General features: G+C 42.6%; 1 protein-coding gene across 1 annotated transcript; it reads right to left on the bottom strand.

Annotated features, from left to right (window-relative positions):
- Positions 1-214,634: 214,634 nt before the first annotated feature.
- Positions 214,635-752,122, bottom strand: LOC124620060 (KH domain-containing, RNA-binding, signal transduction-associated protein 3-like). The gene is made up of 9 exons (XM_047146728.1): positions 751,835-752,122; positions 350,958-351,094; positions 319,234-319,350; positions 282,297-282,689; positions 262,886-263,244; positions 233,072-233,139; positions 226,505-226,592; positions 216,177-219,574; positions 214,635-214,819 (listed from the first exon to the last, which is right to left on the bottom strand). Exons 1-8 carry the CDS (start codon positions 752,055-752,057, stop codon positions 219,211-219,213), a joined length of 1,749 nt encoding a protein of 582 aa, XP_047002684.1. The 5' UTR covers positions 752,058-752,122; the 3' UTR covers positions 214,635-214,819; positions 216,177-219,210.
- Positions 752,123-1,153,433: the final 401,311 nt, after the last annotated feature.

The raw sequence follows: 1,153,433 nt of genomic DNA, 5'->3' as shown, positions 1-1,153,433 counted from the left end.
CCACATGAGTTCCAAAAGAAATCCGTTGGAATTCGATTACTCGATAAATAGTACAATTCTCATGGCTGTCAATTCAACTAAATACCTGGGTGTTAAAATTACGAAAAACTTCAGTTGGAAAGACCACATAGATAATATTGTGGGGAAGGCGAGCCAAAGGTTGCGTTTCATTGGCAGGACACTTAGAAGATGCAACAAGTCCACTAAAGAGACAGCTTACACTACACTCGTTCGTCCTCTGTTAGAGTATTGCTGCGCGGTGTGGGATCCTTACCAGGTGGAATTGACGGAGGACATCGAAAGGGTGCAAAAAAGGGCAGCTCGTTTTGTATTGTCACGTAATAGGGGAGAGAGTGTGGCAGATATGATACGCGAGTTGGGACGGAAGTCATTAAATCAAAGATCTATTTACGAAATTTCGGTCACCAACTTTCTCTTCCGAATGGGAAAATATTTTCTTGAGCCCAACCTACATAGGTGGGAATGATTATCAAAATAAAATAAGAGAAATCAGAGCTCGAACAGAAAGGTTTAGGTGTTCGTTTTTCCCGTGCGCTGTTCGGGAGTGGAATGGTAGAGAGATAGTATGATTGTGGTTCGATGAAACCTTCTCCAAGCACTTAAATGTGAATTGCAGAGTAGTCATGTAGATGTAGATGTAGATGTAGATGTAGATGTAGATGCTGATGGAGCAGACTCCAGAAAACAAGAAGGAAACCGAGTCTCCACTTGCCAGCGAAACAAATGTACCAATGGAAAACGCTGAAACCTCCCGCCAGAGGCAGCCCTTCAAGAAAGGATAACAAGAGGAGACTGGCACACAAGGTCGCTGAACAACTGCACCGCCTTTGCGAGAAAAATCAAAGAAAATCAGCATCAAACTGCATGAGGAACCACCTAGAAATTCGGTTTTGAGTATGCATGCTTCTGGCCCAATGCAAGACAAATCAAATACACCATGCCCCATGTCATCGGACCATTTGTCACACGAAAGATCGGAGCTGAGAGCCAATTACGATACAGAGAAGGTTCTTCCTGAGACTAAACATGCAGAAAACGGCACTCGAAAGTTAATCAACACAAAAACTGGGCTGCCGAGTCGGACGAAATGAACCATGGTGAACAAATTGCTAAAATTGCAGAAACGAGGCAAGAAGATCAAGCGAACAAGATGGATACATCTTAGCTGAAACAAACGTGTGAAAAAGGATGTAAGCCCGACAGCATATCTTAAGGCGAATATTGACATCGATAATGAATAAGACAATATGAGCGCTGTGCAAGCCTACAAAATCGCCGCGTAGAACATTAATAAGATACTCTCCTCTTTGCATTTACAACATCTGCAAGACTTCTTACACGGAGCTGACGTTGATATATTACTGTTACAGGAAGCAACAGATATTAAATAAGAGAAGATAAGGGGGATGCCATAACCAACCCTTGTGTCGGTGCAGAGCTGGGAACGGCCATTCTCACAAAAAAAGCCATCGATGCCACACAAGTAGAAAAACTTGCGAACAGTAGAGGCACTGTAGCGATTGTCCAATAACGCCTGCATCATCAACGTTTACACGCTGTCAGGGTACAAAGGCAGGCGCACTGGAGTGGAATTTTTTAAAAATGAAATCGTTATTGTATTCGCTAACCATCAAGATTACATAATCCTAGCCGGCGACTTTAATTCTGTCCTCACCCCAAAACACCAGACACCGAATTTCAGTTAGTCTGTAGAACTGGAATGAACGGTCCACCAATTGCAGTGAAACGACACGTGGGAATGTACCCTTTGTGCACAGCCCAGCTTTACATATTTTACCAGTCACTCAGCAAACAGGCTTGACAAGATCTACGTATCATGCAACTTAAAGAACCATGTACTTCAGTTGGAGATCGGGCCCACTATCTTTTCTGATCAAGCTGCGTACATTAGCACAATACATTTGGAAAAAGAGGAGGCTTACCGAGCAAGGGGCATTTGGAAACTCAACATCTCATATCTACGAGGTGAGGAATGTCACGTGCCATTTATTAATACATGGAAAGAGTGCGAAGACAGATTCCCGTTACATAATACTTATATAGCTTGGTGGTTGCAGGGTGCGAAGCCTGAAATAGGAAGAATGTTGAGCGACTGCACACGACAGAAAAGCTTCTGGATTAAAAAGTCTACTGAGTTTTGTTTTAGCTGCCTTAGAGACCTATACACCCTGGATAGACAAATAACGGAGAACTGTACAGAGATTCAGAAAATCAAAGCAAAACTTTTAGCACTGAAACGGCGACAATCAGAAGGATTTAAAATCATAGCAAGGATACAAAACATCGTGGATGGGGAAGAAACAGCCATGTACCATGTGCTGAGGAAAAATAAGAGAGGAAACGGAAAAATGTTGACAGAAGTAAACTGATGGAACCAGTCACACTAAAGACTCAGATTAAAGACATGGCTCTCAAACATATCTCAGATATAATGTCCAACAAACCTACCGACGACAAGGCGCGGCAAGATCTTGTCAGGAACGTACCAGGCAGAATTTGTGCAGAGGAAGCGGAAAATCTCAGATCTGAGATATAGGAGGACGAAATGAAAGTTGCAATAGCAAAGAATCCTAAAAATAAATCTCTAGGACCTGATGGCATCTCAGTGGAATTACACCAAGTGTTCTGGCCACAAATAAAAAACAAGTTTCTATCCATGTTCAGCGAACTCATGAAGAGAAATGTCGACGTCCCTAAAGAATTTCCTGAAGGGATAATAGTTCTGCCTCCTACATATTCATTTAGCAAAGGAATTGAAAACCCACGCCCAATCACATTACCCAGTAGCGATTACAAGATCAAGGCCGACATGTTAGCAAGAAGAATGAAAGTGGTAATGAACTCTATAATCGGTCCGTACCACACATGTGTAGGCACTGACGGATGCTTCCATCAGAATATATGCGAATATAAGGATCTAACAGCAAACGCAGACGCATGCCGAATAAAATGTGCATTTGTGTCATTAGACTTCGAGAAGGCGATTGATAGAGTCATAAGTATGTTCTGGGAACCATGGAAGTTTATTTATGTTTGCAGGTGGGGATATTCAGCCGCGAAATAATTTTTAAAATTCATAATGAAACCTTCAGCTGTCGTTTAGTTTGCACAATTCGGTACTATTTTCGGTCAAAGACCATTATCAAGCTTAGATGGCATAAACGGCAGCAAAGCTATACCATAATTCGGACAAAAGTAATTTGCTCTTTTAAGCCCACAATAGTAAGTGAAAAATTTCTGACAGTAATACTTGTGTACGATAATTTTCTTCAAAGCAGCAAGTCCACATCAACAGCTACATGTAGCAAATTGTGCAAAATAAATGACAACTGAAGGTTTCACCATGAATTTTGCAATTGTGGAAGTAAAGGGATTCCCACCACGATTCACCAACAGATGTTAAAAAACAGCGCAGTACAAATAATGATAAACGGGCAAATAAGTTGAGAGACTGTGATGATTACATTCGTAAGACAAGGCTACCCCATGTCAGTAGCACTTTTCTCAATAAAAACAGAACTTCTACTCACGACGCACCGGTGACGTTGGCGTCCTCGTCACGAATGGAGATGAAGTGGTGCAAGATCTTCAGATTGTACACACCTACCGAACGTGTTTCTGGTACCAAGTAAAAAAAAAAAAAAAAAGGAAGTCAGACATCATGAACGTAGGTAGAGGAATGGAAAATCAGGAACAACTGACGGAGGTACCCAAATTGAAAGATTTGGGTGTTGAATTTAGGAGCAACATCCGGCACACCATTGCCTTTAATTATAAAAAGCTATTTACAAGCATATGAGCATCTGTACAAGGAAACAATATGAGGCAACTGGACGGATACAGAAAACCACTCTAGTTAATGTGTGAATAACATCCAAACTTAACTGTGTTGCACAAGATTTCAAGCTTTACCAATACTCTTACAAACAGCCAAAAGGGTTATGTCGACGAAAGGAAGCTTTTTGAGCCAAGGCAATAGTTTCAAAGTGATGTTCTACACACTAACACCCCCCACATGGAAAGAGGACAGAACCTCACTGATGTCAGCTACAGGTTATGAGCGTTATACGTCTGTCGGACGTACAACGGTGGAAACAGTTGCCAGACAGCTTAACGGTCCACTTGCTGAACGAAATTGCCCCTGCTATTCTGCAGCCGCCAATAGACGTGCAACTTGTACCAACTAACTGGTCTTGGTCATCTGCAAAATTTTCCTGTTGAATACAAAAAAAATGGTTCAAATGGCTCTTTTCAAATGGCTCTGAGCACTATGGGACTTAACTTCTAAGGTCATCAGTCCCCAAGAACTTAGAACTACTTAAACCTAACTAACCTAAGGACATCACACACATCCATGCCCGAGGCAGGATTCGAACGTGCGACCGTAGCGGTCGCGCGGTTCCAGACTGTAGCGCCTAGAACCGCTCGGCCATCCCGGCTGGCCCTGTTGAAAACAGTTACGTCTCATGTATGTTCTCAGAACAACAGGTGATGAAAGTAAAAGACATCTGTACATATTTGATGGAAACCAATTCAGGAAATAACATTGATAAAATATCCTAGCAACGACTGGCCTGCAATTTGGAAAAACATCCACGGAACTTACCCTCCAAGGTGAAAGCTACTTGTTATGATGCAGCCAACAGGAAAATTTCAGCTAATTCAAAACTGCATACTACATGTCTGACAAATTCGCCTACGTGCGCATCACACTGCCTTCTTGATACTGAAGAACACAGATTTGTGTGTGAAAGAGTAAGAGACATTTGGCATACAGTGAAGCAGAAGTCAGCGACCGTCAGCAGAACATCTCTCAACATCTTCACCGCCGCAGATTTTCTGACTCCAGACGCAGTTCCATCTCCTGATACGAAACTAAATGATGTTAACTGACTAAAGAGGCACACGTTGCGTTGTATATTCAAGGCAGAAAATAAAAGCAAAGAAGACTACTGGGCGTTCCTAACGACTCACCACCGTAACCTCATACGTACCAAAACCTACAAAAAAATTACGCATCCTTCTTAAATACAGTCATTATATGAAATGTTTCAGAACACTATAATAGAGAAAGATTGATACGGGTTTCATAGATGTTAGTCCTGCTCAATTACATATAACGGTCACAAGAATTTCTTAGATTCTTTCAGGACACATACACTCATGCTTATAAACTAAGGATAATGCCGATACGTGGTGAAACAACGCTCTGGTGGGCGGTTTACGGGTTTAAATCACCTCGTGGTATGACCACGCGGCGCATTTGACCTACGGTCGTCGCACGGTGACGCTGGCAGCAGTCCACATACGCAGAGGTGTGCTGGTTCGTGTTACAGTACGATGCAGCGAGTACGTGTGCAGACGTTTTCAGACGTGCTAATGGTGACTGTGTGTTAGAAATGGCTCAAAGAACACATACAGAGGGGTAGAATACTAGGGCGACTGGAGGCTGGTCAAACACAGCATGTCGTAGCACGGGCCCTCCGTGTGCCACAAAGTGTGATCCCAAGATTATGGCAACGATTCCAGCAGACAGGAAACTTGTCCAGGCGCTATAGTACTGGACGTGCACGGTGTACAACACCACAGGAAGACTGATATCTCACCATCAGCGCCCGCAGACGGCCACGGAGTACGGCACGTAGCCTTGTTGTCTCCAGACACACAGTCTACAGACGACTGAACAGTCATGGTTTATTTGCCCAGAGACCTGCAAGATGCATTTTTGCACTGACCGTTGGTGACAGGAGAGCCCGTAAAGCCTGGTGTCAAGAACACAGAACATGGTCACTGGAACAGTGGTCCAAGGCTATGTTCACGGACGAGTCCAGGTATAGTCTGAATAGTGATTCTTGCCGAGTTTTCATCTGGCGTGAACCAGGAACCAGATACAAACCTCTTAATGTCCTTGAAAGGGACCTGTATGGAGGTCGTGGTTTGATGGTGTGGTGTGGGATTATGATTGGTGCACATACACCCCTGCATGTCTTTGACAGAGGAACTGTAACAGGTCAGGTGTAACGGAACGTCATTTTGCACCAGTATGTGTGCCTTTTCAGGGGTGCACTGGGTCCCACCTTCCTCCTGATGGATGATAACGCACTGCCCCACCGAGCTGACATCGTGGAGGAGTACCTTCAAACATAAGATATCGGCGAATGGAGTGGTCTGCCTGTTCTCCAGACCTAAACCCCATCGAGCACGTCTGGGATGCTCTCGGTCGATGTATCGCTGCACGTCTTCAAACCTCTACCACGCTTCAGGAGCTCCGATAGGCACTGGTGCAAGAACGGGAGGCTATACCCCAGCAGCTGCTCGACCACCTGATCAACAGTATGCCAACCCGTTGTGCGGCCTGTGTACGTGTGCATGGTGATCATATCCCATATCGATGTCGGAATACATGCTCAGGAAACAGTGGCGTTTTGTAGCACATGTGTTTCGGGACCGTTTTTTCAACTTATCAATACCGTGGTCTTACAGATCTGTGTCGTGTGTGTTCAATATGTGCCTATGCTATTAGCGCCAGTTTTGTGTAGTGCCACGTTGTGTGGCACCACATTCTGCAGTTATCCTTAATTTATTGTCATGAGCGTAGAAGACAAGAAATCAGGTTCCTGGAAAAAAGTTCAAGACTGAATCCTCATGAAGAATTTAGACAAAAAATATAAAATATATTTTATTTTACTTTTTCATTAATTTTTTATAAAAAGATACGTTTTATGTTCTATTTAAGTTTCAATTTACAAGTGAAAGCAAGATTTTGCTCTCTCCTTATGAAGATGAAAGATTTACGCACAGTTTATTTGAACGTAATTGTTTTTCCATAATTAAGAGGCACATTAATTTTATTTGAATGTCATCAAGAAGGAGGATTTATTTTCTTTATCTTAACAAGAATTAATCAAATTTAATTAAAAAAAGCTTAAAAAACACAAAACCAAAAAGAACTTCTACGCAAAAATTTAAAAAAAGCACCCTGTACTAGTATTCGTGAGGACAGCTGGATCGCTTAAAGCAAATGCAAGGATAGTTCCTACGTAAGTGCAAGGCCTATTTCCTTCCCCATCCCTCATTAACCCGAGTTTGTCCCCCGACTTTAATGACTTCGATGTCGGAGGGACCGTTAAACACTAATCGTCCTTCCTTATGAGCTAGTATTGGGTTGGTGCATAAGTTCGTAGCATTTTTCCATAACAGGTACATATAACACACTTTCGTCATCAATAATACGTTCTCCTTCAGTATTTACAAACGCCTGCCAACGCTGGAGCAACTCGAGATTCCGCGACTGTAGAAATCACGTGGTTTTGAGGCGAAGAAATGGACGATTTGTATACGTAAAGGAAGTTCCTTGAAGGGTGTTCGATTGAGTACAGAAAAGGTGAAAATATGAGGGCGCAGGAATAAGGTGGGTGCGGAATGACTTCCTAACCCAACACTTGTATAGTGTTTTTTCTCAGTGTATCAGAATATGGTTAGGCGTTATTGTGGAGTAATGTCACTTCACTCAGTATTCCTGGTCGTTGTCCTTGGATTTCGTCTGCAAGATACCTCATTTATTGACAATAAATATCAACAGTGCTGTTATACCTCGGTGAAGCAATTCGTTGTACACCACGCCGTCGCTCTTCCATCAAACGCGTAACTTTTTTTTTTTTTGTGGATACACGCAGGCCTTTGTACTGGGAGCTGTTGCTTTGTTTGGGCTAAACCACTCCTTCCCGTAGATTAGCAAAAAGCATAAAGGGGCCGCCGCCGAGCCGAGAAGAAGTGCAGCTTCGCTGCCAACAGCAGCAGCGCTTGTCTGATAAACAGTAAATTAATGTAGTCTTTGCTTTTTCTTCACGTGCTTCTGCAAAGAAGTGGACTATACGCGTGTATTTTACTGTGTAGACTAGTGGTTACAAAATTGAGAAATCTACACAACAATTTTTAGTGTATTATATTCTCCGTTGGGCAACGGCCTTGCCGCAGTGGATACACCGGTTCCCGTCAGATCACCGAAGATTAGCGCTGTCCGGAGTGGCCGGCACATGGATGGGTGACCATCTGGGCCGCCATGCACTGTTGCCATTTTTCGGGGTGCACTCAGCCTCGTGATGACGATTGAGGAGCCACTCGACGGAACAGTAGCGGCGCCGGTCGAAGAAAACCGTCATAATGACCGGGAGAGCGGCATCCTGATCTGAGGATGACACGGCGGTCGGATGGTCCCGAGGGCCTGAAGACGGAGTGCTTATATTCTCCTTTGGTATATTTTACATACATTTCAAACTCAGTAGCGCCATTTGAGACCTTATACATATTTTATACACAATACGATGTGGCCGGGGACTGTGCTTGTTGGGAGCGGACACAAGGAGAGTTGGCTGCTGTCGTAAACAGCTGGAAGCTGCGTTGGCTGCCGTCGACAAGCTTCTAGCTAATTCTCAAAGCTTCGGTCACGTCGGGGCGCCAGTGACGAGTCCTGCAACACCTTTGGTACCACTGGAATCCCCTGGTGACCCGGACGTCTCTGCGTTTTCTGATGCGTGACATCTGACCAGTCCGTCCTCACTCCAGAGAGAGTGGCAGACAGTGGTGAGCTCGCGTGTCACTGGACGGAAGGTGAAAGAGGGAGCAGGCCGTGCGACTGGCTCCCTGTATCTTAGCAACAGGTATGAGTTGCTACCTAGCCTTGATGATAACTCTGAGCCGGCACGGGATGCCTCTCCTGTTGGGCCAGCTGTCGATTTTCCTGCCCAGTCCGGACAAGTACAGAGGGTGGGTACGCTTTTCATTGGGAGCTCAAATGTTATGCGGGTAATGGAGACTCTCAGGGAGATAGCAGACAAGGTGGGAAAGAATTCCAGGGTGCATTCGGTATGTTTGCCGGGAGGTCTCATCCGTGATGTGGAGGAGGCCCTGCCGGCGGCTATCGAGCGCACTGGGTGCAACCGGTTGCATATAGCGGCACATGTCGGCACGAATGACGCATGCTACTTAGGTTCTGAGGCCAACCTCGGCTCCATTCGGTGTCTGGCTGATTTGGTGAAGGCAACCAGTGACGCACACGGGTGCAGGCTAAGCTGTCTATTTGTAGCATCATACCTAGGGTTGATCGCCTTCCTCTGGTTTGGAACAGAGTGGAAGGTCTAAACCAGAGGCTCAGACGACTCTGTGATCCCTTGGGATCAAAGACGATTTGCCTCTTAAATTAGCCACAGCGACCTAAGAGAATCTTCGTCCTCGCAGATCAGAGACAGAAAAGATTAATATGATTTTAGTAAACTGCAGGAGCATCCAAGGTAATGTCCCAGAATTAATATTGCTTACAGAAGATTATAGTGCACAGATAGTATTGGGAACAGAAAGGTGGTTGTAACCAGACGTCAATGAGAACGAAATCCTATGTTCAGACTGGAATGTTTATCGTAAGCATACGTTAGCCACCAATGTTGCGGGCGTGTTTATTCCCGTAAAATGGCTTGGTTCAAATGACTCTGAGCACTATGGGACTTAACATCAGAACTACTTAAACCTAAGTAACCTAAGGACATCACACACATCCATGCCCGAGGCAGGATTCGAACCTGCGACGGTAGCGGTCGCGCAGTTCCAGACTGAAGCGCCTAGAACCGCTCGGTCACAAAGATCGGCTATTGCAGTAAAAATTTCAATAAAATCTAGCGAGGTTATCGCGTATTCCGAATGTGATTTAATCTGGGTGAAACTGTATCAAAGAACGATCAAAAATGGTGATCGGATGCTTTTATAGACCACCTGGGTCAGGATCTGTAGTTGTACAACGCTTGACAGAACATGCAGAATATCATTAGCAATTTTCATTATCATGTCGTTCTAATAGGGGGTAACTTCAACTTCCCAGGTATAGATTGCCAGTGTTATGCCATCAAAACTGGTTCCAGAGACAGGGATTCGTGCGGCATTGTTCTGGATGTCTTGTCCGAAAACTAACTGGACCAGATAGAGAACCAACTCGTAAGGGAAATGTCTTAGACCTCCTGGCAACAAACAGACCTGAACTTATCGAATCAGTTAACGTAGAGAAAGGTATTAGTGATCATAAGGCTGTTACAGCAGGTCATTCCCGCTTTTTGGGAAAGGCCGTAGGACAGATCCACACAATTGTAGACCTGTATCGTTGACGTCAATCTGTTGTAGAATTATGGAACATGTTTTACGCTCAAGAATTATGACGTTTTTTGGAGAATGAACATCTCCTCTACAAAAATCAACATGGATTTCGCAATCAGAGATCCCGCGAAACTAAGCTCGCTCTGTTCCTCCATGAGATGCACAGAGAAAGGGACAAAAGTGCTCAGGTTGATGCCGTGTTCCTTGATTTCAGTAAGGCGTTTGATACCGTCCCGCACTGACGTTTAACGAAAAAAATACGAGCTTACGGAGTCTCTGAGCAGACTTTCGATTGGATTCAAGACTTCCTTGCATGTAGAAGTCAACACGTCGCTCTTAAAGGAACTAAACCGACAGATGTAAAGGTAATATCCGGAGTGCCACAGGGAAGTTTGCTGTTTACATTATATATGAATGATCTAGTAGAAAGCCTCGGATGCTCTTTAGGCTATTCGCAGATGATGCAGTTGCCTATACCAAAGTAGCAACGCCAGAAGATAGTAAGAATTTGCAGAACGACCTGCAGAGAATTGATGAATGGTGAAGGCTCTCGGTCCCTGAACGTAAATAAATGTAACATATTGCGAATACATAGGAAAAGAAATCCACTATTGTACAGCTACACTATTGATGACAAACAGCTGGAGACAGCGTCTGCCGTAAAATATCTAGGCGGAACTATCCAGAGCGACCCTAAGTGGAATGGCCATATAAAACAGAAAGTGGGAAAGCAGACACAAGACTCAGATTCATCGGAAGAACCTTAAGGAAATGTAACTCATCCACGAAAGAAGTGGCTTATAAGGCGCTTGTTCGTCCGATTCTTGAGTACTGTTCATCTATTTAGGATCCCTGTCACGTAGGACTGATAGAGGAGATAGAGAATATCCAACGAAGAGCGGCGCGTTTCGTCACGCGATCGCTTAGCTGGCGAGAGAGCGTTACGGAGGTGCTAGACTGACTCCACTGGCAGACGTTACAAGAGGGGCGTTGTGCATCATGGAGAGATTTACTATTGAAATTTCGGGACTGCGCTTTTCAGGAGGAGTCGCACAACATATTTCTTCCCCCCCCCCCCCCCCCCACATACATCTCGCGTTTTGACCGCGAGGAGAAAATCCTAGAAATTAGAGACAATACAGAGGCTTCCCGACTTCCCGACAATCATTCTTCCCCGACAATCATTCTTCCCTCACACTATTCGCGGGTGTAACAGGATTTGAGGGGTCAGATAGTGGTACCGAAAGTGCCCTCGGCCACACACCATTAGATGGTATTAGTTGAAAAGAGTCTTGGTTGCAATTTTAGTTTCTTAGTTTTCAACGACGCGTTTCCCCGTATTTAGGCATCTTCAGGTTATCTTTTCTAGATGGGCGCGCGAGGCACCAGGATCTGCATAACGCGTTCCCCACCATAAGGTGGCTTGCAGAGTATGATGTAGATGTAGAAAGACACCATTTCTCGTCACCAGTAACGATACGGTATGGAAATGGTCGGTTCTGTGCAAATTATGACGAGCAAGCAGATACACACGTGGCCATCAGCTGATTTTTGTCATTTTGGCTTATAGAATACGGTACCCACCCATTCGATTTTTGAATCTCCCCCATTTCATGCAAATGTTGCACGATAGTGGAATGATCACAATTCATCACATTTGCCAGTTCTCGAGTACACAGACATGGATCATGCGTACAAACGATCTTTATCAAACCCCAAAGTTCTTCCTGAACTTGGAGAGTCACTAATGTAGAAACGTTCCGGAGTGGGAAGGAGCGCCTGGCCCCAAGCACGAATCCACCCCGCGGACTTGTGCTGAGGTCCGGTGAGCCGGCCAGTCTGTGGATGGTTTTTAGGCGGTTTTCCATCTGCCTTGGCGAATGCGGGCTGGTTCTCCTCATTCTGTCTCAGCTACACTATGTCGGCGATTGCTGCGCAAACAAGTTCTCCACGTACGCGTACACCACCGTTACCCTACCACTCAAACATAGGGGTTACACTCGCCTGCGTGAGACGTTCCCTGGGGGTCCACCGGGGGCCGAACCGCACAATAACCCTGAAAGAGTGGTTCGGTGCGGGGCGGCGGAGGGGTGAAGTGGACTGCGGTAGTCGTCGTGGGGTTGTGGACCACCGCGGCTGTGGCGGGGACGGAGCCTCTCCGTCGTTTCTGGGCCCTCGATTAACATACAATACAATTCAAAGTAGAAATGACCCTTTTTAAAACGAGAAACCCATTTTCTTGCCGTGTCCTGTCCAATGTCATTACCCCCATACATGACGCAAATGTTTCCGGCTGCCTCCGCTGCTGTAAACCCTCTAATGAACTCAAACAGAAGAATATGTCGGAAATGTTCCGACTTCTCCACTTGGCCACCTATTTTCTAGCGTCTACAGCTCCACTCACAGTCTCCAAATGATAATATGTAAACTCAAATACTAACAATGAACTACAAATAAAAAACAGCAATCGATAAATAAACTCGTAGCAACGGGAACATCAAATGCAGAATGAAATGCACCAGCCTAATTAATATTTTCACGTTATGACTGGGTTTGCTGCAATTATGGTTTCCAATTGTATTTTTATGTCTGCTACGTGGAACTAACCAGGTCGAATGCAACCGACGTGTATCCCAAATAATGCAATATATAACCGAAGTGTGCCTGGCACCGCTGGAATTAGCATAATGGGAAATTATTTGCCTCATGGACTGTTGTTCTTCGTTATTGTTGACAATCTGGGTCATGGCGTATATGCAGTTTTGCTGTTGAAGATATGTAAGCATGGAATTTCAGAGCATTTTCTGAATCGTTACAGCGCATGACCTCATAGAAATTGGACGACCTTGCCTAGCTGATTGCTTTATCGGTATTGAATCTGTCGGTTTTCCCTTAATTTTTAAACGAGAACGTGTTCATACCGTGCACTAGCAGCTTATTCATACCGTCAAAACCAATTTTCATCATCATATCGGCTAAAAATCACACCTAAAAGAAGGTGAAATCAATTTCATATTAGTAGATCCATCCCAGGTGTATGGTGTCCTTGCATTCGGTCAAAGTGTTCATTAGAGATCTTCCGGTGACGGCTCTGGCGTGTAAAGGTCTGTAACTTTAGAAGACAGGTTTAGTTCTGCTATTTATTAATCGAGTTATGATTTTGAAACTCAAATTCAGCATCGGGATCGGCCGGACGTTCTGTGTCTCGTTCTCCATCTACATGTTACGCTACTGGCCATTAAAATTGCTACACCACGATGATGACGTGCTACAGACGTGAAATTTAACTGACAGGAAGACGATGCTGTGATATGCAAATGATTAGCCTTTCAGAGCATTCACACAAGGTTGGCGCCGGTGGCGACACCCACAACGTGCTAACATGAGGACAGTTTCCAACCGATTTCTCACACGTTCCATTCTCAACAGCTTGCTGACGTTGGGAAAGAACCTATATATCCTACCTACCTGTTGCGCAGCTCTGCCTGTCCCTTTTCCATGAATTCACTCTCCACTATGTAACTCGTCGAAGTGCTGATGATGATGGTGTGTTTGGATTGTGGGGCGGTCAAATGCGCGGTTATCAGCGGCCGTACAAATTCCTAACCTTTTCTCAGTCCAATCTTGCCACGTGCATGAATGATGATGAAATGATGACAGCACAAACACCCAGTCATCTCGAGGCAGGTGAAAATCCCTCACCCCGCTGGCAATCGAACCGTCCCGTGCTCGGAAAGCGAGAACGCGACCGCGAGACCACGAGCTGCGGACTCGAAGCGTTGAGTAAGTTCTGTACCGATTACGGTGTGTACTAAGTCGAGTGAAAGTTTCCACAGGCAGCCCGTTGAAACGGGTTGCTTTATTTCGGTATACGTCTGAGACGATTATTGTAGTTACCATGTTGGTAACAATTCAGGTAAACACCTCGTCGCCGCGCGGAGTGGCCGCGCGGTTTGAGGCGTCATGTCACGGACTGCGCGGCCACTCCCGCCGGAGATTCGAGTTCTCCCTCGGGGATGGATGTGTGTGTTGTTCTTAACACAATTTCGTTTAAGTTAGTTTAAGCAGTGTGTAAGTCTATGGACCAATGACCTAAGAAGTTTGATCCCTTAGGAATTCACATACATTTGGACACTTGAAACACCTCGTCATCTCTCGTCTCTGTTCCCACAGAAATGTGAGCCAGGGAAGCCCCTGATGCACCACCATTAAAATTCATTTCTCGAATGATGCTGCCGCCATTTGACTGTCATAATTTTTATTTTAGTGTTATACGATCTACATTTCGGCCATAGGCCATTTTCAAGTAAAAGAACTTATTTATGTGCGAAAAGTTTTTGTGCTTGAAAATGGCCTAAGCCGAAATCTGGATCGTATAAGAATAAAACAAAAATTATTACAGTCAGATCGCGTAGCAACATTTAACAAATTTACCACGTCTGTGGCTCCAGCATAAATAAAAATTATCATAATCCCTTTTAGCGATAGTTCTATAACGTTCCAGCGTAGTTCTCAATTGTGCTCTGTGTGCTGTAGATGCTTCCGCGTTCATTGTCTAAATTTTTTGATCATTCTGTGTTTCGCACTCGTTTCCTTAGAATGTGGTATATGGAGTATTCCATCAACATATGTGAAACAATCCTCCTATGACGGATAGTATGGGAAAATAAATCATGAAACACAGAAACTGTATAGGGTCCAAACCGATTTTTTACGGAACTAGACGGGCCGAAACGTGCCAACTTATGCGTTATTCGATCGCGCGGTATAACGTCTTTGCCTGTATCTTCACCCACATGTGCATGATTACTCTGCGTTTACAAACTACACTGAGAGTGCGGACGGTCTTACATAGGACAAACAGTGCGCACTGTAGAACAATGCAGGAAGGAGAGTTTTTATCTCCTACGCTATCCCTAATAATACGTTTTAGCTGAGCTTACTCAGGAAAACGGCCACACCATCAAATACGAAGTCACCTTTGTGAGATAAAAGACAGTCTCTCGCAGCCCTTAGTGGCGTGTACCGTGCTGCTCCATGTAGCTATAGAATTATTGGCAATTATCAGCTTTGTGTCAGTTCCAATGCTTTAATGTATGTGGTTTCAATATTAATGTGTTAACGAAGTATTTTATGTCATGAGAGCATTATTGCTCTTAAATTCAGTTTGTTAGTTGCTACACTTTGTCTTGAATTTTTCCATGAAGACACTCACATTCGATGTTGAAACATGGTAAAAGTAAAGTTTTATTTGCAACAGGTTTTCTGTATTACACCTACCATATGGGAAATGGTTTAATACTTCTAAGTAAAGAGGGAGCTAGCAAGAATGTCGTAGATGAATTGCAAGGTTGTATGACATGGAGAGATGTTATTATAAGTGGTAGAATCAATCTGAATATGATACAGGGTACGATGTTAATCAGGCAGGGGAGCTAGAGATATAAGAGGTGGAAAACAGATGGTGGGGTAAACAGTGTGCTATATTAGAACACCTGCTAGTCGATATGATCAATAGTCGTAAGTTCTCCATAGATTCTATACTGGAGACGGTAAAGTGTATGGAATGTAAGAGCCAGGTTCATCCCATGGCACTGGTACACGAGTCTGACAACATTAAATGAAGAAAAATAGGTGCTTGTGTTGAGTGATGTGGAAATACTCCTAACATTCTACTCATATGCCAAGGAAAGTTTAGATCAAAGGTAGGTGGTGCTATTTTTGGCAACGAATCGGTTGGCAGCTCACTTGAGCCGTGGTGTAGTAGAGTGATTCCGTCTTGGGACTTGAATAGGTAGTTCGGTTCTGTTTGTGGGCGCAGCACAGGGTGTCTGTCCAGTCGCTTCCCTAGCAGACGATAACATGGTGCCAAACACAGGCTCAAACCTTGGGTGACAGCTCTCTAATCTTTAGTTTTAATTTTTGCCCCGGTGGCAGTGACCAGTTTTAGTTCCTGTCGTGTTTTGCGCTCCTCGAGATCCTTCACAATAGGCAGTCGCGGGCATTACTTTCCTGGGACGAACAAACAGAGCCGTGTCTCTGGCCACAGTCACCCTCACAACTCCAGCTCGCCTAGTTGGACACATTTGGACGGAATTCCTGAACAGACCTCCAGTAACAAGTCGGGTAAACCACGGCGTCAGACGCAAGCCGAGATGTGCATCACAAGACGATACGAGAACAAGCTCCCTCCGAAGTTAGCCCATCAACTGCGGCCACAACCGTGCGATGTACCGGTATCACTGTACAGTTTGGACGCACTGCCAGCAGCAGAATCGCAACTGATGTCGACAGGTGCAAAGTCATTGTTTGCGGGCGACGCCTGAGGCTCGTGTACCAGTGCTATGGGCTGAACCCGGCCCTTCCATTCCATTGGCCACCCACACCTAGCGTGACGACCGCCAAGGTCCAGGGCACCGCTGGCAACAATGGTGGCTCCAGTAAGACAGCACTGGAAGACATGAACACCTTAACTTTTGAGACCTTGCGATTAATCCGTTATTTTTCTTTGAATGCTCTTAAACCCAACGTAGATGCGGTAATCTGACATACACGGCACTAAACCTACTGAGCTATGCTACATTGCTTCTCCTCTAGAATCCGTGAAAGGATCAGGATCGCAAGCACATCATCGGTTTTACACCTTTTAAGGAGCTCTTGCGCACACGAAACCGGCGTAACGTAACTGCTTTCCGAGCGAAATATACAGTGCGGTCCATTGATAGTGACAGGGCCAAATATCTCACGAAATAAGCATCAAACGAAAGAACTACAAAGAACGAAACTCGTCTAGCTTGAAGTGGGAAACCAGATGGCACTATGGTTGGCCCGCTACATGGGGCTGCCACAGGTCAAACGGATATCAACTGCGTTTTTTTTTAAATACGAACCCCCATTTTTTATTACATATTCTTGTAGTACGTAAATAAATATGAATGTTTTAGTTGGACCACTTTTATCGCTTTGCGATAGATGGCCCTGTAATAGTCACAAACGTATAAGTGCGTGATATCACGTAACATTGCGCCAGTGAGGACGGTATTTGCTTCTCGATACATTACCCGTGTTAAAATGGACTGTTTACCAATTGCGGAAAAGGTCGATATCGTGTTGATGATTGGCTATTGTGCTCAAATTGCCCAACAGGCGTGTGCTATGTATGCTGCTCGGTATCCTTGACGACATCATACAAGTTTCTGGACCGTTCGCCGGATAGGTACGTTCTTTAAGGAAACAGCAAGTGTGCAGCCACATGCGAAACGTCAACCACGACCTGCAACAAATGATGATGCCCAAGTAGGTGTTTTAGATGCTGTCGCGCCTAATCCACACATCAGTAGCAGACAAATTGCGCGAGAATCGGGAATTTCAAAAACGTCGGTGTTGAGAATGCTACATCAACATCAATTGCACCCATACCATATTTCTGTGCACCAGGAATTGCATAGCGACGTCTTTGAACGTCGTGTACAGTTCTGCCACTGGGCACAAGAGAAATTACGGGACGATGACAGATTTTTTGCACGCGGTATATTTAGCGACGAAGAGGCTTTCTCCAACAGCGATAACGTAAACCGGCATAATGTGCACTATTGGGCAACGGAAAATCCACGATGGCTGCGACAAGTGGAACCTTAGCGGGTTAATGTATGGTGCGGCATTATGGAAGAAAGGATAATTGGCCCCCATTTTATCGATTTCAATCTAAATGGTGTAATGTATGCTGATTTCCTGTGTAATGTTCTACTGATGTTACTACAAGATGTTTCACTGCATGACAGAATGGCGATGCACTTCCAACATAATGATCGTCCGGCACATAGCTCGCGTGCGATTGAAGCGGTATTGAAAAAATATTTCATGACAGGTGGATTGGTTGTCGAAGCACCATACCATGGCCCGCACGTTCACCATATCTAACGTCCCTGGATTTCTTTCTGTGGGAAAAGTTTAAGGATATTGCCATCGTGATCCACCGACAACGCCTGACAACATGCGTCAGCGCATTGCCAATGCATGTGCGAACATTACGGAAGGCGAACTACTCGCTGTTGAAAGGAATGTCGTTACACGTATTGCCAAATGCATTGAAGTTGACGGACATCATTTTGAGTATTTATTGCATTATGTGGTATTTACAGGTAATCAGGCTGTAACAGCATGCGTTCTCAGAAATGATAAGTTCACAAAGGTACATGTATCACATTGGAACAACCGTAATAAAACGTTCAAACGTACCTACGTTCTGTATTTTAATTTATAAAACCTACCTCTTACCAACAGTTCTTCTAAAATTGTGAGCCATATGTTTGTGACTATTACAGCGCCACTTATCACAAAGCGAAGAAAGTGGTCCAACTAAAACATTCATATTTGTTTACGTACTACACCAATATGTAATAAAAAATGGGTGTTCCTATTTGAAAAAACGCAGTTGATATCCGTTTGACCTATGGCAGCGCCACCTAGCGGACCAACCATAGCGCCATATGGTTTCCCCCTTCAAGCTAGACAAGTTTCGCCCTTTGTAGTTTTTTCGTTTGACGCTTATTTCGTGAGATATTTGGCCCGGTCACGATCAATGGACCACCCTGTATACTGATTTGATAAACAATGTGTATGGTTCACGGCGTGTACGGCTTGCCCTTACCACTCACCTACTAGTTTTCGTCAATGCCCCCAGATTTTAGCACACTACAGCCGACTTTTATCCTTGTTCACTAGGCATAAACCCCGCTAGACAGTAGCATGCTCTTCAATTACACCATTGGCTCAGTGTATAGTAAAATTAAATCGAATGTCAGTTTATGTTATACGGATAGAAAAGCCTATTTTGTGGGTTGCTGTATGAGATGTTATATAGTAATCCATTTGAGGCGCTGAGAAACATGAAGCACGTCATGGTTGATTGTGGGATTCCAATATTTATTCATGTTTCTGACATCTGGTGTTCTTATGATGAGCGAGGTTTATCTTTGCTGTAGGTTCACGTTGTGTACATGAATATTCACGAAATACCATCTCACTCGTTGCTCTGATGTTGACTTAAATGTGGGCTCAACGAAGGTGTGCTTTTGGCCTTTACGGTTTTCAGCACCGCGTTTGTATTTTAGTTACATGAACATTTTGGTAGGCATTACTACTTGAATCTAATCGTTTCCACAAACGGCAGTTTGAGTTTCGAGTTGGTAATATACTATGCAAGAATCGGCTTTCGTGTGCATTATCAAAATGAACTCTGCTGAATCTATTTCATGTGCTAACAGAAAAGAAAATTACCATGAAAAGTCAGCCGAAAAGGAACTAGGGCCTCCCAGACCGTATCCGATCACTGAGAAAGTGACGAAAAGAAACGAGCATGACTACAAGCAAACATTTAACGTAGACGTGTATAATAACCATAAGTTGTTGAGTGGGCGCAACAAGAATGTCTGAGCCCCAAAGTTGATTCGTGGATTAATACATGTATTAGGCACCTTGTACATTCGTCCGAAAAAATAAAAAAGCATTGAAATTCCCACTTACACAAAAATGCAAAATGGAAAGTAGCGAAAGCTTAAACATTATTTCGTTCATATCCTAAACTGTACTTATTATACAAAACAACAATAGCCCACAAAAACAACGGTTTCTTTTTTAGGAAAGTTATGCATCTTATTATTATTATTACTATTATTATTATTATTACTCTTACTATTATTATTGTTATTATTATTACTGTTATTGTTGGCAGTGGCTATAGTTGTATAACTATGTTGATAAGCATAACTGTTACACAACAGTGCCATTCTACGAGGTTAAAATCAACGTTCTTGAAGCGTTGAAACCACTCACGACACGTTCTTTCACTAATACCGTCCTCACCATACGGACTTGAGAGCATTCCATGAGAGTCAGCTGCTGTTTCCTTCATATTGAAACAAGACAGTAACACCTCCCGCAAATGACGAGAATTAGGCTCGTAAACTGACACTTTCAATCAAGAACAACTTTATGATGCACACACAAATCGACTAATGTTTGAATGAGGTTATGTTGACCGAGGTTCAAGCTAAATGCCTGACGTCTCCGATCTGTTTCTTTCGACCGCTACTTACCGTTGTCGCCACCTATCGGCAAACGGTGGAAGCAAAGTTGTACCCCTTGCATTATTATTAGCTATGACTATAGTTGTATAAATATGTCGGTAAGCATTACTGTTATACAGAAGGTGCTATTGTACACTCTCAAATGTATCTGAATCTAATTTTCTTTTTTTAAGTATCGTAGTCCGTCACCTCACCTCTCTTTACAGATACACATTCACATCACGGAATTATCGATTACAGTAGCCACAGTATCACACTCACCTATCACTCTACTAACTAAAACATAGCAGCGATCATTTACTGTAACCATGAGAAGTTGCGCACTAAGGGAGTAACATCTGACGTAAATGAAAATATCCCTCGCAAAAAATTTGAAGAAATCGTCAATTACATACACGTGTTGTTGCTCTTTCCTTATACGTAAGTGAAGAAAAAAGGCTGGGGTGTTGGTTCAAATAGGTTGTTCAGTTCGGTATTTGTACATAGAGGTCTTAAGTACACTTAACAAACAGTTCCATCAATGTTTGTTTGGAAGAAGACGACCTACAGCTTGGTTAATTTGGCCTTCATACAATGAGGTGACAAAAGCCAAGAGATACTGATATACACATACGCAGACGGCGGTGGCATCGCTTACAAGCGGCGTAAAATGGCAGTACATTGGCGGAGCTGCCATTTGTACTCAAATGATCCATGCGAAAAGGTTTCCGACGTGGTTAGGCCGTACGTCGGGAACTAACACACACTGAATGCGGAATGATAGTTGTAACTGGACACATGGGACAATCCATTTCGAAAATCGTCAGGGAATTCAATATTCCGAGAACTACAACGTCAAGTATGTGCCGAGAATACCAAATTTCGCCGGCCTGTGTGGCCGTGGGGTTCTAAGCGCTTCAGTCTGGAACCGCGTGACCGCTACAGTCGCAAGTTCGAATCCTGCCTCGGGCATGGATGTGTGTGATGTCCTTAGGTTAGTTAGGTTTAAGTAGTTCTACCCCCCTTGAACCATGGACCTTGCCGTTGGTGGGGAGGCTTGCGTGCCTCAGCGATACAGATGGCCGTACCGTAGGTGCAACTACAACGGGGGGAGGGGGGGGGGTATCTGTTGAGAGACCAGACAAACGTGTGGTTCCTGAAGAGGGGCAGCAGCCTTTTCAGTAGTTGCAGGGGCAACAGTCTGGATGATTGACTGATCTGGCCTTGTAACATTAACCAAAACGGCCTTGTTGTGCTGGTACTGCGAACGGCTGAAAGCAAGAGGAAACTACAGCCGTAATGTTTCCCGAGGGCATGCAGGTTTACTGTATGATTAAATGATGATGGCGTCCTCTTGGCTAAAATATTCCGGAGGTAAAATAGTCCCCCATTCGGATCTCCGGGCGGGGACTACTCAAAAGGACGACGTTATCAGGAAAAAGAAAACTGGCGTTCTACGGACCGGAGCGTGGAATGTCAGATCCCTTAATCGGGCAAGTAGGTTAGAAAATTTAAAAAGGGAAATGGATAGGTTAAAGTTAGATATAGTGGGAATTAGTGAAGTTCGGTGGCCGGCAGCGGTGGTCTAGCGGTTCTAGGCGCTCAGTCCGGAACCGCGCGACTGCTACGGTCGCAGCTTCGAATCCTGCCTCGGGCATGGATGTTTGTGATGTCCTTAGGTTAGTTAGGTTTAAGTAGTTCTAAGTTCTAGGGGAGTGATGTACACAGATGTTAAGTCCCATAGTGCTCAGAGCCATTTTTTTTTTAAGTTCGGTGGCAGAAGGAACAAGACTTTTGGTCAGGTGAATACAGGGTTATAAATACAAAACCAAATAGGGGTAATGCAGGAGTAGGTTTAATAATGAATAAAAAAAATAGGAGTGCGGGTAAGCTACTACAAACAGCATAGTGAACGCATTATTGTGGCCAAGATAGACACAAAGCCCATGCCTACTACAGTAGTACAAGTTTATATGCCAACTAGCTCTGCAGATGATGAAGAAATTGATGAAATGTATGATGAGATAAAAGAAATTATTCAGGTAGTGAAGGAGAAGACGAAAATTTAATAGTCGTGGGTGACTGAAATTCGAGAGTAGGAAAAGGGAGAGAAGGAAACATAGTAGGTGAATATGGATTGGGGGGAAGAAATGAAAGAGGAAGCCGTCTGGTAGAATTTTGCACGAGCATAACTCAATCATAGCTAACACTTGGTTCAAGAATCATAAAAGAAGGTTGTATACATGGAAGAACCCCGGAGATACTGAAAGGTATCAGACAGATTATATAATGGTAAGACAGAGATGTAGGAACCAGGTTTTAAATTGTAAGACATTTCCAGGGGCAGATGTGGACTCTGACCACAATCTATTGGTTATGAGCTGCAGATTAAAACTGAAGAAACTACAAAAAGGTGCTAATTTAAGGAGATGGGACCTGGATAAACTGACTAAACCAGAGGTTGTACAGAGTTTCAGGGAGAGCATAAGGGAACAATTGACAGGAATGGGGGAAAGAAATACAGTAGAAGAAGAATGGGTAGCTCTGAGGGATGAAGCAGTGAAGGCAGCAGACGATCAAGTAGGTAAAAAGACGAGGGCTAGTAGAAATCCCTGCGTAACAGAAGAGATATTGAATTTAATTGATGAAAGGAGAAAATACAAAAATGCAGTAAATGAAGCAGGCAAAAATGAATACAAACGTCTCAAAAATGAGATCGACAGGAAGTGCAAAATGGCTAAGCAGGGATGGCAAGAGCATAAATGTAAGGATGTAGAGGCTTATCTCACTAGGGTTAAGATAGATACTGCCTACAGGAAAATTAAAGAGACCTTTCGAGATAAGAGAACGACTTGTATGAATATCAAAGGCTCAGATGGAAACCCAGTTCAAAGCAAAGAAGGGAAGGCAGAAAGGTGGAAGGAGTATATAGAGGGTTTATACAAGGGCGATGTACTTGAGGACAATATTATGGAAATGGAAGAGGATGTAGATGAAGACGAAATGGGATATAAGATACTGCGTGAAGAGTTTGACAGAGCACTGAAAGACCTGAGTCGAAACAAGGCCCCGGGAGTAGACAACATTCCATTACAACTAATGACGGCCTTGGGAGAGCTGCAAAATACTAACGCGAATTCCTTACAGTCGAATGGAAAAACTGGTAGAAGCCGACCTTGGGGAAGATCAGTTTGGATTCCGTAGAAATATGAGAACACGTGAGGCAATACTAACCTTACGACTTATCTTAAAAGAAAGATTAAGAAAAGGCAAACCTACGCTTCTAGCATATGTAGACTTAGAGAAAGCTTTTGACAACGTTAACTGGAATACTCTCTTTCAAATTCTGAAGGTGACAGTGGTAAAATACAGGGAGAAAAAGGCTATTTACAATTTGTACAGAAACCAGATGGCAGTTATAAGAGTCGAGGGGCATGAAAGGGAAACAGCGGTCGGGAAGGGAGTGAGACAGGTTTTTAGCCTCTCCCCGATGTTATTCAATCTGTATATTCAGCAAGCAGTAAAGAAAACAAAGGAAAAATTTGGAGCAGGTATTAAAATTTATGGAGAAGAAATAAAAACTTTGAGGTTCGCCGATGACATTGTAATTCTGTCAGAGGCAGCAAAGGACTTGGAAGAGCAGTTGAACGGGATGGACAATGTCTTGAAAGGAGGATATAAGATGAACATCAACAAAAGCAAAACGAGGATAATGGAATGTAGTCAAATTAAATCGAGTGATGCTGAGGGAATTAGATTAGGAAATGAGACACTTAAAGTAGTAAAGGAGTTTTGCTATTTAGGGAGAAAAATAACTGATGATGGTCGAAGTAGAGAGGATATAAAATGTAGACTGGAAATGGCATGGAAAGCGTTTCTAAAGAAGAGAAATTTGTTAACATCGAGTATAGATTTCAGTGTCAGGAAGTCGTTCCTGAAAGTATTTGTATGGAGTGTATGGAAGTGAAACATGGACGATACATAGTTTGGACAAGAAGAGAACAGAAGCTTTCGAAATGTGGTGCTACAGACGAATGCTGAAGATTAGATGGGTAGATCACATAACTAATGAGAAGGTATAGAATATAATTGGGGAGAAGAGGAGTTTGTGGCACAACTTGACAAAAAGAAGGGACCGGTTGGTAGGACATGTTTTGAGGCATCAAGGGATCACAAATTTAGCATTGGAGGGCAGCGTGGAGGGTAAAAATCGTAGAGGGAGACCAAGAGATGAATACACTAAGCAGATTCAGAAGGATGTAGGTTGCAGTAAGTACTGGGAGGTGAAGAAGCTTGCACAGGATAGAGTAGCATGGAGAGCTGCATCAAACAAGTCTCAGGACTAAAGACCACAACAACACAACAACAAGTAGTTCTACGTTCTAGGGGACTGATGACCACAGATGTTAAGTCCCATTGTGCTCAGAGCCATTTGAACCATTTGAACCAAATTTCGGGCAACACCTCTTACCACGGACGCAGTAGCCGACCGCCTTCACCTAACGAGCGAGAGCTGTGGCGTTCGCTTAGAGATCTCAGAGCTAACAGACATGCAACAGTGCGTGAAATAACCACAGAAGTCAATGTGGCAGGTACGACGAACGTATTCGTTAGGGTAGAATGGCAAGAATCTGGCGTTAAATAGCTATGGCAGCAGACGTCGGGCGCGACTGCCTTTGATAACAGCACGACATCGCCCGCAGCGCCTCTCCTGGGCTCGAGACCATATCGATTGGACCCTAGACGACTGGAAAACCGTATCCTGGTCAGACGAATCCCGATTTTAGTTGGTAAGAGCTGAAAGTGGTGTTCGGGTGTGGCGCAGGTTCCATCAAGCCGTGGAGCCAAGTTGTCAACAGGGCACTGTGCAAGCTGGTGGCAGCCCCATAATGGCGTCGGATGTGTTTATACGGAATGGACTGGATCCTCTGGTCCAATTGAACAGATAGTTTACTGGAAATGGATACTGCAGCCAAACAACGATGGAATTTTTATGTTTGACGATGCGCCATGTAATCGGGCCACAATTCTTCACGACTATATTGAAGAACATTCTGGCCAGTTCGAGCGAATAATTTGACCACCCAGATCGCCCGATGCGATCCCATCGAATATTTATGGGATATAATCGAGAGGTCTGTTCTTGCACAAAATCCTACATAGGCAATACTTTCCCGATTATGGATGGCTATAGAGGCAAGATTGCTCAATATTTCTACAGGGAACTTCAAACGACTTGTTGAGTCTATACGACGTTAAGTTGCGACATTACGCCGGGTAGAAGGAAATTCGACACGATATTGGGAGATATCCATGACAGTTGTCACCGCAGTGTATTTCATAGCGTTGTGTTCTTATTTATGAGTTCGTGTAATGGAAATTGTCGTGTGGCTAGGGCCGCCCGTCGGGTAGACCGTTCGCCAGGTGCAAGTCTTTTGATTTGACGCCACTTCGGCGACTTGCGCGTCGATGGGGATGAAATGATGATGATTAGGACAACACAACACCCAGTCCATGAGCGGAGAAAATCCCCGACCCAGCCGGGAATCGAACCCGGGCCCTTAGGATTGACATTCTGTCGCGCTGACCACTCAGCTACCGGAGCCGGATATGGATACTGTGATCTCTTGCAGTAAATGATTGCTTGGACGAACAGTTTAAACCGTCGCTATATTCGTTCCCATCCATGTCATGTACGTCTGAGTTACGCTACAAACCGTGTTTGTAGGTGAAGGGTCACAAATTTAAATTGTGCCCTGTCATTATCCTTAGGCTTAATAAGTTATCACTGGATGCAGTTTTACTTTCGGGAAACTTTAGATTGCTTCTCTATCGATAACGTCTGACTTTTGTTATCTTTGGTTACATGCCGGCGCTCATTGTTTACGGTGTGTGTTATCTTTCTGCATACATTGTCTTGTGTTTCCTGCCTGTCGTAGCCCCGCCCACCGAAGGTTAAAACTGCGACCTTCCGTTGCATTTGTGCCTTGACTATGACACACTGCTCACCAGTCGAAATATTGGCGGTTCTCGAGGACATTATAATACTGAATCTCCGTTCGATATTCGAACAGTTCTGTCTTTCGGAACCCTGAATACCACAGAACTTCCCAAAACGTTCCAAATCACTCTCTGAAAGACACATGTTTGCAGGCAATAGTTACAAAATTTAAAATGTTGGTGTAATTTGTTGTATTGCATTACATAAGTCCATATACTATCGTACTGTGGACTGTATTCTCGAAGCAAATTGACGTCTTCCTAAGTTAGAAACATGTAGAACAAATTGTTTGGGGCGTAAATTTAACTTCTTGTTGCGAAAGAATTACATATAGCAATAACTGCCTCGCAACAGAATTTTTTCCAGATAATGAAACTTGTAAAAAGCAATGAACCCCGTATTTAAATCATCACCACTAATTTTTAAACAGTACTAGATACTAGAAATATCCACGCAAAAAAGTGAAGACGCTTACTTTTATGGAAAAAGATGTCTAAGTTTCATGAATACACATGACTGTTTAGCTACTAAACAGTTACAAGATCTGACTTTGCGCATCTTAACTGGATTAACATGACCAGAATAACTGAAAAACTTAAACATTTTTCCTTTGAGATCGTTTAGCCACGTTAGTTAGGAATTACTTAATAGACCTTAGTGTGCATACAGGCGTATTTGCATCGTTATTGCACTAATTGTTTTAATTTGTAAACAAAAATGCATTCTAAATTATCAACTTGTTGAGCATTAAAGGAAGTCATTGTTCCTTTAAGCTGTTTATGACGAATGTGGATCCAACATGAAGAAAACCTATTGGGCATTTCTTATGACAACATTATTTTGGACCTGCGGAATAAACTTTAAGCCTTAACATACAAATTCCATTACAAAATAAGTATTATGTATTTTGTTTTCTCTCAGGAGTTAGACGTTAATTCCTGTGAAGTAATCATGTGTTTTCATCTGTCTTGCTATGTACTTAGGTTTAAAGCGTGGTATATAGCTTTGGAATACAAACAAAAAGACTTCTTGGTCCAACTTATTGAACCATCATTGCCAAGTTAGCTCAAGCACGACTGCTGATTCCTAATCTTCACTACCATCCGCGCTGCTTCGTGTCGCTGTGGTCAATATTATTGGACCCAGTGGCACCCAGTGGCAAAGAAGGCCGTGCAAGATTTTCTTACAAAGGTGGAGCAGAAACATCTACAGTCCTCGCAGTTATGCAAAGATTACATTCAGCAACGTGAGCTCGTAATTAAAAAGTTCGAAATTAAAAGAGTAATTACATAGTTAGTTTAAGCGAAATTCTGCCGAGAGATACACAAACAACCCGCTGTAATTACAGTGCGGTACTGAAAAAGCAATGCGTGGGTATTTTTTATTACTACAGTATAAACGTATGGTAATAGCGGTCAAAACCCATTGTTTCGCTTGGCAAGAGTGACATAATTTGCAATTGGGATACGTAACGTTCCTTTGTCAATGCGGAAAATGATTCCACAGCAAAGCAAAGATGTAAGCTCGATTTTGAAAGTGTGTAATTCATAACTGAACCTGACGTTAAACAAATAACCTCAGTATTCTTCTATGGAAATCCACTACTGTGAATCCACACAGTCTTCAAAAGAATTAATACATCTTTGGAAGTATACGATATTCTGCAGAACACTAATTGATTGGATATGCTAATAACTACACCTTTCATCTGTTCTTGTGAGGTACGAACCACTATTGCAACCGACGTGTGACGACAGGGTCGAAAATATAGTGAATATAATCGTTCACACAACCACCCACGTAAGGTTTGAGCAGAATTAAAGAACACCAGTATCGAGTATGAAGCAGTACCACACCTACGCTTGTTATCAAAAGTACGACCGTATAGAGAAACAAGCGACGTTTGTGACTAGACTGAAGATTTCTTGGTAGGGAGAACACAGCATGTTGTCGTCGGAGAATCATCGACAGATATAGAAGTAACTTCGGGTGTGCACCATGGAGGTGTGCCGAGACCCAGGCTGTTCATGCCGTATATTAACAACCTTGCAGATAATAGTAATAGTAACCTCAGATTTTTCACAGGCGATGCAGTTATCCATAATGAATTATTATCTGAAAAAACTGTACAGATTTTCAGTTGGACCTTGATAACAATTTAAAGTGGTGCAATGATTGCCAACTTGCTTTAAATGTGCACTTCTTCAAAAATCGAAAAAAACTTAGAATCCTATAAGTATTACATCAACAATTCACAACTGGAATTGGTCGACTCATGCATACATCTGAACGTAACAGTAGGGATATGAAATGGCACGATCACATAGGTACAGCAGGTGACAGACTCTGTTGAACACTAGGGAAATGTAGTTGGTTACAAAGGAGATTTCCTCAAAACGCTCTTGCATCCAGTCACATAATATTTCTCAAGTCTGTGCAACCATTGTCAAATAGGACTAACAGGGGATATTGAACCTGTTCAGAGAAGGGCAGCTTGAATGTTCACAGGTTTGTTTGACCCATGTTGGACCGGCACGCAAGTGCTGAAGAAACTGAATTGGCAGACACTCGAAGATAGACGCAAATTATCCCGAGGAAGCCTACTTACATAACTTCAAGAATCAGATATAATGTATGAGTCTAGAAGTATACTACTCCCCTGAGTATTACTCCTGTAAGGATCAAGAGGCAAGATTAAACTCTTTGCAATGCCCACAAAGCCATTTAAACAATCATTCTTCCCGTGCTCCATACGTGAGTGGAACGCCCGGATGAAGCCATAACAACAGTTCCAATGAGAAGTACTCTCTTCCATGCACTTCAGAGTTTGTAGAGTACGAATATAAATGTATATCTCAGTAAACGTTTGTCGCTGCCCAATATGTAACAGATATAGACTATATGTTCCATACACTTTTTTTTTAATACGCGTTAATACGCGTTTTTGTTAATATTATTTAGTTTACATTTAGGATGTTGTGTATATAGGTTACAGACAGACCCGTCAGGTTAGCCGAGAGCGCTAATGCGCTGCTTCCTGGACTTGGGTAGGCGCACTATCCCCGGATCGAATCCGCCCGGCGGATTACCGACGTCGGATGTGGTTTTTAGGTGGTTTCCCACATCCCACTAAGTGAATACCGGGCTGTTCCCCACGTTCTGCCTCAGTTACATGACTCGCAGACATTTGAACACGTTCGCACTATTCCATGGCTTACGCTAGACGCAATAGCAAGGGTACACTAATTCCGTCCCAGGTGGGCAGCTTGAATGTTCAGAGGTTTGTTTGACCTATGTTGGACTGTCACGGAAGTGCTGAAGAAACTGAATTGGCAGACATTTAAAGATAGACGCAAATTATCCCGAGGAAGCATACTTACATAATTTCAAGAACTAGATATAAAGTATGAGTCTAGAAATATACTACTCCCCCTGAGGATTACTCCTGTAAGAATCAAGAGACAAGATTAAATTCCTTGCAGTGCCACGAAGGCATTTAAACAACCATTCTTCCCGTGCTCCATACGTGAGTGGAACACTCGGATGAAGCCATAATAACAGTTCCAACAAGAAGTACGCTCTTCCATGCACTTCGCAGTGGTTTGTAGAGTACGAATATAAATGTATATCTCAGCAAACGTTTGTCGCTGCCTAATATGTAACAGACATAATCTATATATGTTCCATCCGCGTTTCGCTTTTATTTGTCGCAAGGCATCCTCAGTGGCCCGGAGTATGTACTCGTACATAGTTTTGTTAATATTATTTAGTTTACAGTTAGGATGTTGTGTATATAGGTTACAGACAGTTCTGAATTTTTGTATTTCTTTGATGCATTGATAATTTAAAGTTTTACTACCGATAAACGAGCAAACATAAACCAATACAGACTCTATACTAAACTTAATAAATGAAATGATAAAATAAAAATCGCTTCACTTGTACATGCAGCCATATTAAAACAAATACATATTTCCTCCGTCTCTCTCTCTCTATCTCTCTCTCTCTCTCTCTCTCTCTCTCTCTCTCGCTCTCTCTCTCTCTCTCTCTCTCTCTCTCCGATACTCACACACATACACACACACACACAGAGGTTATTATATACACGGAGAATCTCCTAAAACTTACACCGAAGGTATAGCGGAAAGGGGAAGTGCTATTGATTTGCGGTTTTCACAGAATATATTGGTAGTCAGGGGCTGGTATCGATAGTCAACAAACAGATTGTAATAATACGTAGAAAGTGTATTTTTTGTGCAAACATACACTTTTTTGAATGGAACTGTGCCTGTTGACATTCTGGTGTAATCAAATTTTCCTTCAGAGATTTGAGTCTCATCTTTATCCACGATAACGATAGAAGCTGAAGAAATCGTAGATAAAGATAAAACCCTATTGACATTAACAGACTAAAAGTAGGGTAAATTAGAATGCCGGTGGGGTTTGTTTCGGGATTCTATTGCGAGTCGCTTACGAGATATTGTCTTTTGAAAAGTTTCTACACCGACACTTGTACAATACCTGTGGTGGACACACTAAAGAACAAGACGCGTGCATACACTAATTATGCGGATTCTGACCAATAACGAGAAAACTGACCATCACAGGTTGTGTTCAAAATTATCACCGGCAACGGCAATATAAGCTTCCAGTCTGGTATGAAACGACTGCTGCACACATGTTAACATTTCAGCGGAGATGCACGGGCAGGCTGCAGTAATACGTCGTTGCAAAACATCGGGTGTAGTTGACATATCCTTGTACAGAGCGTCTTTCAGCTTTCCCTATTGAAAAAAAAAGTCTACGGGCGTCAAATACGGGAACAGGTACAGATCCTGTGCATCCAGTCCAACGATTTGGAAACAATTCATGAAGACATTCTGAGTACTTCGTGCTCTTCCCATTTCCGCAATATCTGCGGTGCAAGTTTTAGGTGATTCACCCTGTATTTAAAAATATTATCTCATAATCACACCAAAATAAATACCATACCGTGCACAAACACACACACACACACACACACACACACACACACACAAGCAAACATGCACACACAAACAGATCCCAGACATTACAAAAACACTTTCAGTAGTTGCAATAACATTCGATATTTGCCGGTAATATTCAACAGTTAGCAACACAAACCAAAATAAATTATCAAAACAACTGTTCAGTTCCTAGTGCTGTGAAGTCTAAAACAAAATTTCAAATGGAAGTTACAAGAAGAAGAACAACGGTAACAAAGAAACGAAACCACAATATGTAGACGAGCATCCATGGAAGCTGTCAGTAGAACTTTAAATTAATACTGCTTCAAAGAAAAGCAAAAAGTGCCAGAACTGTTTATAATCTATATATGCAACGTCTTAAATATAAATTAAATAATACAATCAAAAGTATATATTCCAGGCTACTAAAGATATCTTGCAAAGAATAAAACGAAACGCCTATGGCACAAAAATTGTGTTTCATACAGTTGTAATTAGACAGTACCAAAATGAAATTTGATTAAATTCTGTGATATAATACGCAACTGAGGACCACACAATTACAAAAGTTGAAAATAATCTGCCTAGTCCTAAGAAGACCACTCTGCAATATGATTCCCTATACCTCACAGTGAAGCAGCAGATCTGTGAACCTGTCTGTCATATTCATATGGTATTTTGCTGCGCAGTACTAAGCTCAGGCGCCATAGCTGGCTCTCTGGTCGCTTGAATGTCAGTGTTTCACAAGACATTTATGTTGGTAAACGCCACATATCCAGTTGAATTATCGTATACGGCTGAAGAAGTCATCCGGATTGTCCTGACAAGTACGCAAATTTTCCACTGTTGCTGTAAAAGAATTACCGTACTGTACTCCACTTACCAACTGGCTCCGCCATTTCGTTCTGGCCCCTTCTTTAATATCCTCACCAAAGGACGATATCGATCGCGGCTCAGCGGCGCTACAGTTCATGGTTGACAATCGTCTTCAGGGGCGTGAGCGGCATCATGTGGCCACTGTATGTCGAGAGCATGGAATGACCTACTTGGTACCGAGAGTGTTAGACTTATGGCAAACACCATAGTTTCCAAATCTCCCATCCAATGAAATCATCTGGGCATTGTTTGTCGAGAGACTGGAATGACTTACTCGGTACCTAGGGTGTTCGAATGATGGCCAAACACCATGGTTTCCAGATCTCCCATCCAATGAAATCATCTGGCCATTGTTTGTCGAGAGACTGGAATGACTTACTCGGTACCTAGGGTGTTCGAATGATGGCCAAACACCATGGTTTCCAGATCTCTCATCCAATGAAATCATCTGGTCATTGTATGTTGAGAGACTAGAATGACCTACTCGGTACACAGGGTGTTCGCTGATGGCCAAACACTATGGTTTCCAGATATCTCATCCAGTGAAATCATCTGGTCATTGTACGTCGCGAGACTAGAATGACCTACTCGGTACACAGGGTGTTCGACTGATGGCCAAACACTATGGTTTCCAGATCTCTCATCCAGTGAAATCATCTGGCCGTTGCATGTCGAGAGACTAAAATGACCTACTCGGTAGATACGGTGTTCGACTGATGGCCTAACACCATGTTTTCCAAATCTCTCACCCACCAAAATCGCCTGGTCATTGTGTGATGAGGGACTGGAGTGCCACCACTTGCCAGCCACTATGATTTATTAATTCTGGCGTAGAGCTGGAGAGGCATGGAGTGAAGTACCCAGCAGCGCGGTTTGGGACTGAAGCGCCTAGAACCGCTCGGTCACAGCGGCCGGCAAATGATATTCCCTGAGGGGTAAAAACTAAAGCATTCAAGTGTGTTTCGGTATTAAATTAACTTATTTTTGAAAGCTCATTACTATTAGCTCTACTTTGAAAAAGTATAATGCGGGTTAAGTGACCAACATTTTTTTAAAAAAAATACTGGCTTTAATACGTGACTCAGTGGAATGGAGGCTATAGCTTGTGAAACCAAATCTTTCTGACATAGTCCACCCGCTGCACACATACTTGGTACACTGTGCCACGCATCTATCACGGTAAATATGAGACATAGACATCACATGCGCTTAAATATCTCACGAAAACGCCTTGTCTGAATTGTTGGTGGTTCCCATAATAGACCAGAAATTGCTTCATTACTCATTTCACAACATTATACATCTAACTGACAGCACAACACAAAAGCAACTATGTAATAGCTACTACACTGCTGTCGAGCCAACACTGTATTATTATTATTATTATTATTATTATTATTATTAACAATACTAGGTGTTCCCGGCCCCACTTTGCTGCGACTCACTCTCGTCAAATAGAAAAGAAAGAAAACAGAAAGCATGCCTTTCTGACACGCATGAGAATTAGTCATAACTCCTTCACCTGCCCTTCGTATGTCCATTTCCTCCTCTCCCTCTCTTTGCCCACTGTCATCTTCCTGACTGTGGCCGCCAGTATTTTATTTTGCTAGAAGCTCGTCTTGATGCAGCTTGAAACACATGAAGTAGCATATGGTACAAACGTGGAGTGAGGTACAAGCGACAGATGGTACAGTATGTACCAGTCCCGCGGGAGGGTCTGCCAATTGTACTGAACTTCCTTCTGATTGGTCGGCGCGTTCGAGTGCTAGGCGCCAAATCGCCTAACTTCTCTTATCAATTATTTATATAATTTTCATTTTATTTAACCCAGTTTTTAGTATGACAATCTCCCATGGTTACGCTGCGAGTCTATCGTTTTTGTTTATTAATTGTCACTAGTTTTGAGGAACATGAGAGTAACGATATTGCAACTGAAGTGCTTCGGACACCTTCAGGTCGCTTTTGCGTGCCTGGGAGACGAAGTACTTCGGCTGCGCCAGTCACTCTATTCGGGCCTTCTGGAGGGTCAGACACGTATCTCAGTATCTCCTTCGCCTTCCCCCCTCTCTCTGCCCATCACCACCTCCCCCTTTCTATCTTTCCATGTCCTTCCTCTCCCCTCCCTCTCTCACTATCTCCACTTTCCCCCTCTCCCTGTCCATCTCTTCCTTCCCATTTTCTATCTCCAGTTCCTCCCACACCTGTGTCCATATCCTCCCCTCCCCTCTCTCTGAGCTTTGCCTTGTTTATTGTTACTGCATGTTCACATTGTGTAGTAGCCGATAAGCTATAAACACAACTTTTCTGTTTGCTAACAACATTTCACTTTTATATATTTTACATATTAAAAATAAATAACCGATATTCGTCCAACTGTTCATTAGAGAACTGCGTAAAAATTTGAAGAAAATTGGTCAGAACTTTCCGAGATTTTTGGTAATAGCGTTTCCAATTTATATACTACATATTTATTTATACAATATACAGATTTAAATAATAGCTAAATAAAAACACGGGCGTATTAGAATGCAACTTTGTGTCAAAATTTCAAAACAACAGTTGAGGAACTTTCAGATAACAACAGTTTTGTACAAATGAGGATTTACGTTTTTATTGATTTCCCCTATCATTATTACATATACAGGCTACTCAAAAAAATGTGTCGAATATTTTGATAAGTTGTAGTACTCATCGAAACAAGAAAAATAAGTCTAATAAAGATGGGTCCGGAAACGTATACTTTCTGTGATAAGCACGTGTCTATAGGAAGGGCTGCGCGACGCTTGGTTGCGGCTATTGGCACAGACGTTGCAGTAGTGCTCCGTCAAATGTGGCGGCAGGGTATTATGATGTCTTACTTACAGTACTCTACCTACCATTAGGTGGTCTGCTGTCAGTTGTGTGGTTCGAGTCGTGTTGTAGGCTACGTTAGTTTTCATAGTGTTTGTGTGCCTTATTGTAAAGTGCTATCAGTCTGGGCACGGATCATGGTGTTTTACCTTCTTCCAAATGCGGATTCACTTATGTGTTTGCTGTTACTGCACTGTTTGTGTGTACAAATCGTGTAGTACATTTACATGTTCTCTCTTCCACCACTTGTTAGCAATGGAAGCCTACTACTCGGAAGACTAACAGTGGAAGACCCCGCACAGTCCGCACGCCTGACATGGGGGAGTGTGTACTCCGCTCGCTGGAAGAAACGCCTGGGACCAGTGTGCGACGATTAGCAGCAGCAGAAGCCGTGTCTCATTCTCTTATCTGCGGGGTACTTCATGAACAACTGCTGTACCCGCAGCGCGTTCAGGCCCTAAGGCCACAGGACCATCATGGCAGACGGCGGTTCTGTCAAGACTGTTGCAGAAATGTGCCGCGGATCCATTGTTCTCATCCAAGATTTTATTTATCGATGAGGCAGGGTTCACAAGAGATGATGCCATTGCTCTCATCCAAGAAATGTGCCGCGGATCCATTGTTCTTATCCAAGATTTTATTTATCGATAAGGCAGGGTTCACAAGAGATGATGCCATGAAATTCCAGAACTAGCATGTATGGGCAGATGTAAACGCCCAAACAATTCAGAAAATAAGGCATCAACACTAATTCTCAATCAACGCACGGGCAGGCGTACTTGGCGATAGATGCTACCACAAAGGTTAACTGGTGTGCATTATCTGGACTTCCTCATTAATGTATTGTGTAACTTGCTGGACGGTGTGCCATTGCAGCAACGAATACAGGTGTGCTTCATGCACGATGATGCACCAGTACTCTTTCGTCATAATATGCGCGAACATCTGACACAGGCATTTCGGGACCGCTAGACTGGTCGGCGGTGTCCAACATCTTGGCTTTCTCGTTTCCCAGACGTCAATCCGCTAGACTTTTGGTTATGACGACACGTGAAGAAATTGGCCTACGCCACGCCAATCAACGATGTGCAGATACTACAGGGTTGCGTCTTCAGTGCGTGCCAGCAGGTACAACAGCAACCGGATATACTTCAAAGGGCGCGTCATTCCTTATACCAGAGGACAGAGGGTTTCATTATTGAACATCTCCAGTAAACACGTGTTTATAGCGGCATTTCCAGACCCATGTTCAATGGACTTCTCAGAAAGTATGCATCTCCAGACCCATCTTTATTCTTGTTCCGATGAGTACTAACAGCCTGTGTATATACATATTATATGTCGCGCTGTAGTAGGTGCAAAAAAACACGAATGCTTATTCGAATAAAACGTTGTGCCAAAATTTCAAAGCAGCCGGTGAAGAACTTTCGGTCCTCTACGATTTTGTACAAACAAAAATTTACATTTTTATTTATATAGATGTTCGTTTGTACAAAATCGTAAATCTCCAAAAGTTCTTCACCAATTCCTTTGTAATTTTGACACTACGCTGCATTTGAATGTGGGAGCGTTTTTATGTACCTCCTGGAGCGCCACATGATATTTAAACTTATCTATTGCATATATTAAATGAAGTGCCTGTTTATGTTCTTCTGACAAAGGTCCTCTCCGTCTTTTGGACGTTGATGCCATTTTAAAACCTTGGTAGTTGTTCACCAATCTTCTAAATTTTTTCCCGTCAGGAATTTCTCTATCTGAAATACCCAATCTGCCTAATATGTTTTTCACATTTTCGTTACCATCTCGGCCTTGATTTCTTAGATTGGATGAAACTCTACTATTCTTTTTGTTAGTCGGTCACCATCTATCCTCATGAGATGACCATAAAACAACAATCGTCTCTTCTTAATGGATGGTGTGGTAGATTCTGTCTTGCTGTACAAGTCCTCATTTGCTCTAATTCACCATTGTCCAACAACCCATCTATTACCCAGCATTTTCCTTAATGTCCTACACTCTCGCTTTTCCAGCCCCTCAACTTGACCTTGTCTATTCTTGTTGCAAAAGTACATATGGAGTACATGAAATGATCTACCTATAGCAAGAACGGCAAAATAACGGGTCTAACAACATTGTGCATGTACCGAACGCTGTTTAGCGTACCCTGCAGAAACATCAAAGGTGAACAAGAGTTTTGGCTTAGCGCACCCCATACCATAAGGCCTGGTATGGGGCCACTGTACCTTGTACGAAAGCACTCTACGAGACAGTGCTCACCAGGTCCACACCGTACACGAAAACGCGCTAAGCTAGCGTGTGGGCAGAATTTGATTTCATCACTAAAGACCACGGCGCGCCATTCTATCTCCCAAGTTATCCTCTGACGTCACCAGTCGAACCGTTGGAAGACGGGCTACAGGTGTGTGTACCCGTAGTACCACTGCTAACAACGAGTCCGCAACAGTTGGTGTTGACACTCCTGGTCTCACAAGCCTTCTTACCTGTGCTGCGGTAGCTGTACGATCTGCCACTGCTGCCCTTATTATACAACGGTCCTGGAGGGCGTCTGTGCAGAACCACGTCTGCGGGGAATGTTCGCGTCACTACTGATACCAGCTTCGTTGCGAAACTGACGCAGCACGTCCAAGCCCACACTTTGATCCCTTTCAGACTCGCTCAATTGGCTGTACGAAGCACCAGTGCGTCTCTGTGGCATGGTTGCTGCCTGCTTCACACCACACTGAGCCTTCTGTCTGTCAGCATTCCCTATCAAAGGATATACACAGATGGCGCTCTGGTAGCTATGTCACTACGCTGTCTGCTGGCGGACGAAGATTGAACCGTTACCATTACGTCTACTATCCCCCAGGTGGCATATGCCGTCGATGTTGTTGTTGTGGTCTTCAGTCCAGAGACTGGTTTGATGCAGCTCTCCGTGCTACTCTATCCTGCGCAGGCTTCTTCGTCTCCCAGTACCTACTGCAACCTACATCCTTCGGAATCTACACTCCTGGAAATGGAAAAAAGAACACATTGACACCGGTGTGTCAGACCCACCATACTTGCTCCGGACACTGCGAGAGGGCTGTACAAGCAATGATCACACGCACGGCACAGCGGACACACCAGCAACCGCGGTGTTGGCCGTCGAATGGCGCTAGCTGCGCAGCATTTGTGCACCGCCGCCGTCAGTGTCAGCCAGTTTGCCGTGGCATACGGAGCTCCATCGCAGTCTTTAACACTGGTAGCATGCCGCGACAGCGTGGACGTGAACCGTACGTGCAGTTGACGGACTTTGAGCGAGGGCGTATAGTGGGCATGCGGGAGGCCGGGTGGACGTACCGCCGAATTGCTCAACACGTGGGGCGTGAGGTCTCCACAGTACATCGATGTTGTCGCCAGTGGTCGGCGGAAGGTGCACGTGCCCGTCGACCTGGGACCGGACCGCAGCGACGCACGGATGCACGCCAAGACCGTAGGATCCTACGCAGTGCCGTAGGGGACCGCACCGCCACTTCCCAGCAAATTAGGGACACTGTTGCTCCTGGGGTATCGGCGAGGACCATTTGCAACCGTCTCCATGAAGCTGGGCTACGGTCCCGCACACCGTTAGGCCGTCTTCCGCTCACGCCCCAACATCGTGCAGCCCGCCTCCAGTGGTGTCGCGACAGGCGTGAATGGAGGGACGAATGGAGACGTGTCGTCTTCAGCGATGAGAGTCGCTTCTGCCTTGGTGCCAATGATGGTCGTATGCGTGTTTGGCGCAGTGCAGGTGAGCGCCACAATCAGGACTGCATACGACCGAGGCACACAGGGCCAACACCCAGCATCATGGTGTGGGGAGCGATCTCCTACACTGGCCGTACACCACTGGTGATCGTCGAGGGGACACTGAATAGTGCACGGTACATCCAAACCGTCATCGAACCCATCGTTCTACCATTCCTAGACCGGCAAGGGAACTTGCTGTTCCAACAGGACAATGCACGTCCGCATGTATCCCGTGCCACCCAACGTGCTCTAGAAGGTGTAAGCCAACTACCCTGGCCAGCAAGATCTCCGGATCTGTCCCCCATTGAGCATGTTTGGGACTGGATGAAGCGTCGTCTCACGCGGTCTGCACGTCCAGCACGAACGCTGGTCCAACTGAGGCGCCAGGTGGAAATGGCATGGCAAGCCGTTCCACAGGACTACATCCAGCATCTCTACGATCGTCTCCATGGGAGAATAGCAGCCTGCATTGCTGCGAAAGGTGGATATACACTGTACTAGTGCCGGCATTGTGCATGCTCTGTTGCCTGTGTCTATGTGCCTGTGGTTCTGTCAGTGTGATCATGTGATGTATCTGACCCCAGGAATGTGTCAATAAAGTTTCCCCTTCCTGGGACAATGAATTCACGGTGTTCTTATTTCAATTTCCAGGAGTGTACTTAGTGTATTCATCTCTTGGTCTCCCTATACGATTTTTACCCTCCACGCTGCCCTCCAGTACTAAATTGGTGATCCCTTGATGCCTCAGAATATGTCCTACCAACCGATCCCTTCTTCTGCTCAAGTTGTGCCACAAATTTCTCTTCTCCCCAATTCTATTCAACACCTCCTAATTAGTTATGTGATCTACCCATCTAATCTTAAGCATTCTTCTGTAGAACGACTTTTCGAAAGCTTCTATTTTCTTCTTGTCTAAACTATTTATCGTCCACGTTTCGCTTCCATACATGGCTACACTCCATACAAATGCTTTCAGAAACGACTTCCTGACACTTAAATCTATACTCGATGTTAACAAATTTCTCTTATTCAGAAACGCTTTCCTTGCCATTGCCAGTCTACATTTTCATATCCTCTCTACTTCGACCATCATCAGTTATTTTGCTCCCAAAATAGCAAAACTCATTACTACTTTAAGGGTCTCATTTTCTAATCTACTTCCCTCAGCGTCACCCGATTTAATTCGACTACTTTCCATCATCCTCGTTTTGTTTTTGTTGATGTTCATCTTATACCCTCCTTTCAAGACACTGTCCATTCCGTTCAGCTGCTCTTCCGAGTCCTTTGCTGTCTCTGACAGAATTGCAATATCATTGGCGAACCTCGGAAAGGTTCGGAACCGCTGCATTGTACAGTACGCGCACAACAAGTAATTTTCATTATTTGCTATTCTTGCTGATATTACAGCTTTTAGGGCTAGAAGAGTGAAGACATCGACGTAAATTACCTCATTGCTAAAGTTTTTGATTCTTCTCAATGGATTTTACTACCTACTCCAAATTTTTCTTTTGTTTCCTTTACTGCTTGCTCAATATACAGATTGAATAACATCGGGGAGAGGCTACAACCCTGTCTAACTCCCTTCCCAACCACTGCTTCCCTTTCATGCCCCTCGACCCTTATTACTGCCATCTGGTTTCTGTACAAATTGTAAATAGCCTTTCGCTCCCTGTATTTTACCTCCGCCACCTTCAGAATTTGAAAGAGAGTATTCCAGTCAACATTGTCAAAAGCTTTCTCTATGTCTACAAATGCTAGAAACGTAGCTTTGCCTTTCCTTAATCTATTTTATAAGATAAGATTCATCGGATGAAATCGACGTTGTCTTGCCAGGCGTACTAATTTTCTTCCGACATTGTTTCTACATATATTTTTAATTCAATTGGCGTTCCAATAGGTATATAAAATTAGACGCGCATTCGAATGCAACATTGTTTCAAAATTTCAAAGCAATCGATGAAAAACCTTCGGGGATTTACGTTTTTCTACAAGCGAACATTTAAATTTCTATTTCTGTGGACTGTTAGTGGCAGTGGTCGGGCACAAAGCAGTGGCAACCTGAAGTCTCCCTTTTTCTGCTGTTTCAGAACTGAGGAATCTGGCAGTCAAGTGATTTACAGACAGAAAATGCAGAGCATGCATTTTAACATGGTCGATTTGAAATGAGGCAGAGTGTGTTGGTGAAGCTAGTGTTGCTTGAGGAAGGTATGCTGCAATGGAAGGATGTTTTGTAAAAAGTGCCTATCCACGATATGGAGAACTATTTTTCTTTTCTGGGAATATGATGTAAGTACCACTCGCCAAGCGGTGAGAACTGATTCATCACTTTATAGAAATGATAGTTAGCAGTAGAAGTCGTCTCATCGACTCATTAGTTCGTGGTTTAATAAAATTCCTACAAATACTAAATATCACTTATATTTCGTCATTTAAAAAACAAAAACGTTCAAATAAAATTCACTTACAATCTAAATTTAGTTAGGTACAACGTTGCTGATTTTGGGGGGGGGGGGGTGGAGGGGGGAGAGGATCTTCTAGATAGCAGTCGATTGCATTCAGAAGTAATGGTCTCGGAAAGGTTCGGAACCGCTGCATTGTACAGTACACGCACAACAAGTAATTTTCATTATTTGCTGCTCTTGCTGATATTACAGCTTTTAGGGCTAGAAGAGTAAAGACATCGACGTAAATTATCTCTTTGCTAATTAAGCTGAAAAGACAACGATTTTTGCATGGAGGATACATTAAGTTTTCCTTGTATCATCGCTGAGAGAAACACGCGGAATATCTTTTAGTGCTGCGGGAGGGAAAACGTAAGATTCACCTATGGCATAGATACATTGTTTGCAAAGAAGAATACTTACAGCGCAGTAAAAGTGTAAGAAGTATTTTGTGTTGAGAAGACGTGTCGGAGTTTCTGTCGTCGCTGCAGTGAGACTGATCTGCTTGTTGGCAGATGGAGAAATGAATGAAGAATGGTACGCATACGTCTTCACTCTGCGGTATTTTCAGTATTTGCTGTAATACCTAACTGAAATATTCGTGCAAGCCTTCATTACTTTACTGAATATGCTACCAGGTTCCTTCCCATATCCGTTGTCATCCACCAAAACATTTTACAAATTATTACGTATTTGCATGCATTACTTATACTAATGTAAATTCATTCTCAATCTGTCTGCCAGTACATTTGTTATTCTGCTGAGCTATGTAGATGCCAATTCCATTGGCAGAAGCTGCTAAGAATGTATATTAGTTTCCAAACAATGGCACGACCAGCAAATTGTAAATTTTGGTTGTGGTATAACAAAATGCTTGTAAAGACTATACCGAAGAATATAGCTTCACAACGTAGAGCTTCAAAATTTGAACATCGAGAACAACTGCTCTTTCAGTTTGATCACCCTATGGCTGAGGGGTCATCTGGCCTTACTACCACATAGAGGATTCTCGCTAAGCCCAGTGAACGCAGAAGAGCGACGGGAGGGCAGTTTGCAACGTATGTACCTAATTTCCATAAGCAGTAATTACCGTACCCAACGCGTCATCAAACTCATCTGTTTCAGTTAGGAATTATCTAGTAGTACGAATATTTAGTTTAATGAAATGGTTAAGGGTCATTTAGCGATGTTACGTATAGGAGGATAGAGAGTAAACGGGACATTTTTAGATCGTGTGTCATTAAAACTGTTGTCAGTCCTTAGAGCACAAGCTGTTTTGAACAAATAAGTTATCTAGGTAAATTCTGTTCACTGAAACTGGTATAGGCATGCGTATTCAAAAACAAAGATATGTAAACAGGCACAATACGGCGCTGAGGTCGGCAACGCCTATACAAGACAAGTGTCGGTCGGTGCATTTGTTAGATCGGTTACAGCTCAAAATGGTTCAAATGGCTCTGAGCACTATGGGACTCAACTGCTGTGGTCATAAGTCCCCTAGAACTTAGAACTACTTAAACCTAACTAACCTAAGGACAGCACACAACACCCAGCCATCACGAGGCAGAGAAAATCCCTGACCCCGCCGGGAATCGAACCCGGGAACCCGGGCGTGGGAAGCGAGAACGCTACCGCACGACCACGAGATGAAGGCCCGGTTACAGCTGCAACAATGGGAGATCGTCAAGATTTAAGTGAGTTTGAACGTAGTGTTATAGTCGGCGCACGAGCTATGGGACACAGCATCTCCGAGGTAGCGATGAAATTGTAATTTTCCCGTATGACCATTTCACGAGTGTACCGTCAATATCAGGAATACGGTGAAACATCAAATCTTCGACATCGCTGCGGCCGGAAAAAGATCGTGCAAGAACGGGACCAACAACGACTGAAGAGAATCGTCCAACGTGACAGAAGTGCAACCCTTCTCCAAACTGCTGCAGATTTCAGTGGTGGACCAACAACAAGTGTCAGCGCTCAAACCATTCAACGAAACATCTTCGATATGGGCTTTCGGAACTGAAAGCCACTCGTGTACCCTTGTTGACTACACGACACAAAGCTTTAAGCCTCACCTGGGCCCGTCAACACCGACACCGTACTGTTGTGACTGGAAACATGTTGCCTGGTCGGACGAGTTTGGTTTCAAATTGTATCGAGCGCATGGACGTTTACGGTTATGGAGACAACCTCATGAATCGATGGACTCTGCATGTCAGCAGAGGACAGTTCAAGCTGATGGAGGCTCTCTAATGGTGTGGAGCGTGTACAGTTGGGGTGATATGGGACCCCTGATACATCTAGACAAGACCCTGACAAGTGACACGTACGTAAGCATCCTGTCTGATCATCTGCATCCATTCGTGCCCATTTGCATTCTGTGAGCGTATAAGCTGTGGCAGGAGATTAGAGCGGCAGTGTCCCGCCGCAGAGCACGTGGCTGGCGACTGCTACGAGGCCGTGGCGAGCGGCTAGCGTGTACGCGGAGTTGGGAAAACCCGAGTGGGCGCTTAGCAGGGGAGCGTATGGCCGTGTACGCGCTCTTGGAGGAATTGATAAAAACAGAATTAAGAGTGACACGGAGATGCGAGCTGGCACTCATGGACAGAAATGTATGTAAAGCTAAATTATCTAGATGCGCCACAAAAATATGTGATAGTTTAAAAGTTATTGTCGTCTTAAAAATGGTAAATTTATGGACGTTCAAAAGTTAATATCTCGGCAATGTTTTCGCCGACTAATATGAACAAAGTGTTTACGGATGCGGCTAGTAGAGCTGCATCGAGCAATCATAGCCGATTTAGCTCAATATGTACTAATTTTGAATGAGAGGTCGGAATATGGGATTCGACTGAGAGGAAATGTGTTTTTGGTAATAAATAAATTTAAAGAGACGAAAGTAGCGGCATAATTCTGAAGTTTAAGGAGTTACATGAATAATTAAGTATGTATTTTTATTTGTTTATTTATGTTCAGTATCAAAAATCCGGGAAAAGTAATATCACGCCACAAGAACATTATTTGTGGAAAAACGGTGGCAGATACAAAAAACTGGACTTTAAATTGTTTCCATATTTTTCACTATATCATACGAGGGTGAGTCAAATGAAAACCTTAAATATTTTTTTTAAATATTATTTATTGTGCGGAAGTGGTACAAAGCTGTATCACTTTTCAACATAATCTCCCCCACGCTCATTGCTAGTCCTCCAGTGCTTACAAAGTGCATAAATTCCTTTAGAAAAAATTCTTTTGGTAGTCCGTTCAACCACTCATGCACCGCGTGGCGTACCTCTTCATCAGAACGGAACTTCTTTCCTCCCATTGCGTCTCTGAGTGGTCCAAACATATGAAAATCACTTGGGGCAAGGTATGGTAAGTATGGTAGATGAGGAAGACACTCAAAATGCAGGTCTGTGATTGTTTTGCAACTTATTGATTGGCGACTCCATGTTGTCTTGTGCACTACGACCAGATAACAGGTATACTTGAAAAAATCGATTTTGCAATAGTAAGAAATATACGACCAATGCTGTCTCTTTTTTCAAGTATACCTGTTTTGCAACTGTTGTACAGGCAGTGTGGGGCCTTTCATTGTCATGTTGCAAAAGGGCACTTGCTGACAGCAATCCACGTCGCTTTGATTTTATTGCAGGCCGCAGATGATTTTTTAGATCTGAGTATGATGCACTGGTGACAGTGGTCCCTCAGGCATGTAATGCTCCAAAATGACGTCTTTTTCGTCCCAAAAGAGAGTCAGCATAACCTTCCCTACTGATGGTTCTGCTCGAAACTTCTTTGGTTTTTGTGATGAAGAATGGCACCATTCCTTGCTCGCTCTCTTCGTTTCCGGGGTTTCGCCCCAGTAACGATTCTTGCAAAGAAGTCATCACCTCTCGTTCAATGCGCCTAAGAAGTTCTTCACAAGCATCAACACGTCGTTCTCGCATTTCAGGAGTCAGCTGCCGTGGCCCCCATCTTGCAGACACTTTGTGAAACTGGAGCACATCATGCCCAATGTGGTGTGCTGACCTATGACTAATCTGTAAACATGCTGCAATGCCATTCAGTGTCACTCGGCGGTTTTCCTTCACTATGGCTTCAATTGCTGTAATGTTCTGTGGAGTCACAACTCGTTGTGCCTGACCTGGACGAGGAGCATCTTCCACTGAAGTCACACCATTTGCGAACTTCCTACTCCATTCGTAGACTTGCTGCTGTGACAAACATGCATCACCGTACTGAACCTTCATTCGTCGATGAATTTCAATCGGTTTCACACCTTCACTACGCAAAAACCGAATAACAGAACGCTGTTCTTCCCTGGTGCAAGTCGCAAGTGGGGCGGCCATCCTGTTTGTAGCACGCTTACCAACTTACAGGATAATGGCGCGAAGTTTCGATTTGTTGTTACAAATTTAAGGTTTTCATTTGACTCACCCTCGTATATGTTTTTGTGTTTAGTTTTAGAATATTCGTAATTTTTGTCAAACATTGTTCTGAGCGACCCTAGGAGCCGGATGTGCGGCGCAACTGGGGGTAGTCGGTTGGTAGCCACGTTCGGGGACAAATATGTATTAAGCGACGTTGGAAAGCGATGAAGTGGAGCGCTATATAGTCGTTTAGGACAGCAGACAAGAGCGTATTTTGTGAACTGTGAACAGACTGTCGAATAGCGTGATCGCGACATATGAATTTTATAGTGAAGTGTTGTAGCCTCAGTTATTAAAGACCGCCCTTACGTAAGAGCCCCTCAGACTGCATTTTAAGTGTTTAGTGAACATACTGAAGAAAAATAAACTACTTGTTCAAATTATAAGTCAACGTGAGTGACTCAGTATTTTAAATTTCACAGCAATACCTGCTTGCATTGTTCTGTTATATTTTATTTCAGCTTAAAAATTGAGTTTACGACAGGTGTGAGCTGACACCCTACGATGAAAAGTGTAGCCAAACATTGAGACTAGCCACATCTCTGGGCCACTCCATTAAGCTGAGTGTAACAAATATAATGAGCTGCTTGGGGGAACAAAATGGTAAGCGCCAAAATCACAGTTTCGAGATACAGCGCACCTAAAGTTTCAATTGATCTGCAAATCTGAATTTTTTTTTTGAACAGTTTTTTATTCTGTAGTGATTCTAACATCTATCTTCTACTATACAGACATAAATGAAACACAGAACTGACTAAAACAAATGAAATATACAAAAATTATTACATTACCATACACCATTATCAACACATAGTGATAGAACATTACATATTAAATTTTACAGTAAGTCCTCAACACTTAACTGAAACTGCAAAATCATTCATCACTCTCATTACTAATGTCTTTTTCATCCAAAACTGTTGGCTTTAGTGACAGGTTAAATCCATGGTGGACAGGAGGTATGTAATTTAGGAGCGACAGGACGTCAGCAACTTCCTTCTTTTCAATAAGCCTTGGCCCATTGTATTTATGTCGAAGCATAGGAACTGGTCCTTGCCTTCCAACTTTCCCGAAGCTTCTTTCATGCCAAATGTCATGACAAAATGTCTCGCTGATGAATAAAGATGATGGATATTCGGAGGTCACCTTCCACCTACATACTTTCCTTAGGCTGACATCTCGACCATCAACTGTCTTCTTTCTGAAGACAAACACTTCTTTAGAGTATCGTATTTGATAGAAATCCTCTCTTTTCATATTATATACAATCAATGGATTCTTCTTAGCCGACTTCTTGATGATCTCGCACCACTTATCTGGACTGTGCACATCCTGTACTTGTCGGCAAACTTAATTTTCAATTGTCGCGAAATCTCTATAGGACGGCAACATTGTGTGCCCGCTCACGGGGAAGTGGTGTTCAATCACACGAAATCTACCAGTTGAAATTAGATATTTCCAAAACAGTACCATGTTCCAGTACTTATTTTGGCCACAGCCGCACCTTTTCCGAGACGACCTCTTTGTCTGTTCCTGAATGATTTCTGCAGGAGCGATACACTGTTTGTTGTTTTGGGCAATATGATCTGATTCGCTATTAACCTGTATATCAACGAAAACTACTACTACCGTTACCATTATTATTATTACATGTAAGAATATAAATGAGAAATGCGCGTTCGCACACCACTTAGCCAAAAAAATATAGCCATTCTAAAATAATCTCAGAATTAACGTACTTCAGGAACATAATGGTATGTACATGCACTTACCATTATGTTCGTGAAACGTACTAAAGACAGTGTATTTACAAAATAACATACCTCTGAGTCATCTGAATCATTAGGAATGTATTCTGGATCCCCCTCGAAGATATTAGTATCATTGGAAGTATACTTCTCGTCTTCTGCCATGTTCACTGTTGCCATAATCTCGGAGATGTTTTTACTTGCCGCCATTCTCTCTGTCACTTACCATTATGTTTCCGCAACAGACGGACAGTGGCGCTTACCATTAAGCTCGGCTCTGACGTCTGTTGAGTGAATTTGGGACTACTAGTAAGTTTACTGCATTGTGCATCCCACAGGTGGTGTCATTAGCCATCTACCGCAAAATACACGGCGATGGCGCTTACCATTGTGTTCCCCCGAGCAGCTCATATATATATATTCGTGCCATAGCACGCGAGGGCTCGAACCAATCACTTCAATGTGTAGTGACCAGTACAGTCGTAATTCCGACGGACTTGGCAATTCCAGGAAAATGCGACACCCCGCACGTCCAGAATTGCTACAGAGTGGCTCCAGAACACTCTTCTGAGTTTAAACACTTTCGCTGGCCGCCAAACTCCCCAGACATGAATACTATTGAGCATACCTGGGATGCCATGCAGCATGCTGTTCACAAAAGATCTCCACACCCACGTACTCTTAGTGATTTATGGACAGCACAGCAGGATTCATCGTATCAATTCACTCTAGCACTATTTCAGACATTTTTATCTGAACTTAATTGTTTAAAGAGCTCTGTAATATACTTCTTCCAGTTCAAGTTTTCATCAGTATGTACACAGAAAAAGTTTGGAGCATTCTACCCCAGTTTTTGACTCCTCCCTGTGTGCTACATCAGTTGTTGATACGGCTCTATTCGTTGTACAGAACTGAATGTAATTTTTTTCTATCATAAATTTAGGGAGAGTCCATTTTCAGAGAACCACTTAATAATTCTTTGGAAAATATCATTTACCAAATATTCCGTTGCTTTCTCTCCAATGGAATTTATTATAGCACTAGTAACGTCAGCGAAATGTACCAATTTCACTTGCTGAATGTTATGTAGAAGGTCACTCACATTTATAAGGAATAAGAGCGGACCCAAAACTGAACCCTGTTGGGCTCAATTCGTGATATTTCTTCTTCTCCATTCACTAAAACTTTCTGCCTTTCCGGCATTGTCTGAATTATTCAGTATAACTTTTTGCAGTCTGTCAATCGTAATTCAAACCAGATGTGTGTAGAACCATCAATTCCATAATACTTGAGTTGTTCTAAGAGAGTAATGTATGACATCAGACGCCATGGAAAGGTCACAAAAAATACCGACTGGCGATACACGTACACACATACATACGCACAGTCCGCTATCTTACGCCTTATACCTATGTTTTTACACCTAAACCATCCATCATCCACCACTCTATTTCTATCTTATTCTCTCCCTGTCCCTTTCTTCACGGTATGTTTTAAGTGCAAAAGAGTGACTCCATCTAAGTGTTTCCTCGTAAGCAGAGTAGCTCGAAGAAAAATGCGGTCATTTAACTCACCGTCCAGCTTTCGATATATCCATTCGTTCTTAGCACCGCAGAACATAATTCGCCGTACCCAGTCTTGAGAAGCACGTTACACTGCGGCTGCCCACGCAATAAAAATGCAAATGGGTGGGGGAGGGATAGGGGGGGGGGAGGGAGGTTTGGAGCATTTTATCGCTTTGCGCGAGGAGCAGTGTGCAACGTGTATCGGACATAACTGGCTGGCAGGAATTTTTCAGCGCCGTCTGCATTCTAACCCGGTCATCCACGTTCCCCGTCTGACACGAGAGAAAATTTACTGAGGTTTTTATGACGCGAGCAGCAAGCAAACACCAATTAAAATGCGGTAAAAGAACCGTGACAGGCAGGAGAGTGGCGGTGACAAGGGTAGGGACGCGTGCTTGTGGGCTCGTGGGTCGCCACCCGTGTCCCAGTTACGCGCCCGTCGGCAGCCGTCGGCACGTGTACAGCTCCGCAGAACCCTAACTAGCTAAATAACATACGTCAAACCGTATTTATTTATTTATCGCTTTATTTAGGCCGACGAGATAGAGCTACAGACCCTGTCTTCCATCGGACCAGGGGCTACACACACGAAAAATATATTATAAAACATTCGAAGCGCACGCTTCCGGGACACGGTGAATTGTGCCGGCCGCGGATCGTTTCCGCCGGCGCATTGACGACTGCTGGTCAAGTTGGATGTCGTTTTTAGGCGGTTTCCCACAGTTGGCTGTTTGAATACAGGGCTGGTGCCCACGTCTTGCCTCAGTTATACGATTCGCGATTATTTACAACACGTTCTCACACTGAAACATCCCCGTAATAAAATTTATAAATGCCTGTGCTGGTAAACCTCTACGTTATCTGATTTTTAAACAACTAAGCAAAACTGAAGTACTCAGATATTTCTCTCTTCACTTATTCTGATCAACACTAAACTGACACACAATATTTTTTTAGCGCAACACAAGCTGACTTTCAATAATCCTGTGGTGTGCATACTGTAAGACCTTCGGTACACACACCATCAGATTATTTGCCTTGTCGCTCTAACGAAGTAGACGAGTGTCAGCAATATGTCTCGTGGTCTTAACGTGGCGTGTTTATCTTCTGCCGTTAGGTCAGACGATAGAAATGCCACTTTGCACGCTTAGAGTGGCAGATTGACGGTGACCAACTTTAAACAGAACTTGATTAATTTTCACACACATTTATTAAAATAATAAAAAGCATAGACATTACATAACTTGATTCTGGATGCTGTTTACAATTGACAATCTGAAGTTCCTTTGGTCTTGGTACGTTAATCTTATTCTCACATATCTCTGATACTTGACAAAGTGACTATATATTTATCTTCATGGCTATGTAAAGGAATATGGTAATATTATTAGGCGCAGACTGAAACTTGACTATAGACTGGTACAGACTAATGTAGACTGTTGCAGACAAATGCAGACTGACTAATCGGAGGTCCGTACACTCGTTATAATAACTCACGCGTTCAGGTATCACTGCGCGAGTGTGATCCGTGAGGAGAAAAGGTTCTAAGTTAGCAGCAATCTCATTGGCTGCGTGACATATTAATACACGGATCGGCAGAAGCAGAATTTGGTCCATCTCTAAGGCAGCGCCATCTCGTAGTGCGGAGACGGACGAGTGCTGCGCCTGCGCTGTTGTGCTTAGCGGGGCACACTCTAGTGGGAAAGTTGTGTACGCACTGACTACACGGAACTATATACACAACAAATCCCTACAAAAGAATGGCCCTCACTAACAATAACCTATACTTTAAATGAATCATTTACCTCACAAAAATCTTCATTGCTCAAACTACCGCAATACAGCGAGTGCCAATACCGGCAGCTAAATAAAAGATTCTAACTACTGAAGGCACTATCTACTGAGAGGCATAGTTAGCAAATGAAAGATTTTGATAGATAACAAACAATGTATTTACCTTAATAGTGTTCAAAAGTCATAATATATAATCAGTTCATGACATCCAGTCTTACAAATTTCCTTTTTCTGACGAACACACGTCCAGATCGTCCGCTCTCAAAATCTGCCATCTCTCTCCCTACATCCACCACGGCTGACGGCTCACCTCCAACTGCGCAATGCTACGCGCTGTTCACATCCAACTGCCCAACACTGCAACAGCGAATATTCCAACAATGCAAATCAGCCACAGACTGCACACAGCACAGTCAGTGATTTTCATACCGAGCGCTACGTGGCGTTACCAACATAAAAACCTAAACAGCCTACTTACAACACTTGCACTTGAGATAACTCTAGACACAGATATAGAGCGGCCATAATTACTGTAAAGGTATATGGTTATTTGTAGAAAAAACACGTTTATTTACATATACTGGTGTCCAAAATTGAAGCAACAAACCACTTTTTACCCATCCTATGCTTAATTCACGGTGTAATCATACAGGTTGTCAACAGATGTCCGTACCGTCGTGTCCTGCACGGAAGATGGCATTCTGATCGACGGACAACCACGCCAGCGATGACGTCAGGGCACCTACAAATGGGGCAGTGTTTGCCGGGTAGTCCCCACATCCACAGTCGCTGTGTAAACAGTCACATACGGTGCAGTATGGCACAGACAAGACTCCTACCAGGCCCTCTGCGGTGGAGAGACATAGGAAGAATGGAAGCAAGACAGTCGCAAATTGATGTGGCCCGATGGCTTGTAAGTAGGCTGTTTTGGTTTTTACGTTGGTAACGCCATGTAGCGCTCCATATGAAAATCACTGACTATGCTGTGTGTAGTCTGTGGCTGGTTGGACTCATTGTTGGAATATTCGCTTGTGTAGTGTTGGGCTGTCGGATGTGAACAGCGCGTAGCGTTGGTTAGTTGGAGGTGAGCCGCCAGCGGTGGTGGATGTGGAGAGAGATATGCCAGAGTTTTGAGAGGTTACTATAAGCGGACGATCTGAAAGTTTGTCCGCCAGAAAAAGGAAATTTGTAAAGATGGATGTCATGAATATATATATATATATATATATATATATATATATATATATATATATATATATATATATGATGACTTTTCAACATTATTAAGATAAATGCATTGCTTGTTCTCTATCAAAATCTTTCATTTGCTAACTATGCGTATCAGAGGTTAGTGCCTTCAGTAGTTAGAATCTTTTATTTAGCTGGCAGTATTGGCGCTCGTTGTATTGCAGTAGTTCGAGTAACGAAGATTTTTGTGAGGTAGGTGATTCATGAAAGGTATAGGTTATTGTTAGTCAGGGCCAATCTTTTGTAGGGATTTTTAAAAGTCAGACTGCGTTGCGCTAAAAATATTGGGTGTCAGTTTAGTGATGATCAGAATAAGTGAAGAGAGAACTGTCTGAGTACGTTCAGTTTTGCTCAGCTGTTTGAAAATCAAATAACGTAAGAGATTAACCGGCACAGGCATTCAAAATTTTTACAAAGGGGACGTTTCAGGCTTAACGTGGATCGTTTTGTTGGTTTTTGGATGTGCAGAGAGTTTGTAAAGATCAAAACTGTGTCTCGAAGACCAGGTGGGGCCGACCACGTGTAACATCAGAAAATAGAGGTCTGTTATGTGGTTGTAAGGGCACTGTGGTACCGCCTTAGTGGTGCACAGTAACCGGCATCTGACATCGCAGCATCCACTGGACGTGTTGCATCGAGGCAAACGGCGTCCAGAAGGCTCCGGAAGAGTGACCTTTATTGTCGGAGACCTGCTGCATGTGTAACTCCGACGCGTCTTCACAGGAGAGAACGTCTAAAGTGGAGTCGTCAACATGCCCACCTGGACGGTCGAACAGTGGGACAATGTTCTTTCCATAGGGAGTCCCGATTTGGTGTGGACGGATTCGCTTCTGAAGGGAACGTGGATCCCGATTTCTGGACCCAAATATTCTGGAAAGAGACTGATATCGAGGACGATCCGTAATTGCGTGGACATGGATTATGTTGACCACTCGAACACCTCATCATGAAACTGTACAGTTACGTTGGCAGGGTTTAACTGCTGTCAGGTACCGTGACGAGATCTTCGGACGTTATCTGCGGTTGTTGTGAGGTGGTTGATGTTTTCCTGGAAAAGGAAGATAATGCACACATGGCGAGGCCTAATCCCATAGAGCACGTCTGGGATGCACTAGGGAGACGGATTGCATCACGTCAGCATCCACCAACCACTCTCCGAGACTTGCGAGCAGCGTTGCAGTAAGCATGGGCACTATTGGCTCAACGTGAGATTGATGACATCATTCACAGCATCCCACGTCGTTTGTCACGCCTGTATTGCTACCAGAGGTGGTCACACTTCATACTGAGCCCATTAACCAGTTGTGGGAATGTGTAGCTAAGTCCATTAAGTTGGAGAAAACGAAGAACATTTTTGTCTACCGATATGCATGTTGCAGTTGTTTACGTTCTGTGTTCTTTATGCTGTTTGTGCTTTACTATCATCTGATTATACTATGTTGTGGTAAAATAAACGCAACCTTGCAAAATTTCGGTTTGTTGCTTTAACTTTGGACACCAGTGTATTTAGTATTGTACGCATGTTGCCCGTACAGTTTATAACAAAGAAAAACAAAATACATTGTCATTCTACCATTAGCATCAGACCCAGCGTCTAAAAATTGAAGAAAAGGCGATAGTTCGGGTAGGAAGAGGCGGAAGTTGGTATAATGGCAGGTCCGCTAGATGACACCCACAGGCGTAAATGTCAACAGTTCGATGCAGTTACAGATTGGAGGTGTATCTGCTAACTGCTAATGTCGTACGGCAGTTATTGTCATAATGCCACATGGAAAGCCGCTATCGGGTGACGAGCAAGTAAGGATTAAGGCGTACAACGAAATGGGCTTGGCTAGTTGACAGATTGTTAAGAAATCAGGGCGTTCCAGCTGCGTTATTGATAATTTCGTCAGACTGCGTGCACAGTATGGCAAAAATGAAAAATATGGCCAGGCTCGAAAACCATCAGCATCACATATGTCTTTGATTCTGTGTAAAGCAAAAGTCAGCGGTTTGTGTTCCTCATAAATCGTGGCTGATTTGCAGTTATCAATCGGCAGATGCGTTACACAAACCCTGACTCAAGACGCGAATCTGGCATTCAAGAAACGGCTCCATAAGCCACCTTTATACAATGCGCCTAAGGAGGCTCAGCTGAAGTTTGCAGAAAAACGTATGTCGTGGACTATAGAATGGTATAGGACAATTTTCAGTGATGAGGAGCAGTTTGATTTAGATGGGTTTTCACTATTATTGGCTTGATATCCGTGCTGAAGAACACATTCGGATTAGTAGGAACTTTGGCGGTGGCAGCGTTACGATTTGGCCAGCATTTGTGATTTAGGTAACTCCAAAAGAGCACGGCTGCGCCCCAAAATGAAGTCCGATTATTATACAGGAATACTGGAAATTGAATTCGTTCATATGTATGAGGAATTTTACGATGATAATTCACTATCCCTACAAGGTAACGCTGGGATTAACAAGTCTTCCAAGACAAAGTTGTGGTTTCAAGGTAAGGGAATTCCACTTCTGAGGTGGTCATTGAGAAGTTCGGATTTAAATCCCACGGGATATTAGCACGACGTGTTTATCGTAAGGGACGGCAGTTTGTGACTGTGGCGGAGTTGAAAACTGCAATTCGAATGGAGTGTACCTCAACCTTGGAAGAAGAGATCACTGCCCTTATACAGTCAATGACTAAGAAGATTTCCGTAGTTATTAAGAACAACAGACGTTCGACTAAATATTAGGTCACGCTTGTGATCTGTTTACTGTGTACGTTAGGTTATTCCGACAACATTTCATAAGTTCCTTTATACAGATTTTTACCCATAATGTTGTCTTGTTTCTTTAAATTCCTTAGACACCAATGTTAATGGTAAAATAAGAATGTATTTTGCTTTATTTTGTTGTTAACTGTACGGGAAAAATGCATGAATAACAAATACGTAAATATACAAGTTTTCTCCACAGATAACCACGTACCTATATAGCAGTTACCACCACTGTATGGAGGTTGTATCGTATCTGTTAAATTGGATATGACTTCACTAGCTGCAGTGGACGTAACAGTTTCCCTCGAAATTGTCCTGAATAAGGACGTCCCCTTTACAAGTGAAAAAGTCCAAAGGAAATAATATTATTATGTGATCTGACTGTCCTCGAGAATGATTCGTTACAGTCACCATACGTAACACAATGTAACTTCCCTTGGCATAATCTGTTTAATTTGACCTAGGAATGTAAAGCTGTCACGGAACATAAAAAATGGGACGACGTAACACCTGCTACCCAGAAATGCTCAAGGTGAACGTACCTGCTGCAGTCTGAAAATAATATAATAACGCTTAGAAATGTTTCATATTTTACTAAATTACTCGAGGCAGAAGTGGCTCCAAACTAAATCGTGAAAATATATCTGTAATTACCTCTGCATGGGGTTTAGTGGAAGGCTCGTGGTTAGGCCTACTCAGTACAACAGTCTTGAAAGATAATACCTCACTCAACTAAACTGATGAATGGAGCGAAACAGAAATAAAGACAAGAGATTTTCTTTCAGTTTAAGGATTATTGGCTCAAATGGCTCTGATCACTATGCGACTTAACTTCTGAGGTCATCAGTCGCCTAGAACTTAGAACTAATTAAACCTAACTAACCTAAGGACATCACACACATCCATTCCCCGAAGCAGGATTCGAACCTACGACCGTAGCGGTCGCTCGGCTCCAGACTGTAGCGCCTAGAACCGCACGGCCACTCCGACCGGGTAAGGATTATTATTTGATCCCAAAAGGCACAAGGACTCACACTGTGCTCCCTGCTTGATCATATATATAATGACCTGTTGCACTACGGTGATTTGAAAACCAAAAACATGTAAAATGCAAAACCTTTTGGAGAATGAAATATCGACTTTCCAAAACGAAACCAAACGTAAACAGAATTGGATCTGAACCATATTTATTGGAACCGCGACTTTCACTTTGGTATTCTTTCAACAACATTGCCAAAGCATCCTCACTGTTCCAATATATGTCGACAGGCCCTAAAATAAAGAAACACATTACTTCGCGTTGCAAAAGAGGTGTATAGAAAAGAGCCGTAAATACTTTTTATAAGCACTTCGTCAATACAAGCCCATTCCTCCCTTCACGCATGGCTCCCTCTCTATCAGTATATGTTAACGCAGCCAAGCTCGTTAGCACACCAAATAATACACGAGCGAAACAGCCCTTGACTTCAGAGCAGCCCAAACGGAATAGACATAATATATAGGAGTACATGGTTTAAGAGAAATACAAATCTCTGCCGCAATTGGGCAATGGATTAAGTTCAGTGACGACGAGTAAGAAATCGTGTCAGACGGAGATTCTCGAGTCCGCTTTACGCTAGTAGTCGCCTTAAGCGCTTCGGCTGTTCTGACATGCTTCCCCATCGACCCAAATTCTCAACTTGCCGCTCACTACACACGTAGTGCCACCATCCATTGTCCTCACTGCACACAGCTTTACTTTATTCTCGCAAAACTTCGGCGATAGTGTGCATCCGCACAGAAGTTATCACCAACGTCAGGCAGCGCACACACACACACACACACACACACACACACACACAAACACGCACGTATATATAAAAGGACAGATATAGGACAGACATCCCACATACACACAAATCACACAGACACACATATATATACAGGGTGGTCCATTGATCGTCACCGGGCCAAATATCTCACGAAATAAGCGTCAAACGAAAAAACTACAAAGAACGACAGTTGTTTAGCTTGAAGGGGGAAACCAGATGGCGCTATGGTTGGCCCGCTAGATGGCGCTGCCATAGGTCACACAGATATCAACTGCGTTTTTTTTAAAAATAGGAACCCCCATTTTTATTACATATTCGTGTAGTATGTGATAGATGGTGCTGTAATAGTCACAAACATATGTCTCACAATTTTAGACGAACAGTTGGTAACAGGTGGTTTTTTAAATTAAAATACAGAACGTAGGTACGTTTGAACATTTTATTTCGGTGGTTACAATGTGATACATGTACCTTTGTGAACTTATCATTTCTGAGAACGCATGCTGTTACAGCGTGATTACCTGCAAATACCACATTAACGCAATAAATGCTCAAAATCATGTCCGTCAACCTCATTGCATTTGGCAATACGTGTAACGACATTCCTCTCAACAGCGAGTAGTTCGCCTTCCGTAATGTTCGCACATGCATTGACAATGCGCTGACGCATGTTGTCAGGCGTTGTCGGTGTATCACGATAGCAAATATCCTTCAACTACCGGCCGAAGAGGCCGAGCGGTTCTAGGCACTACAGTCTGGAACCTCGCGACCGCTACGGTCGCAGGTTCGAATCTTGCCTCGGACATGGATGCTTGTGATGTCCTTAGGTTAGTTAGGTTTAAGTAGTTCTAAGTTCTAGGGGACTGATGACCACAGAAGTTAAGTCCCATAGTGCTCAGAGCCATTTGAACCATCCTTCAAATTTCCCCACAGAAAGAAATTCGGGTACGTCAGATCCGGTGAACGTGCGGGCCATGGTATGGTGCACCTGTCATGAAATATGCTATTCAATACCGCTTCAACTGCACGCGAGCTGTGTGTCGGACATCCATCATGTTGGAAATACATCTCCATTCTGTCATGCAGTGGAACATCTTGTAGTAACATCGGTAGTACATTACGTAGGAAATCAGCACACATTGCACCATTTAGATTGCCATCGATAAAATGGGGACCGATTATCCTTCCTCCCATAATGCCGCACCATACATTAACCCGCCAAGGTCGCTGATGTTTCACTTGTCGCAGCCATCGTGGATTTTCCGTTGCCCAATAGTGCATATTATGCTGGTTTACGTTACCGCTGTTGGTGAATGACGCTTCGTCGCTAAATAGCACGCGTGCTAAAAATCTGTCATCGTCCCGTAATTTCTCTTGTGTCCCTGTGGCAGAACTGTACACGACGTTCAAAGTCGTCGCCATGCAATTCCTGGTGCATAGAAATATGGAACGGGTGCAATCGATGTTGATGTAGCATTCTCAACACCGACATTTTTGAGATACCCGATTCTCGCGCATTTTGTCTGCTACTGACGTGCGGATTAGCCGCGACAGCAACTAAAACACCTGCTTGGGCATCATCATTTGTTGCAGGTCGTGGTTGACGTTTCACATGTGGCTGAACACTTCCTTTTTCCTTAAATCACGTAACTATCCGGCGAACGAGTTTTTTCGAGGAAACTTTTAGGAAGAATTTCACTGGTTGACAAAGTTAAATATAGCCTTGACAGACTCCATCACACAAAAACGTCACACGCAATTCATCTTACTCTTCTCTCCTCCTGTTCGCCTCGAAGACCTTCTCCGCAAGAGTTCTACTTAGATCTCCATAACAAATCTTCATACTATGGCGCCAATGTAGAAGGGAAGACATTGACACTGCCGCAGACCAAAGTCGCCGTATTTCTGCCGCCAAAAGCTACAGTACAGTGAGACTGAGCCCCTTCTGCGTAAGACGTAAGGAAAGTCAAATCAGTTTACAACTTTGACATCTAACACGTTATCTTGCAGGTCATGAAACGTTTGCTTTCAAATTCGACAAAAGGTGTGAAATATTATCTTCCATAATTCTACGAGTTCCCTTCAGCAGTTCTATCCTTTTACTAACTCATTTCATGGCATCACTCAGAACTGACGCGCTTTACTTTCGGTTTTTCCCCCAACCCCTATGTCAGATCAACGGATTTGCGTTCGCACCGGTTTTCTTAAGTAACTATTTATCGAGATGTTCCCACAGGATGCCTTTATCAAATACTACAGAGAATTAAGTTTTTTTGTCATAATTATGAGTGTCTAGGTGACAAGTGAACCAAATTATTAATACTCCCTCTATCAGAAAAGTTCCGGGAGAGTTTTTTTTCTGAGTTTGCAATACCAAAAAGTAACAGATGTTGTTTTTATATTACCTGGTATTTGTCCATCCTTGAAATGAACTTGGCCATGTTTCTGCGCAAACTCACTACGTTGCAGCGCTGTACTTAGCAATACACGGTTTGGGTTCTTGACGTATTACTTATAGTGACACAATGGATGCTGATTGTGAACAAAGAGTGAACATTAAGTTCTGCCTTCAGCTCGGCAAAACTCCTAGTGAAACATGGAAAATGATTAAGCAAGCATATTCAGGAGAAGCACTTCCAAGAAGTAGTGTTTTGGAGTGTCACAAAACGTTTCGTGAAGGCGGGTTGTCCGCCTACAGGACATACCGACGCAGACGTGGAGCGAGTAAGGTAGTTATTGCAAGAAGACCGTCTTGTAACTGTGCGTGCTATATCAGAAGAACTTAATTTGAATCGTGGCGTGTGTCATAAGGTTTTACGCGAAGATTTACGGAAAAGAAAACTTAATGCAAACTCGTCCCTCACGCACTAACGGACAAACAGAAGGAGGAAGGACGATGAATTTCAGCTGAACTACTGGACTGAGCCACTCTTGATCCCACATTCCTGTCAAAGATTATTGCTGGGAATGGAAGTTGGTGCTATCAGTTTGACCCTAACACGAAGCGTGAAAGTGCTGAATGGTGGAGTCCTGAATCACCAGCCTCTAAAATAGTCAGGCGACAACCTACGAGAACTAAGATAATATTGGTCGCATTCTTTGACAGTAAAGGGTTAGTTCTCCATGATTGTGTTCCTCCAGGCCGAACAGTGAACCAAACTCTTTGCATCTAAGTCTTGAAACGTTTGTGACAAGCAATTCGACGTCGTCTCAGGACTGCTTCTTACTGCATTACAATGCAAGACCGTATACTGGTTTATCTGGTGCCGAGTATCTGTCCAGACAATCATTTTTTGTCATCCCACATCCACAATATTCGCCCGACCTCTCACCTTGCGGTTTTTTCTTGTTTCTGCGAATGAAAAGCCAATTTAAGGGAAAGCTTCATGAATATATCGCAAACATCCAGCGTGCTGTTACACATGAGCTTACAGGCATCGCAGTTGAAAATTTTCCTGCTTGCTTCCAAGACCTGCAAAAACGTTGGCAGTTGTGTATAGGTAGCCAAGGGGACAATTTCTATAAGAGCTAGGATCGTTACTTGGTAAGCGGAATTTTCTATTTTTGGAAAACCTGTCCTGGAACTTTTCTGGCAAATGGGACATATCCAATTTCATTCAGTTCCACATTAACATAAAGAAAACCACCTACAAAAAGTAGACTGAAGTTTAAGCGAATAGACCAGAAGAATCATTGTTGAAGGAAGTGGGATACTGTAGTACTGAGAAATGACGACACGTGTTTGAAGTTCTTTAAGACTGTAGCCAGTTCAGCTGAAGAGGAATGGACAGCTCTAGAACCAGCAGTTCCCGAAGTTGGGCGGACCAACACGAATACAAGGAGGGCGTCTGTAGAGAAACCACGGATAATAGAAGAAATGATTCAATTGATTGACGAGAGAAGGGAGAAGAAACATGTTCAGGGAAATTCAAGAGTATAGCGATGTAAGTCAGGCAGAAATAAAATATGGAAACAGTGATGGGAAGCAAAGTCGAGATGTTTGCAAGGAAAATGTGAAGAAATCGTAAAAGAAGTAGTCGTCTGAGGGACTTATACAGCATATAGAAAGGTGAAAACTATTTTCGGTGAAATTAAAAGAACGGTCAGTAACATTAAGAGTGCAGTGGCAATTCCACTCTATCAAACGCAGAGGAGAGAGCGGGTAGGACGAAAGAGTGTACTGAAAGCCTCTAAAAGGGGAAGGAACTGTCTGATGACGTGATAGAGGAATAAACAGAGTCTATATGGAAAACTTAGGGGGTCTAGTACTAGAGTATGACAGAGCTTTGGCAGACTTTCGATTAAATAAGGCAGGAGGCATGGATAACACCCCTCTGGAATTTCTAAATTAACTGGGTTCAGTGACAACTAAATGGCTATTCAAGTTGATTTATAGAATCTGCCATCAGAATTTCTGAAAAATTACATCCACATTCTCGTGAAGAAGTCAAGGGCAGATAATTATGACAAAAAAATGAACTGCTAATCTGGCATTGTTGGCCAGGAGACCCCATCCGGGGAAGTTCGGTCATGGCTTGCAGGTCTTATATCAGGTGACGCCACACAGGGCGACTTGCAAGTGGATGATGATGATGAAAGTATGATGAGGACAACACAACACCAAGTCCCCGAGCAAAGAAAATCTCCAACCCGGCCAACAATTGAGCCCGGGACCGCTGCATGGTAGGCAAGCATGTTACCACTCAGCTGAGCAGGCGTACTATATCAAGTACGAGAGATATCACACGACACCTTAATAGCTCAGGAATTCAAGTTAGTAACAAGGACAACAAAATGGTTCAAATGGCTCTGAGCACTATGGGACTCAACTGCTGAGGTCATTAGTCCCCTAGAACTTAGAACTAGTTAAACCTAACTAACCTAAGGACATCACACACATCCATGCCCGAGGCAGGATTCGAACCTGCGACCGTAGCGGTCTTGCGGTTCCAGACTGCAGCGCCTTTAACCGCACGGCCACTTCGGCCGGCAACAAGGACAACACACAGAAGAACGGAAAAGAAGACTGAATATCTGTTGAACGATGATAAGTTCGAATTTCGGAAATGCAAAGGCATCATATAACCGTGGAGATAGTTCTGACGCTGCGCTTGAAAATATAAGCAAGATTTAAAAAAAATAGACAAACGTTCGATATATCTGTCAATCCAGAAAAATTGTTCGACAGTGTAAAATGGAGCATGATGTTCGAAATTATTAGGAAAATAGACGTAAGATATAGGGAAAGACGGGTAATATGCAACATATACAAGAAACAAGAGGGAACAACAAGAATGGAAGACCAAAAAAAAAGTGATCATATCAAACAGGTGGTAAGACAATAGTGCAGTCTTTCGCATCTATTGTTGAACCTCTACATCGAAAAGCAACGACGGAAATAAAATAAAGGTTCAAGAGCGGAATTAAAATTCAGGGTGAAAGGACTTCAGTGATTCGCTGATGACATTGCTACACAAGTGAAAAGTAAGAAGAATCATAAGACCTGTTATGCGGAATGAACTGCCTAACGAGTACAGGACATTAATGAGGAATAAACAGAAAAATGGCGAATGTAGTAGCACAAAGGAGATGAACGAAAAACTTCATATCAAAATTAGAGACCACAAAGTAGACGACGTAAAAAAATCTGATACCTTGGAAGAAAAATAACGCAGACGAAGACGTCAAAAGCAGACTAGCACAGGTAAAGGGAGTATTTCTGGCCGAGAGAAATCTGCAAGTATCAAACACAGGCCTTAATTTGAGGAATCAACTTCTGAGAACGTATGTTTTGGGGCCAGCATTGTACAGTAGTGAGTTGTGGATTGTGGGAAACCAGAGAAGAAGAGAATCGGAGCATTTGAGACGTGGTGCTACAGAAGAACGTTGAAAATTACGTAGAATGATAAGATAAGAAGAGAGGAGGATCTCCACAGAATCGACGAACGAAGGAGCATTTGGAAAATACTGAAAATGAGGGGGGAAACGATGATAGGACATCTGTTAAGACACCAAGGAATAACTTCCATGGTACTAGAGGCAGCTGTAGAGGTAAAACTGTAGAGGAAGACAGAGATTGGAATATATTCAACAAATATCTGAGGACGTGGGAGGCAAATGCTGCTCTGAGACGAAGGGGTTGGTGCAAGAGGATAATTTGTGGTGGGCAGCATCAAACTAATCAATAAATTGATTACTCAAAAAAAATTAACAAAAGATGCTAGGAAAATAATTTTCATCATCTTAATGAGCTGTTGAATCCTTCCATTATCATTATCAGTGTTTTGCCCAAGGGCAGCTCTCGATGCAGTCTTCTCATTTGCTACCCTCAACGCTTTCTGCTAATTGTTTCCTATTCTTGTAGTGTCCACCGTCTGGTTTCTCTCTGCGTCCCCTTCTTCTTCTTCTTCTTCCATTCACTGTCCTTCCGTAGTATCCATCAGTAAACAAACTCTTCCCACCCAATGTCCAAGCCAGTTGTGTTTCCTTATCCTGATTACCTTTAAAATTTCTCACTTTTCCCCCACTCTTTTCAAGATTCCTCATTTCTCACTTTATCAACCCATTTTACCCCTTCCATCCTCCTCCAAATCGACATATCAGATGCTTCTATTCCTCATTCTTCCTCTTTCCTCGTGTCCATGTCTCAGCTATGTACAATGCCATGCTCCATATGAAGCACTTGGCCAGTCTCTTCGTCAGGTCCCTATCCATGCGCCCACAGGGAAGCCTTCTCTTCGTACTAAAGGCCTCTTTGGAAATTGCTATAAGTGTTTTCACCTCCATATTACATCTCTTTGCGTCTGTAATAATGCTTCCCATATATTTGAAAGTACTTATTTTTTGCCGGCCGCGGTGGCCGAACGGTTCTAGGCGCTTCAGTCCGGAACCGCAAGGCTGCTACTGTCGCAGGTTCGAATCCTGCCTCGGGCATGGATATGTGTGGTGTCCTTAGGTTAGTTAGGTTTAAGTAGTTCTAAGTTCTAGGGGACTGATGACCTCAGATGTTAAGTCCCATAGTGCTCAGGGCCATTGGAAACATTTGAACTTATTTTTTTCTATATCTTCCTGTCCTAAATTTATAGTTGTTCTTACTTTTCTTACTCTTATCACCATATATTTTATCTTTTCCGTATTAATTCTCATTCCGAATTCCTCACAGTTCTTCTAACATACCAGTCATAGTTCTTTCACTCTCTGTTAATAACACCACATCTTCCACAAATCGAATACGTTCTATTCTCCTACCACCAAACCCCAACTCCTCTATTTTTTTTTAAACATTTCTGAATTATATGCTCGAAGTATGTGCTCAACAGTATTTGGGAGAGACATCAGCCTTGCCTCGCTCCCCTTCCGGTTGTGCTTCCCTCTGTCATCTCATTCCCAATGTGTGCTCGTATTTTCCGCTGCAGGTCTAGGTTTTTCTTAGATTGGAATCATTCCAAAAATATGTTTTATTAATGTACCAACGATCGAAGAAATGTTTACAGAATTGGTTCAAATACCTGAAGAGGCGTATTAATTATACAGGTAAATACTCTGGGAACAAATAAAACGATTTGTAGCAAAATATGGTTTCCTTTCATTGGTTTTTATGAAGACTTGAAAAGCAGACTCTTCTAGTAATATTGGAACGTCCTTACTTGTAGACGAAGGGAATTGTCGGTATCTGAGGCGGGGGAACGGTAAAGCGTTCCTGGGGGCCTTGCGCTACGGTGGATACGGCAGCAACGTAAAAGTTGGGAATCTGGGAGCCTAGTGGGAACTGGACTGTGGCACGTTTAAGCACCGGCCCAGGATACCAACGTGGCGAGAACACTGCAGCAAAACAGTAGTGCAGCTGAAAGGCGAAACTTCACTCTCACGGTCTGGTGAATACGATTCGATGCCGGCTTTGAAAGGCGACGCTACAAAGCAAACGCGAGCCCATCAAGGGCAAACTCCGTGATGAACGTCATTCTACAGGCTAACATTTACGGAGAACAAAGTCAGTCTAAACTGCAGAAACGCTACAGCGAACGATGGGGAATACGAGAACACGGGCCGCGAAGTGCCCGTTTCGATCTCGTAGTGCTCGTGTGCTTGGTTTAGGGTGGAATTGGATCCCCTTCTGCGACATTGCAGTGCTTAGTTGGGTAGATGGTCGGCTTGATGCTCCCATGTAGGCTTATATACTGTGAGTAACGTAATGGTCTCATCACAGGCCATACCAAATTCACAGGAAACGAGTAAATACGAGAGGCGTTTGAAAAGTCCGTGCAAAGTCAAAGAGATGGCACCACCGGCGCGTATCGAGGTCATGTTTAGTTAGTAGCATCTTTGGAAAGAAATTACACCACTTTCAGCCACATTAGTCTATTTCTTTGTGTTTGGCATTCGTGTGAATCAAGGAAGTCGAGTGACTGTCAAAAAATGGACGAAAAAGAATTTCGTGTGGTGATTAAACATTACTTTATGAAAGGCAAAACGCCTCAGGAGACTAAAGAGAAGCTTGGCAAACATTACGGTGACTCTACACCTTTGGTTAGAACAGTTTATAAGGGGTTGCAAAATTTTCGAAATGGCCATATGGGCACAAGTGATGCTGAACGTTGTGGACGCACTGTGGAGGTTACGACTCCAGAAATCATTGATAAAATCCATGATATGGTGACGGATGACAGAAGAGTGAAGAAGCGTGAGACTGCTAGTGCTGTGAGCATCTCGAATGAACGGGTACATAGTATTTTGCAGAAACATTTGGGCATGAGAAAGCTATCCGCAAGATGGGTTCCGAGATTGCTCACGCTTGAGCAAAAACGGAATATGTGTTGCAAGGATGGTTTGCAGCTGTTCAGGAATAATCCTCAGGATTTAAAGCGTCGTTTCGTCACTTTGGATGAAACATTGATACATTACTATACTCCTGAGACCAAACATCAATCTAAACAATGGGTTACCAAGGGAGAATCTGCACCAAAAAAGGCGAAGACCATTCCTTCAGCACTAAAGTTTATGGCGACTGTCTTTAGGGATTCGCAAAGGATACTCCTCATCGACTACCTGGAAAAGGGGGAAACTATTACAGGTGTAAATTATTCATCGTTATTTGACCGTTTGAAAACCGAGCTGCAAGAAAAGCGCCGGCGATTGGACCCCAAAAAAGTCCTTTTCCATAACGACAATGCACCAGCACACACATCAGCAATTGTGGTCGCAAAATTTTTGGAAATAGGATTCCAATTCGTTTCACATCCCCCCTATTCTCCACACTTGGCTCCCTCGGACTACTATTTGTTCCCCAATTTGAAGAAATGGCTGACGAGACAAAGATTTTATTCAAACGAGAACTTGACTGCAGCAACTGATAGCTATTTTGCAGACTTGGACAATTCCTATTATTCGGAAGAGATCAACAGATTAGAACAGCGTTGGACGAAGTGTATAAGTCTAAAAGGAGACTATGTTGAAAAATAGAAAAGGTTTACCCCAAACACGGAAGTAGTTCTTATCTTTGCACGGACTTTTCAGACGCCCCTCGTATGTCAAGACGACGATTTCATTCAGTAACAACGGAAAATGTTGCGAGCTTGCTGACATACACAAGTACAGCATTTATTAACTTTTGCAAACACTGCATAATGACAACCACGTTCTTTTTTCAATGTAACTATATCTTTTCCTGTGGCATTCATAGGAAACTTCTGCGACGTAGCATGTGTGGAACTTTATCAAACAGTAACAATACAATAGAGACACGACCCAACGTAAGTACGTCTGGAGAAGAGGTTCCCATCAGCCCATCTGTACTACTGTACTGAAAACACCCAAATCTGGTGTGTTTCATTTGTTCAACTTGTAAGAGGTATGCGCTATATGCGCTGCCTGCAACAGGCAAGACGTAGGAGAGTCTCTGACCAGAGAGCAGTATGTAGTTAGTTGTTGCTTGTCGCTAGTCGGCATCAGTCGGCAGTAGTCTTCAGTAGTCTGCGCGTGTCTGCGCGTGTCGGCAGTCTGCTCTGGTCGGGACTCTGGAGGATGAGTATTGTTGTAGAAGGTAAAGAAGCAGCCTTGCGCATATCTAGTAATGTATGTTAACTGTCATCAATTTCTTTTAAAAAAATGCTCCAATAATAATTTTTATAATATAAATGGCCTTGCTGTGCTGGTACTGTGAACGGCTGAAAGCAAGGGGAACTACAGCTACCATCTTTCCCGAGGGCATGCAGCTTTACTGTATGGTTAAATGATGATGGCGTCCTCTTGGGTAAAATAATCCAGAAGTAAAATGGTCCCCCATTCGGATCTCCGGGCGGGGACTACTCAAGAGGACGTCGTTAGCAGGAGAAACAAAACTGGCGTTTTACGGATCGGAGCGTGGAATGTCAGATCCCTTAATCAGGCAGGTGGGTTAGAAATTTAAAAAGGGAAATGGATAAGTTAAAGTTAGATAGAGTAGGAATTAGTTCAGAGGCAGGAGAAACAAGAATTTTGGTCAGGTGAATACAGGGTTATAAATACACTCCTGGAAATGGAAAAAAGAACACATTGACACCGGTGTGTCAGACCCACCATACTTGCTCCGGACACTGCGAGAGGGCTGTACAAGCAATGATCACACGCACGGCACAGCGGACACACCAGGAACCGCGGTGTTGGCCGTCGAATGGCGCTACCTGCGCAGCATTTGTGCACCGCCGCCGTCAGTGTCAGCCAGTTTGCCGTGGCATACGGAGCTCCATCGCAGTCTTTAACACTGGTAGCATGCCGCGACAGCGTGGACGTGAACCGTATGTGCAGTTGACGGACTTTGAGCGAGGGCGTATAATGGGCATGCGGGAGGCCGGGTGAACGTACCGCCGAATTGCTCAACACGTGGGGCGTGAGGTCTCCACAGTACATCGATGTTGTCGCCAGTGGTCGGCGGAAGTTGCACGTGCCCGTCGACCTGGGACCGGACCGCAGCGACGCACGGATGCACGCCAAGACCGTAGGATCCTACGCAGTGCCGTAGGGGACCGCATCGCCACTTCCCAGCAAATTAGGGACACTGTTGCTCCTGGGGTATCGGCGAGGACCATTCGCAACCGTCTCCATGAAGCTGGGCTACGGTCCCGCACACCGTTAGGCCGTCTTCCGCTCACGCCCCAACATCGTGCAGCCCGCCTCCAGTGGTGTCGCGACAGGCGTGAATCGAGGGACGAATGGAGACGTGTCGTCTTCAGCGATGAGAGTCGCTTCTGCCTTGGTGCCAATGATGGTCGTATGCGTGTTTGGCGCCGTGTAGGTGAGCGCCACAATCAGGACTGCATACGACCGAGGCACACAGGCCCAACACCCGGCATCATGGTGTGGGGAGCGATCTCCTACACTGGCCGTACACCACTGGTGATCGTCGAGGGGACACTGAATAGTGCACGGTACATCCAAACCGTCATCGAACCCATCGTTCTACCATTCCTAGACCGGCAAGGGAACTTGCTGTTCCAACAGGACAATGCACGTCCGCATGTATCCCGTGCCACCCAACGTGCTCTAGAAGGTGTAAGTCAACTACCCTGGCCAGCAAGATCTCCGGATCTGTCCCCCATTGAGCATGTTTGGGACTGGATAAAGCGTCGTCTCACGCGGTCTGCACGTCCAGCACGAACGCTGGTCCAACTGAGGCGCCAGGTGGAAATGGCATGGCAAGCCGTTCCACAGGACTACATCCAGCATCTCTACGATCGTCTCCATGGGAGAATAGCAGCCTGCATAGCTGCGAAAGGTGGATATACACTGTACTAGTGCCGACATTGTGCATGCTCTGTTGCCTGTGTCTATGTGCCTGTGGTTCTGTCAGTGTGAACATGTGATGTATCTGACCCCAGGAATGTGTCAATAAAGTTTCCCCTTCCTGGGACAATGAATTCACGGTGTTCTTATTTCAATTTCCAGGAGTGTACAAAATCAAATAGGGGTAATGCAGGAGTAGGTATAATAATGAATAAAAAAAATTGGGTTGCAGGTAAGCTACTACAAACAGCATAGTGAACGCCTTATTGTGGCCAAGACAGAAACGAAGCCCATGACTACTACATAAGTACATATGCCAACTAGCTCTGCAGATGACGAATAAAGTGAAGAAATGTTATGATAAGATGAAAGAAATTATTCAGATAGTGAAGGGAGACGAAAATTTAATAGTCATGGGTGAATGGAATTCGATAGTAGGAAGAGGAAGAGATGCAAACGTAGTAGGTGAATATGGATTGGGGCTAAGAAATGAAAGAGGAAGCCGCCTGATAGAATTTTGCACAGAGCACAACTTAATCAAAGCTGACACTTGGTTCAAGAATCATAAAAGAAAGTTGTATTTATGGAAGAAACCTGGAGATACTAGAAGGTATCAGATAGATTATATAATGGTAAGACAGAGATTTAGGAACCAGGTTTTAAATTGTAAGGCATTTTCAGGGGCAACTGTGGACTCTGACCACAATCTATTGGTTATGACCTGTAGATTAAAACTGAAGAAACTGCAAAAAGGTAGGAATTTAAGGAGATGGGACCTGGATAAACTGACTAAACCAGAAGCTGTATAGAGTTTCACGGAGAGCATAAGCGAACAATTGACAAGAATGGGGGAAAGAAATATAGTAGAAGAAGACTGTGTAGCTTTGAGGGATGAAGTAGTGAAGGCAGCAGAGAATCAAGTAGGTAAAAAGACGAGGGCTAGTAGAAATCCTTGGGTAACAGTAGAGATATTGAATTTAATTGATGAAAGGAGAAAATACAAAAATGCAGTAAATGAAGCAGGCAAAAAGGAATACAAACGTCGCAAAAATGAGATCGACAGGAAGTGCAAAATGGCTAAGCAGGGATGCCTAGAGGACAAATGTTAGGATTTAGATGCTTATCTCACTAGGGGTAAGACAGATACCGCCTACAGGGAGATTAAAGAGACCTTTGGAGAAAAGAGAACCACTTGTATGACTATCAAGAGCTCAGATGGAAACCCAGTTATAAGCCAAAAAGGGAAAGCAGAAAGGTGAGAGGAGTAGATAGAGGGTCTATACATGGCCGATGTACTTGAGGAGAATATTATGGAAGTGGAAGATGATGTAGATGAAGATGAAATGGGAGATATGATACTACGTGAAGTGTTTGACAGAGCACTGAGAGACCTAACTCGTAACAAGGCCCCGGGAGTAGACAACATTCCATTAGAACTACTGTCGGGCTTGGGAGAGCCAGTCCTGACAAAACTCTACCATCTGGTGAGCAAAATGCATGAGACAGGCGAAATACCCTCAGACCTCAAGAAGAATATAACAATTCCAATCCCAAAGAAAGCAGGCGTTGACAGATGTCAAAATTACCGAACTATGAGTTTAATAAGTCATGGCTGCAAAAAACTAACACGAATTCTTTACAGACGAATGGAAAAACTGGTAGAGGCCGACCTCGGGAAAGATCGGTTTGGATTCTATAGAAATATAGCAACACGTAGGCCGATACTGACCCTACGACTTTTCTTAGAAGATAGATTAAGAAAAGGCAAACCTACATTTCTAGCATTTATAGACTGAGAGAAAGCTTTTGGCAATGTTGACTGGAATGCTCTCTTTCAAATTCTGAAGGTGGCAGGGGTATAATACAGGGAGCGAAAGGACAGCAAAGGATTTGGAAGAGTAGTTGAACGGAATGGACAGTGTCTTGAAAGGAGGATATAAGATAAACATCAACAAAAGCAAAACGAGGATAATGGAATGTAGTCGAATAAAGTCGTGTGATGCTGAGGGAATTAGATTTGGAAATGAGACGCTCCTGCTACTGAGCTACACAAATTCCCACCATATCGAACTTGAACCTCTCCATTCCCCTCTTCAAATTTTATGATCTACCTGCCTGATCAAGGGAGCTAACATTCCACCCTCCAGCCCATGGCAGGGCAGTTTCGTATCTTCTGATAACGACTTTCTCCTGAGTAGACCCCACCCGGAGATCTGAATGGGGGACTATTTTTCTCCGTAATATTTTACCCAAGCGGACGCCATCATCATTGAAGCATACGGTACAGCTTGGGAAAAATTACAGCTGTAGTTTCTCCTTGCTTTCAGCCATTCGCAGTAGCAGCACAGCAAGACCATTTTGGTTAGTGTTACAAGGCCAGATCAGTGAATCATCCGGATTGTTGCCACTGCAACTACTGAAAAGGCTACTGCCTCTTTTCAGGAACTACATGTTTGTCTGGCCTCTCAACAGATACTCATCCGTTGTGGTTCCACATATGTTACGGCTATCTGTATCGCTGAGGCACGCAAGCCACCTCACTGATGCAAGATATATGGTTCATAGGAGGTGGGGGGGGGGGGGGGGGGGGAGGATACAGAATCTCAGAAAACACTAATGGCCTGAACAACAAAATCAAAGATATAAATGTACCCAACACAGCTACATTCATTCGACATTACAACAATGTATGCCCACACACACCAACTGAAGAGACAATCAAAATAATTGAAAAACAACTACGGCAGACAAACATTATCCCGCAAACACAGACACAAAAAGTCTCAACCATTTTGAAGGTGATCATAGGACAATAAGATTTGAAGATGAATTATACATCCCCCATGGTGTCAAACGTTAAGTGACCTGCTGGTCAACATCTTCCTTAACAACCTTGAAAACAAAAAACCAATAGCACAAATTAATATATTTGTAGCATTATCTTGATGACATAATACACTCCATAGATGAATACATAACCGCATACTGCGGGGGGGTCATTCAGTAATTAAAGAGACAAATTGGTCTGGAGGGAAAAGCATTTATTTTTACAAAACTATACTTTTTCTACTTTTAAGTATAATGCCTTTGAACATTCATGCACTTATTCTAATGGGCTACAAGCTTTTTTATATCAGCTGCAAAGAACTCTATATCTTGATGTTTGAACCAATTGCCCATAAACTTTTTCACGTTCTCATTGTCCTGGTACGTCTTCCCAAATAATGCCTCCTTCAGTGCACCAAACAAATGGAAAAAGCTAGGTGCTAAATCAAGACTGTGAGGGGTATGAGGTAGTACTCCCCAGCCCATTTTGTCGATAGTTTCACAGGTTAGATGAGCAATATGAGGACGTGAATTGTCTTGCTGGAGAATCACACCTCTCCTCTGAGATCCACAACGTCTCTCTCTCATGGCTGCCTTTACCTTCTTTAAAGGAAATCCGAGCAGTATTGGCTGTTCATTGTACGCTGCTCTTCGAGATAATCACAAAAACTGGACCTTCGGCATCTGTCAACAGGACTTCCTGCTGATGCTTAGTTTTTGAACTTTTTCTTGACAGGTGACTTGATGTGCTTGCACTCCATGCTTCGTCTTTTTGATTCTGGCTCATAATAGTGAACCCAAGTTTCATCACAGGTTAAAATTTAGTTGAGGAAGTGCTCACCTTGTCTTTCATAACGTTCCTTTAGCTCTGTGCACACTCTCAACCTTGTTTCATTGTGTAGTCGCGTCAACTTCTTTGGCCCCTTCTTTGGCAACTTCTTTGCACATGTTTTGCAGTACTTCAGCTTTTAAGGTGTCTGTATTTTACGGACCTTACATGAGCTTGATCCATAATGACAGTGCAATACAATATGAGATCCTCAGAAAATAATAGTTGTATTATATCAACAAAAGGCAACGGCAGTAATCTCATGTACCGAAAACTAACGAAACGATATCTACCATTATATGAACAGGAGCATGAATAAACAAGTTAAAGTGAAACACGTTTTGGAGACGAACCGAGCAAGTGGTTAATGGCATCAGAAAACCTCACTTAACAAGAGAACAGCGAGCTTCAATGCAGAAAGGGATAAGGCCAGAACAATACATTATTCCTTTTGATGTAAATACGAAGGTAAGTGGCTGGACAGCTTTAACAGAGCTAGGCTGCGACACAGCAAGGAAAATAAAATTCACCTCTAATGAGATGGTGATTGGCTGAAGCCATACTGGGTGATGCAGACGCAACACTGTGGGGAGATCCCCATTACATAAAAGCATTTTGACAACTAAAATTTCTAGTTTTCTATCTCGCCTTGCAGTAGACAGCACAAATGTGCGGAAAGTAGGTAGCGCATTGAGAGCTTTGCTTTCTGCGAACTGTGGATGATACACTTCATGTATCCTGGTGACAGATAGCAAAGAAGTAGTTAATTAGCCCTGCAGGAATTTTTGTGCACAAAAAGATTGTGCATGTCACTCAAACCCTTAGCAAGTGTGCAATAACCATTATTTCGACTAGGGAAAAATTAACATTCTACAGAACAGAGGAAAATTCAGACTGAGTGAATTCAGTCAAGGCCAGAGTAGGGAATTTGCGTTTCAGATACAGCACAGAGGCAGCTCCATTGCAGGTGCCACTTGGTAAAGTACCATCGCGCATTAGGCCACAGTAAATGTTGAGTCGAGATTTCGCTCACTCCAACTATCGTACGCTTTGACCATTTAATATCAAAAGCTAGGACACTAACCTATGCTCATATTGAGTACAAGAGAGTTTTTTCATTGGCTTATAAAGTAAATTTATCCTCCACCAACTCAGTGCATTGACTGGCTACGACATTGTAGATGTAAATGAGCTAATGAAGATTTTAATCATTCTTTCCTGTGATAAAAGAATTTCATATGTAGAGATAATAATTTTAATAATCGTCAGTTCGAATGTCCAAGAGTTAAATATTTCCTTATTGAGTGTCAAAAGTAATTGAACATGATTGTTGTGTATCACTGGACCCCTGAAAGCACAGTTGATAAATTATATGTAGAAAAAAAGGGAATAGCTGTTTTTTATTTCTGGAATAGATCCCAAACTTTCACTTTTATTAATTCATGCATTCTAGTTACGTGCCAGCAGCATTTCTAATGAATTTTGTTACGATCCGCACCTGATATTAGCTGCCTTACAGGGCCATATTTATATAGAAATTCTGCTTAACACCCTGGGCTTGAGAAAACAGTTCAGATGTTCTGTCCTTTGCGTGCTAAGTGGTACGCTAAGTAGTTACACGTTAGTCCACTCGCTGTGCAGATACAAAGTGCGGACAATCTCACAAAATGGCGACCCTGCCAGGATGCGAAATTATAGCATTCTGATAGATTGAGGGTTTGTTTTTGATAGGTACAAAACACGTAATCCTCCCAAACAATAAGCTGACGCAAACTGAAAAAAAAAATGTAAATGTGACTCAAATGTGTAGTAAGTGTACATAGAATTGTATTCATGTATTTCTTATTTGCTGGCAACACATCGTTGAATTGGGTTATGCTGAGTTCTGACTCAACTCCATTAACTAAAAGGCTAAATAAAAGACGAGGAAACAGGTTCATGTATTGAATACAGGACTGTGGATGTTATTTTGAAGTTGAATCAAGTCTTATGATCAGAATTTAATGCGTAGTCAGGTTCGGAAAATTCGCGAACAGCAACGCTTAGTGGAATGCTCAAAAATGACAGAAAATAATCGATTAAGACAACGAGAAGTCATGGAAGATCTCGATAGGACCGAGTTGGACACGCAACAGGTAAATCAGCGTGAATAAGACGAGATAGAACATGTAGAAATACCGAATGAGACCGAAAATGCAACACATGATGATCAATATGGTCCAAAGAATGGACATGAGTACAGCATCGCTAATGAATCGGACGCTGAGTCAGTGGACAGTGATTTACAGCATATTGAACCAAACGTAATCACATTGAATCAGTCAGGTTTGCAGTTGTATGAAAGAACGAGTGTTAGTGCTCCTACACTATGTTCGGAAGTGAAGGAAATAGTTCACGAAAAACGAGATAGGGAACGGTTGCATCTGATGGCAACTGGCGAAAATAGTGTAGATGAAAACGCCAACATATATGGAATGTTGCAGCGTTTATTACAACAATCTCAGGAATCAGAAAGGCGTATAGTTAGTCGCATAACACAAGGGCAAAAAGAATTAGATGGGTGCATAATACAAGGGTAAAAATAATTACAAGGGCGCATAACACAAGGGCAAAAACAACTAACACTGGAGCTGAACTAACAAGGAAATACAAAAAACGCGTGATAACATTCAAGGCCAATTAGATCAAATACGAACTGAAGCTAAGGAAGCGCAAATCACGCTTCAAACACTCGTTACAGGGCACAAACAAATGAGAACAGACATTGACACTGTTCAAACAGACATTATAACGTTACATGAAGTTACGCAACACAGTGTCAAAAAGGTTAAACAACAGGTCGAAGCTTTTGCCATCAAAGCAACGTCGAAAACGAAACATGTTACTCCTGAGACGACGTCTCACAAAAGCACGACAAAAGCAGCATCAAATAAATTCGATGCTCGTATTTTAAAAATACGAGAAAAAACCGAACACCAATTTCAACGGCTAAGATCGGAAGTTTTACGTTCGATCGAAAGTCGAGGTGACGTAGAGAGCGTTAGTGAGGAGTCGCAGACCACAACAGAATCCACTTTGGTGTAGGTAGATACTACTGTGAAGTTGCCGATCAGCAGTTACCGATAATACGACAAAGGGTACGCGAAATTACGTGTGACGCAAGACGGAAAGGCACATGTGGATGCCAGTCCGAAACTGAAAACCGCGAATGGGAAATTAGGCCAAACCAGCGTATGCCAGAACATCACGGTAACCATAGGGGACAGTGTCGATTGCGACCACTTGTTAAAGAAAGAATAACAGGCCAACTGGGAATACAAGAGCGTGGTTTGCAGCAAGGTTCAGTACGTTAAGCACAAAGAGTGACATACACTGATCAAACCATAGAGACGCGTTACGCAACGCCACAACCTGTAGGACGAATACCGACAGGTTACAGTATGGCGTCTAACGAGCCAGAATTGCTTACACATCAAGATACAGAGCCGGTAGCGGGCGTTATGCAGGCATATTGCGCAGTGAGACCGGCAAGTGATTCTACGTCACACACAGAATGAACCAAGATACGCACGTTTGCGTATATTTGATGCAAACAAAGGACAGAATTCCAGTCTTCAAAACCCAGAAGGTACATCACAGAGAGAAGCGAGAGGTTTTGATGATAGCCACTTTCTTACAGTGCGGAAATACCAGCACTATAAGGAAGATGCAAATACTCTCCGTCCCCGCACATTTATTGACTAATTTAAAGCAGGATCACCGACACATTGGCCACTGAAACATAAGTAGATTTCATTTGTGCACATTTGGAGGGAAGTGTTGGTGAAACTATGCAGCAGACAGCAGAAACTTGTGATTCGTATGATTCGTTTAGAGCTTCCTTTATAGCAAGATATTGGTCACCTGAGGCACAGATGACAATAAAATACGAATTATTACAAAATGTTTCATTCGAAAATTCTTGTGAGAAAACAGCAGCCAACTTCTTTGAGAAAATGGCTAAAAAGAATCAATACCTAGATAACCCATACAGCGATGGAGAACTGATTCAGTTATGCAAAACGAAACTGCCAACGAAGTATCAACAAGCCTTGATGGGATGGGGGCGATAATGTAGAAACTTTCAAAGGTATTTTGAGAGAAGTAAAATTCATGTATGAAAACAATGCTCAAAGATGTCGCGACTCAGGATGGAATAATTTTGAAAGAACACGTAATAGTAAAGAGAATAATAATGGTAGCGATGGTAGGCAAGTACTGGGATAGAATTATGGATGAAATGGGAATAATTACTTAAATGGGAGTAGTGGAAACACTAGACCACAGCGTAATTGATGTGGTTTTAATAGTGGTTGGAATAGGCGGAATATAGATGAAAATAGGAATGGAAACTGGAGAATTCAGAATAACCGACAGACTGATTTTAATTAGCGATCCCCAGGTCCATGGAGAAAAAGCAGATGGGTAGGTGGTGCAAGAACGCAGCCACAGGCAAATACTTTGGGTAATTACCGGAGAAACGAGCCACAGATGGAGGTTGAATTACGACCACCAAATCCTGAGAAGCGTGAGGATTGACTGACGTTAGGTATTGCAGAAGTTCAAGCAAATAATACACTTCCTGCAGAAACAGACGACAAGGCGACCGCAGCAATAAATAGGTTAAGGTGTGACGTACAAGAGCCGGAATTGGGAAGAGCAACAACAGAACGATCATCAAAAGTATCTGTACAGAGTACAGATACACAGGAAAGTTGAGACTGAGTGAATTCAGTCAAGGCCAGAGTAGGGAATTAGCGTTTCAGATCCAGCACGGAGACAGCGGCGTTGCAGATGCCGCTTGGTAAAGTACCATCACACATTAGGCCACAGTAAATGTTGAGTCGAAATTTTGCTCACTCCAACTTGCATACTCTTTGACCATTGAATATCAAAAGCCAGGATACTAACCTACCCCCACATTGAGTACATGAGAGATTTTCATTGGTTTAAAAAGTAAATTTATTCTCCACCAACTCAGTACACTGACCAGCTATGACGTTGTAGATGTCAGTGAGCTAATGGAGATTTTAATCATTCTTTCCTGTGCTAAAAGAATTTCATATATCGAGATAACGATATTAATAATCGTCAATTCGAATGTCCAAAAGTTAAATATTTTCTTGTTGAGTGTCGAAAGTAATTGAACATTATTGTTGAGTATCAGTTGACCCCTGACAGCACAGTTGATAAATTATATGTAGAAAAAAAAGGGAATAGCTGTTTTGTATTTCTAGAATAGATCCCAAACTTTCACTTTTATTAATTCATGCATTCTAGTTACGTGACAGCAGCATTTCTAATGAATTTTTTTACGATCCGCACCTGATAGTAGCTGCCTTACGGGACCATATTTATATAGAATGTCTGCTTAACACCCTGGGCTTGAGAAACCTGTTCACATGTTTTGTCTATTTGTGCGCTAAGTGGTAAGCTACGTTCGCACACATTAATCCACTCACTGTGCAGATTCAAAGTGCGGACAATCTCACAAGCTTGTTACAAATAATGTTATGAATCTTACCAGTACTAATTTGAACCTTATCATCTATCATTTCCACAGTCACACGGCAGTCGGCACGAATAATGTCAACAATTCGATTTTCAAGTGAGAGAGTTGAAAGTGCAACTGGTTGGCCAAAACGGTGTTCGTCAGTCACTGAGTCGTGACCGTTTTTAACTGCTCTACCCACTTGCAAAAATTTGCACGATTCATACAACCTTTACTATAAACTTTAGACCTTCTACATTATATATTCACTGGATTCTCGTCTTCAGCAAGTAAAAAATGCATAACAGAATGTTGTTCAACTAATATGGACGTTTCTAGTGGAATCGCCATATTGAAATGTATTTTTGAGGTTATAAATAAAACAATCTTGATACATCAGCTGGTCAAGGCTGATCCAGTGATGCCAACTTAAAGTCATAAAAGTACCAAACTCGCTCTACTAACAATTTTTTTCGCAAGACCAATTTGTCTCTTTAATTATTGAATGACCCTCGTACAATAACAAAGAGACATCAATATTGCTTATCCGAAAATACACTTCATCTTTGAAAATGAAAGAGACAAAAAATAGATTTCCTGGACACCACAACAGAAGAAACCACAAATACTGGTTCTCAATACACAGAAAACCAGTACCAACCACTACACTCGACAGCCCACAAACAGGCCAGCCTCAGACACCTCCTTACTCAGGCTTAACATAGTTCCAGTGGGAAAAGACAGCTACACACAAGAACTAAGCATAATCAGATTGCCACAAAAAATGGTTAGCGAATAAATCTTGTTGACAAACTAAACCACAGACTAAAAACACAACTCACAGAACACATGCAACTGTATCAAAGCACAACACACCACACAACAAAGAACACACAAGGCACAGAAAATGAAGAAAACAAAAAAACAAGAAAACACGGCACACTCTAACATTAGACAACAAAATAATACACAGAATAGGAATCATCATGAACAAACGAGATATACATGTGGCATATAAAACAAACAACACTCTTCAGAAAAGATTAAAAATACCTAACGCAACCATCGACAAGTTCAACAAAGCGAGTAGACAGGATGGTCCATTGATCGTGACCGGGCCAAATATCTTACGAAATAAGCGTCAAACGAAAATACTACAAAGAACGAAACTTGTCTAGCTTGAAAGAGGAAACCAGATGGCGCTATGGTTGGCCCGCTAGATGGCGCTGCCATAGGTCAACGGATATCAACTGCGTTTTTTAAAAATAGGAATCCCCATTTTTGTTACATATTCGTTTCGAACGTAAAGAAATATGAATGTTTTAGTTGGACCACTTTTTTCGCTTTCTGATAGATGGCGCTGTAATAGTCACAAACATATGGCTCACAATTTTAGACGAACAGTTCGTAAAAGGTAGGTTTTATAAATTAAGTAGAGAACGTAGGAACGTTTGAACATTTTATTTCGGTTGTTCCAATGTGATACATGTACCTTTCTGAACTTATCATTTCTGAGAACTCATGCTGTTACAGCGTGATTACCTGTAAATACCACGTTAATGCAATAAATGCTCAAAATGATGTCCGTCAACCTCAATGCATTTGGCAATACGTGTAACGACATTCCTCTCAACAGCGGGTAGTTCGCCTTTCATAATGTTCGCACATGCATTGACATTGCGCTGACGCATGTTGTCAGGCGTTGTCGGTGGATCAGGATAGCAAAGATTCTTCAACATTCCCCACAGAAAGAAATACGGAGGCGTCAGATCCGGTGAACGTGCGGGCTATGGTATGGTGCTTGGACGACCAATCCACCTGTCATGAAATATGCTATTCAATATCGCTTCAACTGCACGCGAGCTATGTGCTGGACATCCATCATGTTGGAAGAACATACCCATTCTGTCATGCAGTGAAACATCTTGTGGTAACATCGGTAGAACATTACGTAGAAAATCAGCATACATTGCACCATTTAGATTGCCATCGATAAAATGGGGGCAGTTATCCTTCCTTCCATAATGCCTCACCATACATTAACCCGCCAAGGTCGCTGATGTTCCACTTGTCGCAGCCATCGTGGATTTTCCGTGGCCCAATAGTGCATATTATGTCGGTGTACGTTACCGCTCTTGGTGAATGACGCTTCGTCGATAAATAGACGGCATGCAAAAAATCTGTCAACGTCTCGTAATTTCTCTTGTGCCCAGTGGCAGAACTGTACACGACGTTCGAAGTCGTCTCCATGCAATTCCTGGTGCACAGAAATATGGTATGGGTGCAGTCGATGTTGATGTGGCATTCTCAACACCGACGTTTTTGAGATTCCCGATTCTCGCGCAATTTGTCTGCTACTGATGTGCGGATTAGCCGCGACAACAGCTAAAACACCTACTTGGGAATCATCATTTGTTGCAGATCGTGCTTGACGTTTCACATGTGGGTGAACACTTCCTGTTTCCTTCAATCACGTAACTATCCGGCGAACGGTCAGGACACTTGGATGATGTCGTCCAGGATACCGAGCAGCATACTCAGCACACGGCCGTTGGGCATTTTGATCACAATAGCCGTACATCAACACGATACCGACCTTTTGCGCAATTGGTAAACGGTTCATTTTAACATGGGTAATGTATTACGAAGCAAATACCGTCCGCACTGGCGCAATGTTACGTGATACCGCGTACTTATACGTTTGTGACTATTACAGCGCCATCTATCACAAAGCGAAAAAAGTGGTCCAACTAAAACATTCATATTTCTTTACGTACTACAAGAATATGTAATAAAAAAGGGGGTTCCTGTTTTTTTTAAAATCGAAGTTGATAGCCGTTTGACCTATGGCAGCGCCATTTAGCGGGCCAACTATAGCGCCATCTGGTTTCCCCCTTCAAGCTAGACGAGTTTCGTTGTTTGTAGTTTTTCCGTTTGATGCTTATCCGTTAGATATTTGGCCCGCTCACTATCAATGGACCACCCTGTATACCAACTAACCTGTATGCAATTTAATTGCATAAAAAAATAAAAGATCCTCACCAATCCAGAAAGAAATTGCAAACAAAAAAATTTTACTTATTCGCGCTAGCACAATATATTCCATCAAAACAAATCTTAACAGCAAACCCTAACAGCAAAATTCTGGCAGGGTCGAAATTATGAGAGGCACCCACATGCCTTGCTCATACTGTGGCATCAAGCAGTCAGGCCTACAAGATAAGTGGTCTGCCAAGCGAGTGGATTCATTCTTATTTGTCGAGTAACATGAACTCTAGTACTCACAATTAAGTTACAAATTATTCTCCTGTATGAATATTAGGCAACGGAAACTCACATCTGACTATTAGTAATTTACACTACCCTGTTCACTACGCACTGGCAATACCACATTTTCTTTTTTTTTATTTAACGGCTTTTATCAACACGTGGCCATCACACTGAATATGAATGGCGCACACATTATAACTTCTGGATATCATGACAACATACAATTCGAAGGAAAAGGCCACCAATCTTTTTCTTTTCACTATCTTATTTATTCCGATAAATTCTATAACCTAAACACACAAATTCTATAACCTACAAAAATAACACATGAGAAATTCCGCCCAGTGGGCATGGCTTTACATTGGTGATTCTCTATCTTATGGTCTCGTAATTACTTAATGCTGCAGTGCACTTTCCGGACAGGATGGTGGATCTTTGGTTATATCTCACACTTCGACTCTCACAACCACCATCACGAAACTTTCCTCCAGACCGAGCGGTACGAAAGGAACATGCATAACCCACTACCTCTGAAACTACCTTGCTACTCTCCCATGCAAACCACCCATACTTAAATTACGTGACATACACCACACTGCAACATGGGATACAACATAAGGAATAGTCACAACATTATAATCACATCACTTTCAGCTTTCCCACGTCAATTAGTATTCATCCCAGTTTCACACGACACTGCCCCACTTCGTAACTTTTCTTTCCTACTACGAACTCTGGACGATATATGCACGTCTTCCTGTGCAATGCAAGCCAAGTGGCGTTGCTGGATAGACGGCTGACTCACCTTGCTTCTCTCTCAGAGTATTATAGTTTGAATCAAGCGTCACACGGAAACACAACACGCAAAGTAATATTAAGAACATATTCATCACGCACGCGAGTCCTCAACTGATACCATGGACACCGGCCACGGTGGTCTCGCGGCTCTAGGCGCTCAGTCCGGAGCCGCGCGACTGCTTCGGTCGCAGGTTCGAATCCTGCCTCGGGCATAGGTGTGTGTGCCCTTAGGTTAGCTAGGTTTAAGTAGTTCTAAGTTCTAGGGGACTGATGACCACAGATGTTAAGTCCCATAGTGCTCAGAGCCATTTGAACCAGCATTTTGATACCATGGACGAGTACTTCTCTTTATCCTTTGTCACATACACAGATTGAGACTCACACAGTACTCACCACGTGGAAGTACTCGTCTCTAATTTCAAGTCCTGCACACGCCATTTCTTAAATATTTCCAACTTATAGTACACACGCTAGTAATTCAGCTTAACTTTAGCACTCGGAAGTATTTCAACATATTGCTACACTTGGTTTCATTGTGACCATTGGTCACTTCCAAAGATTACTACGATCCCCTTAGTATTACCCGCCTGACATTTAATTCTCCCCACAAAAGTTCTTGAAATAGGGGAATTATTATTCTAAACTACTCTTAAATATTTCACATGCATACCATGTCTCCACTCTTTTGTCCTTATGAAGCACGCCTAAGACAGGTCTTACCAACACTAGATCCAGCGGCAGAGTGCTGAAACATGACCGTTCTTCAGGTTCTCTCGCACCTCTGCCGAAGTGGGGGAGCACCTTGCTACCATATTGGTCAGCCACATTTCAGGCGCCCAAAGCTCAGGTAAATTTCATCTCTTTGGTCCCACCAAAGGTGACCCAAGTACCGTCTCAAAGATGATCATATATTCACATTCACTATCTGCGGTTAGCAGACGACCATACATTCATTCATTTCACAGATCTCACCAAACTGGATGTAGGTATTTATTTTGTGGGAGTGCACATTTGATCAACTAAATAAATAAATTGTCATTCTTTCCGTCATTGGTATCTGGCTTCGCTGTATTAATTGAAATTGAGTTATTATTAGAAAAAATATGTTGTTCTGACAAGAATAACGAAGAATGTTGTTCCTGTTTTCAATGTCGAGCGGTACTGTACCTTTTCACCACCGGCTACCCATGCAGAAAAAAATGGCACGGTACTATCCTTGCAATGCGAGGGTAGTTCCGAACATTTTTTTTAAGAAAACTGTATTAGAACAAACGTAGCAAGTCATCAAAATAATCAGGAGGAGACCTTAGCCCCTGGTGACCTCAGATAGACGACCAAATCCTGTTAATTTACCAAATTACTGACCCAGTTATTGCATTATTGTACTCTCCACAATCTGGAGTATCGTACACATACAAATTTACAACAATCCACATGACAAATAAAACATTACATCATACAAATAAAAAATAATGTTGAGATAAAAATTTGCTTAGCTGCTGGGATCATCGTTATTTTTATGAATAATCCAAACTTCACTAATTCTATAACAAAAAAAAAATACTAATTTTACTCGTGAAATTTTAAATAGCTCGCTGTCCAAACACAGAGCAAGTAATCTGACATTCATAAATTACGCGGTAAAAACCTTTACACAGCAAAGTCTAAATACAAAACAAAATCAACAAAAGATAAACATTGCGTACACTAGTTACAAGTAGAATGTCAGGCTCCACACCATTACTCTAAAATATACATAAAACCTACAGAGAAATAAAACTGAGAAGAAAAACAATGAAATATACCACAAGTTACATACTGGTTACGTAATATAGTCTGTCTAAGACATCGTGTCATACCTCATTATCTATCATCACTTAAGCAATTGCCACCACTACCCGACAGTGAGTTTAACCTTATCCTTGTCCACCAGTACAAATACCTGCTGCTGAGCTAGTCAGTCCATCAACTTTGATCAATACACGCAGTAAATGCACTCCTGGAAATGGAAAAAAGAACACATTGACACCGGTGTGTCAGACCCACCATACTTGCTCCGGACACTGCGAGAGGGCTGTACAAGCAATGATCACACGCACGGCACAGCGGACACACCAGGAACCGCGGTGTTGGCCGTCGAATGGCGCTAGCTGCGCAGCATTTGTGCACCGCCGCCGTCAGTGTCAGCCAGTTTGCCGTGGCATACGGAGCTCCATCGCAGTCTTTAACACTGGTAGCATGCCGCGACAGCGTGGACGTGAACCGTATGTGCAGTTGACGGACTTTGAGCGAGGGCGTATAGTGGGCATGCGGGAGGCCGGGTGGACGTACCGCCGAATTGCTCAACACGTGGGGCGTGAGGTCTCCACAGTACATCGATGTTGTCGCCAGTGGTCGGCGGAAGGTGCACGTGCCCGTCGACCTGGGACCGGACCGCAGCGATGCACGGATGCACGCCAAGACCGTAGGATCCTACGCAGTGCCGTAGGGGACCGCACCGCCACTTCCCAGCAAATTAGGGACACTGTTGCTCCTGGGGTATCGGCGAGGACCATTCGCAACCGTCTCCATGAGGCTGGGCTACGGTCCCGCACACACCGTTAGGCCGTCTTCCGCTCACGCCCCAACATCGTGCAGCCCGCCTCCAGTGGTGTCGCGATAGGCGTGAATGGAGGGGCGAATGGAGACGTGTCGTCTTCAGCGATGAGAGTCGCTTCTGCCTTGGTGCCAATGATGGTCGTATGTGTGTTTGGCGCCGTGCAGGTGAGCGCCACAATCAGGACTGCATACGACCGAGGCACACAGGGCCAACACCCGGCATCATGGTGTGGGGAGCGATCTCCTACACTGGCCGTACACCACCGGTGATCGTCGAGGGGACACTGAATAGTGCACGATACATCCAAACCGTCATCGAACCCATCGTTCTACCATTCCTAGACCGGCAAGGGAACTTGCTGTTCCAACAGGACAATGCACGTCCGCATGTATCCCGTGCCACCCAACGTGCTCTAGAAGGTGTAAGTCAACTACCCTGGCCAGCAAGATCTCCGGATCTGTCCCCCATTGAGCATGTTTGGGACTGGATGAAGCGTCGTCTCACGCGGTCTGCACGTCCAGCACGAACGCTGGTCCAACTGAGGCGCCAGGTGGAAATGGCATGGCAAGCCGTTCCACAGGACTACATCCAGCATCTCTACGATCGTCTCCATGGGAGAATAGCAGCCTGCATTGCTGCGAAAGGTGGATATACACTGTACTAGTGCCGGCATTGTGCATGCTCTGTTGCCTGTGTCTATGTGCCTGTGGTTCTGTCAGTGTGATCATGTGATGTATCTGACCCCAGGAATGTGTCAATAAAGTTTCCCCTTCCTGGGACAATGAATTCACGGTGTTCTTATTTCAATTTCCAGGAGTGTAGTTAGCAACAAGTGCTTGAATCCACCAGTAGCTCTCGTATCTTACTCTACTGCTCATTTCTCTGTTGTTACACATTTAGACGACAAGAACTTGCATTTCGACTAGCCTTCGTTACACTTTAATGTAAAATATCACCACTGTGATAATGCAAATAAGTGGCTTCAGTCAACACACCAACAAGATCATTACTGTCCACGACATCAAAATGCATCAGTTAATTCCGATATTTGTTGTGCAATGCAAACTTTTGTCCCCTGTGACAACCTTAATGACCAATGCAACAAGAGCCGCTATGTTAGTATTGCGCCACTGGCTAATAATTAAAGCATCATTGTACCAAATATTCTAATAAACATGCTACGTGAACTTGATATCCCAGAACAAACAAAAAAACACTAACTATTCTAAACACAAATGTTAATGAAATACAATTACACTTGCTGTCCCTTCAGGAATGAAACATATAAAAAAAATTTACACAATTACAAGTACAAATACATTATTCCCTATCTTGCAAGTCACACGGAATCATTTCATTCTGTGATTTTCTTGGGGTCAAAAAAGTTGCCGACAGGTTCCCTAGAAACACTGTCTCGGTGTCACAGCTCTCCCATGGTTACCCAGACGAAAGTCTTTAAGTCACTCAAATCGGCATTTTGAACACATTAAACACAAATGTCATAGTCACTCTCAGAGTATCATCCACATGAATCTGGTGGTCCAGAAATGGCCCTACAACTACTATTACCCACGGTTCTGTCCTTTCAGTTCATGATGTAATTAAAAGTCGTAAGTTCCAACCACCAGCACTTGTTCCCGCACCAATTAAGGAAATGTCTCCTACTGCAAATGCAAATGTCAATGTCCCACTTTAGTTTCTTGCGTTCATACAATAATTAGTCACCAAACGACAACTGTCCTCTTTAAGAATAACAAGCGTCCCACATGCAATTCACGAAGCACACTTAACAAGTCACTGCCAAAAGTTTGTGGATCCCACCATTCAGCGGTCAAGACAAAACAAAACAATCGTCCTGTCTGCTAAAGACAAAATCTTTTCCACCACTCACAACGTGGAAACACCAGTCCTTCACTTTCCACCTTATGGAGACATAACGAGCAGTCATCTTGTTTCACAGCTCCACAGTCCAGTACTAGTTAATAGTTGCTGGTGAAAAATGCCCGCTGGACTCTGTCGCGCGTCGTTCATTCTGCCGTGGCGCCGCCGCCACGCGAGCTGTTCAGAGAAATAAACCACCCGCTGTTGCCTCCGCGGGATACTGTCCCCAGTCGTAAGGGTGGCGCAACTTATGAATGGCCAGTGGTACGTGCGTGTCGCCCCAGGCCGTTGACCTGCTGCAGTGGGCGCGTGGAGTGTACCACGACCGGCAGTGGAGTGGGGAGTGCCGTGGCTCTGTCGCCTCTCCCATGGCGACGTCAGCTTGGCCTCCCGCTAGCGGTATGGGCGCGTTCTGCGTAGCACCTCAGCGCTACGACACCCAATCAGTCAGACCCTTCCGTGCATCTCGCAACATTACAGACAAAAGGATATTCTTACAGTATTTAAATACTTATTGATTACATGTATGATCTACTAGATACATTGGTAATAAAAGAATCTTTGTTCTAAAAAAAATAAAATATTACACCCTAGTTTTCTACACATACAACATCAACATTTATCCCTTTTCTATATACAGCTCACACTTGTGCTATTGATTGTACCTGTCATCCCTCATACAAAACATGGAAGTGTCCCAAAAACAAAAAAGGAATAAGAAACAATCTATACAGCTCACAATTGCAATATCAAATAGTAGACTACTTTAACATTTTAACGCAATAAACATTTTAGAAACTGATGACTCTAAATCTACAACACACAATGCACCTTTGTGCTTGTGACAGACTGAAATTAGTATCTCTTTATATATTTTACCTTTTTATTATATATAACAACATTTCTAGGACATGTATGCACCATCCACATGATGTCAGATCCTGACCTGCCATCGAGGTTCATCCAAATCAAACAATAAAGCACTATAATGTTTTAGTTATGGATCGGTAGCATCCCCTTTACAGGAGTGTGCGCATTGATCACACTACTTCACGACTCTCACTCACCAGACATCACATTTTCCTTCTCATTCAATTCGTTAATACACTAACAGAATAGGTCTAGAAATCAGCTAACCTTAACACCACCACACTCACGACAACATACCATACCTTTGCTCCCTTATAGTCAACCACATTACACATGAAGCTGTTTCGGAGATAGCATTCCAGTCTCCGAATTCGTCCTTCCACTCTGGCACCTCTCTCCATCGGCTTACCTCCGCATTCACTTTACCGATTATTCATCCTGCTAAATATCACTTTAGAATTGCGACATTTCATCTGAGAACAAAAAATACACAAATTATTCATCCTGCAAAATAGCTGTACACATTCTTGATACCGTTTTGATTAGTTATACTGGTACCAGGCTTCAACAACAACAACAAAAATTATTATTTTTCATATTGCAAATGTTATGGTAAGAATTAGATTTACACTTATATTGCATCTTACGTCAGTATTCCATAACGTTCATCATCTGGATCTCATACTCCCTTTATGTCCTTTCACGTTGTGCAGTTTTCCTCATCTCTTCATTCGTATTTCGGCTCTCCATCCATCCATTACTCCATCATTTCCTGGTCTTCCTTCGCCATTCGCATCAATCTCGATTGCAGCATACACAGGCCTCTCTGTAACATACATCTAAGACATCTCCACATTATTAATTCTACTCACCTTCATTTACCACTGTTTCATCACATCGAATCTCTCTTTATTAATCACACTGCTTCACGTCGCTTCTCTCCTTAAATATCACCTTTATCCCCTATTATTTATCACGTCGCTTCTCTCTCTATCTACCATCTTTATCCACTCATTAATCATCACGTCGTTTCTGCTGGATCCTTATTCATATGACAAAAAATACGTACATACACCACTCTGTCGACTCCTGTTCATGACTCATTCGACCAGTCTATTCCGTCATACTTCCTGACATCCCGCCTGAAAATTCTTATGTTCGATTTGACCCTGCACAACGTTACACACCACAAATAAATACACTGACTATCTACCATAACTTGCCTACTTTCGATCTATCCTTAACTTTTCTATAATTTGATGTTAGAAATGTGATGAAGCCCACGCAATTGTTTTCCCTTGATCGTCTCAATCAGTACAGCATTTTCGTGGACAATCCGCCTCACTCTAAATGGTGCACTGTACACTGTAAATAATTTGCTAGTTAGGAATCTGTGCTTACATGAAAATTAAATGTGTGCACAGAATATACAAGCTGGGAGAAAGGTTCAGCACAAGTGTTAGAAACTTTGGTGCTAGTGGCCTCTTTCCCTAACACCAGATTCCGAACAACCATACACAGCACTTCATTATAACTGTCACCACGACAATGACATACTATAGATCAGATGGCATCTAATTTAAAAACTTCGATCACAATGTTGACTTTTTACATTACGTGTTAAGTACCTGCAATAGTCAAATCACACTAATTAAACTGGACTCATTGGCATTATTACATAATATTTTTAGCAACTGGTTTGTTTTGAGGAAACAGTCCTTTTACTTTAGTGTTCGAAATAAAAATTTGCAAATTTTGCTCTGAGAGACCAGCCTAACAGATGCCATTACTGGTGTTTTATTCTCTGATCAGAAGTATGGTGTTTGCATTCCTACATATCAGTAGAGTATGTCTGCTATATAGACTAGACAATTTTCAGTGCCAGCAGCATGTGTTTTAAAGCAAGATGTTAAGGGCTGATATGTTGGATTAGTTTCTCCTATCCTTCAATCCATTATGACAAGAATGAAATGCCAGGATTCCATGCTCTCCCGTCAGTCTGATAGTTTCTGCCGTTCCTAATGAGCTCCCCAGTTTCGCATGGCACATCCAAATGCCTATTTCGTCTCAGCATTTCCTGATAGCACGCCACCGGATCTCTTATACCACCTTCGTTACAATTTGGCATCATCAATATGCTTTGCTTAACCTGGTCCTGCCTACTTTTCGACCAGAATTCATTTAAAAACTTGTCACAAAATATCTTGTAGCTACTACAGTCTTTAATAACTTCCTGCATTTTCGCTCTAGCTTCGTCCCTCAAATGGTTACACACAAACTTCATTTTGAGGAGCGGTCCCCACGATGAAGGTAATGAATGTTGAAATTGAGACAGCCACAGGCATGGATGTTGGTAGTTATCTGGATCCGGAAAACAAGTGTATGTTTGTACCGACACGAAGTGCCTCCTACATTCTTCTTCCGCATTTATGTTTTCCGACCTTGGGCTATACCCAGTTGGGTTTGCCACCTGTTTTATCCGACACAACCGTTCTTCTAACTCTCTGAGTTCGTCTTCCTCTTTCTGCCTATTTTCGTTTTTTGAATTTATCTCACTCTCCCTCTGCAATCTACCTGGTGGTGTTTCACCTTCGCTACTGCACGCTAATTGCAACTGTGCTAGTTCTTCCCTATGTTTCCTATTTATTTCTAATTGTGCCTCTTTAAACTGTAATAGTGATTGTATCTCCTCCTGGTCGGCATAAACCTCTCTCTGCGTACTGTCTGAGCCTGTTTCACCTATTATACTGATCTTTTCTACATCTGTGCTAATCGTATTCATTCTGACCACTACCTCTGCAACTTCATCCCTGTGTTTATTTAGCGCCACTTCCTGCCGGGTGACTTGAGCTTCCACACTGTCTAATGCCCCTTGTTTATCTGCAGTAAGTCCTCCACTATCTCTTTGATTCGCTCATCCGGCAATACATTCTTACGTTCTGTAATATCACTCTCTATTGCACTTATTCGTACCTCCAAATTATTGGCTTCTTCTTTCACGGGACACCTACTTGCTTCAACGCATCCAGATTCTTCTGCCCCTCATCTAACCAATTATTAACTGCGGACAGACGCTCATCGATAACTGTGTGTAGCTTCCTCATTGCCTCTTTATTTCCCTTATCCATTGCCTCCAATCTTTCCTTATTTGCTTCCAATCTTTCCTTAGTCTCCCTGTCTCTCTCCTTATTATCTTTATCCATCGCATCCAATCTTTCCTTATTCTCTCTATCCATTGCTTCCAATCTTTCCTTATTATCTCTATCCATCCTCTGTAAAAACTGCAGTAGCACATTTTCATTTGCTACTTTCGGTGCGCTCACCTCGTTTGCCTGAGAAACCGTAGCTTCGCTAAGGGTAGCTACACTTTCACTGCATACCTGACCTAGTCCCGGCTCGCCTGTGTCGTCGGGAAAAGCCCCCGATTGTGGACAAAGCCCGCCGCTTAAAGGATCACCTAGCCGCGGTCAGCTGACCAATTCAGCCCCTTCCGAGTGTTTGCCGTTCTCGCTCATTAACCCAAGGTCGACACCTACTTCCTGCTGCATAGCTGCGTTCACCCCAGAATCACTATTCTCCATGGTGACTACACTTTTCCACTGCGACCTAGTTACTACGGACATTACGCAAAAAAAATTATACAATGATCTTCCAGCCTTGGATGATATAGCAATTTAATTGCATAAAAAATAAAAGATCCTCACCAATCCAGAAAGAAATTGCAAACAAAATAATTTTACTTATTAGCGCTAGCACAATATATTCCATCAAAACAAATCTTAACAGCAAACCCTAACAGCAAAATTCTGGCAGGGTCGAAATTATGAGAGGCACCCACATGCCTTGCTCATACTGTGGCACCAACCAGTCAGGCCTGCAAGATAAGTGGTCTGCCAAGCGAGTGGATTCATTCTTATTTGTCGAGTAACATGAACTCTAGTACTCACAATTAAGTTACAAATTATTCTCTTGTTTGAATATTACGCAATGGAAACGCAGACCTGACTATTAGTAATTTACACTACTCTGACTGTTCACTATGCACTGGCAGTAACACATTTTCTTTTTTTTACTTAACGGCTTTTATCAACACGTGGCCATCGCACTGAATATGAATGGTGCACACATTATAAATTCTGGATATCATGACAACATACAGTTCGAAGGAAAAGGTCACCAATCTTTTTCTTTTCACTATCTCATTTATTCCGATAAATTCTATAACCTAAACACACAAATTCTATAACCTACAAAAATAACACATGAGAAATTCCGCCCAGTGGGCATGGCTTTACATTGGTGATTCTCTATCTTATGGTCTCGTAATTACTTAATGCTGCAGTGCACTTTCCGGACAGGATGGTGGATCTTTGGCTATATCTCACACTTCGACTCTCACAACCATCATCACGAAACTTTCCTCCAGACCGAGCGGTACGAAAGGAACATGCATAACCCACTACCTCTGAAACTACCTTGCTACTCTCCCATGCAAACCACCCATACTTAAATTACGTGACGTACACCACACTGCAACATGGAATACAACATAAGGAATAGTCACAACATTATAATCACATCACTTTCAGCTTTCCCACTTCAATTAGTATTCATCCCAGTTTCACACGACACTGCCCCACTTCGTAACTTTTCTTTCCTACTACGAACTCTGGACGATATATGCACGTCTTCCTGTGCAATGCAAGCCAAGTGACGTTGCTGGATAGATGGCTGACTCACCTCACTTCTCTCTCAGAGTATTATAGTTTGAATCATGCGTCACATGGAAACATAACACACAAAGTAACATTAAGAACATATTCATCACACACGCGAGTCCTCAACTGATACCATGCACGAGTATTTCTCTTTATCCTTTGTCACATACACAGATTGAGACTCACACAGTACTCACCACGTGGAAGTATTCGTCTCTAATTTCAAATCCTGCACACGCCATTTCTTAAATATTTCCAACTTATAGTACACACGCTAGTAATTCAGCTTAACTTAAGCACTCGGAAGTATTTCAGCTCATTGCTACACGTGGTTTCATTGTGACTGTTAGTCACTTCCGAAGATTGCTACGATCCCCTTAATATTACCCGCCTGACATTTAATTCTCCCCACAAAAGTTCCTGAAATAGAGATATTATTATTCTAAGCTACTCTTAAGTATTTCACATGCATACCACGTCTCCACTCTTTTGTCCTTACAGAGCACGCCTAAGACAGGTCTTACCAACACTAGATCCAGTGGCAGAGTGCTCAAACATGGCCGTTCTTCAGGTTCTCTCGCACCTCTGCCGAAGTGGGGGAGCACCTTGCTACCGTATTGGTCAGCCACATTTCAGGCACTCAAAGCTCAGGTAAATTTCATCTCTTTGGTCCCACCAAAGGTGACCCAAGTACCGTCTCAAAGATGATCATATATTCACATTCACTATCTGCGGTTAGCAGACTACCATACATTCATTCATTTCACGGATCTCACCAAACTGGATGTAGGGATTTATTTTGTGGGAGTGCACATGTGATCAATTAAATAAATAAATTGTCATCCTTTCCCACACTGGTATCCGGCTTTGCTGTATTAATTGAAATTGAGTTATTATTAGAAAAAATATGTTGTTCTGACAATGTCGGGCGGTACTGTACCCTTTCACCATATACCTCGAACAGACATGTAGCAATTTCGGGATAAGATACTCAGAGCATTTATGAGCACACATGTCACATTTGCAGACCACCTCATCAAAAACGACCACCACTCCAGTGGCATAGTAACAGACCTCTAGATCCTAAAACACAGTTACGATATGTACCATATTTACATTCAGAAAACTATCGCACAGAGAAAAAAAAATCTATGACCAAACAGTACTATGTAACAAAACAGTATTCAACACTCTGAATGAAGTATCGGTCAGCACAAAATAAAAGGCACACACACACACACACACACACACACACACACACACACAGACACATTCAAAGTTCGTGGACGTCAAACCAAAACAAAACAGTAAGCAAGCAACAGTCGGAAGCCCGTCCCAAACGTAAATTTGTGCAGTGAAATGTGTGTCCAAACCACAGCGATAATATCAGGACGCAGTATTTGCGAACGAACAGGAGAAAACGTGAGTAAACTCTGTCAAAATACAATACACAATCCATGAGTACACAAACCACATGAAGTAGTTCCCCATATCTAAGCTTTACAAAACTTTTATCGATACTCTCAGGCCAAGTTCAACTACACAAAAACTCGTTTGATATAAAAACAAACTTTTCACAGCTAATGGCTAGGAAAATATTATAATGGTAAGGATAAAAACGGGCATATGCCAGGAATTTTACTAGAATATATTTTAAAGATCGTATAATAAACAAAAATTCAAAGAAGACGATTTTCTAACATCCATAAACTTTTTAGGTGACATGGTGTCCTAATTTAGACCTGTGGTTGATTTTAGTTGGCAGTCACTGGGCACACACACATTGTAAACTAAGAGGTAATGTGTACATGCGGTTTAAATGACAATAAAATCTGATGTGTCATATTCCTTAAGCTAAAAATAATCTGTATGTATTTATTTCAGGAAAATAATAAAAAAAAACGGTCCGCTGCTCGTGGTTTCGCGGTAGCGTTCTCGCTTCCCTAGCACGGGGTCCCGGGTTCGACTCCCGGCGGGGTCAGGGATTTTTCCTGCCTCGAGATGACTGGGTGTTGTGTCTTCATCGTCATCATTCATCCCCATTACGGTCGGAGGAAGGCAATGACAAACCACCTCCACTAGGACCTTGCCTAGTAGGGCGGTGCGGGTCTCCCGCATCGTTCCCCTACGCTCCGTCACGGAGTATGGGACTTCATCATCATCATCATCATCAATAAAAAAACGCTGTGGATGCCACAACTGTTGTGAAACATGTTTGGATGTTGGAACTATAACTTGCAAAAAAGGGGACCCATCCTTATTACATTAACGTATTATGTAGTCTATAAAACACTGTAAGATTTTTCCACCAGTTAATAATCTGATTGGCAATAAGTTTATCCTAAGAGTGCAAGCTACTGTTTTTCGGATGTCATCTAGAGCAAATGAAATGTTATAGGAATCGCGGGCGAGATCTATCGTAGAAAAATCTTGCTTACCATGCATAGTCATGACGAAGTCTTCGAATGCGTAACAAGGTAACCAGGGGATGCTGTTGGGGCCTTTCTGCTACATTCTCCAATAGTGGGGGTTCTTCATCGTGCGAAAATTGCTAATAATCAGCAACTGTTTATGAGTCTAGTTAAGTTTACCACCATGCGAATCTGACACCTACTTTTCCCTCCTAAGCGTAGTTGCTAAATCGAACTTGATTCATTGCTTCACTGGTTTCTCAAGGATTGTTATGTGTCCATGTGTTGTTATTGCTGCAATTTATTATTCAACTCCGTGTGAATCCCTACCAACCCATAAATAAAATGCAAACTGACAGTTTCGGACCTAAGCACATACTACTGCATTGAAGGAATGGGTGACTTAAGAATTACCTGTAGGTACTATGACTGTCATCTGCCTCACGAGTATAAACACACTTATACCTCCTATAGGACTTGAGCAACGAACTTCGACAGGAAAATATTCTACACCACTGAATTCTGAGAAATCTCGACACACTAAATTAGTTCATATCTTAAAAGATATCTGTTTCTGAGAATATTTTAAGGCCCTTGTTTTAGTTTTGAGCAATACTATTTCTTGTTAGAATATCGGTCTCTATATATGTGAGTTTTTCATTATTAATTCTTCAGTCATACAGAACAGTTTGTAAAATGTCATTGCCGCCTCTGACTGTTAAAACTATTTATTCATAAAATCCATTCTTGCAATTCTGGTCATTTCATCGTTTCGAACCTTAACATGTTTTTACTGTCTGACGTCAACTCAACTGCGGTTCAAAAGTGAGCAGCGTTGAGTTGCCATCAAACAGTGGACTCATGTTCAGGTTTAATGTCAGTCATGAAACAGGCGCCAAAAACGCTGACATTAAATACTCATCATTTGGATGTAAAGAGTAAAGTCATGTATACATTGTAAGTAGGCTGTTTAGGTTTTTATATTGGTAACGCCACGTAGCGCTCTGTATGAAAATCACTGGCTGTGCTGCGTGCAGTCTGTGGCTAGTTTGCATTGTTGTCTGCCATTGCAGTGTTGGGCAGCTGGATGTGAACAGCGTGTAGCGTTGCACAGTTGGAGGTGAGCCGCCAGCGGTGGTGGATGTGGGGAGAGAGATGGCGGAGTTTTGAAATTTGTAAGACTGGATGTCATGCACTGCTATATACATTATGACTTTTGAACACTATTGAGGTAAGTACATTGTTTGTTCTCTATCAAAATCTTTCATTTGCTAACTATGCCTATTAGTAGTTAGTGTCTTCAGTAGTTTGAATCTTTTATTTAGCTGGCAGTAGTGGCGCTCGCTGTATTGCAGTAGTTCGAGTAACGGAGATTTTTGGTGAGGTAAGTGATTTGTGAAAGGTATAGGTTAATGTTAGTCAGGGCCATTCTTTTGTAGGGATTTTTGAAAGTCAGATTGCGTTGCGCTAAAAGTATTGTGTGTCACTTTAGTGAATGTTTGAGTACGTTCAGTTTTGCTCAGCTGTTTGAAAAGCAAATAATGTAAGAGGTTTATCAGCGCAGTAATTCAGAAATTGTTCTAAGGGGACGTTTCAACATGTCAGATGTTTTTAAAATTCTGAAATCTGCTGAAGCACAAAATTTTTGTTTTACTCCACTTAGAAGTGGATAAATGGCCAAACCTGCAAAAGAGGTTAATTTTAAGAGTCATAAGCATCGGTGGTGTCTTTGTTTGTGCTTATGTCTCCAGTGTTAGAAACAAAACTATATTTGTTTGTGATTATGTCTCCAGTGTTAGAAACAAAATTATTTAAGTCAGTCAACAAAACTGTGCGCTCTTTGTAGTTTCCCTGTTTCATGACGTTATTTAGATTAACATTTAAAAAGTTATATAACCCGCAACAAATTGAAACTCATTTTAATGAGGACGACTGTAGTGGTATGCATTTCCACTCCTTCAAATTGGCACACTTTAGGCAATGAAGAGGAAGCAGCACGACAAACGAAGCTAATGAATAATACTTCGCAACTGCTGCTCTTGGAGAATTTTGTGTAGTAAGAAGACTTCAACGGATAACACAAAACCATAATTGTCAGGAAACACATTTATATCTCAATGAGGCCTAAACGGGCAAAATATCGTCACTGCGTGACGAATTTGAAATTAAAATTATTTGTCAGCAACGAAAATGAGGGTTGTTTTGCAGTGATGAAAATGCTTTTCAACAGAAGTTACATGATCGTGCAGGAATCAGCTGCAAAAATTGAGGGAAAAACAGAAGCAATTAAGGACAAACAGCTACGTCAGATGCTGACTCCTGAATACTTAGATCAATAACCATTTACGTTTAAAGACACGTCGCTTAATCTGTAATTAGTTTAACATAAATTAGGTTACCACGCAGCAAACGGCAATCCTTCCTTTATGACAACAACCTATGTGAATAGGTGTGTGTGTGTGTGTGTGTGTGTGTGTGTGATTAGGGGCGCTTAGAGGCGAGGTTCTCAGCGGCATTAATTGTTTGGATCTCGCGAAAGAAAAATATTGATATCTTGTGGCAAATCCATAACAATCGTACCTTTTGCAGTATATATTGTGTACCCATTGCCTTTTACGTCTACTTCCCTTCCGCGTGTCCCCTTTGGACATCGAGGAGCACGAATAATAATTTCGTACATATCAGTCACTTCTTCAGTGTCACGCAGTGGCGTAAAAGATCACCCAAACTGGTTCAGCTTCAAATCGTACAATGGAGAGAGCACAGCGCGCATACGAATGAACTGCAAAATCTGCTAACAACAGTCGGCGTTGACCACTGACGTGAACGTGCGTCAGACGACGTAAACAGCATGGCGACTATAATGTCACATCTATGGCGATATTTTGAGACACAAACGACCAGCCGAAAAATGCTCCTATCGGACCAAAAAAAGAATGCTAATATATTCGTGTTTTTTTTAAAGACTCCGTCTTAAAATCGTATAATGGGTTTGTTTATCAATAATTCTTCTGCTATCAGTCAAGATTTTATTTACTTACTTTTCACAAGACGCGTTTCGGGAAATGAATCTCATTTTCATGTGCCTTTTTTGTGTGTATTATGCCATTTCTATGTGATGTTGTCGCTGTGTGACAGCCTACTTCTTTTCGTTGACTTTACTGCAATACACAAGAAACACGTTTTTTTTTTTAGTTCGTTATCGGTCTTTTTGTGAAGTTAGTGGCGAAATTTAGAAGAATTTGTACTTACAGTTTTCTTATGGTCCATTTGTGCAGAGTCTCACGCACACTAAACATCACACACGACTCCGTCTTAATCGTGGGATACCACCTTTAAAAATTATCAAATTGGCTCTGAGCGCTATGGGACTTAACTTCTGAGGTCATCAGTCCCCTAGAACTTAGAACTACTTAAACCTAACTAACGTAAGGACATCACACACATCCATGCCCGAGGCAATATTCGAACCTGCGATCGTAGCGGTCGTGTGGTTCCAGACTGTAGCGCCTAGAACCGCTCGGCCACCACGGCCGGCTTTAAAAATTATCCCAAAAATTTTGGCATGCAGGCACGTTAGCGCTCTTTTTAACATGCAGCTCACCTCTGGCTCCCCGAAGTTCCCCTAACTGTAACTCATTCACATCCATTAGTCCCTCGCTGTAAGTCGCTCACGCCCATCCACTCACACTTGCCCATTCTCACTGACTCATTCAGCCCAACTCATTGTCATCATGTCTTTGTGTCTCCTGTCTCCATTGTCACAGCCACAGTCTCCTTCGTTCTATCCTACTTCCATAGTTTCCTCTAACTCTCACTGTCTCCCTCTTGCTCTCTCTTATTTCTACTGTCTCATTCATTCCTTCCCACTGCTGCTTTCTCTTCTCACTATCACTATCTTTCCCTCTTCCTCGTTGTCATTGCCACAGGCTTTGTCTCTCATTATCTACAGCTACATTATTTCTCTGCAGTTCGCCATTAAGTGCCTGGCAGAGGATTCAACGAACCATCTTCAGACTATTTCTCTACTGTTCGACTCTCGAACAGTGCTGTCAACCACATCCACTTTTTTCCTTATCTTAACTCCTCACCCATCGGCACTATCTCTTCACTCTTTTCCTAGGATTTCTTTTATCACTGTCAACTATGTTCCACAACTACTACGCCCCTCTCTTTCTCTCACGCTGTCATTGCATTCTTCGCTCTTTCTATACCATAACCACTGTCTACTATCTTCCAGTATTTATTACTTTTTCGTCTCTTTCATATTGCACTATCTCCTGCTCTCCCAGCACAAAAAAGCGCGAATATGTTCGGATGCTAAAATTTTTGGGAAATTTTTTAAGATCGAATGAGGCAACGCTTCTCAGTCAGATTCTTTTACACGAACGGAAACATATTCCCATTTTTTGTGCTCCAATAGAACATTTTTCCGCTGGTTGGACCTGCTACAGCAGGGCGTGTCACTCATATGAAAACAAATGTACTGGTCAGCAAAATTTTTATAGTTTACTTGAGTGAAACTGAAACATCGCAAAACTGATTTCACACCTCAGACCACATTTTACGTGCAGAACGTTTTTGCATTTGGTCAGTACTACAACATGGGCTTCCGAGAACCATTATGATGACAACGGAGACACTTTACAGCATTTTTAGCCGTGCTACGTCAGTTTACAAACTACGTTTTCGCGTCACATCGGAATTTACTTGCGTATTTTACGTCCACGAGTAGGATAAATTTGAACCTCTGTATCTCGAAAATGAATAAAGATACCAGAAAATTTTCAAGGTTGTTGTTCGAGATTGAGATGTTACGAATACATCATAAAAATCATACCATTTAAGCAAAGCTGCCTTGGAATCCGCTGCTCGTTCTTGGCACACAAAAAAAATGCTAAAACGCTTCTATCAGATTTTCTAGGGAACCGCTCATGAACCGCCATAAGCCCCTTAACGCCCCACGGTAGACCACATCAAATGCAGAAGGAACCAGCCTACTTACCTAAGCTGGAGGACGTGTATAATATTCATACTATGACGCTACACTGTAGGATAATAACATTAAGAAGATTGTTCTGTTGGACATACAAATCGTCTCCAACGAAGGCTATTCAAAACATCTGACCCTACTTTTCTATCACCAACAGAAACCAAGGTATGAGCCCCGGAAAAACCCCGTTTCTATGCGCAGCGTTTTGTAAGATTTTCATAATCATGCTCATGCATGCGTACCAATATAGGCTGAGAATTTTAGTACATCGGCAAAAAACCTTACGAGATATAATTACGATGCCAATCACAGATTACTGAGGCTAACGTTTATCGAAAAGAAAATGAATCGAGTATCGTAAATAAAGTTCCACAGCTGGAATGAGCACCGCGACACACAGTACGAATTAAAAAATAATTACAAAGAAATTGAACCTACAATCGGAAAATACACATTAGTTGTACAGCTCAAATAAAGGCTGCAAAACGGAGTAGTAAATCAAAACGGTTATTACAGGAAGAATCTTAACTGTTTATCGGACTGTAAAGAAAGTGTCATAAAAAAGGCTGAAAAGCTGTAATGGTGACGGCGATATAATACAAACTAAAAAAACTACCATAAAGAAATCAAAGATAGTACAGGAAAATACACTTTACGCACGCTCGCCTGATGCAAGAGGATAAAATGAAAGGGTACAGTACCACCCGACATTGAACATATGTACAACATTCTTCGATATTCTTGTCAGAACAACATATTTTCTCATAATAACTCAATTTCAATTAATACAGTGAAGCCGGATACCAGTGTGGGAAAGAATGACAATCTATTTATTTAATTGGTCACATGTGCACTCCCACAAAATAAATCCCTACATCCAGTTTGGTGAGATCTGTAAAATGAATATATGTATGGTCGTCTGCTAACCACAGATAGTGAATGTGAATATATGATCATCTTTGAGACGGTCTTTTGGTCACCTTTGGTGGAACCAAAGAGATGAAATTTACCACAGCTTTGAGCGCCTGAAATGTGGCGCTGACCAATGGGTAGCATGGTCTTCCCCCACTTCGGCAGAGGTGCGAGAAGACCTGAAGAACGGCCATGTTTTCAGCACTCTGCCGCTGGATCTAGTGTTGGTAAGACCTGTCGTAGGTGTGCTCCGTAAAGACAAAAGAGTGGAGACATGGTATGCGTGTGAAATACTTGAGAGTAGTTTGGAATAATAATTTCTCTATTTCAGGAACTTTTGTGGGGAGGATTAAATGTCAGGCAGGTAGTATTAAGGGGATCGTAGTAATGTTCGGAAGTGACCAACGGTCACAATGAAACCACGTGTAGCAATAAGTTGAAATACTTCCGAGTGCTTAAGTTAAGCTGAATTACTAGCGTGTGTACTATAAGTTGGAAATATTTAAGAAATGGCGTGTGCAGGACTTGAAATTAGAGACGAGTACTTCCACGTGGTGAGTACTGTGTGAGTCTCAATCTGTGTATGCGACAAAGGATAAAGAGAAATACTCGTGCATGGTATCAGTTGAGGACTCGCGTGTGTGATGAATATGTTCTTAATGTTACTTTGTGTGTTATGTTTCCGTGTGACGCATGATTCAAACTATAATACTCTGAGAGAGAAGTGAGGTGAGTCAGCCATCTATCCAGCAACGTCACTTGGCTTGCATTGCACAGGAAGACGTGCATATATCGTCCAGAGTTCGTAGTAGGAAAGAAAAGTTATGAAGTGGGGCAGTGTCGTGTGAAACTGGGATGAATACTAATTGATGTTGGAAAGCTGAAAGTGATGTGATTATAATGTTGTGACTATTCCTTATGTTGTATTCCATGTTGCAGTGTGGTGTATATCATGTAATTTAAGTATGGGTGGTTTGCATGGGAGAGAAGCAAGGTAGTTTCAGAGGTAGTGGGTTATGCATGTTACTTTTGTACCGCTCTGTCTGGAGGAAAGTTTCGTGATGATGGTTGTGAGAGTCGAAGTGCGAGATATAGCCAAAGATCCACCATCCTGTCCGGAAAGTGCACTGTAGCAATAAGTAATTACGAGACCATAAGATAGAGAATCACCAATGTAAAGCCATGCCCACTGGGCGGAATTTCTCATGTGTTATTGTTGTAGGTTATAGAATTTATGTGTTTAGGTTATAGAATTTATCGGAATAAATAAGATAGTGAAAAGAAAAAGATTGGTGGCCTTTTCCTTCGAATTGTATGTTGTCATGATATCCAGAATTTATAATGTGTGCACCATTCATATTCAGTGCGATGGCCACGTATTGATAAAAGCCGTTAAATAAAAAAAAGAAAATGTGTTATTGCCAGTGCGTAGTGAACAGTCAGAGTAGTTAAATTACTAATAATCAGAAGTGCGATTCCGTTGCGTAATATTCATACAGGAGAATAATTTGTAACTTAATTGTGAGTACTAGAGTTCATGTTACTCGACAAATAAGAATGAATCCACTCGCTTGGCAGACCACTTATCTTGCAGGCCTGACTGGTTGGTGCCACAGTATGAGCAAGGCATGTGGATGCCTCTCTAAACGTTCTCCACTTTAATGCGTAGGTTTTGCGGCGAGCGGATGCAAATGCTTACCTTTGCAGGTACTTGGAGGCGGTATAACCGCCTGATATCTCGTTACCTACTGACGCTCATTCCTTCACCTCCTTCAGTACGTACCAATGCGGCCAGTGTGTGTCCAGCCGCCGAGACTCGCCGTTTCCGTGGTTTCCCTCCCAGCCGTCACGCCATCACAATGCATCATTTGTCAATGTCGCTTAAATTACCAGCCTTCTCTATTCATTGCAGCGAGCTTGCCTTCAACCTTTTATTGCCCATTTCCTACTGTATTGCAGAGATTTATTGCTCGCTGGAAACATTTTACACATAAACATGTTTGGTACGCTTGTCCATGACTGTTTAAAATACAGATTAAAAAAAAAAGACACAATGTAACCAGGCACTACTAAATTCTAAAGTTTTATTTACGATGTGTTTCAGATGCTTTGCACCATCATCAGGTGGTACTTCCTGTGTTTATCCCAGATACAGTGCTCTGAGGTAACCATTGATGTCGAAATATCTCCAGTCTATAAAGGCACATTCGCATGCCGTGCGTGAGTTTCCTCGCAAACGCGAAATCTTAATTAAATAATTAATCTCTGACAAATAAATAAAGCCTATGGCACAAAACTGCAGCACTATGCCGCTGATAAAACAAAATACAATTACGACACTCTTACGTTTCATTAAGAAGAAGTAGGTTTTGTACAATAGCTGGTGCGGGAAGCACGTATATTTTATTAACTTGCAGACCGCCATATTTGATGTTATACAGGATGTTACAAAAAGGTACGGCCAAACTTTCAGGGAACATTCCTCACACACAAATAAAGAAAAGATGTTATGTGGACATGTATCCGGAAACGCTTAATTTCCATGTTAGAGCTCATTTTAGTGAGTGACGAATGTTTCCTGAAAGTTTGGTCGTACCTTTTTGTAACAACCTGTATAAGAACACTGCGAGTTGCAATCTCACTAGACACTTGACTCTGTAAACATTCTATATTATTTAGCTGTAGGCTTATTCGTTGAATCTATCTGATTTAACTAACTGTGTAAACTTTTTTATGTTTAGTAGACAGTGACCTCTGTTCGACGTATTGACATGACTGGCAAATTATTCTAATATTGAGATTATGAATCCGCAGCAGTCTTTGCAAACGATTTAAATACGAAGTCCGATTATTTGAGTTACACTTCACGGTCAAGTACGAATAACATTGCATTTACGAAAAAGCCATTGTCAAGCGTCTGATACCAAATAATTAAACGTCCACGTTCCAGATAACCAAATATTAATTACAACCAATCACTATCATACATATACAATAATTAATATTTTATTTTATTTTTTTATTTTATAAGTCCTCTGCGTCTTCGTAGTTTTGCAATTGAACTTTGCACACCTTTTGTTTAGAAACTTTACCTATCTGGAAAGAAAATGCGAAAAATAGAAGATTAATGCGAGTGTTCTAAATATCGTCTTCTTTTATTATTTTCCTCTCCTGTTACGATAAATGGAGATGGAAAATCAATAAAAATTTCAAATGGAAAGGGAGTTTGTAGAGGTGGGTTTGGGAGAGGGGAATTTTGACCACCAACCGGGAGTTTAGAACTTAAATTTTTCAGGATCACTGGGCGATGTATCGTTTACAGAACATTAACGTAATTAGTATTTAAATTGGCAGCGTATGTTTCTTCTTTTTCCTCGACTTTAGCACCTATCTTCAAGGAATCAGCATCTTAATCTGGATTTGGCAGTGTTATTAGTAGAAGATACCCGAATGTTCTTCCAGTTGCCACCCCCCCCCCCCCCTCCTCGCCCCTCTCCAGGACCAGAATATCTGTACCTCACCTGCTGTCTGAATCTAGTGTTATCCAATGTGAAAGTGTGTCAACGTTTTCTTTGGAACTGGTTGCAAGAAGTATAACTAAGGCAGAACGTGGGTACCTACCAGCCCAGTATTCCCCTAGTCGGATGGGGGAAAACACCTAAATCATATCCAGACTGGCTTGAACACCAGCTCTCGTCATTAATAAGGAACAGAAGGAAGCCCAGTACTTTGTAAGATTACTTTCAAATTTAGCCTTACTAAGCGTCAGGCATTTAATGCCATTGGGTATGTGACCAAATGTTTTGGCAGCAGTACCATTCATTCACTTCTTAGTTGAAGACAGTTTTATGAAAAGTTATGAGGGTCATTTTCTTGAATGTGAGCCACTATTGTACAGCATTTTCCCCTCACACCAACCTTCAAATAAACCAGAAAAATAAAATTACATTTTGTTCAGCTCTTGAAAGACTCTGTGGTGTTCTAACTGAGAGTGCTTAATTTCTTTTCAGACATAAAGACACTAGTTTTCGATCAACATTGTTGTTTTCTTTATAAAACGGAATGGGAAAGTTTTCCTTAAAGCTAGTTGAAAAGCATCTTCTTTTTTGTTATTCTCAATAATATTAAAAAAAGTCATTTCCATATTAATGTAGGAATCAACAAGCTTTGTTTTTAAATTCACTTTCAGCTTTGTTTTTCTCGAACTTCGTTCTTGCTAATGTAAAATTTATCTCAAAACGCCAAAATAAATGTACAACTGAGAAAGCAAAAAAGACGATAAATTTTTAAACATCAACACAGTTTCTGAATCTCTAGCGATGAATATTTCGGTAATGGGGTTCTGTCTTTCTACTGCACTTACTTTAGTTTTGGTCTCCTTGCTTTTCTCATAGTAGTCTCAGAGAGTTGATCTTCAAAGGTGGCCGTTTCGTAACATGCGACTTTCATAGATTTGACGTCGCAAAAACGAGCTCTGTGTAAGGTAATAGTTCAGTCACAGAAAAACAGGACAAAGCTTTGACAGGAGCCAGTCAAACAAAGCGTTAGGCGTGCGTTACTTGGTTAGTTCCTCCTTGCTTTTGAAATGCGTTCTCTAGTGAGACCGAGCAGGATACGGTGGACGATGCGCTGTGACCAGTTTTCGTCCAAAGCGCTGGCGAGTTCATTCACTTATTCGGAAATGGAGACAGACACCGTCTTCGCCAGTAGGTGACGACAGAATCGAGGCTCACATCTTGCAACCTTCCTCAAGCGATTTTACAGAAACTTTTCGGTACAAAAAACTAATTTTTGCTTTACTTGAAGCATTATGTGTCAACATCATTTCGTTAATTGTCATAGTTATTGTGATACTTACGTGGGAGTAAAACACTGCATGAAGTTCTAAAAAGTTTGTAATGAATGGAAGGAGTCACTATGATTTTGCGTTTGGTGCATTTTACATAATACACTAGTAGCCACTAAAATTGCTACACCACGAAGATGACGTACTACAGACGCTAAATTTAACCGAAAGGAAGAAGATGTTGTGAATTGCAAATGACAACAACTATCTGCACGAACAGTTCGACGACGTTTGTAGCAGCATGGACTATCAGCTCAGAGACCACGGCTGCGATTACCCTTGACGCTGTATCACAGACAGGAGCGCCTACGATGGTGTACTCAACGACGAACCTGGGTGCACGAATGGCAAAACGTCATTTTTCCGGATGAATCCAGGTTCTGTTTACAGCATCATGATGGTCGCATCCGTGTTTGGCAACTTCACGGTGAACGCACATTGGTAGCGCCTATTCGTCATCGCCTTACTGGCGATATAACCCGGCGTGATGGTATGGGTTGCCATTGGTTACACGTCTCGATCACCTCTTGTTCGCATTGACGGCAGTTTGAACAGTGGACGTCACAATTCAGATGCGTTACGACCCATGGCTCTACCCTTCATTCGATCCCTGGAAAACCCTACATTTGAGCAGGATAATGCACGACCGCATGTTGCAGATCCTGTACGGGCCTTTCTGGATACAGAAAATGTTCGACTGCTGCCCTGGCCAGCACATCTCCAGATCTCTCACCAATTGAAAACGTCTGGTCAATGGTGGCCGAGCAACTGGCTCGTCACAATACGCCAGTCACTACTCGTGATGAATTGTGGTATCGTGTTGAAGCTGCATGGGCAGCTGTACCTGTACATGCCATCATAGCTCCGTTTGACTCAATGCCCAGGCGTATAAAGGCCATTATTACGGCCAGAGGTGGTTGTTGTTGGTACTGATTTCTCAGGATCTATGCACCTAAATTTTGCGTGTAAATGTAGTCACATGTCAAATCTAGTATAATATATTTGTCCCATGAATACCCGTTTATCATCTGCATTTCTTCTTGGTGTAGCAATTTTAATGACCAGTAGTATATGTTGCTGCGTACGAAATTTAGCTGAGACATTAAATCTTTCTTTTCACGTCAGGTAAAATCGTCATTTTTTTCGTGTTGTCTGCAAATGTGCCATGCAGAATTTTGTGTCTTTCCTTATCATTCTCAGTTGCTTCAGAATATGTGGTGATCGAAATCCGCCTCTGTGCTAAACATCTGTAAATTCAAGTGGCTTACAAGCAGCTTCTCTCATTTGTGACTATATTTCTAAACTATTCATAAACTTTTTTTTGCTTTTATTCTGTGAGGGACGGTAAATATTCTGAACTGACGTGTTCACAGTCCCAATGGCCAACTTGTACGTCTAATCTGTTTATCAAACTGGGTTTGTAAGACGCGTTCATTTTGGAAATTCATTATTTTACACCTCTTCCTTTACCTACCAATTCCACCAGGTGTGTATCGCCCCCATGTCTGAATCTTAAAACTTGGTTACATGGGAAACGCGTTCTGTACACTTACCTTGCAGTTTGCTGGGGAGCGGGGGCTACACTGCACACATGTGCCACAACTGCATTTTTTTTTTTTTTTTAAGAAATTTCAGTGATCCAGGTAACGTTGTGAGTCCCTCTTTCAACCCTCGCAACTGGCAGTGTCGATTTGATACTATAAACTGGGGAAAAAATGCGGAGCGTCATGTGAATAATAGTACCAGTTATTATTTCGTGAGCAGCTTTATCCAAGTAGGTTGCTTTACCCAGTCACACGAAAAAAAAAAATGCTTCCTTGGAAATAATTCTTTCTGCGATTAAAATATTCCTTTTGCCACAAATATGCAATGTGGAAAAGACTTGATTTTATTCTTTTATTTGCTAACAATATCGATGAAGATAGAAGAAGCTGTGTACTCCAGCGATTATAGTTTCCAATATACCTTTTTGATCTGCTTTATTTTGATCCCCAGTCAACTTATGTCTACAAAAACATTGCAGCTATTGAACTACAGAAGCGTAATTTCTACTCAGCTTTCTCTCTACAACCAGCTCAGATAATAGGCAAACACTATGAAGTGTAATTAATTTTATTTTAAAAAAATAATACAGTTTTTTCAAATTATTGTCTATATTTCCTTTGAGGCAAACGGTAACATTGACTTTCCATTCCTTCTTCAATAACACGAAAGAAGAGAAACAAAGACAAAACCAAACATTATTTTACATTAAACATTAAATTATTCTTCCTACATTAATAAACAGCAATCTCCTTTTTTTATATAAAATCTTTTCTTTTTCACCGAATGTTGTCCATCAAAGATATAATATTCTTTCTATCAGACTACAATTTATTTCTTTTAACCATTTTAACATTGAGGTATAACAAGGGGAGATGGCGCTACAGACTTACGATGTACGTTGCTTTGAAGCCGGAGCCGCCATGTCAGTTGTCCCAAACAGCAGGCTACTGTCCACGACTGCTTCTTGTTCTTAATTTTTGTCATGTACAAGCAACAGCTGTGTTAAACAGAATATATTACCGAGCTTTCGTGGATAAAACAGCGTCAGAGTGGCATTTTCAGGCATTTTCTGGTCTTCTATGCATATTTGATCCAGTAATTCGACGCAGTATGTGACGTGAAAAGGCTGCTTTTGTAATCCATATTTTTCACAATGCGTGCTGACGAAACTGGTGTTCGATCTACGTCCTCTTTCCAAAAATGCTGATAAAATATTTCAACATGTTTAGTCGGATTCCAGCCTTTCCTTCCCACATCGTTCATCCAGGAAACTTTTCGAGTTGATGGGAAATCTAAAATTAAGTGACAGAAATTAATCCACTACAGTAAACACCGCAACTAACATTCATGTATATAACAGAAAATATGGCTTGAGCGAGTCCAGTTACGGATGAAGTATAATCAGAATGATTAGTGCACACATAAACAATGCAAGCTGGCATTTTTTTTTTTTTTTTTTTGTCAAAACACTTCCACCAGAAGTTAGCTTTTGGGGAAACTAACATCGCAGACGTCAGCTTCAAGATTGTGACAGCTTCCCTCAGTATGCCTTCCAATGTTACTTCAACTGCAGTTCCGGCTAACATAATTCTCATTATGACAGATTCATCGAAGTATGAGAGTGATGTAATTTTTGCAGTGGTTCAAGAATGGTTCAAATGGCTCTGAGCACTATGGGACTTAACATCCATGGTCATCGGTCCCCTAGAACTTAGAACTACTTAAACCTAACTAACCTAAGGACATTACACACATTCATGCCCGAGGCAGGATTCGAACCTGCGACCGTAGCAGTCGCGCGGTTCCGGACTGCGCGCCTAGAACCGCTAGACCACCGCGGCCGGCTTTTGCAGCGGAATACTTAGCTTTGAACCGTCAAATCTCCTCCATCAATATAGTCCATTGGGAGATGTGTATTGCAAATTTGCCTGGATTTCGGATGCGATGAAAACTTGGATGTTAAAATACTATTTTCTAACACATTGATGAATCCTTTTAACAGCAGATGTATTTTCCGTAAGCATTTACAAAGATATTCACACATAAATTGTGTTCTACCAATGTGACTGACAAAACAGCAACTGTTACAGACTTTGCGTCGTTACATTGGCCAAACTATGACAGACTTCACGCGCTTTGCACCGCTTAATGTATACCCTATCTTAACAATGTATGTTCTTTGGACTATTGTCAAATCAGTCACATTTACTGATTTATAAAGAAAAATTATTGATTTACAACAAACTGTGTGTACGGTTTTAAAGACAATAAATGATGATTCATTCTGACCACATTTCTAAACATTGTTCTTTTGACTTTCGTGCGGAAATTTGGTTATGAAGTTAAGGCAACAACACATATCGTAAAATCTTTAGTTACATCTTGATTTCAAGTTGAATTTTATTCCTGACATTAACTAAGGTAAGTACAAAATGCCAAAACGGAATTTCCAGTTAAAGTTCAGTATGATATATTCGTAATAACAAAACGTGTGAAAATTAACAGCATTTTGAGAATCGTTAGTGAAAAAGTTAATTACTACTGATATAGCTGGTTTTTCGTTATTAACGTGATACATAAAGCGCACAAGTCAGGTTAAATACATCAGATGTCAAATAAATGTTCCAAAAGTCTGTTTTAGGTAAGGTGAAACTTACGAATCTTGCTAATTACTTATTTGTTCGATTACAATATAATTATTTCTACTACTATTTCCATGGGAATGTAATAATGCGGTGACGAGAATGAAATTATAAATTTTGCTGAATTTTACGACAGTGTGTTAATTGACATCAAGTTTTATAGCTAATTATAACTTTTTGTTAATTACATTTGAATGACCTCAAATAATGATAATGATGTTGATTCGGTATATAAGTGAACAATACAGTTTAATTTGCTGATAGTAATTAAGAAAAACTAAGTTTTGTCCATTACGCATTCTAGATCGGGTAATATACAGTCTGCTAAACTTTTAGTGGTATCGAAGCATTCGTTAACTGCCACGTGGGATTAGCCGAGCGGTCTAAGGCGTTGCAGTCATGGACTGTGCGACTAGTCCCGGCGGAGGTTCGAGTCCTCCCTCGGGCATGGGTGTGTGTGTTTGTCCTTAGGATAACTTAGGTTAAGTAGTGTGTAAGCTTAAGGACTGATGACCTTAGCAGTTAAGTCTCATAGGATTTCACACACATTTGAACATTTTTGAACATTCGTTAACTACTCTGTAACTAGTCCTATTACAACTTATTTGCAAGTCACATACTGTCATCTGTCAGCCAATGGCTACACTCCATTAACTGAGTTTATTCTTGGAGTTACAATGTTTGCCAGCAGAAGTCTTTTTCCTTTCCCATCGATGGTCCAGAGCGAATCACGTATTTTCATCTTAAAAAGAAAATTCCTGCATATCAAAATCTGATCTTGTAGATGGGGAGGGAAAACCATAGCTTGTTGGCATGCAAAAAAAGGGGCAAAATCATTCATAAGGTGTAAAATATTCTACAGTGTACCGGCAGAACGGCCAGTCAATGCAAAAATCAAATAAGTTTGTGAGTGGGTAATACTGGTCCCTCACAAGGCGACGATGGAGCAGTTCTTCGAGACACGCTGCGGCGGAAAAGAAGTCATTCTAAATCGTAGCTTTCACCATACAAGCTCTGTGTTTTCAGATTGCTAGGCAGCGTAGGTAATAGACGACAATCTGCTACGCCGAAGGGACTCACACCAAGTGAATACGTGGTTAGCGACCACGGGTCTCGACCTGAGTCTAGTATTGGTTGGTTGGTTGGTTGATTGGTTGGGGGAAGGGGACCAAACAGCGAGGTCATCGGTCCGATCGGATTAGGGAAGGATGGGGAGGGAAGTCGGTCATGCCCTTTCAAAGGAACCATCTCGGCATTTGCCTGAAGCAATTCAGGGAAATAACGGAAAACCTAAATCAGGATGGCTGGACGCGGGTTTGAGCCGTCGTCCTTCCGAATGCGAGTCCAGTGTGCTAACCACTGCGCCACCTCGCTCGGTGGTCTGGTATTGCTTCCACTTACTTATGCCACGCTCCTCTCTTTTTATCCTTATCTCTCTGGCCAACTCCGGCCTCCTCTTGTTTTTTTTTACGACCCTGACGCTATTAGGTCTCGAGGTCTAGGGTGTCTTTCATTTTCCAACCTCTACTTCTCAGTCAGGATGGTCAACGGCTTTGAAGACGGCAGTCTGTAACGCCTGAGCCTTGGAAAACGCGCATTAGCCATGAGAGGTTCCATGCCCTCTTTTGCATGACTCCTCTCATTTTCATCAATTTTATCAGTGTTCTATGTCATTGTACAGCAATAGCAGACCGAATAAGGTTATTGTAATGAGAGTATTTGTAATGAGAGCTCAAAAAAATACTTTTCACTTTATTCCTATACATGTTGGGTTAGTCCCATGCGTGGCCTGTGCGAGGCAAGCATCGGAGAACGCAGCACACGGCATTTCCGGTTGGGGTCTGCACTTCCCTGAATTCTGTGGGGTTCGTACAATAGACTTAAGCGCCTGGCGGAACGACTGACGTCGGTCGAGTTTCGCCTGTTGTATACAGGGCGAAACGGCCTGCAAGATGTCTGAGTGTCGCTGCAGTTTATGTGTTTATGGTTCTGGGACGTCCGGAACGAAGATTCCTGGCACAGACTGATTGCATTGTCCTCATGGTTCGGAGAATACTTGTGAACTGTGCCCTGCTGGGTGCGACTGTCTGGCGCCGGATGGCCGGTCAAACGGCAAGTTCAGTGCCCTCAGCTGAATAGTAGAGGCATGATTGGTCAACTCAAACTGAGTCTAGTTGACGTCATATAACCTTACTATAAATTGGAGGGAACGGTCGCTGTTGGCGCGAATGATGTTCCGAGACAGTGTGGGGGAATTTTGGTATCAGCACTGAATGCTGATTCGCGGTTTTCGAGGAGAGTAGGGAGTTGAGCAATGCTGGCTTCGCTGCTTGCATCGCATCACGGAGTGGATTCGGGATCCGATCTCCCTCGGAGTCGGACGGTCTTGCGACTTGGTCGCTCGTTTTCGGAAGAATTTAGAATTCTCGGACAGCCTTCGCGGCCAGGGGTTGACACAGAATTGCTGCACGGCAGAAGTCGGAGCCTACATCATCAGGACGCTGCCTACCGATGATGTGCTGCAGAGTTCAGTACTGGTACAGTATTTTGCGATTCCGGCATTGTAGGACCTTGTCAATTTTATACTGAATCCTCAGCAGCACGCGCGTTTGCTTTGCTACAAGTCCACCTTGCTTGTTTCTCCATGTGATCCCGTTTGAGCTCTCAGTACTAATTGCGATACTGGTATATAGACGGGAGATTAATATTTAATTCATTAGGATCTCCAGTCATTATCGTCAATCTGTTGCATCACAGAGAGTAGGAGCCACCTTGTTCTCGAGCCAATTCTTATTCTCATAATAAAGGATAGGGCGTATGCCCTATCCTTTAACCTACTGTGTGTGTCGACAATCATGTACATTTATGTTCTGATGTATAATAAATCTCATTGTGATATTTAAACGGCATATCATTTCGCACATATAGGCAGAATCCGATTTCCTGTTGTTTATTATGTTCTATTTTTTGAGTAGATTACGATTTTTATTAAATTATTGTGAGTGTGTACTCCTTATTTTACCATCTAGCAGGGTCCACCATCATTTCCTTCCGTTACCGTTATGCACATAATTAATTAGCTGGTAGATAAGGGTCAAGCGCATGTCTCGTTCCCATGCAAGATTCGTCTGCAATTAAAGGGATACAGCACCTCGCAACCATCTTTACACCAAAAAAGAAGTTCTAAGTGGCAACTACAGCGGAGATACAGATCTTCGATACGGTGCAGCTGGCAGATAACTAAAATAAAAAAAGTTGTGTCTGTTCAGAGGAGCGGCTACAAAAGAGGTCTGTTCTCAATGGCAGGAGCGCCCTAACTTCATGCCGGCAGCAGCTTCTAAAGGTCATGAAACCAGTGCCACGTCGTTACGGCAATGCTGTCCCAGAGATTCGGTACTACGGTAAGGGCGTCGCCCGAAAGCGACGCGCATTGGCAGGGCTCAGTCAGCGTGGCAAGTATGCAAGGATTACCGTCGCAAGGGCGGCGACGGCTAAACATGTGAGCCCACACATTCTGCCTCGCGTCACTGAACGTCGGGACTACGACTGGACGCTGCAGACAACCAGCTACGGCACTCGAAAGAAGACGCATCGACATCTGTGCAGTGCAAGAAACAAGGTGGAGTGGGCAAAAGTCATATGACACTGGTTGTGCCTAAAAACTGATAGCCGGCCTCTGTGGCCGAGCGGTTCTAGGCGCCTCAGTCCGTAACCGCGCTGCTGCTACGGTCACAGGTTCGAATCCTGCCTCGGGCATGGATGTCTGTGGTGTCAGAAACTGACCATCAAGAATCAAATTCAAGGAGAAGGAGGCAGTCATTAAGACCGAAATTATAGTGCCACCAGTTACCACAGTGGACTAAACTGAGAATCTCTCTTCATGAAGCTCCACGCTTTATTCTCGGAACAACGAAACCAGGACCACGAAGGATCAGCAAAGACAAGTGGATTTGGAATGACGCTGTTAGGGATGCCGTACTCAAATTAGAAAAAATAGTGCCACAAGTTTCTTGCAGACAAAACACTATCCGAAATCCAGAAAAATTTTCAGTACACATCTCCCAGAGGACTATATTGGTGGAGGAGATTTGACAGTTCAAAGCTAAGTACTCCGCTGCAAAAATTACATCACTCTCATACTTCGATGAATCTCTCATAATGAGAATTATGTTAGCCAGAGCTGATAATGAGAATTATGTTAGCCAGAGCTGCAGTTGAAGTAACATTGGAAGGTATACTAAGGGCAGCTGTCACAAACTTGAAGCTGACGTCAGCCATGTTAGTTTCCCGTAATTGCTGGGATAAGGAAAGGCTGGAAACCGACTAAACATATTAAAATATTTTCTCAGCATTTTCGGAAAGAGGACGTAGACAGTCAGTACTCATTGAGGAAAATGCTGGATTACAAAAGCAGCTTTTTCACGTCACATACTTCCCTTCTCGGATATTCAAATGCATAACAAAAAGCAAGTTACAGAAACGAGGCGAAATTTTTATTTTCGTGCAGCTGGGTAAAGCAACCTGCTCAGATAAAGCTGCTCACTAAATAGTAAATTGCACTATTTTTCACATGACGCTCCGTATTTTTTCCCCAGTTTATAATACTAAATCGACACTGCCATTGAAAGATGGCAAGAACTATGCCCCTTACATGAAGTCATTAAAGATCACCAAACTCACGTTGAACGAACAGTAGGGGCTGAACATAAATGACTGACAAGGCACAATGCATCCTGTAGAGGGTATAGTATGGGTATATTGGAATAATTAGTGGTGGGTGATGTTTTTAAAGTAATTCACGCGACGTGAAAACTTTGTGGAAACGCATTGATTTACTAGAGGCTAGTTTATCCCAGGGAAGTATTCAGAGTTGATCGTGGCCAGCTGGGGAGCGGCGAAGGGAAGCAACAATAGGCAGCTTAGGGTGGCTCAAGCTCTGAGAAAGCGGTAACGGGGCACGGCCTCCAGCTGCCTTAAGATGAGTGACAGTGAATGGGTGGTTGACCCCATGCTGGTGTACCGGGAAGCAGACAGAGAACTTGTACACCTGTTGATAAATGTCCGTCATCCCATTTTCAGTGAACCATGCGAGAAAGCCGCGCAAAGCTATGGTGGAGTGGTCAACAGAGGCCAAAATATGCGTGTTCGTGACTATAGAAACTTTGCGCTGAATTCACGGTCCGCAGTCTGAAGTAAATCAGGTGAGGAGCAACAGAATGAAATACGCCGGCCTCCGATGGGAACGTAGGACCGAGGAATTTGAAGTACTATCCTGGGAGTCAGAATTCCGGAAAAAATGGTGTTTTGAGTAGATGCTAACCTTGATGGGTGGCCTGGGAGGAGCTAAATAGCAGAAGTTGAGCGGAAGGGAAATTTTGTGGGAATTTGTTCATGTCCCAGAGCAGGCATTGGTCGGCGCTGGGAAGCAACGCATAACTATCGCGACTTGTGCTGCAATTGCCATAAGTGAGTTTGCTGGATGGGAAACAGAGGCGAAGAGCGGACTGGGAGAAGTCTCCATGGTGGTCTTCCATTCCCAGCTTGCCTAGAGTGCGGACATGGTGTTCTTTACTCAGCTTGTCTGAGAGAGAGTGAGCATCTCTGCAGTTTAGGACTTAGCAAACGGATCGATTGAGCTTGGAGATAGAAAGTTTTGGTTCAGCTATGTACTGAGCAAGATAGTTAGGAGTGAATAGACGAGTGCAGCCTTGCAGCACCATGAGGCCGGCCGAGTTCTGCACAACGACGACGCCCTGCCACGCTGAATTTGGTGATATTACACCCGCTCCGGCTTGAGTTAGGCCACTGATTAACTTGTTGGATCACGTCGGCAAAGTTTCCATGAGGGTTTTATGGGTCGTGTATTGTAGAATTCTTCTTGCACTTCGCATTATGCCTGGGTCAGTCGATAGGAATTACTTTTGAGTTATTGCACTTTACTCCACGCAAACGCAATTTATTGCCACTGCCTGTTAGGAAAGTCATGTAATGTGATGATTGAAGGTCCTAAGTTACAATAAATTTGTGCTAATCGACTGCATCTGTTTTCAATCAAGTAGTTGAAATCCCAAGTCACTTTCTTAATTAATTTTATGTTCAACATTTACATCTGGTGTTCAATAGCTGAATATAACATCAATGTGCACACCTTTTAATTAAAAGGGATCAATTCTGAATCAATTACTGTCAACACTGCCACCGCAGTTCAATCAGGAGTAGCAGGGCCTTATTACTTAAATTGCGTTACCTGACATTGTGGCAGTTTTGTACTCTCTGTTGATCTGTTAGTCAATTACCTGGGGTGAACACACTCCAAAACCAGATAAGTGATGGGTGGGGTGTTACACCATTTGTGAGGGTTCAAAGAGGGACTCACAAACTTATCTGGATGACTGAAATTTCTTACCAAAAAAAATGCAATTGTGGCACATGTGTGCAGTGTAGGCCCTGCTCCCCAGCAAACTGCAAGGTAAGTGTACAGAACACGTTTCCCATGTAACTAAGTTTGAAGATTCAGACATGGGGGCAAAAGACACCTGGTGGAATTGGCAGGTAAAGAAAGAGGTGTAAAATAATGAATTTCCAAAATGAACATGTCTAACAAACCCAGTATGATAAACAGATTAGACATACAAATTAGCCATTGGGACAGTGAACACGATGGCCGAGCGGTTCTAGGTGCTTCAGTCCGGAACCGCACTGCTGCTACGGTCGCAGGTTCGAATCCTGCCTCAGGCATGGATGTGTGCGATGTCCTTAGGTTAGTTAGGTTTAAGTAGTTCTAAGTTCTAGGGGACTGATGACCTCAGATATTAAGTCCCATAGTGCTCAGAGCCATCTGAAGCATTTTACAAACTGATACACAACAGAACCCCCAGAACAATTAACGGCGCTGGCACTGTCATATCAGCGAAATTCGATGGTTCTGTCTCAGAGGTGCAGCGTTACTACGATCGGTTTAAAAAGTTGTCTATATTGCAGACAGATGAAAAATCTACTTCTCCAGTACCTATGCCCCACAAACCGGCCTTCGTGAAGAAACCAAACATGGCTTCTGGGCATTGCTTGTCGAGAAGACTGCTGAAGTCCCAGCAGATGATTACTTCATAGTCGCTGGTGACCTGAATGGACATGTCGGACAAAGGAAATGAGATCATGACGCCCATGGTGGACACGGATGTGGAGAGAAAAACGTTGACAGCCAGCAAATCTTAGATTACGCAGAAAGTCATGACCTGGTCATCACGAACACTTGGTTCAAAGAACTTGAAAGTCATCTAATCACGTACTGTAGTGGATCAAACGCAACTCAGATTGACTACGTCCTAGTAAGACTTTGGAATCTCAAAGATATGTCAGACATGAAAGTTGTTCTTTTCGAAACTGGCTCAATGCAACATCGATCAGTCATCTGTAAGCTCAGAATAAACCAACCAAGATCTGGGTACCTTGCCAGACTCTGACCATCAAGAATCCAAGGAAAAGGAGGGAGTCATTATGACCGAAATTATAGTGCCACCAGTTACCATAGTCGAAGACAGCTGGACTAAACTGAGAATCTCTCTTCATGAAGCTCCACGGTTTACTCTCGGAACAACGAAACCAGGACCACGAAGGATGAGCAAAGGCGGATGGCTTTGGAATGGCGCTGTTAAGGATGGCTTACGCAAGAAGAAAAAATTGTGCCACAAGTTTCTTGCAGAGAAAACACTATCCTATTGTAATGCTTAGAAACAAGCCCATAGATAGGCGATGGAGATCATTCAGTTACAAAAGTAGACAAGTATTCACATCTCTCACGAAATTACACACACGCTAAGGAGAGCGTGACATTTATCTACCACTCAAATCAAAGCATCGCAAAACGGAAGACATCCAACACTATCTCGGCATCAACGACGAAACGGTTGAGCTAGTGGTCAACAGGAAGAAAGGAAGGGAACGTTAGCGGAACTACTTCGAGAGAATTTCTACCGAGGAATTTCCCCATCCACAAATACCAACCATGTCAGCTGTTGAAGGACCAGTCAAGGAAATTAAGATTGCTGAAATCGAGGCTATTCTAAAGGAGATGAAGAGAGGGGAAGCTACTGGCCCCAATGACCTCCCAGCAGTGTTATGGCGTTCTCGACAGTGGAATGCTGCGAGCTGGCTAACGAATCTCTTCAAACACACCATCAAAGAAGGTAGAATACCAACAGACTGGCAGCGGAGCATCACTGTACCAATGTTCGAAAAGAAAGGAAGTCCTGCTGAGTATTCTAATTACCACCCGTTCACATTACTGAATTAGTAGACTGTTCTGCCTGGTGCCACTGCCTCAGGTGTAGTATTGACTATCCCTCTTGCGGCCCCGTTGCCAATATCTATGAGGAGGAGTTGGTATCTGTGGGTTTTGTCCTTAAAAAGTCTTTGTTTGCCGATGTATATGCGCGGTTCGCTGGCCCGAGAGGAGCCACAAAGTTTGGGGATTGGCGGAAGCGTCGCGACAAGAGGTGATCACGAGGTCCGAGAGGCCGAAGCCATGAGCTGCGAAAGGAGGGCATAAGCAGAGCGAAGATGCCGGAGTACTTCACCGGGGTCAGCGTCGACTACAAGCAGCAGGGTGACATCCCGTCGGCTGATTGGCAACATTCGTGTCGGACGACCGCTTCATGTCCTGGCTGCCCTCTTCTACCTGGCTTTCATCGGCACCACTCAGTAACCGCTACGACGCACCGTGGATCCATGGAACTGCTTGCTGATAAAAGGGAGTAACATTCTGTAATCCTCGCGGTGACTTGTATCATTACAAACACTGAAATTTTCAAATCTTTCCGTTGAACCTTACTGGTATTCGGTGTTATTTAGGTTACTGAAGCCTCCTAATCACCCAGTGCTGCTATAACATGTATTGTGTAATCAAATACTAATATGCTGTCAGTTTTCACTGAGATTATCTGATGAGGACATGTAGAATGCGATTAGTCATTACTTTTCGCCTCCTTGTCTGAAAGTTGATATTTATGAGCCGCAGTACGAGCTGTGTGATACTTACCAAATAATTGATTCTGCTGATTGGTTAATTCAGTGCTTGCTGCCTTAATTTAGTGCAACGTAAAAGGCTCACGGCTTCCCAAAAGACACAACGCTAAAAATTTATTGGTTTTTCCGAGTGTTGTAGCGGGAAACTTGTTTGTCTGTGTCACCCGGGGCTGCCTTAGGAGCTGCCGCCATCGAACGCAGTACGCTCTCTCAAGGGTACCGTAGTGCAACAACACAATGTTGGTCAGAAAGTGCTTTCTTTTAAAAGAAATGTTTTAGTTGTAAATCACGGTATTTTAAGTAACAGCAAGTAAGGGTACTGATTCTATTGGCCCATCACGCAGCAGAATAGACAAACTAAGTATTGCTGTTTGGAGGATTTTGTGTTTCTCTATTTTTCTCTAAAATAAGTTTATTTAAATGTTGCAAAACTATCTTGCTTGAAGTCTCCTTGATAAGGGACTGGCTGAACACTTGTGATGTTCAATTTTTTTTATGGAATTGCGATATTTGAATATGAAGTTTAAATTCAGTTGACATATAATTTCACTAGCCATACCTAGCATTGATTTTCTTTTACATTGAGGCAGTCATAGACAATCATTCTATTTTTTCTTAAGGGGAGACGGAAGGCAATTTTATCCCCATTCTGCCAACGCTATTTTACTCTTTGAATAGGTACACTTTTCAAAAGAACTAGAAGTGATACAACAATGAAATTTTAACTTTTTTGTACATTAATTATTGTTTGGTGGTTCTCAGTTTACTTGTAACTTACTACCATCTGCAGTACAAACTGACCAAATTTCATGTTTCTAACCGCACTGCCGGCCGCGGTGGCCTAGCGGTTCTAGGCGCTTCAGTCGAGAACCGTGCCACTGCTACGGTCGCAGGTTCGAATCCTGCCTCGGGCATGGATGTGTGTGATGTCTTTAGGTTAGTTAGGTTTAAGAAGTTCTAAGTTCTAGGGGACTGATGACCTCAGATGTTAAGTCCCATAGTTCTCAGAGCCATTTGAACCATTTTTTTAATATAACCGCATTAGTTTATCAAATATTGGTACCTGAAAGTGAAAAAAAATGTAGGTTTGAGAAAAATCCATTTAAAGTTTAATATTGCAATTCAAGTATAGTTATTGCTGAGAATTACTTACCACTAATATTTTCCTGCACCATACTGAGCATCATCTGAATCATACTGACCTTTTCTTCTCTTGGTCCCCCTTCATTTCTGTCTGGCTTCTCTTGCGCATTTTAAATTAGCGATATTTGCTTTGCGGATGCTCTCTTTATCTATTTGTACCAAGGATTTTGCAGTATTTCCACTAGATTTTATGCGCAATAATTCCAAAACATCCCATTTTCTAATTACACCATCACTGAAGCATAAAATAGCATCATAAACACCAAATTGAGGGTTGTAAGCTGAACAAATTCAGTTTTCGTTAACCGGTTCCAAATGACAGAATTTTCACAGTCAATTAAATTTTTGGTTTTCCCATGAAGACATATCTTCAAGAAGGTATCTTTACAAAGGTCTGTATATATGGGTTTAATTTCATTTCATTGAATTAAATGCTGTGCATTCTCTCTGCATGGCGAGAAAACGAAGGCGTGGCATTTAAATACCATATTGCACAGTGTGCCAGGAAGACCATCATATCTCACGAAAAAATTGTTGTAATTATATAAAACAAAAACTGATTCACGCAGGACAGACCAGGCATTTCAGATATGCTAAAATCTAAAAATCGAATTTTTGAAGCCCACGTGCCTTCCGTCTCCCCTTAAGAACTTACGTTTTTAATTACTCTGCGTGATATTTCACGGCCTAATCGCCGGTGGCTCCAATCTATAAATTCGATATATTGTCAAAAAAATTTTTTTTGTTATATACATTGTTAAATAAACAGGTTGTGTGAAAAGAAGGTTATAGTATCCATCTTTTTGATTTGAAGCTCCTTGTATTGGCCGTGTTTGCAGTTAAAATTTTTGGATGTGAGGTCCGCCAGTTATGCAAAACACCGTTTTTCTCAGTACCCAAACATGTTTCGGCACCACTGTGCTACCATCAGTGGGTTTTCGTTTTTATTTATTCTTTACATTTGGTGTGCATGAATTTTCTGGATCACTTTTGTGTTCATTACTAAAGGTAGCTTGTCATGTTTTCGTGTGGCAAGGACTTTTCCACAAATACTTGTTAAAGTTACGTATGCATCACAACATCTCAGCATGATGCGGAGAATGGAAGTGCTTGCCACACGAAAACATGACAAGCTACCTGTAGTAGTTAACACAAACGTGATCCAGAAAATTCATGCACACCAAATGTAAAGAATAAATAAAAACGAAAACCCACTGAAGATGGCACAGTGGTGCCGAAACATGTTTGGGTACAGAGAAAAACGATGTTTTGCATAAGTGGCGGACCTCACATCCAAAAAGAAGGTTATAAAGGTGGGTCCTCCCTTCCACGTTTTCCTTAATTCCAGTAAGTACCAATTATCAGAAAGGATACGCGAAATAGCTGAATCACAAGCAACCAAGTCGCATTTAAAAAAATTAGTGGCACAACTGACGCAATCCGTGCTGCGCGGCTGCTGATTGAAAAATACCGCGAAAAGAGCAAGTCACTGCGCCTTGTTTGTCTAGACCTCGAAAAGGCTTTCGATCGGGTACCACATGGCCTAATCTGATTAGCGCTTCGAGACCAAGGCATTCCGGAGTACCTTGTCAACTGGGTACGGTTTCTGTATGCAGGACCGAGATGCTATGTCCAAGCAGCTACAGGAGCGTCAGATGACTTCCGCATCACAGTAGGAGTCCACCAATACCCGACCTTATCACCACTGCTGTTTATTCTTGTAATCGACACTGTCACATCAGACCTGCAGATGCCGCGACCATGGACACTTCTTTATGCTAATGACGTCTTGTTGGCTGTGGAGAACAAGTTTGATCTCTAGCACCAAACACAAGAGTGGAATGAGCGACTCGTGCGATGTGGCCTGCGGCTCAACAAAAACAAAACAGTGTGCACGGCATCAGATCCATGAGCATTGACGGAGAACGCCTGCCAACAGTAACAAAATTTAAGTATCTCGTTTCTGGAATCTCTAGCGATGGCCAGCCTATAGACGAGGTCAACGCAAGGACACAGGCAACCTGGTTGGAGTGTCGAATGACAACAGGCGTCACCTGCGATCGTCGGCTTAAGGATCGTCTGAAGTCAAAGATCAATCAGACTGTCATCCATCCTCTTGCTCCCTAGGGCACTGAGTGTTGGGCAGCTACAAAAGAGGCTCAAAGAAGACTGGAGGTCACGGAGACTAAGTTGCGTAGGTGGACAGTGGCATCACTCTACTAGACCACGCCTCGAATGACACTATCATAAAGTTATAGGATACAGGTTCCGCCTTTATGCAAAAACATCTTTTATTTCTTTTTACCGAAACGTGTTTCGACACCTCTGTGCCATCATCAGTGGGTTTTGTTTATTGAAAACTTGCTCACTGCCATTTTCCAAATGAAAACGTGTTTATAAAAAACGATATCGCACAAAGTGTATGAATATGTGTGTGCAGCGCCCTCAGAACGCAAAAGAAGAAGGATCAGTCACAAAAAAACGTGGCAAGTCATCAGTGCAGGACACCACACAGATGGTCCTGCAAAACCATATAGTGTGAAATCACATTTTCAGTAAACAAAACCCACTGATGATGGCACAGAGGTGCCGAAACGCGTTTGAGTAAAAAGAAAAAACAGTGTTTTTGCATATAGGCGGGACTTATATCCTACAATTTAACCACAGAATCGGAAAGAAAGACAAGAGCTACAGATCCAAAAGATGACCATCAGGAAACATTCCAGAGTCGCACCGATCCAGAAGAAAATGTTGAGAAAGCCATCTGCGACGCTTTGGACATGTGCTACGCACATAAGAAAATGCGACTGCAAAGGCAGCCTACATAGTAGAAGTCATGGGAAGCAGACCCAAGGGGCAACCTAGACAACGACTGGCCGACACTCTGCACAGTGACCTGAAGGCAGCAAATCTTCATCCAGACAAGGCCCACTGTCTAACAAAGTGGAGACAGCGAATCCACTCAGCTGACCCCGCTGCCAGGTGGCACAAATGCTAAAGAAAAGGCACAAGAAGCTAATAGACGACAAAAACAAGTTTTTCTTGGACAAATCGAGCAACACCGAATAATTGCCTGACCACCGTCTTGTACGTTAAGAAAATGTTTTGTGAACAGGCAGAGTTGTCGCAAAATATACTATAGGATGTTATTTTAAGAAGTCATGGTTGGAAAATATTGGCACTCATTATCTGCAGAAGAATGGAAAAACTAACAGAAATTAACCCTGGGGAAGTTCAAACTGGATTCCGGATAAATGTAGGAATATCCCTGGCGATAATGAATCTATGACAGGCAAACCTACGCTTATAGCATTTTTAGATTTAGAGAAAGCTTTCGACGATGACTGGACCACATACGTTGAAATTTAGAAGCGATCAAAGGTAAAATACAGGGAGCGAAATGTCGCATAGAACATGTACAGAAACCTCAGTGCAGTTGTAAGAGGTGAAGGTCATGAAAGGGAAATAGTAGTTGAGAAAGGAGTGAGACAGCGTTGTGGCCTGTTCCCGATGTTATTCAATCTGTGCATTGAGCAAGCAGTGAAGGAAAGTAAGGAAAAATTTGGAGAGGGAATTAAAGTTCTGGGAGAAGAAAGAAAAATTTTGTGGTTTGCTGATGACACTATAAAATTGTTAGAGACTGCTAAGCATTTGGAAAAGCAGTCGAACGAAATGAATAGTGTGCTCAAGCGAGCCGGTTAACGGAAATTCTTACAAGGGAACCTCCCCATCGCACCCCCCTCAGATTTAGTTATAAGTTGGCACAGTGGATAGGCCTTGATAAACTGAACACAGATCAATTGAGAAAACAGGAAGAAGTTGTGTGGAACTGTGAAAAAATAAGCAAAATATACAAACTGAGTAGTCCATGCGCCACATAGGCAACATCATGACAAAGTGAGCTCAGGAGCGCCGTGGTCCCGTGGTAGCGTGAGCAGCTGCAGAACGAGAGGTCCTTGGTTCAAGTTTCCCCACGAGTGAAAACTTTACTTTGTCTATTTTTGCATAGTTATTATCTGTCCGTTCGTTCATTGACGTCTCTGTTCACTGTAATAAGTTTAGTAGACGAAAGGACGTGCCTCTCCAATGGGAACCGAAAACATTTGATCGCAAGGTCATAGGTCAACCGATTCCTCCACAGGAAAACACATCTGATATATTCTATACGACACTGGTGACGGCATGTGCGTCACATGACAGGAAAATGTTGTCGACCCACCTAACTTGTACACTTGGCGAATGGGTAAAAAGATTCTTCTACCTTGCCCGATTTAGGTTTTCTTGTGGATGTGATAATCACTCCCAAAAAAGTGATGAAAACATAAGAGTTTGTCACATAAACTGAAAATAAAATATTAAACTTTTCACTCGATGGAAGATTTGAACCAAGGACCTTTCGTTACGCAGCTGCTCACGTTACCACGAGACCACAGCACTCCTCCGTTCCTAGTGACCTTGATGTTGCATATCTTCCCATGAAGTACTCAGTTTGTATATTTTGCTTATTTTTTCACAGTTCCACACAACTTCTTCCTGTTTTCTCAATTGATCTGTGTTCAGTTTATCAAGGCCTATCCACTGTGCCAACTTATAACTAAATCTGAGGGGGGTGCGATGGGGAGGTTCCCTTGTTAGAAAGGCTGTGCCCTAGGTTATGACATTATTTGCGAAATGATTCACATTTATTAAACAATTTTCTTTTTTAAAGGCAATAAAGCGCAATGAAATAATCTTGTAGAAATAGGAATATGATACCAGGCTAACAAAATGGTTTTAAATTACAAACCCAAGATTTAAAGTGGTCTTGACAAATTTAAATCATATGTTTTGAAGGTCAAATGTAACAACGACTAGACCAAATTTAGTAACAGGTAACTTGTTTAAACAAGTTGAAATGTCCCAAGCTAACAGAATGGCTTTAGTTACAGACCAAAATTTTTGCTGTAAAACGTAACAACGACTAGCACAAAATTAATAACAGAGAGACTGTTGAAACAATTTACATGTCCCAAGCTAACAGAATGCTTTTAAATTACAGACCAACTTCTGAAGGTCAAATGTAACAACGACTAGCACCAATTTAGTAACAGTTAAAATGTTTAAACAATTTAAACGTCCAAGATGACAGAATGGTTTTAAATTATGAGTCAAAATTTAACACAGTCTTTTGAGAGAGCTGAAAAATTTAAGCGACACAAGGGCCAGCAAGTGGCCCGGCTGACTAGGGAAAAACTTGATACAGAAGAAAAAATTTAACTCGAACAGCAGTCACCGTGCTGCAGAGCTGATTCACATAGTGTAACGCTAACGGCAAATCCCAGATGCTGTGAAGTAATACCGTGCCGCCGATACGCTCAGCCTTGTCAGCCCGGGTCAATTGCACGCAAAGGCTGCGGAAACAGTAAGTAGCTGACCCATCAGGCAACAGCGACATGCGACAAGAAGGTGCCTAGAACCACCAACAGGTCAATATGTACGATAACACACTTTCAGCAAACAGACTTGCGGTGCACTTGTTTTATTTAAATTAGACTCCACAAGAAATCTTGCTACAAGACAAGCTATGAATGATCAACAATAATCGCAATACTGATTCAAGCGTGGTATCGTGAATCTGTACATGTAGGCCCCTACTGCAGCATCTTTGCGATGTCTGTTGCAAGTGGGCAAGCTGACTAGGGAGCGCTGTTCTGTCCTGTAAATTGTAGACTGTGAAATAGTTTGACAGTGATAATATGTCAATGCTGGGTATTTTCTATCTAATGCACTGTGGCCATTTTTCCTTTGAAGGATACTCCCTCCTTCCTACATTGATCAGTAAGCGTGCATATGTCAGCTTTCATAGCCAATTCCACTTGTGGGAAGAAAGGGCAATCAGCTGTTCTCATCACCCACACACTTCAAAAGCACAGTTACATTTTTTTCTTCATTTGCATATACTCCATCACAGACTTCCCTGCTACAACCATAACAAATATTTTTCATACAAATTATTTTAAATGGTTCTGTTGTTGGAATTATAAAAATTAAATAATTATTAATCTTTTCTTTTGGAAGACAGTCCTTGTAAAGAGAATCTGAAGCAAGCTCAGAGTGTTTGCAATTTGCATCTCACCCTAAGAAAAATGTTGGTCATCACTGTAGCTGAACTACAGTTGTGGTATTTTTTTACTAACAAAATTGGGGATTGCAATATGAGGCAATCCAGAATAAGGCACAACAACCTCGGCAAACGCCGATTAACAGATTAAACTAAGAATTTCAAGAACAGTACCATTTAAACACTGGTAAGAACGAAGAATAAGCGTATTAACATAACCAAACTACAAAACGTAGCTTAAGTAGATTTAAAGCATGCATCTGAACTTCCTCTCTGGGCTGAAATGCTGTTTCTATTAATAATCTAACGGTCAGACAACAGTAAAAGACGACCCGCAGGCCCAACCAGGTTCCAAGAACACCCGAGGGAGCCAACACAGAAAATTTTTCACCTCTTCGGCAGTGCACCCGGTGCACTAATAGATCCGTCCAGATCAGAATCTAAAGCGCAATTTAAAGAGCACATTAATCATAAATGTTCATCCCAGCACCAGTATCACCTGCGACCACCGTCACATTCCCACCACTTGCACAGTCGGTGACAGTAATAATGTTACAGATCATTTGGCAGTGAGTAACACTATTAAAACCAAACAATGAAAAGCTATCACCACAATCGTCAACCCTGCCGATTACAACTAAGTTACGTTTCAAGAAAGTAATGCAGGGAGCTCAGCGGACACAGAGGTGGGCAGGCTCAAGCAGTTTGTGTAAGCAATGCAGACCACATTACGGTGGATCCAAACCTCTCGGAAAGTACAAATTCACAACTCAGGGAAGAGTCACATAGGGCAGGGCAGTAACAACAGTCCGCTCACACCGAAAAGCTAGATCACACAACGTGGCCTGACAACAGGAATGAAATGCCCTTTCAGAGCACCGAAAACAGCTAATGATAATCAAAGTCGTTCCGACTGCAACGGTTCCTTCAGAGCGAATCGGTCTAAACACCGACCACCGGCGCGTACAAACACGTTTCCTCCAACCGACATTCTTCCTCCTCGTCCCCAGTGATGAAGATAATGTGCGGTTCGTGGGGCGCTCAACTGAGCGGTCATCACAGCCTATACAAAGTCCCAATTTTTACACAAACCATTTGTTTTACACAATCCAATCTAGCCACTGTCACGAACGATTATGATGATGAAATGATGAGGACAACACAAACACCCAGTCCCCGGGCAGAGAAAATCCCCAACCCAGGCCGGAAATCGAACCCGGGACCCGGTGATCTTGAGGCAGCAACGCTAGTCACTTTTTTTTTTAATTTTGTTGGGTATTGTTAGGATTGTTTGGTCTGGGCAGACGTCACATGACATCCGTTCAAGTTGATCGTCGATTCTTTTCTCAGTTTTTTTTATTACAGAGGACAATGGGCTTTCTGAAGAAACGCACTGAGCTATCGCGCGGGCATCACTAGACCACGAGCTGTGCGGTCTCTCGTGCCCGGTGACTGACTCAAGACTGACCGTTCCGCCACTCGCCCGCCTACCAAACGTTTCAAACCAGAAGACGCGGCGCAAGAGCGCCGCCCGGCTACCAGAAGGAAAACGAACCAGAAGTTTGATGTACAGACCGGAATCGATAAGAGCCGACACTGCTCTGATCGTGCCTTGAAATGAGATTGTAAGATGAAATACAACAAAATTAAAAGAAGGGAAATGGGATGTCAACGAAGTAAATCAGGCGACGCTGAAGGATCTGGACTAAGGGACTAAAATTAGTGGAGTTTTAATATTTAGGCAGTAAAATTACTGATGGTGGCCAAAGTAGGTATGATACAAAACGCAGACTGGCAACAGTAAGAAAACAATGTCTGGAAAAAGAGGAATTAGTTAACGTCTAACATGAATTTAAATGTTAGTGTGTCTAGTCTCTTCTGAACGTAATTGTCAGTAGCATTGCCTTGTATGGAAGTGATACGTGGACGATAGGCAATTCAGACAAGAAGTAGATGGAAACTTCTGACATGTGGTGCTGCACAGGAATGCTAAAGATTAGATGGGTAGTTCGAGTAACAGATGAGGAGGTACTGAATAGAACTGGGGAAAAAAGAAATTTGTGGTACAACTTGACAAAAAGAAGGTATCGGTTGAGAACACATATTTGGAGGTATCAACTAATCGTCAATTTCGCAATGGAAGGATGTGTACGGGGTAACACTAGCAAAGGGAGGCCAAGGGTTGAATGCAGTAAGCAGATTGAAATGGGTGTAGGAGTTATGCAGAGATGAAGAGGTTTTCACAGGGTGGAGAGCTGCATCAAGCCATTTTTCAGACTGGAGACAACATCAACAACAACAGAAACTAGCAATGTAAAACTGTGCAAAACAAATAAGTTTCTCGTTTCACTGTCCCGGACAATGGAAAGTATTCCTTGAAGCACTTAGTTTCATCAAAGAGTCTGAATACGATGCTTCAAAGAGAGTTTTTCATCCATCTTCAGACACAAGAAATTAAAATGTTAGTGTGTACCGATTTCGTTTTCATGTTGTGATAGTATAATTTTGTTTGTGCGAGAGTTCTGTGTAAGAGACTGTATTTTGTAGCATTTGTCGGGCATAGTACCACTGGCTCTACCCTCCAATAATATCGCTGGCCTACCGCAGCAGGAACAACTGTATCTTTGCCACATGATTTCTCTGTAGTACGCCCTCTATGCTACACGCATTGTGTATACACTGCGAGAATAAAAGTATTCATAGTAAGTGACGGTAGTGCGAGTGGTTATTTATCGTTGTAATTACCACGTCAGCTCCCCACGACCTACGCAATTAAGAGACTCTTAAGCCGTTAGCTAATGTTATCCACTATCCTACTCGCTAAATCACTTACGCTTTATTCCACATCTTTCACAATGAAACTTGTTTAATCTGTAAATTTTTTTAGTATCCTGCCACGTTAAATACACACCATTGACCCCATGACATCTCCCTTCCACCCCCCCCCCCCCCCCACTTCACTGCATTCCAATTAGCATCAATTTAGTACTAAATTCATCCTCATAGTGATGACGAAAAAGAAGATGGGGTTGGGAGGCGAATCGTAACATCAGGACTGTTATTTTCTTTGCTGAAAGTTAAGATAATTGTACACTTTCCTAAAGTGAAAGTGAAAACATTCAAAACAAATCGAACGTAATAGCGCAAAATATAAAATATCAGTAGTGATTGGTTACTGTACATCCTTCGTCAGTTGTACACCTGCCATAGTGCAGAAAAATCGCACCAGTTTTGAAAGATTTTGCAAGAAATTCACGACAGAATAATTCATGGTATTGGTATTACTTAATCATTCACGGATGTCTGTGAACTTGATTTATTAGCATAATTAAACACTGTTGAAATACTCCAGCATCAGTTAAGATCCAATGGGTTTTTTATAAGCCGTAGAGGTACGGTGTGTCGCTAAGAAAGTGCCTCAACAAAATTTCTTGCAGCCAAATTTCGTTACGTTGCCTCTCGAGTACAAAGAGCGCCTTCATCAAGCCATTTCTCTGGCGATGCGGCGCTACAAAAGGCAAAGGAACGCGCAACGCTACCACCGTAACTGACTTTTACTTGATGATAAAAAAGTGTGTGCCTTGCACAGAACATACCACAGGTAGCACAAAACGATATTGTTGAAATATGAAATTTCTGTACTTGCTAGGGTTGTTATATCATCGACATTGTCAATAACTGCAGTTAATGTTTACACGCATAAAAGTAACTGAATCGCCTTAGTTTTTTGATAACTATGGACTGTGGCAATTTTGGTGGACAACAAATACAGAAAAGTAAGGCAACACCTGATACGTTTGTTGAGCTGTAAAAAAATTTGAAAATGTTATCTGGTTAGAGATGTTCAGAGCGCAGAAGAAACCGGGTTTAAAATACACCAAAGAAATGCTTGTAATACTCATCTTCTGCGATAAGTAAGTGGCTGTCCGTGGACATTATCATAAATAAGAGAAAAAAGAGTAAAAGAAGAAAGGTGTGAGATCAGGGCCTGCTCCAGAACATTTTCCAACACAAGTGACGTATTATTTCACACCCCCGCCCCTCCTCCCTCAGACATTAATTGCTATTCCTTGGGCTCTTGGTAAAAGGTTTAAAAGTAGATCGAAATGTAGTGATCGTGGAAATGGACTGTTTCTTCTTTTAAAAGAAATCCCACACATTCTGTAACGAAAATAAATTTGTCAACAATTCGACTGTTAAATATTTAAAGAAGAAACCCTTCCTATCCATTTAAGATACTCCTGAGGTTTTTAAAAGATTTTAGTGAAAACTGAAAGAACCAGTCCTGTAATATTGTTCTAGCGTCCGTAAACATGTGTCATCTATTAAACTAAATGGGAAAATGAAAACATAAACTTTTTGATATTTTTTAGTTTTATAATTAAACTTCTTAATTCTGTTATTTACAAATTATTTCACTTTTCATCACGAAAAAGTAAGACAGCAGCATGTCAACAACACTCACCAGTACATAGTTAAAATCAGAAAATTCACAAGAACGGAGGTGTAAATCGATAAACATGTTCCATATTCATATGTATTTAACTGAAAATGAAGAAAAGAAGCAAATTTGTGTATGATACAAAAGAGGAATGTTCTGTTAAGAAGTCGTGTGTAAAGGAAAAGAAACAAATTTGTGCATGATAAAAAAGAGGAATATTCTGTTAAGATAGTCGTGTGTAATTCCAACAGTTGTTCAGTTGACAGTTGTTTACCTTGAATAAAACCATTCTATTTAAATTTTTCTAGCCTTTAAGTTTAGCAAGATCTTTCGAAACAGACTCTGACTTGACTTGAAGGTACCGCTTTTAACAGCAGAAGTTGATGGTAAACGCAATTGTTTTTGAGAAAGTGTTCATCTACTTCAGTTTTGAAAAGCTGCTTTCACAACTAGTTACAGATATAGGTAAGGTCAGAGGGATTTCTAAGCTTACATAAGCATTAGTGTGAATGTCAATAAATTTCTTTATGTTATAATGGGCAATGTGTAAAACGTCCAGCGGGAAGAATGAGCGCTAAGATCGAAACTTCGTCGTTTACTTCCTTCATACTGATGTCACGCTCACACATTCTCAATAGCCATGCAGGCCGATTTCGGGTTTCAGATATCCTACACGTCTGTAGATCATGAATATGGCATAGAAAGCTGCAGCTCTTACTATTTCTGAGTTAGTGAGCAGAATGAGATTTTCACTCTGCAGCGGAGTGTGCGCTGATATGAAACTTTCTGGCATATTAAAACTGTGTGTCGCACCGAGACTCGAACTCGGGATCTTTACCTGTCGCGGGCAAGTGCTCTACCAACTGAACTACCCAAGCACGACTTAACGACCTTTCCTCACAGCTTCAATTCTGCCAGTACCTCGTCTCCTACCTTCCAAACTTCACAGAAGCTCTTCTGTGAACCTCCGGCCGGAGTGGCCAAGCGGTTCTACGCGCTTCAGTCCAGAACCGCGCGACTACTACGGTCGCAGGGTCGAATCCTGCCTAGGGCATGGATGTGTGTGATGTCCTTAGGTTAGTTAGGTTTAAGTAGTTCTAAGTTCTAGGGGACTGATGACCACGGCAGTTAAGTCCCATAGTGCTCAGAGCCATTTGAACCATCTTCTGCGAACCTTGCAGAACTAGCACTCCTTCAAGAAAGGATATTGCGAAGATATGGCTTAGCTACAGCCTGGGGGCTCTTTCCAGATGATATTTTGCACTCTGCAGCGGAGTGTGCGCTGAAATGAAATTTCCTGGCAGATTAAAACTGTGTGCCGGACCGAGACTCGAACTCGGGACCTTTTTCCTTTCGCGGGCAAGTGCTCGTGCTTTGGAAGGTAGGAGACGAGGTACTGGCAGAACTGAAGCTGTGAGGAGGTATCGTGAGTCGTGCTTGGGTAGCTCATATGGTAGAGCACTTGCCCACAAAAGGCAAAGGTCCCGAGTTAGAGTCTCGGTCCAGCATACAGTTTTAAACTGCCAGGAAGTTTCAGACAGCTATATTGTCAATAAGGTAGAAAAAATGTTCCTCAAAGAAGTGTTATGCTACAACTTCATCAGCAGCTTCATCGTCAGACTCATAGGTAAACTGCTTCTTCACTCTCCTGAGACGAATTTTCTTTTTCAAAGTCTGAAACATATCCACATTTATAAACAAGTACTTTTCCATCCGGCATCACGCTACTGAAGCCCTATTCTGATCTTATCTTATTCCAAAAACTGCTGACATTTTCAAATAGATCAACAGCGCTCTGTAGACTTACAACATAGGCGGCCGCAATGGGAAATGTTCCCTCCCTACAATCTGGAGTACAGGGTTTTTTATTCATTTCGGAATTCTCGTTCACTTCTAGAAGTAATTTCCTGTGAGTCTGCTAAACATCTCGTTTAGCGAACTGCATAATTACATGGATGAACGCAGTGAGACAATACTTTGGCTTTGACAGTTGCTTTATAGAAAAACTTACGTCATAACGTTTATGGTAAATCATGAAGCACTTTTTGGTGCAGCTGTATTTTTGCGCTAACGTAAACTCAAAGCAGATGTAGACATTTCGAGGGCAGTGCTAGAATAGAGTCATCAATCTTTGCCCTTCGAGCTCTCATTCCCGCTCTTCTCGGAGTACAGAAAAGGACCGATCCAACACATCGACAGGCCGCCATCAATTTCCAGAGAGCCCTGCGTCCCCTTTGCACTACTGCAAAACCTAAAACTGGTAGGTAGTAAATTTGGCCAGTGTCCGTCGACAGAATTTTCTCATTTCTAATTTTTTTCTACTCCAAAATTTTCATATTCAGTATCAGTCCAACATTATTGGTATATGAATAAAAATAAGTTTTCTAAATGTTTTGCTGATTTATTTCTCGACTTATTGATCATTTTGTTGGATACCTGTCAGAAATAATCACATAAGGAAGTAATATTAAATGACTAACTTCAAAAATGTGTCATTTTAATAACATGAATTTTCAAGATAATAATGAAATAATTCTTACATTTCACGTATCAAATTAATCGGCCAATGATAAACATCGAGTGGATAACAGTCCGTTCCATGAAATATAGTAAGTTTTTTGTGATCAGAATAAAATTTAGTTATGGTGGCAAGATTGGATTGGATTGATTTGGGGGAAGAGACCAAAGAGCGAGGTTATCGGTCTCATTGGATTATGGAAGGATGGAGAGGGAAGTCGGCCGTGCCCAATCAAAGGAACCATTCCGGAATTTGCCTGGAGAGATTTATGGAAATCAGGAAAACCAAAATCAGGATGGTCGGACGCGTGATTGAACCGTCGCCCTCCCGAATGCAAGTCCAGTGTGCTAACCACTGCGCCACCTCTATCAGTTGTTAGTAGGCTGTTTAGGCTTTTATGTTGGTAACGCCACGTAGCGCTCTGTATGAAAATCACTGATTGTGCTGTGTGCAGTCTGTGGCTGGTTGGACTCATTGTTGGAATATTCGCTTGTGTAGTGTTGGGCAGTTGGATGTGAACATTGCATAGCTTTGCGCAGTTGGAGGTGAGCCGCCGGCAGTGGTGATGTGGGGAGAGAGATGCCAGAGTTTTGTGAGGTTACTATAAGCCGACGATCTGGACGCGTGTCCGCCAGAAAAAGGAAATTTGTAGAGATGGATGTCATAGATTGATAGATATATATATGATGACTTTTGAACTTTATTAAGGTAAATACATTGTTTGTTCTCTATCAAAATCTTTCATTTGCTAACTATGCCTATCAGTAGTTAGTGTCTTCAGTAGTTAGGATCTTTTATTTAGCTGGCAGTATTGGCGCTCGCTGTACTGCAGTAGTTCGAGTAACAAAGATTTTTGTGAGGTAAGTGATTCATGAAAGGTATAGGTTACTGTTATTCAGGGCCATTATTTTGTAGGGATTATTGAAAATCAGATTGCGTTGCCCTAAAAATATTGTGTGTCGGTTTAGTGATGATCAGAATAAGTAAAGAGAGAAATGTCTAGTACGTTCAGTTTTGCTCAGCTGTTTGAAAATCAAATAACGTAAGAGTTTTACCAGCACAGTCAACTTAATTTTTCTAAGGGGATGTTTCACGGTGTGACAAGACATGTCTCGACAGTGACCAACTCATTTATACCAAAAATGGCAAGTTTACAGTCTTTCCCTTCCGCCACCTACTGAATAAATTTTTGCGGAAATCCATGGTTTGCAGTAGCTCTTTTGGGAACTTTACTGATCTGTTTGACCCTAAACATAATTTATCACCAGACCACTGTATAACAAACAAACCTAAGTTCTTGTAGTTTTCTCGCAACAGGAATGGTATTGCTTCTTTGGAAAGCATGTACTTTAGAAGCTTGACTAATTTCGTATTCATAAACAGTCTCAAACGTTTGTTAAATGTAGTAGTTATCTGGCTCCAAGGTATTTCCCGGCTTTCGCAACGAGTACCACAGAGACATTACACCGTCAGGTTAGACACATACTTTTTCAAAATACCCCATCGATAAGTAGGTACTGAAATGAATTACAAAAGTTCTGGAAAAACTGACAACAACACGATACGATGTCACTGCATCGTCCACGACAGTAGTTTAACGATGAGCACTTTAACCTTTTTCGAACTCATCTCCTTGGTCCCACAAACGTTTCAAAAGAATCTATCGTCTTGTCAACTCGTTTAAAGACCTGCACACACGAGGACGCATCTTGCGCCACTAATGGTGCAATAAGATGGTGCAACTTCCTGCTCCAAGAGCTAGCATGCCATCTGGTAGCTGCGTTTGTACACACAATGACTGCAGATGGTGCAACATTATTTTAGATAATGGCCAATAATGAACTGAGAGTGGCAGCTGCCGCTTATGCAGTCATTACTGCAATAATATCTCGGCTACTTCGGTGAAGAAATTTACGTTGGTATGATAGAAGGTGGCGGAGTAGACCTTGGATTTTAAGACAAGACGACGGCGGTCGGGAATTGCGCAGTCTATTGCACTATGAACTGCGATTGGAGGGCAGGGAATCACACACAAATTTTCTGAGAATGGGCGAGACGGAACTCTTCATATTGCTTCGTTTAGTAGGTCCACAGTAATGCGAGAACGTATCTCAGGTTCAAAAAGGTGAGTAGATACCTTTATATAAGCTTAGTATTACTAGGTTGCTGTACTTACAGTGCATACTTGCAAGCTGTAACTAATTCCATAATTTTCTTTAGGTTAGTTCTAACACTGAGATTTTTAGCTGCTGGAGACAGCTACAGGAGCCTAATGTTTTCATACAGAATACCTGTAAACACGATGTCTCAATTATTACTGAAACTTGCGAGGCAATTTAGCAGTGCTTGAAGGATTCATGCATAAAGGCACGCTGATCTTGTTAAATTTAATGATAACATGACCAAAACAACTTAATGTAATAACATATTTCAATAAGCTGAGAAGTACAATAAAGGAACCATTTTGTTCGTATGTGTTACTCTCAACAAGAAATATAATTCGGGGTGCGGTTATATTTTGGGTGCCTCTGCCACAACTTTTTGATGCAGTTTTATTTGTTACGTTCAGTTAGTTGGCAAACCCCTAGCACACCCTTTATTTCGCTAAATTCATTAGAAGTAGCAACAAATTCTTTAGAGTGCCATTCTTAAGAATTTCCGCAACATATTTTGGGGGAAGGATGTATCTCTGATCCAACCTTCAGTTGTGCCTGTGTCCAGGTATTATCATACATTTTTATAGTTCGGCCATTATATTCAAAACGTATCCCTACATTTTAAAAGTTTATGTTAAGAACTGAACCTAACAATTTATAGGTCAAAACTCTTTCCCCCCTACATGTGGAATTTTCAGACAAAACCAGTGTACTTCATAATTCATCATTTTCAGATGTTAGGGGAAGATGTGTCTGATACATAGTGGTTTCAGACTGTAAGAGCATACTTATTTTTCAGTTCTCGTGTATGTAAGTCACACTGACATATTCACATCACATTTTGTGTCTTTCAAATGCCATTGACAGAAAATGAATGGAATCGTACATCAAAACAGTTCCAAGACATTTGAAACTTTCCAAATTGTCTTCGTGCTTTAGACGGGAAGCATATGGTATTCCTACCACCAAGCTGTATGGGGTCATACTACCACAATTACAACGGAGGTAACAGCATTGTGTTCCTGGCATTTGTTGATGCAGAGTATAAATGTACATGTGTAGATGTAGGTTACGATGGGAGGATCAGTAATGGAGGAGTGTCCTAGAACAGTCCACTCTGTGAAATTCTTAGTGGTACTGAAAATTTAATGAAGATTTCTATACCAGTGCCTTTTATAGTTGTAGCTGATGACGCTTTTCCCTTATCAGAGCATATAATGAAGCTATATAAGGGAAATTCACACAGGAATAGAAAATATTTAATTACCGTTTGAGTAGAGCAAGAAGAACTTCTGCAAATGCTTTCGGAATACTGAGCAATAGGTTCAGATTTCTTCTTAAGAAATTGGAGCTACCTGTTGAAACTGTAGGGAAAATCACACTGTCTACTTGTGTGCTACACAACTTTTTACTGTACACACGTTGGAAGACTTATGTTGGACAACTGGGGAAGAAAGAGGACACAAATCAATGTGTTATCATTCCGGGGCAATGGCAGCAAAATAATCTGAGAGGAATAGGAAGATTAGGTCAACACAAGTCACTTAAAGACGCTAGGAAAGTGAGGGACACTCAACAGGAATATTTCAAAAGTGCTTGGTATGTACAGGGGCAGTGGGAATATGTAAAAAAATTTCGGTGCTGATACAGTGCCAAATCTTGAAAGTAAGTAATGTAAATTATGACTGAAAACTTAATATGGTATGCAGGAGATGATATACATAAAGTAACTTAGTTGGTATTAGCAATAAATTTTATAATTTGAGTTTGCTATAATTACAATCCACACCAAATTTGTATTCCATGGATACTAAGCGATTACAGTTTAATGAAAATGAACAAATAAATAACCTTGTTACTCAAAATAAAGAAATAAACAGTCTTCTTACTAAAAAATAAACAAATAAACAGTCTTGTTACTCATTACTGCCCAGCCCTTCCTCTTGTACAGTACAAAGAACGTGTTAAATATCTCTCTCTTAGCTGTCATCACCAGAGCTTTGCTTTTTATTTGCTGCAGATAAGCAATTACTGAAACAAAGACTTCAACATCAGTTGGAGCAGTTTTTAGTTTATTTACGCTGGACAGTATATTGTCAGCTCTTTTCAAAAGAGCATTTTCTTCTTCGTTATAAGCACTCTTCCTTTTTGTTCCCTTGATCATACCTCGTCTACGTGGACTGCTGTATGATGATGATGGTATTGATAATGATGGTGCTGTTTGAAATGGCTGGCCATCTTGTGCAACTTCACATTCATCTATAATTAAGAATTCCTCACTAACATTAGTGGGAGACTCTGGGATCTCACTGACAAGACAGTCATCCTGAAAAATAATGATTACAACTGTATACAACTTGCAGTGTGCGCCTTATACTTTTTGTGATTGGATATTTATGGCCAGTGTGAGGCACTGTGCAAGATCATGGACCACGAACTCAGCTTCATAACGTATTTAATTTTAAGTTACAAAGGAAAAAAAATATGGACACTAGTGGGGTTCAATCCCACAGTTTTCGAACTGTAAACTAAACGTATCAGACAACTGAACTATTGACATACATCGTATATTTGTGAGTATAATGTGTCTTGTGAAGTTCGCCAAGGCAAACCAGTTATCAGGTTAGTTTTTTTCACTTACGGTACTAACTACAGAGAAAACTGAATAGGTAAAAAAATTGCTTGCTGTGGCATTACTCTTTTTAGTGTAGTCCACGCTTTCTTGTGCCAATTCTGCGCTGCAAGTTCCTTTCCTCGCCTGAAACGTGGTCTCGCAAAAACAGGTTTCTTAAAATACCACAGCGTGGGTTCATGCACGTCAGCAGATCCCATTCCGTGCTTAAAATTTTCATCTTCGCTATGATTTCACCATGAGGCGAAAACCTAACCTCCTTCAATGAATCAACTATTTTGTAGAGTGAGCATTTCCTAGTGTAAATGAAAATATTCCATAGTGGATGCTGTTGAACTCCGTGACTGTTCCTTTATAGGGTGTAGAAAAATTTCCGCTACCAGTCGCAATAGAAGGTTATTTATTTGTCACACGACCCGTTTCGGGTTTGAACCCATCCTCAGGTGTTCATACATTCAAGTACGTGTTTATATTACTGGAGGTCACTGTATAAATGCAAAAAAATTATTTGCTGATGACTGAACAGATGCAAATGGGACAATTGTAAGTAGCAAGGCAGCATTAGTCGAAAATATATCTGTACTTACATAAAACTGTCACCACAGCGTAATTACAATAATGATGCAAGCCCGAAACCGGTGGTGTGGCAAATAAATAACTTCTTATTGTGACTGGTAGCGGAAATTTTTCTGCACCCTATTTCCTAGCGTGTATGTTGCGGTACGTGGGTGATTTTGTGTCATAAAGACGTATTTCGTGTCTGTATGCCGCAAAAAAATTTCTATATCTTCCTTAGACCATTATCACACAGTGCACCACTGATAGCAAAAGCAAACAACGTATACACTCAAATGGTAGCCATATGGCGCGGAATATAGCTTCGTTTGCTTGCGTTCCATTTACTAGCAATGCGGTGGCAAGCCACTAGATGGCACGCAAGATAACCGTTCACAGGAAGCAATTTACTCGCTACGCCAGTCATGGCGCAATAAATGTCTCCGTCTATACAGGGCTTAATAGGACATCGTTTAGAATTCACCAGTAGTGTTGCAAGGCTACTCCCCATGTCTGCGCACCGAATACACTCATTTTTGTCAGTGGGTGGCCTGTATTTAATTGATTTAGGTTGAAAATCCTGCTTTCCCGATGTTAACTCTACTCATTATTGTAAGTGATGCTGGGCGATATACTATTGAAATTAGCAATTCGCGGATTTTCCTATGCAGTATTTATTGCGTTGAACACACGAGCATTGATATTCACTGACGCAATTAAAGAACACTTCAAAGAAACTGTGTGCCATTACACAATAACCGTAGGTCTATACATGATCGACCATCTGCTCTGCCTGTACGGTAGTGCTTCCAATGACCGACTCTCAGCTCCCACTGAACGCTAGCTACTTCCTCCAAGCTCGGTCGCTCCACAACAGTTACAATTGTACCCTCTGTTGCCTGCGCATAATCGATCCAAAGGTCATATGCAAAGGGTACCCTTACAGTGTCCGTAAGTAGAATGAAACGTAGGAAATGATCTTTGACAACTGATTCTTCAGCAGGCTCTCTTTTAACAAAATGAAAGATCAGTGACGTTTGTTCTGTGTGCCTCACGTCATGAGTATAGTCTAAAATAAATGAATGACACGTTGCTTTTTAAAGTTCAACTAAAATTTAATTTTGAATACGTAATGATAACAGAGTAATTAGTTCATTTTGTGTTACTTTAGTTAGACAGTGAGCATTAGTTTTACGAGATCTTGTTGTTGTTGTGGTCTTCAGTCCAGACACTGGTTTGATGCAGCTCTCCACGCTATTCTATCCTGCGCAAGCTTCTGCATCTCCCAGTACCTACTGCAACCTACATCCTTCTGAATCTTAGTGTATTCATCTCTTGGTCTCCCTCTACGATTTTTACCCTCCACACTGCCCTCCAATACTAAATTGGTGATACCTTGATGCCTCAGAATATGCCCTACCAACCGATCCCTTCTTCTAGTCAAGTTGTGCCACAAATTTCTCTTCTCTCCAATTCTATTCAATACCTCCTCATTAGTTATGCGATCTACCCATCTAATCTTCAGCATTCTTCTGTAGCAACACATTTCGAAAGCTTATATTCTCTTCTTGTCTAAACTAGTTATCATCTATGTTTCACTCCATACTAAGACTTTCAGAAAAAAAATTTCTGACACTTAAATCTATACTCGATGTTAACAAATTTCTCTTCTTCAGAAACGCTTTCCTTGCCATTTGTCTACATTTTATATCCTCTCTACTTCGACCATTATTAGTTATTTTTCTCCCCAAATAGCAAAACTCATTTCCTACTTTAAGCTTCTCATTTCCTAATCTAATTCCCGCAGCATCACCCGATTTAATTCGACTACATTCCATTATCCCCGGTTTGCATTTGTTGATGTTCATCTTATATCCTCCTTTCAAGACACTGTCCATTCCGTTCAGCTGCTCTTCCAGGTCCTTTGCTGTCTCTGACAGAATTGCAATGTGATCGGGAACCTCGAAGTTTTTATTTCTTCTCGATGGATTTTAATTCCGACTCCGAATTTTTCTGTTGTTTCCTTTACTGATTGCTCAATATACAGACTGAATAACATCAGGGATAGGCTACAACCTTTCTCACTCCCTTCCCAACCACTGCTTTCGTTTCATGCCATCTGGTTTCTGTACAAATTGTAAATAGCCTTTCGCTCCCTGTATTTTACTTCTGCCACCTTCAGAATTTTAAAGAGAGTATTCCAGTCAACATTGTCAAAAGCTTTCTCTAAGTCTACAAATGCTAGAAACGTAGGTTTGCCTTTCTTTAATCTATTTTTTTAGACAAGTCGTAGGGTTAGCATTGCCCCACGTGTTCCAACATTTCTATGTAATCCAACCTGATCTTCCCCGAGGTCGGCTTCTACCAGTTTTTCCATTCGTCTGTAAAGAATTCGTTTTAGTATTTTGCAGCCGTGACTTATTAAACTGATAGTTCGGTAATTTTCACATCTGTCAACACCTGCTTTCTTTGGGATTGAAATTATTATATTCTTCTTGAAGTCTGCGGGTATTTCGCCTGTCTCATACATCTTGCTCACTAGATGATAGAGTTTTGTTAGACCTGGCTCTCCCAAGACTGTCAGTAGTTCTAATGAAATGTTGTCTACTCCCGGGGCCTCGTTTAGACTTAGGTCTTTCAGTGCTCTGTCAAACTCTTCAGGCAGTATCATATCTCCTATTTCATCTTTATCCACATTCTCTTCCGTTTCTATAATATTGTCCTCAAAAACATCGCCCTTGTATGGACCCTCTACATACTCCTTCCACCTTTCTTCTTTCCCTTCTTTGCTTGGAACTGGGTTTCCACCTGAGCTCTTAATATTCATGCAAGTGGTTCTCTTTTCTCTAAATGTCTCTTTAATGTTTCTGTAGGCAGTATCTATCTTACCCCTAGTGATATGCGCCTCTACATCCCTACATTTGACCTCTAGTACGATAACTTACTCTTCGCAAATGCTCTTTCACCACAGCATCAAACGTAGTAATGTGTTCTATTAGTTTCAATAAATTCCCCTTACCTTCTTTAAAGATAACATCTGTTGTTCCACATTACTGTGTTACGGAAAGCAACCTTTTTAACACATGAAACCAATGTTCAGTCTTAGTATAAGTGAATCGCCCATCTAGTGTTTTGGCTAGACGCAAACGCAAGTGCAATTCTCAGCGAGACAGGTGTGCATTTATATGATTTATTTTCCCACCTGACGTAACTACACTCGTAAAAAAGAAATAGCAATGTTTTGAAACCGAATAAATAAGATACACTCTGCGGATTTTTTCATTGCCAGTCAATTTTCTTTTGCAGTTTGCAGGAGTAAATCATCTGCCTCTCTGATCATCAGAAAAGTTAACATCGGCTCTGCATCCACATCTACATACATACCACGCAAGAACTGTATGGTGCATGGCGGACGGTACATTGTTCTACTGCTAGCCATATTGCTTCCCGTTCCACTCATGAGCAGAGCGAGGGAAAAGCGACTACCTATATGCCTCCATCTGAGCCCTAATTTCTCGTATGTTATGTTCGCGACCCTTAAGCTAAATGTACGTTAGCGGCAGCAGGATCGTTCTGCAGTCACCTTCAACTGCTGGTCCTTTCAATTTTCTCGGTAGTGTTCCTCAAGAAGAACGTCACCTTCCCTCCAGGGATTCCTATACGAGTTCCCGAAGCATTCCCATAATACTTGCGTTTTTATCAAATCTACTGGTAACAGATCTAGCAGACCGCCTCTGAATTGCTTCGATGGTTGCCCTGGTGGTCATCCCAAACACTCGAGCAGCACTCAAGAGTGGGCCGCACTAGTGTCCTGTATACAGTCTCTTTTACAGATGAACCACACTTTCCTAAAATTCTCCCAATAAATCGAACAATCGAAGTCGGCCATTCGCGTTCCCCTCTACAATCCTTACATGCTCGTTCCATTTTATATTGCTTTGCAACATTACGCCTAGAAATTTAATCGACACGACTGTGTCAATTAACACTAACAGTACTGTTTTCGAATATTTCGAGTTTGTATTTCGTACTCATCTACGTTAACTTAAATTTTTCTTCATTTAAATCCAGCGACCATTCATCACACAAATTACAATCTTGTCTAAATCATCTCGTATTCTCCTACAGCCGCTCAACGACGACACTTTCGCATCCACCACAGCATCATCAGCAAACACCGCAGACTGCTGCTCACGTTGACCTTCAGATCATTTATATATACAGGGTGGTCCATTGATAGTGACCGGGCCACATATCTCACGAAATAAGCATCAAACGAAAAAATTACAAAGAACGAAACTCGTCTAGCTTGAAGGGAGAAACCAGATGGCACTATGGTTGGCCCGCTAGATGGCGCTGCCATAGGTCAAACGGATATCAACTGCGTTGTTTAAAATGGGAACCCCCATTTTTATTACATATTCTTGTAGTACGTAAAGAAATATGAATGTTTTAGTTAGACCACATTTTTCGCTTTGTGATAGATGGCGCTGTAATAGTCACAAACGTATAAGGACGTGGTATCACGTAACATTCCGACCGCACGGACGGTATTTGCTTCGTGATACATTACCCATGTTGAAATGGACCGTTTACCAATTGCGGAAAAGGTCGGTATCGTGTTGATGAATGGCTATTGTGATCAAAATGCCCAACGGGCGTGAGCTATGTATGCTGCTCGGTATCCTGGACGACATCATCCAAGTGTCCGGACCGTTCGCCGGATAGTTACGTTATTTAAAGAAACAGGAAGTGTTCAGCCACATGTGAGACGTCAACCAAACAACAAACAACTGCAACAAATGATGATTCCCAAGTAGGTGTTTTAGCTGCTGTCGCGGCTAATCCGCACATCAGCAACAGACAAACTGCCCGAGAATCGGGAGTGTCAAAAACGACCGTGTTGAGAATGCTACGTCAACATCGATTGTACCTGTACCACATTTCTATGCACCAGGAATTGCATGGCGACGACTTTGAAGGTCGTGTACAGTTCTGCCACTGGGCACAAGAGAAACTACGGGACGATGACAGATTTTTTACACCCGTTCTATTTAGCGACGAAGCGTCATTCATCAACAGCGGTAACGTAAACCGGCATAGTATGCACTATTGGACAACGGAAAATCCAGGATGACTTCGACAAGTGGAGCATCAGTGACCTTGGCGGGTTAATGTATGGTGCGCCATTATGGGAGGAAGGATAATTGGTCCCAATTTTATCGATGGCAATCTAAATGGTGCAATGTATGCTGATTTCCTACGTAATGTTCTACTGATGTTACTACAAGATGTTTCACTGCATGACAGAATGACGATGTACTTCCAACATGATGGATGTCCGACACATAGCTCGCGTGCGGTTGAAGCGGTATTGAATAGCATATATCATGACAGGTGGATTGGTCGTCGAAGCACCATACCATGGCCCGTACGTTCACCGGATGTGACGTCCCCGGATTTCTTTCTGTGGGGAAAGTTGAAGGATCTTTGCTATCGTGATCCACCGACAACGCCTGACAACATGCGTCAGAGCATTGTCAATGCATGTGCGAACATTGCGGAAGGCGAACTACTCGATGTTGAGAGAAATGTCGTTACACGTATTGCCAAATGCATTGAGGTTGACGGACATCATTTTGAGCATTTATTGCATTAATGTGGTATTTACAGGTAATCACGCTGTAACAGCATGCGTTCTCAGGAATGACAAGTTCACAAAGGTACATGTATCACATTGGAACAACCGAAATAAAATGTTCAAAGGTACCTACGTTCTCTATTTAATTTAAAAAACCTACCTGTTACGAACTGTTCGTCTAAAATTGTGAGCCATCTATCACAAAGCGAAAAAAGTGGTCCAACCAAAACATTCATATTTCTTTACGTACTACACGAATATGTAATACAAAATGGGGGTTCCCATTTAAAAAAATGCAGTTGATAACCGTTTGACCTATGGCAGCGCCATCTAGCGGGCCAACCATAGCGGCATCTGGTTTCCCCCTTCTATCTAGACAAGTTTCGTTCTTTGTAGTTTTTTCGTTTGATGCTTATTTCGTGAGATATTTGGCCCGGTCACGATCAATGGACCATCCTGTATACAGGATAACAGCAGTCCTATCACACTTCCCTAGGGCCTTCCTAGCAATACTCTTGTCTCCGGCGAATACTCGCCCCCGAGGACAACGTACTGGGTCCTATTACTGAAGAAGTTTTCAAGGGATGGGAACCATTTATTTGAAAAGAGGGCCCCTTTCTAGAAGAATTCGTTTCATGTCATTTTCTGTGGCCATTGCCCGGTGTCAGGCGACAAGTTAACAATATGTGAGGCTCTTGGTCCTTCCTGCAAAATAAAATCCATACCCCTATTGAGCAGGTGGAAAATTAATATTCTACGCACAATCGTAAAGTGAAAGAAAAAGAAAATCAAGAACTCAGTACATTCTGACGCTCCTATTGTTGTCTAAACTGTGATATGTAACGGAAAAGGAATATATTTTCCCTACAACCGCGTCTTTTTACTCAGTAGAAGGTCCAAATAGTACCAACAACTCGTTAAAATTTCTTTTTTGCACTTGCAGGACGTTAATATACTAGATTATAAGCGCAATATTGCCTTCAGCAGATTTTCAGTTTTTAAACATTCCTTTTTCCTGGATCAAATTATTCTTAGCTTCTTCTTAATGCAGAATGGAAAGTAAATGCGAGAAATGTGTTGTCTGCGTTAACAGATATTTTCACTTGCCGAAAAACAAAATAGAGAATTGTTCATCAATTAAAGTCAGGTTTGACAAACTGAGATTGTGAAACTGTGCGTTATTTGTCAAGCCATTGAACAGGCTAACTTCAAGACTGACAAACAAGAATGATGGTTGACAGGGATCTTGTGGCAAGCTGCTCCAATAGTTCTCCGTAGGGCTTGAGAGCTTGTGAGTATCTAGCGCTCGTGCCAGCAAACACATCCTGTATCGCTGAGTGAAGGCAACAGAAACGACAACTCGCAGGAGTTCGTTGCCATTTTCATTGGAGAACATTTTCCTTTTTCTGATAAGCACAGGCGTCTACATGACCTTGATCATCTCTAAACTCCCCACAGAACCAGCTCGTAGACCTAAGTATCAGTTTTGAAAATTAAAAAGGGCTAAGAAACAGAATATCAATAATGCTACATTCATTTAATATGTGATATACATTGAGGTGAGAAAAATCATGGGATAGCGATATGGCGGTAGTATCGCTTACAAAAGGTGTAAAAGGACAATGCATTGGCGGTGCTGTCATTTGTAATTCAAGTGATTCATGGGAAAAGGTTTCCGAAGTGATTATGGGCGCACTACGGAAATTAACAGACTTTGAACGCGGAATGGTAGTTGAATTTAGATGCATGGGACATTCCATTTCGGAAATCGTTAGGGAATTTAATATTCCGAGATGCAGAGTGTGCAGAGAATACCAAATTTCTCACCATGGACCACGCAGTGGCCGACGGTCTTCGCTTAGCGACCGAAAGCAGCGGCGTTTGCGTAGAACCATACTCGGCCGAGCTGTCTCCGAGCTTGCTGATGTGGAAGAAACCAATGACGTAACATGCTGAGATACGCAACGTGATTCACAGCACCGTCAAATAAATATGGACCTGCCAAGACGGTCGCAGACACTGCAGTCCATATCATGACGTGTGGTGGCTTGTCTTCGAGTTCTTCATAAAAATGTGGGCTTTCTTTATTCCTTAAACAAATGTTTCTTGTTTTTTCACTGTAGTGTATTGCACACTCGTCCGACAAAAACACAGGGTGTCCACAATGAGACTCCACCAACATTTGAACTCATAAAATCTGAGAGGAAACACATTTTATTGACGAACAAATGCAGGTAAATCATACAGCAGCTCATCAAGTTTTCATACACAGGTGGACGGTTCAGTACACTTGAACATGGGCGCCACGGGTAGCGCGGAGAATATCACGTCTATAATCGATTTCGTGCCATGTGTTGCGGAGCATCTGTTCTGTGACAGAGTTGATGACAATTCTTACGCGCTGTTTCAAGTCTTGCAGGTCCTTTACTGGCGTAGCGTATACCCGGTCTTTCACATAACCCCACAAGAAAAAAACGAGGGGGTTTATGTCGGGTGAACGTGGAGGCCAAGGAATTGGACCTCCACGGCCAATCCACCGTTGAGGGAATGTGTCATTTAAAAATTTTCGGACATCAAGCCTCCAATGGGGTGGTGCACCGTCCTGTTGAAACATCACATTTGGCTGCAGGTCTGTTATCTGTGGCACGGCAAATTTTTCCAACATGTCCAGATAGATGGCTCCGTCCACAGTCGGCTCCTGAAAGAAAAACGGCCCAACAATGCGATTTATCATCAAACCACACCACACATTAACTTTCGGACTGTCGCGCATGTGTTCCCTAGGTTCATGTGGATTTTCGGACCCCGAGATGCGCACATTATGACGATTGACAGCCCCTGATTCGTGAAACGTTGCCTCGTCAGTAAACATCACGCGTGATAAAAATGTCTCGTCATTGGCAATGCGATCTAACATGACACATACAAATTCTTCTCGCTTTGGTCGATCATCAGGCTTGATTTCTTGCACAACCTGCACTTTATATGAGTACAAACGTAATCGCTGATGAAGCACTTTGTGCACTGTTGAACGTTTCATACGAAGTTCTCGTGCTGCCTGTCGCACTGACTTCTGTGGACTTTGTTCGAATGACCGCCGCACTTGTTCCACATGATGTTCGCTGATCCCAGGGTTACCACCACCATGCCCTTTCACAACACTCCTAGTAACCAAAAACTGAGCACATCACTTCTTTACGACGGGGGAGCTTTGTTGTAAACTCGACGACAGTTTCTTTGCACTTGGGTCACCGATTTTGTCTCTGCATACCACCAGACCACTTGTGCACGCTCCTTCATATCCTCCATTTTGCTAAAACAATTGATTGCAGCTCCGCTACGACCACTTGGCGTATCAAATTTGCACACCACAAACTTGTTGAGTTGCTCTCTCTGCCCCTTCAGATTCACAGGTCCACCATCTGAAATGAGAAAGATATAGGATATTAAAATGTCGGGGTCTCATTGTGGACACCCTGTACTTTCCTCCTTGAAGAAAGAGTTGTACAGACATCTAGCATTCGCCCACAAGCCTGATGATGTTTTCGCGTGCCATTATCACTTAATTCGTTGAAAACTAAGGTTTAAATGCTTTTAACTTCAAATGCTTTCTTATATGTATCTGTAAAGCTGAGTGCGGAACTGCCAATTCCTATGACCGCTTACGAATGGACGTTTTGGGCGAACGTTCGACAGTCGCTGCAGCCTCCACACACGTTTCCAGTCGTGTTGGTGGTCGTTCTGAGCGGGGATTATCTTTTATACAGCCGGCTTCAAAGAGCTCTCTGTCCCACCGTAAAACTGTTCTTTATAGTGGGGAAGGTTTCTGAAACGTTACAGCGAAATCAAGCTTTTTGAATTTCCTTTATGGGGTCGTTCGTGAATTCACGTGCTCATTGTGTAAGAGGACTCTTGGAGCTCGATTTAGATGTATAACAGCACCTGCAACAATAAGAGACAACTGTTTATGAATATCGTTTACTACATAGAGAGGTAATGTACAATAGCCGCATGTTGACCATTGCACCACTTAGGCGAAATATCAAGCAGGGCCACACCCACTTCTTTGGAGCGATCTGAACTCTGTAGAGCACTCGATGCTAAGCAATGAGAGCAGATCCTCTCACATCATGGTTGCAATGGTGAACGATAATTGGTTGAATGCTGATCCGCTTTCTATCGATTCCACTGCCCATTGTGTGTTAGGCTTAGAGCACCTTGTGGTATGTTTGTACCAGAGTCATCTGCCTTTCCCTTACGTCACTGTCAAAAACCATGGGTGCGGCATTTTTTTCGTGTTATTTTTGGACAACCGTTGACTTTGGATCTATATTTAAATTCAAAGCTGTCACTAACTTAGCTTTTTTTTTACATACTTTTCTTGCCAGATAAACTCATCTGTAACTGTTTTACTTCTATTTTTCTAATTTATAAGACCATTAAGTCTCTGCTTTGAAAAAAAATTGGTATTGGATTATTCGAAATATTTCTTGTTTCCACACTTTCATCACAAATGTTCAGAATATTTTGTCAGTCATTATGTCCAACAATAGTATGTTTAATTCTCCTGACTTGAGATTTTTGTGTTATCCATCCAAAGTAGGAATCAGAATGACTTCAACTTCATCGCTGGCATCCAGTTTTTGGCGTATATCGGCGTCTTCTTCCTCCTCCATCTCTGCTCTTCAAGACTTTATCCTGTCCACAACAGACAATACACTTAGGACTACTTCTCACCCAACCATACGTCACACCTATTTTTTTCTAAGTTTTAAGACAAATTAAATAAAATTCGAATCTAATTTCCTAAAGCAATGTTAATGTCAATCAATTGACTTATTTGTCTAAAACGCAAAAATAATTAATTATTTTCGTTACTTACATTCATGCCATGATGTCTGCAGTATGCAGGTCTTACTAGAATTAGTTGCATCTGACTTAGGAAACTTGCACCAAAGAAATTCGTTTTTCTCATCTCATTCATGAAAGATTCAAGTACACACAGAAAAGGTAACTTTGGAAATCTACAAATCTATTTTCATGATATACACATTTCAACTTAGATTTTTCACCGTATGATAAGCTTACAGAGGGCACTGACAGGATAAAATGCAAAAGGTAGGGAGAAATTTGCAGTCAGTAGCCTAACAGTATGATACAAACACGTTTGTTCTGTCATAGTATCGCTTACTCTGACCTTTACGTAAATTTCCCTCTTTCTCTTACATAACACTTTAATTCCCTCAGCTACCCACAGCTTATTTGTTTGTTTGTTTTTTTCAATTGATCTTGTGGACAATTTTTTACTTTCAAACATTGAAGTAAATTTACTCTCAAATAAACTGAATTTGACATTATCGTATGTTTCTACATATACCTCTTCCCATACCACGATTTTCAGCTTACTCTTAAAACATTGCATCTTATTCTCATTAATAAACCTTACCGTTTTGTATGAAACTGCCTCTGGGTTGTAAGGTGCCATACTGTTTATTTCTATTAACTGTGCATCATGATCCGATAGTCCATTAGCAACTGTGTACACATTAATTGTTTCAGTCTCAGTACCGTCTATAAAAATGCTTTCAATCAGTGTCCTACTATTTTGCTGCATACGATTTCGTAAACCGACTACTGAAATTAGATTGAAACAACCAAAAAATACTCGAACAGTCCACGGGTATACTGCCGGTTCATAGTGTCCAACGGGCACAGTATTTCGGCGATCAGACATGTCGCCATCGTCAGGTGCGCTGACGAACTGAGCTCCTGAGGGCGGGGAGCCGATTTAAATCCCCTCCCCCCGCGGGCCGCTCTCTTCGCCGTCCGCGCCCGCGTGGGCGTCGGAATCTGTCGTAGCGTCGATGTGCTTGCTACGTCTGCCCTAGTCTCCAGTTCGTACTTCTTGCTGAGAGTCTTCCTAATTACATTCAATGCCGGGTCCCAAGCCTTGCTGAGATTGTAGCCGCAATCTCGGTTGATATGATCTTCCCTGGTGCAAATTTCGATAGCCTACCTTATAACGCTGTCCCAATATATAGAGGTCTGAGCCAGGATCTTGGTACGCTCATAATCCATCTCGTGTTTCTCGGACAAACAGTGCTCTGCTACCGCCGACTTATTTGGATATTTCAATCGAGTGTGCCTTTGATGTTCTCGGCAACGATCTACGATGGTGCGTACTGTTTGTCCGATATAAGTCTTCCCACACTCACAGGGAATTTGGTATATGCCGGCCTTCCTCAAATCGAGGTCATCTTTCACACTTTCCAGTAATGCCCGTGTTTTATTGGGCGGGAAAAAGACGGTTTTAACTCGGTGTTTCTTTAATATACGGCCGATTTTCCCCTATAGTGCGCCATTGTACAGAATAAAGGCAATGGCTACCTCTTCTTCCGTGACTTCATCCGTCTCCACTGGTTGTGCTGTGGTGGTGGGACGGAGAGCGCGTCTAATCTGCCATTCCGAGTACCCGTTTTTTCGGAACACGGTTTTGAGGTGTTCTTACGGGGCCTCGGATTTAAATTGGCCGCCCGCCCTCATCAGCTCAGTTCGTCAGCACACCTGACGATGACGACATGTCTGATCGCCGAAATATTGTGCCCGTTGGACACTACGAACTGGCAGTATACCCGTGGACTGTTCGAGCAACAAATACGCCGGGAGAAACTGAAGAATCAAACTAAAAATTGCTCTAGTTCGTTATTCCTGTCCGTATCTTCTAATAAAACTACATTGAAACCTCCACAAACTTTTTCTTGTCTGACAGATAGCTCATTGATGAATCTAGATTTCTCATAAACAGCTGAAAGCTTCCTAGAGGGTATCTGTAGACTGTTAAAATTACCAGAGAAGTATTCTACAGTAACAACGTCCTTTAGGGTTTTAACCAACACAAAAAAATTGTTTCAATGTTTTTGACTTTATGTTTAACTTTTACAAATGTTGCAACCATTTCCCTGTTAACTTTACACGAAAATGAAGTAAGTCTATAATCCCTAGAATTTAACGTCTCCATCCTGTGATAACATCGCGTTCAGAGAGGCACAGAACATGATTGTATATCCCCAAATCCCAGTCGCAGTAACAGGCACGGCATAGATATTAAATTTTATTTCAGTCAAAAGCAATTCGCCCAGCTCTTTGTTCACACGGCTAACAGCTGTGTTAACTCAAGGCGGGTCACGACGCTGCAAAACTCCGGCAAACTCACACGAACGTGTGCCGTTGGAGCTCCTATTTCCTCCAAGTCACCTGTAATGCTGTAAGTTTCTAGACAGGCTGTTTACTGCTCCTCTTCTGTAACTACCGTATCCTTATCATAAAAATCTCTACGCAAGAGGCCTGCGTTCTCTGTCGCCTGGGTACTGCTCCCTAGCAGCGAGACTCTCTTCTTTCCAAGTGACTTTTCTACCGACCTAGCCTTAAAGTCGATCCCAAGAGTCTGCTGCACCATATTATCCTCAAAACGAGTCACGAAGGTATTCGTCTGTGGTGTGGTTCTATTGCCGCGGTTGTGGTCTTCTGTCTGAAGACTGGTTCGGAACAACTATCCACGACGTTACTCTATCTTGTGCAGCCTACTTCTCCTCGGCATAGCTATTACAGCTTGCATCCACATGTAACAGCTTACTGCATTCGAGCCTTGATCTCCCTCACAAATTTTATCTCCATCACAAATTTTATCTCCCTCACTCCCCTCCATTGTTAAATTGACTACTGCTTGATGTCTCAGAATGTCTCCTGATGCCTTCTTCTACTCACTTAGTGCCGCTACGCTCTTTTCTCCGCAGTTCCATTCAATATCTTTTTATTCGATATCCGATCTACCCATTTAATATTCAGTATTCTTCCTTGGAATCACGTTTGTAAAGCTGGTATTATCTTTTTGGCCGAACTGTTTACCGTCCACGTACACTCCAGACAAATACCTTCCGAAAAGACTTCCTAAAAGTTAAATTTATGTCCGATGTTAACTTCTCTTTTTTCTTGCTATTGACAGGTCGCGTTTTATATCCTCTCTACTACAGCCAAGGTTTTGCAGCTCAGATCCCGAAAGTAAACTACTTCTTTTAGTGTCGTACTTTCCACTGTAATTCCCTCAGACTGCTATATTTTTCTTAAGTTGATATTGAACTTAAGCCTGTTTTTCAAGACGCTGTCCATTCCGCTTAACTGCTCTACCCAGTCGTTTGCCCTCCCTGACAGAATTTCAAGCTCATTGGCGAATCTAAAAGTTTTTGTTTTTCTTCTCGTTGAACTTTAATTCCTTTGCCAATTTTCCTTAGTAAATTACTCATAACACTTCCCTAAACAACTTACGAAATTTTGTCTATGGAGTCCAGATTCACCGCGAGGACTATCGATTAATCGTGTCATTTATCTACAGCACCTCAAATCTTTTGAGTAAATATTGACAGCTCAACCATGTTAGAACTTGTTCAGCCATGTTAGCAGACAGATGTATCGAACTACGGTCGGTAACAGCTGTACTTGCTACACAAATCAGCAAATTAAACAGCATTCGTAATACCATCATGTTGTCTCCTCGTCTTCAGCAAACAGAAGCAATGTCAGGCATGAATTAATGCTAATGCGATGAACTGTGATTTGTCATACTAGCCCTTGATCCTGTTAAGCTATAGTAAAGGTAACGATGCAATGTCCCCCTGCACAACTGCGATTTTCTCAGGTCCACTAGGACACGATAACTATCTTAGTCGGTCAAAGTAAAATGCGCATGTATACCATTCTTAAAGCCCAAACGGATTCAAACCACAAGGTCTCATATTTATTTTCAAAGAGACTACAAAAGATACAGAAGACAGAATAACACAGTTAACTGGAGCAAAATTTCGACGAATACTCTCATTTTTCCACATGGTTTATTCCTTACATATTTTCCCAACAATGTGTAGGAGTCTATATGGTGCGCTCGTAAAAACCTGAAAAAAGTTGCACATTCTTAAAACTTCGACAACAGTGAGCCTGGTAACTTCATCACATAGTCCATTTTTCATGGGCATAAAGAGATGAAGTCTGAAGGTGCTGCGGATGTTTTAGGACAGTCCAGGAAAAATTAGCAATCAGTTTCATGGTCGTAAAGCCGTTGTAGGACCCGGCTTTATCTTGTTGCAAGCGGATGTTTCTCTTCTTCTATGGCTGGTATCTGGGAAATCAGGCTTCCAGCATAGTCAGTGTAGTATTGTACCGTCCCGAACCGACAATTGCTTTAGGCTCCAAGAAGTCTGAAAAATTACATCATGCCTACCCTAGAAGCCTGTCCATATCAGTTTGCCTGCAGATGGCTACGTCATGGTTTCATGATTCAAACTTCGCCATTCCAGGGGTTGACTTTTGCGTTCCGACTCCTAGTGGAGGCACTAAGTCTCATCTCTGGTAATGGCGGTGTCAGAAAATTGTCGCTTTCAACTTTGTGTTTGTTCAGCAGGCCCTACCAAATTTCCAGTTGATAATTTTTTTTTAGTTTTGTTAAATCGTCTGGGAAACGCATCACGCCCGAACTTTCCGAATATCGAAGACGCGTAACATCTTTATTGCTGATTGACTATCAAGGAACTCAAAACCAGTTGTAGGATGCCTATCTAACGGCTGCCAGAGGCAACAAAAATTTGGTTTCCAGTATTTCGTGTAATTAATCGCCGTATTTAAAAATTGAAAATATTGTCGCAGTCTACTCCTTAGGAGGTTATACACTTATTTTAAAAGATTAACACAAGAAGCTAAGTATTACAGTTAGAAATTGTGTGTTTTTTCTTGAGGCAGCGTAATAGTGTGCAAATACGGGAATTTCATTCATCCAGAATTTGAGAATAGCAGCACTTAGCGTCTTCTAACAAACTTTACACATGCGTGATCTGAGGTTTTCCCGGCGAAATATCGCGCCTTTTGGACGACGCTACCCAGCTGAATACCCGAGAAATTTTCAAACTCTACACATAATTTCAAACATTTACGAAACTTTTTCTCGCTCATACCCATCCACATAACGATGAAAGGAAAAAGTTTATCTATTACTACACCTTCGCTGTTCATACAATAAGACTTCAGCGTAAGACATGACGTTTTAATTTATTACTTCTTCAATAATTAAGCTTTTCACGGCAGAATTTGCAGGCACTATCTACATACATCATTGAATGCACTTGCAAAATTGTGCCAGTGTGTGGTACATAGTTCAGGAGATATGGAGTGATAGACATTTAGCTGCATGAAAACTAGCTCCTACTTAAAATGTCGCAAGCATGTCGTTTTAATTTATTACTTCTTCATTACTAAAGCTTTTCGCAACACACTTTTCATGCAGTATCCGCTTATATCACAGAATGTACCTGCAAAATTGTACACTCTAAGAACAAAAATAGACTCACCACGAAGGAATTATCCGAAAGCGACGGAAGTCGGTAGATGTGATATACATGTGCAGACAAACAAATTATTATAATTTCAGAAAAATTGGATGATTCATTCAAGAGAAAGAGCTTCACAAATTGAGGAAGTAAATAACGTGTTGGTCCACCTCCGGCCCTTAGGCAAGCAGTTGTTCGGCTTGGTACCGATTGATAGGGGTGTTGGATAGCCCGCTGAGGGCCATCGTGTCAAATTCTGTCAAATTGGCGCGCCAGATCGTCAAAAGCCAAGGGTGTTTGGAGGGCCCTCCCCATAATACTGCAAACGTTCTCAGCTGGGGAGAGATCCTGCGACCTTTCTGGCCAACGTAGAAGCACAAAGGCAAGTTGTAGAAACCCTCTCCATATGCGGGTAGTAATTATTTTGCTGAAATGTAAGCCCAGGACCGCTTGCCTCGAAGGGCAACAAAAGGCGGTGTAGAATGTAGGCGACGTACCACCGTGCTTTAAGTGTGACGCGGATGACAACCAATGGGGTCCTACTATGAAATAAAATGGCACCCCAGATCATCATTCCTGGATGTCGAGCCGTATGGCAGGCGACAGTCAGGTTGGTAGTCCACCGCCATCCAGTGCGTCTCCAGACACGTCTTCGACTGGAATCTGATTGACCGGAGAAGCCCGGATGACCAGTGAAGACGTACCTAGAGACGATCTGGACTGTGGTGGGATACCAATCTGACAGCCAGGAGTGATGGTCTCGATAACATTTCTTTTCGTAGCAGGATTCCTTTGGCTGCCATCCGTGGTACCCTTACAGCTCAGCGGCACCTCGACACTATTCTACGCCTCGTTTTGTTGCCCTTTATGGCAAGCCATCCTGGGCTTACATTTCAGCAAAATAACGCTCGCCCGCATACGGCGAGAGTTTCTACTGCTTATATTCGTGCTTGCTAAACCTCACCTTGGCCAGGAAAGTCGCCAGATGTCTCCTCAGTTTAGAACGTTTGCAGCATTATAGTCAGGGCCCTCCAACCAGCTAGGGATTCTGACAATCTAACGCGCCAGTTGGACAGAATTTAGCACGATATCCCCCACAGGAGGACATGCAATGACTATCAATTAATGCCAAGCCGATTACCTGCTTGCAAAAGGACAAGAGGTGAAACAAGGCATTACTGACTTGCTGAATTTGTGAAACTCTTTCTTTTGAATATATCATCCAATTTTTCTGAATTTATAATCGTTCGTTTGTCTGTATATGTACAGCACATCCATACAGCTATCGATTTCCCCCCCACTCGGATTCTTTGACGGTGTGTCGTTGTTTCTTGTCTCTCTCTCTCTCTCTCTCTCTCTCTCTCTCTCTCTCTCTCTCTATTCTTTTTTATTTTATTTTATTTTAATTTTTTTTTTTTTTGAGATTGTATCATTGAACGACTCATAGTTCGGGAGATATGTCGTCATAAACATTGAGATGCATCAGAAACTAGTATTTGCTTCAAATGGAGCGCAAATTATCCAGACTATGTTCATCCTGTGTTTCATTATGAGAACACTTGGCAACTTCTAGCAAACTTAGAGCATAATTTTTAAAAAAAATTCCAAACTTTTTCTCGTTTCTCGCTCACATGCTTAACGTTAAATATGATATACAGGACATAAAATCCCGTATGAGGCCTGTGATCATCTTTATGTTAATAATTGGCAACCAATGCTGTACAATCGCAATAAAGTCATGACATGTTCAATTAACTCTTTTATTAGAACATGTTACGCGTTTCGGGATTACACCCATCTTCAGACATCGGTTACAAAAAAGTACCAAACATAAGTGAACAGCACACTCAACACGTCTCAACGTGACAGAAAATGAGATCTGTTCATATGAGTTACATACCACAAACTTCAACTCCTTCCTAACCAACCAGGCGTATAGCCTTGACAACTCAAAGAAAGTTTCGAATAACATATGACTGCGACGCAAGCAGTCTTGAAGCAGAGCGTATACTGACTCTAAACAAGTCAACTAGCAGCGAAGCGCCCTCGGTAGGGGGCGCTGCATGGTCATGTGCTCCATGCGTTCACATGTAATTTAATAATAATATACTCAGCACATAACATCTAACAGGGTGTAATTACGACTAGCAATCGGAATATTACTTCCGTACACGTTAACACTAGAGGACTTTTTTTTTTAATTTAAAAATAAACTTTAGTGTTAACATGTACGGAAGTGCTATACCGATTTCTAGTCGTAATTACACCCTGCTACATGTTATATGCTGAGTATATTATTTTTAAATTACATGTGAACGCATGGAACACATGACCATGCAGCGCCCCCTACCGAGGGCGCTTCGCTGCCAGTTGACTTGTTTAGAGTCAGTATACGTTCTGCTTCAAGACTGCTTGCGTCGCAGTCATATGTTATTCGACGCTTTCTTTGAGTTGTCAAGGCTGTACGCCTGGTTGGTTAGGTTGTTGGTTGTTTGGGGGAAGAGACCAAACTGCTAGGTTATCGGTCTCATAGGATTAGGGAAGGATGGGGAAGGAAGCCGGCCGTGCCCTTTCAAAGGAACCATCCTGGCATTTGCCTGGAGCGATTTAGGGAAATCATTGAAAACCTAAATCAGGATGGCCGGACACTGGATTGAACCGTCGTCCTTCCGAATGCGAATCCAGTGTGCTAACCACTGCGCCACCTCGCTCGGTGTTTGGTTAGGAAGGAGTTGAAGTTTGTGGTATGTAACTCATATGACCAGATCTCATTTCCTGTAACGTTGAGACGTGTTGAGTGTGCTGTTCACTTATGTTTTGTACTTTTTTGTAACAGATGTCTGAAGATGGGTGTAATCCCGAAACGCGTAACATGTTCTAATAAAAGAGTCAATTGAACATCTCATGACTTTGTTGCGATTGTGCAACATTGGTTGCCAATTATTAACGTTAAATATTTAGCACATCAACTCATCTGTAAAGTAATCACATGTTTGAAGCTGTTTTACATAGGAGAGTTCGAGCCTTTGACGAATCAGGGATTTACTGGTCTTATCTAAGGCGTCACAGGCTACATTAAGCTGTGCTCATTATTCCGTGGCTGTCATCCACCGCTCATTACAGACGAATCAATCGATACGCACGTTATGAGGATGGCAGATGAACAGGGTCGATTGGAGCGTGGTTCGTCATGCACAGCTTTTTCGTCACTACTGAACGCAGTACCCACCGCCTCACGTTACTCGCGTATACTGTATCTGTCTCCAACACTTCATACATCACTATCAAGCTTCGAAGGATTGCAATTGCCGCAATTTCTCCAGTGTCGGGGAATTCAATAATACATGTCTGTTTTATAAGCACCTCAAGGTCAGACGCCATTTTGGAACGCTCACTTACTGTTACTATCTGTCGTTGAGCAACGTAACCAGTCGGGCATTAGTGGGAAGATAAATACATCAGCTCTAAGTTACACCAACATAATCTGACTCGGACGGTCGAAGTCAACACAAAAAATAAATGGCATTAATTTCGGAATGGCCTTTCTCCAAATGCAAATATTGTGCCCGCTGCATGTATTGTATGTTTATCCAGCGAAGTTTTACAGAAACACAATGCATGAGTGCACACTAAAATTTAGAATCGTATGGTTTTTTATCATTTATTTATTTGTATTAATTACTTTTATGTAATGTCACGAGTGGCATGAGTATTTATATAAACTGTAAGACCGAGTGTGAGCTGAATGCTTTTCGGGTAGCCAAAAAAGGACAGCGACATAGAATGAACATCATTGTTTCTGCACAGTCACGATACTCTCTGGTGAAGAAGATGGTATCGTTTGACAGCTGGAGCAACACTAGCGCTCCGGGCGGTGAGAAAGCTGACAGTCACATGCGTCGTAAGGATAATGTTGGTTTTCAATTATTTTCTGCTTAATTAACGGAACAGTTGTTACATTTTTGCGTTAGTAAGTTGACAAGCGACATGAATTATGGTTAAAAACACGTAAAAATAGCCGAATCACGCTGATTCAGTGACGCAAGCTGCAACTCACTTATGAAGAAATTCTTTGGACTATGTCTATATTTGCACCATTTTCCCCTGAAAGCAAGAGAATATAAACATATTTCATGCATGAAAAGCATATATTTCTGTTGTCTCTGTTGTTATTGTCATAGGCGTTTCCTTGGCACCAAAAATTTGTTATGGAGTCCTATGATTCGCCCTTTTTTACACTTCGCTAGGCTTTCAAATACGCGAATATTTTTGTAATTTTGCTTCAAAAGCGAATGTGTTATACATTCTTGCCATTTATGGCTCAGATTTAGCAACAGTCGTGGAATTGCTTTCTCCTGTGTTGGGAAACAATTTTATTGGTTTTGGCGAAGTATACGTGATTTTTCCTTAAGCCACAGTTGGGGAGGCTTATTTGATACGTTAAATAATACAGGTATTACATTCCATATAGGTTTCCTACGTTCCGTATTTGCTAATTAGGCTGAAAGTGTAGAGAGCAAAACTACTTTGTTGGATAGGTATACGACGTCCTTAATCTGAAAGGTCAGGTCTTCTGGTGTTTAGCAGCAATTTTTTGCTGTTTAAAGGAAAAGACGTCATTTAGTAAATATCTGTACGTCACATGAGATTCGTAAAAAAATTGTCCTTTAATGCACGATTTCGTGTCTTCCAAGGTCTTTAGCAAACTAAGTAATTACAAATGTGGTGTAATTTTTTAGTTATTGCCCATTTATATGGCACTACATACTCTCCTTAATGTAAAAGCTGTGTTACAAAATAGTATAAACGATAGTACTCGCAGCCATCTGATATCGTATTGAAAAGTTTCGTTTGCTGCCCGCTTGTGGCGCTGCTGTTGCTGGAGTAGCAAAAACGAGACGGAGGATAGCGACTGATACGGTAGACTGTGGTTTCCGTAAAACGAATCGAGTTTTCTAGAAAACTGGAGCTCGAATTGTTGTCCAGTCATCCTGATTCAGATTTTGCCCAGTTTTCCAAATTGAAAGGACGCTACGTAATTCCACTACCGCAGGTGAAGTCTGTTAATCGGAGTACCTGGGAAAAATTCTTTGCACTACTGCATTAGTGAAATAGCGGACGTTTTAACCACGACATTATTGAGACTTGGTGTTTATCGGAAACAAGCGGTGATATCCAATAAGCAAGTGAAGGTTCAAATGGCTCTGAGCACTATAGGACTTAACATCTGAGGTCATCAGTCCCCTAGAACTTAGAACTACTTAAACCTAACTAACCTAAGGACGTCACACACATCCATGCCCGAGGCAGGATTCTAACCTGCGACCGTAGCGGTCACGCGGTTCCAGACTGAAGCGCCTATAACCGCACAGCCACACCGGCCGGCAGCAAGTGAAGGGATGAATAAGGAAAAGTCGTCGTACCGTCTATGCTTTCGGGTCAGTTGTGCATATACAGAGCTATTCAAAAAGAGCGAACAGATTTCTAACATTTATTGCTTCAAAATTACCAAAGATAAAACACAGTTGCAACATTTCTGGAAAGATAAAAGTTCAAATTTTTATGCATTCAATGTGAGCACCATGTGCTACAGGACAAATATCAGAACGATAGTTCATTTCCCGCCACACACGAAACAGCTGGTCTCTTGTTATCGAATTATCAGCTTCAGCAATGCGATGTCGCGACTTTTAACAGTGTCAGACATAGGGGGATAAAACGCGGTCTTTTACGTAACCTCACAGATAAAAGTCCCAAGATGCGAGGTCTGGAGATCTGGGAGGGAGAATATGCTCGTCCAACGTTACCTGAATGACACCATTCCAGGGCATTCGATTGGAAGAGGAGGAACAGAAGATGAACTTCATCGCCGATAGCCTCCCAGGTCTCCATACCCCACACCCTGCAACATTTATCTGTGGGGTTACGTAAAAGACCTCGCTTTTATCCACCAAATGCCTGACACTCTTGTGACATCGCATTGTTGAAGCTGTGAATTCGAGCCGGCCGGGGTGGAAGAACGGTTCTAGGCGCTACAGTCTGGAAACGCGCGACCGGTACGGTCGCAGGTTCGAATCCTGCCTCGGGCATGGATGTGTGTGATGTCCTTAGGTTAGTTAGGTTTAAGTAGTTCTAAGTTCTCGGGGACTGATGGCCTCAGAAGTTAAGTTCCATAGTGCTCAGAGACTTTTTTTTGTGAATTCGATAACTAGAGACCAGTTGCTTTGTGTGTGGCTCGAAATGAGCCACCGTTTTGATATTGGTCGAGTAACACACGGTGCTCACATTGAATGCATAAGAATTTGAACTTTTCTATTACCAGGAACGCTGGAATTTGGTTTCTGTCTTTTGTAGTTTGGAAGCAGTAAACGTTTAAAATCTGCTCCTTCTTTTTTAATATCTCTGTACAATCAACCCCCATTACATCATGACTCGCGGTAAAACTACTGAACAGCTCTCAAACCAAGGTGCAATAATATTGCGGCCGCCTAATGTGACTGATACAAAGTCTGTCGGCAGAGAGGCGAGAGGAAGAGGGAAGCGCCCCGTGCACGAGGGCAACACGAGTAGCGAAATGCTTGCTGCAGGCAAACTTCAGTCGTCTCATCGCAACGCCCATTTCACACTCGTCCGGCCGCCGCCTAAACGACACCGCTCATGCGGCATGTCGCAGCGGCGTTTCCACATTTACCCGGTTGCAGCTACGCCAGTGCGCGGCACGGCACAGTAACTGCCTTCATTTTCTTCCTTCCCAGTCTCTGCACAGTCCCAGCAAAATAAAACGTGAACAAATGCTGGCGTAGGTTTCAGTTTATCGTTGCTTAAAAAGAAGGTGGAACGCGATACAGTGGATTAATCCAATTACTTTAAAAAAGGAACAAATTTTGGCGTGGCGCGCTCTATTTCGAGAGCTCCGTGGCGGTCCTGAGAAGTTCTTTCCGTATGTTCGAATGTTTGTATCAACACTCGGTTAAGTTCTTGAGCGACTGAAGGATGCGTTATAGTGCAAGAACACATTCTTCAGGGAATCTGTTCAAACTACACAAACGCTGGCTGTCGTCATCAGTTAAATGAAATAAAAATACTATTTCAGCATACGGTAAGGTCTTTAATAATTTGTACTCGGCACATCGTAATTCAGTGGGTAATAAACTGCTGCAGCAACTGCGGAATAAGGTAATTATCATTCAAAAGTCTCACGAGCAATTTCTTCGTTCATTTACATTGAATATTGAGCAACAATGTACAGCCGGCCGCGGTGGCCGAGCGGTTCTAGGCGCTACAGTCTGGAACCGCGCGACCGCGACGGTCGCAGGTTCGAATCCTGCCTCGGGCATGGATGAGTGTGATACCCTTAGGTTAGTTAGGTTTAAGTAGTTCTAAGTTCTAGGGGACTGATGACCTCAGAAGTTAAGTCCCATAGTGTTCAGAGCCATTTGAACCATTTTGAACAATCTACATTAAATGTAGATGGCACCTCTACAGACTGTGTAACAAATGCAAAATTTCTAGGAATGAATACTGATTCTCAGTTGAAGTGGTGTAAACACAGATAGGTACTTGCAAACAGAATGTCATCAGCATGTTATGCCCTTAGAATCCTATCATCAGTGTAACATGCATTGTCTTTTAGTTATATATTATTCATATGTACACTCAGTCCTTAGCTATGGCATTCATTTTTGGTGAACAAACGCACAAAATATGAACACAATTTTCAAACTCCAGAAAAGAGCCATAAGAATAATAATCAAAAATACTAGTCGAGCTCATTGTAAAGATCTGTTCAAAACAGTGGGGATTTTAACTGCTCCATGTGAATACATTTATCTGTCAGTTACACACATCAAAAATAAAATTTGGTAATTACTGCACAAACGGCTCTGTCCATGACCACGGAACAAGAGATAGACTCAACTTACATTTACCAAAAAAAAAAACAACATAAAATTCAAAACAGCATTTTCTACCAAGGAATAAAACCGCACAATAAATTACTCAAAGAGATTAAAGAAATTGCAAAAATACACCTATTTAGAAAGGCAGCTTTTATTACCTGTTATGCAATACGTTTTATACATTGAAGGATTACTTAGATAAAACAAAGTAGGGGTTTGATAAAAATGTTGTACAAATAAATAATAATAATAATGATTATAAAACATCCAACACCTTCACTTTATTTGTTTCCTTCTTTTTACCTTTCTAGAAATACTTACCCCCAAGCTATGCATAGCACAGTACTAACACCTCTTCCTCTTTTTGAGCTCAACATCTCACTCATTATGGAGGGATGCTGAATCAGTTTTTCAGGATAGCAACTGGGAAGGATGGGAAGGTGCGGTACAGAAAATGGCCTAGAGATCACCAGTGTCTGTGTGTGTGTGTGTGTGTGTGTGTATGTGTGTGTGTGTGTGTGTGTGTGTGTGTGTGTGTGTGTGTGTGTGTATTTCATAAGTTATTTGTAAAAAAAAAAGTATTGTGTACCAGGAGCAAATATAATGATTAGGTCTAACTTAGCTTATATTATATTGGTCTAAACTTCTAAATACTTTGACATGTCCTATATCTTTGTAAAAAGAGATCTACGGATGAATAAAGCTACTACTACTACTACTACTACTACTAGAATATTTCAAATATCTTTCGACATAGGCCCTGATTTTTCTGTAGATAATGTGTGAGTCTATGTCGTTTCGCATGATCAATAATTGGGGTTTAGCAAGTGGAACAGCTAGACAGGTGTTCGGTGAAATTTCAGCAAATAATTTTGACAAGAAAATGATGGAGAACTTTTGATTTCAGCTGATACTGTGAACTGGCACTTCTCTACAACATTATTTTTGGAAAGATTGTTATCACGCCATTCAGTGTAATCACATTTCCGAAAATAGTAGAATAAAACCTCTTTACGTGACTGAATAACCTATTTATCGTATTTATTTTTTTCTCGTCGTTCATGTTTTGGAAAACATCAAACCACGCATTTTTTATGAACTTTCCTTATCTTTCCTCGACGGAGTATGTGCGTTTGGGTGTTTGTGTTGTTGTATGTGTGAATATATGTACTCTTGCTGAAAAATGATCTAGTGTTCGAAAGCTAGATTAAGTGCAGTTTTCTGTTATTTGTTACTGTGGTCCACGCGTCGATCCGCTATAGATCAGTGGCTGCCTCTCTCGTACTTTACGTAGAAAAAGATGCGTGTAAGGAAATGGTGAAGCACTTCATTGATCTACTAAACACTGGAACACCTACAGAAACACTAACTCTCCAGCACAACAGGTGAAACAACAGAGGTCATAACCTACGATAATGGAAGTGATAAAAGCAATTAAGTTTGTCGAGAACAATAAGGCTGCAAGTAACGATGGCATTTGCGCTGAGTACATCAAATGGGGTGGTCTGGCGGTAAAATACAGTGCGTGCGAAATAATAATGGATGTGTGGATGAACAGAGAGATACCGAAAGACCGAAAAGAAGCCGTTGTTGTCGTGGTCTTCAGCCAACGGACTAGTCTGACGCAGCTCTCCATACTACTCCATCCTGCACAAGCCTCTTTCTCTCCGAATAACTACTGCAACCTACATCCTTCTGAATCTGCTTACTGTGTTCAACTCTTGGTCTCCCGCTACGATTTTTACCCCACACATTTCTCTCCAAGACTAAATTGGTGATCCCTTGATGTCACAGAATCTGTTCTATCAACCGATCCCTTCTTTTAGTCAAGTTGTGCCTACAAATGTTTGTCTCCCCAATTCTGTTCAGGATCTGTTCATTATTTACGTGATCTACCCATCTAATTTCCAGCATTCTTCTGTAGCACCACGTTTAAAAGCTTCTATTCTCTTCTTGTCTACATTGTGTATCCCCATGCTTTACTTCCATACTTGACCACACTCCAAACAAATACCTTGACGAAAGATTTCGTAACACTAAAGACTTTATTCAGTGTTAATAGATTTCTGTTCATCAGAAACGGTTCTCTTGTCATTGCCAGTCTACATTTTATGTCCTCTCTATTTCGGCCATCATCAGTTATTTTGCTGCCCAAATAGCAAAACCTGTCTACTGCTTTAAGTGTTTCATTGCCTAATCGAATTCCCTCAGCATCACCTGATTTAATTCGACGACATTCCATTATCCTTGTCTTGCTTTTGTTGATGTTCATTTCATATCCCTCTTTTAAGACGTTATCCATTCCGTTAGTTGCTCTTCCAAGTCTTTTGCTGTCTCTGACAGAACTGCAATCACACAGCTACAACTATAACTGTACAAATACATAAGAAGGGCGAACAAAAAAAAAATACTGGGTAACAACAAGGAGATGTCCCTACTGAACATAGGGTACAAGTTACTCACTAGATTGTTGTCGAGTAGTGTGAGAGACCAGCTACAGTCAAGCATTGGAGACTATCAGGCTGGTTTCCGAAAAGGGAGGAACTACACCGAACAGATTTTTGGACTTAAAAGTATATTAGAAAACCGTAACAGAGAAGGGAAAGATACTGTAGTGACCTCCGAGGACTATACCAACGCTTACGATTCAGTACACAGGAATGTGTTGTTGAATGTCCTTCGTGCCAGAGGACGGGGCACAGTACACACGAATTAGTAAGGAACACACAACTGCTGGGTCGGGTTCCAAAGTTTGATGGCGAAAAGCTTTGAACTAAAGTCAGGAGATCGCCATTCAGTTGGGTTGTCACTGGATGAGTGGTACGAAGTGGAGACAGGTGAACAAAACTATGGCTGTTGACGTGTAAAAATTGGGTACAGGAAAGAATGTAACACCACAGATGACTGCCTAACATATGCCGGTTATATGACACTGCTCCGTGAGAACAAAGAAGATGTGAAAATGGTACCGAAAAATCTTGCTGTAGATGTAGCAAAAGTTGGCCTGAAGAAAGTATAAAGACCAAGGATCTGAATGCAGAGACCAACTGAAAGTTGAATGGTCAACTGCTGGAGCGTGTGAACCGCTTCTACTACCTGGAGGAAAACATAACAGGCAAGTGGTAGACCAAGAAAAGCGCAATAAATATGTCCTAAACGCTGCGGAAATTATGATACGTAGCAAAGACAATCTATGGAAGTAAAACACAGTCGAGGAACACCTAAATAAAACACAGTGAGCCAATAATCAGAAATACCGCTTTTTACGCAATGGAGACGATCACCCTGGACCAAAATGCCTGCATCCGGCTGGAGACGGCGGAAACTAAGATCTCGAGAGACGTCTGGGACACGAAAAAACTAGGTGAAATCTGGATGCATGATCAAGGCAAGTATGTATAAGGGTGTTGTACCAATTTCAAGCACACGGAAGAGAAGACCGACATTTGCGGGGAACACCATGACGACGGAGGACAACACGTTGGTCTGGAGTATATGGAAAGCGTAATGCTTAACACGGAACAACAGTGTGAAAGAAGTCACGGAGGTTGGAAAACAACTGGACTAAGTGATTAAGATTCATACGCAGCCGCGCAAGATAGGTCCAGTTATAGGAATACAATGAAAAGTCGCAAGTGAACTGATACTAGAATCAAGATTAAGCTCGCGGGAGCAGAGAGAACCAGGAGAAGCGAGAGAGTGAAGAGGTATTGGGAAAAGAAAGAACTACTCTGCAGGCTTGACATCGTTCAAGAATGGGGGCGATCTGGAATACAGTAGTAGATCGCTAGCTATAATTTTACTTTTGGTGACTGGTTTCGGCAAATCTAAGTTGCCATCATCGGATCTGTAAAGCATATAGATCGCAAATTATAGTCATAATCAGGTCAGATATTATAAGGTGGGGTACATATTTCAACAAAATGGATATATAAAATACGCCTTATGCAAATAGACTTCAAAACATCTGCATCGTATGTACAGTATACCGTGCCAAGTAATGACACGTCATTCCAAGACAACGTAGATAATACACTTCAGAACATCTGCACCATATGTACAATATTTCGTGTCAAGTCATGAGACGTCATTCCAGGAACATGAAGAAAATGACAAGTGTTAGTAATAAAACAAGATCTACGTAAAATATCATGCATATTGCATCGACTGCACAAGGTCATATTCACAGAAGAGACAAAAGGAGACTGGGCCAAAAGTCAAAGCAAAGATTTACGAACTAGCAGCAGGTGGCACAGTAGCAGTAACTTTAGAGAAATACAATCTTAACACTAAAGCATAAGGAAGAAGTTATATTTAAAAATCGACAGTATAGTGTAACATATACACTTTAGTATGTAATTATATAGCATAAGTAATCCAAAGTAGAGTATATTGGAATAAACAATCGTTATGATCGCATTTCTGTATGTTTACTCCTATTACGCCACTATTGCTCTGACTTGTGATCCTTAGTCTCCTTTCATCCGTTCTATGAACATGAGCTTGTGTAGTCGTAGCAGTATCCATGATATTTTTTGTAAACATTGTCTTCTTATTGATACGCCGAAGTATCACCGTCTTCACATTGCTGGAATGACGTGTGAAGACTTGACACGATGCCTTGTACGTATGATGGAGATTTACTAAGGTGTATTTGCAGAAGGTATGTGCATATACCCAATATGTGAAAATATGTACCCCACCTTACCTAATTATGATTGGACGAGGGCCATTCCGTAAGTCATGGCAACTATGGTATATCGTGCGAACATATGGCATCACCGTAATCGCAGTAAATACATTCTAAAGCCTGCGGCAAACATTACCGAACTAAACCGACAGATTGCGGTCGCATGCGGTGATGGCTCGGTACCAGCGCCTGATAGATACTGCGCGAGGGGTTGGCCGTGCTACAAGATGGATCCTCCCCCCCCCCCCCCCTCCATCCCCGCCCCCACCCCCCACCCTAGTCACCAGAACTCAGTCTATGTGACTTCGATCTCAATCCACAACTGAAGAAAACGTTGCGTGGGAGGAGCTTTGCAAACAGGGCTTATGTCCTCACGGCATTTGGCCAAGAGGTGGCACAAAATCACAGCTATTCCAGTGGCATTCAACGGGTTCCCCATCGTTGGCAAACCTATGTGTATGCACTGTGAGTCCATTTTGAAGCACAGTACTTGATTCTCATTCATTTTTGTTCCACTTCTACTCGTCCACAATAAATTTACACAGAGTTCCAATGCGTGCGTTTCATTTCTAACTTTAACGTGACCTCCTGTACTGGAACCCTATTTTACGTTGGCATTCGGATGCACACTGCCGTACTGGTTCAACATTCCACATCGTGGAATTCTCTAACTACCGGCAATGTATACCATTGTTGCCACGACTTACGGAATGACCCTCGTAATTTGAGATTTATAGTGTGTTTCCATAAGAGCGTGTAAAAATGTAACAGGTCGTAGAGAATGCTCCACAGAACAATTCGAGGTTGGGAACCTGAGCTCGGAGAAACCAGCTGAAGGACATATGGAAATAAACTTTCTACCGCTTTGTCTAGCATTACTCTTTTCCAGCTTACTTACATCTAACACGCGTACAAGTTCACACGTACTGTGCTGTTTATTTACATGTACATTTCTTATTTCCTACAAGGCAACAAGGGGGACGAACCTGATTGCGAAGAAATCATGATGCAGGCTTTGTTTTCTTTCTTGTCCGTAAGGTGGCTCTTTTGTATCGTCTTTACATTGTCCCATGATAGAACGTGCTGAGTCAACAACAGATCCATTCATTACTCAGTGCTATTCAGACACGTACAGTGCAATACAATGGAACAGTCCGGTACAGTATTTCCCGGTCGCTGGATCGGAATGGGAGGCCCTATTCCATGGTCTGCGCGGTCATCTGACCTGAATCCCCCCGATTATTTCCTATGGGGGTATCTAAAGTCATTTGTGTATGAGACCCCAGTGGATACGGAACTGGAATTAGTTGCCAGAATTGTAGCTGCCTGTAATATGATTCGCAACACGCCAGGGATACTTGTCAGGGTGCATCAGAATCTTGTTCGCCGATGTCATGTTTGCATTGAGTTTGATGGGCGTCAGTTTCGCCACATTTTGTAAGATACAGTACAAATGGTACGTTCATTATGTCAATGATGGTATTTGTAGTTAACTGTAACTAATGTAAGTAGATAATATGATTTTATTCGTATTATCTCCTTAAGCTGGCTTCTCCGACCGCAGGTTCCCTACCTCAAATTGTACAGTGGAGCATTCTCTGTGTCCTGTTAAATTTTTGCACGCTCTTACGGAAACACCCTGTGTGTGCATTAGAGGTCCGTTGCCGAAACCGGTCATCAGAAATGGAATTTAATCAGCGATCTTGACTGTTCAAGGTTTCACTTCTAAATTTCAGAAAAAGTACATCAAACTCATCATTTTACATTCTTGGAGAGAATTCGTTTTATTTCCACTTAGACCAGAACCACTAGATGAGAAATCATCAGTTCGTATAGCAGCTACATTCTACACCTAGATATCATAGAAACACTGGAAGTGTTGTTGTTGTTGTTGTTGTTGGTGGTGGTGGTGGTGGTGGTGGTTGTTGTGGTTGTGGTTGACAGTTTTCATGTGTGTGTGTCTGAGGGTTTGGGGGAGACAGGGTTGAGCACTAAATAGGGTGTTTAAAAATGTGTAACATATTACTGAAGGAGGTAGTATGGATTACAACTAGGAGTAAAGTTCCTATAATGATGGGTACAGATGCCAATGCGAATTGAAATATGGGCCAGTCTGTGCTCTCTTCCCGACCTGTCTGTTCTGTAGAAGTAGAAAGTAGCGGCAGAGTTTCGTATCGGTACCACACATCCTGACACATTCTTCAGCCATTCGTCGCAATTAATCACGCACTCTTTCAGATACACCTGGCTCCATTCGGATTGCGTCACTTGCATTAATCAGAATCTCTTGTAACGTCTGCGCTTTTCGATGGATTGGGCATAAATCAGTGCCTTCGAGTGCCCCCGCAACCAGAAACCCAACGGATTCTGGTCCTGTGAACAGTACGTCCGTACTACCCGATCTCCCTGACCAATCCATCGCCAATGAATCGTTACGGTGAGGTACAGTCTGTCGCACGATCCGTAGAAAATCGGATGGTGCCCCGTCGCGCATAAACTAAAGCCGCTGTCTTTCTGCAGCAGTAACGTCCTCAGATAGCGCTGGCAATTAATCGCGCAGAAACTGGTGACACACATCACCTGCTAATCTGTTTGATTGCTCTAGGATTTGCATCCGTCCACACGTGCGCATTGTGCTAATTTACCGGGCCATCTCTTGCGAACCCAACACCACCGAACATAACACATCAATCGTAACAAGTAAAATGGCCTTCATTTCGACAACTATTGGTTTCCGGACAAATAATTAAAATATTTTTCTTCTATGTTGACCAATACTACTCACTTTATGAATATGTAACCCTTTTAAAAAAAAAAAACAGCTTGAATAACATTCGTCTTTTGAATTTGCATCTCTTGTATTTCTTCCGTGTTTGCAGTTAAAATTATTGGATATAGGCTCCGCCTTTTAAGTACAACACCGTTTTTTCCTTGTTACCCAAATATGTTTCCGTACCTCCGTGATATCATCAGCGAGTGCTCTTTATCGAACAACTTCAAAAGTGAACAAATTTTAGGTTGTAATTGATGTAACAAAATGGCCTAAAGACAGTTTTTGATCGTTTTCGTTCTCAACTAGAGTTTACATTATACGGTTTTGCAGGACAATCTGCATGGTGCCCTACACTAATAGCTTCTCATGTGCAAACCAAACGATGTACATGTGAATTTTGCCATCGAGTTAACATATCCCTCGATTTTTAAAAAAGTGATATTGGTGTAGCAAAATATTTTGTGTGTATATTTGTTATTACTCACGTCCTGTTATGACTGATTCTTCTTCTTTCTCGTTCCGAGGGCACTGCACACACGTATTAAATGTACTTCGCGTATTTACGATTTTGCAGTCCCATTTTCACTTCGCAAGACGCGGTGTACACAATGTTGTTGCGTGTCCAGATCCTGTCGGCGTTCATTTGTTCCCGAGTGAGTTTGGCGAGGAATTTGAATTTTGTTTACTTTTATCTCTCTTCCTCTTGTGTGTGTGTGTGTGTGTGTGTGTGTGTGTGTGTGTGTGTGTGTGTGTGTAAGTGCCTTTAGCTGCTTGTGTTGCCTTTTCTGTAAAGTTCCTCTAATGTTTTAAATAATGCGTTTTAGAGTGTAGTGTATTCATTTAAAACTTGTTTGCCTTCCGCTATTGCCTTCTGTATGTGGAAGTTCTCTTCTGTTGTCAGTTTGTGATATAGGCTGCGGATTAATTTCAGTATTTTTAAGTCTCTTGCTAATGTAGTTGGATGTTGGTTACGGGCTATCAGGTGGTCAGCAAACGTGCTATGGATGCTCTTACTTTTTAGTGCTCTGAGGTGTTCTCAGTATCTTGGTTCAAATTTCCTGCATGTTTGACCCACATACACGGATTGGCAGGTATTGCATGTGTGTTCATGTATTCCTGATTTGCTGAATTTATCGGTGGGCGTCTCCTGTGTTCTGAGTTTTTTCCGTGTTGTGTTGTGTTGTCTGACCTGTATCCTATTTGAAGTCCCTGTTTCTTCAATATGTTGCCTATTCTGTGAACAATTTTGGTATTGTAGGTATGTGCCATTTTGTTTTTTGTGTGTGTTGTTACATTGCCGTGTCTTGTATGTGGTCATTGTTTGTGCGTCGTGTTGTTATGCGGTGTGTAAGGTTTTGTGTGTCTGTAGTACGTCAGTCCTTTTTCCTTTTACAAATTTGTTGGTTTAATTTCTCTATCATACGAGGCTTGTAACCATTTAATATGTGTGTGAAGCGACCTCGGAACAAGAAAGAAGAAGTATCAGCCGTAACAAAACATGAGTAATAACAAATGTATACACAAAATATTTTGCCACACCAAATTCACGTTTTTAAAAATCAAGGGATATGTTAACTAGCTGATAAAATCCACATTTACGTCGTTTGGTTTGCAGATGACAAGCAATCAGTGCAGTGCAACATACAGATTGTCCTGAAAAACTATATATAAAGTAAAACCATATAATATAAAATCGAGGTAAGAACAAAAATGAACAAAAACTATCTTTAGGTCTCATTTTATTACAAGATTTTAAACATGGCTGCAGCAGCAACTGTTAAAATTCTTCACAATAAAGGATGGCAGCCAAAAACTCACAAGATCACCTTTTTTCATTCTGCAGTTCATCGCGCTGTGAGCACACCTTTAGCACAGAATTGTTTTGAAAATGAAATATTTTTATTAAAATCAATAGCTACTAACAATGGATACGACCCTAAATTAATTGACCAAATTGCAAAGAAAAAAACAGCTGTAAAATTTTCTACTTTAGGAGATAACAGGGCAAAAAACTATGAGAGTAATAACTTTATTTCTATTCCATTTTTAGGGAACGTTTCATATAAGATTAAAAGACTTTTACAGAAACAATACGGTTATAGAGTTGCTTTTTCCGTAAATAATAGCCTCAAACGTAGAATAATTCATAATATTGGATCACGAGAAGAACTCAGCACTAAGTCCGGTGTATACAAAATTACTTGTAACGACTGCCCAAACTATTACATAGGGCAGACAGGTAGACCCATTAAAGTTAGGTATAAAGAACACAAGTTAGGTAAAAATGGGGAAAACGTATATAATTCCACCTTTGCTGAACATCTATGGCTCTTACAGCACACGCCAAGAGAACTGGACGACGTAGAGCTGCTTCATGAAGCTGATAAAGGTGACAAACTAGACTTGCTCGAAGAATTAGAGATTTTTAAGCATCTGTCTCGAAAAGATGGTTTTGTTCTTAATGAACAGGTGCAGCTTCGAAACAAAAATTTTTTAGACAGTTTCAAACCCCTCATTGCCTTAATGTAATATAGTCTGGCTGACTAGGAGTTATTTTCTTGCTTGTTGATGCCGGTGAAATGCGCTTTTCCTATCTTGTTGGGATCTACATATTGTGATGTTTGTTAATTATGAATTTCAATGTGTATGTGTGGTTAAATGACTACTATGTTTTATTCATACAGACAGATGGTTTCGTTTTATTATAACATTTTGGTTGTTTCGCTAGTATGTATTTCACTGCCTACGTTACGCGAGACTCTCGCGCATTACAGTAGTGCCCTCTCTCGTTAGATGTTCCAAGCGCAAGCTTTATCCGTTTGACACTAAGACACAGGTAAATTTGGTTCTATATTTCTAGTTTACATAAATGTATTTAATTGGCATGATACGCTTTATTTATTAAGACAAAGTTTGAATTAACACAACCTTTAATAATTTTTGATGCGCTTATGTATGTATTTATGGATTGTAATATGCGCGAGTCTGGCACATGCAAGTGCCCTCTCTCGGCGAAACAATCTACCTTAGTGCCTTCACACTCGTGTCTCAACAGTTCATAGGCGAAGTAACATTGTTAAACTGTTCGCTTTGATCCTGTGCCCATTACACATGTTGTACAAATGGAGATGATGTTTTAATTACTGACGACGCCTTTTGGCATAATTGTTTCATTATTCTCCAGTGCATGATGTAATTTTAGTAAGTACTAAAGATTGTGTGCCTGTATTACTTTAGCAATTTCACCGTTATTTAAGCTTCTGTTTCTCACTTTCGTTGATATGGCTTTTCTAATGAATGTGTCTTTCTATTTAGGAAGTTTACTTCTGATGAAGGTATTTTTATATGTACCGAAACCTTGGTCAAGAATTTTAATAAAAAAATTCTATCCTGCAACTGTTTTTGGCTGCCATCCTTTATTGTGAACTCATTTTATTAGATCAGTTACAACCTAAAATATGTTCACTTTTACAGTTGTTCAATAACAAAACTCACTGATAATTGCACAGAGGTGCTGAAGTATGTTTAGTTAACAAGGAGAAACAGTGTTTTGCATAAATGGCGGAACCTGCATCCAATAAAGCATGAATAACCCTTTCCTATTTGTGCTCTGCTCATTATTGCTTAGCATTGCGTGTCGCTATGATAATTCGATACTTTTATGTTGTGTTTGTAAAATGTAATCTATTTGTGTGTAAGGAACGATAAAAAAGTTTTCGTTTGAAGGCTGTACAGTCCAGAATTGGTATGCCAATCAGGCAAAGTCGCCGCGAGCAGTGAGGCACCAGGCTGAAGATACTCCATCCGGTAAAATAACGTGTCCTGCTGCGTGGAGAGTTCCGTAACTGCCTAATGCACATCCTCGTCAGACAGGAGTCTTCGACCCTTCCAGGGCTTTTTTAAGCTACCGAAGGCGTGATCGCCGCATTCGGAAAGATGAGGATTACAGGGCAAGTGCTCGGGTGTCTCCGACTTGAACTGGCGTAACTTCTGGGTTACAACACTTGCGATATTGGGATGTGCGTCCAGTACGGAACATGGAGCATCCCACAAAGGTAGTTTTCCACAGGCAAGCTGCCTAATACAAATTCTTCATTCTTAGAGGGATGTCTACTGGTAATTGTCTTTCGGCAGCCAAGAAAAGAATAACAAAATGTTGGTCTTGTTTGGACGCATTTGGTGATAACGTCCCATAGTTCACGTTTCCACCTTTACCGCAGGCAATTTGGAAAGACACGAATGCCACATTAATTCCTTGCCTACAGGTCAGTGCTTATATACCCGCATCGGAGTCGTGCTACGTCGTATACACGCTGCAGTAACGCCCTCAAACGGAAACTTTTTGATCGCCCCTTATACTCATACTAGGGTTGGAGGTTAAATAGTGGATACTATTTATTCACAGCCGATAGAAGAGAGATATATGTTTGCACCTGTTATTGTCCTTCAAAGTAGTCATCAGCGTTGTGTAGAACCAGTTGCCAGCGTTGTGGAAGACATAGTATACCGTTAGCAGAGCGAATGGAGCGGTCTAAAGTTATGGTGATTCTCTGTGTACGACTGTGATGGTGTTATCCTAACGCATTACATTCCTCCACGGCCAACCGTCAGTGCACAGTATTACTGTTCGTTTTAGGAGCATCACCTGGCACCAGCTTTGCGAAAGAAGCGGCGATACTTTCTGCGCAACCCACCCCTTATTTTGTACGACAATGCGCGGGCGCATACAGCGCAAGCTGCGGCTGTTCTGTTCGTTCGATGGGACTGGGAAGTACTGTACCATCCACCATTCTCCCCGGACTTAAGTCCTTGTGACTGATTTGATTCCGAAGATGAAAGAACCACTTGGTGGCATTCGCTTCAGAAACTGTTCCAGAGATTCGACGGGCAGTAGACTGCTCCATTCGCACAATCAACAGAACAGGCTCTGATAACGGTATACTACGCCTTCCACATCGCTGGCAACGGGTTCTACACAACGCTAGTGACTGTTTTGAAGGTCAATAACAGTTGCAAACATGTAACTCTTTTGTATCGGTTGTGAATAAATAATTGCCACTATTTAAGTTCCAACCCTCGTAGATTCCTCTATTCGTAGAACTGAAAAACGTTGTACACTTTCCCTTTCTTTCTTTCAACTTCTCATTTACTTCTGACAATGACTATTGGGGGAGGGGGGGGGGGGGGGCAACTACCAGTTAAATTTTGTTGAAGCCTTTCGTGATCGTATAAAACGAAAATAAACTGCTACTATCACTTTTTACACGTTCGCAGTTTTATTTCTGCATCCGTCTATTATCTGATTTTTTCTTAGCATGCAGAAGGGGACCGTTGTGGCAGATTACAACCTTTGGCTGTTTGGCTCACTTTAAAAGTGAAATTTATTTTATGGAATACTTCTCTAGAAACTTCCTTCACGCTGAAGTTCATAGACTAGCAAGTTCGTAAGTGTAGAGCAGACTGTTATGCACAAAAATATCTAAAACGGCCGCATGATTTGATGCTTCGGAAGCCTGGGTGAGCCGTGGCGCTAGTTACTGGCGCGCGAGTCACTTGGATGTCCATCACCGATCCTTCGATGTTTCTTATCTTTGCTTGCCTTGTTGTTTTCCGCATTCGCGGGGCGAGTGGCAGTTGACGTTTGCTCGGGCTACCTGCTGAGACGCCGCGAGGTACGAGGTGGGAAGCAACCACGTACATGTGGAGTTCGTTGTAAGCGGTCTGCCGGTTCAGGATGGAGGATATGTGTTGGCTGCCTGCCTGTCTGCTCTCCTTATTTTGCTCTCAGTGCCTTGCGACCGCCTAGCTTGGGTTGCTGCCTGGTGTAACCTACACGAGCCATACCGGACATCCAGCAGAAGTTAAGCAGTCCTGTGTTTCTTTTAAAGAAAAGGAGCAAATGTATAAGACTTTTGTAACCAATTTTGGTGGCCTCTTAAGTGTGGCCTTAGCGTTTGCATTGCCTTTGGGGAGAGCTAATTCTTTTAAATTTAAATAGATGGGGTTCCTTGTCCTTTATAATCTTTTGGGGGTTTTATTTGAATTTTCTCTGTGGGGTTCCTTCCTTGTGCTTGGTTAAATGTTTACTTGTATAGCGGGAAGTGACTCCTGGTTAAAACTCGGAGAAGGTGTTTGATGTTACTGCCGCCTACGGCATTCGTTTTTTCAATTAAGCCTAGTCATCCCTTCGAGCGACCTGGTGTCACTCCTCGTTAATTAATGCTGGTTTATGTGTACTTAATTTTGAATTGGCCATTTGAATTAATATTTTGGAGCGCAGTATAGCACTAAGGCAACCTCATTGTATACCACCTTGTGCCCCAGTCTAGTACCTTAATTTTCAGTGGCACGAGTTAGCTCCACTACCGGTTTTACTGATGTGCTCCCTTCAAAATCTTGTCTTGTATTAGTTTGCCCCATGTGTGTCTGGGAACACAGAGATGAGCTTTAGTGTGACTTCAGTGCTAGTCAGTTAATGGAATCTTCATTTTGGTTTGGCTTCCACTGAAGAGTTTGAGTGGAGCGTAGTGTGTTTGATTTGTTATTCATTTAATCACTGTAAGGGTGTTTATTTAGGCAACGGCCTTGCCGCAGTGGCTACATCGGTTCCCGTGAGATCACCGAAGTTAAGCGCTGTCGGGCGTGGTCGGAACTTGGATGGGTGACCATCGAGTCCGCCATGCGCTGTTGCCATTTTTCGGGGTGCACTCAGCCTCGTGATGCCAATTGAGGAGCTACTCGACCGAATAGTAGCGGCTTCGGTCAAGAATACCATCATAGCGACCGGGAGAGAGGTGTGCTGACCCCACGCCCCTCCTATCCACATCCTCCCTGAGGAAGACACGGCGGTCGGATGGTCCCGGTAGGCCACTCGTGGCCTGAAGACAGAGTGCTTCTAAGTTTGTTTATTTAACGGGGAGCAAGACATTTAAAGACTGTCGGTATTAACGCCCCTAGTTGCTGGGTGTTGCTAACTCGTTCCAAATGGCCTACTACTTATTCAATGGCAAGGCTGTTTATTAGTTGGTTACTGTGAGTACAAATTCACGCTATTTATTTGTTGCCGAAATTGTTAAAGTGTCTGTGTCGTGATTCAATCACTAGTTACGTGTTTGTGCTAAACTGATATAAACCTTACATTGCCTCCTTAAAATTTGTTGCCAGCAGAAACCCTTAAGAGAACTAATTTTTGTCACTGCTTATGTTAACCTTTACTGGGAGCAAAATTTCATGTAGTTAAATTTTGTCTTAAAATGTGTATTTCCCTGATGTAATAAATGAGTGATAAAAGAAAAAAGCAAAGGGGCCTGGTCCTTCCGATTGTGTCCGGTATCATTGGGGTTTATAAGATCCCCTTTGACTGCGGCCGTTCATACATCGGACAGACGACACGCACAGTCCAGGAGAGATGCACAGAGCACCGCAGGTACACCCGTCTCTTACAGCATAATAAATCTGCGGAAGCGGAGCACTGTATTGACACTGGACACTCTATGGTGTACTTCATCTTTCTGGGACTCAGTAGTGAAAGAAGCAATTGAAATTCGGTTGGCGACGAATTTAATTAATAGAGATAGCGGCTTCAGCTTGGACTAATCACGGAATCCGTCAATTTCTGTAATTAAAGCACAAAGTCGTCGCGACGGTGCAGCTCCCCGTGTGGAGATCGACTGCGCAGCCATAGATTTAATTTCCATGCATATGTTACACCTCTTTCCCGCCTATCAACGTCTCTGGCGCCTTGTGTATCGTGGCCGCATACGCAGCAGTTCGGTCCTCGGGTGTAAAAGGACGGAGCAAGTGCTGGAGCGTTAGTCACCTCGGCTCCCTCTGAAGATGGGTGGACGGTATTCAGCTGAAATATTAGAAGAAGAAGCTGAATTCGTGCGGCTGCACGATCTCGGCATGTTTCTGTCATTAATTGTGGACCATTCTGCTGCTTGCAGCACGCTGCGTCAATCACAGAGCCCGCAGCACACGAGGAAAACACGGCACGTGGTCAGAGGAACTTTCATTCGGCAGCCGCATTTACCGTGGCAACGATGCATTTTCGGACATAAGTTCATAGGACCTTTTTTTCTCCATTGCCAGTCACGAGTCCGTTACTGCAGTTCGTCGGTTTTATTAATTTTCACTCTATATACATTTCACGGGCGATGCTACCCCATATTCTGAATTATAGCTTTACGTCTGAATAAATGTTTGAATTCTCAATATAAATACATTTCGGATTCTTTATTTGTATTAATCAAATCCCGAATATTTTATTGTTGTAGAAAAATCTCCAGGTGTACCTCCAGCACACTTACTTAGAGAAATATTTCAATCTGAAAGATGTGGATACACATAAATAAAGCTAGAAAAAAGCGAGATTATAAAGAGAAATTTCAGTCTAAAGCAACATAGACTCATGTTGTCTTCTTGTTTGGCTTTGACAGATCTGTGTTGCTTTTCCTACACTAAAACAAAGTAGTTTACTGCGCATACGGTATCCGAGTTAAAACAAACGGTGCAGCTGTATTTTTAATAGTCATTCTACATTTTCACCAGCTCACTAATACTATTTTTTTTCTGGAAACGTAGCGCATTGCTAAGGCTATTAACTGAACAGCTCCCAATTTATGTGAATTTTGTAACGATCTTTGTAGACAGTTGTGGTATTTTAGAGCAACAAATGGTTTTACTCATTTTCATCAAGTCATGATTAAGTGTTTTATATGATTGTATTGTGAACAGTTTTTACTTACCGTGTCGATGAACACCAGTGCTACATAAAAGAGACATGCCTCATAACCATTATCTCACTGCTGTAGTCGTGTGCTGCCTTCATTTTCGGCTATAAGCTATTGTATGTTCGTGAAGGACGTTTTGCTGCAGTGGCTCACCAATATATACACTGACTCGCAAGAAGAGCACAGGCGCCAAGGATTGAGACTATAACGTCATCGTAGACGAATCATAGAGCACGACGACATCCAGTGGCTCCTGCCGTACAAATGGGCCATAGGCTTTTTTCTACCGTATGTTGGTGGCGTGTCCTTTAAGACTGTCAGGCTTTTCAAAAAAACATCGAATAAAATGTGTCTTCCGCCGTCCAGCGCGAGTGCAAACTATGCCGGATTCTGTTAAAGACGACCTATGTCTAAGGAGACCAGGGATATATAAAACCCCGTGCCAGTGCAGGAAATCACACGTTGACCAGACGTGTGATACCGTTAAGGATAGATGTGCTGAACATACACGTCACACGAGACTGGGTCAGCCAGAAAAGTCTGCTGTGGCTGAACACTGTCTTGACACGGGACACAGCATAAACTACGGAGAGACGAAGATCCTTCCGTCCGCTTCCACGTACTGAGACTCCATCATTAAAGAAGCAGTCGAAAGTCGTGAACTACCTGATCAACAAAGACACGGGATTTCAACTCGGCAAGGCATGGGAACCAGCACTGGCGGTACTAAGGCATCGTCGGCCGCAACCGAACGAATCTGAGTCAACACAGACAAAGAATCAACATCTGCACACTTAATCTGGGCGCCAACACTCTGCCCGCACACGCGCTGGGCCGCTATTTGAGGCCACGCTTTCCCCGCGTCCCGAACTCGTAGGCCGTTTGCACAGCAGGGGGCACTGGACGTCGCCGCGCTCTACGATTCGTCTGCGATGACGTTAGAGCCTCAAACCGTGGCGCCTGCGCTTTTCTTGCGAGTCAGTGTGTATATTGGCGAGCCAGTGCAGTAACATGTCCCAAACCTCCCTCCGCCTGTTCATATCCTTCAATTTGCTGATGACACCGCCTTCTTAGCCCTTTATCCTACCCTTCAACGGTCCCAAATCCACCTTGACCAGTTCACCATTTGGTTCCATCGTATCAACCCGTCCCAGGCGATCATCATAGGCCGCATCACCCACTCCTTCTGTCTCCATGATTTCTACCTAACCATTTATGGCCATCCTATCCACCTCATTTCTACCTAACCATTTATGGCTGTCCTATCCACCTCACTCCTACCCTCAAATACCTAGGCCTCACCCTCGACCGCCAGCTCACCTGGACTCCCCATCTCCTTACAATCCAACACAAAGCCCACAACAGATTCCGCCTCCTGAAACTCCTGTCCTCCTGGACATGGGGACTGAATCCTTCCACTATCCTTCACACCTAAAAATCCTGGAGCCACCTCATCCTTTTTTATGCCAGAGTTCTATAGCACCCTCCAAATCCTCGAGTGCCATCCACTCTGCCCTGTCTTCCATATCTGCCTTCCGTCCCCCACGGGCAAAGTCTATGATCTCATCCCCATTCCCCACCTTCTCCTTTCCCTTGAACACATCTGCACCCTGTATATTGCCTGCCAACTCGAGCCGCCGCCTCTCCCCCCTCCACGGCCTCTGGTGTTCCCCTTCCTCTCCACCCCCAGCTTGTTGCCACGCTTTTCCGTTGTGTCCTTCCCTCTCTCCATCTCCACATCTCCATCTCCTTTCCCAAGGCAACTTCCAGCACCTACCCCTCCCGGATGATGAACTTCACCCTGACGTTTACCGCCGCTACCAACTCTAACCCCACCTTCCTCCTGTCTCCTCCTCAGGGTTCCCTCTCCTCCCCCTCCCTTCTCCAGAGTGGCTTTCCCCCTCCAACATCCCCTCCCTCCCCGGTGCTCCCCTTCAGTGTCTCCTGCCTTGTGTTCCCTCTTCATCTCCCACCCTGCCCGTCTCCTGCCCTTGATGCGCCTCCTGCCCCCCTTTTTCCTCTCCCTCCCACACCATACCCCGCCCCCCCCCCCACCCACCCCGCCCCCCACTGCAGCTTCGTCCCCTATTTTTCCCTCCACTCCAGCCTCCAGCCCCTAGGCAGGCCCCTACCAACGGTTTTTTTATTTTTCATGACTGCTCCGTCGTTTCCAGTGGTTTATAGGTGTCATGCTCTGTGTTACTTTTATCCTGTGGCCGACTTTTAACTTGTGTTTGCCTTCAGTGTTTTTTTTTAAGTGCACTTTGATTTGCCAGCTGTGTTCTTTTAATTTTATGTCGACTTTTTAACTGTCCCCCAGTGCATGTCCCCATCTTAGTGTATATTTTAACTCCCAACATCTCCATTTACTCTGTTTTTTATGTCCCCCTTTTTATGTAATCATCCTTCTGTATTTTTGTAAGCCAATTGGCTGAAGAGCGATGGACTGTGTCGTTGCCAGCCCTCCCCTGCCCATATGGGGCAGGGGAATGAAATTACAATAAAGAGAGAAAAAAAATAGTAACACGTCAGTAAGCACCAAGGGATGACGAGCAGCTGTCTAGTCGAAATATTGTGCAGCTTCCACAACTTGCTTCCGACGCGACGGCCATGATCCAATGAGGCAGTTAATATGTTGGGAAAGTCTTAAATCGCACAAGAAATTTTATGTTTCAAATATGTATCAATGTGTCACTTTTAGTCCCTTCTACTTGGGAAGAGGAAAAAAACTGTTAATGAGTTTTTGATTTGCCCTTGACAGTGTCCAGTACATCACAAATCAAAGCATTTATACCGAAGAGCAACCCAGCGATTTGTTTGGCAAAACTTAAGAGGTTATCATGCCGTTTGGCCCAAATCTAAATGATGTCAGTTGTTGGTAACGTAAACTGGTGAATAATGATGTGTGTACAAATTTTCAGCTCTATCTGTTTACTCGCAATAAAGGACAAGGGGAGTCCACTACAAGAAATGTATTCGCAGTTACGAATGTGAATCACCACACTGGAAATACGACAGTGAAAATTTGTGCAGGATTGGGACTCGAACCCGAACCTTCCGCTTTGCGCGAGCGCTCGCCTTAGCCGCTCGGGCTGTCTGTGCACGAATCACGTCCAGACACAAACCTCCATAAGCCGTCGTCCGTGTGTCACAGCCTGATTCGAACGTTACATACATCCCCATCCACGAAGACCATAATTATTATCGAGGGTTGAGAGCCTGGCATTAGCGAATAAATACGAAATAGCACACCGAGCGAGGTGGCGCAGTGGTTAGACACTGGACTCGCATTCGGGAGGACGACGGTTCAATCCCGCGTCCGGCCATCCTGATTTAGGTTTTCCGTGATTTCCCTAAATCACTCCAGGCAAATGCCGGGATGGTTCCTCTGAAAGGGCACGGCCGACTTCCTTCCCCATCCTTCCCTAATCCAATGAGACCGATGACCACGCTGTCTGGTCTCCTTCCCCAAAACAACCAACCAACCAACGAAATAGCACTGGCTGCGTCATTAAGAATTACGATGCAATGTTCCTTCGGAAATGCACTGTTGTGCCAGTACAACTGTATAATTTGTATTCACTGCGACTGGTCTTCCCAACTCGCCTTATAATTCCTAACAATTCTCTTAGTACAGTCCACTGTAATTGTTTTATACAATATTTTCAAAAATTTCAGTAGGGAGAGCGCTCTATAATTCCAAGTTTCGGATCAGCCTTTACACGTCTTCAAGCGGCGAACACATGATGCAGTCTTCCAACCTCCATGCGTGCGGGTGTGTTGATGTCGTCACTTACCTTCTGTGGATCAAAGTTGTTACTGCTCAACAGGGAAAGGCAAAAAAACCCTTATAGGTTTTTTACTACTTAAAATTAGGACAGGCTGACCTAAGACAAACAACTCATCCTCACATCTGACAAGTTCCTTTTAACAGTGTTGTATGTTGTGGTGTTTTCCGCCAAAGCAATGCACGCGCACTTACATGTTTCTGCACAAATAGAAACTTTCTCGATTCTCAATCTGGTCCTGAGATTTAATTTCCCTGTCATTAAGACAGTTTCAGAATAATTTTATCGTCGAAATAGATGTGTTACGAAAACTGCATTGAGTAAAAGCACTTACAAAAGCAGTCCATTTCCCTTGCATTTGTACTGTAATATCCGTACTTTCTATGTAATGTGGCATATTAATCAAAAGTGATGCTACAAGTGTTACTGTAAGTATGTCGTGGATAAATAATTTTGACCTCGCAGAGTCAATCTCCCTTTTTACTTCAGTCAGGACCACTGTAATGGAGTGTGCCCAAGAAGGAGTTTGTGCGTGACAAAGCTTTTACGTGTATTATGAAAGAGTATCGTTGGCAAAACAAACTGAACAAATTCTTTAAAAAATGTAACACTCATCATCCAGCGAGACTGTAAACTCCCCACAGTTCCTTCTGTTTTATTCTCTCATTCACTGCATCCATTTTCCTGGTTATTGTAAGTTCCCTTATTGTAACAGTAATTTAATCTTCTCCCAGTAGTGCTTTTATTTGCTGTTGTCTCAATGTGGCCTGCAATTGTTTTGCTGTAATGCGTTCTGCCGGTGCTTTTACTTTAATTATGTCAATTACATACATGCAGAGAGGTCGCTATGACCTTTGTAAAGTTCAGTTCACGACTACCCATTCTTTCTGTGTCGCTGTAGTATCAGCTCTCATGTTGGCTGTAATCCCGAAACAAATTACCTCGGCAAATAAAACGTGATCAAAACTTAATTCTACGATTTATTTGTCAGTTATCTTGTTTACTTAGTCAATTCACTTTCTTCGTAAAATGCTCCTTACTTTTACTTAGTTTTCCTTTTTATCTGCGTTTCACACAAAACTTATCCACGGAATTTGATGTTTGGTCTCTTCCACCTGTTGTCCATGGCTACACCTGAAAAGTGGTACTTACCTGTTCTTAGATTCTCAAACTCTCGTCTAATCCTTTCGAACTTCTCAAGCAGGCAGGATGTTCTATTCTTTGCTACGTTTTCATCAGTTTTCCCCCTCATATAAACCATATGATGTGCGAAGCTCTGTACTGTATAGGAAGCGTGTCGTCGTTATACGTTTTAGCAGTTCATAACACATTTAGTAGCGTTTTGTATTGTTTCTCATATGAAGTACTTATAAATGTCCTCCAGGCGTCCCAGGTAAACTTTACTGCGACAATACAGATGAATTTTTATGTAACACATTCGCAGCGTACTATATTTCAAACATACATAGATAAAATTGTATCTCGTTATATTACTTGTATGTCTTCGTGGTACTTGCGAGTGTTCTGTGTCAGACTGTAAAAGTCGCATACCTTTTCGACGGATCGATCTGATCTTAATACGGAATTTTACACATTGAACACGGACAGAAAACATATGTTGTGCCAGAACGGGAAAGAAAAGGATTAAATCCAACTGATACTGAATAAAACACAGTAGGCTGATTTGTCTCTGTTAAATGCAGTTTCACTTGCACTTTTGCAACATATTCTAGTAGTAGTGTGTCACTTATGTTCTTATTTCATTTTTTAAGAAATTTTGGTAAACAGGAAATGTTTAAACAGCAATCCAAAACAGTAACAGTCTTCAAAGACCTGGAATTTCACTTTTGGCATTGCTTAAGTTACCAAATCCACGGAATTTAGCATTACGCAGTTTATGTGTGAATTTTATGGATATTGCACTGTAACCGGTCGTTGTACGAAATATATAGCGTATGTTGTACAGTCCTTTCAAAGTTTTAATTTAACCACTCAATGCTTACAGCGTCAACTCTGCAAACTGTAAATGGCAGACAAAGGTGTAGTCTCTCGACACAATCTCCATTGAGTTCTGATCGTTGCTCTAGTGATATTCTACTCTTTGCCTCCAAGGAAAATAAATTGCAAATAGTTTTCGTGTCTGCGTAATACGTCTGTCGGCGTAGATAATCTCATCATTAGACAAAAATCCCCCCCCTCTCCCCCCCCCCCCCCACCAAGCTATTTATGAGATGTTAGGGAACGGAATAAAAGATCAGATGGAATCAAATCTGGGGAGTGACGTGCACAGCTTTTTCCCAGCCCGTAAACTTCTACCACTTCAGTGTACTGTCTCCAAACACGCGCGTTATCCTGGCGCCCACTTCAAGACGTTCATCTGGGTCGTTGCTACTTCATAACAGTCTGTGAATGGCCCAGTAACGTTCCGTAATGTGCAACAACCACTGCATTTCTCCATCATGATACTACCCATGAATCCCAGAAACAATCTAGCTCCCTTTTTCCACCAATTAAATGGTTTCCGCATCTTCCTGCAAATTTTTCCCTTCACCAATCCAACACTTCTATTGAAGTTTGCGTTCAGAGTGTAACGGCCCATCCCCGTTATGTATATGACCGCGCATTCCTTCAGGTTATGCTTCAACATTTTCAGTCCGAACTTTCGCATTTCGTCTGCCCAACGTTTATGCCCTGGAGTCAATGGTGGAGCACATAGTGCACTTAGCTGAATAAAATGTAGAATTCGGTCAGAATATTATGTACACACCCTCTGAGATATCCACCATGTAATCGGTCATGTGACTATTAGTGCGACGATCGATACCGTGAATCTTATAGATCACTGCTTCAAAATGAACATCGAAAGGGCTATATCAGCAGCGCTGTCTACATTTGTATTCATTTACTCAACAATGAACAGCTCTTCTGAGTGTTATGGGAGGACCTCCAAGAACTTGCCTCGAATCAATTTGCACTAGCATAGAATTTCACGTTTTTAAATAAAACATATTTTATGACCGCACACTATTCCCCTTGAATAATTTCTCCGAAACGTACAAGCACTAACGAATTATATAGGATTTTTTTCCCTCTGTTTTTCTTCTTCTCTGTTAACATTGCCTGTCTTGGATTATAATGACTTAACAAATGAAATGTAATATATAAAACCAATAACGTTATTTATTGCACGTCATTTCCCAGGAATGTATGTAATTTCGTTGTAATTTAATGAATTTCGGCCAATTAGGAAGGTGAGCTCAATGGAGTGGAACCTGTTAGTGGAGTTGAATACCTTGAGTAAAACGGACTGTTGTTATCAGTTGCAATAAACTGTGTAGTCTCTGGTTGGGTATTCTCAGAACGGTATCGGAGTCTTTGTGAGGGCCGGGTTCCTGAACAGTTTAATATTGGTAAACAGTTTAATTTTGGTGATGTCCAAATAAACGGGCGGACTCCGTATCAGGGTTGACATTCGACGAGCCGTCCGCTGTCGCTTCTGACACTTTATGATCTTAATATTAAATTAACCCGACTAGTCCAGTTCTGTTCCATGTAGGGAAACAGGGAAAGTTTATTTCGGTGTATTTTGGCGGATCAGTGATCAACGAGACATCGTCTTAGGTCGGAACATGGAGGCACACAGAAAGGGAGATGGCGCTACAGAGGTAAAATGTACGTTATTTTGAAGCCGGCGCCGCCAAGATAGTTGCACCAAAACAGCATTATACTGTTGTTTACATGGAGATTGTTTACGATTGCTTTCTGTTGGTAATTTCTGACTCGTGCACGCAACAGTTGTTTTAAACAGTAAATATAGTGCTTACACTAAAGACATTGTCAGGAAAGCAATTTCGAATGTTTTTCTGGTCTTAAATTCGTATTTCATCCAGTAACATGACGCATTATTCCCTCATAAACGTAACTTTCTTTTCCTTTGTACATTTCACATAACCAAGAGGATAAGTACGTGGAAATAATTCTTGTTTCCTTACTCTTACTGATCCTTACTCGTTATATTTTCACACCATATGGACAAAATGTTTAATTTTCACGTTCGTAAGGAACCCTTACCTACGTTTCCTTTGTTAGGCCATAAATGTCAGCAATGAGGAAAGAGGTGTACCTCCATTCTCGTTTTATTAGCCTGCCAGTGCGTTAGTGTCGCTGTAGTTTACACATCATCTTGCTTTGAAATGTTACCTATGAAGTGTCATTCAGTGTGTAGCCAATAACAGCAATAAACACCAATTAGTCTTTTAAAGCGTGTTCCAGCAATTTTCAATTCAATCTATGTCACCAGTAGACAGTTTTGATGTTATTATTCATTCATCCATCACACAGGAGATCACATTTGGTGCAGTGTATTCGTCAGATACGATCATGGTCATCAGAGTGCATAATAAGAAATATTATGTATATTAGATGAAGGGTGCACGGGAATAACGATTAAGCTCCATCAAAATCTAAAATTTATTTAGTGACACCATCTTACAGAGGATTCGAAGTACTATAAGGTATCATAACTTTTTTTTTTTTGTTTCCTTTTTTTTTTTTTTTTTTTTTTTTTGTTTGTAGAAACGATGAAAGTGCTCGAAAATCTGTGTCAAAGTTCTGATGCACTTGAGAAAAACCGTCAATGCCCACTCGGTCCTGATTTTCTACTTAGAGATTTCTTATCTCCTTTTACGTTTCATCTTATAATGATGTAGCTTCATGTTATTTGGCTTTACAACACTTGCCAGTCATTCACGCATAGTAAACGAAGCTCGAACAGTTACATTGTTTATAAAAAAGAAAAAAAAAACGATATATAATGCTCAACAGAACATCCAAAGTAGGCTGGAAAAGGAGTTTTTTGGTAAGCTGAGCAGAAATTCTCATGTATTACCGAGATTGTGCACCGAGTTATTTTATAAGTGAAATGGAAGGCACCAGAATTGTCTGAGAATGAAGGTGAGCATTCCAGTCCTGTGCAGAATACAATTACAAGGAAAAGAAAAGTGTTCAGGCGTATTTCTGATTCTTTAAAAATATTACGGGCAATGAGTCACGTTACAGGTGACGATTGCTGAATGAGATGTTTTCAGAATGTTCCATTTGTAGAAATGAACAGATTAATTAAGGAATTCAATCAAATGTCTTCCTGTGACACGCAAAACTCACCTGACTGCGAGGCGGTGAAGACCAAATAAAAGTCCAGGAGCTGCATTCATTATTTTCCCAGTGTCCATAAACGACGCAAGCTGGCATTTTTGGTCGAACAACTTTCACGACTCGAAACAATCCAAACACCTGAAGGTAATGTTTTGGGGCAACTAATTGTAAGATGGTGGACGTCGGCGTCAAATTTTTGATGTCATGATAACCACCCTTATTTTTACCTCCACAGTTAGGAAGCTGCAACCACACTGTCGATTGTCAATCGACCTTCCACTGCTACTGAGCATTAATACAAACTCCTGTAGACAAAATATTATTAAACTGCGTTAAAAAGATTCTAGTGCGTTTTCGATTTACCTTTCACCAGTTCTCCTCCAGTAACACTTAAAATTGAAATTACATTAGTGCTGTTAAGGGGTATTTCAGTATTACAACTTTCCCTAGTTGTCGCCTAACAAAGTGTGGTAACATTACGGTTATACTAAGGGCACTAGTTCTCCGTTACTTTATTAATTCAGGGTAACACCAAAGTCATACTTTAACTAATGGTATTTTGAAGACACTGGAGCAAAGAATGAACAATTTTGTTCTATTGATGCTGTGAACTCATGTTATTAAAGATAGTGCTCGTGAAGCAATACAGCCCATTTACAAGCCTAAAGTCAAAACTGTTTACAGCTACGTCATTTCAAGCCACACCTTCACTCATTCGTCTGTTTTGACGTTTACTTGTTTGCTGGTTATACTGCCTAATATTTAAAGTTTTCCACCAAGAGCATTCTGAATACTAACAAATCAAAGTTGCTAACAGTACGTATTAAATTTATTACCTTGGTGAAGAAGTTTTAGTACTAAAAAGTTGCACTGTCTATATACTCATTAGCAAACAGGAACCTAAAGTTATTTATTGTAACAGTAACACGTACCTAAATAACATTTCTGCATATTTTTATCTGTTTGTGTGTCTAAGTTATATGTATTTATTTTGTGAGATTAAAGTGTGCAAGTGAGCCGTATCGGCGAAGTCAGTCAGCCTTTCCTAGAGACAGACGCTATCTTCTAGAAAAAAAGCTGACACTTGTTGGTCCAGGATAGGAAGTCTGTTTAGCTCTGGATTAAGTGGACAGGTACGTGACTCTAATCGTAACACTTTTCAAGGTGTTAACGTTTTGCCAAACATCTCTACCGGTTATGTGCAGTAAGAAGCTTTCAGATGTTATGAGCTAATTGACAAAGTGGGGGAAGCTGCTTGTAGGACACTGTGAAGGTAATTACAGAGCACGTTGCTGAATGCCAGGCCCTTAAACTTTTCATAAAACAGTCTTGACCTAACAGAAGTGGGAAATCGGAATTAGTCAAAGTGAAGAAGAACTGTACAGTATTTAATAGTCCAGAAGTAACAGCGGCAGCAGTCGACGGTGTCAATCATCAAATTTAAATTCTGTCACCTGCCATACAGGGATGCTGAAGCAATCTAAAATATAATTGTACGGCACTATATTGCCTCTGTGGTGCGTGTAAAATGGCGTGAAAAACGAAAAAATGGGAGTCTCGATGGACAAAATATTAGATGTTGCATGGTCAGTTATTTGTGAGTCAACTGACAACGACAACACGCCGGAGTTCGCTGAAGCATTTGCAAACATTCCTGAATACTCAGACATGACGTAAATGATGGAATGATATTCGATGATAAATAATAGCCATTTGTTCGCCTACAGACAACGACGATAGTGATGATGGATTATCTGGCGAGGTTGACGCTGTATTTAAGACTTTACGGTACACAGAGAGCATGAAATAACTGTTCATTTGGAACGCCAAGCGGAAACTGCTTCGGCCAAAATAATTCTCGTAAAATGCCTGCGGTATCGTGCTGCACACGAAGGAAATACAAATCTGACACAAAAGGAACTTAATATTTCGACGTAAAAAACTGACCTTTTTTTTTCAATACCCAGTCCAAATGTGAAAATAATATGTGTGGTCATTGAGGCTAATCAACGTCACTACTTCTAATGAATTTCTAGATTTTCGATAATCCAGATGACCAGTGATATAACGTAGCGTCGATGAAGGAGTATGCAATGTATTGATGCTGGTCTGAGGGATAGTGGTGTGCGAAGGCTGCGTTGCCCTTTCTTATGGGACAGCAAAAGTAATTTAAATGGAAATCTGTAGCCGGAAAAAAAGACATTGCTTTTACGGATTCCATCTCAGCACGTGCCGTGACATGACGAAATGCAGGAACAAAGCAGCACTGACCGTCGATTTTTTACAAACGTGAAACGAATCGTATGAGGTATTTCTGCACTTCGGACAAATGGCGCCGTTGTAATCTTGTCACTGAAACGTTCAGCACATTTTAATGGTGTGTGTGTGTGTGTAACATAAAAGATTCATCTTGAATTTTTGGGAATCTCTCTTCCGGGAGAAGAGGCAAAACATGTCTTCACATAAACAGTGTAAAATTTACGACCGTAAAATATAGTTACTCAATCGTATGGGCACTCGTTCCTTCTACGCAGTATATAGGAAAAAATAATTATAGCACAGTAATTATTCTTCATCTCTTGTGAAGTGCAGATTTAGAACCCAACCAAGGAAATAATTTTTCGTAGACGATAAGCATGCTGTACTGCAGTGAAATGGAAGAGAAAAGGAAAGTGATGATTTGAGCTGAATTATTTAATAGCTTAAGAATCTGTCAAATTGCTCTAAACTTTTAGTACAAGTGAGAACCATTGTATGCGTTGTATTGTTAGGAAAGCTAAAAGTCATATGTCACCGCAGAGTGATGTATTGTGAACAGAGGTATGACAGACGCGATCAAAACAACAATTCCTAACTAAATTTGAAAGTAACTCAGTCTCATGGATACATGCTGAAGTGTCCAACGACGTGCGCGGTCTATATTTCACGAAGAAGCAATGCAATTACAGCTTATATGACAGTGTCACGAAAAACTATATGCGAACCTGAACAACAAAACTCTTCACGGCTATATTTAAATTAGCGTCTGTTAATAATCCTCAAGATGAACTGCAAAAGGAATTGCTGTACCCACCAGTTTGCGTATCACATTGTTTTTCTAGGCCGCGTTCTGTTGCGAACCGAACGCCATTTCTTCCGTCCACTTCACGAGTCACGTATCAAGCCACTGAATAATTAAAGTGAGACTTAACCAACAGAACCATCGACTCATAGGATACATCAAATAAATGAAGCTGCTGCTTATGTGTTGTGTGTCTCCACAAGGTACAACATGGGACATGCACTTGCGAAACACGGAGCGGCTACATCCGAAACGTGCGTTTCTAGTTTCTGCTTATCGGGACAGTACAATGATGACCTGTTAAGAAACACTACGTTTCTTGTAGGCGCACTGTGAAATTGAAGTCACTAACTCTCCAGAATTTTTCCTGCAATTCATGAAATGTCTTTATTTCACCCCGTCCACATACGCAATAACATGTACTGCAAACTGTGTAATGATAATTAGCAATCAGACTAATCTACACTCCTGGAAATTGAAATAAGAACACCGTGAATTCATTGTCCCAGGAAGGGGAAACTTTATTGACACATTCCTGGGGTCAGATACATCACATGATCACACTGACAGAACCACAGGCACATAGACATAGGCAACAGAGCATGCACAATGTCGGCACTAGTACAGTGTATATCCACCTTTCGCAGCAATGCAGGCTGCTATTCTCCCATGGAGACGATCGTAGAGATGCTGGATGTAGTCTTGTGGAACGGCTTGCCATGCCATTTCCACCTGGCGCCTCAGTTGGACCAGCGTTCGTGCTGGACGTGCAGACCGCGTGAGACGACTCTTCATCCAGTCCCAAACATGCTCAATGGGGGACAGATCCGGAGATCTTGCTGGCCAGGGTAGTTGACTTACACCTTCTAGAGCACGTTGGGTGGCACGGGATACATGCGGACGTGCATTGTCCTGTTGGAACAGCAAGTTCCCTTGCCGGTCTAGGAATGGTAGAACGATGGGTTCGATGACGGTTTGAATGTACCGTGCACTATTCAGTGTCCCTTCGAAGATCACCAGTGGTGTACGGCCAGTGTAGGAGATCGCTCCCCACACCATGATGCCGGGTGTTGGCCCTGTGTGCCTCGGTCGTATGCAGTCCTGATTGTGGCGCTCACCTGCACGGCGCCAAACACGCATACGACTATCATTGGCACCAAGGTAGAAGCGACTCTCATCGCTGAAGACGACACGTCTCCATTCGTCCCTCCATTCACGCCTGTCGCGACACCACTGGAGGCGGACTGCACGATGTTGGGGCGTGAGCGGAAGACGGCCTAACGGTGTGCGGGACCGCAGCCCAGCTTCATGGAGACGGTTGCGAATGGTCCTCGCCGATACCCAGGAGCAACAGTGTCCCTAATTTGCTGGGAAGTGGCGGTGCGGTCCCCTACGGCACTGCGTAGGATCCTACGGTCTTGGCGTGCATCCGTGCGTCGCTGCGGTCCGGTCCCAGGTCGACGGGCACGTGCACCTTCCGCCGACCACTGGCGACAACATCGATGTACTGTGGAGACTTCACGCCCCACGTGTTGAGCAATTCGGCGGTACGTCCACCCGGCCTCCCGCATGCCCACTATACGCCCTCGCTCAAAGTCCGTCAACTGCACATACGGTTCACGTCCACGCTGTCGCGGCATGCTACCAGTGTTAAAGACTGCGATGGAGCTCCGTATGCCACGGCAAACTGGCTGACACTGACGGCGGCGGTGCACAAATGCTGCGCAGCTAGCGCCATTCGACGGCCAACACCGCGGTTCCTGGTGTGTCCGCTGTGCCGTGCGTGTGATCATTGCTTGTACAGCCCTCTCGCAGTGTCCGGAGCAAGTATGGTGGGTCTGACACACCGGTGTCAATGTGTTCTTTTTTCCATTTCCAGGAGTGTACTTTCCTTGGCAATAACTCTCTGTCATAGCCCTTTCTATTTCACTAACCGACACATGACGCCCAACGATGGCGTTCACTGAACGACATCCGTTCGAACCTGACAACAAATAATGGAGGAAAGTTGAGGTTTAATGTCCCGTCGATGATGAAGTTATTTGTGACGATGCTCAAGCTCGGAGAGGAAGATAATGGGGAGGGAAATCGGGAGAGTCTTCTTAAGAAACCATCCTTTCATTTGCCTTGATCTAAGTAACCGGAAGGATTTCAGCCATCGTCTACAGAATGTGAGCCCAATGTCTTATGACAGCGCTACCTCACCCGATTCCCTCAAGATGTAAAATGAAATATGTACTAACAGCACCATTCACGCAGTATCCTTTCTCGTCAATTGAAGATGACGAAATGACATGCAGTTTAATGTAAGTTGCGTCCTTGCTGGGACACCGATTCCAAACAGATACTGCTGAAAATAAGTAAACAGATTTAGCTGGAAGACTAACACGTGACTATTAGCATACCCGTAAGTGCAGGATTAAATTAAGGTCAAATTTAAAAGAATTAAAATTGCTCCGAACGAATCTCAATTATGGATAAAAGTGTTCGAGCTTCAGTATGCTAGTCGTTAAGATATTCGAAGCCACTGAAATAATCTTTATCCAAGAAGATTGGGAGTTGCTGGGCTTCCCCACGACTAAATCAGATTAAGTCTAGCACTACCAACGTATTTTCCATAACTCGCATTACCAAGGAGAGATGAAGGGGTGGGTACTTTCCGCCTACCCTAAAAAATTGAGACAAAATACGAAATTCCTTAATTGTTGTTGCCTTATATTAACAATACACTTTTTAAAGATGTACATCTACATCTACATCTATACTCCGCGAGCCACCTTACGGTGTGTGGCGGAGGGTACTTATTGTACCACTATCTGATCCCCCCTTCCCTGTTCCATTCACGAATTGTGCGTGGAAAGAACGACTGCTTGTAAGTCTCCGTATTTGCTCTAATTTCTCGGATCTTTTCGTTGTGGTCATTACGCGAGATATATGTGGGCGGTAGTAATACGTTGCCCATCTCTTCCCGGAATGTGCTCTCTCGTAATTTCGATAATAAACCTCTCCGTATTGCGTAACGCCTTTCTTGAAGTGTCCGCCACTGGAGCTTGTTCAGCATCTCCGTAACGCTCTCGCGCTGACTAAATGTCCCCATGACGAATCGCGCTGCTTTTCGCTGGATCATGTCTATCTCTTCTATTAATCCAACCTGGTAAGGGTCCCATACTGATGAGCAATACTCAAGAATCGGACGAACAAGCGTTTTGTAAGCTATTTCTTTCGTCGATGAGTCACATTTTCTTAGAATTCTTCCTATGAATCTCAACCTGGCGCCTGCTTTTCCCACTATTTGTTTTATGTGATCATTCCACTTCAGATCGCTCCGGATAGTAACTCCTAAGTATTTTACGGTCGTTACCGCTTCCAATGATTTACCACCTATGGCATAATCGTACTGGAATGGATTTCTGCCCCTATGTATGCGCATTATATTACATTTATCTACGTTTAGGGAAAGCTGCCAGCTTTCGCACCATGCATTAATCCTCTGCAGGTCCTCCTGGAGTACGTACGAGTCTTCTGATGTTGCTACTTTCTTGTAGACAACCGTGTCATCTGCAAATAGCCTCACGGAGCTACCGATGTTGTCAACTAAGTCATTTATGTATATTGTAAACAATAAAGGTCCTATCACGCTTCCCTGCGGTACTCCCGAAATTACCTCTACATCTGCAGATTTTGAACCGTTAAGAATGACATGTTGTGTTCTTTCTTCTAGGAAATCCTGAATCCAATCACAAACCTGGTCCGATATTCCGTAAGCTCGTATTTTTTTCACTAAACGTAAGTGCGGAACCGTATCAAATGCCTTCCTGAAGTCCAGGAATACGGCATCAATCTGCTCGCCAGTGTCTACGGCACTGTGAATTTCTTGGGCAAATAGGGCGAGCTGAGTTTCACATGATCTCTGTTTGCGGAATCCATGTTGGTTATGATGAAGGAGATTTGTATTATCTAAGAACGTCATAATACGAGAACACAAAACATGTTCCATTATTCTACAACAGATTGACGTAAGCGAAATAGGCCTATAATTATTCGCATCTGATTTATGACCCTTCTTGAAAATGGGAACGACCTGCGCTTTCTTCCAGTCGCTAGGTACTTTACGTTCTTCCAGCGATCTACGATAAATTGCTGATAGAAAGGGGGCAAGTTCTTTAGCATAATCACTGTAGAATCTTAAGGGTATCTCGTCTGGTCCGGATGCTTTTCCGCTACTAAGTGATAGCAGTTGTTTTTCAATTCCGATATCGTTTATTTCAATATTTTCCATTTTGGCGTCCGTGCGACGGCTGAAGTCAGGGACCGTGTTACGATTTTCCGCAGTGAAACAGTTTCGGAACACTGAATTCAGTATTTCTGCCTTTCTTCGGTCGTCCTCTGTTTCGGTGCCATCGTGGTCAACGAGTGACTGAATAGGGGATTTAGATCCGCTTACCGATTTTACATATGACCAAAACTTTTTAGGGTTCTTGTTTAGATTGTTTGCCAATGTTTTATGTTCGAATTCGTTGAATGCTTCTCTCATTGCTCTCTTTACGCTCTTTTTCGCTTCGTTCAGCTTTTCCTTATCAGCTATGATTCGACTACTCTTAAACCTATGATGAAGCTTTCTTTGTTTCCGTAGTACCTTTCGTACATGATTGTTATACCACGGTGGATCTTTCCCCTCGCTTTGGACCTTAGTCGGTACGAACTTATCTAAGGCGTACTGGACGATGTTTCTGAATTTTTTCCATTTTTGTTCCACATCCTCTTCCTCAGAAATGAACGTTTGATGGTGGTCACTCAGATATTCTGCGATTTGTGCCCTATCACTCTTGTTAAGCAAATATATTTTCCTTCCTTTCTTGGCATTTCTTATTACACTTGTAGTCATTGATGCAACCACTGACTTATGATCACTGATACCCTCTTCTACATTCACGGAGTCGAAAAGTTCCGGTCTATTTGTTGCTATGAGGTCTAAAACGTTAGCTTCACGAGTTGGTTCTCTAACTATTTGCTCGAAGTAATTCTCGGACAAGGCAGTCAGGATAATGTCACAAGAGTCTCTGTCCCTGGCTCCAGTTCTGATTGTGTGACTATCCCATTCTATACCTGGTAGATTGAAGTCTCCCCCTATTACAATAGTATGATCACGAAACTTCTTCACGACGTTCTGCAGGTTCTCTCTGAGGCGCTCAACTACTACGGTTGCTGATGCAGGTGGTCTATAGAAGCATCCGACTATCATATTTGACCCACCTTTGATACTTAACTTAACCCAGATTATTTCACATTCGCATTCGCTAATAACTTCACTGGATATTATTGAATTCTTTACTGCTATAAATACTCCTCCACCATTGGCGTTTATCCTATCCTTGCGGTATATATTCCATTCTGTGTCTAGGATTTCGTTACTGTTCACTTCCGGTTTTAACCAACTTTCCGTTCCTAATACTATATGCGCACTATTTCCTTCAATAAGAGATACTAATTCAGGAACCTTGCCCTGGATACTCCTGCAGTTTACCAATATTACGTTAACTTTTCCTGTTTTTGGTCTCCGAGGACGGACATTCTTTATCAACGATGATAATGATAATGCCCTCTCTGGTAAGCCGTCAGGTATTTTATCGTTTCGCCCAAGGGGGGGTCCCTCTAACCTAAAAAACCCCCGTGTGCACGCCACACGTACTCTGCTACCCTAGTAGCTGCTTCCGGTGTGTAGTGCACGCCTGACCTGTCTAGGGGGGCCCTACAGTTCTCCACCCAATAACGGAGGTCGATGAATTTGCAACCATTATAGTCGCAGAGTCGTCTGAGCCTCTGGTTTAGACCCTCCACACGGCTCCAAACCAGAGGACCGCGATCGACTCTGGGCACTATGCTGCAGATATTAAGCTCAGCTTGCACTCCGCGTGCGATGCTGGTTGTCTTCACCAAATCAGCCAGCCGCCGGAAGGAACCAAGGATGGCCTCAGAACCCAAGCGGCAGGCGTCATTCGTTCCGACATGTGCTACTATCTGCAGCCGGTCACACCCAGTGCGTTCAATAGCTGCCGGAAGGGCCTCCTCCACATTACGGACGAGACCCCCCGGCAAGCACACCGAGTGCACACTGGCATTCTTCCCCGACCTACCCGCTATTTTCCTGAGGGGCTCCATAACCCGCCTAACGTTGGAGCTCCCTATAACTAATAGGCCCGCCCTCTGTGACTGTCGGAACCTTGCCGGAGAATCGGCCACTGGCCCAACAGGCGAGGCACCCTGTGGTGTTAGGAGTGTACTGAACATGAAAATATCTTTAACCACGTTACGGGAACCCTCACTTGCTCCACTCCACGAGTGACAAAACAAATGTTTGTTTGTTATTGTTACTGAGTTACAATGTTGAGCACCTGAAACATATTTTATAAGCAGAGAGATAATACACAGAAAATACTGTAAATCAATTTCGGCATACGGGGATCAGTCTATGCTGAAGTTGATTCTATTATAGTTAATACAAATCCTCCGACGGGGTACACAAAACTGGGATCTTTTAGAAGAAAACAGGAATGGGTTCTCGGAGGAGCTAGTCTTTACCTAGATTCCATCAGGAGAGTAATGTTAACGTGCATAAACTCCTGCGTAGCGGACGGCTATAGTCGATGACAAGGGTGCAAGCCTCAATTGGATTTTAGGAAAACGTTCGAAGCAGCGCCGTAACTGGAATGGTACCTTTGTACGGGGAGACGTGTGATTCTGCCACCTCCGAGTAAGGTGTGGCACTCTGAAAAGCCTTCCCCGCGCAGTGTGTTCAGACGATTACCTATGTCGCCGTATGGCCTTTACCGGTAATTAGTTTGCCAAATTATGTTACTATTTGTTTCAGCAACAAGACTGAACTGAAGAAAGAGTTTTTATTACACTTCAAGTGGCGCAGCGAGAAGAAAGCCTCTGAGCGAGAGGCAACTCTCCTTTGTGGATGATAGGAAACGTACGCGGAATATTTCTGAGTTGCGTAAGACGAACAACGTCGCATGAACGCAGGTAGGTGTATTTTTTAACGGCAGCTGATTGTGGGTTGTTATTCGGTGGCAGGCTTGCATTAGATGCTCAAGGTAATATCTAGCGGGACGAGTCGTTAATAAAAGAAACGAACATGGCGAGTTTTGTTAAGATAAGAATAAATTGTGTTGTTTCCGAGGAAGCTGAAGTTTGGCGTGACTTCGAGACCTCCACTTCCTAACCGCTTAACATCGCCGGTGGCCGCATAATGTGGCCTTGTTTGTTATGCAATCTGCGAAAACGAGATCCACTGTACACAGAAATGTGTCAGCGAACGGGCGCACGATACTACACGTGACCAAATGAAGTGCATACATCCCATCCTTCTTTTGGATCCGGACTTTGGACTGGTACTGGCACCGGTACCGGTAACAGTCGAAGTTGACCTGGAAGAGTTCGTCTCCACATTTGAAAATCCAAGTCTCACGCACGGTGATACAGAAGAAGATGTTTTCGACTGTGGCGACAAGGATGAGCTAGCAAGAGATTGATGGAGAAGGAATAAATGACAGATATTTTGCATTAGGGATGGACGAGTGAACAATCTGGACTCACAAGCCTTTCCGCTCAAGATACTGAAGAACCTCAAACGGCGTGGAGGAGGTCAGATCCGAACCAACGGATCATTTTCCTTCTACCCTTCTCTGGTAATCTCAGTGCAGGGAGTCGATCCGGCCAGTCATGTGACGGCTGTTGAACTGACCATAGTTTAGGTGACGTTGGCATCCTACCTTCAGTTTTCTCGTGAGCTGTTGTATTAAAAATAAAAAATAGTCAGTGTATATGGCTGCCATCTGGAGGTCCCGTGTTCGATTCCAAGTACGATCAATTATTTTTCGTTCGTGGGAGGACTGGTACGAGGTTCACTTAGCGGCTCCACGATCTCGAAAGTCTGCGAAACGGCCGGGAGAGCAGTGTGCTAGCCACATGCACTTCCGCACATCATCCGCATCACGCCGCAAGGGGGAGGATGACACGGCAGCCAGTAGACATCCCGTGGGCCTTCACGGCCTTGCTAGACACTCATTTTATTGTATTCGAGATCGTTTGCGACCCGATCGTATTAGTAACGTTACTAATTTTTCGGCTTGCAAACAACTGTTAGGCACACTTCAGGCAGGTCTAGTTGAGTTTCGCCGCCAGGAGGCTTCTTAGGAGCAGGAAGACGGCGAACCTTGACCTGGAAGAGCCCGTCTTCGCATTTGAAAATCCAAGTCTCACGTATAGTGATATAGAAGGAAGATGTTTTCGACTGTGGCGATGAAGATGAGCTACTAAAAGAGTGATGAAGAGGGACTAAATAACATATTTTGCATGAGGGATGTACGCGTAAACAATCTGGACTAACAGGCCTTTACGCTCAAGATACTGGAGAACCTCTTCTTCAAATATGATTTCCTCACCTGTCTGTCAAAGCAAGAGGGATTACTGACGAACACTTTTTGTGATGGATGAAATGTATGAATCATCATACTAATAACGAAGCATGGATCATGAATCTCCAGTACAAACATTTTTACATTCGAAGGATGTGACTGAGATAAAAGTTTTCACTGATCTCTTATTCATGAGTGCTGTCTTGAAACATTCTGGTTTATGTCACGATATGTTTCCCGCGTTTCATGAGCGACCTATCTTTTGCCGTATTATGTCTCAGGGAAGATTCGCACCCCTTCCACAAAATTTGAGATTAGATGATAAAAGAACTAGGTAGTCGAGAACGACAAAAGATAAATTTGCTGCTTTTCGGGAAACGTGAGATACTATTGTAAACCCATCAGAGTAGTTGAGGATTGATGAAACCTCACTCAGTTTCCGTGGTCTGTGTTCCTTCAAAAAGTTTATAGCATGTGTGCCGTCAGAGTGCTCTATTTCATTTCAGGCGTCCTATGTACGTGAAAAGAACAAACAAAAATGAAGCGTGATCTATCCATACCGACAAGTATTTTCTCAGACTCACTGAACCAGTGACAGCAATCGAAATGTGACAGCTGACGACTGGTTTACTTCTTATGAGTTGGCAGAAGAACTATAAGAGAGAAAACTTACTTTAGTAGGTACACTACGAAAAAATACGCATCCGATACCATTACCCACATTGTCACCAGCACCAGCTGGAACTGCAAAGATTGCTATCAAGATAACAAAATGTTATTTTCATTCAACCCTAAAAATTATAAAAAGGTTATCCCAATGTCATCAACGCACCACAAAGGAACAATAAGCGATGACTCAAGGAAGGTGCGAGTTACTGAATTCTGTAACCCAACAATAGGTGGAATGAACGTGTTGGACAAACTCTACAAGGTTAAGACTACCTATTGGAAAACCAGAAAGTGACCACAGAGATACTTTCAAACATAATTCGAACCAATATTCCTTTCCCATACGTGCACGAGCCACTGTCCACTGCAGCAAAGATTCTGTCACACCCAGTCTGAATTTGCAAACGAAACGCAGACGATTGAACTTGCTTCATCCTTCGAACGACAGAAATGGAAATGAATTTTGCGCTAAACGCAATTAATGCGTATGTAGAGAGCATAAAACGGCATTGCACCTTAGTCATGAGACTGATGATTCCATTGAACAGGCATGTGATCCTCCTTTCTGCTCGTGGAATGGTTTGGTTCAAATGGCTCTGAGCACTATGGGACTTAACTTCTGAGGTCATCAGTCCCCTAGAACTTAGAACTACTTAAACCTGACTAACCTAAGGACATCACACACATCCATGCCCGAGGTAGGATTCGAACCTGCGACCGTAGCGGTCGCGCGGTTTTGACTGTAGCGCCTAGAACCACCTCGGCCACCCCCGCCGGCAACGCTTCACAAATTAAACTGTGATTGTGGACTACAGATGTCAATGTAGGCGTTGGGCCAACGTGGAGCACGTAAGGAATTGGCCAGGAGTTCCTCTTATCGTCAATTATAAAAACTATTAAGTGTCTGAATAATTATGGCCGGACTAACAGTATAAACAGAAATATTTCCAAATACAAATGTAATATTAAAGTACTGTACCATAAATACGGTTTACCGCGAGAAAATGGTGAAATATTAAGTGTCGCTTTCAATCGGTGCCGTGTCATCTGCCCAATTTTTATTTACTATACTATCACGTAGTTTGGTCTATCAACGAATGTAAAGTCTCCAGTAGGTTTAACGTCAGCCATCCTCTGCACTGTAAACTTTAACCTCACTTATGTACTGTTGTTCTTGTCAAATATCGCCAGCGATAACACCACTGGCTCGCATAACCAGACACATGCCTTTGCTCTCAGCAGTAGCAGCTTGTGAGGTAACGGGCGAATTGTGGCGCCCGTCAAAGCCGCGGCCCAGCAGCAAACACGTGGTGCCAAACGTTAGCCAGACGAGAGGGGTAGCCCCAGCGCATGGTCCAGCCGCGTGGCTGGGAATTCCGCTGTGACGAGGACGGTGCTTTGTGTCGATGAAGGAGACGTCTATGCCGGGAGTGCCAAAGATGGCGGACTATGTGAAACCATCATGGCACACATTTCGCAGTTCGTATAGAAAAAAAAAAGTAGCCAGATGAATCATGGTACCTAAAAAAAGAGAGTACATCACTATTATTTGCACGACGATTCTGATAGTGTAATCAGATTTTCAATATCTTTATTAGTTTAAAGTTTAGTATCTGACGGTGAATTATACAAGTAACACCCAGCCGTAGGAATATTTATATAATTACACGTTGTTTAAATGTAAATCCACCATGTCTTATTTGTTTCGATACGTTTGTGTGTGGGGTGCGTTGACTTGAAGACATGGCGCGAGCGCTCTAGCCAATCACAGCGCTCGTGAATGAGGAGTTCGGGAGCGGTGCGACAGTGCTGGACAGGACAGGACACGGAAAGTGCTAAACGGCGCGGCAGACGCAGTCGGCGGAAACACTTGGACAGTGGGGCAGTTTGCGAGTGGTCGCGGAAGACAGAAATTTTTCGGAGTGCCGACCTGTGCTCCTGTGTGATTTCCGTGGCTTCTGCAGTGATTACGTAGTGTGCATTTAGAAGTGAATGTCTCGCGAGCTATGTTGTTGTTCATAACTAATTACGTGCTGTAGGAATCTATTGTTTCTCTGTTATTCAACTTATATTTTATTTAACTGCTGGACCATCGACACCAATAAGTGTTTTGTAGAAATATACCGCATTCTCGAAAGTACTTCTACTGTCGTGCTCATCATTTAAAGTCGTTAAGATAGTACCTGGATATTTTATTTAATTGCAATCTTTCATTTATAAAGTTATTTTCATAATTAACAATTGCCGAGTGATAAAAATCTTCAACCATTCGATTCATATGTTTATTCACATGGTATACTGTAGACTCAACAGTATTTGGCTTGTAATGCGGCTACTACGTATCCCAGTCCCTAGACAACGAAATCAGCCAAAACTTTACTATTGGAACTCTAAGTCGGAGGGTGCGCAGTTAATTTTGGAAAGCCCGCAAGCTGTGATACGTCAACTCTGATAACGAAAGCTCTGTAAATATTAATACCGCACGTTCATCAAATGCGTATAACTGATGTATTTACTTCTCCATCGGTCTTCAACACTATAACAAAAAACTTTACTTACATTAAACTTTTCCTGTCTTAGCACATGTAGTTACAATTCTTGTAGAGCTGTGTGCCGAAGTTACACACACACAAAAAAAGGTTAAGCTTGACTGTACAGCACAGGGGAGAGCATACCGGGTTTCTGCACGTTTGCAGGTCGCCAAGCTCGGCGAGGCGTGATGTACTGGGCAGCTACTGCACCGTATCCACCGGATTCGCTGCGTTGTTGGTAGTGCTGTGTTATCGCTTCCTGAAGTGCAGTTCGTGATGTGTGAAGCATTACGGTACGAAGTGTTATCTTTTGTAATCTTGCCAGCTGTTCGCAGTAGTTTCTTAACTAAAGCTGCGAAAAACACGTTGTACTGTGTTGTTACCGAGTGCAGTAACTCTGGGCGTAGAATACAGGGTGTTCTTTAACGCCTGTTTCCGAGGTTTAGAATTCTGGGGTGAACGATTGTCTCGTTGTTCACGAGAGGGCAAAGTCAATATTAAAAATGCAAGGCTATGTTCCAAATATTTTCGTCCCCAGGATTACAAACTAGACACGTAAAATGAGTTGTTGGGGATATCTAGAAGAAAGTTGCTGAAGTCAGATGCAATTCAATCCCAGAAAATATCTAACTGGTGCGGAAAGAAACTTGTTGCAGGTTCTGACAAAACAAAAGACAACGTAACAGAAAAGGAACGTGGTAGTAACATCACAATAGTGCGGGAAAAGGCTCTCAAAACACTGGAAGCTTTGTCTCCCAGGAAAACAAAACTGGACACGTCAGTTAGGACAAAAATCCCTTCAGATACGATAGTAATAGGCAAAGAGCAAGAAAATAAGGATTTGAAAAAAAGATAGCTATTGTGAAGAGCAGAAAGGCTTTACTGGACAAAAACATTGCAACTGTGAAGAAAGCTAAGAAACAGTGTATACCTCTCAAAACCTGTGTTCCTTCTAGTAAGAATTCGGGAAGTAAGGAGGTTAAAACTATACTTTCTCAATGTTTGACCAAAGGACGAATTCGGTGCCTTCTCGTTTCAAAAGGAATTAACTCCTTTGACGGGACAAGTTACATCGTGACTGCCAGACTGCTTCAAGAGCGTCTCGAAAATTTGTTTAACTCGTGGTCTTGGTGCACTTTAGAATAATCCGATGGGCTTCGAGGTTAAAAATAGAATTACGTACCAACACGTACTGGCAAAGCGACAAGTATGCCTTTGTCGTCGGAGTCTTCCAGAGATCAAACTTCCGCAGAAGACACTGTGGGCGAATTCGAGTAATTTATTTCTAGTGAGTCGTGCAACAAAGTAGCTGACACATGTTAGAATACTTCAGATGAAGATGATTTGCTTCTAGATGGCGATCTTCGAGATTCAGCAAACTCCTGTGAAGACGTCACTCACGATACTTTAATATATTTGGCAGGATACATCACATTCAAGTGTAAAAACGTCGACCGTTCGTTAGGAATTACAACAGCAAAATCCAAAATTAATAGCTAAACAAGACCAGATAAGCGTACTTTCAAAAAATGCGCTTACTTCTTCATCACCTGAGTAATTTGCTGGAATGTCAATTTCAAAATTATTTTTGCGTTTTCTCTTGGAGCAAACGTGTGAAGGAATCATTAGCAGCACTAGTACAATCAAAATTTCCCGCAATCGAAAAGAAAAAATTGATTTGTATATACGAACGAGAACTTTCATCCGCATTAGATTTTTGACTAAAAGACCCAAATGGAATGCGATGAAGCAGGCTTCGGCGAAAAGAAATCTTATCTGAACCGCGTCATCTTCAGCAACTTCGAGATAAATTATCCACGTCATCATCATCAAATAAGTTTCGTCGTTTATATCATAATATTCTGTAAATATGTCTGAACTAAAGTTGAACGTAAAATTGTAAAATACTCAGCGTGCCCACTTTCTGAAGCCGTAAGTTTTAGTGACAATCATCTACAGCTAGCTTTGGATATCAACTAGTATTGCCATCAGTGTTTTTGTCGCTAAACATTTCCTTTCGACTATTTAAAAAACTACACTCCTGGAAATTGAAATAAGAACACCGTGTATTCATTGTCCCAGGAAGGGGAAACTTTATCGACACATTCCTGGGGTCAGATACACCACATGATCACACTGACAGAACCACAGGCACATAGACACAGGCAACAGAGCATGCACAATGTCGGCACTAGTACAGTGTATATCCACCTTTCGCAGCAATGCAGGCTGCTATTCTCCCACGGAGACGATCGTAGAGATGCTGGATGTAGTCCTGTGGAACGGCTTGCCATGCCATTTCCACCTGGCGCCTCAGTTGGACCAGCGTTCGTGCTGGACGTGCAGACCGCGTGAGACGACGCTTCATCCAGTCCCAAACATGCTCAATGGGGGACAGACCCGGAGATCTTGCTGGCCAGGGTAGTTGACTTACACCTTCTAGAGCACGTTGGGTGGCACGGGATACATGCGGACGTGCATTGTCCTGTTGGAACAGCAAGTTCCCTTGCCGGTCTAGGAATGGTAGAACGATGGGTTCGATGACGGTTTGGATGTACCGTGCACTATTCAGTGTCCCCTCGACGATCACCAGTGGTGTACGGCCAGTGTAGGAGATCGCTCCCCACACCATGATGCCGGGTGTTGGCTCTGTGTGCCTCGGTCGTATGCAGTCCTGATTGTGGCGCTCACCTGCACGGCGCCAAACACGCATACGACCATCATTGGCTCCAAGGCAGAAGAGACTCTCATCGCTGAAGACGACACGTCTCCATTCGTCCCTCCATTCACGCCTGTCGCGACACCACTGGAGGCGGGCTGCACGATGTTGGGGCGTGAGCGGAAGACGGCCTAACGGTGTGCGGGACCGTAGCCCAGCTTCATGGAGACGGTTGCGAATGGTCCTCGCCGATACCCCAGGAGCAACAGTGTCCCTAATTTGCTGCGAAGTGGCGGTGCGGTCCCCTACGGCACTGCGTAGGATCCTACGGTCTTGGCGTGCATCCGTGCGTCGCTGCGGTCCGGTCCCAGGTCGACGGGCACGTGCACCTTCCGCCGACCACTGGCGACAACATCGATGTACTGTGGAGACCTCACGCCCCACGAGTTGAGCAATTCGGCGGTACGTCCACCCGGCCTCCCGCATGCCCACTATACACCCTCGCTCAAAGTCTGTCAACTGCACATACGGTTCACGTCCACGCTGTCGCGGCATGCTACCAGTGTTAAAGACTGCGATGGAGCTCCGTATGCCACGGCAAACTGGCTGACACTGACGGAGGCGATGCACAAATGCTGCGCAGCTAGCGCCATTCGACGGCCAACACCGCGGTTCCTGGTGTGTCCGCTGTGCCGTGCGTGTGATCATTGCTTGTACAGCCCTCTCGCAGTGTCCGGAGCAAGTATGGTGGGTCTGACACACCGGTGTCAATGTGTTCTTTTTTCCATTTCCAGGAGTGTAGTTCTTTCGAGTCATCCTGAACCCCACCAATGCGATGCTCAAAATCGAGCGAAAAGAGACGTGGAAAATTAGTTTACTGTGAGAGATTTTCGTGAGTGCGCGACTGCGCCAGTTGCCACGTGACAACACACCGCCGACCAGCCACAGCACACACACCAGAATAGTCTACCTCCCCCGCCCCTCCCCCTCTCCCCAACGAAATATTAGTCCTAGTGCAATATTAAAACACAAGAAGTTTATGGCGAAATTTTTTTATACTAATCGGTGAATATTAGCCTCTGCATTACTCAGGCGAGTAACAAAACGAAAGTAGTCAACACTATGTAACTAAACTTTAAGGCTTCGAAAAACACAGATTATAGATATATTCCCGCAAAAGGTTCACCAAAGTACTTGAAATTCAATAAAATTATGAAAAATAAATTCCAAGCAAGAGGCACGAGCCAGATAAGGCAGCTAATGACAACGCATAAGACACGTTCACTAGTAATGTCCCGATAGCCACTGCAGACGAGTTCTTTATCATTACCACTGTCCTTGGCAGAAGAAACGCACGTACGTGGAATGATGCTACTAGTCCGAATGTGACGCATTTGCAAAGCAACCTCCACAAAATCAGTGAGACTTGGTAATGCTCAGTCATTTATTACTGGTAGAATACATTGGCTTTACAGAGGAATTTTTATGCCCACAGAAACAGATACAGCGAACGTCCCTCAGTCTGCTACTGACTGAGGAAAAACAGCTTCGACGATGTTCTGGTATCCACAGTCAATGTACCAAGAAGTGATTAATTAAATTTTTCTTATTACAATCATTCACACGACGCAGTCACGCATTCGCCGTGGGACGTTAAGATGGGGCCAAGTAACACTAAATCAATTCCCAATAGCGGGATCATTTGTTTATGTATTGCTGCCGAAGTTGTGGTTGACTTCAAATAAAATTCGAAACAGAAGATCCAACGGTGCAGTGGTCTGTTAGAACAGCTGACGTTCACTGTGAACAAAGTTGGCTGTAATGATTGGGAATAGCATTGTCTGATATCAAACTGCGATACAAATGGGTTGTAAACTGAGTGGGCTACAATGGAAAAAAGTTGCCGCCAAGCGCATCTCTTAATCATTCCGGTTGGAAATTCTGGCTGTTCTGAATGTGCACCGAACGAAACGGACTTAACACAATGTAATTCAGTTCTTCTCATTTCAAGGCAAGGAACCATTTTCGTCTTCTATGAGCACTTCAGTAACTATAATCCGCAAACAAAGTGATTCATTTATTCCTTAAACTAGTCTGTGTTTACCTACTGTTACGGGTTGTTTTCAGCGAGAATCCACTATACATGGAAGATGACGATGTTTGTTATTTGCTTGTACTGTGAGAAAGAAGTGGTTATCGTTATTACTCCTGTTCAGAATGCGTCCCTTAAGTAAAACTATTGGGTTGGGTTGTTTTGGGGGAAGAGCCCAAACTGCGAGGTTGGGGTTGGGTTGTTTGGGGGAGGAGACCAGACAGCGAGGTCATCGGTCTCATCGGATTAGGGAAGGACGGGGAAGGAATTCAGCCGTGCCCTTTCAGAGGAACCATCCCGGCATTTGCCTGGAGCGATTTAGGGAAATCACGGAAAACCTAAATCAGGATGGCCGGACGCGGTATTGAACAGTCGTCCTCCCGAATGCGAGTCCAGTGTGCTACTAAAACTATTAGTCTCTCTCCTAGTCAAAGATGAAAATATTCAATATTTCTTAAAGCGACGAAATTTTATTATTGCGTGGCAGAATGAAAGCACACGAGAAAACCGCGTACAGCGACACAAATATGAATTGGTTCGGGCTGCTAAACTTTCATTACAGTTCTTCCAAAAGAAGAATAATTTGTGAAGTTATTCCAAAATGTGAAATGCCTCATCACGAGCTCCAAGTTAGCATTTCCTAAGGCTATTTTTTTTTTTACTAGATTCCGTTACGTATTCTTTCCGATTAGTATATATAAATGAATTCGTAATTTTAGAAACTATGAAAATGCACATCATTTTTGTTTAATTTCTATATCACCAAGACTTCCGAATAGAAAAATAGTCTGAGACTAGGCACTGCTCAGTTCCGCAGGAAATACTACACAGCTGGAAATTCCAGCGAAGGTACCTATGCCAAAACAAAAAGGAATGAGTATTGTTTTCTTGCGGATCACTCTTCACGAAGGTCCGCTTAAGCTTTTAACATCTCCGTTTTTATCCCGACCTGATCTGATCGAATAGCAGCCCAATATTTATTATTATCATGACCTTGAACCTAATGGGGCTGGTAATCGGAATTGACTGCTACGGAAGTTGTTACTTTCCAGTTCGTCCTGTTCAATACTATAATACTGAATGTATGGTAATAAGGAACACCAACACAGTTTTACTAATTACGAACGTATATTCTTCTCAAAACACAAAAAGGAGACAACCACTGCCTTCGTCATACACATCAAATTACGGCTAATCTCAGCTCAGGCTTTCATTTGCCATTATCGTCACACGCTAATCCATCACTGCATCCAACACTGCAATCCAAGGTTAGGCCGGCGCGGTAGACGCGAAACTAAATATCGGCACTAGTAACGTCACTGATCACTTTTATAAAGATACTTCATCACTTTCACGGTATTTCTTATTTAGGGGTCTAACCACGGCGATGGTGACACCCTTCTCGGTTAAAAACCTTGTATTCCCATAATGGCCTCCACATACACACACCATTCCAGCCAACCACTCTGGCGCATCTCGACACTCGCTCTCGTAACACGTCACAATCGATTGTTAGCCCTATCGACCTGCGCCGAGTGCAAAGTTGTAGTAAGGGTCTACGGACCCCTTACAGCTTCCGGTGTATTGTTGGGTGCCAGAACGCGTACGTCGTTCGCCTTCATACACGTTGACGTGGTTGTCCATTCACATGTGGACTATCTCATGTCTGGAGACCCTTTTCAGAATTTCTTTATTTCTGGTGCTGGCACAGCAGCACGGTCGTGGTCGGCAGGTCGAACAATAGCACAGAGCGGCAGGAACGGACCGCCTACAGTTGTCCACCTAGCTGCTTGGCTGCTTCTGCTGTGTCATCTGTTCGACCATGCCTACAACGCGGCCGAACATCCTCGACAGCATGGCGATGACGCTGCTGATGTCGCCCCTTCTGACAGCATGTCTGGTTGAGAGCGTGCTATTGTTTCCTTCTGTGCTGCCTCCACTGCTGCGTGTGGGCCGCCCCACATTCCCGTTCCATCTCGTGTGGGCTGCCCGCCCGCGCCTGCTGCGTGCGCTTTCTGACGCATGCGCGCCCTCGTCTGTCGCTGCAGTGGCACAGCTGCTGCGTCTGTTATTACCGTCCGCTGTGGAAGCTCTGCGTCAGCGACATCGCCCGCCCGGCCCTCACAGGCGTGAGTGTTCGGGCGCGGGCGTCGGTTGCAGCACCCCACCAGATGGCTTGTGTCACAATCTGGGACGTGGAGCGGGCCACCGTCTTCTTTGGCGTCCCTTTCGGGTATTCCACGTTAACGAGCTATTCGTCACGCATTTTCCACAACAGTCCGCATACGTCGGCCCCTTCTCCTTGGGTTTGAAGGCCGCCAGCTCACTTCATGCAAGCGTCAGGCATCGAGCGGCGGCGTGCTACGTGACCAGTGCTCTGGCATACGAAGAATTCCAGCGACCCTCGTCGCGACCTCAGGTTCTCCGTGGTGACCGTCGTCTTAGCCATTAGGGCGAGTCCGAACAACTTCTGATTTTCGGAGTTGCCCGTGGCGACGGCCGGAAGGAGAGGAGCATCTTTGATTGTGTTCACGGTGTCCTTACGCACCATGGTGAGCACCCTGAACCCAAGGTGATCAGACCACATTGTCCGCATGAAACTGAAGAACACAGTGTCTATCAGCTTGTCTAGACTCGTGGCGTAAGGGTAAAACGGCCTCTGGTATGCGGCCAGTTCACTTGTCACGTCTTTGCAGCTGTGGAGGTTGACTCGCACCAGTTCCTTTCTCGGTGATTTCACAGTGAACTTGACACTGTGAAACCCGTTGCAGGAATCGACGGCAATCGTGTCACTTGGATAATGAAAGGTCCTGTTTGGCAGATCATGGGCCGAGGGTGCTCGTGCCAAGATCTTCATCTGCAATGGCGGCTGACGTGCCAGCAACGTCTTCTTCGTCTACGACTGTGAATGTGCAGCCAGAGCCACTGAACTATGAGACTATCTGCATCTGGTGTGTGCGCTCGATTTACTAGGCTGTTTACAACTGTAGGCCAGCCTCGCTTGTCAACCACAGCCTTACTCTTGCTCCCATAGCAGGCACGGCGAATTCTGGCAGCGGTTTTCTCTTCCATTCACCATACTCAGGGATCATATTTGTTTGTCATTTGCAGCGTTCTTGACGCTGCTTGTCAAGGTGGAGTTCTTTCTTCTGCTTCTCCTCGTGTTGTTTCAGTGGCTCACATTCAGGTGGCTCTGCCTGTAAGCAGAATATGAGGCTTTCCTTCTTGCTATATTTGTTGAGGAGCAAATTCTGAGTCTGCCATTTCCAATGCTCAGTCACTTCTTTCTGTCAGGGAGTGTTGTCAAACTCCTATGTAATAGCAGCGATATATGCCGCTGCTAGGAAGAGTTCTGTAGCGCACTCAGGCCTGCTGCAGCTTCCTGCAGCATGAACTCCCATCTCTTTCTGTTTGGCAGCCTGTGACACCATTGGGGGTCATCGCAGTTGGGGGGTGGGGGAGTGCGGGGTGCAGAGATTGCGGATTGGTTTGCCAATGGAAGAGTCTGTGTCAGTTAACGATTTGCCACACCCGTCATTCTGTTCAACATTCGTCTGAACTCTGGCCGTGCCCACAATACCTTAGACGATGGCTAGACAGTGTCATACATTGTTATGACATCAAACTTCTTGGCGAAGTCATTTGAAATAACATCACCACAACAATGTTAGAAAATACATGTATTTTCAGTTATTCAAATGGTAGTCAACCCTCCCTTTTGTGACTGACATTTGAGAAGATACATGGAATATGAACTCTGGGGCTGTCTGCTTAGATATTAGACTGATACCACAGTCCGGAACAACTGCCTGCAGGAAGTATGGCTTCATCACAGTGGCACCGACATCTGGGGATTCCACCGATATCATATTAGATTTTGCTTGTCCTGTGGCTGTCTAGCCATTTACGGCTCCTGTCTATACTTATTGCAGCATGACATCTGCATCACAGGTAAAATCTGTACCGAAAATTATAGGCCTAGGTTATAATCTTCCAAAATTACATATTCAGGGGAGAAAAGGCATATTTCGATTTTGAGGTTTGAAGTTACTAAAGTGGATCATTTCTTGACTGTATTCATCAGGCAACCTCTTATGGTGACGTCCAGTGACAGTTGTCAGTGCCACTGTGACTGCATTCCTCATACTGCTCTGCCATTTGACAGCACAGACAACACCTCCTTTGACTCATCTGATGTCCAAAAATGATAGCACATAATGAGAATTGCCCATCCCTTGTTAGTCTGAGTATGGCAGAATGTATGAACATTAACAAAACTGACAATCAGACACGGATAAGGAGTTTTGATGACACGTTCTTCTTTTGCGTACAGATCTGCATTCCAGATCCCCACACACAGAATTATGTATGTAAATGATTCAAACCACACCAAAGTACTAACAACTGGGTGGCCAGTGGCACAAATACTCTGTGTGAAAATTAACTGAACACACATTTTTATAGTTACTACAGCAGTTGGCACTGCAGCTATCAACATGAATGTAAAAACAGAAAACATAGTTCTGGGATAAAAGTGCACGTATAATCTTAATTATTACATATTACAGCAACTCTTCTTGTAGCTGCGAGTACATCCTACGAAGATTTTAAAGTTACCACAAGAATATTTGCATCTTCGCTGTCCAAAACAATTCCAGAGACTCACAAAGCACTTTATGATGCACTCCAGCTATCATCTGCCCCTTGTTGACTTTTATCACTGTCTTCCTGGTCAGTAAAATTTTCATGGTCTTGACAGTCAGGAAGTGACTTATCCACACTCACCGAATCATAATATTGTTTATATTGAGGTATTCTGAACATCTCTGTTCGCAGTAAATCTTAGTACCACAAAGTTGGTACAGAAGTATCACTGACAGACGGACCACCACACTTACTTTCGTAAACTTTCCTCCCTTTCCTTCCCGACTGGGGACCCTATGCCTCGTACTTATAAAAAAACTCACAGCTCGCATCTAGAAAAGTTTAATCGGAAGATATTTCCTCTGAAGCCAAGACCACTAAATATTCTTTATTTCACGATAACTGGTTTCAGCAGAACTTTGAGGTCATCAACCAATCTTTGGTCATTTGAAGTGCGTACATATTGTTCTCACAGGGGGAACACATTCCGCTCTTAATACAGTATGAGCACATTGGTTTGTCAGTAACAAAAAAAAAAAAAAACGAAAATATTAAATACACATTGCGCCAAATGTATTCACTCAAGAGAAATTGCATATACATTTTACACCTATGCCATTTCACTTCAGTGAACACATTTGGCGCTATGTGTACATTTACATCTTAGTATTGCTAACAAACCAATGGGCTTATTTTGTATTACAAATGGAATGTAATCACACTACGTGGCTGACCTGCACAAATTTTTAATTTCTGCGGATCAGATGATGAGAACAAGCATCTGTTGAAACCGGTCATTGTGAAATAAATAGTATTTAGTTATGTTGGCTTTGAAAGAAATTTCTTTACATTAAATCAACAGATTGCCCCCATCATGTAACATGTCTAACCTACATATAGAGAAACGCAACCACCATGACATAGGCCTCAGTCTTGAAATTTTTATTTAGGTCCTCTTTGGATTTTGCTTCCCACAGACACAGTCACTCTTTGTATATATTTAAGTACTCACAAAGTCCTTGGTCCAGCAATGGGAATGCAACATGGTTGCTTTGTCCATGCCTGAGTGCACTGACGGACGTTGTACGGTGCTCCAAATTCACCTCCTTCAAGAACTTGCTCTAAAATGAAAATATGTATCATGCTGCTCAGTCCTCGCACCTGTCTAGTAGATGCACCAGGTGCCACAAACATTGCCGACAGCATACTGCCTTAGCGTTATACTTGCTGCAGGTTATATACCAGTGCAAGGCAGCAACAGGCTTACCAGAATGTCGTTGTCATCATGTAACCTCTGTATGGTAACAGGCAAAAGGTGTAAAAATGTTTGGGTAGTTGGCAGTTGCATTTAAATGGGGTACTGGAAATCCTTCACAGTGCCTGGCTAGTGGCACTGCACAATCCAGACAATAAGTTTGTGTGAGCCTTAGAGATGACACTGCCATTTGACGTCTACGTCTTACACAAGAAGCTCTTCATAAAATGCCGATATCCCTCCTGACATTGCATTTCATAGACAATCCATTTTTTGAACCACACATTCACAAAATTAGAGGCCATGGTGGTCTAGTAGGTAGAGCGCTAGATTTTAGTACTGGAAGTTGTAGGTAGGAGTGAGAATTTTTACTCAGTTCAGTCCCTCCAGAACAGCTGCATGTCCGCTCAGCCCTGAAATGAAAGTGAGGAAAGGCTGTACTCTACGTGCTACCAGGCAACTAGCTTGGTCACATGATTCTGCTACAGGCAATGTCTTTTAGCTTTACATCAATTGCATAACCAGTCTGTGGAAAGAACTGTGTACGAATGCTTCCGTCTCTCACCCAGTTGGCAGCTACACTAGTTCAATGGAATGACAACATTTGACCGTAGCCCAGGTTTTTAAAGCTACACCTGTGCAACTTCATAATTACTAAAACCCGAGAAACAGATTTAACGTGGACTTATGCGACACAGTAATTACCTTAGTAAATGAAATACTGGCACTCAGTCTCAGTTGGCGAGGAATCTTTCAGTATTTACTACGATGTATATACTTTATCTAAAATGTTCCTTCAATTATTTGAAAACATTCAATAGGACTAAAATCAATGCGTGATGACAAAACTCTTCAGATACACTACATAATAGGGCACTGTACATCAGTGAAATACCACTTTCGCCTTCAAAAGTGAGTGTGTGTGTGTGTGTGTGTGTGTGTGTGTGTGTGTGTGTGTGTGTGTTTGTGAGAGAGAGAGAGAGAGAGAGAGAGAGAGAGAATATATATCACCACATTTCCTTGCTTGTGGGGAAATAGGCACAAAGAAATTATACCTCAAGCATAAAAAAAATTGATGCAAAGAGGAGAAAAACTGCTAATGGAGAGTGTCAAACCCTCTCCAACTTATTTCCCTTTTACAGTCCACTGCATCACAAACAGCACATGATAATTTCTTGATGTAGTAGTGGACAACAAACATATTTTGTAACTGTCTTACAAACTCATTACTCTTGTTGCATGAAAGATTGAAGACGTTTAGAATACATGAGAGTATAAAACTTATCATTAATTCTGCTGGTATCCACAGCAAAAAAGTTGAAAGATATAAGTTTATCTTCATGAGGATACCAGCTGAGCTGTGTGCTGTGGTAATAAATAACAAAAAAAATTAACATGTTGTTATTAAAATAACCTACTCATTTACAAATGAAATTCTCTCTCTCTCTCTCTCTCTCTCTCTCTCTCTCTCTCTCTCTCACTCTCTCTATCTCTCTCTCTCTCTATCTCTCTCATTTCTCTCACATGCACACATGCGGTTTTGGTGAACATTCACGTGTGACATCACTACATGTCTCCATGAACATGCAAGTTTCTCCAAGTGTGTAATGCTGTCTCAGAAAAACTGAATAGGTAGTCTGTATAACTCACTTCACAGTAAAAACTATGATGATTTTACATATCTTGAACAAGAACTAACACCTTTCTGAGGAATGAGACAATGTACCACAACACTCTTCATATTAACAGGAAAGAAGCAAAAGTAACACAAATGATGAACAACAATACATTATCCTCAGTCTTCCAAACCTTCAAGCTACAAGGATCATTTGGTATTTTCAAATTTCCATAAAGGCGAAGTGCTATTTATCTGTCAACTCTAACATATGCCATTATTGAAGAGTGGATTGGTAACAGAGTGAGAAGTGCTGATGCATTCCCTACCCTGTTAAAAAAAATGCTATTTTATTACAAATATAACATTATTTTTCATCCAGGCATGACCTTCCAGAAATGTCTTCACGAATCTCTCTCTCTCTCTCTCTCTCTCTCTCTCTCTCTCTCTCTCTCTCTCTGTAACAGACACAGTAATAGAAAATAACTGTTTCTATAATTATTCATTACTGATACTGTGTAATATTTACATTTGTGATACTTTGCAAGGAAGAGGGTACATGCTCTGCAGGATTAAACTTCATAACAATAGCTGCCTTCTTATTACACCATGCTGTAACTTCTCCAATTCAAGTTTTTCCCCCTGAAAGTAATGAAGTCCTTACCTGAGTCCCTAGAGACTTTAGTGTTGTGAACCATGACATCCCAATACACAGTCATTTTATCTTTTATGCAATTTGGTATGTGTTTTTTGTGACAGAAATTATTATTTAAACTCTGAATGCTTGAAATAGTAGTGCACTGTATGATGCAGTAACACACAACATAATTGACCAGTAGGATTATATGAATTTGTATGAAATTTGTATCTGGCTAGTATAATTATCTCGAACCCAATTGTAAAAAAATTGAGAGAAAAGTAAATATATCAGAAAGTTTGTGTGCGTGTGTGTGTGTGTGTGTGTGTGTGTGTGTGTGTGTGTGTGTGTGATTAATATCCTAATTTTATTCTGTTGTCTGCCAAAAATGATGTCCTTGAAAAACAAGTGTATATAGCAGGTTCAAATACATACATAAATAAATGACTTACAAGTTGAACGTTCAGTAAATACTAAATTTAGAAAAATAATTAAAAATATATTTCATTAATACTCTATCATTTGTACATCTTCACTGAGCTAGAAGAACAAGCATTTATGGAGTATAAGGAACTTGGTCCCACATATCCCTTTAAAAACATTCACTGCAGCATCACCCATATGAATTTTCTTGCCGAATCTTCTGAACTGATATCCATGCAGCTGGAAAGCAGAATGTTACTGATTAGTTAATCACTATCAGGAAGATTACAGTACAAATTCATCCACACAAATAAACTTCTTAACTTATACATCATCAAAACCAGAAGTCAAGAGAGTAAACTTACATATCACAGCCTTTTCAAAATTATTTACAAGTCAGGCAACAACAAATATTTGAACTGTTAATTGATCTGTGACATTGGCTATCAAAATTCACTTACTACAAAAGACTTTACAGGGTCAAACGTGAACACATTTGTCAATAAACAAACATAAATACAAAAGAGAGACATAAAGTCAGTGCTAATTGACTTTAGGCAGGGATAACAAGAATAGTACTAGTAACTATCAACATTTTGGGGCCCTTTGTACTTGCTCTTAATGAACAGAAGTAACTTATTTCTCACTTCACTTGTGTTAATAATCTACTTCCATCCCAAAATACGCTTAATTATACATCACAAATTATCTACAAATACAGATATTATATTCAATATCTATAGTCATTTTATATCAGTCATTAAAATGAGATCAATACTTGCAACTCAATATTTATTGCTGTGGGTGATGTAAATCTGATTACTTAAATCCACAAACACATGTGGAGAACACTGGGTGTTTTCTGTAGCTAAGGGCTGAAATCACAAGCTAACCTAACAACTTTCAGAGTAAATATGATTTTAGGCTGAGAGTGTGTAAAGCAATTATACTGAAATGTTAGTGAGATCTATATTAATTTAAATGATTTATTTTAATGCTGGTGAAACATATATTGTTAGATGCTCCTCTGCTAACTATAAATTCATAACACTGAATTTTAAAACAACATTAAACATGAATTTACCTTTATTTTACTGGTATATTACAATTATATTATTAGACTACCTGAACTCATTTGAGTAACTGATCTCTTTAAGAAGTTAACATTTTATTTCATTCTATGTATTCTTTAAAATGTTTAGAATTGTTTTATATGAGATGAATGGAAAGGAATTTATAATTAGCATTTTCAATAAACATAACTAATCCCAAATCAGTAAAGAATTGCAACATCATTAGTTATTATGACTTATTTATGCTTGTGAGTGTTTGTGGTCATACTTAATTAAGTTTCATTATTCGTCAGCGAAGAAGGAGCATAACTTTCTCTTTACATGTCTGAGATGTTTAGTTATAAATTCATTTTTGTAATGCACATACAGTAAACAATATATTTTAGCAGTGCCTTACGCTCCAGTTAACACAGACGAAAATCTACAACTTAAAGAAGTAGCCACAAACAAAATCTCACCGACATTCTAATAAATCATAATACATATCTATATTTTTAAATTATATATTTAAATAAATTATTTACCTGTTTTGCAAATTTCTCCAGAGGTGATGCTCCATTGTTACTCAGACATGTCGTTTGATTTATGATTTATTTTTCGAATTTTCAACTTGTGAATTTATAGTTACTGAGTTATACTTTTTACTTGGAATTTGCTTGAGGTTTCTCTAAAATTGCACTTAAGAGCATATTAGATCTCAAATTAGACATGAAGAACGCAACAAACAAGAAACTATAGACGATTTCTAAAAGGACACTGGATACCTTACTGCATACACTGAAATAAATGATTTCTGAAATTTTGTGTGTGTAAAAACGCAGTGTTCTGCACTCCTTATGAGCACCTGATATCAGTTATTGTCGCTTTTAAATAAATGTTTGTGTTTTAAGAAAAGACAGAAGCAGATTTCATAAATTTTAATTATGGAAGATTTCAAAATCTTCATTGAAAAAACATACAATTTTAACCATAACTTTTACATCTAATGAAAACTGCTCATGTAATATTTTTGTGTTTCTTTTACAAGTTTATATTTTAATGCTACGTGTAACATCCTTTTTAAACATTTCACAAAACTACTAACAACATTACTTTAAAGAAATTAATTTAAGATTATTGAAAGAAAAATAAAACTAAATTAGAACATTTTAAATGCTTCTTTTATAATGTACTACACACCACTAACTTTTAAAGGCTATTAAAAAGTTCTTGTCCAAGAACACCACTTGGCTCTAAACATACCACATGTTCCATTATCCTGCAAACATGACCATAGATGACTCAGCCTTTTTACTTATCAGACACTAATTATCTTTAATTACAGTATGATTTCTGAGATTTAAAATATCTAAAACATTTCAGAAGCTAAGGAGAATACACTACAGTATTTTGCATCACACACAAAAATTCAAGACTTAGGCTGCTTTGTCGTATGGACAATAAAGTAATAAGGACACCAATCATAACAATTTATTCACTGCCCTTTAGGTAAAGGCTTTCCGTCTACGCAGATATCTACTTTAGTGATTAAAAATTCTTTCCTGCCCCTTTTTAGTCATCAATACTGACAGCCTCAAAACATTTGGGGTTATATTTACAATGTTTGTTTTAGATACAGTTTTCAAGTCATTTGCACAAATTCTAAATTATTGAATTACTGGATAGGTATTTCAGATGATCTGCTTGTAAAAATATATTGCAGCAACCTGAGCTACATACTGTGCGATTTAGGCCTACTTTAAATAAAAATCATTCACAAATGTATTTAATTCTCCAATAAAATCAGTACACATGAAAATATATTTATATATATTTCATTTGAACAATGTTTCCTAGACAACGGGCTTCTCAGAAAATTTAAATAGTGAGATGTGAAGTAGCTAAATCTACACATTTTGATATCAACAGATTATTCGTAAGAATAAAGCCCAAGAGTGGGTTAATATAGATTGGACCACTTTAGTAATACCAATTCAGTCAAGACACCATCAGCCACAAACCGAAATATAGGTACCATGGCAAACATTTAGTGCCACACGTGTTCTGATTGTCATCCCATTGAATGCTACTTTCAAACAACTGCTGTGAAGTAACCCTGTATCCAATGGTATTTCAACCAGATTCTTTCAAGAACACACATAAAATCCCACAATAGTTTCCATTCAAATTTTTAGTACACACCACTGGCCACAAAAATGCGATATATACATATAATTGTATGTAAGTTCTGTAGTTGTGTGAAGCATGTGAAACCAAATCTGAAAGTAAACGCTGTCCACAAAAGTATAGGATTTACATTGGCTTTTACATGATGTCTGATTTAGAAACGAAAAGATTACAGCACTACCATAAAATACTAGTAGTATTTTAGGTCTATCATAATATGAAGAAAATTACTAAATACTGGTTGACTTCAACTAACACATGTTACAGTAAATGTGACAAGAATACTATGTTTACTTCTAATATTCAGTACTGTGAATTGTATATGTGCTTCGACAAAACTAATTCCCACTGCCGATGCTCACAAAACAATTACAGTCAAGTGTTGCACATTGAACACATTTATAAACATCTACATATTTCATGCAGTACCATATACCATCTACACTAGGAGCTATAAGTGTTTTAGCCCAGTACAATTAGAAAACAAAAAAAGTAAAACTAAAATTTGCAAAATTTTAGTTCAAAATGATTATAAAGAGATGTGTCACGGTTTTAATTCTGATCCAGCCTTGTCGAATACAGGAGGACGGAGTAGCTAGGGTGAGATAGAAGTGTACTAAAATTTATGCTGAGCCACATTCTCTATCGTGAAACAACTCCATGTAGTGTACTAGTGGAATAATCTATCCCAGTACAACCTGTCACATAAATGTTTTATTTGAGTCTATTGCCCATATTCTGACATGTAACTGCACACTTCATTAACATACAAAATTTACAGCTCAAATAAAATTTTAGCTTTTCCTCTCACACTATGGTGTGTGAAATAATATTCTGAATTTTGGTATTACCAACATGAATGATGTTAATATGGGAGACAAAAGAATGAAATACTACACACCATTTTGCAAGAACAGAGCTACTAATTAATTTAAGGAAAATAAATTGTATGTTAATGTCCTGGTTCAAACAGAATTTTATGTCAGAACACAAGAGATAGTCAAAATGTGAAGCACATATACAATGGAAAAACATTTATGCGACTCTTCACGTTCAACTAAATAAATGAATGAATGTCGAACCAATCGATACTAATGCAAAGGATAGACTAAATACATCTGTCGTTAACCTGTTTTAACGATTAACACCAAATTACTGTATATGGTGTAGACATCCCTATTCTTCTTGTCCAAAGAATAGGACTAGATTAATGTTTTTTCTTAAACTCGAATTGACACCAAGCTTCGCTCCACTTTTCTATCTTCTCAGGTGAGAGCGAGCGTCTGTAATTGGTACAGTATCCGTGTTTTGGTTATGGAGTCAGTAGGCGGCCCGCGCTAGGCTATACTGGTTAGGCAATGCTGCGGCACTCACTGGCAGCGCCGGCCTCTGCTACTGGGTCGGGTGCCGCTGCCGCTGCTGCAGGTGGTGGCTGTGGTGGTGCAGGTGCAGCAGCTGCTGTTGCTGCTGCTGGTGGACATGCTGGTGGTGGTGGTGATGGTGGTGGTGATGGTGGGGGCGGGCCGCCGCCGCCGCTGCCGCCGCCGCAGCAGCCGCCGCTGCCGTGGCGCTCATTACTTGGCTGGGCGCGCATACGGAGTGGGGCGGTAGCGCGGCCGGTCCGTGCTCACCCCGGCCACAGTGCTGCTCTTGAAGGCCTTCCAGCGGCTGGCGGAGTCGTCTGCGAACAAGAGGTGGCAAGGAGACGAGGGAACCGGGTGCGGAGCCTATCTTGGAACTCGAGAAACGGAGGGCACTGGAAACGGGAACAACTTCCCGATGCCTCAAATAAGCACACTGGTAAAAAGTCACCCCAGGGAGACATCAGACTAATACACTGTGGCACTGTCTCTAGCCTTTTTAATGGACTCAATATAGAAAGGGAGATAGTCCACAAGGTTGTACACGTATGACACACACACAGCTGATGCCACCCATTGACGATTACATCCCACACAGCGACCAAATTGCGGCGCTATTGATACCTACGTTTCACCCACTGCTCGACAGTCCCACCCATTTTCTAAGGGATTAATGCCGGGTTATTTAGTGGGCCAGTGGAGATATGTTAGGATGCCTGAATATACATCAAACCAGGACGATCATGGCTGATCCTGGAAAACAGAACTCTCCACAGAAAACTGATCATGAATACTCAAAAGAAAGTTCAATACTTGATATAAATGGTTTATGTTGAAGACTGATGGTGGTCCAAGTCATGGTACGAAAAACTCCCTAAGACATTAACGAATCGCCTTTGCCCTGAAATACACACTCCACACACTAGGGATTAAATGCCTCAGTGGGTCGTAGCCTTGCATCATTTAATACAACGCGAAATCACGACTTGGCAGACCACACTACATGCCTCCAGTCACTTACTGTCCAGTTTCTGTGTTGTTTGGCCCCCTGAAGTAGTACAGAATTATGTGCCGCTACGAGAAAGGGCCTTTTGCGAGGTACCCGACTCCAATTCCACTGCACGCAGTTCCGTTCGGAATGCTAGCTCGGAAATTGGTTACGTTGGACCTACATCCACTGACAGCATCAATTCCTGTCGGACTTGAAATCTATTGACATTCACAAAACGTGAAACCCGTTTCTCGTTTCTGCCGGTTTGGATATTTTTGCATCCCCTGGTCTTATTCTGCGTTACACGGCTGCAAGTGGTAGCCATTCCTTACAGAACTTTGGGCAATCAGCGCTAATGTGACGATATGTGGAACTTCATTCACAGAGTGGTCAGGCCCACATGCAAATACAATGCCTTCTTTCTGACATTCAGTCACGTCTCCACGGCGGAGGGTCACATCACCGTCTAGTGACAGTTCGACACCATCTGCAGTGCTCCAAAGCGACCAATACGCTCTTTTAAGGGTGGACTTTATATATTTTGTTCAGTGACATTGTGTTTAAGAGTACTTCCAAGCTCATCCAAGGTGAAATGATTTTGACAGGAACGTTTTCTGACGCTGTCGCTGTCGCTAACATCCGTTAGTATCTTTATTTTCAGGCCGTAGATGACGACTGTTGGCGGAAGATACAAGCTGCACACTGATTGTCGTGGCGGAAAACAAATGGGCACGTACTAAGTATCAGTATTTTTTAAGTAAGTCGCTGAAATTATACTGTAAGGAGAACTGTCGAATCAGAAGGTGATGAGCGCAAATCTTAGCTTCATACTTCTCATGCTGCGTTGTCCGCCGTAGAGGTTTTATTTTAGCACTATCAGCCGTGGATCACAGTTCTTCCTCGGGTTACGTCTGGAGTCAGTAAATTACCATTGTTGTAAATGCGGGCAGCGCCCTGCTTAACATAGGTCCAGGAAAAGAAACGGCTGCATTTAGTGCCTTAATCGTGTATGGCACCAATGATGTATTTTTAAGAGCATTTAACTTTCTGAAATAAACACAGGAAGAAGCTTAACCAACGCAGCCTGCCTCCGTGGCCTGGGGGCACCGTCGTTTGCTGATGAAGAGATGGTACCCGCCTCTGACATAGATGTGCCTAAGCGGAAAATAAAATGAAAAGTAAGGAAATCGGCGTCAATTAGTAACACTTTGTATGATGACTAGATTGCGACACTGATTTACTAGTTGTGACAAATGTGCCACATGCAAATAAAATTTTAAAAAAGGAAAATTACAAGAGGAGTAAGACTAGACGCAGATAACGTTAAAACAACGTCGATTAGCGAGGACGATGTAGAGAAGTAATAAACCACTGTTATACGCCTTCGTATTCGAGAGGCCCTACCACAGCCTATTTTCCACCGCCATTCCGCTGATGCTCTCGAAGTATCGACAGATACGCGCTGGCTCCGCACATTGACAATATTTCTATCGAGGTATTCCACTAACAGTATATAACAACGCGCGAATATGATGACCAGGTGCTTCGTCACACAGTTTCAATACCGTGTATGCTCCGCAGCTAAGTGTGAAAGTTGTGCAAATCTTCCCAAAAATCTTTTATTTAAAAAGGCGGCGGGGAATGTCCGAAATACCACGGCCAAGCGTGCCAGTAAAGCGGAGGACCTACCCGTTGCCCGTAACTTACATGGTAAGCGTTACGGCGGCGTTCTTAGCGTCCATACTTATAATATTTCTATTTGCTTTCTACAAAAATTTCAAAGTAAATCTTGACAAGCTTCGTGTCGCTACGCTCATTCTTTGAAAAGTTTCACCTGCCGACATAAAAGAAAATCCCTCCATTACAATGAGCATAATGCCCTGAAAACCTCTGTAGGGGAAAAAGTTACACGTATTAAACACATAGGATGAAATTTCATTTCCCTATCACTTTTCGAAAACTTGTACCGGTGTCCTGGAAGTTAATGAACCTCGTATACATCTAGTGACTACTGATCTCACTGATTCTTGAAGAAATTGTTTACAGTCTTTTGCAGTGTGTAAAAGAACACTAAGTACACTGTTTTTCCCCTAATATCGACATGTGGAATAATGTGGGGAAACAATAATTTATTGTATCTAATCGCTTTCAGTGTAGCTATTATTAACTGCGTGAAAATCGCTTCCCTTTTCTGAAATTCGGGGACATGGTATCCTGCTGTACGAACTATTTAGCGGCTAACTGGTCTTTAACTCGAGCCTGCGCTTTTCAGAGCCTAGTAAACCGATATGCCATTCCACAACGTCCCCAATCCTGCGATAACAGTACTTTTTTATTGAGTTTATGGAACTTGATACACATGAATGGGTGTAAACTAAATTCTATCTGTCAAAATTATTCCCTCTTGGGTACACAGGGAGATCCAAAACACAGTTTTGGGATCGAAATCTACTTTCATCAGCCCCTGATCCTCTCCATGACGGAATTCAGGAACAATTTTCACATAATGAAAGTAGTAATCATGATGACAGTTTTAGTAAGCGGATAATTATTAGAACACCACTACCGCCCAAGCTGTGGATCGAAACTCAGCCAGGTCGCAGAAACACAGCGCTGGAATTCGCAGCAACACTATCACGCGAAGACATTCCTTACGTAAAAGACTGCGTCCTTGACTGTTACACTATCATTGAATCCACTGTGGTGATATGAAGGCAAAAATACTACCACTACTACTAAAACAAACTTCTTGCAGTGTCGCTTGGGAAAGGAGCAAAGCCAAGAGGTGATGCGAGTTGTAAGAATGCATGTATTACAGGAAGTTGTTAAGGAGCAGATGAATGACGCCACATAGTTTTGTCCAGTAGACGAACTGTCTCCAATATGGAGAAACCAATTTACGACTTCCTTATTAGAGGGACGCAGAGTCCACAATTCGGTTACAAGAAAGTAAATTCAATTCACACGTTATCTAAATTTCAAAAATTTTTAAAACCATAGTGATGCACACAGAGCCTGATGCCATAAAAAGTTTGTACTGAAGACAGAAACTGATGACTGTTAACGTGTGGAACTTCACAGCCAGCCTTTTCGCATTCTGAAAGACCCAGTGAAACAACGAATCATGTAGAGCGTATGCGATTGTGTGGCAGTAATGGTAAGCAGAGATTGCAATTTAATTTTCCATCAAATAATGCCAGCATTGAATGGAACGTAGTTGCCAACATGGGAAAATGTGATAGGTGAAACCAGTACAAATTAGACAGACAGGAAATGTACGGACAGACAACTATGCGCGTGACCGACCATTGTTTACAACAAACATGTATTGCAAAAGTTGAGTAAGTTGATGATGTGCGTATTATAACAGGAGGGACAAGACGATGAGCGGAGTGCGAGTGTAATTCCAGTATCTAGTGGCATAGTGCACACAATAAGTAACCCATGGAGGATATGGTTAGATCTGTTATGCTATTAGACAGATATTTCTGGAGTATTATGAATAATACAAAGGAACACCAACCTCACAAAAATTCACAGCTTGTGTTGCACAGAACTGGACGTCACGGTTAGCAAGTTAATTCTGAGAAAACTTGTCTTATCTACGGAATTTTGTTAAGTATCGTGACAAAATAAACACGTCATGTGCGCGAACGAAACGACGAAGTTTCAAAAAGTGTACACTACATTATAATTTTGAGAAAAACAGACGGGTGGATTCGCATGCGAATAAATGTTGTAGAAGTGTGCAAATGGTATTGCCAAACCAAAGTGCAAAGTCTATGCTTAATTACTGTGCAGCTGGCCCCCTCGCCAGCTCTGTAGTCCGCTCTGTCGGTTTCTGAAACTGTGGTATCACGCGTATCCACACCATCCACAATGGAAACCGAAATCACTGTTTACAGTTTCCGTATGTCTTTTTGCGAAACCGGAAATTGCGTTCGATCAAACGGAAAAACAAATGTGATGTCTATTTCGGTTACGGAAAATGCAGCTTCGTACCTACGTAACTGTGGAGTTGCTTTAGAAACGGAAATGCTGTCTATGAGCGTTCTAACACAGCTTCTTCACCTAAAACAAAAATTTCACTGCTTGCCAATGAAATGAAATTTCCTCACGAATAAGAACAACCAGTCGGATCAGAAATGAGAAACCTAATTTGGAAAGAAATTCCCCACAAAAGGTGAACGTCAGGCTTCGAGTGCCTGCCCAGAACAGTCTTGACCTGTCACACCTCTGGATGACTTGATTCACCACAGTTTTATTTGCAAGCAAATCGTCTACAAATTTTCTACAGTGGTGTGTCTGTCACTATCAAACGTTACGACTATCGGTATGGTGCTTTCCTTCATTATCATCACTTTCATAACCCCATGCTGTCTCCATGTGGGAAGAGAATGGCAACAGTTACGATGCTCGTCATCTGCATCAGATATTTTACTTTATTTAAACACAGTGTGTTTTTTAATTCGATTAAATTATGAGTTAAACAGGTTTGACGAATACGAGATAGTAATATGAAGGCTACAGTAGTCGCCACCACGTTATTCGTGGCGTTCTTGTGACTGACGGTAGTACTGTAATTAGGACGGCGCCAAACGATGTTCATTACATTGGTCGATCTTCGGTAGCCTGCCCCTCACAAAAGACGACATGTCAGGGTACTGAACATGTGTGTTGCGCCATTAGGGTTTGTACTACTGGGCTGGTCACAAGGCGTCGTGAAAGCTGGAGCTGAGTCTGGACGATTCGGCTGTTGTTATTGTTGGTACATAATCAAAATAAAGTAAGCAAGCCTTGATTCACAGGGAGGATAAAGAAGCTAGAAGCTATACAGGATTTGATTCACAGGGAGGATAAAGAAGCTAGAAGCTATACAGGGTAGGACAAACGTGTCAGGTAAGATTTTGAGATCATAAATGGTGATACTGAAGGTACGTTGTAGGCCGCAGTGTGTTTTGATAGGAAGGGAAGTGACGGTTATGTCAGCATGAATGCGATAGCGGCCTATGTTTGGAGACATTGGGAGTTAGCAGTGAACTAGGTCTGCACCATCCGCAGATGCTATCTACCTTCTTTGCAGGCACCCTTGGTGCCTTGCCTCCCATATTTCTTCACGTACTGTTACTTTAAGGGCAAAGAAGAACAGTAAGATTCTATGATGTGACCACCCACCTCCATTCAAAAATAATTTTCTTATCCGGGGCATTGTGGGAAACCGCCTGTGATTATTTCGCAGTTGCATGCGATTTCTTCGCAGACGTAACGAATCCCGTCGCACAGGACACAACGGAACTTAAGACTAGCAGCACCTGCCGTACTTTCTAAAAGGAAAGAATAAATGAAGGAAAGACTTATCATGCAAGAAACAGAAAGGCAAGGATAAGAACTGCTGGGAAAGACATGCTCGTAAAAATATTCAGCAGCTAATACGTATAAATGACAAAATATCTACGGAATGTTTCATGCGCTGCAACATTCAAAACACCCGTCTACCAACTTCCTGGTCGCAGACCTCCGAAAAGTCAAATTCCCAGCATCAGCCTTCTTTCGTGATGAGCGTAGTTTTATAATGAAAGAGAAGTACGATGTGTAGGAAAACAAATACTGTATAAACAAACTTTATGCCTATGCTTTGAAATGAATTTCATACATGCAATCAAAGAAATTTAACTTTACTACTGTATGACATTCAACTAACAAGACTGCAATTCAGAGTAAAACGACTAACAAATTTAAAATAGTAATAAAATGCATGCTAATAAATAGTATCGTACTGGTAACAAACTTTGGTGCCAATATTTTTGTCTATCACAAACTACATAGCCTGAATTCTGAGAAAAGTTTTTCAAATTTAGACTGGATACCAGTGACTATTACTCATGTCACACTGATGGCAATAGCATAAACGCCTGACGAATTTCACTCTTTAGTAAACGTTCCTCTTTTTCAACACCCGTGTCACCTCCATACTTTCCTTTAGGTTTATTTTCAGGTCTTTGCTCCTGACAAGAGCGACATATCTGGAACGACTGCATGTTTGAATACATCCTTTTCGACTTGGGGTCGGGGTAATCTCGGATCCGAAGAAGAAGACGTGTTTCTCTCGTGTCTAACATATCCTTGCGAAAGATGGGCTCTGATCAATGAAGACCTTTCTTTAACAGCGAATATTTGACACAAAATTAGGGCGTATAATCAAGTGTGTTTGCACCTAAACAAACCGCAAAGCGTTTGCTCACAAAATTACTGTTACGTCAGTGACACACTTAAGCACTCATACTACAGCATCGATATGCGTCAGCAGGTTCCAAAACCGGCGAACTACAAGTACTAGTGGGGATTTAAACCTGTGTTCTTGAAAGAGGTAGCTGCAATGTCATCATCCTTCAGAGAAAAGTGAAATAATCCATAAGTTGGACCTATAGAAAATAAATGAAGTCTCATTGGAACACATTGCACTGACTGCGTTTTACATCTCTCTCTGCTATCCACGTCACTAATTCACTCTTTTTGTTCGTAGTGAAGGAATGAGTAGTAATACATACATCCCACGGTAGACTGAATTCCTCTGCATATTACACACATGATAATTTGGCCTTGATATATGCAGCGACTGACCTTTGATGCACGAACTCAGAATGGCCACTGCTGGTGCGCTGGGGCTATTTTAAAAGCCGTTCTTAAAACTTTGCGTTCGTGCGAATTATGGCATCTGCTAGATTACTTGCACAAAACCATTAGGTACCCGATCTATCTCTGACTATATACACAATATTTCGTAATAATGCGAATCCACACGTCACTAGAACAGCAGTACAAGACTCACATTATTATGAATAAATCCTCCATGGATTTCACAATGAAAACGAGGCACTGCGTGGGGCACAGTAGAAAAAATACCTCAATGGACACCTTGATTTGTAGATTCCAAACGTTGAATAGGTACACGGCGCAAGTACTAGGGATTACAGCGTCGTAACTTGTGAATATTAGCGTATTTTTGGGCCTCGCACCTGCTAGAAGAAGTAAATCGAGATGTTACTCCGGATAATACCGGGCAGAGGCTGCAGCAAACGAAACACTTCATGGATAGCTGAACAAAGAACAGACAGACTAGCTACACGCACGCTGTAGAAAAGCCAGGGCGGTCTGGGTGTTGGGTGGTTGGTTGGTTGGTTTGTGGGACGCCTGCCACCGTGAAAGACTACGGGGACAAAAAGAAGCATCATACTTAAAACGAGTTTCTTTAAGGATTTGATTTAGTTTAGAACGTGTAAGTTTTGATTAATGTATTCTTCGCTCTTTGACAGAAGTGTATACTGGCAAACTGTAAGTGTTGTGTGTAACTAAAGCCTCTGTGTTCCAATCCGATGTTTTCGGGATCAAGTTTTACTTCAGATTTCAAGTCGGGCGACTGTGCCACGCCGGCCGAGTAACTGTACGCTTAGAAACAGCGCAAGCCCAGCAATCCGCCGTGGTGCGGCTGTCAACTCCCATTCGTGGTAGCCGCGGCCGCGGCGGCTCCTATTCCCGGCGTGATGAATATACATGAAGTTGCGCGCCGCGCTACACGCCGGCCGTCAGATCGATAGTCGCGCAAGCACGGTCACCCGTCAGCGCGTGAGGCACTGCCACGTGGTCACGCCGGGCCATAGTAACGAGACTATTGAGCAGGACGCCTGCCGCAACCACACGCAGCATGAAAAGGCCGTCGTTCCAGTATCTCGCGCAGCTTTTGGTGCCACTATGGCTGAATAAAAGTTTTGGATACAGCACCATGCATCCGGTACTGGCCGACAGACGGCGCCATTTGTGAAATTACATACGCCACAGCACATGTTGCTGATGCTTGTCAACGTGTTAGGCTGCTCGTAGAGTCGTCCGCTTTGGGATAGCTAGAGCCGTCAATGCGAGATGCTACCTGAACACGTCGGCAATACAGATTAACATACATTTCTTCCGATCTACCACGTAAATACAGTGTGCGGCCAAAGACGCAAAATAACGACCGCTCGCTGCTATTTAGTGCTAGGCAACATGCAACGTATATCTATGACAAAACACCAACGTGACTATTTGCATTGCTAAGAAAACATTTTTTTGTGACGTGTTAAGGGTTTTACTATCTCGCACTGTGTTCTTATACAGCGAAATGCTTCGTCAAAATCCATCAACTCAGTGGCAGTGGCACCTACAGGCGTGATTTTGCTCTCCGTCCCTGTGGAATCCCATGGAAAACAACAAGCATAAATTTTCTGACCATGGGAAGGAACGAATCAGTATTTGTTTGGACTTGAATGGATTCTAATTTGAAGACAGCTGCCAGTCATGAAAGCCATTTGGCTAGAACACAAATTAGCTACATCAGCTTCGTTTTGAGTCATAGCTCATGCACAACGTTTTCCGCCAGGAGTAAAGAGCTCGTAGAATGGTACTGAGCTGGTCAACTTTTATGCAATTTATAAAACTGTCAGGCCACATTCATCGGAAAATAGTTGCGCATTAATAACCCACGACAAATAATTTCTTAGTCATGTAAGGAGTTTGTTCCCTGTTCGCAGGTTTTTGCACTGTCTACATAAGTAATCTACACGGTCTCTGCGTAGCCAATAATACTATCACGAAACTCCAAGAGAGCACCACAGCATATTTTACCTTATTACAACGGAGCAGCCAGGGTCAGATAGGCGTGGAAGCAATAACAATTAATCCCGGAGCAGTGGCGTTAGATGCTTTTTTCCGATTAATGTGAAAATTGCTCGCTGCCGGGAAAATCGTTAAGATATAGGCGACAGCAGAAGCCTGAATAGCAATAAGGAAACTCATACTGCACAATGTGAGATGTCAGTGACATAGCATCAGCGCCTATTTAGTTAGCAGAACCCAAGCAGGAATTTCCAAGCACTCACTGAGTCTTCACTTCTAAATGCAGGAGAAAACATCACTCAATTACATGATGCGCAAGTACAGCTAAATCCCTTTTTTACGACCATCTTCCTTGATACAGGAACACAGCGAGTAGTTTGGTTAACGTCCAAAGTACGAAACAACCCCAAACTCATGTCGACATCCACAAGGTTCGATCGAAGAGACTTGCAAGTTCATAAGCGATGTACATTTGCAGAAACGAATTACGTGCGACGCTGATCTGTGTAGTAATACATCGATGACGTCAGCCTAACAGAACAGAACCACCATTTTACAATATACGAGTGATAATGTGTATTAATGTAAGACCATGCAGCACTGAGACCGATTTTCACTAATGGTCCCAGTGAACAGATGGAGACACTGACCTGCGATAGCTCGGCTTACTACAATCAGGAGAGAGATTTAGGAATAAGGAAGAAAGGTATAGGTTCCGTGCATTGGAGCGGTAATTGGGGGACTGCAACTGCATATACACTACCTGGTCAAAGTCTCCGTACACCTATTAGCGGACCACTTGAACGGTGTGTCCATCCTTTATGACTGCCTGAACTCTGCTGGGGACGTCTTCAATGAGGCGTCTGAATGTATGTGGAGGAATGGCAGCTCATTCTTTCTCAAAAGCGAAATCGGAGAAGGTAGTAATGTTGGATGCTGGAGTCTGGTGTGAAGTGGACGTTCTAACTCATCCCATCTGTGTTCCAGTGAGTTCAAGTCGGGGTTCTACGCATCCCAGTCCATTTCAGGAATACTGTTGTCCATATACCACTATGCCTCACAGATGTTGCTTCACGGCAGGCACCTTGTGCTGTTAGAAAAAAATCTCGTCTCCGAATGGTTACTCTACTGTACACAGTGCAGTAAAATGTGTTCATTTCCTTCCGATTTAGAGTTTTCTTAAGCTGAATAACATGACCACACACTAACCACGAGAGACACCCCATGCCATAAGTTCATCTCCAACGTACACCACCGTTGGCACTGCACATGGTGATATGTAACGTTTTCCACATATTCGTCATACCCAAACCCTTCGATAGATTTCGATAGGGTACAGCGGGATTTATCGCTCCAAGTTACTTTTTTCTAGTCATCCATTGCCCAGTGGAGTCTCTCGTTACACCTCCTCAAACGTCTCTTTGCACAAATTACAAAACTGCGTGGGTTAAGCCGGCCGCGGTGGCCGTGCGGTTCTGGCGCTGCAGTCCGGAACCGCGGGACTGCTACGGTCGCAGGTTCGAATCCTGCCTCGGGTATGGGTGTGTGTGATGTCCTTAGGTTAGTTAGGTTTAAGTAGTTCTAAGTTCTAGGGGACTTATGACCTAAGATGTTGAGTCCCATAGTGCTCAGAGCCATTTGAACCATTTTGCGTGGGTTATGAGGAGCTGGCGGTCCACTGCACCACATTCTTTTTACCTCCCTAAATACCGTCACTCTGGTAGCACTTTGGAACTCACCAATGATTCCTCCCGTTGATTTCATGCTCACACTCTCACATCCTCCTCCGCAACGTTCGACATTACTTGTCCGTTCCTTCACATTTCAACTTCAAAATCGCATCACTACTAGTGACGTCAAGCCCACGTTCGGAGTCACTGAGATCTTTTGACCGACACATTCTGTTGTTACATCTTCGTTACGCACAATGCAAGAATGTCCGCTTGCTCTTACAATGGCGGGTCCGACTCGCGCCACATCTGAGGTCATTTCCGCGTTATATACGGATGTGCGGGCGGGTACGAGTGATCCAAGTAGTTTAACATTCGGACATTCGGTGACTTAAAGTGATAGCGCTGGAGGGAGCTACACTGGAATAATGTGATGATTTGTAGAAGAAGGGGAAGAGGGGAGGGATTATAAAGAAATGGGCTAAATACTGTTACGTTCAAGAGTGTCACTATGATGCAGATACTAGTGGCATGAAAAATTCATAAAGCTATCATGAATGTAAAAAAATTCATCATTTAGCACGACAATGTGTTAACATAAGTATCATTACAATGCCTGTACTTGCTGTCGTCGTCGTCGTCGTCTTCCTTTCGATGATCAGGCTACTGACTGATCCGAAATCACCAACAGAATCATTCCCATCTTTTCTGAGGTCTTCCATTATCTCTTTTCCCGTTCGGCTTTGGTTTCAGAATTTTCTGCTGAATTCTATGATTTGCCATTCACATGAATTGTTCATCTCCTATTTTCACGATAGTTTTGGATTTTTCATTCACTTTGGAGATATGTAAGACCGTTCCTCCTCTTCGGAACCCTAGTGTCTCCTGTGCAAATTTCGTTGTTCTATTTTTGTCGTAACTCAGTTTTTTCCCATGGCATGCCCTTACTTCATTGAATTTTTTGATGGTCTCTTTTTGGCCTTTATTCCCTGAAGTTTTGCTAAGGGTAACACTGACAATGGGTGTATCGTATTTTCAGTATCACACCCTCAGTAACAGTTTCGCAAGATTGTTCTGGAGGTAAACTATCTAACACAATTTTTGATCAGACTGGATACTTTCCTCAGAACACCATTATTTGCGTTTGTGTATTTTTATAAAGACTTTTCATTACCTCTATAGGTGATATGCCAGAATGGATATCTATTCGGACATATCTTCCATATGCTATCATGGCTAAGGCCTTCTCAAGATCAAAATGATTCAAATGGCTCTGAGCACTATGGGACTCAACATCTGAGGTTATCAGTCCCCTAGAACTTACAACTACTTAAGCTTAACTAACCTACGGACATCACACATCCATGCCCGAGGCAGGATTCGAACCTGCGACAATAGCGGTCATGCGGTTCCAAACTGAAGCACCTAGAACCGCACGGCCACACCGGCCGGCCTTCTCAAGATCTTTTAAGGTCATGTTTCAATCCATTTTGTTCCCCAGGAATAAATGTTCTGTGATATTTTTCATGCGGTTATAGACTATGTTTGAATACAGTTTGTAACCAGGGTTTATAAGGTTGACGCCATGATAGTTTTTACAGTCACTGCGTTTCCCTTTCTTGCAGAGGGAGATTACTTCCATGTTATACCAATAGTGTGCGATCTTGGGATTCCTACCAGTTTCATTTATTAATTGTAGAAGTCTTGCCCAGTGATAAGCATCCTTGCTTTTATTCTGTTAGCAATATAACTGGTCAGATATAGGTGTCTGTTATCACAACCATGAAGTGTACTTATTTCTGTTCCTCCCTTTCGAGGTAGGAAGTGACACGTAGTAAACACAGCAAGATAGCCTAGTTAATTATGACGCTTGTTCGACGAAACGGGTGGAAAATAAGGACTGTGAAACATTAAATGTCATTCTTTTAAGAAAGGTTCCGGTGTACGTTTCTGTAAAACTGATTGCTCATTTCCTTGTTATTTCCATTTCTTACGTTATTATAGCTGTTGCTACAATTTTCCTATTTTTGACAAAAACTCAGCGACACCATGACAAGGATAACACCAAGGACCACCAGGGACAGAAACTCAAGTGCCTAGTATAGTACTATCGAAAGACCGTCAAGACATGTACGAATGAAACAGCGAGGCCGTAAAAAATCTATTAAGGATGCATATGAATTTAAGAAAAATCGGCCAAAAATTATAATTCAAAAAAGAGATGGAAGCAGATGACAGAACAACAGGCATATATTTAGGCTGGCTTAAAAGAAAAAGAATGCAGCTATCTCTTTGTACCTGAAAGTGATTATCGTCAATGAAACTACATTAATGTGCACGGCCAGTATCAGGACGCATAATAACCAACAAATCAATGAACCGTTATCAACCATTCTCCTTACGCTTTTGACAGTGAGACGGTGGTCGTGAAATGCAGTCTCAGGCACAGAAAAGACGATTATGCTTGGAGAGTCACTACAATCCCGTGGGAAGTTAGAGCGACAGAGACGGCGTGGGAGCAAGGAGAGAGAAGAGATGATGCGCAGCAAGGAGGAGAGTTGACAGCGAGGGTCACGACTTACCTGGGTAGGCAGCTGCCGCGTCGTAATAGTCGCCGCCGCCCTCCTCGTAGTCCTCATAGCCGCTGTACCTGAAAAAACGCCAACACTCACCGCTAGCCTAGGCACTCGCTCTCCGCCGCACCTAGTGCAGCGGGTTCTACACATGTAAGCAGTCACTGCCCAATACCCCACCAGAATAAGCGACGACCGACGTCGCTCCCCAACGCGTACACTATTTAGTATCGAATGAAATAAAAGAAATTAGACCTTCGCTTTGATTTTTTCTGTACTTGTACTAGCAATTTAAACAGAAAATTTTAGTACAGGCATCCAGATTCTGATTCCTGTCCACGTAGTAACAATGAAGAACCTGATTTCGGAACGTACCGTAGCTGCAGCAAACGAAGGCTTCATGAACATGCCCGTTTTATAGTCTGTATTGGCAATTAAAATGTATTGCCCAATTGTTTTCAGAGTAACGTTGTTTTCTGAAACTTCCTGGCAGATTAAAACTGTGTGCCGGACCGAGACTCGAACTCGGGACCTTTGCCTTTCGCGGGCAAGTGCTCTACCAACTGAGATACCCAAGCACGACTCACAACCTGTTCTCGCAGCTTTACTTCTGCCAGTACCTCGTCTCCTACCTTCCAAACTTTACAGAAGCTCTTCTGCGAACCTTGCAGAACTACCACTCCTGAAAGAAAGGATATTGCGGAGACATGGCTTAGCCACACCCTGGGAGATGTTTCCAGAATGAGATTTTCACTCTGCAGCGAAGTGTGCGCTGATATGAAACTTCCTGGCAGATTAAAACTGTGTGCCTGACCGAGACTCGAACTCGGGACATTTTCCTTTCGCGGGCTACCGCTCTACCAACTGAGCTACCCAAGCACGACTCACGACCCGTCCTCACAGCTTTACTTCTGCCAGTACCTCGTCTAGTTTGGAAGGTAGGAGACGAGGTACTGGCAGAAGTAAAGCTGTGAGGACGGGTCGTGAGTCGTGCTTGGGTAGCTCAGTTGGTAGAGCGCTTGCCCGCGAAAGACAAAGGTCCCGAGTTCGAGTCTCGGTCCGGCACACAGTTTTAATCTGCCAGGAAGTTTCATATCAGCGCACACTCCGCTGCAGAGTGAAAATCTCATTCTGGAAACGTTGTTTTCTCTTTCTCAACGAGCACAAATTGAGTAGCTGTACACCTTTCTACCTCTAACACTTTAAGCAAAGTGGGAAAAAAGAATAATAAGCATGACACGTATCTATTTTAAGTGTACTCTTTACCTTTCTGGCGTATTCACACTAGTCTGAAGGAACGACCATCCTTAATTGAGATGATTCTCTTCTTACATGGCAGAATGCCGGCTGTGCTTAACTTTTTAAAAAAAATACTTTATGGCAGACCGAAAATCGAACACCAACATTTCCCTTTAACGGACACAGCACTTTCGATTAGTCAATCAAGCACACACTGCTAACTGCCCCAAGGCTTGAAACAGACGCAGTAATTGTTAGGAAAACATGGCGAGGAGGCAGAGTTGACGCTTCGAGAACATCTGTGAAATTTAGTCCAACAGATCGACAGGAAAAGCACGGTCTGCAAAGAGCACAGTCCTGATTCAAGTCCACGTACCGGAAGGAGCTTTATCATAAATGATCAATCTTAAAACTTCATTACTGGAGAATCTTCCGCAAAATCACAATATTTTTTTGTAGGAACCACAAGAGAAAACTTTATTTCCTTTACAAAATAAAGAAATCAATATTACTGAGGTTATGGCCAATTTAATTACTGGAAATCTTCGAACATTATTAACAAAATCTGTAAATCTTAAAACATAAATTATATGTACTGCTGGTAATGGATTTCTTAATATTGTTTGGTGACGATAAATTACTTAACTTTTCGGGCAGTGACTATTATCTATTATTGGCAGTTTTAGATTATTAACCATATTAAACACAGATTAAAACAAATGGAAAAGGGAGCATGTGACAGCTTTACGTGGAATGTTAGGTTTTAAACTTTATATGAAGACATTACAAATTAGTTTAGAATATATTATTACATTACTGAACAGGTATCATACATTTATTCATACGATATTTAGTAAAACTTATGGTAATGCATGTCATTAAGGCGAGTAAGATATGATAGCACTACTTTTATGATTTTTTATCAAATAATGAACTAAACTTGAAACAAACTGTAGACAGACTGTGTGTGGCTAAATATTGCTTATACCAGGTGCTTATAATCGAAGTGACAGTGTTCCTAGTGCTACAGTGTGGGCTGTATACACCGAAGGACGCTGAAACATTACAGGTATGTTCAATAATCAGCCTTCTCGCAGAAAAAAAACTGATAGTGGTACCTTGTGCCACCAAGTGAAAATCTGCCCTGCAAGCAGTCGGAACGTGGTGCGAGTGCAAGAAAAAGGGAGGAACGATCAAACACATCGTACATGAGGTTCTGGCGCGTTAATTACGATATGATCACAAGTTACGAAACACGTTCACACTGTCTCCCAACTCAGCATCACGCTGCATCCTTGAAATGAAATGAGCGTACGGCATTGTTGGCCGGGACATGGCATGGTCGACAACTGCTCGCACCATGTCCAGTGTAATCAGTGATATGTAGTCGTATCTTATTCGTCATCATCCCTGATAAACATGATCTTAGAAATACCCGCAAAACTGTAAGTTAAATGGATTTAGGTCGAGGGCTCTGAAAGGCCACATATCTTGAAATAGCCTAGAAATGAAGCGGGCGTTACCGAAGGTTTCTCGAAGCATATCTTTCACCTCCCAAGTGACGTGTGATGGTGTCGCCCAATTTTGCAAGAAAATAGTGGTCTGGACAATGTTGCGTTCTGGAAAAGGTAGGATCACGTGTTGCACAAGGGGGTCCTTATAACGAGCGAATGTCACTTTACACATCAATACACCTTACAGGCCGCGAGACGTCATTTCCTCAAAGAAAAGCTGACCGAGAATGGGGGAGCTAGGGAAGTCACATCCCACAGTAACATCAGCTGAGTGCAGTGGAACTTTCTGCACACACGTGTCGCAGCAGAACCCCACATCCAACAGTTCTGTGCATTCAAGGCACCATGCAAAGTTCGTCCAAAGTACAAATACACTACTGGCCATTAAAATTTCTACACTACAAAGATGACGTGCTACAAACGCGAAATTTAACCGACAGGAAGAAGATGCTGTGATATGCAAATGATTAGCTTTTCAGAGCATTCACACAAGGTTGGCGCCGGTGGCGACACCTACAACGTGCTGACATGAGGAAAGTTTCCAACCGATTTCTCATACACAAACAGCAGTTGACCGGCGTTGCCTGGTGAAACGTTGTTGTAATGCCTCGTGTAAGGAGGAGGAATGCGTGCCATCGCGTTTCCGACTTTGATAAAGGTCGAATTGTAGCCTATCGCGAATGCGGTTTATCCTATCGCGACATTGCTGCTCGCGTTGGTCGACTTCCAATGACTGTTAGCAGAATATGAGATCGGTGGGTTCAGGAGGGTAATACGGAACGCCGTGCTGGATCCCAACGGCCTCGTATCACTAGCAGTTGAGATGGCAGGCATCTTATCCGCGTGGCTGTAACGGATCGTGCAGCCACGCCTCGATCCCTGAGACAACAGATGGGGACGTTTGCAAGACAACAACCATCTGCACGAACAGTTCGACGACGTTTCCAGCAGTATGGACTATCAGCTCGGAGACCATGGCTGCGGTTACCCTTGACGCTGCATCACAGACAGGAGCGCCTGCGATGGTGTACTCAACGACGAACCTGGGTGCACGAATGGCAAAACGTCCTTTTTTTTCGGATGAATCCAGGTTCTGTTTACAGCATCATGATGGTCGCATCCGTGTTTGGCGACATCGCGGTGAACGCACATTGGAAGCGTGTATTCGTCATCGCTGTACTGGCGTATCACCTGGCGTGATGGTATGGGGTGTCAATGGTGTCAATGGTTACACGTCTCGGTCACCTCTTGTTCGCTTTGACGGCACTTTGAACAGTGGACGTTACATTTCAGATGTGTTACGACCCGTGGTTCTACCTTTCATTCGATCCCGGCGAAACCCTACATTTCAGCAGGATAATGCACGACCGCATGTTGCAGGTCCTGTACGGGCCTTTATGGATACAGAAAATGTTCGACTGCTGCCCTGGCCAGCACATTCCCCAAATCTCTCACCAACTGAAAACGTATGGCCAATGGTGGCCGAGCAACTGGCTCGTCACAATACGCCAGTCACTACTCTTGATAAACTGTGGTATCGTGTTGAAGCTGCATGGGCAGCTGTACCTGTACACGCCTTCCAAGCCCTGTTTGACTCAATGCCCAGGCTTATCAAGGCCGTTATTACGGCCAGAGGTGGTTGTTCTGGATACTGATTTCTCAGGATCTATGCACCCAAATTGCGTGAAAATGTTATCACATGTCAGTTCTAGTATAATATATTCGTCCAATGAATACCCGTTTATCATCTGCATTTCTTCTTGGTGTAGCAATTTTAATGGCCAGTAGTGTATATTTCTAGCCATATGCCATCCATTTCCATGCGAAAAAAAAAAACTAAGGACAAAGTCATGGCAGTTTAGCCCATCACGGGGCTTCATTTGGTGCATTCTGAATCTTGAATGGATACCAATGGAAACTGTGCCGTAAAATCTTTTGAACTGTTGACTAGGGGAGAGAGAATTCCCTTGACACAGCTGGAACACTGGCTGCAGAATTTGAGGCATGTTCTGTACAGTCGACTATAACTACAGCACGTCATCAACTGTCGTTGGAATGCTCTGCCGCATCACCTAATTTACGTGTTGTTTCAAATTTCTTGATCACTTTCTTCACTGACGTGGGGCTACCTGGCAGATGTTTCTGCCTGCGATATCCCCGCAATGCAGTGCTGCTATTCTGATAAAACAGTTTTACCAGCGGTACACAGTCTTTCTTCTCAATAGTCACTGCGTTTCGTACAGAAAACTTCACCCTTCTTAATACTTTACACCACTCACTCCAAACAAGAAATCAACACACGTCGCCAGATGACAAACAATATACTAACGTAAAAACAGGGAACATTCCGCATTCTGGCTGCTAATAGCGACATATTTTCACTTGGTGGCACAAAGTGCAACTATTTTCTCAGCGCTCTCCGTGAGCGCACCGATTAATAAACGTAACTACGTTATTTCAGCGTCCCGCGATTTATACAGCTTGCACTTCAGCATTGGAACTCTGTCAGTTGAATTACAACTACCAGGTATTAATACGTACAGTTTTATCTTATCTATCATTGGGTACTATGTAATTTTCTTCCGTACTTTTTAAATCAGAACACAATGTAGTTACTGCTACTGTTAGATTATACTTCCTTTTTATGCAATATTCGAACAAGCATTTCAACTCTTCCAACAGTTTTCTTTAAGTTATGCAACGGTCTACTTTTTTAATCATTAGTAAGAATTTTCAGTGGAATTAAATTCATTGTCACTCGTGCAACTCGCTGTTATGTGTCAACTCTTACTACGTGGCCCTAAGTCCGAATGCTTCAGGAAAATCCAAATAAAAACATTTGAATTATTAAAAGACCTTCCCAGTAATTTTCTTTTCACTGGATAAGTAACTTTAGTTCTGTTTTTTACACGCTTTGATTAGATTTAACATGTAGATAGCTTAGACTGGTTAACAACATCAGTTGAAACATTTGTCGGCAATATATCGGCTACTACCGCAGGTTTCTGTGTGGCTGCCTGGAATCTGTTATCTTCGGCAGTAGCAAACCGTTTGCAGCAATGGACGTAATCGTTTATTTATTCTGCGACGTTTTTCCAGTGCATACTGATAATGCAGGAAAGGGATCCAAAAACTGATGTTGGGCGTCGCGGTGAACTACTTCGGAAGTATATTTTCACGTATATACCTCCCAAGCATTCAAACGAATCGATCGGTAGCCGCGCTGAAAGATAACCTCGTTGGAATCCTTTGTAGAGAATACATGTCCCGCTACCGCTGAATTTACATCATTCATGACTGTGGGACATCGTACACGCGACAGAACGAATCTGAGAAAGATTTTTACTTGGGCCCCTTTCACTTCAAAACCCGTAAGTGAATGACGAGCCGGTAAGTCTTTATTTCCGCAGAAATGAGGATTTGTGTTAGCGACCACGGCTACCCTAAATCCAGAGCTACTCATCCTCTGTTGGTCAACAATGTAAACTTAGTTCTAATGGCTGACCTCTCCTTTGCGTGTAGCGCAACCGTTGCTCAATGTTTTCCGTAGTAGTTCATTGTTACAAACAATACACTTCAGTTGATGTCTGCTAAGTACAAGAATATAAAGTGAGAAAGCACGTCACCTCACGTTGAGTTACGTCAGCACAGTCCATATCGCCATGGGCGTACGACATATGTCAACTGACTGAATACAATGGCATCACGTATTTCTTCCAAGAATTCCATTGACGGTAAGACGACGAACCAAAAAGCGAAAAAGGTGGAGCTTGTTTCCGCAATAGTGTTGACATTAAGACACGAACATCAGTTCAATATGACAAAATGTGTGTCACATTGCCTTGTTGAATAGAAGTCCTTGCATTCTCCTGGGATGGTTTGATGATACCTACACGACAACGACGAAATTGTAGTCTGAAACGGAGTTTCATCTTCGTGCGAGTGCAGTGTTTCAACACTGCACCATTTTACTCTTTGTGAAAGACAATACACGCAAAAATGCAAGGTGATACTATTATTTGTTTGAGAATTAAGCATTCCTGGTAGAGCTGACACCGATACACCTGTGTATTTGTAACTATCCTCCAAAAAGTGTTAGCCAGTATCTTTAAGATGGTTAAGGTTAGAGTCTCAACGACTTTAGAAAATGAAAGTGTTTTCACAGTGTCTCTCACTACAGTTCATTCGCTGTACGTGATGTGGCTTTTAAAACAACGATTAAAACCCTTCTTCGTGAGGGTCTAAATGTCAAAGACTTAGAAAGCTAATTTTCTTGTCATCCACAAATTTCTGTAACATTTTCCTTGCAGAAATGAAGTTCAGAACTGTCTGAGTTACCAAAATATGAATATCACAAATAAGAAACTAACATCTATATAAGTATACCAGAAAGTTTGTAATGCCAAGTTTTGGCGAAATGGCATCGATTCAGATTTCACCGCAAGCCGTTGGTGTGAAGTTATAGGGCTAACTTTATATGACTACTTGCACGTGACTAATTATCCCGTTTGAAATTACATCTCCAGCAGTCAGCTCTCGTATATTATAGTTCTATCGAATGCTCTAATGTGAAATAATATCCACGAATAGGAAATCGACAAGTAACAGTAGCGAGACCACAGAAATAAATTTACCTCGTAAACAAATACTGGGCAACTAAATGTCTGCAGTCCGTCTTTCAATTTGTACGTGATGCGATCCTCAGATGGGTGTCACAAACTTGGGAAGAGAGAGTTTTTTTTAGCACGTAGTAACTTGACTATGTTGCTCTGCAAGTCTGCTCGTTTCGGGATTACGATACAGATGTTGCGTCGAATTCAGTGGGAATGATCTACTCTTCTCATGACGATAGTTTAGCTTGAAACAGTTGTACTGTGAATAATGACCAGATAATATTTCATGATACCTCAATGGACGACCATACATCCAGTTTCAAAAGAACACTGTACTCTTATGTCCGTGGGTTGCTTCTGGAAACAGGCCACATGGCTAAATTCTCATAGTGTCCCAGCTTATTTCATTGTATAGATCGCAAACTTGTCAATGGCTTGATTCCATGCAATGCCCTCCCGATAACCGTTCATGCTGCCCCAGGTGAGTTTTATTCGTGGGGCATGTGAGACGCGTCAGAGCGATTTCTTGATATGAGAGAAGCGTCAAGTTGTCAATGTCCTAATCGAGTACAAACCACAACATACCAACAACTAAGTCACGCACCCTATGAAGCGGTGCAAGAATACGTGTATTAGAAACCATTTCGATTATTTCGTGACCAGACTCTGCTGGTTTAAGTTCTTCTGTACCATCATCTGACAGGGATCAACTTACGTTTCTTGTAGGCGTATGTTAATGGCATTGTGATTTCAATGTCCTTCAAGTAAGTCTTTCGAAGGCGGTCCAGTGAAGAAAGCCAACGTAGTATTCCTTAAATGCTACTAACATGCAGCAACTTCCAGTCTATCCTTGATGAAAATATTCTCATGTTACACTTCCACGAAACGTTAACAGCACGACGGATCACGGTCATTTCAGACTCGTAACACAGACTTACCTACAGTTGCACTGCAGCTACAGGCAACGTAAAGCTCAACAATCACGGAACACGTACCAAGAAAAAAGCATATTTTACCATATAAAGCCTAGGGAAAAATTTTGGCACAGTGTCTTGTTCAATGAACGTCATTGTACGTTACCACAACAATACTGTATTGGCATGCGAATCTTTTTTGTAACCAATAATGGAATCGTTTCAGTCGCATGCTGCGATAAAACGTCGAAGAAACACAAAGTTCACTGCTGAAGAAAGAAAAGTTCACACACAACACCTACATGCAGTATAAAACTATTGCTGTGCATACCACATCAAAACAAATGCATGCAACATCAAGTAAAATCATTGACACATATAAGGTTTCTGTCATAAGCCGTAGGTGCAATAACAGCTATCAGCCTAACACTGATGAAGGCTCTAATCTGACACCACATAAATCTCACGTACAGTAGTTGCAGGCAGTATTACTGCTGATGACACGAAGTCATTGGTTATGAAGTGGTGTTACGTAAGAAGGTCCAACGGATTACGGGACACAATGAGGTTACTAAAAGCAGTACTGACGTGAAGCATCGTCTCCTCCAGTGACAAAAATCACTCATTTGCAACGTGAAGCATCGTCTCCTCCGCTGATAAGAGTTTACTCGTTTGCACCACGTTTTGCAGGTCAACCTGCATAAATCGACTGCCTCGTATCTCAGTTTCACCTATCACAGTTGATGGTTCCTATTACCTTTCGTTAGAAACTAGGAGACAGGCTATAATGGTAGAAGTGAGTAATACGAATTACGTCCGTAACATTCACACCGTGCACTGGGAGGACACATTCCTCCTCCCCCTCTCCCCCCCCCCTTCCCCCAATAATCTAGAGTTCCTTATCGTTCCTGTGTACTACATGGAAAACAAAAATTCTGCAAGATTCCTTTTACCCCTGTAATTGGTGAAGTTGACATAGTTTCCATAGTTTTAAGCTTAACTTTCGACAGTTCTGTAAGAAGATTATATGCATCTAGAAACGAAGAACTGTCGCTTCTGGTCGTAATCGGCCCAAAAATTGCAGAGCTACGCTGTCTGCCATGTTGTCGCACACTGTCATAGTCAGAAAGACAGAAAAATTGCCAAGCAAGCCTTGTATTCTACGCTAAAAGTAAATTCTTCATTTACAAAAAGAGTCTTTCACATTTATCATAATCCACCTACCACTTGTATTCATAATATTCAACATCGAACACGTTCCTACATATATGCATAACGAAAACTAAGTTTCATTAGTGTTCTAAAATCAGACAAGCTCTGGTTAACGAGCTGCCACTTATCAGCGAAATATGTTGTATATTTACTGATCCAAACAGAAATTTCGCATAATAGTGAGCGAAGTTGTTGCACAACTAGTTACTCGGGCAGAAATGGAACCAACCGTATCTCCGTTTTGAGAAATGTAAGAATGAATCACGTCCATGCATTCTTGAAAGAAAAACAGTTCTTATAGGACACAGTAGTGGCCAAAATTGGAGAAGTCCTATGTATTTACGTTTGAAAACAAAATACGTGTCGTTTTAACACGCTATTCTGTCCCATGAAAGCCATCTGTCTACTGACACTAAATGACACCCATCAGCTCCCTTCTCAAAGTATCAGTAACTGGTGTGAACACATTTGTCTGTCCATGATTTCCTGCTCCACTAAGTTGTCCGCTTATAGATGTGATTTTAAATGTCAGCCAGCACAGCAAGAAATCGGAAAGATTACGCCCAGCTGAAAGAAAAGTGGATGGCCTCAATCAATTCACCATTCACTGAACTTTTGGGTTAAGTAAAGTCGGTAGGATGCGTAAAAAAGTTTTTGGTGTCCCGCAAAGCATAAGACATACCCATTTCTCAGCAAAGGTAACTTTTTCCAACAGCGCAGAATTTTTGATAAATAACACGTATGCAGGGCGTTCCTGGAAGAATGGTCAATATTCAGACACATGTCAGGAACGATAATTCGAAGCAAAAGAATCTAGTACACATGGGCTCTAAAATGCATATACCTGAAGAGTTACGAGCGCTTGCTCAGTACAAAAAATGTGTTTAGCATTAGCGAAGATGAACAGGTGTTCACCGCTCCTGAGATATGCGTTTTACAGCCCATGTTTACTGGACTATATTGCTTCGAATGGTAGTTCCTGTCATGCCCCTGAATATTGACCATTTCTCCTACGACACCCCGTACACCCATCTGTGGAGGTAATAACCACCCTAAAGAGTCTGGCGCCCGGAAGTTGATAATACAGCAAATCTGATGCCTCGCTTCCATGAGAGCTCAAGGATTCGCCATTGTCACACGTGTTTATTGTGGCAATGTATTATACCGCTGTTTGGAAATTCCACCTTGAATATAAACAAAATGAACGTTGTCGACTGCCGGTCAGCACTCTTTCTCTGAAGCCACCGGCTAAACTGGCGTGCAGTATGGTGCTTTGTGGCCTGAGCTATAAATTAATTGGATAAATTAACTACTCTTGCAGGACTAACCACATAAGAATGAGGCTTGCCATTTTCCGCGCAATTATTCCATGATCCTCATCTACATGTCAGAATAGTTGCCCCTCCATCTCTGGTGTGCGATTTGTGCTATGCTACCGTGACCTAGTCCTTGTTGCAAATGATCGTGCGTCTGAATATCGTTGGAATAACACTTTATCAGACGGTATGCAGAGTTGTGGATATTGACGGACGTACACGACGCGGTCCTGTACAGTAACGCCACTGAAGATGTATTTATGGGATTTCAGCCGAACTATTGTTGCCATTTTATGCACATTTCGATGACCGACCCAACCGCCTTCTTAAGGAGCTGCGAGTTTTGTTTTGTCGTTAAATCAGAAGATACTACCTTGTCTGGCATTTCTTCGTGTTGAGTTACAGATCTCACGTCAACTGTAACACTGCTGATACTGATCAAGTACATTCATTTTACTTTGTTATTAGCACATCAATACAGTATCTTGATGGGGAATGGCTGTTGGAAGATGCACTTTTGTAACGATAGAAGTCAGCAACACAGGCAGAAGACGACTAAGAACAGAGAAAAATAAACATTAAAAAGCAAGCACAAAGAACTTCAAGAGAAATGAAGCCTACATCATGAGGAACTGAATGTTGAACGTAACAGTAACGAGAATCAGTCTCAATAGATATTTGTTTCGGACATACGCATATAGGACTTTTTTCGTAGTTTCTATCAAGATACTTTCTATCTGTACCATGAACTGCAAGAATAAGGGAGTATTTATTGTACTAAAGTTTCTGCGTATAGAAATAACTGCTTCCATGACATTCAACGGAGTTCGCTCTCCATACGTTTCTGTTACAGAAACTCCGTTCGATTTCATGGAAGCAACAACACAGCAGGCCACGTATGAGATGCAAAGTATATTCGTGATACCCCAAAAATACTTGTATTTGGTCGTCTAGGACCCCAGACGTGGTGTACTGATGTAACAACACTCCGCTTAAATTCGCCTTGGATCATACTTCCACAACTGAATCGAAAACTTAGGAAATCATCGTCGTCATCATCGTCGTAGTAGCTTTTCTGTACTGTGAGCAAGTCCATGTTTCTACTTTTATGGTCAATCGCTTCCTTCTATTGTTATATTTATATCCATTAAGCAGATCATCCACGATATGAGTCCTCTTCCGACGTAGCCTTCTCTTCCCGTCCAAATATCTTTCAAATTGTTATGAAATTTTCTTCATGCTTTCTCATTAGACACCCAGTCCACTTTTTATTTTATGTTCACTTACATCCAACAAAGTCTCCCTTCTCCAACTCCCACGGCATCACTCTGTCAAAACTTTTTTCTTCTTCTTCATTCTCCACCACATGCATATTCCAAATGCCTCCAACCGCCACCTGGCTTCCCTTATAACACTCGAGGTTTCAGCGGTGTAACATAGCCCATAAGCTATTACTGTCTTACCTACTTCAAGTGAGACTATAGCGATATGTCCACTTGCACTGAAGAAATTTCCTACCAGTCTTTTCGCCACATTCATAGTGCTTTACTTCTGATGGGACAGAAAAGAAGATCAAGATGCATAGTTTTGAAGCTTGCCGCTGAGTTAAATTAAAAAACACAAATCTACTCACCAGCTCTACATCTACATCTATACTCTGCAAATGACATTTAAGTGACTGGCAGAGGGCTCATCGAACCACCTTCACAATTCTCTGTTACTCCAATCTCGTATAGCGCGCGGGAAAAACGAACACGTATATCTTTTCCCGCATTTTATTACGGTGATCGTTTCTCCCCATGTACGTCGACGTCAACGAAATATTTTCGCATTCAGAGGAGAAAGTTGGTGATTGGAATTTCGTGAGAAGATTCATCCGCAACGAAAAACAGATTTGTTATAATGATGTCCACCCCAAATCCTGTATCATTTCAGTGACACACTCTCCCCTATTTCGCGATAATACAAAACGTGCTGCCCTTCTTTTACTCTCTCGATGTACTCTGTCAATCCCATCTGGTAGGGATTCCACAAGGCGCAACAGTATTCCAAAAAGAGGACAGACAAGCGTAGTGCAAACAGTCTCCTTGGTAGATCTGTTACATTTTCTACGTATTCTGCCAATAAAACGCAGTCTTTGGTTGGCGTTCCCCAGAACATTTTCCGTGTGTTCTTTCCTATTTAAGTTGTTCGTAACTAATTCCTTGGTATTTAGTTGAATGTACGGCCTTTAGATTTAACTGATTTACCGTGTAACCGAATTTTAACGGATTCCTTGTAGCACTCATGTGGATGACCTCACACTTTTCGTTATTTAGGGTAAATTGCCAATTTTCGCACCATACGGATATCTTTTCTAAATCGTTTTGTAATTTGTTTTGATCTTCTGATGACTTTACTAGTCGTTAAACGACAGCGTCATCTGCAAACAACCTAAGAAGGCTGCTCAAATAGTCTCCCATATCGTTTATATAGATAAGGAACATCAAAGGTCCTGTAACACTACCTTGGGGAACGCCACAAATCACTTCAGCTTTACTCAATGACTTTACGTCGATTACTACGAACAGTGACCTCTCTGACAGGAAATCACGAATCCAGTCACATAACTGAGACGGTATTCCATAAGCACGCAATTTCACTACAAGCCGCTTTTGTGGTACAGCGCCAAAAGCCTTCCAGAAATCAATTTGAAATCCCTTGTCAATAGCACGCAACACTTCGTGCGAGTAAAGAGCTAGCTGTGTTTCACAAGAACAATGTTTTCTAATTCCGTCTTCTTTCACGTAATTCATAATGTTCGAAAACTATGTTCCAAAATTCTGCTGCATATCGACGTTAATGATACGGGCCTGTAGATTGGTGGATTACTCCTACTACCTTTCTTGAATACAGGTGTGACCTGTGCAACTTTCCAGTCTTCGGGTACGGATCTTTCGTCGATACTGCTCTGGTACTGAATATCGATTTTCCTAAGTCAGAATAAAAGCCGAAAAATCTTAATACGGCGATTTAATTCCAAATAACACAATGAATATGATGCAACATATGGCTAAGAAGTCTGCCTCCGCAGCCCTACAGTCAACGCGTCAGACTCGCTTGCGGAGGACCCGCGTTCAATTGCCGACACTGCAAGAGATTTTCCCATGGCGGGAGGATTGGCAAGGAGTGCACTCAACTCGGTGATGCCAACTGGGAAGCTGTCAGATTGACAGGTAGAGACTCCAAGGTCTGAACGGCTGGGAGAGCTGTGTACTGACCCCATGCACATCTGCATGACAGCACATGGCAGAGGACGACACGGCGGCCGGTCAACATGAGTGGCCTTCAGGCCCTCATCCAAGAATTTAGTTTAGCTTCACTATGGCTGTATTCTCTAGAGTCACCCTCCAACCAAGAAAGGACTTTTCTTCGGGTTTCTGCTGCGTTCTGCATGGATCCAGTTTCTCCTTAAAAAATGTTACATTCTTCTTGGATTTGGTGAAGCGTGGCACGGAATCTCCAAATGGTAAACGCAATTACTTATGTCACTTGTCTTCATTCATACTTCGGAACAGTCGTTTTCAACTCCATAGCTGAAAGTGTCTGGACACCGAGTATTAGCTTGGCATAGCACGCCCTTCCACCAATGTTACTAGCTGCGTCGAAACTTCTGAGAACAGGTGAGACTAACTGAGAGTCTTCCTTGGAACTGAGAGTCATTCTCAAAACTTTTGGAGCGGACCGTAATCTTTCTGTGCTGCTTGCATCACGGGCAGTAGGGCGAGATCAAAGTGTATGAAGTGCCGCCTAGATGAGGTTACAAACTAGTGCATCTGAGTGTCGAATCAAACAAGTTGAGAAGATTGGTTATTATTGCAACAATCCACGCAAACCACTAGCAAGAAACAATTTTGATTAATGAAGAGCATCAGCAGTAATGTTTGGAATACGGAGAGCATTCTTCTGTTACCTTTTTATTAGGAGACATTAACAGAAGTTAAGAAAGACCCTATTATCTGGATTCAAAGTAACTAAATTGGAGTGTTACTGTGGCGCACAATTCCCATGCAGATGGGTGGAATGAAGAAATACTTTATTCAGGCCTAGTCACCGAGTTGCGCTCCAATGTTTTGATATTTACTTAAGGCCCCCGACAAAGTATCTTTCTGAGTGGAAGGTACAAGACACCGTTAACGCCGACTCAGCAGTCGAACGGGCAGTAACTTAGGGCACTACTATGTCGTCCATTACGTCAAACCCCCGTCATTTACATATTCCTACAAAACAACTATTTCAGGTGACATCTTTAGAACCAATAGGAAAGGAATTAAGTTCCTTGTTCACGACGGGAATTCATTTCGAATTAGTACTTGCGCCGATAAAATCACGACTCTTGCGCTATTCCCAACTACGAAAAGACGATTATGTTTATCTCCTCTAAGCGTCATACAGAAAATTCGTTTCTGCTCCCCCTATATGACATGCTATGTTAATTGGGACATTCATTTATATTTGTAACACTTCACCTCGGGTCTTTTCGGGACACTAATGTAAACGTGGAAGTAGGCATGGTCTCTTGTCATAGGAACATATGCTGCCGAAGAATAGGTAGTGCAGCAGCAGTTACTTTCGGGAGATTTATTGACACCGTGACATCACCATTAATGGTTTTACTTTGTTCACGTAAGACTACCACGCTGCTTCACTGTCTAAAATTCAGTGTACCAACAGGAACTCTCTTCAGGCGACACACTGGCCGTCAGCACGTACGTCAAACTTTCATGACCTATCACGGAATTAAATGAAGCACTTATGCGTCAGTACAAGCTCTTGATCCAGAAACAGCTATTCGATTCTCTAATAGCAGATTTTCCGAAAACCTCAAAACCATGAGGATTGCGCCTTATTCAGTACTCTTAATGTTATCTTCCCTCTTCAGTTCTCTTTCCTGATTCCCCCTACCGTTCTGCCTCCATTTCATTAGGGGTAGTCGCGCCGTGTCTTTGACGTCCTGTGCTATGAGATCATGTAAACGTACGCTATCCATCTCTTCACCTACATTAAATTCAATATATCTGATCAGATAATGGGTGTGAAACATCAGATGTTCCCAAAATTTATAATGAAGTGGCTTAAATGACGCACGACACACATGATGGTGTAAGCATTTCGGTTTGTCGCAATTCTCCGATTTACATGTCTATACTGCTTCTCATTTGATCAAACGACGCAATGTTTGCCCCAGAAACTTTCGAGATATTCGCCAGGAATCAGAGCTGGCATCTCGACGATGGCCACGCGTTGCCAACTACTGGACCACGGGACTAGTCAGTGATGCTACATAATAATAACTGTCAAATGAAATAAAACTACTAACAGCCACAGACTTAAAAGTTATCTTTATATATCCATCAAAATTCTGTCTCTCCACGATTAAATTGTCACAATCACTTTACCTTATTCCACGACGGTGCTTCGAGATAAATCATTCAGTAGACAAAATGTAGTTATGTCGGACCTAAATTAACAGAGAATCATGTAATAACTAGTAAGTCATTAGTCTTAGGAACGCGTTGTGGTAGTAAGTCTTACAGAAAGTAACGTTGTAAGGGTTGTCCTGTAATGTAACTAGGATATAACCTATCGTCAATAGCTCCTATAGCACTTAATTCACGAATGAATAATAAGATTAAACACTCTACTGCCCAGATCTCAGATTATAGACTTAAGACAATTTCGTCAATTATAACGATGTCTCAATGTCAAGCCTAATAGCCGGATAATATTACATACGCAACTTAAGTATAATGCTGCATGCACGATTACTCTAGACGTCACTCACAATATTGTAGCACCCAAAAATGATTTATTCAAGTTCGTGATTGCAACATTACGGCGCTGTAACAAATACGGTATGTGGCAGGAAATGTTTCTGCAACTTCAGAAAGTAGGTAATTTTCATTTTCGTGATGTCACAATAATTTGGCATTTCATCTCGTGATTTCGTGTACACGAAATGACCTTAACGCAAAAATTCGTTCTTTGTGTTTTGATGATGTCAGAGTTATAAATATAAATTCAAAACCAAAACTGTGCATCAACCACATCCTCTTACGCGAAGAAACGTCTATCTGTAGATGTGGGCAGGTTTTTGGGGCAAGAGTAGAGTAGAGTAGGTTAGGGTAGAGGGGTGGACAAAAATATGGAATCACCAACACGGTATAGGAAAACTGCCGGCATTCAAGACAGCTTCCAGTCATATCGGAATAGTTAAATAACCTGTTTTATGCTTTCAAGGGAATCTTATAGGATTCTTCCTGTAAAACAGCGTCAAGTTACGGTAATGGTGATGGAGGCGCATAACAATCACGCAACAGACCAAAAAGACTCAATAACATTGCGATCTGGTGTCTGTAGTAGCCAGAAGAGATGTCTGTAGTAGCCAGAAGAGACGCTACAGTTATCCTCGTGCTCACAAAACCAGTCGTGGACGATGTGAGCTGTGTGAACATAGGCCTTATCGTCTTGGAACACAGCATCACGATTGGGGCACAAACATTGTATCACGGGATCGGTCTGATCAGTCAAAATGGTCACGTAATCGTTGGCAGTAATGCCGTCTTGCAGAGTAACCACGGAGTCCACGGAATACCACGATATTGCAGCAGAAATCATCACTGATTCCTCGCCATGTTTCGTTCTTGTGAAAGCTGAAAACAAGACTCATCCAAGCACATGACATTCTTTCATTGCTCCATAGGCAAGGTCTTAAGGCTTCGGCACCACGGGCACTTGTATCACTGATGAGTCGCTTTGAAATTCCAGTTCGAGCTGCAGTTCCCTGCCTCTAGAGCTCCCTTCGTATTGTTTTCGAGCTAACAATGTTAGCGAGGGCGACATTCTATTCTGCAATGATTTTTTAAATTAACATCCTCTTATTTTTCGTCACCATTCTCTTCAATGATCGTTTGTCACGATTATTCAACACGCAATTTCGTGTGCATTGTGACTTAGCGGATGCTGCTTTACCGATTTCCCTGTCTGCAGTATAAATCTTGGATACGGTACCTTCTGAAACACGAAACACTTCAACTATCTTGGTTATGAAAGCACCCACCATATTAGCATCAATAATTTTCCCATGTACGAATGCACTGAGCTCCGACAAAATGCACTCACAACTATGCAGAACACTGTTCTGACAACGACTGACGGTTGCTACGTATTGAGGACATCGCGTAAGTGCCGTTCGTGGTCAAATACAATTGTGAAACCTGAATTTCTGTTCAGGCGTGCATTTCTCGCGGTGTTTCCTTATTTTTGTCCATCCCCTACAAATCGTATACAAACACAGTCATTATGGAAGGAAAAAGTCTGAAGTGACAGTATGGACCATCCTGAAGGAAACTCATAATACAGAAATACGTTCTCCACTCTATGATTTCCAAGACACCGCTCCTACGAAGCCAGGAATGGAAACAACGAAGTTTTATGTTATGAGTCTCACTTTATGAATTCTTTTCAAGAATTTTGAGGTAACTCCAAGTCTCTTTGTTTTTGGCGGCGGCGGCGGTCAACTAGGTACAAAAAATCCAACACGAGAAGAACTGCTTGCCCGTTTTTGAATGTTACTCGCATGGTAAGGAAAAACGTAAACCCAGGTTCAGTTTAACACTATAAAGTCTGTCTAAACGACTTGTAAAACACGCTGAACTTGGTGATGGCATTTTTAATAGAAGCGGTAAAAATAAACAGACAATAAAACAGGAGAAGTAACTGCCTTGGCAGACGAATAATTAGCGCCGCTGTCTTCGGAGCGGAAAGACCTGTGTTCAGTCTTCTGAGTTAGTTAAGTCTGGAACAGGGTCCACTCAGTCTCGTGAGACAAATGATAAGCCGCTTCAATAAGTAAGCAGCAACATAATCATCAAGAATTATTTACTGGCAATGATGCTGGAGGTATTGGAGACATGTTGATCGCATGTCTCGGCCAGTCTGAACAGGCCTGAAGCCTAAGCCCTGACGGGTGTTTACGTTTACGGTACACAGGAAGTAGTCACCTGTTAATTTACCGTCACCTACACTGTTTCCATTCCTTACAGTGTCAAACGCATGTACAGTAAAACCTTGTAAAAACCGACATCGGACGGTCCAACTTCCTCTTAGTCACGCCATCCCGTTTCCGGTATTTGTTTACGTATAAGAGCCGCCACTTAAGTCAGTCGTTGACTCATCGCTTCCGATATGGCTCAGTAGGCAGCTGACCTTTGAGAGGTGCTGAAGTTCGATCAGTTTTACCACGAAATATCTTGTTTCTATCTCGCTTAATGACTACTAGTGTGCATGCATTTCTTTTATAAATTAGTGACTGTGTTGTTCTTACATACCGAAGTGTGTGAAACTAAATTAAGCCATCAACTAAACGCAAACATGTGACGCTGTCTTTAGCGGCGAAACTGAATATCTCTGAAAGGTTAAATAAAGGTGAGTCCCTTCAAAACATTGTAAGTGAGGCAGAGGTTGGCATTAACAACACTGTTTAAGACAGAGAAAATATAAGAAAACTCTTGAAAGATATCCAGTGAACACTGATGATGAGAAAGCATTTAAATTATGAAAGACTCTGAAGAACCCTGAAAGTGAAATTCTTGTGAATGTGGTTTGAGCAGGAGAGAAGAAAAGAACTCCGTTGTCTGAACCAATCATGAAAGAAAAGGGGCTGATTTTCAGTAAAAAATTAGATGCAGACAATGAGAATGAAAAGTTTAAGCAAGTGAAGGCTGGCTACATCTGTGGAAAAAAAACGAGACGGCATTAGAAATGCAAACACAGGGTGACAATTATTGAACTATACCAGAGGGTGAACTATTGAACTGTAACACAGGGTGACAATTATTGAACTATATGGAAAAAAGGAAAATAGTTACAAACTACGGCGTGTACACAATTTTTTCAACATGTTAACTTCACTGTGGATTTCGGATTTAGGTTATGACATGTTCGATATGCTTGCTATCATTGGCGATGACGTCGCGCAGACGAATAGCGAAATTCTGCATGACCCGCGTAAGTGTCAGAACATCGATGCTGTTTTCAGCTCAGCAATGGTTTTGGGTTATTGCTGTACACCTTGTCTTTAACATAGCCCCATAACAAGGAGTCGCATGTGTTCAGGTCCGGAGAACATGGCGACCAATCTAGGATAATACCAGTAGCCTCTGGGTATCCCAGAGCCAGAATGCGGTCCCGAAAGCACTCTTCCGGGACATCAAACACTCGCCTGCTTCGATAGGCTCGAGCTCCGTCTTACATGAACCACACCTTGTCGAAATCATGGCCACTTTGGGTAATGGGGATGAAATCATCTTCCAAAATCTTCACGTACCGTTCGGTAGTCACAAGGCCATCAAGGAATATCGCACCGATTATTCCGTGACTTGACACTGCACAACACACAGTCACCCGTTGAGGGTGAAGAGACTTCTCGATCGCGAAATGCGGATTCTCAGTCACCCAAATGCACCAATTTTGCTTACTCACAGATCTATCCAAATGAAAGTGGGCTTCGTCAAAAAGACAAACTGCATGCGCATACTAATTCCCACCATGCCCCGCGGCCAACCATGCAGTCTGAATGTTCTAACGCAAACCGTTCAGAAGTTACGACGATTTTATTTCATATAGTTCAATAACTGTCACCCTGTGTCTTCTGCCTGAAGCTGTCTGCTAACGAAACAGCTGCCAATAAATCTGTTTAGAAATCTGAGAACTTAGTTGAAGAGCTTAAGCTTGTCTTTCATGAGAGTACATATCGATGAGTTTAAGCCAAACTAGAAAATGCTCCCTACAAGAACTCTTGTTGCACAGAATGAGTCTGTAACTGGTACAAAACTTGTCAAAGACATAATTACTGTTGATATCTATATTACCACTCACGGTGCAGAGAGAGAGAGAGAGAGAGAGAGAGAGAGAGAGAGAGAGAGAGAGAGAGAGCTATACTATACTGATACCTGGCTAAGTAACTTCTCATCTCTCTCTATATGGACTTGGAGAAAAGTAGAATAAATGCATCATTTCATCCTACCAACGTAGTAATATGCAGAATCCAACCCTTGGCCCAGAGGAGCACTGTGTGGCCGAAGAGGCGATGACGTCGAAAATACATTGGATCAATTTTACAGCGGACACAAAAATGCAGCAGCTTGTTTCAAGCGATGAAATAAAAAAAATACAAAATATTTAATCTATACAATTACCGAAGCCTGGGAAGAATTGACGGCATCAACGATCGAAAAATCTTGGTGCAAACTGTGGCTAAGAACGTATAAAAATAAAGATGAAACTTCAAAAGAAACGAGTGAAGTGAATCATGACGAAACAGTCCACGCAACAGGCGATGAAAGTTAAGGAATGAACACCCCACTGATTTTGGATTTGCAACTTTACAACCGCACTCTAAGCCCAGAGACGTAAGTGGATCAATACAACCTGACGTTCACCGTACGATATAACAAGAGTTAACTGATAACAAAATCACTGACGCTGTAACTGCAACACCGAGAACAAGAAAGAAGATGAAGACAACGAAGACAATGAACCTATGGTTTGAGTAATACGTATAGATGCCAAAAATTCATTTGATATAACACTTCAATACATCGAACAGTGGATTAGGAAACGGCGGCACATCGCGACAAAATGAAGGTTGTAATCTGATCAGAAAAAGAACATTAAAGAATTTTTTCGTCCTGCTTAAGAAAATAACGTTTTTCACAGTGTGGCCTGACGTTTCAAACAGAGCGGGCCACTGCAAGTCAGTTGTGTGTCAATGCTGTACTGTAATAAGGATCGTACAGTTGTTAAAGTTTCACCCACAGTAACAGTATGTTACTGTACGATACAGACGTATTTTAAAGTACAGGCATTACTTCACAATACAGTTTCGTGTAATACTTTAATGCGTCGACGTTTTCTTTTCGTTTTAAGATGGAACAGTATTTCCAGTTGAAAACAAAAATTTTACTGTACTGTATTGTGATACTGCGCGTCAAAAAAGTTTCTCTGATAATTGAGCCTTTCTGGGTTCCGACCACGCTCCCGATCCCGTAGAGGACGGATTTGTGAGGTTCTGCTATACATCTCAACATTTGGGAACAGAGCACGTGTTTATACAACGTGTGTCCACATTCCTGTTACATAGTTTTATAATTTGTAGTAACGATGATACTTCTCATTTTGGGTAGCTTACGTCCTTATCATTCACATACTACGCTGTAGAATTCATGTCTCGTTTACTTCTGGTAAGTATAATTTTACACAATCACAACCGTAGTTAATACTGCACATATCAGTTAATCGGTCAGGAATGTATTAACTGTAACAATGAAATAGTATCGCCTCTTCAGATGGCAGCCATGGAACGTGTAATCAATTATTTTTACATGTTTGTACCTATGCTTACAGCACGGAAACAGTACACTTCTGTATGATACGTATTCGAACAACTGCAAGCCCTTAAAGAGACTAACAGAAATTTAGTAATACTCGGTGTGATGTTTTCCCCGGAATTATCCAAACTTTCACGTCTCAAAGTTTGCTCGTTTATCCCTGGAGGATCTGAAATTGCCTGATGTTCTAACTCACTGAGCTAAGCCAAAAGCTTCTTGAACACACGATACGTCCTGACTAATGTATCGAACGCTCACGCCTCCTGCTGAGGTAGTTACAGGTTCAAAAGAAGTGATAAATACATAGTAGCTATTATAATCGAAATGTTTCCTGACATTAATATGTTATCGAAGGAACAACAGTCGCATTTCACCATTATCTCCTCTGATTAGTGGAAAAGTGCCTACACACTTCGAAACTAGTTTCTTTTCTTGATTCCGCAAAATCTGTCTCCATGAATTTCGGTCCTGTTGATGATCACAAGCAAGAAACACTACCCTTTTTGTGGTGGTAAGTCCGCAAACAGTGTTGACATTTGTCTCCACAAAAAGCTTTGTATTTTACTTCTGAGCATCGCCAGTGGCCAGTCACAATTACCGTTTGTGATGGTTGAACTGGATCGAAAATATTTGTTACGCTTAATTTTCGCTCTGCAGTACTTTTATTTGCAATCTTCTTACAACGTTCCAGCGTACAGGAGAACATTACCAGAGCTATAAGTGAAGACTAGTGCCAATACAGCAAAGTAAATATTTGGCAAAAGAAATAGGTTCCGTGGTTCCTATCTTGAAAATACAAATTTCTTGTTTTCTACCTCTGACCACACACGTTTCATTTATGTTACAACATCATCACTGGGTTTCCTTTTATTCAACTGTAAGTAAATTCGTACATGTCGGATTAGAATACATTTTAGTTCGTACTGCGGTAATCATATACCCAAAAAGTGTTTCAATAAGAGTGTATACCTTAAAAACAGTTTATTGTCCATGTCAGTATCACCTACTGTACAGCTGATATTTTAAATCTAGTTTACCCTATGTCACCGAATAAAGATTTCTTTCCGTACTTCCTACGAAGCGAAAATTCATCTACATCTACATGACTACTCTGAAATTCACAAGTAATTGCCAGACGGAGGATTGATCGAACCACCGACAAACTTTTTCTCAACCGCTCCACTCCCTAAAATCGCGCGGGAAAAATGAACACTTAAATCTTTCCGTGCGAGATCTAATTTCTCTTACTTTATTTTACACGTCTAGTGCCGTAGTGCTAAATCGACGAGCAAATCTCCAAGGTCATGAGCGTGTCAGTACAAGAAATTACAACGTAAAGGTAATAACAGATAAAATAAAATGTTGTTTATGAACCCAAAAAACGCAAGCCATAGGCTTACGTAAACGCAATCAACAATGTAACACAGGTATCAGCTTAATTTTTCAAGGAACTCCTCGACAGAATACGAGTGACCCGTGAGGAAACTCTTCAGTTTCGATTTGAAAGCGAGAGGATTAATGTTAAGATTTTTGAATTCTTGTGGTAGCTTACGGAAAATGGATGCAGCAGTATATTGTACACCTTTCTGTATAGGAATCAAGCAAGTGCGATCCAAATGTAGATTCGATTTCTGCCTGGTATTAACGGAGTGAAAGCTGCTAATTCCTGGGAATAACCTGATATTGTTATATTGAGAGGCCAATGTCAGAATACCCAGAGTAATGAACAGGAGCCAACAAGAGGTTCGCGAACTTACACCACTAATTGCCCAAACTGCCCGTTTATGAGCCAAAAATATCCTTTCAGAATAGAAAGAGTTACCCCAACATATAATACCATACGCCATACGCGAATGAAAATAAGCAAAGTAGACTACTTTTCGAATCGAACTATCACTTGCTCCAGATCCCGTTCGAATTGTAAAAATGGCAGTATTAAGTCTTTGAACAAGATCCTAAACATGGACTTTCCACGACAGTTTACTATCTATCTAAACACCGAGAAGTTTGAACTGTTCAGTTTCACTAATCATATGCCCATTCTGTGAAATAAAATCGTCGGGTCTTGTTGAATTGTGTGTTAGAAACTGTAAAAACTGAGTCTTACTGTGATTTACCGTCAGATTATTTTCTACCAGCCGTGACCTGAACTATTTGAAACAGTGCCAATGTTGCACACAACATACTCTACTAACAAGCTAGTGTCATCAACAAACAGAAATATTTTAGAACCACCTGTAATACTAGAGGGTATATCATTTATATAAATAAGGATCAGAAGCGGCCGAAACAGTGATCCCTGGGGCACCCCCTATTTGACCATGCCCCACTCACACCCCACATCATCGTCGTTCTCAACACTGTGGATAATGACCACCTGCTGCCCGTCGTTAAACTAAGGTGTGAATCAGTTGTGAGCTATTCCCCGCGTTCCGTAATGGTCCAACTTCTGCAGCAATATTTTCTGGTCAACAAAATCGAAAGCTTTAGCTAAATGAAAAAAGATGCCTAGCTTTCGAAACCTTTTATTTAATCCACCCAGTACCCCACAGAGAAAAAAGAACACGGCATTTTGAGTTGTCAAACCACTTCTAAAACTGAACTGTACATTTGACAGTAAATTATTTGAAATGCTCGTAAAATTATCCTTACACACACTGTCTTTTCAATAACTTTAGCACTGATGGCATAGAAATAGGTCTAAAATTTATCTGTATTATCCTTTTCTCTCTTTTTATAAAGCGGCTTTACTACTGAGTACTCTAGTCGTTCAGGAAACTGAGCATTCTTAAAGGAAAAATTACAAACATGACTCAGTACAGGACTAACATGTGCAGCACACTGCTTTAATATTCTGCTAGCCACTCCATCATATCCATGAGAGTCTTTTTAGTCTTCAGTGATTTAATTACTGATTCAATCTCCCCTCTGGTTGGAAAAAACGCAGTCTGCTTGGTACCTCCTATAAAGTGAACCAAGAACCCTCTCTAGCTTGAGCAAAAATGCTCTAAAGTCAGTGTTAGGGGACCCATACAGAAAAATAATTTGACGTTTAGTTTCACTAAATTCAACTGCCTCTGCACACATTCCAACACCTGTTCAGCGCAGTTCCGTGATACGTCTACGCACTCAAATGGAATACTGTTTGTTTTACGTATGTGGCCAGTCGCCACTCCCCCACTACGCAAAGAACTCCTTGAAAAACAGTCAGCTAATCTGTATCCTGGTAAAGGAAGCATCTGGATTGGCAAATTATTTAAGTGGTGCTCCATTTGAAGAGTCAATTTATTAAGATGACGGTTCTCCCTCTGTAGGTGTGCGTCGACAAAATATTTTCGCTCTCGGAGAAGGAAGTTCGTGAAATTTCTTGAAAATATCTCGACGCAACAAAAAAGACTGTTTTAATGACTGCTGTCGCAAATCGCAAATAATGCCCGTGACACTCTCCCCTGCTTGATTTTTTTTTTCTTTTTGTTCTCCGTCAATCCATCTGCTAAGGATTCTATACCGTGCAGCAATACTCCGGAAAAGGCGAACAAGTGTAGTATAGGCACTCTCTTTAGATGATCTGTTACGTCTTCCAAGTACACTGCCAATGATACGCAGTCCGATTCGCCTTCTCCACATCATTGTCTGTAAGATCGTTCATAACTGTTTGTGATTGTTAGCCCTAGGTATCTAGTTGAATTGACAGCGTTCAGATATGTGTGCTTTCTCGTATTACCGAAATTTGGCGGATTCCAGGTAGTACTCACGTGGAGGATGTCGCACTTTATTATTTTTAGCCAACTGCCACTTTTCGCGCCATACAAATCTTTCCCTACCCTTTTTCAACTGGTTTTGGTCTTCTTATGAATTTACTAAACGGTAAACGACAGTATCATCTCCAAACAGTCTAAGAGGGCTGCTCAGATTGTCTCCTAAATCGTTTATACAGGGTGAATAGCCTAAACTTTGCACCGTACATTTTGCGGAATGGAAAATTTTATTATAAATTAAAAGCACCAGTTAGCAAACTGGTGCTTTTCATTTATTATAATGTTGTTCTACCAAGAACCGACGGAAGATACTGTTAATATGAAAATTTTATTGATCGCATTTCGCAGAATGGATTGGTAGTCAGGGGTGCGTACTGTTAGCCATAAACCGACTGTAATAATACTTAGAAAGTGTATTTCTGTGCAAACATACACTTGTTCAAATGGAAAATGCCAACTGAAAAGTAGGGTAAATTAGTATGTCTGTGGTGCTTGTTGAAGGATTCTATAGCGCGACGTTAATGAGATATCGGATTTTGTAAAGTTTCCACACCGACGATTCTTTGAGCCATTCAACCTGCATAGTTGTTCGGTATGATGTTGCTATGCTTGCTAACAGTGTGCTAGTGTGGTCCTTGAGTGCATGGCGAGCTGCGTATCAGTCAGCGTGTGGACAGTTCAGGCAATAGGTCGTGAGTGGACGATAGGATTTACCAACGCAGAAAAAGTCGACATGCTCATGGTGTATGGAGAGTGTAGAAGGAATACAGTTAGTTCTTGTAGGATGTATGTGGCGAGATATCCCAATAGACGTCAACTATCTTGGCAATTATGTATCAAACTCTTCAACGAATTACGTGAAAGTGGTAGTGTATCTCACAGACATTGTAACAGAAGGAAGAAAGTGACGACAGAAGAGAAGAACTTAATGTTCTTGTTGCTGTTGCAGTTCATGCACACTAACTTCCATGCAATTGCACGAGGAAGTACAGTGAGTCAGGCACGTGTCCTATGCATTCTCCATTGACATAGGTTCCATCCCCATCACATTTCTCTCCATCAAGAGCTGCAAGGAAACGATTATGAGAATCGTGTTAACTTGTGTACACAGGCATTAAGACATGGTTCTCCAGATGAATCATGTATCTTATTTAGTGATGAAGATACATTTACGAATTATGGGCAGGTAAATCGCCGGAACGTGCACTGCTTGTCTGCTGACCGCGCCGGTTGGCTTCGTCAGATGGAACGTAGCGTCCATGGAGGGTTAACGTGTGGTTTGGGACACTAAACCACCAGTTCACAGGCCCGTTTTTCATAGACGGAAGTCTGAACGCGCCCAAGTACTGTAGATTCCTAACAAACCATCGCTGCCGGTGGTCAAATGGATTTTGTGCTTTTGCGTCTCTTAATCTATCTTGCGTTGTTTGCTGTGCTTTCGCGACACACTGGAAAGGTTGCACGGGATGTCACATTAAGAATCTTTCGTACTAGTGTTCTCCTATAAATGCGCAAACACATTTTTTCCACGAAGAAAAAGCGGAGACAAGCACAAATAAGAACGTTAATAGAGAAATGGAATTTATTCCAAAAGCGAAAAAGTCAGACTTATTTGACAAAAAAATAATTTTTGATGCTTCAAATAATTTATGAAGCTTCAGCCAGATGACGAGAGAGAGAAAAAGAGAAAGAGAGAGAGAGAGAATAAAGACCAGTGCCACCATAAACCAAATACGACCGACGTCAGAAGTTACCGACAGTGAAATTAATAATCAACGGGTGAGGTACCATAAACTCTGTCGCTCTGTTTTTTGACAAGGAGGATTCCACGCAGAATTTAAACAAAATCCACCATCTCTATTGATAAGGTTACTTCCTAATTCAATTTCAACAGTTTCCTTAATAACACTATCCAAACAGCATGAAGTGCATGCCAGAATCTCCGTGTTGTATTCCATTTCCACAGATGACCGGTGTCAAGATAATGTTCTCCAGTGGCAGATGTGCACGGCTGTTGAAAGCTAGTGTGCCGCTTATGCCCAGTACACGTGTCATCCACAGACCTGACCAGCATACGACATGTCACAACGGCAAGGAATACGGCAGACACCCGCCCTACGGAAACAAAGATAATCCTTTATGGAACCTCAAAGGACCATGATCTAATATGGCGGTCGAAGAACTGCGGATAGGTAACCGTAGGTGAGAGTGTGACGAGATGGTCCGTGCATTTGTGATAAACAGTGTGTCTGTGTGGCACGGTGGCTAACGAAAGTGGCAAATAAGTAGGAAATCCCGGGGTTCCAGTCCCCCGGCAAACTTTTCAGCTGTCGCCGCTGATCCCGCATAAAGACCCGACGAAGTTAGTTTCATTATCAGTTCCTTCACTTTCCCTTCCTTTGTCCCCTCTCCATCTTTAACTTACTTAACACAGTATACGTCGGGGGAAACTCAGGTACCATATTGTTTACCTCTTGGGGGAGGAAACGTATAGTTGCTTGCGCATTTTTGATAAACTTCGCACCAGTGGATTAAGACTGTAATGTGCACAATCGTTTCTGCTGAGGGGTCGTGATCAATCCAACGTTTGCCGAAGCTGTGCATTATATTAATTCTCCTGCCGCCAATCTCATCAAGCAACGCACTGGCCTAGCTCTGTTGCTAAGAAAACAACTGAAATAAAATTATCACGTAACCTTATAAATAGAGATGGTCGTTTTTGTTTAAATTCGGCATGGACTCCTGCTCTGTCCCTTGTCACAAAACAGAAGGGCAGAGTTTATGCTACCACACCCTTGATTATTGATTTAAATGTCGGTAAGTTCTGACGTCGTTCACCTATGGTTTGTGATGGCGCTAGTGTTTGCTGTGTGTGTGTGTGTGTGTGTGTGAGAGAGAGAGAGAGAGAGAGAGAGAGAGAGAGAGAGAGAGAGAGAGAGAGAGATCGATCTTCCCGGTGTTTCTCTGAAAACCGAGAATTTAAATTACCTTGCACAGCCCTTCTTGCTGCAGTTTCGTCTTGAAAACTGGAGGGCGTGCTCCTGTCGAAATATCGCCGGTTGTCGACGACGTTAACCGGCTGGACTCCCGTAAGTTATTTGAACACTGAATACGCCGGGAGAAACTCGGGTCTCATAATTTTCGGTGCTATTTGCAATTAGCGAGAAAACGATATATAAAGGATAAAGTAAAAAGGCGATATTAATTGAATTATAGATACTGTTTGGTTGATTTGCAAGTACATATACCCATTGAATTGTCTGGACAACACTATTCCTGCTCTTTGAATTATCAAGCCCGTAGACAATTTATGACACAACCTTCGATAAGAATAGCCGCGACAAATTTTGATTTCGTCATTAACAAACTCTATTATCATTGCTTGTTCCTACATTTTGTTACGAGATTTCATTTTTTTTTTTTTTTTTGTAAACAGGAGAGTCCGTCTTAACCTCACTTTCACCTGTCAGATGTCGAACTGCACAGCAGGCAGCTCTCACCACACACTCAATTTTAGCGTTGGCGTGTAAACATACTAACCACTTAAGACAGACGAGAGACTGTATAGAATGAAACGCTAAGAGCGGTGCAGTAGACTCGCTTGTCTCGAAGAGTTCATTGGGATATGGAAGTCGATGGTGTAAAAGGGGGTTTTAGGTGATCACTGACGTTGCTTGGAAGTACAGCTAAACTTATTGCAGTTGCAAAAGACGGCGTAACAAAAACACTACAATTAGGTAATTGTTAGGTCCGACCTGAGTAGGTAAAAAGCCGACGAGTGTATACTGCACATTCAGACAGCAGACAGAGAGCTGGTCGGCTACTCACCCCGTAGCAGCGTACGAGTCGTAGGCGGCGGTGTCGTAGAAGGTCCCTGCGGCAGCCCTTTCCTCGTCGCCTGCGCCGCCGTACCCGGTCTCCTCCATGGCAGCGCGCGCGCGGTCCAGTATGCTGAGGACCTTGGTCTTGGTGGGCGTGGGGCGCGGCAGCAGAGCCTGCGGGGGCGGTGGGGGCGGCAGTGGTGGCGCCGGCTTGCGGAGGCCGCCGGGAGGGCCACGCACTGCGCCCGGTGGCGGAGGCGGGGGCGGCCCCAGCAGACCGCGACCGCGCGGGGGCGGCGGAGGGCCTGCTGGCACCCCGCTGCCCGCCACCGCGCTGCGCAGCGGCAGGGCTCGGCCGCGCGGCACCTGAGAACAAACCTCCATTCAGCATCGTTGCGATGCACGGTTCCCGACCCGTGCGTAATCACGGTTTTGCTGTAATGAGTAATAGTACTTGGGTAAAAATTCGCTGTTGCTCTGCTTACGCCTATACTTATGTTCACTAGGCAAATTGATATTGCGGGTCCGTTCTTAATAACTTGAGAGTCCTGAGAAGGACATCTTTCCTCCTTAATCAATCGCTAAATAGTGTTCACACAAAAATAATTGACGCACAGCTCAACCAAAGCAATACGTCTCATCACAGGGTATATTCGCCCCGTCACAAAGCAATGGCTGGCTACCAGTTCTCAGTTCTCACCAGTAATCCACCACCATTCAGAAGATCAGTCATTGTGAACGAAAAAAAGAAATCTGAGTTACCAATTCATTCAGAATTTCCATTAACAGAACCCTAATAATTGCGGCCTAGAAAACTATCGTGGCGCACTTCAATCGTTTTGCAGAAGATTCATTTCACCACTCAATATGCCTGAAACAACCGGTGGTAGGAGCAAATTTCCGTAGTACATCACTAACTAATTAAAGCTCCTCGAGAGCGACCAGCACGTTTTCATCTACCTTGACGACAATGGTATATACCGAATCTGATCAGAACTGACCGGGGCAGATGTGGAGCACTGGTGCGCTCATGGGGATAGAAGCCCTCTCCTCAATGTGACCGCGGTGAAGGCAACAAACTGTACATCATGTAACATTTGAATGTTCCCTCAGAGCAGTCAAACAAACAATAGAAGACGTTCACAATTTGCCTGCTGAAACTTCCGGCTGGATTTCAAACCTGGATGTAGGGCTACAAGCCGTGCGGAGTGGACGCGCGGTTAGAGGCGCCATGTCACGGATTGCGCCGCCACTCCCGCCGGAGGTTCGAGTCCTCCCTCGGGCATGGGTGTGTGTGTTGTTCTTACCATAATTTAGTTTTAGTTTAAGTAGTGTATAAGTCTAGGGACCGATGACCTCAGCAGTTTGGTCCCTTAGGATTTCACACACATTTAAATATTTGTAGGGCTACAAACCCATTATACACTTGAAATTGTGTGCATCTGTGTAGAAATGTACATATTTGCTGTAAATAGTTGTCTATCACCACAGAAAAAAATATAATAATTCGATTCGGGTTTTAATTCAGTTTATAATTTTACATACAGCGAAGTTGATGTGACAGAATTACAAAGCACAGGCAAAATGTCTGGCATTAAATCCACGGAAGCCGTTCCAGGAACTATAAAATCAAATTCTATTCGCATATGGGACATACTTCCTTCGGAAGCAATTAAGAGGCTAAGCTAAGTGTAGATGGTCTTGAGACAGTTACTACAGCATCCTCAATGTTTTCGAAGACATGTCGGGGCTGACGCAAGTATCAGAAGCATTTCAGCATCAGGCGATTTGTTTCGATATATCACAAAGTAAACACTGAGAGAGATATATGTATACTATTATTGGACGATCCATCCAGTTTTTTGTTAATGGTATTCAATCCACGAGATCGATTTCGAAATTACACAGTTTCACTTTCAGACATGCTTACGGCAGCCCATCTCAACCATAACAAGGAAGTAAATAAAGTGACCCAAAATACAATCACACTGAAAATCAGTAATGCCACTGCAAAAGCATGTAGATAAACGCCAACTAAATCTTATTTTAACTGCGGGGAACGGAGGGAAAAAACTGTGGTTGAATGACGCCTATTCATCCCTTTGCAAAGTATGTATTTTTCTAATTATATGTGAAAATTTCAAATTGTGTTGCGGATCGTCACACAGTCTCACTTCGCCATGACAAGCAAGCCAACATGACCAGTAGCGCTTTTATTACTTTTCTTTGTCGTCAACTGACAATGTTAATTAAACTTTGCTAAAAGTAACAATTTAACGGAGTCGAATGACTAAACGTAATTTGCTCAATCTTACACTTTGTGGTACCGTAAAAAAAAAAAAAAAAAAAAAAAAAAAAAAAAAAAAAAAAAAAAAACTACGGTCGCAGAAGATACTCGCACGAGGAGGAGACTTGAATGTGATGCCTCAAACGACGAACCCAGTTCAACCTTTCCGTCATTTCATTCCTAACATATTTACACAAGGCATCTGTTACGGATACGACAGTTCGCAAACTAAGGTCCAACAAAAGTACAATGTCTGATGACAACCACAATTATCTTACAACTCGCCCTCTGTCATCGGAGAGGTTTGTTTCCTTCATGTTGTCCGTACCTATCTTCTGATCTAGCTGAGAATTGAACACAGCCTCTAATGATATTCACCTCATAAATTCGGTTGATTATGGTATTTTTTTCGTGGGGCTATCCGAACTAAACTGACATTTCTCGCTAAATGGCGTGGGAATCGAAGCTTTCAAAATTAGCTGTTTGCCTAAGTCTGTTGCAGCAGCAAGAGGCAAGATCAGTGAAAGACTGCATATTCCAAAATTGAAACTTAACATACAGAGTGGTGGTGTCACTGTGAGCTGAGATCCCTTCAAGGCTGCCAGCTGTTTGCATGAGTAGACAAGTTCACGCGGCCATTCTTGAGATACTGAACTTCATATTTAGGCTTAAGTCGTGTCCTTAAAATATCACAAAGAATCCATTCAGAATATATGATCTGCTACAGCTCGGATGTATCCGAGTCTGCCTCGATATTTTCTCCAACAAAGCGTACCTTAAGAAGCACAACGTTATTTGATGTCTACATGGACGCTTAATCTCACGACGACAGCAGAATGCCTGAAAACAGGACACCTTTCATTCTGTTATAAATGGGGCATCTGTTCTGAAACGACGACGCAGTTTTAAGAACCGAGCAGGTGACGTCTGAGGAGCAGTGGAGTGGATGAGCCATTTGAAAAGCAGGCAGGTGACCAAGTACTGCGCTTGCCAAACGACTTTGAAGAAATGTGAACAAATAATTCCTTAGGTGAAAACAATGGCTCTCTGTCATCCAGTGACACACGAAATAAAATTCAGCAAGCGGTTATTCACTACGACTTGCAAGCTAATACCAGGTTCTCAACATAGATATATTAATATTTGCTACTGTTATGCATCTGGCAAAATTCCGTATGATCTGTAGAAGTCAAGGACAAACATGAACAGTAATGTCTTTGTTACTTTGAACTTTTTCGGCAAGGCCGCAAGGAATACACAACGACGTCTTTAAAGTAAAGGTCACGGAGTAGAAAAATTCCAGCAACTTGTACATATGTTGACTCACACGCAAATCTAGCTACGACGAAAATTTCGCGCGACGAAGTGAGAATACGTTTAAATAAGAGTCTGAGTGAGAGGATGAAGAAACTTACTATACAACAACACTGGCTTTGCGTGTCACCGAAAACAAAACACACAGTTGTAATCTGGATGCAAATAATCATAATTCATTATAAAATAATACAGATTATACGAGAATACCACAGTCTTTTGCGACCGTAATAAAAGTATTATTGGCTAAAAACATAAAGACAAAAGGTATCATTCATTGCAGTCTAAGTCTATGAAATTATTAGTATAGCTATTAAAAACTATCCTATAGTGCTTGTCTTAACCTGCCCTTTGAAGAAGCACACGACGAAACTGACCAGTTCTCCAGAATTTCTACAAACCTAGCGTTACATTGCACTCTTAACATACTAACTAATTTCAGTCGCACATCTGCATTCTAGTTATTACTACCACGGGAAACCGCAATCTGCATGGGCGGCAGGAAGTATAAAACACGCTCTACCCAAATGTTACTTCAGTGCCGTAATCAACCTATCTCTGTCAGGAGGAAATACTGTCTAAATCGTCCTGCATATCCTTAAATATCAAATGGTTCAAATGGCTCTGAGCACTATGGGACTTAACTTCTGAGGTCATCAGTCCCCTAGAACTTAGAACTACTTAAACCTAACTAACCTAAGGACGTCACACACATCCATGACCTACGATTAACCGATTGCTCCACCACTATTAGGGTCAACTCCCAGTCCCAATGTTCTAGGGTCAGTAGTTTCTGCAGCTTAGATTATCATCTATCAAGAGGATGCTCCAACTGTGGCATCATCGCCAACTACGGGTTTTAATTTTGATGGTAGAAGTATGGTGAGTGGACTTCCTATTTTTGTGGCTTCTTCCATTCCTGGGCACGGGACAACGTTGGTAGCGAGACCTGATATGCACAGAAACCTGCAGGTACGATGCATGAAACGTTAAGGACACCAGCAGATGTGTCTCGGTTAGAAGATAACTATAGGAAACAGACAACTTATTATACTTTTTTGTTGATAGAGTATGAAAAAAAGCCAGGGTCACCAACACGAGCAAAGACGACTCTGAAAGCGGTCAGAAGATGGGTGGAACATGTAACCAAGCAGGAGGAAACTAATGCTACTTTGGAAAGGCAGGTGGATACACTGACAGGAGGCAATGAGGCTATACAGGGAGGTTATGTTTGGTTTGTGTAGCACCCAACTGCGCGGTTATCAGCGTCCGTACAAATTTCCAATCTTTACCCAGTCCAATCCCACCGCTTTCACGAATGATGATGGAATGATGAGGACAACACAAGCACCCAGTCCCCGGGCGGGGAAAATCCCCAACCTGGCTGGGAATCGAACCCGGGACCCCGTGATCGATGGATAGGTTGCAACGCTAGCCACTAAGCCACGAGCTGCGGACGGACCCCTTTATCAGGTAAAACGACTGAGGATACGTCAGTGTTTGCTGATAATTTTGGAAGCAGCCGCTAGTCTGGAGTGTTGTTCGGGTGAACTATGTTTGCACATGGCTAAATTATGGTTAATGGGCGAGGCAAAGACGTACATAATGCAACATGAGGTGTTGAACAACATAAATAGAATTCAGTAAACAGAGTAGTACAAGATTCTTTAGTCATCATCTCAACGGCATACCCCAAAAATGGAATGATTCGGTGGTAAAGTTCTCAGATACGATTAGGAAAATAAATGTGCAAACTTATGAATTGACACAGTGCGAGGTGGTAGACAAAACTATCCTCCAAGGGAAAAAGCACAGTGCGCCAATTTTTTTTGAGGACGCTTCCACCCAAAATGTCGAGGAGAGTGCAGGTGGAAAATACAAATAATTTTGCTTCTGTCATTGAGGTTGCTACGTAGCCGGAAGAGGATATAGCAACCAAGTGCAAGATAAACGTCGCGCATTTTCCTCGAAGGTAAAACGCAAGCGTCGACATGTGCGCCACATTTGGAAGCAATCACAGTGCTATGAATGTGAAATGGTAGGGCACCATATTCAGGATTGTAGGAATGAGAAACAGGATGGTAAAGGTCACTGAAAAACTATTCCACAACCATCAAACAGCATACCCAGAAAAGTTCACTGCCACAAAGACATATGCAGAGGTGGAGTGTTGTTTGGGCGACATAATGGAGGGTCAACTGTCCTCAACTGTTATATGTAAGCGAGGAACTGTCGAGAGCAACTGGAAGTATTGCTGCATTCCAGTGAGGGGCACTGAACAATCCTGGTGTTAAAAAATTCTGGAATCCTGGTGGTGGATTTACTGAGTAAGCATCACAGAGTAATTTATATTTCCCAGCACAATGCCGAACATGTGCTGTGTTACTACTGGGAGAAACAGCTGCGAATATACACTGATTGGCCAGAACATTATGACCACTCTACCTAACAGTCGGTGTGTCCAACACTGGTACAGGTAACAGTGGCGACATGTCCTTATGGAAGCATGAGGCCTTGGTACGTCGCTGGAGAAAGCTGGCACATCTGCATACACATCGCCTAGTTCCCCTAAATTCTGGGGAGGGGAGTGATGAGCTCAGACTCCATGGTCAATCACATCCCAGATGGGTTCAATCAGGTTCAGACCCGACGATCTGGGGGGGGGGGGGGGGGCAACACATCAATTGGCAGTCGCCACTGTGTCCTTGAACCAATCCATCACACTCCTCACCTTGTGACATGGCGCATTATCTTGTTGAAAAATGCAACCGCCTTCAGGAAACATGACCGTCATGAAGGTGTGTATGTTGTCTGCAACCAGTGTACGATACTCCTTGGCCGTCATGGTGCCTTGCATGAGCTCCAATGGACGATGGATGCTCCTGTGAATCCTCCCCAGAGCATAATGGAGCCGCCGCCAGCATGTCTCCATCCAGCACTACAGGTGTCAATGAGCTGTTCCCCCCCAGAAGACAACGGATTCGCGCTCTCCCTTCGGCGTAATGAAGAATGTATCGGGATTCATCAGACCACCAATGCTCTGCCACTGTGCCAACATTCACTGCCGATGGTCATGTGCCTATTTCAATCGTAAGTGTCGATGACGTGGTGTTAATCTTGGCACGTGGATGGGTCATCGGCTGAGGAGCGTTTGATGCACTGTGTGTTCAGACACACTTGTACTCTGCCGAGCATTTAGTCTGATGTTAGAGTTCCGCCACAGTACGCTACCTGTCCTTTTATACCAGTCTTCCCTGCCTACAACGTCCGATATCTGCAATGAGGGATGGTTGCCCAACCCCATGACTTCTGGACGTCATTTCACCTTGGTTTCGCCATTTATTGAAGATGCTAACCACAACACTCCTTCAACACCTGACAAGTCGTCAGCTTCCCGAAATGCTCGTGCGGAGCCTCTGAGTCATCACAATCTGCCCTCAGTTATGTGCCTTCCCCATTCTACATACAGATAAGCATGCTCACCGATACAACATGCACTGTGCTTGTGTCCGACTAGCAGGCATTCCTCGCCACATGACGTTATCACCTGTACGCGTCTGTATCGGTAGTAAGTCGGTGGTCATAATGTTCTGGCTGATCAGTGTTTGCTGACACAAGGTTCTCCTAAGATGAAGGTGGAACCCATTAAAAAAGCACACAAATCACTGAGGCTCAAAATGGCTCTGAGCACTATGGGATTTAACTTCAGAGGTCATCAGTCCCCTAGAACTTAGAACTACTTAAACCTAACTAATCTAAGGACATCACACACATCCATGCCCGAGGCAGGATTCGAAACTGCGACCGTAGCGTCACTGAGGCTCACTTCACATATAAAATACCAGAAGGCGCAGTGTAGGTACTGACCTCCCAAATGATATTTTGTGTATTGTAGAGCGACTGGAACACAATAACAATTTGGATATGTTGCACTATGTTTTACACAGGCATGGCACACACTCAAAATGTGAATGAAAAGTACTTGGTACCAGTTGCTGTGGACGATTTTGACTCTGACGAAGTTGTTTTACTGGAGGGGTTATTAATTACCTATTTGGTTATCCCGCATGAGAGCACCTTAGAAAGTTCAAGTTTAGACCTGTGCAAACTGTCACTGTCACTGCACTGCAACTGCAAGTACAAGTACAGCACTTGAAGGAGAGTGATATGGCGGCCATAGAAATGCTACTGATATATGCGTAACTCTAGCGTGTGAGTAATGTCACACAGAAACTCGTTTTCAGATTGTGATGCAAAAAGAGACAGCTAGAGTTGCAACTCTGGCTCTCTCTTTTTGCAACACAAGCTTGTTATACAGTTCAAGAATCACCAGCGACACTCATCAATCAACTGCCGAATGATGGCATTTTTAAAGGGAGTTGTAGTATACGTGAAGCCCCCATTGTCATTAAGCCCAAAATATCATCAGAAGGAACATGGAAATACAGGTCTTACTGCCAAAATCGTTACCTCAACGTCGGAACTATCACGCATGCGTATCCTACATAGAACATCATGGAAACATTGGACAGCCTGAGTCAGGGCAAGCGTTTTTCACCGATGGATCTACAATGTGGTTAATACCATAAGGAAGTAGTGCCAGAAGACCAGCCGAAGACTGCAATTACCATCCTATGTCGGCGTTACCAATATGAGCACATGCCTTTTCGACATTGCCTTCCCAGTTAGCACTGAAAAGCGTTACTTTGCAGTGGCAGGAATGAGCTATTAGGCCATGTAATTAGCCACAATGGCATCAAGGATGACAAGAAATTGATCTGTACAGTCTGACTTCTCGCCACCACAAGCAGGGAAACAACTGCAGTCATTTTTTGGGATTATGGAATTATTACACAAAATAAGTCAAAGAGTTTGCTGACATTACTGGACCGGTAACGCACTTGTTGAAGAAGGGTGGGAAATTTCAGTGGACGGCTGACTGTCAGTCCCCCACTTGAGGGATTCAAAAATGCACTAACAACTAGACATGTGTTAGTACTTCTGAATTGCAAAAAATAAAAAAAATAAAAAAGTTTATCCTCTTGGGATGAGGGCAATCATGCAGTGAGATGCGTTCCGAGTTACAAAGTCGGTAGTAAAGAGCACCCAACAGCACATGAATCGAGGCATAAAACCAAACAGAATTACTCAACTACATAAAAGGAGGTTTTGAGCTTGATCTAAAGTATCACTTACTTTCGTTGTTATCTGTAAGGCAGGAAATTTGAAGTTGTAACCGTCCACATGGCATTAAAGTGGCTATTACGACCGAAAGATCCTTCAATCACATTGACCTGATGGGCATTAAAATTTAGCGAAACTGATTATGAGGTAGTGCACAAATCTGGTAGAAAGCATGGCATTTCAGATGGTTTGAGCAGCCAAACTGGGGGGTCATAAAAAAAGCATAGCCAAAGCCTTGCAGAATGGCAGAAGGCGCAGAGCACTCATGCAAACTGCCACCCATTCTAAAATGAAACCACAGTTCATTATGCAAAATGAACTACTGTGTAGCTGACAAGGTTCAGGCCACATATCATGGGACCTCAGCAATGAGGGAAGAAGAATTACAAGAGGTTCACCATCATATGTTAGCAAGACATGCAGGGTGAACAAATTGTAGACTAGCTGAAAAATTTTCGGCGGAGGATGCGAAGACGGGACATTGACCAATACGCAATAAATTGTGTGCAATTCATCAGCCATCAACAAACATGACTTCAAAAGTTAACGTAGACATCCAAGCCATTTGAAATGGTGAAGATGGACATTTTGGGTCCATTTAACCAGACACTGGCAGGTAACAAGTACACGGTAACCTTCACAGACAAACGTTTCACACACACACACACACACACACACACACACACACACTCTCTCTCTCTCTCTCTCTCTCTCTCTCTCTCTCTCTCTCTCTCTCTCTCTCTCTCTCTGTGTGTGTGTGTGTGTGTGTGGGGGGGGGGGGGGGGGGGGGGGCGAGCGCGCGCGCAATGAATAAATGTGGTTTTTCGTGAAAGTAGCCAGTAGCTTTGTATCTACGGCAGCAGCTTTTCTCTGGGGCTGCAGTTTTGCCAACAGCCATAGTGGAAACAGAAAGTCAAAATGTCACGCAGGGCCATCAGAGGCAGTGCAACAGTGAGTAAAACACGTAAGTTGCAGGTAACGACAATCGCATTTTTGGTGGCTTTCCACACGACAGGTGGGCGGAAATGGTTAATGCTTTTGTGTGGAGAGGGCTCTTACTGTTCTGGTGGTGGTTGTTAAGTACAGACTGGTCTGTGCCCAGTCCACAGAAGAAAGTATTCGAGTTACTCAGTGGGTGAATTTTAATAATTTTATTTCCATTCTTTGGTTGTCAGTTTTAATCACACTAGTTATTATATGAACACTCTTGAGAAAAGATTTAACATCAATCCTGAGATTTTTAAATAAGAATATACTATGTAAGAGTGCACTATACTTCATGTGTAGGGTAGAACAAACAGACAGCTTCCTAGATTGGTAGTGTAGTGATTTCATTCTCAATGTGCCTAATAAACATTCTCAATGTACCGAATAAATTTACGAATTGTAATTATGATTGGTTAGTTGGTTTAAAAGAGGGGGGGGGGGGGGGGGGGAAGGGCTGGTGACCACACTGCTAGGTCATCGGTCCCTCATTCCGATTAAAATAATTCCACAAGGGTGGGAGTAAGATAATCGAGACATACAAACCACAACTGGAAGAAAGGAGACCCCCACAAGAATGACACAAGGGCAACAAACACTAAAATGGATAAAACTGGACACGATAACCACAGAGAGATTGCAAGAAACATGTAGAAGGGATCAAAACAAGAGAGCAGTTTACCATGGCTGGCTGGCCATGAGAATAAAAAGGAGAAGCCAGCCACTCTGCAACACATTAAAACCTCCACGAATAAAGCACTACGGTGGAGGACACAGAGGGACAAAACTTAGCTCAAATGATAAAACCCATCCCCACGAATAAAATGAAAAACTAAAGCTGCTGTTGAGGCACTGTCACCAAACACCGAAGGTACGGTGCTGATAAAATTAAAAGTTCACCGTAGAACGGCTGAAAGTGGGCAGTCCAGCAAGAGGGGCACGACTGTCATTTGTGAGCCACAGTGACACCGAGGTGTGTCCTCGCGACTGAGAAGGTAACCATGCATTAGCTACATAAGGCCAATGCAGAGTTGGCAGAGGACAACTGATAATTTGTGAGAGGACCGTATGGAAGACTTTCACACATTCATAGTCTCCTCAATAACACGCAGTTTGTTGTGCTTACTGTTACGCCATTCCGTCTCTCAAAGCCGAAAAACCCTGCGGTGTAAGAGAGAACGCAGGTCAGTCTCGAAGATGCTCATCTCCAGTGGCGGTATCTGCGTAACCTTTTTGGCCAGCCTGTCAGCAAGTTAGTTGCCTGGGATTCCGACGTGTCCTGGGGTCCACACAAACACCACTGAATGACGGGACCACTCCAGGGCATAAATGGGATCATGAACGGACGCTGCCACAGGATGGTGAGTGTAGCACTGGTCAATAGCTTGAAGGCTCCTCAAGGAGTCAGTACATAGGAGAACTGACTCACCAGGGCCTGAGTGGATGTGCTCAAGAGCACGAGATATGGCCGCCAACTCTTCAGTGAAAACACTGCAGCCATCAGGCAAGGAATGCTGTACAATAAGTCCTCCATGAACATACGCAAAGCCTACGTGACCATCAAGCCATTGAGGTGCACGTGAATGGACCTCGAGGAGAGGTAGGATCAGGAAGGACTCCAGCTCAGATAGGACAGAACGCACGTGAACCGCAATCTTAAACCCTGACCTGGGCCGCCGATTCGGGAGATGAACCGCCATGGTTCGGAAAAGGAGACGGTAATTCATATGCGCAGGAGAACTACGAACATGTGCAACCTAACTATCGAGCAGTCGTGCAAGCCTAACCTTCAATGGAGGGACTCTGGCCTCCACCAGGACACTGGTCACTGGACTCGTTTTAAAAGCTCACGTCACTAGGCGAAAGCCACAGTGATGCAACTGGGTCGAGTAAACGCAACGCTGGGGGCACCGCCGAACCACAAACCAGACTCCCATAGTCAAGGTGGGATTCAACAAGGGCCCTGTAGAGCTGCAACAGCACAGAGCGATTTGCACCCTAACTGCTGTTGCTCAGACAACGGAGGGCATTGAGGTGCTGCCAAAACTTCCGCTTAAGCTGACAGAAGTGAGGTAGCCAAGTAAATTGGGTGTCGAAACCAGTCCTAAGAATCGATATGTCTCCACCACAGTGAGTGGATCGACATTAAGGTAAAGTTCTGGTTCTGGATGAATGGTGCGACACCGAAAGAAATGTGAGACACACGACCTCGCGGCTGAAAACTGGAAGCCGTTGGCTAGAGTTCATGTAGGCGCCGCTCAGCAACACCAGTACTGGAGGAGCAGTACCAAATGCAGAAGCGATCCGCATACAGCGAAGGTGAGACCGATGGCCCTACAGCTGCTGTTAGACTGTTAATAGCCCCTAAAAATGGAGAGACAGTCAACACAGAGCCCTGCAGAATGCCATTCTCCAGAATACGGGGGAACTATGGGAGGCACCAAAATGGCCACCGAAAGTATGGAGCGACAGCAAGGGTTGGATAAAAATCAGGAGCGGGCCATGGAGACCCTACTCATACAATGTGGCAAGCATATTATGTCTCCAGGCCGCGTCATATGCTTTATGTCAACGACCAGATGGTGGCATCTCGAAATGGCTGTTTGGATGGCAGACTCGAGGGATACAAGATTATCAGTGGTAGAGCGACCCTGGCGGAATACGCTCCGACATGGAGGCAGTAGGCCACATAACTCCAGGACCCAACCCAACCGCCAACACACCATACGTTCCAGCAGCTTACAAAGACAGTTGGTGAGGCTGATGGATGGAAAGACGCCATCGCACCAGATCCGGTTGAAAATGACGAGTATATGTCGCTTGTAGTCAGATGAGAGATATTTAATCATCTGACTGTGAATCCAATTCAGCCCAGTTGCTGTGTCGGGGCAATGTGCAAGGGCGCTGAGGAGCTCCCACTCTGTAAATGGGGCGTTATAGGATTCACTGTGGCGTGTAGTGAACGAGAGGACTTTCCTTCCCAACCGTCGTTTGAGGACGCGAAAGGCTGGGGGGTAGTTCTCCAATGCAGAGGGTCGAGCATAGTGCTCAGCAAAGTGGTCGGCAAACGCGTATGCGTCGGTAGATAACACGCCATTGATGTTAATGCTAGGGACACCTGTGAAGTCTGGTACCCAAAAAGACGTCTGATCTTCGTCCAGACTTGAGAAGGTGACGTATGACACACAATGGTCGACATGTACCTCTCCCAACACTGCTGTTTCCGTCATTTTATAAGCTGGCGAACGCGGGCACGGAGCTGCATAAAGGCTATTGGGTGCACTATGTCGCTGTAGACCTGGCCGACGCTCTTTAACTGCCTCAGCGACTTTCAGGGACCACCAAGGGACTGTATTTCGCCAGTGCAACCTAAAGAACGAGGATTCACGTTTTCCACCGCAGAAGCGACCATTGCAGTGATCTGCTCAACGACATGATCCATGGCACCATGTGGGGGAGATGTAGATGTGAAGGCTTCCCAGTCTGACTTCTTTAAGACCCATCTGGGTAGGCGTCCGTGAGCATGACACCAGGGGAGTGACAGGAAGATGGGGAAGTGGTCACTACCACACAAGTTGTCATATGCTCCCCAGTGGACAGATGGGAGAAGGAAAGGACTGCAAACTGAGAGATCAATAGCCGAATATGTGCCATACTGAAATGTGTGGTGGCCCCAATATTTAAGAGGCAGAGGTCGAGTTGTGACAGTAAATTTTCGACCCCTCTACCTCGGCCAGTAAGAATGGAGCCACCACCCAAGGAAAGGTATACATTGCAGACAGTTATTTCCTGCGTCGTCCTTATCCTCACAGCCACAGCTTCAACAGGGGTTTGAACAGCCAGAGGTTCGCTACATACCGAGATCACGACATAGACGCAAACTCCAACTGATGCTCTGTTACAGTTGCTACAGTTCCTGTAATATCTCTTATAGCCACAAAGGGCAGGGGTCCACAATGCCAAGAACCAGGTTTCCTGGAGGGCAATGCACAAAGCAAATGGCTCTGAGCACTATGGGACTTAACATCTGAAGTCATCAGTCTCCTAGAACTTAGAACTACTTAAACCTAACTAACCTAAGGAAATCTCGCACATCCATGGCCGAGACAGGATTCGAACCTGCGACCGTAGCGGTCGTGCGGTTCTAGACTGAAGCGCCTAGAACCACTCGGCCACACCAGCCGGCTGCAGATAGCAGCTGTTAAGCTTAACAGTTGATAACAGTTGCCGTACCTCAGCCTGGTGGTGGAAAACACCGCCGCAATTTTACTGGAGGATTACGTGATCGTGAGACTGGGAAGGCATTACACACTCAATGAGGCAGTTACGCCCCAGGGTCACCTGCTGCCACCGGAGGAGTACCTGTGCGATAGACATCCATTGTGTCTGAGGGTCCAGCGATATCTATGTCCTCAGTGGGCGCCAGAATCTCCACCTCATCCTCAGTCACAGAGCTTGTAGGTAGTAGTGGTGTGAGTGCCACTGCAGTGACTTGTTTCTTGGGGGTCTTTTTAGGTTTCTCTCGCTGCACCTTAGGTTTCTCTCGCCTTCACTGATTCAGTCTCAGCGATTGAGGAGGACCGTAAAGTACTATGGCCAACTACCTTTCGTTGCTTCAGCCAGTGGGGGGTGTGAGCTTTGCCAGTGGTAGGAAACTGGGAAGGGAGTCACCCAAGGGATCCCTTCCTGGAAAGAGGAGCTGAAGAAGATTTACGCTTCTCTGGCTGGGAAGTAGGGACTTACGTCCCCGATGGTTAGGGGGGGGGGGGGTTGCTCCTGAAGTAGGTTGTGCAGGACCAACAAGGAGGGAAGTGTCCCCCACCATAAGGGGGTAGGTGGGGTCTCATGGGTCTGAGAGCCAACAGTACGCAGCGGAAGGGGAAATGGGGGAACAGTTGTCGTAGTGGCACATAGGTTGAGTTCATATGCACAGGATGTAGCGTCTCACATTTTCTCTTACTTTCAGTGTATGTCAGTCGATCCAGGGCCTTGTATTCTATTAGTTTTCCTTCTTTCTGGAGAATCCTGCAGTTTGGCGAGCAAGGCTAATGGTGCTCTCCGCAATAGACATAGATGGGAGGTGGGGCACAGGGAGTACTGGAATGTGAAGGACGTCTACAATGCCGACAGGTGATGCTGTAAGTGCAGCGAGAAGACGTATGGCCGAACTTCCAGCACTTACAGCACTGCATCGGGGGAGCGATATATGGCTTTAGGTTACAGTGGTAGACCATCACCTTGTCCTTCTCGGGTAATGCGTCACCCTCCACGGCAAAGATGAAGGCACCGGTGGCAACCTCATTATCCCTCAGGACGGGTCGGGCGAAACGGACAACTCGCCACTCTAAATTGGCGTGCAGCTCATCGTCAGACTGCAACAGAAGGTCCCTGTGAAATATAATACACTGGATCATATTTAAGCTCTTACGGGGCGTGATGGAAATAGCAACATCCCCCAGCTTGTCATAGGCAGTAGTGTCCCATGACTGGGCAAACGATGCTGTTTTGATCAAGACCGACCCTGACCGCATTTTGGACAAGCCCTCCTCCTACCCAAACTTGTCCTCTAAATGCTCCAGAAAAAACTGAGGTGTCACTGACAAGAAAGATTCCCATCAACTTTCGTACACACGACGTACTGGGGTGAATAAGCTTTGCTGCCATCCTTAGCCTGGCGTTCCTCCCATGGTGTGGCTGGGGCGGGGGGAGGGGGCGATTTGGGGTCGTATTTCTCAGCATTGAAGTTAGACCTTGACCGCTAATAGACTGCTAGTGTTTGACCATCAGCAGGAGATGTACTACGCTCCATGGCGTGTCATCCACCCTGATGCCACCCACTCCGATCAGGGGTCCTCCCCATGGGCGCCAGCCAGCCGCAGCAAAGGACACCTGGCAGAATAGCCATTGCTGGGAGTCCCAATGCCCCAGGGTGATGGGCATCTACTCCTTGGCATACGTAGGTAGTTTACGGCGCAGGCACCAGCAGAGCGATCCCTGTGTGGTCATGGGGCTACAACCAACAGGGTACATGGCGGCCCCACCAAAACGGACTGGCTACTATGCTGGATATCAGAAGCAAACGAACTAAGAATTCCATTATCGTCGACAGCGCAGAAAGTGATACTGCACAGAGGGTGGAAGAAAACGTACCCAGGAGGGTGGCCTCGCCCAATAACTGGAGAATGAGCGGAAGACCAGATCCACGTCCGACAAAGGACGTGAGAGGTCTCAGCTAATGATTGACACAATGCACCATGTAGGGCGCCCTTCCCCAATTGGCTGGCTCTTCGGGAAAATTTTGAAAAATTGAGGTCCAACCCTACAGGGGACCATCACATAAAGGCCGAAACGTGCGAGGCTCCTTTCAGTCGCCTCTTACAACAGGCAGGAATACCTCGGGCCTATTCTGGCCTCCTGATTCGCAGTAGGTGTAATATGAGACGTAATTTTAGAGTGTATTGAGTTGTCTGAACTTGAAAGTCAATGGCTTTGTGCAGTCTATTGTAACGTGAATGCCTGTTATTCGATAACCTGCAGTAAATGTGTACACCCATTCAGCTAGTCAATGTTACATAAAACATATTCCAAATTTCTATTCTACTCTTCTGTCGGGTTTCTTAACCACAGTAAAATATCCTGCATTTTCCAATCAATCAGAAGGAAGAAAGATTAGAGACTAACATCCCGTCAATTGGACGAGACCAATCAATCAGTACACTGATCTGTAGTGTGGAATTAATATCTGACAGCCAAATTATTTTTTTGCTTCAAGAACTGAGTTCGTTAGCAGACTTCCTCCATTTGTGGAACACGATCTCATTTTGTTCATCCTTTCATTAACTTCCCAAAGTAAGCTCCCACATTGTTTGTAATCCTTGGTATATTTCTGTAAATTTTGTCGAAGCTGTATCTCAAGGTCTTCTTTGTATGTACTGCGCCATATGAACACTGTGTTCATCAGCCCAAGTCGTATCTCATAACACTTTGTAATTTTACATGTATGTAGATGAGCCAGTCGTACACCTAGAATTAGTACAAGGTAAGGTGAATGTGTCTGTGAAGACGTGTGGCCTCAGAGTGGAGAGTGCCTCGCCACAGACTGGGCAGGCCACCACGGCCATTACTTGCAAGCCAGGTGTGTCAGAAAAGGACCAGATGTGGGTTAATCCCAGTATTGAGAATTTTGGCAAGAGACAATGCTCAAAGAAATAGCAGTGTCAATCTTAAAGACAGCTACATTATGGCTCTTTGAGAGTTTATAACAATTTACAGTCAAATACTAACGCAAATCTAAATACATGAGCAATCCCAGAAAAATGAGGCGCATCCAGCGACACAAGAATAATTTCAGTACCTTTAGAACTATAGAAATTAATATTGAACAGTGAATGAACAATTTCACAATGAACCTCTGAATTAACAAATTTTAAACGCTATGTGAGATTTCAACATCCAGTATCTCAGATAACAGCTATCATCCTGGACAGCTATGTATCTGTATCTATTTTATTTTTGATTAATTACACCGTATATATCTTTTTATTATAGAAATGTTTGTCAGAACATCGTATTCTCCACATTTACATAGCAAATGAACACAGCATCGATACCTCATATTTTGTCATAGTTGTGCATTTATTTAATGAACAGTTTACTATTTTGCCAGTAACTTTATTAAAGTGTCGATAGCAAGTGCTATCAAAGAAGTGTGTTAATTTAAAAGTGGTCAAATTCATGTGTTAGCGAACACCAAAATTGAACAGAGAAGGAAAAGACACTTCTGTCAAGATGGAATTATTGTTTCGGGGTGTATATGCCGGATTTCCCCATTAATAATACACTTTCTCCCGGGTGAAAATACACTTTTTCCGTGTTAAGTGACAGTATACTTTTCCTCGTAACTGTAAAACTTATCAGTCCGATGATTACAGTTTTATACACCAGCATAGAATTTCCTGGCACTTTAGAAAACGAAACCCAGGGGGAAAAAAACACTTTTTGGAGAGACGTTTGATGCACAGCAACATGTACACTACCTATTTTCGTAATTACGAAAGTATAAATTCAGATTCCACCAAACACCGCATGTTACTTTCCGAAACATTGAAATCAAGACTGCGATGCGCTTTTGTAAGCCAGTCATAGCTCATGTCACATGATCTCGCCAGCGGACAACAGTGGGCATTCAGAGCATAGGACATGTAGTCAGCCAATAGCAACATCACTGTTATGTAGCGCGAACATACAAATACGGAAAAATTAATGGTTTAAATTAATATGCATAGCCTTGCTACAAGAAAAGAAAAGAAAAGCCTTCACATATAATATTGGTCTCTAAGATTAATAAGCTGCAAGAGAAGCTAAGCTTTCACATATAATGTTGATCTTTTTTGCGTGTGTTACACTTTAAGACACATCACATAAATGTGACAGTAAAAATTTTGACGACGACATGAATGTCTAATGTATATTAGAACAAATAAGCCCTCGGCCACAAATATTAAGTCAAAATTGACCAGGTTTCGACGCTACTATGAGCGTCTGACGTTCTGGGCTGGGAATTCTTTTAAATAGTCGTCCTCAGAGAGTTGATTTGTAAATGAAAGTCAAACGCACTGTAATTTAAGAAATTCCTCTTACATTCTCGCACGTAGTACATCTTGCGTAAAAGGAAATTTACTTTGAAAGTAACGCTTTTCAAACAACCATCGCAATATTTTCCCACAACCTGTTAGAAATAGGTTCGTTTCAGCAATTGCCGGAGAGCGCCAGGTAACAGATACGCTAGATAAAACGAAATACGCTTGCCTAATATTGCAGCAATTGTAACACACCAAATAAACGTGACTGTTTTGGCACAAATGGTTATTTTTACAACACGACAGAACACAACTCACGAGGTGCCGATATCAAAATGCCTATTAGGCCTACTACAAGCGAAACGGAATTCTAGTCAAAGCACAGACTATTTGACTGCAGGATCACAGCTGCAGGTTATTATTTGCAGCAAATTAGTTGCGAGGCACGAAAGCAGATGTGCACGGCTCGACCCTATGACTATAGCGAGCTATTCTAGGAGCACTGGCTACAGGTCGGCTATAGCTACAGCAACAACTGCCACGGGAACGGGCCGCCTCCCTCTCTGTGCTACAGCACCTAGTTCACTTGTCTTCTCAACAGCCATTTCGTTTCGTACGGAAAACTTCAACCTTGTTAACCCTTTATACCAACAGTCTCTTCATATAAGAAATCGACACGTGTCGCCAAGCAACAAACAGCACATTGACATCAAAACAGGAAAGATTTCGCTTTATGGCTAATTACACCGCCTGATTTTCGCTTGGTGGTAGAAAGTGGAACAACTATTTTGTTAAGCCTACTCCGCGAGTGCACCGATTAATGAACATACCAACGACGTTTCAGCGTCCTGCGATGTATACATCCCGCACTGCAGCACTCTGAACACCCTCTGTTTATAATAGCCACCCCGCCCCTGGAACAGCTGGCTGCATCACCAATAATGCCGGGCTATACGGCAATATTGCTGTGTGTTGCAGTCACATTGCAGCAATGAAATAGTGCACTCCCACCACTTCAAATAAAATTACTGACTACACATAAATGATGTCAAATTTAAAGAATTTCTTACAGGGTTATGGTTGCGTCCAGCGGCGGCGGCGGCGGCTGCGGCAGCGTCCTGCGCGGCTAAACCCTGTTTCGCTTGGTACGGGCTGCCGCCCAGCAGGGGTTGACTAGGCAACAGTACCTTCCGTCCTGCGGCGGCGGCGGCTGCGGCGGCGGCGGCGTCTTGGACGCGCACGCCCGGCTCGCCGGACACGGTCTGGATGAGCTCCATCTCGCGCATCTGCTCCTGCCGGATCTCGTCGTTCGAGTCGGGGATGAGGTACTTGCGCAGCTCTGCCAGAGCGTACGCTATGCGGGCGTGCGCCTCGGCGGGGGGCGCGAACGCCGCTATCTCCACGTGCAGGTCATCGCTCAGGTGAGCATACTTTGGGTCCTTCGACGCGCGAAGCTCCTCTTCCTGTGGAAACACGAAACAAATAAACGATCGAAAAGTTGGCTAAATGGAGGAACACCCGGCAGAAATATTAACTTATCGTGGTCGGCTTTACAGTCACTTAAAACTTTTAAAAGGACATGGTAGTCGCCACTGACTGTAGAAATTATTTATATTGATTATCGCAATTACGACCTGGTGGTGTACTGTAGGCTCAGTTTTAATGCAAACAATGTACAAGAACAGTGGTTTGTTGCGATTTATGTCATAGATGGCTCTGGTACGACAAAATGTAGCCCTGTCAGGGTGTTTTTAAAGTTTGACATGTGCTAAAGCACAGTCTTTAGCAGTGTACCATTTGATAATTGCCTGCAGGCAAAAATTGTAATAGTGAAAATAAATAAATTCTACAGAGGCCTATTAAAAACCCTGCATGAAGTACGAGTTCAACAAAGACTTAACATTCTGGCTTGAAACAAGCATGATTAACGTCTTCATTGAGTCTGCAAGCAACGATGGCGTGACGGTATGTCTTCGAGTGCAGCGACTGACATTGCGGTACCAAAAGTCTGCTAATTACACACAGCATCCATCTTACGACCGAATATTTACGTCGTACATAAAGTTATTTGGGCTCATATACTTTAAAATGTTGTGGCTCGCTGGATCACTGGTAAAATACGGATCCTAAGATATCGAGTTCGATCTCGAGGCAGTCCTAGGGTTTTTATCTATCATACACCACATCTTTCACCTCTGGCAATGTTCGTTAATGTGAAAAACGCCGAGCCGCACCTGGCTCGGAGACCACTTAAAATTTTAGATTCCCCATTGTTTGAGTTAAGTCAGTTCGCAGGTTGGAGGAACGCAACGGCATACCACCTCCAACAGGACCAGGCCTAGCAAAGCAAATGGAGTTCAGACCAACGTTCGAGATGATCATAACATTACTATATTTGATAATAACGGTGGGAGAACAAACATTTCGCTGCCTTATGAGATAAAAGACAATTTTGAGTAACAAGATAGTCTGAAAACCATACGGGCCAGAAAAATATCACAATCAAACACGCGATTCGACGTAATGCGAAACGTATGGAGAACTATATCTTCGAGGCACTGTGCTGTTGTCTTGTATGACTGCATGACAAAGGAATATTTCGACTAAGAAATATTTTGGTAAAGGTCCAACGATTCGTCTGTATGTATCGTATACTTAGAGACTGTATCATTAACGCCTGGCTCCAAAAAAATAAAAAGGCTACACCACAGTGCAATAAAACACATCATTTAGTATTTCACTGAAGTACGTGGGTGAGGTTTCGGCATGTTCTAAACATTACCACACAAAATAATTTTTCGTGAAAAACCACGTTATGTCCAGCCCATTTATCCAGCTTCTACGTCTAGCAAGACATGGGAGTCTATCCTCTTAACTCTGAAATTGAATCTGAGCGATCACCAACCACTACGTACTTGATTAAAAAGTTGGAATATTTTAGACACGTGTTCTCCCAGCAGCTCGTCTGATACGTCTAACGCCTTATCAGACTTTCCCACTTTAAAAGTAATATCGAATAGTGAAACACTGGCTGTGGGAAAACCGGAACGGAAGAGAATCGAAGCATTTGAGATGTGGTGCTCCAGAAGAATGTTGAAAATTAGGTGGACTGACAAAGAAAGAAATGAAGAGATTCTCCGCAGGATCGGCGGGGATGGGAATATATGAGATGCACTGACAGGAAGAAGGGACAGAATGATAGGACATCTGCTGATACATCAGGGATGACTTCCATGGTACTAGAGGGAGCTGTAGAAGGTAAAAACTGAACAGGAGGACACAAATTGGAATACAGCTAACAAATAATTGAGGACGTAGGTTAGAAAGTATCGACTATGGACCTTTGAATCGCCTCAGCAACTAGGTAGTTCTGATGAAAATATAAAAGCCAGTTCAGTGCTTTAACGGTAAAATAACTTAATATCATGTTGCAAGAAAGTGGCTAGAGGCTGTTCATTCACATTAACGTAAGGATTATTTCTGAAAAATTGAGTGCTTTACTCCTGAAGTAATGAAATCAAACTAATTTTAGCAACTCATGCGTCGAACTTCACTAACAGATTATATTTAGTGTGGGGTATCATTCTGAACAGATGGTTATGAACCAATACAACTTCGTGATTTAACCCGTCAAAACGATATAACGTTAAATGTGTATGTCTTCGTGTCTAGAAGAACGACTTGTCCATTTCAATATAAAGGAAAACGTAGCTGCAGTGTTTCACTATTACTTCTCATGAAACGAATTCGAAAAGAAATGAGGGTCGCGTTTAATGTCCCGTCGAGGACGAAGTCATTACAGGCGGAGAAAAGTTCAAATTGACAATGGTGGAGGTGGAAATTCGCCTTACCGGCTTCAAAGTAAGCGCCAAGGAATTCGCTTAATTTGACGTGGTGAGATTATCGAAAACTTTCATCTGGATGGTCTGGTGGAGATTCGATTTCTCTCTTCCCAACGCGAGCGCAGTGCATTAACCACTGCGCCCCCTCAGCCGGTAACGAGATCAAGAAATAGAGTATCAATGAAGTACGATATGGCATAACGATTGCTGCACAGATACAAATAACGCCCATGTACCGTTCACACATATAAATCAATATTTTAGTACGTGTAACCTTAAACAGAATCAAAAGGAGCTCTTTAAGATCAGGCATATGTTCATCAAATATTCTGTAGAGTTCAATGAAAAGCATTTTAACAGGGTTAACTACCCAGCTCAAAGACAAAAATGTTACTTCTATCAGCATTCACGAAATTCTTCACCTCAGCAATTCGTCGTAAAACTGAAGAATGGAGATCTGCGAAATGCTGTTCGTGGGAAACTGTATAACGAGAATCCTTTGCTTCCAGTACAGTCACTGTTGTTTGTAGCCAGTGGTACATGGCAAAGTGGAAAGGTCTATTAATCATTCAGGGGAGCGAACAAGGTAGTTACGTGAGAAAATATTTTCTACATTATTTCTGAGGACATGTGGAACTCAATAATTGCTCGAACTACCTCAAACGCAATGATACAAACTAAGATAAAAATTTCTTTCCATCTGTATGTTCAAAATCAGTTTACGGGCGAAAAGAAAAACCAGTCTAACAATCCGCCATAGGTCGCACTCTGATAATCGACACTCGGCGGGTGAACGGAAGTCGAAAATGAAGGGACAATTATTTTGGCTCAGGTGCCAACAGTCACTCTTTTCCCAGAGAATCAGGGTCAAAGCGTCATTGCCACTTTATCAGCATTTTTGCGCGGTGTGTATCTAGATGAGATGGTAGCGCAGCGGATAGCACGGCTTCGAATTTTTGCGCCCTGTGTTCAAAACCACATGGAAGTACGTGATATCAGTATTTTTTTGTGACATCGTGCAATACAAAGGAATTCTTGATAAAAGAACTCAGCATTTCAAATATTATTAGAAACATCTTTCACCATCAAAATTTACACGGAATTACATTTTCCATAATACTGTTGCCATCAGTATCTGCCTCTAATAAGTCAGTGGCAAATTTTGTCCTCGAGTTGTAACGCCGGAAATGCATATCCTCCTATTTCCATCTATTGTACTATTATTTTTTTCCTTGTTTTGTTACCTCAAGATATGACATTTCTGTCTCTTTATATATTGTAATTGCTTTACTGTTTGGATATATATATATTTATGCACTTATGTCGATGTATAATTGGTTTGTTTCGTAAATATTATTTGTATTTTTACGCTGGGTCTTGCCTAGGGAAAACTGCTATCGAACGATTACATCGATAGGTCGTGTGAAGAATCAAAGTGTGTAGGATCTTTGGTAGTGTTAACTCTGCCGCGTGGAGCGCGGGCTGAGCAGTCGGAGTCTGGCGGGAGTAGCGAGTGGGGCAGGTGTTGTGTGACGCTCCCGCGAGTTGCCGCACTTTCGGGGTTTGGCAGCATTTAATTGCGCTCGACTCGCGATGATAGTTTCTGACATGGTGTCGCGGACGGGAAGCATTAGCTGGCGCACATCAAGAGCCCGTTTCGCCTGGTGACCGTGTCGAGAAGAAGGCGCGCCAACATCCAGCTTCTGCAACAGCGACGGCCGACAATGAGTGACTGTCGCCACCTCCTCGATCGACGGCTTCAAACCTTCAATCAACCAACAAGGAAGACTAAAAGCACGTAAAGTTTCAGAACTGTATGGCAGACCTCAGCTTTTCAAATTGTTCCATTTGCCTCGCAAAATTACAGCAACTTAGCATGAACCTCTGTTGCTCATTGTCCCAGTTGCATTGCCAAGCAGGGTCCCTTCCTTTTCCGAAATGAACCCGAGTGTCGTTGAAATTCAAACGCCAGCATAATTCCATTTCACTGCTTTAATTTCAAAGTTCAATTCAAGCATTAGCTGGCTACAATAGTTAGATTACACAAGCACAAATTAAGAGTGCGAGTTTTGTTACCGTATTTTAGCTTACCTGTGACTGCAGCTCAGCTTGGTACGTACTAAATTTTACTATTGTTAATAGTTCAGAATCATTTAATTCCAGTTCAAAGTTAAATCTCTTGTTTCTAAATTGCGTAGAGTCAAGTTGCTTTCGAAATGATTGTTGAGGTAGTCCAAGACTAACCGTATTTTACTGGATTTCGATGTGCTTCAGAAAGAAAGCTCACTATTAACTTCAGTCACTAAATTAACTTTCGATTTTCCGGTTTTATTAATTCTTTTGCTAAATTAAGTCAGAGTGTAGCGAAATTTATTACTTCTGACAAACTTTCAGTTTTCACACTACACGTGTCAACCTTCAGTTGCCACGCTTCTAGTGTTAATTATATGTGTAATAACCTTTCTTTTTCAGTTGCTATAGTAATTGTCCTTAGGACTGGCGACCGTGATTTCCCCAAATCTCAAATACCTAATTACCGCTAGTTAATTGCTAATGTAACGGCTGCACATTTACTTTCTTTATTAACTTTACCCCTTTTCAAAATTAATTTCCACCAGTTTCATTAGCACATTTCCTTTCATTTAGATGTAACCCTTTCCTCCCTCTTTACCGACAGGTTAACTTCGGTGACGATTGCTTTTCCAAAACTCCCATTAGGTACACGCGGTTTCATTTTTCACTGTCATTAAGGTCGGTAAGTGAGGGGGAGGTTACACGTGGCGACCGTGACAGGACAATCTTCAGATTTGCGGTTGTTCTGGACATGAATTTTCTTTGGTGCAAATGTCGTAACAAAGTACTGGTTACGTACAGGCCGTTACGTCAGCGAGAATAAGTAGTGGGAGTAATCCTAATTACATTTGAGATTTGTCATTTATATTGAAAATTATTAAAATGAGTGAAGGCAACAATTACTAAAATTTGGTAGACTTGGATACGGAACAATCGGTCGAACAGTGGGAAACGCGCACGGCGGTTCCCATTGTTCAGGGGCAGGCGGCTAGCATGAAAGACGCGACCGCCGAAACGCAACAAAGAGCAGAAATGGAATTCCAAACTTTAGAAAATGTTTCGGAATCGGAAGCGAAAATCAAATCTGTACCCCTTGATGATGAATACGGGGGAACATGTATAGAGGAACCAGCTACGGAAGTAAAACCGGTAGTCTCCGGGAATTTAACTGATTTATTGAATGTTTTGATTAATGAAATCAAGAGTCAATCGGCAGAAATTATAGCTCTGTCTGCCAAGCAAGAAGCTCAGTCTGAAAAGATTGAACGAAAGCTAGACAATCAGAACAAAGCTATTAATGTTGTTAACAACAATGTTGGAGTTGTTAATACAAAAGTTGATAAAATCAAAGAAGATATTGTTGTAATTAATACCGAAATCGGTAATCTTAAACAGGAAATGATAGGCGTTCAGGCGGAAATTGCGAGCATAAATACTCGTTTTGATTCCGAAATTAGCAGAATCGAGAAAAGTGTAGGAGAAGCAGTTGCTCCGATCATCGAGAATAAGGTGACGGAACAAATTCAATTAGTGAAAAAAGAGGATCAACAGAAGGTGGAAACTTTAAAGGCTTTAGTGTCCGAAGTAGACACTAAAGTGAGGGAGCAGGCTAATACCTGCGAAGAGAAAAAGAGGGAAGTGGAAACGCTTGCGACAACCACTTGCCAAGTAATTATGAGAGTGTCGGAATTAGAAAAGAAACTTGACGAAAAACAGAGCTATGTGCCAATCTGTGCACATAGTTCGGAATTGTTGACGAAAGAGGAGCGGTTCGACCCCTTGAAAAAAAGCGGTATACACGCGACGGATTTCATTAAAAATTGTGAAAGAGTTTTACCCAGATCATGGACTAATGAGAGAAAAATTAATGCGGTTATTGATGTGCTGGCTGGTGATGCCAAGCGTTGGGGCTTAAACCTCAACATTACGAACCTGACTTTTGACGAGTTTAAAAATTTGTTTCTGGCTGAATACTGGTCAGAGCAAAAACAGCAAAGTGTCTGGCGCGAATTTGTCGTATCGAGGCCTTTCGATGCGAATTCGCGCGGCTCGATGAAGGAGTTTTGTGAGGGCTGGATCCGCAAGTTGGAATATTTGCGTGATCGCCGCACGGAATCCGAAATAGTCTGGGAACTCTACAAAAAGCTTCCAGATGATACAAAACGCTACGTAGGAAGCAATTACAGGACAATAAATGATTTCCTGGAAAGAGTGGAGGACGAGGACAATTGGCGCAATAATCGCGACAGTGGTAGAGGTCGTGGTAACAACAAAGGGTACCACAGCAACCACACCAACGATAACCATGGGAATAATGCATACCGCAACCATGGCAGCAATAACAATAATCGTTCGGACCGTAATAACAATCGGTACAATGCGAATAATAACCGGAATGACGGAAACCAGTATCATACTAGCGTGATACGGGCTGCGCAGAATAGTAATAATGCCAGAGGGTGTGACCAGCCGCCTCAGCAGTATCCGGGGAGCGTATCTGCTGGGACGAGACAGGGAAACCTTTAGCTGCGCCGGTGAGGGGCCGACCGGGCGTGGAGAAATTTTGGCGGCCCAATAACAGGAGAAAACCCAAGTGTCGTCGTTATGAAAATTCCGTATGGAATAATCAACGGCGGGAGAGTGTGCCAGTGTTAGGAGAAAGGAGTGCGCCCACAAGTAGTAGATCACCTGTAGACACGGCAGTAGGAAGTACATTCACTGTCAGTGAGAACAATTTAAGTAGTGTTCCGGAAATCGATTATAAAGTGGCAGCTGTAATACCCACAGCGGAACTGGAGATTGAGTTTAAGAATGATTCGCAATTGTTGAGAGAAGATCAGATGTCGGATAACACGTCCGTCATTGAGCGAGGGGATGCAGAGAGGGATGAGGTCTGGTTACGGCAGTTCGGTCGCTTATACGACGAACTAAGAGATTATAGGGGCCTGTACGGGAGAAGTGTTTATAGGGAGCGCGGGCAGGATTTGCCGCGTCTCGTCCCACAGGAAGATAGTAGTTGTGAAGTGATAGAAAGTTCTGGCCCTAACCGGCAGACTTTACTAGAAATAGTTGATGTTAATGGGGAGCACGAGCAAGATGCGTCGTGTTTCGTCCCGCAGGAATTGAATGTTGAAGTAGTAACGGAAAGTTCTGGCCCTAACCGGCAGACTTTACCGAAAGTTGTAGTGGTAGAAGTAGCCGACCCATCCGACGCAAACCTCCAGTTTAAATATTGCGAGAGTATTAAGGAGAAAGATTACGAAAATTTTAGTGATAGCCGGACACGATTGGTAGAAAAGCACGTAGATTACAGCGTGTACGAGGTTAGAGCTGACGTTATACGGTCAGACGGTAGCAGTGTGGGTTGCGCAGATCCAGAGGAAGTAATTGCAGATACTACTGGGCACATTCCTCCAGGTAGATTGGCAGATGAGATCAATCTGACCAAAGAGGAATCAACGAAGGTGACAATTAGTGAATCGATAGCAAAGCAACACTCACTAGTTGACGAGTTACAGGAAAAGGTTTCGGTATTGGAGGCGAAGCTACAGACTAAGCCTCAGGACAGACGTGTTGAAATTAAAACTGTATGTGAACAGAGGCTGAAAAAGCCGCCAGATAAACCGGATTTAGGATCAAAGCCGGATGGTTTTTTCTGGAATGACCTGGATATAGACGAGGATTTACTGTTGGAAAATAAAGAAACAGTCGAGGACAAGTGTAGACAGATAGTAGTGTCTGTTAATATGCTCGACCTACAACTAAACGTGTTGATTGACACCGGTGCAGAATTGAGTGCTGTATCTGGGAAAATATTTGAGTTACTGAAAGACAGACCTGGCATCGTAGTTATGCCAGTAACAGGAGTGAAAATTATCGGTGCTACTGGGAAGGCCAGTAAACCGGTCACAAAACAGATTTTTGTCAACTTCGAGATATGTGGGGCACGATTTGAGCAAGAGTTTGTCGTCGTGCCAGACTTAACTACGGAAGTAATTATCGGGTTAGATTGGCTATTAAAGTACCGTGCAGTGATTAACTGCGAAAGCAAAACGTTGACATGTACGTCCCAAGATAAAACAATAGTAGTTAGTTTTGACGAGGCAGGAGACGGTGTGCATAGGCAATACCAGCCTATACACATTGTTAACTGGCCGGATGGTATTGACGTAGGTATGAATCTGAACTACTGTAATGTGAAGAATCTCGGCATTGACAATAATGTAGAAAGTGAATTGGAAAGTATTGTAGAAGGTGTGTCAAACGTAACACACGAACAAAGACGAGGCCGACTTTCCCGTACCTACTGCCATCACAACCATAGGGCATGGGGCAAATATGAAGCAGAATTTAAGAGAATTATGAACACCTTGAGACATGAATCTACGGGATTTTCTCCAGAGGAAATCCTGTTGGATGGCAGAAGTAAAAGTTTAGTGGAAGTGATAATCAAATTCCCTCCACGGATTGACATTAGTATTGGTGTGAAAAAAGATCGTTTGCGAGAAGTAACGAAGCTAAAAGCTGATGCTCGCATACGTCGTCATGACGCTAAAGCGCGTTTTGCTAAGTCTGCAATCGGAGACTTAGTACTTGTAAAAGCTCATGAGAAATCGAGCGAGATAGACCATGAAATCTCTAAATTTAAGTTTGTTTATAATGGACCATATAAAGTCATTGGTATACCTCACACAAATGCTTACGGAATATTGTAGACTTGAAATTGTACCAACCAAGGATTGATTAGTACCACAGATAGGGTAATTTGCACAGTATGTAGATATAGAGTGTAAGATTTAAGGTTTGCTAGATTGCCATGCTTTTGACTGACCAAGGTCATTAAAGAAGTTGTAATTAATAAGTAATTAATTTTGATTAATCAATTTAATTTTAATCAATTTAATCATGATCTAATCAACTGAAAAATCCAAGCTGCTAGTTTAAGTTTTCAGCTGAGTCACAGTAGATTAAGGAATGTAAATATGATTTTGTAAATAACTGTAAGATTTCATGAATATGTGATTTACTAGTCATTGCCGATGTACTTAGACGCTGTTTTAAGTTTCAGGCTAGTACATGCGTGTGATGATGGACAGTGTTGAGTTATCCACTGTGATAGTGTTTATGGACTCCTTGAGATTACTCGGGAGTGAGTTTTTCCGAAAGAATTCAGTGAAACGGACGTTCTGGAAACGCCGTCACAAGGGCGAGTGAGATCAAGCGTGCCGCACACGCGGGCGCAACAATACTGGCGAGGCGAGCCGCTGTCGGCTCTTGTGCCGCTGTTGGCTCTTGGGCCGCTGTCGGCATTCTTTGTACTTGCGAGTACGGAAGGCGGAATTGTTTTTCTTCCTGGACAGCTGAAAGAATTCTACTGTCAATATTTATGTTTTTTTCGATCTGATGTGTGTTATTTTCTTGTTTAGCATTTAATGGACTCCCATGACGAGAATATTAATTATGAAAGGGTTATGTAAAAATGTGTATTCTATGTAATTAATTATTAATTTGCGTATTTTGATCTACCTGTTTTTATGACCATGTACTCTGATTAATTTTGTAAATAGTATTCCATTTCTTGATACTGTTGGGAATTTTGACAATTTTAGAATAGCTAAACCATTTTCTATGTTTTCTATGAATTTTAATATGTTGTCAACCTGTTTTATTTTGTGCAAGATGACAGAGTGGAATAAGATTAGGAGTGTCTCCACTCAATTATTATGGTCTAAAAATTGATTTATGATTAATTAGACGAATGCTAAATTTTGTTGATGTTTTGAGCATATGCATTTCCGCTGTTTCTTTTTTGGACATTTTCTGAGTCTGTTTACGTTACACGAACATCCTCAGACAATGTGGGGCACGTGTAACGCCGGAAATGCATATCCTCCTATTTCCATCTATTGTACTATTATTTTTTTCCTTGTTTTGTTACCTCAAGATATGACATTTCTGTCTCTTTATATATTGTAATTGCTTTACTGTTTGGATATATATATATTTATGCACTTATGTCGATGTATAATTGGTTTGTTTCGTAAATATTATTTGTATTTTTACGCTGGGTCTTGCCTAGGGAAAACTGCTATCGAACGATTACATCGATAGGTCGTGTGAAGAATCAAAGTGTGTAGGATCTTTGGTAGTGTTAACTCTGCCGCGTGGAGCGCGGGCTGAGCAGTCGGAGTCTGGCGGGAGTAGCGAGTGGGGCAGGTGTTGTGTGACGCTCCCGCGAGTTGCCGCGCTTTCGGGGTTTGGCAGCATTTAATTGCGCTCGACTCGCGATGATAGTTTCTGACGTGGTGTCGCGGACGGGAAGCATTAGCTGGCGCACATCAAGAGCCCGTTTCGCCTGGTGACCGTGTCGAGAAGAAGGCGCGCCAACATCCAGCTTCTGCAACAGCGACGGCCGACAATGAGTGACTGTCGCCACCTCCTCGATCGACGGCTTCAAACCTTCAATCAACCAACAAGGAAGACTAAAAGCACGTAAAGTTTCAGAACTGTATGGCAGACCTCAGCTTTTCAAATTGTTCCATTTGCCTCGCAAAATTACAGCAACTTAGCATGAACCTCTGTTGCTCATTGTCCCAGTTGCATTGCCAAGCAGGGTCCCTTCCTTTTCCGAAATGAACCCGAGTGTCGTTGAAATTCAAACGCCAGCATAATTCCATTTCACTGCTTTAATTTCAAAGTTCAATTCAAGCATTAGCTGGCTACAATAGTTAGATTACACAAGCACAAATTAAGAGTGCGAGTTTTGTTACCGTATTTTAGCTTACCTGTGACTGCAGCTCAGCTTGGTACGTACTAAATTTTACTATTGTTAATAGTTCAGAATCATTTAATTCCAGTTCAAAGTTAAATCTCTTGTTTCTAAATTGCGTAGAGTCAAGTTGCTTTCGAAATGATTGTTGAGGTAGTCCAAGACTAACCGTATTTTACTGGATTTCGATGTGCTTCAGAAAGAAAGCTCACTATTAACTTCAGTCACTAAATTAACTTTCGATTTTCCGGTTTTATTAATTCTTTTGCTAAATTAAGTCAGAGTGTAGCGAAATTTATTACTTCTGACAAACTTTCAGTTTTCACACTACACGTGTCAACCTTCAGTTGCCACGCTTCTAGTGTTAATTATATGTGTAATAACCTTTCTTTTTCAGTTGCTATAGTAATTGTCCTTAGGACTGGCGACCGTGATTTCCCCAAATCTCAAATACCTAATTACCGCTAGTTAATTGCTAATGTAACGGCTGCACATTTACTTTCTTTATTAACTTTACCCCTTTTCAAAATTAATTTCCACCAGTTTCATTAGCACATTTCCTTTCATTTAGATGTAACCCTTTCCTCCCTCTTTACCGACAGGTTAACTTCGGTGACGATTGCTTTTCCAAAACTCCCATTAGGTACACGCGGTTTCATTTTTCACTGTCATTAAGGTCGGTAAGTGAGGGGGAGGTTACAGAGTCCAACAAGTTATGTAAAAATGAAACCGTTTCTGTAAACTACTGATTCGTGGGGTGGGCATAGTCACTGTACAGACAGCTCATGTGGATACACGCGCGGCAGCGGACTGATGCGGCAGTGTTGAAACATTGACCATCATTTGTTCGCAAACTATTGATTGTTGGCAACTTAGCCACAAACTGGTGACCCTTTATTTTCACCTTTCTTTCACCATGCCAAGTTCGACTGTACCACAGGGCGACGTATGGCGGGTTCCCCCTTGATAACATACATTCACAAAACGCATCATAGGGCTCGGCATTCAAAAGTTGTAAGTGTAACTTGTTTCCTATCGAATAAATATTTAATACCGTATACTCGGTGAAAGCACATCACGGAAAACACAATACGGTCCGCTAGCTAACCACACTTACAGTTTTGAAGCTAGCTACCAGGAGGAGGATAGAACGGTACATCACAAAGCGTTGATTCAGGCAATGAACAACTGTTTCAGCTGCCTACAGTTTTCAACCTCGCGGGCGGGACAGTAAAGCACTGGGTGAGTATCCCGCCTGTTGCCAACTGTCTCCACGAGTTCCGTAACCAGGCCGACGCGTGGCGCAGCGAGGCTCGTTTACAAAGCCCCAGTTCTGGCAGCGACGGCGGGATGCAGGATGCTTACGTTTCGCAACCAGTAGTTAAATAAACGTCAGCCTGCTGGCGTGCGGCCCACGTGGACGTTTTCGTCACCTACTCGGCAATAAATAACGGACTAGTTCGCTTCCTCGTTTAATGACCGAGACAGAGTGATTTCTATGAAACTTGTTTCAAACTTCAAAGGAAAAAGATGCCATAAAAGACGCCAAATTACTCCACGGACGCCAAATTAAGATTGCGCAATGGAACAAGTGTATCGTTCACAATTACTTAAAGCAATAAGTTGGACGAATGCTCTTCGATTACCTTACTATTAACAGTGGTTAGGATTCACAAAGTTGACCAGCCATTTGACCAAAATTTCGTGGAAAAGAGTTACGTCACCGTTATGAACTTCGAATTCGGTACTACACCTCACGATTTATCAGCGTTGTAGAAATTCACATATGTACTTTAGTTGGTGCGCGTTGTGTGTGTGTGTGTGTGTGTGTGTGTGTGTGTGTGTGTGTGTGTGTGTGTGTATTTTCAGCTCGTGAATCACGTCTTCTGCTAGTACATCATGTTTACAAACATCAAAATTTTATTACCTACGCCCCTGAGAAACGCCTACCACATGCAAGGAAAGCAGCAGGCGCGCTCATTACCCACTCCCGGCGCGGAAAGGTAGCAATATTACACATGAACGATCTAGCAGAGAAAACGTCGGAAACTCCGTAAGGCTATTCGCAGCTGATGCGGTTGACTGCAAGAAGGTAACAACGCCAAAAAAACCGTAGCGATTTGCAAGAGGACCTTCAGAGGATTGATGAATGGTGCAGGAACCGACTTGAGCGTTAACGTCAAGGAACCTAACGTACTGCAATACGTAGGACAAAAAAATCCACTTCTGTACAGTTACACTGTAGACGACAAAACGCTGGAAACAATATCTACCGCAAAATATCCCGGAGTAAGCATCCAGGTAGACCTTATGTGGAATCACCATATAAAACAAATAGGAAAATCAGATGCTAGACTGAGATTCAAAGAAATAATTTTACGGAAATCTAACTCATCTACTAAAGAAGTGACTTAACAAAACATTTGTTCGGCCGATTCTTGAGTATTGCTCATAGCTCTGGAACGCTTACCAGGTAGGAGGGGGTGGGGGAAGAGGGGGAGGAGAGAGAGAGAGAGAGAGAGAGAGAGAGAGAGAGAGAGAGAGAGAGAGAGAGAGAGATAGATATGGAACGAAGAGCAGAGCGTTTCGTCACAAGGTCTTTTAGTTTCAGCGAGACGGTTTGCTCTAGAAAGAGTCCGACGATGTGTTATCTCTTCCCACACACATCTCGCGAAAAGACTGTAACGAGAAAATTTGAGATATTACAGCTAATATGGAGGTTTACCGACAATCTTTTTTTCTGACACGCCATTCATGAATGGAACAGGGACGGGGAGATCAGAATAAGGCACCGTAAGTACCCTTCGCCCCACTCCGTCAAGCTGAAACTTCCTGGCAGATTAAAACTGTGTGCAGGACCGAGACTCGACCTCGACACCTTTGCCATTCGCGGGCAAGTGCTCTACCGACTGAGCTATCTAAGGTCGACTCATGCCCTGTCCTCACAGCTTCACTTTCATCAGTACCTCATCTCCTACCTTCCGAACTTCACACAAGCTCTCCTGCGAACCTTCCAAGACTAGCGCTCCTGGAAGAAAGGATACTGCGAAGTGCTAGTCCTGCAAGGTTCGCAGGAGAGCTTCTGTGAAGTCTGGAATGCAGGAGACGAGGTAGTGGAGAAAGTAAAGCTGTGAGGGCGAGGTGAGACGTGCTTGGGTAACTCAGTTGGTGGAACACTTGCCCACAAAAGGCAAAGGTCCCGACTTCGAGTCTCGGTCCGGCAAAAAGTTTTAATCTGCCAGGAGGTTTCCTATCAGCACACACTACGCTGCAGAGTGGAAATTTCTTTCTGACACCATCAGCACTGCTGTATACGTATATCAAGCGTGCAAACGAAATTCGATTCGTTATTCTTAGATTTAAACAATAAATATTTCCTAGAAATAAATATTTCCAAAACACCAAATGTGAAGAACCATTATGACTGTTTCTTCTTCCTTCTAATGTCAACCAGTTACACGAATTTAAAGCTTTTTTCTCGTCTTGGTGGTATCCAGCTACACAACAGCTGTCGTTTTTCGGCAGTCCATGGGAATTAGTAACTATTCGTTTCGTGTACATACAACTTCTGTTTCTGTCCATATCAAGTCTACATAGGAAGCCCGTGGTAAATGTTGTGGAAACGTGATTATATGGGTTGTGGTAGGTAGGTAGGTGTCAAAACCGAGATCGTAAAAGAATTTCGAGAATGTGTTCGCCTGCGGTAATTTGTTCCAAAAGCACGCACTGGTTTAAGAGTTTCTGTGATACAATTCCTACAAGAAGTTTATACACCAAAATTACCGACTCCATGTGATAGATAATCTAAAAGATGGAGTAATCACTTCTGAATATCTTCAGCACTAGAAAGTAACTTTGTAGTCTTTTTAATTTTTGTCATCATCGATCAATGACTGGCATTAGTCGCACCAATAGAATATCTACGATATTGACCTGGAAAACTAGAGATCGGAAGGGCGCAAAAATCTTGTTTCCGAGAATGCGTATACCAGATCTATGAAGTTGGTTTCTTCTAAAGTAGACCCAAGGTGTCCGAAGTATTGTGTCTCAATTTGTAATTCTTATTGAGACAGACACTAAGAGATAAGGAGCCAGAAAAGGACGACTCGTCAAGGGCGTGCCTACACCACTCCAATGAGAAGCAGAACAACTCAAAAAACTCGAGCTGGTCCCATGAGACATGCTACACTAAAAGATATTGGGCACAACGGAAAGTTTTTATCTTGGAGGTGCCATAGCGGACGTTTGAAGACAAGTCATATATATGACGCACAGTCCACGATGGCGAACCTGGACAAATTAGTTGACCTAAACGCAAACCTTTCACCAAAAAGCGTATGGTGATAAGCACCGAAAACATTTAGATGAATAGAACGGTCATGTTTGAAATTCAGTTGCTTTTAGCGACTCTCTCTTCTGAAAGGTAACAGACATACCACGCTCTAGCTACATCCTTACTTACATGTACCAGAGTTTGAAAAGAGAAGTTCACTCAACCAGTCACGAGTGACCTACAGAACAACACATGGAACAGGCCTGCTTTGAAATATCTTCACGACGATACGTTTATTAATGGACCGTCGAGTTCGTTACCGGGGCGCGATAGCTGGTGGCACTGCGAATCAGAAATGTACGGTGTGTCAATTCGAAACGAGTGCACGATGCGTATATTCATTAGCCAGCTGGTCCTGCGACCCGCAGCAACAGTTCACGCACTTCAATTCAACAGCCCGCACGGCAGAGCGTCACGTATCCGCTCTGGCAACAGTCCAGGCGCGTAGAGCGCTGCGTGTGAGATGGGCACGCACGTCCGCCTAATACCAAACAGCATGGCGAATGCTCGTTTCGCCATGGCGAGGACCGGCCTATAACCTGTAAAAAGCAACACCTCGGCGTCGTTCCGGTTCACGCTTTTCGATTATAACCCTCGACACCCACGTTGTAACACGTAATGGCATTAGCTCAATGAAATTATTAACATATGGTAGTATAGAAAAGATATTTATCCTGAAGCAACCGACAGAACATAGGGCCTTAAGAAACAAAAAGAGAGTAATAACCTTCGTGGACTTCACAAAGGCATATGGCTCCAACGACAGACAGACTCTTATTAGGATCCTGAAGAACAGAGGACTAGATGGAACTACACAAGAACTCACAAAAGAAATTCTGGCAGACAAAAAAGCAAGAGTGAGATTCAGAGGAGCACTGTCAAAAGAATTTGAGGTCAAGACAGGTGTTAATTAGGGAGATGGATTGTTACCATTGTTGTTCAGTATAGCACTGGACGAAGTGATCAGGCAGTGGAGAGCAATAAACGAAGAAATGGGAATACCAAAGACCCTTGTGGGGGGACAAAAAGGACACCAGGGCTCAGGTGGACAGCCTAGCCTTCGCAGACGACGTAGCAACAGTAAGTGAGACGGAAGAAGACGCAAAGACACAAATCGACAACTTAAGTTAGCCAGAAAGGTGGGACTGTGGATCGCCTATAACAAGACAAAGACATTAAATACCACTGCAGACTGGGAAACACCGGAAGGCACTGTGCAAATAGTGGACAAATTTAAATACCTGGGAGAATTTATACCAGGAAGGAACAGGAGCAAGGAGGGAATAACAGAGAGGACGAGAGAGAGATATATATATAATAAAAAGAACTTATCCACAGAGGCAAAGATAAGCCTGTACAAGGCAACGGTGAGGAATGCAGTATTATATGCTGCTGAGACGATGACACTAAGGAGAAATGGGGCAGAACAACTACAGAAAGAAGAGGTCCCAACAGAGGTGGAGAGATATTGATGCGAAGACCTAGGGAAAAACTGTACCGGAACATGAAAACAATATCCTGGGAAATCAGACTCAAAAGGGTAAGGTTTGCTGGACATATAATTAGGCTGAGTATGGACAGAATGACAAAGATAGTGTGGGAAACAACAGGAAGGACAACGGGAAAGACTGGAATCAAGTGGACAGTTGAACTTCGGAAGGACTGGTTGGAATTGGGGATTAAGGTCGAAGGAAAGGAATTGGAGGAACAAATATAAACCCACCAATATGCCGGAGATCAACGACAGAGAAGAACACAGAAAAAGATTAAGAGTGTCACCAGTGGAGCCGACAGGAGAAAGGACACTGAAGATCTCGGATGAAGAGCGGGAGAAAAGAAGAGAAAGAATGAAGAGGTTCTTGGCGAAGAGAGGAAAAATGCAGTCCACGAAGGGGCTACCTGTGGTCCTAGAGAGGACGTAGCGCAAGAAGAAGAAGAAATACGGGTAGTCTCTCTTAACGTTGACCAGCAACCGCCAGCCTGCTACCGACAATAGTCTAAAAACTGGCTACCTTCAAGCTGGGTGAAAGAAAAACATTCCACTACACCAGTAAGTTTCTCTTAGCAGTTATTAAAATTATACCTATCCTGTTAACTGAGTTTCATTTTCATAATCCTTGCTCGTAATAAACACTGATGGAAAACCATCAATTAAAACATTTATAGTTGCGAGATATTAATTGTACGCAATCGGAAACTTTCAGATGACCAAGCGGTCGATGAAAACTAAGATATTCGAAACTAATAATTAATAGTCCTCTCTGCTGTGGGGTGCACGCTTTAATGAATAACTCGGACAGATTGAAAATGTGGGCTGAACCAGGGGCTCGAACACGTATGCTTACACTGTGGGGGTAATACTTCTCGGACACACGGCTGATGTCTCAAATCAAGCCTTCAATTTGCCAGTGTTCTGCTTCTGTTTTCCAAACTAAGCGTAGAGTTTCTGTCGGATTTTCACCAGGATCATGCGGTCACCTTGACACAATATTTCAGCGGTTCATATAGCTGAAATATTGTGCCATGATGAATGTATGATACGACTGCCGACCCAACAAGATCAATTAATTTGCTGGGAGACTTTACGCAGGCGCATCTACAGATGACTCTACTTACTTGATAATTACATTATATATAACGTTTCACAGTTATATATCGGTACCTTTCCTATACAATAAAGGTTTCTTGAAATTACTGCAACCAGTCGCCTTTTGTTCTTCCATTTATTTTTTTATTATTCCATTGCCGGTTTCGAACCACCTAGCGATTCATCATCCTAAGATACATATATTGTCTTTTTTTCTTTCTGACACCGAAGGAAGTGACTTAATTGCACCCTGGAGCAAGTGGTTCGAGAAGATGCACTAACGCAAAGAAATAGGTTTTAAAAAAAAAGTTTTCAGGAAAACAGCTCTTTGTACCACTGTTATGAAAAATGTTTCAACGGCCCGTTAACTTGGGCTGGAGCGGGATGAGGAAAAGGAGCAGCCGTAATCTGTGTAAGAGTCCAGCTGGACATTTGCACGAATCAAGAACAATAAGGCAAACTTAATTCAGATTGAATTGACAGGGATTTGAATTCCGATATGGTTCTCGTATCTTTACTACGGTGCAATCTCGCTCGACCTGCGAGAATGACATCATGATCATTTAGAGGAACATAATTTCTCGTAATTTCATACTTTTTCCATTTAGCCTTCTTTCTTTAGAGATATAGAAGTTCATCTTCGAAATTTTTCTGCGCTAGCATACTCTGAATATTAATGATAATTTTTGCCACAATCCACTCAATACGGTGCTCAGCCTATAAGAATGCTTTCTTCTTTCGTGAGCGCGTATTTTTCTACCTCTTTCTATAAGAATGATTTCCTCTTTCGTGAGCACGTATTTTTCTACCTCTTTATATTTCGATCTTATGTCCCACGACATACCATCACCTCTCCTGCAACATCTACGACATAATGAAAGTTTTCAAGTTTTCCGTTGCCCTAAAGGTCGTATTTCCTTCGCAAGAGACTATATAATCTTTTAAGTAACTAAATTTTTTTCCGACTCTGTGTCAGAGGAAGCCTCTGTGCTTTTCATCTTCCCGTGTGCTATTACTCTTGTGGAGGCTTTTCGTCAAAGCTTTTATTACTTCCGCAGCACGCAATTCAAGTGGCTGAGTTAACACGCCGTGGCTTAGTCTTAATCCGCATTTAATAAGTGCTTGTCTTGCTAAAATATATATATGATGCTCTGACCGAAGAACAATAAGAAAAAACAAATAAAAGTTTTATAATAATATCACAGACGATAGACTGAACAGTCTTACCGATGATGACGACAAGCACGTCAGTACTCTCATACTCGGTGGGAAACTAATTTTCTATTCTTCTTTCATATATTCCCGATGATCAGTGTACAACGAATAGAGTAAAATACTTCGTATTATTATTACCTCTCCCTTTGCTTTTGTGTTGTTATGTACAGAGATTAACAATTGTTTTTGCGGCTACGTGTACATCCTAGTACTCTTACCCTAGCCTCGTTCTTGTGGATAACATACTGGAAATAAAAAGACTGTTTGACAATCTGTCTGAAATGTTGTTCTCTTGTTTTTACCAAGGGCGTAACTTGAGATGAATGTCTTCTTCACTTTAACAACGCGGTTACAGGCAGTCCGTCACTTTCTTTCGCATTCCCGTAGACACAGGAAAAGAATGTTTAGAGAGAGATAGAGAGAGAGAGAGAGAGAGAGAGAGAGAGAGAGAGTGTGTGTGTGTGTGTGTGTGTTTTGGAGGGGGGAGAGAGGGGGGGTCATAGTCAAACAAATGAACATTCCGCACGTATATCGAAATAACAACGAAGTGCCGATTGATAAATTTTCAAATAATCTCTACAGAATAATTACACGCTCTGAAAATTAAAATAGCTGAAGTGCATATTTAATGGTGTTTAACAGCCAGCCTACGAAATTGTGGGTCAGAGACCTCAACATTTACGAAAAGTGCAGCATGTGAATACAATTGGTATACAAGTCTCAAATCACACTTGTCCAACGCCAGCTGTAAATAATGTTAAATAACCTTTCTATAAACGTGAAAAAATATTCAATAAAGCCATGCACAAGTCACATAATTCTATACCCATGTCGCAAATATTGCTCATCCATAAAAGAGATGCACAATAGTACTGAGTTTTTCGAATCAAATGTCGCAATGAAGCTAAAGACGCGTGAACTATACAGTGGCACTCCGGAAATAGCACTGGAACGATAAGAGTTCCGAAAAAGAAGATGAAGCGGACGTTCAGAACCATTTGCTTCGTGTTTGCACCTACACAGCACCACTCCCGCACACAAACTAGGAGCAAAAATCTGAATTGAAGGGGCAAAGTAGGTCTACATAAGCCCGACACGTTAATAATATCACATTTAAAAGTAGGCTATTGTTGAAACCAGGGGCACACAACGCCCTTAGCGCATATTATGAAGATGCCGATAAATCCCCATTACTCGAAGACTGTGCCCTTAGGCATTTCGTAATTTAAACATGTCAAGAGAGTGCTGAAAGACATCTCAATGTTATCCAAGACATTTTCTACACTCCTTTCTTTGAAATTGTCTAGTCTTGAAATTTTGTGGAACCGTTGTAAACAGCATGAAACTGCTGGGCATTCTCATTGATTTAAAATCTCATTCGGTTCGCGAAATACGATTGGATGGCATAATTGGTAGATTGACACTACGAAAAGCAACGACGCTGCGTCGAGTATCGGTTGGACATAACGTTTTTAGCCAATACGAAGCTCGTAGGCGTAATGAGCCTCGATCTATCGCTATTCGAACTTCTACCAGATCAGTTCTGACATCAACTATGCCCCTGAACATATTGTCAGATTCTGAGGATAGGCAAATTTATGCTCACATGCCTCGCGACAGAATACGGCCACTGTGAGGTTTACCAAAGAACGTCGCGCATTCACGTGCGAAGCTATGAGAGAATAATACACACGTGGAGTTGTGAATGTGTGCATAGTGAATAGCGCGTCGTTCATATATTACCAAGTAACTACAATACTTGCCAACTGACTGAATTCACGCTAAATGTAAGGGAAGCAAACAAACGCCAGATGCAGAGATATTTTTAGCAGAAATGTTAACATAGCGTTTTGTAAAGCTAGTGCGGTGCGGAACTTCGTGGATTCGGAAATTATAAAACGAAATATGTACAGTGTTTGTCGCCAAGAATACTCAAGAGGAGCAAACTGCTGATGATGACACCTAACTGCCGAAACATGATCGAGCAATAAAGTCGGGAAAAAATATGTAATTTAAATAACGACCCAAGTGCCATTCCTACCACGGTATCAGCAAACGCCATTAGCGAAAAGATTCACAAATCGAAGGATGCTGTTAAGGTGGTGGTTGTCAGCGTTGCTCAGACAGGCCCTCAAAGCAACGGGACTTAGAACGGGACTGGGCTGCCGCTCTGCAGCTACGTAAACCAAAATTTGTGTGTGCATCGGACCAGACAGTGTCGGCTTATGTCGTCTCCAGCCTGTATTATCAGCGAGAAGGAAACGCGACACAATACGGACAAGAAAGTGATACAGAAACAAATGTCGCTGGCCCTTTTTTAATTCCGTTTTCTTCCTGATGAATATTACTCTCTCGTTTAATCTTGGCCTTGCCTCTCCCGATGAAGTCTTAACACGACCGAGTTTGCGAAAATGCTTCGAAACAACGACAGAACAGGTACTCGATGAAAATGCCGCAGAGACGTGCAAACAACCTAAATCTATTGTAGCAGTAGTCCAGACAGGGAGAGGAGAGGGGCGAAGGTAGATATCATTAAAAAATGAAAGAAAGCTAGGCGTCGCTTCTATTGTTCTGCCATTAGCAACTATTCTCATCTCTTCCACGAAATATCATTTAACATTCCAAACTGCGTCGGTTTCATGTCTGAAATCTAGTACTAAACCAAAATTGCAAATATGTTTGACTCCGGGCTGCTCGCGATGCTTTAAATATATAGAAAGAAACGCCTATGGTGAAATAAATGCGCATTTCAGAAGTCCGAAGACGGATTTGAAGTACCTCTACCAATCTAATATTTTATGAAGTCACGGTATTAGAGTCTATTCATTGAACAAAGGACGTAAAAACACAATTAATTTAAAACCATGTACAAAAAAGAACTGGACGAAGATATCACAACTGTTGAGACAGAGGATTATCTTGTCAACGACGAATAAATGTTAATACTTTCATTCGTGCTGGCAAACGCTGTTCTCACAACGTAGTCCATAAAGAATGTAATAGCTCCGTGTCAAACAGGCAGGAACACAAGCGACCTATTCTATAACAATAAAAATAAAATTTCACTGATAGCACCACCAACTCCGTACCGACTGTAATGTTACGCGAGATCGCATAAGCAAGAAGGCACACAGAGAGAAAGCTAGATAACAGTAGCAGCAGTAGAGCGCATTCAAAATACTCTTACACTTCACCCCCCAGACCAGCCGGATCAGGTATTACCGGCAGCAGCTGCGTTGACGGGCAGAGGGCGCCTCGCCGTATCTCCTAGCCTTAACGCAGTTGGGCAGGAATTACGGCGCTGCCGGCCCGGCCCACAATGCACCGCGGCCGGACGTCCGGCGCGGCTGCAGGGCGCGGAATGCGCGCGCGCGCGGCCAACGGCTCGCCTGGGCTCCCTAATGGCGGCCGAGTTTAGCGCTAACACCCTTACAGCGCGCCGACCAATTAGCGCTCCCAGGGGGCCACGTGACCTCGCTAATGGTCGCCACTAATTAGAGGCACCACGGCGCCTTTTCACTTTGCGCGGACGCTGGAGCCGTCGCGGTTTCCGGACCCCCCTGGAGGGGTAGCTAGAGCCAGACACACCAACTCTACGCCCTCCTGGAAAGTCCGACTCGAGGTCTCGACTTCGCTACCGCCTTTGCACCTCAAGCTGCCATTTGCGTAACAGGAGACGCAGGTTTCTTTGCTGTATACACAGGGGCATCGCGCAAACACCTGGATCTTGAGATTAAACTCATTCACTCACGCTATACTACATGGTGTTGTACAGGAGTCTCCGACATTTGATTATTTAACCCTAATTATTCTTAACATTTTTACGGTTTAGCTACTGTCCGTACGTAGAAACAACTTAATTGGCCCTTCACACACTGAGTAGCTGCTGGTGGCATCTATACAAGGGGTCAAATAGTGTCAACACTCAATATATGGCGCACGGTCACAGTTGGCATGCACGATAAAAATATTCAATACTCCTGAGAATTTGTGCACACAAATTTTAAATCGTGCTCAACGAAATTTCATATCATTCCTTAAAATACTGTTTTGGCAATGTGTGGTGGTTGTTAGTTGTACCAAAGTTAGTATTCAGTCGCACTGTTTTCCAACGTTTCTTTACCGAGAGAAACCCACGATTACCGTCTCAATTTAATTCTCGTGCCACTGAAGTATACCACATCTACGCCTATTATCAACGTACGAAATTTGTGACTTGATTGAGATTTTTTTAGTGAGGACGCAGCAAATTATCTTGAATGGAGATCAGACGACAGGTGCAGTAGTAACTTAGGATGGGCCCCATGAAAATGTACTGGGACCCTTGCTGTTCATATTTTAAATTAATGAACTTGCGAGTAACCTCCGACTTTCCGCAGACGGTGCAGTAATCTATAATGAAGTCCTGTCTGACACAAGCTGCACAAATATTCAGTCAGATCTTAGTAAGATTGCGAAGTGGTGTATAGATTGGCAACTTGCTTAGAAGGTTCAGAAATACAAAACTGCGCGCTTCAGAAAAAGGGAAAACGTAGTAGCCCATGTCTATAACATCAATGAGTCACAGCTGGAATCGGTCAATTCATAAAATACCTGAATGTGACTATTTGTACGTACATGAAATGGAATGGTCACATAGTCGCAGTCGTAGGTAAAACAGTGACAGATTGCTGTTTAGTGATATAACACTAGGAAAATGCTATGAGTCCACTGCAGTTCAATGGTATAATACTAGCGAAATGTCCTCAGTCTACAAAGCAGATACGTAAGTTCATCGGAAGAGGCTGCATACAATAGCTCGTGCGACCCATCCTACGAGGAGCGTTCAATATGTAATGTATAACATTTTTTTCTGGAAGCAGGTTGGTGTTATCCAGGATTCCAATACACATTATTCCCCACTATTTTGGCTACAAAAGACTATTTTTTCAACGTAACCTTCTTTCAATATGACGATATTAAGCCACCTTTCTGGGAGGGCTGGTACCGCTCTAATGGTCGACGTAGTAGCCAACGTCTTGCCGCATCACTAACCTCGCCAACAACCACTTATTGCTTCCCGCGGAGTGCATCCTTCAATGGACCAAACGGATGGAAAGCGGAAGTGCGAGATCAGGGCTTTAGGGTGGACGAGGAAGAACAATCCAATGAAGTTTTGTGAGCTCCTGTCGGACGTGCAGATTTATGTGGGGCCTAGTGTTGTTATGGAGAAGCGAAAGTTTCTTTGCATTTTTGTGGCGACGAGCACGCTGAAGCCTTTTCTTCAATTTCCAGAGAGCCGCTCGACACGCGGGAGATCGGACAGGTTTGCACTACCTTGTTGCGATTATGACAGACTCCTCGCCCAACGGCTCACCGCGTTTTTGTTCAGTGCCAGATCTCCGTAGACATTCCGCAAGCGCCTACGCATATCAGCGATGTTCTTGTTTCCCGCCAAAAGTAACTCAGTGACCTGTGTCTGCTTGGAATGCACCAACCAGAACGCTACGAACTGCACCGCCACTTATTAGAACTTCGTGAAACATGTCCCACAACAAATTCCACATTTTTCAATCGAAACTGGCTGAGGGAAAAAATGTAGCAATACTTATTGAACGCCTTCATACAATATAGCAAAAGTATCGGGGACCCATACCAAATAGTAGTAACAGCGGATATGGAACGGATAAAAATTGCAGCATGAATGGTCACGGGTTTGTTCGATCCATGGGAGTGTGTCACAAAGACGCTAAAAGAAGTGGCACACGCTTGAAGACAGAGCAAACTATCCCATGAAAATCTCGTTAGAAAACTGACAGAACCAACTTTCAGTGATGAATCTAGGAATATATTACAGCCCCCTATGTATCCCTTACACGAAGATGACGTAGACGAAATTATACTCACGCCAGCGCGCACACATACGAATAGAAAGGGAAGTACCCTGTACCACGCACTTCCCAGTGGTTTGCACAGTATCCTGCCGTAGATTAGATCACCTGCAGCAGCGTTCCCGTTGCGCACTTTCTTCTCAGCTGCTGACAGAAACTTAGTTGCAACGATATTATTAGCCGAAATACATTTTTTAAATCACAATATGCTGCACTGGTTGTCGTGGGTTGGGTTACAATATCATTTTCGTTTTGTCTTTTTAAGTACTGCTCGCTTTCTGCTACACAGCCATTTCGAAGATCATGGTATAACCTGTCAATCGGACTTATTTGGGTTATTATCAAAACACGTTCAAGGAACACTTGGCCTGATGTTATTAATTTTTAAAGTTCAGCCACCTAAGTGCATTTTTAACGATGTATAAAAACCAACGTTAGCTTTGAGCTTGAAGGTAACTTTTGTGTCCGTAGTTGCTTACAAATAAATTTGATTTTGGATTTTTTTTCTTCTTTGCCCAGACCTGTATCGTTGAGCATCTTCAGTGGTTTATTTATTGCTTTCTTTCAAAAACTGGAAAAACTGATGTTTTCTGAACATTGTAGTTTTAAAAACATGCTTAGGTTTATGCAGCTTCCTGAATTTTGCAGTACAGCAGTTTTCATCTGCAACCATAGAGAACGTATTGACATTAAACTTACATTTGGAATGTAACAGTAACAGTTACACAGCACAGAAAAGAAAGCTACAGACACCGCAGCAAGTCTTAACAAGATATAGAATTTTTTTTATTTTCAGTTTGTGAGTACATTACTCCTAAAAACTGAAGTTCGTTACGTACAGTGCCTGAAAAGTAATTTTACCCGTTAACTGAAAGAAAAACTAATTATATATGAAGTTAACATTAACAATAATTATAACAACAGTAGCAACGGATGCATAGTCTAATACCAACGAGGGTACTTATTGCCCAATGAATACTTTGCTGTCTTTTCACACCATACCGTACGATTAATTATCGTTAATAGCAAGGCGTGTGGTTTGTGACTGGACGTATCAACCCGAAACCGGTAACCACTGCAGCTGAATTTTATAACAATGTAACTGAGACGGACGAAATAAAAATCATCCAACTTCCTCATTAAACATTTTTAACGGTCATATGCAGAGTGACTAAATTCAGTAATTACTTAAAGGCTATGAGTCCACTTCCAATTCTGAACGTGTTATAGAGTCTGGCGTTTGAAGCTCAACTCCGTCAAGTGCAAATGTCGGCGCCCGGCAGTTTTTCAGACGGGAAAATGATCTGAAAGAATTTCTTCTCCGGCACTCTTTGCGGAAAGTTATGGAGGGGAGGGACACACAGAGATGGAAAGCAGGTCCGAGACAAAGCACGCGGCGAGTCGCGGCCAATTTCGTTACGCAAGAAACAAATGAAACCCGCCGCACAGGCGCCATTAGCGCGAGGGCCGGCACGCAAACACTTTATTTCCAGCCACGGAGAGGGCGCAAAATAAAACGGCTCTCGTTTCGGTCTTATTACAACTCATTTCAGCAGCAAAGAGATGGATATTTCAGAGAAATTGGCCCAAGGCAGCGGTACCGGCCACAAGGCTGGCTTCTGGATTGGCCCCCATCCCACGGCAGACGTGATTAGCAATTAACCACCCACTAGCCTCAGAAGTCCCCACGTCACAGAGGAAGCATCAGAATTAACCACTGCTTTGCAACGACGACCTATAACTAAATCCCCAAGCACCATGTCTTGCTGTGAATTAACACGACAGGAATATAAAGTGTTGAATTCAAGCTGACAGTGTGTTATCAGATGCCGTAGCACAATTTCATTTTAATGGAATAGCTTCCCTGAATGTTGTGCGAGCGTAAACGATGATCCACAACAAGAACGTCAAAACCAATACGCTGAATGTGTGAAACACGGAACATTGGTCGTCTTACGATTCCTGAATTGCTATTGATGAAACGCGGATGATATGCTTTGAGCGTTGATTGGAGAGAGAGTGAGTCCAGCATAAACACGACCAAACACGCGCCCATGCTCTCAACTGGAAATCAAAATTATGGTCGTCAAGGAATACGCAAGACAAGTATTCCCTGTGGAACATGTGTCACGGATATTTGTTAACTGCGCTGAGAAATGACGAAGGCCAACCTAAGTTGTTGGAACACGAGCAAAATGATGCTGTAACACGAATGCCAGCAGCTTGTAAAAGCTGTAAGACAGAAGTTAGACAAATACTAGTACCACGTTTGTTTTGCCTCAGGTTCCCTATTGTTCTGGAGGAGGAGGATATTAGTGTTTAACGTCCCGTCGACAACGAGGTCATTAGAGACGGAGCGCAAGCTCGGGTGAGGGAAGGATGGGGAAGGAAATCGGCCGTGCCCTTTCAAAGGAACCATCCCGGCATTTGCCTGAAGCGATTTAGGGAAATCACGGAAAACCTAAATCAGGATGGCCGGAGACGGGATTGAACCGTCGTCCTCTCGAATGCGAGTCCAGTGTGCTAACCACTGCGCCACCTCGCTCGGTCCCTATTGTTCTGGCACAAGTCTTGTGTGGAGTGATCGTTTCCCTTCTCTCGAAGAGTTTCAGGTAATCGTTGGTTGCATCCGACAAGTTAAAAGATATTTTAGATGAAACAGTAAGGCTTCCAAAATATTGCGACTTCGTCACTGAGAAACAAGGAAACAGTATAGTGTGGCAACGATGAGATACTGTTACATAAATACACAGAAAATCCAACGACGCGTTCATTACCTTCGAGATCATCCTCCAAATATAACATAATCTAGTGTAACAAGTGAACTTTTTGCTGGGACTTACAATCCAATAGTAGAAGCGGCAAAAGTGCTACACGTGTTAATTTCATCATTTTTCAAAATATCTTCCAACCATTATGACCTGTTTCAATCTTCTAAACAGTCATTTTTTTTTCAGTATGGAAAACACAGTGTCACTTCGGCCCACCAGCGGAGAGGAGCACGATGACTTTGAAGTGCTTCGAGACAACAATGGACATACTACGTGTACCTACCAACCAAGTCACAAATCAAGCTGGGAAATTCCAGAACAAAGTGAATGTGGCGAATGAATCGGCAAATATGGAAGGGGGGACCGGTGCAATTACGTCGTCTACTGCCGTGTGGTTCCCGATGTTTCTCAATATCCCTTCGTGATATCTCAAAATAAGGTTTTGTTATTGTGCGGAGTCAACTGAGGCCATCCCTCTACACACAGATTTGAGGCAGCATCTACAAAGATGCTTTTGATCTCCAAAATCGGTTCATAAAAAAAGCTTTCAACCGATGGGAAAAGACTTTCGAAATGCTAATGTAATCAATGCGAATGAAATCTGCGCTCTTAATAATAATTAGCCGATTCAGAACCAAATAAAACGGCATGCATGGGTCTGACGAGCATCGACAAATTTGAAGTCAATCGTTTCCACATGTGGCACGGAATCTGCAGTGCTTCTCTTCGATAAATGAACACAGAATTATCGCTGAGTAGCTGCAGAAAAATACAACGAAGGTTGCGTCTTGATAAGGATTGTCCATATTCACTTTTATTTTCTCCCAATCACAAAACGTCAAAACGAAACATTATGACCACTGCCCACAGCGACGTTGCATGCTGCTGGTGGCGTTGCGGGCATGTGACGCGGTAAAAAAAAGTATGTATGCGGAGCAGACACGGGCTGAGGATCACCATAGCGAAGATATGGGCTGCAAATGGGCAAATCCATTGAGAAAAGCGACTTTGACAAATGTCAGATTATTATTACTATTACTATTATTATTATTATTATTATTATTTCTTTACTTTCTCAGACGTTAAGTCTGGTTGTTATTATTATTATTATTATTATTATTATTACGCAGAGCCTGTGAATGATTACCACGAAAACGGCGAATCTGGTCCAATGTTCACGTGCTATTGTCGTGAGCATTTATGAAAAGAAGTAGACTAGGCGCTAAATGATTGGACGTCCACTACTCTTCACAGAACGTTGGGTTCGGAGGCTTGTCTGCTCCGTGAAATAGGATGCATGGTGATCTGTGGCATCTCTGCCGAAAGAGCACATTGCTGGTGCACGCACAAGTGGTCCGGTGCACATCGTGCATCGTACATTGTTGAATATGAAGCTCCGCTGTAGACCAACCATACGTGTTCACATGTTGACGCAAAGACACCGTCAATCACGACTGCAATGGGGCACGGGCCCATCGGGATTCGACCGTCGGTCAATGGAAACGTGTCGACTCTTCGGGTGACTCACGTTTTAGCTTCACTAGGCCGATGGTCGTCTCCACAAACGCCGTCATCGAGGTGAACGGCGGTTCAAAACGTGCAGTGCACCACGAAAGCAGGCTGTTGGGAGCAGTATTATGCTATGGGGGGACGTTCTCCTGCGCTTGCATGGGATCTGTGGTAGTAATCGAAGACATGCTGACAGTCACGAACCACCTGCATCCCTTCATGCTTGGTGTCTTCACTGACGGCGATGTCATCTTTCAGGAGTATAACTGTCAGTGTCTCCGAGCCAAAACCGTGCTACAGTGGTTTGAGAACCATTATAGTGAACTCACATTGATGTCTCGGCGAACAAATTCGCCTGATGTAAATACTATGGAATTCATTTGGGTCGCTATCGGGCGCAATCACCATGTACACAAATCAATGGCCCATTATTTATGCCAATTACATTACCTGTTCGTAGACATCTAATGCCACATACCTCCATAAACCTACCAACAAACTTTCGGATCCCTGATACGCAGAATAAGTGGTGTATTTCGTTTCAAAGATGGACGAACAAGCTCCTAAGCAGTTCGTCATAACGTTTTGGCTCATCAGTGTATGCACCATAAGCAATATGTTTGCATACAATAATAATAATCAGAACTTCAAAACAGTGTTAAACCGGACACAATAGACATTCTCGAACTCGTCTGAAGGAATGTACTCTTCGACAAGGGACTATCGAGTGGTTTCAGAAAATTCGTTCCCGTACTGTTTATACAGACCGCTGTTCATCCGCAGGAAAGTGTAAACTGCTACATAGCGCTGTCTTATCGCCGACGAATTACTTAACAAACACGCGTATTTTGCAGATGAGGCGGAAGAGCTGTCGCTGGTAACTTGTCTCACATTCAGTGAAACAGTAGTCAATAAAAATTCACCGTACAGTCCGAAACGTGTTCTAGGCCATAGTTTAACCACAATATGGCCGCTGGTGATAAGAAGAGTGAGAATAAAAATTGTAACCCATTTAACATTGGGTAACTAGTCCCTTTATTTTATTCGTAAGAGTTCGGAACGTATTAACCGTACTTCTATTAAAGAAAATAAATACATCACCATCTTCCTGTATAATACATCACGTCAGGAAAACGACTGGTTAAGTTGTTTCTGTGACACAAAGCGTATAGTGGGTACACACACTATTCCCGAAGACGGATACACAGTGCGTAGGTGCGCCAGTCGAACGCTCTCTTCGTAAAGAGTGTAAAGCATACATACAAAACATGGCTGGAAGAAAGGAGAAAACGACAAGGGCAACAAACGCTAAAATGGACAAAATCGGACAAGAAAACTACAGAGACACGCAAAAAAATATGTAGAAGAGTTCAAAACAAGGCAGCAGATTACCATGGCTGGCTGACCATGAGAATAAACAGGAGAAGCCAGCCGCCACTCTGCAACACATTAAAACCTCCACTCTTAAAACACTAGGGTGCAGGACATAGAGGGACAAAGTACATGCGCTAGATGATAAAACCCACCTCACGAATAAAACGTAAAACTAAAGCTGCTCTTGAGGCATTTTCGCCCAACACCCAAGGTAGGGTGCTGGGGAAGTTAAAAGGACACCGCAGAGCAGCTAAAACTGGCCATTCGAGCAACAGGTGCACGACTGTCATTTCTGAGCCAAAGCGACACCGAGGTGAGTCCTCGCGACGGAGGAGCGAACCATGCGTTAGCCACGTATGGCCAATGCAGAGCCGGCAGACACTGATTCCCTGCGAGAGGACCGCATAGAAGGCTTCCACACATTTGTAGTCTGCTTAATGACACGCAGTCTGTTCTGCGTACTGTTATGTCATTCCGTTTCCCAAAGCCGAAAAACCCTGCGGCGTAAGACAGAACGCAGGTCAGTTTTGGAGATGCTCATCTCCAGAAGCGGTTTCCGCGTAGCCTATTTGGCCAGCCTGTCGGCAAATTAGTTAACTCGGATTCCGACGTGTCCTGGGGTCCACACAAACACCGCTGAACGACGGGACCGTTCTTGGGCATAGATGGATCCTGAATGGACGCAACCAAAGGATGCCGAGGGTAGCAGTGGTCGACAGCTTGTAGGCTGCTCAGGGAGTCCGTACACAGGAGAAATGACTCGTCAGGGCCTGAGCGGACGCGCTCAAGAGCACGAGATATGGCCGCCAGCTCAGCAGTGAAAACACTGCAGCCATCAGGCAAGGAATGCTGTTCAATATGTCCTCCATGAACATATGCAAAAACTACGTGTCCGTCAGCCATCGTGCCGTCGGTGTAAACAACTTCAAGGCCCCAGTACATGTGGAGAATCGAGAGGAAGTGATAGCGGAGAGCTGCAGGGTTAACGGAGTCCTTAGGGCCATGCGAAAGGTCCAGCAGAATCTGCGGCCTAGGTGTAGACGATGGAGGTGTACGTGACTGGACCTCGACGAGAGGTGGTAACAGGAAGGACTCCAGTTCAGCCAGAAGGGACGCGGACCGCAATCATAAGCCCTGACCTGGGCCGCCGATTCGGAAGATGAACCGCCGTGGTTGGGAAAAGGACACGGTAAGTCGGATGCGCGGAAGAACTACAAACGTGTGCAACATAACTGGCGAGGGACTCTGGCCTCCACCAGGACACTGGTCACCGGACTCGTTTTAAGGGCTCACGTCGCTAGGCGAACGCCACAATGGTGCACTGGGTCGAGTTAACGCAACGCTGAGAGCGCCGCCGAACCGTAAACCAGACTCCCATAGTCCAGGAGGGACTGAACAAGAGCTCTGTAGAGCTGCAGCAGTGTAGAGCGATCTGCACCCCACTTGATGTTGCTCAGGCAGCGGAGGGTATTGAGGTGCTGCCAGCACTCCCGTTTAAGCTGACGAAGGTGAGGTAGCCAAGTCAATCGGGCGTCGATACCAGTCCTAAGAATCGACAGGTCTCCACTACAGTGAGTGGATCGTCATTAAGGCAAAGTTCTGGTTCTGGATGAAAGGTGCGACGTCGACAGAAATGCATGACACACGACTTCGCGGCTGAAAACTGGAAGCCGTGGGATAGAGCCCATGACTGCGCCTTGTGAATGGCCCCTGTAGGCGCCGCCTAACAACACCAGTACTGGAGGAGCAGTACGAAATCCAGAAGTCATCCGCATACAGAGAAGGTGAGACCGGCGACCCTTCAGATGCTGCTAGACCGTTAATAGCCACTAAAAATAGAAACTTAATACGGTGGCCCGCGGAAACGAAATTCTCCTGAATACGGAGGGAACTATGGGAGGCACAGACTTGGACACGGAAAGTACAGAGCGACAGGAAGTTTTGGATAAAAATCGGGAGCGGGACCCAGAGACAACACACACACAACGTGGCAAGAATATGATGTCGCCAGGTCGTGTCGTATGCTTAAAAAAGACGGCAGCCAAATGTTGGCGTCTGGAAAAGGCTGTTCGGATGACAGACTCGAGGGGCACAAGATTATCAGTGGTAGAGCGACCATGGCGGAAGCCGCCCTGACATGGAGCCAGTGCCCGCACCGTCAAGGGGGTAGGTGGAGTCTGACGGATCCGGGAGCCAACTGTACGCAGCAGAAGGGAAGATGGTAGAACCGTTGTCGTAGCGGCGGTGTAGGTTGAAGTCATATGCACAGAATGTAGCCTCTCGTATTTTTTCTTAGTCTCAGTTTAGGTCAGTCAATCCAGGGTCTTGTATTAATTTGTTTTTCTTTCTTTCTTTCTTTCTTTCTCGAGAATCCTGCAGTCCGGCGAGCAAGGCAAATGGTGCTCTCCACAGCTGACACAGATGGAGGTGGGGCACAGGGAGTATTGAGATGTGAAGGACGTCCACAATCCAGTCAGGTGACACTGGAAGTACAGTGGGAAGGCATACAGCCGAACTTCCAGCACTTAAACCACGGGTAATGTGTCACCCTCGAAGGCTAAGATGAAGGCACCGGTGGCAACATCATTATCCCTCAGAGCCTGGTGGACGCGCCGGACGAAATGGACAACTCGCCGTTATAAATTGACGGGCAGCTCATCGTCAGACTGCAAAAGAAGGTCCCTGTGGAATATAATACCCTGGACCATATTTAAGCTCTTATGGGGCGTGATGGAAACAGAAACATCCCCCAGCTTGTCACAGGCGAATAGATCCTGTGACTTGGCAGACGATGCTGTTTTGATCAAGACCGATCCTGACCGCATTTTGGACAAGCCCTCCACCTACCCAAACTTGTCCTCTAAATGCTGCACAAAAAACTGAGGTTTCATTGACAAAATAGATTCCCATCAACTTTCGTACATACGAGGTACAGTGGTGAATAAGCTATGCTGCCATCATTCGCCTGGCGACCTTGACCGCTTAGTGACTGCTGGTGTTTGATCATCAGTAAGAGATGACATACTACGCTTCATGGCGTGTCATCCACCCTGAAGCCACCCACTCCGACCAGGGGCCCTTCCCCTGGGCGCCAGCCAGCCGCAGCAAAGGCCACCTGGCAGGATGGCCAATGCTGCGAGTGCCGATGCCGCCAGGGTGACGAGCATCTACTCCTTGGCATACGTGGGGAGTTAAAGGCGCAGGCATCAGCAGAGCGATCCCTGTGTGGTCAGGGGGCTATAACCAACAGGGTACATGGTGCCCCCACCACAATGGACTGGCTACCGTGCTAGTTATCAGCCACAAACGAACTATCCATTATCGTCGACAGCGCAGAAAGTGATACTGCACAAAGGATGGAGGAAAACGCTCCCAGGAGGGTGGCCATGCCCGACAGTTGGGGAATGGGCGGAAGTGCAGATCCACGTCGACTAAGGATGTGAGAGCTCTCAGCGCATGGTAGGCACTATGCACCATGTAAGGCGCCCTTCCCCAATTGGCTCGCTCTTCGGGAAAATTTTGAGAAATAGAGGTCAAGCCCTGCAGGGGACCATCACATAAAGGCCGAAACGAGTGGACTCCATTTAGTCGCCTCTTGACCGGCAGGAATACCTCGGACCTATTCTAATCCCTGGACCTGCAGGGGGGAGATGTTCTGTCAACAGTATTTCCAGCGCCAGAAAACCTGTTGCCAACACAGATACTGTGACATCGTAGGCTTTCCCGGCGTAATAAGTCTTTAAAGTCTCTTCGGATTTGCTGCGCGATCCTAAAATAAACTCGATTCGATATTTCGGCGATCCAACTGGTAGCCATGTATAGGACAACGCTGTTGCCGCCCTTAGAACACTGGCGGCAACGATATATTGCACTCAGGGACGATACTCGAATACTCCGGCAGCAAACCCGAAGAGACTTTCAAAAGAGTTAATGTTCGCGCACTTTTAGCTTTTCCTTCTCCTATCGGCTCCTCGTTCCTTAATCTGCGCAAGTCGGGTCACTTCCGACAAAGAACGTAGGTAAGTCACAAACTGCCATTATTTACTTACAAACAATACTGTATAGAACATAATTAGCTGCAACGCCATAGTTGAATCACATGTGTGTTTGCAGCAGCAAAGTATTTACACTGCAATAACTTCAATTTCGTACACGAAATATTTAAGCAATCTCCTTAATAGTTATATATGTTTCGCACGAAACACAAAACGAAAACCCGTTCTCTTTTGTTGGTAACACACTAAGAAGATAGAACTTCCTAGTTCCGAGTTGCCCTGCGAAACTCAAATAACTGTTTGTCGGAGTACATAGCTTGTGCTTAGAAACAGTCTGTCAAGTACTGCATGTTCTGTTGACTGAATGACTCCAGAAAATTCTGTGATAAATGAAGGGAAAAACTTCAAAATAGGTGGAATATTTTGTAATATTTCTTTAGCAAGAAAATTAGCATTTCCTTAGCCTCCTTCCACCCAGCCGCAACCTTGGCACTGTCCACATACACGCTCAGACGCGGCTTGTTCTCGCAGCCCCGTTGAGCTGAAGTTGAGGATGCTAACTGGCCGCCAAGAATTGCCCCGCCAAGGTAACTTGGCGCGGCTCTGGATGCCTGCTGCTCTGCTAGCAAGTTGCCGCCACGCTCCCTTTTAGCATTCAGCGCGTCGCCGCCGCTTCCCTGTTTTAACTTTAAACGCACTGGCGAAATGCAACGGCTGTGGAGCCAGGTAGTTTTCTTAACAGAGTCCCTTCCCTGCACTCGGCAGCGTGCCCGCATTTCTACTGCTGCTTCCTTCTCAAGCACGAACTCGGTGCAATTGGCGGCACGCACGGTCCATTAGTACTTAGGTTTCTGAAATCTATGCTTCAATTACGGGTATAGAGGTCGTTAGAAATTGCAGAACATGTACTGCTGTTCACAAAAGCCAGAGAGAGAGAGAGAGAGAGAGAGAGAGAGAGAGAGAGAGAGAGAGAGAGAGAGAGAGAGGGGGGGGGGGGGGGGGGGAATTGAAAGCTTTAATGCTCCGCAAGAAATGTGAAGTGTATTATTTGTGCAGAAATGACAATTTACGAACAGATATTAAAGCCATGACGATGGCACAAGCCATACATTTCGTAAGGTCTAAGCGGAATATCCGACATTACTGATACGCACAACTAGGAAATCATTATTTCAAACAAAGGCGGTCCACGAATTATTTTGTGTATCTCGCTGGGGGAAGACAAATTACCATCTATTGCCACATTCTAAACTGGTATCGACCCAAATAACCATCTAAAACACTCACGTTGATCACGCACTAGTCACCATGCTCAACAATTCTGCCGTCACTTGAAAGAAACGAAATCAAAAAGCACTGGCAATCCATCACAACCAGGACCGCGCTTCTGACATTTGGCAACCGGTTACTACTGCCCAGTACATACGTCTTGAGTGGGTTTTATGAAATCTCTTCTCGTTTCTCGTATGTGTTCGAGATAAAATTTCACCTAAAAAAGACAGATACTGGATTGGATGGTGCGTATACCTAAGGGTCGTTTCCAACAGATTAAACCGTCGGGCACGATTTATAGCATCAGCAAATAAGTAATCATCAGACGAACACGACAAAATACAAAACCAGAAAAGAAATTTATGTACGATAATCCAATCTGTAGAGGTGAACTTACTTTTTGCTTGTCTTTCATGGAGCCTCGCCCAAGAACCGCCATTTTCGTCATCGTATCTTCTTGTAGTCTCTTCATAGAGTTGCCCTTTGGTCCTAAAAGTTTTCCAACGAAGTTGAACTGCAAAAGAACAATGAAGTAGCTATTAAACACCAAACGGCATATAACACACCATTAACGTTTTCATTATTTTTACAGCTCTTATGGTGAAGACACTTGTTAAATAAATAAATAGCATGAGATAAAAAATTACATTTCTTTTTTCACATGTCTCACATCAAACAACGGGTTGTATGCAGAAAATGATTCAAATGGCTCTGACCACTAGAACTACTTAAACCTAACTAACCTAAGGACATCACACACAGCCATGCCCGAGGCAGGATTCGAACCTGCGACCGTAGCGGTCGCGTGGTTCCACACTGAAGCGCCTAGAACCGCTCTGCCACCACGGTCGGCTGTATGCAGAAACTCTCAGTTATGAGAGCTACTTAAAAGCTACATTCTTTAACATTAATCGATCGCGTTGAGTGCAACATACTTCATAATATGAGGCACGTTCTTCAGATTTCCGGACATTCTCTCAATTGATAAAATTTAACTCCTGTCCACAGGGATTAACGAATAACTTCCGTTACTTTACTTCCATTCAGGGACACATGAAGCGCATCAGCCCTTACACTAGACTAGCCAAACAAACTAAACTAGACGTAATGTAAGAGGAGTTGAATGTGGAATATTTGTCGTATGCCACTAAGTGAACGCAGAGCCAGTATTCATCTCACGCCATAGGAAACGAGTATACGAACATGAAACGTCCTCAGCTACAGTAGAATAATACTGTATGTTAGTCACGGTTTTCTATTTGGAAATTTGTAGTAAGTTCCTACGGGACCAAACTGCTGAGGTCATCGGTCGCTAGGCTTACACGCTACTTAATCAAACTTTAACTTACGCTACGGACAACATACACACCCATGTCCGAAGGACGACTCGAACCATCGATGGGGAGCTTTACTATATTTGCTGTCAAAAAATTATCGCATGCTAATATCTTAGAAACTAGATTAAGGAAAGGCAAACCTACATTTCTAGCATTTGTAGACTTAGAGAAAGCTTTTGACAATGCATTTATGTAAACGAACAATTTTATAAAATTCATTGTCCACATCGTGAGATGATTTATTGCCCTATTGGATTTATTCATGAAAATGACTTAATTTAATTTACCTGTACACATTAAAAACTAACAGTAGCAAGTAGATACATAAGGAATACAGGGAAAAAGTGTCATACATGGCATGTATTCCTCATACGACGCTATAGTAAAACTCACACAGCAGGATTTAACTATTTTTTCTCGAAAGACACTGTAGTAAAGCTAGTGAGCAGATCAAAGGAGTCATACTTTTCTGCGGCGAGCAGAATTAATTTTGTGACATAGATATTTATATGAAATATTAAAACGATCTGTTTCTACAAATATAGAGAGCAATACCACCAAATATGAACTGATTCATATAATTTTGTGTACCCCATTCCATATGAATCCATAATTTTTTTAATTACATTCGCTGTAATTGGAAAGTATCTGGTGCTGTGGTACTGTTGTGTGTGTGTGTGTGTGTGTGTGTGTGTGTGCGTGTTAAAATTATCAATGCACCTACGCATTCAACCTCAAAACTGTCGTCTTTTATCAGCTTTCTTTTGCTTGTGCACCATTACACTAATTCACTCATTCGAACACAACCGATTACTGTCCAGTTTACTGTCCAGTTTCTCACAATCTAGTCTCATATCCATTAAATGCAGTAGATATTTCTTACCATTAGTAAGAAAAATTTTATGCTAGTTCTGTCACTACCATTTACAGCAATAATCTACATTTTTATCCCTTACTATGATAACAAGTAATTGTAACGGACAAATTGAAAACGTCACGTGTCGTCCCTATCAATCTCTTTGCCTCGGTATGTAGGAGAAAGAAGCGGCATTCATTCGCATCAACTGGTGGACGACCTTGTCTTGATTTTGCTTGCGCGCTGTAGGCGGAGTAGCAGCCACTCTCTGGCGCGATAACGCTTCGCACTTAAAAGGCTCATTCAACATATCTGTTGGTCTATCTTGCTAACAAGAAATGCCTTTTAGGCACCTTGCTGCCTCTTTCTGGAGCTTCTCTCTCGCATGTGCAGAGAGTTCTGAATACTAAGCGACAGCAAAGGCAGTTCTTCATTCTTCTTCCAGCTACACATCTTCCTTTCCATACGACTCACGCGTCTTTATTTTCCATCTTCATTAACTGCCTGTTATCACCTTCCTCTTTCCCTCCCACTTCGGAATTTTTCTCTGACGCCCATTGCTCCCAGCACACACAGTTAAAACCTTACTTCCCGTAATCTGCATTTACTATTTGCATTTATCTTGAGAGACTGTGAACTTTTTATCTGCTCTACTGTAATTTCTAAATGTAGTAATTGATGTTCTATATAATACGTTTAACGTATCATTTGTAATATGAAATACGTAGAACGCCCGGCTAGATGTAAGAAGCGCCTCATCGGGAACTTAACTCTTTCTCCAGGGCTTTGCGAGAACCACTGCCGAATTGCAAGAAAATGCGCAAGGTGCTTGAGACAACCTATCGCAGGATGCCATTCGGCACCTTTACGATCGTTCGAATGCCATAATACACACCTGTGTTGCCGCCATAGGGCGTTACACTGCGTACTGGTGCGAATACTGTAAAAGGCGTACTGGATTCGATCTAAATTTGTTATCATATACTCCTACCACGCTATTGCTTATCCTCGAGTGTGTAGCCTCTTTTTTTTTTTGCATGCATATCAGAAAAATCAGTTCTGTAGAATACTTGGGCAGCTATTATACACACGAGGTTTCCCCGCTGTTTATAGAAGCGGAATCCACACAGCAAATTCAACCGCTCAAGAAGGGAACAGCAGGTGGAATAAACCCTTACTTTGGTCATCAAGAGAAACAAACTCTTGGGAGCTGTGTTGAGTATGTACAAAGGTAAGGTGCTACCAAACGTAAAAATTATTATTAAATCGTGTTTGAAACTGTTGCAATGGGTCTACGGATAAGAAAGTGGATGAAAATTCGTAACACACGCATTAATTGCCCGTTTCGCTACCAATGCACCTTTAAGAAACTTGACAATAGGAATTCCATAGGAACGAAATGGCGTAATTAACTTATCAGAGGATGAACACACCTCTTGGTGTTTGGTGGTGGGTGTTTCAAGCAACACTTTCCCCCTCCGTGCATGAATGGCGCGTATCTCCGTATTCCTCTGATGGTAATATGATAGTAGCACGCAATACCTCTACCTAGACAAACGCGATGTTTTTTAACATGTCGCGATGCTCTACACCATTTACCGGTTTTTCTAAAAAATGTCTAGTAATACTTTTTTGTTATCAAGTTTTCGAATACGGGTACAGCCGGCGGAGCTGCGAGCCCAAAATAATGGCGACCGACTATCGCAAATAAAACTTTGCATTTGCTTAAAACAAACATAGAACTTGCGAGTTTGACGCATCGTTGAAGTAGGTGTCATTAGGGGAAGATTACAAGCTAAGGCTGGACTAGAATAATGTATAACGTTCGTGCAGGGTACCCTCCGTCATATGCTATAGAATTATCAGCGGAATATATATGCTGAATAGACTGGGGAGCGAGAAGGCCGTAGTCTTGCTGAAGGAACCATTCCGGTATTCACTTTAAATTATTTTCGGAAAACAATAAACGTAAATGATATAACGTAGACTTTCAAGGCCAGTATTTACAGCCTTAGTCACACCTGTCTTCTGAGAATTAGGTCGAAGTTTAATGCATGTTTCTGTGCTGGCGTTTCCTCTCCTTCTGGGGAAAGCATCCCCAGAGGAAATGGAGATACATGTAGCTAGTGTGAACTGCTTTTAAAAGCGAATGATTGTACACTGCACTTGCACAGCAAGCTGAACACGCCAAAATGAAATGGAAGGAGCTATGGAGCTTATTGCTAAATAGAAGTAACAGCACCTATGCTTCTACACTACTGTATAGTTCCGTAACATCTTAGGTCATGGTTAAATAACGTCACGAATCGACTGTTTTAGGTAAATAGTTTGCCGGTTTTGCCTGCCTGAGAAAGTAGTGTGCACATTGATTGGCTGTTAAAAAGAAGCTTACGTAGGGGAATCACCTACAGACATCTCCACTGCTTCTGAGGCTGTCTACTGTTATATAGGAGAGACAGGCAGAAAATATGCTTTGGACCACGGCCTATTTCCCTGAAAACCAATGTCACCAAAGAAATAAATGTAAATCTGGATGACGTACTGACGGAATTTTTAATCGCTCCACTCCTTCCCCCTTCAATATTAACCAAGTGTCTGACGAACTATGCCACATGCCACATCGTTTGCAGTCCTAAAATAAAACGCCAACATGAAAATCCTTTTCACCGTTGGTAATTAATGTAGTTTTAACACGCGGCAAAGTCACTGTGCACATGATCATGATTAAATACTGATCCCAGTATCTGAAACTGCGTTAAACGCTGACGAATGAACCACCTTGGACTCAGAAAAAACTTAATGATTTTGTTGCCGTTTTAATACAAGAGAAAAGTCAATTATTCTTTTACTGCACTTTCAGGCATAATTTCCCCATATGACGAATGAGCTCTAAATATATAATCTATCCTTCTGCCTCTTATCACTATGGCTATGAGAAAACTCCGGATATTCCAGAATAGTTGTGCTGCCGGTGAATAGTCCCTCAAATCACAGTAACGAATTGGAAACGACTAGATCATGGATTATTAATTAACAATATTTCGTCGCCAATCAAAAATTTTATTTTTATTTTGTCCAGCACATTTCGCAGCTACAACTCCATTTTGAAGAACTGTATGGATATACTGGGCTAACATCTGCTTCCGTTTTTCGCCTAATAGTCACAGAACGACGCAGTTGTTACGTTTTACGAGATAAACTATACTTCCAGAGGGGTTAACGAAACAATGTTTGAGGAATGAGAGGAAGTCTAGTAACATATTACGTACGTTTGATCATGCAAAATGGCTCTGAGCACTATGGGATTTAACATCTATGGTCATCAGTTCCCTAGAACTTAGAACTACTTAAACTTATCTAACCTAAGGACATCACACAACACCAGTCATCACGAGGCAGAGAAAATCCCTGACCCCGCCGGGAATCGAACCCGGGAACCCGGGCGCGGGAAGCGAGAACGCTACCGCACGACCACGAGCTGCGGACTTGATGATGCAACTTTCGTCTTCTACACTGATGAAAAACTTCCACATTTGCACTTACATTTTGAAAATTTAACGTGTTTGTTATAGTACTACTTGACTCCTAACTGCATATTAACCTAACATGGTTGTTACAGTACTACAAGTCTCCAAAGGTGCGTATTAACCTATGTTACAATGACGTGATGGAGTATTATATTTACTATTATTTCTATTCACGGAATTGACGGAATTAAATAAGACATTAAATAATTACTCATAGGAGTTGCAGTTAACATTTTAATTTGACGTGCTTAACTACACAACTGTTTCAACATTAAACATATACGCAACTGGTTAATTCATTTCTACTGTAAGTGACACAGAGTATCACAGAAACACATTATACCTCCACTTATAGACCAGTAAATAATAAATACGTCGTGTGGATATAAAACAATAAAAAATCATAGAAAAGATTGAAATACGTAGTCTGCACAAATGATTACGATAGGATTTGAATGTAATTTCCTTGTTATCACCGTGTGCTACACTATGGCCCACTAGTCTACAACAATCAACTTTTACTACAAAATGTCGTCATTCGCTACCATATTGTCGTCAGCACGCCAGAACATTAACCAGGAATAGAGTCCAGCCGACTCACTGGAAACGAAAACGTATATTTGCTTTCCGCAACCGCTGTCAGACTGCGCAGGGTAAGGAGCTCGACAGAACCGTGAAAAACAGCCAGCAGGCAAAGCGATGTTTCGCGGAGATTGCACAAAAGTGCACCCCCAACCCGTGACCAGCAGAGGAAAGTGGCGGATGTAAGACCTGTGGAACACGGAGACGACGGAGTATTTTTACGACTTATAACAACGATTAAGACATTACGTCTGAACGTCACGTAGTATAATCCGCCGGAGATTTTACGACTGTGGACGCCAGGCCGCGGGACTGCGACGCAGGAGAGCAGTAACATTTGCCCAAACGACCAACATTTAACCCCAAGAACGCCGCGGAAATTGAATTCCTTGTTGTTTACGACTGCAACGCTCATAAAAACATGAGCCACAAGAAAGAAATGCCCGTATCCTCGGCACGAATTCTCAATCTGACATGTAACAGCATCGCATACCCCGAAATGTATAGGATGACGAATTTCAGTGCGTGGAACACATTAATGACAAAAGATTCGTGTTGTTGTGACTTACTAAACCGTAATTGAATGGAGTAAGATTTTCTAAAAGTATCTGTAACGAAGGTAACAGAAATAATGTCCCAGACACAAATGCCTTTTATAACTCTTGAGGAGGGAAGGAAGGAAGCAAGAGTAATCAGGGTGGCTAGTCCAAATCCTTACTTTGAAATTGACCAACATTCTAAATTCAGAAGAGTTCTTCAGTTTAAATACCTTTGATCACGTTTCAACAGTAAAAATATTATAACAATGGATATAAACGAAAAAACAGCCCACGGTCAAGATGTCTGTACTGACTAAGCAACCCACTAAAAAGTAAAGCTTTGTCAGGCACCAAAAAAAATGGCTCTGAGCACCATGGGACTTAACATCTGTGGTCATCAGTCCCCTAGAACTTAGAACTACTTAAACCTAACTAACCTAAGGACATCACACACATCCATGCCTGAGGCAGGATTCGAACCTGCGACCGTAGCGGTCGCACGGTTCAAGACTGTAGCGCCCAGAACCGCTCGGCCACATCGGCCGGCAGGCACCAAAAAGATGAAAATATACAACACTATAGTGTGCCCCATAGTACTTACTATATGGTCCAGAAAGCTGGTCATTTACGAAGAATGAAAGAGAAAAACTGAATGTTTCCGATAGAAAAATCTGGGGACCTGTGTTGGGGAATGGCGTATGGAGAGTTCGAAAGAACAATGAAATTTATTAGTTAATGAAGCAACCCACTATCATACAGAAATTAAAAAGTAGGAGACTGTAATGGACAGGACATGTGGCTAGAATGGAAAATAACAGAATCATCAAGAAAGCATTTGAAGGAACCCTCCAGGCAACAAGACCATTGGGCCGACCTCGTACAAGGTGGAAAGATGACATAGAGAAGGACATCGCAGCATTAGGACTTTCCACAGGGTGGAGAGAGACTGCGAGATATAGAAGGCAGTGGAAGCATATCATTGATGTAACGCGTGGTCTACACGGCCTGTGATCGGTGAGGAGAAGAAGAAGAAGAAGAAGAAGAAGAAGTCACACTTGGAGGGGGAAAAAAAAACCTCCCTGAGAATTTCAGGTGTGAGGAGGAAGATGGTCTCATGAAGCCCATGTTGGAAATTAATGGTGAGCAGCGATGGGGCAGCGCATACCACAATAATTACTGTTCTTTCCTCTGAGCTGAGCTGTGTACCAGCCATAATCAGTAGTTTAACTGCAGTTTTTAAACATCGATAATTTATATGTCTGTGTGTGAAATCTTATGGGACTTAACTGCTAAGGTCATCAGTCCCTAAGCTTACACACTACGTAACCTAAATTATCCTAAGGACAAACATACACACCCATGCCCGCGGGAGGACTCGAACCTCCGCTGGGACCAGCCGCACAGTCCATGACTGCAGCGCCTTAGACCGCTCGGCTAATCCGGCACGGCAATTTATATGGAATAATATTCATGTACTTAACACACTTCGAAATACTGAGTATTTTAAAATTTGTTGTTTATAAAACTCAATAATACTCAATTTCAATGGCACATTAAAAACGCTGAATTCTTGTGATTTTGTGTCTTCCTGAAATTCCCTGAGATTACCCAATTTTTCTAGGTAAAATATAATTCTCTGAGGATTCCAGATTTTTTCCAAAAGAATCGCAACAGTGTAACATTCTAACTTGCCGTCGGCACGCTTACGAGATGATTAAAAATCTTGGCAAAAAATGCTCTCCTTTCTAGTGAATCTTTCACTCAGGAGCTGAGAGTATGCAGTGTAAAACTTCAATACCTGTAAGTACCCAAGACAGTTTCTGTGAGCTTGCAATAAAAAGGATACTGTAGATGTACAGTGAAAATATGTGTATGTGCTGTGTGTTCGGACGGGTCAGATGTTTCAACGTTTCCTGCAAAAAGCAAATTCTATCTTTCCACTCAGGAAGATAGTTTAACCCATCACCGATGATAGTGAGGCAGTGATTACGCACTGAATTCGAACTCCAAAGGAGCATGTTCCGAATCCCCTTTCAACCATACTCACCATTTTTCTGTATCACTTGAGATAGCGCTGGCTCGTTAAAGCCACCATTTTCGCTTCCGTACCCTATTCTACTGCCAATGACCTAGTCATCAGTCTCTAAGGATCTCGATGTCGACGACAAACGATGCTCAAACTTAACATTCTTTTTAACCTTTCGTGAAACTTTATTTCTCACACCATCTTTTGCATGAAATTAAGGTCTAATTTAGGTATTATTAATCGATATCTATACATGGCATGAATGTCTGTTCGTATATTCACAGGTAGGTTAGCACAGTGAAACGAACCCTAGGTTTTTGTAAGCTTCATATTCACTAGCATCGCTGCTATTGGTAGTGAGGTGGCGCTATTGATTTCGCATCTGTTTGGCGCCAAGTGATCAGTAGTGAGAGGCTGGCTATCTAACACGACGGAACCGCGGAAATCTTGGGCCCGCAAAAGTGTTGTAAACATCGTGACACAAGTATAATCCTCGACGTGCAGTCGTTCGTGCGCATCAGCATTCAATCATTCGTGCGCAAAACGCGAATGCAGCAGTAGTTTGTGAAATGAGAGAACTGAGTCAAAACGCGAAAAAAAAAAAAAACGATTTGATGTTCCCCCGCATCTCCCGCGTCGCACCACGCGAGAATTGGATTAACTACATCATTCCCACGAACATCGTCTTGTTGGATTGCAACGAATGGATATGAATATGACCACAAGAATAACATGTTTAGAGTGTGGGCAGTACAGCGCTGTAAAAAGTGCACGAATATTAATAATAATCGAAGTTCTACCAGGCTCGTGTGACATCACTCGGTAGTGAAGCAACAGCCCCCCCCCCCCCCCCCAATTCCCCTAACTACTTATTTGAACATTGCAGGTACGTTCCAGCATCGTTGCAGTCCAGTACTACGAGGGGGAAAAGCGAACGTGGTTTGAACACTGCGAGGTGAGTGGGAGTTAAGACATATGGCCGTTAAACATATATGCAGTCAGTTCTACAAGAAAGTGTAACCATAATTTTAAATGTGATGTCCGCAGCGACGTCTCTGGTAGTGGTCTCGAATCTGTAATCAATGCAATTTTGCGCAGTGTATAGATAAGAAGTGTGAGAGTTGAATGTTATGTTCTGTTTTGTCAGTTGCAATTCTAAATGAGTGCAAAATATAAGCGGCGTTCAAAAAGAAACGAGCCGGAGGCGTAATTACAGAAATCAGTGCCTGTATGTTAGAAGTACTGACCATGGCTGTTGAGACACTTGTCCCACTGTGACACAAGACGGTGAATGGCTGTCTCATAAGATTCTCGGGGCTGCGATGTTAACTAATTCTGCACGTACAGCTGGACGTCTTCGTCCGAGGTGAATCGTTTGCCCCTCAGAGCCTTTTTAAGAGGACCAAAAATGTGGCAATCACAGGGAGAGAGGTCCGGACTGCATGGAGTGGTCGAGAACCTCCCATTTGAATTTCTGCAGAGGTGCCATGATTGTGTTGGCCGTATGAGGTTTTGCATTGTCGTGGAGCAGATGACCCCACGGGTGAGACTGCCTGGTCGTTTTGATTTGATCGCTTGGCGAAGGGTGGTCAAGCATTGCGAGTAATGCTGGGCATTCACTGTTCCGTGCTGCAGTAAGTGCATCAGCATCAGAAGTGGGCCATTTTTGGTCCCCTTAAAAAGGGTCGGGGGGGGGGGGGGGGGGCGAACGATTCACCTCGGACGACGACGTCCAGCTGTACGTGCGGAACTGGTTAACATCGCAGCCCCGGGAACTTTACGAGACAGCCATTCACCGCCTCGTGTCACAGTGAGACAAGTGTTTCAGCAGCCAGGATCAGTTCTTCTCACATAAAGGTACTGGTTTTTGTAATTATGCGTCCCGCTCGCTTCTTTTTGAACGCCCCTTAAATGTGAAGCGCCACGAGGCAGTGTTCCTTCTAAACTACCCAAAGGAACCAAAGCTATCATATGGAGCTGCTGCTAAAATTCTTAGAAAGTGAAAGACATTCGTTGCGAAGTGGATCAAACGATATTTAGTCGCTAGAAACGTGGACGACTTACCGGAGAGAGGGCTAAGGTGTCAAGCTGGAATCGATAATGGCGGCGATTGGATTAACTATTAGGTAATTGTGCAATTAGTAATATCAAGTATTTTCGTGTAAACACATATTTATAATAGTGTTTTTCATTTCATACAGATAACGGCGTCCACTTTCTTGTGGAACTGACTGTCATTCCCTCCATCCGAAAGGTTGGGTAGTTTGGGGGAAGAGACCAAACAGCGAGGTCATCGGTCTCATCGGATTAGGGAAGGACGGGGAAGGAAATCGGCCGTGCCCTTTCAAAGGAACCATCCCGGCATTTGCCTGGAGCGATTTAGGGAAATCACGGAAGACAAAATCAGGATGGCCGGACGCGGGATTGAACCGTCGTCCTCCCGAATGTGAGTCCAATGTGCTAACCACTGCACCACCACGCTCGGTCACCTCATTCGAAGATTCGGTTACATGTTGGCAACATTGTGGCTGAAACCTAATTACAACTGTGCTGATTTAAATGTCTTTCTCTACGGTATTCATGTCAGAGATTAACAAAATACAACCATAAAAGATTTATTTCTATCGTTATAATTTTTGTTTTTCAAAGTATCTCAACATGTCGTATCTAATTGTAACGAATTATCGATTAAGTTCATCAAGTCCGTTACTTGATAGACGTTTCTTGTCATTTTGCAGCATACAAAAACCCGTTGTAGAATACAGAAAAACGAACTAACTCAAGGAATGGTATTGCTTTCCACCCCTGTTATATAACATCTATACTGACGAGTAACTACGATGGCAGTTCAATAAGTAATGCAACACTTTTTTTTCTCGGCCAATTTTGGCTGAAAAAACCGGAAATTTCTTGTGGAATATTTTCAAACATTCCCGCTTCGTCTCGTATAGTTTCATTGACTTCCGACAAGTGGCAGCGCTGTACGGAGCTGTTAAAATGGCGTCTGTAACGGACGTGCGTTGCAAACAACGGGCAGTGATCGAGGTTCTTTTGGCGGAAAACCAGGGCATCTCAGATATTCATAGGCGCTTGCAGAATGTCTACGGTGATCTGGCAGTGGACAAAAGCACGGTGAGTCGTTGGGCAAAGCGCGTGTCATCATCGCCGCAAGGTCAAGCAAGACTGTCTGATCTCCTGCGTGCGAGCCGACCGTGCACAGGTGTGACTCCTGCAATGGCGGAGCGTGCGAACACACTCGTTCGAGATGATCGACGGATCACCATCAAACAACTCAGTGCTCAACTAGACATCTCTCTTGGTAGTGCTGTCACAATTGTTCACCAGTTGGGATATTCAAAGGTTTGTTCCCGCTGGGTCCCTCGTTGTCTAACCGAACACCATAAAGAGCAAAGGAGACCCATCTGTACGGAATTGCTTGCTCGTCATGTGGCTGAGGGTGACAATTGCTTGACAAAGATTGTTACAGGCGATGAAACATGGGTTCATCACTTCGAACCTGAAACAAAACGGCAATCAATGGAGTGGCGCCACACCCACTCCCCTACCAACAAAAAGTTTAAAGCCATACCCTCAGCCGATAAAGTCATGGTTACAGTCTTCTGGGACGCTGAAGGGGTTATTCTGTTCGATGTCCTTCCCCATGGTCAAACGATCAACTCTGAAGTGTATTGTGCTACTCTTCAGAAATTGAAGAAACGACTTCAGCGTGTTCGTAGGCACAAAAATCTGAACGAACTTCTCCTTCTTCATGACAACGCAAGACCTCACACAAGTCTTCGCACCCGAGAGGAGCTCACAAAACTTCAGTGGACTGTTCTTCCTCATGCACCCTACAGCCCCGATCTCGCACCGTCGGATTTCCACATGTTTGGCCCAATGAAGGACGCAATCCGTGGGAGGCACTACGCGGATGATGATGAAGTTATTGATGCAGTACGACGTTGGCTCCGACATCGACCAGTGGAATGGTACCGTGCAGGCATACAGGCCCTCATTTCAAGGTGGCGTAAGGCCGTAGCATTGAATGGAGATTACGTTGAAAAATAGTGTTGCGTAGCTAAAAGATTGGGGAATAACCTGGTGTATTTCAATCCTGAATAAAACAACCCCTGTTTCAGGAAAAAAAATGTGTTGCATTACTTATTGAACTGCCCTCGTATAAATCTCAAAACCAGAGCATTAAAATAAGCAAATCATACTGATGTAGGTGCCGTGTAACGAAAATCTTTTAATGACACAGGAAACAACATCATTCGTGTCATTTAAGCACTAGCCAATTCCTACTAAAACGATGACTTTAATCCTAATAATGGAAAAACGCAGATGTGCGCATTTAATATAAAACAGATAATTAATTATAACTTTCAAATACAAATACGTACTGCACTCCCGCAATTTAATTCCGCTGCGAGGACATCAAGCAGAAGATTCGCATCACAAACACCGCATGAGGTGTACATTCAAGTTCCTTTAGCGTGTCATCCCTTGACTGTACTCTCGTGCCTCCGAGAAAGATGCGTCAGCCTGGAGGAACTCTACCAATGCTAATGATGGAATATGATGTATTGTGACAGAAAACATCGACCTTGGTTTTGGGATGATGTCGCAAAACGGAAAGGTGTAACAACCAGAGAACTTCGAAAAGCTAGAGAGATATCACATGGTAATTATTATGTCCAAATTGGAACATGCGGAGGTGTCTAAACCGATTGTGAAACTGAACGTCGCAGTGCTGAGCAAACACGAAGTACTGATGCCATGATGAAATAAGTGAGATGTTGCGATTCGATGTACATGAAGGATCTCTAGCAACTTTTGTTTTGTGGTAATTTGAAATAAATGTTTATTATACAATGAAGAGCCAAATAAACTGGTACACATGCCTAATATCGTGTAGGCCCCCCGCGAGCACCCAGATGTGCCCAAGACGACGTGTTGGAAGGAACTGACACCAAGAGTCCGGCAGGGTTGTCCATAAATCCGTAAGAGGGGTGGAGATCTCTTGTGAACAGCACGTTGCAAAGCATCCCAGATATACTCAATAATGTTCATTCCTGGGGACTCTGGTGGCCAGCGGAAGTGTTTAAACTCAGAAGTGTGTTCCTGTAGACACTCTGTAGCAATTCTGGACATGTGGGGTGTCGCATTTTCCTGCTGGAATTGCCCAAGTCCGTCGGAATGCACAACGGACATGAAGAGATGCAGGTGATCAGACAGGATGCTTGCGTACGTGTCACCTATTAGAGTCGGATGTAGACGTATCAGGGGTCCCATATCATTCAAACTGCACGCGCCCCACACCTTTACAGAGTCTCCGCCAGAGTGAACAGTCCCCTGCTGATATGCAGGGTCCATAGATTCAAGAGGTTGTCTCCATACCCGTACACGTCCATCCGCTCGATAAAATTTGAAACGAGACTCGTCCGACGAAGCAACATTTTTCCAGTTAACAGTCCAATGTCGGTGTTGACGGGCATAGGCGAGGCGTAAAGCTTTATGTCATGCAGTCATCAAGAATAAGGAGCGGGCCTTCGTCTCCGCAAGCCCATATCGATGATGTTTCGTTGAATGGTTTGCACACTGGCACTTGCTGATGGTCTGCAGCAATTTGCGGAAGGGTTGCACTTCTGTCACGTTGGATGATTTTCTTCAGTCGTTCTTGGTCCCGTTCTTGCAGGATCCCTTTCCGGCCGCAGCGACGTCGGAGATTTAGTGTTTTATTACCGGATTTCTGATATTCTCACGGTACACTCTTGAAGTGGTCGTACGGGAAAATTCCCGCATCATCGTTACCTCGGAGACTATTGCTCCAGCACAGACTATAACACCACGTTCAAAATTACTTAACTCTTGATAAACTCCAATTGTAGCAGCAGTAACAGATCTAACAACTGCGCCGGACCTTGTTGTCTTATATAGACGTTGCCGACCGTAACGCCGAATTTTGCATTTTTAAATATATCTGTACTTAAATATTCCTGTCTGTAACAGTTTCTTTGGCGCTTCAGTATAGATAATCTTTTCTCCCGTCTGCGAGTATTAAGGCCATTTATTATGTTGGAAGTCAGATGGTGTTACGCTGCATTTACTGAATTTGGGATTTTATTTTACAACATTTTCATTGTCAATTCCCGACACCAACGAATAAATACCAGCAGCATTTGTAAGATTAGGCGCAGCAGTTTCCGTGTCCGTGGGAAGCATCTTCCCCCGACATGGAATGCTGTCTCGACGGCCCAGAGGGAGCCACAGCACACGCATCGATTGGCGCGCTCGGCCAGATTATTAAATCACACAAGTCCCGCAGCGAGCCCCGGGGCCAGTAAGCGGATTAGCGATGGCGGCCGAGCGAGGGCACACCAAAGCGCGCAAAGAGCAGCTTGGCACGTGACCGCTTTCCGAATGGCGGTTGTCTCGCGGAAGCAGGTCTGCTCATAGCGCCTGACGGCGACGGAATGCGTCGTGCAGCAGCTGGCCTTGGCGGGAAAATGCAATCCCTTGAGAGTTCCCTCCCAACGCCCATAATATGCTTAGAAATAACGACCAGAAAACGACTGAGCAGGGTTGAGGAATCTCCTACAAAGTGCCAAAATGACGGAATAATTAATCGATAAAAACCATTCAAGTAATTAAGCACCTGAAAGCTATAGGAACGTTAAGAAATAAATGTTTTAAAACGGGCGCAGCGAATACTGGTATCCAAACTATAGAGCGATCAAGAAATGAGCTTACTATGCAGGTCGCCTAATCAGTTCAGACGGTATTGCAAATTTTTGTTGTTAATTTTATATTTTTTCTACTTAAACTTTTGTCTTTAGTTTTCGGATATCAATTACGGTGACCCGTGTGCCGATTAGAATCGTCATCTCAGCACAGGATGTTTGTTCCCGTAAAATACGCTGGCGAACAAGCCCTTACGCACTACTTTTTGAACAGACAGTCAGGACCGTGGCAGAAAAATCACGTGTAGGTAGCATGACGCCGCAAGAGCGTGGCACAACGTGAAGACGCTTTCTCTGCCTGGGCATGACATTCATCCCCCCCCCCCCCCCACCGCCACCGCCTTCCTCTTCTGACTTTGCTCCGATAATACGTCATATCCAACCTTGACTGACTAGTGGTCTGTAATTCTGCTGCCGGCCGCTTTAACCGAGCGGTTCTAGGCGCTTCAGTCCGGAACCGCGCTGCTGCTACGGTCACAGGTTCGAATCCTGTGTAGGGCATGGATGTGTGTGATGTCCTTAGGTTAGTTAGGTTTAAGTAGTTGTAAGTTCTAGGGGACCGATGACCTCAGATGTTAAGTCCTATATAGCTTAGAGCCATTTTGTAATTCTGGTCTGGGGTGCCCAACTGTTAATTCCGCATTACATATGGGTGTCCGCAATACTTTGGATAAGGTAGTATAGTTATTCCAGCAATTTTCGCAGTGTGCATCCAAAACAGCATACGACTGTCGCCTTCTAATATTTCGGCTGATAAGCCGCACGGACATATTGAAGGTGTGCCGTCGAAATTAGAACTAATTGACACAACACTGTGGAGTAAATGCTCGGTACAGAGAAGACAGACAGCAACAAAAGCGTTGTTATAACTGTTTATCTGCTAACTGTACTTCCACAGCTTCCTGACCCAATGAGTCCCAACAGGATAGGGCTGTGGCCAGCATCTTCAATTTCCTTAATCCATGTAATGGCCAGTGAAACGATTTTCAGCCACTGCTGCACATTTGTTTGCAGAGGAGGTGTGTGTGTCGCTGTGTTCGATGCGCCGTTATTGCACAGTGAGTCCTGTTTGTCCTGAACAACTTACACCTCACCCGCAGAGAGTTTCATAAATACTTGCTTTCCGTTAAAACATATCATCTTCACAGGTCCCAGAATATCTGCCCGTCCTGGCCTGCGGCCGAAGGCACATTCATTTTACGCTTCTTCATTAACCTGCGTTTTCGAAAAACATTTCGCACTTACGGTAGAAACGCCACAGACTTTCTACCTGCTCTCCCTTTGGTTGGTCTGGTGTTTTCGCTTGCAGAGCTCTCTTACTCTGATGTTTTGTGTATCCATTTTCAGCAATACTGTACCAGTTCGTCCCGTAGGCTGCCACAGTCGGACACTACTACATAGATCGTATGTAAAAAAAATTTTGAGTACGCTGATAGTTTGCGAAGAATGGTCGTAGTTGGACACCTGCAAGCGTAAATCAGTATGGGTGGGCTTACGGTGCACGCAACTGCCTAACAATCCACTCCCCTAACGTCGACCTGATTCGTCCAAGAACGGTACACAGCAATTCACTTCCCGTTCCATGGTAAACCCTATCTTTTCATGAATGTAGTCCAGTTGCTCAAGAAATACCAATTTATCCTCATCGCTGAGTCGAACTATGAACGTGTCGCCGACACATGTTAGAAAATTACAGACTTCATAGATCACTTGCGACTGCGCAATTTCTATCTACAATGATGCTGAACAAATCAGTTTACAGGTTGCATACGCATGATTTTTCATGAATGGCTGCATGTTGGCCATTTACTGATAACTAAATAACATACAGGTTTAAATTTGATAAGAATGGGCAAATTAGTCTGGCGCCACTAATCAAGGCAAGTGCAACACACATTTAACAACAAAGTAAAGATTATGATCTACAAGACTACACGCATTTAATTACGTGTTCTTCCTTCAACCGTATTTGGTTAACGCGGACAGGGTAGGTGGCGAAAAGACAAGTAGATGACCACCAGAGATTCCATCAAGGTCCTGCATTAAATCCCTAATCACTCTACAGTGTCTATATGTAACGTCAGATGGAAAACATGATGCTACATTAAAGGTGTAGGTTATGTGCTGGTATCACATTTCACCATCCCCTTTTTTCTCGTCTTTAAAATTAAAGGCAGAATATCACGGTTACCTCCACAAAAAATGGTCACAGTTAACCAATGTCAGAGTTACACATATGACGCCTTGGTCCTCGTTGTCAGTAAGGAGGTCAACGGTAGAAGTATCTCGCACTTGAATCAGTTACTAAACACAGTAATTGCCATATCAAGTGGCAGTTTGAAAAACGAATAATTATTGTTTTTCAGTACTGCCGAAACATAGAGGTTTAGCACTCGATAAAGTATGATGTAGAAAAGAGTAACACAGGCTGCGCTAAGACTCTGGATGACCTTATTTCCCGCTCTAAATTATCAATACAATCTCTAACATGACACGAATAAAAATAAAGGACATTGATAATGAATAAAAATTGATCTTCTACAACGAACAGCGTTGTAATTCATGGTTCAAATGGCTCTGAGCACTATGGGACTCAACTGCTGTGGTCATAAGTCCCCTAGAACTTAGAACTACTTAAACCTAACTATCCTAAGGACATCACACACATCCATGCCCGAGGCAGGATTCGAACCTGCGACCGTAGCGGTCGTGCGGTTCCAGACTGTAGCGCCTTTAACCGCTCGGCCACTTCGGCCGGCTTGTAATTCATGCAGGCAATTCGCATACGTAGGTATTTACGTGAAATGTTCTTGAATCTCTGCCTGATAGAAGTTGTTTCTATGGACCGCTTGATTGTAAAAAGTTCTTTTCTTTTTCTTTTTTTCTGTCTCCGCTGCCCTTCCACTTTCGGCCACAGACTTCATAAACTACGGGGAAATTGGTTCCACGGGGAGTCACCGGCGTCTTAACGGAATTGCCGAATTCACTTTTCTCGGGCGGAGAATGCGCTGGGCGGTCCGCGATAAGAATGCAATCACACGCGCCTCCCGGGCTCCCGGGGGGGGGGGGGGGGGGGGGGGGGGGCACATTACGTGGTTGGGTGCCCGTGCGTCAGCTACCGAGAGGAGCAATTCCGCACAGAAAGCCACATGTCTGCCGAAGCACACAAACTTCGGCTAGAGCATTGTTTCTAACTAAGCAGGTGCGCTCTATCTACTCGTGACGCTTTCACTACACGAAATTATTCGTACGTGTATCAAGAATTGACCATCGTCGAAACTATTAGGAAAGGAAAATATGTAATGCGACCATACCTACATACGCAAGAAATTTTTTTGTTTGTTATTGTCTTCTCTGAGTCTTTAGCAGAATACGCATCTTTAGTTCTGCGCAGGTTTTCCGGTTGTTGTTGACTTGCTTGCCGCTGAGCACGTTTCTCTATATGGCTCGATATTTACGAATTTTTTTTCTGTATGCCTTTGTTGAAAATTATGCTCTTTACTTACTGTAAAGACGTAATTACTTTGCAAGGCATCGTGTTAACGCGTTGTGCGTCATTATTTGAAAACACCGACACAATTAGGTGCCGTAATAAAGGAAAATTGGAAATCTGTTGTAAGTTCCTATGGGACCAAACTGCTGAGGTCATCGGTCCCTAGGCGACACACTACTTAATTTAACTTACGCTAAGGGAAACACACACACCCATGCCTGAGGGAGGACTCGAACCTCCGACAGGGGGTGCCACGCGAACCGTGGCAAGGCGCCAGACCGTCGGCTACCCCGCGCGGCCATAAGAAAAGGAAAGGTTTCGAATACCAAAACCTCGGTGTCCATCTTCTATTATGAGAAGGAAAGTTGCTACTAACCATATAGCGGAGATGCTCAGTCGCAGATAGGCACAACAAAAATACTCTCACAATTAAAGCTTTCGGCCATTAAGGTCTTCGTCAACAATAGCCACACATACGCAAACAAACCACACAAACCACACTGCCTGTGTGTGTGTGTGTGTGTGTGTGTGTGTGTGTGTCGTTGAGGAAGGTTAATGGCCAAAAGCTGTAATTTATCTGCGACTCAGTATCTCCGCTAGATGATGAATAGCAACTTTCCTTCTCAAAATATTGTTACATTCCATCCTGGACTTCCACTGTTTGATTCTCTTCTGTTACATTTCATGCGCGGTTTTTGAGGTACAAATATGCAAATATCCAAGCGTACTCAGTGCTAGTGTCATTACCAGTATTTTACAGAGCACAGAGGTGCTAAAAATTTTGCGAGGAGTATGCTAACTTTAGTACGATGTTGCAATGTACACTGTTAGTGCTAAGTGCCATTTACGGCAGCATTCACTTTCATCGTCGATGAACCTGCAAGTGTGGCTGATCTCTGAATCATTTGAAATTTCATCTGATCTCAAATTTTCAATGCAGTTATTATCAAAAAAAATTTAAGCTGAAAGTAATGCGACTTGATCATTAGTTACACTTACTGCATTACGTGTGAAAATACTTTACACTGAATTTATAAGTGTCTTAAATCATCGACTGTAAAAGCTGCTCAAAACCCTCCACTTCACGCAAAATTTACCTACAGCAGTTGTCCATCTGTTTGCTTTTGAAATTTGTACATAACATGCTTCTCTTCCTATTTAGGAAAATTTGCAGCCCTGTAGCGTCCGCCATTAGGTCGGCCAGCTTTAGCTGATCAAGTATAGCTGGAGCGTTCAGACAGCGAAGGGCTGTCTGATTTCAACACGTTCTTGATGGCATCAGTATTTGCCCACGTTCATGTAACAATCTCTCCGAGTCGATGATTGAAACTGTTCGACTCTTCAGTTAACGATGGCTATCGTTTCATAAATCAAATGGCTGTGGTCCTCAAGATGTTGGACCAAGGGGTTCTACAGTACTATTACAACGATGCGAGTTTCCCGCTTTAGTAGCTATTTGTTCAATTTTTTCTTGAGGTAAGGTTTTCTTTTCAAAATTCTTGGGAACAGTCATTTGAAAAGCAGTTAAAAAATGCTCCTGTCGGAGCACAAAAACGGCGAATATGTTCCTGTTTATAAGACTGGCAGAAAAGCGGGGAATCAGCTGCCGCAGTCCTCATAGCGTCTTCCTCACCAGATATTCTGGTGTGCCAACACATTAGCGCTCTTTTAACGCGTTGTAAATCCTTTTACCCAGTCTCTTTTTGTAATTAAGCCTTCATACTCAGGACCCTCTCACTGCTACTGCTGTGTGTGTGTCTCTCTTCTCCTACTGTCTCCTTTTTCTACCGTTGATTTACAATACATCCCTGTCTCCTCTCTCACTTAAACTGTATCTTTTTGTATTTCTTTCCCACTGCCACTATCTTCAACAGCTCGGTAACTCCAAACTTCTGTGGTTCCAACTTATTTTTCCCCTACACGCAAGTGTTTAAAATTTTGTTCAAAATGCGTCCTCCCCTACACTAATGTGATAAACTACGCAGGTCTGGGAAGGTCCTGATCTCCTAGCCTACGTATGATCTCCATTCATCTGCATTCCTTATGTCCTCTCTTTTGCTCCCACTGCTCTTATCTCCACCCATTTCTCTCTCTCTCTCTCTCTCTCTCTCTCTCTCTCTCTCATTGGCAGTGTGTCCTCTCTCTTCCGCCTTCACTGTCTCTCTGCTACTCCCTTTCAGCACAAAAAAATCACGAATATGATCGCATGCCAAAGCTTCTGGTAAGAAAGGCGAATGAGGAAACTGCTTCCCACTCTCCTGTAAGTCTTTTAAAGGGATGATACTAGCCTTTTCTGTCCTGCGACAGAAGCATTTTTCAACTGGTTCGCTTCTTTCCCTGTTACAGCAGGGTGTGCTGCTTACATGAAACGAATTACTTAGCTCAGTAAATGTTTTGAGTTTACGCAGTCCACGCCGAGTCGTTCATAGCACATGCACAGCGCCGGCCAGTTAGCTGGACAACGCAGGCGCGGCCCATGCATATAGCTGCCTCAGCGGTAACACAGCAACACCCGGCTGGCGTGCCCATGTCAGATGGCTGCAAGACCGTACCGAGCCCATCACGCTATGCTACGCCGCAGTTGCCTCATCCGCTGCGGGCCTCCTGCGGTTTTATAAGCGCATACAGGATCTGACTTTAGTCAGTCTCGTCCTGGACTCCAACGCCGCTGATACCAAGACGCCATGCTATTGGTTTCGCCTTCATCTGGATTTCAAACCCGCTCTGGAACTGGACCATTCAGAGATTCCTCTTCACGGCACTTCAGCCTCTGTTTCATCCACAAACTCTGTTGATTGTCGTTCCAATGGCTGCTCTAGCCCAGTATTGTAGTGTAGTATTATTATGTTTTCGGCTTTCCCTTGTTGCGGAATAAAGTTTCTGTCTACTCACGCCTACTATTATTTGTTGTTCCCCATTCACGGACAAAACAAAAAGTGTGGAAAATGTAAGTTTCACATAGAATCGTTTGCTTTACATTTTTTAATACTTTACCAGTCGATCGCAATTCATAGAAAACGGCCAGCTTATTTGTCTCTTAAAACAGTAAAGTATTATAAGAAATGCTTAACTCAATTCGGAGTCTTTCCAGTTTTACATAATTTTTGGTAGTCGTTTCATGTTCTTTCCAGGCATGTTAAGACCCTTTCTAGCCCATTTTTTTGTCGCTGCAGTATCACTTTGCTCACATTTGTATGAGCGTGAAGAACCCATTACACAGTGCATACAGTACTACAGGTGAAAAAATGCTGACTAAAAACCAATTTTTGTTACCTCAGAACACTTGTGATGACACTAGAACGTTTGACATGTGTTCCCTACGTCAGCTAAAACTACATTTACGCCTCAAACCGGATATTACCTCTGGATTTCCGCAACGGATAACAATGTCGAAAAAAGTTTCAATAGCCCAAAAGCATCTTATTAACAACATACGGTAAAAATTTCGACCATTTGCCATGAGTAGAAACTACCGAAATGGCCGTCCCCTCAATACTTATCGTACCCAAAATCATAGTTTTTCATTGTTTTCTCTGCAACTACGCAAGAACAAACTGTGCTTTAACACGCCTACGGTCCATCCTAAAGCACACCCAACGCAAAAGAATCAACCGATTTGCTCGATTTGCCTGGGCTGGAGGAAGTGTGTATTGTTTAAATTTTGACCCTGTGCTGTAGGACAGCTACAGTATACCCGTTCTTCCGACAGGTAGTATTCGGCAAACGAAGTTGACACTCGGCCCGTTGGCTGATGGGAACGACTGTAAGCCGATTTTTCGTTTACGGTCGCTCCCATCAGCCACTGCGCCGCGTCTCAACTCACTTTGCGCGAACAGTATGCAGTTATCGCTACATCAGGGGCTATCCAGAACACTTGACCCTTCATCTCTGTAATCAACAGAACCAGACATTTGACTCTCTAAAATAGCATTTTCGCACCCGGCTTTTTCGAACATATTGGTACCGTGCACTGTGGTGCTGTAAACAAACGGGACCAGATTCTGGTGGTTGTAAATTATGTTGACAAGCAATGCCCACTACCGGCGTTTATTTTTTGCCACAGTATACGTTTACATCGAGTCACATTAATAAATTGGTATCAGCTGCAGCAACAGCATTTGCGAAATACGCAGTTCTCTCGTAACTCCCAGCCCTCGAAATACTCAACTGAAATGATTAACATCAATTGTGTACGTATGTAATTTAAAATTCTGACAAATGTATTTTCTATAACGCTATTATGCCATTCTTATGTTTCCGTAAGTCAGGCACAAACTTTAGGCTAAACATCAGTGCTAAATTTGGTGCGTGTACTAAGCGCACCGAGTGATTGTGAAGTCACGGCGCCGCCTGTTTTCGTAAGAACAGCGCTGCACACCATAGTAAATTGGGTGTCCATATAGTAGCGTCAGCGCCTCGATATAACGGAACTAGCCGCGCCTCGGATGTTGCGGTTGGCTCGCAAGATAGCACGCGCGGCTGTGGCCACGTGTTGCTGCTTGTACTACATACGCCACAGGATATGGCGGCAGTGCGGCACCCAGCAGCCACTGTAACAGGTAGTGTGTCCCAAGGCATCAAGTTTGAGGCGACTCCCAACAAGCTGTTAAGAAAGTGGTGTGCGTGTTACGGAGGCCTGGACTACTCAGCGACCAAAGACAGCCCACTCATAATCATACCCTTACATGTGCATTTTCACAGACCTTGGGTGTCCTTAAGACCTTAGTGCATAGGGCACACTGTATATCCGACTAAGACAATTTGCAAGAAGAGCTCACATACCTCAAATGCATTTTTAAATCGAATGCATTTTCCCCGCAACAAATTCGTAGAGCACTGAACGAAAAACCTAGAATGCAGGTATGTGATGGGGAAGAAGATAGTTCCTTCAGATGTAGTGCGTTCTTGCCATGTGTGCGCTCTTTCCTTACTCGGCTCACGGACGACTTACAGCTTCGTCAAGCGGGTGTGTATCAGATTCCTTGTCGAAATTGTGAGAAGTCGTACATAGGTCAAACAACACGCACCGATCATGAGAGGTGTGTGGAGCATCGAAGATACAGACGCTTATTACAGCCAGACAAGTCAGCTGTGGCCGAACATTGTATCGATACAGGGCATTTCATGAATTACAGAGATGTGAAGGTTTTAACATCCATTTCTTCCTTTTGGGAATCTGTCTTAAAGAAAGCTATAGAGATTAGATTAGCTAATAATTTCATAAATAGAGATGGTGGTTTTAATTTGGACAAAGCACGGAATCAGGCTCTTGGGGTAATTAAACTGCAGAGAAGTCGTCATGATGTCACTGCCGCCGATCATACATCGATAAGAGAATCGAATGTCTGTACGCCTTCGCCACAGGCGGCGCATGTGTAAGCGTATTTCTCTGCCGCCGACAAGCATCTGTGACTCGCATGCGCAGTACCGCCGCGGTGGAGCATATAAGGCCGCGCTTGGCATCTTGTCGTCAGTCTTGTAACTCACTCTGAGGATGGCCGGACGATACGCGGCCGAAATACCAGCGGAGGAAACTTTATTTGCGCGGCTGCATGCCCGAAATTTAATGGACATACCCTTACATCTCTCTGTCCAAACAAATAGGTCGGATGACCCGTTCTTTTTGAAAGTAGTAGGTGTATGATACAGTCTTACAGCAGTTTACAATACGCCCAACAACATGCACATGGTCAACACCAGAGTATTGTTGTTCGCAAGCCTAGCAGATGCTAGTGCAATCTGATGTTTTTAGAATTTAGGTGGGTGCACTCTACGTTTAACATTTGTAATAAGGTACAACTGATTGCCTGATCCGGACTTGAACTTGACGCCTGCGCTGATCCGGGCTTAATTCCGACGCCTGCATTTCGACAACAGCACTTTTGAATTAATCTACGAGAGTGTAAGCCTCAACATGAGATTAGCTTCTCTCAATAATTAGCAGTCTAGAGACGGGACAAGACTCCACTGGCCCTGCCCTCTCAAAATGTAATAACAATGAGAAACACACACACACACACACACACACACACACACACACACACACACACACACACACACAGAGAGAGAGAGAGAGAGAGAGAGAGAGAGAGAGAGAGAGAGAGAGAGAGAGAGAGAGAGAGAGGGGGGGGGGGGGAGGGGGGGTATGAACCGGGTAACTTGATTGGTGAACTCGTTGCCGGTTTATCCGCAGAAAGCACCCCTTGATACGGAGCAAACGCCCGTCACACGACGCAACCACACGGCGGCCCCCTGCAGCGTGCATGGATTGGTTTAGCGGGCGAGCGCCTTCTCCCCGGAAACAAGATTTAGTACTTCCAATTATCCTCTTTGCTCTCAGCCTGAAGAGAGAGTCTGATTGTACAACATCAAATACTGTAGCACTGTAACTGGTGATACGTAAAAATGCTGCGAATACTACCTCAACATTCTTAGTTCGCTATCAGCCACTTCCTTCATAATATTTCTCAAAGCTGTTGATTTTCCTCCTTTCTGTTCAATTTCAGAATGGAGCATCAGATAAACAACTGGTTTCAGTAGAATTTCGAAACTTTTCTTTACCACTTCCCTACGGCGCTTACTTGAAAATAATGTTTCACATATCACTGCCTATTGTGCATATTCAATGCCGCTATGTTTCCTCCAGAAGTGGCTCTAAGCACTATGGGACTTAACAGCTGAGGTCATCAGTCCCCTAGACTTTGAACTACTTAAACCTAACTTCTTCACACACATCCATGCCCGAGGCAGGATTCGAACCTGCGACCGTAGCAGCAGCGCGGTTCCGGACTGAAGCGCCTAGAACCGCTCGGCCACAACGGCCGGCCCTCCAAAAGTAATTCACTTCTCTTTCAAGCTCCTCAGCGTAACGCGCTGACCACTGAGATTGGCAAGACAGGACGATAAAGATACAGCAGTGTACATTATATTATGCTGGTGTCTACCATCAGAAAGACTCCTTGCAGAGCACACACTGAACGACAGCAAATACGAGTATTTGGATGCCAAGGAGTGTAGAACGCCGTTCCCTAAGCAAATCAGCAACGGCTTTTTATAAATCACAAGACGCTTTTCGTAAACATGATTCACGGCATATGTGAAAAACAAAGAAGGTTCGCCCGACGTCATTCAAATATGTTTTTACGTTATACTTGTGTCATTAGATTTTTTTTTTTTCTTCCTTTCGAATTCACCAACCAGAATTACGTAACACCTTCAATTGCTCTGGTGTTTCCTATTTTTCCAGTGCTCCAGTTTCTCCCCGCGTTGTCTTTTCCTTTCTTCTGTCCATGTTTCTCCTAGGTATTTCTTTAATACGGATGCTACTGCCGATTTCTTCGTCCAGACACGGGGAAATATTTGTTTCGTTAGCCAGTCCTCTTTCATTCAGTAGAGATGACCCAAAAGGGTTAATCCTCGCTTAGCCGTCACTTCTGCTATTTTCCTTATATTTCTGTAGATCTCCTCATTACTTCCCATTTGCTGCCATCTGTAGTTTGTACTGCACTCATTATCTTTTTAACAATCCGTCGCTCAGGTGCCTCTATTCTGTCCAGCTTATAGTCATACCACTGTGGTATAGTGTTAAAAGTTTTATTTGTCTAAAAATGCATTTCTTATTGTAAATATACTTTGTCAAACCATATGCTCTTTCCATAGCTACTGCAAAATTTTCAAGTTCATTCTATTGCATAATTTACTTAGTCTATTTTACCTATTTCAGTTTCTATGAATTCCGGTGCATTTTTTACATTTGTCACGAATTTTGTTCCTTCAGCTGAAATTTTGAGACCATGGTTATTTGCTAGTTATTCTGTCTTTAAGACAATTTTTTTCTAACATTCCTTGTCATTTGTTGGCTAAAGCGCTCACGAAAGGTAAGAATTGACCTTGATTTCGCACTAGCAGGGCCTGCATTTTTTTCCCTTATAAATTAACTGGAAACGACTGAAATTACTTCAACCTTTTCTCCGTTTCGTAATGTTGCTTGGTTACCAATTTAGAAACAAGCTGACGCAATATTCAAAAGTGCTTTCATTTCGGACTTATTTCCTGTCTTGTTCATGTCTTCAGGATGTGAGTCGCCGACTAATTTGCTTGAAATGGTTAAGAGACAAACGAAAATACACAAGGTAAGTTCCATTGCCATCCTGTGAATCAGCAGACCAGGGCAGTATTTTTGAACTCTCGACTATTTTCTTCCATCCACTGGTGAACACTTCTAGCCACATAACTTAGTGCAAAATGTGGTTAAAGATTTAATCTTCGAAAGAGAAGACAAAATCACGAACGGCTGAACGAGATCTACTCGTATGGATTCATAACCAGTTAGGAGTGCGTCATAAATAGATTAATGGCGCCAAAAAATGCGACGTAAACTTTATGCAGATCATAACGCTGGCAGCAATGGTCGCGCTGAGTTTGTGCTCCAAAGCGTCTCGCAATACACGACGGCGTCCATCTGACCTAGGGAGCGGAGCATGTGAATCTCCAAAGAATGTTTCCCGTCGACTATCAGCAGCATTCCAGTTAAGGAATTGTTGAGCGCATGTGTGTCAATTAAGAAAAAAATGTTCAAATGTGTGTGAAATCTTATGGGACTTAACTACTAAGGTCATCAGTCCCTAAGCTTACACACTACGTAACCTAAATTATTCTAAGGACAAACACACACACCCATGCCCTAGGGAGGACTCGAACCTCCGCCGGGACCAGCCGCACAGTCCATGACTGCAGCGCATTAGACCGCTCGGCTAATCCCACGCGGCGTCAATTAAGAGTAATATCAGTATTTCCTTAAGTGTTGTGAACACATGACATACAATGGCGCCATTAAGACATTTACACGCAAGCGAGTCATAAAAGCCGTGTCATGATCTGTATGCGTCCTTTCCTGTCCAGAAAACTGGCTATCTTTCCTTTCCGTGCAGATTTTAAACTGAAAGACGAACAGAACTACACTCTAACTATAATTTATTAGTTATTAACCGTAGACTAAAAATGAGGAAATTGTAAAAAGTTAGGAAATTAAGAAGATGGGACACGTGAAAGTTGGAAGAATCAGAGACTGTTGAAAGTTTCAAAGAATCAATAGGCAACGTCTGACGGAAACTAGGGAAAAGAATAAAGTAGATGAATGTGTAGCTTGGGGACACGAAATAAGGAAGGCAGGAAAAGACTACATACGTAAAAAGGCATGGACATGTCTAAATCCTTGAATATCACATGAGATACTGACGGTAATTGATGAAAAAAGGAAACATAAAAACGCAGAAATGACGCAGACGAGAAGGAATACAGACGCCTAAAAATGAGACTGACGAAGTACAAAACGGCTAAGCAGGAATGGCTAGAGGATGGTAAGGACACAACAGCATATATAACTAAGGGATAGATAGATATCGCCTATAGGAAAATTAAAGATACCTTTGGAGCAGAGAAGCAGCTGTATGAATATCAAGAGCTCAGATGGAAAACCAGTACTGGTAAAGAAGGGAAAGCTGCAAGGTGGAAGAAATGTAGAGTGTGGCTAATCAGGGGAAATGATCTTGAAGGCAATACTGTGCACAGTCCGGCTATGTTGAAGTGGCCACCGCCTATGTTCGACGTCAACGTGTAATAACCACTCAGACAGGGCAGATGACAGTACTAGCAGCCCAGGGTGTCAGCAGCATGCGGAAATCAATGCGAAAACGTAGCAACTTACCTGACGTCCTAAACGACATGATCATCGGTTTTAGGAACAAAGGTGGAAGCTTTTCCAAAACGGCTAAGTTTGTTAACTGTTCGCGTGCCGCCGTTGTTGAAGTATACCGTGCATGGGAAAATGGGGCTGTACAAAACCGGTGCCGAGGCAGATGTGGTGCACCAAAGGCCACAGATGACATGGGTGAACGACGGCAGCGGAAATGTGTGCGGGCGAATGGACGTGCAACGTTCGTGCAACTGTTGAGCTACTGACCGCCCAGATGAACCAAGGGGCTACCAACAGTCTCTCCGTAACGAGCCAAGGGGCTACCAACAGTCTCTCCGTAACGACTGTTCAGCGAATGTTGCCGCATAATGGCCTCTGCAGCAGGTGCCTGGTTCATGCAACCAGTATCGCCACTAGATGGCCTTTTCAGATCAATTACGTTTTATTCTCCATCAGATAGATGGTCGTTGATGCGTACGGCCCTGCAACAATCGTCTGAAGGGTCCATGTCAGAGGTGGGAGTAGAAGGAACAACAGATCAACGCAAGGGTCCATCCACACTTTGGGACCGTGCCCACCAGTACATGCAGCGTGCTTTTCCTCGGTACTATGCCATCTATCAGCACGACAATGCAATGGATCACAGCTCGCTGTGTACGTATGGTTCGAAGAACACGAGCATGGGTTTACCGAACTCCCCTGACCACAAAACTCTCCGGATTTAAAACCAAGAATATGTGGGACCATTTCGATCGGGCTGTGCACGACATGGATCCTCATCCGAGAAACCTAGCGCAGCTGTCTACGGCACTGGAGTCGTCATGGTTCCACATTCCTGGCGGTAGCTTCCAGAACCTCACTGACACACTTCCTGCAAGTCTCGCAGCAGTTCGCCCTGCGAAAGGTCGTTAATGTGATTGGACAGTTCAGAAAGGGAACAGGAAGTACGCCTAAATGAAGATGAGATGAGAGATATGATACTGCGAGAAGAATTTGATAAAACAATGAAAGACCTAAGTCGAAACACTGCCACTGGAGTAGATTAAATTCCTCAAGAACTACTGATACTGATATCCTTGGGTGACACAGCCATGATGGAGGAGACGGAGGAAATGCCATCGGACTTCAAGAAGAACACAATAATTTCAATTCCGAAGAAAGCAAGTGCTGATAGAATTAAATATTACCGAACTTTCAGTTTAATAGGACATAGTTGTAAGACACTGAGACAAACTATTTACGGAAGAATGGAAAAAGTTGTTGAGGCCTTTGTCGGGGAAGATCAGCTCAGGTTCTACAGAAATATAGGAAAGCGCGAGGCACTGATGACTCTACGAAATATTTTAGGAGATGGGTTAAGGAAAGGTAAGCCTACTTTTCTAACATTTGTAGACATATAAAGCTTTTGCAGTGGTGACTGGAATACGTTCTTCGAAGTTCTTAATGAAGGAGAGGTAAAATACGGCGGGCGAATTGTTATATATAACCTGCACAGAAAACTGAAGGCAGTCCTGAGAGTCGAAGGGCATGAAAGGAAAGCAAGTGGTTGAAAAGGGATTGAGCCAAGGTTTACACTATCCTCGGTGTTATTCACTCTGTACATTGAGCAAGCAGTAAAGGAAACCAAAGAAAAATTTGGAGAAGGAATTAATGTTCAGGGAAAAGAGAAATAAAAACTTTGAGGTTTGCCAATGGCATTCTAATTCTGCCACATACAACGAAGGACTAGGAAGATCAGTTGAATGGAATGAACGATGTCTTGAAAGGAGGATATAAAATGACCAACGAAAGCAAAAAAAAAGGTAATGGAATGTAATCGAATTAAATCTGGCGATGCTGAGATTAAGAAAGAGACTAAAAGCAGTAGACGAATTTTGCTTTTTGGGCAGTTAAGTAATTTATGACGGCCGCAGTAGAGAGACTATAATATGTAGACAGGTAATGACAAGAAAGCATTTCTCAAGAAGAGAAAGTCTTTTCTGAAGGTATTTGTCTGGAGGTTGCCTTGTACGGAAGTGAAACGTGGACGACGCGCAATTCAGACGAGAAGAGAAGGCAAGCTTTTGAAATGTGGTGCAGAGAGGGATGCTGACGATTAGATAGGTTGATCGCGTAACTGCTGTCGAGGTTGTTGTTGTTGTTGTGGTCTTCAGTCCTGAGACTGGTTTGATGCAGCTCTCCATGCTACTCTATCCTGTGCAAGCTTTTTCATCTCCCAGTACCTACTGCAACCTACATCCTTCTGAATCTGCTTAGTGTATTCATCTCTTGGTCTCCCTCTACGATTTTTACCCTCCACGCTGCCCTCCAATACTAAATTGGTGATCCCTTGATGCCTCAGAACATGTCCTACCAACCGATCCCTTCTTCTGGTCAAGTTGTGCCACAAACTTCTCTTCTCCCCAATCCTATTCAATACTTCCTCATTAGTTATGTGATCTACCCATCTAATCTTCAGCATTCTTCTGTAGCACCACATTTCGAAAGCTTCTATTCTCTTCTTGTCCAAACTATTTATCGTCCATGTTTCACTTCCATACATGGCTACACTCCATACGAATACTTTCAGAAATGACTTCCTGACACTTAAATCTATACTGGATGTTAACAAATTTCTCCAGGTACTGAATAGAATTCAGGAGGAAAGAAAGTTACGGCATAACTTGATTAAAACAAGGAATCAACATCAGGAGGCAACAAGCAATAGCCAGTTTCGTACCGGAGGGAAGTGTGCAGGCTAATGAGGGAGGCCCAAGGCGTCAATACAGTAAGTGAATTCAAGTGGATGTAGCTTGCAGCAGTTGTTCAGAGATGATTGGCTTGCACACTACTGGGTAGCGTGAAGGGGCTGCATGTACCAGTCTTCGGAGTGACGACGACGGCGGAAACAACAACAACAACAACAAGTTACAGCGACTACGGGAATAAGGGAAATGCGTACAGACAGCATGCCAAACCCTGCTCACTTCATCGGTGCGCATCAACGAACACACACTACAAACTACACGCTCTAGACAGGTAACCTTCGTCTCCAAGATGCAGTCATAACAATGTGACTTTTTAAGATTACTTAGATTAAAGACAACGCCAATACGACCTTTTTTCAGTGTCTAGAGAAAAGATATTTGCTGATGTAACAGACTCTACAAATTACCAACTTCTGCTACGAAGTGTAAGGTGGTGGGGGTGGTTTTCGTATAAAAAGTAGTAGAAGCTTGAAACTGTGGTGTGGGTGATATTGGTAAACATTAGGGAAAGTGAAGTGATAGTCGAGAAATAACTCAAAAGAAAACAGAATCAGATGGACTCGTTGAGAGTACTCACCTTTGGATGCTCCTTGATGGGCACGAGCACCTTGACTGCGACGCGGATGGGCTTCTCGCGGTAAATGTCCACATACTTGCTCTCTCGGGGCAGGGGACGACCTTGCGCCTGCACGCGGGCCACCTCTTTCGTCACCTCTGGAACGACACAAACATTTACACTCAGCACGTTCGCTTCAAACGAAGACAATGCAATGGTTATTATACAATTTGTATTTTTTTGCAGACACACGAACGAGGCACATCATCATATACGTTATTTGTATACATTACCATATTGAAATGCGCATAGTGCCACAGTTAACGTCAAGACCAGTATTTAATGTCCAATTTCACAACGTCTAAAGGCACTGGAAACTTTCTCACACTAATAAATATTGTACTATTTTATTAAGAAATCGATCAGATTATATTATGGTAGTAAAACACATGGGATAGATGCCACATCAGGACATATCTCTCCAAATTTCAGTGCAAATAAGCACATCAGGCAAAAATTTAGTCACCTACGGGAAACATAAAGCTAATACCGTGTAAAACAGTCTCTAGATTTGACAACAACATGAAATAGGCAAGCCAGAAAGCTTACAAATTTCTTCAGGTTGCCATATTCAGTTAAAGCGAATCAATGATTAGATCCCTTAGAGCGGCCAAATTGCGGTGATGTTGCCCGCCATGCCTTACTCGCTGTTTCGAATATTCCCAGACATTTTCATGCGATTAAGGTCGGGTGATTCAGAGAGTAAGTCGAGGTGTGGTAGGGTGCCTGAGTGTTCCGTCACGTCAGGAAGTCATGCGTGCAGTCCTGTGAATAGCGATGTGGCCCCAGCTGGTGAAGATCCAGAAGAAAGGACATGCTGAAATTAACGCCGTGGTTCGTATTCACAGTAACCTGAGTGAGTGCGCCCAAGTCATGGTACGTAAAACCACCAAAATCACAGAAATACTTCTTGCCTACAGTGCTCTCAACAAAAGCTGGCCTCATCGGATCGTAAGTTCTACCGCCACGCTGCGTCATTTAAAAAGAGGTGACTCGTCGGACCACGCTACACTCTCCAGCTACTATTCATATTTCTTGTTATTAGGCTCAATGAAAAGGTGCAGCTTTGTGTATCACTGTGTGCAGTGGCATTTTGCGAGGTAACCGACAACTGTTGTCTCGAAAATCGGTTAAGATGGACCTGCACTCAACGACTGCAACTACTCCTATCGGGTTGGAAAGAGTTTAAAACCAACTGTTATTGACAAGAGGTGACACGAGTCTCAGGTCCCTTTCGGTTAGGGTCATTTTATGATCACCGTTCCCACGCCCTGTTAAATGGCTTCAAGTGGCACACCGTTCATTGTAGATCCACTGGACAGCCCGCGCTGATACAACAAATCGGGCAACTTCATTCACGACTGGTCATGGCGAACTCCGATCTACATAACATTTTCTCTCATTTTGTCTCCTCTCCACGTGAGCCCATTGTACTGGGCTGACTTCACACAACCGAAAGGTGCGCTTCTTCGTTGATCCATTATGGACTGTGGGACAACGGCTAGCATGTATTTCTTGATGCAATAATTTACCAACAGCCGTATGTATTGCAGAAATTTATTTTATGAACTTCTTATATGCTACCAGTTTCGGCATTACATTGATGCCATCTTCAGGCCCCACACGTCATAGTCGTAAAATCGCTATACACTAAAGGAGCCATATAACTGGATCCGTGAATCAAATCGCTATGCAACAGCTCTTGGTGGCCACCGAGAGCTGTTGCATAGCGATTTTACGACTATGACGTGTGGGGCCTGAAGATTACCACTGAGAAAGAAGAGAAAATGAAAATTTCTTAGACACTACCATACACAGAATCAACAACAAACAACTTTGGAATTTTCAGGAAACCTACAGCCACAAGTACAGCCATTCACATGAGCTTCAACCATCCCCAAGCACACAAACTCTAAGTTTCGGACACATGCTACACAGGCTCCACAGAACTTAACTGGACAAACCCAGGTACACACAAGAACTAAACACAATACGCCAGATAATCAGAGAGAATGGATACAACACGTAAATGACAAACAAACTGAAAAACAAAATTAAAACACAAATTACGAAAGAAGAAACCATGAACAAATCACCAGCCACAATAGAGAACCAAGAACACAAACTCCAGAGAAACACAGGGAACCAGGAACACCCTACAAAGAGTACAGTATGGCACGTACAAACATGCAGTAACAAAAACGTCCACAGGGCAGGAAACATACTGAAGGAACAAGGGCTACAAATATCATTCCGCACAAATAACACAGTACAAAAAAATCTAAGCACTAAGAACACTTCTGCCGACAAAGTCTCCAAAAGCTGGAATATACTAGTTAACCTGTTCTTCGAGTCAGTCAGTCTTCATAGGCCAAACATGCAGAAATTTCAAAACGAGGTATTCTGAACACCTCAGAGCCCTAAGAAGTGACAGTACACACTCCACTTTTGCAGATCATCGAATACAAGAAAACCACCATCCAAAAAACATGGAGACTGATATTAAGATCCTCAGAGAAAGCAACAGAGTCTATCAAAAACTCACCATAGAGGAGAACTAGCGGAAACAGAAAGCAATAATACAAGGAAAGAGGGGTCCTGAATGAAAATACGACACTGTGCAACAAAACTCTGTTTGGAACACTCAATGAACTATACAAAGGCACATCCCCAAATAAAACAATCAGTCTCAAATGTCGAAAAAAAAAAAACTCTTGTTTTCTCGGTTCCCTCCACACCCCTCTTTCCAGCTCTCTCTCTTTCATGGCGCAGCGCGCGCGCACACACACACACACACACACACACACACACACACACACACACACACACACACACCCATCCATCCTGCCCTCTCCCAACAGCCACACCACACTAGTTCTGACGAAACATTCAAAATTCGCGCCACAGAAATCAAGAAGTGTCTGCTCAGATCACATTTTGTCACATTTTCTAAAGGTAAATATGAGGTGAACTACTGAACAAAAACAAAATTCTGAAAACTGCACGGAAACAGTGCACTGAGTAGCAGTTGATCGAGACATCAACCGGAGACACGCAACGGGACGAAAAATATAAGTACAGAAATGCACATAACCTCTACCAACGAAATAGTTCACAAGTACCCAATTTTCCTTCATGGCTAGTTTTGGAGATGATATGCTGTCAAAAAACCGACGAAAAGCGGTACAAAAATCGATGTATAATAATGCAGTTCATTTAGCTATGTAATCTTAAGGCAAAAGTCTGAAACAAGGAACAAAGCAAAATGCACATATTGTAGTTCTTAGGCCTACAAGAGATAAATTATTGTAAATTTGATATTGAACTTTACAGAACTCAAAATTTGACCCACAGAAGATGACACATAAGTAGTGGAACAAGCTACGTTTCGACACCGTTTGTTTCTGTGGGTTGCCCACATCAGAGGCAGGTATGCACTCAGGGGCAAACTTATTGTTGGCGGGTGGGAAAAAGACTCAGTTGATCGATCAGTTGGAGGGTATTCCATTGTAGTGTACGGAATATTGTTTGAACAATTTCGACATTGTGTGGAATATTGTTTATTTAAACAATTTAGTGGATTCAAGGCATTGTATGGGATATATGGAAATTGGTGGAGAGGAAGGATCTCGTAACAGGAAATTCAAGGATACATTATTTATTTATAAAAAATTCCGTTTTTGGGGGTTTGGCTTTCTCTTGCCCATCATTCTCTGCTGTTTGGAAACATGTAGGTCTTGCAAGAAGCAATTACATAGGGCAAACATGCTGCATAACCTAAGGTTCGGTACTGGACTCTGGGTGTCTTAACCTAATGTTTGGGCCTTTGTCGGCACTTGACCTATTGTTGCGTTACCTGGCTTTCCATGTCACCCCCATTTCCTTAAACTATTGTACCGCCTTTGATACCAAATTAAGTAATCAGTTACTTCCTCTCACCATTTTCTTGTACACTTTCCGAATTTCACATGCTTTTCAACGCCATTTCTGGGGCATTCTTCTTTGTCACCCACCCCCTTAAACTAATTGTACTGTGTATAACATAAAAATTATGCAAATTAACGTAGTTTCTGCACACAACCTGCTGTTCTGCTCCATGTCACCCACTCACTCACTCCCATTAACTACTGTACCAATAACACCGCATTGATATAAAAAATTTATGCAAATTAATTAAATCTGTATTCTTCACATGTATGGGGTTGTTTTTCTTAATTCGCACCATCCTATTGGTTGGTGAAATCGATGGAATATAATTTAAACAAAAGAGTGTTCATAACAAACACATCCTGTGACATGACGCCTGACGTCGACGTCGTCCCCGCCGCGAGCCACTGTTATCACACCACTGCAGGTGAAAGTTGGGTCTATTTTCGTGTATATAGTTAGTATTCTTCGAGAGTTATAGTGACGTCACAGAACTTCAAGGCGCACTCACGCAGGTTAGTGGAGGTGCCCTTTTTTCCCGCCATTTTTTTTAGGTTAGTGGAGGTTGCATTGTCCTGATGGAATTTGAACTTCCTGCCAGGGGGGCGTGACAGGGAGACATGGCACTTTCCTGCCAGAGAGGTTAATTAATTGAACACTTTAATTATGTAGTCACTGTGACCTGTCTTCCTGCCATTTCCTTAGTTTAGTAGAGGGTCCATTGTCCTGATGGAATTTGAACTTCCCACCCAGGGAATGCGGCAGGGGGCGTGGCACTTACCCACCAAAGAGGTTAATTAATTGATCACTTTAATTAAGTAGTCAATGTGACCTATCTTCCTGGCATTTTCTTAGGTCAGTAGAGGTTGCATTGTCCTGATAGAATTTTAACTTCCCGCCAGGGGGGCGTGGTGGTGGGGTGGCACTTTCCCAACAGAGAGGTTAATTAACTGATCAGTTTCATTATGTAGTCAATCAAATTGATACGAGTGAGAGGGGGCCTATTACAATAACTCAGATCTGAAATTGTACCTGTAGCAGGGATGGGGGAGGGGGTTGGGGGAACAATAGGTTAAATGCCTGTCAGTCGAAAGGAAACAGGGGTGACACGGAAAAGCACTTAACAGAACAACAGGTGAAGTACCTGTCAATCAAAGAAGAACAATAAGTTTGCCACTGAGTGCATACCTGCCCTTGATGTTGGCAACCCACACTAAGCAAATGCGCCAGCATCCCCCTTCCTAAGGGGGTGGGGGAGTGGGAGGGGGTGGGGGCACAATAGGTTAAGTGCAGCGACATGGGAAAGCACTTAGCAGAACAATAGGTTGACATGGAAAAGCACTTAACATAATATGTTGACATGGAAAAGCACTTAACAGAACAACAGGTTTGCCCCTGATATAGCCAACCTGCACTAACAAACTGTGCTGAAACATAGTTTGTTCCACTACTCACATAGGTGTCGAAATATGTCTGGGTAAATATAAAAATAAAAAATGAATAAACTGTGCTTGTGTAGGATGATTTTCAGGACAAACCAATTTTTAAATCGCAAACACGGAAAAGCGTCAAGAGGAGCTTTAAACCTTAGTAAAACGAGAACTTCACTAAAACTAGATTACTTTCCTGATGATACGAAATTTATTACTCTTGAGAACCCTGTCATTACAGCAGCTTCAATAGGTATGTGTATAACGCATTTTACAGACGTGTGACTTGTAAAATAAACCGGTAAAACAACTTGTTGCCAATCGCATGTATCTAATATTTTATAGCTCACTTGTGAATTTTTTGCAGCTTGCTAATCCATGTCATGCATCAGCACATTTTCCAGATGGAAAATAGAGCCTGTTGCGATTACAAGCAGCACATTTTCTTATCATCTTCAACGTAAATGTGATCGGCCAGGAAAGTGATGGACTTAGGATGCCACAGGTCGTATGATAGTATGAACATCTGACTAGACCTAACCAAGAAGAGAGATTGACGTCAAGAGCAATTCTCCTCTGATGTTCTTTGGATGTTAATGGAAGACGTGCACTACAACCCAATTACACACACCTCAGGAGAAGCATTAGCAAAGACAACTCACGTAAACATTCCTAAAGGGTCTTCCAAAATGCGCAACCATTCTTTCAGGTTTAAAGCCTTCGCTTTGGGGAAGGGGGAGAGGGGGTTTACAAGCTTTTCTAGATACGTTACCATAACGCTCCAACCCTCGGAAGATGCAAGGAACGGATGACGGTGTTCTGTGTCTCCTTTATTTACATCTGCAGCTGTGCACTCCGCCAAGGGGAACGGTATTGGAGTACCAGCCTGATTTTCCATCTTCTTATTCCATTTGCGAATGGTGCGCCGCAAGAGCAAATCTCGGTAAGGCTCCGTATTAACCTTAATCTAATTTTATCCTAATAGTCGTTACGCGAAATGTATGGTGTGAGGTGAGGTGGAATTGGCAAGGAATTGGTTCAGGTCGCCAGTTCACAGAACTGTGAGAGCAAGATTTTCCACAATGCGCAAACAGCTTTGCAGCATGGTTCTCGCTCTCATGATGGTTGACCATTTCCGAAATGCACGTACCTCCAGCGCAATTTTTCAGTTTTGTGTTAATTTAACTGCACAGTAATTCCAAATTCAATAATGAACAAAAATTGTTAGAACTAGAGCACTGATGTATTTTCTTCAAGAATGAATGACAATTCCTCAACATTGTTGCAGTGAACGTCAGCCTGAAATCTGGTTTCTTCATTACTTGTGTCATGAATTCACTCGATCTCTGTGTATACCAACAAGGTCAAATTGTTAACAGCGGTCTATGCGTAAAAACCCATTTAGAAACATTCTAACAACAAAATCGACATTTCGGCAAAACTGCAAACGTCATTTTGAGGAATTTGGCAACGGTTCCGAAACACAGGATAAGTTCGCCTTGCAATAGTACAAGACTAAGTCTAACGACTTCACAATGACCCCGAAAATAGGCCTTGCCCAGGGGACGAAATACAATGATAAATGCGACATGTAAATGTAAACTGGTTTGCAGATGGTAAGCTATCAGTGAAGGACACCTTACAGTTGATCCTGCACAACTATTTAATGTAAAGTCCCGGTAAGAAGCAAAACGAACAAACAAAAACTTTCTTTAGGCCTCAATCTGCTAAATCAATAATAACCTGAGATATTTTTACTTTCTACAGTTTTCAATGAACAAAAACCCACTGATGATGGCACACAGGTGCTGAAACAAGTTTGGGTAAAAAGAAAAAACCGCGTGTTTGCAAAAAGGCGAAACCCATATCCTATCATCTCACTGCAGTTTGCAGAACCGTTCTCGCCGCTCACTGGTTTGTAGAGCAACTGGTAGCTGGAGCCAAGACTGGAACAGCGTCTAAAATACAAGTTTGGACACCTATTAAGTGTGCTGGATGTTGTAGTTGCTTAAAAGAGTACACTTGGGTCCACAACTTTGATAACGTATTCTGAACACTGTAGCTATGATCTGTGACACTTCCGATAGCCTGCTCAACTTTTAGCACGCCGCTGCGGCCTGCTTCAGCGCCCGGCCCACGGGTCACGTCAGTTGCCCCCCGACTCGCTCGGCGACCGCCAGCGGCTATTGGCCGCTGTCCGCCCGCACCTGCAGCGCTGCGCTGCGTGCCGAGACAAACATGCGGGCGCCGGGGACGCTCGTGCCTAACGACGCAGATCAATACGACGCGACCACGCTGACGCTATGCCATGCCATGGCCTACCGTGCGCTATCAACTGAAGCTGCCTCTCCACACACACACACACACACACACACACACACAAAAGGAGCCAAACACGCTATCGGCTGGGTAACATACGTTTGCAGCCTCAGAATGACGAAATGGCTTAATTACCGTTAGACCCACAGGTATATCTACCCTCTATCGGCTATGCAGGGGGAACCATTTACCGTTACATATACAATGGGTCCTTTTTGTTCCATCCATGGCTGGAGCTTGGAAACTATTTCTACTTATATGCCTTCGTGCGTGCTGTTTATATTCCTATTTTATATTTGCGGCCTCCACGGATTCAGTCCGTTAGGGGTCGAGGAGGAGGAGGAGGAGGAGGAGGAGGAGGAGCAGCAGCAGCAGCAGCAGCAGTAGTTTCCACCACGAAACTGATTTTTACAATTTATTTGCTGATATTTCACTAGAAACACGACATTCTTTGACTGTAGGTAGGTTGATCAACCTTGGAACCTAACGAAGCATATCCCTAGCGTATGAAGTTAAAGTTCTGAATATGAATTAACACCATTTCGCTATACATATCATGTTCCCAGTTAGTATCCCACAGACTGGTACATACGTTTTATTAGCCGCATCTTTCACAGATGAACTGCAGTTCCACAGTATTCTACCGTCTTTAGGCTTAGCTGGAAGCGAAATTATTTGATCGTTATATATCGCATCCCCACAGACTGTTACTTCCAGGCGTATTAGGCGTGGTTGACTCCAGTGGAGACTCAATAATCCCGTAGGCTTTACGCATGTAGTCTGCGCAACTACACATTTATCTAGATTATGTGCTAATTTGCAAATACCGAACCCATCGATATCTACCATCACCTTTGAATCATGAAAATAGAGACACAAACCACCACCTAAAATCTATTATGCCTGAAACACTCAACGCAAAAGAAATAGAATTACTCACATAACATCACATTCGTTAGCTTCCCTAAGTCAGAATCAAATGTCACCTTCCAAACCTAACTGGACCTGGCTCCACTACGTTTCATTTCAGTTCTGTCTGTCAGCATGACCTACATTCCAAAAATAATCTAAGAAAAATTTTAATTGTTGTAGATATACCAATCCTCAGAAGCTAGTTACATTAATTATTTTTAGATTGTCTTTGTTTACGTGCAACTGAATAAAAGCAATTTATGTTGCACCAGACGCCTTTCGTCTTAATTTATTTAGATCCCTCAGTGACAGTATGTGATTGTGTTATACATGTGTGCTTGATATTTTGTTGGTGATGCTATTCTTCTACCCACGAACCCTTTCCTTCAAGTTATTCAAGAATTCTTAATGATCTTGATAGAAGGTAAGATTCACCTGTAGAATAGAAAGCACACATTTAATGTAACACTAGCACACAATACTACTGAAGAAGCCTTAATAAATTAACGCGAAACGGCACCACACAAATTTATTCAGTTTCACATACGCATAACAAAAAATCAAGATAACGTAAATAAATATTTTTTAATTTTTTGACATGTATGGCGTGACACACACTACATCGTCACGTCGCGAGACATTGCCGACGTCTGGTATCGTTAAGTTCAACCCATTCGCTAATTTTGATTAGGTAACACTTCCGGAGAGATAATCACATCTTCGGAAAGTTCGAGACTGCTGCATTAAGAAACGTGAATAGTAATAAATCTAGCGCCTTTCCCTGGGCAAATCTGAAATTATTTAGTATACGTAAATTAACATTCATTAATTATTTTAATTGTTGTTTTACGGATCATTAAATGTATAACAAATAACGGATAATATGTTACATTCCGCCGGCACAGGTGTTTTTTCAATCTACTCGCAAATACGGGTTCATTTACATAAGGACGTACTAACAATGGGTCCACAGGGCAATCGGAGTTTTGTAAACTTTTATATTTATGGTACGTGACGTACAGAGCTCAGATATTAATCCCCCAAAATAATTAGATAAAATTCTCAAAAAATTATCGAGAAAATCGAATTTGAAGATTTCCGACCGTCTTAAAGATGCTTGTCAAGGTCGATTTTTATCGCCAAACCGTGTGGCCGTGGCTGTGGGGTAGAGTGCTCGCCTACCACATAGGGGTTTTACGTTAGATTCCCGGCTGATGCAAATTTTCAAACAGAGATGCCTGTCCTACTACCAATACCGTGAAATTTAAAATACATAAAGATGGATAAAAATTACTTGCATTCGAGATTGGTAATCGCTGATTCGAGTCTCGTTTCGGTTATTACTTTTTCGACCTTTTCCGTTCAGTTCGGATACCTATTTCATTTAAATATAAAATTTATCGAATGTATGGTAACTAACAGATATCTAATTGCTATTTTCATGAAAAATGCATGTCTTCTTATTTCTAATTATATATCGCATACAAAAATCCAGTTTTCATTGCAAATATATGGAGAATCAGAGGGGAAACGAATATGTGGAAAACACTGATAGGATGGATGGTTGGTTGGTTGGTTTAAATGAGGGGGAAGGGACCAAACTACGAGGTCATCCGTCCCTTGTTTCTAATAAAACAATGCCACAAGTGTGAGAATAAAACAGACGAGACATATAACACAAAACGGAAAGAAAGGAAAAACCACAAGAACGAAGGAAAGGCAACGAACACTAAAAGGAACAAAAGAGGACAAGAAAACAACAAAGACGCTAGTAAAACAAGAAAGCAGATTATAGTAGCCTGCCGACCACGAGAATAAAAAGGAGAAGCCAGGCGACTCTGTAACACTTTAAAACCTCCACCCTAAAAGCACTAGGGTGGAGGACACAGAGGGACAAAGGACATGAGCTAAAACTTAGATCAAGTGATAAAACCCACCCTCACGAATAAAACGTAGAACTAAATCAGCCAATGACGCGTTGTCAGATAAAATGAGCGACAACGAGTCCGGTAACCCAAGATTTCGTCGCTGGGTAGTCAAAGTGGGACAGTGCATCAGAATATGGGCCACTGTCAACCAGGAGCCGCACAGACACTGAAGCGGGTCCTCACGGCGCAAGAGGTAACCGTGAGTCGCCCAAGTGTGGCCAATGCGGAGCCGGCAGAGGACAACTGATTCCCTGCAAGAGGCCAGCATGGAAGACTTCCATACATTCGCAGTCTCCTTAATGACACGCAGTTTGTTCTGTGTACTGTTGTGCCATTCCGCCTCCCAAAGCCGCAAAACACTGCGGCGTAAGTCAGAATGCATGTCAGGTTCAGAGATGCTCGTCTCCAGCAGCGGTTTCCGCGTAGTCTTTTTGGCCAGCCTGTCGGTAAGTTCGTTGCCTGGGATGCCGACGTGTCCTGGGGTCCACACAAACACCACTGAACGACGGGACCGGAGCAGGACGTAAATGGACCCCTGGATGGACGCCACCAAAGGATGGCCAGGGTTGCACTGGTCGATAGCTTGTAGGCTGCCCAAGGAGTCAGTACACATAAGAAATGATTTCTCGGGGCACGAACGGCTATACTGTAGTGCACGAGATATGGCCACCAGCTCTGCAGTGAAGAGACTGCAGCCATCGGGCAAAGAATGCTGTTCAATATGGCCTCTGTGGACAAAAGCGAAGCCAACATTACCATCAGCCATCGAACCGTCCGTGTTAACCACTTCCGAGCCCCGGAGCACTTCAAGAATCGAGAGGAAGTGACAGCGGAGAGCTGCAGGGTTAACACAGTCCTTAGGACCACGCGAAAGGTCCAGGCGAAGCTTTGGCCTACAGCTACACCACGGAAATGTACGTGAATGGACCTCGAGGAGAGGTGGTGAAGGGAAGGACTCCAGACACAACACGCGAACCATAATATTAAGGTCTGACCTCGGCAGCCTATGCGGGAGATGAACCGCCGTGGTTGGGAAAAAGACGACGGTAATTAAATTGTTCAGGGGAGCTATGAATGTGTGCAACATTAACTGGCGAGCAGTTGCAAACGTCTGGTCTTCAACGGAGGGTCTCCAGCCTCCACCTGTACGTTTGTCACCGAAATCGTCCTAAAAGCTTCTGTCGTTAGTCGAACTCCGCAATGGTGCAATGGATCGAGCAAACGCAATGCTGAGGGCGCCGCAGAACCATAAATCACACTGCCATAGTCAAGGCGGGATTGAACACGGTTCTGTAGAGCTACAGCAGCGTGGAGCGATCTGCACCCCAGTTGGTGTTGCTCAGGCAGCGGAGGGCATTGAGGTGCTGCCAACATTTCCGTTTAAGCTGACGAAGAAGATGAAGCCAAGTCAAATGAGCGTCGAAAACCAGATGGAAGAATCGATATGTCTCCACTACAGTGAGTGGATCGTCATTAAGATAAAGTGCTGGTTCCGAATGAACGGTACGACGCCGACAGAAATGCATGACACACGTCTTCATGGCGGAAAACTGGAAGCCATGGGCCACAGCCCATGACTGCACCTTGTGGATGGCTCCCTGTAGGCGACGCTCATCAACACCAGTACTGCGGCAGCACTACGAAATGCAGAAGACATCTGCATACAGTGGTGAGACGGAGGGCCCGACAGCTGCTGCAAGACCGTTAATGGACACTCAAAATAGAGAGACACTCAATATAGAGTCCTGCGGCACGCCATTCTCCTGGATATTGGGGGAAGGGGGGGGGGGGTGTACTATGGGAGGTACCTACTTGGACACGGAAAGTACGACCGACAGTCTCAATTCATGCACGGCAATGGCGCGAGAAGGTCTGAAACACACTTCTCAGATATCTCAAGTGTCTGTTGTACCAAGAGATAGGCAGCTTGGACCAGCAAGCAGGTGTTATCCGTTTCTACGGGGGTTTCGTACAAAAAATGGTTCAAATGGCTCTGAGCACTATGGGACTTAACACCTGAGGTCATCAGTCCCCTAGAACTTAGAACTAACTAACCTAAGGACACCACACACATCCATGCCCGAGGCAGGATTCGAACCTGCGGCCGTAGCGGTCGCGCGGTTCCAGACTGAAGCGCCTAGAACCGCTCGGCCACACCGGCCGGCGTTTCGTACACCAACGACTTGACATAGCCCCCGCGGATTAAGTGAATTCACAATAACGACACAAAAACGGCCAGTCAAGGCGTCATATCGTTTATGCTTCAAATGCCTGTACGGTAAAGATAGTAACGAAACATCTCACGTAACGGGCACTACGTCTAATTCTAAACCAACATAATGACTTACAGGTAAGAAAGAAACATTTCCCATTTGGTATACCAAATGATCTGGTGCCTCAAAACCTTGTTGATAATTGCTACTTCTGTTTCAGCTTTTCATCAAAGAATATCGTGTACCCTAACCTACCATCGGCAGTTGGAACCGTTCCCTGTGATGAAGACCTACCAGTGCCAGGTCTTCCATTCGCATGCGAAGAAGTTCCTAATCTACAAACTCATTGTCAGAGGAATCGTAATATCGATCAAGTGAAGAGAAGCACTTTTAGTAACACACGTAGCCATGAACGAGCTAGTTAGTGGTTCATACTTATTCAAAGAGCAGGCAGAAATTTTATCCTCACATCTTAAGGAATGGAAACTTTACGATGAAACTGAAATTACTCACTTCAGGCAAAGTAATAAAGATTTGATACCACACTATCATCCAAGATAAGCCTGAAGGGTGCACTATTCGTATTACATAATGCCGTCTTTACCTATAGTAATCTCTGTAACAAAGAGAATTACGAAAATTTGATACTTTAAGCTGTTAACTATGAACAAGACAAATGGGAAACATGTGGTGATCTTAAGGTACGTGGCTTACTAATTGGTCTCCAGAGTATCTCACAACGTGTTGCTGTTGTTTCCTTTGTCTTCGAGACAGCCGTAAAACAGATAGCCATTATACAGTTAAACAATGGCCACAACCAGAGGGATTGGCTCCAGTGAAAGAAAATATGAACCTTTAGTGGATTCTGAAAATGTCTTTCTTTCTCGAGTGCATATAATACTCGGACTTACTAAGATTTTAAAAAGGGGAGCTATAGAAACGGTTTACGCACCTAAGTGAAGTATCCCTGAATTAAGCAACGCAAAACTGGAAGAAGGGACTTTTAGTGAGCCACAGATGAGGAAGTTAATGGCCTATAATTACTTTGAAGAAATATTTGAGCCAGTCAGAGCTTGCAGTGTGGTGTTCTATTAAGGATGTCGTTGAGGGTTTCATAGTGAATACAAGAGCAGAAACAGTGACGTATTAGTGGGAAATCTTATACAGAACTATAAAAACTGTGGATAAACAATACCTCAAAACTGCACGTCCTTCATTCGCATTTAGCTAGTGACGACCATGGAGACAGAACAGATTCCATCACGACATATTGCTGACTGAATGCCGCTATAAAGGTAAACGGAAACCTTCAGTGTCAAGTGACTACTGCTCGTGTTTGATGCGCGACGATACTCATTCCAGAGAAGGAGAATGTCATCAAAAGCACTCATCCAACCAGCCATCCATCCATCCCTCCATCCATCCACATCCGTCCATCCATCATAACCATCACCACCATCATCATCCAGCAAAAGAATGCTGTCGGTTTGATTTAAAAATTTATGTTAGGCCTAGACACTACAGTAACTTAGTTTTTTCCCATGAAGTATATTACTCGTATTATTGTACAAATTTGGTGTAGGAATTATACAGCCAACTATAGTCTCTGTTTTCAAACAAAGATTAGTTAGTTAGATAGTTACTTTCATGCTCCATGGATCATTTTGCACGATAAATCGTCATGAGTGGAACGAGTAGTTTTATATTCATCTTGCAAATTAATTTGTACATCTATTTGTATTCTAAACGTCACCATACATTTTTTTGTTTTATAAACCATCGTAAATACAAACCGGAGGGCGATGGTGAAAGACTAACTGCAGCTTCGGAATCAGCAGGTCCAAATTAGTTCGAACAAGGTTTTTTTCCCCACTGTAATCACACAGCGCAAACAATGTTCGAAATAAAGTGTACCTATAGTGCTTCCCCCGTCCTCTCACTATTCGTATATCAAAAAGTACTTCAAACGCTGGTTGCTTAGTGGCAACGATAAATCCGACGCGTTGTTACCTAACTACCTCAAGTAGTGGTCGTCAAACTGTTCAGCTCAACTGCCAATACCGGACACTGTGAGGCAGCACCTCGGACCGTGAAAGTGCTGATATTATTAACTGGTAATCTACATAAATTACGATGTTATAAATCCCCAATAGACTAACTGCAGCTACAGCGCGATAAGTTGGTCACCGGCCTCCAAGTACTGATCGTTAGAAGCGAGCACCATTCGTGTCGAGTGTTCTGTGTTTCTGTATGTTGTGATTGTCAGGCAGTCCTAAGGTGTGACTGCGTGACGAAGTGGCGTGGTGTTGTGCTGCGCTGTGTTGTATTGTTTAGATGAGTGGATCATTAACAGATTATTAACAATAATCGTGCTTATATTTAAACGCATTAAGCAACGTGACACACGATCACAAATGTTTACTACACGTTTTGAGTATCTTTTTTCTTCTACTCATTGAGTCGTAACACAAAAGCCTTAATCATTTAACGCCTCTTGCTACAAGTAAGTAGTTTATTCACGAATCTATGGTACGTCTGTGTCGAAATTTATGGCATACCCTCTGACAGGTACGAATCGCGAACGACCAGGAGTTGTCAGTGCTGGAGAACACTCCCTTTCTCAAACCCTGCAATGAACGCGCTACTTAACCCATTGCTCTAAAAATAAGCACCCAACATTACTTAGCTCACGGCCGAATTCACCAACATCAATTAAAATTAAGCACGTCTTCAAAAATTACTGTATCTGTATGTTTGCTTGTTATTTAGCAGGAAGCCTACACTATTCAAATGGTTCAAATGGCTCTGAGCACCATGGGACTTAACTTCTGAGGCCATCAGTCCCCTAGACTTAGAACTACTTAAACCTAACTAACCTAAGGACATCACACACATCCATGCCCGAGGCAGGATTCGAACCTGCGAACGTAGCGGTCGCGCGGTTCCAGATTGTAGAGCCTAGAACCGCTCGGCCACTCCGGGCGGCCCTACACTATTAAGAAGTACTTAACGTCAGCTGAGGTTTTTGGTTTCAGCTGTTAGTTGCTAGGTGCACATTACTGCCCTCGATGGTGAGTGTTCATCGGAGGTGAGGGTATGATCTGGAGTGCCCCAGGGAAGTGTGGTAGGTCCGCTGTTGTTTTCTATCCACCTAAATGATCTTTTGGATAGAGTGGATAGCAATGTGCGGCTGTTTGCTGATGATGCTGTGGTGTACGGGAAGGTGTCGTCGTTGAGTGACTGTAGGAGGATACAAGATGACTTGGACAGGATTTGTGACTGGTGTAAAGAATGGCAGCAAACTCTAAATATAGATAAATGTAAATTAATGCAGATGAATAGGAAAAAGAATCCTGTAATGTTTGAATACTCCATTAGTAGTGTAGCGCTTGACACAGTCACGTCGATTATTTGGGCGTAACATTGCAGAGCGATATGAAGTGGGACAAGCATGTAATGGCAGTTGTGGGGAAGGCGGATAGTCGTCTTCGGTTCATTGGTAGAATTTTGAGAAGATGTGGTTCATCTGTAAAGGAGACCGCTTATAAAACACTAATACGACCTATTCTTGAGTACTGCTCGAGTGTTTGGGATCCCTATCAGGTCGGATTGAGGGAAGACATAGAAGCAATTCAGAGGCGGGCTGCTAGATTTGTTACTGGTAGGTTTGATCATCACGCGAGTGTTACGGAAATGCTTCAGGAACTCGGGTGGGAGTCTCTAGAGGAAAGGAGGCGTTCTTTTCGTGAATCGCTACTGAGGAAATTTAGAGAACCATCATTTGAGGCTGACTGTAGTACAATTTTACTGCCGCCAACTTACATTTCGCGAAAAGACCACAAAGATAAGAGAGATTAGGGCTCGTACAGAGGCATATAGGCAGTCATATTTCCATCGTTCTGTTTGGGAGTGGAACAGGGAGAGAAGATGCTAGTTGTGGTACGAGGTACCCTCCGCCACGCACCGCACGGTGGATTGCGGCGTATGTATGTAGATGTATTGCAAAATACGTTTGAGAACCACGAGCCGCACGAACACTTGATTCGAGCCGCAATTTGACGGCCGCTGGTCTAAAACTTAAGTAACGGATACTTTGTAACCGATAGACGTGTCGACAGTGACGGATACACGCCGATGAAAAGAGTGTCCTTACTTCTGTAGCACTGATCTAGTGGCACCGCTTAGTCGACGTATAGCTTGGAAAGTGAACTGACGAACTATTTTTACAGTAACCACTATGCTGTCCTATGTTAAATGTGTGTGTGTTTTTTGTTTTTGCATGAACACAATGTTGATAGTTCAGCGGAAGTTAAGTGCACTAGAGCGTGGGAAACTGTTCTAACATACTATGTCGCCGCAGACGGTGCAAACCTCACTTGGTACAGCCGAACTCAGACAGACTGCGTGGGACACGGAGGCGGCCGTGGCGGCGCCGTGGCTGGCGTCCCCCGGAGGCGGCGCGGTCGATACGGCCCCCAGCACGTCGCGCCTACCTACACCGCCGCACGCACACGCAACCGCCTGCTGCCTTCCCCCCCGACAGGTGAAGCGTGTAGGGCACAACCGCCGCTAGCTCCTCATCCAGTAACACAGTTAACTCTGCCTTTTTCTGTTTTCTCTGTCTTCCTTCCTCCGTCAGAAACAAGGCAATTTGAGAACAAATTATTCATTGGTAGGAATGGGAAAAAGCGGACGGTCAAAACCGATATCGGTATTTTAATTCAAAATATTTGATATTTTTCGTTATTTGTTTGGTATCGGTTGTAGCAGGTGTCTTTTTAATCTTTTACTAATAGCAGATTAAAAATCCGAAATTATGAACTAGCCATAGCAGCAGAGCCGAAAATTTTCGTTTTAATATAAATCTTTTAAACAAGGAGTTATTTTTATTCGTAAAAATCTGCATTAGTTTGTAATATTGCGTTATTATAGAAAACGGGAATAGGGATCAGTGCTATTTTAATAACAATGCTGACAAACGAGCAACAAACACATGGCATAAGAATTGGTACAGCACTGCTGAGACATTAATGCCCATGTTGCCGTGTGTAGGTGCAGTGTGCAAGACTTCCCGACCTCATCTATACGGTAGTTCCTCGCTGTCGTCGCCGGATATCCGTTGTATGGTACCAGTCCTAGTTTGGAAATACTTCACACACAGAGACGTAGCAATGAAGTACAATACTTTATTTGCTTTAAAAGACTGAAGATTTGTCGGCCATTTCTATTACATTATAAACGAGGAAGGAAATTACGGTAACAGCAATAAAATAAAAACTTTACAGCAATTCATTCATATTATGCAACAGAAATAGCGGCTGATTGTTGCCTGGGTCTACATAATATGCCTCTATCGGCTTGTAGCCCTTGAAAACGGACAAATTAACATGAAATATGGAGTCCTTCGACCTCAGTTTTCACTCTTTAGCACCGACTATTCGTAATGCCCAAATAGTGGTAATAACCGATTACGTCATCATTTTTAACCGAGTTTCAAAAAACTCGAATCAACAGGAAAACACTTTTTTTGTAGTATTGAAGCACCCATCACTTTTCGAGAAAACCAACGAACGGTGAACAGACTAAGTTTTTTACTATTTGTTTATTTAATATTTAGATTCTATGTGTCTTGAAACTAAGAGTGTCAAGCTTTTTCACACTTTTTCCGGTTTCGAAAATCGGTTTATTTCAGAAATCGGTTATTTTGAGCTGTTTTAACACGACCAGGTTAAACGGTATCACCGAAAACCGGTTGTCTCAGCGATACCCGTCAACCCTACCGTAGGCTCACAGCACACCTACAGAAATAGTATCGTTATGCAAATGAGAAGAATGCTTCCAACAGGTGAGGCGGGGAAACAGTCCTTCCCCTTGCTCCCGTCAGTCTCGAGGCTACCCACTGTGTCATCAGCCGTCCAAAAAATATTCCCTTACCTGCAGACGTCAGCTATACTTAAATGATCAATCTGCCATTCACAATTCAGTGCCTGACAGGGACTATCGTTCCACACAGAAAAATGAACACACTTAAATCTTTCTGTACGAGCTCCAATTTCTCTAGTTTTATTACGATGATCATTTCTCCCTATGTAGATTGGCGACACTAAAATACTGTTACATTCTGAGGAGAAAGTCAGTGACAAATTCCATGAAAAGATTCCGCGGCAACGAAAAAGTTTCTTTGTTTTAATAACTGCCACCCCAATTCGCTTATCATTAGCGTGACACTCCTCCCCTATTTCGCGATAATAAAAAACGAGCTGCCCTTCTTTGCACTTTTTCTATGTCCTCCGCCAATCGTATGTGGTAAGGCTGCCATACCGCACAGCAACGCACTAGCAGAAGACGGACAAGCGCAGTGTAGGCAGTCTTTAGAAGACCTGTTGCACCTTCTAAAATGCAGTCGTTGCCTTCCCTTTTCAACAACATTAATTGTATGATCGATCCAATTTAAGTTGTTCGTAGCTCAATTTCTAGGCATTTAATTCAATTGGTGGCGTTTAAATGTGTGTGCTTCATGGTGTAACCGAAATTTAAACCACTCCTTTTAGCAGTCATGTGGAGGACCTCACATTTTATTATTTTAGATTGAACTCCCACTTTTCGCACCATACATACGCCTTGCCTAATCATTTTGCAATTGGTTTTGATCCTCTAACGACTGTACTATATTGTAAATGAGAACATCATATACAAATAATCTAACAGGGTTGCTCAGATTGTCTTCTGCGTAGTTTACATATAGGGTTATTCTAAACGATGGACCCATTTTCAAAAATTCGTATTTATTCAAGTACAAATCCAAAACGAACAACCTTTATACCAATGAAATCAGGAAGTTTCAAAGTTTTTTTTTCATAATTTTTAATATCAGTTTAATAAATTGAATAATTTATAATAATTTGTAATTAAAAGGTTTTTAATCATTAGAAATGTTATAAATGTTGAATGTGGCCACCGTTGGCTGCATGGCAAACATCGACGCGGTAGCCAAAATCGTCCCACACACGCGAAATCGTACCTGCTGTTACTGGGTGCACGGCAGCAGTGATCCGGGTCCGCACATCGTTCAGAATGGTTGGTAGAGGCGGGGAGTAAACAGCTTCTTTCACGTAACAGGCCGCTTCTGAAACCATCACCACCCGCCCGCCAAAACTTCGAAATTTCCTCTTTTAATTGGCATAAAGCTTGTTCATTTTGGATTTGTACTTGAATAAATATGAAGTTCTGAAAATGGGTTCATTATTTAGAATAACCCTGTAGATTAGAAATAGCAAGGGTCCTACAGCACTTCCTTGGGGAACACCGAAGATCACCTCTGTTTTATTCTATCATTTTGCGTCGATTGCCACACACTATGACTTTTCTGACAAGAAATCACGAATCCAGTCGCAAAAATCAAGCGAAACTTCATATATAGGAAGTTTGCTCAGAAGTCTGTTCTGAAGCACGATGTCGTTGTCAGCTTTGTGGTGCTTCACTGTTGGCCGGATACAATCTCTCTTATTTCTCATGTACAACACTGGTATCAAATTGGGAAAGTTCTAGTGATGCGTGCATGCGCACATTAGATCAACATGTATTCAACTGAGAAACGGGGTTGAAAACTGCCATTGGCGATATCTTACTTGAATAAAACGAGACGTGTATCCTGACGAAAAATAGTACACAGCACTAGTACAAACACACTATTTTATGGAGAATTTAACTGTTATCATTCCGAATGTATCTGTGCACTTAAGAGGAGTGACCATCTAATGTATCTCCTTCTTGCATAAAACTTCCGCCACCTGACTGCATGTTTTAAATTTAATTTACTTCACTCTATTGCAATTTTAGCTTTACAGCCATTATCAAATGCAAAAAATGAACTGAAACTCAATACACCGTATGGATCGTATAGTGCAGAGAAAATTTAGCAAGAAAATAAAAATCAATACATATTTAAGGAACATTATGCACAGACCACAAAATGCCTGACATGTCATTCTCGAAAAACAACAACACATATCTAGTCATATATACCAGTCGTCGCATGCGAGGATGTTCGTGCAAAGTAAAAACTGTAAACGCGCCTGAGATTAAGCACAGCAGAAACACTTTATCACAGTCTTTTTTGCACAAAAACGCTAGTGATCATAAAAGGAAGTTAAAAGCGACCATAGGTTCATCCCAATCGACAGAAGGAAACAGAGCTAAAAACAAAGACTTCCCCTTGGAGAAAGGTCCACAAGATATGCCCTAGAGACAGCGGAGGTCCCGAACCAAAGATTAAACGTCCTCCGCCATACTGCTACGACGGTTAAAAAGTAAAGCGCGATCGACAGCCCGTGAGTTGTTCCCCAAAATGGTCGGTAACTCAGACGGCATGCGGTTAACAGAAGAAGGGCATTGGGTCAGGAAATGGCGAACCGTGCAAGGTTGATGACAATGAGCACAAAGTTGTGGGAGTTCACCACGTAACAAATGGTGATGGCTAAAATGACAGTGCCCAAAATGTAACCTAACTAAAATGATCTCACGACGAGAGAGTCGAGAGGGAGTCGGCCAAGTCATTGGGAGAGGTTTAATTCCCTGGAGCGAGCTTTTTCCCGTGAAGAGAAAACCAGTACTATATCAAGGTAACACCAACTGCCGACAGACGGCAACACGGAGATCATCCGAAGGATTGGAAGAGCTAGAAGGCTGAATTAGGAGGACTGCAGCTTTGTAAGCAGCCTCATTTCCCGTCAGGTCGACATGACCAGGAACCTACATGAACATCACGCTGGTTCCCTCAACATCGAGCATGTGGGAGTTCCTTGGACCCGTTGAACTAAGGGATAGACTGTGTACACCACACAAAGGCTCTAAAGGGCACAGAGAGAATCGGAGCATCCGACACAATTAAAAAGCCTGCGTCGCCGGATATACTGGGTGGGCTGATAACGGGCGAAGAGCTCTGCTGTAAAAATCCGAGAAGTGTTCTGGAAGCATATACCGATAATGATCAATGCCAATGACAAAGGCACAGCCGACACCACAGCCGGTGTTAGAGCCATCTGTGTACACGGAGGTGCTATCGCTGACTTGCATGCGAAGGTCAAGAAACTTAAACGACACATCGAATCTGGAATAGCTTCAGTGGGAAGCGAATGAAATCCGAGATGAACACGCGCTGCCGCAGGAAGCCAAGGCGGTGTAGGGTTCACAGCCAGCGGAACGCGGCAGGTAGCGTGAAGTTAAGCTGCCAGAGCAGGAGTCAAAAGTGAACTCCGTGAGGTAGCAGAGGAGGGGGACGGACGGCCGAGCATGGCAGATAAATGGCATGCGAATTAACTGAATAGGCTATCACGCTCGTGTGACACTGTTAGTTCTGCAGCTTCTAAACAGAGCCTCTCACAAACGAGCTAGTGTTAAAGGCGCCAATAACCAAAGGTATTCCACGACGTTGGATTGTGTTGAAATGGCGTAAAAAAGACGGACGTGCAGAGAAATAAATGAAAATAACTATAGTCTAGTTTCGAATGGACAAGGGATCAGTACCAACGGAGGAGGGTGGACCGATCCGCTCCCCAGGAAGTGCCGCTTAGGACGCGGGACATTAAAGAGACCAGGTATAGTGTGTGGCCGGGTAAGACACCTGGGAGGACCAAGAAAGTTTCACGTCAAGCACGAGTCCCATTTTGTAGTTCCAGCGAATGGAAGAGCAACAGCTTCAAAATGTAAAGATGGTGGAAGAAATCCACTGTGCCGCCAAAAAATCATCGAAACGGTTTTGTCAGTGGAAAAGAGAAAGCCATTGTCGATGCTCCACGAGTAATGATGATCGAGACATCTCTGAAGACGCCGCTCACGGAGACTAGTCCGTGGAGAAATCCAATAGATCGCAGATTCGTTGACAGAAAAGGAGCCGGAGATGCCTGGTGGGAGGCAGTCCCATATTAGGGTTAGTGGCAATATCGATGAGGACGCCGCTCGGGTTGGAGCCTTGTGGCACCCCGTTCTCCTGAAACTGGATAAAGGTGTCCCACAAGGCCGAGCCCTACACACAACTTGAAAACTTGGTCTTTTAAAAACTGGTGAAGGAAATGTGGCAGCCCCACGAGTGGAGTACAGAGGATACCTATCCTCCAGCAGGTGTCTTACGCTTCATCCGAATCAAAAACACGGTCATAGTCTGATATTTCTGCAGAAAACCGTTCATGACATTGGTTGACAAAGTGATTAGATGTTCAACTGCAGAAAGGCGCGCACGAAATCCACATTATGCAGTGGTTAGATGATTGCGAGACTCGGACCACCACACCAGCTGACCATGAATCATATATTTCATCACCTTGCAAACACAGCTGGTGAGAGAAACGGGGCAGTAGCTAGAAGGAGGTGTTGTCCTTACCCGTCTTAGCTATGGGTATGACAGTGGCTCCACGCCAGCATTTGGGAAAGAAGTGCCTGCAAGAGAAAGATGCTGCAACATCTGAATGTAAACATCGTCCAGCCCTGCGGCAAAAGATCGAGAGGAGGTGAGAGTATGGTCAAGCTCCCTCTTAGTAAAGGCGGCCTTGTAGAATTCATGATTCTGAGAGGAGAAGGCTATCACCCGAGCCTCCTACACTATTTTCGATGGAGGAATGCGGGCAATAGTGGGTGGAGCTCGAAATCTCCGCAGAATAGCGACCCAAGGTGTTTGAGATAGTAATAGGGTCCACAATGACATAACCTGCTATAGCCAGGCCGGAAATCGGGAAATGAACTTCGGTCCCGGAGAGCCGACGGAGGTTGCCCGACACAACAGAAGAGGGAGTGAAACAAAAGAACTAGTAAAGGAAATTAAGGCAGCTTTTCTGCTAGCTGTGACGACACTGCACATGCAGCTGTTTATAATGATTACAGTCCTCCATCGTAGGATGACGGTTAAAAATGCGGAGAACAGGTCTCCGTACGCTCATGGCGTCGCAGCATGCCTCAGTTCATCAGGGGACTGGAACGCAGCGCGGTAAAGAAGTGCGAGGTATGGAACATTCTGTGTCGGTAAGGATAATGTTCGTAAGGTACTCTATCCGGTCACCACAAATGGGGAAATGTTTGTCGAAGGTCGCCAGCGAGGAGTAAAGCCTCCAGTCAGCCTTAGAAAGCTGCCAATTGTGTTTACACACAAGTTGGACAGCAGTCGTCAAACGGATAGTGCAGGGAAATGGTCGCTCGAATATGTATCAGAGAGAACAGACAAATCGAGATGATGGGCAAGCAGAACGGGAGGTCCAAATGCAAACAGGTGTGCATGGAATTTCAAAGGAACATGGTGTACTCCATTGTTAAGTTAATTGAGAAGGTCAGTCAAGAGGTAGCCTCTCGGACAAGTCGAACTGCACCAGAAGGAAACTCGAGATTTCGTTTCTTGGAAGCAATACGCAAGCACACACTGTGATTTCAAAGGCAGCCGTAATTCCTCATTGTTGGATCTAATGCCACGAACGTTCCATTGGAGAAGAGCCACAACTGGGAATCGGGAGGACGGAATAAGTGAAGGGCAGTGACCTCGATGGCTGCTAAGTGCCAGGCTTCGAGGACTCACTGCTACAGGGCGCAGAGGCTGGAGGATCCTGTTTCATGAAATCTATCTGTTTCATATTCCTACCTGTGCACTCCTGAAAGCCGACCCACGCGTTTGAAGAGTAACGGGTGACTCGGTAACGCGTAATTTCAGAGCACCATCTCCCTCGTCTCAAGATCTAAAAGCAGCGGATCACAAATCACGAAAAGAGGTATTCGGATCCTGTTACAGTTGATAATGATGATAATTGTCATGGGTGAGTTCCACCTATAACGGTTCGTGTTTCGCTTTAACGTAAAGACAGGAACTGTCAACTCAAAGACAGCAAAATGCGACAACGTAACTAAGCGAACATCGCAGGATGGTGAAAGGTCCCAACATCATTGAAGCGCGGGAAAAGCTGGAGGTGGCTTTTGATCGCCGCAGCGCCTAGCGACACCCTCGATTCAGTTGCCGAGCTCGAGGGCGGAGACGAGTGCGCCTGGCGCGCATTCAGCCGGGGCGGGCTTTCAGTGAAAAACCGCCGAGCAACCGACCTGTCCGCCGTGAAAGCGGCGCAAAGTCCCGTAATCTGCAGCGGCGCGGCCGGCTGCACAAAGCCAGGGGACTCTGCAGAGCCGTGGTCGCCGCAACCATGTGCCGTAATACCCTAGCGGCCTTCCCCACATGCCGTTCTTGAATCACTGAAGTTCGCATGTGGTTTATTCGTTCCGTTTGCTTTATTAACACACGAATCTCCTCAAAATGTACATCTGAATTTAATTGAAACTGTATGTAAAACGTTGGCCCGAAAGCGCACAGCTTTCCAAATACAGAGTGTATACGTGGACAAGAAAAAAAAAATCCGAATTTTTCCCGGTTAAAAACACTTTTGGCGCGTGAAAATACAATATATCCCGGCTGAAAGTACATTTTTTTCCGTTTTAAGTGACAGTATATTTTTCATCGAAGCTGTAAAACTTATGAGTCCTCTGAATGGTAAAGATACTATACACCGTCGTAGAGTTTCCCGGCACTTTAAGAAACGATACCCAGCAAAAACCAACATGTTCTGGATAGATCTTACATACGCTTTCGTGTACACTACATATTTTCGTATTACTGAAGTACAAACACGCATTCCACCTATTGCAGCACGGTAACATCCAAAGCACTGAAATGGAGATTGCGATGCGTTTTTTCCAGCCAATCATAGCTCACGTCAGGTCATGTCGCCAAACAGTGACAGCAGATATTCAGAGCGTAGGACACGTGATGTACGAGTAGTCACCTCGGCAACCTCACTGTCACGTAGCGCGAACACACAAACAGGAAAGGTTAATGGTTTAAATTAATATACATACAATATACCTAGAACAAAAGCTAAGCTTTCACATATAATACTGGTGGTGTTTAGTGTGTGTCACCCTTTATATCCAACACAAATGTTCCAGTGAAATTTTAAATAATGGCATAAATCGCTGGTCTACTGGGCTCGAAATTTTTCTAGGTTGTCAGTTCCCAAAGTTTTAAGTTATGAATGATAATCGAACGCTCTGTGATTTAAGAAAGTCGTCGCACATTATCACGTGTAACATAATTCGTCTTGCTTAAAAGGAAATTTACTTTGAAAGTAACGCTTCCTAAACAATCATTCGCAATATTTTCCCGAAATCTGTTAGAAACGGAAACACTTGTGACGTCATGCTCATCGACAGCAGTTTGTTGTTACAAAGATGCACAATGCATAATTTTCGTCCTAAAACCTTAGACACATTTTGCTGTCGACAGACGCTTGTGTGTGCACCGTGTTTTGTCGTAAATGACGCATACTAAAGTTTTTATTTTTGTGTTGTTCTCTCGTTTACGTTGTGCTGATGCAGTATTATTCTGTAACTGCGGGTTACAGTAAAATTCTTTGTCAGATTACCAGTTGTTACTGGCCAAATTTACAGAAATTTAACTGAAAACTAAACCAAAGAAAAATTTTCCGAAATTCTAAAAATTCCTGGACTTTTCCCGGATGAAAAAACTACCGCGTTTTCTTGCGGTTGTTCCGTGGCGTATACACCCTGAAATATCTTGCAAATTATCTATGACAATCATTTCAACCTAGACGTTGGTATTTTATGTGGAAAGAGCGATAATGTGTTACGAATAACGCGGCGTCTTGAATGGACTGCAGCTAGCGACAACATCTGCAGTGGAACGAATCTGCTGCTGCTTAACATATCATTGGAATTGGTCTTAATATGAACTATGATAATGCCAGTAAGTCTGCAATCTATCACTCAGTATTCAAGTTATCAACAAAGACTGGAAAATATCGATGGTGGATATTCTGAAGTATCTTGATGATTTTTTTTTTTTTATCTCGGTAACTTCTGGAACGTGTGTGCCTTTCCAACCTTCAATGCACCAGAAAGAAGATGTACCAATCTGGCTGCCTTTGTCGTCTATGATACATTCAACACAAGAAGTGTTTCGTCCTAAAAGTAAAGCCTTTGGAAATGACTGTACCTTCGACATCTCTGTGATTTTAATAACTGTGGTAGACTCGCTTTCTCGCTGGCAGTGCCTGTAAGATAAACTTCTCTACGGCAACTATATCAACGAACACAGGTGATGGTTCCAAAATACGCAGCCGAAATATTACTACAAAAGTTAACTGCAGAAGACTGCACCATGTCAAAGGTAAGTTGAGCGAATAGCACGATTAATGTTACACGAGGTCATCGATGTTGTCCTCCTATCGCACGCTGTTTAGCTGTTTATATTTCTGATTTCTGTATCTGCACGCAAGTTGACCGCATGTGCCCTATGTAACAGACGCGCTATATCACGAAGCAGAGAGGCCTGCAACCGAATGTTCGAGTTAAATGTTTCTGTACATATTTAGTTGTATGGGCATTTATGGACACTGCTTGTGTGGAAAGAATAAATGCTAAAATTGTGTGCGCTCAAAAAAAAAAAAAAAAAAAAAAAAAAAAAAAAAAAAAAAATATATATATATATATATATATATATATATATATATATATATATATATATATATTACTTCAAACTCATTATATAAGTTATGCATTACCGTTTTTATTTTTATACAGGAGTACTCATAAACGTGCAATGAAATACCTTGAGTGTCACCCGTTACGCTACTACGAGACCACGCTCAAAGTTAATGACAGCACGAGACTAGCACGCCTCATCAGTTCCAGTAATAATCCTGTCCAGCGGGGATTAACGATCCGCCAACAACGAGGTCATCAGAAAAGGAGTACACTAACAGTCTGGAGATGGATGGGGATGAAGTGGTGGTTAGGCAGTGACCACTTGAAAGGAAACATGCTGACATTCGCCTTGCTAGATTCTGGCAAACTCCAGGAAACTTAAAATGCGAGCAGATCGACGTGAATTTAACTCTCACTTCTTCCGAATGTTAGCCCCATGCCATTACAACTGCATAACCAAAAATCGTACAGATTCTAGGACGGTTACGTCCGCCTGCTTGGCATTGAGTTGTCGGTGCGCTGCCGAGTAACTCAAATGTTAGCAAATCCACGGAAAGCCTGAAAAATTACGTATTAACCATCTATTCCTAGGAATAATAAACCGAAAATAACCTTGGGCACTTCACAAAGTGGTTCAAATGGCTCTGAGCACTACGGGACTTAACATCTGAGGTCATCAATCCCCTAGAACTTACAACTACTTAAACCGAACTAACCTAAGGACATATCACACATATCCATGCTCGAGGAAGGATTCGAACTTGCGATCGTAACAGTCGCGCGGTTCCAGACTGAAACGCAAAGAACCGCTCGGCCACAACGGCCGGCGGGGCACTTCACAGCTATTGTTCTTTTTAACAACACTGAAAGACATTCATGATTGCGGAAGTAAATGCGGTGTGAATATTAATTTAAAATGACAGAAAATATACTAGCCTCTAAATTTCCTTTAGAAATTGAAGCTTCGGACTCCTTAAATACAATCGCTGATCTTTTCTGGCCAAGAGCTGCGATACATTGATGCTAACACCACCAGTAAAGTAGTAGTAGTAGTAGTAGTAGTACGGTATTCTGCCTTACGGCAGGTCTTGTCGCAGGTTAAGCCTCTTCCACTTTTGTCTGTCCATAGCCAGTCTTTTCATTTCTGTATATTTGTCTCCTTTTATATTGTCCAGCATTTGGTATCTTCTTTTTCCTCCACCATTCCTTCTATTCCTTCCTTCAATAAACAGTCCCTCCGCAAACAATGTCCAATCCAGTTCCGCTTTCTCTTTCTGATAACTTTCAGCATGTTTCTTTCTTCTCCAACTCTTCTTAATACTTCTTCATTCCTTACTCGGTCTTCCCATTTCACTTTTACTATTCTTCTCCATATCTATATCTCTAGTGCCTCCAATCTTCTTTCATCTTACTTCCTCAATGCCCAGGTCTCCGCACCATATAGTGCAACGCTCCAGATGTAACATTTGGCAAGTCTTTTCCTCAGATCTTTGTTTAGTGGTCCACAAAGTAATTTCTGTTTCCTCTTAAATCCTCCTTTTGCCATTGCAATTCTTTTCCTAATTTCTGTTGAGCAATACATATCATCCATTATTACACTTCCCAAGTAACTGAAGTTATTCACTTGAGCTATTTCCTCTCTCCCTATTTTCATACGGCATTTTCTCCCTTTTCCTCCAATTACCATGCTCTTCGTTTTCTTCTTGTCAATCTTCATTCCATATTATTCTAATTTTGTGTCTAGATCATCTAACATTTGTTCCATCTCTCTTGCACTCTCTGCCATCACAACCATGTCGTCTGCAAATTTTATACACTCCACTCTCCGACCCCCTACACAGGCTCCTCTCCTTCCTGGGGCTTGGGAGATTACCTGGGGGAGTCGTTGCTACAACCTTGCGACTCTGCCTAAAAATGAGGGTGAGATGCGAATACAAGAACTCAACAAGAGTTCTCTTAGCGTCTCTCACCTCAATTCTCCACAATCCTACCTACACGTGGTGCCCCCGTTAAGCTGAGCTACCCAGTGGACGACTGGGTAACCAACCTCGGCGGGAAACTGGGTCAGCGAGCCGACAGGATGTGGAGGACAGTGTAAGGTAACAGGAAACCACCACTGGAATTACTTCCCCAGACGTTCATGGGATGGACCACCCGTAAAGGAACTCAATAAAAACCAGACATAAAATCCTGATTGAGAAACGAAACGTACATCTAAAAATAGCAATTTAGTACTTTCTTTCACACTTCGTTTCACTCAACACACAATGCGTTAAAAATTAATGAGTTATGCGACTACATAAATTTGAGTGAAGTTGATAAAACACTAAGACATGCGATGGACTATTCGAATACAACAAACGGAAAGCACTTTCCAGGGCAGAAGATGTTAAAATAGGCGGCGGGGCAGCAGCAGCAGCAAAATCGTCCAAAGGCAACGAGATTATTCGTGATCCGATTAAACGCAGTTTGTTTTTTGTAACGGTAATAAGCTGTGCTTCGCAAGAAATGCAGCTCATTATGTATACCCATCCTTCTCCAGATGGATGGAACAACAAACATAAAAACGATGGACAGTGCACATCAAGAGTTTCCAAAATACACTGCTCTCCTAACAAGCTTTCACTTTGCTTGATGCGACTACAAACAGCTCTTCTAAGCAAGTATATAAACGACAAGACGTGTACTTCTGCGTTGTGTATGCCTCGAACAACGGAGGAATTTGGAACTCTTGAGGTGCAGATGTGGGGCGACGTGGAACGTTCTCGGTTTGGCAAAGTGATGGCACTGCTATCTCCGACATGCTACTCTGTTTGTGAAAATCTATTCTGTAAATGTTGCGCAGTGGTGTACTTTACGCTCTACGCAGAAAAGTTATGAACACAATGATTCAATAAATTTTAAAGTAGATGTATTCCTTCAACTGGATAAGTCGTAAACCGTGCCGTCATCAAATTCTATATTTATACGTTTATACGACATAGTCTACTTCATTTTCAGCATTTATAAAATGAGTAGATGGGTTCAAACGTAATTCACATGAAGGGCGTCATGAACCTGCGACAACAGACGAAAACATCGAGAAAAGGCACAATATGATATTGTACTATCAGCTATTACATATCTGATATGGCTGATGATGCTGGCGTACAAGAGGAAAGATTATAATATATTCTACAAGAAGAATTAAATAGGCGGGAATACTGTGTACAATGGATGCCGAAGTTGATCGTGAAGAAAAGCAGATGCGCGTAAGAATTTCTCATCAATGTTTGAGGAATTTAAAAAAAACCGTATTTTGTGCTCTGATTTCTTATTGTACACGAGACATTCAAGTCCAACATTTGATGCATGTTCAGGAACATGCAACTGAAGCAATGGGTAGGAGCTGTTACTCTTGCACCAAACCAGGCAATCTGTATTTCGCTGATAGAAAAGCTTACGGCCGTGCGTCTTATAATGCAAAAATTACCCTGCAATTGATAACACAATAAATGGTATATGTCACGTACATTTCACGAATCACCTACATTAAATAAAAAGGGTGAAGGCTATTGGATTGTAGAAGACAAAGATGTTTCATTGCAGCAACGTAGGAAATAAGAGTTTCCCACAAAGATTCTTTGACGATGAGAATATGTGAGACATGGATTATAAATTGGTCCAATATCCATCCTACAGTCCACATTTGTATTCTGACCTTCACTAACACGTATTCTCACAACCAAAGAAACTTACTGCCAGAGACATTCTTCGAGTTAAACGAAGAGTGTGTGCTAGCAACAGAAGGTTATTTTGATGACATTCAGTAACATGAGGTACTCATTGGGAAAACGTTTAAGTGCACTGACCGAACTTACGACTGCCAAAACATCTGTTTGACTTTGACTTTTACAGCCAGGTATATACCGCTTTTACCTTGCTCCCGTATGTATTGGTCCCTTATTCTGTCATCTCCATTTTTCGAATGGAGGTGCTTCATGTTCCTATTTTCATTCGCAATATGTACACAAATATATTCATCTGTTCCCTTTTAAACCTTGAAGTGGCGTTATGCTGCTCTTGTATTCTTGCCCATTTCGTTTTCAGAAGGGCTACTTCCAAATTAAACCTGTTGCTACGGGCATATGAGCAATGAAGAGATTACTTCTAGATTGGTCCTATGTGTCTTTGGAAGAGAGAGAAATGGGCTGCTTTATGTGAAATAGTATTAACTGAACGCCCCTTTGTCTATTATACTGCTTTACTAGACCATCACACAATGTCATATGGTCTTGCCTTTCATTCAACCTGAGAATCCACACTCAGCAGATTTTGGGAGGGTATTTTGTATAGTTTCGGGCTCCTCCAATTGCTGTCAGACTACGAATGTAAAGGTTTGGTAGTTCCGTTTCTTTTTTAGCAGATGTTTTTGATAACACGTATTTTCCGGTACAATCACTGTATAACATCCAACTGAGGTATACTCGTATATGAATTCAATCCGAACAAATATAAAATAGTACTTGCCTTTTAAAAATAAATTTGTATGGCTTGATTTATAAAAAAAAGTTCGCCATTTCACAAACTACCCTATAGCTCCTCAATAATCCAGGAGGACTTCTGAAGATGTTCTGGACAAAACCGTCGGGAACAAAATTGTTTCATGCACTACACCACACAACTCGGAATATTCACCAGCAAACCAACGAAACAAGTTGGACAATATATGCAACTGATCAGTAAACTGGAGCGCTGTTCACAAGCTTTAGGAAACTTCAGACCACTGATTCCGCTTCTCTGGATAAAAAGCGAAATGCTTCCGGCGTAAATGAACATGCAATATTCAGAGGCATAAATTAGGTTCTCACTAAGTTAGCGAACTCAAAGAGTTTTCGGATTTCGACCCGCAATCCATTCACACGTGGCTGCCTATTTTTCTTCTACCCACTTGTGGATTTCGCCTCTCGCAACACGTTGTGGCTGAAATAGGCAGGTGGAGAAAATAAAGTTTTTCTGTGGCTCGGACACACAATTAAACTGCACTTTCTCCATTAACTTTAAATACCACCATACCTAGTAAAGGATAGCAGTGTTCAAATCACAGATCTTAAATCATCATCGTCACCATCACCATAATCGTCGTCGTCGTCTAACATTAAGGCGCTATCATTGCAGCCTTAATAGTGTCTCCTCTGTTGAGTGTTTCGAGGCAGTGTACTTTTTGATTAAGTCCATTCATTTTTCTTTCTTCCCTAAAGTCTTTCCTTCCAATATGCCAGTCAAGAATCTGTTATGACGTATCACGCGGCAAACTAATTTTGTTTTCCTCTTTTCTGTGGCAGTTTCATCTACTACTCTGAGGACCTACTCGTCCCACTCTCTCTCCATCTTCTTTTCAGCATCCTTCTCCACATCCACATTTCCAAAGCTTCCAGGTGCTGTATATCCTGTTTCACTAGGACCCTTATTTCACAGTGATATAACAGAACACCACAGACACATCTGTTGATGAATTCGTTCCAGCTTTTAATACGTTTACGCCTGCTTATCAGAAGTATTTCCTGTTACTTTAGGTCTGTTTAGCGGAGGTGCAATTCTCCTTCCGATTTCCGTAGTGCACGTACTGCCTAGAGTGCAGAACCGACTGCACTGCTGTATGGTTTCATTATGTATCTTGATGTTTGTTTCTCTTCACTGTTTTTTTTTTTTTTTTTTTTTTTTTTGACAACTACTATTTTGGTTTTGAAGCATTCAGTTGCTTAAGTTTGGTGTTGCATCTACGTATGTCATCATTTTTTCATGCATAGAAAGCACAACCACAGGTAACAGGAAGGCGGGGGGGGGGGGGGGGAGGGGGAGGGGGAGGAACCTAGGAGCTACTACGGATCGATCCCTAAGCCGCGGATTAGGGGCTCACGTAGGAAGCCAGCCGGCAGCCGTTACCTGGCGAATGGAGTCCCGCCAGCCAGGCTTCAATCTGCGGCCCCAGTCAAGCTTGGTATGAGCCGCGACACATCGATCTGCCCGGCTGCGACGCTCTGCCTACGCCACGTTCCGACGAAGCACAACGGGGCCAGTCGGTCGCCGTGTCCTCTGCGCCGGATTGGGTAACACGTATAAAATTACCTCTTCCTACACACGACGCCTGTATGTAGAACAGTCCTCCTTTCAGTAAAAGTCCACTAGCCTTACATATTTGTACACTATATACCATCTCTCCCCTAGGATCCCACAAAATCTTTTGTAAAATTATCTATCTCTCAATAGTTTTCATTGTACGTGTGAACACTTTCCTTGGGTTACGACAGCGTCGTTATTCGCTTTGAACTTTTTACCCCTCCAGATTCTTGGCTGAGTTTTAGAAATTAACTACATACGCATCCCTTAAGCCACTGCAGAGTTTGCAGCGAATATTTTTGTGCCACTGCAGGTTGTTCTCTTTGCTGTTCCAGCCATAAACAGAGTAAGGGGAAAAATGATTGCTTCGAAGCCGCATTATCTTGTCCTTGCGGCCCTAAACTTAGTAGAATTGTTCTACAGTCCATCGCAAATACTGTTTATCTACACATCCTCAACAGCGTTTCGCTACGTAAATTTAGAGAACCCGCATTTGCAACAAACTAAGGAACGATTCCACTGCCTCCAATTTTCATCTCGTTACATCGGGAGAACGTGAGGCAAGACCACAGACCAAACAGGAATTGAACTTTTCTTAAGAAAATAATTGCAGCTTTTGACAACACCTTTACACAGAATGATGAGATTCGCGTGTGGTGAAGCAGCACCAACCATCTTATTGAAATCTAGGGCAACTTCTAATATAATAGTAACCAGGAAAAATTGTTTCAGGTAACAACAGCAGCAACGTAACATTGCAGGACGAGAACAGAATCTGAGGTTCTTCTTGCTACGTCAACGATGAAGTTCATTTCGTATAATTTCGTTATCAAAAAACGAAGTATGAAAACAAGGAAGCCTGGAGATCTCGACGTGAACAGATGCCAAAATACAGTAAGTGGTGTGGAAGTGTGTCTTCTACCCTTCGACCAGATGAAAGGAAACGCAGATTTTGACAGGTCGGACAACTGTATGCAAAATTTTATTTGTGTAAAAATTATGGTATGAACTGTATAAGTATTGTTTGTATTACTCCAGAAAAAAAAAATCCACTGAATAGGCCTCTGATGTAACAGCCAAGCGCTTATCGAGAGTAACTATTAATTACAGCAAGAAAAAGGCGTTTAAGTTTATAAGACTTTCACACTAGCTGCGGAAAATGGCCATAACAACAAACTTGTTAGCCTAATTAATGCGCTCTGTTTTGTAATATTTAATTTGTAATATGTAATCTCTGTAAGGTTTACCTGAAGTGTAGTACGTTTCTAGTCCCATAACTTTCTGGTTTTCTGATTTTGAGTGGTTCTCAACGACTAACCTTCAACTGCATACTTTTCACGGGATAATATATTTAATTACATGCCTTATAATCCTCCTCTGCCACTAAAAATCTGAAGACAATTCTAAAGAGGTTACAAGATTAAGCTGACATACCTTGGAGGAAAAACCATGTGTCAGTATTTCTCTACACTACCCCATCTCACGCAAGATGCTGCAATCTTGGGGTTTCATCGAATCTGGCGCCTCTGGCGCATATGCAACAGGTCCTTCAGTGCGTGCAGGTTGACTAGTGCAACACTGCATAAATGCGTCTTTGGAGGAATGTACGATATGGAGGACGACCAGAGTGGCTGCCGCGTCGGTATCAGTATGATGCTTGACTGGACACCGTCAGGTTGCTTGATTGGACAAAAGAATTTGGTTTTGCTTACTGTTATCTTGTCCTTGTTTTTGGGAGGCAGTGTACGGTACGTATGGTAGTACGAACTGCGCAGTACACTAGAGGCACGTGTAGGCTACGGCAATGGGAGAATGGGAAAGGGAACGGGAGCTTTGTATTCGTGGCATCGGCGTGCCGCTGGCAGCAGCCATCGCTTGCGGCTCAATCAATACCGGGCAGGCAACGGCAGCGTTAGCGGCCAGCGCGCTGTCACTAGTCACACCACGCCACGCCGCTGCCCGCGGGCGGTCGCCTTTGATTTGCGTTACGCAACGACACCCTAGTCCACCTAGGTCGCTTTTTCAGCTTAATTGAATTACTACGCTGGGTTCATTCACGCTTTTCCAAGGTTGTGAAAAGTTATATCAAACACCGTGCGCAAGAAAAGTACGTCACTGGTATTCTTAACCAAGGACATATCCATCAATTGCAATGTATATTTGGCAATATTTATACACCAGGTGGAAATCGTCAACGAAATATGTTTTTGGGATGTTAGAAGTCTCTCCGTATGTCCATCGAAATGACATTGACACGACTGAAGACTTGAAATAAAAAATGTTGTAACTGCCAAGATCATGAATTTCAGAAGATGAGTTAAGTATGCTAGATGATTAAGGGTCATAATAGTATCATTAATGCGTTTTATTTGAAAGTTAAGAAAAATATGGAGCTAGTCTCCAAAGGATATCGTGACCATTATATTGTAATACAATGAAAAACTTACTTAAAGTGGAAATGCAATAAAAAGTTTTAAGTGGCACAGTTCAATACTCGCCAAAAAGATAGGGAAATTCATTCTGCTTTTGTTACACTTTTTCTCAAAATGGGATACATTCCCAGGCCTCATTTTCATTTAAGCTTCTCCTGGTCTAACTTCTGTTTGTCTAACTATAGCCACTGTACTTTGGATTATGTTTAGATTTGCCGTGCATGTATTACAATCCGCTGCGTTCTTGAATTTTACAAATTTTATGAAGTCAGGCGCATTCATGTTACCGATGATAAATGGCTTTATTTGTCTCGATTGCTGTATCATGTTCTTGTAAATCTTCTGTAACAATACATTTGGTAACTGAAGAACAAATATTCTGCCGATTTGTGGCGTAGGTTAGCGATCAGACTTACCTCCTTCGCTGGACGAGCTTTTGTAGGGATACATTTATGCTTATGTATTCATTCCCTCCATTTTTCAGGTTTTTTTCCTCATTGCTACCACTGTAACTTTTCCTTTAATTCGTCGTTTCTCCTCGCAAAATGTTACAAACATCTGCTGCTGCCGCCGCCATTTTACCCCTGCTGATAATTAAATGTGCGATACGTTGAGCCGTTCGTACGTTAACAGCGGGGGCTGTTAAACCTCATGCCATCTGTTGATTGCATTTAGTACTACAATATGTATTCGTTGTAGTTTGAGCCTTTTCTACACATTAATGGTCTTGGCACGTACACTCCATTTCACACAAAACTTCTAATTCCTTATTATAACACTTAAGGCCATTTTTATCTCAAGTATTCAACTACGCACGACTTTGTAACTCGTAGCCCCTTATTTCTGAGAGGATGGTTCCCGGATGGGAAAAAAGAAAAAAAAAATATTGTCTCCGTTACACGTACGAAAAACATTACCGGTAGTGACCATTCGAATCTCGTCGTTTTCACCAACAATCTGTAGATAACGATTTTGTGACACCAATTGTAGGAATACGAATACGCTGTTCCATACAGATTGATTTAACAACATAAGATGAATGTAAGAAAAGAGTTATCTGTCAAAGTCACAAAGCTTTTAAAATGTTCAAGAGCGTGTCAAGAGGGGCAGCTTGCTAAAATACCTTGTACGTAATTTTACCATATGCTGAGGCAGTTCAGCGCTGCGTCGGATAAAGTCGCTGAATCCTTTCGAAGTGCTGATGCGGCACCTGCTTATTACATTTAAGTGTGACGAAGAAGAGGGGCAGGTGCTCTGCCGAAACGCAAAGTTTTAGATTCACCATCCGACCCTCCGGCCTTGTGTCAACAAGATTCACTACGACGGGAACGCATTAGGCAGCATAATTTTATAAATTTTTTAAATTATTGACACGCAGCACACAAGAAACATGTAGTGACATGTTCCATTTCGTAACACAGGCAAGTCTACTTATGACCAGAATAATGAACTACTGTCGAAATAGGACCACACTACATTGCCGAATTACGTGTGATTTCTGCCACTACACCTGGGAGCACAGCCTGGCATAGGGAACTATCAAAATTCAAAAGTAAACTACACATCAACATTTTGATATGAACATACATTTACACACATAAAACACGCAAAAACACAAGAAATACTACATATAGAATACTTACAGTACAAAAGGTGAAGTAAAGAAAGTAATAATTTCCAACGGGTTAAATGAACAAGAATTTAAATATTATATAAACGGACGAGTTGGCCACGCCTAGTAATCCGTACGGCAAGAGACAGTAAGTGTAGGCAGACCCCTTTATATGAGGATTCTATCCGCGTTTTCGTGTAATAGCGATTTTAGTTTTAAATACTGTGCTGTTAACAGTACGCGAAAACAGAAATGCATTACTGCAAATCAACGTTCATCTTCTGTCATGTTTGTGGAGACGTGAATCGTTAGTTCTGGTCAACAGAGCTGTGAAGTTGTACTTGACATGGCCTTTACTTAAAATGTCGGGTAAAAGGAAAGCAAGTGCACCTGTCGAGGGAACGAAGCGTGTACGAAGTTCGTATTCATTAGAAACAAAGAGAGAACTTTGGATCGCTATGAGAAAGGGGAGCGTATTGTTGACATTCAGTGTGCTTGGGACCAAGTGAATCAACTGTCAGAACTGTTCATGACAATGTGAAATCATTTCGAAAAACTGCTCACTGTTCAGCTGACTTAAGTACGATAAGACTGACCAAAGTTCGCAGGTAAGCGACGGAAAGAACGGGGAAAGCATGCTAAGCCACTGGACTGAGCGCAACAACCAACAGAACATGACCTCTGTCTGGAGCTGCCATTCAAAAAAATGGCTCTGAGCACTATGGGACTCAACCGCTGTGGTTATCAGTCCCCTAGAGCTTAGAACTACTTAAACCTAACTAACCTAAGGACATCACACACATCCATGCCCGAGGCAGGATTCGAACCTGCGACCGTAGCAGTCCCACGGTTCTGGACTGCGCGCCTAGAACCGCGAGACCACCGCGGCCGGCAGCTGCTATTCAAGCTAAAGCCAAGAGCTGGTATACAGTTTTAACGAAAGAAAAATACTAGCCAACACATTTCACAGCCAGCTCGGGTTTGATCGCCTTAAGTACCACTTCAGCCTTCGAAACAGTAAAATAACAGGGCAGGCAGCTGCGACAGACGAAGTTGGATCCGAGGAATTTAAAAGCAGGATATAAGTAATTATGACACAACAAGACTATGCTGCGAAGCAGGTTTTCAATCTTGACAAAATGGACTTACTTTAGAAACGAATGCCTAGCCCTACGTTCATTTCTATTGAAGAAAAACCAGCACCTGGATATAAGTGTGCCAAGGACCTACGCACTTTTCTTTCCGGAGTAAATGCTGCAGCGGATTGCAAATTAAAGCTCCTTATTATCTACCACTCTCAGAATCACGGCGCACTACGGGGTTTTAACAAGAGCGGGCTGGGAGTTCATTGTAGATGAAACAACTTCAGGGAATTGTTGTGTTTCAGTGTTAAATTTTTAAATGTATAAATTTCGGATTAAAATGCTTTTCACTAAAATAATAATTATTTTTAGTGAAAGTACTAAGAAACGATGCTATTGTAAACTTAATATGTGAGTAAAATAGAATCTAACCCCACATTTTACATATAAAATGACACTCAATTTACGTGAATCCCGTAGGCGCGGCGATTCCGCGGAACGTAACTATCGGGTGTAACGAGATTTGCTTGTAGCTTTAAAACGTAGCTGCTTCGCAAGTCTGTCACGGTCAACCACGCGACGTGATTTTGCTAATTTTCTATGGCATCGGCAATTTGGTGTTACCGCAGTGTTATGTAGCTATATACGGCTTTCAGTGAGTGTTGTTTGCATTTCGCAGTTGAAAGCTAGTAACAGCACTGCAAGCTGTCAGTGATAATTTTTGGAGTTTTCTGTTTGACAGAGCTTGCTATTCAGCTTTCACAAACTTTGGTTTTCCCAGTTTATGCATTTCCGGCTGAGAGAGAGAGAGAGAGAGAGAGAGAGAGAGAGAGAGAGAGGTTCGTAAACAAATATTTTACCCAAGGGTCACCTTTTTTTTCTCTCTCTCTCTCCTTACAAGGCAGTCTTAAGCTGCAAGCGGTATATTCGGGTATTCTACGGGATTTTGTAGATAACAGTATATCACATTTCATATAAAGTCTTTCTGCATTTGTGAGCAAAGACGGCAAGCACGAAAAACGAATACGTGGTTCTTACACTTCCTGCCTTCTACCGGTTGCAGGGTGTCTGGCTTCACCAATGTACGGCTACCTGTCCTGAAGTAAATTAGCCTTGGAAAGGCAGTGCTCGGATACAGCACAATTTACTACCGAAAGGCTGCAATAAGAAGTGCTGGCAGGTAGAGAGATTTAGAGCTTCCCTGTGCCATAAAACCCGGGAAAGAGATAGTAGCAAGTAGGATGCATCGCAGAGACGTCCGACATACCCCACGAGGTAGGACCACGTAGCGTCTGTGGAAGAAGTGGAAATATCTGTGGTCGCGAGATGGACTCTAATTACCAAGAACCATTTTACTACTACACAATTTTTCCGGCATCAAGTACAATGTGCAGAGACATCCATTTATAAGATCTATAGACTATGCACACTTTCCAGCCAACGAAAAACGAATTATGATTAAGAAGTTTCCATGCAATACGGATGAAAGCCTTATATGCGTGAATTGAACGGAGCGTGGACTGCAAACCAGACTACTTCAACACAACAATGTCTCTGTTCTTCCTGGGTGTCTTACTTACTTATCAAAGCGGCAAGTCCTAAAATAATGCGTTTCAGGTGACACCAAACACATAGAAGTCACGTTAGGGGTTAGATATTTAGGAACACACACTATATATGTAAAAAAAGACGTTCTGCAGAGCATCATCACATACACTGAATTATCGATGGTCGCCATAAAAAGAAAAAAGGGCAATTTTTAAATACAGGGAACAAAATTGCATAACTGTTGATTGGAAATCGATTAAAAACAGAGTTTAAACAAATACGTCGTGCTGTAGAAACTGTTTCCATGGCTAATAACTGAAAACTGTTGTTGCATATAGCGACGAAAACTGGAGGAATATCAGTACGCAGTTTCGTGTTAAGTTTCATGGATGATATTCCCGCGAAAGGTAATTCCCTAACCTTGGGGAGAAGAAGAAGTGTGCTACAATGAGCTGATGGTAAATATATAAATAAGGACTTATAATTCCACACGATTTAGTCAGCGACTATATAGGCGAAAGGCTACATGACTTCGGAGGGTAAGGGCCTTGGATGTTTTCCAAGACGTTTTACTATTCTTTGAGCGACACAGCTCAGCTCGACGTTTAACATGCCCGAAAGGCTTCATAATCGATGGGTCAGAGGACAATGTATGTCTTACAAGATTAAGCTACGCGTTTTTTATTCTTTTTCTTTTACGGAACCAGTAGTTGAGTCGAGCTGATAGGTGAGGTGCCGTGATATGTCCCCGCTTCTAATTTCGTCCCCTCAGGAATTTTCTGTTTCCACAGTTGGTAACGAAAGTTTAGGTGCGTGTAAATGCGTAACCTCTGTCCTTCGTATTGTTGAGCGTGTTTGTTGTGTGGAGCACACGTGAAGCTTGCGTTACGAAAGAATTCACTTTTTATGCTGAAGTGAGTTTGCTTAGCAGTTAAATTAACCGTCCGCAATTCCAAGCGTGAGCACTGATCTGTACTCAAATATTGGGAGGTATTTCAGTCGTGTGTTGTAGTTTCCGGTGTGCAATCGGCATAGTTAAAGGTTGGCCTACACTGCTGTAGTGGCCAATATAATAAATCTGAGACTGTTCGTAACTTCGTCCCCCGTGCGGTTCCTAGTTTCGTCCCAAGGTAGAAATCTGTATTCTTATTAAACATTGACTTGTTTGATATTTATAAGGGTGTAACTTTTTTGGCATGGGAAAAAGCGAGGGATGAGAAATGGATTCGTTACACGAAATACTTAGTTTGTTTCCACGATACATACTGTTTATCTGCAGAGACTTTCAAATTCATATTGTACGCATCTATGGAAGCATGGAAAAACTTGAAAAGACTGTTCATTCATGATATTAAAGTGATTCACTGTGGTGAAACTGCGTACAATGTTTAAATTAATTGTACTTCATAGAATTTTTATGGTGAACGAAATTACGAACGCTTATTTTGTATTTCTATTTTTGCTTTAGTATGTTACAACTCAAATGTAACTTGCATAAATTCAGAGACTTACGTAACAATCGGTAGACTTTTCCGTAACCTCTCAGGACTTAATGTCGGTCCTAACATACGACGACGACAAAATTTTGGCCCCCTACCTTTCTAGGTGTACTTCCTTTGGGAAGTAATAAAAAAGGAATCTTGCCTCCTCTTCCTGGTGTCCTAATGAAGTACGTTTCTCCCCCTCATACCTAACACCCAGTTTTTGGCGTTTTTTAAAAGAGTGTATTTGTAAATGATGTAGCCAGTGTTGATTAATGTTGCTTAGGTCCTTCGCATAGTAGCACTCACTTCAATAAAAATAATAATCTCATTTTCATTTGTAATGTAATATTTAAAGAAGATTTATAAATTGCAATATATTTAAGGAAGCTTTACGAATTGTTCATAATTAAAAACGTTGATGACAGATCATAATTCAATGTTTGGGCTTGCCTATAAGTAGGGTTGCCAGGTGTCCGGCTTTAGCCGGACATGTCCATCTTTTTACGGTCGTGTCCGACCAAGTATTTGTTACGTTCGGTCTGTCCAATATTCGTTAGGCTTTCCAGGGATGAAGCAGAAGAAACGATTTCCAAGAAAAATTACAGTCTTGATAAAGTGGGTTCAAATGAAAAATATTAATGCTTAACTACAGGTTCTCGCTGTTTTTTAATAAGCGTAACTGAAGTGATCGAAAGAAGGAAGAAGTTTTCGTTTATTTTGACATAAGATTATCTTGTCAAATTCTGAGGCTGTTTACTGATCTCTTTTTTAGTTTAAGCATGTTTGTGGTGAATCTCCCAAAAAACTGACTGTAACTGATTATTAATAAACGACTGAAAACACCCGACTGACTTTATTTCTATTTAAAATAAAGAGGAAGTCCGGCTTTTGGGGCAAAATGTCCGGTTAAACATGACGACGAGTCCGGCTTTTCTATTTTTGGACCTGGCAACCATGCCCCAAACGCCACCTGGTGGCTTAATATGTTTACCTTGTACGCACCGTGCGGCGTGCGACAGTTTGGCCACTCATGATGAGTAAAGATGTCCAATGCTTACTAGATACGTTGTATCCATTAAGGTATGAATTCAACTTGACGCCCTACTAAGACTTAAGCTACATCTTGTTACTGTATAAAATCTATTTGCATCCATTCTTATTTCATTTTTTGTACAACAGGTCGGAAGATGCTGTACAGCGAAAAGCGTCAGGCTACAGCATTTGTACCCCACGTCGATCCATAATTTATCATACTTCACCATACATCGTAGAAAGGCTTACAATGATATGTGATCGGAGGCTTTTCCCGGTGTATGTGTTGTTTCCAGGGCTCTCGCGGTCGTTTAAGTCCCACGATATTTCGGCGAATAACCTTTCCGCCATCATCAGGTGGTTTTGATGGAATGGTCTGTCTGCTCATTGTCGGTGTTATTAATGTCCGTCAGTCGGGCTTTCCACCAGAACCACCTGACGATAGCGGAAAGGTTATTCGCCGAAATATTGTGGGATTTCAACGACCGCATCCAGCTGGACACCCGAGAGCCCTGGAAACAAGGCTTTCACTGCTATAAGCCAGAATCACTTAGGATCGGTGGCAAGCTGCATCCCATAAAACGTTAGATGATCACGGAACGTAAACCGCCCATTCAGAAATGCGCCCTGTGCCAGCAGGCGTGAAACACCGCTGCTACCTTACTATTCGGTCTTTGACTAGTTTCTGGACACACACCAAGCATGTGCAATGAACTGAATGTGTTTTCGCGTAAAGTGATTTAGCGAGTTAAAGTGCCTCGGAGTGTCCGACTTCGAACTGTCACTAAATTTGTGTGGAGATAATTTTAGAGTATGAAAAGGTGCTCGGATATGTGATAGTTAGAATCGGTGAACTTATGTTTTTTACCATTGGATTGGCTCCCAAGGCTGACTTTTCCCTTATTTTTCCATTAAAAAACAAGGATCATTACTTGGAGACTTTCACTAAGATTTCAGAATTTCCCGTTTCCCATTCCATTATTCACATTCGATTGTATGTTCGTCTGGAGCCACTATCGACGGAGGAGACCAATTGGGACATCGAAAAAACTTTACAAGACATGAGGTATGTAAACCTCTTAATGGTGAATTACGGAACTTGGAGGTGTGCTGGACCGTCCCTTTACTGTTTGGTCAACGTAGCCCTTCACACGCAACAATTCACGAGGAAAAACAAATAGTTAGGCAGTGGGCTAAAACATTATCCGAAGGGGAACGTTTACTAAGAGTAAAAATAAATGAATTTCAGCGACTAAGACAAGGACAAATTATTTGAGCCAAACATTGTCGCAGATCCACTAAAATATTGCCCAAGTAATTAAATATTTAACTCCTTATGCAATCCCAAGCCCACTTTACGGAACATTATTGACAGCTAAGAAGAATGTAGAAAAAGAGACTGCTGAGAATACGGAAAGAGTGAAAACGGTGATGACGAGAAGAGAATAAATATAAAGTCCGCGTTCTAACATCTATGACACAGTGATATTGGTAAGTTAAAATGTCAAGTATTATAATTTAAGTAGTTGCATTTAACTCACTCACACTTTAAGTATATTACTGTGATAGCCAAATACTGAATTCGTGAATGGCTCGTCACCTCTTAAAAATGGCTCTGAGCACTATGGGACTTAACATCTCAGGTCATCAGTTCCCTAGAACTTAAAACTACTTAAACCTAACTAACCTAAGGACAACACACACATCCATGCCCGAGGCAGGAATCGAACCTGCGACCGTAGCGGTCGCGCGGTTCCAAACTGAAGCGCCTAGAACCGCTCGGCCATCAGCGGCCGGCGGTCACCTCTTATGTTTGGGGTAATCTCCCTACAGGTTTAGTAATAATGATTCAAATTCAAGGTTTTGTGTATCGTATCTGCATATGGAATTCAAAGAACGCGTGCTTTTTTCGCGTGTGAAGTAAAAAGTAGAAGTTACATTCATTGGCAACAATTTAACGGTCTACGTACATTATGATTTAAGTTCATGACAAAACCGCGATTTTTCGTCGATATTCAGTAAACAATGTAAGCCTACAGTCGTTAATTACTAGTGCACCAAGTCAGTCATATGGCAAATTTGCGATGTAGTCTTAACATCGAAGCTGAACCACGACGATGTTCGTATACATGCGCACAGCACAGCCACGTGTGACTTGCATACTAATTTTCCAAAAATATACTGAGATGTCTAGCACCGAATCCCGGACGACTTTTTTTTATCTTTTACGCAGCCACACAGTCATTATTACTCCTTTTCAATGATGACACGGTCTGCAGATTTAAGAAGCTCATAATTCGTTTGTAAACTGCATTGTGAAAAAGGCTACAGATGCGGCTGAATTTCGAGAATCTGCTCGTCTCCACCGGCGCAGCAAGCCGAACGAGAAAGCCTGAGAGCTTGCTAGAGTTAGAGAAGCGGGATGGAAGCACGAAGTTTTGCCCGCGCGATGAAACCTGCACAAAACACCACCCACTCGCACGAGACGCCCGCAGAAGAGGACAAAAACAAGAAACGTGAGTCGCTAATTTTCTGAAGTTTCATCTTATCCTGCTGTCGCGCCTTGCTCGTTTATTTATTTTCCTTTTTTTCTTACAAAAGGGATTCAGAAAGTTTCTTCTGAAGACTGCGGAAGAGGCCAGCTGTTCCTAATTCAGAATTCTACCCGTCGAGGCACAGAAGATCCTCAGCGTCAGTAGTTTCTCGTGGCTCTCTTACTTTCCTGCACAGCTGCAGTCTTGGATATCAGGATACAAGGTGAAGTGCGTCAGTCACATGCAGCAGAAAAGCTTCGTTGTATTCTGTCTGTTGTCAAATGGTAGCACTACTCTCCAAATCCAGCACGTAGCTCTAATCTTCATATCTGTAGCAGAACATAAGCACAAAAGAGATTTACTTCATAAGCATAGTGTCTCACACCCAGGTTCGCAGCACTCAATATTGTTGATCATGTCAAAATATAGCGTTCTTGAAACACTGAGAACAGCACCTTCGTCGCTGATAAATGTCATTTCCTTCCAATGCTTACTCTCTGTAATTATACTTTGGTCGCAGAGCTGCAATTATCAAGTTTGGGCTGTCACTTGTGGAGTGAAGTTCATCAACCTTTCATACCCTGTAAATCCAACAGGGAGCTATTTATTTATAATCGCCATTAAAAAAGTGTTCGTAGATTTTTTAAATGAAAACCATTATAGCCATCGTTTTAGCTGTATCAAGTGGGAATCTTTGTTTCACACGCCTTTACACCAAGTCATACGTAATCATCGGAACCTCATAATCTTCATTCTACTTGAAACTGGGAAGCTGAGAAAAACAATAAAATTTTAATATTTACCTTGAACTCATACTTCATTCAAAGTTGACCAACTTTTCCGCAGGACTCTTACAAAACTGAAACGAAAGGAAGGGCCCTTAAGTTTATCATTCAATATTAGAATGACAAGAGTTTCAAGGAATATGGGTTAGGTAGGGAAATTTTCCAGTGCCCGAAGAAAAGAAATTAAAATTCCTTGCAGAGCCTTACGCTATGGAAGTCAACTAAAGAAAGGCACACGGAAGGTGGTAAAAGGTCATACTCCTGATAGCAGAGTAATATCCAATTGCTCTACCACAACAGAAAATGAGCAAATCCAGCCGAGATACGTCTAATTCAAATGTAAGTGGACATTTCAAATTAGAGAGAGGCCGGATGACAGCGATACGCTCGCATGTGGCAGATTTGCCGCACCCCCCCCCCCCCCCCCCCTTGAAAAGCAGCCGCCATCCATTCACACGGCATGATTTATGAATAACAGGTTAATTACACCACCGCGGTGGCGTAGCGGCTTTGCGGCCACATCAAATTATTACCACTTCTCGAGGAAGAGTAGCCGGGCATTATGGATGAGCACGGCTTTCGCTGACGCGGGACAACTCAAGCATTCCACACCAACGTGGCTCCGACGTGTTATTACAGCACCTTGCAGCGATCCCATCGTGTACTTGCTATTCAACTTAAGAACAACAATTGCAGGATCGTGTTTGGCATTAACTGTATCCGAAACATCAGCGTTTAGTAGACTTCATCATCCAAACTTAGAAGAAAAAGGGAAAACCATATTTTGTAACCCACCTCACCATAAATGAAGAAGCAGGTCTGATTGGAAAATGACACGGCAGGTATATGCCGCAACCGTTCTAATGGACTCATGACGGCATTCGCCTAAAACGAATAACAAATAATAATCAAAAAATTCGCAGGATTGCTAAATATAAAAGAATACCTTATTCTTGGGCGGCGTGTACGCTGTACCCCAAGAGAGCAGAACAGTAGCACATATCAAGAAACATCAACTGAAAGCAGAATGGTCCATTGGCAACAAGACCTCCTCCGTTTAAATCAATACAATTTGTTTTCCTTAATGTCAATCAAATGATATCCTTTCCACACATAGTTAACACCATGCCGTCCATAATAAGCTACTCGTATTATATTAAGACAAAGAGAGCTAGCTTGCGAAACATGGTGGTGTGCTAAATCTAAACACAGCACCGGTTGCCAACGAACATCCTTCTTACACACCACGCTGTAAGGGCATACTTAGTAGGCAGTGTCCTCAAATGCGTTCAGGTGAATCAGGAGCAGTTTCCGTTCCTATTTTCCACCTCAAAACAACACATACAAAAAGGTTGAAACGCACAGATATATGTATGCAATTCGTAAGCAGATGGTGTCAACGGCTTGTGCCCCTATTTTGGGTTAAAGTAGTAATAAAAGAAATAAAGACGAACTGCACCTAGTAACACAAACATAAAGCGAAAAAAGGGACTGTGAAGAACGGAAACAACGCGGGAAACACTTCATCCAGTAGTTTCTAAACTTTTCTGGCTCCTGGCTCTCTCAACACGGATTATATCCGCGGCGCCCCACGTCAAGTCATTGATCTACTTAATGCAGTGGATACCGTCAGGTTAGTTAAGTGACAAATAATTTATTGAACAGATCTATTATTAATACGATTAACGAATAAGATGCTTGTTCCCACCAACTTTTCACATCTCGAAACTAAACTAGGAGGACATAATGAAAGTTTGGCTCTAAAAAGCGAATTCGTCGATATTATTGTTCGTAACCGACACACAAACAATGATGGGTGATCTTCAAAAAAAAAAAAAAAAAATTCATATTGGGAGACAAATGAGCTTCATTGGTATTACAAACTCCTGAAATATGAGACAAAAAACCAGTGGTGTAATCTTCATTATTTTTTCTTTTACGTAACAGTAATTTTTTCCGAACGCTGAAATCATCTATTTATTTTAAAATGAACATATTGTGTCCTTGCAGGGAGATATTTAACTTTTGAAGGGCATTACGTAAATATGGTAGTTTGGCAAAGACACCCCCTTTCAAGTGTAGGGCACACTGGTGTGATTCATCAAGAAGAGTGTGCATATTTTGCTGTAACTGTGATGTGCGAGACTATACGTTAAAACGAGAAAGCCATCGTTAAGTTGTGGTAGTGCAACGTAAGTCAACAGATTTCTATTCGATTTGTCTTCAAACCTGATTAGTGCAGAATGTGCTTAGTATTGAGATATTTTCAGGGCGTGGCACACAGCGAAGCACCGACATTGGCCGTAATTACTCCCAGAATGACACCTGAAACTGATTTTTTCGTCTTCTATTTCTCGAATCGCATTAGGGCAATGCCTGTATTTGCGGAGGACTAGTGTCTCATTAACGTTGTTTCCACTACACTTAAACTTCACTGGGTAGAACACTGTTGGCAACAGCATATTACGTTGTGTATTGCCCTCCATCTGTGCAGGTGTACTAGAAAAGACTGAACTGCTAGGGAAGAAAAACATAATTTATAATCCGTTCCTCTGTAGTATACATAAAGATTAAAATATCACGAAAATGCTTATGAGAACTCTTAATTAGAAGCGATAGGAGTGGTAAAAACACGATATGCCTAAAATTCCTAACTCTTCGAGCAAATGTTCGCATCAGCCTTCTGCCTTTCTATAATTAACGTGAAAGATATAAAAATCTTACTGTTTATCTCTCTGCTGGTGCTGTTTGTTTCATTAAGATTACAAAACAGATAATGGTGAGAATATTTCATATACTTTCATTTACGTCCATTCGAATAACTTCGTTAATCCATAAATTGTTCGCTTTTGTTAATGCTTGTCAATGTTGTCCCGAGAATTTTTAATTGGATTCGACTATTTATTGCCCATTCCAAAAATCCCAAAAAAATGCAGTAGAAAGTAGGTAACAATGATGTAAGTTGGGGTCATGTCAGTATGAGGAAAGTGCATCAGGAGACCCCAGGGACAAAAATTTGCGTATCCAATAAATACTTTACAGACAATGAAGTCAGAAAACCGGGAGATGGAGGAAGCCTCGTGACTTGATGCCATTCGAATCAAATGCGATTCATGTCAGTTACTAGTATATTCAAGAGGCCCCTTCACTAGATTCATGTCGCTGAGCGCATACGGCTCCATGTCACTACGAGGCATAACAGATCCCTGGAAATTATGCCCAAGTCGGGTCAGAAGCCACATACACTAAATACTAGACCACTGTGGTCAACTGTGTTGCAAGCCCAAAAGGAGACAAAGTTTCATTGCATCATGCACGTTCTTTAAAAACCACGATGGAAAAACAAAACATACAACCATGTGCGTCAAAGGGCGAACACACCACGAACATACTCATTAAATTCACGAAGTACTCACACAAAACTCCGTTTTCCAAACCACCACACTCAGTATTTTTGTGACAATTAGATAAAATATATACGAAGACAGTAACTTGTTCTCGAAAGAACAGTTACTGTTGATGACCGTGCAGCTTTTCCCTGGAATAAATGATGACTAACTGAAAACCTCAGCTGCCGACAGGTGTTGTTGATATACCTCGATGTGGACAGCTGAAAATGTGTGCCCCGACCGCGCGAAGCTAAGGTCGCAGGTTCGAATCCTGCCTCGGGCATGGATGTGTGTGATGTCCTTAGGTTAGTTAGGTTTAAGTAGTTCTAAGTTCTAGGGGACTGATGACCTCAGATGTTAAGTCCCATAGTGCTCAGAGCCATTGTGTGCCCCGACCGGGAGCCGAACCCGGGATCTCCCGCTTACATGGCAGACGCTCTATCCATCTGAGCCACCGAGGACACAGATGAATAGCCCGACTGCAGGGACTTATCCCTTGCACGCTTCCAGGGAAAAGCTGCACGGTCATCAACAGTAACTGTTCTTTCGAGAACAAGTTACTGTCTTCGTATATATAGTTAAAGGCTACCCAGCCATTGACCTTCGTCTGTGCGAATGTGCACAGGTTGCCCGAACTCTTACGGGAATCGTCACCTTAGTGTGCGCGTGTAATGAGTGGATGGGCAAATATCTATTAAGTACATTACGTATGTAGATTGTGGACAGTTGGGAATGTGTGTCTCACGGGAAGCGTGCAAGTGATTAGTCCCTGCAGTCGCGCTATTCGTCTGTGTCCTCGGTGGCTCAGATGGATAGAGCGTCTGCCATGTAAGCAGGACATCCCGGGTTCGACTCCCGGTCGGGGCACACATTTTCAGCTGTCCACATCGAGGTATATCAACAACACCTGTCGGCAGCTGAGGTTTTCAGTTAGTCATCAATTAGATAAAATTTCATGGATAGCAGAGGGCCACACGCTAGCAAACTTATGGAATTTTATGTGGAACACAGTAGACGCAACAATATAAATTGAAAATAGTTGTCGAGAACCGTTAGGACGTATCATCGTCCTTGATTTACCCCTACTAACACTTAAAAGAGCTCACGAAAAAAGAGCGGAAGCAGTAGACAATACGTTACCAAACACGGCACGAAAGCGAGAAAGTCCGGTTTCTCCATTCACGGACAATATCAGTAATTAGATAACTGTATTCGTATATTTGGGTACTATTTTGTATTCAGTTCTAGTACAAAAAGGTACTGTGGTGTGTCAGACAACTGGATAGACCTTCATACATAGCGAGCCGGTCCTGCACCCGTCAAAGATCGCGTAGAGGGCTGAGACCCACAAGTGGAATGGGAGTTGGCAGACGCCAGTTTCCCGACCTCTCCCACGGAAATCCACGCTAAGACACGACTCAGCATAAAGCTGACCCTCCATCACAGCAGACATTGTTACGTCGAACATAACACGAACTGTTGGTAATATGAATCACACTCTGAATAAATTAGAAACGTGGAATTTACTTTCAACATAAATGGATGTATCTGCACACTTCTTTCTGTCTTGTGTGTTCCTCAGATGAAGAAAATTATACGCAGTGTAAGGCTTTTCACTGTACTTCGTGTTCCTTTCGCTGTGATTGTTACGACCCCCTTCAAAGATAAATTTCGCGCATTGCTGAACTGATACACACAGGGTGAGTCCGAACTCCGCCGATAAAATTTCGGAGGTTGTTCAAAGGTATTTCGTGATTATCTTGGTGTTATGGACTCGTGGTCTCCGGTTACTAGTTACAGAGTAATTGCATTTCATTTGATTTCTGACCACTTATTTTTTGAGCTGTACTGCACTGAAGGTATCCTCACAACACTGTCGTGCTGTGTGTTCTGTTTGGGAAAACTTGCCAACGGTAAGTAATTTGAATGAATGAAGGAACCAACAGTAATGGCGATTTCACATTTCAGCCGGAAGCTTGCATTCAGTTCTTTCTCCATTTTGTATTTCCGGTAGTGTTAGCCGAAAAGTAACAGTGATACACACAAATATGGACAGGTTTACAATGACACTTGGGCGACGTATACCTCGTGTGACGGTTCACCGCACGCAATGGAACGAAGCAACAACTGAGCTTTTCCCACGGCGATGTCAACCAGAAACAACCAGTGTATATGTATCGTCTGTGAGTTGCTGCCTCAAGACCGTTTCACACTTGTCCAGCTACCGTGTTAACAGAGCCAGGTGCACGGCTGCCGGATACGCACTTTTCACGTCAACACGGCTGTCGTGCAAACGCCGCGGCAGCCTGTGCCGACAATCCCTGACAGGCTGCAGCGACAGCACCACATCAGTTTCACACGAAACTGAACAAATGGATCGCAATAAATTAGCTACGTGGGTGTTCTTTTATAGTCTCCTGAAAAAAAGACCAAATAGAATGCAGCAGATTCACCCAATCTACATGAGACGATGTCAGGGCTTTCTTTATACTTTTTTGGACTTGGCAAACAATGGTAAGAAATTTTTCTACTATTTTAGGATGAGTATGCAAACTTCTGACGATCTGCGTGTAAGAAAGTATTCAGTCCAAAGCCGCAACACATTGTTCAGAGAATATATCCAACTTATGGCTTGTTAGCAATCACAATAAGAAGAATTACATATTATAAATTTTATTTTAGCTCCTATTCCTGTTTCAAAGTACTTTACTACATTACATAGCATTTTGCATTTGACAGATATTTAAGAATCAAAAATTATGTAGTAAAATACAATACTGTAATATGCAAAACGACGCTTAATGTCGGAAAAAAAACCGAACGAATTTAATGATGGTTCGAAGTGGTCTGAGACAGCACGTGACGTGCAAAATGTCCCTGTGCAATCTTTGTAACGGAACTGTATACACTATGGCGATGGCTATCCCGTGCTGATTGGTGTCCATGGAATGTTTAAGGATAAATAGCCACTCTTGCACTTACTGTCTTTTTTGCGTTTTTTCCCTTGAGTTTCGGAGAGTATTTGGAACTCTCTCTGCTGGGATATGACTACGACATCGTCATTAAAACCGCCTAAGAACGAAATTGTTCGTCTGAAAAACGACGTATGCCGATCTTGCTTTTGTTTCAAGGCACCTGGATCTGGTTTTCTTCCTTCTGCTTTAGCTAATGTTACTTTCTAAAATGTTTCAATGTCCACCATGATAAAAAGAGGTAACAAGTACACGAAAGAACACAAAAACAATGGGACTACAACAACAAACTCCAAACACCGGCAGATGTGAACGCCAACTATGTCTCGTAACCCATGTTCCGATGGTCACTTAGGTTTGCCGTCGCAGGCAGCAGCACGACAGCTGTGTGCCGTTTCGCCGGCTCCGGGCAGGTATGAAATGTGTGTCTACAATGTACCTTCCGAAAGCCGTGTACCAGCGCATTTACATGCCAGCCTGGGAAATGTGACACGATCTAAAATTCGAGCCTATCGTATATCTTTGACTCATCTCATAAACTCGGATCGTTGGTAAACTCGCTCATAAAGTTATGTTGGCAATGATCGTATCCTGCCACACCTAACCATTCGAACTTCCGATACTCTCATATCCACAGACTTTAGCAGCGCAGAAGAGAAAACACAAGGATCGGAAAGTATGTGTACCAACGAATAAATCGTGGTAACCCGCCAAAAACCACACTGCGGCTGGCCGTTGAACCAGCCCACGGTCGTTACTCTGCGCGCGTATTCGTCCACGTTATGCGAGCAGGTAGATTCTGGAAATTGCGTATTGCAGGCCTATTCACTGTCGTGAAACTATTTGGTGGTCGAGTTCGGGTTCACTCTGTATAGCTACAACATGAGCAGCACAAAATATGAGGAGACATGATTATGTACCAGCAGGCAGATGGAGACAAGTTTCAGTGCAACACAAAAAAGTATCTTAACACTAAGCCTTTATGGAAAGCGACTAAACTGACAACACGATCATTACAGCCGCTTTCGTCACCGCCAGAGCGACCCAGTGGTGGTTGCGAAAGCAAACTTGTGCGTCACATTAGGCGACTGGAAAGACCCCATTACTCCGGAGCGCGCTGCCGAGGACCCGTAAGGTCCAAGTTTTACTGTTGCCTGCAGGCTCTGCGCAGCTGATGCGCCGCCGCTCTCGTCGATACAGCGGTTATTATGCTAGCCGACAGCTTCGCTTTTATGGCGGCGTATAACCGTAACCCCGATTTAGGACTGCGATTGCTCGCGGGCTAAAATTCTCGTCTCTAGCTAACAGCGGCGATGACAGAGTTGGTGGATCCGTGGAGAGTTAGTACGTAAGATGCGTAAGGCGTCTCAAGCGTTAAAGTTGGTACTTCGTTTCTTAAAACGACTGCTAGTACAGAAAAGAGAAGCAGTTTATTATTAGTGGCGACGAAATTGTTGCAGTCAATATTAATTGGTGCTACTATATAGTTTCTTCGTTCCTAGGTGTGATGGAGAAATGCATCATCCGACCAAGAAGTCCAGATACTGATTTTATTCCTGGGGTATAGGCGATGTCAGCGGATTAACTGCGGTGGCAGTTTCAACTAACTACTGTAAACGACAGATGTGCGAAGTTCTATGCAATTCCGACAGATGGCAGATCCGTACTGAACCATCAAATGGTGTCTACGGGGGGCACTCGTTACAAGCAACACGCTGTAATCGAATTCATGAGTGAGGAAACTGGGTGTTTTAATACGAAACTGCCATAAAACGACTAATTGTAGAAAGGGTCTCTAATGGTTCGCCATGATCTTAGAAGGTGCGAATGGCAATTCGAAAATGAAGACAATGCTCACTGCCATTTTTTGACGCTCATGGCATTGCCCAAGGGGTTCAGCGGGGATGGTTCAGTTACGTTTCAGAGGAGTGTCACGTAGGAAGCGTCTCATCGCTATCAAGTATAATATTAAGGGGCTGTGTAGTATCGGGACGGAATTCTCCAACCTATTGTCCAGCCATACAGACAACAATTCAGCTATACGTTCGAAAGTATAAATAAAGACATAAACATACAGATAAAGAAGCGAAAGCCTTAGTGCGTAACAAAGTAAGCTGCAAACCACAAACATACATCCATATTACTGCTATAATAGAGGGTCTCTTCTGTCGCATTCACGAAGTCAACAGTCTAGCCGTGGTTCTTTTTAAATGAATCAGAATCCAAGCGTGTTACAATGTACGGGGTGGACAACACACTACTGAATGTCACTCAGTAGCAGATTATTATTTCACTGACATGCAACGACGTGCAATTTCGAACAGACTACTTTTATTTTAGTTGTAACTTTATTCCTCCACAGTTAAATTTAATTTCAAAAAGGTTATTATTTAATTCCTTGCTCACCTTCAATGTAGGTCCACACAGGATCGCTAATATGTCGGTGGTGCAAAATATATTTTAAAACATTTTGTGTTAATGTCAGCTCAAGCCGGGTAGGCTGTCATTTCGCGTGTATCTCGATACGGCGAAACTGGGCTACACGAGAAACTCACTCGTGTAAACCATGACAAACTTTACTGAATGCGGTCACAGGGGAAATGGCATAGAAATATAATAGCTTCTGAGAATACGAGCCCACAACTCAAACGTTAATCCGCAAGGAACAGTACACACAAGTTATTAGATAACTGTGCACTGATAACTGGACACTGAAGATAAAAAACATGGAGCATAAATCAAAGAACACACAAAACCGAAACACATACATAAAACAGCGCCTCTGGTGTCTGGCACAAAATGTTTGACAGCGCAGTGTCTGCAAACAAACGTACACGGCGCGTGCGACACACTACATAACGGAAGACGGTCGCTACATAAATAATGTGTACGTAAATATATGGCCGTCAGGATGGGCTCTATACGTTTTATATTCAATTCTTCCCTTACTATCTGAGTGTGGCCCTATTGGTAAGTTTCAAACAAAGTTCTAATGTTCGGAGTTAAAAATTCTAAGTCGGATGTAGGACTCCTTTTCACTAATCGCTTCCTTCCCTTCTGGCAATGTTTTTACACGTAAAAACTATCCTATTGCACTGTAGTCTGAGTCTAATCTAAACTCGATGCCCACCTGTAAAGTCAGTTTGCAAGTCGGGGGAATGCAAGGATATGCCACATCCAGCAGGATCACAATTACTGCAGCACTGTGATGCTCAACTCAAGCTTCGATTTGAGGACAGCCATAGTTAGTTACACGAATTTGATTATTTTGAACTGGAAGAAGCACATTACTGAGCTTCCCAAAAAATTACGTTCAGCTGCTTTTCCTCATTGTGTAATTGCTTAACCTTGGGAACAAATGAATCAACCTCCTAATAACATGTATTTTTCTTATTTCCACACAACAATGAGTTACGGAACAATTTTCTGGGGCAACTCATCAAGGAAATATTGAATGCACAAAAACCAACTGTAAGAACAACATGTGATGTTCACCTGTTGTCGTCACGCAGGTACCTCTTAAAGGAACTGGGCATTTTAAATGCATATATTCGCTAATTAAACTCGTCATAATCCATCGCAATTTAAGAAGAACAATGATATCAATACAACACTAGAGGAAAACATGATCTGTACTGATTTCGCTGTTCTTAAATTATGATGTATTATGACAAGTTTAATTAGCGAATATATGCCATTTTATGTCCACTGCTTCGCTCGCGCAGAATGTATGGTCTGCACAGATTTTGTTTGTTTTGGGAGGCTGTAATCGAATCTGAATTTCGTTACATCCACTGGCAATGTGCAAATCTTCACTTTAGAAAAGATTTAAGTGACCCTTTACAAGGCTGCCAGTCTTTGCGTAATTAAAGTGTTTCAACGAGTTTAATATCTTATGGAGAGTAGTAGTAGTAGTAGTAGTAGTAGTAGTAGTAGTAGTAGCAGCAGCAGCAGCAGCAGCAGCAGCTTTATTCATCCGTAGATCTCTTTTTACAAGGACATAGGACATGTCAAAGTATTTACATGTTCAGACCAATTTAAAATACGCTAATTCGAATACATATACAATTACAGACTTCTAGTTAGAGACAATCATTAGATTTACTCCTGGTACATGGTTTTTTTTTTTTTTTTTTTTTTTTTTTTTTTTTTTTTTTTTTACAAATAACTTATTTAATAATGTAATACCACAATGTTCACGCATGTGTCACTATCAATCACTGCACGCACTATACACACATTGTTTCATAAAACTTCACTCTCTACACACGCAAAGACACTGGTGATCTCTGGGCCATTTTCTGTACTGCAACTTCCCATTTGCTATCCTGAAAAACTGAGTCAGCATCCCTCTATAATGAGTAAGATGTTGAGCTCAGAAAGAGGAAGAAGTGTTAGTACTGCGCTATTCATAGCTTGGGGGTAACTTTTTCTAGAAAAGTAAAAAAAGAAGGAAAAAACACACTGTGGAGGTGTTGTGTGGCACGTTGGATGTTTTATAATCATCATTATTGTCATATATTTTTACAATTTTTTTATCAAACCCCTACTCTTGTTTTATCTAAGTAATCCTTCAATGTATAAAATGTATTGCATAACAGGTACTTTTTAGCTGCCTTTTTAAATAAGTGTATTTTTGCAATTTCTTTAATCTCTTTTGGTAATTCATTGTACAGTTTTATTCCTTGGTAGAAAATGCTGTTTTGAGTTTTATGTTTATTTTTACTTGGTAGATGTAAGTTGAGTCTAGCTATTGTTCCATGGTCATGGGGAGAGTTGTTTGTGCAGTAATTACGAATGTTATTTTTGATGTGTACAACTGACTGGTAAATTTATTCACACAGAGCAGTTAAAATCCCCAGTGCTTTGAACAAATCTTTACAATGATACTGACTACTGTTTTTGGTTATTATTTTATGGCTCTTTTCTGGAGTGTTCATATTTTGTGAATTTGTTCCCCGAAAAGAATGCCACAGCGAAGAACTGAGGGTACATAAGAATAGTATGTGACTAAAAGACACAACATGTTACACACTGATGACAGGATTCTAAGCGCGTAACATGCTGGTGACATTCTGTTCGCAAGTACCTTTGTGTGTTCACACCACTTCAACTGAGAATAAATATTCATTCCTAGAAATTTTGAATTTGTTACACAGTCTATAGAGGTGCCATCTACATTTAATTTAACATTGTCATTTTCCCTCTTCAAACTGAAATTCATTACAGTTTTCTTTATGTTCAATGTCACTTTATTGCTTATTGACCAATCATAAACTTCCTCGAGAGTTTCATTTGCTTTCTCAGGAGTTCTCTTGTTTTCTCAGTAACTATAATATTGCTGTCATCAGTGAAGAGAAATTTTTCACCATGACTAACACTACTGGGAAAGTCATTGATGTATATCAGGACTAGTATTGGTACGAATATGCTACCTTGCGCTTCCGTCGCAAACTGGTGCGCAATGCTTTCAAAACTTTCAAGTAGAAAGCCTGGTTAACCACCTGACCCTGCGGAGAAAACTCTGAATGGACGACTCCTCTCACATCTGAAAAACAGAACAGTACTGTTGTAATGTTTGATTTCACCTCACAAGCTTTCTTAGGAAGAGGCGCGAGTTTTCCACTGACTTGATGCTGCTTTGATTCACGATCGTAAGGATAACATCAAATTTCGTCACCTGTGATAATTTTCGAAAAAAAGTTTGAAATCATTTCAGGACTCTTCTTTCAAAGCACAGCATGGCCTCACGCGACCTTGTTTCTGTTCAGCAGCCACTCTCATTCCCAAATCATTTGTCACAATTCGCTGCACTGAACTACAAGTCACTCCCGAGAGCTCAACAATTTATAAAATGGTCCGTCGTCGATCTTTGCTGATGATTGTACATATGTTTTCAACATTTTCATGTGTTCGGGCCGTGGAAGAGCGATCAGAACGAGGTTTGTCATCAACTGACATTTCACCAATTTTTAATACGGGAAAACCACTCATACCCTTGAGTTTTCCCCACAGCATCGTCCCTGTACGCCATTTTCAACATTCCGACAGTTTCTGTACCACTTTTTCCGAGCAAAAAGCAGAATTTCAAAGCTCCATACTGTTCACGAAAAATTGACACGGCAAAAACGACAATCACACAAAACAGTTGGCACTATAAACTCTGCTGAAAGTAGTCGTGGCCACCTTTCAGCGACGGCAATTTCTTTACTGACTGGAGTGTTCGCTCCTAGCGGCAAAACGCGGTACTACGGAAGCTCTGCCCACCACAAAATTAGTTCGTTTTCCTTTGGGTACCCCATTGTACGATAAAATGACTGATAGGCAGCAAAACGAGTTTGAAATCCAACCTAAATTCATTTCTTGTGGAGAATTCCTATTCCTTGGACGAAATTCTATTTAAAAATTGGTAGTCCGTTAAAAAAAAAAGTAGTTAAGTGTAGTGGCATGAGTAGGACCAAGAAACAATCTTCATTAATGTTAACACCGACCATGTATACCTGCAAACTGACTCGCTCTACGTCATTTCGATAAATGACTCATTCAAATGGTCTATAGAACTAACTATATTAACGACTGTCTGGAATACTCAAATTTGTTGCACACCTTTCAATAACCTTTAAATAACTAGTACAGAGTTCACAGAGATCGATCATGAATACAGGTTGGATATTTGATTGTGTACCTCCAGGCCCTATAACATTCCGAACGCTACGTCAACTGTTACCGAAATCAAAACAGCAATGCACCAATCAAGATTTCCGTATCATCTGATCTTTCCAGAAGAGCATTTGAAGCACATCGATCTAAAACAGCAACCATCAATTTAAGCGAATGATCACCAGATCTGAAAGTAAACTACATGTTTTCCAAAAAGGAACACAATTAAGTTCTGCACTCAAACTGAAATTACATTTGTCTAACCACTCCTCGACACAACCAATTATATCCTGTAGAAGAAGGAAGCTGAACGGAAGGTAACTTTGTTATGTTAAAAGTCTTTTTAAAAACAATGCAGACGGCAAAACTAGCCTTAATATAAATTATGCATAGATGAATGAAGAAGAGTTGGAACCCTCGCAAATGTCTAAATGGTTTCATGGAGACCGTGAATTTGCAAGCGTTTGTTTACCAAAGAAGGAAACAGAGCATCTCAGTAAAATAAGAAGCGGTGGCTATCAAACAAGTATTGTCAACAAAACAAGAAATTTTTTTTCCAAAACAGCGAGGCTTGTTAAATCACTTCAGCTGACTGCAGTGTGACGGCACGAAGAGTTGAGAGAGCGCCTGTCAGCCAGCTTGAGGACCTACTTCAACGGAATAATGCGCTAGGCCAGCCGACACGGAACTGCTATTACTGGCGCCACTCACTGTGTAGGACAGCAGATCCACATACTACGTTCAATACACACAATGGCTATGTCTCTCTTCCTGAGCGCAAGCAAATGTGTGTATTAGATAATAAATATAAATTTGGGATTACGAGAAATATATTTACAAACGATACTCCTCCGCGAATCGTATGTATGTTGCATATACATACTGACAAAATGCGTTACATTTAAAAACGAATAGAACTGTCCTGTACAATTATAAAATATAGTGGGATAAGACCAATTATTGTTCGTTTCTTATTTACAAATAGCTTCTAGTTTACTCACATGTTAATCGTTCTACACATTGTTTTCTTGTGTCTGCCTAGGTTTCCACCTGATGGACCCAACACAAAGCTCTTCATGGCAGCTTAACGCCAAATCGCCTTCTTACGATGCCATATGGAAATTGGAAACTTGTGGTAAGGTCTTTAGGGGACCAATCCGCTGAGGTCATCGGTCCCTAAGTTTACACACTACTTAATCAAACTTAAACTAACTTGCGCTAAGGACCACACACACACACACACACACACACACCCATGCCCGAGGGAGGACTCGAACCTCCGACGGGCTACCCCGCGCGGCGATGCCAAATGAATTCAGTGGCTTTTTATATCTTAAAGCTATACTCTGCAGTCCACTTGCAGTGTGTGGAGGGGAGTACTTCTGGTATCACTACAATTTACCGCCTTCCATATTTCTATCGTTACTGGTACCTTGGAAGAAAGATTGTTGGTTAAGTCTGCGTACGAGCTCTAATTCCTGATTTTCTTGTCATCATAATTTCGTCTGACGTATGTAAATGGCAGTAATATGCTAATCGACTCTTCTTGGAACGCATGCTCTCAGAATCTCTGTGATGTACAATGCCTCTCTTGTAGCGTCTGCCACTGAAGTCAAGTAAGCATATCGGCTAACGCTCACGTGAACATTGAACTAATTCCTGAAGAACCGTACTACTCTCTGTTTGATCTTAGCTATCTCTCCTATGAATCCTACCTGGTGCTAATCCCAGTCTAACGAGCACAACCCAAGGATTGCCCTAACTAGAATTCTGTCGGCTATCACTTTAGAGGGTGAAATACATAATGACGCTTCACATGATTATTTTCAATTATATCACCAATGGTATTGATTAGTGTGATTTACCGTCAATAACTTCTTTTCTATCCGACGATTTCGAGCCATTAAGAAACTGGTGTTTTCTATTGCCTAAGAAGACATAAATCCAGTAACAAAACTTGTAAGATATTCCGTAAGCTTGTATTTTGTTTACCAGGCAAAAACGCGGCATGACACGCGCCTTCCCGAAGTCAGTGAACACGAGATTCACTGGGGAATCTCATGGACGAACGGCTGGAGTATCACAAGAAAGCTGCTTGATTACTGTAGCGGTGCTACTCAGTCTTCAAAATAGCCATATATGCAGGCACAAAACCTATTCTGTAATTCTGAAAAACATTGACGTCAGCGAAACAGATGAATGTGCATCTATCCTCCTTGAAAACGGTAAGCCTCTGCATTTACTCCAATTGCTTGCAATCATCCGTTGGCTCATGACTTAGATGAATCGCTACCTCAAGAAGAGCAAGTTCATTCGGACAACATACATAACAGATGTCCCAGTAGGAATGGTCAGTATTCAAGGATATGACAGGAATGACCATTCGCTGCAAAAAGACTAGCAGACATGGGACATAAAATGCATGTCTTCAGCAGAAGAAATATGTTCCCCAATATCCAAAATGAACAAGTGTTTTCCGTACAATATTCATTTTAGAGCCCTTGTTTACCAGATTTTTTTTCCTTCAAATGATCGTTCCTGTCATATCACTGAATTGACCATTCCCCCTGGGACAGCCTGTATGAATAACGATGGTCTAATTCCTTTTCTGTCTTTAATGGTTTTAGTTAATTTTTACTCCGCAGACATTTTTCTTAATATGTCGTTTCGGTGTTCTGGCCTGAAACTTTGTGGCAGAAAACGATCATCTCGCACTGAAACAGGACCGGATCTACACGTTTACCTGATTTCAGTACCACTTCAGTCAAGCCCTTCACTGGTTTTAAGGTACGAACTGCAATCGGTAACACGAAATACACCTTACCTGGATGTGGGTTTCATAGCGCAAGCTGCGGCAACGACCGGCTCACTGGTGGCAGCCATATAAATTGATAGTCCACACTCACCTGCAACGAAAAGAAAAACGTTTTAAGATACCGAATGGTTGGGTTTGGAAACAGAATGTACAGCAAATAAAATTATACGAAAGTTATTGCTTCGAAGTAAAGAGATACGGTAATTATCATTATTATTATTATTATTATTATTATTAAATTTACATTATCATACCAATCAGTGGAATACAAATGAGCTTATTTTACTGATGCATTTCACTGCTTGTTCTCCTAGAATATCTTTATCTTCCAGCTCAAGTTCCTTCTATGGTCCTGTGTCAACCTTTGTTTCTCTCTAAGTCCGAGAACGCCAGTTTGAGTTAATTCCATTTCTTTCCTTCGCCACTTTTTCTGGGTTGCCCGTTTCCTGAGCGTGTGTTTCAATTACAAATAGTCATTCGTTCTTAATCATACTGACAGTTGTCTAAGGAGTACAGCCTAATGCGTCTAAGAGACGGAAAAGTATATGCATATTTTATCGGCTGCTTCCTCCTAAACTAGCCTTGTATAAGACGGACACAACAGCAAATAGAGGGCTAAGTTGCTAGAGAGTAGAACAATTTCAGTTCTGTGTTATCCTTAGGTGCATTTTAGACATCACCAAACTAAAAATAGCAGTCACTCATCTCGAGTGAACACAGCAAAACCCTAGAGAATGTTCACTACGTATTGAAATAAAGATGTTTTTACAGAAAAAATTCTCTTCTACAAGTGCATGTTTTATTTCTCATTCTCCTGCCAGCTTCCAAGGTTCAAAAACTACACGGAGGAAAAGCCCATTTCTTTCACTGTTCGTAACTCGCACACTACTACAACAAAGCTAGAATCACATGAGTCAGTTTTGTTCTGCTTTGCTATCCACGTTCTAAGAATGAAACAGAACTAATCTATCAATGCACACGCCTCACGTATTATTCTGAACCAGATTACTGTCAAAAGAGCAGACTGCATTTCCTCCCCTTGTCTGAAAACCGGCGTCAGTTTTGGTCCGCTGAAACTGGCAAATTCTTTCGCTGCCGCTACCGCATTGCGTGGTAGGATTTATTTTGCTGGACGTCTATAATGGGCTGTCAGCTCGCTGACTGACACGCAACTCGCCGCTTCTCTCGCGTTACAAAACTCTCAAGACAGCAAATCTGAATGCAACGATACGAAGCTGTCAAACAGTTTGAGTATTTTCCAATAATCGTTTGTAACATCAGTAGCTGTGATAGAGCTAGGCATGTATTTTTCGCCCATAGTATCGAATTTCCTGTATTTGACTTCCTCTTTATTTCTCTTTTTGTGGAATGTCTAAAAAAGTTTTTATTTTACTATATGCGAGATTGTATTCTGTCCCGAATCTTATCAGAGTTGACTGGCTAAATTATTCTTACCGCACAATATGTGAATGTTGTACAAGATGATGTTCAAAAAACCCACGCAGCGTAAATAAAAAATCCGTCGCCATCATCAGTGTGTGACATTTTCGTCCATCCCCAAATCGTCCAGTGAGGCACGATTCGACTCATATAAAGAACTGAACAATCACTGTAGTCCTTTTAGCACTTTGGGGACAGTAGGAAGTCAGCTTGTAGCCTGTGGTTGAGGTTAACCACGTAAGCGAGCGGGCATTAGCATAAATCTGAACATCCTTGGTAAGTATGCCACCTCTATTATTGCGAATAATCAATAATGTAAGCTTATCTGCCCGATGCGCACAACTTTACGCTGTTACGATTTCGGTCCTATCTACAAACATTTACCATCCACCATTGCACAAACATTGATAACAAACAGACCCGAACTTTTCGACTCTGTATGTACAGAACAGGGAATCAGTGATCATAAGGCCGTTGCAGCATCCCTGAATATGGAAGTTAATAGGAATATAAAAAAAGGGAGGAAGGTTTATCTGTTTAGCAAGAGTAATAGAAGGCAGATTTCAGACTACCTAACAGATCAAAACGAAAATTTCTGTTCCGACACTGACAATGTTGAGTGTTTATGGAAAAAGTTCAAGGCAATCGTAAAATGCGTTTTAGACAGGTACGTGCCGAGTAAAACTGTGAGGGACGGGAAAAACCCACCGTGGTACAACAACACAGTTAGGAAACTACTGCGAAAGCAAAGAGAGCTTCACTCCAAGTTTAAACGCAGCCAAAACCTCTCAGACAAACAGAAGCTAAACGATGTCAAAGTTAGCGTAAGGAGGGCTATGCGTGAAGCGTTCATTGAATTCGAAAGTAAAATTCTATGTACCGACTTGACAGAAAATCCTAGGAAGTTCTGGTCTTACGTTAAATCAGTAAGTGGCTCGAAACAGCATATCCAGACACTACGGGATGATGATGGCATTGTTACAGAGGATGACACGCGTAAAGCTGAAATACTAAACACCTTTTTCCAAAGCTGTTTCACAGAGGAAGACCGCACTGCAGTTCCTTCTCTAAATCCTCGCACAAACGAAAAAATGGCTGACATCGAAATAAGTGTCCAAGGAATAGAAAAGCAACTGGAATCACTCAATAGAGGAAAGTCCACTGGACCTGACGGGATACCAATTCGATTCTACACAGAGTACGCGAAAGAACTTGCCCCCCTTCTAACAGCCGTGTACCGCAAGTCTCTAGAGGAACGGAGGGTTCCAAATGATTGGAAAAGAGCACAGATAGTCCCAGTCTTCAAGAAGGGTCGTCGAGCAGATGCGCAAAACTATAGACCTGTATCTCTTACGTCGATCTCTTGTAGAATTTTAGAACATGTTTTTTGCTCGCGTATCATGTCATTTCTGGAAACCCAGAATCTACTATGTAGGAATCAACATGGATTCCGGAAACAGCGATCGTGTGAGACCCAACTCGCCTTATTTGTTCATGAGACCCAGAAAATATTAGATACAGGCTCCCAGGTAGATGCTATTTTTCTTGACTTCCGGAAGGCGTTCGATACAGTTCCGCACTGTCGCCTGATAAACAAAGTAAGAGCCTACGGAATATCAGACCAGCTGTGTGGCTGGATTGAAGAGTTTTTAGCAAACAGAACACAGCATGTTGTTATCAATGGAGAGACGTCTACAGACGTTAAAGTAACCTCTGGCGTGCCACAGGGGAGTGTTATGGGACCATTGCTTTTCACAATATATATAAATGACTTAGTAGATAGTGTCGGAAGTTCCATGCGGCTTTTCGCGGATGATGCTGTAGTATACAGAGAAGTTGCTGCATTAGAAAATTGTAGCGAAATACAGGAAGATCTGCAGCGGATAGGCACTTGGTGCAGGGAGTGGCAACTGACCCTTAACATAGACAAATGTAATGTATTGCGAATACATAGAAAGAAGGATCCTTTATTGTATGATTATATGATAGCGGAACAAACACTGGTAGCAGTTACTTCTGTAAAATATCTGGGAGTATGCGTACGGAACGATTTGAAGTGGAATGATCATATAAAATTAATTGTTGGTAAGGCGGGTACCAGGTTGAGATTCATTGGGAGAGTGCTTAGAAAATGTAGTCCATCAACAAAGGAGGTGGCTTACAAAACACTCGTTCGACCTATACTTGAGTATTGCTCATCAGTGTGGGATCCGTACCAGGTCGGGTTGACGGAGGAGATAGAAAAGATCCAAAGAAGAGCGGCGCGTTTCGTCACCGGGTTATTTGGTAACCGTGATAGCGTTACGGAGATGTTTAATAAACTCAAGTGGCAGACTCTGCAAGAGAGGCGCTCTGCATCGCGGTGTAGCTTGCTGTCCAGGTTTCTAGAGGGTGCGTTTCTGGATGAGGTATCAAATATATTGCTTCCCCCTACTTATACCTCCCGAGGAGATCACGAATGTAAAATTAGAGAGATTAGAGCGCGCACGGAGGCTTTCAGACAGTCGTTCTTCCCGCGAACCATACGCGACTGGAACAGGAAAGGGAGGTAATGACAGTGGCACGTAAAGTGCCCTCCGCCACACACCGTTGGGTGGCTTGCGGAGTATCAATGTAGATGTAGATGTAGAAGCATAATAAAAGCCATTGCTTCTTATTTCTTCCAAAAACAACCTTTGCGGTAGCATGGGAAAGATTTTAGATGTTTCAAGACATGTTTAATTTTATACAGATTAGTAATTGAACAACGGTGGATGACAATGCGCCATGTCTTCAAGCCACAATTGTTCGCGTTTCGTTTGAAGAACATTCCGAGCAATTCGAGCGAAAGATTTGGCCACCCAGATCACATGAATATCAGCGAACATTTATGGGACATAATCAAGATATCAGTTCGTGTGTAGAATCCTGCTCCGGCAACACTTTCGCGGTTATGGACGGCTATAGAGGTAGCTTGGCTCAATGCTTCTGCAGGGAACGACTTGTTGGGTCCATGCCACCTCAAGCTGCTGTACCACGCCGGGCAATAGGTCCGACACGAAATTATTATGTATCCCTTGACTCTCGTCGCCTCAGTGTATGTTGCTTGAAGTCGCAAAAGTAATAACGGACAAACGGGCTAGATCAGTCCCAAATTCTGTGTTGGGCAACAACAAAAACAAATGGTAAGCAGTCATAAAATATAAAAACATTACCTCGCTATGAATATATAAATCATGGCCTCACTCTTACGCATCTGTTCATCCCAAGGCATTAGCCACAGAGCTAAACACAGGAACAGAAATACTGTTATTGGGCGACTGCATCATGGAAAATGGTCGCACTGAGTGATTAGTCACAATACATTAGTAAACGCAACGACAAGGTACTAATATGCCGAAAACCAGATGGGGGCAATGCATCCAGCTTGTCAACATAGAACCTTTGAGGCAGGCAGTGGACGAAAATGTTCAAATGTGTGTGAAATCTTATGGGACTTAACTGCTAAGGTCATCAGTCCCTAAGCTTACACACTACTTAACCTAAATTATCCTAAGGACAAACACACTCATCCATGCCCGAGGGAGGACTCGAACCTCCGCCGGGACCAGCCGCACAGTCCTTAACTGCAGCGCCCTAGACAGCTCGGCTAATCCCGCGCACCAGTGGACATATTCTCGTGTTGGGGACGGCCAGATGTGATAAAATAGGTGCCCCAGATACATCTCCCAGAATGTCTCACCGACTAATGATACGGGAATGTCCTGTTCGATCACGTGCTCGCCCACAGCACCCTGCACGTGAGGTGTGCGTTTATCAATTCAGTTCACCACTCCATCGCTTTCATAGTGTATCATAATGGTTTGACGAATTATAAGGGTGGGTGCATGACTGATCACTCTCACAGCCACAGGTCATCTGATCTCAATCCATACGAAGTGCTCCTCAAATGGGACGCTGTAGAACAAAATGTGCGTGCCTTGGACCCACTTCCAGTTGATCACAACGAGCTATGGGCGGCAATTCAGTTCTGAAGCCTACCCAGGGCTTTTGGTGTCTTATGGAGATCATGCCACGAAGTGTAGCCCCGCCCATAACGACGAAAGGAGTTGCTACCGCGCTAATTGGTATGTTTGAATCACTTAGTAACTCATAAGAGTATGGATCAATATTTACTGTTACATCATTCTCGATTACACCGAAGGCAAACGGAATTCCCTGTCACTACATACTCAGATAGCTTACTGGCATGTTTGGGTCACGAGCTTTAAGCGCGTTCTCCATCCATACGCACAGAGTAATGTTACGTCAACTATAGTACTTGCCACGGCCTTTAGAGGCAGTTGTTCGGTGTACAAATCATTAACTCGCCGCAGTTCTGATTTAGTCATATGGAAAAAAAACACGGCATTTATTTATTGATTGACAGAGGGAAGGATGACACACACATTACGTAACATGCCTAGTTTGTCACTGCGCCCCAGCTTTGTTTGAATGGTTATTATAATCAAGTGGTACCGTAGTTCCTTTCTTGAGCTACAATGGATGTTCTACCATAATAGCGGTACTACATATGCTTTTATCTGAATTCTGAGCGAAAGAAGAAACACAGTCACTACCCTCAAAAATCAAATTTGCGATAAGAAGCGAGGAGGTAAATTGAAAGAATGCACGATGGGAATATTTATGATAATTAAGATATACGCTATCTATAAATATCAGATGACCGAGTCGTTTGTCATTTTCCAACCGCCTGTAGTTAATAAACTCGTCGCAGCGTGAAGTAACGATACCTGGTGGTGGTTCATTCCACTGTCTGTGCTTTATCGCCACTTCAGCGGCTTGGAATTAGTTACGCTGCTTGTTAATTCAAGCCAGTTGATGATTTGACCCAAAACATTTAAATTCCCTCTAACACACATTTTACCGTTATACAGCCCGACAAGATACAGGCAGACAGATGGACAGTGCATTTCACACACACGTGCTAGCCACAAATATCCCTTGTGATCTGCTACCAGTCTACGAGTAAGATGAAAAAAAATATCCAATATAATTAAATACTGATACAGCAAAGGTGCCAGTATGGCTATCAACGATTGCACTGTCCTGTATGAAGAACAATGTGATACAACGGTCGTTGAAAACAAGTGTCTTCTCTGGAAAGTCAGAAGTTCACCAGAATCTGTTGGAATTCCAACTATTATTTCTCATACGCAGCGCTGCGTCTGTGAATCCCGTTGTCTATAGGTCACCGCAGTAATCTGCCAGCACCGTTAGAGAAAGGTAGGATAACCAGCCTCACTGAAACGGGCACTAGATCTCACAACCGGTTTCTCTAGTGAACGGAGGATCTTTCGCCATAAAAAAGAAACGCCTCCTAAGAGAAAGCTTCACGAAGCATCATGGAAGTTACTACAGTGGTAACGCCGCAAAGGGTTAACAAAAACAACAGCCAATGAAACACAGGCATGGGGGGAAGACAGTCTTACAGCGCATTTCGTAAAACATGGCCACGGAAGTAAATCAACTCATGATGACTCTTTCATACATAAATATGTTTATCAAATTCTACCTGAATTATTCGTACTTCTATAAAGGGCAGTGTGGGGACTACGGAAGAGAGTGAGGGAGGGACGGAGAGTGGAGGGGAGAGAGAGAGAGAGAGAGAGAGAGAGAGAGAGAGAGAGAGAAGTAATGCATTTCAACCACGAGTGGCTCTTCGAATAGGACTATACAAATTCGAATGAAGTAACTTTGTTATTTAACTTACTCGCAGGTTACTTCATTTGTCTTCCGCACTTTCGTAAATATTGCCGAAAGCTGGTTAGCAGCGCTAGCTAGCGTGCTGCACGTCGCCATTTCAAACCCGACCGCTAGCAATTACTTGTTACTTACTCTTTACCATACCTGGAAGAATTTCAAAATTTCTTACGTTTCTAAGGTTTGTATATTCTGGAACATAAGATGTTTCTATAAACAGAATAACTCTCCGTTCAGGAGATCAGTTATGTTCTGGCTATACGCTGGTGTTCATAATGTAAGAGCAGCCAGTGATATGCATCGTACTTCACTGACGATTTCGGATTTGGCTCCGTCGTCAACAAAACAACGACGGAACATAACACACAGGATAAAACAGTAATTCCTCGTACGCTATGCGACGTGCATGCGGTATTGTTTCTAATTAATTCTTCATAGCGAATATGAATGCCTATTTTGATTTTCTTAGTTTCTGAATCTTTAAAACTAGTGTCGAAAGTGCCGTTAGAAGACTAACGAAAACTAACTCATTTAAAAGTTGCTGCCGGAAGACAAAGCTGCTTTAAAAAATGTCCTAGATCTGTAGCTACTGGTGTAAAACAAAACTACAAGAATAATTATCCACTGATTCGTCATCAACCTCGAGTTTGGAAAAACAATAAATAGACAGTACTGAAAATAAAAGGAAAGGTAAGTGGACGCTAAAAACTTTTTTAAAAATGGGTTATGGAATTGGTTGTGTTTGTCACAAATGGTCATTAGTTCTAGTAACACAACTCTCACAACAATGACATTCAAAATCCACATAAATGCCTGAGGACAGTTTGGAATCAGCTGTCTACGCTTAAAGGGACAGTGACATAGTGGCGAAGCTACGGAGACGGAGCTAGGTAAGTAGACCTACTCCGCTATGACGTAGCGTCCTCCGTTGACGACAACAGGAACGTTTTAGAATCGCCCTTACTTGTCAACACGGCCAGGTGTGAATAGTGATAACCAAAGAAGTCAAATCAACCCTAAAAACCAACTGTTTTTACGTAAAATATACAGATCTGTAATATCGAACGAAAAAAAATGGCTCTGAGCACTATGGGACTTAATATCTATGGTTATCAGTCCCCTAGAACTTAGGACTACTTAAACCTAACTAACCTAAGGACATCACAGAACACCCAGTCATCACGAGGCAGAGAAAATCCCTGACCCCGCCGGGAATCGAACCCGGGAACCCGGGCGTGGGAAGCGAGAACGCTACCGCACGACCACGAGCTGCGGACGTAATATCGAACGATGCAAAGAGACCACGACATGTGATTCTCTGAAATTTATGTACTTTCCAAGCCTTGACGCTAAGCAAGTCTATCGCCACATGGCAGAGATTCGAGGACACCGTCGACACAAATTGGATAGAGCCAAAATTACCCGTCATGGTTCGATCTATGACAGCATTCGAATGACGTCAGAATGTCGTGACCGAGGCCTACGAGAAAGACAGGCTACGGCGCGTACGTCACGAAGGTAAGACTGAGCTCACTCGCTGAACTCAGCAGACAAAGTACGTTTCTACACCTGTGAACTCCTAAGTAGGTGCATACGTACAAACGAGAATTGCATCTTCTTCTGGGATCCCCTATTATGGAGTCTGACTTGATTATCATTTTCGTAAGGCACCACTTCTTGTATGAAATGAGGACTGTTAATCAGAAGAGACTAAATGCTATAAAGTAGCCTTTATATCGAGTATTGATCTTTAATTTTGTTGTAGTGCTGTTAATCAGTAAGACTACATAATAGCGGAGCCCAATGGAAGATGCAGTTCTCGTTAGTACGTACCCGACCAGCTGCGAGACAAGGTTTAGAAACGCGTTTTGTCTGCTGAGCCGAGCGAGCGAGTTCAGGCCTACGTCCGTGACGTAGGCGCCGCGGCTTGTCTCTCTAGAAGACCTCGGCCGTGACCGTTGCGCGAATATGAATGAACACTTTAGCTTTTCCTGCCTCTGCTACTACAAACTGGTTTGAACTTCACGTTTTTCCCTAGCTGCTGACCTCGGAGAATTGAAGCACCTAACTCCACTACATCCAATTGTCTTGCAGAGCAGCAAACAATAATAACAGACGCAGATAATCGTGGATAAGAGCAAAAAATCGCACTTCGCAAAGGATATTTCAATGTTAGGTGTGATTTCACGTGCATTATTCAAGACGTCGTTTTTGTTTTTTGGCCTCTTTTTTCCGCCGTTGCAGATATACAAGTTATATACTTTAAATAGCTACCGTCTTTAGCAACTGTAATGCAAGTCTTATCAAGACCAAACGCACACGTTTCGCTGCATTCTAAAAAAAATCTATTGGTCTGATTTTTTTTTCTGCTGTTTACGTCACTCTTCTTGGTCTTCCACGTATGTGCGTCACATTTTAGCACACAGCACGGTAACTGCCAATAAAAATACTCATATTTTGTGTTATAAGAACCATTGTCATCTCGCCAATTCGTTTATTTTGTTTTTAATCTCGTGTGCTGATATCAACCACATACACTTGGACGAAGAGGAAGAGAAAACACACGAAATAGCGAGATGACAAAGGTTCTTCTCAACACCAAAACGTGCATATCTTTGGTGTCAGTGAAAGTGCTGCATGCTAAGACCTGAGACATACGTGGAAGAACAGAAGGAATGCCCTAAAAAACAACAAAATACAGGACCACTGAAGAGGCTCTACAATAAAGCGAAATGCGTTTGGTCTTAGACTTTCGTTACAGTCGCAAAGGCGGTAGCTATGTAACCAATATAAATTATTCGAGATTTTGCGTAGTCCTCGTCAGTTATAGCTTCGGCTTCATATGTGCCACACTGGGTCCAGAAATCTGCGGTCGATTCCCGATCAGTTCTGGTATCTGTACTGTCACATAACGTTTTCTGCGTCTAGAAAACCCTTTCGTGTTCAAACCAGCCTTCAGGGTAATCACAGCTTACGCTTTCTATCACTTTAATGGTTGAAAACGAAGTTTATTTTCTTCCCTATAAATCAATACGCCAATTATTTCCGAAGGCTGAAATCGACTTCGCCTTTTCTCGTGCAGGATCACTGCCTTCTATCCGCAGCTTTGGTAACAGTTTCTTTTTCTGCGCCAAGTTGGAGACTGCCATCTTATCTCCAGTATCAAATCGGCGCACAAAATTACGAGGGTTTCCCAGGAAGTAATGCACCGCATTTTTTTTTCTCAGCCGAAAACAGTGCTACTAATGCGAAACGTTACGTATGTATTATTCGAAATCTCTTGAGTGAGCGCACCAAGTTTCCGTCACTTTCGACAGATAGCGTAGCTGGAAGACAGTTTCAAAATGGCGTCTGTAGGTGATTTACATCACAAGCACCGGTCAATATTCACAAACGCTTGTGTGAAGCCTATGGAGCATCCGCTGTCGATAGAAGTACAGGTAGCCGCTGGGCACGGAGTGTGAGGTCATCAGAAGGCGATTCGGCGGAGCTCCACGATTTGCATGGGTCGGGGAGACCATCCCCGCCTGTCACACCTGACATGTAGAAGCGAGCTGACGTTGTCATTCGCGAGAACAGACGCATTACGACTCGGCAGTTGGCGCTGCATCAGTCATTCAGGAAAGGACGTGTGGCTGCAATTATCCTCTCTTGGATATTCAAAAGTATGAGCAAGATCTGTCCTGCGGTGTCTTTATGATGGATCACAAATCGCACAGAAAAAACATTTGTCTTGATTTGCTGCAACGTTTTGAAGCTGAGGGGGAGGCCTTATTGTCCCGGATTGTGACAGGTGATGAAACCTGGCTTCACCATTTTGAGTCCTAAACAAAACGACAGTCAAATGATTGGCTCCATTCCCATTCCCCACAGACGAAAAAATTCAAAACAACTGTTTCCGCCGATAAGGCCATGACCACCGTGTTCTGGGACTGTAAAGGTGTGATTCTCATTGATGTGACACCAAGAGGCGGTAACATTAACTCTGAAGCACATGTTAACACATTAACAAAACTCAAGACGCGCTTCCAGTGGCTTCGGCGCCACAGTAACCCAGGAGAAGTTTTGCTGCAACAAGATAATGCTCGGCCCCACACAAGTCTGAGGACTGCTGAACACATAGAAAAAAGGGTTGGACAGTGATACCCCATCCACCCTACACCCCTGACCTAGCATCCTCGGATTTCCACTTGTTTGGGCCATTAAAGGAAGTCAGTCGTGGACGACATTTTGATGACGATGAGGAAGTATTCACATACTGAAGCACTGACCCGCCACCAGGACAAGGATTGATACCGAAAGGGCATACACGTCCTTGTTTAGCACTGGAAGAAGGCCACAGAACGGGATGGAGATTACGTGGAAAAATAGGGTGTGTAGATAAAACACCATTCTTTGGTGTGATTCTCTTTATGTTCAATAAAGAATAGTTGACGAAAAAATGCGGTGCAGCACTCGTAGTTCCGAACATCGCCGAAAAATTTGATTCCTAACCGGTTCTTGACCAGTGTACACAAAATGCGGCACTCACCGTGAACAAAGATTTGACACGGTTAATTTTCACCGTAACAAGCAGCGGAGTCTTTCATCCGACATGGCGGTGGAGAGAGAAGCGTTTAAAGCGGCAGACTTTAGACAGGGAAGCACGTGGGCGATGCGGAGGCGGCCGTCGCCCGGCGGCGGTGAATTTTGCAGGGCGCGCGCCCTCACTTATTCAGAAGGCCCCGACGCCCGTCCCGGCTGCTGTAATTATCAGGGGGCCATAATTACCGGGTTAGCGGCTGGCGTCAAGCGCTCTCTACCGTGAAATATTGTGATCCGCGACACCGTACTTAGCTCGGGATCTATTTCGCAAAACAGAACAATTTTATCTTCTAGTAGTAACCCTTATTTTGTTCCTGTGATGATACACACTGGTGTTCACGAAAACAGCTATATCCGGAATAAAGAAAGTGCCCAAACGGATCGTAGGAACAGTGCGCTAGCGTAAGTACTAAAAACTGCAGAGATATGGCGATCGGGTACGGCAACCAAGCGCAAACACTTGTGTCCGTAATGCTCCTCGCAAATATACATTGTAAACGGGAAAACGAGTGCCAGAATGTGTCGGTGACGTGTCTGCATGTAAGCGACATCTGAAGGACCTATCCTCTATAGACGGGTTGTTTCTCATACGGTTGTGTATCGGCTCGTAGGGGTAATGTCGCTGTGAGAATGATGCGTTGTGTGGGGGCCAGCGGGTAGAACAAGGCTGCATGCCCAACAAGCGTGAACTCGACATTTAATTCGACCTCGACAGAGGATGATGTATTTTCTGCAGAGCCATACCAGGCAGTACAGCTTCGTCCAGACTGTTTTCTCAATGAGAGTCCTGAAACGATTGTAAACCTATCTGCGTCTACGTCTCTTCGCCGTATGCTACTACCTGTACTGATAGCATGCATGTCACTGCATCAGCTTTCATTGATTAAAAAACACAATTCGCATCAGACTTTCATGGGCACATGAACACTGCGCAGTCATGCAGCATATTTGAGTCTATTGTTGTCAGACGATTATCACTTCAACCTGCTATACAGTGATGGTCTCAAATGAATTACGGTATCAGTCTAGCAGTTCTTGCTGGTAAGCAGTGCGTACGAGCTATGGTATCAGTCTTGCAGTTCTTGCTGAAAAGCAGCATAACACGCAAACGCTAAACAACATTCGTATGATTTCTCCAAGATAGGCCTGTGGGCAAAGCTCTTTGAACACGATGCCTCACCGATCTTACGATATGCTAAATTTTTTCATGCCTAGTAGTGACCTTGTCAGAAGATTTTACGAACAGCTTTGTAAACTACTTGAACGAAGTTTTTCCTTTCCCGAAAGTTTAAACTGATTCATACAAAAACTTCTAAATGGCGCATGTTCTGCAAGGGCGTACTGTTCTGCTGATAAGCACAATCCATTCAGAATCATCCTGTGGTCTATCTCGTCTGTTGATGAGCTGCGTACTCGTAGATACGCATTCACTTCTAGGATCGAAGTCGATAACGCACACCAATGTTGTAACGTTTGAACTTGGGGTGGCCTGTTCGAATAACAGCGAAGCAACAAATTATTTTCATTTTAATTTGGTTCAAAAACTAATCACCGATAGTAGAGGGTGGACGGTAGCAGACTGGCGGGGTAAACTGACAGGGAAAAGGGTAGCTGTCTCTTTTCTTAAGGAGGAAGTCGAGGTCGATAGTTTAGGCGAGGCAAGTGTCCGTCACATGACACGGACAGATGGCTGCCTCTAGCAAAGGGTCTCGGCTGTTGATTGGGTCAGCGGGGATGCGCCTCCTGCTGGGATGCGAGGGCGGATTGACGACTTCTGATTAAGCCCGCCACTCTCAGACGCAAGGCAATCTCTAACTCACGACGCAGCAGAGGACATAAAATGGATTTCGGAGCGTGATTACTCTAAGGGACGATTATATGTGAAGACAGCACAAATCGACGACGTTTCTCAAACGTAGTAGTACTACACCTTTAGCATGTTCACTGAATAGTGGCCGATCTTTCTTAACAGTGTTATTCTTTACTTTTCCTGTTCCATTTGAAAATGGATCGTGGGGCATATGGTCGAATGCATATTTGCGATGGGTGCCTAGCTTTCGTTTTAGTTCTCTCCGCTGCAGAAAGCTGTAAACACACAGTCTGCTTATGGTTTTGTGTTAGCTATGGAAATGTCATGTGTCTTGCTCCCCCTGTTGTACGAAGTCACTCCCTTGTTGGCCGAACAGACAGAATAGCAAAATCGCAGTGTATCTGCTCACAGACTGCATTATTTTCATATCTCACTGGGCCAAATACACACACTATCTATATTCATTTGGGCTGACTTCCTCTGTGGCGTTCCTCTAATGACTTAGTCCATCCTTCAAGACAATCACACGTGTACAACGTGCACCTCAGTGTGGTGTCATTTACTACCTGAGGATTTGATATTTGTCATATTCTTGCAAGCAGACTTTAGCAATCGCAACTAAGAAGCCAGCTTGAAAGTAAGTGATACGTAACTAGAATAATGCAGAGGCACCAAAGGGGAGATGGGGGGTGGAGAGAATAGTAAAATTCCATTCTTAAGCTGGAAGGAGGTTTCGGTTGAACATCCTGACAATAAAGATCTCTTCAGGAATGGAACTGTAGCTCGTTATTGACCGGGATGGGAAAGAGCTTGGTCGTCTCCTTGACAGAAAGTTCATACATACCTTTGATTCAGGCGGTTTAGGGAAACCACAGAGAGCCTATATGTCTTTGATTGGCGGGGATTTGAACGCCGCTCGTAATATATGCGAGTCCAGTTTCGAGCGGTCCTCCTTGTTACGGCTCTGCAAAACTTACGTGGGAGTCCACGCTGGCTGAATTTCTTCAGCGTCCGGCTGCAGTAGTTCGGGGCTCCGATGCTTTCGCAACTCCCTCAACAGTAAGCCACCGCAGAAAACATATCGTTGCAGAATTTACTGCTCTGGTAAGCACAGGAAAAAATATACTGGGGTCGAGATTCAGATTAGTCCTTCTTAAACGACAAAACCTTTTCAAGCAGAAGAAAGGATCACTATAGCGACGATCCCGCTAATGCCATCATCAGATCTGTCATTTTGATTAGAACAAGATATGAATAAACTTGGTTACTGTACATTACTATGTCTTTTAGGGAATTTATTTCTCTTATTAATAATTTCCAAACGTTAGCTATAATTTTAGCAGTGGGCTCTGTAGTGATCAATATGCAGTATATTACTATAGCTGCATAAAATGCATGCAGCACGTTTTTCTCGCCGCCCCGGCTGCGTGTTACGGTGCTCTTTTGTAACGTGCCTCCGCCGACTGCGGGCAGTAACCCAAGCATCGGAAGTAACAAATGTCACCTGGGTTTGGGATACGTTTCAGTCGCCTCGCTTCGCGCAGCGGTTTTACTGTTAAGACGCTTGCTAGCGTCACGTACGGTAGTGCAATATGACAAAAAACATGTCTCCATGAAACTAATAACGCCAAACAAAGCCGCCTAAAATAAAATGGCGTACGCATTCGAAAAACAAGACTAGAATTTTACGCCAGTGTTTATACTTGTGATCGAGAACTTTCGAAACATTGTCTGAGAGTCACCTCATTTAGTACCTCTGCAAGAAAGCCGGAAGTTCGTTATAGAAAATATGATAACCAGAAATCGAAATAATGTATTTCCCAGTGAATTGCTTTGGCGCCCAGAACGGTACACCGTCGGCAAAACAAAGAAAGCCTTCACAATGAGTCCAACCAGCACGCGGACTGCCGATTACTCATTCCGCGAGCGAGAAAATTTACTGCGGGGCGTTCCTGGCAAACACGGCGCGAAATGAAAGACGTTTGTTTTAATCCGGGGTGCCCGCGGGGCCGGTAATCTGATAAAGGCCGCAGTAACGCGCCGGTCGCTCCCGGTTAGAGGGCGGTGACCGTGCCCTGAAGGTGCCACATCCTCGTCCAACTTTTTTCCCCCTCCTTTCAGTGAGAGAGACTCCGCAGTGTGGCCGCCTGGAGACCGAATTACAGGCGGAAATTTCACGGAAATATTTCTACAGCGCTCACAAATACGCGGTGGAAATTAAGCCGTTTCTTTCCAAGCAGCACGGACGGATTCCGTTACCGCGTATTTTATTTTCAGATTAAAACTTCCGCATTTGAAGTATGATGTACCGCATCAATTTACGATGTCTGAGAGCAAGATGACACTTACTTTAATTTTTTTCCCCTTCAGACTTGATTGAGGGAAGCAAAGTAATGCAGCGCCACCACTGTGGAAATCGTCGCATTACAGTATCGATTAAAAAAAAAAAAATCTTTGCCCTCTACACGTACTGCTCTACGTTCCGTTCTCTATGAAGGTACACAGTATAAGGTATTCTGGAAATACGCATATTCGTGACAGATTACCATCGTGCCCTGGACATTAATCAGAATCGCTTCCTCCTGAACAGCCGGTTAAGCGCAGAAGCAATCCATAACGTGTGCCTAGTAAAACGAGTCAAAAGAAACACTGCGTGAGAAAGGCAAAGGTCTTGAATGGGGTGTCGGTCTAACACTAAGTTCTGATCGATAGGAACGTCCCGCAACAGCGTCTATCCCAGTGCAGTGCGAGAAATTCACTGTGGATGCATGAGCAATGAATAATGAAAATTATTTTTACTGATGGGTTAAATCGTTTAAATAATCGAGTTTCAGCCGATAACTTCATTAACGATTTTCCACTTCCTGGTAGCTTCGCTTACTAATAATTAACTCCAAGCAGTCTGGAAGTTAAACTTTTTATAATACAGCGTACCACTTGAATTTGTCACTCATTTTGTGAACAGTTTCAGTGCCTTTAAATGTTCCCTCGTCTCGTCTTCGGAGATGACGTCGATCGAACTATCGCTCGCGGCCGCAGCTAGAACCCACCCAATTTTAGCAATGTGCTACGTATTACTCAGTGGAGTTAGAAGCAAATGTTTATTGACGGATCTCTTCTCTGCACTGTACATTTAAAACCAGTCTAAATAAAGTCCATCAGTCTCGCTCTGAGCGCGACACTGGTTAAACTTTTCATTACTGCTCCCAAAGATCATGATTATTTATTTGTAGCTATCTGACTTCACTCAGAGATCCGACCACCAGACAGGAAAATGTACACCGCATACCGTTAATAGTTCAAAAACCACCTTCAGCTAATTCCCTAGCAACGACTGCTGCTTATTTCCACCCAGACGAAACAGGAATAGGCAGAAGACCGAAGGTAGCACGAAAACACCACTCTTCAATATTCCACGGAATCTGAACTGTTTAAGCCCCTTCAGTTAGATTTATGTTTCTGGTAGAGAAACTGTTCTGACCGATCACGTGCATACGCATTAAGCTCGAATACTCAACTAAGACATCGAAATTGAATAATAGGAATTGAAGCCCGCAGACGAGAAAGGATTTGCAAACTCGGTTAAGCTTTGTGTAGTGGCAGAAAAATTTTAAAGCCACTTGGAATCCAAGTTTATTATTGGGTGACAAAGTTTTCCACATTTCTTTCAGTTTCATAGTCAACTGAAGGCGGTTTCATCACACAATGATCCACATTACAATTCCCTGTTTGTCTCGCACTCTTTGAATCGTGGATATGTTCATTTTATTATACTGTATCTTTGCCCGCATCCATAATATTGGATGGAGTAAATGATTCCATATGAAACAGAAACTGTTATCATCGTATAGTTTTCTGTAGACATTGGTTCCAGCCTACAAACCCACGTGTAAACTGCTTAATTTCAATGCGTTGTAAGCATATTGTTAGGATTCTATGTTGTTTTTATTCACATCGGTCTTTCGTACTGTCTTACATTTAATGGAGAAATTCAGACAGCAGCTTCTGACAGAATTGATATTCAACTTTACTGCATCATGCCACGGAATGGCTGCTTTGAATGGTGCTGCTTATTGCCACTGCGAATGCTTTCTTTTACCAGTGACAGAGTACGTAGTTACTGTGTCAGGTAGTATTACGCAGCAAAAACATACTTTCTCGAAGTGCGTATTTGTATATGGGATTATGTGCAACGGTACTTCCACCTTACTGAATATTACTGCATTTACTAGGGTAAGTCAATTATTATTCGCAATTTATATTTTTGTTTATTTTGGTGGTACTGTCGTTTTACGTTGATGACGCCTGCTTTGTTTATTTGTTGTTATGTCTTTACAATTTTCAAGTTGCTAGGTTAGTTTCATTATCGCTGCCGTGCTGTTAATCATGGCTACTCCGCTGCCTATTTGCACCAAAGAAGAGCAACGTTCAGTGATACGTTTTCTGCGGCCGGAAGGCGTATTAGGGGCCGAAATTTTTCGAAGACTTTCGGTACAGTACGGCAACAGTGTTCTGCCATAACGCAGTGTCTATGAATGGATTGAAAAATTCCGAAATGGTCTCACAAGTGTTACGCACGATGATGGAGCCGGACGACCGTCTGCCGCGACAAATGTAGAAACCATTGAGCGTTCACGTGAAATGATTCTCTTAGACAGACGATTAACTATTGACGAAGTGGCACATCGTCTGCAAATTAGTCACAGTTCTGCCTACGAAGTCATCCACAACAGATTTGGGTTTCATAAAGTTTGTACAAGATGGGTCACAAAACAACTTATACAGTTGCACACACAAACGCGCTTGGACATCTGCAAAAAACATTTGGATCGCTATGGTAACGAAGAGGATAACTTCTTTGACAGGGTCATTACTGGTGACGAAATATGGATCCATCATTACGAGAAGGAGAGGAAACGGCAGACTATGGAATGGAAACATCCAAATTCGCCGTGCAAGAAGAAGTTCGAGACCCAACCGTCCGTAAGAAAAATAACGCTTACGGTTTTTTGGGACGCACAAGGTCCAGTACTGGAACATTATGGGGAAAAGGGCACAAGAATAAACAGTGTACGTCACAGTGAGATGCTTGTTGCCAGGCTAAAGCCTGCAATTCGAAGTAAACGCCGAGGATTGCTGTCAAAAGATGATGTATTGTTGCACGACAATTCCCGGCCGCATACTGCTGCCCACACTACTGAAACGCTCCAGAAACTCAAATTTGAAGTACTGCATCATCCTCCATATAGTCCCGATCTTGCCCCTTCTGACTATCAAATGGTTCAAGTGGCTCTGAGCACTATGGGACTTAACTTCTGAGGTCATCAGTCCCCTAGAGCTTAGAACTACTTAAACCTAACTAACCTAAGGACATCACACACATCCACGCCCGAGGCAGGATTCGAACCTGCGACCGTAGCGGTCGCGCGGTCCCAGACTGTATCGCCAAGAACCGCTCGGCCACCCCGGCCGACTTCTGACTATCACATGTTTGGTCCACTCAAACAGGCATTAAGGAGCCGTCGATTTGCTTCGGACGAAGCAGTGAAAGAAGAGGTGCATTCCTGGCTCGCAGCTAAACCGAGAACCTTGTTTTATGAGGGCATCAGTAAGCTTGTACAACGATGGACCAAGTGCGTTGAAACGCAAGGAGAGTACGTCGAAAAATGATGTTCTTGTAAGCTGCCTATTTGATTATAATAAAATTTTACAACAACTTTGCGGATAATAATTGACTTACCCTCGTAGTAAACTCTACTTTACGTAATTCAATAACAGATCCAAAAATGAAAGAATGAGAGAGTGTATTATTAGCTTTCAAATTTCATTGGAGTGGGGCGATTATTGTAGTGCATTCATTTCTGCTAAAATCTCTCGTTTGTAGCTCTTGTTAACGTGTAAACGATTTCGAGTAACTGATGTTGCATTTATAACATTTCCAACGGCGACTGCCTTAGTCACTAAATCAAATCTGTGTGAATTCCTACGGGACCAAAATGCTGAGGTCATCGGTCCCTAGACTTAGACACTACTTAAACTAACTTATGCTGAGAACAACACACACACATACACACACCCATGGCCGAGGGAGGACTCGAACCTCCGGCAATCTGTGACATGGCGCCTGTAACAGTGCGGCCCCTCCGCACGGCCTTAAGTCAACACTACTAAACATACTCAAGAGCAGAACACGGCAAGTGCCATAACCCGATTTCACAGAAACTTCTCTCAGTGTAAGAGGAGTCAAAATAAGCGAAAACGAGTCTCGGCATATCCATAAATAATGGACCTTTTCTAAGAAAACGACGTTCAACGTTTTTGACGTAATTTAGATGCCTTTTAGGGTGGACCGAAATTCTGGCACAGAAATAAAAACAATAATCTGGTTTCGAACACGTGGCTCAAACGTTAGAGGCTAACGTTTGAGCCACGTGTTCGAAACCAGATTATTGTTTTTATTTCTCTTATATTTTCCATGTTCGTAGGTTACTACACGAATGTTTCTTATCAAGTTACAGGGTACCAGGGCGTTATATTAACTGTAAAATTACAATTGGGTTTCACATTAACGGAAAAACATTTATAGTATATGTGTGAATGGTACTCTCAGGGGTCACAAACCGTTTAACTTACCACACTCCTATATTTTATTCTTACATAAATTCTTATGCTTTATTCTTCTATTTATTTCAAGTTTATTCTTCATGATGATTTCGTCCATTTCCTTGGATGATACCGATTGTACAAACATTCTAAACAGAAATACCGAACACTACGAGCATCGCGCGACGTGACATTTCTTCGTATAAATCTCATTCGGGAAAGAAACGTCGGTAACACTGTTTAAGATTTCACGCATTGGCAGTAATTTCGCAGCAAAACACGCATAACGGATCACTTTACCGAAAACTGGGGCTTGCAATTGATTATGAATCAAGATAGACAACAGAAATTTCACCAAAAACAATTTCAAATTATTTTCTCATTCATTTACTTTTTTTTAACTCATTGGCCAGACACACAGTTAGTAAACGAATAAGGAAAACGCCATTTCAATTTACAATGGGAAACAATCGTGTAGCAATCTTCTACGGATATGACTAGATAAATGAAGAACAAAAATTAAAATGGTAGTTGGGTTTCGAACGTAGAGCGCAAAACTGTGAAGAGGCGACTCTAGCTACCGTCCCACCGCTTCAGCTGAACTATTTATTCGCTAAACAGCACACAAAGTACCTCGAAAACTTTGACCGTCGTCTTCTCAGAAATGGCCGAGTATCTACCGACAAGTCGAGAAATATGTTCGCTTATTTTGACCCCTCTTCCCCTAACAAGGGAACCATACGAACTTCCGCTCACCGATTCGATTCTTACTGACAGGCCGGGTAAGGGACGACTAGGACTTCAACATACGTAAACAACAAGGCCCAACTCTCAACCGCTTTCGAGAAAGTCAAGTTTGGACATTTTACGCGCGCTTATATACTTCGTATGAGTCGCTAGTAATCATAGTTCCCAACCAAGCGAGTAAAAGTTCAGTTTCATAAAAGCAAGGTCGGTGGATCGAATCTCGCTTCCGGTACTCTTTTTCTTATGTCATTTCTATGTAATTTTAACAACAGATATGAGTGTTCCGCCGTGAAAATGAGCGATGACCGATCACCGCTTCGAATGTAATCAAAGTCTGAGAAAACACATGCACATTCAAAGATTCGGGGTTCATTACAACTGCTGAACGTCGCAATAATTAATGTTCTGCATGTTCCTCCGATCATTATCCAGTTGTATACTCAACGGAAGGATCGGGGTTGGGGTTGGGTTGTTTGGGGAAGGAGACCAGACAGCGAGGTTATCGGTCTCATTGGATTAGGGAATGACGGGGATGGAAGTCGGCCGTGCCCTTTCAATGGAACCATCACGGCATTTGCCTGGCGCGATTTAGGGAAATCACGGAAAACCTAAATCAGGGTGGCCGGACGCGGGATTGAACCGTCGTCCTCCCGAATGCGAGTCCAGTGTCTAACCACTGCGCCACCTCGCTCGGTCCCGATCATTATCATTATGATTCGTACATTATTCCCTTCGTCATTCATTATACTTGCGACACAAAACTGTACTGATTGTTTCTAATCTCATTACTAATTTTTGTTCTTTTTTTTTAGGATAAAGATAATGAAAATAATAAATGGCTCAATCAATAGTGACGGACTGCACTTACATAGTAATTACGTTCGAAGGAAAAAAGAGAAGTGCAGGCAGGTATATTCTATCTATGGACTTCGCGTTCCTGAGGCTAACCGTCTAATAAGCTCGTCTGCCGACATCTTGAGTACCAGCAACCATCACAAATACAAACATCAAAAAAAGTTTTGAATCACTTCAGATCCGAGGGTTCCGGAACCTGTACAGAAAATTGCAATAGAGATCAACATAAACATCATTTCCGCCCTTTTTATTGCTCATGAAAACCACACATTGCATCTTATATCATCACAGAGCGAGACTTTCAGAGTTGGTGGTCCAGACTGCTCTGCACACCGGTAACTCTAATACCCAGCAGCACATCCTCTCGCACTGATGCATGCCTGTATTCTACTTGGCATAATATTCACAAGTTCATCATGACACTGTTGGTTCAGATCGTCCCACTCCTCAACGGCGATTCGGCGTAGATCCCCGAGAGTGGTTGGTGGGTCACGTCGTCCATGAACAGCCCCTATCCCAGGCATGGTCGAAAGGGTTCATGTCTCGAGAACATGCTAGCCTGTCTAGTCCAGCGATGTAGTTTCCTGATGGAAGTCATTCACAAGATGTGTACGATGGGGGCGCGAATTGTTGTACATGAAGACGAATGCCTCGCCAAAATGCTGCCGATATGGTTGCACTATCGGTCGGAGGATGGCATTTACGTATCGTACAGCCGTTACGGCGCCTACATGACCACCGGCGGCGTACGTCGGCCACACATAATGTGACCCCAAAACAACAGGATACCTCCACCTTGCTGCAGTCGCTGGCCAGTGTGTCTAAGGCGTTCCCCGCCTGACCGGGTTGCCTCCAAACACGTCTCCGACGATTGTCTGGTTGAAGGCATATGCGACACTCATCGGTGAAGAGAACGTGATGCCAATCCTGAGCGGTCCATTCGGCATGTTGTTGGGCCCATCTATTACGCGCTGTATGGTGTCGTGGTTGCCAAGATGGACCTGACCATGGACGTTGGGAGTGAAGCTGCGCATCATGCAGCCTACTGCATAAGTTGTAACACAACGTCCTGTGGCTGCACGAGACGCATTATTCAACATGGTGGCGTTGCTGCCAGGGTTCCTCCGAGCCGTAATCCGTAGGTAGCGGTCATCCACTATAGTAGTAGTAGTAGTAGTAGTAGTAGTAGTAGTTGTAGCAGTAGCCCTTGGGCGGCTTGAGCCGTCATCGACAGTTCCTGTCTCTCTGTATCTCCTCCATGTACGAAAAACATCGCTTTGGTTCACTCCGTGACACCAGGACACTTCCCTTGTTAAGAGCTCTTCCTGGCACAAAATAAAATGCGGGCGCAATAGAACCTCGGTATTGACTGTCTAGGCATGGGTGAACTGCAGACAACAAGAGCCGTGTATCTCCTTCCTCGTGGAATGACTAGAACTGATCGGCTGTCGGACCCCCTCCGTCTAATAGGCGCTGCTCATGTATGTTTGTATACGTCTCTGGCCAGGTTTAGTGTCATCTCTGAACAGTCAAAGGGATTGTGTCTGTGATACAATATCCATCGTCAACGTCTACCTTTAGGAATTCTGGGAACCGGGGTGATATAAAAGTTTTTTTTCTTTTTAATGTGTGTATGTAAATACATGTAGAAATTTTCAAACTCCTTATTCTCGAAGACGGCCGAGAGTTCATCTTCCTGTTTACATGCGCTGAAGTCGTGGTCGTGCCCTACAAATCCTGTCATTATGAATGAAATCGGTCAGGAGAAGATCGTACGATCCCATTGTGATCGAGGTTTCTAGGCTAAATGGCTCTGTGCACTATGGGACTTAACATTTGAGGTCACCAGTCCCCAGGTTTCTGGGAAATGAGGTTATGGCATTTACCGTGTTCTCCTCGTCCGTGGTAAGAAGCAACAACATTCAAAGAAGAAACACATGCTCATTCTGTGACAATGTGTAGTAAAGTTGAATACGAATTATGCCACATGCTGCCAACATTTTCCATTAACAGAGAGAAAGTACGAGGAACAGAAGTGGACTAAAATAAATGCAGAATATGAACAATATACTTACAACATTTAAATCGAGCGGTTCACACACGGATTCGGAAGCAGGAACAGACATACATGAGTCCACAGAACACTATGAGAGGAAACCAGCTTCTATTTTAAATGAAACAAAAAAAAGGAATGATTTACTACATTCAATTTTACGAATACGAGAAAAAATAAAACTGGGTATGGCCAACCTATTCACAAAAAGTGGTAATCAGGAACAGAATGCTACGAAACCAGCTTCTGCATCATGTTATCTCGGGTGACTGAGTTTCAGGCACGTGCTAAGGCGCAACTATGTCCACTTAATTACGGTTACGTAGCCGAATTTGCAGTATTAAATTTTACAAACAAATAATTTTACAGTCCCAATGCGGCAGTCGAATTTGCAACAATTTTACGAACAAATAATTTTACCGTCATAAGTCGATCGCGGGTTCATTCACGAATTTCTACAAGATTGTGAATCGCAGCTGCAAGAAGTTAATATTGGTTTTGATTAAGATTTCTCGAATATATTACATAACAAGGCCACAAAAACCTTTCGGTTTACAGGCACTCAATTCAACTGCTAGACTACCAGGTCCAACAACAATTCATAAATGAAAAATATAGTCATCTAAGTCGCGTATTCTGAATTAAAAATAAATACGGATTTTCGCGCTGTTTTCTCGTATTCAAAGTTTACTGCCTTACTAGCAAGAGCGCTGCTGCCATCCTCCGCTATGGTATCGTAACATGGGCCTTCCACTTCTTATATTTTGGTTCCTCCAATTCGCCAGCTCCTACATGAATTGAAAATAATAATAATAATAATAATAATAATAATAATAATAATAAGTTAACAAAACCAAGAAAAAATTCTGAACGAAGATGTTGGCAGTAGGTCAAATTACTATTTTTAGACCGTTTGTAAAACCCCATGGGCACGTTCAGTAAACACGCCTACTGGCTCTCCGCTTCCACTTTCTCCACGGAACCCTCCGCACGCCCCCCCCCCCCCCCCCCCCCCAGCCACACAAACACAAACCGTTTACATGCAACATTTTTACACTGTTTTTGTACTGTCGTGCATACACATGGCAATCACTGTGATTTTATTTTCATCCCATTATTTATATGGTCTTTTAAATTTGAGTGTTTCGCATATCTGCGTGTACTGAAATCATTTATTCTGTTAAAAAAGATGAGCCTGAAGTAGCCCGTTAACATTATTCCACTAGTGGACAGTTACGACTAAAGTGATTATGAATACATTTCTTGCCGGCCGGTGTGGACAAGCGGTTAAAGGCGCTTCAGTCTGGAACCGCGCGACCGCTACGGTCCCAGGTTCGAATCCTGCCTCGGGCATGGATGTGTGTGTGTGTGTGTTCTTAGGTTAGTTAGGTTTAAGTAGTTCTAAGTTCTAGGGGACTGATGACCTCAGCCAAGTCCCATAGTGCTCAGAGCCATTTGAACCATTTTTTGAATACATTTCTTCTCCAAACCGTTTCATTTTTAGTATGACAGCAACGAAAGTTTTGGTAACGTTGGACGCTACGTACATATTAATTAAAATGAACTTATTTTTAATGACTCAAATTTTAGGACACTCACTAGTTCCCGCCCAAGCATACTTGCAACTCGTTGCTCCCGCACCACTCGCGCATTTCCTGCGAGGCCTGCCTGACCTCAGCGCCACCGACAGAGCTTGTATCGTGGAGCGTCGCGCCTAATTCCCTACTGGCCTGACCGTGACCTGGCGTGGTCCGTGACGCAACTCGGCGCCGCCTGAACCTTGGGCAGACTTCAAAAATAGTGACCGCTGCAGAAGATAACCCGCCCGTGTGCTCGCTTCCATAAAACTGCTGTTGCCGATACATTCGCAGCTCTGGACTGGTTTTAGAAAATTGTAAATTTGTCAGTACTATATTCGAAAACAAAAGACAACACGGGGTGGGGGGAGGAAGGAAGGTTGGGCGTGTAGATAGGTAAGTAGGTGGGTGCCAGGACAGAAGAAAAATCGATGTTTCACGTCCTGTCCACGAGGTCATACATCATCTCGGATAGGACGTAAGGTGCCAAAGGGAAGTTGTATTTTTTTCTACACGAACCAGCACATTCGCTTTAAACCATTTACAGCAAGCGTGGCTAACCTATATCTGGATCACTGGAGACTGAGCTGAAGCCTGCTCCACTCGTATACGAATTTAATGTCTTAAGGACTGTGAAGATAAAGTGAATAGCTTTTGAGAATGTTTCGTTACCTTAAGAACGTGCGCGACAGCAAGACAAGCTTGATTCACACAGCTTCCAATTATCTGTTTTCCCAATGGGAGAGTCTGACAACCATCCTATGCTTTAAACATGGTCTGACAACCAACCTTTCTCCAATTTATTACCGTTTCTCTTGCCTGTAATCAGCACACGCGCTACAGTATAGTATCCATATACATTTTAAAAAATTGAACTCTTCGGCAAATTTTACACGTGTCAATTCGCTGCTTTATCGCTCTGAACCATAAACATGATTCCACGTACTGATTAAAAAAACCACCACCAGTTGTGTCACAGAGTTAGTTTAATCTAGAAAAGAGAATAATGTCAAGGAGAAACGCAAAGAAATCATTGTAATGAGTGCAGGTTTTCCCATAAACCGGAATTGCTCTGAGTTTACAGAATGTCTTACTTATTCTTCATTAAGTATTTGATTCAACCCGAATGAATTTTAGTGCAATAGACATATATGCCCTGTCTACTCTTTCACTGCGAGGATCGTGCGTGTGCGTTAGCTCAGTCTTAGTACATTCAATGAGCTGTCAAGCGTCAATTTAACGCTTCGCCGATTGTTCAGAGGAGCAGCAAATTACGCTGAACTGCCAAACTGCTGGTATAAGCATGCGTATTCAAATACAGAGAGATGGAAACATGCAGAATACGTCGCTGCCGTCGGCAACGCATATATAAGACAAAAAGTGTCTGGCGCAGTTGTTAGATCGATTACTTCTGCTACAATGATAGGTTATCAAGATTTTAGTGAGTTTGATCGTGGTGTTATAGCCGGCGCACATGTGATGGGACACAGCAGCTCCGAGGTGGGGATGAAGTAGGGATTTTCTCGTAGGACCATTTCACTAGAGTACCGTGAATATCAGGAATTTGGTAAAAACATCAAATCTCCGACATCGCTGCGGCCGGAAAAAGATCCTACAAGAACGGGACCAACGACGACTGAAGAGAATCGTTCAACGTGACAGAAGTGCAACCGTTTCGCAAATTGCTGCAGATTTCAGTGCTGGGCCATCTACAAGCGTCAACGTGCGAACAATTCAACGAAACAGCATCGATATGGGCTTTCGGAGCCGAAGGCCCACTCGTGTACCCTTGATGACTGCACGACACAAAGCTTGACGCCTCGCCTGGGCTCGTCAACACCAACATTGGACTGTTGATGACTGGAAACATGTTGTATCATCTGACGAGTCTCGTTTCAAATTGTATCGAGCGAATGGACGTGTACGGGTATGGAGACAACCTCGTGAATCCATGGACCCCGCATGTCAGCAGAGGGCTGTTCAAGCTGATGGAGGCTCTGTAATTGTGTGGGGCCTGTGCACTGGAGTGATATGAGACCCCTGATACGTTTAGATACGACAGTGACACGTGACACATGCGTAATCATCTTGTCTTATCACCTGTAGCATGACCATTGTGCATTTCCAGCAGGACAATGCGACACCCCACACCTCCAGATTTGCTACAGAGTGGCTCCAGGAACACTCTTCTGAGTTTAAACACTTCCGTTGGCCACCAAACTTCCCATACAAAAACATTATTGTGCAAATCCGGTATATCTTGCAACGTGCTGTTCTGAAAGTATCTCCACCCATCGTACTCTTACGGATTTATGGACAGTCCTGCAGGATTGATGGTATCAATTGCCTCCAGCAGTACTTCAGACATTAGTCGAGGCCATCTCGCGTCGTGTTGCGTCACTTCTGCGTGCACGTGGGGGGGGGGGCTACACGATATTAGGCAGTCATACCAATTTCTTTGGCTCACCAGTACGTTCGTAGAAGAGTAAAAGACTGGAAAGTCCAACCACTTGACAACAGGATGAATAAGCAGCCTAAGCTGCACGTTAAATTCCAACAACATTACCACGACAACTGTTCGAGGGAGTATAGTTGTTTCCGACAAATGGAGCATCGGAGACTTTGAACAGTTGTTCTGTGTGTCTGCAGTCAGACAGTAAGTGACCAACCCCCACCACTGCAGAGATGAGTCCATTTATTGTGGAGGAAACAATTTCGGGACTGAATGTTGAATACTGAGAACTGAATCCCGCTTAAGTTTGCAGACCTCATTCAGTCGCACATTCAGTTGGAGGGAAAATTATGTGTGATACAATCACAGAAAAAGAGAGACTAGTTTGGTGGAGGTAGAGTTTTGCTGCTGATTGCACATAATGTTGGAACTGAGTACGGAGCATCGCACCTTAGTTGGTGATTGGAGGAGATGTATTACTGTTCATAGGTATAGTGATTACGTTTTACAACGCTTAATACTATTTTTCGTATAGGTAACTTCTCCAGAGAGATCCTGTACGGGGAAGATTACGGACGTCCGCGGCGGCCTCCTCTGACCGCCAAAGTTTTCGAAGTTGCAGTCTACATGGGGTACAATGGGAAGAAACCGCAGCCAGCTTACTACCTCAAGGACTATTCCCGAATTCTGCACACCTTGTTGTCAGAAGAAGCAAGCATCTATACACCTCTTTAATCAACTTAGAGCATTCCACGTTACTGTCAAGGTTCCTGGGGCTGCTAAGCATAATCGAAAAACCTATAATTAACTTTTTAAACTGTAGATCAAATTTTCGCTTTTCTTACAATTTTTCAATGTCTGTTGTCGGCTCAGAGTTTTCTGGTCACTTGTTTTGGGAACTGGTATGTGCCAAACGTCTTATGATTAACCTCTATCTCGGTCTGCAACCAGACATTCTGTCCAGGAAATATGCTTTCATTTCTTAATTACATTTAACTTTTCAACGATGGTACGCTGCTGTAAACAGCATATATGCTTTTTATCTCTGAAGTCTAAATATCTCGACCGGTTTGTGCGGTCTTTCATCTTTTTGTTACTTCTGCTAATTTCGTTGGCTCCATCTAACTACTACAATATACACCGACCGTCCAAAATGTTCGACAATGATTTTATTCCTGGCGTACAAGTGACTCAAGTGCTTTGGCTACGGTGGCAAATTGAACAATTGTAAACAACAGGCGTGCATTTGCCCAGTCAGTTGCGAGCAGGCAGCGATCAGAAGTCGACGTGCGACAGTAGAGTGTCACAAAACAATCGAGCAACGAACTAAACATCTCGAAATCAAGTGTTCAAGATACAATCCAGAATGTTTTTACGATGCGAAAAGTGTGTGCAAAGTTTGTCCCGCACCCTCTGACTCGCCAACAATGAACAATGACGGATGACGCCTGCCTCTACTTGATTGAAATGAAAAACGCGGACTTTTTTTCTGGAAAAACTCATCATGGGTGACGAAGACTTTGTGTTATGAATACGAGCCTACCACAAATCCCAGAATGAGTCAAGGATCGTCGCCAAGACCGAAGACGCACAAGCTGAATAACATCCCAAACACTGTCTTTTCTGGGAGTTCTTCCAAGGTTCTAAGATCGTTCTGTGCGTTGTGGGGAGACAATATAGAACAACCAAAGTATCAGAATCGCCTTCTTAACTTTTCTCTATTTTTTGTTCATCCAGTCCCGAAACCTTTTGAACTCTTATAATTTGCTTCGTCTGATCCTGCAATTAATCGTTTCAGGATCAAGTTCATTCTTGTGGTACGATTTTTTCCATATACTACCTTACTCGAACATTCGTTTTGTTAACTCTTCGTTTCTCGCCTTATTTGATGACTTTAATTCGTCGACACATCCACACGTCAAAGTCTTAGCGTTACTACGTCTACAGATTTTCTGTGGTCCACATTTCATTTCCAAACAATGCTACGCTCCAGATATCACGTTAAGAATCGTCATCAATTTTCATTTCATTAACTGCGATCCCTTTCTCTCGCAGTATGCGGCTTGCAAGATGTCGTTCGTACTGACTACTGCTTTATGTAACACGGGATCTTTGAACGATGATTAATACGCTACCACAAAACCAGACTTCAAAGAAAAGAACGAAATCTGAACAGCTGTAACATAGTTTAGTTACACATGCAACATGAGACAGAAAATGAAATTACATCAGCAGTGACAATCACAGAAGCTCTACGTCTTACCAGTGTTCACGCAGAATGCGTAAACTATTTTAATTTTGGAAATAGGTTTCCATTCATAAATCATTCTACCGCCACCATACTAAAGCTGTCCTTAGGCCTTTCAGTGAAACTGATAAATATATATGCCACTGGTCTCAAATGCTGCTTATTACCTAATTTACAGTAAGCAATCTATTTTGTATTAACATACTGAAAATAGTTTCCCTGGTCAGTATGTATGTCATTTGTACGTTTCGATGTTGGTAGGCTTGAGATACCAGCGAACACGTGGGTAATGGTATGAATATTTACCGATGGTCTTTGAGGCACTGGTCTTCGGAGTGGTTTTGTGTTCATCTACCATTTTTCACCTCTGGCTTTACTCTTATAACATCATCTGATATAAAAGGTTGTACGTTCAATTCACATTGACGTTTCCTAGATTAAGAGAGAATATGGGAGTCGTTCGTAAGCATATTTACAGTTACGCTTCCATTCGTGCTATACACGTAAGCAAAAAGGTTGTCGTGAATTCAGTTTTTAGTTACATTCAGTTCTGCTTGTTATATGCTGTGAAGTGCTTTTTCTAATTAAGAATGAACACTGCACATAACATTGTTTCACAAATTATCTCGGAAACATTAGCCGTTGAGATAATATAAATTGTTTCCGCTGACAGTGCAAATGTAGAATGATTACTGAAAATATGCAAAAACAGTTCTGCACACACTTGAATGTAATAGGCACAGTACTTACTCATTTTCGGTTGGTTTTTGTGAAGATCTTACTGACATTCATTAATTTTTCTTTTAGATCTTTAAGAATGAAATAACGGAGGTGGTATAGTTCCATGGCAGATGAAGTTCTCGCTGGTCATGTAATGAATTGCTAGGAAGAGAGTACAATAGGGCACACATATGATACACAATTTGGAAGACACACTGATGTAGTTACTATCTCTACTGTTTGAAACACTACTGCGGGTAACTGATGATAATCTGGGTGTAACAGCGTCTACTGGGCCAGTGGGTGAAAAGTATAGTACAGATGCAGAAGGTAGGGTGGACCGTTCGCCTGTGCTTGAAGACCCATTTCACGAACGTCGTGAAACTGACTGTAATACTGAAGTAGCTGCAAATGCGGGTTGATATACATAGTCGAAAGTTGGTTGTCAGACCCAGTCTTTGGAGTATGTCGTCGTCCTAAGGGTATAGGTTTACTAACACAATTTTTGATATTATTTCCTGCAGAGTTTTGGAACTTACCAGTGAAACTAGCACGTAAGATTTTGTGCTCCTGATTCACTGATATGAACATTTACCACCCTATAACTCATGGTAGGCTTAGAAAAACATAATGAATTGACCAGTTTTATTGACTAGTACATAATGACATGTATTTCACTTTTATGCTGGATAGGCCATTTTGTCACCTAAGGGTTAAAGAGTGTTAATTTTCCGTCGAAATTATTCAGCTCAAGTAGGACAGTTAAATCCGCAAAATATCTGCCTGCATCACTGATGGCAAACTTCCTGTGAAATCTTACGATACTTGCTTTTCAAGCAACAAAAGCAAACATATTGCATTTCGTATTAAATATCGGCATGAGTAAAGGAAAGTGTTCTCGTCTGGTCCCATGATGTCTTAAAAGAAACTAATAATTTTCTACATATTTCTTAATAACGCCTTAAAGAATGTCAATCGCTGCTGTCGCCCACATATTTATTTCATTTTTTTTTTTTAAGTTTCTGTAACTGTCTTAGATACACGTATATTCGTTCCAAAATCCTACCGATGGCCATTTAATCCGGCAGATTGTGATTCAATGCTGGGATATTAAAAGACGTCTGAATAATCTTGCGAACAGATAAAAACACAGGCCAAAACACTCAAAAAACTTTCAACCGATCTGCAAGCCTAGAAAAAAACTCTAGTCACGACATTTTTAATCCCACCATTAGTCACACCTGGTTCTCAATCGGATTACTTTCTCTATAAACACTATAGATTACTGCAACAAACGATCAAGGTGTGCTGCACTGTTCGACTAAGAAACTGTTTTCGAATTCGCGTACAAGGTATCCATCACACTCCTCTCGTTCATCGGGTGGCACATAAATTCGTATTAGCATAAGCGTCCAAGCTTACACGACGGACACATGGTCGTTTATTATCGGTGCTATATATCGTCATTGGCGCATCCGCTGTTACGTCTGGCTATATCCGCCATGGTGGGTAGGTTGGCTACGTATGATTCGCATATTCTGACAAGGGAGGCACGAATCGCGACAGGTATACGTCGCAACAAGAATCGTGTAACGGTATCTGCGTCATCACATTTATATAATGGTCGACGTAGAATGTGGGAGTGCTGGTAGCGATTATACATCATGGCTGACATGAAACTTCCTGGCAGATTAAAACTGTGTGCCGGACCGAGACTCGAACTCGGGACCTTTGCCTTTCGCGGGCAAGTGCTCTACCAATTGAGCTACCCAAGCACAACTCACGCCCCGTCCTCAGCTTTACTTCTGCCACTTCTCATCATGATTGACATTTCACTGCTCTGTTCGTGCGACGTCCGCTGTGCAGGAAGAATTTCCGCATGAAGTCTCGCGCCATTTTAACTACAATTCAATACAAAGTGATGTCAATTGAAGATTTTGAAAGCCTAATAGAAGGGATGGATACAAAGTTCTACGAATGTCCCGAAATATTTAAGTCAAACTATATGCGTTAATTCAAATTCGAAGTGTTCATCGACACTGCTATTTGACTGTATCAAACTACTTCTGCAGTAACATACTTCTGCAGTAACATACTTCGGTCACTACGATAATTTACTTTCTGCTGCACCATTCAAACACATGTACATTATCTGATCAAAAGTAACCAGACACCTTTTAATGGACTATACGGGTGAGTGCCTTTATGGTGGCTTGAACTCTGCTGCAGAACTTCGAGCCTGAATGTCATGTCCGTGGAGGAAAGGCAGTCGACGCTTCCTCAAGAGCCGAAACCAGAGAAGGTAGTGACGTTGGACGGTGGGATCTGGAGCGAAGTCGACTTTATCCCAAAGCTGTTCCGTTAGGTTCAGGTCGACGGTGGGCAGTGCAGTCCATTTCAGGAATATTACTGTCCATAAACCACTGCCTCACGTTGGTGCTACATGAGTGTCATGCTGTACTATCAATTATCCGTCTGCTAACTGTTCCTCCGTCTGCTAAGTGTTCCTCTACTGCACGCGGTACGCAATGCTGCAACATGGGTGTATATTCCGATTTTCACCGTTTTCTTAAGCCCAATAAGGAGACCACACCTCAATCACGAAAAATACCCCCATATCATAACACCGCCTCCTCCGCACTTCAATGATGGCGCTACATATGATGGATGGCAGGCAACGTCCTCGAGGCACTGCAGGCATTGGCTGATCCTAGACACTTTCATCGGGCTGCTACAGGGTACAGCGCGCGTCTCCAGCCCAAATCACTTGTTTCCGGTCATCCATTGTCTGGTGGAGTGGCTCTTTACACCACCTCAAGCGCTCAAGCGTCGTTAACCATCGAGTACAGAAATGTGTCACTGACTACAGAAATGTGTGGCTTATGAGCTGCTCGACCGCCGCACCGCATTCTTTGTAACTACCTACGCACAGTCATTGTACTAGCTAGACTTCTGGTATCACTTTGGAACTCCCGAATGATTCCTTCCGCTGATTTTTTTTTTTCCCACCGACCGACTCTGCCGAGTCCACCATTAGTTACATCTCGTGGTCAATTCCAATTAGAATTGGGTCTCGGAAACTTTTTACCAGATGGTGTACACTCGGCATGCAACTGCACAATACATGGCAGTTAGCATCTCTTAAAATTATTTGTTACTTCAGTTCCTGTTCGAACTATCACGCGAAGAAATGTATATGCAAACTGTAGTTCTCGACGTCACATCTACGATTGGGGCATGTATTTTACAGTCTGTCTCGAATATATGTTCTTAAAATTTGCCAAACGGTTTTTCGGCAAATTTGCCCGCAGCTTCCTAAATATATCTACAACGTTATTTAGGTATTTCTGATTTTGTACATCCGTTCTATTACAGAGGCCTTCGTAAAGCAAATCTAGCTGTTTAATCGATATAATTGCTTTCTGCGTCGTGTAAGCTGTCACACCTTTTCTTACGCCCTGATTTGACGTTTGATATGCAATTAATTTTTTTAATTAATTTCAAATATTCCCAGCAATAAGCATCTGACTCCTTGATCTTGTCTAGTCAAAGCTTAGTATGCCAGAACGCCTAGCCAATTTCAATAATATATACAAAGTCGCAGCCACAAACGACAAGTAATCATCCTGATGCAAACTGCCTCCAATAGCAGCCAAATCGCATATGAGGCTGTCACGAACCAAGAACCATTTTATTGTTGTCGAGTCAGTTAAATCGGTTATCACTTCGAAAACCTGCAGGTAACTCTGTGAGGCCATAAACGTCCGTGGGACGCGTAACTAAAACGTTGAACACTTTTCGCGCCTAGGAGACGAGAAGAAAAATTATGATGCGTCTATTCACTATGGTGGCAAAACATTCGAACAGTTTATTTCATTCAGCAACTTTTTTTCCGGTAGTTCTTAATAGTACAACCATTTAATCTCGACCGTTCTTCCTTCCGTATTTTTCACGAACGGATGAGCACCTAAGAACCTGATGCACCATCAGCAAATGCTTAACAAATTATTTCGACATTTACATCGTTCAATCAACTCTGGTATCTCTGTCGGGTGTTTGGTGCAACCACACACTTCTTGACGTCATGCCCAAAGAATAAAACAAAGAAAGCAACAACTACAACATACATTGCACTCAGGGCGGATGCCAAGACGGATCTCTTGCAACGATTCTCTTTTGTGAGAAGTAAGATGCAATCATAACCATATTCATCGAGAACTCATTTAGCATCTTCAATTGAATCTTTATGTCCAAACAACTAACTTACAGGAGGAGGAGAATTGGACGAGGTATGAGCACATGTCATTTTTTGATAAATCCTACCAGTTGCCTACGGTGATCTAGGAAAACCACGCGAGATATATGAATCAAAATGGGTGGAGGAGGATATGAGTACATTTCCTCCCGAATATGAGTCCACTGTCAAGGACTGCGGTGTGTTATTAGGTAATTTTCTGCTTTGTAGTCTGTCCACCACCAGCTTCGTTTCCGTGTGTGGACTTTCGTCTTTCAGTTACAATGCAGGGCGTGGTTATATGAAATCAGTTAACTTACAACAGCTGCATGTCGCTTCCTCATTTCAATTCACCAATTATCTACCCTGGCTCGAAAATTTACTTGCAAGATCTCCAAAATTTATTTGCCGAATCTGAAGCATTTAAACGTCTTCTGTAATCATACAAAATCAGAGAAAGTTCTGTTTCGGATATTGCACGATGAACAACGTAGTGCTTCGACATGGTTCAATGACTGGGTGGCGGACTGTTCCGCATAGAAATTTGTGTAGCTGCTGCATTAAAAAAAAAAAAAATAAAATAAAAAAACAAACTTGCAAACAGTATTGCATAATGCTGAAACAATACTAACTCGCAGCAAAAAGCGACTACTATTAATAATTGGGGTTGTTACTGTACGTGAGGAAATGATCATTCCTATAGCGTACCAGATATTCAGTAAAATTATCAGCAGTATATATAACACACACACACACACACACACACACACACACACACACACACACACACACACACACACACACACAGAGAGAGAGAGAGAGAGAGAGAGAGAGAGAGAGAGAGAGAGAGAGAGAGAGAGAGAGGTTAGGTACAGTTAGTTTTAACAAAATGTGTAATGTCAGATCTTGAGGACGAAGGCACTTTGTTGAATCTATGAGGAGTAACACTGAAGGAATTAAATGAAACAAGAAGTTTACAGTTACCAGCCACCGTTTTATTTATTTCCACGAAGCGTTTCAAAGGTTCAAACCTCCATCATCAGGTGGATTTACATTAGTTAGTATTACATTTGTGTGTGTGATGTGTTACGATTTTTGGACGAATTTGTGGCACTGTCTACTGGAGAAACGAGACACTATTTCAGAACATGGTTTTGGGTTTCTTCTGACAAAAATTAAACTGATATCTAACGGTAAACATAAAATAAGTAAAATAGAGTACCTCCAGTGACTGGTAACAGTAAACTTGTTGTTTCATTTAATGTCATTAACAGTCACGGTAAAGCCTAACCTAAAATGTTCGCATTTAAAATTGAAGGAATTCTTCAATATCGCTACAGCTTTACAGTATGCAGCATTACGGTGGTGAGGAATTCAAAATCTAAACTCATCTCAGCATTATTACAAGGAGTTTTCAGATTCTTAAATTGGGAAACCGAAGAATAAATACGTGTTAATGGAACTTACCTGACACACATGTTGTTTTTAGCTGACTTCGTGCTGTTTGCTTTGAGTGCAGATAAACTTCAACAACGAAGGGACGAATTTAATACAGTAAGATTCAAAGTAGGCTTGAAAATCAAATACAATAAGACTAAATGTACAAACGCGTTCGAATAAAATTATACGAACTAACAAAAACGCTAAGGGTAACAGTTGTAGAGTTTTTATTTCTCGAGTAGTTGAGTACAATGTCTAGATGGACAGGAAACGAGAGTAACAGAATAGTAAAATGGTCCAGAGCAATTTTCATAAACTCAAGAGTTTTCAACACCAAGCAACCTATTTGTCAGAGGACACTTCACAGCGAGGATGTGATGCCAGTTTTGACTTAGGGCAATAGGACATTGATTTCAACGCGGATCTAAATCAAAACCTGATTGTTGCTACCGGACAATTGAGAGATGCGTGATAAAATTTACACGGAGAGATGGGAACAGACTGAGCGTATAACGTGATCAACAAATCGTTCGGATGACATCAGAACGTTGTGGCCATTGCGCGAATATGAATGAACACTTTAGCTCATCTTTCTTTTGCTACTAGAAACTAGTTTGACCTTTACGTATACGGAAGCAGCTTATGTCGCAGAACTAACACACCGGACTCCACTATCTGACGCTGCCTCGAGAAGCAGCAGACGGAATATTACGCTAAAAATTATGGTTAAGAGCTAAAAATCGTATTTCACCAAAGGTTTTTCAATCTCTCTACTGCGAATTTACTTCACGATTACGTAATACAAGATCTTGCGGAGTCGATCCCACCTCTTCTTACTGTCGGAGAGAGAAATGGTGCCAGCACAGTATCGAAGCTCCAAGCGCAGCTGGAACATCCTGCTGCTTTGCTGCACTACCCGTGTCTCGCCGCTGGAATAAATGACGGCCATCTACGGACGAGACTAGCCGCATCCTTCTTGGTCGGCGGCCTTTTCAGCGGTCGCCGCTGCCGCCGCCGCGTGACATGTTCATGTGTGCAGTCAGGCGTAGCTCGACAGAGTGTCGTCTTTTCTGCCTCCTGAGCTCGCAATATCACAGCAGCACGGTACAATCTTCATCCATCACGGCATTTAGTTTTCGCGTCTTTACTCTTCCTTGCTCAGTTTCCTTTCCACTGACATGAAAAATGTCGCCAGGGATGTACGCGCGTTCGCTTGTGAGAAAAATCGATCATCCGAAAGAAATGAAATGTGCAGTAAGATTAGGGTATCGACAGTGCGCAGTAGAAGGAACAGCGTCGACGATACCGATTACTGAACAGTATCATTTGTACCCAGATGTATACCGGCGCACTTTTGGAACAACGTGAGTTGCACATCGTTTTCCTTCCTTATTCTTTTGCACTCATCCAGATTAATACCGGATGTACTCTATATTGTTCCTGTTCGAATGGCCCGAGTACACATCTGCTTTATTTCGAAGCAAGCCACCGCACAATGCTATCTTCATTGCGAAGGACACACGTCACTTGGTCGAACTATTTTCATTGTTGGTCAGTTGTGTCGAACACAACTATGTGGACCCAACGGAGCAAGACGCGAAATAACAAGAGCAAAACAGCTCATTTTTGTTACTACATTATTGGCCTCAGTGTTCTCAGGATCTCTTTTTTCGTAAGACTTTACTTCCTTGAGGAGCGAAATAACATTAACTACGAAAGGTTATTGTTTCTTAGACTTTTGCAAATGCACTGGTACCCAAATAGTAGCAAATAACATTGGTCAGTAAACACAAGTATCATACGAAGAGGCATTTGGATTCTAACTTTAAGAATTGAAGCACTACTATGATGCACCCCCAAACAGAGAAACAATTAGAATACAACAACAGTTTATAAATGGGTAATACCACAAACCAAGAAGGCAACCTCAAATATCTGAGAGGAAAGATAAATCGAATACGTTTATGTTGATCATAAACAAAATTACTGAAAGAAATAGCCGTAACTCACTCTGAGGTACACTGGCAGATGGGCAGTACAGGCCTGTAAGCATTTCTGCTCCGAGAATTTTATGTAGCGTGGGAAAAATCTTGCGTCATGGCTGGTGTAACAATGTTCATGTTGTTAGAACTGATGTCGAACTAAAACAGACATTCAGAACAATCTGACGAATACTTACCCCCCGTACTACGTAAATGGCTTCGGGTCGAGGCACATATAGAACCACCTTTAGTTAGTAGCGTCTCAGACAGACAAGTAGAACTAAATATCTTAGTCATCAACTACTCAAATTCTACTTTATAACAACTGTTAGCGCTGAACCGAGCGACAATGGAAGTGGCCCTCTTGCCATAAGTTGACAGTCCCTGGTCTACATGACTGATTCTATAATATTGGTGCAATACTTATTTGAGTACAAGCATGTATATGGAATGTACAGAGTCTGAGACATGACGAGTTTGCGAAGTGCAGCACTGGACATTATTAAGCTACATCACAAAAATTGTTATGCGTTCAGGATGATATATTCCACAAATCAGTATAGGAAAAAACTCATCTGACAGCTTGTCTAATAATAAGAGTTTCGCAAAAACTTGAAGGTAAGGGCAAAACTCGCACCGGTGTAAAATCCATATGTAGAAAGGGAGAAGTGCAGCCCTTCTGCAAGTTTTGTTACTGTGTGTCATGTGTGTTCCAATTTCATTAGTTACGCTAGCATATGTTTATAGTGTTACGTACCCTGGCACAATAATAAGAGCTACATAAGTGTTAAAATTTTTGTATTTTAGATGTGAAGCTCGTGTTTGTCGTAACTGTCCCCTGTACCTCCTGTGTATGGGCCAGACTCTTATTACAGATGCCAGATGTTAATTTCCAAACCCCCGCGTCAATAAAAAGCTGATGTGTGGAAATTAAGCACAACAATTTCTATTGTGATGTAGTTTAATAATAAAAAAACAATGAAGTGTGAAATTAACTAACTGCTAAATAATGAATTGAAGTGTTTCTTTAACAAAAGCATACGGACGAAAATTATTTTCTTTAAGAAACCCTCTTAAAGCTAGCTGTCCACGCGCTTTCGGTAACACGTGCATTCAAGTTACAACAACACCGAGGTTTTTTCTCACATACTCATCACACGGAAAGTATGAGGCTTGGGTCACTTCTCGATGTAATCCCCCTGCAGCCGCACACGTTAGTGAATGTATGACCATGGAGAGTGTATCTGACCGTTGGAAACGGCCAAGAGTCAATAGGAGCGAGGTCGGATGAGTACGGAGCATGAGAAATCATTTCAAAATTATTACGAAGGAAATGTAGCGTCGCGTTCGCCAGATGCGCTGTTGCGTTGTCTTGATGAAAGAGAGCACGTGCAGTCTTTCCAGAAGTTTCCACGCAATGCTGGAAGGAGTTTGTTCTTAAAAACATCTTGGACAGATGCACCTGCCGCCGTAGTATCCTTTGGAACGGACCAAGTTAGGATTATGCCATCGCTGTTCCATCACTAGAATTTTTTCGATTTTTCTTTTTTTTTTGTGGCGATGAGAGTGTGCTTCCATTGACGTGAATGGCGTTTCGTTTCAGGATTAAAAAACAACATGCATGTCTATCACAATGTCACAATCACTGAAAATTAAGTCCCATTCATGCCGTCACAATCCCGTCAACATGGCCTGGCAACACGCCACGCGCGCAGCCTTGTAATCGTCCGTTAGTATGTGTGGCACCCACCTAGAGGGCACTTTTCGCATTCTCAGGTCTTCATGCATGACTGTGTGCACCCATCCTCCGGAAAAGCCAACTTGAGAGAGGATGTGGTCCACACTTATTCAGCAATCCTTAACATCAACTTTCTCCGAGGTTGTCGTTGTTTCTTGTCACGCGACGATCGCCGTTCGTTTAACTGTCGCATCCACGAACGCGCTTTAGATATATCCATGACACTGTCACCACATGTCTCACTTCACTGGTGATGGATTTCAACTGGTGTCACACCATGCAATGGAGAAAACGTATGATTAAAAGCTGCTCTTGTGATGAAAACGTTGCCATTTAAAGTATAAAAACTGCCCTCTCTCCGTCGCTGCCGCTAAAGTTCGGTATGGAGTACGAAGCTTCTATCTCTCTCACGCATGCCAAATGTGCGCAAGGGATTAAAAAACTAATCGTACGTTCGTATCTGTTTCCAGTTCTGAGAAGAAGAAAAACTGGAGGTGTTGGAATTTGAGTACACCTCGTACAGTCTTCTGATGTAGAACAGGAGAAGAGATGGGGCTTATGTGTTTTTCTCACTGGAAAATGGCTGGAGCCATAGGACCGCTAGGCTGACACCACATTGGGCTAGGCCGCTCTGGGGCGAGTCCCAGACCGGTTTAGAGAACGGTGCACCTTGTACGGCTGCGCAGGCAAACGAAATACGATGAAAATTCCTGTGACGTGACATGCCGTGCCGTGCCGGCCACGCACGGCTGCGGCCTCGGCCTCGCGCCATGTTAGTTCCAAGGCCGGCCAGCCGGCCGGGGGTTAAGGACCTAGCCGTAGCACGCCGCACAAAGGGACAATGCGGACAGGTCGCTCGTAAACCGACACATCGCTCCGCACTCGGGATGCGCTCTCGTTACCAAAGCGTCCGGTATGGTGGTCCACCGCAAACGGCGGACCTGGTATTCAGCTTTGTTCTCAGGATGTCAACTGACTAACACGCTGGCTCGGCTCTTCCCGTACCCGAAAGGAAACCAGGAACGGCGCCTGCAGCACTGATGCTGGACGAAAATGTCGCTGTATATCATTTGCGTGTCGCACAAGAAAAACTTTAGAGCGGGTAAAGCATACCCTTGCAATTTAAAAGGGGGCTTTAGTGTCTACACTACTAAAAGTCGGGCAGAATACAGCCCCCACTTAAGATCAAGGAGAATTGTACATTCAATGCTAGATGGCGATAACATTCTGCAAGACTTTTCCGTTGAGATCTCGCGCCAATTACAGCCAGTGATTAAGGCTTGTGTGTCGGTCATTTGTGACGGCTGGTATTTTAATGAAGTATCAACAATGAGCATCTAGCACAATCTATTAGTTAAGCTTCCTATTTGCACCGCCTGGTCGGATATACGAATGGATGCTGAAGATTGGTCAGGTCAGAGGAGAGAAACTGGTTTTATATAAAGGTTTCGCGTGACTTTTACACAGCACATTGTAAGCTACGAGTCAATGTAGAGATTCATCATCTACGCTCAAGAAGTAACCAAAATGTAACCTATACAGCGATCACTGTCTAAAAGCGCCTCTAAGGCGAAGATTACATGAAACAGTGAGTACTATTTTACGTCATCGAAGTAAGAGGCAGTCACATACCTGGAAAATGTCGACAATCAATCACATTATCAACAGTGCAAAAGGATGATGTAAATTTCTTCGTCTTTATGCCACATTTTAAAGGAATTTATAACAGCTATGTACCAGTACATAAAAATGGACTATTTCTACCAAACTAAGTCAGGCGCACTGAACTTCAACGTTTACTCTAGCGGTAATCTTTCTACAGGTTATTCAACGATGAGGGCATATATACGTCTAAATTACATATATATAGTACGGTGAAACCATTTGCTCCTACAATCGTACGAATAAGGGCACTAATAGCTGAAATCTAGCTCTGCACGTTATTCCGTTGGTGAACACACGTGTTCTTACGCTAACGACGCTGACTTATGGCGCTACTGTACAATCTTTAGCGGGTTAACATGTAAATACGAGGGATACATGCCCCACAAGTACAAATAAGTTGTGTGCTTGCAGCAGTTCGTGAAGGCAAATAAATGCCTTGGGTAAGTTGGTTACGGTTAAGTGTTGCGTGTGTTGGGCACGTAGTATTCGACTCGTAGAGAATAAAATGGCAGAGTGAAGAAATTTAGTAGCCACTGCTTGTGGCCCGATCATTGTCGGATTAGAAACAGGCTGATGATCACCGTCAGCGTGATGTGTGAAGGTAATCCAATATCACCAGTCACTATTCCATTTTACAGCTGTTAAATGATTCTAGGAGGAAGTAACTTTCAATGGCTGTACGAAAAACGTCGATCGTTACCTTCTGTCCGGCACTTTCTTCGTCACCTTACACTGAGTGCCCAAAGACGTTTAAGTACCGACTCGGGGCAGCCTCTTGAGTCACACGTCTGCCTTCAAGTTTTATATCGCTGGTTTATTCTGCGTGCTCGGCGGCCAGCCAGATACTGTTCAGGTGACATCGTCTGCGATTGTTTCGGATGCCTGGTGCACGTCTTTCTATTTGATGCCACTTCGGCGCGATGAAGACGAATTATTGAGACGACACAACCTGTCACCGAGCAAAGGAAATGTCCGACCCGCCCGATAACAGAATCCAGGGCTCCACGATCCAGAAGCGGCTACGCTGACCACTACACCACGAGCAGCGTACATGCCGTATGCACTGCTCTCACAAAAGGCACGACGCGGCTTCGCGATAGGAAGCTGCGCACCGCAGTATTCATAAACGAGTCTCAGTTTAACCTGGGAAACGAATCTCGCTGTCAGTTCATCTGGCGCTCCCCTGGGCCACCATCAAATCTTGACAATAATTTGGCATGGGTACGATATGGCGGCGGGTCCACCTCATCTCACACACTCCCAAGCCGTCTTATCAACCGGGGCCACATTAATACATTGCTTGAAGCTCCTACGAATCACGTACAATGGTTTAGCAGTTACAGGGAATTTGAGTACTTTTTCAAACTTATATTAGCTCAGTAGGTGGACTCTGTAAGGACATAATGTTCGGCCTTCACAGACTACAATACCACAAAGTAAACGAGCTCAATTAGGCGTGACTGTTTCCTACTTCTATAGTGACTGAATATCAGCACTGCCAGCTTGATAATAACTTCACGGAAGAGCCATGATGCATTGTCCTTCCAGTCACGCAACAGTGCTAAAGTGCTGTTATGACGATAATACTGAACCCGTGTATGGAAGTTCATGGAAACAAGTGTTTAGAGGACACCCACAGTAACGACGCCTTTAAAACCCACAGCCATCACCTACGTACGAAACGGGAAACGAGCCCAAAATCACCGCTTTCCGAGGCAGTGACGATTCCCTGAGTAGTACAGAACGGCCACCATTTACAGTTAAGGAATCTGTTTAATTTTATGGACGTCATAACACTTCACGAACTTGAAGTTATCGTCATCCGAGCTTCTCAAGCCAGTATTGTTTTATTACACTTTCCTCGTTCGCTGGTATTTTATTAGCAGTTGCTGTCGTACCAGTCAAAAGCTAATTCTAGGTATTTTCTTAGCAGTTGCTGTCGTACCAGTCAAAAACTAATTCTAGGTATTTTCTTAGCAGTTGCTGTCGTACCAGTCTAAAACTAATTCTATCTTGGGGTTTTTATTTTGTTCGTGCATCGTGTAACACGGGCTCTTTCAAGCTGGGCCCGTGCGTGCCGCGTCCCTAGCGAGGGGACGACCACTGGCGGGGCTGGTCGATAGGTCGCCCTCACCTGCTCGACGGCCCTTGAGGCTGCTCTCGACCGCCGTCGAGGCCAGCACGCCGAAGGTACCGTGGCCCCCGCCGACACAAACGGAGCAACGTACTCAAATGTGCCACCGACATGGCAACTCTCAAGCTAAGAGTACCTGCGTGCTACAAGACGGCCAGACTATCACTACTTTCTCGTTGTTGTCGCCTATATGCAGCAGTGTTCCGGTTCGGGGTTCGCCGTAAGTAAGGATCAAAGAAGAAGTGAAACAAACCAGTTAAATCCATTTCTTTTCCCCTTCCATCTCAACTACAAAAACATACCCCGATACAACTAAAAATTAAACGAAATGCTATGTAACTCTTAGCTAGCAACCTTTCAACTAAACTCAAGAACACACAAGCAACATTACGATTTCTACTCAGTAAATTACTATTCATATGCAAAAAAGCAGCAATCTTCTGATTTTGTGTTAGCCACAACATGTTACAATAATTCAACACCAAATATAAACATCATGTCTATTCATTACTCAAAGCCTGATATCGATAATACTCTATGGGCAGAAACTGAACAAGCTGTAATGACACAGTTAAATCAAAACATTCAATCACATTTGAGACACACACTTTTAAAACATAAAGGCACAACATGCTTTTCGTTAGTTCATTTGTTTATTTTATTTGACAATTCAGTATGAGGTATTTCGATGTAAGTGCCAATGTCCCATAAATGCAACAACTAAGGCCGCCTATTAATGGCGCAGGGAACTGTTTGCATAAACGTTTACAGTTTATTTCTGAGTGAAACTGTAATTATAGATATTACTATTTATGTGATACGTATTATATAAACTCTGTAGTGTTAAATCGTAAGCCATGTACATAATTTTATTACATCTGTGAGGAACTACACTAATTGGACAAAGATTTTATTTGTTATAACAGCTTCGAGTAAGAGTATGTGGACTCCTGGCAACGTGACAGTACGTTTGTATTCGGAATGCAGAGGTATGAAAATGTGCTATCTCGAAGAACAGCGTGGCTTGTCGTAACTGCTGTGCCGATATATAACGGAAGGAGGAAGAACTTTGCTGCACTGTATGACTTTATGTAAGTGTGTTACACAGATGCCACCGAAATACGCGACGTCCACGGCAACAATGCAGCAATCCAGCTACGCTGGTATACTTACTATATCGTGTTTCTTTCGGCACAAATAACAGACAATGCAATGAACTCGCTTTCTTTTGTTCTGCAACATAACGCTATATGGCAATTGTGAATTTGGAACCTAAAGTCGTATAAAGTCGTTTCACTGAAATCTCTCCGCCAGTGCAGTAAAAATAGTAATTTCAATACCTGCACAGTATCTTTTATTACAGCAGTCGTGTTACCTATGCGTGATTAGTAACATAGACTGAATGCTTGCAAGTATGTATGTATGTATTTACGTAAAGTAATAATAGTATTACTTTACCAGACCACGCGAAGCATTTATGACTACCCGTTCTTCCAGTACTCTTTCATTCGTTCGCTACAGGCCCTTTTCCTTTCTTCGGTCCTCTTCGCTCTCTGGGTTTTAGGTGCTGTCTTCTCTGACATTACTTCCCACTTGTGTATTTTGTGTCTATAGACGCTTTTGTTTGTTATGTCCGCTGAATCTATCTGTGCTTCTTCCAGATCAATTTTGACTTGTGCCATTCAAGGTGTAGTGGTTTTGAGCCTCTGTGTTTATCTGAGTATTCTGTTGGCGAGTCTGGCCTGTGGGAGTCTGCTTGCTGTGGGAGTCTGCTTATGTGGCCGTAAAATTTTCGTCGTCTCTTTCTGATGTCCGCTGCGAGATTGGAAAACTTCTCTGTGGTGTTTCCGGAGTGAAACGTGTATCCTTCGTCTATGAGTTTTGATCCAATCATTTTCCTGATAATTTTTCTTTCCTCGGTGAGGATCTTCTCTATGTAGCCATTTATGCGTAGCGTCTGTGTCTGGCAGGCGTATAGCACCTCAGGTTTGATTGCAGTATTGTAGTGACGAATTTTGATGGAGGTGGCAGACTTTTTTGTTTAGATACCCTGTAATGTCAGCCTTTCATTTACCATAACAACACGAAACAATTTCTCTAGCTTTAAAATTCCAGTTTCAAAAATGTGCAACTGCAAAAGTAAGAGTCCATAATTGTGTGAACTTGCAGTTATCGTTTAACACCGTGTTGAGCAATCCGGTGCACTCAGGGTCGCATCTCGTAATTAAGCAGAATTATTAAATAGAAAAGCCCCGACGACTGCCTTACAAAGCTCACGTATCAAAATAATTTTTAACTAAGGACTTCGTAAAGTTAAATGAATTGTATAGCAAATGCTGCACACTGCTTCTTAACACGTAATAGGCAGGTTAAAAAAAAAAAAATACGGTACCCATTACGTGATTGTGCTTACTGTCCAATTCGGAATACAATACATCAGATATTAAAATATTGTGGAGAAACGGAATGCGTTCATCACTGATATTTGCATATCAGGTGATAGCAGAATCAACGAGAAATGTCTTGAAAAATTTGTAAGTACAAAAAATGGCTCTGAGCACCATGGGACTCAACTGCTGTGGTCATAAGTCCCCTAGAACTTAGAACTACTTAAACCTAACTAACCTAAGGACATCACACACATCCATGCCCGAGGCAGGATTCGAACCTGCGACCGTAGCGGTCGTGCTGTTCCAGACTGTAGCGCCTTTAACCGCTCGGACACTCCGGCCGGCTGATAAGTACAAAAAGTTGAAATCAGCCTGCATAGTGACGCCCTTAAACCAATGAAAGTAGTTCCAGTTGTTCTCGGCACACTGGAAACAGTGCTGTGAGTTCTTCGTGGGCGCCTGAATACCACTGACATTGATAAAATATCCAACTGCCAACTACAAAACGGCACTATACTAGTATCTGGACAAATTACCTGCCCATACGCCATGTAGTCAGAGAAGCTTGGAAAGCATCCTATTAACGCTAAAACACGAAATCCATCATAGCGAACTCCTCCTTTGTGTTTACTGTTCTAATAACTCTTCCAAGTCACAATCAAGGATTAGGCAGAATCTGCTATCTGCTACAGGCAGTAAATAATTAAGATTACAGCTAATTGTACTTTTAATTGAAGTAATATGTGGTTACAATTTGGTTTAAGTTAGAGCCATACAGAATTGTCCGTTATGATAACAAGATCGTTATTTGCACCCGGGGTAACCACCAATCCTGACCAGATTTCCCGTCGAACTGAGGGTGAATTTAAATTCACTGATGACTAACCCAACATAGTAGACACAAAATAAGGCTAACACGAGCCTAAATATTGCTTATTCGTTTCACCTTGTACGGAAATAATTTTACGCCGTGTCTTCGACATAAGATTCGCTCACGTGATGCAGAAACGCAAAGCATGTACAATACCTGTGTAGCCACTGTTAAAAGAAACGAACTTGCAACAGTATCACAGAATAGCTGTATGCTACGCCAGAATTAACACACTAAACTATATTTCGATAACAGTGAAGGCAACAAGACTGTTTACAACAGTCTGTTGAGACGAATGTTCCTACAAACGCCGTCTGTTCAATTTTTAAATACTTCTCGGGAAGGGGGGGGGGGGGGGGCACAGTGTGAGTGTGAGTGTGTGTGTGTGTGTGTGTGTGTGTGTGTGTGAGAGAGAGAGAGAGAGAGAGAGAGAGAGAGAGAGAGAGAGAGAGAGAGAGAGAGAGAGCGGGAGGGGGGGGGGGCGAGTTTGAAATCACAACATTATTTAAAACTTCTGGAACCAGTGAAAAACACACACACACACACACACACACACACACACACACACACACAGACGTTCACTAAAGACTTAGACTGATGAAGGTTTGAAAGACAGTGCAATGGCAGTACTAGAGGTGCTACGATCTCTTTCTGCTTTTTCTAGATTCTTTTTGTATTACTTAGCCACAGATGATATTGCAATCAGCTGTTTGTTACTCGTTATCTCCCCTGCACGTATTACTTTCGGAATCACAGTATTGCAGTACGCTGCCCTTATTGTTATACAACGGAGCTTTTCCCACTCCTTTTCAATCTTTTGGTTCAAACGATTCGTTCTACGAGCTGACACTGTGCAGGTGTGCTCAAGAGAATAAGGACAACAATACAAATAGGACATCAATGCAAATACTTAAGCAGCCTGAAAGCTGTGACTCTTGATAAAAACTCAAAATGCCAAGACGCTAACCGAGAAAACACAGGTTTTTTCCAGGTTTCTGCGTCACACTGAACAGACCCTGTAACAGGATGTAACATAGGCTGCTTGTTACCATGGTTGTTCGTTACTTTTGCGTGGCATGCGGGAATAATTGCATGTTTCTTAATGAACTAGCGGATGCTTCTGGAGTATTAACAATGGGTCCCATTATGTAATCCTTATTCACAGACCAACAGCCATCCCTACAGAGAAGCTAGCGTTCATGAAATACATCGTTAATCAGAGATGTGTCTTTTAAGAACTATAAATAAAAGAAAGTGAACAACATGTTTCACTCTTAGACACAAATCATGGTCATACAGTAAGCAGTTACTAAGATTTTAAGTTTCCACACGATGAAAGACGAAGCACCAGTGTCATTAATGTGGCATCAATTCTTTGGCCTACCAGAGATGTGATTGTTTCGGTTACCAAACAAATGGTGAAGAAAAGAAACACATGTCCGGCCGTGGTGCTACGAAAAATATGACAGAAGGAATCAGGAACTTGATGCACCAACCCAATATTAGGCAACGACGGAAGTAACCGCAATGTCACGACTGGCGCAAAGTAGCAGCCAGTTCGGAGACACGAACTGCACAGTAGTCGCAAGATCTTGAGAACTTGTAATCTCCAAAAACGATCTACACGGTGAGTCTCAGAACTCCTTGACAATTGTTTCACCGGGCTTCACTCGTTAAGTTCTAGAAAATGATAATGTGAAAGGTTTTGGACGTTCGTCAAATCATGTTTACGTAATTGCATTTTGAAGACAGCATAAACACATTTCATTTTCAAAAACCGTTTGCTTAATAACAAAAAGCCAGTGTTAGGTATACACCATAGTGTCTACTGAACCTCTCACGCAACGACTGGTGGAGTGTGGAATCTAGGTAACTGTTTCCTCCGAAACGTTCGGGAAAAAATGGCACACCGTTTTTAGCAATAGCAAATTAGCCACCATTTTCGGTGAAAGAAGTCACTTACAACTCAGTGTTAAAAGCCCCATAACCCAAGGCCATGTCAGCCAGTAAGGAAAGTCGAGCGCTTTTAAATATTATTCACGTACGATTTTTCTGTCAAAAATGCGTGGTACGTATCAAACAACTGAACATGGGCCGAAGAAATGATCTGCAGGCACAGACTGCAATCGTCAACAGCAATACTTCAAAGACCTTCCTGATACAGGTTCGTCCGCCTCCAGTAACACTTATCACTTTCAGTGCACAGCATAAATTAATAATCCTCTGCTTTCTGTCATACAGAGCTATGCCCCTTTCATATTTCAATAGCTGAACATAAATAAGTAGCGATTAATTTTCATGATCAGCTCTTTGCGACAGTTGAAGCAGATACACATCACATTCTTCAGCAACTTATTACCAACCTGTCCAAAGTATGAGAATAAAGTTAAATTACGAAGAAAGCTAGAATATTTCAAACTCTCACTGGGCTAGGAGAGAGTATCCAATACATCACAACCTTTCTCCAGCGACAGTAACGTCATCACGGTATGACAAGCGTCACACTAAATTAATGGCTGCAGCGATGTGACAATAGTGCACGGGCCTGGAATGCGCACGCATGCCCCAGAGACCGTGCACTGGCGAAGCCACGCGTACATGGCATTCCTCGCGTGGCGTATAATACAGTCTAGGTGGGTCCCTATGCATTTAGCTGAAACACAGACAAGAACAAGATATATTCACGTATCTCTCGTTACACGATTACTGGGAACAGACTACGGAGAAATTACGTATGAAAATTGCAGGACTGAAAGCCTTTAAATTTCTTTATTATAGCACGATGAGCTGCTTCTTTAACCTACTTATGAAAATCCATATATTTATATTTTGGTCAATCTTAAATGGCTGCTGATTTCCCTACAATAGAATCTACACAAAGAGCATATACACTAAGTACTGCGACGGCGCTAAACAGTTTTCATCTATCAAGTCGCAGTATTCGTGGACGCTGAAGCTAGTAGATCAAGGCGTAAATCAGTCATTAGTCAGAATGTTGCTCCTTCAGCACGGGTTCCTAATGCAGCAGTACACGAAATCTATTTTGTACACGTCCGAAAACGCGTTTGAACTAAGAGTGTTTTGTGAAAACAAATACAAAACTTGTTGAGTCCAATTAGAAATCTACATATTTGTAATTATACTAAAGGGAAAAAGTCAAAGGTCTTGAAAGCACTACAAGACCCATTAACTTTTCCCCAAGAGAGTTATGTCTTCTGATGGTATCGAAAAATTTTCGGAATGGCTTTTCTGATTAAGCGAAGTATTAACCGCTAAAACGACGTTACAGATCTAAGCTTCGACGCCTTTGAAGACTTTACACACTGTAACTTCAAAGATAGTACAGTGTAAAATAAAGCTGCTGATTAAAATCAAGCCATAGTAAAAATATTTACGAATAATTATGCTCACCGTATTGTTCTTTGTTAATTATATCACACTACTTTAGTCCTTATGGACACATCCTACAGTGTATTCCCTACTGTAATCAGCACCTGTTTTGCTTTTATCCCTCCGTCCACCACCGATGCATATATGTAGATGGAAGGCTGCTGATTAACTGTAATTCCGTCCCGAATAAAGGCTTCACAGCAGACATCAGAATACACAAAAACTTAGGGAAAGGTAATTTACTAACCACAGCTGCAAGCTTAAAGTAAATGGAATACAGATACAATTCACATTTTCATTTAATTAAACAGTTTTACATTACGCGCATGAATTAAAGGATTAAGTTTCTATTTCACCTTTCCACAAGCTACTAGTTTCAGTGTGGAACAGCATTCACATGCATATTTTAAATCAGCTTTTTCTTGGACTATGTACCATTCCTTATTCCAACTTTATAGCTATGTTTCAGTGTGCTCTTCCGGCACAGTCGCTAATAACTATATCTAAGCAGAAGTAATGAACGTTTAATAGAATAATGAAAACCTTCACTTTACCTTTTTTCGTAAGAAACTGCGCAGTTATTTCGGGAGCACACAAACTGCTTCCCAACGAAAGACCGATGTTTGTTGGAACGGTTAAATCAGTCTAGCAATAAATTAGCCTGATTAACTTACAGCGGTACGGAAGTCTACGAACACAAAATCAAGAGAGTCCAACTCGTATTCTGAAGACCATGACACAGTATTCTACCTAATAACAACGTTCATTCTGAAATAAGTAAAAGCACTTTTCAAAACAAGTATAAAATTCTTTTATTGTGCTGCTCTGCCCCAGGCCATGGAAACAGTATCATGACCCGTTTCGCCTAGTTAACAAGTCATGACCGTTTGTGTGACCCGAGGCTTAAAAATATAACAAAATAATTTCGCTACACGACGATCACTGTGTGCCCCTTAGCAGTAGGCGTAGTCCCTGCAGGAATAAAATGCTATGGAAAAGGATTCGAAGGTGACATAACTCTAGTGGTCAAATGTAAGACTGAATAAATATTACACGGAATGAATGAGTTACAAAGCAGAAAATTTATGTAAACAATCATCGAAAATTATAAAGAGAATAGTAGAAACAAGATAGCTGAACTGAGAAAAACATTTGTAAACTGGTGAAGAACATAAAGCTTTCCTCTTGTGTCGAAAATTGTTGTCGGATTGAATAAGGAGTCTCCGAAAAGTTCAGTTGAGGTGGAGCATCTAGATGATTAAAAAATTAAGAAGCTAGATGAAGTACGAAACGAACAAAAACCAGAAATAATATATGAGGAAGCAAGTCTATAGAAAGCAGCTCACAACAAGAAGGGGGTACGTCAGTGTGATACTACACGGGGTAGAGGGCAGTATCTGATCTTTCAAAACGATAGTGCTTTCAGTCGTGACTGTAGAGACTGTGTCGCAGTTCTTTCCGCCTTATATTAGTTTCCGGTAGCCAAACTACAAAAGAGACGGAATCAGCTTTTCTGTAGGAATCTTCGATAGCTACGGACCACAATAAACATGCATAACGTCAAAGCGTTCCGAGATTGGAGAACGATTATCTAAATACCGAGAAAAGCAAAACACACAGGTCCAGTATACAAATTATACAATTTATTTTTATGCATGATGAACCGATGCGGCAAGCTACAATCAACTTTATGACCTGGCTGACAATATTAATCAGACTTATTTGGAGATATGTTGCTATCTATAGTTATCTTAAAAAAAACAACAACAACAACAACCCTTGAGAAATCTCCGGTCAGATCTAGGATTTCACACTGGCGCAAAAACAGGTAACCAGCTTTAAACACACAAAAATGTAAAACTGTGCACCACACAATATATAATATCGTATGACAACATTTAACTTCTGGAATCAGTCAACTCATACAAATACCTGGTTGTAAGAATTTGAGAGGGGGTGTAATAGAATAATCACACAGGCTTCGTTACAGGTACAGTAGGTGGTAGACTTAAGTTCACCCGTAGCATACCGGCAGAATGCAATCACTCTGCAGAGAAGATGGCTTACAAAACAGTCGTGCGCCCCAAACCAAATGGTACTACCGGAGGATTTCGAGAGAATACAAAGGAGGTCAGCACAAATGACCACAGATTTAACTCAAGGAGGGCGTCACAAAACTGTAAAAAAAGCTTTATCTGGCAGACGTTTGAAGAAATGTGTGGACTGTCCCACAACAGCCTGCTTACTCTGACACCCAGTGCTGCGTAAAAAATCTAGAAATATAGTAACGCTTCCGCACAGACGGCGAAGACAAGAATGATTATCGCGCGCATGGAGACTATTAAACCGTCACTCTTCCAGTGTTCCCTATGCGAACGGAAAGGAAAGAAACCCTAAAACGTGTTTGCATTGGGAAGGGCCGTCTGCCACGCACGTCACAGCGGTAAGAATGACAGGTAAAGAGGAGCAGTTAGTACACTTGCCGGGCTGCCCGACTTCCCGAGCCATCTGGCCGGGCGTCGCTCGGCGCAGCGGGGGAGCGAGACGCGATTTAAGGCGGCGACAGTGGCGCTGAATGTGCGGCCATTAGAGGCGCCGGCGCCCGCTGTGTACCCGCGTCGCAAAACGGCGCTTAGCCCAGCAGCCCGCCAGCTCACGGGCGTAACGACTTGCCGCCATTCGGGGAAGCAAACCAAATATACGCCACGAGTCAAGGCGCCGACCACTGCAAGCGTTTGCAACCATATTTTAGAAACGACTGGAGGATAAAAATATGAGAGGGAAAAAAAGCACATACGAAGCTTTAATCTCTAGTCGCGACGCAGCCCAACAAGTAAAGATTTTCTAAAAGCTACTGAAAAACGAAGGGCAAGTATAGATTGGAACGGTACGGAAGCTTCGAGCGTGAAATGCAAAAATATAGGTTACAATTTCTTCCTACATTGTCAAAAATTACGCTTTATTTAGTCACTGGCGGGACTTTGGTGCTTCCTCATAATAGCGGTTATTACATCATAAGCATACTCGTTTGGACATTCACATTTAGCAATTCACAAAGAGTTTGCTTTTCTCTCCATAGAGCAAGTCGTTTAACGAACAGTGGCAATATATAATTATAACGAAGGCTTATACGACCAGTAATTGCTAGTGAATCATCCGGTTGCATGGTCTCGATTCCTCAAACTGTCTCATTTCTAACGTTTTGTCCATAATTACATTGGACATCTTCAACAGCAAATCTCAGCGGGAACCCGGAGCACCTCTGAAGATGTCAGAGGCAGCTCTGGACGAAAGGAATGAGAAAGTTTCGTGGGGTACAACCAGATAACACGGAAGATTCAACAGCAACAAAATGGCAGTACGTAAAGATAACTTACTACTAAGTTTGCACCAGGAGAAGCACAAACAAATTAGACAAAATCGCTCACAGCCCACAACAACGGAAAGAAAACACGCCAAATCACATCTCATGCTACACTCACTCCTATTTCACTGATGTTAAACGTTTCAAGGCAGCCTCGCCGACGTCTAACAAGGGGACCACCATAAATGTAAACAATTTTCATGGGTCTCGGATATGTTGTAGAGGGACATGCCCTTATTATGAGGCTATCCGCTTTTTTAGCGACGGGCTTTGGTTTTCGAGAAAAATGATTTTGAAGTTTCCCGCGAGCTGTAATACGCGTAACGTCAGCCATGTTCCAACCAAGAGAGCGTGGCGCAGCGGGTAAGGTCTACAGCTACCACGCTGAAGGTACCGTGATGGGGTCCTTTCCGTGGTTTTTTTTTTTTTTTTTTTTAACAATCAGAATAGTCCGAAATTGTTCCATTTTATTTTACAGAATATCAACAAACAGTGTACACTGTGTGAAATTATTAAGAAATATTCAATTTTGCCGCAGTAATTTAATTTTCACGTCATTATTACAAACTCTTACTCGCTAGCGCCTGCATCGATTGCTACGCCACAACAGAAATCTGGGTATTTGTCGTAAAAGCAACCGAACCACAATGTTTTACAGCACCAAGCACATTTCATAAAAGCTACTGTCTTGGAGGCGCACGGAGTTTTAGAGTGATACCGGAAAAACATAGTTCATTTGCATTCAAAAAGGTTTCTCTTTCATCCGTAATCTTTTATGCGAACCATGCGTATTTTATCATATCCGAAAAACTGGTGCCCTGAATTGATGTAAAATTAATGAGTGCAGTTTTATGGAATCGTCCATGGACACGATTGCTCTGTTGGTCTTCAACAAATCGAGAGCATTCTGAATTTTCTTCGTGAAAATTTTAACCTGTCGGTAAAAATATATGTCACAAGGCTGGCAAAGTGGAGAACACTTTGGTGGGATAACTTTTACGGTGCAAGTGCACGCTTTTCTCTCATCCACGAAGATGTGATCGTAGACGATCAGATCGGTCTGCCCTCCCCACGTATCAATGGTATACACAAATTTTTCCTGTCCTACGTACGGAAGAATCACAGATTTTAAGAAGTCTTCGTACACCAGTTTCGTGAACTTCCCTGACTTCGTACAGGACACAACTACATTTTTAAATTTGAGGGTTAATTCATCCACTCTTTTCCCGACGGTTCCACCATACATAAAAAAAAACGTACGGGATCACTTTTCTGACGCAGTTAGAGTGTATTGTGCAGTGTACGAATGACTTATCTTGTTTAAATCCTTTCTCTGCACCATAACGGTTCTTGCCCCTTTTTCCGTGAGGGATCTATTGCACATTTTTTCGAAAAGCAAGGCCCCTCACTAAAATAGCGGATAGCCTCATACTCAGGGCATGTCTCTCTACAACATATCCGAGGCCCATCAAAATCCGTTATTTACACTTCTGGTGGTCCCCTTGTAAGTGGTATTTTTTCTGTCTACAGTATGGTCAGAAACAGTCTGAAAAGCTGTTACCTGGCAGGTTGTGCTCGGCAATAGTTGTTAAGAAAAAATTCGAAGCGTTGCAACGTTTCCGAGTTAATTAGCATTGACGTTAGCCAATAAAGTCGTTATACGCGCAAATTCAAGCGGTTCGCCAGAAACAATAAGTGTTCAGGTGCTTTCATAGCGTAGATAATAGTGCACGAGACCGCTCAGCCTTTGGCTCGGCTTCGATCCTTACTACCGTAGCACGTTCAATTTCAGTATTGTCCTCTCGTTAGGTTCTAAAAAAACCTAAGGAAAATCACGTCCATGACGGTCCGCTTGAATTTGCGCTCACAACGGCCTGAATGACTAACTTCAATGCTAATTAACTGGGAAACGACACAACATGTCTGGCTTTTTACTTAACAGTTATTTCTCAGCACAACCTACCTCGCGAAACTCTTACTAGTCTTCCAGACAGTTTCTGACCAACCAGTATGTGAACCTAAATGATTGTTTCCGTACTCCTGTTATCTGACACAGCATGTAAATCCTTAGGAGTGGCACTATTCTGTCACACTCTACGATTGTAAGGTTTACAATTTAAGCATCAACATGCCACAAGTATGATTTAAGAATTTAATTAACTCAAACCATTACCGTTTCGCATTTTTACAAATCCATCTTTAGTTGGCTTCTTACAGCTTTCCTTCCTTTCCTACTGGTGCATCATTGTGTGTTTGTTAGTGGTGTGGTAAGCTAATACAAAACGAGGCTCCAACAAAAAAGAAATGATAATTGTGAGAAGCCATCTTAAGATGGATTTGTAAAAATTCGAAACTGGTAATGGTTCGCGTTAATTAACGAGAGTTGTCGCAGGTTGCTGCTCAAATTATAGATCTCATAATTTTACTACAGCCATGTCTCTCAACACGTCAACTTTTGACAAAATAGCGTACAATCTACGATGCTGAAAGCATGCTGGCAGCATATACAATCCGTCAAATTTCTATACAAACTGGAAAAAAAATAATTATTGGGCCATCACGGTGCTCTGTAATCAAGGAAAGAGTTGTCTCCTGGGCAGTTCGGAGTACAGCCATTCAGTTTTATTAAATAACGAGAGCAAATGTCGTTACGCCGTCCTGCACACCTCAACAAGACACTGAGTTAGTGTAGTATTATTTAAACTTTGAAATTAATACGGTAGCGTCACGAGTTGTGCACTGCCAGAGGGACGAAATCCACAGTAGGAGGGAAGTGTTCTACGTGGCCTAATGTTGGTAGTACAGGCTGTAGTGTGGGCGCCAGATTATATGACTGACGGATCCACCACAACGTACATGATGTGACGCACCGTTTGTGATTATTGGGTGACGCTGCATTCACATGGCACCACGTGGATGACTTCGCAAGCTCTGTGACGACGTGACCCCTAGCCCTAGATAATCGTCCCCGCAAAAACCTGGGAGGGATGTCCATTGTTCGCCGTAACCCCTTTTTCTCAGGCTTCGTGCGTAGCTGCGCCATACAATGTAGTACGTGGGTCACAACAGTTATTATGCAGCTTTCTACGCTTGAAGCTAGACGCCCTACTTCGCGAACTCGGCCGTCTGCCTTCACCTCTCCACTTAATAGTAACAATGGACACTGACCCACACGCAGAGAAGTAAACAGAAGTCGGCGGCATCCCGTACAGCAATTAAAAATAATAATAATAATAATATTGACGTACGCGTAGCAGTTTGGTATTATTGTTGCCGAACGTAATCGCGAACTTCTTACAGCTGTAAGTAACTGAATTGTGTAATTACTGTTGGGTATTCCTATGGTTGATGATATTTCCCATTACATATGGAAATTTTTATATATTCCCCTTCTTGGAATTAACGGTTCTGCGGCCATGCTTTTACTCTCCATTTGCTCACTACTTGCACTGGAGTCATAGACCCATGCTCAGGCATTTGTTATCGTTCTGATAGCCAAACTGTCACGCTGCAACATGTGTACAGATGTGATACCAGGATGCAATATGCCTGCTTGGCTAATGTGAGCCAGAATGAGAGCTTGAGAATGAGGCAGAGACCTTGAAACTAGTCATGACCGCAAAATTATATTGCATCAAGATAATTAAAAGATTTCTAAAAAAATTAATTTTTAAAAATAATACGCACGCTTTGCTCCATCACCTGTTGAGGCAAGTCTTACAAAAAAAATAAAAAGTTCATCTGTGGAACTTACTTCCAATGCTCCACTGCAACGAAAAACTAAAGCCTGCATCCAGGAGAATACAAGTGAGCAGCGATTTAAGATAATAAATGTGGTATTGCAATGCCAAACTTAAGCACAGGGACTATCTTTATTCTTTATTAACCCTTCGACTACTATGTGCAACACGGCGGTCGCGCCTCTTGTGGTGCATTGCTGCACCGCTCGCCGTGCGCTGGGTGCTGAATGCCTCTGGCGCGCTCGCCACGCAAATGCTTCAAACACGCTCGCTGTTTTTCGGCTTTCGATTTTGTTCTGGTCTTTGGACTAGCTTTGGAAGAATTGTAGGTATTTATTTAAAATATTTACACTTCATTTTCGTGTGAGGTGCATTTTATTATAATGTATATACAAATGAAGACGTTTACAATAGTGATATACTTTTACATTCTCTCAAAACAAGGTTTAAACGTTTTTATTGCTGAAATTGTTTGTGATAAGTTTTGAAGCACGGATAAGCACAAAGAGTTACATTGTATAACTTACAGCACAACTTAGTTTGTTTCCTAACATCATGTCGGGCACAGATTTGTTCTTTTCCCACTAATCTGGTCAATGTGTCGCCACGTTTAGTCTTGTAGGGTACTCTTGACGTTTAGCACCACCTGTTGCCTTGCGATTGGAGTACAAAGTCGCGAAACTTTCCGTAATTACATTGAGGTGAAACTTTTCTTACTTCATTTTAATCCCATATTTCCGGTACAAGCAAACGGCATTGGACATTGCCATGTCCAGAATATGGAAAACAATTTCCTGTACCACTTAGACGACTTCCGTGTACTTTCCACTGTTTTTATTTGCATGCCGCTTCGGTCGACTAGTCCCATTGACTTATTGTAATCTATTAGCACACTCGGTTTCATTTTTAGATCACTCTTCCGATCTCTTTTTGAAGTCAGAGGCATTTCAGCTTTGTGGTACATTGATAGCACTAGTAATTACAGATGGAGATGAATGATAATCAACAACGTCTGTAGATTGTGAACTATACGTAACAGAATCTTCATCTGAATCGCTGTCTATTGATGAGCACAGCCATTCTTCAGAGTCACTCTCCATCAACATCTGTATTATCTCTTCGGAGGTGAGGTGGTTTTTACATGCCACCGCAATTCATAAATTCACTATGCAAACACAAGTGAATAACAGACGACTCATGTCTGAACAAGGAATCGTCATCTACGTGATTACTCTGCTATTCACAAAGTGCCTGGCAGAGGGTACAATGAACCACATTTAAATTGTCTCTCTACCTTTCCACTCTCGAACGGCGCGTGGGAAAAACCAGCACCTAAATTTTTTTGTGCGAGCCCTGATTTTTCATGTTTTACCGCGATGATTATTTCTCCCTATACAGGTGGGTGCCAACAAAATGTTTTCGCAATCGGAGGAGAAAACTGGTGATTGAAATTTCATGAGAAGATCCTGTCGCAACGAAAAACGCCTTTGTTTTAATGATTGCCACTCCACGTATCATGTCTGTGGCACCATCTCACCTATTTCGCGATAACACAAAACGAGCCGCCCTTCTTTGAACTTTTTCGATGTCATCCGTCAGTTCCATCTGATGCGGATCCCACACCGCATAGCAGTACTCCAGAATAGGGCGGACAAACGTGGTGTAAACAGACTCTTTAGTAGACCTGTTGCACCTTCGAAGTTTTCTGCCAATGAATCGCAGTCTTTGGTTGGCTCTACCCACAATATTATCTATGTGATCGTTCCAATTTAGGATATTTGTAATTGTAATCCCTAAATATTTAGATGAATTTACAGCCTTCAGATTTGTGTGACCTACCGCGTAATCGAAATTTAGCGGATTTCTTTTAGCACTCATGTGAATAACTTCACACTTTTCTTTATTCAGGGTCAATTGCCACTTTTCGCTTTATACAGATATCTTATCTAAATCATTTTGCAAGTCGTTTTGAACATCTGATGACTCTACAAGACGGTAAATGACAGCATCATCTGCAAACAATCTAAGACGGCTACTCAGATTGTCTCCTATGTCGTTAATATAGGTCAGATAGGTCAGGAACAACAGAGGGCCCATAACACTTCCTTGGGGAATGCCGGATATTACTTCTGTTTTACTCGATGACTTTCCGTCTATTACTACGAACCGTGACCTTTCTGACAGGAAATCACGAATCCAGACGGCTTGTAGAAAGGCGCGAAACTACAGTTCGACAGAAATCACAGTAGCGTAATTTGTTGCTGTGTGTAAAGCAAATTACTAGTTCAAGTGCTGTGAGGGCCGCTGAAAGCGCTGACATCGACTTCAAATGCAGTTGTGTTCCGCATATTGAAACGCCATCTGTTGAGGTTAGAGCAAACGCTAGGGTGTGGTGAGGTCCGCCAGTAGCGCTGCATATAAACAGACGTCTTATTCAAGCGCAGCTAAATAATAGGCGGGCGAACGTCTCAGAACTTCTACAGCAGTCGGCAGCGCCTGGTGCAAAGCAGTGCTGAACTGCAGTGGCAACCAGCGCACGGTGCGCTCGGACTACTGTAGCAGTCAAAGGGTTAAACAAATCGAAATCGCAACTATTACAGTCACCAATGACGTTTTAAAAACAAGCGAAACAAATTTGGTTGACATGAAGACTAAATGCAGCTGCAAAAAAAGGTTTTCTCTGCTTCTAGACAGTTAGCCGGCGATTATATACGTCAATGTCAATTCAATTGCCCGTACATCGTGAAGCTATGTAAGCGTACTGGTGTATCGCTGACGTATCGATAGTCTTTCAGGCGAGGGTACAGCGAATAGCCTTGTGTCGACCTCTCTTGTCTTGTCAGAAGGCCAATGATCAACCGCGTCGGTCTGACAGGAAACGAGGGCGCTGACACTGCTACCAAAGCTGCAGTCCTCGCTAGTTCTTACATTCCCTCCGATGATCTCTGTGTTGCCGTCTGTTAGCAGGTGGTGTCACTTTGACATCATAACTGGTCCTACATTCATGGGAACAAGCTCCGGGTTATTAAGCCTCTCCCAGCGGCTTGGACGACCTCCCCTCGGCCCTCACGCCGAGGGGAGATAATTTTAGCTACATTGCGTATCGAGAATTTGTGCTTGTTGCCCTCAACCTTTCACGGTTCGCAATTTCCTGACGGATTGCCCTTTTTTTAACCACTTACGTTCTCATTTGTGTTTGCCGTCTGAGTTATCGGCCATTTTACCGAACGAAGCGATAGCTGTCGACCGTGTTTTACTTTTCATTCGTCGCACCAATATGGCGAAGGACATTTCATCGTTAGTCAGCACCTTCGTTTCTATATGGCGTATTTTACAGATATTTCTCCACGCACCTGTTTTTAGCTGCCTTCTTTTCCGTCGATTGGGATTATGGTGTATTAGGATTATCGTTAACTCCTCTCTTTGTCTCCGTGTTCTACAACTATGACATGGGCGCGTATGACCCTAGTTGTTTTTGGACAATCCGCAGCTCGTGGTTCGTTCTTGCTTCCAGAGCACGGGGTCCCGGGTTCGATTCCCGGCAAGGTCAGGGATTTTCACCTGCCCGAGATGACTGGGTGTTGTTGTATCATCATCATTCATCCCCATTACGGTCGGTGGAAGGCAACGGCAAACCACCGCCTTACCTAGTACGGCGATGCAGGTCTCCCGCATCGTTCCCCTACGCTCGGTCGAGAAGCATGGGATTTCATTTTCATTTAAAAAACAAATGAAACAAAACAAACAACATGTATGGTTAGACTGTTCGAATCTCAACAGGTAGTTTCAGGTACCTCACACCGACCTATTGAAACATCCGCGTCGAGATTCGGTCAAGCGCACGCTAGTATAATGAAGGAAGTAATTGTTTAGTACTGACATCTATATCTACTGTGGTTTTCATCGAATTATAAAGGAGCTTTTGCCCATTGAATTTCATATGTGATCTGTGTTACACGTATTTGAATTGGATAATATTACAACAATAACTTCGGTACGTCACAATGGATTATGCGGTTGGAATGCAAATACCGACTATGTCAATTGTGGAAAATTTGAATATCATAACAAATAAGTACCCCACTCATACAGTTATAATTGGTGGAGACTTCAATCTATCCTCGATTTGTTGGAGAAAATACACGTTCAAAGCCGGTGGTAGACAGAAAACATCTTCCGAAATTGTACTAAATGCTTTCTCTGAGAATTAATTTGAACAATTAGTTTATGATCCCACACGAATTGTAAATGGCTGCGAAAACACACTTATTCTTGGAACCCAGACCTGGCTGAAAACCGAAGTGGAAAGCTCTGAGATATTTAGCAAGATGTGAATGTATATCGGAAAGACAGATTACAAGCCATAGGAGGGGGAGTGTTCATAGCAGTAGAAAAAATATTGTCTCGACGTCGAAGTTGAGTGTGGCAGTGAAGCCATAACAGGTGTAGGTGAAACCAAGTTCATTGTTGGATGTTTTTACCGGTCACTCGACTTTGGTGTGACAGTACTAGAATCATTCAAAGCAAGTCTACAGTCAGTAGCGTGCAAATACCCAGATCATGCAATACTAGTTGGAAGTCTGTCATGCACAAAGTTTTGAACACATTTTCCGAAAATGCATTGAGCAACTAACTCGGTAGCGCACACGCAGTGGAAATATCCTAGACCATGTACCTACAAACAGGCCGGATCTTATCAACGATGTCAGTATAGAAACGGGAATTAGCAATCATGGTGTCGTTATAGCAACTATGCTTACGGAAGTTAATAAATCAGTCAAGAAGGCTGGGAGAGTGTTTCTGCTAGATAGAGCAGATAAGCAGTTATTAGAATCTCACTTAGACACCGAATTGGAATCACTTAGCTCCACTAAGATGGATGTAGATGATTTATGGGCAAATTTTAAGCAGACTGTAAATCGCTGTCTGGACAGTTATGTGCCTAATAAGTGGATAAATGATGGGAAAGACCCCACCATGGTTCAATAACAAAATTCGGTGGATGCTGAGCAAGCAGAGGCTGTTGCACTCTCGGTTCAACAGGGAACGCACAAGTGACGACAAGCAAAGGTTAGTAGAGATTCGTGCGTCTGTGAAAGGATCTGTGTGCGAAGCACACGACAGTGGCAGAGAACCTAAGAAAATTCTGGTCTTACGCAAAATCGCTAAGTAGGTCTGAGGCTTCCATTCAATCCCTCGTTGACCATTCTGGAGTGGCCGTTGAAGATAGCAAAACCAAAGCTGAAGTTTCAATTTTCACGTTCAAGAAATCGTTCACACAGGAGTATCGTACAAACATAGCGTCCTTTGACCATCGGACAGACTCCCGTGAGGATGACATAGTAGTAAGCATACTAGCATAGAGAAACAACTGAAAGATATGAAAGCAAATAAATCACTAAGTACGGATGCAATCCCAGTTCGATTTTACAAAGAGTACTCTACGACATTAGCCGCTTACCTAGCTTGCACTTATCTTGAATCTCTCGCCCAGCACGAAGTCCCAAACGACTGGAAAAAAGCGCAAGTCACTCTAGAATATACGAAGGGTAAAAAGTTACAGACCAATATCACTAACTTCTGTTTGCTGCAGAATCCTTGAACATATTCTCAGTTCGAATATAATAAACATTCTTGAGACAAGCTTATGTTCACGAATCAGCATGGTTTTAGAAAGCATCGCCTGTGCGAAATTCAGCTTGCTCTGTTCTCAAATGATATACTGAGTACTGTCGATGGAGAGCAACGGGCAGATTCCATATTTCTAGATTTACGGAGAGCATCTGACACGATGCCCCATTGCAAGCTGTTAACGAAGACACGAACATGTGGAATAAGTTCACCGATATGTGAGTGGCTCGAAGATTTTTTAAATAATAGAACCCTGTGTGTCGTATTCGACGGCGAGTGTTCATCAGAGACAAGGGTATCATCAGGAGTGCCCCAGCGAGGTGCGACAGGACCGTTGTTGTTCTCTATAAACATAAATGATTTGGCGGACAGGGTGGGAAGCAATCTGCAGTTGTTTGCTGATGATGCCGTGGTGTACGGTAAGGTGTCGAAGTTGAGTGACTGTGAAAGGATGCAAGACGACTTAGGCAAAATTTCCAGTTGGTGTGATCACTGGAAAAATGTATGTTAATGCGGATGAGTAGGAAGATCAAACCTGTGATGTTCGGATTCAGTATTACTAGCGTCCAGCTTGACATAGTTAAGTCGTTTAAATATATGGGCGTAACATTGCAAAGCGATATGAGGTGGAACGAGCACGTGAAAACTGTGGTAGGGAATGCAAATGGTCGACTTCGGTTAATTGCAAGAATTTTAGAAGGGAGTGGTTCACCTGTAAAGGAGACAGCATATAGGACGCCGGTGCGACCTATTCTTGAGTACTGCTAGAGTGTTTGGGATCCGAAGGAGGTCGGATTGAAGAAAGACATCAAAGTAGTACAGAGGCGGGTTGTTACTGGGAAGTTCAAACAACACGTAAGTGTTACGGAGATGCTTCGGAAACTCAAATGGGAATCCTGGAGGGAAGGCGACGTTCTTTTCGAGAAACGCTATTGAGAAAATTTAGAGAATCGTCTGAAACTGACTATCGAACGATTCTACTGCCGCCATCGTATACCTAGCACAAGAACCAAGACGATAAAATACGAGAAATTAGGGCTCATACACAGACATAGATAGTCTTTTTTCCCTCGCTCTATTTGCGAGTGGAACAGGAAAGGAAATGACAAGCAATGGTACCTGGTACCCTCCGCCACGCTCCGTACGGTGGCTTGTGGAGTATCAATGTAAATGTAGGGGCACCCGGTAGCGCCAAAACACGCCTGGCCGCTTTCGTGTCGCCCCGTTTGCAGTTTTCCGGCCAGCTCGCCCGTGGACGCCGTATATCATGCTGCGCCAGGCGTCCCACAAGAGACGCAGCCGTCAAAATGCAATCCGAGTCGAACCACGAGATTGAGGGGCCGACGAGTATTTCCCTCGGGAGAAGCGACGATAAAAACTGGTGCCGCCCCCCCCCCCCCAAACAAACACACACACACACACACACACACACACACACACACACACACACACACACACAGAGAGAGAGAGAGAAAGACACGCATGCTCGCGGCAGTGTTGTCGGCCGAGAATAGAAACACGGTGGAGGGGTGTATTTCCAGACGAGGATGCATGTGGTGCTCAATGATTTCTTCATAAAAGGGGACTGTCCAAATAGCTGTAAAATCCCAAGTTATCCCAGGTATTTGGCAACAGAGGAATGACATACGCCCACCATCACAGCAATGTCATTTACACTACAGCAACTGCCACGGTATGGGACTTCATAATATGAGCATCTGATCTGAAATTTAGTAAGTTGACTTCTATTATTCAAATTTGCTTTGGTCAGTTACGTATTTCGTATGGTACAATTCTTGTTCCTAGATTCCAGCCATCGACAAAAAAAATATTTTTCTTATACTGTTAATTCCTTTATGTGTTATTCTTTTTTATTAAATGTACCTAAAGATGCAACTCGAACGTTGTGAAACTTGTGGTACTATTACAGGAGCATACAAACAGCCGTCTCTAGTTTATTTTTCAGGAATTCAAGTGTCCCGCCGTATGGTTACTTTCTTTTCAGTGTCGTTTTCTGAAGCTTTCTGCAGGCATATTTTGCTGCGTGGATTGTTGCGGGTTCTACCACGAATTTTTAAAGGAAAAGTTTAAGACATTTATTTACGGTCGTATTGTGTCGATTCTGTCACATGATAAGGTAGCATTCAAACGAGTCCTTGTTCACTTCGAATAGTATTTCTCACTTTATAATGAAGTGGCAACAACATATTAACAAACGTAATGTTTACTCTAAAATGTCCATTCAGTGAAGCACAAGATATACAAAAGTGAAGGAAGAAAACTGTTCATTACACAATCTTCCCCAAGTTCCACAACTGAAAGAAAAAAAGAATTTCATAGTTTCTCTGGTGTTCTCCATACGTAACGACTATCTGCCAGAGAGAACAGTGTAAACGTGAACTTCTCGGATTATACGATGCTTCCATTCTTCGGTAGACCACGTTTTGTATCCTCGCACCAACGAACATCCGTTCCGCTCTATATTACACCCCTCCCGTTGGCGTTGCCTACTTTTGCTGAAATGCGCACTTGCCTCAAGCTTTCTGTCCTGACCGCGAACCTGCCATCAACTAGCTCTCATACTTGTAGGCGCAATTAACTTTCATGTCCAGCTTAATGTGGTTATGGAAACGCCGCTAACAGAAATTTAAGTTGAACGGGGATTTACACAGGTATGTAAATAAGATTTGTAGGAAGATAAACAGGTATATTAAGTAAAGCGCACACATACTAGTATAAGCAGCTCATTTAATCAATTAATATGACAGCACTGGAATGAATGGCAAAGCTCGCTTGAAGTGTTGAGTTCGCGACAGGTTAGACCGGCAGTCACTGCTACGACACTAGAAGAACGTTTAGTACTACGTGAGCGGCAGCAAGGAAAGTTACCGTTAGATAGCGGTCGTACTTCCAAGCTATCATCGTAATATTTCCTAGGAGTTGTTGCAACGAGCGAGCAACGAGATGCTTAAACAGTGAGGTCGTTGAAAACGGGTAGGCTTCTCTTAAATTTCTGAAGTGTCAGCAAAAAGCAACATTCACTGCTACAACATGGCACCAGAAATGTTGATCCATGTGACCCAAGAGGCTGTCGGTACCCATCGCTGAAACGTGCATGGTCCAAAAAGTGACAGCCACTGCTCGTCTTGAGTGCTATTTATAACCTCGGCTCCCAGAGGGGAAAAAAAAAAAAAAAAAAAAAAAAAAAAAAAAAAAAAAAAAATCAACAGATCAAGGTGGCACTAATTTTTATGAACAACCAAACTGTGTTGTTTTACAGTAGTTCTAAAAGGACCACTCTGTGACGTAAAGTCGCCAAGCATTGGCGTCTTTTGACTTCTAACTTCACCTAGTAGGTGTATTCCTGCGCGAGAAAGCCTTCCATTTGCTTTGTTTTAATGGAATTTCAATTTTGGCGGTTTTATTTATTTATTCTCGCATCAGAAACATACAAGTTATACGCACTAATAACTATATTATCCTTGCACAAACATTGGTCATTTCAAATGCAGTTTCTGTTCCTTGATGATGTGTTATTTTCATTGCAGGAAGCAGCACACACTCGGAATTAAAGCACAATATGTACATCAGGGTTTTCTCCACATTCACACTGAATATCAGCCTGATCAGTGTAGCGCCATTTTGTCAAATTAACCTTTATACCTGACAACTGCATATCTCAGTCTATTCAGGGACTTCCAAACAGCCCAGTCTCATCCTAGTCAGGAGGTAACGTTTCAGAAACACTCTTGTAGCCAGGGGGGAAGATAAGTAGGTCGTCGCTCTCCACAGTTGCTTTTTCAGCCGTGGTTTTAAGTGCCGTCGATGTTCTACGAAAACTACTCCTTTTGACTTCAGTCGTTCTTGTCCTCACAGAAGATGAGCTCTATCCTGCTCGATTGTAAGTCTTTCCTTATTCGTAGCTCTTCCTTTACGCTATGTTCCTGCGAGGGGTAAAGACATCCGACTGTAGCCAATTTCAAGCAACCTGTTATGATCCTGCGGGCATAACTGAGAGCTATGTCCAACTGTTTAGCATGTGTTAAATTAAGCCAAACAGGACAACAGACAATTAGTAACTTTTAAATAGAAGTAGATGACCAATAAAAATCATGAGAAAATACCCCATCAGCTACATTATTTACTTCGCCATCTATTGGTCGCCCTCACATCGAAAATAAAAATTATATGCAAATTTGGATACACAATAATTAGCTAAGTTTCTTAATTTTAGACAAAAATTAAAAGTTTTATTATGATCCCCTGAGAGCGTATTATCTGACCTACTCACACAAGAAGGTGATGGGATGTACAGGAAAATCAAAATACAAAGAGGAAACAAATGGAAATTTCAGTGCATTACAAATAAATCAGTAACGCAACATCAGCAACCTGCGCAGATGCGTCCCGAATACTGTGAAAGCGGACTTAGGTTGAAATCCTTTTACTACTGATGCACCCAGACAAGCGAGGACGATAGCCCGGCTGATACTGCTGTAGGCAGTGAGGCAGCAACGCTTATCGCTTGCTGGAAGCCCGCTCTGCTCCAATTAAGAGCTCACAGGATGAGGCGCGCGCCCGCCTGCAGGTGGCACGCTGAAAATTCAATAGACGCGCGTTCTTCGCGCCCGCGCCGCCACCGCCCCCTAAACTTGCCACCCATTACTGCCTCGTCTTGGAATCTCGCCAAGAAACTGTTCGCCGAGCCAAGCACAGCCGAGAACTCGCCGGCCGACAGTTAACGTGCAGCGCTGAACAACATGCGAGATTCCCGGCGCACTTTTTATTCGCAACAGTCCAGGAGTATAACGGCTCGCAAATTGTTTAAGAAGAAAGGCCCAATTCGCGTCTTAAATGAACACATTTCGTTAAGCAAAGCTCACTCCAGCCAGGTATTAGCCAACTGTTGAGGTGGTTTCACAATTACAGCCTGTCTTCATCACGTGTAAAATTGTCGGGCCCCGATCCTGGCTCCTGGTCGCCGTTCTCTGCCAAAAAGTTGGAGGACAGATCAATAAAATATTACAGATGTCAAAGTAAGCATCCAATGAATCATCAAGTCATAAAGCTTCAATTAATCTAAATCATACGCGAAGTTGATGAAAAAGTATAAGTAAATGTGCGGAAGATACAGAGGTAAAGCAAAATGAATGTGCTTTAACGACAGAGTGACGTAGGTGATACTTTACATTAATTTAGATCATGGACACATTTGTCACGAATTACGCATAAATAAACGAGCTCAAATTGGCAGATCGAGGTAACTGACCACAATTAAGTCGACTGACGGTAAAGCGGACAGCGATTCTTATTACATGGCTTATCATAACATTTGGATTGGGAGAGAATCTTAGGTAAGGTCACTCTTCTGTTAGGTTTTTTTTGGTTGTTTGTTTGTTTTTAAATATCCGAGAGTAGTTCAAAATATTGTACAACAGCCGTAAAAAAGTAAAATAATCTTAAACTGATTCTGCTTACACTGCTCCAAAGAGTTATTTCATGCACTATACCGTGCCCTTTCCTCCGGTATCTACAAACCGTTTTAAAAGTTTATTTACTGGTGGAAATTTACAAAATATTCTGAAACAAACACCGCTTCATCTCACCAATGGCGTCGAATAGCGATACTGGAACGTGCGCAAGAGACTTCCGATTGCTCTTTTCCTTACTAAATATAGATGCACGTCAGTCATAAAGTCATTCAAAATATCCAGACGGAACAACTGACAGCCGATTTATTACGAAAGACTCGAGTAATCATTGAGTGAGATGAAAAAGAAACTGACGGTGTCTCGTAAACATTCGGGCCACCCATGAGCTGGAGTGCTGCCAATCAACAACCCCAGCACACCGGAAACTGACGGACTGTAAAAAATCCCAGTGATAGCCGCTCGCCAGATAGGGAACGTGAACACAGCCAAGTGCAACTCACCGATCTAGCAGCTCGCTCTCTCATGTAATATACTATTGTGCGACGTAACAGTATTTTCTCAAAAGCAGAAATTAAAGATGCTTCAATGCAGAAGTGCCTTAATAACGAATGATGTACCTACAATTAATACACATTAAAAATACAAACGTGAATTCCATGAACCGCTTACTCAGCTGACAAGGATTTCTGTAATTAGTTAACAAAATTTTACGCAATACTAACTTTATTCTGATGGGACCTGATTTTTCATTACGTTTTCCCGTAGGTTCCAAAGCCGGCCAGATTACATATAGCGGGGAAATGGTGTGTTTATCAACTCAATGTTCTGTTTTAACGTCGCTAAAGCATCTCCACTGGTGGTAGTGAGATCTTTTCATTCTCTGATCTGTGAATCAACTCACCCAGCTAATTATTGAAGTGACGCGAAGTGCAGTTTTACTTGGAATCCAAAGTTGAGACTTAATATGTTTAAGTGCGAAACATTTCTAGGATTAATTACAAACGCCAAAACAATCCTAGGAATATTTCAGAAAAGAACTCAAATGACTATATTGTTTCACTTGTCCTCACACTCCAAACAATGGTACGCTCTACTACGCAACCGATTCGAGGATGACGAACTTCACAATAGACCTCTGTCGGTGTTATTACTGTTGATTGAAAATGACAATGTAGTCGCTGGAGAACGCGGAAAAACGGTTTAGGCGAGACAATTAGCTTGCTCTAGTTCTGTATACTGTTGACACTCTGAACTACATACAGGTAAAATATCCGAGGACTGCCTAGTGAAATTACATGCGGAACCCAATGAAAATCTCGTGCATCTATAGAAACGTAATTTTTTGACGAGAAGAATAGGAGACAACAACAAGAAATGAACACACCTGACACGATGACCGCTGAGTGTACATGAAAGGAAGGCAGGCAATAGAGATGGAGCACATGCTCGGATTGGGGAAAAATGGAGGAGGGAAATCGGTCGTGTCCTTCACAAGGAAACGATCACGGTATTTGCCTAAAGTGATTAAAGAAAACCATAAAAAAACCTAAACGTGGATGGCTGGAGAGAACAAGTACGTTCTACGGAGTGGTTAACATCTACTAACGTATGTGTCTGGAACAAGGCTACAAATTGCAGTTCTTGAACAAGGTTAGGTAACAAATGTAGGGATCAGGTTATTACCTGATAAGGTAACAATGATCGATGTCAACAACATAAACTGTGAAGAGTGAAGTTACTACTGCAGTAATTCATTGACTTTCGAAGTCCACTGTCGTGGATGATGTACATTTAATGCAACTGAAGAGGCATCAAAATAATTTACGACAAAGATTATTTACATACGTTATAATCACAAAAAGTACATGTTACTGACACAAAAAGAGGGTTCTCTTTCTCTAGCAAGGCGACAGTGATTAATAGGTATGGATAGTTCTGACTTAACGTGAAATCAATGAATAAAATTTTACGCTGAATGTGTAAGATCTATGGACTTCGAAAGCGTCCCGTACGTAGATCATGTTGTAGAGCAACGTATTACGACACAGTTCAGGGAAAATCGTGCTGCTGACGATCATAATGCACGGAAAACTATTGAGACAGCCTATATCCGTCAGTGGACGTCAAATCGCCAATGATCACAGCTCATACGGATCACCCGTGATCCGACAACTTCAAAGAATGTTTTTTGGTTTCACGGTTTATGTTCCCATCCTCGTCCTCTTCAAACATCTCAGGAGTAAAAGTGCTGAAGGTGACAACTATTCTGAAACGTAAATCACACAAAACGGATAACAGAAAAACACAATGGCGTTCAGTGAAGTTAACGAAAGTAGTGTAGGTCTATACGTTCGCGTTTCGTTTACTGCGATGTTTTATAAAACTACACGAACGAATACAAGGATTAGAAGTTTTACCTTCGTTTCTCTTTCAACCAAGTGTTTTGGAACTGGTGTAACGCGAGTACCTTAGTTCGGTTTACATACCTAAAAAGGTAAACTAACCTACTGGATTATCGCAATTGTTTGCACGCTACAGTGGCAGTAATGTTACTACATGCCAACACTATTGGCTTGTCACAGCATGACGGTTCCGAAGTAGAAACTATGTTGCTGTTAAGCTACAGGCGACATTGAATGGTTATGATCGAACATACCAACTGCATTGCAAGATCTGTTCCTTGATCACTTAAGGAAAGGCATTTAAACCGACAGAAAAAGAGCAGCATTCCTGTAAACAGTAGGATGATTCTTTGTTAATACTGTTAGTATACATGACAATGTTAATTTTGACGCCCAAAGGCACAAACTGCGTATCACAGTGATGAAGCCTACCCGTTCTTTCCCTACATCACTTCAAAAGAATACTCTGATGGTTCCTTGACCAACGAGCTCTCTCAAAAACACATGTTGACGAGAGGTTATATACAGACCTCATTCTACATCCATAGGAGACACATGTGCCACATTTCTACGACAGCTTGCAGTACTTAAAGCGGTCAGCAGCAGGTAACAGAACTGCGTCTGTTCTCAAGAGATATTGGTGTAGTCATGGCGTCCTGTGAACTGTGTACGGATGTAAGACGCCTGAATAAACGGACTGAATTTTAACCGAGGTTATGTTCTTCGCTTCGTATTACCGGACGATAAAAGTTGTAGACTCGTCCTTAGTAGCGTTTATATCGAAGAAAGAGGGAGGCATAATGAAGTCGCTATGGCATTTCTCCATGTAGAATTTTTTCACGCTCTAAACGAGTAAATGAACACCGGAGTGACCATGAAGTAGCCGCAAGAAAGGAATCAAAACTTACCTATTATTCGTAGTCATCTAACGCAACAGCAGAAAAGCATCAGCCACTCTTATTTTTAGCTCTGGAATGGATGCAACAGGCATATCTTGAGTACGGAACTTGCCGTTCGCAAGATTCGAAAGCAATTTTTTTTTTTCAGATATCGGTCTGGTTGTTACCACAGCTATCAGACACGGCCAAAACAAATTATTGTAAAATGTTTTAGACTGAACACAAGGCAGGTTCATTGTGTTCCTTGTTTATGTGAAAAACTTCATGTCTCTAGATTTCACTAACATCACAAGGTTGCGAAAATTAGGTAATGTATGTTATTTTACGGGTGTGGACGAATCGATACTGTTCTCCTGATTGTGACGCGGAATTTCATAGGAGAGGATCAGTATTATCTTTCTTTCGCGTCAACAAAGAACTTGATAGCGTCTACAACGAAGGAAGGATGAACGATAACGGTTTCGCGTTCCATCGACGACAAGGCCATTAGATACGGAACACACGCTCCAATCAGGTAAGCGTGGCGAAGGAAAGCAACCGTGCCCTTCCAAAGAAACTGTTTTCCTTAAGAGATTTAATGAACTCACGGTAAACCTGAATCTGGATGGCGGAAGGTGGTCTGAACCGCCGACCTCCCGAATACGAGTCTAGCGTCTTACCAGCTTGATCGGTCACATCTATAAATACCCACTGCAGCGCTTTATGGGAGTACTGCTTTTTATGCCTGTATTGCAACGTGACAACGTATAACACTCGTCGCGTGGAATGCCTTAATTCCATTTATGACAGAACCACCAGTTGAGTTACAAATCTGATTGTGATTAAATGTTTTAAAGCTATTTCCCTCTTAAGAGACGAATTCATGTGGAACACCAATACACTTTCGCGCGAAACCCATAAAACAATGAAACACAAGTTTGTTAATCAAAAGTCGATGTCTGGCTGAATAACTATACGACTGAATTGATCAGAGTTTTTAGTCATGAGCAGATGCCTGATTTACACGAGCGTTTCCTTGTGGGTGTGTATCAAATGTCGTATAGAAGTAACACTGAATATGACTGCCTCTTCAAGGCGACTGTGGACAAAGTTGTTGACCACCCATCTTCGAGGTTATTTTTTTTTTTTTTTTTTTTTTTTTTTTGCAAAGATAAAGATCGAATATCGATGAAACAATGCCGCGCCGTAAATTTATAGCTACTTACACTCATCTGAAATTATCTAACTGTCTAGATTCAAATTTTGGGATTCCTGTTTCTAACATCAGAGAAAAGAATTCACGCGAAAGAAATTTTGATAACATCTCTAGAGAGAAATATCTACTGGGAGACGGGACACTTGTGTAACTGAAACGATACAGACTTATTGAGGTAGCACTGTGTACAAATGGTGCGAATAAAACTGAAGAGACTTTCAAGGAGCATGTGATTCTGCGAGCAGAAATTTTCTCTTCGTGCGGTAAAACACTGTGGCTTTGTTGGTGCCTACACCTGGGTTGCGTCACGAATATTGAGGCTCGACGCACGAAGAATGCGCGGGGATTTTGCTGCGGCGGGAGAAATAGCGGAGTCTAATTCCGGAACAGCCACACAGAAAACATTGCGCCAGGGCCAATGTAAATACGCAGCTGTAACTTACATCTTTTTTGAGAAAATAATCACGGAACCAAAACAGACGCCACATCAAGGCCAAACCTGACTTCTCAGCAAGAAGTTGTTAAAATTAGTGATCAGCCCATAAATACGTATTTAACCTTTCACTAATTGGCACAAAGGCCAACATATTATTAACAGGTTCAAAAGCCAACACATCAGTGACAGATCCGAAAGCCAACATAAAAATGTGTGTTCTAGTTCACTGTTTTGTCGGGATGGAATGTACTATTTGGCAGAACAAAAATGAGAATTTCTATGTTTATAAGTCCTTGAGTACTACCCATATTATTTGCAGTAAGATGGCACTTGGAACAGAGTTTATCATGAAATCTGAAAGAAAGAAATCAGACGCGTACAGTATTCTGACATTTCAGGAGAATATCATAAATACAATCAATCAAAGCGCAGAAGGTTAATCAGATGATAAAACTAGAGAGACAGCTTTTACGAAACATTGCATACTAACCACAGAGAAAGACTAGTAGCTTGCTGGCGACATGTAAAGCGAAGTTTCGGTACTACGTTTCACTAGAGAAATTAATCTTTATCTAAGATAAATGTTATGCATGTGATAATATCGAACGGCAAAATACTCTACAAATATGACATTTGATAACGAATGAGGTTTATCTAAAACACGTAAATCATTGATAAGGAGTATATAAATTTGCTACTTCCGTTATGTTCATGAAATATGAGTGGCGCTTGGTAGTACGAATCAGAAGAAACCTAACTACACTGTACTGTGCTGTCGAAGCCATGGACGAGTCGTAGCCTTTTCCAGCCAGTTAACACAGAACGGTATAAAATGTGGCGCAACAGTTTCTGCTCGACTATATGCTTCATTACCCATCCTACTGACTTCTAACGCAGATAAGCTGTGCAACTTGTCTAGGTACGTATCATCGTGGTTCTGTAGTGACGCAGAGCAGCTCGGCAGGTCACCATGAGAGCAGGGAACGTAGGTGGGTGACATTTTGCACCGCCCACGTCGCGTGCCATGTACGAGTACAGAAAGCGCTAGTGACCACTCCAAAGTCTCAACCCATCATCACACATTTCGACGTGTCTGTGGCAAATGTGAGCAGTTCCATCTCGCAATACAGCCGTTATTGACAATCTCGATAAGAAATTAATAATATGCGGACCTAGTCATTTATTTACATATAGATTTGAATAGTTTAGTCATAATAACTGGGTGCCAAATATAATCGTCGAAAGTAACTTAAAAATAGTTCAGTTATATACAAGAAATTTGTCCTAATTAGCTCTGGCGAACTGTAAGGTGTTTTTCGACAGTCAATACTGAGATACTATCAGTTGCACTGAAAAGGAAACCAACTCTTCGTGCACGACTAGTTTTACAGCTTACAGGCGTTTTCAGCTTTGCGCTTTTCCAATTCCGGCGTGAAAGCAACTGTGTTTTATGGTTACGACGTCAGCATTGCACGTGTCCACGGTCAGAAGACATAGCACTTACCACAGATAAAGGAGTCTTTTAAATGTAACACGTGTCCACTGCATGACCAACAGCAACCCGGTCGGTTACACACGGTAGAAACTTTACAATACCAAACTCATATCTTTATCCATGAGGTCGCGCATTCCTACCTGCTACGAGCTGAGGTTCGTTCAAAAAATGTTTCAGCATAACGAAAAATGACAAAGAAAGATAAGCAGCAACAGAGAAACCTGTGGGAATGACTACGGCTGAAATTAACACCATTCTGCGACGTTACTTTCATGCTGAAATTCTTTTTCAACCATACTCCTTAACAGGGAAGCAGGTATCACACTGTGTTTTGTGGTGTAAAGTAATACCCAAATTACAAAAAACTGCACACCTAGATATGCAGCTAGTATAGTTAAATATGAGGGAACTCCTCTTTTACCCACCACCCAACTTAAATTACAAAACACGGAAATGTAGATTTGAACTCGAGGTTGCTTCCGGTAGTGTCAGAAAATTACGGTCTGTCGAGACAGTATCAGCGCTTCATCTTAAAACCAGCAAACAAATGCTCCACTTTCAGAAGACAGTCACTGATAAATAACACGCGTAACAACGGCCGCCTTTAATCAGAGAGGTAATAGAAGCTTAAGTCCTATACAGAAACGCCGGTAGTTGTTTCAACAAAACGCCAAAGCAGATAATCTAGACTTTGTAGTATCTAGGCATGACTAAGCGCCAACGCCTGCTCTCCATTGCCTAATCTTGCAGCACGTGAATTCGCTTTATTTCTGCTAAGGATATCCGGTTTTAAGAATGAAGAGAGTTTATTTTAAAAATCTTGAATAAATATTACTTGTGTAAATGTCCTAGTACATTTGGACGTGCATGACTACCACTTGCCTCTTTCAAACCTATGGAACACAGGGGTGCAAATCTTGACAGAGCCTGTGTGGTTTTAAATGGCTGTTCTCAGCAATGTCGAATTACTGTGAAGTCTGCACCTTTCTTTTCTTTTCTTTTCTTTTTTTTAAGGTATATAATGTTATATATATTTTAACCTCTAACAGTAACGAATATTTTCCTTACTCACGATACACTGTAATCGGTATCGACATCTAAGCTCGATATAGTGTCCTCGAACCTCCGATACTGCTTCATGATGCTTAAATAAGCACTCTATGGTGAAGACGCTATGCTCTCCTTCGGGAGGAGCGGAGTTCTAATTACTACATCAGCCATCCAGATTTATGTTTCTCAGAGAGCACTCTGAGGCCTCGACCGATTTTCTGTCCCTTGATCGTCCTGAGATTGAGCTTTGTCTAACGACCTCTTCGTCGTTCGGGCACTCTGGAATTGTCCTATTGTACTCAGAAGCATTCGACTGCACAAACGTATAACATTTATTGCCCATGCCAAAACAAAACACATCGGCATATGGGAATGAGCACCTAGCGTGTTGGACTACAACATGCGAGATGGTAAGCTAAAAGTTGACATATCTCTCTCGGGCTAATATACGTGGCACGCCTTGTTGCGTGCTCCACCTACCGCAGCCAACTTACTATTTATAACTCACAGACACTTGCGTGAGGTTTGTGGCTTCACCACGGTTTTTCTAGGCCTGGATCGCTAACAAATGCCAAGTGTCGTTGACGACTTTTTACGACCAAGCAGTTCAGGGTCTATTTTGTAATGATAGTTCCTCCACGAATAATGACGGCGCTGCTAAAACATGTATTGCATATCCCTTGCGACTTTCGGCAGTTGCACACTACGTCGAGATTGCTACAGTCAAGATTTTGAATATTTGCTTCGGAGAAAACGCAATTTGAATACAGACAGCCATAAACTGTTTTGGTATTCAAAGATGTCTTCGTCGATTCAACATATTTCTCAATGGCTCAAATTCTCCTGATTTACAACTCCTTTTAACGGATTTTGACATCCAGTATGTCGTAGCTGCATTTTCCGAAATCAATCGGAAAATGAATTCAAAACGAAGTAGCCTTGTTGGATGATGTACCCTACCTATTCTGGAATCTGTTTGGAGTTATTTAGTGGAAAGACATAGGAAGTGTATTCCGACGGCTGATACAGCATTTTATTCCCCATCATCTTGAATAAGTACTCACTGTCACAACTAGGGACAGAGAGCTCCACCGCATTTCGCCAAGCAGCTGATTTGCGTTAAGAGTTATCTGCGCTAGAGGGATGGGGTGGGGAGTCTGGGAACTTGCCAACCTTCCTCCTAAAAACGCGAAAAACCTCTTAGTAAGTGCAGTTGAAGATACCCTACTACTACTTTGACAACATCTGTTCACACAGCTTCCTCCAACACGATGAACGTTCAGTAGACACGAGGGTAAGTTCCCGATATTACCAAAGACTGATAGCGTTTTCTTATTCTACCATCTTGGTAGGCACAGTTCTGTTCCCACTGGCACGAGAGGAAAAGATCTAATTGAAAATTTATGATGAGGCAAGATCACTTACGAGAACCCAAATATGTAGGTCATAAGGTTGTATACACACAAGCAGTACGAAGGATGAATAATGCTGCTGAGACAATCTGTTAGTCGGCTCAGTTCAGAAATGAGACACACTTCTCATAGTGAGCACAGAATTTTCATTATGGGGCTTAATATTACAGCGATACGAGATACTAATTGTGCAACAGTTAAATGGAATGTGTCTAAAATCCGTTAACAACAATACTTTAACAAACAATAAGATTTTTTTTTTTGAGCTTTTCCTCATTACAGAGGCTTATCTCCAACATAATAATTTACTTGGAAATTACAATACAAACAATAAACGTTCTTAAACTATACTCTCAAAATATTTCTCCAGGTGTTTCGATCTTGCGTGTCCTCTTCCTCTGCGCCCATTCTCCTCATTGTGTGCTGTACATTTTGGAACCAGGTGGTCACAGGTCGTCGTCTTCTTCTTCTCCCCTCCGGTTCCCACTCCAGTATCAATTTTGGTATTCTGGCTTCCTCCATTCGTCGTACATGCTCGTACCACTGTAATTTCTTCCTATCCATTACGTCATATATTCTTTCTTTTATTTCCATTCTCATTACTTCGGTGTTCCTTATCTTTTCTTTCCTGGAGATTCTTGCCGATCTTCTCCAAAAGTCCATCTCTAGAGCTTGTAATTTTTTAATGTGGTTCATGTTAATTGTCCAGGTCTCTGTTCCATACAGAACCACACTCTCTGATATGGATTTGTATATTAATTTTTTAGTTCTGCTCATTACATTCCTGCTCCATAAGACTGAGTTAAGCATCCCAATGACCCTCCGTCCGCTACTAATTCTTTTATTGATTTCTGACTCTGATTTTCCCTCGATTTCTAAAATGGATCCCAAATAACAGAAAGTGTTTATCTTTTTGATTTTCTTTCCTTCAATGTACAGCTCATCTGAATCATTAGTCAAGTATTCTGTTTTTTGGTAATTAATCTTCAAACCCCAAGTTTTGTATGCTACTGCTAGTTGATTGCACATATAGTTAGCATCCTCCCCATCTTGTGCTATGACTACTTGATAAGATATTTATAAAATTAATGTGGAGGATCCGCAAGGCTTACGTACAGTTCTGTGTCACCACCGTTAAGCAAAACTACAGTTATTGGTATGTCTTAAACTGATGATCTGCCAACGTGGTTGAAATGGTAGTCACTTGGATGATGCTATTTTCAAAACATTAAGGAAATCAAAACATTGCCGATTTTACGATTGGGTGTAACTATCAATTATTTACTTTTTTTATAAATTGAATTATTAGTTTAGATTTTTTAAAAACGCATATTTTTGTCTTACAGCTTATATCAATCTACTCTACGTACATACTGTGCAAGCCACCGTATGGCGCACAGTGGGGAGTACATCGCACCACTGCTCGTCATATCCTTTCCTGTTGCAGTCGCAAATGGAGAGAGGGGAAAAACAACTTTCCATACGCCTCCGTGCGACCCCTGATTTCTCTTAAGTTCGTCTTCGGCGCGCCTTACACGGAATGTACGTTGGCGGCAATAGAATCGTTCTGAAGTCACCCGCAAATGTCGGTTCTCTAAATTTTCTCAATCGTGTTCCGCGAAAATAACGTCATCTTTCCTCCGGGGATTTGTATTTGAATTAATGGAGCACTTCAATTATACAAGTGTATTATCGAATTCACCGGTAACAAATCTAGCAGCATGTCTGTGAATTGATTCGACGTCTTCCTTTAATTCGACGTGGCGGGGATCCCAAACATTCGGGCAGGACTCAACAATGGATTTCACAAGCGTTCTGTCTCCTCTGTGCATGAACTACGCTTTCCTATGATTCTCCCAACAAACCAAAGTTGACCATTCGCCTTCCGTAATACTGTCTTTACGTGCTCGTTCCATTGCATATTGCTTTGCAGTATTACGACTTTGTATTTAATCGGCTTGACTGTGTGAAACAGCAGACCACTAACACTGCACCCAAATATTAAAAAATTGCTTTTCCTGCTGATCTGCATTAAATTACATTTTTCTACATTTAGAGGTAGCTGCCATTCCTCACACCAAACTAAAATTCTATTCAACTCATCCTGTATTCTACAGTCACTCAACGACAATACTTCACCGCACAAGACAGTGTCATTAGCAAACAGTCCCTGATTGCTGCTCATACTATCCCTCAAATGCGCCGTAAGACGTAAGAGTATTTGTAACTACTTCCGGGAAAGTCCAGTTGACAGGTCAGCCTCAACGCTGCACCCTGCGGAGTCAGACGAGGTGCTGACTCACGATCCGCCAGTTGGCTAGCCTGCCAGCCGTCGTGTAACTCGGTCGCCGTGCCGCAAAGCCAAGGCTGTGCTATACTTAGGGGAGCAGTGCGTCTTACGACACACCGCCGCTGTGCGCAAGTCCTGCTCACTGGTGCCAACCACCGAGTTGGCCAGTGTGGGCGAAGCGTCTCAGGTACTCTGTTTTCGAAATACACCGTCTCAACTGCGCGAAACATCCAATAAAATTGGAACGCTTACTCAACCACTTAGCGAAGCACAGGTAGCGCCGACGGATGTGTGCGTCCGTGGAAGACTAGGGCACAAGCGTACAAGTTATTCCGCATGCGCTCAGCTGACAAACCTTTACTATTCGTTAGCAAAGGATCGTCTATCAGTGATACATGACTTATTACGTCGAAAAGTGACATTCGTTCCGATTTGTCAATCTCCAGTCTATTTAATAATTTAGAAGTACATAGTCATAAGCAGCGCCCCTTGGGGACTCCTATAGCGCAATGTAAAATAAGGAATGCTTTTCCAAATATACAGCGTGAACTACCAGTAACTTACACCACAAATACTGCGGAGAAGGAAAGTGTATTGATGTGCGGATTTCACAGAACGGATTGGTAGTCAGACGTTCGTATTGTTAGCCTATCAACAGATGGTAACAAAACTTACAAAATTAATTTTTGTGCCAAATATTTTGTGTTAATGGAACAATGTCTAACAAACCAAAAGTGGGGTAAAATTGAATGTCAGTGTTGTTTGTTACAGATTTCTAGCGGAAGTAGTTAACGAGATATCGCATTTTGTGAAGGTCCCCCATCGACACTAGTACAATCCTTGTGGTAGTATACACTAAAGAACAACACAAGTGCACAAACCATTTACGTGGATTTTGTCCAGTAACGAGGCAACTGAACATCACAGGTTATGTTAAAAATGACCACCGACAGCGTCAACACACGCTTCCAGTCTGGTGTGAAACAACTGCTGCTTACATGATAGCATTTCGGCGGAGATGTCCGAGCAGGCTGCAGTAATACATCGTTGCATATCGTCGAGTGTAATCGGTATGTTCTTGTAGACAGCGTCTTTCAGCTTTCCCTTCAGAAAAGAAGTCTACTGGCGTCAAACCCGGGGGAAAATTCGGCCAATGTACACGTCCTCTGCGTCCAATCCAACGATTTGGAAACAATTCGTGAAGACCTGCTGCAGCACTTCATGCACTATGGACTGGACAGCCATCATGTTGGTACCACAGGTTCCTCCTAGTCTGCAGAGCAACGTCTTTTAACTTCTGTGGAAGATGATCTGATGGAAGGCTGTAATACCTGTGTGCGTTCAATGTTCCGTCTATGAAAAACGGGCCTAGAAGATAATGGTTCACTACCCACCCCACCATTTCTTTCACTCCATGGACGCTGACGTTCCATCTGACGAAGACAACGGGGACTGTTAACATACACAAACACACTGGAAGCAAACATAACAACATTGTACCTGGCAACTACACAGGATGTAGGCATGGAAACTTTTCAAAATACGATATCAGGTAAACGATTTGCACTGGAATCCTGCAACAAACACCGTTGACATTCTCATTTACACTACTTTTAGTTTTCAATATCAACAGGAATTGCTCGATTCAAAAAAAGTTTAAATTTGCACAAAAAATACACTTTTCAAGTACTGTTATAATCTGTTTACTGGCTAAAATACGAGCCCCTGAGTACCACTCCATTCTGTGGGAACTGCACATCAATAGCACTTTCCATTTCCGCAATATTTGCGGTGCAAGATTTATATGATTCACTCTGTATGAGGTCTGTTCAAAAAATTCGGGAACTTTGTCCACAAAATTTTTCTACACTTACCTTTTACTTACTCTGCATGATCACCTTCGACATACTCTCCTCCTCAACTGATACACCGTTCCCAAACTCCGTTTCTGCTTCCGGAAGTAGTTTTCGTACGCCTCTTGCTGGACCGCGCAAAGCGGTGTCTGCGAATTTTCTTTTATCTCGTCCACCGTTGCTAATCTTCGTCCTTTCAACGGGGTTTTCAACTGAATGTTGGCTTTGACATTTGACCTGAACTGACGAGGTTTTTTTTCCCCCTTGGTGAACCTTTCTCGACTCACTGTGAAGATTAAGCCTTGATCTCAGCATCATAATGGTAGACCCACGTCACATCACCAGTTATAATTCTCTTAAGGAACATCTCGTTCTCATCTGCGCGATCCAAAAGCTCTTCACAGATTGCGAGGCGAAGGTTTTTGACTCAAGAGCCGTGGGACGAACTTGGCGGATATTGGATGCATTCCAAGATGCTGTGTCGCGCTTTCATGACATGATCCAACTGAAATGTTACATACTTCTACTACCTCTCGGGCAGTCAGTCTTATATCGGCAAGCACAATTTTGTTGATGTTCTTAACATGAGCGTCGTCGACAGACGTCGAAGGGCGTCCTGAACGAGGTCATTTTTAACTTTCGTCCGGCCATTTTTAAATTGTGTGAACCATCCGTAACACCAAATACGGCTTAAGCACTCGTCACCACCGTAGGCTTTCTGAATCATTTGTTGTGCCCTGCAAAGATTTTCTTTAGTTTCACGCAAAATTTAAAGCAGACGCGTTGCTCCTCTAACTCTGCCCTCTCTAAATTCGCAAACTCTGCGACATAACGTTCTACTCTACATAGCACTGAACACTACCTAACAGACATAAAAAAATGAAACTTACGGCAGTTACACGTTAGGCACAGGCGTGTACAGGGGATGCCAACCGCATTTCGCTCCAACACATCGTTACGATGTCACTTCATCGTTAAATGATGATGTTCAGACGCCACGTCATATCGCCACGCCGAGGAAAAAGTTCAACCAAATTCTCATATACGATTTGCTCCCATGAGCACAATGCCACCAGTAAATGCTTTTGAAGAACTGGGGTGCGAAAGTAAATCTCTGCTTCTTCTGAGGCCAGTGCTACGTCACCTGAGCTATATTAATTAACGATGAAAAGTTAACATGAAATGTGGTCACATTAATGCACTGTTACTTACTAACAAAAGAAACTCAACTAAACTGGAAAGGCTAGTAGATAAGTGGCTGCTTTTGCTTATAGGCTAACAATGTATGACATTTAATAATGACACTATATTCTTTTGCTTATATTGAAATCCTGAAGTATTCCACAGGGAGCGCGAGCACACACGGCTAAAAATGACGACATTAAGAGCCTTTTTTTTTTTTTTATAAACCGTGTCGTCTCCATATTCTGAGCAATTGCATCAGTGTGCAGGAAATCAAAATGTTGCGGTTACTATAATGCGTATTCTGTAATTCATTCTGGCTTTCAAGAAGGCCAGTTACATGGAAAGTAAGATTACTGCTCTCCTGATCACAGTAAAAGACAGATACGTTCCGAGAATGCGACTCTTCAATTCACCTCAAGAAAAAAACAGAACAGTATTAGTAGTTGGACAGAGAGAGATCCAAAATATTTTAAGTAATTATTCACCATCTGTGGACATCACTGCCAGACGGAGGAAGAAAGCGATGCACCAATTTTAAATTCATTTTTTCGTCGTTATTGACGCGACCAAGGAAACAGATAACTGAATTTTTCTCTTTGGGACATCCTACTATGTAGTCAAACATACTTTCACCGCGAAAAAGGGATTTTATCTATGTCTGAGGGGTTAGGAACATAATAAGGGAGTGAGGAACTGATAGTAGTCATTGAGTTTTGCTATTTGTCCAGAAAATAACCAATGATGGCCGAAGTAAACAAAATATGAAATGCATATTGGCAATAGCAAGCAAAGCGTTTCGAAGCAAAAATATTTTAAGATCGAATACAGATTCATTCACTTCCATGTCTGTCGATTTCCAGAACGCAACAACTCCTACGGCCTTATTATTTGCCTCGATCAAGTCCTGTGTTGTAACACGGTTATTCCATAAGAGGGCACATGAACAAGTGGCCCGGATCTTGTGTTCTTCTGCACTCACAGGACACGTCTCCGAAAATTGGAAGAATGCTTCATTTCTGCATGCAGGTACAGCAGCGGGGAACGCCAGCCGTAAGACCACTGAGTGATCTAACAGGGTGGGGCAGATGGTTTCCCGAGGCTAATTTTTCCTCTGAAAGGATATCCGGCGGCAGCTCGCTCTTCCGTCTGCTGACGCGATTAGACTACTGCGTTCCTTTCAGTTGCTGAGGCCTAGCAGCGAACTACCACTACATTCAAATCGACACACTAAAACTTGATGATCATATAATAGTTGACAGAAATCATCACTCTGCTTAGTCCTCGCTGCGTCGGCAACTGCGGTCCTTCTGACGGTGGAGCTATTCCAACAATCGGGTGCAATTTACCATCTGGATTTGGCTTCATACATCCTGAAAAGATTCGGACCGTCTGGTTGACTACAGTGTCAGCTTGCTTGATGTGAGCATATAAATCCACACAGGTGAAGCGTACTCTGCAGCGTATCATCAGCGTACATGGGCTGCCTGGAGAGTTCTGTAAGGGGCTGATGTTTAGGGTAATTATTGAAGAACTCAGTTGTGAGCACACTGCCGTGAGGTGGGCCGTTCTTTCGTAAGCGTCATTTTCTCTAATCATCTTGAGGTTGAAGCTCTTTTGTCTGCGTTTGTTTTAACAGTAACATATGTTTTTGGGCGGGGTCCGCCTTTAGCAAACCACAATTTTGTTTTTTGTTCCAGACATGTTTCACTGCAGTTGCAGCATCATCGGTGTTTTTTATTATTATTATAGCTGTTAAACGTAAGCAATGTTCTTTACTGTTTAAGTACATATAAATAGTTTCTAAATAGTAATTACAGATATTTGAAGAGCACATAAAATTGTGTATTCATACCTTCTTACCACATGGTGTGGTTTTCCTGCTGTATTACGTTTTTACAGTGTATGTTTTTTCTTTAAAACATACACTGTAAAAACGTAATACAGCAAGAAAACCACGTCATGTGGTAAGTAGGTGTGAATACACAATTTCATGTGCTCTTCAAAAAACTGTAATTACGATTTAGAAACCATTTCTAGCTATTTAAACAGTGAAGAACATTCCTTACGTTTAACAGCCATTAAAAAAAAACACTGATGATGCTGCAATTGCAATGAAACATGTCTGGGACAAAAAACAAATATGTGTTTTGCTAAAGGCGGACACCGCCCAAAAACATGTCATTTTTTCTTCTTATCCTGGAGAGAGGTCTGGAAGATTCTATTCTGCAGACAGTTCGTATGAGGGATGTTAGTTCGTAATCAATTGTGCGATTGCAAATTTTATTCAGCAACTTTCAGTCGTTGACAGTGTCTTAGGCAGCTAAGTCGACATAGGCAATTCCAGTTATCCTATCCTGCTCGAAATATAAATTTAAGAGCAAGGAAGTATTTTCCCTTCATATTTGTATGGAGTGTAACCTCGAACGGAAGTGAAACGTGGACGATAAACAGTTCCGACATAAATAGAAGCTACTGTAATCTGGTGCTACAGAAAAATGTTCGAAATTAAATGAGTGGATTACATAGCTAATGAAGAGGACCTGAATTGACTTGCGAAAGGAAGAATTTATGCTACAACGTGACTAAAATAAGGGATCGGCTGACAGTACACATCATGAGGCACCAAAGAATCGTCAATTTGGTAATGGAAGGAAATACGGGGGCGGGAATGGGGGGGTTGAAACTGCAAAGGGAGACTTTCCAAGGCTTGAATACAGTAACTGACGCATGTTGCAGTAATTGAGCGGTGAAGGTGAGGTTGTACACGACAGACTACAGTGGACAGCTGCATCACGCCAGTCTTCCGGCAAATACAACAACAAAATGAAAATAGGTTGGAAAATGTGTCAGTTGTCCCTTGTACTATTTCACCAGACGTTATCTGATTATATTGCCAATACATTTATTCTGACAAAGTATACTACCCGGTGCTTGCAAAGGCTGAATGTTTACTACTGAGAATGTTTTAAGTTTTGCCCTAAACCAAACAGGAACTTTGCTGTACGCATATAATGAAGTATCACGGGAAAAGCGACAGCCACACTTCATGGGAGACATGCATAAAAACGTTATCTAAATACGAGTCGACGCTACAATTAATTTGGAGGCAGATCATACCACACCTCAGGTTATAGGGGCTGTTTTAATGGGAGGGAAGGAATGTCATGTTCATATAACTGGAACAGAGCTAATACCGCAAGTAACTCATTAGTACACTACTTCACCTACAGTGAAGTCTTGGTTGTTCAAATTATTCTGATTTGACTTCTGTGATGCCAGTGGGTGGGAGAAAGTAGCTGGCGGCCCCTCTGCAGAAGCTGTTCTTCGCCCACATGTCCTTATCCTGAAGCAGAGGACGATTCTGCGGAATGGAAGTAGCAGCAGCTGCGCACCAGACATGGCAAAATAAAAGGCGAGAGGCCAGCGACGAGTGTTTGCAGCTGACAGCCAGTGTTGGCAGAACGGCTAACCCAGAACCCGTGCCTGGGGACGTAGCACGAGCACGCCAGCTTCCCGGGGAATTGCCGCTGGCACGATACGTGTCCGGGCTGAAATTCCCTCGAGAGCAGACGCGTCAGGCGATGGAAACTTCGCCCATCTGGGGCTTATGGTCCTCGTATATCTGGCACCCAATATTCTGCTGGCCGAGCGTGGAACCCAAGTCTCTGTTTATATCAAATTATAAAAGATCATTATGTTGAGAACAGAAAGGGAGTGGGAAGTCGACTGAACTGTGCTGCTAATTTGTAAGTAACATAGGGGAGACTAAATAAACATATCCATGCTCCTCTACTGTAGCAACTTGGTCACAGATATGAGACTACAATATTTGATTCAAAATCACATATCTGCAGGAGTACGAGAGTCTTTTCTAAACTAATGGCTACATTTCTTTTCTCAGTTGGCTCTGAGTATCCGAGACAGATTATGTTGGTTAGTACTAATTTTTTTAATCATCCTACTAATAGCCGGTAGGCTTCGCTGTCCTGTAACAGGTCACAGTAGCAGGAGAATGGGGGCGTGAAAGGTTATTAAATTCATCATAGCCGAATAAACTGCGTCAGCTGAAACCAATCGAGGGAACTATACAGCTGAGTAACGGAAGACTGTGGGTACTGCGTTTCAGTAGTGGTGGGAAGCATCTGCACGACTCGTCTGGCAGGCCCTAGTGGACCCTGTTCAGCGGCCATAGATCATAATGAACGTCGTCTCGATCAATGCGTTGGTGATGATCGGCAGATTACACCACTGAATTAAGTGCGCAGCTGAATGTCAGCTGTAAGGCCTTAGACAAGATGTTAAAGTACCTTGCTTACTGCAATGTACGTGCTAGGGACGGTTACACGAGACAAAAATAGAATCATCAAGTAAGTTTGTCGGGACATACTGGACCGATACAAATATGAAAGTGATAATTTTCTGAAAACTATCATCACCGGATGTGAGACGTGGTGTCATCATTTCTAGCCTACGCAGAGTGTGGTTCTTCTGAGTGTCTCGGAGCCTAAGGCAACTGTCAATTCATAACGCTACAATATGACGCTGACTACACTGAAAGTGCAAATTTCCAGCGTTAGGTCACAGAAGACGACAAATTTAGGCTTGCAACACGGTAACTCCGTGTTCCACAACAGTCTTGCGGCAGTCGAACTCATTGCCAAATATGGCTGAACTGTCTAACCACGTCCACCGTACAGTCTTGATTTAGCACCTTCAGGCTTCTATCTCTTGGGACCTATGAAAGTTGGTTTGCATGTCCAAAATTTATCTTGCTCAGATGCTATCGTCAAAGCTGGAGAGTGGCTAGCCTCAGATGGTTCACATTATTATGACAGCAGGCAGCAGGCAGCCTCTTGCTCACCGTCGGGAAAAGCTGACGACGAGTGGTGGGGACTTAATGGTAAAATTCTGGTCAGTGCGAATACGACTCACGCTCCGAGGGTTCCGTACAAACTGAATTATGTGTATAGATACTCTATACTCGGGATCGAGAATTTCGACGATTTCTGCCGTTTATAGAGACTGGCATGATCTCAAAGTATGTCGCCGCATATTTGGATGAATAGACTTGGAAGTTTAGGTTTTTTACACCGTCAAGGGACCATGTATCTCTGTATGTCACATAACTGTCAACCTGATACGTCTACCCGTTCCTTACAAAACGGGGTCTTAACAGGCAAGCACGCAGTGTGAAAACAAAACAAATTATCTGAAACACGTTTCTCGTGTAATGTAATTACACATTAACAATTTTCAAATTTTTTTCTTTAGTTGTATTGTGAAACCTTGCTTCTTACCTAATTTCATGATTCCAGGTCAAGTTACCCCAGAGGTTTTGATTCGTGAGTTTGCGAGTATCGAAAGTAAGTGACGTAAACGGCCTTATCTTTCAATTGCATGACATCGAAGCTCCCATGTTTTATATCGCCAAGGGATTGTGGACTTTAATATGTGGCATACATTTCAACTTGATGTGTCTACCCGCTCCTGAGGGAAACGATTTTCAACAGCCGGACAGACAGTCGGAGTCAGTAAGAGTGATCCTATAACTGTTCCGTTATCACCGAATGAGGTACGGAACCCTAAATGTGACAATATGTGGCTGAAATCTTACACTTGCGGGTGGGAGTGCAACTCATACTGGTGTCGTAATTACCTGTGACAATGCAGTTCACATAAGATTTCTACACAATAGTTTTCTGTTATACACTTAACACTGAGATGCGTGCAATATATTCCGTATGTGCAGTTTCAGTAGTTTTTGACACTAGCTGGTAACACGAGAAAAAAAAATCTCAAACTGAAAATACACGCTATTAGAAACCAGAGTCATCTGGCCTTTTCGTTTGCAATGAGACTGTTGGCGAAAGGCGAATAGTTTTGATATTTCAAGACAAATGGCTATGGATACAACTGCTACTAGTCAACACGTATTTCATATTCCGGGTTTCTTCAAACTGATGCTGAATTGGTACGTCTGTCTGTGTGTGGGGTCGGGATGTGAATTCTGTTTGCGAAGATCGTAATTATTTTTCGAGGCGATGGCGGAGGGTGAGGGTGTGAGCTGCCCACTCACGTTCCTCTCGCTGGCTACGGCCTTGAATTGCCAGCTGGTATGAGAGCACTGCTGTCTCATTTAAGTACTTCATATTTTCGTCATTCGGTAAAGAGAACTGCCAGAGGCAGCGAAACGACAAAAGCGATTGTGTCGCGCGCTCTTTGTAACGAGCTAGCATAAAAGTTGCTGTGTACATAGAGGCTCATGTTTACGACGTTACCGTATCGTTTACGCAACGCAGCTCGGCTCTCGCTACGCCGTTATACCGAATGTGAGGAAATGGTTCTAGCAAACACGCTGCGACCGTTCCATAAGAAGAGACGCACACTTTATGAGCAATTTTCTATAGGAGATTTCATTTCTGGGTACTTCTATGCTCGGAGGTAGAACTTCAGTACTAAAAAGCAATATTGCTAGTACATTCGTGCGTCATCCTCAATTAACGTATTCAACGTAGTACCTTAGCGGCTACTCTCGCAGTACTGTCTTCCAAAAACTGCAATGTTTCGTGTAACGGCATAAAAAAATTAAAAAATCTTCCCTGTTGTCGAGTTTTGACCACAATCAGAAGAACAGTCGTAACTTCTAGAGAAACAGCACAAAAATTTCGCAAGGAATAATTCAGTTAAAAGTAAATCTAATAAGCAACCGCACAGGTAATTTGAACACTACAGTGTTAGGAGTGGACCTGCTGAAGATGGCATGCGATTGTCTTTCACTTGTCTTCACTCTCAATCGATGCAGTTTAACGTAAACTCAGAATCATGGTGCAATTCGACTTTCGTTTAATTGACAGCAACTTTTGTGAGGTACATGTGGTTTCAATTGCAGCAAAACTACTTATTTCTGGGGACGGAATCTTGAACTACTGGATTCGTAATTTAAGCCACTAAACCGTCTGAAGTTAGCTGAGGGCTTACTATGCACAAAGTAAGTTTCGTGGAAGCATAAGCACGAACATTTACTATTTTTTTCATATTCGGAAAGGAAAAACACTGCCAAAGTTTAGGCAACGACGAGTATACTTACAGCTTCGACACACAATCTCGCCTCCGTTGGACATACCTACGGCTTTGTGGAATCTAGCGCTGTCGCTGCAACCTGCCTACTCACCTGGAAACAAGAAGGCAAGCACCTATTAGTACTGACCTCGACTTTAATGCCGAATATACAATATTACTTAGGAATGTAACATCCCTACAAACTTTAACGCATGCAGAATGTGTGTCGCCTGTACGTTGCGTATACACAGGACCTCTGGCTGTAATATTTTGCTTCTGGTAAATGTTTTGTATCCCGCAGGCAGCGAGATAATTAAAGACAGACAACTGCTTAGATTTTGAATACGACAAGACAAACAAGACAAAGAGCACTTCCATGGTCAGATTTCAAATTCTTGCATTATTCAGGCAATAATATGTAGAGATTACCTTCATTCTGTGTTGTTTCTTGACCAAGATATTATAAAACATGACCGTTTTCCCAAGAAGTATGACTTTACAAAAACCAATGCCACAATAAAATTTAACTAACATGCGATATTGGCAAAAAATAGGTAGCTCGCTTAAAACAAGGGTGACGTCAAAGAATCAACTGTACAATCAGCGAAGGAATCATCCTGCCTGACGTGATTAAGAGAAATCCAGGAAAACTTATACAAGGATGTTAAAACCGATATTATAACTCAGTCAGGTCTTAAAGCCTACGCCACCCCACTTGGATTTAACTGGAAAAATAATACTTAAGTAGAGTGCTGTTAGTCTGACGCTTAAGTAAGGAAGAAGTTGACAAGCCATTACCGCGGTGGCGTGAAGCTGTGTACTACGTCAAGCCCCTCGCGCACGCGCCTTCTCCTTGCTATGTCACTACAGTTGGCGCAATGGTACTTATATTAGATTCTTTTGATTTTAGGATTAGCGGTTAACAAGGACTGCGGGCGGTGATGGAAGAACACTTTTAACGGGTCAGTACAGAGCTTGATTGTCTAACAGTACGTCTCCAAGCTTTCTAGTTAAATGTTGGACAATAAATTCACCAACAAATGTTGTTCACTGAAGAGCAAAAATTATCTCGTAACTCCATCTTGAAGCAGCTCCCAATACTTAAGCCTTTTTCCCGAACCCTGTCCTTTCGTTGCCTGCCTTCCTGCGCAGCGTCTTCCTATCAGCCGTGAGCGTGCCTTGCGGCCGGCCAATGGGATGAACAGGGACAACATGAGTAGACGGCTACGGCTACGTTCACATCACATCAAACGTCGACCCTCCGGCAGTCTCCAAGCCTTTTTGTTCTCCCAACGGCGGAGTAGAGATGTCCTGGGGAGAAAAGGAGAAAGGGCAGCACAGCCGGAGGAAAGGGTAGAGGGAAGAAGGAAAATATGCTGAGCGGCGCTGGAGGAGGGTATTCCCGAGATATGGGCGACCGGATGGACGGTCGCATTCATAGGGCGTGGTACGCCGGCAGATAAGCTCCGCTCACAAGTCTCCTTTCCGGACTAAACGTACAGCTCTGACGGCATATCCGAACCAGTACAGCACTAACATAATGAAGTCACCAAGAGCCCTCTACTGAAATGACGTGTGAGGTAGCCTAGTCTCCGCGGTGCGTGTCGTTAAGACACACAAATGACCCCAAAACATCAACGTTTATCGCAAAACTCGTAACGATTTATATTTTAAGTGAGGTGGAGATGCAATAAATATTTTGATTATCGCGTCATCAAAATTACTCATTTGCCAGGTGACGAATATGTACTAGCGATCTCTACCGTGTATAATTGTTTACATTCTGGAAACTAAAGCTATATTGTCTCATCAACGCTATACCATGTGAATCAAGACAAAAGCCTAGCAGCGCGGCCACTATCGGCGGAGATTCGAGTCCACCCTCCGGCGTGTGTGTGTGTGTGTGTGTGTGTGTGTGTGTGTGTGTGTGTGTGTGTTCTTAGCGTAAGTTAGTTTAAGTAGTTTTTTTAAGTCTGGAATCGATGACCTTAGCAGTCTGGTCCCTTAGGAATTCACACACACAATGTGAAAACTTAGCAACATTTTAGGAATAGTACCATGGATCCAGTTACTCTAAAACCTTAACGTACTCCCGTAAACTTCTCTACTAGTCGCCATTTCGACGTAAGTGGAATTGACAGCTAAAACACGCTGCTATCGACTGGACTCTGACGTACTGATCCTTAGACCATAAAGCCATTTCACATTGTAACCTTAGTACACATAGGGTTATTAAGAATCAGCCTTACTGTAGAAACCATTTTCATTTCCGGAAATTGTTGGAAATCAACTAGTGCCGTCAAAAAAGGGAAAATATTATGACCTACTACTACTGCTACGACGACGACGTCGCCGTTACCTAGTACGGCCTAAAGAATTTGTTTCAAAGGCGAGGCAGGTGGTAAAAAATTGCCTCTCGCTACACAACAACGTGTTACACATTCGTGTCGTGGAGGAACATACTTTGAAAAAGAACGTCGCATTCCGTATCAAATCTAGGTTAGTGTTTACTGTGTAATGACTCGGTCGCAGATGGGAAATGAAATGTACGTAAAGAAACCACAAATTGTAATTCTTCAGGCTCTCCGACAAGGCGTTGTCATGTTGAATAATCGGGCTTCTGAAGGTTATTCACGTCTTTCCCGCACGATATTTCAGCTGCGTGACTCCCAGTCTTTTTCAGGTGCTGTCTGACGGAAGTCACGAAAGACCGGTAGCAGAACAGCACCTGAAGACGTCTGCGAGTCACGCAGCTGAAATATCGTGCACCAAAGACGCGAAAAACCGGCAAAAACCCGATTATTGAACATGACAAACCGCAAATTGATTGAGAGAACTGAACTCATCATTTACAGTCTTGTAGCGTTCAACCAGCACTCAAACCTGTCTATATATTCGGCGTGCGGCTACATTTTTATTGTTATTTTAAAACGCTCGCGCCTGAAATAGTATGACGAATGAAAGTGTAACCGCTTTATGTTACAGGGTCACTGTGTAGTTCCGTGGTACGGCCTTTGTGACTAATCAGTGCTAGAAGGGAGCGCACTTTGAGGATGAGAGGGAGGGTGGCGGTGGTGCGGAGAGTGGGAGGGGAGGGGTGGGGATTACGCTGACCCCAACGCACGAACTTCAGCCGTTCCCGCCCGGGTAGGGCGGACCCCATGCTTAACTGGAAGGCTTGGGGAGCTCGCAGCGCCAGTGTGACGAAGTCCAATATTTGCTCCGAACACCGATCAACTAGTTTTTTTTACCCTTTCTGTTCCGTGGTAATTGAAAGATAACATAGTCTAATCGCAGGATAGCCATGTGGCCTACAACGACCAACTTTTCGAATTCACGATTGCCGTTCGAAGTACGTTGCGCTGTTATCTGCGGACGAAATGTCACCAACTTACAAAACATTCTTTCATACGAAGATTCCTAAAAAGGAGTAGCCCAAGAAGGTAACTTTATTCTGGCTGCTCTTTGGGTTGTTATACTCATGTGTACAGTAAACCATGTTGATAACAGCACATAATCTATGGTCTTTTCTATTTTTATTTCAGTATCTACCACAAACGGTGTTTTACAGTTGTTGAGACTGCTGTTAATATCTTTAAGTCAACAGGCTCATTAAGGAAGTCTTCGCCGAGACATGATGATAAATAGTCTCAAGTTCACTACAACCTACCTGCTGTAAAAAATGCCACGAGCTTAACACTTGCTACAAAATTAGTGTTCGAAAGCCAACGGACTAGTACCCCTACGTCTAGGACTAGTACCCCTACGTCTAGAATCTGTTCTCTCTTCTTCCTGAACACGCACTCAACAATCCATGAGGTATTTCAGCGTGCTGGAGGGGAAATTATTGAACATCTTTTCTGCCAGGTGCAAAATGAGATTTCACGCTCATTAGGTAAACGGCATTACAGTCAATGTCAAAAATTAAACACCTTCGTTAGCACTAAGAAGACTTTATTACTCAATTGATCATGGTTTGGAGATTGTGACAATTATTTCTATTATCTTTAGGAAATTCACAATTTGTGCAAATGTTCAAACGACGACAGGAAGAAAACGAAGCCCGCAAATAACAAGAAATGCAATTTTTCCGCAAAATCCTTTCTTCCAGAAGTGTTATTCCCAAAAGTTACGAAAGAAGAATTATGTGAAGCTCGGAAAAGAGAGATATATTAGGTAAGTGAAGATATAAGGACAGGTCATCAGACGAGACAAGATCGCTCTCTGTAGGAGCCCTGCCCCCAAAAAGCAAGGTTCGGGTCCCGATCCGGCAAACACTTGTAGACTGCTGAGAAGTTCTAGCAATGTACTTTTTTCGAAAATATACCCCTTTACTTTCATCGGCAAAACAGTCTCCATTACGTAATTGGTGCGGGACAATTTTGGGACAATGCTTTAAGAATCCACGGCAATACAACACGAATTCTTTCACGAACGAAATTTACTTGAATTTCGTGACCATGACATTAAAATAAGTTTTTTATTTATTCATTTATTTATTTCATTATTTTACACGTCCACTTTCGTAGTGCGAAACTAAGTAGCAAATCCCCACGATCATGGAACGAGTTAGTACATGAAATAAATATAAATGAAATTTAATGTAGACGAATTCTATGCAGATGACAAGCTGCGAGTATATATTACCATTAACAACAATATGACAGGGGAATTAGGTGGTCCATGAGGAAATTCTTCGGTTTAGACTTTAATGTGCGAGGGTTGCTGCAACGATTTTTTAATTCCCATGGTAGTATGTTGAAAATGGATGAAGCAGAAATCTGCACACCTTCCGCACAAGAGTCGAGGAGCTGCGATCCAAATGCAGATTGGATTTCTGCCTAGTATTAACTGGATGAAAAATGCTAATTCGTGGGAATGAGCTCATACTGTTAACAACAAACTACATTAAAGAAAATACTCAGAGGCCTATGTCAGAATTCCGAGACTCCTGAACAGGGGTCGAAGAGAGGTTCACGAACTTACGTCACATAAGCTATTGCTCCAACTGCCATTTTCTGAAACCAAAATACCCTTTGTCGATGGGGGGAGTTACAACAAAATGTAATGCCGTTTGTCAGAGGCGAGTGAAAATAAGGAAAGCGGGCTATTTGATGCTGTCCAAGTGGTAAATACAGCAGAATTCAATTTCTGAACATAATCCTGAACATGGACTTTCTATTCCTGAACACCTAGAAATTTGAATTGTTCAGGCTCACTAAGCATATGGCCATACATGCAATCCAAATGTCAGTTTTAGGTGAACAGTGTCTTAGAAACTGTACAAACTGTGTCTTACAGTGACCTTTTTTTTATGAACTTATGCCTTGAACTGCAGTATCTGATACAATGGGTATGTTGCACAGAACATCCCTCACTACCAAGCTGATGCCATCAGCAAACAGAGATATATTAGAAGGAACTGTCATAAGTTTCAGGCGTAGGTTTACCTTGTGACATGCCGCCACTAGCTCTTGGCACCAAACGGAACAAGCACTAACATACAGCTGTCGTAAATGTGTCGACACTTGCAACCACGAGAAGAGCAGAGATGAATAATTAGCCGAGAGTGAAACTGTAGCTCTTTAAAGTGGCCCATTTCGGCGCCTGTGATACATGTTTGTTCTGTATTGGTGTCTAGAGTATTCAGTAAATGAACGGTTGGCGAGGCGCAATATCGCTTTCTGGTGTTAGTCTGTCAGAAGCGAGGATCACGATAACCATTGTATCTACCGCCTTCCATTATATCATAATGTTCAAAACCATGAAATGCTACCATTCCTTGATATCTGCAGTAATTTTAGGAACCGAATGGCCAGTCGATAACGAATACTGCAACTATGACAAAAGATCATTGCCAACTTCAATTCAGATTTTATTCCTGGCAAACAAGCACACTAGATGAAACACTTTTCATAACAATCGCGGCGTCAGTCATGTGGCTTTTGTATCTACTTATTTTTCTTGTCAACCGCTGCTTGAGTGTAGCTATTACTCTAACTGTGAACAGAATCGTCTAGTGCAGATTAATTTAATTTTCCTCACAGAAAAACTTAGAATTAGCCACCCGAAGCAAATGTGATGAACGCTTCAAAGCTTGAAATTACTTGTAGACACCAGATGAATGCCATCGCGTCTTCCTGCACTCGAAGACTTAAAGACTGCTGCTTCTTGTCTACGTAGCTTACAAAAACCTAACACGTGTTACTGCTGTATGGTTAAGGCAAGTAGTAACTCTGACGTCACTAATGCAACTGCAGACTGTTAGAACGTCGCAGTGACTACTTATGAAGAACTTCTAGTCTCTGCTGCATATCCGCGCTGACGTCAGTGCTAAAAAATGAACAGACTTGAGGGTTGGGCTCGGTCTGCGCAACCGCATCTCGATATTACCGGGGAAGATTCAATACAAATATAGGCGCAAATTAAGCTGAAAGAGAAGCACATAAGAATATGGTATCTACACTCATAATTGAACGTAAATTTCTAGATACGGAACAAATCCGTCGACATGGTATTCACATTTTCACTGAAGGTATGACTACCTTTTTCTTTGAAAATTCTTGCTCTTGACGCCACGCCATAAATAAAATCCAACTTTAATTATAACGAACTGTAAAAACGGAACAAACTCTAAGAGATGATGCAACGTTTATCTAAGCACATTTTATCCAGCTAGATCTCACCTACTCTACAGCTGATTTCAGTGTGAATAAAATTTACATGCTGTTTGTATGGACATTTTTAAATTTTAACAGATAATCTCATATCAAGAAGACGTTACAACGAATATGGAGCTCCTGTGAGCAGATCATCTTAACTCAGCGGCCATTAGAAGAAATGTTAACCATTCTAAATGCATTCAGCGAAAGTCTATACAACATTCTGGGAGTTAAGCGCCTGGATCAGGATGAAAATGAGTTTACCTCTTTTATCCATAAGAGACGCGAGAAAACCCACAAATTACTTAAAAAGCTTCATCAATGACTCCTCGAAAACTTCTTGAAAATTACATGACGGGCCAAAGGCTCCAACATAGCCTCTCTAGAGGCGGCTAGCAGTACAGATGAGTACACACTATACTAGCCCAATATCGGTTACCTACGACTACTCATAGAACCACATGCCAGTTCTCTCTTTTTAAAGTTCCTTGGGCCCATGCTAGCCAGACCTACTTGGAAAGAGCCGGTACACATTTTTACATAACCGTTATTAGAAATTTTATATAAAAAAGGAATTAAGAAAACACGAAAAAATTGTAACACAGTATACGAATAAGTAAAATATTACAGAGAAACATTCGCAACTACTGCGAAGAACTCCTGTACAGAATAGATAGGGTGTGCCAGGAGGAAACTGTTGAATCTAAATGTGAAGACTTACGGTTTATCAAGTTTTTCCCTTCCAGTTCTGCTGGAAGCCCGTTAGAAATGGAACAGGCTGAGCAGTGCTCACATTTCTGTGCACATCTTGGGTAGTATTATTCACGTTCAAATCGTTTTTCCGTCTAGTGAACACTGAATGAGCGTTCAGTTTCTTTTGAATGAGTCAGTATTGTCATAAACGAATCTCATGTTGGAGTAAATCTACACGTATGGCGGAGTTGCAATTCCGACAAATTTGAACAACGGCACATGCATTACACATTAGATTAAAATGGTTCACATGGCTCCAACCACTATGGGACTTAACATCTGAGGTCATCAGTCCCCTAGACTTAGAACTACTTAAACCTAACTAACCTAAGGACATCACACACATCCATGCCCGAGGCAGGATTCGAACCTGCGACCGTAGCAGCAGCGCAGTTCCGGGCTAAAGCGCCCAGAAAAGCTGTCACAGCGGCCGGCTACATTACATTAACCATGCGTATTTATCACACTGGACTCCGAAGACGAGGCTCAAAGACAGTTCGAACTAACATAAATCAAGGTAACGTCATTACTAATAAATGACGAAACAGGCGCCCTACGCGGCTCCACCTTGCGAAGAGCCATACATCAAGGAGAATCACTCTTGGCAGAACAGTCATCCTGTTGCAATGGAACTGCTCGTGAGAATAAAATGTGACGGAAGCTACGAGGGCAAGACATCGGTCAGGCCTATTTCCTACCTGAAATTCATTCACAAACTGAAATCACTCACGAGGTTCTTCGCCTTATAAATATACTGCACGCTATTCATTCAGTTTTAATTTACATGCTCTCACCTTGCCAGTACCTACACACCAGGAAATGCTTCCACGGTTTAGTGCCCAACTGCCGCGGCGTGGAAAGTCAAAGGCAGAGCGGCAGCTCGCGTACACCTGTGGAAGCAGGTGAGGGTGAGCTCAGGATATTATAACTTGTGACGACGAGAGTTTCTTTTCTAGGTGGGCCAGGAATAGGCACGGCCAGCGTGGGCACCAACAATTTGGCGGCCGCGCTGCCTGTGAACGGCATTAATTTCGCTAGCTGAACTGCACCTGCATAGATACCTGGCTATTTTCCGATGTTCAGTGGGACTCAAGTACGAACCGGCTTCTGTAATAAAACTTCGTTATTTTTAACACATTAGTAATACGGTTTATGTTTGATAAACCCCGTTTGACGTTCACGCGGAGAGCTGCGCACTGAACACTGAAGAGCATCTTGCGTGGATGGCAGATGACGACGTGTGTGTCACATCGCAGTCCACCTCGGATAGTCAAGTCAGTCATTACGAATTGCTGCGAAGGCAAAGTCTATCAGAGTTAAATGTTTTCCTGCCCATTCCACATCCAAAATCAATGACACTTGTATTACCTCGTTTACTCTGACATTTGAGAAAACAGTAACATCACGAAGGATGCATGCTACAAAAATTTCTGTTACATCACAGGTTAAATATTATATAGTACATAAATATTTTGGTTCACTGGAGCCTACAAGATCTCGGAGTTTGGGAATTCACCATGGAGTGAGCCTCCAACCGCTGGAATTACTGACTCTCCAGTGAGGTGAGCAGTCACAGGATCCCTCCCACCATCGTGTCCGACTCTCTTTTACCCAGCGTAGAGCGCCAACTCTACGTGGCATGGACTCAACAAGTCGTTGGAAGTCCCCTGCAGAAACAGTGAGCCATGCTGCCTCAACAGCCGTCCATAATTGCGAAAGTATTGCCGGTACAGGATTTTGTGTAGGAACTGACCTCTTGATTTTGTCCCATAAATGTTCGATGGGATTCATCTCTGGCGATGTGGACGGCCAAACCGTTAGCTCGAATTGTGGCTCGGTGACATGGCGCATTGTCATCCATAAAAATTCTATCGCTGTTTGGGAACATGACGTCCATGAATGGTTGTGAATGGTCTCCAAGTAGCCAAACGTAACTATTTACAGTCAATGATCAGTTCTGCAGAGGACCCAGTCCATTCCGTGTGAACACAGCCCCCACCATTATGGAGCCCCTCCAGTTTGCACACAGTGCCTTGTTGACAGCATTGGGTCCATGGCTTCGTGGGGTCTACGCCACATTCGAATACCACCATCAGGCCTTAACAGCTGAAATCGGAACTCACCTGACCAGGCCACTGCTTTCCAGTCGTATAGAGTCCAACCGATAATGGTCAGGAGCCCAGGAGAGGCGCTGGCCGGCCGGTGTGGCCGAGCGGTTCTAGGCGCTTCAGTCTGGAACCGCGCGACCGCTACGGTCGCAGGTTCGAATACTGCCTCGGGCATGGATGTGTGTGATGTCCTTGGGTTAGTTAGGTTTAAGTAGTTCTAAGTTCTAGGGGACTGATGACCTCAGATGTTAAGTCCCATAGTGCTCAGAGCCATCTGAACCATTTTTTTTTAGAGACGCTGCACGCAATGTCGTGCTGTTGGCAAAGGCACTCGCATCGGTAGTCTCCTACCAGAGCCCATTAACACCAAATTTTGCCAAACTGTCAGAACGGATACGTTCGTTGCATGTCCCACATTGATTTCTAAGGTTATTTCTCGCAGTGTTCCTTTTCTCTTACCACTGAGAACTCCACTAAACGCTGCTGCTCTCGATCGTTAGGTGGATGGTTGTCGACCATTGCATTGTCCTTGGTGAGAGGTAACGCCTGAAATTTTGTATTCTCGGCATACGCTTGACACAGCGGATCTCGGAATATTGAATTCCCTAACGATCTACGAAATGGAATGTCCCATGCATCTAGTTCCAACTACCATTTCGCGTTCAAAGCCTATTAATTTCCGCCATGCAGCCATTATCACGTCGGACACCTTTTCACATGCGTTACCTGAGCAGGAATTTTGTCGCTTGAGTCTAAAGGTAGTTGCATGGATTGACGTTGCCAGGGAATATGCTCCGGTTACCCCTCCACCTCCCATACGCAATTTAACAGTAAATTTATGTCACATCATTAGCGACTACTGGAGAATCTTTGAGAACTATGACGAAGTTGCATGGACTCACATGGATACGTTGCTGGGGAATATGCCCCACTGCCCCCCCCCCCCCCCCACCACCCATACGCAATTTGCTAACGAATATGCATCACGTCGTTAGTGGTTGCTGGAGAATCCTGGGGAACCGTGGCGTATCAGTGGCTCATCAACCACAACCACACCCAAACATGCCCAATGAGTTGTTTGTCCCGCGCACATTAAGGCCTGTGAAGCATTGGTAATTTTCGTTCTCTGCTGTCACTATAAATAAAAAGTCATCGACTCTGTAAAAGAAAATACTTGAATTCTCGATCCTCCCTGGTTTTGTAGTTTACTGTGCAACGGCGCCTCTAATGGTCAGAACTGGAGAACTGGCACATCCCTTTGGCCAGGGCCGCGTTTTTTTATGGTTTCATATAAGCAGTAAAAGAAAATTTTTTGGTACCAATCATAATTTCTCACGATATCTGATTAAGATTTATACACTTTTACACACGTTCGAAGGAACTTTCTCCATTCTGATATTGGAATTCTAAAAATTGGGTTTTGGTAGGATGTAACAGCTTCTTGAGGTGATGGAAATCGTTTTCCACACAACTAAAGATATCAGTAAGCCATTTGAAACTATCAGCAACACTAACAATGATAGGATTTTACACGGCGAGTGTTAACAATGACAAGCACACACAGTCTATTGGAGTTGAACCTTCATCTCTCTCACAATGAATTATTTCGTCTACATACACTTGCAAAAATCTGACTATTGATGGGCTACAGGCCGATGCGGAGACTAAGCCGGGTGCATCTGAGATATGACAAGATTTTGCCGGAATGTGTTTCTTACGTGCTCCAATTATATTATACCAGATGATCTACACGTGGCAGAAAAGGAAATACTAACTTAAAGGAAATACTAACTTACGCTCCGAGCCTATTACACAGCTGAATAATGCTAAGTCGTGTTAAAACACTGTCATTACCGTTACTATCTGCGGTAAAAAAATTGAATGAGACCTTAAAACATTTACATCTGAGCGATTTAGAAGAATTTACGGTTAATGTTCAAAAACAGGAAGAGTTACAAACACGAGTTAACGAAATGTCTCTATAACAAGTGCTCCAGCTGTAGACAGACTTTTATTACTTTACACGAATTCAAGTGCTTAAACAGGATTGTTGAGTATGCTAGACGTGTTAACCATTAACTTTTCTAACGTCTCTACTGAGCGTACAACGCATTATCACAACAAAATGTCCATACAACACATTATCAAAACAAAATGTCCTGTACTTCCGTGAAAAGAAGTGAACGATAGTACGCCTCGCCAGAATGAAAAGAGAACTGAAAAAAGATAATATCAAATAATTGGAAACAGCATTAATGACCTCTTAACAAAAATACACAATACTTAGAAGGTTACCAATAAACGAGGAAAACAAAAAAGCACAAATAAAACATTAAAGATTGATAAAAGTGTGTGGTGGCGAAAGCGAAGAGTACTGGAGATTGCATTCTTTAGAATCTTGACAGATTTACGATAGAAGCTGCCACCATTGTTCCCGGAAAGTTGTTCCGGTGGTGCGAGCCGTCGTGCACTTGAAGCGTAGCTCTTTAACATGAACGCACGTGACCCCATTGTCTAACAGCAAAACAATGAGACCTGTGCACCGCTACGCACGAGTTCTCTCTCCCGCATAGTAAGCCAGCCACCCTCCTGACGTAAGGGCACTCCCAGCGACAGCGGAGTTGCCCCGGCCACACAGTATTAACGCGCCAAGCCGTCTGCAAACTGAAACTCGTGGTCCAGCCGGCCGTGTTAGCATAACCGGCAGCCGCGCGCACCCACTGCCAACTCGGCCACTTTCTCGCCACAGAGGGCCCGCCCCCTGTTGTTGCCGCTGTTCCTCTTGTGCGCTTCGTTCCCAGGGCCAGCCTGTCTGCTGCATATGGGAGGTGCTGCTCTCTGCTGTGCTCACGTGGAGACATGCAGCTACTCAGCAGTATGACTCCTTTGTCCTGTCTGCGACGGATCATCTCGTCCGATTCACCTTATTTCTTTACTTAATTTAAGAATCATCGAGCGTGGCATCGTAAGATACGGCTTACCAGTTCACACGAACAAGGAAGATGATACGAATGGGCCGTGATGATACTCACATAATCATTTCGTTACCCTGCTAACAGAAACGAGCCATGATTACAGACACAAATTACTGGCAGTAAAATGGAAAATAAACTGGTAGAAGCAGACCTACGGGAATATTAGTTTGGGTTCCAGAGAAATGTAGTAACACATGAGGCCATACTGACCCTACGACTTATCTTAGTGAAACGTTGATGATAAAAAGTTAGTACAAGAAATTTTTGAAACGTGGTGCTACAGAATAATGTTGAGGATTAGCTAGATAAATAGAATAACTAATGAAGAGGTGATGATGAGGTCTCAAACTCCGATGAGCATAGGGGAGGATGCGGGAGACCCGCACCGCCTACTAGTTAAGGTCCTAGCGGAGGTGGTCTGCCATTGCCTTCCTCCGACCGGAATGGGGATGAATGATGATGATGATGAAGACGACGTAACACCACCCAGTCATCTCGAGGCAGGGAAAATCCCTGACCCCGCCGGGAATCGAACCCGGGACTCTGTACGCGAGAAGCGAGAACGCAACCGCAAGACCACGAGCTGCGGGCAATGAAGAGGTAATGACTCGAATTAGTAGGCACGTACGTTCGAATGGCTGTAGGTGCAGAGATGAAGAGCTTTGAACAATGACAGACTAGCGTGTAGAACTGCACTGAAAACCCAAGTTACTATAATACGTGACACACAGGTACTACGATATCGTCCTCTTCGTCACACCTTTATTTTATGCCTTAAAATATTGAAAGTGTCTTATAGTACATGGGTACCAACAAAATATAGTAATAACATTATTATTGTTTACAGTGAACTTTATCCCAAGAATATGGTCGTAATGGGCTGAATGTGGAGACCCGAGAGAGTGAAAGCACTTTTTTTTTTACTCAAAAGGCAATGAAGATGAGGCAGTCTTGGCCGTCACATTTACCACTTTTCTAATGATGTTTGCAAAAACGATTTACTATAACCTAGATGTTAACCAGTGTCTCAAAGTTCTCTAACAGCTTTCAGGAAAACGGGAACTGCGTCACTAAGAAAGCCAAAATACCTGCAATATTTCAGCAAAAGAAAGAAGTTACGAGCATTGATAGTGCAACAGAATTCTCGTTCCCTTAGCGCAATATCGTTTGTGGAAAAATCTTGCTTTGATGCGTATCATCGTTTGGGAAACAAATAGTAGGGTTTACTTCATTTTGGAAATTTGGCACTCAACAGAAATAAGTAACATAACATTGGCGCAAACTACTTTTATCAACAGGTTCCAATGGTGGCATGATTGTGCTGCCTTAAAGTCTTGGAACGTACCGTTTCCTGAGTGCTAATGCTGTTAGCTATCATTATTTCGGCATCGCAGACCGCGACGTGGATGTTTCTCAACGTGGAAATAACGCCCCGTCTAAACGGGTTTGTGGCGGGGGCCTGCTACGCTGACTTTAAAGGCGAGTAATTTCCTCAGGATATGCGGTCTTTCTTCAGCACGAGCTGGAAATAAACTTCGAAAAACAGAAGTCTGCTCTGTGCTGGGTGCTATTAACGAGAGCAGGTCTGCCAATGGAAATGCTTGAATTCTATTCCGGAGGAAGCAGTAAGCAGTCACTGAAGTTTCCTCAGTTCCAATAGCTGTACAGGCAGCCATGATAATTTATAAGCTAGTTGTAATTTTTACTTTCACCACCTTTGAATGATATGATACCCTTTTTTTAAAAAAGAAAAAAAGTAACTCCGGTATTTTCGAAGGATACTCAGTAATTATTACATTATTATTATTATTATTGTTGTTGTTGTTGTTGTTGCAAATGATAGCTACAGTAACAGACAGAAGTAAACGCATATCGAGGGCCATTTTTGTGTCAATTATGAGGAGAGCTGAGGAAAGTAAGAAAAATAGGTGGAATCTCTGATATAGAGCAGTGTTTCGGTTTTGTGAGAGTGCGTGCACATGGTAGGCAAAGCGCCTTGTATCAGATTGCGGATGCGTTAGCTAGAGGAAGGTGGTGTTCAAGGGTGGGGGGGGGGGGGGGGGGGATCTGAGATTTAATTAAAATCACAGTTTTTCCATGGAAACGGACTGTGGTCTTTTTGTGAGACTGATTACCTGCTGACTTCAACTCTGTGGAGATCATCGGCAGAATATGCCAAAACCGATTAGGAGACGGTGTGTTAACTGTTAGCAGTGTTCATATTCCGTCAAGTGGTCGGAATTAGTGATCTTCCAGAGAGAGAAATCAGACAGTTCACTTCCGTGTACTTAGCCGCTGTGAATTAGGTTATTGCATATACTCGTTGCCTGGACTTCAATCAGACTTCCAAACAGTCTGGTTGAAGTCCAGACAGTCAGTGCACACAGCAGTGCAAGTCACAGCACCAGAAGACGACGACTGGGTCGACTATCGCAATTCTGCGCATAAAATGGGAACAATAACTCGGTTGAACACAAAGAAGCACATCATTAATCAATCGCGCCGAGTAACGCTGACAGATAATATAGATATTTGGAATAACACCCTGTGACGAGTTGGAGCGAGGTGGATGACCTATTTAGAAGATGGCCTTACGGACTGGCCCTCATCGATGTTCTGCGAACCTAAAGGACTTCAAGGTAAGTGATTTACTCGAAAGAACTGCCTCTGAAAATCTGAAGATGACCGGTGTTAACTGCAAAACATTTCATAGTGGATAACGTAGTTAGTTGCTAGTACTTGAGTATATAGTGTGTGGGACTTTCTATTAATGGTCTGGTAGTTTGGTTCGAATCAATTTTTAATAAAAATAAAATTTTTATTTTTAATTGCTAATCGCATTAAAATAAATTAAAACTTGTCTATCAAGGGGAAATGTAATGACTTATTGTGAAATGGAAAGGTTGTACACATCAATGATAATGTAGAATAAGAAGTATTTTACTTTGTTGGATCTTTCGCATTTTTGTGTGAAATTTTATTGTACTGCGAATACTAGCATTTTAATGCCATTCATAATTAAAACCATAAAATTCTTTTATTTAATAAATGTGATTCAGTATCTGTTATCTAACATTTTCGTTTTTAATCGATATGGAATTTAAATACAAGCAAAAACATTTTCTACCAACGAGATTCGAACCAATCACTTCACGATTACTAGAATTATACGCTACGCTTTCAGCTACTTGCAACTACGTTATCATCCACGAAATGTTTTGCAGTTAACATTGGTTCTCATATTCAAAAGCGACTTTTTCTAATTTTACTACGGAATTTCGTTGCACTGCTTTAGGGAATATACGTCCGGGCACGGACTTTCAAATTCTGTTAAGTAGAGAAAATCGAAGAGGGCCAGTCCGCAGCGTCCCCTCGATAGCCGACTTAATAGTACAATAGTGGCGGGGACCAATCTGGATAAGCCAAAAACGTCTCCAAGCACGTTTGTGAAGCGATACGTCGCGTAATATTTTTCGTGCACCTTAAGTGTGCAGTCCAGCAGCGGCTGCTAGTGCGGCTCCACGCTACGCCTCGGAGGCTCCGAAGTCAGACGGAAGGAACGTCCCACGTTCGATGAAGGCAGCATTAACTGATGACTATTCGGACGCGATGTGCATTCCGACACTTTCTGCAACTGTGCACAAGGATTTTCCCGTCCCTACATACACGAACAGAGCGGAAAAAAGGGACATAGTAGCGTCTGCGGAGGTTCCCACTGGAACGCACAGAGATTAACCAGTGCAATATGAAGGTAGACGCGCGCCGGCCACGTGCCTTTCCTGCGCGCGGCGCACGCTCGGCTTGCTGCCGCCGCGCTCTGCCCTCAGCGTCGCCTCTCGCGAGATTTCCCCTGCCGACGCTGACGGCCGGCGCCCAGACGCCGCGACCCGCGTGCACTCACTCTCCTGTCGCCCCGGCACGTGCGGAATGCGCCCTCCCGCACGCGGACAGAAAAATAAGAATGCCCACGCTACGTCTCTCTGCGCAGCGAGCAAGGTCATTCCCGCGCCTCGCGCTCCTACCACCAACGTTAGCCCTACAGGTGTGGTGACGAATGTTTGGAATAGCGTCAAATTCTAGCCCACCTCTAAATAACATCTGCTGTTGTGGCCTTACAAGCCACATTTTTTAGGAAGGTACTTAGCGATTGCCACAAAAAAAAAAATTCTCCATCGTCAACTATAAAAAAGGATGTTTAAAAAAGAATTACCTGATTTACACGAGGTAAAAAGGAAATGAGTACATTTTCCATCAAATAACCCCACAAGAAAAAATCGCATGGGGGTCATGGCTGGCGACCTTGGAGACCAAGAATGCAGGGCAGTGTCTGGAGGTCCTGTGCGCCTTTTCCAGCATTGAGGCAGAGTGTCACTGAGAAACCGACGTACGTTGTTATGCCAGTGTGGTGGCGCTCCATCCTGTTCGAAAATGAAACATCGCAATCCTCTTGTAGTTGTGGAAAAAACCTATTCTGCAACATTTTTCTTGGGGGCACATGTGAAGCAAAGTGTGTTCATTTTTCATTTGCCTCGTGACGAGAACAGAGCCCCTTTACTTCGCGACAAGAACAGTAAAAGCAGATACGAATTTAGCTATCGTCTATACGTTGTTCGTACTGTTGCTGGTGGGTGTACAGAGCATTCTTAAGTGCACAGCTAAAACAAAGATTTTGGGAGGATTTTGCAATTGATCCCATTTATGTGGTATGTCTTTATGAATAGAAGAAGAAGAATGTATGTGAAATCTTATGGGACTTAACTTCTAAGGTCATCAGTCCCTAAGCTTACACACTACTTAACCTAAATTATCTCAAGGACAAACACACACACACACACACACACACACACACACACACACACACACACACACACCCATGCCCGAGGGAGGCCCCGAACCTCCGCCGGGACCAGCCGCACAGTCCTTGACTGTAGCGCCTAGACCGCTCGGCTAATCACGTGCGGCTTTTATGAATAACTACGGAGTTTAGAAATCAGGAAATTCCTTTTTGAAACACTTTGTACTTCAACATATTACGTGGGAAGTCGAAGTATTATCATCTCCAAAAATAAAGCGTACTATTTGTTTGCATGTGTATGACGGAAGTACTGGTACACACTGAAATCCCTGCGCCACAATAGCGTAGCACGCTTCTAGAGAAGCTCAACCAAAGTGGCACAGCCCACTGATAAAGTGCTGTTCCACGAGGTAATTCGTTTCAGCAGCAGTGGATACGCTGCAGGTATGTCAGGGCAATGCAGATGGCTGAAGCAGTTATCTGGATTACGTTGAAACATTGCAACATTTCCGCTGCTGTCAAAAATTTTATCAATAGGCTCTGACATTTCGTTTTTGCTTTTCTAGCGACGCGCTAATTTATGTGATGCTCGGTTTTCAATGCGTCCCTGAAAACAAAACAAAAAAATTGAATACGCAACTTTATTTTTTTCAAGGTGATAATTAAAACTTCATGACTACCACTCGCATGTTCGACCCAGCGAAATTTAATGTTTACGACTTAGCCGATAAACAGATCTGGTCAAACTATCGCTAATACTTCGCTATAAAGGAGATCACTGATTAGCACCAAATCAAATTTCCAAGAAGCAGAGTAGGAATAAATCACCTGGGGCTGAATCAGACGATCAAAATAAAAGTACTAATCTTAATCCCAACGGACGCATTTCCTAGCATGACTGCTACAGTGATCATTGAAGAGTTAAGCTCGTGTAAGTACATGGTGGTTATAATTAAACTTTTGCTACTTGAGGTGGTGCAGACGGAAAGCTAGTAACCGTACGGGTACCCAACTTCACAGGAATGATGTCCAGACTGTGCGCTGCAGGATTTGCGTTAACAGGTTTCGAGTCACCACTTATGGGCCGGTACTGGCAGGGTGACGTAGGGCTAAAACAAAAGCATGAATGTGCATTACAGTCGCGGAGAGTCAACATGGCTCTGGACAAGGTGAGCAGGGCTTCACTCGTAAAGCTGATTTACCTACACAACAGCAATAGCGGACCGAGGTTGAAGACCATGATTCGGAGGATCGCAATAACTGGGGATCTGAAAACTACTCCTGGGAGAGGCCGACGGCCAACTGCGTCATAAGTTGTTGAAGAAGTTACTCTTGCCATGGCTGAGAACGCTGGACGCAATGTGCCATCTTTAAGCAGTGCACGAGCTGCTTCACGACAGTCTACGGTTCGAAAAGTGCTGCGAACAATTGTGAAATGGTATCTATAGTACGGTTCCAGGCTGTCGTATATGTGTACGTCGTAAATACAATGAGCAATGTTTGTAACCTGGAACGTACAAATGGTACGCAATTAACAAATGTTACCCTCTCATGTAGAAACTATTTTCATGGGGGCCCTATCACGTAGTGTAATTACAACTGCCCTGTATTTTCATTTGTCTCATTCTTGGTCACTGTACAATGAACCCTTGTTCAAACAATCCATTTAATAGACACAATAATAATGAATTATGGTTCTACATTTGCCCGAGTGATCCATCGTGATACCATCGTGGAAAGCCTAAAACGCTGACACGGCCATCTTTCAACCCAAAAAACTATAGCCGCCCACTTTTGTGTACCCCCGTCAAAATAGTTCTGATTATTGTTTAAAGTCATCAGTCTACCGAAAATATGCAGAGCGATGAGCCTTAACACTGGGTTGAAACATTCCCTCGCTGTCCTCTTTGATCATAAAATCAATAAACGTGATATTTAGCAAGTACACAATGAACTTTCTTCATGTCCAAAGTTTGGTGATGATCGTGTAACGTTTCCCGTGACGTGCATACGTCAACTATCATTTTCCCACGTACATTTTATTGCGCTCTTCCACCGCTACATGACAGATGAACTGTTTCAAGAGATTCATGTAGTACGTCTCAACCGGCCGGCCAAGGTGGCTCTGGAAACAGGTTTTTACTCACTGATCTAGAAATAAATATTATTAAATACAAATGTAGAAACATCAGTGTTGTTTTGACTCAAGCGATTTTCTAATCTTTCAAATGAAAATGTTAAATAACAGCGAAAAATACCTTTTTTCCCACAATATTCAACGTATAAAGTAAGGTTAACTACTTCCAGTTGATTTTACTTTCACTAAAAGCATAGGAGGGGGGGGGGGGGGGGGGGACACAGCCCCTATGCAACAGCAGTGCAACTGCACTGATATGGGACATGGTAATCGGTGCTTGTACATTTGAAAGGTAGGTGAAATCACTCATCAGTGCCAAGAACCGACGAAATCCCGTCAGTTTCTATACAGAAAATATGAGGAAGCAACTCCACTCTTGAAGATAATTTATTCGTGATTCCTTGGCCAGCCTGGAATTGGGAAAAGATCAACATACATCCATAAAATAGGCTGCAAAATCGCTCCGAAGAACTCTAGTGATTTAATATTCATTTATTTGCAAGAACGTAGGAAGTTTAGGGTTTAGCGTCTCTTTGGCGACAATCTTGCTATTGTCCTTACCCAATTTAGGGAAACCTGGGGAGATCTGAACACTGATGACCAAACGGAGGACGCAACCCTCACTTCTCCTTAACCACTGTGCTACCGCGCCCTGTGCCTATTTGTTGCGAAATTGTAAAACATTCTCGGAGTTCACCCATAGGAACCTTTCTGCAATAAAATGAACTTATCCATGAAAACAGATTCCGAAAACGCCTTTCACGAGAAATCCAACTCGCCAAAATACTTCGTCACGGTTGGAGAAGACAGGAGATTCGGCATTAATGTACTTCCCAAAATCTGTCAATTCAGTTCCACGCATTTGAAAGTGCTATCTGATTGTCTTTGAAATGAAAATGTCCTGACAGGCAGAGTGCAGCACGGCCTCCTGGTTGGAGATTCAGCTAGACTACGTCTGTAATACCTCTTGTGCTTCATGTTACACATTAAGTAACTCTGCGGATAGTACTAACTGAAATCTTAGATGGCAGCATTCGATTTATTGGTACAATACCGAAATTGTCTGCGAAAGACATTCCTAACAGGATACTTGTACAGTCTATACTTAACACTGCTCAAGTCTGTGAAGTCGATGCGAGGGCAGACTAACGAGGAACGAGGAGAGTATACAAAGGGAGGTGACGCAAATGGTCACAAACAAGATTAAGGTTCCTGGTTCACCGTAAACACTAAAAAACAGACGATGGCTCAATTTCTTTGTAAACGATTGCCAATTTCTTTCCCCACTCTTCAACCTTCAATGACTTCGTCGTCGGCTAGACGTTAAACTTCTATATTCCCTCTTCGTTTCTTTCTCATTTCCCCACTTGTTTCATTGCCACAAGCACGTAAAAGTAATGTTGAAAAATCGCAATTGACAGGTATCCTACGAATAGATCGTGTAGCGATCGTGAAAATAAAATGCAGGTTAATAAAATCTAGCAAACAATCGTATAAGTAATCATTTTTCACACGCAATGTACATGAATTGAACTTCAAGAAAGCTTGATACTCAGCATAATATTAACTACCTTCTGACATACATGTTCTGTCATCTTCAGATTTTATACATAGAGCACACTTTAGTTGCCGGGAGTTTATTATTCAACATGATTTCGCAGTATAACACGGTCTGTGGGTTAATCTCTTTCGCATGAGATGGTAAAAGAAGGAAAGAACTAGGGAAAAAGGGTCAGGCGGGTCGAGGATTCAGTAATGTTGGCAGCACATTAAGATAAGCCAGTTCTTACAAAGAGCAGTTATCTAGCCCTTCTCATTAGCATCTATAATGATGCAATCTCGTTGGTATTCATAAGGGTCCATCAGTAATCCACATAAAACTTTAACCTCAAAAGTAGTACAGGGGTGTTAGTTAATCCGCTTCTTGGTGAAAGCTGAAGACTTGTCACAAAACAGCAACGCCCTGTGTTGTGGGCAACGCATCAAAACATAGCTTATTAACCGTTCTAGCAAGCCCGACATTCAAGCTGTATCCTGTTCAGGTCCTATGTTGCAGATGGAATTAATAATGTTAATTACATGGATGTGGGGCCGATGACCTCAGCAGTTTGGTCCCATACGATCTTACATAACGTGGATGTGTTACAGAGTAAAATTTATAATTACATGAGTATAGAGTCCTACGATTCGAAACAGTCTACTACTGTCTCAGTGAAAAGGACTTAATGAGGCGGCAGAAAATCATTAGGTTTCAGAAAAATACGAAAAATTTTTTTTCCGCCGTCAGTCTCAGAATTCTAAGGACATCCTACTCATAGCAAACAACAAGTTCCAAATACCTCGGAATCGTTATAAACAATTTTAATTGGAGCGAAAATACAGAAAAGTCAGATCGGAGAGAGTGTTATTACAACACTTAAAAGCTGCGACAAATAAAGTAAAGAAACTTCTTACATTACGCATGTCCTCTCTCTTCTAAGAGTAATACTGCTGCGCACACATATGACTGCAATCCCGAAGGAATCATTTTTTGGTATCATGAAATAAGCGAGAGAGTGTTATCCATATGATAAGAATGTTGGCATGGTAATTAGAACATAGCGATTGTTACTGCACAGCAATCATTTTCACAAAATTTGTAACAACGACTTTCTTCTCCGAAAGCCTAAATATTTTGTTGCTTCTCATTTACACAGCAATAAGAAAAATCAGAACTCGATTGTAAGGATTTAGTTGTTCATTTTTCCCACATGCTATTCGGCAGTGTGAGATAGAGAGATATACGGTAAAAGTGGTGGCTTGCTCCCTGTGAACTGCAGTAGATACATAACTCTTTCGGAATGCTAGTGAAAAAACCCTGCGACAGGTATTCTTCCAATTAACAATGCTTCGTCTACAGCAGATTATATCAAAGTAACAGGAGCTGCAAGGCATTGAAAACTGTAAAAGATATACGAGCCGCACCAAGTCCGTGTCAGCATCAGTTTCGCTCTAGATTTTAACACACATCACTAGGGCTGTAAACCCACTCTGGAACGATTATAGCCAACGGAGAGCAAAACTGATTTTTACTGTCATTCATGTTATAGCGACAGTTGAAGGCAATGTTTTTAATAGTCTCTTTCAGACATTCCGAATGGAAACAAGTGCTATGTTTTGCTGAATTTAGTTCTTTTTTTCTAGCGCTCACTTTCGTACGTCTAAAACTTGATAGAAACTTTCTGGTAACGATATTTCATCAACTTTCTGACGCACTATGAATACCCTAAAACTTTATAACCGATGTTTTAAATACAAATTTATAGTTCCTTTATGGTCTCACAGTCCAAGAAATGCGCAGGTGGTGGTTCCTACTAATAAGTAAAAGCGGACACTTTCAGTATCCGTTGTACTGCAACAAAATTAATTCCATACAGAAAGCTATTCAAAAATCCCTACAGTCCCATTGGAAAGTTTACAAAAAACATTACTGAATAATGTTTTTTTATAATCTTTAACGTCCAATAGCATATCTTTCTGCAGAAAGATTTATGTCGTTGAACTACGGGAAACAAAAGTATGTTGCATCATTCATATTGCATCCTCCACGTCAAATGTGTGTTACATGGAGAGAAAAGACATTATGAACATTTTGTTTGACTGTATCTCATTATCCCCGCCAATATGTAAATACACGGTGCCAAAAATATAACTACCTGAAACGAAATAAGTTATCCATATTAAGAAACACGAGAAGGTGTATGCCGCCTAGTAGTAGCTGTGGCCGTTAAATGATTCCCTTGTTTCTAACACTGCGTTCTCACAAAAGTGAGTATCATTAGTATCATTTTCATTTTGGCCACCAAGTACGATCCTCTCGGATCACGAAATCATACTTTTTCAGAAGCGTGTTCAACCTCCACGTGTACAAAAGACGCTATTTGAAAACTATGTCGCAATCACAAAGCTCGAGGGCGCCACACGCCGGCGGCGGCTAGTGTAGGTATTTCTGAGCATCCGTGTGAAACAAAAGGCTGGCAGTCAGCTGAGAATAGCTGCGTGTATCGCGTTACTGCACGCCACGTGCCGCGCGGGGGAGGGCGTGTTGACACGCAAAAGTACAAGCTATCACATGAAGCGCTGAGAAGACACTTGCTATAACGCTAAGGAAGCATTCTCTAGGGCTTCCTTTCGCACTCTAGACGACCGAACTGTCGTCTCCGGAAGGCACAGTTCTCAAAGACAGCAGCACAGAATCATGACATCAGACCAAAGGAAACCGCGCACGCGACACATTCCAGCTAAGCAGTAAAATAGTAAGCTTTGTCGAGAAGTCTGTGAAAGTAGGCGTTTGTTACTATGCTGTTCACTTACCCTTTCTTTATTGCAATTTATGCCCATTATACTATGGAGTCAACTGCACACCAGCGACAACGAAGCAGCAGTAAATAATTCAGAACGCATGGCGGTCTCTTTTTATTACATGGAGTTTCCTTCAGCGGTCTTGCAGTCAACCGAAGAAGCCTCTGATTATGTGACACTGCGGTAAGCATGCATTGCTTACCGAATAAGGAGGTTCAGCTGTTTAGAAGAATAAACTTGTCAGTACTGTGGTCGAGACCAATCAACGTCACGGACAAAAGCAGGAAATGTTGTAAAATGCTAATATTAAACCTTCATACAGATACGGAACATAAACACGTTTCTCGGCCATATTTAAGCAATCCAATATTAAATTTCGATGAAATAACTGGCGAAAATAGTATGCTAGTCCAACAAATACCTTATTTTTCTGTTTCAGGCAACGTGATACACGTTTATGATAAGATCTCATCTGTCACATTATTACACTGCTCTGTGTCAATTTATCAAAATAACGCTTTCTGGTGAAATGCAGAGGAAGAACACCAGACCATTCTCCTGAAGATCCTATACTCTAGTCCTTAGTTGTAGATAAAGAGAATGTGAGCATTTGATATTTTAAAAAATCGGCACTCGATTCACAGCGAGTAGCGAAGGACTGAAAAGTCCTACCACATCGCTGTAACACGAACATACACAATTTCGCAACACAGCATCCATGTGTAGCCCCTGGGTATTACATGTAGACATCGGTCACGATCATTTTACCTCGCCAGTCCATGCAAACACTGCACTACGAAGCATAGCAGAGCTGCCTTAAATGCATTCGAACGACAGCAAACTATTCTGCTTATGCAAACGGCTGCAAGGAACAAGAAATAAAACGGACGAAAGACGAACGAATGCTGTAAAATGCTTCAATGTAGTAGTGAATGCTGTTTACGACAGCCATTCTCACGTCAACTTCGGCTCAATTGCCTGGAATATTGGGTTATTTACTAGGCCATTACGCAAGAACAGCCCACTATGAATACGTGTCGTGTTCTAGGCATGAATAAGATCTCCGCAGTACGTCTGCAAGGAACAATACGTCTGAACAAATGGTGCAGACGAAACGATTGATCTTCAGTTTTATGCAACACCAGTAAATATACGAAGGATGTTGACAAACTGATCAAACTACCGTGTTTTCTATTCTTTCCTGTTATGATTATATCCCGCAGCAATCTCGTTCAACATACTCAAAATAGACGCTTCGAATTTCCATGAACTTTACCGACCAATTATTAGACTTTATCGCAATAAACAATGTGTCACGATCGCGATAGGTATCTCCTGAAATGTGAGAGGCGTTTGAAAAGTCCGTGCAAAGTCCGAGAGATGGCACACCACCGGCGCGTATCGAGGTCATGTTTAGTTAGTAGCATCTTTGGAAAGAACGCAAGCCACTTTCAGCCATATTGGTCTATTTCTTTGTGTTCGGCATTCTTATGAATCAAGGAAGTCGCGTGATTGTCAGAAAATGGACGAAAAAGAATTTCGTGTGGTGATTAAACATTACTTTATGAAAGGCAAAACGCATCAGGAGACTAAAGAGAAGCTTGATAAACATTACGGTGACTCTACACCTTCGATTAGAGCAGTTTATAAGGGGTTTCAAAATTTTCGATGTGGCCATATGGGCACAAGTGCTGCTGAACGTTCTGGACGCCCTGTGGAGATTACGACTCCGGAAATCATTGATAAAATCCATGATATAACAGAAGAGTTAAGGTGCGTGAGATTGCTAGTGCTGTGGGCATCTCGAAAGAACAGGTACATAATATTCTGCATAAACGTTTGGACATGAGAAAGCTATCCGAAAGATGGGTTCCGCGATTGCTCACGCTTTACCAAAAACGGAATAAGTGTTGGAAGGATGGTTTGCAGCTGTTCAGGAAGGATCCTCAGGATTTTAAGCGTTGTTTCGTCACTGTGGATGAAACGTGGATATATTATTATACTCCTGAGACCAAACAGTAATCTAAACAATGGGTTACAAGGCAGAATCTGCACCGAAAACGGCGAAGACCATTCCTTCGGCCGGAAAGGTTATGGCGACTGTCTCTTGGGATTCGCAAGGGATAATCCTCATCGACTATCTGGAAAAGGGTGAAATTATTACAGGTGCATATCATTCATCGTTATTGGACCGTTTGAAAACCGAGCTGCAAGAAAAACGCCGGCGATTGGACTGTAAAAAAAAGCCCTTTTCATCACGACAATGCACCAGCACACACCTCAGCAGTTGTGGTCGCAAAATACGGTTCACACTGGATAAGTTTGAGGTAATTATTTTCTTCTAAAACTCGGTGTTCTCTGAGGATATTACAAAGATATGTGAAATAGCTTCTAAATTTTCTTATATATAAATAAACAGTTACCTATGAACATGATTAACTGTATAATGCGCATCTAGATGTCCGCCAGACTCAATGACTGTTTTATAAGCACTTACGTCATTTTTCGTGATTCCTGTCAGATCTACCCAACAGCCTGAACGTCGAGTAATTGGTGAACCACTTCCACGAGATTAACCATCGATGTCTGTGAACTGGCTAAACGAACTCCGGCATTTGGGAGTATTCAACACGAGTAACCAACAAAGACAGTTCCAATCACTAGGTAGCTGCGCGTAACGCGAAAACAATACGCTCATTCTACAGAGCGGAACAAAAAGCTGTATTGGAACATCGATTTCGAGTCGTAAATGCATAATAGTCTTTTCCACTCAATATGACCAGTTCCGAGATTCCGACAGACTACGAGTAGTCTTTCCGAACAGTCGACGGGACATGAAATAGTGTTTCTGATCATACCGCAGAAGGAACAGCTTAACGGACGCTCGATATTTGTATTTTTCAGTAAGCAAAACGTACCAGTTTTCCAATTGTGTAATAAAGTTACTGCAAATTTTGCTGAGGATTAAAGAGTCTCTTTTTATAAATAGCGCCCCTACCTGAACAGCAACGCGTCATCAAGAGTAACTCGACTGATAAAATGATGAAGCGGTAACATTTTTGTTGGGCGAGTGAGCTTTCATATTTCTGTTTACGTTGTCTGCTGTGTGTCCTACTATTTATACTCAGAGTGAGTTATAACAAATGAGAATATATTATCACGAAAGGACTTTGCATAGTAATCTCTAGTTTCTATTTTAAGATGTACATGCTAAATATTCCATATACTTTTCAACTTAAAACGCATGGTTTTCGCATATTTGCAGTACAAGGCCTAAATATAGTTACTATCAGTTATCACCATCACCGATATTTTTACGTTATAGGGGACTGAATTTCGACACACCTAAAAAAGTACCTTCCTCGCAAAATAGTCGGTAAATATCTAAAAACGAGGGTCAAGATGCTCGTCCGAGCCGTATCGTGCACGCAGAAAATATCGTAATCTGTGTCGTCGCATACCTTGTTTCAAAATCTCAGTATTTTGGGCTAACTGACATACCTAAAACAAAAATCTTCATTGCCTCTGTAGGTAGAAGAAATCACGAAATTTGCCCTAACACAAAAATTCCCATACTTTTACTTTTTATCTAAGTAAAAAAAAAAGTATCGATAAATTGAAAAACAGTACTTGTTAAATCTATATTACCAGTACAGAGTCAGCCGCAGGCCTGGATAGGACAGGTCCACAAACACAAGTGGATGTGTTACGTCTTGAACTCCTATCAGCCAGCACTCAATGTTCAAATTTGTGTGAATTTCTAAGGGACCAAAACGCTGAGGTCATCGGTCCCTAGACTTACACACTACTTAAACTAACTTATGCTAGGAACAACACACACACACACACACACACACACACACACACACACACACACACACACACACATACGCCCCTCGGGAGGACTCGAACCTCCGGCGGAAGGGGCTGTGCAGTCCGTGTCATCGCGACTCAAACCGCGCGGCAACCACCACTGTTTCACTGAATAGAAACCGTTTTAAAAACGCTTTAATAACTTTCTCCATTTACTAAGCATTGCCGCACACAGTACGCCAGTAGTAATAGTTTTACAAAAACTAGAATGCTTCTTTTAAAATTCATTCCAACAAGGTAAAATGGTTACTGCTCCACATTCACCAATTATTACATCCGATATATAAATATATGTGGTGTCTGGTCCTCCGGAGATTTCACAAGAACATTTTCCGCATTTGTGTATATCAATACGATGTGACGACCGAAGATCCGTTCTTTCACTGCAGATGCACAGAGTCCGATCTATTGCTGGAATCCGAAATGGCGAGTACGGGGTTCATGGGTACGCTAGTAGTGTGTAACATGCTGGTGTTCTGAATCGGATGGGAAGCGTGCACCGATGGCTAAGACGTTCAAAGCGACCGATCGCGTTACGCGGGAGATACGGGTTAGAGTTTCGGTCCGACACAAATTTTCACCCGTTACCATTCATTCATTTCGATGTCCAAATGTCGAACATTAGGTGGACTCATATAGTAAGGAATGAGGAGGTACTCTGCAGAATCGGTGAGGATAACACTGACACGAAGAATGGACGGGAGGGCAGGACATCCGTTGAGACGTTAGGAAGATGGTACTAGACAGAGCTGTTAGATGCAGACAGCAAAAAACTGTAGAGGAACACAGACACTGGAATACACCCAGCAAATAATTGAGAATGTAGGTATCAAATGCTTCTCTGAGATGAAAAGGTTGGCACAGAAGAGGAATTTGTGACGGGATGCTTGGGACCAGTCGAATACTGATTTAAAAAAGCACTTTGTTCGGGGGATACGACGTCATAAATATTGAGCTGCGTCAAAGAGAGACTGTACGGCGAAATTCGCTAGACGTACAGGTGAAATGTTTTAAATATGTGAAATGTTTTAAATATGTGTGAAAAATATTTGACATGTGCGTGTGCGAGCAAAGCCACAGGTAAAAAGCTCATCCGAAACCCCTGGAACAATTTCAATCAGCTTGGTGCACATATTAGTTACTATCTGGCAAGAAATAATGTAGGGGTAAGAACCACAAGCCTCCTATTGCGATGAGTGTGTTAACACGGAGAGTGACGGGAAAACGATGACATGGATAGACAGCGAGGGAGAAGGAGACAGACACGGATAGGAAGATGAGGAGGTGGACAGAGATAGCGGAGGGAGAAATAGAGAAGGAGACAGGTGAGGAGGAGGTGAAAAGAGAAAGGAAAGAGGAAGAAATGGACAGGAGCAATAGGAGAAAGAGATAGGCAGAGAGATGGGGGAGGAAGTGACGAACACACAGAGGGAGAGGAGGAAATAGAGAGAGGGGAGGAGATGGAGAAATACAGGGAGGGAGGAAGAGATGGACAGAGGGAGTGGGAGGAGGAGATTAACAAAGAGACAGGGAGGCGGAGATGGAATTACAAGGCGGAAGGAGGAGCTGGACAGAGGGGTGAGGAGCAGATGGACAGAAGAGAAGGCGAGCAGATTGATTTGGGGTAGGGGGGTAGGAGAGGATGGACAGATAGTGGGGGGGGGGGGGGGAAGGAGATGGACAAAAGAGGCGGTGGTATAGATGGGCAGAGAGAGGGGAGGAAGGAGGTGATAGACTAATGTAAGACTGGAAGGAATACATATCCGGGCAACGCCGGATAGTCACGATAGCTCAAAATAAATTAAGAGTAATGTACCAAGGATTAAATATCTCACGTAAGTTAATTTTAAAAATTTACCGGGTATCACGGAAGAGTATTCATCATTAAATTACTAAAACATAGTATTCCCAATTACTGACAAAATGTTTGAAAACTCTGGTAAATATATTCGTGATGGAATATTTCGCAAGTTATCACAAAATACTTTGATGGCAAAACTGCAAAAGAAGACCGTAATAACAAGCTGTTATTTATAGCCGATTATTTGTTACAGTCAAATTTACGATGGCGAACAGATGATTGCCAATATCAGTGGCTAGGAGTCATCTTCAGATCTACCGTCACTTACAGACTTACAACCACTGCTGTACCTCTCGACAGACACTTTTACAAAATTCTAATTTGCTGAATACATGTTTACAAATACCAATTGTGGTGGAAATATACTTTTCTGAAGAAATAACTTGGGTATGAGGGTTGTACGAGAATGTATTGCATTTTTCATATATTTAATATAGGTATGGTGTTCAATTAAGACATAAAAGACCTAATCATAGAAATACCATTTAATTTCATGAAAAATTCGTACGTGCTAATAATACATGGGAATTGAAAGAACGTCTGTTTTAATGAGCATACAACCGGGATAGTTTAGGGACTCTCACGTCGAGTCGAATGGCGTCGCATTTATAGAGCCGCACTCTTCCAGTTAGCCACATGGAATTATTATGGCTGCAAAGTAGGTTGCTGACTTGGACGCGGGGAAGGAACTGACAACGATAAGAAATCAAATCGGTGGCTGTTGTTGCTTTTCTTTCACGTTGCTGAATCTCAGCTTATGTCCTGGATTGGGAACACGGAAATACGATCTCGGCGCTTGAGAAATGGCGTCTGTGCACTGGGCTGCGAGCTCGACGGAAGCAGCGGTAAACAAACAGCACACTACAAGATAAAAGCTGGCTGCCCACTACCACAGCGCATGTGCGTGCAGTGTTTCTTATCCTTCCCGTCCTTCTATAACTGTACTGCTTCAAACAGAGGAGCAGGAAGAATAGGAATCAAACGGGTAAATTGAAGTGGCACTGGCGGTTGCTCGGATTACTGCTCGAATCATGTTAACTCTCCCAATAAATCCAACAGGAAGTTTCCGCACCGACGTGTATACAGTACAGCCACACATTCATTAGAAGTTTAAGCATTAAAAGTTAAACACAAGCTCGGCGATAGGTTCCTGCTGCAGTGAACAGTGTTGTCAAGCCAATGGAAATGGATCCGACTTATGTATTATCTGCAGGATGAATGACACTAACAGGCGCCACAACAGTGAAACTAATCCAGGTCATTTTCTGTTTACCGCTAATCGTACTCATGTGTCATTGACGCCACATGACCTGTGAAAATACACTGCCTGACAAAAAAAGTGAAACATCCAGACACATGGTCGCATATCCATGTAACTTCGTACTCTTACACATAGTTGGCGGGTATCAAACGATTTATAGTTGCAATCCTTGTGACAGAACGGTCACCGGAGTACAGTAATGTTGTGCGTGGTTAGTGTTGTTACCAAGCCTGGTAAGGTTATATAAGGGATGTGAACCGCGTCAGATGCTGAGTGATCACTGTAAAGTATACGTACTCATGAGAGAGGGCGTTATCAGCACCTGACGGAGTTTGAAAGGGTCCTCGCTCCGGGTCTCCAGCTGGCCGGCTGTTCGGAATATCGAATAGTGCAACATCCACATTTTGAGACATTCGGATGTGGCACTGGCCTGACATTGGCTTCTACTGGAACATGAAAGCAGGCATACTCTTCGTCATGGTTACGATGGACCAAATCTGACCACCGCAAGGCAGGTTCACCGTATTGTGCAACCAAGCACATCGTAACCCCTTCACATCTGCACCTGCCACCCGAGAACAAGTCAGGCTGCCTGCACCATTCTGTGCCGTCCCCGATAAATCATGTGTGCGACCAGCTCGGATGTCAACTGCGTCCCAGAGCCAGTATACAGGGTCTAGTTACACAACAGTTTTGGCCAAGCTTGCCTCAGGTAGGATACAATGGTTTTACGAAGCCCATCCCAACCGAATCAGTGTGTGCATCCAAGGAGAGGGAGGGTGCAACTTACACCGATAAAAGTGGGCCATCTTGCGAAATTCTTCATAAATTTGACTTGACTTTGTAATCACATTGTCTCTGAAACCGTGAAACCTCATTTCTTTTCTTCATCCCCATCTGGGCACGTAACTTCTTTGTTGTACGTTTATTTTTTGTGTGCCATAGCAACACAAAGGCGGATAATCTCTTATGATATAGCGAGAAACGGACCTTTTTTTTAAACAAAATGTTAGGAACAGTCCACATTGCTTTCTGAAACATTTCCATGAGAGGCAGTTTCACTATGATCCAATACGTTTAATAGAATTCCATATGTAGCCCTCCGGACGTGGATCCCATTACACTAAAAATTTCGTTTTTATACAACATATAAAACAATTTTCGGTTTTACCTATTTTTAATGCCTGACGGAACAAAGATAATTCTCGTATTTCCTCCGGTACACCGGACGCCCCGACCTGCTTCTAATATTTTAATGACTTTGGTTTTAATGCCTCTTTTCACGATGACAGCGGTGCTTGTATTCTGTAAGATTGCATAGGATATTATGCTACCTAAATTCAAGGACGGTACCTCCTGAATCAGTATGAAGTCCGCTGCTGCCGCATTGATGTATTCCTCCATGCATTTACTTTGCTTCTGCTCCACAGCCGGTATCAAATGGAATCGTGTTCCAAATAAATTGCTGTTCTATGTGACATGTGGAACGTACCGCAACACACGATGTGAAAGTACATTCGCACGTTTACGTCAAATGAGCGCCACCATTTACGCCTATTTTCACTGACAGCCGTTCGGGGCGCTCTATTCGTTAACTCCGCGTCCATTGGCCGTCTCTGTTCCGGTCATATTAACGTCCGCTCCGTTCACTCCGGCCGGCCTCCAACATGGTCGTCGGCTTTCACGGAAAAACAGTCTTACAGGAGATACCCGAACGGAGAGCTCTACACAGTAACTCCGCGTTAATCTTCAATTGCCCGGATCTGGTGACCAGCTCTAGCACGCAGTACAGGTTACACAACAGCAAACGAGACATGAAAATAGTAGATGGCTGTTTGAATAGTGCACTACATTTCTCGAATTAATATCTGGAATGAAATCAGAATATTCGAGGTCTGGAATGAACTCAGAGAATATTCGACCGCAGACTCCAAGCAATGCCTTCAATGAGTTCAATGCTCGGCTATACGCTGAAATCTTTAAAGTAAGCTCTCACACGACATAATTTATTTATCACACGGCTATACTATTTGTTGAAGAAAGATATTTTCCCCCGCAGCTACCGTATGCTTCCACCCGATGCGTTGTGAATGTGGTCCTAGTATTTTACTGTGTATTCAACAACCATTTTTTCATAAATTGTACTACGAGAGTTGCCCAGGAAGTAATGGACCGCTTTTTTTTTTTTTTCTCAGCCGAAGCTACGAATGCGAAACGTTACGTATGTATTAACTGAAGTCTCCTGAGTGAGAGCGCCACCCAGTTACCGTCACTTCCGACAAATAGCGTAGCTGCAGGACAGCTTCAAAACGGCGTCTGTAGGTGATGTACGTTACAAGCAACGTGCGGTCATTAATTTCTCACTGTTGTGGAGAACATTCACAAACGCTTGCTCAGGTCTATGGAGCATCCGCTGTAACAGGAGTACAGTTAGTCGCTGGGTACGGAGGGTGAGATTATCAGAAAGCGGTTTGGAGGAGCTCCACGATTTGCAGCGGTCGGGGAGAACATTCACGGCTGATGCACCTGACATGTTGCAGTGAGCCTCCTAGGACTTCCATTTGTTTGGGCCATTAAAGGATGTCATTCGTGGAAGACATTCTGAGGACGATGAGGAGGTGATTCGCACAGCGCCACCCGGATAAGGACTGGTACCGACAGGGCACACACGCCCTTGTTTCGCACTGGAGGAAGGCTAAACGGGATTGAGATTACGTAGAAAAATAGGGTTTGTAGATAAAACACTATTCTTTCGTGTGTGTAATTCTCGTTTGTTCAATAAAGATTCGTTGAAGAAAAAAATGCGGTGCATTACTTTTTGGGCAACGCTCGTAAATGCATACGATGTTTCATCGGTAGTCCGCTGCTGGTCGTTCTTACCAGTCCCACATACAAGTAAATAGTATTTAACATTTTATTTTCCGGATTATGCAACGGCTGTCTGGCAGGAGATGGAAAAAGTCGAAGGGTGTGCGCTGTAAGTGCAAGTCAAATGCACCGCTACATAGTGTTCATTAGTGAATTAGTTTCCCCATTACCTGGTCTTTCCACCTATTTGCGAGCCGCGAAGCAGCAAGATAAACGTACAGGTATAAATACAACTGTATTTCCGTAGAAAGAAGATTACAACCACGTAACAACATACATTTCGCGTGAAGCGATCCCCACAACAACGCGATTGTTTGGTCGGAGGTATCTGCTGCAGCGGAACCAGAGAAGCACTGCTGTGGATAGTACAGTTGGTCCAGACCAGGCGTATTTTGCTGCCGCAGTAACTGAGCTTGAGGGCTCACCTATTTTCACACACCTCGAAAATTTTCCCTATACTCAATGGTAATCACGGGTGGGCTGACGAAGGCAGGAGATGTAATGGAAGAAGAAGAAGAAGAAGAAAGGAAGACAGAAGGATTATTTAAATGCACAATACTTCGACATCATATCAAAGTCGTGGCAGATTAAAAGGATATCACCTAATCTTGTAAACTTCTTCACTAAATCAAGGCAGAATTGTGTATGATATTAGAAAGATAGCACTACGGGAAATACAGCATCAAATAGAAGAAACACGATTTTATATTTATTTCTCAATGAACAACGACAGTTATAGTTCTATTTGGAATCTCGTTTACCACACTAACGTCCGTCTTAATAGCTGAATGGTCACCGCGGCAGAATGCCATTCGAGGGGGCCGGGTTAAATTCTCGACTGATATTTTCTCCGATAAGGGGCTGTGTATTACCTTCATCGTCATCGACAAGGAAGTCACCGAAATGGAGTCAACTGAGAAGACTTGAATAAAAATGGAAAGCCAGCTACTCTGCAACACATTAAAACCTCCATCCTAAAAGCACTAGGGTGGAGGACACAGACGGACGAGGGACATGTGCTAAAACCTACATAGAAGTATAAAACCCACTCTCACGGATAAAACATAAAATTAAAGCTGCTGTGGAGGCATTGCCGCCCAACACCGAAGGCAGGGTGCTGGGAAAGTTAAAGGTCTGCCGCAGAGCGGCTAAAAGTGGGCATTCCAGTAAGAGGTGGACGACAGTCATTTGGGGGCCATATCGACACTGAGGTGTGGGTAACCATGCCTTAGCCACGTATGGCCAGTGCGGAGCCTGCAGAGGACACCCGATTCCCTGTGAGAGGCTTGCATGGAAGACTTCCACACATTCATAGTCTCCGTAATGACACGCAGTTTGTTGTGCTTGCTGTTATGCCATTCCGTCTCCCAACACACGTAGTTTACACAGGGCCTACATTTCAAATTACAACGATTCTGGTAAATTACACTGTGACAAAACATCGAAACAGAAGTGTTAGGCAGCTTATGTTCAAGTGTTACATATTCCATCACTACGCGTGGCAAGATCGCACCTGATTATCTCTGACTCTGATTCATATTCCTGACAATGTCTTGGACTGGGATTAGTGCCAACATTAAATAAATGAGGTGGAAAGTATACGAGGACGTGAAGTGTCACTTTATAAAACGACAAAATGGAAAATATGCCGCCTAGTGACACACCACAAGTTAGGTAATACATCATGGATAGGGCTCGTCAGTGGACACGCAGATAGAACTTCTATTCCGCTGAAGACAGAGCATTCGACTCATTCATATTTCACTAGTAATGCTTCTAAAGTATGGATATTTGTAATCTTCACTGAAACTACGACTCCAGTCTCTTATGTACTGCTCTAGGCGTACTCAAATTTATAACCTGGCTTTCCGAGCAAAAGTATCTGGCTGGCCTGCCTATCGTTACGCTGTTGACAAGCAATTATGGGGTTATAGGCAAGACAAAATTAGTCAGCTTGAAAGCCACAGAAAATGCGTACGGTCGAAATGGATACATAGAAAAATAATAACATAATTCACTTACTATTTTTGCCTTCAGGTTTAGAATACTCCCCAAATACTTATAATGAGAGTTGCAGAAAAACATTACTGGTCGTCATGTTACAGCTAAAATTGTACAGTAACACGAAATTAACAGTTGCAGATAGCACTGGATCATAAGGAAAATTTCATAGAACAGTTGCTGCTGGTCCCTCGGTTCAATCACAAGCAATCCGTCAGAAAAAAAAAGAAAAAAAAATCTGGAAGACCCTATCATTCAACATTCTCATCAAAACGGTCTAGCTTGTAAACAGATGAATGTAGAAAAGTTGCCAAGATTTGCGGAGGTAGCAACATAATTTCTACTCTTATAACAGAGTTAACTGTACTACTCCCTTTGGCATTATGACGTAACCGGGACTAAATGAATGAAGTTAAACGTTGCCTAAGTTTAAAAAGAGAACAGTGCAGTTAAAAGTGTAGGACGACACGAAACATAAGCAATAGTCGAAAATGGAGTGAGACAACGTTACAGCCTATCCGTCACATTAATCAACCTGTGCATTAAGCAAGCAGCGAAGGTAACAAGAAAGAGATTCGAAAAGGAACCATAATTCATGGAGAAGGAATAAACCTTTACTGTTTACCGATGATATAGTAGTTTTGTCAGAGACGGCGAATGTCTTTGAAAACCGGTTGATCGAAGTGGACATTGCTTCGAAAAGAGGTTGTAAGACGAACATAAAGAAACGTAAAAGAAAGGTAATGGAGTGTAGTTGAACCAAGGCAGTTAACACTGAAAGAAGTACCCAAGTTCTGCTGTTGGGGCAACAAAATAATCAACGGTAGTCGGAGCAAAAAGTATATGAAATGTACACTGGAAACTTTTCCCTGAAACGGAGAAAAATGTTATCAAATATAAATTTATTTGCTACGAAGTCTTTTCTGAAAGTCTTCTGAGTGTAGCCTATATGTAAGTGAACAAGGTACAGCACAGACGAAAAGACTGTAAAAGCTTTTGAAATGGTAGCTGTACAGAAGAACGCCGAAGATTAGATAGGAGATCGGATAATTACGAGGTGCGGAATTGAACTCGGAGAAAAGAAATTGATGGCACAACTTGACTAAAAAGAGACACACCGAGACATCACGGAATAGCTAATATGGTAACGGAAGAAAGTGTACATAGTAAAAAATGTTAGTGAAAGACAAGGAGTTAAGTCACTGTAGTTGCGCATAGAAGAGGCTTGTACAGGATAGACTAGCGAGAAGCGCTGCATCAAAACAGACTTGGGACTGATAAGCACATCAACATCATTTACAAGGTAACTAATCCCGGTAACTTTGGTAACCACGTATGAGCAGAGACGGGCGAACTAACATGTGGACGCACTACGGCTTACATCAGCAAGTCGGCCCCCGTAACAGTTTTACGGCGCGCGCGCAATCCCCGAGCTGAGCCTCATCCATTATTCGGCAGAACAACACGCAGGGCCGGAGCTAAGGAAACTCGCAGGCTACGGAATATTCAATATTACAGCGGGACCTGGCCGCCTAATGGAGAAAAGTCCGAGCGGCCGCTATCTAAAATTAAACTGGGAGTCCCACGCGCCCGATAGCGGGCGGCGAGCCCCAACCCTCTCGAAAATGAGCCAGTAATGAAACTCGCAGCCAGATAAACCGCCGACCGAGTGCTTCTGAATCGGCTGTTAATTAAAAAACTTGGCATACTTGAAAATGAAGGCGACACAACAGCAGGCGGCGAGCTGCTACGTTGGCAGCAGCCCCAACCAGACAAGCGACAGCAGTCGGCGGCGATAATGAACGGCGCGTGTGTGATTCCTGGGCTCCCATCATGTCTGCACTGATGTGAGTGCCCGAGGCGGTATTCTGCTGCTTTACTGCCTTTTTTCCCCCCAACATTTCTCATTCCTTCCGCGGGTTTGGCAGGCTGCAGCTCGTTCCGAACTATCGGGAAGAATGAAACGTCGCGGCACGAGACAAATGCCACGAGCTGCTGTCCCTTGTTGCCTCTTTCGGAACGTACGTATCAACGACGAGAAACGTACGATGACAAAGGACAACGGATTTTTATGACCTCAATATATACACAACGGATTTTTATGACCTCAATATATACACAAAGCTAAAAAGCGCCAGATTCGATCATTCGTAAGTGGCGCCCGTATTTAATTTTCTGCTTTGAGACACATTTATCGACTATCATCCTGAAAAATGAACACAAACAACAAGAAAGAGCACAAGAATAATATACTGTACAATAGAACAGCAGTTGTGACTGCTGTAATAGTTGCTACTGATCCATGGATGGAGTAAATTTATTAAACGAAATTACCTTTACAATGCAATGAAACTGAAGAGTGGGCTAAAAGTTGACGTCCAGTCAACGGTAAACTCACTACAAATGCAACACAGGCTACGATTGCGGAATGAAACCGGCGGTCCGTGTCTTTTCAAATAAATTATACTGGCATTTGCCTTAAGCCATTAGGCAAACCACGGAAAACGTCAACCTGGGTAGCTCCCCCGAATGTAAACCACGAGCATTACCTCTACGCCATCTCACTCAATGAAAGGGAAATACCAGAACGGAGTTACACGCTACAGCATACCAGCTAAAAACATGAACAATACACAATTAGGGGAGAGGGGGGGGGGGGGAGGAAGAGAAACATGCGGATGTGCTCCACCTATTACCTGTTTTTCGTCATGTCTCGTTTTTCAGCTTTTTGCAATAATGACAAAAGGTTTCTCTCCAGGGTGCATGAGAGATGACTGGTCAAAGTATTCTTTTCTCCTCCTCCTCCTTCTTCTTCTTCTTCTTCTCTCTCTCTCTCTCTCTCTCTCTCTCTCTCTCTCTCCAAACAGTATCCGTGAGAAGTTGCCATCAATAATGAGTTCGAAATTCCTGTCAACAGGGAATTGCTGAGATTGTTCTTGCACACAAACGACTAGGAAAGCCGTGACATAATTGTAAAGAGAGAATCGCGATAGCGGCCTGGCATTCGGCTGCTGTGCGTGGTGTGGTATGAGAATTGACCACTGGGGGAAGGACGACGTCGAGTCTCACGGCGGATGGCGCTGATGAATACTGATGAAATGAGGCGTCTAATGACGGACTAATGGCGGCGTGGGCGCCGCAATTTGTGCACGATAAATCGCTGCCGATCCGCCCCACCATGAGTAACGAAATTGCGGCCTGCCGCGCGCAAGATCCGTTAAGCTGCAGGCGCGCTCCCGGATGTCCAGCGCATTTCTGGCGCGCTGACATCGATTGGTAGAATACACCCGCGCGTATACAGCGCAGCACGAAAATCTCGCAACGCGTAATGAGTCAGCTGCACACAGCACAGCAATTTTCTAAAGGAGCAGGACTGATATCTACAACCGACCATCTTACATTAAGATGCTTCGAACCATTAGGAAAGAACAGAAGGAAGATTAGGGCTTACCGTCCAATAGACGACGAAGTTATAGGAGACGAAGCGCAAGGCTGGATTGGGAAAGGAAATTGGTCGTGACCTTATCAAAAGAACAATCTTAGCATTTGTCTTTAGCGAGTTACGGAAAGGACGGAAACCATCATCTGGGTGGAAGGGGTATGAACTGGCTTCCTCTCAAACACGAGTCCAATGTCTTACCCGTGTGCCGCCTCGTTCCGGAAATCAGGCCAAATGCACGGTTGATGCTCTGTACAGCTTAAAATAAATATCACTCCAGAATTCACCTTACAATACGCAGCAAAAAATGCTTGATGTATTACTGTCTCTCCCGCCTATCCCTAATCGCGAACAGTGCGCGGTAAAGTTGACTGTCAGAAAGCATCTGCGTAAGTTCGAATTTCATTTTACACTTACGTTATTTCGTGAAATATGTGTGGGAGACTGTTCTTTGTTCTTACTGGAACGAGCGCTTTTGATATTTTAACCATGAAGTCAGTCTCTTTCGCGCAACCTCTGTCGTAGTGCCTGCCACTGGTGTGAGATGAGAATCTACTGGACTAAAAGAACATGTGACGAAGTACGCAAATCATCTTCGAATCTCCTCCAAATCCTCTATTACCCTACTTGCTTGACGTGCAATATTTGGTCAAACAAGTGGCTTTTGTTAGTTATTTCTCTCTTAAGTAAACTGAATTTCCTAACGGTTCCTACAATGAGTACAGTTTGCCATCTGACTTTCCCAACTTTTCCGTCACTAGAGACACTGCAATACTTGAAACTAAATTCATGTAACACCAATACGAAAGAAGACTTATATCACACAAATCATAGTATAGGGACAGCAAATTAGTCTTTTCACATTAAGAGTTCATGGACAAACGTCATTGGGGGGATCTGAGTTACTTAACCCTACTGCCGTTTCCTGGCATCTACACATTTAACATCTACAAATTAAACAGTTGTAAATTCTAACACTCTTTCCAGTAGAACAAAACTTTCCATAACATCTCTCTCCGTGATAACATGCTTTCAAGTTAGACAACATCAACATCACTGTGTAGCTCACCGTAACTGAGTTACACAGAGGTTAAACGTTCTCATTAAGGGCCATTAAAGGCTCAGCTCGAAAACGAAGGAATGTTAAGAGCTGAACTTCTAACCGATGTCATTAGAGATTCAATGATGATGGATAGAATCAGCTGAAGCCCTGTTGGAGGAAACATCCTGGTGAACCTATTTAAGACAACGTAAAGAGTTCAGCAAGACGGTTGCCGGTTCCTCACGAACACGTATTCCAGTGAATTGACGACCATATTTGGATTAGAAAGATAATGCGGGACGTAATGCAAACAGAATGTCAGTCACCACCAACGTAACATACAGAAATTCATGATTTCTTGCGTAGCGAGTGGCCGTTTACTCACGAATCTAGTAGAAATCTCTCTGCTCACACGTTTTATGTAGTTGTCACAGCTAGATGCGGTGTCGCACATTGAAGTACGTACTGCTGCATGACGAACACTTCATCCGATGGGCTTAATAATCACCACTTTGAACACACTAACGTCCCTGCAGATAGTTTGCAACGTTTAGCTACTAGCAACGGTTATGCACTGACATGTGGGTACGGAGACCCGTACAGATGCTTAACAGCACCACCTGATGATCCAGCTGTTCGGCCTAGTGCAGCTGAGGCAATTATGCCTCTCGCCGTTGTCGACCGATATGCGATAATGTGTCAGCGCTGTCACGAGCCAAAAACACGTGTAAAACCGCGCCTGCCCGCTCCATTAAATGTAACTTTGTAGCAAATGGAAATGGACGTTGCCATGTGCGTTCGTGATTTTGATAATAGCCCGATGATGAGCACGGATATTCAAAATTATTTTCATTCTAGCCTTCCTGATGAGTATTGATAACGCACAGACCTGCAGAGCTAGTCGCAAAAGTGTCGACACACCTGGGAAATACGTACTGGTTGTCAGCATTCACTGCAGAATCAGCAGAAAAACAAATACCACAGTTAAAGAAATTATGGCTGTGGGAAAAATAAGGCAATAAATATCGCCTGCGAAGAACGTCAGAACTAATCATCATCAACCGCTAATTCAGAGAGAGTATTAATATAATCACTTAAAGTTTCCTCATCGCCTTAGACATTAGAATTTTATACGACAATATTAAGAATTCCAAAGGGAATTAACAAGTAATAATGTCCAAATTTCCTTGTGAATCCGTAGTAATGTGAATGGTACCGGAACGTACATAGGACGGTGTGTGTTCAAACATGTGTGGCTAAAAAAATTTGGAGGCTATATATATGAAGATCTCTTATGACGAAATCAATTGGGAAAACCAAAGGAAAAAAAAAAATACGCGTGTTTGTGATCAGGACTTACGGTTTCAAATCATGACAAATTTCGGAACTGAACAAAACAGACCCGACGGCGCACAGTGCGTCGGAATTCCGATCAAAACTGAAAAAGAAAATATTCCTACTTGGGTTATTTGAGCTACTTGGCTGCACTCAGCAGCTTATTGCAACTGTTGTTCTTGTCAATGTTACCGCTCTGCTTTTCGTGACGCGTAAGGTTAGCCGGGCGAAGACAGTATCACGCATTTCACTTCGGATGTTATCAATCCTATGTACGTACCATATCTACACACACACACACACACACACACACACACACACACACACACACACACACACACACACACTTGAAAAAATTTCCTACTTTTGGCGCAATAGGGCAATGAAGTAACTCAAAATTTGTGATAGACCTGGATTCGAACCCGAATTTCCCGTTTTACGCGAGCGGTCACCTTAACCATTCGGCTATCCGAGTACGTCTCGTGTTCGACCCAAATCACCATATGCTACACATTACAGAGTAATGCCCCTTGCCCATTCTTCCTCTTTTTCTCTTAGCTCTACCGTGTTCCCGCTAAAGGTCGGACTTTACTGTGTGTCTTTCGTTAAGTGTTTTCAGTCTAGTTACTCAAACCATGAAAGTTTGAAATAGTCTGCTGGATGATGCATATAATTAAAGGAAAATCCCTAGGGTAACTGTTTTATCATATATTAAGAGTTTTTTTTTAATCAACGTTCGAACCAAAAAATAAAATGTCAAAGCGTAATGAAAAACGAGAGTTAATGTTCATATTCCGTCACATTCCAATACACGTCGAACTGTTCGATGAACTGTGTATCATTTTCTTCGTGATCCATCTCTAAATAAATACCAGAATCACTACCCCAGTAATAACCCACAAATGAAACGGCAGCAACAATATGCCGTCGTTCGTGTGTTTCGTGAAAATAAATTTAATGTTTAACTATTCGTCAGATTTATACACGTAGGACATTAAACGATATCTAATGCTAAACGTACTTTACCATGGATAAATAGAAAACAAAAATTACATCAATCCATGAGAAGAACGAAATTCAAAATATGATTAACCAAAAGTGAAAGTTATGTTATGTGGAATAAAGACTATACATTGATGTTGATTTTTTGTTCCTCCGGCGTCACATTCGAAGTTACTAGGAGAGTGTTTTGTGTTACACGGGATTATTGGCAACCACAAAAGACCAAACACAGAAATGTTGACGTTACATCAAAGAGTCGCACAAAACAAGACAAATTATTTGAACTTGATCAAACTCGGGGAAAATATTAAGAGGGAGCGAATGGAAATGGTTACTTTTATAATACGTCTGACAACTAGTTAAATAGTGGAAGTGTTCTTTCCTGAAAAAAAAAAAAAAAAAAAAAAAAAAAAAAAAAAAAAAAAAAAAAAAAAAAAAACCTTGGAAGAAATCATCAGATCTACTCAAAGACCATAAAGAATTATTCGAAAGGTCAAAATGAAAGAAAAGTCGGACCTGGAGATGTAGTGGTAAAGCGCGTGCCCGGAAACCGAGAGGTCGCAGGATCCTATACCAGGTAGACGAAGTTAATTTTCAATCTACCTTCAAATTATGTGGCCTGCATATCTCAACGATGTGAGGAGTCGCTAGTAACGACACGTGTTTCGGATTCCACGTTAAACCGTAGGTCCCCTTTCCCCGACAGGGAAAGTGCATTAATTAGCGACACTCAAGTCGCCGAAGGGACATCCATCTGAAAGACTTGCACCCGGCCACTGAGCCACACCAAATTATTATTATTATTATTATTAACGAAGGAGAAAGAGGATTTTCTTTGAATTACAAAACTGCTGAGCTATCATACGCAGCGTAATGGCTCCAGAAAAACAGGAGGCTCCAAAGGTTGTAAGAGACGTCCCATCCTCCATCCCATCTGAAGGAGAAGAGGATAACAAGCATTTTCAGACTAACTTGGGCATATAAAAAGTGACTTTTTGACAAATCATGAATTTATCCTCCATATCGGTACCATCTTTTCGACTTCCACAAATTTTAAATTAAATTCAGAATAAAGAAGGTCAAATATCCAGAGATGCAGATTTTTGTTACTTCTTAGGATGTTCCTCATCGTACCGAATTTTTCAACTTTGGTGTCAGATTTGTTATTGATAAGGACAATTTCTGCTCAGGTTTGACAGAGGTTTGAATCCTGACTATGTTTCCGCAGTTTAGACCCATTGTGCGACGGTTTGTTTGAAGACTGCAGTGCTTTACTAGGCACGGACATACTGGATGAGTTATACCGTAACCTTCCTCTAACTTTTGAACAGACACCATATGTGTGCCAGAAGTCTCAGCAGCTTGTAGTGATGTCAGCTGGCGCCAACGTTGCAACCTGGACTACAACGTTGGACAACATTACGACGACGAACTTTTGAGACGGCTAATTGTCAGTAGAACTTCGCTACTCGCGTTGAAGAGACGCAAAAAGCACATTCCTCTTACCGTGGCACTCGCCCTTCTGACAGTCGACAACTTGTGGCGGAAAATTGTAGCATCGAATGTTGGTTACATTTTCAGTACAATACAACCAACTACTCTGTAATGAAGCACCGAAAGCTACGAGTACTTTGTATTATTAGGGTCATTCAAAAAGAAAAGAGCCACGGGCTGCAAAGTTAAAACCGCTGAAGAGATCATAATTCCACTACCTATGGAAGAAGGTGCGGTCCCTATAAGAGCGTTTAGGCCCCAAAATCGCCGTTAGGGTGGCATGGGCGAACACCCATGTGACGGCACGAGGAGCACGTGCACGCGTCAGCCGTCCTCTATGCTCAATAGCGCTGAAATTAGGAGAAATGGAGGCTTCAAAGAAGCAGCTAAGGGGTGCATTGCGTTTCCTGTCAGCGGAAGGAGAGCACTGACCGGAAATTCATCGTATTAAGTCACAAGTGTACGAATAGCACTGCATGTCCGTTGCAAGGGCGCGGCACAAACGATTCAATGAAGGCCGACGGATGTTGTCGGCCGATGACGCACGATCCGAAACGCCACACTGCATTACCGATACCGCTGTTCAGCACGTGGATGTCCTCGTTACTGAAGACTGGCGAGTTCCGGTGGCTGTCACTGCCTCAGAGGTGGGATTGGGTGTCTGGATTGCTACGGGCAAGAAGTACATTTGCGCCATTCTTCGACGGATTTCCATTCCCCGTACTCCTTCCGCTATAAGAAAGCGCACTACACCGCTTTTGCTCTTCTTTCGGAGCCTCTATTTCTCTGTATTGGGTACCACCGTGTGCACGTGCACGTGTTCGCTCTGAGGTCTCATGGGTGCGTGCGCCCATACCCGTCTAGCGGCGAGTTTGAGGGCCTCAACACTCTTACGGGGACGAGACCTTCCTTCCATAGGCAATGATATTACGGTCCGTTCAGCGGTTTTCATTCTGCAACCTCCGGCCAGTTTTCTTTTTGAACGACCCTCATGCAGGGTGTCCCACAGAAAACCGGTACGACTCACGTACCGGTTAATCATCTCTAGTCGAATTGCCTGTGAAGTGGCAACACTGCTCGAAACTTGGCTACCCTGTATTTTATCGGAAAGTTAAGTGCAGCTATGTATGCGTGCGTCAGTAGTTCTGAGAAGCGTCTAATATTGAGTTGTTGGAAGAATGGGCCAGTTTTCATTAAAACAGCGAATTGGTATTGTGGAGTATTAACAATAAGACAAGCTCCACCAACGAGAGTAAAGAAATGTTTCAAGCGAAGTATCCTGGTAGGAAACTCCCCATGACCAACACTATTCAAGATCTGTGCAAGAAATGGAGGGCCATAAGATACGTTCCGAATGTCCAGAGAATTAGGCGACCGACAGTGAGAACCCAAGAAATTAAGAGCTCGCATGGCCACTACGAGAAGTCACTGCAAGTCAGTAAGGGGGTTATCGCAGCAGGTTGTTGTGTCTCGTACATCGTGTACTAAAAGATGTGAAATTGAAAGCCTATCGTGTCACTGCGGTGCAATAGTTGAAATTTGACGATAAAAAAAAAAGTTTTTTCACTGAAACCGACTGTCAACGTCAATTGCTAAGGGGTACTTGGGCCACTCGGTTTTCTTCATGACAGGAGAGGCCTGGTTTCGTTTGTCAGGCTATGTAAACTCCCAGAATTGCAGATACTGGTCGCAGGACAACCTACATATTCTCTATGAAGAACCTGTCCACTCAAAGAAGATAGGTGTTTGGTGTGTGTTGTCCGGTATGCGCATTATTGGTCCACATTTTTCAGTTACACCTTAAACAGTGTCAGATCTCTAGAGATCTTTGACGTTCTATACACAGCTGAGATGCAGAAATCTGTATACTGTATTCCAACAAGATGGAGCAACCGCTCTAACAGCCAACCGAAGTATGGCCCACAGCAGCGACGTCTTTCCTGAAGACAGACTTGTCAGCAAAGCCTCTGGCCCCCAAGGACCCTGGACTCTTAACTTAAAGGGAACATTATTAGAGAAATTAACAAGATCATGCATGTAGAATTACAGCGTGTTGCTTGTAACGTCATCAAACGATGTGAACGGTGCTTGGATGCCCATGGCCACCACTTCTAGCACACTTATGAGCAGGTAACAACGTGTTTTCTGATGTTACTGTTATCTATGCTCTTTTAGTTACTTCATTGTTACTTGAATCACAGGCGTGCAGCGTATCATTTTTATGTAGGACACCCTGTAAATACTCACAAAATATCCCTGAATATCCTCCGACATTTTGTTGGTGAAGTTTGGGTTCATCATGGATATTTCTTGAATTTGTGAAAGGCAAACGATCAGTACCTGCTAACTACCCTCGTGCGTCGTATAGCGCAATCTCGTGTGTCGCAGGTAATTTAGATCACATGAACATCAGCAAACGTTTCTATTACGAGTTTGCAAGAATGAAGGAACCCTACTAGCAACCTGGACCGTAAACCGATGCTTGCAGGCAACTAGGCTGACGGAACGCCGCGGGCAGCTGGCAGCGTGAGCGAACAGCAGCTGGCTGCCATCGGCCGTCGCCGCTAACAATGGCCCTTGCAGCGCTAATTGGGATGTGCCGGTGCCAGCGCAGCAGTACGCGGCCACGCGTCATCGCATAGGAGCCGGTGCGCGCCCATATGGAACGGCATCAGCGGTCGCCAATGGAGCGTCAAGTCCGCGGGCGACCGCAGGAGCCAGGCAGCTAGCGTGTCTATTGCCAAGGCTGACGGCAAGATTGATAGCGCCTGGCGATAATTTATAATGCGTTAACTGCACAGGCAAAACAGTGGAAAAGAACGCCGCCGATCCGAAGGCAATTTCGAGGTAATGTTTACAAAAACAACAATTTCAAATTTGCTGGTTAATTAGCAAAACATTTTTCCGCTGCGAACCGAAATTAGATTACGCAGTGTTCATGAAAGCAAACTATTCTGACCCAGCATAAAAGCTCATTAACATTCAGCACTTCTTGCGGAAGTCTAGGCAATCCATCACGCGCACAAAGGTATAAATTGTATCCCACATCTAAACCAAATAGCAAGTCTGATGGTGTGGCCAATTTCCCGCAGAGAGTATATTACTATCCATTTTATAAAGTCAATCATCTTTTTATTGTGACAATATAATACTCATTAATGTTCCAGGTGCGTTTCGCCTTTTATATTAAGTGTATCTTCAGTGTTTTAACACAGCAGTTTTTGATTTTACCCGTGCCGCGTATACGTTCGAAACAGTTCACATCGTAATTTTCAAATTGAGGTCTGTCTTGCCAACATTTGCATTTCCTTTCATCCCCTCATAGATCATAAGGCACTCTTACGATAAGTCATAAAGTGCAGACACTGTAAAGAAGCTGACGAAACAACTCACTATATCTTGAGCTGTTGCACAAAGATCGCTCAGACTTATTCCAATCAAAGGCACAATGATGTGAGGCGAATGATCCACTGGAACCTATGCCAAATTTACCATCTGCCGGTGGCAAGGAATTAGTGGAACCACAAGCTAGAAAAAGCTGTTGAAAACGACGATGCCAATAATTACTGTGGGACTTTCAACTTCACGCAACCGAAATTCTGGAGCGTAGCACAAAGACATCACAATTGTGGAGAAAAAGAAAGTATTCATCACTGACACTGAGATACCAGTTGAAAGCAGAATCGACGAGAAACAACTTTAAGAATTTGGCAGATACGACGACCTGAAAATCGAACTACTGCGACTCTGGCGTAAGCCAGTGGAAATGGTCCCAATGATTCTGGCACACAGAGGGCAGTGCCGAAAGATCTTTCATTTTTAGTTCACTGCAGCTATTTGAGTTTAGATTTTGTTATTTCGTCATTTCGAGATAGTGGGTGGACCAGCGGTCGCTAGAAAATGGAGTACCAAGTGGAAAAATCGCAAAATTTGACAATCTTCTGTTGTTAGATCAACTGAGACGTGACAGCAGCCAGATACATTTACGCTGTGTATGGGGATAATCCCATTGGACAGAGGACTGACAGTTAATGGTTTACTCGTTTTAAGGAGGATCGTTTTGACATTAGTGACCACGTTCAGGGAGACCTTGCAATTTGTTGAATATAGTTTAAACATACTGATCCACCATGATCCACGTCAGCGCACTCGAGAATTGACATGTGTGTTGAACTATGATCACTACGTCATCGGGCGACATATGCATGCGATGGAGAAAGTTCAAAAATCGGGTTTATGGGTACAGCAAGCTCTCAGCCCAAAACCGCAAAAATTGGCGGGTGGCCATATGTGCATCTCCGCTTGTTCGTCATCAATTGGTTCGTTAACAATAACCACCATTTCTAGTCTGCATCGTAACTCGTGAAGAGAAATGGTGTCTTATTCAACGTAAGGAAAAGAGAGAAACAGGTGAGGCCAAACAAAGCAGCAACTCCCCGTTCGAAGACCAGCGCCCATCCACAAAAGATGTCCTGCACCTGGTGGGAAAGCGACGGTGTGGAGAACAACGCATTGCTTTGCCGAGATGTAACCATAACCATCATTACTGACATTTATTGTTAACATCTGAGACGTTTTGCAGACGTAATCCAAGAGCAACGACCAGGAAGACGGCGTGAACTGATGCTACTCCACGATAACGTCCGCTTCCATTCAGCCAAACTGACAAAAGGCACTACACAGGAATCGCGTTCGAAGTCATTCCGCACCCACCTTATTCAACTGGTCTTGCGCCCTCGGATTTTCGCCTTTTCCGCTCTCTATCGAACTACCCTCAACGCACTTCCTTTCCGTATGAGAATTCGCTACCAACATGGCTTGTCGATTCCTTAACCTCAAAACCCCGTGATGTCTACAGATGCAAATCGAAAAGCTACCCCAGCATTGGGCGGACTGTTGTGAATAGTGCAGGAGAATGCATTATTTATGATTGAAGTCTCTTATGTGTACCTGTTGTGTTTATTAAACTTATGGAAAAACACTATGAACTTATGCACGAACTTTTTATTATTATTGCGGAATTTTTTTACAACAGACAAACACAAAATTTGAATCACGTCAGTACTGTACATTTACACCCTTTGTATTAATAAAATTTCTGCCTCAACAGTAAGGATACGAATTAACACCGTAAGAGATATACAGTACCTTACTCTTGTGAAAGCCCTCTCTCTGCTGCTACCTGTCCTGACCATGACCCAGGCATTAGCTTCATCTCGTACTTGCAGGCATAAATAGCCTTACATCACAGTGATGCAATCAAATTACTGACATTATGGACGAAGGGGGAGAGGGTGGGGCGAGGACTTCAAAGCTACGTACGTAAAATTGGTAGTCAGGCACGAAGAAATAGATATATTGAAAAAAAAAAAACTCAGATACAAACACAAGAAACTCAATGTGACAGGTCTGAAATCAGTCGCAAAGCGTACTTCAACTTGTACAGGGTATTGGACAGAGTGTCACTGCTCGGTCGGCGGAGAAAAATCACACATAATAAATTCCCAAATATATGAGAAAATGAATGCGGACGAGAGAGAGAGAGAGAGAGAGAGAGAGAGAGAGAGAGAGAGAGAGACACTGCGTGAAAGGATGCTGTAGGGGCAGTAGATCTTCGGGCGATATCAGAACGGCAGCATGGATGATTCCTCGGTTCAGTTGCAGCCGATTTCACCTTGCAAGTGTATTCGCTGCTAATGAAAGCGTTTCTGCGAAGATCTGGTTTTAATGTGTGGTAATTAGTAGACTTTTTAACACAAACAGCAGAAAATCAAAGAAAATACCTCTCCTGTATTGTCATTCTCTATTCATCATCATCTCTCGGCTTGCTTCACATCACACACAAAACTGATATGCAAATTTCCACACTCAATTACCAAAGTTTCCGTATTAATATTTACCCCCAAGAGCTTCATTTTCTTTAGTGTAAATAATGCTAAAGTTTAATCATACTCCCTTGAAGGTTGAATTACAACACAAGAAGCTTTAACGAGCGACTGAATATTCATAATTACACGCTGCAATCATAGAACGTATCGGAAACAACGATCTATTCTTCAGTTTTCTCAGGCAAGTTTTGAAGCAGAACAAAAACCTGAGTGAAAGATATACGTGAACGAGTCTCTCGTAAGTTTTTTTACGTTTTGAATCGCGATAATTGGGCAAGGAAGAGTGTGGTAGCGGAAGCTCACAGAGGGGAAACAGGAGGGAATTCCGTAGCTGTGTAGGAGAGCCACAAGCCGGAGCGCGTTCTGTGCGAGGCTTTTGATGTGCCACTCCGAGGCAGCGGGCGCGGCTAACCTGATTAACAAACACGGCACGCCGTCCAAGGTGAGAGCAGAGGGGGCGACGCTTCCCGCGCGCTCCCTTCTACATTCTCTGTGTGCAGCCATGTCGATTCCACTCACACACCAGATTTTAAGTGCACTCCCCTACAATGTGCATTATCTCTCAGCACTTCGAGACAGAGGTCTTCCACTTTTTTATTGTTCTTGCTAGGTACAAAGAACAGCTCCGTGACCATTCGTAGCTCCATAGAGCTGGTAAGTGCAGAGTAAAATAGAAGTTAACTTCGGGGGACGGGGAGGGTGCCACTAGCGTTTTAACAGTTCTGCAGACAGTGCTACGCAGTGCGTAAAGGAGAAATAATATGAAATACAACAAAAGCAACTTTAATTTTGCATCAGACTTGAACTTCCAAGGCATTTCAAAATCGCTTTTACAGTTCTTGGTACGCTTGTGATACAAAAGAAACAGAGGTTTGAAGATTTGTTTACGTACCTGCGTTACGGACAACCGACAGACCAAGTTGAAAGTGTGCCTTTAAGAACAACGCTGTGCACTATCACTGAACTCTCCTATATTTCTTACTACATCTACATGATTACTCTGCAATTCACATTTAAGCGCTTGGCAGTGGGTTCATCGAACCACAATCATACTATCTCTCTACCATTCCACTCTCGAATGGCGCCCGGGAAAAACGAACACCTAAACCTTTCTGTTCGAGCTCTGATTTCTTTTATTTTATTTGGATGATCATTCCTACCTATGTAGGATGAGCTCAACAAAATATTTTCGCATTCGGAAGAGAAAGTTGGTGACTGAAATTTCGTAAATAGATCTCGCCGCGACGAAAAACGTCCTTGCTTTAATGACTTCCATCCCAACTCGCGCATCATATCTGCCACACTCTCTCCCCTATTACGTGATAATACAAAACGAGCTGCCCTTTTTTGCACCCTTTCGATGTCCTCCGTCAATCCCAGCTGATAAGGATCCCACACCGCGCAGCAATATTCTGAGGACGAACGAGTGTAGTGTAAGCTGTCTCTTTAGTGGACTTGTTGCATCTTCTAAGTGTCCTTCCAATGAAACGCAACCTTTGGCTCGCCTTCCCCACAATATTATCTATGTGGTCTTCCCAACTGAAGTTGTTCGTAATTTTAACACCCAGGTACTTAGTTGAATTGATAGCCTTGAGAATTGTACTATTTATCGAGTGATCGAATTCCAACGGATTTCTTTTGGAACTCATGTGGATCACCTCACACTTTTCGTTATTTAGCGTCAGCTGCCACCTGCCACACCATACAGCAATCTTTTCTAAATCGCTTTGCAACTGATACTGGTCTTCGGATGACCTTACTAGACAGTAAACTACAGCATCATCTGCGAACAACCTAAGAGAACTGCTCAGATTATCACCCAGGTCATTTATATATATCAGGAACAGCAGAGGTCCCAGGACGCTTCCCTGGGGTACACCTGATACCACTGCCGTCTATTACTACGAACTGCGACCTTCCTGACTGGAAATCACGAATCCAGTCGCACAACTGAGACGATACCCCATAGGCTCGCAGCTTGATTCGAAATCGCTTGTGAGGAGCGGTGTCAAAAGCTTTCCGGAAATCTAGAAATACGGAATCAACTTGAGATCCCCTGTCGATAGCGGCCATTACTTCGTGCGAATAAAGAGCTAGCTGCGTTGCACAAGAACTATGTTTTCTGAAACCATGCTGATTACGTATCAATACATCGTTCCCTTCGAGGTGATTCATAATGTTTGAATACAGTATATGCTCCAAAATCCTACTGCAAACCGACGTCAATGATATAGGTCTGTAGTTCGATGTATTACTCCTACTACCCTTCTTAAACATTGGTGCGACCTGCACAATTTTCCAATCTGTAAGTACAGATCTATCGGTGAGCGAGCGGTTGTATATGATTGCTAAGTAGGGAGCTATTGTATCAGCGTAATCTGAAAGGAACCTAAACGGTATACTATCTGAACCTGAAGCGATTTGAGTTGCTTCGCAACCCCTAAGGTATCTACTTCTAAGAAACTCATGCTAGCAGCTGTTCGGAGGACTACGAGTATAATACAGGCAGTAAATGTTACACATAATTTTCCATTTATTATATCCTCTTGTTATCTAAACGGGTCTCCCTTCCCAATCAGGTAACGACATAATGATTAATTCCAAAGCCAAGGTCTACATAAATACTCGTATAATGCTACAACCAGCCTGACACCTTAAACTGCTTGCAAGAAAAGTGACGTTTCAGAAGCATGATAGATACAGTCGTCTATTAGATGCTGAATCCAAATTACGATTGACGTGCATTCTACCATAACACGCTACTGTCACGAGCGTTGCGAAATTTAGGCATTTTTGAACCATAATGAAGGCTACTAGGTTGAAAATTTGTGATGTTATACTAGTTACTGGCCAGTAATTTTACGTGAAGCTTCAGAACATTGGCTCTTTAATTTTATTTCATATTCAGTTGAATACATCAATAAATAATAATATTGATCATTTTGATTAGAGGCTTGGAAGTAAACATTCTCGCAGCAGATACACAACACGAAATAAATTTCGACTGTGATGAGAGCAAAACACACTATTAGCAATGGAAATATAGTAATTCAATATTTAGAGATTAGAATTTCATCTACACATGGGGCCGCGTTTTGCATTTTATGCCTGGATGGGTACTCTTGTACAAAGTTTTTGCATATTTGCTATCTTTCGTTTGTCAGACGCTCGAGAGTCTGGTACAGTCCGACCACAGTTAAGTATTTTTCTTATTAATACTACAGTGAGTTATGTCTGCTTCAAGATACTCAACTTAATAATCTGACAATGAAAATCTGAATATATATGGAGCTCGCATGGCGGTTAATGAATAGTAACTCGACATGTTGCATTTCTTTCGACGGGACCTTTGAGTCATGCTTCATTCTTATTTCCAGTTGAAAACATAAGAAATAAACAAAAAAATTTATATGCATCGTTCACATACTCGTTCTACGTGAGCAGCAATGTGTGGACCCTGACTTGACATCTACTTCGCGCTTTCTGCCACTATTTGCAGTTCATTCAATCCCTTTTGTTTAATGCAACCAGTATCTGGTCATTCATCAAGAGTGAAGTGCTGTCGTTCTAGTAACAAGGCATGCAAAACAGAAAGTATGGGACGAAGTCTTCAAAAGGAGATGTAATGCGCCATTTTTTCTGTAACTTGTTCACTTTCATTCAATTTTCATGCTATTTCACATGGTATTAAGCTACTATGAAATTAATTACATCCGTTCTGCATGTCTTCGTTTGAGGTCATCTATTCTACAGCCGAGGCCTTCACACAATACTTCCCTGAACGAGACACCTTCACACAATATTTCTCTGGACGAGACAAATTTAAAGATACTGTCAGTGTCCCACAGCATGGTCAACAATTTGGGTTTGTAGAGTTCGTTTATTATTCTGTTCGTCCCAGAAAAGCAGACATTAAAAAAGATGCAGGATCGATCGTAACATATGTAGTCTAACGTAATCGTTACGCTGCGCGAACGAGACACATTAAACCGAGTTATCGGGCAAAAAAGAAGGGTGTTTGGTGGTGCCCTGTAAACAACAGCACTGTCACACCCCGAGTTCAGGAGCGGCGAGCGGTGGTATTACTTTTTTCCGCCCCCGACAGCCCCATAAAATTCTTTTCGGCGCGGCAGGAAACGGCCGTAGCCCAGTGTGTCCCAGGGGCTGAGGCGGTGCGAACGGGGCCCCGCAAAATTGCATCCCCCTCATACGGCAATTACTCTGATGTATTATAGAGCTCCCAGTCCACAACCTCCAGCCACTGCCTCTATCGCTCCTCTCAAGTGCTTTTTTTTTTCTTTTTAATACCCAGCCACGCATTTGGCGATTCCCGGAAATTATTTTTTGCAAAAGTACCTGGACTGCTCTGCCCGGCCAATTTGCATCGGAATAGCCTAACGGGCACAAGGGCGGTGGATGCATTTCGTGGTGGCAGTACTAGAAGCTCTGGACATGGCGGTCAGCGCAGCTATAACACGATTAACTCTTTGCGGTTACGTGCCGAGTAATGAACGTAAACTCTTGAAATTGGACCGCAAAAGGGTTTAACGGTAGGCGGCAATCGTGCAACAACCAATGGCGTTTCACGAGAAGAGAGTGATGGAATGCGAATTTGGAGCGGGTACGTGGGATACAAGATTCTCTGTGATTAACTTAGAAATACAGAGGCTTACTCCATGACAGAGGGATTTGCTTGTATCTCGCGCGAAGACCTCTGCTGAGTTTGAACAGCCAGCAACGATGCTATATGACTCAGGGATACAACAGCGAGCATCCAATGAATAACACAGGGCTCTGAAGCCAGACACCTCAGTTATTACTAATCGTACAATTCACATTTAGAGAGACTGATTTTATTTTCTGACTTATGTAGTCCTGCTGCTTGCCATTCTCATTAGAATAATGGTAAAAAGTCAAAAAAATATCTGCAAAGCCATACAAATGTCACATTTTATTTCGTCTAACGCTGTTTTCCATGATCCACAAAAGGCAGTATTATGTATGTTGCCCATATAGTTGACGAAAGTGAGCGCCTCTTCTCTATGATTTACCATATAACTGGTAAATGTTACAGTTTCTTTTGCTTGGCGAGCAGCAAATAAAATGTCACAGGTGTGGTGTTCATGTCAATTTATAGATAATGTGAATTCAATTGGCAAATAAGCACGATACCTCGGCCAGTATCACAATTTACTACAGAGAGAAACGAGTAAGTAACCAGCCATGTCCAAATACTGGTAAAATGGTCGCCAGACAAACTATTCAACCACGTGCTGATCACTAAATGAGAGGACCGCTGCTATGAATTACTTTCGTCTCATGTATTTTCACTTTTTAGCAGAGGCTCGACTTCGCAATTTTCATTCATTCTTTACAACTGAATGCACTACATACTGTCGACGTATGTTAGCATTAACAACAATACATCAAATACCTGAAGTTAAAATTATGATGTTCAAATATAATTGTATTTTTTACAACAGCGCAAGAACACTGATTTTAATTACAATCATAGGTGGAGCTTGTACTAACCAAATTCAAATTAAGCCGAATATCATAGACCGGCGCTAGTGAGATGATGAGAACAGAAGAATTAAACTTCCTCTCACATCCAGATACGAGATATACAGAGAAAACATACGAATACACCACGCTAACACTAAGCATTAAGTGTATAGTAGTAGGACGATATATTAAGTGGTCATGTGTCAAATATTATACTGTAAACTTGGATAAGAAGCACGTCAAATGTGGAAGATCGATGGAGTTTTCACGTGCCGCTGATAAAATAAGAATGGCGAAGAGGAGGAGTGGAAACCATGGTCACTCGTCCCCTGAACCGAGAGGGGCAGCGCTGTGATTAGCACACTGGACGCGCATTCCGGAGGACGAAGGTTCAAACCCGCGTCCTTCCCGAATCCGATTGTGCTCCGTCTCTAATGACTTCGTTGTCGACGGAAGCTAAACACTGATCTCCTCCTCCTCCCTCGAACCTTGAAGGATCGTTCTCACAGCCTTTCCTTACGTAGTTCTCCGATGGTAAAATTTTCATGTAAGGAATACTCTACCAATAAGTGATGGGTCCTCACTCGTTGCTTTTACGTAAAGAGACCAGTTGTTTCACATTTTTGTATCGGTTACATGCGCTGGTGGGCAAGGCACGGAACAGAATTCTGAATCCATATGATATCGCTACTGGGACAGGAATTTAACGAGCAAGGAAGTGGAATGCCAAATCCACGTGTTTTTTAGATGAATTAGTAGGGAGTTAGGGGAGGGGGTCGCAGTCGTGGTGATGCAGACTGGGTTCGGAGGAAGAACTCAACTTTTCTACCGGCCCACAGAAATTAACGCTAGCGCAGCATGATGGACTCTGTTTCTCTGTTATCTGGGTCGCGCTAGAAGCCACAGGGAGCTCTGACGGTACGTTTCCGATGCGCGTATCGTTAACTTATGAAAAGAAGTTTCAGATACAATACAGATCGGCGTCAAAAACTTTATGGAAAGGAAACTGTTTTTGTTATCTCCCGCTAGTTGTCTCTCCACTTGATGGTCGGTCCGTCTCTCTCTCTCTCTCTCTCTCTCTCTCTCTCTCTCTCTCTCTCTCTCTCTCTCCTCTCTCTCTCTCTCCCCTCCACACAGACACACAATACATATAAATTTTGTGTGTTTATGTAACCTCTAGGCGACAGTTAGGTCACTAGCGCGCAATTAGTACTTGCTGATACGGATCGCTGATATGTTGTTGTGAACATAGTGTGCGCGTTCCGCAAGGCAGTCATGTTTGTGTCAAATGGGTGGCATAGTATGAGGCCATAAAACTCCTATTTGACGCGCGTGTTGAACACGAATTCGATCATTCTGATTTTGGATCTCTGCGACTCTTTCCGAATTATATGAGACGAATTCCGGGATGCGCTTATTAAAAATAATAATAATAATAAACAAATAAAAACGGGATCGCATTCCTTCACCACTCTTTTTCAACTTACTAGTAGTCGGGTCTCGCTTCGTCGATGTCGAAAATACGTTGAACTCTAAACTTTTGCATTTTAGCATTAGAGTGTTATAGTATCGCAGACCAACCATCTGGAACTTCGCGTTAATCTGAAACCACGCAAAATATATACTTCGTAGCTAACATGTCGGAAGTCGAGCTGCGCAATGCCGGTGACAGACGACTGCATTTGGAGAGTAATGTCATGTTTGTTGTTGTTGTTGTTGTTGTTGTTGTTGTTAAGTGAAAGTCGAAACCACCTTGTTTAATGAATTCACCAAATGAACAAGTCATCAACTTTGTCACATTCTTTCGTTTCGAGATGCACTGCCACCGACCCAGCGTACATTATCTACTTAGGCTTGAAGGACGGCAATGCGTTACATATGAGGGCTAAAGTTACTACGGAAAATTACGGTGATGAATGCAGTGAGTACCCCGCTTAAACTTTTATGATCCGTAATGAGCATTACGTGCATGTCAATCAAAACCGAAAACATCCAAATCGTTGCAGAAAAATAGAATGGCAGGCGTCATAACAGAACAGCCTGTGCAATACGTCATTACTGGGCGAATCAGTAACGATGACACGCTATCTGATTCTCCGCCAGTGACTTCATTTGCTGTGCCTGGAAATGGCGTACAGGTAACAAAGGAACACAGTTTCAAGCGGTGAATGTGAACGGCGGGAAGCGCGGGCCTGTATCCCGTTAGTCACGACACTCGAGGCCGGTCGATCGGTCGTATGTTTATGTGTAATGGTTGCGAGCAGGACCACACCAGCGTCGGCAATTTTTCCCCACCAGAGAAATACGTGCGCAGCATTTCCTGCGGTGACGAAGCGCACCCATACATTACTGTACTTGCCTGCCTCTTCTGCTGTATTACGTACACAGCCACGACCTGCCCTCTACACATCCCAATGTTAAAACGTCCGTTCTTTTGTTACATTTAGCGTGCATGGGATATGCGGCAACTGCTGAAGTAAACGAATTCGATGTATCTCTAAATTCACAAATATGTCCAATCTTTCTCATCCACTACAGAATGTATTCTTTCGGAACATGATATTTATTTACTGTGGATAAAATAGGTATGATAGAAAAAAAATACAATGGCAGAGCAAATGAATCATTTCTTTGTGGCTATTAAGCGCGTTTTTAAAGTAAAGAGCATAAACCATTTACGTTCTACAAAAACATATACCTGTCGTCTGTTGTGCATGCAATATCCAGAATTAACTCTAAAATAGGTCACCAGCGATGAAAAGAAGCGAGACACTTCTTAAGATACATTAACGATGTGGACAGTAACTATTCGTAATGTTACAAAATCTTTTTTCTGCAAAAGCACACGCAGTTGCTTAGCAACTTCGCATTGCCCTCAGCTTGGTTGGAGCCTCTATATTTGCAGTTACTTAGGCGACTTGCTTGTAGGAACGCTGTTTAATGAGATACGTGAGGCTCTTTATGTCACTTCACAGTCCAGAGGGACTCCCACTACATAATATCACGTTTGGGTGAAGTTTGGACATAAGGATTCGAATGTGCGGTGTCCACATTAAGTCAGTAATGTCATCTAAGACATCAGTGAATCTGACTTCACACTACACAATGATATGTGCAATTAAAATAAACCATCTTCGTACAACGGTCCAAACAGCTTCACTTCTGAGCTGTGCCGCGCGGGGTAGCCACGCGGTCTCAGGCGCCTTGCCACGGTTCGCCCGGCTGGCCCCATCGGAGGTTCGAGTCCTCCCCTGTCGTGCCACAGCGAATACAGGCACGCATCAGTGCAAGAGCACGTGCTGCTGGGTATTGGAGGTACCAGTGTGTACAGCAATCCGGACCACCACCTCTGAAGGCCTCGCTGTATGGTGGTACAACATGCAATGTGTGGTTTTCATTAGCAGTAAAAAGAGCCGAAATGATGTTTTTGTTGATCTCTATTTCAATTTTCTGTACAGTTTCCGGAACTATCGGAACCGAGGTGTGTGTGTGTGTGTGTGTGTGTGTGTGTGTGTGTGTGTGTGTGTGTGTGTGTTGTTGTTGTTGTTGTTGTTGTTGTCCTTAGCGTAAGTTAGACTGAGTTAGATTCAGTAGTGCGAAAGCCAAGGGATCAATGATCTCAGCAGTTTGGTCCCATAGGAACTTACCACCACCACCGCTTCTAAAGTGGGAACTCCACTCTCTTACACAAACAGCCATTCTGTGGTATAAATAAGTAGTTAAAGTTGTTAATACGAATACTTCTTTCGTCACAGAGTCCACTTCAATGCTGTCCCGAAATTCCAATTCCTAGTTTCACTACAAATTACAAAATAGTGACAAAGTCAGTCCAGCATACCACAAAGATCTACAACAAATAAACATAAACACCAATAAAAGTTTTGCATTACCTCGGTTCCGAGAGTTCCGGAAACAGTACAGAAAATTGAATTAGAGATCAACAAAAACATCATTTCCGCTCTTTTTACTGCTCATGAAAACCACACATTGCATGTTGTACCACCATACAGCGAGGCCTTCAGAGGTGGTGGCCCGGATTGCTGTACACACTGGTACCTCCAATACCCAGCAGCACGTGCTCTTGCACTGATGCATGCCTGTATTCGTCGTGGCATACTATCCACAAGTTCATCAAGGCACTGTTGATTCAGAATGTCCCACTCCTCAATGGCGATTCGGCGTAGATCCCTCAGAGTGGTTGGTGGGTCACGTCGCCCATAAACAGCCCATTTCAGTCTACCCCAGGCATGTTTGATAGGGTTCATGTCTGGAGAATACGTTAGCCACTCTAGTCGAGCGATGTCGTTATCCTGAAGGAAGTCATACACAAAATGTGCACGATAGGGACGCGAATTGTCGTCCATGAAGATGAATGCCTCGCCAATATTCTGCCGATATTGTTGCACTATCGGTCGGAGGATGGCATTCACGTATCGTATAGCCGTTACGGCGCCTTCTACGACCACCAGCGGCGTACGTCGGCCCCACATGATGCCACCCCACAACAGCAGGGAACCTACACCTTGCTGCGCTCGTTGGACAGTGTATCTAAGACGTTCAGCCTGACCGGGTTGCCTCTAAACACGTCTCCAAAAATTGACTGGTTGAAGGCATATGCGACACTCATCGGTGAAGAGAACGTGATGCCAATCCTGAGCGGTTCATTCGGCATGTTGTTGGGCCCACCTGTACCGTGCTGCATGGTGTCGCGGTTGTAAAGATGGACCTCGCCATGGACGTTGAGAATGAAGTTGCGCATCATGCAGCCATCTGTCCACAGTTTGAGTCGTAACACGACGTCCTGTGGCTGCACGAAAAGCATTATCCAACATGGTGGAGTTGCTGTCAAGAGTTCCTCCGATCCATAATCCGTAGGTAGCGGTGATCCACTGCAGTAGCAGTAGTAGCCCTTGGGTGGCATGTCATCGACAGTTCCTGTCGCTCTGTATCTCCTCCATGTCCGAACAACAAAGTTTTGGTTCACTCTGAGACGCCTGGACACTTCCCTTGTTGAGAGCCCTTCCTGGCACAAAGTAACAATGCGGACGCTATCGAACGGCGGTATTGACCGTTTAGGTGTGGTTAACTACAGACAACAGGAGCCGTGTACCTCCTTTCTGGTGGAATGACTGGAACTGTTCAGCTGTCTGACCTCCTGCATCTAATAGGCGCTGCTCATGCATGGTTGTTTATATCTTTGGGCGGTTTTAGTGACATCTCTAGCAGTCGAATGGACTGTCTGTGATCCAATATTCACAGTCAACGTCTATATTCAGGAGTTCTGGGAACCGGGGTGATGCAAAACTTTTTTTGGTGTGTATAAGAACCAAACGGCGGAGAAGTTTCTAAAATCTCGTGAACAGTTCATCACAGGCGTCTTTTAAGTATTGCCATCGACACTACTAACTTTGGACCGGTATTTTACTCCTGTCCGTTATCATAATACGCACCACTGGTATCTTATGTTTTTCCTTACATATTTTTCCGGAAGAGATTCTCAATTTCATTATTTAAAGATTCCATAAATGCCAATAAATAATATCTTACTGTACATGAAAGTAACATTTCCACTTATCGCACTGAGTAACGAAACACAATACATTATGAACAGCACGTGCATTTTAAGTACAAAAACGATTCATTGACTGAAAATCGAAGATATGAAGTTCTCTATCTCAGATTACTTTCTTCTACGTTCGTTACCTAAACATAGAGAACATCCTATAGCGTACTTTCTTAAAGCAGCAGAAATAGTAATGACAATACATAACTGGTATCCAGGTAACATCTTGAATAAAATCGGACTGACCAGCGTGGCTATGGCTAAGATTCATACGGAAGAGCGTGGCTATGGCTAAGATTCATACGGAAGACATTTACGATTCTACAAATTTTTCATCTTAGTTTTTAGCCGTCGTTTTCTAATAATCCTCACAGCGAACACACATTTCTGTTTTGGCTACCAAATTTACGTACGAACCATCTGGTATCAGTGGAGTAGCTGTGCATAAATGAAGAGAATAAAATGAGAAAACAAATGTCGCGTTAGCTTTAAGTCTTTATGGGGAGTTTACGTTACGTCGCTTTCAGTTATTTACGTCTATGGAACTACACGTGCTGTTGTTTGAGGCTTGATTTGAGCCCTGCGAATACCGAAAGCATACTCTTGCGAAGTGGGGAAAAATGCCAGAACATTGGCAGCTAACTTGGCATTTCTATCCGAAACCTATCAACCTGGTAAGAAATCTATCGAGCTACACTATCAAGGGGAGGCCACGTTTGGAACACAGATTTACTGCAAAATTCGTACACCCGAAGTACTCCATGAGGACAACAAAATGTGTAAGCAGTAGCACGTACTTCTCAAACGTTATTGAGAAAATCGCAATATCATTTCGGTCGCCAAATATATACCTGTACGTGGTCGTTACTATCACAAAGCGGCGGCCGTTATTAACACGAAGCGGCGGCCCCGTAATCGTACGTCGTCTGTCGCTGGATCGAGTCCTGTTCGTCACTTTTTTTTCCCAACACAGTCATATTCATAAAACCTTACATCGTGACTAGAAAAATGGAAGTGACACCCGGTTCGTCGAGAACTGCGGACGAGGAATGTCATGAATATTCAATCCATAGTGCAGTTGCGAAACGTCGTTTGAAAGATGCGTTCACAAAGTGAGAGTCTTCTTCAAGAAGCGGACGTCATTGATACAGAAGCATCAGCAACGATTTCTGCCGATGCAATGGTGATTGGAGAAGAACTGTATCGGGCTACCAAGGAAATGTTCGGAGAAAAAATACTCTTCATCGACGAGGACCTTATTCATTTTGATGGAGTAGGCGAAGAAGATCAATTCCGTGAAGAAAATTCGTCCGACGATGAAAATTATGAGCCAGCAGAAAAGGCGATTATGTTCCGTTGTTACACTGGAGAAAGACCACCCAAAATGGAGTCTTCGAACTCTCCAGATAAAAGGGTCTAGAAGTTTGAGAAGAAAAGACAAATTGAAGAGATTTGAAGAAAACATAAAATCTGGAGATCAACGATCGATAAATATTGCGTAGCTGATTCGTGGACCTATGACCGTTTCGTGGAGTCTCGCCAAAATTATCAGGAAGTAAGTGTTCATTTTTATCACTCTACATCCAATTTTCTGTATCTTCAACAACTCATTCGAAGAAATAATTATATTAATAAAATGAAACTTCGATTTTACTTTTCAGGTAACAACGAGAAACCTACAGCACTGGACTCTGGCTGCTGCAGGCCAATTCCAATCGGAGGACTTCATCTTCAAAGCATCGCTGTCATGGATAAAAAAATTCAAACTACAGCATAGAATTTGGCAGAGGAAGATCACGCAGTATGTGAGTTTGAGGGAATGTGTGTCTGAGGAAGAAACGCTGGAAGCCGCGAGAAAGTTTCAATTGCAGACGAGGGCAGTCATTCGGAATTTCGAGAGATAGGTTGCCAGTACCAGTCCACATACAACAGAACTCTCGCCGAAAGAAATTCGAAGACCGTGTTTGTCAGAAGGCGCGACATTAAGGTGACGCACTCGTACACGGCACAATATGCGATAACACTGTGTGGCGAACTATTGCCAAACGTGTTGCTTTGTTTGCGAGAAGCCACGAGGAACTTTGGACCAAAGGTTCAGAACACCGCTGGCAAATTAATGAAAGATCTTCCGAATGTCGTCGTAACGAGTTCGAAATCCGGGTAACTTACCACGCAATTATATAGTTCATTTTTATCTAGCGTCATGCTTCCCTACGTGCAGAAGGAAAAATTCTTATTAATAAAAGATTCTTGGGGGAAGGGGGGGTCAGATGAATCCTTGTTTGTATGATGAAATTTTCACCGATAACGAAGAACTTGGAACATGTACGGTTAAAGTCGAACCTCCGAAATGCACGCCACTTTGCCACCCATGTGATGTTTATTTCTACATGCAAGTTATTTAAAAGTCTTAAAAATTGTTCTTATTTAATCGAAAGAGAACGAGAAATTGCTTCTCGTGAAGACGCTATTAAAGTACACTCGATACTACATGACCAATTATCAGCGCCGATATTTAAGCAAATGCTGTGTTACGAATGGTTTGCTTCCAAATTATCGGATGAAAGAGAGGTTTTTGAAAATGTTAGCGAGGTTTGTTTTTCCATGGAAAACCTCAAAAGACCTTGCGTATGTGGAAACGTAGCATTTATTCAATGCAACTGGTGCCGTTTAACTTAACATTTTCCATGTTTTTACGAAAAATACCATTCTGCAGCTTGTACTCGTAATGTTGAAAGCGACGATTAGTTGTACATCTTTCGAAAGTTGTCTGTGGCAGTCAAAACCTGCAGGTAACAAGTAGTTTCGGGCTCCATCCAGGTATAAGGGATTTCTCAAATCACGGACAAGCAAAGATTTTTCATTATGTGTTTATATGGTTTATATGGTGCTGAGAACTGGGCATTGAGGAAGGAAGATGAAAGAAAATTGGAGGCACTAGAGATGTGGATATGGAGAAGACCGGAAAAAGTGAAATGGGAAGACCGAGTAAGGAATGAAGAAGTATTAAGAAGGGTTGGAGAAGAAAGAAACATGCTGAAAGTTATCAGGAAGAGAAAACAGAACTGGATTGGACATTGTTTGAGGAGGGACTGTTTATTGGAGGAAGGAATAGAAGGAATGGTGGAGGGAAAATGGGGAAGAGCAAGAAGAAGATATCAAATGCTGGACAATATCAAAGGAGAAAAATATTCAGAAATGAAAAGACTGGCTATGGACAGACAAAAGTGGAAGAGGCTTAACCCATGACAAGACCTGCCGTAAGGCAGAATACCATACTACTACTACTACTACTACTACTACTACTACTAATGCGTTAGCTCGTTTACTAGTCAGTAGTTATGAGTATTATATTATATGTGACAATAAAAAATTTGTAGACTGCCAAATAACATAGTAAATTTAATAAAAGTTCATCTGGTTACACGTATTTTCCCTTTATGTCAATTGTAATATAAATAGTAAAGAAAATGATTGTACTGGAAAAAAAATAGTGTCGAACAGGACTCGATCCAGCGACCCGCCGACCTACGATTACGGGGCTTGGACGCTAACCACTCAACCGCCGCCGCTTCGTGTTAATAATAGCCGCCGCTTTGTGATGATAATGGCCACGCCTCGCTTGGTGTAAGGAGCGTAAGCATTGGACGATTGAACTGTGGAAAAACGTTGTTTGGAGTGACAAATCACGGTACACAATATGGAGGTCCGATGGCAGGGTATGGGTATGGCGAATGCTTGGTGAACGTCATCTGCCAGCGTGTGTAGTGCCAACAGTAAAGTTCGGAGGCGATGGTGTTATGGTATGGTCGCGTTTTTCATGGGGGAAGCTTGCATCCCTTGTTCTTTTGCGTGGCACTATCACAGCAAAGGCCTACACTGATGTTTTAAGCACCTTCTTGCTTCCCACTGCAGAAGAGCAATTCGGGGATAGCTAGTGCATCTTTCAACACGATCGAGTACCTGTTCATAACGCACGGCCTGTGGCCGAGTGGTTACACGCCAGTACCATCCCTGTAATGGACTGGCCTGCACAGGAGTCCTGACCTGAATCCTATGTAACACCTTTGGAATGTTTTGGAACGCCGACTTCATGCCACGCATCGCCTACCAACATCGATACCTCTCCTCAGTGCAGCTCTCCGTGGAGAATGGGCTGCTATTCTCTAAGAAACCTTCCAGCACCTAATTGAACGTATGCCTGGGAGAGTGGAAGCTGTCATCAAGGCTAAGGGATCGGGATACTTTTGATCACATGGTGTATATTTGAGGAAGCGAAACCACAAGTATACTGTTGTTAGCGAAATATTTTCCAGACACAGTTTGTTTAAGACGCTGCTGGTCAGAACAGTGTACTGCCCAGAACAGTGCACATACGTACGGCTTTTGTAGTCAACGTGCGCCAACGGCGAGCAGTAGCCGAAAAAATTGCTCTCTTGCCGATGAAAATTCGTGCACGAAGCAGGAACCACGCGGATGGCGAAGGCTTGCGTGCGACGCCACTCGGACACTCCTTTGTGCGCCTGTCAGACCACTGGACAGAGGCGCCCATCTGTTGCGACCGATACCCTTCACATAAACCAGTCGTCCTTTTTCCTCTCCCCGATACTTTATCGCCTGCCACTGCCAGGATAAAACAGTAAGAGGAAGCAAAAAAGTTGTGCTCGCGGTGTTTCCTTTCAGCGTCGATTTATGCATCTTTGAAGCCTGAAGCCAAATACTCTATCCAGAATTTTAGTTTACTCTAAACAAGTCTATCGGCTTTCCAATACTGACTATAATTCTCGTGTGAGGATATATATGTGCGAAATACAACTACCATCTGAAGCACTTACTCGCTGTGTAGACTCTAGAATTAATTCAAGATACCGGTATTTTTACCACATATCGATAACTCCATAGCGTTCATCACTCTTTCCTTCGATGCATCTCGCCTATTTACATTTCCTGCGAATTAAACGCATACAAGTTGCAACGAATAGTCTCTTCAGAAGATAAACATATACGATCCACACGTGTTCCATCAATATTCAGTGTTACACACTCATTTGCAAGGAGTTCCCAAATTATAGTTTCGTGCATATTTTTTCCTCTTGACACTGGATGAGAATTACTTTCTCCGGCTACTGTTCTACTTACGATGTAGTTAATGACATCATATAAGTTTTGCTTTTCAAAAATAATATTTAGTTATTCATCAACTTCAACTTCAACTTTGTCTCCTTCAAAGTAACCCCCGTAAGATGTCACACACTTGTGCCAGCGCTTTCTCGAAACTTGGAAGCACCTCTGGAACTCCTATTTTTATGGTGTTCGGCTCCTTCGGCGATTCTGTTTTTATCTCATCAAGGGTGGTAGGATGACGTCCTTTCATTGTAATCTTCAGCGCCGGAAGTGGAAAGGAGTTTCAGGGGGCCATATCCGGCGAGTACGGTGGCTGAGCCAACATAACGGTTTTGTTTTTTTACCAAAAAATCACGAACAAGCGAGGTGCTGGCGGGAGCATTACCGTGTTGCAATTTCCACGGGTGATTTCGCCACAATTCAGGCCTGCTCAACGCAGATGGTCTGTAACTTCCTGGTAGTATTCCACATTGACCATAAGGTAGAACTAATGATATTCATCACAACCGATGAAAACTGTGAGAAGAATATGACATCAAACATGCCTTATTTTTTTCGGTCTTGGTTCTTAGGGCAGTATCCTTTGGGACGACCGGACCATGATTTCGATGTCACATCCGTATACCGATGTTTCTCCGGCAGTTATAACCTCCTTTAGAAGTTCTGGATCGTTGTCGACTTCGTTCCGCAATTCCTGAATGGTGCCTGCGCGTGGTCGTTCATGGTCGAAATTCAACAATTTCGGAACAGACTTTGCTGCTACACGTTTTTTGCCCAAAACATCTGAAAAAATTGCTTGGCATTAGCCAAAGTATATGCCGACATTTGCAGCAACTTCTCTGATGGTGATTCGGCGATTTTCCGTAACTATTTTTCCTTCTTCTACATTATCGTCAGTAGTATTGAAGTGCTAGAGCGTTAAGGGCGGTCATTGTCTTCAACGACTTGTCGACCCTCTTTGAAACGTTTATATCTTGTCTTGCAGACAGTAGATTAGCCAAAAGCCACAGTCAGCATTTCGAATACGACGCTGCACTTTATCACATTTGCAGGCAAAATTTAATGCAAATTCTTTGATGCGTCTTCCTTGAAAGTAAAAATTTGCGGAGTACTCGAAAACACTTATAACCTTTTCGACTGTCAACAATAAACTAAATACTCAAAACAGCTGAATATGCAAACACACATCAGAAACATGCGTACCAACAAAAAGAAACTATTTTTAAAAATCGGTTGTATAAAGGCCGGGAAATTAAAAAGAAGTCCCTTTACTTTTTTGACCACAGATCGTATTGTGAACGACTTCCACCGATACGCAGTAAGTGTCAGAATTTCTCAGTGACTAGGACGCTACACGTTATCTTGGATATAAGGAGACATGGGCAGACGAAGCAACCTCTAGTTTGTCCATGAAAGTCTGTTAGAACGCTTTCTGTTCATGTTTTACATTAATGTCCTTAGAGGCAATAACAATATTAACCTCAGATTTTTTGCAGATGATGCAGTTATCTATTTGATGCACTGTCTAAAGAATTATTCAGTCAGTTCACAAGATTTTGAAGTCGTGCAAACTTTGGGAACGTGCTCTGAATGTTCAAGAAACGCAAAAAACAAAAAAAACAAAAAGGTAGTATCCTGTAGCTACGACATCAGTAAGTCACAACTAGAATCAGTCATACAATTTAGAATTTAACAATCTGTAGGAATATGAAATAGGTATTCTGAAGACTGAAACATATGGTGTGAGAATTCTGTTGATACACGCAGCTGATCTGCGAACTTCTTAGAAACTAGGACACATTATGTGGTAACATAATCAAAATAGCTCAAATGTAGATAAAGCACGTGATAGACTTTTGGTCATTAGTAGGATGAGGGGGAAATGCAGTCCAGTCTACATGGAAAACTGCTAACAAAGCACTTGTTCGACCAGTCCTAGAATACTGTTTACGTGCATGTACCACAGACAAAATACAATTAGCAGGGGATATTGAACATACCCGAAGAAAGGTAGCACGAATAATCGGAGGTTTGTTTGAATCGCGGGATGCGGCCACAAAATTCTGAAACACCAGAACTGGCACACGCTTGCAGATCGACGCCATCAATCATGCGAGAGCCTCCTAACAAAGTTCCCAGAAACAGTACGAGGTGGGGAATCTAAGAATTAGCTACCGACTACTTGTAACTACCGCGGGAATCACGAAGACAAAGACTAATTACAAATGAACAGACATTAAAGGAATCTTTCTTCCCGCGTTTGATATATAAAGGGGACTGGAAGAAAGATTAACGCGTGGTACAATGGAAAGTATTCTCTGTCATACACTTCGCTGTGGTTTGCAGAGTACTAATTTACAGGAAGCAGTAGACGCACTACGGCAGCAATTGAAACATCGTATAAGATAAAACGGTGGGAGCGTTATGCGTAAATGGCGCAGGAAATAATTACGATAATACGGCAGTGCGCGAGGACGCGAGAAAGACTTGTTTACTCTGCAATGCTAGCGCTACGGTACGGACGCTTCCGAACTGATTGCCACCCTCGACACAGGAAGCAGCAAAGGCAATTACGGCGTCGTGAAATGGTATCGATTCGGCGCGGCGCGGCATGAGGTGCGGCTCTCCTCTCGCTGTCGGCTGGCACGCGGCCGTTGTGTGACGCCTCTCGAAACCGCGCGCTGGGAAAGGCACTTGCGGGAGGGCTCTCAAATTAAGAGGATACAGCCGGGCGCCGCGCTCGCCGCTGCCCGTGAATGCTCGTTTAATTTAGAAAAAGCAGGGCGCGAGTACGCCCTCCGAGGCATCTATTTACTTTTCGTCCGGCACCCGCCGCAGTCCGGCGCCTACCCATTTGCTCGCTTTTATTGCGTAATTTTCTCTAATAACGGCACCAACACAACACGCTTGCTGTCCCGATTCCCTACGCTGCGCGGCTGGCGCGGTTCCACTGGAGAGCTCAGATACCGATCTGCTCTTCCCGCATTAAATACCTTCCCTCCCTCGTCCGACCAAACAATGGCTGCACGCAATATTCCCGGTGCTGCACACAATAATCCCGGTTCTCTTGCTGTCCCGTCATGAAAGGTTGTGGTGCGCGCCATATCCAAGTACTAGTCTCTTCCAGTCGCTCTTCCTGTAGACACTCTTAGGTTACAGGTTTGGTGTTCCATAGCTCTACAAAGAATATCGTACAGAGGTTACTGCCGAATATTATCAGCAATGGGGAATAAAGACAGACTTCTAAATACGGAAAGCCATTACTATAGATACCCAAATTTAAGTACACTCAATCATCATTTCGAATGAGACGTTTCTTATGGGAAATCATTTTCCTGCTTAGGCTGTTTTATTGCAACGCACATATATTGCCGGATCAGTGTTTCAAAATCAAACGAAGTGCATATTAACGAACGTAACAGCACGACTCTAATTTTAAGACACAAATCACACCATCTGTATTCTCATTTTAAGTAGTTACAACACAATATATTAATGCGTTGTATGATGATACAGTGAAAATATCATCATAAATTTATTTCATGTCGGTAATAGTTCTGCCCAGAACTACTATGGTTGTTCGAATCCCTCATTAGGGACGCGAACAGATGTTTCCCCTACATAGATGTGTGGAACGTATCACCCTATTAGCATTCCAATATTTTTAGACTGTGATGTATCTCAGAAATGCATAAGGGGTAAACTTAGATAATCGCTAAATAATGAAGCGAATTAATTATTTTAAAAAATGGCCAATGCAGGAAAACGACTTCGCTCAAGGAGCACCCACACACAAAAGCCTATCGAATTAGAAGATTGATGAAGAAATTTGGGAAACAACTGGAGCGGCGGGCAGGTAATCGGACAGAATGTAACTAGCTAGACACATCTAAGAGGCCAAAGTTATTTATAGAACAATATTTCCGGAATCTTGGCTACAAATGGCTAGATCCAACCAGCAGAGCTGAGACATCTATAAAAATCGAAAAACATTTATCACGAGACGCAGTAAACCACACACAGCCGCTCGGAAAAATGTAATTTCAACGCCAGTGGGGAAGACCACTCAAGATAAACTGAAGTGGTGTGTCCAGCGAATTTCAAAAGAATACTTCGTGTTGCCAAAGAAGGAAGTAAAGGCTGAAGTTATGAAAGAACGGGGACGGCCAAGAAAGATTTGTGAGGACGGAACATAACAATTCTTGTAGGTGGTGGGCTGTATGCAAGTCAGGCGGTAGCTGCAGCTGCAGACAGAGACGTACTGAGATCTTTCGTGCCCTGACGTGGCAGAGGAGGTGGTTTCGTAAGACGTCCGAGTGTTCCCTGCATGCTGTATCATCGATGATAACAAGGTAGGGACTGCAACGTTGATCTTCAAACTGATTTCCTGTGTTATAGAAAAGAAACATGACCTGATAGGTTGTGCCCCAAGCGTCAAGATTTAACCTTCGCCTGCCTTGGAATCACGAGATCAACGCAGTGAATGTTAGGAAAGGTAATCTGAAGGAATGCTACAGATCGCAACAGACAGGGCAATATCGTAACGGAAAAAGGATACGCCAGAAAACTGGAAGTGAGGAACCATCACGACATTTGCCAGCGGAGAATTTGTAGTGATGATAGAATCAAGGTGGCTTGACAGATTTGTATGCGGCTTGCCGCGGCGATGAAGCGTGATTTTAAAGGAACCACTCGGTGCAGTTTTTACAGCAATCTTTGATTGTAATTTATTTGCGAAGCATTCGCATTGAAATCACAGAAAACTGGCAAATAAGAACGGCACTGTGACGAAATAAATCTCGGGTGAACAGCCTGGTACGAGTGTGCATAGGACACAATATTTCGGCAATCGACCACGTTGCCGTCATCAGGTGCACTGATGTACTGCGCAGTACATCAGTACATCAGAGATTTATTTCGTCATAAAATACGCCTGGAGAAATTGAAGAATCACAGAACGACAATAAACTAGAAAACTTTACCGTGATCGGATAAATGTTCCTCGATAATTAAAATTATATTACAACATCGGTGCAAGTGAGTCAACTGAAAAACAGAGTAAGTTATTTGACTGCTTTCTGAAAATCGTCTTAAATGGTTAATTATGTCATTTTATGCTCATTACATGCTTTTTCTTCTTGATTTTCAGTATTCTTATATAAAAAAACGGAAATGAAATTCACACAGTTTGAAAGTCTGCTAAAACGCTCCATTCGAGTCACGTGAAGCTTGTGACGTCGCTGACCAGATCCTACTTTCATGAAGCTCACTCAAAGTGATGTCTCGTTACGGAATTTACGTTTTGGAAAATGGGTTACGAATGGCGTGTATTGCCACACAGTACAAATACAGCTATAAAAACTCTTGAAAAATTGTTTTTGAGTGTTCCAAAGAATGAGAAGATGCGTAAAATGCAGTTGCACTGCACCGGCAAAATGCCACCAAGTCGACGCACAAGTTCCCTAACTTCATTAAAAATGTCTTGTAGTCTGAAGTTAACATTAATTTACCTCAGAGATATGCTTTCCCACTGTTACAAGGAAGGGTAGCGTCATTCAACGAAATTAAGCTCTTAGTGAAAATAGTTGTTTTTGCAGTTTCACGTACATTATTCGGTAGCTCAATTGTTAAGAGCGGTGGACTGTCGTATTATACAGGATGGTATTCACAGTCCGCTGGTTCGAATTCAGGACTCGTTGGCCTCTCATATGAAAACCAAATCACAATTACAGAACTTCACCACACCGACCAGAAACAATTATTGTGTTTTCCTTGTTGTTTACATGCGCTTTCGTTTACAATTGTTTTTCACACACGTCACGTTCAATGAAGATGAAGTAAGTCTGCTGCAGACCCTGACGTTTATTTACACTCACAAACATCACAGCCCCTACGTTTGTGTCACCTGCATGTTGTACAAGCTTTATATCTCTCCGTATACAAATCCTCATCTTCCTACACCTCGCTATACTGTGGACGTATGGTGAGACCTTCACTACTAGGAATGCTTTCAAAAAAACTGGACTGTCTGTAAGCTAAGTAAATGCATTTAGCCTCAGATGTCCATTGCTCAGACAGATATTAATGTGAAGCTATATATAATGCATCCCACCATCGAAAGAACTTACAATGAGTTCTTGTTAACGTTATTTTCGTATATCGTGTAAAACGTTTTAAAATATATGGTCCTTGCACGATTCGGACCTGGTCCCTCTTTACCTGGAGTCAGATGCGCTATACGTTGCGCCACAGAACACCTGCTCGACGAATATGTCTGCAAAATGTCTTCTATAAAAAAAAAAAAAAATCAGCACTAAGATTTGCCACGAATAGGTTTATTTTGCTTTGGGTCTTAGTTCATGACTGATAGTCGACAATCTACTTTCAAGTAAGAAGCTGTAGTAAAGAATGGGGGTCATTTAGTGTACTCATTTGAGTTTAGGAATACGCAAACTACGTTGACACAACAGTAACTGTCACTGTGAGATTAAATCACATATAAATACTTTTAGCTCAGTATCAATGTTTTCTCTGTTTCAGAAACATATGCTTCAACGAGACTGGTTTGTACTTTGACCCAATGTCCGGGTACATTATACGACAGTATCGCTTCAATGTTTCAGAAACTCTTCGTCGTCCTCTCCCGACTGACACATTTCATTTCATAATATTCAATAATATGACGACTTTTTACGCCACATTTCCGTCTTCGCTTCGCGTTGTAAATCAGTATTCCATAATTCTTTATCTAAAATAAATGATAAACTTAGATTTGAAGTTGAATCGGTGTGAAGAGACATTCAAGCTGGAGAATTCTCATATATCATCGCGTTTCAAATGCGTAATTTTTAGTATCCTATACATTATGTCGTGGTAATGAAGGAACCACTATGGAAGTGAACTGTTTTAATTCCCTCTAACAGAGATAAACTTTCGCAAGTGTGACGACTATTTCTTGCTCTTCTTTTAGCCTCAATCTACTGATTACAATGACACGTCGTATAAAATGAATTTCTAAGAGCGGCTTGATTTATTGGAAGTATGAACTGTCGTGATGCGTTAGCTCTGCCTCTTACTACTATTTTTTTCTTCGCAGAACGACCAGAAAAGCAACGCTACTAGGAGCATTCGTAAACAGGAACACGAATCCTTTTAATGTCCACCTCATTTTATCGTTCAATTTAAGTAGCTTTGTGAATACGTTTGGTCGAGGCCGTGGGATGGAAGTAAGTCAGCGGTTTTATCATCTCAGCCAAGCAGAGAAATACTTCAGCAAGACGGGAATGAAAAAGGAAATCAGTCGTGGCCTTGTTGGAGGAACCTCTCTGGAGTTTCTCTTAAGTGATTCAGGGAAATTACGGAAAAACCTAAATCAGGATAGCCGAAAGGGGTTTTGGATTCCGTTCCTTTCGAATGAGAGCCCGCGGCAGCCGCGCTCGCTCTCAGGAGAAAGGAAGAAGCGGTCGTAGCGGGATAGGGAAAGGGAGGGCACGTCGGGCCCAGTGCGGGAAGGGCACAGTTGTAGGGGGAGGGGGTGGGCGCCACCGTGACCACGGCGATCTACCTGTAGTCCTTTCGATAGCTGACGTCAGTTACTTGCCGCTAAGGTGTTGCACATTGACCGACGGCTATCTCTCGGTAACACACAAACTCAAGTCACTTCACAAATGCCGTTAATGTGTAACACCGGAGCGATGTTGGATGTGGCCCCCGTGACATGTCCGAAACGCGAGATGCCCTATCGACAGCTGATTTTAAATGATCTATGACTGATCCACGCGTTTTGTAGCCGTGAATTTGAACTAATGTCCTAAGCAAACCACAACCTCGTGATGTGTAATGTATCCGACAAAGCTGCCGTCGACAATCTGCGCAGAACTAAAATCACGATCGCTTTGTTCACGGCTATTACAGCTAGGCTCTAGGAACAAACTCATGAAAGAAAAAGCCCAGTTTTGGCGCTAAAAGCAAGCTGTAATTTCTTGCTATCATTGGTTACCGGAAAGCATCTTCTCACTGGCTACACGAGCTACCTTGTTCACAGATTCCAGACGAAGAAAGAATGATGGTAAGAAAAATAGAGCAAATAAAAAAGGCAATACGATGATGAAAAGGACGTGACAAAGAATAAAAATTAAACCAATTAACTGCATAAAAATGATAAACCATTTCGATTAGATTTAGAAATTAAAAAAATGTCACTACATTTGACGACGTTAAATCTTCAGCTTGGCAGGTTACTACACTAACCACTGCGCAGATGTAAACACCAAGACAAGCTGTTACAAAAATGACTGATTTTTCTTGCCATCATTCTTTCTTCGTCTGGAATCTGAACGCGGTAGCTCGTGTAGCCACTGAGAGGATACTTTCCGGTAACCAATGATAGCAAGAAATTATAGCTTGCTTTTAGCGCCAAAACTGGGTTTTTTCTTTCATGAGTTTGCTCGTAGAGCCTAGCTGTAATAGTCGCAACGATGAATTGTAGCCTTCAAAAACTCGGTTTCACGCAATTTCGTGCTACGCTTATCTACTGTAGGCCGATCTCTGTGATTATAACCACATATGTTACGGCCAATCGCACCTTGTGGGGAAGTGTCCAGTGGTGTTTAGTCAGTGCTGTGTATGAAACATATATATTTCATTTACTTGTTTACGTGTGTTCGTGGTATGGTTATCATGTACGATGAAATAAAAAATAAAATGCCAGACCCATGATTCGGGATTCAAACACATTAAGAAAGAATGCCGATCAAGGAATTGCAAGTGAAAGGATCAATTCTTGTGGCAGTTTAGCAACGGAGAACGATTGCGGCGTGACATTGTGCGTTCGAACTGGTGGAAGCCAGCTCCATGTCAAATAATTTTAATAATTTCCAACCAGAAAGTTAATAAAAACGTTATATTTTCGCAATACTCTAAAGACGAGGAGGGGGTCAACACGGAACAGACGCGCAGCACGGAATGAGCCCGCTGCTGGAGACGACGCAGGCGGCTTTGCGGCAAAGCGACGCCGGCCGCAGCCCAGATTCCGCAGGCAGAGGCAGCCGGAAGGCGCAGATACCATCCCTCCCCTCCGCCTAATTAACTTCCCACAGGCCCGCCACTGACGCTGTCCGCCGCACAAAGCGCAAACAATGGAGCGACACAACAATCCGGCCAGCCACCACAATACGTCCATCTGCATCTCGCTTGTTCTGCTCACCGTCAACTTGAAAACAGATCGCTGCTATTGTCATTTTGCAGAATGGTTTCACCGACGAGGATGATATTGTTCGACGAGTTCGCAAAGCACGACCGATGAATATGTCCGAAACGAGGATATCTCCACACTTCAGAAACTGACAGGCAAATATAATACCCGGAAGCGTTAAACAGCACTGTGGTTCTGCATGTACAGTTTATAGCAAGTAGTTTGAAGAAAGAAATATAACTTCTGATGTACGAATGATAACGGAGAACGTAGCTGGGAACGGAGAATGCAGTTGTGAAGTATAATTAACCTCTAATCAGTAAAGTGAACTGATGCGCAGGGTCGAATCAGTTCTATTTTCTTGTCGTTTCATCACTTCAAAATGATATAAAATTGCCATGTACGGGGCAGAATACTGTGTGTGGCAAAGAGACCACTTGAACACGTGAAACTTTGTGTGAGCTAACATGAGCATTTGTCATTTTAGATGACACTCTGTTATTGTAAAAAGTCAAAGCCAGGAATAAAATGAGGAGCAAAATGTTACCAGGATATTTATAGTGATATTCCTCTCAATATTGCGCTAATTTTAAGTAGTCATTTCAGTCTACGAGCAGCAGAAGTTCACGCCGTACATCAACCTGAATGCCCTTTTCACAGCCGAACATAAACCAGATGACCGAACTATTTAGCAATAGTCAATGGCTGGAAGTCCATAACATTTACAAACGATAACGCCATGTTGAGATTTGCGCTTTAACACAGACTGTTGCTTCTGCCTTATTGAAACGGAGCTACCAAGCTCTTGAGTTTCCTTTTAGGCGACATCCTTATCTGGTAACTGGCGTCTGGGAGGCAGGCACACGACCTCATAGCTCTCGAGGGCGTATCTTTTTCTGGGTTAAGGCGGCCAGAATTGCTCTGTAAATAAACGCCGCAGTTGCTCTTGATACAGCACTTGCGTGAAGACGCTGCTGCTGCATCAGCCATCATGGAGACCCTCCAATTACGTCCTCTCCCAATGCCGCTGTTCTGTTTAATTAGAAAAAGGAAAAAATTGGCTACTTGACGTTGTGACACTGCGTTTCGAAAGTGAATTAGGCTTGACAGCGAAAAACAGAAAAATTACTACGTATTGCGGGAGAACGGTTCTAGTTAATAACCGTAACATTCACCGCTCTGACTGTAGAAACGAGCAACATCTACAATGTCACTTGCAGGACACGTCAACCAACGTCATATGAATTCAATGTCGAATTTTGTTAGTTAATGCTTCCCCTCGTAGTCTTATTACACAATTATTTTTCACCTACTAAAACTACACAAAATTCAAATTCCCTTATTACACCAACTGCAATTCTGAAGGTCATTCAACTGTTTCCAATGGAGGAAGTGTATTCCAACGAAACTGTCTTACAGGAAACGAAAACTGCCTTAAAAAAATAATAACCGGTATTTTCCCCAAATCTCTAAATTATTAATGGTATCATAATACGGCAAAGTTTGTAGTGCGTGAAAATATTCTCCGGACAGACGACATTAAGATGTGTAGGGAAAACCACACAATCACGAAAGTGAAATTTTAGATCAAAATAACGTCACGATTTGCTGTGATTACAGAAGTTGACAATGGGTGAAAATTTACGTTGACGTGTCAATATAAATCACACACAAATCCTGACACCGATCCTTTCTTTTTATAAGTACCAGCCACGTGTTGCGTCTTTTCGTGCAGAAGGCATTAGCCCATTCCGGACACAGGAGCGACTAGTTCCTTGTGCATTGCTGTGTATTACAAGCATTTACATAATTACCGGTCTAGTTTCACAAGGGGAGGTAGTTGCATTTGCATTGGGCTCTGAGCACTGTGGTCATCAGTCCCCTAGAACTTAGAACTACTTAAACCTAACTAACCTAAGGACATCACACACATCCATGCCCGAGGCAGGATTCGAACCTGCGACCGTAGCAGTCTCGCGGAAGGTAGTTGGCCGTGGCCTTACAGTAGTAAGCATCCCGACAATTGCCTAAAGTATTTTAGAGGAACCAAGGAAAACCTTAATCAAGATGGCACAACGAAGACCGGAGCCACCACTGCCCAGACTAAAAGACCAGCCTGTTTAAAAACAGTGCTACCTCATTTGGCTTATCCCTAGTGTACAATACTGTTTGAAAAGAAGGTATTTAATAATGTGAAGACTACACTGTTCATTCATTTCTCACTCTCAGTCACTGGACACCACACAAATATACACATATTACTCCATAATGACACACTACATGCATAACCAGCTGATGTCAGGATCAACATGACGATGTTTGGTTTTCATTCTGTGTACCGTAACACCCAATTTGCTAGTCTAAAGACCGAGTCAACATCCCTCCATAACGAGTGAGTTCAGAAAAAGGATAAGGTGGTTTATATGCTGCATATCTTTGTGAGTAAGGTATTCCAAAAAATAAAAACAAGAAGAAAATAAATAATGTGGAAGCAAACGACGAAGAAGAAAAATCTCGTTATTTCGCGTGACTCTTAATAATGTGAAACAGTCACACAGAGGGTTTATGGCACTGTTCTTAAAATGTGTTCCTGTTGTGCGGTTCTGATATCGACAGATGCTGTAAATGTTTTTATTCTTAAATCATTACGGAAATGATCTCGATCGCTATTTTAATTCAATTAACTGGTTTAAAAGTACACTTTTTTAAATTTCCAAACCTTTTTCAATGCATTTTAATCATTATATTAACTATTTCATTTTTCTCTTATTTTGTCTTGTAATCATTTTTGTTTCATTTGCAGCCTTTGTGAATTTAATCGAGCAGACAATGGAAATTCCAGACTGGAATATCAATGTTAATTACTTCTACCAATTATTTATTTATTATCAATTTAGTTATTTTTATTTGTTAACTTCGATTTAATTTCTTCATTTTATCATCTTATATTTTTGGTCACGTTTTTGGACAATTATTTATACTTTTCCTCATTTTCTTGAATTTCGTTTTATTTACAATCTTTTCTTTCGTTTAAGTCTGATCTGCGTTATTTTGAATCTAGTGCAACAAGGGTTTATATTTTAAATGCCTGAATGACGCGATCAAAAATATTTATACATTATGACACATTTTCAAGCCAATGTAAATAGATTTTACGTCTTTTGTTTTTTAACCAATACATCAGCTCTTTCAAACGTTTAAATATTACTATACATAAACAAAAATAATTAAAACGATCTGCACAGGCATCAAATAAAAAATAATGATTGGAAGACAAAATAGGAGCAGATGACATTTAACAGAATAATTAAAATGACCTGACGAAGACCTGGAAATCGCAAAAAGGCTACATTTAAATCAATTAACTGAATAAAAATAATGGTCAATGTAATTTCAATAAAAATTTAAAAATAAAAAAATTGCAGTACCTGACAAGATTCGAACCAACAACCATCTGCAAATTATGAATTTACCTTAACGACTACATCACGATGTCTCTCTGTGCACTGTCGTTAAGGTTCGCGTGAAGTTCCATAACATGCATTGCCTTTTAGATGTGGCCCATGATAGTATGCGGAATTCACGCCATACCATAAATACCTCGAACGATACTTATTCATTTTTCAAGTTTCTCGACCGCTCCACCGGAGTGCGGTACATGCTTTGCCCTGATTTGCTGGTGTGGTCTCAAAATATTTTTCACGAAAGGATTAGCGGTTTACCATTTTTCCTGTCGTTTAACAGTCACAAATGTAGCAAAATATATCCCATTGATCGACACAACCATGCGAAACCATTAAAATTTCCTTTTTTCTTTCACTGTCACGTTTTCGTGACATTTCGTTTTCGTTGCTTAATCGTAAACGAGGTTCTACCAGGGTGAATGGCCGCAGGGCGTGATACTTAGGAGCCAACATACACAGCCGTTCAGATTGTTCCAAAAATTCGATCCCACCCTGGCGCCCTATACTCGTGGAAAAATATGAGCTTATATATAATTCCAAAACGGAAATTTCCACTTCAACTCCTCTTTTCGTTTGAGTAATTCATAATTTTTGGTACCAATTTATTAGGTCTCACTGTGAACAACATTCTTTATGAAGCAACAGATGTTAGATGCAATGACATATATAAAAAGTGAAGGAATAGTGGGAGAAAAGGAAGGCCAACAAATGTTGATTATGTGTGGTTCTAAGTGATCCATCCGCGAAGGAGCAGAATTGCTGTGTTACATTTTGCTGCAATCTGTGGGGCGACGCCCTTGTCAACTGTAGAACATAAATAAACCACATCCATTCACCGATGTTAGTCTTTTTTCTTCTTTTCGGTGTGGGATTCATAGTCTGTCCCTTAGTTTTTAATCGCAATTTTAAGACATTCTTTAGCTAGCACCCTGCCTTTAAGAGTAACGAACGCAAAATTTTAATTCAATCGTTATAACATATACCATGCAGATGTTCTGTGAAGGGGAAACCACATTCATACAATGCTTACTGGAAACAGGCGTTTATCAGCTGCTTATTTATTACTAATGGAGAACTGCCGTTAACGTTACGCATTAAAATATAATCAGAACACTGTATGTACATATTTAGCATCACAAGCTCCACAAACCTGTTGCAGTGCTGCGGTTGAGTGCACTTCAGTTTAACTTATTTCGCGCGATCGTAACCTGTAAAACAGCACACACAGTTCAACCGTATTAATGTACGTCCAGATTCCTATTCTATCGTCGTCGTTAAGTACGCTAATAGCGTTACTGTGCATTCGATACGAAGGATAGAGCTGCCTAGTTTAAATAACAGTACAAGCTTCGAATTTTGGTCTTCTCGCAGATGCTGTGTGTCATCACCTACACACACACACGTACGTACGTAAAAATCAGTTATGGAATTTTGAAAGCTTGCGCTAGTGCAACATTTACCTTATAAATCAGTTCTTGGGATATCGGTAAGGTGTCTTCATTTATTATGATTTTATGCCTTGCGTAGAGTTACAATTTCACCTTTGAGGAACGTCACAGCTACAAACATATGCTGATTGTACATATTTTCTTTAACGCATTGATAGCTGCCACGGATTTGCATGATAACAGGAACGGTAGGAAATAAATAACTTCAGAAATGAATCAACTGGGTGTGAACCTCTTCTGAAGTAGCTTCTTTCTGTTTCATTCTTGTGTCCGAGAAGCTGCGTTTGTTGAGAAAGGTTTACCAATGAACTGTTTGTTAATGTAAATGTCGTGCGACTGGGGCCTCCCGTGGGGTAGACCGTTCGCCGGGTGCAAGTCTTTCGATTTGACGCCACTTCGTCGACTTGCGCGTCGATGGGGATGAAATGATGATTAGGACGACACAACACCCAGTCCCTGAGTGGAGAAAAATGGAGCTCGTAAGCTATGTTCCGATCCTTAGAGCGAGTTCTTGTGTTACCTATCTCCACCAATGTCATACGCACCTCGTCTTGTGTAGCTACCCGGTTACACGACAGACTGCCGCAACCATAGCACAAAATTCTAGCCCGATGCGTGGAATTCTTTGTCAAAAATCTAGTTTCCATATCTCGACCAGTTTATTACACATCGGTGTCGTAGATGTTACGTAGGGCACACAGCTGAAGTTCTTTAGTTTCAGTTTATATCAGGTCTTGTACGAAACCGTTGCTGCGGAAATAAACAGATGCCACCCACGCATTTCCTGCATTCCCGTGGAAAAAAGTTGTTCCATAATCTCTAGTGCCGGTGCTGGCGAGAGAACAGCAACACACCGTCGGCAGGCGCTATCGTGGCGCGCGAGACGCCCGCAGGTGTGTGTCTGCTGCGGCTGCTGGTGTTTGTGAATGAGTCGGGAGCTGGGAGCCGGGAGCCGGGCTGGCGGTGCGCCAGACCAGTCCGGGCAAACAGCGCGGCAAAACAACTGCAGCACTGCATGCAGCGTCAAAACCTACTGCACGTGGCGGGGTAGGAAAGGGGAAAGAAGCAAAGAGTTCAACGCCCCTCGTTACGATACGAGTACGCATACTCGTTTCAGTTCACGGCCAGCAGCAGTTTATGATGCGGTTCGATGACAGCTATCATACTTACTGTGGATTCGCAAATGGTATCGTCAATACCATCAACGAGACGATGTACAGCACCCCACCAACACTGCGGTTGGGCAGCAATTTTTCGACTCCTGTGAATCTCATTCACCCTACCTCTCCAGTTTAATCTATCTACACTTCGAGGTAACTTCTCCCTCGCCTCAACCTTAGTTTTCCTCAATGTCTCCTTCAATTTCCTGTGAAGTACCATTTGATGAATCATCCATTCCTTACAGAACATCGGGTCCACAGTGCGCCAAATAAGTAATGAAGCAACTACCACACCCAAAATAAGAACTTCAGTTTCGCCGTGACATGGGTTCAAAACAATTCCCTTGCACCTCCTCCATGACGTTTGCATTGAACATAAAACTTGTTAAAAATACGCTGGAAGTCCTGACAGTGCCTCCTTCAGTTTGTCGATCGGTCGTAGCACACAGGATGTTTTCAATGTCACTGATAGGTTCCCGTCTTAAAGCACATTTAATTTTCGGAAATAGGGAAACGTCTGCTGTTACCAAATCAAGTGAGTAGGGTGGGTGTTCAGTCACACAGATCTGTTGTGATACTACACACTATTTCACGGGTAGTGTGCCAAGAGCCGGCGTGTCGTCACGCAGAACCACCCCATTCTTACTCTGAAAGAGAGGTGGCCTGGCGCGCCGTATGGCTAGCAGAGACGTTACTTGACTCCTGAAGTCGTATTATCCGGCCACCGTTGAACACTCAAGCAGATATTCACGATGGATCACTATGGAAGCAGCGAAAAACATTCAAGCAACGAAAAACATTCACTATTGTCCTGATGCGTGATTTCTGCAACCTGAGTTTCTTTTCCCTCGGTGACGATGTCCCATGCCATTCCATACCCTGGCGTTCTGTCTCTGCGTAGAGTTGAAAACGCAAAGTTTCATCCGTAGTTACAATTCGTTGCAACAGATTAAGATCCTCAACATCATCATCATCATCATTTAAGACTGATTATGCCTTTCAGCGTTCAGTCTGGAGCATAGCCCCCCTCATACAGTTCCTCCATGATCCCCTATTCAGTGCTAACATTGGTGCCTCTTCTGATGTTAAATCTATTACTTCAAAATCATTCTTAACCGAATCCAGGTACCTTCTCCTCGTTCTGCCCCGACTCCTCCTACCCTCTACTGCTGAATCCATGAGTATCTTGGGTAACCTTGCTTCTCCCATGCGTGTAACATGACCCCACCATCTAAGCCTGTTCGCCCTGACTGCAACATCTATAGAGTTCATTCCCAGTTTTTCTTTGATTTCCTCATTGTGGACACCCTCCTGCCATTGTTCCCATCTACTAGTACCCGCAACTAGATCCTCAACAACAGCGATGAAATTGCTGCAATACGCAGCTCGGTTCTCTCTGTTCTTGTCAATGAATGTGCCACAAACCGGGAACAAATCTCTCAAATCTTTCTCTAAAATGAACCTGGCCGTTGCCTTACTGACACGAAGTTTGAGTGCAAGCATTCTGGCGAAAATTGTCTCTCACTGGCAACAATTTTCCTGGTTTTTCCACATTTTGATCCGCTCGAGCAGACACAGAACGTATAACGCGTCGTTCACCTTCTAAGGAGTCTCTTCCACTCTTATATGCTGAAAACCATCTCAATATTTGTGCATAACTAAGACAATCATTCCCGTACCTTTCAAGCCTTTCTAAACTTCTTGTGGCGTGGTTCCTAAATTACAGTGACATTTTGTCACAGCTCTTTGATCTACATTGGTACGATTGACCGCCGCTCCCTGCACAACATAACTTTCACGGCTGCTGTGCATGCACTGGCTGAGTCATCGACACGATCGAAGCGGCTGCGTCATCACCACACTCCTGTGGATGAAATGCTAACCACATTTGGTGCGCTCCTTGAAAGCGTTCCTACAAAAAAATCAGTTTCATTACTTGTTTGGCATGCTGTGTCTCTACTACAAGCCCACAGTGAAGTCGCAACAAACGCTATTTGTACCAGTATCAAAGTAACAAAGTGACTGACAGCTACTTATTACGGCCGCTATCGTAATTGTTGTGATTCATTTGTTCATTCATTCTTTTCAACATGTGCTCGGTTTCTTTAAGCTGACTTTTTCTTAATACCCAATAGAATGTCTGCAGCTAACTGCGAAAGTGAGCTGCAAAATTATAAGGCTAAGGCTATTATGACCCTCAAAGACGAAAAACATACGAAGGAATTCAGTAATTAATTGTACGGCTGCGGCCTAATGCGTGGGGGCAACGGCGAGGCGCTAACATAGCCCCTTTACATGTTGGCGATCAGTTATACAAAGACAGTCCCTCTTTTCTTGCTTAGATTTTTTTAACAGGAACAGTTACATTTTGCTTCTTTCGCGTAGTGCAAGTGTTACCGGGTTTCTTTGCCCGTGAACTGTAATACGATATGCCACTTCCGCCAACGCCTCTACAAATGTTTTGCGCGATCCTCGTCCAATTAAGTTAGTGCTCCTTTACAACGATCTCTAAGTAAGTTGGCTTAAGCACTAACAGATAATGCTCGTTATATAGGAACAATTAATTCTATTTATCAAGAAATGTTCAAATGTGTGTGAAATATTATGGTACTTAACTGCTAAGGTCATCAGTCCCTAAGCTTACACACTACTTAACCTAAATTATCCTGAGGACAAGCACACACACACACACACACACACACACACACACACACACACACACACACACACACCCATGCCCGAGGGAGGACTCGAACCTCCGCCGGGACCAGCCGCACAGTCCATGACTGCAGCGCCTAGACCGCTCGGCTAATCCCGCGCGGCTATCAAGAAGAAAAATATCGAAACTATTGAATTCTGATGGAGGAGGATCGAAATGACGCTTCAACAACATTTTGCCACACATACGAATTTTCTAATGGCGCCTCCACCCCTTTCCACAAATACTTTCACCCACGTCATTTTTCGGTAATAATTGCGATAACACTACACACTACACTTGGGCGCCTCTCTCGCGCTGGCAACCCAAGCGGTCGCTACTAACTGTGGTACGACCTATATAGTGCGTTTAAAATTAGTTGCTACGTCCGCTTTCTTGAGGCTATTAAGGAGCTGGGTTAGGAAGGGTTTACTTGTCAGCATTTTCTTCATCTGCTTAGTATGGTGTGTTTTTGTGTACTACTTTATTTTTTTGTTGTGGCTCGTGTGTTGGCAGAACGGTTATTTTACTTGAGTTTCAGCGAATTAAAATCTTCTTTCTTCTTTTCACTGCATCATCTTCCTAGCACTGCGACCGGTCTTCGATGTCTTTTGTGTAGGTCATAGGCAGCCCCCAAACTTCTGATGAGGGGGTTGGTGGACTAGGTCGTCTTCTGGTAGAATCGTCTTGCGATCTTCTGGTGTCTCTGGAGCACTTCAAGTTCCTCTGCTGTTTCGTGCAGGTATACACGTGGAAATAGCGGTTGCACATGGAAGACCCTCCTCAAGATTTTATTCTGGAGAGACTGTAACCGTTGGATATGAGTCCTCGCTGCTCCAGCTCGTACTTCGCACGCATCGTGGAGCAGGGGCCTGAGGTATAGTCGATAGATGAAGATCCCATTGGCGATCGATAATTCTGATCCTTCTTTAATGATTGGGAACAGTGCTACCAACCGTTGATTAATGTTCTTGAGAGCATCTTCAATGTGGAGGCGCCAGGTGAGTTTTCTCTCCATGAGGACGCCCAGGTATCGAACTGAGCCCTTCCACTCGAGTTCTGTCCCACAGATCCGGAGTCTACGCTGAGGCCTAGCGTGTTTCAATGTGAAGACAATCGTTTGGGTCTTTGCAGAGTTGAAACTTACTCTACATTTTGCTGCCCATTCTTCTAGTGTGTTGCAAGCACTTTGGAGTCATGGAATCAGTACTTCACGCCATCGACTTTGTGTGTACAGCATAGTGTCGTCTGCACATATGGTCCGCTCAACCTGAGGTACTATTGGGGGTCCGACGTGTAGATAGTATAGAGTTTTGAGTAATATGTTACGCGTATTGTTCTGTGTCCAAATCTGCTTCTTTTGCCTAAACACAGCAGCGTTCACGGGTATACATTTTACTAACGTTCTAATGCAGTTGAAATTGTAGCAAAATCCTAAAACAGTGTATTATTAAACTAGCAACTAAGGCGAGACACGTCAATAGTTATGAGAAAGCACATTCTCAGTTGTTGTTGTCGTCTTCAGTCCTGAGACTGGTTTGATGCAGCTCTCCATGCTACTCTATCCTGTGCAAGCTTCTTCATCTCCCAGTACCTACTGCAACCTACATCCTTCTGAATCTGCTTAGTGTATTCATCTCTTGGTCTCCCTCTACGATTTTTACCCTCCACGTTGCCCTCCAATACTAAACTGGTGATCCCTCGATGTCTCAGAACATGTCCTACCAACCGATCCCTTCTTCTAGTCAAGTTGTGCCACAAACTTCCCTTCCCCCCAATCCTATTCAATACCTCCACATTAGTTACGTGATCTACCCACCTTATCTTCAGCATTCTTCTGTAGCACCACATTTCGAAAGCTTCTATTCTCTTCTTGTCCAAACTAGTTATCGTCCATGTTTCACTTCCATACATGGCTACACTCCATACAAATACTTTCAGAAACGACTTCCTGACACTTAAATCTATACTCGATGTTAACAAATTTCTCTTCTTCAGAAACGATTTCCTTGCCATTGCCAGTCTACATTTTATATCCTCTCTACTTCGACCATCATCAGTTATTTTACTCCCTAAATAGCAAAACTCCTTTACTACTTTAAGTGTCTCATTTCCTAATCTAACTCCCTCAGCATCACCCGATTTAATTTGACTACATTCCATTATCCTCGTTTAGCTTTTGTTGATGTTCATCTTATATCCTCCTTTCAAGACACTGTCCATTCCGTTCAACTGCTCTTCCAAGTCCTTTGCTGTCTCTGACAGAATTACAATGTCATCGGCGAACCTCAAAGTTTTTACTTCTTCTCCATGAATTTTAATACCTACTCCGAATTTTTCTTTTGTTTCCTTTACTGCTTGCTCAATATACAGATTGAATAACATCGGGGAGAGGCTACAACCCTGTCTCACTCCTTTCCCAACCACTGCTTCCCTTTCATACCCCTCGACTCGTATGACTGCCATCTGCTTCCTGTACAAATTGTAAATAGCCTTTCGCTCCCTGTATTTTACCCTTGCCACCTTCAGAATTTGAAAGAGAGTATTCCAGTTAACATTGTCAAAAGCTTTCTCTAAGTCTACAAATGCTAGAAACGTAGGTTTGTCTTTTCTTAATCTTTCTTCTATGATAAGTCGTAAGGTTAGTATTGCCTCACGTGTTCCAACATTTCTACGGAATCCAAACTGATCTTCCCCGAGGTTGGCTTCTACTAGTTTTTCCATTCGTCTGTAAAGAATTCGTGTTAATATTTTGCAGCTGTGACTTGTTAAGCTGATAGTTCGGTAATTTTCACATCTGTCAACACCTGCTTTCTTTGGGATTGGAATTATTATACTCTTCTTGAAGTCTGAGGGTATTTCGCCTGTCTCATACATCTTGCTCACCAGATGGTAGAGTTTTGTCATGACCGGCTGTCCCAAGGCCATCAGTAGTTCTAATGGAATGTTGTCTACTCCCGGGGCCTTGTTTCGACTCAGGTCTTTCAGTGCTCTGTCAAACTCTTCACGCAGTATCTTATCTCCCATTTCGTCTTCATCTACATCCTCTTCCATTTCCATAATATTGTGCTCAAGTACATCGCCCTTGTATAAACCCTCTATATACTCCTTCCACCTTTCTGCTTTCCCTTCTTTGCTTAGAACTGGGTTGCCATCTGAACTCTTGATATTCATACAAGTGGTTCTCTTCTCTCCAAAGGTCTCTTTAATTTTCCTGTATGCAGTATCTGTCTTACCCCTAGGGAGACAAGCCTCTACATCCTTACATTTGTCCTCTAGCCATCCCTGCTTAGCCATTTTGCACTTCCTGTCGATCTCATTTTTGAGACGTTTGTATTCCTTTTTGCCTGCTTCATTTACTGCATTTTTATATTTTCTCCTTTCATCAATTAAATTCAATATTTCTTCTGTTACCCAAGGATTTCTACTAGCCCTCGTCTTTTACCTACTTGATCGTCTGCTGCCTTCACTACTTCATCCCTCAGAGCTATCCATTCTTCTTCTACTGTATTTCTTTCCCCCATTCCTGTCAATTGTTCCCTTATGCTCTCCCTGAAACTCTCTACAACTTCTGGTTCTTTCAGTTTATCCAGATCCCATCTCCTTAAATTCCCACCTTTTTGCAGTTTCTTCAGTTTCAATCTGCAGTTCATAACCAATAGATTGTGGTCAGAATCCACATCTGCCCTTGGAAATGTCCTACAATTTAAAACCTGGTTCCTAAATCTCTGTCTTACCATCATATAATCTATCTGATACCTTTTAGTATCTCCAGGATTCTTCCATGTATACAACCTTCTTTTATGATTCTTGAACCAAGTGATAGCTATGATTAAGTTATGCTCTGTGCAAAATTCTACCAGACGGGTTCCTCTTTCATTTCTTCCCCCCAATCCATATTCACCTACTATGTTTCCTTCTCTCCCTTTTCCTACTGACGAATTCCAGTCACCCATGACTATTAAATTTTCGTCTCCCTTCACTACCTGAATAATTTCTTTTATCTCGTCATACATTTCATCTATTTCTTCATCATCTGCAGAGCTAGTTCGCATATAAACTTGTACTACTGTAGTAGGCATGGGCTTTGTGTCTATCTTGGCCACAATAATGCGTTCACTATGCTGTTTGTAGTAGCTAACCCGCACTCCTATTTTTTTATTCATTATTAAACCTACTCCTGCATTACCCCTATTTGATTTTGTATTTATAACCCTGTAATCACCTGATTACGCCAGTTTTCTTTCTCCTGATAACGACGTCCTCTTGAACAGTCCCCGCCCGGAGATCCGAATGAGGGACTATTTTACCTCCGGAATATTTTACCCAAGAGGACGCCATCATCATTTAATCATACAGTAAAGCTGCATGCCCTCGGGAAAAATTACGGCTGTAGTTTACCCTTGCTTTCAGCCGTTCGCAGTACCAGCACAGCAAGGCCGTTTTGGTTAATGTTACAAGGCCAGATCAGTCAATCATCCAGACTGTTGCCCCCGCAACTACTGAAAAGGCTGCTGCCCCTCTTCAGGAACCACACGTTTGTCTGGCCTCTCAACAGATACCCCTCCGTTGTGGTTGCACCTACGGTACGGCCATCTGTATCGCTGAGGCACGCAAGCCTCCCCACCAACGGCAAGGTCCAAGGTTCTTGGGAGAAGTCATTCTCAGTATAAAACTAAATATGCAGCTTCCTTACTTACATTGTTGCAAAACCCACACACATTCTCGTTTCACAGGCTATTATTGATGATGGTCCTTCAAAATTATATTATTTCATTTAAAAGAATCTGTAGTTGCTTGAATATCGCGGTAGATATGGGAGTTTCGCTTATTAATCCTATGTCAGAATACTCTTCTCTCTGCGTGCTATCAGTTGCCAAAATATTGTTTCGATGTCTCAGACCGTTTATGAGATACGAGGGATTTATGAATATTTCATTATGGCTTTCTCACTGGCAAGTGTGTTCGTGGAGCCCTTTACATTTTTCTCGGCATTGGAGACAATAGCGATATCCTTCGACGTTTAAAGAATAGTTTGTTATCTACGTTTTATATGCACCAACACACGACCTTATACACACCAAACGCAAATTCATACAGACTTCTATTTTTCGCTATAAACTTTAAGAATTCCTTTTAGTAGTTTAGCTTATACCGAAATATCACAATAACTATGCCCATTAACGCAATTATAGGTAATCCACCACGAATCTGACGATTGAAGCTGTAAGACGTGCGAGACTCGGAGCTTCTTACCGTACAGTTTCTTTAAAACCGAGAGAGAAAGACTGCAGATCGGCCTGCTTACGCGGCTGACAGCAGAGCAGGCCTGGCGTTATCGTCGCCTGCCGACGCGTTCAGCACACACTGGCAACTGCGCTTCCCTCCACTTGATCCGTACTGAACTGTCGAAAGCAGCAACTTATTTTAAACGCACTATATGCAGAAAAATCTTACAGATGTGGCCTCTCTGAAGCTCATCACGGCTTAGTTCTCCAAGTGGTGGCTTGGGTCCCTTGGGCGTCAAATCAGCCCTGAGAATGTGAGAAGAAACTACGATACCACGACTATGACAACCACTTTCCAATTTTGACAGTATCGTGTACTGTTTTATCTGACACTTTGGTATTCGTAGGCAGACTCGTAAAATTAGCCGTCCGGTAGACTTCAGCACCTAGTCGCAATCATTCTGACTCTAAATAATGCTGTGGCAAAATATTACGAACCCGTTAATATACTCATTCATTCTCTCTCTCTCTCTCTCTCTCTCTCTCTCTCTCTCTCTCAAACACACACACACACACACACACACACACACACACACACAGAGACACACAGCGTCTTAGCAGGGAAGTGCTCTTACCCATATACTGGTGTGTCGTAAATGCAACATCGTTTTCAGCAGTGTAGTTACAGTACTCACCTGAAACAACACGAAAGAAATTTACATTATCGATTCCATTAACGCTTACTTTATATGTAACTATACAAGTAAGTGTAATTGGTTTTAATAATTACGAAGTGTTTGTGGAAGATGATTAAATAACAATCATCACATCATTTCACACCAAATACTGCTAGCTGAAAGTACTAGATTTATAAAAGTATAATAATTAGTGAAGTCTTCTTCAGTGTAGTAAATACTGCCTGATTAGCCACCTCAAAACTGAATTATGATGCATTCATCCCGAGGAGTTCATCATCATTCTCTGCATTCTAGTTGATCTCCACTCCCGAAATAAAAGTTCTCCTTACAAACTTATTCAATTTCCTATCCCGACTACCACAACTGTTCACGCTGTTTCCGATTACGCTATTTTTGTCTCTCCTGAAGTGAGTAACAAGATATATCGCTAGCAATTACAGCCAGAATTAAATAAGGAACAAATAAAAAGTTCATGTTCGTAATACAGTAACAATATTTACAAAATTATTCGGCAGCCAGTTTTGAGGTGAACGGAGAGACTGGCCGAATCATATCACGTACAACCTGTATGTTGGCAAATGGAATTCCGTTAATAATATCGGCTGCGGTCAGGGAGCAAGCACCTGTAACGGCAATGCTTCGTCTACCGTTGTTCTACGTCAGTGGCATGTGACTTTCAGATGTACTTCCTCTTCCTCGCCGCTAGCTGGGGCTACTTGAAGATTTACAGTTTTGAGTTTTAGTAGCAGATTCACTTCAAGTATCGATGTTTCCATATAGTTCTTACAACGATTAACATCCCAAAATAGGGGAGTGTCATATATGATAAGATTTTATTGCAAAAACGACATTTTTCGGCTTCAGTACCTTTACATCTACACTAGTAGTAGCATCATCTTACAGCAAAACACTTTCGCGGACGTAACTACTATCCAACTTCATATGACTTAACAGGCTTTGTCATAACAGGATATGCAAATACATGTCCAATAACAATCCAATTTTTTAAATAAAACCCCATGAAACGCGGGATACGAGTTTTATTGAGCTGAGCAATAGTTTCGTTAACAAGCAAACCCCAAGTGATATTTACACATTTCTGAATTCGTTACATTTTGAGAGTCCTTGTTTAAACTTCCTGTATTTATTGAAGGTCTGATTACGGTTTAGATTTGATACAGTTTTTGACTTATGAGGCAATTACGAGTACTGTCTTGTTTGGTGACAGGGGCGAATTACGGACTTCCCCCGGGCAACAAACACTGGCTAATTAACTGAATGACATTGTCGATAATATTGCTAGCAGTTTGTCAAGGAAGGTGGTCAGTCCATACCCGGCAGGGTTCCAGTACAATTAATCAAGGACAAGTATGTGCGCCAGATCTTCTTAATGCACTGCACCCTACTAAACGGAAAGGTCGAAATGAAATAGATCCATACTTCTTGTATTCACCTTCTAAAAATTCTTTATATGGCTTCATATCACGACTATCATTTCCTTTACCCACCATTTTGGATAATGTTGTTGTGCTGTTCAGTCCAGAGACTAGTCTGATGCAACTCTCCATGCTATACTATCCTGTGCAAGCGTCTTCATCTCCCAGTGCCTACTACAACCTACATCCTTCTGAATCTGCTTAGTGTATTCATCTCTTGGTCTCCCCCCCGTGATTTTAACCCTCCACGCTGCCCTCCAATACCAAATTGGAGATCCCTTGATGCCTCAGAACATGTCCAACCAACCGATCCCTTCATCTAGTCAAGTTGTGCCACAAACTTCTCTTCTCCCCAATCCTATTCAATACCTCCTCATTAGTTATGTGGTCTACCCATCTAATCTTCAGCATTCTTCTGTAGCACCACATTTAAAAAGGTTCTATTCTCTTCTTGTCTGAACTATTTATCGTCCATGTTTCACTTCCATACATGGCTACACTCCACACAAATACTTTCAAAAACGACTTCCTGACACTTAAATCTATACTCGATGTTAACAAATTTCTCTTCTTCAGAAACGCTTTCCTTGCCATTGCCAGTCTACATTTTATATCTTCTCTACTTCGACCATCACCAGTTATTTTCCTCCCTAAATAGCAAAACTCCTTTACTACTTTAAGTGTCTCATTTCGTAATCTCATTCCCCCAGCATCACCAGATTTAATTCGACTACATTCCATTATCCTCGTTTTGCTTTTGTTGATGTTCATCTTATATCCTCTTTCAACACACTGCCCATTCCGTTCAACTGCTCCCATTCTGGATATACACCGTCTATTCCCAGAAAACAAGGACCAGAAATTATCTTTCAAAACGAGTTTTTAGCAAATAATAAACAATTCGCTGTAAACCGAAGCTATCGGATATGAATACTTCATGTAATGAAAGGAGATGGGATCTGGACAAACTGATTAAGCCAGAGGTTGTACAGAGTTTCAGGGAGAGCATAAGGGAACAATTGTCACAAATGGGGGAAAGAGATACAGTAGAAGAAGAATGGGTAGCTCTGAGGGATGAAGTAGTGAAGGCAGCAGACGATCAAGTAGGTAAAAAGACGAGGGCTAGTAGAAATCCTTGGGTAACAGAAGAAATATTGAATTTAATTGATGAAACGAGAAAATATAAAAATGCAGTGCAGGCAAAAAGGAATACAAACGTCTCAAAAATGAGATCGACAGGAGGTGCAAAATGGCTCAGCAGGGATGGCTAGAGGACAAATGTAAGGATGTAGAGGCTTGTCTCACTATGAATAAGATAGATACTGCATACAGGAAAATTAAAGAGACCTTTGGAGAAAAGAGAACCACTTGTATGAATATCAAGAGCTCAGATGGAAACCCAGATCTAAGCAAAGAAGGGAAAGCAGAAAGGTGGAAGCAGTATATAGAAGGTCTATACAAGGGCGACGTACTTGAGGACAATATTCTGGCAATGGAAGAGAATGTCGATGAAGACGAAATGGGAGACACAATACTGCGTGAAGAGTTTGACAGAGCACTGAAAAACATGAGTCGAAACAAGGCCCCGGGAGTAGACAACATTCCATTAGAACTACTGACGGCCTCGGGAGAGCCAGTCATGACAAAACTCTACCATCTGGTGAGCAAGATGTATGATACAGGCGAAATACCCTCAGACTTCAAGAAGAATATAATACTTCCAATCCCAAAGAAAGCAGGTGTTGACAGATGTGAAAATTACCGGACAATCAGTTTAGTAAGTCACAGCTGCAAAATACTAACGCTAATTCTTTACAGACGATTGGAAAAACTAGTAGAAGCCAACCTTGGGGAAGATCAGTTTGGATTCCGCAGAAATAATGGAACACGCGAGGCAATACTGACCTTACGACTTACTTAGAAGAAAGATTAAGGAAAGGCAAACCTACGTTTCTAGCATTTGTAGACTTAGAGAAAGCTTTTGACAATGTTGACTGGAATACTCTCTTTCAAATTTTAAACGTGGCAGGGGTAAAACACAGGGAGCGAAAGGCTATTTACAATCTGTACAGGAAGCAGATGGCAGTCATACGAGTCGAGGGGTATGAAAGGGAAGCAGTGGTTGGGAAGGGAGTGAGACAGGGTTGTAGCCTCTCCCCGATGTTATTCAATCTGTATATTGAGCAAGCAGTAAAGGAAACAAAAGAAGAGTTCGGAGTAGGTATTAAAATTCATGGAGAAGAAATAAAAACTTTGAGGTTCGCCGATGACATTGTAATTCTGTCAGAGACAGCAAAGGACTTGGAAGAGCAATTGAACGGAATGGACAGTGTCTTGAAAGGAGGAGATAAGATGAACATCAACAAAACCAAAACGAGGATAATGGAATGTAGTTGAATTAAATCACGTGATGGTGAGGGTATTAGATTAGGAAATGAGACAAAGTAGTAAAGGAGTTTTGCTATTTGGGGAGCAAAATAACTGATGATGGTCGAAGTAGAGAGGATATAAAATGTAGACTGGCAATGGCAAGGAAATCGTTTCTGAAGAAGAGAAATTTGTTAACATCTAGTATAGATTTAAGTGTCAGGAAGTCGTTTCTGAAAGTATTTGTATGGAGTGTAGCCATGTATGGAAGTGAAACATGGACGATAAATAGTTTGGACATGAAGAGAATAGAAGCTTTCGAAATGTGGTGCTACAGAAGAATGCTGAAGATTAGATGGGTAGATCACATAACTAATGAGGAGATATTCAATAGAATTGGGAAGAAGTGGAGTTTGTGGCACAACTTGACAAGAAGGGACCGGTTGGTAGGACATGTTCTGAGGCATCAAGGGATCACAAATTTAGCACTGGAGGGCAGTGTGGAGGGTAAAAATCATAGAGTGAGACCAAGTGATGAATACACTAAGCAGATTCAGAAGGACGTAGGTTGCAATAAGTACTGGGAGATGAAGAAGCTTGCACAGGATAGAGTAGCATGGAGAGCTGCATCAAACCAGTCTCAGGACTGAAGACCACAACAACATGTAATGAAAGCTATTATCAACAATACATGCCAGAGCCAGTACACCAGCATATTAGAAAGTACAACAGTGGTTAGTATCTAGAACGCACCACACTTCCCCAATCTCATGGTGGTTAGGAATAGTCTGAAAAGTTTTTAAGGGTGTTGCAGGGCAGGTTGCGCTGAGAAATAATTTTAAAAATACCGATACGTTGCGCCGTTTCCGAGTTAATTAACACTGAAGTTAGCCAATCAGGCCGTTCCCCACGAATTCAAGGGAACTGCTATTAACAGCTAGTGTCAGTTGTTCTCATAGCGTAGATGATAGTGTACGGAACAGCTCAGACTTTGGTTCGAGTTCGATACTTCTACCGTCCAATGTCGAATTCTGTATAGCTCTCTTCTTCGGCTTCAGGAAACCAAACGACAAATATGTTTGACGACATCGTCTCTGGCGGATCGCTTGAATTTGTGTGCGCAATGGCCTGACTGGCTAAGTTCAATGCCAATTAACGCTGAAATGTCGCAACTTAACGAATTCTTTTTCTGAACAATTACCTTTTTTCTGAACAATTACCTCTCAGCACAACCTAACCCGCAACATGCTTCCCAGCTAACAGTTTCAGACCACCCCGTGTAGTTCCGATCTGTTGAGCTACTGAGTAAAGGAAAGCGTTATAGGCGCTGTAAGTCATATTGCGAAAGAAATTAACTGTCGCTTTCAGACTGCACACAGCTTCATTTCGAAATACTCGAGGTCTGAGGGAGTACCCGACTGTGATGATGCAACGACTGGAGGCCCTCTACACGCTTATATTTAGATACTTCTCTCAGAAGAATAATTAAATGGCGTTCACTACTTACAGAGCGACTCGAGAGTTCAGACATCCAGATTAAACAGCATCACCCTCATTTCATCTGAACTGGGGGTACAGACCCAAAAGTCACCCACCACTGATTTCGTCCTCAATCCGTAACAAGTTCAAATCGAGAAATTGATGGCTCGACGTTTAAGAAAGTTAGTGTTTTCGTTTCAGAAGGGCAGAAAAGTAATGAATGGCTTTAAAAACGTTAAGCAGTGTAATGTTTATAGAGCATTTAAAAATATATTAAAAAATCAGTTCTGTCAGTCACACACATGTATCTAGCGCTAATTGAGCGACCGTGTTTAACTGGCCTCATTCCGATAGGAAACCGTCGCTTGAGGAGGAGGAATGTAGCAATCTCTGAAGTAGTAAGTATACGCAAAGCGTTTGATGCGCCGCTACAACCTTAGCGCCGACGATTCGTATCCTCGATGAATATCTGACACAGTGAATTTGTCAAGAAAGCGAGACCATGAAATCTGCCTGTCGTTCTGATGACCGATGTGAGGTACCGTCTAAGAGGTCATTCTTTTGTGGTAAACGATTAAAATTGTGTAAGAGATTGGTAAAACAGAATGTAAGACAACACTCAGAAACAACTGGAAAGAACTTCGTAGTACACGACTGCAACATCAGTAGCAAATTTACGTAGCCCGTCACACAGTTACATAGGCTGCTTGCTAATAAGCAACATGAGATGCGGAGAAAAAGTGACGTTAGTAGCGAAGACGTAACTTCATTAAAAGGGTTTGAGGAAAGTCAGAAGCATCATTTGAGGACGGGAACGTAAGGAGCTAATGCAACTAACTCTGAGTACTACACTGGATTAGTGCTGTTCTTATCGAGTAATCATGAGGACAGGCATCGAACGAAATAAGAGCTGCAACCCTAATAGTGTTAATAATGTGGAGCAGCCCACATGAAAATGTAGCAGAGACGCTCTGCTAATTTAAATGCGAATATTCGGAAGAGAGGCGACATTCTTCTCGTGAAACCTTGTTTGGTACATTTAGAGGAGCGGTAAACGCGGGAAAGTCAACAACAGTTTTACTGTCTCCCGCGTAGGCCGTATCTCGTGTGGAAGACAAGAGAGAGGTTATGGTACATACGGTGGCGTAAGGACGGTCGTTTCCACATCGCTCCACACCAAATAGAATAGAAAATATCCAACGTAACTACTGCCATGCACTGTGTAGTGACTTACGGAGTATACATGCAAATTTTGAGCGGGACAGGGTATTGCGGAACTCGGAATCTGCACTACTAGCATCTCAACTGTTGTTATTGACGGTACGGGAAATACGAAAATCAGCAGTAACTGCAATAGATTCTGCATCTAGTATGAGTTCATCATTTCATATTACACGCCAGTAAGACGAGAAGCAGCAGCTGTACGGGTTTTCCAAAAGTGTGCTACTAATCAGAAATCACTTCTGCATAACCAGCTATAGAATATACCTGCCACCAAATTTAAATCCAGAAAGCCATCCTGGCCAATGAAAGATGCGCCTTTTATATATGATTAGTGTTAAGAATGGAGAGAGGTTTGGCAGAGGTTTCCTCCAAACTGTCGCCTTCTTTACGATCCCATAAAACGAGTAACGGGTGCCTATTTGTATGGCTGGAGGTTCCAGGCTGCACCGACGTCAACTGAAGGGTCGTTGTGCACATTACACGGTACCGTATTGAAAAGTTTTTATTACGAAAATTTTCTGGCTGACTCATGAGTTGCATTTACTGACACCATAATCTGTTGACCGGTTAAGAGACTCAGATACTCGAGTAAAAATTTTTCTTTTTATATCAAGAATATATATATATATATATATATATATATATATATATATCTCACACACACACACACACACACACACACACTAATAATCAGCAATGGCAGCCGAAGTCTTTCGGCATAAGAAGTCACCCCTCATTCTGCCAACGGCCTTGTCAGGCCTTGTCAAAGGCGGCGGAGGAGCATACAGAGGTTAAGAGCACTCTCTTGTCCTTGGGTTGGGAAACTGCCCCTAAAGGCGGAAGAATCAGCAATGATCAAGTGCATGGGGATGCAGAAGGCAATGGAAACTACTGCATTAATGACTCGTAACGTGTATCCACAGGACATGTGGCCTGTAACTGAAGAAGTGTCATGATGATCTCTCCATTGGCAAAAGATTCCGGAATAGTCACCCATTCGGATCTCAGGGAGCGGATTGCCAAGCGGGAGGTTGTTATGAGAAAAAGACTAAATAATCAACGGAAGGATAACGTTCTACGAGTCGGGGCGTGGAATGTCAGAAACTTGAACGTCTTAGGGAAACTAGAAAATCTGAAAAGGGAAATGCAAAGGCTCAATCTACATACAGTAGGGGTCAGTGAAGTGAAGTGGAAAGAAGACAAGGATTTCTGGTCGTAAGAGTATAGGGTAACAGCAACAGCATCAGAAAAAGGTATAACGGGAGTAGGATTCGTTATGAATAGGAAGGTATGGCAAAATGTGTTACTGAGAACGGTCCAGTGATAGGGTTGTTTTTACCACAATTGACAGTTGGCCAAAACCGACAATGACAGTTCAGGTATGCATGCCGACGTCGCAAGCTGAAGATTAAGAGATAAAGAATGTATATAACGATACTGAAAGGGTAATATAGCACGTAAAGGTTGATGAATCAAATAGTCAAGGGGGGGTCTGGAATGCAGTCGTAGGGGAAGGAGTAGAAGAAAAGGTTACGGGAGAATGTGAGCTTGGGCCAAAGAATTACAGAGGAGAAGGCTAATTGAATTCTTTAATAAACGTCAGCTAGTAGTACCGAATACTCTGTTCAAGAATCTCGTGGTGGTACACTTGGAAAAGGCCAGGTGATACGAGAAGATTTCAGTTAGATTACATTACGGTAAGACATATTCCGAAATCCGATACTGGATTATAAGGCGAACCCAGGAGCAGTTATAGACACAGATCACAATTTAGCAGTGATAAAGAGTAGGCTGAAGTTTAATAGATTAGGCAGGAAGAATCAATACACAAAGAAGTGGGATACAGAAGTACAAAGGACTGATGAGATACGGTTGAAGTTCTCCAAGGCTATAGATATAGCAATAAGGAACAGCTCAGTAGGCAGTACAGTTCGAAGAGGGATGGACATCTCTAAAAAGGGCCATCACAGAACCTGGGAAGGAATACGTAAGTACAAAAAAGGTAAACCAGAAGAAACCAATTGTAACAGAAGAAATAATTCAATTAATCGATGAAAGGAGGAAGTAAAAAAATGTTTAGGGAAACTCAGGAATAGAGAAATACAAGTCGCTAAGGAATGAAATAAATAGGAAGTGCAGGGAAGCTAAGACGAAATGGCTGCAGGAAAAATGTGAAGACACCGAAAAAGAAATGATTGTCGGAAGGACAGACACAGCATACAGGAAAGTCAAAACAACCTTCGGTGACATTAAAAGCATGGTGATAAGAATAAGAGTGCAACGAGAATTCCACGGTTAAATGCAAAGGAGAGAGCGGATAGGTGGAAAGAATACATTGAAAGCCTCAGTGAAGGGAAGATTTGTCTGATGTGATAGAAGAAGAAACAGGAGTAGACTTAGAACAGAGACGGGATCCAGTACTAGAATCGGAGTTTAACAGAGCTTTGGAGGACTTAAGATGAAATAAAGCAGTAGGGATAGTTAACATTCCATCAGAATTTCTAGAATCATTGGGGGAAGTGGCAACAAAACGACTATTCTTGTTGGTGTGTAGAATGTATGACTCTGGCGACATACTATCTAGCTTTCGGAAAAGCATCATCCATACAATTCCGAAGAAGGCAAGAGCTGACGAGTGCGAAAATTACCTTACAATCAGGTTAACAGCTCATGCATCCAAGTTGCTGACAGGAATAATATACAGAAGAATGGAAAAGAAAATTGAGGATGTGCTGGATGAATACCAATTTGGCTTTAGGAAAGGTAAAGGCACGACAGAGACAATTCTGACGTTGAGGTTAATAACGGAAGCAACACTGAATAAAAATCAAGGCACGTTCATAGGATTTGTCGATCTGGAAAAAGCGTTAGACAATGTTAAATGGCGCAAGATGCTCGAATTTCTGGGAAAAGTAGGGGACGCTATAGGGAGAGAGAGACGTGTCACATACAATATGTACAAGAGCTAAGAGGGAATAATAACAATTGATGACCAAGAACGAAGTGCTCGTATTAAAAAGGGTGTACGACAAGGATGTAGCCTTTCAACATCGAGGAAGCAATAATGGAAACAAAAGAAAGGTTCAGGAATGGAATTAAAATTCAAGGTGGAACGATACCAATGATAAGATTTGCCGATGACATTGCTATCCTGAATGAAAGTGAAGAAGAATTACATGATCTGCTGAACGGAATGAATAGTCTAATGAGCGCAGGGTATGGATAGACAGTAAATCGAAGAAAGACGAAGGTAATGAGAAATAATAGAAATGAGAACAGAGAGAAACATAACATCAGGATGACGTTAAGGAATTCTGCTACGTAGGCAGTAAAATAACTATTGACGGACGGAATAAAGAGGACATCAAAACCAGACTGGCAATGGCAGAGAGGGCATTCCTGGCCAACACAAGTTTACTAATATCAATTTTCGGCCTTAATTTGAGGAAGAAATTTATGAGAATGTATGTCTGGAGTACAGCATTGTAAGATAGTAAAACATGGACTGTGGGAAAACCAGAACAGAAGAGAATCGAAGCATTTGAGATGTGGTGCTACAGACGAATGTTGAAAATTAGGTGGACTGGTAAGGTAAGGAATGAGGAGGTTCTGCGCAGAATCGGAGAGGAAAGGATTATGTGGACAACATTGACAATGAGAAGGGACAGGATGACAGGACATCTATCACGACATGAGGGAATTTCCATGGTACTAGACGGAGCTGTAGAGGGCAAAAACTATAGAGGAAGACAGAGATTGGAATACATCCAGCAAATAATTGAGGACGTAGATTTCAAGTGCTACACTGAGATTAAGAGGTTAGCACAGGAGAGGAATTCGTGACGGCCGCATCAAACCAGTCAGAAGACCGATGACAAAAAAACAGCCTCAATTTCTCGCATCTTATCTTCGTGGTCCTTACGCGAAATGTATGTTGGCGGCAGCAGAATCGTTCTGCAGTCAGCTTCAAACGCCGGTCTCTAAGTTTCCGCATTAATGCCTCACAAAAATAGCGTTGTCTTCCCTTCAGGCTATTCCATTTGAGTTCACGAAACATCTCAGTAACACTTGCGTGCTGATAGAACGTACCGACAGTAAGTCTAGCAGGGCTCTGAAACTGCTCCGATGTGTTCCTTTAATCCGACCTGGTGGGCATCCGAAACAGACGAGTAGTAATCAAGAATGGGTCGTACTAACGTTCTATACGTCGTCTCCTTTATAGATGAGCTAAATTTTTCCGAATATCTCGAAATAAAACGACGTCGAGTATTTGCCTTCCCCTACTACCAACCTATGTCTACAGCGCTACACCCAGTAAATATCAGGCATGCGAAGTTAAATAAGTGGTTTCGGCTTCTCTGGGCACGAAATAACTTCCTTAACCTTAGTTGTAAACGATGTTCCAGCTTTCACAGGTTCATGAAATGTCGGGCAGACAATTTTTTTTACATCCATTAGATAACTTAGGATCTATGGCAATTCATGGAATCTATTACTTTCTCTAATGGATTCAACAGCTTTGAAAATCACTATGGAAGTAATTTAACGTATATTAAAGTTAATAATTGATCGTTTTACAGAAATAAAACGGATATTTATTAAACAAGAAGCATGAGTACAGCGAAGATAGTGCAGTGTTAGTCAACCTGGCCCCTACCGCCCTCTGGTGGGCGTTCCGACTTTAATTGTGGGTGGCAGGTGGTACAGGTTTTAAAAAATTTCATTAGATTTTCCTAAAATTATGACTTGTATTTGGTAAGTAATTATTATTATATACTTGCTGCCATTCTGGTTCATGAATTTTATAAAGTAAAGATACTTCCCTACCGGGACTGTGGAACCGGTGGGCGATTAGAAAATTTTTATAGTAATCGAGATACAAACATGGGCGGTAGGTAAAAAAGGTTGACTAGCTCTGCTCTAGTGCCGTACTATGTACACATCGCCTTGAATTTCACTCATCCGTCATGGATAATGTAGGTCCCCTTGCATGTGTATTAAATGAAATATAACTACAGACAGCTGAAACCAACCACATATGAAATATGTTAATTTTTGTACTGTACTTTGCTAGCCTATTCAGACAAATTTACATACCCATAATTGCGGTTGGATTTCTGACAGAGTGAAGCAACCTCCAGTACGCAGCATCATGCTACAAGTACATATATGTAAATATCAGTTTGCTTCATCTGAGGATGAGCATGAAAAAGCTGTAAGAGTAGTACATGAATAGTATGGAATAATTCATAAGCTATCTGCCATTATTTCAGAACATGTCCTAACTGGACTGAAACTAGGCCTTACCGGGACTGCAGTGTTAGCACATTCGAATCTATTTGCGTGTAAGTTTTATACAGAGATGTGAACAAATGGTGTATCAGTATAATCAAATCGCACTTTTTGTAATAGCACCTTAATGTACACTGTATATTTTGCCTAAAGTTATATTTCGTTACTGTGACTCGTCTTAGGCGTTACACTGATGGCGACCATTTTCCGCTGGACTCTGTACAAGCTCTCAAGAGCGGTAAAAAAACAGGTGTTGGGGTGGCCAACTTGCTTTGCTCAACGAAACTGATAATTGAGAACGGTGCCCCAAAGGAAGACTTACACTCCTTTTCAGGAAAGTAGGACCTCCTGTGAGATTCAACGGAAGACAGCCAGATACATGGTTACTAACTGTGCCTTTGAACTTAACACCATCATTAGCGGCCCCACCGGTAACGATCGAAACAACGATCGAAATGTAATCACCGTCTTCTTTGTGCCATGCAATAACAGTTCTGCGGTGGCAGGACAAGTGTACATCAGTAGAACTAATGCGAATTAAAGAAAAGATATATGTGTCAGTCTAAGTAATCTTTAAATCAGCTCCAGGTTTTGTAGTAACACAAGTAACCGTCGTACCTCTGCCTTGGTCCGGGCAATGTGTCGCCATTAACAACCATACTCAGTACACAAAGAGGCTCTTCATGTCCAAGTTTTCGTAACGATTTTAGCGGACGGTGAAGACTCCTGCAGCAATTATTTTCTATCTCGTTTGCAACCTTATTTCCTATCTCGTTCGCATTCCTCTTTTCTATCTCCCGTAATAGTATCATTAACCTTCGCCACGACTTCCTGTGTGATGAAGTGTTGACAGCCAAACGCGGTTTCCAAATTCTGTGCTCCTGCAATCACTTTTAAGAGGGTCCGGGCAAGTTGGTAATCCCCATCTTTTTTTTAAAAAATGTAAAATTTATCCATATGAAAGGTACCTTTTATCATAAACTACCGGGAACGAAAGTTTGTAAAAAATATGGCTTGCAGGTCACACATTTCTAACCACTTTAACAATACGATTTCTAAAAAAATTATTTATTAGTTTTAAGATGATAATTATTTTTGTAAAAGTGGACATCAAAATAAGAAACTGACTACATTTTTCTAGGTACACGAGGCTGTAACTTCTCTGAGATTTACAAAATAGGAAAACCCCTGTGTTAAAATAGTGTATTCTGTAATTTGAACAAACAGAAGCTGAGATTCCTAAAAAATACAACCAATAGAAAACAGTGATTAAAATTATCAATGCATTCCAGATCCGTAAGATGGGTTGTCTGCATACTCTTGCGTCTCATCTAGCAATGCCCTTTTTCCTGCTCGTCTGCGTTCTCTTGCTCTTGTTTCGAGGTCTCTAATAGCTCTCTCTGATGTCGTAACTCTTTGTTTAAATTTAACGTTTGTTTCACTGTGATAGATTGCATGCAACCGGTGGTGGCGTGTTTGTCGCTGTTAGTAGTAGTTTATCCTGTAGTGAAGTAGAAGTGGATAGTTCCTGTGAATTATTATGGGTGGAGGTTACACTTAACAACCGAGCTAGGTTAATAATTGGCTCCTTTTACCGACCTCCCGACTCAGCAGCATTAGTGGCAGAACAACTGAGAGAAAATTTGGAATACATTTCACGTAAATTTTCTCAGCATGTTATAGTCTTAGGTGGAGATTTCAATTTACCAGATATAGACTGGGACACTCAGATGTTTAGGACGGGTGGTAGGGACAGAGCATCGAGTGACATTATACTGAGTGCACTATCCGAAAATTACCTCGAGCAATTAAACAGAGAAACGACTCGTGGAGGTAACTCTTGGACCTGCTGATAACAAACAGACCCGAACTTTTCGACTCTAAGTGCAGAACAGGGAATCAGTGATCATAAGGCCGTTGTAGCATCCCTGAATATGGAAGTAAATAGGAATATAAAAAAATGGAGGAAGGTGTATCTGTTTAGCAAGAGTAATAGAAGGCAGATTTCAGACTACCTAACAGATCAAAACGAAAATTTCTGTTCCGACACTGACAATGTTGAGTGTTTATGGAAAAAGTTCAAGACAATCGTAAAATGCGTTTTAGAGTTACGTGCCGAGTAAAACTGTGAGGGGCGGGAAAAACCCTCCGTGGTTCAACAACAAAGTTAGGAAACTACTGCGAAAGCAGAGAGAGCTTCACTCCAAGTTTAAACGCAACCAAAACCTCTCAAACAGAAGCTAAGCGATGTCAAAGTTAGCGTAAGGAGGGCTATGCGTGAAGCGTTCAGTGAATTCGAAAGTAAAATTCTACGTACCGACTTGACAGAAAATCCTAGAAAGTTCCGGTCTTACGTTAAATCAGTAAGTGGCTCGAAACAGCATATCCAGACACTCTGGGATGATGATGGCATTGAAACAGAGGATGACACGCGTAAAGCTGAGATACTAAACACCTTTTTCCAAAGCTGTTTCACAGAGGAAGACCGCACTGCAGTTCCTTCTCTAAATCCTCGCACAAACGAAAAAGTGGCTGACATCGAAATAAGTGTCCAAGGAATAGAAAAGCAACTGGAATCACTCAACAGAGGAAAGTCCACTGGGCCTGACGGGATACCAATTCGATTCTACACAGAGTACGCGAAAGAACTTGCCCCCCTTCTAACAGCCGTGTATCGCAAGTCTCCAGAGAAACGGAAGGTTCCAAATGATTGGTAAAGAGCACAGGTAGTCCCAGTCTTCAAGACAGGTCGTCGAGCAGATGCGCAAAACTATAGACCTATATCTCTGACGTCGATCTGTTGTAGAATTTTAGAACATGTTTTTCGCTCGCGTATCATGTCGTTTTTGGAAACCCAGAATCTACTCTGTAGGAGTCAACATGGATTCCGGAAACAGCGATCGTGTGAGACCCAACTCGCTTTATTTGTTCATGAGACCCAGAAAATATTAGATACAGGCTCCCAGGTAGATGCTATTTTTCTTGACTTCCGGAAGGCGTTCGATACAGTTCGGCACTGTCGCCTGATAAAGTAAGAGCCTATGGAATATCAGACCAGCTGTGTGGCTGGATTGAAGAGTTTTTAGCAAACAGAACACAGCATGTTGTTCTCAATGGAGAGACGTCTACAGACGTTAAAGTAACCTCTGGCGTGCCACAGGGGAGTGTTATGGGACCATTGCTTTTCACAATATATATAAATGACCTAGTAGATAGTGTCAAAAGTTCCATGCGGCTTTTCGCGGATGATGCTATAGTATACAGAGAAGTTGCAGCATTAGAAAATTGTAGCGAAATGCAGGAAGATCTGCAGCAGATAGGCACTTGGTGCAGGGAGTGGCAACTGACCCTTAACATAGACAAATGTAATGTGTTGCGAATACATAGAAAGAAGGATCCTTTGTTGTATGATTATATGATAGCGGAACAAACACTGGTAGCAATTACTTCTGTAAAATATCTCAGAGTACGCGTACGGAACGATTTGAAGTGGAATGATCATATAAAATTAATTGTTGGTAAGGCGGGTAGGTTGAGATTCATTGGGAGAGTCCTTAGAAAATGTAGTCCATCAACAAAGGAGGTGGCTTACAAAACACTCGTTCGACCTATACTTGAATATTGCTCATCAGTGTGGGATCCGTACCAGATCGGGTTGACGGAGGAGATAGAGAAGATCCAAAGAAGAGCGGCGCGTTTCGTCACAGGGTTATTTGGTAACCGTGATAGCGTTACGGAGATGTTTAGCAAACTCAAGTGGCAGACTCTGCAAGAGAGGCGCTCTGCATCGCGGTGTAGCTTGCTCGCCAGGTTTCGAGAGGGTGCGTGTCTGGATGAGGTATCGAATATATTGCTTCCCCCTACTTATACCTCCCGAGGAGATCACGAATGTAAAATTAGAGAGATTCGAGCGCGTACGGAGGCTTTCCGACAGTCGTTCTTCCCGCGAACCATACTCGACTGGAACAGGAAAGGGAGGTAATGACAGTGGCACGTAAAGTGCCCTCCGCCACACACCGTTGGGTGGCTCGCGGAGTATAAATGTAAATGTAGAAACGAGCAACTGTTTGTAGCTATCTTTTCAGGACTTCACACCTTGTAACATTCCCTTCACTGGTCGTTGTCACTGCGTTAAAGACGCAAAAAAATGCAGTTTTCTAATTTATGCTAACACTCTCTTAGGAATTCTGGTCCAGATTACGCTGTTGACGGAATCGTTAGGATTCCGGGTGCTGGCCAGGATACATTTCTTCAACGGTCTTACAACTGACAAATATCACAAAGTTTCGTTGAAGACCTCGACTATGGCTAAAGGTATTGTACTGTATGTATTGTATGGTAACCGGGGACCTAGAAACGACGGAGAGGCTCCGTCCCCGCCGCAGCCGCAGTGGTCCACAACCCCACGACGACTACCGCAATCCACTTCACTCTTCCGCCGCCTCACACCGAACCCAGGGTTATTGTGCGGTTCGGCACCCGGTGGGACCCCCCAAGGAACGTCTCACACCAGATGAGTGTAACCCGTATGTTTGCGTGGTAGAGGAATGGTGGTGTACGCGTACGTGGAGAACTTGTTTGCGCAGCAATTGCCGACACAGTGTAGCTGAGGCGGAATAGGGGGAACCAGCCCGCATTCGCCGAGGCAGATGGAAAACCGCCTAAAAACCATCCACAGACTGGCCGGTTCACCGGACCTCGGCACAAATCCGCCGTGCGGAGAGCTTAGGCCGTGAATGGGTTTATCGTCTATTGAAAAGAGGTGAAACGAAACTGTCCATACTGCTTTCCTCGAGGCCCACAGTGTTTTGTTTAAATGAATGAATAAACCAGAAATAAGGCAGCTGTATATATGTATTGTATATCATTGAAAGGAAGAAATTCTGTAGATTAAGATAAATGAAAAAAAAAAAAAAGAAAAACAGACTGAAAAGTTAAAGATATCAACTGGTACGAGCCCCTTAACCTCTTGAATGCAGAAGTAAAATGTACTGACATAAGCACAGATAACTACACTTTATCTCATTCTAGGTCAGTATCCATTGAAATCATCGTTTTATGGTCCGAGTCCTGCCTCTGTATCACATTCGTCACAAATCCAATTATGTTTAGTGCAGGTTCAGTGAATCAGTCAATATACCTCCTACAAAACGTACCGCCTCGTATTAATAAGTGTACGAACAGGACTTAACATTATGGTGAATTAACGTACATTTGATAAATGAACCGCATAACTTAAATACGAGTAGTATGCAATATGTAACAAATTGCTAGAATGCTTCATTTGACTTTCCAATGTTGCAGGATTGTTCCACAGGCAATTTCACAAATATTTGTATTTAATGACGACATAAAGTTGTAACTTACAGAATGTCTCAATAATGTAACAGGCTATGCTGTATTAAAGTATGGTCATGACTGGTGTTAGTGTTCTGTCAATGGAACGTAAATTACGAGGTGGACTTCAGTAGACCAAAACTTAGGCCTGGGATAATTCTACCGTCATAGCTCTAGCATACCTAACGGGTTATAATAATGGTTTACACTGTTTGTAATATTTGCGGATGCAGATTTAACTATCGTTAGTGGCCGCACCGGCGGTTGCGGTGCGCATATCTTTTTCTCTTTCGCGCGCCGACCCCTGGCCACAGATTGACTTGTTACTGTTGTGAAAAAGAAACAATGTTGGTCGCACTCCCCTATAACGGTTGTCCAGACCGTAAAATGTAGCTGAATAGCACCGATGCGGTTAAGAAAGTTTTCTGGGATACGTACTAAACTGTATGAGATGCGGACAGGTTGGTGCCCCGTACGCCAGGAACAGCTCGTAATTGGGACCAGGGGTTAGTTTCGCGAATTAGACGGCGCCTCTGCTAGCGTAGATCGACCTCCAGACGCTCTGCCGGCGCTTCCTCGGCTGGGCTACGGCCCCCAGTGACCGAGTTACTTTACAGCCCATTCGCATCCTCGGCAGTAACTTGAGCCGTGTGACCGGGCTAACGACCCCCAGTAAACGCTTACTGCCCCAGCAGCGCACCCCGCGCCTGCCAAGTACTAGTTATGGACCGCTGCCTGCGGCCAGTTAAGGTTCCTGACTACTCACTACCAGACCCATTCGTCTGCGGTCTCGGGTGCACACTTTCGGTAAGTGCTGAGAGGGCGATTCCAGATGGATCACAGCTGCGATGCTTTTCGGTCTGACGGGATTCGTAACTGCGCAACACCGTTACAACTTCGTTCACACGAGGAGTCCCACAGAGGTCGAACTTAGTAAAAGATGAAGCAATAAAGGTCGGACTGTAGCGAGGTAAGAAATCGGCAGTGTCTTTTCATAGCAACAACCACATCAAAAAAGTCCCAAGATACCTTAAATGTGGATAGCCGGCCGGGCATTTGAAGTCGTTCCCTTTCGCAACGCGAACTCAGTTTCTTGAGATGTATTCGTTCTTGTACGTCACGTGCCTATGTCTACCTCACACGCAACAAGAGGTATGCACGCAAGCGTGTGGGTGCGCATCTCTTTCTCGACTTGGGCCCATTCATAATTCAATTCAAACGTACATAAAACCACGCACGCTGTTCCAATGACCAAGTTGTCTGCATTCCTACCAGCACATACCGGCATAGTCGTGTGTTTTGCGGTAAGGTGAAATCGTAAAAATAAGCCCATATATTGGAATAATTAACACATTTAGTGTAACGCATGTACGAGCGTGGAGAAAAGATGGTACCCGTGATTTTTAAGTAATAGATCGTCATGAGGGACCACTGGTAATGAAGCAAAATACAAAATTGAGACGCTATACTATTGGCGGCAAGGGTACCTCTGACACTTCGAATTCATGCTACTAGAGACAGCTACCTCAAGTTTGAAGTTTTAGTTATAGATGACTACTGCATCGAGATCTAAGACCACAGAAGTTTTCCAAGTGGTAGTGGTGGTGGTGGTGGTGGTGGTGGTGGTGGTGGTGTGAGGGGGCGACGAGGGATAGACTGGAAAGAGTTCAATTAAATTTTTAGAGTTTCTATTTTGTTTACCTTCAGCCTCTAATCGCTAGCGAAGAGGGGTTAATGGAGCGCGAGATACTGACGTGAGCCGAATTTCCCGCATTGCGCGTGGGCTTCGGGTAACAAACATAAGATTTTGCAGCACTCATAGCACAATGGAAGCAGGTATTTCAGTTATAAACACGGTTTCAGTGTTATTTTATTTGCCCTCGTCAAAGCGAACTATTTATGAACCAAAGTGATTCGTAAAGGAACCAAGACGGGAACGCAAACTATTTTTTAATCAAAACGGGTCATAAAGGAACCAGGACTTGTTCGTTTATAAATGGCCCAGAATTACTCTACTTCAACATGTACTTTTCATATACGAAGACTTTTCATTTAGTTAAAAAGTTTGCCTTTGTTTATTCGTTGCACTATCTCATTACAATCCCCAGAATTAATGAATCACAAAAAACGCCATGCATGATTACAATTGCATGCATTTTTCATAGACCAAACTGCTAACGCAATGTCAAATTGAATGCATGGGAAAAAATTGAAATTTTTAACAGCGAGACGTAGTAAAACAAGGCACCAAACGAACAGACGTGGACAGGCGCCACTCTTGCACGTGTGGCCCCCTCTGAGTTGGGGATGACACCTGCATCTGCGCCCGGTGGCTCGTGTGCAGAAATCAGGGACGTACGTAATTGCACCTTTTCATCCAACTCCTTGGCTCTTCGTGGAACGGCAGCATGCACCTAGTGCGCACGGAAAGTTGCACAGGCATAAACATGAAACTTTAACCTCTTCTCCGTCTCCTTAGGGTTTTTTTTTTATCTACTCTAAAAGTAGGGGAACGTGATGAACGGTACGTAAGGCATCTGGACAATCTTTAAGACGAAGAGGAAGAGAAACTCTGCACGATTCAACCATTCATTCCTACAAAGAACGTGGTACTCAGCGTTCGAATTTCCACAATGTCATTCAGAATCAATAATCGGGAAGTGAAATGGACATGCGCATCTCCACAGAATCCGTCGCAAAGATCATCGTTCAGAACTGCCTGATGCAAATCACTCACATTGTTCCCGATAGGCCAATGACCGGTTACTAAACTCTGTGCGGCAATCGCCAAACTGTGAAGCACCCTACCGACCAGCATCACGAACCCATCCGGACATGCAGAAATCTATGTCCATGTCGCAAGATATTTTCAAGATACGACCATTCATATCTCAGTTCCGTCATGCGAACGAGCCACAGTAGCGAAGAAATCGTCTGCAATCACATTCATTACTGCTTACTTCGTCACAGGGTTAATTGCTAGTGAACTACGACCGCCAATCATCATCATTATGTACTTCATACAGAAAATAAAATAAAACGACAATAATATGAAAGCTTATACGTCTGTGTAATTTGGCGTGACAATATGTAATTTGTAAAGATATCAAATAATAATGCAGTTGTCTACAAAGCTGTGCAACTAGAGGCCAAATAAATACAATTAAAAGAAGATCCAAACAATAGAAACTGTTTTTCGGCCTGACGACTACAGTAGTCCCTACAGCCGCATCCGAATTTGTATTGTCACTTAATGTTCACGAATGTCCAATCAGATTATCAGAGAAATCTAAATGAATAAAACATTCCTCACCAAAAATTGGTTTTTATAAAAATACCTTTTTTCCGCCCAAAGATCGGCACCGATGTGCCACCTTCTGCACGTTTGATTTCATTTCTCTGGGAGAAAAAGTAAATACGCTGCAGCAGTATTCTCTAACATACAAGTCATTCAGCAAGTTATATTGATAAAAGCGTAACACAAAGGATACAACAGCAAACAGCGAGATGATGCGACCTAATAGAATGGTCTGTTTAACATCGATTCAGCTCTTCTATAATTTCTGTTAACTATTGTGGATGACGGCAAGGTTTCTGGTTCCTCCAACTTTTCCGCATTGGATTTCATATCCGATCTTTAAGCTCAAATAAACTTTTCAGTCTCGAATGTTTTTCACCGTCAGCCTGGGTTTAATTATTAATGTTACAAAGTGTTCAGAAGCTTAAGCGGAAATGGCTAGATTAATGCAATGAAACGTCTGACATGAGCAGCCAGAGATGATGCATTTTTATACAGAATATTTATTTGCGATAATTATGGTATACTAATTTCATACAGAATAGAGCTACCTGGAATGTCCGTTGAGCAACAAAAGTTTGTTGTCAAGTTTTATTAAAAGAATCTGATTAGGCTGCTTCATTTGTATGTACAAAGACACCTACTTACAAAATCATGGAGCAGTGTGGTGATAATCTGGTGATTTCTGCAATGACACGTTGAAGAAATATTTGAAATAATGTCACAAGAGTTATTCATTGTATTACGCTTTTCTTTTTCTTTTTATCTCTGAAATGTTATTTAAGTTCGTCTCTAAGGCAACATAAAATAAAATTTCAAATACTATGATAATATACCATACAGTACCAGAAATTACTTATGCCTTCTGCATATCACCTTGTTTTCATTATACCAACGTTGACGCACGTTTTATTGATGGTTACAATATCTGAAGGACACTGTAATGTGACACAATCACTGTGTAAACACAGACACTGTAACCATAAATAACGTAACCATGCCTCGACGAGATAAAATGACGATGAAATATTTGTCTCACCTTGCGCACGAATGACGATATGTGCGTGTGATGATGTTTGGTTTGTAGGGCACTCAACTGCGCAGTCATCAGCAACCGGACATAGTCCCGATTTTTTCTCAGTCCAATTTTTTTCACAGTCCCATCTATCCACTGTCACGAATGATGAAATGGTGAGGACAACACAAACACCCAACCCCCGGGCAGAGAAAATCCCCAACCCGAGACCCCGTGATCCAGAGGTAGGCAACGCTAGCCACTAGACCATGAGCTGCGGACATGTGCGAGTGTGCTGGCGTCACTCAAGATTCGCAAAATGCGGATACATCTCGTAAGATACAGGTTTTCTGTCGACTGCATAACTTAACGAAATCATTTCGATCAGGCTGTCTTTTTTACGATAAAAGTTTCATCACTTTATTCATGGTATGAACGCTGTTCACTATTTAGTTATCTGTAGTAATTTGTGCGAAGCCTGACTATTAATGCCCCTAACTGCCTATGTTTTGGTCAAGTAGCCTAATTTATACGACAATAGTAATCACGATATTTATTTCCAGAGGATGTTGTTAAAGTTAGGTATTTAGCGACATAGGTTTGCTTTGTTATTTTGGGAAGTACGCTGAAGGCTGACTGTGCGGTGACTATTTTTCAGCGACTGCATCAGCAAACACAAATAGTTTAATGTACTAGCCAAATGATACAAAGATATCAGATGCCAAAAAGAATATACATCATACTGAAAGACATTCGCCAGTGTGTTTCACTTATTGTAGTGTTTTTTTTTCTATTGCAATATTGGACTATTTCACAATATAACCCCTTTAAACCACAAACTGGTCATCGCCAGACTACTCGCACACGCCTCATGCAGTGCCACCAGGAGTCACGTTGCGTTGTTTACTACACGACTGTGTGACAAGGATATGAGGGCACGAGGAATCTCAGCAGTCGCCGTTTGCGGATAGAGTATGAAGGTGGCCATTGTATGACTGAAATGTTCTTGTGGTTGTGTCAAAAATAAAGAGTGCAGTAACATCTTGGGTTGTCGGGTGTTCTGCTGGGCCGGCCGAAGTGGCCGTGCGGTTAAAGGCGCTGCAGTCTGGAACCGCAAGACCGCTACGGTCGCAGGTTCGAATCCTGCCTTGGGCATGGATGTTTGTGATGTCCTTAGGTTAGTTAGTTTTAAGTAGTTCTAAGTTCTAGGGGACTAATGACCTCAGCAGTTGAGTCCCATAGTGCTCAGAGCCATTTTTTGTTCTGCTGGATATCAGCGTCGTTCTTGCAGGTGCGACCTGAGACTGCTCCTCGAGTGGACCTGGTTCAGTATTTACGTTGTGGCCTTCCCCCTACACCGGCAGCGCTCCAGCAGGTCGCGGCGAGCGGGCGCGGACCGCGACCTGCTGGAGCGCTGCCGGCGTAGGGAGAAGGCCACAACATAAATACTGGACCAGGTCCACTCCAGGAGCAGTCTCAGGTCGCACCTGATGGATACGAGCTACTTTACCGAAATATCGTACAAGAACGAAGCTGATATCCAGCAGAACACAAGACAACCCAAGATGTCATTAGATCGCCGTGCAAGCCTGAAGAATTACGAGAGTACAGTAAATGAAAAGAAATAGTATCTTCGTTTTTGGAACTAGAGACCAGAGTTCACACTTGGAGAGAAAGTGGGGTGTGTGTGCGGATTCCACACAGTTCGAGTGCAGGTTTCCACATCCCTGAATCACTGATATGCGAAAACACCCTTACGCAGGTCCGCTGTACATATCCCGCGGTGGACATGGCCAATCTCGGTTCTTGTTTGTGTTACGTTGTTACAGTGTTTGTCCTAGCCACTACTCGGCTAATGAACAAACATCACAGCAATTTGCACCAGCACTACACACACGCGGAGGTCTAGCGAGCAAGCGACAGTGTCATCTTAACCGCAGACGCCGCAGTCTCCCCTCCAGCTGCTGCTGACATGGAAACGTCGTGCCGCCATGGGCGAAGTGTTTGCACAGTTGGCCCCAGTATGCAATGTGGTGCGGGCGCCCAATCTGACGATGCTCTGCTGCAGTCATTTGTACGGGTGGCGGTTTTTTGTTGCCCCTTCTGCTGCGTCTGATACAGAGGCGCTTGCGATAGTGGACGCGTGCGCAAAAAGGCCTTTAGTTAGGACGTGTGTTGACTGAGCGATCTGGCAGCTCTGCGCGCTTTAAAGTAGAACAGGTGTGGTGGGTCACGAGCTGACGAACGAGAGCAGGTGACCCCGTCACCGTACGGTAGTCCACGTTGTTGGCATTTCTGTGTGACTGTGACGTATTCTCATTTTGAAAAGGGTTGGAAGCGTCTTCTCCTGAGATTAATCTACTAGTACCATGAGTCATTTCACCAGAAATAGTTAAATTATCCATAAAGTCAAATGAGCTACATAAAAATAAACACTGAGACTATCGAAGGCGTTACACTACGGAACAAATAAGTAAATGGCATACCGTCATGGGGAGCAATAAATAAATGATATCGTTTTTCACGTATAGCACATATGTCGCGGTATATAAAGTGTGTATAGTACTTTAACATAAACACAACGTCAGACATTACACCAAGGAAAAATAATTTTGTAATTCGTTACTGGACATCACCACCACACTAGTTTAATATCAATAGACTGAAGAGGGGCAAAAATGTGAGAATGCGCGTAAATTCTTCCCGTTAGTAAAAATACTGACGAGTTTTTTAATATGTAAAGGGATGTTGGGTTCCGTACCAATTTCTGATTCGAATTAATAGCCAAGTTAAACGATAAAATTAGCTGACTGGTCCTATATGAAGAGAGAGAGTTAAAGAATTGTAACGAACCATTGACAACGGTGTCAATTTCAGTCAGTATGTAACGAGGGATCATTCTGGCAATCATCTGCAATGAGTTGGGTTCTCGAATACAAAACCAGTTGGTTATATAAGCCAAGTTCCACTTACTACGGAGTCACATTCAATCGGTGCTCGCAGAACGTCATCTCAGCCCTTTTAAGCACAATATTTGTTAGCCTTCGAAGTAAAATGGGCTGATATGGTTAAGCATAGATAGGGCGCACACGTCACAAAAATATCACATTAAGATACTGTGGCGATATCACAGGACGACTCGCCGCAGGTGTGGGTATTGCCACTACAGGTTATCGTCCATGGCAATGCCGTTGACCCCAGGCACTGGCTGAATGTTCGTCTGTGTTGAATGTAGCAGCTTAAACTCTTGAATATAGGTTCTAATGTAAAGCACTGTTTTTTCTTGTTGTCCAAACATGTTTCAGAACCTGTGTGCTATCATCAGTGGGCTTTGTTTATTGGACAACTGAGAGACTGAACGTATTTTAGGTTGTAACTGATCTAATAGAATGACACCTACACAGTTTTTGTTCGTTGTTGTTCTTACCGTGATTTTACGTTATATGGTTTTGCAGGATCATCTGTATCGTGTCCTGTTTGGTTCAGTTACAACCTGAAACATGTTCACTTTTACAGTTGTCCAATAAACAAAACCCACTGATAATGGCACAGAGGAGCTGAAATACGTTTGGATAACAAGAAAAAACAGTGTTTTGCATAAAAGGCGTAACCAACATCCAGTAACTGTAATTGCAAACACGGAAGACATACAAGATCTGCAAACCTATAAGATGAATGTAGCAGTTCTAGGCATGCCATGTTGTTGGGCCTATTCACTGGTGGATGTATGTTATCTGCTGCGTGTTTGATGGTGTGTGCTGAAATATTCCTGACCCGTGGTTTGATACCGGCTGAGATTGCCCGAATCTGACGATAGTGTTGAAAATTTATATTCTCAACGGTTACTTTTGTTCTTGATCGTACTTGAAAGCAGGAATTATCGAGAGCAGAAAGATACTCATCTTCATCAATTGCTCTTGGCATAGTTTGAGGGTGACTTATTTTCTTCTTTAAGGACCTGCAAAATTTCTGTATCTTTTTCTCTTTCTATTCTCTTTTTATTCTTTTTCTCTTTACAATATGGCCATCTTCTATTTATGAATGAGGCATTAGGAACAGTAGCTATTCGAAGTTGATGTACTTCCGCCTTTTCTTTGCAGAGCTTCCCGAAGATGCTTTCTCCTTCAGAGCTCGTTCTCGTCTGAAGCAGTCACGTAGGAAACCCCGTCTTCTGTTAAGTTCAATACATGTAACACAAGGTATACGTACATAGCTACTTGTTTTTCTATCTTTTTGTAGGTACTTGGCAACAGGCAGCTCCTTCCTATCTTTAAATGATCAAAATTTGCTTGATGCATCAACCATACGCAAAACTCTTTTGGAAATATGCCAAGCTGTTTCGGAAATCTTAATGAAATCACACATACCATCTCCAGTAAACGTATCACGGTTGGAAATTTCGAACGATTTTTATGGAACGACCAGTTTCCCTAACTGTTTAGGGGCCACTGATGGTATGCACATACGCACACAAATGCCGCCTATGTTTGGTTCGAACTACTTCAGTTATCAACAACTTTTATCTTTGGTACTTCCAGCTGTGGTGAACTCAGCTTACTGCTTCATATGTGTTGATATACGATATTAGGACAAATCTAGCGACTCTAATGTTTTTCGAAGTACATCTCTTGGAAACGTTTGACTAAAGGTCGTTTGAATATAACATGTGGTCGACAATTACCTCGTGATGAACATGCTAAACTTTTGCGATTTGTTTCCATAGGTCAGGCACTTGCATCATCAATGCACATTTTGAGACGCTACCCTACTCGATACCTGGATGTGAAGAAATTTATTTTTAACTATAGATTATGTACCAAGACGTATGACTGAGTGCTAATTTAGAATTGTAGCTAGAAAATTGAGGGTATCCCACAAAAACCTAGACGTTAGTCTGGAACATTCTGCAACTTTTGTAGTCCTGCCTTCCTCAGTTGCGTGTAATATTACGGTGTATTGATAATTTTTACTTATGCACCGTCTGACAGCAACTGAATAAAACAATTTTAGTGCCATACGCGTTTCGCTTTTATTTTCTGCACAGCATCATCAGTGGCCTGGAGTATGTGCATATGTTTGCTATTTAATTTACATTTTTGTCATTGTACCTATAGGTTATAAACAGTTCTGGTGGCTGGTATTTCCTACTAAGTAGTAATGTTTGGAACTGTACTTACAGGTTGCGAGGACAATTTCTTACATATTACGCTCCTGTCTTTGGCAAAAAAAATTTGACAGTCGGCAACAGAAACCAAAACATTGCATTGAAACAAGCGTTCAGTTCATAGTGCTGTGGAATGTGGGAAAAAACCGTAAATTGGCATTCATAAGAAGAACACCACCAAAAATGCAACAGGGCCGTAATATGTAAGAAATTGTCCACGCAACCTGTAAGTACCGTTCAAAACATTACTACTTAATAGGTAATACCAACCACCAGAACTGTTTATAACCTATAGGTACACCGAGAAAAATGTAAATTAAATAGCAAACATACATACATATTCCAGACCACTGATGATGCCTTGCAGAAAATAAAGGCGAAACGCATTTGGCACTAAAATTGTGTTTTATTCAGTTGCTGTCAGACGTTTCATAAGTATAAGTAAAAATTATGAACATACTGGAACGTTCTATTCATACAAGTAAGCAACGTGTATTCGACACAGCTATGTAGAGAAGAAATGTGGTATTCGCTTTGAAGATACATTATATGTCCACTATAGTTTTTTCTTTATGGATCTCTCATGATATTCTGTACTGGGAGTATCATACATAGACCGATGTTTCTGCACTTCAATAATCAGCCTCCCTGTATCAACATCCATTGTTATCGCATCAACACAGCATGACTACTACAGGATGACTGTTAAACTGATGATCGTGTACTTAAGGCTATTAAATGTGTTTAATGGTCATCACAGACAACCGGATCGGATATCTTTTTTTGTGGTACCGAGTATTTTGTAGGTCGTGTACTCGCCTCTATTAGCACACTCGTGCATTATGTCCCTTACAATCGACAGAATAGTCGGTGTCCGACAGTTGGTCGTGCGCCCTCCCTTAGAACCTCTCCTACCGTGTGAAGTCGATACGGTGCTAACCGTGAGAGGACTATGTTTTGCACGCGCAAAGTTGACACTGGGCGCGTAAGCTGATGGGGGCGACGACAAAGGCATTTCCCATTCACAGCCGCTCCTATCAGCCAGCGCGCCAAGTGTCAACTTTGTTTGCACATTTAATACAATTTTCAACCAAAAACAATGAAGTGTGTTATCGATACTCAATGAAAACTAAGTCTAGTTTCTACATTGCCCTCACAATCAGCTTAGTATCAAACTTCTGTTGTGTGCAACACTGTCGTTTTTTAACCCTTAGCTTCCCAGGTCATTTTTCGGTCACACACGGTCCCACGTGCGGTCTGAGTGAACGCTACGAGGTTAGATTAGGGTAGGGTAGGGTATGGTAGGTTGTATTTAAACAGCCACATAATTTTGTTGTTGTTGTGGTTTTAGGGCGCAAAACTGCTATGGTCATTAGCGCACGGTCCGTGACTTAGGAAACAGTAAAAAACCGAAAATGGAAACCAGCAGCAATGGGAACGAAACTCAAAAATTGGAGAAACTAAAATCAGAAGGAAGGCTTAAAAATCCACTACAGAAAGGGGTTGGTTGTCCCCAAAAAAAGCTTCAAATGACTGACGTCATTTCACTGGCTCGAATAAACTCGAGAACGCGATCGGCCGAGCGCGTGTCATCTGCTAAAATTGACGATATATCAGGCGACAGCTGTAGACGGGCGCGTAACGGAGTAAAATAGGGGCACTCAATTAAAAGGAGTCTTACCGTTCACAGCTGAGAGCAGTGGGGACAGAGTGGGGGAGGATCGCCGCTTGAAAGATGACTATGGCTAAAAAGACAGTGCCCTATCCGGAGTCGAGTTAAAATTACCTCCTCCCGACGACGCGTTCGGGAGGAAGAGGTCCAAGCACAAGGAAGAGCTTTCACGTCCCGCAATTTATTATGGGGAAGTGTTGACCAATGTGCGTGCCATAAAAGAACAACACGACGACATAAAACGCTACGTAGATCGGGGAAGGGAATCGATTGAATAGCTGGCCGAAGAAGGGAGACTGCAGCCTTGGCCGCCATATCGGCCGCGTCATTTCCACATATACCAACGTGTCCCGGGAGCCAGAGGAACGCCACCGAGACGCTCCCCGGATGGAGCAAGCGCAGACAGTCCTGAATCCGGTGGACCAGAGGGTGGACAGGGTAAAGAGCTTGGAGCCTGAGGAGAGAGCTGAGAGAATCTGAGCAGATAACATACTGTATCCGCTGATGGCGGCGGATGTAGTGGACAGCCTGGAGAACAGCGTAAAGCTCCGCAGTATACACCGAACACAGGTCGGGATGCCGAAATTGATTCGTGGTGTCGCCAACAATATACGCACTCCCTACACCAAACGATGTTTTTGAGCCATCAGTGTAAATAAATGTGGCTTCCGTCATTTGTGCACATAGAGCAGAAAATGCCCAACGATAAACAAGTGAAGGGGTACCATCCTTGGGAAACTGACAAAGGTCACGGAGCAGGCAGATCCGGGGGCGGAGCCAAGGCGGTGCTGTACCCCAAGTTGTCAACAAGGTTTTAGGAAAGCGGAAGGAAAGAGAATGGATCAGTTGACGGAAGCGGACTCCCGGTGGTAGTAGGGAGGAGGGGGCGGCCTGCATACCCTACATCATAGGAGGCGTCGAAAAAAATGTCATGGGCCGGATTAGCAGGCATGGAAGACAGATGGCTAGCATAACGACTCAGAAGGACTGCTCGCCGATTGGACAGCGGAGGTTCAGCAGTCTCAGCATAAAGGTTTTCCACAGGGCTGGTGTAAAAAGCTCCAGACACTAAACGTAATCCACGGTGGTGGATAGAGTCGAGACGCCGAAGAATAGACGGCCGAGCAGAGGAGTAAACTATGCTTCCATAGTCCAATTTCGAGCGCACTAATGCGCGATAGAGGCGGAGAAGGAGGTACCATTCAGGACACGGAGGGTGTTGAGGGATCGCAGACAGCGAGCCGAAAGATAGGAAACGTGGGATGACCAGCACAGTTTTCTGTGAAACATAAGGCCCAAGAATTTAGCGACGTCCGAAAACGGAAGGTTGACAGGTCCTAGATGTAAGGAGGGTGGAAGAAACTTCTTACGTCGCCAAAAATTAACACAAACGGTCTTACTGGGAGAAAAACGGAAGCCGGTTTCGATGCTCCAAGAGTGGAGGCGATCGAGACATCCTTGAAGGCGTCGTTCAAGAAGGCTGGTCCGTTGAGAGCTGTAGAAGATCGCAAAATCGTCCACAAAGAGGGAGCCCGAGACATCAGGAAGGAGACAATCCATAATTGGATTTATGGCAATGGCAAACAGTACAACACTCAGCACGGAGCCCTGGGGTACCCCGTTTTCTTGGGAGAAAATACGGGAGAGAGTAGTGTTCACCCGCACTCTAAATGTGCGCTCCGCCATAAATTCGCGAAGAAAAATGGGCAGCCGACCTCGAAAGCCCCAAGAGAACAGTGTGCGGAGGATGCCTGTCCTCCAACAGGTATCGTATGCTCTCTCCAGATCAGAAAATATTGCTACTGTTTGGCGTTTCCGGAGAAAATTGTTCATGATATAAGTGGAGAGAGCAACAAGATGGTCAACTGCAGAACGATGCTTTCGGAATCCGCATTGGGCAGGTGTTAAAAGACTTTGGGATTCCAGCCACCAAGCTAAACGGCAATTCACCATACGCTCCAAAACCTTACATACACTACTCGTGAGAGAAATGGGGCGATAGCTAGAGGGGAGATGTTTGTCCTTTCCAGGTTTCGGAACAGGAACGACGATAGCTTCCCGCCATCGTCTGGGAAAAGTACTGTCAGTCCAAATTCGATTATAAAGGCGAAGGAGGTAACGCAGACTATGGGTTGGTAAATGCAGCAACATTTGGACGTGGATACCATCCGGTCCTGGGGCGGAGGAGCGAGAAGAAGAGAGTGCATGTTGGAGTTCCCGCATGGAGAAAACAGTATTGTAGCTTTCGCGATTTTGAGAGGAGAAAGCAAGAGGTCGCACTTCCGCTGCACGTTTCTTCGGGAGAAACGCTGGCGGGTAATTTGAAGAGCTCGAAATCTCAGCAAAGTGCTGACCCAATGAGTTAGAAATTGCGACGGGGTTCACTAATGTATCATGCGCGACAGTGAGCCCAGAGACCGGGGAGAAACTAGGCGCGCCTGATAACCGTCGAAGCAGACTCCAAACTTCCGAGGAGGGAGTGAAAGTGTTAAATGAGCTAATAAAGAATTTCCAGCTTGCCTTCTTGCTATCGCGGATGACGCGACGGCATCGTGCTCGGAACTGCTTATAGCGGATACAGTTGGCCAAAGTAGGATGGTGGCGGAAAACACGAAGAGCACGTCGTGGCTCACGTATTGCGTCACGGCACGCCTCGTTCCACCAAGGAACTGGGGGGCGCCGGGGCAATTCGGAGGTGCGTCGTATTGAACGTTTCGCAGCTGTAAGAATAACGTCGGTAATACATATGTGCGACCTCATCGTCGACGCTGGAAAAATGACGGTCATCGAATGTCGCTAGAGACGAAAAAAGTGTCCAATCGGCTTGGGCAAACTTCCAGCGTCGCGGGCGCATATATGGCAGTTGAGGCTGCAGTCTAAGGACACATGGAAAGTGGTCACTCGAGTGTGTATCGTCAAGGGCGAACCATTCGACGCGCCGAGCTAGCGGAACAGTACCGACGGAAAGGTCCAAGTGAGAGAAATTTGTCGTGGAGGCAGACAAAACTGTAGGGACCCCAGTGTTGAGGCAAACTAGATCCGCCTGGTGGAAGACGTCTAGCAATAGTGAGCCACGTGGACAAGGATGTGGAGATCCCCAAAGCGGGTGGTGGGCATTGAAGTCCCCAACCAGCAAATAGGGGGGTGGAAGCTGACCAAGAAGATGAAGGAGATCAGCTCGTGCCATTGGTGTGGACGATGGAATGTATACAGTACAAAGAGAAAAGGTATATCCAGAAAGGGAAAGACGGACAGCGACAGCTTGGAAGGAAGTGTTTAAGTGGATTGGGTGATAATGGAGAGTATCATGGAGAAGAATCATATGTCCTCCATGGGCTGGAGTGCCTTCAACAGAAGGGAGATCAAATCGGACGGACTGACAATGGGGGAGAACAAAGCGGTCATGGGCACGCAGTTTTGTTTCCTGAAGACAAAAGATGACCGGCGAGTAGGAACGTAAGAGGATCGACAATTCATCCCGATTGGCTCGAATGCCGCGGATATTCCAGTGGATAATGGACATAGGGTGAACAGAAAATGGAGGAATGTGATCAAGGTTGCTGTCAACTCATCGACTGCTCAGAGCTTGTGACCGACAGCATGGAATGGCATTCAGCCGAAGGCAGAAGATCCTGATCCATAGGTTGTTCTGGAGCAGCTCCTACCACCAGCGATCGGCCGGTTGATCGGCCGCCAGCAGTGCGCCTCGGCGACACAGAAGACGGCCGAGGGCGATTTCCGCCAGGCGGTGCTGTAGATGGGACACGCCTTGGCGGAGAAGGAGATGAACTGGATTTCTTAGTAGCCTTCTTGGAAATATGATGTTTAGATGGAGGAGGAACCGATGGTTGTGAAGTTGGGGTACGTAAAAATTCTTCACGAGTATGCTCTTTTTTCGAAATCTTGGTGTCTGACTTTTGGGCTCGAGATTTAGCACAACCCGATGAAGGATGAGCCATAGGAGTGGGCAGGCGAAAGTGGTGAGGTTGAACGGGCGATCTTTGCGCTGGCCGATCTGACGACCGGGGCACTAAAGGTGAGGTCGCAAGTCTGCGTGGCCGCCTCCTTTGTTGGCCGAGGAGAAGCAAGGACAGTGCTGTATTTTCCTGTCTGAGGCACGGTGGGCTGTCGACTGGCGAATAATTTTCGAGCAGCAAAGGTAGACACCTTTTCCTTCACTCTGATTTCCTGGAGAGCTTTTCGTCTTTAAAAACGGGGCAATCTCGAGAGGAAGCAGCGTGGTCACCCATACAGTTGATGCAGCGAGGGGATGGAGGTGGACAAGCACCCTCATGGGCATCCTTGCCACACGTAACACATTTGGCCGGATTGGAACAGGACTGGCTGGTGTGACTGAACCGCTGACACCGATAGCAACGCGTAGGGTTTGGGACGTAAGGGCGAACGGAAATTATCTCATAGCCTGCTTTGATTTTCGATGGGAGTTAAACTTTGTCAAACGTCAAGAAGACAGTGCGGGTTGGAATGATGCTCGTGTCAACCCTTTTCATAACTCTATGAACAGCCCTTACGCCCTGGTCAGACAGGTAGTGCTGAATTTCTTCGTCAGACAATCCATCGAGGGAGCGTGTATAAACGACTCCACGCGAGGAATTTAAAGTGCGGTGTGCTTCAACCCGGACAGGGAAGGTGTGGAGCAGTGCAGTACGCAGCAATTTTTGTGCCTGGAGGGCACTGACTGTTTCTAACAACAAGGTGCTATTCCGTAATCTGGAACAAGACTTTACAGGACCTGCAATTGCGTCGACACCTTTCTGAATAATGAAAGGGTTGACCGTGGAGAAGTCGTGACCTTCGTCAGACCGAGAAACAACAAGGAACTGTGGCAACGATGGAAGAACTGTTTGTGGCTGAGACTCAGTGAAATTACGCTTGTGAGCAGACATAGTGGAAGGTGAGGAAACCATTGCGGAAGAATCCCCCATGATTACCGGCGTCTCCGATGGCGCGCTCCTCCCTTGTGGGGGCCCTCTCTGAGGGCACTCCCGCCTTACGTGATTGTTCACACCTCAGGTCACACCTCCCGACAAACGGACGGAGGGACCAATCGGCACTTTCGGAAGGTATCAGCTCGGGTAATCACCCCTCCCTGGGCCTGGCCGTTACCAGGGGGTACGTACGTGTCCTACCTGTCTACCCGGGGCGGGGAATTACGCGTTACCCCGTCACCGGCTACGCACGAAAATGCGTGGGTCGGCCTTCAGACACGCACAGGGAGGAAGAAAGAGAAAGGGAAAAACAAAGAAAGCGAAAGGAAAGAAGAGAGGTCTCAAACGCCGCAGCGGAGAAAAGGGTAAAGAGAAGAGGTAAGGAAAAGAGAAGGACAAAGGAAGGATGAAGACATACAAGCAGGGAAGGCGAAGAATGCGTTACATTTACGAGCGTCCGTCACCGGACGTAGGCTCAAACCATACTTCCAGAGGGGGAAAAAGGGAAGGAAAGAGCCAGAGGTGAGGGGAGGGGGGGGGGCGAAGACGGGGGGGATAGGGAAGGATGCGGAAAAGGAAGGTATGCAGCCCGGAAGGAAGGAGGGCCACATTAGCTCGGGGTCCCGTGCTCGCTACGCACGTATCCACAAAAGAGTTGTGGACCCCCTGGGGGGGGGGGGGGGCATATAAATTGTATTCAGCAATTTTAGTGGAACAAATCAGACTTTATGTAAAATCTTATATTAATAAACACACAAAAAATATATTCCAATAATTTTAAAGTTCATTTTTACGAAACAAAAGGCATTTAGGCAGAAAACAAAACAAAATTATCATAGTATTATATGATAACGTTAATGCTATGAAAACTCAAATACGCCGCACTCCACTTTACTTTTTGCTGTATTTTTATTGTTTATTACACACGTAATAACAAAAATCTCCAAAAAAAATTTTAAAAATTGAAAACTGCACTAGTAGTTTCCTCTGAGGGGTTTTCTTTGCAATGGCTGGAAATTCAATTTCAAGTCAGATTGGCTTTTCGCAACAAAGGCGAATATAAAGTGTCCATCCCTTCTCTTTTGGATCAAAGGTGGCGCATGTTGTATGTTTTTTCAATCGTTCTATGATTTCTACTCTTGGTTCTGCTACAGCCAAAACACGGAGAAGGCTGCACAAAGTTCACAGTGTACGAGGTCGATTCAAAAAATTCCGGCAACTTTGTCCACAAAATTTTTCTACGCTTACCTTATGCTTACTGTGGATGGTCTCTTTTTAAATACTCACTTCCATAATTGATACACCGCTCCCAACACCGTTTCCACTTCCGGAAGAAGTCCTGGTACGCCTCTTGCTGGATCGCGCAAAGCGCCGTCTGCGAATTTTCTTTTATCTCGTCTATCGTTGCAAATCTTCCTCCTTTCAACGGGATTTTCAAATTTGGAAATAAAATAAAGGCCGCAGGGGAAATGTCTGGATGAGACAACACAGTGATTTCGTTTTTTGTGCAACTGTAACCACCAACAGGGATGCATGTGCGGGTGCGTTATAGTGATGCAAGAGCCATGAATTGTCTCGCCACATTTCTGTGTATTCTTCTCACACTTTCTCGCAAGCGTCCCAACACGTCCTGATAGTACCATCGATTAACCGTTTGTCCCTGTGGCACGAATTCATGATAAACTAACCCTTAAAAGGTCAAAGAGAACTATCTACATCTACATCCATACTCCGCAAGCCACCTGACGGTGTGTGGCGGAGGATACCATGAGTACCTCTATCGATTCTCCCTTCTATTCCAGTCTCGCATTGTTCGTGGAAAGAAGGATTGTCGGTATGCTTCTGTGTGGGCTCTAATCTCTCTGATTTTATCCTCATGGTCTCTTCGCGAGATATACGTAGGAGGGAGCAATATACTGCTTGACTCTTCGGTGAAGGTATGTTCTCGAAACTTTAACAAAAGCCCATACCGAGCTACTGAGCGTCTCTCCTGCAGAGTCTTCCACTGGAGTTTATCTATCATCTCCATAACGCTTTCGCGATTACTAAATGATCCTGTAACGAAGCGCGCTGGTCTCCGTTGGATCTTCTCTATCTCTTCTATCAACCCTATCTGGTACGGACCCCACACTGCAGAGCAGTATTCAAGCAGTGGGCGATCAAGCGTACTGTAACCTACTTCCTTTGTTTTCGGATTGCATTTCCTTAGGATTCTTCCAATGAATCCCAGTCTGGCATCTGCTTTACCGACGATCAACTTTATATGATCATTCCATTTTAAATCACTCCTAATGGGTATTCCCAGATAATTTATGGAATTAACTGCTTCCAGTTGCTGACCTGCTATTTTGTAGCTAAATGATATGGGATCTATCTTTCTATGTATTCGCAGCACATTACACTTGTCTACATTGAGATTCAACTGCCATTCCCTGCACCATGCGTCAATTCGCTGCACATCCTCCTGCATTTCAGTACAATTTTCCATTGTTACAACCTCTCGATACACCACAGCATCATCTGCAAAAAACCTCAGTGAACTTCCGATGTCATCCACAAGGTCATTTATGTATATTGTGAATAGCAACGGTCCTACGACACTCCCCTGCGGCACACCTGAAATCACTCTTACTTCGGAAGACTTCTCTCCATTGAGAATAATATGCTGCGTTCTGTTATCTAGGAACTCTCCAATCCAATCACACAATTGGTCTGATAGTCCATATGCTCTTACTTCGTTCATTAAACGACTGCGGGGAACTGTATCGAACGCCTTGCGGAAGTCAAGAAACACGGCATCTACCTGGGAACCCGTGTCTATGGCCCTCTCGTGGACGAATAGCGCGAGCTGGGTTTCACACGACCGTCTTTTTTCGAAACCCATGCTGATTCCTACAGAGTAGATTTCTAGTCTCCAGAAAAGTCATTATAGTCGAACATAATACGTGTTCCAAAATTCTACAACTGATCGACGTTAGAGATATAGGTCTATAGTTCTGCACATCTGTTCGACGTCCCTTCTTGAAAACGGGGATGACCTGTGCCCTTTTCCAATCCTTTGGAACGCTACGCTCTTCTAGAGACCTACGGTACACCGCTGCAAGAAGGGGGGCAAGTTCCTTCGCGTACTCTGCGTAAAATCCAACTGTTATCCCATCAGGTCCAGCGGCCTTTCCTCTTTTGAGCGATTTTAATTGTTTCTCTATCCCTCTGTCGTCTATTTCGATATCTACCATTTTGTCATCTGTACGACAATCTACAGAAGGAACTACAGTGCAGTCTTCCTCTGCGAAACAGCTTTGGAAAAACACATTTAGTATTTTGGCCTTTAGTCTGTCATCCTCTGTTTCAATACCATTTTGGTCACAGAGTGTCTGGACATTTTGTTTTGATCCACCTACCGCTATGACATAAGACCAAAATTTCTTAGGATTTTCTGCCAAGTCAGTACATAGAACTTTACTGCAAGGCTCTCTTATTTGACTTGACCTGACCTGACCAGACGAGCTTTTTTTGGTCTTTGAGAACCTTTCCCGACCCATAGTGAAGAATCACCTTGGTCTTAACATCATAAGCGTCGACACACGTCTCATTATCAGTTATGATTCTCGTACGGAACATCTAGTTCTCATTTAAAGTCTTTCTGGTCTTGACTCATGAGCCGTTCTCAGAACTTGGCAGCAACACGATACATTCCACGATGCTGTGTCAGGATTCATGACGTGATCCAACTGAAATGTTACACTCTTCTGCAATCTCTCCGACAGTCAGTCTTCGATTGGCACGCACAACTTCGTTGACGTTCCTAACATGGGCGTCGTCGGTAGACGTCGAAGGGCGTCCTGAACGAGGGTCATCTTTAACTTACGTCCGGGCATTTTTAAATCGTGTAAACCATTTCTAACACCGAGTATAGCTTAAGCACTCATCGCCGTAGGCTTCCTGCCTCTTGGTTTTCTTGAGTTTCACGCAAAATTTAATTCAGGCGCGTTGCTCCTCTAACTCTGTCATCTCGAAATTCGCGTACAACGTTCTACTCAATACAGCACTGAACAATAACTGACATACGACAATGCAACTTCCGGCAGTTACACACTGAACACAGGAGTGAGCAGGGATGCCAACCGCATTTCGCTCCTAGACACCACTGGCATGAAATTACGAATGTTGCGAAATTTTTTGAACAGACCTCGTATGTGATACTTGTTGAGTCGCTTTTTATCCGTTTACAAGCTTCTTCAAAAATTAAAGCGGTTCGCCTTAGTATTGTCTTTGTAAGAACTTATGTCCAAAGCAGAACAAAGCAGAACTTCTATCTACAGATTCAGTCTCCACACTTCCGTCATCACTCTGATCACTTGTTTCATTCAAGGAATCCACAGGTGGCAAAATAAATTCGTCCTACTTTCGCATTATTCTTATACTGTATTATCTTCACTTTCAATTTCGTTGTCACTATCTGATACAACATCGCTTTCTGAACTGCCCTCAAACCAATTTAAAACAGTATCCTGAAAGGTGCGGTCTCTAACACCGCTAGCACAGAAGAAGTGGCAATAGCAAGGGTCCACTTCACTACTGACAACGTAAACCATGGCAGCTTCCGAAAAGAACAACCAGACAACGCTGGAATCTCCTACTGAACCACTACGCATTAGCATCCGCGTTCATGCAGAAAGATTCTGCAGTTATTTGTTGCTGAACAAGCCTTGCGACGTCCTATAGTAATTTAACGTACATTAAAGATGGCGTTCCCGGATCTGAACCACAAACCGTACTTTACAACCGTGCTCGATTAGTTTACTTCGACGTGTTTCAATAGCTGTCTTGCCGCTTACTCGGTGAGGGCAACTTTAGTCACGCAGATACTGTGCGACAAACCGGCATCGGCGCGCCACGTGCAGTTGCGCAACGGAGCGTTTTAGCTGATATCCTTATCACTGCCGCTCGGGCGAACGTAAGCTATCACCGGCGCCTGCTGTCACGTCCAGGTCGTCCGCAGATAGCAGAAATTGCCAGCCTCCGACGCTCGCGGGCAGCCAACCTTTTTGGCATCTATCAGCCACATTCGGGAGCCAAATCATCCATTTTTCCTGTTCGGCCTGTTTCAGCGCATTACTCGTGATTTTGCAACGCCATATCCTTTCTACGAAAGTTTCTTACTATTCGAGGGCAAGAAGTATCGAAGCTGACTCAGGATGCACAACGGTTAATGACATCCTGCAATGAGATGGGTGCAACATCAATTCATACCACGGTTAGAAAAGGTATATAACACCAAGTACCCCTTCTCTCTCTCTCTCTCTCTCTCTCTCTCTCTTTCTCTCTCTCTCTCCTATAACCGAGCAAGCAATGCAACATTATCAAATGCTAAAGCAAGATATTACCGATGTCCCACCTCTTTTCACATCTCCTCAGGCAATCCTGTCACTAGCATATGCTTCTTTTGCTGTCCAAAAGGCTTTTATTCGTATTGCTATATCTAGCAGTATGTGAGTCTACGGTGTGTCTTAGCTACGTGTATATCGCACGAAGTTCATATAGATGGGAGTAAAATTGCTCCCGACGTCAGGATAACAACAGACTCTGCGGCTAATATCGTTGTAAATATGTAAACTTGCCAGAAAACATCTACTACAAACCCGTCAATACAAAATTCCATGTTGCAGGGTGCATACTGTACTGAAAAGCATATCCCGCAACAGGTCTGCCACACACGAAAAAAAAGAAAGAAATGAAGACCCATAGACGACGGTAAACATCGCTCTAAACAGAATGTGGGAGGCAATTTTTTTTGGAAAACATAAAAATATCGTTGTTTTATTCACTTATAATCCACCACTTGGACTTCGTAAAGCTAAAGATCTGTTTAAGTAAATCTCACGAGTCATCAAATTGAATCTCATTCAATGGTAGTTTACGGAGAGATCAATGTTTCTTTACTTTTTTAAGTACGCGTATTACACATCATTCCCAATTTCAACCTAACAATCAGAAGATATGTTCAAAAAGAGAGACAGCAATATACTATAACTAAAATTACAAAACTAAAGAACTTCTATACGTTACACATACGTGAATACATTACACATTAACACGTTCAATTACAGTTACGAAGCGTATTCAAGTGCGTGTAGTTGTCTATTAAGAACTTAGTTTGACGTTGGTATATTTCCTAGAACTTTACTAACCCACTTTTTTTTCTTTCTTGTAACCCAGATAATCAGACGACGACTTGCTAGGAAGTTGAAAACAGTACTGATACCCGTTTGCGTGACCTGGGATGGTCACAGTGTTCCCTACAGGCAGATGCCTAGTACGTGTATTTATGTATTATCACAAACTGCAAAAGTTTCGACATACACAGTAGTAAGATGAGAATTTAGCTATTTCCAATAAGCCACCCAGGCTTGCCTCCATCATCATTTAATGTATGCACTAAATAAGAAGAAAGGTCTGGAGAGATTTATCACAACCAGTTGCATAATGATGCGCAAAACGAAAAAATCGCGGCAATGACTGTCAACGAATGACAGTACGCAATCAACTCGGCGCCCGCCATATCGGCAGTTAACGACTGCGCGTCAAGCATCGAGTGCACAGTTCGCCAGATAGTTCTGCACAATGTGGTAACGAAATTCCGTAACGCTGTGAAACAGCGTGCGCTTTGCAGTGCGGAACTTCTCCCTTTAACATTTAACCAGTGGGGAGCGACACCCTCACAGCGCCGCGCCGCCGCATTTCGCGGAGGATCGAAAATCGAAGGCGGACCTTCCTTCCCTCTGTGTGCAGCAGAGGAAGCTGTTAACCAGTGAATGATCCTTTCGAAACCCGATCGCTCTCCAGCTCCTTGCTACGGGAATTGTGAAGATTTACCGTCGAGGCCAAAGATGTCAAGAGTGCTACACGAGAACGCAAACGTGACCTCTGGCACTGCACCCGTACCTCACACGACAGTAAGGTATGCAGCGACACACAAGCGCATAAGAAAAACTTTGCAAACTAACAAGAGTCTAGGAGGCAAGAGCTGTGTTGTACTTTCAGTATCTTCAGAGGGCATTTGATAAAGGAACTATTAAAATCACCTTAACTTTTTCTTAATGATTGCAGCTATAACGACTGATTAACGCGACGATTGAGTTTTATTTCACACTACACTGCAGTAATTTTGACCCATATTCGGTCTAATTTCACACCTACAATTGTACGACTGATAATTAAAACTGAAGAGCAGCACTTAACATGTGGTTAAATAAAATTGCATAACATTTCCTTAAATGTCAGGAAAATTTTCCGATCGTCGTCGGAAGATTACACCCTGCCTGTTTACAGTAAATTTCTGACACTTTGGCATTAATTACGGAAAAATACGTAATAAAGAAATCACACCGTGATGTTTGAAGACATTAGTAATTCTGCGTGTATGTAACGCTCCATGCAGAAAACACTATCTGTTTCCGTCGTGTACGCTTAGTTAACACACTGCAACTTACAGAATTCAGAATGCTCTTCAGAAGACATCATACACTGAAAGAGGATTGACAGGGCATCTTCTCTGGTTGGTATTTATCAAATTAGCCGATGCATATGGTGAGTTAAGACGACGGATTAATGAAATCGTGTAGAAGTGTTTCACGAACAGCAACTTACATGTATAACAAAATCTACAACCCATAAACGATGTTGTATCAACACAAACGTTGATAAACAGGGTGTAAGAATCAAATTCTGCTCACAGGCCGGTCGGTTTTGCACTTAAAAGCGCAAAACGTGATGCCACAGTTCCGAACATTTCAAGCTGATGCATCAGACGGTAAAAGTACACCAAGCACTGACTGATGCAGCTTTGAAAGACAATGTATTTCATTTTTACATTTTAAGGTAATATCGCAACAAAAAACTGACACCTTACAGTTTTATTTGAACCATTAGTTTTACGTCATTGAAATTCGTCTGCGTTGTCTTACATACACGGATTATGCATCTGCCTGTTTCCCAGTCATAAAGCAAACATTAAACCAATATCCAGCGCTGTGTTGCTCTTTTTCGAATGAGGAAGTTAAGTTAGGTAACCTCCGTTGTAGTTTTCTAGACGGTTACGGTCGACACTGGATTTCAGTCACACCATTTGTCTTCAAACGCTTCACTAATTAAACCGCTATCCTTCGCGCGCAAGCCAATGTAACTACGTCAACCGGTAATGCCTGCAAGCCACGAGCCATAGGAATGAACCAATAAGCAAACAAAAATAAAAGCTTCAAAGAAGAGAGTTCCGTCCCCCATGTCCAGCTGACGCCATACAAGCCTTATCGGTTTCTCATGCTGAACGGTACAACGGCGTTATATAGGGTGACATTTACCTGTAATTTAAAAGCTGAACTTTCACACTAATCGTTAACGAAACGGAGCGAAATGCCTCCTGAATTCATGTCGAGTAGTCTCGGCGAGAATTTTTGGATGTTACTCTGACGGCTGGTGCCGTAATGCGATCGTCTGTACCTTCTTGCTATTCTTATTTGGATTCGTGAACTGTGTATTTTTGTTGGTTATCATTTTGTTAACATACCCTATTTCTCTCATAATTTCGAACAGGTTGCACCATTTTACGCTGTCGAGCGCTTTTTCTAGATCGACACATCCTTGGTATTTCTTCAATCTTGCTTCCATTGTCAACCGCTACGTCAGAATTTTGTCTATGCTGCCTTTAGCTTTACGAGAGCTGAACTGATCGTCAGATAACAGATCCTTAATTCTCTTTTCCATTCTTCTGTATTAGAATGTCAGCAACTTGGAGGCAGGAGCTGTTAAGCTGATTGTGCGATAATGTAGGCACTTGTCGGCTCTACCAATATTCGGCAACGTTAAGAGTCGTCTTGTTGCCACTTCCCCCAATGATTTTGGAAGTTCTGATAGAACGTTAGCTATCCCTTCTGCCTTTTTTACTTTAAATCTTCCAAAGCTCTTTTAAATTCTGATCATAATACTGGATCCCCTAACTCTTCCCTGTCGAATCTCGTTTCTTTTGTAACGTTATCATCCAAGTCCTCACCCGCATTGAGGTCTTCAATGTACTCTTCCCACCTATCCGCTCATAGGATTTGCGGACCTGTAAAAAGGCGTTCAACAAAGTAAAATGGTGCAAGATATTCCAAATTCTGAGAAAAATAGATGTAAGCTACAGGGAGAGACGGGTAATATAAAATATGTGCAACAACCAAGAGGGAACGATACGAGTGGAAGACCAAGAATGAAGTGCTCGGATTTAAACGAGTGTAAGACAGGGATGTCGTCTTTCGCTCCTACTGTTCGATCTATACATCAAACAAGCAATAAAGGAAATAAAAGAAAGGTTCAAGAATGGGATTTCATTCTAGGCGAAGATTCGCTGATGACATTGCTGTCTTCAATGAAAGTGGAGAAGAATTACAGGATCTGTTCAATAGAACGAATAGTTTAATGAGTACAGAATATGGACTGAGAGCAAATAGGAGGACGACAGAAGTAAATGAAGTAGCAGAAATGAGCACAATGAGAAACTTAATATGAGAATGGTGATCACAAAGTAGATGAAGTTAAGGAATTCTGCTCCCTAGGCAGCAAAAACCCGTGATGGGCAGAGCAATGAGGGCATAGATAGTATACTAGCACGGACGAAAATGCTCAAGAGAAATCTGTTGGTATCAAACATACGTCATAATTTGAGGAAGAAACTTTTGAGAAGATACGATTGCAGCACAGCATTGTATTGTAGTCAATCATGGACAGCGGTAAAACCGGAACGGAAGAGAATCGAAGCATTTGAGATGTGGTGCTACAAGAGAAAGCTGAAAATTAAGTGGTCGGATAAGGTAAGGAACGAGGCGGTCCTCCGCAGAATCGCGTAAGAAAAGGAATATATGGAAAACATTGACGAGATAAAGGGACAGGATGCTAGGACATCTGTTAAGATGTCAGGTAGTAGAGGAACACAGAGACTGGAATACATCCAGCAAATAATCAACAACAGAGCCTGCAAGTGCTATTCTGATATGAAAAGGTTGGCAGAAGAGAGAAATACGTGGTGGGCCGCATCAAATCAATCAGTAGACAGACGACAAATAAATAAATACATAAAAATAATTCTGACATTTTAATGTGTTTATGAGTAATTAATTTGAATTCTTGTCGAAATGTTTTCGCCACTGAGGCGCAACATGACAATGAGAAACATCAGTGCGATTTTGAAATTCATAATCAACGAAAACATCGAGATTATGGTGACTGGCAAAGAGGTTTCATGAAAGAGTTTACTTTCACGTGGATAAAATGGGGCAGGAAGTTGTTATACATTAATCGAAAATTCAGAAGGTAGCTAATGGCAGACGGATAGGCAATGTTCTTCACATTTGAGACTATATTCTGAGAAAAACGACATTGATGTTTCTTGCAGCACATATCCATCGTACTGCGGGCAAATCGAATATTATCTGCCCATTGTGGATTACTATACATTCTATTCGTGACACTAAGACGATGGTCTTCATCGAGTAATACTGAATTCCGACCTACTTGTCCAGTGACGGCCACTGCCCTAAATATTGTTACATACCTACACAAATCAGTGTTAACTTCTAAGATGGGCAAATACTGCGAAGAGTAAACGACTGTAAAGACAGAATTGCAGCACTTGAAGATAAGCGATTCTAGCCGTTCTGCTTGTCAGTTAAGATGGAAGAGAGATGGACTCTCTATTTCTTCGTTTGTATGCGACTCAAACTTTAGTACCCATAACGTCTCGCTCAATCAAGTTCGCTCTTAATGTACAATACTCAACTGCGCATGTAGAGAAGAAAATCAGGTTTCATGACACTAACGTTAACGTTGAACAAGTTACGTCCATAAGGAACCTTGCAGTTGGTGTACTGCAATTTAACCACGTATATTTTTTGTTTTCTTTTTGACAAAGTCACGCCCTTTTTGCTTTTAACCTTAACACCCATCTGTCCGAGAAATTGGCAAATGCGACGTAACATCACGTTCTGAGCAAAATTAATAACTATAACGCGGCGTGCTGCCAACTGACGGGCATTATGAAATCATTTTTATTTATTTTGGAAAAAAAGTGTTCTGCTCACTTCAGTACTGTGAATGATGTCTCAAAGTGGCAAAACTCCAGGTATAAAAATAACATTGTGAATATTAACTAAATGATACGAGCGTAATTATGTGAAAAACAAGATCGAGAAGTTTGTTATTCACTGCAGCTAAAGTACTTCGTCGACAAACAGATGCGTGGCTCGTGAATCAAAAGCGCGACATGCGTCTTCCTCCAGAGAATAATGTGGTCACTAATTGGCGCACAGACTTCTGAGAACGTGAAGTCCCTCTGGAAGAACTACGAACGCTTGCCAAAGTAAACCCGCAAAGTAGTCAGGCAGCGAGCAGCCAAAGAGAACGTGTCAACTATTCCCACTACAGAGAGAGAGAGAGAGAGAGAGAGAGAGAGAGAGAGAGAGAGAGAGAGAGAGGGGGGGGGGGGAATAGTTTGAACATTACAGCGACAGTCACGTCATTACGAGACGGAACACTTTCTCAAATGGACAAAAGGGGGAAAACGTGTATGTCGTCACCCCATTTTGGACGATCCTGAAACTTACTTAGTTGGTATCATTTATGTATTACCATACAAAAGCCTAAATAAGACTAGGGCAGAGGCAAATACGTGTTCAATGATTGAAATACTAAACCACAGCACTCGGTAATGTGTTAAAAAGCAGCCACCGGATTCGGTAATGTTTTACGAGCAACAAACTAGTTTTTACCCCTTACTGCATGAAATTCATGATAGCTTACGGTATGGTAAACACGCTGTGAAAGGAAACAACCACATTTAATATCTGTAACGGTCATATCAGGATAAATGTATTTGCTGGTAACAATTGTACAACTACAGTCTGATTAAAATTACTTGATAGTTGACACTTTACGTGTTGGAGGTGCCTTCCTCCAACTAGGGCGGTCAGCATCAAGCCTGAACTGTTCGTCGTTGCCAAACTGCCGCAACAACGGTCAGTTAACTACGAATTCGTTGTCTGGCTTTCTTTTCATGTTGTGTCTGAATACCGAAGAATCGTCCCTTTTATATCGCATTTCATTTATCTCTCTCTCTCTCTCTCTCTCTCTCTCTCTCTCTCTCTCTCACACACACACACACACACACACACACACACACACACACACAGTCGTACACACACCACACCACTAGCCGAAGACTGCTAAATTCTTTCGCAAAAGACGCGATTCGGCTACATATTCCATTACCATCACAGATATCAGACTAGCGCAGGTAAACTTCGTACGACATGGTGTACAACCAAACTTTTTGACGGCAGAAAATAATCGTTGCAACTCGTTCTATGGATACATAAATATAGCATTATAGTCTCACTCTCTTCCGTAGCGCAGTGGTAACGTGTCAGCTTTAAAAGCCGTGAGCAAAGCGAGCGTGATTAATAGTTCGGCCGCAGGTTGCTCACCGCCGTTTTCTCGGATACATGCACATCAAGAGGCTGTGGTTAGGTTAAAACACGAGTATAAATTTAGGGTACAAAACGCGTTGTATGCCACAGTTCGGTCACCGGTCATCTAAAATCAGTCGTGGGCAGATCATCTTGCGTTTCCGCCAGACCTGATGGCAGTAGCTTCCAACATTGCTCCGCGTTATATGAACAGCATTTCATTTCAGCACTTGGTAATGACACGCCATGTTTGCATGTCGCCTCTAAACGAGCGATAGCAGATGTAGCAACACTGTAGCGCCAAGTATCAGACGTTAACTATCAAGTAATTTTAAACGAACTATAAAATTACTATTTCTGAATGGAGACTGGGAAATAGACATTTTACATAAACACAGCATCAAAAATAATGTTAAACTTGGCCTTCCATGTAAGTATTCACAGGAGCATCGAACGAGTATACTGATTGTTTACACTGAAAATGAAGCGAAAAATCACGTGATTAATTATAGGTATCCTCGTTGCAATTAAAAAATCGTTGTCCTAAATCAACAGAAATTATTGTTCTGCGCTCAGCAATATAAAAATTAGTAGTTATACACGGACGTGTATTATGACCTTCCTTTCAAAATTACACATGTCCATGTACAAGAAATAAAAGCATATTTCTTGAACAGGGTGTCAACATGTGAAGATATCAAGATAAGGCTCTCGTCTATCTGAGGTGTGTCTCAAAATGTGTAATTAGAACAATTCGGAAATCACGGTAACACATTTGAGGAAAAATACAGCAGCTAGGAATTCATGAAATCTGTTATAACAACGCAATAAGAGATACGGTTGTAGGGTTGCGGTTTTTTTTGTTGGTTTTGCTTGCTTATTCTTGAATTGAGAACAACTGTGTGAGGTGAAATGACAAGTTTAATGTCGTAATATTTCTCACCAAATTACAGCTTTTCACACAGTTTTCAACTCGCCAACATAAAAACAGCGCAATGGGTAACGCATCTTCCCAACATCAAAAAGTGAAATAAGTTTATACACAACAATGTTAAATATTAACTCTCTGAAATAACAATCTTAAGCACAATATTATGAAAGTTTAGTTGGAAGTCTCTTTACACCAATCCTAAGCACAATAATATGAAAGTTTAATTGGACGTTTCTTTACAAAATCGCTCGTACACATACGTTATCATGTTGGTCAGTAATACGAAATTCGTCCGATTCCGGTTCAAAGGTCGGTACTATTTAGGATGACAATCAAGTCTACGGTGAATGGTTAGTCAAGTGACAAATTTGAGTGAAAGATTACCCAAGGCCGCTCGAGTTTACGGTGAACGCAAGCTGGTAAACTAACAAAATTTACGTCGCTGCACACGGTATTTACGTTAATTTGCGACGTCCTACTGTCTGCAACGCCGCTCTCTCCCACTGAAATTCCTACAAAACTAATCTGGCCTTTGCTGAACTTTCCCTATGTTTCTCGTCATACGAGAAAAAATGTACTCAGCCCTAGTCTTATTATGTGGCGATATACACGCGCATGGTTGGAGCAGCGTGCACATTATAGTGCCCTCTCAGTTCTCGCAAGAACAATTAACTAATTTGGCTGGTTCGTTTCTTCACAGTTGGAGCTAAACGTCGCTACAGCTAATTTTAGCTGGAGTGCAGCCGCTGTGAACGCAGTGTCCACACCAATTTCTTCTCTGCGTCGTACGGAGCGTTAAGCGCTCCGTTCTGCACTTGACACCAGTTTCTCTCTTGTCCTACTCGTGGCAGAACTGCCTCCCTCCACTTGGGTCCCTTTTTCACGTCAAGGCTTTTTTCGACCAATAGGAGCGTTCCTCTTATATTGTAGAAACACCCTCTACCAATCGCAACGTCCCTTCTATCAAACTGTGTCGAAACCTAAGTAGTTTTCTCTTTCCTAGTGAGTTTCCGCCAATTGGACGTTTTGTGCCCATTCTAGACGCCTAAAATATATTGACCTTTCCGTGTGTCGCACTCGCTGGACGAAAATGCGTCACTTGCTTTTCTTCGTATCCCGTTGGAATTTCTAAACGCAGTTTTCTAAAGCTTCTTCTCTGCTCTTCTACCGATGCCCTCGCTACAGGCGGCCCTCCAGCTTGAATCACCTGACCTAGGGTCACTGTCCTCTTTCCTGCCACCCCCTTTAAGTGGTCGCCGGCGTAACTCCCGCAGCGCGGTTTCGTTACGCCGTTGTCGAGCTGGCTTTCCAAAAGAGACTCAACTCGCGTTCCCTGTTCTACCTTCCACTCAAAGACATGCATTGTATAGGAATGGTGTATTAATTACCGTTGATTGACTGCCATCCCTTTTTGCATTACATATTGATAGGCAAATGTTCTCATAACTGTCGATTTACGTTAGGTGTCATCTTCACCATCTCATTGCGATTTTTAAAGGTCACATGTAAGGTGCGAATCTGACCATTTATTCTGCCACCTTACACGGTCAAACAAAGTTTTCTGAAGTGGTTGGAGGGACGTGGCATCATCCCTAACACAATAGTTCTGTGGTTGGTAATTGTAACGGGGAGCCCGATAACTAATCACATAATTTTTTGCTTCAGTATTCAGTGTAACAAATTTATGTAGTCGTTCGGTCTTCTTTTGAATACTGTTAAACAGCTGAATGGAAATCAGAGTGACTCCTTGATGCGACAGAATTTCTCCAGAGGAGCACTGAAAAGACGCACGTGTAGTTATGCAAAACCTCGTATTTGTAGCGCTGGGCGTTGACAGCGTTCCTGCTATCTCCAACGATGATGTTAAGCTTCGTACATTCATACATACATCCACCCCCTCACGAAGTGTCTGTTCGCACTGTATTCCTATAACTGGACCTGCAACCAATTTCCGTTCGGAAATGCGAAGACCATTTTCCTTCATTCATAACCAAGTCTCGATGTTTAGGACTGTACAGTAAATGAGTACGCCTCTGCAACACGGATGGACACAGTGCCGGGCGTGCGACGTACTTTGCTGTCTTTCACCGTTGAACGTCATGGAATTAGGTCCGAACTCGATACAGAGGGGGGTGCTTATTCATGGTAGACTTTTTATTGATCTGCGATGAACATTTACTTTGTCTCTGAATGGTCAATCAAGCTTGGAAAAGACACTTTGCGAAACACTCAGTGCTGCTGACACCACAACCTGTGTCTGACAAACTTCAAGGATCCAGAAGATTCTATCCTATTCAAATAGTGATCGTGGTATTAATTTGTAAATTTTACCAAGACACAATACCCTACTCGCAACGCAAATGAGTGCATGACTGTGGTGATATCGATCTAACGCACTGCTTTTCGTTACCTACGAATCACGTGGCTATTCCAACCTAAGAGCACATGTTGCTCAAAAATATAGCACGAAGCCATTTCGTGAAAATCATTTGGTGTGATTACTTTCTCTTTTCAGACTTTGGACAACATTTATTACCTCGAATCAACATTCGCAATTTTGTTCCAGTTTTCCAGTAATTATTAAAACAATGAAAAACGCATCTTTTTCTTATATAAAAAATTGACGTATGTAACGTGAAAAAGTGCTTTAACTTAAGGGGACCTGGACGTCATCAGGGCACAAAAAATAGAACATTTTGTTTTTTATTTAATAAAACTCTGATTCTAACAGTACTAATTATATATGTATCACCTTTATATATATTCCTGTTTAAATGCCTTTTTAAAGGAGATGCGGGGCATGTTTTTGTAAATGCCTAGCTGTCAGACTATGGACAAAAACAAACATGCACACCCTATGCCACAAACATGTTCGAACTAAAGCCAACATGTATAGAAATCTTGCAGACTCTGAACTCATAGAAAAATGTTTGTATGGCAAAATGCAGAATCCGAATGAAAGTTTCAGTGGTTGCATTTGGGAGTGATTGCCAAAAGCTGTTTGTTTTGTTGGTGTATCGGCTTTTCAGATTGGTGTGATGGACGCCATAATATGCTTTAACGGTGAAATAACAAGCAGATTATAAACCACAAACAACCTAGACATCAAAACAGAGGACAACATGAAAAATTGCTTCTACTTGTGGAAAGGCAAAGTGTCACTGAAGTTAAGAGCTTCTGAAAAGCAAGACAAAGGAAGCCAGAATAACAAAGAAATAAAACAACAGAAGATGAAAAGTACACTCAGAATCTACAAGATCGTGGAGCTGGAATGTTTTGGCATGTTATCATTGAGAATAAAACGACACGTTTGAGTTACCTGTAATCAACATTTTCCCAAACTCATCCAATATTAAAGCTACAAGAACAAAATTTTGCGGAAATAATAATAATAATAATAATAATAATAATAATAATAATAATAATAATAATATACAGTTAATGCCTTCACAGTGAACCAGGTTATTCAATGATGTATTAATTATAAGTTGCAGCATATCATATGCTCTGAAATTATTGGGGGAAATTTTCTATTAAATACACAAAACAAGATACTGGCAAATATCCCTCGTTTATTCTTTTAGTACGTTAGAAATTAAAATAATGAATTTTGTTTTCACCTTTTATTTTGAATAGTGTGGGGGTACCTAAAATAAAAATTCCACGTAATTCAGTATGTAAGATAAACATCAATTTCCACTTCATTATGAATTCCATAGTACTTAAATTTTTGTCACACTCAGGTCACAATCGGCCGCTATCCGGCAAGTCACTCTTTCAAATACGCGCGCCGCCAGTTACGTCGCCGCGTTTCCTACAGCCGCCACCGCGGCACGAGGGCGCTGCCACGAATGATTACGCCGCTGCCAATGACATGCAAGCATCTTCGGAGCTCCAAGGACGAGTGCACTTAAGCTCGAACATTTATGCACTGAACCCATTTTGTGTGTCTGCCAGTTGAATAACATTTACAAACTTTCATAGTGGACAGGGCTCGACATCATCTGAATGGACATTATACTGAAGAAAGAAAGATGTATAAATCTGCACTACCTTTACAAGTTTCAAATCTACTGTTAGCAAATGACGCTACAACTAGTGCAACAAAGTTGTGTGTTATATTTACTATTTGATATTAAGTGTAGAATAAATTAATATCTGAATTCTCTGTTCATGAATAGCATCTGTTCCTCGCTCCTATATGCGCAATAGAACCAGCGTGCAAAGGAAGACATAACAAAACTTATTATTTGGTTGAACTTTCATTTCAATAAGAAGTATTAAGTTTTATATTTCAAGATACTAGTAAACAGTACAGATCATGACGTCCACGTCCCCTTAACCTGGAAAGACGCTAGACAAGGTTTTTCTCATGCCACGCAAGGTTTTTTCCACAATAGAAGTACTTTTTGCAAGATAAACGTTGATACTAGGGGCATAAAAACATATTACAATAACATTTAGCAAAATATATAGGGGTGGAACGATTAAAAATCGTGCCATGTACCAAATCGACTGTTCTCCTTTTCAATTAACAGCGTTGCTGCGTAATCTCTCAGGATACCCTGTCGGTGCGGTAGCAAATACGGTTTCCTGGCGAGACGAGCACACACAACTCGAACACCTCGGCCGCCATCGGCCATTCATGGCGCGAGACCGCTGCTGGACCCGCGCCATCGCGCCAGCTTTGCGGAGGGACGTCCAATCTGCGCAGCCCACCGGGCCGCGTACCGCCGCAATCTGAATGCATCAGGCGCGCTCGCAATAACACGCTTCGCAGACGCCGGGTCTTCGTCCACACTGCACGCGGCATACACTACACCAGATTCTTGTCAAGCCCTCCCGGTCACGTCTGCACCAAGTGTGCCACTGCATTACCGGCCCCAGTGTCAATATATACACCCATGGCCGCTTCTACGTTTCTTCACTTAACCACGATTCAGTTACACGTATTACATTACGAAGAACGTTTGAAGTTTCATAGACGATCGACAGTCATGACGTTACTGACAGATCTAACCTACTTTCTACATGGGAACTATCAACATCCAGAGCTACATTTATACCCCACAAACCCACTCACGGTGTGTGGCGGATAGTACTTCTAGTGCCACTATTGTTTCCTCACTTTTCTGTTCCAGGCGCCGCTGGCCAGCAGGAAGAATGACCGTCGATAAACAAAAGCATGGCTTCTAATTTCCCTGATCTTGTTGTTGCTTTTATTTCACTAGACGTGTCTGAGAGGAAGTAATATGTCAACCGACTCTTCTTGGAACATACGCTCTCGGAATCACAGCAGCAAACCTCTCAATGCTGCACATCGTCTCTCTCTTGACATTACAACCACTGCTCTCTTGACATTACGACCACTGGAGTTTGCTGAGCATCACCGGTATGCACTTGCACTTACTAAAAGATACCGTGGAGTTTTTCATTGGAACTTCATGGTTCAAATGGCTCTGAGCACTATGTGACTTAACTTCTGAGGTCATCAGTCGCCTAGAACTTAGAACTAATTAAACCTAACTAACCATCATCATCATCAACCTAAGGACATCACACACATCCATGCCCGAGGCAGGATTCGAACCTGCGAACGTAGAGGTGCTCGGCTCCAGACTGTAGCGCTTAGAACCGCACGGCCACTCCAGCCGGCATTGGATCTTCTCCATCTTTTCTACTAACCCACTTTAGTTAGTTGATCAACGAGGAAAACTCAAGAATTGATCGAAAAATGGTTTCGTAACACACTTTTTCGTGAAACAAGTTTCCTTGGGTTTCTTCCAATTAATCTCAACTCAGCATCTCCTACTTCTGCAACTACGTTTAGGTAGTCATTCCAGTTAATGTCATTCAGGGCGGTTACTCGTACGTACTGTTGTTTCCACATATTTTTCCACGATAGCGGAATCAAACAACGTAATCGCCTTTTGCAAAGGACAGAATATCACTTTTCCCCTGAAAGATTTTCGGTAACTACGGAAAATATACACAAAGAGTATCATGAAGCGCATTTGTATCCCATTTTCTCCGAACACGAACACGTTGTGCCAATCACTGTGCGATGTCGTCTCCTCATGCATAACGTTAGGATTTGTGCGAGTTTTATGATTTTCTTGGAGGTAGAGTGGTTGCTCCCAGGTCGACTACGGTTCAGTTGGTTTCTCCTATCTTCTACGCTTCATGAGAATTAGTCTAGTCAAGGGCTGCCTTCGCGACTGAATGGATAGTAGAGAATGCTACTGACTGAAATTCCGGGTTGCATGCCCATTTTCATTTTCCTCGGATGGTAAGGCACAGAAAGGGGGTCGACTCAGCCTTGTAGGGCAAAACGAGGTGCTCGAGCAGATAACCGTTGAGAATAACACGCAATTTACCGAAGAGACTGAAATCAGTTATGTTCTTTTATTTTAATTAGTCTTTTCGTACTTTCTTTGCCCAACACTTGCACATACAGGTATTAAAATGTAATACTGTCGTTCTCTTCGCTACTTTGGCCGAGCTGACCAGAGGCTTTTCTACACCTCTCCTGTAAGATAATGGTTGCCATTATCGGTAAGTCTTTCGTTAATACCATCTATGTAGCGTCTTTATGCTGTTCTTGCCTGTTATCCGGGGCGTAATTCGAGTCTAACTCCCACCCTCATAACATAGTTTGCTTAACTGTGTATTCTTCGCTCCTTTTCATTTAGAATGATAGGATGGGGTACTGAGCCACAAATCAGTTTCTTTATATTCAGTCCATAATTTAGAATACGCTGCTCGGAAGTTTTACTTTAAATTATTTATTTTATGAAGCCATTTTTTACAGTAACCTGTCCGTAGTGTCGTAGCGCCTAACAGACAACAACGCTTAATTTATCCATCCATCTCAGAGCACCATCTGATGTTGTGAAGTTCCCAGAAATGATTACTAATTTATGTTAAACACTCGGGATCATGGAAAAGAAATGTTGCAGTCTGAAATAAGGAATTCATGGATGACTGACGTAATATTATAACTAATGGATCAAAGAGAAAGTTGCAAAGCAAACCCAGGTGAATATATAAGACTGAATAAAATTATCAAGGGGAAAATAAGGGAACAAAAGAAGAACTGAAACAAAAATGCCCAGAGACAAACTTTACAAAGCACGAGAACTTAAGCGTTCATAAGAAACATTTGTGGATAATGATGGTAAGCCGATCATGACAAAAAACCAATGAACACATCGTTGGAAGAAGTAGGAAGAAGATCTTGGTCATGACGATAGACCACATCCACCGGAGTGCGCTGGATAAACACAACCAAATATTATAACAGAAGAAGTGAGATCGGCAGCAAGGACCGTATTGGATGTATTATCAGTTCCTGTTGAAAAAATGAATTTGTGACAAAACTATTCAAAAAAATTTATAATTCGAGTATCATTACTCAAAAATGTCTTCCATCAGAGTTTGAAAAAGAAAAGAGGCGGGGGGGGGGGGGGGGGGGGGGGGAGAAGAGGCTTTTGATAGCGTACATTAGAAGATGACCATGGAGCTAAAAACCGTGGGATATACAACAACACCTCCTGATCATAATCTATAATGGAATCAAAGACTGCTTTGAGAGCAAAAAAAGAGAAATCTGATACATTAAAGAAGTATGACATGGTTCTATTTTGTTGCCAGCGGTATTTGATCTTTATTCGGAATGTATATTCAAAGAAGCCCTTGAAAATGATGAAGGAATCGTCTTCAATGAAGAAAAGCTGAAAAATATACAGTATGATAATCTAGTATCTGTTGGCAGCTTAAATAGTCTTCATTTATACCCCCAAATCAAGGAAAAGTTGTGAACGCGATAGCCTAGAAATCAACGTAAGTAAAACAAATTAATGGTTATCATGAGCAAGAAAGATATACGAAACTGTCATCTACACATTAATGGTAAACTTACTGAACAAGTGAACAAATACACACATCGGGGAACTAACATTAACAACCAATGGCATAGCTCGTAAAAAAGAAAAAATCAAGTCGACATTGAGAATGGAAGAGCCACATTTTTTTTAATGACTAATACGTACCACAACCAATCGAAATAAAGTTGTCTAGGTTTCCCATCTATTTCTATGGAGCTGGGCCCTGGATTTTGACCGCGACGACCAGCAAACGACTTGAGAGCATTTTGGATGTGGCTGCATAGAAGAATGCTAAGAATGCCAAAGACAGATAAAATTACTAACAACCACATTCTCCGTAAAGTGAAGAAAGAAAAGGGAGTCCCAAATACAATAAAACGCATAAAACTACATCTCAACTGTGTGATGAGGAACAGAAACAGGTATACCCTACTGCAGAACATTCGAGAAAAGATGTCTGGTAAAAGAGGGCGAGGAGGAAGATTATCATCTTGTCTCGGAAACTTAAGAACATGGAAGTCACATACGAGTGAGGAACGTCTACAAATAAGCAAAGCAGTTACTGTTACATACGAGTACACACGTTTCTCGCTACAGTGCAATGCTTGGAGGGAGAAAGCAGTACCAATATTTATATCCCGATTCGACAATACATCACACGAGAAGCTTTTATGGGTTTCTTAGTATATGGGATGCGCATCCGCAGTCACTTCAATAGATTTTACATACTGGATGCACATACAACTTCATACAGTTACTTCTGTCATGTTTAATCAGCTTAAAATTTCCCAGTGGGTTCGCGCCCAAAGCTGCAACGAAATACTAAGTACTTTTTCTATCATTTATTGGAACTGTAACAGCGATAGAACGATTGGTCACATTGCACTGTTTTCAAAAATAACGAAATAAATCTCGGGTGAACAGCCTGGTATGAGTGTGCATAGGACACAATATTTCGGCAATCGACCACGTTGCCATCATGAGGTGCGCTGATGTACTGACCGGCGGTGGGCCGGCGCCAGGTATATATACAACTATCCCCCTCCCGTTCCTCCCTCAGGCGCTTCCTATGAATCGGTGCGGTCCAGGTACAGCGTCCGTTCTCCCGCCGTCTGGGCGCTGCATCCTAGGTCTTTTCGTTCAGGAGTGTGGCTGCCGGCACCGCTCTCGTTATTCTTCCCGCCTCTCCCGAATTCGGTACACTCTGGAAAATATACTTTTTCTTAATCCGGGTGATCGCGGGTTCCTACGCCTTGCTAAGAAGATAACCGCTGCCACGATTTAGTTGTGGCTCCCTTACTCTGATCTCTATGGCTTCTTTGATGACACAGTCCCAGTATTTGGGAGTCTGTGTTAGGACTTTAGTTTGGTCATAATCCATGCTGTTGAGTTCCGACAGGCAATGCTCAGCGACTGCCGACTTACTGGGCTGTTGCAGTCTAGCGTGCCGTTGATGTTCTCGGCATCGGTCCTCAAAGGTACGAATGGTGTAACATTCGTACCATACCCTCAACGTACTGATCCTAAACGCCGTACATTTAAATATGTGTATGATAAATTGAGAACAACTGGAAACATATCCGGCAAAGGAATGTTACTAACGAGGAAACGGAAATTGATACTCTTGCTACTGTGGTTCGAGATCCTTGTGTTAGTTCCCTTCAAATCACAAGAGAATCTGGCATGAGCTACAGTAGTGTTGTTGGTATTCAGCAGCGCCATAAATATCATCCTTTCCATATCAGTCTCCACCAAGAATTAATTGGTACGGATTGTATGCTTCACACTGAATTCTGCCTATGTGTTCAACTTCAGATTCAGAGGGATGACACATGTATTGATTTTATTTACTGACGAGGCTACATTCGCGAACCATGGAAATGTTAATTTGCATAACATTGCATTGGGCAACTGAAAATCTATGTTGGCTGCGGCAATTTGCACACCAGAAACCGTGGTCAGTGCATGTATGGTGTGGGATTCTGGAGGACAGAATTAAAGGCCCTATTTCATTGAAGGAAATCTTAATGGCAGTACACCACATTCCTGCAAGAAACATTAGGTCTGTTATTGGAAGAAATACCTTCAGGAACAAACAACAGAATGTGGCGATCAACAAGATGGGTGTCCGGCAACTTTTTCGCTGATAGCTTTAAATGAGTTGCAGAGACAATTCCCAAATCGTTGGACTGGACGCGGAGGAGATGTGTCGTGGCCGGCTCGTTCGCCAGAATTGACGCCTCTGGTTTTTACTTGTGGGGATTCGTGAAAGAATTTGTTTATAAAGAAGTTCCAACTACACAAGACGTGCGAGAGAGAATTGTCAGAGCATGTGCTTCGATAAGTGCCGATGTGGTAAGGAATACCACTCAATCCCTGATCAGAAGATTTCAGGACTGCAATGACCTATGGTCATCACTTCGAACACCTTCGGAGTTATTCTAGGTGACAACAGTTAGTGACTCACGCTGTACAGATGGTAGACTCGTTATATGGCTTCACTGTAGTCCCGTTTCTTTATGACATTTTTGAAAAGACTATAAGAAAGTCAGCCCAAAGCTAGATCCCATGTCGTAGAAAAATGTTGGATTCGCAGAAAACGATGTTATTAAGAATCCTAAATGGTGACGTGATAAGGTATTTACGGAAAAATAAATTTAATGTTTTAAAATCATATAACAGCGTTAGTACCAACATTCTCACGCAACACCGTATTTCAGAGGCTTCTAATCATTTCTTCTCTGTCTTCCCCACCACCCACGTTTCTCATCCAAGCAGAGCAGTTCTCCAAACATATCTTTTCATCAATCTTCTTCTGGTAACAAGTAAAGTTCCTTTTTGTAGTAAGCCTTCTTGCATTGCGCAAATTTTGCCACTGTTTTTACTAACATCTTCCTCCAGTATCCGCTATACTTTCGAGTTAACTAAAAGGACATACTACTGCAAGACTGTTTATACAGTAGCTAATTTCCAGCTGCCCTGAGATTACTGTAAGTCCTTCATAACCTTTGAACCTCAATCTTTCGGAGAATGCACGAAGATTTCGGGACGGAAGTAAAACGCAAAAGTTATTTCTTCGAAAGATGAACTGAAATGGAAATTGAAGCAAAAGCTAACCAAGCATTCAAGGTCGAATTCACCATAAAAACAGCAGGCAACATGCAAATATGGTTCAAATAAGTAATAATAATAAAAATAATAATAAGAAGAAGAAGTTACTGGTTTCTTGAATTAGATGGGTAGGTCGCGTAACTAATGAGTAGGTACTGAATAGAGTTGGGGAGAAAAGGCATTTGTGGCTTAACCTGACAGAAAGAAGGGATCGGCTGATGGCACTCATTCTGAAACATCAAGGAATCGTTGCTTTAATACTAGAGTGAATTGTGGACGGTAAAAGTTGCAGATGGAGACCAAGAGAGTAAGCAGGCTCAAATGGACGTGGACTGCTGTAGTTACTTGGAGATGAAGAGGCTTGTACATGATGGACAACAACGTGAAGAGTTCCTTCAAACAACTCTTCGGACTTAACACCACAGCAACAACAACAATCTTGTGTCATTTATTTGTTCATGGCAGGTGGTGGCATAATTTACTGCCAGTTTGCAAAGCCCTCGATATGCCTTTACATCTTTATTCATATCGTAAATATTATTTACGAACTGCGTGCAGAAGAAATGCAAAGCTATCGTACAGCCACACAACTCCCTTCTTTTATACAGGGTGGTCCATTGATAGTGACCGGGCCAAATATCTCACGAAATAAGCATCAAACGAAAAAACTACAAAGAACGAAACTCGTCTAGCTTGAAGGGGGAAACCAGATGGCGCTATGGTTGGCCCGCTACATCGCGTTGCCATAGGTCATACGGGTATCAATTTCGTTTTTCTTTTTTTAAAAAAAAATAGGAACTCCCATTTTTTATTACACATTCGTGAGGTACGTAAAGAAGTATGAATGTTTTAGTTGGACCACTTTTTTCGCTTTGTGACAGATGGCGCTGTAATAGTCACAAACCTGTAAGTACGTGGTATCATGTAATTTTCCGCCAGTGCGGACAGTATTTGCTTCGTCATACATTACCCGTGTTAAAATGGACCGTTTACCAATTGCGGAAAAGGCCGATATCGTGTTGATGTATGGCTATTGTGATCAAATTGCCCAATGGGCGTGTGCTATGTTATGTATGCTGCTCTGTATCCTGGACGACATCATCCAAGTGTCCGGACCGTTCGCCGGATAGTTACGTTATTGAAGGACACAGGAAGTGTTCAGCCACATGTGAAACGTCAAACCACGACCTGCAACAAATGATGATGCCCAAGTAGGTGTCGCGGCTAATCCGCACATCAGTAGCAGACAAATTACGCGAGATTCGGGAATCTCAAAACCGTCGGCGATGAGAATGCTACATAAACATCGATTGCACCCGTACCATATTTCTATGCACCACGAATTGCATGGTGACGACTTTGAACGTCGTGTACAGTTCTGCCATTGGGTACAAGATAAATTACGGGACGATGACAGATTTTTTGCAAACGTTCTATTTAGCGACGAAGCGTCATTCACCAACAGCGGTAACGTAAACCGTAATAATATGCACTATTGGGCAACGGAAAATCCACGATGGCTGCAACAAGTGGAACATCAGCGACCTTGGCGGGTTAATGTATGGTGCGGCATCATGGGAGGAAGGATAATGGGCCCCCGTTTTATCGATGGCAATCTAAATGGTGCAGTGTATGCTGATTTCCTAAGTAATGTCCGACCGTTGTTACTACAAGATGTTTCACTGCATGACAGAATGGCAATGTACTTCCAACATGATGGATGTCCGACAAACAGCTCGCGTGCGGTTGAAACGGTACTGAATAGCATATTTCATGACAGGTGGATTGGTCGTCGAAGCACGATATCATGGCCCGCACGTTCACCGGATCTGACGTCCCAGGACTTCTTTCTGTGGGGAAAGTTGAAGGATATTTGCTATCCTGATCCACAGACAACGCCTGACAACATGCGTCAGAGCATTGTCAATGCATGTGCGAACATTACGGAAGGCGAACCACTTGCTGTTGAGACGAATGTCGTTACACTTACTGCCAAATGCATTGAGTTTGACGGACATCATTTTGAGTATTTATTGCATTAATATGGTATTTACAGGTAATCACGCTGTAACAGCATGCGTTCTCAGAAATGATAAGTTCACAATGGTACATCACATTGGAACAACCGACAAAAATGTTCAAACGTACCTACGTTCTGTATTTTAATTAAAAAAACCTACCTGTTACCAACTGTTTGTCTAAAATTATGAGCCATATGTTTGTGACTATTACAGCGCCATCTACCACAAAGCGAAAAAAGTGGTCCAACTAAAACATTCGTATTCCTTTACGTACTACACGAATATGTAATTAAAAATGGGGGTTCCTATTTTTAAAAAACGCAGTTGATATTCGCTTGGCCTATGGCAGCGCCATCTAGCGGGCCAACCATAGCGCCATCTGTTTTCCCCCTTCAAGCTAGTGAAGTTTAGTTCTTTGTAGTTTTTTCGTTTGACGCTTATTTCGTAAGATATTTGGCCCGGTCACGATCAATGGACCACCCTGTACATAAGCATACGAGAAATAATATAAAAACGATTATATTTATACGGTGGCCGATTATCTGGTTTAATTTCTAGTATTACAAAATTGGCAAACCAAACACAGAAGTTTGTAAAACACAAATGGCATAAGAAGAAAAACACACCAATTCGTATGCACTGTTCTTTGTGTTCAAGGGTTGAAATCTACTGTTCATCATTTTTGTCTGTACCAGGGCTCGATATCGCTCCCTCACTGCGTGATGTCACAGTTCTTCAAAATACCTGCATGGCGAAACTCGGAACCCTGCTTCCAAGAGCGCCCCTTGTTTCTTGCGCAAGCTGAACCCTAGAGATACAGTAATGCACACTGGGTGTGGAATTACTTAGAGCACACCTCGTGTTCATTTCTAGGGTAGGAGCGAGCGCTGCGTCTGCGGGACAGGAGAGGCCGTACATCTTCTCCAAACGCGGCGTGCCGGCAGACAGGAGGGCAGTGCGTTCCGCAGTCTACTTGGCCGGCGTGCTCAGCAGGGCGTCAAATTACAGCCGCTGTCTGCAGGCGCTGCCCCCCCCCCCCCCCCCACCTCCCTACCACCCACACACACGCCGGCTTATCGCGCTAATGGACTGCCATTAGGGAGAAAGGACCCGCAGGCCGTCTGCAGGATTAAACCGGGGACGCTGCAATGGCCAGGCAACGGACGGACAACAGCGCAGCTACTTCTACACGAAATTCGCCAAGACTGCCTACTCGCGAACCGCTAACCCTGTCTCTGCATTCCGTCAATTAGCGGTTCGTCAATGAGTTGTACCAGATTTATCCAGCTTTCTAACAGGAATATTTGTGCCAACGTTAATTTGTTAACGCTTTACTGTAATATATTCTTGACTCCACGGGCTTTCAAAACCAAGCGATAGCTTGCTGTAGCATGCGGTGTTCAAAACGTGTAGTTTATAATCACTTCGACACTGTTAGCAGTGAAACGGGATTCAGAACCTAATCTCGAACTTAAGTACCTCCTGTCAAGTTTGCATCAGATGATACACTAATTTAAGGTGGATAATAGCTGTAAGACATTCCTGAGTTCCTAATTATCACTAGCAAGTAAAATTTGGGTGTAATCAACTCAGCAAAATAACATAACTCCGAAGTTGCAGTTTCTGCCTGAACAACACAAACTGTCTACATCTACATGATTACTCTGCAATTCACGTTTAAGTGCTTGGCAGAGGGTTCATCGAACCACAATCATACTATCTCTCTACCATTCCACTCCCGAACAGCGCGCGGGAAAAACGAACCCCGTTTACAGACACGGTCCACTGAAAGTTTACGATCCTTCGACCACAGAATGAGAAGGGAGCGGAAAACAATCAAACATTTTAATCTTGTCGTCTCAGTAGTGAAGAACAAGAAACGTCCTCCCTCAATCGTTAATAAACTACGCTATTTATGTGATACTTTCTCACGCCGCATAAACCTTAAGTGCGCCTCAGAATCGAAGTATGTATAAAAGAAGATTTTACGTTTGCTGTATAACATCCCAATGAGATCACTTGGAGGAGGAAAAATGTACTGATAGCCATCCAAAAGACAAGTCTATTTAGGTATGGTCTGATTATTTGGGGAGAGACAAAGACGATGAATGTCCTTGGCAATTACAGCTGTAGGTTCCATAGTCGCCAGTAGAGTGACTGTCAAGATGTTAGACCTCTGCTTCCACTTTATTGTTCTTCTGGCGTCTTTTAGGAATGCGGGCTTTCGGTGCGCTGCGCTGTGGGTTAACTTACACACGGAGCAGATTAAGAAGGGAACAAAGTGCTAGGAGAAAAAGAAAATGGCTAAGCAAAAAGCAGGCAAAAATAATGAGAAACAAGACCATTTCGATATTAAATAAAAAAAACAGTCATTATTTTCGTGAACAGCTTGACAGTGACTTGAGTCACCTCCTAGCTTTTCCACACATTAGTCTTCATCTACACAGTTCCACGTAGCACCCCCCCCCCCCCCCCCCCAATAACGTCTAACCTCCTCATTTTTCATCATCTATCAGCCCTGATTTACTTGGTTGTCTATGTTACGTCTTATCTTCTGCAATTCAGCAGATAACTTCCTTCGTCCAGTTAACAACGGTTTGAATGGTTTTTAGATATTAAGTTCGTGCATTACTGCCGTAACACATAAATAATAATACATACTGATTGCATCTTAGTTCGTAAACACTATTTAGTTTACCAAACGCACTTCTGGACATTTTACACTTTTAGTTATTTACTTTACAGACTATCCCGTCGTTCTCTTCAACAGTCCTGAATGCAAAAACTCAACTTGCACTCTGACTTGATCGTTAATTTGAACAATTTTCTTACCCACCAGTTTACACTACATTATTTTAGACTTTTCATAACTTATTTTCACGCTTAGTTTCAAAATTGCCTTGTAAGATCTACGACTCATGTTTTAAGTTCTTAATGCAATAGGCAAACTGGTCTGCTACCAACAAAACGGAAGTGGTTCAGATGTGATCCATTACCACGCACTGCTACTTCGTTTTCCCTGTGTAGAGTACTGGAATATATTTTACTGATTTCGTTCTCTTTGGCTGATGCACTACGTGGGAGTTTTGTGTATACAGTTTATTAAGCCATTCTGCGGCATGAAGAATTATTTATAATTTTATCTGTGGTAAAAATAATAACTGACCATCTTTATAACAAAATTTAAGGTATAAAATTAGGTTCAGTAAATTCATAATCGCCAGCAGAAACAATATTTGGATGTATTCACAATCTCACGCAAACTAGCAAATCATCTCCGAAAGACAGGAAGTTTCCACACCAATAACACCGTGCAACTAGTGTACGCAGCACCAAAACACTAGGCCTCAAAAAACCAGTAATTTACAAGATTATTTGTGACAACTGCCCCATATTTTTATCTCAGCCAGATTGGCACAAGCTTTTAATATAGTGCCTTTAGACAAAAAAAATTGTATAAACCTGCGATCTTCAATCACATGAATTAACGGGGACAGACCGTTTCGAACATTAAAGATAACTTACAGATATTACATACCACCAACAAAAGTAAGAAAATGGGCCTCCTAGAGAAAGTAGAAATATACTTGCAAACCCTCAGTTTACCCCAGTACATTCTAAAAGAACAACTAATAAACGATTACCACATAATTTCCTTCACCTATTCACACAACTTAAATATAACATGGATCCGAAACAGTCGGAAATCTGAACAAGAGTATCCACACTGCAATATAGTTAACTCCTGCACCGTACAGCCTCACAAATACCACAGACGAAAACGAACAGAGACCAAAATCTATACTCTATATGGACTCTCAGAACATCTCAATAACAAATATTTGCATTAACAGCGTTTCCTAAAATATGTGGTAAGTATAATTATATATATTTTTGGTTTTATAATGTTTCGCTAAAATTTCCACTGCTAGTTATTATGAAGAAAACAAATTTTAGAAGTCCTGAAAACAACAGTCCGGCGTCCTTAAATACACTGCCAGAACAAATGCAACACCCTCACGAACAAGGCCATCACCCCCTCCTCCCCCTTCTGTGGGCAACGCAGACGTGTTTATTCTCGCATGCTAGCGATCATAAACGTGCCGAATGGAATCCAGTGGTAAGACTTTCCCAAGCACCTAGCGCCTTTTGTTGCGATTCAGCAATGGTCCTTGCAGGTCCTTGAGAACGATTAAGTTCCCACTTCATCATGTTCCACGTATGTTCAACTGGCGAGAGGTCTGGTGGTCTTACTGGCTAGTGTGCAGCACGAAGTGTACACTGTGTTGCAGCCGCCGGTGGACACGCAGTGTCCGGCTGAAGAAGCACAGCCTGTGCAATGTAGTGGGTACTGGTTACTTTATCCTGCAGAAACTCCAAATGTGACCTCGACCTCTAACTGACACCACATCCCCTCACATCATACAGCCTGAAATCGGATCTGTGTGTCACGGGTGAACACACACTAGGATACGTAGCTCGTAACGTCTACGCCATACACGTCTACGTCCGTCATTCACATACAGACAGAACCAGAACCTACTCCTATCACCAAAGACAACAGAGCGCCATTCCTCTCTCCAGTCAACTCTTTCATGACACCAGAGTAGCCACGATTGGTGTTGTCGTCGTTTTCAGCAATAGCATGGCCAGAAGCACACACGATCTTAGTCATGCTACAAGCAGACGGTTCCCAATGGTCCCCGATGACAAAGCAGGTGCAGCATTTGTCCAGATGTCGTTCCTGGACGATAATCGGTAGGCCACTGCTAATCACACAATACTTCCATCCTGACGTGCGTCTGGACTTCCCCAAAGTCCAGAACCTGGTCTACTGGCGTCGGTATGTTTCACAGCCCACTGGTGAAAGCAGCGACACCCCTCTGATACACTGTGTCCAACATTTGCAACAAGTCTGTCGATGCACCCATTCAGCTTGCCTCCCGCAGCCCCACGATGCGACTCCGTTGAAATGGCTGAGGCTTTTCGTCAATGGGACATGGCTGTACCCTACACAGTATGTCGTCACCACAATACACTTCTAAAGTTAGCACAGTTACCGCCTGCAGAGTCAAACCAGAAGGTGCACAGATAGGCCTCATACGCGCAATCTGATCGCCGTCGACCTTGAAAAACGAATCACAAACGCTACAGCCCATTAGTATGTACATGCTTTATACCCTTGGGCCACTGAACACAGTCCTCGAAGGTGTTTCATTTTTTCCGGGAGTATAAGTTCGAGTAAAAGCTTTTGATGTTTTCAACATGCTGCATCTTCAACATACTTCCTTTGTTTAATTTAGATCCTTTCTCAGTGAGAAATCGGTGACACTTTTGTTTAGAGGTGCTCTTTGCTTTGTAAATAAGAGCATGAAGTGTAAAGCAGAAGTGTGAAGCCCAAGCTCACAAGAAGAATATTTTGCAGTGTGCTTCATGTGCCACAGCGATTTGCTGAGAATGTGTGTGCTGCGTACAATACAACAGTTTTTACACTGGCATAGGGACCATGGCAAGACGAAGTACCGTCCACTGGAACATACGTTAAGTGAATACAACTGTTTCACCTTAAACCTAAGCAAAGGCAAGCATATTAGCATGTTTTTGCCATCGAAACAACATAAAAGTGGCACTAAATATTCAAATATTCTTATGCAGTGCTGGAGCTTACGAAATGCAGCTGATGAAAACTTTTACGTAACCGGAAAAGCTGGCCATCTAAAGAGGGGTATGAATGCCCGACATCGTTTATGGCTCTGAAATAAAGGCATTTTTAAAGTATTTGGGGCTACTGTCACTAACGATTACGGATTTCGCACGCCACCATGGATAAATTAACATTTACCTTTTCTTTTTTTAAACAAGTCTTGCAATTATATCTGAGATTTTATCATTATAACATAGTTGTTAACTTTACAGCACACAAAAATGGGTCTAATTTAAAATATCTTCCCCCGTGTCAGAACAGATGACATAATTTTACTTCGTTCTCTCTCAGTTCTAGTAAGCCCGCTACATCTCTAACGATCTTAGTGAATATCTCTTCCAGTCCCACTAATTTATCTTCGCGTTCCATAGTTCATCATTATTTACTGACCACAATTAGTAAGTACAGGGTGTACATGAAGTCCGGGGATCCGGGGACACTTCCAATTATTTATTGGACAAGAACTAAACATTGTACAGACGACAGACACATTGCGTTTCTAAGAGAAACTCTGAAAGTGTTTTTTTTTTTTTTTTTTTTTTTTAATAAACATTCGATATGCGAAACATGAGTGACCCGGCAGACGTCAATACGGTAACCGAATTTTTGCCATAGCCGTCCCAGCAGGGCGTCGTCGACTGTGGCTGTCGCTTCCCGTATTCTCTCCCGGAGCGCTGCTACATCACGTCGTAGAGGCTGTACATACACCAGATCTTTAATGTGTCCCCACAGAAAAAAAGTAACACGGGGTGAGATCTGGTGAAACAGCTACCCCCCTACTGTAGCATGGCCGATCCAACGAGGCGGCAGCTCTGTGCTCCGGTACCCACGAACTTCACGATGAAAATGGGGTGGAGCACTATCCTGCTGAAAGATGAACGGAGAGTCAGATTGCATTTGAGGCATCAGCCGTTGCTGAAACATGTCTAAGTAAGAATATCCGGTGACAGTGCTCTCGGCGAAGAAGAATGGCCCGTACAGTTTTCGACGTGACAAGGCACACAAAACATTTACCTTTGGGGAATCACGCTCAAATTCAATGCATTCGTGTGGATGCTTACCCCAGATTCGAGAATTACGCCTGTTTACTTTCTCATTAGTGTAAAAAGTGGCTTCGTCGCTAAAAATTAAGGGATCAACAATGCCATCACTATCCTCATTCAGTTATTGCAACTGCGAACAAAACTCAAAACGCTTGTCTTTGTCGTGGTCATTGTGCTTCTGCACTAGGTCTAATTTGTATGGTTTCATAGACAGCTTCTGTTGCAGGACTTTCCACACTGTCATTGAAGCCATTTCGATTTCACGGGATGCACGACGCACCGATTTCTTTGGACTCCTTATGAATGTCTCTCGTACGCGCTCCACATTCATTCACTTCACTCACACTAGGATGTCCGCTTCTCTTCGCCGGGCACAAGCAACCCGTCGTATCGAATTTGTTGTGCCCGTGGTAAAAGGCCTTCCTTGTTGGTGGCTTCTTACCGTACTTGGTTCTGAACATCAGCTGGGAGCTGTTGCACACTTGTTTTTGTTGTACTCCAACACACAGAAAGCTCGCTCCGCACCTGAACTCGCCATGTTTGCGACTAGCGCTGACTATCGGCAAATTATCAAACTGCGCTGTAGCGATACACATGAAAATCTTTCAGGGTTTCTCTTCAAAATGAATTATGTATGATATCTGTAAAATGTTCGGTTCTTGTGCAATAAATAATTGAAAGTGTTACCGGACTTTATGTATACCCTGTATCAGAAGCAGTTGAGATTGAAATATCCACGTCTTTTAGCCAAACTTTGGTTAGCGAAGTGCATGTGCAAATGTAGCTGGGTGTGCCTCATGCCCTCAAACCATTGCTTCAGTTCCGTTAGTCCGCTGCTACTTATAATTTTTTATCCTGCCCGGGATTCCGACGACCCAGGAATTCGCATATCCACTAGGCTCCATGACAACCCGATCCATAGCCCTTCAGGACTCTGATAGGTTAGTTCAGAACATCGAAAAGTTCCGAAGCTCGGCACAGTCATCTTCACAGCAGTCTCGACCCACGATTGGTTGCTTCTGAATCTCAGCCCGGGATAAATACGAAGACTGCGCTGCTGATGATTTACTGGCAGAGCCCTCTTATCTTGACATTTGAGAGTTTTTGTATCTTCCACACTAATCTTAATCGACAAGGAAGCACTGTTGATGCACCGCGCTTCTTCAGTACGGGTTTTTGAGTGGCCTATCAATAAATGTTCCCGATAAAGTGACCCACCATCAATTTTCTCACCTTTTGTGTTCCATCAACTGCACAGCGTGAGCGTCTGGATTGTACACTGAGACGCACCATGGTCGATTACCTCATCCTAACTACGCAGCAATAAAGGACTCTGCTGTGGTTCTTAGTTACCTTTTCTAAACCTAGTAAAGAACAACAATAGGCAAAATTTAGTCCCCCCAGAAGGTATCACACCAATACCGTGCAACACCGCCTCTAGTTTTTCTAATGGACACAATTCTGCGAGTATAAGAGACTAAAACTTTCTCTATTTATGATGAGTCGAGCTATTTATGATGAGTCGAGCATTGGTGTTTGGATCCCGTAAAACTACCAAAATGTGAGGATGCTGACTATGTTTTACACGCTGTTCAAAGTGGTCCCAGGCATTTTCGCTGGTATGAATATAGCACGATTTAGTGGGCACGTCGAAGCGCGAAAGGGTGGCTGAGTGTTCGTCTCGTCAAATCACGAACGTACGACTACCCACATAATATTCACCACGAAGATGTAGAATAAAAGGGTACACTTCACCACTGTAAATGTTGAAATAAACATGCTGGTTAAGTTTACAACCCCAAAACTTTACAGATCGACCTTCAGCCTGAACTACACCCTCCACGAACTGAACTGCAAACGTATCGTTGAGTCGCTGTTGAATCAACACCTTACATTTAAAAAAAAATTAAAAAAATTAAGTCAAAATTGCTACCCGCCGGACCACCTGTCCAGATTCTGGGCAACTGCAGATGTGCATCCACATGTGCAGCTGTGAGCAATGGCCTTTTGCGAAGTTCTCGAATATGTACGCCCATTGCAAGCAGTCCCCTTCGCAATGTGAGCTCGGAAAGTGGTTAAAAGATACCTATATTCTCTGCTCGCAGCCATTCCTGTCAGTGACAAGGCGTCTCCTATTCCTGTCAGATCTTTTTACGACCACTGGTCTTACGCGGTACTATATGGCCGCGAGTGGTACACCATTACACCATTCCTTGCGCACATGTTGCGCTCACCGCGATGATATAACATTTCGGACAAACTCATTCTGGGTGTGATGACAGACACATCCACACATGATAGTTTCTGCCATTCTGTCACGTCTCTCACCCAGCTTACCGCGCTGATGAAAACCAAGACGTGGCATATTCACTCCATTTCACAGACAATGACTTAACCCTTTCGTGAGCCGTGGGAAACATGCTTCCCACTACAATGAACTCGCTCCTAGTCCCGTGGGATTCACAGCTCCCACCTCTGTACGGTGCTACCACCTAGTGAACAGTATAGGGTACTACTTCCAATCGGAAGTTCCCGTCGTTTTTGCTGTCCCTTCGCGCAGAGGCATTGTATAGCTGAGTGTTGCTCTGTAGAGGAGCCTTTCAGTGCTGTATGCCTGACATTTTGTGATTTTTTCCTCAAAGCTATACTATAAGGTAAATACTTTCGATTTACCCAAATGTATGAAGGAAAACGTAAAATTGGAACGAGGAGAATTCCAGTTTGAAACAAAAGGAGCCGTTTCTGCAGTAAAATGGATGGATAACCATCCAGTCACTTTCATGTCCTCAATTCATGACCCATGAGAAATAGCCACAGTGAAAAGTAAAAACAAGGATGGTACTAGTACAGAGATTTCTTGTCCTGAAGTTGTGGCAGAATACAACAAAATAATGGGTGGTGTCGATAAGTTTGATCAATTACGAGAAAGGTATGCTATTGGCAGACGTTCTGTAAAATGTTGGCACAGAATATTTTATTTCCTGGTGGACGTTGCTGCAGTGAACAGTTTTATCCTGTGGAAAATAAGTAAAAGAGAAAGTGGACAGTATGATCCCATACAGGATCCATCTAGCCAGACAACTGATCGCTGGCTTCTCATCCCAAAAAAAGCGCGGGCAAAAATCTGTCTTTCAGGCAAAAAGGGGTAAAGTACCTGAAGATTTTCGTCATGTGGGTGTATGGGAGCATCGACCCATTTTAGGAGAAACCTACTGGGCGTGCCGTCATTGTAGTACCAAAGCTGCAGAAAAGACCACTCTCTGTGTTTGTACATATTGTCAAATACCACTTTGCATAGACCCATGTTTCAGAAAATTTCATGGCAAGTAATTGTGAACAATCATTGTAACAAGAGAAGTAAATTTATCAAATAAATATGACATATACTGAAAAAGTTTTTTTTTTTTCATTTAACTCCAAGGAACGGCAGTGGGAAGAATATTAACCACCTTGTTGTGTGACCTCACTTTCACAGTTGGAGCAAATTTGATATTCTGTATAATAAATGCACCTATCTGTTAACTACTATCTGCTCTCCATTCATTTAAAAAAACTGCTCAAAAATTTTGCCCACGAAAGGGTTAAGGCAGTCTGGTACAAGTTCTACGCCATTTAAAACGTCCCACAGCGGCGAATGCGCTCTTTTTATAGGGATGACTAATACTTCAGTCGTAGTGCTTGTACAATACAATCGAAACAATTTGTTTTTAAACCACCTATTAATCAATCTGTAACGCACCTGGCTTATGTGCAGGATGACTTACTGTAATCGTTGAAAATCCGAATAAGAACATATACATAGTCGACACTTGTTGAGCAGGACGAAGGGCCGGAACGAGGGGCGCAGGATAGCAACGCGAGGCTGCAAATCTGCTGCAGAGAGAGAGACGAGGTCCCGCAATGAGCTGGAGTCCTGGCGCGACGCTGCGTCTCCTAGCAACCAGGCGCAGCCCGCCTCCTAACGATTCCGCCAGGGGCTTTCCCGGGCTGCGCTGTCAAGGACGGGACCGGCGCCACTGCCAAACAACGCATCTTACGGCGTTTTTACTGCCTCCAGTCAATCCTCGGCGAATAAGGCTAGTAAAGGGAGATCTTTTAACACTAGGTAATTACATAGGCCCTACTCTATATATTTAAAATACCAGTAAAACGTAAACACACAGAGTTTTCAACAATTTTGAAACAATGTTTCCAGCTATTACTGGAAGGCCAATGTTTGCATTATGCTGCAAAGTGTTCGAATACACAGAAACAGCTACCCCTGTCAGTGTCTGTACAGATTAGGGGGAACACTGTTTCTGGCCAGCTACCGCACACCACCACTGGATGGCTTTAGTTTACGTTTATATTTACAGGTGTCCTAAGTCTGAGATATTGCGATTGTTCAGTAAATATTCCGATAATGGAGTGGACGGGACAACAAACTGCGGAACTAACATCGTTATATCAGAGGAGCACCTATAAAATGTAAGTAGTACGATCAACAGAGGGACAGAAACTTATGGGCAGGAAGAAATATAGCATCAAAGACGCTTCCAGCTTCGAAGACAGGTGCAACAGGAGGGGGTCAACAGAAGCAGAAGAACACTGCTGTTCGGCAAACATGTGGTATGTATTTTGCTAGAACTGCCTCCATCGCAGAAAACAATAATGAAACACAAATTAAACGAAGTGCTATATGAGGCAGAGGTGGAATTGTATAGAAAAACTGGAACTGTCAGTGTGTGCGGATGTGACCGGCACGCTGACAACCACTGTTTCCCCCGACACACTCAACCAAGGCAGTGGCGGCTCTGTTGAGGTTCAAATAATACAACATCTGTAAATTATTGTTATTATCGGATACAAATTCGATAAATATATATCTCAAACTACGTGTATTTCATTCAATTACCTTTACCTTTATACAGGGCTATTACAAATGATTGAAGCGATTTCATAAATTCACTGTAGCTCCATTCATTGACATATGGTCATGACACACTACAGATACGTAGAAAAACTCAAAGTTTTGTTCGGCTGAAGCCGCACTTCAGGTTTCTGCTGCCAGAGCGCTCGAGAGCGCAGTGAGACAAAATGGCGACAGGAGCCGAGAAAGCGTATGTCGTGCTTGAAATGCACTCATCAGTCAGTCATAAGAGTGCAACGACACTTCAGGACGAAGTTCAACAAAGATCCACCAACTGCTAACTCCATTCGGCGATGGTATGCGCAGTTTAAAGCTTCTGGATGCCTCTGTAAGGGGAAATCAACGGGTCGGCCTGCAGTGAGCGAAGAAACGGTTGAACGCGAGCGGGCAACTTTCACGCGTAGCCCGCGAAAGTCGGCGAGTAAACCAAGCAGGGAGCTAAACGTACCAAAGCCGACGGTTTGGAAAATCTTACGGAAAAGGCTAAAGCAAAAGCCTTACCGTTTACAATTGCTACAAGCCCTGACACCCGATGACAAAGTCAAACGCTTTGAATTTTCGGCGCGGTTGCAACAACTCATGGAAGAGGATGCGTTCAGTGCGAAACTTGTTTTCGGTGATGAAGCAACATTTTTTCTTAATGGTGAAGTGAACAGACACAATGTGCGAAAAAAACGTTACAGGACACGTGTATCTGGACATGCTGGAAAATTGGCTCATGGCACAACTGGAGACCGACAGCGCCGACTTCATCTTTCAACAGGATGGTGCTCCACCGCACTTCCATCATGATGTTCGGCACTTCTTAAACAGGAGATTGGAAAACCGACGGATCGGTCGTGATGGAGATCATGATCAGCAATTCATGTCATGGCCTCCACGTTCTCCCGACTTATCCCCATGCGATTTCTTTCTGTGGGGTTACGTGAAAGATTCAGTGTTTAAACCTCCTCTACCAAGAAACGTGTCAGAACTGCGAGCTCGCATCAACGATGCTTTCGAACTCATTGATGGGGACATGCTGCGCCGAGTGTGGGAGGAAGCTGATTATCGGCTTGATGTCTGCCGATTCACTAAAGGGGCACATATCGAACATTTGTGAATGCCTAAAAAAACTCTTTGAGATTTTGTATGCGTGTGCAAAGCATTGTGAAAATATCTCAAATAATAAAGTTATTGTAGAGCTGTGAAATCGCTTCAGTCATTTGTAATAACCCTGTACACTGCTTCAGGCCCTTCGCCAGTGTTCAACAACTTCACGTACTGTTTGCGGCACCGCTTCATAATGAGAAATGAATATGCTAGGCTATGTAACGAAGCTCCCGTAGCAGTAGGTCTTTGGATGACTGGAGTGGTTTTCCTAAATTTTTTGTCGTTTTTGGAAAAATTTGCCAGAATTAATAAATCTCAGGATGCCACCTTGGTGAAGTTACGGGAACCGGGGGCCGTCTTCCATATTCAACTCCCGCAGCACGCTATTCCCATCATTACGTCTACAGAATGTAGTGTGGCCAGAAAATTCCTTTACACCGTAACTAATGCGTCAACAACGTTAGATATTTAAAATTTGAAACTCCCATCCTGGTCATTTATATTGCAACAGTGCTGAAGTGAATTGCAACGTGATTACCACGTAACTGTCTCGTGACTGTTCGGTGAGAAGAATAGTCTGTTGACTGACCATTTCATTGTTCGCCTTTCTGTGTTTGTAGAGAAACGGCAGACACCAGCGACTTCACTTTGGCGCAGCGCTTTGTGAAATGTGTATGGCTCCATGAAGGGAAGCACGACGAAAATACGGCAAAGAGGATGGATCGGGTTTTTGTACGGTTCGGTAAGCAACCACCAAGTCTTCAAACTTTGCTCACGTGGGAGATGAAAGTTTTTCGCCTAGGGAGTGGTCGTGCATCAATGCGAAGACAAAGGTGTCGAAGTTAGTGAGTCAGCTGTGTTTTTTTTTTTGTTTTGTTTGTGGTTTTAGGGCGCAAAACTTCTATGGTCATTAGCGCCCAGCCCGTGACGTAGAAAACAGGAAAAAAAACGAAATTTAAAATCAGCAGCAATGGAAACAAAGTCAGAAAATTTGAGAAACTAAAGGCAGAAGGAATGCTTAAAAGTCCACTATAGAAAGGGGTTGGTTGTCCCCAAAAAAAAAAAAAAAAGGTTCAAATGACTGACGTCATTTCACTGTCACTAATAAACTGTAGAACGCGGTCAGCTGAGCGCGTGTCATCTGCTAAAATCAACGATAGATCAGGCGATAGCTGTAGACGGGAGCGTAACGGATTAAAATAGGGGCATTCAATTAAAAGGTGTCTGACCGTCCACAGCTGAGAGCAGTGGGGACAGAGTGGGGGAGGATCACCGCTTAAAAGATGTCGATGACTAAAAAGACAGTGCCCTATCCGGAGTCGAGCTAAAATTACCTCCTCCCGACGACGCGTTCGGGAGGAAGAGGTCCAAGCGCAAGGAACGGCTTTCACTTCCCGCAATTTATTGTGGGGAAGTGTTGACCAATGCGCATGCCATAAATGAGTAACTTGGCGACATAAACCGCTCCGTAGATCGCTAAACGGAAGAGACTGAAGAGCTGGCCGAGGAAGAGAAACTGCAGCCTTGGCCGCTATATCAGCCGCCTCATTTCCACAGATACCAGCGTGTCCCGGGAGCCAGATAAACGCCACTGAGACGCCCCCCAGGTGGAGCAAGCGCAGACAGTCCTGAATCCGGTGGACCAGAGGGTGCACAGGGTAAAGAGCTTGGAGACTTAGGAGAGAGCTGAGAGAATCTGAGCAGATTACGTACTGTATCCGCTGATGGCGGCGGATGTAGTGGACAGCCTGGAGAACAGCGTAAAGCTCCGCAGTATAAACCGAACACTGGTCGGGAAGCCGAAAGTGATTTGGGGTGTCGCCAACAATATAGGCACTCCCTACACCTAACGATGTTTTCGAGCCATCGGTGTAAATAAATGTGGCTTCCGTCATTTGTGCACATAGAGCAGCAAATGCCCGACGGTAAACAAGTGTAGGGGTACCATCCTTGGGAAATTGACATAGGTCTCTGAGCAAGTCGATCCGGGGACGGTGCCAAGGCGGTGCTGTACCCCAAGTTGTCAAGAAGGTTTTAGGAAAGCGGAAGGAAAGAGAATGGAGCAGTTGACGGAAGCGGACTCCCGGGGGTAGTAGGGAGGAGGAGCGGCCTGCATACCCGACATCAAAGGAGGCGTCGAAAAAAAGGTTATGGGCTGGATTAGCAGGCATGGAAGACAGATGGCTAGCATAACGACTCAGAAGGACTGCCCGCCGATTGGACAGCGGAGGTTCAGCAGTCTCAGCATAAAGGCTTTCCACAGGGCTGGTGTAAAAAGCTCCAGACACTAAACGTAATCCACGGTGGTGGATAGAGTCGAGACGCCGAAGAATAGACGGCCGAGCAGAGGAGTAGACTATGCTTCCATAATCCAATTTCGAGCGCACTAAGGCGCGATAGAGGCGGAGAAGGACCACCCGGTCCGCTCCCCAAGAGGTACCATTCAGGACACGGAGGGTGTTAAGGGAACGCAGACAGCGAGCCGAAAGATAGGAAACGTGGGAGGACCAGCACAGTTTTCTGTCAAACATAAGACCCAACGACGTCGGAAAACGGAAGGTTGACAGGACCTAGATGTAAGGAGGGCGGAAGAAACTCCTTACGTCGCCAAAAATTAACACAAACGGTCTTACTGGGTGAGAAACGGAAGCCGGTTTCGATGCTCCACGAGTGGAGGCGATCGAGACATCCTTGAAGACGTCTTTCAAGAAGGCTGGTCCTTTGAGAACTGTAGTAGATCGCAAAATCGTCCACAAAGAGGGAGCCCGAGACATCAGGAAGGAGACAATCCATAATTGGATTAATGGCGATGGCAAACAGTACAACACTCAGCACGGAGCCCTGGGGTACCCCGTTTTCTTGGGAGAAGGTACGGGAGAGAGTAGTGTTCACCCGCACCCTAAATGTGCGCTCTGCCATAAATTCGCGAAGAAAAAGGGGCAGCCGGCCTCGAAAGCCCCAAGAGAACAGTGTGCGGAGGATGCCTGTCCTCCAACAGGTATCGTACGCTCTCTCCAGATCAAAAAATATTGCTACCGTTTGGCGTTTCCGGAGAAAATTGTTCATGATATAAGTGGAGAGAGCAACAAGATGGTCAACAGCAGAACGATGCTTTCGGAATCCGCATTGGGCTGGTGTTAAAAGACTGCGGGACTCCAGCCACCAAGCTAAACGGTAATTCACCATACGCTCCAAAACCTTACAGACACTACTCGTGAGAGAAATGGGGCGATAGCTAGAGGGGAGATGTTTGTCCTTTCCAGGTTTCGGAACGGGAACGACAATAGCTTCCCGCCATCGCCTGGGAAAGGTACTGTCGGTCCAAATTCGATTATAAAGGCGAAGGAGGTGACGCAGGCTATGGGTTGATAAATGCAGCAACATTTGGACATGGATACCATCCGGTCCTGGGGCGGAGGAGCGAGAAGTAGAGAGTGCATGTTGGAGTTCGCGCATGGAGAAAACAGTATTGTAGCTTTCGCGATTTTGAGAGGAGAAAGCAAGATGTCGCACTTCCGCTGCACGTTTCTTCGGGAGAAACGCTGGCGGGTAATTTGAAGAGCTCGAAATCTCAGCAAAGTGCTGACCCAATGAGTTAGAAATTGCGACGGGGTCCACTAAGGTATCATGCGCGACAGTGAGCCCAGAGACCGGGGAGAAACTAGGCGCGCCTGAGAACCGTCGAAACCGACTCCAAACTTCCGAGGAGGGAGTGAAGTTGTTAAATGAGCTAGTAAAGAATTTCCAGCTTGCCTTCTTGCTATCGCGGATGACGCGACGGCATCGCGCACGGAGCTGCTTATATCGGATACAGTTGGACAAAGTTGGATGGTGACGGAAAATGCGAAGAGCACGTCGCCGCTCACGTATTGCGTCACGGCAGGCCTCGTTCCACCAAGGAACTGGAGGGCGCCGGGGCAATTCGGAGGTGCGTGGTATTGAACGTTCCGCAGCTGTGAGAATAACGTCGGTAAAATGTGTGACCTCATCGTCGACGCTGGGAAAGCGACGGTCATCGAATGTCGCTAGAGACGAAAAAAGTGTCCAATCGGCTTGGGCAAACTTCCAGCGTCGCGAGCGCATATATGGCAGTTGAGGCTGCAGTCGAAGAACACATGGAAAGTGGTCACTCGAGTGTGTATCATCAAGGGCGAACCATTCGAAGCGCCGAGCTAGCGGAACAGTACCGACCGCAAGGTCCAAATGGGATAAATTTGCCGTGGAGGCAGACAAAAATGTAGGGACCCCAGTGTTGAGGCAGACTAGATCCGCTTGGTGGAAGACGTCTAGCAATAGTGAGCCACGTGGACAAGGATGTGGAGATCCCCAAAGCGGGTGGTGGGCATTGAAGTCCCCAACCAGCAAATAGGGGGGTGGAAGCTGATCAAGAAGATGAAGGAGATCAGCTCGTGCCATTGGTGTAGACGATGGAATGTATACCGTACAAAGAGAGAACGTGTATCCAGAAAGGGAAAGACGGACGGCGACAGCTTGGAAGGAAGTGTTTAAGGGGATTGGGTGATAATGGAGAGTATCATGGAGCAGAATCATGAGTCCTCCATGGCTGGAGTGCCTTCAACTGAGGGGAGGTCATATCGGACGGACTGAAAATGAGGGAGAACAAAGCGGTCATGGGGACGCAGCTTTGTTTCCTGAAGACAGAAGATGACCGGCGAGTAGGATCGTAAGAGGATCGACAATTCCTCCCGATTGGCGCAAATGCCGCGGATATTCCAGTGGATAATGGACATAGGGTGAACAGAAAATGGAGGAACGGCACCAAGGGTGCTGTCAACTCAACGACTGCTCAGAGCTTGCGACCGACAGCATGGAATGGCATTCAGTCGAAGGCAGAAGATCCTGATCCATAGGTTGGTCAGGAGCAGCTCCTGCCACCAACGATCGGCCAGTTGACCGGCCACCAACAGTGCGCCTCGGCGACACAGAAGATGGCCGAGGGCGATTTCCGCCAGGTGGTGCTGTAGATGGGACACGCCTTGGCGGAGAAGGAGAGGAACTGTGTTTCTTCGTAGCCTTCTTGGAGGTATGTTTAGATGAAGGAGGAACCGATGGTTGTGAAGTTGCAGTACGTAAAAACTCTTCACGAGAATGCTCTTTTTTTGTAGACTTGGCGTCTGACTTTTGGGCTCGAGATTTAGCAGAACCCGACGAAGGGTGAGCCATAGAGTGGGCAGGCGAAAGTGGTGAGGTTGAACGGGCGATCTTTGCGCTGGCCGATCTGACGACCGTGGTACTAAATGTGAGGTCGCAAGTCTGCGTGGCCGCCTCCTTTGTTGGCCGAGGAGAAGCAAGGACAGCGCTGTATTTTCCTTTCTGAGGCACGGTGGGCTGTCGACTGGCGAGTAACTTTCGAGCAGCAAAGGTCGACACCTTTTCCTTCACTCTTATTTCCTGGATCAGCTTTTCGTCCTTAAAAACATGGCAATCTCGAGAGGAAGCAGCGTGGTCACCCATACAGTTGATGCAGCGAGGGGATGGAGGTGGACAAGCACCCTCATGGGCATCCCTGCCACACGTAACACATTTGGCCGGATTGGAACAGGACTGGCTGGTGTGATTGAACCGCTGACATCGATAGCAACGCGTAGGGTTTGGGACATACGGGCGAACGGAAATTATCTCATAGCCTGCTTTGATTTTTGATGGGAGTTGAACTTTGTCAAAAGTCAAGAAGACAGTGCGGGTTGGAATGATGTTCGAGTCAACCCTTTTCATAACCCGATGAACAGCGGTGACGCCCTGGTCAGACAGGTAGTGCTGAATTTCTTCGTCAGACAATCCATCGAGGGAGCGTGTATAAACGACTCCACGCGAGGAATTTAAGGTACGGTGTGGTTCTACCCGGACAGGGAAGGTGTGGAGCAGAGAAGTACGCAGCAATTTTTGAGCCTGGAGGGCACTGTGTGTTTCTAACAACAGGGTACCATTCCGTAATCTGGAACAAGACTTTACAGGACCCGCAATTGCGTCGACACCTTTCTGAATAATGAAAGGGTTGACCGTGGAAAAGTCGTGACCTTCGTCAGACCGAGAAACAACAAGGAACTGTGGCAACGATGGAAGAACCGTCTGTGGCTGAGACTCAGTGAACTTACGTTTGTGAGCAGACGTAGTGGAAGGTGAGGAAACCATTGCGGAAGAATCCCCCATGATTACCGGCGTCTCCGATGGCGCGCTCCTCCCTTGTGGGGGCCCTCACCGAGGGCACACCCGCCTTAGGTGATTGTTCACACCTCAGGTCACACCTCCCGACATACGGACGGAGGGACCAATCGGCACTTTCGGAAGGTATCAGCTCGGGTAATCACCCCTCCCTGGGCCTGGCCTTTACCAGGGGGTACGTACGTGTCCTACCTGTCTACCCGGGGCGGGGAATTACGCGTTACCCCGTCACCGGCTACGCATGGAAGTGCGTGGGTCGGCCTTCAGACACGCACAGGGAGGAAGAAAGAGAAAGGGAAAGGAAAGAAGAGGGGGTCTCAAACGCCGCAGCGGAGAAAAGGGTAAAGAGAAGAGGTAAGGAAAGGAGAAGGACAAAGGAAGGAAGAAGACAGACAAGCAAGGAAGAAGAAGAATGCGGTACATTTACAAGCGTCCGTCTCCGGACGTAGGCGCAAACCATGCTCCCAGAGGGGGAGAAAGTAAAGGAAAGAGCAAGAGGTGAGGGGGGGGGGGGGGGTGAAGACAGGGGATGGGGAAGGATGCGGAAAGGGAACGTATGCAGCCCGGAAAGGAAGGAAGGCCACATTAGCTCGGGGCCCCGTGCTCGCTACGCACGTATCCACAAAAGAGATGTGGATCCCCTGGGGGGGAGTCAGCTGTGTGTTCACCCTGCATGTCGACCAGAAAGCATAGAACTTCGAATTAAAACAAACATACTGATTATTCCACATGAATATGGACTTAGGTCTGTTAGCATTCCGGCCAATGGCCATCACGGACAGTGTCCTTAACAAGAGGGAAAGTTGAGACATGTTTATGTTACAAAAAACAGAAGTCTACTCACTTGTTTCCCTTTACGACGGGAAGCAGTTCGGCAACTGTTATTCAGGATAACGTGGAGTCTACGAAAGGGTGACTCAAAACGTCGGTTAGATCATGTCTAAAGTACTCCATCCAGTAATCACCAAAATAGGCCCCAGACAATAAAACACAGGTACCTGAAAATGTACGCAGTTGTTTCTATCATAGTTAAATATTGTGTAACACAGAAAACAGTAATTGTTAAGAATTTTGGAGGTTTTCTTTTCACTCTCGATAGGATTGGGTTGGGTTGATGGGGTTCCAGGGAGGTAATGTGTCCCTCCAACCCAGATACACTCTGCGATCAAAAGTATCCGGACACCTGGCTGAAAATGACTTACAAGTTCGTGGCGCCCTCCATCGGTAATGCTGGAATTTAATATGGTGTGGACCAACCCTTAGCCTTGACGACAGCTTCCACTCTCGCAGGCATGCGTTCAGTCAGGTGCTGGAAGGTTTCTTGGGGAATGATAGTCCATTCTTCACGGAGTGTTGCATTGAGGGGAGGTATCGATGTCGGTCGGTGAGACCTGGCACGAAGACGGCGATCCAAAACATCCCAAAGGTGTTCTGTGGGATTCAGGTCAGGACTGCGTGCACGCCAGTCCATTAAAACGCGACCACACCATAACACCACCGGCTCCAAATTTTACTGTTGGCACTACACATGCTGGCAGATGACGTTCTCCGAGCATTCGCCATATCCACAACCTGCCATCGGTTCGCCACATTGTGTACCGTGATTCGTCACTCCACACAACGTTTTTCCACAGTTCAATCGTCCAATGTTTACGCTCCTTACACCAAGCGAGGCGTCGTTTGGCATTTACCGGCGTGATTTGTGGCTTATGAGCAGCTGCTCGACCATGAAATCTAAGTTTTCTCACATCGCGGCTAACTGTCATTCTATTTGCTTTTGTGCTGTATGTGCCCCTTCACGTTTCCCCGTAGCTCCCACATCGGAAACAGTGGACCTAAGGATGTTTAGGAGTGTAGAAACCTCGCGTACAGACGTATGACACAAGTGACATCCAATCACCTGACCACGTTCGAAATCCGTGAGTTCCGCGGAGTGTCCCATTCTGCTCTCCCACGATGTCTAATGGGTACTGAGGTCGCTGATTTGTGGCACCTGGCAGTCTGCGGCAGCCCAATGCATCTAATATGAAAAACGAATGTTTTGGGGGTGTCCGGGTACCTTTGATCACATAAGAGCACATCAAGGCTGGAAAAGTCCTCACAGAGGAAGGATACAGAAGAAAATCCTGAATAATCCCACTGCAATCGATAATCATTAAGACCATGAGACAGAAGGAAGTAGAAGTGATAGGAATGAGAAGGAGAAACGTGGGTGAGCTGCTCTGCCGAAGGAGCAGATGGAGGCTCCCAGGGACATGTTTATCCTGTGGGAGACACACCATCTGCATCTGACCAGTGTTTCCTTACCCTCCGAAAACTGGCTATGAGGAAAAGTTGACAAAATCTCAGGAAAGAGAAGAAAAACGACGAGACATTAAAACGACGGATGTAAAAATGTAAGAAAAATTAAATGTCGGGAAGGGCAGGAGCCATGCCGGACCATTGAGCAAGAGCGCCCATGGGCTCCATGGGTCAAGGCGATGGGGCAAGCGGTCGACAAGGCCAAAGTGCACCACCTCACATAAACGAGTAGAAATCGTCTTCACGAATAAAACTTAAGACCTAATCTGTCATCATCCGATCACAAAAGAGGCATTGTGTCAGCAAGTTTATGATTCTACTGTAAGTTAACCAATGTAGAGGAATATAGTAGAATGTGGGCCACTGTCAGACGGCCCCACACCACAGGGGGGGATCCTCAAATTACAAGATATGACCATGGGTCAGCCACATGTGGCCAATGCAATGATGACATAGAATGGTGGATTCCCTGGGAGAAGCAATAAAGGATGACAATCATGTTGTCGTGGGGTTCTTTATTGCCGGCAGTTTGTTCGGGGAAACCAGGACACATCATTCCGTGTTCCACACTTCCAACAACTGATGGTGTGAAGTCAACTGAAGGTCTGCTTCCGGTACCCCCCACTTCCAAAGTAGATAGCCTAATATCAAACTTGACAAACGGGTCAGCACTATAATTGCTGCCGTTCACATACAACAGTTCCAAAAACAGCGCACGGTCTCTCTTCTAGATAGCCATACTGTTCACTCATGTTACGGCTTGTCAAATGACAGCGTGAATTTTTTTCCCCAGCGTAAAACGTTTCTGCATTAGCATATACACCAAGTCTCGCTGCCATACAATAATTAGACTGGACCTTCATGAGTAGCTACAATTTAATTATAAGCACACGTACTTGAAAAGCCCACCTGCTCCTGTCAATGGGATGGCTAGCGTGCTGCGTTTTGGGCGTATTACCGTTGCCTGATAGGAAGGGTTCAAGGAAAGAAAATCACGAAGGTGGAATATACACAGGTTTGGGCGACCTACGTTGCTCGATCCGCAGTTCTGTAAATTTGGGAAAGGAATGATACGTCAAACGAAATCCAAGCGTGGTCAACACCAATAAGACCATCCAGTGGAATGCAAGGGGGCAAAAAATAGTACAAAGATGGGCTTAAAGCACGGAGAGGGAAGTAGCGCTGCAAGGGCTGGGGTCCTTTGTTGATCGAGCACGTAGTCACGAAGGAGTGGAGACCCACTGGGGGTTTACCCTTGACAGTTTTCAGTTATTTTTACGTACTACTATACAAAGCAAGAATTGGTCTTACGTTACTGTGTTTCCTCTCAACTCAATGACTGTCAGTATGGCTGTAAGTATACCTAATACAACAGGGTGGGACAAATAAAAGTGGTCCGGACAGATGGATACAACTGGACGTGAATGTATGCATATAACCACACCCTGTGACGCGCACACCACGTGTACGCCCGCCACGTGATCCACACCGGTTCCTTGGAGCACATTTACACAATCTTAACGCCTGACGGAGATGTTAGCAAAAGTCAGTCTGGTCGCGACCCTAGCTAGTCATCCAGATCACTTAATCCGTCAGCGTGCGATTACTTTGTGTGGGGAGATCTCAAGTTTAAGCTGTATTGGAACAACCCTCATAGGATTGGAGAACTGCAGCAGAACTTTTCGGATGAGACTGCAACAATTCCAGCAGTCCAGTTTCAATCCGCCTTCAGAAACTTGCTGACTGGCGCCCAAAAGTGCCAAGAGATGAATGGTGGCCATTTTCAACATCTGCTATAGTCAGGTTAGTCCTGTACTTGCTTTCCTAGGCTGTGTTTCTTTGTACCTTGGAACTCTGTTCTCTAGGTCACTTTTATTTGCTACACTTTAGGTTGCTACACTTTGTATGTGTCAGGCGTAAGATCACTGCACGCAACATGCAATGGCGAATTGGAAACGGGACATTATTATCGATTTTTATATTTTCGACTAGCGCATAAGTGATTACATGTTGCAACTTTCGGTCCTAGAACGCCGCAACATGTTGCTGGTTATGCAGTACCTCAGAGGAATATCAAAACGTCACGTGTTGTTAAAAATTCCGTAGTAACACTGAAGAGAGTGAAAAACTTGGGAAACATGAAAACATACAACGCCAAGACTCTTGTTTGCTTTGAATAAAGTTAAACCAAATAATCATCTTCTAAAGATAGATGTGACAAGGAGCGAATACGTTGACGGAAATTAAGTAAAAATTAATTAATTTCGTGTTGCTCACTGGCCTGGTGCAAGTCTTTCAACTGGAAGCCACTTCGGCGAATTGCAATACACCATCCTAAATAGTGGCTGGTAGCTACAAAGCCTAATCAATAATATGCGTTAGTCACGGCGCTCCACAACCCATTAACGAAAAAATCAAACTACATGACACGTCCAATAAGAACGATATAAACGTACACGTACAGCAGTTACAGATCCCTTCAGTTAGCAAGTGGCAGCGAAGTAGGTGGTTGAAACGAGCACTTGCTTTGCTGTGCAACTGAATAATAAATACCTCAACGAGAACAACTAATCACAAAGCCACAGACAACCACTATTTGATTGCAAGAAGATGGAAAAAAATTACTGGATGAAATGCGCAAAATCCACAATGCGAAATGGGAAAAATATTGAATTTGCCGAGAACATATTTCACTGTGACTGTCGTATACCAAATAAAATGCAATCTGTGAAAACAAAGTCTAAAAATTGCTACAGAGAGAAACTGGGCAGAAAATACGACCACAAGATATAACGCACGACCGTAAAGCGACAGAGAGCAATAAATCGAGAGAACAAGCAATCCACTCTGAAATTGTCTCCGAAATCAACTAGTTGAGGGATCAAACAAGCAACTGGTTACAAAATTAAGAAATCAATATACAATACACAATTAAGACCTCCATTTCAGTCAGCGACACGCATTCTCCTAAGGAATCACGACAAATATTTTCGTGTATTAGTTTTGCTTCGAAGCAGGGCTAAGAACTGAAATGTTTTTCATTTCTGTTAAACAAATATTATGCTTTTCAAGCATCTGACTTATTTTCCTATGAAAAACTGTCACTCTTTATAGAGCACATCTACAACGTACTTTTTCCCTTTATTTTAAAATCGTGAACACAGTTCGACCCAATTCACGGCTGCTATAAAATTTACGTACTCTCACACGCACCGCTCTAAGACGCTTACATGTATCATTTTTCTTGCTGTGAAGAATGTGTTAATTTGACGGTATCTCTGTTCAAGCGACCAAATCATGCAACATTAAGAAAACTTAACTGAAAAAGGCAATATCCGAACGTTCGAAGACTCGAAATCAAGGGCATCTACGCTTGCGACTCGGATCTAGAAATGGAAATCAAAGTTTCAAACTAAATGATAAGGGCTTGTCCGAAAGAACAGCCTCACATATATAATGAAGGCGATGATGGCCAATGATACCCTCAGCGCAGGTGAGTATCACGCTCTAACTCTTACGGAAATCGGCAAGCACCTGCGGGTATCGAGGCTAATGAACATGGGCACTGCATCAGTAATGTGTGGTGTAAGTTGGAGAATTTTAGTCTGACGGGAGGCACGCTTTAGGGTAATCCGTGCGATTGTCGTGAACAGTGCCCCGATGGCCTAATGCTCAGCGGCATCTGATTAGTAAATAGAAGACGATCCGGGATCGAATCCCAGTCCCGCAAAAATTTTCAACTTGCCATATTGATATCAATCAGTGCTCACTGGCAGCTAATGTCTTTAATTCATAATAACTTGAGAAGTAATTGAAATATTTACTGAAGGTATGTTTTTGCAAGTGTGACAATTTAAAAAAAAACACACACATAATATGCCTTGTTTTCATCCATTTTAGCCCGAAATGACTCCGTGAATTCCTTCCGTCGCGGCCTGTCCTCAGGCTTGATTTTGTGACGAAGCTGCTGCTCGTGCGGCAGTAGGTGACACCTTTTACGGAGGACATCGTGTACTGAACGACGAGATAACTGCCTATTTGCTCCTCGGATTGTCTTACGAGGTCTCCGGTGGAAGAACGTACGGATTAACTCAACAATAGCCTCAGGAACTGCTTGCTTGGCGTGGTGGTCCTACACAAAAAGCAAACTCTCAATGTCCCGAAGTAGCCTGTCCCATTTCTTGATTGTTACGTAAGTATGAACCTCGTCAGTCGTTCGCAGTCCATAATCACGCCGAAAAGGAAGTTGAACCAATGTAACAGAATTAAGCTCCACGAAAGAAACTGTACAGAACAACTGCTGTGGAGTTCACACGGATACTATCGCGCGTTTACGCGAACAATGCAGTTGCGCGCATGTGCACGCGATAGCAACTGCCGCAAGCGAACACAGAAAACCTGCTGAGTTACCATGTATGTAGAAGCAAACAGCCAATAACTGTATCAATTACGCCCCAAGTTATTACATTTTACATTATTTTACGTTTAACCCAGACACCGTGTACTTCTGTCCTTGAAACATATTTGCACTGCCAGTGGCGTAAACACCCGTTAGATGTGCCACAGAATCAATCTTAAGCACAAGAGTCAGTATAAAGTGTAGTGAACTCTAATCAGATTAATGAAGGTGTTATATCGATTATTATTTTTGATCTTAAACGCAGTAAACTGTAGTAAAAAATAAAAGAAATTGATGCCTCTACTCCTGTGTCCAGTACACTTACGGAAACATGCTGGTGGTCACAGGTCGTATATTTTCTTGCTTCCAGTCCAAATCAGAAATCTCCCCCCCCCCCCCCCCCCAAACACACACGAATATTTCGAGAACTGACCTTGCCGTCTTCTCCGGTGCTACGAGCGGGACTGACCGAGGAATTATTACCAGTGGGATACTTTGCAAGGTAAATTACACCTGTTACTGTCAAATGCTGGGTTCGCGAATTTTTCCCTTTTTACTCCGATGTATTATTCAGATTTATATAGCTGGCATCTTTTTACGCCCCCTTTTCCTTTTTTGTATTCATACGAAACACGAAAAAAAACGTAAAGCTATGAACGACGCTGGAAAACCTCAGAAACCTATTGCTCAAAGCTTTATGTACGCTCTGTGGCTTTTGGTGTAGGTGGGTAGGATTAATGATCTTGTTGCTGTGATCTTTAGTTTGAAGACTGATTTTATACAGCTCTCCACACTACCCAGTACATCCTGTGTAAGCTTCCACCAGTTTTGTATTCACTGCTTGGTTTCCGCCGACAATTTTTACCCGCCAAATTTACTTCTATTACCAAACTGTTAATTCTTGATGCCTCAGTATGTGTGTTGTCGACCGTCCCTTATTCTGATCAAGTTGTGCCATAAAATTATTTTCTCCGAATTCGATACAGTACCACCTCATTAGTTATTTAATCTCCTCATCTAATCTTCAACATTCTTCTGTAGGGTAACACCCGAAAAGCTTCTATTCCCTTCTTGCCCGCACAGTTTGTCGCCCACATTTCACTTACGTGCTAGGCCACACTGCTCTGTATACTCTCTACTTCGACCTCCGTAAATTACTTTGCTGTACAAAAAACAAAACGCATCCACCACTTTTAGTTTATCATTGCCTAATCTAATTCTCTCCCTCATTACCGTCAGATTTAGTACGACTACATGCTGTTATTCACGTTATACTTCTCATTTAACCGTTCTTTAAGTTCTATTCTGTGACTGACAAAATTACAAATTCCTTGGCAAACGTCCATGAACTTTTATGCCCTTTCCATATTCCTCCTTGGTTTCCTTTACTGCTTGTATAGATTGGTTAAGGAGATAGGATACAACACTGTCTCCTTCCTTCCAAACTACTGCTAGTATTTCTCTCCTTCAACTCATGTGATTGCCGTTTTTCAATCTGCGGAGTTGTAGACAACATTCGCTTCCTGTATTTTAACGCTGCTAAATTCAGAATTTTGGAAAGTGTATTTCAGTCAATACTCTCAAAATCATACTCTAAATTTACAATTGACATAGTGTGCCAGAAGATCATACAGGTGGTAAGGAAAAGATACGTACCGAACCTTGTATACGAGGTGTCGTCAAAGAGTAACGGTAATTTTTTTTAATTTCGCGGGATTTATATATCTAATTTTCAAATTTTTTTTGTTATTTTGGCACACATATTGCTGATGTATGTTTGCATTTTCAGATGTTTTGAATATTTAGTTCGCTGTTGACAGTCGAAAAGATTATACGTGTTTTCGAGTGCTCGGGGAATTTTTATTTTTCGAAACCGATGGACGAAAGAATTTGCATTACATTTTGCTTGAAAAACGGAATAAAATGTAGCACCGCATTCGAAATGTTGGCTTTGGCTTTTGGCGAATCTACTATAAGACAAGAGTTTACAAAAGGTATAAACATTTCAAAGAGCGTCGACAGGCGTTGAAGACGACGACCGCCCTGGACGCCTTAGCACTTCAGTATTGCTGATGACAATGTGGAAGAAGGAAAAAAACAGTTCTGCAAAATCCCCTAATCGTCAGAGATGTTGCTGCTGATGTCGGTTTATCCTCTGGCTCTTGCCAAGCAATTTCTTCGGATATTTTGGGCGTGAAACATGGAGCAGTAAAGTTTCTTCCGAAATTGTTGAATATCGACCAAAAACGGCGTCGCGCAGGCATCACTAGGAAATTGCTGAATGAAAGTGACAACGATCCAGTCTTTCTACAGAAGGATATAACAGCTGATGAAACATGGGTATACGGTATGACGTCGAAAGCAAGGCCCCGTCGTACCAATGGGAACTGCGCAACGAGCCAAGACAATTACAATAATAATAATATCGAGAAATTCGTTAACATGTGAAGGTTCTTCTCACTGTTTTCTTCGATTACAGTGGTATAGTGCATCATGATTTCCTATCTTATAGTCGTACTACCAATAACGAGTACTACGTGAAGTTACACACCGTTTGCGTGAAGCAATCCAAAGAAAACGACCATAATTGTGGGAAGCCACTCCTGGAAATTGCATCACGATAACGCGCCCGCTCACATCTCAATGCTCGTTCGTGATTTTTTGCCAAAAATCAAAATCGTTATGTTGCCTCAGCCACAGCATTCGCCAGACATGCTCCCCTACGACTTTCTTCCATTCCCGAGGCTGAAGAGAACCATAAAGTGATGTTTTGTCAACACTGAGGAGATAAAAACAGAATCGCTGAAGTAGCTGAAATCCATAAAGAAAAGTGAGTTCCGGAAGTGTTTCCAAGATTGGAAAAAGCGCTGACACAAGTGTGTTATATCTGAGGGGATTGCTTTGAATGGGAGAAAGTTGATGTTGCTTGCTGTTGTTGTTGTGGTCTTCAGTCCTGAGACTGGTTTGATGCAGCTCTCCATGCTACTCTATCCTGTGCAAGCTTCTTCATCTCCCAGTACCTACTGCAGCATACATCCTTCTGAATCTGCTTAGTGTATTCATCTCTTGGTCTCCTTCTACGATTTTTACCCTCCACGTTGCCTTCCAATACTAAACTGGTGATCCCTGGATGTCTCAGAACATGTCCTACCAACCGATCCCTTCTTCTAGTCAAGTTGTGCCACAAACTCCTCTTCTCCCCAATTCTATTCAAAACCTCCTCATTAGTTTTGTGATCTACCCATCTAGTCTTCAGCATTCTTCTGTAGCACCACATTTCGAAAGCTTCTGTTCTCTTCTTGTCCAAACTATTTATCGTCCATGTTTCACTTCCATACATGGCTACACTCCCTACAAATACTTTCAGAAAGACATTTAAATCTATACTCGACGTTAACAAATTTTTCTTCTTCAGAAACGCCTTCTTTGCCACTGCCAATCTACATTTTATATCCTCTCTACTTCGACCATCATCAGTTATTTTGCTCTCCAAATAGCAAAACTCCTTTACTACTTTAAGTGTCTCATTTCCTAATCTAATTCCCTCAGCATCACCTGATTTAATTCGACTACATTCCATTATCCTCGTTTTGATTTTGTTGATGTTCATCTTATACGCTCCTTTAAAGACACTGTCCATTCCGTTCAACAGCTCTTCCAAGTCCTTTGCTGTCTCTGACAGAATTACAATATCATCGGCGAACCTCAAAGTTTTTATTTCTTCTCCATGGATTTTAATACCTACTCCGAACTTTTCTTTTGTTTTCTTTATTGCTTGCTCAATATACAGATTGAATAACATCGGGGAGAAGCTACAACCCTGTCTCACTCCCTTCCCAACCACTGCTTCCCTTTCATGCCCCTCGACTCGTATGACTGCCATCTGCTTTCTGTACAAATTGATGTTGATTAGGATGATTAAATAAAGATCATTAAGAAATAGAAAAATCCGTCTGTTTTTTGACCACACCTTGCATACAGTATATCAAATTTTACTGCCAGTCATTGGTAAACTCATGCTGTGGTTGGGAGTCACATATATAAGGAGGGAATACTCCGAGAGCGTTACGCCCGCAAGCTGATTTTGCATACGTCGCACGTTTGTAAGAAACGGCAGCGGTGGCAGCGAGCTGCACTTCGCTGATTTACAGACAGCTTGCAGAGGCAGCCGAGGAGCAGCAACCACAATAACATCAAATTTCCATTAGGGGACGCGTATATCGGGCACGCGGCGGAAGGAGCGAATTTTCGCTTCGAGACGGACGGGGCTTGCGTGCAGCCACCGGCGAAAGAAAAAGAATGGGAGCAAAGGAGTGGCTGCGATGCGGCATCCCCGGGCTGAAAGAGCGGCGGAGAGAAAGGCAGGCACGCGGCGCATTAGGCGGAGTGCCGCCAGCAAGCGGCGCCGTGCTATGCCGCGCCGCGCCGCCCCCGACGGGGAAGACGGCGACGCCGACGCCTGTCGCCGCAGGACTGCGGCCGCCTCACGCTCCCCGGCGTCTCGCGCGGCTGCCATGAAAAGCCGCCCCCAGCGGCGAGGCCTGTCGCTGCGCGCCGCTGTGGAGGCCAGCTGCTGCCATTGCAGCCGCGTCTCCATCCATTCTACGGCATGCTTCTAGCCTCCACAAGGCACGCGTTTTCGTTTCTCCGTCTCCAACGTCTTTGTCTTCTTCGTCTTTTGTGTTTCCGTCTTATGACGGGTTTCAACTACAGGCTCTCCATCGTATCCTGTTTTGAGCACCTTTCTTCACCTCTTTTCTCCATCCATTTCTAATATCCACCATTCCAGTTCTTTTCCTACCTCTGCCTCTCATTCCATCCACTCTTCCCTGTTGCAGACCATTCCTACGCCATAGCCACGCTTTCCTCTTTTTGATCACTTTCAATAATCATCTTTCTTCTCCTATTTTCTCCCTTCGTAAGTAAGTCCGTCCCCTGGAACCTTAGGCATCGTTCTCCACAGCTACATTTGAACTCTTGCTAAGTATTTTTCTTCTTTATTTGTAACTGTCCACGATTTGCTGCCATAAACGAGGGGGGACCCAAAAGAAACCGGACTCCGAGGGCGTTGCCACTCGTAGACGTAGTGCTGGGTTCTCACGCTAGATGGTGTTAGTAGAGACCTTCATGAAACAGCTATGCAGACGGCGTCAGTGTAGAGCTGAACGTGCAAGTGTGGTATTGTGTTTGTCTGTTGGCGGGTTACCTCTGCGAAGTCGTTATGGCAACTTTGAAAGAACAAAGAATGTGTGTGAAATTTTGTTTCCTGCTTAAAAAAACTGCAATTGAGACACACCAAATGCTTCACGAAGCTTTCCAGGACGACGCTATGAGCCGCACACAGGTTTTCGAGTGGTATGGGCGCTTTAAACGTGGTGAGATGTGTGTTGAAGACCAAGCTCGTTCTGGACGCCCTTCAACATCGCGAAATGAGAACACTGAAAAGCTCCGCCAAAAGATCAACTAAGATCGTCGCCAGACGATCGACCAAATTTCGGCAGAGACAGGAATCAGTTGCAGCTCGTGCCAGCGGATTTTTGAGTCAGGATTTGCACATGAGACGTGTTGCTGCTAAATTTGTTCCGCACCTTGTCACACAGGAACAAAAAACCATCCGCATGAATGTGTGTCAGGACTTGGAGATTGCACGTGATCAAAACTTCTTGAATAAAGTCATTACAGGAAATGAGAGTTGGTGTTACGGGTATGACCCAGAAACCACGCAAGCGTCAAGCCAGTGGAGGACTCCCAAATCTCCCAGACCAAAAAAGGCAAGGCAAGTGTGGTCAAATGTGAAGATGATGATCATTGTCTGTTCGTGGAATTGTGCATCGGGAATTCGTACCCCCCTGGCCAGACTGTTAACCAGCACTTTTACTTGGATGTTTTAAGGCGTCTACGAGAGAATGTGAGGAGGAAACGCCCGGAACTTTGGCGATCAGCACACACGGCCTTACGAGTGACCCACTATTCGGCATCTCAGAGGTGGTCTGTCGTTCCCCACGCTCCGTATTCGCCGGACCTAGCCCCGTGCGACATTTTCCTATTTCCACGAATGAAAAAACGCTAAACGGGGAGCGTTATGACGATGTGGAGGCGGTAAAAACAGCTTCGCAAAGGGCACTGGACAATATCAGAATTAAAGAGTTCCAAGCATGCTTCCAACAGTGGGAAAAGAGACTTGACAAGTGCATCGCATGTAATGGAGAGTATTTTGAAGGTGACTGAAGTAATTTTGTAAAGAGGTTCATCAATAAATTTTTTTTGACAACAATCCGGTTTCTTTTGGGTCCCCCATCGTAAGGCTGTTGTGCGCGGTCCAGTCACATCAATGTGTCCAAAGGCCTGGTTAACCACCTTTTGCAGCGCGGACTGCCGCGAGACGTGCACGAAGAGTGTCAATGAGATTCTGGAAAGTACCGACAGCGGTGTGGCGCATGCCGATTCCAGTGCTGTGACCAGCTGAGTTGGGTTTCGCTGCGAGAATCCATGGCGCGAAGAGTCCTATCGAGATGGTACCACAGATCGTCGACTGGGTTTAAATTCGGAAAGCTAGGAGGCCAGGGGAGTATGGTAATCTCATCCTGGTGCTCAGCGAACCACGCACGTACGCTGCGAGCTGTGTGACACGTTGCACTGTCCTGCTCATAGATGTCATCATGCCAAGGTCTCGAAATGATCAGCAAGTATGGATGCATACTTATGTTGATTCTTTACGGCTTCCAGAGTGATGAAGTCATCCATGGAATGCCACGAAAACATTCCCCAGACCATAACGCTACCTCCTCCGACCGGTACGCGAGTCTAAGAGGACATCCAGTTGCAAGCAAATGCCAGCCTTCGTCGACGACGAACGTCAATCCACATGGGTGCATGAACTAGGCGCCTGCTAGAGAAGCCCGTACGCAGTAATATTCGTTGAATCGTCGTTGAGGAGACACCGTTAGCACCCCCTTGGTTCGCCTGGGCAATCAGTCGCTCAACAGTTGCACGTCTATAATTACTACACAACTTTGTCATTATAAAGTGAACAGCGATAATGATCAAGCCAAAAGCCTCTTACATCAGAGAGCTTGCTGAACACAAGTTACAAGCACTGAATACCCTACACTACTAATTCGACAAAGATGACGACACACTCTGCTATCACAGAGAACGAAATAGTCGAAGAAAGCTACGCTCGTTACAGAGCTAAATTGAATGATCACAAACGAGAGAAACTACAGCCCTTCCCTGAGACACGAGTCTGTAATTCAGTGACAACGATTCACACGTCAGTGACAGAGCAAGAGAGAGAGAGAGAGAGAGAGAGAGAGAGAGAGAGAGAGAGAGAGAGATTCATTAGAACTGCGGGAGCTGGAGGCTAACGGGGGCAGGCGACCAACGTGTCCATGTGGCGTTGGTTTTTTTAGACCCTTTAATCAGTGAATTACGTGCAGCGAGGCGGCTATGGTTATGACAGGGCAGAGCCAGCGCGCACTGACTTCCGGCTACACTCTGACGGCACCGGATCTGTCACCCAAAATTAACGGAGCTCTTTAGAAAACGTTACTCACGTATGCAACGGCTGCACTGCTTGTCGCGCTTACCTGCAACAAAAGAACACATCCTTATTGCGCTGCACACGCCTAAATGGTTCAAAATGGCTCTGAGCACTATGCGACTTAACTTCTGAGGTCATCAGTCGTCTAGAACTTAGAACTAATTAATCCTAACTAACCTAAGGACATCACACACATCCATGCCCGAGGCAGGATTCGAACCTGCGACCGTAGCGGTCGCTCGGCTCCAGACTGTAGCGCCTAGAACCGCACGGCCACTCCGGCCGGCACACGCCTAAATATCTTGAATTGTATTACCAAGTATAAGTATACAGGATGAGTCCAAAAGAACTTTACGACTTTGGAATGATACAGAAATTTATTGAGATAAGTTACTTAATCGCTAGATGTGTCATTTTATAGAAAGCAACCTCAAGTTTGATTCACGTTGCGCATTCCGCCACCAGGAGTTCCAGCAAAGCGCACAGTTAATAAAAATGGCACTTTTACTGGTGCAGAGAGTGCTAACTGTGTGTGTTGATTTCGTGAAACGAACTCTGGAACAACTATTCGACGTAAATTTCGCACCGAATAAGCTATAATATCGCCAAGCAGTCCTACAATTTACTTTTGGCACAGGAACTTTGTTAAGACGGGTTGTTCGCTGCGACATGATAAATCACCGTGTCTCCCGCGTGTTGATGATTATGCTGCAGAGGCAGCGGTTCGACACAGGCGTGTGGAAATGCTGACGTGCATGAAATGGTATTGGTGGAGGAATGTCCAAGTCCAAAATTTATGCATGTGGAAACCCGACTTAACGCGCTTTAAATAGCATATGAAAGAGAGGCCATTATGAATACCTTGGTTCGTACTGAGGGCTGATACATTCTCTACCGGACTACCCAAGTTATGCTGTATTACCAGAGTCGGTCGATTGGGCAGAGCCTAGGAATAATGAGCGTTTTACCAAATAATGTCACTCTAATGGAAGTCAAAGTAATGATCCGCAACAAGCTTAGAGAACCACAGCAATTTCCAACTTCTGAGGTCCGAACTAACCTACTAGACACCAAGACGAAAGCAGAAAGGCACCATTGTTAATGAAGGTCTACAGAAGTTTCAGATCAAATGTTGCCTTTATTAATCACAAAATAACATTCTGTCAACCTCACGTCCTGTACCTAGAAGCTAGTATGAGTTAACAGAGAAAGTAAGTAACGAATGACATTGAAAGTGGATATCCAGACATATGTATGTATATAATATACGGGAAGGATTTAAAACAAATGAGAAAGTTGGTTTCGCGTAATACTGCCTCACGTTCTACAAAACGGAAATAATTTTCATTATCACAAGTGACCTGTGTGCAGGAACACTGACAGAAGAAGCAGATATGTTTGGTACAAACACATAGAGCGACGTTAATTCTTGATGTGCTTTCTAAGCCTCACATCATCTGATAAGCATATCTTATACCTGTAGCTGTATTTGTAGTGTGGTGGACTTAGTAATAATGAAAATGAAATGATCGTATGGTATTATTGGCCGGAAACACCATTTGGGATTTTTCGACTGTCTAGTCCTAGTCTTTTTACCTGACGCTACTTTAGCGACTGGTGCGTCGATGATAATGAAATAATGACCACAACACCACACCAAGACCCCGAACGGATACAACCTCCGACACGGCCGGGAATCGAACCCAGGTCCATGTGACCTAGAACCAGCTACCACTAGAGTACAAGATGCGAACTTAGGGATAATGAAAGCCAGAAACAATCACAAAACTGTTGATGTGCTTTAAGGGTCGCTCAAACATTAGTCAGTAAGAAGTGTGTATGAGATTCACCCGTGGTCTAGAGGTACTAATCAAAACAGGTTCCAACACATCCAACGCTTAAATTTTGAATAAAAATAATCAGAGTAGCGACCGAACGCTTTCGGCATAAAAAGTCACCCTCATTCTGCCAACGGTCGTATCAAAGGCGGTGGATGAGCGGAGAGAGGTTTAGGGCACACACTTGTCCTTGGGATGGGAAGCTGCCCCCAAAGCTGGAAGAATCAGCAATCAACAACGGCATGAGACTGCAGGAGACATTGGCAACCACTGCGTTAAAGACGTGCAATGTGTATCAACAAGACATTTGGCCCGTAACTGAAAAATGTGTCATGATGATCTCTTCATTGGCAAATGATTCCGTAATAGTCTCCCATTCGGATTTCCGGAAGAAAACTGCGAAGAGGAAATGACCATGAGAACAAGATTGAATCACCAATGAAACGATAACGTTGTACGTGTCGGGGCGTCGAATGTCAGAAGTTTGAACGTGGTAGGAAAATCAGGAAATCTGTTAAGGACATGCTTAATCAAGATATTGGGGGTCAGTGAAATGAAATGGAAAAATAGAGAGATTTCTGGTTAGCTGAGTAGAGGGCAATATAAACAGCAGTAGAAACATGTAAATGGGAGTAGGAGTCGTTGTGAAAGGAAGGCTGGGCAAAGAGTGAGTTACTGTGAAAAGGACGGTGTGCGACATCAAACCAATACCTCAACGATAATTACGGATACGTGCCGATGTCGCAAGCTGAAGAGGAAGAGATACAGAAAGCATATGAGGATACTGAACGGGTAATACGGTACGTAAAGGGAGATAAAAATCTAACCGTTGCAGGGGACTGGAATGCGGCTGTAAGGGAGGGAGAAGAAGAAATGGTTATGGGAGGTTATGGGCTTGGTACCAGGAATGAGACAGGACAAAGACTAATTGAATTCTTCAATAAATTCAGCTAATAATAACGAATACTCTGTTCAAGAGTAGCATGAGGAGAAGGTATACTTGGAAAAGGCCGGGAGACACGGGAACATTTCAGTTAGATTATACTATGGCCAGGTACGACACCGAAATCAGACACCGGATTGTAAGGCGTACTCAGGAGCAGATATAGACTCATATCACATTGTAGTAGTAATGATGAAGAGTAGGCTGAAGTTTAACACCAGTCAGGAAGAACCAAGGTGCAAGGAAGTGGGACACGCGAAACTAGGGAATGAAGACATACGCTTGAAGTTCTCTGAGGCTATTGAGATTGCAATAAGGAATAGCTCAGCATGCAGTTCAGTTGAAGAGAAATAGATATCTCTAACAAGGCAAATCACAGAAGTTGGAAAGAAAACCGTAGGTACAAAGGAGATAAGTGTGAAGAAACCATGAGTAGCAGAAGAAATACTTCAGTTGAACGACGAAAGAAGAAAATAAAAAAATGTTCACGGAAATTCAGGTAAAGAGAAATACAAGTCACTTAGGAACGAAACAAATAGGAAGTGCAGGGAAGCTAAGGCGACATGGCTGAATCAAGAATGTGAAGAAAACGAAATGATTGTCGGAAGGACTGACTCAGGATATAGAAAAGTCAAAACAACCTTCGGTGAAATTACAGGCAAGGGTGACAACATTTGGAGTGCAATGGGGAAACAAAATTTGAAGGAGCTTTCGAAGACTTAAAATCGAAGAAGACACAATGAATAGGTAATATTCCATCAGAATTTCTAAAATCCTCGTGGAAGTGGCAAATATACGACTATTCTCACGTTGGTGCGTAAAATTTTTAAGACTGACGATATACGAGGGTGGTTTGAAAAGTTCTCAGAATCAACAAGTCATGTCAGCGCTAGCGCAACGAATTGTTCATAAGATATTCTACATCTACATCTACATCTATACTCCGCGAGCCACCTTACGGTGTGTGGCGGAGGGTACTTATTGTACCACTATCTGATCCCCCCTTCCCTGTTCCATTCACGAATTGTGCGTGGGAAGAACGACTGCTTGTAAGTCTCCGTATTTGCTCTAATTTCTCGGATCTTTTCGTTGTGATCATTACGCGAGATATATGTGGGCGGTAGTAATACGTTGCCCATCTCTTCCCGGAATGTGCTCTCTCGTAATTTCGATAATAAACCTCTCCGTATTGCGTAACGCCTTTCTTGAAGTGTCCGCCACTGGAGCTTGTTCAGCATCTCCGTAACGCTCTCGCGCTGACTAAATGTCCCCATGACGAATCGCGCTGCTTTTCGCTGGATCATGTCTATCTCTTCTATTAATCCAACCTGGTAAGGGTCCCATACTGATGAGCAATACTCAAGAATCGGACGAACAAGCGTTTTGTAAGCTACTTCTTTCGTCGATGAGTCACATTTTCTTAGAATTCTTCCTATGAATCTCAACCTGGCGCCTGCTTTTCCCACTATTTGTTTTATGTGATCATTCCACTTCAGATCGCTCCGGATAGTAACTCCTAAGTATTTTACGGTCGTTACCGCTTCCAATGATTTACCACCTATGGCATAATCGTACTGGAATGGATTTCTGCCCCTATGTATGCGCATTATATTACATTTATCTACGTTTAGGGAAAGCTGCCAGCTGTCGCACCATGCATTAATCCTCTGCAGGTCCTCCTGGAGTACGTACGAGTCTTCTGATGTTGCTACTTTCTTGTAGACAACCGTGTCATCTGCAAATAGCCTCACGGAGCTACCGATGTTGTCAACTAAGTCATTTATGTATATTGTAAACAATAAAGGTCCTATCACGCTTCCCTGCGGTACTCCCGAAATTACCTCTACATCTGCAGATTTTGAACCGTTAAGAATGACATGTTGTGTTCTTTCTTCTAGGAAATCCTGAATCCAATCACAAACCTGGTCCGATATTCCGTAAGCTCGTATTTTTTTCACTAAACGTAAGTGCGGAACCGTATCAAATGCCTTCCTGAAGTCCAGGAATACGGCATCAATCTGCTCGCCAGTGTCTACGGCACTGTGAATTTCTTGGGCAAATAGGGCGAGCTGAGTTTCACATGATCTCTGTTTGCGGAATCCATGTTGGTTATGATGAAGGAGATTTGTATTATCTAAGAACGTCATAATACGAGAACACAAAACATGTTCCATTATTCTACAACAGATTGACGTAAGCGAAATAGGCCTATAATTATTCGCATCTGATTTATGACCCTTCTTGAAAATGGGAACGACCTGCGCTTTCTTCCAGTCGCTAGGTACTTTACGTTCTTCCAGCGATCTACGATAAATTGCTGATAGAAAGGGGGCAAGTTCTTTAGCATAATCACTGTAGAATCTTAAGGGTATCTCGTCTGGTCCGGATGCTTTTCCGCTACTAAGTGATAGCAGTTGTTTTTCAATTCCGATATCGTTTATTTCAATATTTTCCATTTTGGCGTCCGTGCGACGGCTGAAGTCAGGGACCGTGTTACGATTTTCCGCAGTGAAACAGTTTCGGAACACTGAATTCAGTATTTCTGCCTTTCTTCGGTCGTCCTCTGTTTCGGTGCCATCGTGGTCAACGAGTGACTGAATAGGGGATTTAGATCCGCTTACCGATTTTACATATGACCAAAACTTTTTAGGGTTCTTGTTTAGATTGTTTACCAATGTTTTATGTTCGAATTCGTTGAATGCTTCTCTCATTGCTCTCTTTACGCTCTTTTTCGCTTCGTTCAGCTTTTCCTTATCAGCTATGATTCGACTACTCTTAAACCTATGATGAAGCTTTCTTTGTTTCCGTAGTACCTTTCGTACATGATTGTTATACCACGGTGGATCTTTCCCCTCGCTTTGGACCTTAGTCGGTACGAACTTATCTAAGGCGTACTGGACGATGTTTCTGAATTTTTTCCATTTTTGTTCCACATCCGCTTCCTCAGAAATGAACGTTTGATGGTGGTCACTCAGATATTCATTGGACTGTTGCCTGTAAACATGTGCCACTTCAGTGCTCTTGGAAGAGAGCTATGGCGGTGCCGTAGCTCTGCGTAGTGATTTGCGAAGATGGAAAAAAATCGAGATTCGAGCAATGATTAAGTATGAAACTTCCTGGCAGATTAAAACTGTGTGCCCGACCGAGACTCGAACTCGGGACCTTTGCCTTTCGCGGGCAAGTGCTCTACCAACTGAGCTACCGAAGCACGACTCACGCCCGGTACTCACAGCTTTACTTCTGCCAGTACCTCGTCTCCTACCTTCCAAACTTTACAGAAGCTCTCCTGCGCAGGAGAGCTTCTGTAAAGTTTGGAAGGTCCCGAGTTCGAGTCTCGGTCGGGCACACAGTTTTAATCTGCCAGGAAGTTTCATATCAGCGCACACTCCGCTGCAGAGTGAAAATCTCATTCTGGAAACATCCCCCAGGCTGTGGCTAAGCCATGTCTCCGCAATATCCTTTCTTTCAGGGGTGCTAGTTCTGCAAGGTTCGCAGGAGAGCATCTGTAAAGTTTGGAAGGTAGGAGACGAGGTACTGGCAGAAGTAAAGCTGTGAGTACCGGGCGTGAGTCGTCCTTCGGTAGCTCAGTTGGTAGAGCACTTGCCCGCGAAAGGCAAAGGTCCCGAGTTCGAGTCTCGGTCGGGCACACAGTTTTAATCTGCCAGGAAGTTTCATATCAGCGCACACTCCGCTGCAGAGTGAAAATCTCATTCTGGAATGATTAAGTACTTCATAAAGAAAGGTATGAAAGCAAAGAATATTCATGCCGATTTCCAGAAAACACTGGGGACTCTTCTCCTTCATATTCAACGGTTGCCAAGTGGACAAATGAATTTAAATTTGGTCGGGAGAGCTTAGACGATCCGCGCAATGGTCGGCAAAGAAGTGTCAGTACTCCAGATATAACAGCAAAAGTGCACAAAATGGTCAAGGGAGATCGCCGACTGAAAATGGGTGAAATTGCTCACGCTTGCCAGATGTCATCTGAAAAGGTATAATCACATTTTAACTGAAGAATTAGAAATGAAAAAATTATCTGCAAGACGCTGGATCAAAAACGTATGACAATGGACATATCGGAAAAATGTTTAGCCCGTTTTAGGAGAAACGAACAAGATTTTTTGTCACTGTTTGTGACCACAGATGAAACTTGGGTGCACTGCTATACCCCGCAGATAAAACAACAGTCAAAGCAGTGGAAACATGCTGATTCTCTGCCACCAAAGAAAGGAAAGACAATTTCTTTGGCGGGAAAGGTCATGGCATCAGTGTTCTGGGATGCAAAAAGGATTCTGTTTGTAGATTATCTCCCCACTGGGCAAACAATTACTGGAGAATACTAACCTAACCTCCTGGACAAATTGAAACAAAAGATACGCGAAAATAGCCAGGTTTAGCAAGGAAGAAAGTCATCTTCCATCAAGACAATGTGCGACCGCGCCCATGTCCCGTCACCACGGCAAAATTACACGAACTAAGGTATGAACTGTTGCCACACCCGCCTTATTCACCTGATATGGTTCCTTCAAACTTACATCGCTTCCCAAAACTGATATTTTTCTTGGTGGACGAAGATTAACTTCGGACTACATTAAAAAAATAAAAAAGCTTCTGTGATGTAAGCACTTTTTTTATATTTCGTTCCGAGAACTTTTCAAACCACCCTCGTACATCAGACTTTCGGAAAAACATCATTCACAGGATTCCGAAGACTGTAAGAACCGCTAAGTGCGAAAATTATTGCAAAATCAACTGAACAGCTCATGCATCCAAGTTGCCGACAAGAAAAATATACAGAAGAATAGAAAATTGCTGTAAGATGGTGGTCAGTTTGTCTTTAGGAAAGGTAAAGGCACCAGAGAGGCAGTTCTGACGTCGCGGTTGATAATGGAAGCAAGTCTGAAGAAAAATCAAGACTCCTTCACAGGATTTTTCGACCTGGAAAACGCGTTCGACAATATAAAATGATGCAAGATGTTCAAATTTATGCGGAATAATGGGGGTAAGTTACAGGGAACACGGTTAATACACAATTTTTACAAGAACCAAGAAATAATAATAACAGTAGAAGACCAAGAGCGAAGTTTTCAGATTAAAAATGGTGTAAGACAGGGATGTCGTCTTCCACACCTTAATGTTCAACCTATATATCGAAGACGCAATGTCGGAAGTAAAAGAAAGGTTCGAGAGTGGAATCAAAATTCAAGGTAAAAGGATATCAATGACACGAATCGCTGATGATACTGCTATCCTTGGTGAAAGCGAAGAAATATCACAGGAGCTGCTGAATGGAATGAATAGTCTAACGAGTGCTGAATAATGATTCAGAGTAAATCGAAGAAAGAAATGTAAACAGAAACAAACTTAGCATCAGGATAAGTGGTCATGAAGTAGATGAAGCTGAGACATTCCGTTACTTAGGCATCAATATAATCCAAGACGGACGGAGCACGGACGACATCACAAGCAGACAAGCACTGGCTAAAAGGGCATTCCTCGCCGATAGAAATCTGTTAGCATCAAATACAGGCCTTAATTTGAGGAAGAAATTTCTAGTAACGCACGCCTGGAGCACAGCACTGTATAATAGTGAAACACTGACTGTGGGAAATCCGGAAAAGAAGACAGTCAAAGCGTTTGAGATGCGTTGCTACAGATTAATGTTGAAAATTAGGTGGACTGAAAAGGAATGTGGTAGAGTTCTCCGCAGAATCGGCAAGGAAAAGAATATATGGAGAACACTAACAAGACAAAGGAATAGGATGGTGGAACATCTGTTAAGACATGAAGGAAAAACTCCCTTGGTACTAGAGGGAGCTGTAGAGGGTAAAAACTGTAGAAGAAGACAGAGACTGGAATATATTCAGGCAATAACTGAGGACATACGTTGCAAGGGCTACTTAGATAAAGAGGTTGACACAGGAGAGGAAGTCGTGGCGGGTCGCATAAAACCGGTCAGATGACTGATGATAGCTACTTACGCAACTACCATACTCGGACACTGCAAATCTCGACAAAAATGACACACGAATGCGAAAAGCAGCAGGTACGCGGATGACATACGTTTTATTTAATCACCGTATCAACAATACTGTGTTAAGACCAGGAGATTCACTGATGAAGACATGTGACAATCATTCGAATAAGGTAGGAACACGAGCGTTACTCCTCTGCACCTATAGAGGATCGAGTAACACACCCTTCAAGATATACTGAACACCTACAAGATGAGGGTGTTCTGAACAAGGTAGTACTGGGATGCGCTGAATACCCTTTGCACCAAAACAGAAGGGGTGAGGGGGGAGAACCGAAAATGAGGATTAGTCTGCCAACAAACACACAAGTCACAATCAATCGCCGACTGGGGTCGCCGAGCGGTTCTAGGCGCTACAGTCTGGAACCGCGCGACCTCTGCGGTCGCAGGTTCGAATCCTGCCTCGGGCATGGGTGTGTGTGATGTCCTTAGGTTAGTTAGGTTGAAGTAGTTCTAAGTTCTAGGGGACTGATGACCTCAGAAGTTAAGAGTCCCATAGTGCTCAGAGCCATTTGAACCACAATAAATCAAAATACAATCAAAATTCACCATGTAGCAACAGATTATCTTCAAGAAGCCGACATAAAAATCGTGCATCAAGTACGGTTGTTCATAAATTTATTTATACACGGATGAATTAACCTATACGTAAGATTCAGGTAGTTTAAAAAGTATTACAAAGAGCACTACTGTATAATGGTGTTGAAATTTGAACGCCACGTGAATGCCTTGGCTACCTACATTTTTATTATTCGTCGCTTGTATAACTATATTGGAGCATGTTCCTTTATCAATTTTTGATCCCTATAAGAATATTAGGTACAAAAAATTGAAATTGTTGATTTTTTAAAATATAAATAACTAGGCATTGTTGTAACGTGAAATTCAATTTTAAAAACAATTCTGTAGCTGCAGATGCTAGGGATAGGAACATGTACACTGGCAATAACATTCGCAAGATGGAGTAATTGCGCTGAGGACGCGACAACGGCGCACGCGGAGAATAAACTAAAGCTTTCCCCCACCCCAAACAGCGAGCGCTCTCGCTGGAGAGAGGGTGGAAGCGGGAGAGGGGGAAGAAGGGGGAGGAGGAGAGAAACTTTCGTGTGAGGGCTGTGGTATACAGCCGGGTTGTTCATCCCATTTTATGCAAAAATGAAGTTTTCTTTGGCGATAAGCATAAACATCGTAATGAGTACAAGCGGTAGCATAATGATTCACGTAGTGGCATGCAATGGAATCAACTCGGCCGTACACCTGAAAGCACACCATTAATGAAGAACGTCGACAAAACGTGGGAGATGGTACATCATGTGTTGGACGTGGACCGTGTCTTACATACGACTTCTATCTCAAAACCTGAGAGACGCCATGTTCCATAACTAGAGCCCTCCCAATAATTTACGTCTAGCTCTGAGCAGAGCAGGCACGTCCACGCCACAACTGGACAAGGGACGAGGAAGAAACTTTTGGCAGGGGTATGTGGCACGGCACACCAAGAATAACCGGCCGCTGCTGGCTGATAGGCGGCTGACGCGTCGAGGTTACTTCACCGCTGCCAGGTGACGGCCGCAAACCAATGGCGCCATTCAGTGCAGGCCAGGCGACCGCGCAGGCGCAAATAGAAACCCAGTTAGATAACGCCCTCTGACGCGTCGCCGCTGACTGCCGCGCAACGTGGCTTCGACGAGTGCCGTCTGCAGCCGCTGTACGTTAAACCGCTATCCAACGGGGAGAACGTGCAGAACTACGTCACCGCCTTAACAGTTTACGATAGTGATATAACGAGATCCAAAGGCTGTAAAATTATCTAGCAAGGAGGACAATAACGAGACACTGAAATTTCGGGATCTCTAGCAGTTTACTAGAATATGACACAGTACACACCGATTAGGACTCGAAGCTGCCACGCGAAAACAAATTCAAGGCCTAGCTACTATCTTATGACAGTATTACTGACAATATTTGACAAAGTGAAAGGTCAATTTTTGCGATTCTCTCTCTGAACGGCACACTGTGAATAACAAAAGAAAACGTAAGTGACAGTAGGCTGTAATGTAGAAGATATTTATTAAAATCGTGCGATGGGCCAATTTCGATGACATGTAATTTTCAAGCACACGTGCTGTGTTAGGTATTACATATTGTAGTTGTCCATTATTTTTCACTGCACGTAAACTAGACGTTATATTCATCCTTATTTATTAAAGAGATCCGCATTAACGTGACAACTTTCAGCATCATATATGGAACTTTGCTTCCAATACTAAAGCTTGACAACGAACCAACCACTGAACAATTACAATAGCAGAAAATGGAAACGTGTGGTTAGTTCCTATGGGACCAAACTGCTGAGGTCGTCGGTCCCTAGGCTTACACACTACTTAAACTTAAACTTACTTACGCTAAGGACACACACACACACACACACACACACACACACACACACACACACACACACACACACACACACACACACACGCGAGCGCGCGCGCGCGCGATAGAGGGAGGACTCGAACCTTCCCCCGACTCGAACCTTCGACGGGGGAAGCCGCGCGAAGCGTGCCAGGGCGTCCTAGACCGCGCGGCTACAGTAGCAGAGAAAGTATCCAAAATTACTAAATGGTTCTTCATAGGGCAAAGAAGTGGTTTTACTCCACAACAATGCTCCTTTAGTGTATGACACGCACAGCTCGAAATTATTGAAAAATCAGATTGGTAAGATATTCTTTTTGGTGCAGTTGTAAACCCAGACCATTGTTTGTAAATGACAGGATTGTGGAGACATATTTCTACAATCCAGGCATAGCAGAAGATGAAAATCAGGTCAAAACCTTACACATGATAATAATAGGAAGGCAATAGTAAACAACGAAGAACAGTTACGTCTAAAATATTATCAATTACACACACGGATACGCTTAGTCCCTAGAAGGTAAAAAACAGAGTCACGTGATAACGTGCGTGTACGAAGATGCCATACACGAATTAAAATACTTGAAGAAAGTACACCGAAGTCAACAGAATGCAATACACTGGGAAAACCCAAGTGACAACAATTAGTCGTATTACAGACGACAGCAGGAACAGTAAGTTTGGTATGCGGTTGCACATATTTACTTCAGTACTGATTCTAAATTATCTGACCTATCAAACCTGTTAATGTATTTATATATTCATTATACTTGTACATAAGGTCTTCAATGATTCTGATGACCTGACTGGTACATTCATTTTTTAGTTTACGGCAACTTAAATTTGCAAGGCCCCATGTTCAATACAACCAAAAATAAGAAACATTAGTTTTAAAATTCACACTATGTTCATGTCCTATGCATGAAGTGATCGCAATTTCATTATGCCTAATACTCCTGAATCTTGTACTTGGATGTTCCAGCCACTCGTATTAGTCATTTGAACCCAAATTATGGAATAATAAATATACGACAGGAATGATGAAAGAAAAATGGTTCACAACAAACAGCACATGACTGGTCGAAGCCTCTACTTTCGAATGGTATAGTTTAGAAACGTTGCCATGTTCTGAGATCGACAGAAGCCAATGAGACAGCTACGCGCTTTGCAACAACTCCATGCCGACGGAGAACAGCAAATACACTCTAAATCTGTTTTCTTGATCTCTTGTGGCGTGTAGTGTGGTGTCACCGCCGGTCACCACACTTGCTAGGTGGTAGCCTTTAAATCGGCCGCGGTCCGTTAGTATACGTCGGACCCGCGTGTCGCCACTATCAGTGATATCAGACCGAGCGCCGCCACACGGCAGGTCTAGTCTAGAGATACTCCCTAGCACTCGCCCCAGTTGTACAGCCGACTTTTCTAGCGATAGCTGACAATCTACATACGCTCTTATTTGCCGAGACGACAGTTTAAGATAGCCTTAAGCTACGTCATTTGCAAGAACCTAGCAAGGCGCCATATTCAGTTTCTTCAAGAATGTATTCTGCACAGATAATACTGTGAATCATGTACCGTCAAGAGCGACGTTCATCATTAAAGGACTAAAGTTAAGTATATGTCCGCTTTCTGAATTCTCATTCCTTGTCATGTTCCAGACCTCACGTCAGTATAGTTCTTCCCTCCTCAAGCCAGCCTGCGTGAGCTAAAACGCGTGTATTTCGGCCTCCACTAGTAACACGGTGTTGGCTCTTCTGCCAACACAACATGTAGTATTGTCATAAATGTCTCCTCGGGTAAGAGCAGTGATTCTGGACGAATCCTCATATGGCTAGAGGTCGTAACACGTAATGCACCTAGGAAAACTATCGAACATGAGACGAGGAACTGGCGGAATTAAAGCTGTGAGAGAGGCCGTGAGTCGCGCTTGGGTAGCTCAGATGGTAAAGCACTTGCCCGCGAAAGGCAAAGGCCCCAAGTTCGAGCCTCGATCCGGCACACAGGTTCAAACTGCCAGGAAGTTCCGTTACTATCGAAAAGCATCGTTTTGGTGATCCAGGCCTTATGGTGAGGGTTAAGGCATAATGTTGCGTGAGAGTGCTCACATCCAAATATTTGAACACAGAGCACTTATCGGACAACGTTAATGTGACACTGTACTCGCTCCCCATGTGCGTCTATTCTGGGGTGCATTTGGCCCTGACTTTACTTTTGTGGATGACAATTCGCGACCGCATCGCACAGCGGTGTTAGAGGAACTCTTGGACATGGAGATGTTCGGCGAAGGGACCAGCTTGTCCGTTCCCCCGTCTTAAATCCCACTGCGCAAATGTGAGATGCGTTGGGAAGCATACTGCGGCGCGTCCATATGCACCAACGACCATGCAGCAGTTGTCAACCCCAAGGGTGGAGGAATGGAGCTCCCTACCGAACTCCATTGCAGAGGATGCATTGTTTTCCGTGGTTATCAAGCATCTTGTTAAAAACAATGGGCCGCCGCTTGTAGTTTCCAGGGGAACAACGTAAATCGCGGTGAATTCAGTGTAACTATTGTCTTTGAATTATTGTCTTGATCCCACAACAAGCAGGCTTCAGACAGGGCAAATGCTGCACGTCACAGGTGCTAAAATTAACGCAACACATAGAGGATGGGTTCGAGAACAGGAAGATCACCGGGGCTGTCTTCCTAGACCTATCAGCAGCCTACGACACAGTCAACCACCGACTGCTCCCGGGGAAAACATACGCGATGAATAAGGACTACAGACTAACCTTACTGATTGGAAACCTACTCCAGAATCGAAGATTCTTGGTGGAGGAAACAGAAAAATGGCCTCCCCCAAGGAAGCGTACTGGCCCCAACACTTTTTAATATATATACACTAATGACCAGCCCCTCCCCCAAGGCACCGAAAGCTTCATATACGCAGATGACTGCGCCATTACCGCTCAAGCAGACAGCTTTGAAACTGTTGAACCGAATCTGTCAGAAGCCCTCGAACAGCTTGCCACCTACTATAAGGGAAACCATCTCAAACCCAAACCAGGGAAAACACAAACCTGCGCCTTCCACCTAAAGAACAGACAATCTGCAAGAAGACTACAACTTAACTGGGAAGGAGTGCCCCTGGTAAATTGCGAAACACCAAAATACTTAGGCGTCACCTTGCATACAGCACCCACCTATAAAAAGCACTGCATGAACACTAAACACAAAGTAGCCGCGAGAAACAACATTGTGCGCAAACTAACGGGTACTACATGGAGGGCACAGCCTGGAATAGTGAGAACCACAGCTCTTGCTTAGTGCTATTCAACAGCGGAGTACGCGTGCTCAGTGTGGTACAATTCTAGCCACGGCAAGCAAGTGGACATACAGCTTAATGAAACCTGCCGCATCATCGCAGGCTGTCTGATACCAACCCCGACTAATAAATTGTACTGCCTGGCAAGCGTGGCCCCACCGGATATTAGAAGGAAAGTAGCGGCCAGGAAGGAAAAGACAGAGGGCGTTGACCTCACCTGCCCACCCGCTGTACACAGCAGAAAACATCGTCGGGACACCGCAGCAAGTGAGGCTGGCAATGTGGAGAGAAGAAAACGCGCACCTTGGGGAATGGTTAGTCCCAAACGAAGAACTCCCTCCCAGCCATATGGAAGGATGGACGACATGGAAATCTCTTAATAGGCTGCGCTCTGGTGTCACTCGATCCAAAGAGAATATGCGCAAATGGGGCCTCTCAAATGAACCGGCGCTGTGTTTCTGTGGACACACTCAAACCACCATCCACCTCACGCAGTGTGTGCTGTGCCCGAGCACCTGCACCATAAAGAATTTGATGCATGCCACCCCGGAAGCGTTGGACGTGACCAGGTTCTGTTCCAAGACTTCATAAAATAAAAAAAAACTACTTGACCCTGCTTATATATCTGTATACTTTTATACTCTTTTTGTATTTGTTATATACTTGATATGTATTTGTTAATCATTCTGATTTTATGTAAGATGCTTCTGACACGATTAAATAAAATTAAATAAATTGTCTTTGAATAGACGTGTCACTTCTGCTCGTCTCACTGCGTATTTCTTTCAGTTATCTTCTGTACTGTTCTGTATCAGTTCTTGGTCCAAGTTTTATCGAGCTATGTTTCTGGACACTGACAAATCATACGAAAGTTACTTTCGTCATTAAGGTTTGCAGACCTGTGTATATTAATCCACTAGCCACTCGATCGTCGTGACATCTCTTTTTCTGAAATTTTATCTTGAAACGTTAGTTATTTTAAACCAAAAGTTTGTTGGAAACTCAGCCTTTTCGGGGAGGGTACATTTATCTATAGGGGAGGATATTACCTAAAATCGCATTAGTACACAGTCATGTATGAATAAACCATCAGCCTGGTTTACGGCTGGTAACTAGCTTAAACACAGAGAAATCTCTACGTTGCGAGTAACCGGGCTTTTAATTCCTGGTAAGGTACTGAAATGAAAGTGAAAAACTACGATAGTGCTTACAAAGCGCTTGTACGGAGTATGTTGCATTAGTACTCGAGTTAGCCGAAAGGCGATAGCACACGGAAAAAATTTAGTAAACCAGAATGACTTCAGGTTTGTTTCAGGGTACAGAGGAAGCAAGTATTGAAAAAGCAAGACCTAAGGAAGTCGTCTAATAGTTCGCGAAAAGCTACTTAGGAAATTACGTAACGATTTTCTGGCCAGAGACTACGTGATTTACAGGCAAAGCGTGCCCGGAAACCGAGAAGCTGCAGTATCGAATCCCGATCGGGTCAAGGAAATTTTCAGTTTGCCTTTAACCTCTGAACAATGTGGAGTCGGCAGGAACGACACGTCGCTCGCATTCCACGTTACGATGCAGGGTTCCTCGCTTAGATAACTGGGGACGGTTAGTGACCCGCAAAGTCATCTTCAACTTTTGTAGTCCTGTCTTCCTCAGCTGCGTGTACGGTATATTGATAATTTTCACTTTCTGGACCGTCAGACTAAAACTGAATGACACACAATTTTCGTGCCGTAGGCATGACATGCAGGGATTTTAAAACACGGTACAAAGAACATTTCAAGTATTGGAAATACGAAACAAACCATTCCACATTTGCAGAACACTTAAAACATATTAACTACCATTCTAAAAACATGGAACAAGAACTGAAAATAATGAGAATAAACAACCATGACGAATACCTTATACAAATGCAGGAATACTTCCACATTCAGAAAGTCATCGCAGAAAACAAACATATGATAAATGAGCACACACACATCAGTACAGTTCAAGGAACGGCACCAAAAATGGGCCAGACACATATGTAGAAAATCGTCCACGCAACCTGTAAGTAGAATTTAAAATATAACTACACCATAGCAAAACCCAACTACCAGAACTGTTTACAACCTATAGGTCCATTGCCCCAAAATGTAAACTAAATAGTAAAAATTTGTGCATATTTCAGGTCACTGAAAATGCCTTGCAGAGAATAAAGGCGAAACACGCATGGCACGGAAATTGTTTCATTCAGTTGTATTCAGACGGTCCATAAGATAAAAATTATCAATATACCGTAATATCATGGGCATTCAATTGAATGACTTGCACCTAGCCATTGAGCCACACGAAATAATAATAATAATAATAACAATAATCTATTATTATTATTATTATTATACGAACAGCGAAAACAATATATCAGTAATAAACGTAGTACTATAGTACCACTTCTTACTAATTATTTTCCTAGGAATTCAAGAAATGTAAATGTAAATTATCTGTACACGATGAAGAAAATATTTCTCCCCATCCCCCCCTCTTGTATCGAATTTTAGTGTGCCTGGAGCGTGTGACAACACCTCTCATTACCCGCGACTCGGGGCAGGCTCCGAAAAATTTAACAACAATAAAAGGGCTTCACTACACCAATATTTACGTTCACTAACAGTATTTCGTGAAGAGCGTTCGCAACCGAACACTGGCGAAAGTTCCAGAAGATCTGGGAGGACTGAAAACCGGCACATAGTGGTCAGAAAGCAGCTATCACTTGAGGAGAATAACGTCAGCCAATTACGTGAACATAGGGCGGACGCGACGTCTGAAAGCAATTAACGGAAATCGGAAGACGGAAAGCACAGTAACTTCCCCCCCCCCCCCGCCCCGTCCGGGCAGGAAGCCTTCTCCGGCTATGGAATAGAAGGCCTGGCAGACCCGTTTAAATGCACAGTTCAATCAGTCAGCCACAGGGCGCACTACTCCCGTTAAACGCACTCGCTTAATCACTTACAGCAAACAGGACCTTCGTTCCCGATACAAGAGTACACATCCAATACCATGTACCCTGACAAGAAGTTACTCGTATAAGACTGTTAACTTACAGGAGCGCGTTCATTACGACTTTGAAACGTTGTTCTATACTTGTCGACAAATATCTGAGTCTTGGGATCACGACAAACTTGCTACTGATGCGGCGGTTTAACTATAAAACCGAAATTAACGTTACTCAAACTGTGCAGCAGCATTGTTGTCCGCAGTAATTTATCTAAGAGGAGAAAAGAATCTAAAATTTCCATTTTTGATACAAATGATTCGGTGAATTTGAAGATGTATTGTGCCCCAAGAACTGAATCTGCAAGAAGTGCACTACACTTATTGCATCATAAATGATTGTTAGTTATCCACTCAATAATTTTTGAACGTAAATTACATTCATGCACAAAAAGTAAGCTTATCTCATAAACAAATGATTGGCACCATCATCTTTGAGTTAATGATCTCAACATAAGATATATTCCACTCGCATACGAACAACATTAGTCTGGCACTCAAAATTGGAAATCGGAAATACTACTCAGGACGAGAGAAGAAATACTGCTAGGTATCAGCAGAAACTGCATTTAGCTGGTCTGCTTTAAACTGGAGGATTAAGAAATAAATCTTTAAGTATCACTTACACTGCTTTGCTATAATCTATTACGCTTTGTTTGCTTGCAATACTTTACATCGAATGGTGGGAAAACGGACCTAGCACTGAACCAAGACGGTGCGTTTCCTCAATCTATGATTGTGTTGCCATGCCAACTGGGTTGCGGAGTTCCTAACTCTTGCTAAGTTCCGAACTTCATGTTCCTCTGTGCAGCGTTCCATGAAATTTGAGAAGACAGCACACTCTTAGTGTACACAATTTTTCGAACTTTGATTTTCACACTTTTCACCCCTTTAGTAGAGCACAAAATACTATTCCTCTTGCTGACTTGCTTCTTGCTTGGAGTCTACCAAAATTAATTTGTTTTTAAAACTCAAAACAGTCTCGCCAAACCACCACAGGTTCTGTTCGCGCACGCAGAAAGGTAAACTACTGTTGTCATTTTAAGTTGTGCACCAGGGAGAGGGGAGCATCATTGTGGGGAATAGGGCCGGACGTTGGCTAGCTATACTGCAGCAATGTTCATTTGGAACTGATAGACGAGGAATACGACTGCCCTGGACATTTCGACACTGTCGTAAAGGCTCATATTTGTCTTGTCTATGGCCGTGCAACGGAAATAGCTTAATTTATCTTGAACAGCCTCACTGATACATAGTACTTGTTAAATATGCATTATGCATTATTTCCTGTCGCTCTCTGCAATGGCTAACTCTGTAGAATAAAAGATAATTATTACTAGCCTCCTGATCCCTCTCGCGGATTTCAGACCAACTAGTTTCGCCCCACCACGGACTCATTACGTAAAATTTCCCCAGAAATCATGGAACACGTCAATCCAATCTTATAATCTCCAAGTTTTAAAGAACGTTTCTTCCTGGTAATTTCCTGTATTGGAATACCAAAGCCTGAAGGCTCGAGAACGTCATTGTTAAGTACAGAGACCTAAGTGTTGTACTATACTTCAATCAGAATGACGAACTTAATGACACATTCAAGCCGAATCCGACACGTATGACAGCGACGTCGTCGATTCGTTGGGACACGCTTGTGCAGTGTGGCTGTGGCGTTGCGACAGTACGTCACTTAAGACCATTGCATCGTCCGAGAAACGATGCACGAAACGAAAAAGAACCATAAAAGTTTTAGTAGCTGACAGTAAGTCGGCATCCGTTTGTGCTACACGCCAGTTAACATTGTACTGTGATACGGCAAAAGTGAAAAGAACCGGCGGCGCAGAAAGCTCATTCTGTTGACACCACTTAAATAAGGCACTGCAACCAGCCATACTTTCTGATGAGTGCTTTATTTCGCCGGAATTAGATTAGGGCGTAAGCATAACACTACCCGCGTCGAAGATGTTTGTCTTTCGAGAATCATGCGCCATGTATCTCGTCGTAGTTCTTTCAGCTGCTCCTGCTACCGACGAGAAAGTCACCGTTGTAAGTTACGTAAACTTTCAATCTAGTGCACAATCCACTGCATAGTGAAAAGTTCACTGATTGTAATTTCTGTCACATCTAAAATTTTAAAACTTATCTATGTCGATACAAGACACACACGGTCATCTCAAGTTTGCTCTTGCAATAGTACGTTTCGTGATGAAGTTGTAATGTTCTGTCCGTAGTAGGAATGGTTGACAGAAGTATCACGAGATCCATGGCGTAACATTTGCGGCTAACATCTCTCTTTGATCCGACTAGTGCGTTAACAGAAGTAGATCAGGCATCAAGGTGTTCTAGGCACTGTACAATTGGCTATTTATGCTCTCGACTGCCTGCGATCTGTGAACTGAGACAGCTGATGAGTGATCTTACAATTTTAACAAGGAATGCGGAGTGTGATATAACTTTACATTGTCTATACGAGCAAAACTCAACGGTAGTAAAAGTTACGACAAGAGATAGAAAAAATCGGTAGACAGTCCGGTGACGTCGCAGAAGTCTTTAGATTTGTAAGCTACCGTGATCCTTACATGATTTAATACAATAAGTTCTCGCTGTCTGATCATAGGAAGAATGAGGAATGAATATGCTGAATTAACACAGCAAAGGCGGTCAACAATTTCAGTGCGAATTGTGGAGCAGTGGTTTCTACTGTTCTGTTCGACAGGGCATCGACATTTGCGTCCAGGTAGGCACGGAGTGAGAGCTTACGCTGGGCTTGCATTAAAAGGAGTGAACACTCCGCGGCGCACAATGGCCGACAGGTCAGCCATAAATAATTTCGTGGGGCGTAAAGAGAGGATGCGTGTTTAACGCTGCGGCAGGCTAGCCGTGTACATAACAATGTCGACAGGCTTACGAAAGAGGGAGGAAAATGATGATAATAGCATGATAAATTACTGCCTCTTCCGTGAACTGGTGACTATTCGCAGAATAAACACGCAAAACTTCACTCTCTGTGATAATTTAGTTTTTACGTGTAAAAAAAGCACACAGGGACTTATTTCGTTTTTCCTTTTACTCGAAATTCATTTTCTAAATGAAATATTTTGTCGCGTGCATAGTTAGCAAAATTGAAAACTACAAACATACATGTTGCATTTGCCAGTGGCGAGGTCGTAAGATAAAACTATTTTGGAAGTGACTTTGACCGGGCCAACCGTGATATTAAAGACTGCCGCTGAAATGCAGTTTCACAGCCGTTGCCAACTAGCATAGGGAAAATGTTTGTATCGTGCACTACTTTAAAAAATGACAAGGCGCTAAAAATAAAATAAAAAGCACTGACTACACTCGCTCGTTTGCGTATCACGAATTGTCGAAAACATACCTAATCCAACTATCTTGCCCGCTACGGTCGCAGGTTCGAATCCTGCCTCGGGCATGGATGTGTGTGATGTCCTTAGGTTAGTTAGGTTTAAGTAGTTCTAAGTTCTAGTGGACTGATGACCTCAGACGTTAAGTCACATAGTGCTCAGAGCCATTTGAACCAACTATCATACCATTTTCGTAAATATTTGAGTAATACAGCTACGAGCTTACATAAATGCGCGACGTACTTGTAAACCATTTCTTGGACTTTCGAATGGGTACCTGTTAAGTGACTGGTGAGCACAGCAACGTGCGGAACGACTTGTGGAAGGACGGCTGTATTTTTCTGAACAATACCGGAAGCCTTCCGCATCACAACGCTGATCCATATTCAAATGTCTGTGAAACAGCATTTATGAATATGAACGCGTATAGTCCCGACAGGCAATGGAAGACCTCGTAGTGGGGGTTTCGTGCCCGTCCCGAAAGCTCCTTGCAGCCGGCGACGGGGGAAAAAGGCAAGCGAAACAAGCGTGGCTTTTCCATTCGCTCGGCAAGTGCGGGAGGGGAAGGGCAGGGAGAGGTCCGAAAAACGCGTCGCATTTGAAAAGCAACGGGCACAGCGCAGGCGGGAGGCGGGGGAGAGCTGAAAGCTAGCTACAGCGTAACGTGGCGGGAAACTACATTTGCGGGGCTCACGGCTGGATCTGGCTGGGTGGCTGTTTTACGGCGGCACGTCGCGCCGCGCCGCGAGCCTCTAAGCCTGTAAACTAGATCGATACGCGATCCTGCAAGCGGCCGCCGTCTTTACGACTCGGCACGTGCGCGTCTGGCGGAAAGGCTCAATCCTCGGTCCCCACCGTCACCTTCATTTACTGCCACGCTCCCTGTAGGCGAACGCACTGCGACTTAGTTTCGTCTTCTTCGTACCCTAACCATTCCTTCCTCTGATCCGAGTGCATCAAACGACTTCGGGGCCATTAAATTTTCGTTGACTACCGATTTTATTGTACAAGGAGTGATGGCTCAACACATCTAATTCTTAAAGACGTGAAATGTCAATATTCGATGGTGGCGGTAGTGATGGTGATCGACTGTTACGAATTAGCTTTACGTAAACTTAAAAACTGGCGAAGAATGGAAACACGTTTCGCTAGGACATTGATTCAGATGTCATTGTGAAGAGCTTGTGCAAAAACTTATATGGGACTCAAAGATAGGCATTAAAAATATTCACTGGAATGTACATGGAAGTCAATACTAGATTGATTGCTACAAATTGGTCATATATGTCGTCTTATTTAAGTCGTAAATATTCTCCGAATTATACCAAACTCGAGTAAAGGGAAAACTCTAGTTGAATGGGAACAAAAGCTTATGAAGTCCACATCCGAGCGAACACGAGAGCTAGTACTGTCGAAAAGGAGCGCAAAGCGATTACATAGATACCCCATCGGGCGCACGGCGACCACCAACAGTCCCTAGTTGTTGTTTATCTGTACTCTAACCAGTATCCTATTCTGTGTAACCATCGTATTAAGAAGATTGATGGTTAAATTACATATTAATACGCAACATTTATGATTTTATCCCGACGTTTTCACGAACAATTTATGGCCCAGGCACATTTTTAACTTTGAGATCAACTTAGAGGATCATGAGATGCCGGTCTGATGACGTGTCATACTCTGCCATATAGCGTCGTTTGAAAGCTGCCTGGAGGAACATGAGGTCGGCACGCCACTCTCACGGTCGTTGTCGGCTTTCTAGACCTAGGACTGTTTGTCATTCAAGCAGCGACTGAACTGGCCTCTGACGCTGAGTGCACACCTTTCCAGTCCTGTATCAAGGAAAAATCTCGAGCAATACCGGGAGTTGAATCCATGCCCTGCATGGCAGTCGTACGAGCTGAAAGCTCTGTAACGGGGGCTAAGTCGGAGTGGAAATAACACGGCAGTACGGGGAACTGAATACGCGTCCTCCACGGCAGTCTAGCATGCTGACGTACAATTACGGAAGCGACCACCATTTGTATAATAAAGTAAACAGGGAATCCAGCTGCACTGATTTAGACTCCCAATCGATCACCAGGAACGCCACAACCACGCCAGCTGCTTTAAGAGTGTTCTTGGTGGCACAGTCAGCAAATACGGAATCTAACCCAATTAAAATGAGCGGAGAGAAGCACTAAACGCCGCATACGAGTTTATTGCCGCCGATTATTTGTCGCGGCACTCGGGTAGTTGCAATGACTGACGAACAACCGGAGTGGACGTAGGCAAATTCATTTTATTCCGAGTCGAGTACAAAAAGCCAGAGACAAAACGAGAGGAGAGTGGTCGCAGAAAAAAAAAAACTGTGCTGTCACACGGAGACAAAGCGAAAGAGACTAGGTGGGGGGGCGGAGAGTGGGCGCCGACCAAACAGCAACAAACGCTCTCGCTTCATTATTGATGTGCTGGCGTATTTCCATACCAGAAACGAAATCCCTCTTCGTTCAGTTTATCAAAAAACGCTTATTAAACAATAGTCACATAGGTACAGTGACGCGTCGCTACAATTCCTCCAACGACCGACGTCAGCCGAACAGTTACAATTACTATGCTAGTACGTGCGCGGTCTCAATGCAACCGATCTCAATGCCCCATGGCCCAAACGAACAGACTTTGGGCAGATATATTTAATTCCTTTGGCCTAATAGGGTGACGCCCCCCTCATGCAAAATATGGATTGCAAGAAACTTAATAGCTGGGCGTTCGTTCAATAAGTAAAAGAAAACATTTTTTTCTGAAAATAGGTTGGTTTCATTCAGGATTCTAATACTGAATGTAGCATTACCTCTGTTGAAAGCGAGGGCCTTACGCCATCTTGCTGGAATGTCTTGTATGCCCGCACGATACCACTCTATTGGTTGACGTCGGTGCCTACGTCTTCCCGCATCGATAAGTTGCCCACCATCCACTACTGTTACCCGCAGAGGGCATCTTCTTTGACCCAAACATCTATCACCTAGTGAGGGTGTGCCTGCACGTCACAACACTGCAGGTGTGCGGCCGGCCGGCAAGCGGGAGATCGGACAAGTGTGTACTACCTTCTTCCGATGATGACAGACGCTTCGCCAACGACTCACTGTGCTTTTGTTCACTGCGAGGTCTCCGTAGACATTCTGCAAACGCTTCTGAATATCTTGCGATGCCCTGCTCTTCCGCCAAGACAAACTCTATGACATGTCTGCTTGGAACGCAGCTCCGTTACAGACGCCATTCTGAACGCTATGTATGGCGCCGCCACGTATCGGAGCTTCATGAAACTACTGTGCCTGACCGCGAAAAACAATGTGTTGCATTACAATAGTGAACGGCCTTGGTACAATAAAGGAGTTTGCGACATCTCATAGATGAAATATTACATCTCGGAATCATTTGCACAATTTGAATCGATAATTTTGTAACAAAATTTTTCTCATTCCATAGTCATTTTAAATCTGCAACATTATTTCTTTATTAACGATGAAATGTGTGTTAACCGCAGGTATCGTAAATTATTCGCTTGAAACTAACTGGCTGCATACACTGAAGGATGCAGATTTGACCCTGTTCGTTGTATTACTTCATCACGCTTAGTGTGGGATGCTCTACTGTGTAGTATTCTAGTACAATTGAAATTAACAACAAATACAGCAACGTCAATTTTTTGAACAATGTATTAAACAGAATTAATAAAGTCACAGTATGGTTATGATCAGCCTCTCTTAGGCTAAAACGAATTTTCTGAAGTTGTACTGCTTTTCATTCTCATCACCAATCATCTTGCGCACGTACAGAAAATTTCTATCTTCATTCTCATATATTCGTAAATCTTATCTGTTTATTCCAGTAAGGAAGACCAAAGTGTTTGGTATTCGCCACGTTCTTCTCGGCACAGATGTAACTCAAACCCATTTGTCGGCGTCGTTTTAATAGCACAGATCATAATGCAGCACAAATCTCTGAGCATAGAATCGTCGCGGCATCCATTCCACCAAAAGCTAACCTAGATCGCACGGTTTTTGGTGAAACAGTAGGCCGATGTTAGCGGGCGACCTCCGGCGACAGCGCCTTTCCACCACTGTCGTTATCACTATGACCACAACTTTCGATAGGCATGCGTGATCGATTTTTCGGTCATCCGACTTTACTCGACCGATAATGGAAGTCAGTGTCCATTCAACTTCTCTAAATCTGGCGAGAACAGATCGAGCGCATAATCGATTTATAAATCTGTTGGGTGTGAAACTTGCACAATGAGGAAGACCGAAATGAAACTATCAGGGGCCTCTGAAAAGTGATGTTACAGATGCAACGAATCGACGAGAAAAAATACTAATAATGATCGTGATGAATCGACGAGATAGAGCATTACATATTACCACACGAGTCGTTGCTGGAAGCTATGTGAAGGGATGGTGGACGGAAAAAAAAAAGTAGATGCAAGGCAGATCTTCGAAGACGTATGATGCAGCAGTTCTGTTGAAATGACGGCGATGTAATGCAGATTCGCATCAAACCAAACTTAGGGTTGGTAACCAAAACACATACAATAGCTCATAAACATGGATGTGATTGCAATCTACGTACTCATATAAAACAGAGTCAGAAGAAAGGGGGGATAAAATGTTCAATTAGCTTGAGAGTGAAAGGCTAATTCGGACGTCTTATGAAGAATTGAGATCACGCTTGTCGAGATTTCGAAACTACACTAGACTGTCGGTCAACGGTTTTGAAAGTGTCCTTGAAATTATTTAACATAGTATTATGTATCAGAAGGTGGTTTTTCATTCTACTTTAAGTATTGAAAAGCTTTTAGTTTACTCTAAGTACATACATGAAATGAAACACTCCCAATCTTACAAAGCTACATTTAATTTATTTGAAATTTGGAACACAAAGCGACAAGGCCGATTTATCATGCTTTTTGGCGTTTCTTCACAAAACGTATTTCAGTTAGTGGTATATTTTGTCTCTTGCTATAGATGTTACTATCGGCCAAGTTTTTGATCATACGTGCGCGTGCTTCTATGTAACACAATATTGTCGTAGCAAAACGCTAGGGTAGTTTTATGAATCACTTGCTACCAAAGTCGCATGAAATATGGCTCAAATGCGACGTCACAGTGTGTAAGGGCAAGGAACAGTGTAACAAAGCAGGTATTGTGCACGCCACCTTCACTGCTGCATCCGTCTACGGTTTGTCCAGATCTGCGAAGTGTCCTGATGCAATACGGTATTTACCCTAGGGCGTTGTAGACGAATGACGGTATCTTCGATGTTCTCGGCTGCTTTATACGCCGAGACTCGGCTGGCTTGCAGATCTCCAAGGGACTCTGAGGGAAAGCGTAATTTTATGGCTGGAGTACGTCTTATCAGCAAGAGAGCACGTTCTTCGGTATCATACTCAGTGAATCCGTTGATCTCGAGGTCTCTGAGTACGATTCTAACTAAACATGACTGTATTAAAGTAATACATCACGACCTTGTATGAAGAAACAATTCAACTAATTTTGAGAAATCGCCATAAAAACGATTCACAACGTTCGGACGGTGACCTGAAACCGCTTATGGGTCGAAATCACTCGACACAAGTACCGTCTATCTCATGAGATAAGATTAGATTCAACTGGTCTAAGGTCTCTGTAGCGCGTTGACTTTAACAGCAGACATAGATAATGAAAGAACTGTTTTTGAATTAAAATATTTCACCACTTGCTATAATTTAGGATTTGCGCTACTTCGTACTTTCACTTGTTATGCAAATCGAAAAGTGGGCATCCATTAAAGCAAAAGAAGCGTTTTTCCTATTATTTAACCTTCTCATCCAACTGTTGCTCAGCAAAGCTTGGTTTAGTAATTCATGGCTTAACAGAACCGAGTTATGTAGTGCCACATGAAACATATATATCTAGACACAACTCACGTTTTTTATTGTTTCTTTTTTTATTTAGGAAGCATGTGAAATAATACCCTCAGATTTCAAGAAGAAAGTAATGATTACAAAGACGGTATGTGCCGACAGGTATTTTATTATTCCACCAGTTTAATAAGTCATCGTTTACTGAAGTAATTTCTGTCGGGGATATAGATATACTTTCCGCAAACAAGGATAAAAGATTTCACAACGTATATCACAGAAACGTGCTTCGACCTTCGAATTCGCCAAGACTGTAAGATAAATTTTGCTGCAGGTTCCCCTCCTGACAAGTCGGCAGACATTGCCTCACTGTGCACTGAATCAGAAAGATAAGAATGCTGCCGTGGCAAAAAGAATACAAGAATCGACCGCAAAAGAAGGGAGCTGAAGAGACCAGACCCGGCAGCGATCGCTTTCTGTCTTCCAATTCGTGGCGCGGCGGTCTAGACACGTAACAATGCAGCGCTGCCGGTAATGATAAAATCCTTCGAAATACAGGGTAGTATGCAAACGTTTCCGAGGTATATTAATTAAAATTATTGTATGTTACCCAGATAATATTTTACACCATATTCTTCAAGGCAGTCCCCTTGTGAACGAATACATTGGTCGCTACGTTTCTGCCACTCTTGAAAATGTATTCTGAAAGTCTGGTCTTCGGTAAGGCCTACGTTATCTCCCGTGATACCAAATTTTCATCCCTTCAGAACGAGAAAGGACTTCCACGGATTTCAGTCTGATTACTAAAATAGGTGGGGGAAAAATTGTCATCCTTTTTTCAGTAAAAATTTCCTTACTAACGTAGGCCGCATACAATCGCGCATTGTCATGGTGAAGTACCCTGTCGTCCGTACACCACTTGCGTGGTTTATAAATTGTGCCCGAGATGCGAGATCTTTAACGGTCTGTCTACGATCTTGGAAAACCAGATGCCTCACTTTCTAAACCTTTTCCAATGCGATGTCAGATGACGACCGACCAGCATGGTCGGCAGCACAAGTCCATGGCAATTTTTGAAACCAGTCTGACCTAAAGCGTTGTCTCCTAAGGCTCTATTCAACACTGGTGAGTCTCTTCCGCGGATTTTCTAAGCTACAAAGACGCGCCGCTTTTTTAGTTCAGCTAGCGCACAGTGCAAACTCAAGAAAACACGATGCAAATATGTTCAACAGCTAACCACATCACTCTGCACAGAGCCGCATTCCGTACTGATTGAAGAATAATGTACGGGGAGGACACTACATATATTGCAGAGGACTCGTAAACAACTGGGCGCAGAATTCGAATTTCGAAAACTCTTGGAACCAATCTCATATAAATTACAACTGGACTACGAGACAAACGACAATGGAAGTAACTATACAAATTGCGACAGATTCATTCGTCCCAGGGCCAGCTCGTCTACTTGGAGCAGTTGCGGTTCTAAAAACCAGCAAGTAGACTTGGTACCAAAAAACGTTCAATCTGAGAGTCGGGGCAGACCTGAAAGAATTGTTTAACAAGAATGAGAGCTGTTCGTCGTAGTGTTCTCAACTTCTGAGCACATTAATTTTGCGCATATACAACCATTTCAACAACAAATTACGAAGTAACTACGACGCTACACGAGTCTCAATACGTAACTGCGAAAAGTGCACCAATTTTTTCTACAAGTTCGCTCTGCTAATAGAAAACCATACTAACACTTAAAAATGGATGAACTGATATGGAAATTAAAGCAATTAATTAAGAAATATTTGTCTACTTCTTCAAAGTTACCATCACTGTAGTAGCGGTGCCTATGCAAAGCTCTGTGTTTAGTTAGTTACGTGTACGTCACGATCAAACAGAATGAGGCGAAAGAAGGTATTTTCTGAAATAGAGGAAGAAGGGGAAGGGGGTAGGTAAGAAATGACGACTCCCAGATGCACAGGGCATGGCGGCAAAGCAGTGGCGAAAGCTGAAAGTTTGTGCCATACCGGGACTCGAAACCGGATGCCCCGATTCTGTTGAACAACTGCCTTAAGTCTCGGCCACCGGGACACGCCTCCCGTCCGACCAAAATTCTCAACTTATCGCAAGCTGCATTCCATCGTCCCTCATCCATTACATCTCCTACACAAATTCTTGATTCCGTGGGGGTCCAAACGATGTTTGTGGATCTACACCGAAACATACGCCATAGAGCCGCCGCGCTCAATTACATTAATGTGACTTCGCATTGTCCGTTATATCGGAGATTTCCACCTAAATCATTGCAGCAATTTCAAACAAATTTGCTACACAAGTATTTAGTGTCAGGCAACAACCGCTGTCGCGGTAAGAACCACCTACCTATCAAATGGATGGTAGGGGAGGTGAAAAAGAAGCGTAGCCCGCAACGCTCGAAACCCTCTACTTTATTCACGCACTATCTGACAGTGATGACACTTAACGACTTGCAACAAACTTTACACACAATTTCAAACCTTTATGAATTTTTTCTCGCTGACGACGCCCACAAAATGACGAAAAAGGAGTTTATCGCTTACAATTTTTCCGCTGCTCATGCAGTAAAACTGCCACGTGAAACATGACTATAATTTGTTACTTCTTTACTACTGGCTGCATTCAAAAAACAAAACTATGCACATAGAGCAGAGAATGTAACTGCAAAATTATATAATTGTAGGACAAGTAGTTCTGGAGATACGGTGCTATAAACAATGAGATAGGTGAAAAACTGGCGCATCAATGCGTGACGTTTAATTTATTACTTCGTTGTTGCTAACTCAACTCGCAACACATTTTTTCAGAGAGTATCCACATATGCCGCCGAATGTATCTACAAAATTATATCGTTGTACGACACATTGTTCAGGAGATATGACGTCATTAACATTAAGCACAAGGCCAGACGCTGCTTGGTGCGTGTTGAAGCACAGCTATAAACCAACACCTGGACAACGCCAGATTTCTCTCCTAGTAATTCTATAAAGCAAGAAACATGTTTACAAATTATGGCGTTTCAAAAATGGTTCAAATGGCTCTGAGCACTATGGGACTTAACATCGGAGGTTATCAGTTCCCTAGAACACAGAAGTACTTAAACCTAACTAACCTAAGGACATCCATGCCCGAGACAGGATTCGAACCTGCGACCGTAGCAGTCACGCGGTTCCGGACTGCAGCGCCTAGAACCGCTCGGCCACCGCGGCCGGCTAATGGCGTTTCGTTTGCTGCCGATAGCAGTCGCCCAGCTCGGATCACACTGCAAGTGTAGCCAAACGGTTACGTTGGAGCCCATTAGTTATGGCTTATATTAGCACCAATTTTAAAAATGTGATTTTTTCGGAGAAATGGTTCGCTTGATTCTGTCTGTTGGTATTATTGCGAGTGAAGATACGGCCAGTGGTACACAGGACGGCATTGTTCAGCTGCTGAGCCAAGGTAAAGGCACAGAAGCGGCGCATGCGCAAACGTCTGGTTGGCGCTAATCCACCAATCCCGTGCCGCGCACAATTCAAAGGGCGCGGTCGGCGGGAACAATTGCGGGACGGAATGTGGTCGTCAAAGGCCCGGCCACCTCGCTGCGGCAGCGCCACGCTCTGACCGAGATCAAACTGTGCCCACTGCCGGTACACACGCATGAACGAACACAGTCATGTCCAGTCACCGCTATACAAACTGAAACATCAATGAGCATAAATGGAGAGAGAGAGAGAGAGAGAGAGAGAGAGAGAGAGAGAGAGAGAGAGGTGACCGGTAAATCTGCTGCTTCCTTGTTTTCATAATCGAAATGGGCGATGGAAACTAAAAACCTCTTTACAGGGACAGTGTAGTTCAAGTAGGTATTGAAGAATTTAATGACAACTAACGTTTTTTCCTCCAAATAAAAACAACATATATATTTGAACATAATGGCTACTACAGTCATTCATTTGGTTCAGCGAGATCGAGAGTATTTGCTCTCTTAGAGGAAAAAGGTGTTTCCACGTTTTTAGAATACTCGTTCACGACACCAATAAAGTCAAGATACGATGAGACCACCAAGCAATTTTCTGCAGTAAGAATTTGTGACAGCAATAATTTGTGAGCGTACTGACGTGTTTCAAACGCACTAATACCGATCACTTTTGTTTGAACTCACTATACAAACCAAGTTACATGGTAAGGACTAACAACCACTGTGCCCTTTCTCGAAATTGTTAACCATGATTCCCAAAATTGTCAAACTTTCCCGCCAAGTTTTGCTGTACAACATACAATTTCTCGTTTTTCAAACTACTGTTCCAATTTCATTTTCATCTTCGATGTGTAACGGTAGTCACACGTTTCATTGCGAGTAACTCGCATATACCGGAAAAAACCCATGATATTATGCAACTTTTTCGAACTAGATTCTAAAACAACCTTACTTGAATATTTAATACGCAGCACCTACGTTTTTGTGGATACCTTCACTAACTGTTGTGCGCTCGTTCGTACAAAATATCTGCCATTTCAATAATCCGACGAGTACTAATTCTACTGTCTTTCATCATAACTGTAGCCAGGTTTCTATGATTCAATGAAAATCTCTATCTGATGCCAGAAACGTAGCTAACTGTAGCGCTCGCTTAATATTCATTTATCAGTTAATAACTGGCTTTCAGTACTATTGTCCATTCCTATATCAATCCTTTTATTTTTAAATAAAGGCGTTCCTTCACTTTTAAGGCACTCTCTCCCTATTCATTCTTAACAAACGTGACTTCGATCTTGGCAATAACGGTACAAATGCAACGTGGAGACGGCTGTTTAATTACATGGATATTTTCAGTACATACTAAAGATCAGAAATGAGTTCTGCATATTCACTTTAAGTTAGACAGCGGGTATGACGTCATATGCGAACTTGCCGTCTCCGTATGCTCGGCTACACGACTAGCCCGCCTCCGCCGCTGCCCATTTAATTGGAAACCCGTCATCAGTGTCCGATGTCGGGATTAAGGTATACCAGCGCAAAAAGAGTGAATACCCAAGTGTAACAGACCCGCTAGATTGCCGCAAATTACGCAATCGTTGGCACGGCGATTATTATATAGCAAGACAATGATACGTCGATTAGCTGTGAATATTGTCTTGTATGTTAATATTTAGTCTGTATTCAGAGAACTCTGAATATTCTCTCTCTCTCTCTCTCTCTCTCTCTCTCTCTCTCTCTCTCTCTCTCTCTCTCTCTCTCTCTCTCTCTCTCTCACACACACACACACACACACACACACTCTACGAGAAAACAGGACCCGAGGATGAAGCTATTAAAATAAATTTATAACAGTCTTCGAAAAAGTTACAGAAACGATTGATACGTTACACAGCTCACTATTAGGCCAGAAACTCAAGTTGTCAGGGCCTAAGGAGTACACAAACAGCCCGCTTTTCAGTCGCACTGGCGTGACAGTGATGTTCTGTGCCCTGTTTTCTTTGTTCGGATGATGCCGTTTGGTTTGTGGGGCCCTCAACTGCGCGGTCATCAGCGCCCGCACAAAGTCTCAGTTTTTACACATTCCAATCAAGCCACTGTCATGAATGATGATGATTATGGTTTTGAAATGATGAGGACAACACAAACACCCAGTCCCCGGACAGAGAAAATCTTCAACCCGGGCGGGAATCGAACCTGGGACCCCGTGATCCAGAGGCAGCACCGCTAACCACTAGATCACAAGCTGCGAACTCTTTTCTCGGAGCAGCTGTTTTCTCATGGTGCAGGGGGATACACAAGAATGCAACCATTTTGATTGCAGTGGGCGAAATTTTTATGATTCTCGTATGAAGGGCGGACTATAGCATTGATCTTTTCCCAGATATAGCTCTTCCAATAGTGGAGCACATTTGCAATTTTATATACCGCACACTTAATTTTCGTCTTTACACCCACGATAGCCAAAAAAAGTTCGTTAGAGGCCATCTAATCCCGACAGTCGGTCATTTTTGGCCTGTCAGCGGTGCTTCACAACAGCTAGCCTTACACTCCAGCACGCTTCAGTAAGAAATAACGAATCGACGAGTAGAAGCAACCGCATTCTCAGCCACGCCATACTCGCGGAGCTGAATCGTGAGCGAAAGAAGCCCGTATATAGCACTGGCGTTAATGCGCCGCCTTGATTTCTATCGTATGCAGTCCTCCACATTATATTCATAGTAAGTCCGTTTCTGATTTATAGTACATGCTACATCCAATTACTCTACAGCACAGAGCCTGAAACAAAAATCTGAAAAAATATGGCAAATATGATTTCTATCCCTTCCCATACATCTCCGTACTCGTCAGTCTGTTCATCGAGGATAAGCTGAAAGCTGCCAATATTATGACTTTGCAGTGTGTGACTTCTTTCGTACATCTTACGTTTACGTCAACGAAAACATTGCCAGTTACTAAGACGGGTCACAGCAATACTTTCAGATGAAGGTAACTCAGTAATTCGTAGGTTATAAACTTACAAAGTCGCTTTCTCTTTAGCTCTCCCTAAGAATAAATACAACGTAAGACTTTACAGAATGTAGATCTAGCCCTGAATGAACTAGTAAATCCTACTGCCTGACGACAACCTACAGCCACAGTCGTTGTTTCAGGTCAAAAGATAATACGTTCGTAACGAGAAACTTAAGACATAAAAAATGATGCGCTCAAAGAGACCAAAATCGTTGCGAGTTCTGGCCGGAGCAGTCTTGTTGTACATCAGCTGGCACACCCAACAAGGGATAATCGACATTCTGTTCAGTAAGAAACGTACCAAGAACGTAATATTTAAAAGATTCATTTAATATTCTTGAACAATAGGGAAAATTAGAACCTTTTTCCGACACAACACGTCTGAAAAACGGCTACTTACACGAGACAAATGTAAACGAAACTCGAAGCAGGTGCACAACTAGCGCAGCGCTCTATTCAATCCACTGTAAGTACCTTCTATAGACAAATCATTCTTAACAGCAATACTTAGTTTTGAAATTTCCCGCACACTAAAACGGTTTACCAGACCGAGAGACCTGTAACCTTGCCTTTTGCGGACAATGGTGTGAGTGACAGAGCTATCCAAGAAAGGGGACACAACCCGCCACGACAGCTGGGCTTCCTGCAGTACCACACCTACCCAACAAATTTCACAGCATTTCTGTATATCAAGAGGGAATAAGGCAGAAGGGTTATGCATAATCTCATAATTACTTTTCGATAAATGTAGTTTGTACATCCATTTAATATAACTATCAGAGATGGAGACATACCCTGCGGAGGGATCGAGTTTCTGAAACCACCCAGGTATCACATGCTTTAAGGTTTCCGTTATTTGGCTGGCATGCGGCTGTGGGTTCAAAACCATCAGGTTCATTTTTAAAAATATTTTTATCGAAATGATTGCGATCATTATTTCTTATCAACTAACTTGTTTACACATACATATTTATCATTTTTATTTCTTTGCTGCATCATTTTATCATCCTTTTAACTTTTTTATTTGTTCTTATTTTTGCTGCTTCTTATTCATTATCATTCTCGTTACTTTATTTCTTTGTCCATGTTACTGCAATAGTTACACAGGAAGAATGATTCCTAATTTTAATTTTAAAAAACTGAAGGAAAGAAAAACGGGGACAAAAAATGAGAATAGTGTGATTAGAAATTTAAAAAAACCTTAGTGAAACCGAGCCTGATATGATTCGAGCCCACTGCCCTCAGGCATACCTCTCAGGTAACTTAATCGCTGTGCTATGGTGCTGTTTTGAAATCAATGCAGATTTCAAGGCGCTAGTGAATCATAAGGAATTCTGAAACACTGTTTCGTGTTTTACTCCAAATTGAAGGCCCCACAGAGTGGTAAGCCCAGGGTGCGATACCCGGAATCCTACCGTACCCTACAGTACAGGTGGTTTCAGAAAGTTGACCCCACCCCTGGGTACCTCTAAGTAGATAAAATCATGGTGGGGTGTACACCCGAATTTGGCTCCTGTTTCCGGCAGGGTTTTGGCTAATATAAATTAATACAAGGCACCCACTCTATCTTGTGAAACTAACTATAGCGGCGTTCATTACCCTTTTCCATAGCGGCTAGCTGTTTCAAAACAAACACACTATCTGCTGTTGTAGCTTGAGCAGTCAAATAGTCAGTACTGACAAATGAAATCTCTTGAGATACAGACCAAGCTGTTCACACACTTATGTCCATATACTTTCATAGTTAAGTACGTAATGCGCAAATTAAGTAATAATCTCTAACAACCGTCGTTACTGAGTACTGTGATCTGATTATAATTATCAAGTGAGACTTATCACTACAAAACTCAAATATCACTTCAGAGGAAATCAACTCGAATATCCTATGAGTGTTCTACGACCTAGGTTGTTTTATTCCTCCCACAATATATTCACGCTATGATCTTCAACTTAAATGCAATGGGAATTACAGGTCCTACAAAAGTTTGGGCGGGAATAATCCGAGTCTAGACAGGAAAATACTGTCAGCGAAACCTGGGCAACAAGTTTGCTTCCTGCTATCTGCTTGAAATATAGCACGCAAGCTTACATCACGCAAATGCTAACTACTCTTCCAGGCTCCTACTGGTGGATAAACCCAAAGTTCTGAACAACGATAATAAATGTTTAAAGTACTACTTCATGGCAAAAGTATTTTTACTATCCTACACTCTACTAAGCGGCAAAACCTTAGCAGTTCTAAAGGAAATTTACTACAGTGAATTAACTTGAGGTACTTCACCACAAACACGATGGTAGTCGGAACATAGCGAATATCAGGACACATCTGTCAAGATCCTCTCCCAATTTTAATATGTGACTCTAGTACACAGAAGCATGGTACTTCACTTGTAATCAACTGATAATAAGTAACTGCCCAGTTCAGAGCTTCGATCACTTTCTTCCTTACTCTTCAGTACAATCTGCCCTCTAACCTTATCAGCCAGTAGCTTCGTCACACATTCACAAGGGATATTCTCTTAATCCGTGGGTGTCCGCCCCGGTAGCTGAGTGGTCAGCGTGACAGACTGTCATTCCCAAGGGCCCGGGTTCGATTCCCGGCTGGGTCGGAAATTTTCTCCGCTCAGGGACTGGGTGTTGTGTTGTCCTAATCATCATCATTTCATCCTCATCGACGCGCAGGTCGCCGAAGTGGCGTCAAATCGAAAGACCTGCACCAGGCGAACGGTCTACCCGACGGGAGGCCCTAGCCACACGACATTTCCAATCCGTGGGTGCAAAGTCAGTTAGCCAATGATAATACCTTTTACAGAACGCACTAGTCTGTCTCCGCCAACATGACTTTTTTAAGAACATAAACACTTGTTACCACTGGGCGAATGAATCTTCCGTTGCAATCCAGCACTACTGTTATATTTACACGATTATACTGTTTTTCACCTTAAGTTTTAGCATAACCAATACTTTCTCGCAAAAATTCCTGTCATATGAACTAGCGGCAGAGGCCAATTAAAACGACGAAAAAACGCAAGTCAATTCACGGCTCGTTGGATGGCGGTCGTGTTTTTCGGGGTTATTCCCAGAAGAATATTCAGAGCCCTCATGCACGTGTCAAAGACACTGTTGAATACGTGCGTGTATGCCACTTCCACAAAAAATATGAAAAAATTGTTGTCAACCTCATCTCAGCACATGTACTTTATTTTTACTACAAATAGAGCAACTACGGACTATCCGACTAAAACTGAATTTTGCTCTATACTTTAGGCTCTACTGAAATGTATAGTCTATATGCTTGCCTAATATTACACAACCTACATACCATTTGATAGCATACAATTATGTGTTTTCATATTTTGATTTCTAGTAGAATTTTATAAGCCACAAATGTTCGGTCGAAGATCAGTAGTTTTAAGCGTTTCTACGACAGAATAAATGGAAGGTAAGACAGGAGAAAAAGGATTACAAACCATAACTTGACTGATACGCGAGCGGATAACATCTGTATCACTCAATGCCATGATAAACGCTAAATTTCCGACATGCCCTGTACGATTTACAAAACTACGTAAAAATCTTAAAATTGTGAATCAATACGTAGACAAAGAGTCGTACCGAGGATTACTTTGCTACAGCTCTTTACATAACAATACACAGAATGCGCGCAGGAAGTTTCCGCAAGGAATAAACGCAAAATTCTTAACACAGTTTGAAAGTCGTGACAATGACATGATCTGGTAGGTGTAACGTTGAGAAAATAGCGACAATATGTCACGTAAAACCCATGTAACAAAATGGACGCAATACCCTATAATTTTTTCATTGCTAGTAATCACAAGTTACGCAGAGCGAAAGGATCAATCAGCATGAATTACTTGATTCCAGCATGAGGAAGTTAATAAAATAGTTATGGCAACGCTCCAAATATTTACTTAAATCTTTACTAACAATACAGTTTTTGTCTGTCGATGAGATTCTGTTTCTGTCTCTGGACATTTTCTTTTGAGACTTCGAGAAGTAATCGCCCCTCACATCTTGAATCAATAAAACACGTTCACTTCCTATACTTTCTCACTCGGCCGATGGAAGATAAGCTGTGCCTATGTAAACGGGTGTTCTTAGTATGCAGATGCCAGAGGATATAGCGACTTAAAAAAAATTAATTCTCTCTCTGGTGGCACCAAGTGTGACATGCACGCGATCGCAACGTTCTCTGCTGCTCTTCGACCAGCTAAGAAAAAAAAAAAAGCTAGGATTAATCACCATCATCACAGCCTAGACCAACAATCAGTTCCCATCAAGGGCACGGCGTACATTTATATCATTGGATTGGATTGTTTGGGGGGTGTGGGGGGGGGGGGGGGAACCAAACAGCGAGGTCATCGGTCTCATCGGATTATGGAAGAAAGGGGAAGGGAAGTCGGCCGTGCCTTTTCAAAGGAACCATCCCGGCATTTGCCTGGAGCGATTTAGGGAAATCACGGAAAACCAAAATCAGGATGGCCGGACGCGGGATTGAATCGTTGTCCTCCCGACTGCGAGTCCAGTGTGCTAACCACTGCGCCACCTCGCTCGGTCCATTTATATCAGATAATCTCATAGCGGTCCTCGAAGAGCTTATATACTGTATGTTCCCAGGCATATATCCTGTGTCTCCCGTCCTCAGCCTTTATACATTGGTGTGTAGCCAACATTTCTCACTGGTGTAACTTCAGGATCCATGATACGTTTCCGTAACAAAGAGAACGGAAAACGAGTTGTTGCCGCTACCAGTTACTCCCCGTGGAGGCCATTCCTAAAAGCCGGCACAGGAAAATCTCTGGAAGTCACGAGCAAGTGGCATGAGACCTATAAATCACTCCGGCCTAACAGATTTATCTCGTGTAAGTGCTGTTTTCGCTCGCGCCGGAAAGTGAAAGAATGGTTAGCGACGTCGGGGAAGGTAGGTTGTTGTTCCTCAGTCTGCTCTCGATGGAAGGAGGCAGGCGGCACGTAACGAGGGAGATTTATTTCTCATACACTTTCCCGGCGACGCTTCCCCTTGAAAGTTTCCCATTCACCTAGAAAACACGAAAACAGAACAAGTGATGTGTTGAACATAGCAAAGCACAACACGTACTCTATTTTTCTCAGTGACCTGCAGCATAACGTTCAAGGAATTTTCACATACACGATGGTTATCCGGAAACTAAGATTAAAAGGCATGTAGCTTTATCATGGAATGACCGTGGGGGAAGCTGATACCACTGCCGCGTAGCGGGTAGACAGCGGAAGGAACGAGCATTCACAACAATCGGTAGCTCGTCGATTAATGTTGTGGTAACAGAAATGAGCGTTCTCATTCCGGCTCCCGCCAAGTGAGAAGTGCGTGCTGTAATTCTCTACCTAGATGCTAAAAGCATGAACGCCGCTGCGATTCATCGCGAAGTTGTTTCAGTGTATGGAGAGGGCATAATGTCAAGGCAGCATGTGACGAAATGGGTACGGAATTTCAATTTTGGAAGGACGGAAATTCTCGAAGGCTGAAGCGGAAGGCCGTCTGTTGTGACTGACGATGTGGTGCAGAAAATCGAAGATCATCATCTCTCTGATCGCCGTTCGACAACTGACGACCTGCATGTAGTTTGTCCAAACATCTCACGAACTGTTGTTCATGAAATCGTAACTGATCGACTAAATTATCGCAATTTGTGTACACAGTAAGTGCCGAAGATGCTTACCGAAGCACATAAAATGAACGGAGTCAGTCCCGCGTTACTTGAGAATGAAGTGACAGGGGATGAAGTTTCATCATAACACCATACTCTAGAGAGCAAACGACAATCAATGCAGTGGCGCCATACTCATCCTCCTTCAGCCAATAAATTGAAAACTCGGCAAACAGTGAGGATAATCATGGTATCGGTGTTTGGGGACAGAAAAGGGGTTTTGCTCGTTGATTCTCTGGAAAGAGGTAAAACTATAAATGCTGCAAGACATCGTGAGACCATGAAGAAACTTCGCAGAGCCATACAAAACAAACGTCGCGGGATGCTGACAACGCTAGTCTCCTTCATGACAATGCGCTTCCGCACACCGCTCATGCAACATAAGTTGTTGACTTCGTTCGGTTGGGATGTTTCAAGCCACCACTCTCACAGCCCCGATCTCGCACCTAGTGACTATCATCTGTTCGTTAAATTCAAGGACACCTTCGTGAGAAATACTTCTGCTGCGACGACGACGAGGTGAAAAACGAAGTGAAGACCTTGGGTGAAAAAGGCGACGTCTATGACACAGGAATCAAAACACTCGCCCCATGGACGACAAAATGTACTGAGGTAAATGGTGATTATGTGGAAAAATAAGGCAAGACCTATACCACAATGCATCTAAATTTTATTAAAATTTTGTACTTCAATTCTTGTAATCTTACTTTCCGGATAAGCATCGTACAATCGTAACTTTGCGTAAATGCTGGATTTGAAACTTCTTTTCCGTATAAATATAGTGGATGAAGTTTTGTTCTAATGTGATTTCAGAACAGTTGTCATCAAATCAACTCCGGTGCCACTGTACTTAATTACCACAGATGCTGGTCTGCCCGTGCCACCAGCGGTGGTAGTGGTTGTTATTACTGTCATAGTCTTTAGTCCGAAGATTGGCTTGATGCAGCTCTCCACACTAGACTACCCACTCTCTATTTCTGATACAGCACATTAATGGTGGAGCCACAAGGCCCCTGAGCAATTAAGTCATAAATTTCTCTGAAAGAATGGAAAACGTTGCAAACTTATTCCAATGCTGCATAAAGCATTACAGCATCAGTTTGTTAGTTGTCAGCCATTTGAAACGATTATAATGTTAAGTATCCTGCAGAAGATACAAGAAAACTTGTTTAGTGCTGTAAGTCAAGATCCCCATCTATCGGTTTCAACAGGAGGACATTTCGAAACCGGAATAGATCAAGTTATGCCGAGTCTGTGCAGCTATTTAAAACTATTTCTGAATTAATGGGTGTAAACGTGCTTACAAAGCACGGAAGCTGAAACTTTCTCAGGACGACGAGTCGACTTTATCATATAGGAAACTACTAAAAAACTGTGATAGTAAAGATGGTGTACAGAGGCCAGCTGATACTTTACCACCACTGCTGCTGCTATAGCTGACTTTTGACCAAGGGTGGATGCAGAAGAAAGGCACAGAAACTGGCACTACTTAGGTGTGACCTGCAGGATTCTGCGTGCATCCATGATCGTAGATAGAAAGTACTTTGAATCCAGGTGACAATTAGTATCACGAACAATGGCTTGTCAGGACTCACTAAGGAATACAAAGAATGTGATACAACTGCTTTTGTCAGTGGTGGAACCGAAACTGCTCTCTGTTGCGATTCATATTGTATTTTTTGCAAGCAGCGTTTATTAGACACGACCAAAACTGAAAATAAGGTTGGATTTTGAATTGGCACTCTCTCTCTCTCTCTCCTGGAGAAGGATACTACTGAAAAACAAACAATATGTCTGTTCCCGCACTTTTTCTCTCTTAAGGGGTTTGCCGTGTTTCAATGACTGCACTGTTTACCACAGGCTCGTTAACTTCAACACAATCAGTCTGCCTTTTTTCCTTATCTCTTATATTAATACGTAATGGGCCTTTTTTACAAATTTCATACTGAAAAATGTTAACACAAGTATCAGTTAAACCCTAGTTTGTCCCGGGATTTTGGATCCTTTTTAAGTTACTTACTGCCGTCTAGAGACTTTTACGAACAGTTCCCCATATTTGGTCACTTGAGCCGCAGAATACAAGGAGAATACATAAGAACACCACCACAAACAACCACGACTCGTAGGACACTGTTTTATTAACGCTCAACATTTTCAATTAAACAGTATTATCATCACACCAAACCTTTATTATTCTTACTCCATGACGTTCCTCTAAGAAGGGGGAATGAACGAATTTGGATATGCAAAGTTATGCTTGTCGTTGAGTGTTGTTATACACACGGCTCTAGCATAATGCGAGCGAGCTGCGAGTGAACTGCACTATGAACTGTTAGATAAACTGCTACAACCAGCGCAAGCCAAAACTACAAAACTAAATTTTTCAAGGTATACCGTGCAGAATTCTACCAAAGCCGGAAGGCAGTTTAGGAAGACACGTACAAAGCAAAAATGCATTCCAGAAGGCTTACAGCTGCGCTGAATATGCAATTCAGTACTTGTAATAAAGCTGAAGCTGTTACCCAATACATTTTCCAATGCGCTTTTCAATTTGCACGAGTACGTCCTCGGCAGTCTACTGCACAACTTACTACGAACAGTAACTCCAGGTGCTTCGTGCCATTTGGCGAATAGCATCTTCTACCGAATTCGCTGGCTGCTCTTACTTGTCCTCATTATTTCTTTCTGCCACGTGCTCCGACCGCCAGCTGCACCACAAAGGGACTCGGGCCCTGTTATCCGCAGCTCCGCTGGGTGCTTCTGCGGCGCGGTCTCAAGTTGTGGCTGTGAGACCACAGCATAGCAATGGGCCCCCGAAACGGCGATATTTCAATGCGGCGGACGTTCGCCGATTCAAGGCTGTGCGGGCGGGCTCAAGGAGCTCGTGGAGTTGAGCCACCGGCAGCAAATCCACAGGCGCTACCCCGACATTCACATCCTCGACACCTTCTACCGAATGCGAATGAGACGCCACACAGACCGGACGTCTGCTGATTATTCCTTTCAAACACGGCGCGCCAAGTTCGTCTTTTTGAATGTCTTCCAAATGATGGTAGTCACGCATAAAAGAACGCTCTCAATAAAGTAACTTTACTTCACTGTTACCAGCTGTAAAAAAACAAAATGTGTACCAAGTGTAATTTCAGTGTTTCGCGATGAAGACTCGCAGAAACGGAAATAGACGCACTTATTACGACTGAATATTGTAAGGACAGTCTACGCAAAGTGAAACATTACTACTTTGTTTTTAATTGGAAGCCGTAAGAAACAGTCCTAAACAGCATGCGCAGATGGCCTCGTTGAAACGTCCTATAGACACTAGGCAGCAATATCTGTCTTTGTCCAACATTCTTGTAAAAGTGATCTACAGGTGGATTAAAAACTACTATTATCACATGTATTTTCTGCAGGAGAACTTGGGAATGGAAATGAAAACCAGAAAGAAAGTGATGAGTTGCTCGTTGATTTAATAATAGAATTTCACTAAATCTACAAGGCAAAGGGTATCTCTGAAGTACAAAGAACCAAAAATTCTTCAACATGCAAATGAAATAATGAATTATGTCCACCTGAGCTAAGTAAAAGTACTGAATGAGAGTAAAGCAAGTGCCATTCTGGTGAGGCTTATTTCAAACATGCTACGTGCAGTTAAAATTATCATTGTTTGCTTACAAATGAATTACAATTTAACATTAGCTTTGTGAACATCCATATCATTTCATAAATGGTTCGACGTCATCAAAATGGATCACACATTAAATGGTGGAACTTTCATGTCCTGTTAATACTTAACATTTTTATATATAACGATATCGATGGAAAAAAAATTTTTTTTAAATACTTCCTACAACGCTAGGTACGAAGAGGAGTAACTTCTTAATGTTTGTGCCGACGATTTTCGAAAGGAAAAAAAGAAGTGAGGGGTGCCGGGAAATATTCCAAATGTCGGTAGTTGGGGTTGCCGCTCATATTAAGCCTTCACTTCTACTTCCCGTGAACACTAACAACAAAGCCTGTTTGTCAGACTGATTTCTAGTCTCTCATACACAGAATACTATATTTCACTTTCTTTTTCCAAAAATGTTCGCTACAAACGGTAACTAGCCCTGTAGCACTACATCTATTTAGGACATGTCTCCAATAATTTTCACGAAAAAAAAAATCGTTCCGTTTAGGGACTCTTACTTCCCAATATCGGCCGTATATAATGGAAAAAAGCAGTATTGATATTATGAGCACTTTATGATATTTTATGACAGGTCCCATTAAAAAGGGCAACGCGTAATAGCATTTGTATTGGCTGAGAATGTTTACCCGGGACAGTAGTTCGAAGAGCTTGATCTTAGAAGGGCATAAAGTGCAGAAAGCAGCTTGTATTACTCATAATACTGCTAGCCTCGATATGTCTGTCTACTACACTATTCCTGCAACTGCAGAATTATGACTGTGTACAGTGTTCATTACAGGCATTATTAGTGTGCGTAATTGAAATGTGAAGAAAGGATCAGTGGCCTAAAGATACTGAGATGTGAGGTGGAGAAGGCCATTAAAGATCCTAGAAAGAGAAATGTAAAGAGCTGTGATAAAATACCAGCTCAAACTGTAAAGCCAATGGGAAATAGATCAATATCTACGCGTAACTAATATCATCAATAGGATACTTTAGAGTACTTGCTCTGAATACCTATTCTAGGCCCTTTATCAAAGAAATATAACGGCTACGAACGCAAAGATTACGAGACAATCAGTTTGACACGCCAGATTACAAGGGACGTCTGTTGCGTGGGAGAGGATCATCTTGGGTTCAAGGTAGGAATAGGAACACGAGATGCTCTCTGATGTTTGAGAATGGTACGAATAAGAAAACTGGAAGTTAACAAGTATGCACAAATCTGTTTTGCTAATTGAAAAAATGACTGACAGGGTGGAGTAGAGCATATCCTAGGCTGCCTAATAGAAAAGGAGGCACTAGCTATTACTTACAGTATCTCAAATTTCTTATTCATAACAAAATTTCACCTGGTCACAGACCACAACCTGCTAATTTCACTTCTTTGCCTTGAGCAAAGCAACTATATAAGATGGTGCAATGATTACAGTGATGGGCATTCCCTTTGAGCAGTCACCGTTATGTGGTCCACTACCGGCTTACCACTCACTCAACATGGCAACACCAACACCCTGGCACATCAACCAATGGATTCTGGTACGAGTTCAATAAGTCAGAGGCACTTCTGTTTACACGTTGATGAAAACATTTGGGGCACACAACACCAATTCACTGTGATGGGATGGGAGATGTCTAGACTCATAGACTGGGATCTGATGCTATGTAAAGGAGTACTTTATGATTACTTTGGCTGGCCATAGCATCTGCTACATAATTACAAAACTGGCAGTATGAACCTACAGATGAACCCTTGACTCAATGTAGATCAAGCAGTGTGTCTGCTAAACACAAATAAATCCGAGTGTCAGGTTGTGATCCCGACTATGCTCTAGCCTTCCTGCGAGGCTATTAAATGACTAGATGGACAAAAGAGATATGAAGGAACTACATGGTGATGAAATAGATGAGACAGGTATTGGGAGAAGTTTTTGAAAACGGCGTTGTTTTACACCAATGCTTTTCAATATTTATGCTGAGAAACCGCTTATAAAACACTAATACGACCTATTCTTGAGTACTGCTCGAGCCGTTGGGATCCCTATCAGGTCGGATTGAGGGCGGACATAGAAGCAATTCAGAGGCGGGCTGCTAGATTTGTTACTGGTAGGTTTGATCATCACGAGAGTGTTACGGAAATGCTTCAGGAACTCGGGTGGGAGTCTCTAGAGGAAACGAGGCGTTCTTTTCGTGAATCGCTACTGAGGAAATTTAGAGAACCAGCATTTGAGGCTGACTGCAGTACAATTTTACTGCCGCCAACTTACATTTCGCGGAAAGACCCGCCAACTTAAATTTCGCGGAAAGACCACAAAGATAAGATAAAATAGATTAAGGCTCGTACAGAGGCATATACGCAGTCATTTTTCCCTCGTTCTCTTTGGGAGTGGAACAGGGAGAGAAGATGCTAGTTGTGGTACGAGGTACCCTCCGCCACGCACCGTATGGTGGATTGCGGTGTGTGTATGTAGATGTAGAAACTAACAGACAAAGCACTAGGAAAAGCAAGAGGCATAATAGGATGACAAAGTATAAAGACAAATGTGTATATGATGCACTGCTGGCTGGATCCGAGGAAGAACAACAATTTATGGTGGAGAGAGTTGTGGAAGTGGGGAAAAAGGTATGGAATGGATAAATGTCCGAAAGACCACTGTGATAACATTCAGCGAACAATAAAGTTCCATCAAGTATCACTGGAAGGAAATGCCTTGGAACACGTAAGATCTTTTAGGTACTTAGGAAGTTTGGTAACAGTAAGAGCCGCGTGGAAGAAATAAAGAGGGGAACATCAGTGGGAAAGTGCTTTTGAAAAAGTTTAAGTTTGTTTTGACAAAAAACGAACTCCGGCGGAAATTATTGAGATCGAATTAAGAAAGACATTCGCGAAGTGTTTTGCCTGGAGTGCGGTACTATATCGCAGATAATCACAAACAGTCAAAATGAGGAAAAATAGTGAGGTAGTTTTGAAATGTGGATGTGGAGAAAAATGCTGGAAGTTCAATCAAGTATTGACAGAATGAAATAATACTTCTAAGAACAGATGAGGAAAGATAATTAGTGAAAACTATAAGAATGAGAAAAACATCTTGGCTGGCACACATAGCTGGGCACAAGGCCGTTAATCGTTAATTAACGATGTTAAGTTTTCGAGTAACGGATTAACTATTAAGTTAATTTTAAAAAGCGTTTATGGACTTTTTAAATTCCATTAACGTACTTTGAATACGTTAATCCTTAATTAGGTGCGTTCTATTTATGACAAAAATGACGCCGCGCCGCCCGCGAAAATAATGTTCTGACTGTGGGACCCGAATAGCGGATGGCCTCGCATTCGGGAGGACAACAGTTCAAACCCGCTTCGGCCATCCTGATTTAGTTTTTCCGTGATTTCCCTACATCGCTGAAGGTGAATGCCGGGATGATTCCTTTGAAAGGGCATGGCCCATTTCCTTCTCCATTCTTCCCTCATCATCAGAAGTTGTGCTCCGTCTCTAATGACTGCGCTGTAGACAGTACGTTAAACACTAATCTCCTCCTGCTCCCGAATCTTGGAACAGGAGTGTAGCTCTACAACTGACGAAAATCCATGGCCGCGTTTATCTGAACACGTTAATTCTGTATCCTCGGAAAAAAAACTTTTCGATTGCAAACAGTTACTGACTAAAAAATCAACAATTTGGGCTCACGCTTCAAGCCTTAATGTGAAACAATGTAGTACAGCACACGAACAGCAGTATGTACAGTTTGAATAAACATTGAAGGCAGGGCCCTGTCAAGGAAAGAAGGAGGAAAAAAATCTTAGGTATTTCCCAACACCCACCATAGGAAGCTCACTACTACGAGTTAACGATTAACTTTAATTCCGTTAAGTCTCCCGTAAAGTAACTTTTTTCAGTAACGGTTTAAGATTGGTTCAAATGGCTCTGAGCACTATGGGACAACATCTGAGGTCATCAGTCCCCTAGAACTTACAACTACTTAAACCTAACTAACCTAAGGACATCACACACTTCCATGCCCGAGGCAGGATTCGAACCTCCGACCGTAGCAGTCGCGCGGTTCCGGACTGAAGCGCCAAGAACCGCTCGGCCACCGCGGACGGCCGGTTTAGGATTAGCAAAGTTAACTTTCCGATTAACACTGTCCACCTATCCCCTGGCACACATACTGCGACAAAATTGCCTGCAACCAAATGTAGCTGATGAGAAGAGCGCACCGAAGAGAGGGGAAGAAGATAACTTGAAATGCTTCACGAGATTAAAAATGACAGAAGTTACCAATAGCTTAAGGAAGAACCACAGAACATAGTTAAGAGTGAACAGCTGCCAACTGTCGTAAGTCAAATAAACCAAAGAAGAAACACCAGCTGCCACTGAATTTATCTATTTATATTGATATTTCATTCGGTGTCGGCAACGTTCTGCAACAGAATGAACCTTTATTCTCGCCCCCACCCACTCCATCCATCTTCATTACACCATTTCAGTAGATATTAAAGTACGCACATCGTTACGACTTGTCACACGAGGTGTAGTTGTCTTTCTAAATACTAACAAACGTTATTGGTTTTCAGTTTCATGCCTCCGCTTATAAAATGACTTTTTTTAATAATATCAATATTTATATATGTGTTTGGAGAGAGAGAGAGAGAGAGAGAGAGAGAGAGAGAGAGAGAGAGAGAGAGAGAATTTTTAATTGTCGTAACTGGTAGCTGAATTTTGGGTGCTGCCTCCTTGAATGATCAGCTTCTGCACCAGTTGTTGACGTATTGCAATATACTACTCTGTTAGTTACTTGGCCGTATTGCGGATAGCTTTGAGCCCAAGTTTTCGTAGCTTTTCATACCTAAGGGACCACTGTTATAAGTAAATAAGATCAAAGAGCAATCTGCTTTTCGTGAGAAAAGGAGATTGCTTAGCATACAAATTTCCTTCAAACTACACGTCCCGCTACATCAAAACTGGTCAGTGGAGTTCAGCACCATACTATTGTACAAGAACATAATCCAATCACTGTAATTAAGAACTTATGAGAGATTGTTACTTATTGAATGGAAACTATACAGAATGCGTTGCTTTTCCTATATTTTAGTGAACTTTGTACACTTACAATTCTGTCGATTTACAGATGGTAACGACAATGAAGTTTACCTTCTTTTCCAAAAACCAGATATTTCTATGCTTCACTTCCAGAAGATTTGTATACATAAATGTTTGGCAACTCTTACACATACTTCACCCGAGTTTATCACTAAAATATCAATTTTCATTAAATGTAACAATACGTTTTGAGCGACGGCCTAGTAACACGTCCTCTTTCCACAAGATACAGATTAACAGTCCTCTTTTTTTCTAAGAAATCTATTTTTTTTGAGTCCATACTCAAAGATTCTCTAATACTATCGTTGCGGGGATTGCGCGCTAAAGAGTTTCTTGCTGTCCAGCTGCGCTTCACTTCACTTCAAGTACTTTTGAATCACATTTACGGTATTAACATACATTACTGAGCTTCTCAGTATAAAATCAGGCACAAAAAGTTAAAAAAAAAGCAGTGAGGCACAAATAACATTACACGCTTTAGTAAGTCTCAGAAGCACAAGGTTAGTACGGCCTCGACAGCCACAAAACTGGTTTAAATACAGACCACCTCTGCCCGTTATGCGCTCGGTTGTAACCTGTAATATGCGAATGCAAGGGGGGAGGGGGATGTCCGGTGTCACCACAGCTCGGCCCAGTTGTCAGAAATACGACTGTCCGCTGGGCAGACCCCTGCTTTCTCGATCGGCAGTTGGTGGAAACGAATGGCCTCGACGGGGCACAGCGGGAAGAGAGTGCGCGCAGTAAAGCCAAACAAGCGGTGGCCAAAGCCCGCGGGAGCGACTCTGCGCCGCCATCACTCTCCGCACACCGCGGCCGCAAACACGTCCGGCAGCCGAGAGCCTCGTCCGTCTCCCAAACTCTCACAGGTCCCCGTACCATCGCTTTCGGCTCGGGATGGAGGAGCAGCGAGCCAGTGGCATGTATCTACCTGCCTTTCTAAACGGCACCTTAGAGATTTTCAGTGGCAATCATTAGTAACGATGGATCCCTCACCTTGGATCTCTAAGAGAACTGTAAAATGAAGGCTAGCACTAACACAATCGCATGCAATGAATAGGAGAGCCATTTACTACTGTCTGAGATAACTATACGCTAAACTCTGCACATACCAAGGGAGCAATTTCTTCCTGCTCTCTCATTTGGGTTGCAGCAGGTAACAGATGACGAACTGAAAACGAAGTTTCTGATTATGCTATGCCCCGTGGAGCCTGTTTTTGCTAACGTAAGGCACTTCAAGGTGGCCAGGAAGATGGAGAATTTCAGGGAGAAGAAGGCGTGCCTGTTACAATACTAACTTCAGTACTGGAGCCGCAATTATTCGCTGCGATTCACGCGTATCGCCAATCTTGTATGCAGCTGGAGATTTCGAATGGAAGCGTCCACACTGTTTATAAGGAACATTAGCACGTGTATAGTGTGGGTGCTAGATGCTGCGGCTGCTTACTACTGAGCGTAACTAGTATCGAGTTGATGCTGATACAATAACTCCATATTTAGCACTCTTCTACAACCGATCGCTTGTTGAAAGATCCGTACCTAAGACTGTAAAGTTGCACAAGTCACACCAATACCAACGAAAGAAAATAGGGGCAATTCGCTGAATTACAGACCAATATCGCTAACATCGATTTGCAGTAGGATTCTGGAACATACATTGTGATCGAACATTACGATTATCTCGAAGGAGGTTTTTTTTTTTTTTTTTTTTTTTTTTTGGGACAAAGAGCCAACGCGGATTCCCATAATATCGTTCTTGTAAAACACAACTAGCTCTTTATTCTCACGAAGTAATGAGTGCTAATGATAGGTGATGTAAAATTGATTCCAGAAGGCTTCTGACACCGTACTTCGCAAGTGACTTCTATTTAAGATGTGTGCCTGTGGACTACCGTCTCAGTTGTTCGACTGGATTCGTCATTGCCCGTTCCGTCAGGAATATCACAGCTCTTAGTAACTGATGGAAAGTCATCGATTAATGCCGAAGTAATATCCGTCGTTCCCCAAGGAAGTAGTATAGATCCTCTGCTTTTCCTAATCTACATAAACGATTTAGGAGACGATCTGTGTAGCAATCTTAGATTGTTTGCCGGTATTGCTGTCATTTACCACTGTATAGAGTCATCGCACGATCAAATTGCGAAACGATTTAGACACTGTATCTGTATGGTGTAAAATGTGGCAACTGACTCTAAATAATGAAAAGTGTGAAGTCATCCACATAAATACCAAAAGGAATCCGGCTACATAGTAAATCACGCAAATCTAAGACTGTAAATTCAACCTAACACTTAAGAGATTACAATTAAGAATAGCTTAAGTTGGAACAACTATATAATGTCGTGGGTAAAGCAAACCAAAAACTACGATTTATTGGCAGACAACTGGGGAAATGCAACAGGCCTACTAAAGAGAGTGCCTACACTATGCTTGTGCGTCCTCTTCTGGAATATTGCCGTGCGGTGTCGGATTCGCACCAGACGAGATCGCCAGCAGATATCGAAAAAGTTCAAAGAAGGGCAGCCACTTTTGTGCTGTTGTGAAATACAGGAGAGGCTGCCACGAGTATAATACGTGAATTGGGGTAGCAGTCATTAAAACAAAGGCGTTTTTGTTGCGGCAGGATCTTCTCAAGAAATTTCAATCAGCTTTCTCCTCAGTCTGTGAAAATTTTTTGTTGGCGCCACCTACATAGGGAGGAATTAAGATTGTAATAAAATAAGAGGAATCAGAGTTCGCATGGACAGATTTAAGTGTTCGTTTTTCCCGCTGTTCGAGAGAGGAATGGTAGAGAAATAGCTTGAAGGAAGTTCGATGAATCCTCTGCCAGGCACCTAATCGTGAATTGCACGCTAGTCGTGTAGATGTAGATATATCACTGTAGGAAACAGTGTGTTAAAGGTAAGGATGACACACACAGCCAAATCGTCATTCCTGCTGCTGAAAAGTTGGTGTATCTTTATGAGCCAGATGTAAAAAAGTGAAAGAGTGGTGCAACACAGCCGACCATCTTCAAATAAATAGCGTGTTGTTCAGATGTTAGCGAAAATGGCCATAGCTATCGCATTCGTCAATTACAAACGGATGGTTCCAAGAGCATTAATGACAGTAGCTTGCTAGTCAGGTCATGTGCCAGTGAACCATCACAGTCCAAAAACAGGAAAAGAGAAAAATAGGAAAGAACCTTCCTCTCCAGACCGTAAGGCTTTCTCCTCTACATCACTGCCAAAAAGAGCATTAAGGTAGGTCGTTTTGATAATGAAAACCTGACAGCGAAAGTTTAAAAAAAAAATGGCTCTGAGCACTATGGGACATAACATCTGAGGTCATCAGTCCCCGAGAACTTAGAGCTACTTAAACCTAACTAACCTAAGGACAACACACACATCCATGCCCGAGGCAGGATTCGAACCTGCGATCGTAGAGGTCGCGCGGTTCCAGACTGAAGCGCCTAGAACAGCTTGGCCACACAGGCCGGCAGCGAAAGTTTCAGAGGTGATTTTGAAGTCAATGACAAAGAGGGGTCTTTATCAAATCTTCCAACAGTGGCAACAGAAATTTAACACGTGCTTTCTACTGGGTGAAGAGCGTACTGAAGGCAACTTATGCCTGAATTTGTAAACTTATGAAACAAAGTTTTTAGAAAATGAGAGGTAGTCTTTACTGAACATCCCTCGTATTTGTAGGGGCGGTCAAAGTGAAAATGAGACCCTCTGGTAGGCATAAAAACATAGCGGCAGTATCTGTCTTTATGCTGTTTGTCAGAACATAATTTTAAGTCAGTCAAATGAGTAAGATGACAATATTTAACGACAGGTTAAGTAGTATGCTAAATACAGTATAAACGCATTATCAGATTACTTGAGAAAACTCGACTTCAAGGATTAATTTTATAAAATTGGGAATTCGCCAATGACATGCTACAACCTGCTCCAGATGCATCATTTTACAATAACTTCAGTGCGTGAAATTTTAAAAGACCAAATTTTATAGTCACGATAGATATGATCCAGTTTCAGGTGACACAGACGAGTATGCAAACAAGGGCATCCTTTTTTTTCTTTTTAGTAGTTATTCTCGGACCGGAACTGTAAAATAGTTTTGTCATCAATCAACCAGCCACGCATATAACACAGAGATATCACTGTTTACATCACTATCGGATGACATCAGTCTTTAGTGTATTGGTACAACAGGTTTCCACTGTTTTACGTTTCCACGTTGAAAAAAGTATGAAATGTGTCATTAACAATCATCAGTCTCCTAAGTTCTGCATAAATATTATCACCCAATGTGCATGTTGTCGGGCTTAACATTACGTCCTACACTTTGTCCTTGTGAGTCCCAAAAGGTTCATTGCTATTTAACATACATTAATATTTTCCGACATTACCACATAAGATCTAGCCCTATTATTCTTCGGAAACAGGAAAAACTATCAGTCAGTCTTTATACTTTACTTACAAATCACTGCTCCGCAGATCAATTATCAGAGCGCGTATTATTATGCAGAGAACTTTCAACGTACTAAATGGATTGTACGACCTGTTTTAAGCACGGAGGAGGGCGGGTTTTAATATTGCAATAAGCAAAGAAATAAATAAATCTGATGACATCGGTCTTTACTGCACTGGTACAATGGGCTTCCACTGTTTAATGTTTCCAAGTTGAAAAAAAAAGTGAACTGTAAGCATTTTTAACTATCTTCAACATCCTCAATTTTGCATAAATATTCAAATTCAAAAACTGAATCAGTGTTCACCAATCGCAACGTCACTGACCCAAATTTCGGCAAGGTGCTCGCAAAGCGTGTGATATCCTCGTCTGAGAATATGAACTCCATGGAGTCAAAACTTAGCTCACTCTTACACTGGTATCAAAGGCATTGTGCTTGTACGAGCAGGAAGTCTTCCATTAAGGTGATGCAAAGCTTTCCTCAACACAAGGTTCCTTTAAGCCCCGTACTGCTTCAGTACACGTGGTCCTGTTGGAGGTATTTGCTCCCTTCGACCTCTCTGTACTGACCGACTCAGCCAGTTACCCGTAACACTGGCTCCTTGGCATTTGTCACATTAACGAATCGTTGCAGGAGGTGAAGGGCGTGATACATTGTACACAAAATCTTAGAAATTAATTTGGACTGAACCCCAGATTGTCATATTCCTGGCTTTAGCCGACAGTATTTTATCTGAAACTTCCTGGCAGATTAAAACTGTGTGCCGGACCGTGACTCGAACTCGGGACCTTTGTCTTTCGCGGGCAAGTGGTAGAGCCCTTGCCCGCCAAAGGCAAAGGTCCCGAGTTAAGAGTCTCGGTTTGGCACACAGTTTTAATCTGCCAGGAAGTTTCATATCAGCGCACACTCTGCTGCAGAGTGAAAATCTCATTCTGGAAGTATTTTATCTTGCTAGAAGCTCGCTTTGATGCAGCTTGGTACACGTGAAGTAGTATATGGTACAAAAGTGGAGTGAGGTACAAGCAACAGATGGTACATACGTACTATTCCCGTGGGAGAGTCCGAAAATTTTACTGAACTTTATTCTGACTGGTCGGTACATTCGGATGTTAGGCGCCAAAACGCCGAACTTCTCTTATTAATTATTTATATACTTTTCATTGTACTTAACCCAGTTTTCAGTGTGACAATCTCTCATGCTTACCCCACTAGTTTATCGTTTTGTTTATTAAATTTCACTAGTCATGAGAAACATAAGAGTAACGATATTGAAACCGATGTGCGGCGTGCCTGGGCGACGAAGTACTTCGACAGCGCCAGTCTTCTTCAGAGCCGGAAGTGTATCTCTGATTTGGACAGGCATGTGTTCTTTAATGTTCGAAATTTTTGAAGGGTCGATGAGCCCCATAATTGATATAATCAGAGCCAAGTATTAATCACATTCTTGGAATTATCAAGTACTATTGATAATATTCTGCGGCACGATAATTGCATAGAAATTATCATGAGATTCGGAAGTTGTCAAAAAAGTTACCGTACTATTTAGAAAGCTGTGAAGTGATGTAGAAGACGGTGTAAAAAATGATTATATAAAATGTAAACAAACAGGATACATTAATAGAGAAGTGTCGCCTACCATCATTTTCAGTACTGCCCGCCTCGGTAGCGTTACCGCCTATCACGCAGGGGGCCCGGTTTCGATTCCCGGCAGGGAACTGGGTGTTGTGTGTCCATCATTTTCGTTATCATTGACTCGCAAGTCGCCGAAGAGGCGTCAACTAAAATGGACTTGCAATACGGCGGCCTCCCGGCCAACAATGCCATACGATCATTTCATTTTCCATTATCAGTACTACAGATCTTGCCCCCAGTAGATACAGAGACTAACCTGGTCAAGTTGCATCCCATAAAAAGCACAATCACAGGTTCAAGTTCGAGATGGCAGCATAGCGGCCTCCGCCGAATAAGATTCCACGACCGACGAGCTGTCTTAAGCGCTGGGGAGACAACTTTAGAAGACGACAGAACGGTTAGCTACCCTTATTCAATCCAACATCCAGATCTGACATCCAACACGACAACTTATCATTTATAAGATATTTAGATTTGTAGCCTATCAACTGCATAGCAACCGAGCTGTAGTGTCATAAATAATAGGTAAGCAACACGCGTTAGCACGTCCACAAATATTAGCTTGTATCATGGTTGATTTTTCCATAAAACCAAACTGATATTTCTGTGCTTGGCATTTTGCTTGAATCGAAGTGGTACAAAATTTAGTCTGAATTTAGATCGTGGAAAAAGTGAGATTTAAATTCATTACAATTATTGGTAAAGCAGGAGCACGGGCTATTTCATTTCGACTTTCCCTTTTTCATTTCACTTTCTATTCTTCAACCATAACGAAATAATCTTCGCTTCTGATAACAATGTAACTTTCTATAGCGACGTAACAGTTACAACGTTAGCTGCGTCGAAGCTTCTTCATTCCTCTTTCGGTTCGCGTGCCTCTTGCCGTTCCGCCAAACCAGCTTCTATGTTAGCGAAATATTAGGCCTGGGACACGAGAGCAACACAGAAGATTCGCTATCACGATGACCGCAGCCCACCTCAGTCATCGCAAAGTACTGAGCTGTCCTTTGGATGGAATAGGAACTTGTGACGCACAATGTTCCGGCGCCATCGGGCCAGCCTCGTAGCTTGGTTTAGGGCGACAACAGTGTAACACTTGCGGGAGGGAATGCACGACTGTGTCTCTCCGAGTCGGCCGATTTCCTGTTGCGGGGGGGAACTGCCTGCTGAGATACAGTTGTGAGGCAACGCGGCAACACCGCCACGGCTAACAGCTGCCGCCGGTGCGTTGCACGGGCGGGCACGCGAGCTGTGTGTAATGTGGATTCCGGGCTCACCGCACAACGCAACACCCGCAGGCATTTCCCAAAACATGTTATGCCATCAGCAGCAAATACTATTGTACCGTCGCTAATGTGTTCATTAGTTCCACCGCATACTGGACCGATGTCACACATCGATTTGGTACACAAATCATTTACTGTCTGGAAAGAATCACTTTTGGGGTAAGAACTACCAACCTATAAAAGGGGTGGTTGTGATATAGGCCACAACGGGAGGATACCCGTACTTTCGTTATCCTGTATTTGAGAATGAGAGCACTAAATACTTGCGACAAACTTTACACATAATTTTAAATCACGAACCTCTTTCTCGCTGATGAACACAATATGATGAAAGGAAAAAAGTTTGTCACTTACTACATTTTGTCTGTTCATGCAGTAAAACTGCCACCTGAAGTGGGGCGTTTTAATTTAGTACTTCTCTACTGCTAACTGTATTTGCGACACGTCTACAAGACAGTACTCACAATATGCCACTGGGTGAACCAGCAAAATTGTATCACTGTATAGTACACTGTTCAGGTGAAATGTGTGTATAAATACACGTAAATATGTGCGAAATGCATTCGACATATGCATATGTGGGCAAAGTCTACACTTCTGGAACGATTTTGATCAAATTTGGTACACATATTAGTTACAATCTGGACTAAAATACTGTAGGGGTAAGAACCACCCGCTTTCTGTTGGGTTGAGTGTGATGATGTGGAGACAGAAGGGAGGAAAGGCTGAGATGGACAGACTTGGGAGAATGGGACAGAGGGTGGGGAGAGGAGAACATGGACTGAGAAACGGAAGAGGACGAGGTGGACAGAGACGAGGGGAAAGAAGAGAGAGACAGAGAGAGGAGGCTGGAGGAGATGGACTTAACGTAAGATTGAACTACATGAATAACCGAACAATACGAAGTTTCTCGGCTAGTACTAACATAAAAAATATTGGCTGAACCGTTAAGACTGACAAACGATGACGTAGTAGCAGAAATGCTTGGAAGGATATATAAAAATAATAACATAAATTATTCTACCTTCTGTACCCTCATCGACCGTGAAACAATAGTAAACTAACGAGTTCCCCTCACATAGAATTATTGAATTCAGTGAAACCCATTCCTTTTTTTTTTGTACCCGTTAAGGTAAAACATGCTTTCGATTAAACCGCCAATACCATGTAATGAGGATAATAACGAACTCAAATGTGTCAGGGGCTCACTAAAGGAACAGTACTATATGGACTACTTGTCTCTTGCCCGTTTAGTGGCCCTCTAAAAAAAATAAAGAAAACAGTCATAAGATGAATAATATAAGATGTGTTGTTTCATCCTGACTGACTGCGTCAGAACAATGCCCCCAGAAATTGGGTGTCAATTCATCTTGAATATTATTACCATAGACATTCAATCAACACTTCATAGTTGTCAGTTCTGAGAAGCTCTTTCACCTTTAATCCCTAAGTGAGCACGAATAACTTCTCCGCCTAGTATTTGGGCACAATAATCGAAGATCACTTACACTAGGTACAGATGTAATTTGTGAGAAATCTTCTTTATGGGACTCAAACAAGCTCACAAAGTGCTTTCATTTTACGACTAAGGTAACACACTACGCGCACTTTCACGTGATTTCACGTCGACAGCTCAGGTCTTGCATGACGACCTAGTCTCTGTGTTCAACGGAGATGGTCCCATACGTTTATTCGAAATTACCGTCACAACCATTGAAACCTTATACCTTATGTCACATTTCCTCATATCCAAGTTCTACAAATATATATGTAAAATTGCTCATGCCATAATTACTAGTACTGGAATTTCTGGTTGTCATTAGCAACAACCGAGAGCAAAAAATATTTTATAGGAGTGTCACAAGTTTTTCCTCTATGCGACATAGCGCATTCTGTTCTGTGCAGGTTCAATAAATAACATCATTTTCCAGACTTCAACTCAGTTTCCGAGATGAGAAAAGCCTCCACTTAAATTATAAAAATACAAGGTGTGTTTGATGTACGCCGACTCAGTTTTCTACGCGCTTATGTATTAAATTAACGAACATAGAAAAATTTAACTGAAAGACGCAATTTTTACGAACAGTCGACTGAAAACAGCCGTCTGTGTCTGATATAGTCTGGAAGTTACGGCCAAGTTTTATAAGTTGAAATTCACTTTCGGATAGCGATATTAAAGCCTGTGATGCAGCAAGAACAATGCTTTCCCGATATAGAGCGGCGTAAAACAAAATTTTATACTGCTCAATCTTCCGATAGAAAATGGATTAAAGGGGGCAAACTTTATGGCGTATCTTATCCCTGAAATGGACGCGCAAGCGAATTTATAGCTACCAAATAAATGCCACCATTTATTGAAGCTTAAAGATTTCTTGCGCGTGACTTCGAACATAAAGCCGGCAATAGCGCCTTCAAACAAGACAGCATAAAAATTAGAATCTCGAGGTACGTGAATAGGATACTCTCTCGATTTAAAAGTGAGTGGGGTCTTCAAAAACTGATACTGAAAGAATGAGGCATCAACTTTACTTATACTTGCTGAAAGAGCTGAACCCTACAAGTGCGTAGAACTTCCAGGCGGGAAATTGATTAATTTTATTGTTTTGTCACATCATTTTAATCACAGATTTAACTTTTTCATTTGCTCTCTTTTTCTACCTATAATTCTTTTACCACATGGAACTTTGTTCATGAGATTTTATTTATTTTTATGTATCGACTTAGATTAAATTTCTTCTGTTTTATCGTGCAATTTATTGCATTCATTATTTATATTACTTATTATGACTGAATTTCATTGTACTTATTATCCCTTCCTCATGTAACTCTTCATCAATGCTGTTTTGTCCATAGTGCAACAAACTTTTTTTAAACTACTGCACTGTCAATACAAACAGACAACTACTACTTTTGTTTTTTAACCCTTAGATCGGCATTTTCAGATGTTTAAATATTAGGGTAAATAAAAATAAGTAAAGTCACACACACATTGATTCCACGTGGAAAAAGAATTACAGGAAGAAAATGAAAGCAAATGAAAAAGTTAATATGATGATTAAAATGACGTGAAAAAAATTAAAGTAATTAAATTTAAACCAATTAACTGAATAAAAATAATGAGCGGTCATTTATATATTTAAAAATAAAAATTTCGAAGCACCGAAGGAGATTTGAGCCCACGCCCACACGTGAGGAGTGTAACCGTTACGCTACGCAACAATTTCTTTATTAACAAAAGAAAACATGGTCCGTAGTAGACTGTGATGTAAACGTTTTTTACTTAAATCGTGCGATTGGCTAATTTGGTCTCTTTAAGGCTTTAGAGCATCATGCGAAATTCTGAAAAAATTTTCGTCCATTACTTGCAAACGAGGGAACACTAGCGTGACTGTAGGGTGTGATACCTGGGATCTTAACCCTATAGACGGTTTCAAAACGTCAATTCCAATGCTGGGGCCTCTCCTTGTCAGTGAAACACATGTACAGCACGGAATAATCTGGAACTATGGTAGTGAAAAAACTGATACTTTCAGCACAGACGTCTTATCATATCACCTGAGTAATATTCGTAATAAAATGGAACACCTACTGCAGTCCTTACGATGTTATTTATTATATGGCTACCAGTTTCGGTGCTTCAGTGTACCATCTTCAGGCCTTAATTGACGTTGAGGGGGTACTTCAGACACAACATCGTTGTTACAGGAAGTGTGCAAAACCAGTTGATAGATTTGGCCACTGATGAATCGTGTATACGGATCTGTCTTGCATCTTTATTTGTTTTCACTTGATGTCAATAGGTTTCCGGTTATGAGTATGTTTGTGGTTTTTGGTATGGGGCGGTTTGTTCCTTATCAATTAGGAATATGGGCGGTGTTCGGAACATTTCCGACATTTGTCTCAAGGCCATGGGAAACCTCCGAAAACCCTGAATATAACTGCTGGTGTACCCACCTTACTGTAGTCTCTATCTTCTGTTAATCAGACATTTCATCGTTATGGAGTTTGTCAGCGAATGGGTAATTAGGTTGTCGCGCCACAACTGTGGCACTGCGTTGCTGATGCAGATAAAATACATCCTGAACCAAAGGGCGAATTTATCAATGACACTGCTTACGTACCTACATACTCCAAGTAAATACCGCAATTCCCAAATTGCAATCAACATTTTACACTATGACAACTGTGGTGCATGACATATAATAAATTGAACTATGAAGACAGGGAACGAAAAGCTAGGGGGCGATCGGTTAAAATTCGCTGAGGCCGCTAATCATCTCGTTGTACTTTGAGACAAAAATTCCAAAGATCGATGAAACGTAACGTGTGTTTCGAAGAACATAGATGTTTGTTTTGACCGCGAATCGATGTGGTGAAATGCTATTCGTTGGGCGCCGTAAATAGGCGTCATTGTGGGGTGACTCGAAGGCGGTAGAAATGATCGGCGTTAGTAACGAGGCACTACGTCTTCTTCGCTCGATCAAAGTGTTCTGACCTTAATCGACTTAATGTTAATCAACAAGATCCTAAAGGACGTATATGGTTACAGCCTTACTGGCCTAGTAAATTCTGCTGTCATTTTTTCCGAGAACACATTACCATTTGATGAATTGTGGCTGAAACGTTGAAGGCGATACGAAAACGTCTGCTGTCTGAATCTTCCATACACTAACTCAATCTATAAGAAAACATTTGATCGTTATTCGGAACTGTGGAATCTGCGGCTGTATTGATATCTTCGACTGGAAAGACATCAGAGTTACGACTCTTGGTAAATATGGAGAAATATTTTATGATTAAGTTGTTTCAGATGAAGATTGATCATGTTTGATGTTGCGAATTATGGCAGCAACATTGACAGCGAAGTATTAAAAGAAGCATTTTCAGTGAACCAGGTCAGGAGCTCCCGCTTCCGAAACCTGCACTTGTGACAATCTCTTTCGCTGAGGGTTAAGCTATTCCTCTCACAAAACACGTAATCAGATCCTGTCCTCAAAAACGAATGGTGCATATAATGACGGCATATCTATGGAGACAAGATACCTGTAAATAGTTCTTTTGATATGTTGGCGCGAAGCTGGTGGGGTCGGATACTCAATAAAATGTGATATGAACAAAACAGATTTGAGAGTTTCATAACTTTACACGAATACGTGATGGCGTATATTCTACGTACAATGAAGAAATACCCTATTAAAAACTAATATCAAAAGCATGAAAACAAACAGCTATCTACAGTGTTAGGAAATTTGGTCTACAGGTTCTTGCTTAGCCCAAGTGGAGTACTGTCTTCTAAGAACAAAGTACGTATGAAGCCACATACTAAAAGGATTTGACATTACATTAGGTCCAGCATATCAGTAAAAAGAGTTGTAGACATGTTTTGTACGAAAAAACTATCTGGTATTTCTATTTAGCTTTGTATTTTCTCTTCTCTACAAATAAATGAAATTAATTTCCTTTACTGTACTCGTCCATGACATTTGAATTGCAGTTCTTTTCAACTATTTATTTTGAGCTTTCCTACTGCTATAATCAGCAGTGCTACGATCGTACATATGCAGGTATTTCTCCACAGGACTACCAAAATGAACGAACCTAGGATCGTCCCAGTTTTTCGCGCACAAAGACAACTGCACAACCTAAGCAGAAACTTTTGTAAACTGTCAGTGGCCTAGACGCGCCGTGTGGCAAAGGTGAAACACGGTGCATTCATCTGGTAATGACGTGGCCTGCCGGATGACCCAGTCTGGTAAACCTGCTCGGTTTGATCCACACGAAGTTGCAAGCTAGACACATGCCTTTTGCCTATCACCGTTTCACCCGCCAGGATCACTTGCCACGTCCCTCCGGTGGGCGACCTGCCTTATACAACCAAGTGTGCTGCAATGACTTAAGAGAGCTTTCATGCAGGAGGCAGGGCTTAACATTTGTGATAATAATAAGATGTTGGTCGGTCGCAACAGGCCGAGAGGAACTAACTTTGCACCCCCCCCCCCCCCCCAATTGGTTCAGATATGACCATATACTTTAAATGATTTTTGCTGTCTCCTGTTTGTGGATGAAACTGCGCTGTTTGTCTCACGTACTGGAGCAACAAACTGATCTTATTACAGCATTTTTGAAATAGACTTGAAAATAAATTGTAGCATCAATAAAGCAAGAGATCTAGTTGACGACTTTATATTTGGCGCAGCTCAGACATTCACTGGTTGGACAGGAGAAGAAATATAGAGAAGGAAAATAATTTCCTGGAGGGCCTTTTGTACTCTAAACAACATATTCGAAACTAAGCTTCCAATGCGAAGGATGACTGTATGGTTAAAAAAAATAAAATATCGATGTATGCATGTGAAATGCAAGAATTACAATCAGCGCTTATTTCTGCAAGTTATTTGCTAATTTCATGAGATAAAAATTGACTGAAACGACCTAATGGGTAGTGGGTAGATGACTGCAAAACACGCAAAACCCGGATGAATGCATACAGCAGAAGACTAATGAATGGCAAAATCTAGGAGGAAGCCTTTATCTGTTAATGAATGACAGAAGCATGATGATGATAATCACGAAGATATAGAGTGAGATTAAAAACTTACTTACGGCCTTCGATCTTTCAAAGATGAAATGCACTTACACCCCACAAGACCATAATTAAAATACTAATTATTTTCCCTTCTACTGAGCGCTAAGAATGACACCGTAATTACGAATGTTTCGTTTATGAGCTATCATTTTAATTTCAAGATCGTCGCATGGCGAGAGAAGGAAATGGGACGACGATGAAGTCATATTACATGGAAACAAGCTCGGTATATGGAAGGATATAGAAATAAATTGGCAGTATCTTCTTCTGGGATTGAACCTAGGCTCTGCTTAACTACAGTCCAGTGTCTTGCCGGTGTGACACATGGCTTCGACGGTACACATATGTTGGCCACGAAGAACTCAACGTGAATTCGATGTTCACGTTCCCGTTGTTTCGACTCAGCAAAAATACCCAAGTATATATAATAAAGTACATTATTTGAGACTTACCACGCATTATAATACGGTGTGATCGTTGGTTTCCAAACGCAGTTATTATGTATCGGGCGAGGTGGTGCGGTGGTTAACGCCCTGATTTCGCACCAGGGTTCAAATCACTACATTCACTTCTGCGATTTATCTGTATCGCTCTAGGCCAATGTCAAGATGGTTACTCCGCAAAGACGGCGACTAACTTCGTCTGCCGTCCTTGCCAATCTCAGATGACCTAATTAATAAATTTTATAGCAGAGTGTAGTTAATGAACGGTCTTGTACTAGCGTAACAAGGACTAAACACACACACACACACACACACACACACACACACACACACACACACACACACTTTCGAAGCCTGATGAATACCAAGGATTACGGACTGCATTCTTACGCTAGCGTTGTATTTCGATGCGTGACTACTACACTAACTGTTGCTACCTATAACGTCTTGCTATAATCGTCTAGTAAATTACAGCGTCAATTGCGTCAGGGGAAATTACTACTAAAACTCTTAAGACGCAACAAATCAAATGTGTGCCCCCCTCTATGCAACATGCTATTACTAACTAGGTGTAAGATGAGACTTTCACCGTGAACGTCGCTGCAACACTTAGCACATGGAACAGAACTTTTTAACGACTGTGTATACCTCTTGGACATACAAAAAAATTTGGTGCAATCTATCATATAATTAGTGGGCCACGTGGTACATTTCTGAGCAAAACCAGCAGATATAGTTGTGTTTTCGGTCTCACTACGATGTTAATGTGGCAGTGAACACCATACTGCGTGCAGCGATAGCCGCGGACTTAGCTTCTGGCACATCGCCTGATTCTTCTGTGAAAAATGTACATTAACAAATGTTCTATTACTTACTTCCGTCATCTATTCTGAGGCATTCAAGACCATTATAGCACCAGTTGTATTTAAAAAGTTGCTATAACATTCTGTTAAATACAGTGGTGAGATCTAAAGTTCACTGAGACTTGCACACAAAACAAACCTCTGCGTGTTATCTTCTGCTGAAATTTTATAACTTGGATCGTTTCTGACATATTAGGGGTACCTTTGAACCACGACAAATCAACACAGAAAAGGGGTTTTGCTGTATTTACTTACAAACCGTGTGACATGTGTAAAATAAACGTAACATATAACTTAATATGTGAAATTTGTGCGCAATTAGCCACGACGACCCTCTACTTCAGCAGTCGAATTGGGGCGTCTGCAAAGGGAAGCTGTGTCCACTTTTTCGACAATGATACTGAGAAATGTGTATATCACAGTCAGAAAATCGAAATAATTAGATGATGTATACCTTAAGAAAGATAAACTGAAATTGTACATTCAAGCTCATCCTGGTTCCACATCCCATATAACCGACGGCCTGTAATCCGTTGTATATCCGCACGTGGAGCGGCTACGGTAGTCTAAGATGCGTCGAAATGGTTGACTATATGAAACCAGGGGCTTTTAACAGAGAGAGTGAGGATGAGGCGACTTATTTACTGCAATTAATAACTGCCATGCTTGGGTCACGAAAGAATAAGCTTAATAAATTAAGATGATCATGAACGAAGTATTTATGAATTAGACGTCCGCCTCAATCGAATGAGCAGGAAGGGCTTAGTAGCATAGAAGCTTTCGAATATAAAGGCTTTGTGGTCTAAATTGATAATACCACAATACACACACTGGCGTGAGGTGATAAGAGAACTGAAGCCTTTGTAATCGGTTCTGGTACTTTTCCAATGTTCGTTTTCTTATCTGCGTACCCAACACGAACTCTTCACAAGCAGTATGCTCTCCAATTGCATTGAGATAGTACTAATAGTCCATGTAGCCTCGGCCCCCCACAGAACCAAGATATGAGGTAAATAATAACTGAATGAAATGCTAAAGTTTCACCCATAAATTACAAACAACAACATAAAACTAACTACGGGAGACAAAAGTACACAGGATAGCTTGCAGAATGGGCAGCTGAGATAGGTCTGTCTACTAATGCAACTACCGGTTCTGCAAACAAATTTAGTACCATCTTACGTGATTAAGAACTTTAGTAGCTTGAATTAAGATTCGCTAAAACGAACTGAATGGGCTACAGCAGTAAAATCCGATGACGATATGGCATATAAACTAAGATTGATTCCGGCGACGCCACAATGTAATATTGTCGTGACTAACGAAATTTTATGGCAGACAGAAAATCTAAACAGGATATGCTACTTCCGAACAGCAGTCTACATAAATGACCTATAATGTGGGCACCCCTCGCGTTAGACTAACGACACAGGAAGCTACAAAAGGCTATGCAAGGGAAAAGTAAAAATAAATGTATTCAGACCGATCGACGAAAAAGTAATTGTAGATCACGTATTAGATAGGGCTTGAGACAAAAACAGTCACTATGTTGCTGCCTAGATCAACGTAAACAAGGCCTCTAGCGAATAAGTGGAGAAATAGATTGCGCCTAGATTGAGGCGTTCCTGTCTATTATTTTAATACGCATGTAGATAGGCAGCGTAGAAATGTTGGCTTTTGAGCCTTCCTGTAAACAGCACAGCAAGTGGAAACAAATTTCTATATGAACTCGTGTGATTTTCACTACACATTGTTAATAGCACGGGAACACTTCCTAGAGAGTGCATCGAACTTCCTCATACTCGCCCATTTCTTTGGTTGTTTTCACTATGAAATGAGCGTCATTACGTAGTAATTCCTGAATACGTTCACATCTAGCTCTACAAAACGTAATTAAGTATGAATAAAAATAACCATCGTGCATAACACAATCCAAAACGACAGAATATATTCAGCAAATGTAGCAATTATTTTTATACCTGCTTAGATATAGTTATTCCCGCTTAATTCGCTTTAATACGCTCACGCTACAAGTGTGATAAAAGGTACCTCACAGCTCTCCTCTGTGAAGTCAAACATGAACACATTGGCTATTAGCTGAGGAGTAAGAGCCAAAACTACATGAACAAAAAATTACTCATTTTGCATACTACGATCCTAGTTTGGGAAGGAAAGTGTGAGGGGGAAGGAAAATGGAAAGTGCACGCTGGAAACAGTTTCCTCTGCTGGCCACAGGTCCCCAGCTTCAAATACAAAACTTTCATACAGTCACATGAAAATTGCGAAACACGCTTCCGACTGATGCTCTACGCGTTCTTAAATCAAGGGATGTTTTATTCAGCGATTTTGATAGTAAAAGCAAACAACCGAACGTCAAAGACCGTCATTTCTCTGATTATGCAAACTCCTTGACATTCACATAATCAGGGGAAAACAATTTAAGTACTGTAATAAAAATAATGCACGGAAATTAAGTTTAATACAGCATTCGGGTTATTAAAATCGGACTATAAACAACCAAAAATTCGAACATACCGTATAGGAAATATGCTTTTAAAGGGTGCCGGTAGGTGGACGCAATAGCACGACAAGAACGAGATGTAAGTTTGAAATGTAACCGATTTTTTTGTACAAGGACACAGCATTACACTATGCTTTATATCATGCATAAAGCAGGTGGTGGACGATCCTATAATGAATATTTGTATGCAGTTTACGTTATAAGAATCCTACACTGCAATGTTATTCCATAGCAAACACAAAATTATTCAAAAAAATTTACACTCGAATAATTAAATTAAATATCCTAATATTTCACAAATAGCTTTAGTTTATACCGCATCCCTACTAAGAAACCACGAAATATTTCTGCTGCAAAGTGGGCAGCTTAAGAGTAAATAAAATATAAAGCAATCGTGATACTTCGCCAGTCATTTCCGGTTTCAGTATCGAATGTTATATAATATGTCACTATTATAACGATTTCACTTCGATACTGGTATACATCTAAACTGAGTTTGCACACAAAACAATCGATTTAAACTTTTATCACTATGAATGTAACATTTATGTCGGTATCAAGGATAGCGTAAGAACAATCGACGTAAAATCGATGTCTGCCCGTACATACGTAATATTTAAACCTCACGTTGTTAGTTTTTGGCTAACCTATCCGATATAATTTAAAAAATTATATACACGAAGCGTATACCTTGATCCAGTAGACGAAGAGCGTTTGGCCACTGCGAGGAATCCAAGCTCTGTTTTTCTTGCAGCAGTTCACGAACATATTCGCCAGCTTTCTCGGGCGGTATCTGCGTTTCCATGTCTCCTTCAGACTTCACATTGGCACTGTTTGTATCACTCATGCAATCGGTACCACTGATATTGTTATTACGGTTTAAGTCGCCGTTTGCTGCAGAGTTATCCGCCATTACTACACCGAATACGTCCGTTTCCAGCCACTTCCACACAATAAGTGAAGCGTTTGATGCTCAACAACGACGGTAGTTCCAGCTGCTGCCGCTAGGGGCGCGGCGACTCGTGAACGTTGCGGCGACAAGTGAAGGCTGCCTTGCGCATGCTCGCATGCTGCGGAATGTGCAACGAAAGGAAAAGTACGGTACTCTGTACAGAAAATACTGTAATTAAACAGTCCTTTTATAGAAACCGACTTACGCACTTACTCTTATGATTATTAGTTGCCAATAATTACATGAAAATAATTTTATTAGAATTTACAAGCGAATAACTGCACTCGTAATCATACTCCATCGTAGACGACTGTACAGAATTACAAAATAGAACAATTCTCGTATACGTACTAAAGAAAAAACAGTAAAAGGGAAAAAAAGTAACTGAATAGCTTAACAAAATTACTGTCCTATTTCACTAACATCCACGCGAAGCAGATTTCTAGAACTGCGAACAGGTGTGAATTCCACGTAAACTAGCACGAAATTCTGAAAACGCTGATAATATAAAACGAAACTCCCTCTCCTTACGGACAGTGAGTGGGCAGCGTTGGAATTTTTCATTTCAGAATTCAAACAAGTTACTTATGCAGATTAGTTTCACAATCATGAGTGTAACTATATATTGCGAGAAAGATACGAAGATGCGTCAACGGGCCGTCGTAACCGGCAAACAAGTGAACCTCATGACATTTCTAAAAAGAAAAATGCTGTTTTGATTATCTAAGACTGAAACACGACATGTGGGTCACATAGGAGAAATGTAATTTCAATATTTCTGGGAATCCGCTGACGGGAAGCATCAGCCTGGAAAATACTCTTTGTCGCTTAATACAAACAAAGAATCGAGGAACGTGTTGCATATCATTAACATCGCACGGCTATTCTTCGTAGACCGCTGTTCAAGACACTATTCCATTTGTGAAAGTTAAGTGCACAAACTACGGTAAGAGAGAGTGGAACGATGAAATAGACGGTATTCGTCCTTGCCAGCATCGAAAGCGAGATTGCAGAAAGCAGCAGCAGGATTAAACATGCGCCTACTCATGTGCGCTATAGTATATACAGCGTTATAATTGCCCACATGAGTAGGCTCGTGTTTAATTATTTAGGCTTGGAGAAAGCAGAAAGAGACGTACTGGTTATTAATGTGGCAAAAAAAAAAAAAAAAAAAAAAATCCTTTGCGTACAGTACTGGACAGTATAAGACGGACTTTATTTGCCGTCGAACTTAAGACTTGACAGTTTATCTCCCGACAAAGAAAGCTATGTAAAACTGAACAGTACTACCAGTTATTTACATGCACGACGAGACACGACAGATGCGTCGGTATCCGGGCAGAGAAGCCTTGATCAACGAGGTCAGGATAGTGAAAATTCCTGCGTGCTGTGCTTCAACTCTTTTAAAGTGCCGTCAGTCGTATGCAACAAAACGTGAGACACTGAAGAGAGTTGTTGCGATATTACGGCAGTGATGGTATTATAACATCGATGGGATCCATGGAATCTATAACTAGAGTTTTTAATTAGCGGCACGTGTTGTTCTTACTGACAGGAGGCAATGTTTTCTTTGCGCTATTCTTATTTCAGTCAGATTAAATCCGGAAATACCTTTTCTTAGATAAAGTAGACTAAACAAAACAAAATAGTACCTCGGGTATGTTAGTCAGATCTAGCCGAATCATATGGAAGCCGAATCCTATTTTCGTGGTATAATGAGAGACCATAGAAAAAAAGTATATGTTCAAAAGTTATATCGAAGAAAAGACGACCTGAAAGGTATATACAAACAAGAATGAGAAAATATTGCCTTTGAGCATACTTTTCCTTCAGTGTAGAAGCGATTGATAGGAAATCCTGTTTCGGCTGAGTTAGGTTTTCTCTCTTGGGGACATTACTCCCAAAATACTAAATTTTGAGCCTGCAGCTACACACCCGACTGCGTAGTTAACACGAACTTGTGTCTAATTGTGCATCAAACAAAGAAATACATATTGTATATTTGTACGACCAAAACGCGAAATGTCTTATAGAAGTCTTCCATTTTTTAATCGGCTTCTTGAGGGAGAAGGAATGTGATGAGGTCGTTGTTCGAGAGAGGAAAGGGTTAAAGCAAACGACATCGTCGGATAGGTGTATTGTGGAACGTTTCATTAAAGAAAGAATCTACTGGTTTGTGGCTAACGACTATGGAGAAAACGACTTACTACGTTCCGGAATTGCAGCTAGAAACTGATTTGTGTCATATGTCAGAACTGCTTCTATCACAGACTCACGCATAATTTCAAGTATTCATTGGAACATACGAGGTGTGTGAGAAAGGTAGTGTGACTGACAACACTGGGGCGATCTGGCAGTGCTGTGTTGCTCTACTTGTGCGGGTGCTCAGTCCGAGTTTCAGCTCCGTCCAGCCTTCACATGATCTTTGAGAGCGCAATCAGTGAAGTTGTGTTATTTTTGTGTGCTACAAAATTTAACAGTGTAACTTACATCAACGTGTTTTGTGTTGGGAATCCACGAGCGTGACCTCCAAAAAGTTGAGCCAGGCCTACGGGAAATTCCACATCTAGGATACAAGTTTTTCACTGCCACAAATCATTTTCGGAAGGCCAAGAACATGTTGAACCTCGCTTGGAGAGACCTTCAACCTCAAAAACCGCCTAAAACACCGAACACGTGCATGCTCTTGTGAATTTGTTTATTGAGGACAAACCGTGAACCACATGTTTACAAAGATGTCCATGAAATGCTCTGGAAAAGAGTGAATTGAGCGAGGCTGGAAATAGCAGACAAGTGGATTCTGCATCATGGCAACGACCCCTGTCACACGACCACTTCCATCACGGATTTTTTTACCTCGAAAGGCTTTCATGTTGTTTCACATCCCCCCGTAATTACCTGATCTGTGTCATTGTGCCCCTTTCTTTTCCCGAAATCGAAAACATGTATTAAAAGAACGTCATTTCGGGACTCAAGAGAACATTCAAAAGAATGTGACCGACTTGTTAAAGGCCCTATCACTTGAAGCCTTTCAGCGCTACTACAAAGACTGGAAATGACTCTGCCGGTGTATAGCTGCAGAAGGGAACTACTTAGAAAGGGGCAATATTGTTGTTCAAAAAAAAAAAAAAAAATTAAAAAGTCAGTGTCGTTACTTTTCTCACACACCTCAAATGCAGCGGTATATACTCTACCTCAAACATTCTGTCAAGCGAAAGTCGGTAACTTACCCATTGCTGAGTGCTGTATCTAGGAAGATATAAACTGAAGAGCTAAAGAAAATGGTACACCTGCCCAATATCACGCAGGGGCCCCCCGAGCACGCAGAAGTGCTGTAACACGACATGGCATGGACCCGACTAATGTCTGAAGTAGTGCTGGAGGGAACTAACACCACGATTCCTGCAGGGCTGTCCATAAATCCGTAAGAGTACGAGGGAGTGCAGATCTCTTCTGAACAGCACGTTGCAAGACATCCCAGATATGCTCAATAATGTTCATATCTGGGGAGTTTGGTGGCCAGTGGAAGAGTTTACATTCAGAAGAGTGTTCCTGGAGCCACTCTGTAGCAATTCTGGACGTGTGGGGTATCGCATTGTCCTGCCCAAGTCCGCCGGAATGCACAATGGACATGAATGGATGCAGGTGATCAGACAGGATGCTTACCTACGTGTCACTCGTCAGAGTCGTCTCTAGACGTAACAGGGATACCACATCACTCCAACTACACACGCCCCACACCATTACAGAGCCTCCACCATCATGAACAGTCCCCTGCTGACATTCAGGATCCATGGATTCATGAGGTTGTCTCCATACCCGTACACGTCCATTCCCTCGATACAATTTGAAACGAGACTCGTCCGACCAGCCAACATGTCATGAACAGTCCATTGTCGGTGTTGACGGGCCCAGGCGAGGAGTAAAACTTTGTGTCGTGCAGTCATCGAGGGTACACGAGTGGGCCTTCGGCTCCGAAAGCCAATATCGATGATGTTTCGTCGAATGGTTCGCATGCTGATACTTGTTGATGGCCCAGAATTGAGATCTGCAGCAATTTGCAGAAGGGCTGCACTTCTGTCACGTTGGACGATTCCCTTCAGTATTCGTTGGTCCCGTTCTTGTAAGATCTTTTTTCTGGCCGCAGTGACGTTGGAGATTTGATGTTTTACCGGAATCCTGAAATGCACGCCACACTCGTGAAATGATCGTACGGGAAAATCCCCACTTCATCGTTAACTCGGATTTGCTGTGTCCCATCGCTCGTGCGCCGACTATAATAGCACGTCCAGACTCACTTAAATTTTGATATGCTGCCATTGTAGCAGCTGTAACCGATCTAACAACTGCGCGAGACACTTGTCTTTTACACGCGTTGCCGACCGCAGCGCCGTCTTCTGCCCGTTTACATATATGTGTATTTGAATACGCATGCCTACACCAGTTTATTTGGCACTTCAGTGTATTACACATCCATAAAGAAGGGGAATCAATAAATGAGGAAGAAAGTGACTAAGGAAATTCGAAAGAACATAGAAAGACTTCGGATTTAAATAGTAGAAGAAGAAAATGAACCACGAAATTAATGAACTGAGCGATGCACTTTCGTGTCCAAGATGTCATGTCTGTAAGTGACTATAGCTGCTATTATGTGAACCGAACTGAACGGAATATTTCCGAGGGGGAATGAGGCATACAAACTTGAGAAGGCTACCGTCTACAAAGATGAAGACTATTCTCTACGATGAAGAAGGCTATATTCTACAATGAAGAAGAATATAGTGGTGGATGAATTCTTTGAACCATCTTCTATAGGCGAGGCACAAGACATCTCACTTTCTTATTAGACAAAGCAGTCGAAACACATGATGGTATTAAACAGGTCTCATCCGCAGTACAACTTATTTACAATTGTATTTTGATGTGTAACATTTCATAGCGTTTTGTAATTCATATCGTAATTTTACTCTCTCTGCTGTACCTTTATCGCTAAAATAAAAGGCAAATCTTTGTACTTAAATTAGAAGGTTATCATGATGCGTCCTTCGGCAGTTTTCGATAATGGGTATTAAAGGGTCTCCATATGTACTCAACAATGTGGCTAATGTAATTATAGACTGGTTTCTCCACACACTTTGTGCTGAGATTATTATCAAATCGTTGGTGGTATCGGTATACTTTCAACAAGAATTTAGTAGTGTATTGTTAAAAATAAAAAGCTGTAACCCAGTTTTACAGATGGTTGTTTGATTTACTGAAATACTTAGGTAGTTCCCTCTCCGCTTAGTGCAGCGCTGTGTTTGTGTTTGCGCAGGGAGAGGGTGAAACACGGCTAAGGCTCGTAGCCCATTCAACGTAACAGCACTAAAGCTTCGCTTGCACCGCTAAGCCTGGCACGAATGAGTGCTCTGTGCGACACGTGCGCGATATTTGCCTCTTCTAAACGGGCTCGAGGCAGTGACGAGTGAGTCAACTTGCACAGCCCAAGCTGCTGGGCGCCTACCAAATCTGTTGGCATTCGTGTGACGCTGGAGTCACTTTCAAAATGGGGTCGGTCGAGTTCTTCGAACTCCATGAATCAGGCTAACGAAATGCTTGCGGAATTTTAGTTCCGTAACTATAAAAACAGAAATCGACGAGACAGAACAATGAAATGCAATCCGAAAACAAAGGAAGTAGGTTACATTACGCTTGTTCGCCCACTGCTTGAATACTGCTCAGCAGTGTGGGATCCGTACCAGATGGGGTTGATAGAGGAGGTAGAGACGATACAACGGAGAGGTGGCTTGCGGAGTATGGATGTAGATGTAGATGTAGATTGACATCACAAAAGACAAAATGAGAATGACGGATTTCATCGAAGCCGAGTACAAAAATAAAATTGTAGCTATTAGTAACGAGTAGTCCCAGGAAGACAAAAATAAATAGCCTGTACTCAGTTCGGAATGGTGTCCCGTAGAAGCTTTCAACGTCAAATCATTTATTGCACCAGAGCTGGTCCAGCAGTGCGTACAGGAGAGCGTCCGTGACGGTAGGACAGTACGAGGGGCGTTCAATAATTAATGTAACTCATTTCTTTTCTCGGCCAATTTCCATTGAAAAGATATGGAATTTGTTGTGGTACATCGTGAGATATTTCCACTGCATCCCCTACACTTTGATGAATTTCCAACAGGTGGCGGTGCTGTACGCAACTTTCAAAATGGCGTCTGTAACGGCGGTGCGTTCATGCAGAGAGCTGTTGCTGAGTGTCTTTCGGCGGAAAACCATATCATCGCAGGCATTCATAGGCCCTTGTCTACGGAGAGCTGGCAGTGAACAAAAGTACGGCGAGTCGCTGGGCCTGGCGTCTGTCATCATAGTGGCAACGTCGTGCAAACCTTGAAACGTCCCCTTTGATCAATTATACATGACTGTGCTTAAACTGACACACAATATTTTTTAGCGCAACGCAATCTGACGTTCAATAATCCCTACAAAAGAATGGCCCTGACTAACATTAACCTATACCTTTCACAAATCACTTACCTCACAAAAATCTTCGTTACTCGAACTACTGCAATACAGCTAAATAAAAGATTCAAACTACGGAAGGCACTAACTACTGATAGGCATAGATAGCAAATGAAAGATTTTAATAGAGAACAAACAATGTATTTACCTTAATAGTAATAATATATATAGCAGTTCATGACATCCAGTCTTACAAATTTCAAAACTCCGCCATCTCTCTCCCCACATCCACCACTGTTGGCGGCTCACCTCCAACTGCGCAACGCTGCGCGCTGTTAACATCCAGCTGCCAAACACTACAATAGCCAACAACAATGCAAACCAGCCACAGAGTGCACACAGCACAGCCAGTGATTTTCATACGGAGCGCTACTTGGCGTTACCAATATAAAAACCTGAACAGCCTACTTACAACCTGTCCGATTTGTCGCATGTCGGCTGGCCGCATACAGCTGTGACTCCTGCAGTGTTGGAACGTGCGGACACTCTCATTCTAGGAGATCGACGGATGACGGTCAAACACTTCGCTACTCAACTAGACGGCATTCAAGTCTGCGCACCCGAGAGGAGCTCACAAAACTTCAGTGGACTGTTCTTCCTCATCCACCTGCAGCCAAAATCCAGCACCTTCCGACTTCCATGTGTTTGCCCAATGAAGGACGCATTCTGTGAGATGCAGTACGTGGACGACGATGAGATTGTTGATATAGCTAGACATTGCCTCCGATGTCGATCAGCAGAGTGGTACCGTGGTGGCATACAAGCCCTCCCAGTAAAGTGGCGCAAGGCGTCCCAGTGAACGGAGGTAACGTTGAGAAATAGGTTTTTGTAGCCAAGGGAGTGGGGCATTATATGGAGTATTGGAATCCTGTGTAAAACCAACCTGCTTTTAGAAAACAAATGTGTTGCATTATTTACCGAACGCTCATCGTAGGCGTGAGGTTGTGTCGGAGGGTAGCTGTGAGTGCTGGTCACGAGTCTGGCCCGATAGCTCACTTGGGAAAAGAATTGTTCACGAAAGGTTTGAGTCCCCAACCGGCACAAACTTTCAATCCATGGGCATACCTAGCAATGGGTAGAGGAGAGCAACTTCATCAAGAACGGAATGTTCCAAACTGATCCTTACTATTTGGATCGCGAATATTGCAGAAATGGGGATAGGTAGAAGAATGTGGTATGCAGCACAAAGTCCACACTCACGGAAATAGAGTTCAATGTGTCTGCAATCTGTAGCATGCAGGATATATAAGCGATATCCCAGTTCCTCCCAAGCCCCGTCTAGTGTGTCCTCATTAATCTGCGCAAAATTGCTTTTCTGACGGGTGCTAGTAGTTCCTTCAGGTCCCGCACCAGGGCCTGGTGGACTGCATCCTTCACAAAGCCGCAAAGAGAAAATCTAATGAAGTTATGTTTGCAGACATTGCGGGCCAGGAAGTGGGTCCTGCTCCGCCAATCCAGCGACCTGGAAATGTGTCATACATAGCTTTCCTAACGATCGAGGTGCAGTGAGGAGAGGCACGATCATGTTGCAGCACGATGCCAAGCTTGCTTGCTTGCAAGGCTTCCATCCAGTCATTCACTGATCAGTCTGGCCTGTCAACGGCAGACAGCAAAACGAAAGCTGAAATTTTAAATTTAGGATTTGAGAAATCTTTCACGCAGGAGGATCGTACAAACATACCGCCGTTTGAGTCTCGTACAGATTCCCGTATGGAGGACATAGTGATAGACATCCCTGGGGTTGTGAAGCAGCTGAATCGGTTGAAAAAAAATCGCCAGGTCCCGGTGGGATTCCAATTCGGTTTTACAGAGAGTACTCTACTGCATTGGCTCCTTACTTAGCTTGCATTTATCGCGAATCTCTTGCCCAACGTAAAGTCCCGAGCGACTGGAAAAAAGTGCGGGTGACGCCTGTATATAAGAAGGGTTGAAGGACGGATCCTCAAAATTACAGACCAATATCGGTTTGTTGCAGGATTCTCGAACATATTCTCAGTTCGAATATAATGAATTTCCTTGAGACAGAGAAGTTGCTGTCTATGCATCAGCACGGCTTTAGAAAGCATCGCTCCTGCGAAACGCAACTCGCCCTTTTTTCACATGATATCTTGCGAACCATGGATGAAGGGTATCAGACGGATCCCATATTCCTTGACTTCCGGAAAGCGTTTGACTCGGTGCCCAACTGCAGACACCTATGGGATTGGTTCCCAAGTATGTGAGTGGCTCGAAGACTTCTTAAGTAATAGAATCCAGTTCGTTGTCCTCGATGGTGAGTGTTCATCGGAGGTGAGGGTATCATCTGGAGTGCCCCAGAGAAGTGTGGTAGGTCCGCTGTTGTTTTCTATCTACATAGAAGATCTTTTGGATAGAGTGGATAGCAATGTGCGGCTGTTTTCTGATGATGCTGTGGTGTACGGGAAGGTGTCGTCGTTGAGTGACTGTAGGAGGATACAAGATGACTTGGACAGGATTTGTGACTGCTGTAAAGAATGGCAGCTAACTCTAAATATAGATAACTGTAAATTAGTGCAGATGAATAGGAAAAAGAATCCTGTAATGTCTGAATACTCCATTAGTCGTGTAGCGCTTGACACAGTCACGTCGATTAAATATTTGGGCGTAACATTGCAGAGCGATATGAAGTGGGACAAGCATGTAATGGCAGTTGTGGGAAAGGCGGATAGTCGTCTTCGGTTCACTGGTAGAATTTCGGGAAGATGTGGTTTATCTGTAAAGGAGACCGCTTATAAAACACTAATACGACCTATTCTTGAGTACTGCTCGAGTGTTTGGGATCCCCATCAGGTCGGATTGAGAGAGGACATAGAAGCAATTTAGAGGCGGGCTGCTAGATTTGTTACTGGTAGGTTTGATCATCACGCGAGAGTTACGGAAATGCTTCAGGAAAGGAGGCGTTCTTTTCGTGAATCGCTACTGAGGAAATTTAGAGAACCAGCATTTGAGGCTGACTGCAGTACAATTTTACTGCCGCCAACTTACATTTCACGGAAAGACCACAAAGATAAGATAACAGAGATTAGGGCTCGTACAGAGGCATATAGGCAGTCATTTTTCCCTCGTTCTGTTTGGGAGTGGAACAGGGAGAGATGATGCTAGTTGTGGTACGAGGTACCCTCCGCCACGCACCGTATGGTGGATTGCGGAGTATGTATGTAGATGTAGATGAAGCTGCAGTTCTTCGATGTGTGAAAGTGCAAACTGTTCCACTATGTCGACGTTACTGATGCCTCTGCAGAGAAAAACGGTCCCACCACGTTTACCTTTGGACTGTTTCCCACAATTTCCATACTAAAGTTGGGGTTCTCAGCATCTCATAGTCCGCTGCTCGTGGTCTTGCGGTAGCGTTCTCGCTTCCCGCGCTCGGGGTCCCGGGTTCGATTCCCGGCGGCGTCGGGGATTTTCTCTGCCTTGTGATGACTGGGTGTTGTGTGTCTTTCATCATCATTGACTCGCAAGTCGCCGAAGTGGCGTCAGCCAAAAAGGACATGCAATACTGCGGCCGAACTTTCACGCATGGGGCCTCCCGGCCAACAATGCCATACGATCATTTCATTTTTCAGCATCACATATCCTCACACTGTGTCTGTTTGCCCACCCAGACACATGAAAGCAAGTTTCGACGGTGGACATCACGTTTTTCAGATTGTTGATGCGATCCAGAATGTCAACTGCTTTGCCCTTTGGCCTATCGGAAGAATGAATCACTGGACCTTGCAGGCAAGAAGCTTCAATCTCTTGTGTAGCACCCTATGCACCTTGGTTAGTGGTAGCTGCAACTGTCGAGACGCTTTACGCCTTGACTTGGTTGGGGTCCAGACAAATGACTGTTGCACCTAGCACTTGCCCGCGAGTCTCGGTCCGGCACACAGTTTTAAATGGTTCAAATGGCTCTGAGCGCTATGGGACTTAACATCTGTGGTCATGAGTCCCCTAGAACTTAGAACTACTTAAACCTAACTAACCCAAGGACATAACACACATCCATGCCCGCGGCAGGATTCGAACCTGCGATCGTAGCAGTCGCGCGGTTCCGGACTGAGCGCCTAGAACCGCTCGGCTACCGCGGCCGGCTCACAGTTTTAATCTGCCAGGAAGTTTCATGACTGTTGTACCTGTTCCACACCTGAATCACTCATGCTCGAACACCCAGAACGCGTGCTCTTCATGAGACTTCCCGGTTCCTCGAATCTCATGTACCATTGTCTGATGGTCGGACGTGATGGTGGTGGGCTTCTGCAACATGTCCTGAAGTTACTCTGGACATGGATGTAAGATCTGATCTCTTTCAACTTTCCCACTCTTTGGCATCTGCTTGGGGGGGGGGGGGGGGGGGAGGTACGGTCATTTCCGCCAATAATTAATCCACCTATCCTCCAATTTTGAATATAAACGATATCAAAGTTGTGAAGATCATTTCGGAACTCCAATGTTTACTCGATCTCTAGAATACTGTGATGGATCGTTGTTCCAGAACTGAAAAAAAAAAAATCTTCGCAAACTGTACTCGTCGTTTGTCCTTCATAACAACCAGACGTACAAATTTAGTGTCAGTCTGGAGAAAGCCGGAACATGTAACGGGTACTGACCAGTATGCTCAGAGCCATTAGTAGTGAAATTTACAGGTACAGTGACACAGCCGCTGTCTCCTCGAGATATAGCAGGGAGTGCAGAAGAGTGCTGACACCTAGGGTGTCTGTGGAACAGGGCACTGCCTCTCCTGTTTCCTGCGTTCGCAGCCTCCACTTGTGAGATGCGACACAACAAGAAGGCGAGTTACAACTCCTATCTTCTTGCGAACTTTCGTGAGACAAAAGAATTTAAATGTAAACGCCACATAACAATGCTCACTGGTAAGTCGCCAAGGTGTTAATCGGAAAGGCTTTCGTTATCTACAGTCATTCTGAGACGCATCTAGGTTCATTACTCCTTGTACAGTTAGCAGCCTATATGTATTGTTCAACATATAATTTTTTGCTTACTGTGTAAATCGTGTGTGTACATCCATGGATGTCCGTAGATGTTTACCCAGTGGGGAAGGGTGAAGAGCAAGACTCTAAAATCGTCTTTTTGATGTAACTGAGTTGGTTAGTTCCGAGAGACACTGGCAATTATAACCACCCATACTACTCAGTATAGGTGCAGACGAAAATTTGTTACCGAAATTTAACAAAAAAATCATAAGAAAGAAATGAAACAACCTTCCTGATTAATCTAAAATGTTCCTGTTAATGGCACTTGTTCTACGCTGGAGCCGCGCGGGATTAGCCGAGCGGTTTAAGGCGCTGCAGTCGTGGACTGTGCGGCTGATCCCGGCGGAGGTTCGAGTCCTCCCTCGGGCATGGGTGTGTGTGTTTGTCCTTAGGATAATTTAGGTTAAATAGTGTGTAAGCTTAGGGACTGATGAACTTAGCAGTTAAGTCCCATAAGATTTCACACACATTTGAACATTTACTCTGGAACGCCGGCACAGTTTAGTCGTATGGAGGTGCCAGATATTTACTGAAGTGAGAGAAAAAAAGGTGGCCTCGTCAGAGAGTTGTAGGACAAAAAATGATAATATTGAATTAAAATTAACAATTAATTTACAGATCCTAAAAAAATGAGCCACAGATAAAGGTACACTACAGTGACAATTCACTACTTCAAGGATAAAAGTTACTGAGCATGGAATTACAAACAGAATTACACCAATCGGTAATGAGACAAATTTCCGCTCTATTTTGAAAGCACTGTATAAGTTCTAACGGCACCTGAATGCTATGTGGGAGACTGCTATTCAACAAGTAAATGATTTTTCAAAGCCTGAGCAGCTCACAAATGCTGTAATACTGTAGAAGATCGAGTCACAATCCCAGTAAAAAGATGTTACTACAAAGAGAAAAATCAAGTTACGTAATAGAATCGCAAATTGTGAACTGTACAGAGGAATAGCAAGGTAAACGCTAAACGCAACACTTGTCAAAAAAGCTGCGAAAAGCGCGCCAGGCTGGAGCGCACGCCTCTAGATATCTCCGTGACGAAACATCGCCCCTGTGGTGCCGTACGGTGAACACCAACTGTGTCCACCTGTGTATCTACCAGCCCGCTCCTAAAAGCCACCGGCTGTAGGGGAGGAATCACCAATTTTACTACTGTGACAAACGCAAATTTGTCCGTAGTTTCTAAAAGGCAGAGGAAACCCACAGCACTTTTTCCACAAGCGCTTGTTGAATTGCCATTAGCTGACTAGAAGTTGGCACCGTACAGACTCTCATGAAGCTCTTTTCCCACGCTGTCTACAGTAAAATGGCGGTAGATCATTATCTGCGTATTATGCTTCTAACTAAGTCCGTGGTCAATTCTGGCGGCTCACCTCCAACTGCGCAACGCTACGCGCTGTTCACATCCAACTGCCCAACACTACACAAGCGAATATTTCAAGAATGAGTCCAACCAGCCACAGACTGCACACAGCACAGTCAGTGGTTTTCATACAGAGCGCTACGTGGCGTTACCAACATAAAAACCTAAACAGCCTACTTGCAAATCTATCACATCGCCGCCGTGTTACTGATACCTACTGACATTGCTCACGAACTTCTTGTTGCCGTAGAGCAACTTGTCTGTTTGAAGAGGAAATATCTTCAAAACCTCGCGGTTCTAGGCGTGCAGTCCGGAACCGCGCGACTGCTACGGTCGCAGGTTCGAATCCTGCCTCGGGCATGGATGTGTGTGATGTCCTTAGGTTAGTTAGGTTTAAGTAGTTCTAAGTTCTAGGGGACTGATGACCACAGCTGTTAAGTCCCATAGTGCTCAGAGCCAGCCATCTTCAAAACACCAGTTCACACGATAACACTGGCTCGACATGCAGGCTGGTTACGTATAAAGGACGTACACACTCCGTGTCTTCCTATCTTCCTAAATAGAACATACAAAATAATCAGCAGCAACCAGACTGAGATATCGAAGAGTCTGTTCACCTCCTCAATACCTCAGGATGTGACGCTGCCAATCAACGTTGGGCACATCAACCAATATCTGGGATACGTCCGCTTCTGATTCACGGAAACCGCTACCTGCACCAGTCGCCTCAATATTTTAGTACCTCTATACTTTACTTTGAACTGACAAAGAGACAGCAACGAAATCCGATCGAAAAGAAACACCCGGAAAAACATGGAAACGTATATGAGCGAACATCACCAACCCCATCCTTACGACGGATTTAGCTGCTCTGTGGTATGACACTGTAAATCAAAAGATCACCACAGGCGATTAAACTACGCCCTACACTATACTGTAACCATTGTCATCTATACACACTGGCTCACACATTCGTTTGTAGAGAGAACATCGTGATATGGAACTGGACGAGGAAAAAGCTATCGATTTTTAACAGGACGACAGAGCATGCCATCACTGTGAACGATGTGTTACGCCCTGACTGGAACTAGTTCACTGCCGCGAATAACAATAGTTATATCTGGCTCCTCGGTCAATGAGCTTACTACATTATCACGCAACAACACGCATACCTCAAAGCATTAATTTTGTATATTCAGGAACAACATCATAACTTTAAAAAAAACTAAGTATAAACAGTTGTTGCAAAACTTCCTTATTTGCACTTGACCTCAAAACTGAGAGCCATTCCACATTGTATTACTTAATGTTCGGAGAAGCAACTTGCACATAACTGAGGAGCGCAAGCGCGACAAATTCACATGTACACACACCAATCAAGAAAACTGTAAATAGTCAAAGGAGAAATGTTACGTAATTTCTTAGAGAAATCTCCTGTTTGCTTTTATTTGCCCGCATCTCGTGGTCGTGCGGTAGCGTTCTCGCTTCCCACGCCCGGGTTCCCGGGTTCGATTGCCGGCGGGGTCAGGGATTTTCTCTGCCTCGTGATGGCTGGGGGTTGTGTGCTGTCCTTACGTTAGTTAGTTAGGTTTAAGTAGTTCTAAGTTCTAGGGGACTGATGACCATAGATGTTAAGTTCCATAGTGCTCAGAGCCATTTGGACCACTTTTTTGCTTTTATTTTCTTTATTTTAAACTGACGTCACATATTGCTGCGAAGTAAATTTCATTTCCAAATGGTGAGAAGCTACCACCACAGAAGAAGCAACTTTCCTTCAGTATTTTAAACATAGCTGCGCTACAGCAATGGTTCCACGTAAATCAGACTAAGAACAGCCGACCAGTTGCAAAGGATAAAGTAATCTTTACATAGGTTGCAGAGCGCCTAAGCGCTTAGGCGCTCTGCAACTTCTATGTACCTATTTTATTTGTTTGACAAACCCTGGTGTCAGGGCTATATTTTATATGATTAATGTAACTATGCAGATGTTTGCCTAAACGATAAGGACATATCACTTCATGTTGTTATAATACTGCGTCTTCTGAAGAAGATAGATTTATATCTATTGAAACCTAGGTAAAGATTACTTTATCCTTTGCAACTGGTCGGCTGTTCTTAGTCTGATCAACTTTCCTTCCTTTACTTTACGTTTATTTGTTGTGAATGGCATTCATGCGCAACATTCATTTGGATATTAAAAGAAGAAAACGACTACATGAATGTGATACCCTCCTCATATTTGATGCACCCAAGCTTGGAGAAAGGATCTTTCAGAGCTTGACGCTGAGAGTTCAGGGAAGACAAACAGAGAAACCCAAACTCGGGAAACCAGAGCATGGATACATACCTGACACGAAACGGAAAACCAAGAAACTACCCTTCGAGAAGACCAACTTGAAGCATTCACTGAGCTGGGATTTCTCATGCAGTGAAGGCGAGCGTAGACGGGTGCGGCTACACTTCACACAGATACAATAGCCAGCTAATCGACGGCTGTCCTCCCTAAGAAGAAGCCTGAAACTGTACATCTTCTGCAGCGATTACGATCTTACAACGAAATAACGGAATGAATAAATAATGTCATGTACGTCTTTAAAAGTGTAGTCAGTCTGCTGTTGGTCTCTGTCGAACGTGGAAGAGCTCTGTAATATCGTTGGTGTTAAAAAAATTTGGTAACGTGCTTGCCTACCATACAGTTGTCCCGGGTATAATTCCCGGCGTCGTTGGAGAGTTTCTCCGGCCGTGGACTGGCTGTTGTGTTGTCCTCATCATCATTTCATCATCACCAACGTGCAAGTCGCCAAATGTGGCGTCTCCTGAAATAAGAGTTGCACCCGTTGGCCGAACTTCCCCAACGACGCCTCCCGGCCAACAAAGCAACATGATAATTTCATTTTTTTCCGTCTTTTCTAAGCAAAGACTTTGCGACTCAACATATATACTATGTGTAAGTAGACGAAGAGATCCGATAAAGTTGGGTTACAGTACTGGTCATAAATCATTGGCAACAGACCTAATGTTAAACGACCATACAAAACTACGAGGAGTATTCGGAAAGTAAGGTTCGATTAGGCGCGAAATGGAAATCACTGTGAAAATCCGATGGAACTTCGCACAGATGTGTTGGGCAGTGTCTTTAGTGCACCTGTCGATTGCTTCAAGTCACTTTTTTCGGTTCAGAGCGTAAAGTGATAACGTAGTAATGCCTAAAAGAACAGTGTCCCCAGCCAAGTACGTGGATATGGTGAGAGACATAAACGTCATGCCTTTTTTTCTTCAAGACAATTTTCAGCTGCATTCTGCAGAAGCAATGACGACGCTCCTGCAGCGTTTTCGATGGGACTTGTTTGATCACCCACAATACAGCCGTTAACTGATTCCCTGCGTTGTTCATCTCTGCTCACATGAACCGCTGGTTATGAAGACAATATTTTGGCGCAACAACGAAAGACAGACCAGCGTAGAGAATTGGCGGAAAGCACAGGCGGCAGCATTCTATGAAGAGGGTGCTGGAAAGTTTGTACAACGCCACGACAAGTGTCTAAATCGGAGCGGCGACTATTTAGAGAGGTAGCTGGAACGTGTGGCTAACTGTTGCGAATAAAATTTTTTTGATTTTCCCTGTGGTTGAGTCAAATTTACAAAAAGCTTTGCAGCATGTGCCCACTTATGAATGTGACGTTGCACCCCTCTGGCCTGGGTACATCCGCTAGTTCGGTTGAGAAGAGTGTCGTAAAGCCGTTGTTGTGTCGTCTGCTAATGCAAACTGGCCCACAACCATTGCAAATGGTCCATGATATCCTTGACACTGGCACTGGGACGGATTTGGTGTCCGAGCTGGTCCAGCAAATGTTCTTGTGGGGTCACATTTGTGTTTCTTGTTGGTCACGAAAGTACCTTAGCATCAAGAAGACAGTTCATAGAGAATCTTAACATGTGTGGACGAGCATTGTCCTGCTGCAAAATGGAACCACGATATGCCATATGAGAGGTAACACACAAGGATGAGGATGTCCGTCACACACGGTTGTGCCATCACAGCTCCCTTGCTCATACCAGCCGTGACCAGAAGTCATATGCGATGGCTCCCAACGACATGAGGCCAGGAGTAACACCGCTGGTTCTCTGCACAACATTGGAAGAATGGGAACTCTCCCCATGTGGCCGCCATACTCTCTGACCATGGTCATCCGGGGTCGTACAGAAACTGCGCAGTGCGACGCCATTCGACAGCAGCCCATGCTCCCTGGTCACCGTCCCACTCCGAACGCAACCCTTTTGTGCTGTGGTGTTAACAACATCCAAACCACGTGACGATGTAAATCCCTATTCTGGCGGCTGCTAGCCTTCGACCAACGGTGCGAGGTAACACAGAATGTTGCAGCCAGTTTATTACTGTTCTCATGCGGCAGACACAGACGCGAGGGGTGGTGCATTATATGGCGATCCTCCTTTGTGGTGGTCAGACGAGGTCGACAAGACGCTTAACGACGAGTTTGCCTGCCCTCATGTGCCCATGCAGTCCACCATCGATCCATTGTCACTTCCGATTGCCCAAAAGATCTGGATACTGCACGATTAAATCAGTCGGCCAAATGGAGACCCGTCGTGGGTCTGCTTTCAAACTCTGTCAAGTGCTGATAACGCTGTCTCACACAAGTACGTGGCATCAGTCAATATCTAACTCCTTTCATGCCATTTATATGTGGTACCAGGCTTGGAAACAACGTAGAACACGAACAACACTAACGCACCTGTCACAGAGAATAGGAACTATAAATCATGTACATACGCGCCAGTGGTGTGTATATATACAATGTTACAAGAGCGTACTGAAAAGTAATGCCTCCGAATTTTTTATGTGAAAACTTCTAAATAATTTTAAATAAAACGAATGCTACTAGCGTGCTAGGCTGTTATTCTTTGTGCCTATTTATTCCTTTCTCAACGTAGCCACCTTGGTGCCGAACAGTTTTCCCCCAACGAGGGACCAGTCTGTTGATACTATCGCTGCAGAATATTTGACGTTGGTGACGGAGCTACAATCTCACATCTGCTTCCACCGCTGCATCACTATCGATGTGAAGTCCTCGACGTTGTTCTTTAAGTTTCGGACACAGGTGACTATCGGCTGGGGCCGAGTCGGGACATTATGGAGGACGGTCGATGACAGTCAGCCCAAGGCTTTCGCGTTGTTACAGATATCGCAGCATACGTGGCATTGTCGTGCTGAAGGAGAAGGTGCTGTATGTGTGAACAAACTCTTCGAAATCGAAACTCGATTATAGTTCTTTTTTCTGACGTCCCGACATAGTTACGTTACACACCGCAATGTTACACGCTAAAATTCATATTTCTCTAGCGGCAGAGGACTGCAAATACGTAGATGTGAAGAACAAAGATGTTTAATGTCAATAACGTTTGTTTTATTCAAAAATTTTTAAAAGTTTTCACGTATAAAGGTGGAGACGTTACTTCTCAGCACGTCTTCGTACCCCGACATCCGAACATGTTTTCTGCGTTCTATGTGCAACTGTTTTACGTGTACAGCTCTAAACGATTATAAATGGAACTCATTTGTAAATTCATAGGAACAATAATAAGCTAATTTTACGGTATTTCTTCTTTTCGCCGTTAAAGGAAAGGAAGAAGCAAGGGCGATTCGGTTTATTGTCTTGTCGACGATGAGGTCATTTCGGTCCAATGTAAAGTAGTTGGCATCCGACCACTGGGGGACTGGACTGCGCCATCCACCATTATACCAATGGCAGCTTGGGATACTGTCGCTCTCGCTTTGTTACTACTTCCCCTACGCAAAGCACTGTGCCTCCAGTTCTCAAGTGGGGAAATTCCTCAGGCATGGGAAATTTGTTTATTTCAAGAAAAAAACTCCGACAGTAGTTAAATTTAAAAACGGATTTCTGACATTATTAAAGACATTGTGGAGATCTATACTATGTACAAATTTCAGAATTTTCACATGATTTTGATAACAGATAGAGACGTTAAGATTAACACGTCACACGATTTAAATATTGAAGACTCTACAAAAAAAAAAAAAAAAAACGCCGTTTTCCAAAGCTTAAACACAGAAAATACAAATCGATATGTAACTCTGGAATCATCCTTTGCTGAGAGAGGTTTTTTGGTAATGAGGAAAGAAAAGTATTTCAGTGAGATGGTAGTTTTCGTGGCACGAAGTTATCAGTCTGAAAGTGTTTACCGGATAAGAAAATTTCACCAATTTCAAAATAATTAAGATAACTTTCTCCCTAATTATAATTAAGGAAAAGTATTTGAAATTTTTAGACTCACAATAGGGATCTACACTAAACGTGACTTTCAGGTTTTTTTATGTGAATTTGGAGGAAAAAAATATTTTAAAGCTATTTCCTATCGCTCCGTAGGGCGGAGTGTTGTTGCAGCCGTCTGCAGAAAATACTTTGCGACAACGTCGCAATCTCCTATCGTGAACGACAGATACTAATTTGTTTAAATAAGACTATAGGGATGGAGAACAACCAAGGATTGGTGAAGAAAGGGGAAAAAAATTCAAAGGAACCATCCCGTCATTCACCTTAAACTATTTAGGGAAATCATCTTCACCTGTTGTAACGTATTATGTTGAGACGAGTGGCATTTAATGCAATAATTATATTCATTATGCACGAAAATAAGCAAGAAGTAGTAAGTACTTACAGGAATCGGACTGCTGACACAAGAAGACAATGGCCGACATACAAGTTAAGCTGCCCTCGATTTCGTAATGGCGATGTCATGTTACATGGAACTGACATACAACTGACTGTTGCTAACCAAGAAGGTGGATACTTTCGGAACCTCAAGTTTTATTACAGTCATAATGTGACTTGAGCACCCAGACGCCGCTCAAAACTGCGAAGCCCACCTTGTGTACGCTCTAGAGTGATACCTTCCTATTGCGAAGAGCAGAATAACAAAATGACTGACAGCTAGCTGTTTACAGAAGACCTGCCATAGCAACAAGCAACCAGAGAACAAACGTGGTCGTGCCTTCTGTCTTGTTTCCCATTGTCACAGTGCTCCACTGACAATAAATGCAGCTGCTAGCGTAGACGATTTGACTCGTTTTCATAACAGGTTTTATTTCTTTGTGCAGTTTTTTTAATTATGCGTAAAAGAATGTCTGCAGCTAATAGTGAAAGTGAACCGTCAACAGACAAGAGTATTATTATCCTTAAGGGTAGATCATTAGTGCAGGTTCTACTCATATATCTGTGTCTCCATCCGTACTCTGCAAAAACCACAATGCTGTTCTGATTTACATAAATGATCTAGGTGATAATCTGAGCAGCCCCCTTAGATTGTTTGCAGATGATCCTGTAATTTACCGTCTAGTAAAATCAACAGACGATCAATTCCAATTACAAAATGATCTAGAGAGAATTTCTGTATGGTGGGAAAAGTAGCAATTGGCACTTAACAAAGAGAAGTGCGAGGTCATCCATATAGGTACTAAAAGAAATCCGATTGTAAGTGGGCTGTTTTGGTCACGTTTTGCGTTGTAAGAATAGCCTTGTCGTGTCCAGTTATTATTTCTGTCATCGCGGAATTATGACGGATGTGACCTGTAATTGTTGTGTTCCTGTTTTCGGGTCCCCGATTGCTAGTGTCAATTTTTAATTATTGTAAAAGTCCCTGAAAAGCTTCAATGTCGTCTTTGCAACGTCCTGCCAAAATAATGTGTCGTAAATGTTCAGGCAATTTGATTAAGCAAATGCGGATGAGTTCTGAGGGGCTGTATGGGTTTGACAGGTACTGATTCTTGTGCAACATGTCTTCAAAATATTTGACAAGGCTGGAAAATTCAGATTGTCCGAAATGTTTCATCATTATGATGCTATGTTTTACGCGATCGAGTAGCTTGAGGCCAATATGCTGAGAGGAAGGCATGATAAAATTCTCCTTCACTGTGACAGTCGCGAATGACCGATTGCATTCTTACAGCTGGTTCATTCTCTAAGTAGCCACACATAAATTCCAATCTGTGCTCTAATGACCAGCTGGGAGGAAAACAATGAGAGAATTGATGAAGCTATGCTGGTGGATGAATGTCGTTGCCGGAATTCTTAAATGTTTTGAATTTACGTGTAGTAATGAACAGCTTATAGTCAAAATCATCATGACAGCGAGTCACATATCGGTCATTGTTACGTCGTTTCGGCGGTTACATCTCAAAATTCGGTGCACCTTGCCAATTTCTTTCATAATTTCCGAAATGCTCTGTGTTATTATTTTGTGGCTTTTCCGTATTTCTACGTCCTTCTTCCCTTATTTGAGCGTGAGTGTCCTCTGAAATATGTAATTGTTGTATTACTTGAGCCAACTGATCTTGTACTTCCCGGATTTCTCTTTTGTGTTGTGTATTAATTTGATTCTGATTTTGTTTGAGTTTCCTAATTTGTTCTTACTCTTCTGTGTCAGTAAAGACTACTGGTCTTGTGTCATTCAGATTATCATCTACAATCGTAGATAAATTATTTAGCTGATCCGCAAGTTCGACTACTTTCTCTGATAATGAACAGATTTCCTCCATGAGTCTTTCTGAAGCAAGTTTCAGAGTATCTACTGTGTCCTTCAAGTTTTCCTGAGTTTTTGCAAGTTGTGTAACCGAATTGGTAGATGCAACTGAGTCAATTTTAGCCTGCAAGGTCTCGTGATTTTCATGAACAATGGTTTGCAGTTCCTTTATGGCTGCTTCGTGATTCTGTAATTCATTTTCATGCCGCGAAAAAATAGATCGAAAATGCTCATAAATTTGTGTTTTTACGTCGTTACAGATTTTTTGACATTTCGATTCGATGTTATGTAATTCAGTAGTTAAATCTTCACGTGTTTGTTGAAGTGTTTCTTTAATTTGTTTCTGATTTTGTTCTATCTGTTGCTGTGACTGTTTTTGATTTTGTTCCATTGCATCTAACTTTTGAAGCTGTTGCTGTGTTTCTCTGATTTTGTTTCATTTGTTGCATTAATTGCAATAATAATGTATTGGTGTCTGGAAGCTGTTCCTGAATGTTTTCGGCAGTGCATTTGCACCGGCAACATTAGCAGTTTGAAAAGCAGGAAATGTGTCTCGACTTAACTGAGAAAAAGGTGTGGACGCGAAACCTGAATCTATGGTATTTGCAAGATTGTGTCCTGTCATTTCGAGCTCCTGGGGTGAGCTGTTGCCGACCGATCGATCAACAATACTACACTGTTCACTAGCTGTTTTATTGTCTACACGATTATTTAGAGCCTGGTCCATTTCCCTATGCACAGTTACCAAATTACTATGTTGAACATTAGCTAATTCATTACACGGTACACCGAGCGAGGTGGCGCAGTGGTTAGCACACTGGACTCGCATTCGGGAGGACGACGGTTCAATCCCGTCTCCGGCCATCCTGATTTAGGTTTTCCGTGATTTCCCTAAATCGCTTCAGGCAAATGCCGGGATGGTTCCTTTGAAAGGGCACGGCCGATTTCCTTCCCCATCCTTCCCTCACCAGAGCTTGCGCTCCGTCTCTAATGACCTCGTAGTCGACGGGACGTTAAACACCAATATCCTCCTCCTCCTCCATTACACGGTGGCGCTAACACACTACTCTCGTCTTCACTGTCATTTCTCAGTTTACTTTGGAGACTAATATTACGTTTTTTACACGCCATGATAATAAAGAGAAGCACAATTTGAAGAGTAAAATAAGAAAACACATTAACATAGCACTAAAAATAATATCTAATTAATTGCAAGCACAGCTGCGAAATATTTGGTGCAAATCTACATGCATGCCACAACTGTTTTACAGTACATAAATGAAAAACTACAACTACAAAGAAGATTCTCTCTGCAATTATGTGCTAGCAATAAACAATAACTACACTAATTACACAAACTACAAGAAAAAATCAGAAGATTCCAGTGAGGTATCGTGGCAGGGGCACCATATGAAATGTCCCCTTAGAAAAATTGTGAATTACTGTGTTGATTTACAAACAGCTGAGCAAAACTCAACGTACTCAGACAGTTTTCTCTTTACTTTTTTTGATCATCACTAAACTGATACAATATTTTAGCACAACGCAATCAGACTTTCAATAATCCCTGCAAAAGAATGGCCCTGACTAACAATGACCTTTACCTTTCATGAATCACTTACCTCACCAAAATCTTCGTTACTCGAACTACTGCAATACAGCGAGCGCCAATAGTGCCAGCTAAATAAAATGGTTCTGAGCACTGTGGGACTTAACTTCAGTTAAATAAAAGATTCTAACTACTGAAGGCACTAACTACTGATATGCATAGTTCGCAAATGAAAAATTTTGATAGAGAACAAACAATATATTTACCTTAATAATGTTGAAAAGTCATCATATATCAATTCATGGCATCCATCTTTACAAGTTTCCTTGTTTTGGCGGCTCACCTCCAACTGCACAACGCTATGCGCTGTTCACGTCCAACTGCCCAACAGTACACAAGCGAATATTCCAATAATGCCAACCAGCCACAGACTGCACACAGCACAGTCAGTGATTTTCATACAGAGCGCTACGTGGCTTTACCAACATAAAAACCTAAACAGCCCACTTACACGATAAATTTTGGGTATAGGATAAATCGCACATATCTAAGGGCTGTCAATTCGACTAAATACCTAGGAATTACAATTACGAGCAACTTAAATAGAAAAGACCACAGAGATAATATTGTGGGGAAGGCGAAAGAAAGACTGCGTTTTGTTGACAGAACACTTAGAAGCTGCGACAGACCCACTAAAGAGAGAGTCTACATTACACTTGTCCGTCCTCTGCTGGAATATTGCTGCGCGGTGTGGGATCCTTACCAGGTAGGATTGACGGAGGACATCGAAAAATTGCAAAGAAGGGCAGCTCGTTTCGTGCTATCGCGCAATAGGGGTGTAACTGCCACTGATTCGATACGCGAGTTGGGGTGGCAGTCACTGAAACAAAGGCGGTCTTCTTTGTGGTGAGATCTATTTACGAAATTTCGATCACCAACTTTCTCTTCCGAATGCGAAAATATTTTGTTGACGCCCACCTACGTAATGAGAAATGATCATCACAATAAAATAAGAAAAATCAGAGCTCGGACGGAAAGCAGAAAGCACCAAACTACAGACAACAGCACAACAGAACCAAACACAAACACGCAGTCCCATAACAACTACACAGGATAATCAGAAAAAGATGAAAGAAAGCACAAGATGGTACACAATGACATACAAACACAAACTCACCCATAAAATCACCAACATTTTCAAAAGACAGGGAATAAAGATAGCATACGCAACAGACAATTCTATACAAAAATACACCCCAAAACTAACAAGAAAGACAGAGACTTATACCAGAAAGCAGGTATATATCAGCTGCAGTGTAACACTTGTGAAGGCACATACATAGCGCAAACAGGGAGAACATTTGATGTCAGATACAAAGAATACACGAGAGCCTGGAAATATGGGACAAACCACTCCACATTTGCAGAACACCTAAGAGAAAATGACCACAAACCACTCACTAGAGAAGATAACACGAAAATAATTAGAATCAACAATAAAAAACATCTCCTAACCAGGCAAGAAAATTACCACATACAGAAAACCAAAACAGAGGGGAAAATACTGTTGAATGACCAAGTACAAATACCAAGCAATTCATTATTTACACTAATAGATAAAATAATAGACTAACGTTCGCAAAAAGTATTAATATAATAATACTGTCCAATATAATAATAATAGAACCCAACATTTTTACACTCACTCATCCATGAACCCCTCCACAGAATATTGAAACGAAAAGTCAAATCAACTATCACCAAAGTTTCCAACCACTCGCTGACAGCTAGTACACCCGCTCCTCCCCCCCCCCCCCAAAAAAAAAAACCCTCGTTGGCTCTATCTGCCTCTCTCTCTCTCTCTCTCTCTCTCACTCACACACACACACACACGGTATAAACATCATAAATAGAAGTTAGTCTCTAACATAAACTTCTTAGGTCGGCAACAAATAGGTAAACATACCAAAGAAGATGAAACAAGTAATGGTGTCGCAATGTTTACGTTGTAAAAAACAGTGTACGATTAAATAGTTGTATCGAGTGACAAAAGAACAATACTCCACCACAAGAAAGAGTGAGAAACGTGGTGAACAGTGTGTGGAAGGCGAGAACACAAAGGTGTGATTATATGGCAGTGATAACAGTGGTAGTGCGACCTCCAGACCACATGTGAGGAAACGCACATCAGCAAATCACAAGTAATTACTTTTTTACAAAAAAAAATCGCGAAGTGAACTGTTTAATAATCTAAAACTAACAAAACTGTATCGTTATAGATTCCACTGATGATGCCTTAGAGTCCGCAGCTCGTGGTCTCGCGGTAGCGTTCTCGCTTCCCGAGCACGGGGTCACGGGTTCGATTCCCGGCGGGGTCAGGGATTTTCTCTCCCTCGTGATGACTGGGTGTTGTGTGTTGTCCTTAGGTTAGTTAGGTTTAAGTAGTTCTAAGTTCTAGGGGACTGATGACCATCGCTGTTAAGTCCCATAGTGCTCAGAGCCATTTGATGCCTTAGAACACGAGAAGGCGAAACGCGTATGGGGGTAATTAAAGTAACTAGCAGCAGAAAAAGGCAGTTTTTTTACAAAACAAGTATTTAGGTGTTCCTTTTTCCCACGCGCCATTCGAGAAGTAGTATGAAAGTAGTTCGATGAACCCTCTGTCAGGCACTTAAGTGTGAATTGCAGAGTAACCATGTAGATGTAGATGTAGATGTAGATGCGCATGGCAGAGGGTACGTGCCATTGTACCAGTTGTTAAGGCCTCTTCCCGTTCTATACATGTATGGATCTCTGGGAAGAATGACTGTATATATGCCTCTGTGACTGTTGTAACTAATCTAATCTAATCCTCACGATACCTAGGAGCGATACTTCGGGAATTGTAGTATTTTCCTAGAATCATCCTCTAACGCCGGTTCTTGAAACTTGGTAAGCATGCTTTCTAGCCGACCGGTGTGGCCGTGCGGTTCTAGGCGCTTCAGTCTGGAACCGCGTGACCGCTACGGTCGCAGGATCGAATCCTGCCTCGGGCATGGATGTGTGTGATGTCCTTAGGTTAGTTAGGTTTAAGTAGTTCTAGGTTCTAGGGGACTAATGACCACAGATGTTAAGTCCCATAGTGCTCAGAGCCATTTGAACCATGCTTTCTAGAAATTGTTTGCGTCTATCTTCAGGTGTTTGTCAAGTCAATTTCTTCAGCATCTCTGTGACACTCTCCCATGGGCCAAATGAAACGGTGATCGTCCGTATTGGCCTTCTCTGTATACGTTCAATACCCGTGTTAATTCTTTTTGGTAAGGAACCCCTGCACTTGAGCAATATTCTAGTATGGGTCGCATCAGTGATTTGTAAGTAACCTCCTATGCAGACTGATTGCATTTGCTCTACAAACGACTGTGCCTATGTGATCGTTCCGTTTCATACCCTAAAAGGTGTTTCACCCACGATTTGTATGAGTTGACAGATTCCAACTCTGACTCGTTGATACCGTAGTCATAGGATACTGCGTTTCTTCGAGTTGTCAAGTGCTCAATTTTAAATGTTTGAACGTGTAATGCAAGTTACCAATCTTTGCATCACTTTGAAATCTTGGTAAGTTTTGTGCACCTTTTCTCAGACAATGTTGCGTTATAGATAACTGCATCATATGCGAAAAATCTGAGCTTACTATTAATATTGTCTGCATGTAGGGGATCATTCTGTTCCAGGTACCTCACTATCCCTCCCGAAATGTATGAAGGAAATATGTAGTATTTCGCACAGCTTTTTCTGCCGCAGCCGTATTAGCGTGCGCAGCTAAAGGGGTCCTCACACACGCGATAGTTATTGCGCAATGCTGACAAGGGAACCTCCCCATCGCACCCCCATCAGATTTAGCTGTAAGTTGGCGCAGTGGATAGGCCTTGAAAAACTGAACACAGATCAATCGAGAAAACAGGAAGAAGTTGTGTGGAACTATGAAAAAACTAAGCAAAATGTACAAACTGAGTAGTCCATGTGCAAGATAAGCATCATCTAGGAGAGTTCGAGTTCAGGAGCGCCGTCGTCCCGTGGTTAGCGTGAGCAACTGCGGAGCGAGAGGTTCTTGGTTCAAATCTTCCCTAGAGTAAAAAGTTTACCTTCTTTATTTTTGCAAAGTTATGATCTGTCCGTTCGTTCATTGACGTCTCTGTTCAGTGTAATAAGTTTAGTGTCTGTGTTTTGCGGCCGGACCGCAAAACCGTGCGATTAGTAGCCGAAAGGACGTGCCTGTCCAATGGAAACCGAAAACATATGATTGCAAGGTCATAGGTCAACCGATTCCTCCACAGGAAAACATGTCTGATATATTCTATACGACACTGGTGACGGCATGTGCGTCACATGACAGGAATATGTTGTCGACCCACCTAACTAGTACACTTGGTGAATGGGTAAAAAGATTCTTCTACCTTGCCCAATTTAGGTTTTCTTGTGGATGTGATGATCACTCCCAAAAAAGTGAAAACATAAGAGTTTGTCACATAAACTGCAACAAATGAATGCAACAGTTTCACAGTCGCACAGTTTTGTCTGTGCTCTGTCAAAACATGTTTTTAACATTTTCAAATTTTTCCGTGTGTAGACCATCAAATCCTGCATATGTCCAAGCAAATCTGAACATGTCCTGGAATTTTGGAGAGCGAAATTGATTATATGTGAGTGCCTGAACTTTGATAATTGTCTGAAAATAAAAAATTAAAGTTTTCTCCCGAGGGAAGACTTGAACCAAGGACCTATCGTCCCGCAGATGCACACGCTAACCACGGGACCACGGCGCTCATGTGTTCACAGTCACATGTATATTGCCTATCTTACAAATGGACTACTCAGTTTGTATATTTTGCTTATTTTTTCATAGTTCCACACAACTTCTTCCTGTTTTCTCGATTAATCTGTGTTCAGTTTTTCAAGGCCTATCCACTGTACCAACTTATAACTAATTCTGAGTGGGGTGCGATGGGGAGGTTCCCTTGTGAGTAACGCGCAATAACACCGTCCGTCTGGGAGCGGTACTCACGGTTTGCGCTATTTACTGAAGGAGACTGCAGAGCCTTAAAAATGTTGACGCTCGCTCAGTATAACCAGTAAACGGCTCTTCTTGCCGAGACAGAGATATGTTCAATTCGTTCCGAAACCATTTCCGCAAAGAACTCGAAAAAGTAACTGACAAAAGGTCAGAGAGTGTGCTGGAGGATGTGTATTAAAGCACCATGCGATATTTTGAGAAATGAAATTCCTGACCGTTTAGGAAACGCCAGACACCTCATTGTCCACAACAGCAGAGGAAACCGAAGACCAGGTGTTATGAAAGTAAGCAGAAACGGTTATTTTACTTGCAGCAGTTTTCAGAATTGGCAGATAAGATCAGGTCAGCTGTCCGGTGGGCAAACACGTTGTTTTTCCCTCGTAACAGTTGTCACAACGCGGACATAAGACTGTGCAAGTTTTCAGTCGGTAGTGCTTAATCATTAAATAATAGTTTCTTTCGTTTGCAGCAGTTGTTACCGTAGAGAAATACACAGAAAATTGCACATGTACGCGGTAAATTACACAGTTCATTTGTTTAATTTGTAATTAAATGTTGTTGTGGTTTACGAATCTATGCTGCTGTGAATGAACCCCTGGTCAATTGAAAAGTTTAATGGAAACTTTTCAGACTTTTTACGTCTGTTCTGCATAATTTCTGTTTGTGTTTTGCAAGGCGAGCAAGTTAGTCGCAGTACATTCGAGTACCACATCGTCGACCACAGACGTTTTAGTTACAAAGGCAGAGTTCTAACTGAGGCTTCCCGAGCATAAATATTGTGCAATAAAATTCTGCCCTTCTTGGTCTCGAAGTTTCGCGCAATATATTAACACAATACTGCTGCGCAATAATTCTTGAGCGCGTGAGGACCTCATCACGGCGAACTGCTAACATCGTATTTTACCATGTCTGACAGTCACATTCTGATCCCGATCCAGCTGTAGTATACATATCTCGCTTAGGTGGCTGATGTCATGTTTATGTTGTTTATGGCGAGGACGATGAAAGAAAATGGGGACAGAAAACTGAGGTCGAGAAAGAGTTTTGTGAAAAAAAAAAAAATCTCACGGGAAGTAAATAATGAGTCAGAGTAACACGAGTGTAAATTAATAAGTTAAAAAATAACGTAATCAACAACTTTTCTATTAAAACAAAATCTTGTTCTACAATATGATCTCCACTTCACCCAGAAAGGGTATTCATTTTCTTTCTACTGTGTCTGCTATTTACGTACAACAAGATGAAATTTTTTAACCCTCAGACTCTCAAATCTACACGAACACCATGGCTGTGGGTACTCGCCAATACTGAGCTCTTCAAATCCCCGACGACAACAAGCAGTAACACGTGAATGGTTGGAACTCAAAAGATCCACAAAGTTACCTTCTCATGAAACAACTTAACACGCATGAAACACCTTAACACGCACTCGATTAAAATATAAACTACTAATCTGGGTAAACATTGGAATATTTGCCCCAGAAAGCTATAATCTAAGAGATGGATGGAGAAATCAGTGGACCTCCTTCGATGGTCATAAGAAATTAGGCAACACATATCCGACCATCCAGTTCCAGCGTGCGAACCAACCAAGAAAGCTGTATAGCTCCGTCAACTGCATGAGAACTGACCACGTCGTGACCAAGTCAAAACTACACAAGTTGGGAATTACCAACTGCTCAGAAAGGAAATTCGCAGATACCTGGAAAGACTCTGTAGACGCAACAACTGCTGAAAATTATCTGGTTGGAGTCTTTTGATATCTACCCATGATGAAAATACAGCTGAATCAGTGTATGACGAAAAATGGATATCTCAACTTCTTTATTCTGCCGCCAGTTCTCTAGGTTTCTTTACTACCTGTACACACATATGTATAGATGTATCTGCGTGTAGTGATTCATATCATTTTATCTTATATTATGTCAGCTTAACTGTATGTACTTTTGAAATAAAATTCTCTAAGCCATAGACAAAAACAATAGTTAGTACCATAAAATAGTATCCTTCACATTTACTTCTCACAAAATTAACTTGACTGTTCTTAGTACAATTTCTCCATTCTTGGTCGTAGCTTTGAATCCGGGAATAACCGTCGATTCTGGTTTCGTCTGCGGTCACAAAACAACACCTGACTCCGTGGTATGCATCAAAATTTTAAAACATCATTTTCATACTTTTTCCTAGGCTGTTCTTGGCGTGGAACTAACGGAAACGTCGCCCACCGCGTACACGTATGTTTCATTACTGTAGTTCATTCCAGATTTGATTCTGTACGCGTCATATAATACGTCACAGGCTTACGTATCTTGTGAATCAATGAGACGCTGGTGTGTCGCGCTACAGGGAATTATGTCAGTTTCATCGTAAACAACCTCAGTCGTGCTTTCGGAATGCAGCACATCTGCAGGTCACATGCGACCCCGTTCCAGTTCATTTATACAATAATAAACTCACAGACCCTCTAGGGCGCCCCTTGTATCGAGGGTGGTGGCGCAGTGGTTAGCACACTGGACTCGCATTCGGAAGGACAACGGTTCAAACACGCATCCAGTCAGGCTGATTTAGGTTTTCCCTAAATAGCTTCAGGCAAATGCCAGGATGCTTGCGTTGAAAGGGCACGGTCGATTTCCTTCCGCATCCTTCCATAATCCGAGCTTGTGCTTCGCCCGTAACGACCTCGTTGTCGACGGGACGTTAAAAACCAATCTTCTCCGGAACCCCTTCTTCTTAGTTTGTACCTTATTTATAGCCTCATTTACATATAAATGTACTGTATTCGTGCAATACACTCACTTTGTCACTTAACCATTTTTGAACGACGATCCAGTGTTCTTTTGTTTTAACAGCTTTTAAGAGGACCACAGCATGGTTCAGGTTGAAAAAAATCCATTTTCGGTTTTCATCATATTTCGATAGATTAAGGTTTTATTTAAGCACTCTGAAAAGGATTTTGCTGAAAAAATTTTTTTCGAGCTTTTAAAGAGCATTTTCCTACCACGTGTGTTTATGTGCCACGCCCACTTTACAGTCACCTACTGTCAACCCACCCACTGTCAACTCTAAGCCATATGGAGATGCCATTATTAGCAAAATAGAATGTGTAGGCCATGTTCAAGAACGGTTGGGAACAAGGCTGAGAAAACTGTTGGTATGAGAGGAAAAAAATTAGAAGATGGCTTCAAATGGCTCTGAGCACTATGGGACTTAACATCTTAGGTCATCAGTCCCCTAGAACTTAGAACTACTTAAACCTAACTAACCTAAGGACAGCACACACATCCATGCCCGAGGCAGGATTCGAACCTGCGACCGTAGCACTCCCGCGGTTCCAGACTGCAACGCCAGAACCACACGGCCAACGCGGCCGGCAATTAGAAGATGGAAAATTGTTGACCGGACAGGGCCGGTTAACTAAAACTGAAATAGAAAACTTGCAGGTATACCATGGGCAGGCAATTAGGAGAAATAAAGAAAATCTGGAGGCAATGAAGAGAGATGCTTGGGCCATATTCTTCCATAAGTCCTCCACTGATGATAGGCAGGGTATGGTCCCCTTAAGTCCGCGATTAGAATAGACTTTTTTTTTTAGACGTAAAACAAGTCGATAAATATTCGATTTTCTCTTTTCTATAAAAAATGTAACCGAATTTCTGCCAAATCACCGATTTCAGTTTTGTTTCCCCGTACTAGGATATGCTAACGTTGCTTCGTCTTATACGAAATTACGCAGTCTTCTCTCAGATGGACAATTTAAGTGGCTACTGAATCACTATACAGTTTTGGTAGAGGGTAGCAGACACATCACAGTTCTTATACGCCGCAGGTAGTCACTATTCAGGGACGTCACCTGTTAGGCTTCTCACGGACTGCAAGAACGACAAGGTACGAAAGACAAGGTCTCGTCAACACACAGTCAACGGCGGTGGATAAAACGCAAGTAACGAGAAGGCAAGGACGCAAACAAATTCGCGGAGAACCTAGGTTCTTTCGATGCAAGAATGCCGGCAGACTGCCTCTTTTCAGCTACTCTTACTACCGAAGTGCGGTGCCGTTTGACGAAACCGTATTCATTGATAGCGTGTAATGCAAATAGACGAGAATAATCGTAGTAACACGGTTCTTTAACTTTTAACCAGAAAGTAAAGAATACTGGCATATAATGATAGTATTGTCTCCAGTGGAATGTTATGGCACTCTTCGCTCTGAACCTCTTTTAACTCCTGTAGTGACGAAGGAGGCGGAAATCTGCTCCCGAGTCTGTGCTTCAATACCGCCCACAAGGGTTCGATAATGTTCAAGTCCAGGGACTGTGCTGGCCAGGGAAGACGCTCCAGTTCAGTTCCACGCTCTTCATACCACGACTGTACTGTCCTGGCTGTGTGAATGGATGTGTTATCGTCCTGAAATATGGCGCCATTGTTGGGGAACAACATTTGAATCATGGGGTGCACCTGATCACCTAAAATGTTCACATAATCATTGGCTGCAACTCAGCCTTTGAGAATAATGATGTGACTAGCAGAATACCGTAATACGGCTGCCCACACCATCACACTTCCACCTCCATGCTTAACCGTTGGAATCAAGGAATCAGGATTGTAGGTTTCTTGGCGTTCTCGAGACGTAAACCCGACCCGTTGTTGGAAATAACGAAAATATTGAGTCGTCGGACCATATGACGTGTTTCCACCCATCAGCCGTCAAGGATTTATGCTCCTGATACTATCTTTTACGCTTCTCTACGTTGGTTGTTGTCACTAATAATTTGGTAATAGCAGCTCGCCCAAGAATATTCGCTTTATGGAGTTGTCGACGGACAGTGTCGATTGGCGTAGTTTTGTGTTGTTGTGACACAATTCGTTTTGGCGTACAACGATCTCTGTCATTTAGTTTTGATTTGCGCCCACTATTGCGTTTACACGATGATGTCTTTCCATGTTTTGTATAGGCTGTTACGACTGTTGAAACATTCAGTAAGTTTCCAGCATGAGATTTTCACTCTTCAGCGGAGTGTGCGCTGATATGAAACTTCCTGGCAGATTATAACTGTGTGCCGGTCCGAGACTCGAAATCGGGACCTTTGCCTTTCGCGGGCAGGTGCTCTACCAACTGAGCTACCCAAGCACGACTCACGCCCCGTCCTCAAAGCTTTACTTCTGCCAGTACCTCGTCTCCTACCTTCCAAACTTTACAGAAGTTCGAGTCTTGGTCCGGCACACAGTTTTAATCTGCCAGGAAGTTTCACATTCAGTAAGTTGGCTGCCTTGGTTACTGATGCTCCAGCTAATCGGGCCTCTACAATCTGCCTTCTATGGAACTCTATTAGGCTTTTATTGCACGTCGGACTCTGAATGCAAATTCGAAGTGTACAATACTCGTGAACAACCTGCACTGATGCCTAGTCCATACTGAACATATACAGTCCAGCGCCGCACGTGCCTTAAGCCCCTATTACACGATGCGCGTAAACCGTACATCTATGCACCAGCGCCCCAAGCGTGCATATCTGGAACTACATGGTGTTTCATGTAGATCTGTTACATCATCCACGCGGGATATGCCATGCGGACATGGCCAGTAGATAGTAACATCGTGCGAAACGCAAACAGAACCTTCTGCTCTCTTGTAATCACGTTCGTTCTACCGCGCGCAACACAAGGACGACCATGCGACATACTGAAACGTCATTCCTTCAAATTATTTGTGTGAGCTCAAGGTTCCTATTTAATAAGTAATTGTTTTGTATCGTTATTTATGAAGTAATTGTTATTCTATCATGTAGGTTACTACTGTTCTGAATTACAGACTCGACAGTTAGTTTTGTATTACGACACTTGGTTACACAGGTAGATGTATAACTAAATTTACGTTTTGCACATGGAGGACCCACTTGTTTTTGGAGCTATTGCCCTGGCAGTGACAATAAATCTTCGGATTAGGGCAGAACGACGACGAAAACGAAAAGCCAGACGCTGTTGAGTTCGATTCTGGCAAAGAACGAAGGCAGAGGATTATATTGGTTATGAAAGAAATGAGGCCCGAAGATCCGCAAGAATTTCGGAACTTCGTGAAGGTGGACATGGCCTGCTTCGGAAAGCTGCTGTCTATGACAGAAGATGGAATTAGCAAGCGTGACACAGTCATGAGGGAGACTATCTCACCTTCTCTAAAGTAAGAATTAAATCATATTTTTATATGTTTTGTGATCGTACCAGCCTAGGTCACTGAAAAAATACCAGCCCAAAAAGTGCTGAAACATATCTGGGTGAAACAAAACAGAAAAAAATGTGTCCTGCATAAGGCGGAAGTCCTCATCCTATTTTCGTAGCAAGCACGGACATAACAAGAAGATATGCAACACCACAAGTACATGCCCTGTTAGGTTGCTGGCTGGTTGTAACATAACGTTTCCTGGCGACTGGGAAATCTTTTACGAGTCTGGCTTTTAGCCACAGAATAGCACAGCCCACCATTTCAAAAACTGTTGCGCGTATATGCACTGCAATATGCAACACTTTAAAAAGGACCAATACTTAAAGGTGCACTTGTGTTATTTTTCCAAGTTTGGAAAATGAAATATGCTACTCAGTTTTGCAGTTCTCGTCTGTCACGCTGGGCGAAACTGCATGGACTTTCTCACCATCACTGCCCGTTTTTCTCTTTTCTGGCATGCTGAAATAAAGCAAGAGATGCAATCAAATCAAACATGAACTTTCGTAAGCTAAGGCATTGCGATACATAACGAGAATCACCGTGTAACGTTATATGCATATTACTCAGAAAGAAACGATTGCCAACGTATCGTATTAATGATACAGTGGGTACATACAAAAACCTTTCCTCGCTGTATGTCTGAATTTAGACGCTTAATGCCTCTTTGCTCCATTTCTATAACACGAAGTAATCAAAAGAAAAAAATGCTTTCACAAACACCTAGTATAAAAGAAAGTCTCACATTTATGAAAACCTACTTACTGAAAAAAAACGCGGAAAATCCCCAACACGAAAATTTGCAATTAGTTGCTAGCTACGGAATAAAAAGCGAATAACAAGCAGGAAGCACTGCGATACCCCCTTGTGCGCATGCCCGAGTTATCGCTACCTAGTGCGCATGCGCCGATTGACTGCAGTTTAGAACTGCTTTCTATTCTGGCTCGCGGATGATGTCTGTGGTAATTTTCATAGTTTCACCTGTTTCACCGCTAGAAGGCTGTCGCGCTAGACCAGTACCGTTCTATTCAACACCATCTCATTAGTTATGTGATCTACCCATCTAATCTTCCGGTGTGGCCGTGCGGTTCTAGGCGCTTCAGTCCGGAACCGCGTGACCGCTACGGTCGCAGGTTCGAATCCTGCCTCGGGCATGGATGTGTGTGATGTCCTTAGGTTAGTTAGGTTTAAGTAGTTCTAAGTTCTAGGGGACTGATGACCTCAGAAGTTAAGTCCCATAGTGCTCAGAGCCATTTTTTGCCATTTGGTCCGTGTTTGCATAGAAAAACAGTAATATCAGAAAATTGGGTCCACCTTGATGCAAAACGCCTTGTTATTCGTTTATTTGTTTATTCTCTCAAACTAGTTTCGGCGACAAATATCACAATCATCAGTGGTTTTTTTTAACCTAAAACATGCAGAAAATAGCATGGCTATACAAACACAGTAGCACGTTGTTACATTTTTACTATTCGCTTTTTAAATATAGTTTTCTATGCACATTTTTATACTACCTTATTTATTGTATTTTACAGCATGTTTTAAGCAATTATTGTCGCTGTCTACGACATATTTTCTGTGCGCTTTTTTTTCTGTTGCCGTTTTTTACTTAGCGAACATCGTGTCATCTGCAAACATGTGAGCGGCTGTTATTGAACAAAATACTAAAAGGTGAAGTATGTCAGCAATATATACTAGGGGTTGTGGTAGTGTTGTGGAAAACCAGTTATTTGGTGTGTACTGAGCTGTTACTTCGCTATTCGTGTACTCACGTTCGTTGGATGGTATGTGGCTACTTTTATACACAGAAACATTACGCCATCTTGCTGTTCGCGTGTGTCGCGAGAGGTGTATCGCATGTGACGAGAAAGGCTATGAAAAACTGTAGCGCGAATTACGACGACTTCTGTTCATTAATTATGTCTCTGTGTGTGATGAGGTTCAAAATGGTTCAAATGGCTCTGAGCACTATGGGACTTCACTGCTATGGTCATCAGTCCCCTAGAACTTAGAACTACTTAAACCTAACTAACCTAAGGACATCACACACATCCATGTCCGAGGCAGGATTCGAACCTGTGACCGTAGCGGTCACGCGGTTCCAGACTGCAGCGCCTAGAACCGCACGGCCACTCCGGCGGGCCTGTGGTGATGAAGTGGTTCTTTTGCGTGTGAGTGCTTTCTGTTCTGTGTCATTGGTCAGTTCTCTCAGAGCGGTAAAGAGTGTGTTGTTACAAAGTGTTGGTGTTTTCGTTTATTACATTTTTACCTTCGACTATAGCTTTTTGTATGTAGTAATTTTCTTCTATTGTTAGTTGTCGATATAGATTGTTGCTGTTTCTCAGCATGTGTAGATCGTTTTCGATATTAGTGGGGTTATGGTTTTTGTTCATTAGATATTCTGCAAAAGTTGAGCGTGTGCTGTCACTCTTTAGAACTCTCATGTGTTCTGTGTACCTCGTCGGAAATTTCTGCTTGTTTGTCCTATGTATTGGGCCTGACAGGAGTTGCAAGTGAGTTGATGTATTCCAGCATTGCTGAATTTGTCTGAGGTTTTTCTGACTGGTCTTAGTCTTTTCTGAACTGTATTGTTTGTTCTGAATGTTATTGGGATCCCTTGCTTTTTCAAGATGTTTCCTATTCTATGTGATATTTTGTTACTGTATGTCAGTGTGTACCATCTCTCTCTTTTTTCTGAAGTGGTGCAGTCTGCTGTGTTGTCTGTGTGTACTGCATGTTTCCGTTTTAACTTGTTGTTGAATTTGTTTATGATGTCTGTTTTGTAGTCGTTTTCAACAGCAATTTGTTTGATTATATTTAGTTCCTGTGTGTAGTTTTCTGGTTTAAGAGGTGTTCTGTTTATCCTGTGGAGCATGTGTGTGAAACTGGCATATTTTTGCACTGTCGGGTGGCTAACCATCAACAGTGTCACATACACTCCGTGCATGAGACATTTTGCAAGGATTTGGGATTTATTTCGTGGTACAGGTCAGTATTCTGGTGAGGATTAATTCTAGATCTGCACATATCGTCCTTTCATGCTTTCAAGCTGATAACGAAATTTTGTTACCCTAGTTGCAACTGACGCGGCTATGTACACGTGGTATATTACAGAATGGAGTACTGCAATGAACTTTTATTACGGAGCGCATGCCAGACATTTAATTGTAATGAAGCACGTTGAGACAGCTTCTCGTGCCGCGAAACTGTTGCGCGCCCGGATAGCAGCAACAGTAAGTTACGGTTTGAGGAAGGGCCGTGGAGCTCCGGTCGGCTATTGATGGCGTGGTCAACATTTCGAATGGTGGACGTCTATTCAAAGTGGTGGATGAATGGTGAAAGCGAGCCACCTGTTGGAGGGGCGCCTTGGGCGTCGTTTTGGACCTAAGGAGAGGCAGATAGCCGCTTTCCAGACAGAAAGTGTGAACAAAGTTCTCTTATCGAACTAAACGGTTGAACGGTGCACTAACCCTCGCAATACCAACACATTTTAAATTACCTTTATTAACAGGGAGGGGGGAGGGAGGAGGTGCTTTACGACCACCACAAAAAATTTAAAAAGTTATGAATTTCGTTAATTGTTGTTAACTTTTACCCAAAACATACTTCTTAAAGAGACAATGATGTATAAGTAGCGTGCTGAACTTGAAGATATTGTGTATGACATTCGAAGTGAAATGTCACGTCTACTAGTAAAACTTAAAATTTTGACTAAGTTTAACTGAAAAAATTGAAACATTTATGGACCATTAAAAAATAAATATTTCTTTCATAATTTCAAAGTATAAATTACCTGATAAGATTACAATATTTTCGAAGAATGAGCTGGTGTAAATATCCCATGTGTGAGCCGTGAAATAATAATAACTAAGAAAATATTGTGGTGTCATAGGAACTTCATGCTGTTCATCATAACAAAAAGTGTCAATAAAAGGTAAATGAAAATTATGTGCAAAATTACTAAATGTCCAATTTCATAAAGTTCCATCCTGGGGCCTTTGGTTTTTCTTGTGTGGATTTAATGATTTTTAAAGGTTAACAGCGGCAAATTTTATATTTTTTAAATGTTAAAAACATTATATTAAGTGTCGAATAGGGTGTAGTTTCAGAAATAGTTGTTAATGACATTTTCATGTATAGGGTGTTTATAATTAAACTTTCACTACTTGAGCCATTGCAGACGGAAAACTATTTACCGTATGGCAGTGGCGGATACAGAAAAATCTCAAAGACGGGGCGCTAAAGATATCTCGAGCTACCTTTACTTTTACTGTAATAAAAAATAATCAAGTCACATGCAAAGTTTAAGAAAGTTTTATTTCAACTGATTATACACATATGAAAGAAGGTTGTATACATGAAAGAACCCTGGATATACTAAAAGGTATCAGATAGATTATATAATGGTAAGACAGAGATTTAGGAACCAGGTTTTAAATTGTAAGACATTTCCAGGGGCAGATGTGGACTCTGACCACAATCTATTGGTTATGACCTGTAGATTAAAACTGAAGAAATTGCAAAAAGGTGGGAATTTAAGGAGATGGGACTTGGATAAACTGACTAAACCAGAGATTGTACAGAGTTTCAGGGAGAGCATAAGGGAACAATTGACAGGAATGGGGGAAAGAAATACAGTAGAAAAAGAATGGGTAGCTTTGAGGGATGAAGTAGTGAAGGCAGCAGAGGATCAAGTAGGTAAAAAGACGAGGGCTAGTAGAAATCCTTGGGTAACAGAAGAAATATTGAATTTAATTGATGAAAGGAGAAAATATAAAAATGCAGTAAATGAAGCAGGCAAAAAGGAATACAAACATCTCAAAAATGAGATCGACAGGAAGTGCAAAATGGCTAAGCAGGAATGGCTAGAGGACAAATGTAAGGATGTAGAGGCTTATCTCACTAGGGGTAAGATAGATACTGCCTACAGGAAAATTAAAGAGACCTTTGGAGATAAGAGAACGACTTGTATGAATATCAAGAGCTCAGATGGAAACCCAGTTCTAAGCAAAGAAGGGAAAGCAGAAAGGTGGAAGGAGTATATAGAGGGTCTATACAAGGGCGATGTACTTAAGGACAATATTATGGAAATGGAAGAGGATGTAGATGAAGATGAAATGGGAGATACGATACTGCGTGAAGAGTTTGACAGAGCACTGAAAGACCTGAGTCGAAACAAGGCCCCCGGAGTAGACAACATTCCATTGGAACTACTGACGGCCTTGGGAGAGCCAGTCCTGACAAAACTCTACCATCTGGTGAGCAAGATGTATGAAACAGGTGAAATACCCTCAGACTTCAAGAAGAATATAATAATTCCAATCCCAAAGAAAGCAGGTGTTGACAGATGTGAAAATTACCGAACTATCAGTTTAATAAGTCACAGCTGCACAATACTAACACGAATGCTTTACAGACGAATGGAAAAAGCAGTAGAAGCCAACCTCGGGGAAGATCAGTTTGGATTCCGTAGAAACACTGGAACACGTGAGGCAATACTGACCTTACGACTTATCTTAGAAAAAAGATTAAGGAAAGGCAAAGCTACGTTTTTAGCATTTGTAGACTTAGAGAAAGCTTTTGACAATGTTGACTGGAATACTCTCTTTCAAATTCTAAAGGTGGCAGGGGTAAAATACAGGGAGCGAAAGGCTATTTACAAATTGTACAGAAACCAGATGGCAGTTATAAGAGTCGAGGGACATGAAAGGGAAGCAGTGGTTGGGAAGGGAGTAAGACAGGGTTGTAGTCTCTCCCCGATGTTGTTCAATCTGTATATTGAGCAAGCAGTAAAGGAAACAAAAGAAAAATTCGGAGTAGGTATTAAAATCCATGGAGAAGAAATAAAAACTTTGAGGTTCGCCGATGACATTGTAATTCTGTCAGAGGCAGCAAAGGACTTGGAAGAGCAGTTGAACGGAATGGATAGTGTCTTGAAAGGAGGATATAGGATGAACATGAACAAAAGCAAAACGAGGATAATGGAATGTAGTCGAATTAAATCGGGTGATGCTGAGGGAATTAGATTAGGAAATGAGACACTTAAAGTAGTAAAGGAGTTTTGCTATTTGGGGATCAAAATAACTGATGATGATCGAAGTAGAGAGGATATAAAATGTAGACTGGCAATGGCAAGGAAAGCGTTTCTGAAGAAGAGAAATTTGTTAACATCAACTACAGATTTAAGTGTCAGGAAGTCATTTCTGAAAGTATTTGTATGGAGTGTAGCCATGTATGGAAGTGAAACATGGGCGATAAATAGTTTGGACAAGAAGAGAATAGAAGCAGATTAGTTGGGTAGATCACATAAGTAATGAGGAAGTATTGAATAGGATTGGGGAGAAGAGAAGTTTGTGGCACAACTTGAACAGGAGAAGGGATCGGTTGGTAGGACATGTTCTGAGGCATCAAGGGATCACCAATTTAATATTGGAGGGCAGCATGGAGGGTAAAAATCGTAGAGGGAGACCAAGAGATGAATACACTAAGGAGATTCAGAAGGATGTAGGTTGCAGTAGGTACTGGGAGATGAAGAAGCTTGCGCAGGATAGAGTAGCATGGAGAGCTGCATCAAACCAGTCTCAGGACTGAAGACCACAACAACAACAATATACACATATACAAGACAATGCCGTCTTATGATATACAAAAAGTTACAATTGTGGCTCTCTTCCTTAAATAATGAATTCTATGTGCCTATTCTTCCTGGCAAATTAGTTAATTACATTGTCAATAGGACAATCAATGTTAGGGTGAGTGTTAATCAGAGCTAAACCATTAAGTCGATCCTCCTCCATTGTCGACCTCAGCCATGGCTTCGTATGCCGCTACGTATCGAAGGTTCTCTGTACAAGAAAACAGAGACTTTTCTCGAACAAATGCCAGATAGAATTACGTATCGAGATCACTAGAATGGCCGCGACTTTTCATTTAGGTATGTGTCAGCTATCTATGTGCCAGACAGAAACGTATAAAATACGATGACGTTGACGCGCGTGCTACATAAGAAAGTACAGCTACTCGATAACTCGATTCACTCGAGTCGACTGACGAAAGAAACGAACGAACAGCGTGCGGGCTGACTGGCGGGGGCGGCGTGGGTGGCAATGCGGGCGGTCCGCAAGGTTGGGGAGGGGGGAGGGGGGGGGGAGAGTGTACCCCGCGCGCTACCGTACGTATCCGCCACTGCCGTACGGGTACCCAACTTTATAGGAATGATGTTCAGACTGTGCGCTGCAGGATTTCGGTTACTAATAGTGTTACTTGTGTCTTGAGGTTAGGAGTCGGTACTTGGAAGATGACGTTGCAGACAGTCAGCATGGGTCTGGAGAATATGGGCAGGGCTTCACTCGTAAAGCTGTTTTATCAATACAACAGCAACAGTGGTGCTGCTCTTCGGGAATATTGACGCGTTAAAGGAATACAGAGAGGTCTTCTTTCCGCACCGGCTTTGAAGAACATGTTTCAGAGGCTCCAATTAACTGGAGATTTGGGAATTGCTCCTGGGAAATGCTGACGGCCAACTGAGCCACAACTTGTTGAATAAGTTATTGTTGCCATGACTGAGAATGCTGGGCGAAATGTGCAGTCGTCAAGGATTGCATGAGATGTGTCACCACAGCTATTCCATGGTCTACCGTTCTAAGAGGGCTGCGAACAATTGTGTAATAGTGCCTCTTGTGCGGTTCCAGGCACTCGCCGATGCAGATGATCGTGACACTGAGCAACGTTTGTAACCTGGAACGTAAGCATGGTACGCAATTAACAAATGTAGAAAATAAAATGTTTTTCTTCCAATGGTACATTAGTTACTTATCTTAGCATGTCTTAAAAATGTTTCCACAAAGTTTCATTGTCCTGCGATCACACGTTTACTATGGGGGCCCTCTCGAACAACGAAAGCTTAATTATAACAACCCTGTACATCAATGTTAATCGTTTCAGCCAATCTGCTATCATTAAATAGCATGTTATCGAAAGATCTCTCACGAACCCAATGATATTTTAATCATATGTGAAAGCTGTCAGTAGTACCAAAGTTAGTTCAAATGGTTCAAATGCCTCTGAGCACTGTGGGACTTAACATCTGAGGTTATGGGCCCCCTAGAACTTAGAACTACTTAAACCTAGCTAACCTAAGGACATCACACACATCCATACCCGAGGCAGGATTCGAACCTGCGACCGTAGCGGTCGCGCCGTTCCAGACTGAAGCGCCTACAACAGCTCAGCCACACTGGCCGGCGCCAAATTTACTGTCCGGACACTAATGAATAGCGCAGGAATTGAAACTGACAGTAGAAAAGCAAAAGCAGACATACTGAAGCCCATTTTCACAAGTTCCTTTACAAAGAAAGCTAAAGAGGTACTCTCTAGTTTACTGTTCGTATCACTGTGAAGATGAGTGGCACTTAGAAACAACTGAAATTGCTAAAGATCAACCACGTCCCAATGCCCGATGAAATCCCTGTCAAATTCGACGCAGGCTACCGCAACTTGAACAAATGAACAAAAAACAGTGTCCAGTGGTTGGAAGAAAGCATAGGTCACACCCATCTTCAAGAAAGGTAGCAGAAGTGATCCATAAAACAATCGTGCAGTCGAACGGACGTACATCTGCTCAACGACCTCTTCGATCCAGTCTACAAGAACGGTTGCTGAAGCCATCCACAAACTGCCGTACAATCGCAACAACGTCTGCTGTAAACTCCTAAAACATATTCTGAGATCAAACACAATAAGGCATATCGAACAGAATGACATCCATTCTATTCAACAAGGATTCCGGAAATACGTCATGTGAAATAGAACTAACGCTTTTCTCACGTGACATCCTAAATGCCATAAATGAAGAGAATCAGTTAGACCCAGAATTTCTTGACTTCTGGAAAGTATTTGACTCGGTATCACAACTTCTTATTCTTGTGCCTTTGTCCCGTGAAATCTGGTTTCGCAGGACAGAGCGGATCAGGTTGTGGAAAGGGGCCAAGGTCAATTACTATTAGTTATACAACAACATGCACACAACTTTATTCGTCAAACCAATGCACAGTTTTCTCTTTAAAACAACAAAGATCAATTCACGGCTGAAGGCCCAAGTAACTTCTTCAGAATAAGTTTAAATGATTGCTTTTAAAACACTAGGATTTAGAATAACGGCTGAAGGCCTTACTTAAGTAAAATTAAAATATCTTATCGTCTAAAGGCTGAAATAATATTTCAGATCAGCTAAGGAAATTCTTTAAAAGCCAAGCATTTACAAATTCCAACTAAAGGCCATATTTAGGATAATTCAAGTTCATTCATCAGCTGAAAGCCTAATAAAAATTTTCTTTACATAATAAAAGAGAGGCTTTAATGATAAGCCTTTACAAAGTACAACAGAAAAACATCTTAAGACAACTTGAAGTATCTTGTCGGCTGAAGGCTCAAACAATTACTCAAGAATAATTAAAAACAACATTAAGATAAACATTTACAGAACACGGCTGAAGACCATTTCAAGAATTCAAGATAATTAAAGAGAAACCTTACAGACAAGGATTTACATATTAAAGCCACAGATTCTGAAACAAACGCGACTGAAGACCTAAATACAGAGCAACAAGAATTTTAAATGAAACACGGTTGAAGGCTTAATCTTAAAGTTGCTATGAAGTTCGGCTGAAGGCCATATACTAAACATAAAAACAGACAATATTAATACACGGCTGAAGGCCTGGCACAGTACCTGCGAAGAAAAAAAATGACAATCACAAACAACAAACAGCGGTGTTCAGAAGTGTTCCAAGGGTCGGGCTGGGGAGGAAACTCTAACAACAGTTTAGGTGGGACAGGCAGCCAAGCGTAACACTATATAATCGGGTGGCAGCATGGCCAAGGGCCGGCTGAAGAACCAACCAATAACCTAATCAATTCCCTTCCACCCGACCAATGGCACGACAACCAAAAATATCAGCAGGAATATGTCTTAATAATTGGCGTCTAAACACAGTCAAGGCACAATAACCACTCAAAGACAAAAAAAAAATGAAAAACACCAAAGCTGTCTAACTATTCCTCGCTGCTCTGTCGCAACCAACCGACTGGCTACTCCAGTACGCAGACAGCATTCACCTGCTGAACGGAAATCACAGAAGCTACACCCAGTTCCAGGTAAACACTTGCACCAAGAACTCCGACAATCCTAAAACCAATCACCGTGGAACAACAAGGAGAAATGACAAGTCACACAGAGAGAGAGTTTCCATAAGTGGTGGGCGACCAAATACACGTCCTCCGATGAGACGACAGACCAAACGAGCAGCCAATGTCGTCCCTACTCAAGCCATGAGTATCGGCAACGGTCGGGCGAGTCTTGGCTGTTCGGAGCTCACTGCAGCTCCAACCCTACTCAACTTGATGTCCATTCGGAACTCGGAGATACGACAACCCGGGAACACTGGCTCGGACCCAATCATGCAGAGGGAACACTTGGCCACTGGCGACCCGACTTCTCTGCACAAGGAAGGAACAGACCCACTTCCAGCAAGATGACCAACTGACGAGGCTCAGAAACGGCCAAAAGACCAAATACACGCCGCCCAATGAGACGACCGACCGAACGACCAAACGACGGTCGTTCCCGCTCAAGTCTCCTTTGGTCGGACAGTGCATGTGTGTCGCAGGCGGTCGGCGAGTACTGACTATCCGGACCTTACTGGCACTGCGTCCCGACTGCCTTCGGATGCACAATGACCCGGAGACACTGGCTCGGACCCAACCATGCAGAGGGAACACTTACCCAATGGTCATCCGACATCTCTGCACAAGGAAGGAACCGACCCAAGTCCCGCAAGATGATCAATTGAAGTGGACCAGAAGCGATCGGAAGACAAAATACACGTCGCCCGATGAGACGACTGACTGAACGACCAACCAACGGTCGTCCCTGCTCAGGTCTCCTTCCAGTGGACAGTGTGTGAGCGTGGGGTTGATCTGATATTCTGTTATTCTGCACAACAGATTAATCTGAGATGTACCCTTTACCCTGTGGCTCCTGCAGGATGCAATTTCCACCCCCACACTACTACAGAAGTAAGACAGACGCTCCTAACATTCTAAAGAGAAATGCCTGAAAAACTTTCAGCAATAAATATCTTCTGGAGTCGTCCACTATAAGGAAATGACACAAAACTTCACAAAATTTCTTACGTAACTATTGGGATACTTGGGTACTGGAGTAGTGCTAGTTAGTGTAAGAAATACATGAAACTAACGAAAATTATTATTTATTTTACAAAAATTCTGAGAAATCACAATTATGAATTGAACAAGTTATATCCTGGTTCTTTTCGGAATGTGAAGTTACCTCTTAAGGATAGGATTCGCTAATGAAATTTCTATACAAAGTTTAAGATTGTTATTGACTTGGCAGAATGGCTGAGAGGCACACCTACTCAACTTGAATAATTATCCTTCAGAATGTTGCTAGGTACAGTCGAGGCTGTCGCGTGTGAAATGCAGTGAAGTGTACTGTTGTGGAGGAAGTATGGGGCTCGCAAGAGCTGTAGCGCACAATACTGTAAGCTGTGATGACTGCTGACAAATAAGATAACTCTCGTTCTATCTGGATTCACCTTCGCCAATCAAACTCTCCCTACGCCTTGATGAAGTCAAGGATTCCTATTCGCCCCTAGTCTAACTATTGGCATGGTACACCGGTCAGATAACCAGTCCACCGCGATGCCACTCAAAAATTCGCTTGCAGGCGTTTAACTATAACTCTGTCCTTTCATACCGCACAATAAGTGTGTCGGCCAACACAGTGAACAACGCTTAATCGTAAGGACTCAATATAGAGTCGCACTTCGATTCGCTCTGGACAGAGGTGCTCTCCCAGTGAAGTACTGAGGAGAGACTTGTTCCTCGCTCCAAGAGCGACAACGGAACGGCGCCTCTCCATGCCAGACGTGAAGGGGTATATCTTTCAGTCTCTTCCACTACTCCTTCAGCTCAAGGCGTCAGGAATATCGTCTGCCAATCAGCATTGCTCTTCTAAAACGGGAGAATGACGCTTCGTTTAAGGCGACCAATCCGGAAATCTGTAGTATCGGCGTTTGGCGTTTGCTATCTCCCTGTGAAAATCTCTGAAACTGCGTGCTATGTGTAAATAATGCGTAGGTTGGACGCTCCCACACAATGTAGCGGAATTTGCTTTGAAGCCGAACACGGGGTCGTTTCCCATTTCACTCGGGCAAACGCTGTCCGCTCCACGGGCGGCCAACGGCCGACGTACATGGGTTGGGACCGGCCTCCTGGTGTGCGGTTGCCTCTCTCGAACTAAAAGCTCCTGTGACTGTCGCGTCTGGAATGTATGTGTGTACGCCGGCCTCGAGTATTTCAACCACGGTGCGCACTTGCGAATTATTAGTTATTTGCATATTGTTTACATGAATTCATACAATATTGACTTTATCTTATCGAGTTCGGGTTCGAATGAAGCGTCTTGATGTACGGAATATGATTGTGAAGGCGGAATATGTAAGCAATGAAGGTCAGGAGACCACAACGTCTTACAGGTGCATGTGTGTCGCCAGCGGTCGGCGGGTACTGGCTGTCCGCACCTCACAGGCGCTCTGTCCCAACTGAACTCCAGACACACGACGACACGGACATACTATCGGTCGCTCCAGAGATGGTACGACAGTGCACTTATCGATAAGCGCTGCTGCTGCCACTCACGGGCAGGTAAGGCAGGAGGTTAGTGACGCCAGTAATTGCAAGAAGAAAAGGGGGCGGCAGTACCATAAGAGAAGATGACAAACAATAAATGGCATGAATACGCGCCACGCATGGCTCATCCTGCATCGCCACAAGGTCGCTATCGTTATTAACGGATTTGGATGGTTAATTTAAGCAATGGTCAGATGCCCTTGCTGTCGCCACCACGTTTGCCTGCGGGATGGAATTCATGTATCCCAGCTGTCTGCGTGTAGTGTTGTTCATGTAAAAGTGACCGAAATTTTTCCTAAACGTTGGCGAACAGTATAACTGAGACGGGAATTGGGTACTAGCCAGGTATTCAGCTAATGAGATGTGGGAAACCGTCTAAAAACCACATCCAGGGTGGCCGGCAAACCGACCCTCGTTGTTAATCCGCCAGTCTGATTCGATCCAGGGCCACTGGGCGTCCGCGCCCCAGAAGCGACGCTTTAACACACACGGCGGGTGACTCGATATCACAACATTTATTAGCTAAGTTCCATTATATGCGGTATAAAAGAAAATTTTCGACTGTACTGAGGATTTCTTGCTAGGGAGGACACATTAAGTTGTCGTAGATGGAGAATGTCAATAGAAGGAGAAGTAACTTCAGACCTGCGCCGGTGAAGTGTGTAGGGAACCTTGTTGTTCATATTGCACAGTAATGAGTTGGCGCACAACACGAGAGTTGTTCAGTAAGCAACACAACCCATTTTTCTGATAACAGCTTGATTTTATTCAGAATTCCAGTACACGACATTATTCCCCACTCTCTCGGCTGAAAACCCCTGTTTGTCAATATAATCTCCGTTCAATGCAACAGCCTTACTCCACGTAACTAGGAGCGCCTGTATGGCCACATGGTGCCACTCTACTGGTACCTTATTTTCTACTTCATCCATTCTCTTTTCTAGGCTCTGCTTCATGTCCTTTACCACCCCCAAAATCTCTAATAATAAATCCTTCAGCTCGCTAGGCCTTTCTTCACCTATTGGTGATGTTACTCTAGACACTTGAGCACTGTTATACTGTCGAGGCCGAATTTTCCTCGGTATGTTCTCATCTGCCTTCTTATTTATATATACAAGAGCCACCACATGCCTATTCACTTCTACCTCCCCTTCTTTCTCACTGATTTCACCGTCCAGATCCTCCTGTTCTCGGTCTGCCTCCGATTCGCGTCTAACGTCTGTGTTCCACACCTCCCGTCCCATAGGAAAACTCAACAATTCTTCATGTGGCCCAACCCTGTTACTACGCTGATCCTGCTCCATCGCGTGCAGTCTATTTATTTGAGATGCGTCCGAGAACAGTCGTGCCCTGCTACGAATGAACATTCATTCACGGAACATCAACAGCAACAAAAATATAACAGCGAAAACCCCATATAACACTTGACACGAAAATTGCACTAATCGACACCTACTACTACAGAAAAGAATTTAATCCACAAGTACAAATCTCGATAAAACAACTCCACCAAAATAATTTCAACGCTGAAGCAACGCTGTCAATTTCAACGGAATGTGATGTGGTACAGAACCCACACACATCAACCAACACACACAAAATAAAACAACATGGAATTACTACATAAATGAACAAAATCAAAGGCTATTACATGCGCGCCGCAAAATATTTCTATCGCGAAATCTAATTACATCAAAGAAAATTAATGCTATCGATCAAGCCCTGACTGCGTCTCAGCAGTCACAGGAAAGAACCGAGGCAAAGATCGCCATATTATGCGAGGTGCCGGGGTGGAGAAAGGTTTGTACTTCTAATTCCGACGAATCTTGCATGAGAACGAGACATGCACTCGACCCCCTCCTTGTATTCCAGGTAATTAATTATGCGCACAACGGTATCGGAAGGAAATGATGGTAGACCATGCTAGTAGTTAAAATAAGCAATGCACACTCACAATAATCTATATATATATAAAACAAAGTCGGGTTTGTTACAACACTTATAACTCGAGATCTGCTGGACCAATTTTCATGGTTTTTGATTTGTTGGATTTGTCTCCGCCCCGAATAGCAGAATACATCTTAAAAATAACGAAAAATTGACGAATACAAATTTTCATGGTTTTTGATTTGTTGGATTTGTCTCCGCCCCGAATAGCAGAATACATCTTAAAAATAATGAAAAATTGACGAATACTTAAAAAATGCGTTATTTTCCCTAAAAGTTCTTTAGTTTCGGAGCTGTCAAATTTTTTTGTCAAAATCTGTAAGTAATGATTGACATTTATGCATGCGTTCATAAACTATTTAAAATGGATGAATAAACTATTATGTGTATTTTTTTTTAAAAAAAGATTGAAAAATATTACGCGTGCGTTCAGAAATGTGTAATGAATACTTAATCTATATATATAAAAGAAAGTCGTGTTAGTTACACTATTTATAACTGAAGAACGGCTGGGCCGATTTGGCTGAAAATAGGTGGAGAGGTAGCTTACAACCAGGAGACGGGCATAGGATACTTTTCATCCCGTTCGACCGCTATAAAACGTCTTATAACAGAAACGCATCTGGCGTGGAATAACAAAACGCAAATTAGATTTAGTAGTTCAAACGAATGTACCCCTGTTGAACCCCCAACAAAAGGAAGTTTATGATACATTAATGAAGGCAATTGATGATGGAAATAGTGGTTTATATTTCCTGGATGCCCCTGGTGGAACTGGCAAGACATTCCTCATGTCAGTAGTTTTAGCCACTGTTCGTGCGAGATCCAACATTGCGGTTGCAGTTGGTTCTTCCGGAATAGCAGACACATTGTTAGAAAGATGCCGTACGGCTCAATCAGCATTAAAATTACCGTTAAATCTTCAAGCTATTGAATAACCAACATGTAATATTACAAAAAACTCAGCAGTGGCCGAAGTTTTATCAGCATCCAAGATCTGGGACGAATGCACAACGGCTCATAAACGTGCATTACAGGCACTTAACCGAACATTGAAAGATCTACGCAATGACTCGAGATGTTTTGGAGGAGCAATGATTTTACTGTCTGGCGAATTCTGCCAAACACTGCCAGTAGTTCCAAGATCAATGGCTGCAGATGAAATAAATGCTTGCCTCAAATCATCGAATCTATGGATCTTTGTGAAGAAACTTTAACTGACAACAAACATGAGAGTTGCATTGCTTAATGATACATCTGCTGAAGATTTCTTTGAGCAGTTGCTGACTATCGGTAATGGTCGAGTACCTGTCGAAGAATCGAGCGGATTGATTTCATTTCCTCATAATTTCTGTAACTTTGTCTCATCGAAAGACGAACTTATCAACAAAGTATTCCCAAACATCATTAATAACTACAAAAGTAATGAATAGTTGAGTGAGCGAGCAATTTTAGCGGCTAAGAACAATGATGTAGATGACCTAAACTACATAATTCAGAATGAGATCATTGGTAAAATGCATTCATTCAAATCTATTGACTGTGTAACAAATGAAGATGAAGCCACCAACTATCCAATTGAATTTTTAAACTCTTAGGATGTGCCTGACATACCACCGCACAATTTACGCCTAAAAGTTGGCTCCGTAGTAATCATGCTTCGAAACATAAACCAACCAAAACTGTGCAACGGTAAACTTTTTGAGGTAAGTAAATTGATGACCAATGTTATTTACGCGACGATACTCAAAGGAAAATTCGAGGGTGAGGAAGTTCTCATTCAGAGGATCCCGATGGTCCCAACCGATGTGCCGCTTGAGTTTAAAAGACTTCAATTTCCGATCCGTCTTGCATTCGCCATGACCATTAACAAATCACAAGGCCAATCCTTGAAAGTTTGTGGTTTAAATCTGGAATATCCATATTTTTCAAATGGTCAATTATATGTGGCATGTTCACAGGTCGGAAGACCATATGCGTTGTTTGTTCTTGCGCCTGATAATAAAACAAAAAATGTCGTGTATCACAAGGTACTGAATTGAAGAGTGGAAGCTATGCACCAAAAAACATAAAGAATCATTAAAATACTTAATTTTTATTTGTCCTAATAAAAAATTGAACTTAACATCCAAAATTTGATTATTTATTGGCTTTAAGGCGGAACAGAGTTCGCCGGGTCAGCTAGTTTAATAAAAATCGTAATCTACTAAAAAAAAAAAGAGAACTTTATCATAATAAATAACAGGAAATGGGATTCTGCCTATATCTACGAAATGATATGCCGATTAAATATCACAATGAGATTTATTATATATCAGAACATAAATGCACATGATTGTCGACACACACAGTATGTTAAAGGATAGGGTATACTGAAATATTATGAGAATAAGAGTTGGCTCGAGAACAAGGTGCTCCTACTCTCTGTGATGCAATAGGTTGACGATAATGTCTGGAGGTCCTGATGAATCAAATATTAATCTCCCGACTATATAGCAGTATCGCAATTAGTACTGAGAGCTCAAATGGGATCACATGGAGAAACAAGCAAGGCGGACTTGTAGCAAAGCGAACGCGCGTGCTACTATGGGATTCAGTATAAAACTGATAAGGTCCTACAATGCCGGAGCCACAAAATACTGTACCAGTACTGAAATCTGCAGCACGTCGTCGGTAGGCAGCGTCACGATTATGTAGGCGCCGACTTCTGCTGTGCTGTTTCAACCCCTGGCCTCGAAGGCTGTCCGAGAATTCTAAGTTCTTCCGAAAACGAGCGACCAAGTCGCAAGACTGTCCGACTCTGAGGAAGATCAGATCCCGAAACTTCTGCCCGCGCAACACAAGAGCGAAGCCAACAGTGCTCTACTCCCTACTCTCCTCGAAAAACAGCGGTTCAGCATTCAGTTCTGATTCCAAAATTCCCCCACACTGTCTCAGAACACCATTCGCGCCAATAGCGACCGTTTCCTCCAATTTCGAGCAGGGCTTTATGACGTCAACTAGCCTCAGTTTAAGTTGACCAATCATGCCTCTGCTATTCAGCTGAGGGCACTGAACTTGCCGTTTGACCGGCTACAAAAACAACCTGCCTAGAGCACCGACTATCCGGCGCCAGACAGTCGCACCCAGCCGGGCATGGTCCGCAAGTATTCTCAGAATCAAGAGGACAATGCAGACAGTAGGTGCCAGGAATCTTCATTCTGGACGCGCCGGAATGGTAAACACATAAACTGCGGTGACACTCAGACGTCTCGCACGTCGTTTCGCCCTGCATACAACAGGCCAAACTCGACCGATGTTAGCCTGTCCGCCAGGCGCTTAAGCCTATTGTACGAACTCCTCAGAATTCAGGGAAGTGCAGCCCCCAACCGGAAATGCCGTGTGCCATGTGCTCCGATGCTTGCCTCGCACAGGCCACCCAGGGAACTAACCCAGCATGTTTAGGACTGTGGTGTAGAGTATTTTTTGAGCTCTCAGTACAAATACTCTCATTACAGTAACCTTATTTGGTCTGTTACTGCTGTGCAATGACATAGAACATTAATAAAATTGATGAAAATGAGAGGAGTCATGCAAAAGAGGGCATGGAACCTCAAAGTTATGTGTACCGAAATATATCTGAGAGCTGCATAGATTCAGTCGTTGGTAAGGTAGGTGACTGACTTCCTTTCATCGGGAGGATACTGCTGGAATTCAGTGTAAAAAAGAGACTGCTTACAATCACTAATGCGTCCCACCTTAGAATATTACTCAAGAATGTGGGACTCACACTGTAGAAGACCAACAGGGAGCTATTTAACGTATACAAAGAAGATCAGCAAGAATGGTTTACCGTCTTGTGACTCACCAGAGAGAGACAAGGAAACGCTTAAATCCTGCACTGGCAGATGCTTGGAGGTAAAGTATTAAACGAACAAATACGGCGCTATACTTGCACACGTACTGGTTGCGAGGGTACGATGAACACAAGAATAGATTAATTACGAGGGACGTTCAATATGTAATGCAATATATTTTTCCCGGCCAATTTCGATTGAAAAAATGTGGAATTTCTTGTGAGACATCGTGGAGTACTACCGTTTCAGCTCGTATAGTTTCATAAAGTTCCGATAGATGGTGACGCTATACGTGCAGTTCAAAATGGTGTCTGCAACTGACACGCGGACCCTCCACACTGTAAATTACGGATTTTGATGCGCTTCAAATATGTTGCAGAGGCACTTACCCTGAGTAACTGGCTACCCGGTTTTTTAGTGACGGGTCTTGGTTTTTGGGAAAATCGATTTTGAAGTTCATTGCTGGATTTGTATACCAGTAACATTATATATATTTCCAGCAAGTCAGCGTAGCGTAGCGGTGAAGGATCACGGCTACCGCGTTAGACGTGCGGTGTTCGACTCCTCCTTGTGGTTTTTTCTTTTTTTTTTTCAAATCGACCGAATTATTCAATTTTATTTCAAAGAATATCAACAAACAGTGTAAGGTGTGCGAAATTATAAAGATATGTTCAGTTACTAATTTTTTCAAATATTCTTTCCGTTTGCGGTTCGCATCATATTCTCCCAATTCATCTTCTTCGCTGAAATCTATCAATTCATCATCAATAACGATCTGTCTTTCGGCCAAGAGATCCTGCATGGCGATACATATCTCATCGCCAATTGCAACGGAATTGGCAGAGATCACGCTAGGCGTGTATTCGTTACGAGATTCAAATCGCGGAGTAGATTTCCGGCGTATTTAATGGCATTTGTGACTTCGCCTTTTGATTCTTCGTTCAACTCCTCTACTTGTGGATCTTATTCTGGGTGCACTACTGCAGAAACACTTGGTTCTTCCATTTCACAGAATTTTTCTAACACACGGCACTAGAGACGCTTTGCGAGCAGCTGACGCTGTAGTTAGATGCGAACGTAAAGGAATGCAACTCGCATCCTCATTGGCCGCAACTAGGAGCTGGTGTTCCCGTTACGGCTAACGGTGTTCACGGGAGAGGGGACGATAATGGGCGGAGATCGATTTCAGGCAATACAAGAAGCGACAGTTGTACGAACATTTAGAACTCCAACGGCGAACCACAAACCGAATGAATATTTGAAAAAATTGATAACTGAATATATCTTTATAATTTCGCACACATTACACTGTTCGTTGATATTCTTTGAACTAAAATTGAATAATTTGGTCGATTTTGAGAAAAAAAATTTCACGAGGAGGATTCGAATACGGTACCTCCAGCGCGGTAGCCGTGAACTTTAACCACTGCGCTGCACTGACTTGATCGAAATGTTTGTAACGTACGGGTATACAAAGCACGCAATGAACTTCAAAATAGATTTTCTCAAAAATCAAGGCCCGTCGCTAAAAAACCGGATAGCCAGGTACTCAGCGTAAGTGCCTCTAAAACATGTATGGAGCGCATCAAAATTCGTGATTTACAGTATGGAGGGTCCCCTTGTGAGGTGTGTTCCTAGCGAAGAGCTGTCACCAAGTTTCTCCTGGCGGAAAACCATAGTATCAGAGATATCATAGGCACTTGCAGACTGTCTACGAAGACCTGGTAGTGAACAAAAGTATCGTGAGCACTTGGGGAGACGTCTGTCGTCATCGCTACAAGCTCGCACAAACCGGCTGGCCGCACACAGCTGTGATTTCTGCAATGTTCGAACGTGCGGACACTCTCACTCGAGTGATCGACGGATCACAGTCAAACACGTCGGTGCTCAAGTGGATGTTTCTGCTGGTAGTGCTGACACACTCGTCCACCGGCTGAGGTATTCAAAGGGGTTTGCCTGCTGCGTTCCTCGCCGACTAACAGAAGACCATGAAGAGCAACGAACTGCCATCTTTGCGGAATCGCTTCACGCAAGTCTGAGCACCCGACATGAACTCACGAAACTTCATTGGGCTGTTCTTCCTGATCCACTCTACAGTCTGTATCTCGCACCTTCTGAATTGCTTCTGTTTGTCTCAAGGATGCACTCTGCAGGAAGCATTACGTGGAGGACGGCGAAGTTACTGATGCAGCAGAACGTTGGCTGCGACGTCGACCAGTAGAGTGGTGCCATACAGAGTACAGGCCATCCTGTAAGCTGGCGTAAGGCCGACGTATTGAACGGAGATTATGTTGAAAAATTGGATTTTGTAGCCAGAAGAGTAGGAATAACATGGTGTATAGGAATACAGAAGAAAATGTGTCGCGTTACTTATTGAACGACCCTCGTATAACAGTCCGTCTTCACGCGCTGCATATAAGACTGGAACGGGAAGAAAACCTAATACGAGGTACAAACCAAGTACATCTACATGGTTACTCTGCAATTCACACTCAAGTGCCTGGCAGAGGGTTCATCAAACCATTTTCATACTACTTGTAAGTAGGCTGTTTATGTTTTCTCTATGTAAGTAGGCTGTTTATGTTTTCTTATTGGCAACGTTACGTAGCGCTTAATATGAAAATCACTGGCTGTGCTGTGTGCAGTCTGTGGCTGCTTTGTATTGTTGTAATACTCGCCATTGTAGTGTTAGGCAGCTGGCTGTGAACAGCGCGTAGCGTTGCGCAGTTGGAGGTGAGCCGCCAGCAGTGGTGGATGTGGGGAGAGAGATGGCGGAGTTTTGAAATTTGTCATGAACTGCTATATTTATATACGATGATATCAAGGTAAATACATTGTTTGTTCTCTATTAATATCTTTGATTTGCTAACTATCCCTATCAGTAGTTAGTGCCTTCCATAGTTTGAATCTTTTATTTAGCTGGCAGTAGTGGCGCTCGCTGTATTGCAGTAGCTTGAGCAGCGAAGATTTTTGTGAGGTAAGTGATTTGTGAAAGGTATAGTTTAATGTTAGTCAGGGCCTTTCTTTTGTAGGGAATTTTAAAAGTCAGATTGCGTTGCGCTAACAAAATATTGTGTGTCAGTTTAAGCACAGACATGTATAATTGTTCAAAGGGGACGTTTCATATGTCGACCCCTAGCCTAGGATACCTCACTGGAATCTTCTGATTTTTTTTCTTGTAGTTTGTGTAATTAGTGTAGCTATTGTTTATTGCTAGCGCGTAATTGTAGAGAAAATCTCCTTTGTAGTTGCAGTCTTTCATTGTTGTACAGTAAAACAGTTGTGGCGCATTACCTGTCTGCATGTCAAGAGTCAGCACTGTCTTTCCATTGGAAGGACAACACTACTTCTTCAAGACAGCATGGAAATCCACTACTTCTGTGTGCATTTTCTTTTACTGCTCAGACTTTGAGAAAAACACTGCAATTTTACTGTGACGAATGATGAGGACTGTCTTTATGGACTGTGAGAAAAGGTTAGCTTTTGACCAACATTGTATCAATAAGTGTGTGCATTTGATTTCTTTGTTATTATAATTATGAAAAATTTTATCAAATCATTATTGGCCACTGCCCAAAAAAAATTTGTAAAATTTTTTGTGGGGAGCATGGGGGCTATGTAAGTAGGCTGTTTATGTTTTCTCTATGTAAGTAGGCTGTTTATGTTTTCTTATTGGCAACGTTACGTAGCGCTTAATATGAAAATCACTGGCTGTGCTGTGTGCAGTCTGTGGCTGCTTTGCATTGTTGTAATACTCGCCATTGTAGTGTTAGGCAGCTGGCTGTGAACAGCGCGTAGCGTTGCGCAGTTGGAGGTGAGCCGCCAGCAGTGGTGGATGTGGGGAGAGAGATGGCGGAGTTTTGAAATTTGTCATGAACTGCTATATTTATATACGATGATATCAAGGTAAATACATTGTTTGTTCTCTATTAATATCTTTGATTTGCTAACTATCCCTATCAGTAGTTAGTGCCTTCCATAGTTTGAATCTTTTATTTAGCTGGCAGTAGTGGCGCTCGCTGTATTGCAGTAGCTTGAGCAGCGAAGATTTTTGTGAGGTAAGTGATTTGTGAAAGGTATAGTTTAATGTTAGTCAGGGCCATTCTTTTGTAGGGAATTTTAAAAGTCAGATTGCGTTGCGCTAACAAAATATTGTGTGTCAGTTTAAGCACAGACATGTATAATTGTTCAAAGGGGACGTTTCATACTTCTCTACCATTCCATTCTCGAATGGCACGTGGGAAAAAGGAACACCTAAATCTTTCGAGCTCTGATTTCTCTTATTTTATTGTGATGATCATTTATCCCTACGTAGGTGGGTGTCAACAACATATTTACGCATTCGGAAGAGAAAGTTGGTGATTGAAATTTCGTAAATAGACCTTGCCGCAAAGAAAACCGCCTTTGTTTCAGTGAATGCCACCCCAACTCGCGTATCGAATCAGTGACACTCTCAGCCCTATTGCGCGATAACACGAAACGAGCTGCCCTTCTTTGCACTTTTTCAATGTCCTCCGTCAATCCTACCTGGTAACGATCCGATACCGCGCAGCTACATACCAGCAGAGGACGGACAAGTGTAATGTAGGCAGTCTCTTTAGTGGGTTTGTCGCATCTTCTAAGTGTTCTGCCAACAAAACGCAGTCTTTCTTTCGCCTTCCCCGCTATATTATCTATATGATCTTTCCAATTTAAGTTGCTCGTAATTGTAATTTCTAGGTATTTAGTCGAATTGACAGTCCTTAGATTCGTGAAGATTTATCGTATACCCAAAATTTTTCGGATTTCTTTTAGTACCCACGTGGACGACCTCGCACTTTTCTTTGTTTAGTGCCAATTGCCACTTTTCGCACCATATAGAAGTCTCTCTAGATCATTTTGTAATTGGAGTTGATTGTCTGATGAATTTACTAGACGGTAAATTACAGCGTCATCTGCAAACAATCTAAGGGGGCTGCTCAGATTATCACCTAGATCATTTATGTACATCAGGAACAGCAGAGGGCCTATGACACTATCTTGCGGAACGTCAGATATCACTTCTGTTCTACTCGATGATTTACCGTCTGTCACTACGAACTGTGAACTCTCTGAGAGGAAATCACGAATCCAGTCACACAACTGAGACGATACTTTATATGCAAGCAATTTGATTAATAGTCACTTGTGAGGGACGGTATCGAAAACGTTATGGAAATCTAGGAATATGGAATAGATCTGACATCCCTTGTCGACAGCACTCATTACTTCATGCGAATAAAGTGCTAGCTGTGTTGCACAAGAACGATATTTTCTAAATCCTTGTTAGTTATGTATCAATATGTCATTTTCTTCAAGGTGATTCATAACGTTCGAGTACAGTATATGCTCCAAAATCCTACTGCAAATTGAGGTCAGTGATATGGGTCTGTAATTAAATGGGTTACTCCTATTTCCCTTCCTGAATATTGGTGTGACCTGAGCTACTTTCCAGTCTTTAGGAGCAGACCTTTCGTCGAGTACGTTCTACCACTAACTTCACACAAGCGTTCAGTGAATGTTTGTAGATACAATAATTTTGAGAGGCTATATGTAGCTCAGAACATGTATGAAGCCATACATATAAATATGAAGATGTATGTATAAAATAGGTAACCATGATAAACTAATTTGTTTGGATCGAAACTAACTCGCTCACTCGAGAAGAGTGCGAGCAAAACAACTGAAAAGCCTTACGAAATCTTTATATGAAAGTTAAAAGTTGTCAGAGTTAAGTGATAAAAGAAATAAACAGACAATTTGCTTATTTTAGTGCCAAGTCAAACAAAAACTTTGCGAGCCAAAAAGCATCTAACTTAAAATATCTGTAATTTTAATAGAAGAATACGTTACAGGTGCCTGTTCAAAAAGTTAGTTGGAGTCTCCCAAAAACAGCTTTTCAGTTTATTTATTCGTTAACAACAATCGCCGCAGATAATGTGTCCCCTTTTCAAACCAACATCTCTGTTCTTCACAGAATCAATACTAGGAGTAAGAGCAATCTACAGAAATCTTTAAGCGCATTTGCTTTGATGCAAATGAATCTAAGTACATCTGCTTCGTTAGAACGAACTGCAGCACTGTTCCAATGAAAGAGGAGCGGTCTTCATCGTGCAATGCAGGCACATCCTTAAGTACTGCTCAATGAAGGGCACGCCGTTTCGTTACTTCCAGTAGATGTCCGCAAGAGTTGAAGGCTTTCAGAGAGAAACTGCAGATTACTAAAGTCAAACTGAAAGCTTTTGTCTTATTTGTGTTGCAGCAATAGTAACATATTAACATTAATGAAAGTAGGAAAATAATTTTAATGCACGAACACTTTACACCTCTTTGTTCGGACGGTTAAAATCGAATAAATATGGTTTTAAAATATGGAGATGGTTCTGTTTTACCACAAATCAAAGTAATTGACCAGTATAATTCTGCATTTGTATACAATCGGTGTTTAAAAGCAAACTTTTCTGAAGACTGCAGAAACAGTGCCGTGAGGTGGAAATTGTGACCGACACCTTCGCAGGAGTCGTAAATCATGCATTGTTTGACTAAAAGCTAGAATGCAAGCTCTGATTCAGATGAGAAGGCTGTTATGAAACCGTTCTATACTCTCCTCAGGCAAGCTAGCCTACAACTGCTGTAACTGGTTCTGAGTATCCTGAATATCGGCATTATGGTATTGGGGATAGGCCTGTGGATTCTGCTGGCCATGGGTGTCTCTAAACATTACGCAAGTAATCGACAGAGATGTGCCATGTGTGGACGAGGATTGTCCAAATGAAAAATGGAACCACAGTAGCGTCGTATTTGAGAAAGTAGCTGAGCACGCAAGATTTCCATGACGTGCCGTCGGATTTCCCTCAGTCAGAACCAATCACACCCGATGTCTCCACACGCCACGGCGCCAGCACTAACACCGCTGTGCCTCTCCGAAACATTGGAGGAATGGGGTCTTTCCAGAGGTCGCCGCCATTCTCGCTGACTTCTGTGCGCGTTATCAATGAAAATACTATCGGAGACAGTACGTCCAAAACACAGTTACTAAACACAGCCTTCCGAAATTCCTTCACCAGAGAAGACGAAGTAAATATTCCAAAATTCGAATCAAAAACAGCTGCCAACATGAGTAACGTAGAAGTAAATATCCTCGGAGTAGTGAAGCAACTTAAATCACTTAAGATCCGTACCCAAAGACTGGAAAGTTGCACAGATCACAGCAATATTCAAGTACGATAGTAGGATTAATCCACTATATTACAGGCCCATATTATTAACGCCAATATGCAGCAGGATTTTGGAACATTTATTGTGTTCGAACATTATGAATTACCTCGAAAAAACAAAGGTCTAGTGGCACACAATCAACACGGATTTAGAAAACATCGTTCTTTGAAACATAACAGCTCTTTACTCGCACAGGGTGTATACGTGGACAAGGAAAAAAAATTCCCGGATTTTTCCCGGATCTCCCGGTTAAAAATACACTTTCTCCCGGGCGAAAATACACTTTTTCCGTGTTAAGTGACAGTATACGCTTCCTCGGAGCGGTAAAATTTATCAATCATTTGAATGGCTATGGTTTTATACAGCGGCTTAGAATTTCCCGGCACTTTAGAAAACGAAACTCGGGAAGGAAAATCACGTTTTGGAAAGTTCTTTAATGTGCAGCAACACATACGTTGCATATTTTTGTATAACGAAAGCATAAATTCAAATTGCACCAAAAACCGCATGTTACTTTTCGCAACATTGAAATAGACATTGCGATGCGCGTTTGCAAGCCAGTCATAGCTCAAGTCACTTCACGTGATCTCACTAGCCGATGACAGCGGATATTCATAGCGTAGGTAGCGTGATGTAGTCAGCCAACAGCATCACAGTAGCGCAACCACACAAGCAGGAAAAATTAATGGTTTAAATTAATACACACTGTTTCGGCAGGAAAAGCAAAGTTTTCATTTTTAATATTTGTCGCGAAGATTAATAAGCTACAAGAGAAGCTTTCACATATAACGTTGATCTTTTTTGCGCGTTTTACACTTTAAGGCCAGTAAAATGTTTAATACCAACAAAAATCTCTGATCATCTGGGCTCGAAATTCTTCTAAATGGCTTGTCATTAAAGAGTTGATTTTTGAATGAGAGTCAAACGCTCTGTGATTTAAGAAATTCATCGTACATTCTCGCACATAATTCATCGTGCGCAAAAGGAAATTTACTTTGAAAACAACGCTTTTCAGACCACGATTCGCAATATTTTCCGAGATCTGTTACAAATAGATTTGTTCCAGCAGTTGTCAGAGAATGCCACATAAGATGCATCCCCGCGCTTGCGCAGCTACGATGACGAAGGGAGCCCGTATGTTCATATGAGTAAAACATTTAAAGATCTTGCATTATGTCGTAAAAGAAACAAGACATCAGAGGATACTCCACGAAAGTCGGAATTTCTTCAACCATACTGTAATGAATAATTCGCTTTAAAGTGCACATTCGTATGTCCTGATACCCAGCGAAGTAGGCCTCGATCTAATATTAACCTTTTCAGTGTGGTTTTTAGGATGTAAATTTTCTTGGAATACCAGTACTGTATTGTCTCATGTTTGTTTCTTTATTATAGCATAATGCCATACGTGGTAGAAGATGAAAACGTGCGCTTGAAATGCAGTGAACAGTTGAAACTAGCCAATAGTGTGGAATAAAACACTTCGTTTGAAACAAAGTGGTTGCCTCAGCGGAAAAGATAAATAAAAGCCGAATTTCTTTAGCAAAGTGAAAAAAATAACTTAATTGTTCTGCAAGGCGATTAATGCTTGACTTGTCAGAAAGGTGGAAATAAAATCAAATCTGGAACTAACAACATACTGTAGCCTTCGATAATTATGTGGATGAATTTTAATTCACTTGATAGCTCCCAGCCACAGAAATCACTTTTCTTTCCATTTGACGTGAGAGCAGTAAACGAAGAGGAAACAGCAAAATCACTAAATGTAAACACAGATCACATGGATCTACGATCGAGCATTTGAGATAGAACACAAAAAATAAAAAAAACTTTTCAAAAATGTTCGTTTTGTAGTGCACATCTTTCTGAAGAGTCTGATGCATAAAACATATAACTTCGAGGAAATGTAAGCCAAGGGCAGTGCCACGCCTCTTCACACAGCATTCTTCTACCGCACGTCACTGTACTTCGCACTGTGGAACTCAAATGTGTGCATTTTGTACTGGGTGCCATAAAACTATATTCAGGGCAGTGCAAATTAAAATGTCCTGTGGTGTCTCTCCTACTCCCAGTCGGCCGGTTTGACATCGTACGCCCCCCCCCCCCCCCCTCAATTAATAGTGGATGGGATTATTTGTAACCGGAAGAACAAGAGCCTCTCAGAAAATTTGGTCTCTTTATTGCCTATTAGCTAATAACTTGCTGTTCTGTGTGACATAAAATGAAATACAGGATACACAAAACCAGGTAAGACAAGAGGCAAGCAAGACAGTACACAGTTCTTCAATCCTTAAGTCCTAGCGTTCTTTTTTTTTCCCCGCTCTAATCTTGCTACAGCTTTACATGGTGTGCTTTCCTTTCTGCGAAAGAATCTATTACCTCATCAAAGTTCGTCAAACGTTTTGCTACATGAAAAACTTAAATGCCGTTGTCTAATACTGCAAAAGCAGTTAATACAAATAGTACCCAAGACTGGTGTGGTTTCTCGATCTGATTACGTCTATGTTGTCACTGTCTGCTAGACAAAAGAAAACAGGCCTTTCTAATGTTTTGGTAATGATGGTCATTTTTATAATACGACAGAATATAATTCGCTAAGTAACAATATGAAATGCCTATTTGGTCTACTACAAGCAAAATGCTTAATGTTAGGAAATGGTTGCGCATTTCATTCATACGCTCCAGTTTTAGAAGCACGAGATCGAAAAGTAGTAGTACGAAATGTTTGTATAAATTTGGAATCGTCATATTATTCCATAATTTGTGTGATGTCCCCGTTTCTTCTCCTTCCTCGTTCTAACCAACTATCTTCTCATCACTAATTCTGTAACTATTCCTACCATTGTCAAAGCTCATTCTCCGGTTAACTCTACTAACCCTGCGAGAATCAACTGTTTAGTTATCTAGCGATTATTCTCCGGTTAGGCGTTATTAAGTGTTCGTTCAACGCGTTTTCCGCGCTACTCCCAGAATAGAACTTAGGGGCTGCTAGCTGGGAAATGTACAACTTGCCCTTTCTACTGTAGCGATGTGGCCAAAAATTTTCTGTTTAAATTTCATTTTCTTGGATACACCGAGAAGATAATACGTAATCTTTCTTACCTGTTATTCCTGTTAGTCGTTTATTTCCACTCCGGTAGTCTGAATCTATGGACGTAGCTAGTAGTTATAACAACGCTGATCATTCGCATACCCAATCAATCAATCACATAAACCTACGGCATTCACCCGTTCGGCTTTATTCCGCTCAGCTCATATAGCCCCGTCACCTTTTGTCTGCAGGAAAGTACTTTTTATTTCTAGATGCGACGAGGATTCCCCTGGCATGGACATCATGTACACTATGCACGCATTCAAAAAGCAACTTATGATTCATTCATAAATCAACTTAGAATGTGTTAAAAAAGCAACAGGGATGCATTTCAAAATCATTTGAATAATCGATAGACTAGCGTGCGCTAGATGCTTTGTGAAACAAGGTTTTTTTTCCCCTCAAGAATACGAATTTGCCCCCCTCACCACCAAAATTGCCGCCCGGTTCAGATGCCCTGGTTTGCTGCGGACACAACCAACAGCGACATTTCTGTACACAGAAGCGGGAGAAGGTACTATCCACACGCGACTCAACTGCGCATGCGCATGATCCCGCTCGTAACTGCTTAAATGAATAGAATGTAAACAGTTGTGACGTCACGCTCATAGGAGGCAATTTGTAGTCACGAAGGATTGCATAGTCTTCCTAAACCCTTTGACACATTTTGCTGATGGCAAACGCTTGCATGAGCACTGTCTTTATACATATGACGCATTTCCTTTGCAATTTAGGTGTTATTCTCCCGTTCATATATTGTTGCTGCAGCATTATTCTGCAGTAGCGGGATACAGTGATATCCTTCGTCGGAGTATCGGTTCTTACCAGTCAAAATTACAAAAAACTAACTGAAAATTAAAACAACGAAAAATTCCCGGAATTCTAAAAAATTCTCGGGTTTTTCCCGGTTTTCTCCCGGATAAAAAATTTCCCGGGTATTTCCCGGATCTCCCGGTTCGTATACACCCTATCGCACGAAGTGATGAGTCCTATTGACAAGAGATTTCAAATTGATTCTGTATTTCTGGATTTCAGGAAGGCTTTTGACGCTGTACCATCAGGGAGGTCACAGTTCGTAGTAATTGACGGACAATGATCGAATAAAACAGAATTAATTTTTGGCGTTCCCCAAGGTAGTGATATAGGCTCTTTGCTGTTCCTTACATACATAAACGATTTGGGAGGAGGAGGAGGAGATTACTGTTTAACGTCCCGTCGACAACGAGGTCATTAGAGACGGAGCACAAGTTCGGATTAGGGAAGGATGGGGAAGGAAATCGGCCATGCCCTTTCTAAGGAACCATCCCGGCATTTGCCTGAAGCGATTTAGAGAAATCACGGAAAACCTAAATCAGGATGGCCGGACGCGGGATTGAACCGTCGTCCTCCCGAATGCGAGTTCAGTGTGCTAACCACTGCGCCACATCGCTCGGTAACGATTTGGGAGACAATCTGAGCAGCCGTATTAGGTTGTTTGCAGATGAAGCTGTCGTTTATCGACTACCAGTCATCAGAAGATCAAAACAAATTGCAAAACGACTTAGAACAGATATCTGTAAGGTGCGAAAATTGGCAGTTGACCATAAATAACGGAAAGTGTGAGGTCATCCATATGAGTGCTAAAAGGAACTCGTTAAACTTCGGTAACACGATAAATCAGTCAAATCTAATGGCATAAATTTAGCTAAATACCTATGAATTACAATTACGAACAATTTAAATTGGAAGGAACACATGGAAAATATAATGTGGGAGTTTAACCAAAGTCTACGTTTTATTGGCAGGACACTTAGAAAATTAACAGATCTACTGAAGAGACTGTCGACACTAGGCTTGTACGTCCTATTTTAGAATACTGCTGCGCGGTGTGGGATCCCTACCAGATAGGATTGACGGAGTGCATCGAAAAAGTTCAAAGAAGGGCAGCACGCTTTATGTTATCGCGAAATGTGGTAAAGAGCGTCAGCGAAATGATACAGGGTTTGTGGTGGACATCATTAAAACAAAGGCGTTTTTTGTTGCAACGGAATCTTGTCAAAAAATTTCATTCACCAACTTTCTCCTCCGAATGCGAAAATATTTTGTTGACGACGACCTGCATAGGGAGGAACGATCACCATAATAAAATAAGGGAAGTCAGAGCTCGCACGAAATTATTTAGGTGCTCATTTTTTCCGCGCGATATGCGAGATTGGTATAATAGAGAAATGTGAATGTGGTTCGATGAATCCTCTGCCAGGCACTTAAAAGTGATTTGCAGAATATCGAGGCAGATGTTGTTGTAGATGTATATATAGACGATGGACATTGGGGGTAATGCATAACCGCGAAACGTTGCTGAAAACAATGCGATGCCATTCATCAACAGTCTTGGCACCCCGCAGCGGTTTGCGTTGGAACAGCCGAAACGTCTCTTTAGAAAAATTACTGTGCTGATAAACCTCTTACATTATTTGATTTTCAAACAGCTGAGCAAAACTGAACGTACTCAGACACTCTCTTAACTTATTCTGATCAACACTAAACTGACACACAATATTTTTAGCGCAACGCAGTCTGACTTTCAAAAATCCCTACAAAAGAATGGCCCTGACTAACAATAACCTATACCTTTCATGAATGACTTACCTCACAAAAATCTTCGTTACTCAAACTACTGCAATACAGTGAGCGCCACTACTGCCAGCTAAATAAAAGATTAAAACTACTGAAGGCACTAACTACTGATAGGCATAAATAGCAAATGGAAGATTTTGATAGAGACCAAGCAATGTATTTACCTTAATAGTGTTCAAAAGTCATGATACAGGGTGATTCAAAAAGAATACCACAACTTTAGGAATTTAAAACTCTGCAACGACAAAAGGCAGAGCTAAGCACTATCTGTCGGCGAATTAAGGGAGCTATAAAGTTTCATTTAGTTGTACATTTGTTCACTTGGGGCGCTGTTGACTAGGCGTCAGCGTCAGTTGATGCTAAGATGGCGACCGCTCAACAGAAAGCTTTTTGTGTTATTGAGTACGGCAGAAGTGAATCGACGACAGTTGTTCAGCGTGCATTTCGAACGAAGTATGGTGTTAAACCTCCTGATAGATGGTGTATTATACGTTGGTATAAACAGTTTACAGAGAATGGGTGTTTGTGCAATGGGAAAAGTTCTGGACGGCCGAGAACGAGTGATGAAAATGTAGCACGCATCCAGCAAGCATTTGTTCGCAGCCCAGGAAAATCGACTCGCAGAGCTAGCAGAGAGCTGCAAATTCCACAATCAACTGTATGGAGAGTCCTACAAAATAGGTTAGTTATGAAACCTTATCGTCTGAAATTGGTTCAAGCACTGTCTGCAGCTGGTAAGATTAAAAGAATCGATTTCTGTGATTTTATCCTTGCTCAAATGGAAACAGATGAATCTTTCGTTTCAAAGATTGTGTTTAGTGATGAAGCAACTTTCCACACTAACGGGAAAGTCAACCGTCACAATGTCTGTATATGAGGCACTGAGAATCCGCGGGAAACAACTCAGTATGAACGTGACTCGCCTAAGGTGAACGTTTTCTGTGCCATTTCAGCCAATAAAGTTTTTGGTCCCTTTTTCTTCGAAGGTGCTACTGTAACTGGACTACAGTATCTGGAGATGTTAGAGAATTGGCTGTTCCCTCAGCTCGAACAAGAAGCACAACAATTCATACACTTATCTGTCCGTAACTACCTGAACGTCAACTACCCGAGGCGATGGATCGGCCGCCAGGCAGCCCGTGACAGAGCACTTCATCACTGGCCTCCAAGAAGCCCTGATCTTACCCCCTGCGATTTTTTCTTATGGGGCTATGTTAAGGATATGGTGTCTCAGCCACCTCTCCCAGCCACCATTGATGATTTGAAACGAGAAATAACAGCAGCTATCCAAATTGTTACGCCTGATATGCTACAGAGAGTGTGGAACGAGTTGGAGTATCGGGTTGATATTGCTCGTGTGTCTGGAGGGGGCCATATTGAACATCTCTGAACTTGTTTTTGAGTGAAAAAAACCTTTTTAAATACTCTTTGTAATGATGTATAACAGAAGGTTATATTATGTTTCTTTCATTAAATACACATTTTTAAAGTTGTGGTATTCTTCTTGAATCACTCTGTATATATATCAGTTCATGACATCCAGTCTTACAAATTTACTGTCTCTGAAGAACACACGTAAAGATCATCCGCTCTCAAATCTCCGCCATCTCTCTCCCCACATCCACCACTGCTGGCGGCTCACCTCCAACTGCGCAACGCTACGCGCTGTTAACAGCCAACTGCCCAACGCTACAATGGCAAGTATTACAACAATGCCAACCAGCCACAGACTGCATACAGCACAGCCAGTGATTTTCATACAGAGCGCTACGTGGCGTTACCAATATAAAAACCTAAACAGCCTACTTACACAGCCTACGCCTACGCCCTAGTCCAGCTGCTACTGATCTCCGAGCAATGGTACGAGATGACAGATAATATTGCAGGCATTCTGTCACTTGCTGTCCGATGGCTGGCACAGATGTGAATGGGTTACTATGGGCTTGGTTGCACAGCACGGCGATGCTCCCTTGTGGTGATCAGACGGGGTCAGTTGAAACGATGACAACGAGTATACTTGCCCTGCCCTCAGATCCCCATATCGTCCAACTTCGGTCCACTGTCACATCCGAATGCCTCACACATCTGCATATGGCAGGAATCGACAATACGGCCTGATATAAATCCACAATGCGACCCTTTTCAAACTCTGTCAGGTGCTTATAACACTGTCTGATACGAGTGCACGTTGTCTCACAGTTCTTTACAACTGTTACTCAGCATCCGATGCTATTCACACTTCTTATACGTCCTCCCAGGCCTGGTAACAACACTGAATACGAACAACAGTAATGCAGTGTGGTGGCCGGCAGTGATTTTTCTCTAACTCTTCACTGAAGTGCCATTTTGGAATTTCAATGAAGTGATTCAAATACTGCAGAATGAAATGCACTGAAGAGCTAAAGAAACTGATACGCCCGCCTAATATCGTGTATGGTCACAGTGAACACGCAGAAGTGCCGTAACACGACGTCGAATGGACTCGACTAATGTCTGAAGTAGTGCTGGAAGGAATTGACACCATGAATCCTGCAGGGCTGTCCACAAATCCGTAAGAGTACGAACGGGTGGAGATCTCTTCTGAACAGCACTTTACAAGGCATCCAAGATATGCTCAATAATGTTCGTTTCTGGGGGATCTGGTGGCCAGCGGAAGTGTTTAAACTCACAAGAGTATTCCTGGAGGCAGTCTGTAGCAGACCTGGATCCGTGCTGGAATTGCTCAAGTTCGTTGGAATGCGCAATGGACATGAATGGATGCAGGTGACCAAACAGTCCACCCGCTCGATACAATTTGAAACGAGACTTGTCCGACCAGGGAACTTGTTTCCAGTTTTCAGCAGTCCAACGTCGATGTTTGCGGGCCCAGACGAGGCGTAAGGCTTTGTGTCATGCAGTCATCAAGGGTACACGAGTGGGCGTTCGGGTCCGAAAGCCCGTATCGATGATGTTTCGTTGAATGGTTCGCATGCTGACACTTGTTGACGGCCCAGCGTTGAAATCTGCAGCAATATGCGGAAAGGTTGCACTTCTGTCACGCTGAACGATTTCCTTCAGTCGTCTTTGGTCCCGTCTTTGCAGGTTCTTTTTCTGTCCGGAGCGACGTCGGGGGTTTTATGTTTTAGCGGATTCCTGATATTCATGTTAAAATAAATGTCGTGTGACTAGGGCCTCCCGTCGGGTAGACCGTTCGCCGGGTGCAAGTCTTTCGATTTGACGCCACTCCGGCGACTTGTGTGTCGATGGGGATGAAATGATGATGATTAGGACAACACAACACCCAGTCCCTGAGCGGAGAAAATCTCCGACCCAGATGGGAATCGAATCCTTAGGATTGACATTCTGTCGCGCTGACCACTCAGTTACCGGGGGCGGACATATTCACGGTACACTCGCGAAATGGTCGTACGGGAAAATCCCCACTTGATCCCTACCTCGGAGATGCTGTGTCCCATCGCTCGTGCACCGACTACAAAGCCGTTGGCACACGGATCGTGCTGTCGAACGCCAACGTTGAGTGTGTTGAGTTCAACGAGCTGCTGAACGCTCAGGAACGACGCGACTTGGGCATACGGTACGTGGGCCCAACGTGGTATGCACGATCGCAACGCACTCCAGCAGAAGTTCTGGGAGGTTTCTAGTTCGTAAATCACACTGTTTACTCAACGGGCGCGCGTAAAATTCCCACGTTAACTTTATTAAAACGCAAATTTCCTCCACTGTCTATATGATAGTCACGTTGTTCTATATGTAATATGCGCAAATAAATACTTCAATACCCATGTACATGTTTTAAGACAAAAAGGAAAGTACCATGTCCAATCAATGACACACGCATATAAAAGTTCCATTACAAACAGTGCGACACAAATTTGTAATAGTTCTCCACATGTTGTTGTTGTTGTTGTTGTGGTCTTCAGTCCTGAGACTGGTTTGATGCAGCTCTCCATGCTACTCTATCCTGCGCAAGCTTTTTCATCTCCCAGTACCTACTGCAACCTACATCCTTCTGAATCTGCTTAGTGTATTCATCTCTTGGTCTCCCCCTACGATTTTTACCCTCCACGCTGCCCTCCAATACTAAATTGGTGATCCCTTGATGCCTCAGAACATGTCCTACCAACCGATCCCTTCTTCTGGTCAAGTTGTGCCACAAACTTCTCTTCTCCCCAATCCTATTCAATACTTCCTCATTAGTTATGTGATCTACCCATCTAATCTTCAGCATTCTTCTGTAGCACCACATTTCGAAAGCTTCTATTCTCTTCTTGTCCAAACTATTTATCGTCCATGTTTCACTTCCATACATGGCTACACTCCATACGAATACTTTCAGAAATGACTTCCTGACACTTAAATCAATACTGGATGTTAACAAATTTCTCTTCTTCAGAAACGCTTTCCTTGCCATTGCCAGCCTACATTTTATATCCTCTCTACTTCGACCATCATCAGTTATTTTGCTCCCCAAACAGCAAAACTCCTTTACTACTTTAAGTGCCTCATTTCCTAATCCAATTCCCTCAGCATCACCCGACTTAATTAGACTACATTCCATTATCCTTGTTTTGCTTTTGTTGATGTTCATCTTATATCCTCCTTTCAAGACACTGTCCATTCCATTCAACTGCTCTTCCAAGTCCTTTGCTGTTTCTGACAGAATTACAATGTAATCGGCGAACCTCAAAGTTTTTATTTCTTCTCCATGAATTTTAATACCTACTCCGAATTTTTCTTTTGTTTCCTTTACTGCTTGCTCAATATACAGATTGAACAACATCGGGGAGAGGCTACAACCCTGTCTTACTCCCTTCCCAACCACTGCTTCCCTTTCATGTCCCTCGACTCTTATAACTGCCATCTGGTTTCTGTACAAATTGTAAATAGCCTTTCGCTCCCTGTATTTTACCCCTGCCACCTTTAGAATTTGAAAGAGAGTATTCCAGTCCACATTGTCAAAAGATTTCTCTAAGTCGCTCTTCCCTCCAATACTGAATTGCTGATCCCTTGATGTCTCAGAATGCGTACTATCAACCAGTCCCTTCTTTTAGTCAGGTAGTGCCACGAACGTCTTTTCTCTCGAATCTATTGTTTTCTCATTAGTTATGTGATGTACCCATGTACTCTCCAGTATTTTTCTGTAGCACCACATATCGAAACCTTATACTCCCTTCCTGTCTAAAGTGGTTATCGTCCATCTTTCACACTCTTCATTCGAAGCTCACAGGAGATAATGCGAGAAAAGGGAAACTGTGTTTTGTACGAGCGATGCTTTCCAAATTGTGCTGACTGGAGGACAGAAACTTTTGCATCCTAAGGAAATTTATTATATTCGAACTGAGAACTTGTTCTGCAGCAAACCGATGTTACAGTTATTTGTCAGCAATTTTGCGGGTCCGTTCTTTTAATTTCTTTAATTTCTTTGGGATTGGAATTATTATATTCTTCTTGAAGTCTGAGGGTATTTCGCCTGTTTCATACATCTTGCTCACCAGATGGTAGAGTTTTGTCAGGACTGGCTCTCCCACGGCCGTCAGTAGTTCCAATGGAATATTGTCTACTCCGGGGGCCTTGTTTCGACTCAGGTCTTTCAGTGCTCTGTCAAACTCTTCACGCAGTATCGTATCTCCCATTTCATCTTCATCTACATCCTCTTCCCTTTCCATAATATTGTCCTCAAGTACATCGCCCTTGTATAGACCCTCTATATACTCCTTCCACCTTTCTGCTTTCCCTTCTTTGCTTAGAACTGGGATTCCATCTGAGCTCTTGATATTCATACAAGTCGTTCTCTTATCTCCAAAGGTCTCTTTAATTTTCCTGTAGGCGGTATCTACCTTACCCCTAGTGAGATAGGCCTCTACATCCTTACATTTGTCCTCTAGCCATCCCTGCTTAGCCATTTTGCACTTCCTGTCGATCTCATTTTTGAGACGTTGGTATTCCTTTTTGCCTGTTTCAGTTACTGCATTTTTATATTTTCTCCTTTCATCAATTAAATTCAATATTTCTTCTGTCACCCAAGGATTTCTACTAGCCCTCGTCTTTTTACCTACTTGATCCTCTGCTGCCTTCACTACTTCATCCCTCAAAGCTACCCATTCTTCTTCTACTGTATTTATTTCCCCCATTCCTGTCAATTGCTCCCTTATGTTCTCCCTGAATCTCTGTACAACCTCTGGTTCTTTTAGTTTATCCAGGTCCCATCTCCTTAAATTCCCACCTTTTTGCAGTTTCTTCAGTTTTAATCTACAGGTCATAACCAATAGATTGTGGTCAGAGTCCACATCTGCCCCTGGAAATGTCTTACAATTTAAAACCTGGTTCCTAAATCTCTGTCTTACCATTATATAATCTATCTGATACCTTTTAGTATCTCCAGGGTTCTTCCATGTATACAACCTTCTTTCATGATTCTTAAACCAAGTGTTAGTTATGATTATGTTGTGCTCTGTGCAAAATTCTACCAGGCGGCTCCCTCTTTCATTTCTGTCCCCCAATCCATATTCACCTACTATGTTTCCTTCTCTCCCTTTTCCTACACTCGAATTCCAGTCACCCATGACTATTAAATTTTCGTCTCCCTTCACAATCTGAATAATTTCTTTTATTTCATCATACATTTCATCAATTTCTTCGTCATCTGCAGAGCTAGTTGGCATATAAACTTGTACTACTGTAGTAGGTGTGGGCTTCGTATCTATCTTGGCCACAATAATGCGTTCACTATGCTGTTTGTAATAGCTTACCCGCATTCCTATTTTCCTATTCATTATTAAACCTACTCCTGCATTAACCCTATTTGATTTTGTGTTTATAACCCTGTAGTCACCTGACCAGAAGTCTTGTTCCTCCTGCCACCGAACTTCACTAATTCCCACTATATCTAACTTCAACCTATCCATTTCCCTTTTTAAATTTTCTAACCTACCTGCCCGATTAAGGGATCTGACATTCCACGCTCCGATCCGTAGAACGCCAGTTTTCCACATAAGATAAACATTATTTTATCATTCCCACATTTTAGTAAAACCCTAAGTTCATTCCTACTTGATCACTGTTTCTACCCAGTAACAGAATCTTTTCGACATGTGAATTACGAAACGTAAAAGAAAAAGGAACAAAATATCTTTATACAAATAGTGCAAGCTGTCCTGTAGATTAAGCCAATCGAACAATCTCACTCCTCAAAAAAAGGTGAATTTATATTTACATAACATCAAATATTGTAGTATATACTTACATTAAACTAATAATAAAGCATCACAACCTATCAAAAGTCCGCCCCTGGTAGCTGAGTGGTCAGCGCGATGGAATGTCGTATCTAACGGTCCGGGCTCGATTCCCGGCTGGGTCGGGGATTTTCTCCGCTCAGGGACTGGGTGTTGTGTTCTCCTTATCATCATCATTTCATCCCCATCGACACGCAAGCCGCCGAAGTGGCGTCAGCTCGAAAGACTTGCACCAGGCGAACGGTCTACTCAACGGCAGGCTCTAGGCACACGGCATTTCCATTTCCATTTACCTACAAAATACGCAAATGTTAGGAAAAAAATACTTAGACTTGGCGAGACGCGAACCACCACCACCATATCACGCACCTCGTTTTTTTTTCAAATTTTATCAGGCACTTTTCACTAAGTAATGCTTGTATCCTAACACAATATGGCACCAATAATGAAGTATACCTGGATGCTATGCAACACTGCATGACAGGAAATAAATGTCTTTTTTTTAACAAACACACGTTTAGAATACACTGGTAGTACTATTATTAAGTACTTTTGACCCTGATTTGTACGTGAGCATAACAGGTACTTAGTGGGGAGCACTTTGTAACACTGATTTCACTGAGAAGAAACAATTTAGACTACTACTTGATTATTTGGGACGAGAGGAGGAACACTTTATCTCTTCTGTTGCACCTGCTCACTTTCACTGCACACTTTACTCTTGTGGTTGGGTGGCTAGTGGCGGTGCTGAGAGTCACAAGCTTGGGAGGACTCTGCCGACTGCCGTCTGCAGTGGAATCTGCAGGAAGTTTTTGAAGTTCTCGCAGTAGCGCCTGTGCTGCTGGGGTGTCTTGTCCTCCTCCCCGAAGGTCCATCAGGAAGGCCAGCTGATCGGTCTGCCTCCTCGCTACGATAGCGTGTGCCGTCATGGCGAGGATCCAGAGAGTCACCAGCCGCTTGGGTCGTGGAAATGGGTTGGAGTCTGGGGCAGTGATTGCTTCCACTGTGATGCTTCCCGGCGACGTTCTGTTGATGTGCGGCACCATCTGCTGGCATGCTTTCCATATTTTGTGGTATTCCCGCAGGTGAAAGGTGCTCGAGAGTGTAGGTCATGGCACATACGTCATACTTGTCATCTGCGACGAGTTTTATTTCCGCCAGTCTTTGTTTGGTTGGTACCGTTCTGTTTACTATTTTGTACCATGTCTCCTTTGCATCTATAGGCAACACGTTTTCGGAGACATTTTCTCATATTTGTTTCCAGTTCTACTGCGGAAGTTTGTTTTCAATTTTGTTTTCCGCCGGCTTCCCCCTGAGGGCCCAGTATGCTCTCTCCTATTTTTTTGGCTGTTCTGTGGCCGGGGTTCGCCGCTGTGTTCAGAGCGTAGCTTTTGTTGGCGTAGTGCAGCCTGACGTGTCGCATTCTAAAGGGGATGTGCCTCGTGTCGATCGACTCTTCTTCTGAAGCGGGCTTGTATCTTGCAATCACTGTGGCTGTGACGCTGTCAGGGTTTTTTCACTGGATGGCGAGTGTTCGTTTTAATAGAAGAGCTGCATATTTGGTCTTTACATCCACTAGACCTAATCCCCCTTCTTTCGTTGGCCTGGCCGTGCGGTTAAAGGCGCTGCAGTCTGGAACCGCAAGACCGCTACGGTTGCAGGTTCGAATCCTGCCTCGGGCGTGGATGTTTGTGATGACCTTAGGTTAGTTAGGTTTAACTAGTTCTAAGTTCTAGGGGACTAATGACCTCAGCAGTTGAGTCCCATAGTGCTCAGAGCCATTTGAACCTTTCGTTGGCGGCGAGCACGTTGCTTGCGTCACTTTGAATGTATTTCGACGCCACAGCAGGTGGTACACTGCGCTCGTAATTGCTAGGGCAGTTTCGGTCGGGATGCTTAAGATTTGCGCCAGGTACCATGCTTTCGACAGGATCGTCATGTTTATCATGTCTATTTTCTGGTGAATCGTTAGTTTTCGGTTCGGGTGCTGTCTGGAGAGACCTCTTGGTATGTAGCGCGTCTCTCCAGTTGTATGCGGCCATTCTAAGCGGACAAGGCTGTATAAATATTCCGAGAATTTTATGAATTTCTACTATTTTGTACCACTGCCTGTCTGGTTTGAGTCGTTGGTTCCCAATGGGCAGCAGCTCTGTTTTTCTGGGGTTGGTTTGGGCGCCTGACGATTTTTGGAATGTGTTCATGATGGTGTTATAAGGTGCAATATTTTGTGGTTTACTTATTCTAGGATTGAAGACAACTGTGTAAGTTGCAATGACATGTTTAATGTCGCAATGTTATCACAAAAATGCACGCTTTTACACAGTTTTCAGAGTGACAACAAAAAAACAGTTGTCAGGATAACGCATCTCGTCAACATCAAGAAGTGAAATAATCCTAAACACAACAATATTAAATATTAACTCTCAGACGGTTAAATTATCCTAAAAACGACAATATTAAAGTTTAACTAGAAGTTTCATTACAAAATTGTTCCTACACTTACATTATGATGTTTGTCAGTACTACGAAAATCGTCCCCAGATTTCTGCTGTTTGTCTTGGTAGCGGGTGCGAGGTCCCGGGTTGCGTCCTGCTTGTGCTGTTGTGTATTTTCCGCCCCCTTTGCTCGCGAGTGCCGGCTGGCGGTGTATCTAGTTCGCTCGCGGCTTAATGATTAATTGGCCTTACACACATAAGATAATAGATTTGTACTGCTTAGTTGATATTCATTAATAGGTCATCTACAGATGATGTGCTGTAATAAATTACTGTGTTTCTAGTTACTTAATGCAGATGTTAGTCTCTTGTAGATACCTAGTAGTTCTGGGATTTTTCGTGCCTATTCGTGACCGTTGCTGCTCCCGTTTGGGGGTCCATGCCGAGCCTGTATTGGAAACGGCTGAGTGGGCGGGCGTCCGCTTCTGGGCATAGTTCGTTGAATCCCACGAGGTTGCTTGGTCACATGAAATTTTTTGTTTTATATGCTACATTGTATGGTGCCTGCCATTGAAGTAACGTGGTTGTGTGCTATGGTATCTGATTGGTTGTTGACTGTACTGTGAATTACTTTTGATAATACCAATCACTGCAGTAACGAAAGACTACATTTCCTGGTTAAATTTTAGTAAAATGTTCTTCAGGTTGATCATAGTTTTTCAGTAAATAATTTTTAACTCATTTCACTAAATGTGTAACAGGCCATAAGTGCTGTGGTTTATGTGTGTTTAAATTTTGAAGTAACTTGCTCTCACCTAAATGGTAATTTAAAAATGTGTTGATGGTTTCATTTGTTATTTGTCTTGTTTATAAGTGCCAAATAACTGTTCAGTGCAACTGTCGATGTTCATTCCCTGATGTGTCACTTGGTCTAGTCCTACCACCCCAGCCTATTGTGCTGAGCTTGTGTCGTTGTGTAAAATTTGAATTCCATGCTGTGCTGACACATCAGACGTGTTTTGTTAATTCCGTTTTAGTCGACGTTAAACAGACAACAAATCATTTACGGCCGTCCTAACAAGTTGCCTCTTCCTAAAAGCTTTAATCGTAGCTATGTTACTAGCTGATATTTAATTATAACAAATTGTACCAAGAACAATGTGTTTTTGGTTCATAATGGTTCAAATGGCTCTGAGCTCTATGGGACTTAACAGCTATGGTCATCAGTCCCCTAGAACTTAGAACTACTTAAACCTAACTAACCTAAGGACATCACACAACACCCAGTCATCACGAGGCAGAGAAAATCCCTGACCCCGCCGGGAATCGAATCCGGGAACCCGGGCGTGGGAAGCGAGAACGCTACCACACGACCACGAGCTGCGGACCTGTGTTTTTGGTGGATCCTCAGTGTGTCACTGCCTTCAAATGGCATACTTTCATAATACGCAAGTTACAGTAATTCTTTTGCCACGAATATGAAGTTTCTCATTATTTTATTGCAATGAATCACACAGTCAACAACGAGTTTTCGAGTAATTTTCAATTGGCTGATGCTTAGAAACGGCGTATATACTTAAATCTTGATAACCTGCTATTTGAGCAACAGTAACAACTGCTCCAGAGAGGTGTTTTCTTATATAGGCGTTGCCGACCGCAGCGCCGTATTCTGCCGGTTTACATATCTCTGTATTTCAATACGCATGCCTATACCAGTTTCTTTGGCGCTTCAGTGTAGTAGACACACTGAACAAGGCCAGCGCGGGGTCACGCAGTACCATTTTCGGAGTGTCGGCACTGAAGTCATCCAATATCAAAAGCTACACAGATCGGATCTCGCCTATCCTTGTCACCAGCAGTTCTGCTCTGCTGTGCTTTAATCACTTCGTTGAAACTCGACATTTGTACTTCGACGACGAACGAGAAAAAAAAAAAAATAAATAAATACCGTGTGTCAGTACATCAACACAGCAATTTCTACTTTGGGAAGTATGACTGTAATGTTAACATACTTTTGTTGCAACAAATATTTGGCTTTTTACCATATTATATGTTGTTTATGACTCTTGTGAATCTTTTACGCGACACCGTTTCTTCGGCGACCTATGTGTCTGCAGTCTTCAGATTCGTAGATCTTCCAACTTCGATTATATACCACTGCAGAGTTTTTCAGACACAATGTCCTATTAAAAGTATCTGGACACCTGTTAGTTGACATTAATATGAAGCGTGTCAACCTTTCACCTTTATGACGGCTTGAACCCTGCTGGGACATTTTCAGAGATGTTCCCCAATGTCTGTGAAAGAATGGCAGCCCGTTTTTTCCTGAAGAGACGAAACCAGAGTAGATGTGATTTTGGACTTTCGAGTCTGGAGCGAAGTAAACGTTTTAACCTATTCCAAAGGTGTTCCATTAGGTTCAGGTAGGGACGAGGCCAAGCAAGTCTATTTCAAGAATGTTATCGTCCATAAACCATTGCCTCATAGATGCCACTATATGTCAGGGCGTAATGTCAAGCTGATACAGTCATCGTCTCTAAACTGTTAGTCTACTGTGCGCAGCACACAATGCTGAAATATTAAGAGATATCTTAAACGCAATAAGGCGCGACACCCTGAACAGGAAATCGCACCCATACCGTAACACCATCTCCTACATACTTCACTGTTGGCACTGCATATGACGGCAGGTGACGATCTCCAGACATTCGTGAATTCATACTGTTCCATTGGATTCCCACAGAGTGTAAACTGATTCGTCAACAATTTTTCTTCTTTATGGCGAGCAACAAGACATACACTGAAGCGCTGCCAAAGAAACTGGCATAGACATGCGTTTTCAAAGACAGAAATACGTAAACAGGCAGAATACGGCGCTGCGGTCGGCAACGCCCGTATACTCGTGTAAACAACAAGTGTCTGGCGGAGTTGTTAGACCGGTTACTGCTGCTACAGTGGCAGGTTATCAAGATTTAAGTGAGTTTGAACGTGGTGTTAAAATCGGCGCACGAGCGATGGGACACAGCATCACCGAGGTAGCGATGAAGTGGGTAATCTCCCGTACGACCTTTTCACGAGTGTACCGTGAATATCAGCAATACGATAAAACATCAAATTCCTGCATCGCCGAGGCAAGATCCTGCAAGAACAGGACCAAAGACGACTGAAGAGAATGGTTCAACGTGACAGAAGTGATACCCATTCGCAAACTGCTGTAGATTTCAATGCCGGGCCATCAACAAGTGTCAGCGTGCGAACCATGTTAATGTTCTGCTGTTGATGTTGATGACTGGAAACATGTTGCCTGGTTGGACGAGTCTCGATGCAAATTGTATCGAGCGGATGGACGTGTACGGGTATGGGGACAACCTCAGGAATCTATGGACACTGCTTGTCGGCAAGGAACTGTTCAAGCTGGTGGAGGCTTAATGGTGAGGGGCATGTGCAGTTGGAATGGTGTTGGGCTCCTGATACGTCTAGATACGACTCTGACAGGTAACACGTACTTAAGCATCCTATCTGATCAGCTGCATCCATTCATGTCCATTGCGCATTCCGACAGACTTGAGCAGTTCTAGGAGGACAGGGCGACAACCCCACAGGTCCATAATTGCTACAGACTGGCTCCAGGAGCACCCCTCCTAGTTTAAACACTTCCGCTGGCCGCCAGACGTCCCAGACATGAGTATTATCGAGCATATCTGGGATGTCTTGCAAAGTGCTGTTCAGGAAAGATCTCCACCCCCCTCGTACTCTTATGGATTTATGGACAGCCCTGCAGGATTCATGGTGTCAATTCCCTTCAGAAAATAGTCGAGTTCATGCCACGTCGTGTTGCGGCACTTCTGCGTGCTCGCGGGAGCACTACACTATATTATACAGATGTACCAGTTGTTTTGGCTCTTCAGTGTATAACTGTGATTGTTTTGATAAGAGGGTAAATGATGTCATTGTGTTGAAAATAAAATGTTAATTACGGTGTGACAGTATTGTGACAGCTCCATTCTTACGACGATACATGTTTACAACTAAAATTTGTTACGGTTGAATTTGGTTGTTGCACATGTTACTTCCGATTTAACCATTTCCTTGTTCTAAAAGTTCAATAAAGTTTTTGAGGTAGTACGTGTGTTTAAAATCTGTATCTTTGTTTAATATTTCTTGTGGGTACTTTCACGTGAACATATAGATTTCTACTTCTTCAAGAATGTTCATTGCAGAACCTTTCGGTATTCTGTGCAGAATCTGGAGTGTATTTTCGATCGTATCAGCAGTGTGATTTTGATTATCAAATGTAGAAAGAAGCCAGATCGATTGTATTCCCTTTAATGTGTTCTTTATATCTCACTTTAAAATTTCTTCATTTTTGGCCAATGTAAAAGCTATTACTGCTGCCACATGTAATTTTATATGTGCCTGGTTTATCATATTTCGAAGTTCTAGTGGTGGCGGAACGTAATTTTATTGAAAGGTTGTTATTGATGTGAAAGGTTAGTTAAATATTTGTGGTTTGGAAAAGAGCATTAATTCTGTAGGAGACTCTAACAAGGTAGACTACTGGTACGTATCTTATTTTCTATATCGGCGTCTCTTGACGTCTACTGTTTTTTTCCGCACTGTATAGTTGTGTACGTATATTTGTGAGCAGATAGTGTAAAAGACCTTTTGGGTGATAGAGCAGAACAATTTTTCTTCCGTTTCAGCTGTTCGAGCTCGGTACTTATCTAGTCAGAGACAACAAGCGGATCAACATTACGTGTCCAGAGTATCCTTTGCTATAATTCAGTTCTGGGCCTGTGGCTGTAACAATTACACTTCCGTCATCAACAAAAAAATAGTTTGGAGTTATCTGCTACAGTTAGGAGCAAGTCGATACTTCACGTCAGGGAAGGAAATAACCTTCCTATGGGACCTTGAGCAGCAGAATGATACAGTCCCGACTTGATACGAGCTCATTTCCTGTAATGTGGCTATTTGCTGCTTTCTGCTGCTTATCAAAGACTAAAACCAACGAAAGCTCGAACACTTATCGTTACTGTTAATGTGCTTTCGTTGTATCATTTGGGAAAGGTGTAGTTCAGCTACTCGACGGCTTGTAGGAAGTGGCGGTCGTAGAGTCACGTGTTTTAACGCATGTAACTGTTACCCAGCAGCACGTTCTCGGAACTGCAGGAAGCGTAATATGCAGCGGGAAGCAGAAAGCACAGTAGCGAAGCAAATGAGTATACTGCAGACGGTGTTGTGGCAGCTGGACGTATCGCCTTCTGCGAATTTCGTTTGCTTTTCAAATATACACTTCACCTCCTGCACGTTCTAGGAATTGCTTGGAGAGCCTCCAGCGTGTAATGTAACACTTGCTTTCCTTGTGTCTTAGACAGAAGTAACCTAGCTGACATTCTGCCGGGAACTCGAACAAAGCAAACTGCTTTCAAGTGTTTTCATCGTTCATGATGGTTTTGAGACAGCATAATTTTATATCGGCCACAGTCTGTTGCTAGTGCGATGGAGAGGCGGTGGAATTTGAACAGTGTCATAGCGTTGTGGATGTTCAGTTTGCATCCGGTAAGGCCTGTGAGTGGGAACAGTATCAAGAGATGGAGTCCCACTGTAGATATATTTTAATTTACATGCATATCTGATGATTGGACTGGATCTACCTAATGTGAAATAACCTAATAAAGCGAATACAGTAGAGTCTGAGGAGCCAGTGAAGTTAGATAGCAAAGCAAAATTGCAGTTTGTTGTAATTAATTTTTTATGTTTTTAGAGATTTATTTCTAGTTCAGGACTAATTTTGTTAATAAAGCATCGCCTGGAGAATGAATTGACCAGGACAACAGTGAAACAACTACTGTATGGCAAGGATAATAAGCGGTCTTATTGTAAGATAACTTCACTGAAATCTCGGAGACAGTGTACAGCCACTAGACTTCCGACACACGTCTGAAATGTAACACCTGTTTTGTAACTTATGGGCTATGTGTAGCAGAAGTGATTATGTTGTGTACCCAATGGCACCCCGTACCATCATGAGAGGTGGATGACGATGACGAATGAAGTTCTGCGACGTTCGTTGTCCTCAGGTCCTCTACACACCTGTACGTCCATTGTTATTCTATACGCTGGACCGCGACTTGTCTAAAATGTGACGTCATGCCTCTCCTGTGTCCAGTGTTGTCATTGGGTGCACCACTGTAGATGCACCTCTCTGCCGGCCGCTGTGACCGAGCGGTTCTAGGCGCTTCAGTCCGGAAGCGCGCTGCTGCTACGGTCGCAGGTTCGAATCTTGTCTCGGGCAGGGATGTGTGTGATGTCCTTAGGTTAAGTCCCATAGTGCTCAGAGCCGTTTGAATTTTGCATCTCTCTCCGCTCCCCTGTTGAGGAAAGCGGAAACAAAATTTGCCATGCTGTACGCCATTAGACGTTGTCACACTATCTGGACGAATAGTTGTCTTTGTAAGGTACTGCACGACAGAATGAACAGTATGTCTGTCCTCTCGTGCGCTAGTCGCGCGGGCCGTCGGTATAGTGCATGGCTTTAAGTGTGTCTCTCCCGAAGACGTCGATTCTTTGTCTGCACGATGGTCATAGTATCCCAAGTAATGTAAGCAGAAATATCGTGGTACGATAAACCGCACTCTTGATGGACTATGATCCTTCTGCTGTGCTGGTAGATGTTAGGTTTCATAACATGATGTTCTCACAAACAGCATTAAAATGCGACTTCTGCATGTGAAACCTGCTGTGTTATGTACGGAATGTAGATGACGTTAGTCCTATGTTTTTACTGAAATGCTAATCATTTGCATATCCAAGCATGGTGTACATTCCATACCAGTTTGACGTTTCTTGCAAGCTACCGTCGTAGTATTGCATTGTTAATGGCTGGCAGTGTATTACAGAAAGAATATTCAATATGGTGAATGTATTACATGACCTACTTCAGACACAAAAGAAAACCTTGTTTTCGACAGGACGTTAAACCGTAATCGTCCCTCCACAAAAGGGGCTATGTTTCCAGAAAGTAGAAATAAATACACAACAAGTAAAAAAAAGTGTGGCAAGTTCCCATCATACTGTGCTGAGGTCTTCTATACCTAAAATTACTTTAAGATATTCAGTCATTTCAGTTTTATGCTGATTTTTATATTATTTTACTTTGAACCTTTGTGACAAGCTAAAATCGTGTGCTTGACCAAGACCGAAACTTGGATCCCTGCATTTCCTTGCCTTATGGAATGGCTTAAGACTTTAACGTGTACAGATTTCTTCCTGCTTCCAAGCCACTTCCTCCAGCACATCGTATACATCTGCAGTAGCCACCATACGACGTATCTGTCACCTCCATGGGTGCTCACCTGCTAAACTGCTGAAGTATTGTCTCTGGGGTATAGGCTACAGTGGAGATATCAGCATAGCTACAGTTTTAGGGCTGTTGATGAGATGAAATTCATCTACTCGTTAGAGCAGTATGCAACTTGACTAGGTACAACGGTTTAATCCCAGACAAGACCAAACCAACTGCACCATCAATGGGGCCCAAGTAACAATAATGAGAAATTAATCACCAGTCAACGTCAGTCCGTTGCCAGCAGACCACCAGAGCATGAGTACACAACCTTAGATTTCATATGGTTGTGTATGAAGCAAGAGTTACACATCACATACTGCGAGAGCCTGCCACTGCACAGGCACAAACGTTCACCTGGTCTCTCTCAGTTCAGGACACTGGCCTCCAGATGTCACTCACAAACTTGAAACTCCTACTGCTTCTGCGTCACTTCCTTCAGCGTGTCGTATATGTCTGCTAATAGTGCGGACAGCCACCACTGGGAGTGAGCCGTGCATGGCTCGTGTTCGTGCCGTTTATTGCTTGTCATCTTGCCTTTTTGGTACTGCCGTCCCGTTTCTTATTCGATTTACTGGCGTGACTAAGTTGCTGGCTTGCCTGATTGTGAGTGGCAGCAGCAGAGCTTATCGATAAGAGCACTGTCGTACTATCTTTGGAGCGACCGCTAGTATTTCCGGGTCATCGTGTGTTGGGAGTTCAGTCGGGGACGGAGCAGCAGTGAGGTCCGGACAGCCATGATTCGCCCGATTGTTGCCGACACACATGACTTGAGTGGGAACGACCTTGGTTGGTCGTTTGGTCGGTCGCCTCATCGGACGACGTGCATTTGGTCTGTTATATTGCTAGAGAAGGCCGAAATGCACGCTACAAGCTCACGAAGGATGGCGTGAGGTCTGAAACAGAATACGTAATGAATGCTATAAAGAAAAGTACGTAGCTTCTGGAATACTTAACTTTAATCCATCATTTGTATACATCGTTCTTGATGAGACATGCTTCATACGATAATTATCAATTGCTATGGCGCCTTGCTAGGTCGTAGCCATTGACTTAGCTCAAGGCAATTCTAACTATCTTCTCTGCAAATAAACGAGGCTTCGTCAGTGTTGCATCGCTAGCTAAGTCGTCCGTACAACTGGAGCGAGTGCTAGTAAGTCTCTCGAGACCTGCCGTGTGGTGGCGCTCGGTCTGCGATCACTGACAGTGGTGACACGCGGGTCCGACATGTACTAATGGACCGCGGCCGATTTAAAGCTACCACCTAGCAAGTGTGGTGTCTGGCGGTGACACCACATGGTCGCCGATCGCTTCTGGGTTCTCCGTGTGTGTCTACTTGTGATTCGTCCTTGTTTCACAGTCACTGGTTTTAGTATTGTTCGAGTTGTTTGTGGAAGTGTTTTCGTGGAACCGTATGTAGCTTGTGTGGTTTTGACTGTGCAGCTATTTTAATGCTGTCTGCGTGCTGCAGGCAGTCAGTCAGTTGGGACGGAGCAGCGAGGAACTCTCCGTGGCGCGATGCCAGGCCGGGGCCGCTGGCTGCGTGCACGCGCTGTCGGATCGTGAGGCGCTAGCTGCGAGAGCGACGAAGTTCGCTGCCCACCGAACCTGGACGCTGAAGTCGAGTGATCAGTTAACCTGTTATGAAACCTCAACTATTGTGACATCTCTTCGTTCATTTGCAGATTGTTGCTCCCTGGGCCGTTCGGCCTAGCAGCGACGTACGAGTATGATATGTTGGAGTCGGCGAAATCTTGCAGCTGTCTTCCTATATTGTGATTAATTATTAAATTGACTGTTACTTGCGAGTGAAGTGCACCATCGGTATTTTCCGCCCAGTGGCCGTTAAGGCCCCAGTTACCTGCCCTGGTCGTTAGAGTAGTTTGCCGTCAGTGTTCCTTTACTCGTCGTGTTGATGCTGTCCGGCATGGTGTGTAGTTCGACAGCCTTTTAAGTTGCTTGGTTCATATTTTGCTTAGGGTGGTTATTGTTCCCTTGGCTGTTTTTAGACGCCTATTTCTGAAGATGTAGTGCTGTTCGTATCCTTGTCCTCGGCCGATATTTTCCATCGTTGTGCCTTTGGTCGGACGGAAGGGAATTGGTTAAATTGCTGGTCGGTCCTTGGGCCGTCCCTAGTTTGGGTTGCCACGCGGTTATTTAACGTCAGCTCTTGGCTGCCTGTCTCACCTCACCTTACGTTTGAGCTACCTTCTCAGGTCGACCATTGGAACACTTCTGAGCATCACTTGTTCTGTTTGTTTTAAATTGTGATTTTCATTTTAGTTTGAAGTATTGTGCGAGGCCTTCATCCGTGTGTTAATTCAGTTCTTTTTAAATTTTACATAAAGGCCTTCAGCTGTGTTAAATTAAAGTTTTGAAGATTGATTTTATTTTAAAAACGAAAAATTTTTCCTTAAAATTTGTTCTACCTGAAATTGTTTGTAATCCAGTCCCTAAGTCATTAGTTGTTCAATGTGTTACGTGTGGTCTTCAGTCGAAGATTTACGTGAACCCCTTTCAATAAGGCCTTCAGCCGTGTGTATTCTTTAAAGGATAATTTTTTAAAGGAAGGAAGGGATTTATTTTAAATTGTTTGTCTGACTAGTTGTTCAGGCGTTCAGCCGTTGTTTCAAATTTGTTTGTGGCCTTCAGCCGTGCAATAAGTTGGTATTTCTTTAATTAGGCTTTCGGTTGTTCTGTTGTAAGTGTAAAAAGACATTTCTTGGTTAGAAAAAAATGTATATTAATGTGTTTTAATTATAGTTGTCCTTCAGACGTGTAGTGTAGACCTTCAGCCGTTAATTGTCTTTAGTTGCATGTTTTTTTTTAAAAAATTATACCTTCTATTTTTAATTGCTTTTGTTTTCTAAGCCAGGCCTTCAGCCCTTCTTGTTTCTGCTGCGGTTTTGTACCTTCAGCCCAGAAAGCATCTCAAATTTTCTTAAACTAGGCCTCCAGCCTTATTGTCTAGTTGTGATCTTTTAAAGCAAGCGTAAATAAGTGATTCATAGAAAAATAAAGTTGTGTGTTTGATTATGCTACTCACAGTAACTGTTTACAGCCCCATCCACAATCCCACAATCGTAACCTTACCCTGTGCGCTCTCTGAGTACCTACCAATCAGGTTCCAGGGAATGCTATCAACTGCGGATTACTTTGCTTCTGCCTTATTGTGGCAGACAGGGAAATCCTTCCGCCGACAGGCACCAAAACAAAACATAGCACAGACTCTGAGACAGTTACGATCTAACATTCTGCGTGGTGTCTGTTTGTTCTGTATCGTGTCTCCCTACCACTTTCGCGCAACGACGCTCTGAGCGTGTTTTTTTAGGGAACTGACTAGTTTGAACCTGGGACCTGTTGCTGGTAAGGAGACGCCAGACCACACATGACATGTAGAATTCAGAAGAGTTCAGTGAGACTAGCGATGATATAACCAAATAGTTAATGATTTCAGCGTAAGCTCACTGCACTCTCTGTAAAAGAATCTTAATACTAATTAAATTTAGTGGAAGGGGGTTCAAGGCTTTCCTATTTTTAATTAGCTGGTAAAATAACGTCGAAAAAGCAGTTAAGTTTACCATTGGAAATTTTATTCTACTAACAAAACATTGTTTATAAATTGCACTATTGATAAAAGGAAATGTTTTAATACAGGATGGTAAAAACCAACTGCGTTCAACAAAAATGTGAACGAATATTCCCTGAGTGGATTTCCAAGTTCTACAATGGATCGAAGGATGACCTATCCCATATCACATCTATAATCTAGGTTTAAATTAAGTTTCACAAGAGAGAAAACTATCAAAATGGTCTACAGTGAACCTCAATTATCTTTAATTACTTATCTAACTTGTCGTAAATTACAGTGGCTGATGTGGCTTCTCAATAACTATATAACAGAAAAATCATCGAGTTTCAGATTTTTACTTCAAGTGGCAAATGTGAACACCATGAGCTTTAATTGACGATCGACACTAGTATTACGTAAAAAGGGGATGTAACAGATGAGACTTCTGCAGTTCTGAGTGAAGCCTTATGCGCTCAAAAATGCGGCATCGCGTGCGTTCATTACCTTGTCGGTGTTCGTCTGGGGGCGGCGGCCGGCGCAGCTCCGCTCACCTCGCCGTCTCGGAAGCAACTCTCTCCTAACTTCTCCTTACTACAATTTACCGAAGTTGCTTTAAAAAAAAAAAAAAAAATATCTGGCTGTGTTTTCATCTGACCAATCAGGGTTTCAATGTTAACCTTAAGCTCTGCCTACAAAAATTCTGTCTATCCAATGAGAAACGTTATACTTTTCGTGGTGGGGCAATGTTTTTTAAAGTTTGCAACGTAACAGAGACGCGAAAAAGTCTCACGCTAGAACTTGCAGCTGGTGTGGTCCTTTTAGCGTTAATGTAAGATCTATACTGTTCTTCTGGATGGCTCTATCTTTTAACATGGGCTGGGGGGTGGTCCTGACGTAACAGAGACGCGAAAAAGTCTCACGCTAAAACTTGCGTGTGGTGTAGCCCTTTTTGTGTTATCGTAAGATCTATACTTTTCGACTGGAGGGCTCCAGCTTTTAGCATTGGCTGGGGGGTGGTCCTGACGTAACAGAGACGCGAAAAAGTCTCACTCTAAAACTTGCGGGTGGTGTGGTCATAGCGGTTAGCTGGCGCCGTGGATGTCCGTCCGTCCCTTATCGTAGGGCCTTCCAGTTTAACACGGTTCTGCTCTCGGCTTCTGTTCTCGTTTCTCCCCTCGGAACTGCGTCTGTCTCATGGTGGGAAGGTATGACATGCATTTCAGCATTCTTGTGTTAGTCTGTCGTATTCCATTTGCTCACTCGTTACTCGTATTACTTTTGTTAATTTAATGTCACGATTTATTCGAAGCTATGTGACATACTACTGGATTTGCTTATCATGTCAGGGTTTTCATGGAAGGTGTTGGATTTGTCTGACACCTTACAAGGAGCCAGCAGTTAGAAATTCAGATCAGTCTGCAGCCTGCTTATTACAATACTTCCGAATCAGCGGTCGCTATTTAGGAGTAACTGGGCTATTAAGAGTGTCTGTAAACACTAGTATCGTTGATACAATGTCGTATACTGCCAAGAGAGAGCAAAGCAACTTAGATATCGCTGTATTAGGCTTAAGACATCGAGAGCCACGCATCAAATTGTACCAAAGTACCATTTTGTAAAATACTCTTAATAAAAGTTATTTGTTAATTCTTATTGCGTTGCCACATTTCTATAGTAACATGTCCCGTCAGGTGAGTGTTTAATAATTTTATTTATTGTGTTGCCACATTTCTGTATTAATGTGCCATGTCAGATATGTGTTTAATAATCATAGAGCGCAGGGGTTGGGTTGGGTTGTTTGGGGAAGGAGACCAGACAGCGAGGTCATCGGTCTCATCGGATTAGGGAAGGAAGTCGGCCGTGTCCTTTCAGAGGAACCATCCCGGCATTTGCCTGGAGTGATTTAGGGAAATCACGGAAAACCTAAATCAGGATGGCCGGACGCGGCATTGAACCGTCGTCCTCCCGAATGCGCGTCCAGTGTCTAACCACTGCGACACCTCGCTCGGTAGAGCGCAAGGGCTATCTTCAATTAACTATAGCAGTTTCCTGCTTCCATTGATGTTTGGGCTGAGTTAATAGTAGCATTCGATTACTACTTTCACATCACGGTTCATCTGATCGAAAGGAGTTCGATCTTGCACTTTTCTGTAAGCCCTTTATAGAACCATGGATTATTCATCAAACACCTGGATAGGCAGTGACACAAGAGATATAATTAAACAAATATATAGATTGTGATCATTAAAAGGAAGATTTTTGGAAGATATCCTGTAGGATACTTGTCTGGGCTAAAAACAATGTATTAACCTTTGATTATTTGTTTATTCAAATAATATGCAAATTTATTCGAAAGGTGGCCTCTTGTAAGTTGATATGAACACAATATAGGTTCAAGACAGGATAAAATCGATTAATTTTGCAGCGAGGGCAGCACATTTTCAGGCAGTACTGCATGTGAATTAAATGATTGGACGCAAACAGCAAAATCAGTGAAGCTGCAGTAAAATTTTGAAGCTCAACAGCTACAGGGTAAACATCTTAATACGACACTGGTGCACTCGACATGTTGCATCATACGTCAAGTCTCACGATTGGCACTCAGATTGTAAGCTGCTGTTATAAGTAACGCAGTGGAGCACATGACCAAGCTTTTATAAAGGGAGGCAGAGCAGAGCTCAGGGATTTTAGTCTTGTATTTGCGTATGTCTGTAACATAATGCTGACTCTAACCTGGGACAAGACTTTGCTCCTGAGGTTTTCAGCTGGTACTCTAGTCCTTATTTGCTGTTATACTTTATAACCCATAATTCACAAGCACCTGCCTTCAGCATCGATTTCAGCAATAAAATAAGGTGTGTGAGACTGTATATATGTTTCATTTAATCATCTTTTACACGTTGTGATTAACAGAGCTGCTTGGTATGATGTTGATGGTCGATAATAAGACTTATCATTTGGGCAGACCAGATATTTTTATGCAATTTCAAACGGTTAATGAGAAGTAACTTTTTTCTTGCCGCAGGCCCTCTACCTAACTTACCGTACAAAATACTCATAGGTAGGGGGATGTTATGAAATGGTAAATAGAGGAAGATAATGGAGCATATTCCTTGGACAATGTTTTTATCTAAAGTGTATCGAATGGCAGTGACTGGACATACTGCGCTCTTTGTATGTTTGTTTCCTTCTATTTAATGTGATGCTGCGATGGCTTGTTATCTGATTTTTGTGTGAATGATTTTTGTGTGAATAGGATAGCACCGTGTGCTGGATTTGGGATAGGTCAGGCAAAGAATGCTGCTAAAAAAGCTGTAATTTGCTATCAGTGCAGCCTGGAGCCTCAGGCGTCTGTCTTCGCGGACGTAGGGATGCAAGTGGTTAGCCAGGTGGTAGCTGCAGCCGGTTATTGTTACTTACAACCTCGGCTCTGCTCGGCAGCCGAACTGTGCCCGCAACGCAATGTTAGCAGTAAGAGAGTGCTGCTGCCTCATATTTTACTGAGAGTTTTTAATAGGTAACCTTCGCTCGTTTTCTGAAATAAACATGGTTTGCAGAGAATAATGGCTTAGCCTCAATAGACGCTTTCCAGATTCAGAGGACCTCTGATGTGAGGCAAGTGCAGGGAGTTAAAGTATGCCATTGATAAAGTAGTTGACGTCACAGAGATGCAGGTATGGCAGCCAATTTTTAGAAGTGGGAAGGTGTTTTGTCATGTGACTGGCGTTGTACGCAGCACATTGTCCTGACGGGATTTTGTGTTGGGAGAATCCACGCTACTGGGCCAGCGTGTATGCATTTTTCGTTATTGGTAGGCACGCAGTGTTTGGTGGGAAATAATAGCAGGGCGTAGGAATCAAAGAAAATTCGTAGGAATCAGTGGTTACGTGCAGAGAATGGATCAGAAGAGGCTTTAGTTGTACACATCTTGTGCCTATGAGCCACGTACACTGGAGCAGATATCAATGCGCTTCTTAGGACATGAACGGGATCCGGAATTCCCCAGCAGCAACGCTCCCTCGGCTTGTCTACGACAAAGCCATTCGTATGACAGTAGCATTCACTATGGCTATCCATGAATAATTACTGAGAGAGTACGTAGTACAGACATCTGTACGATTACCCGGCTCAGGTTCACAATTGCTATCCTGAATGCTCGAGCGTTTTGATTAATCAGAAGGTTTACAGTCACTGTATTCGTTTGGGATTATGAACTCCGAGACTCATCCAGCACGAGAGAGTTGTTACATTAACCCATAAATCCATGCTTATTTAATGAGAGTTGGTAACTTAATGTATGCAAGATTGCCATGTGACTATCATAAAACTGCAGTGCCAAAGTGAACAGAGATGCCACGTTGACTAGGTTTTCCGCATTTTTGTCTTTGGTGTATAAAAATGAATAAAACCAGTTAATTTGCTATGGTTAAAGTTGAATAATATGATATGAGATTGATAATCGATGAAGATTATTTGTTTTACTTGTTGTTGTTGTGGTCTTCAGTCCAGAGACTGGTTTGATGCAGCTCTCCATGCTACCCCATCCCGTGCAAGGTTCTTCATCTCCCCGTACCTACTGCAACCTACATCCTTCTGAATCTGTTTATTCATCTCTTGGACTCCCTCTACGATTTTTACCCTCCAAGCCGCTCTCAAATACTAAATTGGTGATCCCTTGATGCCTCAGAATGTACCCTACCAATCGATCACTTCTTCTAGTCAAGTTGCGCCACAAATTTCTCTTCTCTCCAATTCTATTCAATACCTCCTCATTAGTTATGTGATCTACCATCTAATCTTCAGCATTCTTCAGTAGCACCACATTTCGAAAGCTTCTATTCTATTCTTGTCTAAACTATTTATCGTCCACGTTTCACTTGCATACATGGCTACACTCCATACAAATACTTTCAGAAACGACTTCCTCACACTTAAATCTATAGTTGATGTTAACAAATTTCTCTTCTTCAGAAACGATTTCCTTGCCATTGCCAGTCTACATTTTATTTCCTCTCTACTTCGACCATCATCAGTTATTTTGCTCCCCAAAACTCATTTACTACTTTAAGCATCTCATTTCCTTATCTATTTCCCGCAGCATCACCCGATTTAATTCGGCTACATTCCATTACCGTCGTATTGCTTTTGTTGATGTTCATCTTTATCCTCCTTTCAAGACACTGTCCATTCCGCTCAGCTGCTCTTCCAGGTCTTTTGTTGTCTCTGACAGAATTATAATGTAATCGGCGAACCCCAAAGTTTTTATTTCTTCTCCATGCATTTTAATTCCTACTCCAAATTTTTCTTTTGTTTCCTTTACTGCTTGCTCAATATACAGATTGAATAACATCGGGGATAAGCTACAACCCTGTCTCACTCCCTTCCCAACCACTGCTTCCCTTTCATGCCCCTCGACTCTTATAACTGCCATCTGGTTTCTGTACAAATTGTAAATAGCCTTTCGCTCCCTGTATTTTACCCCTGCCACCTTTAGAATTTGAAAGAGAGTATTCCAGTCCACATTGTCAAAAGATTTCTCTAAGTCTAAAAATCGTGCTACGATTTTTACCACCTGCTCTTCCCTCCAATACTGAATTGCTGATCCCTTGATGTCTCAGAATGCGTACTATCAACCAGTCCCTTCTTTTAGTCAGGTAGTGCCACGAACGTCTTTTCTCTCGAATCTATTGTTTTCTCATTAGTTATGTGATGTACCCATGTACTTTCCAGTATTTTTCTGTAGCACCACATATCAAAACCTTATACTCCCTTCCTGTCTAAAGTGGTTATCGTCCATCTTTCACACTCTTCATTCGTAGCTCACAGGATATAATGCGATAAAAGGGAAACTGTTTTTTGTACGAGCGATGCTTTCCAAATTGTGCTGACTGGAGGACAGAAACTTTTGCATCCTAAGGAAATTTATTTTATTCGAACTGAGAACTTGTTCTGCAGCAAACCGATGTTACTGTTATTTGTCAGCAATTTTGCGGGTCCGTTCGTTTAATTTCTTATAAACATTACTCACCCGCGCCTTTTTCCAGCAGCTTGGCACTTTTAGCTTGGCGAGGGGCTTACGATAAATGCAAGCTAAGTAAGGGACGAAAGCAGGGAATACTCTTTGTACATTAGTAATGCAACAGATTTTTTTCTCGGCCAGTTTCGGTTTGAAAAAATGCGGATTTTGTTGTGGAATATCGTGCAATATTCCCACTTCAGCCCCTAGTTTCATGAAGTTCTGATACATATCGGCTCAATACGTAGCCTTCAAAATAGCATCTGTAACGGAGACGCGTTCGAAGCAGAGAGCTGTCATTGAGTTTCTTTTGGTGGAAAACTAGAGCAAAGCAGATATTCATAGGCGCTTACAGAATACACAGCTCTGACTTCTGCTATGTTAGAACTTGCGGACACTTTCATTTGATGTGCTCGACGAATCGCAATAAAACACCTCGCTGCTCAACTGCAGGTCTCTGTTGGTAGTGCAAATATATTCGTCCACCAGTTGGGGTACTCAAAAGTGTATGCTGCGTGGGTTACTCGCCATCAAAAAGAAGCCTATAAAGAACAACGAATCACCATCAGTAAGGAGTTGCTTGCGCGGTACGAGGCTGATCGTGCCAAGTTTGTATCGAACATCTTCATAAGCGACGAAACATGGGTTCATCACTTCGAACCAGAAACAACTTCATTTCATGGAGTGGCAGCTCACCACTTCTCCTCCGAAGAAAAAATTCAAAAAGAAATGATAATTGATCGAAACCCTCAGCTGTCAACAGGTGTTGCTGATATACTTAAATGGGGTCAGCTGAAAATGTTCGCCCCGACCGGGACTCGAACGGGGGATCTCCCGATTACATGGCAGATCTCTATCCAACTGAGCCACCGAGGGCACACAGGATAACGCGACTGCAGGGATTTATCCCTTGCACGCTTCCCGTGAGACCCACATTCCCAAGTGTCCACAACCTACGTTTGTAATGTTGCTCAAGGATATTTGCCCATTCACTCACTACTTGCGCCAACTAAGGTGACGATTCCCGTAAGAGTTCGGGCAAAGTGTGCGCATTCGCACAGAAGAAGGTCAATGGCCGGATAGCCTTTAACTATATGAAGATAGTAACTGTTCCGAAAGAACAGATATCAATGATGGCCATGCAGCTTCTCTAGAAAGAAATGATAATTAATCGAAACCCTCAGCTGCCAACAGGAGTTGTTGATTACCTCAATGCACATTTTCAGCTGTCCCCATTGAGGTATATCAACAACACCTGTTGGCAGCCGAGGGTTACGATTAATTATCATTTCTTTCTAGAGAAGCTGCATGGTCATCGTTGGTATCTGTTCTTTCGGAACAGTTACTATCTTCATGCAAAAAATTCAAAGCCGCACCCTCAGCCGCGAAAGTCATGTCGACGGTCTTCTGGGGCCCTGAAAGGAGTTGATGATGTCACTCATGGTACAATGATGAACTATGAAGTGTTACGCTGAGGAAATTGAAGAAACGACTTCAGCGTGTTCATCGCCACAAAAATGGAAACGAACTTCTCCTTCTCAACGACAACGCAAGGCCTCACACAAGTCTGTGCACACGAGAGGAGCTCACAAAACGTTATTGGACTGTTCTTCCTCATGCACCCTACAGCCCAGGTCTCGTACCCTCCGACTTCCATCCGTTTGGCCCAACGAAGGATGCCCTCCACGGTAAGCAGTACGTGAATGATGGTGAGTTTATCGATCAAGCAAGTCGGCCAGTAGAGCGGTACAATGTGAGCATTCAGGCTCTCCCGGTGAGGTGGCGTTAGGCAAAACAGGGTTTTGTAACCAAAAGAGTAGGGGGAATAATATGGTGTACTAGACTCCTGAATAAAACCAGCCTGCTTCCAGAAAAAGAAGCGTTGCTTTACTTAATCAATGTCACTCGTAAAACCGAACTGGATAGCCTTCCACACCAGGTGCTTACCTGAACTCAAACGATCGGTTTGTTTGTGCGATTCTCCTGCGTGAACGATTTCTTAAAAGCTACATTTATAATTTCGGTCTTCCATTTACTGTCTTCTACTATCACACGAGACTGCTCGACGAGTGACTTCATAGCCATAAGGCCTTAACCACACAGAAATGTGGGAGGCTATTTTGAACAGTGGGTGAAGCATAGCAATCAACATCGCCACAATTTCGTTGCTCTACGAGATCTAACGAGTGGCTTCAGCTGGACGAGGTGAAACTGAAGGAACTTGTCAGCTCCCTTCCTCGCTGAAATGAGTCATTATGAAGCCGAGAGGTGGGCGATACATTGTCTCCCGGTACCGATTAATATTTGTCTAGTGTACTTATATCAGAAGCTGAAGGCTACGACAGGCAGAAAAGTGTCTAACGATGGCCGCGTAAACAACAAACTAAAAATGGTTCATATGGCTCTGAGCACTATGGGATTTAACATCTGAGGTCATCAGTCCCCTAGAACTTAGAACTACTTAAACCTAACAACTACTTAAACCTAACTAACCTAAGGACATCACACACATCCATGCCCGAGGCAGGATTCGAACCTGCGGCAGTAGCGATCTCGCGGTTCCAGACTGAAGCGCTTACAAGCGCTCGGCGACACCGGCCGGCAAACAACAAACTACATAAGTAAATAAAAACTGCAGTTGTCTCATACTCAAGTAGATACTGTACTCTGCTAAAATCAGCAGAGTTGCGTCAAGATCAAATAACGTATCGAAACAGCTCCCTTAGAGGCCAGTCAGACATGGCGAGTGGTCACGTAGAGGGCCGGGTACAGTTGTTATTTCATGTGAGATAACTGAGCCGTGACTAACGGTGGCTCGATTAATTGCAACCTCCAGAGCGCGCTATCAAGGCGCTATCTCTGGTTTCCTCGACTCCGCCCATTGCCAAGGAGTATAAAGCACGTGCGCCAAACGAGAAAGTTGGGGAGTGTGGCATGACCAGTCGGTGATGGCCGACTTTACGAACACATCTCGGTAAACAACAACCACGGAGACGACGCTAGCACGAGGAGGACAGCTGTAAAGTGTACTAATATACTGGTAGTACCACCGAAGCCAACAAACGCAGTGTCGAGCTATCCACAACGTCTTTGCAGTGCGTCAGGAAGGGCTTGGCTGTTCTCGTCGCAGCGCTGGCTGAATGAGGCATGTACGGCGACACGGCGCGCTTTACGTCAGTCGTTTCTGCATGTCTGTAAAGCTGCTTCCGCACTTCTCGTGCTCACCACACTCGTGCTCGTCATTCTCGTCTGTCAGGAGACTCGTCTAACTTGTCTGGTTCGCGCTCGTGCTGCTTCTACGCTGAAGAGCGAGAGAAACTGGTACACCTGCCTAATATCGTGTACGGCCCCCGCGAGCGCGCAGAAGCGCCGCAACGCGACGTGGCATGGACTCGACTAATATCTGAAGCAGTGCTTGAGGGAATTGATACCGAGAACACTGCATGGCTGTCCATAAATCCGTAATAGCACGATGGGGTGGAGATCTCTTCTGAACAGAACGTTGCAAGGCATCCCACATATGTTCAATAAAGTTCATGTCTGGGGAGTTTGGTGGCCAGCAGAAGTGTTTGAACTCAGAGGAGTGTTCCTGGAGCCACGCTGTAGCAATTTTGGAAGTGTGGGTTGTCTCTTTGTCCTGCTGGAAATGCCCATGTCCATCGGAATGCACAATGGACACGAATCAATGCAGATGACCAGACAGGATGCTTACGTACGTTTCACCTCTCAGAGTCGTAAGTAGACGTATCAGGCGTCCCATATCACTCCAATTGCACACGCCTCACACCATTACAGAGCCTCCACGAGCTTGAACAGTCCCCTGATAACATGCAGGGTCCATGGATTCATGAGGTTGTCTCCATACCCCTACAGGTCGATCCCCTCGATACAATTTGAATCGAGACTCGTCCGACGACACTTTTTCCAGTCATCAACAGTCCAATGTCGGTGTTGACGGGCATAGGCGAGGCGTAAAGCCTTGTGTCGTGCAGTCGTCAAGGGTACAAGAGTGGGCCTTCGGCTCCGAAAGTCCATGTCGATATTGTTTCGCACAGTGATTCGCACGCTGACACTTGTTGATGGCACAGCACTGAAATCTGCAGCAATTTGCGGAAGGATTGCACTTCTGTCACGTTGAAAGATTCTCTTCAGTCGTGGTTGGTCCCGTTCTTGCCGAACCTTTTTCAGGCGCAGCGATGTCGGAGATTTGATGTTTTGCCGGATTCCTGATATTCACGCTACACTCGTGAAATGGTCGTACGGGAAAATCCCCACTTCGTCGCTATCTCGGTGACGATGTGACGCATCGGTCGTGCGCCGACTACAAACCACGTTCAGACTCACTTAAATCTTGATGACCTGTCATTGTAGCAGCAGTAACCGATCTAATAACTGCGCCCGACATTTATTGTCTTATATAGGAGTTGCCGACTGTAGCGACGTATTCTGCCTGTTTCCATATCGCTGTATTTGAGTACACATGCCAATACCAGTTTCTTTGACGCTTCAGTGTACTTTCATCCACACTGTCCCAGTTGCTCGCCAGGCTTTGACTCGTTAGCATCCGCTCTGTACTGTCACTCGTGACCAGTGCCAGCTTCCTAATTTAAAGCCGGCCGGTGTGGCCGAGCGGTTATAGGCGCTACAGTGTGGAACCGCGCGACCGCTACGGTCGCAGGTTCGAATCCTGCCTCGGGCATGGATGTGTGTGATAGGTTAGTTAGGTTTAAGTAGTTCTAAGTTCTAGGGGACTGATGACCTCAGAAGTTAAGTCCCATAGTGCTCAGAGTCATTTGAACCATTTTGAACCTAATTTAAAAATGGACGAAGTGGCTATGGCAAATGCCACCTTCCTCGTGTTGCGGCTGTTAGCTCATCTACATCTACATCTACATCTATACTCCGCGAGCCACCTTACGGTGTGTGGCGGAGGGTACTTATTGTACCACTATCTGATCCCCCCTTCCCTGTTCCATTCACGAATTGTGCGTGGGAAGAACGACTGCTTGTAAGTCTCCGTATTTGCTCTAATTTCTCGGATCTTTTCGTTGTGATCATTACGCGAGATATATGTGGGCGGTAGTAATATGTTGCCCATCTCTTCCCGGAATGTGCTCTCTCGTAATTTCGATAATAAACCTCTCCGTATTGCGTAACGCCTTTCTTGAAGTGTCCGCCACTGGAGCTTGTTCAGCATCTCCGTAACGCTCTCGCGCTGACTAAATGTCCCCATGACGAATCGCGCTGCTTTTCGCTGGATCATGTCTATCTCTTCTATTAATCCAACCTGGTAAGGGTCCCATACCGATGAGCAATACTCAAGAATCGGACGAACAAGCGTTTTGTAAGCTACTTCTTTCGTCGATGACTCACATTTTCTTAGAATTCTTCCTATGAATCTCAACCTGGCGCCTGCTTTTCCCACTATTTGTTTTATGTGATCATTCCACTTCAGATCGCTCCGGATAGTAACTCCTAAGTATTTTACGGTCGTTACCGCTTCCAATGATTTACCACCTATGGCATAATCGTACTGGAATGGATTTCTGCCCCTATGTATGCGCATTATATTACATTTATCTACGTTTAGGGAAAGCTGCCAGCTGTCGCACCATGCGTTAATCCTCTGCAGGTCCTCCTGGAGTACGTACGAGTCTTCTGATGTTGCTACTTTCTTGTAGACAACCGTGTCATCTGCAAATAGCCTCACGGAGCTACCGATGTTGTCAACTAAGTCATTTATGTATATTGTAAACAATAAAGGTCCTATCACGCTTCCCTGCGGTACTCCCGAAATTACCTCTACATCTGCAGATTTTGAACCGTTAAGAATGACATGTTGTGTTCTTTCTTCTAGGAAATCCTGAATCCAATCACAAACCTGGTCCGATATTCCGTAAGCTCGTATTTTTTTCACTAAACGTAAGTGCGGAACCGTATCAAATGCCTTCCTGAAATCCAGGAATACGGCATCAATCTGCTCGCCAGTGTCTACGGCACTGTGAATTTCTTGGGCAAATAGGGCGAGCTGAGTTTCACATGATCTCTGTTTGCGGAATCCATGTTGGTTATGATGAAGGAGATTTGTATTATCTAAGAACGTCATAATACGAGAACACAAAACATGTTCCATTATTCTACAACAGATTGACGTAAGCTAAATAGGCCTATAATTATTCGCATCTGATTTATGACCCTTCTTGAAAATGGGAACGACCTGCGCTTTCTTCCAGTCGCTAGGTACTTTACGTTCTTCCAGCGATCTACGATAAATTGCTGATAGAAAGGGGGCAAGTTCTTTAGCATAATCACTGTAGAATCTTAAGGGTATCTCGTCTGGTCCGGATGCTTTTCCGCTACTAAGTGATAGCAGTTGTTTTTCAATTCCGATATCGTTTATTTCAATATTTTCCATTTTGGCGTCCGTGCGACGGCTGAAGTCAGGGACCGTGTTACGATTTTCCGCAGTGAAACAGTTTCGGAACACTGAATTCAGTATTTCTGCCTTTCTTCGGTCGTCCTCTGTTTCGGTGCCATCGTGGTCAACGAGTGACTGAATAGGGGATTTAGATCCGCTTACAGATTTTACATATGACCAAAACTTTTTAGGGTTCTTGTTTAGATTGTTTGCCAATGTTTTATGTTCGAATTCGTTGAATGCTTCTCTCATTGCTCTCTTTACGCTCTTTTTCGCTTCGTTCAGCTTTTCCTTATCAGCTATGATTCGACTACTCTTAAACCTATGATGAAGCTTTCTTTGTTTCCGTAGTACCTTTCGTACATGATTGTTATACCACGGTGGATCTTTCCCCTCGCTTTGGACCTTAGTCGGTACGAACTTATCTAAGGCGTACTGGACGATGTTTCTGAATTTTTTCCATTTTTGTTCCACATCCTCTTCCTCAGAAATGAACGTTTGATGGTGGTCACTCAGATATTCTGCGATTTGTGCCCTATCACTCTTGTTAAGCAAATATATTTTCCTTCCTTTCTTGGCATTTCTTATTACACTTGTAGTCATTGATGCAACCACTGACTTATGATCACTGATACCCTCTTCTACATTCACGGAGTCGAAAAGTTCCGGTCTATTTGTTGCTATGAGGTCTAAAACGTTAGCTTCACGAGTTGGTTCTCTAACTATCTGCTCGAAGTAATTCTCGGACAAGGCAGTCAGGATAATGTCACAAGAGTCTCTGTCCCTGGCTCCAGTTCTGATTGTGTGACTATCCCATTCTATACCTGGTAGATTGAAGTCTCTCCCTATTACAATAGTATGATCACGAAACTTCTTCACGACGTTCTGCAGGTTCTCTCTGAGGCGCTCAACTACTACGGTTGCTGATGCAGGTGGTCTATAGAAGCATCCGACTATCATATCTGACCCACCTTTGATACTTAACTTAACCCAGATTATTTCACATTCGCATTCGCTAATAACTTCACTGGATATTATTGAATTCTTTACTGCTATAAATACTCCTCCACCATTGGCGTTTATCCTATCCTTGCGGTATATATTCCATTCTGTGTCTAGGATTTCGTTACTGTTCACTTCCGGTTTTAACCAACTTTCCGTTCCTAATACTATATGCGCACTATTTCCTTCAATAAGAGATACTAATTCAGGAACCTTGCCCTGGATACTCCTGCAGTTTACCAATATTACGTTAACTTTTCCTGTTTTTGGTCTCTGAGGACGGACGTTCTTTATCAACGATGATAATGTCCTCTCTGGTAAGCCGTCAGGTATTTTATCGTTTCGCCCAAGGGGGGTCCCTCTAACCTAAAAAACCCCCGTGTGCACGCAACACGTACTCTGCTACCCTAGTAGCTGCTTCCGGTGTGCAGTGCACGCCTGACCTGTCTAGGGGGGCCCTACAGTTCTCCACCCAATAACGGAGGTCGATGAATTTGCAACCATTATAGTCGCAGAGTCGTCTGAGCCTCTGGTTTAGACCCTCCACACGGCTCCAAACCAGAGGACCGCGATCGACTCTGGGCACTATGCTGCAGATATTAAGCTCAGCTTGCACTCCGCGTGCGATGCTGGTTGTCTTCACCAAATCAGCCAGCCGCCGGAAGGAACCAAGGATGGCCTCAGAATCCAAGCGGCAGGCGTCATTCGTTCCGACATGTGCTACTATCTGCAGCCGGTCACACCCAGTGCGTTCAATAGCTGCCGGAAGGGCCTCCTCCACATTACGGACGAGACAGAAAACGATGCAACGAAGACCCAAAAGAACACAGGTGGTGGATGACCACAGTTTCCAGAAGCAGAAAAAGATTTAGTGTGAGTGACGTGATGATTACTTGCATGTTGAAAACATAAATTTCGAGACATTTTGCCGTATATCCTCATCTGATTTTGATAAATTTTGTTGGACTGAAGATAGCAACGGCTGACAGAAAATTTCGGAAAGCTATACCAGTTACTGAGTGGTTGCCACTTATGGTCAGACACCTATTGGCGATTCCTACTCCAGTCTCCTTTCTTACTAAAAGCCTCCTAGCAAGTGATATCAAACATTGTTCCTAGGGTACAGGGTGAGGAATAAAGGACAGACGCCTTTGAACAGATAGTATTCAGGTTCAGGTAGTGGTAGGGGGGGAATCTGATGTGGTCACGTGTTTGGTAGCTCCTGCTATTTGGTTTAGTCAAGGTCATGGGGCTGTCGACTGTGCAACATCGAGTGTTTGCTTACAATATTATTGTGCATAATAGTGAGTCCATCGTTGCAGCTCAGCGTGAGTTTCATCGCCATTTCAATCTTGCGAGACATGATAGTGCTCTCACTCGTAATATCATTTGACATTGGGCTGAATCATTTCGTTTACGAGGAACAGTGATGAACGGAAAACAGCCGGGGGTCTTCGCTCAGTACGAACTGCAAAAAATGTTGAAAGAGTTAGGAGACATTCTGCTGAACTGCGTCTCAGTAATCGGCCAGTAGAGCTTATTTTGCATACTGATCTTGTATTTCATCCCTACAAAATGACCATGGTGCAACAATTGAACCATACAGATTATGGGCAGCTTCTAAATTTTGCTCGAGACATTGAGGCCATACTTGAGCAAAATGCCATTATTTTGTTTATGAGTGATGCAACTGATCTACTATGACGTTCAAATGAAAATGTTCAGTTGAACGCCATGGTAAATCAGCAGAACCGTTGTTATTGGGCCAGTGAAAATCCAAAAATAATACATGAGAGACCATTACACGGTCCCAATGTGACTGTCTGGTGTGTTGTAACTGGTACAGATGTTATTGGTCCGTACTTTTTGCAACACGATTAAAGGAAAAGTGTAACCTCGGAACGTTATAGGCGGATGATCACTGAATTCTTCCTACATGAACTGAGAAGAGAACGTATTCCTGTCCGGCGAGTTTGGTTTCAGCAGGATGGGGCCACAGCTCACACAGCAAGAATGTCAGTGGACGCTATTTGGACTGTATAACACTTACTGCCCAACAGATAATACTGTAGCGGGAAAAACCAAATACAACACTATACTGCGCCGTTTATTACACTGGCACAACGTGTATTACCAAATATGGTATTACGTATTAGTAAATGTTACCCTCTGGGAGGATTTAAATAAATTGAAAGTGAGTTACCTAATGGATTTGGATTATCGAACCTGAATTTAATATAACTGTAGAAACAAGCAAGCTAAAGATTGAAATTTGGAAAATTGGTTAAGTAACCAAGTTTACTTAAATGAAATAAAATACAGTTGCCAGCCTAATTAAGCATAGTAATATGAAACATTACTTTTAAGAATCTGCATTACATTTTGGTAAATGAAAGCTACCATTACTTCTTTCCCAGAGAAGTGTAAATGAACTTTACCATAACCAAACAAGTGGTACAGTGATGCTAACAGCTATAAATAGTATATGCAAGTTCTCACAGAAACCGTTAACGGCATATTTCTTCTCAATAGTAATTGCTTTGTTATACATGAATTATGTGATTACCAAAATCTATGAAAGTCAGTAATAAAATAGAAATTGGACATGAACTTAGTCCTATTTCAATAGTTACTTTCCAAATAGTACAAATATAATTAAAAGCTTTTACACTCAATAAGAAGTAATATTATTTCTATTTTTATGGATAAGGGCAATTACAGTAACTTTATGTTTCATAGGTAAAGACAGGTGGGGGCCCTCAAACTGTCTTTCCAAATTTTACTACACAAAGCACACAAAACTATAGAATTTCTTCAAAATGCAATTAACAAACTCATTGTTAAAGAATGTTTTCTCATACTAAGCAACACAAAAGTGAGGGCCCTTGAAGTGTCAATTACAAAAAACAAACTAAACACACTTTTCTGAGGCAAATGGTGAGATGCAAATTATGGTATTATTCTTTCACTAATTTCACTCACCGTGCAGGACTTTTAAAGCAGTTAATGTCAGTGATCATTTACACAGGTCCTTAAGAATGACTTTAAATGCAGTTTACTTCAACTAACCTCAAAATAACGTGCTTCCTTTCGTCTTTAGCACAACCAGTAATTTTCACTGACAGAATTAAATGCAGTTAACCTTTGAAGCACAAATACTTTGAATTAAAACAAATCAAACATTATGGAGGTTTTCATAAATGCAATACTAACTACCTCCCTTGATTTCAATGAAATCCACAGTGTTTCTATATTCTTGTTGCATTCAAAAATTAGCAACACCACCAATCACTTATTTGCAAACGTTTTTCACACACAGGATACTCGGATGTTAGAAATTATGTGGAATGAAACCTGAGAGGTATGATGAGAGGAACCAATTCAAGGGTCAGACCCACAGTTTAACATAATTTGCCTTATTATTGCAAATTAAACAACACTTAAATACACTCCTGGAAATGGAAAAAAGAACACATTGACACCGGTGTGTCAGACCCACCACACTTGCTCCGGACACTGCGAGAGGGCTGTACAAGCAATGATCACACGCACGGCACAGCGGACACACCAGGAACCGCGGTGTTGGCCGTCGAATGGCGCTAGCTGCGCAGCATTTGTGCACCGCCGCCGTCAGTGTCAGCCAGTTTGCCGTGGCATACGGAGCTCCATCGCAGTCTTTAACACTGGTAGCATGCCGCGACAGCGTGGACGTGAACCGTATGTGCAGTTGGCGGACTTTGAGCGAGGGCGTATAGTGGGCATGCGGGAGGCCGGGTGGACGTACCGCCGAATTGCTCAACACGTGGGGCGTGAGGTCTCCACAGTACATCGATGTTGTAGCCAGTGGTCGGCGGAAGGTGCACGTGCCCGTCGACCTGGGACCGGACCGCAGCGACGCACGGATGCACGCCAAGACCGTAGGATCCTACGCAGTGCCGTAGGGGACCGCACCGCCACTTCCCAGCAAATTAGGGACACTGTTGCTCCTGGGGTATCGGCGAGGACCATTCGCAACCGTCTCCATGAAGCTGGGCTACGGTCCCGCACACCGTTAGGCCGTCTTCCGCTCACGCCCCAACATCGCGCAGCCCGCCTCCAGTGGTGTCGCGACAGGCGTGAATGGAGGGACGAATGGAGACGTGTCGTCTTCAGCGATGAGAGTCGCTTCTGCCTTGGTGCCAATGATGGTCATATGCGTGTTTGGCGCCGTGCAGGTGAGCGCCACAATCAGGACTGCATACGACCGAGGCACACAGGGCCAACACCCGGCATCATGGCGTGGGGAGCGATCTCCTACACTGGCCGTACACCACTGGTGATCGTCGAGGGGACACTGAATAGTGCACGGTACATCCAAACCGTCATCGAACCCATCGTTCTACCATTCCTAGACCGGCAAGGGAACTTGCTGTTCCAACAGGACAATGCACGTCCGCATGTATCACGTGCCACCAACGTGCTCTAGAAGGTGTAAGTCAACCACCCTGGCCAGCAAGATCTCCGGATCTGTCCCCCATTGAGCATGTTTGGGACTGGATGAAGCGTCGTCTCACGCGGTCTGCACGTCCAGCACGAACGCTGGTCCAACTGAGGCGCCAGGTGGAAATGGCATGGCAAGCCGTTCCACAGGACTACATCCAGCATCTCTACGATCGTCTCCATGGGAGAATAGCAGCCTGCATTGCTGCGAAAGGTGGATATACACTGTACTAGTGCCGACATTGTGCATGCTCTGTTGCCTGTGTCTATGTGCCTGTGGTTCTGTCAGTGTGATCATGTGATGTATCTGACCCCAGGAATGTGTCAATAAAGTTTCCCCTTCCTGGGACAATGAATTCACGGTGTTCTTATTTCAATTTCCAGGAGTGTATACTGATCCACACTTTGACATAAATCTGACCTCTTAGATTTGCTGAAGTGATGGCGTGATATTGGTGGCGAGTACATAGTGGCTACCTGGTCTTTCCTCTGGATGTAATTTGCTCTATTACTTTCTTCTTAGCGACAGAATTACCGACTTCAGAGCCTTTTCCAATAATAGAGCACCATTTTAGAGTCGTACACATATCCGAGGCCTTTCCATATTAATCCAGGTACTGAATGTCTCACTCGCCACTTGCGCTGTTCACTCACTTGCTGCTCAGACCAGCCTTTCCAGTAACTAGCTAGCTAGCTGCCGACTGTCTGTGCTCTCTCACTTGGCGCCCAGGCTGAGCGCCACATCCAATCTTTTAGCCCGCGCCAACCACTTTTTGGCGCACGCCCACTCACGTCCGTTACAAATGGGAAGTACTGTTGCTTTTCATTTTACGCAATGCAAGTTCCTAGGTATGAACCATCTTGTACATAGTTGTAAACAAACATCTTTAATGAAATCCCAACATTTAACCACATTAATAAGTCAAAATAATATCACCATAATTAAATACTACGTTTCTCCAGTTAATAAAAAGAATTTAAATGGTAAAGAGAAAACATTTTACACAACTTTTCACTTCATTACAATAGGTCAGGGACATTACATAATAAAAAAAATACATACTGGTCATTAAAAAGAACTAATCAGTACAAAATATTTACAGAATTAATTATGGAGTTACAACTGTTTATCGTGGTTGCGTCATTTTCCGCTTTGGTGACATTAGTTGTCCTCCTTGTCCCCCAGACCTGTCCAAGGGCGACTACTTTTTGTGGGGTTACGTCAAGTCACGTGTATACGAGCATAAACCACGCACACTTGAAGAACTGAAGGAAGCAGATCGTGTGGAAGTCGTTCAAATTGACAGAGCAACGCTGGAGGGAGTGGAAGCTGACTTCCGTGGGCGACTTGAGAAGTGCATTGCTGAAAATGGCTGTCACCTGTGAGATGTTGTTTTCAAGCACTATTTTTGTAAAATTCCAACATCACTTGAGTATTATCCTATAACTAAAATTTTTTTGAAGCACAGCTAACGATATATTGCTTTTTTCTAAACGTCCATCCTTTATACCTCACCTGGTATGTGCAGCTCTTGGTGGCTTCACTTTCTTGGATTTTCTTTTATAATGGGAGTTTGTGCTATCCCTCAACACAGGATACTGTTAATAAATACAATGAAGAGCCAAATGTACTTGTCCACCTGCCTAATATCGTGTGGGGGCCCCTCGAGCACACAGAGGTGCCGCAACACGACGTGGCATGGGCTTCAGTAATGTCTGAAGTAATGCTGGAGGGACTAGCACCATGAATCCTGCAGGGCTGTTCATAAATCCGTAAGAGGGGTGGAGATTTCTTTTGAACAGCACGTTGCAAGGCATCCCAGATATTGACAATAATGTTTATCTCTGGGGAGTCTGGTGGCCACCAGATGTGTTTAAACTCATAAGAGTGTTTCTGGAGCCACTCTGTAACAATTGTGGACGTGTAGGGAGTCCCATTGTCCTGCTGGTATTTGCCCAAGTCCGTCTAGATGCACAATGGACATGAACAGATGCAGGTGATCAGAGAGGATGCTTACGTACGTGTAATCTGCCAGAGTCGTATCTAGACGTATCAGAGGTCCCATATCACTCCAGCTGCAAACGCCTCACACCATTAAAAAGAGCCATTTTGAACAGTCCCCTGCTGATATGCGGGGTCCAGGGATTTTTGAGGTACACGTCCTCCCGCTCGATACAACTTGAAACGAGACTCGTCCGACGAGGCAACATGTTTCCAGTCATCAACAGTCCAGTGTCGTTGCTGACGGGCTCAGGCGAGGTGTAAAGCTTTGTGTCGTGCTGTTATCAAGGGTACACGAGTGGGCCTTCTGCTCCGAAAGCCTATATTGATGATGTTTCGTTGAATGGTTCGCACGCTGACCCTTGTTGAGGCCCAACGTTGAAATCTGCAGCAATTTGCGGAAGGTTGCACTTCTGTCACGCTGAACGATTGCCTTTCAGTCGTCGTTGGTCCCGTTCTTGCAGGATCGGCCATACGCACCGTTTGTTTTATATTTTGGGCTATGCAATAGTGCAGCACGAACATTTTCCACGGCTTCTGGTGTTCGCACAGTTCTTTCACTTCTTGTTGTTCGAAATGCATGTACCCACCTCACAATGGTCCGTCCATCTGGAACTTTCCCATGCCGTCCCAAGTCGAAATGTGGCCGAAATAGACGCTGGATAGCATTAACAGAGTCGTCATTCTTGAAATAACTTTCAACAGCAAAGACACGATGCTGTGCACTCCACCGCTCCATATCACTGTCACACTCGATATGGCAGCTCATTAGTACACGAATGCGGCACGAGCTGTCGCGCATTCCTGCAGTACGTCATTGTACTACGCAAGTCAAATTACGCTATGAACGTTGCCGCACCCTGTATAACAGGATAATGTTGTGAAAACGCTGACAACCTAGGACGGCACAGAGAGAAACGAGGAAGCGTTACCTCGGAAATGATGCAGACTGGGTTATTTCCGAGGGTTTTTACTCTGAGAAGCGTACCATTGTATGAATTCCTAATTAAGGGGGATAGGTATTTCCTGGCAAATTTTCCATGCTGGGCGACAAAAGACTAAAATATGGTTGGTTTGTATTCGGAAGAATCTGTTGAGAAGGAGAATATTCCATGGTTTCGAGAATATGATTCGCCTTCTGCTGTTACAAGGGAGAGGAGCCGAGCTTTGCTTGGAAGCCAGCGCTGGAAAGAAAGAGGTCTTCCGTTTTGACCGCCTGTGTTTGATGGTCGCTCAGTATCAGCTTTGTTGCTGCAGACGGAATTACTGTCTTTGCTCTCAGGAGATTTTATAGTTAGAACTGTTAGGCACTGTAGTGTTGCGAACTTATACGATTCTGGACTTCCCCTCCGGGTAGGAAGTCGCGGATGAGTACGCAGCGTTCAGTGATTGAGAGCACTTCTTCTGCCTATACTCACGTAGAGACGTTATCTGAACTCCGTCCTTGTGGCTGGGAGTTCGCGTTCCTCGTCTGTAGAACACAGAGAGGAGAAGACAATATTAAATTATATTAGCCAGAGGACCGTCCTCTGCCGTCCTAGTGTTTAAATGAGTTGTTTTTATATTTTGTGGCTGGAGTTCTTCCGTCGTCGCAGACGTGTACGAGAACAGTCACTCCGACACACCGGACGCAGTACATGTGGTGATATTGCTCACTGTGAAAGGTGGCTACACTGAGCCACTGCGCCAGAGATTGCGCCAAAGAGTATTATTCTGCCGCCTCCACAGTGCTTGGAGAGAACTCGTAGCAGTCAGTGCTTGTCGAGAGCTCGTAGTAGTCAGTGCCTGTCGAGGACTCGGGGTAGTCTGTGCTGAGATGTTGTAGCAGAGAGTGTTTGTTGAGATGTGCTAGTAGGCAGTGCTTGCCGAGATGTGATATTGGAGAGTTCTGGTTGAGATGTGATAGTAGAGAGTCGGTGTGAGATATAATGTAAGGATTAGAGTGATTTTCATCAATATAAATGAGGTAACTAACTCCGTTTCTTTTTTATTTCAGTGTCCTAAATAATGCGTCATTACAGGTTCAGTCAACAAAGCATCTGGCGGGCGTTCTTGTATTAGAGTGTAATTCTGCTTTCCTTGAGCAATTATAGTATTTCTAATTTTCTTTTATCACGTCAGTATAATTGGTATTTAAAAATTCTTGTCTTGTTGGAGAAGAACCGTGCCAGATGTGTACGTTGAGTCACACTCCCACACACAGAACAATTACAATTGTGCTTTGGTTTAGTAGGTTTTATAGTTGCTGGGGACTTAATTAATTAATTGTGTTAACGAAAAGCGTGCATGGGGGCTTAATTAAATAAAATTGAAAATATTTTTAGTTTTTAGTAGCTGTATGTCCGATTACGCTGTGTCTCGTAATCGGTTGGCCCTGACTAGTATTATTACGCAATCTGACTGCATAGAATAACAACAAACAATGAAAGAAAATTTTCGTTAACACATTTCAACCATTTTTGAAATGCGTATACCAAATCAATTTATTGACCCACTCATCAGGAATACAAACTAACCAAACGGAGTTGTCGACCGATTTTCGTTTAAAAAGAGTGTCATTGCGGACTAAATAATGCTGTCTAATCGCTACGCTTTCCTTTCTCCTCCACTTCTCTTTAATGTCCTTCCAGATTGGATCCTTATTTTGCTCCTTAGCGATGTCCTGGAGCGAAGACGAAATAAAGTTCTCAAACGCAACACCTTGTATATACATCAAACAATAATTGTTTTCCTTGCAGTCCTCTTCAGCACTTTGTTTCAAACCCATAGGTGCACGTGATAAAGCATCGGCAACAATATTTGAAGAACCCTGTATGTAAACAATACTAAAATCAAATTCTTGTAGGTACAACGCCCATCGTGACAATCTGCCGTGAGTTAATTTTGTTGACATAAGAAATTCCAGACCTCGATGATCGGTGTAAACCTTAGTATGTCTGCCAAACAAAAATGTCCGAAATTTTGTGGAAGTCCAAACAACAGCCAAAGCTTCAAGTTCCGTAATCGAATAATTCTTTTCTGATTTAGAAAGAACACGACTTCCAAATGCAATAGTCTTCTGTACTACAACGCCGTTTTCTTCTATCTCTTGAAATAAATGTGCACCTACGCCCTTGTATGATGAGTCCGTCGCCAAACAAAAATCTTTAGATAAATCCGGGTGTGAAAGAAGTGGAGCAGCAACTAAAGCACCACGAAGCTGTTCAAATTCTGACTGAGCTTCCTCATCCCAACACCAATTAGATTTCTTTCCAGATAGTTCACATAAACGAGGTGTGGCCAAATCGTCCAATTTAACAAAGCGTCTAAGAAAATTACAGACACCAAGGAAACTACGAACATCACGTTTTGTGGTAGGAACAGCATAATTACGAATAGCGTCTAGTTTCTCTGGATCAGGAAGAATACCTTCTGTAGAAATAATGTGACCGAGAAATTTCACCTGAGAGCGACCAAATTCAGATTTTTCCAAGTTTACTGTAATGCCAACTCTTGCAAAGATACGTAACAATGAATCCAAAATTTTGTTGTGCTCACTCCAAGAATGTTTAGCAATAAGAATATCGTCAACATATGAAGTAATGTTGTCACGAAGATAAACAGGTAAAATTTCATTTAAACTACGAATGAATGCTGCTGAAGATACAGTAAGTCCAAACGGTAATTTCCGAAATTGGTAACAGTTACCAAAGGCTAAAAAGGCAGTATATTTTCTACAATCAGGGTGGAGTTCTATTTGCCAAAAACTTGCGCGCATATCAATCGTGGATAAAACTTTAATTCCATGGAAATGTTGAAGAAGTTCATCTAAATTTTGTGGGCGGTCAGTTTCAGGAATGATGATGTTATTTATATGTCTGGAATCCAGAACCAAACGAACTCATCCATCCTTTTTAAGAACAACGTGTAATGGGCTGGTATAAGGACTGACTGCAGGCTCAATAATGCCCTGATCTAACATGTATTGAAGTTCATTCTTAACCTTGTCTCTGTAAGCCAAAGGAATAGCGTACGTTTTTCCTCGAAATGGTGTGTGTTCTTTTACTTTAAATAAGTATTGTAAGCCTTGTATAGTTCCTGTGTGATGACTAAATACTGCAGCATGTGAAGTCAAAATGTGGTGCAGCTCTTCTCTTGCAACGTCATCTGGCACTTCAGCTTTCTTAACCTTTTCATTAATTAATTCTTCGCTATTAATTATATCATCCATCACGTCCCTGTATCTATTGTCATTGTCATGAATGAACACATTGTCGTCATAATGCTCAACGAAAACATCAGAAGTAAGAAACCTTAAACATTTTGTATCTGACTCAGATCTTGTTAAACACTCGAAAAATTTCAAACATTTCGGCATTCCGGCAACAGTCAAATTTACACTTCCTTCTTTAAAGTTCAGAATTGCCTTATGTGCGTTAAGAAACTCCATACCTAATATAATTTATGTACTGAGTAATGGAACAATAATAAAATTAGCAGAAAATTCGTATCCTTGACAATTGAAATTTAGGTTGGTCTGTTGTTTGACTTCCACACTTTTTCCAGAAATCGCTCCTCGAATTGTAGTTTTAGAAATAGGTAACACAGGACAGGCAATAGTTCTTTCACATATACGAAAAACTGATTCACTAATGACGTTCAATGGGCTCCCAGAATCTAAAACTGCAGTGAACGTATTCTTACCCACACATACTTCAATAACAGGGTGTAAAAATGCGTCTACATTATTTTCCTTTTCGTCTAGCAAAATGTCTCTCATGTCTTCCAGGCGTACGTAGTGTAAAGTCGTAGTGTCATTACTTTCTGAACCGTCTATATTGCTGCCAGAAGCCGAAGCTGCAAGTCATTGTCGATTGTTTGCGTCACGTCTTTGAGTATTCGCGTCATTTCGCGGATCAATTTCTACGATTTGCACTTGTCTCTCTGAAGTTCTGTCACGTGGAGGATGCCAATTAGGTCCTTCCTGTCTGTTAGATGCAAATTCTTGGCTGTGTCTGTTTTAAAATTTCTGTTTTCCTGTCTGTCTGCATAACTACTTCTTGTGTAATTTCGACTGTCACTTCTGAAATTATTGTTGTATCTACTACCCTGGTTATTTCTGTAGTAAGAATTTCTATTACTGTATGAATAATTTCTGTCTTGATGATACCGATTACTGTTTCCATATGATTGATCATTCCGGTACGAATTACCGTTGTTATAATTGTCTGTGTAATTTCTGTTAGAACGTCTGTTATTGTCATAAGGCTGGTATCTATTATCCTGTCTGTTACGTCTGTCATTCTCAAAATTACCCATATAACGCCCGTTCCGATCACTATCCCTTTTCTCTGAAAATCTATTGTAATTACTGTTACTGAAAAAGTTACAAGAAGTCCCGTCGTCGTTGTCATACTCGAGTTCTTGCAACAAAGTCTTAAAAGTCTCAATGTCGTCTTTACATCTTCCGGCTAAAGCAATTTGTCTTATGGATTGTGGCAGCTTAGTTAAACAAATGCGAATTAATTCAGTCGGGCTATAAGGGTTGGACAGGAACTGATTCTTTCGAATCATGTCTTCAAAGTACTCTGCCGGCGTGCGGAACTCAGACTGTTTAAAATTACGCTGCATAATCAGACTATGTTTGACTCTGTCTTGTGTGTTTTCGGACCAATATGCCGATAGAAATGCATGATAAAAATCATTCAGATTATTACAATCTCTAATGAGTGCGCGCATCCGCGTCGCCGGTTCGTTTTCTAAATATCCACACACAAATTCCAGTTTGTGACTCAGTGGCCAATTTGGTGGAAGTGCGTACATAAATTGATCTAACCATGCACATGGATGTATGTCATTCTTAGAATTGCGGAAGATCTTAAATTTCCGGACAGTCAAAAAGTGTTTATAGTCAAAGTTTTCGCCTCGTGGCGACAAAGACCTACCGCGTCTGTCCCAGTCCGAATGTCGATTATTGTAAAGTTCGCGCGCCTGGCGCTCTCTTGTTGCATCCCGTAAATGAAACAAATTATTTTCTTCAAAGCCCTCTGCTATCTGTGATTCTAGATTTCTTCTGCTGTCTTTTCCTACGATTTCGCCTTCAATTTGTTTGACTTGCTTTTTTAATGCCTCAAATTCCCTTTTCACGCGTTCATTAAATTTTCCCTGATTTTCAACATGCTTATTTATGTTCTGATACTCTTCGGTTTCTGCAAATGGTAATGGAGCTGTATCATCCGAATCTCTGTCCCCATGTAAACTAAGATTTGTCAATTTATCTGAAATCTCCTCAACTCTTTCCGATAAGTCACCTATTTGTTCTTTCTGTTTATTTAGTCTTCCGTAAGTGTCGCGACTCGGGTTTCAGTATTAACACATTTAGTAGTTAACTGTTCATACTGTTGTGTTAGGTTATTTAATCTGTCATTTGGTACGGATTCCTCGATTCTCTCAAATATTTCTTCCTTATCTTTTGCACGTTGTAAATTTAACTCTGAAAATTTCTGTACTATCACGCGATCTCTTACTTCCTGTTCTCTATCCTGTTCCCTTTGTCTAATCTCTACTGCAACTAATCTGTTACTGTGAGCATTCAAAATCGGTTGTACTTCTTCTCTGATTTATTTCTTTAATTCATCTTTCATATTTTTGAAACATGTCCCTATTCGTGAATCTAACCGTGTTTCCAAAGTTCCCATCTCTGTTTTTAATTCAGATCCAAACCGTGTTTCCATTGTTCCCATATCAGTTTTTAATTCAGATCGTAAAGTTCCTCTGTTTTTAATTCAGATCGTAACTGCTCCATTGTTCCCATTTGTAAGTCTAACCGAGATCCCAATATTGCACTCATCAACTGCTCCATATCAGCCGGTTCGAAATTCTTTTCGCCCCTAACATTTCCCACAAAACCAACTTCCTTCGTCATAGCTGTAAGGCTATCTGTGTTCGATACTATTCCAGAATATTCTGTCGTTAATCTCGGATTCTGTGAATTTTCTGATTGAGAAAAATTTTGAAATGGTTCCGGACTATTTTCCCGACTTATTACATTGTTTTCCACTTCATTATCCATCATACTGTTTTCCTCTGTTGGCGAGTTCGCCATGTTAACAATTTCGTCATTCTCACTATCCATCATTTTTGCCTTTTTCATCGATCGCGTAATCATTTGCAAGACATACAAAACTCGTCACTGTGCGAAAATTACACACAATGCCTCCTTATCTCCAACAATACCATTTACATGCAATGTCTCCCTCAAACACGATCAATCGAACAATTGAAATAATTGCACTAAATTGCCAAACCCGTAGACAAGACAACAACAAAAATAAATTTTGAAAAATACCATTAGAAGAATGCCAATTACCAAATCTACACATTCAAAATAGACTACAATTACTAAACTACAAATTACTACAACAATACTACTATCTACTATTTTTACAATCAGAAGAATTCCAAGGGACGATCCGAAGCAGCGGTCGCCACGTGCCTGGGGGCTTAATTAAATATGTTTGAAAATAATTTTTAGTTTTTAGTAGCTGTATGTCCGATTACGATGTGTCTCGTAATCGGTTGGCCCTGACTAGTATTATTACGCAATCTGACTGCATAGAATAACAACAAACAATGAAAGAAAATTTTCGTTAACACAATTAATTAATTAAGTCCCCAGCAACTATAAAACCTACTAAACCAAAGCACAAGTGTAATTGTTCTGTGTGTGGGAGTGTGACTCAACGTACACATCTGGCACGGTTCTTCTCCAACAAGACAAGAATTTTTAAATACCAATTATACTGACGTGATAAAAGAAAGTTAGAAATACTATAATTGCTCAAGGAAAGCAGAATTACACTCTAATACAAGAACGCCCGCCAGATGCTTTGTTGACTGAACCTGTAATGACGCATTATTTAGGACACTGAAATAAAAAAGAAACGGAGTTAGTTACCTCATTTATATTGATGAAAATCACTCTAATCCTTACATTATATCTCACACCGACTCTCTACTATCACATCTCAACCAGAACTCTCCAATGTCACATCTCGGCAAGCACTGCCTACTAGCACATCTCAACAAACACTCTCTGCTACAACATCTCAGCACAGACTACCCCGAGTCCTCGACAGGCACTGACTACTACGAGCTCTCGACAAGCACTGACTGCTACGAGTTCTCTCCAAGCACTGTGGAGGCGGCAGAATAATACTCTTTGGCGCAATCTCTGGCGCAGTGGCTCAGTGTAGCCACCTTTCAACTGCTTCAGCTTATCAGGGCTATAAAGCTAAACATCTTCGATCACGTAATTTTTATTTTCACGTAGGTTGCACACCACTGTAGGTCATCTTTGAAAAGTAGTGTCGTCTAGTGTTTGGCACGTAGGTGATGTCAGTCATTTCGCGTTATTTATGTAGATCGGATAGCCATAAAAAGGGGCAGATTTGGGCAATTGACCAATCATATTAGTTAGGCAATCCATTTGTATCTTTTTATGTCCATTGGCCATTGATATATAAACATTTGTAACATGTAAAGCTGTTTTAATCCGCAATAAATGTATAAGCAGAAACAGCAGTTATCATTTCTAGTTACTAGTTCCCTTAACTATTCATTTATGTTTATGTTGTAATTTAAATGTTAATGAGCAAAAAGAAGGAGATCACCGTTAAGAGATCCTAAGCTCTGCTTCAGGGGTTAGTCAGGCAGGGCCAAATCTTCATTTTCGCGTTCAGTGTTTTCCGTTGCGCACATTCATTTTTACACCCCACTGGAGTAGCATCTTGGAAGCTTACCCGTGCTCCTATTTTTTTATTCATCACTAAACTTACTCCTGCATTATTCCTGTTTGATTTTGTGTTTATTTATTTATTATTTATTTATTGTTCCGTGGGACCAAATTAAGGAGAAGTCTCCATGGTCATGGAACGAGTCAATACATGAAATTATAACACGATAGTAGAAACAGATAAAATGAAATGTAAGTAACATATTCAACCTAATTCGTAAGTTTAAATAAAGAAAATCAACAATGTGACACTGGAATTTGCTTAATTTTTCAGCTCTTCCAGGAGCTCCTCGACAGAATAGAAGGAGTGAGCCATGAGGAAACTCTTCAGTTTAGACTTAAAAGTGTTTGGGGTACTGCTAAGATTTTTGGTACACTGGTACACTGCATTCACCTGACCAGAAGTCTTGTTCCTCCTGAGACCAAACTTCATTAATTCCCACCATATCTAACTTCAACCTACCCATTTCCATTTAAAAATTTCTAACCTACATACCCAATGAAGGGATCTGACATTCCACGCTCCGATCCGTAGAACACTAGTTTTCATTGTCCTGATAACGACGTCCTTCTGAGTAGTCCCCACCCGGAGATCCGAATGGGGGACTATTTTACCTCCGGAATATTTTACCCAAGAGGACGCCATCACCATTTAACCATACAGCAAAGCTGCTTGCCCTCGGGAAAAATTACGGCTGTAGTTTCCCCTTGCTTTCAGCCATTCGCAGTACCAGCATGGCAAGGTTGTTTTGGTTAAAGGTACATGGCCAGATCAGTAAATCATCCAGACTGTTGCCCCTGCAACTACTGAAAAAATTGCTGCCCCTTTTCAGGAACCTAACGTTTGTCTGGCCTCTCAACAGATACCCCACCAATGTGGTTGCACCTACGGCACGGCTATCTGTATCGCTGAGCGCTGAGGCACTCAAGCCTTCCCACCAGCGGCAAGGTCCATGGTTCATGTAGGCGGGGGGTTTACTCCAGACAAATACTTTAGACAAATACTTTCAGAAAAGACTTCCCATGATGTCCTTAGGTTAGTTAGGTTTAAGTAGTTCTAAGTTCTAAGGGACTGATAACCTCGAAGTAAAGTCCCATAGTGCTCAGAGCCATTATAACCATTTGAACTTAAATATGTCAACAAATTTCTCTTCTTCAGAAATGATTTTCTTGCCACTGTCTGTCTCCAGTTTATACCTACTATGCTTCGGCCATCACCAGTTATTTTGCTGCCGAAATAGCAAAACTCATCTACTACTTTAGGTGTCTTGTTTCCTAATCCAATTCCCTCAGCATTACCTGATGTAATTTGACTACATTCTGCTACCCTCGTTTTGCTTTTGTTAGTGTTCATCCTTCTTTCAAGACAATCTCCATTCTGTTCAACTGCTCTTTGAAGTTGTTTACTGTCTCTGTTAGAATTACAATGTCATCGGCAATACGCTAAGTTTTTCTTTTCCCTGAACTTCAATTCCTACTTCAAATTTTTCTTTAGTTTCCTTTACTGCTTGTTCATTGTACGGATTGAATAACGTCTCACTCCCTTCTCAACCAACGCTTCCCTTTCATGCCACTCGACTCTTATAACTAACGTCTGGTTTCTGTACAAGTTGTAAATAGCGTGTAGCTCCTTGCATTTTACCCCTGCTGCCTTCAGAATTTCAAAGAGTGTGTTCCAGTCAACATTGTGAAAAGCTTTCTCTAAGTCTACAAATGCTACAAACGTAGGTTTGCCTTTTCTTAACATATGGTCTATGAGAAGTCGTAGGGCAGTGTTTCCGCTGTACCTACGACAATTCATGTGCGACATTTGGGCTCTTCCTGTGTCTAGATAACAGAGTAAAAGAAAATAGCAAATAAATAAATAAATAAAAAATTTGATTGAATTAATTGATCTTTGTTCTTGTAACGGCAGTTGTTTGAAATTAGCTGTTCGGAACTGATCATGATATTGTTTGCTGTGGGCAGCGTGTTGCAACCATGCTTAAACGGGTAGTGTGCGTCGGAACCCTTCACGTATCGTCCAAAGACCTTAAGAGCTAAAGTATGATTTATTTTGTAATTACCATGTGGCCACTTTTAGAACTGTAGTTCGAATTATTTTGCAGTTATTATCTTATCACTTTTAGAGTATACCGCCTTTACTTCTAGGATAATTATACTTCTATCAGACCTTTAAAAGCAGTTGAATGAGCCTTAGGATACAGCGTTTAAGTTTGTGCCAGAGTATAGCTGCCATAGGTGTCGCATGGAAGTTTGTTGTTTTGTTGTGGCCTTCAGTCCGAAGATTGGTTTGTTGTGGCTCTCCATGGTGGTCTATCCTGCACAACGCTCTTCATTTCCGAAGAACTGCTACAACCTAAATCCTTCTGAATCTGCTCACTATATTCATGACTGAGTCTCCCTCTACGATTTTTATGCCTCCAGTATTAAACTGTTTCAGTATGTGTCCTATCTACCGAGCCCCTCTTCCAGTCAGATTGTGCCACACGCTTCTTTTCTTCGCAGTTTTGTTTAGTACTTCATTAGTTATGTGACCTACTCAGCTAATCGCCAGCATTATTCTGCAGCACCACATTTCCAAAGGCTTCTATTCTCTTCTTGTCTAAAATGGAAGTTTATTATGCTTAAAAGATATTGCGCTGAATTGTTTCATTGATTAACTGAATCTTCTTAATTTGTTTTTAGACCAATTGTCTTTCAGTCAAATTTGAAAGAAAGCTATACATTTATAATCTTAACGCATTGATTTTTTTATTTGGTTTTGATTACAGTGTTTAATGTTTTAGGAGTGGCCGAGAGGTTCTAGGCGCTTCAGTCTGGAACCGCGCGACCGCTACGGTCGCAGGTTCGAATCCTGACTCGGGCATGGATGTCTGTGATGTCCTTAGGTTAGTTAAGTTTAAGTAGTTCTAAGTTCTAGGGGACTGATGACCTCAAATGTTAAGTCCCATAGTGCTCAGAGCCATTTGAACCATTTAATGTTTTATTGTGTATTCGGTAATTGTTATTACGAATTACAGTTGCAACAAACCACTTTCTCAAAATTTTATATTTTCTGAAGGTAAATGGGATTGTGAGTAACCTTACTTACAACTTTGGAAACTGTGAACAGGTAATTACACCAGGGTTGAAAACAAAAGCGTAATTTGAAAGCAATGTTAGTTTTGAAGGGCAAATCAACCAGGACCCTCCATTTCCTAGTTGACTCGTTCTGTATCACCGTTCCAGTAACTGATATTGTTTTTTCTCCAGTTTTGTTATACACTCCTGGAAATGGAAAAAAGAACACATTGACACCGGTGTGTCAGACCCACCATACTTGCTCCGGACACTGCGAGAGGGCTGTACAAGCAATGATCACACGCACGGCACAGCGGACACACCAGGAACCGCGGTGTTGGCCGTCGAATGGCGCTAGCTGCGCAGCATTTGTGCACCGCCGCCGTCAGTGTCAGCCAGTTTGCCGTGGAATACGGAGCTCCATCGCAGTCTTCAACACTGGTAGCATGCCGCGACAGCGTGGACGTGAACCGTATGTGCAGTTGACGGACTTTGAGCGAGGGCGTATAGTGGGCATGCGGGAGGCCGGGTGGACGTACCGCCGAATTGCTCAACACGTGGGGCGTGAGGTCTCCACAGTACACCGATGTTGTCGCCAGTGGTCGGCGGAAGGTGCATGTGCCCGTCAACCTGGGACCGGACCGCAGCGACGCACGGATGCACGCCAAGAAGGTAAGATCCTACGCAGTGCCGTAGGGGACCGCACCGCCACTTCCCAGCAAATTAGGGACACTGTTGCTCCTGGGGTATCGGCGAGGACCATTCGCAACCGTCTCCATGAAGCTGGGCTACAGTCCCGCACACCGTTAGGCCGTCTTCCGCTCACGCCCCAACATCGTGCAGCCCGCCTCCAGTGGTGTCGCGACAGGCGTGAATGGAGGGACGAATGGAGACGTGTCGTCTTCAGCGATGAGAGTCGCTTCTGCCTTGGTGCCAATGATGGTCGTATGCGTGTTTGGCGCCGTGCAGGTGAGCGCCACAATCAGGACTGCATACGACCGAGGCACACAGGGCCAACACCCGGCATCATGGTGTGGGGAGCGATCTCCTACACTGGCCGTACACCACTGGTGATCGTCGAGGGGGCACTGAATAGTGCACGGTACATCCAAACCGTCATCGAACCCATCGTTCTACCATTCCTAGACCGGCAAGGGAACTTGCTGTTCCAACAGGACAATGCACGTCCGCATGTATCCCGTGCCACCCAACGTGCTCTAGAAGGTGTAAGTCAACTACCCTGGCCAGCAAGATCTCCGGATCTGTCCCCCATTGAGCATGTTTGGGACTGGATGAAGCGTCGTCTCACGCGGTCTGCACGTCCAGCACGAACGCTGGTCCAACTGAGGCGCCAGGTGGAAATGGCATGGCAAGCCGTTCCACAGGACTACATCCAGCATCTCTACGATCGTCTCCATGGGAGAATAGCAGCCTGCATTGCTGCGAAAGGTGGATATACACTGTACTAGTGCCGACATTGTGCATGCTCTGTTGCCTGTGTCTATGTGCCTGTGGTTCTGTCAGTGTGATCATGTGACGTATCTGACCCCAGGAATGTGTCAATAAAGTTTCCCCTTCCTGGGACAATGTATTCACGGTGTTCTTATTTCAATTTCCAGGAGTGTATATTGTTTCCCAATCATAAATTTCATACATACCCAACAAAAGCGGGGAAAACTCAAGCATTTTTACTCATAGATTCATAAAGAAATCAAATACTACTCTACAACTCGCAACGCATCCGAAAGGGGCTCGAACGCCGACCTTAGCTTCTCTCTGGAAACGTCTTAACCACTGACGGAACCGCCTCACGGCTGAATTCAAAGCTCCAATACGCCGGTACCTCTCACTTTCGACGTTGTAAGCCGCGGGGGCAATAGTTCAGGTGCTAAACAGCGCTGACCGCGAAACGCAATAGTCTGGAACTGAGTTCCGGCCCGTCGCACAGCATTATTCTGCCAGGCAGGAATTTCATTACGGCTCACGCCCCGCCGCGCAGCGGGGTATTCATTCTGGAAACAAGCACGCGCCTGTCACCGAGCCATTCCCTGCCATATCCTTCTCCCAGGGAGTGCCTGTCCAGGAACGTGCGCAGGACCGCTCGCAAGGAGTTCGGAAGTGCGGTGGTGTGATGTCTTGTGGCGGACTGTGATGTGCATTCGGGTTTCTGAGCTGCCACACAGTCGAGCACTGACGTTTTAAATATCGCAGAAATTCCTAAAGAGAGTAGGTAAGATACAAGGGGGTGGCCGAGCGGTTCTAGGTGCTACAGTCTGGAACCGCGCGACCGCTACGGTCGCTGGTTCGAATCCTGCCTCGGGCATGGATGTGTGTGATGTCCTTAGATTAATTAGGTTTAAGTAGTTCTACGTTCTAGGGGACTGATGACTTCAGAAGTTAAGTCCCATAGTGCTCAGAGCCATTTGAACCATCTTCGAGATTTTGTCTTTCAATGAGTCGCTTTCGCGATTACTAAATGATCCTGTAACGAAGCGCTCTGCTCTCCGTTGGATCTTTTCTATCTCTTCTGTCAACCGTATCTAGTACGGATCCCACACCGGTGCGCAGTATTCAAGCAGTTTTCGGATTGCATTTCCTTAGGATTCTTTCAATGAATCTCAGTCTGGCAATTGCTTTACCGACGATTAATTTTATATGGTCATTCCATTTTAAATCACTCCTAATGCCTACTCCCAGATAATTTATGGAATTAACTGCTTCCATTTGCTGACCTGCTATAATGTAGCTAAATGATAAAGGATCTTTCTTTCTATGTATTCGCAGCACACTACACTTGTCTACATTGAGATTCACGAATCATTATGTTGCCAAAACTAGTGATCACTGCGCCACGGCTCGATTATTTGAGGAACGAATACATTGTTCAGTTTACGTTCATTGTCGCTAGATGTCGACTGCTTTCTGTTTGCTTGCTTCCGTCACATGTTGCAGAAATCGAATTGAGTTCTCGAGTTTCCGAAGTGTAATTCTGTGATTACAGTGCACAAACATTTCAGGTTGAGGTACCAAACTGATCTTCCAAATGCATGGAACGTTAGCAGGTGGTATCGACAGTCTATAGACACAAGATGTGTATGTAATGGAAAGACTCCTGACCGCCCTCGTGTTACCGAGGGAAACGTCGCACGATTTCAAACTTTACAAATCTAGTTCTTTCCGAGGCTGAACAAGGACACTTCAGTTTTCAACAAGTCACGTGTGTGAATATCTGAATGAAACTCCACCAGCCGGCCGCGGTGGTCTAGCGGTTCTAGGCGCTCAGTCCGAAACCGCGCGACGGCTACGGTCGCAGGTTCGAATCCTGCCTCGGGCATGGATGTGTGTGATGTCCTTAGGTTAGTCAGGTTTAAGTAGTTCTAAGTTCTAGGGGACTGATGAACACAGATGTTAAATCCCATAGTGCTCAGAGCCATTTTTTTGAAACTCCACCAAGCCGTTGGACTGGTCATCAAACAGCCGGCGATTTACTACAACTCAGCTGTTGTCCACGGTCGCCGGATTTGACGCCGTGTGACTTCTTCCTGTGGGCTTTCATTAAGGACAACACTTATGCACCAGCGCTATCACAGGACCCAGAAGAGCCGAAGAACCGGATCCTTCTGGCATAATATCACTGACGATGGACATACTTACTCGAGTTTGGGAAGAAGTCGACTATCAACGTGATATTGTTCGTGTTGCCGGTGAAAGTGCAGGAAGTATTGAACACCCGTAATCTAAACTTGAGAGACATGTAAAATGTGTCCGAAGGTTCATTAAAGTACACTACTGGCCATTAAAATCGCTACACCACGAAGATGACGTGCTACAGACGCGAAATTTAACCGACAGGGAGAAGATGCTGTGATATGCAAATGATTAGCGTTTCAGAGCATTCACACAAGGTTGGCGCCGGTGGCGACACCTACAACGTGTTGACATGAAGAAAGATTCCAAACGATTCCTCATACACAACAGCAGTTGACCGCCGTTGCCTGGTGAAACCTTGTTGTGATGCCTCGTGTAAGGAGGAGAGATGCGTACCATCACGTTTCCGACTTCGATAAAGGTCGGATTGTAGCCTATCGCGATTACGGTTTATCGTATCGCGACATTACTGCTCGCGTTGGTCGAGATCCAATACTGTTAGCAGAATATGGAATCAGTGGGTTCAGGAGGGTAATACGGAACGCCGTGCTGGATCCCAACGGCCTCGTATCACTAGCAGTCGAGATGACAGGCATCTTATCCGCACGGCTGTAACGGAGCGTGCAGTCACGTCTCGATCCCTGAGTCAACAGATGGGGACGTTTGTAAGACAACAAGCACCTGCACGAACAGTTCGACGACGTTCGCAGCAGCGTGGACTATCGGCTCGGAGACCGTGGCTGCGGTTACCCTTGACGCTGCATCACAGACAGGAGCGCCTGCGATGGTGTACTCAACGATGAACCTGGTTGCACGAATGGCAAAACATCATTTTTTCAGATGAGTCCGGGTTCTGTTTACAGCATCATGATGGTCGCATCCGTGTTTGGCGACATCGCGGTGAACGCACATTGGAAGCGTGTAATCGTCATCGCCATACTGGCGTATCACCCGGGGTGATGGTATGGGGTGCCATTGGTTACACGTCTCAGTCACCTCTTGTTCACATTGACGGCACTCTGAACAGTGGACGCTACAGTTCAGATGTGTTACGGTCCGTGGCTCTACCCTCCACTCGATCCCTGCGAAACCCTACATTTCAGCAGGATAATGCACGACCGCATGTTGCGGTTCCTGTACGGGCCTTTCTGGATACAGAAAAAGTTCGACTGCTGCCCTGGAAAGCACATTCTACAGATCTCTAACCAACTGAAAACGTGTGGTCAATGGTGGCCGAGCAACTGGCTCTTCACAATACGCCAGTCACTACTGTTGATGAACTGTGGTATCGTGTTGAAGCTGCATGGGCAGCTGTACCTGTACACGCCATCCAAGCTCTGTTTGACTCAATGGCCGGGCGTATCAGGGCCGTTATTACGGCCGAAGGTGGTTGTTCTGGGTGCTGATTTCTCAGGATCTATGTACCCAAATGGCGTGAAAATGTAATCACTTGTCAGTTCTAGGATAATATATTTGCCCAATGAATACCCGTTTATCACCTGCATTTCTTCTTGGTATAACAATTTTAATGGTCAGTAGTGTATGTGACCGAAGTTTCATTAAAGTAAGTTTTTACAGTTTAATAAATCGTTCGAAATATGAATTTTCTTTTTGGATCACTCTGTGTTGTATTAGAAATGATCCTGTTCCGCCAGAATGATCACAAAATCCTTGGCAGCAATGCGACATTGCATAGTAACTATGGGAACCATGGGACACCACGGTATGGCTGCCCGTATCGCCACCGAACCCCTCCGCCATGTTTGACTAGGCCAGAAGTTGGAAACAGTGTGAAGGAACACTCATACAACCAAATAACAGTTTTCCATTGCTACAGAGTCGAGCTGTTACGGCTTCGGCGCCGCTTTTTCCTGTTACGGGCATTTGTATCATACATGAATGGTTTTGGAATTCCAGTTCGTCCTGTGATTCACAGAGTACGGAGCTTCCTGCGTGTTGTCTTGATGCTTACAGAGTTCGCGAGTGCGACATTCAGTTCTACAGTAACTTTAGCAATTCTTGTCCACTCTATTTTTCGTCGAAGTCCTCTTCAATGACCGTATCTTACGATCACTCAACACGCACTTTTGTTCGCGTTGTGATGATTAGTAGGGTAGTAACTTAGGATCCACTTAGCAACTAATAAATACACGAAACCCTCCGTTGCCAAATTTATCTTTATTGTAATTTTAATTAACGTGGAAGTCATAAAAACACCAAACATGGAGGCAGAATGTACGCATCTAAAGGCTACTTAAAAAAAGGAGTCAAATTACTTAAATTTGTCTCCACAAGAGGTGAATAAAACGTCCCACTTCGGACCTCGCTAACACTTAGATTTTACTTACATTAAATATAACAAGATAAATAATCATACATGTGACGAGAACAAATGAATAACACTATCAATCTTTACAGATGAGATTAACAGTATATCCACGAAGGTTCGCGCCCTGGCAAGGGAGATACTTAACTTCAACATATAAGGTGAATACCGTAAGTCCTAATTCCACTCGACAAACGTAGTAACGATATAAGCGAGACAAATGTACTGAAGGCGGATAGCCGGATGTGCCGTAGCAAAAAGGGCCACTATTAACCCTGTCAGGACGCGACCCCCGTGAACACGTCAGTTTCAGCTACCTGCAACATACACAGAATCATTTGTAGTTTCTTAAAAACAATTAACATGAAAAGGCACAACGCGTAACACACTAATAAAATACACTCCTGGAAATGGAAAAAAGAACACATTGACACCGGTGTGTCAGACCCACCATACTTGCTCCAGACACTGCGAGAGGGCTGTACAAGCAATGATCACACGCACGGCACAGCGGACACACCAGGAACCGCGGTGTTGGCCGTCGAATGGCGCTAGCCGCGCAGCATTTGTGCACCACCGCCGTCAGTGTCAGCCAGTTTGCCGTGGCATACGGAGCTCCATCGCAGTCTTTAACACTGGTAGCATGCCGCGACAGCGTGGACGTGAACCGTATGTGCAGTTGACGGACTTTGAGCGAGGGTGTATAGTGGGCATGCGGGAGGCCGGGTGGACGTACCGCCGAATTGCTCAACACGTGGGGCGTGAGGTCTCCACAGTACATCGATGTTGTCGCCAGTGGTCGGCGGAAGGTGCACGTGCCCGTCGACCTGGGACCGGACCGCAGCGACGCACGGATGCACGCCAAGACCGTAGGATCCTACGCAGTGCCGTAGGGGACCGCACCGCCACTTCCCAGCAAATTAGGGACACTGTTGCTCCTGGGGTATCGGCGAGGACCATTCGCAACCGTCTCCATGAAGCTGGGCTACGGTCCCGCACACCGTTAGGCCGTCTTCCGCTCACGCCCCAACATCGTGCAGCCCGCCTCCAGTGGTGTCGCGACAGGCGTGAATGGAGGGACGAATGGAGACGTGTCGTCTTCAGCAATGAGAATCGCTTCTGCCGTGGTGCCAATGATGGTCGTATGCGTGTTTGGCGCCGTGCAGGTGAGCGCCACAATCAGGACTGCATACGACCGAGGCACACAGGGCCAACACCCGGCATCATGGTGTGGGGAGCGATCTCCTACACTGGCCGTACACCACTGGTGATCGTCGAGGGGACACTGAATAGTGCACGGTACATCCAAACCGTCATCGAACCCATCGTTCTACCATTCCTAGACCGGCAAGGGAACTTGCTGTTCCAACAGGACAATGCACGTCCGCATGTATCCCGTGCCACCAAACGTGCTCTAGAAGGTGTAAGTCAACTACCCTGGCCAGCAAGATCTCCGGATCTGTCCCCCATTGAGCATGTTTGGGACTGGATGAAGCGTCGTCTCACGCGGTCTGCACGTCCAGCACGAACACTGCTCCAACTGAGGCGCCAGGTGGAAATGGCATGGCAAGCCGTTCCACAGGACTACATCCAGCATCTCTACGATCGTCTCCATGGGAGAATAGCAGCCTGCATTGCTGCGAAAGGTGGATATACACTATACTAGTGCCGACATTGTGCATGCTCTGTTGCCTGTGTCTATGTGCCTGTGGTTCTGTCAGTGTGATCACGTGATGTATCTGCCCCCAGGAATGTGTCAATAAAGTTTCCCCTTCCTGGGACTATGAATTCACGGTGTTCTTATTTCAATTTCCAGGAGTGTATTAACGACTACTTCACAGTACTAGCTCCTCTTTAGACAAAGCAAACAGCAGAATATTAATAATACGTAAAATACGTCTAACCTATAACGAACTAAGGTACCACGTAATAGAGTATCGACTTGAGCTCATAGAATACTCAGTTTGACTTGCCTGTTTATGGGTCTTACAACTCAACTTAACAGTGTCAGTTTAAGCTAACCCGCGAATACAAAACTCGAAATATGACAGGAATAATGACTGAAGCCACTGACAATGCTAGGCTGCCACACTGAGTAGACAATAGTAATTTACAGCGGCACACAACCGACCTTATATCTCCAATTTAGCATAATCTAAATAAACAATTTTGTGTATAATAATTACTTACAGTACCATGACAACCTCCGAATAACACTTATTACCCAAGGTACGTGCTGGTATCGAAAGGCATCTTTAGTAATACATAGTTCGAGTGTATTCACTTATTGGAAGGGTTTCAACTTTACATCCCTTTCCACATAGCTCTCTGTTTACACATTTCTATAACTTCTGCAACTAAAGAAGGGCATATAAATGCACATATAACTGACACAGATTTAAGCAGAATAAAACAGTACCTTAGTATGCCGAAAATGGCTTCGTTTGCTTTACACGTGGGATATCTTCACCATTTAGTAATTACAAAATATACAGGGTGTTACAAAAAGGTACGGCCAAACTTTCAGGAAACATTCCTCACACACAAATAAAGAAAAGCTGTTATGTGGACATGTGTCCGGAAACGCTTAATTTCCATGTCAGAGCTCATTTTAGTTTCGTCAGTATGTACTGTACTTCCTCGATTCACCGCCAGTTGGCCCAATTGAAGGAAGGTAATGTTGACTTCGGTGCTTGTGTTGACATGCGACTCATTGCTCTACAGTACTAGCATCAAGCACATCAGTACGTAGCATCAACAGGTTAGTGTTCATCACGAACGTGGTTTTGCAGTAAGTGCAATGTTTACAAATGCGGAGTTGGCAGATGCCCATTTGATGTATGGATTAGCATGGGGCAATAGCCGTGCGCGGTACGTTTGTATCGAGACAGATTTCCAGAACGAAGATGTCCCGACAGGAAGACGTTCGAAGCAATTGTTCGGCGTCTTAGTGAGCACGGAACATTTCAGCCTATGACTCGCGACTGGGGAAGACCTAGAACGACGAGGACACTTGCAATGGACGAGGCAATTCTTCGTGCAGTTGACGATAACCCTAATGTCAGCGTCAGAGAAGTTGCTGCTGTACAAGGTAACGTTGACCACGTCACTGTAAGGAGAGTGCTACGGGAGAACCAGTTGTTTCCGTACCATATACAGCGTGTGCAGGCACTATCAGCAGCTGATTGGCCTCCACGGGTACACTTCTGCGAATGGTTCATCCAACAATGTATCAATCCTCATTTCAGTGCAATTGTTCTCTTTACGGATGAGGCTTCATTCCAACGTGATCAAATTGTAAATTTTCACAATCAACATGTGTGGGCTGACGAGAATCCGCACGCAATTGTGCAATCACGTCATCAACACAGATTTTCTGTGAACGTTTGGGGAGGCATTGTTGGTGATGTCTTAATTGGGCCCCATGTTCTTCCACCTACGCTCAATGGAGCACGTTATCATGATTTCATACGGGATACTCTACCTGTGCTGCTAGAACATGTGCCTTTACAAGTACGACACAACTTGTGGTTCATGCACAATGGAGCTCCTGCACATTTCAGTCGAAGTGTTCGTACGCTTCTCAACAACAGATTCGGTGACCGATGGATTGGTAGAGGCGGACCAATTCCGTGGCCTCCACGCTCTCCTGACCTCAACCCTCTTGACTTTCATTTACGGGGGCATTTGAAAGCTCTTGTCTACCCAACCCCGGTACCAAATGTAGAGACTCTTCTTGCTCGTATTGTGGACGGCTGTGATACAATACGCCATTCTCCAGGGCTGCATCAACGCATCAGGGATTCCATGCGACGGAGGGTGGATGCATTTATCCTCGCTAACGGAGGACATTTTGAACATTTCCTGTAACAAAGTAACACTGGTACGTTCTTTCCATGATTAATATGATTTGAAGAGAAGTAATAAAATGAGCTTTAACATGGAAAGTAAGCGTTTCCGGACACATGTCCACATAACATATTTTCTCTCTTTGTGTGTGAGGAATGTTTCCTGAAAGTTTGGCCGTACCTTTTTGTAACACACTGTATTCAACAACGTGTGAGAGCAAGACGTCGCTGTGGTATTAGCTATTTACTTGACATAATTTCCTGCACAGACACAAAGCAGACGAAGCGTTTTCACATGCAACAGCGGCGAGCATCACACATTTCCTCCCTCACGCCATAGACACATCTCAATTTCAGTGGCCTGTAACAAGAACCTATACATGCCCTCGCAGCAGAAAAGCCCCAAAACACAACAGTGCACCACCGCGATACCAAACCCGAGGTCCCATCAAGTCACTGCCGGGATCTCTCGCTGACCCTGCCCATAGCGTACAGCTGTCGTACCACACAGGCCTCACGGTAAACGTCAACAAGCCACCTCCGACCCTGCGAATATCCACTCTCCTGTCTCTTTTCTCTCTCCGTCAACCACCCGACCACCGGCCTGAATCGCGGAAGGCAAAGATGGTGACCCTATAATCGATGGCAGCGATGCCATTCTAAGTGCGAGAACCCTCGCACCAGCCGCGCCACGGCTCAATGAAGTTTTTGTCGATGACGTTTTTGTGCATTCACTACACGCGATATAAATCTTCGATACGGTGCATCTTGAAACACCATGCACTTTGGCTTCTTTGGTTACGGAAGCACTCACCGTAGGAACACCAACAATCTGCCCACGTTCGAATTCACTTAGTTCCGACATAATGCTTTCACAACTACACAGAACACTGTTCTGATCACGACTGACACTCGAAACGTATTGAGGGCATTGCACAGGTGCCGTTCATTGTCAAACACAACATATTGAGGGCATTGCACAGGTGCTGTTTATTGTCAAATACAACATATAATTCCGTCTGCTACTACTATACCATAACCTCAAAGCCTAAGGCAGTTCGTATAAAGAAATTATTCTTATTCTAGTAATTATAGTATGAAGAAGCAGAGCAGTGTTACCCTCTGAGAGGAATTTTGTTATATTGACCGCGTTGTGCCTAACGGAGGTGGCTTATCGAAAGTGAAAGTCAGAATTACGTAATTATTCTAACAGTAACAAATAATGTTTTACCTAGCTACACTGTTTAAAGCATAAGGAAAACGGTCGCGAGCCTAATTAAGCAAGAGAAAGGTTAACGTTCTTGTTTAAGAAAGTAGGTATGAGTAACTTTAACGGATAAACACAACCTATACTTTACCACACGCGAGTGCATTGAACTCTGACACCTGCATATGTTAACGTTAGGGTTGGAACTAACAGCTAGAGTAGCACAAACTATTTGCAAAAATATAACAGGTAACGAAACACACTATTACTTTCAGGGCTTATTCAAACTGAATGGTCTTTATAACGTTACTATTAATATTCATTGCAGAATCATTAATTGGACATAGGTTCAGTATTATTGTTCAAACATTTTCCTAGCTGACAAAAAATTAAAAATGTAGTTCACTGCAAAATTATGAACTGATCACAGGGTAAGTCTCTCTCAACTAAATACTTTTCTATTAAGAATGAAGGTTAAATGGAATTCATTAACAGGTTACTTCTCACTGTCTTTTGAATAAAGACATTAATGTTTTCATAGATAGTGGTCTTTCCGTTACTTGTTACCTAGCATTAACACAACAGACGAACTGTGGATCCTGTTATACTATTAATATGCACTTCCAATACACAAGAAAGACAAACAGCAAACGAGTATATAACTTTCCATAAATGCAATTCACGACTTTTACTACAGTGAGACACAATGTTGACAAATTTGCAAGAACCTGACTCACCTCTTTAAAATTTACTACAGGTAGCACTACGATCACTAACCAAGCAAAACTTTATAAGCCTCAGTTTTAAGAACTTTTCATCTCTAAAAGAAACAGCAAATTGTCTTTATTACCACAATCTTCTATTTTCAAGTAAATGATTAAATAGGTGACTTTGAAACTTCACAAAACTACATTTACTACCTCCCAAAATTTCACTAAATCCACAGTAAATCTGAGTATTCCCTTCTTACCAAAGATCAAACAACATTATTCAATTAATTATTTGGTTTTGAGGCTTTCAATTTTTCCACAAACTAGGACACTCGGTAAACATAGTTCAAATGGAGAGGAACCTGAGAGGGGTTGTGGTAGAGAAAAAAATCAAGGTAGGTACATAAATTCAGTTATAAGTTACCTTATATTTGTGCACACTAAAACATCCAATAAGCTGATCCTTCACTGTACATTATTATAATATTCAGTTACAGTGATTGCGCAATGTGGTGGCAACTGTATGTTGGTAGGTGGATTTGTAGGCAGAATTGTTGGACTCTGTCCCTTCTTGGTGGCGATGGAAGACATCAATTCCAGAATAGTTCCAGCTCTTTATCCATCCATCCGAGACATTGGAAAGCGGCAGGAAAAGCCTCTCTCGGAACCAGCACAATATACAACTTTTACATGGGCAGTGCACAGTTTGGTAGCTCGTCCCCGACTGACTCTTGTTCCACTTTTTCTACCTGGGCCAACCACAATTTGCGCGCGCTACTCAGTTCCGTTCCCGAGGGGAACTGCACTATCTCTTAAGAATTCTAAGTGAAGATCTGCAGTTTACATAACAGCAAACAATCGTTTTAAACAAAACATATCATTTGCACATATAGGTAGTTCTAAACAAAATTATTTAAACAGATTCCAAATATATACAATAAGTTTTGTCTCCCTCCAAATGGGACAAAGAATTTAAATGACAGATATACTACATTGCATAGAATCAAACCGTGACATCAAAGTTTTTACAAAGAAAGGAGTATACAATTTTGTGTTATCTATTCAATCAAACACATTTACAGAAGCTCAACGATGTAAATTAAATAAAACAAAAGGCAAAAATAAATCAATAGATTATTAGAGCTAAGGTGTTACAAACATATTGAGGGCATTGCACAGGTGCTGTTCATTGTCATATGCAACATATTGAGGGCATTGCACAAGTGCCATTCACTGTCAAATACAACATATTGAGGGGCCGGCCGAAGTGGCCATGCGGTTAAAGGCGCTGCAGTCTGGAACCGCAAGACCGCTACGGTCGCAGGTTCGAATCCTGCCTCGGGCATGGATGTTTGTGATGTCCTTAGGTTAGTTAGGTTTAACTAGTTCTAAGTTCTAGGGTACTAATGACCTCAGCAGTTGAGTCCCATAGTGCTTAAGCCATATTATTATTAACAACATATTGAGGGCATTGCACAGGTGTCGTTCACTGTCAAATACAACATATTGAGGGCATTGCACAGGTGTCGTTCACTGTCAAATACAACATATTGAGGGCATTGCACAGGTGTCGTTCACTGTCAAATACAGCGTATTGAGGGCATTGCACAGGTGCCGTTCATTGTCTAATACAACATATTGAGGGCATTGCACAGGTGCCGTTCATTGTCTAATACAACAGCGCCATCTGTTGAGTTGCTCCAAGGAACCATTTGTTGGAAGCTGGGATACGGCCTTGGGCTTCACATGCCAGGCCTTCCCTCATACCGTTTGCCCCTGCAGTTTCATCTATACTCTGTTAAACAGCGTAAAGTGCGTGCCGGAGGGTACTTCTCACTTTGTAAGTAGGCTGTTTAGGTTTTTATGTTGGTAACGCCATGTAGCGCTCTGTAAGAAAATCACTGGCTGTGCTGTGTGCACTCTGTGGCTGGTTGGCATTGTTGGAATATTCGCTATTGTAGTGTTGGGCAGTTGGATGTGAACAGCGTGTAGCATTGCGCAGTCGGAGGTGAGCCGCCAGCAGTGGTGGATGTGGGAAGAGAGGTGGCAGAGTTTTGAGAGCGGACGATCTGGACGTGTGTCCGTCATAAAAACGAAATTTGTAAGACTGGATGTCATGAACTGATGTATATATGATGACTTTTGAACATTATTAAGGTAAATACATTGTTTGTTCTCTGTCAAAATCTTCCATTTGCTAAGTATGCCTATCAGTAGTTAGTGCCTACAGTAGTTAGAATCTTTTATTTAGCTGCCAGTATTGGTGCTCGCTGTATTGCAGTAGTTCGAGTAACGAAGATTTTTGTGAGGTAAGTGATTCATGACAGGTATAGGTTACTGTTAGTCTGGGCCATTCTTTTGTAGGGATTTTTGAAAGTCAAATTGCGTTGCGCTAAAAATATTGTGTGTTAGTTTAGTGATGATCGGAATAAATAAAGAGAGAAATGTCTGAGTACGTTTAGTTCTGCTCAGCTGTTTGAAAATCAAATAACGTAAGAGGTTTATCAACACGGCAATTCATTAATTTTTCTAAGGGAATGTTTCATCTTTACCTTACATTAAAGCTGTTTAGCCGTTTCTTTCAAGGATGGAGCGTGGGATGTATGACCCTTTGTACGCGTCTGTGCGGGATGTTATTTACCTGATTTTGTCTGTCGATCACTAAGGCACAAATGCGTAGCAGGACTGCAGTTTCCTGCGACTTCACCTTTCTCCCGCACAGAAGAAACCGACTGCTCATTTTGGCACTGCATACCCTCATCCTTCAAGAAAACACACGATGCCACTCGGCGAACCCTGTGCAGGAAAAAAAAAAAATGGTTCAAATGGCTCTGAGCACTATGGGACTCAACTGCTGAGGTCATTAGTCTCCTAGAACTCAGAACTAGTTAAACCTAACTAACCTAAGGACATCACAAACATCCATGCCCGAGGCAGGATTCGAACCTGCGACCGTAGCGGTCTTCTGGTTCCAGACTGCAGCGCCTTTAACCGCACGGCCACTTCGGCCGGCCCTGTGCAGGAGGTCCTGTGTACATAGGGGCGCGAATTACTGTAACGTGCACAGTGTACACCCGATATGAGCCCGTGCGATTACGACCTGTTCACCAAAACGAGGGAACCTCTTCGTGTCAAGCGCTACAACACATGAGAGGACATCAACCGTGCTACAGGACTGTTCTTGACAGATGTGGACGCGTTAACGTCGTACGACGCCTTCCGTCTGTGTGAGGGGAGGTGATCGAGATGCAGGCGATTGTATTAAGGGTATGTGATATGGCGAACGTCTGTCAGTAAAGTCTGGTATGAATTATAACAGTGCAGAGAGCTGGTTTCTCAGGATGGGGCAGGATAAGGTTACGATTGTGGACGGAGATGTAATCAGTTACTCTCGGTTACCCAACAAATACGTAAACTTTATTTAAAGAAATTAAAATTTTGAAACAATCTCTTAAAAAAAAAAAACGCAATTGACTGTATGAGGGCTGAAGGCTTTATCAGAGAAAAAAAGTTCCATAATTTTAGGGCCGAGGGCCACCAACAATAACCTCAAACAACTAACGGCTGAAGGTCTGAATTGGAAGTCAGGAAAACAATTCCGAATAGCACACGTTTCAACAAATACTTTGCCTTTAAAACAAGTTCGCTAAAAAAAAAAACTTATTGTAACATGGCTGAAGGCCTTATTACGAAAGAAGTGAAATTATTGCTCGGCTGAAGGCGACACCAACAATAATTAGAAAATTAGATATATCCATAAAACAAACATCACAATCTAAGGAATCAGGACAAGCGGTTCTAAGCAAGTGTTCCAAGAGTCGGCCTGGGAAGGTAACTCAAACATAAGGTAAGGTGAGACAGGCAGCCAAGAGTTGTACTCACGTAACAGGATGGCAACTCAAACTAGGGGCAACTTACGCGCCGACCGATCGACTAACCAATTCGCCTAAAGTCCGATCACCGGTACAACGATGGAATATTTTTAGGCAAGGGCGATGAGACAGACAGCACTACGTCTTCAGAAAACGCCCAAGGCCGAAGGAGACCCTAGAATCAAGGTAGACCTCACAAAAAAAATGCACAGTACAATACAAGAGGCTGTCGAACTAGACGCCGCATCGGACAGCATCAACACGATGAGGAACGGTACACTGCCAGAAAAGTACGCTAACCTTCAGGGCAGGTAACTGGGCCGTTAGCGGCCACAACGAAGAAAATGCCGCCGGTTGCACTTCACTAATAAGAATAATACTAAAATTCAAATTGAATAACAAATAGAGAAAGACGGCTGTAATATTTCACCGCCTCGAAACACTTCACTCGTTGCCGCCAGGCTCAGCCGCCCTGGGAGAAACAACCCGCCGACCAAAGGCGAGATCTCAGAATAGTCGAGACTGCATTAGCGGTTAACTCTTCACTCAAACGTCCAAAGTTCGGTGTGCAACGAAGTCGTCGATCTCGCAACTACCCCTCCTCGATCCGGCAATGGCAGCATGATGCCATTGGCCCTGGCCTCCCCTCGCGCTGCACGGACCTGCTCGCTGCTGCGCCCCCAACCGACCTGATGTCCGTTCGGCACTCCTCACCAAATCCTATATGCAGACAGAATTAAAATAACTGCTCATTCGAAACCACAACATACACACGGATCCGGGAAAACAATTCCACCAACACTCACAATACTAAAACCAGTCACTGTGAAACAACATGGACGAAGTCGGCACAAGCACAGAGAAGCCAGAAGAGGTCGGTAGACCAAGTACACGTCGTCCGCTGCGACGACCGACCGAACGACCAATCGACGGTCGTCTCCAGTCAAGTCAGGCACGGGAAAGATCTTAGTATAAATCGTCGACTGACAACTTACTACCATAAGGTCACTTCGACAGGCGGACACACACAAACAAGTGAAAGTTGCATTACTCGAATATCACGGTCCATTCAACTAAAACTCGCTGAATCCGGTCGTTGACGTGGTCGTGCACTCTCGCGACCGCATCTTCCGTCGGACAGTGCATGTGTGTCGCCAGCGATCGGGCGAGTACTGGCTGTCCATACCGCACTGCTGCTCCGTAACTCTTTTAGCTCGAAACACCACGACCCGGAGATACTAGAGGCTGCTCCAAAGATGGTACCACAGCACGCGCTATCGATAAGCGCTGCTGCTGCCACTCACGGACAGACAAGGCGAGCGAATGTAGTAGCGCCAGTGAACACAGAAAACGAGACGCCACTATCGCTATTGCAAGATGCCTAGCTATGAACGGCATCAACGCGAGCCGCACACGGCTCATGTGCTGCCATTGCTTTTTATCCAGTACACGTAATTTCTTATTGGTCACCCGAGCAGACGAGTCGCCTATCTTATCTTCCCATTCATTAAATAATTTTACAGAAGTTTATATTAAAATGGGGTTATTTTTATGTCGTTTGTAAATGATTGGTTCTGTGAAGACATATGGTTCATTTAAGGACATTTGCAGATATTATTCATGAGCTTTTTGTATCAACTTTCTGAAGACTACAATAATTTAATTTCAGTCTTCATCCAAACTAGGTTTCTTCCGTCGTTCTGTTTCAAGGCCTTTGATCTTTACGTTAATCCGCAAACAAATTGAGCCACGAGAGCGAATGAACTACCTTAAGCAGAAACAGCAATTCTTTATTTTAAATGAACACTGAACTAAATAAGATGGATACGAGTTGCAGTGAATCTTCAAGACACGTCCTCTGCAGCGACGAAATCTTCGAGATTTTGCCTTTCAATGAATCACTTTGTTGGTTAGGTATTATACAATACACAATACAGCGAGCAGAGTTATCTGCAATGCATGTGTCATTCCTGTCGGTTCACTGTAGCATATTCTTTCTCAGTAGTCTACTAGCGCAATTGTTAATTTGTGGGTCAAATGTCATAGAAATAAGAAGTTTCTGGGCATTAAAATCGGAGTCGTAATATGTTCTGGTGTGATATCAAGCGCTGGCACGTCAGCCTGGAACGTTACAGCAGAGAGGGCTGTGGGACATCAGCCAATAGTATGCTGATGGACCCCTCTCTAGGATGACATCTCACAAAGTTTTGTAATCATTTCTTTTTCTAATAAACTCCATTAATATGATTTGCTTGAATTGTTGTCTAGCAATCCGAAAGCAGCTCTTCTAAGCACCCTGTCTTAGACGAATGGGCAGAACACAATATACTATGTACTCACAGGTTGAGAGCTTGCAGGGCACTCTCACTTCTGATTCGGTGTTATGCCGCTTCATGTTCTTAGGGAATATAATCTTTATTGCAATTTGACTTCATACATCATGATGGAATGGTGGACAGTAGTTAATGACCTTGCTTGCGTGCTCTAGGGAAGGAGTAACTTTAAGCTTTACCTGCGTTCAAAGGAACAGGGTGCCGATTTAAGTGACTGCAGTTAAAACATTGCGACGGTGGGCTGAGGGAAGGGCGTTTTTTCTGCGGAACCCGGGTGGAAACATTTTCAGACCACTGAGTTCTGCAGTCTCATTGTGCAGACACATTGGCTCCACCTCCAGGTAGACTGATAAGCGCCGAAAAGTCGCCATTGCAATGGCTAGTGCATTGTGGACCAGCAATAAAACAGAGGATGGGGCCTTGTTAGGCAGGAAGTCGACAAGACAACTGTGAGCGTTCTGCGAATTTCCGTGGTACAGGTCATTGGCACCCAGACGTCCAGACTCTGTTACAAAACACATTTGTGAAAGCACGAGGCTTTTAGCGAGTTTATGGCCTTTCTTTGGAAACTTCGGAATGGACGCAACAGGGTAGATAAGAAGCTTTTTATGGAGGGGTGTGTTTCCACCCTGGTCGTGTTGTTAGTAAAAGACATGGCGTAAATGCGTGGGAAAGAGGCCGCGAAGCTGAATCTTTTTTCCTTTTCTCCCAATTAACTTTGAAGTTTTAACATTTTAATGTTCGTATAGTAAGTTGCCGTCTCTTTAATCTAAGAACAGATGATCAATGCAGCTAGCCGCTATCTCTGTGTAATGTCTTGTCTGTACAGACGTGTATCTGTTGTCTTTAAGATCCCTTCACCTTCACACATAAGTCTATACAGTAAAGTAAGGCCCTCCCAGTTCTTGGCTGATCCGTGGTAAGACAGGCGAAAAATTAGACTAATGGAGGATTATTAGTATTATCTCCATTTTCATTCGCTCTCTCTATTTCTCTCCTTTATCTATGTATAGTTTTTTAATATAATATTTCATTACATGATATAGTGATAATAAGAATCAGCCAAATAGAATCTTTGGTGGAGTCCTTCGTCTTGGTAATCAGCGGCTGGCTTGCTGTGAGAGATCTTTACATTTATTATTACTGTTAAACACTGCAGTCAGTCGGGAGAATCAATCGTTTGGACAATTTGTTCCTTTGACAAAAGATTGCGAATTCCAGATGTGTACGAAGCCTTTTTGGACGATTTAACACAGACTCAATGATTGCAGGCTCTCTTCGACACAGCTGAAACTTCCCCACTAATTACAGGGCCAACGTGATCAACAAATGATTCAGAAAAAACTCATTCGTTCATTCACTCCAGAACAAAAAAGTCACAAACCTTATTTAGGGAGGGAATCGTGTATTAAATCCATCTCCATTACATGTCCACATCTCCGGTGATTCCACGCCTTAGTTATTTTCCTTTTACTGTCTCTTTCTCTTCAAAACAAACCGCTAGCGGCACAAATGTTAATTGGCTCGCTTTAGCGAGAAGAAAAGCAGAATATGTATCTCTCAGAAACGCGTCAATCCCTCAACAGATACTCCAGAAGCTGTCCTAGTTACCACTCTAACAACCATGGAGAATGCATATATGCATCTCTGTTATTTCAAAGAATAAATGCACTAGAAAATATTTTGGCGTCGACGAGCTGTCGCCGCATATATTACGAGAAAATCAGATCAGATAACTTTTCCACAGTGAATGAATGTGGATGGTTTGATTGAAAATGATTAATTGGTGCGTGGTAGAGGTCCTGTGGGGTCATTACAAAGTCTCTGATTGGTCAAATCGGTGTATGCAGAAGAAGGGGCGCTCTCTGAGCATCGAATGCCATGCTCCAGCTCGTGATTGGCTTGTGTGAGGAAGCCTAAGATGTAAATGGGCTTTTGCTACCGGGCTGAGGAGGAAAGCGCAAAGAAAGAGAAGATCTCTCTTGCACTGGCGCTTCGCTGGTAAAGAACTGCAGGTCTCTACCTAAACAATGAGATTTATGTTTTGTGTCCATTGCTTGTGTGCCATTTAGAGCCTGTGCCAGTCACCTTCTGAAATGTTAGACGTACTGCTTCTAGCATCATGCACAAAACGAGTGATGTGTGGATGTACTTATTTGTCGTGAGTCGGCTGTCTAAACATTTGACATATTCCGTCACGCATAGTTGTGGCACGGAGTCAAATTAATTTCGCAGACCAGCAAACTGGTCCACCTGCGCACTGGAATCCATTGGGCTTTTAGAGGCTCGTAGGGAAGTACCTGTGTTCCGAATTAAATGGTTCAAATGGCTCTAAGCACTGTGGGACTAAACGATCATCAGTCCCCTAGACTTAGAACAACTTAAACCTAACTAGCCTAAGGACATCACACACATCCATGCCCGAGGCAGGATTCGAACCTGCGACCGTGGCAGCAGCGCGGTTCGGGACTGAAGCGCCTAGAACCGCTCGGTCAAAAAGGCCGGCCCTTCCGAATTACTGGAACGCGAGACCGCATACTTGCATTTTTCGGGCGCGTGCCATTAATAACAGATTCAGTCGCCGGAAGCAACGTGTTGTGACGCCCCGACCAGCAGAAGGGTAAAGTATTCGCTGCTATAGCGTAGGGCTCCGATATATGATTCTTAGCACCCTATTCTTTCGAACCATATTTTTCTTGTTTTGGAATAGTAGATTATAGATGCTTGAGGGTGGCATGGTTTTTGTGCCCTAACCCAGATTCACGTGTATGAAGGCAGGTAAAGTGATTAGTGTTCCGGTTAGTGTCGTGTGTCGATCCCCAGCTGATCACTTTCTCCATCATAGACCCCATTTTAGTGAAAGCGTTTGTCAAATAAAAATGTTTGTGTGACGTTTCTTTAGTAATTTTTGTTGTCTTGTGATGTTAAGGATGAATAAATCTATTGTCATTTAGATCACAACTTCTCCCTGTGTTCTGATTTACATTACCTTGCCATTTTTATTAAAGTTCACATCCTAGAAGAGAGTAGCAAGCATGCAAGGTTAAACATTAAATGTAGTGATCGCTTTCACACTATCTTTGGAATCTCCTATACAGGCCATCTTTTTTAGAGCACCAGTTCAGTTTTCAATCTCTCGCCAGTCTGACAGGCCCGTGATCATTTGCACCAACCTTCTTGGTATGCATTCAGTGATTGTGAGTGTACTGTCATTCCACCTCACGCAATATTTGAACATCTGAGTAGCGTCCTGGCACTTTTAATTAGATCTGAGGCACTGTCACTGCAGATGGTATTTGTCCCCAGTGTGGGCAGGAGGGACTAGCGTGATTAGCTAGGTAGTGGAGAGTGTCTCATCATAACGTAAATTGTGTTATACAGAACGTGATAATAGTTCTACAACTACTGTGTTGCAGTGTGGTTTGAACATTGCGAACAATCAGACGAAAGTATGTTTACAGAAGTGAGCTGTACATGCTAGCAAATGGAAAATGTTTCTGCTTGCAGTGTTTATGTACACACGAGGGATGGAACTTTAATAATGGCAACTATTTATTTACAGCTAGTACAAAATAGATACGTGTTTCGAAGTTTTACTGACCTTCAAAGTAGTCACCAGCAACGTGCATGGCCCGGTTCCACCGATGTTAAAGTCGTAGGATACTTTTAGCAGTGGCCTGCCGCTGTAGCCGAGCGGTTCTAGGCGTTTCAGTCCGGAACTGCGCTGCTGCTGCGGTCGCAGTTTGGGATCCTGCCTTGGGCGTGGATGTGTGTGATGTCCTTGGGTTAGTTAGGTTTAAATAGTTCTAAATCTAGGGGACTGATGACCTCAGATGTTAAGTCCCATAGTGCTTAGAGCCATTTGAACCATTTTGAATCTTAGCAGTGCCAGTTCTGTTGACAATTCTAGTGGCGCAGTCTACTGCCCGACGAATTTGTAGCAGTTCTGAAGCGAATGACGTGAAGTGTTTCCTTCAGTTTAGAAATCGAGTTGAACCCACGAGGGCTTAAGTCAGGGGAGTTCAGTAGGTGGTAAAGCACTTAGCAGCCCCATCAGTCACACAAATCAGTAACAGCTTGCACCGTACGTGCTTGAGCATTGTCCTGTAAAATGATGCTCAGGTCCTGCAGAAAGTGTCGTCACTTCTGTCTCTATGCTGATCATTTTCGGAACACAGCCTACGACCAGCTTTGAAGTGATGACATGACACTTTCTGCAGGACCTGACCATTATTTTACAGGACAGTGCTCAAGCACGTACGGTGCAAGATGTTACTGATTTGTGTGACTGATGGGGCTGCTAAGTGCTATACCACCTACTGCACTCCCCTGACTTAAGCCCTCGTGAGTTCAACTCGATTTCTAAACTGACGGAAACACTTCACGGCATTCGCTTCAGAACTGCTACAAATTCGTCGGGCAACAGACCGCACCGCTCGAACTGTCAACACAACTGGCACTGCTAAGAGTATCCTACGACTTCCACATCGCCGGCAACGGGAGATACATAATGCTGGTGACTACTTTGAAGTTCAGTAAAACTTTGAAACACGTACCTATTTTGTACGAGCTGTAAATAAATAGTTGCCACTATTAAAGTTCCAACCCTCGTATTATTATCAAGATATTTATGTCTGTACTTGTGAGACACTTTGTGAAACCCTAATGTTGTGAAAAGCAGTATGTGTTGGATTTATATGTGACACAGACTGAAAGGTAGCTAGTCGTTTGCACTCGCCTTTCTTTCATCTAATTGGTCACAGTTATGGACTGCATGCAGATAAGGGCACTCGTGTCGCGTTAAGAAGGCACAGTGAACAATTCAGTGAGCAGTGTATGTAATTGACAGTGATTAGGTAGGTATGTAATATGACTTGGCAATATAGTGTTCTGCGGTGAGAGTATTCTGCTCATATTGAAAGCGTATCTTCTACATGGACGCTGCTGTTAGATGCGACTTACACGGCAGGGCAGCCACTTTGCTGCTGGCAATTTAGAGAATGTGGAGGACTGAGCTCAGGTATACGGGGCGATGGACGAAGAGCCTTGGTCACTGCTTCCTCCTATAGGAGGAACGGTCGCGGACGGACCATAAGCAGCAGGGGCGTTGCCTGTGTCCCAGAGGGATACACCTTAAACAGAGCAGAGCGTTGCTCTGCAGATACCAGTGGCCCAGTTTCTATAGTTTATTCGTCGGATCGCGTCGGAACTGGATGCTAGTAGTTGATCCCTGCAGAGGAGAGAGTGCGCCACGGCTGACGGAGGTAGCCCGGACAATGTTCTTCTGTGGGCTTTGCTGAGAATGCCTTATCGGCCTGTGAAACGAAACGTTTTAGCTTTGTTCGCCGTAATGGGTCATCGTGGCTTGATGTGTGCCACATAGGCTTTCCAAGAACTGCTACCTTTTTCGAGGATATGTAGGCTCATACACCAGTATTCCCGCACGATTGGTGAATCTGTGCCTTGACTGGCGAGCTGACTGTTACATTGAGGCGTGTACGGGAGGGCACCCGTTTGATGCCACAATAAAGAGAGGATTTGTGGAACACGATCTGCCCGTCTGTTGGAAGGAGGCTTCACTGGGTATTAAGAAATATTGTAATGGCGAAAAACGTCACTCATGTCCCACCTGTACTTTTTGAAGGAGCGTATGTGGAGTGTATGTTTGGAGTGTACTTACAAGGGAACCTCCCCATCGCACCCCCCTCAGATTTAGTTATAAGTTGGCACAGTGGATAGGCCTTGAAAAACTGAACACAGATCAATTGAGAAAACAGGAAGAAGTTGTGTGGAACTGCGAAAAAACGAGCAAAATATACAAACTGAGTAGTTCATGGGATGATATGCAATATCAAGGACACAGAGAAAGCAGGAGCGCCGTGGTCTCGTGGTAACGTGAGCAGCTGCGGAACGAAAGGTCCTTGGTTCAAATCTTCCATCGAGTGAAAAGTTTAATTTTTTATTTTCAGTTTATGTGACAAACTCTTATGTTTTCATCACTTTTTTGGGAGTGATTATCACATCCACAAGAAAACCTAAATCGGGCAAGGTAGAAGAATCTTTTTACCCATTCGCCAAGTGTACAAGTTAGGTGGGTCGACAACATATTTCTGTCATGTGACGCACTTGCCGTCACCAGTGTCGTATATAATATATCAGACGCGTTTTCCTGTGGAGGAATCGGTTGACCTATGACCTTGCGATCCAATGTTTTCGGTTCCCATTTGAGAGGCACGTCCTTTCGTCTACTAATCGCACGGTTTTGCGGTGCAGTCGCAAAATACAGACACTAAACTTATTACAGTGAACAGAGACGTCAATGAACGAACGGACAGATAATAACTATGCAAAAATAAAGAAAGTAAAATTTTCACTCGAGGGAAGACTTGAACAAAGGACCTCTCGTTCTACAGCTGCTCACGCTACCGCGGGACCATGGCGCTCCTGAGCTTACGATGTCCGTGATGTTGCATATGTTGCATATGTAGCCCATGGACTACTCAGTTTGTATATTTTGCTTATTTTTTCACAGTTCCACACAACTTCTTCCTGTTTTCTCAGTTGATCTGTGTTCAGTTTATCAAGGCCTATCCACTGTGCCAACTTATAACTAAATCTGAGGGGGGTGCGATGGGGAGGTTCCCTTGTTAGAAGAAGTGAAGAGAGAACAGCGGGAAGGCAGAGACAGAGGACACTGGTGATCAGACTGCCCGGAGTGAGACAAGTGTAAATATTGTAAGGTAGCCGCAATGGCCCACTATACATTCGGTGTTAGGTGCGAGGTAGCTCGGGTCGAGGAAAATCTGAGCGAATTTTCTGACCGAGAGCCTTTTTCATACGTGGCTTCAGACTTTCGCGTCTGGTTTGGAGACGTAGTTTCGGATCCTGTATCGAGCAGTGGAGGCTGTGGTAATCCGTCTAGTGGCACTCATTTCACCACACTGCAGACTGCCGATGGCGCATGGTAAGCACTGCTCTGATCCGGCTTGATAGGAATGTTGGAGGTGAGCTGGTCACCGTATACGGCGTTCACCTCTGCAGACTGCAGCAGTTCTAGCTCCACTTCAATATCGCGCATTAGCACGTAGTTTGTCTTTCACAGTCTCTGACAACCTAGTGAATTTTAGTCAGATAGCGTTATCCACATTTTAAGTGCGAAATGTATTGTAGGGACTCCACCCATTACCGACTTTGTCTAGTGCATCGCAGCACTTTTTGTGTTCATTCTAATCAAGAGTTACTTATACTTGGTCATCGAATTTTTTCGACAGTAAATCTGTATAGTCACACAATTTCAGTAGATATCAGGCCCTATAACCCTTTTTAAATTAATTTATGTGATAGATACTTAAAGCAGGAGGAGGAAGAGGAAGAGATTAGTGTTTCACGTTCCATAGACAACGAGGTCATGAGAGATGGAGCACAAGGTTGTATTAGGGAAGGATGGGGAAGGAAATCGGCCGTTTCCTGAAGCAATTTAGGGAAATCACGGAAAACCTGAATCAGGATGGCCAGATGCCGTTGTCCTCCTGCATGAGAGTCCAGTGTGGTAACGACTGTGCCATGTCACTCGATATACTTAAAGCAGCTGAAAAATATATTACATTACATCCACTTCAGTTAGACCAAAATAGTAATTAGATAGCCAAAAACTCTATTACGCATACTTTTATAGTGGCATAGCTGAAGAGTGGTACTGTCACGTGAAGTACTACCTGACAGGTAGAAGTTAGGAGAGGTATCCCATGATACCAAAATAAACTCCCACCATGGACGTTTTGTAAGAAACATCCTTAAGAATCAGTGCTGGATCAAATGTACACAATGAATTAAATTAACACCACGGAAGTTTCCAGCCCCAGCAGTGAAACTTAAGTTGAAGTATTCAAATTCTTTTATTCAAAATATATAGATAATAATACATAGTTTTCAACTACTTTATTCAAAAGTATGATTTGCATGATTCTGAATTTCGCACCAAAATTTTAAATGCGCAAGAAATTAAAAAGGCATAACATGAAAGTACTTGGTACACAGTTGAACATGGATTACGATGAGATTGAGGTAGTTCAAATAACGGTTAGCAAAGTTAATTGGAGAGGAACTGAAATTTGCTAGACAGCAATTCCTTTTCGTAGCGAATTTACTGCAACCTGCCTATGAATTGACAACATTAATTGCGGGGCTTGAAAGAGAAATTGAAATTATACCTGTAACTGTGACTGTGCTGTCAAACATTCAACATCAAGATGATGTTGAATCCCCACGTTCCGTTCGTCTTAACGAGCAGGTGCTGCAAGTTGCTCTCACACTACTCGTACACGTAACGTGAGCAGACTGCTGGTGGTGTGGTTAGTAGCAATCAAATGCGCGCCTGTAAGTGCTCTGCTGTGAACTCGAACACTGGACTCAACGGTCTCCACTACAGAGGAAAGGTGCCTTCGAAGTCTGCCACCCCAGCTGTGAGCGAAGCCAACAGTTTCACACTACTACGGAAGCCAGAATCGTTTCTCATTCCACGTCCTAAGCCACAGTCCCGGCTTTTTAGGAGTTCGAATTAAGACCGTCCGCATTTCGCTCCTAGAACATTTCCTCTATCAATCCTTAAAAAGTTCATTTTTCTCCATCAATGGTGAAACTGTTAACTTGTTAAAAGTCTCCCACCAGAAACTGGCAAAAACATGAAATCCTATAAGCTCGCTTTCCGCTCCTCTATTCTTGAAAAAGTAAACTCAGATATTATGTCATACTGACGTCTCACTACAGCCACCAATCAGAGGTCTTCTTAGCTGATAGCATAGTTTCCTCTCGCCGTTTGAAAAGAGGTAAGAGAAGAAAGTAACTTCGTCCCCTGGAAACAGCCTGGTGACTACTTGCGAGCTACAATTTCTTAGAGTCTTGTCCCCATGTATTTTAGCATGACTAAGAGAAGTCCATCGCTCAGAATGTTTTTTTGACACAGGACCAACTGCGCCCGGGTTCGCGGGTTCGATTCTCGGCGGGGTCAGGGATTTTCTCTGCCTCGTGATGACTGGGTGTTGTGTGATGTCCTTAGGTTAGTTAGGTTTAAGTAGTTCTAAGTTCTAGGGGACTGATGACCTGAGATGTTAAGTCCCATAGTGCTCAGAGCCAAGCCAGGACCAACTGCCGCCTCTATTGTGCCGAATTAATCCTCTCATGGCACCTTTCTCTAACAGGGTGCAGGTCTCAAAAAGCACATTTCCCCAGCTGGACCTCGCCTTTTTTAATGTCTCTGCCTCCTTGGCTCATATTTTTTCAGAGAAATTGGCTCTGTCATACTGGTGTCGCTGTGTCTGGTCCCCCACTTTCACGCGGACAGAGAATGGCACCCCATATACCTTTACTGTAGTCGGCCACTTGCCAAATCTCAGAACAGCTTGTCCCTCACCCGTGGGGTTCTGTTTCGCTTGTTTCACTCCGAATGCCCTGCTCCGCGAACTGCAGCATGCCACAACTTGAAAGTTTTCCCAAAGAAATTATCATAACAGCCTGCACTAGGTTAACTGCAGTACAGTAAAGAAAAAGAAATGAAATCGTCCGTTACTATCACTGGCTTTATCCGGCCATCCTCCTTCAGGTTTTCCGTAATTTCCCTAAATCGCTTCAGGAATAAGCCTCGATAATTCCTTGAAAGGGTACAGCCACTTTCCTTATCCATCCTTCCCTGTCCGAACTCGTCGTCCGTCTCTAATGACTTCGTTGTCAGTGGGACGTTAAACACTAATCTCTTCCTCCGTGACGAGCCGAAACGACTTAATGCTTTTCAATTCTGTAACATAACGAAACTAAATTGTGCTTCTTGTGAATAAAAAATGTTTGCCAACAGTGCCAGGCCTATACTTATAAAGTTTATTGCAGTGGTAGGTCACGAAAACAAAATAGTCTCAACTTACTCGTACAGTATGAACAATGAGAAAATAGTTATGGTCACACACATGGGATTAACAGTTATCAAATGTAAAAGTAAACTGGTTAGTTCCATTTAAGGATTTTCAGAATATACGTTAGTGTTGATGTTGTTGAGACAGCAAACAGCCACAAATTTATTTTAAGTTCCTTTATTCAAACGTTGTCTGCTGGACGAAAACTATGAAAACAAGTACTACAAACCGACATTTCACGTGAGTCACATCCCAATGCAAATCTGTAACTCAATCATCTTTGTGACGTGCTTATAATTATGTATTATTTATATTTTAGGATAACTAATCAGTAAAAAACGCAGCACATGTTGCAATGAAAGCTTGAAAGGCGTCTGACGATGAATCGTAATGATTCGGAACCGGTAACGGTACCTTTTGAATAAAGGGACTGAAAATAAATTTGTGGCTGGTTGCTGTCTCAACAACATCAACATTTGTCTTCAGATAACAGCCACGCTCTCCAACCATGTCATCATATGACAAAATCGCATACGTTAGTGTATTTTCAAGCTTGTGGTATGTCACGCAGAACCAGATGCCATCTGATACCTTTCTGATTGCAAGACTGTATAGCAACTAGGGGAGGCTATACAAGACACTAAAATTGTTATTCAGTGCAATTTGTCATCGGGCGTTTAACCTGTAAATATGACCAGACACAGCGTACAGTTTTTATCAAATGTGCAAAAAATTCATATTCATTCCTTCCGGGTCTTCGTTGTTTCAAGTGCAGTTTTTAGGTCTAATTTATCAAACACTTATTTATAAAAGAAACATTATATGTTAACAAGTTTCCAGCTAAGGCAGTGAAGTAGATGCTGACAAGCATAATTGCGTATTTCTTAGAAATTTTCCTTGTAAATCTAAGACATATATTTCTAGATGCTATTTCTGGAATTTATCAGTCAGTGGAAAGCCGTCATATTACATCATTGCTCTTAGAAAATTTGTGAATGTTGAGTTCTGAAACATCACTACATAAAGCTAGGATTCCAATAATAGTACATAAATAGCTTTTCACTAATTTATTGCCCTCTACCTGTTATGAAAATTTGCACTTCACCACCAAAAACGCTATAAAATATGCGTGCGAATATGTGGATCCGACTGCGAAGTTTCTGCAATGCACTTTCAGGAACAAACGCAATAAATTTTGCTAGTTACGGCATCGGTTGGTCTTCTGCACGCAGCACTTTCAGCCTAGTCTCTGCCAGGAACTGTGCTCACGGGGAAGGTCTCGCTAGCCATCTGTTGGCTGGACGCCATATAGATCGAAACTTAGAGTTAGTTACAATTCAACACAATGGGGGAAGCCATCGGGGCAAGCGCTGGAATTGCCCTGAAGTAACGGCATCTACAAACAGCCGAACGAATGACTGTGCCGGTGATTAGGGAACCACCAGCGCGTTTCGGGGGCAGTTTTCCTTGAAACGACAGACGCCAACGACTGAATTATTCGAAAAAAAAGATCCCACTGCCAAACAAATCCATCTGATGCGCAGATACTCTGTACCTAATTGCTCCATGGGAGGATACAGCGTACATTCAGAGGAGATAAATAAAAGCAAATAAACTACAAAACCTAGTGACTGCAAAGGCAACTAGTCTAAACTGTTTTGGTGTTCTCAACGTGTCATGTGCTTCGTCAGGTAATCCATGCGTTCCTCTGCTGTCCCAAGCTCTTTATACAGTGTGTCTCTCCTAAGATTTTCTGTAGTGTTTCGCCAGATATTTGCAAATGAATGTGGTTCAATTGGCTCTGAGCAGTATGGGACTTAACTGCTGAGGTCATCAGTCCCCTAGACTTAGAAATACTTAAACCTAACTAACCTAAGGACATCACACACATCCATGCCCGAGGCAGGATTCGAACCTGCGACCGTAGCAGCAGCGCGGTTCCGGATTGAAGCGCGCAGAACCGCTCGGTCACATCGGCCGGCGTTTGGGTTGACGTCAGCTGTGCGTGGAAGAAACGAGATTGTAAATATCTGCCGAAACACCAGGGAAAAAGCGCCTGACAACTGTTACCAGAGATAACCTGTGGACAGATGCTTCCTAAGTCCGACCTCTGTGTTGACTATTTAAGGCTTTATTTCCCCCCCCCCCCCCCCCCCCAATTTTTTGCGCATACTTCAGTTTAAATTTCCAGACAAACTGGTCCTGACTGACTTTATAATTCCTATTAAACCCTTTTCTTCAGCTATTTCCCCATCCTGTTTAATACTTCTCCGTTCTTAAGTAATTTCTACGTTTAATTTGTGGGACCCTTCTGTAACAATTACGTTCCCAACGCACATTTTCTATTGTTCGTTACTTTTGTCTATAGTTTACTTTTTCCCATGGGAACTCTATTCTCAAAATTCTCTCTATTAAGTTTCTCGTGCTCTAAAGTTTCAATTGAAATTAACCGTCTTCGGCGAGTCTTCACATTGTTATCTGTTTTCTAGCGCTATCACTACACTTCTCAGTTTTACTTTCAGTTTCTCTATGATATACTCAACATGAAAGTTTATCAGATGTTATGACAATCTATGGTCCAGTCTCTAATGTGAGTACGCCATACTTTGTTTCCCAACTTTCATATCGCACTATTTTAGGTAATGCATGTTCTTCATCGCCTGTGAACAAATCTTTCTCCACTGTGTTACTTTTTCGTCTGCCTGGGTTCAATATCCCTTCGACACTATGCTGCCATCACCCATGAAGCCATCATCCATGAAGTGAAAGGAAGGTAGAAGGTAACGCTGCAATTAACCGGGTGGTTGTTTTGAACACACAGTGCTTTACTTGTCCTGATGCCTACTATATGTCGTGGGCCATTACGTTCCTCCGGCCTTTCAGCTGACTTAAGCAGCCATTTATGAGAGGAGCTACAACACAACATCGATCCCGAATCACGGTATAACTTGGCATTTTTCACATTAAAAGTTCATTGCCAAATGTGAAAGAGGTGATCAAGTGGCAGGAAAAATCTTACGACAGATGGGGGATCGAACTCGAAGCTTTGGATACCAAAATACAAATGTTAAATGGAAACTTCAGCCGTCTAAATTTCTTGTTTTATTTTATTTTTGCTACCAGTTTCAGCGTTACATTACGGCATCTTCATGCTCCCTGACCGATGTGCAGGAAGAATCGCACCTCTTATCCAATCAAAATAGGGGCAAAACTACAGTCACTGGTATCCATCCGCAGACTTCTTTTTAACAAAGCGATTCCTTCAATCATCGCCTTCAAGTGGTAATAATTCAATTTCAACCATTACTTTTTCTGTTTATTTTAAGATAAATATGCTCATTTTACAGCTGGCTTCAAGGATTATCAAATGGTGTGTCGTGCACCAAAGGAGAGCGTCTGTAGCTTTTGTTACAGTGTAATAAACAAGTTTACATGAAAATATTGATAATTTTGTTCCTTACACGTGATAATAAATTTACTCAATCTTCTGGTACTGTGGTTTCGATGTTTTCATCACGTTTTCCGTAGCTTGCCTGGAACTGATTTTAGGGTTTTGATGAATATTTGAAACTTCAATTTGAACAGTCAGAATATCGCTGTGATGCTTAGTAGCCATAACCACGCACCGACACAGTTTACCCTTGCCCCCAAGCGAATTCCTGGCAGCTTTCGCGCAGCAGCCAGCAGGTCATCATCCAGCCTCCTTCTCGAGCTTGTTGCTGCGACTTTGTTAGTTTGCTATATGATATTCAACCAAAGCTTTCATTCTTATATTGTATCATACATGGTGGACGCTTTTTTCGTATAGTTGCATAATCTCACATGCCTTCACAGCTCATTTCTTGGTGTGAAGCACAAGGCAACGTAGCACAATAACTTCTTGTTAGTGGAGGTACATCGTCACGTGATTTAAATGAAAAGATATTTTGTGCTGCAAAGTAGTCTGGGATTAGACGACACACAACAGTGCCAAACGAAGGAGTACATCAAAAACTTGTAAATAGAACACACTTCCTGATGCGAGCGAAAATCGGACAGAAAATACCACCACTGTAGGCAGCTGACTTGCAGATCTCTGGTCATACATTGGTGCATTTAAGTTTTGAGTGTATAGTGCGAGAGGACCCACTGCCCCCCCCCCCCCCCCATTTCCATTCAAATGATAAGACAGAACACCACTTGTTATGTAAAAATAAAGCCAGCTTGCTGCAATGCATGACTGAGAACGTGTGTTTTCGCTAGGAGGTAGGTACTCTACCTATGTTCTAGCACTTGGCAGAGCTTGTCTGAGACGTACATCTAATCGCTGCACAGTATCCAAAGTAGCGCCACATCTGCCCACTGTGGCACTTGCCTGAGACATACATCTGATCACTGCATGGTCTCGTAGGTAACTCCCACATCCACTCACTTTGTTGCTTGCCTGGCTGAGACATACATCAGCTCGCAGCACACAGTAGCTGCCCTATCCACCGTCCACTAACTTTGATGCTTTCCTGTCTGAGTCACACATCTGCTCACTACAGAGTCTCCAAGCTAACTGCTGCTTGCTGCAGAGTCTCCAAGGTAAGTGGCGCGTCTGCTCACTGCTGCACTTGCCTGGTGCATGCACACATTTGCTCGCTGCACAGTCTCCATTGTAACTACCACGTCCTCTGTGTGGTGCTTACCCAGCTGAGACCTACATCTGCCAGCTGCATAGTCCGATGCTATATGACAACCAAGGCAAGTGCCTTAGCTAGCAGATGTGGTCGTTACCTTGAAGACACTGCACCAAGCAGACAGATGTCTGAGCCAGGCAACTGCCACATCCACTCTGTGGCACTTGCCTGGCTCAGACATCTGTCTGCTTGGTGCAGTGTCTTCAAGGTAACTGCCACATCTGCTAGCTATGGCACTTTCCTGGCTGAGACATATATTTGCCAGCTGCATAGTCTCTGATGTAACTGCCTCATCCACTTACTGTGGCAGTTGCCTGGCTCAGACATCTGTCTGCTCGGTGCAGTGTCTTCAAGGTAACTGCCACATCTGATAGCTATGGCACTTGCCTGGCTGAGACATACATCTGCCAGCTGCATAGTCTCCGATGTAACTGCCACATCCGCTCACTGTGGCAATTGCCTGGCTCATACATCTGTCTGCTCGGTGCAGCATCTTCAAGGTAACTGCCACATCTGCTAGCTATGGCACTTGCCTAGCTGAGACATACATCTGCCAGCTGCAGAGCCTCCAAGGTAACTGCCACATGCACTCACTGCTACACTTGCCAGGAAGAGAGATACATTTGCTTGCTGCAGTGTCTCAAGGTAACTGCAGCTTCCGCTCACTGTGGCTTTTCAGCTTTACCTCCCTAAAAAGAAAAAAAGGACAGTAGGTGCTCACAAGTACAGCTCTAAAGTATGTTACAGGGAACAGGCTACAGTGGGCGGATTGACCTGACCCATTGCAAAGTCAACACTGAATGTCACAATGAGACTGAAAAGTGAGTGAGAGAAGTGAGCATGATTTTGTACATCGATAAAAAGAAACGCCTTTGGTGACGAAAATTATTACAGTTAGCACAGACAGATTTAAAATACCTCTACTAATTATGGAGGACTCTCGGTCACTATGAACACAGAAACGAAGAAGCTCTTGATTTGGTACACTGATGGGTCTGTTGAATTAGACCTGAGTCCACTACTTCATGCTATCAAGGAAGCAGCAGTCAAAGCAGTTGGTAGAAGCTAGTAGCCCTAAACGTTGAAGCAGTTACTGCTTAAAATTCCTCTTTTTTCCCATTGCTGATTCACTTCTATAGCCAGCTGTACTGACCTCTTAAAAGATGTTTGTTTTTCTTTTGTTATCCACGCGTTTTCTTGAGCATTCTTTCATCAAGTTGATCCAGAAGACTTGCACAGCAATTGTCAGTTATTGTTTAATTATTCCAAAGTTTATGGATAACGTAATTCTTTTTGCATCTCACAAATTCTGTCTATCCCGTCAATAAATTACAATTAGAAGGTAAAACTGACCCCAACCATATTTGGCCCTTTCCACAATGCTAATTACCTGTTCTGCCCAGCGGGTTTAGCGGGCGTTTCAATAGGGTGCCTAGGAAAGCTGGTTTCTCGGATTGCTAGACAACAGTTCAACCAAATCGTATTAATGAAGCTTATTACAGTAAGATAAATGACAATACTTAACTTTGAGAAATGTACGATGAGATGTCGCAAGCAAAGGGTGACATGCAACATAATAAATCTCTTCAGTGTGTACAATTCCAATACAAGTCCACTAATACGCTACTGTAGTGCTCGTAGATCGGCTAGACTTCATCTGGGCTGCGGCCAGGCCGCTCCTGTCCCGGTATCGTCCTAGAAAGGGGTCTGTCAGCGTACTATTGGCTGACATCGTCTCACAGCCCTCTTTGCTCTGATGTCCCTGGCCTATGTGCCGGCGCTTGACGTTACGCCGGAATAGCATGAAGTTACATCGACTTCCGACCATGTCTTCTGGGTGTCTCACTTCTTTAGTCAGGCAGTGTATTTCAAGTCAGTAGAGCTCCAGCCGCCGAGGCTGGCGTAACTAACAACAGTAGTAGTGCCTGTTTGTAGATGGTTCAGATGACTCTGAGCACTGTGGGACTAAACAGCTGAGGTCATCAGTCCCCTAGAACTTAGAACTACTTAAACCTAATTAACCTAAGGACATCACACACATCCACGCCCGAGGCAGGATTCGAACCTGCGACCGTAGCGGTCGCGCGGTTCCAGACTGAAGCGCCTAGAACCGCCCGGCCACGTCGGCCGGCCACCTGTTTGTACACAGGGTTTGGTTTAACCACTTTCTCACGTGCTTCTGGGAAAAAATGAATACTGTCTGTATTAACTACACTAATGTTTATGAACGTTTTTTCTGATTGGAAGTGTTAGCTTTGCTATAGCCTGAAATCATTTTGTGGTGAAATGGTAGCCAGAATCAGGGCAGCAGCAAAGGTTAGATTGCATCTAGCGACTGCTCAGCTTGTGGTCAAATTCATGATTGAACAGAGTGTAAGCGTAGTGTCATATCGCTGGATTGGTTGCGGAATATCTTTCCGGGCAGCCGCGTCTGCAGAGTCGAACATGGGGCACGGAACTGTTATGTTGTGTTGTGGGTAGCTCTGCGTGTGAGAGGCATTGTTAGTATGGAAGTAGAAATGTTGCTACAAGTGCTATTACAGTAAGGTGATGAAATTTGGAAGTAATTCAGAGGAAAGTGCGTCAAGATGTAATTAAAAATGAGCAGTGCCACCGATAACGTATCTGTGTATCCTCTCGTTCCGTGTCGTACTGAACAGCATCAATCATCCGCACCGTGTTCGGTCACTCAGAATGAACTAATGTGAATCAGCAGAAATTAGTTACCATAAAAGAGTGCAAACAGGTGCCAGTGTCTTGTAGCGAGGGTGAGGACGTGCGTTCGATCATCTCGTTTCCGCATTATCAACAATCAGCCGCGCCGCGACGGCTACACGCACGCTCGTACAAGTGAGAACTGAGAACTGAAAAAGTAACTTTACGAACAGTGTTATAACATTACTAGTATCAAGGAGGACTGGTACCAAAAAAATATCTGTGTATGCGTAACGAGCGTAAGAACTTTGGTGCGACCATTCGGCTTCCGCATCATCAACAATCACCCGCGTCGTGTCGGTTACGCGTACGCTCGTCCGAATGATATTGTGGACTGATAACCATTAAGACTCTTAATTGGGATAAACATTTACGGCTTAAAGTGTAAACAGAGCAATATGTGATTTCCATAACGCCTCAGAATATAGATGTTCGTACCAGACGTAGAACAGTGTTGTGCTTAACGTCGAGTGGCTTCCCTTACTCGCTTGCATATTTCGATAGATACTTTCAGGCAAGCCAGCTGCTGTGTGGAGCAGAATAGTACGACCGCCGCGAGATTATCACGTACGTGGTGTGGACAGGGCGCAAGGTCCAGAAGTGAAAAATCAGTTTAAAATTGTATCCCCGGGCGTGTTACAAGACGAAAGCAGTTTTATGTTGGTTAGCAACTGCGACTGTTGCGCACAGATGAAAGGCGAATTGGCCATTGTTGGAAAAATGGAGGTAGCGTCCTCCGCAGTCCACAGGCTTCAGGCTGCTACCGTTGGCTCAAATTGTGCCGAGGCGCGTGGGGCGAGGGTGTGGGTTTGTGGCCAAGGTTCATACTATTGCTTATAGACGAGTCGCAACGGTAGAAAATGTTGAGGTGCAGGAGAACCTGCAGATGGCCGACGCTTGGTGCACGTATTGGCGGTTGACCTTCAACATAAACAAATGTTACATATTGGACGTAAACAGGCGGGAAGACTTATTACTGTATGACTATATGTTTTACGAACAGTCACTGGAAACATCACATTCAGTGAGTATCCGCGAATAAATGTACGGTGCGATTTGACTCGAAAAAACCACATAAAAGGAAACGTAAATGTCAGACCGAGATACATCGTAATAATCCTCAATTCCACCTACGAAGAGGGCAGGTTACAAAACCCTGATATTTGAGTACCGCTGTTCAGTTTGGGTTCTTTACCAGACAGGTTTAATAGATGAAACAGAGAAGTTCCAAAGAAGAAGAGCGCGTTTCGCCACAGATTCGTCTGATAAACACAAATCCCACTGCAGCGTAGTCAGCAAGTCACGAGGGTAAGTCACCTATTATTCGTAATACTATTGTAATGAAATAGGAAACTTACAAGAACATCATTTTTCGTCATAGTCTCCTTGCGTTTCAACGCACTTTGTCCATCGTTGTACAAGCTTCCTGATGCCCTCATAAAAGAAGGTTCTCGGTTGAGCTACGAGCCAGGAATGCACCGCTTCTTTCATTGCTTCGTCCGAGGCATATCGGCGGCCCGTGATGCCTGTTTGAGTGGACCAAACAAGTGATAGAAGGGGCTAGATTGGGACTATATGGGGAATGATCCAGTACTTCAAAGTTGAGTTTCTGGAGCGTTTCAACACTGCGGGCAGCATTATGCGGACGGGCATTGTCGTGCAACAACATAACACCTTTTGACAGCAATCCTGGGCGTTTGCAGCGGATTGCGGGTTTAGCCTGGCAGTAAGCATCTCACTGTAGCGTACGCTTTTTATTGTTGTGCCCCTTTCCCCATAATGTTCCAGTACTGGACCTTGTGCGTCCCAAAAAACCGTAAGCAACGGTTTTCCTGCGGACGGTTGGGTCTTGAACTTACTCTTGAACGGCGAATTTGGATGTTTCCATTCTACAATCTGCCGTTTACTCTGCGGCTCGTACTGATGGAGCCATGTTCCGTCACCAGTAAAGATTCTGTCTTAAAACTGAAGAAACTGCAAAAAGGTGGGAATTTAAGGAGATGGGACCTGGATAAACTGACTAAACCAGAGGTTGTACATAGTTTCAGGGAGAGCATAAGGGAACAATTGACACGAATGGGGGAAAGAGTCACAGTAGAAGAAGAATGGGTAGCTCTGAGGGATGAAGTAGTGAAGGCAGCAGAGAATAAAGTAGGTAAAAAGACGAGGGCTAGTAGAAATCCTCGGGTAACAGAAGAAATATTGAATTTGATTGATGAAAGTAGAAAATATAAAATGCAGTAAATGAAGCAGGCAAAAAGGAATACAAACGTCTCAAAAATGAGATCAACGGGAATTGCAAAATGGCTAAACAGGGATGGCTGGAGGACTAATATAAGGATGTAGAGGCGTATCTCACTAGGGGTAAGACAGATACTGCCTACAGGAAAATTATAGAGACCTTTGTAGAAAAGAGAACCACTTGTATGAATATCAAAAGCTCAGATGGAAACCCAGTTCTAAGCAAAGAAGGCAAAGCAGAAATGTGGAAGGAGTATATAGAAGGTCTATACAAGGACGATGTACTTGAGGACAATATTATGAAAATGGAAGAGGATGTAGATGAAGTTGAAATGGGATATAGGATACTGCGTGAAGAGTTTGACAGAGCACTGAAAGACCTGAGTCGAAACAAGGCCCTGGGAGTAGACAACATTCCATCAGAACTACTGACGATCTTGGGAGAGCCAGTCCTGACAAAACTCTACCATCTGATGAGGAAGATGTATGAGACAGGCGAAATACCCTCAGACTTCAAGAATATAATAATTCCAATCCCAAAGAAAGCAAATGTTGACAGATGTGAAAATTACCTAACTATCAGTTTAATAAGTCACAGCTGCAAAATACTAACGCGAATTCTTTACAGACGAATGGAAAAACTGGTAGAAGCCGACCTCGGGGAAGATCAGTTTGGATTCCGTAGAAATATCGGAACACGTGAGGCAATACTGACTTTACGACTTATCTTAGAAGAAGGATTAAGGAAAGGCAAATCTACATTTCTAGCATTTGTAGACTTAGAGAAAGCTTTTGACAATGTTGACTGGAATCCTGTCTTTCAAATTCTAAAGGTGGCAGGGGTAAAATACAGGGAGCGAAAGGCTATTTACAATTTGTACAGGAAGCAGATGGCAGTCATGCGAGTCGAGGGGTATGAAAGGGAAGCAGTGGTTGGGAAGGGAGTGAGACAGGGTTGTAGCCTCTCCCCGATGTTATTCAATCTTTATATTGAGCAAGCTTTAAAGGAAACAAAAGAAAAATTCGGAGATGGTATTAAAATCCATGGAGAAGAAATAAAAACTTTGAGGTTCGCCGATGACATTGTAATTCTGTCAGAGACAGCAAAGGACTTGGAAGAGCAGTTGAACGGAATGGATAGTGTCTTGAAAGGAGGATATAAGATGAACATCAACAAAAGCAAAATGAGGATAATGGAATGTAGTCGAATTAAGTCGGGTGATGCTGAGGGAATTAGATTAGGAAATGAGACAAAGTAATGAAGGAGTTTTGCTATTTGGGGCGCAAAATAACTGATGATGGTCGAAATAGAGTGTATATAAAATGTAGACTGGCAATGGCAAGGAAAGCGTTTCTGAAGAAGAGAAATTTGTTAACATCGAGCATAGATTTAAGTGTCGGGAAGTCGTTCCTGAAAGTATTTGTATGGAGTGTAGCCATGTATGGAAGTGAAACATGGACGTTAAATAGTCTGGACAAGAAGAGAATAGAATCTTTCGAAATGTGGTGCTACAGAAGAATGCTTAAGATTAGATGGGTAGATCACATAACTAATGAGGAGGTATTGAATAGAATTGGGGAGAAGTGGAGTTTGTGGCACAACTTGACAAGAAGAAGGGACCGGTTGGTAGGACGTGTTCTGAGGCATCAAGGGATCACCAATTTGGCATTGGAGGGCAGCGTGGAGGGTAAAAATCGTAGAGGGAGACCAAGAGATGAATACATTAAGCAGATTCAGAAGGATGTTGGTTGCAGTAAGTACTTGGAGATGAAGAAGCTTGCACAGGATAGAGTAGCATGGAGAGCTGCATCAAACCAGTCTCAGAACTGAAGACCACACCAATAACAACAATGATCCTGTCTAAGAAGTTGTCCCCTTCGTTAACTTAGCGATCCAGATGTTTTTAGCAGATGTCCAAGCACGCCGCGCGGAGTGGCCGCGCAGTTAGGGGCGCCATGTCACTGACTGCGCATCTCCTGCCGCCGGAGATTCGAGTCCTCCCTCGGGCATGGGTGTGTGTGTGTGTGTGTGTGTTGTTCTTAGCATAGGTTGGTTTAAGTAGTTTGTAAGCCTAGGGATCGATGACCTCTGCAGTGTGGCCCCTTATGAACTCACACACATTTGAACAGTTGACCAACCGCGTTTGTTTATGCAACTGTGTGAGTTGTCTCGGTACCCATCTTGCACAAACTTTATGAAACCCAAGTCTGTTGTGCATGATTTCGTAGACAGAGCCGTGACTAATTTGCAGACGATGTGCCACTGCGTCAATAGTTAATCGTCTCTCTAAGAGAATCATTTCACGTGAACGCTCAATGGTTCCTTCATTTATGGCGGTAAACGGTCGTCCGGCTTCTTCATCGTGCGTAACACTTGTGCGACCATTTTGGAATTTTTCACTCAATTCGCAGACACTCCGTTGTGGAAAATCACGGTTCCCGTAATGCACCGAAAGTCTTCGATGAATATCCTTCAGACCACCAAAAAAAAAAAAAAAAGGATCACTGAACGTTGCTCTTCTTTGGTGCAAATAGACAGCGGAGCAGCCGTGATTAACAGCACGGCAGCTATAACGAAACTAACGTAGCAGCTTGAAAATTGCAAAGATACAACAACAAATAATCAAAGCAGGCGTCATCAACGTAAATCGACAGTATTACCAAAATAAACAAAAATATAACTAAATTGCGGATAATAATTGACTTACCCTCGTATATACCGTTGTCACAAATAAGACCCAACACGAATGACTCCAGTTGTTCGCTAGATACATGAAGTGTTGTTACTACGACGTGTAGGTGGCTCACTTCGACTTGTTTCCTCGTCATTACGCTGCAATGACTTTTTAGTGTTCTCTCGCGAGATGTGGCAAAGAAACACATGCTATTGAAACTGTTTCCATGTGTAACAAGGCACTCCGCGAGACCCTAAACAATTGTCAACTGAGGATGTTCAACGAACGTAACCCGTACCGGAAATGAACGCTTTTCTTAACAGCAGATGAGGCGGTGTTTTACGTAAGTATATTAAAGTATTAACAGCTGTGACAGCGCATTGCACAACAAACTTATCTTATCGTTTCCCTGTTACGTAGTCACTGTCTAGCTGTCTTCTGAGAACAACAGGCTTTTAGTATAATGAAACTTGCTAGACAACTGTCCATTTTCAATCGTTGCCGTTGCTGCAGTAAACCCTTTTCGACGAACGCTCGTAAATGTTGGCAATGCTTTTAGTACTATAGTAAATTGTAAGATGGCTGAATTTGGATTAGCGATTCAGAGTATTTGCGAGTTTTACTGCACGGGAATTTGTCAACAAAGCAAACGAATAAATATATGAAATGCTCATCCGCGGTTTGTTTCTGGGAATAGTTTCCTCTCTTTGTTGTGAAACGAGTTTCAAGAACGTACGATTTCACCGTCATCAAATTCAGATGAGAGAAAAGCAATCTATTCTTAGAAATCTAAGTCTTTCATCACACAAAATTGCATGGACACTTCTAGGTAATTTTCCGTGTAATTACTCTCCCAAAAGTGAAAAGTACGGAATTATTCGTCTGTAACAGTGAATAATTATGTGTAACGCGTAATTAATATGTTTGGTAATACGCTTAAAAACATTGGAAATGAAAGCAGAGAGATGCTGCATACCGAGAAGAAATTATTTTAGCAATGGTGCGGCCCGGAATAAGAAACTGAGGCAACGTAACTCCTCTATTTGCCAACCGCGCGTGTGGTTTCGGCCAAGTTGATGCTATGCCTAGACTTCGGTGTGTAATGCTGAACTAGACATGAAGATTAAAAGAGCAGACTGAGAAACTGGAAACTGTAAATTCACTGTACAGTGAAGACCAACAATGAATGTGGTGGATACGGCGACAGCGACGAGAGGAAAGTGTAATGAAAACAGTCTCCAACACGCTCATATTCTGCTTAGAACACTAGTAGCGAGGATGTGAATAGCCATGTGTGGAAGTCTTTACAATTATTTTTATTTGGCCACTGACGCTGCTGCACTATACAACCTTATCAATGTACAACATAAAATGTAGGGTACACAAGACGTTGGCAACAATGATTTTGTCCTAGGTGATGAAGATAACTTTCACAACGAATTTATGAAGTGTAACAAGACATTTACCAGATATGATTTACACTGCATAAGACATCGGGAATAATCACGTTACAAGAAATAATGGAAAGATCTCTAGATTATCAGGTATTAACAACATAAAGATCTTTTAAATCACTTTCTGCCGCGCCGGATTAGCCGAGCGGTCTGTGGCGCTGCAGTCATGGACTGTGCGGCTGGTCCCGGTGGAGCTTGGAGTCCTCCCTCGGGCATGGGTGTGTGTGTTTGTCCTTAGGATAATTTAGGTTAAGTAGTGTGTAAGCTTAGGGACTGATGACCTTAGCAGTTAAGTCCCATAAGATTTCACACACACAAAAAAAATCACTTTCTCACATTAATGTCCTTAATTACAGGCAAAAAAATTAATTTCTCAGTGCCAAGAGAAAAAGTATTCCAGTTCTTTAATTTTTTTGGGTTTCATATGCTTCTGCATTTAAAAAAGTAAGTGGTTGACGTATTCTGTTCGTTCTTGACACAATATTCGGTTCACTTGAGTTCAGACTTTGTCTTGCCGAATTATCTATCCACTTCTCCATTGTTGCAAATTGTTGCATGTTCTTTGATCCAGACCAAATAAATGAATTCAATTTTTTCACAGAGTTATATGCGCAGATACTTTACATATCCATCTGGGTCACTGACACATTTTACTCCGTTTCGCTATTCAACCGCCTGCAGTACACTTCTAGTTTCAAGATCCGTTAGTGTAGAAGATTATTTTGACTTCAAGATGATAATACACTGTCTCTACATCTACATCTACATCCATACTCCGCAAACCACCTGACAGTGTGTGGCGGAGGGTACCTTGAGTACCTCTATAGGTTCTCCCTTCTATTCAAGTGTCGTATTGTTCGTGGAAAGAAGGATTGTCGGTATGCCTCTGTGTGGGCTCTAATCTTTCTGATTTTATCCTCATGGTCTCTTCGCGAGTTATATGTAGGAGGGAGCAATATACTGCTTGACTCCCCGGTGAAGGTATGTTCTCGAAACTTCAACAAAAGCCCGTACCGAGCTACTGAGCGTCTCTCCTGCAGAGTCTTCCACTTGAGTTTACCTGTCATCTCCGTAACGCTTTCGCGATTGCTAAATGATCCTGTAACGAAGCGCGCCGCTCTCCGTTGTATTTTCTCTATCTCTTCTATCAACCCTATCTGGTACGGATCCCACACTGGTGAGCAGTATTCAAGCAGTGGGCGAACAGGTGTACTATAACTTACTTCCTTTGTTTTCGGATTGCATTTCCTTAGGATTCTTCCAATGAATCTCAGTCTGGCATCTGCTTTACCGACGATCAACTTTATATGATTATTCCATTTTAAATCACTCCTAATGCGTACTCCCAGATAATTTATGGAATTAACTGCTTCCAGTTGCTGACCTGCTATATTGTAGCTAAATGATAAGGGATCTTTCTTTATGTGTATTGGCAGCACATTACACTTGTTTACATTGAGATTCAATTGCCATTCCCTGCACCATGCGCCAATTCGCTGCAGATCCTCCTGCATTTCAGTACAATTTTCCATTTTTACAACCTCTCGATATACCACAGCATCATCCGCAAAAAGCCTCAGCGAACTTCCGATGTTATCCACAAGGTCATTTATGTATATTGTGAATAACAACGGTCCTACGACACTCCCCTGCAGCACACGTGAAATCACTCTTACTTCGGAAGACTTCTCTCCATTGAGAATGACATGCTGTGTTCTGTTATCTAGGAACTTTTCAATCCAATCACACAATTGGTCTGGTAGTCCATATGCTCTTACTTTGTTCATTAAACGACTGTGGGGAAGTGTATGAAACGCTTTGCAGAAGTCACGAAACACGGCATCTACCTGGGAACCAGTGTCTATGGCCCACTGAGTCTCGTGGACGAATAGCGTAACCTGGGTTTCACACGATCGTCTTTTTCGAAACCCATGTTGATTCCTACAGAGTAGATTTCTAGTCTTCAGAAAAGCCATTATACTCGAACATAATACTTGTTCCAAAATTCTACAACTGATCGACGTTAGAGATATAGTTCTATAATTCTGCACATCTGTCCGACTTCCCTTCTTGAAAACGGGGATGACCTGTGCCCTTTTCCATTCCTTTGGAACGCTACGCTCTTCTTGATACCTACGGTACACCGCTGCAAGAAGGGGGGCAAGTTCCTTCGCGTACTGTCCAGTCACATTACTGTGACAACCTGTCAAAAGACTGAATAACGACCTTCTGCAGTGCGGAGCGCTCTAGACGTGCAGAAAGGCAGTCAGTGGTGTTCTGTAAGATACTGGCAGTGGTGTGAAGCCATGCCGACTTCAGTGACGTGGTGAGCTGTGCCAGGTTTCTCTCTTGAGGATCCAAGGTGTGAACAGCGCGATCCATGTGGTCCCACAGATTCTCAACTGGATTTAAATGCGGGGTATTCCGTGGCCAGGTGAGTACAGTAAACTCAACTTAGTTCTCTTCGAGCCACGCACGTACACTGCGAGCTGTGTGATACATTGCATTGTCCAAATGGTAGATGCCATCCTGGAAAGGAAAAAAAAACCTGAATGTAGGGATGTACATAGTCGCCAAGGATAGATGACGAGATCACCCAGGCAGTGCCACGAAAACATTCCCCAGACCATAACGTTTCCTGCTCCATCGTGGGCCCTTCCGACCATTGTTCCAGGGTATTTTCTTTCAGAACCTTCACGCCATACATGCCAACTGTCATCTGTCAGACGGAGCATTATACATAATGCACCTGGAAAGGCTGTAAGCGTATTACCATATCCCTGGCTTAGTTGTGGAGTATCTTTGCGGGCAGCCGCGTCTAGAGTGTCGAACGCGGGACACGGGACTGTTATGTTGTGTTGTGTGTAGCTCTGTATGTGAGAGCTATTGTGAGTATGGAAGTTGAAGTGATGCTACGAGTGATATTACAGTAAAGTGATAAAATAAGCAAATGATTCAGAGGAAAGTGCGTTAGTAAGTAATTTAAAAATGAGCAGTGTTGGTGATAACGTATTTGTGTATCCTCTCGTTGCGTGTCATACCGTACTGTATCAATCATCCGCACCGTGTTCGGTCTCCAAGAATGAACTAATGTGAATCGGTAATACTATTTACCACAAAAGAGAGCAGTTAAGTGCCAGTGTCTTGTAGCGAGCGTTAGAACTTGGGTTCGATCATCGCGTTCCGCATCATCAACAATCAACCGCGCCGCGACAGTTACGCGCACGCTCGTACAACTGAGAACTGAAAAATTAACTTTACGAACTGTGTTATATCATTAATAGTGTCAAGGAGGACTGGTATCAAAAGAAATCTGTGTATGCGTGGCGAGCGTAAGAACTTTCGTTCGATTACTCGGCTTTCGCATCATCATCCGCGCCACGTCCGGTACGCGTACGCTCGTCCAAGTGATACTGTGGACAGATAATCATCAAGATTGCTAATTGGGATAAACATTTAGGAATTAGAATGTAAACAGTGCAACCTGCGATTTTCTTTAGCGTCTCAGAATATAGTTGTTCATACCAGACGTCGAACAGTGTTGTGCTTTGACGTTGAGTGGCTCCCCCAACTTGCTTGCATATTACACACATAATTTCAGGCAAGCCAGCAGCAGTGTGGAGCAGAACAGTACGATCGCTGCTGAATTACCAGGTACATGGTGTGGACAGGGCGCACGGTCGAAACGACAACCAGTTTTAGGGACCCCACCCATTTGCACACCCGAGCGTGTTACAAAGTCACCTATCGCCATTCAGTGGACGCCCAGTTGCGCTTCTGGCATGTAAATTCTAGCCTTTGTAGCAGATGAACAGCAGTCAGTATGGGTGCGTGAAACAGGCACCAGCTGCGGAGGTCCATACGTAGCGATCTTCGCTGAACGGTCGTTGAAGAGGCACTGTTGTAGCGCCTTTCTTTATCTGGGCGGTCAGTTGCTCAGCAGTTACACGTCTGTTCCCCAGTACACATCTCTGCAACTGTCATCTATGGCTCATGGTGCATGACAGTTACCTTGGCGCCGGTTTTGGGTAGCGCCATTTTGCGAGGCACAGTAGACTGTAACCATGCCGCACTTAGTCGTTTCGAAAATGCTTCAACCCTTGGCCCAAAATCCAATGATAACCCCCTTCTGGACGTCAGATAAACCGCTCCGTTTCTGCATTACGACGACGCCTGCACTGTTTTCCGCTGCTTCGGACACGATTTGAGCAGGCGGCCAGAAACACTCTAACAAGCTTGTATGGGTGTTGCAAAGGAGGCTGTGATGAGAAATAACTGTTAAAAAGAAATTCGATCCGTTGCGCCGTTTCTGAGTGAATTAGCGTTAAAGTTAGCCAGTCAGACCGTTTCGCATGCGGATTAAAGCGGCCCGCCAGATAGGGTGCTGCCAAACATTTGAAACGTCCCCTTTGAACAATTATACAGGACTGTGCTTAACCTGACACACAATATTTTTAGCGCAACGCAATCTGACTTTCAAAATTCCCTACTAAAGAATGGCCCTGACAAACATTAAACTATACCTTTCACAAATCACTTACCTCACAAAAATCTTCGCTGCTCAAGCTACTGCAATACAGCGAGCGCCACTACTGCCAGCTAAATAAAAGATTCAAACTACTGAAGGCACTAACTACTGATAGGGGTAGTTAGCAAATGAAAGATATTAATAGAGAGCAAACAATGTATTTACCTTAATATCATCACAAGTCATAATATATATATATCAGTTCATGACAAATTACAAACCTCCGCCATCTCTCTCCCCACATCCACCACTGCTGGCGGCTCACCTCCAACTGCGCAACGCTACGCGCTGTTCACAGCCAGCTGCCTAACACTACAATGGCGAGTATTACAACAATGCAAAGCAGCCACAGACTGCACACAGCACAGCCAGTGATTTTCATATTGAGCGCTACGTAACGTTGCCAATAAGAAAACATAAACAGCCTACTTACATAGAGAAAACATAAACAGCCTACTTACATAGAGAAAACATAAACAGCCTACTTACATAGCCCCCATGCTCCCCACAAAAATTTTACAAAATATTTTTTGGGCAGTGGCCAATAATGATTTGATAAAATTTTTCATAATTACAATAACAAACATGTCAAATGCACACACTTATTGATACAATGTTGGTCAAAAGCTAAAATTTTCTCACAGTCCATAAAGACAGTCCTAATCGTACATAACAGTAGAATAGCAGTGTTTTTTTTTTAAAGTCTGAGCAGTAAAAGAAAATGCACACGGAAGTAGTGGATTTCCATGCAGTCTTGAAGAAGTAGTGTTGTCCTTCCAATGGAAAGACAGTGCTGACTCTTGATATGCATACAGGTAATGGGCCACAACAGAGCAAACCCACAGCAGAGTCAGTCGAAATTTTGAAGAGTATTGGTAGGTAGGTCATCACAGAGCAGACCCACTGTAGTCCTGGTAGAGATTACGGTATTGGTGGGCCACCAGAGGTGCAGACCCACTGCAGTCCTTGTAGAAATAATGGTATTGGTGGGTCATCAAAGATGCAGACCCACTGTAGTCCTTGTAGAAATAATGGCGTTGGTGGGTCATCATAGATGCAGACCCACTGTAGTCCTTGTAGAGATAGCCAGCAGCCATCTGTTGTGACTGTGCAGGTGCACAATCACCACTGAAGAGTCTTGCGGAGAATATAGCAAGTCCATAAACCACCACTTGTGCACTCACAAAGTTTTTGGAATTGTCCTTAGAACCAGCAATGCTGTTATCCAGTCCCTTGCTGAATTATTAACACACTTGCAAACACTAACAGTCCCTACTTCTCACATATTGTCCATGTACTATGACCAACAGAAACGTGTGCAGTGAAATGTTACTTAATTTGAAGAACTGGTAACAATTACAATTTTATAACATGAGAATACAATAACAAAGGTACACAATACATCATTAAAAACATAACAATATAGATAACATTTGTAGTAATAGGGGCTTTACAAAAGAATAGAAATAGACATATACGTCAGTGTTACAAAAATAGTGACAGAAGTACATACATAAAATAATGAGAATAGTTTTCGAAACATTAATTTCACACATGAACATTGAAACAGAACAGAATTGTAAACAACTTTACAAAGAAAATAACATATTATTAATGCAACTTATATTTGAGGATAACAGTATTCCTCCTCATAGTGAATATAGCTTAGTATTAGAAGAGAAAAAAAATTCTATGAAACAGTACACAGAGACAGGAAGAAAACAAATACTCAAGGGTACACAAACACATAGTGGGATAACACCAATAGGAAAGGACAGGGTTCGTTTTCAGTGTAACATTTGGTACTGCAGTCCAACCCAAAACTTCATATATCTTTCCTCTTATTTCATCCTTTGTTTCCACCAAAAAAAATTCTAACTAAGCATGCTTTCTGTGTTTATATGTTCACACATTTCTTACCTCATTTTTATTTTCCATCATCTTACCTCATCATTTATTTCCAAGAAAATCCTACCTAAACCTGTTTTCTCAATGCATTTCTTCCAATTCATCGCAACTCATTCTCTTAGAGGCTACCCCCTCTTAAGCTAACTTAAATCTACTGAGCTCAGATGCTAAACTAAGGAACGAGGCAATGCAGCAGCACAAAACAATTAACACAAGCAGCAATGACAAAAAATACAGATTGGCAAAGCTAGCAGCAGCAAATGTAATAACTTATATCAAAACATGACATAGCTCAAGCAGAAAAAATAGTACACTAAAGATAACAATGCAGATAAGGGAAATGTATAATCACATCTTAATGTCTATGTAATTAAAGTGGTGCACCACAAGAAGTTATTCTACCAAAAAGTTACCAATTACTTGAAAAGAAAATTATGAATGCAGTTACTAGTTCCTTCTTATTGTTCTTTCCTTTCCAAGTGCTCCTTTTTTAAAGAATGTGGATCATAAAATAATTATTTAATAGATCTGTTGACAGAAAGTGTTCACATTAGCAAATGCATTTAATTTTATTTTATGAAACCAATGCTGCAACACAGCTGGAAAACAGATGTCAAATGAAATAAGCAATTACGCAAACCAAAGCATAAAAACATCATTCAATAGCTATGTGGCATTTCGTAAGTCAGTAGCTCTCAATTCTCGTAGAAAGACACTTGTCATTATCAGGTTTGCAGATGTAAGAATATTTCCAAGGATAATGGCCTCCTCTTTTTTTTTTGTGCTACCTGTGCCGCTGAAAAGGGCTCGCAATAATGGCTTTTTCTCCAGGCGTCTGACACAGCTGGGTGCCCGCGACGCATTACGTGCAGGTGGTCACTTAACTTTCGTACGGAAATATTTACGACAGGAGATTCTGCTACCGTGGTAGTCTCATATAAAAATATTTCACAGGTCAAGAATTAGCGTTGCAAATCTGTAGAAACAAAACCCTATAAATATAACAGTGTCCAAAAAAAATTTTCAGTGGCATTGTGATACATTCATGCATATACACACACATTTCATAACTCTTAAAGTACGATTCTTGGTTTCCAACAACCTTTTCATAAATCAGAGTCCCTAACCCCTACTCCTTATTCCTTACCTTATTACACATATACATATTCATCGACACTCGTCAATATTTCGTCATTATAAATATGAAGCATAATCAAATAACTCATGTAGCCTCAGCCTATTAATCATAAACATACCTCAGCAGCATAATACACATCGTCGTCGTAAAAATAACATCATAACACCTCAGTCAAATCTCAAAATCGTCGTAGCTTCCTCCAATAATTAAAAAAATTCTCTGCTCATGTCAAAAGTGTCATCTGCCTCAAACGTACTTTAAAAATCATAATCCCTTTACCAAATACATCATTCAAAGCTCTTATAGTATCACAATGGTTCCGAAAAAATATGAACAGTTTACAATGCACAGACAAAATACAGTTTCATAAGTGTGAAGTTATCCAGCTGTGTAATTACGTAAACATCTGTCACTGACGTAGTAAAAAAATGTTTATCTCTCAGTTAAATGATCAGATAGCTGTGTAATTTGTGTGTTAGAGAAATATGGTACCGATGTGTAAAGTTGTATAAGCAAATACCATATTAGCTAGGGTTCCTTGTGGTTGCCACACACATGGTACACAAAGTAAGCGTGTACCCCCCTGAGGATTAATGTAATTATACCCTCAGGTGTTACAGATTACAGCAATGAAATGAAATGTATCACTGAAAACCTTTGTATCATTGTACTTCAAATATCTTTAAAAATAAATGTTTTAAGTACAAAATTAATCACTCAAATACGTGTCCTGTAGCGCTAAATGTGCGTCTTGCTGCAACATAATCTCTGTGGAAGTGTCGTAGTTATCGTCCTCCGAAAGCTAAGTTCTGCAGAAGTCAATGTACTTACCTCATAATACACAAAAGTGAAATGCTTTGCGTATAGATATCTTAATTATTACGCTTATTGCCATGATGAAGAAAGTACTGTGCTGTAACGTATTGTTGTGCTACGGAAAAGGCAGTCTCATGTAGCTATACCACAAAAGTTACTACTAAAACGTATTTTACTTTGCAGAAGAATTCAAAAAAACTGTGCAGATATAAAGCAGATACAGCACACGAGCAACAATGTAAATTGTGTCACACTTTAGTAGCATCGTGATGTAATTGTGTAGCTGTCAAAGAAACCAAGTGCTAACGCATATTTAATCCCACAAAAAGTACTTGAAATAAAGAATGTCTTTTCAAGTAAACCAAAATGTTACATGAAAATCTCATTAGCAGTGCTGGTATATGTTCTAAGTATGTGAGCCTGATAGTTGTTACGTAATCAAGCAACTAACAAGCAAGAATGTACAAATACAACACTGTGTCGTCTGTTCACTATAACAATGCAATCGTAATTTCTGTTTAAAAATATTCCCTAGGTTCTAGACTGGATATTTAACTTCAAACATTGTTGCATGTTAACAGTTTCTTAAGTCTGACAAAGCATACTAAAAATGTGAAGTGAAAAGTTATATGACAAAGACAAAGTTAAAAAGCAGATTATCTTTCAATAAATGGTTTTACATGTGAAATGTGGTGTAAACCTTTACTCTTCCTAGTACGCAGAGTTTCAACTTCAGCGCAATTATCATGTGGTATACGTCGGATTCTGTATGGTCCATTGTAAACTAGAAAGAATTTGTGACTCAAGTGTTTCTTCTTATGTGACAATGAATGAGCTTTAATGAGAACTTTCTGACCAATATACAATTTCTTTGCATTTGCTTTACCGTGTAGTTTTCTCCTTTTGTCTGCTGCAGATTTTATATTTTTAAGAGCCAAATCAATTATGTCTTTGTGTCGAAGTTTACGTGTATTCGGGAAAGGTACAAGCTCTCTGATTCTGTTCGGTGGTTCTTCATTCTTCAGTACAAGAGTAGGTGGTAAAGCAGTGGAATCATGAGGCATTTCATTCAGCACGTTTTGAAATAAGTGTAAATATCTGTCCCAATGCTGATGCTTTGTGTGACAATAAAGCCTGCAAAGCTTATTGATTTCTTTCATAATCCGTTCGGAGGGGTTACAATGTGGTGAGTACAATGAAATAAAAACAGGTTTGATTTTATGGTTGCGAAGCATGCGTGACCAAACAGCAGATCTAAATTGCGGTCCGTTATCTGAAATGACTTTAGCAACGTGGCCAACTTCACGTAAGAAATTTTTAACAAAGGCGTTGGATACAGACCGTCCAGTGGCTTTACGTAACGGAGTGAAAGAAACAAATTTTGAAGTAAGTTCAACAGCGACTAGAACGTACGAAAATCCATTAGATGTTCTGACAAGCGGTCCCAAGAGATCAACAGCAGCAAATTCTTTTAATTTAGAAGGAATAATAGGAAACAACGGAGCACGATGTGAGACAGTAGATGGTTTCGCCTTTTGACAAAGTTTACAAATAGATAAGACTCTTCGAATTCTTTTTTCCATATTGTTAAAATAACAAGTCGTTCGAAGAATATGATAACATTTTCGTGGACCAAAATGTGCGTAGCTGAAATGAATGTACCAAATGAGCTTATTAACAAAATCGTCTGGAATGCAAAGTACCCATAGCTTGTCATCAACAGTGCAGCGTTTGAAGAGTATGTTGTTTCTAACCAGGTAATAATGCCGAATCTGTGTGTGTGTCTTTTCGTGCCATTTGCTCTTGATGTCTTTCCAAATCGGATCTTTATCTTGTTCATGAGCAATGTCCTTTAAAGATGTGGTGATGAAGTTTTCAAAGGCGACTTTCTGAATGTAAAGAATACTGAAATTTTTCTCGAGGTTGCCTTCTGTGGTACTTTTCTCAAGCCCAGCCGGTGCGCGTGACAGTGCGTCCGCAACAATGTTCTCCTTGCCGGGAATGTAGACTATTGTGAAGCGGAATTCTTGATGAAACAATGCCCAACGTTTTAACCTGTCATGATTTAATTTTGAAGACATAAGAAATTGTAATGCACGATGATCACTGTATACTTTTACGTGCTTACCAGAAAGAAAGAAACGGAATTTGTTAAATGCCCAAACGATAGCTAAAGCTTCTAATTCAGTAACGGAATAATTTTTTTCAGATTTTGTTAGCACTCGGCTAGCAAAAGCAATGGTTTTCTGAACAGTAGTGTCATTTTCTGTGGCTTCTTGAAATAAATGGGCACCAAGACCGACTTTAGAAGAATCCGTGCTAAGGCAGAAATCTTGTGACAGATCTGGATGAGCTAAGATTGGCGCGTGAAGTAACGCTTCTTTCAAAGAATTGAATTCCAACTGTGCTTGTTCGTCCCAGTTCCAAATAGTATTTTTTCCAGTGAGAGAACAAAGTTTTGGTGTAACAAGAATTTGCATATTCAGAAAACGACGGTAAAAATTTACGAGACCTAGAAAACTGCGGACTTGTCTTTTTGTAGATGGAACTGGAATGGCTCTGATTGCTTCTAACTTTTCAGGATCCGGCTGAATGCCTTCAGAAGAAATAATATGTCCCAAAAACTTCACTTTTGTCCTACCGAATTCAGACTTTTCCAAGTTAACTGTAATTCCAGATTCTGCAAAAATATGTAACAAACTGTTGAGAATGCGATTATGTTGTTCCCATGAAGCTTCTGCTATCAGAATATCGTCCACATATAAGGTGATGTGACGTTTTAAGAACTCAGGTAATATGGAATTTAACCCACGAATGAATGCTGCCGAAGAAATGTTCAAACCAAAGGGAAGTTTCCGAAACTGATAACAAATGCCGAAACAAAGGAAAGCTGTGTATTTTCTGCATTCTGGATGAAGTTCGATCTGATAAAAGCTGGATCTGAGATCAATGGAAGACAACACTTTTACACCATTAAAATTTTGAAGAAGTTCTTCCATCGTCTGCGGCCTGTCTGTTTCAGGAATAATGATAGTATTGATTTGTCTCGAATCTAAGACAAGTCTGATCGATCCATTTTTCTTCTCAACAACATGTAACGGATTGTTGTATGAGCTTACTGCAGGCTCAATAATGCCCTCGTCAAGCATAGATTGTATTTCTGTTCTAACACGGTCCCTATAATGCGCCGGAATTACGTATGGTCTAACACAAAATTTAGTATGCTCACGAACACGAAATTGGTATTGAAATCCCTTGATTGTTCCTGTTTTATGAGTAAAAACTGTGGGATGTTCTTGTAAAATCTCAAAAAGGTCCTGCCTATTAGTGTCATTACAATTCTCAATTGCTTGAATTTTATTCTGAATTAACTCATTAATTTCAAATATGCCGTCGATGTCATCCCTGTCAGTACTTGCAGAGTGATTGTTAGTGTCAAGTTCCGTCGAAAATTCCGAACTGTTGTCTAACAGAAGGTAAAGCCGATTAATTTCCTCGTCATGGTTTGAGAGCCAATCTTCAAATTTCAAAGCTACTGACTTACCGTCTTTTTCTAAACTTATTTCAGCATCGTGAAAGTTTAAGATTGCTTTGTATTCATTCAAAAAGTCTACTCCCAGTATAATTTCCGTCGACAATAATGGAACAATAAGAAAGTTCATAGAGAAGCTGTGGCTTTGACAAAAGAATTCTAAGTTGGTTTGTTGGCGTACATCTACACTTTTTCCAAAGATTGCACCTTGTAATTTAATCTTACGTAACGGAAGTGTGGGGCAATCGTTCGATTTGTTGCATTTGCTAAAGGCTGTTTCACTGATTACTGAAATGGGACTGCCAGAGTCAAGTACTGCCGTAAATTTTATGTCATTTACTGTAATGTGAATCACAGGATATGCAATGTTGTTATGTTTTATGTCGTGTTCCTGGAGTAAGATGTCCCTAATGTCTTCCATTTTTACGTAATTACTAGCTACGGCAGCTGCGTCGTCAGTTTCATAAGTATGTTTTGTGGCTGCCAGCGGTGTGAGTCATTGCCTATTGTCTCTTTGTTGGCGCGCGTCGTTATTGGGATTTGGAGACCTAACTTCTACAAATTCACCTCCTCGAGAGGGCCCTGCCCTGTTTAAATCCCGCCAGTTCTGATGCAATTCAGGTCTGTCGTTACGATCACATCGTCTGTCGTCATGTCGATAGCTCCTGTAGTTTCTTTCTTGTCGGTTAAGTGGTGGAGAATTTCTCCCTGAATCGTAACTGCGCGCTGGACCGTTGCGTCTAAAGTTATTCTGTCTCCCTTGATAATAATTGTTTTGGTTCCCATATTGTCTGTTTCTCTGATTGTCTCTGTGATAGTCATTACCACGGAGAGGTGATCTTTCCCTGTAATTATTACTACTCTGCCAACGGTTGTCATACGGGTGGTGTCTGTTTTGGTCACGATATGTGTTGTGAGAATAGCCTTGTCGTGTCCAGTTATTATTTCTTTCATCGTGGAATTGTGACAGATGTGACCTGTAATTGTTGTGCTCCTGTTTCCGCGTTCCCCGATTGTCAGTGTCAATTTCCAATTCTTGTAACAGACCCTGAAATGCTTCAATGTCATCTTTGCAACGTCCTGCTAAAATAATATGTCGTAAATGTTCAGGCAATTTGAGTAAGCAAATGCGGATGAGTTCTGAGGGGCTGTATGGGTTTGAAAGATATTGATTCTTATGCAACATGTCTTCAAAATATTTGACAAGACTGGAAAATTCAGATTGTTCAAAGTGTTTCATCATCATGATGCTATGTTTTACTCGGTCTTGTGTAGCTTGAGACCAATACGCTGAGAGGAAGGCATGGTAAAATTCTCCTTCACTGTGGCAATCGTGAATTACCGATCGCATTCTTACAGCTGGTTCATTCTCCAAGTAGCCACACATAAATTCTAATCTGTGTTCCAATGACCAGTTGGGAGGGAAACAATGAGAGAATTGATAGAGCCACGCTTGTGGATGAATGTCGTTGGCAGAATTCTTAAACGTTTTGAATTTACGTGTAGTAATGAACAGCTTATAGTCAAAATCATCGTGTCGGCGAGTAGCATCTCGGTCATAGTTACGTCGTGTCGGCGGTTCCATCTCAAAATTCGGTGTACCTTGCCAATTTCTTTCATAATTACCGAAATGCCCTGTGTTATTATTTTGTGGCTTTTGCGTATTTCTAAGTCCCTCTTCCCGTGTTGGAGCGCGAGTGTCTCCTGAAATACGTAATTCTTGTATTACCTGTGTCAGCTGATCTTGTACTTCCCGGATTTCTCTTTGGTGTTGCATATCAATTTGATTCAGATTTTGTTTCAGTTTCCTAATTTGTTCGCTCTGTTCTGTGTCATTAAAGACTACCGGTTTTGCGTCATTCAGATTATCATCTACCTTCGTAGATAAATTATTTAGCTGATCCGAAAGTTCAACTACTTTCTCTGATAATGAACACATTTCCTCAGTGTGTTTTTCTGAACCAAGCTTCAGAGCGTCCATTTGTGTTGAAATCGAATCTACTGTGTCCTTTAAGTTTTCCTGAGTTTTTGCAAGTTGCGTAACCGAATCGGTAGATGCAACTGAGTCAATTTTAGCCCACAAGGTCTCATGATTTTCATGAACAATGGTTTGCAGTTCTTTTATGGCTGCTTCGTGATTCTGTAATGCATTTTCATGCCGCGAAAAAATAGGTTGAAAATGCTCACAAATTTGTGTTTTTACGTCATTACACACTTTCTGACATTTCGATTCAATGTTATGTAACTCAGCAGTTAAATCTTCACGTGTTTGTTCAAGAGTTTGTTCCAATGAGTCTAACTTTTGAAGCTGTTGCTGTGTTTGTCTTTGATTTTGTTCCATTGTGTCTAACTTTTCAAGCTTTTGCTGTGTTTGTCTCTGATTTTGTTCCATTTGTTGCATTAATTGCAATAATAATGTATTAGTGTCTGGAATCTGTTTCTCTACGCTTTTCGGCAGTGCATTTGCACCGGCAACATTCACATTTTGACAAGCAGAAAATGTGTCTTGACTTATTTGAGAAAACGGTGATGACCCAAAACCTGAATCTACAGTATTTGCGAAATTGTGTCCTGTCATTTCGGATTCCTGAGGCGAGCTATTGCCGACCGGTCGATCGATAATGCTTCCATCTTCACTAATTGTTTCACTGTCCACGCCATTGTTTGACGCCCGCTCCATTTCCCTGTGCACAGTTACCAAATTACTACTTTGAACATTAGTAAATTCATTACTCGGCGGCGCTGATAAGCTACGCTCGTCATCACTATTATTTCTCAGTTTAGTTTGGAGCCTAGTGTTACGTTTTTCACACGCCATTATTGTCACAGTATTTCACACGACAACACAGAAAAACACAATTTGAAGATCAAAAATAAGAGAACACATTAACATAGCACTGAAAATAATATCTAGTTAATTGCAAGCGCAGCTGCGAAATACTTGCTGCAAATCTACATGCATGCCACAACTGTTATACTGTACAACAATGAAAAACTACAACTACAAAGGAAATTCTCTCTATAATTACGCGCTAGCAATAAACAAAATCTACACTAAATACACAAACTACAAGAAAAAATCAGAAGATTCCAGTGAGGTATCCTAGGCTAAGGGTCGACATACGAAACGTCCCCTTTGAACAATTATACAGGACTGTGCTTAACCTGACACACAATATTTTTAGCGCAACGCAATCTGACTTTCAAAATTCCCTACTAAAGAATGGCCCTGACAAACATTAAACTATACCTTTCACAAATCACTTACCTCACAAAAATCTTCGCTGCTCAAGCTACTGCAATACAGCGAGCGCCACTACTGCCAGCTAAATAAAAGATTCAAACTACTGAAGGCACTAACTACTGATAGGGGTAGTTAGCAAATGAAAGATATTAATAGAGAGCAAACAATGTATTTACCTTAATATCATCACAAGTCATAATATATATATCAGTTCATGACAAATTACAAACCTCCGCCATCTCTCTCCCCACATCCACCACTGCTGGTGGCTCACCTCCAACTGCGCAACGCTACGCGCTGTTCACAGCCAGCTGCCTAACACTACAATGGCGAGTATTACAACAATGCAAAGCAGCCACAGACTGCACACAGCACAGCCAGTGATTTTCATATTGAGCGCTACGTAACGTTGCCAATAAGAAAACATAAACAGCCTACTTACATAGAGAAAACATAAACAGCCTACTTACATAGAGAAAACATAAACAGCCTACTTACACATTTACTTCGTTTGGTTTCCTAAAACCGAACAAGAGAGCGATACAAAAATAGGACCTGGACGAATAGTATCTGGCGCGCCGCTTGAATTTTCGCGCGCTACGTCCTGATTGGCTAACTTCAAGGTAATTAACATGGTGTAACCTCTCAACAGAAAAATAATTATAATATTCACATTAAGTGTAATCTCCCAAAAGAAAAATCTCGTTTAAGTTCACAATAGAAAAATTTCTTGCCAATATTAAAATTTCAAGTTTTAATGTGACCTTCCATTAAAGACTGACAGCATATCGAGATTAATACGTTTTCACGTCAGCAGCGCTGCGTCATGGCCTTGTGAAATCATCCTGAATAAACTGAATAGTTCTTACCTCACAATAATGTCGCCGGATAACGCTATCTATATATCTGCTCCTACAAGAAATTTTTGGTACAGCCCAGTGCAATGCAGGTCACTAGATTTTCTTTTGCAGGAAAACAACTGATTTTCTTTTGCTTAATCAACATGAGTATGCACAGGAAAAATTCGTAAAATCTTTAAACTCAGATAAATGACTGGCAAAAGTTTTCTTCAGAACAAAAGTTATTATTGAAATATTTCTGCAAGGAATTACATGGGACTTTAACATTACAGTTGTGGTTAAATCAGTTGTGGCAATTAACATATGTGCGCGGCAACAAAGAACAAAAATATTTTTTTTTTACTTATACTACATCGCTCAGGCACTGCCATCGTTCTGCGCGACCGGCCCAACGCAAGTCAGCCGCTGAACTCCATAACTCGAAGTGCTCTGTGCGAGCAACAAAACACAACAGCTCTCTGCGAGCTACTAAACTCGACTTATACTGCCAACACAGCTATGACCTGCGGTTCTATTGTAGCAAAGATATTCCATATCGCAGGCAGCGCGTGAGCAATCCATCGAAATTACATCTGCTCAAGTGCGCTAGGGAATAGTAATGAACCCCTTATGAACCCCTTACAATGGAAACGGCGCAAGGTATCGATTTTTTGGTCACCCATTTTTCCTCAGCAACCTATCCTGCAATATTCATATAAGTTTTTCAGACTGTTTCTGACCAGCTACATATCCTACACTGCTAGTGGTGCCACCTGCCGTCCGTGAGTGGTTGTTGTACTTGGACGTCAGATATAGGCAGTGGTTACACTAATGTGGTTAGACCATGTATAATGATATAAAAGTGTAAAACCTTCCTGAAAATGCACCAACCGGGTATTGATCCAGGACTTCCAAGACACAAATAGCCATGTGAGAGGACTGATACTGTTGAAACTTAGTGACTTGGAGTTTAATGAGGCATTTCCAGTAAACAGTAGCATAAGCAATTACATAGTCAATTAACTACTTAATCAAAACGTTTTCGTAGGCTTGTAACGCCGGAAATGCATATCCTCCTATTTCCATCTATTGTACTATAAATTTTTTCCTTATTTTGTTACCTGAAGATATGACATTTATGTGTATCTTTTTATATTGTAATTGTTTTACTATATATATATATATATATATATATATATGTGTGTGTGTGTGTGTGTGGTGTCACCGCCAGACACCACACTTGCTAGGTGGTAGCCTTTAAATCGGCCGCGGTCCATTAGTATACGTCGGACCCGTATGTCGCCACTGTCAGTGATTGCAGACCGAGCGCCACCACACGGCAGGTCTAGAGAGAATTCCTAGCACTCTCCCCAGTTGTACAGCCGACTTTGCTAGCGATGCTACACTGACAAATAGCTCTCATTTGCCGAGACGATAGTTAGCATAGCCTTCAGCTATGTCATTTGCTACGACCTAGCAAGGCGCCATTACCAGCTTATATTGAGATTATAATTCTCTATCATCAAGAGCGATGTTCTGCAATTATGGATTAAAGTTAAGTATTACAGCAACTGCGTCCGTTTTTCTAAGTTGTCATTTCCTTGTAATGTTCCAGACCTCACGCCAGCCTGCGTGAGCTTAACGCGTGCCTTTCGGCTACCGGTCATAGTGGATTGGCTGTCTGGCCAGTCCACTATATATATATATATATATATATATATATATATATATATATATATATATATATGCATTTATGTCGATGTATAATTGGTTTGTTTTGTAAATACTATTTGTATTTTTACGCTGGGTCTTGCCTAGGCAAAACTATGCTATCGAACGAATACATCGATAGGTCGTGTGGAGAACCAAAGTGTTTAGGATCTTTGGTAGTGTTAACTCTGCCGCATGGAGCGCGGGCAGTGGAGTCTGGCTGCAGGAGGGCAGTGGAGCAGGTGTGTTGTGTTACACTCCCGCGAGTTGCCGCGCTTTCGGGGTTTGGCAGCATGTAATTGCGCTCGACTTGCTATGTTAGTTTCTGACATGGTGTCGCGGACGGGAAGCGTTAGCTGGCACACATCAAGAGCCCGTTTCGGCTGGAGATCGTGTCGAGAAGAAGGCGCGCCAACATCCAGCTTCTGCAACAACGACGGCCGACAATGAGTGACTGTCGCCACCTCCTCGATCGGCGACTTCAAACCTTCAATCAACCTACAAGGAAGACTGGTAGCACGTAAAGTTTTAGAACTGTATGGCAGACCTCAGCTTTTCAAACTGTTAAATTTTTCTCACTAAATTACAGCAACGTAGCATGAACCTTTGTTGCTCATTGTCCCAATTGCATTACCAAGCAGGGTCCCTTCCTTTTCCGGAATGAACCCGAGTGTCGTTGAAATTCAGACGCCAGCATTAAAGTAATATCATTTGATTTCACTGCTTTAATTTCAAAGTTCAGTTAAGGTATTCATAGCTGGCTACAATATTTAGATTACACAAGCACAAATTAAGAGTGCGAGTTTTGTTACCATATTTTAGCTTACCTCTGACTGCAGCTCAGCTTCGTACATACTAAATTTTACTATTGTTAATTGTTCAGAATCATTTAATTCAAGTTCAAAGTTAAATCTCTTATTTCTAAATTGCGCAGATTCAAGTAGCTTTTGAAATGATTGTTGAGGTAGCCCAAGACTAACCGTATTTTACTGAATTTCGATGTGTTACAGAAACAAAGCTCACTATTAATTTCAGTCACTAAATTAACTGTCAATTTTCCGGTTTTATTAATTCTTTTGCTAAATTAAGTCAGAGTGTAGCGAAATTTATTACTTCTGACAAACTTTGAGTTTTCACACTACAGGTGTCAACCTTCAATTGCCACCCTTCTAGTGCTGATTATATGTGTAATAACCTTTCTTTTTCAGTTACTATAGTAATTGTCCATAGGACTGGCGACCGTAATTTCCCCCAAATCTCAAATATCTAATTACCGCTAGTTAATTGTTAACGTAACGGCCAGACATTTACTTTCTTTTTTAACTTTACCCCTTTTCAAAATTAATTTCCACCAGTTTCATTTGCATATTTCCCTTCAATTAGATGTAACCCTTTCCTCCCTCTTTACCGACAGATTAACTTCGGTGACGATTGCTTTTCCCAAATTTCCATTAGGTACACGCGGTTTAATTTTTCACTGTCATTAAGGTCGATAAGTGAGGAGGAGGTTACACTTGGCGACCTGGTGACAGGACAATCTTCAGATTTGAGGTTGTTCTGGACACGAATTTTGCATTGTGCAAATCTCGTAACAAAGTACTGGTTACGAACAGCTCGTTACGTCAACGAGAATAAGTAGTTGGAGAAATTCTAATTAGATTTGAGATTTGGCATTTATATTGAATATTGGTAAAATGAGTGAAGGTAACAATCACCAGAATTTGGTAGACTTGGGTACGGAACAATCGGTCGAACAGTGGGAAACGCGCACCGCCGAACCCATTGTTCTGGGGCAGGCGGCTAGCATGAAAGACGCGACCGCCGAAACATAACAAAGAGCAAAAATGGAATTCCAAACTTAAGAAAATGTTTCGGAATCGGAAGCGAAATTCAAATCTGTACCCCTTGATGACGAATACGGGGGAACATATATAGAGGAACCAGCTACAGAAGTAAAACCGGTAGTTTCCGGGAATTTAACTGATTTATTGAATGTTTTGATTAATGAAATCAAGAGTCAATCGGCAGAAATTAAAGCTCAGTCTGAAAAAATTGACAGGAAACTAGACAACCAGAACAAAGCTATTAATGTTGTTAACAACAATGTTGGAGTTGTTAACACAAAAGTTGGTAAAATCAAAGTAGATATTGTTATGATTAATACCGAAATCGGTAATCTTAAACAGGAAATGATAGGAGTTCAGGCGGAAATTGTGAACATAAATACTCGTTTTGATTCCGAGATTAGCAGAATCGAGAAAAGTGCAGGAGAAGCAGTTGCTCCGATCATCGAGAATAAGGTGACGGAACAAATTCAATTAGTGAAAAAAGAGGATCAACAGAAGGTGGAAACTTTAAAGGCTTTAGTATCCGAAGTAGATACTAAAGTGAGAAAGCAGGCTAATACCTGCGAAGAGAAAAAGAGGGAAGTGGAAACGCTTGCGACAACCACTTGCCAAGTAATTACGAGAGTGTCGGAATTAGAAAAGAAACTTGACGAAAAACAGAGCTATGTACCAATCTGTGCACATAGTTCGGAATTGTTGACGAAAGAGGAGCGGCTCGACCCCTTGAAAAAAGGCGGAATACACGCGACGGATTTCATTAAAAATTGTGAAAGAGTTTTACCCAGATCATGGACTAATGAGAGAAAAATTAATGCGGTTATTGATGTGTTGGCTGGTGATGCCAAGCGTTGGTGCTTAAACCTCAACATTACGAACCTGACTTTTGACGAGTTTAAAAATTTGTTTCTGGCTGAATACTGGTCAGAGCAAAAACAACAAAGTGTCTGGTGCGAATTTGTCGTATCGAGGCCTTTCGATGCAAATTCGCGCGGCTCGATGAAGGAGTTTTGTGAGGGCTGGATCCGCAAGTTGGAATATTTGCGTGATCGCCGCACGGAATCCGAAATAGTCTGGGAACTCTACAAGAAGCTTCCAGATGATACAAAACGCTACGTAGGAAGCAATTACAGGACAATCAATGATTTCCTGGAAAGAGTTGAGGACGAGGACAATTAGCGCAATAATCGCGACAGTGGTAGAGGCCGTGGTAACAACAACGGGAACCACAACAACGATAACTATGGGAATAATGCATACCGCAATCTTGGCAGCAATAACAATAGTGGTTCGGGGCGTAATGACAATCGGTACAATGCAAATAATAACAGGAATGACGGAAACCAGTAACATACTAGCGTGATACGGGCTTCGCAGAATAGTAATAACGCCAGAGGGTGTGATCAGCCGCCTCAGCAGCATCCGGGGAGCGTATCTACTGGGACGAGACAAGGAAGCCATTAGCCGCGCCGGTGAGGGGCCGACCGGGCGTGGAGAAATTTTGGCGGCCCAATAACAGTTGAAAACCGAGGTGTCGTCGTTATGAAAATTCCGTATGGAATAATCAACGGCGGGAGAGTGTGCCAGTGTTAGGAGAAAGGAGTGCGCCCACAAGTAGTAGATCAGCTGTAGACACGGCAGCAGAAAATACATTCACTGTCAGTGAGAACAATTTAAGTAGTCGTCCGGAAATCGATTATAAAGTGGCAGCTGTATCACCCACAGCGGAACTGGAGATTGAGTTTAAGAATGATTCGCAAGTGTTGAGAGAAGATCAGATGTCGAATAAAACGTCCGTCATCGAGCGAAGGGATGCAGAGAGGGATGAGGCCTGGTTAAGGCAGTTCGGTCGCTTATACGACGAACTAAGAGATCATAGGGGCCTGTATGGGAGAAGTGTTTATGGGGAGCGCGTGCAGGATTTTCTGCGTCTCGTCCCGCAGGAAGATAGTGTTTGTGAAATGATAGAAAGTTCTGGCCGTAACCGGCAGACTTTACCGAAAGTTAAGGTGTTAGAAATGGCCGACCCATCCGACGCAAAACTCCAGTTTAAACATTGCGAAAGTATTGAGGAGAAAGATTACGAGAATTTTAGCCGGACACGATTGGTAGAAAAGCACGTAGATTACAGCGTGTATGAGGTTAGAGCTGACGTTATACGGTCAGACGGTAGCAGTGTGGGTAGCGCAGATCCAGAGGAAGTAATTGCAGATACTACTGGGCACATTCCTCCAGGTAGATTGGCGGATGAGATCAATCTGACCAAAGAGGAATCAGCGAAGGTGACAATTAGTGAATTGATAGCAAAGCAACACTCACTAGTTGACGAGTTACAGGAAAAGGTTTCGGTATTGGAGGCGGAGCTACAGACTAAGCCACAGGACAAACGTGTTGAAATTAAAACTGTATGTGAACAGAGGCTGAAAAAGCCGCCAGATAAGCCGGATTTAGGATCAAAGCCGGATGGTTTTTTCTGGAATGACCTGGATATAGACGAGGATTTACTGTGGGAAAATAAAGAAACAGTCGAGGACAAGTGTAGACGGATAGTAGTGTCTGTTAATATGCGCGGCCCACAACTAAACGTGTTGATTGATACCGGTGCAGAATTGAGTGCTGTATCTGTGAAAATATTTGTTACTGAAAGACAGATCTGGTATCGTAGTTATGCCAATAACAGGAGTGAAAATTATCGGTGCTACTGGGAAGGCCAGTAAACCGGTCACAAAACAGATTTTTGTCAACTTCGAGATATGTGGGGCACGATTTGAACAAGAGTTTGTCGTCGTGCCAGACTTAACTACGGAAGTAGTTATCGGGTTAGATTGGCTATTAAAGTACCGTGCAGTGATTAATTGCGAAAGCAAAACTTTGACATGTACGTCACAAGGTAAAACAATAGTAGTTAGTTTTGACGAGGCAATATCAGCCTATACACATTGTTAACTGCCGGATGCCATTGACGTAAGCATGAATTTGAACTACTGTAACGAGAGGAATCTAAGCCTTTACAATAGTGTAGAAAGTGAATTGGAAAGTATTGTAGACGGTGTGTCAAACGTAGAGATAATTAAATTCCCTCCACGGATTGACATTAGTATTGGTGTGAAAAAAGAACGTTTGCGAGAAATAATGAAGCTAAAAGCCGATGCTCGCACAAGTCGTCATTACGCTAAAGCGCGTTTTGCTAAGTTTGCAATCGGAGATTTAGTACTTGTAAAAGCTCATGAGAAATCGAGCGAGATAGACAATGAGATCTCTAAATTTAAGTTTGTTTATAATGGACCATATAAAGTCATTGGTATACCTCACACAAATGCTTGTTGCTTAGAGTATCCAAGCTCTGGAAAAGCTATTAGGTATGTGGAACATTGTAGACTTGAAATTTTACCAACCAAGGATTGATAAATACCACAGAATGGATAATTTGTACAGTATGTAAATATAGAGTGTAAGATTTAAGGATTGGCTAGGTTGCCACGCTTTTGTCTGACAAAGAGGTCATTAAAGAAGTTGTAATTAATAAGTAATTTTGATTAAATGATTTAAGAGTAACTGATTAGTAACCAATTGAAAAATCCAAGCTGGTAGTTTAAGTTTTCAGCTTAGTCACAGTAGATTGAGGAATGTAAATATGATTTTGTAACTAGCAGTAAGATTTCATAAACATGTGATTTACTGGTCATTGCAATTGTACTTAGACGCTGTTTTAAGTTTCAGGCTAGTACATGTGTGTGATGATGGACAGTGTCGAGTTATCCATTGTGATAGTGTTAATGGACTCCTTGAGATTACTCAGGAGTGTGTTTTTCCGACAGAATTCAGTGAATCGGACGTTCTGGAAATACCGTTACAAGGGCGAATGAGATCAAGCGTGCCGCACGGGCGGGCGCAACAATACTGGCGAGGCGGAGCCGCTGTCGGCTCTTGTGCCGCTGTCGGCTCTTGTGCCGGTCGGCATTCTTTGTACTTGCGGGTAGGGAAGGCGGAGTTGTTTTTCTTCCCGGACAGCTGATGTGAAAGAATTCTGTTGTCAATATTTATGTTTTTGTCGATCTGCTGAATATTATTTTCTTGTTTAGCGTTAAGTGGACTCTCATGGCGAGAATATTAATTATGAAAAGGTTACATAAAATGTGTATTCTATATAATTAATTATTAATTTGCGTATTTTGATCTACCTGTTTTTATGACCATGTACTCTGATTAATTTTGTAAATAGTATTCCGTTGCTTGATAGTGTTACGAATTTTAATGATTTTGGAATAGCTAATCCGTTTTCTATGTTTTCTATGAATTTTAATATGTTGTCATCCTGTTTTATTTTGTGTAAGATGTCATTAAGGTCGATAAGTGAAGAGGAGGTTACAGGCTGTGTAATGGGACTCGTATACTGTGATTCAAATAACAAAACCTTTTGTCAAGAAAATAAAATATGTAGACGCCGCATCTGAAGAAAACCTTATGTAAACCAAAAAAATCATGGTTATTTTGTTGTATTATAGGACAAAAACATGAAATTTGTGTGAGTAAGCCACTTTGCCGTCCGACAACGGACTTAGACCCGCTACGAGCTGCGCTGAAATAAATAATTCATTCAAAAAGTGTGGCCGCTCGTGGTATTTTCTGCAGTAATACAGACAGAATTTTGTTCTCCTCACTCGCTACTGCATTAGCACAGAGGGGAATAAATAATGATGTGAAGTGCTCTCTGCCGTACACTAGACAGCGGTTCGCTCAGTCCTTATGGTAATGTAGATATAGGCAAACATCACTCTCATAGCGACCTGCAGTTCTATCCGCTGCCGCCAGATGGCAGCAGCTGCCGGCCAATGCGCAAGCCTCGCAGCTCGTCTTGTGTAGATCAGGGCTGGTTGCTAGAATTTTTTTAGTAATTTTCTGCAAGAAATGGTAGAGCTCTTTTGATGTGACTCGTCTTATAATCTAGCGCCAATATTATAGACTAATTACACATTTTTCCATAGGTTCAGGTACCAGAAAAATAACATACTATTTCCGTTTATGCCTGTTGTAACAATTTATGCCGCAGTGGAGAGAGTTCTTCCAGTTGTTCGATCTACTGCAGCGTATTAGGAATTTATAAGGAACATAATACATTTATATAATTTATTGTTCTTCTTCTCATATACGTAACTTGTTATGAATATGTGGAGATTTCGCCCTGGAGCAACGATCTATTGTTTGCAGTTATTTTTGTCAGACAGCAAAATTTCCAAACAGAAATACCACAACACTGAACACAATTCATGAGGACCATTGCTGGAAAGTGTTTCGTCATATGTATAAAACACAGATTTCCCAGAATAAAGCAAATTAATATTGAGGGGAATAAAGTGATAGTTGCATGCAATAATATGCTTCATTGGCTGAAATACAACGTATTACAGAGCAGAAGATTCTTCTGCTAATCCATACAAGATTGTTTTCTTAATCACACGTTTTTGGACCTCAAACTTTCAGAAGTTCAATCTCGCAAAACTTTTCTGCATTCCTCTCACGCAGGTCATTTTAAGTCGTTACATGTTGTTTCTGCTTACTCAAAGTTTGTATCGCAGTTGCATCATACTCGCGAATTATCTATAGATCAAGTTCAGAACAGTTAGCTCTAAATTTGTCAAACACTGAACATGTGTCAGTTCTGGGGTACCCAAAACTTGTAGTTAGTCACAAAAATCCGTCGATATTGTACATATGACATCGAGTTTGTAGGAGATATCTCCGAATAAAACAGGTATAACTTTCGAATATCAAGTTCTTCTTGCAAATATAACTGCTTGCTACATAAATGCTATAATATGATTTACGGTCTTTCAGTGACTGTGTATGATGATGGATTTTAAATACGGTTTCTCTTTTAAGTTTGTTTGGTCTAGTGTTAGATTTTATCTGGCCTCCGTATATGATTTCCCTGTAGTAGCCAATACCTTTTTAAGGCAATGCCAAGAACGTTGTTGTGGTCTTCAATCCAGAGACTGGTTTGATGCAGCCCTACATGCTGCTCTATCCTGCGCGAGCTTCTTCATCTTCCAGTACCTACTGCAACCTACATCCTTCTGAATCTGCTTCGTGTATTCATCTCTTGGTCTTCCTCTACGATTTTTACCCTCCACGCTGACCTCCAATACTAAATTGGTGATTCCTTGATGCCTCAGAACATATCCTAGCAATCGATCCCTTCTTTTAGTCAGGTTGTGCCACAAATTTCTCTTCTCCCCAATTCTATTCAGTACCTCCTCATTAGTTACGTGATCTATCCATCTAACCTTCAGCATTCCTCTGTAACACCACATTTTGAAAGCTACTATTCTTGTCTAAACTAGTTATCGTCCATGTTTCACCTCCATACTTGGCTACATTCCACACAAATACTTTCAGAAAAGTCTTTCTGACACTTAAATCTATACTCGATGTTAACAAATTTCTTGCTGTCTCTGTCAGAATTACAATAGCATTTGCAAACCTCAAAGTTTTTATTTCTTCTCCATAGATTGTAATTCCTATTCCAAATTTTTCTTTTGTTTCCTTTACTGCTTGCTCATTATACAGATTGAATGACATTGGGGTTAGGCTACAACCGTGTCTCACTCCCTTCCCAACCACTGCTTCCCTTTCATGCCCCTCGACTCTTATAACTGTCATCTGGTTTCTGTACAAATTGTAAATAGCCTTTCGTTCCCTGTATTTGACTCCTGCCACCTTCAGAATTTGGAAGAAAGTATTCCAGTCAACATTGTCAAAAGTCTTCTCTAAGTCTACAAATGCTACAAACGTAGGTTTGCCTTTCCATAATCTCTCTTCTAAGATAAGTCGTAGGGTCAAACTCCCTCAAGAGTTTCAACATTTCTACGGAATCCAAACTGATCCTTCCCGAGGTCGGCTTCTACCAGTTTTTCCATTCGTCTGCAAACAATTCGTGTTAGTATTTTGGAGCCGTGACTTATTAAATTGATAGTTCAGTAATTTTCACACCTGTCAACACCTTCTTTCTTTGGGGTTAGAATTATTATATTCTTCTTGAAGTCTGGGGGTATTTCGCCTGACTCATACATCTTGCACACCGGATGGTAGAGTTTTGTCAGGGCTGGCTCTCCCAAAGCTATCAGTAGTTCTAATGGAATGTTGTCTACTCCTGCGGCCTTGTTTCGACTTAGGTCTTTCAGTGCTCTGTCAAATTCTTCACGCAGCATCATATCTCCCATTTCATCTTCATGTACGTCCTCATTCATTTCTTTAATATCTCCCTCAAGTACGTCGGCCTTGTACAGACCCCCTATATGTTCCTTTCAACTTTCTGCTTTCCCTTCTTCTCTTAGAACTAGTTTTCCATCATAGCTCTTGATATTCATACATGTGATTCTCTTTTCTCTAAACTACTCTTTAATTTTCCTATAGACGGTATCTGTCTTACCCCTAGTGACATATGCCCCTACATCCTTACACTTGTCCTCTAGCCATCTTTGCTTACCCTCTTTGCACTTCCTGTCGATCTGATTTTTGAGACGTTTGTATTCCTTTTTGCCTACTTCATTTATTGCGTTTTTATATTTTCTCATTTAATCAATTAAGATCACTATCTCTTCTGTTAATCAAGGATATCTAATAGCCCTCGTCTTTTTACCTACTTGATCCTCTGCTTCCTTTACTCTTTCGTCTCTCAAAGCTACCCATTCTTCTTCTACTGTATTTCTTTACCCCGTTCTCGTCAATTGTTCCCTAATGCTCTCTCTGAAACTCTCTACGACCTCTGGTTCTTTCAGTTTATCCAGGTCCCATCCTCTTAAATTCTCACCTATTTGCAGTTTCTTCAGTTTTAATCTACAGTTCATAACCAATAGATTGTGGTCAGAGTCCACATCTGCCCCTGGAAATTTCTTAAATTTTAGAACCTGGTTTCTAAATCTCTGTCTTACCATTATATAATCTATCTGAAACCTTCCAGCGTCTCCATGCCTCTTCCACGTATAAACCATTCTTTCATGATTTTTAGACCAAGAGTTGGCTATGATTAAGTAATGCTCTGTACAAAATTTTACGAGGTGGCTTCCTCTTTCAATCCTTACCCCCATTCCATATTCACCTACAACTTTTCCTTCTCTTCCTTTTCCTGCTATCGAATTCCAGTTTCACATGACAATTAAATTTTCGTCACCCTTCGCTATCTGAATAATTTCTTTTATCTCATCATATATTTATTCAATCTCGTCGTCGTCCACGGAGCTAGTTGGCATATAAACTTGTACTACTGCGGTAGGTGTGGACTTCGTGTCTATCTTGGCTACAATAATGCTCATCACAGTAGTTGCCCGTGCTCCTATTTCTTTATTCCTTAAGAGACCAAGTCCTGTTGAAAGGTGGCTACAATGAGTCACAGCGCCAGAGATTGCGCCAAAGACTATTATTCCGCCGCCTCCACTGGCGCAGTAGTTGTTCAGAGAATGTCGAGGGCAGTTGTAGTTCATAGGTTGTAGTGGGAGATGCTTGTTGAGAGGATGTCGAGAGCTGTACTAGTTGAGAGCATGTCGTGTGCAGTTGTTCTTCTGCTGGCCGAGAGAGTTGATGCTGTCCGGTTGGTGTAATGCATATATGGAAGATGTTGCAATAATCACAGTGTATTTTTCGTCAATATATATGGAGGCAAAAAATTTTCTTTCATTTCAAGTTTCCTAAATAACAATGCCTCTTGGTCACAGGTCCAGTCAACAAAGCATCAGGCTCGTGTTCATGTATTAGACTTGTAATTCTGGTTTCTATGCGCAATTATCGTATTTCTGGTTTTTTGATTACTTCATTGTAAATGGTGTTTAAAATTTCTTGTCATATTGAGGAATAACCGTACCAGATACATGTACGTTGAATCACACTTCCACACACACAAGTTACATTTGTGCTTTGTTGTTTCTTAGCTTTTATAGTTGCTGGGGAGTTAAATAATCAATTGTGTTAACGGAAATTTCCTTTCATTCTTTATTGTTATTTTATGCAGTCAGATTGCGTACTAATACTACTCAGGGCCAACCGGTTACGAGGCTTCGTAACTGGACACACAGCTACTAAAATTATTATATTTTCATTTAATAATGAAGCCCCCACGCACGTGGCGACCGCTGCTTTGGATCGTCCCTTGGAATTCTTTTGACAGTAAAACAGCAGATAGTAGTATTGTTGTAGTAATTTGTAGTTTAATAATTGTAGTCTATATTGCATGTGTAGATCTGGTAATTGAACATTTGTAGTTGTCTTGTCACTCTTCTAATGGTATTTTTGCAGAACTTAATTTTTGATGTGTCATATTCGGGTTTGACAGTTTTGTGCGATTATGAAGATTTCAGTTGTTCGTTAATCGTGTTTGTCAGGAAACATTTCGTGTGAATGGTATTGTTGGTGATAAAGTGTTACATTGTGTGTAATTTTCGTATAGTGACGAGTTTTGTATGTTTTGTAAATGATTACGCGATCGATGAAAAAGGCAAAAATGATGGACAGTCAGAATGACGAAATTGTTAACATGGTGAACTCGCCAACACAGGAGAACAGTATGATGAATAATGAAGTAGAAAACAATTTAATAAGCCGGGAAAATAGTCCGGAACCAGTTCTAAATATTTTACAATCAAAAAATTTTCAGAATACGAGATTAACGACAGAAGATTCTGGAATAGTATCGAACACAGATAGCTTTACTGCTATGACGAAGGAAGTTAGTTTTACGGGAAATGTTAGGGGCGAAAAGAATTTCGAACCAGTTAATATGGAGCAGTTGAAGAGTGCAATATTAAATTTGGTATCACGGTTAGACTCACAAATAGGAACAATTAAAACTGATATGGGAACAGTGGAAACACGGTTAGACGCACGAATAGGGACATGTTTCAAAAACATGAAAGATGAATTAAAGAAAGAAATTAGAGAAGTACAACCGATTTTGAATTCTCACAATAATAGATTAATTTCAATAGAAATTAGACAAAAGGAACAGGATAGAGACCAAGAAGAAAGAGATCACGTGATAGTACAAAAAATTTCAGAGTTAAATTTACAACGTGCACATGATAAGGAAGAAATATTTGAAAGAATCGAGGAATCCGTACCAAATGATAGAATAAATAACCTAACACAACAATATGAACAGTTAACTACTAAATGTGTCATTACTGAAACCCGAGTCGCGACACTTACGGAAGACGTAAATAAACAGAAAGAACAAATAGGTGACTTATCGGAAAGAGTTGAGGAGATTTCAGATAAATTGACAAGTCTTAGTTTAAATGGGGACAGAGATTCAGATGATACAGCTCCATTGCCATTTGCAGAAACAGAAGAGTACCAGAACATAAATAAACATGTTGAAAATCAAGGAAAATTTAGTGAACGCGTTAAAAGGGAATTTGAGGCGTTACGAAAGCAAGTTAAACATATTGAAAGCGAAATCTTAGGAAAAGACAGTAGAAGAAATTTAGAATCAGAGATAGCAGCGGGTTTTGAAGAAAACAATTTATTTCATTTACGAGATGCAACAAGAGAGCGCCAGGCGCGCGAATTTGACAATAATCGACATTCGGACTGGGACAGACGCGGTAGGTCTTTGTCGCCACGAGGCGAAAACTTTGACTATAAACACTTTTTAACTGTTCGGAAATTTAAGATCTTTCGCAATTCTAAGAATGACATACATCCATGTTCATGGTTAGATCAATTTATTCCTAGTACCTACCTAGCGGGAAATGCCGTAGATATTGTAGGAAGATGTCTTTTAGTTTTGAACATTAACTTCACGAAGGCTTGGGTTGATAAACATCCTCATATCATTACCAGAAGTGCTGTTCTTGGAAATGTAACGTTTATGGGAAATTTCACAAATGTCATTATTCCATTCTGTACACCTGAATAGGTGGGAGCACAGAATTACTCCACTGGATGAAATGTCTCGTCGCATATATATCTTAGGTTTGTTTAATTTATACTGATTTTCTACCTTTCAATGAGTGACAACTTCGTTTTCACAGTTGTCACTGTTTCCGCTATACGATATGAGGCCAGCTTTACCGGTGGGTCAGTGAAAACAGCACTTTCCTTTGCTTCCGCTTGTAGATCGCCTTATGCTAGCCAGCTATGTGGTAAGTGACCAACATGAATTTCTGTCTCTGGTGCGGAAACACCTTCTTTTAAACATGAAGCTGAAACAATGCTACAAATAGGTCTGTCATTAACAATGTCCTCTCTTGGTATTAAATCCTAAAGTCGCCCTTCTGATGGGCCTGCAGAGCGTTTTAGGACGAATAACATATTACATAAATTCTTCCACGTTTTTGCTGCTTTTTCATTTACACTTTAGTAATGCGTTATAGGAGGCACGCACTCGCGTCACCATTTTAGCCATTTTTCAAGCGATCCTGCAGTGCTAATACAATTTCTCGTAAAAATTTTACGAAAAATTGTACCAAGATTGCAGGATCACTTGAAAATATAAAAAATAAATAAACGAGCTTGTCGTGATAGACATATAACGAATTAATAAAGTTTCAATAAAAATCAGCGAAAGCCTGGAAGGAATTATGTAAAATATCTTTTCGCTTTCAGTAGGTTTCGAACGATCAGTGACGGCCGTGGACCAGAGACTCTTCATCATCAAATACCAGATATCTTCAAAAAATTCCGAAACTTTCTTAATTTCACGGCAATGGTGTGTTGGAGCGAAATGCTGTTGGCATCCCTGCACGCGCCTGTGTTTAATGTGTAACTGTCGGAAATTTCATTGCTATGTCTGTTAATTATTGTTCAGTGCCTTCTCGCTCAGTCTTCATTGAATTTTGAGGGAAACTCACGCAAACCTCTACCGAGCCTCAACAAATGATGCAAAAAGCCTACGGTGAAGAGTGCTTTAGCTATAATCGGTCTTAAGAATGGTTCTCACAGTTTAAAAATGGCCGGACAAAAGTTAAAGTTGACCCTTGTCAAGACGCCTTTTGCCATATAATGACGATGCTCATTTCTAATACGTCAACGAAATTGTGCGTGTCAATCGAAGACTGACTGACTCCGAGAGACTGCAGAAGAAAATAACATGTCAGTTGGATCATGTCATGACATCCAGACACAGCATCTTGGAATGCATCGTGTTGCCGCCAAGTTCGTCCCACGACTCATGAGTTAAGACCAGAAAGACCTTCGCCTCGCAATTTGTGAAGAGCTTTTGGATCTAACAAATGAGGACGAGACGTTCCTTAAGAGAATCATAACTGGTGATAAGACGAGGTCTATGATTATAGTGTAGTCCGCCCCGATAACTGAGCGATCAGCGTGACGGACTGCCGTCCTAAGGGGACCGGGTTCGATTCCGGACTGGGTAGGGGATTTTCTCCGCTCAGGGACTGGGTGTTGTGTTGTCTTCATCATCATTTCATCCCTATCCAGGACACAGGTCGCCCAATGTGATGTAGCGTCGAATGTAATAAGACCTGCACCAAGGCGGCCCGACCAATTACGTCAAACACAAATTTTTTATGGTTATAGTGTTAAGACGAAGGTTCAGTCCTCACAATGGGTCGGGAAAGGTTCTCTAAGACAAAAAAAAAAAAAAACCTCGTCAGGTCACGACAACTGTTAAAGCCACGCTGATAGTTTTCTTTGGCCGGTCAAGTAGCCGTGCGGTTCTAGGCGCTACAGTCTGGAGCCGAGCGACAGCTGCGGTCGCAGGTTCGAATCCTGCCTCGGGCATGGATGTGTGTGATGTCCTTAGGTTAGTTAGGTTTAATTAGTTCTAAGTTCTAGGCGACTGATGACCTCAGAAGTTAAGTCGCATAGAGCCATTTGAACCATAGTTTTCTTTGATTTCGAAGGATCAGTTCATCATGGATTCATGCCACAGGGACAAATTGTTAATCGATGGTACTATCGGCATGTGTTGCGTCGCCTACGAGAAAATATGAAACGGCCTGAAATGTGGTGAGACAATTCATGGTTCTCACATCAGATAGCGCACTCGCACGTTCATCCCTGTTGGTGCGTGACTACTGCACAAAAATCGAAATCACTGGACTACCTGATCCTCCGTACTATGCAGACCTGGCCCCTGCGGACTTTATTTTACTTCCAATGTTTAAAAGACCGTTGAAAGGACGAAGATTTGCAACGATAGACGACATAAAAGAAAGTTCGCAGACTGCGCTTCACACAGTCCAGCAAGACGCGTGTCAAAATTGCTTCCGAAAGTGGAAACGGCGTTGGGAGCGGTGTATTAATTGTGGAGGAGAGTGTATCGAAGGAGGCCACGCACAATAAGTAAAAGATAAGCGTAGAAAAATTTTGTGGACAAAGTTTCGGAATTTTTTGAACAGACCTCGTGTATACACTATGTCATCAAAAGTATCCCGACACCTGGCTGAAAATGACTTACAAGTACGTGGCGCCCTCCATCGGTAATGCTGGAATTCAAATGGTGTTGGCCCACCCTGGCCTTGATGACAGCTTCCACTCTCGCAGGCATATGTTCAATCAGGTGCTGGAAGGTTTCTTGGTGAATGGCAGCCCATTCTTCACGGAGTGTCTCACTGAGGAGAGGTATCGATGTCGGTCGGTGAAGCCCGGCACAAAGTTGGCGTTTCAAAACATGCCAAAGGTGCTCTAAAGGCTTCGGGTCAGGACTCTGTGCATGCTAGTCCATTACAGGGACGTTATTATCGTGTAACCACTCCGCCACAGGCCGTGCATTATGAGCAGGTACTCGATCGTGTTGAAAGGTGCAATCGCCATCAGCGAATTGCTCTTGAACAGTGGGAATCAAAAAGGTGCTCAAAACATCAATTTAGACCTGTGCTGTGATAGTGCCACGCAAAACAACAAGCCACCTCCACGAAAAACACGACCACACCGTAACACCACCTCCTTCGAATTTTACTGTTGGCACTACACACATTGGCAGATGACGTTCACCGGGCATTCGCAATACCGACACACTGCCATCGGATCGCCGCATTGTGTTCCGTATTTCGTCACTCGACACAACGTTTTTCCACTGTTCAATCGTCCAATGTTTACGCTCCTTACACCAAGCGAGGCGTCGTGTGTGGCTTATGAGCAGCCGCTCGACCATGAAATCCCAATTTTCTGACCTTCCGCCTGTCATAGTACTTGCAGTGGATCCTGATTCAGTTTGGATGTGTGTGATGGTCTGAATAGATGTCTGCCTATTACACATTACGACCCTCCTCAACTGTCGGCGATCTCTGTCAGTCAACAGACGAAGTCGGCCTGTACGCTTTTGCGCTGTACGTTTCCACTTCACAATCACGTCGGAAACAGTGGACCTAGGGATGTTTAGGAGTGTGTAAATCTCGCTTACAGACGTATGACACAAGTGACACCCAATCACCTGACCACGTTCGAAGTCCGCGAGTTCCGCGGAGCTCCCCATTCTGCTCTCTGACGATGTGTAATGTCTACTGAGGTCCCTGATATGGAGTACCTGGAATTAGGTGGCAGCACAATGCACCTAATACGAAAAACGTATGTTTTTGGAGGTTTCCGGGTACTTTTGATCACGTAGTGTATTATTGATTAGTCAGATGCCAGTCGCCATCATTCCTGCCGCGATATTGGCGTTAGAACATTTGGCAGTGCCTGACGCACTAATGCGTATGATAAATAGTCACAGTTTCATTATGATTACCTTTCATAAATGCTCTGTTGATGTGCGTCTTGGAAGACCCACTCGGTTCTGCTGTATTTTTGTTTTGGTATCGTGTCTCTGACTTCTTTTGTAATGTCTTACGTTGTCTTAAAACAAAATTACATAAAATGTGACACGGGACAAATAGGTTCTCTTAACAACTAATCCCACTAGAATATATATAAATTAATTTATGCATCATAATTTTATATTAGATTCAAGTGAGCACCAGTTTTCATTTGTAGAGGAACGTTATACATGCTATTACTCATGTCAAGCGTATTTTCAAGCGATAAAAGACTTTCACTGATACAGAGAAACGTTACCTTGCTATTAGAAACAGCTCGGAGACGAAAAAGTTTCTAATAGACGCTGAAGCAACGTTAAATGTTGCCGTCTCTCTGGTATCGACAGCACGAGCGATGAGGCAACAGTGCTACCAGTTACTGTCAACTGTTAAAAGAAAGGTCAGCTACTATCAGCAGGTAATTCACATTTCAGCCAGCAAATGTCGTAGAAAAGCTTAACAACTCAAAGCATGATGTGTCATACACACCCGGTTTTTTTCCCTGCCTCTATTCACTGAAAATGTTAAGTCTGCATTCTGATAATCCCTTTCAGACTGTGCATGAAAAGACGTCATATTTTTTCTTATATCAGGAGACTGTCTCTCTTGAAATAGATTAAACTCCATTCTTGGTGGTGAGTTCCAACATGCAGATCTGTCACTAAAAAAACAGCAGCGAAGTTCTCCAACGTTGTTGAACTACGCTTCATACACAGTGTTAATATCCTTTTCCTTCACCGGGATATACGGACGAAGAAATTTTGAAAGTTTCCTCAAAATTTCTTTTAACACTGAGCAGAACAATAATGGTGATATGGTTACTAAACATTTTGGTAAACAGGAAGACTGTATACGGAACAGCACAGGCAAAATTAATAGCTGGGTTAACTTCTTTGTGGTGAAAGCTGTGCTGTCTTTGATGCAATGTCAAAATAGCTATGTGAAGCGGCCATGTAATCACGGTTGCATATTTTCTTGGTAAACTATGAAAGGATTTTCTTGAAACAAATGGGCTGTTGTGGAGTTGACTGGTAAGTTCTGTGATAATATTTGTAGTTACCTGCTTGTATTCAACGAAGTTGATTTTATACAGGGTCGTCAGAACCGGTCTGAAAAGCTTGTAAAGGTATTGCAGGGTAGGTTGTGCTGAGGAATAATTTTTCAGAAAAAAAAAGAAAATTCGACACGTTCCGCCGTTTCCGAGTTACTTAACACTAAAGTCAGCCAATCAGGCTCTTGCGCACGCAACTTCGAACGACCCGTCAGCTACAATTGGCGTCAGCTGTTCTCATAGCGTGGGTAATAGCGCAGAAGGTTGCACAGCCCTCGGCTCGGGTTCGATACTTTCTACCGCCTCATGTCCGATTTTTTGTATCGCTTTCTTATTGTGTTTTAGGAAACCAAAGGAAGAACACGTTTAGTTACACAGTCCTTGCCAAGCCGCTCGAATTTGCGCTCGCAACGGCCCGATTGACCAACTTCAATGCTAATTAACTCGGAAATGGCGCAAGGTATAGAATTTTATTCTGAACAGTTATTTCTGAGCACAACCTATCCTGCAAAACCCATAATTAGCGGCTTTGTATTTTGTCTCACAGACTAAAGTTTGTAAGGGGTTCACCACCTTGCTGGAGCAAATGTAATCTCGATGTATTGCTCACTTGCTAGAACGACAATTCACAGGCGCTGCCTGAGATATAAAATATCTTCGCCCCTGTTAAAAGAGAGCTGTAATAGAGTCGCAGGTCAGAGCAGTCTCTGCGGCAGTTGCAATCGCTCGCTGCCACAGTGTAGTTGTAGTTTGTCTCTGGTACACCGCAGTTTATAGTTAGTAATTGTGGAAGTCACAGTGCAGAACGAATTGTAAAATTTTATTATATGTAACTGAACAATAATTGTGATCAGCCGCAGAACTAAGTGATACCGTTGAATGAGATGATGATTAACAAATGAATAATTGTTAATATAATGAAAATCAACAGTATAATTAAAAATGGTTCAAATGGCTCTGAGCACTATGGGACTCAACATCTTAGGTCATAAGTCCCCTAGAACTTAGAACTACTTAAACCTAACTAACCTAAGGACATCACACACACCCATGCCCTAGGCAGGATTCGAACCTGCGACCGTAGCAGTCCCGCGATTCCGGACTGCAGCGCCAGAACCGCTAGACCACCGCGGCCGGCGCAGTGTAATTAAGTCAACCATCTATTGTAAGGTAAATTTTATTATTTTTATTGCCATGCGCGTAGAGATGTCTGAGATGTTAATACGAATTTGTTTCAATCTTTTCTTTTGTAATTCGTAAGCACCAGTTGACCCAGATTTGTAGTATATTCGATTTTCCCTGTAACTGATTGTAGATCTGTGTCAATAACGTAAAAAATTTTCAGAATATAACTGTTTTTACCAGTCAACTATAAAAGTATAATTTACCCTTAAGTCACTGCCAGTCCCGATCCAGTCATTTATCTAAATTAAAATATTCCAGAACTTTTGTCATATCATAGTCATGTGCTCTTTAGTAATCAGACGACCAGCTGTGCAGCTGTGTCACTAAATAAAGTCAGTTTTTCTAGTAATTCAGATCTCAGACAAATGTTTTCCAGTATTAGTAGATAGGCCAGCATTGCATTAATCCGTGCCATTTACGAGCAGATATATAGCCAGCGTTATTCGGAGACACCATCACGAGGTAAGAATTTGTCAGCTTATTTCTCTCGGACAGATTCAGATTGATTTCACAGGGCCATGGCGTAGCGCCGCTTACGTCAAAATTTACCAGTTTTTCACTAGTTAAGATTTATCAGTTTTCATACGTCAGAATTTAATTATCCAAATTTCATTATTTTTATTTTTTATTTATACGCGAAGGTTACAAGTTTTGTGCTGTGAACTATAGAGATGCAATAAACTTAGCCTCCAGATACACAGTCCTGATAGACTTTGTAATACCGTATTATCGAAGTACAAATAACCGAGGAGTTCAGCAGCTCGCTTCCTTCGTCCGCTTTTCTAGTTTCTTCGTAGATACTCGAAACCTATTTTGCTAGTGAGGGTGCGTAAGTTCAACAACCTGGGAGGTACTGATGTGCATAAAATATTCGTGTCGATACTGAGTTCGTTGCTGGAATAAATCAGACGTGTTCTGATAAGCAACAAGGCGACGCTAGGGAACTGCAGCCGCGGCGATGCAATTTGCTGCTCAAAGATACTGCTAACAGCCAGCGACGATAAAACGAACATTGTTGGAGATTAAGTGTACGGCATTTGCTATAGTTGGAAGGCCAAAGCTGGAAAAATGAAAAATTGTACTGTCCTGAATGTAATTAACGTTCTGTAGCCTGCTGGACTACGCACTCTTTATTGTGATGGGGAATAATTTCAGCCGAGGTCACGATATTTATTCCTACGAGGACGTGCTGAAAAGCAATGCCTCCGAATTTTTTCTGTGAAAACTCTTAAAGCTTTGCGAATATGACAAAGGTTATTAATATTATACGTCTTTATTCATCGTGTCTACATATCTGCAGCCCTCCCCCGCTAGAGGTCTCCGATTGTATGTATGTATGTATGATCTCCACTCATCATTGTTCTTCGTTCCCACTTTCTCCTCCCTGTTTGGCTCCCACTGCTATTATCTCCATCTATCTCTCTTTCTCTTTTGCTGCCACTGTCGCTCACTCGCCATCACTCTCTCTTCTTTCTTTCTGGCACTATCTCCTCTCTCTTCCTCCGTACAGTCTATCTGCTACTCTCTTCCAGCACAGAAAAGCGTGAATATATTCGTATGCCGAAGTTTTCCGCGAGGAAGGCGGAATGAGGATCCACTTTTCTATCAAAATCTTTTAAAGAGGAGCATATTTGCTTTTTTTGCGTTTCGACAGGAGAATTTCTCAACTGGTTCCCTCCTTTTTCCTGTTACTGCAGAGTGTGCTGCTCATATAAAACGAATTCAGAAAGTCAGTGAAGTTTTGACGGTTTATTTATATACTTCGACATATTTGTATACTTTGACGCAAACAAACATCAAATAAGTACGCATAATATAAGGCTGACTCAAAATCTTCTCCTATACAACGCAGGTTCACTTTACACTGAAACACGTATGTAACGTAGCAGCGATGGTGAGGCACGTTAAAATCTTTGACCAGAGAGCCTATTATCGTAGTCAGTATGCGCTTGACCGCGCGAGTGTTGCGAGCAGTAGCTCTGTTCAGTTGCGTCTTGTACGCTAGTAGTCGTCATGCAGAGCAGTCGGTCAGTAGTAGCAGCCCAGTGCGGTTGTGTGATGTAGTCTGTCGGCAACACTGGTCAAGATGCTGAATGAGGTATATTGTTAATTAAGGTAATCATCAGATAATGTAAAGTTTATTTATTGTAATTAATTTCCAACAAGTGCCCCAATAATAATTTTGATTTCAAAAGCAATTTTACAAAAAAAAATTTATTTAATTGAACTAACGATTTCGCTCCACTTCCCTTAAAGAAAAGTTTCAGTTTTCAGTTAAATTACAAAAAAAAAAAAGAATATTATTATTTGCAATGCAGTTACTCCAAGCCGTGCGCAAGAATAAGAGCAGAAATTTGACTAGCAGTTACAATGAGGTAAGAATTTAATTCTGATTTTTGCACAGGGCCAAAGACCGATATTTCGGTTTAATTGAATTATCATTATCACTGAGATTTCATTAGCACTGAATTGTTTTTCATTATTTTTGTGGGAGCTTATACTTTGAGTCAGATTGCGGTTCTCATTTTTTATTGTCATTAAATTTAATTTCTAGTGAGGTTACGCTTGGGTCCCATTCATTATTATTTCTGTCTTTAAAATTTCAGTGGAGAGGTTACACTTAGCGCAATGTCCATTAGCATTTCTATATAATATTATCTTTTAAATTTTTGTGGGGAGGTTACACTTGGCGACACCCAGTCCAGGATCGAATTTCGTTGAGAATCTTTTGAACAACAGTCAGATATCTGCTCTTATTTGCTTAGATATAATTAGGATTTGGCGCTACGCTTTTATTAACTTGTGACTTTCTTTCTACAGGTCAACGGCAATTCGTTGCTCTGTTGTATTTGTGTGTTGCTTTTGCATTGTGCTTATTTATATTGTGAAAAATTGTGACTATTGTAAAAATGCCGCGAAAGACTGTGAATAGTGTATCGCGAGGTATTTTGAATGAAATTACCGACTTAAACAGCGTGACCGATAGTAATTGTGACACGCAGTGTAATGATGACAATCCTGCGTTCACTGACAATCAATGCATTCCAACCACTAATGATGACTTTTACCTTAATGATGAACAAACGAACTCAATTGTCTCGTCTGTTAATTTGACGACAATTGATGACGCGAGACGATTGTAATGAGCGCTGCCGAGCTTAACACACCCGATTTGGAAAATTCAAGTAACGTTCAGACAAATTCTTCTAATGGAAGTGATCAGGATACTCAAAGTAGGACGGATTCATTTAATTCCGAAATAGTGACCGACAGTGTACATCCGACTGATAAACCTTTTTGTAAATTACAGAATGACCAAATGGTCACACAAAACGCGACAATTGTAGATACACCATCAAACAGTACTGAGAATAGAGTAGGTAATGTCACCTTGGAGCAATTTATGGCAATATTGATAGAACAGAATGAAAGGCAAAGTGAGAAAATGGACAACAATTACAAACAACTTAGTGTAGATATCAAACAACTAGATAACAATTCCAAACAACAGAGTGAAAATCTCAAACAACTTAGTGAACAGGTCAGACAACAGAATGAAAAATTAGACGACAATTCCAGACAGCTTAGTGAACAAGTTAGAGCCGTTGCCGCACAGTGTCATGACACTAAGGAACAGTTGCGCGCGGAAATTGAGGCTTGTTCACAAAAAAATAGCGCAGAAATTAAGTCTGTTGCGCAAGAATTAAGAGAAATGCAAACAGCCGCAACAGAAACACTCAGAGACGAAATTAGCGGAGTCGCTAAACAATGCTCTGAAAAAGCTACACAATTACGGGACGAGTTTAAAGCAATGACGGTAGAACTTTCGCGCACAATGGACGCAAAGATAGACGCGAAATTCGAACAGCAGAACACTCAGATTGACGAGCGCTTTAATCTTCACATACAAAACAGTGATACGCGTTTCCGCAAATTTATTCAAGATCAAAACAAAGTAAAACGACAAGTAATGGAAACAATCACAGCACAGAGACAGGAAGACAAACGCAAAATGTTTGCGAAGGCAAAAACGTATGTAGACAATAATATTACTACAGTGTCCGACAAAATTAATACCATAGAACAGTTGAACGCGGAATTACGGGATGAAATTTCTGATCTTAAATCAAAAACAGATACACACACAGTAAATATTCAAACAGTGTCAGACAGATTCGAACAATTAGATCTAACACAGGATTGCAATGTCATCAAAGCTGATGTTAAAAAACTGAGCGAAACTACGCGTAAGTTGCAAAAACAGATTAATGCATCCGATTCTAAAACCGATGATCAGGCAAAAATACTGACTGAAAAATATGATGAATTAGCCAGTCGTATTGATGCTATTGAAAGTAATAATGATAATAAATCAGACGATACTGCACCGGTTTCATTTAACCAAACACCTGAATTTCAAAATTTACAGCAGACAATTAATGAGATCGATTCGTCTAATAACACGTTGCATAGAAAATTGTCGAGTTTACAACAAGAAGTAACAGAGATGAAAAGTATTTCAGTTAATAACGCATCACAGCAGACGCCACTTTGCGAACATCTGTCAGATTCGCGCAACGCGTATAATTTGGGTAATCTACAGAGAGTACGGGACTTAGATTCCGAACAATCACAGTTCAACAGATTCTCTTACAATCCTGAACCTGTTCCATCACACAGAGACGATAATTTTGATTACAAACATTTTCTGTCAGTGAGAAAATTTAAAGTTTTTAAAAACGATAGAACGCAGATTCACCCACTGGATTGGATACAACAGTTTAGCTTTGCTTTTCCACCGACTTGGCCTGTTACGCATAAACTTGAATTTATTTGCAGCTTTTTGGAAGGCGAACCGGCAACTCGTATGAGACCGATAGCGAGGCAATGCTATTCAGTAGAGGAATTTCAGAATGCTTTTCTGTCAGCGTACTGGTCGAAGACGACACAGCGCGGAATTAAAGACCAATTAATTAGCTTACCAAATTATGAGAACACAAACTTTCCCAGTGTGACGCAATTTTTTGAGCACATGGTGCAACAAAACCAGTACCTAAGTGAACCGTACAGTGAATCTGCACTTATACAATTATGCATTTCCAAATTACCACGGTCATTACGAGTGTCACTTCTAACGGGCCAGCAAAAAGAAAACATTTCAGCATTCAGGGATCTGTTGCAGCTTTTAGAAGTGCAGCAATCTGATTATTCTTTTGTAAACAAAAACTTTTCGTGTAACAACCAAGGTCAACAAAAGTACGGTAATTATGATCAGGGACGTAATTTCAATAGGAAAAGTAACAGACGCTTTAGGAACGACAACTACCAGAACTTAAATCACAGACAAAATTCAGATTATCAATATCGTCAAAATTTTCAGCAACAGGAAGCACATTTTGGTAACAATAGACGTTTTCCACCACAACAGCATGAAAGTCAGCCGGTTGGAATACATAATCAACAATGTAATGCACAAGGTCAACCAGGCTTTAATGTTCCGCCGCGTGCACGTATAGTCCCTGATGCAAGAAGTAGTAACTCACGGGAGCAAGGAAACAACTATGTACAAAGAAGACAGTATTTCAATTCCTATCGTAATGCACCGTATAGGAATGACTATTACGACAGACGTAAATATAATGAGGACAATTTTCAGCGTACATCTAACAACAGTCGGTCATACCAACAGCAAAATTATGCACGAGAACCTATTCTCATGAACGAACCCGACAGTAGGTATCATCCAGAGCGTAATACGTCTGGAAGAAGTAATAGGACAGTTCAAATAGTCGAAATGCCACAGAATCCTCCTAATAATAATAACACGTCAGATAGAATCTGACTAGATACTACACAGGACGCATCTTCCAATAATACAAGCACTACCTTTGACACGCAAAATGTTGTTCACGAAAATGTAATTACTTTTGACGATATCAGAGACACTCTCTTGCAGGAAAGACCAGTTATTCAGAAAACCATTTCACATCCTGTTATTGAAATTAAAATTGGTTCTTCGAAATTCTCAGCAGTAATCGATTCCGGCTCACCTATATCAGTAATAAATGAGGAGACTTTCAACGAGTGCAACAAAAAGAATACGTATCCGACATTACCATTAGGCAAAACAAAAGTGAAAGGAGCAGTACCGAGTAAAGGTGTAGATGTTAAATTACAGACGCATTTATCATTTTGTATTGGAGGTCATACTTTTCACTCAAATTTTTGGATTGTTCCTTTATTGACGACAGACGTAATTTTAGGTACTAATTTTCTGGTACAACACGACGCCGTTATTGATTTTCAAAATTCTTATTTAATGTTAAAGGATGAAAATGTACAACTTGCTTTAGAATTTCAGCACTCACTGTCTGCGGAAGAACAAACAATTAATCGCACAGAGGTCATTTCCGCAACACGTAACATAGACTGTAATCCCACATTGTTCACTGATACGTACGTACACAACTATAATACTCCAGACGAAGTTGACTACGACGTAATGCAAATGATTTCCGATAAAGTTAGACAAAGCAGTGCAACTACAGACGACGAACGAACGCACTTACACAAAATTCTTTTACAGCAAGCTCCAGTTTTTGACAACATTCCTAGTACCATGTCCGGATTTATGTATGAATTTCAAGTCAAACAGCACGATACATTTAAAGCAAAGCATTATCCCATTCCATATATTCACAGAGAACAAGTTAAAAAAGAATTGCAGGATATGCTTGATCAAGGAATTATAGAACCAGCAGTTAGTCCTTACATAAACCCGCTACATATTGTTAAGAAAAAAGATGGCTCACTTCGCCTTGTACTTGATTCACGTCACATTAATGACATTATTATTAATGAAACAGATCGACCACAGACATTAGAGGAACTTCTACAGAAATTTCACGGTACAGCTATTTATTCTACACTAGATTTGAAATCGGGATTTTGGCAAATTCAACTTCATCCGAATTGTAGAAAATATGCAGCTTTTCTCTGTTTTGGCGACTGTTATCAATTTCGCAAATTACCGTTCGGCTTAACTATTTCTTCTGCAGCTTTTATTCGCGGTTTGAACACAATACTTCCGACAGAACTTAAGGACAGAATTACGACGTATGTAGACGACATTCTTATCGCAGAAGCTAACTGGTCTGAGCACAATGTGATTTTAGAACGTCTGTTACAAACTTTCCATGCACAAGGACTCACAGTTAATCTTAGTAAATCGCACTTTGGCAAAACCTCTACAAAATTTCTTGGACACGTAATTTCAGCAGAAGGCATTGCACCTGATCCGGAAAAACTTCAAGCTCTACGTGACATTACTGTTCCTACGACGAAGAAACAATTACGCAGTTTTTTGGGCTTAATTAACTTTTTTCGTAAATTTATTCATCACTCTGCTTTAGACACACCCAGATTATGCCAATTAACAGGTAAAAACACTATTTGGTCATGGGATAAGCAAGCACATTCTGAATTTGTGAACCTGAAACATGCTCTGTTGAATGCACCACTTTTATCGCACCCAGATCTTACCAGAAATTTCTCCATTGCCACCGACAGTTCTAACACGGCTTTAGGCGTACACATTTTCCAGGAAATTGAAGAAGATGGCTCAATAGTAATTAAAAACATCGCGTTTGCAAGCCGCATTCTGTCACCTGCTGAACGAAATTATTCCGTTACAGAACTTGAAACATTATGCGTTGTACGGGCTTTTACGAGATTTCGGCACTTTCTTTATGGCAGGCATACCACCGTTTACACAGACCACAGAGCGATACAATTTTTACTTTCGGCCAAATTCACGCACGACAGATTAAGCAGATGGAAACTTTATTTACAGGAATTTAATTTTACAATAGTTCACATTCCCGGCACACAAAATGTTATAGCAGACGCACTATCCCGTTCTCTGAGCAACAATCAGCAAGACGTAGCAACCAACTTCTGCAAAACAAATTTCAGTGTCATGTACATTCAACAAGTTGCATTTGAAAACTTTATTTCATCGTCATTACAGGACATAGCACAAGAGCAAAATAAAGACAATGTGTGGAAAGAAATTAAACAGCTTTGGCAAGATAAGAATAATGTTACGATTAGGAACCACTACACTGTACGCAATGACATTCTGTTTCGCCGCTCTCATCCTGACAGCAACAATTGGTTATTATGCATTCCTGACGAACTGGTCAACAAATTAATCTGGTACACTCATTTAAGTTACGCACATTACGGAGCACGAAAATGTTTTCTTATACTGAGACAGAACTGTTATTTTACCAACATGGAGAAACGTATATGACGAGTTTTAGCGTCTTGTAAAATTTGCCAGAAAGCTAAATCAGACACCACTTCACATATTCCTCCTTTATATCCCATTGTACCTGTTAAATTAAGACATATGGCCGCAGTAGACATTTTTGGTCCTATTCCGAGAACTAACAGAAGCTTTTGCTACATCTTTGTCGCTGTTGAGCTCACTTCAAAATTTGTTACTTTCACTCCATTACGCAAAGCTACTGCTAAAACTGTTTCGAAAGCATTTGTAAAACATTTTCTGTTTCATGTAGGGCATGTGATGAAAGTAATTTCTGACAATGGATCTCAATTTCGTTCTGGCATATGGACACGTATGTTACGAGCTAGAAACATTTCTCCGATTTATATATCCAAGTACCATGCTTCTTCGAACCCCTGTGAAAGATTAATGAAAGAAATTGGTAAGCTGTGACGCATATACTGCCACAAAAGACATATTGATTGGGATACACACATACTCTCATTCCAAGATGTAATTAATTCCATTCCAAATGAATCCACTATGCTATCTCCATCTGTTATATTGAAAAACGTTGAACCACCAAACAAAATTAAAGATTTAGTAAACTTCCCTAAATGTCGTCGTCTACGACACCATGAAATAATTGACATTCCGCTGAACAACATCAAACGTGCCGCAGAGCGCCGGAGAAGACAGCAAAAAACAGGTTTGTAGACGCCGAGACTTTCACATTGGACAGAAAATATTAGTACGTACACACTATTTATCCAGTATATTAAAAGGTAAGTGCAGTAAATTTGAACTTCTATACGCAGGTCCATATCGGATTCGCAGCATCCCTCACCCCAATGTTGTACACGTCGAAACTTTGAGAACCAGAAAATCGAAAGGCAGTCACCATATCTCAAACATTAAACCGTTTATTGAATGAAACCACTTTATAATTCAACACACTATGATGCCATTTACTAATGCAATTATATTCACATGACTAATTACTGATGATTATCGTATTTTTTCTTGGGAAGTGCCCGGCAAGGTAAGGTTAGCAGGTCGCTTTTCTTGTCGTTACACATCAGACCGTGCACATTTTCCACTTTTTTTTTGTGTGTATGATTGTACTCTAGTTTTGTTTGTATGTATTGTGAAATAGTTAAGATATAACACACACCAGTTGACTTTGACATTTGTTGCTCTATGACACCTCAAGATCGTGACTGTTTTACATTTTGCTGCTGCATTGTGATATTCTCTGTACATTTTGGCTTTGAACACTGTCAATGTCTTTGACATATTACGTTTTCTGTCGTGTTATGCTGTATGGTTAATTATGTCACCATAAACTAGTCATTATTTAGTGGGTATATGATTTAAATGCAGGACATTAATCTTTGTTCATCAATTTCAGAAAGAAATGATGCGTGTAAGAAATAAATTCAACAGAAATGGGAATTTCACCTACGGAATAAACGAAAGAAGATGCAATAACTTTATGGGGAAGAGTAAATGGATCAGGATTAACAAGCATTAACAAGAATATACTATACTCATCGTAGAATAGCTGTCTTAACTAATTTTTTCTTTCAGAATATAAGGTGATTGATGCAGGCTGTCAGACAGAACTACACATCTTAGTTGTAGTGATGAAATATGTTAGAGATAAGGAATAATTGTGTAATGAGTAATGAAGTGATATTTTTGCAGATGATAATGAATGCTGATGAATAATGAAGAAGAGTATGCTACTATGAATAATGAAGTTTTTCTTTACAGGTGATGATGATATTGGAGTTTTGATGATATGGATAATGAAGTTTTCTTTGCAGATGAGGATAATGTTGAAGTTATATTTAGGCTATGTAGTTATTTAAGTATTTGTTGCAGTTCGTTTTGACAGCAGGTGTTATATTGCACAGTATAATGACTGAAGGTTTTGGAAAGGACAGCTATGGAACACATTTTTATACACATTTCACTACCTGTTAATTCGAAGTTCACTACTTTTCAGCATAGTGTGCGTTTCTTCTTTCAGGTCAATAATCCATTTTGTATTTTTTCCAGGAGAAGCTTTTCATGATACTTACTAAACCTGTTACTTATTATACCTGTTCTAGTACTTGCATTTTTATCTTTTACCCATTTGTGTTTATCATTTATAAATGTGATCACATATACTGCCTTGTTACATAATCTTGCTACAGCTGACTCATGACGAATGACGTTACCTATCCTCATTTGCAGCAATAGGTCAAAAGCAAATAGTGTTATGCCTCAGCAATTAATTATCGATCCCAACGCAATGCATTGCTAACAAAAAAATGTATTACCAGTCCCAAATAGTGATACCAGTTTGAGAAAGTTCTGAGTAATACTGATTAGCTCTGAATAGTATGTCACTTGAGTAATGACTTCTTAATGAGACAAAAAAATATATATATAAAATAATGCTTTGTAACTGGCTAATAACTGCCACTGTTTATTGTAATGAGACTACTTATAATGCCCATGATTATTAATGCTATGACTGTAATTAACTGATTTTTAATAATGACTTCGTAATGATCTGAATAATACTGAATGATGAACAATGTTTTATTCTATTCAATACTTGCTGGCCACTGAGTGCCAATAATTAATGTCACTCAATGAATTGTTATTAATTATGCCATTAATTAGCTCTTGTTTTCAATGTTGATAACTTTGTAACTGGAAAGGAATGTGATTGTTTAATAATGCTTTGTAATTAGGAAAAAGCTAATGATTCTTACTATATTGAAATGACAAATGATTAATTAACTAGGCCATACTTTGTAACTGGAACGGAATGTGATTGTTTCATAATGCTTTGTAATTAGGAGAAGGCTAATAATTCTTACTATATTCAAATGACAAATGATTAATTACGCTTTGTAACTGGAAAAGAATGCGATTGTTTAATAATGCTTTGTAATTAGGAAAAAGCCAATAATTCCTACTATATTCAAATGACAAATGATTAATTAACTATGCCATACTTTGTAACGAAATGAATGTGATTGTTTAATAATGCTTTGTAATTAGAAGAAGGCTAATGATTAATACTATATTGGAATGACAAATGATTAATTAACTATGCCATGCTTTGTAATTGGAAATGAATGCGATTGTTTAATAATGCTTTGTAATTAGGAAAAAGCCAATAATTCTTACTATATTCAAATGACAAATGATTAATTAACTATTCCATGCTTTGTAATTGGAAATGAATGCGATTGTTTAATAATGCTTTGTAATTAGGAGAAGGCTAATGATTCTTACTAGATTGGAATGACACATAATTAATTAACTATGCTATACTTTGTAACTGGAAAAGAATGTGATTGTTTCATAATGCTTTGTAATTAGGAAAAAGCTAATGATTCTTAATATATTGAAATGACAAATGATTAATTAACGATGCCATACTTTGTAACTGGAAAGGAATGTGACTGTTTAATAATGCTTTGTAATTAGGAAAAAACTAATGATTATTACTATTGGAATGACAAATGATTAATTAATTATGCTATGCTTTATAATTGGGAAAGAATGTGATTGTTTCATAATGCTTTGTAATTAGGAAAAAGCTAATGATTCTTAATATATTGAAATGACAAATGATTAATTAACGATGCCATACTTTGTAACTGGAAAGGAATGTGACTGTTTAATAATGCTTTGTAATTAGGAAAAAACTAATGATTATTACTATTGGAATGACAAATGATTAATTAATTATGCTATGCTTTATAATTGGGAAAGAATGTGATTGTTTAATAATGCTTTGTAATTAGAAGAAGGCTAATGATTCTTAATTATCCTTTGTAACTGGAAAAGAATGTGATTCTTACTATATTGAAATGACAAATGATGCTATGCTTTGTAATTAGAAGAAGGCTAATGATTCTTATTGTATTGGAATGATTAATCAATTATGCTGTTCTTAATTATGCTTTGTAACTGGAAAAGAATGTGATTCTTACTATATTGAAATGACAAATGATGCTATGCTTTGTAATTAGAAGAAGGCTAATGATTCTTAATTATGCTTTGTAACTGGAAAAGAATGCAACTGTTTAATAATGCTTTGTAATTAGGAGAAGGCTAATGATTCTTACTATATTGAAATGACAAATGATTAATTAACTATGCTATACTTTGTAACTAGGAAAAGAAGGTTACTGATTCTATGTAAAACAATTTTGAACATTTTTCTGTAATACTACATACTTGGTACAGAAATGTTCAATAACTGGGCTATGAATGCCACAAACTACTAATGAAGACTGTAATTGTCAATATTATGTGACTTAATGTCCTTCACCTCATGAGCTAACTACCCTGAATTACTGCAATGTCCATTTGTCCTGTTTATCCTAGTGATCATGGAGCACTATATTTGGTTTTGCACTAATTCTACGTTGGTGTGCCTTGTAAGAGCGTGGTGTTGACACGACATGCTGTCCACCACCGTGAGCGATGAAGACGTTATTATGGTCCCACTGTTTGGTGTACCTAGTGTACTGCCAAAATGAGAACATGGAACATTACTACGACAGTTCAGTGTCTTGGCTACACTGATAAATTCTGATGGGAAAAGAACTTCAAATTGTGTCACTTGGTGTTGTACTGCTGTGGAAAGATATGGACTTTCAGAACAGCTGTGTGCAATCTAAAGTGCTACAACCATGATGCAATCCTCCCTTTCCTATCCTAATTCTTGTCACATAGTGAAAATCATTTTTTTGCTAACGTCATTTATGTTCATGGGTTATACATTTTTTTTTCGATTTGCTGAACTCCAGTGCGAGTACACTTATGTCACTTGTCGATATGATTTTTTTTGCTATTATGTTTATTTACTGCGAAAATGCTAAAGACATTTTTTTGATTTGTTCTGAAGTACAGTATATGTACACTCTTGTCTTTTATATTGTATATACATTTTTACTTTAATGATATGTTCTGAACTACAGTGCATGTGCACTTAGATTATGTGTTAATATGTTTTCTACTGAACTTCAGTGCCTGTGCACTTTTCTCACTTTTCAATATGATCTGTACTCATTCTGTATACCTTTTATGATTTCTGTATGTTCAATACTTCAGTGTGTATGCACTTATGTCATTTGTTACTCATTGTATATACATTTCATCATTTACTGATACGTTCTGAACTGCAGTGCATGTGCACTCATGTCACTTGTCATCATGATTTTTTTTTTTTGCCATTCTGTTTATGCTAAAGAATTTTTTCATTGCGTGTGCACTTTGTTATCTGTCAAATAATTTGTATATACAGTTTTCTGATTTGTTACTATGTTTTGTCTTTGTCTGATATATTTTGTACTTAGTGCGTGTGCACAACATTTAATTCATGTACTACATCTAAATATTCTGTAAATTGTAGAAGTTTGTTAATTAAAGAAAAATTTTGCCGCGCTTGGCAAGTCCAAATGACTCACCATCGCTGCCAAATTTTTGCCCCCCCAGTGGAGGATTATGAAACACGTATGTAACGTAGCAGCGATGGTGAGGCACGTTAAAATCTTTGACCAGAGAGCCTATTATCGTAGTCAGTATGCGCTTGACCGCGCGAGTGTTGCGAGCAGTAGCTCTGTTCAGTTGCGTCTTGTACGCTAGTAGTCGTCATGCAGAGCAGTCGGTCAGTAGTAGCAGCCCAGTGCGGTTGTGTGATGTAGTCTGTCGGCAACACTGGTCAAGATGCCGAACGAGGTATATTGTTAATTAAGGTAATCATCAGATAATGTAAAGTTTATTTATTGTAATTAATTTCCAACAAGTGCCCCAATAATAATTTTGATTTCAAAAGCAATTTTACAAAAAAAAATTTATTTAATTGAACTAACGATTTCGCTCCACTTCCCTTAAAGAAAAGTTTCAGTTTTCAGTTAAATTACAAAAAAAAAAGAATATTATTATTTGCAATGCAGTTACTCCAAGCCGTGCGCAAGAATAAGAGCAGAAATTTGACTAGCAGTTACAATGAGGTAAGAATTTAATTCTGATTTTTGCACAGGGCCAAAGACCGATATTTCGGTTTAATTGAATTATCATTATCACTGAGATTTCATTAGCACTGAATTGTTTTTCATTATTTTTGTGGGAGCTTATACTTTGAGTCAGATTGCGGTTCTCATTTTTTATTGTCATTAAATTTAATTTCTAGTGAGGTTACGCTTGGGTCCCATTCATTATTATTTCTGTCTTTAAAATTTCAGTGGAGAGGTTACACTTAGCGCAATGTCCAGTAGCATTCTTAAATAATATTGTCATTTCTTTTTTAAATTTTTGTGGGGAGGTTACAACACTACTTAACATTAAACTGCACAATATTTTTAGACTACAACTATAGTGTTCCAAAAAACGTGGCACTTGATTTGCAGTTACGATGAATTGCATATGGCAGAATAATTTTTTCTAAGGTGCTTACCGCCCGGTGGCACTATCGAATAATTTTTAGGTCAAGAGAACTCGTGTAGGCGTGAAGCACTTGTTGTGAACAGACAGTGCATCACAAGATTTTATTGCTGAAAGAAGTACGACTAAAAACATAGTTTAGTGACCTAAAAATCCTTGTGACGATCCCAGAACCATTTCTATATGTTCACTACATCATCTAAAATTATATTCATGCCTACGAATGGATATTAGTACATATTTTACGTGCATCAGTATGGTCAGTTTGAACCTCTGGATCTCGGTAGCGCATTGTGATACCGAAAAAGATTTCGAGGAACCCCGAGAACGTAATCTTAAGAAAATACCGTAAAAATTTCGACAGTTTACCCTGAGTATAATTTACAGATAATTTATAGAAGTGACCATTCCCATAATTGTGAATTTTGGTACCCAAAAGTCAAAAGTTATGATTTTTCCCGGTTGTCACACCAATCGCCCATGAGAAATGGTGCTTTGATAAGACCCTAAGGCGCGTCCTAGACCATACCTAACTCAAAGGAATCAACCTATTTGCTCAATTTGCTTAGGCTTTAGGAAGTGTCTCCGTTCTTCTGATGGGCATTCGAATGTTCTCTTAGTTAAGAGCTATCCAAAACGTTTGGCCCATTACTTCTGCGATCGATAGAGCCCGGCATATGTTCCCTAAAAAATCGCACTTTCGAATGCCTCTTTTTGGAACGAATTGGTACAGTGCAATGTCGTGCATGGGCCGATTTAGGCAGGTCAACAATATTTTGTGACTGGTAGTGATCTCCGAGAAACTTTTTCACATCTTTGAAACAATCACAATGGATAAACAGTCATTATGGCTTTAAACGATGCTGAACAGTTCGTCAAAACTACAAATAGAACCACCAGAACTTACAACAATAAAAAAATAAGGTCGAAGGAATTAGTAGATTTTTTCTCCAACGAAACTGTCTGTCGAGAGAGTAACCCAATAATTAATGTGATTGCCAGAAATCAGTATCTTGCAACTTGTGATGAGAAAACTGGAAAAGCAGATGGGCAATAATGTTTTCGAGAAATTCAGCAAGACTTCAAAGCAATTGAACACGAGGCAAAGTTAACATCCTTCTTAAGGCTTTCCAATTTTCAGGAGAAATACACAGAAATGCTTTAGAAAATCCATACGAATGAGGAAATCGCGACTAGAGAGAATCAAAAGGTACTGGGCGCACTAAGGGAACCAAACAGTACAAACTTCAAAGAAGAAATGTGTGTGGAACGACTCACTGGTCCAATGTGACCAACAAAAGTATTTAAATCATGAATAGACGATACTGGACAAGCGACAGTCAACGCTATGAGCATCGTAGTAGCAGTGGCAGGTTTCCCCTGAGTATAACTTCCGTCTTTATTTATAAGTGGAATAAGTTTTGGGCTTTTTGCGACGTAACAAAAGTCACTTGCTGTCTGTCCCGGAAAGAGTCATCCCAAATTACGACCTAACAATAAACTGACAGTGGCTATCTATCGCCGAACAAGCATCTCAATTACGACTGGCGAAATGTCATACCTTGGTGTGGGAAATGCGCGACCTAAACTTTTGCAAGATTCACCGAAGTCAGTAGGGGTCTCGTGCACCGTCGCTTTTAAGCTCAAACCCTGATACAATTAAATATTCCTAAACCATTCTAATAGCAGAAATAAATTAACGAAATAAAATATATAACAAATAAATAATTAAAATTAGAATCAAATTGTTGAATGAAATCCAATGGGAAAATAATGTGGACTAAACCAGATTGTTTACAGTTAGAGCCAAATGTTTATTTTAGAAATACGCACCCAAATACACAGATAAAATTGAGATATCGGTTGAACAATAATTAAGCCAGTAGTGCAACAAGTAGTTACGTGGTGCAGGCATAGCACTTTACAGAGAGTAGGACGCGCAAATTAAATACATAATGCCACGCATTAATTCAGGAGGAACAGTAGCGAAATCTTAAAGTTCGTCAGCGCGAAATATCACTAACAATATCAGCAAGAGCTAAAGTTCATTAATTACCAATGTTATTGCGATAAACATCTAACTAGTTCGTTACGCAACTTGAAATAGCAAAATGCAGCGAAAACACACAGCTATCTTAAACTGAATAACGATAAAGTTAGCGCGGCCACAAAAGTAACAATCACTGAAAACCACACGAAAGTCTGTAAATCTCGACGGAATTCGAAGTCCAAAAGTCACTCCCATTAACTGTTCTAAGTCCCGAAATCTTTCTAAGTGTGCAGCTAGAGACAACCGGAAATTTACTATAGTCTGATTAAAATTGCTTCGTAGTTGACGTCTGTCACCTGCCTCTACAGTGTTGCCACATCGACTGCCGCTCACCTCCCTAGCAACACACAAACGCGGCTGATCACTTTACAAGTGCTGTTAATCTGACTAGCAGTTAATGTGTTACGTGGAGCAATGTTGGAAGCAGCCGCAGCGAGGTATGACGGAAATGCGAGATGCTCTGTAGACAGCTAATTTTAATGACTGCAGTGCGGCAGACGACGTGTTTTCTAGCCTCAAATTTAAACTGATATCCCAACCCGACCACAACTTCGTGATGTACAATGTATTCGATAAAATGGCAATCTACTATATGCGACAGAACTAAAATCACATCTTCTTTGTTCATGGCGATTAAAACTAACCTCTACGAGCAAACTCAAGACAAAAGTTTCAGTTTCAACGCTGAAAGAAAACAGAAATTTCTCGCTATCATTGGTTACCTGAAACCATCCTCACACTGGCTACGCCAACTGCCGCGTTACCAAACCGATGAGCAGTCCTGGTTGACACTTGGCTGTGATTATAGGCGACACAGGCAGAATCCAAACAAAAAAGATTGATAGGAAGAAAAGTAAGAGCAAAGAAGAAAGTCAATACGACTATGAAAAAGACGCGGCAAAGTACTAGAGACAAAAAATTATATTTAAATCATTCAATTGCATGAAAATAACAATGAAAGTCTTGTGATCAGATCTAGAAATAATAAAAAAAAAAGATTTCGCCGCCTTTGACGAAATTCGACCCTGCTACCTTGTAAACGGGAGTTTAATACGCCACAGACTGCGCGAGGGCACTATACCGCAGTAGTTTGTTGTATTTATAACTCTGGTGATCAAGTCACAGTGATGAATTGCAGCTTTCAAAATTTCGACTCCGCGCAGTTTCGTGGGAAGCTTATGCAGCGTAAGTAGATCTCTGTGTTTGCAATAACTGCATATATATGCTGAATCGCGTAATGTGCGGAATGATCTTGTACTGTTTGGTTAGAGCTGTGTGTGAAACGTGTGTATTTCGTTACCATTGTTTTGTGTGTGTGTGTTATTTTTAGCACGGTTATCTGTGTGATGAAATACGAAATAAGGATTATGGATGAAAACACATCAAGAAAGAAAGCTGGACAACCTATCATTGTTGTTGACAAGGAATTGGAAGTGAACTGACCAATTATTGTGTGACGTTAAACATTCTGATTGGAGGAAAGCAGCTCCAGCGCGTGAGCTGTCAATTATTAAATAATTTTAATCCGGGTATTAAGTCCCCCGAACGCCACCTCAGACAACGCAGCGCGAAGGAACCTCGACAGAAGACCACGCAGCCACTCTGCGCGCTACTTCACGCATTTAGTCACGTGACTACTACCGAACTCAATACATGCGTCCACAAAATGACCACTATTCAGTTTTTAAACATTGACTTCGCACTATATACACACTAGAGAGTATACAGAGGCAGTTTGCGATCTCATACTCGTATTAAAACATCTGTATGTCATTTTAGCAAATATGAATAAATTGACGAATATCTCGTCACACCCGGGATATTAGTGTGTTCTCATTCAAATTCAAAACTACAAAATAATACATTTGAAGTAACGAATTATGCTTTCTTAAACGTAGGGATTTGTTGGGTAATTGACAGAGATAGTTATGCTGATTTCATACTATGTTTTTATGTGGATAAATCATAGCTGTGGCACAATTTGCGCATCACTTAGCAAATTGTTTATCTATAAATGATAGAGCGCAGTAATCAGTTGTCCTTTTTTAAGCAGGTTTTATTACGCAAATCCAAATTTCGGCTAGTGCCTAGACATTATCAATGCACTATTTTTTAAACTGTAACTGACGCCCGAACATTAGGGAACTAACATGCATCGAGTTTAAAAAAATAGTGCATTGATAATGGCTAGGCACTAGCCGAAATCTGGATTTGCGTAATAAAACCTGCATAAAAAAGTACAACTGATTACTACGCTCTATCATTTATAAATTACATAACAGTCGCTGAGTGCACCCACTTTCCTAATGGAAGGTAACCTGATGAAATTGTTTATATTTCTGTTTAACTGTAAAAGAAACATGACATCGTAATTGCTGGTGTTGTCAGCTTTCATATAATGTATGTCAAGTGTTCAAAAAATGGTTCAAATGGCTCTGAGCACTATGGGACTTAACTTCTGAGGTCATCAGTGCCCTAGAACTTAGAACTACTTAAACCTAACTAACCTAAAGACATCTCACACATCCATGCCCGAGGCAGGATTCGAACCTGCGAACGTAACGGTCAAGCGGTTCCAGACTGAAGCGCCTAGAACCCCACGGCCACACCGGCCGGCTATTGCAAGTGTATATTTCATGTTTCATTCCCCTGTTATAACGGGCCGACCGCTGTGGCTGAGCGGTTCAAGGCGTTTCAGTCCGGAACCGCGCTGCTGCTACGGTCGCAGGTTCGAATCCTGTCTCAGGCATGGATGTGTGTGATGTCCTTAGGTTAGTTAGGTTTAAGTAGTTCTAAGTCTAGTGGACTGATGACCTCAAATGTTAAGTCCCATAGTGCCTAGAGCCATTTGAACTATTTTGATATAAGGAACGATCAAAACGTTACCTTCTGAGGGCGTCGCACCAGGTCATATGTAACCCAGAATGACTGACATGAACTTATGTTAGCAGCGACTTATAGGCAGGGCATTAATTTTTCATTTATGTCTTTCCGACATGCGTGTGGTAATTGCGTAAATGTGAAGTATGGTAACGTTGTTACAAAGTGCGTTCAAACAGGACCAACGTGTTGTTATACTTTTCTTTGCATGCTGAAGGACAAACAACAGTAGACATCCATCGGAGAATGAAGAATGTGTGTGCGGTAGCTTGTCTATCGAAAACCAGCATCGTGGAGTGGTGCGCCCCGTCCCATGCTGGTAGCGATTTAACACAGGATGCCGGTTGGCCTGAGAGCCCTGCTTCATCTATTACGGACAAGAAGCGGGCGAAGAAAAAGCGAACCGAATGGCTGTCTGCCCGAAGACCTAATGAGATTCAGTCTTGAACACAACACGTTCCTCGAGCGCATTGCTGCAGGCGACGGAAGCTGGTGGCACCTCTGGAAAATGGAGTCGAAAGCGTGGACGATGTTGTGGCGTCAGCCACCGTCTCCTGGTGCCATGAAGCTCAAGAGCCACCCATCTGCTGGAAAGGTGGTACACCCCCTGTTCTTTCATTATCAGGGCCCAGTGCTTATTGATTTAAAAAAATTCTGGTTCCTCCATCACTGGGGAACGATAGTGTAGAACGCTGCAGAAATTACGGCGTGCAATTAAGTTGAAACGTCCAAGAAAACCGCGACAAGGGGTGCTGCTGCTGCTTCGTGACAACGCATGTCCCCATATCGCGAGTATCATCACACGGAAGTTACTCCAACTCAATTGGGAGACACTCGGGCACCCGCCCTATAGTACTGATCTGTCCCTAGGCTTCAGACCCTTAAAGAGGGCTTGAAGGGTCGCCAATTCGTGGCGGGCGACGATGTGCAGCAGGTAGTTACGGATTTCTTCACGCAGCAGGACACGGTGCTTTACGAAATGGCTATCTTCAACGTGGTGTTCCGATGGATGACTGTCTCAGAGCTCACGGTGACTTGGTCTGATTAGCATACAGAATCTGGACTGAACGGCCTTCGAACGAAAAGTTTTTGATCGCCTTTAATATGATTTCCATAAACTATAGTGTGTCCCTAAAAGAATGACCCGATTTTAAATACGAGGGTCGCTCCAAAAGAAATACTCACTACTTTTGTAAAAATACACTTTTCATTCTGCATGTGTGAAAGTTTTACAGTGTGTAGATACATCCTTCCTGCTTGTTTTCAAACTTAGTTCAACCCGTTCCCGTGAGTGGCGCCGTCACAACATGTCTTCAAGATAGCTGCTACACTTGACGTTCGTCAGAAGCAACGTGCTGTCATAGAATTTCTGTGCTGTGAAAACGAGACAGTGGAAAACATCCACAAGAGGTTGAAAAAGGTGTATGGATATGTTGCTGTCGATTGCAGTACAGTCAGTCGGTGGGCAAGCAGGTTACGTGATGAAAGTGGGCACGGCAATATTGAGGATTGTCCTCGCAGCGGCAGACCTCGTACTGCACACGCTCCAGACAATGTGGAGAGAGTTAACGAATTGGTGACTGCTGACAGAGGCAACGAATTGTCACACCACCTTGGGATAGGGGAAGGAAGTGTTTGTAGAATACTGAAAGTGTTGGCGTTAAAAAAGGTTTGTGCCAGGTGGGTTTCCAGAATGTTGACAGTGGCTCGCAAAGAAACAAGAAAAACGATGTGCAGCGAACTTTTGGAACAGTACGAGAATGGTGGAGATGAATTTCTTGGAAGAATTGTGACAGGTGATGAAACGTGGCTCCATCATTTTTCACCAGAGACGAAGAGGCAATCAATGGAGTGGCATCATGCAAATTCAACCAAGAAAAAAAATTCAAAACCACACCTTCTGCTACAAACGTTATGGCTACGGTGTTTTTCGATTCCGAAGGACTCTTGCTTCTGGACATCATGCCAAGTGGAACCATCATAAATTCTGATGCATATTTGAGGACACTGAAGAAACTTCAAGCTTGACTGAGTCGTGTTCGACCACATCGCCAAAAGCAGGATGTTTTGCTGTTGCACGACAATGCACGGCCACGTGTCAGTCAAAAAACCATGGAAGCGATCACAAAACTCGGATGGACAACACTGAAACACCCGCCTTACAGTTCTGACCTGGTTCCATGTGACTATCATCTCTTTGGGAAACTGAAAGACTCTCTTCGTGAAACAAGATTTGAAGATGATGACTTCCTTGTGCACGCTGCCAAACAGTGGCTCCAACAGGTTGGTCCAGAATTTTACCGTGCGGGTATACAGGCGCTAGTTCGAAGATGACATAAGGCAGTTGAGAGGGATGTAAATTATGTGGAGAAAACTTTCAAACATGTAGAATAAAAGATGGATTTAAAAAAAATAGTGTGCATGTCTTTTGGAGTGACACTCGTAGAATTATTTATTAGGCAGAAGGGCTTAACACCAACAAATTATGTACTAAATTACTCATAAAAGACATAATTTTATAAAAATCCATCATAAATGTTCAATATGTCCTCCATTGGCTGCACGGACGACATCTAGCCGATAGCCGAATTCATCTCAAACTGAGCGTAAGGTGTCTTTTGTCACTGAAGCTACAGCAGCTTATTTTCTCGTTTTTAGTTCATCAGTGTCACGAGGTAAGGGAGAAACGTAAACACATTGTCTAACATATCCCCACAGGAACAAATCACATGGTGTCAAGTCAGGGGACCTAAGAGGCCAAGAGTGTAAAGCCTGGTCTCGCCATCCTGAACGCCCTACCCAACGTAGAGGCACGTTGGCATTGAACAAACTGCGCACGTACCGACATCTAGCGGATTTCTTCTGAAACTCTAGACCATGCCGATTACATCTAGCGCTGTTTCAGTTACCTAGTGACATTTGTCTCAATATTATTACAAGTTGAAATCGGGTCATTCTTTTTGGGACACCGTGTATAATAATGAAAAACATCAATAACTTTTTAAGTAGTAAGTTTACTATCAAGGTCAAATTTGCAATCAACTCGTCTCATCGCTGCAATTTATGTGTTGCATCTAATTTTCTTGTAGCATACCTGTAAAGCATTTTAAGTATTTTCAACACAATATCACAGTGTATGACCATATTCCTCCCTACAGTAGCATCCATGTTTCGGCTCACCCAGCGAGGAAGCCTTTGAGCTCGGAACTTCGCTCTACCACACCCGCTCATGGGCTAGTGGCTGCCACCTGCCCCGTGAAATACACTCAGCACCACCAGAAATTTTGCTAACCAGCCACCAGTAACAGGATCGTTTAAGCAGCTGCCAGCGGGCTCTGGCGCATGCGCAGAGCTAAAGTCGCGCTCAAGGAACGCCTCCTCCCACTGCTGACCACTTGGAGTGAGTGTGTGTGTGTGTTGGTTGTTTACGCAATGATTAGCAAGCAGCCAAAGCCTGCCCAGAGAGTTTTTCCTGGCGCTCTCAGGCTGTCAGTTTCGGATATGCCCGTAGATCTCTGAGTTAAAGTGGGAACAGTCTTCACGGTTACGTTTCGTTATTTCACTGTTTTCTATTTTTATTTCCTGAACAGCTTTCACATAAAATGAAAACAAAACGGAGTTCTGTGACTGGGAGCTTGAACGTGAATTAAAATACATTCACATGATGGCGGGAAGCTAAAATAATACGTAATTAATTTCAGTTTTCTGGTTTGATTTTATTTCCACATTATTGGTAGCATTTATCGTCTTGCAGAACACTGGAGTTATTTTTGTCGGTTAGATAAAGAAATCTGGCTTTTAATAATCAACTAAATTCTTATTATCCTCCGAGGCAGTAAATTTATCTGAAACAAAGTGTTTTATTCTCTTGTGCTTGTAGCATTAACAGACCACACACATTATGCCATAACAAAGAACCTAACATGAGAGAATACTACAAGAGAATTGACATCCCGAAAACCACAACTTATACCTTAATACCATATTCTTCTGTATGAATCTGGACTCATGAATTAGCCTTTTTAGTAAGATTTACGAAATTGTGACACTCTTGTTGTGTTCTGTACTGTCTTGTTCTTTTTATACATAACGTCAATTCAGTTAATGCTATAAATACGAGCAGACGTAGTTCACCTGAAGGTGACTTAGCTGCAGATTTTGATGAATACTATGCAATAAAATATTTTGTTTCAATTGTATCGACAGCTTTAGCAGAGCAAATGGTTTCTTTTACACATGTTCCTTCCGAGAAACACAATATTTTTCTGTCACACATTTCGACACCTGTCTGGCAACTTCTTTAGCCTTCTTTTAAGATCTTAATTTGCGTTTTTTCCCTTAAAGTTACAGAATTACATTCGTTTGTAAATTATAGACTAGCAGCATGTCATGATTTATCATTTTCATACATTCTGCTCGGTTAATATGTATGATATATTTTGTGAACAGTTTTGTACTCTCATGCACCTCACTTTTATTTTGGTTTCGTTAATTCACACTAATGAAAGAATGAAAAAACTTTAACCCACACATTCTAAGTGTTATTGCGGTACTGTTACTGCTCTGCACAATAGACTGACATTATATAGGAGTTATTGTTATGTAAAACCACTGTCCTGAACCTTAATAGCTAATAACAAGAATACGCGGTTCTGTAACTCAATTGCCACTCTAAGTGCCACTTACCGGCGTATTGCAAACTGAACATGTCAGTCTGTCTAGTATAATTCGCTCCTTGTCGGGAAATATTGTAACTTTTCATGTGCAGATCTGGACTTTCTAGGTTTCTTCTTCAGGCAGGTAACGCCGTGCGGTCGTTGAGAGCTGATGCCTCAGGTAGCCTGGAGACACTGCAGAGAGCAGACACAAGTCTCGATCAACGGCCACCTGCTAACGTATTACTGAATACAACCATCTGCACTTGTAAGATAATACGGAATAAAGTATTCTTACGTAAAGATTATGTTCCTTCTCATCATGGGGAGTGGAAATAAGGGGACGGCAGTGAGTCCTTTCGTAATACACACTCCTAACTTAAATGCACCAGTGGTCTGAAAGTGAACAGCGTTCGTTTTGATTTAGTGCATAATACAATACGAGAACAGAGACTGACAGAGTACTATTTCTGGTTTAAATAGCATGATACATGTAGTGGTTGCTCTCTCCACGCAGCTCAGACGTTGTTCTCCATCAGAAAAAAGAAATGAACAGCACAAAGCTAAAAGACATAAGCAGAAGACCTATTTTTCCAGCATTCAGCAATTTAACATCTTAGCAGTGTCTACATATTGAGATAATCTACGTCTGTTGTAAGTAACAGCAAAAAATTAAATGTGCTCAAGACTTAAAATGTGTCACTATGTTCATACAACAGAAACTTTGTCTGTATAAAAATAGCCCTTGTTATAAAGGAATTAAATGATAAAACTTGCCAAGAGAAATGAAATACAGGCAACACTTTTCCAGTGTGCTAGACGAATTGGCTTGTTCTAAGTCCTTTCTGGGTGTATTTTGTGGCTATTACATATGTGCAAGCATAGGTTTCGTGATGTACAAGATTAAAAAGTAGCTTGATTAGTGACGGTATAAACAGAGATAGAGTTAAGGCAACACGTTTATACACCTCCGTCTTATTTCCCGAATTTAGCTGTATGAAGTTACACGAAAAACGAAGTTCCTTTCATAGATTTTTGAAGCATCTAAGCACGGCATTTTCTTAGTACCCAAATTTCAATATGAAAGCTGCCGAATATGGCATTTTATTTTTGTAACGATGGAATCCAGCATGGCTTAAAAAGAAAGTAGAGGCTGAGAACCAGGGGCAGAGATGAACAAGCAACGAAGTCCCAAGCAGAAGTGGAAAAAAAGCGTCTGAGTTGTACGAACACGGATCACGAGGTTCAGCATAGCTGGTCTTGGCAGTAATGCCTGGTCTGTGGCTCTTCATAGGCGATATAGGAAAACTGCTCGTCGCGACAATTGCGATCAAACATAAATATTTCAGATTGCAAGCTACCTGCTCACTGTCACGGCATAGCTGAACCCCGATATCTCTCGTCCACCAGACACGACTCTGCGAGTGTCTGCATTCCGAAAGTCCTCCCACCAGTGTGGTCCCGCAACATTACAACTACACGGGTTGCAGCAGTATGTACAGCAACGTTACCAGCCGTTGTTGCTCTTCCATGTCTGTGGCAAAGCACTTTCGAGGCCAGGAGTGTTTATATGAGCCAAACTTTAACTGCGAAATGAACGAAGACGAGACAGTGCCTCTCTCGTTCATTTGCGTAGCACAAAGAAAAAGTCGGCAAGAAAAAGATAAATGGGGCTATCGGGCTTCGTGAACGAGTGTTTCTTCTTTATTTTAAAAGTAAACGAGCTGATTTAGAAACGTTAATTCGTGAACTCATACTGCATGGATACCTTTTCCAGAACACTGACACATGATTCTGAGTGTATCGTTTAAAAGTAGTTCGTCCGAGAATTAGCAAAACAAATATCAACATAAATGACTGTATACGAGCTGGTGCACCTCAATTTCTGGCTAGTGGTGATTCACACATAAGTCCGATTTACATCTCTAAAGTGAACGTCTCATCGAGATGCCTTTTAGTACAAGGTCCTTTGGTGGAACGACTCAAGGAAATTATTAAAACAGTTGGAACTAATAGTGAGCTGGAGATTCATCAGTACTGTGAGAGATCTATTAATTTCATAAATGCGATTCGTCTGCGACGAGAGTTACGGAAGTGGAAGTTTGGAAGTTCAGACGAGGAGATTATTGAGCCTTTTCTCGAGCTACCCTCGGTGCAAATTTCACTGGGTACAGTTCACAGGATACATGAAATTTGCTCTCTGGCAGCTGCTTAAACGAACATGCACCGCAATTAAAAAAAAAAAAATTTAGTGCCTTTAAAGAGTGTTTTACACCAGATGCGTTTCGCTTTTACTTTTCTGTGGTCGTTGTTTTTCCTTTTGTTTGCATATTCCGAAAACCACTGCCTTTTCCCTTTTTCAGACTATGTGGTCGAGCATCAAAAACACAAACGACCATAGAAGATGCAATCTAAATAAAAGCAAAACGCGTTCGACGTAAAACACTCTTTGATTGCAGTAAGCTTAGGACTAAATAACTAAATATAACAGCTGCTGGGCAAGATGGTTATGCAACCAAACGTAACACGTGACGAAGCTTCAAAAATATTTAGACGTCTTACAGACCTAAGTAGAATAAAATTATGGCTCGCTAATACAGACCTTCTACGAAGATGGCAGCAGCAAGAATGTTCCTTCACGAATTCCGTCTTCGTATATATTTTCCGTGTTAAATAGCTCTGGTCGTAGATACACGTATCACATTCATGGTTTTAATGGTTGTTCCGTTTGACCACTTCTGGCTGCGCAGTTTCTTCTCAGACTGTCATAAATATGAATTTTTAGAGGGCAGTGAGTGCATAATATTTTGAATATGAACCCATGTACGCAAACGTCTTACAACGATGCTACAGAAGGTCACAGTTATAGGCGCTGGTGCCTGTAAATGTTTGTGTATACAGGCTGATTCTGTGATGATATTACAAATTTTCGAGGAAGATGGAGACGGATAAATGCATCAATTTGTGGTAAGGGTCTCTGGCTCGGAAACGAATGAGTCGATGTACCAGCACCGTTGTTGCTAAGAATGTAGGGTATGTAACAAATATCTAGTAAATATAAGCTCTAAAATGCATACCTGAGGAACTATGAACATTTGTTCATCTTCGCTTATGTGGGTGAACAAGTGCTTATAGCTCTTAAGGCATGCATTTTAGAGTTAATGTTTACTAGATTTTTTTTTCTTGTTTCAGTCCATACTGATGATGATGTCCTATGCTTCTTGACAGAGCGTAGTGGACGATGCGGAAGACCCGCATCGCTGTACTAGGCAAGGTCCTAGCGGGGGTGGTTTGCCATGGCCTTCCTCCGACCCTAATGGGGATGAACGATGATGATGAAGACGACGCAACAACACCCAGTCATCTCGAGGCAGGTGAAAATCCCTGACCTCGCCAGGAATTGAACCCGGGACCCCGTGCTCGGGAAGCGAGAACGCTACCGCGAGACCACGAGCTGCGGACTGTAAGTTGCCTACCATGCAATTTTAGCAACAAGAGTACCTCTACATGTATTCCACTCTCAGAACGGTTTTCGCTTATAACTTTCGACTAGTTCGCTTCCAGTACAGCAACCGTTACCTCAAATTGATATATTAATCCTTCTCCACCATCCTTGAAAATTTTTACCATCATCACGAGATCACCCTGTACATGCACACATTTACAGGCTCCGGCGCTTGTAACCTTGACGCTCTGCCGTGTCGTTGCATGACGTTTCCGGACATGGGTTCCTGTTCAAAATATTATGTACTCACTCTCATTTACAAGTGCTGGAAGTTTGTAATTGGCATTTATGAACAGCCTGTATTTACAACAACCACATCATGTACTTCTACGTACGCGCGCTAACTCTCGAAGTGATAGCATTGGAAGGAAAAACAGCATTGGCCGTCTTTTGTTGTTTTGTTGTCAGTAAAATCGATTTTCGGTCACTTAGTGACCATCCTCAGTGCTGTAATATACAATTAAAATTGATAGGCACTGGTATCAAGCTATAACCACAAGCTTAGAGCGATCACATAAACTCGAGTGATAGGGTGTCACGTGAAGGCACTGCAGCGCTGTCGTTGTTAGAATGAGGAAGCAAGGCTGAGAGTGAGAGAGAAACGTTTAGAAACAAGGACAGAGACAGATATGGCCTGTGCATAGGAAATATTCTCCAGCCTTGCTGGGCACTACGAACAAAACCACGGCAGTACGTCGGTGACTAACCGCAACAGTTCTCTCAATTAGCAATATTGACACGTACTGCAGGTACGTCGCCGGCAACACGATTGAAGCCGCAGATTGCCGTAAAATACGACCCGTGTCAAAGGGCTAAGAGTTCTCGGCTCTACTATCTGCCGTTCGCCGGCTTAGCTGAGTGATAACGCGATTGTCTGCCACGCCGCGGGCCCGGGTTCGATTCCCGACCGGGTTGGTGATTTTATCTGCCCTTGGATTGGGTGTCATCTCATCATCACCGACGTGCAAGTCGCCCAGTGTAGCGCCATCTGAAATAAGACTTGCACCCGACGGCCGAACTTCCGCCGGACAGTGCCTCCCGGTCAACAATGCCGCACGATGGTTTCGTTTCTACCTGTCGTGGAAGTTCGGAATTTCGGACGAGTAGATTAGTGAACCTCTCCTCGACCTACCCTCGGTGCAAATTTCACTGGGTGCAGTTTACAGGACACTCTTGAAAGTAGCTCTCTGGCAACTGCTTAAACGAACAGGCTGTAAACTATGATTATCTGGAGGAGGAGGTTGTAGACTATGAAATTGGCGGCCTCTCTGCAGGCGTTGTTTCTACCTAGTCTTCTATACGTGTAGGAACATCTAACGCACTAAAAGGTAGGAACAAAGACGACGGAAGAGGTAACTACTGTAATCTGTCAGCTGCTCTCCACACAACATTGTTGTTCATAAGTTGGACATGGGTTAGCGATACCTCAAGCTCTTCGTATGGAGATTTACCCAAATTAAGCTTGTGATTTAAGATAACAAATGGCATATTATTTTCCTATTAGTGGTAGCGCAATCAGCAAAGTACGCAAGAGTACGTAAACGGAAATACTAATAGCGCACTAGTATCGATACTAACGTTGCATCAGAGAATGCAGCAAGTTACTGAATGGCTACTGACTTGAAACTTCCTGGCAGAGTAAAACTGTATGTCAGAGCGAGACTCGAACTCGGGACGTTTGCCTTTCGTGGGCAAGTGCTCTACCGACTGAGCTACCCAAGCACCACTCACGACCCGTTCTGACAGCTTTAATTGTGCCAGTACCACGTCTGCTACCTTTCTACATAAGCTCTCCTGCGAACCTTCTGTGGAGTTTGGAAGGTAGGAAACGAAATACTGCCATAATTAAAGCTGTGAGAACGGGTCGTGAATCGTGCTTAGGTAACTCAGTCGGTAGAGCACTTGCCCAAGAAAGGTAAAGGTTCCGAGTTCGAGTCTTGGTCCGGCACACAGTTTTAATCTGCCAGGAAGTTTCATATCAGTGCACACTCCGCTGCAGTGTGAAAATTTCATTGTGGAGACGTCACTATTGACTTTTCGAAAGGTCGTGACGTTGACATACAATTCAAGGTCGTTTCCAACATAGAGTCCCCCTGCAACATCATTGGCAGTGAGGTGATAGTGCGTACTGCTTGCGGAAGCTGTTGTGTAAACAGATGACGCTGTTTCTGTTGCCTGACCTGATGGTCTGATGCAACTCTCCGCTCTAGTCTGTCCCGTGCAAACATCTTCATCTGTGCGGAACTACTGCAACCTACATTCGAGGGAACCCGCTTCCTGCGTCTATAATATTTGCGCTCCCCCCTCCCCAAACTTCCTTATATTACCGATCTGACAACTGCTATCAACTGATCCATTCGTTTAGCCACTTTGTGCCACAAATTTCTTTTTCCCCTATTACATTTAGTACCTCCCTAGTAATTAGATTTACCCATCTTATCTTCAACATTATTCTGTAGCATAACATTTTAAAAGCATCTGTTCTCTTCTTATCCGAGCTGTTTATCATCCACGTTTCACTCCAGACAAATATCCTCAGTAAAGAATTCCTAATAATTAAATTTATATTATATGTTAACAAATTATTTTTTTTCAAAATTCCTTTTCCTTTTATAGCCAGTCTGCTTTTCATATCTTCTTTACTGCGGCCATCATGAGTTTCTTTATTGTCCAAATCGCAAAACGCATCTACTAGTTTCAGCAGCACCTGATTTAATTCGACTGCTTTCCAGTTCCCTTGTTTTTCTTTTTTTGATATTCGTCTTATAATCTCTTTTCGAGACACTATTCATTCAGTTCATCTGATCTTCCAAGTCCTTTGCCATCTCTGACACTATTAGATAGTTATCCACAAACATCAGAGTTTTAATTTTCCTCCTTGAACTTTAATTCTCTTTCCAAATTTCTCCTTGGGTGCCTTTACTACTTACAGATTAAATCATAGATTCTAATCTTGTCTCACTCTCTTCTCGACTAATGTTTTCCTTCTCTGTCCACCGACTCTTATAACTGATTTCTGGGTTTTGCTCAAAGTGTGAATAACCTCTTGCTCCCCGTACCTTATCGCTAATATCTTCAGAATTCAAAGAGCGTATTCCATTCAACGTTGGCAAAAGCTTTCTCCAAATCTACAATTGTTGTAAACGTAGTTTCCCATTTCGTCTAAGGTAAGTTGTAAGGTTAGTAGCCTCCGGAGGACGTAGGGCCTACTGAATTTCCCCGAGGTTCGTTTCTACCCGTTTTTCTAGTCTATATTTAGCAAGCATGAATTATTAAGTTGATGGATCGGTAGTATTCACACCTTCCAGCGCCTTCTTGTTTGCAACTGGAATTAATACCTCCTGCTTGAATTTTGAGGGTGTTTCTTGTCTCATGTAACTTATATACGAGGCCACATGGAACAATTCTTTAAGTGTGTGCAAAATGGCGAAGTAACATTGGCTAGAGGAGGAAAGAAAATCTGTTCAAGCATGCATGACCAGAGGAAAGATAGATACTGCCTAGAGTAAAGTTAATGAGACCTTTGGAGAACAGAGAAGCAGTTGTAGGAATATTAAGAGCTTAGTTGAGTAAGCAGTACTACATAAAGAGTGGAAGGCTGAAAAGTTGGAAGCAGCATTTAGGAGGACTATACAAGGAAAAGAAATTTGCAGACAATCCAGGAGGTGCTGATAAGTAATGCCTCCCAATTTTTTACGTGAAAGCTCTTAAAGCTTTTTGAATAAAAATTCTACGTCTTTATTCTTCGTGTCAACTTATTTATTTCTCAACATAATCACCCCGGCGATGAACACACTCTCCTACCGAGAGCAGTTTGTTGATTCTATCACTGTACAATGTTTGACTTTGTTGACAAAGCCACAACCTCGCCTCTGTTTGCACCGCTTGAGCACTATCAAGAGAATTCCTCGAAGGTGTTCTCTAAGGTTTGGAAACAGATGGAAATTGGATGGGGCCAAGTCGGGACTGTGTGGAGAAGACCAATGACAGAGAACACAAGGCGTGGATTGTTGCAGATGTCGCAGCGCTCGTGTGTGGTCTGGCATTGTCATGCTGAAGTAGAGGACGCTCCAGGTGTGGACAAACTCTGCGAATTCGTGCTTTCGATTACAGGATGCTGTTTCTCACGCACCGAGAATGTTAGTTTACACACTGCCCTGTTACATGCTACAAATCGGAGCCCTCTTGCGTCACTAAAGCTGAAAAGCCAACCGAGTAATACGCATGACATGTAATAGTTCAACCGATATTGAGAACAGAATAAAAAATTCGGAGGAATTACTTTCCATCAGGCCCTTGTATATATATAAGAGTATGTTGTCTTCTATAGGCGCCTTCTTTGGACTTACCTCTTTCTGTGCACTGTAAAATTTTTCACGTTGCATAGTATCGGCTAGCTCATCTTCATTCACTTCCTTTTCCGCTTCCATAACATTTTCTTCAGGTTTTGTTACTAGTATGCACACTGGAACAGGCAAGAACGTCTGCACCATACTTCTGCCGTCACCTCTGATGTTGTTTTGCATATGCACCACAATTTTTCAATTTTGGTAACTGTTAACCGAATAATTTGTCATCAATGTTCAAACTTTCCATTACAAATAATTGCAAAAATATTCCACCTTGTAAGCAGATGCAAGGAAATTGTTTGTAAAGCTGTAGCCGGCCGGTGTGGCCGAGCGGTTCTAGGCACTTCAGTGTCCAAGCGCGCGACCGCTACTGTCGCGGATTCGAATCCTGCCTCTGGCATGGATGTGTGTGATATCCTTACGTTAGTTAGGTTTACATAGTTCTAAGTTCTAGGGGACTGATGACGTCAAATGTTAAGTCCCATGGTGCTCAGAGCCATTTGAACCTTTTTTTTTTTGTAAAGTTGTTTTTACGGTGTACAAAGTCCCCGATGCAATCTTTCTCATTATCCTTATTTGCAACTAGGAATCGTTTCCAACACATTGTTCACAATAATTTGATTATGAAATAGGTAAATTTGAGACCCAATAATGGTGAGAAGACATATAATCCCATGTAATTTTCCTACAACGTACGATGAATAATCTAAAATGGTTCAAATGGCTCTGTGCACTATGGGACTCAACTGCCGAGGTCATTAGTCCCCTAGAACTTAGAACTACTTAAACCGAACTAACCTAAGGACATCACAAACATCCATGCCCGAGGCAGGATTCGAACCTGCGACCGTAGCGGTCTTGCAGTTCCAGACTGCAGCGCCTTTAACCGCACGGCCACTTCGGCCGGCGATGAATAATCTCTCTATGGCACAAACATGCATATAATATTGGTCATGTGAATCTGGGAAAGCGCATCTTACATACACCATTGCCCAGTAATTTCCATACACTATGAATTCCACCGTTATCAATTGCGCTTCGTGGTATCTTTTTCTATATGCCCAGACTTGAAAAGGTGACAATCGTATTACATTTTGCTTCGTTTTGCAATCAGTGTTACAAGTGTAGCAGAATTTCTTAATTCCCCGTTCCTGTAACTTGTCAATGTTCCGTTTATTCCCTCTCAGTTGGATGCGACATGATTTTTTACTGTCAACGGCTTTACTTCCGATGTTTCCACAACGAGCAGTTGTCCAAACCCATGTAGTAGTACTACCTTCTTTCCGCTGCCCTGTCCGACTTGTAATTTTGTTTCTTTTACCAAAAGAACGACTCCCTTCCCACCCCTTGCCCCCTCCAGAAGAGCAACCTTAATTGAGTTGGCTAAAGTAAGTGCTCCTCTACGGCTTTACAAAACTAACGCAATTCTATTACTGGAAGCTCCTAGGGTAAAAAGGGTGTGGCTAACATGTGTGCGAATGCAAGAGGCGCTGCTGTGTTATCCGCTTCCTCTGTACGCGGTGCTGCAGTTGTAAAGGCACTGGCTTCCCACTCGGGAAGAATGGAGATCAAATCCCCTCTGAATCTGTGTTTCGCAAAATTACTGAAGACGAATTTCGGGATTGTTATTGAATCAGGGCCACAATCAGTTCTTTCCTCTGTCCTTGTCCAATTAGAATGATGGGGTGTCCAACTCTGGGCTTCTCATTAACATATCCAGGAACTCTTTCCACGATGTTAGTTATTCTCGGATAATGGATTCTGTTGTAGAAGAGCCAGCCGATTACACTTGTGAGTCACCTAACATTACCGCTGGATATATTTCGTAAACCACATCAAATACTGACGAATCGAACGTGAGGAGAGGGGCTAGTGTAATTGTTTAATACAAACCATACAAAAATGCACGAAAGTATGTTTTTTAACAGAAACCTACGTTTTTTTAAATGGAACCCCGTTACAAAACAAATACGTAATCAGTGCCGTTTGTTGCATTGTAAAATGTTAATTACATCTGGAGATATTGTAACCTAAAGTTGACGCTTGAGTACCACTCCTCCGCTGTTCGATCGTGTGTATCGGAGAGCACCGAATTATGTAGGGATCCAAAGGGAACGGTGATGGACCTTAAGTACAGAAGAGACTGGAACAGCACATTACGTCCACATGCTAACACCTTTTTATTGGTATTTTTCACTGACGCACATGTACATTACCATGAGGGGTGAGGTACACGTACACACGTGGTTTCCGTTTTCAATTACGGAGTGGAATAGAGTGTGTCCCGACATGTCAGGCCAATAGCTGTTCAATGTGGTGGCCATCATTTGCTGCACACAATTGCAATCTCTGGCGTAATGAATGTCGTACACGCCGCAGTACATCTGGTGTAATGTCGCCGCAGGCAGCCACAATACGTTGTTTCATATCCTCTGGGGTTGTAGGCACATCACGGTACACATTCTCCTTTAACGTGCCCCACAGAAAGAAGTCCAGAGGTGTAAAATCAGGAGAACGGGCTGGCCAATTTATGCGTCCTCCACGTCCTATGAAACGCCCGTCGAACATCCTGTCAAGGGTCAGCCTAGTGTTAATTGCGGAATGTGCAGGTGCACCATCATGCTGATACCACATACGTCGACGCGTTTCCAGTGGGACATTTTCGAGCAACGTTGGCAGATCATTCTATAGAAACACGATATATGTTGCAACTGTTTGGGCCCCTGCAATGAAGTGAGGACCAGTGAGGTTGTCGCCAGTGATTCCGCACCATACATTTACAGTCCACGGTCGCTGTCGCTCTACCTGTCTGAGCCAGCGAGGATTGTCCACGGGACAGTAATGCATGTTCCGTAGATTCACTGCCCCAAGGTTTGTGAAACCCGCTTCATCGGTAAACAGGTAGAACTGCAACGCATCTTCTGTTAATGCCCATTGACAGAATTGCACTCGATGATTAAAGTCATCACCATGTAATTGCTGATGTAACGACACATGAAACGGGTGAAAGCGGTGACGATGCAGTATGCGCATGACACTACTTTGACTCAGTCCACCGGCTCTCGCAATGTCCCGTGTACTCATGTGTGGGTTCATGGCAACAGCAGCTAACACACCAACTGCACCCGATTCTCCTGTGACGGGCCTGTTACGGACCCGTTTGCGTGCTACGACCATACCTGTTGCATACAGTTGGCGGTAGATGTTTTGCAATGTGCGGCACGTTGGATGCTCTCTGTCCGGGTATCGATCTGCATACACCCTGCAGGCTTCAGCTGCATTTCGTCGACACTCGCTATAGATGAGTATCATCTCCGCCTTTTCAGAGTTCGAATACACCATGGTCACAGTTCCTACAACACTACACTATCACAGACGTCTGGTAACACTGTGTACTACAGTTAGTCTGCGTGCGGAGACGAATGCAGAATAACATTAGCAGCAAGCGCTACATGCGGACACTGCGACAGCTAGACCAAACCACAACAGTGCATTACAGCCACACTCGTAAACACGGTCGTCATCGTAAACATGTCCCTGCAGATGCTGCTCGCCGACCGTGGCCCGTGTTTGTTACAACACGCAAATGAACGTCGGAGGTTTCAAGCGTCAACTTTAGGTTACAATATCTCCGGATGTAATTAACATTTTACAATGCAACAAACGGCACTGATACGTATTTGTTTATATGTTCAGATGTGCTAACAAAACTAACGTCGTTCCATTTTAAAAAAACGTAGGTTTGTGTTAAAAAACATACTTCCGTGCATATTTGTATGGTTTGTATTAACTAGTTACACTAGCCCCTCTCCTCACGTTCGGTCTGTGGAATCGGTTCGTCAGTATTTGATGTGGTTTACGAAATATATCTAGCGGTAACGTTAGGTGGCTCACCCTATATATATATATATATATATATATATATATATATATATATATATATATATACTACTGGCCATTGAAATTGCTACACCATGAAGATGACCTGCTACAGATGCGAAATTTAACCGACAAGAAAAAGATGCTGTGATATGCAAATGATTAGCTTTTCAGAGCATTCACGCAAGGTTGGCACCGGTGGCGACACCTACAACGTGCTGACATGAGGAAAGTTTCCAACCGATTTCTCATACACAGACAGCAGTTGACCGGCGTTGCCTGGTCAAACGTTGTCGTGATGCCTCGTGTAAGGAGGAGAAATGCGTACCATCACATTTACGACTTTGTTAAAAGTCGAATTGTAGCCTATCGCGATTGCGGTTTCTCGTATCGCGACATTGTTGCTCGCGTTGGTCGAGATCCAATGACTGTTAGCAGAATGTGGAATCGGTGGGTTGAGGAGAGTAATACGGAACGCCGTGCTGGATCTCAACGGCCTCGTATCACTAGCAGTCGAGATGACAGTAATCTTATCCGCATGGCTGTAACGGATCGTGCAGCAACGTCTAGATCCCTGAGTCAACAGATGGGGACGTTTGTAAGACAACAACCATCTGCACGAACAGTTCGACGACGTTTGCAGCAACATGGACTATCAGCTCGGAGACCATGGCTGCGGTTACCCTTGAGGCTGCATCGCAGACAGGAGCGCCTGCGATGGTGTACTCAGCGACGAACCTGCGTGCACGAATGGCAAAACGTCATTTTTTCGAATGAATACAGGTTCTGTTTACAGCATCATGATGGTCGCATTAGTGTTTGGCGACATCGCGGTGAACGCACGTTGGAAGCGTGTATTCCCCATTGCCATACTGGCGTATCACCCGGCGTGATGGTATTGGGTGCCACTGGTTACACGTCTCGGTCACCTCTTGTCCACATTGACGGCACTTTGAACAGTAGACGTTACATTTCAGATGTGTTACGACTCGTGGCTCTACCCCTCATTCGATACCTTCGAAACCCTAAATTTCAGCAGGATAATGCACGACCGCATGTTGCAGGTCCTGTACGGGCCTTTCTGGATACAGAGAATTACCGACTGCGGCCCTGGCCAACACATTCTCCAGATCTCGTCGTGTTGAAGCTGCATGGACAGCTGTACTTGTACACGCCATCCAGGCTGTGTCTGACTCAATGCCCAGGCGTATCAAAGTCGTTATTACGGCCAGAGGTGGTTGTACTGGATATTGATTTCTCAGGATCTATGCACTCAATATATATATATATATATATATATATATATATATATATATATATATGTGTGTGTGTGTGTGTGTGTGTGTGTGTGTGTGTGTGTGTGTGTCTGAAATCTGCAGTTGACGTCTATTCAAATTTCGCGCCAGTCGCTTAAGAGTGGCGCTAGTGAACGCTGTCGTGTAATAGGGCTACGAGAAACTGTATGTTCCTTCAGCGATATTTTAGAAAGACTTGGCAGGAATATAGCCACTGTACACGATTGGTGGTAGCTGTGCTCACGAGAACGTATGGTCGCAAGAAGACCGGGCTCCGGACGACCACGTGGCGCCACCCAGAGGGAAGACTGTCGTGTCCGCCGTATGGCTCTGGCGCATCGTACTGCATCTGCAGCAGCAATCTGAGCAGCTGTTGGCACCACAGTGTTACAGATCGGTTACTTTAAGGATAATAGCGAGCCAGACGCCCTGTAGCGTGCATACCACTGACCCCAAACCACTACCGTATGCGACTTCACTGGTGTCAAACGAGAGCTCATTGGAGGGCACGGTGGAGGTCTGTTGTATTTTCTGATGAAATCTGGTTCTGCCTCTGTGCTACTGTGTTGTTAGAAGAAGGCCAGTTGAGAGCCTGCAACCAACCTGTCTGTGTGTTAGACACACTGGAGCTACACGTGGAGTTAGCGTCTGGGGCGCGTTATTCCACGCACCCTAACTGAAAATTTGTAGGTCAATCTGGTGATTCGACCTGCTGTACTGCCATTCATGAACAGCTTTTCAACGGATGTTTTTCAGCAGGATCACGCTCGCCCACATAGCAGTGCTGTAATCCACATGCTCTACGGAATAGTGGCATGTTGCCTTGGTCTGCTCGATCACCAGATCAGACTGTCTCTAATCTAGCACATATCGGACGGCATCTCCATCGTCATCCGCAGATAGAATTAACCGCCCCTGTGTTGTTCGACCACGTGCAACAGGTATGGCACTCCATTCCACAAACTAACATCCGGCACATGCATAACACAATACATGCCCAACTGTATGCTTCTATTCAACAGTCTGGCGGTTGCAACGGTTATTATGTAAGTAGGCTGTTTAGGTTTTTATGTTGGTAACGCCATGTAGCGCTCTATATGAAAATAACTGGCTGTGCCGCGTGCAGTCTGTGGCTGGTTGGCATTGTTGTAATATTCGCTATTGTAGTGTTGGGCAGTTGGATGTGAACAGCGCGTAGCGTTGCGCAGTTGGAGGTGAGACGCCAGAAGTGGTGGATGTGGGGAGAGAGAGAGATGGCGGGGTTTTGAGATCGGATGATCTGGACGTGTGTCCATCAGAGACAGTAAATTTATAAGACTGGATGTCATGAACTGATATATATATATATATATATATATATATATATATATATATATATAATGACTTTTGAACACTATTAAGGTAAGTACATTGTTTGTTCTCTATCAAAATCTTTCATTTGCTAACTATGACTATCTGTAGTTAGTGCCTTCAGTAGTTAGAATCTTTCATTTAGCTGTCAGTAATGGCGCTCGCTGTATTGCAGTAGTTAGAGTAACGAAGATTTTGGTGAGGTAAGTGATTCATGAAAGGTATAGGTTATTGTTAGTCAGGGCCATTCTTTTGTAGGGATTATTGAAAGTCAGACTGCGTTGCGCTAAAAATATTGTGTGTCAGTTTAGTGTTGATCAGAATAAGTAAAGAGAGAAATGTCTGAGTACGTTCAGTTTTGCTAAGCGGTTTGAAAATCAAATAACGGAGAGGTTTTCCAGCATTGTCATTTATAAATTTTTCTAAGGGGACGTTGCAATTAATGTAACAGCATTTTACATTTGCAATGGCGTATTTCGTGCTTACATTAAACTGTGATCTTGTAATGTTAATCTCTTAAATGTGTTACCTAGACACATGTATACCTGAAATTTCATTACTCTACATTTTATTTGATGCTCCGATTTTTTTTTCGAATGACAAAAAAGTCAATGCCTAAAACATGGGGGAAGATCAAGACATAATTAACATAATTAAACTTAGTAAACTTAATGCTTCAAAAACTGCGGTTCTAGCGTAATACTGACAATAATAACAATAGTACGTTAATAGTTGTACTAGTTTAGAAAGCAGAAATTTTACATATTATGGTCTCCATAGTCACTTACTGCCACTGTCCTCTTTGTGCAGTTTTGTTTTTAGATGGTGACGTTCACATATTCGGTTACGCAGTACACATTCACACGTTGCGTTTGGATCATGACATGTGTATTGTTGCAGATAAGGTTCTGGAAACAAGGACTTCCATTCTGGTAATGATGTATCTCATCTAGAAGTTTTGCTTGTCCTTGTTTGGTCTGTCATGGAACTTGTGCTGTTAAAGTATGGCGGCTGTTCCCGGCGGAGGTTCGAGTCCTCCCTCGGGCATGGGTTTGTGTGTGTTTGTCCTTAGGATAATTTAGGTTAAGTCGTGTGTAAGCTTAGTGACTGATGACCTAAGCAGTTAAGTCCCCCAAGATTTTACACACATTTGAACATTTTTTGGTTAAAGTCTGGAGGTATGTATTCTCTTTATTCCTTCATTGCTTTTAATAGTTTCTTTTCAGATGGTAGCATCAAGTTTTGAGGGAGTATGGATTCCCTCACCAACGTATATAGGAGTCTGTTTGTATTGTTTTGAACACTCCGATCGTCTTCTTCGTATATTTTGCCTTTACTCTGTTTAGTGGTGTTATTCCTATATTTCTGTACGTTACCTCAGTGTTGGCGAGATTTCGGTTCTGAATAGTGCTATTGCTGCATCTAGGCTGAGGGATCTAAAGTGAACCATTTCTTAAATAGCCATCATCGCTTGTGTTGCTTTCTTTGTTCTGTCTTCAGCCAAATATCTTACACTTGTTTGTATCGTGGCGCCTAGGTATTTGAAATCTGACGTTATGTTTCTAGCATAATAACAGGGCATCACAAATGTTGCATCTAAATTTTCATCGAATGCGGCTTTTGGACGGAAGACTGAAACGGAAGACTGAACGCTTAGTTTTCACTTATTTTCAGTACTTGAACATTTTAGTAGTCGGACATATGGAGGAAGCAGTAGTTGAGAAGTGAATGAAACGGGGTGGTAAAGCATCACATTCGTTATTCACTCTGTACACTCAGCAAGCAGAGAAGGAGACTAATGAGAAATTTAGAGAGAGAATTAATGTGCAAGGAAAGGAAATAAAATTTTTGAGTTTTGTCGATGACATTGTAACATTGTCTGAGATAGCAAAGAGCTTGGACTGTACAGTTCAATGGACTGGAGAATATCTTGGAAAGATGTAATAAGATGAACCGCAACAAAAGTAATGCAAGGGTAATGGACTGTGGTAGAATTAAACCAGCTGATGCTGAAGGACTTAGCTTAGAAAATGAGATACTGGTAGTTGTAGATTAGTATTGTTATTTGGACAGCAATACAATTGGTAATGGTCGAAGAAGAGCTGATATGAAAAACAGAATGGCAGTTGCCAGATAACTATTTCTGAAAAAGAGGAATTTCTTAATACATTACTTACTTTTACTTTTAAGATCCTCTCCACCCTTTAACAGTGGCCCTGCATTCCCATTCGCAAGCTTTTCATGGCAGTCTTCCTGTTTCATATCTCTCTCCCTCATCATTCCTATTACTCTTCTCTCCATGTTAATCTCGGTCGTCCTCACTTCTCGTCCACATATCCTCCTTGCTGACGGCGACCGTTCCAAGATTGCTTTTGGCCTTCGCCCTTGCTCCATTCGCCGTTTATGGTCGTACTATTGAAGAGCTCTATTCTCAGTTCTTTGCACTAGTAGTTAATCCACATCTGTTATCTCCCTAATTTCCTCATTTCTTCTCCGCTCCGTCTTGGTTATCCTGGCTGCCCTCTTTATTCTCTTCATCTCTACTGCCTATGCTCTACTGCTCTACTGCTCTGCCGCTCCCCCAGGGTCCATCCTTCTGCGCCTTACGTTAGTATACTTTCCACTATTGTTTGCAGAATCCTCTTCTTTGTTTCTTTCGAAACTTTCCAACTCGACAGAACTCCGGCTTTTTAATTGCTCCTCTTGCCTGCGGGATCCGACGTTCCATATCTGCTTCACAGCTTCCCAAGGAACAGATAATCTGTCCTAAGAATTTAAATTATTTTACAGCTTTAATAGGTCCTTGCGGCAGTACTATATCCCTTCCAGCTGCTCCTACCACTAGATATTCTGTTTTGCTCATATTTCTTCAAAGTTCGTCTCATTCAAATCTTCCATAAACTTCTTTACCGTAAATTTGACACCCTATCTACTTTGTACTGCCAGTATCTGATTATCGCAAATAATAATCAGTAGATTGTACCATGCTCAGAAGGAAATCCCACGCTTCCGCACGACTGATTCCATTGTTCCAATATGCAGGGAGGTCGGAAATTCCTGTTACAGACTTCTAGAAGTTGTTGATGGAAGTGAGTACATCATATTTTAAATAGGAACCCATGTCCGGAAACTTCATCCAACGAGATTACAGAGCGTCAAAGTTATAGGCGCGGGCGTCTGTAAATTTACGAATACACGGGGTGATTCCGTACGTTAACAGCTTTGAACACTTGCTCAGTTGAGGAGATGTGTTTCACATTAGCGAAGATGAACGAATGGTTATAGCTCCACACGTTTATTGGACATTTTTTCCCGTTTTTGTTTACACTTCCACCACTGAAAGTTACCAGCACAACACTCTTCGCAACACAAGAACCGGTACATGTATTCAACTGTCAAAAGTATCAGAACAGTTTTCGTTGATGACGTTCGACTCGTTCGTTTCTGGTACAGGGATCCTTACTTCAAATTATTACATTTATCGCTCTCCATCTTCCTAGAAAGTCTGTAACATCATCACGGAATCACCCCGTGTATACGTACATTTACAGACGGCCGCGCCTATAACTTTGACGCTCTGTAGTCTCGTTGGATGACGTTTCCGGACATGGGTTCCTATTCAAAATATGATGTACTCACTCCCCTCTACAACTCCTAGAAATCTGTAACGGGAATTTCCGACCACCTTGTATACTGCATATATATGTTAAACAGCCTGCGATTTACTGCAGCCCTTTCTACGTGCTTTCGATGTTTGGAATGTCTGACTCAACTTTCTCCCTACTTTAACTGCTGTGTGCGACTGGTGGTATATTCTTTGAATCAGGGATGTCTGTTGTGCTTCTTCATCTATATACTCCATCCCTTCCTACGGTGGCACAGAATCATACGCTTTTTCTAAATCCACAAGTATTAGGTTTATTCCCTGACTCTTAGAATACATCTTCTCATTTACGAGGGTTATTCCAAAAGTAAGGTCCGATTGATTGCCAAATTGAAAATCAGAAATTTTTTACTTGTAACAATTAGCTACACCTTTCAGCTACTTCTCTACGTAGTCGCCGTTCTGACTTAGACTTTTGTCATAGCGTTGTACCAACTTTTCAATAGCCTCATCATAGAAGGCAGTCGCCAGTGCTTTCCGCCAATTCTCCACGCTGGCCTACACCTCGTTGTCTGTGTCAAAATGTTGTCTTCAAAGACAGCGGTTCATGTGACCAGAGATGAAACTCAGGGGGAGACAATTGCGGACTGTATTGTGGGTAATCTCACATTTCCATTTGAAAACGATGCAGGAGCATCTTCATTGCCCCTGCAGAATGCGGCTGAGAATTGTCTTGAAGAAGAAACAGCACGACAGTTATGTAATGTTAGCTGCATAGCTTCAGGCGAAATTTCTCACCAGGCCCTCGAACTTGGCGGCAGACACTATTTTCTAGACATCTTTACGCACTCACTGCGAGCTCAGAAATGAGAAGAGCGACGTGATGCTAACTGGGGTTATACTAGAGACACTACCCAACACATCTGTGCAAAGCTTTATCGGATTTTCATAGTCGTTTCCATTTCGCGACCGATCGGACCTTACTTTTGGAATAACCCTCGTATTTGTCTAACGCTAAAAATATGGTCCACATAAGATCGTCCAACTGTAAAACGTGCCTGTTCCACTCGCATCTTTCCCTCAATCTCATTTTCCAACCTGTTTTTCAACACAGCGCTAATAAGTTTGCTGATAGAAGTCATTACACTAATTGCCCTATAATTATTTAGGTGCTTCTTTCTTCCTTTTTTGTAGATAGCGGATATGTACGATACACATCATTCTCTTGGTATTTCCTCTCCGTCCACAATATGACTGAGCGATTTACGTCTAAGTCTCACCATTCGAGGGAGTCCATATTTCCACAAATCCATCACAGCTCCTTCCGGCTCATATGCCTTTCCATTTATTGTTTTTTTTCAGCATCTCTTTTACCTCCTCTTCTAATACAGGTTCTGTATTACCTAATGTACTCGTTTTGTTGTAGACGTCACTTCTTTTTTCTACTGGAAGTTATCCAAAGTACTGTCCAACAGACATAGGCTGTACCGTGCGCGCGGGGTTGCAAACCATTTTCATCTTCCTTATCGTCCTCCATGCCTCTGCCGATCTTCTATACCAAAGCGAATGCTCTTTTTCGTCACGCACTCTTTCCCACTCTTCTTTCTTTCACTTGACTGATAATTTCTTAGCCCTCTTTTTAATTAACTACTCCAGTCCTCTTAACTCCAAGAGCTTAACAATATATGACATAGTTTCTTCTTTCCCTCAGCAACCTCCAACAACTCCGTGGCCATCCATTCAGTTCTTACTCTTCTCACCCATTCTCTTCCAAAACCCTCCATCGCTACTGCCATAACAGGTTGTTCCAGCAAGCTATAAAGCTCACTGGCTCCTTAAAAATTTGTCAAACTATCTCTTCATTAATCTTCCTAAAGATCTTTTGCCTCTTCGTTTGCATTATTTTATGGCTTCACTGATTCTTACATCTGGCATATGGTATGTATGTTCTTACAATATTAAGTGATATTCTTTTATTATTGCTATATCTCTCACAGGGAGATGCTTGATAAAAAATAATAAGACACAACTAAACGAGAACAAGCATTTATTACGGCCACAGTAGAGAGATTTAATTACAAAGGAAAAACTCTTCTCAATAAAAAAATAATGCAGCTTCTCAGACACTAACAACCATTCGCCTGGAACACACAGTGAATAAAACATAATGGCACTTGAAGACCTTGCCACTGATAATCCCTAGCGACGGAAGCTGAGCGTTCGGCTACGTTGGCCGACAGATGCCTCTCGGGACATCGCTGGAAATTTGTAGGTCCCATTCCAGTGACTTCCGACTGGGCTCTGACAGAGTGCTAAGAGCCGGCACATTAATTGGCCCAGAGCTTCGGTGGGGCGAACTGCCGACTTCTTGGCTTGTGCCGCCCTGTATAGCTGGGGTACGGATCCAGTTCCGCACACGTGGCACGGCGGAGGAAATACTTGTGTGTCCCTGACACGGACCTCTGGTGGCGCTTGCCCTGCCGCCTGTCGTCCTTGTTATGATCGACGCAGTCCGGGGAACCAACGCCTTGTACATATGCAGCCCCGTGATGATTCAGTGTCTGACGGGTTGTCGATGCCTTTAGGCGGCCATCGGGTTCATGGCAATTATGCCAATCATTTGGTATATTCGGTTCAGCTTGGATGTCATCATTTATCTTTTTATCTATTAAAGCGTAACCAGACACGTATCTAAGGAAATTCATTTCACATGCTTCTATTGTGTTTTCATAATTCTTGTTAAGGTCAAGCTTTCGCATCCATGGCTATCGTGGAATTGGCATAACGTTATAGGACTTTCGCAAAGTATATCCTTGGTCTTTTTTCCTGTGTTCTGCGTAAATTCCCAAAGAAATAGTTAAATAGGTCTAAGTTTCTATTTCATTGTTTGCTATGTATATTTGCCTAAATATTTCTGTATATTAACTTGTTCTATGATCTGCTTGTCAGTTAGAATCTGAACTCACATGGGCTGGTGTCGTAAGAATACAGTTGATTTTGTCTTTGTGATGGAGACGTTCAGATTGCATTCTCTGGCTGTTTTACATCAATGAAAGACAGCTTCTCGTAAATCATTTTCATTCTGACTAATAGACACTTGACCATCAGCAAAAAAGTACTGTTGTTAATTTTAAAATGATTTATTATCTGTACCCAAGATATAGTTACATCGTCGATATACATATTACAGAATGGGTGAGAGAAGACACCCTTATCTAACTCCTTGGTTAATTTCAGCCACATTATGACTGCTGCCTGCTGTTTTTATTTGTATTTTGTTTTTCATATAGAAACCCTGTACACCTCTTATGAGATGGGATCCCTCTGTCTCTTAAAATTTCACACAGGTTGTTTTGATTGACTTTATCAAACGCCTTTTCGTAGTCAACGAAGGCAAGAAATCCATCTATAGCAGTAGTCGTCAAACTGCAGCCCGCATGCGGCCCGAATCAAGTACTTTCGCGGTCTGCGATTCTCAGTCTGTGTTAGAATAATATCCATCTACCAACTAACATCCAAATCCAAAAACGTCAACTAATGTTAAAAGCTTCTTAAGAGTATTTTTTCTGATCAGTAACAAAGAAAAATACGTACAGGGTCAGTAATATTTTAATATGTACTTAAATTTAATTGACGTTGGTGAATTGGGCCGTGAGCTAACAGTATGATGATGGCTTCCCTCAGGGGCAGATTATAAGTAGGGCGACCACTGCAGGGTTACATCATATGAGAGGGAGAATGTTTTATTGTTTGTCTTTCAACACTGAGAATGCACTGGCTTGCGCGACTCGTTGCTATGGTATAAATTTTGATACGGAAGTAACATGGATTCGTGAATGCGTCTTATCATCCTGAAATGCAAGGAACTTTAAATTAATTAAAGTTGTGGTAATACAACCTAGTGGAAAGAAGAAAACTGCCATTTAAATAATTTATCATACTTTATAAGGTGTCCCACATTCAACAGTGTATTTAAATGTGGGTACAAATACAATTACTAATCGAAGGCATTCGCACATGTAGCAAAACCAACAACACTTCACCACGCAACTATAGCCTCACGATTGTCCAATCGCATGGGTTGTCAGCAATCTGATACAGACCAAAGTCAACATGAAGTGTTACGAATGGTGCCGACTTTTAACTATCGGTACTCTGAGGCTGGTGGCCAAGGTACAGTGCTGTAGGTACTCTGTTGTTTACATAATTCCTTCTTCGATGTACAGTTTGAACAGTAGGGACGAAAGACTGCATCCCTGTCATACACCCTTTTTACACCGAGCACTTCATTCTTGGCCGTCCAATAATAATTTCCCACTTGGTTGTTGTACATGTTGTATATGACCAGTCTCTCCCTATAGCTTACCTCTACTTTTCTCAGAATTTCGAACATCTTGCACCATTTTACATTGTCCAACCCTTTTTCGAGATCGACAAATTCTATGAATGTGTCTTGATTATTCTTTAGTCCTGCTTGCATTACCAACAGCAACGTCAGAATTGCCTCTCTGATGCCCTTACCTTTCCTGAAGCCAAAGTGATCATCCATTTCTCCAGTATTCTGCCAATAATCCGAAATCTACCACCTGAATTACCCACGGATGAGCCTATGTGATCATTCCATTGCATATCCCTACGAAGTGTTACACCCAGATATTTGTATGAGTTGACCGATTCCAACTATGACTCATTGATATTATGGTCATAGGATACTACGTGTTTTCAGTTTGTGAAGTGCACAATTCTACTTTTCTGTACATTTAAAGGAAGTCGCTAACCTTCGCACTATCTTGAAATCTTATCAAGCACTAACTGAATGTTTATACAGCTTCTTTCTGACAGTGCTTCATTATAGATAACTGCAACATCTGCGAAAAAAATCTCGGTCACTATTAATTTTGTCCTCAAGGTCATTAATATAAAACGTGAACAGCAAGGGTCCCGGCACAATTTCTTGAGCCACACTTTAGTTTACTTCTACATCTGACGATGACTGTCCATCGAAGATGCTGCGTCCTCCCTACCAAAAAATTCTCAATCTAGTCATAAATTTCGATTATACACTGTATAATCGTACTTTTGACAATATGGATAAATGTAATTCTGACTATAATGCTTTTCGGAAATCAAGAAATACTGCAGCTATCAGATTGACTTGATCAAAAGCTTTCATTATCTTATGTGAGAAATCTGTGAGTTGGGCTTCACATGATCGGCGTTTTCGGGATACATGCTGATGACTGGTGGGTTGTGGTGCTTAGAATTGAATGCTCATACGTGATGCTATTAATTAATATTTATTGAAGGCAACCAAATAAGCAGTGCCCTTCAACTAAACAACTCATACAAAAGTCTCTTTACTTTGTGGATTATAACTCCATTTACATGTATTACACAAAATTTACTCTCTATGTAGTGTAATTCCAAGGCTGTACACTCTTTTTCAAGCATCGATTTGCTCAACTGCGCATAAAATCATGGCAAGTGAGACATAACGTTTGTTAGAATAAACTCAAGCCAAGATTGACCTCCTACCGCGCTTTTCTTCCGTCAGACACTATTCTCTTTGTGTCAGAGGTTTAATTAAGTGAATGACCGATTTGAATTTGGTTGGCTACGCTGGTGTCTAGATGTTCGCCACACACCTGTCTCGTTACCATCTAATTGTTCTGTTAACTTCTAATAACTTCATTACAGTGTAATCAGTGTTATGGTTAGTGAAGTGAATAATGTTCTAAATACAAACGTTTGGTAATAAGACGTTTGTAAAACGCTTTTCTAATAGCTTGGGAGAACCGACAATAGATGTGAATCACCAACTAGATTATGATTGTGTGAAGACCGGCGCATCACGGTACTGTTCAGGGTTAAAGTCCGGTCCAAACACGATCCTGCTCGAAGTTAAAGGTACAGAAAATACGTGGAAAAATTGACGAGTGCATAACCGATATGCTATTCAAGCTACTTGTCGAACATTTATTTTTTGAGTTCCCGTACTCCAAAAGCAATTTTACAAGTTACTAAACAAGTCTCGCAAAAAATTTCGATCACTACATTCGCGACGGAGACGATGCTCATCAGGAAGTATGTCCGTACTTGGTGACCTCTCAAAGCGAACTGTCCAGGCCCATGGCTGTCGCCTTTATATAGACGCGATTTGGCGTTGCAAAAATATCAAATTTACACATTTTGTACTTATTATTACAAAATATACACAAATAAATGCAGCCCACATCAATACTCGAGCCTGCATGTTGATTCTTTTGAGCTGTTGAAATACACTAGATTCATTGTTGATTCATCAAGATTTTCAGCGCAACGTCATTTGCTTGTTACATAATGTCATTTGCTTGTTACACATTATCGTCACACCAAATTAAATTTACATTAATATCATCACTACCACAAATATTACACTCGAATTTGGATGTAATTTCAGCAGCTTGTCCATGGTGAAATTAGTTTTCTGCTGCGGTCATTGGTTTTTGCATTCAAAATGGTTCAAATGGCTCTGAGCACTATGTGACTTAACTTCTGAGGTCATCAGTCGCCTAGAACTTAGAACTAATTAAACCTAACTAACCTAAGGACATCTCACACATCCATGCCCGAGGCAGGATTCGAACCTGCGACCGGAGCGGTCGCTCGGCTCCAGACTGTAGCGCCTCTCTAATACTGCTGCTAATTTTATTGTTTTGTAGTTTACTTTGCGCAAAAAAGGTTTTTTTAACTCTCGTAATTAATATTGCCCCTCACAGCTAAATTTGTATTGTATTAATATAGAGGGGTCCAAAAAATGTATCTACTGTTTAAAAGTCAATAACTTGCAAACTAATTGACGGAGTTGTCTCATTTTTGGTGAAAGTGTAGCTTAAAGTCCAACTTAAAAATATCACTGTAGGTGTTCGAAATGGTCACCATTAACATCCACACACAAGCGATGCCGCCGAACTGCAGCACGAACTAGTGACTGCAACGTGTTCAGTTGGATATTTGCACATGTATGTACGATGGATTCTCGAAGTTCATCCAATGTGCGTGGCTTTTGTCGATAAACGACGTCCTTTAGTGTTCCCCACAGGTAAAAGTCCAGAGGTGTTAGGTCTGGGGAACGTGGTGGATACTCCACAGCACCTCTACGGCCTATCAGTCTTCCTGGTAGATTTTCCTCGAGATACGCTCTAACACGATTTTGGTAGTGGGCTGGGGCACCATCTTGTTGAAAGTAAACTCTTCCGTCTCCATACAAGTCTCGGATGGCAGGTAAAATGGATACCTGAGCTTCTGAAGGTACACCTCACCGGTAGGTGTGCCGTCAAAGAAGAATGGCCCAATCAAGCCCCGTAAGACAACCCACACGACACATTTACTCGTGGGAAATTCACGGCTTTGTCTACATGGACGTTCGGATTTTCGGCGGTCCAGGAAATGGAATTGTGGCGACTTAGTGAACCACTGAGTTTGAACTGTGCCTCATCAGACCACACAATCATCTCTGCAAACTCTTCATCTTTGCGCACCATGTTAGTAAACAACTCGCAGCACTCGATTCGACGATCTGGGTCGTCCTCGTATATTCCGTGTAGCAATCGTGGGATGTAGCACTTCCACTTTGCTGTCTTCAAAATTCGCCGAACACTTGAACTGACTTCCTTTCATCGAATGTAAGCCTTGCGCCAGCCATGTTTACTCGGGTAACTAGGTGCAACTAAGAACAAAACACTGACTATCTGGTGACTGTCATCTGACAAAACAAAACAATGCAATAAACGCTCGTGTGGCGATTGCAGGAATACAAACTATTACTACCAAAGATGAGACAACTCCGTCAAATTAGTTTGCTAGTTATGGACTTTTAAACAGCGGATACATTTTTTTGGACCCCTCTGTATTTCAAATATTATTAGTCTACAGAGTTGTTTATACATTCTTTTACGACACGGTTTTCTCATTCACTTGTCGTCACTGCCTGTTCTATATCTTTATTATTATGGAGTTTAGTTGTACAGCGGCCGTGGAATAACTTACGGCCTCTGAATTAGCGCCACCCTAAATCAACGAATGGACCGGCAATGGTGACACGCCTGCGGATATCCCTCCCCGCAGTAACCGACCAGGTTACCTGCTGCCCTTCTGACAGCCCGCTCAGTTCGTGGCACTCTTATTCCGCAGACAGCAGAGCCGAAGTGTCGTCTGCTAGGTAAGCAGACGGCTGTAGCCGCGACCTCCTCGCGATCTATGCTCGCCTCTGCAGGGACCCTCCCGCGTCGCATCACGTGTCAAACAAGCAAGGGCTCCTGTAGCCGCGCCTGTCTGCAATGTCTCAGTTTCGGAAATCTTTATCACCCCGGGAAATATCGGGCTCGGAAACAAGTTGGAAATGGTTTCACAAAACTGCTCAGGTACTTAAAAACAGAAATGATACAAGAAATGCGCCGGCCGGGGTGGCCGAGCGGTTCTAGGCGCTACAGTCTGGAACCGCGCGACTGCTACGGTCGCAGGTTCGAATCCTGCCTCGGGCATGGATGTGTGTGATGTCCTTAGGTTAGTTAGGTTTAAGTAGTTCTAAGTTCTGGGGGACTGATGATCTCAGCAGTTAAGTCCCATAGTGCCCAGAGCCATTGAACAATTTGAACAAGAAATGTATGGGGAAGCTTACCTTTTAATCCATGTTTGTAACTGTTGTATGTTTCGTTTAATATCTATTGCTGAAGTATTCTGTTCTGGCGTTCAGACTGCAAATATGTTTCCATATTTCGTTAGTAGCTCCAACCGATCTCAAGCTGACCACCGACCCCCAACGGTCACTTGCTGTGCATCAGTTGAAGCTCTCCACGCCTTAAGATTTTATAGCTAGCGTCCAAATTAGACGTCATTCATAGCGGAAGGGGTAGAAATGTATAACACATTTGGCGCATTCTGATGAGAACGGTCGTACAATATCTGCCCACTGTGCGGACTCATTTGGAACTAGCGCTGTAGGTCTATGCTACAGTCTTCTTCAAAATGTGGTAGACTGAACCTGTGGAAAGGTTGTCGCCCTCTATCAACCTTCACTGGCCGTGTCTTGCGCAGGATATTGTGTCTCGCTATTGATCTTATCTTTGTTAGCTGGCTCAGTTGTGCTGTTAATACACTGGGGCAGTACTCGGTACACTTTTTCCAAATGACCGTGATCTAACAATTCTTGCACCGTGAAATTCAGAAAGGTCACTTTTAGCTTGCGTCTCATAATTTCTCAGGTGAATATGTTGTAAGAGGTCCATGACTAAGGAATTTATTGCTAGCGCACTCGAGCACATGTAATTTCGATGGATTGCTCACGCGCTGCCTGCCATATGTAAGCTATAAGAGAATCTCAGACCAGAGAGCGGTGTTGGCTGCAGTAAGAGCTATGTCAGTAGGAGTAAGTACTAGCGAGCAGTCTTTGTATGGAGTTGACTGGGCCGGTCGTAGGGAGCGATGGCGGTGCCTGAGCGACGTAATGTAAGGTAAAACCAATCGCGCGCATATGTAGTTTGTTACAACAAAATTTGTACTATTGTTATATCACGTCCCATGTAAATGTTTCAAAAAATCTTTTAATAATAATCCTTTTCATAAAATTAACTTCTTGACAATCATTCATCTGAATTTAAACAATTTACTAATTTCTGCAATCCGTGGTCCTCGCGATTATCGTAAAGAAAAATCAGTCGTTTCTTTTATATATGACAAAACTAGCGGCCAGCATTGCACTGAGCTGTGCCAGAAAAATTTCTTTAGGAGCAGATATATACGCGTTATCCGTCGACTTCATTGAGGTAAGAGTTTTCAGTTTATTCAGAATGATCTTTCAGGGCCATGACGCAGCACTGCTGACGTCCAAATTTACCAGTTTAGATTCACAGTCAGTTAATTATTGAAAACTTATATGTGAGCCACAATTGTATTGCGAGATTAGTCACATTTTATTATTGTCAGGTTACGGAATAATATACTGTTGGGAGGTTACACTAAATGTGAATGCTATATAATTATTTTTACTGTTGGGAGGTTATACAGTCATACACTGTCTTACACAATATAGTCGCCTTCCTACAGGGCAGAGCGTTCCAAACTTTCCCTCATGTCGATACACTTCTAATACATACAAGTTCACGAGATACCTTTCACTAATAATAATAAAAGACATTTTCAAGTGTTCCACCTCGGCTGTTCACAAGAATTCAATTTATTATACCTTGCACGATTGACCAATTTCAGCGTTACGGGGCATTTTAAAGCGCAGTACGTGTCTATAAGGTGTAAAGTTATTATCCTGTTAATAAACGGCGTTTATCAACAGGATAATAATTGTACAGCACATCGACTCCCACTGCGGAAGTTGACCAATCGTGGAAGGTATAATAAATTGAATACTTGTGAAAAAAAACCGAGGTGGAGTACTTCAAAACGTTCTTTAACGAATGTACGGCTGTGGTGCCCGGCATCAAGAAAATCGTTAATAGAAGAGATTCTATTGAAACAAATGATATTTTAAAGAAATATAAATTTTTTCGAAATAAATTCACTGACTGCGAATATCTTGGCATCATGTGCTTAAGCGTAAATAAACTACCTATTAAAATATGAAAATTAGTGCCGTACCGGGACTCGAACCCGTATTTCCTGCTTCTCACTAGCGGTTGCCTTCACCACACTGGCTATGTCACACTGCCTGCATCCCAATACCATAGTCCCCTACATTCATCACTTAGTGCTCGCGACTTTACTCTGTATTCCCGCACCAGTGAGAAAGAGACTTCGAGGAACAGAGACACGTATGTTATTATCATCTTGCGCCCACCTCGGCATGTCATATTTACTTGCACGTCTAGGCGAATGGACATTAACGACAATAGACAACCGTCATTAATAGGTAGTACATCTAACAGCTGATGCCAAGATGTTCGCAGTCAGTGAATTTATTTTGGACGGTTGTGAATCGTCATTAATGTCTGTTCTTCCAGACATACAAGTAAATATATTAATTTTTATATTTCATTTCTACGTACACTGTATTTATACATTACATAATTTTTCATAGATACAAAATTTACAACACTATTTTGAACTCATTTACGAACATTGCAAATGTGGTGTCACCGCCAGACACCACACTTGCTAGGTGGTAGCTTTAAATCGGCCGCGGTCCATTGAGTACATGTCGGACCCGCGTGTCGCCACTGTGTGATCGCAGACCGAGCGCCACCACAAGGCAGGTCTCGAGATACGGACTGGCACTCGCCCCAGTTGTACGGACGACTTTGCTAGCGACTACATGGACGAAGCCTCGCTGATTTGCAGAGCAGATAGTTAGAATAGCCTTCAGCTAAGTCAATGGGTACGACCTAGCAAGGCGCCATTAGTAACATTGCATGTATCTAAAGAGTCTCACTTGTATCGCCACAATCTCCAGATGTACCAAAAGGATGGATTAAAGTTAAGTATTCCAGAAGCTACGTACTTTTCTTTATAGCATTCATTACTTATCCTGTTTCAGACCTCACGCCCATCTGCTTTAGCTTAGCGCGTGCCTTTCGGCTTCCTCTCATTGTGTCTAGGCTGTCTTGTCTAGACACAACAGCAAATGTGTCTTAAATTAGCTCGAACGTAGGAGAAATTCACACGCGTTATCTCATCTAACTCTCAGACTTTACCTTGCAAATGTTTGTGTTTTTTTGAAATATGGCGCAGCAATTTATTCGCTACCATGCTTGCATCGGAAAGTTGTTCTCCGCACATCACGCACTCTGGCGCAGAACATCCTTCATCTCCTCTACACGTGAATCCCATTTTCAAGCATGCTTCACTACAGAACCTCACTTTTGTGTTCTTGTTATTCCATGACAACGCGTAACAAAGAGATGTTTGAGACACACTGTTTGATTGTTCTTCTGTATCTACTGAAGTTTCAGACACATTACTTGCCTGTTGCTCTACATCTGGTGTTTCATAAACTACCAGAAGTCTCTTTCTGACTAATAAATTTATTAATTTATAATGATTTTTGAAAATTATATCACTTTGAAAGAAGTAAAATAATACCACATTTCACGAAGGAAACAAAGAAACAGAGTGAAGAAAAAATGTACAATCTCCCAGTTCCGCCGCTCGAAGAGCCTATTAAGACGTGGACCGATAGAGAGCACGAATTTACCACAGCAGAAGAGTGTCATCTAGCGCCATAATTGAAAATTACATGCACAAAATAGTGGATTTCAACATCACCAGTTTGCGACGGGGCGGTAAATAAAGACAGACGTGCAGTTGCAGAGAGCTCACACGAATGTTCATACACAAATGTTGGTTAAAAATGTTATTGGAAATTTTGGCTCTCACGTAAGTCTCAGGGGATGATTTCCACACTTCGTGCATTAGTTCACATCCACATTCGCGCATTTGTTATAGTTTTTGAATTAATTATTCACTGAGACATAAGTACAGTTTATGCTAGTGAACAAAATTAGGCGATTATTAGAGCAAAATCAGTTTTTCACGACACAGTTCAATCACTATTTGTTGGCGTTGTCTTTTTCCTTCACACAATGAAAGTTACACTGGTGAGACGGTTTACAGTTTTACTTTAATAATAATTTGACTCCGAGCCCCCAATAGCAGTAATGTAGGCTGCTATAATCTAAAGTTATTCAGTCAATTCGAACAGATCCACAAGTCCCACTGTCCTCTTTGTTCTAACAGTCTTGGCGCGAAATCACAGATCGCCACATGTTCACTTACGACGATGCATTCCTCGTAAATCATACTCACACAAATAATCGTAGCACTTCCAGTTCACCAAATACATGCTTGCACACTTCCACTATTAAACAATACTCTCTGTAGAAATAAATCGGCGCGAGAAAGAATTCTCAAAAGACCACACGGGCCATCCTCAAGTGGGGCTTGCTCGCCAACCACCCTCCAAAACGACTGACGAACGACTGACCAACGACTGAGCCCTGGCCAAGATGGCTGCTCGCTTTTATAGGCTCGGACATCAATCCCCTCGTTATGCAAGTACCAGTCTCACCAGTTAAGGTTACAAATTATGATACATACATCCCTCGACAGAAATAACTACACCATCGGAACGGCGCTGAAAAGTACATCTTATTTAATATGTTACATTAATTTCTAGGGTTTTTCTATCGTTCGTAAATCAAGTTTTAGTTGTTGCAAAACTTCTCCAGTTAGCGCAAATTTGTTTGTTGACATCTGTGCTGCAATGTTTTAACATAGAACTGTATGTATCACCGTTTTTAGACGTAATCTATAGCGAGCTACGCATTGAGCTGCTCAAAATCTTCATATCTATAATAATTAATTAATTATGGGCGATAAATGTTAATAATAATTTGCAAACAATGAAAACTATTGGAAGTCAAGTGTTAGTATAACTTAACTAGTTTAAAATGCGTGTGATGCCACCCAAACTATTCTATAGTGCCGTTCTTCCCGTCCTGAATTTTCTATTGAATTTTATAAACAATTTTCCCTTAAACTTTGTTTATTGCTCTTTATGAATCTTAACATATGACTACGGCACTCGATGCGCTATGACGAAACGTTTTTAATGAGTGCTCGTGCATCCCTGAAAGTCGGAATTTACTATTTTTTATTAATCTTTCAGTATTCGTGATATTAACCGATTTTGAGGTTACTATAACTTTTGCGTCTCGTGACTTGAAGGAAAGATCGATTTTTCAGAAGGTGCATATTGCTGACGACAATCCGCTGCCGCATCGCTCTTCACCGTAAATTACATAGTTTTCGCGTAATGTGCAAAAAACCAAACAATGCCCCAAGCTGCAGCCACGTGGCCGCCCGCCGACCTTTACAAATCTCGCGCGGGCGCGCCACGCGCTTCCGCGAATCGCGCGCCGTGTAGCGCGCTCGCTCTCCACAAAGCAATCATTGCATACTAAAAACGGGGGTTTGTACCGTCACAAGTTTAATACAATACACCGAACGAAGAGGAGGTCTTTTGTTTTGTTTTATCACAACGTTGTATATTTTTTTACATTCTGAATTTCCTAGTCTCACGACACCCTTGATTCTACCTCTCGACATCCCGCGTTTCGCAACACCAAGTTCGGAAAGTTCTACAAAAGGGCAACAACTACACTCATGGAAAAGAAATCGCAACCAGAAGGAGTTGTGCGACATAAATGAAAGCGTGATTTCTTAGGTGTGTTTCTACATCTGGAGGATATCTATTCGAATTTCGCGTCTGACGCAAGAGAATGGCGCTAGTAGCGCCACTACCAGGGTGAAAATCAGGTTTGCTTTAAATGCGGATTGTAATGCCTGTGAGCTTTGTCTATCTCTGAGACTGGACGTGGTGAGTCGATGTTAGTCAAGAATGCCTTTAAAGCGACAAAGACGCCATTATCAACACCAGAATGATTTTGAACGAAGTCGTGCAATAGGGCTACAAGAAGCTGGTGTTCCATCCGCAATACTGCAGGGAGACTTGGCAAGAATGTGCTAGCAGCCGTGGTCACGAAAATGTACGATCGCAAGTAGCCCGGCACCAGACGGCCACGTAGCCCTACCGAAAGGGAAGACCATCGTGTTTGGTGCATGGCTCTGCAGCTGCAATCTGACCAGCAGTTGGCACGACACTGACACAGCGATCTGTTACAAACCCATTACTACAAGGACATCTCTGAAACAGACGCTCTGTAGCGTGCATTTCACTGACCCCAAATAACCGCCAATCTTCTATGGTGTCAAGCGAGAGCTCAATGGATGGCAGGGTGGACGTCTGTTATGTTGGCGGTGAATTGAGGGCCTGCAACCAACATGTCTGCTTGATAGACACACTGGACCTACACCTGGAATTGCAGCCTGAGGTGTCATTTCGTATGACATCAGGAGCACTGTCGTGGTCATCTCACTTATAATGACTGGAAATTTGTACGTCAATCTGGTGATTCGACCTGTTGTGCTGTCACTGATAAACAACATTCCAGGAGGTGTTTTCCGGCAGGATAACGCTCGCCCACATATCGCTGTCTTAACGTAACATGCTCTGCAGGGTGTCGACATTTTGACTTGGCCTACTCGATCATCAGATCTGTCTCCAATCGAGCATGTATGAGACATCATCGAACGACAATTCCAGCATCAACCACAACCAGCATTAACCGTCCCTGTACTGACCGACCAAGTGCAACAGACATGAAACTCCATCGCATAAATTAACATCTGGCACCTGTACAACACAATGCATACACGGTTGCATGCTTACATTCAACATTCTGTCTATTACAACGGTTATTAATGTACCAGCATTTCACATTTGCAATGGCTTATCTCGTGCTTCCATTAACCTGTGATCTTGCAACGATAAGTCTTAAATATGTTACCTAGACAAGTGTTGTCTCGAAATTTCATCATTCTACATTAATTATTTTTCAGTGTTCGAATTTTTTTCGTCGGTGTAATCACAGTGGTGAACATGATTGATCAATGATACATCATAAAATCACGATTCGTGGAATTCTATCCTTTATGTTAGTTAGCTTACAGCTTGTGCGAAGTGACAACTGTATTGAATAAAGAACGTAGCAACATTTCCACCTTATTTCCACAAGAATGGCCCAGTGCTGTGGTCAGCGCCGAACTATATGGCGCACTGGCCCAGACGAGGACTGGTATTTGGAAGGTTTGAAATTAAAGATCCCATGAAGGTGTAGTCTTTAAAAAGGCCATAGCTGCTTCCTTCTCCATCTTCGGAAGTGCAATTTAAACAAAAATTTTAGCAGCCAAATTGGAACGTTGAAACATTTTTATTTTCTCAGTGACCGGTTTCGACAATCTACCTGTCATCTTCGGATCTGAATAATACTGCTGTGTATGAATCGTACGACCACAATGCCAGCACATTAAGAATAGTTCAGCACGTGATCTTGGCTCCAAAAATTTTTGTTTATGTGCAACTTACGTAATTAGTAAGTGTCAGTGTCAAAACAGGTAGCTATAATACGTGGAACTTATATACTACACGAAACTTTTTTGCTATGAAGAACAGAATAGGCCATAGTATGGTAACTATATCTTCCATCATACATTCCATAAGGAGCTTGAAATGTCTTATTATATGTGAAAAATGCATGCGATTAAGCTAGATTTACTGGAATTTCCAGGCGAATATGATCTTACCAGACAGATGCTGTAAAAATGTGATTGCTCTTATTCCGATGTTGAAGTGTCTGTAAAAAGACTGAGGCTGATTGCTGTGAATTTTTCTCCTGTCCCGCCGCTAGACGGATGCTTGGATATCGCCGGATGTCCGCAACAGCTTGTCGGGTGTGAGTACTGCTCGAATGTGAAACTGCACGGCATAGGAGTCTGGCGGGTTGCCGACTGAGAGGCTGCAGGCGCGCTCTGACTTCCACCGTGTTTATTGTGTTACTCATCTGCCACATCTGGACAGACATGGTTAATTTTACGATTTATTGCCTACAACTATAACTTGTCGATGAAGATAAGAATCAAAATAAACATTGACTTTCGACCTGATGGTTGTTGGCATTAACTAATTTTCTGAATTTCATGGTGCACAAACACTCAGTTACAGCCAACCTGTTTTACAGTCAGTTACAGTATTAATTTTGATCATCATTAGGCTTGTGTGAACAAAATAAAAATAATAAATAAAATAAATAAATAAAAATGTGGAAAAGTGGTATGTAACTGACCGACATTAGCTGTTTGTCTACACAGTGATACCGAAAAGCGAGAGTAGTGTAAATGTATTACGATTAAATGCAAGGTAAACCATTCATTAATCAATGCTTTCCATTACTAAATATTGTTACTGAAACAGTAATTTGAAAAAATAAATCACAATTAATGGCAGTCTTTGTGTAAGTACTTACTAAACACCACGACATTGCATCGGATTTGTGTGAAGATCTTCTTTATTTTACTTTTTGCTTTTTGTACAGATATCTGATGACAGTCATATTATAAGATGGAAACTGTAGCGGTTTCACCTGCTTTTTATTTCTTCGTTTGTTGTCTTTGGTGTCGACCTAATGCGTCGCGACATTGGCTGAAAACTGGGGTATTTAATTTGGACACCGACTACGGCAAATAACGTAGCCGCAAGATGCACAGTTGCGTTTCACAATTCTTTAATTTCACTCTTCACAACCCCTAATAATACGCAGTTATATGGCCAGTGCACTATTGTTATAACTTTCGATAAGCCTCATTAATAGTTAGCAGACGGACCTCCACACACTGCTACAATGGTTTACTGTTGAACATCTACGAACAGTAGAAACCTAACCACAAAGTTCACAATTATTGAAGAATAATCATGTACGTATGGAGCAGACACTGTCAGTGTTCTAATACACGGCCTAATTGTTTAACACTCATTCTACGGTTGATCTGAAGCATTGTTGTCGTTCTAACAAACACAGGTTCCTCATCTGAAACTCGGTCGTGGACTGACTGTCTCGTGACCAAAAATAGGGCCCCTATATAACAGGCCCTGAAACTACACATTGTTTAAAGTTAAATTTGCAGAAATTACAATTAAAACTTAACTCATTAAAGTAACTGAATACATCGAAAAATGGCGTCTTTTTGACAGTTTCGTCTACTACAAGAGTTAGGACGAATTATTTGCTTACATCGTGAAATTAACAAATGTAGTTAGGCAAACAATACTTTGGACAAAACTGTTAATTACTTTGTAATTAATTAAGGGCTGGTTTTGCTAACATGTTTCCAACTAAAGCCAAATAGATACCTTAAGGTTTCTAGTATTTCGTCTTCCAAATGTATATAATTAGTGAAGAATTTATATTTGTTTATACGTCAACAATAGGATTTAAGTTACGAAACAATTTCTGATTTCACCCTGTAACAAAAGATACTAACTAGTAATAGTCAAAATAAATTAGAAAATCAATTAAATACATAAAACTAAGCACAAATGTAGATCTGGTGTTATATTCTTTAAAACTGAGGGCCAACCTTTCTCTTTTATGAAAATGCAGATTATATTCACGTATATTAACGGTAATTAGTTAAAACTGAAGAAACGAATTTAAAGAGGCAGATGGCTAAACAAGAGGGGAATTAAAATTATCCCAGCTTGCCTCGTCATAAACCTAATTATAAGATAGGCTGCTATGCTGCTGAGTGATTGTGCACCATGAAATTCAGAAAGTCGGAACAAACACGGAAGTAGGTAAAACTGCTGTAGTTTCTTGCACTTTACATAGCCCAGGTTCTTTCGTAACTAGCCACAATTTCTAAGCAACTAAGTCATCGGTTATCGAATATCCTCAGGTAACTCACTGAATGTCTTCTTAGAGACTGCATCTTCACCTGGAATATAATAAATAAAATAGCCCTATAAATGTACGGAATGTACAGTGCTGTGAGGTTAAAGAGCTATGAATAAGCAACAGACGAACAGTCTCTCAGAGATGATAAAGACGCTATCAAAAAGTCGGCGGCATTGTCTTTTGTTATATGTGAACATTGTCGCGACTTCGATTCTTTTTTTGTTGGACTGAATACTCGCAATGTCTGATGGCTCTCAACTGCCTGTTAAGGTCTGTAATGTATAACAGTGACTAGTGAGCTTGAAAATACATTAAGTTTTGTTAACTGTAAAGGCCTTTCGGTTTATATAGAAATAGTATCCTAAACGCAATATCAGCATAAGAAGAGTGTTTATATTAATATCATTGTTGTCCGCCACTGCGGCACGTAGTAAAATTTTTATTAAGTACGGTCAAGGGAGCCGAGTTCTTCTAAAGATAAATAGTGGATTTTCTAAATATGATAAAACTCTGAATATATACTGCAAAAATTTTAGAAGTTTTCAGTCAATGTGTCTGTACCATAAACCGATTACGTTATTACTTAGTCACCTCGTCAAAAATCAGCTCTATTTTATTATTTCACGAATACTTCATGAGTAATAACTGAAACAGTGTTTTATTTTGTGTCTGCTTTCTTTAACGAAATCTGACCGATGAACATTTGTGGAATCATGCTTTAGATTTGTGATCACTGATGTAAAAATAGTTTCGCGCCCCAAATCAGATTATGTATAATTTAAAACTTACAGTCACAAGCAAACTTAACCAATCATTGCTCTGAATAACTTATAGTTAATTAATTAAATATTTATTTATACGCATTCAACAGATTTTAACCCTCTACGAGCAAATAAGAAGAATAATTTATTGTTGCTGAAAGACACATCGAACACGTGATAACAGGATTGTGGAGCTGTCTTGGGACATGGTGAATTCATATCCTGTCCTTAATGTGTACTCCTTATTATGAAGGTTTCATCTGATTCTATGTATCCTCTTATTTTTGGTTGTCACATTTGATCTATGACTGAAAAACCGTCATGATGATCTTTCCATTGGCAAAAGATTCCAGATTAGTCCCCCATTCGCATCACCGGCAGGGGACTGCCAAGGGGGAGGTGATCGTGAGAAGAAGACTGAATAATCAATGAAAGGATAACATTCTATGAGTCGGAGCATCGAATGTAAGAAGTTTGAATGTGATGGAGAAACATTTTTTTTTTCGTCATTGTTATGACTGGTTTGATGCGTCCCGCCACGAATTCCTCTCCTTTCTTCATCTCAGAGTAGTACTTTGAACCTAGGGCCTACGTCCTCAATTGTTTGCTGGATGTATTCCAATCTGCAATTTATGCCCTCTACAGCTCTCTTTAGAACCATGGAGCTAGTTCCCTGATGTCTTAACAGGTCCTGTCATCCTGCCCCTTCTTTTTGTCCGTGTTTTCCAAACATTGCTTTCCTCTCCGATTATGCGCAGTACCTCCTCACTCCTTATCTTATCAGTCCACATAATTTTCAACATTCGTCTTTAATATCACATCTCAAATGATTCGATTCTCTTCTGTTCCACTTTCCCACAGTCCATGTTTCACATCCATACAATGCTGTGCGCCAAACGTACATTCTCAGAAATTTGTTCTTCAAATTAAGGCCTATGTTTGGTACTAGTAAACATCTCTTGGCCAGGGACGCCCTTTTTGCCATTTCTAGTCTGCTTTTGGTGTCTTCCTTGCTCCGTCCGTAATTGGTCATCTTGTTACCTAGGTAGAAGAATTCTTTCATCGTGACCATCGATCCTGATGTTAAGTTTCTGGCTGTTCTCATTTATGCTACTTCTCATTACTTTCATATCTTTGATTTACACTTAAACCATATTCTGCACTTATTAGAAAGTTCATTCCATTCAGCAAGTAATGTAATTCTTCTTAGCTTACACTCAGGATAGCAATGTCATCAGCGAATCGTATCATTGATATACTTTCACCTTGAATTTTAATTCCACTCGTGAACCTTTCTTTTATTTCCATAATTGCTTCTTCGTTGTACAGATTGAACAGTAAGGGCGAAAGGCTACATCCCTGTCGTACACCCTTTTGAATCTGAGCACTTCGTTCTTGGTTGTTCACTCTTATTGATCCCTCTTGGCTCTTGGACTTGTTGTATATCACCCGTCTCTCCCTATAGCTTACCCCTATATTTCTCAGAATGTCGAACATATTGCACCATTTTACATTGTAGAACACTTTTTGCTCGTCGACAAATCCTATGACTGTGTCTTGATTTTTCTTTAGCCTTACTTCCATTATTAACCGCAACGTCATAATTGCCTCTGTGGTGCCTGTACCTTTGCTGAAGCCAAACTGATTGTCATCTGACACATCTTCAATTTTCTTTTCCATTCCTCTGTATATTATTATTGGAAGTAACTTAGATGCGTGACTGTTAAGCTGACTGCGCGATAAATCTCGCATTTGCCAGCTCTTTCAGTCTTCGGAACCCGAAAGTCAGTCTCATACATTCTACACATCATCGTGAGTAGTCGTTTTGTTACCAGTCCCCCCAATGGTTATAGATATTATGATGCAATGATATCTATCCCTTTTGCCTTATTTGACCTCAAATCCTCCAAAGCTCTCGTAAATTCTGATTCTCATACTGGAGCCCCAATTTCTTCTAAACTGACTACTGTTTCTTCTTCTACCACAGCAGACAAATCTTCTCCCTCAAAGAGGCCTTGAATGTACTTGTGCGCTCTCTCCTCTGCTTTTAACAGCGGAATTCGCATTGTATTCTTAACGTTACTACACTTGCTTTTAATTTCACTGAAGGTTGTTTTGAATTTCCTATATACGGAGTCAGTGCTTCCGACAATCATTTATTTTTAGATTTCTTCACATTTTTCATGCAACCATTTCGTCTTAACTTGCCTGCACTTCCTATTTATTTCATTCCTCAGCGACTTGTATTTCTGTATTTCTGAATTTCCCTGAACGTTTTTGTTCCGGCGTAACATCAAGGGTCGGCACGTCGGCCTGGAACGTTACAGCAGAGAGGGCTGTGAGACGACGTCAGCTGATAATACGCTGACTAGGACGACACCACGATTGGAGGGGTATCTGTACGAAGAGAACGTAAGCGCCGCTCCGCCTAGCCGCGGGGTGAGTGGACGAAGAGCCGCCATACAACGCCACAGCAGTGAGTTACGAACTCTGTTGTTTTATTGCACTGAAATTTTAGGTACCGTAGGACATTGATTATTTCCATGTCGCTATTTGCTTGCTACACTTTTGTGAGCACTCAAAGCTAAGTATTCTCAACTTAACTTACTGTAATAAACTCCATAAATATGATTTGCTTGAATTGTTGTCTAGCTATCCAAGAAAACAGCCTCCTAGGCACCCTATATTAAACGAGCGGGTAGGATATGACAATTTTTATACTTCCTTCTTTCGTAGATTCTTTCTTCTGCTACCCATGGTTTCTTCGCATTTATCATCTTTATACCTATGTTTTTCTTTCCAACTTCTGTGACTGTCCTTTGCAGAGATGTCCAGCCGCGCGGTTAGAGGCGCCATGTCACTAATTGCGCGGCTCCTCCCGCAGGAGGTTCGAGTCCTCCCTCGGGCGTGGGTATGTGTGTTGTTATTAGTTAGTTAGTTTAAGCAGTGTGTAACTCTAGGGACCGATGACCTGAGCAGTTTGGTCCCTTAGGAATTCACACACATTTGAACATTTTTTGATCAGAGATGTTCGTTCCTCTTCGACAGTACTGCCTTCTGAGCTACTCCTTATTACTGTATCTATAGCTTTAGAGAATTTCAAGCGCATCTTTTCATTCCTTAGTACTTACGTATCCCACTTCTTACCGTATTGATTCTTCCTGACTAATCTCTCAAACTTTAGCCTACTCTTCGCCGCTACTGCATTGTGATACGAGTCTATATCTGCTCTAGGGTATCCCTTACAATCCAGTATCTGAATCGGAATGTCTATCTGACCATGATATAATCTAACTGAAAACATACCGTAAAATCAGGTCTTTTCGAAGTATACCTCCTTCTCTTGTGATTCTTGACCAGAGTATTCGCTATTACTAGCTGAAATTCATTGCAGATCTCAATTAGTCTTTCTCCTCTCTCATTCGTTGAGCCTTCCGCCCCTGGTAGCTGAGTGGTCAGTGCGATGGAATGTCATACCTACCGGCCTGTGTTCGAGTCCCGGCTGGGTCGGAGATTTTCTCCGCTCAGGGACTGGGTGTTGTGTTGTCCTTATCGTCATCCTTTCATCCCCATCGACACGCATGTCGCCGCAGTAGCGTAAAATCGAAAGACTTGCACCAGGCGAATGGTCTACCCGACGGGAAGCCCTAGCCACAGGGCATTTAATAAGTTCTTGTCCCGAGCCATATTCTCCTGTAACCTTTGTTTCTACTCCTTCCTCTACAACTGCATTCCAGTCCCCCATGACTATAAGACTTTCCTCTCCCTTTACGTACTGTATTACCCTTTCAATATCCTCATATACTTTCTCTATCTCTTCATCTTCAGCTTGCGACGTCGGCAGGTATACCTGCAATTATCGTTGTCGGTGTTGGTTTGCTGTCGATTCTGATGAGACTAACCATATCACTGAACCGTTCACAGTAACACACTCTGTGCTATACCTTTCTATTGATGACGAATCCTACTGTCGTCGTACCATTTTCTGCTGCTGTTGATATTACTCCATACTCATCTGACCAGAAATATTTGTCTTCTTTCCATTTAACTTCACTGACCCCTACTGTATCTAGATTGAGCCGTTGCTTTTCAGTTATCAGATTTTCTAGCTTCCCTACCACATTCAAGCTTCTGACAGTCCACGCCCCTACTCGTAGAACGTTATCCTTTCGTTGGTTATTCAATCTTTTCCGCATGATCAGCTCCCCCTTGGCAGTCCCCTTCCGTAGATCCGAATGGGGGACTATTTCGGAATGTTTCGCCGATGGAGAGATCATCAAGACACTAGAAAACCTGAAAGTGGAAATGCAAACGTTCAGTCTAGATGTAGCGGGGATCAGTGAATTGAAATCGAAAGAGGGTAGGAATTTCTGCTCTGATGCTTGTAGGGTAAGATCAACAGAGGAGTAAAATGGTGTAAGGATATTAAGATTTGTCATAAATAAGGCGATAAGCCGATAGTAGGCTACTGTGAACAGTTCCGTGATAGGATTATTCTCACTAGAACATTCTAACAACTCTACCACAACAAAGGTCAAAAATTAATTATGATTGTAGTGTTGCTCGCGCTGCTAAATATTGCATTTTCGGGCAACAACAAAGCTATATTATGTGGCAGACGTCATTAGAACACAGTTAATAAAGTCATTTCTTGAAATAATGGATAAACTAGGCACTCATCTTTTCGTGTTTCCCACGCTGGTCTCGTTGTGAACTCATGGCTCAATCGTCGAAAATCTAGGTGGTGATGATTCCAAGCTCGGGTGCAAAGAGGCCTAGGTGCTATTCTGCGATATTGAAAAGTTTTATAGATGTGTTTTATAAACCATTCTTGAAGGTTAAACTTTTGCAAGTTAGGACAATGGTGATGTAAAAAAAGTAATCAGCACTCCGAATTTAAGTTACACATCTTTTTTATTACTTTTGTTGCAATATCACGTAACACGTTCCAAAACATCACTTCACGATATAAAACACACTTGAAAACATCTTCCTCACTCTTAAAGTTCACATTTCATAAACTGACTACACTTTGCGTCTTTATAGCATGACGACCAAAGCTTGACTCTCTAATAACTGCTTACGCGCCCAAAAATAAGAGATACAAGTACGTCAAAGATCATAGTGACAAAAGAAAGAGTACACATAAGAATAATATCATTGCAATATATACATATCGATGTATCGAAGTACCTCTACATTAATGAAATCAAAACTGAATGTTGTCACAGAAATATGTAAACTATTTTACAGAAATACAGTAGAATATTGCTGGTATCGAGAGGCTGAGGTGAGATGCCGTAATGGTTACGTAATTCAAGTACCATTACAACATACAGCAGAACAGCGGCAACCGTAATTCAGGTATACCTGCCGACGTCACAGGTAGACGACAGAGTATAGTGCTGAGGGCACGAAACGGGTAATGCAGTACGCAGAAGGAGATGAAAATCTGTGAGAGGGAACAGAAGAAAGAGATACAGAATATGGGTTCGGTAGTCGCCATGAGAGAGGAGAAAGACTAATTAAGATTTGCAATAACGTTCTGGTGGTAACAGCGAATACAGTGTTCAAAGACTATAAAAGGAAGAGATATACTTTGAAAAGGCGTGGAGACTCTGTAAGATTCCAGATGGATTACAAAATGCCTAATGCGGTGTAGGAAACCAGCTGGCATTCAAAACAGCTTTCAGTCTTGTCGGAATGTACGAATATATGTCTTGCATGATTTTCAAGAGAAACTTATACCATTCTTCCTGCAAAATAGTAGCATGTCAGGTAACGAAGAAGAAGGTGGTTAGTGATCACGCAACCTTCTCTGCAAAGTAGGCACAAGCATTCAATAATGTTTAGAGATGGTAATGATGATGGCCAGGGTAGTTGTGACAGTTCATCTTAGTGCTCACAAAACCGAGCTTTGTGAAAAGGGGCCTGTCGCCTTGCAAGACATCAGACTGGGGAACAAACATGACCATGAGATGGACCTGATCAGCCATTACGTCACATAATCCTTGGCAGTAATGCGGCCTTGCAACGTAACCAAGAGGTTCAGGGAATACACCAATATGGCTGCCCAAATCATCACCAAACGGCCGTCACGTTTCACTTTTCGGACGTAAATTCGGCCAGAAACCGTGAATGTGCGAAAGAAGACTCACTCCACCAAATGACTTTCTTACATTCCTCCATACCCCATATTTATGGTTTCGGCACCACGTTGTCCTGTTACGGACATTTGCATCACTGACGACTGCTTTTGGAATTCCAGCGTGCCCTGAAATTACACTGAAGTGCCAAAGAAGTTGGTACACCTGCCTAATATCTTGTAGGGCCCCCTCGAGCGAGCGTAAGTGCCGCGACACAACATGGCATGGACTCGACTAATGTATGAAGTAGTGCTCGAGGGAAGTGACACCACGAATCCTGCAGGGCTGTCCATAAATCCATAAGAGTACGAGAGGGGTGGAGATCTCTTCTGAACAGCACGTTGCATGGCATCCGAGATATGCTCAATAATGTCCATGTCTAATTTGGTGGCCAGCGGAAGTGTTTAAACGCAGAAGTGTGTTCCTGGAGCTACTATGTAACAATTGCGGACGTGTGGGGTGTCGCACTGTCCTGCTAGAATTGCCCAAGTTCATTGGAATGTACAATGGACACGGAAGGATGCAGGTCATCAGACAGGATGCTTCCGTACGTGTTATTTGTCAGAGTCTTATCTGGAAATATCAGGGGTCCCATATCACTCCAACTGCACACGGCCCACACCATTACACAGCCTCCACCAGCTTGAACAGTTCCCTACTGAAATGCAGGATCCATGGATTCATGAGGTTGCCCTCATACCCGTACAAGTCCATCCGCTCGATAAACTTTGAAACGAGACTCGTCCGATCAGGCAACATGTTTGCCGTCATTAACAGTCCAATGCCAATGTTGGCAAGCCCAGACGAGGCGTAAAGCTTTGTGTCGTGCAGCCATCAAGGGTACACGTGTGCGCCTTCGGCTCCTGTCGTCAATATCGATGATGCTTCGTTGAATGGTTCGCACGCTGACACTTGTTGATGGCCCAGCACTGAAATATGCAGCAATTTGCGGAAGGGTCGAACTTCTGTCACGTTGAACGATTCTCTTCAGTTGCCATTGGTCCCGTTCTTGCAGGATCTTTTTTCGGCAGCAGCTATGTTGGAGTTTGATGTTTTACCGGATTCCTGATATTCACGGTACACTCGTGAAATGGTCGTACGGGAAAATCTTCACTCCCTCGCTACCTCGGAGATTCTGTGTCCCACCGCTCGTGCGCCGACTGTAACGCCACGTTCAAACTCACTTAAATCTTGACAGCCTACCATTGCAGTAGCAGTAACCTATCTTACATCTGTGCCAGACTCATGTAGTCTTATATAGGTGTTGTCGACCCCAGCGCCGTATTCTGCCTGTTTACATACGTCTGTATTTGAATACGCATGCCTATACCAGTTTCTTTGGCGCTTCAGTGTACCTGCTTATAGAGCTCCTTTCTTAATGTTTTATTGCTGACAGGTGTCACAAGTGCGACATTCAGTTTTCCAGTGACTCTTACAGCTGTCGTCCTCTTATTTTTCATCACAGTCATCTTCAATGACTGTCTGTCACGATCAGTCAGCACACTTTCGTCCGCTTCGTGACTTAGCTGATGATGTTCTTCCGCCTTCCCTGCATGCGCTGTCTCTTGAAACACCAAACACTTTGGCTACATTGGTTACGGAAACACCTAACATACGTGCACCAGCAATCTGTCCATGTTTGGACTCACCTGCCTCTGACTTAACGCAATCACAACTACACACAACACTGTTCTGATCACGACTGACACTTATAGCGTATTGAGGACGTTGGACAGCCGCCGTTGGTGGTCAAATACAACAGCGCAACCTACAGGCTTGGCGAGCAGCTGCTTTTATGTTCAACAATGGGTTTCTCGCGGTGTTTTCATATATTTGTCGAACCACTGTAGATTCAGATCAAAATTTAGTAATGATGAAGAGCAGGCTGAAGTGATTACGTAGGCTTTACCGGCGTAATAAGCCTTGAAAGTCTCTTCGGGTTTGCTACCGGCTCCTAAAATCAACTTGACCCGATATTTCGGCGATCCAACTGTTCGCCATCTTCAGGAAATGCTGCTTCTGCTGATGAGTCCCGCTGAGAACTGACGCCAGGTTGCAAATCAACGTCCTATATAGGCCAACGTTCAGTACACGGCGCATGCGCCGCCCATCACGGTTTCTGACTTCCAAAACAGGGAGGTGGCGCCGCCCTTAGTGAAACACTGCTGGCAACGATATATCGCAATCAAGGCCGCACCGAAGAACGTTCAGTTTTGATGCGAGATAATACAGGATTCCACGTTTTGCTAAGAGGAAACTCATTATCTCTGTTGATTAAATTATCAGCCAACCTAATTCCAATCTCCTCTTTACAGACACTGCTCCAAAAACCGGAAATGTTGGCAACCGCAACAGTTTCCTCAAATTTCATTTTGCGTCCCTGATTTAGGCAGTGTTGTGCTACCGCCGATTTTTCCGGCTGTTGTAGCCTCGTATGACGGCGATGTTCCACACACCTGTCATGCACTGTGCGAATAGAACGGCCAACGTAAGCTTTCCCACATTGATACGGAATTTTGTACACCCCGAGTCTTGGGACTTAGGAAACCCGGGGTGTAAGATAGGGATACAGTCTTTCGTCATTAGTGTTCAATCTATACAGGGTGAGTCACCTAACATTACCGCTGGATATATTTCGTAATCCACATCAAATACTGACGAATCGATTCCACAGACCGAACGCGAGGAGAGGCGCTAGTGTAATTGGTTAATACAAACCATAAAAAAATGCACGGAAGTATGTTTTTTAACACAAACCTACGTTTTTTAAAATGGAACCCCGTTAGTTTTGCTAGCACATCTGAACATATAAACAAATACGTAATCAGTGCCGTTTGTAGCATTGTAAAATGTTAATTACATCCGGAGATATTGTAACCTAAAGTTGACGCTTGAGTACCACTCCTCCACTGTTCGATCTTGTGTATCGGAGAGCACCGAATTACGTAGGGATCCAAAGGGAACGGTGATGGACCTTAAGTACAGAAGAGACTGGAACAGCACATTACGTCCACATGCTAACACCTTTTTATTGGTCTTCTTCACTGACGCACATGTACATTACCATGAGGGGTGAGGTATACGTACACACGTGGTTTCCGTTTTCAATTACAGAGTGGAATAGAGTGTGTCCCGACATGTCAGGCCAATAGATGTTCAATGTGGTGGCCATCAGTTGCTGCACACAATTGAAATCTCTGGCGTAATGAATGTCGCACACGCCGCAGTACATCTGGTGTAATGTCGCCGCAGGCTGCCACAATACGTTGTTTCATATCCTCTGGGGTTGTAGGCACATCACGGTACACATTCTCCTTTAACGTACCCCACAGAAAGAAGTCCAGAGGTGTAAGATCAGGAGAACGGGCTGGCCAATTTATGCGTCCTCCACGTCCTATGAAACGCCCGTCGAACATCCTGTCAAGGTGTCAGCCTAGTGTTAATTGCGGAATGTGCAGGTGCACCATCATGCTGATACCACATACGTCGACGCGTTTCCAGTGGGGCATTTTCGAGCAACGTTGGCAGATCATTCTGTAGAAACGCGATGTATGTTGCAGCTGTTTGGGCCCCTGCAATGAAGTGAGGACCAATGAAGTGGTCGCCAATGATTCCGCACCATACATTTACAGTCCACGGTCGCTGTCGCTCTACCTGTCTGAGCCAGCGAGGATTGTCCACGGAACAGTAATGCATGTTCCGTAGATTCACTGCCCCGTGGTTTGTGAAACCCGCTTCATCGGTAAACAGGTAGAACTGCAACGCATTCTCTGTTAATGCCCATTGACAGAATTGCACTCGATGATTAAAGTCATCACCATGTAATTGCTGATGTAGCGACACATGAAACGGGTGAAAGCGGTGACGATGCAGTATGCGCATGACACTACTTTGACTCAGTCTACCGGCTCTCGCAATGTCCCGTGTACTCATGTGTGGGTTCATGGCAACATCAGCTAACACACCAACTGCACCCGCTTCTCCTGTGACGGGCCTGTTACGGACTCGTTTGCGTGCTACGACCATACCTGTTGCATACAGTTGGCGGTAGATTTTTTTGCAATGTGCGGCACGTTGGATGCTCTCTGTCTGGGTACCATTCTGCATACACCCTGCAGGCTTCAGCTGCATTTCGTCGACACTCGCCATAGATGAGTATCATCTCTGCCTTTTCAGAGTTCGAATACACCATGGTCACAGTTCCTACAACACTACACTATCACAGACGTCTGGTAACACTGTGTGCTACAGATGGTCTGCGTGCGCAGACGAATGCAGAATAACAATAGCAGCAAGCGCTACATGCGGACACTGCGACAGCTGGACCAAACCACAACAGTGCACTACAGCCACACTCGTAAACACTGTTGTCATCGTAAACATGTCCCTGCAGATGCTGCTCGCCGACCGTGGCCCGTGTTTGTTGCAACACGCAACTGAACGTCGGAGGTTTCAAGCGTCAACTTTAGGTTACAATATCTCCGGATGTAATTAACATTTTACAATGCAACAAACGGCACTGATACGTATTTGTTTATATGTTCAGATGTGCTAACAAAACTAACGTGGTTCCATTTAAAGAACGTAGGTTTGTGTTAAAAAACAAACTTCCGCGCATTTTTGTATGGTTTGTATTAAACAATTACACTAGCCCCTCTCCTCACGTTCGGTCTGTGGAATCGGTTCGTCAGTATTTTATGTGGTTTACGAAATATATCCAGCCGTAACGTTAGGTGACTCACCCTGTATATCGAAGAAGCAGAAACAAAAGAAAGGTTCCGAAGTGAGATTACAATTCTTGATGAGTCGTGGATTGCTGGAAAACCAAAAAGTGGATAACTGAGGCATTGGATGTGAGGTGCTATTGGAGGATGTTGAAAATCAAGTGGACAGATAAGAATTGAGGACGTTCTCCGCAAGACATGTCTTAAGTCATAATTGAATGTCTTCCGTAGAATTAGAGGGAGCTGTAAAATGCAAAAGCATAGGGGAATATATCCAATAAATACGTAGTTGGGGACGTTGGGAGCGAGAGGTTGACACACGAGAGGCATTCATGGCGGACCGAATCAACTAGTAAGAAACTTGATGACTGAAAAACAAAAAAACCGCAAAAAAATCCCAAGTCGCAGTAGAAGGAGTTGTAATAAAAAATTGATTGGGCAGTATACGTTTCCTTTTTATTGATGTAACAGAACGTTCTTGCAGAAAGTGTATCCACAGAGGTACCCTGTAGCTAATACGGCTTGTAGCAGTTTCGTGCTTCTGGGTGAGAAATGTTTGTGTATGGTAGTAAACAATGTGTTCAAATGTGTGTGAAATCTTATGGGACTTAACTGCTAAGGTCATCAGTCCCTATGCTTACACACTACTTAACCTAAATTATCCTAAGAACAAACACACACACTCATGCACGAGGGAGGACTCGAACCTCCGCCGGGACCAGTCGCACAGTCCATGACTGCAGTGCCTTAGAAAGATCGGCTAATCCCAGTACACAATGGATTCAAGTGATGTGATATCTGGCGGTTCTATCTGCGTGTGAGCTGATTCGTATCAATGATGGAGATTCTGTGTTGGATTCAGCCCACAACGACAGTTCATGGTAGATGAAAGCTAACCTCATAGTAAGAGGTCTACGTGGAATCTTCATTTTAGCTGTTTCTTGCCGTATGCAGGTAGCTCCTAGAGAAGCTCAAATATTACGGTATCACAGATATTGCTGCAACTGGTTTTTATCGGAACTAAAAGCATGCAGAATGTTGCACTGACAAAGTCATGGTGTATACACAATAAAACAACTTTCTCAGAATGGGGAATTATTCATAATACGTAAAATAGGGTTAATGATATTGGACCGCCTTTTGTTTTGGTTATATACTAAGACGCACCACGTAGGTCAGCGGGTTAAGTATTGTTTTAGAACGCTAGAGTTAATGAGTTCGATTTAGGGTCTTTGTCTATTTATTTTTATTTTACAGTTCGATCTATTATAGATCTGGTGTAATATACACTATTAATTAAACGATATCTATCCTACAAATAATTTTTTTAAATACTGGACATAAAAATTACTTGTCAGACTTATCAGAAATATTCATAAACAACAGTTATCAGGTAAAAATATATTACCTTTCATCACAGAAATAACCGCAGAACTTATCAGTGTGGAGATTTCAAACATACTTACTACTTGTATTTTCAAGACATTATCTGTGCAGCATGTCTTTCGCAAAACGTACCTAGTCTAAACAGTGGATTGAACTCTTCTACTAAAACTCGAATAATGAAAACAACTGCAGGAGAGTGTTGTACTTGGAATGAAGTGTAGCTGGGAACACGGGATGCTTTTTTCGTCGATACTTCACTTTAGGGAGTGATTATAGCATGACGTGTAGAAGTGTGAATTAGAGACTGCCATATGTAGTTCCCGTCATTTTTACGGCTTTTGTTGTTTTTGGATACGAGAAGGTGTTTAGTGCAGCATTTGTAAATATTTCTTCTTCTAGACATTTAAGTGCTGTGTAGTATATTTAAGCTATTTTGAATATGTTATCACTTCTTCAGTTACAGAATTTTATGGTAGGTAAAATGGCACATATTTTTAGAAATATGTATGTAACATGTGGACAGTTAAGCAAGACCTCATTGGTCGTGCACCATCTTTTACCTTGATACAGAAGAAAGTCTTTTACCATGAAGCATGTGATACTTGTTGTGAATGTCTCAACAATTTTGCCTGTCTTGATAATGGTAATTTTTCTTAAATTTCGATAGTTTCTGTTTCAAAATGTATGTAGCTTGTAACTGGTTTTTGTTAATATTTCTGCTTAATTTGATTTCAATCACTGATTATTGGTGTTTAGTAGGGAAATAATGCAACAGATAGATGATTAAGTACAGTAATATCAACATTTTGTCAACTGCAGTGCTTTTAAATTTCAGTAGAATATTTGTTCGTAGGTACATGACCTTGTTGTACTTTGGTAGACGTTTTCACATTCAGAAAAACCTTAATTTTTCTGAGTAATTTCTGTACTTAAGGAAAAAGACTGCAAGACTGCAGCACGTAATAAGTGGGGCGAAAGTCCGAAAAGTGCAACATTCCCTCCTACTCTCTTTTCTGTGCCAGTACTGACAATTGGACGTCTTTTGTGTAAGACCTACTGCGATTGCTGTATAACGATTGAGCAGCCAGAAACAGTATAATGCAGTCTACAATTTGGAAATTCAAGAAAAATATTGCTCCTAAGCCCCGAAACGAACACGGGAACTCTAAGGCAAAGCGCTACTCATTGCACTAATTGAGTCGCTTAGCTATGGAGTAATGAATGAATGTACTTGTCGATAGCCCGCTTCCATCACTGAGTAGCTGAAAGGTGATAAGAGTTCCGTGCATCCTAAGGCCTTGTGAGGATTTTTGGGAATAACACCCAAAGAGAGTTAGTTCACTTTTTTTATGGTAAAGTAAAAGTGGCGGTGTCAGTTAGAGGTCGATTTTATTTTCGTTTAATTTTTCCTTTAGATAAAGCTTAGTCAGATAAGGAGATAGACGCAAGAATTAGCTCACTGGGAAAAAAAAGTGATGGGCATAGAAGGCTGCCATAAGGAGGACCTGGATCCGATTCCCTGTACTGCGAAGCACTTTTCTTTGTTCGGGGTAGTGGCATGACGTACGTTCAGCCTCGTGATACCAATTGAGGAGCCAGTTGACAAGAGTATAGCAGCCCCACGGTCTGGAGAGTCTGCACAACGGGCGGCAGAGCGGCGCGTTGACCAAACAACCCTTCATGCTGCATCCACACGACGCCGTAAGGCAGGGGATGACACGAAGACCACTAGACATTCCTTGAGCCCTCACGGCCTGGCGAAAAGCCCGTTTTTTTGCTAGTCATACATGTGATTAAAGCGTTGCCAAATTACCTTCATTCGACGTCAAATTTTAGATCCCGAGAAGAAGCGTTTCTCAGGTACCAGCTATCGTCCATGCTGAAACATCCATACTAGTATGTTGTGTGGCCTCCACGGGCAATGCAGGCGCTGACGCTGGCATCCAGTCGATTGTGCATATTGTGAATACTGTCCTGGGATACGTTACGCCACGTCTGCTCGATCTGTCCACGTAGTTCTGTAAGAGTTATTGGTTGACGACTCGCACGAGTAAGTTCTCGCCCATTATGTGCCATACGTGCTCGACTAGAGACAAGTTTGGATATCGTGCTGGCCAGGGAAGTTGCTGCAATTTTTACCGTGACCAGACTGGAGTGGGGCCACTGTGTCCTAGACGAATGTACTCTACTAGATAACGCTCACCAGGTCTCCGTCGTACGCGCAGGCGACCATTGCTTGCGTACAGGCAGAAACTGTTTTCATTGCTGAAGATCACGGTGCACTTGCGAGGTGCCGGGGCTAGCAGTGAGTGTAGCAGTAAATTTAGCTAGAATTTTCATATGGAAATGATGCTCTAAGCCGCCCCCCCCTTTCCTAACTCCGACTTTTTCTGTTGCACGTGGATTAAAAAGGAAAAGCGAACTGATTGTAATCGACCCTGCAAGTGGAGCAGAGAAGAGTTTGGCACCTCCAATAATTTAATTTGATAATTAATTTGAGAGTGGAAAGTTTAATTAATGTCGTGACAGATGAAAGGGTTTCGCTACCTAACTGCAGAGTGAAATTTCTGTTCAAGATAACGATTGGATTTATTCTGACTAAATTGAAAATGAAAAACACGTGAAACATTTACAATATGTCAATTTGATAGACAGATAATTGCTGTGAAGGTGAAGTTGTCCATAAACTAGTTTGTGACATTTATGACCAAGTTCTATGTGGAGCCAATTATTTGCAACTCAGATCTTAAGAAAAACACCCAGCAAACCCGACATTAATTGCGCTGCAACGGTAGTGAGAAGTCAGACAATGAAAACCCAAGACAGAACCAAAATAGAAAGAATGGAAACAGGCGCCCCTGCTGAGCTCTGATTATCATGTAGCAAAATTCTCTAATCTGCCGGTGTGACATACATTACCAGGCTGTCTTCTTTACTGCAAGAACACGATCTGCCGTACCGGAGTCGATGGCTGGTTGCTTCGACGTCTCGTCGTGGTGATGATAATGTCCCGAGTATAGCCTGATACTAGTTATCCTGGACTGCTTGTTCCAGACAGCACACAGTAATTCCACAACCTTCACATGCAGAGGTGCTGAAATATTGTCGCCGGTCCGTGAACAGCTCAGCATAGCGTCGTTGTGACGTTCTTCCATTGCGTTCGATCAATCCAAACAATTAGGTGCATATCGCCAACCCTTCATCAGTAAATCTACCCATACATCTACGTTTCTGTTAACGCGCATTAACACTATAACCAGCCGGCCGAAGTGGCCGTGCGGTTAAAGGCGCTGCAGTCTGGAACCGCAAGACCACTACGGTCGCAGGTTCGAATCCTGCTTCGGGCATGGATGTTTGTGATGTCCTTAGGTTAGTTAGGTTTAACTAGTTCTAAGTTCTAGGGGACTAATGACCTCAGCAGTTGAGTCCCATAGTGCTCAGAGCCATTTGAACCAACACTATAACAACAAAGAACTATGGATAGTACGGTGCGGTACTGAAAGCAATCGTGAGCATAAGAGTGAAGTGTGGTTTACTGTTATCAACGTAGTGCTGTGAATAAATGGAACGCGAATGTTTCCAAACAAGACGCGCAGCGCACCCCGTCGACATTTGCACTGTTGAAATTAGCACTACTGACGTTTACTATACAGATACAAAGCTAACAGGGACAAGGTACCAAGCGAAATACAAAAACTCTGTAACGAGCCTCCGGAGATCATGTGTCCCTTGTACCAAAATACTTCGAAGATATTCCTGGATAACGTAATCGGCGGAGTTCAGGTTCATAGTCATTCCTATTGCTAAACAAATTTACACTGAACCGCCGAAGAAACTGGTATAGGCATGCGTATTCAAATACAGGCAGAATACGGCGCTGCGGTCAGCAAATTCTGTATAAGACAAAAAGTGTCCGGCCCTGTTGTTATATTTTTTACTGCTGCTATAACCCCAGTCTATCAAGATTTAAGTTAGTTTGAACGTGCTGTTATAGTCGGCGCACGAACGATGAGAATCAGCATCGCCGGGGTAGCGATGAAGTGGGGATTTTCCCGTACGACCATTTCACGAGTGTACCGTGAGTATCAGGAATCAGGTAAAACATCAAATCTCAGACATCGCTGCGGCCGGAAAAAGATCCTGCAAGAAGGGGACCGACGACGACTGAAGAGAATCGCTAAACGTGATAGAAATCAGCAAATCGCTGCAGATTTCAATGCTTGGCAATCAAGAAGTATCAGCGTGCGAACCATCAGCGAATCATCATCGATATCGCCCATCGGAGCCGAAGGCCCACTCGTGTAATCTTGATGACTGCACGACACAAAGCTTTATGCCTGGGATGGGCCTGTCAACACCGACTTTCGACTGTTGAACACTGAGAACATGTTATCTGGTCGGACGAGTCTCGTTTCAAATTGTATCGAGCGGATAGACTTGTATGGGTATGGAGACAACCTCATGAATCCATGGACCCTGCAACGTGTATGGGTATGGAGATAACCTCATAAATCCATGGACGCTACATGTTAGCAGGGAACTGTTCAAGCTGGTGGAGGCTCTGTAATGGTGTGGGATGTGTGCAGTTGGAGTGATATGGGCCCCCTGATACGTCTAGGTACGACTCTGACAGGTGACTCGTACGAAGCATCCTGTCTGATCAGCTGCATCCATTCACGTCCGTTGTGCATTCCGACGGATTTGGGCAATTCCAGCAGGACAATGCAACGCACCACACGTCCAGAACTGCTACAGAGTTGCTCTTCTAAGTTTAAACACTTCCGCCACCAAGCTCCCTAGACACGAACATTATTGAACATATCTGGGATGCCTTGAAACGCCGGCCAGAGTGGTCGAGCGGTTCTAGGCGCTACAGTCTGGAGCCGCGCGACCGCTACGGTCGCTGGTTCGAATCCTGCCTCGGGCATGGATGTGGGATGTCGTTAGGTTAGTTAGGTTTAAGTATTTCTAAGTTCTAGGGGACTGATGACCTCAGAAGTTAAGTCCCATAGTGCTCAGAGCCATTTTTTTTTGCCTTGAAACGTGGTGTCCGGAAGAGATCTCCACCCCTTGTACTCTTACGAATTGATGGACGGCCCTGCGGGGTTCATGGTGTCAATTACCTCCAACGCTACTTCAGATATCTGTCGAGTCCATGCCACGTCTTGTTGAGGCATTTTTGAATGCCCGTGGGGGCCTTACACGATATTAGGCAGGTCTACCAGTTTTTTGGCTCTTCGGTGTAATTGTGTTATGGCAATTTATGTGGCACGGATGTTTGAAATTTTCTTGCTGACTTATTGTGTCTGTGAATTGCCCTTGTTGTGGGTTAACATACAGTATCGTGGAGTTGATTTTCATTCTGAGGGCAGAACTATTTCTTGTGATATTCCAAAAGTTACTTTAGTAGTTTCGGACAGATTAGACATTGTAAAAAAGAGTTATTGTGTCACGACCGGCTTACATTATCGCAGATACGTTATTTGAGTAATTACGTTACACATTACTGTTGTAGACGTTCTTAAATATTTGGCAGGGCACGCATTCCTTTAAATTAAAGTAACTTGATTTAGATTGAAGAGGGTAATTTTCTCTTTGTACCCACGACTCATTTACGTAATAATAAACACATGTCTTTGTCTAGATTACGAGATTCACTGTTGCAATAAGTAATTAGTTACGCAGTGGAACTGCCTATATTGGACTGGCGAACATATTATGTGTAATAATTATGTTATTTTCTTTTTTAATTTTGTCGATAAGTGAGCAGTTTCACCGTTTCCGATTAGTAGTGATTCGCCTTACTTTTTTCAAAACTACCACGTAATCCAGTAGCAGATGAGAATTACATTTTTATATAGCAAATGTAAGTTTGCTCCAACACGTTTCGGTTGTGCTTCGAAACCAACTGCCTTTTTTCCGACCTATTAGGGTTACGATCATTCGGCGATTGCAATTTAACGATGTTGTAGTTCGTTTGATTTGACAAATTGTGTCTAGTTCGTTTAAAATATTGTTTTCGCTCCGTGTGTTAAAGAAACACACATAGTGGAAAAATTAACTGTCTTACTTGTTGAACAAAATTAATTAATAGTTTCAGCTAAACGAAACAATCTTTAGATGCTACTACCATGTTGCACGTACATTTAGAAGCCCCATAGAACGTCGTAGTCTTCGACGAACCCACCCCAGTTCCTTCTATAAGAGTCGTGATCTGCATATTTTTCATTTCGCAGAATCCGAGTCAAGACCGGTCGTCACCTTTCCTTAGGTAACTCCGGATTTATGGAAGCTCAATAAAGTTAGCTCTTCTGACTCTTTCGGTGCAGCCTTCTTGGCGTTTCAGTTTCCGGCAAGAACTTTTGCCTCCCAATACGCAAATAAATTTCTCAGTACCATCCTACCTGCGAATACTGTCCTGCCGCTGAAAAAAGTTCCCGGATTAAATCAGAACCCAGCTTCTGCATCCAGCTCCGCATAACTGAGGAAGGAAAAGTTTCGTCTGCGAAGTCGATCATTTCTGCTAGATTCATTGGTATGGAGAAATTGTGACTGATACATTTGAATTAATCTTGCAGTGTTCGTAGCGCGGTCCTTGCTACTGTTCTTATCATCAAGAACTGAACTGTAACACATTATGAGGAGAAATTAGTATATCTCTGGTTTCCTTCTCGTGTATGGTCTAGTTGCTACGTGTTACGCATTTATTGAGCTGCTGTAACGACACACGGATAATCTGCATACTAGTTCAGATAGTTGTTATGTGTACACAGTCTACCTCTGTATACGATGTAGTGCTAGTGAGTCCTCTAATTAAGCTACAAGGTGACCACACAGCAGTTGGGTTTCCGTAACTTTTTATGTTTATGATACATGAAGTTCCGAACTCAGATACCAGTCTCGCCAATCAAGTTGATTCAAAATTCTCGACAAAATCGACTTTGAAATTTTCCGAGCGTCTTTAATATTACAAAGTAAGGTCTCTTTTCCCAACTGGCACTTCGGAGCTGTGGTAGAGTGCTAGCCTTGCAACTGGATGGCTTGGGTTCCATCCCTGGCCCATAGAAATTTTTAAACATAAAGGTAGAAAAGTCATGTTTTGAGTCCAGAAAGCTCTACGCAACAGAAACTGAAGATCATTTTGCCATTTTCATTGCGAAATTGCCGGCTTATTCATGTCTGGGGTAATAATAGAGGGCTGTTTTCCTGGTTTGTCTGCTAGCGTAGTGAAAGGTGTTTGCTACTGGAAGGGAGGTCTGGTTTGTTTTCGGTTCTAATCTTGATGGAGGCAAATAGACTATCAGTAAAGCAATTTTAAGAAATTCTCGCGCCCCCAATACGGTTTATTGCTACCTTTATTCTGTACCGGAGGGCTGTGGATGTAAATATGAAAATCTTGTAGAGTTGCATACTTGTTACTGCCTACTTTTTCTGCTTCTGTCAATAATTGAACTGACTTAAGTGTGGCACTGAATGATTTTTAACTGAATTTCGTTATGAATCTTCACGCATTGCTAAACTTGCACGTTTTCATGGTAGGTCAGCAACGGTAATCCAGTATGACTCGTCTGAACGTTGACACAGACCGTTTCGCGGCCGAATGAGTATAATATTTTGCTAATTCGTAACGCTCTGGGGTACTTTGTCTTATTAAAATTGTTATGTCATCTGGATAAGCTGAAATTCATTTTTATTAGTACAGTTCATACTAATTAGCGTTTCTTCTTTCACTTATATCTTTTATTTATGTGTTGTGTTTAACCGACTAATCAGCATTAATATATTCTTACACATGATTTAAAGCAGTGTGACAAAGTCTGGATAGTTTTTCAATTTCACACCTGCGCATAGTATGTTGGTAGCACTTCGTCGCCTTGCCTGTTATGCTGTGTAGCAGACTTTACACATGTGCGGATCAGCATAATGAAAAGGCGAGGGGTCTCGCTCGTTTTGTCCACGACAGTACCTACATGTACGGATTTTGACATTGATGCCTACATCAGAATATTTTATGGAACGTATGGCTGTCAAAAAATTGTTCAAATGGCTCTGAGCACTATGGGACTTAACTGCGGAGGTCATCAGTCCCCTAGAACTTAGAACTACTTAAACCTAACTAACCTAAGGACATCACACATATCCATGCCCGAGGCAGGATTCGAACCTGCGACCGTAGCGGTCACGCGGTTCCAGACTGTAGCACCTAGAACCGCTCGGCCACTCCGGCCGGCTATGGCTGTCATGTATGTCCGTTAATCACATAAGTATTTTCTATTTTTCCTATGTATCAGCAGGCCTGTTATACATTTTGATTCAGCTAACTGAACTTAGTTGGTTACACCATTCTTTTTTTTTGTAACATGTGTGAAGACTGTAGTAGCCGAAACCGATAAAAGTGGATTGCAAAATTAGTGTTATAAAGACGAGCCTTTAGAAGTAAATATAAATTCTTAATACCATTTTTTAGCAAAAGATCATTTAAATTAAAAACAAACATTACGAGCTACATTTTTCATGTTTACATATTTTAATCTTCACTTATATGATGGTAGAACTTGAACCTTTGCTCAAAAATCTACCACACTCCAAAATCGAACGCAGGTTTCCCTCATGGCAGGCAAGCATTCTAGCGCAGATCCACGATGCCTGTCGACAAGTCGGCCTTATTTTACAGCACTGAAGAGTGTCGGAAAATTTCAAAGCAGATTTTCTCGAGAATGTTTGACAGTTGTATCGAACTGCTTTGTGGGATTCATATTTGAGTTCTGCACTTGATGTACCATAAATATAAAAAGTACAAAAAATGCGACTGCCGTGTAGTTCACTTGTTAACGAACTTCTGAAGAAATTCATAATATTTAACATTTCTAACGTAGTGAATGTACATATATTTACGTAAAAGGCTGTGGCGAAGTAATCAGCAAAACTAGATATTTTCATTTAACGAAACAGTTTTTTGGATTGTTTCACAAAACTTTATCAGCTTCGTTTCACCTAGTTAATACAAAGTACAACGTTCGCCAAAAACCCACAGCTGAATCAATTAAAATTATTACAAGTGTTAATTCTAAATTTTTTTGAAATTAGAGGGACAATGTAAACACTTAACGTAAGTGGCCGGACAAATGGTCAGAGAGATGACAGGAAGAAGGGCAAAATACTGAAGTTAGTCTCCTAAAATTGTTTCAGTGCGGGAGATCGTCTTAGATCTCTTCTTTCCATCAACGGAGATAGTGAGTCAAGTGATCGTGTATTAAATCAACTAAAAGCCCTCAACAGAGAAAAAGCACCACGAATGGACGAGATACTTGTCTAGTTGTAAAGATATAATGCGAATGAACCTCCTCCTGTTCTAGCAGTGATCTATGGTAGGTTCAAATGGTTCAAATGGCTCTGAGCACTATGGGACTCAACATCTGAGGTCATCAGTCCCCTAGAACTTAGAACTACTTAAACCTAACTATCCTAAGGACATCACACACATCCATGCCCGGGGCAGGATTCGAACCTGCGACCGTAGCAGTCACGCGGTTCCGGACTGAAGTGCCTAGAACCGCACGGCCACCACGGCGATCTATGGTAGGTCTCTTGAGCAACGATGCATAACGAGTAACTAGAAAAAAAACCTCTCATTCTCTTCGTTCAGACGAATACATATAAGTATAGGTCTGTTAGCCTTGGCTCACGTGTGCATTTGACATGTATACTGAACACACCTCCTCCTCCCCTTCCCTTTGTAATTTTTCCTCCACCCCTCTCTGTGTCTATATCTTCCTCCCATCTCCATCTCACCATATCGTCCTCCCCTTTTGTGTGTCCATCTTCTCCTCCCCTTCTTCCTTTTCCACGTGACCACTAACGCTATACCACTTCTACCTGCCTCTCACATCATCCATTTGCACCCCCTCGCTGCCCTTCTCCCCTCTCTCTACCAGTCTCTTCCTCCCCCTCTCCTTGTCCATCTCCTCCTCCCCACTGTCTCTTTGTCCATCCCCTTCTCCCCTCTCTGTCCATCTACTCCTCCTCACTCTCTCTCTCCATCCATCTCACCCTGCCTCTCTTTCCCTATCCTTCTCCTCACCCACCTCCGTCCACATCATCCTCCCCGATGCATCTCACCTCTATCCACCTCAACCCTGTCACCACCTATGCCCTTCTGCAGAAGTAGCACTTGATTAAGAAGTAGAAGAAACAGGCCAATACTACTCACATAGCACATTTATCATGCAGAGCAGCCTATACAGCAGTGATGTAAAAGAAATGCAGTTTCAACCGTATCTAAATTCCTATTACAGCTAGCAGGCTATAATCGCCACAGTGCTGAGCTCAATGAGGCCTGCTGTTTCAGTGCCAAATTAGGATGAAATCGATCCAGGGATTTGGGAGGAGAAGGCAGACATGCAGAATTATGGAATATATTTTATAACTTCACATTATTATGTTTTTGAGGGACCGAAATATCATAGCAATGAACAAGGACTCCGCATTCAGACATCTTGCAACACGGCTCACTCCACTTGTCCATGAGAACCAGAGTATAGTAGACAACTGCCCAGGTTGATTCCACGTTGCTTGACATCAGGAAGGCATTTGATCCTGTCTGGCATTGTCATTAAGCGAACAAAACGCGGGGCTACTGATTACTGGACCATAACCGTGACGGGATTGAGGACTTCCTAACAGCTATAGGGCCCAACAGTTACACTTCGTAGAAGATAGGAGTGGTCTATGGAAAACGTCTGATGCTCCATGAGACTGTATGTAAACGATACTGTGCTCTATACAGCACCAGAAGATTTTGGGAAAGCCTGTAGAGAATCGATGACTGGTGTAGAGATTAGCTATTAACCTCAACATAAAGAAATGTAACTTACTATGAATAAATATGTGAAGAGACTCATTGCTGTATGGTTACACCATTGGCGACAAATGACTGTAACCCGTAACTATGGGAAAATACCTAGCAGTAACCGCCCAGAGCGATCTTGCGGATGACACTATGAAATTCACAAGAAATTCTTAAGAAAATTTAATTCACGCAGCAAGAAGCAGCTTAAAAATATTTATAAGACCGATTCTCGACTACCACTTATTAATCTGGGACTCTTACCAGGTTGTATTAATGGAAGAGATAGTAAAGGTCCAAGGAAGAGCTGGAAGTTTTACCACTGCTTAGTACACACTGGCCGTTATGGAGATTCTCAGTGAACTTCGGGGGCAGATGCTACAAGAGAGGCGTTGTGCATGAAAAATAGCAAGTCCTTTGCTTTGGACCTGCCTTTCTTCCACATTATTTATTCAATTGAGCTGACAGATAAAACTGGGGTACTTTGATTAGTTTAGGGTGGGTCTATGACCAATGAGTCTATAAACAAAGGCTGACAGTGGTTGTAACACTGAATTCAGTGGTAGGAGCATGAAGTTATTAGTGGAAGTCGAGCACTTGTTATGTTGGACAGCCATAGCTGAGCCAGGGTAAATTTGTTGTTGCGAGCTCGAAGAACACGGTGGGTCGCGAGAGTAGGTATGGGCAGAGGGTAGGTAAATTCTGGCCGGCGCTTTCGCGCAACGGAGGCCGAGGCAGAGGCCATGGCGTAAGCCAAGGGGGTCCATTGGCCGCGGAAAGAGGCAAGCCTGCAGTGGGTCGCGGCATATTGTCCCGGACACCTGAAGCAGAACTCTTTACGACTACTTTCGCCGAGTTGCGACGGACCGAGGCACTAACAATTGTTCTCAGCTAAGGAGCAGGGGATTCCGCCGTTTCTGCAGATCGGTACCAGTTAAACTTGTGAATACATTTCGCCAAAGTGGCCAAAATGGGACAGCACTGTGAGTCGCGCACGGCTCGTGTTCATGCCATTTACTGTTTGTCATCTTCTATTACGGTATTGCCACCTCGTTTTCTTATTCCATTTACTGGCGTCACTAATTTCCTGCCTTACTTGACCGTGAGTGGCAGCAGCAGCGCGTATCGATAAGTGCACTGTCGTACCATCTCTGGAGTGACCGATAGTATTTCCGGGTCGTCGTTTGTCTGGCAGTCAGTTGGGGACGGACCAGCAGTGCAGTGGGGACACAGGAGCAGTGAAGTGGGGACGGAGCGCCGGTGAGGCGCCGACAGCCAGTGCTCGCCGACCGCTGGCGACACACATGAACTGTCCGACGGAGCGGGACGATAGTAGGTTGGTCGTTCGGTTGGTCGTCTCATCGGCCGACGTATATTTGGTTCTTTCACCGTTTCCGGGCTTGGGCAGTTGGTCGGTTGGCGTGGAGCAGCGAGGCAATCTCCGTGGCTCGTGTCTAGCCGGGCCGCTGGCGGCGTCCACGAGCGGTCGGAGTGTATGGTGCTGTTCCCATTGCTACGAGGTCCGTGGCTCACCGGTCCCGGACACTAAAGTTGAGTCTTTACTTAATCTACCAGCCAACCCGAACTGTTCACTTTGTGTTGTTTGACTTTCGTTGTAGGCTGTTGGGACATTTCCGCGAGCAACACCGTGTGTTTTCAAGTTGGCGAAATTCCAGCCGTCCCCCTGTGGAGTTTAACTTGATTATTTTGTAATTGTAGTACACCAGCGGAATCTTCTGCCATGTCGCCGTTAACGTTCCGGTTACCTGCCCTGGCCGTTGACGTAAATTGAGACAGCGTATATTCCACGTCGTGTTCTGGCTGTCCAGCACGGCGTGTAGTTCGACAGCTGAATGTGTAATTCGTTGTGGGCGCCGATACATTCTGCGTTGTTCCATTGAACTCCCTCTTGTGCGCTGGTCGGGTGGGCGGAAATTATCCTGTCGCTTGGTCCGTCGAATGTCTGTCGGTTGGGTTGCCGTCGGACTGCCTGTCTCGCCTAAGCGAGCGTTAGTGTTTGAATTCCAGGCTGACCCTTGGAAACTTCTGAGCGTCGTTTGATGTGCTGCCTTTCTCATTTGTCCTTGTTGTTTGTTTATGTATGGCTTCTAGCCTATTTCAAGTTAAAGTTGTTTTGCCCTTATGGCGTGAGATTCTTTGGGCCTTCAGCCTCATTTAGAGAAATATTGTAAGATGAGGCCTTCTTCCTTTTTAAATTCAGATTCTTGTTTTTGAGTTAAGTGATTTGCCTTCAGCCGGTTTTAAATTAAAGTTTTTTTGCCCTTGAGGCGTGAGAGTGAATGGTGCATTTAGACGGAAATTAAGTTGTAAAATTAATGCTTGACCTGCTCTGTTTTTAATGTTTTCTTTACTCTTGTAATGTTTGTCAAACGAATAAAGTAGTATGTTCCAGTGCAACGACAGCTACTCATTTTGGCCCCTTTCCGCAAATTAAACTATCTGTCCTGTCCTACGGGTATAGCAGGAGATCTCACACTGCAGGGCGCCCAACACTGTGTCGCTGTGAGAGCTTGTTGCGTTGTTTTCAAGGCCACATAGGAACGACAGCCACGCTGTTTCCCGCGCACGCAGAATAGCAGTGTGTTGATTGGTCTCCGACTGTAACGTCAGAAAACGTAACAGTGGACACCAGTTCAATGCCCCGATATGTGTTAGGATTGGAGGAACAGTTTATTACCATGTTATGCATAGGCTAATATGTGACTGGCACAGGAGAGTGCTACCGTTTTCGACTGGCGGTTTTCAGCTGTTTGGGGCATACTGTATGCAGAGTGTTTTGTCGACTTGCATGAAGTGCGAGGACGTGAGAGCTCGGTCTTGTAGCGTGGAGGCGAGTGGTACAATATGGTCAGGTTACATGGAGCAAGGAAGTGGATTCAGTCTTGTGGCTTGGAGCAGGGAAGTCGATCTGAGGTTGGGCCCTAGAGTCTAGACACTAAGGTGGATCTGAACGAGAGGAGGACAGGGAGGTACACTGTTCAACCTGACGCACAGGTGTGCTGGCCACTGCATTCGAGATTTCTACATGCGCGTGGTGAGCATTTCGCAGCACTGGCACTAGACACCTTCAGAGTGAATTTCACTCACTACACTGTGTGTCCACAGCAACTGCAGCCGCTGCCCTATTTAATGCCTTTGTGGTAGTTTTAGTTCACAGTCAGTGCCAGTTATAATGGTCACAGTCAGATAGCGTTATTCATTTTTAAAGTCGGAAATAGAGTCAATTTGCCACCCCCTGTCCATCCTTGCGGTACAGCAGCGCACTTCATTTTAGGAACGCAGGCATAAATATAACACGTGTTATGTTGAGCTATGCTCCATGTCATTCATGTCTTTGGAAATAAATCTGTCTTGACACTGAATTCTATTTGTTATTCAGGTATTCAAGATTGCTTGATTACCTTCATTAATTTTATTTTTCTATGTGAGGTGAGATTACTGTAGAAGCACGCTACCTACCTTATAGCTCTAAATAGGAGCAGGAGCGTTATGGAGATTCTCAGTGAACTTCAGTGGCAGGCACTACAACAGAGGCGTTGTGCATCATGACAGGGTTACTGCTGAAATTGTAAGAGCGTACATTCCAAGAAGAGTCATGCAAAAAAACGCAGAGAGTAGATTAAAGAAAATTAGAGCCCGTATGGAGGTTTATCTACAGCCGTCTCACACCCGGCATTCATGAAACAATCAGGGAAGACTGGTGCCAGAAGTATCCTCTGCCAAAGATACCTAGCGAAATACATTTGTAGAAGTTCCTGTCAGTGATTTGCTACTGTGTGTGTGACTGGCAATTTTTGTTTCTTGTAATATCACACAAGTAATGCTGTTTTGGTTGCTTATAAATAGCTGAGACCATCATTCTCAGTGTATGTTAATTTACGTTAACCACTTACAAATAAATAAACAAGTAAGTGTACTAGCACATACATGGCTTGTTAGTATACTGATTGTTAGATTAAAACTGTAAACGTCTGAGGCGACTTGAAATCCACTGTGTATCTTTCAGCTGGTAATGCTCTTGTTGACAGAACTATACGAGCACTCAACGTACCTCACGGCTCTAAACAGACCTTATCTGTGACATAGTTTTGTAAAATGCAAAAATTTTCTCCAGGATGTACACTAACTGATCAAAGCTACCCAGACACTACTAGTGGACATGAATATGTGGTTTGTCTATATGACGACTTAAGCTTTTCCGGGGACACTTTCAATGAGATGACTGAATGTCTGTGGAGTGATGGCAGCCCATCATTCCTCAGAGCAAAAACAGAGAATCTGGTGACGTTGGAGCAGGGATCCGGAGCCAAGTCGACGTTCGAATTTTTCCCAAAGATGCTCTGTTGGGTTTAGTTCGGGATACTGCGCAGGCCAATCCATTTCGGGGATATTATTGTCCACAAATCATTGCCTCACGTGTGTTGCTTTATGACAAGGTACATTCTCATGTTGATGCAAAAAATCATCGTCTCCTAAATTTTCCTCTAGTGTAGACAGGCCACAATGCTGTAAAATGTGTTTAAATACTTCCACATGCTCTGCATTCGTAGGTAGCACACCGCGCCTTGTACACGTCAACCGTGGCGCTCGGGGGTCACAGCACCAAGTTACGACGCCTGAAGATGGGCGTATAAGAGCCCAAAACCTGTCCTGTGATAATAAAAGAATTTGAAAACTGAAGCGGTATTTTCAACCTGTGGTATAATGCTCAGTTGTGGTTGTTCCTCCAACAGGATTGTTTGCATTAAATGTGGATATCAGCGGACTTTTGACCAGATAGTGTATTATTGGACAGGATGGAGCCACTAAGTAATCACTATCAGACTGGCTTACGTACAGCCCAGCGGTTCTTTTAAGAATAAATAACTTACTGATGTAAGGCACGAAAACGGTGCGCTGGGCAATGACTCGAAACCGATTCCGTGCCTTTAGCAATCAATGTTGCTCGCCGTTGAGATATCCAGGTACATATATTGGTACAGTACACGATGTTTACTCTCCATGAAATTTTTATAATATATTCTCCACCGCAGAACGAAAGTTTCGTTCTGGAACTAAAATATTAAGTGAAGGGAAAATATATGGAATCTCATGAAGCTGAATTTTAGGTATCTTCTGTAGAAAATGAGTGCTTTAAGGAACTGGAGGTTGTCAGAGACGGATAGTGGTTACTGTTCATGGAGCCGAAACGGTCGCTTAACATGCGAGTTTCTTTTATTTTATTTTCGTATCCGGAACCGGTGTGCGTGTGTTATCTTTGGTATTGTGCCAAAAATATGGAAACAGCTCGCTACCTCCTTTCATATGATACCTTTACTAGTCGATACTGAATGACATGAAAAACGACTCGTAGCTCCCGACTGGAGCCAGTGAGATACGTAGCCTTGTCTACAACAGCTTTCATGTCACATTCGGCATCAGTGCATTTGGACTGCATATTTTACTCGTCGATGGCCAAGAAATATCTCCGCAACTGGAGCTATTTTCTTTTGGCTAGAGAGTGATATTATTTAATCTGTGTTGGTAGGCAACGCGTATTTTTGACTAGAATGCATAAGCACCCGCAAGGGGGGGGATGGGGGAGGGAGAGGCAAGGGCAGGAGGCAGGGGCGGGAGGGGACGTTCGTCTGCTCTTTAATCTGGATTACAGAGTTTTTAATCTTTAGACAACGCCGGAACATTTGTAGTGAAACGTATCTGTGACCGGACTAAACTGCAGGGGTAGTTCAGGCACTGACCTGCGCTCAAGGCAGATGAAAACCTTTGGAGAAAATTGCCGAAATAGAGTCTCCAATCTATCTTTCGAAGGTTCTTCGTGCCGCTGAAGATTCGTGAACACAAGGAAGTACAAGACCGATCACTTGATTCAAACTGTTCATTAACTTAACTACATCAACACGACAGCAGCGGTATTACATAAACATAAGCACAAAAAGAAAGTATTCAGGACTATGGTATACAGTGTCGCTGATCTTTCACATCCTCCCCACCCTCGTCGTCTTGCAGTGGGATGACCAGCTGAACTGGCCTGGTAACATCCCTTCTATCTGGTGTATCGATGATGACAGTTCGAGGTAGTTCATCTCAACCTGTTAATAGTACTTTTACTCTTTCGCTGTTCCAGATGTGATGGGAAAGGACATCCTCTTGTAGAAGTACTATATCTTCACTCCAGACCTTCAGAGTCTGCCAGTGTTTTCGACGTGATGGAATGTCCGCTGCTTCCAAAAATCCTCGGGTATCTTCAGCTTAAGTTTAAGTGGCCTTACCTAGGCTCAGAGCTCATGGGCACGGTGGTAAGCCTGCCTCCAATGAAAAAGTGAAGTGGTTTAAGCACTTGGTCCCAATTTTTGTGAAGGATCTTGAGTTGAGGGCGGCTTCTATGTCCACGAGTATCGTTTACAGGCCGTCCTTATCCATGTTGCGGCGCCCTAGCAGTTGGCGGAGGCATCGTTTAGTCGAACCAATCAACATTTCCCACTATCCTACCTGAGGCGTCTTTCTGGGCTAAAACGACGCAAGCTGCAGCGCAAGTGACTGTGGAGTGGAAGGGCGAACCCAAAAACATACAGGGGCACCAGCATTATTAGTTATACACTCTTTATTTAAGTTCAGAACAACAATTACTCAATCTAACTGTTTTTAATGATTACAATAAATAAATTTCATATAGCAATAAGTGAGAGCTTCAGCAACTGGTATCACGCCTAAGGAAAAGTGAACATGTGCACTCAGTCAGCCCCTTTATGCAAAAATTAATGTAACAATGCATCTCATAGAAATATCAAATTCATATTGCAAAGAATATCTGAAGGCAAACCATAGTCATGTTGAGACAGCACTTGACCGCAGAGGCTCAAATAGTTAATGTACTCCCTGTACAAATAATTAAAGTTCAAAAAATCCTCTAAAATTGAGAAATAATATAAATGACAACAATAAAGTAATTAAATACATCTAACCAGGGGGGCAAATAGCTGCCAATTTTCCCACATCTATGACCAAGTTATACAGAACCAAATTAAAAATAATTTCGCTCCTGCAAGGCAATTAAATGCAACTTCTCCAAAATTTACCTAAAGTGGAAATACAGAAATAAAAGAACGATTAATAAACGTTAACACTAGAAGCAACCAATCTCAAGGACAAACTACTGTCGTGTCTAAATGAATCTAAACCAGTGGTGCCCAGCTTCGGGGTAATTACCCCTTGAGGGGTGAAATGGAATTTTCTGAGGGGTAAAAACTTAAACGATTCGATTTTCTTTCAGTCACGAAACTAAATGATTTTGAAAAGATCATTACCACTATCACAAAGTTGTAAGACTATAATATGGATTATATAAGTTATCGATAATCACTTTTTCTCACTTTTTCGTAGGATTAATGTGGTGGAGCTTACATATCTGACATAGTCCACCCACTACACACGTATGTTGTGCTTTGTCCCGTACGCTAGTGATGATATGTGAGACATATTCGTAAAGAATGATAAATATCTCAAGTAAATACCTTCTCCAAGTTGTAGACAGTACCTGCAGCAGTCCAGAAAATGCTTCGTTACTCATTTCGAAACAAACTGACAGCACGACACAGCAGTAACTACGTAAGGGCTAGTATAGTGTTGTACACAGTCTTATTATTATTAATATTATTATTATTAGAGTGATTAGACACAAAGTATTAACAGCCTGACGTCGTCCAAATTCTGCCAGTTTAGAAGTAAGGAGTGCAGCAATGAAGAGATTTACGAAGTACAGTAAGTGTAGTGTACACATGTGAACTTGTTTGATTTTAAATCGATTCGCAGTGTGCAGGTCAAGCAAGTGCCGCAATGGAGAGGAGTAATGCAGAGGAAGGATGTTTTCTAACAAGTGTCTACCCTCACTGTGGATAGTTAGCTTTCTTATCTGAGAAGGAGTTGTGGATAGCACTTACGATGCACCTCGGATTCATTCGTCATTCATTATTACATACATACATACACACACACACACACACACACACACACACACACACACACATCTACCTTCATTTTAAAAATATAGTGCTTCATGAAAAGTCTTTCATTCTACACTTTAGTTAGATGCTGAAGTTGGTGTTAATGTGCGGAGGGGGCAACAGACGAAGGGGGGGGGGGCATGAGGGCGGGAGGCTAGTAAATGTCCGATTGCACTCAGGGGTAATAGTCTAAAAAAGGCTGAGAACCACTAATCTAAACACTAGCTTACCTAAAACATAGGACTTCAGTTCTTACAATTTTCCAGGTCAGGGAAATGAATAACCAGATTATTCGAACATTCAGTGCGAGGGTGAATTAGCCCCGCACAATGGGATAAACACATATTAATTTGGCATTTCAGGCTTCAGTTACTACTACTGAATTGAAAAGAATTACAGCAAAATATCACAAGATATACAAATTTAGACCGCGACCCCACCAGTAAGGCAGACCAATCACTCTCGTTTCCAGGCGAGATACCGCGACGGTGCCACACATAACAGACTATAACAGGCTAAGATTGGCCATAAGCTAGTACACTATGCGATCAAAAGTATCCTGACACCTGGCTGAAAATGACTTATAAATTCGTGGCGTCCTCCATCGGCAACGCTGGAATTCAATATCGTATTGGCCCACCCTTAGTCATGATGGCAAAAATGGGTCAAATGCCTCTGAGCACTATGGGACTCAACTGCTGTGGTCATAAGTCCCCTAGAACTTAGAACTACTTAAACCTAACTAACCTAAGGACATCACACACATCCATGCCCGAGGCAGGATTCGAACCTGCGACCGTAGCGGTCGTGCGGTTCCAGACTGTAGCGCCTTTAACCGCTCGGTCACACCGGGCGGCCATGATGGCAGCTTCCACTCTCGCAGGCATACGTTCAGTCAGGTGCTGGGTTTCTTGGGGAATGGAAGCCCATTCTTCACGGAGTGCTGCGATATCGATGTCGGTTGGTGAGGCCTGGCACCAAGTTACCGTTCCAAAACATCCCAATAGTGTCCTATAGGATTCAGGTCAGGACTCTGTGCAGGGCAGGCCATTACACGGATGTTATTGTCGTGTAACCACTTCGCCACAGGCCGTGCATTATGAACAGGTGCTCGATCGTGTTGAAAGATGCAATCGCCATCCCCGAATTGCTCTTCAACAGTGGGAATCTAGGAGGTGCTTAAAACATCAATGTAGGCCTCTGCTATGATAGTGCCATGCAAATCAACAAGGGGTACAAGCCTTCTCTGAAAATCACGACCACACCATAACACCACCGCCTCCGAATTTTTTTGTAGCCACTACACACTCTGGCAGATGACGTTCACCGGGCATTCGACATACCCACACCCTGCCATCGGATCGCCACATTATGTACCGTGCTTCGCCGATCGTTGTAGTCGCGCGGTTCTAGGCGCTGCAGTCCGGAACGCCGCCGCTTCTACGGTCGCAGGTTCGAATCCTGCCTCGGGCATGGATGTGTGTGATGTCCTTATGTTAGGTTTAAGTAGTTCTAAGTGATAGGGGACTGATGACGTCAGATGTTAAGTCCCATAGTGCTTAGAGCCATTTGAACCATTTTGTACCGTGATTCATCACTCCACACAACGTTTTTTTACTATTCAGTCGTCCAATGTTTACTCTTCTTACGCCAAGCGAGACTTCGTTTGCCACTTACCGGGGTGATGTGTGGGTGATGAGTAGCCGCTCGACCATGAAATCCAAGTTTTCTCAACTCCGCCTAACTGTCATAGTACTTGCAGTGGATCCTGCTGCAGTTTGGAATTCCTGTGTGAGGGTCTGGCTGGTGTCTGCCTATTACACATTGCGACCCTCTTCAACTGTCGCCGGTTTCTGTCAGTCAACAGACGAAGTCGGCAAGTACGCTTTTGTGCTGTACGTGTCCCTTCACGTTTCCACTTCACTAGGAAACAGTGGACCTGGGGATGGTTATTAGTGTGGAAATCTCACGTACAGACGTATGAGACAAGTGACATCCAATCACCTGACTTCGTTCGATGTCCGTAAGTTCCGCGGAGAGCCTCTTGTGCTCTCTCACGATGTCTAATGACTACTGAGGTCGCTGATATGGAGTACCTGGCAGTAGGTGGCAGCACAATGCACGTAATGTGAAAAACGTATGTTTCTACATCTAAATCTACATCTACATTTATACTCCGCAAGCCACCCAACGGTGTGTGGCGGAGGGCACTTTACGTGCCACTGTCATTACCTCCCTTTCCTGTTCCAGTCGCGTATGGTTCGGGGGAAGAACGACTGTCTGAAAGCCTCCGTGCGTGCTCTAATCTCTCTAATTTTACATTCGTGATGTCCTCGGGAGGTATAAGTAGGGGGAAGCAATATATTCGATACCTCATCCAGAAACGCACCCTCTCGAAACCCGGACAGCAAGCTACACCGCGATGCAGAGCTCCTCTCTTGCAGAGTCTGCCACTTGAGTTTATTAAACATCTCCGTAACGCTATCACGGTTACCAAATAACCCTGTGACGAAACGCGCCGCTCTTCTTTGGATCTTCTCTATCTCCTCCGTCAGACCGATCTGATACGGATCCCACACTGATGAGCAATACTCAAGTATAGGTCGAACGAGTGTTTTGTAAGCCACCTCCTTTGTTGATGGACTACATTTTCTAAGCACTCTCCCAATGAATCTCAACCTGGTACCCGCCTTACCAACAATTAATTTTATATGATCATTCCACTTCAAATCGTTCCGCACGCATACTCCCAGATATTTTACAGAGGTAACTGCTACCAGTGTTTGTTCCGCTATCATATAATCATACAATAAAGGATCCTTCTTTCTATGTATTCGCAATACATTACATTTGTCTATGTTAAGGGTCAGTTGCCACTCCCTGCACCAAGTGCGTATCCGCTGCAGATCTTCCTGCATTTCGCTACAATTTTCTAATGCTGGAACTTCTCTGTATACTACAGCATCATCCGCGAAAAGCCGCATGGAACTTCTGAGTGTGTCCGAGTACTTTTGATCACATAGTGTGGCAACAGAATGGATCTAATTCAGTTACATACATACAGAGCAAGTCAACAGATTTATGAAAGCATTGGTGGGTACCTTAGAAAATTCAGGGCGGGAGAGGACACAAGCCTTAGTGAACGCAGCCACGCGGCAGTCAGTCACGCAGGCTGTAATGACACAAGTACACAAACGAAGCGCAATGGCTTAACAGCTGGAATAAATAAACCGGGCAGGCCGGTGTAACGAACGCAGGAAAGAACTCAGGGCAAACTGCAAGCCGACGCGTGCATCCAACTCAAAGCCCCAATTCGAAAATTTATGCCAAACAATAGATTACAACACCAAAATCCACTCTTGACATTAAAAAAAAATTAAAGCAACCAGAGCTCCGGTTAGAACTCATCTTGCATGATACACGTTTAAACTTACACGAACAGCAATCGCCGCATGGGGTAGGGCCGCGGCATGAGGCGCCTTGCAGCGGCTCGCGCCGCGCCTCCCGTCGGGGGTTCGAATCCTCCCTCAGGAAAGGCTGTGTGTGTGTGTGTGTTGTCCTTGGCGTAAGTTAGTTTAAGGTAGATTAAGTAGTGTGTAAGCCTAGGGACCGATAAACTCAGCAGTTTGGTCCCATAGGAACTTACCACAAATTTCCAAATTTCCGAACAGCAATCACTCTTTAGTTTATCAAGCGATCTTTAATCGCAAAACATACGATCAACCGTGTTGCTTACCCTGACCCTGCTATAACTTCCAGAAACTTTAATTCATACATAGAATAGCCACGCAATAGCGAGGTCATTAATTCAACAAATTAAGACAATGACGACAAGCAGTTTACCACTGTAGTTTAGCACATCGAGTACAATTTAAATTAGGAACAAGACAGCGAGCTGCGGCACGTGGTCACATTAGAGGTTCCGAACACAAAAGGCTTACAAAGTGAGACACTGTATCAGAAACACGTTGCACCTGCAACATTTCGTTCTCACCACGGTCACATGAGACTGGAACTAGCCATTAGCAAGTGACGAGGTAAGAAAATAGCGTCCGGCGGAACGCACCAGCCGCTTCCCAGGGAAGAAGCTGGCTGGTCCCGCTGCACGTCCACAGCTTAGCCGCGGCGATGCGGCCCCGCAGGAGCACCACTCCGGCTCTCGTTGTACGCGCCGTCAACTTGTGCTGAAACCAGTCCAGACGTCTGCCGTTAACCGGTGTTCGCTCCTTAACTGCCCGCGGGTCGGAGTCACACCTCCAAGCTGGGCGAAAAAGGTCAGCAGGCCGCGCTGCCGCCCAGGCCAAAAGGGGAGCGGAAGAAAGCACAAACGTGCAAATCGATGTATCGCCGGCGAGCGACACGGCTCACTCCCCACCCTGCCACTCGTGGTACTATAAGTTTCCATTTGATACCTTGTTTCGCGACGAACCGGTGTGTCTTATTAGCAGGGGGATAGAAGTCCATATGAAACCTGTTAGTCAAGGGAAGGCAGGATTCGGCTACGATTGTGGACGGGGCCGTAATCAGGTACTCTTGGTTGCCCTTCACAGTTACACGTATTTATTTTTAAAACAGTAATTCCAGACTAAACAATGAATAAAAAATACTACATGTGATTAATGAAGGAATAATCAACTGTGTAAATAATAGTGTTTTCACTGCGTTACAATTTAGCAAATCACCATAAAATGCAGATACAGATAATGTTTTTCTTTTTTTTTTTAAAAAAAAAACGAGCCACAGTGATCACGGCTGAAGGTCTTACACGCTAAGAATGGCAATAAATTAAGAATGTTTAAGAACTCGCTACACTTACAACTTACAGGTACTGAAATATTAAAAAGTAAGTGGCCACAAACACAGTAGAAGGTATCAGATGCCAGGAATGGCAGTAAGTAATGTTTTAAGGCTTACAGCTAAAATAAAAATACCAAATTATTTTTTCAAAGCACACAATCATGGCTGAAGGCCTTACACGCCAGGAACGGCAATTATATAAAAAATTTACAAACCTGCTGTAAAACAGCAAATACAAGCAAAAGTTAATTAAAAGAAACAATAAACTGACCACCAAACGGGTGAAATAAGATGATGGTAACCTTGTACCACAACCTTTACACTGCTAGATTTATTCCAGAAGGCGACCAGAACTGTCAACTAGACATACATAACCTTTAATGTAGGCATTACAAAGTATGGTAATAAATAATACAATAATAAAACACAAGGATCAGTCACAGACGCAGTAAATAGTAATAAGAAGTCGTGGAAAGCTAATCAGATCCTCTTTCCCCAAGCACTCCACTCGCTGCTCTTCGCCTCAGTGACACTATGAGTAGCAACACGAACCCGAATCACTGGAGAATCTCGAGATGTCACGATGGTGGAGGTTTCTCTACTTGCATTGAAATGCACTCATCTTAAAGCCTGCAGGATCAGGTTTACGACGAGGTCGTGCACCCTCGTGACCCTCAGCCCTTCCATCCGGCACTCCATGCGTGCTGCCAGCGATCCCGACGTGTTCTGGCATTGCGTTGACCTGGCTCCTCCTGAGGCCCCAACCGAACTGCCACACTCACAAGACACGGAAAAACAACGACGTAGCCCCAAAGATAGGGCAACAGTTACTACATATCGATAACCGCCGCTGCTGCCACTAGCGGACAGGCAACGCTTGCGAAACGAGTGGCGCCAGTCAAGACGAGAAGAAGACAAACAACAGCAACCATGCCAACTAAAGGATACCGTATGGCCTCTAACAGAGGGCGGAAACCTACAAACAGCACCAACGCAAGCCGCAGCACGGCTCACCATATTTCTGTTAATTTTCCGTTAGTTGCACGGAAAGTTTGGGTGCTACCACTGTAAATAGTGTGTGGAATGCCACGCCAACCTATAAACCTTTGAAGGACTGATAAAAATCCGTCCGTTGTTGAATTGGTGGTTAGTTCCAAATGGGCAGCTCTATTTACAGCATTGATGATTAACAGACTGTAAAATTTATAGCGATGTCTGTTTTTGAGATTTCACTCTATCAGCTGAAGGTGACCAGCGATGGTATGTGCAGTTTTGCAGGGAAGATGTAGTATCCGGAAGTACCCTCTTTGTTGTAAAAGAACTAGTTCTTCTCTCAAGTGACCGTGGTGAGAACGAAATGTTGCAGGTGCAACGTATTTCTGATACACTGTCTCACGTTGTAATCCAAGGTGTGGTGGTTGATATGCATGTACATGGTAACAAGTTTGGTGAAGTAACGGTTTTGTTCTGGAATAAGGGGATGCTGTTCATCATTAAGGCCCCTCCGCTTATTGCAGGCGACCTCCTAAACGTAACAAATAACCATCTAAATATGGGTTGAAGCATTTTATCTTCGATGTGCTAATAAGTGGTAGGCCTTTCACTAAAACGATAACTTCTGAGGAGAAGCATTCTTGCTGCACGGTCTTAATCCAATGGAAACGAGCCTCTGCTGTCCCTTCTGCAGTGAATTCTTCGCACTTGTCAGTTTTCAGAAGGAGTTTCCTTTTGAAGCAGAGAACTTCAGCAGTGGTGAATCTATTTCCGTCCAGGGTGGTTGTGGATAATGAATGAGGAAAGTCTTAGCTCTGTCTAGTTTTCTAGCTTCCAATGCAGTTTTAGGTGCAATAGATGCGTTATGACTGTTCGGCCATAAATCTGGATGTTGTGATAGCCAAGGTGGTTCATTCCACCGGATTTACAATAATCGCAATGTTTGAGATGTAGACCCTATTGAAATTAAATCCGCTTATAACACTATTACCGGCGCTGCGCGTGATACACTGTTTCCAAATAACGAAACTTACAAACTTGTCACAAATAAGCCAAGTATAACACTACCGCTGCAATTTGCCTAAATATGACTTAAAAGCTCAGTGGCTGTTGCCCTCTGAGAGGATTTTGAAAGTTTTGACCGTGTGTTACCTAACAGACAGAGGGAATCGAACGTGAATTTCGCAACTATGGATGTTGGTAGAAATTAAAAAGGACTTGAATCTTCGTAAGAAATTACAGTAACAGATTTAATGCAAATGAAATAATAAACGGTCGCCAGCCTAATTGGGCATAATAATGTGAAAACATTATTTCCAATAGATTTGTCTTTACTCTTGCAAACAGGGAAGTTTCATATGTACTTTCTTTGTAAAGTGCAATGAACACCTGTTACAACTAGACGAACTGCACAGTGAGTAGCAGTAGTTAGCAACAGCATATGTAAGAATCATAGAAACAAATAAAAAAAAATGTATGGACTTTATCCCTATTGACCGCAATCTTCACTTTTATCTTTCACTACCTTAGCACAGAAATTGTTCCCAAAAAGACTTACACAAGATTAAGTGACATCTGATAAGAATTAAAGTTTCGACAACACACATCATAAATGCAATAAGATAGCACGAATCAAAAAATGGGACCAGTTATTCGGTGGAGGAAAACAAATGCAATTGAGATAAGCAACTCGTCTTTTGCAGACGATTTTGCAATACTTTCGGAAAATGTGACAGACGCAGATAAATAAATCTGAAAGAAATAGCAAATAGACCTGTTTTCAAAATTACAGCTGAAAAACAAAATTCATGAAAAACATCAAAAATGCAGAAATAGGTAAAATAGAGCGAGTAAGTAAATGCAAATATTTTGGAGAAAGTATACAACAGAATAGACAAGAAAAATTTGCAGTAAATATAAGAGTTAACAAAATGGAGAGAGCATATGGTTCGACAAAGAATATTTACAACAAGAAATTCATACCTAGAAAAACAAAACTAAAACAAAGTACCACAGTAGTACTACCAGAATGTTTTTATGGGTGTGAATGCCTAACTATGATCTATGAGCTGGGCAGACTACAGGTACTTGAAACACAGATAGTTAGAAAAATAATCGGTGGAACACAAACTAAAGATGGTTGGAAAATGTGAAGTAACAAAGACATCTACAAAAATACAGAGAAAATATCAGAAGTAATGGCTAAAAGAAGATAAATCTTTATGGACCCCTCTACCGAATGCATGAGAACTAGCTCACGAAAGAAATATTCCTGTATTTCAGGAAGAAGACAATTAGCAGGGACTATAAAACTAAGGAAACATCTAGAAAGAAACAATCTCAAAGAAGAAATACCAGACATAAATCTTTTTCAGAATAAAATACTGAATTTAGAAGGCATAAGTAATAAGAAATCGGGAACAACGTGGACAAAAGAAAGGGAAAGACAACATGAGAGAAGATGAAGGAGTACTGGAAAAATACACACATCAAAAGAAGTTTTGCATCACTCCGGTTCAGAGAGTTGCGGAACCTGTGCAGAAAATTAGAATAGAGATCAACACAAACATCATTTGCGCCCTTTTTATTGCTCATGAAAACCACACATGGCATGTTGTACCACCATAAAGCGAGACCTTCAGAGGTGGTGGTCCGGATTGCTGTACACACCTGTACCTCTAATACCTAATACACGTCCTCTTGCTTTGATGCGTGCCTGTATTCGCCGTGGCATACTATCCACAAGTTCATCAAGGCACTGTTGGTCCAGATTTTCCCACTCCTCAACGGCGATTCGACGTATGTCCCTCAGAGTGGTTGGTGGGTCACGTCGTCCATAAACAGCCATTTTCAATCTATCCCAGGCATGTTCGATAGGATTCACGTCTGGAGAACATTCTGGCCACTCTATCGAGCGAAGTCGTTATCCTGAAGGACGTCATTCACAAGGTGTGCACGATGGGGCGCGTTTTGTCGTCCCTGAAGGACGAATGCCTCGCCAATATGCTGCCGTTATGGTTGCACTGTCGGTCGTAAAATGGCATTCACGTATCGTACAGCCGTTACAGCGCCTTCCATGACCACCAGGGGCTTACGTCGGGCCTACATAATGCCACCCCAAAACAGAAGGGAACCTCCACGTTCCTGCGCTCGCTGGACAGCGTGTCTAAGGCGTTGAGCCTGACTGGGTTGCCTCCAAACACTCTCCGAAGATTGTCTGGTTGAAGGCATATACGCCACTCATCGGTGAAGAGAATTGAAGGCCAATCCTGAGCAGTCCATTCGGCATGTAGTTGGACCTATTTGTACCGTGCTGCATGGTGTCGTGGCTGCAAAGATGGACCTCGTCATTGACGTCGGCAGTGAAGCTGCGCATCATGCAGCCTATTGTGCACAGTTTGAGTCGTAGCACGACGCGCTGTGGCTGCACGGAAAGCGTTATTCAACATGGTGGCGTTGTTGTCACGGTTTCTCCGAGCCATAATCCAGAGGTAGCGGTCATCCACTGCAGTAGTAGCCCTTGGGCGGCCCGAGCGAGTCATGTCATCGACAGTTCCTGTCTCTCTGTATCTCCTCCATGTCCGAACAATATCGCTTTGGTTCACTCCGAGACGCCTGGTTATTTCCCTTGTTGAGAGCACTCCCTGGCACAAAGTAACAATTCGGAGGCGATCGAACCACGGTATTGACCGTCTAGGTATGGTTGAATTACAGACAACAAGAGCCGTGTGCCTCCTTCCTGGTGGAATGACTGGAACTGATAGCCTGTCGGACCCCCTCCGTCTAATAGGCGCTGCTCATCTTTGGGCGGGTTTAGTGACATATCTGAACAGTCAAAGGTACTGTGTCTGTGATACAATACACACAGTCAACGTCTATCTTCAGGAGTTCTGGGAATCGAGGTGATGCAAAACTTTTTTTAGGTGCGTAGAAAAGAACAAGGGAAGACGAGGAACTGAGATTGTTACTTGATCTTAGATGATCAACCCGAAAATATAATACAAAGTAGCAGTAAAATCAGTAATGATAGTTGCAGATACAAGAAGAATTTAGAGATGTGCAAAATAGCTGTTTCCTATTATAGCGAGTTCTGGAGAAAGGAAATTTCAGGAGGCTCTACCAGATAAGAAGACTGGGAAAAGAGGAAGATCTGGTTGTAAAGGATGTGCAAGAGTAACGAGTGATTACAGGGACAATGATAATGCTCATTGTTGCTTTCGTAGATACGTCATTAGTTGTCTTCTGAAGTTGGAGATTTTATTCAGTTCTCTGAAATAATACACGAGGTTATTCCAGAATTGGGTTTCTGCTACTGAGAAGGACTTCGAGGGGATGACTGGACGATGGGGTATGACAGAAAGGATTTTACTCTGATGGGAACACGCATTTCTGCCATGATGTTCAGTTAAGACCGTAATGTCTAGCACAGATGTGAGGGACAGTGCCCGCTCAAAACAAGACAGAGCTTATGGAAAGCTCTGTGCTTGTGTGCTCGCAGCCAAGATAGCTGTGCATATGGTGGTGAAATATGATCAGAGTGTCGAACACCACAGATATAACGAAAACAGGCTTTCATAACCAGTTCCAGGCACTGTGAGCTTTCCTGAGAAAGGCCTTGCAGGGTTACATTGCTGTAATCAATAACTGGCAGTATAAAGGTTTGTATAAGTTTCTTTTTTAGGTCAAGTGGGAATAGTTTTTCGCATTTTTGTATGACATGGAGAGTACCTGTTCAGTTCTTCGGCTGGGACAGTGGGATGAGCAGCAGCTTTAACCTTGCCTATCCCAAGACCACACAGATTTTTGTCTCTGTTATCGGTTAATATATGGGCATGCTTGAGTTTTCAATTCCTCACGGACTGACTGGCTGTATTCCGCTTCTGCTTTTAGGCAATACGATTTTCAGGCGTGAGATGTAGTTTGGACGTCCGATGTGCAGCGTCTCTGAGATTCATGGGCCGGTTTAGTTCTTCAGTCAGCCAAGGTGCAGGTTTTATCGATACTTTTCCGGTCTTTAGGGGAGCATATTTACCACGTAGTTGTTTGTTAGTAAATCCATGAAGTTTTTCGTTAATGTCCGAGAAGGGAGTAGAAGACATCCCCCAAACTATTTCTTGCGCCTCAGTTACACGCACAGATAAATTAATGCCTTTGAAGTGTCGGTCATTTACGGTTTCTTTCTGGGACATTCTAGCGAGCATGTCATGAAAACTACACCTTGGGCGGACATTTCAACTGCAGATGTGTAAGACGTACGAATTATTCTGGGAATACGTTGCAAATATTTAGTCCATCTATGTCGACGCCATTGCTGGAAAACGAAATTAGCACTCTTTAGGCGGTTTGATTAATCATCCCACTTATCCAGACTCTTGTAGGTTCATCGTATTCTATGTGTAGGTATCCTTGGAATTTTTAGGTTCCTTATACAATCTTATTTAAATTCTTTAAGTTTAATCTAGGCATTATTACACTGTAAAATAAAACTGTTAACGTTAGATGATGTCTCAGAACCTTATCCATCAACTTTGAGGAATGGTAGGCCACACACATAGATGACCAAAGTCTTTCTTATATACGGGTCTTCAGCTGCTGAATAATTTCTAAACGGAAGTCATTTTAGCAAGTATATCGTTCTTTTATTTTATTCATTTATTTTCAAATAAACAGCCTATTTCATTATTTGACAAATAGCTGATTTCACCCACTAGACACAATCAAGTTACGTGATGCCAAAAAAGTTATGTGTCGCTGCAAGTAAAACAAGGATTAATAAAAAATACGAAAATATAAAATATGCTCATCAGTTACATCGAAATAACATATTGTTGCCGTACCAGTATACACAAAAAATTAAAATACATTGGAGTAACACTGGAGTGGAAACACATATTGCGTGGTCAAAGTTTTAAAATGAAGTTGGATTCACACCAACGAGCAGTACAGCCGTAAAGTGTTTTTAATGTGTTGTTTATACGTTATACGTACTAGGGAGGTGCAGAGGGCATGGAAAGCATAGCTCTATAGCCAACTCCAAACTGTTCTACTTCTAACTGTAGGGAGACCAATCAATGTGTGTTTTCATTTCAGTGGTTTTGCTAACGTTCTTATTTATGCTACGAATCTTCGTACAGAGGTAACTGAACTGTGTATTTTTATATTTCCATATATTTTTATTAATTCTTCGTTTTACATCAGTATGCCTCATAGTGCGTAGACTAACAGTTTGAGATCATTGCCCTCTCTGTGTCACGGTGATATGAGGGTAAAATGGAATATCGTGGAAACAGACGTGAGTGAGGTATTTCCACGTTTTGCTGTTTGTAGAGCTATCGAAAAGAAAATTGAGGGTCTGTCAGATGAGGGGAAATTTGGCTTCAGGAAAGGTAAAGGCACGAGGGAGGCGTTGCGGTTGATAATGAAAGCAAGACTGAAGAAAAATATAGACACGTTCATTGATCTGTCGACCTGGGAATATCATTCGACGATGTCAAATGGTTACCAAATGATGTTAGAAATTCTGAGGAAAATACGGATAAGACGAATAATGTACAATATGTACAAGAACCAAGAAGGAACAATAAGACTGGAAGATCAAGAACGGAGTGCTCGGATTAAAAAGGTTGTAACGCAAGGATCTAGTCTTACTGTTCAGTCTGTACACCAAAGAAGCAATGATGGATATAAAATAAATGTTCAGGAGTTGAATTAAAATGCTACGATTCGCTGATGGCATTGCTATCCTGAGTGAATGTCAATAAGAATTACATGATCTGCTGAATGAAATGGACAGTTTAATGAAAGCAGAGTATGGATTGCGGGGAAATTGAAGAAAGACGAAACCAATGAGAAGTAGCAGAAATGAGAACAGCGAGAAACTTAACATCAGGACTAATGGTCATGAAGTAGATGAAGTTTAGGAATTCTGCTACCTAGGCAGGAGGATAACAAAAGTAGACTATCATAGGCAGAAAGGGCATTCCTTGGCAACAGAAGTGTACTAGTATCAAATATAGGCCTTAATGTGAAAAAGAAATTTTGTGAGAATGTATCTTTGAAGCACAACATTGTATGGTAGTTAAACATAGACGTGGGAAAACCGGAACAGAAGCTAATCGAAGCATTTGAGACGTGATGCTACAGATGAATGTTGAAAATTAGGTGGATTGATAAGGAAAGTAATGAGGAGGTTTCCCGCAGAATCGGTGAGGAAGGAAGAAGGAAGAAGAAGCGACAGGATGATAGGACATTCTTGGTAGCAGAGGGCGCTTTAGAGGATAACAACTGCGGAGGATGGCAGCGATTGGAAAACATGCAGCAAATAATTTAGATTTTGGTTGCAACTGCTACTGTGAGATGTAAAGATTGGCACACGAGAGAAATTCGTGGCGGGCCGCCTCAAACCAATCAGAAGAGTGGTGCTATAAAAAAAAGCTATATTTTGAAGCAAATGTTAATTTTATTTGAAGATATCTTATAGTTTTTAAAATATTATTTGGAAAGCCTGTCCAGACATTTTGATTTACGGTAGTGAATATCGATCAAATAATAGCTGATAAAAAGCTGAACAGTGGCGCTTCTTCGTTGAATCGAAAACTTCATGTGGTAGTTGTGAAACGTAGGTAGTTACCTAGAGTGTCACCGTTTGTGCGTTAGCGAATACGAACTTCGAAACAAGAGCAGCGTAGAGAATATCGTAAGTGTAAAACAGTAAGGTAAACTATCTTCTGGCCTCGTGTCAATGACTGAAGATTATGTACCAAAATAGTTAAGGCTTCCGCAAAAGTCTCAGAACTCCGATTCTCAGGTGTTATATCCTGCGTCCTGTCCACAGTGAATTAGACTGAATTCCAGATATTACGTTGGACGAAAGCTGCAACGTAGTGAGACGTCAAGTTTTCGAACTTCCAGTGAGAAATGGAGCTAGCCTCAATCGCCGCCATTATTGGCCTATGGAACCAGCATCGTACAGCGGCATCATCGTGGCAATACTGTCACTCCAGCAAGCTGAGAAGATGACCGTGTTTGAATGTGAAGGAATGATATTTGTCGAAGCGTCTAACCATAGCACTATTTAGCTAACGACAACAAAAGTGCCTAAGTCGGCTCTTGGATCTATTAATCCTATTAAAAGGACCTGATTAAATCCTGGTCAAGGCATTCAGCTGTAGTAATATAAGCCTTGCAATTTGGTCAGTTACCGAACTATCAGTTTAATAAGTCACAGCTGCAAAATACTAATGCGAATTCTTTACAGACGAATGGAAAAACTGATAGAAGCCGACCTCGGGGAAGATCAGTTTGGATTCCGTAGAAATGTTGGAACACGTGAGGCAATACTGACCCTGCGACTTATCTTAGAAGAAAGACTAAGGAAAGGGAAACCTACGGTTCTAGCATTTGTAGACTTAGAGAAAGCTTTTGACAATGTTGATTGGAATACTCTCTTTCAAATTCTGAAGGTGGCAGGGGTCAAATACAGGGAGCGAAAGGCTATTTACAATTTGTACAGAAACCAGATGGCAGTTATAAGAGTCGAGCGGTATGAAAGGGAAGCAGTGGTTGGGAAGGAAGTGAGACAGGGTTGTAGCCTATCCCCGATGTTATTCAATCTTTATATTGAACAAGCAGCAAAGGAAACAAAAGGAAAGTTTGGAGTAGATATTAAAATCCATGGAAAAGACAGCAAAGGACTTGGAAGAGCAGTTGAACGAAATGGACAGTGTCTTGAAAGGAGGGTATAAGATGAACATCAACAAAAGCAAAACGAGGATAATGGAATGTAATCGAATTAAGTCGGGTGATGCTGAGGGAATTAGATTAGGAAATGAGACACTTAAAGTAGTAAAGGAGTTTTGCTATTTGGGGAGCAAAATAACTGATGATGGTCGAAGTAGAGAGGATATAAAATGTAGACTGGCAATGGCAAGGAAAGCGTTTCTGAAGAAGAAAAATTTGCTAACGTCGAGTGTAGATTTAAGTGTCAGGAAGTCATTTCTGAAAGTATTTGTATGGAGTGTAGCCATGTATGGAAGTGAAACATGGACGACAAATAGTTTGGACAAGAAGAGAATAGAAGCTTTCGAAATGTGGTGCTACAGAAGAATGCTGAAGATTAGATGGGCAGATCACATAACTAATGAGGAGGTATTGAATAGAATTGGGGAGAAGAGAAGCTTGTGGCACAACTTGACTAGAAGAAGGGATCGTTTGGTAGGACATGTTCTGAGACATCGAGGGATCACCAATTTAGTATTGGAGGGCAGCGTGGAGGGTAAAAACCGTAGAGGGAGACCAAGAGATGAATACACTAAGTAGATTCAGAAGGATGTAGGCTGCAGTAGGTACTGGAAGATGAAGAAGCTTGCACAGGATAGAGTAGCATGGAGAGCAGCATCAAACCAGTCTCAGGACTGATGACCACAACAGCAACAACAATTTGGTCAATTTGAATCACAAAGGTGGCTTATGTACGACAACAACTTACATTGTCTTAGCTCTCACATTGACTGTCATGTTTACCTCGTTTTTAAGCCAGATGCCGGTACTGGTAACCCTCCCACTCATTGTCAATTGAGAACCCATCCACCCACTAATATCTTGTCTGGTATTTGAAAAGAACCGAAGCTTTGCAGTGCGCCAAATCTCAAACAATTGATACACTAGCCGACCATCGGTAGGACGACGGTTCAAACCCGCGTCTGGCCACCCTGATTTAGGTTCTCCGCGATTTTCATAAATCGCTTCAGGCAAATGGCGGGATGGTTCTTTTGAAAGGACAGGGTGACTTCCTACCCAATTCTTCCCTAATTCGATGGAACTGATGACCTTCTTGTTTGGTCCTCTCCCCCAAATCAACCATCCAACCAACCTACCCGTCCAAAAGTATCTAGACACGTATTATTAGACATTAATATGTCGGTTTGAGCTGTGCTGTAGACACTTTCAACGAGATGTCTGAAAGTCTGTGGTGGAATGACAGCCCATTTTCCCCCATGAGCCGAAACGCGAAAAACTAGTGATACTGTATGCAGGGGTCTGGAGCGAAGTCGACATCAAATTCATCCCAAAAGTGTTACGCTGGATTCAGGCCAGTCCACTTCACGAATGTTACTGTCAGCAGACCGCTGTCTCACAGATGCTGCTTTGTGACAGGGTGGACTGTCTTTCTGATTGAAACAATCATCGTCTCCGAGGTGATCCTCTATTGTACGCAGAATACAATGGTGTAAAATGTGTTCTTTCCTTACTCATTTTGCGTTTTCTTAAGAGCAATAAGGAAACCACACTCTAGCCACGAGAAGCACTTTCATACCGTAACGCCAGCTCTCCCACAGTTCACTGTTGGCACTACACATGATGGCAGGAAACGCTCTATAGGCATTCGCCAAAGCCAAGTCCTTCATTCGGATCGCCACAGTCTGTATCGTGATTCATCAGTCCTGTTCATTCGTTTGCAGCCATTAACTGTCCAGTACCTTAGTTTTCTACATCACGTCAAGTGTCGCTTAGCACTGACCGCATAAATATGTGGCTTATGGAGCTGCTCGAGAATTGTATCCCATTCTTCTTAACTTCCTACGCACAGTCAGATTGTGTCGACTGGCTTGCTGCTAACACTTTGGAACTTCTTCTTCTGCTGATGTGATTCTTTATAATTACCCTTCGTAGTGATCCACGATTCCTGTCCGTCTGTACATGATTGCTGCCTTTGTCTGGAGGCAATAACTTCGTTCTGAAATTCTCTTCCTGCGTGCTGATATCTGAATGGTTGGAACCACCATCCTCTGGAATACGAGACAGGTATCTGAACCACTGCGCCATACTTCTCGAGACCATGTTTTAGACGTTATGAGTGAAATGCCCAGAAGACATGTCAATGTAATTTTGTAGACTTACGCACCGTCGGCGAGTTCATTAGATTATTAATTCCGTGTTACAGGTAGAACGGCATTCGGAATTGATTAGTTTCGAAACAGGTCTCTTGGGAGTTTGTTATTTGCATTTCTGGAATTTGTACATGCTATGGTTGTCTCAAACGCTAAGCGATAATTTTGAATTGATTATTATTCGCGCGCAGCCTTTGGTCGGGCTAGCTGTGTCGCTGGAAGAGGTGCTTGTTTTGACATCGGTGCTTGGCAGCGAGGAGCACGGAGGTAGCGAAATTCGCCTAGCAGAGGACTCATAGCAATGTAGACGTAAAGTTGTGTACCTCTGTATTTAAGTACAATGATTTGTGTGTGAATATTGTGTAACAGAGGAGAAAGATTTGATTAGAGATTTAGAATGAAATGAAATGTCATGAGATCAGAAAAGATTATGAAGAGGACTGAACGACTGCGCGACCGCTACGGTCGGAGGTTCGAATCCTGCCTCGGGCATGGACGTGTGTGATGTCCTTAGGTTAGTCAGGTTTAAATAGTTCTAAGTTCTAGGGGACTGATGACCTCAGATGTTAAGTCCCATAGTGCTGAGAGCCATTTGAACCAGGACTGTAATAATTTTATTTATTGGTGCTGCAGTCTCACGTAGTTTAGAGTCATTGTCGAATGAGACTTCCATATCAGGGAACTTTAGATTATTCATTAAAGACCGTAATGTTTACATAGGGTATTTTTCGTGTTCATTAATAATTTGTTCAACATTTGTGAAAGTAAGACTTTGCTATCAGCGTTGTTCTTAGTCAAAATTAATGAGTGTTCTAACATGAATTGTGTACAGGCAATAGTACATCAGATAATTTAAAAACAGTTTGCTGAAGAAATGTTTCACCGAAGAGCATTGTCCATACCCTCGATCCAAGTCATTTTTATTTAAAGAAGTGTCTCACTCAGTGATATGTATAAAATAGGTTACTTGTGGTCTGTAGCAATGCATTAAGCTCTCGGTAAATATAGTTACAAAATTTGCAGCTGGCGCATAGAGAGCACGAAGCAGCACGTTTCCAAGCAATTGCATTACGAGGTAAGATATTTTCATTTCAGGATGAGTTTGATACCAAATTAACAACGCACTGGAACCATTCCATGAACAGTATTATTAGGCACATCACTAACGCACACGGACCGCTTTGTTAAATTAAAGAGATTAGTTGTAAAGTTTAGAATTTAGTCAGATTGTACATTTTTTTAGAGAGATTATAAAACTGGGGCAAATTCGCATTGTATTCCCGCTGGCAGATTTCCTTAGCTTCTGTCAAAGCTGGAAATGCACAAAGTCACCCAAAGCTGAACAACAGCGAAGCTAAAGCAACCACGCCAGTTACGAGCTCCAAATCAAATGAAAAAGAATTTATAAGGAAAACTTTCACTTGAATAATTTTAAAAGAAAACTTACATTTTTGTTTGTGTTTAGATCCTTTACCGAGCATGAGAATGTGTAAAAGGGACGTGACTAGCGTCTGATGTTGAGCGATCATTGTGAAGGAGATTCCGTTTACTGGAGTGAGACAGCACCAGACAGAGTTTGAAAGCGTTCTCATTATAGGTCCCCATCTGGTCAGCTGGTCGATTCACGCAGTATCTAGATTTACTGGGCATTTAGATGTGGTGGTAGCCCGATGTTGGACTGCCTGGAAACGTGGGGGCACACATACGCACCATCAGAACTGTGGTAGACTAGGTCTGACCACCACAACGTAGGGAACGCCACATTGTGCAACAAGCACGTCACAGCCTCTTCACATATGCATCAGCCATCCTAGAAGGAATAATGGACTCTGTGCAACATTCTGCGTCATCCAGAACCATTCGCTGGAGACTAGCAACAGTCGGACAAGTGATCTTTTGGACTGCTATTAACACCACGACACGAACATCTGTTTGGAGTGATGCTGTGAACAACAGTATGCCATGGACGTCCTGCATCCTCCTGTGTTAGCTCCCATCCTACAGAATCGTGATGACATTTTTCAACAGGACGGTGCTCGTCCATTCACATCTTGTGTGTCTCTGAACTGTCCACCGAGGCACTCTCGTAGCTATCAAGTTACCCAGATCTCCTCCCGATAGAACGTGTGTGGGAGCTGCTCGGACATCAAATCCATCCCAGTACCAGTGTCCCCGATATCTGGCTGTGGGCCAGTTTGGCTCAGCAGAGGTTACAATGGCTGTGTGACACTATTCGCAACCGAATCAGTGCTTGCATCCAGAGGGGGTGCAACGTCACGCTCATATGTGGGTTCATACTGCCAAGTTCTTTAAAATGTGTCTCGATTTTGTTATCAACCAAATAACATCACATATCCTCTCAGCCCGTGAAGTTCCGCGTCGGCTTCTCCTCTCCTCCTTGGTACTGTATTTGTTTTTATCAGACAGTGTGCAAGTAATGAAAGTTTCGTCCAGCAACATTCGAAGCAAAATACAAAAAGAGGAAAAAAATGAACAGTAAGAAAACTTCTTCAAGAAGTATAGCTAACCTCCCTCACTCTAACTCTTCGCACAAGGAAACGTTGACGGATCCAGATAGTGTAATACCAATCCCATTTTCTGATATTTGCGTACTCTAAACCCCTTTTCTGAGTGCTGTATTCTAAAATTTCTACATTCACTTTACTGTGGTATTACTCTGTAGTACCACGTTACTTTGTCACTTGCTTTCTCATTATTTTAATCTTGGGCTGTTTCTCTTTCATAGGAAGCTGTAACCACAGTAGCAGTTTGAGGAAGCAGCAGATAATTTTTGTTGGAGAGTGGTATTCTTCACATTCCAGGCTTCACATTATGTCCTGCCTACTTTGTCACATACCATCTAGCTTACTATGTTGAGAATTTTCTTACAGTGTTTCTGAAATTGTGATTTTGAAACGCCATTTTGTCCATTATGATAAATTATTTGCTTTTTTCTTTGCTTTTCTTTCATATTACTTCATTATTTTGGTAGTCGATAGTCCATTTAACTGTTGAATCTTCCCTTTTCCTAAGATTACTGTTATGTATGTATGTATGTTGTAATGAAAACATCTGTGTGCCCACGTACGATCCCAGCCAATCCAGAAACACGCAGTGTAGATAATCATAAATGGTCGCTGTAATATGGAATGGTAGCCCCTGTCAAAGAGAGTGGAGCAGTGGACAAACGTTTGCGGCATTCTCTTGTCAGTAAGCGGTAAACTGCCCCTCTTAGCCCGAAGAATCAGCGTAGATCAGCATTATGGAAATGAGGAATCCAATGGAAACCACTGCATTTAGGATGCACTACACACAGGCGACAAAACTTCTGGGATAGCGATATGTACATATAAAGATGGCGGTAGTACCGCGTACACATGGTATGAAATTGCATTGTCGGAGATGTCATTTGTACTCACGTGATTCATATGAAAAGGTTTCCCATGTCATTTCGGTCGCACGACGGGAGTTAACAGACTATAAATGCGGAATGGTAGTTGAAGCCAGACATATGGGACAGTCCATTCCGGAAATCATTAGTGAATTCAAATTACGAGACGCACAGTGTCAAGAGTGTACCGAAAATACCGAACTTCAGACATTATCTCTCAGCATGGACAATGCAGTGGCCGACGGCCTTCACTTAACGACCGAGAGCAACAGCATTTGCGTAGAGTTATCAGTGCCAACAAACAAGTAACACTGCGTGAAATAACCGCACAAATCATTGTGGGACGTACGATGAACGTACCCGTTAGAACATTGCCACGAGTGACGTTAATGGACTATGACAGCAGACGACCGACGCGAGTAACTTAGCTAACAGCACGACATCGCAAGCAGCTCCTCTTCCTGGCTCGTGACCGTATCGGTTGGGCCCTAGCAGACTGGAAAACCGTTGTCTGGTCAGATGAGTTCCGATTTCAGTTGATAAGAGCTGACGGTAGGGTTTGTGTGGCGCAGGCTCAATGTAGCCATGGACCTAAGTTGTCATAAAGGCATGTGGATGCTGGTGGTGGCTCCATAATGGTGTGGGCTGTGTTTACATGGAATGGACTGGGTCGTCTGGTGCAGCTACTACTTGAAGTCCATTTGCAGCCATTCATGGATGTTCTCAAACATCGATGGAATTTGCATGGGTGACAATGCGCTATGTCAATGGACCGCAGTTGTTCGCGATTGGTTTGAAGAACATTCTGGACACTTAGAGCGAATGATTTGGCCACCTAGATCCTATCGAAGATATGGGACATAACTGAAAGGTCAGTTTGCGCGCAAAATCCTGCACCGGCATCACTTTCTGAGAATGGACGACTATAGAGGCAGCATGACTATTTCTGCAGGGAATTTCCAATTGGTGGCTGAGCCAGGTGGAGTTGCTGCCCTACGCCTACCAAATGGAAGACGGCACGATATTAGGAGGTCTTCCATGAGTTGTCACCTCGTTGTAAACCGAAGTTGTCGCCTCAGGCGAGAGTGATGAGGGCAGCCGTGAGTCGCACCAGCGACTTTCCGATGCGTGCACGCACTACGGCGCCCGTATGGGTGTTGTGACGTGCCCAGCATGGAATGCTAGCTGTCTGCGTGACCCAGCACGTGGGGCTTCCATACAAATGAGTGGCCTGCTTTCGAATGTGAAACTTCTTTTATTCACCTGCTACTTTGATTGAATAATTGTCTATATTGGGCATAAGCAAGTACACTATGTGATCAAAACCATCCGGACACATGGCTGAGAACGACTTACAAGTTCGTGGCGCCATCCATGATGCAGTTTAATATGGTTTTGGCCCACCATTAGCCTTGATGACAGCTTCCATCCTTGCAGGCATACGTTCAATCAGGTACTGGATGGTTTCTTGGGGAATGGCAGCCCATTCTTATGGAGTGTTGCACTGAGGAGAGGTTTCGATGTCGATCAGTGAGGCCTGGCATGAAGTCGGCGTTCCAAAACATCCCAAAGGTCTACTATAGGACTCAGATCAGGACACTGTGCAGCCAGTCCATTACAGGGATGTTATTGTCGTGTAAGCACTCCGCCACAGGTCATGCGTTATGAACAGGTGATCGATCGTGTTGAAAGATGCAATCGCCATCCCCGAATTGCTTTCCAACAGTGGGTAGCAAGAAGGTGCTTATAACAGCAGTGTACGCCTGTACTGTCATAGTGCCACGTAAAACAACAAGGGGTGCAAGCCCCCTCCATGAAAAACACTACCACACCATAACACTACGCCTCCGAATTCCACTGTTGGCCCTACACACGTTGGCAGATACGTGATTCGTCACGCCACACAACATTTTTCTACTTTTCAATCGTCCAATGTTTATGCTCCTTACATGAAGCGAGGCGTCGTTTGGCATTTACCGGCGTCATGTGTGGTTTGTGAGCAGCTGGTCGATTATGAAATCGAAGTTTTCTCACCTCCCCCTAATTTTCATAGCACTTGCAGTGAATCCTGATGCAGTTTGGAATTCCTGTGAGATGGTCTGGACAGATGTGAGCCTATTACACATTACGACCCTCCTCAACTGTCGGCGGTCTCTGTCAGTCAACAGACCTGGTCAACCTGTACGCTTTTGTGCTGTACACGTCCCTCCACGGTTCCTAGGGATGTTTAGGAGTGTGGAAATCTCACGTACAGACGTATGACACAAGTGACACCCAATCATCTGACCACATTGGAAGTCCGTGAGCCCCACGGATCGCCCCATTCTGCTCTCTCACGATGTCTAATGACTACTGAATTTGCTGATATGGAGTACCTGCTAGTAGGTTGCAGCACAATGTACCTAATATGAAAAACGTATGTTTTTGGGGGTGTCCGGATACTTTGGTCACAGAGTGTATGACACCATTTGATTCTGGGAAGTTAAGTGCACCAGTTACGCTAAGGTCAAGCTAAGTGATCTACATGGGTTATGTATGTGTGTATTCATTAAAGTTTTCACGTGAATGTTTATATTAAAGAATTTGGTGATTGCCTGTAAATGCCTTCCGCGATACGTTAGAAGAAAGTATCATTGTTTGCAAATTTGCAGTAACTGCTAATTTAAGTATTTCTCATGACAGACTTTGGTTTTATGTTGATCATTGCATTCAGTTTTGTCATCAGCTTTGGTGAACATTGTGCGTTAATGGTATGCATATCTGAGTTACGTTTTCTACATTATTCTACATAACTGACCCTGAATAAAGAAAAGTGTGAAGTTATTCGCATGAGTACTAAAAGAAATCAGCTAAATTTCGATTACGCGATAAGTCACACAAATCTGAAGGCTGTAAATTCAGCTAAATACTTGGGGATTACAATTACAAATAACCTAAATTGGAAGAATCACATAGATAATATTGTGGGTAGAGCAAACCAAAGACTGCGATTCATTGGTAGAACACTTAGAAGGTGCAACAGGTCAACTAAAGAGACTGCTTACACCTCGCTTGTCCGCCCTATTCTGGAGCAATGCTGTGCGGTGTGGCATCCGCATCAGGTGGGACTGACGGATGACATCGAAAAAAATACAAAGAAGGGCAGCTCGTTTTGTATTATCGCGAAATAGGGGAGATAGCGTCACAGACATGATACGTGAACTGGAGTGGCAATCATTAAAACAAAGGCGTTTTTCGTTGCGACGGCATCTTCTCATGAAATTTCAATCACCAGTTTTCTCCTCCGATTGCTAAAACATTCTGTTGCCACCCACCTACATAAGAATAAATGATCGTCACGATAAAATAAGAGAATTCAAGGCTCGCGCAGAAAAATTTAAGTGCCCGTTTTACCCGCGCGCCGTTCGAGAGTGGAACGGTAGAGAGATAGCTTGAAGGTGGTTCATTGAACCCTTTGCCAGGCACTTTATTGTGAATAGCAGAGTAATCACGTAGATGTAGATGTATGTGACATTACAGCCACACATGCTTTGCTACCAACGGTAAGGACGAATATTCATTTTCTTATGGTTAAAATATTATTCGATTAGAAAATGTGTTGTTAACATTTCTGGTCTTAACGGCCAAATGTCATAAATTGTGCTTTGAGATCAAACTGTTGTGACCAGCCAGCGTGAAGTTGCTAATAATTATGTGTAATGAATATTCGATCTTTACTATTACTAAATGATGAATTGACATTTGAGTGAAATTGACTCGGTTTACAAGCCGTGTCGTTTCGAATAAAAGACTGAGCTTTCGACAGATCATGAGTTGAAATCACTCAGTCAGTGATTTTAACTCCTGAACTGTGTGATTCAGCTCCCGATGATGATGGCGGAGACAGCTGTTGAAAGCTGGAAAGTTTATTCAAAACGACAAGGCTTGTAAACGGAGATTTTATTGAAGCTTGTCACCGCGAAAGACTTCGAGGAACTGAAATTTGTCAGCTACATCCACCAGCACAATCCATCCCACCATTGCAATACTTCCTGCCGTTTTACAATCAATATATCATTATCTGACAAATGGTGTACACGCCATTAAATATCTAGATTACTGTAAGTAAAGTTATATACCTCGGCGAAAGGGCCAAAACACGTATTTGGTGTGATAAGTTTAAAACAGGATATTCTTCATGGCTTGACTTAAGGCAGCCACGGGAACGGCCGGCAGATAAAAGTTTTATGTGCTCTTGGTATTGATCCAGGCGTCAATACTGCGCCGAGCCTGTGGCTGTAAAATCATAAAAAAACGAAACTATACTCTGGAAACAAGAAACAACGAATCGATGTCCCTAACAGAGGGGAAACTTTCTTCAGGCTATCGTCCGTTATAGAACTGGATGTGCGAACTTATTCAGACACAATATAAGAAACGCACTGTAAATTGATTTTACAGTTGCACTACATTGATATTCTATTTCATATTTTGAAGACTTACGTGTGTCATGAATAACTGAAATACCGTTATTGCAAAATTCCTGTACACGGATGCAGGAAGTACTCTGATGGTGAATATCTTAGTGAAATGAAGAGTGTTATACTGATCGACTGTCACCCGGCTGAATACCAAAAAGCTTTTCAATAGCACTGTGAAAGCCATTAACATTCATAATAAGTTAGGGATATCAACAACAAAAAAATTTCTCTGTTTTCCGTACTTATTTACACACGCAATAAAAGTTAAAATTATATAAAAATTAGAGACGGGGACACGAAAGGGAAGCAATGATTGAGAAGGGAGTGAGACAGGGTTGTAGCCTATCCCCGATGTTATTCAACCTGTGTATTGAGCAAAGAGTAAAGGAAACAAAAGGAAAATTTGGGGTAGCTATTAAAGTCCAGGGAAAGGAAATAAAAACTTTGAGCCTTCCTGGCAGATTAAATCTGTGTGCCCGACCGAGACTCGAACTCGGGACCTTTGTCATTTGCGGGCAAGTGCTCTATCATTTTTTTTTTTAAGAAATCTCATTTTATTCGCTTTCGTTCGTTGCATCTGCTCGGGGCGGACGTCGTAAAACATCCATTTAAGTACGTTGTTGATCGATTAACTCAGTTTTTTTTATTACAGAGGGCTGCTAACCCTCTGACCGAGCACGCTGAGCTACCGTGTCGGCAGCACGACTCACGCCCGGTCCTCACAGCTTTACTTCTGCCAGTATCTCCTTGCAGGTTCGCAGGAGAGCTTCTGTAAAGTTTGGAAGGTAGGACACGAGATACAGACAGAAGTAAAGCTGTGAGGACCGGCCGTGAGTCGTGCTTCGGTAGCTCAGATGGTAGAGTACTTGCCCGCGAAAGGCAAAGGTCCCGAGTTCGAGTCTCGGTCGGGCACTCAGTTTTAATCGGCCAGGAAGTTTCATATCCGCGCACACTCCGCTGCAGAGTGAAATTCTTATTCTGGAAAAACTTTGAAGTTTGCCGATGACATTGTAATTCTGCCAGCAAACGTCTTGGGAGAGCAGTTGAACGGAATGGACAGTTTCTTGAAAGGAGGATATAAGATGAACATCAACAAAAGCAAATCGAGGATAACGGAATGTAGTCGAATTAAATCAGGTGATGCCGAGGGAATTAGCTTAGAAAATGAGACAAAGTAGTAGATGAGTTTTTGTATTAGGGAAGCAAAATAACTGATGATGGTCGAAGTAGGGAGCATATAAAATGTAGACTAGCAATGGCAAGGATAGCATTTTTAAAGAAGAGAAATAACATTTAGTGTAGATTTGAGTGTTAGGAAGTCCTCTCTGTAGGTATTTGTATGGAATGTAGCCATATATGGAAGTGAAAAGTGGACGATAAACGGTTTAGGCAAGAAGAGAATAGAAGCTTTTGAAATGTACTGCTGCAGAAGAAAGCTGAAGATTGGATTCGTAGATTAGGTGACAAATAAGGAGCTATTGAACAGAGGTGGGAAGAAAATCAATTTGTGACACATTCTGACTAGAAGAAGGGAGCGGTCGGAAGGATACATTCTGACGCGTAAAGGGATCGCCAATTTAATACTAGAGGGAAATGTGTGGGGTAAAAATCGTAGACGGAGAACAAGACGTAAATACAGGAAGCTGATTCGGAAGCATGTGGGTTGCAGTAGTTACTCGGAGATGAAGAATGTTTAAATGTGTGTGAATTCTTACGGGACCAAACTGCTGAGGTCCTCGGTCCCTAGACTTTACACACTACCTCACCTAACTTAAACTAACTTACGATAAGAACAACACACGCACCCATGCCTGATGGAGGACTCCAACCTCCGGCTGGAGGGGCGTGCAATCAGTGACAGGGCGCCTCTAACAGCGCGGCCACTTCGCTCGGGGGAGATGAAGAAGCTTGCACAGGAGAGAGTAGCATGGAGAGCTGCATCAAACGAGTCATCGAACTGAAGACCACAACAACAACAACAACACATTTATGCTTCTCTTGTAGTGCTGATGTAAAGTTTTTATTAATATTTTGATAATAAGGTTTGATAGAAGTTTCAGAATCGTCAGTCACGCAAGACAATCTCCTCGGAGCTTCTCAGGAGCTGTAGTTGAGAGTTTTCTTTTTTCTCCTAAGAGTGTCGAGAAAAGGCAGGTTGTAATGACAACAATCTTCACGGATGCGTTACTGCTGAATTAATATACAGGGACACAAGGCAATTTTTCCAACATCACGAAACTCTTTGAATTATACAACATTGTTTATAGTGCGTGCAATAACTGGAAGTGAGAAAGAATTGGCGGTGTAACAACAGCTCTCCACATATTGTTAAATAACTTCTTTTCAAGCAGCAAGATCATAGACAATATCTTCACAGATTGTTCTTTAGTCAACGGGCAAAGGCTGAGGAAAATTGGTAACAGCTTGTGAGATTATGATGCACAGATAGCAACTGTCAAAGGAATCAGAGGGTTTGAACATATCCACCAAATAATTGAGAATATCGGTTGCAATGCTACTCTGAAAAAAAAAAAAAAATGGTTCAAATGGCTCTGAGCACTATGGGCCTTAATTTCTGAGATCATCAGGCCCCTAGAACTTAGAACTACTTAAACCTAACTAAGGACGTCACACACATCTATGCCCGAGGCAGGATTGAAGCCTGCGGCCGTAGCGGTAGCGCGGTTCCAGACTGTAGCGCCTAGAACAGCTCGGCCACCCCGGCCGGTTGCTACTCTGAGATGAAGAAGTTGGCACAGGGGAGAAGTTGGGACAGGGGAGAAGTTTGTGGCTGACCGTATCAAACTAGTGAGGAGATTGATGACTCAAAAAAAAAAAAGAAACTTTTACGTGAAAATGCCTCTGCCACCTTCCTCTCTGGACACTTTGGCCTTGTGTTGATTTCTATGAAATCCCATCCTGCCATCGGCATGTACCACCTCACGTTAAGTCCTGGCACATTTTTCCCACGATTTGAGCTATCCAGTGGCTGTGTTTCTGCACCAGTGTTAATGTCTTTGGACGACAAATATTGTGCCCCATAGCGAGGAAATGATTCTGAATAGTGTGTCTGCTCAGTTATAGTCGTTACCCAGTACTGAACCGTCCAGTGATTTGCTGCAATGAGCCGCTTGTATCCGCTGATTGCGGCAGCCTTGGCCGTGGCAGTTTAGCTGCGCTACTTTTACTTGAATCGAGGACCTCGCGGTACACGTTTGACACGCTGGCATGAGGGAAGCCCATGGTTTGAGCCATTCTGGAGATGGAATTTCGATCCTACCAGCACCTTCGATTTGAGTATAATCCGATTCGCTGATATCGATCATGTCACAACGGGTGTCTAATGAAAACATACTAATCACGTGGAGCCTTAATGCAACTGGTACAGAAGTAATTTTTTGGTTAATATTGTAGTATTTTTAATTTCTCATGCGTGGCCCGTGTGCAGTAAAGAAGAATTTTGCTAAGTTGGGAGAAAATGCGGGAAACTATTCCTGAGAGAATAAGGACGAGGGTAGTTTATTTGATCATATGACCGGAAATACGTTCCACGACAGATTCACCCATTTGAAAGTTGATGTAGAAGGTCTTCGACGGTGTGAGATTTTCAACAACTGAAAGCTCGCATGAGAACACACCAATAAAGGGTGAATAATTTGAGCTCCAGACCCAGGAGGTCAGTGAGCTGGAGCGCTATCGTGAAGTAGCAACATTAATTTTCGTATCACTAAAGGCGCGTTTTCCAGAATGTGACACAGGGTCATCCGCTGGAAGTGCAAATATGTTCGCCTGTGAGGCGTTAATGAAGGATGCCAGGTGGCATGAGCGACACACCAGCAGCCAAACCTCCCCCACGGCGGCAAGACCGTTGGTAATATGATCTGCACGTGTTATAAGTGACACAGATAGTGGTAGTTGTCGTGGCGAACTTTCGACATGGTGGTCTTTCTTACCCCATGCTGGCGGATAGTCTGCTGGGCGTTGACACCGTGAATAATGATACTGGTCCTGATGATCCTGATACTGGTTGGTTGGTTTTGGGGAAGGGGACCAAACAGTGGGCTCATCGGTCTCGTCGGATTAGCGAAGGAGGAGAAAGGAAGTCGGCCGTGCCCTTTCAAAGGAACCATCCCAGCATTTGCCTGAAGCGATTTAGGGAAATCACGGAAAGCTAAATCAGGACGGACGGGCGGGGGATTGAAACGTCGTCCTCCCGAGTGGATTCTGATACTGTAAATATCTTTTATCTACGGCCTCAGTATCCTCCGTTGGAAATTATTTCCCGTCAGGTACCCTTATGACCTTTGTTGATCTATTGCTGCAGTTTGTCCCAATTTAATAAAATCACCCTGTATGTCTGAGACAATAGTCTTTAATTAACAGGTTTTTAGTTCATCGTCGAAAATGATCTGTCAGTATTGTTATCATTAATGTTGTGAGCGGAATGTCCTTCAACTTTACAAAGTATATGAATAAACGGTGCAACAGAACTAAAGGGTTACTTTTTCGAAACACTGCTATCGTCTTCCGTTGCCACCTTTAAGTTTGAAATGTGCTTCAAGGTGCGTAAGAAGTTCATGTGACGTGTAAGGTGGATTAATGATGTCTTCTGACCAGTGCCACCGTGGAAGTGTCACATGTCCCCTACTGATGAACAATACTCATGAAATGGTCAAAGAAGTGTTTTGCAAGCCACGTCTTTATTGAAACAACTACGAGGGTCACTCCAAAAGAAATGCACACTATTTTTTTTAAATCCATCTTTTATTCTGCATGTTTAAAAGTTTTATAGTGTGTAGATACATCGTTTAGGAATAATATTTTCATTTCTCCACATAATTTCCATCCCTCTCAACTGCCTTATGCCATCTTGGAACCGGCGCCTGTATACCAGCACGGTAAAATTCTGGACCAACCTATTGGAGCCACTCTTTGGCAGTGTGCACAAAGGAGTCATCATCTTCAAACCTTGTTCCACGAAGAGAGTCTGTCAGTACCCCAAAGAGACGATAGTCACATGGAGCCAGGTCAGGACTGAAGGGCGGGTGTTTCAGTGTTGTCCATCCGAGTTTTGTGATCGCTTCCATGAGTTTTTGAGTGACATGTGGCCGTACATTGTCGTGCAACAGCAAAGCATCCTGTTTTTGCCAATGTGGTCGAACACGACTCAGTCGAGCTTGAAGTTTCTTCAGTGTCCTCAAATATGCATCAGAATTTATGGCGGTTCCACTTGGCATGATGTCCAGAAGCAAGAGTCCTTCGGAATCGAAAAACACCGTAGCCATAACGTTTCTAGCAGAAGTTGTGGTTTTGAATTTTTTTTCTTGGGTGAATTTGCATGATGCCACTCCACTGATTGCCTCTTCGTCTCTGGTGAAAACTGATGGAGCCACGTATCATCACCTGTCACAATTCTTCCAAGAAATTCATCTCCACCATTCTCGTACTGTTCCAAAATTTCGCTGCATACCGTTTTCCTTGCTTCTTTGTGAGCCACTGTCAACATCCTGGGAACACACCTGGCACAAACCTTTTTTAACGCTAACAATTTCAGTATGCCGCAAACACTTCCTTCCCCTATCCCAACGTAGCGTGACAATTCGTTCAATGTGATGTGTCTGTCAGCAGTCACCAACTAGTTAACTCTCTGCACATTGTCTGGAGTGTGTGCAGTACGAAGCTTGCCGCTGCGAGGACAATCCTCAATATTGCCGTGCCCGCTTTCATCAAGTAACCTGCTTGCCCACCGACTAACTGTAGTGCGATCGACAGCTGCATCTCCATACACCTTTTTCTACCTCTTGTGGATGTTTCCCACTGTCTCATTTTCACAGCACAGGAATTCTTTGACAGCACGTTGCTTCTGACGAACGTATACTCTTCGGTATTTTACGGTAGCTGATGACTCCAGTGATTCATCGTCCATAACGTAATCGAACAATAATAGACATCATCTGCTGTTTACGCCCATTACGTTACATTTATCTATGTACGGGGTCGGCATACCGGTTTCGAATCAACCATCGACCTTCCACAGATATTGATGCTCTTCACTAGAACCTTACTACAGAAAACAGCATCGTCTGCTGACAGCCTCATGTTGATTATGATGTTATCCACCACATCGTTTATGAGTACTGTAAAGAGGAACGGTCATGTGACACTCCCTTGCAGTACTCCCAAAATTACGTCTGTCTGTTTCGTCCCATCAAGAACAACTTGCTGAGTTCTGTCTGGTAGGAAGTGCTGAATCCAGTTGCAGAACTGGTCCGGTATTCGGTAAACTCGCATTTTGTTCACTAAACAACAGTACTGAGCTGAAACGAGTTTCTTACGGAAATCAGAGAACACGGAATTAACATAGGCACCTTTGACTATGGGGCTCTACGGGGGTGTCCAAAGACGAACCGCGTCAGCTTGTAACACTAAGAAATGTAGTCACATGTACTCTGTACTTTGGTGTGTCAATAGTTCTTCAATATTTTGCTTTTTACAAAACTGAAATTTATAAATCACTATGTAAATCATAGATTTTACGAATACTGAAAGTTATGAGAAAATAGCATATAAACTGTTACAAATGAAAAATGTTTGATCAATGTGTTGGGTCAACTGATAGTTAACGTTTCCGACTATGATAAAGGTCGGATCGTAAGCTTTCGCGATTGCGGTTTATCGTATCGCGACATTGCTGCTCGCGTTGGTCGAGATCCAATGACTGTTAGCAGAATATGGAATCGGTGGATTCAGGAGTGTAATACGGAACGTCGTGCAGGATCCCAACGCCCTCGTATCACTAGCAGTCGAGATGAGAGGCATCTTATCCGCATGGCAGTAACGGATCGAGCAGCCACGTCTCGATCCCCGAGTCAACAGATGGGGACGTGTACTAGACAACAACCATCTGCACAAACAGTTCGACGACGTTTGCAGCAGCGTGGACTATCGGCTCGGAGACCATGGCTGCGGTTACCCTTGACGCTGCATCACAGACAGGAGCGCCTGCGATGGTGTACTCAACGACGAACCTGGGTGCAAGAATGGCAAAACGTCATTTTTTAGAATAAATCCAGGTTCCGTTTACAGCATCATGATGGTTGCATCCGTGTTTGGCGAAATCGCGGTGAACGCACATTGGAAGCGTGTACTCGTCATCGCCATACTGGCGTATCACCCGGCGTGATGGTATGGGGTGCCATTGATTACACGTCTCGGTCACATCTTGTTCGCATTGACGCCACTTTGAACAGTGGACGTTACATTTCAGATGTGTTACGACCCGTGGCTCTACCCTTCATTCGATGCCTGCGAAACCCTACATTCCAGCAGGATAATGCACGACCGCATGTTGCAGGTCCCGTACGGGCCTTTCTGGATACAGATAATGTTCGACTGCTGCCGTGGCCAGCACATTCTTCAGATCTCTCACCAATTGAAAACGTCTGGTCAATGGTGACCGAGCAACTGGCTCGTCACAATACGCCAGTTACTACTCTTGATGAACTGTGGTATCATGTTGAAGCTGCATGGGCAGCTGTACCTGTACACGCCATTTAAGCTCTGTTTGACTCAATGCCCAGGCGTATCAAGGCCGTTATTACGGCCAGAGGTGGTTGTTCTGGGTACTGATTTCTCAGGATCTATGCACCCAAATTGCGTGAAAATGTAATCACATGTCACTTGTAGTATAATATATCATCTTTGTGTAGCAATTTTAATTGCCAGCAGTATATATATATATATATATATATATATATATATATATATATATATATATATATGTGTGTGTGTGTGTGTAAGGAACTACTCCATTTCCTCTGTTACCTATTTGAATATTCGTTTGAGCGTTTCTGTTATTTTGATTTGTTTTGTTTTCGGTTGTAATCTACCTCAGGGACATCTCTCATGACATTTCAACAATAATGTGCAAGCATACATGAGTACAAGATGTCGTGATACCTTACTTCCATTGCTGAAACGTCTTGATGGAAGCGCTCTCCGCACCCGTCACTCACAGCGTCCCAATTGCTTAGAAACAATTCGAACTGTGAGGCCAAGAAGTGGATCTTGAGTCTCTGCTCTTGGTATGTCCTCAGAAGTTTATTAACAGCTGATTTGTAATTTTCAGCTGTTAATCATGGGAACTCCGAATGGCGTTGACTTTACTGTTTTGTTTAACTAAGAACCGACTTTTCTTGCAAATGAATTACAGCAAATATTTAGTTCAAAATGGCTCTGAGCACTATGAGACTTAACATCTGAGGTCATCAGTCCCCTAGAACTTAGAACTACTTAAAACTAACTAACGTAAGGAAATTACACACATCCAAGCCCGAAGCAGGATTCGAACCTGCGACCGTAGCAGTTGCGCGGTTCAAGACTGACCGCCTAGAACCGCTCGGCCACCGCGGCCTGCTCACACCTAGCAAAAAGTAGTCAAAATGTTAACAGATTTACGTGGCAGGATCTCGCAAAGGATCCCTAGCTATTTGGAGTGGTTGACTATGTCGTTCTGCCGATTTTATTACCTGACTACGGTTCTTGCGACAGATGTTTGATTGTGATTTGACTGTTGGGGTCGCCATTTAATCCTTGTAAGGATTTTATGCGAATTGATTGTGTGTACATGAGGATGCAGCTATAAGCTGAGAAACCAGTCGTTTGAAAAGCATCATTTAACAGCTATTGTGATCCTTCGTTTATCAAGATTTGACATATCCTCCATGGCGACATGGTATATTCCAACAGGATAATGCAAGACCACAATCTACAGTTCAGACTACAAATGCCTTGGGGAAAGTATGGATCCGTAGCTTTTCTGCTAGGTCACCTGATTTGTTATACACAGAGTGTGTCTGTGTTGCGGTGGGAAGATGAATACTTCTATACGAAAATCCAGCCAGCAAGTTTCATAAATACAAACACAGTTTGTTTCAGGCTTGCCGAGTTTCCTGAAGATGAATTGCATAGTCTGTTTGCTTCCATACTACAGTACTGGCCATTAAAAGTGCTACACCAAGAAGAAATGCAGATCATAAACGGGTATTCATTGGACAAATATATTATACTAGAACTGACATGTGATTACATTTTCACGCAATTTGGGTGCATAGATCCTGGGAAATCAGTACCCAGAACAACCACCTCTGGCCGTAATAGCGGCCTTGATACGCCTGGGCATTGAGTCAAATAGAGCTTAGATGGCGTGCACAGGTACAGCTGTCCATGGAGCTTCAACATGATATCACAGTTCATCATCAGTAGTGACTGGCGTATTGTGACGAACCAGTTGCTCGGTCACTATTGACCAAACTTTTTCAGTTGGTGAGAGATCTGGAGAATGTGCTGGCCAGGGCAGCAGGCGAACATTATCTGTATCCAGAAAGGCCCGTACAGGGCCTGCAACGTGCGGTCGTGCGTTATCCTGCTGAAATGTAGGGTTTCTCAGGGATAGAACGAAGGGTAGAGCCACAGGTCGTAACACATGTGAAATGTAACGTCCACTGTTGAAAGTGCCGTCAATGAGGACAAGAGGTAACCGAGACGTGCAACCAATGGCACCCCATACCATCACTCCGGGTGATACGCCAGTATGGCGATGACGAATACACGCTTCCAATGTGCGTTCACCGCGATGTCGCCAACCTCGGATGCGACCATCATGATGCTGTAAACAGAACCTGGATTCATCCGAAAAAATGATGTTTTGCCATTCGTGCACCCAGGTTCGTCGTACACCATCGCAGACGTTCCTGTCTGTGATGCAGCGTCAAGGGTAACCGCAGCCGTTGTCTCCGAGCCGATAGTCCATGCTGCTGCAAATGTCGTCGAACTGATCGTGCAGATGGTTGTTGTCTTGCAAACGTCCCCATCTTTTGATTCAGGGATCGAGACGTGGCTGCACGATCCGTTACAGCCATGCCTGTGATCTCGACTGCTAATCATACGAGGCCGTTGGGATCCAGCACGGCATTCCGTATTACCCCACCCACCCACCGATTCCATGCTCTGCGAACAGTCTTTGGATCTCGACCGACGCGAGCAGCAATTTCGCAATACGATAAACCGCAACCGCGATAGGCTACAATCCGACCTTTATCAAAGTCGGAAATGTGATGGCACGCATTTCTCCTCCTTACACGAGGCATCACAACAACGTTTCACCAGGCAACGCCGGGCAACTGCTGTTTGTGTATGAGAAATCGGTTGGAAACTTTCCTCATGTCAGCAGGTTGTAGGTGTCGCCACCGGCGCCAACCTTGTGTGAATGCTCTGCATATCACAGCATCTTCTTCCTGTCTGTTAAATTTCGCGTCTGTAGCACGTTATCCTCGTGGTGTAGCAGTTTTAATGGCCAGTAGTGTACAGTGAATAAAAGACCTGGTACTGACACTGATGATGGACACCAGTTCCCAATGGAATGCAAGTTTAATCATTTAATAAAGTTTGATAAATACCACTGTCAGTGTAATTTGGTTGGAAGTGTTGTGCTTGAGGACGACGAAGTCCACCAGTTCGTGAAATACGGCGCACTGTTCGGGAATACCCGGGCGCGACCGCAGTCGCCGATGGGGGAATGCGTGGCTCGCGCCCCGCGCGCGGCAAAACAAAACGCGGCACGCGGGCGGCGCCACAGCGGGCGAAGCGACGGCTGCCGAACTGCAGCGCGCGACCGGCGCGTCAGCGCGGGGATTGCCATTCCTGGCTGCGGCGACAGCTCGCGCGCTCTCCGCGGCAGGTGAACCCGTCCCGGCCGCCTGGCCGCATTGCACGCATACTTGCAGCCGCTGCCACCGGTGACTGCCGGTCCGGAGGAGGGCAGCGGCGGAACACGGCGAAGGCATCTACATCTACATTTACATCTACATCTACATGATTACTCTGCAATTCACATTGAAGTGCTTGGCAGAGGGTTCATCGAACCACAATCATACTGTCTCCCTACCATTCCACTCCCGAACAGCGCGCGGGAAAACGAACACCTAAACCTTTCTGTCGAGCTCTGATTTCTCTCATTTTATTTTGATGATCATTCCTACCTATGTAGGTTGGGCTCAACAAAATATTTTCGCATTCGAAAGAGAAAGTTGGTGACTGAAATTTCGTAAATAGATCTCGCCGCGACGAAAAACGTCTTTGCATTAATGACTTCCATCCCAACTCGCGTATCATATCTGCCACACTCTCTCCGCTATTACGTGATAATACAAAACGAGCTGCCCTTTTTTGCACCCTTTCGATGTCCTCCGTCAATCCCACCTGGTAAGGATCCCACACCGCGCAGCAATGTTCTAACAGAGGACGAACGAGTGTAGTGTAAGCTGTCTCTTTAGTGGACTTGTTGCATCTTCTAAGTGTCCTGCCAATGAAACGCAACCTTTGAGTCACCTTCTCACAATATTATCTATGTGGTCTTTCCAACTGAAGTTGTTCGTAATTTTTACACCCAGGTACTTAGCTGAATTGACAGCCTTGAGAATTATACTATTTATCGAGTAATCGAATTCCAACGGATATTTGTTTTGGAACTCATGTGGATCACCTCACACTTTTCGTTATTTAGCGTCAACTGCCACCTGCCACACCATACAGCAATCTTTTCTAAATCTCTTTGCAACTGATACTGGTCTTCGGATGACCTTACTAGACGGTAAATTACAGCATCATCTGCGAACAACCTAAGAGAACTACTCAGATTGTCACCCAGGTCATTTATATAGATCAGGAACAGCAGAGGTCCCAGGACGCTTCCCTGGGGAACACCTGATATCACTTCAGTTTTACTCGATGATTTGCCGTCTATTACTACGAACTGCGACCTTCCTGACAGGAAATCACGAATCCAGTCGCACAACTGAGACGATACCCCATAGGCCCGCAGCTTGATTAGAAGTCGCTTGTGAGGAACGGTGTCGAAAGCTTTCCGGAAATCCAGAAATACGGAATCAACTTGAGATCCCCTGTCGATAGCGGCCATTACTTCGTGCGAATAAAGAGCTAGCTGCGTTGTACAAGAACTATGTTTTCTGAAACCATGCTGATTGCGTATCAATAGATCGTTCCCTTCGAGGTGATTCATAATGTTTGAATACAGTATATGCTCCAAAACCCTACTGCAAAACGACGTAAATGATATAGGTCTGTAGTTCGGTGGACTACTCCTACTACCCTTCTTAAACACTGGTGTGACCTGCGCAATTTTCCACTCTGCAGGTGGAGATCTATCGGTGAGCGAGCGGTTGTATATGATTGCTAAGTAGGGAGCTATTGTATCAGCGTAATCTGAAAGGAACCTAATCGGTATACAATCTAGACCTGAAGACTTGCCCGTATCAAGCGATTTGAGTTGCTTCGCAAACCCTAATGTATCTACTTCTAAGAAACTCATGCTAGCAGCTGTTCGTGTTTCAAATTCTGGAATATTCCATTCGTCTTCTCTGGTGAAGGAATTTCGGAAAACTGATTTCAATAACTCCGCTTTAGTGGCACAGTCGCCGGTAACAGTACTATCGGCACTGCGCAGCGAAGGTATTGACTGCGTCTTGCCGCTTGTGTACTTCACAAACGACCAGAATTTCTTCGGATTTTCCCCCAAATTTCGAGACAATGTTTCGTTGTGGAACCTATTAAAGGCATCTGGCATTGAAGTCTGTAAATTTTAGGCAATCTTCGGGATTTCGCGTTCTTCTGAACTTAGCATGCTTTTTCCATTGCCTCTGCAACAGCGTTCGGACCTGTTTTGTGTACCATGGGGGATTTGTTCCATCTCTTATCAATTTATGAGGTACGAATCTCTCAATTGCTGTTGCTACCATATCTTTGAATTTGAGCCACATCTCGTCTACATTTGCATAGTCAGTTCGGAAGGAATGGAGATTGTCTCTTAGGAAGGCATCTAGTGACACTTTATCGGCTTTTTTAAACACAATTATTTTCCATTTGTTTCTGGTGGATTTGGAAGAAACGGATCGCGTGCGTTCATTACCTTGTCGGTGTTCGTCTGGGGGCGGCGGCCGGCGCAGCTCCGCTCACATCGCCGTCTCGGAAGCAACTCTCTCCTAACTTCTCCTTACTACAATTTACCGAAGTTGCTTTAAAAAAAAAACTATCTGGCTGTGTTTTCAACTGACCAATCAGGGTCTCAATGTTAACCTTAAGCTCCGCCTACAAAAATTCTGTCTGTGCAATGAGAAACGTTATACTTTTCGCGGTGGGGCAATGTTTTTAATGTTTGCAACGTAACAGAGACGCGTATAGTCTCACGCTAAAACTTGCAGCTGGTGTGGCCCTTTTAGTGTTATCGTAAGATCTATACTGTTCTTCTGGAGGGCTCTATCTTTTAACATGGGCTGGGGGGTGGTCTTGGGGGTTGGCCAGCGATGTAGGTGTCCTTTATCGTACGGCCTTCCAGCTTACGCGACTCTGCTCTCGGCTTCTCGTTTCTCCCCTCGGAACTGCGTCTGTTTCACGGTGGGAAGGTATGACATGCATTTAGGCGTTTTTGTGTTAGTCTGTGGTATTCCATTTGCTCACTCGTTGATTGTATTACTTTGGTTAATTTAATGTCAGGATTTATTCGGAGCTATGTGACATACTGCCGGATTTGCAATCATGTCAGGGTTTTCATGGAAGGTGTTGGATTTGCCTGACACCTTACAGATGTAGCCGCCCTTCGTCTGTATGGCGGCCTCAACTCTGCTGAGAACAATTTCATGAGGCGTCAGGGTGTCTGTGGAGGGATTGATGTGTTATTCCTTTCCACACATCGAAATTAAACACATAACCAACGTGTAGTTGCCCTGCAGTTCTTTATTACAAACACATGCTGTTAATGAAACCAACAGTAACAATGATTGCAATAAAACGAACATGGCCTACAGAACCAGCAGCCGCTCTCAGATTATACATTAATGCATTTAGCCGGCCGGGATGGCCGAGCGGTTCTAGGCGATACAGTCTGGAACTGCGCGACCGCTACGGTCGCAGGTTCGAATACTGCCTCAGGCAAGGATGTGTGTGATGTCCTTACGTTAGTAAGGTTTAAGTAGTTCTAAGTTCTAGGGTACTGATGACCTCAGAAGTTAAGTCCCATAGTGCTCAGAGCCATTTGAACCATTAATGCATTTAAGTAGGACAGACACAGATCATTCAAAATTTACTCAACCAATTTTCACTAATTAAAAGAATGTTCATAAAACCACCATTAATCAAATTTAACTGACATAAGAGAATGCTTCGTGACTTAGGCAGAAACTCGCTTTCACATAATCATATCAGATTCTAAATCTGCTTCCAAAAACTAAGATTCCACAAGGATTATAATAAAAGGCAGCTGCCCTACAGAACCGGCAGCAGGACATGCTGTTAATTAAGATTAGAAGATTAATGCATTTAAGTGCGAGAGAGGCAGATCTTTCAGAATTTACTCAACCAATTTTCACTAATTAAAACAATGTTCATAAAACCACTACCAACCAAATTTAACTGACATAACTGAATGCTTCATGACTTACATAGAAACTGGCTTTCACAGAACTCATATCAAATTCTAAAACTGCTTCCAACGGCTAAGACATCTTCCATGGACTGATCTTAAGCAATTGTAACAAATGAAAAGTATTATCACATTAATACACTCAACTAAGCTTCTCTATAGTATTATTTACAGGCACGAGGTTCACATACATTTCATGGCCAGAATATAAAAATAACACATTAAAGATCTTAAAATGGTTGAAAATCAGTGATGGACGCGAGCAGACCGAAAGGCTCCACCAGATACAGGAGATCCAAGGACCAAAAGTAAAGTAGAACTATGCTCAGTTTTGAGCCACAATTAAGCTTCCAGAAAATCACAACGCTCCACGGAAAGATGAAATTGCAGGACACTAACAACATAACCATAAACACCGATCCAGGTCCTTAAATTTCCCTCTTCCACCGTGATACCCCGATCGGAGTTTGCTCGCGTCGACCACTGGCAATTATCTGTAATATAAACACATCAGTGGCAGACAATATTCTTGAGCATCAGGTACGCAATACATATCTGCCCAAGTTCTAATTATACACTGCACAAATGAACCCAAGCAGAACTAACCCACGTCAAAACTTGCCCAGTAATGACTCTTCGCCGGCCGCAGTGGCCGAGCGGTTCTAGGCGCTACAGTCTGGAACCGCATGGCGGCTACGGTCGCAGGTTCGAATCCTGCCTCGGGCATGGATGTCTGTGATGTCCTTATGTTAGTTAGTTTTAAGTAGTTCTAAGTTCTAGAGGTCTGATGACCTCAGATGTTAAGTCCCATAGTGCTCAGAGCCATTTGAACCAATGGCTCTTAAAATTTGGTTAGCCAATTCTCTAGACAAACAAATGAAATAATAACATAGGAAAAGGAAATAGGAAAATTATTTCAGCCCGATCTTGAACGTCAGGCACAGACTTACGTACTACTTGGGATGACCTCTAGCTAAGCATTAAGCATGGCTTCATGCCTATTTGATGTGCGTAGCTAGCACTCCCTTAAATACCATTAACATATCAGGCGGCCAGACCAAGTACAGTGAGAAGCAACTGAAACAATCAAGACAAATTTCAGTGCACTCGGGTATTCAATTAACATGAACAGAATCCACCAAGGAACAATTCGACGACTCCAGTTCATTCACTTTGAGTAACATGTAACAGATGCGAAGGAAATCTGTCCTTCAAATCTCAAGGAAATCCCACTCACCGTCTGCAGCGGATCTGCATTCATACGGCTAAACACGCCGCAGCAGCTGCCCACGCTCCCCCGTCGTACCGACTCGCCCACTCGCCAGCATCACACGTCACTGCCGCTCACACAGCTGATACTCGAAGGCAAGCCCCTGCAAAGCGCGCGCACCGCAACTAAATAGCCATCCGCCAAAGATGCTAAGAAGATAAGCAGGCATCGAAAATCGACTCACAACGATCGTGATTATAATCGATGGAGACTGGCGCCAGCAGTGCACCAGCTCAGGGATGGCTGCCCATTCTTCCTCAAGAGCCGAAACCAGAAAAGGTAGTGATGCTGGACGCCAGTCTGAAGCGAAGTCGACGTTGTAACTGATTCCATAGGTACCTTCCTGGAGAATTAAAACTGTTTGCAGGACAGAGACTCGAACTTGTGACCTTTGCTTCTCGTGGGCAAGTGCTTTACCGACTGAGCTCCCCAAGCACGACACACACCCCGTCCTCACAGCTGCCAGTACCTCGTCTCCTGCCTTCGCGTTTCCACTTCTGTGAAGTATGGAAAGTGGGAGACGAGATACTGACAGAATCCGAGCTGTGAGGACGGGCATCAGTAGTGCGTGGGTAGTTCAGGCGGTAGAGCACTTCCCCCCGAAATGCAAAGGTCCCGAGTTCGGCACACAGTTATGATCTGACAGAAAGTTTCATATCAGCTCACACCCCGCTGTAGAGTGAAAATTTCGTTTCTGGTTTCCTTAGGTGTTCCATTGGGTTTAGGTCAGGAGTCTGGGCGGAGGCCAGTCCATTCCAAAAATATTATCCACAAATGGTTGCCCCGTAGATGCTGCCTTATGGTAGCGTACATTGTGACACTGATACAATCATTGTCTCTTAACTGTTTCTCTACTGCATGCAGTACACAATGCTGCAAAATGCATTCATATCCATCCACATTTAGCGTTTTCCTAAGCACGATAAGGGATCCACACCACGACCAATAAAAACACACCACACCGTACCACCGTCTCCTTCGTACTTCACTGTTGACTGTACACGTGATGGATGGCAGACAATATTTCCCAGGAATTCGCCAAACTCAAACCCTTCCATGGGATTGTATAGCGTGACTTATCATCTCTACAAACCACTCGATGCCAATCATCCGGTGTCCAGTGACGTATCTCTTCACACCACCTCGAGCTTTTCTTAGAAATGACTACAGAAATGTGTTTAAAATTTTGTATTTGTGGGGGTCCACAGTCTCCAGATGCTTAATGAACGAAAACATGGTACGTAGTGGGCTGTAAAGTGATGTTTATTTAATCGTGGCCGTGCGGGGTAGCCTCTCGGTATGAGGCGCCTTGCAACGGTTCGCCCGGCTACTCCCGTCAGGGGTTCGAGTCCTCCCTCGGGCGTGGGTGTGCGTGTTGTCCTTAGCGTAAGTTAGTTGAAGTTAGATTAAGTAGCGTGTAAGTCTAGGGAACAAAGACCTCAGCAGTTTGGTGCCACAGGAACTTACCACCACCACCATTTAATCGTGAGATTAGCTAATTTCGACTAAGCGCCAATGTCAGCCACATTTGTAACATCTGTATTTTATGTCGTTTTCAAATCATGCTATACTACAAGTACATGGCCTCTGTTGTTGTTGTTGTTGTGGTTTTCAGTCCAGGGACTGGTTTGCTGCTGTTCTCCGTGCTACTCTATCTTGTGCAAGGTTCTTCATCTCCCACTACCTCCTGCAACATACATCCTTCTGACTCTGTTTAGTGTATTCATCTCTTGGTCTTCCTCCACGATTTTTACCCTCCGCGCTGCCCTCCAATACCAAATTAGTGATCCCTTGATGCCTCAGAATATGTCCTATCAACCGATCCCTTCTTCTAGTTAAGTTGTGCCACAGATTTCTCTTCTCCCCAATTCTGGTCAATACCTCCTGATTAGTTATGTGATCTACCCATCTAATCTTCAGCATTCTTCTGTAGCACCACATTTCGAAAACTTCTGTTCTCTTGTCTAAACGATTTATCTTCCATGTTTCACTTCCGTACATGGCTACATACAAATACTTGCACAAAAGACTTCCTGACACTTAAATCTGTACTCGATGTTAACAGATTTCTCTTCTTCAGAAACACTTTCCTTGCCATTGCCAGTCTACATTTTATATCTTCTCTACTTCGACCATCATCAGTTATTTTGCTCCCCAAATAGCAAAACCCCTTTACTAGTTTAAGTGTCTCATTTCCTAATCTAATTCCCTCAGCATCACCCGATTTACTTCGACTACATTCCATTATCCTCGTTTTGCCTTTGTTGATATTCATCTTATATCCTCCTTTCAAGACTCTGTCCACTCTGTTCAGCTGCTCTTCCAGGTCCTTTGCTATCTCTGACAGAATTACAATGTCATCGGTAAAATTCAAAGTTTTTGTTTCTTCTCCATGGATTTTAATTCCTGCTCCGAATTTTTCTTTTGTTTGGCTACTATGTACCTTGAACTTATAATTAAGAATGATTTGAAAATGACATGAAATTCAGATGTTACAAATGTGCCTGACACTGGCGCTGTGCAGAAACATGTGGCTTACGAGGACCAGCTCGACTTCTGCACCCCATTCTTTTTAACTCAACACGCACAGCTATTGTGCTACCAGGACTGCTGCTAACATTTTGGAACCCACGAGTAATTCCTTCGGCCGATTTCATGCGATTTTTTTACGAACATCCGCCACAATGGTGGACTGTCCCTGTCTGTCAGAACATGAGGTCTGCCTGGTCTTGAATTAGCTCGCGTTTCCACTTCACAATCTCCTCACCAACAGTCGAACTTTGGCAGCTTTTGAACTGATGAGTGTCTTACTCGGGTAAATGGAAATGACCCTATGCCGTCAGTGGCCGGCAGTTCCCAGGCGGGAAGTTCGGCCGCCAAGTGCAAGTCTTATTGAGTGCGACGCCACATTGGGCGACTTGTGCGTCGAGAATGGGGATGAAATGATGATGAGGACACCCAGTCCCTGAGGGGAGAAAATCTCCCACGCCAGCCGGGAATCGAACCCGGGACCCCGTGCGTGGCATTCCAACGCGTTGACCGTGCAGCTATTGGGGCGGACAGGTATTACTCGGGTGACATCCAATGATTAATCCACTTCCGAAGTCACAGAGCGCTCCTGAGCCACCAGTTTTGCTTTTTTTTTTTTTTTTTTTGAGTCATCAGTCTTCTGACTGACTTCCTCTCCAGTGCCAACCCTTTCCTCTGAGAACAGCCGTTGCAACCAAACTCTAAATTATTTGCTGGATGAACCCCAATCTCTATCTTATTCTGCAGTTGTTACCCTCTAAAGCTTCCGCTAGTGCTAAGGAAGTTGGTCCGTGATGTGTTAACAGATGTCCTGTCATCCTGTCGCCTCTTATTGTCAGTTTTTTTCTATATATCCTTTTTTTTTTGCCTATTCTGAGGAGAACCTCCTCATTCCTTACGTTACTGGTCCACGTAATTTTCAACATTCGTCTGTTCTGGTTTTCCCGAAGTCCATGTTTCACTAACATACAGTGCTGTGCTCCAAAGTTGCATTCGCAGAAATATCTTTCACAGATTAAGGCCTGTGACTGATGCTAGTAGAATTGTCCTGGCCAGCAACGATCTTTTTGCCAATCGTTGTCTCCTTTGCTCTGTCCGTCATGAATTATTTTGCTCCGTAGGTAATAGAATTTCCCAACTTCATCTGCTTCGTGATCCGCAACTCTGATGATAAGATACTCGCTGTTCTCATTTCTGATACTTCTTGTTATTTTCGTCTTTCTTCGATTTTTTCTCAGTCCATACTCTGTACTCGATAGACTGTTCACATCATTCAGCAGATCCTGTAAATTTTCTACACCTTCACTGAGGATAGCAATGTTATCAAGAATATTATCACTGATGCCCTTTCCCCTTGAGTTTGAATTCCACTCTTGAACTTTATTTGTTATTTCCATCATTTTCTTCGATGTATAGACCAGCATGGGCGAAAGACTACATTCTTCTCTTACACCCTTCTTAATCCGTGTATTTCGTTATTGGTCTTCCACTCTTGCCGGCCGAGCGGTTCTAGGCGCTACAGTCTGGAACCGCGCGACCGCTACGGTCGCTGCTTCGAATTCTGCCTCGGGCATGGATGTGAGTGATGTCCTTAGGTTAGTTAGGTTTAAGTAGTTCTAGGGGACTGGTGACCTCAGAAGTTAAGTCACATAGTTCTCAGAGCCATTTGAACCATTTCTTCCACTCTTATTAATTCCTCTTGGCTCTTGTACGCGTTGTATATTACCCTTCTGTCCATATAACTTACTCCTATTTTCCTCAGATTTGCGAACATCTTGCACAATTTGACAGTGTCGAACACTTTTTCCAGGTGGACAAATCCTATGACCGTCTCTTGATTTTCCTTTAGTTTGGCAGCCATTATCAACCGCAGCGTCAGAAATGCCCCTCTTGTGCCTTCACCTTTCCTAAAGCCAAACTGATCCTCATGTAACACATCCTCATTTATCTTTTCCATTCTTCTGTATATTATTCTTGCCAGCAACTTGAATGGATGAACTGTTAATCTTGCTCCGCGATAATTCACACACTTGTCAGCTCTTGAAGTCTTAGAAATTGTGCGGATGATATTTTCCCGAAAGTAAGATGATACATCGCCAGAGTCATACATTCTATACACCATCGTGGACACTTGTTTTGTGGCCACTTCCCCGAATGAGTTTAGAAATTCTGATGGAATATTATCTATAGCTTCTGCCTTATTTTAAGTCTTCTGAAGCTCTTTTAAATTCTGATTCTAGTACTGCATCCTATCCCTTCTACATCGACTCCTGTGTCTTCTTCTATGACGTCATCAGACAAGTCTTTCCCCCCCTCAGCGGGCTTCAGTGTACTCTTCCCACCTCTCCGTTCTGTCCTCGGCATTTGACACTGGAGTTTCCGTTCCACTCTTAAACGTTTCCGCCCTTGCTTTGAATTTCACGAAAGATTGTTCTAACTTTTCTATATTCTCAGTCAGTTCTTCCGACAATCATTCCTTTTCCGATTTCTACACTGGTTTCACGAAGGCATTTCGTGTCAGCTTCCCCGCATTTGCCATGCGTTTCATTACTCAGTGACTTGTATTCCTGTATTCCTTAATTTTCCTGAACATTTTTGTACTTCCTTCTTTCATCGATTAGCTGAAGTATTTCTTCTGTTACCCAAGTGTTGCTAGCACTTACCCTCTCTGTACCTATGTTTTTCTTACCAACTTCTGTTATTGCTCTTTTAGAGATGTCCATTTCGTTACTGTTAATTTTTCTATATTGACAACACAATACTCCCCTACTCACTGGCGGGTTCATAGCTTGTGTCATCTAGTGGCCAGTCCCCCTGTGTCTGCTTTAACAATACACGGTCGTGAGGAATACAGTGGTAACCTATTTGTAATAAAAAATATTTACTTTAATACATAGCTGCACTGTTATTTCGTCAGACCACTACCAAGTACCATCATCAGGGCACACATCTACTAGGGATCGCCTGACTACGGTACTTTGTTCTCCGACAGTTAGTCACTAGACAAAATGACTGCACCAATACAGACTAGAGCAAATATTTTTTTCTAATTGTGTTGCTCGCTATTCCACCCGACAGTATACAGGGAATATGTAACACCAACTGTGTTGAATCTACAGTACCTCCAATTTCCATAAAGTCTGCAGTAATGTTGGTCGTAGAAGTGTTACCTAAATTTTAGAAAAGTTTTCGGCCTTCATCTCACAGAGATTGAAAGAAACAAATATCAGTTTGAACCCCATTTTATTGTTACGACATTACAAAAGCAATTCAAAGTTCAACACGAATATGAATAGAACAGAGTGCGAGTCTAATGCATTTAAAACAGACAATACTACTTCAGTCCCTTACATCCGCATCTACGTGGCTACTCAGCAAATCACACTTAAGTGACTCAGAGAGGGTTCACCGAACGACCTTCTCATTAAAACTCTATTACTCCACTCTCCAACAGCGCGCGGAAAAACCAACACTTATATCTTTCCGACGAATACCTGTATCTTGCGACAGTTTAGCACAAGATAGCCCGTCCAATTGGACATGCTTTCGTTAACCATACGATTATTAACCCCCCCATGAACCATGGACCTTGCCGTTGGTGGGAAGGCTTGCGTGCCTCAGCGATACAGATGGCCGTACCTTAGGTGCAGCCACAACGGAGGGGTATCTGTTGAGAGGTCAGACAAACGTGTGGTTCCTGAAGAGGGGCAGCAGCCTTTTCAGTAGTTGCAGGGGCAACAGTCTGGATGATTGACTGATCTGGCCTTGTAACATTAACCAAAACGGCCTTGCTGTGCTGGCACTGCGAACGGCTGAAAGCAAGGGGAAACTACAGCCGTAATTTTTCCCGAGGGCATGCAGCTTTACTGTATGATTAAATGATGATGACGTCCTCTTGGGTAAAATATTCCGGAGGTAAAATAGTCCCCCATTCGGATCTCCGGGCGGGGACTACTCAAGAGGACGTCGTTATCAGGAGAAAGAAAACTGGCGTTCTACGGATCGGAGCGTGGAATGTCAGATCCCTTAATCGGGCAGGTAGGTTAGAAAATTTAAAAAGAGAAATGGATAGGTTAAATGGTTCAAATGGCTCTGAGCACCATGGGACTCAACTGCTGAGGTCATTAGTCCCCTAGAACTTAGAACTAGTTAAACCTAACTAACCTAAGGACATCACAAACATCCATGCCCGAGGCAGGATTCGAACCTGCGACCGTAGCGGTCTTGCGGTTCCAGACTGCAGCGTCTTTAAGCGCACGGCCACTTCGGCCGGCCGATAGGTTAAAGTTAGATATAGTGGGAATTAGTGAAGTTCGGTGGCAGGAGGAACAAGACTTTTGGTCAGATGAATACAGGGTTATAAATACAAAATCAAATAGGGGTAATGCAGGAGTAGGTCTAATAATGAATAAAAAAATAGGAGTGCGGGTAAGCTACTACAAACAGCATAGTGAACGAATTATTGTGGCCAAGATAGACACAAAGCCCACGCCTACTACAGTAGTACAGGTTCATATGCCAACTAGCTCTGCAGATAATGAAGAAATTGATGAAATGTATGATGAGATAAAAGAAATTATTCAGGTAGTGAAGGGAGACGAAAATTGAATAGTCATGGGTGACTGGAATTCGTCAGTAGGAAAAGGGAGAGAAGCAAACATAGAAGGTGAATATGGATTGGGGGGAAGAAATGAAAGAGGAAGCCGTTAGGAGAATTTTGCACAGAGCATAACTTAATCATAGCTAACACTTGGTTCAAGAATCATAAAAGAAGGTTGTATACATGGAAGAATCCTGGAGATACTAAAAGGTATCAGGTAGATTATGTAATGGTAAGACAGAGGTTTAGGAGCCACGTCTTAAATTGTAAGACATTTCCAGGGGCAGATGTGGACTCTGACCACAATCTATTGGTTATGAACTGTAGTTTAAAACTGAAGAAACTACAAAAAGGTGCTAATTTAATGAGATGGGACCTGGATAAACTGACTAAACCAGAGGTTGTAGAGAGTTTCAGGGAGAGCATAAGGGAACAATTGACAGGAATGGGGGAAAGAAATACAGTAGAAGAAGAATGGGTAGCTCTGAGGGATGATGTAGTAAAGGCAGCAGATGATCAAGTAGGTAAAAAGACGAGGGCTAAAAGAAATCCTTGGGTAACAAAAGAAATATTGAATTTAATTGATGAAAGGAGAGAATATAAAAATGCAATAAATGAAGCAGGCAAAAAGGAATACAAACGTCTCAAAAATGAGATCGACAGGAAGTGCAAAATGGCTAAGCAGGGATGGCTAGAGGACAAATGTAAGGATGTAGAGGCTTATCTCACGAGGGGTAAGGTAGATACTGCCTACAGGAAAATTAAAGAGACCTTTGGAGAGAAGAGAACCACTTGTATGAATATCATGAGCTCAGATGGAAACCCAGTTCTAAGCAAAGAAGGGATGGCAGAAAGGTGGAAGGAGTATATAGAGTGTTTATACAAGGGCAATGTACTTGAGGACAATATTATGGAAATGGAAGAGGAAGTAGATGAAGACGAAATGGGAGATAAGATGCTGCGTGAATAGTTTGACAGAGCACTGACAGACCTGAGTCGAAACAAGGCCCCGGGAGTAGACAATATTCCTTTAGGTCTACTGACAGGCTTGGGAGAGCCAGTCATGACAAAACTCTACCGTCTGGTGAGCAAGATGTATGAGACAGGCGAAATACCCTCAGACTTCAAGAAGAATATAATAATTCCAATCCCAAAGAAAGTAGGTGTTGACAGATGTGAAAATTACCGAACAATCAGTTTAATAAGTCACAGCTGCAAAATACTAACGCGAATTCTTTACAGACGAATGGTAAAACTGGTAGAAGCGGACCTCGGGGAAGATCGGTTTGGATTCCGTAGAAGTGTTGGAACACGTGAGGCAATAATAACCCTACGACTTATTTTAGAAGAAAGATTAAGGAAAGGCAAACCTACGTTTCTAGCAATTGTAGACTTAGAGAAAGCTTTTGACAATGTTGACTGGAATACTCTCTTTCAAATTTTAAAGGTGGCATGGGTAAAATACAGGGAGCGAAAGGCTATTTACAATTTGTACAGAAACCAGATGGCAGTTATAAGAGTCGAGGGGCATGAGAGGGAAGCAGTGGTTGGGAAGGGAGTGAGACAGGGTTGTAGCCTCTCCCCGATGTGATTCAATCTGTATATTGAGCAAGCAGTAAAGGAAACAAAAGAAAAATTCGGAGTAGGTATTAAAATTCATGGAGAAGAAATAAAAACCTTGAGGTTCGCTGATGACATTGTAATTCTGTCAGAGACAGCAAAGGATTTGGAAGAGCAGTTGAACGGAATGGACAGTGTCTTGAAAGGAGGATATGAGATGAACATCAACAAAAGCAAAACGAGGATAGTGGAATGTAGTCAAATTAAATTGGGTGATGCTGATGGAATTAGATTAGGAAATGAGACACTTAAAGTAGTAAAGGAGTTTTGCTATTTAGGGAGTAAAATAACTGATGATGGTCGAAGTAGAGAGGACATAAAATGTAGACTGGCAATGGCAAGGAAAGCGTTTATGGAGAAGAGAAATTTGTTAACATCGAGTATAGATTTAAGTGTCAGGAAGTCGTTTCTGAAAGTATTTGTATGGAGTGTAGCCATGTATGGAAGTGAAACATGGACGATAAATAGTTTGGACAAGAAGAGAATAGAAGCTTTCGAAATGTGGTGCTACAGAAGAATGCTGAAGATTGGATGGGTAGATCACATAACTAATGAGGAGGTATTGAATAGAATTGGGGAGAAGAGGAGTTTGTGGCACAACTTGACAAAAAGAAGGACCGGTTGGTAGGACATGTTTTGAGGCATCAAGGGATCACAAATTTAGCATTGGAGGGCAGCGTGGAGGGTAAAAATCGTAGAGAGAGACCAAGAGATGAATACACTAAGCAGATTGAGAAGTATGTAGTTTGCAGTAAGTACTGCAAGGTTAGAGGGACCCCCCCTTGGGCGAAACGATAAAATACCTGACGGCTTACCAGAGAGGACATTATCATCGTTGATAAAGAACGTCCGTCCTCAGAGACCAAAAACAGGAAAAGTTAACGTAATATTGGTAAACTGCAGGAGTATCCAGGGCAAGGTTCCTGAATTAGTATCTCTTATTGAAGGAAATAGTGCGCATATAGTATTAGGAACGGAAAGTTGGTTAAAACCGGAAGTGAACAGTAACGAAATCCTAGACACTGAATGGAATATATACCGCAAGGATAGGATAAACGCCAATGGTGGAGGAGTATTTATAGCAGTAAAGAATTCAATAATATCCAGTGAAGTTATTAGCGAATGCGAATGTGAAATAATCTGGGTTAAGTTAAGTATCAAAGGTGGGTCAGATATGATAGTCGGATGCTTCTATAGACCACCTGCATCAGCAACCGTAGTAGTTGAGCGCCTCAGAGAGAACCTGCAGAACGTCGTGAAGAAGTTTCGTGATCATACTATTGTAATAGGGGGAGACTTCAATCTACCAGGTATAGAATGGGATAGTCACACAATCAGAACTGGAGCCAGGGACAGAGACTCTTGTGACATTATCCTGACTGCCTTGTCCGAGAATTACTTCGAGCAGATAGTTAGAGAACCAACTCGTGAAGCTAACGTTTTAGACCTCATAGCAACAAATAGACCGGAACTTTTCGACTCCGTGAATGTAGAAGAGGGTATCAGTGATCATAAGTCAGTGGTTGCATCAATGACTACAAGTGTAATAAGAAATGCCAAGAAAGGAAGGAAAATATATTTGCTTAACAAGAGTGATAGGGCACAAATCGCAGAATATCTGAGTGACCACCATCAAACGTTCATTTCTGAGGAAGAGGATGTGGAACAAAAATGGAAAAAATTCAGAAACATCGTCCAGTACGCCTTAGATAAGTTCGTACCGACTAAGGTCCAAAGCGAGGGGAAAGATCCACCGTGGTATAACAATCATGTACGAAAGGTACTACGGAAACAAAGAAAGCTTCATCATAGGTTTAAGAGTAGTCGAATCATAGCTGATAAGGAAAAGCTGAACGAAGCGAAAAAGAGCGTAAAGAGAGCAATGAGAGAAGCATTCAACGAATTCGAACATAAAACATTGGCAAACAATCTAAACAAGAACCCTAAAAAGTTTTGGTCATATGTAAAATCGGTAAGCGGATCTAAATCCCCTATTCAGTCACTCGTTGACCACGATGGCACCGAAACAGAGGACGACCGAAGAAAGGCAGAAATACTGAATTCAGTGTTCCGAAACTGTTTCACTGCGGAAAATCGTAACACGGTCCCTGACTTCAGCCGTCGCACGGACGCCAAAATGGAAAATATTGAAATAAACGATATCGGAATTGAAAAACAACTGCTATCACTTAGTAGCGGAAAAGCATCCGGACCAGACGAGATACCCTTAAGATTCTACAGTGATTATGCTAAAGAACTTGCCCCCTTTCTATCAGCAATTTATCGTAGATCGCTGGAAGAACGTAAAGTACCTAGCGACTGGAAGAAAGCGCAGGTCGTTCCCATTTTCAAGAAGGGTCATAAATCAGATGCGAATAATTATAGGCCTATTTCGCTTACGTCAATCTGTTGTAGAATAATGGAACATGTTTTGTGTTCTCGTATTATGACGTTCTTAGATAATACAAATCTCCTTCATCATAACCAACATGGATTCCGCAAACAGAGATCATGTGAAACTCAGCTCGCCCTATTTGCCCAAGAAATTCACAGTGCCGTAGACACTGGCGAGCAGATTGATGCCGTATTCCTGGACTTCAGGAAGGCATTTGATACGGTTCCGCACTTACGTTTAGTGAAAAAAATACGAGCTTACGGAATATCGGACCAGGTTTGTGATTGGATTCAGAAGAAAGAACACAACATGTCATTCTTAACGGTTCAAAATCTGCAGATGTAGAGGTAATTTCGGGAGTACCGCAGGGAAGCGTGATAGGACCTTTATTGTTTACAATATACATAAATGACTTAGTTGACAACATCGGTAGCTCCGTGAGGCTATTTGCAGATGACACGGTTGTCTACAAGAAAGTAGCAACATCAGAAGACTCGTACGTACTCCAGGAGGACCTGCAGAGGATTAACGCATGGTGCGACAGCTGGCAGCTTTCCCTAAACGTAGATAAATGTAATATAATGCGCATACATAGGGGCAGAAATCCATTCCAGTACGATTATGCCATAGGTGGTAAATCATTGGAAGCGGTAACGACCGTAAAATACTTAGGAGTTACTATCCGGAGCGATCTGAAGTGGAATGATCACATAAAACAAATAGTGGGAAAAGCAGGCGCCAGGTTGAGATTCATAGGAAGAATTCTAAGAAAATGTGACTCATCGACGAAAGAAGTAGCTTACAAAACGCTTGTTCGTCCGATTCTTGAGTATTGCTCATCAGTATGGGACCCTTACCAGGTTGGATTAATAGAAGAGATAGACATGATCCAGCGAAAAGCAGCGCGATTCGTCATGGGGACATTTAGTCAGCGCGAGAGCGTTACGGAGATGCTGAACAAGCTCCAGTGGCGGACACTTCAAGAAAGGCGTTACGCAATACGGAGAGGTTTATTATCGAAATTACGAGAGAGCACATTCCGGGAAGAGATGGGCAACATATTACTACCGCCCACATATATCTCGCGTAATGATCACAATGAAAAGATCCGAGAAATTAGAGCAAATACGGAGACTTACAAGCAGTCGTTCTTCCCACGCACAATTCGTGAATGGAACAGGGAAGGGGGGATCAGATAGTGGTACAATAAGTACCCTCCGCCACACACCGTAAGGTGGCTCGCGGAGTATAGATGTAGATGTAGATGTAGATGTAGATGTAGATGAAGAAGCTTGCACAAGATAGAGTAGCATGGAGAGCCGCATCAAACCAGTCTCAGGACTGAAGACCACAACAACAACAACAACGATTACTAAATAAGTCCAACTTCCACTACAATCATTAAAAATTCTGACTTGGCAATAAGTGAGAAAAATTTGAAGGTACTAACATGTTTTTTAAGCGATAAAGACTCTCAGTAGCTATTTTCAGCACTAATGACAGCCATTACTGAAACCATGGCCTCTTAGTAAGGTGTACTACCAAAATTCATCAGTATATTTGGTAAAACACTTTGTAATGTAAATTTCTATGTGAAATGGCAATAGCACTTGAAAACATTGGTAACTTCACACAGGAATGACAAATTAAGCAAAGCCATTTGCATACACTATTAAATAAGATTTTAGTAACATATGTTTCATGATCAAAATATTGTCTTAAGCTTCTAGATTATTTTAGAAACTGAAATTATGGTCTACACTAAAAATCTGTGAGAGTTAAAAAAATTATTAAATGCTACTCATTACCATTTAAAATGACCGAATATGATGTTTAAAATGTTTACTTAGCTGTTATTTCCTTGAGTAAACATGAATTAATTTTATGCTAGAGGGAAATTTCGCATTATTTATCATTTTTTTACTGGCACAGGTAAAGGCTGTCAACACTGAGGATGACACACTTTGTTCCTAGAGAAGCCGTTGTGTTTACATAAATGTCGTTTGTTGGGCTTAGAAAAAAACTGTTTGCTCTTCTTTCTCAGTAATTTTCTGAGTTTGACATTAAATTTTCACACAGAAATAAGAAATCAAGCGCAAACATCTCTTTATCTTCAAGAGTGCGAAAGACATATTCTAAATTAAATTTTTTAATCAGATTAATTTTGTTTGCATTTCACATTAATTCAAAGGTAGCACAAGGACAAGGGCGTAAGCAGTTGTGTACGTAACGTGAGATGGCACACCACTGTACTACCTTTCAACTTGGTTTTCTGACAAAGAGAAATAATCCTTCGTGATCAATGAAGTCATTTTCCACCTTATGTATGACTTTTTATGTGACCTAGCCAGCTTAAATACAGATCTACGCATATTTAATAAAGGTTTATTTACCAACTGTTGCTGTTCTTCATTTATCAAGATGTACTGCGTGTGAGTGTGTGTGTGTGTGTGTGTGTGTGTGTGTGTGTGTGTCATCGGTCCCTAGACTTACACACTACTTGCACTAATTTAGAAACTAACTTATGCTAAGAACAACACACACACCCATGCCCGAGGGAGGACTCAAACCTCCGGCGGGCCGAGCGGTTCTAGGCGCTACAGCCTGGAACCGCGCGACCGCTACGGTCGCAGGTTCGAATCCTGCCTCGGGCATGGATGTGTGTGATGTCCTTAGGTTAGTTAGGTTTAAGTAGTTCTAAGTTCTAGGGGACTGATGACCTCAGAAGTTAAGTCCCATAATGCTCAGAGCCATTTTTGATCCTCCGGCGGGAGGGGCCGCGCAGTCTGTGACATGGTTCCTCAAACAGCGCAACCACTCCACGCGGCCTCAAGATGTATTTCCACAGCTGTAGCCGCCCAAAGTATAAAGTGTTTTGTGTCACTACAGGGTTTACTACGGTATTATTGCTACGTAACTTCGAACATTCAGCCTCCCTTCAACAATTACCAATCGGTCCTGCTGTCATATCACCTGCCCCTTCTATTCTTGACACATTCTTCATCTCGTTACCACTTAAGTTATACAACACCTGTCGGTTGATCCTCCTATGTCGCTCATGCAAATGATTCGACGATCTATCTCGAAGCCTAAAATATCTCAATCTGCCAAGTTCCGTTAAGTTTTTTTCCTTCTGAGCCATCAGACTTCTCAATGGTTTAATGCGGACCCCCACGAATCTCTCTCCAGTGCCGAACTCTTCACCTCAGAGTAGAACTCGCAAGCAGTGTCCTCAGTTATCTGTTGGATGAATTTCAATCTCTATCTTCCCCTACAGCTCCCTCATCTATCACGGGAGTCATTCTTTGATATCTTAACATGTGTCCGTCATTTTATCCTTCTAAATATTTTCCACATATTCCTGCCAACGCTATTCTACGGAGAACATCCCTATTTCTTATCAGTCAACCTAAATTTCAACATCCTTCTATAGAATCAAATCTCAAACGCTTCGACTGGTTTCTTTTCCAGTTGTCATGCAAAGTTGAGCTCCAAACGTAATGAAAGGATACAATAACGAACGAAAGGTTCGTGCACTCCATTTTAAATTCACGCTCGCACTTTTCCGTCATCATGTAGTGCTCAGGGACTGGTCAAAGAGTGCTGGCGGTTGCCCGAGAGGATACTTTACCTCTGCAGTGGATTGGTTGGTTTGTTTGGGGGAAGAGACCAAACAGCGGGGTCATCGGTCTCATCCGATTAGGGAAGAACGAGAAAGGAAGTCGGCCGTGCCCTTTCAAAGGAACCATCCCAGCATTTGCCTGGAGCGATTTATGGAAATCACGGAAAACCTAAATCAGGATGGCCGGACCCGGGATTGAACGGTCACCCTCCCGAATCCGAGTCAAGTGTGCTAACTACTACGCCACCTGGCTCGGTCGGCAGTTGATGTAGCAATTCTATGGCAACCTCTTGGTGATGCCTATTTGCCGGTCCCATGAGTAACTGGCGGCTTAACGTGTGGTCTCTGCCGAGGGACAGACTGGTCGCTGGGACACTGTCCGGCTCGTCGCTAGCGTGTTTGGCTCTGAGCACTATGGGACTTAACATCTATGCTCATCAGTCCCCTAGAACTTCTTAAACCTAACTAACCTAAGGACATCACACAACACCCAGTCATCACGAGGCAGAGAAAATCCCTGACCCCGCCGGGAATCGAACCCGGGAACCCGGGCGCGGGAAGCGAGAACGCTACCGCACGCCCACGAGCTGCGGACTCTAGCGTATTTACTTACTGTGCTGTATGCCCAGGGAGCGGCTGTTTGCTAGGACGATAAGTGCCACAGACTTCGTCACAGCTTGGACTACAATGCGCGGGTGATGTTCTGCTTCAGGGCACAAGAGCGAGAATTCACCGCACACTTGGTTTTTACACCCCTTCTTATTTTTCGTCATCGATGTCAATTTTGCTAATTAATTTAAGGTTGACGTCGCTGACTGAACCGCGTTCAGAGTTCAACGTCCCGTAAGCCAAAATGTTACTAATTTCACTGATTTGCTTATAATACGGCTGCTTGAGTCCCTAAGGCGTTTGGTTTCACGCAACTGAAGACGGTAGAATTTATTTCTCACGACATGTGACTATTGTTTTAATTGGTAACATAAGTGATATCTATTTCATTCAGTTTTGATCAGTTTACATTTTTATTTTAATTCTGCAAAACCATCGCTTTCGTGGCAAATGTATATAGGACTTTCTATAGTTGTGTTCTCTGTAGTATCTGAGAATAATGTGTTTTTTGGAACGCAGTTTAAGTATGCTTAGATTTCGTTAACGTTGGTTAGTCATATCTTCAATCCTGTTTATCCTATTCTAGCAAGAACCATGTGTGATATGTGACGAACACATGTTCCTTTTTTTATATTATGCTAAGGAAATTTGTCAGATTTTAATAATGCATTCCCATTTTCATGTCTGGTTAACTATGACGATTTGGTGTTACTCTTCTTCATCATCTGTCGCCATTGTTAAAATGTAGAATATGTGGTTGAATAGAGCACGATAGCGTAGATGATAGCACTGTCTCCCACAGTCACAAATATCTATGTGCACATTTATACTTGAATATCATATTAAAATTCCGTTACGTTTACACGCTATGAATTTACTATCAAACCGTTGCATTTGCATTCAGCATTAGTGTGCTTAGGGCAGACGTTAGGCAACCATGAATTTTCACACGTTCGAATATAAGTAGCCACTTACAGTACATCGGGGTGGCCGAGCGGCTCTAGGCGCTACAGTCTGGAACCGCGCGACCGCTACGGTCGCAGGTTCGAATCCTGCCTCGGGCACGGATGTGTGTGATGTCCTTAGGTTAGTTAGGTTTAATTAGTTCTGAGTCCTAGGGGACTGATGACCTCAGCAGTTAAGTCCCATAGTACTCAGAGCCATTTGAAACATTTTTGAAATTTCTTCAAATGGTTCAAATGGCTCTGAGCACTATGGAACTTAACATCTGTGGTCATCAGTCCCCTAGAACTTAGAACTACTTAAACCTAACTAACCTAAGGACATCACACACATCCATGCCCGAGGCAGGATTCGAACCTGCGACCGTAGCAGTCCCGCGGTTCCGGACTGAGCGCCTAGAACCGCTAGACCACCGCGGCCGGCGAAATTTCTTCCTCCAAGGCCAATGTTTGAAACTAGTAGGCTTCTTATAGCCATAAAAGTCACTTTGCCTGTCCTGGACTACTTTTCTTGTCCTCCTTGCTTCGTCCTCCATATGTTATCCAGCCTCCGAGGTAGCAGCATCCTTCGACCACCTCGTCGTCCCCAATTTTGATGTTATAGTTATCGCTAATCTCATTTTTACAACTATCCATTAATTTTGTAATTCGGTTAAATCTCAGTACACACCGTTTACTCTCGGTTCATATTCTATACTCGTTAGCAATTCATTAAACGTGTCGTGCACTTCTTCCGCACTTGCCGTGAGGATGGCACTGTTATCAGAGAATCTTGTTGTTGATTTCTTTTCGTCCTGAATTTCAGCTGCGCTCCTGAACCTTTTTTGTATTACCACCATTGCTCGTTCGATGTAAAGCTTGAACAAAAGGGCGAAAGACTATCATTTCATATACACTTTATAAAACGAGCAGTTTGTTTTTGATCATCCATTCTCGCAGTTGTTTTTTTGCAAGTTCAAAATTGCCTGTCTTTCCCTACCACTTACATGTACTTTCCTGAGAATATCAAACATTTTCTGCCATTTTACATTATCGAATGCTTACCCTAGGTCGACAAAAACTATGTCTCGATTTTTCGTAAGTCGTACTTCTATTATTAAGCTCAACGCCAGTACTCGTATCTGTTGCCTTTACCTTTCGTAAAGTCAAAATGATCGTCATCGAGCAAAACCTCAGTTTCCTTTTCCATTAGTCTGTAATTATTCTGGGCAACAACTTAGATACATGACATGCGAAGCTGATTGTGAAGTAGTTTCCGCACTTATCTGGCATTGTTGTCTTTAGGATTGGATGGATGATATGTCTCCAGATTCGTAGATTCTGCACACCATGCTGAATACTCGCTTTTTCCCGACTTCGCACAATGATTTCAGAATTTCTGAATTCGTAAACAGCGTTACCAATCTCTTCCACCTTATCTGGTGCCTAGTTTTCCAAAACTCTGTGAAACGCTTCTTCTATTATGTTACCGGACAATTTGTCTGCCTCGTAAGTGTCTTGACTGTACTCCTTCAACCTATCCGCTCTCTTCTCTACATTTAACAATGGAATTCCCATTGCACCCTTAATACAAACACAGTTGCTTTTAATTTCACTGACGGTCGTTCTGACTTTCCCATATACTGAATCTGTCCCTCGGGTGACTATTTCTTTTTCGATTTCACGCATCTTTCCTGCAGCTTCCTGCAGTTCCCCGCGCTTCTCATTTATTTCATCCTAATTCAACTGTAGGGTGCCCCCGGAAGAATGGTCAGTATTCAGGGATGTGATAAGGACGATCGTTCGAAGCAGAGATGCATAGTACATATAGTTTCTAAAATGCGCATCTTAACAGTTATGAGCACTTCTTCAGTAGAAGGGATGAGTTCCACAGTAGCGAAGATGCCCAAGTGCACATAGATATGCATTTTAGAGCCAATGTTTACGAAGCCTTTTTTTCTTTGAACGATAGTTCCTGTCATATCCCTGGATAATGAAAATTCCTCCTGGAACAGCCTATTGATTGCTTTCGTGCTTTTTCTGAACAGTTTTGTACTTTCTTCTTTTGTCTGTTAACCGAAGTATTTATTGTATTTCTCAAGGTTTTTTCGCAATTTCTTTACTTGTACCTACATTTATCTGTCAAAATTCTGTGATTGCCCTTTTGAAGTTGTCCGTTCCTCTTCAGCCGAACTGCCTGTTGTTGTATTCATTATCGCAATACCTACAGCCTTGCAAATCTTCGAACGCACCTCACCATTCTTCAGTAGTGCACTATTCTACTTCTTTCCACGTCGATTCTTTCGGACGATTCTGTTAAGTTTCAGTCTACACTTCATCGTTACTAATCTGTGATCTGGGTCTGTATCTGTTCCTCAGTTCACCATAGATTCAGCGTGCAGTTTCTGAATCTGTTTGATCATCATATAATCTAGTTGGAATCTTTCCTTTTGTAACGACGATGATTTAGAAGGGTTGCAAATGAAGGACCTGATGAGTTTCTCTGTTACGGTTTCTCTGTAAGCAGATAAAACAAACTTCAGTACACTGAAGGAGCAGTTGCTTCCCAGCTTCCACTGCCGGCACACCATGTCGTTTACGTAAACGATTCTCTGCTGTGGTCGCTGACCTGGTGCCATGACAGGTTTCCAAATCATAAAGCAATGAGGTCTCATCGCCTAGTCGGCCCTAGGCCGCAGAAATTGTCTTCACTCCAACCCCGGCTAAAACTGGTAACAGGAAGTACATTCTCTTGGAGTAGCACGCTGCAGTGATGTGTCTGAGTCTATGAATCCACTGAGAGATGCTCTCCGAGCCCCCATTCGTTCGTGGACCTGAGACTGGCACCCATTCCGTTGCAGACCTTACAAAATATTACTTCGCAAGTTGCCGCCATATTTATTTGTCATGTGCTGGCTACCATGGCACTGGAAGCAGTCTTTTGCAAATTCAGATTAGCAGTTAGGTCGCGTCGCGATAGCATGCTCGCATCCACTCCGCCCAACTTTATTCCACGCTGCCAGTATCGCGCAGTCAACGATGATAACAAGGTACGAACTGTCTCTCTTCCCTCATTTGCGTCCGTAAATGACATTTCTAGTGGTAAATGACATTTCTAGTGGCAAACGACATTCTGTATTGATATTTACGTCAAACAGTTCATATCATTTCGATGAAGAAAACTCTCTAGGACCTGCACGATCTCACATTTTTGCTTTATAGTATTTACTATGTTATCACGTTTTCCTACAGAATGACGGCACACTAGCGAGTAATCCACAACCGTGAGCTGATTTCATTTCAGTGTGTCACAGGGATATGGTTCAAATGGCTCTGAGCACTATGGGGCTTAACATCTGAGGTCATCAGTCCCCTAGAACTTAGAACAACTTAAACCTAACTAACAAAAGAACATCACACACATCCATGCCCGAGGCAGGATTCGAACCTGCGACCGTAGCGGTCGCGCGGTTCCAGACTGCAGCGCCTAGAACCGCTCGGCCACCACTGCCGGTGTCACAGGGATACCTCACATTTAATCTGCTTCTGATCAACAATATAAATTGCTTTCTTTTACTGCTTGTCTGTTACTCGTTTGTAGCTGTTCCCTTTGTTCCTGGTCAATATCATTTATCTGGCAACAGAAATACCTGCCTAACGAGAAAGAGTCCGATACCTCCACGGTTAGTGGACAGAAGATATACAAGTAGTAATTCTTTCATTTGCTAACAAGAAACTGTGACAGCCAGAGCAGCTGATTAGGAGTTTCATTTACATCTCTTCGAAATCATCGTCTTTACAAAAGGAAAGTTTCAACTGGGTTATATCATGATCAGAGAGATTCCGAAATCACATACTGAATTTGCTGCAAAATGAGGAATAGATACAGATTCAGATCACAATTTAGTAACGATGAAGAGCAGACCGAAATTTATGAAAGTTGTCCGAGAGAATCAATGTGGAAACAAGTGGGAGAGTGAACTACTGGAAAATTATGAGGTGCGTTTGAAGATATGTACGGCTGTAGATATTCCGATAGTGAATACAACAACGGGAAGTTCAGCTGAAGAGGAATGGACAGCTCAAAGAGGGCAGTGCCTGGAGGCGGGGTTTGGTTGGGCCGTTGTGGGTTGGACAGCTACAAGCAAAGCAACTGCGAAGAAAAACCTTGGGAAACATAAGAAATACTTCAGTTGATCGACGAAAGAAGAAAGTACAAAAATGTTCAGAAAAAGCAAGACAGTAATACATAGCGTGTCCCAGGGGACAAGGTCATCTATATCTAGTTTTAGCCTTTGATTTTCCCTTGTCAGATTTTCTAACTTCCCTACCACACTGAGATTCCTGACATTCCGACCTACTTCTCGCAGAATGTTACTCTTTCGTATGCCGTAAGGGATAAGGCAGGTGAGCCGTGGCGGCTCGTTTGCTGGTCTAACTACCTCTGGCACTGGTATGAGATAGACACCTCCCTTGTGACTTATCTTTGGTTTTCCTGGTTGAGGTGTAGAGGCTCGGCGTGGCGGTAGTGAGTGGTGAACGGCACGTGACGGAAGGAGGAAGGCGTGGTTTGGTTGGGCCGTTGTCGGTTGGACAAACTTATGTACCCAGCCGGATCGCCGAGCGATTTGTCGAATGCTGGGCAGCCGCTAAAGAAGGTGACGAATGTCGTGCTTTGCAGCTCTGGTGACGGGGACCTTGAAGAGGAGGTAAAAGGATAATTGACGGTGGGGAAAGTGCATCGGAACATACTGCCTATAGACATTCTGGCCTTGTGCTTTTATTATTTAAAGGAACACTGGCACAATATTATTGTGTCTTATTCAGTGAATAATATGTATTTGTTTGTTATGCAGTGTGCCTTGGCTTGAGAGTAGCCAATGGTTGCTAGTGCGTCCAAACCCACGTGATTCTGTTAATTGGTAAACCGCTTGTGTGCACAAGCTTGGGGCGCGATGTTATGAATTGAAGCGATAACACCTGTGAGTAGCACTGTACCCGATGGCAATGACATGGTACTGTATCAGGTACTGGGTATGAATCTGAAACCTAACTGTGATTTAGTAAGTATATTTGCTCTAACCTATGTTGATGTGTTTTAGTCATAACTGAATTATGCAGGGCTGCTACTGAGTGAAATTTTCCGCTTTGCGTAAGCTCACCTTAACTAGCGTTTCTTAAGGCATTTTTAGCAATACTTATTGATGCTTCAGGGGGTTTAAGGGGCTCCGGAACGCCCTATACTTGCAATGTTAAAATAACGCTTATAAATTACATCTTTCCTCACAAAGTATTTGAGGTAGGAAGTTGAACTTTTGACAGATTATTTATTGGAATATGGGCTACAACTTAACACAGTGATTTTACAAAATTTTAGTTCAGTTATTTAAGATGATTTTTTTTCAATTGTAATGAAAATTCACAACATTTTTTTGCAATTTTTTATTTATATATTCAAAAATATACAGTTTTTTGGAAAAAGGATGTGTTAAATTATGCAGAAGGTACTGTGTAACATTTACTGAAAGTTTGAAACAAATATGTTTGGAAGATCCTTAGAAAACATGTAATTAGTATAAGAAAATAAAAGTTTTGGGAATCGAGCGACAAAGATTGGATTAACTTTTTAGTGCATTCCAGGTCCATAGGATGGATTATCTTCATCCTCTGCAAACTCCTCCTCCAGCTTCCTCTTGTTCCTCCTCCTGTTTACTCTTGCTTGTATTTCTAGACTCTTTACAGCCCTGTCTGGAGTCCGAAGGCGTTCCTTGTCTAAAGCAAGCATCGCTCGTTGTTGTGTTCGTAGATTTTGCTACCATTTTCTTGAGTTGCAGTTACTGCAACACTGTTCCAAAAGGTGGTCATGTATGAACACTTATCACATTTCAGTTGTATTTCACTAGCAAGTCCTACGTGCTTTATTATGGAGAGTTCCAGACCAACTTCACTACAATGAATACATCTTTTACAGTTTGAAAAAATTCCTTTGAGAACCGACATATCAAATATTTCATTCACATACGATTCGCACATAAAACATTCATAGTTTTCACTCATTGAACCAAGCTTCTTCTGTGACGTATTTTCTTTCCCACTTTGACTACTATGGGCAGGTGTACTTGAGAGGTTAGGTTCACTCACTTGGTTATCGTCTTTATTGTTTATAGTAATAACACATACCTTTGGCTTTCCAACATTTCTCCTTTTCTTAAAAGCCTTCAGAGGATTTCTAATAACTTTACTTTTACTCATTATTATACTTCAACAAAACAGAGACTCAAGAAACAGAATTAATTACGAATATTTTCGAGATAACGACAGAGTAAATAAACATGAAACAATCGACAATCACACCAGCGATATATATTGAACCATCACAGGTTAGCCACAACACATACTTTATCTCACATCACTAAAATGTACCTGATGAACACGGACGTTAATAATAACACCATTTGACAGCAATTTAACAGCGCCACAGTGGGTCACGCCCATGTAGAACACATTTCAAAAAAAATTTAAAAATAGTTGTAGTCTTCGGAATTGAATAAATTATATATCTATTAAAAGGTAATAGTCTGCAGATTCAGAAAACGCAAAAAAGTAAAAATTGAACTTTTCATGATTTTGAGCCTTTCCGGAGCCCCTTAAGCGCAACTGCTCTGTTTGTACCTGCACCTTGTCAGTTACATGTACTCGCTTATCATCTTACCTTGATGTTTGCAGCCGTGACTTCTGGGTCGCTACCTTGGCGGCATGCTGCCCAACGCCCGAGGCCTAAGTTACTGTCGCGGGAGCGCTTTGCTGCGTCGTCTGTCATACCTAGCATAAGTTGAGTAATTGTCTTGTTCCTTGGAGCTATACCTGGGCTGAGCGACTGCCGCTAGGGTTGCAGGCTGTGGAGTTTATCGGGATTGACTCGAACATTGTAAATTATCCTCTTACTGTTCATAAAAGAAGAGTGTTCAAACTCCCTAGTACCTGTTCATCATAAAATCGGATGTGCTCTGTATTTGGTAAATGTAGTTTCCATTTACTGAACGACTCAAATTTTATTCTTACAGTTCATAAACTCGGCTGTTTTGTGTTTATTGAATACTGTTGCCTTTTGCTTATATTGGTAAATTTCACTAGTTTGTGACTTTATATGTCACTACGAGGGTGAGTCAAATGAAAACCTTAAATTTGTAATAAAAAATCGAAATTTCGCGCCGTTATCATGTAAGTTAGTAAGCGTGCCACAAACAGCGTACAGAATGGCCTGTAGGTAGCAACATAGTGCAGATGCACACATATCGTCGCAGTATCAATATAAAGTTGGCAGCCCTACTTGCGACTTGCACCAGGGAAGAACAGCGTTCTGTTATTCGGTTTTTGCGTAGCGAAGGTGTGAAACCTATTGAAATTCATCGACGAATGAAGGTTCAGTACGGTGATGCATGTTTGTCACAGCAGCAAGTCTACGAATGGAGTAGGAATTTCGCATATGGTGTGACTTCAGTGGAAGATGCTCCTCGTCCAGGTCAGGCACAACGAGTTGTGACTCCACAGAACATTGCAGCAGTTGAAGCGATAGTGAAGGAAAACCGCCGAGTGACACTGAATGACAATGCAGCACGTTTATAGATTAGTCATGGGTCAGCACAGCACATTGTGCTTGATGTGCTCCAGTTTCACAAAGTGTCTGCAACATGGGTGCCACGGCAGCTGACTTCTGAAATGAGAGAATGACGTGTCGATGCTTGTGAAGAACTTCTTCGGCACTTTGAACGAGAAGGTGATGGCTCCCTTGCAAGAATCGTTACTGGGGACGAAACCTGAGTTCACTTCCACCAACCGGAAACGAAGAGAGCGAGCAAGGAATGGCGCCATTTTTCATCACCAAAACCAAAGAAGTTTCGAACAGAACCATCAGCAGGGAAGGTTATGCTGACTTTCTTTTGGGACGAAAAAGGCGTCATTTTGGAGCATTACATGCCTAGAGGGTCCATTGTCACCAGTGCATACTACACAGATTTCCTAAAATATCATCTGCGGCCTGCAATCAAATCAAAGCGACGTGGATTGCTGTCAGCAGTGTCCTTTTGCAACGTGACAATGCAAGGCCCCACACTGCCCGTGCAACAGTTGTAACAATCACAGACTTGCATTTTGAGTGTCTTCCTCATTCACCATACTCACCAGATCTTGCCCCAAGTGATTTCCATATGTTTGGACCACTCAACGACGCAATGGGAGGAAAGAAGTTCCGTTCTGATGAAGAGGTACGCCACGCGGCGCATGAGTGGTTGCACAGACTACCAAAAGAATTTATTTCTAAAGGAATTTATGCACTTTGTAAGCGCTGGAGGACTTGCGTTGAGATTGGGGGAGATTATGTTGAAAAGTGAAACAGCTCTGTACCACTTCTGCACAATAAATAATATTTTAAAAAATATTTAAGATTTTTATTTGTCTCATCCTTGTATAATTATGATGGTTTTCGTGTTGTTATTAATCTGGAATTTAATTGATTAGTATTTTTTTCTTAAATAAATATTAATTTGGTGAAAACGACGAACTCTCTGATGGATCTCCCTTCAATGTGTTGATGTTTGATCCTTTTCTATCCTGAACCTGTTACCTCGGTTTCAGTAGGAACTATCGTTCTAAGCAGAAAGGTCTAGTAAAGATGGGCTCTAAAATACATATCTATGTGCACTTGTTCATCTTCGCTACTGTGAAACGTACGACTTACTGAATTTAACTGTTCGAAGGACATTAAAATGACCCACCTCCACTATAAAGTGACCCTTTACTAAGGCAACACATTATCTGGTCCAGAGGAAAGTTAAAATTAATGTATTAAATTGCCAACTAAGTGGGTCAATTAGTCAATTAGTTAATTTCTAATTAAGCGTACTGTGTTAAATCATCTGTGAAGGATATGGTATATAAGGCACTAGTGTGACTAACTACTGTTTCAGTGTTTCGATGCATGACAACATACATCTAATGAATTATTCCGACAGTGGGGGTATTGAACGTTAAGTGTTACACACCTTAGAATAGTCTCAGGGTTATATGCGCCTCCAGCACTTTTCTGTGCATACTTCCTCCTTTTGAGACTTTTAAACACAATATTCGCTGTGACTGTATTTAACTTGTTGCGGAACTCAATTAGTCTCTCCCATTTCTCATTCTACCAAGCTTATATTCTCCCGTAACTCTGTCTTCTATCCTTTCCCTACCACAACGCTTCAATGACTCATGATCATTAAATTATGATCTCTCGTCACATACTGAATTGCTCATTCACTATCCTCATACACATTCACTATCTATCTTCGGCGTGTATATTTGACATATTGTTGTGGCAGCTGAATTGTTTATAGTAGCTCACACTCTGGCCTACGTTCTTATTCATGGCGAATCCTATTCCCGTTACACCATTTAATGCTCCTGTTGATCTTACTCTACATTCGTCTGACCAAAAACACCTTCTTTCCATTACACTTCACTGAACCTCTCACTATATCTAGTTTTAGCCATTGGTTTTCCGTTTTCAGATTTTCTAACTTCCCTACGACATTGAGACTCCTGACATTACGCCCTAATTCTAGTAGAAAGTTATCCTTTCGTTGATTATTACCATATATTTCACATGACCATCTTCCCTTTGGCAGTCCCCTTTTGGAGACCTGAAGGGGGACTGATCTGGAATCTTTTGGCAATGGAGAGGTCATCTTGACACTTTTTCTATTAAAGGCCACGTGTTCTGTGGGTACATATTATGTATCTTTAATGCTGTGGGTTCCATTGCCTTAATTGTTACTTCGCTATTCCGTCTTTTATAGGTAGTTTCCCAACCCAAAGACAAGAGGGTAACCTGAACCTCTTTCTTTCACAATGCCATTGGTAGAACAAGAGTGACTCATTATAGCGGAAGTCTTCGGCTACCGTTACTAGTGATATTTAGTCAGTGTTTAAGACGTATTTGATTACTAATCAAAGCCTGTACCCCTAACAATTAACATTGGATATAATGAAAAAGCATCAAGTATTCATACCACTCATCATACGTAGGAACTGCTTTTTTACTTCAGTGAAAAATATTCAAAGTAAGGTAATATAAGGATAAATCTTTAATCAACATTTGCGCTAGATATGGAAATACTGGAGTATCAGTTGGTAGCGTTCGGGCAAGGTGTTCATCGTACACTTTTCATTTCTGTCAGCGTATGTAATAATAAATACTGGCAATCAGCCATTGACATAGTGTGAAATTGTTTTCTTTCACGTCATTCTGTGAAACAGAAGGCATCTGTGAAGGATACGGTACATTAAACTTTCCCCAGCTTTTCCTCACTTTTGCGCTCGACACACATGTTGAACACACCTCTTCCTCCCCCTCTCTGTGTCCATCTCTTCCTCCCTCTGTCTGTCCACCTTATCCTCCCACCTCGGTCTACCTCCTCCTCCCAACTTCTCTGTCTCATCATCTCTTTCCCCTCTTTTCCATTTCCTCCACCCTTTCTCTCTTCCTCCTCACTCCCTCTGCCCATATCTTTATTCTCCTTTCTTTTTTCCTTCTCCACCTATCAATCTTCCGTTTCCAGCTGCCCACTACCCCTCTACACCTTTCACCTGCCTCATGAATCTATCCGTCCTCACTCTTTCAGTTCATTTCCTCCTCCCCCCCCCCCCCAGTCTGTGCACCCCCTCCTCTATCCACCCCAACTTGTCCCCAGCCATGCTCATCGGCACTTATAGCCCCTGTAATACAGCTCAATAAAACAGGCTGACACTACTTCCACAATATGCTTGTCAATGCTGGGGCTTGAAAACCACTTACATGCCCCTGATTTACAGGCAACCACGCAAAGCAGGTTGATAAAGTTGGCTGCTACTACTCCGACACAACACACATATCATGTAGGGAAGCTTTTATGTCAGGACCTGGATAACAGGTTCTAGCAACTGACACGCAGGCTGACCTGCAAAGCAGTTTGATTTGGCAGGTCGAAGTGTTCCCACTGTAAAGCAGCGCAGCCTGTAGCCAGAGACTATAAAAAACACATGTCTGGCCGTATCTCTACTTCTGTTGGAACTAGGAGATCATAAACTCCACATTGCAGATTCCTGTGAGGCCTATTTCTGTGCCAGATTTCGTTGAAATTGATGTAGTGGTTTGGGAGGAGATCCTGGACATACACACATACACTCTGCTTTAAATATACTAATATGTAAGACGTTATTGTGGCCAATTCTAGAGTACTGTCCGAGTGTTTGGAGTAGTCACCAAGTAGGCCTGGCAAGAGATGTTCAACGAATTATTCGGAGACGTTATGTTAAGGTCGTAACAGGTTGGTGCAGACCGTACGAAAGTGTAACAGAAATGCTAAGGAAACTTCAATGCAGGTTCCTAGAAGGATGACGTAATTGTCGCGGAACAGTGTAGGTTAATTTTATGAAACCTGTCGTCAAGGAGCACAATTCAGGCGCCACCATTGTATTTCTAACGCAAGGGATGTTGGCAGTGAGATTACTGGGACAAGGGTACATACAGATCCGTTCAGTCAATTTTTCCTCACTCAGTACGTGAACGGAATGGGACAGAAAATCTCTCCTAACAGTCGTGGGCCTGAGTAGCGCTGCTGCAGCGCGATAGCACACAGCACTGACCAGGACTGTCAGTCGCTACTGGAGTTGTCGTCATTCTTCACATTTTACTCCCTCTTAATACTTTACTGTTATACACGCTCCAGTCACATTAATGCGACAACCACCTACATTCGACGTCATCGTGCAGCAACCACTCACAGAAGGCAGGTTACAGCACTTTCAGTGGGGGCTATACGAAGCATGTTGGCAGAGACGTGGAAAACAGTGCAGTCGTTGTCATAATGTGGAAACGGACCAATGTATCTGACATCCAAAACGGCATGATCATTGGCTTTCGGACCAAGAGTGAGAGTATTTCCGAGACGGCTAAGTTTGTACATCTACATCTACATCTACATCTAAGTGATTACTCTGCTGTTCACAATAAAGTGCTTGGCAGAGGGTTCAATGAGCCACCTTCAAGCTGTCTCTCTACCATTTCACTCTCGAACGGCACGCGGGAAAAACGAGCACTTAAGTTGTTCTGTGCGAGCCCTGATTTCTCTTATTTTATCGTGATGATCATTTCTCCCTATGTAGGTGGGTGCCAACAGAATCTTTTCGCAATCGGAGGAGAAAACTGGTGATTGAAATTTTGTGAGAAGATTCCATCGCAACGAAAAACGCCTTTGCTTTTATGATTGCCACTCCAATTCACGTATCACGTCTGTGACACTATCTCCCCTATTTCGCGATAATACAAAACGAGGTGCCCTTCTTTGTACTTTTTCGATGTCATCCGTCAGTCCCACCTGATGCGGATCCCACACCGCACAGCAATACTCCAGAATGGGGCGGACAAGCGTGGTGTAAGCAGTCTCTTTAGTAGACCTGTTGCAGCTTCTAAGTGTTCTGCCAATGAATCGCAGTCTTTGGTTTGCTCTACCCACAGTATTATCTATGTGATTGTTCCAATTTCGGTTATTTGTAACTGCAATCCCTAAGCATTTAGTTGAATTTACAGCCTTCGGGTTTGTGTGACTTACCGTGTAATCTAAATTTAGCTGATTTCTTTTAGTACTCATGTGAATAACTTCACATTTTTCCGTATTTCGTACCCAACAGATATCTTATCTGAATCATTTTGCAAGTCGTTTTGATCATCTGATGACTTTACAAGACGGTAAAAATGCAAACAGCCTAAGACGGCTACTCAGATTGGCTCCTACGTAGTTAATATAGATCAGGAACAATAGAGGGCCTATAACACTTCCTTGGGGAATGCCGGATGTTCCTTTCTGACAGGAAATCACCAATCCAGTCCCACAACTGAGGCGATACTCCGTAGGCACGCAGTTTGGTTAGAAGACGCTTGTGAGGAACGGTGCCGAAAGCCTTCTGGAAACCTAAAAATATGGGATCAATTTGACATCCCCTGATGATAGCACTTATTATTTCATGAGTATAAACAGCTAGTTGTGTTTCACGAGGACGATATTTTCTGAATCCGTGCTATGTGTCAATAAGTCTTTTTTTTCGAGCTACTTCATAATTTTCGAATAAATATATGTTCTAAAACCCTACTGCAAATCGACGTTAGTGATATAGGCCTATATTCAGCGGATTACTCCTACTTGCCTTTTTGGGTATCGGTGTGATTTGAGCAATTTTCCAGTCTTCAGGTACGGATCGTTCTGTGAGCGAGTGGTTGTATATAATTGCTAAATATGGAGCTATTTTATCAGCGTACTCTGAGAGGAACCTGGCTGGTACACAATCTGCACCGGAGGCCTTGTCTTTATTACGTGATTTAAGCTGCTTTGTTACTCCCAGGATATCTTCTTCTATGTTTTTTCATCTTGACAGTTGTTCTTGATTGAAATTCAGGAATATTTACTTCGTCTTCTTTGGTGAAGGAGTTTCGGAAAACCGTGTGAACAACTCTGCTTCACTGGCACTGTCATCAGTGACTTCACCGTTGTTATCGCGCAGTGAAGGTACTGATTGCGTCTTGCCACTGGTGTGCTTTATGTATGACCAGACTCTCTTTTGGTTTTCTGCCAGATTTCGAGACAGAATTTCGTTGTGGAAATTATTAAAAGCATCTCGCATTGAAGTACGCGCCATATTTCGAACTTCTGTAAAACTTGGGGATTTTGTGTTCTTTTAAGTTTGGCATGCTTTTTTCGCTGCTTCTGCATCAACGATCTGACCCGTTTTATGTACGGTAGGGGATCAGTACCATCACTTATCAATTTATGTGGTATATATCACTCAATTGCTGTCGATACTATCTCTTTGAGAACATTCCACAACTTTTGTACACTTACAGGATCAGATCGGAAGGAGTGAAGACTGTCTCTTAAAAAGGCGTTAAGAACATTTTTATCAGCGTTTTTAAATAGATGTACTTTGCATTTCTTTTTGATGGTTGTAGGTATTACGGTATTCATCCTAGCAGCAACTGCCTTGTGGTCGCTAAATCCTGTATATAAAATGTTCGTATGCCATCATGGTTAAAGCGCACAGAGTACGGAAAAATGGCGCTATACAAAACCGTCTTCGAGGCAACTGTGGAGCACCATGGGCCATGGGCAACAGAGGTGAACGACAGCCACGGAGTTTTTACAGGCGCCCAGATGTTGAGCAACTGACCGCCCAGATGAACCAAGCGGCTACGAACAGTGTCTCTTCAACGACCGTTCAACAAACGTTGCTGCATATCGGCCTCCACACCCGCAGCTGCCTGGTTCATGAACCCTTGCCAGATTTTGTTAATTGGCGACGCAGGCTCGAATTTGCAAGCCAGTACCGCAACTGAATATCAACTGAGTGGCCTTTCCAGATGAATTACGTCTTATGCTCGGTCGGACAGATGGCCATTGACGTGCATTACGTGAAACGTCTGAAAGCAAGGGCCATATAACAATGGTCGGAGAGTTGCGGGCAGGAAGAAGGTACGTTATGGCCTGGGAAATGTTCTCGTGACATTTGCTGAGTAATCTCCTCATTTCGGAGAGCACAGCGGATCAACACAAGTACTGATCCATCCTTGGGGACCATATCCACCCCTTCGTGCAGTTCGTTTTTCCTAGCAAAATGGCATCTACCAGCAGGATAATGCAACGTCTCACACAGTTTGCAGTGCACATGTCTGGTTCGAAGAGCACCAGGATGATGAGTTTACCATGCTCCCTGGCCACCAAACTCCACAGATTTAAACCCAACGCAGAATTTTTGGGACCACCTTAATCGGGCTTTTTGCGCCACGAATCCTTAACCGAGAAATCTAGCGCATCTGGCCGAGGTACTGGAGGAGGCATGGCTCCACATCCCTGTTGATACTTTCCAGAACCCCTCTGACACTCTTCCTGCACGCCTCACAGCGACCCACTCTGCAAAAGGCAGTTATTCTGGCTGTTGACAAGGCGTCACATTAATGTGACTGGATAATATATATATATATATATATATATATATATATATATATATATATATATATATATATATATATATAACTTGCAAACTGATTTACGGAGTTGTCTCATTTTTGGTGAATGTGTAGTTTAAAGTCCAACTTAAAGATGTCACTGTAGGTGTTCGAAATGGTCACCATTAACATCCACACACAAACGATGCCGCCGAACTGGAGCACGAACTACTGACTGCAACGTGTTCAGTTGCATATTTGTGCATGAAAGTACGATGGATTCTCGAACTTCATCCGATGCGCGTGGCTTTTGTCGATAAACGACTTCGTTTAGTGTTCTCCACAGGTAAAAGTCCAGAGGAGTTACGTCTGGGGAGCGTCATGGATACTCCGCAGCACATCTACGGCCTATTCATCTCTCTGGTAGATTTTCGTGGAGATACGCCCTAACACGATTTTGGTAGTGGGCTGGGGCACCATCTTGTTGAATGTAAACTCTTCCGTCTCCGTACAAGTCTCGGATGGCAGGTAAAATGGATGTCTGAAGCTTCTGAAGGTACACCTCACCGGTAACTGTGCCGTCAAAGAAGAATGGCCCAATCAAGCCCCGGTAAGACAACCCACAACACACATTTACTCCTGGCAAATTCACGGCTTTGTCTACATGGACGTTCGGATTTTCGGCGGCCCAGTAGATGCAATTGTGGCGATTTACTGTACCGTTGAGTTTGAACTGTGCCTCATCAGACCACACAATCATCTCTGCAAGCTCTTCACCGTTGCTTACCATGTTAGTAAACCACTCGCAGTACTCCATTCTACGATCTGGGTCGTCGTCGTTCATTGCGTGTAGCAATCGTGGGATGTAGCACTTCCCCTTTGCCATCTTCAAAATTCGCCAAACACTTGAGCGACTCACTCCAGTTTCACGGGCACACTGTCTCACAGACTTCTGTGGTGATCGAGTGAATTGTTGTAACACACGACGGGAGTTAGCTGGACTTGTTACTGTTACAGGTCGTCCACATCGTTGTTTGTGTACATCTTTAACACAGCCTTCGGCTACAAATTTGTCTCGAATGCGACGAATCGTTAAACGTGTCGGTGGCTCTGTTTGATAGTCATTTCGCCATTGCCGTAGAACCTCATTAATTGTTTTCGTACTTAAAATACCACTTCAAAACTGACTTCCTTTCATAGAATGTAAGCCTTGCGCCAGCCATGTTTACTCGAGTAACTAGGTGCAACTAAGAACAAAACAGTGACTACCTAGCGACTGTCATCTGACAAAAGAAAACAACGAAAAACAACGTTTGTGTGGCGATTGCCGGAACTACAAACTATTACACTACCAAAGATGAGACAACTCCGTTAATTAGTTTGCCAGTTATGGACTTTTAAACAGTAGATACATTTTTTGTACCCCTCTGTATATATCATTTTGAAGAGAAACCCTGAAAGTTTTTTTTTTCGTGTATACTGGCACAGTGTAGTTTAGTAATTTGCCGATAGTCAGCGCTAGTCTCTCGTACGCGCTCCGTATCTACTTCACTCACTTCACTCACACTGGGACGTCCGCTTCTCTTTACCGTGCACAAGCAACCCGTCGAAACGAATTTGTTGTGCCAGTGGTAAATGGCCTCCCTTGTTGGTGGCTTCTTACTGTACTTGGTTCTAAACGTCCGTGTAACAGCTGTAGCACACTTGTTTTTGTCGAACTCCAGCACACAGAAAGCTCTTTCCGCTACTGAACTTACCATGTTTGCGACTAGCGCTGACTATCGGCAAATTACCAAACTATGCTATGCATGAAAAAAACTTTCAGGGTTTCTCTTCAAAATGATATCTGTACAACTTTTGGTTCTTGTGCAATAAATAATTTAAAGTGTTCCAGGGATTTATGTACTAACAAAAATTTGTGGGTATTGCTTCTATTTTGCTACAATTATCAAACATGTTTCTAGTACGAAATTTGTACTGTATCCATAACATAGAGCAGCAGGTACTGGAAAATGGTCTCTGACCGAAACTGATTGTACAGTTAAATTATACAGCAACTTGAGGTGTTAAATAATGTTCTGTTGATACCCATATGTGTCTTCAATACAGTCGTTTCCATTACCTTCTGCGTCCCCCTGCCCACGGATTAGTGCTGATTTTTCCGCCTTTCAGGGGCCCTTTCTCTCCCAAGAGCAAGGGAGAGCTCTGAACCTCTGTCTGCTCCTCCGCCCTCTCTGACAAAGCCATTGGCACAACGCGGATGATTTCTTTGTGCCGGAAGTCTTCGGCAGTCATTGCTGATGATTTAAATGTAAAATTTAAACATTGCCTGCCGTGGAACCCGCGACCTATGGGATTTTGATTACTAGTAAGAGAATATGCTCTTAGACCACGAATTCTGATTTACGAAACGTTTTTGGTAAACACAACGTTACTGCTCCTGTATATCACACTGTTCTCCCTCTGAGGTATCATTCCACTTCAGCTGTTGAAGGGTGAAACGGAGGGCTAATATCCTCAAGATATAAAGCTATATCATTGTTTCTTTTAGCCGGGAAACAACACTGAAGAAGAAGAAAGATATTTACGCGGAGATGAAAGGAATGTTGCAGGGTGAAGCAGTAGAACTACACAGTCACATTTTTAAATGCAATGTTCCTTACGTGCAATGAACGTCTTCTGCATCTTCTGAGAAGCTATAATAATTTCCTGTCCTAGCATCATTTGACTGTAAAGTTACCGAAGATTACCTTCCGTCTCCTACAGTTTATTAATCCGGCACTCAGTGGAACCATAATACTAATCTGCATGTGGCTCGTTATTAGGCCGATGCCCTTCACTGATTGACTGGCATTGCCTTTACAACATCTGGAAACAACATCTAGTCACAGAGTTTCTGATACGTGCCCTATGGCATGAAGACACTATCAAAAATTTTTTGACTAATCGCTAATAGAAATATCCGTAGATCTATTACGCTAAGAACAAGAAAATACGTGAAAAGAAACAGTATTTCTTACAAATGAAATGCTCAGAACAGACAAGATTTTTTCTGAATGGAATATATTACGTGGAGAGAGTATTCGGTGATGGAGAGAACTATTCTGGATATACTGGAAGGAAAGAGATCGGGCACTTGCAGCCATAGCTAACGGTTATAAATGATTCAGGATCTTGGAGAGGTAGAAATAGATGGCTGTCGGAAGGAGAAACGTGGCATCCCTCGAGAAGCCGAAGAAATGACGTATGGTTCGCTCTGAGTGGATGAGAAGGCCGTTGGATACGCTACAAGAAAATGTAAGCCTTAAAAATGAGTCGTGACAGGAAACAAGAAGAAAAAGTGTAATTCGAGTAATGGATATGTCTTAGAGACACTGCAGCGCAGACAGTAGCTATTTCCGCTGCTTTTTGGACGAAATTGTGCTGCATGTGCAAGGCGCTAGAGAGGTAATAATTTCTTATCCAAAATAACACATTTTTCGTGCGCATCACATTGTTAAAATCGTCATTTTTTAGGCGATTAAACAGTTCCTTATTGCCGATTTTTAGTGAATGGGTCGTTTTATTGCTTTTTATTCAGTTACTGTGTAAATTAGCCTCTGGAAAAATGCATCTTACTATGTTGGACATTACAGAGCATGCTATTAGTAAGGTCAAATAGAATATTGAACTCTCAGTGAACATAGGTTGTCTTAGAAACACATAATTTCCTTAGCACCCCCTATTGTTTTAAATGTACGATCGAGAGAGGTGTTCTCCTTTTTTATTGATACAACAATTACTGTCTGGGATGACTGAATCAGGGGAGATGGAATTTGGTCACAGCATGATTCGCTTACGTTTTAAATACCTTAAAATTTTTTTTTTGTGATTGCTTATGTCCTCTGTAGGAAGATAAACAAGAATTTTTGCAGCCAATATTGCATGTTGAAATGTTTTGTTATCCTCAACGACCGGTTTCGACAGGTCTAGCTGTCATTTTCGGATCTACTGGAAAGAGTATTACTATGCATTAATCAGACAACCACAACAGTAAAATTATTTCCAGAAGATCCGAAGATGACAGCTAGACCTGTCGAAACAGGTCATAGAGGAAATAAAAATACGATCTTGGCTGCAAAAATTCTTAGCTTTCAATAAAGATCAGATAGCATCCGGTAACATGTGTAAATTATCTGTAGGAAGATAACAAAATTTTGAGAGTATTTGTGCTTTTATTTTCCCCAGAAAGTTTAAGGCGTTAGGGTTTACCGTCCCGTCGGCAACAAGGTCATTGGAGACGGAGCACAAATTCCTTTTAAAGAAATCATCCCGGTATTCGCCTCACGTGAATTAAGGAAATCACGGGACACCCGAATCGGATCTCCAGGAAGCAGATTAAGACCACAGTCCTCCGTGATGTGGGTGCGATCTCTTAAAACTGCGCCACCTCGATCGTAAGATTTTTACGAGCTGCACTGCATCCCAATCCTGTAGACACTAGTTTAGTTCAGCCTAGGTGTTAGCGAGTTTCGTGGATCGTATTCGCGACAACATGTTGCGATGTGGCACCAGGGGCGTGACTTTTCTGGGGCAACCTGAGCTATGGCCCGGGGGCCCCGAGGGCAAATAGTCCACTGATTAAAAAAAAAAAAAAAAATAAAAATAAAATGGGGTTAGTGCCGGTATTATTATTATTTCGTGTGGCTTCATGGCCTGGTGCAAATCTTTATATTAGAGGCCACTTCGGCTATTTGCGCCTCCCTAACCCACACCAGTTATCCGACGGTGGAAAGGAGATTCGAGCCACGTGTTTCTGTCGATTCCTCACATCGGCGAGAGGTGAAGGATAGGTTAAATCGAAAACAGTCGAATCCGATGTGCGAGTCTATCCCACTACTCTCGGCTTCCAGGAACGCCCTTGCCGCTGACCACCAGGTAGGACGAGTGTGTAGACAGCTCCTATGTAGGATGAGTGAGTTTGCGAGTATGAAAATATGTACATATATGGCCATATCTTTTGACTACATTGACTCAGAACCTTAAATTAGTAACACCACAAGGAAGCTTTGACCTTAGTATTTGACATAAATTTGAGCGTGATGCCTACACCTGTTACTGAGAAAAAGGGGTGTTAACAGACAACTATACCTTTTGGCTGAATTGACTTAGAAGCTTAAATTTTTGACAACGCCAAGGGACCGTAGACCTTTGTATGTGACATAAATTTCAACCTGATGTAGCCGTATGTGGAGGGGAAACACGGACGATAAGCAGTTTAGACAAGAAGAGTACTAGAAGATTTTTAAATGTGGTGCTGCCAAAGAATGCTGAAAATTACATGGATAGGTCGCGTAACTAATGAGGCGGTACTTAATGGAATAGAAAGACAAATTTGTGGCACGACTTGACAGACAGAAGGAATCAGTTGATAGGACGCATTGTGAGACATCAAGGGGTCATCAGTTTAGTACTGGAGGAAGTGAGGGGGGGGGGGGGTTGTAAAATGGTAGAGGGAGACCAAGAGATGGATAGGGTAAGCAAATAAAGCCCGCAGCAACAATAATTATCCTTACCCGTTTTTGAGAAAAAGAGGTCTTAACTTTCGGAGAGACGGACAGCCGGACTGACAACAAATTGAACCTACAAGCGTTCCGTTTTGACCGTCTGAGGTACGTGACCCTAAAAATTAAAAATTGGAATTTGTTTTTGCATTGTTCTCCTCCTAATATCGGTGTCCTGCTGCCCACAACTAGGTACTCTATAGAACTATGCCTCTACATCCACATAGATACTCCGCAAGCGCCGGCCGGAGTGGCCAGGCGGTTCTAGGTGCTACAGTATGGAACCGAGCGACTGCTACGGTCGCAGGTTCGAATCCTGCCAGCATGGATGTGTGTGATGTCCTTAGGTTAGTTAGGTTTAAGTAGTTCTACGTTCTAGGGGACTGATGACCACAGATGTTAAGTACCATAGTGCTCAGAGCCATTTGAACCATTTGATCTCCGAGGCCACCGTATGGTGTGTGGTGGAGCATACCCTGCTTGTCATTTCCTTTCCTATTCCACTAGGAAATAGAGGGAAAACTGACTGTCCATATGCCTCCGTATGAGCCCTAATTTCTCGTATCTTATCTTCTTGGTCCTTACGTGCAATATATGTTGGCGGCATTAGAATCGTTCGGCAGTCAGATTCAAATGCCGGTTTTCTAAATATTCTCAATACTATTTCTCGAAAAGAACGTCGCCCGCACTCCAGGGATTCCCATTTGAGTTCCCGGAGCATCTCTGTAACACTTGAGTGTTGTTCGAACCAACCGGTAACAAATCTAGCAGCCCGCCTCTGAATTGCTTCGATGTCTTCCTTCAATCCGACCTGTTACGGATCCCAAACACACGAGCAGCACTCAAGAATTGGTAGCACCAGCCTCTTGTATGCGGTCTCCTTTACAGGTGAACCACTCTTTTCTAAAACCGAAGTCGACCACTTGCCCTCTCTCCCATAGTTCTTACATGCTCGTTCCACCTCATATCGCTTTGCAACGATAGGTCCAGATATTTAAACGACTTGAGTGTGTCAAGCAGGACACTAATACTACTGTATCCGAACATTACAGATTTGATGTTCCTATCCATCCGCATTAAGTTACATTTTTTCCACTTTTAGGGCTAGCTGCCATTCATCACATCAACTGGAAATTTTATCTTCCTACAGTCTCCCAATAGTCACTCTTCTTCGAACGATTGGTGAGAATTCTCAACTAACAGACATACCTGTAGCATATCTGGATAAATGTATTATATTAACTGGAAATAGAACGGTGGAGAAACGAGCAGCGGAATATAATGGCAGCTGTTAAGAGTGGAAATCAATAAATCAATTGTTAAGAGAGACGCGTTGTATCGGGAAACCACAACATTCTTTCTGATAAGACTCAGGCCCTGACAGCCACTAGCAGATACTACGGTTGTTACTAGCTAACAGTTAATAGTTACTAATACTTCTTAATGACAACTCAACAGCTGACTGCCTATCCATCAAAATGAATGTGAGTCATATAGTTCAAATGGTTCAAATGGCTCTGAGCACTACGGGACTTAACTTCTGAGGTCATCAGTCCCCTAGAACTTAGAACTACTTAAACCTAACTAACCTAAGGACATCACACACATCCTTTCCCGAGGCAGGATTCGAACCTGCGACCGTAGTGGTAGAACCGCTCGGCCACTCCGGCCGGCAGTCATGTAGTTGACTGACGTAAAAAACAAGATGGCCGCCATACGATGTGGCACAGATCCCAAGCACTGAATAAAAAAAACGACTAGGTATTTTGAAATAAATCCGAAATGATTTGAATAAAGATTTCCATTATCTCAACACACAATGAAGCATATTTGCGTACTACTTAGACATTCAACCTGCAATATTCAGATTCTCGAAGACCAACAACGGCTGTCTTCCTTTTGACACCAGAGCATAACAGAATCGTCGGTTTAGAGCACAGCGCAAGGCAGAATCGAAACAGAGGCGAGTTATCTTCAGACGAGCAGAGCCCCGTGGTATGACATCCACGAGCGAATCGAACTGAAATAAACAGAATCGCCACGAAAATAAAACGGCCACGTAACTATGCAAATAGGTTGATGCAGTGCTCACATTTATGAATCGAAACTGATTAAAATAGCCGGCCGAAGTGGCCGTGCGGTTAAAGGCTCTGCAGTCTGGAACCGCAAGACCGCTACGGTCGCAGGTTCGAATCCTGCCTCTGGCATGGATGTTTGTGATGTCCTTAGGTTAGTTAGGTTTAACTAGTTCTAAGTTCTAGGGGACTAATGACCTCAGCAGTTGAGTCCCATAGTGCTCAGAGCCATTTGAACCATTTTTGATTAAAATAGGCGCCCACAAACTAGAGCAAAGAAAGCTATTGCGACCTGCTAAATAGGAAACATAATGGGAAGCAATGAAAGTGCCAAATAAACAGGCAGCTTTCAATATTGTTCGAGGATGAGCATTCGATATTTCGTTTAGTAATAATACCACTTCTAAGGCAACTGTAATAACAATAATACGATATAAAATCGGGCACGCCGGCCGCGGTGGCCGTGCGGTTCTAGGCGCTTCAGTCCGGAACCGCGACACTGCTACGGTTGCAGGTTCGAATCCTGCCTCGGGCATGGATGTGTGTGATGTCCTTAGGTTAGTTAGGTTTAAGTAGTTCTAAGTTCTAGGGGACTGATGACCTCAGATGTTAAGTCCCATAGTGCTCTGAGCCATTTTTTGAAAATCGGGCAACATAGAGAGCACGTCGTGCAGCCAGCTATCAGGATCACGTCTCTGCTATTCGCTACCTCTACACTCACCGATAGTGCCCGAAGCGATCATCAGTGTCTCTTACAGCTAACCTAATGTCCATCTTCACCATAATTATATCTGAGTCTCTGCCTTCTCTTTTCTCGACCTTGCATTTTGCATTATTCCATCAAACACAAACATGTTTTACATAATTGCTTCTCTTGCATTTAGTCTTCATTAATCGTATGTTTAGACAACGCTTAGATTGTCTTTGACTTTTGTAAATTAGAAAAATGTAATTTCGAAAACCCGTGCATTGGGCCTGTTAATTTGGAAAATAGTAACGCTAATGTTTGTTCCCACATCAGTAAAACTGTAGTGCAAACTGACTTACAGTAGGGTCAGCGCAGGAAATCGGAAATGGTAATGGAAGAAAAAGTAAGAAAATATATTCGAAGATGCAGGAAAGAAAAGGATCAAATAGAGAGAAAAGGATGAGGGAGAAATGCAGTGATATTATTAGCCAAGGAGGCTTGTGCTTAGATGTACACAGAAGACAACACGAAAGGCTTCACCCCTGAACGGAGATCGTAGATAGATCATTTGGAAGCTGCTGCAGAGAAGTGAGGCTATAATGGAGAAAAAGCTGAGATATTTAGATTTACGGTGATAAACAACAAGGACACTACAGTTATGTTATAGTTATGATAGAGTACCTGGTATGTAAATAGAGGTACTGGGGAAGAAGACGTGGAAAGTGAGATTTAACTCCTTCGTGAAATGAACTTGTAGTTCAATCGCTTGTTTTTTGAGTGTAAAAGAAGATGGCCACATTGCCTGTCGCTGTGTGCATATCTCATAGCACTGATGATTAACCTGAGACGTTTGCAGTTTTCAGTGTTTCTGCGTTGTCGAACGAAATCACACTTTTAGAGATTTGATAGAACTAACCTAGGTTTATACGTATACCTGAAGTTTTCTAACTTGCGTGGAGTATTTGCTTCGATGATTATTCGAGAGAAGTGAAAACTACGTTTCGTACTGAGACTGTAAGCCACAACCTGATTCGAAGCGAACGGCAGCTTTGGTGGGCAGTGTGCAATACTACTAACATGCAACATACATCGCTCCGCGTTTCAGGCCTTATGTCGAGTCCGAAGGAATAGAGAGAAGCTATGACAAGATGTAGGAGGAGGACGAGGAGATTAATGGTTAACGCCTCGTCAACATCGAAGTCATTGGAGACGGAGTATAAGCTCGTATTAGGGAAGGATGGGGAAGGATATCGGCCGTACCCTTCCTCAAAGATCCCAGAATTTGTCAGAAGCGATTTAAGGAAACCACGGGTAACCTACATCAGGATGGACGGACGCGAGTTTGATCCGTTGTCTTCCCTAATGCGAGTCCAGTGTGCTAATCACTGCACCACCTCTCTCTGTGACAACGTCTAGGGGCTCGTGTTCACGTATGTGGAAATGTGTCAACTGCTGGGGTAATCTTGACGTGTGGAGTAGAGAATACCGGGTACTTGCCGAGTATCTGCTACTTCAGGAGTTTTTGCAGATTTCTCACAGTTTGAAAAAACGCCAGAGTGAAAACGAAGCACCTGCACAGCCAGATGCCAACGAAATCGGCACTAATACCTGTACCTGCAAGGTAATACATATTATATTGTTCATAGCTGTTCCCAACTTAATGGTTGGTGCACCAGGTAGTGGGGTAATATTTCTGCAGAGTTAAAGGAACATCGAGGAAAATCAATCTTGTCTGCGCAAGCAATTAGAAACCCACAGGAAAGAGCAAAGGAAAGATCAAAGGCAGTCGGTTTAAAGCTGTCGAATCGCAGATCACTCACTGCCGGCGCTAAAAATAAATTTCTAGACATCGATGTATATACTAACCTGAAAGTTCTCTAGCGCGCGCGAGCAAGAGAGAAGAGGGGAATGAAATTCCTCGCCGGTAAATAGGGACTTGCAAACTAATGAAGTTAAGATTACAACTTTCCAGTTCCAACCACTTAAGAGTTACCATAAACCTATTAATTTTGAAATTGTTTCCACTTACGTCGTGCAGTACAGTGAGACCTGCGGTAGATGAAAGCAGAACATAAGTATCCGAATTCTGGAAAAGGATTCGTTACAGCTGAAAGTATGTGCTTCATCACAGATACAACGACGCTAAAAGTAACTCTGACAGCACGCTTCGTAGCAGGTTGCTCACTGTGGCTTTGAAACGTAACACTTGACACATATGTCCCACTGTACACTTTGGTTATTTTCGTCTCATACAGGAAAGACTTCGTCTTTTATTCATTGTTGACAGCCACATGTAAACACAAAAACTGAATCTAAAATGAAGCTTCCTGGCAGATTAAAACCGTGTGCCGAACCGAGACTCGAACTCGGGACCTTCGCCTTTCGCAGGCAAGTTCTCTAGCATTTGAGCTACCCAAGCAAGACTCACGCCCCCCTTATCACAGCGTTACTTCCGCCAGTACCTCGTCTCCTCCCTTCCAAACTTCACAGAAACTCTCCTGCGAACCTTGCAGAACTAGCACTCCTGAAAGAAAGGATATTGCGGAGACATGGCTTAGCCACAGCCTGGGGGATGTTTCCAGAATATCATTCTGAAGGTAAAATCTCTGTACTTTATTTTCCTACACAGGATGAACATAAATAAAACCGACAAATTGCAGGGATGGATTCCTGTCTGGAAATGGAGCAAAAAAGGCCCTATGAATATGTGTCCGGAAATGGACACTGTTCGTGCAACGACAACAAATCGCCCCGGAACACGGTACAGAGATGCATCACATCCACGTAACAATAGATGTTCAAAGTGGCCTCCATTGGATTGCAGGTGATAGGGATAACAGTGGTTGTGTTGCAGGATACACATAATCGTACTTTGGCTTGTACCATGTTGGCGGGCCACTTGCTTGGAGCTTGTACTAGGGTTCGCCTCAGTATCCTGCAGAACCCGGTCCTCCACATTTGGTGTACGTACATTTCGCTGCCTCCCTGCTCGTTCCTAAGTCTGAAAGATTCCATGATCACAGAAACGCCTAAAAAGGGTTGAAGTGTTTTGTCATGTGGTTGGTGTCTGTGAGGGTATTTGTTGTGGTATAGTCGTGCTGCCTCTCGAGCATTTCCATCTGCTTGGCCGTACACGAACAATATCTCGGCATGTTCCCGACATGAATACCGGACCAATCTCCTGCTAACATGCGCGCTGCATCAATCACACACCCTGCAACACCCAAAGAACACGCGGCATGTGGTCAGAGGAACATCCATTCGTCAGCGTAATCTGCAGTCGAAACGATGCATTTCCGGACAAATCTTCATACACTACTGGCCATTAAAATTTCTACACCAAGAAGAAATGCGGATTATAACCGGGTATTCATTGGACAAATATATTACGCTAGAACTGACATGTGATTACATTTTCACTCAATTTGGGTCATAGAACCTGAGAAATCAGTACCCAGAACAACCACCTCTGGCCGTAATAACGGCCTCGATACGCCTGGTCATCGAGTGAAACAGAGCTTGTGTGGCGTGTACAGCTACAGCTGTCCATGCAGCTTCAACACGATACCACAGTTCATTAAGAGTAGTGACTCGCGTATTGTGACGAGCCAGTTGCTCGGTCACCATTGACCTGACGTTTTCAATTGGTGAGAGATCTGGAGAATGTGCTGGCCAGGGCAGCAGTCGAACATTTTCTGTATCCAGAGAGGCCCGTACAGGACCTGCAACATGCGGTCGTGCATTATCCTGCTGAAATGTAGGGTTTCGCAGGGATCGAATGAAGGGTAGAGCCACGTGTCGTAACACATCTGAAATGTAACGTCCACTGTTCAACTGCCGTCAATGCGAACAAGAGGTGACCGAGACGTGTAACCAGTGGCACCCCATACCATCACGCCGGGTGATACGCCAGTATGGTGATGTCGAATACACGCTTCCCATGTGCGTTCACCGCGATGTCGCCAAACACTGATGCGACGATCATGATGCTGTAAACAGAACCTGGATTCATCCGAAAAAATGATGTTTTGCCATTCGTGCACCCAGGTTCGTTGTTGAGTACACCATACCAGGCGCTCCTGTCTGTGATGCAGCGTCAAGGGTAACCGCAGCCATGGTCTCCGAGCTGATAGCCCACGCTACTGCAAACGTCGTCGAACTGTTCTTGCAGATGGTTGTTGTCTTGCAAACGTCCCCATCTGTTGACTGAGGGATCGAGACTTCGCTGCACGATCCGTTCAGCCATGCGGACAAGATGCCTGTCATCTCGACTGCTAGTGATACGAGGCCGTTGGGATCCAGCGAGGCGTTCCGTATTACCATCCTGAACCCACCAATTCTGTATTCTGCTAAGAGTCATTGGATCTCGACCAACGCGAGCAGCAATGTCGCGATATGATAAACCGCAACCGCAGTAGGCTACAATCCGACCTTTATCAAAGTCGGAAACTGCCTCCTTACACGAGGCATCACAACAACGTTTCACCAGGCAACGCCTGTCAACTGCTGTTTGTGTATGAGAAATCGGTTGGAAACTTTCCTCTTGTCAGCACGTTGTAGGTGTCACCACCGGCGCCAACCTTGTGTGAATGCTCTGAAACGCTAATAATTTGCATATCACGGTATCTTCTTCCTGTCGGCTAAACTTCGCGTGTGTAGCACGTCATCTTCGTGGTGTAGCAATTTGAATGGCCAGTAGTGTATGATCTTTTTTGCTACATTTTCAGTCAGGAATCCGTCCCTAAAGTGTGTCGGTTTTATTAATGTTCACCCTGTACTTTGTCAGATACTCATATTACATGAACAGACGAGTACAGTCAAAAAATGCACAACCATTGTGGACATGTAAACGTGTTAGGTTTCCGCATTTGAAAGACACTGCACTCGCCAGTTCTCTCCCGTTAACTGTTAGCGATGGAACGTACTCGAGCCAGGCACGAGTGAAACCGAGCCTGGAGGGTCCTGTTACCGAGTCACGGCTGCAGAACGGAACAGCTGCGAGCCAACGTTCCCCAGGAAGGAGTAGGTTGCAGGCGCGCGGATGGCACTGTAACCTCACAGAGTTGTGTGTCTGTAAAACGTAGCGAGACAGGAACCTGTAGCTGCCTATTACAGTAACAAAGCGCAGGTTGCATTGGTTTGTTTAAAATTATTGAAATTTAATCAGCAAAATCGAAATGAATGTAGTAACAACTCGCTTTTCTGCTGGTGAATCTTACCCAATTAAAAGTTGAATCATTTCTTTAATATGTAAGATTCAGTAACACTGTTATTTCAATAGTTAGTAAATATCGCTGGTCTCTACAATATGAAGGGATTCAGAGCTCAGGTAGAAGTGCTGAGACTTTTAGTACGTTCCAGATCGTTAACCACATTCCTACGAGAATCGCACTTCACAGATTATGTATCCCTTAGTGCACGGCTTCCCATACTGTGTCCCGGGGAGCACTGGTTCAAATTCAAATGGCTCTAAGCCCTATGGGACTTAACATCTGAGGTCATCAGTCCCCTAGAACTTAGAACTACTTAAACCTAACTAACCTAAGGACATTACACACATCCATGCCCGAGGCAGGATTCGAACTTGCGACCGTAGCGGTCGCGCGGTTCCAGACTGCAGCGCCTAGAACTACTCGGCCACTCCGGCCGGCCCGTATTTCTTCTTGGTGTAGCAATTTTAATGACCAGTAGTGTGTGAAGATGTGTCCGGAAATGCATCGTTTCGACGGTAAATGGCGCTGACGAATGACAGTTCCTATGACCACGTGCCGCGTGTTCTTTGGGTGTTGCAGGCTATGTGATTGATGCAGCGTGCTGTAAGCAGCAATATGGTCCGGTATTCATGTAGGCAACATGCCGAGATATTGTTTGTGTACGGCCAAGCAGATAGAAACGACTATACCGTCACATACACCAACCCATAACAAAACATTTCAATCCTTTTTTAGGTGTTTGTGTGATCATGGAATCTTTCATACTGAGGAACGAGCAGGGAGGCAGCGAAGTGTACGTACACCAAGTGTGGAGGACCGGGTTCTGCAAGATACTGAGGCGAACCCTAGTACAAGCTCCAGGCAAGTGGCCCGCCAACATGGTGCAAGCCAAAGTACGATTATGTGTATCCTTCAATACAACAACTGTTGTCCCTATTACCTGCAAGCCAATGGAGGCCACTTTGAACATCTATTGTGATGTGGATGTGATGCATCTCTGTACCGTGTTCCGGGGCGATTTGTTGTCGTTGCACGCACAGTGTCCGCACACATATTTATAGGGCCTTTTTTGCTCCATTTCCAGACAGGAATCCATCCCTGCAATTTGTCGGTTTTATTTATGTTCATCCTGTGTAGGAAAATAAAGTACATTCAGAACGACATTCTGGAAACATCCCCCAGGTGTGGCAAAGACGTGTCTCCGCAATATCCTTTCTTCCAGGGGTGCTAGTTCTGCAAGTGCTGGAGTGGAGCGCCTAGAACCGGTCGGCCACAACCGCCGGCCTGGAACACTGGTGTTCCGAAGGAATTGAATAAGTCCTCCGTGAAAAACGTATTAATAACGTGGCGTTTTTCCCGACATTTTGACTGAACTGGGCATAAGTACCCTAAAGCAGCTTAATACGATGTTGGCCGTAGAGCTGGGCCAGGAGGCCAGAAAGCAGCGTTCACAGTTGAAAACATGGATAATCTTTTATTTAAATATATGTCAACTACTTATGACGTCAGTAAAATAGCTGTTAAAAACAAGTAAAAAATTAAACAACATCTCGAATATTAACAAGAAAATGAGATCAGCAATTAACGCCACGAAAAGAGCTTTTGAACAATTAAGAAACTAAGTAGTTTGTAAAAGATTAAGAGGTGTTTAAAGTCAGTCGGGCTGCATGTTAATAAGCAAAATCTTAACATTTACAAAATTTTTCAGTTGACTTTTAAATATAATATGTTAAATGCTTGCAGCAGACTTGGTAACAACAGTAGTAACATAAGCAATGCGTCATGTATGTCGGTGGGATAAGTTTACAACCAAGAGAAGTTATGCAGTCACAATTAAGTCCCGCGATAGGCAGGATAACTCGATGGACAGTATCGGCGGTGTGAGCTCGCCACCCACAGTTGTGCTGGTGGATGGCGCAGGTCCCGTTACAACCGGAACTACAGCAACCTAAGAACTAGTCTTAGAAAACTAGTAACAGTGCATTGCTTTACAGAGTGACACGTATTTCGTTATATTACCATTTAAGAGCCAAACATAAATAAATAAACGAACATCTACCCAATCAACAAATATGGCGATAAGCAACAAAGGACGTAACTGGGTAGCACTTTGCTTACGGAAATGAGAAAACCAATAATGCTTACGCGCCCGCAAAATTAATTCGGAAACACTTACTTGTACTAATTATGCAGTAGGAACAGTCAAATGGCTTCAAATGGATCTAAGTACTATGGCACTTAACTTCTGAGGTCATCAGTCCCCTAGACTTAGAACTACTTAAACCTAACCCACCTAAGGAGATCACACACATCCATGCCCGAGGCAGGATTCGAACCTACGACCGTAGCAGGAGCGCGGTTCCGGACTGAAACGCCTAGAACCGCTCGGCCACCGCGGGAACAGTCATTAAACCTAGTTTGAAATGGAAGAAAATATAGCCATAAGTAACGAATCGTGCAGCTCTTGCTAACGTAAACTCCACTATTTCAAATAATTAAGCGACCGAATCTTAGATGTTAAACTCTGTGCACCGGGCTGCCCGTAACATCTACAGCGGAAAAGGACATTCTTGTTGCAGCAGAATTTACCATAGTAAATCTCAGGGCGGGTCAACTAACAACCTCGCCAAAATGTTTGCAAGCACTTAAGTAAAATGATAACAGTGAAAAGGCACTCTGATTAATTTAGACTAACCCCACTGAAATGTCTTGCAAATGCTTAACTAAAATGATTTCTGTGAAAGTCACTCTGATAAAGTTAGACTTCACTGTATTGAAAAGAAAGAACAACACACTGTTCAGCCCTCAACATGTTCCTCGGTAAGCCACTCGAAATATGACCAACGTAAACAGGCAATTCTGATTAATGTGCCTCCACTAACTCTGTAAGACAGCCCATGTATCTTTCACACATTACAGAAACAGTTGCGACTAACGTTTGTAATGAAACAGAGTTACTTCTATTAAGGTAAACTTAAGTTATTTCGGAGTGAACCCCCATGCGGAGCAAACACAGCAGATCTTGGGTAGGAGAAACTAGTGACTACTGCACTATGACTTTAACAGACAAGGGGCAGAAGCCACAGAAAGAGTCTCACCAAAATATTTGTTGAATCGATAGCGCAGTGGCACTCAAAATCTCCACACGCTCGGCGCAGGCAAATTTCCAGAGTCCCCTCGCCATCACAGCCAGTCCAAAACACCGCCTTCGCTGGCTGAGGCGTGTGCTCTGCAAAAGCTGTTTACTGTCGGCTCCAGACAGCAGAGATAAACGGGCTTTGCCCCGCAAATGTTCCTTCCAATTCAGCCCGCCAATTCTGTCAACCTTTGTGCTGGTCGAAGCTTCTCGCGTAGGGAACCACCAAAGATCGTGCCACCGAGCGAGGTGGCGCAGTGGTTAGCACACTGGACTCGCATTCGGGAGGACGACGGTTCAATCCCGCGTCCGGCCATCCTGATTTAGGTTTTCCGTGATTTCCCTAAATCGCTCCAGGCAAATGCCGGGATGGGTCCTTTGAAAGGCACGGCCGACTTCCTTTCCCGTCCTTCCCTGATCCGACGAGACCGATGACCACGCTGTCTGGTCTCTTCCCACAAAAAACAACAACAAACAACAAAGATCGTGCCCCCCTGTCGTGATCTAGCGATCGATTGACCGATTCGAGTCAGCACGGCTCATTGACGACACTAATTTTTCAAAAATTTGATCATCGTTTCTGTGTTATTAGTTACGTAAAACAGAGGTGAACTACAGGAAAGACGGCTAATATACAATGCGTACAAGAACCAAGCGGGAACAAAAAAAATGGAAGACTAAGAACGAAATGAACGAAATAAAAAGGGTGTAAGCCAGGTATATAGCTTTCGCCCCTAATGTTAAACTTGTACGTCGTAGAAGTAATGACGGAAATAAAATAAAGGTTCAATAGTGAGATTAAAATTTAAGGTGAAAGAATATGACTGTTAAGATTCGTCAATGACACTGCTATCCTTAGTGAAAGTGAAGAAGAATTTCATAATCTGGTGAATGGAATTAACAGTCTAATGAGTACAGAATATGCATTGAGGGTAAATCGAAGAAAGAGAAGTAGCAGAAATAAGAACAGCGAGAAATGAGAATAGCGAGAAACATCAGAATTGATGATCACGAAGTAGATGAAGTTAAGGAATTCTGCTACCTAGGCAGCAAAATTACCAGTGACGGACGGAGCAAGGAAGACATCAGAAGCAGACTAGCACTGGCAAAAAGGGCATTACTGGCCAAGAGAAGTCTACTGGTATTAAAAATAGGTCTTAATTTGAGGAAATAATTTCTGAGAATGTACATTTGGACCACAGAGGGTCCTGCTCCGAGATGGAAAGGTTGGCACAGAAGAGGAATTCTCATTTTTTAAAATTTCATTAACCTTCAAAATAAAGAAGACGTTACATTAAGGTGCCACGATTCTCATATTGTTCGTCAGAGGAAAATCTGGAAGGTGTCCGGACATTTGCCACGCCGGACATTTGCCACGATTTTGCCTGCTCCGAAGGGTCGGGTTCCTTGTCTCCCCCTCCTCCTCCTCCTCCTCCTCACTCACCCGCCCAGTTTACTTTCGAAGTTCCTAACGTGACCATCAGTATGGAAGTTATTACAAAGAACAAGGGCAGGCCTCCTGCTCATTACAAAGGTTACGCGTATCTTAAACAGAGGGAATCTAAAGAAGGTGTTGTTACGTGGATGTGCTTACGCCGAAAAGCGGATCATTGCAAGGGTAAGCTGCTTTCGAGGAACGGAGAAGTGTTGAACGTATTAGAACATCTCTGTGGACCACCTGACGATGCGGCTCTGAAAGTGAAAAAGCAAGTGGAAATGGCGAAGAGAAGGTATATAGAAGAAACTACACAGTTATCGGAGATATACGCGGATGAAATGGGAAATCTACATAATAAAGTTTATGACTTTGTTACAGTGATGCCTAATTCAGAATCTATGAAGAGAACCATTCGTCGACGATGGAGTCAAGAGCAGGGGAACCAACAAGAGCCTAAGAACTCTTATGAAACTGATCTTCATGAAGATCTATTAAAAATGGGAGATGGCAGTAGTTTTCTTCTGGAAGACGATAGATTAGAGGTGAGAATAATGATTTTTAGTGGAAGCAAAGGAAAAGAAAGTTTAAAAACATGTTCCCATTTTTTTTATGGATGAAACATTTAAGAGATGCAGCAATCATTTTGCACAGATCTACACCATACACGTAGACTTAGGAGGCCCGATTAAATAAGCAAACATTCTTCCTACTGTATTTGCATTGCTCCCTAATAAGAAGAACGACACATATGTTCGTCTGTTTCGTCTGATAAAACAGGCAGTCTCTGAGTGGTGTCCTAAACAAGTAAAGGTGGACTTTGAGGCAGCTGTGATATTGGCCATTCGTCAAGTTTTTCCCACAACTGAAATAAATGGATTCGATTTCCATATGAAGAAGACTTTATGCAGAAGAATTCGAGTTCTCGCTCTAACTGAGGAGTACCGCTAGAACGAGGATTTAAGACTTCACGTCAGCGTGTGTGCAGAGCTGGCAGTTGTAAAACCGGAGGACGTAAGCAATGGATGGATTGAGATTCATGCAGAAGCTCCTGATAATGGAAGATTCTCTCAATTTTTTGACTACTTTGTGGATAACTGGCTAGAGAATGAGGATATCGCAATAGTAATGTGGGACTGTTACGGAAAAAGGCACCTAACGACGAATGCTGTTGAAGGGTGGCAAAACAAAATAAATAGTATTATTGGAAACCCTCACCCTAGAATCAACTATTTGGTGGAGTGCTTGAAGAAGGAAGCAGAGCTTACAAACTGCATGTACATGAAATTGTAAATGAATCTTGAAGGTAAGAAGAGGAAGAAGAAGTACTTGAAGCTCGACGACAGGATAGAGAGAATCATAAAGAATTATGAAGAGACTGGCAACATTAGGCCTTGCTTGAAAGCCATTGCTCATATTCAGAAACTGGACTAAAATACGTTAAAAATAATGTATTAAAAACTATGAGGACCACTGAGTCCTCGCAGATTACTGAGATAAAATTATTAAAACATTGAAGCAGCATTATAGGAGCTAATATTAAGTTGTAATTGTAAATAGAGTGTACATTAGTTCAGCGTGTTTAGGCTGATTTTACACATGCCAGAATGGTAGATGGTCATTTATCATTTTCACGGTCCAAAGCCTGCGCAAAGTGTGATGCGAATCAGTCTTTAATGTAAAAATTAAAAAGTGTTTCAAGCCTCACAAAAGTATCCCTATTCTTGTCACGTTAAGATAACGTTTTCCTACCTTCCAGTATTATGCCCATACTATTAAATAATTGTGATTTCTAAAGTAATTTTCTGAAGCTTCAGAATCGCAACTACCATCTAAAATATCATCGTTTATTAAACTGATAGTGTACCGTTTTGTAAAAGAAAATGGGAACTGAACATTTGAATTGCACCTAAAATTATCCCAAAACTGATCTGATCCTAAGGTTGACAATTTTGCTACCTCAAATATTTTTTATTTAAGTTTAGCTGCAAACATTTATAGTAGATGTAAATATACTTAAGTACATTTAGATATAGTCCTTTAAAAATTAAAATTTCTTACTAAATTGTTGATTATCTTTAAACAGGTCAGTAAAGGCAAGGAGCTTACTACTTAAAATTAATTGTTACTAAAGAACACCAGAAAGAAATGTATTAGACCTACTTTTCTTATACATTAGAGACTTTTTGAAAAGATATTTGATCATTTCCTCTGTCACTGACAGTGTAATTTCAGTTGCTTTGCAACACCAGGGATGTCTACTTCTAAATTATGTTTGCAGCTGTTCTCATTTCGAATTGTGGGATATTTATTTCGTCTTCTTTGGTGGAGGACTTTCGGAAAATGCATTTACTAACTCCACTTTAGTGGCACTGTCATCAGTAACATTACCGTCGCTGTCGCGCAGTAAAGGTACTTACTGAGCCTTTCCGCTGGTTTACTTAACATGGGACCAGTATCTCTTTCGATTTTCCGCCACATTTCTAGAGCGAGTTTCGTTGTGGAAACTATTAAATGCAGCTCGCATTGAAATCCGCACCAAATTTCGAGCCTCAGTAAAACTTCACCAATCTTGGAGGTTTTGCGTTCGTCTAAACTATACGTGCCTTTTGCGGTGCTCCTGCAACAGCTTTCTGCCGTGTTTTGTGTACCATGGGGCATCAGTTCCGTCTCTTATTAATTTATTTGGTATGAATATCTCGGGTGCTGTTGATCCTATATCTTTGAACTTAAGCCACATATGGTCTTCATTTACATCATTTGGAAGGATTGGACACTATCTCTTAGAAAGACGTCACCCGAATTATTAGCTGCTTTTATAAGTAGATATATTTCGCGTTTAGTTTTGGTGAATTTCTTTGTTACGGAAGTGAGCCTCGCTACGAATGCGTGTTTACTAATCCCTATATCCGTCGTGATGCTCAGGGTTATTTGTGGCTAAGAGGTCAAGTGTGTTTTCGTAACCATTTACAATTTGAATGGCCTCGTCAAAAAATCGTTAAAAATAATTTTTTAAAAAAGCATTTAGAACAATTATGGAAGTTGTTTTCTATTTACAGTAGGGTATGAAAATGTATTTTTGTCAACATGCGGAAGGTAGATTGAAGTAACTGCCAACTATAATTGTATGAGTAGGGTGATGAGACTCAAGTTCAGCAACTGTTTCATCTGAGACAGGGGGGCGGTAAAAGGAGCCAGTTATTAATTTATTCCGGTTGTCGAAAATAACCTCTGCCCTTACTAAGTCACAGGAACTACCTGCTTCAAAGTCGATTGTGAGCCTACATCATTTTTCCTTAAGTTGTCCTTCTTGTTTCTGTTGTAGTGCAGATAATTACAATTACGGCTTTTTCCTCCAAAACCTAAGATGCTTTCTCTTTGACCCTGTAAATACCAGAGCTAAAAAATGTAGATTAACAACGTACGTTACAAGCATAGCATTTATTACTTCATCTCCTTATTTCTAACATTTTAAAATTGTAAGTCGACTTTAGATGCCATGTAAATCATAGATGTTCTTATCTCTATTTAGTGAAGGTGTTTTCAGTATGTTTTGAACATTGTCCCGCTACACTTTATTAACTGATGTTTTTAGAGAGTAAATTTATATGGAGTATGTCGTTCTTCTTTTCAAACATTCACATACCCATTTATTCTTCCCCTATTGTCTTTTGGGTATGCAGTTGCAGTAATTAAAGTAGGCACAAATGCAGTGATCAAAAAGAAATGATTACCGTACATTCGCGTTCTCGTTACATCGTTCCTTTCTTGTTGCTCCCATGCCGATGGACTTTTTCTGTCGCAATCAGTAAGCGTGAAAGGAAGCTACCGTACAGACAGAGGAATCTATATTTATACTTGGCAGAGCTAATTACATACTGACATAATCGTCGGTATTGCTTTCGTTTCCCAAAAGTTATAAATATTACGATTTCGGAAAAGAAGCTCTGTATTTGGCCAAGATGTCGAAGAAGAAGGTCCCTTACGTACTGGTTGTATCGAGTAAGATGTGGAGACGGCGGTTTGAAAGCGGACAGAGGTAGTGCGGGGAAGGGCGTCCCTTACCTGAGGGATCGCTACTCAAGCTACCTGGGGAAGGGGCAAGTGTGGCAAATGTCCGGCGTGGCAAATGTCCGATGTGGCAAATGTCCGGCATTCATCTGGAAACCCCTGCTGTAGAGGACATGCGGATTCAGTGGTGAGAAAGGAAAAGACGGCATTCTGTGTTCATCAACTGGACATACCACTCCAATTTAGGCACCACAAACACCCACTTACAACCAATTACTGTGGTTATTCACTCATCACTGAAGGCCAACTTCTGTACAACTTATCTTCTACCTTACTGACGGAACGGCTCGCACCGAGTTACGCAAGGAAGTCCTTCGCCTCTAACTTATTTTTGGATCTAATACTCACCATAGCCTATGGGGTGCAACGAATATGTGCACCACGCGCACAGCATAGAGTACCGTATACTGGTAGTACAATTTGTGTTCTGAATAGAGTTCAGCAATGAACTTGACAATGATGTCCTCCGTGTAATAGATCTTTCTTTTCACTTCCTGCTTTTGCAGTTGAGTTTGTGACAGTTGTGCGGTGTGGCAGTTGTGCGGAGATGGAATTTGTTGACATTTCTCTGGAGCCCAAGACACTTCAAGTAGTTTCTGGCTTTTACATTCGTTGGCTTCGCCAGATCACAATCAAACTGTCAGAGTTCAACCCAACCTAGAGATCGAATTAAACTACAGGACAGTCTGTCAGCACAAGCAGGTTTCTCACTTACACATGAATTGACTTTCTTAACTGTGCTTGACGCTAGATGGGAAACAAATTTTTAGTGTGCATTTGAGCGACCTGCAAAAACCCTATTAGTCCAGTAAGAGCCCTAGGCCCCTCGGAAGAGTCTTTCTGCAAAACAGTCACTTCGTACGAGTGTCCCAAGCCCTCGTAGACACTGCTCAGTGGAAAGGTGTTGCTTCCCAGAAACGACAGTTCCTGGAAGGAAGCAGCCATGGCGGATGCTCGGCAGAGCAGGCTGAAAGCTGTGCTTCCGGCTGGCCATACGATGCTTGAACTTCGAGACGGCTTATGGGAGCGGGTACACCCTATCACAAATGTGATCCACCAAGCTGTCGAAGCATACAGAGACTCCAGGACAGCAAAAGAGACAGTTTGTATCCTACTGGAGAAACAAGCATCGTAATCAGGGTCAGGTAGGTGGCACTGCGAAGATTCAATTTCAGACAACCACTAGAGGGCTTAGCAGCCTTTCTAATGGTGAAGGCAGAGACGAAATGTTAAATAATACGGAAATATCCAAAAAAATTGTTCGATTCCAATCATGGTAGAATGGATGTCAATCAGAAGAATTTCTGGAACCAGAGTGAAATGGCGTTCTATTGACGTTAACAGGGTTATCTTGCGTTCATCGTAACAACTCCATCGGGAACCCGTAGAGAAACTATGCGTTCACGAATACAGAGACGAATAGGGGTTGGGCGAAAATATGGAAACACGCGAGAAATGTGCTCTTGAGCACAAATGCATTTGCTAGCCAAGCCTTCTGGATGACTATTGTATTTCACCACGAACACCACCTGTACAATGTTTTCAGTACAGTACGTCGTAAGTGTTCTGTGATGTTGTGAGTGCGTTACGTCGGAGCTAAGTATATTCGGACGTGGACAAGTTGTTGATTCCCATATGGTGCGTGCTTTCGTAACCATGGTAGCCGAAGTGTTTGGTGTTTGAAGAGGCACAGTATCCAAGGTTTACATCGCATACAGGGACGACAGCAAAAGTATCCTATGGTGTGTCACAACGCCGACGAAAATGTGTGTCTAGTGATATAGATGGTAATTGAAGAGGACAGTGACGAAAAATAAGAGGATGCACAGCTGCAAATGCCATTGCAGAACTGAATGTACAACACAAAGATAGCTCCATGAGCTGGAAATCGCAGGGCGAGGTGGAATTTCAAAACGACGTATCAGTGATGCAAATGCCTGGAACAGGAAAATGTGGTGGCGAAGCCATAAAACCTGGATGTGGAGCAATAGAAGGAAGTCATTTGGTCGGAAGAGTTTTGTTTTACATTGTTTCCAACATCTGGTCGAGTTTAGGTCCCATAACCCTGCAGGGTCACGTTTCCGGGCTGATCTTGTCCATCCCATGACAGGATATTCGTCTCCCAATGATGACGGGATATTCCAAAAAGACATGGCCTTGTCCACACCACTCGCATCGTCTGGGATTGGTTTTGTGAACACAAGGATGAATTGTCGCATCACTCCTTACTACTACAATCACCAGATCGCGATGTTACTGAGCCTTTGTGGTCTACTTTGGAGAGAAACTTACTTGATCAGCCGGCCGGTGTGGCCGATTGGTTCTAGGCGCTTCAGTCTGGAACCACGCGACCGCTACGGTCGCAGGTTGGAATACTGGCTCGGGCATGGATGTGTGTGATGTCCTTAGGTTAGTTAGGCTTAAGCAGTTCTACGTTCTAGGGGACTGATGACCTCAGATGTTAAGTCCCATACTGATCAGAGCCATTTGAACCTCAGATGTTAAGTCCCATAGTGCTCAGAGCCATTTCAACCATTTTTTTTACTTAATCAGTATCTACCTCCATCATTGTCACCTGAACTTGCCCCTATTTTGCAGGGAGAACGGTATAAGATTCCGTTGTAAACCATACACGACCTGTATTTATCTATTTCGAGACGACTGGAAGCTGTTTTCCAGCCATCGGGTTTCCTACACCGTACTAGGGATGGTAATGTGTTTTTGCTATTTCAACATTTTTTTCCGCCCATTGTATAACCATCAGGACTCCAAATGGGACAACGTACCTTGTTATAGCAAATATCTGCGACTGAAGCCTATCCCAAGAAACTGTCGTTGTTACTTATACGGCCTGTTTAGAATGGCAGTCACGTCTCCTGAAGGGAAGGTCTCCGGAATTAATTGGTGAAATATGAGTACAATTAGATGGAGCCTTACCTGAGAAATACGTATTTGAAATACACTTGTACTTAATATTCACTATTTCATGTTGAAGTCAGGCGCTACTCGCAACCACACGTTTGCAACTACCTCGCATACTGCTCGCATGCGCATCTGTTTATACCGCCGGATAGTTTTTGCTTCCGTTGTCTTGCACTTGCATCATATTTCGCTATTAATTATGATAACACCCTACACTCGAAAGCATCGAAAATGCAGAGAAATGAAGTTGTCAGGAAGAACCGCTCAGTAATGGTGACGTTAGGAACACGTCGCGATTCATTTGAGCCATTTTTACTGTGATTTACATTTTTCATATAATCACTGTGAGTGCATCATCTCAGAGAGATAGTATCTCATCATCTTTATGTAATCACTCACGTCAACAAATCCATTTCACTTGTAAAACCTCTGTCTACGGGTAAGAGATGGATATTTGTCGGTCTTGTCATCTCAGAGCGGTGACGTGAACGTCTGCCACATAACTATAATGTCGAGCGTGGCAGTTTAATAGAGTAAAAAACTCAGAAGCAATATTTCAACATGCTTTAGAAAGAGTAGAGATAAATTCTTCTTAGCGAAACAGCTTAATGGAATCCCGTCGTTGAAGAGTAAACGTCTTAACGAAGCAAAGGGAGCTCTACACGCCAGCAATTTCAAGGCTGATGCATTTGGAACGAACATCAAGGGTGACGAAAGAATTATACTGCGTAATGTAGAGACGACCTTAAAAGATCGCTCTCTCTCTCCCTCTACACATACACACAAACACACCCACACACACACATACATACACACACACACACACACACACACACACACACACACACACACACAAACACACACACAGGCACACTCACGAACATACCCTGCGTCTGTGTAGATACATGCACACACAGGGTGTCTGGGGAGGACATGGACTCTAAAATGCATACGTTAAATGCGATGAGCGCTTGTTCAGAGGAAGAGATGTGTTTCACTCTATCGAAGGTAAACAAGTGATCGCAGCTCTTGTCATATCCCTTATCATTGATCGTTCCTCGTGGGACACCCTGTACATCACGTCACGAATCTTGTTTTACAGCTATCTGAAAACAGTGTTAAAGTATACGCTAAGTCTTGCATATTTATTTCCTTATTCGTTTGTACAACGCTCCAGAAAAACGAGTATTAGGATGGCAACAGCGGACTAAATTTTGTACTCGAAATGAATTTAGCACTTTATTGGGAGCTCAGGTGGAGCAGCCTATCGACCAACTGGTGTAATATTTTCTCCGCTGATATTTATGGTAGTAATTATTTTCCCTGGCTTTTTATCCGGCGAAGCGCGTAATTTTTATACATGGTGGTCTTGGATTCCTCACGGCCCATTTTTCACGCAGCCTATTAAACAAATATAGTTAAACTGAATGAAATAAATTGGGGAAAAGAGAAGTGAAAAATTTGAGATATGCATGCTCCACTAGGGACTGGCGGACCGCCCAAACGCACTTGTCTGGCATGAACGAATGCTTGCGTTAACTGTTTGGGAAGTGTTCATCTTCTGCGATGCAGCTCAATGAAAGTAAGCTTTTTTATTTTTATTTAATATTCTTTTAGATTTATGTTTACATTAGGTCACAGTTTACGAGAGAAGGTCGTATTACTAATCATTTCACTGGCCGATACTGCCTAGCACCACATACTGACAATTTCTGTAGTACTACATGTCTGGGAGTTAATTAGAGCCGAGCACTCATAGAAAGGGGAAAGTGGGCCACTTGTTCCTCACAGGGGAAACTCCCACTCGCACCCCCTTCAGATTTAGTGGTAAGATGGCACAGGGGATCGACCGCCAAAAACTATACACAGATCAAGTACGAAAACAGGAAGAAGATATAGTGGAAAAATAAGAAAACTCGAAACATCGAACGGTACAAGCTGAAGTTGTGCAACATCCAATGAATGTAACTAGCTGCGGTGTTGTAGTTATGTATTGAACTGCGCCGCGGGAGGTCGGTGATCAAATATCCCTCCAGCCCAATAATTTTTTTTTTCAGAAAACTATTAACTGTCCATCCAGTCATTGACGTGCTTGTTCGCTGTATTCAGATTTGTGTCTGTGTTGTGATGTAATGTCCGTTCGCAACAGCGACGTGTAAGGAAGGGACATACAGATGTACGTACCCCCTTTTTCTTCTACACAGGTACCACATATACGACTCTTGCATTCCGTTTTGGACGTTTTGGCTCCTTAATTGCTTTGTTGTAACATTGTTCACATCCGATTATTTGTTGCTTTCATTTCTGTGAGAGGTTGCATGGGGGCTTAATTAAATAAAATGCAAATATTTTTTTGTTTTTAGTAGCTGTAAGTCCGATTACGCTGTTTCGTAAACGGTGGGCCCTGACTAGTATTATTACGCAATCTGACTGCATAGAATAACAACAAACAATGAAAGAAAATTTTCGTTAACACAGTTAATTAATTAAGTCCCCAGCAACTATAAAACCTACTAAACCAAAGCACAAGTGTAATTGTTCTGTGTGTGGGAGTGTGACTCAAAGTACACATCTGGCACGGTTCTTCTTCAACAAGACAAGAAATTTTAAATACCGTTTATACTGAAGTAACTAAAAATAGAAATACTATAATTGCGTAAGGAAAGCAGAATTACACTCTAATACAAGAACACAAGCCAGATGCTTTGTTGACTGAACCTGTAATGACGCATTATTCAGGACATTGAAATAATGACAAAAAAAAGAAAAGTAGTTTGTTACCTTAATTTATATTGATGAAGAGCACTCTAAACATTACAATCTCTCCACACCAACTCGCTACTACCACATCTCAACCAGAACTCTCCAATATCACATCTCAGCAAGCACTGCCTACTAGCACATCTCAACAAACACTCTACTACGAGCTCTCCCCAAGAACTGACTGCCACGAGTCCTCGACAGGCACTGACTACTACGAGCTCTCCCCAAGCACTGTGGAGGCGGCTGAATAATACTCTTTGGCGCAATCTCTGGCGCAGTGGCTCAGTGTAGCCACCTTTCATATGCCCCTCCTCCACAGGCCAGAATTTGATGGTATTTTTGCTAGCATTGGTGGTGAAAATACCACCAAATTCGTCCACAAAAATACAGACAAAAATAAAAGATAATATTAATACCTAAATATCACATAATTAGTTAAAATTTTGGCTTTGCACTGACCTTTCAATAACCTAATATATAAAATACAGTAGGCAATACAAATTCTTTTCATATTTGTGACTTTACATAATAGTTTACACAATACACAAAAAATCAGTTTATACAAATGTTCACATAAAATGCTTTCAATGATTAGTTCCAGTAGTAGCACCCAGCGATGGTCAACAGGTGCAGACACCAACAAGGGACATCATTTTAGTAAAAGCAGTTCATCAGTGGCACCCAGTAATGTTGAGCAGGTACACACACCAACAAGTGACATTATTTCAGTATAAGCAGTTCCATTAGTGGCACCCAGTAATGTTGACAGGTGCAGACACCAACAAGTGACACATTTCAGTAGAAGCAGTTCATCAGTGGCACCCAGTAATGTTGAAGAGGTACACACAGCAACAAGTCACATTATTTCAGTAAAAACAGTCCATCAGTGGCACCCAGTAATGTTGAGCAGGTACACACACCAACAAGTGACATTATTTCAGTATAAGCAGTTCCATTAGTGGCACCCAGCAATGTTGAGCAGGTGCAGACACCAACAAGTGACATTATTTCAGTAGAAGCAGTTCCATCTGTGGCACCCAGCAATGTTGAAGAGGTGCAGACACCAACAAGTGACATTATGTCAGTAGAAGCAGTCCGTCAGTGGCACCCAGCAATGTTGAGCAGGTGCAGACAGCAACAAGTGACATTATTTCAGTAGAAGCAGTTCCATCTGTAGCACTCAGCAATGTTGAGCAGGTGCAGACACCAACAAGTGACATTATCTCAGTAGAAGCAGTTCATCAGTGGCATCTAGCAATGATGAGCAGGTACAGAGAGCAGTCCATAATATTCACTATCACTGATCACACTGTTCATCAGAGTTTATGAGCAGAAATTAAACATGTCCTAGTGGCACCAATCATGTAAAAAAAGTACAAGTAACAGTCCATAATATTTACTATCACTGATCACACTGTTCATCACAGTTTATAAGCAGAAATTAAACATGTCCTAGTGGCACCAATCATGTAGAAAAAGTGCAAGTAACAGTCCATAATATTCACTATCCTAATCACACAGTTCATCAGCAGAAATTAATCATTTCTAAGTGGCACCCATTATGTTGAAAAAGTGCAGGTAACAGTCCATAATATTCACTATCACTAATCACACAGTTCAGGCATGAACAATAGTTTGAAATTATTCTCAATGCTCTTACACTAAACATACAAATTCTAATAAACACACAAATGATATCAGATAATTGTCATATTGACTATTACAAATACTCAAATATCAGTAAACCTATAATATTTATGGGTGTCAGTGCAAGCCACTACAAACAAATAAAATAATATTTAGGAGATAGGTTGGTAGGATTAGGAAAGGAAAACACACAAAACACATTCACTCATCTTTCATCCACATTAAGTACTACTGTGTAATTGAATAGTGTTAACTGTGTAAATGCAATTCTGTCAAAATTTGATGTTCATCTTGTGTATCAAGTAGTAGTGGCAGCAATGTATAACAGTCAATAATAGTTAGTCAACGTCATAGTCATCATGTCAAGACCAATGTTTGCCAAGCCAAATCAAATGTACTGTTGCTGAACAACTGTCAGTGAGCCAAGATATGCAAATACTTCCTCTCTTCAAAAAAAAGTATGTACTGCTTATTGATTTAACAAAGTGTGTGTAGACAATCTTCCTTCCACTTTAGTGTTCTAGTCTGCTATCTTCATCCTCCTTGTTCCATATAGACCAACAAAAAAAATGTGCACCTCACTTACTTTACCTCTTATCCACCAAAACTCCAATAATCATCAGCATCACATAATCTCAATACTTCAATAATACCTCTTACGTCGATACATATAAACCTTATCATTAATAGCATTTACCTTACCTCTTGTCCACAAAAATTCCAATAATCATCAACTTCACATAATCTCAATAATACCTCAATAATACCTCTTCAATACGTCGACACATATAAACCTTATCGCCAATATCATTTCACTTCCATAACAACTCTTTCCTCTAGTCAGTCTCCTCGAACAAGTACAGATAAAATCCTAATGCAAACCTCATCATCCCATACAATCCGAAGACACACTGTCAACACACAACCTCTGTGTAATCCATCTGACCCAAATCTTCTACTCATTACGAATTATAAACAAAAGAAAGCATACATGACCTCTAACAGACTTAGTTCGAATAACTCTGAGAAATTAAGTACGATTACGGAGTGTGAATGATCATAATATTTCACAGTGTGTACACCACTTCAAGAATTATGGCAAACAGAAGCAAACATGTGGAGTATTTCTTGTGTCAAGTGTCACTTCCTATTTCAAATGCTCACGAAAAATGCAGTGTAATAACTGTCAATGGTCTAAACCTAGTTTTGGTATGTCATGTCGTTAGCTTCCTTCCTATTAGCATAAATTTATACAGCTTCCATAAAACCTCAGCTCATGTGACTTCTATGAAGTTTCTTGTACTAATGTCGTTCGTCGAATTATAGCAGTTCATTTTCTTATCTTAAAAATATAAGGCACTGAGCGTAAGCAAAACAAGCAATAGCGAGTAAATATACCAGTAGAGAACAGAATGTCAACAAGTGGATGCAGCACAATTCTTACAACGAGGCTCTGCCAAGCGAACAATCTATAATTAATACAATAATGTGACCTAAACTCTAAGTTCATACACAGTATATCAGCATTTCTATATACCAAATTAAAGAGTAGTTATGACAACAAACAGAAATGTATAAATATGCAATCCATACGCAAAGCAGAAAACATATATCTTACGCAATAAACAGCTCATTAGCATCATATCAGCATAAGCAAATAAATGTTCGTATGTAATCTTAATAAGTAAACATGAAGGCGCAAGCAGATAAATCACAAAGTATAACTTACATACATAACCACATCAGCACAATTAATCAGGTGACAATTATAATTTTAATAAATAAGCACATCAGACACATAATAAAAAAATATGACATCAGTGAAAAAGCAGTGCAGCCAAGCGATGGATAATATATACAAATAACAACCCAGTTCGTTAATAATCATTGTCAAAATCAGTTAACGTACGCAAGCACGTCGCTTCACAAGTAATTTCATAGAACATGAAATTTAGCACAAAGTATGAATCACGTAATCGCGAGCAGCAAATTACGTCTAAAGTACGTAACTAAGTGGAAATATGTTACCTGAAAAATAAACTCAATTAATAGTTACCTTTTTAGTTTATTAGTTTCTTCTTGGAAATTACATTCTTTCTGAAATTTTCTCGATAGCAAGTCCTCTTAACGTCGGAGACACACAGAATTTACCTGAAGTTCTTAAATGTTTTATACAACCGTATCCTGAAAAATACTGAATGTTAATAACATAATTCATCAAGTCACTATAGCTTTATACTGAATTTAATCGGAGAAATTCAACTGTGTATTTGTTTACGGCTGTCAGTGCATTCGGACTGAGCGCTCGATCAGCTGTAGGCGCGTGACGTAGGAAGCTATTGTTTGCGGTCAACGACTGCCTTATGCGGCGCGCAGACTTGACTGTTGCTTTGAATGTATGCCGCCACCAAAACACAGCGCGGTATCCTTGTACTCTCAGCGTGTTTACATGTAGCTGTTAGTTTCTCACAAGTATGTCATTCCACAAAAATTTTGACGTTTGATATATGATGTATTCCCTTAGAGCGTCGTGATTTAAGAGTTTCTACTTCAACAGTGTTATCATGTATAATTTTGCGAATTCTATATGGACCGTTATAAAGCGACACAAGCCTTTTCCTTTGTGCGACAAACGATGAGACTTAATTAACACCTTTTGGCCAACTGAAAAAGTTTTTAAACGACCAGGACGTTTTGCTGATTTCTCTCTTCTAGCAGCCGCAGATGCAATATTTTGTAGAGCCAGGTTGACAACTTCAGAATGCCGCAGTTTCCGTGTAGGCGGAAAAGGAACGATTTCAGAAATGCGATTTGTCGGTGCTTTGTTTTTTAATATCAATATAGGCGGTAAAGAAGTTGAATCATTAGGAAGTTCATTCAGAATGTTTTGAAAAATATGAAGATACTGATCCCACGTTCTGTGATTCTGATGACAATAAAGACGACACAATTTATTGATTTCCTTCATCCATCTCTCTGAAGCGTTAGATTGAGGGTGAAAAAGTGAAATGAAAATTGGTTTAATTTTACGACGTCGTAGAGTACGAAGCCAAATTTTAGAATGAAACTGTGATCCATTATCTGATATAACCTTATCAACATGACCAACTTCTTTAAGAAAATGTTTGATGAAAGCATTAGATACTGAACGAGCTGTTGCTTTGCGTAACGATATAAAACACACATATTTTGATGTCAATTCCACTGCTACGAAAATGTACGCAAAACCATTAGTAGAACGAACCACTGGACCGAACAAATCAACTGCAGCCATGTCCTTTAATTTCGCTGGAATGATAGGAAACAACGGTGCTCTGTGAGAAATTGTTGGCGGCTTAGCGTTTTGACATAATTTGCATTTGGCCAGAACAGGTCGAATACGTTTTTCCATATTACTGAAGTAGCAATTTTCTCGTAATCTATGAAAACATTTTCTGGGACCAAAGTGTGCATAACTCAAATGCGTATACCAAATCAGCTTATTAACCCACTCATCAGGAATACAAACTAACCAAACAGAGTTGTCGACCGACTTTCGTTTAAAAAGAATGTTGTTGCGAACTAAATAATGCTGTCTAATCGCTACGCTTTCCTTTCTCCTCCACTTCTCCTTAATGTCCTTCCAGATTGGATCCTTATTTTGCTCCTTAGCGATGTCCTGGATCGAAGACGAAATAAAGTTCTCAAACGCAACACCTTGAATATACATCAAACAATAATTGTTTTCTTTGCAGTCCTCCTCAGCACTTTGTTTTAAACCCATAGGTGCACGTGATAAAGCATCAGCAACAATATTTGAAGAACCCTGTATGTAAACAATACTAAAGTCAAATTCCTGTAGATGCAACGCTCATCGTGACAATCTGCCATGAGTCAATTTTGTTAACATAAGAAATTCCAGAGCTCAATGATCGGTATAAACCTTAGTATGTCTGCCAAACAAAAATGTCCGAAATTTTGTGAAAGCCCAAACAACAGCCAAGGCTTCAAGTTCCGTAATCGAATAATTCTTTTCTGATTTAGAGAGAACACGACTTCCAAATGCAATAGTCTTCTGTACTACAACGCCGTTTTCTTCTATCTCTTGAAATAAATGTGCACCTAGGCCTTTGTATGATGAGTCCGTCGCCAAACAAAAATCTTTAGATAAATCCGGATGTGAAAGAAGTGGAGCAGCAACTAAAGCATCACGGAGTTGTTCAAATTCTGACTGAGCTTCCTCATCCCAACACCAATTAGATTTCTTTCCAGATAGTTCACATAAACGAGGTGTGGCCAAATCGTCCAATCTAACAAAGCATCTAAGAAAATTACAGACTCCAAGAAAACTACGAACATCACGTTTTGTAGTAGGAACAGCATAATTACGAATAGCGTCTAATTTTTCTGGATCAGGAAGAATACCTTCTGTAGAAATGATGTGACCGAGAAATTTCACCTGAGAACAACCAAATTCAGATTTTTCTAAGTTCACTGTAATGCCAACTCTTGCAAAGATACGTAATAATGAATCCAAAATTTTGTTGTGCTCACTCCAAGAATGTTTAGCAATAAGAATGTCGTCAAAATATGAAGTAATATTGTCACGAAGATAAACAGGTAAAATTTCATTTAAGCTACGAATGAATGCTGCTGAAGATACAGTAAGTCCAAACGGTAATTTCCGAAACTGGTAACAGTTACCAAAGGCTAAAAAGGCCGTGTATTTTCTACAATCAGGGTGGAGTTCTATTTGCCAAAAACTTGCGCGCATATCAATTGTGGATAAAACTTTAATTCCATGAAAATGTTGAAGAAGTTCATCTAAATTTTGTGGACGGTCAGTTTCAGGAATGATGATATTATTTATCTGTCTGGAATCCAGAACCAAACGAATTGACCCATCCTTTTTAAGAACAACGTGTATTGGGCTAGTATAAGGACTGACTGCAGGCTCAATAATGCCCTAATCTAACATGTATTGAAGTTCATTCTTAACATTGTCTCTGTAACCCAAAGGAATAACGTACGTTTTCCCGCGAAATGGTGTGTGTTCTTTTACTTTAAATAAATATTGTAAGCCTAGTATAGTTCCTGTGTGATGACTAAACACTGTAGCATGTGAAGTCAAAATGTGGTGCAGCTCTTCTCTTGCAACGTCATCTGGCACTTCAGCTTTCTTAACCCTTTCATTAATTAATTCTTCGCTATTAATTATATCATCCATCGCGTCTCTGTATCTATTGTCATTGTCATGAATGAACACACTGTCGTCATAATGCTCAACGAAAACATCAGAAGTAAGAAACCTTAAACATTTTGTGTCTGACTCAGATCTTGTTAAACACTCGAAAAATTTCAAACATTTCGGCATCCCGGCAACAGTCAAATTCACACTTCCTTCTTTAAAGTTCAAAATTGCCTTATGTGTGTTAAGAAACTCCATACCTAATATAATTTGTGTACTGAGTAATGGAACAATAATAAAATTAGCAGAACATACGTATCCTTGACAAATGAAATTTAAGTTGGTCTGTTGTTTAACTTCCACACTTTTTCCAGAAATCGCTCCTCGAATTGTAGTTTTAGAAATAGGTAACACAGGACAAGCAACAGTTCTTACACATATACGAAAAACTGATTCACTAATGACGTTCAATGGGCTCCCAGAATCTAAAACTGCAGTGAACTTATTCTTACCCACACACACTTCAATAACAGGATGTAAAAATGCGTCTACATTATTTTCCTTTTCGTCTAACAAAATGTCTCTCATGTCTTCCAGGCGTACGTAGTGTAAAGTCGTAGTGTCATTACTTCCTGAACCGTCTATATTGCTGCCAGAAGCAGAAGCTGCAAGTCATTGTCGATTGTTTGCGTCACGTCTTTGAGTATTCGCGTCATTTCGCGGATCAATTTCTACTATTTGCACATGTCTCTCTGAAGTTCTGTCACGTGGAGGATGCCAATTAGCTCCCTCCTGTCTGTTAGATACAAATTCTGGGTTGTGTCTGTTATTAAAATTTCTATTTTCCTGTCTGTCTGCATAACTACTTCTTGTATAATTTCGACTGTTACTTCTGAAATTATTGTTGTATCTACTACCCTGATTATTTCTGTAGTAAGAATTTCTATTACTGTTTGAATAATTTCTGTCTTGATGATACCGATTACTGTTTCCGTATGATTGATCATTCCGGTACGAATTACCGTTATTATAATTGTCTGTGTAATTTCTGTTAGAACGTCTGTTATTGTCATAAGGCTGGTATCTATTGTCCTGTCTGTTACGTCTGTCATTCTCAAAGTTACCCATATAACGCCGTTCCGATCACTATCTCTTTTCTCTGAAAATCTATTGTAAATACTGTTACTGAAAAAGTTACAAGAAGTCCCGTCGTCGTTGTCATACTCAAGTTCTTGCAACAAAGTCTTAAAAGTCTCGATGTCGTCTTTACATCTTCCGGCTAAAGCAATTTGTCTTATGGATTGTGGCAGCTTAGTTGAACAAATGCGAATTAATTCAGTCGGGCTATAAGGGTTGGAAAGGAACTGATTCTTTCGAATCATGTCTTCAAAATATTCTGCCGGCGTGCGGAACTCAGACTGTTTGAAATTACGCTGCATAATAAGACTGTGTTTGACTCTGTCTTGCGTGTTTTCGGACCAATATGCCGATAGAATTGCATGATAAAAATCATTCAGATTATCACAATCTCTAATGAGTGCGCGCATCCGCGTCGCCGGTTCGCTTTCTAAATATCCACACATAAATTCCAGTTTGTGACTTAGTGGCCAATTTGGTGGGAGTGCGTACATAAATTGATCTAACCATGCACATGGATGTATGTCATTCTTAGAATTGCGGAAGATCTTAAATTTCCGAACAGTCAAAAAGTGTTTATAGTCAAAGTTTTCGCCTCGTGGCGACAAAGACCTACCGCGTCTGTCCCAGTCACAATGACGATTATTGTTAAATTCACGCGCCTGACGCTCTCTTGTTGCATCCCGTACATGAAACAAATTACTTTCTTCAAAGCCCTCTGCTATCTGTGATTCTAAATTTCTTCTACTGTCTTTTCCTACGATTTCACCTTCAATTTGTTTGACTTGCTTTCGTAATGCCTCAACTTCCCTTTTAACGCGTTCATTAAATTTTCCCTGATTTTCAACATGTTTATTTATGTTCTGATACTCTTCGATTTCTGCAAATGACAATGGTGCTGTATCATCCAAATCTCTGTCCCCATGTAAACTAAGATTTGTCAGTTTATCTGAAATTTCCTCAACTCTTTCCGATAAGTCACCTAATTGTTCTTTCTGTTTATTTACGTCTTCCGTAAGTGTCGTGACTCGGGTTTCAGTATTGACACATTTGGTAGTTAACTGTTCATATTGTTGTGTTAGATTATTTAATCTGTCATTTGGTACGGATTCCTCGATTCTCTCAAATATTTCTTTCTTATCATGTGCACGTTGTAAATTTAACTCTGAAAATTTCTGTACTATCACGCGATCTCTTTCTTCCTGTTCTCTACCCTGTTCCCTTTGTCTAATCTCTACTGCAATTAATCTATTACTGTGAGAATTCAAAATCGGTTGTACTTCTTCTCTGATTTCTTTCTTTAACTAATCTTTCACATTTTTGAAACATGTCCCTATTCGTGAATCTAACCGTGTTTCGAAGGTTCCCATCTCTGTTTTAAATTCAGATCCTAACCGAGTTTCCATTGTTCCCATCCGTGTTTCCATTGTTCCCATTTGTGAGTCTAACCGTGTTTCCATATGTGCTCCCAAATTTAATGTAGCACTCATCAACTGCTCCATATTAAATAGTTCAGAATTCTTTTCGCCCCTAACATTTCCCGCAAAACCAGCTTCCTTCGTCATAGCTGTAAAGCTATCTGCGTTCGATACTATTTCAGGATCTTCTATCGTTAATCTCGTATTCTGTGAATTTTCTGATTGAGAAAAATTTTGAAATGGTTCCGGACTATTTTCGCCATGTTAACAATTACATTGTTTTACACTTCATTATTCATCACACTGTTTTCCTCTGTTGGCGAGTTCGCCATGTTAACAATTTCGTTATTCTCACTATTCATCATTTTTGCCTTTTTCATTGATCGTGTAATCATTTACAAAATATACAAAACTCGTCACTGTACGAAAATTACACACAATGACTCCTTATGTCCAACAATACCATTCACTCGAAATGTTTCCCTCAAACACGATTAACGAACAATTGAAATAATTGCACTAAATCGTCAAACGCGTATACAAGGCAATAAAAATTACATTTTGAAAAATACCATTAGAAGAATGCTAATTACCAAATCTACACATGCAAAATAGACTACAATTACTAAACTACAAATTACTACAACAATACTACTGTCTACTATTTTTACAGTCAGAAGATTCCAAGGGACGATCCGAAGCAGTGGTCGCCACGTGCATTGGGGCTTAATTATTTAAAATGAGAATATTTTTTTTGTTTTTGGTAGCTGTAAGTCCGATTACGCTGTTTCGTAAACGGTGGGCCCTGACTAGTATTATTACGCAATCTGACTGCATAGAATAACAACAAACAATGAAAGAAAATTTTCGTTAACACAGTTAATTAATTAAGTCCCCAGCAACTATAAAACCTACTAAACCAAAGCACAAGTGTAATTGTTCTGTGTGTGGGAGTGTGACTCAACGTACATATCTGGCACGGTTCTTCTTCAACAAGACAAGAAATTTTAAATACCATTTATACTGAAGTAACTAAAAAATAGAAATACTATAATTGCGTAAGGAAAGCAGAATTACACTCTAACACAAGAACACAAGCCAGATGCTTTGTTGACTGAACCTGTAATGACGCATTATTCAGGACATTGAAATAATGAGAAAAAAAAGAAAAGTAGTTTGTTACCTTAATTTATATTGATGAAGAGCACTCTAAACATTACAATCTCTCCACACCGACTCGCTACTACCACATCTCAACCAGAACTCTCCAATATCACATCTCAGCAAGCACTGCCTACTAGCACATCTCAACAAACACTCTACTACGAGCTCTCCCCAAGAACTGACTACCACGAGTCCTCGACAGGCACTGACTACTACGAGCTCTCCCCACGCACTGTGGAGGCGGCTGAATAATACTCTTTGGCGCAATCTCTGGCGCAGTGGCTCAGTGTAGCCACCTTTCAAGGTCTATGTGGCACCTCGCTTGCTCTCACTATTCGTCACATTTACTAGCGTTGGTAGTATATTGTAAGTAGCGTGAGGAAAAGGTCGCTATGTGTAAGAAGCCTGAAGCGCATTTTGAATGTATCCTGATGGCTAGAAGAGCCACGCGAACTTTGGATAAGAAAATGCTATCTGACATTGGAATCAACGTAAAAGATTGGGTCGCCACCAACTCTAGCCACACGACAAGTAAGAGGTTGTACTGAGTCTGAAAATTACTAAATTTATTGATAAGAAAAACTCAGAAAAGAACATTCATTGTAAAGTCACTGATAAAGAATGGGATGTAATTATTAATATGATCCAGACATTGTTCAAGTGAATTAAATATTGAATAAAGCAAAGAGTGCGTGGACACTGTGCATATGCGCAGCTTGCAGCAACATTCCTGAAAACTAGATCTATTCCAAGGCATTTGTTTTAAATAAAATGGGACACTAATTATTGGACCTGTGCGCATGGAAACGCTATGAATGGGCTAACAAGAAAAACTGCAAGGTAAATGGCGTAGGTAACGGAACGTAACATCGGTACACAGGATAAGATTGGAGGCGGAATTATTTATTCCTTAAAATATTGATGGAAGGCATATATACAACTGCTGTTGTCTGGTAAGTACAGCTGCTTGTGAAACGCTATACGTTTTACAACACACTCCTGTGCCCATGTGATTCGCGGGGACACAATTTCAACGTACCGTGGACAAATTTCAGTGATATCAAATCACGCAGTCGCAACAGTTAACAAATTTATGTATGACACATTTGAATAGACAAAGGATAATGCTCTAATATTAACCCATGTGGATGGTTTCCAACAGACATAAAGCAATGCGACAAGAAAATCCACAAAGAGGCAAAAATTATCAAGGTTAGGAAAAGATTAGAATGTATACAGACGCAGTTGCAGGCATACAAACATTTACACTGAACCGAGGGCGCTTCAACATATGCAACAATTTTGTGCTACGTCCTTCTTATGGATCAAAGTCTGCATTAGGAATCAAACTGAAAGTATGCAAAAGCCTTGCATTCCTTGCTGCGACCGAGCAAAACAATCTTTATAAGATGAAAAGCGAGGCCAAAAACTAATAGCTCCCCTGTCTCTATGAGACAGCGCGCCACGTGGTTAAGTCAACTTACCCTTCTTCGAAGAGACCTCGGCTGCAGACCCTCGGCGAGCTGGAACCAGACTGACCGTCTCACACATTCCCACTAGAGATGGGGGATCCGCTCCTGAACTAATTCATAGAGTTGAATCTTTCAAAGGAGTGAACAATCAGTGATTCAGAAAAAAAGAATGGTAGCCCCAAACGTTTCCCACAGCAGAGAGAGAGAGAGAGAGAGAGAGAGAGAGAGAGAGAGAGAGAGAGAGAGAGTCTGGAGCAGACCAGTGGGGCCTCTGCTGGTCAGAGCACGCTGCACGCCACACAACACAGCCAGCGCAGGCCTCTACTCTGCTTCTGCCTTGGCTGCCTGCATTGTGCAGTGCCCCATTGGATTTTGTGTTTCACATATGCCGTGCCCTCTCTGTGCTTCCTCTGCCGCGTTCAGTGTCTGGCACACCTTAGCATAGCACTCCGTTGGCGATCGTTTCAGTCGCACGTCCTGCCCTCTGGGCAGTTGATGCGAGCAACAGGACAGAGAGCCTCCTAGCGGAGAACATAAGAACTACTTGCAACAACCTGCTTGCAAGAGAACGGACGATTTGTCTCCGAGCGGGTGAGTGGTGGCAGTTCACCGCTCCCCCCACCCTCGGAACTCGCTCGCTCAACGCTCACCCCACCGTTCTCGACTCTAGCCAGAGCGTTGAGCAAAGCAACTCAGGTGTCACTCTGGTCTCTGCGGTCTTAGCTCACGCAGTAATACAGCTCGCGTCTCGACCTGCTTGACTCAGCGCCTCTGCATCGGAGTTCATCTCTACTGGATATTGTTCTTCGTAGTAATACCGTTATGTATATTACATAATTATGTTATGTATACATCATTTGTTTTCATTTTATTTTTATTTGTTTAAACTGATCAGATTAGGTTCCTGACAGCTCCTCTTACTATAGGATTTTTTATTATGGTCACTCGAATTTACACTTTAATTACGAGTGAACCGATAAACGTATAGCAAAAGTGATACACCAATATTTTTCTTGTTTTATTCTGCGGAAGGCTATATGCAGCACTTTGGTCTTACAGTCAAATTTATATATTTTTTTCTTATTTTAGTACGGATTTTGCGATTTTAGTCGTCTTCAGAAGGAAATGTTCAGTTTAAAAATATATGGTTTGC

The sequence above is a fragment of the Schistocerca americana genome, chromosome 6, assembly GCF_021461395.2.
Source record: "Schistocerca americana isolate TAMUIC-IGC-003095 chromosome 6, iqSchAmer2.1, whole genome shotgun sequence".
In the NCBI taxonomy this organism is placed as follows: domain Eukaryota; kingdom Metazoa; phylum Arthropoda; class Insecta; order Orthoptera; family Acrididae; genus Schistocerca; species Schistocerca americana.
Note: the sequence above shows the minus strand (reverse complement) of the source record. Positions and strands in the feature narration are given on the sequence as shown.

Coding starts and splice junctions, on each gene's coding strand:
- LOC124620060 (XM_047146728.1), bottom strand. CDS start 752,057: ATGGCGGATAACTCTGCAGCAAACGGCGACTTAAACCGTAATAACAAT. Junction 351,095..751,834: donor TCTTCGTCTACTGGATCAAG/GTATACGCTTCG, acceptor GTGTCGTTCCAG/AGGTGACGAAAGAGGTGGCC. Junction 263,245..282,296: donor CTGGACGCAACCATAACCCT/GTAAGAAATTCT, acceptor GTTTGTTCTCAG/GTGCCGCGCGGCCGAGCCCT.